Source organism: Schistocerca gregaria, chromosome 10, assembly GCF_023897955.1.
Source record: "Schistocerca gregaria isolate iqSchGreg1 chromosome 10, iqSchGreg1.2, whole genome shotgun sequence".
Classification (NCBI taxonomy): domain Eukaryota; kingdom Metazoa; phylum Arthropoda; class Insecta; order Orthoptera; family Acrididae; genus Schistocerca; species Schistocerca gregaria.
The window spans coordinates 91959269-93112701 of record NC_064929.1 but is presented as its reverse complement, the minus strand read 5'-3'; the positions used below and the strand labels follow the sequence as shown (position 1 = coordinate 93112701).

General features: G+C 44.0%; 2 protein-coding genes across 9 annotated transcripts; one reads left to right on the top strand and one right to left on the bottom strand.

The window, feature by feature from the left end:
• Nucleotides 1-258893: 258893 nt before the first annotated feature.
• Nucleotides 258894-967590, top strand: LOC126293732 (calexcitin-2-like). 2 transcript variants are annotated; one of them, XM_049987062.1, is made up of 7 exons: nucleotides 258894-259169; nucleotides 889899-889979; nucleotides 920770-920822; nucleotides 923684-923803; nucleotides 928550-928664; nucleotides 950927-951024; nucleotides 966875-967590. In XM_049987062.1, the coding sequence occupies exons 2-7, from the start codon at nucleotides 889928-889930 to the stop codon at nucleotides 966989-966991; spliced, it is 555 nt and encodes a 184-aa protein (XP_049843019.1). In that variant the 5' UTR covers nucleotides 258894-259169; nucleotides 889899-889927; the 3' UTR covers nucleotides 966992-967590. The 2 variants fall into 2 exon arrangements, with proteins under 2 accessions (XP_049843019.1, XP_049843020.1); XM_049987063.1 differs by lacking the exon at nucleotides 258894-259169 and adding an exon at nucleotides 570493-570618.
• A 70680-nt stretch (nucleotides 967591-1038270) lies between these two features.
• Nucleotides 1038271-1142042, bottom strand: LOC126293728 (uncharacterized). 7 transcript variants are annotated; one of them, XM_049987053.1, is made up of 6 exons: nucleotides 1141888-1142042; nucleotides 1102417-1102511; nucleotides 1090456-1090652; nucleotides 1059609-1059976; nucleotides 1038766-1039014; nucleotides 1038271-1038468 (listed from the first exon to the last, which is right to left on the bottom strand). In XM_049987053.1, exons 2-6 carry the CDS (start codon nucleotides 1102505-1102507, stop codon nucleotides 1038378-1038380), a joined length of 996 nt encoding a protein of 331 aa, XP_049843010.1. In that variant the 5' UTR covers nucleotides 1102508-1102511; nucleotides 1141888-1142042; the 3' UTR covers nucleotides 1038271-1038377. The 7 variants fall into 7 exon arrangements, 6 of the variants coding, with proteins under 6 accessions (XP_049843010.1, XP_049843013.1, XP_049843011.1 ...); XM_049987056.1 differs by having other exon boundaries at nucleotides 1038773-1039014; XM_049987054.1 differs by lacking the exon at nucleotides 1141888-1142042 and adding an exon at nucleotides 1138571-1138758.
• Between the last annotated feature and the right edge of the window lie 11391 nt (nucleotides 1142043-1153433).

Here is a 1153433-nt window from a genome sequence, read left to right as displayed (position 1 = left end):
TAACAGATAAGTAGCATAATCAAATTCCTCATATAGTATCAGCTTATTGATCATAAACATACCGCAACAACATAATACATATCGTCATCATAACATCATAAAACCTCAGCCAAATCTCAAAATCATCATAGCATTCTGCAATAACTTCAAAACCTAAAAAATATTCTCTGCTCATTTCAGTAGTGTCATCTACCTCAAACGTACTTTAAAAATCATCATCCCATACCAAATACATCATTCAAAGCTCTCATAGTATAACAATGGTTCCGAAAAAATATGAACATTTCACAAAGTACATAGAATTTCATAAGTGTGAAATTATCCAGCTGTGTGATTGCGTAAACATGTGTCACTGACGTAATAAAAAAAATGTTTGTCTCTCAGTTAAATGATCGGATAGCTGTGTAATTTATGTATTAGAGAAATATGGTACCGATGTGTAAAGTTGTATAAGTAAATACCATATTAGCTAGGGCTCCTTGTGCTATCCAAACACATGGTACACAAAGTAAGCGTGTACCCCGCTGAGGATTAATGTAATTATATCCTCAGGTGTTACATATTACAGTAATGGAATGAAATGTATCTGGGAAAACCTTTATATCATTGTAAATCAAAAGTCTTTAAAAGTAAATGTTTTAAGTACAAAATTAATAACTCAAATACGTGTACTATAGCGCTTAACTGTGCGTCATGTTGTAAGATAATCTCTGTGGAAGTGTCGTAGTTATCGTTCTTCGAAAGCTAAGTTCTGCAGAAGTCAATGTACTTACCTCATGATAAACAAAAGTGAAATGCTTTGCGTATAGATATCGTAGTTACTACGCTTATTGCCGTGATGAAGTAAGTACTGTACTGTAACGTATTGTTGTGCTACAGAAAAGGCTGTCTCATTGTAGCTATACCACAAAGTTACTACTAAAACATATTTTACTTTCCAGAATAATACAGAAAAACTGTGCAGATATAAAACAGATACAGTGCAAAAGCAACTTTGTAAATTGTCACTCATTAGTAGCGTCGTCATAAAATCGTGTAGCTGTCACATAAACTAACCACTGAGTCATCTGGTATCTCACAGAAAGTACTTTAAATCCAGAATTTATTTTCAAGTAAACCAAAATGTTGCATTAAAATCTCATTAGCAGTACTGGTAACTGTTCTAAGTATGTCAGCCTTATAGTCGTTACGTCATCGTGCAACTAACAAGCAAGAATGTACACGCACAATAACATTGTGACGTCTGTTCACTATAACAATGCATTCGTAATTTCTGTTTAAATAAGTTCTCTTGGTTCTTGTCTGGATATTTAACTTCAAACATGGTTGCATGTTAACAGATTCTAAGTCTGACAAATTGTACTAGTAGCGTGAAGTGAAAAATTTTATGGCAAAGACAAAGTTAAAAAGCAGATTATCTTTCAATAAACGGTTTTACATGTGAAATGTGGTGTAAACCTTTACTCTTCCTAGTACGCAGACTGTCAACTGAAAAGCAATTATCATGTGGTTACGTCGGTAAGGAACACTGGAATTTTGCTCAAGGTTAGCTTATGTTATTTTTCTCTGAGCCCGCCGGCGCACGCGGCTGCCTGTGGTGCGGGTCATTGTCTGTCTCTTTGTTGGCGCGCGACGTTATTGGGATTAGGAGACCTAACTTCTACAAATTCACCTTGCCGAGGGGCCCTGATCTGTTTGAATCCCGCCAGTTCTGCTGCAATTCAGGTCTGTCGTTACGATCATATCGTCTGTCGTCATGTCGGTAGATTCCATAGTTTCTTTCTTGTCGGTCACGTGGTGGAGAATTTCTCCCTGAATCGTAACTGCGCGCTGGACCGTTGCGTCTGAAGTTATTCTGTCTCCCTTGATAATAATTATTTTGGTTTCCATATTGCCTGTTTCTCTGATTGTCTCTGTGATAGTCATTACTACGGAAATGCGATCTTTCTCTGTAACTATTATTACTCCGCCAGTGGTTGTCATATCGGTGGTGTCTGTTTTGTTCACGATTTGCGTTGTAAGAATAGCCTTGTCGTGTCCAGTTATTGTTTCTGTCGTCACGGAATTGTGACGGATGTGAACTGTAGTGATTGTTTTCCTGATTTCGCATCCCGCGACTGCCTATGTCAATTTCTAATTCTTGTAAGAGTCCCTGAAAAGCTTCAATGTCGTCTTTGCAACGCCCTGCCAAAATAATATTCCTAAAATGTTCAGGCAATTTCATTATGCAAATGCGGATGAGTTCTGAAGGGCTATATGGGTTTGAAAGATATTGGTTCTTATGCAACATGTCTTCAAAATATTTGACAAGACTGGAAAATTCAGATTGTTCAAAGTGTTTCATCATCATTATGCTATGTTTTACTCGGTCTTGTGTAGCTTGAGACCAACATGCTGAGAGGAAAGCATGATAAAATTCTCCTTCACTGTGACAATCGCGAATGACCGATCGCATTCTTACAGCTGGTTCATTCTCCAAGTAGCCACACATAAATTCTAATCTGTGTTCTAATGACCAGTTGGGAGGAAAACAATGAGAGAATTGATGAAGCCACGCTTGTGGATGAATGTCGTTGCCAGAATTCTTAAATGATTTGAATTTACGTGTAGTAATGAACAGCTTATAGTCAAAATCATCATGTCGGCGAGTCGCATGTCGGTCATTGTTACGTCGTTTCGGCGGTTCCATCTCAAAATTCGGTGTACCTTGCCAATTTCTTTCATAATTTCCGAAGTGCCCTGTGTTATTATTTTGTGGCTATTCCGTATTTCTATGTCCCTCTTCCCGTATTGGAGCGCGAGTGTCCTCTGAAATACGTAATTGTTGTATTACCTGTGTCAGCTGATCTTGTATTTCCCGGATTTCTCTTTGGTGTTGCGTACTAATTTGATTCAGACTTTGTTTGAATTTCCTAATTTGTTCGCACTCTTCTGTGTCATTAAAGACTACCGGTTTTGTGTAATTCAGATTATCATCTACCTTCGTAGATAAATTAGTGAACTGATCCAAAAGTTCGGCTACTTTCTCCGATAGTGAACACATTTCCTCAGTGTGTTTTTCTGAACCAAGTTTCAGAGTGTCCATTTGTGTTGAAATCGAATCTACTTTGTCCTTTAAGTTTTCCTGAGTTCTTGCAAGTTGTGTAACCGAATCGGTGGATGCAACTGAGTCCATTTTAGCATGCAAGGTGTCGTGATTTTCACGAACAACAGTTTGCAATTCTTTTATGGCTGCTTCGTGATTCTGTAATGCGTTTTCATGCCTCGAAAAAATAGGTTGAAAATGCTCACAAATTTGTGTTTTTACGTCACTTCAGATTTTTTGACATTTCGATTCAATGTTATGTAACTCAGTAGTTAAATCTTCACGTGTTTGCTCAAGTGTGGTGTCTAACTTCCGAAGATTTTGTTCCATTGTGTCTAACTTTTGAAGATTTTGTCCCATTTGTTTTTGTATTTGTTCAAGCGTTGTGTCTAACTTTTGAAAATTTTGTTCCATTGTGTCTAACTTTTAAAGCTTTTGTCCCATTTGTTGCATTAATTGTAATAACAGTGCACTGGTGTCTGAAACATGTTCCTTAGTGCTATTCGGCAATGCATTTGAACCGGCAATATTCACAGTTTGAAAAACAGAAAATGTGTCTTGACTTATTTGAGAAAACGGTGCGGACGCAAAACCTGAATCTACAGTATTTGCAAGAATGTGACCTGTCATTTCGGAATCCTGAGGCGAGCTGTTGCCAACCGATCGATCGATAATGCTTCCCTGTTCACTAATTGTTTCACTGTCTACACCATTGTTTGCAGCCCGCTCCATTTCCCTATGTACAATTACCAAATTACTACTTTGAACATTAGTTAATTCATTACATGGTGGCGCTAACACGCTGCTTTCGTCTTCACTGTCATTTCTCAGTTTACTTTGGAGCCTAGTATTACGTTTTTCGCACGCCATTATAGTCACAATATTTCACACGACAACACAGAAAAGCACAATTTGAAGAGCAAAATAAGAAAACACATTAACGTAGCACTGAAAATAATAACTAGTTAATTGCAAGCGCAGCTGCGAAATACTTGGTGCAAAACTACATGCATGCCAAAACTGTTTTACTGTACAAAAATAAAAGACTGCAACTACAAAGGAAATTCTCTCTATGATTACGCCCTAGCAATAAACAAAAGCTACACTAATTACACAATCTAAAAGAAAAAAAATCAGAAGATTCCAGTGAGGTATCCTCGGCTAAAAGTCAACATATGAAACGTCCCCTAAGAAAAATTATACACGACTGTGCTTAAACTGACACACAATAGTTTTTAGCGCAACTCAATCTGACTTCCAAAAATCCCTACGAATGAATGGCCCTGACTAACATTAACCTATACCTTTCACAAATCACTTACCTCACCAAAAATCTTCGTTACTCGAACTACTTCAATACAGCGAGCACCACTACTGCCAGCTAAATAAAAGATTCAAACTACTGATAGGCACAGTTATCAAATGAAAGATTTTAACAGAGAACAAACAATGAATTTACCTTTATAGTCATAATATATACACTCCTGGAAATGGAAAAAAGAACACATTGACACCGGTCTGTCAGACCCACCATACTTGCTCCGGACACTGCGAGAGGGCTGTACAAGCAATGATCACACGCACGGCACAGCGGACACACCAGGAACCGCAGTGTTGGCCGTCGAATGGCGCTAGCTGCGCAACATTTGTGCACCGCCGCCTTCAGTGTCAGCCAGTTTGCCGTGGCATACGGAGCTCCATCGCAGTTTTTAACATTGGTAGCATGCCGCGACAGCGTGGACGTGAACCGTATGTGCAGTTGACGGACTTTGAGCGAGGGCGTATAGTGGGCATACGGGAGGCCGGGTGGACGTACCGCCGAATTGCTCAACACGTGGGGCGTGAGGTCTCCACAGTACATCGATGTTGTCGCCAGTGGTCGGCGGAAGGTGCACGTGCCCGTCGACCTGGGACCGGACCGCAGCGACGCACGGATATACGCCAAGACCGTAGGATCCTACGCAGTGCCGTAGGAGACTGCACGGCCACTTCCCAGCAAATTAGGGACACTGTTGCTCCTGGGGTATCGGCGAGGACCATTCGCAACCGTCTCCATGAAGCTGGGCTACGGTCCCGCACACCGTTAGGCCGTCTTCCGCTCACGCCCCAACATCGTGCAGCCCGCCTCCAGTGGTGTCGCGACAGGCGTGAATGGAGGGACGAATGGAGACGTGTCGTCTTCAGCGATGAGAGTCGCTTCTACCTTGGTGCTAATGATGGTCGTATGCGTGTTTGGCGCCGTGCAGGTGAGCGCCACAATCAAGACTGCATACGACCGAGGCACATAGGGCCAACACCCGGCAAAATGGTGTGGGGAGCGATCTCCTACACTGGCCGTACACCTCTGGTGATCGTCGAGGGGACACTGAATAGTGCACGGTACATCCAAACCGTCATCGAACCCATCGTTCTACCATTCCTAGACCGGCAAGGGAACTTGCTGTTCCAACAGGACAATGCACGTCCGCATGTATCCCGTGCCACCTAACGTGCTCTAGAAGGTGTAAGTCAACTACCCTGGCCAGCAAGATCTCCGGATCTGTCCCCCATTGAGCATGTTTGGGACTGGATGAAGCGTCGTCTCACGCGGCCTGCACGTTCAGCACGAACGCTGGTCCAACTGAGGCGCCAGGTGGAAATGGCATGGCAAGCCGTTCCACACGACTACATCCAGCATCTCTACGATCGTCTCCATGGGAGAATAGCAGCCTGCATTGCTGCGAAAGGTGGATATACACTGTACTAGTGCCGACATTGTGCATGCCCTGTTGCCTGTGTCTATGTGCCTGTGGTTCTGTCAGTGTGATAGTGTGATGTATCTGACTCCAGGAATGTGTCAATAAAGTTTCCCCTTCCTGGGACAATGAATTCCGGTGTTCTTAATTCAATTTCCAGGAGTGTATATATCAGTTCATGACACCAATTCTTACAAATTTCTAAACTCCGCCATCTCTCTCCCTACGTCCACCACCGCTGGTGGCTCACCTCCAACTGCGCAACGCTACACGCTTTTCACATCCATCTGCCCAACGCTACAATGGCGAGTATTACAACAATGCCAACCAGCCACTGACTGCACATAGCACAGCCAGTGTTTTTTTATACAGAGCGCTACGTGGCGTTACCAATAAGAAAACCTAAACAGCCTACGTACAATACCTCTCCGTGAAGATAGGGCTGTCATTCCCCAAGAAACCTTCCAACACCTGATTGAACGTATGCCTGGGAAAGTGGAAGCTGTGATCGAGGCTATGGGTGTGGCAACACCATACTGAATGCCAGCATTAGCGATGGAGGGCACCACGAAGTTGCAAGTCATTTTGAGCCAGGCGTTCGGATACTTCTGATCACATACAGTACCAATTTGTGGGCTTGCTATAGTCTTTGAGGACTTACACTGGTCCTAACGTACTAAGGTGATGAAATTTGAGCACCGTGCAGTAATTATCTCACAGAGATTGGCACACTGGCGGCTGAACGAGCCGCGAGCCTGCCAGCTAATTCTGATCACAAAAACTTACTGCCTCATCTGTGAGATAAGCTCCCGAAACGTAATGCTGACATTAATCGGACAAGCAGAACACAATGAATTTCATTTATCGCTATTTATTATTCGAGAAGACCTACATGGACCGTATGTCTGTACAGATACAAGTAGGAAAGACACCACAAGAACATCTACCAAGAGAGGAATGAAGCAACCGACAAAAAAGACAAGAGATTCTCGCTTTTACCCATGGAGTCAAAAATTAAATCAATGCTTTTACTGTTCGATTCCAGACACGATGACTGTTATTTTCTCGTCGCAAAAGTATTGTTTTCCGTGCATTAAAATGGTTCAAATGGCTCTGAACGCTATGGGACTTAACAGCTGTGGTCATCAGTCCCCTAGAACTTACAACTACTTAAGCCTTACTAACCTAAGGACATCACACACATCCATGCCCTAGGCAGGATTCAAAGCTGCGATAGTAGCAGTCGCGCAGTTCCGGACTGCGCGCCTAGAACCGCGAGACCACCGCGGCCTTTGGAAGGTAAGAGACGAGGTACTGGTGGAATTAAAGCTGTGAGGACAGGTCCTGACTCGTGCTTGTGTATCGCAGACAGCAAGGCATTTGCCTCGAAGAGGCAAAGGTTCTGCGTTCGAGTCTCGGTCCGGCACTCAGTTTTAATCCGCCAGGAAGTTTCATACTCAATTTTTCTTGAGCCTTCTGTGGAGGTCGCTGCCTGTCAGCAGTCTTGAGAAAACCGATCAGCGCCCTCATTTGCGATCGCGCCACGCCTTCGATAAAGCCAGAGTGAATTATCCACAACATTCCTCGTATTTTATAAATGGTCTGAGACATCGAAACGAGGTTTTGGCAAATAACAGCACAGAAAGAGGATAGTGTTTTTGCACATGGTTACTATGTAAAGCTTCATCATACCCCGTGTTATTCCATTAACAAGAGACTTTTACCATGAAAGAATGTAATTTTTAAGGGCCATCAGTAGCTGGTGAAGTGTGAAATGCTGCGGGTTTTGGAACAACATATGTGAAGACATTAGATGTTTGTTTTGCACCGAGGATGTGCTTTTTCATCAGATACTGACCTTACTTTTCCTCAGTTCCTCACTTAATGAACTTAAAAATCCGCTGTTTCATAGCTCTCTCGCTGTTGCGTCTGAGACTGTGTAAACTCAGCTGTGTTTTCGCAAAGGAAGTACGTTTTAACGTGGCACCAGGAGAACTGTGTGAGTTTTGCTGAAAGTTCGCTCGCTACTCGTGGCGGTTATCTGAAAGTTACAAGTGTTTAGCAAGTCAGGTGAAAATAAACCGCCGCATTTCTCTTCAGAGAGTACACGATATGCGGGAACGTGGGCACGTACTGTCCACAGACCAGCCCGGCTGTGCTGTCAGCTGCATCGGACACACCGATACGCGACGTCACCTCTTCTGAGCAATTATTCTCTACGTTTTGCAGGTGTATTTTCAAAAAGGACGATCTTAAATACTGATGTTGTAAATACCAATTTCAAGCTCATTTTCGTACTGGGATATATTGTACTTTGTTTCTGTTGTCAAAACAACGAGAAAAACCCGCGCATATTACAATACTGGCCATTAAAATTTCTGAAGATGACGTGCAACAGACGCGAAATTTAACCGAGAGAAGGAAGATACTGTGATATCCAGATGATTAGCTTTTGAGAGCATTCACACAAGATTGGCGCCTGTGGCGACACCTACAACGTGCTGACTTGAGGAAATTTTCCAACCTATTTCTCATACACAAACAGCAGTTGATCGGCGTTGCCTGGTGGAACGTTGTTGAGATGTCTCGAGTAAGGAGGAGGGATGCGTACCATCACGTTTCCCGAATTGATAAAGGTCGGATTGTAGCCTATCGCGATTGCGGTTATCGTATCGTGACATTGCTGCTCGCGTTGGTCGACAGCCAATGACTGTTAGCAGAATATGGAACCGGTTGGTTCAGGAGGGTAACACGCAACGCCGTGCTGGATCCCAACTGCCTCGTATCGCTAGCAGTCGAGATGACAGGCATCTTATTGGCATGGCTGTAACGGACCGTGCAGCCACGTCTCGATCCCTGCGTGAACAGATGAGGACGTTTGCAAGACAACAACCATCAGCACGAACAGAACGACGACGTTTGCAGCAGCACGGACTGTCAGCTCGGAGACCGTGGTTGCCGTTACCCTGACGCTGCATCACGGACAGGAGCGCCTGCGATGGTGTACTCAACGACGAACCTGGGTGCACGCATGGCAAAACGTCATTTTTTCGGATGAATCCAGGTTCTTTTTACAGCATCATGATGGTCGCATCCGTGTTTGGCGATATCGCGGTGAACGCACATTGGAAGCGTGTATCCGTCATCGCCTTACGCGTATCACCCGGCGTGATGGTATGGGGTGCCATTGGTTACACGTCTCGGTCACCTCTTGGTCGCATTGACGGCTCTTTGAACAGTGGACGTTACATTTCAGATGTGTTACGACCCGTTGCTCTACCCTTCATTCGATCCCTGAGAAACCCTACATTTCAGCAGGATAATTCACGGCCGCATTTTGCAGGTCCTGTACGGGCCTTTCTGGATACAAAAAATGTTCGACTGCTGCCCTGGACAGCACATTCTCCAGATCTCTGACCAATTGGAAACGTCCGGTCAATGGTGCCCTAGCAACTGGCTCGTCACAATACGCTAGTCACTACCATTGATGAACTGTGCTATAGCGTTGAAGCTGCATGGGCAGCTGTACCTGTACACGCCATCCAAGCTCTGTTTGATTCAATGCCCAGGCGTATCAAGGCCGTTATTGCGGCCAGAGGTGGTTGTTTTGGATTTCTCAGGATCTATGCACCGAAACTGCGTGAAAATGTACTCACATGTCAGTTGTAGTATAATATATTTGTCCAATGAATACCCGTTTATCATCTGCATGTCTTCTTGTGTAGCAGTTTTAATGGCCAGTAGTGTACTAAACAGTCAAGCGCATAGTAACGTTAAAGATATGTCTGATTCGAGTAACGTAAACATCAAAGTATTTCACTTTACACTATTAATTTGCCACAAGCTTTATAAAACTGTCAAGAACCTCTCAGATTAACTTTACCTATTCCCAATGTTATCCAAAAACTTACTATCATGAAAACAAATTAATAATGTCTTTAAGCAAAGAAAACTTACTATCATGAAAACAAATTAATAATGTCTTTAAGCAAAGAAAACCTAAGTACTCATGTGATTGTCGAATGTTTCTTGGTTGCATATTATTTAACACTTCATCTCTACTTTTTAGCCGAGTAGGATCCTGATTCAGTTTTGAAAACCAACTTCAAGTTCTCACTCTCACAAAATAAAAAATCTATAGCAGCAGACTTGTTCTTTTCACAATAATTACCTTCTCTGTTGCTTTATCGGCAATTCTTCAGAGAGGAGATAGTATGATATACATTTCCGTCCAACGGCTGAGTTAAGCAGAATGCAGACATGAACTGAACAAAGTTACAATAGTAGCAGGTTCTGTTTCGTGTTAGCGGAGTCACAGTTTACCCTGATTCTAGTTTGCTGGCCAGACTACGTCGTCCTCTGACGTGGCACGCCTGTCGGCTCAGCACGGGTGGCGACCAACGAAGCTGCCGCTACCCTGTTGCCGCCCAGTCCTCCAACACATGGAGCAGAAGAATGCAAGAAATCTCTACACACCGTACAATTTTTACGTAATTTTAACCTACTACATTTATGAATATTAACCATGAACCTCCGTAGCTACATGCTACTTCACACATACACACACACACACACACACATCAAAACAAGTTTTGCATTACCACGGATCCCAGAACTCCAGAAGACGTCAGACTGTGGATGTTGTATATTTGACTGTTCAGAGATGTCACTAAACCCACCCAAAGGTGTACACAACCATGTATGAGGAGAGCCTACTAGACGGAGGAGATCCGACAATCGATCAGTTCCAGCCATTCCCCCAGGAAGGAGGTACACGGCTCGTGTTGTCTGTAGTTCAACTGTGCCTAGATGGTCATACAGAGGTTCGATCGCGTCCGCTTTAGTACTTTGTGCCAGGAAGTGCTCTCAACATGGAAAGTGTCCAGGCGTCTCGGAGTCAACCAAAGCGGTGTTGTTCGGAAATGGGGGAGACACAGAGAGACAGAAACTGTCGATGACATGCCTGGCTCAGGCCGCCCAATGGCTACTACTACCTACGGATTATGGCTCGGAGGAACCCTGATAGCAACGCAACCATGTTGAATAATGCTTGAGCCGTGTGTGACTCGTGTTCGTGCCAACTCTTATTTTAACATCCTCTTTTTGCCATACTGCCACCTCGCTATGTTAGTTTCAGTTACTTATGTCACTGCGTTGCTGCTTTGGCTGCCCATGAGTGGCAGCAGCAGCGCTTATATGCCCTGCCGTATTATATTTTCTTAAAGACTCTCCCAATAAAAACTTATTTGAGTTAGTAACGCTATCATTCAACTTTATTCCCACTGTAAAGTTCCCCACTAGGGTAGCCACTTGCTCACAAACAGCCATTGATAATATCTTTATAGAAAAGTCCAATGAACAAAATTACATTACAAAACCGATAGTCAATGGCCTCTCAGACCATGACATGCAGTTCCTTCTGTTAAATGTTAATATTGAACAGGATATAAAATCTGTTAAATCTCAAGAGGGTAATCAATAAGACAAAAATTGATTATTTTAGGACACTCCTCAGAGACATTCACTGGAGTGATGTTTAGAGTGCTCACGACGGCATGAATGAAAAATATAACACTTTTGCTAATAAAGTGCTTGCCTTATTCGAACACTGTTTTCCCACAAAACTTACCAAGGTTAGAGGAAAGTCTACAAAAAAGCCAAGGACTACTCAAGGAATAGGGGTATCTTGTAAAAGAAAAAGAAAATTGTATAAAACTGTACCTGTCAATCCGAAACAGTTCCGATGTTGATGTTATAGCACATTACAAGAAATACTGCAAAATATTGAAGACTGTAATACGGATGTCATAGCAAATATATTACAAGGAAAAGATAGTCATATGAGATAACAAAATAAAGACAATATGGGATATAGTGAAGGAGGAGACCGGTAGAACCAGACATGAAGAAGAACAAATAGCATTAAGAGTAAATGATACATTGGTGACAGATGTATATAGTGTTGCAGAACTTTTTAATAAACATTTTATAACTGTTACCGAAAAGATGGGGTTGTCAGGTTCGGTAGATGCTGCTATGGAATACCTCAGACCACAAATTTCAAGCAATTTCCATAATATGAATTTGACCCTCACTACCCGAACAGAAATAATGTCCATCATAAAATCTTTAAAATCAAAAACATCTAGTGGGTATGATGAAATATCAACAAAGTTAATTAAAGAATGTATTTATGAGCTAAGTAACATATTAAGCTATCTGTGTAACCAATCATTTATCAGTGGAATATTTCCTGAATGACTGAAACATGCTGAAGTTAAGCCACTGTTTAAGAAGGGAGATAAACAAATAGCATCAAATTTCTGTCCAGTTTCACTATTGCCAAGCTTCTCAAAAATTTAAGAAAAAGTAATGTACAGTCGGCTTTATAACCATCTTATCTCAAATAACTTACTGTCAAAGTCACAGTTTGGATTTCTAAAATGTTCCGATATTGAGAAGGCTATCTACACTTACAGTGAAAATGTGCTTAATTCATTTGACAAAAATTGCAGGCAACTGGTATATTTTGTGATCTGTCAAAGGCCCTTGACTGTGTAAATCACAATATCCTTTTAAGTAAAAGAGTATTACAGTGTAACAGCAAATGCTGCAAAATGGTTCAAATCTTATATCTCTGGCAGGAAACAAAGGGTGTTATTCGGAAAGAGACATCTATCAAGCTTTCAGGCATCATCCAACTGGGAACTAATTACATGTGGGGTCCCACAAGGTTCCATTTTAGGGCCCTTACTTTTTTTCTTGTGTATATCAATGACCTTTCATCAGTAACATTACCAGATGCCAAGTTCGTTTTGTTTGCCGATGATACAAACATTGCAATAAATAGCAAATCAAGCATAGTCTTAGAAAGATCAGCTAATAAAATATTTGTTGACATTAATCACTGGTTCCTAGCCAATTCTTTGTTACTTAACTTTGAAAAAACACACTACACGCTGTTCAGAACTTGTAAGGGGTGTCCCACGAGTATATGTCTAACATACGATGACAAGAAGATAGAAGAAGTGGACAGTGTTAAATTCTTGGGATTACAGCTTAATAATAAATTCAACTACGAGGAGCACACCACAGAACTGCTGAAGTGTCTTAACAAATCTCTGTTCGCAATGCAAATTTTGTGAGACATAGGGGATATGAAGATGAAAAAGCTGGCATACTATGCTTACTTTCATTCCATAATGTCATATGGGATTTTTTTTTTTTGGGTAATTCATCAAGCCAAGCTAAAGTTTTACGGGCACAAAAACGTGCAGTAAGAGTTATATGTGGTGTGAACTCAAGAATATCCTGCAGAAGCCTGTTTAGGGAACTAGGGATACTAACTACTGCTTCTCAATATATTTATTCCTTAATGAAATTTGTTATTAAAAATATATCACTTTTTCAAACCAACAGCTCAATTCATGGAATCAATACTAGAAATAAGAACAATCTCCACAAGGATTTAAAGTCAGTTAGTCTTGTACAAAAAGGTGTGCATTTTTCAGGAACACATTAACTTGCCAGCAGCCATAAAAAGCTTAACAACCAATGAAATTCAGTTTAAGGGAAGCCTAAAGAATTTATTGGTGGCCAACTCCTTCTACTCCATTGATGAATTTCTCAGTAAAACCAACTGGTTTATATAAATCTAACTTCTGCACCATTTCAGTGCGGTAATGTGTTCATTGTAAATAAGTATTATAGTAGTTGTATTACATGTTATTACCTTATAAATAAATAAAAACTATTTTATTTTAAATTCAGTGCATTAGTATTTGTAAAATGACTTTCATGTAGTGTTCATTAAAAAATGACGATAATTTCACTTGGGACCTGTGGAATGGTACATTAGCTCCTTTGTTTTAGTTGTAAATATTTGTCATATAATGTTTTTTTCTGACATGTTCCACATCCTGGAGGACCTCCTCACTATGGATCAATTGGAATGAAAGTAAATCTAATCTAATCTTTGCTGGACTGCTATTACTTACAGGCCATCGTGTGTCGACCAGTTGTAACCTCCCCACAGATATTTTATATAATAACCTCCCAACAGTAAAAAAAATATAATATATAATTCACTGAGACTAACCTCCTGATTTAAAAAATGTGACTCATAGATAACCTTTCAATAATTGACTGTGAATTTAAACTGGTAAATTTTGGATGTCAGCAGTGCTGAAGAAACTGAAAAATCTTACCTCAATAAGGTCACCAGATAACCACACACACACACACACACACACACACACACACACACAATATATATACGTCTATAAGAAATTTTTCTGGCACAGCCTAGTGCAATGCTGGCCGATAGATTTGTCATGTATAAAAAGAAACAACTGATTTTTCTTTTCAATCGTTGGGATGACCATGGATTGGAGAAATTAGTAATTTTTTTTTAAATTGAAATGAATGATTGTCAAAACTTACTTTTTATGAGAAAGTTTATTACTAAGAGATTTTTTTAAAAACATTTACATGGGACTTGATATAACAATACTATATATGCACGAGGCTGCTTTTACATTATACTACAACACTCGATCCCCACAACCGGCTCAGCCAACTTCATACACACGACAGCTAGCTACTATCGCTACTACATATGCTACACAGTTCGTACTGCAGTCAACAATGCTCTCTGGTCTGAGATCATCTTATAGCTTACATATTGCAGGCAGCACATGAGCAATCCATCGAAATTACGTCTGCTCGAGTGCGCTAGCAACAAATTCCTTTATTCATTTGGCAGCGATGGTGAGTCAATTGGACTTGCCATGAGCAACAAATTTTTCTGTAATCTGTTTACTTTGCTAAGTCTACAGTCACAAAATATATACATATATACAACATTATTGATAAATAATGTAAGTACAGAACATATTAAGAAATGAAATAGAGTTCAGACGCACTGAGTACAGAACATATTAAGAAATGGCAAAGTGTATACGCAATGAGTACAAAATATATTAACAACTGACATAAAGTCCACACGCACTGTATAAGTCATAGACTTTTTTTTTATAGGAACTGAATACATTAAGAAATTAAATAAAGTGCACATGCACTGCAAAAGTCTTTAGCATATTTAGAAGAACTGATCATATTAACAAATGAAATGAAGTGCACACGCACTGCATAAGTCTTTAGCATTTTTTAAAACAAGAACTGAATATATTAAGAAATGAAATAAAGTGTACATGCACTGTAAAAGTCCTTAGCATTTTACAAGAGCTGGATACATTAAGAAATGAAATGAAGTGCACACACACTGTATACATATTTAACATATTTAGGAGAACTGGGAAAGGAATGGGAAGTATAGCATCATGGTTGTAGCACAGTAGGTTGCAAGTAGCTGCACTGAAAGTCCATATCTTTCTACAGAAGCACAACACCAAGTGAGACAATCTGAAGTTCTCTTCCTGAAGTATTTATCAGTGTAGCCAAGACACTGAAATGTTGCATTAATATTGTATGTTATCATTTTGATAGTACATTAGGTACACCAAACAGTAGGACCATGATAACATCTCCATCATTCAAGGTGGTGGACAGCTTGATATGTCAACATGACATTCTTGCAAAATCCATACTCTCACATCAACCTAGATTTAGTGCAAAAACCAAATATAGTGCTCCATGATCATGAGGATGGACAGGACATATGGATATTGCAGTAATTGCTGGTAATTAGGTCAGAAGGTGAAGGATACATTAAATCTTATGCTAGTCGTCATTCAGAATTACACTGGTGTATCAACCGATCTGAATAATTATTGGTGTTCATTGGAAAGTTGGAAAACATGTAGTAGGCATTGGGTATTACAAAACACTATTCATAAGTCATCTTATTACAGTAATTACTGGCATAGTATTTATGCATAAGTCATCTGATTACAGTAATCATTTCTGCAAAAGTCATCTCATTACATTAATGATTGAGATAGTATTTATGTATAAGTCATCTCATTATAATAATCATTGGCATACCATTTACAGAGTATAACAAAATATTATTTATAGAAATTATTGACATAGCATTTATGTATAAGTCATCTCATTTCAGTAATTATTACAGAACATTATTCATAAGTCATCTAATAACAGTAATTGTTGGCATCATAAGTCTTCTCATTACAGTAATTATTGGTATAGCATTTATACCTAAGTCATCTTGTTACAGTAATCATTAGCATCATTAGACATCTCATTACACTAATTATTGACATTCATTGGCCAGTGACAAGGCATTTATTATGCATTATTCAGAAGTCATCATTCAAAACAGGAGTTATTGCATTTAGTATCAAGCTGCTAGTGTTTATATACGATATCATGTAAGTGACATACGACATAATTAAAATGTAAGACATTGTAACTATTACTCAAGGTGTTTAGTCCAATAATATATAGACATAAGGGAATCAATACATCAGAAAAATTTGCATTATATTTAGGACTAGAAATATATCTTAAACTGGTAGCATTATTTAGGTATATACTGCTAATAGTTGGGACTTGTAATAAATTTTTTCTAGCAATGCATTTCGTTGGGATCGATAATTAAGTGCTGGAGTATGAAAATATTTGCTTTTGACTTATTGCTCGAAATAAGGATTAATAATGTCATTCGTTATGAGCCAGCTTTAGCAAGGTTATGAAACAAGGACAGTATATGAGATCATATTCATAAATGATAGACACAACTGGGTAAAAAAATGCAAGTACTAGAACAGATTTAATAATTAAGCGCTTATAGCATATTAGTATCATGAAAAGCTTCTCCTGGAAGAATTACAAAATGCTTTATTGAGCTGAAAGAAAAAAAATGTATATTATACTGAAAAGTGGTAAACTTCGAATTAACAGGTAATGAAACGTGTACTTAATATGTATGTACACTAGCTGTCTTTCCCAAAACATTCAATCATTATAGTATGCAACATAAGACAAACTGTCAAAATGAACTGCAACAAATACTTAAATAACTACATAGCATCTCTTAACTAATAGTAAATATATAAACTTTCATCATTATTCACATCTGCAAAGAAAAACTTCATTATTCACATTATCATAACTTCATCATTATCAACATCTGCAAAGAAAACTTCATTATTCATATTACCAAATACTTCATATAACTATTCATCATCATTTATTATCATCTACAAAAATAGGCACTTCATTATTCATATTCATATTACCTTTTACTTTATACGACTATTCATTATCATTCAGTAGTTCATACAGTTTAGAGTTTCTTACTTCTAGTAAATTTTATCAATGAAATTAACATGTGTAGTTTTATCTAACAGCCTGCATTACTCGCCTCGTATTCTGAAAGAAAAATAAGTAGTCAAGAGTGCTATCATACGATGTGTATAGTATATTCTTGTTAACGCTTGTTAATTCTGATCCATTTATTCTTCATGACACGGTATTGCATTTTCTTTCGTTCATTCCTATGGTGAAATTTCCATTTTAAAGTGAGCAACTGTGGTTCGTTTAATTTATTTCTCTTACAATTTATTGCTTTCTGAAAATTATGAATAAGGATTAATATCTAGCGTTTGAATCACGTACCCATTAAATGAAAACTTGTTTCTAGTGGTATAACTAAGCATACAGCATAGCATGACAGAAAAACGTATTAGGTCAAAAACCTAGATAATTTTCAAGTGCAAAAATGTTCACACAGTAGCATAATGTAGTAGCAAAAATGTAGAATAGTCAAGACATTGAGTTATCATAAGGAAAAATGTCAAAGTCAACTGGTGTTTGTTATATCTTAAAGACTGCATAGTGCATACAGACAAAAATTCTACAGGAAGGATGTTCCATTCACGTTTAACCCAGTGGGCCTTGCTACTGCAAGAATATGATATTACGCTCAAATGCATCAGAGGGAAAGACAACATCAAAGTCGATGCTCTTTCAAGACTACCGAAAAGAAAGAATGAGAACGAGTGTGAAGAACGGACTATTGACTTTAAAGTCATGAATTTATCAAGGCAATATTGTGAGAGGCAGATTTCACAGATTTAACAGCTATGTCGAAGTTTCCCACAACTGCAAGAAGATGATAAGTTGTGGAAAGCCATTAGACCTGCTATTGAAAACAAAACGCTAAGTCACTCTCAAGAACAGTATCAAATAAAATCCAGAATATTGTATTGGAGGAAGGATGAAGAAGATGTTTGGAAAGTTTGTGTTCCAAATAAATATTTAGAATCACTAGTATGCTACACTCACTTGAATTGGGGTCATTTTGGTGCCGCTTAATGTACAGCCAAAATAGCACAACACTGCTATCATCCCAATTTGGGACGTCTAGCTACAAATATTCTGAAGAAGTGCGAAATATGTCAAAAGGCAAAACCCATAAACTATTGTCAGAAGGTAGAATTACATCCGATAATGGGCCATGTCCCATGACACGTGGAAGGTTCAAATATGTTTTGACTTTCTATGATTTCTTTTCAAAATATGTGAAATTATATCCTTTGAAAAATCTCCATGTTCGACCCATGTTACGCAAATTTATCAACAACTATATAACTGAGCTTGGCAAACCAATAATGATTTCGACAGACAATACTGCTTATTATACAAGCAAAGTATGGAGATACACTATGAAAGAACAAGGAATCCAGCACATTTACTTCTCAAGATTCTACCCTTGTGGAAATCCGGTTGAGAGAATCTTCCGAGAGTTGAACCGATTTTTACGGACGTACATACCCAAACAACATTATAAATGGATCGATTGGATATATGAATTTGAGAACGTCTGTAATGACTTACCGCACTTATCAACAGGTTATTCACCTAACCAAATAGTATTTGTATTGTGCCAGAATGATTGAAGGAATTACCTGCAATAGAACAAAAGATTATCAAGAAAAAAGACATGGTGAAGAACGTCTATGGGAAATGTGCACGGTCTGATGTGTAGCCTTACCTTGCCGGGCACTAGCCAAGAAAAAAATATATTTATCATCAGTAAGTGGTCATATAAATATTTGGAAATGACATTACAGTGTGATAAATCATAAAGTATGTTCACTCAATATGGGGTTTAATATTGGAAATACGGTGATTGCCCTTGTTTTTTCTGGTTCTCAAAATTTCGACGTGTACTACATTGGGGTGAGGAATGCTGCGAATTCTATATGGACCTGCGTATAGAAGCTCAAATTTACTGCACCTAGTTTTTCCTCTGTTGGATAAATAGTGTGTGTGTACTAATATCTTCTGACCAATGTGAAAGTCACGGCGTGTACAAACCAGGTTTTGCTGTCTTCTCCGGCGCTCTGCGGCGCGTTTGATGTTGTTGAGCCCAAAGTCATTTATTGCATGGTGGCGTGGTCGGCGAGATGTAGGAAAAGATACTACTTCCTTAATTTTGTTAGGTGATTCAACATTTTTCAATATAAGAGTCGGAGATAGGATCGTAGATTCATTTGGTATGGAGTTAATTACATCCTGGAATAAGCGTAAGTGTGTATCGCTATCAATATGTTTTTATGGCATTATATTCTACATAGTTTACCAATTTCTTTCATCAGTCGTTCACAAGGGTTCGAAGAAGCGTGATACCTGGACATGTAGATCGGAGAAATGTTGCTAGCTCGTAAAATACGTGTCCATATCACAGATCGAAATTGTGGTCCATCGTCGGAAATTACTTTCAATACATGCCCTACATGAAATAAAAAATGTTTTACAAATGCAGTCGAAATAGATTTAGCAGTAGCTTTGCGCAACGGAGTGAAGGTAACAAATTTCGAAGTGAGTTCAACAGCGACAAAGATGTAGCAAAAACCTCTTAGTTCTGGGAATCGGTCCAAAAATGTCTACAGCGGCCATGTGTCTCAATTTAACAGGTACAATGGGATGTAACGGAGGAATATGTGAAGTCGTGTCTGATTTAACTTTCTGGCAGATTTTACATGACGCTAAAACTCGTCTAATACGTTTCTCCATGTTGGCAAAATAACAGTTCTGTCACATTTTCTAGCTCCGTAATGTGCGTAACTTAAATGAGTATAAGAAATTAATTTGTTAACAAGTTCGTCAGGAATACATAATAACCAGTTGTCGCTGTCAGGGTGAGAAGCAGAATGTGTTTGCGTACAGTGTAATAGTTTCTAATTGTAACATTATTCCTATCTTAATTTCTTTCCATACGTTGTCTTTGCTCTGCTCTTGTGCTATGTTTCGTAATGACGACGAAATGAAATTTCTGAACGCAAGTTGGTTGCGATGTCTTGCTGATTGTTGCTGAGAGAACGGGATAGTGCGTCTGCTACAATATTTTGTGTACCGGGAATGTGAACAATCGTAAAATTAAATTCCGGTAAATAAAGCTTCCATCTGCTTAACCTGTCATGTGTAAATTTAGCGGAAAGTAAAAACTGTATAGCTCTATGATCTGTGTAAACGGTTGTATGTCTATCTTCTTCAATTTCCTGAAAAATGTGTACGCCTAAAGCGCTGCTAGAACTGTCGGTGGCAATGGAAAAATTTCTGGTAGGATCTGGGTGTGATAACAGTGGTGCATTTAGCAAGGCGTGTTTCAGGTTAACAAATTCAGACTGTACTTGGCTAACCCACGACCAAATAGCGTTTCTACCCGCCAACTGTCATAATCTAGGGCTGTCTACAGCAGATTAATGAATAAATTTACGGAGAAGTTAATTAAACCCAGAGAGCTGCGTAGTTGTTTCTTCGTCGTTGGAGCAGTAATGTCAGGTAAAGCTTGACGTTTTTCCGGGTCAGGCGCAATGCCTTCTGCTGAAATTACATGTCCAAGAAGTTTGGCCAAAGTGTGATTTGCTAAGATTAACTGTAAGTCCTTGTGCACGAAAAGTTTGCAACAGTTGTTCAAGAATAGCTTCGGCGATAAGGATGTCGTCTACATATGTTGTGATTCTGTCTTTCAGTTCTGTCGGAAGGGTAGTATTCAAACCGGGAATAAATGCTGCTGAAGAAATTGTTAAACCGAACGATAATTTGCAAAATTGATAACAATCAACAAAACAGAGAAATGCTGTGGACTTCCTGCAGTAGAGATGGAGCTGAATTTGCCAAAATCGCGATTTCAAATCTAATGTGGAATAAATAGCAGTACCATGAAATTTCTGTAAAAGTTCTTCTGATGTCTGTGGCTGATCTGTTTCATTAATAATAATGTCGTTGACAGGACGCGAATCAAGTACGAGTCTAAATGAATCATCCTTTTTCTTAACAATATGGAGCGGGTTTATTTACGGACTAACTACCGGTTCAATAATTCCTTGGTCAAGCATAGCTTGCCATTCTTTCTTTACTTGTTCTCTGTGGATATAAGGAATGGGATAATATTTAGCTTTAAATGTGTCGTGCTGTTTAACTTGAGTTTCATACATACAACCGGACATAGTACCAGGGATGTTGTCAAAAACTGGAGGTTGCTGTAAAAGAATTTTGCGTAGCACTGAACGCTCGTCGTCTGTATTTCCACTGCTCTGTTTAACCTTATGAGAAATCATTTGCATAGCGTCATAGGCGGCTTCGTCTGGTGTATTGCAGTTGTGAACATACGTATCTGCGAACAATGTGGAATGACAGTCTATGTTACGCGATGTAACAATGACCTCTGTTCGATTAATTGCCTGTTCTTTTGCAGATAAAGAGTGCTGAAATTATAATTCATCCTTTAACATTAAATAGGAATTTTGAAAGTCAATAACTGCGTCGTGTTGTACCAAAAAATTCGTACCCAAAATAACGTCTGTTGTCAATAAGGGAACAATCCAAAAATTTGAGTGGAACGTGTGACCTGCAATACAAAATTATAAGTATGTCTGTAATTCTACATCTACTCCTTTACTAGATACTGCTACTTTGACTTTAGTTTTGCCTAATGGAAATGTAGGATAGGTATTCTCTTTGTTACATTCGTTGAATGTTTCTTCATTTATAACTGACATAGGTGATCCAGAATCGATTACTGCTGAAAATGTGGATGATTCAATCTTTACTTCAATGACAGTGTGGGAAATGGCTTTTTGACTAACTGGTTTTTCATGCAAAAATTGTGTCCCGGATGTCGTCAAAAGAAATAACATTTTCGTGAACAAGATTCTGTGTATATGAAGTATCGCTTACGTTGCTGGAGGATGCAACCTGTACTGTATCTAGTCAAATTCTATCTGACGTGGTGTTATTTGCGGGAGGATGCTGTGGCATTTCCACTATTTGTACTGTTACTTCGTCCTGACGTATTAGGTTCGGGATGATACCTACTGTCCGGTTCATTCATGATTATCTGTTGTTGTGGTTGATTCTGCTGCTGGTAAGACCGACTGTTACGCTGAAAACTGAGCTCATTACTTTTTCGTCTGTCATTATAGTCATCCCTATACGGCGCGCTGCGAAAGGAGTTAAAATGATGTGTTTTCTGTACATACTGATATCCTTGTTGCTGTGAGTTACTATTTGGTGGAGCCGACGCTATACGTCTAGGCGGCGAAACATTAAAGCTTGTTCGACCTTGCAGACTACATTATTGGTTAGGTATGCTAACGGCCTGGTTTTGTTGTTGTTGTGGGGAAAAACCTCTATTGTTACCAAAATATGTTTCCTGTTGCTGATAATTTTGACGATACTGATAATTAAAATTTTCCAGAACGAGACAGTTTTAATCTGCCAGGAAAGTTTCAATTAAAATTTTGTCTGTCATTGAAGTTCTGGTGGTTGTCATTCCTGAAGTGTCTATCATATTTGCTGTTTAAATAGCGTGGCTGATCGTAATTACTATATGTTTGTTGACCTTGGTTATGATGTGAAAAATTTTTGTTTATGAAAGAATAGTCTGATTGCTGAACTTCCAAAAGCTGTAACAGATCTCTAAATGCCGAAATATTTTCTTTCTGCTGCCGTGCTAAAAGTGATACTCTTAACGATCGTGGTAATTTAGAAATACACAATTGGATACGTGCATATTCACTGTATGGCTCACTTCAGTACTGGTTTTGTTCGACCATGTGTTCAAAAAATTGTGTGGCAGTGGGAGAATTTGAGTTCTCATAATTCGGTAAGCTAATTAATTGATCCTTGGTTCCGCGCTGTGTCGTCTTCGACCAATACGCTGGCAGTAAAGCATTTTGAAGTTCTTCTAGCGAGTAGCATTATCTTGCGATCACTCGCCTTCCAAAAAACAGCAAATAAAGCCAAGTTTGTGTGTTAGGGGCAAGGTTGGTGGAAAAGCAAAGCTAAATTGTTGTATAAAATCCAAGGGGTGAATCTGTGTTATGCCATTCTTAAGTACCTTAAATTTTCTCAAGGACAGAAAGTGCTTCTAATCAAAATTATCGTCTCTGAATGTCTGAACAGGTTCACGATTGTATGAGAATCTATTTGTCTGTGTCTGTTCGGATTGTAAGTCACGTACTCTGTAAATTACGTAAGTTACACTGTGAGTGTGACAAATCTTCCGAATGTGGCGTATGCTGTGTCGTGGTAGAGGCTGAAACATTTTTCATCTCCGTCACTTCTTGCTGTAAAGATGACAATTTCTTATGTAATGTATTATTGCACGAACCTATCTCACGGATTGTCTGCTGTAAGTTTTGGAATTCGGGTGTTTCATTGAACGAAATTGTTGACGTATCGTCTGATTTGGTGTCATTGTTATTTTCGATAACATCAATACGCCTGGCCAATTCATCATTTTTTCAGTCAGTGTGTTTACCTGATCGTCATTTTTAGCATCACAACATTAATTTGTTTTTGGATTTTACGGGTGGTTTTGTTCAATCTCTTAACGTCTGCTTTAATGGCATCGGGATCTTCTATTAATTCCAAATGTTCAAGTCTGCTGGTCATTGTCTGGAAGTCTACTGTGTGTGTGTCTGTTTTTGCTTTAAGATCGGAGATTTCATCATGCAGTTCGGTGTTCAACTGTTTGATTTCATCTGATACTGTAGCAATATTGTTGTCTACGTATGTTTTTGCTTTCGTAAACAACTTACGCTTATCTTCCTGTCTCTGTGCAGTAATAGTGTCCATGACTTGTTTCTTTACTTTGTTCTGCTCCTGCATGAATTTACGGTAGGGTGACCAAAGGTGCCAGAAAACCGGGATTGTCCCGGTTTTCATCCCTGGGTTCCGGTGTCCCGAAAATTTGTTTGTTTTGGAACGCTCAAAAGTCCCGGAATCCAGTTTTTAAACACATTTCGTGAAACTTTCTCAAATTTTTGGCATTTCACTATATTAAAGGAAACACAACACAAGAAATTAATATATTTTAGCCTATTTGTCTAAAATCTTTATTGTCCCATACTAGTAATCGCAGTATTAGTATTGATACACTCAGGCAATAATTTACTTTGAGCGGTACTTTGGCCAACAAGTTGCATTATTGTAAAAGAGCTATGAAACCGTCCGATTGTCGCACCACTTACTCACACACTCTTTGTCAGAAGAGTGTAGTAGTTGATGTTTTGACAGACAAACTGCAATAGTATTTTCTCATATTAGTGGTATTATTGCTGCAGTACTATGAAACGCAATGCCGAAGCGTGCCTGCAAATTCAGTGAATGTTATTCCAAGGAATGGAATTTCATTAAGAAAGGTCGTTTTGATTACGAAGCAGTGTGTTCCGTATGTAGCTGTTTTATTAGTATAAGTCATGATGGACGTTCCGCCATAGTTGATCACATCAGCTCAAAGAAACACATTAACAGATACAGTGCACCAAGCTGCAGTAACACTCTACAAAATTATTTTGTGAAACATCAGTCAAGTGAAGAGACGTAAGTTCGAGCAGCCGAGCTTACACTAGCCTACCACACGGTAAAACATGACCAAACTTATAGAACTAGTGATTGTACTAATAAGCTGAACAGCATTATGTTTGATGATTCTTCCATTGCAAAAAAGTTTAGTTCAACAAGAACTAAAGTTTCAGCCTTTTTCAGCAAGAACTGAAGTGTCAGCATTAGTGAAAGGAGTTATTGTTCCCCAGAGTGTAAAGGAAAGCCTTGAATGCATCAAAAAGTCTTCTTTCTACGGGATATCCACTGATGCCAGCAATCATAAGGCCACTAACATATTTCCGTTTGTTGTTCAGTTTTGCGATATTAATCAGGGAATTCAGACCAAACTTTTGAAAGTGAGTTCCCTACCTACTGAAACATTTGATTGAATTTCAATATTTTGTATGAATACTATCGAAATGTCTGATCTTGAGAAAAATAAATGTGTGGCATTTTGTGGAGACAACACCAACACAAACTTTGGTGGTTTAAAATGACAAGACAAATGCAACAGATTTACCAAATTAATGGCAACATTGCATGAAAATTGAAAGCATAGGGTGCCCTGCACATGTTTTACACAATAGCGTGCAGACATCTCCTAACAGTTTAAGCTGTGATGTTGAAACTATCGTCATGAAGGTATACTCACACTTCTACATATATACTGTTAGAACAGAGAAGCTTAAGGAGTTCTATGATTATGTGGGAACTGAATATATGAATGTAATGTGTCACTCGAAAACTCGCTGGTTATCACTGTTTCCAGCAGTTGAAAGAGTAATCCGCCTGTTTGAACCGTTAAAAGATTTTTTCCTAAATGAAGACAAAGCCCCCAAAATATTGGTTCAGTTTGTCAGTAACCCTTTAAGTGAAGCCTACTTACGGTTGGTTCACAGTCAGCTTAGCACTTTGCAGCATTGGGATAAAGGAAATTGAGAGAAGCACGAAAAGTGTAATGAGGTAAATGATGTTTTGAAAAATACTCTGAAAACTCTTACTAAGAGGAGAGAACAGCAGTTCATTTCTTTTAATGTTAAATCTGTCCTTAAAAGAGCAGAAGTATTAGAAGCAGTGGAAAGGAGTTTTAGAGAAGAAGTTAACAAGTTTTATGACACTTGTGTAGAATATCTCAGCAAGTGGAGCGCCTCATATTTACCCTCATCGCCGGTGTTTCATTGGATGTTACTGAAGAGAGTGCCGAAATGGGAAAGTGTTGAAGAGACAGTTTTGTTATTTGAAAAGTAAAGAGATTGAAATCGGTGATTCCATTCTCTTTGATCATCTCGGCATACTGACGAATTTTGTTGAAGAAAGTCTTCACAAGTGGAATGATGAAAAAAAAAAAAAGCCATTGGAATGTCATGAGAAGTGGGTGAGTTTTTTTTAAAAGCTGTGAATGTCTTCAGAATTACTCTGAGTTGGTAATAATTGCAAGTTATTTATTTGCAATCCCAGCCCATAATGCCAATGTGGAAAGAATATTTTCGTTCATGAATATCCAGCGGACTGATGAATGAAACAGAATGGAGGTGGACTCTCTTGAAGCAATCCTGCAGATCCTGTACAGCTACAAAACGGATTGTGCCAAGTTTTATCACTGTGTCTCAAAGAACAAAGACATGATCAAAAAGGCTAGAGGCAGGGAAAAATACCCTTTTCTCCAAGGACAGTCAATTCCATCTACAAGTGCTCAGTAATATTAAAGCTCATGTTAATATTAATTGATTAAAAGTTGAATAGCTGTAAAATTTTGTAAAATCGTAATACATTTCTTTATTGCTGTATACGTTTATTAAATGTCATTTATTATACAGATAATCGAGATTATATCAATCTTTTGTATCCTCTTATTAGGTATAATAATCGGGTTTAAAAAATGTATGTATCAACAAAACATTACTATTTAAAATTGTGAAACCTGGGTACAGGTGGAATGAGGTGTCCATTGGCACCCGGGTGAATGTATCACAGAAAATAATTTGGTCACCCTTATTTACAGTAACGCGATTCACTGTTCTGTGGGTGGTGATTAAAACGTTCGTCAATTTCGCTGTTCTGTTCGTCAAATTTCTCTTATTTAGCAACTGCACTAACTTCATCTCTAAGTAATTTTTTTTGTGGCTGCATGCGTATTACTTAATTCTTCTGCAGCAGATTTAATTTCTACACCGTTGTTCCTAGCACAAGCCTTAATTTCCTCACATAATTGTTCTTTAGTTTCATTACATTGCTCCTAAACGGCTGTAATCTGTTCAGTAAGCTGTTCGATTTGTCATGTTTTTCATTAATTTGTTTGAACGACCTGTCGTGGTATTCATTCGACTGTTTGAAACTTTCATTAAGTTGTTTCAAATTGTTGTCTTGTTTTTCATTCGACTGTTTGAGATTTTCATTGAGTTGTTGTTTGAGATTTTCATTATTTTCATTAATTTGTTGTTTGGGATTTTCATTAAGTTGTAGCAATAATGCCACAACTCGATCCATGCCAAAATTGGCTGCTGTATTCTCTGTGCTGTGTGATGGTGTTTCTGCATGTGTCACGCTTTGTGTACCGCTAACAATTTGGTCATTGTCGGATTCACAAAAAGATTTGCCAATCGGATGTTGGTCACTACATCGGAATCAAATAAATTTGACGTGTTTTGTGTATATTGCTCACTGTATAAATTTTGCAAATCAGGTGTGTTAAACTGGGCAGCGTTCATTGTAAGGGAAAGTGCCGCGTCATCAATTGTCGTTGAATTTGTTTGCTCATCATTTAGATTAGAATCGTTACTGGTGGTCGGTACGCACCGATTGTGACTGGAGGACACTGATTGTCGCTAGTATTATCAGTCAAATTATTCAAGTCGGCTTTTTCACACATTACGGATCGCGATGGACTGTTAGCAGTTTTTCGCAGCATTTTCACAAGTCAACGATAAGCAAAAAATCAAACAAAGACAAAGCAAAAATGGAACAAATACAGTGACAACAAAGAGTCATAAACTGTGATCTGTGAAAGAAATGTAAGTAGGCTGTTCAGGTTTTTTTTATTGGTAACGCCGCCGCCAAGTAGCGCTCTGTATGAAAATCACTGGCTGTGCCATGTGCAGTCAGTGGCTGGTTTGCATTGTTGTCTGCTATTGTAGTGTTGGGCAGCGGCAGCTGGTTGCTAACAGCGCGTAGTTTTGAGCAGTTGGAGGTGTGCCGCCAGCAGTGGTGGACGTGGGGAGAGAGATGGCGGAGTTTTGAAATTTGTAAGACTGGGTGTCACGAACTGCTATATATATTTTTACTATTAAGGTAAATACATTGTTTGTTCTGTATTAAAATCTTTCATTTGCTAACTATGCCTATCAGTAGTTAGTGCCTTCAGTAGTTTGAATCTTTTAGTTAGCTGGCAGTAGTGGCATTCGCTGTATTGCAGTAGTTCGAGTAACGAATATTTTTGGTGAGGTAAGTGATTTGTGAAAGGTATAGGTTAATGTTAGTCAGGGCCATTATTTTGTAGGGATTATTGAAAGTCAGATTGCGTTGCGCTAAAAATATTGTGTGTCAGTTTAAGCACAGTCGTGTATAATTGTTCTAAGGGGACGTTTCATATGTCGACTCTTAGCCGAGGATACCTCACTGGAATCTTCTGATTTTTTTTCTTGTAGTTTGTGTAGTTAGTGTTGCCTTTGTTTATTGCTAGCGCGTAATTGTAGAGAAAATTTCCTCTGTAGTTGTAGTTTTTCATTGCTGTACTGTAAAACAGTTGTCACATGCTTGTAGATTTGCACCAAGTATTTTGCAGCTGCGTTTGCAATTAACTAGATGTTATTTTCAGTGCTGCATTAATTTGTTCTCTTATTTTTTCTCTTCAAATTGTGTTTTTCTGTGTTATCGTGTGAAATATTGTGACAATAATGGCGTGTGAAAAACGTAATACTAGGCTCCAAAGTAAACTGGGAAATGACAGTGAAGACGAAAGCAGTGTGTTAGCGCCACCGAGTAATGGATTACCTAATGTTCAAAGTAGTAATTTGGTAATAGTGCATAGGAAAATGGAGTGGGCTGCAAATAATGGTGTAGGCAGTGAAACAATTAGTGAACAGGGAAGCATTATCGATCGATCGGTCGGCAACAGCTCGCCTCAGGATTCCGAAATGACAGGACACAATCTTGCAAATACTGTAGATTCAGGTTTTGCGTCCTCACCATTTTCTCAAATAAGTCAAGACACATTTTCTGTTTTTCAAACTGCGAATATTGCCGGTTCAAATGAAATTGCCGAATAGCACTGAGGAACATGTTTCAGACACCAGTGCATTGTTATTACAATTAATGCAACAAATGGGACAAAAGCTTCAAAAGTTAGACACAATGGAACAAAATCTTCAAAAGTTAGACACAATGGAACAAAATTTTCAAAAGTTAGACACAACGTTTGAACAAATACAAAAACAAATGGGACAAAATCTTCAAAGGTTAGACACAATCGAACAAAATCAGAGACAAACACAGCAAAAGCTTCAAAAGTTAGACACCACACTTGAACAAACACGTGAAGATTTAACTACTGAGTTACATAACATTGAATCGAGATGTCAAAATGTCTGTAATGACGTAAAAACACAAATTTGTGAGCATTTTCAACCTATTTTTTCGCGGCATGAAAATGCATTACAGAATCATGAAGCAGCCATAAAAGAACTGCAAACTATTGTTCATGAAAATCATGAGACCTTGTAGGCTAAAATTGACTCAGTTGCATCTACCGATTCGGTTATGCAACTTGCAAAAACTCAGGAAAACTTAAAGGACACAGTAGATACGATTTCAACACAAATGGACACTCTGAAATATGGTTCAGAAAAACACACAGAGAAAATAATTTCACTATCGGATAAAGTAGCTGAAGTTTCAGATCAGTTCACTAACTTATCTACAAAGGTAGATGATGATCTGAATGACACAAAATCTGTAGCCTTCACTGACACTGAAGAGTATGAATAAATTAGAAAATTCAAACAGAATCAAAATCAAATCAACACGCAGTACAAAAGAGAAATGCGGGAAGTACAAGATCAGTTGGCTCAAGTAATACAAGAATTACATATTTCAGAGGACACTCGCGCTCCAATATGGGAAGAGGGAAATAGAAATACAGAACAACCACAAAATAATAACACAGGACACTTCGGAAATTATGAAAGAAATTGGCAAGGCACACTGAATTTTGAGATGGAACCGCCGAAACGATGTAACAATGACCGATATGCTACTCGCCGACATGATGATTTTGACTATAAGCTGTTCATTACTACACGTAAATTCAAAACATTTAAGAATTCTGGCAACGACATTCATCCACAAGCGTGGCTCCATCAATTCTCTCATTGTTTTCCTCCCAACTGGTCATTAGAGCACAGATTAGAATTTATGTGTGGCTACTTGGAGAGCGAACCAGCTGTAAGAATGCGATCGGTCATTCACGATTGTCACAGTGAAGGAGAACTTTATCATGCCTTCCTCTCAGCATATTGGTCTCAAGCTACACAAGACCGAGTAAAACATAGCATCATGATAATGAAACACTTTGAACAATCTGAATTTTCCAGTCTTGTCAAATATTTTGAAGACATGATGCAATTACTAAATGTCTTCTTCCAAAGCTGTTTCACAGAGGAAGACTGCACTGTGCTTCCTTCTCTAGATTGTCGCACAGTTGACAAAATGGTAGATATCGAAGTAGACGACAGAGGGATAGAGAAACAATTAAAATCGCTCAAAAGAGGAAAGGCCGCTGGTCCTGATGGGATACCAGTTCGATTTTACACAGAGTACGCGAAGGAACTTGCCCCCCTTCTTGCAGCGGTGTACCGTAGGTCTCTAGAAGAGCGAAGCGTTCCAAAGGATTGGAAAAGGGCACAGGTCATCCCCCTTCTCAAGAAGGGACGTCGAACAGATGTGCAGAACTATAGACCTATATCTCTAACGTCGATCAGTTGTAGAATTTTGGAACACGTATTATGTTCGAGTATAATGTCTTTTCTGGAGACTAGAAATCTACTCTGTAGGAATCAGCATGGGTTTCGAAAAAGACGATCGTGTGAAACCCAGCTCGCGCTATTCGTCCACGAGACTCAGAGGGCCTTAGACACGGGTTCACAGGTAGATGCCGTGTTTCTTGACTTCCGCAAGGCGTTTGACACAGTTCCCCATAGTCGTTTAATGAACAAAGTAAGAGCATACGGACTATCAGATCAATTGTGTGATTGGATTGAGGAGTTCCTAGATAACAGAACGCAGCACGTCATTCTCAATGGAGAGAAGTCTTCCGAAGTAAGAGTGATTTCAGGTGTGCCGCAGGGGAGTGTCATAGGACCGTTGCTATTCACAATATACATAAATGACCTGGTGGATGACATCGGAAGTTCACTGAGGCTTTTTGCAGATGATGCTGTGGTGTATCGAGAGGTTGCAACAATGAAAAATTGTACTGAAATGCAGGAGGATCTGCAGCGAATTGACGCATGGTGCACGGAATGGCAATTGAATCTCAATGTAGCGAAGTGTAATGTGATGCGAATACATAGAAAGATAGGTCCCTTATCATTTAGCTACAAAATAGCAGGTCAGCAACTGGAAGCAGTTAATTCCATAAATTATCTGGGAGTACGCATTAGGAGTGATTTAAAATGGAATGATCATATAAAGTTGATCGTCGGTAAAGCAGATGCCAGACTGAGATTCATTGGAAGAATCCTAAGGAAATGCAATCCGACAACAAAGGAAGTAGGTTACAGTACGCTTGTTCGCCCAATGCTTGAATACTGCTCAGCAGTGTGGGATCCGCACCAGGTAGGGTTGATAGAAGAGATAGAGAAGATCCAACGGAGAGCAGCGCGCTTCGTTACAGGATCATTTAGTAATTGCGAAAGCGTTACGGAGATGATAGATAAACTCCAGTAGAAGACTCTGCAGGAGAGACGCTCAGTAGCTCGGTACGGGCTTTTGTTGAAGTTTCGAGAACATACCTTCACCGAAGAGTCAAGCAGTATATTGCTCCCTCCTACGTATATCTCGTGAAGAGACCATGAGGATAAAATCAGAGAGATTAGAGCCCACACAGAAGCATACCGACAATCCTTCTTTCCACGAACAATACGAGACTGGAATAGAAGGGAGAACCGATAGAGGTACTCAGGGTACCCTCCGCCACACACCGTCAGGTGGCTTGCGGAGTACGGATGTAGATGTAGATGTAGATGTAGATGTAGATGTAGATCTTTCAAACCCATTCAGCCTCTCAGAACTCATCCACAGTTGCTTAACTAAATTACCTGAACATTTACGATATATTATTTTGGCAGGACGTTGCAAATAGGACATTGAAGCTTTTCAAGGACTGTTACAAGAATTGGAAATTAACACTGACAATCGCGGAACGCGAAAACAGGAGACAACAATTACAGGTCACACCCGTCACAATTCCGCGTTGACAGAAATAATACACGACAAGGCTATTCTCACTACCCAAATCGTAACCAAAACAGACACCACCCATATGATAACCACTGGCAGAGTAATAGTTACACAGAAGATCGCATTTCTGTAGTAATGAATATTACACAGACAATCATAGAAACAGACAATATGGCAACCAGAACTATTATTATCACGGGAGACAGAATAATTTAAGACGCAACGGTCCAGCGCGCGGTTACGATTCCGGGAGAAATTGTCCATTACATGAGCGACAAACAAGAAACTATGTAAACTACCGACAAAACGACAGACCTGAATTCCATCAGAACTGGTGAACTTCAAACAGGTCAGGGCCTTCTCGTCAAGATGAATTTGTAGAAGTTAGGTATCCTAATCCCAATAACGACGCGCGCCAAGAAAGGGACATACGATGACTCGCACCGCAGGCAGCCACGTGCGCCCGCTGGCTCCGAGAAAAATAACGTAAGACGCTAGCCTTGAGAAAAATTGTAGCATTCCTTACCGGCGTATACAACATGATAATTCCGTTGAAGCTCGAGCTTTGCATAGTAGGAAGAGTAACAGCTTGCACCAAATTTTACATGTAAAACCGTTTATTGAGAGATAATCTGCTTCTTAACTTTGTCTTTGCCATAAAATTTTTCACTTCACACTACTAGTATGCTTTGTCACCCTGCAACAATGTTTTGAAGCTAACTATCCAGTCTAGAACGTAGGGAACATTTTTAAACAGAAAATACGAATGCATTGTTATAGTGAACAGACGACACAGTGTTGTTATTTGTACATTCTTGCTTGTTAGTTGCACGATTACGTAACGATTATAAGGCTTAAATACTTAGAACATATACTGTTAATGAGATTTTATTGCAACATTTTGGTTTACTTGAAAATACATTCTGGATTTAAAGTACTTTCTGTGAGATACCAGATGACTCAGTGGTTAGTTTATGTGACAACTACACGATTTTATCACGACGCTACTAATGAGTGACAATTTAAATGTTGCTTTTGCGGTGTATCTGTTTTATATCTGCACAGTTTTTCTGAATTATTCTGGAAAGTAAAACATGTTTTAGTAGTAACTTTTGTTGTATAGCTACAAAGAGACAGCCTTTTCCGTGGCACAACAATACGTTACAGTATAGTACTTTCTTGATCACGATAAGGTACGTAATAACTACGATATCTATAATGAAAGCATTTCACTTTTGTTTATCATAAGGTAAGTACACTGACTTCTGCAGAACTTAGCTTTCGGAGGACGATACCTACGACACCTCTAGCTTTCGGAGGACGATAACTACGACACTTCCACAGAATTATCTTACAGCAAGACGCACATTTAGCGCTACAGTACACGTATTTGTGTGATTCATTTTGTACTTAAAACATTAATTTGAAAGATATTTGAAGTACAATGATACAAAGGTTTTCCGTGATACATTTCATTCCATTGCTGTAATCTGTAACACCTGAGGATATAATTACATTAATCCTCAGGGGGGTACACGCCTACTTTGTGTACCATGTGTCTGGCAAGCGCAAGGAGCCCTAGCTAATATGGTATTTGCTTATACAACTTTACACATCGGTACCATATTTCTGTAACACATAAATTACACAGCTATCTGATCATTTAACTGAGAGATAAACATTTTTTTTTTACTACGTCAGTCACAAATGATTAAGCAATTACACAGTTGGATAACTTCATAATTATGGAATTGTATTTTGTCTGTACTTAGTGAACTGTTCATATTTTTTCGGAACCATTGTGATACTATGAGAGCTTTGAATGATGTATTTGATATGGGATCATGATTTTTAAAGTACGTTTGAGGTAGATTACACTTTTGACATGAGCAGAGAATTTTTTTTAGGTTTTGAAATTATTGGAGAGAGCTACGACAATTTTGCGATTTGACTGAGGTGTTATGATGTTATTATTACGACGACGATGTGTATTATGCTGTTGAGGAATGTTTATTATGATATGTATTTATAATGATGAAATATTGAAGAAGTGTCGACGAATATGTGTATGTGTAATAAGGTAAGGAATAATGAGTAGTGGTTAGTGACTCTGGTTTGTGAAAAAGGATGTTGGAAACCAAGAATCGTACTTTAAGAATTATGAAATGTGTGTATATGCGTGATGTATCACAATGCCGGCAAAAAATTTTTTTGGACACTGTCATATTTACAGGATTTTGTTTCTACACATTTGTAATGCAAATTCTCAACCTGTGAAATTTTTTTATATGAGACTGCCACTGTAGCGGAAACTGGTTTCGTCAATATTTCGGTAAGACAGTTAAGTGACCACCTGCAGGCAATGCGTCGTGGGCACCCAGCTGCGCGACAGCCACCTGGAAACAAGCCATTAGTGTGTGCCTTTCAGAGGCACAAGAAAAAAAAGGGCCATTATCCTCGCTATTGACATTTCTTTGTAGAAAGCATCGCAATACGACACGCTCAAACTTGAAAACATATTATTACACTTTGGAGTTCTTAATTTATGATATTTACTGAAATGAAATGATGAGAAACATTTCATGTCTATTGTCTTGCTAGTTGGAAGATTGTTCACAGCATTATGAAATGACTTATGGCTAGCGAATGACGTTTCACGCCTTGCTTTGCCTATTTTGTTTAATATCTAGTTTCTAGCTGCACTGCAGCATTGGTTACAATAAAATTTAATTGATGTACTAATATAGATATTTTATGCCTACAGATCCAGTAAATAATAAGTTCATGATGTACTTAAAAAAACGAAGGAGCACAAAAAGACTTCCCTTCACAGGAACTGCATACATACTTTTCTTTTCAAGTACTTGGTAATTTTTATGGCAGAATAACTTCTTGTGGTGCACCACTTTAATGACATAGATATTAATAAGTGAATAGACATTTCCATTTTCTGCATTGTTGTCTTTACTGTAATATTTTTTCTGCTTGAGCTTTGTCATGTTTAGTTATAAGCTATTGCATTTGCTGCTGCTGTGTGCCAGGCATAATGTTACTGAATTTGACTTTGTATTACTCTGTTAAGCCAGTTTTACTACCGATTTATTTTTCTTGTTTGCTGTGCATTGCCTTATATTAGTTTTAATATTGCTGCTTGCTTTGACAACTTCCATTTTTTTCATTGTTGTTTGCATTAATTGTTTTGTGCTGCTGCATTGCCTCGTCCCTTAGTATAGCATCTGAGCTCAGTAGCTTTAAGTTAGCTTAAGATGGGGTAGGCTATAAAAGAGAACGAGTTGTGATGAATTGGAAGAAATGCATTGAGAAGCTATAAGAAATGATTTGGCCAAAAAAAGTAGTGTACAGTGGAGAAAAACTATTTTTGAAAGAGGATGTGAACAAAAAACAGAAAGCATGCTTGGATAGGATTTTTTTGGTGGAAACAAATGTTGAGATAAGACGGAAGATCTATGGAATGACGTTTTGGGTTGGACTGCAGTATCAAATGTTACACTGAAAACAAACCCTGTCCTTTCCTTTCGTGTTATCCCACTATGTGTTTGTCTACCCTTGTGTATTTGTTTTCTTCCTGTCTCTGTGTACTGTTTCATAGAATTTTTTCTCTTCTAATACTAAGCTACATTCACTGTGATGAGGAATACTGTTATCTTCCCATATAATTTGCATAAATAATATGTTAGTTACTTCGTAAAGATGTTTACACATTATTTATTCTGTTTTGTTCTAATGCTCATGTGTGAAGTTGATGTTTCAAAAGTTATTCTGATCTTTTATGTATGTACTTATGTCATAATTCTTGTGACACTGATGTATACGTATATTTCTATTCTTTTGTAAAGCCTGTACTACTACAAATTTTTCTGTATTGTTACATTCTTTAATAATGTATTTTTTACCTTTGTTATTGTATTCTTATATTATAAAATTGTAATTGACACCAGTTCATCAAATTAAGTAACTTGTGAATTGCATTTCACTGCACACTTTTCTGTTGGTCATAGTATATTGACAATATGTGAGAAGAAGAACTGATAGTGTTTGCACTTGTGTTAATAAGTCAGCAAGGGACTGGACAACAGCATTGCTGGTTCTAAGGACAATTCCAAAAAGTTTGTGCGTGCACAAGTGGTAGTTGATGGACTTGCTATATTCTCCGCAAGACTCTTCGATGGTGATTGTGCACCTGCACAGTCGCAACATTTGGCTGCTAGCCATCTCTACAAGGACTACAATGGGTCTGCACCTTTGATGACTCACCAATACCATTATTTCTACAAGGACTGCAGTGGGTCTGCACCTCTGGTGGCCCACCAATACCATAATCTCTACCAGGACTACAATGAGTCTGCTCTGTGATGACCTACCTACCAATATTCTTCAAAACATCGACTGACTCTGTTATGGGTATGCTCTGTTGTGGCCGATTACCTGTCTGCAAGTCAAGAGTTCCGTTGGAAGGACAACACTACTTCTTCAAGACTGCATATAAATACACTACTTCCGTGTGCATTCTCTTTTACTGCTCAGACTTTGAGAAAAACACTGCAATTTTACTGTGATGAATGATCAGAACTGTCTTTATGGACTGTGAGAAAATTTCAGCTTTTGACCAACATTGTATCAATAAGTGTGTGCATTTCATTTCTTTGTTATTGTAATTATAATTATGAAAAAATTTTTCAAATCTGTATTGGCCACTGCCCAAAACAATTCGTAAATTTTTTTGTGGGGAATATGGGGGCTATGTAAGTAGGCTGTTTACGTTTTTTGATTGGTAACGCCGCCGCCACCTAGCGCTCTGTATGAAAATCACTGGCTGTGCCGTGTGCAGTCAGTGGCTGGTTTGCATTGTTGTCTGCCATTGTAGTGTTGGGCAGCGGCAGCTGGATGCTAACAGATCGTAGTTTTGCGCAGTTGGAGGTGAGCCGCCAGCAGTGGTGGACGTGGGGAGAGAGATGGCGGAGTTTTGAAATTTGTAAGACTGGATGTCATGAACTGCTATACATATTTTTACTATTAAGGTAAATACATTGTTTGTTCTGTATTAAAATCTTTCATTTGCTAACTATGCCTATCAGTAGTTAGTGCCTTCAGTAGTTTGAATCTTTTAGTTAGCTGGCAGTAGTGGCGCTCGCTGTATTGCAGTAGTTCGAGTAACGAATATTTTTGGTGAGGTAAGTGATTTGTGAAAGGTATAGGTTAATATTAGTCAGAGCCATTCTTTTGTAGGGATTATTGAAAGTCAGATTGCGTTGCGCTAAAAATATTGTGTGTCAGTTTAAGCACAGTCGTGTATAATTGTTCTAAGGGGACATTTCAGAAAGAGTGACAATTTAGTAAATGCGTTGCGCCAGATGCAAACTACCTTTAACAATAGTGCAAATAAGAGCAGATATATGACTACTACTCAGAAATTCACAAAGAAAATACGATCCTGGCCAGTTGTCGACAAGTGTAACCTCCCCACAGATATTTTACATAATAACCTCCCAACAGTAAAAAACATAATGTATAATTCACTGAGAGTAACTTCCTAATTAAAAAATGTGGCTCGCTATTAACCTTTCAATAGCTGACTGTGAATTTAAACTGGTAAATTTTGGACGTCAGCAATGCTGTGTCATGGCCCTGAAAGATCATTCTGAATAAATTGAAAATTATTGCCTGAATAAGGTCGCCGGATAACGTATATATATCTGCTCGAATAAGAAATTTTTCTGGCACATCCGAGTGCAATGCTGGCCAATAGATTTGTCATGTATAAAAAGAAACAACTGATTTTTCATTTCAATAATCGGGATGACCATGGATTGAAGAAATTAGTAATTTTTTTTTTTAAATTGAAATGAATGATCGTCCAAAGTTACTTTTTATGAGAAAGATTATTATTAAGAGATTTTTTTAGAAACATTTACATGGGACTTGATATAACAATAGTACATACGCACGAGGCTGCTTTTACCTTACACCACATCGCTCAAGCACCGCCATCGCTCCACACGACCGGCCCAGCCAACTCCATACACCAGACTGCCAGCTACTACTTACTCCTACTAATACACAGTTCCTACTGCAGCCAACACTGCTCTCTGGTCTGAGATTCTCTTATAGCTTATATAACGCAGGCAGCACGTGAGCAAGCCATCGAAATTACATCTGCTCGAGTGCGCTAGCAACAAATTCCTTAGTCATGGACCTCTTACACAGTCAGTTGGAACGTGCCAGTAGTTAGTTCGGACCTGGCAGTGTTTGAGTTGGCACACGGCACCAGTTCAGTCGGGGCGCGGGAGCAGTGAGGTCCGGACCGTCACGACTCGCCCTACGCTTGCTGACACACACGATTGGAGTGGTGACGACTTTGGTCGGTCAGTCGTCTTGCCGGACGACGTGTGTTTGGTCGGCGATCGCTTATGGGTTGGCTGTGTGTGCCGGCTCGTGATTCGTCCCTGTTACGTCGGTCGGTTGGCGTGGAGCAGCGAGGAAATCTCTGCGGGGCGTAGTTTGGCCAGACCTGCTGGCGGTCTCTACGCAGTGACGGAGTGTGTGCGGCTGTTCCCATTGCCACGAGGTCCGTGGCTCACCGACCCTGAACACGAAAGTTGAGTTTGGATTTAATTTACCAAAAAGTCAGCACTGTTCACAGTGTGCCATTTGGTTCTTGTTGTTAGCTGTTGGGACATTTCCGTGAGCAACAACGTGTGTGTTCGAGTTGGCAAAGGTTTATCCACCGTCCGGTGGAGTCTAACTGTATTTGCCTTGTGGCCGTTGACGTTCCGGTTACCTGCCCTGGCCGTTGACGTAAATTCAGGCAGTGTCCTTTCCCCACTGTGTTGTCACTGTCCAGTATGGTGTGCAGTTCGACAGCGTAATGTATGCTCGGTTGTGGGCGTCCACGCCTTTTACGTTTGCGTTGAACTGCCGGTTGTGTGCTGGTCGACTGGAGTGCAAGCACCTTGTCGGTGGGTCCGTTGACTGTTGGTTGGGTTGTCGTCGGATCGAGAATGGTTCGGCCGACTGCTTGTCTCACCTAAGTGAACGTTAGTATTTCAAGTGCAGGCCGACCACCTAAACTACTGAACGCCGTTAGCTGCACTGCCTTTTCTTATTTTCTGTTTTGTGTATTTTTATGGCTCATAGCCAATGGTTTTAATTGTCGTTGAATTGTTTTTAGTGGTGTTTTAAGATATGGGCTTTCAGCAGCTTTAAAATTAAAGTTTCTTGCTTTTCATGTGTTAGACTGGTTGGACCTTCAGCCTGATTAAACTATTGTTTAAATATAAAGTCCTGGGACTTCTGCCTAATAAAATTATTTTAGTTATGTTTTAAGTTATCCGCCTTCAGCCATTTTATAATTAAAAGTTTCTTGGTTGTCAGGTGTTAGATTGTTTGGGCCTTCAGACTGGTTAATATATTGTTTAAAGATAAAGCCTTGGGCTACCCTCCTGATAAAAATTATTTTAGATATGTTTTAAGTCATGGGTCTTCAGCTGTTTATAAATTAAGGATCTTTGTCTTTCGAGCATCAGACTGTTTGGGGCCTTCAGCCTAATTGAAGATAAGGCCTTCTGCCTTGTGTTTTTTTAATTTAATTTTACCTTGAGTCATTAAATCGTCGGCCTTCAGCCGTCCTTAAATTAAGGTTGTTGCTTTTCAAGTGTTAGATTTTTGGGCCTTCAGCCAATTTATAGAACTGCCTTCTAAATATTCTTTTTGGCGTTTTGAGTTAATGGCTTTCAGCCTTTTTTTTAAATTAAAGTGGTTGTGCCCTTAAGGCATAAGATAGTGTGTCGTGTTCAGCTGATAAGCTCAAGAATTTGTACTGTAATATTTCGTTAAAAAAATAAAGTTATATGCGTTCGAATGTAACTGACAGCTGCTCATTATGGACCCTTTCCACAATCCCAACTATCTGTCCTATCCTGCGGGTTTAGCGGGGCATTTCAATACTTTTCGTGCAGCCATAGGACGTCGTTTCACGACTCAAACTGTGGCCAATAGGCTGCACTGCACGACGGGCAACTTCACTCCCTACGTTCGTGGCGAGGTCCATCTTTGCAACCAGCGTGGTACAGATGGGCCCGACAACATTCCGAATGGTCCGCTCAGGATTGGCGTCAGGTTCTCTTCACCGCTGAGTGTCACGTGTACCTTCAGCCAGACAATCGCTGGAGACGTGTCTGGAGGCAACCCGGTCGGGCTGAACGCGTCGGACACACTGTCCACAGAGTGCACAAAGGTGGAGCTTCCCTACTGTTTTGGGGTGGCATTATGTGGAGCCGACGTACGCCGCTGGTGGCCATGGAAGGCGCCGTAACTGCTGTGCGATACGTGAATGTCATCTTCCGACCGACAGTGCAATATCGGCAGCATATTTGTGAGGCATTCGTGTTCAGTTCGCGCCCCCGTCGTGCACATCTTGTGAACGACTTCCTTCGGAATAACGACACCTCTCGAGTAGTGGCCAGCATGTCCACCAGACATGCCTGGGACAGACTGAAAAGGGCTGCTTACGGACGACGCGACCCACCGACCACTCTGAGGGATCTACGCCGAATCGACGTTCAGGAGTGGGTCAGTCTGGACCAACAGTGCCTTCATGAACTTGTGCATAGTATGGCGCGACGAATACAGGCATGCATCAATGTAAGTGGATGTGCTACTGGGCGTTAGAGGCACCATGTGTACAGCAATGTGGACCACAACTTCTGAAGGTCTCGCTGTATGGTGGTACAACATGCAATGTGTGGTTTTCATGAGCAATAAAAATGGCAGAAATGATGTTTATGTTGATCTCTATTCCAATTTTCTGTACAGATTCCGGAACTCTCGGAACCGAGGTGATCAAAACTTTTTCTGATGTGTGTAATTTACCTCAGTTGCGCTTTTAACATAAAGACAAGCTGTATTCAGACCAATTATTCAGACCAATTACAGTTACGTTCGAATTAGGTTCTGTTTAGTCAAAGGTTACCATCAGACTTTAAGATGGATAATTCCGACTTACATTGGAACGATCACATGCCCAAAGCTGCAACGGTTGTAGTGCAGAGTCTGAGACGGCTGTTCAGGATGCATAGGGACTACCTAAAACGAGGCTGGAATTTTAATGTAGCAGAAAGGTTTGAGAAATGTGACTCGTTTCGAGATAGGAGAGTGCCAGAAATGTGTAGGTACGTAAGTTATGATAAACGTAGACTTGTATAGAGTGGGGGGTAAACTTGCTCTAAAGTACAGACGGAGACAAATATAGTGGGGAGTTTGCAACGTTTGTCGGCTAATAAGACTCCTCTGCGCATAGATGTGTGTACACATATTAAATATTTGTACTTAACCTATTCCATTTAATAATAAACATGAATTTTATACCATTCAAACACTATTATTACTTATGTTCTATTTTCGCATTCACTGCAGCACGGGAACTATTAGTCTAAAGAAAAACTGAAGTCGTCTTTTTTGTGGCAAATTTAATGTAAGTGGTAGAACACTTGCCCGAGAAAGGCAAAGGTCTCGAGTTCGAGTCTCGGTCCGGCACACAGTTTTAAACGGCCAGGAAGTTTCATATCAGCGCACACTCCGGTGCAGAGTGAAAATCTCATTCTGGAAAATTAATGTAGTTAGTTCGCTACAAGCCGTGGTGTTCGAAATATTCAAGAAAAACGTAAAGAAGCTGCTCGAACCCCAAGGTCAGTGTTTTTATTATGTTTTTTATGGCGCTGCCGTCTATCACTGTCCAAAAATATTCGACTTCACCAATTTCTTCCTCCTATTCGAAGTTTTTTGCTCTTGTTGGCTGGAACAATATGTATATGAGGTGATACGTGAGTTTTCTGAAGATATGGTGGACTTACAAGTCGTCTCTAGTGTCAACTATCTTAAACCTAGGCGTTATTTTACTGCTTACTTTTTTCATTTCGAGCAATTTAATTACTGACGAATTTCTCGTGTGTGTCGCGTGTCAAACAAAAACTTTTATTTGAGCTTACAATTTCTGCATAACACTAATACACTGGATGGCAGCAAGCTAACATGTGAAACAAATGGAAAATTGGTATACTAGGAAACTTGGGTATACAGAAATACAAGTCGCCAAGGAATGAAATAAATAGGAAGCTAACAAGAAATGGGTGCTTGAAAAAAGTGAAGAGACTGAAAAAGATACGATTGTCGAACGGACTGACTCAGCATACAGGTAAGTCAAAATAACCTTCGGTGAAGTTAAAACAAGAGTGCAACGGTAATTCCACTGTTAAATGCAGAGGAGAGAGCAGATAGGTGGAAACAGTACACTGAAGGCCTCTACGAGGGGGAAGATTTGTCTGATGTGGTAGGACAAGAAACAGGAATCGATTTAGAAGAGACATGGATCCAGTGTCGCAATTAGAATTTAAGAGAGCTTTAGAGGACTTAAGATTGAATAAGGCGAAAGGGTTAGGTAACATTCCATCAGAGTTCCTAAAATCATTGGGAGAAGTGGCAAAACGACCATTCACGTTGGTGTGTAGAATGTCTGAGTGTGGCGAGATACCGTCTGACTCGGAAAAATACGATCCACACAATTCGGAAGACTGCAAGAGATGTTAAGTGCGAGAATTATCGCACAGTCAGCTTAACAGCTCATGCATCGAAGTTGCTGACAAAATCATATACAGAAGAATGGCAACTAAAATGCGGATGTTTTAGATGACGATCAATTTGGGTTTAGAAAAGGTAAAGGCACCAGAGAGGCAAATCTGACGTTGCGATTGACAATGAAAGGAAGAATAAAGAAAAATCGACACACATTCATAGGATTTGTCGACCTTGAAAAAGCGTTCGACAATGTAAAATGGTGCAAGATGGTCAAGTTCTGTGAAAAACAAGGATAAGCTACAGGGAGAGACGGATCATATACAATATGTACCGGGGCCAAGAGTGGGCGACCAAGAACGAAGCTCTCGGATTAAAAAGGGTATAGCCTTTCTCCCATCCTGTTCAATCTGTACATCGAAGAAGCAATGGTGGAAATAAAAGAAAGGTTCAGGAGTAGAATTAAAATTCAAGGTCAAAGGATAACAACGACATGATTCGTTGATAGCGTTGCTATCCTGAGTGAAAGTGAAGAAGAATTACATGATCTGCTGAAAGGAATGAACAGTCTAATAAGTAAAGAGTATGGATGGACAGTAAATCTAAGACTTACGAAAGTAATGAGAACTAGCAGAAATGAGAACAACGAGAGACTTAAGACCGGGGTTGTTTGCAGCAGCATGGACTGTCAGCTCGGAGAGTATAGCTGCGGTTACCATTGACGCTGCATCACGGACAGGAGCGCCTGCGATAGTGTACTCAACAACGAACCTGGGTGCACGCATGGCAAAACGTCATTTTTTCGGATGAATCCAGGTTCTGTTTACAGCATCATGATGGTCGCATCCGTGTTTGGCGACATCGCGATGAACGCACATTGGAAGCGTGTATTCGTCATCGGCATACTGGCGTATCACCCGACGTGATGGTATGGGATGTCACTGGTTACACGTTTCTGTCACCTCTTGTTCGCATTGACGGCACTTTGAACAGTGGACGTTACATTTTAGACGTGGCTCTACCCTTCATTCGATACCTGCGAAACCAAATATTTCAGTAGGATAATGCACGAGCGCATGTTGCAGGTCCTGTACGGGCCTTTATGGATACAGAAAATGTTCGACTGCAGCCCTGGACAGCACATTCTCCAGATCTCTCACCAATTGGAAGCGTTGGTCAATGGTGCCTGAGCAACTGGCTCGTCACAATACGCCAGTCACTACTCTTGATGAAATGTGGTATCGTGTTGAAGCTGCATGGGCAGCTGTACCTGTACACGCCATCCAAGCTCTGTTTGATTCAATGCCCAGGCGTATCAAGGCCATTATTACGGTTGGAGGTGGTTGTTTTGGATTTCTCAGGATCGATGCACCGAAATTGCGTGAAAATGTAATCACATGTCAGTTCTAGTATAACATATTTGTCCAATGAATACCCGTTTATCATCTGCATTTCTTCTTGGTGTAGCAATTTTAATGGCCAGTAGTGTACTAAACAGTCAAGCTCATAGTAACGTTAAAGATATGTCTGATTCGAGTAATGTAAGCATCAAAGTATTTCACTTTACACTATTAATTTGCCAGAAGCTTTAAAAATCTGTCAAGAACGTCTCAGATTAACTTTACCTATTCCCAATGTTATCCAAAAACTCACAATCATGAAAGGGAAAGACAAAAACTGGACTACTGCCAGCCAACAGTTGAGGGCTTAGGTTGCAACTGCTGCTATGAGATGAAGAGGTTGGCACAGAAGAGGAATTCGTAGCGTGCCGTATCAAACTAGCCAAAAGCCTGGTGACCCCATCCCCCCCCCCCTCCACCCCCCTCCCCCCAAAAAATAAGGTATAGAACGTTTGAGGCGACAAATGTAGACAGTTGGTGCCGAGCGTGTGAAGTTAACGAAGCCACAGGGCTGTTCCAAGGTCCCGTGTGATGCGTGTTAGATAACAGGTACACACAGGTCTCAGGGCGCCGATAAGAACACACCTGTGACGCAAATCCTGCGCTATCAGTTCCATCACACAGCCTGCGCTGTTCGCATCTCTCGGAGCTCCAGCTCTTCACTGTGGCGTCTCAAGTACTTAAACACCCACGCTGCACTCGACAGCAATTCGTCCATCGTCACGAACATATTGTAATGCAACGAAATTACGAAACCGCCGAAGCAGGACAGAAGTTTGCTTGTATTTAAGAGGCACCAGTTTCGGACCTTATACCCCACTTAAACACACTCACGGAAAAAAATCGCAACACTAAAAAATAATTAATGTAGCATAACGAAATTTCGAGAGTACATTTATCTAGGTATTAAGAGATTAACATTGAAAGATCACAAGTTTATGTCAGCGCGAAGTAAGCCATTGCAAATGTGTAATGCTGGTACATTAATAACCGGTGTAACAGCCGGTATGTTGGATGCAAGCGTGTAGACGTGCATGCGTTGTGTTGTACAGGTGCCGGATGTCAGTAGTTCGTGTGACGGAGTTCCAGTCCTATTGCGGTCGATCGCTGAATAGAGGGGCGTTTAATGCTGGTTGTGGATGAGGCTGGAGTAGTCTCCCGGTGATGTCCCGTACGTGCTGGAGCACGACAATGCAGCACGTCGACATTTTGTAGGGCATGCTGAGTCACAACAGCAATATGTCGACGAGCGTTATCCTGTTGGAAAACTCGCCCTGGAAAGTTTTTCACGAATGGCAGCACAACGAGTCGAATCACCACACTGGCGTACAGATTTGCGGTCAGGATCCGTGAGACAGCCGCCACAGTGCCCTCGCTGTCGTGCGAAATCGCAACGCACACTGTAACACTGGGCGTGCGTCCGGGGTGGTTTGGGGAGAGTGGAATGCACGCTACTGGACAGCTGGCCCGGAACCGCCGTCGAAGTAACCGAGTTCTGACAGTTGCTTGTGTCACTGTTCTGCCAACTGCAGCCCAAGTTGCTGCTGCAGATGCACTACGGTGCGCCAGAGCCACACACCAACACGACGGTCTCCCAGCTCAGAGGTGCCACGTGGTCGTCTGGAGCCCAGTCGTCTGGCGACCGTGCATTCTCTTGACGACCACTGCCCGTGATCACATACAGTGACTACATTCCTGCCGAGACTTTCTGCAGTATCACAGAAGGAACAGCCATATTATATGACCTCGTAAAAACTCAGTCAAGTGTTGATAATGTCGTCTTTGTCACCTTAGAGCCGACTAACCTGAATTCACCACGTCCAATCTCACAGGCAACTTACGCTCGTGATCGTTACAGCACGTATTTAAAGCAAACCTAGCGCCTCTTTTATGCGACTGGCATGTAAGGTGAATAGACATCATCTTTCAGATAAGAAAACCCATGTACATTGCTTCGTTTATGCTGCACAATTCATTCTTTATGACACGATTTCCTTTTGTCAGCGTAAAAACAAGCTTCTGTACAACATTTACATTTTTGTTCTTTCAGTGGATCACAGTAAGCTGCCGCCTACTGCCATCCAGCATGCTGGAAATTCCTCTGGGATCAAACTGTTGAGGTCATTGGTCCCTAGGCTTACACACTACTTAATGTAACTGAAACTAACTTATGGTAAGGGCAACACGCACGCACACAGACACACACACACACACACACACACACACACACACACACACACACACACACTCACACTCACACACACGTTTGCCCAAGGAAGGAGTCGAACCTCCGATGTGGGGAGCCACGCGAACCGAGGCAAGACACCTCACACGACGCAACTACAGCGTGCAGCAGCATGCTCGAAGTGAGTAAATGTTGTCTAGTAGCGATTGAGAGTGAGACGTTACAAGTTACGGTGACTGCAGGGAGCCGACACCGGGATGCTGACTGACTGCCACCTCATCCTGGGTGTGGGTGAATAATGGCTCGGGTACAGCTGCCTCTCTGACACTCCACAGGTGCTAGTGAAACAATATGAAAGAGCTGAACATTTATTGTGGAACAGCACACAGACGGAGCAACGATTTTCCACATTATCACAAGGGACGAGGGGACGGCTGCTCAGAAATGCAGGAATGCGCTGATGCCAGCAGTGTCGCAGCGGAGGCCGCCGAGGCTGCCGAGGTGGCAAGATGGCGGCTCGTGAGCGCGCGCCAGCCACTCTGCCGGGTATAGCGGAACGAGACTGGAATTTGATTGCAATCATTACACCTCTGTTGGTTGAAACAGACAAACAATATTTTATTCAAAATAAGCTCCATTGTTATTTATGCATTTCTTACACTTCCCTGGCAGGCTATGAATGCCACCCCCAAAAAACAGTTTTTCTTTTGAAGCGAACTAGTCATCGAGCCATTTTCGTACATTTTCATACGAATTGAAGCATTGTTCAGCGGCAGCACATCCCAGTGATGCAAACAGATGATAACCGGATGGAGGCAAGTCCAGAGAAAAAGCCGCATTCCCTAGCATTTCCAAGCTGAACGCCTCGATCGTTTCCCTGACCCGTTCTGCTCTGTGTGATGTGGCGTTATCATGAAGCAATATGACTTTGTGTTGCCTTTTTCCGCATCCCGGTCGTTTTTCACGGAATGCCCGACTTAAAACGATCATTTGCTGTCGGTAGCTAACAGTGTTAACGGTTTCACCAGGTTTTAGCAGCTCATAATAGATAACGATCTTCTGATCCCACCGAACATGGAGCATTGTCTTCTTTCGGAAGCGATTTGGTCTTTCAATGGATGTCGATGGCTTGCCTGAATTCACCCACTATTTATGACAATTACGATGCTCAAAATACGCCCATTTTCATCACCTTTCACTACTCGATAGAGAGACGACTTTCTTTTGTATCTGGCGAGCAGCACATCACTAGTGGTTCTTCGATTTGCTTGCTGTCTTTCGTTCAGTTCCTGCGGAACCCATCTGCCCACTTTTTGCACCTTTCCCAAGCTTTCAGCCGAAGAGGATCGGCTTTCGGCGTCACATTCAATTTTTCCGCGAGTTCCTGTTGCGTTTGAGTACCATTTTCATCCATTGTTGTTGTTGTGGTCTTCAGTCCCGAGACTGGTTTGATACAGCTCTCCATGCTACTCTATCCTGTGCAAGCTTCTTCATCTCCCAGTACCTATTGCAACCTACATCCTTCTGAATCTGCTTAGTGTATTCATCTCTTGGTCTCCCTCTACGATTTTTACCCTCCACGCTGTTCTTCAGTACTAAATTGGTGATCCCTTGATGCCTCAGAACATGTCCTACCAACCGATCCCTTCTTCTAGTCAGGTTGTGCGACAGGCTTCTCTTCTCCCCTATTCTATTCAATACCTTCTAATTAGTTATATGATCTACCTATCTAATATTCAGCATTCTTCTGTTGCACCACATTTCGAAAGCTTCTGTTCTCTTCTTGTCTAAGCTATTTAACATCCACGTTTCACTTCCATGCATGGCTACACTCCTTACAAATACTTTCAGAAACGACTTCCTGACATTAAAATCTATACTCGACGTTAACAAATTTCTCTTCTTCAGAAGCGCTTTCCTTCCCATTGCCAGTCTACATTTTATGTCCTCTCTACTTCGACCATCATCAGATATTTTGCTTCCGAAATAGCAAAACTCCTTTACTACTTTAAGTGTGTCGTTTCCTAATCTAATTCCCTCGGCATCACCCGACTTAATTCGACTACATTCCATTATCCTCGTTTTGCTTTTGTTGATGTTCATCTTATACCCTCCTTTCAAGGCACTGTCCATGACATTCAACTGCTCTTCCAAGTCCTTTGCTGTCTCTGACAGAATTACAATGACATCGGCGTACCTCAAAGTTTTTATTTCTTCTCCATGAATTTTTCTTTTGTTTCCTTTACTGCTTGCTCAATATACAGGTTGAATAACATCGGGGTTAGTCTACAACCCTGTCTCACTCTCTTACCAACCACTGCTTCCCTTTCATGTCCCTCGACTCTTATAACTGCCATCTGCTTTCTGTACAAATCGTAAATAGCCTTTCGTTCTCTGTATTTTACCGCTGCCACCTTCAGAATTTGGAAGATCGTATTCCAGTCAACATTGTCAAAAGCTTTCTCCAAGTCTACAAATGCTAGAAACGTAGGTTTGCCTTTCCTTAATCTTTCTTCTAAAATAAGTCGTAGGGTCAGTATTGCCTCACGTGTTCCAACATTTCTACGGAATCCAAACTGATCTTCCCCGAGGTAGGCTTCTATCAGTTTTTCCATTCGTCTATAAAGAATTCGCGTTAGTATTTTGCAGTTGTGACTTATTAAACTGATGGTTTGGTAGTTTTCACATCTGTCAACACCTGCTTTCTTTGGGATTCGGATTATTGTATTCTTCTTGAGGTCTGAGGGTATTTCCCCTGTCTCATACATCTTGCTCACCAGATGGTAGAGTTTTGTCAGGACTGGCTGTCCCAAGGCTGTCAGTAGTTCTAATGGAATGTTGTCTACTCAGGGGGCCTTGTTTCGACTCAGGTCTTTCAGTGCTCTGTCAAACTCTTCACGCACTATCGTATCTCCCATTTCATCTTCATCTACATCCTCTTCCATTTCCATAATATTGTCCTCAAGTACATCGCCCTTGTATAGACCCTCTATATTCTCCTTCCACCTTTCTGCCTTTTTTGCTTAGAACTGGGTTTTCATCAAAGCTCTTGATATTCATGTACATCCATTAAGGCCTGCAATTCGTTGTCTTGGAACTTTTTCGGTGGTTTCCCGCGCTCCTCATTCCTCACGTCAGAATCACCACTTATGAATTTTTCGAACCTATTGAAACACTGTTTTCCCAAGAGCACGTTCGCCGAAAGCTTCGACAAGCATTCGATGCGATTCTGCAGCACATTTTCTTCAAACCATAACAGAAAACCAATGCTGTCCACAAATCGTAGTTGGTAGGCACAACACTGGACGTTTTTACGGTTTTCAAACAGATACCATTGTACGGAACCTCGGTTACCGTGTGCTGACATTTGTCGCCAGCCTTTACAGGAGTCAGATGGCGCTGGAGACACGCTCTCACGGTCCCCACACTGGCGGCTAGCACCGTCCACAGGCAGACTCCGGTCTCGCGCCTCTGTGCCTGGTACAGTATGAGGGACGCGCCGGCCTCGAGACGGCAGGGCCAGCCAGCAACAGGGGTGTCTGCCCACAGGAGGAGATGGGAAGCTGGCAGACTACTCGCCCTCGCAGTGGCAGACGAGGGGGTGTGCTAGGGTCGTCGAGTGGCCCCACTTCTCCACACTGCAGCTGACAGTGTGCGAGTCCCCAGGGAGGGTCACATAGAGGCCTGTAGACTGCTGGACTAGCAGACCGTGGGCCGGGATACCTACCTCGTCACTGTAGGTCGCCGGCAGAACATCTACATACGTACACCGTAAGCCACCATATGGTGTCTGCCGGATATTACTTTGCAGCAGCACTAGTGATTTTTTTCTTGTTCCACCTGCAAACAGATTGAGGTGAAACGAAGTGTCTGCATGCCTCTGTACAAGGCCTTATGTTCTTCGTCCTTCTTACACCAAATGTACAGAGTCATTGTAATTAAAGTTTCGAATCGCTGTAGAAATAACACCACTAGTCAGAATGACGTCAAATAGCAACGGAATATAATCGGAGAATCGGGAAAACGCATGGCAGAGGAAAACTAAATAATTACAAGATGTAGCAACAGATGCCGCTGTAAGGATCATAATTTAATAGTGTTCGACTGCAAATGACAAATGAATCATACCCAATGACTAATGTGTACGTTTGACGCCAAAAAACTCTACCACTCAGTGTGCATGGGTGTACGGGTGTGATACTGTTAGTTACATAAGGCCATCCATCACTGCAAGGTCATATCACATCGGATGGGAAATATCGGTTTTTAATTATCCTGGAACCAAAAACCGCATAAAAACCATCAATCAAAATCAGATAGAGAAACAGCATGTTCCACACACAATTGATCGAAGTCTTTACGGGATCACGTTCAGAAAGTGTTCCGCAATGCGTGCCTTCAGTCCATCTAAGTTTCTAATCGGAACACTGAACACGACATCTTTCAGATAGCACAACAGCCAGAAGTCACACGGATTAACGTCAGGTGATCGTGACAGCCAGGCTGTAGGGAAATGGCGGCTGGTAATTCTAGCATTTCCGAAATGGCGCTTCAGCAGCCGCTTAACAGGATTTGCAATGTGCCGAGGTTGGCCATCTTGTATAAAAATGATTCCATCCACACGTCCACGCTGTTGGAGAGCTGGAATGACGTGGTTGCGCGGAAGACACTCTTAGCGCTTACCAGTGGCGGTACAGGCAACAGGACTGAAAGCACCTGTCTCTTCGACAAATACGGCCCCATGCTAAATGATGCTGTAAACCCGTACCACACAGTGACATTTTCAGGATTAAGTGCTACTGGTTAATTTGCGTGTGGATTTTTCGTTGGCCGTTGACACACACAGTGGTTACGGTTACTACAAGCCACACCAAAAGTTCGGAAACAGGGCCAAATTTGTAGTAGGATACTGTCTAGTTGAGATTTTCACAAATGTTTTATTCGTAACTCACAGAAACTAGCAGTACGACAATAAACCGCCTTTTAAACACGCTGCTAACGGCAATCAAGTAATTTATAGCAATACAACAATTTAAAAAAAATTAAAAAAAGACACAGAACCTAACAGTATGGCAATAAACAACCTTTTAAGACACGCCGCTAATGGCAATGAAGTAATTTATAGCAATACAACAGTTTAAATTTTTTTTTTAAAAATCACAGAAGCTAGCAGTACGGCAATAAACAACCTTTTAAAACACGCCGCTAACGCCAACCAAAGTAATTTATAACAATTTAAAAAATTTAAAGAACATTAGTAAACAGGCTGCTAAAGTAAATACAGAACTTTGTTAATAAAGTACGGTGAGGTAGTGAAGCTACCAACACCGCCATTAAAAAAATTAAACAGATCTCAGCAAACACACGATTAAAGGCAATAAAACGAATTTACAAACTAGGAGGAATTTAAAAATATTTTAAACAAAAGAGTCCTGGAATATCATTAGAACATAACAGATATGACGGACCCGTGTAAGGCGGCCACAAATCACCCACTCAGGAATGTTCAGGCTACACAGAATACTGACCAATTTAAATACGCCTGTAAACCCAATTGCCACTCTCAGGCTGGTCACTGCACCGACTTTTAGCCAGCGAAAACTTGTAATAAGATGGCTTAACTTGCTGACAGAATTAGAGCTAACCTCGTGCTAGGAAACATTACACCACACAGTCCTGAATGAGCGACCACATGATCAACCAACAATAAGTATGGATCTACTAATAACCCACGACAGAATAGCGAAATAATTAACCTGTCAAAACTACACCTCCCATCGGGCAGTAACGAGAGGAAGAGGAAAGATCACCAATTACATCGGTGCCGGGGATAGGAAACCCGATCGCCGGAGGCCACAAAGCAGAAGAGACGCTGGTTACACAAAATTATTACTTAATGATTAAACCTTCCGCGAACTTAACTTGCAATTATGCTGTAACAGGCAGTACACGACCTCCGATGGCCAGGGTCCACACATCCGACCGCGCACGCGTCGCCAGCGTACCCGACACGCCACGGTGACGCGACAACTCGGTCTGTCACCGGAGTTCACGTCTTCTCTGCAACGTTGACGGGTAGTGACCGCTCCTTCATGTTTGGTGTCCCCTTTTAAACTTCCGTGTTGAAACGGAGGACTTAAAGAAGCTCGTTAACGTCCCACTACTCGTCGATCGATTCTGCATACAACCAACCCGCGGGGAGCTCTTCCGTCAACTCGACCCTCTCGTTACACACAACCGACACACATCACGTGGAGACTCGGTACAACCGACCACGCCTGCTTCGCCCTGGAGAGCCACACTGCCCTCCCGTGTCCACCACACTCTCTGCGCGAACGCCTCTACTTCTGCGCCACCACACGGAGTTACAACCGGTCAAAGATCTCACTTCCACCATAGCAGTTTCCCGGAAGCAAAAACGCAGATATCGATAGCAGTGGGAAACGACAACCAAGCAGCCACTTAATGACAGACAGCATATCGAACAAACACGTCAGGGGAAGAAAAGGAAAACCAATGCAATCTGAACACAAGGTGTAGCACCAGTGGATACACGGCTCACCCGTATTCGACATTTCTGGGTTTGACGTATCCTGTCAGATGGACGTGGGCTTCATCAGTCCACAAGATCTTCCACGCCATCATTGTCCACTTCCATGCGACGAAGAAAATCTCAAGTAAAGGTCTCTCTTGCTAGCAGGTCAACAGGAACTAACTCGTGCACATGAGTAACTTTGAATGGATAGCAAAGGAGGATGTTTCGTAGGATTTTACGCACCGTGCTCACGGCTGTGTCCAATGCTCGGGCAATTCTCCGTGCGCTACACGTTTGCACACCACCACCCGTCTCCTCGTGCATTGCTGTCGCCACTGCTTCCACTGAGGGCGAATCAATTCGTTTCCTACCAAGCTGAACACACAAAAAAAACGGTCTTTTCGAGTTCCCGCCTCATTTTCTCGAGACCCACGGCAGTCATCGGACCAACGCCTGTTTTCAAACCCTTCAGTGTCCGGAACTTCTGCAGAGCGACGTGTGCACAACCAGTTTTACAAGCAGAGCGCGATCCTGCATTGAGGCAGCCGTGGCGAACGTGATAGCGAGAGAAGAGGAGGCGCCGTGTACCGAGCGTATTTATACCAACTTCAGCAGGTCGTGCTCATGACAGGTGTTTTTATTTACGTATTCTGACACATACAGCGCCATCTGTTTATCAATTTTCACTCTACTTTTTTCTTCCGGCATATGTTTTCCACCTTCTGCGGCAGTATTCCGTTGCAACCTGACATTCTGACAAGTGCTGTTATTTCTACAGCGTTTTGAAAATTTAACTGTAATTATTATCTCCCTGTTCATCGCTGCCAATACCATCGTTCTGCAGTTTAGCTTCAAATGCCAGTTCTCTAAATTTTATTAGTACTGATCCACCCCTGAACTGCATTGATGTCTTCCTTTAGTCAGGTCTGGTGGGATCTCTATCCCATCAATAAATTGTTAAATGAAACTGTTAGAATGTATCGCAAAGAACCACCGATTTAAGTGTATTGTTCCATTTTTTGCGGCACTCACGTAGTGCGATTAGTATCGGTTCTAAATTAAACTTTCCTCCACCTTCGTCTCTTTTACAACTACGATGCCAGCAGAAGCAGTTATGATGGCTCCACTCGAAAAATAAAAGTTGACACCGATATCTGTGTAATCAATATAGTCACCAGCGCAAAAAAGAGCCTATGTTCCTGTTTATTGAAACACTCTGACTGAAAAATTGGATATCAGATGCCCCATTCTACCTTCACTAGTATCTTTAAAGACTTTCAAAAAACTCTGGCATGCGAACATATTCGTCCTCTTTTTAACACGCAACTCGCCGCCTACTCCCACAAGCTCTCCTAACTGTAACTCACTCACACCACTAGTCCATCGTTGTAAGTTGCTCAACCCACCCATTCCCAGTTGCCCTAACTCACTCACACATTCACCAATTATTACTTGGCCCTCTCTTTGCCATTATGAATGTCTCCTTCTCTCTCAACATATAAAGATCTTGTATGTTCGTATACCTTATTTTTAGCGCAACTTTTAAAAGATGGCGAGGAAGATATTATGAGGCAGCCAGAATTCCACTTTTCAACTAACCTTTTATTCACTGAAGCGCCAAAGAAATTGGTATAGGCATGCGTAATCAAATACAGAGATATGTAAACAGGCAGCATACGGCGCTGCGGAAGACAACCCCTATAGAGCACAACAGGCGTTTGGCCACTTGTCAGATCGGTCGCTAGTGCTACAATGGCAGGTTATCAAGATTTAAGTCATTCTGAACGTGGTGTTACAGTCGGCGCAGGAGCGATGGGCAATAGCATCTCAGAGGTAGCGATGAAGTGGGGATTTTCCCGAAGGACAATTTCAGAAGTGTACCGTGAATATCAAGGGTCCGGTAAATCATCAAATCTCCGACATTGCTACGGCCGGAAAAAGATCCTCCAAGAACGACTGAAGAGAATCTTTCAGCGTCACAGAAGTGCAAACCTTCCGCAGATTGCTACAGATTTCAATGCTGGGCTATCAACAAGTGTCAGCGTGTGAACCATTCGACGAAACATCATCGAGACGGGTTTTCGGAGCCTAAGACCCACTCGTGAACCCTCGATGACTCCACGACACAAAGCTTTACGGCTCACCTGGGCCCGTCTACATCTACATCTACATCATACTCCGCGATCCACCTAATGGTGTGCGGCGGAGGGTACTTTCGGTATCACTATCTGACGCCTCCAACCCTGTTCCACTCGAGAATAGTGCGTGGGAACAATGATTGTCGGTAAGCCTCTGTATTGGCTCTAATTTCCCGAATTTTCTGCTGGTGCTCAATACGCGAGATGTATGTGGGAGGAAATAATATGGTGTCCGATTCCTCCTGAAAAGTGCTGTCCCGCAATTTCAGTAGTAAATCCCTCCGTGATGCACAACGCCTCTCTTGTAACGTCTGCCAGTGGAGTTTGTTTAGCATCTCCGCAACACTCTCTCGCCGGTTAAACGCTCCCGCGACGAAACGCGCCGCTCTTCGTTGAATCTTCTCTCTCCTATATCAGTCCTACCTAATAGGGATACCAGATAGATTCTTCCAATGAATCTGTTTAATGTTGTCATCCCATTTAAGGTCGTTCTGGATAGATGCGTCTACTTCTTTTTTATTTTTATTTTTATTTTATTTTATTTATTTTATTTATTTTTTTTTTTTTACTTTTACGATGAGGATCAGCTACCAGAGCCTGCAACATTGATCAGTTCTCTGCTGGTCGTTTAGCTAATTCTTACTATCTGCTGGCGTTGCTGCTTTGGTTCAAATGGCTCTGAGCACTATCGGACTTAACATCTGTGGTCATCAGTCCCCTAGAACTTAGAACTACTTAAACCTAACGACATCACACACATCCATGCCCCCATGCCCGAAGCAGGATTCGAACCTGCGACCGTAGCAGTCGCCCGGCTCCGGACTGAGCGCCTAGAACCGCTCGACCACCGCGGCCGGCGCTGCTTTGGTATAGACAGCTGCATCAACTGCGAATAGCCTTAAAGAGCATCCGACGCTTTCTACTAGGTCATTTGTATATATTGTAAACAACAACGGTCCTATCACATTCCCTATGGTACTCCGGATATTACATTTACACCTGTCGATTTTGTTCCGTTAAGAGCGACGTGTTGAGTTCTATCTGCAAGAAAGTCTTGAATCCAATTGCAAGTCTACTCCGATTCTCATTAAGCTCGTGTATTTTTCATTAAACTGCAATTTGGGGCGGTGTCAAATGCCTTACTGAAGTCAATGAACACGGCGTCAGCCTTAGCGCCGTTGCCCACTGCACTGTGGATCTCGTGGAGAAACAGAGCGAGCTGACTTTCGAAGGATGTCCGTTTGCGGAATCCGTGTTGATTTTTATAGAAGAGCTGTTCGTTTTCCAAAAACGTCGTAATTCTTGAGCATAAAACATGTTACATAATTCTGCAACAGATTGTCGTGAACGGTATAGGTCTATAATTTTGTGGATCTGTGTTACGTCCTTTCTTAAAAACTGGAATGACCTGCGCTTTTTTCCTGTCGTTAGGTACCTTTCGTTGCTCAAGCGATCTCCGATAAATTACTGGTAGAAGGGTCGCAAGTTCTTTCTCATAATCTTTATAGAATCTTATAGATATCTCTTCTGGTCCTGAAGCCTTTGCACTACAAAGCTTTTCATATGCGCGATCGGTTGTCTCAATATCTGCCATTTCGACGTTCTCACGACGATTGAAAGGAGCGACATTGTTGCGATCTTCCGTGGTGAAACAACTTCGGCAGATCGAATTCAGTATTTCGGCCTTGTCTCTGTTATCTTCCGTTTCGTTGCCGGTGTGGTCACTGAGACAATGAGTAGATGATTTTGACTCACTTACTGATTTTACTTACAACCAAAATCTCTTAGGGGTTTACTCACGTCGGTTGATAGCGTCTGTCTTCCAGAATCATTGAATGCTTCTCTCATTGCCCACAACACCGACACTGGACTGTTGATGACTGGAGACAAGTTACCTGGTCGGAAGAGTCTCGTTCCAAATTGTATCGAGCGGATGGACGGGTACGGGTGTAGACACAACCTCAGTCATCCATGGACCCTGCATGTCAGCAGGGTACTGTTGACGCTGGTGGAGGCTCTGTAATGGTGTGGGGCGTGTGCATTTGGAGTGATGTGGGACTCCTGATACGTCTAGATGCGACTCTGATAAGTGATACCTACGTAAGTATCCTGTCTGATCACCTGCACCCATTCAAGTCCATTGTGCATTCCTGCAGTTCCAGCAGGAGAATGCGACACCACACGCGTACAAAATTGCTACAAAGTGGCTCCAGAAAGGCTCTTGTGAGTTTAAACACTTCCGCTGGCCAGCAAACTCTCCAGATATGAACACTATTGAGCGTATCTGGGATGTCTTGCAACGAGCCATTCAGAAGAGATTTCCACCCCGTCGTACTCTTATACGGATTTATGGACAGCTCTGCAGTTTCCCTCCAGAACTATTTCGTACATTAGTCCAGTCGATGCCACGTCGTGTTTGCGGCGCTTTTGCGTGCTCGCGGGGGCCCTAGACGACATTAGGAGGCGTACCAGCTTCTTTGGCTCTTCAGTGTATCTGAGGCGAGCAATTTAGCTGACTGCCCCGTATTCGTTGAACTGGCGAGTTGAGAGGATGTGCGATCTCGTGACCATGGGGAAACTCCATCCGAGAACGACGCGGGCGCCTGGGAGACGGCACGATAGAGGCGTCAGTGGCCGTGTGACCGGACTGACGGCGGCCGATGTGCGTCACACGTGTGTTGTCGCCGCCGTCACTGTTGTGAGTCGCTGGCGCGTATCTTATCTGAAATGAGCGGCGCAGAAACCTGGGACGGCCCCCTCTGTCTGCGGCCAGTGGCTTCGTTTATTTCTCTCGTTTGCTAGCTAGTCGCCTGTGTTTGAATCGCTTATTTGTAAAAGAACGCACGTAAATTTTTGGTGAAAATGACTCATCGGTGGAAACCGTTTCTGTGACTGTAGACGCATCGTATGGTAATGAAAGAACTTCAGTCTAATGCTTAGAATCGTACGAACAAGCCTGGTCTTTTTCTCTTTTATTTATTTAACTTCTTAAGTCAGCCGACTTCCATCCCTTCATAAATAAACGAAAAAGTTCACCTTTCATGTACCCTATAATGAATAGAAACTGCATGCTGGAATTGTGCAGAAGTGCGTTTCTTCACTTGTATGCCGTAAGTCAAAAGGGAAAACCACAGACTTTGTTGTTGTTGTTGATGTTGTTGTTGTGGTCTTCAGTCCAGAGACTAGTTAGTGCAGCTGCCCATGCTACTCTATCCTGTGCAAGCTACTTCATCTCCCAGTACCTACTGCAACCTACATCGTTCTGCATCTGCTTACTATATTTATCTCTTGGTCCCCTCTACTGTTTTTACGCCACAGGCTTCCTACAAGTACTAAATTGGTGAACACTTGATACCTCAGATGGTGTTCTACCAACTGATTTCTTCTACTAAGGCTGTACCCCCGCCCCCCAAAAAAAGTGGTTCAAATGGCTCTGGGCACTATGGGGCTTAACATCTGAGGTCATCAGTCCCTTAGAAACTAACTAAGGACATCACACACATCCATGCCCGAGGCAGGATTCGCACCTGCGACCGTAGCAGTCGCGGGGTACCAGACTGAAGCGCCTAGAACCGTTCGGCCACACCGGCCGGCACAAAATTCAGTTCTCCCCAAATTATATTCAGTACCTTGTCTATAGTCACGTCATCTACGCATTTAAACTTCAGCCTTCTTCTGTAGCAACACATTTCAAAAACTTCTGTTGCCTTGCTGTCCATGTTCCACTTCGATACATCGCTGTACTCAATACATTCAGAAAGGACTTTCTGGCACTTAAATCTATACCCGATATTAACAAATTTCTCTTCTCCAGGAACTCTTTTCTTGCCATTGCCAGTCTCCATTTTATACCCTCTCCACTTCGATCATCAGTTATTTTGCTCCCTAAATAGCAAAACTCCTTTACTACTTTAAGTGTCTCATTTCCCAATCAAATTTCCTCAGCATCACCTGCTTTAATTCAACTAGATTCCATTATCCTCGTTTTGCTTTTGTTGATGTTCATCTTATATTCTCCTTCAAGCTACTGTCCATTCCGTTCAACTGCCCTTCCAAGTCCTTTGCTGTCTCTGACAAAATTCCAATGTCATCGCCAAATCTCAAAGTTTTTGTTTCTTCTCCATGGATTTTAATTCATACTCCAAACTTCTTTTGTTTCCTTTATTGTTTGCTCAATATACAGATTGGATAACATCGGGGATAGACTGCAACCCTGTCTCACTCCCTTCTCAACCACTGCTTCCCTTTCGTGTCCCTCGACTCTTATAACAGCCGTCTGTTTGCTGTGCAAATAGCATTTCGCTCCCTGTATTTTAACCCTCCCACCTTTAGAATTTGAAAGAGAATATTCCAGTCAACACCGTCAAAACCTTTCTCTAAGTCTACAAATGCTATAAACGTAGGTTTGCCTTTTCTAAATCTATCTTCTATGGTAAGTCGTAAGGTCAGTGTTCTCTCGTGTGTTCCTACATTTCTCCGGAATCCAAACTCATCTCCCCCGAAGTCTGCTTCTACTAGTTGTTCTGTTATTCTGTAAATGGTTCATTTTAGCAATTTGCAGCCTTGACTTGCTGACATCTTCAACTTTTATAGTCCTGTCTTCCTCAGCTGCGAGTAATATTACGGTATATTAATAATTTTTACTTATGGATCGTCTGCCAGCAACTGAATGAAACACAATTTTAGTGCCATACGCGTTTCGCGTTTATTTTCTGCAAGGCGTCTTCATTGGCTTGGAATATGTACTTACGTTTGCTATGTAATTTACATTTTGGTCACTGTACCTATAGGTTATAAACAGTTCTGACGCTTGGTATTTCCTATTAAGTAGTAATGTTTTGAACTGTACTTACAGGTTGCGTGGACGATTTCCTACATATTACGCTCCTGTTGCGTTTTTGGTGTTGTTGTTCTTCTTCTTATAAATGCGGATTTGCGGTTTTTTTTTCCACATTTCACAGCACTATGAACTGAACACTTGTTTCGATCCTATGTTTTGATTTCGTTGAAAAGATAACCACTAACTAAAGTTTCAAAATCATATATTGGTACAGGTATGTGGATGACATTATTTGTCTGGTAGATGAGGCAAGTGAAAAAATAAATAAACTCTGTTCGGAAATCAACAAAGCTCATCAGAACATAAAATCCACACTTGAAAAAGAAAAAGAAAAGAAAGTAAATTTTCTTGACATTACAATAAAAAAAAGAAAGAAAATGGCAAACATACATTTAACATCCTCTGAAAACCAATAGCCACAGACACAGTAACACATTCCACGTCTAACAATCCGCACAACCAGAAACTTGCAGCACTAAGCCATATGTTACATAGATTAAACAGAATCCCACTCAACAAGAGAAAGTATGAAAAAGAAATTGTTACAATGATAGAAATAGGTAGAAACAATGGGTATGACACACATGTAGTACACAGGCTCAGTCATAAAATAAAAACACAAATACAAAACAAACACAGCATTTCCAGAATACAAGAGAACCCACAAGCGTAAAACTTACACACTCGACAAACACACACAACGACAACACTACACAGAAAAGAACCAGATGGCACACCATGATCTACACACATAAACTACCACACAGAGTTACAAACATACTAAAGAAACAGGGCTTCCAAATAACGTAATAGTCTGGGCAAACCCTGCAATCACACCTAAGCCAACAAGCTATCAAGAGGGACAAATCCCAACAATCAGGAATATATAAAGTTGAATGTCAAAGTTGTGATGCAGTATACATAGGCATGACATGCAGGAATTTTAAAACACGATACAACGAACATATCAGATGTTGGAAGTACGAAACAAACCATTCCACATTTGCAGAACATTCAAAACACCAGAACCACCTTCCTACAAACATTGAAGAAGAAATGAAAATAATGAGAACAAACAACCATGACAAACATCTTGTGCAAATACAAGCAAACTTCCACATTCACAAACCTATCGCTGAAAACAAATATGTGATAAATGAACAAACACACATGAGCACAGGCGCTTCCGTCTGGAACCGCGTGACCGCTACGGTCGCAGGTTCGAACTCTGCCTCGGGCACGTATGTGTGTGATGTCCTTAGGTTAGTTAGGTATAAGTAGTTCTAAGTTGTAGGGGACTGATGACCTCAGCAGTTAAGTCCCATAGTGCTCAGAGCCATTTGAACAAAAAATCATCCCTTTCACACCTTCTGGACCCGCACACACACACACACACACACACACACACACACATATATATATAAGACGTGATACACAGTATATTGTAGGCTGTTTGTATGCGTGTCGATTTTTGTCTTATTATTTCTTTTATTAAGTGTAGTTTTGGTGTCGACACACACACACGCATACACAATCCACCACAGATACTTCAATAATTACACACCAAAATTTGGCAATAACATTCGATCTTTGGCAATAACATCTGACAATCAGCAACACAAACCAAAATATTGCATCAAAACAAGTGTTCAGTTCATAGTGCGGTGAAATGTTGGAAAAAACCGCAAATTCACATTGATAAGAAGAAGAACAACACCAAAAATGCAACAGGAGCGTAATATATAGGAAATCGTTCACGAAACCTATAAGTACAGTTCAAAACATTACTGCTTAATAGGAAATACCAACCACCAGAACTGTTTATAACCTATAGGTACAGTGACCAAAATGTAAATTAAATAGCAAAAGTATGTACATATTCCAGGCCAATGATACGCCTTGCAGAAAATAAACGCGAAACGCGTATAGCACTAAAATTGTGTTTCATTTAGTGCTGTCAGACGGTCCTTCAAGTCGCAGTTATCAGTATACCGTAAAGGTGACTTACTAAACTGACAGTCTTATTTTTCACACCTGTCGGCACGTACTTTCTCGTATTATTCTTCTTGAAGTCTGAGGGTATTTCGCCTGTCTCATTCATCTTGCTCACCAGATGGAAGAGTTTTCTCATGGCTGCCTCTCCCAAGGCTGTCACTAGCTCTAATGGAATGTTGTCTATTCCTGGGGCTTTGTTTCGACTTAGGTCTTTCAATGCTTCGTCAGATTCTGCAGACAGTATCATATCTCCCTTCTCTTCTTCCTGGACGTCCTCTTCCACTTCCATAATATTGCCCTCAAGTTCATCGCGCTTGTATAGACCCACTACATATTCCTTCCACTTTTCTGCTTTCCCTTAGCTTAGGACTGATTTCCCGTCTGACCTCTTGATATTTACACAGGTGGTTTTCTCCATAAGTCTCTTTAATTTTCCTGTAGACTGTATCTATCTTGCCCCTAGTGATATATGATTCTACACCCTTAAAAATGTTCAAATGTGTGTGTAATCTTATGGGACTTAACTGCTAAGCTCATGAGTCCCTAAGCTTACACACTACTTAACCTAATGTATCCTAAGGACAAACACACACACCCATGCCCGAGGGAGGACTCGAACCTCCGGCGGGATCAGCCGCACGGTCGATGATTGCAGCGCCTGAGACCGCTCGGGTAATCCCGCGCGGCTCTACACCCTTACATTTGTCCTCTAGCCATTCCTGCTTAGCCGTTTGGCACTTCCTCTCAATCTTATTTTTGAAACGTCTGTATTCCTTTTCGACCGCTTTATTTATTGCATTTTTATATTTTCTCTTTTCATCAATTAAATTCAATATCTATTCTGTTACCCAAGGATTTCTACTAGCCATCGTCTTTTTACCTCCTTCATCCTCTGCTGCCTTCACTATTTCATCTCTCAGATCTACCCATTCTTCTTCTACTGTATTCCTTTCCCCTGTTCTTGGCAATCGTTCGCAAATACTCCCCGGAAAGTCTCAACAACCTCTGGTTTTTTCAGTATCTCCAGGTCCCATCTCCTTAAATCCCCACCTTTTTACAGTTTCTTCAGTTTTAATCTGCAGTTCATGACCAATAAAGTTTTGCTCAAACTCCACATCTGCCCCTGTAAATGTCTTACAATTTAAAACCTGGTTCCTAAATCTCTGTCTTACCATTATATAATCTATCTTAAACCTTCTAGTATCTCAAGGGTTCTTCCATGTATACAACAGCTGGATAGCTGAAGAAAATGTTTAAATATTTTAAATTGTGACCCTGTATTGTAGGACAGCTCCAATATGCCCCTTCTTCCGATATGTATAGCTAGGCGAAGGGCTATCCAAAACACTTGATCCCTTATCTCTGTGATCCGTACATCTAGGGATATGACCCCCTGAAAAACCGCATTTCACACGCACCAACATATTAGTTCCGCACATTCTGGGGCACAGATCGATACCAGAGAAAATGACATTCATTACTCCACAGTAAGGTTGTATTTAGCACAAAAAAGGGTGCACAACACCCTAATAAAAATTTTTGATGAAGTAGCCACTAATATAAAGTGTGAAATGAAACTCAAAAAGTTTCTTTCTGACAACTCGTTCCGTTCCGTCGAAGAATTTCTATTGTTGTATTGTGTAATCCGTGCAGGGAAGGCATTAGTCTCAGGTGTATACTTAAAAAGAAACATTTGTAAATGGTCAGCAACACGCCATATTTACAAAATAAATTTGTGTTGTAAAGAGAAAGGGACTCGTCCCATAACATTACGGTGTATCGTGCAGATGCTCCTTGGAGCGTGAGACAAACTACCTAACTGCTTGTACATCTTTTACTCCTTTCGCCATCGCACAGATCACACTGTATGGGGTGCCCGGAGTACGGCTGACGTAGGCCTAATCTAATGAAAGATTTGGAGAGTCTGTGGGAAGCTCTGCGGCATCGAGACGGTGACTCGCAAGTCTTTGCGAGTTTATCGCCGCCGCTCACGTCATTGCGACCAGCAGCACGCCTCGATACGAGAGGGAGATCGAGATCTCTGAGACGGCCGTCGCCGAGTGCAGATGGCTGCGGCGATAGCAGCGCCTCTCTCTCGCGATGACTCGTCGCAGCCTCAAGAGCGGTGCTTGTGACAGCTGGTAATGCGCTCTCCAACACCGGTAATTAATTACCTCACGCTGCTCCACGACATCGATTAGTGACTGCGTTATCATGTGCTCAAGGTGACCCTAACTGCCGTGTTGACAAACATTCCAGAAGGCTTACGCACTGGTGAGCACCAGTGGCTAGACGGTCAACGAGAAAACTTACATTACTCAAGACTCAACCCATACACCTTCGTCTGTAGTTGTTTCTTTCTTTCTCTTTTTTTCAGTCACCAGTCTTCTACTGACTAGTTTGATACGGTCCGCCACGAATTCCTCTCCTGTGCTAACCTCTTCATCTCAGAGTAGCACTTGCGACCTACGTCCTCAATTATTTTCTGGATGTATTCCAGTATCTGTCATCCTCTACGGTTTCTGCGCTCTGCAGCTCCCTCTAGTTCCATGGACGTCATTCCCTGATGTTTTAAAAAATGTCCTAACATCCTGTCTCTTCTCCTTGTCAGAGTTTTCTGCATATTCCTTTCCTCTCCGACTCTGCGCAGACCCTCCTCATTGCTTGCCCTGTCAGTCCACCTTATTTTCAACATTAGTCTGTAGCACCACATCTCAAATGCTTCGATTCTCTTATGCTCCGGTTTTCACAAGTACATTGACGTGCTCCAAACGTACGTTATCAGAAATTTCTTCGTCAAGTTAAAGACTATGATACTAAAAGACTTCTCTTGGCCTGTAATGACTTTTTTGCCAGTGTTAGTCTGCTTTTGATGTCCTTCTTGCTCCGTCCGTCATTCGTTAGTTCGCTGCCTAGGTGGCGAATTCCTTAACGCCATCTACTTCATGACCATCAATCCTAACGCCACGTTTCTCACTGTTATCATTTCTGCAACTTCTCATTACTTTTGTCTTTCTTCGATTTACTCTCAATCTGTATTCTGTAGCCATTAGACTGTTCATTCCATTCATCATATCATGTAATTCTTCTTCACTTTCACTCAGTATAGCAATGATAGAAATAAACGAAAAATTCAAGAGTGGAATTAAAATTCAGTGTGAAAGGATTTCAGTAATACAGATTGAACAGTAGGGGCGAAACACTATATCCCTGTCTTACATTCTTTTTAATCCGAGCACCTCGTCCACTCTTATTATTCCCTCTTGGCTCCTGTACATATTGTACACACATCAAAAAAAAAGTTTTGCATCTTCCCGGTTCTCGGAACTCCTAAAGATAGACGTTGGCTGTGGATACTGTATCACAGAGTCCCTTTGACTGTTCAGAGATGTCACTAAACCCGCCCAAAGATGTAAACAACCGTGCATGAGCAGCGCCTATTAGTCGCAGTGGGTCCGACAACCGACCAGTTCCACAGATTCCACCAGGAAGGCGGCACACAGTTCGTGTTCGTGACTGTAAGCTTTCCCGACGTGAACTATTGAAGGTTTCTCGGGTCTCCAGCCAGGTGGTAGCGTTGATATCTCGCGACGTCTAGGGGAAGTGTCATACTACTCACAACCCGCCTTCTGGCAAAGTCAGCCTTGGCGTTGATATCAACGCTACCACCCGGCTAGAGACCCGAGAAACCTTCATCCACAGTTCGTGCTGTCTGTAGTTCAACCGTGCCTAGACGGTCAATACCGTGTTTCGATCGCGTCCGCATTGATACTTTGTGCCAGGAAGGGCTCTCGACAAGGGACGTGTTCAGGAGTCTCGGAGTGAACTAAATGGATGTTGACATCTTGGATATTCGGGAATCCAGCCGGATGTTCGCGTCGTTCTCGCACGATATTTCAACAGCGTACCTCGCTGTCTTCTTCAGGTGCTACCTGAGACTGGTCCTTGGGTCGATCGAGTCCAGTATTTATGCCTGGGAGGAGCTGGGCGTTCCCTAATCGGTCCGCGCCCAGTCGAGTGTTCCATCTGTGGTCCGCGCCCGCCAGACTCGGCTTCAACGGACCCCTCCAGTCGCGGATGTTCCGACTGCCGTCGGCGCCGGTTTTGGCCGTCCTCAACGGTTGTGGTTGTCATTTGAGGTGTGTCAGGCCCGATCTGAGATGTTAGGTACTCTATCTCATGACTGTTACTACGGTTTCCACTTCTGTTGCGTGCTGGGCGCTTCCTAATCGGTCCGCGCCGCGTCGTGTGTTCCATCTGAGGTCCGCGCCCGCCAGACGCGGCTACATTGTCCCTCTCTGGTGGCCGGTGTTCCCTCCGCCGTCCGCGCCCGGCCTGGCCGTCTTCTGAAGTCGAGTTCATGACCTGGGGTGTGTCAGATCTGGTCTCTAATGTCCAACACCTTGTCTCACAGCTGTTCCCTCGGTCTCCACTTATATTTCCTTCTGAATCCTGGAGCGTCCTGCGTTGAGTTTTCACAAGCTCAAGCGCAGGATTCCAGGCAGTGCTGATTTGGTATCCCGAGTCACGGTTGATTAGATTGTCTGTGACCTTAATCTCAATTGCTTCTTTAATGACACTGTCCCAATATCTTAAGGTCTGTGTCACAATCTTGGTGTCATTGTAATCCATTGAATGACCAAGTTCCAGACAATGCTCTGCTATGGCTGATTTAGTTGCCTGTCTGAGTCTGGTATGTCTCTGGTGTTCTTTACACCTGATGTCCACAGTTCTGGTGGTCTGGCCAATGTATGACATCCCACACTGGCATGGTATGTTGTAAATACCTGGCTTGCGTAGCCCCAGGTCATCTTTTACAGTCCCCAGCATAGCCCCAATTTTTGTGGGTGGGCAAAATATGCTCCTGATGTCATATTTCTGGAGAATCCTGCTGATCTTGGTAGAGATAGGTCCGGCATATGGCAAGTATGCCATCTTCTTTGCCTCTTCTGGTTCTTCTTCTGGATCCTTTGGCCGGTTGGCAGGTTGAAGTGCCTTCTGGATATCTCTAGAGGAGTACCCATTCCTGCTGAACACTGATTGTAAGTGTTCTATTTCTGTGGCCAGACTATCAGGATCTGACAGAGTTTGTGCTCTGTGGACCAGTGTTTTGAGCACTCCATTCTTCTGTGCCGGATGGTGGCAACTGCTGGCTTGAAGGTATAAGTCAGTGTGCGTAGGTTTGCGGTACACACTGTGTCCAAATGTGCCATCTCCCTTTCTCTTCACCAGAACATCCAAGAATGGAAGTATTCCATCCTTCTCCATTTCCATTGTGAACTTAATGTTCGGATGGCAAGAGTTCAGATGTAGCAGGAACTCATCTAACTTCCTTCTACCATGGGGCCAGATGACAAAGGTATCATCCACATACCTAAAAAAGCACTTGGGTTGATATCTGGCTGAAGAGAGTGCTTCCTCTTCAAACCTTTCCATAAATAGGTTGGCCACCACTGGTGATAGAGGGCTACCCATCGCCACCCCTTCTGTTTGTTCATAAAATTGACCCCCATATAGGAAGTACGTCGATGTCAGTACATGCCTGAACAGGTCAAGGAGAGCCCCATCGAACTTCTCTCCAATAAGCTCAAGTGACTCCTTCAGTGGTACACGTGTAAAGAGAGACACCACATCGAAACTAACCATGATGTCTGTGTCTGTGATGTGTTGCTGGCCCAGTCGATGTAGGAAATCCTCTGAGTTCCGGATGTGATGTGCACATTTACCCACATGTGGTGTCAACATCTTCTTCAGGTATTTCGCAGTAGGGTAAGTTGCTGCACCAATATTGCTGACAATAGGTCGTAGTGGAACCCCATCCTTGTGAATCTTGGGGAGTCCATAAAGTCTAGGGGGTGTTGGCGCTTTGAGACGCAGCTTCTTGATGACTTGTTCAGGCAGGCCTGTCTCCTTCAACAGAGCCCTGGTCTTTTTGTCCACTTTCTCTGTAGGGTCGCCGGCTATTGACCTGTATGCAGGATCCTCCAGAAGTTGTTGCACCTTTCTGTCATATTCTGTTTTTTGTAGGATGACTGTGGAGTTCCCCTTGTCTGCAGGCAACACCACAATGCTGTCATCCTCCCGGAGTCGCCTCAGTGCCACCCTTTCATCACCTGAGATGTTGGATTTGGGTGGCTTGGTCTTGGTGAGCGCCCTGCAGGTTTCTCTTCGGATCTCTTCGGCCACACTAGAAGGAAGCGTGATGGCCACTTGCTCAACTGCACTGACAAAGGCTGTGACAGGAACGTTTCTAGGGGTCACTGCGAAATTGAGGCCCTTGCTAAGTACTTTTAAGGTGGTCTCATCGAGCTTCTTGTCAGTTAGATTGACCACTGTGCGTGTGTCCACAGTCTGTTGCACCTTGTTGTTGAGGCGCTCAAACTTGGCTAGCTGGCGTGCCATTGACTTCTTGCTGGTGCATTCTGCTAGAGACCAGGAGGCACCATCAACCTGGTCCCAGTCTTGAGTGGTTAAGGAAGCTGCTATAGTTAGGTGAAGATACAGCAGTTCCCTGGATGTCAAATCCAATCGGTGGCGCAGGTCGCGCACTCTCTCTCTAACCAGAGCGAGACTAGCTCGGTGTTTGATCCTGTTTGCCGCTCTCGAGTTAATGTGATGCTTGATCCTGGCGAAAACTGGAACTACTTCACCCTCTCGGCATCTCAGCAGGAAACTGAGAGAACACAGCATCCTCCCTTTCCTTTGTCGAAGCTTGTCCAGCTTCTTGATGTTACGGTACATCTCCTCCCCGTAGAGTCTTCTGATGTAATTCTTCATGCTTTCCCGGCGATCTGTTGACATCTTGGATATTCGGGAATCCAGCCGGATGTTCGCGTCGTTCTCGCACGATATTTCAACAGCGTACCTCGCTGTCTTCTTCAGGTGCTACCTGAGACTGGTCCTTGGGTCGATCGAGTCCAGTATTTATGCCTGGGAGGAGCTGGGCGTTCCCTAATCGGTCCGCGCCCAGTCGAGTGTTCCATCTGTGGTCCGCGCCCGCCAGACTCGGCTTCAACGGACCCCTCCAGTCGCGGATGTTCCGACTGCCGTCGGCGCCGGTTTTGGCCGTCCTCAACGGTTGTGGTTGTCATTTGAGGTGTGTCAGGCCCGATCTGAGATGTTAGGTACTCTATCTCATGACTGTTACCACGGTTTCCACTTCTGTTGCGTGCTGGGCGCTTCCTAATCGGTCCGCGCCGCGTCGTGTGTTCCATCTGAGGTCCGCGCCCGCCAGACGCGGCTACATTGTCCCTCTCTGGTGGCCGGTGTTCCCTCCGCCGTCCGCGCCCGGCCTGGCCGTCTTCTGAAGTCGAGTTCATGACCTGGGGTGTGTCAGATCTGGTCTCTAATGTCCAACACCTTGTCTCACAGCTGTTCCCTCGGTCTCCACTTATATTTCCTTCTGAATCCTGGAGCGTCCTGCGTTGAGTTTTCACAAGCTCAAGCGCAGGATTCCAGGCAGTGCTGATTTGGTATCCCGAGTCACGGTTGATTAGATTGTCAGTGACCTTAATCTCAATTGCTTCTTTAATGACACTGTCCCAATATCTTGAGGTCTGTGTCACAATCTTGGTGTCATTGTAATCCATTGAATGACCAAGTTCCAGACAATGCTCTGCTATGGCTGATTTAGTTGCCTGTCTGAGTCTGGTATGTCTCTGGTGTTCTTTACACCTGATGTCCACAGTTCTGGTGGTCTGGCCAATGTATGACATTCCACACTGGCATGGTATGTTGTAAATACCTGGCTTGCGTAGCCCCAGGTCATCTTTTACAGTCCCCAGCATAGCCCCAATTTTTGTGGGTGGGCAAAATATGCTCCTGATGTCATATTTCTGGAGAATCCTGCTGATCTTGGTAGAGATAGGTCCGGCATATGGCAAGTATGCCATCTTCTTTGCCTCTTCTGGTTCTTCTTCTGGATCCTTTGGCCGGTTGGCAGGTTGAAGTGCCTTCTGGATATCTCTAGAGGAGTACCCATTCCTGCTGAACACTGATTGTAAGTGTTCTATTTCTGTGGCCAGACTATCAGGATCTGACAGAGTTTGTGCTCTGTGGACCAGTGTTTTGAGCACTCCATTCTTCTGTGCCGGATGGTGGCAACTGCTGGCTTGAAGGTATAAGTCAGTGTGCGTAGGTTTGCGGTACACACTGTGTCCAAATGTGCCATCTCCCTTTCTCTTCACCAGAACATCCAAGAATGGAAGTATTCCATCCTTCTCCATTTCCATTGTGAACTTAATGTTCGGATGGCAAGAGTTCAGATGTAGCAGGAACTCATCTAACTTCCTTCTACCATGGGGCCAGATGACAAAGGTATCATCCACATACCTAAAAAAGCACTTGGGTTGATATCTGGCTGAAGAGAGTGCTTCCTCTTCAAACCTTTCCATAAATAGGTTGGCCACCACTGGTGATAGAGGGCTACCCATCGCCACCCCTTCTGTTTGTTCATAAAATTGACCCCCATATAGGAAGTACGTCGATGTCAGTACATGCCTGAACAGGTCAAGGAGAGCCCCATCGAACTTCTCTCCAATAAGCTCAAGTGACTCCTTCAGTGGTACACGTGTAAAGAGAGACACCACATCGAAACTAACCATGATGTCTGTGTCTGTGATGTGTTGCTGGCCCAGTCGATGTAGGAAATCCTCTGAGTTCCGGATGTGATGTGCACATTTACCCACATGTGGTGTCAACATCTTCTTCAGGTATTTCGCAGTAGGGTAAGTTGCTGCACCAATATTGCTGACAATAGGTCGCAGTGGAACCCCATCCTTGTGAATCTTGGGGAGTCCATAAAGTCTAGGGGGTGTTGGCGCTTTGAGACGCAGCTTCTTGATGACTTGTTCAGGCAGGCCTGTCTCCTTCAACAGAGCCCTGGTCTTTTTGTACACTTTCTCTGTAGGGTCGCCGGCTATTGACCTGTATGCAGGATCCTCCAGAAGTTGTTGCACCTTTCTGTCATATTCTGTTTTTTGTAGGATGACTGTGGAGTTCCCCTTGTCTGCAGGCAACACCACAATGCTGTCATCCTCCCGGAGTCGCCTCAGTGCCACCCTTTCATCACCTGAGATGTTGGATTTGGGTGGCTTGGTCTTGGTGAGCGCCCTGCAGGTTTCTCTTCGGATCTCTTCGGCCACACTAGAAGGAAGCGTGATGGCCACTTGCTCAACTGCACTGACAAAGGCTGTGACAGGAACGTTTCTAGGGGTCACTGCGAAATTGAGGCCCTTGCTAAGTACTTTTAAGGTGGTCTCATCGAGCTTCTTGTCAGTTAGATTGACCACTGTGCGTGTGTCCACAGTCTGTTGCACCTTGTTGTTGAGGCGCTCAAACTTGGCTAGCTGGCGTGCCATTGACTTCTTGCTGGTGCATTCTGCTAGAGACCAGGAGGCACCATCAACCTGGTCCCAGTCTTGAGTGGTTAAGGAAGCTGCTATAGTTAGGTGAAGATACAGCAGTTCCCTGGATGTCAAATCCAATCGGTGGCGCAGGTCGCGCACTCTCTCTCTAACCAGAGCGAGACTAGCTCGGTGTTTGATCCTGTTTGCCGCTCTCGAGTTAATGTGATGCTTGATCCTGGCGAAAACTGGAACTACTTCACCCTCTCGGCATCTCAGCAGGAAACTGAGAGAACACAGCATCCTCCCTTTCCTTTGTCGAAGCTTGTCCAGCTTCTTGATGTTACGGTACATCTCCTCCCCGTAGAGTCTTCTGATGTAATTCTTCATGCTTTCCCGGCGATCTGTTGACATCTTGGATATTCGGGAATCCAGCCGGATGTTCGCGTCGTTCTCGCACGATATTTCAACAGCGTACCTCGCTGTCTTCTTCAGGTGCTACCTGAGACTGGTCCTTGGGTCGATCGAGTCCAGTATTTATGCCTGGGAGGAGCTGGGCGTTCCCTAATCGGTCCGCGCCCAGTCGAGTGTTCCATCTGTGGTCCGCGCCCGCCAGACTCGGCTTCAACGGACCCCTCCAGTCGCGGATGTTCCGACTGCCGTCGGCGCCGGTTTTGGCCGTCCTCAACGGTTGTGGTTGTCATTTGAGGTGTGTCAGGCCCGATCTGAGATGTTAGGTACTCTATCTCATGACTGTTACTACGGTTTCCACTTCTGTTGCGTGCTGGGCGCTTCCTAATCGGTCCGCGCCGCGTCGTGTGTTCCATCTGAGGTCCGCGCCCGCCAGACGCGGCTACATTGTCCCTCTCTGGTGGCCGGTGTTCCCTCCGCCGTCCGCGCCCGGCCTGGCCGTCTTCTGAAGTCGAGTTCATGACCTGGGGTGTGTCAGATCTGGTCTCTAATGTCCAACACCTTGTCTCACAGCTGTTCCCTCGGTCTCCACTTATATTTCCTTCTGAATCCTGGAGCGTCCTGCGTTGAGTTTTCACAAGCTCAAGCGCAGGATTCCAGGCAGTGCTGATTTGGTATCCCGAGTCACGGTTGATTAGATTGTCTGTGACCTTAATCTCAATTGCTTCTTTAATGACACTGTCCCAATATCTTGAGGTCTGTGTCACAATCTTGGTGTCATTGTAATCCATTGAATGACCAAGTTCCAGACAATGCTCTGCTATGGCTGATTTAGTTGCCTGTCTGAGTCTGGTATGTCTCTGGTGTTCTTTACACCTGATGTCCACAGTTCTGGTGGTCTGGCCAATGTATGACATCCCACACTGGCATGGTATGTTGTAAATACCTGGCTTGCGTAGCCCCAGGTCATCTTTTACAGTCCCCAGCATAGCCCCAATTTTTGTGGGTGGGCAAAATATGCTCCTGATGTCATATTTCTGGAGAATCCTGCTGATCTTGGTAGAGATAGGTCCGGCATATGGCAAGTATGCCATCTTCTTTGCCTCTTCTGGTTCTTCTTCTGGATCCTTTGGCCGGTTGGCAGGTTGAAGTGCCTTCTGGATATCTCTAGAGGAGTACCCATTCCTGCTGAACACTGATTGTAAGTGTTCTATTTCTGTGGCCAGACTATCAGGATCTGACAGAGTTTGTGCTCTGTGGACCAGTGTTTTGAGCACTCCATTCTTCTGTGCCGGATGGTGGCAACTGCTGGCTTGAAGGTATAAGTCAGTGTGCGTAGGTTTGCGGTACACACTGTGTCCAAATGTGCCATCTCCCTTTCTCTTCACCAGAACATCCAAGAATGGAAGTATTCCATCCTTCTCCATTTCCATTGTGAACTTAATGTTCGGATGGCAAGAGTTCAGATGTAGCAGGAACTCATCTAACTTCCTTCTACCATGGGGCCAGATGACAAAGGTATCATCCACATACCTAAAAAAGCACTTGGGTTGATATCTGGCTGAAGAGAGTGCTTCCTCTTCAAACCTTTCCATAAATAGGTTGGCCACCACTGGTGATAGAGGGCTACCCATCGCCACCCCTTCTGTTTGTTCATAAAATTGACCCCCATATAGGAAGTACGTCGATGTCAGTACATGCCTGAACAGGTCAAGGAGAGCCCCATCGAACTTCTCTCCAATAAGCTCAAGTGACTCCTTCAGTGGTACACGTGTAAAGAGAGACACCACATCGAAACTAACCATGATGTCTGTGTCTGTGATGTGTTGCTGGCCCAGTCGATGTAGGAAATCCTCTGAGTTCCGGATGTGATGTGCACATTTACCCACATGTGGTGTCAACATCTTCTTCAGGTATTTCGCAGTAGGGTAAGTTGCTGCACCAATATTGCTGACAATAGGTCGCAGTGGAACCCCATCCTTGTGAATCTTGGGGAGTCCATAAAGTCTAGGGGGTGTTGGCGCTTTGAGACGCAGCTTCTTGATGACTTGTTCAGGCAGGCCTGTCTCCTTCAACAGAGCCCTGGTCTTTTTGTCCACTTTCTCTGTAGGGTCGCCGGCTATTGACCTGTATGCAGGATCCTCCAGAAGTTGTTGCACCTTTCTGTCATATTCTGTTTTTTGTAGGATGACTGTGGAGTTCCCCTTGTCTGCAGGCAACACCACAATGCTGTCATCCTCCCGGAGTCGCCTCAGTGCCACCCTTTCATCACCTGAGATGTTGGATTTGGGTGGCTTGGTCTTGGTGAGCGCCCTGCAGGTTTCTCTTCGGATCTCTTCGGCCACACTAGAAGGAAGCGTGATGGCCACTTGCTCAACTGCACTGACAAAGGCTGTGACAGGAACGTTTCTAGGGGTCACTGCGAAATTGAGGCCCTTGCTAAGTACTTTTAAGGTGGTCTCATCGAGCTTCTTGTCAGTTAGATTGACCACTGTGCGTGTGTCCACAGTCTGTTGCACCTTGTTGTTGAGGCGCTCAAACTTGGCTAGCTGGTGTGCCATTGACTTCTTGCTGGTGCATTCTGCTAGAGACCAGGAGGCACCATCAACCTGGTCCCAGTCTTGAGTGGTTAAGGAAGCTGCTATAGTTAGGTGAAGATACAGCAGTTCCCTGGATGTCAAATCCAATCGGTGGCGCAGGTCGCGCACTCTCTCTCTAACCAGAGCGAGACTAGCTCGGTGTTTGATCCTGTTTGCCGCTCTCGAGTTAATGTGATGCTTGATCCTGGCGAAAACTGGAACTACTTCACCCTCTCGGCATCTCAGCAGGAAACTGAGAGAACACAGCATCCTCCCTTTCCTTTGTCGAAGCTTGTCCAGCTTCTTGATGTTACGGTACATCTCCTCCCCGTAGAGTCTTCTGATGTAATTCTTCATGCTTTCCCGGCGATCTGTTGACATCTTGGATATTCGGGAATCCAGCCGGATGTTCGCGTCGTTCTCGCACGATATTTCAACAGCGTACCTCGCTGTCTTCTTCAGGTGCTACCTGAGACTGGTCCTTGGGTCGATCGAGTCCAGTATTTATGCCTGGGAGGAGCTGGGCGTTCCCTAATCGGTCCGCGCCCAGTCGAGTGTTCCATCTGTGGTCCGCGCCCGCCAGACTCGGCTTCAACGGACCCCTCCAGTCGCGGATGTTCCGACTGCCGTCGGCGCCGGTTTTGGCCGTCCTCAACGGTTGTGGTTGTCATTTGAGGTGTGTCAGGCCCGATCTGAGATGTTAGGTACTCTATCTCATGACTGTTACTACGGTTTCCACTTCTGTGTGGGACAATGTAGCCGCGTCTGGCGGGCGCGGACCTCAGATGGAACACACGACGCGGCGCGGACCGATTAGGAAGCGCCCAGCACGCAACAGAAGTGGAAACCGTGGTAACAGTCATGAGATAGAGTACCTAACATCTCAGATCGGGCCTGACACACCTCAAATGACAACCACAACCGTTGAGGACGGCCAAAACCGGCGCCGACGGCAGTCGGAACATCCGCGACTGGAGGGGTCCGTTGAAGCCGAGTCTGGCGGGCGCGGACCACAGATGGAACACTCGACTGGGCGCGGACCGATTAGGGAACGCCCAGCTCCTCCCAGGCATAAATACTGGACTCGATCGACCCAAGGACCAGTCTCAGGTAGCACCTGAAGAAGACAGCGAGGTACGCTGTTGAAATATCGTGCGAGAACGACGCGAACATCCGGCTGGATTCCCGAATATCCAAGATGTCAACAGATCGCCGGGAAAGCATGAAGAATTACATCAGAAGACTCTACGGGGAGGAGATGTACCGTAACATCAAGAAGCTGGACGAGCTTCGACAAAGGAAAGGGAGGATGCTGTGTTCTCTCAGTTTCCTGCTGAGATGCCGAGAGGGTGAAGTAGTTCCAGTTTTCGCCAGGATCAAGCATCACATTAACTCGAGAGCGGCAAACAGGATCAAACACCGAGCTAGTCTCGCTCTGGTTAGAGAGAGAGTGCGCGACCTGCGCCACCGATTGGATTTGACATCCAGGGAACTGCTGTATCTTCACCTAACTATAGCAGCTTCCTTAACCACTCAAGACTGGGACCAGGTTGATGGTGCCTCCTGGTCTCTAGCAGAATGCACCAGCAAGAAGTCAATGGCACGCCAGCTAGCCAAGTTTGAGCGCCTCAACAACAAGGTGCAACAGACTGTGGACACACGCACAGTGGTCAATCTAACTGACAAGAAGCTCGATGAGACCACCTTAAAAGTACTTAGCAAGGGCCTCAATTTCGCAGTGACCCCTAGAAACGTTCCTGTCACAGCCTTTGTCAGTGCAGTTGAGCAAGTGGCCATCACGCTTCCTTCTAGTGTGGCCGAAGAGATCCGAAGAGAAACCTGCAGGGCGCTCACCAAGACCAAGCCACCCAAATCCAACATCTCAGGTGATGAAAGGGTGGCACTGAGGCGACTCCGGGAGGATGACAGCATTGTGGTGTTGCCTGCAGACAAGGGGAACTCCACAGTCATCCTACAAAAAACAGAATATGACAGAAAGGTGCAACAACTTCTGGAGGATCCTGCATACAGGTCAATAGCCGGCGACCCTACAGAGAAAGTGGACAAAAAGACCAGGGCTCTGTTGAAGGAGACAGGCCTGCCTGAACAAGTCATCAAGAAGCTGCGTCTCAAAGCGCCAACACCCCCTAGACTTTATGGACTCCCCAAGATTCACAAGGATGGGGTTCCACTGCGACCTATTGTCAGCAATATTGGTGCAGCAACTTACCCTACTGCGAAATACCTGAAGAAGATGTTGACACCACATGTGGGTAAATGTGCACATCACATCCGGAACTCAGAGGATTTCCTACATCGACTGGGCCAGCAACACATCACAGACACAGACATCATGGTTAGTTTCGATGTGGTGTCTCTCTTTACACGTGTACCACTGAAGGAGTCACTTGAGCTTATTGGAGAGAAGTTCGATGGGGCTCTCCTTGACCTGTTCAGGCATGTACTGACATCGACGTACTTCCTATATGGGGGTCAATTTTATGAACAAACAGAAGGGGTGGCGATGGGTAGCCCTCTATCACCAGTGGTGGCCAACCTATTTATGGAAAGGTTTGAAGAGGAAGCACTCTCTTCAGCCAGATATCAACCCAAGTGCTTTTTTAGGTATGTGGATGATACCTTTGTCATCTGGCCCCATGGTAGAAGGAAGTTAGATGAGTTCCTGCTACATCTGAACTCTTGCCATCCGAACATTAAGTTCACAATGGAAATGGAGAAGGATGGAATACTTCCATTCTTGGATGTTCTAGTGAAGAGAAAGGGAGATGGCACATTTGGACACAGTGTGTACCGCAAACCTACGCACACTGACTTATACCTTCAAGCCAGCAGTTGCCACCATCCGGCACAGAAGAATGGAGTGCTCAAAACACTGGTCCACAGAGCACAAACTCTGTCAGATCCTGATAGTCTGGCCACAGAAATAGAACACTTACAATCAGTGTTCAGCAGGAATGGGTACTCCTCTAGAGATATCCAGAAGGCACTTCAACCTGCCAACCGGCCAAAGGATCCAGAAGAAGAACCAGAAGAGGCAAAGAAGATGGCATACTTGCCATATGCCGGACCTATCTCTACCAAGATCAGCAGGATTCTCCAGAAATATGACATCAGGAGCATATTTTGCCCACCCACAAAAATTGGGGCTATGCTGGGGACTGTAAAAGATGACCTGGGGCTACGCAAGCCAGGTATTTACAACATACCATGCCAGTGTGGGATGTCATACATTGGCCAGACCACCAGAACTGTGGACATCAGGTGTAAAGAACACCAGAGACATACCAGACTCAGACAGGCAACTAAATCAGCCATAGCAGAGCATTGTCTGGAACTTGGTCATTCAATGGATTACAATGACACCAAGATTGTGACACAGACCTCAAGATATTGGGACAGTGTCATTAAAGAAGCAATTGAGATTAAGGTCACAGACAATCTAATCAACCGTGACTCGGGATACCAAATCAGCACTGCCTGGAATCCTGCGCTTGAGCTTGTGAAAACTCAACGCAGGACGCTCCAGGATTCAGAAGGAAATATAAGTGGAGACCGAGGGAACAGCTGTGAGACAAGGTGTTGGACATTAGAGACCAGATCTGACACACCCCAGGTCATGAACTCGACTTCAGAAGACGGCCAGGCCGGGCGCGGACGGCGGAGGGAACACCGGCCACCAGAGAGGGACAATGTAGCCGCGTCTGGCGGGCGCGGACCTCAGATGGAACACACGACGCGGCGCGGACCGATTAGGAAGCGCCCAGCACGCAACAGAAGTGGAAACCGTAGTAACAGTCATGAGATAGAGTACCTAACATCTCAGATCGGGCCTGACACACCTCAAATGACAACCACAACCGTTGAGGACGGCCAAAACCGGCGCCGACGGCAGTCGGAACATCCGCGACTGGAGGGGTCCGTTGAAGCCGAGTCTGGCGGGCGCGGACCACAGATGGAACACTCGACTGGGCGCGGACCGATTAGGGAACGCCCAGCTCCTCCCAGGCATAAATACTGGACTCGATCGACCCAAGGACCAGTCTCAGGTAGCACCTGAAGAAGACAGCGAGGTACGCTGTTGAAATATCGTGCGAGAACGACGCGAACATCCGGCTGGATTCCCGAATATCCAAGATGTCAACAGATCGCCGGGAAAGCATGAAGAATTACATCAGAAGACTCTACGGGGAGGAGATGTACCGTAACATCAAGAAGCTGGACGAGCTTCGACAAAGGAAAGGGAGGATGCTGTGTTCTCTCAGTTTCCTGCTGAGATGCCGAGAGGGTGAAGTAGTTCCAGTTTTCGCCAGGATCAAGCATCACATTAACTCGAGAGCGGCAAACAGGATCAAACACCGAGCTAGTCTCGCTCTGGTTAGAGAGAGAGTGCGCGACCTGCGCCACCGATTGGATTTGACATCCAGGGAACTGCTGTATCTTCACCTAACTATAGCAGCTTCCTTAACCACTCAAGACTGGGACCAGGTTGATGGTGCCTCCTGGTCTCTAGCAGAATGCACCAGCAAGAAGTCAATGGCACGCCAGCTAGCCAAGTTTGAGCGCCTCAACAACAAGGTGCAACAGACTGTGGACACACGCACAGTGGTCAATCTAACTGACAAGAAGCTCGATGAGACCACCTTAAAAGTACTTAGCAAGGGCCTCAATTTCGCAGTGACCCCTAGAAACGTTCCTGTCACAGCCTTTGTCAGTGCAGTTGAGCAAGTGGCCATCACGCTTCCTTCTAGTGTGGCCGAAGAGATCCGAAGAGAAACCTGCAGGGCGCTCACCAAGACCAAGCCACCCAAATCCAACATCTCAGGTGATGAAAGGGTGGCACTGAGGCGACTCCGGGAGGATGACAGCATTGTGGTGTTGCCTGCAGACAAGGGGAACTCCACAGTCATCCTACAAAAAACAGAATATGACAGAAAGGTGCAACAACTTCTGGAGGATCCTGCATACAGGTCAATAGCCGGCGACCCTACAGAGAAAGTGGACAAAAAGACCAGGGCTCTGTTGAAGGAGACAGGCCTGCCTGAACAAGTCATCAAGAAGCTGCGTCTCAAAGCGCCAACACCCCCTAGACTTTATGGACTCCCCAAGATTCACAAGGATGGGGTTCCACTGCGACCTATTGTCAGCAATATTGGTGCAGCAACTTACCCTACTGCGAAATACCTGAAGAAGATGTTGACACCACATGTGGGTAAATGTGCACATCACATCCGGAACTCAGAGGATTTCCTACATCGACTGGGCCAGCAACACATCACAGACACAGACATCATGGTTAGTTTCGATGTGGTGTCTCTCTTTACACGTGTACCACTGAAGGAGTCACTTGAGCTTATTGGAGAGAAGTTCGATGGGGCTCTCCTTGACCTGTTCAGGCATGTACTGACATCGACGTACTTCCTATATGGGGGTCAATTTTATGAACAAACAGAAGGGGTGGCGATGGGTAGCCCTCTATCACCAGTGGTGGCCAACCTATTTATGGAAAGGTTTGAAGAGGAAGCACTCTCTTCAGCCAGATATCAACCCAAGTGCTTTTTTAGGTATGTGGATGATACCTTTGTCATCTGGCCCCATGGTAGAAGGAAGTTAGATGAGTTCCTGCTACATCTGAACTCTTGCCATCCGAACATTAAGTTCACAATGGAAATGGAGAAGGATGGAATACTTCCATTCTTGGATGTTCTGGTGAAGAGAAAGGGAGATGGCACATTTGGACACAGTGTGTACCGCAAACCTACGCACACTGACTTATACCTTCAAGCCAGCAGTTGCCACCATCCGGCACAGAAGAATGGAGTGCTCAAAACACTGGTCCACAGAGCACAAACTCTGTCAGATCCTGATAGTCTGGCCACAGAAATAGAACACTTACAATCAGTGTTCAGCAGGAATGGGTACTCCTCTAGAGATATCCAGAAGGCACTTCAACCTGCCAACTGGCCAAAGGATCCAGAAGAAGAACCAGAAGAGGCAAAGAAGATGGCATACTTGCCATATGCCGGACCTATCTCTACCAAGATCAGCAGGATTCTCCAGAAATATGACATCAGGAGCATATTTTGCCCACCCACAAAAATTGGGGCTATGCTGGGGACTGTAAAAGATGACCTGGGGCTACGCAAGCCAGGTATTTACAACATACCATGCCAGTGTGGGATGTCATACATTGGCCAGACCACCAGAACTGTGGACATCAGGTGTAAAGAACACCAGAGACATACCAGACTCAGACAGGCAACTAAATCAGCCATAGCAGAGCATTGTCTGGAACTTGGTCATTCAATGGATTACAATGACACCAAGATTGTGACACAGACCTCAAGATATTGGGACAGTGTCATTAAAGAAGCAATTGAGATTAAGGTCACAGACAATCTAATCAACCGTGACTCGGGATACCAAATCAGCACTGCCTGGAATCCTGCGCTTGAGCTTGTGAAAACTCAACGCAGGACGCTCCAGGATTCAGAAGGAAATATAAGTGGAGACCGAGGGAACAGCTGTGAGACAAGGTGTTGGACATTAGAGACCAGATCTGACACACCCCAGGTCATGAACTCGACTTCAGAAGACGGCCAGGCCGGGCGCGGACGGCGGAGGGAACACCGGCCACCAGAGAGGGACAATGTAGCCGCGTCTGGCGGGCGCGGACCTCAGATGGAACACACGACGCGGCGCGGACCGATTAGGAAGCGCCCAGCACGCAACAGAAGTGGAAACCGTAGTAACAGTCATGAGATAGAGTACCTAACATCTCAGATCGGGCCTGACACACCTCAAATGACAACCACAACCGTTGAGGACGGCCAAAACCGGCGCCGACGGCAGTCGGAACATCCGCGACTGGAGGGGTCCGTTGAAGCCGAGTCTGGCGGGCGCGGACCACAGATGGAACACTCGACTGGGCGCGGACCGATTAGGGAACGCCCAGCTCCTCCCAGGCATAAATACTGGACTCGATCGACCCAAGGACCAGTCTCAGGTAGCACCTGAAGAAGACAGCGAGGTACGCTGTTGAAATATCGTGCGAGAACGACGCGAACATCCGGCTGGATTCCCGAATATCCAAGATGTCAACAGATCGCCGGGAAAGCATGAAGAATTAAATGGATGTTGTTCGAGGGAGATTCAGAGAGATAGTAACTGTCGATGACATGCCCCGCTCAGCCCGCCCTAGGGCTACTACTGCAGTGGATGACCGCTACCTACAGATTATGACTCGGAGGAACACTGACAGCAACGCCACCATGTTGAATAATGCTTTTCTTGTAGCCACAGGTCGTCGTGTTACGACTCAAACTGTCCCCAATAGGCCGCACGATGCGCAACTCCACTCCCGCCGTCCATGGCGAGGTCCATCGTTGCAACCACGACACCGTGCAGCGCGCCCAACAACATGCCGAGTGGACAGCTCAGGATTGGCATCACGTTCTCTTCCCGAACGAGTTTCGCATATGCCTTCAACCAGACAATAGTCGGAGACGTGTTTGGAGGCAACCCGGTCAGACTGAACGCCTTAGACACACTGTCCAGCGAATGCAGCAAGGTGGAGCTTCCCTGCTGTTTTGGGGTGGCATTATGTGGGGCCGACGTACGCCGCTGGTGGTCACGGAAAGCGTCGTAAAGGCTGTGCGATACGTGAATGCCATCCTCCGATCGATAGTGCAACCGTATCGGCAGCATATTTGTGAGGCATTCGTGTTCATGGACGAAAGTTCGCGCCCCCACCGTGCACATCTTGTGAATAACTTCCTTCAGAATAACGACATCGTTCGACTAGAATGGCCAGCATGTTCTCCAGTCAATAAACCCCATCGAAAATGCCTGGGATAGATTAAAAATGGCTGTTTGTGGACAACCAGGGATCTACGCCGAGTCGTCGTTGAGGAGTGGGACAATCTGGACCAAAAGTGCCTTGATGAACTCGTGGATAGTATGCCATGACGAATAAAGGCAAGAATCAATGCTAGAGGACCGGCTACTGGATATTTGAGGTACCAGTGTGTACAGAAATCTGGACCATCACCTCTGAATGTCACGCTGTATGGTGGTGCAACATGCAATGTGTGCTTTTTCCGAAGGAAAAAGCTTTCATTGTCACAATAATTTTACAAGAATCTTACAAAAGCGATAAAAAATATGCTGACAGTAATCGAGTGAAACTAGGCTATTGGGTGTGACAAAACCTCTTACATCAGAATGTTTCTTATTACCGTTACTGTATTACCTGTACATTCTAGCAGTAGTACGAACTTTGATTTTTATGTCTCTATATGAATACAGAGTAACAATAAATTTCTAGCAATGTGAAAGCAGGGTACTAAGTCCCATTACAAACGCACCCACGTGTTCCGATCTCGAACGGCCTTTGCCAACCTACTTTTTAATACAAACATTAAGTGTCCAAATTACTTTTTATGTGCGCCGTGCCACTTACTGTCAGCTGAATATCTCTTCTTGTCTTATTCGTTTTTAGGCCTTTTTTCCGTCAGTTGCAGGCATATAAATTTTACATGTTTTTTAAACAAAGTGGTAAGAGAAGAGAAACCGTATTGTTATAGTGATCACTGGAAATACTTTAGAATAAAGCTAAACGTGTGTGGTCGTAATAAAACTTTCAAAAGGCGGTATTTAACCTACAGACTTGAATCTGACTGTCTATAAATGAAATTTAATACAAAGAATGCCTATCACTAATGTGCAGAATGGCTTCCTCGTCTGTCAGTCACAACACACTGGAGTATTGTCACTTACAGGAACTGTGCCTTGTTCGAGAAATTCGTCTACTGAACTATATGAACAGAATATTGCAGAAGAATATTGTCTCCTAGTTCTATCTCACATAGCTGTTGAGGCTCTACAACTGAGATAACTCAGCTCATCTCTCCCCTGTCTCGCAAGAAAATGGCGTGTTGCCCTGCATGATCTGAAATAATCCACCGCGCAGCTGACTGACTTACCGTGCAAAATGATGGGCTGCGCAGAGAGTTGCCGCTCCTTTCGCAAAGCTGGTCGCAGGTGATGGTGACTTTAATTTGATTCCGAAGACGAAGGAACCACTTCGTGGTATTCGCTTCAGAACTGTGCCAGAGATTCCAGGGGCAGTAGACCGCTCCATTCGCACCATCAACGGAATAGGCTCTGCTAACGGCATACTACAGTGTAGTGCAGTGTACAATTGTTGGTAGTTGTCTTTATGCGAATACCTGCGTCATTGTACAAGAAGAAAAAAATTCATCATGTTACCCTCCATTCAGAGGCACGCAGCGAGTGTTATATTGCCTCGTAAATAATAGATTTCAGCTATCAGTCGTCCTTTTGAAATTTTATTGTCAGATCTAAATTTCAGCTAGAAACTAGCCATTCTCAATGCACTATCATTTTTGATTGATGCATGTAATGCCTGTTGGTCGGGCTTCATCCACAGTTAATTGAATACTCATTGAAAAAATTTATAAGCTTAATTTGCTCATAGTTTACTTATTTAAATGTTTCTCCACTTTCGCTAATGTCTATTGACCTATTTACAGACAACTACACAGGTTGGGGTAATATCGGACAGTGCCGCGCACTTACAAAAGGAGGCTTGGTGGTCTTCCGAGGCGTAATTATGATCCTGAAAATCTTGAAAAGGCGGTTGCTGCTGTAAGATCAGGAAAACTATCGTACAACAAATTTAATGTACCACGTTCAACGTTAGACAATAAACTTAATAATGCAAAACCTCTAGTGATTAGAAGGCCTGTGTTAAGTACCTTTGAAGAGAATGCACTTGTTCATGGTATTTTAAAGGCTGCCCATGGGGGTTTTCCTTTTACCTCTGATGATATTAGGTACACAGTGGAAGGATATCTTGATAAATGTGGACGAAGGGAAAAAGGCTTTTCTTGTAACATGCCAGTCACTGTGTGCTCGCGTTCATTCTTACAGCGTCACTCAGCCATATTAAGCGTCCGCATATCTGAGAACATTAAAAGGCAACGTGCTGAAGTGAGTGATGAGGCAGTGAAATCATATTTCCAGAATGTTGGTGAAAAAATGGAAAATATCGATGCCATGTAATCAATTATGACGACATCCATCTGTGTGACGACACTGGGTCGAAGCATGTGGTAGCTAGAAGGGGAGCAAAACATCCGGAAAGGATCGTAGATCCTACCAAGAGTAGGCTATTCCAGTAATGATGGCTGCCACTGGGAATGGAAAGCTATTACCTCATTACGTGGTCTGCAAATCGGAGCATTTATGGGACACCTGGCAAGGAGGGGGTTCCAAAGGCACCCGCTATAACCGCAATAAAAGTGGATGGTTTGATGTGTCTACGTATTACTGCTGCGCTGCCTTACCTGAAGTCAATGGATGGGGAGAAAGTAATGATAGGAGGCAACCTTTCAAGTCACATTTTGCTGCGAGTAATTGAAGAATATGAAAAGAATAAAATTTGGGGCAATATCGAAAGATGCTTTCCCCTCACTTTTGTAGGAAACGCGTAAAAAAAGTGTCAGCAACTGAGAAACACAAATAAAAGTGCATACGTTGGAGTGGGATTAGTTCCATTTGACCCTGAAAGACCTCTAAAAATTTCCTGATGGAGATAATTCTCAAAACAATTCTTTAGAAGCCTTGGAGATATGCTATGGAATGAAAAATAACGCAAGCGTCCAAGGAGAGCGAAAATTAGATGTTTCCCCAGGAAAACCCATTTTAGGCATCGATATAAAAAAGAGAGATAATGCTGACTCAGTGTCAGAATTGCTTGTGAATATTGATTCAGTACCTTCGGGTGACGAAAGCTGCAGAGCAGGGGAAGCTGAGACTACTGCTCTTGTGGATTATCCACACATGATTGGGAGGGAGGGGGAACAGCGAAATGGGCGGTTTGTCGGAAGTGGGCGCAAAAGGAGCGGCAGCCAGTTTTCTGCGTCCATGTCGAGGCAGCAAACCTGTGTTTATTTTTCCTGCCATTCCAGACGGTGATACTGTAAACAAAGGCCAAACTGTAAGAGTGTTGCCGACTTCAAGAGAATAAAAGGATAAGTTTTCTTACGCTGACAACATATTGTATATTATTATTAATTTGTTGTATGAGTAGATTGTCTTTATTAATGAAATATTTTGTAAATATGTGTGATAACGTTTTCTAAATATGTGTTAAATTTTACCGAAGATGTGTAGAATATTTTGTAACCATTTGTAAAAAAATGTTTTCTGTACATGTTTCTAAGTTTGTGTATTTCTTAAAAAGATAGTCACTGTCCGAAATTACCCCATTAGAGGGTAATCTGGACCTTTGTGTGAAAATTTAATGAATGCCCGAAATTACCCCATCAAAGGGGTAACATCGGATAGTTATATTTGTTAGATTCTAACTAATAAAAATAAAAATTTTTGACTTAAGTTGTGTGATCATATTATTCTCCAATGTCATCCAAAATATCTCGCACTTTTTGTAGTGAGATGTTCTTTACGAAGTTACCTTAAACAATATGAAAATTCCGTTCGACATTAAGCCACCTTACGGTAACAGAAACGTGAGCAGCCGTCTGAAGATGTCAGTTCGAAACCGGTAACGGTGCTATTTTTGTAAATGGATAGAATTATTAACAGTGGTTGGTTGCAGTTTTCTTCTCCGCAAGAGTCAACCTCTATTTTGTTCACTGCCACGGTCTCATAGATGACAGAACAGCAGAAAGTAAGTTTCTGTCCCATTTGCTATTAACACCGAGATGATACGTTTTATTTTTGATAATATCACTACAGAAATACAGTATCAGATTATTAACTGGGAGAACTGTAGTCAACCACATCTTTTAAATTTAAAATTTCGAGCCAGAAGCATAGCTTGCTCACACACGTTTAAAATACTTTCTCTATGGATAAAGTCCAGGGACATGCAGCAGAACATCGAGAACAAAATAGCGCAGAAAGCTCCTTTTGTGAAAAAATGGCTGCTAGAATGAATTCCATTTCCACTCTGGTACTGCCACTAAAGACTCCACTCCCTTCAATATGATTTATTTTTGAACCACAGAAGCGGCATAGTGTGGTACACGAATGGCCACTTGTGAGAGGCGAGGGGGACCAGATGGAAGGTACTTTTCCGCCGGTGACGTCATTGCCAGCTACCGCGAAGTCTAGTCCAACAATGCAGAAGCGACGCGCCAACACGGGGCATTGTTGCCGAGGCAGCTTTACGTTGCGTTTTTCAATTTCCTGCCGATACGGCGATACGCCAGATGAAGGAAGAAAAAAACAAGTATAAAACACGTCGCGCGAACACAGAACTACGGTCTGGGACCCGTTCGTCTGCTGTTTAGTACAGCGTATACTCACTCCGCCGGAATCCAGCCTCCACGCCGATATGCCGCCAGAGCAACTTTTCATTGCCGATAGAGCTCACTTAATTACGTCATTTTCGAGGTGGTAATTAAAGCTGTGTGATTATCCATCGAAGTAAATGAAATGCGTCCCATCTTGGGAGCTACTGAGGGTGGATCCCGTATCTACAGGAATAAAAGCTTCTGCGAGAGCCACATTTTTTATGCAGGCTGTTGTGAACAGCGAATATACGGAGTAATTTAGCTGGCTCTACCCATGGGTTCTATGCAACCTGCAACGCCTTCAGATGCAACGCGCGAGGTTTTCGTACTCCCTCGCCAGCTATGAAGAACAAAGACGGTATTGCTCCCGATACTGAAGCCCCAGGAGTCAGGGCAAACTAACCTAAGAAACACCGACTCACTAGCCCACGCCCTTCCTGTACTTCGGCCTTTTCGACGTCATGTTTTCAAACAGGCCGAAGATCCATGTTGTTCCACCGAGCAGCCGCGTGCGGAAGCCCAGTTGTAGGAGCTGGCGGGCAGATGTAGGTGCCCAAGTCCCCCTCCAATTCAAGGTCACTGTCTCGAACTGTAAGCTGCTGGCTGCGGGCCGGAGAGCGCCGTCGCCACGCCGCACTGACGGGACGTCACACTTCGCCGCCTTCTGCCGGTGACACCTGTCGGTGTCTAGGTGGTCGCCGACAATTTGCGCATCGATGACATGCGCCACGCCGTCCTTCGACCCTACGGTGTCAGGCTTGAGGACGCCCTCTGGCGTTCGGAGGTGTGGCCCGACAGACACGTCAAACCCTCGTTGAGCCAGCCCGCGCGCGACGTATTTCACTACCGCGCCGTGACGCCGCACCCGGGCTCGGCTGGTGAGCCCGCAACCCTGGACGACGTGGTTCGCGGTCTCGACGGCATTGCACCTTGCGCGACACATCTTCTCCTTGTCTCGGCCGCGACTCCTGCGCGCTTTGGATGGTAATGCGTTGATACGCGTGCGGATGCACGACACATAGTCGCTGCCCGACAGGAAGCGACTGGTGTCCTCGACCCAGCTGTGTTGGCCGGATGTCCTGACTGACGACGAAAGGGCTGCCCCGTCGAAGGCAATATGCAGGCGTGCCGCCCACATCTCACCAACTTTTGCAGCCGATTGCAGCAGATGGCCCTGCCACGTAAGGTGTTTTTCTAGCGCCGCCACTTCGTGTCGTGCCTCACCCAGGCCTGCGTCGGTGGTGGACGGCTCGAGCTGTAACAGGGTGAGGAGCCTGCCCCGCCTCAGGATTGGTGCCATCCAGCGGTCAGATGGAATCCCAAGGCCCCCATGGGCTATTGGGGAGTAAAAGTAGCCCAAGGGGGTATCCGCTGGGAGGCGGAACCATCTCCTCACCGCAGCCCGAACGAAGTTGTCCACGGCCTTGAGCGCACTGATGCGGGTGTGGCTCAGGGCTAGGCCATCGTACAGGCCCGGAAGAAGAACCTCACAAAGTGCATACAGCCACTGCTGTGGCTTCAGCGGCGCCCGCGTGATGATTGACAGCTGCTCCTCTATGTGGCGCCTCGGATGGAAGAGGCACCGCCCTGAGGAAGAGAACTGCAGTCCCAGGTAGCGGAAGGTCTCACCCACTCCCAGCGCCGGCACGGTGGTGTCGCCGGCAGTGAAGGTGACGCTGGTATCCACCTTTACTTTCTTCTCGCGGCCGGACGCCACGAGTGCGAGGGTGAAACATTTCCGCGGGTTGACCCACAGCCTCATTTGGTCGAGGGCTGCCACTGCTGCATTGCTGAGGGACTGCAGGCTCCGCCTCGTGGAGGCGAAGAGCAGGATGCCGTCTGCGAAGGTCGCCGCATTCATCTGGCGGCCCGACACCTTGACATCTATGTGCGAGGGCAGCTGGTCTAAAACACAGTCAACAACGAAGTTAAAAAGAAGAGGAGACAAAGGATCTCCTTGCCGTACACCTCTTCCTGGCCGCACGGCCGGAGACTCGTCACCGCTCCCCGCAATTACCGTCGTGCTGTCCGCATAGCAGCCCTCGATGTACTTGACAAATATTTATTTAGTTACGCCTATACAGATGTTTGGTTCTTCACTTTGCTCAGGAAACTCTGATTTTAAGATGTCAGCTTTTTCAGTCACGCAAAACAGGTAGGACTATTACAATTTACTGCATTTTTAAGCTCTTGTTTCTTTAACAGTTCGTGCGTACTGGTAGCATCACATGCTCTTCAGAAGCCAATATCGGACAGTCCGTGCTGGAAACGGAAAGTTCCTGTAATTGTTGCTCGTTCGACTTCATAGCGTCAAACTTTATTTCGTTCCGAATCAGAACATAGGCATTATTTTGGTTTCAGTATTATTGCCTGACTGTTGACGCAGGCAAGTCGTAAGCACGTTTTCCGCGGCTGTCGTGGTTGCTGAAACATTATTCGTAGTAAATAGTCGTAGGTACTCTTGAAGACAGTTTCTAATAGGCCTACTTACTGTGGGATAGAAGGGATACGGTAGTTTTCGTGTTATATTTGGTCGTTATTACAGTAGCCTACATTTAACATTACCTGATTTTTGTAATCTTTTTCGTTTGTTACTATATTTTTTTATTTACGTTACTTTCGTTGCCATATGTCTAGTAAACGAACTTTGAAGGAGATAAATGCAAGTAACGAATAATTTTTACAGCCACTGTATCAAATTTTCCTGTGCTGTAGGTAGTAGGCTACTACGAGTATATTATAGCTGTAAAGAGAGGCATCTAACGAATGATTTCGCCGTATTGTCTCGTGCTTTTGGTTCAGTCAGTGCGTACTCCACTTCTCCACTACTGGACATTCAAAGGTCCCACCCGCAGTTGGGCAGAGAAATGGCCGCCGTACTGCCCGACTGGCCGCCCCGTCCCTCCCTACACTGGCTCTCTGCTCCCTTCCTACGCTGGCTCTCTGCTCCCTCCCTACGCTGGCTCTCTATTCCCTCCCTACACTGGCTCTCTGCTCACTCCCTACGCTGGCTCTCTGCTCACTCCCTTTGCTGGCTCTCTGCTCACTTCCTATGCTGGCTCTCTGCTCACTCCCTACGCTGGATCTCAGCTCCCTTCCTAGGCTTGCTCTCTGCTCACTCCCTACGCTGGCTCTCTGCTCCCACCCTACGCTGGCTCTCTGCTCCCTCCCTACGCTGGCTCTCTGCTCACTCCCTGTGCTGGCTCTCTGCTCACTCCCTACGCTGGATCTCTGCTAGCTCCCTACGCTTGCTCTCTGCTCACTCCCTACGCTGGCTCTCTGCTCACTCCTTACGCTGGCTCTCTCCCCACTCCCTACGCTGTCCCCCTGCTCCCTCCCTACGCTGGCTCTCTGCTCAGTCCCTACACTGGCTCTCTGCTCACTCCCTAAGCTGGATCTCTGCTCGCTCCCTACACTTGCTCTCTGCTCACTCCCTACGCTGGCTCTCTGCTCACTCCCAGCTCACTGCCGCCTGAGTTGTCGACCTGGCCCATTCTGTCCACCTGCAGTGAATGCTTTTCCTAGCACTGTTATGTTCTTGTTTCGTTTTTAATGTTGATAAGTTTAAGTGAACAACATGCAGCAGTGAAATTTTGTTTTCTACTAGGTAAAAATACTGCTTAAACTGTTTTAATGTTGAAAACAGCTTACCAAGCTGACACAGTAAGAAAACCTCTAGTGTACCAGCGGTTTGCTCGATTTTAAAATACCTTTTAAACAGAAAATTCTATATATGCTTTCACTGATCAAATATTGAATCCATTGAATAACCAAACATCGCCCATTGGGATATTTTGTGATCTCTCAAAGACTTTTGATTGTGTTAATCATGAAATTTTTCTGGATAAGCCTAAGTATTGGAATATGAGTGGGACAGTGCACACATTCATATTTATCAGGAAGAATACAAAAAATACAGAGTCCTCTAACTGGGGAAGTATTAAGTATGGTGACCCACAGGTTTCAGTCTTGGATCCCTTAATTTTCTTAATATTTTTCAATGACCTGCCACTCTATATTCATGAAATTGCAAAGGTAGTTCTTTCTGCTGATGATACAACTATAGTAATCAAACCCAAATAGCAAGAACCAGCTGAGGAAATTGTAAATAACGCCTAGCAGGAAATTATTAAGTGGTTCTCTGCAAATCGACTCTCACTAAATTTTAAGAAAACATAGTTTATTCAACTCTGTACAGTAAATGGCTTTTAGGTTCAATGGCTTCAAGGTCCGCCGATGACATATTAATTCTGTCAGAGACAGCAAAGGACCTGGAAGAGCAGTTGAACGGAATGGACAGTGTCTTGAAAGGTGGATATAAGATGAACATCAACTAAAGCAAAACGAGGATAATGGAATGTAGTCGACTTAACTCAGGTATTGCTAAGGGAGTTAGATTGGGAAATGAGACACTTAAAATAGTGAGGAAGTTTTGCTATTTGGGGAGCAAAATAACTAATGATGGTCGAAGTAGAGAGGATATAAAATGTAGACTGGCAATGGCAAGAAAAGCATTTCTGAAGAAGAGAAATTTGTTAACATCGAGTATAGATTTAAGAGTAAGGAAGTCGTTTCTGATAGTATTTGTATGGAGTGTAGCCATGTATGGAAGTGAAACATGGATGATAAATTGTTTGGACAAGAAGAGAATGGAAGCTTCCGGAATGTGGTGCTACAGAAGAATGCTGAAGTTTAGATGGGTAGATCACATAACTAATGAGGAGGTTCTGAATAGGATTGGGGAGAATACGAGTTTGTGGCGCAACTTGACTACAAGAAAGAATCGGTTGGTAGGACATGTTCTGAGGCATCAGGGGATCACCAATTTAATATTGGAGGACAGCGTGGAGGGTAAAAATCGTAGAGGGAGACCAAGAGATGAATACACTAAGCAGATTCGGAAGGATGTAGGTTGCAGTACGTACTGGGAGATGAAGAAGCTTGCACAGGATAGAGTAGCATGGAGAGGTGCATCAAACCAGTCTCAGGACTGTAGACCACAACAACAACAGTAAATGCCATAACACCATTAATAAATATAGACTATGAACATATCTCTGTTGTTGCTAAGGCAGATTATTCAAAATTTCTGGGTGTGTGCACTGATGAGAAATTGAACTGGAAGAAACACATCGATAATCTGCTGAAATGGTTAGGTTCAGATACTAAAGCTATTAGGCTTATTTCAAATTTTTCTGATTAATATATCTGTAAAGTAGCCTACTAGCCTATTTGCAATACTGCTTTCATATGGCATCATATTTTGGGGCAATTCGTCATTAAGAGAGAAAGTGTGTAATCGGAATAACGGAATAACGGCTGGAGACCACGCAAGATCACCTTGTAGACGTTTATTTAAGGAACTCTGGATATTCACAGTACCTTCGCAATACATATATTCACTTATGAAACCCATCCCAATTCGAAAATAACTACGAAGTGTATAGCTAAAACACTGGAAGAAAGGACGATCTTCACTATTCTGGTCTAAATCTCACTTTGGCACAGAAAGGGGTGAATTATGCTGCCACAAAAATCTTTGGTCATTTGCCATATAGCATCAAAAGTCTGACTGATTGCGAACCAACATTTAAAAGCAGATTAAAAGAATTTCTGAATGACAATTGCTTCTACTCAATACATGAATTTTTAGATATGGCGTAGTAACTGAAAAAAAAGTTAATTAATTATTTTGTGTAAAGAAAACTTACGTTAAACTGACATGTTCCAGATCAGTACGAAATGTCGTATTCGTGATCTATGGAACAAGGAATAATGTATGTATGCACGTACGTATGTATGTATACAGCGTGGTCCAATGATAGTGACAGGGCCAAATATCTCACGAAATTAGCATCAAACGAAAAAACTACACAGAACGAAACTGGTCTAGCTTGATGGGGGAAATCGGATGGCGCTATGGTTGGCCCGCTAGATGGCGCTGCCATAGGTCAAATGCTTATTTCGTGAGATATTTGGCCCGCTCACTATCAATGGATATCCGGGTAACACAGAAAAACGCTAACATTTTCACAATCCAATAAATCTACAATTGATGAGAGTAAGAAATTGCATTCATAGTAATTCAAAACTTACAATTTTGCCATTTACGAAACATTGATGTCATTTATCATTTTTATTAAAATTACGTCCTTTAGATGGCGTCCTCCTGTAGGAATACATTCGTGGAATTTGCTGTTGAGATTCCTCATTGACCGCTGCAACATCTCAGCTGGGATACTGTGAACTGCATCCCAAATTCTCTGTTTTAACTCATCCAGGGTTCTTGGTCGAGTCGAAAAGACTTTGCTCTTGAGGAAGCCCCATAATAAAAAAGTCACAAACTCGAAAATCTGGCGATCTAGGGGGCCAGGGAAAGTTACCGAATGGTGAAATCACACGGTTGCCAAACGAGTCTCGTATATACGCTATTGATCGCCGTGCAGTGTGTGATGCCGCCCCGTCCTGCCCAAACCAGGCTTCTCGAACGTTTGGAAAGCTGTTCAGTGCAGGCGTAACTAAAGTTCGTAACATCCTCACGTAACGATCGGCATTTATTGTTTTTCCCAGTTCATTTGCGAAAAAAATTTGATCGGATAACCCATGTGATGAAACACCACACCATACTGTCACTGTACTAGCGTGTAAAGGGTGCACATGAGCATCATTAGGATTTGTGTTCACTCAGTGAGATGAAAGTGTGCCTCATCTGACATCCACAACTTGCTTAGAAATTCATCCTAATCATAACCTTCAATTGTTGCACCATCCGTAGTTTGTACGGATGACGTTTTAAATCGAGATGAAGAATTCTGCGAACCCTCTCCCCGGACATTCCATCCAGTGCTGTTCGCTTACGAATTGAACGCCGTGGGCTCTGTAAGACAGACCCGGGTACAACATCAGTGTTCGCTGGAGGAAGCACACATCTTGGTCATCTTGTTGGATCCTTCTCCATTGCAGATCCAGTCTCTTTAGAGTTATTGATCCAACATTTTATCGCGGTTTCGACGGAACAGCATCATGACATCATAAATTATGAAAACGTCGCAACTCCCTCCGCGGCGGTACCAGACTATCATTGTTTTTATAAAACGTTTTTATGGCTAAGGCCCGCTGTTGTCCATTCCACTGATCCACGACTACTGAAATGGCGGACTGTTTACTCGCCGACTGCCACGAACCCGCACCGCTGCAACCTGTCCACGGTTGCCACTACTCATGTCAAACATTCCCGTTACTCTGTGTCACCCTGCATGTATAAAAGGCTGTGTCCTGACTCACTGACTCCTCATCGCCCAGTCCAGACCGCTAACGACAGAATCTTGAAATTTTGAGAAGGTGTGAATCTTATACTGCAGGCATCGTTTAAGAAGGGATTTTTTGAAATTGCAACACAGAGCTGAAATAGGGGATCAAAACTTCCTTTGAAAATATATTATTATTAAAGAAGTAGTAAATTATTTTTGGAGCTACGTCTATGAACACTGGTATTTGAGTTCTCGGTTGCAAATACAAAAATACGTCTTCCAACATTTTTGGAAATTAAGCTCCTAAGGGGGTGAGATTTTTTATGAAATATTTTATTGTGAAAGGATTATCGAAGGTAAATGTATGAAAAATTAAATTTGGCTTCTAAGCTAGAAATAAAACTACGTGCTGCAGTGCTTTTGGCAATCGTACCCCTAAGAGGGTAATATGGGGATTGGCACATTTTATGAAACTATTTCATATTGAAAACATTTTTAAAGCCAATTCTTTGAAAATTAGTATGTCACTTCCCAATAGTAATTTTAAAAAATGCTTGTTTCAGTGTTTCTGGAAATTCAACCCCTAAGGTAGTGCAATAGGGGATGAACATTTTTAAGAAAGTATTTGCTGACATTAAACAACGTCTAAAGCTAAATTTATGAAATGTGGCATTCACTTTTCGGTTGCATATGAAGAAATATTTGTTAGAGGATGAAAGCTGCTATGGAAATATCTCCACAAGAAATCAGAAGGCATGATGAAGTAAAACTTTGGACTCCAGCCACTAGAATCGCCTTTTGGTCAGAAGTGCGTTCGGAAAAGACCTTGCTTATATGGCCTCAATTACCGTGAAAAGCTTAGAAGGTGTTTTGCAGTTTGTGAACAACGCAAAAATTTCATCGAAGGAAAGAAAAGTCTCTGCACGCTACACACTCTACGCGAGCTAAGTAAGAGCGTAAGTGCGTTTCAGTGGTTTCAGGAGCTCCAGAGTAACAGACGTCGGTGTCGTGGAGACTAAGCGCCCTTCATATGAACCCGATGCAACTCACCTACCATGCCATCGGCTGCCGTGCCAACAACTGACCTGTTCCCACGTACCTCCGTAAATCTGTCAAGACTCTGAGGAATCCGATTCACGCTGAATCCATATCGCAAAATTGCTGAGAGGGTAACGTAGTCACAGTTTCATGTTGCAGAGGCAACAAAAATTTAACTTCCAGTGTTACTGTTATCGTCTTCAGTCCAGAGGCAGGTCTGATGCAGCTGTGCAAAGCCTCTTCATCTCCCAGTATCTACTGCAACCTACATCCTTCTGAATCTGCTTGGTGCATTCATCTTTTGCCCCCCCCCCCCCTCCCCCGACAATCTTTTTTTTTTTTTTTGTCATCAGTCTACTGACTGGTTTGATGCGGCCCGCCACGAATTCCTCCCCTGTGCTAACCTCTTCATCTCACAGTAGCACTTGCAACCTACGTCCTCAATTATTTGCTTGACGTATTCCAATCTCTGTCTTCCTCTACAGTTTTTGCCTTCTACAGCTCCCTCTAGTACCATGGAAGTCATTCCCTCATGTCTTAGCAGATGTCCTATCATCCTGTCCCTTCTCCTTATCAGTGTTTTCCACATATTCCTTTCCTCTCCGATTCTGCGTAGAACCTCCTCATTCCTTACCTTATCAGTCCACCTAATTTTCAACATTCGTCTATAGCACCACATCTCAAATGCTTCGATTTTCTTCTGTTCCGGTTTTCCCACAGTCCATGTTTCACTACCATACAATGCTGTACTCCAGACGTACATCCTCCAAAATTTCTTCCTCAAATTAAGGCCAATATTTGATATTAGTAGACTTCTCTTGGCCAGAAATGCCTTTTTTGCCATAGCGAGTCTGCTTTTGATGTCCTCCTTGCTCCGTCCGTCATTGGTTATTTTACTGCCTAGGTAGCAGAATTCCTTAACTTCATTGACTTCGTGACCATCAATCCTGATGTTAAGTTTCTCGCTGTTCTCATTTCTACTACTTCTCATTACCTTCGTCTTTCTCCGATTTACTCTCAAACCATACTGTGTACTCATTAGACTGTTCATTCCATTCAGCAGATCATTTAATTCTTCTTCACTTTCACTCAGGATAGCAATGTCATCAGTGAATCGTATCATCGATATCCTTTCACCTTGTATTTTGATTCCACTCCTGAACCTTTCTTTGATTTCCATCATTGCTTCCTCGATGCACAGATTGAAGAGTAGGGGCGAAAGGCTACAGCCTTGTCTTACACCCTTCTTAATACAAGCACTTCGTTCTTTATCATCCACTCTTATTATTCCCACTTGGTTGTAGTACATATTGTACATGACCCGTCTCTCCCTATAGCTTACCCCTACTTTTTTCAGAATCTCGAACAGCTTGCACCATTTTATATTGTCGAACGCTTTTTCCAGGTCGACAAATCCTATGAACGTGTCTTGATTTTTCTTTAGCCTTGCTTCCATTATTAGCCGTAACGTCAGAATTGCCTCTCTCGTGCCTTTACTTTTCCTAAAGCCAAACTGATCGTCACCTAGCGCATTCTCAATTTTCTATTCCATTCTTCTGTATATTATTCTTGTAAGCAGCTTCGATGCATGAGCGGTTAAGCTGATTGTGCGATAATTCTCGCACTTGTCAGCTCTTGCCGTCTTCGGAATTGTGTGGATGATGCTTTTCCGAAAGTCAAATGATATGTCGCCAGACTCATATATTCTACACACCAACGTGAATAGTCGTTTTTTTGCCACTTCCCCTAATGATTTCAGAAATTCTGATGGAATGTTATCTATCCCTTCTGCCTTATTTGACCGTAAGTCCTCCAAAGCTCTTTTAAATTCCGATTCTAATACTGGATCACCTATCTCTTCTAAATCGACTCCTGTTTCTTCTTCTATCACATCAGACAAATCTTCTCCCTCATAGAGGCTTTCAATGCATTCTTTCCACCTATCTGCTCTCTCCTCTGCATTTAACAGTGGAATTCCCGTTGCACTCTTAATGTTACCACCGTTGCTTTTAATGTCACCAAAGGTTGTTTTGACTTTTCTGTATGCTGAGTCTGTCCTTCCGACAATCATATCTTTTTCGATGTCTTCACATTTTCCCTGCAGCCATTTCGTCTTAGCTTCCCTGCACTTCCTATTTATTTCATTCCTCAGCGACTTGTATTTATGTATTCCTGATTTTCCTGGAAGATGTTTGGACTTCCTCCTTTCATCAATCAACTGAAGTATTTCTTCTGTCACCCATGGTTTCTTCGCAGCTACCTTCTTTGTACCTATGTTTTTCTTCCCAACTTCTGTGATGGCCCTTTTTAGAGATGTCCATTCCTCTTCAACAGTACTGCCTACTGCGCTTTTCCTTATTGCTGTATCTATAAGAGTTAGAAAACTTCAAACGTATCTCGTCATTCCTTAGAACTTCCGTATCCCAATTCTTTGCGTATTGATTCTTCCTGACTAATGTCTTGAACTTCAGCCTACTTTTCATCACTACTATATTGTGATCTGAGTCTCTATCTGCTCCTGGGTAAGCCTTACAATCCAATATCTGATTTCGGAATCTCTGTCTGACCATGATGTAATCTAATTGAAATCTTCCCGTATCTCCCGGCCTTTTCCAAGTATACCTCCTCCTCTTGTGATTCTTGAACAGGGTATTCGCTGTTACTAGCTGAGACTTACTACAGAACTCAATTAGTCTTTCTCCTCTTTCATTCCTTGTCCCAAGCCCATATTCTCCTGTAACCTTTTCTTCTACTCCTTCCCCTACAACTGCATTCCAGTCGCCCATGACTATTAGATTTTCGTTCCCCTTTACATACTGCATTACCCTTTCAATATCCTCATACACTTTCTCTATCTGTTTATCTTCAGCTTGCGACGTCGGCATGTATACCTGAACTATCGTTGTCTGGGTTGGTCTGCTGTCGATTCTGATTAGATCAACCCGATCACTGAACTGTTCACACTAACTAACCCTCTGCCCTACCTTCCTATTCATAACGAATCCTACACCTGTTATACCATTTTCTGCTGCTGTTGATATTACCCGATACTCATCTGACCAGAAATCGTTGTCTTCCTTCCACTTCACTTCACTGACCCCTACTATATCTAGATTGAGCCTTTGCATTTCTCTTTTCAGATTTTCTAGTTTCCCTACCACGTTCAAGCTTCTGACATGCCACGCCCCGACTTGTAGAACGTTATCCTTTCGTTGATTATTCAATCTTTTTCTCATGGTAACATCCCCCTTGGCAGTACCCTCCCGGAGATCCGAATGGGGGACTATTCCGGAATCTTTTGTCAATGGAGAGATCATCATGACACTTTTTCAACTACAGGCCACATGTCCTGTGGATACACGTTACGTGTCTTTCATGCAGTGGTTTCCATTGCCTTCTGCATCCTCATGTCGTTGACCATTGCTGATTTTCCGACTTTAGGGGCACTTTCCCACCCCTAGGACAAGAGAGTGCCCCTGAACCTCTATCCGCTCCTCCGTCCTCTCCTGACAATCTGCCATACGTTAATAGCTGATTCTATCACGTTTGTCGCACTCGTTGTTAACAAAGCTATAGAATTAAGGTAAAGGCCGAATTCTTGAAGTATGTTTTTATCTTGTCTATCATCTTGCGAGGCGGTATATGTGTATATGTATAATGTAGAGCATGTTGTGCACCTCATGTAAGTGTGAATTTCATGGGTTTTATTTAAACAGTCATTTTGTAAAGTTGCCAACCTTACACAGTATGAGGCCTCTTAAAAACAAATTGCACTTGTGGTGGCAAATCATTTCTTAGTGTGAGTGTTTGTACCATTTGCATCCTTCATATGGAGTGCATAGTTAATGTGTTTGTGTGAGTTGTTAAAAGTTTTAGTTTAAAGTAATCTGGTGTGTTGCACATTTGCACCAGTGTAGTTCTTCAGAGGTCATTGCGAGCGGTCGTGACTATGGCCGTGATGAAAGGGGGCGGAAGCTTCTCAGCCCGAAGGCACCTACTGTAAAAACAAACTTTCTTATTCTGCCTCTGAATAATTGTAACTTTATATTTAGAGGGTGCATTCTGATCGTGATTTTAAATCGGTTTTGAAAAGGTTTTTAGGAATAAAATTCACATTTGTTAAAGGTAATTTTATTTGGCATCAGTTACTCCCTGGCAACTACTTCCACGCTCACCTTGCGTGATTAAATGTGTTAGTGTTCTTGGTGAATCGCTAGTAAATAAAGTAAATTCTTTAAGAAAAGATTCTGAAATTTTAAAATTACGGTTCAGTGATCTTTCAAAAAAGGTTTGTCACCTCTGCATAGCTTAGTATCTAAAGAGAATACCAGCCGAAAATGCAGTGATTTATTTTGGCATGGCATTTTAACCATTTAGACTTCCAGAGACTCGACGCAAGTGGCGAAATTTGAATAAAACCTACGCATTTCTCATGTCGCCACGTGAAAATTTGCTTCTTTTTCCAAAACTCAGCGGAGTTTACACGGCCTCACCTGACTAACATGTTGTGCAGACGCAACTGCGAGAGAATTCTGAGACTGTGGTTTATTAAGTGAGGAGCTGAGATGAAGTAGCGTCAGTAGGTTATGGAAAGCACGTGGTCGGTACAAAATAAACGTGTAATTTCTTCACTTACGTTGTTCCAAAACCCACAGCATTTCTCGTTTCAACAGCTATTGATGGCACTTAAAAATTAAGTTCTTTCATCAAAAAAGTCAGTAGTTAGCGGATTAACACGACAGATATTGAAGTTTTGGCTAATAGCCATACGGAAAAACACTCCCCTCTTTGTGTGCTGTAATTTGCCAAACTCCCATTTCGATACCTCAAACCGCTTATGAGATATAAGCAATGTTGTGGATGTCTCACTCTGGCTTCATCGCTGAAGAGGCGCCATCGCAAATCAGTGTACGTCACATCAATTTTCTCAAGATCGGTGACAGATAGAGACGTCCATCCAAGTCTAAAGAAAAATTAGAGTATGTTAGCTAAATTTCATATTGTGTAATATGCACCAGACGTAAAATCATGGCGACCCCTATTTTTCACTGCAAACATTTTCGAATGACAATTAACGAAATGATGTTGTTGTTGTCGTTGTGGTCTTCAGTCCTGAGACAGGTTTGATGCAGCTCTCCATTCTACCCTATCCTGTGCAAGCTTCTTCATCTCCAAGTACATACTGCAACCTACATCCTTCTGAATCTGCTTAGCGTTCTAAACATTCATGGTGGTGTCTGTCTGTTCTATATCGTGTCTCCCTACCACTTTCGCGCAACGATGCTCTGAGCGTGTTTTTTAGGGAATTAACTAGTTTGAACCTGGGACCTGTTGCTGGTAAGGAGACGCCAGACCACACATGACATGTAGAATTCAGAAGAGTTCAGTGAGACTAACGATGATATAACCAAATACTAAATGATCTCAGCGTCAGCTCCACTGCACTCCCTGTAAAAGAATCTTAATACTAACTAAATTTAGTGGAAAGGGTTCAAGGCTTTCCTATGTTTACCATTGAAAATTTTATTCTATTCACAAAACATCGTTTATAAATTGCACTATTGATAAAAGAAAATGTTTTAATACAGGATGGTAAAAACCAACTGCGTTCAACAAAAATGTGAACGAATATACCCTGAGTGGGTTTCCAAGTTCGACAATCGATCGAAGGATGACCTATGCCATATCACATCTATAGGTTTAAGTTTCACAAAAGAGAAAAACTATGAAAATGGTCTACAGTGACCCTCAATTATCTTTAATAACTTATGTAAATTGTCGTAAATTACAGTGGCTGATGTGGCTTCTCAATAACTATATAAAAGAAAAATCATCGAGTTTCAGATCTGTTCTTCAAGTGGCAAATGTGAACACCATGAGTTTTAATTAACGATCGACACTAGTATTACACAAAAAAGGAGTGTAACAGATTAGTCTTCTGCAGTTCTGAGTGAAGCCTTATGCGCTCAAAAATGCGGCACTGCGTGCGTTCCTTACCTTGTCGGTGTTTAAGCAGCGTCAGGGCGACAGCGGCCGGCGCAGCAGCCATCCACCTCGCCGTCTCGGAACTAACTCTCCTCTAACTTCTCCTTACTACAATTTATGGAAGTTAGTTTAAAAAACTGTCTGGCTATGTTTTCATCTGACCAATCAGGGTCTCAATGTTAACCTTAAGCTCCGCCTACAAAAATTTTGTCTATCCAATGAGAAACGTTATACTTTTCGTGGTGGGGCAATTTTTTTAAAGTTTTCAACGTAACAGAGACGCGAAAAAGTCTCACACTAAAACATGCGGGTGGTAGTCTTAGAGGTAGGCTGGCGACGTGGGTGTCCGGTCCGTCCCTTATCATAGAGCCTTCTACCTTAACACGGTTCTGCTTCTGGCTTTTGTTATCGTTTCTCCCCTCGGAACTGCGTCGGTCTCACGGTGGGAAGGTACGACATGCATTTAGGCATTCTTGTGTTAGTCTGTGGTATTCCATTTGCTCACTCGTTACTCGTATTACTTTGGTTAATTTAATGTCACGATTTATTCGGAGCTATGTGACATACTACTGGATTTGCTGCCGGCCGCGGTGGTCTCGCGGTTCTAGGCGCGCATTCCGGAACTGTGCAACTGCTACGGTCGCAGGTTCGAATCCTGCCTCGGGCATGGATGTGTCTGATGTCCTTGGGTTAGTTAGGTTCAAGTAGTTCTAAGTTCTAGGGGACTAAAGACCACAGCAGTTGAGTCCCATAGTGCTCAGAGCCATTTGAACCATTTTGAACTGGATTTGCTAATCATGTCAGGTTTTTCATGGAAGGTGTTGGATTTGCCTAACACCTTACATATCACCACTCTTCGAACTTAATTTTTGCACTGAATTTAGGTAATGATTGAATCGTTGTCTAAGTGAGTCAAAATTTTTCTAATTTATCTAAATTTTGTTGCACACTGTTCAGCCACATTGTTCTGTTCTATGGTAGTTTGTATTGCTAATTTATATTTTTATATTCTTCCACATTATAATTAAAAATGACAAGAGAAGAATATTTTTATACTATTATTAATGTATAATTATTTTCTTTCTTTATGTAAGTGTGAAGTTTGTTTTTTAAGAAGTTTGTTATCGAAAGTGAGGAGTCTTTCACATCGATTTTCTTCGAAATATTGTTTTTATAAATATAGTAATTAAGTAAAATCTATTCCTAACACATTTTCTAAATGTCATGCACAAGTAAAATGTTTTGGTTTCTAGACACTCATTTCAACATTGTTACACTAACAAATAAGAATTATTTCCAAAAATTGCTTTGACAAAGAAATATACATCCACAAGTATTGAGATATTATCCTAATACATGGTACAAATGTTAAAAAAGGGAAAACATCCAACAAGAAAATTTTTTATTCTTTGTTTTTATAAGGAGAAAATGAGTAGCATATTGTTTCTTTATATAATGTTTCTTTCAGAACTAATGACTTATTTAATTGATAGTCTATTTTTTACTTAAGTCCATAGTCAATGACCGTTATTTTGTAATTTATTAGCTGTCTGGTGTGCTTAACTTATTTAGTTTTTCACCAGTTTCTCTTGCACAATTCCTACATCACATAATTTGATTTCACACATTCACACAATCCTATGAATGTTCAAGCATGAGGTTGGCGAAAGTTTTTGCACGAACGTGATGGACTTGAGCGAGATGGGTGTGGGCAAGTATTTGATGTACAGCTTCGTTCATCGTTCCTTGTTGGCTTTGCAAGTGTGTGTTGCTATTGTGGAGGTCCCATAATGGAATTGAGCTGTGAGTGCAGAATCTTGTGGTTTACTGGCTTTGTATGCGTGAAAGTCATCGTTATGTGTCGCTGAAAGCGATCGTTTTTCGTTGTAATACTTCGCAGACGACTAGTTTACAATAGGATAGGGATTTGGGAAGGTATGCCGTTTATTCTTCACCCATTTTCTTTCTTGGTCTCAATCTTGCGAATCTTCAACTTCTGTTCTTCCTGTTTTCTTCTCTGCTTCTTACTTGCTTCTTCTCTGGGCAGGATATGGAAATATTTATAAATAACTAGTCGCTTTGAAGTTCTCCTCCTAGTAACAGTTTGATAAATTCTTTGGGCGTGTCATTTTTACTTTGTGGAAGTTCTTCTTCAGTTTCGTGCATCAGCGTGTTGTTTAATAGTAGTAGTGTGACTTTTACACATATTTTTTGTCAGTGGTGGCTTGCCGAAGCGGTCTTCTAGTCCGGCCGTTTTTTGCTCGCTCTGCTGTGTCGGGGGCGCCCCGGGGTTTACGAGTGGTGAAAATCCGATGTCCCTGCACCGGTCTCTTCTGGCACCCCATGGCGTCTCTGCAAGGCTGTCACTGTGCAGCTCCCTGTGCCATCCGAGCAAGGTTCCACCTAGCGGGCAAATTTATTGCCCACTTTCCATACAAGGGCCTTCTGTTGGTCTCGCTGTCCTTGTGTCTTGCTAATTACATCCTTTTCTTTCTTGATCCTTCTCGCATTGCAACTTGTGGGTCGTTCGCATATGGTCTTTGTTGGAGATTTTACAATGGTTCTTACAAAAAATTTTACTTATAATCATCTAACATATGTCTAGTACCTACGTGTTTTACGCCTTCTTAAAAAGCTTTACAAATTTCGGCGGCCTTTCCATGTTACAATTCTAAGATATTTGGAGTCTTAACGTCTACTCAAGAATCCTCAAATTCGTTTTTTATTTTTGTGTAGTGTCGTGGTGTATAGCATTTTGGTATTTCATGCTGTTAGACTATCTACACTTTATCCCTTCACCTTAATCTATGGTACTATTGGTGTTATTACTGAAACTACTTTATTTTTCCCACCTTCCTCTCTCTTCATTATTCTTTCTCCTGACGATCCTATCTCCAACATAATCTTGAAATATTGTGCTGATTATTTACCAGTAATAAAATTAATCTTCAAACTGGTAATGAAAGTGTTTAATACTGCCAGTCTTAGGTAAAAATACCTCTGCTTTATCTCGTAAAATACCCTATAATTCTCTTTTACTGTGATCCGAAATACCTTGAACTTCTTGCAATTTTTTGTCGATTTCTTTGTGGACTTCTAACATGAGTTGAGGCGATTCCTTCTTTTGTTCATACCATTCAAATTCTTCATCCTCTTTATCTCGCATCATTCTTAATTGTTTGTTTATAACTGGTATTTCTTCCAATTTCAGCTTTTGCTCAAAGAGAAGTGTGACATTCCCGAATGTTACGCTACCTTTCCCCATATCTATTTTCGCTCGTCTCTCATTTAAAAAATCTGCACCTATAATCAAATCTACAGTTAGTTTAGGTATAATCACGAAATTGGCTTCGATCTTTTGACCTTGGCACGAAAGAGTTAACCTTGTTTGTCTCATAACTTCCGCAGCATTGTTTCTAATAGGATCTCTTACTTTAATCTTATGTGTTTTCAGAACTGGCAATTCCTCATTGGCATTACACTGCATGAATAAATTTTCTGAGATCGGAGTCAGTTCGCTTCCGCTATCAATTACAATATTGACCGGGATATGGTTTACCATGGCCTTCACAATTGGTTGAATTTGAAAGGGTTGGTTCCATTCTTCTTCTTCTTACATCAACGAATCCTCCACTGAATCATACATGCGTCTTTTTAGGAATTTCCCTTGTGAATTCGAACTTTCTGTAGGATAATCTTGGACTGCTACTTCTCTCTCTTTTATTTCCTCTTCTCTATTTCTTCTTTCATTTACGCTTTCTTCTACATCCTCTACTTTTTCCTCATCCTCGTCTATCTTCTCCTTCTTCGTCGCTACTTCCACATAATCGCATCTAAATGCTCTAATTATCGCTTCATAACTTCCTTCATTGTATACGTTAGGTTGTGTGCCCACTCGTAACTTATTTTCAACTTCTGTTGACTGCGCATTATCCTCATTGAATTCGCTTTCCCTGGTTTCCATCTCAAATAGCTCTGCAATACTCTTTACTTCGTCCTTTCCTCCTACATTCGTTGTGCATGCCTGTGGTAATTCATCTTCCTCGTCAGTATTCTCCCAATTAATTTCGCCCCAACACGATATTGTTATTTTCCTGTCTTCGTTTTCATCTGGTCCCTGCGGATTTGTTTCTTCCTTCTTCTCTTCTCGTGATAAGATTTTTACTTCTCTGTTCAAGGTGCTGCAATTGTCCTGGGTCGGTGCGTCATTCTCTTTGGCATGGGTGCTTAGCTGTCAACTCGAACGTTTATTAGGGTTTGGTGGTCTTACCTCCACGTCTTCTATCTGTTCAGCTTGTTGATAGTGGTTTCTTTGTTGATAATTTGTCGGTCTATTGGTTCTCCAGTACCCGTTCCGGTTGTCGTTATTCCCTCTGTAATAGTTGTTGCCGTTACTGGGTGAGTTATAGTTATTGCCATATTCTCTTCTAAATCCATAACCGGTTCTTTGTTGAAATCTATTGTCGTTTCTTGGTGCGAAGTTATCACGTGGTTCGTAATTATTGTTTCTTCGTACTGTGTCTTGTTGATTCCACTGCTTTTTGCATTCGTTTTCACGTGCGCTTCGTCTTTTTCTTGCGTCATCTTCCAAAATTATGAACTCTAGTTTCCTTAGAATACCTTTAAATGCTGCGACGTCATTGCCTCCGCGACCTACTAATGATTGCTGGTATTTCAATGGTAGCTTCATCGCGCATAATTTAATCAACTCTCCGTCACTGTATGGTACACCTAAGCATTGATTTTTGTATGACATTTCTTCGGAAAATTTCACGGGACTCTTCTCTCCTGAATTTTCAAAATATGGGTTCTGTAATAATTCGTACTTCACTCTGTTCTGTGCTTCGCTGGACCAATATCGTGAGAGAAACTTCTCTCTGAAATCTTCGTACGATCGGCATGTCGCTGCAACATTCTGCATGGTTTCTGCGTCTGTTCCTGACATGTGTGCACATATAAAGTCTAATTTTTGTGCTAGCGACCCATGTTCTGGTAATCCTACTCGGAATTGATCAATTAAGTTCGTGGATGTAATGAGTTTCCTTCTCGAAAGTGTTGAAATTTTCGGATTGTGAGGAAATGATCATTGTCGCACTTCATCATAGTTCCATATGAAATTCGCGATTCATTGGCACTTTTTTCTGATCATTTCTCCCGTCGTTCTTTCCGGTTGTGGTAGATCCATTGGATATTGTCCACTGTAACTTTCTCTTACCCTTGGGTAGTATCGTTGGAGCTGTACGCAATAATTTTCTTCCATCGGTTGTGAACGTGTGGCTGAATGCATTGCACTGTACTCTTCGCGACCTGGCTTTCCATTGTCACTTATGTTACTTTCCGCCTGTGATTGGAATCGTAAATGTGTAATATCTTCGTTAATTGCTTGTTTTTCCGGTGCTGTTACAAATACTGATGTGGTTGCAGACTCTGTGCTTGTTCGATCCTGTTCACTACGCTCTTCAATGATTTGCAACAACTCTGTTCGCAATTTCTGAAATTGTCGCTTCGTTTGCGCTTCTATTTTGACTATGCGGTTTTCATATATTTTCAGCGCTGCTTTTGTGATACGTTTGTGTAACACATTGTTTTCAACAATTTCACTCGCTGTACCTGCTGCCTGTCTAGTAATTACATTTATCTGTTTCTTTAGTTTCTTGACTTCTCCCTGGGTGTTGTTACGTAATGTTTTGATCTCGTCCTGAGTGTCATTACGCAATGTCTGTACGTCCTCTTGTACCTTGTCAATGTCTGTTCTCAATCGATTGTGACCTGTTATTAAGTTTCATATTACTTCTCGAGATTCTTTTGCCTAGTCTTCAATATGACTTAGGTGTAACTGAATTTTTTTGTTTTGTTCTTTAATCTCACGCATTTGTCTCGTGGTTTCTGCATTGTGCATTTGAATTTGGTTCGCTATGTCTTTATTTTGCCTTGTCATGATTTCCGTCATTAATTGTAATAATTCTGCCAGATTAGTGGGTCCTATTGCGTTTTCTTCCGACGTCCTACGCTCTGTATTTTCGCCCAAGTGTTGGTTCGCAACCGATTGCATTGAACTGTGCTGTGACACGTTTCTGCTCGCATTCCCTGTACTCTGTGGTGAGGGAGCTCTGATTACTTGTACTATAGGTTCTACGTATTCAAGACACAAGTTAGAATCCTCATCGACTGTCTCACTACTTTCCTGCTCCTCTGTCGTATGCTGACCTAGGTTTTCTGTGCCTTGTCGTACATTATCCTCGTTATGTTGCGTTTCAATTCTATTTCAGGCGATACTGCATCGTCTGTTGTACTGTTCTCTATTCTCTGTCCATTTTCATGCTAGGTCTCTACCTCAATTCGGTCAAGATCTCGATCTGCCATTGCTAATCTTTCCGAATCCCTTATTTTCTGTTATAAAAGCAATTCACGCGCACTACTTCGTGTCAACATGCGCTCATACGATCTAACGCATTTCATAAACTTTTTGCACGCATGACTTGACAATCAATTCACTTACTTCTTGCGTCAGAACCAACTTGTCAACGAAGTATCCGCCACCTGCGCGCTTGCATTGGAGAGAAAACTTAATTCTAACAATATTGAAATTCATAACTTAATTATGCTATTGTCTCTGATAGACTCATTTCTATATAATACTTTTACTATCTATCGCTGCAGCTACTGTTTTCGACTATGTATAACTTTAGAAAAAAATTGTTTACTACGAAAATTTTTTAGGGTGATATATTTCTGACCTTGTTAGGCATGTGGTCGACCTTCAATCATGGTATTTTACCATCCTGGCAGGGTCGCCATTTTCTAAACATTCATGGTGGTGTCTGTTTGTTATATATCGTGTCTCCCTACACTTTTCGCGCAAAGACGCTCTGAGCGTGTTTTTTAGGGAATTAACTAGTTTGAACCTGGGACCTGTTGCTGGTAAGGAGACGCCAGACCACACATGACATGTAGAATTCAGAAGAGTTCAATGAGACTAACGATGATATAACCAAATACTAAATGATCTCAGCGTCAGCTCCAATGCACTCCCTGTAAAAGAATCTTAATACTAACTAAATTTAGTGGAAACGGTTCAAGGCTTTCCTATATATAGTTAGCTGGTAAAATAACGAAGAAAAAGCACTTAAGTTTACCATTGCAAATTTTATTCTATTCACAAAACAACTTTTATAAATTGCACTATTGATAAAAGGAAATGTTTTAATACATGATGGTAAAAACCAACTGCGTTCAACAAAAATGTGAACGAATATTCCCTGAGTGGGTTTCCAAGTTCTACAATCGATCGGAGGATGACCTATGCCATATCACATCTATAGGTTTAAGTTTCACAAAAGAGAAAAACTATGAAAATGGTCTACAGTGACCCTCAATTATCTTTAATAACTTATGTAAATTGTCGTAAATTACAGTGGCTGATGTGGCTTCTCAATAACTATATAAAAGAAAAATCATTGTGTTTCAGATTTTTACTTCAAGTGGCAAATGTGAACACCATGAGTTTTAATTAACGATCGACACTAGAATTACACAAAAAGGGGGTGTAACAGATGAGACTTCTGCAGTTCTGAGTGAAGCCTTATGCGCTCAAAAATGCGGCACCGCGTGCGTTCATTACCTTGTCGGTGTTTAGGCAGCGTCAGGGCGACAGCGGCCGGCGCAGCAGCCATCCACCTCGCCGTCTCGGGACTAACTCTCCTCTAACTTCTCCTTACTACAATTTGTGGAAGTTAGTTTAAAAAACTGTCTGGCTATGTTTTCATCTGACCAATCAGGGTCTCAATGTTAACCTTAAGCTCCGCCTACAAAAATTCTGTCTATCCAATGAGAAACATTATACTTTTCGTTGTGGGGCAATGTTTTTAAAGTTTGCAACGAAACAGAGACGCGAAAAAGTCTCACACTAAAACATGCGGGTGGTAGTCTTAGAGGTAGGCTGGCGACGTGGGTGTCCAGTCCGTCCCTTATCGTAGGGCCTTCTACCTTAACATGGTTCTGCTCCTGGCTTTTGTTATCGTTTCTCCCCTCGGAACTGCGTCGGTCTCACGGTGGGAAGGTACGACATGCATTTAGGCATTCTTGTGTTAGTCTGTGGTATTCCATTTGCTCACTCGTTACTCGTATTACTTTGGTTAATTTAATGTCACGATTTATTCAGAGCTATGTGACATACTACTGGATTAGCTTATCATGTCAGGGTTTACTTGGAAGGTGTTGGATTTGCCTGACACCTTACAATGTATTCCTCTCTTGGTCACCCTCTACGATTTTTACGCTCCACACTGCCCTCCAATGCTAAATTTCTGATCCCTTGATGCCTCAGAACATGTCCTACCAACCGGTCCCTTCTTCTTGTCAAGTTGTGTCACAAACTCCTCATCTCCCCAATTCTATTCAATACCTCCTGATTAGTTGCGTGATCTACCCATCTCAACTTCAGCATTCTTCTGTACCACCTCATTTGGAAAGCTTATATTCTCTTCTTGTCCAAACTATTTATCGTCCATGTTTCACTTCCATACATGGCTACACTCCATACAAATACTTTCAGAAACGACTTCCGGACACTTAAATCTATATTCGATGTTAACAAATCTCCCTTCTTCAGAAAAGCGTTCCATGCCATTGCCAGTCTACATTTTATATCGTCTCTACTTCAACCATCATCAGTTATTTTGCTCCCCAAACAGCAAAACGCCTTTACTACTTTAGGTGTCTCATTTCATAATCTAATTCCCTCAGCATCACCCGACTTAATTCGACTACATTCCATTACCCTCGTTTTCTTTCTGTTGATGTTCATCTTAGATCCTCCTTTCAAGACACTGTGCAGTCCGGTCAACTGCTCTTCCAAGTCCTTTGCTGTCTCTGACAGAATTACAATGTCATCGAAGAACCACAAAATTTTTATTTCTTCTCCATCTACTCCGAATTTGTCTTTTGTTTCCTTTACTGCTTACTCAATATACAGATTGAATAACATCGGGTAGAGACTGCAACCCTGTCTCACTCCCTTCCCAACAACTGCTTCCCGTTCATGTCCCTCGACTCTTATAACTGCCATCTGGTTTCTGTACAAATTGTAAATAGCCTTTCGCTCCCTGTATTTTACCTCTGCACCTTTAGAATTTGAAAGAGAGCATTCCAGTCAACATTGTCAAAAGCTTTCTCTAAGTCTACAAATGCTAGAAACGTAGGTTTGCCTTTCCTTAATCTTTGTTCTAAGGTAAGTCGTAAGGTCAGTATTGCCTCATGTGTTCCAATATTTCAACGGAATGCAAACTGAGCTTAGCCGAGGTCGGCTTTTACCAGTTTTTCCATTCGTCTGTAAAGAATTCGCGTTAGTATTTTGCAGCTCTCACTTATTAAACTGATAGTTCGGTAATTTGCACATCTATTAACACCTGTTTTCTTTGGCATTGGAATTATTATATTCTTCTTGAAATCTGAGTGAATTTCGCTTGTCTCATACATCTTGGTCACCTGATGGTAATATTTTGTCAGGGCTGGCTCTCCCTAGGCCGTCAGTAGTTCTAATGGAATGTTGTATACTCCCGGGGCCTTGTTTCGACTCAGGTCTTTCAGTGCTCCATCAGACTCTTCACGCAGTATCGTATCTCCTGTTTAATCTTCATCTACATACTCTTCCATTTCCAAAATATTGTCCTCAAGTACATCACCCTTGTATAGACCCTTTATATACTCCTTCCACCTTTCTGCTTTCCCTTCTTTGCTTAGAGCTGGGTTTCCATCTGAGCTCATGATATTCACACAACTGGTTCTCTTTGTCTCCAAAGGTCTCTTTAATTTTCGAGTGGGCTGTATCTATCTTACCGCTAGTGAGATAAGCCTCTACATCCTTACATTTGTCCTCTAGCTATCCCTGCTTAGCCATTTTGCACTTCCTGTCAATCGCATTTTTGCTACGTTTGTATTCCTGTTTGCCTGCTTCATTTACTGCATTATTATATTTTCTCCTTTGATCAATTAAATGTGTGCTTTAGTTTTCTTAGGTCCGTCCACGTTCGTTCCTTTTAATGTGTGTCAGGGCGCTGATGACCTCGATGTTGAGCGCCCATAAGCCCCAACACACCATCAATTAAATTCCATATTTCTTCTGTTACCTAAGGATTTCTACTAGCCCTCGTCTTTTCACCTACTTTATCCTCTGCTGCCTTCACTACTTCATCGCTTAGAGCCACCCATTCTTCTTTTATGTATTTCCTTCCCCCATTCTTGTCAATTGTTCCCTTATGCTCTACCTGAAACTCTGTATAACCTCTGGTTTAGTCAGTTTATCCAGATCCCATCTCCTAAAAAATTTCCACCTTTTTGCAGTTTCTTCAGTTGTAATCTATTCTTCATAACGAATACATTGTGGTCAGAGTGCACATCTGCCTCTGGAAATTTCGTACAATTTAAAACCTGCTTCCTAAATCTCTGCCTTACCATTATATAATCTATCTGAAACCTGTCAGTATCTCCAGGGTTCTTCCATGTATACAACCTTCTTTTATGATTCTTGAACCAAGTATTAGCTATGATTAAGTTATGCTCTGTGCAAAATTCTACCAGACGACTTCCTCTTTCATTTCTTACCCTCAATCCATATTCACCTACTATGTTTTCGTCTCTCCTTTTTCCTACTCTCGAATTCCAGTCGCCCATGACTATTAAATTGTTGTCTCCCTTCACTACGTGAATAATTCCTTTTATCTCATCATACATTTCATCAATTTCTTCATCATCTGCAGAAGTAGTTGGCATATAAACGGGTACTACTGTGGCACTTGGGCACATGATAATAAACCAGACATATAAAGCTACAAGTAAACCAGAAATGAAATTTTTTTAGCAAATAATTTCTGTAAAATCATTTGGGAATGATTGCAGGGTGTGCTCCTCGATTCTGTCATCACCGATCGCCGAAAGATGACAGAAATGGCGGCCTCCCATCCCGAAAAAACGAATGGACTCGCCCAGTGCCTAAGACAAAAACCGCGCACCCGCTGCCCACCGTGTTCAGCGCGGACTCTGAAAGTCTGCCACAGATGGCCGAAGACAAACCACTGCCACAGTGTTCATCAAATTGCGGCCCTCGGTTCTCAACCATATTGTATAGGAACATATATCTACCAACTAACAGTCAAACCCGAAAACATTAAAAGATTCTTAATGCTGTACGTTTGCTGCTTAGTAAGAAACAAACATACTTACAGAGATAGTAATATTTAAAGATGCGTTTAAATTTTAATTGACATTACTGATTTCATCCAGAATACAGTATGAAAATCTGAGTGTTGCCAAATCGGCGCGCGCCAACATTCGACTCCCGTCAATACATCCCCCAAAATCTAGTTGTTATCAAAATGGCACTTGTCAGTTTGAAATTTTTATTTCTTGTCTTGGAGGATTTTAACATCATAAACATGACTGATGAATGTAAGCAGTTGTAAATGAAGTGCTACTGTGTTAATGTGGGCTCGGTTTACAGAGGAAAAAAATTAGTTCCAATATCGGCCACCAGGAGCAAATCAGGAGCCGCGAATGCAACATTAGATTAGATTAGATTAGATTTACTTTCATTCCAATTGATCTGTAGTGAGAAGGTCCTCCACGATGTAGAGCATGTCAGAAAAACAATACATGACAAATATTTACAAGTCAAACAAATGAGCTAATGTACCATTCCACAGGTGCCAAGTGGCATGGTCGTCATTTTTTTAATGAACGCTATATGAACGAATCATTTTACAAATACTAAAGCACTGAATTTTTATTTATTTATAAGGTTATAAACGTGTGATACTACTACTAAATACTTATTTACAATGAACATATTACTGCACTGAACTGGTGCAGAAGTTACTGGTGCAGAAGTTAAATTGTACTTATATATATATATATATATATATATATATATATATATATATTAGTTAGTTCTACTGAGAAATTCATCAGTGGAGTAAGTTGGCTGCCAATAAATCCTTTAGGCTTCTCTTAAACTGAATTTAATTGGTTGTTAAGCTTTTTATGGCTGCTGGCACGCTATTGAAAATGTGTGTTTCTGAATAATGCACACCTTTTTGTACAGGACTAAGTGACTTTAAATCCTTGTGAAGATTATTCTTATTACTGGTATTGATTCCATGTATTCAGCTGTTGGTTTGAAAAGTGATATATTTTTAATGACAAATTTCATTAAGAAATAAATATATTGCGAAGCAGTAGTTAGTATCCCTAGTTCTATAAACAGGCTTCTGCAGGATGTTCTTGAGTTCACACCACATATAACTCTTACTGCACGGTTTTGTGCCCGGAAAACTTTAGCTTGGGTATACCAGCTTTTTCATTTTTATATCCCCTATGTCTGACACAATTAGCACTGCAAAGAGAGATTTGTTAAGACACTTCAGCAGTTCTGTGGTGTGCTCCTCCCAGTTGAATTTACTATCAAGCTGTAATCCCAAGAATTTAACATTGTCCACTTCTTCTATCTGCTTGTCATCGTATGTTAGGCATATACTTGTGGGACACCCCTTAAAAGTTCTCAACTGCATGTAGTGTGTTTTTTCAAAGTTTAGTGACAAGCAATTGGCTAGGAACCAGCGATTAATGTCCACTAATATTTTGTTAACTGACCTGTCTGGGACTACACTTGATTTGCTATTTATTGCAATGTTTGTATCATCGGCAAACGAAACGAACTTGGCTTCTGCTAATGTTACTGATGAAAGGTCATTGATATACACAAGGAAAAGCAAGAGCCCTAAAATGGAACCTTGTGGGACCCCACATTTAAGACATATAGAAATGTTTCCCTATGTAACAGATAAGGGAGGCGACGTGGGAAGAAAAGGTGAAACAAATGAGACAGACATAACGTTGATTTTGTTATTAACTGCCAGTAACACAATTTGTTCAGTATGGGCACAGTAGATGTGGTCGAGATGCTGCTTCCACTAAGGACTTGATTGCCAGCTTCTCGCAGCAGTTCCGGTGGAATCTAAGCAGGGTATTCCTGTACAGTACAGACCAAATGGTAAACACGTTCTTTCAAATATCCCCAGAGCAGAAAGTTACAGGAATTCAGATCACATGATCTTCCAGGTCATGCATCTGAAAATGTTCGGGAGACAAATGGTTGGCGACAGCCTGCACTAAGCAGATCTTTCACTGGACGAGCGACATGAGCCGCTGCCCCGTCTTGCACGAAAGTAACAGTTTCCACACAGTTGACCTCTCCCAAAGCAGGCATCACACGACGTACAAGGACGCCACGGGCCTCTGCTGTGAGAGCTGTTAATGTTTAGTGCACTGAAACTGGTACAGGCAAGCGTATTCAAATACAGAGATATGTAAACAGGCCGAATATGGCACTGAGGTCGGTAACAAAAGTATGGCGCAGTTGTTACATCGGTTATTGCTGCTACAATGGCAGATTATCAAGATTTAACACAAGAGTTGTGCAATGTGGTAGAAGCCGAGCAACAGCTTATTGATGAAGTGTAGCTATGGATATGTATGAAATACCTAAATAAAGACTGGCTGTTTGAGCATACAATTTTAACAGCAAGGAATGATGTAGTGCAACAAATAAATCAGCAAATACAGAAGACGACTCCAGGAGTAGAAATAATATATAGATCGACACATACAATAAAGGATATAGAAGAAAGTGTCAACTTTCCAACCGAAAATTTGAACTAATTAAACACGTCCAGTATGACTCTCCATCCATTCAAACTGAAAATTCTAAAGCCAAGAATACTGATACGCAATATTAACTCACCCAAATTACCTAAGATTATATGTCGAACAATTACTTCATAATATTAATGAAGCAATAATTTTAACTGGTAAAGAAAAGGGAAAATCGGTGTTGATACCAAGAATCCCATTGATCTCAACCAATATGACATTTTATTTTAAAAGCTTACAGTTCCTGTGAAATTAGCTTACACAATGACAAAAGATGAGGCTCAGGGCAGACATTTCGCTACTGTGCCGCTAATATCAAGAAACCCTGTGTCGCAGACGGTCACCTCTATGATGCATTTTGATGTGTCAGACAAGAAGAAAATATGTAGCCGTATCCCCCAGTCAACCAAACATCAAATGTAGTATGTAAAAAAAAATCACTCCGTCTTCAGGCGACGAGTGGCCTACCGGGACCATCCGACCGCCGTGTCATCCTCAATGGAGGATGCGGATAGGAGGGGCGTGGTGTCAGCACACCACTCTCCCGGTCGTTATGATGGTATTCTTGACCGAAGCCGCTACTATTCGGTCGAGTGGCTCCTCAATTGGCATCACGAGGTGAGTGCATCCCTAAAAATGGCAACAGCTCATGGTGGGCTGGATGGTCACCTATCCAAATGCCGACCAAGCCCGACAGCGCTTAACTACGGTGATCTCACGGGAACCGGTGTATCCACTGCGGCAACGCCGTTGCTCTAAATGTAGTGTCTGAACAACAAGAAACGAATTACATTTGTAAAACTATCGACAGAAAACTAAAACCTCAGCGAAGCGGATTATTATTAGCTAGATGATAAATAAGGGTGTTTCTACTTATGCTTAAATGCATTATGCAGTATAGAACAGAATTATAAATGGTTCGTCAACTCATTGTGTTAAATTACGACGACATAATCCCTGCTACAAATTTGTACCGCATTTGAAGATGACGCTCTGTCCAATGGCCGGTCGGGAATCCACGTTACTTCCGTCTGAAATTTGTGACGTAGCATTTGAACAGTATGAGGCACAAACACCCAGTACTGAAAGACAAACGTTCAAATATTTGCCCTATCACGTCCCCTCGCGCTGCAAACCAACTTCGCCCCTCATGTAACCGTTCAACTTATCGCTTGCGTACTGTGATTCCGCTAGTATATGAGAGGAGTTCGAAAAGTTTCTAGCCTAACAAATAAATACCGGCAGAAATTCCGTAATACCAATTTATTCTTCAATATAAGGCTCGTGCACACCAATACACTTGCGGGCACGCTCTGGTAACTTCTACAAACCATTCATTAAAAAAGGTCTTCGATTTCGAGTCCAAGCTAGCGCTCACAGCATCAGCCACTGCAACGTCATCGTCAAATCGTCGTTCTTTGAGGTCTTTTTCTAGGTTTGGGAAAAGATAGTCTGACAGAGTCAAACCTGGAGATTATAATGCGGATGACGTAACAATTCGAACCCGCAGTCACGCAAAGTTTCCAGTGATGCGAGGGCTTTGTGCGCCGGTGCGTTGTCTTGATGGAAAAGAACTCCGCGCGCCAAATTCCCCCCGCCTTTTTTACTTTATCTCTTCTCTCAAACGGCGCAGGAAGGTGCAGCAGAATGATGCATTGATAGTTACGTCCATCCACCATGATTACCCCTTCTGCATCCCAGAAGTCCGATGCCATCACCCTACTGGCTGGTTTTTGCACACGGAATTTTTTTGGGGTATGGGATGAAAGACGTTTCTTTTGTTGTGACTGTTGTTTTGTCTCAGGATCGAAGTGCTGAACACACGTTTCGTCCTATGCCACATACCTTGGAAGAAAGGCATCTTCATCCGTTTCAAATTGGCGGACGATTTCTTCACAAGACTGCATCTGATCTGCATTCGAGTCTTTCGGGACCCAGCGAGACGAAACTTTCCGCATTCCCAAAATATCCACAATGTCATCAGAACGCCCACGGGAGATTCCAAATGTGGTTTCAATGTGCTGCAACGCTGGTCGCCGATCCTACAAAATCGTATCGTGAATTGCTGTCATCAGCGGCAAATGTGGCAGGCCTTTTGCTCCTTGGCGCTTCTTCACACTTTTTTTCCCATGTTCGAAGCCGGACGCCCAGTTTTCCTCTGTTACACAAGCCGGATCACTGTGTGTCCCTCATGTCCTCCGCTACTTCCTTGGGCGTCATTCCCTTCAAAAGAAGATATTCAATCGTAGTACGGTTCTCGATTCTCTCTCGATATTCGCCATTTTGCTTTCAAATGTGTGTGAAATCTTACGGGCCCTAACTGCTAAGGTCATCAGTCCCTAAGCTTACACACTACTTAGTCTAAATTATCCTAAGGACAAACACACACACACCCATTCCCGAGGGAGGACTCGAACCTCCGCTGGGACCAGCCGCACAATCCATGACTGCAGCGCCTTAGACCGCTCGATGTTTCTTACACTGCGGTATTCAACGCACTCTAGCAGCAAAACTAACGAAACGGGAGCCGCGAAATTTGACTTGCCTACCCACACGGGGTCACCATAAATGTAGGTGGTGCTGTTTGTGGGAGACATTACGGAAACCATCTGAGGCTACAAAACTTTCCGACCGCCCTTCATATTTCTGAATAGACGAAGGAATCAGGTACAGCTTACATTTGCAAATATTTCACCGCGTCGGAAAGCCAAACGGTACCGACCGACCGCGGTATTATCCTACTCAAAGGCTGACAGGGAGCTGCAGATAATTTCGTGGGCATTTCTCTAGTGTTTGTGATTGATGAACGTTTAAGGGCCTTTGTACTGTTTGAAATTAGAACAGAGCAGTGTCATCAGAGATGCCGCCACGGCGGGAGGCCTGTTTGGGCGATCTCTGTTTTGCAATATGCGTGGAAGGCGATGCGCGCTGTTAACCGCCATGGTCGGCAGTGTTGTGTCGTGGGTAGTGTAGACTGGGTGCTAGAGTTGCAGTTGTATTTAGAAAAATATTGAAACTGATCTTCTTGTCTTCTATTGTAAGACATATTTTAACGACCTCCATGAAAAAATTTCTTTCACTATTGAACTCGTAAACGAAAACCGCGAATTACATTATTTAGATTGACGCTTACAACAGGAGACAATAACATCACTTTCAATATTTTTCGAAAAAAAAAGTATACTGACCAAATCGTGCCTGCTTCCTCTTTTTATCTACAGTCTCAAAAAATGGCCTTTTTTCACTCTGCCGTTCACCGAGCCACCTCTATACCACTTTCAACAGAAAAGTTTAATGAGATTAATTTACTTAAAATTATAGCAGTCAATAATGAATATACGCCTAACATAGTGGACGATATCCTAAAAAAGAAAACTGCGAGAACTACCACGCTCAACACCTCACGCACTGAAGTTAACCCACAAAAACGTTTTTCTATTGCTTTCCTATCAGATTCAGCGCATGCTTCGCAACAAATACAACTGCATTGTAGCCTTCTCTACTAATAACACTCTGAAGAGAAACTACATTCATAATTTGAAATCCATTTGCTCCCCTACAGAAAGTTCTGGTGTTTATAAGATCATCTGTGATACCTGCTCCTCCTATTATAGAGGGCAAAGTGGACGTGCTTTCACCGTCAGATATAAAGAACATCTTTTGAGAAAAACGGCACCAGTCCCCTAAGTTCATCCTTTGACGATCATCTCTTAATTACTAGACACGAGCCTAAAGCCATTGGCGATAACAATATCCTGCATACCGAAAAGAAGGGATGTAGGTTAGATGTTTTAGAGGAAATGGAGGCTTTCAAATACCTATCTCGTCATGATGGCCTCATTCTCAACGAACAGCTGCGAAATAAAAACGTTTTCGACTGTATAAAGCCGTTGCTTGATTTTTATTCACAATTCCTCATGCAGTTTGCCGAAATGTTATTTTCCTGTTACGTCTTTGCTCTTTTCTTGTATGTCACAACTGACATTTTCTTACGTTACAAAATGTATCTCTGTTTAAAGCAGATAAATATGTAACTTCATCTTATTATTATTAGTGCTTACGTTATGCCTGAATCAGCTTCATTAAAATTTCATGTGTCTAATTTGAATGTACAGTAGCCTAGTTGTTTCTGCGGCTACTAGATGTCGCTCGTAGCGACACCATGCTTACTTACCCACACTTTCTAACGTGGGAACCTCAGTTTTGTTGCAACACGCGTTCATTCAGGTATGAGCAGCCCTTACCGGCTCGCCATCTTATCTTATTTACAACTTTTCAGGACGTCGACTTTCGGGCTTAGATTTTTTTAGTATGTGACTTGTAAGTACTGCATCTCTTTCCAGTCAGTATACACTTCACTTTATTAATGTTTTATATACCTATTATGTTTTAGAACTTAGATTAATTCTGAAGACGACGCTCAAAGTAGCGTCGAAGCCGGGTCCGTTTTGACTTAATATTTGTGACCGGTCCGCAGCCCGTGGTCTCGCGGTAGCGTTCTCGCTTCCCTAGCACGGGTTCCCGGGTTCCATTCCCGGCGGGGTGAGGGATTTTTCCTGCCTCGAGATGACTGGATGTCGCTGTGTCGTCCTCATTCATCCCCCTTACGGTCTGAGGAGGGCAACGCAAACCACCTCCACCAGGACTTCGCCTAGTAAGGCGGCGCGCGTCTCCCGCGTCGCTTCTCTACGCTCTGTGAAGAAGTATGGGACTCATCATCATCATTTGTGACCGAGGGCCTATTTGTTCTAATATAATTCTGACACGGGCACTGAACCTTAGCAACTATGTTCAAATTTTTATAACTGATTTCAGATTTCGTGCTTCATTGCGACAGCGTGTAGTTACGTATTCTTGGTTCAGATATCCAAAGTATAGGGAAAGATAAAGAGCCATGCATAATTTTCAATTTGAATATTCAACTTTTACGAGTCGCATTTTTGAAAAGATCTGACTCGATGTCAAAGACTACTTACGTATGTCCACTCGTTTGTGATGCAAAGAAAGAGACCATTTTTCAATACAGAACATTTCTAATCATAAAACTAATTTCAACTGATTTTACAATTTGTCCCAAGTCATTCTCCACATCCAGAGTCCATGCCAAAATACGAGTTATTCTTTTTTATGTACTCTGATTTGTTACGAACCAAGTGTGCTTCGCCTTTTTTTAAAAGGCATCACAGCAGTTAGTTGCAGCTCAGGAAACGCACCTCGCTTTCAAGACAAGAGCAATCTTACAGTGTCTCCACTGTGCAACAGTTCAGCCAAAATGTAATAATAAGGAAATGGAACTTGGAGTTTTTCCAGAACCAATTAGTCAGTTTAACAGTTTGATGATTCAAAATTGTTGAACTCAGACAGTATTCTTGTCATTACGAAGGTATTTCGGAAAGTGAAGATACACCGTACGCCAGAGGAACAGGAGAGTTTTGGCGAGCAAGTTGGCAACACTGGTGTTAACCTTGAACCGTTAGCTTTCTCCTCGCGGTCGTTCAGCAGTGGAACGTTGCTTCTGGTTGGAGTAGGTCGTGCTTAAAATGGCTGCGCCGATTCAGAATCCTGCCAAATGCGAAGTGCGCTCCGTCATACGTTTCTTTCGTCCAAAAGGTCAGCGACCAGCAGATATTCACAAAGAAATTGTTTCTGTTTATGGGATCATTATGAATCAGCAAAATGTAACGAAGTGGTGTCGTCATTTCTCTGAAGGTAGGACCGATGTTCGTGACGAACAAAGAACAGGTCGGCCATCTGTGATCTCTGATGCCCTTCTTCGGAGAACTGAGGAACCAGTTTGTGCGAATAGACGTCTCACATTGAACTAATTGCATCGGATCGTACCGGACATGTCAATGACAACTCTTTATGACGTTGTGAATGTCAAGTTAGGGTACACGAAATTGTGTGCGCACTGGGTTCCAAAGCTGTTAACGGAAGAACGCAAAAAGAAAAGGATGGGCTTTGCACTCGACTTCCTCGCACACTATGCTGAAGCAGGTGATGAGTCCCTCGATCACGTTGTGACAGGTGACGAGACGTGGGTTTATTACCGTACACCTCAATCCGAGCAACAGTCAATGCAATGGCGCCATTCGAATTCACCAAAATCCAAGAAATGCAAAACGTCGATTTCAGCGAAGTAAATCATGGCTCCTGTTGTTCAGGACAGACAACGCATTCTTCTGTTGGAATTTATGATTCCTGGAACGACAATTAATGCTGCTGCATACTGAGAGACTTTGAAACGCCTTCGAAGGGCGATTCAAAACAAACGCAGGGGATTGCTGACAGGTGGAGTCCGCTTGCTTCGTGACGACGCTCGGCCTCACACAGCGCTCGTAACCAGAGCACTGCTCAAACGATTCAAATGGGACGTATTGCACCATCCGCCGTACGCAAGGACCTTGCGCCCACCGACTTCCGTGTCTTCCGTCACCTGAAGTCACATCTCGGTGGAAAATCATTCCACGACGATGAAGAGATCAAGGATGAAGTTGAAATGTGGTTCCGACAGCAGGCGACAACCTTCTATGAGTGTGGGATACAAAAGCTTGTGCAGCGACTTAACAAATGTTTGGATAATGGGGGTGATTATGTCGAAAAACAACGAATAATCCAGTTAATGAGATGTGACTGACGTTTTCTAAATAAACGTTCTATTTAAGGACTGCGAGCCATTGTATCTTTACTTATCGAAATGTCCTCGTATAAATGGACAGGGGACCAGATAGGAATTTACAAGTTATTTTCTCGCCGTCAGATTTTGCACCACGTTCTCGCAACTTAGATTGTCAGCAGGTAAAACTGTTAATCAACACCGACAAACGTATTATTTGTATTAAAATATGCCTCACAAAGCCTGAGTGCGCCCCGGTCGCCAGCAAGGCTCTGCAGACCGAAACGGCTACCGCTACAAGTGCCAGCTGTGCGGAGTACCCCCCCCCCCCCCCCCCCCCCGAGCCTCGGCGATCTGGTGGGAGCCAGTGCTAACGACTGCGACAAGGCTACTGTATCCTTCTTCGGAAGCTACACTGAAGTGTCAGAGAAACTGGTACACCTGCGAAGTATCGTCTAGCCCTCCAGCGAGCGCGCGTTAAGTGCCGCCCCCGACACGGCGTGGATCGCGTTGTTGCGGCGTAGCGGAGCACCGGCACGCCAGAGCAGAGGGGGGCCGTGGGGCGGCGCCAGCTGACCGCCCCTCCCGCTCCGGGACAACTCGACGGCAGCGCCCTCGGCACGAACAGGCCGCGAGCGTCACGCCAGTTCTAGGAGTACTGGAATCGTCGTACTGAAGGACATCGGTCTTATTGCATATCGCCCTTTGCTCGTGACACACCATTGTCATTCTCAAATTAAGTATTGTTACTGATTCACTTGTAATAAAATCCATTAATACGCTTTCCCTGAATTGTTGTCTAGCGATCCGAGAAACCCTACGTTATTTGATACTCATTCAGTTTTCTCTTTTCAATATTTTAAAAATGGCTGCAACAGGAACTGTTGAAACTCTTCACGATAAACGATGACAGCCAAAACAGATGCAGGATAAAGATTTATTAAAATTCTTAACCAAGGTTTCGGTATATATAAATATAACTTCATCAGAAGTAAAAAATCCTTAACAGGAAGACCTTTTCATTAGTAAAACCTTACCATCGGAAATGGGAAACACAAAAGCTTAAGTAACAGTGAAATTACCAGAGTAATACACAAAATCTTTTAGTTACTTACTAAAATTACAGCATGCAATGGAGATTAATAAAACAATTGTGCCAAAGGCGTCGTCAATAATTAAGACATACCACAAGTGCTCTCTCTCGGCGAAACCGTCTGCCATAGTGCTTTCACACTCTCGTCTCGATACTTCATAGGCGAAGTACTGGTGCTAAACTGTTCGCATTGACCCTGTGCCCATAATCGTGTTGTGCAAATTGAGAAGATGTCTTAATTATTGACGACGCCTTTTGCACAATTGTTTTATTAATCTCCATTGCATGATGTAATTTTAGTAAGTAACTAAAAGATTTTGTGCCTGTACTTTTTTTACCATCATTCGAACGCTCTTGAAAAGACGCGTATAGTGATGTAACGAATGTTGCTATTGTGATTCAAACTTCGCTTAAAAGGCGCTGGGAAATATTGTACGATTGAAGGTCGAGGCGGTCGCAAACGGCTGCAGACTGTAAACACGCCTCGCGCGACCCGCGGTCCGAGTTGCTGTGCTCTATGCAGCGTGCACGGCCTACGCTCCGCACGTAAATCCTCATCCACCCTCTTTTAAGCAAAACTCTTGGCAGACAATACACCACGCGAAGAGCGTTAGTTACGATAGCATTACAACTTTTGCCGCGCACATTCTCCTCCCACTTCCACGCATTGCGGACAAAACACCACAGCGCACAGTGTGGCACTTAAGGCTTCTCCCGTGCATAAACGCCGTTGGTCTGCAGCGAATAGTTTTTTCCTACAAACTGGAATATACGGCCACAATATCCAGAAAAAAACGGAACACCTTGAACGATTAGGACGTTTACATCAGTGTTGTTGTTGTAGTCTTCAGTCCTGAGACTGGTTTGATGCAGCTCTCCGCGCTACTCTATCTTGTGCAAGCCTCTTCATCTCCCAGTACCTACTGCAACCTACATACTTCTGAATCTGCTTAGCGTAGTCATCTCTTGGTCTCCCTCTACGATTTTTACCCTCCACGCGGCCATATAATACTAAATTGGTGATCCCTTGATGCCTCAGAACATGTCCTACCAACCGATCCCTTCTTCTGGTCAAGTTGTGCCACAAACTTCTTTTCTCTCCAATCCTATTCAATACTTCCACATTAGTTATGTGATCTACCCATCTAATCTTCAGCATTCCTCTGTAACACCACATTTCGAAAGCTTCTATTCTCTTCTTGTCCAAACTAGTTATCGTCCACGTTTCACTTCCATACATGGCTAACCTCATACAAATACTTTCAGAAATGACTTCCTGACACTTAAATCTATACTCGATGTTAACAAATTTCTCTTCTTCAGAAACGCTTTCCTTGCCATTGCCAGGCTACATTTTATATCCTCTCTACTTCGACCATCATCAGTTATTTTGCTCCCCAAATAGCAAAACTCCTTTACTACTTTAATTGTCTCATTTCCTAATCTAATTCCCTCGGCATCACCCGAATTTATTTGACTACATTCCATTATCCTCGTTTTGCTTTTGTTGTTGTTCATCTTATATCCTCCTTTCAAGACACCATCCATTTCGTTCAACTGCTCTTACAAGTCCTTTGCTGTCTCTGACAGAATTAGGATGTCATCGGCGAACCTCAACATTTTTATTTCTTCTCCATGGATTTTAATACCTACTCCGAATTTTTCTTTTGTTTCCTTCACTGCTTGCTCAATATACAGATTAAATAACATCGGGTAGAGACTGCAACCCTGTCTCACTTCCTTCCCAACCACTGCTTCCCTTTCATGTCCCTCGACTCTTATAACTGCCATCTGGTTTCTGTACAAATTGTAAACAGCATTTCGCTCCCTGTATTTTACCCCTGCTACCTTTAGAATTTGAAAGAGAGTGTTCCAATCAACATTGTCAAAAGCTTTCTCTAAGTCTACAAATGCTAGAAACGTAGGTTTGCCTTTCCTTAATCTAGCTTCTAAGATAAGTTGTAGGGTCAGTATTGCCTCTTGTGTTCCAATATTCCTACGGAATCTAAACTGATCTTCCCCGAGGTTGGCTTCTACTAGTTTTTCCATTCGTCTGTAAAGAATTCGCGTTAGTATTTTGCAGCTGCGACTTATTAAACTGATAGTTCGGTAATTTTCACATCTGTCATCACCTGCTTTCTTTGGTATTGGAATTATTATATTCTTCTTGAAGTCTGAGGGTATTTCGCCTGTCTCATACATCTTGCTCACCAGATGGTAGAGTTTTGTCAGGACTGGCTCTCCCAAGGCCGTCAGTAGTTCCAATGGAATGTTGTCTACTCCTGGGGCCTTGTTTCCTCTCAGATCTTTCAGTGCTCCATCAAACTCTTCACGCAGTATCGTATCTCCTATTTAATCTTCATCTACATACTCTTCCATTTCCATAATATTGTCCTCAAGTACATCACCCTTGCATAGACTCTTTATATACTCCTTCCACCTTTCTGCTTTCCCTTCTTTGCTTAGAACTGGGTTTCCATCTGAGCTCGTGATATTCACACAACTGGTTGTCTTTGTCTCCAAAGGTCTCTTTAATTTTCCTGTAGGCAGTATCTATCTTACCCCTAGTGAGATAAGCCTCTATGTCCTTACATTTGTCCTCTAGCCATCCCTGCTTAGCCATTTTGCACTTCCTGTCGATTCATTTTTGAGACGTCTGTATTCCTTTTTGCCTGCTTCATTTATGCATTTTTATATTTTCTCCTTTCATCAATTAAATTCAGTATTTCTTCTGTTACCCAAGGATTTCTACTAGCCTTCATCTTTTTACTACTTGATCCTCTGCTGCCTTCACTACTTCATCCCTCAAAGCTACCCAATCTTCTTCTACCGTATTTCTTTCCCCCATTCCTGTCAATTGCTCTCTTATGCTCTCCCTGAAACTCTGTACAACCTCTGGTTTTTTTAGTTTATCCAGGTCCCATCTCCTTAAATTCCCACCTTTTTGGAGTTTCTTTAGTTTTAATCAACAGGTCATAACCAATAGTTTGTGGTCAGAGTCCACATCTGCTCTTGGAAATGTCTTACAATTTAAAACCTGGTTCCTAAATCTCTGTCTTACCATTATATAATCTATCTGAAACCTGTCAGTATCTCCAGGCTTCTTCCATGTATACAGCCTTCTTTTATGGTTCTTGAACCAAGTGTTAGATATGATTAAGTTGTGCTCTGTGCAAAATTCTACCAGGTGGCTTCCTCTTTCATTTCTTTGCCCCAGTCCATATTCACCTATTACGTTTCCTTCTCTCCCTTTTCCTACTACCGAATTCCAGTCACCCATGACTACTAAATTTTCGTCACCCTTCACTATCTGAATAATTTCTTTTATTTGGTCATACATTTCTTCAATTTCTTCGTCATCTGCAGAGCTAGTTGGCATATAAACTTGTACTACTGTAGTAGGTGTGGCCTTCGTATCTATCTTGGCCACAATAATGCGTTCACTATGCTGTTTGTAGTAACTTACCCGCATTCCTATTTCCCTATTCATTACTAAACCTACTCCTGCATTACCCCTATTTGATTTTGTGTTTATAACCCTGTAGTCACTTGACCAAAAGTCTTGTTCCTCCTGCCACCGCACTTCACTAATTCCCACTATATCTTACTTTAACCTATCCATTTCCCTTTTTAATTTTTCTAACCTACCTGCCCGATTAAGGGATCTGACATTCCACGCTCCAATCCGTAGAACGCCAGTTTTCTTTCTCCTTATAACGACATCCTCTTGAGTAGTCCCCGCCCGGAGATCGGAATGGGGGACTATTTTACCTCCGGAATATTTTACCCAAGAGGACGCCATCATCATTTAATCATACAGTAAAGCTGCATGCCCTCGGGAAAGATTACGGCCGTAGTTCCCCTTGCTTTCAGCCGTTCGCAGTACCAGCACAGCAAGGCCGTTTCGGTTAGTGTTACAAGGCCAGATCAGTCAATCATCCAGACTGTTGCCCCTGCAACTACTGAAAAGGCTGCTGCCCCTCTTCGGGAACCACACGTTTGTCTGGCCTCGCAACAGATACCCCTCCGTTGTGGTTGCACCTACGGTACGGCTATCTGTATCGCTGAGGCACGCAAGCCTCCCCACCAACGGCAAGGTCCATGGTTCATGGGGGGAGGTGTACATCAGTATGTTCTGCAAAAATGATTACCGATTCATTCACCTCGGTTCAGCAAGTATGCTGTTGCCTGGTGGGCAGAGGGTCCGCCATGGGCCCTGGTAACTCGTTCCGTGCGTGCCAACATCGATGAGCACGAGGCGCGAACGGCGTCCTGTGGTACAGCCATCAGTGCTGCGTTCCCCTGGTTCCGAAGTTCGTCTGTGGCGGTTGGCACTGTGCCACAGTGCTTCGCCTGTCGTTTCACCATATCCCACACATTTTCCATTGGCGACAGTGTGAGTAGGATCTGACTGCCTTTCCAAATATAAGTTGATGAGTTTATTTCTCGTGCCTTCTTTGTAGTCTCGTCGTATCATGATTCTCCTCACACTTGTCCACGGAGTAGCAGTATCGTGGCGTATGACACGTCCTCGCTGCGTGTGGTGCTGGTTGCAGCCTGCGCTTCCAGTGTGGCGTTGTTCTTCATGTGGTTGTCGTTGCCCTAAGTGCTGCCTCAACATGCCTGTTCCCTCTCCGTCGCTATCGCGAAGCATCTGGTGTTCACGGAACTGGCGATTGATGTTGGTGGCAATGTCCCTCTGACATGTAGAAATATTTACAATTTTTGTTTTACGTATATTTGTTATTGTTATTTACAAAAAAACTCTGATTTTAAATAATGCAAAAATTTTCTGATAGTGGCGAAAATTATTAGCTTGATATATTTCTTTATTCTAATTATATCCTACCACTTCTTCATCCTTTTATGGGTTGTCTATCATTTCTTGTTTGTGTGCATGTTGCAGGATACTCAATGCTACAAGAAATTGTTAGTCTGTTTTGTGTCCCTTTCTTGTGTTGTTCTATTAATTTTTTATTTAGATAGTACAAGATAAAGTGTTTCCTTTGCCCCTCTGTCTCTTTTCCTTTCTTCTCCTCTATCGTTCCTTTCATTCACATGCTTTTAAATGACTCACGTGGTAGATGCCAATACATTTACCTGTTTTTGGATTCGTTAGCTCTACGGCATTTTCGTGGCGATTCTGGAAATTTTATAGACTGCAAAAAATATACTGCATTTATTTTGGCTTTTATGTGAAAGTTAATGAGTTTTTACGAATAGGTTTTGGCCCAGCGTGAAGCGCTTTTTTGTGGCAGACTTGTCTTGAGTGATCTTACGTCTCATTGCTGCTGAGCGAATGTTTCGTAAGGCAGAAGCGACGATTTGTCTGTGTTGCTTACGGGGAATAACTAGGAACTTAGTGATTTTTTTTGTGGGTCTATATCTTTAATATTGTAATTGGTGGATTAGTCGTGGTACTATGTGGTGTCTCATTAATTACCTCTTGGAAGTCTCGTAGATATAGGTTCTAAGTGCAATGGTTCTTTCTACAACATAGTCTACAAAGTGTTCCCAAATCTTTCATGGCACATTCGTCCGGATTTCGACTTGGTTTGTATTTAGAAATAAAGGTGAGTGTGATTTTTTAATTACTCTAACGTGTTTTTCCAATGCACTGATCTGTATTGATGCCCATTTTCTGAGATGATTCTTTTCACTCACCCAACTTGTTGTATGAAGTCGTTTTGAAATGCTTTACTAATTGTAAATCCAGTCGCTTTCTTTAAGGGTGTAAGTGTAGTGTATTTTGATGTTAGCTCAATTGCAACAAATATGTAGGTGAAGCCTTTCCTTGTTCGTGGAATTGGACCATAAATATCAGCTGCAGCAATCTGTCTTAATTTATCAGGAATAATTGGATACATTGGTGGCCTGGTCTGATATATCACATGTTTTGACTGTATGCATTTTTTTACAATTTTTAAGAACACATCGAATACGTCGCTTCATATTTGGCAAGTGTACTGTTTGTTTCATTTTTGATAGCATTTCTTTGGTCCAAAATGTCCATTGCTGAAGTGGGTGTACCAAATGTATTTATTAATAAGTTCGTTAGGGATGCATGCTAACCATTGTGCAGTATCATCATTACCTTTAAATAATAAAATATTGTCTTTTAGTATGTAATTTTTCTAATTTCTGTGTTTGTTTTGTCAGTAAGTTTGTTTTTAATCTTGAGGAGGGTCTGATCTCGGTTTTGTTCGTCAGATAAATTTTTGAAAGCATTTGTGATAAAATTTTCGAATGGTACGTTTTTAAGATAATGAACAGTTCGTTCTTCATCTTCAATGTTGATTTTCTGGTCCTCTGCCATTCTTTGCGGTGAACGGAACAATTCATTGGCCAGAATATTTTCAGGTCCTGGTATGTGTGTGACTGAAAAGTCATACTCCCGCAACACTTGCACCCGTCTTGCCAAACGTCTGTGGGTAAATCTGGAAGAGATTAAAGACTCTAATGCTTCATGGTCTGTGTATACTTATGTTTTTCTGTCAAACAGAAAAATGTCGAAATTTTTGAAATGCCTACACTATGGTTAGAGCTTCTCTGTTATAGAATAATTCTTTTCTTTCGATAGTACTCTACTTGCAAAGGCTATTGTTTTATGTATTTTCTTCAATTTGTTGAAAGAGTACCGCCCCCAGCGCGGTCTTTGCACTGTCAGTAACTACACAGAACTCATGACGTAAATCTGGGTCTGATAAAACCGAAGCATTGTTCAGTGCCTACTTCAACTTACGAAATTCTTCGTCTGCCTGTTTATCCCATATCCAGGGTGTGTTTTTTCCTGTCAGTGCACAAAGTCTAGGTGCTGCCAGAGTGTCTATCCATAAAACCGTTTTGTAAAAATGTAACCCCAAGAATCCCCTTAAACGTTTCTTGTTGTAGGAATATTACGAATTTCGTCCATCTTCTTCTCGTGTGGCGTTATACCTTCTGCAGATATGTGATCTCCTAAAAATTTAATTTTTGTCTTTCCAGAATGCGATTTGGTAATGTTAACGGTGATCCCATGTTTTTTCATAATTTGTAGGAAATTATCCAGTACATAATTATGTTCTACCCAAGGTGCCTCCGCCACAAGAACGTCGTCCATATAGCAAGTAATTTTCTGAAGTATGTCGAGATTCGGTACAGAGTTCAGACCGCGAATAAAGGCAGCTGACGAAATTTTCAGTAACGTACTGAATGAAAATAATCGGGAATTAGATAATAAAATAGATAAGCGGTTACAAGAAGTCACTGTAGGAATATCTCAAATCAACAATAAGTCCAATGCTTTGGAACAAAAGGTTACAAAACTCGAAGCTAAAACTGAGGGATGTTGCAGGAAAATAGATTATGAAACAAATGAATAGGGTAAAAGTTAGAAGTCTGCAAGTCGGTAATAAATGAAAAGGCTGACCATGGAATCAAAAAGATAAATAAGAATTTGCAGGATCAAAACAACACTAAATGAAATTAGTACAGTAAGACAAGAGCAAAGCAAAGCTATCGAAACATGTCAAGCACGCAATACTATGGAATAATTTACAAAGTATCAAAAATGACCAGGAAATACTTAGTCGTAATATAAATCCTCTTGTACAGGCAACACAGGTACAAGTCAGGGTAAACAAAGAAAAAGCGCAAAAGGTACTTCCTCGGTAAAGTAGAAATGAAATTAAACAAAAGGCACAAATTTAGTGTGAACAAGAAATAAAGAAAGGTGAAGCTCATGTAAGTGGTGTAGCAAATTACGCTAATGCGTAGAAATTCCGTAATTTCTCCATTAAGGGAGCTATACGTACTGAATTTAATTGACGAAAGGAGAAAATATAAAAATGCAGTAAATGAAGCAGGCAGAAAGGAATACAAATGTCTCAAAAATGAGATCGACAGGAAGTGCAAAATGGCTAAGTAGGCATGGCTAGAGGACAAATGTAAGGATGTAGAGGCTTATTTCACTAGGGGTAAGATAAATACAGCCTACAGGAAAATTAAAGAGACCTTCAGAGAAAATAGAACCAGTTGTATGAATATCACGAGCTCAGATGGAAACCCAGTTCTAAGCAAAGGAGGGAAAGCAGAAAGGTGGAAGGAGTATATAGAGGGTGTATACAAGGGCGATGTACTTGAGGACAATATTATGGAAATGGAAGAGGATGTAGATGGAGATGAAATGGGAGATATAATACTGCGTGAAGAGTTTGACAGAGCACTGAAAGACCTGAGTCGAAACAAAATCCCGGGAGTAGCCAACATTCCATTAGAACTACTGACAGCCTTGGGAGTGCCAGTCCTGACGAAACTCTACCATCTGGTCAGCAAGATGTGTGAGAAAGGCGAAATACACTCAGACTTCAAGAACAATATAATAATTCCAATCCCAAAGAAAGCAGGTATTGACAAATGTGAAAATTACCGAACTATCAGTTTAACAAGTCACGGGTGCAAAATACTAACGCGTATACTTTACAGACGAATGGAAACACTAGTAGAAGCCGACCTCGGGAAAGATCAGTTTGGATTCCGTAGATATGTTGGGACACATGAGGCAATACTGACCCTACGACTTATCTTAGAAGCTAGATTGAGGAAAGGTAAACCTACGTTTCTAGCATTTGTAGACTTGGAGAAAGCTTTTGACAATGTTGCCTGGAATACGCTCTTTCAAATTCTGAAGGTGGCAGGGGTAAAATACAGGGAGCGAAAGGCTATTTACGATTTGTACAGAAACCAGATGGCAGTTATGAGAGTCGAGGGACATGAAAGGCAAGCAGCGGTTGGGAAAAGTGTGAGACAGGGTTTTTGTCTCTCCACGATGTTATTCAATCTGTATATTGAGCAAGCAGTGAAGGGAACCAAAGAAAAATTCGGAGAAGGTATTAAAATCCATGGAGAAGAAATAAAAACTTTGAGGTTCGCCGATGACATTGTGATTCTGTCAGAGACAGCAAAGGGCTTGGAAGAGCAGTTGAACGGAATGAATAGTGTCTTGAAAGGAGGATATAAGATGAACATCAACAAAAGCAAAACGAGCATAATGGAATGGAGTCGAATTAAGTCGGGTAATGCTGAGGGAATTAGATTATGAAATGAGACACTTAAAGTAATAAAGGAATTTTGCTATTTGGGGAGCAAAATAACTAATGGTGGTCGAAGTAGAGAGAATATAAAATGTAGACTGGCAATGGCAAAAAATGGTTCAAATAGTTCTGAGCACTATGGGACTTAATATCTGTGGTCATCAGTCGCCTAGAACTTAGAACTACTTAAAACTAACTAACCTAAGGACATCACACACATCCATGCCCGAGGCAGGATTCGAACCTGCGACCATAACGGTCATGCCGTTCCAGACTGAAGCGCCTAGAACCGCATCGCCACACCGGCCGGCTCTTGCAAACGGGCAATGGCAAGGAAAGCGTTTCTGGAGAAGAGAAATTTGTTAACATCGAGTATAGATTTAAGGGTCAGGAAGTCATTTATGAAAGTATTTGTATGGAGCGTAGTCATGTATGTAAGTGAAACATGGACGATGACCAGTTTGGGCAAGAAGAGAATAGAAGCTTTTGAGATATGGTGCTACAGAAGAATGCTGAAGAATAGATGGGTAGCTCACATAAGTAATGAGGAAGTATTGAATAAGATTGGGGAGAAAAGAAGTTTGTGACACAACTTGACTAGAAGAAGGGCTCGGTTGGTAGGACATGTGTTGAGGCATCAAGGGATCACCAATTTAATATTGGAGGACAGCGTGGAGGGTAAAAACCGTAGAGGGAGACCAAGAGATGAATACACTAAGCAGATTCAGAACGATGTAGGTTGAAGTAGGTACTGGGAAATGAAGAAGCTTGCACAGGATAGAGTAGCATGGAGAGCTGCATCAAACCAGTCTCAGGACTGAAGACCACAACAACAACAACAACAACAACAACAACGGCCAGTAGACCTCGGTGGGCAGTCTTGAAAACATGTCTGAACAGCAAGAAATCGAAACCGTGGCCACTACGTTAGAAGCAGACGCTAAATCATGGCCAACAAAAGGGTGAGTAACACATATAGACTCAAAACAGAGCGAGAGGTAAAGTATCTATGGACAGAAAGCTTGAAGGTGAAAAAGTCATTACAACACAAATGGATAGGAGGAAGGCACTAAAAGGTCCAGCACCGGAGTTCCATGGCGTCAAGATATCAGTAAACATGGAACTCACAGCCAGCTTCTGTCAGAGGCAGCTAGCAAAAAATGGTCATGCATACACTGCATTCGTCTACGCGAGACAAAGCTATCAATTCAATTCTGTTGTTGTTGTGGTCTTCAGTCCTGAGACTGGTTTCATGCAGCTGTCCATGCTACTCTATCCTGTGCAAGCTTCTTCACCTCCCAGTACGTACTGTAGCCTACATCCCTTTGTATCTGCTTAGTGTATTCATCTGTTGGTCTCCGATTTTTAGCCTCCACGCTGCCCTCCAATACTAAATTGGTGATCCCTTGGTGCCTCAGAACATGTCCTACCAACCGATCCCTTCTTCTAGTCAAGTTGTTCCACAAACTCCTCTGCTCCCCAATCCTATTCAGTACCTCCTCATTAGTTAGGTGATCTATCCATCAAATCTTCAGCATTCTTCTGTAGCATCACATTTCGAAAGCTTCTATTCTCTTCTTGTCCATACTAGTTATCGTCCATGTTTCACTTCCATACATAGCTACACTCCTTACATATACTTTCAGAAACGACTTCCTGACGCTTAAATCTATACTCGATGTAATTGAGTTCTAAGATAGAGTGTGTCGTTGAATCTGAGCAATTTGTAAATGAAGTGATTCATTTTATTACGGAAATACCGCCACAACAATTATTACTTGAAATGTCGATCAATGAACTAACGTTATGAATACTAACCTCTGGGGGCAATAACATTCTTTGTATTGGTAGATAAGTGAAGATTACCAGCTGCCCGAGTTAACTGACAGTATACTTCTTTTCCTTTTCTTGCTCTTAGTTCTTTCCCTTCATTCATTCAGAACTATATTTGTCTTCTTTAACACTCTTCACTATCAAGGTTAAGATCACCGAATTTTCTTACACTGCATATGACAACAAAGAAACACGCTATGACAAAAACATAAAGTCATCCAGCAGAATAAATATCTGCATAACACGGATGAAAGACATGCATCTCCTGGTATTAAGTGGATAGTCCCGAGTAGACGGAGAATATGATTACGCATACATCATCAGGGGAACATAGTTTATAATTACAAGTAGGCACCAGGACCATCTTAATACACATACATACAGTACGTAGGGGACCGATTTTTAAATATTTGCAACAACAATACACAAATACTTATGCTTGAAAATATTTTAAGAATAAGAAAGCAAGATGAGGGCTGTTATATATAATACACACAAAATAATGGATAAAACTAATCTGAAGGCTGCAGAAGAAGAGGATGACGCTAAATCACGCAAGTGAATATGATAATGTACGATAACCGAAATTCTGGTCGCAAAAATAATGTTGTCGTGAGATGATGTACATATTGTGTCAATATAGACACATCGTTACTCTGTAGTATGGATTGAAGCGGGAAATTGGTTTCCGCTGTAATGAACTACGATACAGTGAAAGGCCGGGAATAGTACTGCGAAAGAGGTTTATACGAGGGTAAGTCAATTATTATGCGCAAAGTAGTTGTAAAATTTTATTGTAATCAAATAGGAAAGTTACGAGAACGTCATTTTTCGACATAGTCTCCTTGCGAATCAACATACCTGGTCCATCGTTGTACAAGCATCCTGATGCCCTCATGAAAGAAGGCTCTCGGTTGAGCTGCGAGCCAGGAATGCGCCACTTCTATCGCTGCTTCATCCGAGGCAAATCGACGGCCCCTTAACGCCTGTTTGAGTGCACTAAACATGTGATAGAAGGGGCAAGATGGGGACTATATGGAGGATGATACAGTGCCTCAGATTTGAGTTTCTGAAGCGTTTCAACAGTGTGGGCAGTAGTATGTGACAGCAATCCTCTGCGTTTGTTTCGAATTGCAGGCTTTACCCTGGCAGTAAGCATCTCACTGTAACGTACACTGTTTATTGTTTTGTCCCTTTCCCCTTAATGTTCCAGTGCGTCCCGAAAAACAGTAAGCATCAGTTTTCCTGCGGAAGGTTGGGTCTTGAACTTTTTCTTGCACGGCGAATTTAAATGTTTCCATTCCATACTCTGCTGTTTACTCTTCGGCTCGTAATGATGGATCCATGTTTCGCCACCAATAATGATCCTTTCTGAGAAGTTGTCCCCTTCATTACCATAGCGATCCAGATGCTTTTTGCAGATGTCCAAGGGCGTTTGTTTGTCCTATTGTGTAAGTTGTTTTGGGACCCATCTTGCACAAACTTTGTGAAACCCAAGTCTGTTGTGGATAATTTCGTAGGCAGAACCGTGACTAATTTACAGACGATGTGCCACTTCGTCAATAGTTAACCATCTGTCTTAGAGAATCATTTCAAGTGAACGCTCATTTGTGGCGGTAAACGGTCGTCCGGCTCCTTCATCGTGCGTAACACTTGTGCGAACATTTCGGAAACAATTCATTCGTAGACACTCCGTTGTGGCAAAACACTGTTCCCGTACTGTACCGGAAGTCTTCGATGAATTTCGGCCCCTGATACGCCGGATCACTGAACGTTGCTCTTCTTTGGTGCAAATACACTCCTGGAAATGGAAAAAAGAACACATTGACACCAGTGTGTCAGACCCACCATACTTTCTCCGGACACTGCGAGAGGGCTGTACAAGCAATGATCACACGCACGGCACAGCGGACACACCAGGAACCGCGGTGTTGGCCGTCGAATGGCTCTAGCTGCGCAGCATTTGGGCACCGCCGCCGTCAGTGTCAGCCAGTTTGCCGTGGCATATGGAGCTCCATCGCAGTCTTTAACGCTGGTAGCATGCCGCGACAGTTGACGGAATTTGAGCGACGGCGTATAGTGGGCATGCGGGAGGCCGGGTGGACGTACCGCCGAATTGCTCAACACGTGGGGCGTGAGGTCTCCACAGTACATCGATGTTGTCGCCAGTGGTTGGCGGAAGGTGCACGTGCCCGTCGACCTGGGACCGGACCGCAACGACGCACGGATGCACGCCAAGACCGTAGGATCCTACGCTGTGCCGTAGGGGACCGCACCGCCACTTCCCAGCAAATTAGGGACACTGTTGCTCCTGGGGTATCGGCGAGGACCATTCGCAACCGTCTCCATGAAGATGGGCTACGGTCCCGCACACCGTTAGGCCGTGTTCCGCTCACGCCCCAACATCGTGCAGCCCGCCTCCAGTGGTGTCGCGACAGGCGTGAATGGAGGGACGAATGGAGACGTGTCGTCTTCAGCGATGAGAGTCGCTTCTGCCTTGGTGCCAATGATGGTCGTATGCGTGTTTGGCGCCGTGCAGGTGAGCGCCACATTCAGGACTGTATACGACCGAGGCACACAGGGCCAACACCCGGCATCATGGTGTGGGGAGCGATCTCCTACGCTGGCCGTACACCTCTGGTGATCGTCGAGGGGACACTGAATAGTGCACGGTACATCCAAACCGTCATCGAACCCATCGTTCTACCATTCCTAGACCGGCAAGGGAACTTGCTGTTCCAACAGGACAATGGACGTCCGCATGTATCCCGTGCCACCCAACGTGCTCTAGAAGGTGTAAGTCAACTACCCTGGCCAGCAAGATCTCCGGATCTGTCCCCCATTGAGCATGTTTGGGACTGGATGATGGTTCAAATGGCTCTGAGCACTATGGGACTCAACTGCTGTGGTCATCAGTCCCCTAGAACTTAGAACTACTTAAACCTAACTAACCTAAGGACATCACACACATCCACGCCCGAGGCAGGATTCGAACCTGCGACCGTAGCAGTCGCAGGGACTGGATGAAGCGTCGTCTCACGCGGTCTGCACGTCCAGCACGAACGCTGGTCCAACTGAGGCGCCAGGTGGAAATGGCATGGCAAGCCGTTCCACAGGACTACATCCAGCATCTCTACGATCGTCTCCATGGGAGAATAGCAGTCTGCATTGCTGCGAAAGGTGGATATACACTGTACTAGTGCCGACATTGTGCATGCTCTGTTGCCTGTGTCTATGTGCCTGTGGTTCTGTCAGTGTGATCATGTGATGTATCTGACCCCAGGAATGTGTCAATAAAGTTTCCCCTTCCTGGGACAATGAATTCACGGTGTTCTTATTTCAATTTCCAGAAGTGTAGACAGCGGAGCAACCATGATTAACGAAAACGAAACTAACCTAGCAGCTTGAAAACTGCAAAGATATAACAACAAACAAAGCATGCGTCATCAACGTGAAACGACAGTACTACCAAAATAAACAAAAGTATAACTAAATTGCGGGTAATAATTGACTTACCCTCGTAGTAAATGGAGAGTTATGGTTATTAGGCGGCAGGAAAGTCTATGAATTATTTGCAAAGAGAGAAAAGAGGTACCTAGAGAGTTGTAGATTTGATGACAGGAAAGTTAGCCTATTATTTACATAGAGAGAGAAAGAGAAATTTGGTTATTAGACGACAGGAAAGTCGGCCAATCATTTATGAAGAGTGACGGAGGAAAGGCGAAAGGCGACGTGTGAGTCGGCCGTTAAGGAGTGCTTATGTACCAAGTGTTTGCCGCCTACTATTTTACGAAGCACGATGGAGTAAACATACTGTCGAATCAGGATACTACACTGGCATGGAAATTCTTTTAAAAGACATAAACGTAGCAAATAGTGTTTAAATAGAAGGCCACATATTAAGAAGGATAGGCAATAATGCCACACACTGACTTCAAATATGAAAGGAATAAAGGTTTCCCTAAGAATAAGGTAACTAGCCCCTACATATTACAAAGTCAATGCTCGTATATGAAAGTCAGTGGAAAGAATACAGTCATTACATGAATAGAGTTCCACTAGTGCGTTTTGTAGCAACAGTGAGACTGATATACAGATGGAATGTTACTATTTGATAAATGAGTGTCTGTGCATTATGCTTGAAGCAAGATTCTAAGAGGTTCTCTCGATGTAACTGTGAATCGGAATTGTGAGCCTCCCGAGGTAAGATTTAAAGAGCGTAGCAGGCGACGCAGGCTATCAACCTGAGTCATTAGCGAAGCAAGTCTGCAGCAACAGATGGTGCGAGCAAGCGTGGACCTCTCAAGGAGTGCGAAACGCAATGCAACAGCTGTGGCCAAAACAAAAACGTTGAAGAACCACTGTCGTAATACGATGTAAGCAGTGGCATCGTTTATAAACACCCAAAATCAAAACAAAACATTACGTATTACGCATTTACATTGTAATAGTCCATGAAAACAAGTTCATTTAAAATATGTTTAGAACTATTAGCGTACTAATTTAAGTCGTTTTGAATTGTTTCATGTAATTGTACTGAAGCTCGATCATGAGGTTGGAGATGGAAGAATGGACCGACAGTTCTTGCATTCAATAACATTTTGGAAACTATGGAGCTATGCAACGCAAGACTATATCATCGACAACAAAAACATCATTGTGGGTTGCTGTTGTGGGCTGCGTGCATATGTCCTGCTGAAAGGTGTGAGTGTAATCTTTATTCGTCTCAACGTAATTGTGAAATGTATAGATTATTTATTTGAGACCATTTGAAATGGACATCTTTATGACGCATTCAAATATAAAGTGACTTTAGAACGGAATGGTGCCGACGCAATAGTAAGAAAAAATGTGAAGTATGTTTCATCGTCAATAAAATTCTTCTGGGTTTGAAGCCGCCTGTTCTTGTTGTGGTCTTCAGTCCTGAGACTGGTTTGATGCAGCTCTTCATGCTACTCTATCCTGTGCAAGCTTCTTCACCTTCCAGTGCCTACATCATCCTTCTGAATCTGCTTAGTGTATTCATCTCTTGGTCTTCCTCTACGATTTTTACCCTCCACGCTGCCCCCCAATACCAAAATGATGATCCCTTGAGGCCTCAGAATATGTCCTACCAGCCGATCCCTTCTTGTAGTCAAGTTGTGCCACAAATTTTTCCCCAATTCTATTCAGTACTTCCTCATTAGTTATGTGATCTACCCATCTAATCTTCAGCATCCTTCTGTAGTAACACATTTCGAAAGCTTGTGTTCTCTTTTTGTGTAAACTATTTATCGTCCACTTTTCACTTCAATACATGGCTACACTCCATACAAATACTTTCAGAAAAGACTTCCTGGCACTTAAATCTATATTCGGTGTTGACAGATTTCTCTTCTTCAGAAACGCTTCCCTTTCCATTGCCAGTCTACACTTTATATCCTCTCTACTTCGACCATCCTCAGTTATTTTGCTCCCCAAATAGCAAAACTCATTTGCTACTTTAAGCGTCTCATTTCCTAATCTAATACCCACAGCATCACCCGATTTAATTCGACTACATTCCATTATCCTCGTTTTGCTTTTGTTGATGTTCATTTTACAGCCTGCTTTGTCAGCTTCAAAATTCCGACGTTTCGGCGACTGCTGCCAGGCGTCTTTCTCAGGGTGTATTTCTAACGACTGCCTGTGACAACGGCCGCGGAAGCATACGTTTATGTTTCATGGAATTGAAAGGACGGCAGTGCGCCGATAATACTGTAACTGTGTAGCAGTGTAAGTTCTTGAAAAAATATTTTGTTGAAGTTAATGGACGCAGTGTGTCGATAGTAGTGTTGTGACAGCAGCAACAATGTAATTCTTCGCGAGAAATATTTTGTTAAATTTAATGCACAGCAATGCGCCAATACTAGCTTAACAGCAGTATAACATTTCTGATTCATTGAAAATTGGTTAGGAGTTAATGGACTACTATAGAGTATTCTAGTAGAAATGATAGACAGTTGGAGAGTTGGAAAGAGACTACTAACAGCATAAACGTGCAGAACAATGATCCTTTACTATTTAAAGAATAATGTGATTAGTATAGAAAGTGTAACTAAAGATTAATGATTTTGGGATATAAGCTTATATACGAATATATTGAGGGCAACAGTTAGTGTTTTCTAATAGCAAAGTAATTAAATCTATGATTATATAAGTTAATAATCTGAGAACGAAAAATTATGAAGTAAATTTAGGTATTAAGTGATGTATTTCGTTCGAGAGACGAAAGAAAAAAGCTCTTAAGTAGGTGGTGATAATGTTTTAGCTCATAAGTGTATATCTACAGGCCCCGCAGCCTGTAACTTCGTCGCTCTGTAGAGTCGTTGGATAACGTTTACCGGTCATGGGTTCAAATTTAAAATGTCACACTCTCACTCCCCTGTACAAGTTCCAGAAGCTGTAACAGGAATTCGCGATCACTCTGTATACTTTCCTCACCGCGTCACGTGCGGTGCTGCCATAGTATCTTAGGTCATCTTACGCGTGTGTGGATACGGGCGTAGATTTCAGTAAAACGATACTGATGAGAAACTTAGAAATGTAGGCCTACTAGCAGAACCGCGCTGAACTGGTAACCAGCTGACCGCACTGCCCACGTGGACACCACGGGCCCTGTGACACGCCTTATCCCACGCCGCGCCACGCCACTCTCCGTCCTCTCGCCAGCAGCGCAGGCCGCGTCACGCGGTAACTATCGTAACTCGTTTCCATCCGAGTTGTGATCCGCAGCTATCGTTGCTGTTGTTCTCTGTACAGCAAGATAGCCATCTGAAATACCATTGACGTCAATGCTTTTATCAGACTTTGCACCATCAAAGATCATGTGGGCGATCAGTAACAGCAGATCAGTATCCTGTATGACTAAGGCGCTGCTCGGCCAGGGGGGAGGGGGGCTTCAGATCCGTCCCGGCTCACATCTTCTGTGAACATTGCGCCTACAGGTGTTCGGTGCGGCGCAGCCAACTTTTCGATACTACGGATGGAGTTTAAAGGTTTCGAGAACCCTTCATGTTTTCTGATTCCTCGTGGCCGCGTGTCGGTGGAAACACGTTAGTGCGATCTCGGCGAATTATCGCTCCTCCGCTTCGAAGCGTTCCGTGTGCAGCTTCACCGCGACAGGCATTAACTGTCTACCCTTAGCAACGCCATCTGTTCCTTCGTAATTTTTTTCCGTCAAACTGAAACTGCTCAGTAACTGTTCGTTGCACATTTTTGACATGGCTTTCGCATCTTCGAAAACACTGTTTCTGAGTACGTTATGACGATTTCAAAATGGGTCTCGGCCCGAAACTAGTCATCGAGTGATTCAAAAAGTAAAATTTGCAACTTTGGGCTGGATTCTCGTTGTACCGGAACGGATATAAGTTGACGTGAGCCTGTGTCTAAGAAGATCACTGAAGCCAACTTCCAATTTTCTCGAAAATTACTTCTAGGGGCTGAGAAAGGGGACTCTCCATAAAGAGAGAAACTTTCTTACAATTCTGCTTCTTAAATAATTTTTTTTTTCTTTTTTCCACTATACGCTTAGTCAACATACATACCATGTTTACGTAAAAGAGTCAAATTCTTATGTACGCAGTATTTTCCTATACGCTATTACTCAGAATACAATTTACAGTCTGCTCTACTGCTGGCAACAGTAGGCTCTTACTGGGACATTTTCCTTAACATATACGCTGCCTGTAAACAACGTGCACATGAGAAATGAATCCCACTAAAAATCGCTTGTTGTAAGATTGACGTAGTTTTTTTGGTAGCCTTCATTGTCCCCTGTTAAGCAATCGTATTACTTTTCCAGTTGTTCGTTTTTAAAATGTAGATTTTCAGATTCCTCCATCTAAATTGTATTTCTTTCCAAGATCCAGTGTTACGTTTAATAGACTTCAGTTTTCAAATGGTTCAAGTGGCTCTGAGCACTATGGGACTTAACTTCTGAGGTCATCACTCCCCTAGAACTTTGGAGTACTTAAACCTAACTAACCTAAGGACATCACACACATCCATCCCCGAGGCAGGATTCGAACCTGTGACTGTAGCGGTCACGCGGTTCCAGACTGAAGCGCCTAGAACCGCTCGGTCAATCCGGCCGGCACTTCATTTTTCCAAAAATTAGTGTGCTTTCGTTATAACAATATGTTCAACAAAAACTAACAATGTAGTATTTATTCGAATTAGAAAATCTCACTTTTTAGAAAATTCTTAGCGAATTTTGACAATACCCACGAACGTGAAAACTCCCCTATCATAAAATGATACCTGTTATTTTGCCATTTTCCAGTTATGCAGTTTTTGCGTAAACAAATATACTTCGCTGGCTTTTTCCAACTTTTTATCTCCCACTTGTTCATCGTTCTGAGTTATAATTCAACATTTTGTATATAATTATACATACTTTATCATTTTGTAGTTTCTACAATACGTGTGTCTGTAAACAGACATTTGATTTTTTAAATTATAAATTTCTTTTTTTTTGAAAGCTAGTGACGGTGAAAACACTGGCTCTGTGTATAAACAATTTATCTGCTACCAGTCATGATTTTCTTTCATTCATATTTTACGCCAAGGTTTTCAGTAAGCGATTCCCATTTTCACGTGTGCATTTCGTTGTAATATCCCATCTTTATGCAATGTTTTCGGAGTGTGAGGTTCTGCTTTGTTCTGTTGATTTTACTGAAGTATATAAGAAACGTGCAATTTTTAGTTGGTTATCGATTTTTGCATGTAGTCAGTGCCGAAATTTTGAAGAATTTCTACTTACAGGTTTCTTGATGTCCATTTGTCCAGAGTCTCACACACGAAAGTTGTTTGTGGTGTTTGATATGTGAGAGACTCTGCACAAATGGACCATAAGAAACCTGTAAATACAAGTTCTTCCAAATTGAGACACTGACTAGTTATGAAAATCGATAAGTAACTAAAAATTGCGCATTTCTTATAGATTGCAGTAAGATCAGCAGAACAAACCAGAATCCCACACATCGAAAATATGACATAAAAATGACACAGAACAAAGAAATACATACCTGAAAATGTCAATCTCTTTTTTTTATATAAAATGCATTTTAACCCTGAGCTGTTTGTTTGTCCCATTATTCGTTATTAACCATCACCCAGGACGCAGGGTACAACACTTTAGTTAAAAGCATCCCGTATTCCTTTGAAGCTGACCATTATCGAAATTATACAGTGAAATTGTACAAACGTCTGACATAATTTCTCTTAGAATACTTTTTTTTTTGACATGTGATTTGACTGCCAGTATTCTAAGATAAATTGTCAGGTATTTGTACAGTTTCACTGGATAACTTCGATATTGATAAGCTTCAAAGGAATATGGGACGCTTTTAACTAATCAGTTGTACCTTGCATCCTGGAACACAGTTAATAACGAATAACGGGTCAAATTAACAGCTGATACTTAAAATACATTTTAAAAAGTAGTACTTTACGGCTGTTGAACCTCATCTTATGGAAACGCTATACTGTGAATCATTTCCCGAAACTACTCGTGTAAGATGATATTAGAAAATCGTGACTAGTAGCAGAAATGTAATTTAGAAATAAACAGATGTCATGTACCAAGCAACAAGAAATTCTAACGTACACTATGTGATCAAAAGTATCCGGACACCTGGCTGAAATGGCGTCCTCCATCGGTAACGCTGGAATTCAGTACGATGTTGGCTCACCCTTAGCCTTGATGACAGCTTCCACTCTCGCAGCAATACGTTCAATCAGGTGCTGGAAGGTCTCTCGGGGAATGGCAGCTTATTCTCCACAGAGTACTGCACTGAGGAGAAGTACCCATGTTAGTCGGTGACGCCTGACACAAAGTCGGCGATCCAAAACATCACAAACGTGTTCTGTAGGATTCAGGTTAGGACTCTGTGCACGCCAGTCCGTTACAGGGATGTTGTCGTCGTGTAATCACTCCGCCACAGGCCATACATTATGAACAGGTGCTCAATCGTATTGAAAGATGCAATCGACATCCCCGAATTGCTGTTCAACAGTGGAGAAGGAAGAAAGTGCTTAAGACATGAACGTAGGCCTGTGCCACGCAAAACAAAAAGAGGCGCAAGCCCCCTACATGAAAAACACCGCACACCGTAACACCACCGCCTCCGAATTTTACTGTTGGCATTGCACACGCCGACAGATGATGTTTACCGGGTATTCGCCATACCCACACCCTGCCATAGGATCGCCACATTGTGTACCGTGATTCGTCACTCCACACAACGTTTTTACACTGTTCAATCATCCAATATGTACGCTCCGTATACCAAGGGAAGCGTCGTTTGGCGTTTACCGGCGAGATGAGCAGCCGCTCGACGATGAAATCCAAGTTTTTTCATCTTCCGCCTAACTGTCATCGTACGTGCAGTGCATCCTGATCTAGTTTGGAATTACTGTGAGATTGTCTGGATAGGTGTCTGCCCATTATACATTACGACCCTCTTCAACTGTCGGCGGTCTCTGTCAGTCAGCAGACGAGGTCGGCCAGTACGTTTTTGTTCTGTGCGTGACCCTTCACGTTTCCACTTGATTATCACATCGGAAGCAGTGGACCTAGGGATGTTTAGGAGTGTGAAAATCTCGCTTACCGACGTATGACACACGTGGCACCCAATCACCTGGCCACGTTCAAAGTCCGTGAGTTCCACGGAACGGCCCATTCTGCTCTCTCACGATGTCTAATGACTGCTGAAGTCCCTGATATGGAGTACCTGGCTATAGGTTGTAGCACATTACACCTAATATGAAAAACGCATGCTTTTGTGGGTGGCCGGATACTTTTGGTCACATAGTGTAAGTCAGCCATGGACCAGCAGTGGAGCCGCAAACCTCTGCTGTTCCGTATCATGTATCACCGAACATTTCGCCAGCGCCAGGAGCCGGAATGTATGTATCACCGTGACACTGCACGGTACTCTCAGACTTGTATTCAGCAGCTACAACGTGATGTTGTAAGTCGATTATTGCCACCCGTGGGCTTTGTACACCTCCTTCCAGCAGGGGATCTCTGGTAACAATACTGACGACGGTGCGCGCTAGCGAAGCCCGCAGTAGGAACTGAGTGTAGTACTCACCATTAAACCTCCGACTGCTGAAGAATCGAACCTCGCGTGTGTAAAACAACTCCGAAGTTCTGTTTGCTTCACAAATGAGTTAATATCTGAAATATCTAATGTTAAGCACGTAAGCCAGAAAATCTTCAGAAAACGTTTGAAGTTAGGCTTAAAGTTTCTTGAATACCGTTAAGTGTTCTCATTATGAATCCTGGATCAGCATCGTCTGACTGATTTGAACTCCATTTTAAGCAAAAGCAATTTTTAAGCATGTCTCCTGAAGTAGTGAGTGACGTACAGTGATGTAATTTTCCAATGCATTCAGTGGTATGTGTGGAAGAGGACTGTCGATAATTTTAAAAATCTCGGGAATGAATGCATACATCGAAAAAAAGTGTCGGTGTATTGATACTCTGTTTACCATAAGAATAAACCAGAAACACAAACGCGATCATTGGTCAGAAGCCGTAGAACACGTACACTGGTGTTGTTACGCTCTTGGAAGTAGGTCCTATTGATCTATGAGATTTCTTATTACTAGGTCACGTTAAATGAAACTTTAAGATATTCAAATGTATTAATGGCCATCAAAATTTTCTTAATCACGCTTTAGCTACGTAGCTTTTATTTAAAAAATCGTGTCAGTCTGTGTGCCGTTGTGCTCTGATTGTCGCACTGTTATTACGCAGTACGAAAATGACTGAGGCTACATCCAAAAGTGCTGAGAAATCGGTTCCTCTTAGTTTTGCATGAACTTACAGAAAAAAATCAGCTTGTAAATTTTCCGAGCAATTGTATTTCATACAGTTGAGTTACAACAGCGGTTGACTGTGTAGCAGAATCGCTAGCGGAATAGCATCATAACATAGTACCGAGCATGGATCGCTGGTTCAAGCCTCGCCTCAGTGTTTTTTTTTTTTTTTTTTCGTCCAGTTTGAAATACCTAATCTCATAATTATAAAATTCATCATCTTTTTTATGAATAATGCACGTCTTCTTTTTTCTAATTACAAATGGCATGGGAAATTCCTGTTTTCATTTCAAATATAAATTGTTAATTATTGATATTTTATGAAAGATTGTTGACAATGGTTGCTTAAATTAAGGAAATATAATTTAATTTTTACGGCAAAAATGGATAACCATAAACTCCTCATTCGGACTGCGTCCATTGTTTTATGCCATGGATGCAGTCTCGCAAGAACCAGCGTGATAGGAGTCGCAGAAACATGCAAAACAGTCATTTTCACAGCATCGAGCACACCATAAATATGTTGCATTTTTTACATTTGGCACTGCGCAATTACATTGGAACCCAGCAGAACTGATCTCGAGCTATGTTGAGGGGTTTGTCCCGACGCATGAGAGTGGTAAGCTGCCACACGTACTGCAACGAAGCATTGTTACGCTTTCCGTCTGGTCACCTAAGAAACATGTGGTAGCGCTCCAGTTTTGACGAATATTATTTCATTCTCTGTAAAAATTAAATGACGTTCGAAGCTATATTATTTCTTCGCCCGTCTCTTTTTACGTCTGAACTGCAACTGGTCACATCATTGCATATTATTTGGACCGCTGGTTGGCCAGTGCGACCAAATTAAATGCGCCGGTAAACCTGTTGTCCCGCATTATCCGTCAGCGCGTCAGAATGTCAAGCGCCCAGGATCGATTCCCGGCTGGGTCGGAGATTTTCTCAGCTCACGGACTGGGTGTTGTCCTCATCATAATAAAAATATTAGAGATGACTGTGCAAAACTTTTTGAACGACATTCGAAATTCTGAGAAAAATAGGGGTAAACTATAGGGAGAGACGGGGAATATACAACATGTACAAGGGCCAAGAGGGAATAATAAGGATGGGCAAGCAAGAAGGAAGTGCTTGCCTTAAAAAGGATGTAAGATAGTGATGTAGTCTTTCGGCACTACTGTTCAATCTGGACATCGAAGAAGCAGTGATGGAAATAACAAGGAAGGTTCAGGAGTGGAGTCATAAATACATAAATGACCTTGCTGATAACATCAGCAGTTCACTGAGGCTTTTTGCGGATGATGCTGTGGTATATCGAGAGAGTGTAACAATGGAAAATTGTACTGAAATGCAGGAGGATCTGCAGCGAATTGACACACGGTGCAGGGAATGGCAATTGAATCTCAATGTAGACAAGTGTAATGTACTGCGAATACATAGAAAGAAAGATCCTTTATCATTTAGCTACTATATAGTAGGTCAGCAACTGGAAGCAGTTAATTCCATAAATTATCTGGGAATAGGCATTATACCCCAATCCCGTGGGGTATAACACGGAACCCTTCCCAGGGTTACGGGTGATGGCCTTAATGGCAGCGACGGCGGAGAAGGAAGACTTCAGAACGGCGTAGCTGGCAGATGAGGCAACACTCCTTTCTGGGGATTAAATGAGAAGGGAACCACTGCCTTATGGTGGAGGAGAAACTCCAAAGGCTAAGGGAGACAACCACAACACAAAATCCTTTCTTGCGTTAGGCCTAGCTTGCCAGTAGGAAAGTCTTCAAAACACAGATGAGCCACGGAACGAACCACTCAGGATTTGACCCCACTGCTTCTTCAAGTACTGGTGCAAATGATGGGAGACCTGATGATATCCATCAGTACAAGAAGATGAAATCAACTGGACTAAAAAATAACCTCAATGGAAAAATGGAAGAAATGACAGATGTCCTAACAGAGAGGAAGTTAGATATATTGGGATTAAGCGAAACAAAGTGGAAGGGAAAAGGTGAGAAGAATTTGAGAGGAGGAGGAAAACTGTTCTGGAGTGGGAATAACAGGTCTGGAAGAAATGGTGTGGCAGTGATGGTGAATACGAATGTACAAAGCTGTACTGAAAATGTGAGATATATATCAGACAGGATCATAATCTTAAACCTGAGATTCCAAAAAGAAACACTAAAAGTAATCCAGCTTTATGCACCTCAAGAGGGAAGTAGCGAAGAAGAGAAGATAGAAAACCATATAGAGAATGCTAATATTGTGATGGGAGATTTTAATGCACAAGTAGGCAAAGACAGAAAGGGATTTGAGCAAGTATTGGGGTGTTTTGGATATGGAGGCACAAATGAAGAAGGGGAAAGACTCCTGGATTTGTACTAGAGGAATGGAATGAAAATAGCGAACAGCTGGTTTATGAAGAGAGAAAGTCATGTTATCACCAGATACAGTTTGGATGGAAGAACCAAGAGTGTAATTGATTATATTCTAGTAGATAGGGAATATGGAGAGAAAGTAACAAATGTGAAGGTAATTCCAAGTGTGAGTGCAGATGGAGACCATAGATTACTGGCGGGACAATGGAAAATGAATCAGTGTGTGAAAAATAGAAAACAGAAGTAAGTGATGAGGATACAGGATTGAAAACTGAAGGAGAGTGAATGTGCTGAGAGGTACAGAGAATTAATCACACAAAAATTTCCAAAAGAAGTTTTCTGCGATGTAGAAAAAGAATGGAGTTTATTCAAAGACACTTTAGTCGAAGCAGCACAAAAAGTATGTGGTAGAACATGTGGAAATGAAAAAATAAGGCAAACAAGTTGCTGGGATGCTACCATAATCCAAGCAGTTAGAAGAAAAAATAGTGCATGGTGAAAGTGGTGGAAAACTAAAAATGACGAAGACCATAAAAGATATATAGACGAAAAGAAGAAGTGCAAAGAAATAGTGGAAACAGCAAAGAAAAAGACATGGGAAGAGTTCATAAAAAAAACTTGAAGAAGATATGAAGAGCAATAAGAAAATGTTCTATAAAATGATGAAAAATAAAAGGAAAGCTTCTGAAGTATCAGTAAAGATGGCAATAGAGGACGGTACCATAATTGAAGATCCAGGGAATATAAAAGATCTCTGGAAAGAACATTTTAAGAAGTTGTTAAACGCTGAGGAGCAGGTACATGAGGAAACAACAAATAATGCAGAAATTGAGAGAAGTTGCGAAGCAGAATTAGGACAAATTACACGGGAAGAAATGGAAAAAGCTGTGAAGAAGATGAATGGGGGGAAAGCCCCAGGATCTGATGAAGTATCAGTGGACATGATAAGAGCAGCAGGTCCAGTGGGAATGCAGTGGCTGTATAGAGTACTGTCAAGGGTGTGGAGAAATAGTACAATACCTGACGACTGGAGAACAGGAGACATTGTTCCCATCTTCAAGAAAGGCAATAAAAGACTTTGTAAAAACTACAGAGGAATAAACCTTATGTCATACAGCCAAGATTTTTGAAAGAATTTTACTAAATAGAATAAGTGGAAAGATAGAAAAGGAGCTGAGTGAAGAACAGCATGGGTTTAGGAAAGGAAGAAGCACAATCGACCTGATATTTTGTATCTGTCAACATGGAAAAAAGTTGGGAGTATAAGAAAAGGGTGATAATGGTTTTTATAGACATAGAAAAGGCATATGACTCAGTTGACAGGGAAAGACTGTGGGAAGAAATGAGGAAGATAGACATAGAAGATGGATACATTAATGTTTTAAAGACAATGGACAGAGGACACAATTGTAGAATTAGAACACCATTGGGGAACTCTGAATACTTTGAAATAAGACAAGGTCTTAAGCAAGGAATTATTCTATCTCCTGCACTTTTTAATGTTGTGATGGAGGGAATGAATAGGGCAGTTAAAGATATAGTAAAAGAAAAATACAAAAAGATTATTTTTGCAGATGATATGGTAATATGGGGTGATAAGGAGGTTGATGTACAGTTACAGCTTGATGTGTGGAAGGAAATAATGAAAAGGTATGGATTAAAAATAAATAAAGATAAGAGTGAAGTAATGGTATTTGGATGAGAGAAAGGAATCAACGGAAATATTACCTTGAATGGAGAACCCCTCAAAGTGGTAGAAAGTTTCACTTATTTAGGGAGTGAAATATTTAGGGATGGAAGAATAACTAATGAAATTAATAGAAGGTTACAGAAGGGAGGCAATTTATACCAAACAATAAAACACCTGATTTGGAATAATGAAGTTTCAGAAAGAGCAAAACTTCTTATGTATAAGAATTATTACATCCCTATTGTCACCTGTGGTGGAGAAACATGGACAATGACAGAAAGGGACTGGAGCAGCCTGCAAGCAGGGGAAATGAAATTTCTCAGAGCAGTTAAGGGAAAAACAAGAATGGACAGAGTAAGGAATGTAGAGATTAGAAAGGACCTTGAACAAGAAAGTATGAGAGAAGAAATTGAAAGAAAGAGATTAAGATGGTATGGGCATGTTAAGAGGATGCATGGGCAGAGTCTCCCCAAAATTATGGAAGAACTAAAGATCTATGGGAAAAGACCTGGAGGGCGCCCAAGAACACGCTGAAAAATGGGAGTGAGATTATCTGTAGAAAGGAGAGGTGTGACCTGGCAGCAAGTGGTGGTGGTGGTGGTGGTGGTTAGTGTTTAACGTCCGTCGACAACGAGGTCATTAGAGACGGAGCGCAAGCTCGGGTTAAGGAAGGAATGGGAAGGAAATCGGCCGTGCCCTTTCAAAGGACCATCCCGGCATTTGCCTGAAACGATTTAGGGAAATCACGGAAAACCTAAATCAGGATGGCCGGAGACGGGATTGAACCGTCGTCCTCCCGAATGCGAGTCCAGTGTGCTAACCACTGCGCCACCTCGCTCGGTGGCAGCAAGTGGAGGAAGAAAAGAGATGGGAGCACCGAGCCAAATGGAGAGGACTCATCAGCACCCAGACCCGGCAGTAGCTGGAGCGGGATTCGGATATAGATAGATAGATAGATAGATAGATAGATAGATAGATAGATAGATAGATAGGCATTAGGAGTGATTTAAAATGGAATGATCATATAAAGTTGATCGTCGGTAAAGCAGATGTCAGACTGAGATTCTTTGGAAGAATCCTAAGGAAATGCAATTCGAAAACAAATGAAGTAGGTTATAGTACACTTGTTCGCCACTGCTTGAATATTGCTCACCATTGTGGTATCCGTACCAGATAGGGTTAATAGAAGAGATAGAGAAGACCCAACGGAGAGCAGCGCGCTTCATTACAGGATCATTTAGTAATCGCGAAAGCGTTACGGAGATGATAGATAAACGCCAGTGGAAGACTCCGCAGGAGAGACGCTCAGTAGCTCGGTACGGGCTTTTGTTGAAGTCCGAGAACATACCTTCACCGAGGAGTCAAGCAGTATATTGATCCCTCCTACGTATATCTAGCGAACAGACCATGAGGATAAAATCAGAGTCCACAAAGAGGCATACCGACAATCTTTATTTCCGAGATAATACGAGACTGGAAACAATAGAGGTACTCAAAGTACCCTCCGCCACACACCGTCAGGTGGCTTGCGGAGTATGGATGTAGATGTAGAAGGTGAACGGATGTCAATGATACGATTCGTTGATGATATTGCTATTCTGAGTGAAAGTGAAGAAGAATTAAACGATCTGGAATGAACAATCGAAAGAGTACAGAATATGGATTGAGAGTAAATCGAAGAAAACAGCAGAAATTAAAACAGCGAGAAACCTAGCATCAGGGTTGATGGTCCCAAAGTAGATGAAGTTAAGGAGTTCTGCTGCCTACCCAGCAAAATAATCAACGACGGATGGAGCAAGGAGGACGCGAAAAGCAGAGTAGCTCTAGCAAAAGAGCCATTCCTTGCCAAGAGAACTCTACTAGTAGGGAATGTAAGTCTTAATTTGGCGAAGAATTTTCTGACAATGTACGTATGGAGCACAGCATAGTATGGAAGTGTAACATGGTCTGTGGGAAAAACTGGAACAGAAGAGAATCAAAGCATTTGAGATGTGATGCTACAGACGAATGTTGAAAATTCGATGGACTGATTAGGTAAGGAATGAGGAAGTCTGGGCAGAATCGGAGAGCAATGGAATACGTGGAAAATACTGAATACTGACAAGGAGAAGGTACATGACGATAAGACATATGTTAGAACATGGGGGAATGGCTTCCATGGTACTAGACGGAGCTACGAGAGCAAAAACTGGAGAAGAAAACAGAGATTGGAAAAAATCCAGAAAATAATAGAGGACATACGTTGCAAGTGCTGCTCTGAGATGGAGATGTTTGCACAGGAGGGGAATTCTTGGGGGGCATCAAGACTGACGACTCGAAAAATAAAAAATAAATGTACAATCGTATTTGGGCAGATCGCACGTTTCCCAGACGCTTTTATATCAACTGATTGTCATACCCATACCTAAGCCCATAAGGACAACCGCCTTCCTTCTAGCTACCGCCCCATTTCTCTCAGCAGCTGTGTTTCCAAGGTGATGGAATATATGATCCATGCCGAGCTAGTATCGTGGCTTGATTCTTTCAATCGACTAACCACTGAACAATGTGGATTTTGAGCGCGCCGTTCTTCTGTTGACCATCTCATCACTTTGTCAACCCAAGTCATGAACTGTTTTCTACAGAAATACCAGACTGTGGCCGTGTTTTTGGTTTGGAGAAAGCCTGTGACACCTGCTGGAGAGTGGTATTCTCCATACTCTATACATGTCGGCTTCCAAGACCGCCTGCCACATTTCCTTCAGGAATTTTTAAAAGACAAAGTTTTCAAGGTACTTTTGGGTTTGGCATTGTCAACACCTTAATCCAGGAGAACGGAATGCCCCAACGGTCGGTACTGAGCGTCGTCCTCTTTGGTGTAGTCATTAGTCCGATTACGGTCTGCATATCGTCGGGCATCTCTGGCTCCCTTTTCAATGACGATTTTGGGGTCTATTGGAGTTCTCCACGGACTTGTCTCCTTGAGCAAAGTCTTCAGGGGTGTCTCGATCGGTATTATTTGTGGAGTGTCGACAATGGTTTCTTTCACTATCTTCATATCTTGGGTCTGTTGCGCTTCCTTTCGTTGAAACTACGAAATTTCTGGCGGTCATGCTTGATAGAAAACTTTCTTGGTCCTTCCGCATGTATTACCTGGGCGCTCACTGTACCAGGACTCTCCTACGTGTCCAAAGAGGTACGTCCTGGGGAGAGGATTGTACCCCACTCCTCTGTTTGTACCGATCCCTTGTGTATTCTAAACTAAACTATGGGTGTTTCGTTTAATCACCTGCACGTCCGTCCATCAATACACTCCGCCATCATGGAAACCATTTGGCTATGGGTGCCTTTTACACCAGCCCAGTTGAGAGTCTGTATGCTGAACTACCGCTGTCCTACCGTCGTGACTTTCTCCTCAGCAGGTATGTGTATTGTTTGTCTGTCGTGCGTGGCCACGAATTCTATGCCTCCTTCTTCGATGCCTCCCTCGATTGCCAGTAGGGGGCGAGTCCTCCTTTTGTGTCACTTCCCAGAATTCGCTTTCAGCTACTGTTCTGGCAGCTTAACTTCAGGCCACCTTCCACGTCCCCGACACGTGGAAACGCTTCACCACCTTGGCTTCGTGTGACAGCCAGTGCTCTTTATTCGCTTTCCAAGGACACTGCTCCAGATTCGATCTGTCACTGTAAGTTTCTCGACATTTGTACACACTTAGTGTTGGTACCTTCGTGTACGCTGATGGTTCTTGGAATGACCTTGGTGTTGGGTGCACCTTCGTCATTGCCACCGACAATTTTCGGTATCTGTTTCCAGAACACTGCTCTTCCTCTATCAGGCCTAGCAGCACATTCTGTTATACAAGCTTTTCAATTTTGTCATCTTCTCCGAGTCTCTCATTGCACTTCAGAGCCTCTATGTGCTGTACACACTCCTTCCCTTACTGCAATGGGTTAAGAAAGCTTCCACTTGCTCACTTTTGATGTGTCGCCCCATGCCATACCCTGTGGTCCCTGTCACACCCCTGTCCCCTGTCCCCAACATCATCCTGTCCCTCGTGTCCCTCCCATCGCCCTGTCTCCCTTGGTGCCCCTCCTCGCCTCCATCGCCCCGTATCGCTCCTATCACACAGGTCGTCCTGCCTCCATCCTCCCATCCCTTCCATCAACCCCACTGCTCACATCGCCACCCCTTGCCTGTGTCACACCCGTCGCCCCTGTCACCCCTCTCGGCCTCTGTCACCCTGCCGCACCATGTCGTCTCTGCCACATGCCCCCACCCCCATCGCTCTCTGTCATCACTGTTGGCCCCCGACCCGTAGTTCCTCCCAGTATTTCCTGTCCCCCCATCCCCCTCTCTTCCCTGTCCCTCCTGTCGCCCCCATCGCTCATGTCGCCCCTGTCGCCCACGTCTCCCCCATCACCGATTCGCCTCCCCCCTCCAATCCCACAAGTCCCCCTGGCCGTGATCGCACCTGTCCCCCCGTCATCACCATCCCCCTATCATACCCCATCTCTCTTTTCATCCCCTTACATGCCCCATTGTCCCCCCCCCCCCCCCCCCCCGCCAACCCTTCCGTCACCCATGTCACTCCCGTCGCTCATACTGCCGTCTTGCCGCCCTCATTGTCTCCCTTCTCACTTTTCCTTCTAACCCCCCATCCCACCTTTCCCCACTGCATGCCGTCCCCATGTTGTCTCTTCTCTTTCTCTTGTCTCCCTCTCTTTTTTTCTCTCTTCTCTTTTTTTCTCTTTCTTTTTGTGTCTGCTCTCTCTTTTTGTTTCTATTTTTCTTTCCTCTTTTTCTCTCTCAGGTATCTAGGAAAAGTCTTTGACCAGGACATTTCGGAGAAAAAGCTATTAAAGCAGGAATCTTCAAAGCAGCGTACTAAGACATTAAGGATGAATATGATATCAATATCCCTCGTTGGTAGTCTTAGACACTAACCTACAATAACTCAGAAGCACAGCTTTATATGGCTGCCTCCAAAAAATGAATTACAAAAAACTGTAAAAAGCACTGATCACTTATTTTGGTAAATCAAACTTAGATAAAGCATGGTATAAAGAAAATGGATAGGTAGTAGACAAACTGCAAATTACTTCACAATATACTGAAGAACGACTGCCACTCAAAAAGAAATTGTAAGATGCGAAAGAGCGCCACGAAATACCGAAGACTGGGGCCATTTGGACAGAAGATAGAACAGAGAAATTTCGAGAAACAGCGAAAGAAATGCGGAAGAAAAGAAATCAGAGAGGGCTGAAATAAACGTAGTGTAAGGTGTCTCGTACTTAAAAGTGGAGTAAATAAAGTGTTGAGCGAAACTGGTATAAGGACTTGGTAAATGCGAGTCATTATTGTACAGTTCTGCCGTGATACAGCTGGCTACAGATTCACAGAAACGTGCTGGCGGACTCGTCGCAGAATTTTCGTCAGCGCGTGCGTACATCTGAGGAGTCTGGAGAAATGAGCAGGATGGACAGCGGCCGCCAATTATTGGTTTCGTGTCGGCGGCTTCTGAGGTCTGCAGGCTGAGCCGGTGCCTCTTCGTGTCTGCTCCACAAAGGCGGCGCGGTGCGTTCACATCCAAATGTTACTGCTTTAATGTTATCGTATTGGTAGCACAAATATCCTGGCAGGGTAAACGACATATACTCAGGTGGTAGAGCACTTGCCCGCAAAAGGTATCACTGGTGAAGTTTGTTGTCAACAACTGAGGTGTCTTCCAGATGCAGTCGATGAACGGCTACCAGGCAGACTGCTACTCCACGGTAAATCCCGTCCACCTTCTGCTAGATTGACAAAAATCACTGCACAGTAGTCGGATTGGGGAGTCATTCCGCACCCGCGCTGTTCACCTGACCTTGCACTGTCCTACCAACCGATCCCTTCTTCTGGTCAAGTTGTGCCACAAACTCCTCTTCTCCCCAATTCTATTCAATACCTCCTCATTAGTTATGTGATCTTCCCATCTAATCTTCAGCATTCTTCTGTAGCACCACATTTCGACACATTCTATTCTCTTCTTGTCCAAACTATTTATCGTCCATGTTTCACTTCCATACATGGTAAATACTTTCAGAAACGACTTCCTAACACTTAAATCAATTGTCGATGTTAACAAATTTCTCTTCTTCAGTAACACTTTCCTTGCCATTGCCAGTCTACATTTTATATACTCTCTACTTCGACCATCATCAGTTATTTTGCTCCCCAAATAGCAAAACTCCTTTACTACTTTAAGTGTCTCATTTCCTAATCTAATTCCCTCAGCATCACTCGACTTAACTCGACTACATTCCATTATCCTCGTTTTGCTTTTGTTGATGTTCATCTTATATCCTCCTTTCAAGACACTATCCATTCCGTTCAACTGCTCTTCCAAGTCCTTTGCTGTCTCTGACAGAATTACGAGGTCATCGGCGAACCTCGAAGTTTTTATTTCTTCTCCATGGATTTTAATATCTACTCCAAATTTTTCTTTTGTTTCCTTCACTGCTTGAATAACATCGGAGAGAGGCTACAACCCTGCCTCACTCCCCTCCCAACCACCGCCTCCCTTTCATGTCCCTCGACTCTTAACTTTCCGATTCGGCGACCGTAGAAATCATGAGGTCTCGAGCCGAAGTACTCGTCGAGCCATGTTCGGAGCGCGTTTCCACTCCGGAAGGGCGCTCTTTGAAGGCTGCTGGCTAGAGAAGGGATTAAAAAGTCAGCAATCACCCTTAGAAACCTAAGCAAACATGCTAGAATAAATACAACAATTAAACCATACTATAGGAAATATAGAAGGGTCTATAGGAAAGTTTTACAGGCAGCAAAAAGGCTAAGCAATGATTCATACATTAACAAGGGAAGCAATAAATCAAAATCTATTTGGAAGGTTATAAACAATAGCATAGGAAAACGTAAAACCAAGACCCATAACTTCAAAATTAAAAGTGAGGGGAAAGTGATAGCAGATGCTCAACAGATAGCCAATATATTCAATGAACATTATGTGAACATAGCACCGAACCTAATTAAAGGTCTATGCAATTCAAACAACAAAAACATAAAAGTACCAACTTGTGAAAAGACGATGTTTCTGTACCCAGTAACAGAATGTGAAGTTAGAAATGCTATTAATAAACTAAAAAATAAAATGTCTTGTGGTATTGACGGAATTCCAGACAAGGTAATCAAACACAGTTCTACCAGTATAGATACTAACCTAGCTGACATTATTAATACTTCTTTCAGGACAGGGGTGTTCCCATCAAAACTAAAACTCTCCATAGTAAAGCCACTACACAAAAAGGATAGTACAGCTGACATAAATAATTATAGGCCAGTGTCATTATTGTCAGGTTTCTCTAAAGTAATAGAAAGAGTAATGTATGAAAGGCTAGCTGACTTTCTGAATAAAAATAAAATACTGACTAATGCTCAAAATGGGTTTAGAAAGAACAGGTCCGCAGAAACGGCAGTCTTCCAATTCATGAAAATGATCCTAAATGCCTTGGACAAGAATGAGTTAAGCTGCGGGATATTCTTAGATTTATCTAAAGCATTTGATCTAATCAGCCATGATTTATTGCTTATGAAACTAGAATTTTATGGGGTCCGGGGACTTGCCTTCAAATGGTTCAAGTCTTATCTCTCGGATAGACAACAGAAAGTACAAATATACCATGAAGGCAAAGAGTATCTTTCTGACTTCAAAAAAACTAGCTATGGAGTGCCCCAAGGTTCCGTGTTAGGCCCTCTGTTGTTCTTGGTGTTTATAAATGATTTGCCAAAGCATCTGACAGTGGCAGAAACGGTGATGTTCGCTGATGACACTAGCATTTTCATAAAAGGATCCACCGAGGATAATCTACAACAGAGTGTCTCAAGGACAATAAATGAGACAGGAAAATGGTTTAGTGATAATGCGTTGATCATAAATAAGGATAAAACAGCATTGATGAATTTCAGTAATATTAAAAGTAAAACTAGAAGAACAGTAAAAGCTGAGCTAGGGAGCTATGTTATTGCACAAGCTCCACATACAAAATTCCTAGGTATATGGGTGGATGAGCACTTGAGATGGGAAAAGCATCTAGAAGCTTTGTGTAAAAAACTAAGTAAATGCTGCTATGTGCTTAGAATGCTTCGGGACTGTTGCAACACTGAATCATTGCTGTGTGCCTATTATGCTTATATGAACAGTTTGCTTAGATATGGTGTGATCTTCTGGGGAAATACAGGTATGGCAAAACAAGCTTTCAAACTTCAAAAAAGGGCTATTAGAATAATGAAAGGGGTTCCCCGTAGAATGTCATGCAGGGAAATATTTAAAGAATTTAAAATAATGACTCTTCCTAGCTTATACATATATGAATGTGTCTGCTTTCTGAAAACTCACCAGGAATTTTCAACAGTAAATAATCAGATTCATAAACACGAAACAAGAAATAGAGATGATTTTCACAGAGAGGCCCACAAAGGAGCACTATACCAAAAAAGTGTCAACTACCAGCCCAAAATACTTTTTAATGCATTGCCTGCTGCAATAAAGAAAATTAAAGAATGTCATAAATTCAAAGTAGATCTTAAACAATTTTTAATAAGAAACAGTTTTTACAACATTGAAGAATATCTAAATATGGGAAAGTAACATTATTTATATAAAGTGAAGTAAAATACTTGTATTTATTATGCAAATTTTTGTAACACATTAAATAACAGAAATTATATTGTAATTGTCTAATAGGGGAAAGTAAGATTATTTATATAAAGTGATGTAAAATATTTGGATTTATTATGCAAGTTTTTGCAACACATAAAATATCAGAAACTATATTGTAATTGACTACATCCATACAATGTATATTGTTAACGGATGAATAAAGAGATTGATTGATTGATTGATTAGAGAAGGCGGCCCAGTGGCGTATTTCACAAATGCGCCGCTAGAGAGCAGCTGCTGCTGCTTCCGAGGAACAAACGTGGTGCACAAGTCGTGCTGTCGTTGTCGTGTCAGTTCTGGAGAAAAGTCACGTTCTCTGTTCTGGGTAGCTGATAAGCTTGACCGTGTCGTTACACGATTTTAGTATTAAGGCTTAATTCGCAAAATACTGATGCAGTTTTTTTTTTAATGCGACCATGACGAATGTGTAGGCACGGAACTGTCTCTCCGAGACAGGCAGGAGAGATCGACCAATGGTATCTGGGAGAGATGGAACACTTGTTTTAATCTGAGAGAGATGGATCACAATTAAATGTAGCCACAATGCATATGGAATAACCTCACTGAAGATGGCTGCATTCCTAGACTTTGCTTACTTGTCGAGAAATAGGTCTGTGCCAACAAATGGGATAGCAGAATTTCACACCATGTCAAATCGCATCAAAAGACCTGCAAAATCCAAGCACGTCAAAAGAGCAGAGTTGTCGGCACAAGTCAGCTTCCTTCGCTGACACAACTTCGGACTCCACTCCTAATAAACTGAAGACTTCCAACATTACCACCTCAAACCTGACTGCTACTAATCAAACACAGACAAAGCTTTTCGAAGAAATATCAACTGTTCCTTCTATTGTTAATAGAATGGAAGGCAGCAAGTGGATGCAAACTGCTAAACTTTGCTGAAAATACTGAAACTGTAAACGGAAGCAGAGATAAAAGAAGAAACGAAACAGAAACATGACACAGAAAAATCATCAAAAGGAAGCACCAGTGAAGAGAGAAACAGATTGAAGCAGCTGAAAAAGAAAAAAAAGATTCTGCAAATACCTCACTGTGCTCGTCATATGCACACATTGTAGATCACCAAAAAAACTTTGATGAATGGGATGAAGATGGATGTGTCAGGTGTCGTGATTTCTGTTACGGAGTTGTGAGAGGTCCATGATTAAGAAATTCGTTGCTAGCGCATTTGAGCAGATGTAATTTCGATGGGTCTCAGACCAGAGAGCAGTGTTGTATGCAGTACGAACTGTGTAGCAGTAGAAGTAAGTAGTTGCTAGCAGTCGTGTATGTCTAGTTGGCTGGGCCGGTCATGGGGAGCGATGGCGGAGACTGAGCGATGAAGTGTAAGGTAAAAGCAGCCTCGCGCGTATGTAGTATTGTTATATCAAGTCCCATGTAAGTAACTTTGGACAGCCATTCATTTCAATTTAAATAATTTACTAATTTCTCCAATCCTTAGTCGTCCCGATTATTGAAAAGAAAAATCAGTTGTTTCCTTTTATACATGACAAATCTATCGGCCAGCATTGCACAGGGCTGTGCCAGAAAATTTCTTATAGTAGCATATATGCGTTATCCGGCGACCTTATTGCGGTAAGAATTTTCAATTTATTCAGAATGAACTTTCAGCACTGCTGACGTCCAAAATTTACCAGTTTAAATTCACAGTCAACTATTGAAAGGTTATCTGTGAGTCACAATTTTATTGAGAAATTAGTCATATTATTATTCCAAGCTTACGGAAGTGAACTGTTGGTAGGTTACGTTGAATGTGAAATATAAATAATTATATGTTTTACTGTTGGGAGGTTGCGGAATAATTCTGTTGGGAGGTTACGCTTGACAACCGGCCAGGATCGCATATTTTGTGAATTTCTGAGAAGTAGTCATATACCTGCTCTTATTTACACTATTATTAAATGTAGTTTGCATCTGGCGCAACGCATTTACTAATTTATCACTATTTCTTTCACAGATCATCGGGAATTTATTGCTCTTTGTTGTCACTGTATTTGTTCCATTCTTGGCTTTGTCTTTGTTTGATTTTGTGCTTATCGTTGACTTGTGAAAATTCCGCGAAAAACTGCTAACAGTATATCGCGATCCGTAATGAGTGAAAAAGCCGACTTGAATAATTTGACTGATAATACTAGCGACACTCAGTGTCTTAGTGATAATCCTCCAGTTACAGACAATCAGTGCGTACCGACCACCAGTTATGATTCTAATCTAAATGAGGAGCAAACAAATTCAGTTGTGTCCACTGTAAATTTAACGACAATTGACGACGCATCACTTTCCGTTACAATGAACGCTGCCCAGTTTGACACGCCTGATTTGCAAAATTTACACAGTGAACAGATAAATATTTCTGACGAAGGTGAACAATATACACAAAACACGTCAAATTTATTTTATTCCGATGTAGTGACCAACAGTGCACATCCGATTAGCAAACCTATTCATGAATCAGACAATGATGAAATGGTTACACAAAATGTGACACATGCAGATACACCATCACACAGCACAGAAAATAGAGTCGCTAATTTTGGGTTGGATCAAGTTATGCCATTATTACTACAACTCAATGAAAAATACGACAACCAGAACAAATAATTTAATGAAAAACAAGGCAACCTTAACGAAAACTTCAAACAGTTGAATGATAAACAAGACAACAATTACAAACAACTTAATGAAAACCTCAAATAGTCGAATGGAAAACAAGACAACAATTACAAACAACTTAATGAAAATCTCAAACAGATTAATGAAAAACTTGACACCTCTACTGAACAGCTTACTGAACAGATTACAGCCGTTGCCGAGCAATGTAACGAAACTAAAAAACAGTTACGTGAGGAAATTAAGGCTAGTGCTATGAATAGTAGTGAAGAAAGTAGATCCGTTCCACAAGAAATATGTAATAGACATGCAGCCATAACAAAATTACTTAGAGATGAAATTAGTGCAGTTGCTAAACAATGTTCAGAAAACGCAACACAGTTACGCGACGAGTTTAAACTAATGTCAGTGGAACTTTCACGCACACTGGATGCGAAAGTAGACAAGAAATTCGAACAACAGAACAGCCAAATTGACGAACGTTTTAATCACCACCCACAGAACAGTGAAACGCGTTACCGTAAATTTATACAGGAACAGAATAAAGTAAAGAAACAAGTTGTGGAAACAATTTCTGTACAGTGACAGAAAGATAAGCGTAATTTATTTACGAAAGCAAAAACGTACGTAGGCAACAACATTGCTACAGCATCAGACGAAATCAATACTATCAAACAGTTGAACAGTGAATTGCATGGTGAAATATCCGATCTAAAAACAAAAACAGATACTAATATTCAGACTTTGGAAAATAAATGTACAGTAAACTTTCAGACAATGACCAACAGACTTGAACAATTAGAATTAATACAGGTTCCCGATGCCATTAAAGCAGACATTCAGAAATTAAACAAAACCACACGCAAAATGCAGAAACAAATTAATGCTTGTGACACTAAAAACGACGATCAGGTAAAAGCACTGACTGAAAAATTTGATGAATTGGCCAGTCGTATTGACGTTATCGAAAATAACAATGACACCAAATTAGACGATACGTCACCAGTTTCGTTTAATCAAACACCCGAATTCCAAAACATACAGCAGACAATCAGTGAGATAGGTTCGTCCAGTAATATATTACGTAGAAAACTGTCATCTTTACAACAAGAAGTGACAGATATGAAAAATGTCTCGCCCTCTAACACGACACAGCATACGCCACTCTCCGAACATCTCCCACACTCATACAGCCTGTATTATTTAGTTAATTTACAGATAGTACGTGACTGAGATTCCGAACAATCACAGACAAACAGATTATCATACAATCCTGAACCTGCTCAGACATGCAGAGACGATAATTTTGATTATAAGCACTTTCTATCCGTGAGAAAATTTAAGGTATTTAATAATGACAGAAAACAGATTCACCCTTTGTACTGGATACAACGATTTGCTTTTGCATTTCCACCAGCTTGGCCTGTAACGGAGAAACTAAAATTGGACTGGATACAATAATTTACTTTTGAATTTTCACCAGCATCGCCTCTAATGCAGAAACTAAAATTTATTTGCAGCGCGTAATTGACCTCAGGGGATTCATTACACTTCGATGAATATGTGCCGTAGCGTGCACAGGGCCACGAGCCGTAGTAGTGCTATTTCATCTTTAGTTTTCGGCACTATCCTTTATATCTATCAAAACAGCTCTTCAACTAATGATCTATCTAGAATTAGGAATGAGTATAGGAAACCTGATATGACAAGTTTTATCTGAAAGTGACAGTTTTCATTAGAGACTCCCGAAATGACAAGAACTACGAGCATAATTTTAATAACAAACAAAATTTTAATCATCAGTATGTACAAAATTTTCAGCAATCGCAGACATATTTTGGCAACAATAGAGGCTTTTCCCCACTATAGCAACAAAATAAGCCAGATGGCATACCTAACCAACAATAGAATGTACAAGGCCAACCAAGCTTGTCTCGCCGCCTACACTTATAGCGTCGGCCACACCAAATACTAACGCACAGCAACAAGGAAATCATTTCGTATAGAGGACACATCATTTCAACTTGTATCGCAACGCGCCGTATAGCAATGATTATAATGAGAGACGTAAAAATAATGAACACAGTTTTCAGCGTACATTTAATAACAGTCGGTCTTATTAGCAGCAGAATCATCCTCAACAACAGAACCAGACAGTCGGTATCACCCCGAACCTAATACGTCAGGAAGAAATGACAGAAAAGTACAAATAACAGCACGTCAGAAAGAATTTGACTAGATACAGTACAGGTTGCATCTTCCAGCAACGTAAGCAATACTTTTGGCACATAGAATCTTGTTCACGAAAATGTTATTACTTTTGACGACATCCGAGACACACTTTTGCATGAAAAACCAGTTATACAAAAAACCATGTCCCACCCTGTCATTGAAGTAAAGATTGGATCATCGACATTTTCTACAGTAATCGATTCTGGATCACCCATGTCAGTTACAAATGAAGAAACATTCAACGAATGTCACAAAGAGAACACCTATCCTACGTTACCATTAGGCAAACTAAAGTAAAAGGAGCAGTGTCTGGTAAAGGAGTAGATGTAAAATTACAGACACACTTATCATTTTGTATTACAGGTCATACGTTCCACTCAAATTTTTGGACTTTTCCGTTATTGACAACAGACGATATTTTAGATACGAATTTTTTGGTACAACACGACGCAATTATTGACTTTCAAAATTGTTATTTAATGTTGAAGGATGAAAATGTACAACTGGCGTTAGAATTTCAGCACTCTTTATCTGCAGAAGAACAGGCAATTAATCGAACAGAGGTCATTGTTACATCGCGTAACATAGACTGTCATTCCACATTGTTCGCAGATACGTATGTTCACAACTGCAATACACCAGACGAAGCCGACTATGACGCTATGCAAATGACTTCGGATAAGGTTAAACAGAGCAGTGGAAATACAGACGACGAGCGTTCAGTGCTACGCAAATTTCTTTTACAGCAACCTCCAGTTTTTGACAACATCCCTGGTACTATGTCCGGTTGTATGTATGAATTTCAAGTTAAACAGCACGACACATTAAAAGCTAAACATTATCCCATTCCTTATATCCACAGAGAACAAGTTACGAAAGAATTGCAAGCTATGCTTGACCAAGGAATTATTGAACCGGCAGTTAGTCCTTACATATACCAGATGCATATTGTTAAGAAAAAGGATGATTCACTTCGACGCGTGCTTGATTCGCATGCCATCGACATTATTATTAATGAAACAGATCGCCCACAGATACTAGAAGAATTTTTACAGAAATTTCACGATACTGCTGTTTATTCCACGTTAGGTTTGAAATCGGGATTTTGGCAAATTCTGCTCCATCGGAACTGCAGAAAGTACACAGCATTTCTCTGTTTTGGTGACTGTTATCAATTTTGCAAATTACCGTTCGGTTTAACAATTTCTTCAGCAGCATTTATTCGCGGTTTAAATACTATACTTCCGACAGAACTGAAAGACAGAATCACAACGTATGTAGACGACATTTTTATTGCAGAAGCTAACTGATCTGAACACAATCTGATTCTGGAACAACTGTTGCAAACTCTTCGTGCACAAGGACTCACAGTTAATCTTAGCAAATCGCACTTCGGCAGAACTATAAAATTTCTTGGACATGTAATTTCAGCGGAAGGCATTGCGCCTGACGCGGAAAAACATGAAGCTTTACGTGACATTACTGTTCCAACGACGAAGAAACAACTACGCAGCTTTCTGGGATTAATAAACTTTTTCCGTAAATTTATTCATTACTCTGCTTTTAACACCCCTCGATTGTGCCACTTGACGGGTAAAAACGCTGTTGGGTCCTGAATTTGTCAATCTAAAAAAGCTTTGTTGAACACACCACTTTGATCACACCCTAATCATATCAGAAATTTTTCCATTGCCATTCTAACACAGCTTTAGGCGTACACATTTTTCAGGAATTTGAAAAAGACGGTAATACAGTAATATGCTTACTGTATTCATCCCTTGGTCTCCCTACCATCCCCCAACTTTCTCCTGAATCTGCGTACTGTATTCATCCAATGGACTACCACCCGCTGCTACATCCTTCTGAATCTGCTTACTGTATTCATTCCTTGGTCTCCCTCTACACCTACATCATTCTGAATCTGTTTACTGCATTCATGACTTGGTATCCCACTCCCCCCCACATCCTACTGAATCAAGCTACTGTACTCATCCCTTGGTCTCCCTACACCCAACATCCTTCTGAATTTGCTTACAGTATTCATCCCTTGGGCTCCCTCCCCCCCTACATCATTGTGAATCAGCCTACTTTATTCATCCCTAGGTCTCTGTCTCCCCCATGTGTCCTTTTGAATCTGCTTACCATATTCATCCCTTGGTCTCCCTGCCCCTACATCATTTAGATTCTGCTTACTAAATTCATCCCTTTTCTCCCTCTTTCTCCTCCATCCTACTGAATCTGCTTACTGTATTCATCCTTTGGTCACCCGCTCCCCTCCAACAACCCACTGAATCTACTTACTGTACTCATCCCATGGTCTCCCTCCCCTATCCCTACGTCCTCCTAAATCTGCCTACTGTATTCATCACTTGCTCTCCCTCCCCCCTACATCCTTCTGAATCTACTTACTGTATCCATCCCATAGTCTCGTCTCCCCTACATCCTTCTAAATCTGCTTACTGTATTCATCCCTTGGTCTCCCTCCCCCCTACATCCTTGTGAACCTGCTTACTGTATTCATCCCTTGGTCTCTCTGAGCCCTACATCATTTTGATTCTACTTACAAAATTCATCCCTTTTCTCCCTCTTCCTCCTCCATCCTACTGAATCTGCTTTCTGTATTCATCCCTTGGTCTCCCTCTCCCCCCAACATCCCTCTAAATCAGCTTACTGTATTCATCCCTTGGTCTCCCTCTCCCCCCTAGATACTCCTCAAACTGCTTACTATATTCATCCCTTCGTCTCCCTCTCCCCCCTCTACATCATTCTCAATCTGTTTACTGTATTCATTCCTTGGTCTCCCTCTCCCCCCTACAACCTGCTGAATCTAATTACTATAATCACCCCTTGGTCCCCCTCTCCCCCTACATCCATGTGAATCTGCTTACTATATTCATTCCTTAGCCTCATCTCACCCCCTACATCCTTCTCCATCTGCTTACTTTATTCATCCCTTGGTCTCCCTCCGACCCTGCATTTTACCGAATCTGCTTACTGTACTCATTCCTTGGTCTCCCTCTCCCCCCTACATCCTGATGATTCTGCTTACTGTATTCGTTCCTTGGTCTCCCTCTCCCACCTACATCTCAATATATCTACTTACTGTATTCATCTCTTGGTCTCCCACTCCCTGATACATCCTTCTGAATCTGCTTACTGTCTTCATTCTGTTATCTCCCTCTCCCCCCTACATCCTTCTGAACCTGTTTACTGTATTGATCAATTTGTCTCACTCTCCACCCTACATCCTTCTGAATCTGCTTCTAGTATTCATCCCTTGGTCTTCCTCCTTCCGACATCCTTCTGAGTCTGCTTACTGTATTCATCCCTTGGTCTCCCTCTTCCCCCTACATCCTTTTGAATCTGCTTACCGTATTAATCCCTTGGTCTCTGTCTCCCAACTACATGCTTCTGAAAATGCTTATTGTACACATCGATAGGTCTCCCTCTCCCCCATACATCCTTTTGAATCTGCTTATATATTCATTTGTTCATCTCAATCTCCTTCCTACATCCTTCTGAATCTTCTTACTGTATTCATCCCTTGGTCTCCCTCTCCCCAATACATCCTTCTGAATCTAGTTACTATATTCATACCTTGGTTTCCCTCCCCCCTACTTCTATCTAAATCTGCTTACTGTATTCATCCCTTGATCTTCCTTTCCCACGCCTACACTTTTCTGAATCTGCTAACGGTATTCATCCCTTGCTCTCCCTCTCCCCTTACATCCTTCTGAATTGCTTAGTGTATTCCTCTTCAGTCTCCCTCTACCTCCCTACATCCTTCTGAATCTAATTACTGTATTCATCCCTTGGACTTCCTCTCCTCCCCTAGATCCCATTGAATCTGCTTATTGTACTCATCTCTTGGTCTCCCTCTCCCCGTACATCCTTGGTCTCCTTACACTCTACATCATTTTGAATCTGCTTACTGTATCCATCCCTTTTTCTCCCTCTCCCCCTAGATCCTTCTGAATTGCTAACTGTATGCATCCTTTGGTTTCCCTCTCCCCAACATCCTTCTAAATCTGCTTACTGTATTCATACCTTGGGCTCCTTCTCCCCCCTCCATACTACTGAATCGGTCTACTGTATTCATACCTTGGTCTCCCTCTTCCCCCTACATCCTTATGAATCCCCCTACTGTATTCATCACTTGGTCTCCCTGCCCCCTACATCCTTCTCAAGCTGCTTACTTTATTAATCCCTTTTTCTCCCTTCCTCGCTCTACATCCTTCTAAACCTGCTTACTGTATTCATCCCTAAGTTTTCCTCTCCCACCCAAAACATCCTTCAGAATCTACAAACTGTACTAATCGCTTGGTCTCCCACAATGCCCCTACATAATTCTGAATCTGCTTACTGTATTCATCTAACAGTCGCCCTCTCCCCCTACATTCTTCTGAATCTGCATACTGTATTCGTCGCTTGGTCTCATTCTTCCCTCCTACATCCTTCTGATTCTGTTTACTATATACACTCTTTTGTCCCATCTTGGCACTTCATTGTTGTGAATCTGCTTATTGTATTCATTCATTTTCCTCACTCTCCAACCCTACATCCTTCTGGATCTGCTTACTGTATTCATCCCTTGGGCTCTCTCTCTCCCCTGCATCCTTGTGAATCTGATTACTGTAATCGTCAAAAGGTCTAACTCTCCACCCCTACATCTTTCTGAATCTGCATACTACAATCATCTCTTGGTCTCCCTTTCTCCCTCTACATCCTTCTGGACTTTTTATTGTATTTATCCCATGATCTCCCGCTCCCCCTACAACCTTATGAATCTGCTTACTGTATTCATCCGTTGGTCTCCCTCTCTCCCCCTACTTCATTCTGAATCTGCTTACTGTATTCACCCCTTCATCTCCCTGGCCCCCTTCACCCCTCTGAATATGCTTACTGTTATCACCCTTTGGTATCCCTCTTGCCCCACATCCTTCTAAATCTAATTACTGTATTCATGCCTTATTTCCCCTCTTCGCTTATATCCTTCTGAATCTTCTTACTGTATTCATCCGTTGGTCCCCCACTCCCCCCTACATCCTTCTGAATCTGCTTTCTGTATTCAGCCCTTGGTCTTCCACTTCCACCTACATGTTTCTGAATCTGCTTACTGTATTCATCTCTAGGTCTCAATCTCCCATGTATATCTTTCTGAATCCTCTCACTGTAATCATGTCTTGGTCTCCTTCTTCCCCTACAACCTTCTGAATCTGCTCATTGTATTGATCCCATCATCTCTATCTACCCCCTACAACCATTAACATCTGCTTTCACTATTCATTTCTTATTCTCCCTCTCTCCCCCTACATCCTTCTGAATTTGCTTATTGTATTCATCTTATCGTCTACCTCCCCCCTACATCTTTCTGAATCTGCTTACTGTTTTCACCCTATCGTATCCCTCTCCCCCTTGCATCCCATGAATCTGCTTAATGTATTCAAGCCTTTGCCTCCCCCTCCCACGGCGTGCATCTGAATCTGCTTACTGTATTCATCCCTTAGTCTCCCACTCCCCCCTAGATCCTTCTGGATTCTCTTGCTGAATTCATCCCTTTGTCTCTCTCTCCCCACCTACATCCTTCTGAGTCCCTTGGTCTCCCTCCTCTCTCCCCACATCTTTGTGAATCTTTTACTGTATTCTTCCTTTGGTCTCCCAATCCCACCTACATGCTTCCGAATCTGCTTACTGTATTCATCACTAGGTCTCCCTCTCCCACCTACATCATTCTCAATCTGCTTACTGTATTCATCCCTTTTTCTAACTCTCCCTCCTACATCCTTCTAAATCTCCTTACACTATTCACCTCTTTGTCTAACTCCCTCCTACATCCATCTCAATTTACTTACTATATTCATCCTTTGGTCTCCCTCACCTCTCCCTTCATCCTCTTGAATCTGCTTACTATATTCATCCCTTTGTCTCCTTACACCCTACATCATTTTGAATCTGCTTACTGTAGCCATCCCTTTTTCTACCTCTCCCTCTACATCCTTCTGAATTGCTAACTGTATGCATCCTTTGGTCTCCCTCTCCCCCTACATCCTTCTGCATCTGCTTACTGTATTCATCTCTTGGTCTCCCTCTCCCCCCTACATCCTACTGAATCTGCTTACTGTATTCATCCCTTTGTCTCACTCTGCCCTGCATTTTTTGGAATCTGCTTATAGTATTCATCCTTTGGTGTCCCTGTCCCCCCTTATATGATTGTGAACCTGCTTAATGTATTCATTCCTTGGTCACCCTCTCCCACCTACATCTTAATGAATGTGCCAGTTGTCTCCCTCTCTCCCTACATCTTTCTGTATCTGCTTACTGTTATCATCCCTTTGTCTCCTTGTCCTCCCTACATCCTTATGAGTCTGCTTACTGTATTCATCCCCCTACCTCCTTCTGAATCTGCATACTGTATTCATCTCTCGGTCTACCTCTCCGCACAAGATCATTCTGAATCTCTTTGCTGTATTCTTCTCTTGGTCTCTTTCTCCCCCTATGAAGTTTTCCAAATCTGCTTACTATATTCATCCCTTGGTCTCCCTCTCCCCCTACATCCTTCTGAATCTGCCTACTGAATTCATTCCTTGGTCCCCCTGTAAAGCCCTATATCATTCTGAATTTTCTACTGTATACACCCCTTGGTCTTGCTCTACCCTCCTACATCCTTCTGAGTCTCCTTACTGTATTCATCCCTTGGTGTCCCCCTTCTCCTACGTCCTTCTGAATCTGCTTAACATATTCATTTCTTCGTCTCAATTTCCTCCCTTTATCCTTCTGAATCTTCTTACTGTATTCATCACTTGGTCTCCCTCTCCCCAACACAACCTTCTGAATCTGCTTACTGTATTCATACCTTGGTCTCCCTCTCCCCCTACCAATTTTCTGAATCTGCCTACTGTATTCATCCCCAGATCTCCCTCTCACGCCTTACATCCTTATGAATCTGATAACTGTATACATCTCTTTGTCTACCTAACACCCTACATCCTTCTGAATCTACTTACTGTATTCATCCCATTGTCTCCCTTTCATACATATATCCTAATGATTCTGCTTACTGTATTCATCCTTTGGGCTCCCTCTCCCACATACATCACCCTGAAACTGTTTACTGTATTCATCCATTGGTCTGACCTTTCCCCCACCCTACAACATGCTGCATCTAATTAGTGTAATCATCCCTTGGTCTCCCTCATCCCTCCTACATTTCTCTAAATCTGCTTACTTTATTCATACCTTGGTTCTCCTCTCCCTCCTTTATTCTTATGAATCTGCTTACTGTACTCATACTTTGGTCTCCCTCCTCCCCCCTTAGTTAGTTCTGAATTTGCTTGCTGTATTCATCCCTTGTTCTCTCTCTCCCCCGTACATGTTTCTGAAGCTGCTTACTGTTCTCATTCCTAGGTTTCCCAAATCCGACTACATCCTTCTGAATCTGCTTACTGTATTCATCACTTGGTCTTTCTACCCTCCCCATAAATCCCCCTGTATCTGCATACTGTATTCATCCCCTTTTCTCGCTCCCCCCTACATTGTTCTGTATCTGCTTAATGTATCCATACCTTGGTCTACCTCCAACCTACATACATCTGAATCTGCTTACTGTATCCATACCTTGGTCTCCCTCCCCTGTTACATCCTTCTGAATCTGCTTACTGTATTCACACTTTGGAGTCCCTCTCCCACCCCCCTACATCCTACTGAAATGTTCTAACCTATTCATCCCTTTGTCTCCCTCTCCCTCCCAACATCCTTTTGAATATGCTTACTGCATTCATCCCTTGGTCTCCCTCTCCGTACATACTTCTAAATCAGCTTACTGTATTCATCCCTTGGTCTCCCTCTCCCTCTTACATCCTTCTGAATGTGCTTACTGTATTCATCCCTTGGTCTCCCTCACCCCCTACATCCTTCTGAGTCTGTTTACTGTATTCATACCTTAAACTGTCAACTCCCCTACATCCTTCTGAATGTGCTCACTGTATTCATCTTTGGGTCTCATTCTCCTCTCCTACACTCTTCTGAATGTGCATACTGTATTCATTTTTTAGTCCTTCTGTTCCGCCTCACGTCTTGCTGTACCTGCCACTTGTATTCATCCCTTCATCTCCGTCTACCCCCTACATCGTTCCGAATCTACTTATTGTATTCATCCATTTGTCACCTTCTCCCACCCTGCACCTTTTTTATCTGCTTACTGTATTCACCCTTCGTCTCCCACTCCCTCCTTCATCCTTGGGAATCCTTCTGTATCATTCTTCTGTCTCCTTTCCAACATTACATCACTCTGAATCTGCCTACTGTATCATCCTTACGTCTCCCTCTCCAAAAGTAGATCCTTCTCAATCTGATTACACTATTCATCCCTTGGTCTCCCTCTCCCCCTACATCCATGTAAATCTGCTTACTGTTTATGTCCCTTGGTCTCCCCCATATATCCTTCTGAAACTGTTTACTGTATTAGTCGCTTTGTCTCCCTCCCCCTACATCCTTCTGAATATGCTTACTGTATTCATCCCTTGGGCTTTTTCGCCCCCACAACATCCTTCTTAATCAGCCTACTGTTTTCATCTCTTGGTTTCCCTCTCCCACCTATATCCTTATGAAACTAGTTACTGTATCATCCCTTGGTCTCATTGCCCCATACAACCTTCTCAATCTGCTAACTGGATTCATCCCCTTTTCTCCCGTTTCTCTACATTCTTCTGAACCCACTTACTGTATTCATCCCTTGGTTTCCTTCTCCCCCCTACATCCTTTCGAATCTACTTACTTGGCCCCCTCACCTAACTTACATCCTTCTGAATCTGTATACTGTATTCATTCCTAGGTCTTCCTCACCCCTCTACATCTTTCTCAATCTGCTTACCGCATTCATCCCTAGGTTCCATTCTCCCCTACTACATCCTTCTGAATCTGCATACAGTATTCATCACTTGGTCTCAATCTTCCCCCCTACATAATTCTAAATCTGCTTACTGTATACATCCCTTCGTCTCCCTCTCCCCCACTCGATACATCCTTCTGAGTCTGCTTACTGCATTCTTCCGTTCGTCTCTATCTCCCTGCTTACATCCTTCTGAGTCTGCTTACTGTAGTCAACCATTCGTCTCGCTCTTCCCCTACATCCTTCTGAGTCTGCTTACTGTATTTATCCCTTGGTCTCCCTCCCTTCCCTCTACATCCTCCTAAATCTGCTTACTGTATTCATCCCTTGGCTCCCTCTGCCCCCTACATCCTACTGAATTGGCCTAATGTATTCATACCTTATTCTCCCTCTCCCCCCCCCCCCCCACACACATCCTTCTGAATCTGCTTACTGTTTTAATCCCTTGGTCTCCCTCCCTATCGACATCCTTCTCAATCTGCTTACAGTTCTCATCCTTTGGTTTCCATCTCCCTCTTCATCCTTCTGAATCTGCTTACTGTATTCATCTCTTGGTATCCCTCTCCCCCACCTACATCTTCTGAATCTACTTACTGTACTTATCCCTTGGCCTCCCTCACCCACACTACATCATTCTTAATCTGCTTACTGTACTCATCTCTTGGCCTCCGTCTCCATCCTAGATCTGTCTGAATCTGCTTAATGTACCATCCATTTGTCTCCCACTCCAACCCTACATCATCCTGAATCTGCTTACTGTATTCATTCCTTAGTCTCCCTGTCCCCTACATCCTTCACAATCTGTTTGCTGTATTCATCCCTTTTTCCCCCTCTCCCCCTCTGCATCCTTGTAAACCTGCTAACTGTATTCATCCCTTGGTCTCCCTATCCCCCCTCAACATCTTTCTGAATATACATACTGTTCTCCTCTTTTGGTCTCCCTCAACCACCCTCTATCCTTCTGAATCTGCCTACTGTATTCATCTATTCGTCTCTCCCCCCCTCTACATCCTTGTGAATCTGCCTAATGTATTCATCCCTATGTCTTTCTCTCCCCCTACATCCTTCTGAATCTGCTTACTGTATCCATACCTTGGTCTCTTTCCCCTCTTACATCCTTCTTAATCTGCTTACTGTATCCATCACTAGGCCGCCCTCTCCCCCACTACATCCTTCTTAATCAAGTTACCGTTTTCATCCCATGGTCTCCCTCTTCCCCTACATCTTTCTGAATCGACTTACTCTATTCGTCCCTAGGTCTAACTCTCCACCCCTTCATCCTTCCAAATCTGCATATTGTATTCATCCCTTGGTCTCACTCTTCCCCCTTACATCCTACTGAATCAGCATAATGTATTCATCCCTTGGTCACCCTATCCCCCCAACGTCCTTCTGAATAAACTTACTGTATTCTACACCTTGTCTTCCTCTCCAACCCTGCATCCGTTAGATTCTGCTTACTGTATTCATCCCTTGGTCTGCCTCCCCTCTCTGTACATCCTCCTGAATCTGCTTACTGTATACATCCCTTTGTCTCCCGCCCCCAATACATCCTCCTGAAACTGTATCCTTACCTTGGTCTCTTTCCCCTCTTACATCCTTCTTAATCTGCTTACTGTATCCATCACTAGGCCGCCCTCTCCCCCACTACATCCTTCTTAATCAGCTTACTGTTTTCATCCCATGGTCTCCCTCTTACCCTACATCCTTCTGAAGCTGCTTATTGTATTTGTCCCTTGGTCTCCCTCTCCCCCCTACATCTTTCAGTATCTGCTTACTGCATTCATCCCTTGATCTTCGTCTGCCCCCTAAATCCTTCTGAATCTGCTAACTGTATTAATTACTTGGTCTCCCTCTCCCCCTACATCTTTCTGAATTGCTTGCTGTATTCATCCTTTGGTCTCCGTCTCCACCGTACATCCTTCTGAATCTGCTTACTGTATTCATCCCTAGGCTTCCCTCACACCCACTATATCCTTCTGTATCAGCTTACTGTATTCATCCTTTGGTCACCCTCCCCCTCTACATCTTTCTTAATTTGGTTACTGTATTCATAACTTGGGCTCATTGTCTCATCCCTACATCCTCCTGAATTGGCCTACTGTATTCGTCCCTTAGTCTCCCTCAACATCCCTACATCCTCCTGAATCTGCTTACTGTACATATTCATTTGTCTCCCTCTCGTTTCTACATCGTTCTGAATCTGCTTATTGTATTCATCACATCATCTCCCTCTAAGCACCTACATTCTTCTAAATCTACTTACTGTATTCATCCATTCGTCTCCCTCTCCCCACCAACATCATTCTGAATCTTGTTACTGAACTCATCACTTGGCCTCTCTCCCTCTCCCTACATCCTTCTCAATGTGCTTACTGTATTCGTCCCTTGCTCTCCCTCTCCCGCCTTACATACTTCTGAATCTACTTACTGTATTCATCCCTTGATGTCCTCAACTGCCTACATCTTTCTGAATCTGCTTACTGTACTCATCCCTTGGTCTCCATCCCCCTCTGTATAGTGTAGTTTGCTTACTGTATTCATCGATTGGAATCCCTTTCGACACCTATATCATTCTGAAGAGGCCTATTGTATTCATCCCTTGGTCTTTCTCTCTCTTTCTACATGCTTCTGAATCTGCTTACTGTATTCATCTCTTGGTCTTTCTGCCCCCTACATCCTTCTCAATCTGCTACTGTATTCATCCCAAATTCTTCCTCTCCCCCACTACATCCTTCAGTACCTGCTTACTGTATTCATCCCTTGGTCTCCCTCTCCCCCCCCCCCCTTCATCCTTCTGTATCTACTTACTGTACCCATCCCTTGGTGTCCCTCACCCCCCTACATCATTCTGAATCTTCTTACTATATTCATCTATTGGTCTCCCACTCCCTCCTACATCTTTCTGAATCTGCTTACCTTATTGATCCCTACGTCTACCTCTCCCCCCTACATCCCACTTAATCTGCATACTGTAGTCATACCTTGCCCCTATTCTTCCTCCTACATCCTTCTGAATCTGCTTACTGTATACATTCCTTCGTGTCCCTCTCGCCACCACCATAATTCTGAATCTACTTACTGTATTCATCCCTTCAACTGATCTTCAACCCTACATCCTTCTGAATCTGCTTACTGTATTCTTCTCTTTGTCTCCTTTTCCCGCCCTTCATTTTTTTCTGCTTACTTTATTTATCCCATGATCTCCGTCTGACCCCCTACAACCTCCTGAATCTGCTTACTGTATTCATCCCTTGATCTCCCTCTCCCCACCCACCATCCTTCTGAATCGGCTTACTGTTTTCATCTGTTGGTCTCCCTCCCCCTTACATCTGACTGAAACTCCTTACTGTATTCATACCTTGGTCTCATTATCCCTCCCTACATCCTTCTGAATCTGCTTACTGTATTCATCCCTTTGTCTCCCTCTACCCACTATAGCCTTCTGATTCTGCTTACTGTATTCATCTCTTCGTCTCACTCCCCCCCCCCTACATCTTTCTGAATCTGGTTACTGTATTGATCAATTGGTCTCCCTCTCCTCCGCCTATATCCGCATGAATCTGCTCACTGTATTCATCTGTTGGTCTCCCTCCCCATACATCTGACTGAAAATCATTTCTGTATTCATACATTGGTCACCCTGTTCCTCCCGACATCCGTCTGAATTTGCTTTTTTTTTTATTCAACCTTGCCCTTCCTCCCACCTATATCGTTCTGAATCTGCTTACTGTATTCATCACTTACTCTCCCTCACCCTCTATATCCTTCTGAATCTGTTCAGTTGATTCACCCTCTATTTTCCCTGTCCCCCTACATCCCTCTTTATTTGCTTATCATGTTCATCCCTTGGTCTCCCACTCCCTTTTACATCATTCTGATTCTGCTTACTGTATTCATCCCTTTGTAACCCGCTCTGCGATACATCCTTCTGAATCTGCTTACAGTATTCATCCACGTGTCTCCCTCTCCCACCTTATGTCCTTCTGAATTTGCTTACTCTATTCTTCCCTTGGTCTCACTCTTTCTGTACATCCTTTTCAATCTGTTTACTATATTTATCTCTTGGTCCCATTCTACCTTCTACATCCTTCTGAATGTGCTTACTGTATTCATCCCATGGTTTCCCTTCCACCCCCCACATTCTCCTAAATCTGCTTACAGTATACATCAATTGGTCTCCCTCCCCCTTTACATCCTTCTGAATATGCTTACTGTATTCATCCCTTGTCTTTCTGCCCACCTACATCCTTCTCAATCTTCTTACTGTATTCATCCCTTTTTCTCTGTCTCCCCTGTACATCCTTCTGAACCTGCTTATTGTGTTCAACGCTTGGACTCCCTCTCAACCCCTACATCCTTCTCAATCTATTTGATGTACTCATACCTTGGTCTCCCTCACCTTCCCAACATCCTTCTGAATCTGCTTACTGTATTCATCTATTGGTCTCCCACTCCAACCCCCTACATCTATCTGAATCTGCTTACCATATTGACTCCTATGTCTCCCTCTCCTCCACTACATCCTACTAAATCGGCCAACTGTATCATCCTTTCATCTCCTTCTCCAACCCTACATCCCTCTTCATCTGCTTACTGTATTCATTCATTGGTCTCCCTGCCCAGCTACGTACTTCTAAATCTGCTTACAGTATTCATCCCATTTTCTCCCTCTCTTCCCCTACATCCTTCTGAACATGCTTAATGTAATCATTGCTTGGTCTCCCTCTCCATCTTACATACTTCTCAGTCAACATACTGTACTCATCCTTTGGTCTCCCCCACATACCCCTACATCCTTCAGAAACTCGTTACTGAATTTATTTATTGGCCTCCTACTCCCCTTAGATCTTTCTGAATCTGGATACAGTTTTCAACCCTAGGTCTCCCTCTCCCCCCTACATCCATCTGAATCTGCATACTGTGTTCATCCCTTGGTGTCATTCTTCCATCCTACATCCTTCTGAATCTGCCTACTATATACATTCCTTCGTCTCCCTCGTGCCATCAACATCCTTCTGAATCTGCTTACTTTATTCATCCCTTCAGCTCCCTCTCCAACCCTACATCCTCCGGAATCTGCTTACTGTATTCAACCCTTGGTATCCCTCTCCCTCTCTACATCCTTCTTAATCTGCTTACTGTATTTGTCCCTAGCTCTAACCTTCCACCCCTATTTTTTTCTGAATCTGCATACTGTATTCATCCCTTGGTCTCAATCTTCCTCCTTTCATCCTTCTGAATCAGCTAATGTAGTCATCCCTTGGTCTCCCTCGTCCCCCTACATCCTTCTGAATCTGCTTCCTTTATTCACCACTTGGTCTCCCTCCCCCTACATCTTTCTAAATATGTTTACTGTATTCATCCCTTGGTCTCCCTCTCCCCCCTACATCCTTCTGAATCTGCTTACTGTATTTGTCACTTTGTCTCCCTCTCCACCCTACATCCTTATGAATCCTCTTACTGTATTCATCCCTTAGTGTCTTTCACCTCCCATCTCCCTATCCCATCCTACATCTTTTTGATTCTGTTTACTGTATTTATACCTTTGACTCATTATCTCTCCTACATCCTTGTGAATCTGCTTACTGTATTCATTACTTTGTATCCCTCTCCCCCACCTACATTCTTCTGAATCTGTTTTCTGTATTCATCCCTTGCTCTCCATCCCCACTACATGGTTCTGAATCTGCTTATTGTATTTATCTCTTGGTCTCCCTCCCCCCAACGTCGTTCTGTATATGCTTATTCTATTGATCACTTTTCTCCCTATCGGCTTACTGTTTTCATCTGTTGGTCTCCCTCCCCCTTGGATCCTTCTAAATTGGTTTACTGTATTCATCTCTTGGTCTCCATCACACCACCTACGTCCTTCTGAATCTGCTTACTGTAATCATCCGTTCATCACCCTCTCTGCGATACATCCTTCTGAATCTGCTTACTGAACTCATCCCTTAGTGTACCTCTCCCCCCCTGCATCCTTCTGAAACTGCTTACATTATTCATCACTTGTACACCCTCTCCCCCTACGTCCTTCTAATTCTGTGCACTGTATTCATACATTGCTCTTCCTCTCTCCCTCTACATCATTCTAAGTCTGCTTACTGTATATATTCCTCAGTCTCCCTCCACCCACATCCTTCTGAATCTGCTTACTGAATTCACCCCAGTTGTCCTACTCCACCGCCTACATCCTCCAGAACCTGCTTATTGTATCCATCCCTTGGTCACACTTCCCCCCTACATCCTTCTGAAAATTCTTACTGTGTTCATCCCTTGGTCTCCCTCTCCCCCCTACATCCTTCTAATTCTGTTTACTGTATTCGTCCATTGATTTGCTTTCTCCCCCTACATCTTTCTAAATCTGCTTGCTGTATTCATCCCTTGGTCTCCATCTCCCCTTCCTACATATTTCTGTATCTGCTTATTGTATCCATCCCTTGGTCTCCCTCTGCCCCTTTACATCTTTCTAAATGTTTTGATTGTATTGATCTTAATCTCCCCTCTACATCTCTATGTATCTGCTTACTGTATTCATGCTTTAATCTCCCTCCCCTCTCCTTACATCATACTGAATCTGCTTACCGTTTTCATCCTTTTGTCTCCCTCCCCCCTACATCCTTCTAAATCTGCTTGCTGTATTTATTCCCTTGTCTCCCTCTTCCCACTTACATCTTTCTAAATCTGCTTACTGTATTCAACCCCTGGTCTTCCTCTCCCTCCTTACATCCTTCTGAATCTGATTACTGCTTTCATCCCGTGGTCTCCCACTCCCCCCCCCCCAACATGCTAGTTAATCTATTTACTATAATCATCCCTAGGACTCCCTCTCAACCCTACATCATCCAGAATCTGCTTACTGTATTCATCCCTTGGCCTCACTCTCAACCCTCATTCTTCAGAATGTGCTTACTGTATTAATCCCTTGGTATCCCACACCCACCTGCAACCTTCTGAATCTGCTTACTGTATTTAATAGTTGGTCTCCCTGTCGCCCCTACATCCTTCTGAAACTGCTTACTGCATTCACCCATTACTATGCGTCTCCCCCCTACATACCTCTGTATCTGCTTACTGTATTCATCCCTTGGTCTCCTTCGAGCCCCTACAACTTTCTGTATCTGCTTACTGTATTCATCCCTTGGTCTACCTCTCCCCACTACATCCTTACAGATCTGCTTGCTGTATTCATTAATTGATCTCCCTCTCACCCCTACATCCTTCTGAATCTGCTTACTGTATTCATGCCTTGGGCAGAATCATTACTCTACATCTTTCTAAATCTGCTTACTCTATTCATCCCTTAATCTCCCACTCCCCCTATATATTTCTGAATCTGCTTACTGCATTCATTGGTCTCCCTCTCCCCTCTACAACCTACCGAAACTGGTCATCCTTCTGAATCTAATGCTGTGTTCCTTTATTGATCTCCCTCCCCCCTATATCCTTATGAACCTGCATACTGTATTCGTCACTTCGTCTGCACCTACCCCCCTACATCCTTCTGAAAATGCTCACTTCATCCGCACTTGGGCTCTCTGTGCCACCCTACACAATTCTGAATCTGCTTGCTGTATTCATCCCTTTGTCTTCCCTTGCCAACTACATCCTTCTGAATATGCTTACAGTATTTATTATTTGGTCTCCCTCTCTCCCCTACAATTGTCTGAATCTGCTTATTGTATTCTTGACTGGGTCACCCTCTCCCCTCTACATCCTTCCGAATCTGGTTACTGTATTCATCCTTGGTCTCCCTATACCCCCTACATCCTTTCGTCTACCTCTCCCCTGTACATCCTTCTGAATCTCCTTACTGTATTCATTAGTTGATCTCCCTCTCCTTTCCTACATCCTTCTGAATTTGCTTCATTCCTGATTCTCCATCTCCCTACCTACATCTGTCTATATCTACTTACTGTATTTATCCCTTGGTCTCCCTTCCTACATCCGTCTGAATCTGCTTACTGTATTCATTCCTTGGTGTCCCTCTCCCATTCACATCCTTCTGAATCTGTGTACAGTAGTCATCCCTTTGTCTCCCTCTCATTCCCACATCCTTCCGAATCTGCTTACTGTATCCAATCCTTGGTCCCCCTCTCCCCCAAGTACATCCTTTTGAAGCAGTGGACTGTATTCATTTTTTGGAGTTCCTCTCCGCCCACACATCCACCTGCATCTGCTTACTGTATTCATTCATTTGTCTCCCTCTCCCCCCTACGGCCTTCTCCATCCTTTAGTAAATTCATTCCTTGGTCTCCTTCTCACCCCTACAACGTTCTGAACCTGCTTAGTGTACTCCTACCTTGGTCACCGTTTCCACACATCTACATTATTCTGAATCTAATGCTGTATTCATCCATTGATCTCCCTCTCCCCCTACATCCTTCTGAATCTGCTTACTTTATTCATCCAATGGTCCCCCTCTCCCCCCTACATTTTTTTGAATCTGCTTACTGTATTCATCCGTTGGTGCCCCCCTCTACCACCCTACATTTTTCTGCATCTGCTTACTTTATTTATTCCTTGGTCTCCCACTCCAGCCTACATCCATCTGAAACTGTTTACTGTATTCGTCCCTCGGTCTACCTCTTCCCACCTACATCCATCTAAATATGCCTACTGTATTCATTGCTTGGTCTCCCTCTCCCGCCTACATCCATCTCAATCTGCGTACTGTATTCAACCCTTGGTCTCCCTCTATCCTCCTATGTCCTTCTGAATCTTCTTGCTGTATTCACACTTTATTTTCCGTCTCCCCCTTACATTCCTCTGTATCTGTTTACTGTATTCATCCCTTGGCCTCCTTCGAGCCCCTACCACTTTCTGTATCTGCTTACGGTATTCACTCCCCCGTCTACCTCACCCCACTACATCCTTATGGATCTGGTTGCTGTATTCGTTAATAGATCTCCCTCTCACCCCAACATCCTTCCGTAACTGCTTTTTGTATTCATCCAAAGAACTCCCTCTCACCCCTGCATCCTTTGGTATCTGCATACCATATGGTTTCCCTCTCAACCCTCATCCTTCACAACTGTACATATTGCTGAATCTGCTTACTGTATTCATCTGTTGGTCTCCCTCTCTTCCTTACATCCTTCTGAATCTCCTTGCTGTACTCATCCCTTGGCCTCCCTGTGCCCCTACATCCTTCTGAATCAGCTTACTGTATTTATCCCTTGGTCTCTCTCTCACCCCCTACATTTTTCTGAATATGCTTACTGTATTCATATCTTGGTCTCCCTCCCACCTACATCGTTCTTAATCTGCTAACTTCATTCATACCTCCTTCTCCCTCTCCATCCCTACCATCTTTCGAATCTGCTTACTGTATTCATCACTTGGTCTGCATCTGCCCCCCTCCCCCCCCCAACATCCATCTGAAAATGCTAACAGTATCCACACATGGGATCGCTCTGCCTCCATACATAATTCTGAACCTGCTTGCTGTATTCATCCCTTGGTCTCCCTTCGCCAACTACATTCTTCTGAATCTGCTTACAATATTATTTATCCCTAGGATTCACTCTCTCCCTTACAATCGTCTGAATCTGCTTACTGTATTCATCCCTTGGTCTCCCTCACCCCCCTACATCCTTCTGAATGTGCTTACTGTATTCATCCCTTAGTCATCCTCTCCCACTGCCTACATCCTTCTGAATCTGCTTACTGCATTCAACCATTGGTGTCCCACTCCACCCCCCTACATCATTCTGAATCTGCTTACTGTATTCATGCCTTTGTCTCACACTCCCCCTACATCCTTCTGAATCTGTTTACTGTATTCATCACTCTGTCACCCTCTCCCACCTAAATCCATCTGAAACTGCTTACTGTATTCATCGCTTGGTCTTCCTCTCTCACCTACATCCTTCTGAATCTGCTTACAGTATTCATGAGTTGGTCTCCCTCTCGCCATTACATCCTTCTGTATTCGCTTGCTGTATTCATCCCTCGGTCTCTCCCCTTACATCCTTCAAAATTTGCATACTGTATTTATCCCTTGGTCTCCTTCGCCACCCCTATATCCTTGTGAAATTGCATACTGTATTGAACCCTTCTTATCCTACTCCCCCCTACATCGCTCTAAATCTGTCTACTGTATTCATTCCTTGGACTCCCTCACTCCCTCTCAATCTGCTCTTTCCCTTGTACATCATTCTGAATCTGCTTATTGTATTCATCCCTTGGTCTCCCTCTTTCCCTTACATCCTTCTGAATCTAAGTACTGTAGTCATCTCTTGGTCTCCCTTTTATTCCCACATCCTTCCAAATCTGCTTACTGCATCCATCACTTGGTTCCCCTATCCGCCACTACATCCTTCTTAAACAGTGTACTGTATTCGTCCTTTGGTATTCCTCTCTGCCCTACATCCATCTGAATCTGCTTACTGTATTTATCCATTGGTGTCCCTCTCCCCCTCCCTACACCCTTCTGAATCTGCTTACTGTATTCATCCCTTGGTCTCTCTCTCCCCCTTACATCATTCTGCGTCTAAGTACTGTAGTCATCCCTTGGTCTCCCTTTTATTCCCACATCCTTCCAAATCTGCTTACTGCATCCATCCCTTGGTTCCCCTATCCCCCACTACATCCTTCTTAAACAGTGTACTGTATTCATCTTTTGGTGTTCCTCTCTGCCCCTACACCCCTCTGAATCTGATTACTTTACTTATCCTTTGTCTCCCTCTCCTCCCTACAGCCTTCTGAATCCGCTTAGTAAATTCATTCCTTGGTCTTCATCTAAATCCTACTACCTTATGAAACTGCTTACTGTATTCACCACTTGTTCCCCGTTTTCACCCCCTACATCCTTCTGAATATAATGCTGTATTCATCCATTGAACTCCCTCTCCCCCTTCATCCATCTGAATATTCGTACTGTACTCATCCCGTGGTCCCCCTCTCCGTCCTACATCCTTCTGCAACTGCTTACTTGATTCATTCCTTGGTCTCCCGCTTTCCCCCTACATCCAACTGAATCTGTTTACTGTATTCATCCCTCGGTCTACCTCTCCCCACCTACATCCATCTAAGTGTGCTTACTGTATTCATTGCTTGGTTCCCCCCCCCCCCACCTTCCCCCTACATCCATCTGAATCTGCGTACTGGATTCAACCCTTGGTATCCCTCTCCCTTCCTACATCCTTCTGAATCTGCTTACTGTATTCAAGGCCTGGTCACCCTCTCCCTCCTTACATCCTGCTCAATCAGATTACTGTATTCATCCCTTGGTCTCCCTTTACCACTACATTTTTCTGAATGTGCTTAGTGTATTCATTCTTTGGTCTTATTCAAGCCCCTACAACCTTTTGCATCTACTTACTGTATTCATCCCTTGGCCTCCCTTTCAACGCCCCCCCTTCAGCGTTTTGGATCTACTTACTGTCTTCATTCCTCGGTCTCCCTCTCCCCCCGTAATTCCTTCTGAATTTGCTTACTGCATTCATCACTTGGTCCCTTTCTCCTCCCCCTTAATCCTTCTGAAATTTATTGCTGCGTTCATCCATTGATCTCTCTCTCCTTCCTACATCCTTCTGAATCTGCTTGCTGTATTCATCGCTTGGTCTCTCTCTCACTCCTACATCCTTCTGAATCTGCTTACTGTATTCATCTCTTGGTCTATCTCTACCCCCATACATCCATCTGAATCTGTTTACTGTATTCATCACCTGATCTACCTCCCCCCCCCCCCCTGCATCCTTCTGAATCTGCTTACTGTATTCATGCCTTGGTAGCCCACTCCCACCTACATCCTTCTGAATCTGCTTACTGTAAACATCCCTTGGTAACCCACTTCACCGCTACATCCTTCTGAGTCCACTTACTGTATTCATTCCATGGTCTCCCCTTGCCCCCATAAATCCTTCTACATCTTCTTAATGTATTCATTCCATGGTCTCCCTCTCCCTCCCTACATCCATATGAATCTGCTTACTGTATTCATCCCTTAGTCTCTCTCTCCCCCACTAAATCCATGTGAATCTGCTTATTGTATTTATCCCTTGGTGTCGCACTACCCCGTACATCATTCTGAACCTGCTTACTGCATTCATCCCTGGGTGTTCCTCTCCCTTCTTACATCCTTCTGAAATTGGTTACTGTATTCGTCATTTGCCCTCCCTCTCCACCATTTCGTACTTTTGAATCTGCTAACAGTTTTCATCCCTTGGTCTTCCTCTCCACTCCTACATCCTTCCTAGTTTGCTTACTGTATTCATCCCTTGGTCTCCCTGTCACCCCCTACACACTTCTTAATCTGCATACTATAATAATTCCTTGGAATCCCTCACCCCCCCCTAACATCCTTTGATTCTGTTTACTCTAATTTTGCCTTGGGCTCCCTCTCTCCCCCTACATCCTTCTTAATCTACATACTGTATTCATCCCTTGGTCTCTCTCTCCCCAACTATATCCTTGTGAATCTGCTTATTGTATTCATCCATCGGTCTCAGTCTCCCACCTACATCCTTCTGAACCTGTTAAATGTATTCATTACTTGGTTCTTCTCCCCCCCCCCTCCTACTTCCTTCTGCTGGTTGGTTTGTGGGAGTAAAGGGACCAGACTACTATGGTCATCGGTCCCTTTTTCCATAAAAATACTAAAACCACCCAAAGAGTTTAAAAAAACCAACAACAGGAAAGACAGCAGACGAAACAGGACAAGACCAGACAAAACAAAGTAAAACACACAGTGTGACGGTGGTTGGTCGACCATAAAGAAAAAAAGAGGAAAAGCCAACCACCAATGACACTTTAAAAACTCAGTTTAAAATCAGAGGCTAAAATCCAGAATCAATACTAAAAAAAAAAAAAATGCCCTCAAATCAGTCGCCGGGAGGCCAATCTCCAGAGATGGTGCACTGGTGGCCTCTTTCACCAGGCAGTCAACAGTTTCATTTCCGGGTATCCCAAAATGGTCCAGCGTCCAAACAACGACCACAGATCTGCCGCAATGGGCAAGAGTATGCAGGGACTCCTGGATAGCCATCACCAGACGAGAACGAGGGAACACTGTTCGAGAGCTCGTAAACCACTCAGGGAACCACTACAGATAACGAAGGACTCACCTGAGCAGGAGCGGATGTACTCTAGGGCACGAAAGATGGCTACCAGTTCAGCAGTGTAAACACTGCAGCCAGCCAGCAACGAACGTTGTTCAGATTGGTCCCCTAGAGTTAGTGCATAACCGACATGGCCAGCAGCCATCGAACCGTCGGTGTAGACAACGCCAGAGCCCTGATACGTGGCCAGGACGGAATAAAAGCAGCTTCGGAAGGCCTCCAGAGGGACTGAGTCCTTTGGGCCCTGTGCCAAGTCGAGCTGAAGGCAAGAGCGAGGCACACACCGCGGGGGTGTGCGCAGAGGTGCCCGGAAATGAGGTGGAAGAGGGAAACACCCGAGCCCGTAGAGAAGCTGTTTGACGCTTACGGCTATTGGACAACCCGACGGGGCCGACGTTCTGGCAGGTGGACGACTGACTGTGGAAACAGGACACGAAAATTTGGATGCCCAGGGAAGCTAAAAACATGGGCAGCATAAGCAGCCAGTAATTGTTGGCGTCGAAACTGCAGTGGAGGGACACTGGCCTCCACAAGTATAGTGTCCACAGGGCTGGTCCGGAAGGCACCAGTGGCAAGGCGTATCCCTCTGTGGAGGATTGGGTCCAGCAGCCGTAACGCAGATTGGGGTGCTGAGCCATAAGCCAGACTCCCATAGTCCAGACGGGACTGGATTAACGCCTGGTAAAGCTGTAGGAGAGCAGATCGGTTGGCGCCCCACCTGGTGTGGCTCAGGCATCGCAGAGCATTTAGAAGCCGCCAAAATGCCTGTTTAAGCTGGCGAATATGAGGCAGCCAAGTCAACCGGGCACCAAAAACCACCCCCAAAATCCTATGTGACTCCACCACTGTAAGAAGCTCGCCGTCGAGATAAAGCCGCGGCTCCGGTCGAACAGTGCGTCGCCGGCAGAAATGCATAACGCAGGTCTTGGCTGCCGAAAACTGAAAACCATGCGCTACAGCCCAAGACTGCGCCTTGCCGATTGCGCCCTGTAGCTGACTTTCAGCAGCTGCAATGCCAATAGAGCTGCAGTAAAGGCAGACGTCGTCAGCACACAGGGAAGAGGAGACAGAATTTCCCGTCGCTGCAGCGACCCCGTTAATGGCTATTAAAAACAGACAGACACTTAGAACAGAACCCTGTGGCACACCGTTCTCCTGGACTTGTGAGGAACTATATGAGGCCGCGACGTGCTCGCGAAAGATACGATACGACAGAAAATTGCAGATATAGATCGGCAGAGGGCCCCGAAGACCCCATCCATGAAGCGTAGAAAGGATGTGATGACGCCATGTCGTAACGTATGCCTTCCGCATGTCGAAAAAGGCAGCGACCAGATGCTGACGGCGGGCAACGGCAGTACGGATGGCCGACTCCAGGCTCACCAGATTGTCGGCGGCGGAGCGGCCTTTATAGAACCCACCCTGAGACAGAGCCAGAAGGCCTCGAGACTCCAGTACCCAATTCAAGCGCTGGCTCACTATCCGTTCAAGCAACTTGCAAAGAACGTTGGTGAGGCTAATAGGACGGTAGCTGTCCACCTCCAATGGGTTCTTCCCTGGTTTCAGAATAGGGACAACAAGACTTTCCCGCCATTGCGACGGAAACTCACCCTCGACCCAAATGCGGTTGTAAAGATCGAGGAGGCGTCGTTGGCAGTCCACTGAAAGGTGTTTCAGCATCTGAGAGTGGATGCTATCTGGCCCAGGAGCGGTATCAGGGCACTGCGAAATTCCCACTCACTGAATGGAACATTGTACAATTCTGGATGGTGGGTGCGAAAAGAAAGACTCCTACGTTCTATCCGCTCTTTAATGGAGCGGAAGCCCAAGGGGTAGTTGGCAGAAGCGGAATTCAGGGCAAAGTGCTCTGCCAAGCGGTTTGCAATGACGTCGGAGTCAGTACAAACTGCTCCATTCAGTGAGAGCGCAGGGACGCTGACAGGGGTCCGATAGCCGTAGAGGCGGCGAATCTTGGCCCAGACCTGCGATGGAGTGACATGGAGGCCAATGGCCAATGGTGGACACATACCGCTCCCAGCACTCCTGCTTGCATTGGCGGATAATGCGACGGGCTCGCGCACGCAGCCGTTTGAAGGCGATAAGGTGTTCGATTGAGGGATGTCGCTTGTGACGCTGGAGCGCCCGCCGGCGAGCTTTAATCGCTTCAGCGATCTCAGGCGACCACCAAGGCACAGTCCGCCGCTGAGGGGACCCAGACGAACGGGGAATGGCAGATTCGGCGGCAGTAACGATGCCGGTGGTGACCAACTGAACCACTGCATCAATCTCATTGTTAAAAAGAGGCTCAATAGCGGCAGTGGAGGAGAACAAGTCCCAGTCAGCCATATTCAGAGCCCATCTGCTGGGGCGCCCAGAAGACTGATGCTGTGGTACTGACAGAAAGATCGGAAAGTGGTCACTACCACAAAGGTCATCATGCACTCTCCATTGGACAGATGGTAAGAGCCTAGGGCTACAGATGGAAAGGTCAAAGGCGGAGTATGTGCCATGCGCCACACTGAAGTGTGTGAAGGCACCATCATTTAATATCGAGAGCTCGAGCTGCGCCAATAAATGCTCAACGATGGCGCCTCGACCTGTTGCCACTGACCCACCCCACAGGTGGTTATGGGCGTTAAAGTCGCCCAGTAACAAGAAAGGTGGCGGCAATTGGGCTATCAGAGCAGCCAGGACTTGACGCATGACATCACCATCTGGTGGAAGGTAAAGACTGCAGACGGTAACAGCCTGTGGCGTCCACACCCGAACAGCGACAGCCTCTAAAGGTGTTTGGAGAGGTACAGACTCGCTGTGAAGAGAGTTCAGGACATAGATGCAGATGGCACCAGACACCCTTTAATAAGCTGCCCAGTTCTTATAATAACCCCGGTAGCCACAGAGGGTGGGGGTTCGCATTGCCGGATACCAAGTTTCCTGCAGAGCAATGCAGAGGAAAGGGTGAAGGCTGATAAGTTGGCGGAGCTCAGCTAGATGTTGGAAGAAAACGCTGCATTTCCACTGGAGGATGGTGTTGTCCATGGCTGAGAAAGGCGTTACGGGACTGGGAAGGGAGATTACGCAGCTGGGTCACCTGCTTCCTCTGATTGAGCACCTGTGATAGTGCTTTCCATGGCGTCTGACGGACCATTGAGATCGAGGTCCTCAGCGGACGCCAGAATCTCCACCTCGTCCTCAGACGCCGAGCTTGCAGGAAGCAGTGGGACAGGTGCCACCACAATGTCGTTAGCCTTGGGGAATTTCTTCTTCTTCTGTTTCTCTCGCTGTGCCTTTGGTGGTTCAGGCTTCACGGGCTTCACTGGGTCAGTCTCAGGGACGGGCTACGACCGTGAAGCCCGACGACCAGGGACTGGTGGTTGCTTTAGCCACTTGCGGGTGTCCGCTTTTCCACTAGTCGGAACTTGCGAAGGGAGGTCCCCAAGGGACCACTTCCTGGCGAGAGCAGCCGAAGAAATTTTACACTTCTCCGGCTGGGAAGGGGGAGCTGATGTCCCCAACAGTTGGGAGGGTGTTGCTCCTGAAGAAGATGGAGCAGGAGCAACAGAGTGTGAAGTGCCCCCCACAACCAAGGGTGCTGTTGGATTCTGAACAATCAGAGAACCAACCGTATGGGACGACACAGGAGGTGGAAGAACCGTCGTTACAGCAGCGGCGCACATTGACGTCATTGGCACAGAATGGAGCCTCTCATATTTCCGCCTAGCTTCTGAGTAGGTCAGGCGGTCCAGGGTTTTATATTCCATTATCTTCCGTTCTTTCTGGAAGATCCTAAAGTCCGGCGAGCAGGGGGAATGGTGTTCTCCGCAGTTAACACAGATCGGAGGCGGAGCACATGGAGTATTGGGATGTGAAGGACGTCCACAATCTCGACATGTGATGCTGGAAGTACAGCGGGATGACATGTGCCCAAACTTCCAGCATTTAAAACACCGCATCGGAGGGGGGATATATGGCTTCACATCACAAGGGTAAACCATCACCTTGACCTTTTTGGGTAAAACATCACCTTCGAAGGCCAAGATGAAGGTACCGGTGGCTACCTGATTATCCCTTGGACCCCGATGGACGCACCGGACAAAGTGAACACTCCGTCGTTCTAGATTGGCGTGTAGTACATCGTTGGACTGCAGTAGAAGATCCCTGTGGAATATAATACCCTGGACCATGTTTAGACTTTTATGGGGAGTGATGGTGATAGAAACATCCCCCAACAAGTCACAAGTGAGCAACTTCCGTGACTGGGCAGAGGATGCTGTTTTGATGAGAACCGACCCAGAGCGCATTTTGGACAAGCCCTCCACATCCGCGAACTTGTCCTCTAAATGCTCGACAAAAAACTGGGGCTTGGTCGACATAAATGATTCCCCATCAACTCATGTACACACGAGATACCGGGGTGAATAATCTCCGATGTCTTCTTTAGCCATATGTTCCTCCCATGGAGTGGCCAGGGAGGGAAACGATCTCTGATCAAATTTCTTCCCGTTGAGGTAGGACCTCGATTGCTTAGAGACTGCTGGTGGAGGCCCACCAGCGAGAGATGATGTACCACGCTTCAGCCGCAGTAAAGACAACCTGGTAGGATGGCCTTCGCTGGGAGTCCTGATGCCCCAGCAGGATAGGCATCTACTCCTCGGCATACGTGGGGAGGTAGTAGCTCAGGCATCAGCAGTGCGATCCCTGTGTAGTCATGGGGCTACCACCAATAGGGTTCATGACAACCCCACCACAATGGACTGGCTACCGTGCTGGATGTTGGGTGTCAAAATATCCATGTACATCACGAAGATGGAAGTGCACTATGGAGGGAATGTATGCTACCCGGAACACACTGCAGCAGATGTGGCTGGAAGCTCAATGGAAGCCCAACTCCATGACAATATTGGGTGGGCTAATCTTAGGGCAAGATGGATATATAATACATCACATAAGGCGTCCTTCCCCAAATGGTAAGCACTAACAGAAAATTTTTAAAGGTAGTGGTCAAACCCCTTAGGAGACCATCATATTGGGGCCAAAACGTTTGAGACTCCTTTTAATCGCCCCTTACGACAGGCAGGAATACCGCGGGCCTATTCTTACACCCGAACCCGCATGGGGTACTTCCTTACGAATCTGCTTGCTATATTCATCCATTGATCTAACTCTCCCCCTACATCCTTCCGAATCTGCTTACTGTTTTCATCCCATGGTCTCCCTCTCCCCCCTACATCCTTCTGAATCTGATTACTGTATTTATTCCTTGTTCCCTGTCTCCCTCCTACATTCTTTGAATCTTGTCATTGTATTCATCCGTTGGTCTCCCTCTCATCCCCCCACCCTCCTGAATCTGCTTACTATATTTATCCCTTGTGCTCCGTCTCCCCCTATGTCCTTCTTAATCTGCTTAGTGTATTCATTCCTTGGTTTCCGTCTAACCCCTACAACCCTATGAATCTACTACAGATTCAGAAGTATGTAAGGGGGGAATCAGTCCAAGGGATTAATACGTTAAGTAGATTCAGAAGGATGTATGGGGGAGAGGGAGGTGAAGGGATGAATAAAGTAAGCAGATTCAGAAGGTGGTAATGGGGAGTGGGAGACCAAGGGATGAAAACAGTAAGCAGATTCAGAACCATGTAGAGGGGGAGGGGGACCAAGGGAAGAATACAGTAAGCAGATTCAGAAGGATGTAGGGGGAGATGGATATGAATGAATGAATACTGCAATCAGATTCAGATGAATGTAGGGGGCAGTGGGAGACCAGGTGATGAATACAGTAAGCAGACTCAGAATGGTGTAGGGGGGAAAGGGAGGCAAAAAAATGAATACAGTTAACATATTCAGAAGGAAGTAGTGAGTACTGGGAGACCAAGGAATGAGTACAGTAAGCAGAATCAGAACGATGTAATAGGGGTAGAAGGAGTCCAAGGGATGAATACTGTAAACAGATTCAGAAGGATGTATGGCTGAGAGGGAAAACAAAGAATGAACACATTAAGCAGACTCAGAAGCATGTAGGCAGGGAGAGGGAGGCCAAGGAATCAATACAGTAACCAGATTCAGATAGATGTAGAGGGGACAGGGAGTCCAAGGGATATATACAGTTAGCAGATTCTGAAGAATGTAGGGGGTTATGGAGACTAAGGAATGAATTCAGTAAGCAGATTCAGAAGGATCTAGGGGAGAGAGGGAGACCAACGGATGAATACAATAAGCAGATTCACAAGGATATAGGGGGGAGAGGGAGACCAAGAGATGAATAAAAAAAGAAAACTCACAAGATTATAGGGGGAGAGGGAAACCAAGTTGTGAATACAGTAAGCAGGTTTAGAAGGATGTAAGGCAGGGGAGGAAAGGGAGACCAAGGGATGAATGCACTAAGCAGATTCAGAAGGATGTAGGTGGGAGAGTGAGACCAAGGGATGAATACAATAAGCAGATTGACAAGGATATAGTGAGGGAGAGGGAGACCAAGGGATGAATACAGTAACTAAATTCTTAAGGATTTAGTGGTGGAGGTCTCCATGTCCACACACCCTTCATACTTCTGACTCTGCTTACTGTATTTATTCCTTGGTCCCCCTCTCCCACATATATCCTATGAATATTGTTATTGTATTCATCCGTTGGTCTCCCTCTCCCCCTACATCATCCTGAATCTGCTTACTGTATTCATCCCTTGTGCTCCTTCCCCCCCTACATCCTTCTTAATCTGCTTAGTGTATTCATTCCTTGGTCTCCGTCTAGCCCCTCCAATTCTATGAATCTACGGACTGTGATCATCCCTTGGTCTCCGTCCCCCCCCCCCTACATCCTTCTGAATCTGCTTAATGTATTCGTCCCTTGGTCTCCCACCCCCTCTATATGCTTCTGAATCTCCTTACAGTTTTCATCCCTTTGTCTCCATCACCCCATTACGACCTTCTGAATCTGCTTACTGTATTCACCCATTAGCCTCCCTCTCCCCCACACATCCTTCTGAATCAGCTTACTGTATACATTCCTTGGCCTCTCTCTCCCCCACATTCATCCTTCTGAATCTGATTACAGTATTCAAACCTTGGTATCAAACTTCCCCCTACATCCTTCTGAATCTGATTAGTGTATCATCCCTCGGTCTCCCTTTCCCCCCTACACCCTTCTAAATCTGCTTACTGTATTCATCCTTTGGTCTCGCTCTATCCCCCACATTTTTCTGAATCTGCTTCTGTATTCATCACTTGATCTCAATCTCCCCCTTACATCCTTTTGAATCTGCTTACCGTAGTCATCCCTTGGCCTCCTTCTCACCCCTACATCCTTCTGTATCTGCTCATTGTAATCATCCCTTTTTCTCTCTCTGCCCCCTACATCCTTCTTAATCTGTTTATTGGATTCATGCTTTTGTCTCCCTCTCCCCTCCAACATCCTTCTGAATTTGTGAACTGCATACTTCCCTTGGTCCTCTCTCCCTCCTACATCTTCCTGAAACTGGTTACCATCTTCGTCCCTTGGTCTCAATCTCCCTCGTACATCATTCTGAATCTGTTTACTGTATTCATCCCTTGGTTTTGCTCTATTCCCCTACATTCTTCTGAAACTGCTTACTGTATTCATCACTTGATCTCATTTTCCCCCCTTCATCATTCTGAATCTGCTTACTGTTGTCATCCATTCGCCTCCCTCTCCCCTGTACATCCTTCTGAATCTGCCTACTGTATTCATCCCTTGGTCTCCATCTCCACCACTATATCCTTGAGAATCTAGTTGCTGTATTCATCCCTTGGTCTCCCTCTCCCCTCCTACATCCTTCTGAATCTGCTTACAGTAATCATCTTTTGATCTCCCTTTCCCCATCCTATATCTTTCTCAATCTTCTTTTTGTATTCATCCCTTTGTCTCCATTTTCCCCTGATGCATCCTTTTGAATATGCTCATTGTATTCATCCCTTTGCCTCTATCTCCCCCTACATCCTTCTGAATCCCCTTACACTATTCATCCCTTGGTCTCCATCTCATCACCTACACCCTTCTGATTTGGTTTACTGCATTCATCCCTTAATCACACTCTCCCCCCCCCCCCTTCATCCTTCTGAATCTGCTTGCTGTATTCATCCGTTGAACTCTCTTCCCCCCACCACATTCTTCTGAATCTGCTCACTGTATTCATTACTTTGTCTCCTTTGCACCCCTACATCCTTCTGAATCTGCTTACTGTATTCATCCCTTGGTCTCCCTATCCCACTACATACTTCTTAACCTGCTTACTGTATTCATGCCGTTGTCTCCCTATCGCTGACTTACAAACTTCTGAATTTGCTGACTGTATTGATCCCTTATTCTCCCTCTCCCTGCTACACCCTTCTAAGTCTGCATACTGTATTCATACCTTGGTCTCACTCTCCCCCTACACGCTTTTGAATGTAATTAGTATATTCATCCTCTGGGCTCCCTCTCCCACTTCATCTTTCTGAATCTGCTTACTGTATTCATCCCTTGGTCTCCCTTTCCCACCCACATCCTTCTGAATCTTCTTACAGTATTCATAATTCGGTCCCCCTCCCTTTCCTTACATCCTTCTGAATCTGCTTACTGCTTTCATCCCTTGGACGACCTTCCCCCCTACATCCTCCTGAATTTGCTTACTGTATTCATCCCTTGGTCTCCCTCTCCCCACCTACATTCTACTAAACCTGCTTACTGTATTCATCCCTTGGTTTTCCCCTTTTACCTACATCCTTGTGAATCTGATAATTTTATTCATCCCTTGGTATCCCTCGCCCCCCATTATCTGTGTGAGTCTGCTTATTGTATTCATCCCTTGGTCTCCCTCTCCCCCCTACATCCTTCTTAATCAGTTTACTGTACTTATACCTTGGGCTCCCTCTCCCTCCTACATGCTTCTTAATCTGTTTACTGTATTTATCTATTAGTCTCTCTCTCCCCATCTACACCCTTGTGAATCTGCTTTCTGTAATCATCACTTGGTCTCCATCTCCCTCTCCCCCCTACAACCTTCTGAATCGGCTTACTGTATTCGTCCTTTGGTCTCCCACACCTCCCTACATCCATTTGAATCAGCTTAGCGTATTCTTACACTTGGTCTCCCTGTCACACACCTATATCCTTCTACATCTGCTTACTGTATTCATCCCTTGGTTTCCTTCTCCCCCCTATATCCTTGTGAATCTGCTTACTTTATTCATCCCTTGGTCTCCATCACCTGCCTACATCCTTCCGAATCTGCTTACTGTATTCTTCTTTTGGTCTCCCTCTCCCGCTACATCCTTCTGAATCTGTTTACGGTACTTATACCTTGGGCTCCTTCTCCCTGCTACATCCTTCTGAATATGCTTACTTTATTCATACGTTGGTGTCCCTCTTTCCTTCTACATCCTTCTGAATCTGATAAACAGTATTCATCCCTTTGTTCCCCTACCCCCTACATCCTTCTGCATTTTATTACTGTATTCATCAATTGGCCTCTCTCATCCCCTACATCATTCTGAATCTGGTTATTGTATTCATCACTTGGTGTCCCTTTCTCCCTCTACATGCTTCCGTATTGACTTACTGTATTCATTCATTGGTCTCCCTTTCTCACCCTACTTCCTTCTGAATCTGTTTACTACATTCATGCCTTGGGCTCCCTCTGCCTCCTACATCCTTGTGAATCTGCTTTCTTTATTCATCCCCTGGTCTCCATCTCTTCCCCCTACATCGATCTGAATCTGCTTACTGTATTCATCCCTTGGTCTCCCTCTCCCCCTTACATCATTGTGAATCTGCTTTCTGTATTCATCCCTTGGTCCCTCTCCCTTGGTCTCCCTTTCTCACCCTACATCTTTCTGAATCTGTTTACTACATTCATGCCTTGGGCTCCCTCTGCCTCCTACATCCTTGTGAATCTGCTTTCTTTATTCATCCCCTGGTTTCCATCTCTTCCCCCTACATCGATCTGAATCTGCTTACTGTATTCATCCCTTGGTCTCCCTCTCCCCCTTACATCATTGTGAATCTGCTTTCTGTATTCATCCCTTGGTCCCTCTTCCTCCCCCTTACATTTTTTTGAGTCTGTTCACTGTATTCATCACTTGGTCTCTTGTTCCTACCTACATCCTCCTGAATCTGCTTACTCTATTCGTCCCTTGGTCTCCCACCCCAATCCTTTATCATTCTGAATCTACTTACTGTAAACAGCCTTTGTTTTCCCTCTCCCTCGTACATCATTCTGAATCTGCTTAGTTTATTCATCCTTTGGTTTATCTCTCCCCAATACATCCTTCTGAATTTAGTTATTGTATTCATCCCTTTACTCCCCCTCTCATCTACATTCTTCTGAATCAGTTTACTGTAGTCATCTGTTGGTCTCCCTTTCTCACCCTACATCCTTTTGAATCTGCTTACTGTATTCATCTCTTGGTCTCCCTCTCCCCATCTACACCCTACTAAACCTGCTTATTGTATTCATCTCTTGGTTTCCCCCTTCTACCTATATCCTTGCGAATCTGATAATTTTATTCATCCCTTGGTTTCCCTTGCCCCCCTATATCCATGTGAATCTGCTTTTTGTATTCACCCCTTGGTCTCCCTCTCCCCCATACATCCAGCTGAATTTGCTAAATGTAATTATTCCTTGGTGCTTCTGAATCTGCTTACTGTATTTATCCCTTGGTCTCTCTCTCCCCATCTACATCCCTGTGAATCTGCTTTCTGTATTCATCCCTTGGTCTCCCTCTCCCACCTATAACCTTGTGAACCTGCTTATTGTATTCTTCCGTTGGTCTTCGTCTCCCCCCTACATCCTGCTGAATCTGCTAAATATGTTCATCCCTTGGTCTCCCTCTTCCCCCCTACATCCTTCTGAATCTGTTTACTGTATTCATGCCTTGGGCTCCCTTTGCCTGCTACATCCTTCTGAATCTGCTTACTGTATTCATCCCTTGGTCTCTCTCTCCCCATCTACATACTTGTGAAACTGCTTTCTGTATTCATCCCCTGGTCTCCTTCCTCCTCTCCCTACATCCTTCTGAATCAGCTTTCTGTATTCATTCCATGGTTTCCTTCTCACTTCTCTATCCTTTGGAATCTGCGTATTTTATTCATCCCTTGGTCTCCCTATCCCACTAGATCCTTCTGAATCTTCTGACTGTATTCTTCTTTTGGTCTCCCTCTCCCCCCTACATCCTTCTGATCTGTTTACTGTACTCATACCTTGGGTTCCGTCTCCCTCCTACATCCTTCTGAATATGCTTACTCTTTTCATCTGTTGGTGTCCCTCTCTCCTTCTACATCATTCGGAATCTGCTCACTGTATTCATCCCTTGGTCTCCATCTCCCCCCTACATTCTTCTGAATCCACTAACGCTATTCATCCCTTGGTTTCCATCTCCCCCCATGATCCTTCTCAATCTGTTTACTCTTTTTATCCTTTGGCCTCCATCTCATTTGATACATCCTTCTGAATTGGCTTACTCTATTCATCCCTTGATCTCCATCTCCCTTCCTACATCCTTCTGAATTTGCTTACTGTGTTCATCCCTTTGTCTCCCTCTCCCCCTACATCCTCCTGATTCTGCTTACTGTATTTGTCCCTTGGTTTACCACCCCAATTCTTTATCCTTCCGAATCTACTTACTGTATACAGACTTTGTTATCCTTTTTTTTCGTACATCCTTCTGAATCTGCTTAGTTTATTCATCCTTTGGTCTCTCTCTCCCCCTTACTTCCATCTGAATCTTCTTATTGTACTCATCCCTTGGTCTCCCTGTCCCCCATACATCCTGCTGAATCTGCTAAATGTAATTGTCCCTTGGTATCCCTCTCCCCCCTACATCCTTCTTATTCTGCTTACCATATTCATCCCTTGGACCCCCCTGACCCCATTACATCCTTCTGAAATGGCTTACTCTACTCATCCCTTGGTCTCCCTCTCCCTCCATTTTTTGGTCATCAGTCTACTGACTGGTTTGATGCGGCCCGCCACGAATTCCTTTCCTGTGCTAACCTCTTCATCTCAGAGTAGCACTTGCAACCTACGTCCTCAATTACTTGCTTGACGTATTCCAATCTCTGTCTTCCTCTACAGTTTTTGCCCTCTAGTACCATGGAAGTCATTCCCTCATGTCTTAGCAGATGTCCTATCATCCTGCCCCTTCTCCTTGTCACTGTTTTCCACGTATTCCTTTCCTCTCCGATTCTGCATAGAATCTCCTCATTCCTTACTTTACCTAATTTTCAACATTTGTCTTTAGCACCACTTCTCAAATGCTTCTATTCTCTTCTGTTCCGGTTTTCCCACAGTCCATGTTTCACTACCATACAATTCTGTACTCCAGACGTACATCCTCAGAAATTTCTTTCTCAAATTAAGACCGGTATTTGACATTAGTAGACTTCTCTTGGCCAGAAATGCCTTTTTTGCCATAGTGAGTCTGCTTTTGATGTCCTCCTTGCTCTGTCCGTCATTGGTGATTTTACTGCCTAGGTAGCAGAATTCTTTAACTTCATTGACTTCGTGACAATCAATCCTGATGTTAAGTTTCTCACGGTCCTCATTTCTACTACTTCTCATTACCTTCGTCTTTCTCCGATTTACTCTCAAACCATACTATGAACTCATTAGACTGTTCATTCCGTTCAGCAGATCACTTAATTCTTCTTCGCTTCCACTCAGGATAGCAATGTCATCAGCGAATCGTATCATTGATATCCTTTCACCTTGAATTTTAATCCCACTACTGAACCCGGTAGCTGAGTGGTCAGCGTGACGGAATGTCAATCCTAAGATCCCGGGTTCTATTCCCGGCTCGGTTGGAGATTTTATTCGCTCAGGGACTGGGTGTTGTGTCGTCCTAATCATCATCAATTCATCCCCATCGACGCGCAGGTCGCCGAAGTGGCGTCAAATCGAAAGACCTGCACCAGGCGAACGGCCTACCCGACGGGAGGCCTTAGCCACACGACATTTCCTTTCATTTCACCTTTCTTTTATTTCCATCATTGCTTCCTGGATGTACAGATTGAAGAGTACGGGCGAAAGGCTACAGCCTTGTCTTACACCCTTCTTAATACGAGCTCTCTCCTCTGCATTTAACAGTGCAATTCCCGTTGCACTCTTAATGTTACCACCGTTGCTTTTAATGTCACCAAAGGTTGTTTTGACTTTCCTGTATGCTGAGTCTGTCCTTCCGACAATCATATCTTTTTCGATGTCTGCACATTTTTCCTGCAGCCATTTCGTCTTAGCTTCCCTGTACTTCCTATTTATTTGATTCCTCAGCGACGTGTATTTCTGTATTCTTGATTTTCCCAGAACATGTTTCTACTTCCTCCTTTCATCGATCAACTGAAGTATTTCTTCTGTTACCCATGGTTTCTTCGCAGCTACCTTCTTTGTACCTATGTTTTCCTTCCCAACTTCTGTGATGGCCCTTTTTAGAGACGTTCATTCCTCTTCAACTGTGTTGCCTACTGCGCTATTTCTTATTGCTGTATCTATAGCGTTAGAGAACTTCAAACGTATCTAGTCACTCCTTAGAGCTTCCCTATCCCACTTCTTAGTGTATTGATTCTTCCTGACTAATGTCTTGAACTTCTTCCTACTCTTCATCACTACTACATTGTGATCTGGGTGTATTGTGATCTGCTCCTGGGTACGCCTTACAATCCAGTATCTAATTTCGGAATCTCTGTCTGATCATGATGTAATCTAATTGGAATCTTCGCGTATCTCCCGGCCTTTTCCAATTATACCTACTCCTCTTGTGATTCTTGAACAGGGTATTCGCTATTACTAGCTGAAACTTGTTACAGAACTCAATTAGTCTTTCTCCTCTTTCATTCCTTGTCCCAAGCCCATATTCTCCTGTAACGTTTTCTTCTACTCCTTCCCCTACAACTGCATTCCAGTCGCCCATGACTAACAGATATTCGTCCCCCTTTACATACTGCATTACCCTTTCAATATCCTCATACACTTTCTCTATCTGTTCATCTTCAGCTTGCGACGTCGGCATGTATACCTGAGCTATCGTTGTCGCTGTTGGTCTGCTGTCGATTCTGATTAGAATAACCCGGTCACTGAACTGTTCACAGTAACACACCCTCTGCCCTACCTTCCTATTCATAACGAATCCTACACCTGTTATACCATTTTCTGCTCCTGTTGATATTACCCGTGACTCATCTGCCCAGAAATCTTGTCTTCCTTCCACTTCACTTCACTGACCCCTACTATATCTAGATTAAGCCTTTACATTTCCCTTTTCAGATTTTCTAGTTTCCCTACCACGTTCAAGCTTCTGACATTCCACGACCCGACTCGTAGAACATTATCCTTTCGTTGACTATTCAATCTTTTTCTCATGGTAACCTCCCCCTTCGCAGTCCCCTCCCGGAGATCCGAATGGGGGCCTATTCCAGAATCTTTTGCCAATGGAGAGATCATCATGACACTTCTTCAACTACAGGCACATGTCCTGTGGATACACGTTACGTGACTTTAATGAAGTGGTTTCCGTTGCCTTCTGCATCCTCATGTCGTTGATAGTTCTGATTCTTCCTCCTTTAGGGGCAATTTCCCACCCCTAACCTCTATTTGCTCTTTCGCCCTCTTTGACAAGGCCGTTGGCAGAATGAGGCTGACTTCTTATGCAAGAAGTCTTCGGCCGCCAATGCTGATTATTTATCAAAATTTAGGCAGTGGCGGGGATCGAACCCGGGACCGAAGACGTTTTGACTATAAATCAAAGACGCTACCTCTTTTTTTTATCACAGACGCTACCCCTAGACCACTTTTTTTTTAATGAACGCAACCGCACGACCATTTTTTTTTTTTTTTTTTTTTTTTTTTTTTTTTTTTTTTTTTAGGGAAGCGAAAATAAACATGTGCTCCGATTTGTAATGAGAATAGAATGAACATGGTATATATGAGTTCTAGGCTGCCGGCGCGCAATATAAGAAAAGAAAGGAAATGTCTTCTTGAGGTGCACAAAAGACTATCACATCATTGTCGAAAGGAAAGTTGCTCCTCTGCTCTGCGAGAGAAGGAAAATGTTGAGAGGAAAATGGGAAAGAAAAAAAATGCCTTCTGTATTGGTGAGCATCTGAATAGTATCTTAAAATTCCGGCAAGAACTAAAGTCCCAGGAAGCAAATAGGATTCATACATACAGGTAACTGGCAACCTCTACTAACCAAATATTGTATTTGAAGCATTTAAGCGTTAATTTAGATTTTCAGCATATTTCCAAATATCCTCCTGTAGTCACAATGTTGGCTTATTTTAAAGTGTTCAATTTCTATGTAAGAATAATTGTCTAGGAAAGTAGCATGCCTATTCTGCATAATAAACGATGCTGTGTGGCCCATGATCCACGTTGTAGCGTTGTTTTTTGCTCGTGGATACCTCAGTTTTTGTGGCTGAGTGATCTCTAAAAGTTTTACACCACTGGGCGTCGTACGGTCTATCACTGACAATCGTTGACGAAGAAATGTTGTAATTTCTTCTGCATGTCCGCAAGTGAACCTATGAAGGAGCGTATCGACTCTTCCGCATGCGTCACAGTTGGGCGTTGGATGAAGGCCTATTTTATGTAGCTTTTCATTCGTTGCTACTTTATCGTTGACTGTGAGATACCAGTAGGCTATGTCGCATGATGGTAACATGTCGTTGTGCACATTCCGCCATATTATACTCCAATGTGTATGTGGATATTTTTCTTCGAGACGATTCCTGTGGTTTGTTGTCATGAGAAGGTCATAAAGCTTCCTGTTCGTCAGGCTTCCGGTATCGACGATGTTGTGTCGAATGTAGCTCATTTCCATGTAGTACAGTCGCACATGTCGGTAAGAAAGTGGAATGCCGGCGATATTAACGGGTGGGTCCAAGCTATGAGGTTTCCACCGCTGAATGAGGTTTCTGATGAGACTGGTCCTCCGGGTACGAAACTCCTTCCTGGTGCGATTTAGGAGCAGGGTGACATATTTTTTGTGTATTTTAATGAGGTTAAGGCCAGCCTAGAACTCATATATACTATGTTCATTCTATTCTCATTACAAATCGGAGCACATGTTTATGTTCGAGTATAATGTCTTTTCTGGAGACTAGAAATCTACTCTGTAGGAATCAGCATGGGTTTCGAAAAAGACCGTCGTGTGAAACCCAGGTCGCGCTATTCGTCCACGAGACTCAGAGGGCCTTAGACACGGGTTCACAGGTAGATGCCGTGTTTCTTGACTTCCGCAAGGCGTTTGACACAGTTCCCCACAGTCGTTTAATGAACAAAGTAAGAGCATACGGACTATCAGATCAATTGTGTGATTGGATTGAGGAGTTCCTAGATAACAGAACGCAGCACGTCATTCTCAATGGAGAGAAGTCTTCCGAAGTAAGAGTGATTTCAGGTGTGCCGCAGGGGAGTGTCATAGGACCGTTGCTATTCACAATATACATAAATGACCTGGTGGATGACATCGGAAGTTCACTGAGGCTTTTTGCAGATGATGCTGTGGTGTATCGAGAGGTTGCAACAATGGAAAATTGTACTGAAATGCAGGAGGATCTGCAGCGAATTGACGCATGGTGCACGGAATGGCAATTGAATCTCAATGTAGCGAAGTGCAATGTGATGCGAATACATAGAAAGATAGGTCCCTTATCATTTAGCTACAAAATGGCAGGTCAGCAACTGGAAGCAGTTAATTCCATAAATTATGTGGGAGTACGCATTAGGAGTGATTTAAAATGGAATGATCATATAAAGTTGATCGTCGGTAAAGCAGATGCCAGACTGAGATTCATTGGAAGAATCCTAAGGAAATGCAATCCGACAACAAAGGAAGTAGGTTACAGTACGCTTGTTCGCACAATGCTTGAATACTGCTCAGCAGTGTGGGATCCGCACCAGGTAGGGTTGATAGAAGAGATAGAGAAGATCCAACGGAGAGCAGCGCGCTTCGTTACAGGATCATTTAGTAATTGCGAAAGCATTACGGAGATGATAGATAAACTCCAGTGGAAGACTCTGCAGGAGAGACGCTCAGTAGCTCGGTACGGGCTTTTGTTAAAGTTTCGAGAACATACCTTCACCGAAGAGTCAAGCAGTATATTGCTCCCTCCTACGTATATCTCGCGAAGAGACCATGAGGATAAAATCAGAGAGATTAGAGCCCACACAGAAGCATACCGACAATCCTTCTTTCCACGTACAATACGAGACTGGAATAGAAGGGAGAACCGATAGAGGTACTCAGGGTACTCTCCGCCACACACCGTCAGGTGGCTTGCGGAGTACGGATGTAGATGTAGATGTAGATGTAGATGTAGAAGGTATCGAATTGAACTTTGAAAATATGCCCCCTAAAAATAAACCAACATAACGCTTGTTGTACACTCTTGGCTAGGTGGTCGGAGATTGGAAGAATTTGCGCCAAATAATTCATCTTGCTCGTAATGGCGATCTCGATGGTCTTAACTTTCTGTAGTATGTTCAAGTCACGGTTGGAGTGAAGCATCAAAGCAGCACGTAATTTATTAAGCATGTGTGACCAGTTCTTCGTCAGGAATTTGTCTGGTTTGGCTTCAAAAGTAGCACCGACGGTTGTGTGAGCATCCTTTACCTTGCACCAGGTAACATGGGATATGTCTCCGATACCGCCACAGAGTTGCAAAACTGTGGTTTTAGTTCTATTGAGTATTGCTCCTGAAAGAAACGTGAATGTTTGTAGAAGAGTTGCTGCTGACAGAAGTTGTTGCGATGATGATACAGTTACGCATATATCGTCAGCATACGCAATGCATGGGATAGTGACAGACTCGACGCTAAGCCCGATCCCGCTATGCACTAAGTTGTTCAGGAGCGGCTCTACTGCAATGGCGTAAAAAATCATTGACAGAGGACATCCTTGGCGGATGGATTGCTCTATGGAAACTTCTTTTGTAAAATGGCCATTAATGAGAATCCGTGAAGAGGCGTTTGCAGTAAGTTTGCGAATTAATTCTATGAGATGAGGTCCAAATCCTAGTTTCTTCATGCTTTGAAAGAGGAAATCATGACGTACACGGTCATAAGCCTTCTCAAAATCTAGAAAGATCAGAGCGCCCTGTCCTTTAGTTTCAGCATATGAACAGATGATGTCCTTCAAATCGCAGGCAGCTGAGATTGCACTTCGACCTTGCACTGCACTGTACTGGTAACTGCCTAAAACCTTGTACATAACGGTTTGCATCCTTAACTTAATCGATCTCGTGATGATTTTGAAGTCGGCATTCAGGAGTGTGATGGGTCGCATGTTTTAGACCTTCCTGCTGTTCCCTTTTTTCGGTAAGGGCAGGATGATACCTTCCGTAAATGCCTTTGGTATGACTTCCAGGTGCCAGAGTTCATTCGCTATCTCGAGGAGTGTCGGACCGAGGACGTTCCAGTATCGCTGGTAAAACTCAGCGCTGAGACCATCAGGTCCTGGTGATTTCCCTTTCTGTGCACTGTGGACCGCCAGTCGGATTTCGTCCTCTGTGAAAACAGATTCCAGCTTTGCATTATCCTGTTGTGACAAGCGACAGCTCAAGGTCCTAAGAAAATCCTCGCACGAGTGTTCATCAACGAGTTGCTTCTTGTAAAGTTGACTATAATAGTCGTAGACGTGCGAGATGATGTCACGTTGCTTCGTGATGGCATTCTCAGCGTCATCAACGACGGCTTCAATCAACATGGCTTTACGCCGTTTCGTTGTCCTCAGGATGTGGTACAGAGAGGCCCGTTCTTCGGCGGCAACGTCCTTGGGGTGGGCTCGCACGATGATGCCATGCATTCGTTGGCGTTGTATCGCCGTGATTTTCGCTCTATATCGTTTGATCTTTACGTCGATGTCTCGAGAAGGATTGTTAGTGCGACTGTACAGTTCTCTCAAACAGCGATAATAAAATTCAATAGTCTGTTTCTGCCAAAAGCTTTTTTGTCGGGCGTAGCTCTTGAGGGTCAGGCGTAATTTAGGCTTAGCACACTGAATCCACCACTGTAGAACGCTAGCGTAACGACGTCGGTGCCGCTGGAGCTGTTGCCACGTTAAGTTCACCTCCTCTTCAAGTTGGGCACCCTGCAGAAGGCTGACATTCAATTTCCAGTAGCCCTTCCCGCGGTAAATTGGCTGGCGGTGTAGGTTGAGGTAACACTGATACGCACAATGGTCGGAGATGTTGACAGGAGCTATGTCACAGTTCACAGTGTGTCGCTGGCGGACATCGGACACATAGATCCTATCCAGCCGACTGGCAGAATGACTGGTTACGAAGGTGTACGCTACCCGTTCACCGTGCAGTTGTTCCCATGTATCGTGAAGACGCATGCCATGAATTAAATGTTCAAGTTCGATACATCTGTTCGTGTTCGGAGTTTGGTCTCTGTCGTTGAGCACATAATTGAAGTCACCACCAAGGATGAGATATTCACGATAACCGCTAAGAAGAATGGGAACCTCCTCGGTTTTATAAAATTTTGAACGATCTCTCTTATGAGTGCTACCTGAGGGGGCGTACACGTTAACAATCTGCACACCATTCACTCGAAGAGAAATGCCACGACCACCGTGGTTCAACAACAATGTTAGGAAACTACTGCGAAAGCAAAGAGAGCTTCAGTGCAAATTTAACCGCAGCCAAAACCTGTCAGACAAACAGAAGCTGAACGATGTCAAAGTTAGCGTAAGGAGGGCTCTGCTTGAAGCTTTCAGTGAATTAAAAAGTAAAATTCTATGTACCGACTTGACAGAAAATCCTAGGAAGTTCTGGTCTTACGTTAAATCAGTAAGTGGATCGAAACAGCATATCCAGACACTCGGGGATGATGATGGCATTGAAACAGAGGATGACACACGTAAAGCTGAAATACTAAACACTTTTTTCCAAAGCTGTTTCACAGAGGAAGACCGCACTGCAGTTCCTTCTCTAAATCCTCGCACAAATGAAAAAATGGCTGACATCGAAATAAGTGTCCAAGGAATAGAAAAGCAATTGGAATCACTCAACAGAGGAAAGTCCACTGGACCTGACGGGATACCAATTCGATTCTACACAGAGTACCCGAAAGAACTCGCCCCCCTTCTAACAGCCGTGTACCGCAAGTCTCTAGAGCAACGGAAGGTTCGAAATGATTGGAAAAGAGCACAGGTAGTCCCAGTCATCAAGAAGGGTCGTCGAGCAGATGCGCAAAACTATAGACCTATATCTCTGAGGTCGATCTGTTGTAGAATTTTAGAACATGTTTTTTGCTCGAGTATCATGTCGTTTTTGGAAACCCAGAATCTACTCTGTAGGAATCAACATGGTTTCCGGAAACAGCGAACGTGTGAGACCCAACTCGCTTTATTTGTTCATGAGACCCAGAAAATATTAGATACAGGCTCCCAGGTAGATGCTGTTTTCCAAGACTTCCGGAAGGCGTTCTCCTGATAAACAAAGTAAGAGCCTACGGAATATCAGACCAACTGTGTGGCTGGACTGAAGAGTTTTTACAAACAGAACACAGCATGTTGTTATCAATGGAGAGACGTCTGCAGACGTTAAAGTAACCTCTGGCGTGCCATAGGGGAGTGTTATGGGACCATTGCTTTTCACAATATATATAAATGACCTAGTAGATAAATGGCTCTGAGCACTATGGGACTTAACTGCTGAGGTCATCAGTCCCCTAGAACTTAGAACTACTTATACCTAACTAACCTAAGGACATCACACACAGCCATGCCCGAGGCAGGATTCGAACCTGCGACTGTAGCGGTCGATCGGTTGCAGACTGTAGCGCCTAGAACCGCTCGGCCACCCCGGCTTTTCGCGGATGATGCTGTAGTATACAGAGAAGTTGCAGCATTAGAAAATTGTGGCGAAATGCAGGAATATCTGCAGCGGATAGGCACTTGGTGCAGGGAATGGCAACTGACCCTTAACATAGACAAATGTAAAATATTGCGAATACATAGAAAGAAGGATCCTTTATCGTATGATTATATGATAGCGGAACAAACACTGGTAGCAGTTACTTCAGTAAAATATCTGGGAGTATGCGTACGGAACGATTTGAAGTTGAATGATCATATAAAATTAATTGTTGGTAAGGCGGGTACCAGGTTAAGATTCATTGGGAGAGTCATTAGAAAATGTAGTCCATCAACAAAGGAGGTGGCTTATAAAACACTCGTTTGACCTATACTTGAGTATTGCTCATCAGTGTGGGATCCGTACCAGATCGGGTTGACGGAGGAGATAGAGAAGATCCAAAGAAGAGCGGCACGTATCGCCATAGGGTTATTTGGTAACCGTGATAGCGTTACGGAGATGTTTAGCAAACTCAAGTGGCAGACTCTTCAAGAGAGGCGCTCTGCATCGCAGTGTAGCTTGCTGTCCATGTTTCGAGAGGGAGCGTTTCTGGATGAGGTATCTTATATATTGCTTCCCGCTAATTATACCTCCCGAGGAGATCACGAATGTAAAAGTAGAGAGATTCGCTGGGAGGCCTTCCGGCAGTCGTTCTTCCCGCGAACCATACGCAACTGGAACAGAAAAGGGAGGTAATGACAGTGGCACGTAAAGTGCCCTCCGCCACATACCGTTGGGTGGCTTGCGGAGTATGAATGTAGATGTAGAATAAATTTCTCTTCTTTGTCATTTCCAGTCTACATTTTATATCCTCTCCACTTTGACTATCATCGCTTATTTTTCTGGACAAATAACAAAACTCATCTACTATTTTAAATGTCTCATTTCCTAATTTAGTTCCCTCAGCAACAGCTGATTTAATCGACTATTCCATTATCTTGTTTTGCATTTGTTGATGTTCAACTTCTATCCTCCTTTCAAGACACTGTCCATTCTGTTCAACTGTCCTTCCAACAGCTTTGCAGTGCCTAATAGAATTACAATGTCATCGGCAAACCTCAAAGTATTTTTCCTTTCTACCTGGACTTTAATTCAAAAAAATTTTTTTTACTCTTACTACTTGCTGAATTACAGATTGAGTAACATCGACGATAGGCTTCAACCCTGTCTCGCTCCCTTCACAATCACTGCTTCCCTTTGATGCCTCTCGACTCTTGTAACTACGATCCGGTTTCTGTACAAATTGTAAATAGACTTCATCTCTCTGTACATTATTCCTGTGCCTATGGAATTTGAAAGAGAGTATACCAGTCAAAAAGGTAAAAGGTTTCTCTAAGTCTAGAAACGCTATAAACGTAGGTTTGCCTTTCGGTAACCCATCTTGTATGAGAAGTCGTTGGGTCAGTATTGCTTCGGGTGTACCTACATTTCTGCAAACTGATCTTCCCCGAGGGGGGTTTCTACCAGTTTTTTTCCATTCTTCTGTGATTAATTAGACATAGTTTGGCACTTTTCACACCAGTCAGCACCTTATTTTTTTGTGAATGGAATTATTACATTTTTCTTGAAGTCTGACGCTATTTTGCCTGTATAAAATACATCTTTCCCACCAGATGGAAGAGTTTTGTCGAGGCTGGCTCTCCGAAGGCTATCAGTAGATCGAACGGAATGTCGCCTACAGCCAGGGCCTTATTCCCACTCAGGTCTTTCAGTGCTCTGTCAAATTCTTCATACAGTATCCCAACTCAGCTTCATCTACATCCTCTTCCATTTCCTCAATATTGCCCTCAAGTACATCTCCGTTGCGTAGACTCTCTATATACTCCTTCTACCTTACAGCTTTCCTTTGCTTGCTTAGGGTTAGTTTTCCATCTGACCTCTTGATATTGATACAAGTGGTTCTCTTTTCTTCAGAGGTCTCTTTCATTTTCCTGTAGGCAGTATGTATCTTTCCCCTAGTTGGGTTGTTGGGTTGTTTGGGGAAGGAGACCAAACAGCGAGGTCATCGGTCTCATCGGATTAGGGAAGGATGGGGAAGGAAGACAGCCGCGCCCTTTCAAAGGCATTTGCCTAGAGCAATTTAGGGAAATCACGGGAAACCTAAATCAGGATGGCTGGACGCGGGATTGAACCGTCGTCCTCCCGAATGCGAGTTTTCCCCTAGTGATGTGTGTTTCTACATCCTGGAGCCATCTCTGTCTAGCCATTTTCCACTTCCTGTCGATCTCAGTATTGAGACGTTTGTATTCTTTTTCGCCTGCTCCATGTACTGCATTTTTATATTTTCGCCTTTCATCAATTAAATTCGAACTGTCTTCTGTTATCCATGGATTTCTACTAGCCCACCTCTCTTTACCTACTTGATCCTCTGCTGCCTTCACCATTTCATCATTCAAAGCTACCCATTCTTCTTTATTTCTTTCCCCTCTTCTTGTCAGTCCCCTAATGCTCTCTCTGGAACTGCCTATAACCTCTGGTTCTACATCTGCATCTACGTCTGCATACATATGGCGCAATCCACCATACGCAGCGAGGCGGAGGGTACCTCGTGCCACAACTAGCATCTTCTCTCCCTATTCCACTCCCAAACAGAACGAGGGAAAAATGACTGCCTATATGCCTCTGTACGAACCCTAATCTTACCTTTGTGGTCTTTCCACGAAATGTAAGTTGGTGGCAGTAAAATTGTACTGCAGTCAGCCTCAAATGCTGGTTCTCTAAATTTCCTCAGTAGCGACTCACGAATAGAAAGCCTCCTTTCCTCCAGAGACTCCCATCCGAGTTCCAAAAGCATTTCCGTAACACTCGCGTGATGATCAAACCTACCAGTAACAAATCTAGCAGCCCGCCTTTGAATTGCTTCCATGTCCTCCCTCAATCCGACCTGATAGGCATCCTAAACACTCGAGCAGTACTCAAGAACGGGTCGTATTAGTGTTTTATAAGCGGTCTCCTTTACAGATGAACCACATCTTCCCAAAATTCTACCAACGAACGGAAGACGACTATCCGCCTTCCCCACAACTGCCATTACATGCTTGTCCCACTTTATATCGCTCTGCAATGTTACGCCCAAATATTTAATCGACGTGACTGTGTCAAGCGCTACACTACTAATGGAGTATTTACACATTACGGGATTCTTTTTCCTATTGATGTGCAGTAATTTACATTTATCTATATTTAGAGTTAGCTACCATCCTGTCCAAGTCATCTTGTATCCTCCTGCAGTCACTCAACGACGACACCTTCCCGTACACCACAGCATCATCAGCAAACAGCCGCACATTGTTATCCACACTATCCAAAAGATCATTTATGTAGATAGAGAACAACAGCGGACCTACCACACTTCCCTGGGGCACTCCAGAGGATACCCTCACATCCGATGAACACTCACCATCGAGGACTTTATCCAACTCCAACGGTGTTCATTCCTACCTTTTTTGCATTTTTTTCAGTTTTAATCTACAGTTCGTTACAAGTGGATTGTGGTCAGAGAAATCTGTCTTACCATTATATAATGAATTCAAAACCCTCCGGTATTGTGCCATATTGTGTTCAACTGGTGCGGCACACGGTCAGAAATGCAGAGGTAGTTGCAGCGTCCCGCACATAATGCTCCTACCATTCTCAAGTGGGGAGGCACACGGTGACCTTGGTAGCCCAGACAATGTTCGGCAAGCAGCAGAAGCTCTCGCCGCGTGTGGGCGAGCATTTTCTTGCTGAAATGTAAGCCATGTATGGCTTGCCACGAAGAGCAACAAATCTGGCCGTTGAATATCGTCGACGTACTGCTGCGCCGCGGCTGTCATCTGTCCGGAGCGTCGGTCCTGGTGGTCGTGCGACGGAGGGGTCGGCGCCGCACCGCTGCCTGGTCTGTGGTGAGCGTGCGGGTGCTGTGCTGTGCTGTCGTTCTGCGCAACGGACTCATCTGACACGTAGCCTTTACCCTTTACTGCAGAAGTCAGGCAGACGCTCCTGACGTTCTACAGAGAAATGCCTGAAAAACTTTCAGCAATAAATATCTTCTGGTGTCGTCCGCTGTAAGGAAACGACACAAAAAATTACAAAATTTCTTACCTAACTAGTGGGATAAATGGCTACTGGAGTAGTGCTAGTTAGTGTAAGAAAAACATGAAACTAACGAAAATTATGTATTTTGCAAACATTCTGAGAAATCACAATGACACTTTTAGTTATGAATTGAACAAGTTATATTCTGGTTCTTTACGGAATGTGAAGTTACCTTTCAAGGATAGGATTCGCTAATGAAATTTCTACACAAAGTTTAAGATTGTTACTGACTTGGCAGAATGGCTGAGAGCCGTGCCTACACAACTCGAATAATTATCCTTCAGAATGTTGCTAGGTACGGTCGAGGCTGTCGCGTGTGAAATGCAGTGAAGTGTATTGTTGTGGAGGAAATATGGGACCCGCAAGAGCTGTAGCGCACAATACCGTAAGCTGCGATAACTGCTGTCTGCGCCGCTCGCTGCTGACAAATAAGATGACTCTCTTTGTATCTGGATTGACCTTTGCCAAACGAACTCTCCCTACACCTCAATGAAGTCAAAAACTCCTATCCGCCCCTAATCGAACAATTGGCGTGATACACTGGTCAGATAACCAGTCCACCGCGATGCCACTCAAAATTTCGCTCATTGGCGTTTGACTATAACTCTTTGCATTCACACCGCACAATTAGTGTGGCGCCCAACACAGTGAATGACGCTTAATCGCAAGGACTCGATAATAAAGTCTCACTCCGATTCGCTCTTGACAGAGGTGCTCTCCCAGTGAAGTACTGAGGAGAGACTCGCTCCTCGCTCTTTGAATACACGTACAAGCGCACATGCTCTCGTTACGCCATTACTCCCTCAGCTCGAGGCGTCAGGAATATCGTCTGCCAATCAGCTTTGCTCTTCTAAAAAGGGAGTATGACGTTTCGTTTAAGGCAACCAATCTGGAAATCTGTAGCATCGGCGTTTGGCGTTTGCTGTATCCCTGTGAAAACCTCTGAAACTGTGTGCTATGTTTATAAAGAATGCGTAGGCCACACAATGTAGCGGAATTTGCTTTTAAGCCAAACACAGAGTCGGTCTCCATTTCACTCGGGCAAATGCTGTCTGCTCCACGGGCGGCCGCCGGCCGACGTAAGTAGGGTGACTCGTCCTCTGAAGGGACCACCCTCCTGGCATGCGGTTTGCCTCTCCCGAACTAAAAGCTTCTGTGACCGTCATCTCTTCAATCTGTGTGTGTACGCTAGCCTCGAGTATTTCAACCCTTGTGCGCACTTGCAATTTACTTGTATGTAAGCAATGTAGGTCAGGAGACCACGACGTCTTACACTGGGGCGTCTGCAGATGCATCTTCTCTGCTCGTAGGCGCTCAGCTAGGTGCAGGACCCGCGACTTACGACACTTCTATACCTGTTAATGAGCTTCCAGACCAAAGATGCCCTAGACAACGGTGGGATACCAACCTGGCTGTTTCCCTCCATATGGCGCGACAACCAGGAGTGATGAGGTGGTCCGGTCTGCCACTTCATTTCGTAGCAGGACTCTGTTGGTTGTCATCCGTTGCACCTTTACGGCACAGCCGTACATTGACGATATTCTACGCCCCATTTTGTTGCTCTTCACTGCAAGCCATCTCGGGCTTACATTTCAGCAAGATAATGCCCGCCCACACACGGCGGGATTTTCTGCCACTTGCCTTTGTGCTTGCCAGCCTGTGCTTCCGCCAGGAGGTCGCAGGATCTCTCTCCAACTCAGAACGTTTGGAGGACTACAGGCAGTACCCTCCAACCAACTCTGGACTTTCAGGATGTAACGCGCCAATTGGATAAAATCTGGCACGACGTCCCTAGAGTGGATCTAACGACTCTGCCAATCAATTCCAAGCTGAATAACAGCCAGCACAGTCGCCAGAGGTGGACCAATGCGTTACTGAGTTGCTCAGTTTGTGAAACTCTTTCTCATATATTGTTGGTTTGGTCTTCAGTCCTGAGACTGGTTTGATGCAGCTCTCCATGCTACCCTATCCTGTGCAAGCTTCTTCATCTCCGAATACTTACTGCAACCTACATCCTTCAGAATCTGCTTAATGTGTTCATCTCTTGGTCTCCCTCTGAGATTTTTACCCTCCAGGCTGCCCTCCAATGCTAAGTTTGTGATCCCTTGATGCCTCATAACTTGTCCTACCAACCGGTCCCTTCATCTTGTCAAGTTGTGCCACAAACTCCTCTATTTAATACCTCATTAGTTATGTGATCTAATCTTCAGCATTCTTCCTGACACTTAACTCTATGCTCGATGTTAACAAATTTATCTTCTTCAAAAACGCTTTTCTTGCCATTGCCAGTCTATATTTTATATCCCTTTGTTTGTTTGTGTGTCTACATAACATACCAGTTGATCAAAACGTCAGTATAAATTTGAAAACTTAATAAACCATGGAATGCTGTAGATAAGGAAGTAAATTGACACACATGCTTGGAATGACATTGGGTTTTATTAGAACAAAAAAGAAAACCACCCCATATTGCTAGAAGCGTGAAAGATCTCTTGCGCGCGTCGTTTCGTTATGATCGTGTGTTCAGCCGCCTCTTTCGTCATGCTTGGCCTCCCAGGTCCCCAGACCTCAGTCCGTGCTATTATTGGCTTTGGGGTTACCTGTAGTCGCAAGTGTATCGTGATCGACCGACATCTCTAGGGATGCTGAAAGACAACATCCGACGCCAGTGCCTCACCATAACTCCGGACATGCTTTACAGTGCTGTTCACAGCATTATTCCTCGACTACTGCTATTGCTGAGGAATGATGGTGGACATATTGAGCATTTCCTGTAAAGAAGATCATTTTTGCTTTGTCTTACTTTGTTATGCAAATTATTGCTATTCTGATCAGATGAAGCGCCATTTTTTGAACTTTTGTATATTTTTGGTTCTAATAAAACCCCATGTTATTCCAAGCACTTGTGTCAATTTGTACCTCTCTATCTGCATTATTCCGTGATTTATTAAGTTTGCAAATTTATACTGACTTTTTGATCACCTGGTGTATCGGTTTCCATTCCTTCATGGCGCGTCATTTTTCCGCCCTTGGAGTGCATTTCACAGAATTGGAAGGTTACACATCGGTGTCAAATTATGTCTGGGCAAATGAAAAGGAAACTCATTGTGTTTTGCAAAAGGTGGAGATTTTTTTTAAATTAATAAGCTAATACGGGAAAAGGGTCCAAAGTAGCTTCCAGGCCCAGCAGACTGCTGTTGACATTGGCCTCACGTATTCAGAAGGTCGCGTACAGCACTCCATTGTGCGGTACGCAGATGAGTTCTTTTAATTACGGACCACAATAGCCCGCTACGTGGGACCACAGGGGAACTTCTGGTGCGTAACGCTGCACACCTTTCAGCGCTACTTCCTCCTCGTACTGCACACGACACGCACGACTCAGCACGGCTGCATCTACAGGCATCCTCCACAGTGCATAGCGACGATAATCACGTCCTTTCCTGGCGCTCCCCGATTTTCTTTCTTCACGGTCCTTTCACGAAATATAGTGCGTGGCTACAACTAAGCTGTCGGTGTGACGAATCGTGCTGTGCGGACTGCATACGTCGCAGGACACTGAGACATCGTAGACATTCAGTGCGCTCCAGGACTATGGGGGGAAAAAATATCAAATGTGATACATGCTCAAAATTCTACATTGGACAGACAGGCAGAAGTTTTGAAATTAGATACAAAGAACATATTGATGCTTTAACACTTGGTAACTTGATTAAATCAGCATCTGCAGCCTACATTTCTGAAGAAAACCATTCAGTGTGTAAGTAGGCTGTTTAGGATTTTTTATTGGTAACGCCGCCGCCACGTAGCGCTCTGTATGAAAATCACTGGCTGTGCTGTGCGCAGTCTGTGTTTAGTTTGCATTGTTGTCTGCCATTGTAGTGTTGAGCAGCGGCAGCTGGATGCTAAGAGCGCGTAGCGTTGCGCAGTTGGAGGTGAGCCGCCAGCAGTGGTGGACGTGGGGAGAGAGATGGCGGAGATTTGAAATTTGGAAGAATTGGTGTCATGAACTGATATATATATTATGACTATTAAGGTAAATACATTGTTTGTTCTCTATTAAAATCTTTCATTTGCTAACTGTGCCTCAGTAGTTAGTGACTTCCGTAGTTTGAATCTTTTAGTTAGCTGGCGGTAGTAGCGCTCGCTGTATTGCAGTAGCTTGAGTAACGAAGATTTTTGTGAGGTAAGTGATTTGTGAAACGTATAGGTTAATGTTAGTCAGGGCCATTCTTTCGTAGCGATTTTTGGAAGTCAGATTGCGTTGCGCTAAAAATATTGTGTGTCAGCTTAAGCACATTCGTGTATAATTGTTCAAAGAGGACGTTTCACATAGACCAGTCTTGTATAATTGTTCTAAGGGGACGTTTCATATGTCGACCCTTAGCCGAGGATACCTCACTGGAATCTTCTGATTTTTCTTGTAGTTTGTGTAATTAATGTAAATTTTTTTGTTGCTAGCGCGTAATCATAGAGGGAATTTCCTTTGTAGTTGTAGTCTTTCATTGTTGTACAGTACAACAGTTGTAGCATGCATGTAGAGTTGCACCAAGTATTCCGCAGCTGCGCTTGCAATTAACTAGATATTATTTTCAGTGCTATGTTAATGTGTTCTATCATTTTTGCTCTTCAAATTGTGCTTTTCTGTGTTATCGTGTGAAATATTGTGACAATAATGGCGTGTAAAAAACGTAATACTAGGCTACAAAGTAAACTGAGAAATGACAGTGAAGACGAAAGCAATGTGTTAGCGCCACCATGTAATGAATTCACAAATGTTCAAAGTAGTAATTTGGTAATAGTGCATAGGGAAATGGAGCGGGCTGCAAATAATGGTGTAGGAAGTGTATCAGTTAGTGAACAGGGAAGCATTATCGATCGATTGGTCGGCAACAGGTCGCGTCAGGAATCCGATATGACAGGACACAATCTTGCAAATACTGTACATTCAGGTTTTGCGTCCTCACCGTTTTCTCAAATAAGTCGAGACACATTTTCTGCTTGTCAAACTGTGAATGTTGCCGGTGCAAATGCACTGCCGAAAAGCATAGATGATCAGATTCCAGACACAAATACATTATTATTGCAATTAATGCAACAAATGAAACAAAACCAGACACAATGGAACAAAATCTTCGAAAGTTAGACACAATGGAACAAAATCAGAGACAAACACAACAAAAGCTTCAAAAGTTAGACACAATGGAACAAAATCAGAGACAAACACAGCAACAGTTGGACACAATGGAACATAATCTTCAAAAGTTAGACACAATGGAACAAAATCAGAGACAAACACAGCAACAGTTGGACACAATGGAACATAATATTCGGAAGTTAGACACCACACTTGAACAAACACGTGAAGATTTAACTACTGAGTTACATAACATTGAATCGAAATGTCAAAAAATCTGTAATGACGTAAAAACACAAATTTGTGAGCATTTTCAACCTATTTTTTCGCAGCATGAAAACTCATTACAGAATCACGAAGCAGCCATAAAAGAATTGCAAACTGTTGTTCGTGAAAATCACGACACCTTGCAAGCTAAAATGGACTCAGTTGCATCCACCGATTCGGTTACGCAACTTGCAAGAACTCAGGAAAACTTAAAGGACAAAGTAGATTCGATTTCAACACAAATGGACACTCTGAAACTTGGTTCAGAAAAACACACTGAGGAAATGTGTTCACTATCGGAGAAAGTAGCCGAACTTTCGGATCAGTTCACTAATTTATCTACGAAGGTAGATGATAATTTGAATGACACAAAACCGGTAGTCTTTAATGACACAGAAGAGTGCGAACAAATTAGGAAATTCAAACAAAGTCTGAATCAAATTAGTACGCAACACCAAAGAGAAATCCGGGAAGTACAAGATCAGCTGACTCAGGTAATACAAGAATTACGTATTTCAGAGGACACTCGCGCTCCAATATGGGAAGAGGGACATAGAAATACGGAACAGCCACAAAATAATAACACAGGGCACTTCGGAAATTATGAAAGAAATTGGCAAGGTACACCGAATTCTGAGATGGAACCGCCGACACGACGTAACAATGACCGATATGCTACCCGCCGAGACGATGATTTTGACTATAAGCTGTTCATTACTACACGTAAATTCAAAACATTTAAGAATTCTGGCAACGACATTCATCCACAAGCGTGGCTCCATCAATTCTCTCATTGTTTTCCTCCCAACTGGTCACTAGAGCACAGATTAGAATTTATGTGTGGCTACTTAGAGAATGAACCAGCTGTAAGAATGCGATCGGTCATTCACGATTGTCACAGTGAAGGAGAATTTTACCATGCTTTCCTCTCAGCATATTGGTCTCAAGCCACACAAGACCGAGTAAGACATGGCATCATAATGATGAAAAATTTCGAACAATCTGAATTTTCAAGTCTTGTGAAATATTTTGAAGGCTTGTTACATAAGAAGCAGTACCTGTCAAACCCTTACAGCCCCTCAGAACTCATCCGCATTTGCTTAATGAAATTGCCGGAACATTTAAGGAATATTATTTTGGCAGGCCGTTGCAAAGACGACATTGAAGCTTTTCAGGGACTCTTACAAGAATTAGAAATTGACACTGACAATCGCGGAACGCGAAAACAGGAACACAACAATTACAGGTCACATCCGTCGCAATTCCGCGATGAAAGAAATAATAACTGGACACGACAAGGCTACTCTCACAATACAAATCGTGACCAAAACAGACACCACCCGTATGACAACCGTTGGCAGAGTAGTAATAATTACAGGGAAAGGTCACCTCTCTGCGGTAGTGACTATCACAGAGACAATCAGAGAAACAAACAATATGGAAACCAAAATAATTATTACCAAGGGAGACGGAATAACTTTAGACGCAACGGTCCAGCGCGCAGTTACGATTCAGGGAGAAATTCACCACCACATGACCGACAAGAAAGAAACTATGGAATCTACCGACATGACGACACACGATATGATCGTAACGACAGACCTGAATTGCAGCAGAACTGGCGGGATTCAAACAGAGCTGGGCCCTCTCGGCAAGGTGAATTTGCAGAAGTTAGGTCTCCTAATCCCAATAACGACGCACGCCAACAAAGCGGTAGCAGACAATGACTCGCGCCGCAGGCAGCCACGTGCGCCGGCTGGCTCACAGAAAAATAAGTTAGACGCTAACCTTGAGAAAAAATTCCAGTATTCTTTGCCGACGTATACCACATAACAATCGCGTTGAAGTTGAAACTCTGCGTACTAGGAAGAGTAAAGGTTTACACCACATTTCACATGTAAAACCGTTTATTGAAAGATAATCTGCTTTTTAACTTTGTCTTTGCCATAAAATTTTTCACTTCACGCTTCTAGTACAATTTGTCAGACTTAGAATCTGTTAACATGCAACCATGTTTGAAGTTAAATATCCAGTCAAGAACCAAGAGAATTTATTTAAACAGAAATTACGAGTGCATTGTTATAGTGAACAGACATCACTGTGTTATTTCGTGTGTACATTCTTGCTTGTTAGTTGCACGATTACGTAACGACTATAAGGCTAACATACTTAGAACATTTACCAGTATTGCTAATGAGAGTTTAATGCAACATTTTGGTTTACTTGAAAATACATTCTGGATTTAAAGTACTTTCTGTGAGATACCAGACGATACAGTGGTTAGTTTATGTGACAGCTTCACGATTTTATCACGACGCTACTAATGAGTGGCAATTTACAATGTTGCTTTTGCAGTTTATCTGTTTTATATCTGCAAAGTTTTTCTGAATTTTTCTGGAAAGTAAAACATGTTTTAGTAGTAACGTTTGTGGTATAGCTACAATGAGACAGCCTTTTCTGTAGCACAACAATACGTACAGTACAGTACTTACTTCATCACGGCAACAAGCGTAATAACTAAGATATCTATACGCAAAGCATTTCACTTTCGTTTATCATGAGGTAAGAACATTGACTTCTGCAGAACTTAGCTTTCGGAGGACAATAACTACGACACTTCCACAGAGATTGTCTTACAGCAAGACGCACATTTAGCGCTACAGGACACGCATTAAACTATTTATTTTTCAACATATTTGAATTACAAAGAAAGTTTTCCGTGATACATTTCATTCCATTGCTGTAATCTGTAACACCTGAGGAGATAATTACATTATTCCTCAGGGGGGTACACGCTTATTTTGTGTACCATGTGTTTGGCAAGCACAAGGAGCCCTAGCAACAACTTTACACATCGGTACCATATTTCTCTAACACATAAATTACACGGCTATCTGATCATTTAACTGAGAGAGACAAACATTTACTTTACTACATCAGTGACAGATGTTTACGTAATTACACCATTGGATAACTTCACACTTACGAAGTTGTATTTTGTCTGTACTTTGTGAACTGTTCATATTTTTTCGGAACCATTGTCATACTATGAGAGCTTTGAATGACATATTTGGTATTGGATCACGATTTTTAAAGTACGTTTGAGGCAGATGACACTTTTGAAATGAGCAAAGAATTTTTTTTTAGGTTTTGAAATTATTGGAGGAAGCTACGGAGATTTTGAGAATTTGACTGTGGTGTTATGATGTTATTATTACGACGACGATGTGTATTATGCTGTTGCGGTATGTTTATGATCAATAAGCTGATGCTATATGAGTTATTTGATTATGCTACGTATCTGTTATGATGAAATATTGAAGAAGTGTCGACGAATAAGGTAAGGAATAATGAGTAGTGGTTAGGGACTCTGGTTTGTGAAAAAGGATGTTGGAAACCAAGAATCGTACTTTAAGAGTTATGAAATGTGTGTATACGCGTGAATGTATGACAAGGTCGCCAAAAATTTTTGGACACTGTTATATTAATAGAATTTTGTTTCTACAGATGTGTAACGCAAATTCTTGACCTGTGAAATTTTTTACATGAGACTGCCACTGTAGCGGGAACTGGTGTCGTAAATATTTCGTTAAGACAGTTAAGTGACCACCTGCACGTAATGCGTCGTGGGCACCCAGCTGCGCGACAACCACCTGACAAAAGAAAGCCATTAGTGTGTGCCTTTCAGAGGCACAGGTAAAAAAAAGGCCATTATCCTCTCTATTGACATTCCTTTGTAGAAAGCACCGCAAATACGACACGCTCATTACTGAGAAAGATACTTACATCTGAAACCTGATTATAACAAACGTCTTTCTACGAAAGTTGAGAGAATTCTACTAACTTATAAAATGTCACATGACTATTGAATGATATTTTTATGCTTTGTCCATAGTTGCTCATTTCATTTGATATCTGTTTTCCAGCTGTGTTGCAGCTTTGGTTTTATAAAATTAAATGCATTTGCTAATGTGAACACTTTCTGTCGACAGATCTATTAAATAATTATTTTATGATCCACATTCTGCGAAAAAGGAGCTCTTGGAATGGAAAGAGCAATAAGAAGCGACTAATAACAGTAACTGTATATATAATTTTCTTTTCAAGTACTTGGTAATTTATTTCATTGAATAAGTAGTGGTGCACCATTTTAATTATATAGACATTAAGATGTGAATATACATTTCCCTTATCTGCATTGTTGTCTTTAGCGTAATATTTTTTCTGCTTGAGCTTTGTCATGTTTAGGTATAATTTATAGCATTTGCTGCTGCTGCTATGTGCCAGGCATAGTGCTACTGAATGTCACTTTGTATTACTAGGTTAAGCCAATTTTATTACTGATTTATTTTTCTTGTTTGCTGCGCATTGCCTTATATTAGTTGTAATATTGCTGCCTTTTTTTGCCAATTTCCATTTTTTAACATTGCTGTTTGTGTAAATTGTTTTGTGCTGCTGCATTGCCTCATCCCTTAGTTAAGCATCTGAGCTCAGTAGATTTAAGTTAGCTTAAGAGGGGGTAGCCTATATAAGAGAATGATTTGCGATGGATTGGAAGAAATGCATTGAGAAGTTACACGAAAAAGGTACAGAAATCAGGTATAGATAGGACTTTTTGGAAATAATGAAGAACGAAGGGAGAACTCCGAGAAGTAAAGAAAGTTTTGTTTGCAAAATACTGCAGTAAAACAAACCCTGTCCTTTCCTTGTGTTATCCCACTATGTGTTTGTGTACCCTTGTGTATTTATGTTCTTCCTGTCTTTATATGTTTATCTGATAAGACTTATGTTGCAGAATTTTTCTAATACTAAGCTACATTCACTATGATGAGGAATACTGTTATCCTCAAATATAATTTGCATTAATAACATGTTATTTACTTTGTAAAGATGTTGACACATTATTTATTCTGTTTTGTTCTAATGCTCATGTGTGAAGTTGATGTTTCAAAAGTTATTCTGATCTTTTATGTATGTACTTATGTCGTAATTTTCGTAACACTGATGTATTTGCTATTTCGATTCTTTTGTAAAGCCTGTACTACTGCAAATGTTATCTGTATTGTTATGTTCTTTAAAGATGTATTTTGTACCTTTGTTATTGCATTCTTATGTTATAAAATTGTAATTGACACCAGTTCATCAAATTAAGTAACTTGTAAATTACATTTCGCTGCACATGTTTCTGTTGGTCATTGTATATGGACAATATGTGAAAAGTAGGGACTGATAGTGTTTGCACGTGTGTTAATAATTCAGTAAGGGACTGGATAACAGCATTGCTGGTTCTAAGGACATTTCAAAAACAATTTTTGTGAGTGCAAAAGTGGTGGTTATGGACTTGCTATATTATCCGCAAGACTCTTCAATGGTGATTGTGTGCCTGCACAGTCAAACAGATGGCAGCTGGCCATCTCTACAAGGACTACAGTGGGTCTACACCTTTGATGACCCACCAATACCATTATTTCTACAAGCACTGCAGTGGGTCTACACCACTGGTGGCCCACCAATACCGTAATCTGTACCAGGACTACAATGGGTCTACTCTGTGACGACCTACGTACCAATATTCTTTAAAACTTCGACTGACTCTGCTGTGGGTTTGCTCTGTTGTGGCCCATTACCTGTCTGCATATGAAGAGTCAGCACTGTCTTTCCGTTGGAAGGACAATACTACTTCTTCAAGACTGCATGGAAATACACTACTTCCATGTGCATTTTCTTTTACTACTCAGCGTGAGAAAAACACTGCAATTTTACTTTGATGAATGATCATGACTGTCTTTATGGACTGTGAGAAAATTTTAGCTTTTGACCAACATTGTATCGATAAGTGTGTGCATTTCATTTCTTTGTTATTGTAATTATGAAAAAAATTTTCAAATCTGTATTGGCCACTGCCCAAAACAATTTGTAAATTTTTTTGTGGGGAGGATGGGGGCTATGTAAGTAGGCTGTTTAGGATTTTTTATTGGTAACGCCGCCGCCACGTAGCGCTCTGTATGAAAATCACTGGCTGTGCTGTGCGCAGTCTGTGTTTAGTTTGCATTGTTGTCTGCCATTGTAGTGTTGAGCAGCGGTAGCTGGATGCTAACAGCGCGTAGCGTTGCGCAGTTGGAGGTGAGCTGCCAGCAGTGGTGGACGTGGGGAGAGAGATGGCGGAGATTTGAAATTTGGAAGAATTGGTGTCATGAACTGATATATATATTATGACTATTAAGGTAAATACATTGTTTGTTCTCTATTAAAATCTTTCATTTGCTAACTGTGCCTCAGTAGTTAGTGACTTCCGTAGTTTGAATCTTTTAGTTAGCTGGCGGTAGTGGCGCTCGCTGTATTGCAGTAGCTTGAGTAACGAAGATTTTTGTGAGGTAAGTGATTTGTGAAACGTATAGGTTAATGTTAGTCAGGGCCATTCTTTCGTAGGGATTTTTGGAAGTCAGATTGCGTTGCGCTAAAAATATTGTGTGTCAGCTTAAGCACATTCGTGTATAATTGTTCAAAGAGGACGTTTCACATAGACCAGTCTTGTATAATTTTTCTAAGGGGATGTTTCAAGTGGAAAACATTGAGAACAACTTAAAAATTTTGCATCTATCAGAAAAAGGAGCTACTATGAATATATTAGAAGAATTAGAAATACACACACACAAACAGCACCCCAGACTATATCCTCAACGAAGACAGTTAGCTAACACCCCTTTCCTGAAAAATTTCGAAAAATTACTTTCCAGCCTCCAAAGCAAATAATATTAGTACTCCTATCTGCAGATCAAGTAGCAAATTTCTATGTTACTATAATTCTCATGATACTAAATGTAATTAAATTATATACTATTTTACCAATATATATATATATATATATATATATATATATATATATATATATATATATAGCTTTGCAATTAATTTAACAATATCAACACAAAAATTCAATATCTCTGTAGTAGAGGAACACGCATTACAGTTGTGTGGTCCAGGGGTAGCGTCTTTGATTCATAAACAAAACGTTTTCGGTCCTGGGTTCGATCCCCGCCACTGCCTAAATTTTGATAAATAATCAGCACTGGCGGCCGAAGACTTCTTGCATAAGAAGTCAGCCTCATTCTGCCAACGGCCTTGTCAAAGAGGGCGGAGGAGTGGATAGAGGTTCAGGGCACTCCCTTGTCCTAGGGGTGGGAAATTGCCCCTAAAGGCGGAAGAATCAGCAATGATCAACGACATGAGGATGCAGAAGGCAATGGAAACCACTGCATTAAAGACACGTAATGCGTATCCACAGGACATGTGGCCTGTAGTTGAAGAAGTGTCATGATGATCCCTCCATTGGCAAAATATTCCGGAATAGTCCCCCATTCGGATCTCCGGGAGGGGACTGCGAAAGGGAAGGTTACCATGAGAAAAAGACTGAATAATCAACGAAAGGATAACGTTCTACGAGTCAGGGCATTGGAATGTCAGAAGCTTGAACGTGGTAGGGAAACTAGAAAATCTGAAAAGGGAAATGCAAAGGCTCAATCTAGATATAGTAGGGGTCAGTGAAGTGAAGTGGAAGGAAGACAAGGATTTCTGGTCAGATGAGTATTGGGTAATATCAATAGCAGCATAAAATGGTATAACAGGTGTAGGATTCGTTATGAATAGGAAGGTAGGGCAGAGGGTGTGTTACTGTGAACAGTTCAGTGACCGGATTGTTCTAATCAGAATCGATAGCAGACCAACACCGACAATAATAGTTCAGGTATACATGCCGACGTCGCAAGCTGAATATGAACAGATAGAGAAAGTGTATGAGGATATTGAAGGGTAATGCAATATGTAAAGGGGGACGAAAATCTAATACTCATGGGGGACTGGAATGCAGTTGTAGGGGAAGGAGTAGAAGAAAACGTTACAGGAGAATATGGGCTTAGAGGGCCATCACAAAAGTTGGGAATGAAAACATAGGTACAAAGAAGGTAGCTGCGAAGAAACCATGGGTAACAGAAGAAATACTTCAGTTGATTGATGAAAGGAGGAAATACAAACATGTTCCGGGAAAATCAGGAATACAGAAATACAAGTCGCTGAGGAATGAAATAAATAGGAAGTGCAGGGAAGCTAAGACGAAATGGCTGCAGGAAAAATGTGAAGACATCGAAAAAGATATGATTGTCGGAAGGACAGACTCAGCATACAGGAAAGTCAAAACAACCTTTCGTGACATTAAAAGCAACGGTGGTAACATTAAGAGTGCAACGGGAATTGCGCTGTTAAATGCAGAGGAGGGAGCATATAGGTGGAAAGAATACATTAAAAGCCTCTATGAGGGTGAAGACTTGTCTGATGTGATAGAAGAAGAAACAGGAGTCGATTTAGAAGAGATAGGGGATACAGTATTAGAATCCAGTATTTAAAAGAGCTTTGCAGGACTTACGGTCAAATAAGGCAGAAGGGATAGATAACATCCCATCAGAATTTCTAAAATCATTAGGGGAAGTGGCAACAAAACGACTATTCACGTTGGTGTGTAGAATCTATGAGTCTGGCGACATACCATCTGATTTTCGGAAAAGCATCATCCACACAATTCCGAAGACAGCAAGAGCTGACATGCGCGAGAATTATCGCACAATCATCTTAACAGCTCATGCATAGAAGCTGCTTACAAGAATAATATAAAGAAGAATGGAAAAGAAAATTGAGAATGCACTAGGTGACGATCAGTTTGGCTTTAGAAAAAGTAAAGGCACGAGAGAGGCAATTCTGAGGCTAATAAAGGAAGCAAGGTTAAAGAAAAATCAAGACACTTTCATAGGATTTGTCGACCTGAAAAAAGCGTTCGACAATGTAAAATGGTGCAAGCTGTTCGAGATACTGAAAAAAGTAGGGGTAAGGTATAGGGAGAGACGGGTCATATACAATATGTACTACAACCAAGAGGGAATAATAAGAGTGGATGATAAAGAACGAAGTGCTCGTATTAAGAAGGGTGTAAGACAAGGCTTTAGCCTTTCGCCTGTACTCTTCAATCTGTACATTGAGGAAGCAATGATGGAAATAAAAGAAAGGTTCAGGAGTGGAATTAAAATACAAGGTGAAAGGATATCAATGATACGATTCGCTGATGACATTGCTATCCTGAGTGAAAGTGAAGAAGAATTAAATGATCTGCTGAACGGAATGAACAGTCTAATGAGTACACAGTGTGGTTTGAGAGTAAATCGGAGAAAGACGAAGGTAATGAGAAGTACTAGAAATGAGAACAGTGAGAAACTTAACATCAGGATTGATGGTCACGAAGTCAATGAAGTTAAGGAATTCTGCTACCTAGGCAGAAACATAACCAATGTTGGACGGAGCAAGGAAGACATCAAAAGCAGACTCGCTATGGCAAAAAAGGTTTTTCTGGCCAAGAGAAGTCTACTAATATCAAATACCGGCCTTAATTTGAGGAAGAAATTTTTGAGAATGTACGTCTGGAGTTCAGCATTGTATGGTAGTGAAACATGGACTGTTGGAAAACCGGAACAGAAGAGAATCGAAGCATTTTAGATGTGGTGCTATAGACGAATGTTGAAAATTAGGTGGACTGATAAGGTAAGGAATGAGGAGGTTCTACGCAGAATGGGAGAGGAAAGGAATATGTGGAAAACACTAATAAGGAGAAGGGACAGGATGATAGGACATCTGCTAAGACATGAGGGAATGACTTCCATGGTACTAGAGGGAGCTGTAGAAGGCAAAAACTGTAGAGGAAGACAGAGACTGGAATACATTCAGCAAATAATTGAGGATGTAGGTTGCAAGTGATGAAGAGGTTAGCACAGGAAAGGAACTCGTGGGGGGCCACATCAAACCAGTCAGTAGACTGATGACCAAAAGAAAAAAATGAATGTATGATACTTTCCAAACATAGGACATCATCATTAAATGTTACAATATATCATAGCATCTGTGATATTCATATGTTTGTAAGCTCTTTGTATGTATCAAAACATGTGGTGCGTGGTGGAAATCTCAGTGACAAATCTAAAGTGTTCATTGAGAACAATTTACGTTTGCAACAATAAGAATGCAGTGGGAATGCATTTACATCTGCTGGAATCCCAAACCGACATTTCACGTAAGTCACATGCAACGAAAATCTGTAACGCAACCATCTGTGTGTGGCGTGTTTATAACTATGCATTATTTATATTTTAGGACAATTAATCTTTAAAGAACGTACCACATGTCATAAAGAAAGCGTGTAAACCGCCTGAGGGTGAATCACAACGATTCGAAATCGGTAACGTTACCCTTTGAATAAAGGAACTGAAAGTAAATTTGTGGCAGGTTGCTGTCCTAACACCATCAACAATAATTCCACTTCCCGCCACCAGGTGAAAATGTTTTGCTGTAAATAGTGAGCAGGTGAAATGTTTCATTTTTCGATGACAGTATACTGTTTCTTCTGGGTGATTGGGCCATGTCGCATTTACTCTAAAATAATCGACGTTTCGACCCCTCTGCTGAGATCTTCCTCAGGATCTTCCGGTGTCCACTACTGCTAGAACACTGTCAGAGAGCAGTTTTTTTTCCTTTATTGTCATTTCAACACCTGTACATAAGCATCCTACGCTGCTCTTCAGTCTCAGGTTTGACAATGAGAAAATGTAAAGAAGACACATAAAAGACTGAACAAATTGGCAGGCAAAAAACAGGAGATACAGAATACAAAAGACACGAAGCCATTGACACTCGACGTAAAACACACTAAAAACTGTCGGCATGGCGCACAAACACTGACGACTTCGACGGTACAGGTGAACATAGGAGCGTGACGGCGAACACTAAACACAAACACGATGGCACACACACGCGAAACTAGGAGCAATGATCTCCGCCGCGCGAATGTCCACGTAGCGTGTGCGAGTCCGGGGACCTGCCAAGAGGGGAAGGAGGGGGAGGGAGAGGGAAGAGCAAAGAGGCCAATGGCAGAGGAGATGGTAGGAGGGGTGGAGGTATGGGGGTAGGGGAAGCCTGGAGGAGGAGTGGGGAGAGAGGGAGGGAAGGGGGAGAGAAGGGAGACAGGGTGCCCATAGGAACAAACACAGGAAGAGGAGGATCAAAGTTGGTAGGAGGGGTAGATGGAGTGAAGGAGGGCATCATCAGGGAGGGGGTGCTGGTGGAAGCCACCTTGGGAGACAGTTTGGAGAGTGGAGAGATGGAGAGCAGGTGGGACGTGGAAATACTGGTGCAGCAATGGACAGGGGTGGGAGAGGATGGGAGAGACCAGCAGGTGAGGAGGATCGAGTTTGCAGGAGGTGTAGAGGATCCATATCCATTCAAGGAAAAGGAGGAGGTGGGGAATGGAATAAGGTCGTACAGGATCCGCATGGGGGAGGGGGGCAGAGATCCAGGCAGGGTGGGTGTAGCAAAGGATAGGGCGAATGAGGGATTTATACGTATGGAGGATGGTGGAGGGGTTCAGACCCCAGGTACAGCTGGAAAGGAGCTCGAGGAGACAGAGTCGGGATCGTGCCTTGGCTTGGATCGACCAGAGGTGGGAGGTCCAGGAGAGGCGACGGTCGAGGGTGACACCAGGGAACTTAAGGGTGAGGGTGGGGGCGATAGGACGGCCATAGATGCTAATGTAGAAATCGAGGAGGCGCAAGGAAGGCGTGGTTTTGCCTAAAACGATCGCCTGGGTTTTGGAAGGATTGACCTTAAACAACCACTGGTTGCACTAAGTGGTGAACTGGTCAAGAGAAGGTGTTGGGAGCGCTGCTCGGTGGGGGCAAGGGCAAGGAAGACGGTGTCATCGGCGTACTGGAGAAGGTGGATGGGGGGTGAAGGCGGCGGCATGTCCGCCCTATACAAAAGGTACAGAAGGAGGGAGAGGACAGAACCTTGGGGCACATCGGCGGAGGGGAAAAAGATGTAGGAATTCGTGTTGTGGATGGTGACATAGGATGGACATTGGAAAAGAAATGAGCCAATCAGATGGATGTAGTTAATAGGAAGGGCGAATGTTTGGAGAGTCATAAGCTCATTCAAGGTCAAGGGAGAGGAAGATACCAGAGCGACGGGGATTAAGCTGTTCGGGGAGGAGACGAGTGAGGTGAAGGAGAAGGTCATTGGAAGAGAAGGACAGCTGAAAGCCTCACTGGGTAATAGGAAGGAGGCAGTGCCGGCGGAGATGCTGGTGGATGCGTCGGGTTAGGATGGATTCCAGGACCTTGCTGAAGACCGAGGTAAGGCTGATGGGATGGTAGGAGGAGACAGTGGATGGCGGTTTACTGGGTTTAAGGAACATCAGGATACAGGAGGTTTTCCACAGTTTGGGGTAGTAGCCAGTGGGCAGGACTACAGTGTAGAGCCTGGCCAGGGTGGAGAGGAAAGAGGCAGGAGCTTCACGAAGGTGGCGATAGGTAACGAGATCGTGACAAGGAGCGGTGTAGCGTTTCATGCGGAGTGTAGTGATAAGATCCTGTGTAATGATAGGGGCACTGAGTTCGGTGTGTGCAATGTTGTCCAAGTACTGGAAACCAGATGCAAGGGGAGGGACAGAGGTGTCAGTTCGATTGCGGACATCCGGGAAGAGGGAGTAATCGAACTGGGGATCGTTGGGGATGGTAAAGACAACGGATGGGTAGGAGGCAAAGTGATTGGCCTCACTAAGGTTGTCAGGGAAGGGTTAGTTATAATGAAGGACAGAATAGTAAGGGGGGAGGGGTTAGATCCGGTAAGGCGGCGGAAGGCTGACCAAAACTTGGACGAGTTTATAGGAAGTGTAGCGTTTGAACAGGTGCAAGTCTGCCGCCAGTCCCAGCGTTTCTTAGCCGCGAGCAAGTTACGGATGTGTCTCTGGAGTTTCCGGTGGCGTCGTAGTATGTCCGGGACACGCGTGCGGAGGAAGGCACGGTAGAGATTATGGAATTCACGGAGGACAGCCTGTGGGGGTAAGGTAGGACGGTGGGGGTGGATGGCGACAGAAGGGATGCGGGCCTCCACAGCCTCAGACGAGGTCTGCTGGAGAAAGGAGACGGCATGGGTAATTTCATCAGGGTGGCGGTAGGTGAAGGGGTGGCTAACGACCTGGGTACATAGGGTATCGCAGTAGACATTCTGTTCAGCAAAGGAATAATCATGGACATACTTCGGGGGAGGTTCATGATGGGGTTCGGGGTGGGGGCGACGACCGTCTGAAACAGTCCACCATTATGCGGCCAAAAAGGTTAGGGGAGGAAAGGATGACACCAGGAGTGGAGTTGGATTCAGGGCGGGTGTGCCGGGGAATGGGGACCAGGTCGCCTTGGAGGGAGGAGAGGAACCGATGCCACATTCATAACTGGGTGGCGGAACGACTATGGATGTTGAGATCGGCAGTGGTCACGTAGGAGGAGAAGGTACGGTCAGTGTGGGAGAGGAAGTCAAAAGGAATAGGGGCGTTAGCGCGGACATAGATGGTGGCGCAGGTGATGGTAAGGTCTGGGAAGAAGAGACTAAGGATCAGGTGTTCGGTGGGGTCCCCAAGGAGAGGTTGGAGCCGAACTGAGATCTGGCGGTGGTGACCAATGGCAACTCCGCCACGCGCTATCGGGAAGGCATTATTGGAGCAGTGAAGGAGGTAGGGCGAGGTGTGTATAGTGTGGTGGGGCTGAAGAAAGGTTTCATTGAGGAGGAAGGCATCCACGTGGTGGGTGGCGAGGATGGGAATGAAGTGGTTCTTGTTGGCAGGAAGGGAACAGATGTTGCTGAACAGGATACGGTGCTGTCACACCATGACAGAGATTAAGACGAGGGTGTCGAGATGGGAGAAGGTAAAATGGGCCTGGTGGTGGGAGTAGGTGGCATACATTTTAAGGTGGAAGACAGAACAGGCAGCGAGAGATATCTGCCGGAAGGTGTGAGGGCGCTGGAAAGGGTGGAAATTTTGGAGAACGATGGTGAGGAACCTGATGATGTCCTCAGCGGTGGGAGTGGGGGGGGGGGGGGAGGCAGGGAATTGCCAGGAGGGGGTGCGGTGTCCAGGGGGCGGACAGGGACAGTGAGTTCAGGAGTGGTGGGAGTGGGGCGGGCTTTACATTTTTGGGAGTACGTGGGATGGGGGAGATTAGAGGTGTTACAGGAGGGAGGGGACTGAAGGTTGGGCCACTGCCGGAGGAAATGCAGTTGCTTACAGTGCGGGCAGGTGGGGGCCTCGCAGCACTCAGATGTTGTATGTGCGGTGTAATGCAGACACCTCTGGCAGCAGAGGGACTGAGGAGGAGAACGGTAGGAGTCGATTTTGTATCGGTTGAAGAGGAGGGCACCCTCCTTCAGGAGGCAGTCAATGGAGGGGGCGTCTTCCGAAAAAACCACCATAAGGTGGGTGGGGCGGCGGAGTAAAATACGGCGGACTGCCAGTAGCTGTGCAGCGAGCTACCTTAATTTAAGTATTAACTGTATTTTTCATAATTATCACTTTTTCTTCTGTGTGTTTTGCTTTTAGGAATCTTTAATTGTCGAGTGCTAGTAATCGTGTTCCACAGATTTCGTGTTTGTTTTGAATACCGTCAGAGAGAGTCCCTTTAGTCAGCCATAGTGCCAGTAGTGCTGGTGTTTGTTTTCAATACAGTCCAGAGACAGGTAGTGCTATTTTCATTGTTTTCTACAAGAAGTGGCTAGCAATCACAGTTCAGTCAACAATCAGCCACCTTTAGTGAATTAGCAGTCTAATTAAAAGTTTATTAACTCTGTACAGTAAATTGATTTCTTGTGTGCGGACGCAGGAGGAGCTGACCACTGTTCGCGAACAGCTGAACGTGTTGATGGTCGCAGTCAGCCGTCTTCAGGCTGCTTCCTCGGCGTGTAGCGGCAGTGGGGAGTCTGGTGCGTCGCATGGCACACCCCAGGTGTTACATGCTTCACCGACTGTCCCTGCTGTCGAGACATCTTCGCGGGGACTGGGTGCGGTTGGGTCACACTCTCCCTAAGGGGAGTGGCGAGTTCAGCGGCGTTCGCTGCGCAGGAGGCGGAGGGTAAAAGTGGACGCTGTCCGTGTGGCATCGCCCGCTCTTCCTCTGAGTGGACACGTGGCCGCTCCTTCAGCAAGGTCCGAGCAGGCACACGGGGGGAGGGGTTTATTACTTATTGGGAGCTCCACGTTAGGCAGGTGATGGAGCCCCTTAGAGAAATAGCGGAAAGTTCGGGGAAGAAGGCCAGTGTTCACTGTGTCTGCTTGCCCGGGGGGTCTCATCCGAGATGTGGAGGAGGCCCTGCCGGCGGCGATAGAGAGCACTGGGTGCACCCGACTGCAAATTGTTGCTCATGTCGGCACAAATGACTCATGTCGTCTGGGTTCAGAGGTCATCCTCAGTTCGTACAGGTGGTTGGCGGAATTGGTGAAGGCGGAAAGCCTCGCTCGTCGGGTGGAATCAGAGCTATTTGTAGTATCGTTCCCAGAACCGATCGCGGTCCTCTCGTTTGGAGCCGAGTGGAAGGCTTAAACCAGAGGCTCAGACGATTCTGCGGAGATCTCGAGTGCAAATTTCTCGACCTCCGCTATCGGGTGGAGAAATGTAGGGTCCCCCTGAATAGGTGAGGCGTGTACTACACGCCGGAAGCAGTTATAGGGGTAGCGGAGTACGTGTGGAGTCCAAATGTGGGTTTTTTAGGTTAGAGAATTCCCTCCCTAAGCCCGACAAGACGCCTCCTGAGACGCAGCAAGGTAGGAGTAGGCAAAATGCAACAGGGAATAACAATATTAATGTGCTAATAGTAAACTACAGGAGTGTCTATAGAAAGGTCCCAGAACTGCTCTCATAAAAGGTCACAACGCCCATATAGTACTATGTACAGAAAGTTGGCTGAAACCAAACGTAAATGGTAATGAAATCCTGTACTCAGACTGGAATGTATACCGCAGAGATAGGCTGGACAGTGAAGTGGGAGGCGTGTTTAAAGCGATAAGTACAATAGTATTTAAGGAAATTGACGGAGATCCGAAATATGAAATAATTTGGGTGAAGGTCACGGTTAAAGCAGACTCAGACATGGTAATTGGATGTCTCTATAGGCCCACTGGCTCAGCAGCTATTGTGGCTGAGCACCTGAAGGATAATTTGGAAAATATTTCGAGTTGATTTCCCCACCATGTTATAGTTGTGGGTGGAGATTTTAATTTGCGAGATATAGATTGGGAGACTCAAACGTTCATAACGGGTTGCAGGGACAAAGAATCCAGTGAAAATTTTTTAAGTGCTTTATCTGGAAACTACCTTGAGCAGTTAAACAGAGAACCAACTCGTGGCGATAACATATTAGACCTTCTGGTGACAAACAGACCTGAAGTATTTGAAACAGTTAATGCAGAACAGGGAATCATCGATCATAAAGCGGTTACTGCATCGATGATTTCAGCCGTAAATAGAAATATTAAAAAAGTAGGAAGATTTTTCTGTTTAGCAAAAGTGACAAAAAGCAGATTACAGGGTATCTGACGGCTCAACACGAAAGTTTTGTCTCAAGTACAGATAGTGTTGAGGATCAGTGGACAAAGTTCAAAACTATCGTACAATATGCGTTAGATGAGTATGTGCCAAGCAAGATCGTAAGAGATGGAAAAGAGCCACTGTGGTACAACAATCGAGGTAGGAAACTTCTCCAGAAACAAACTGAACTTCACAGTAAACATAAACATAGCCAAAGCCTGGCAGACAAACAAAAATTACGCGAAGCGAAATGTAGTGTGAGGAGGGCTATGCGAGAGGCGTTCAATGAATTCGAAAGTAAAGTTCTCTGTACTGACTTGGCTGAAAATCCTAAGAAATTTTGGTCTAATGTCAAAGCGGTAGGTGGATCAAAAGAAAATGTCCAGACACTTTGTAACCAAAATGGTACTGAAACAGAGGATGACAGACTAAAGGCTGAAATACTGAATGTATTTTCCAAAGCTGTTTCATAGAGGAAGACTGCATTGTAGTTCCTTCTCTACATTGTCGCACAGATGACAAAATGGTAGATATCAAAACAGACAACACAGGGACAGAGAAACAATCAAAATCGCTCAAAAGAGGAAAGGCCGCTGGACCTGATGGGATACCAGTTCGATTTTACACAGAGTACGCGAAGGAACTTGGCCCCCCTTCTTGCAGCTGTGTACCGTAGGTCTCTAGAGCAACGGAAGGTTCCAAATGATTGGAAAAGAGCACAGGTAGTCCCAGTCTTCAAGAAGGGTCGTCAAACAGATGTGCAGAACTATAGACATATATCTCTAACGTCGATCAGTTGTAGAATTTTGGAACACGTATTATGTTCGAGTATAATGACTTTTCTGGAAACTAGAAATCTACTCTGCAGGAATCAGCACGTGTTTCGAAAAAGACTATCGTGTGAAACCTAGCTCGCACTATTCGTCCACGAGACTCAGAGGGGCATAGACACGGGTTCACAGGTAGATGCCGTGTTTCTTGACTTCCGCAAGGCGATCGATACAGTTCCCCACAATCGTTTAATGAACAAAGTAAGAGCATATGGACTATCAGACCAAATGTGTGATTGGATTGAAGAGTTCCTAGATAACAGAACGCAGCATGTCATTCTCAATGGAGAGAAGTCTTCCGAAGTAAGAGTGATTTCAGGTGTGCAGCACGGGGGTGTCATAGGACCGTTGCTATTCACAATATACATAAATGACCTTGTGGATGACATCGGAAGTTCACTGAGGGTTTTTGAGGATAATGCTGTGGTGTATGGAGAGGTTGTAACAATGGAAAATTGTACTGAAATGCAGGAGGATCTGCAGCGAATTGACGCACGCTGCAGGGAACGGCAATTGAATCTTAATGTAGACAAGTGTAATGTGCTGCGAATACACAGAAAAATAGTTCCCTTATAATTTAGCTACAAAAAAGCAGGTCAGCAGCTAGAAACAGTTAATTCCATAAATTATGTGGGAGTACGCATTAGGAGTGATTTAAAATGGAATGATCATAGAAAGTTCATCGTCGGTAAAGCAGATTCATTGGAAGAATCCTAAGGAAATCCAATCCGAAAACAAAGGAAGTAGGTTACAGTACACCTGTTCGCCCACTGCTTGAGCACTGCTCAGCAGTGTGGGATCCTTACCAGATAGGGTTGATAGAAGAGAGAGAGAAGATCCAGTGGAGAGCAGCGCACTTCGTTACAGGATCATTTAGTAATCACGAAAGTGTTACGGAGATGATAGATAAACTCCAGTGGACGACTCTGCAGGAGAGACGCTCAGTAGCTCGGAGCCGGCTTTTGTTAAAGTTTCGAAAACATACCTTCACCGAAGAGTCAAGCAGTATATTGCTCCCTCCTATGTATATCTCGCGAAGAGACCATGAGGATAAAATCAGAGAGATTGGAGCCCACACAGAAGCATACCGACAATCCTTCTTTCCACGAACAATACGAGACTGGAATAGAAAGGAGAAGCGATAGAGGTACTCAGGGTACCCTCCGCCACAAACTGTCAGGTGGCTTTCGGAGTATGGATGTAGATGTAGACCTCCAACGAGGGATGCGCCTTGAGCTCCGCCAACACCTCCTCCTCCGTGCCTCCGTGATCTTCGGACTGAGCCGAGTGATCATGGCGTTGAGGGTCGGCGGGCGATGTGGGTTTGGGGTTGGTGGGTAGGAGATGGAGAAGGAGCAGGGATGAGGGAGGCGTAGGGCACAAACCGGGTGATGGGGAGGCGAGGGGAGGATGTCAGTATGTAGGGTGGGGCTGGGGGAGGAGATGAGAACGGAATCCCGTCTGGGAGTGAGGAGGGAGATGGGGGCACCAGGGAAGAGTTGGCGGAGGAGCAGGGATAGATTCCGGGCCTCGAGGAGGGAAGGATCGGGACGAGAGAGGTGCTATTTGTAGGAAGAGGGGGGGGGGGAGAGAAGGAGGGTAACAGCAGCTGAATAAAGGTCTGGACACACATTTCCGGACCGTGTCCGTGCTGAGACACGTCCGAGTATCGGCGGTCATCCGGACAACGAAATACAACATTAAAACAAATGTAGCGTGGCAGGCCCCACTTGACCGGGCCGTGCACGGGGAACGTCAACGGACCGGGCGGGATTCGCCGTGTTTAATTTTCCACGTGACGGACACGGCCTGACGGTAGTGTTGTCTTGTGAGCTGTGCAACTGCGCAAGACTGTTCTGTGTACAAAACATGGACGTAGAACGATTGATAGAAGAGATTCTTTACGATCAGGGAAGTGTGTAAGTAGGCTGTTTAAGTATTTTTATTGGTAACGCCAACACCACGTAGCGCTCTGTATGAAAAATCACTGGCTGTGCCGTGTGCATATTGTGGCTGGTTTACATTGTTGTCTGCCATTGTAGTGTTGGGCATCGGCAGCTGGATGCTAACAGCGGGTAGCGTTGCGCAGTTGGAGGCGAGCCGCCAGCAGTGGTGGACGTGGGGAGACAGATGGCGGAGTTTTGAAATTTGTAAGAATTGGTGTCATATATATATATATATATATATATATATATATATATATATATATATATATATATATATATATATAATGACTATAAAAGTAAATACATTGTTTGTTCTCTATTAAAATCTTTCATTTGCTAACTGTACCTATCAGTAGTTAGTGACTTCTGTAGTTTGAATCTTTTAGTTAGCTGGCAGTAGTGGCGCTTGCTGTATTGCAGTAGTTCGAGTAACGAAGATTTTTGTGAGGTAAGTGATTTGTGAAACATATAGGTTAATGTTAGTCAAGGCCATTCTCTTGTAGGGATTATTGAAAGTCAGATTGCGTTGCGCTAAAAACTATTGTGTGTCAGTTTAAGCACAGTCGTGTATAACTGTTCAAAGAGGACGTTTCACATAGACCAGTCTTGTATAAATTGTTCTAAGGGGACGTTTCAAGTGAAAACTACAGCAAATCGAATACAGAGTTTGGAAGACAATTGCAATAGATTTACAAGCCAAAGGTAAGATAAAAAGACATTGCAGATGAAGCACTCGGCATTCCCAGACGTCCTCAGCTCATTCGTCAGTCACTTCAAATAAGAACACGTTTATGAAACCACCACTGAAACGAACATTTCAGCGTGAGGTTAAACCACAAGAATCTGCGTCAAGCCAGCTCATGGCTTATATTTCGGCAAAAAAAAGCTGATAAACAGAGAGAAATACAAAACCCAGTTGATGTTTTTTGGCTGGTTTAGCAGCAGCCCTAAAATCGTTGCATCCACTACTTTTTCATCAAGCTAAAAATAGGATTTTTTCCAATTGTACAAGACTTTGAACTGAAGCAACTCACGAATGACGTATCAGTCCATCAATTCACTCCATCATCCTCCAATTCATCAGCAAAATCTGTTTCAACACCATATCCTTCACCTGTGGAAAACGAGTCAACAGAACCTTCACAGCAGCGTTTGGATCTGCAAAGAGATTCCCACAATTCGTATGTAAATAACCAAAGCCATCATCCTCCAAGTTCCCCTGCATCCTCATCAGCTTCAGAAACTAATTCACTGAATAGTCCTCATTTGTTTTTCTTAGGGTAATAGAAATTTAACTGTATTATTTACTAACTTATGTATTTATCTGTCAATTACTAAAGTAATAAAATAAAAATGCTGTCCTTAAAACTTCTTATTCATTTGTGTTCTGTGTACTTTTCTTTAATCTACCTTAGAAAAACAGCCAGTCGTTCTTTAGGTGAAACTGATACTCTCCAGAAAGTGTCGTATTTTCTCAGTCTTGGTTCCAGTTTCTCTAAAAGTTCACAGAAGGCGTACTGCGTCATCCTAAAATATTCATAAAACTTAGTCTCATCATCTATGAGATGAGAAAATAATATTCTAAACTCTCCCTGTACTGGTCTCGTTTTCCAGGCACTGTGGATCGATAATTTTCTTCTTCTTGTTGGCCTTCGTTCTTTTCTCTCTTCGTCTAAAGGAAGTGCTATAAGTCCTAATTCAGTATTACGAAAATTAGTGGACATGTTTTAGAGCTTTCACAAACAGAAACACAGATCACTACAGGAACAACGGAGACACAGACGTGCCCCGGTCGTGTGTGGCCCCCGCAGAAACGGCTGTCACTCGTCCCACGCTCGGCCCGGACCTGTGTATCCCGACCTTAACCCTGTAAACGGTCGGTGATTATTTCTTTCCGGTGTACGACTTCATAGAAGGCATAAGTCCGATATTGCAGTAGTGTTTACTGTCAGTGGCGACCCTGACGCCTTTTAAAACAAATTTACCATAGTAGACGGGAAATTACTAAATCACAACAAACATCCAAAGTACCTTGGGGTTACCCTAGATAGGACACTAACATTCAAAGAACACCTGACGAGAACTGGAGCGAAACTTAAAACTAGCAACAACATATTGCAGAAGCTGTGTGGCACCACTTGGGGCTCCTCAGCGCCTACCTTAAGAACATCCGCACTCGGCTTGGAGTACCCAGTGCCTGACCAACCCTCAATTACAAAACCGTGAAGATACTCACGACATCCGCGGAAACCGATTCCGGTCTAGGCATCCTCCACTAAAGACAGCACAGGCGCTGCACCACACCAACTTTAAATAAACGACCGATGGAAAGAGGAATGGGAGAGCAGAACAGCAGTAAACTGCCATAGTATGTCGTGCATCTTTAGTAAACCAAAAGGATTTGACTGCCCTCGCAAAGTTTGGTCAGCTCTTAATCGCATCAGAACCAACTGTGGGAGATGCGCAAACTCCTTACACAGATGGGGTAAACTTCCTTCGGCCGCTTGCGACTGTAGCGCTGAGAGACAGGCGGTCAAACACATCGCACAGGAATGCCCACTAAGGGCATACGAGGGAGACCCACAGGATTTCCTAATGGCAATCGATTATATATTATCTAAGCTGGACGTTTGTTTGTGATTGCTCTTCAGTGAGTATAAATTTACAGTCGGTGGTGTCCTTATATACAAACTGTTATTTATTGTTCTGTTTATACATATGTGACTGTTTTTTAATCGTGTTGTTTCTGTAATTTTTACTGTGATGTTATTGTGTGTCGGTAAACTGAAGAGCGAGCGAGTCCCCATTCTGCCAACCCAGCTACGTCACAGGGCGCTTCTACAACGTAGTACCGGCCCCGCCGCGCCGCGCGCATCAAATCTGTCGCGACGCCGTGTACAGATACGTCTCGGCCGCGTTTATTTTTAGACAAATGCATTAAGACAATAAGGAATACAAAAAACGATACCTTCTTCGGAAACACAACATTACAGGGTGAATAATATTAACATAAGAATGGAAGTCAGAATTCTACTACAAACATAGAACCGAATGCCTGTTCATGTGAATGTATATTCCTCTATTGCTGTTCGTAAAACGAACCCCATACAATGCAATCACTCTGTAGAATTTAAGGCTTGATCTTAATTTCTGTTTCTACTGGAAGGTAGAAGATTTCTTTGAAGAACTGTATTGAAACTTAACAATTCCTGCAACATGAAGAGTGTTTAAAAAGTAAGCAGAAATGGGTAATTTTATGTGTTAGTCCGATTTGCACTACTTTTTTGTCACCGTCTTCTTAAACATGACTCAAAAGTATGTGTAAAATTTTATGCCGATTGGCTATTTACTCTGTTGTCACCTGTCAAAAAGGTTACATGGGTTTTGGTAGCATCAACGATTGTTTGTTTTCTATAAAAATAGATTAGAGAATCCGTATTAAATTTTATTGTAGGAATAGAATAAAATGTATGAAATTTTTAGAAATGTTGAATATCGCTTTTGGTGTGCCTGTTATGAGTAAACCAAGGGCAGAAAAGTGGTATAAACATTTCAAAGCGGGTCTTAAAGGGCAGCATTTTTACAAGTATGGATGAGATTAAAAATGCACATTTAGAAGACCTATAAACTATGACGAAGAAACAGTTCCTAAAGTGTTTCGTGAATTGGAAAAAGCCCTGGCGTAAGTGCGTGGTGTGTAATAGAGAATATTTTCAATAGTATAACATTGCTATAGACTAACAAATAAAGTCCTTTCCAAAAAATAAAAGCTAATATGTAAGCGCACCTCGTATGTCAAGCTTTCGGCTTAGAAGTCCAGAATAGGGGTGCGTACTGTAACATTACAGGACATATTGGGACATATTGAAGTATTCGATACTGTAGACTTTTAGGGGATGTCGATACAGATATGCAAAATGTAAAGGGAAACTTTGGTGATGTTTAAATATTGTACTGTGTCAATATTAGGACATTTTGCACAGAAAGAACAAAAATAGAATAAATGTAAATATATATTAGTGTTAGTAACCTATTTTCATTCAATTTTGTAATTATATTTCATTTTGTAAAAGAAAGACTCACTGTTTGCTGTAGCTCTGATTAATTGTATAAATTATCAGTTTTGAGCTAAATTGTTTCGTATAATATGGACAAGATACTTTTAAGGACTCGCCAGCTAAGGGGAGGGTCTGTAGATGGACGTTTAGTGCACACTTCTGGAACTTTCTATGGAGAAATTCTATATTATGATCGCAAAAATACGAAACCTTGTGAAAACTGTTTCATAATCTAATTTCGAAAGACGATTTGTATCAAGAAATATTGCTAAAAAGATTTGTTTGCGTTTTGAAACACGATTTAAATCATTTTACATATAGGTAGTTGTTATAAATCACTCAAGAAATATCCAGAATCAAATGTCAAGATATTTCTGGAAACATCGGTACAAATCTGGTGTAGGTTATCCAGGAGCTGGTAGAAAAATGTTATAAAATCTATTTGGAAATTATGCTTGTAAGAATTTATATGTACTGATCCTTTTACTTACTTTAATCTGTACTAAAATTCTGTAATGTCTAATTTAGTTTTAAGTCGTGAATTGCTATCGTATTGTAAACAAAACATTGTCAAAGACTCTCATTGTTTGGAAAGATATTAATACATCTTGGAGTTGTCAGTTGCCAGTTCAGTTCGGATATGCAGTGCGGTTAGCTCTGAGAGTCAGTTGTTGAGTCTGTGAAGTCTGTCAGTTCTGTTTGTAAATAAACGTCTGTAATGAAGAATTACTTGTTGTCGTCAATATGAACTCAAGACCTTTTGCACGAAGCAGACACCTCCTAATGCAACGTTTTAATTTGGTGTTGAGGAGCTGAAATGTTATAATTTGGTGCAGAAAGTCCTGGGACGTTATAATTTGGTTGAGGAAGCTGAAATGTTATAATGTGGTTGAGGAAGCTGGGATGTTATAATTTGGTGGAGGAATCAGAGGATATTACGACCACCCAGTGATTCTTCAAAATAAAATACGTCTCTTCTGGGATCACAAGAAGAAAATACGTCTGTTTTGGGACCACAAGAAGAGGATATACGACGGACCAGTCATTCTTCAGAAATAAATACGTCGATTCTGGGGTCACAAGAAGAGGAGTGAATCAACCGAGCGAAACCATCTAGGAATTGAAGAAATTTCGCAAAACACGGACACCAACGACCGCCGACGGACACTAAGATAAGTACATGCTTCCTAAAATAATGGAAAAAGACGCAGATTTCAGTATTTACAGCGGTGTAGCGAGTACACCTATTAGGGAAAGTGCTTCTAACAGTGTAGGAATGTTGGAAATGTTAAAACAAATGTTTTCAGATTTAAACTCGAAGATGGACGATTCTCGTGCCGAATTACGTCAACAAATTGAACAGACACAACAACAGATGGACAGGTCGATTTCGAAGGCTGTGTGTGATTTAAAATCAGAAATAAATTCAAATACAGAACAGATTGCTCACACTAATCAGGTTCTCGAAGAATGGCGAATTACTTTTGAGTCAAACCAAAAAGAACTTAGTTGTCGTGTGGACACGGTTGAGAGCAAAATTTCTGTCCTTGAAACTGATTTAAGTAATGAAATTTCAAATAACCAGTCAAAACTTAAAAAAGTTGTTGATTTTGTAAATGAGGAAAATTCTCAATTGAGAAATGAATTTGACCAGACAAAACGATTTTTTGAAAGCGAAATTGAATCTTTCAAATCTGATTCTGACAAAAAGGTCACAGAAATTTGTAGTAGAGTAGGTAATGTCGAAAAAACTGTAGACAGAAAATTTGTAGAAATACAAGAAACTATGTTGCAAAAAGGTTTTAATAATAGTTGTAATGGGGTATGGGGAAATTTTCCCATTAAAACTTATCCCGGTGACAAGAATATACACCCAAAAGACTTCATGCAATTCTGCAAGGAGCAGTTCACGTCCATAATGACAGATAGTGTTAAGATAAAATTTGTAAAGAAATTACTTGATGGTGAGGCGCTTTCGTGGGCCAATCAGAATTGTTCCGCGGAAATGTCCTTTGAAGATTTTGAAAAATGTTTTCTAACCAAATTTTGGTCTGAAACTGAGCAAGCTCGAATCAAAAGTGAATTCTTGAATGGTCCTAGTTACAGAGAATCTGATGGGTCAATGAAAGCCTACTGTGAGAAACAGTTGCAAAAATTAGTGCATCTGGATAAGCCATTTGATGAGCTAACTCAAATTGATGCACTAAAACGGAGACTTCCGAAAAGAGTACAATGGGGTTTAGTATATGGTCCAGATGAGTCCATAGAACAATTCTTGAAATATGTGGACAAACTTGATAGAGCCTTTGAACAAAACAACAGATTTAACGACTTTGTAGGTTCATCACACAGAGGGTGGGAACCGAACCGTGGAAATAATAACAATAATAGTGAACGAAGAAACTTTAACAACAGGGATAATTATAATAGCAATGACAGAAGAAATTCTGGTAGGAATTGTAACGTTCCCTCTTTCTGTTTATTTAGTTTTGATTTGTTTGATTGTTATTCTTTATTTCTATTATTCGGAATCTTTTTTTTATTAAATTGAGCCTGAAACTTACGTAATAAATACTTCGCGTGAAGTACGATTTGCAGCATAAACAAAAATTAATTTCGGAAATGTAATCCACTGAATATTAAAAGTAAAGCTTTTGAACAACGCGCGTGACTGACTAGATACATTCAGAGGGTACGTACATTCGCGTGCGAGTGGTTGCGGTCTGATGAGAAATTTTCATTGTGAAATAATTTCGTCGTAACACACTCGGAGATTGCGAACGTACATTCAGAGTAGAGGCACGTACGTTCTATCATTCCCCGTGGCCTGGGTAATAGAATGGCAATTATTTAAATCTAAGAGTATTTCTTTTGCATCGGACTAGTATTTTTATAAGAAAAAGAAGATTGCAGGTTCTGAATGTCTCGGCAAAACGAATCGGAAGTAATTTTAGCGGCCACGAAAGGAAAGTAGAGAGCACAATCACGTACCTCTATTGTTGAGCAGCGCCGTTTTGAAGATCTTCGGTTCCATCTAAAACTCGCCTTCTCTGCTTAACATAAATACTCCATAGGCATGGGAATAAGGCTTGTTGTGCGATGAAAATAATATAAAACACATCTTGCGTCTTTTAACTCATTCATTTACCACACACACACACACTAGTAATTAGACAGTACGACATCCCACCAGCCCATCAGAACAAAAAGTAGTCGTTCATACCAGAAATAAAAAAACGAAGGGCGAAATTGTTCCTATGTCTCTCAAAGATAAAAAGTTTACCAGATATTTCTCTGGTGTGTCACTGGAACAATTTTTCAGCACCTCTGCGATTAAATCACAATATTTTCAGTTCCTTTACATCGCCCCCTTGGGCGAATTGTCTGAAGAAATGTCAATTTTGCGGGCAATGAGCCCAAACACTTTGCACACTGGTAGTCCTTGACTGTTATTCACACGTAATGGGATTGCACTGTCAGTGTCTCTCTCCCGATCACTTCATTCTACAAACATGGTTTTGATGCCAGTTTTGACACATGACAATGAGGACAAAACATTTATATAAGGATACACAGAACACATGTAAAACACACATAAACTTACATACTATACACACAAAATTATTACATCGTCCTTGACACAAAATCATCACATTTGGATAATTGTTACATCCTCCTATTACCTTCTTTCTTCTCTCTTTTTTTTTGTATTGTATACACAAAATTATTTTATTATTTCTTGGTACATCGCATTATACAAAGGTATTACATTGTTTTATACATAGTCTATCGCTATATAAACAGTCTTCTTTTACACTTGCTGCTCATAAAATTCATAATTCCTAAGTCTTTTTTTTTTATTAAAAAAATTTTTCAGGTAAGTCACATATTTATTAGAGTGTTCGGATCTAGATTGTGGGTTAATAGTCGTGTCTGGGGCAGCAAGAGGCGTTAGCTCTTGCTTAGAGTTGGTTCTGCTTTCCACTGCTTCTCTCTTCTACGCCAAGATCTGCTTAGTGACATCCTTTCCGTATTTTACTATTGTCTCGTCATGGGTAATATAAACATGTAACAAACAAAAATTCACATGGCTTAATACTTAGTCTAACTTAATACTAATACATATATATACATATAAACATAGGCGTTGTTCAAAGGTAACGTGGGGCGTGAATCATGAGCTGGGGTAGTCAGACTTTATTTCGGGTTTCAAGAATCTGTGTTTCTACATGTCTTGGCACTTCGTTGGGTGTCCATTTAAACGTAGATTTTGCTTTGCATTTAAATTGTTCTTTTATGTTATGCCGTTAGCCAATAATGTGTCATATGCACATAACTGCACTCGCAACAATCAGTTTGGTGGCGCGCTGCGCGCCGTGTGGAACTCGGCAGTTGCGCGGGCCCACCGCCGTAAAGCGATGCCGCGCGTCTCGGTCCAAACTTTTCAGTGTCTCGTGCAGTGTTCGCAGAGTTTGCAAAAAAACCAACCGCACTTGTTTCCACTTGCTGTACACCTTGGCTGTGGGAAGGGACCACTCGGTGCCTCCGAAGTCCACTGCACAAAAGTAAGTACTGCACTTCACTATTTGGCTAGCAACGGCACACTGTCCTATGTAGTGCACAAACACTTGTAACGCCGCAGTCTTCGTCGATTCACTATGTCTCTTTTACCTCGAAGGAAAAGGTTCGTGATATGAAACGTATTTTCACTTGTCTATTTGCATATAGCTCACAGGTCACTGACACTGAATAACATTGTCACACTGTCCTGTCCATTCAGAAACAAAACTGTAGCTCATGATATCACTAGCTTGTCTTTTATGATAAATGCCCACGTTCGTTATTTGTTCCAGCGATTTTTTACTGAACCTTGTCGGCGTACCTTTTTGCTCATAACATTTTTATTACATAAATTGGTAGGTGATTGTGTTCTCAGAAAGTACGTCCCTCTAATACTATATTTCGCGATCATGACACTGTCTGACATCTCATAGAGCATAGGAGAACACGTTTGAGAACAACAGCACTTTTTTACTCTATGTCGTGCTACTGATGCACTTATGTATTGAAATAACAATACTAGGACATGAACGCACTATAAGTGCTTTTAGAAGTTGTCTCCAAATGAGGCAAAGTTTGTTCATTCTCTACCCGCGAGTTACTATGCGGGAGGGGGGATTCTTTCATCCTTTCGTCACCCAAGTTTGTAACAACGCATGGTACACACACATCATAAACATAAAGGAATAAAATAATAATACGAAATGAGTAAACAGACATAAATAAATCACTATACATAAATTGCTAGGTAGTACAAACAACAGATTAATAATGAAGCTTGGCTGCTGTGCGCTACTGCCTCTAAAGTCTGTGCTCGCGTATATGGTGTTTTTTTTTGTGTGTGTTCATATTTGTGTTACTTCTTCTCCTTCCATCAAATATCTTCCGCTCAGATTGGTCAAAATATTATAAACACATAAAAAAATATAATTAATGTACTGCATCCCTCTAAAGTCAGCGTACATCCTTCGTATTTTCATACTAAAAAAATAGATTATTAAAATTCTTTGGCGTTACTGGGTATCACGTAGTGTGTTTCTCAGTGATCTTGGTAATGTTTTATTACGTCAATCGTCAGTCATAGTGACATTAATGTAACTTCATGACTTTTCCCCGCCGATTGAAGTCTCGCAGTATCTCGCCGAGCGCCACCTGTAAATAATTGTGTTTGTTTCGGCGTTACCTCATTTTTTTCGGCTAGTTGGCTACCTGTAACTTACCTTATACATACTCCTTTATTTTTTTTATAAGGGACGGTGTTATGTTTGCTTCAGTTAACATTCACAGATTGTATCTCAACATCGTACTTGCATTCAAACATGTATATAAAGTTAAAAAAAAATTATCTGTATGACAGTAAGATCACACAAGTTGTTATTCATGTATCCTGTCTTTAGGTGCACTTTTCTTAGATCAAGTTACTGTGCGTATGGTATATATATATATATATATATATATATATATATATATATATATATATATATATATATATATATAGTACCCTACACTTTCATTAGCAGTTAGGAATCCTTTTTTATAATTGCAGCATACAAAAAAATTTAAGGTCGTGTTTTGTGCGATATATTTATAGATAAAAACTCGTGGTGTGGATACGTCAAAGACACAAAATACTTTCTCAGCAACCTATCGTGTACTTACGTCACAAATTTAACCTTTGTACCTTAGGGAGTCCAATATTTTTCTTTGTAACTTACCCTGTACCTTACTGCCTTGATACACAAGTGGCAAAAAAAAAAAAAAGAATAAGTAACTTACATCTATTTTGCTGTGAGGTCTGTGCCAATTGTTCGCTCCAGATACCTCCGTACATAAACTTAAAACTAAAATACCACTGTGAGCAAACAAAAAACATTCCGTCAAAACTTACAAGTACACTTCGTGTTAAACATCGCTAGTCACCAACTGACGTGTATGTCGTAGCTTACCTGTGTCTTGCGTCCACGTTCACTGACAAATGTAAACAGAAATAGTGAAATGCTCTGATTCACTTAGCTGCATAAGATGTATTTTCTTTATCCTAATCGTGCTCGTTCCTTTTTTTACAGTAACTTATTTTATACTTGTGCATTATTAGATATGACGTATGATACTTAATTATAGTAGAATTTTCTTAAGTCTCTGTGTGCATACAGCCCTTTGATCTTACCACTGTGAGGGTATGCAAGTAAATAACAACCGTCGTGCGGAATATGTGCGATTACGTACGGACCAGTATATTTCATTTGCCACTTAGCGTTTTTCTTAGCTAGCAAGGAAGATTTCACGTGAGTTTTGAGTAACACCTTTTCTCTGATTGTAAATCTGGTAACACCATGTAGCCGTTTATCATAATGCTTCTTTCTGCATTGGGCCTGTTGTGTGATAGAGATTAATACTTGCCTTATTTTTCATTTAGGTCGACGGGTTGTCTAGGAAAAGACTGGATAGGGTTTACCCATTCATTATTTTCTTTCTTATTGCATATTAGTTCTGACGGCGTAACTGCAGTGTCGTATATTGGGAGATTGTTTACCACCTGTTCAAAAACGTTTAAGTATTCAATCCATTTAGACTGCTTGTTGGCTACGTATGTCCTCATAAACCTATTCAATTCACGGAATATTCTTTCAATAGGGTTTGATTGCGGGCTATACCGGGATATCAGTATATTTGTTTAACCTGTTGTTCTTTCAGAAATTTTTTCCAAGCATGGCACGTAAAATTGGTTGCGTCATCTGTTAAGATAGCCTGTGGTTTCCCAACAGACGGGAAGTAGTCGTTTAGCATACGTCTGATAATAGGCTTAGCTGCAGTTGTTTTCGTGGCATATAATTTCACATACTTTGAAAATACATCATATACTCCAATAATATATTTTACACCTCCCCTGGCAGAGGGTAAAGGACCCATAGCATCTATGCATACTAGCTCTAGTGGGTTTTTTGGTAAAATAGGATGCAACTCTGTCTCGCAGTTCAGATTGACAGGCTTAACCTTCTGACAAATAATACAAGTTTTCAAAATTTGTTGTGTGCGTCGAAGCATATTGGGAAAGTAACAGTACATATTTAATTTCTTATAGCACTTGCGGGCACCGTAGTGTCCCCAAGCGTAGTGAGTACGCCAAATTAAACTTTTCTCATATGCTTCGGGCACACAAACGCACCATGTATCGCTGTACATGTTACTCCTGTAAAATAATACATCCTTGTGTAATTTGTAATGTTGTCTTATGGGTAAAGGGGGGTTATTGTTTAACTGGAATCTAACTTTTCTCCACCGGTCATCTTCTTCCTGTAATTTGGCCATATTATTGCACATATCCAAAAAATATTTCCTGAATTTTGTGTCCTTGATGAGCATAACTTTAAATTCTGTGTTCTCTCCTACCAATTCTTCGAACTCATGTAGTCCTTGTGGTAATCTTGACAGTGCGTCGGCGATTACGTTATCCTTGCCATTCACATATATAATTTCAAAATCATAAGACTGCAAAAATAACGTCCACAGCGCAAGGCGATTGTGTAGCAACCTACAAGTGAGTAAAAAGCTTAATGCCTGATGGTCGCTGTAGATTCGTATATGTTTGCCAAATAGATAATAGTGGAACTTTTTAATAGCCCACAAAATAGAAAGGGCTTCCAATTCTGTTGTGGAATACCTGCGCTCGCATTCTGACAGAGTACGGCTAGCAAAACTAATTATCTTAACATGTCGGAGCTAGCGCCTATGTCCAGCTGAAATAGACAGGCTCCTAGTCCCGAAAATGAAGCATCCGCCGCTATACAGAAATCTTTGCTCATGTCAGGATGTTCTAGTATTTTAGAATTAACCAAAGCATGTTTTATTTTTTCAAACTCGGTCTGGCATTGAGGCGTCCAGATCCACTGTTTGTCCTTCTTTAAGAGGCCCAATAATGCAGGGCTATTGAGCAATTGGTTCGGCACGAACCTGCGAAAGAAAGAACACAATCCCACAAATGCCTTTAGCTGTCGTTTTGTGCACGGCGCGGGAGAGTTTTTTATGGCTAACAGTTTTTCTGGGTCGGGTCTTATCCCTGCCGGCGAAATTATGTGACCGAGAAATTTTATGTCTTTTCTCACAAATTTTGATTTGCTAAGGTTTGCTGTGACACCTGCCGCTGAAAACCTCTGTAACATTCTTTCCAAAAGCTCTATATGTTCATCCCATGTAGGTGTTGCTATTAATATGTCATCTATATAAACTGTGAGTTTGTGAAGAAGGTCAGGTCCTAAAACAGTGTCGAGCGCAGTTATGAAAACGCCGGCACTAACGTTCAATCCGAACGGTAGAACACAATACTGGTAGGACCTACCTGCAAATATGAATGCTGTATACTTCCTACTATCGGGTGATAGTGGGATTTGCCAATATGAACTACGGAGGTCTACACTAGTTAAATATTGCACCCCATGAAAACGCTGCAGCTGTTCTTCCAGGTTTTCAGCTCGGGTGGTTACTGGAACTATAATCTTATTAATTTCCCTTGCGTCGAGAACGAGTCTCACCGAATTGTCGGCTTTCTTGACCGCTAATAGTGGACTGCAATAAGGCGATAATGAAGTCTCTATGATATTCCACGAGAGCATTTTCTTTATTTCTTGAGCCACTGCCTCTCTTTGTGACCAAGGTATAGAATAGGTATTCTTACAGAAAGTGTCGTGGGGCCGGACATCCATGCTATACTGATACGTCCTAATGACCCCGGGTCTTTTATCAAACACACGAGCATAGCGTAACAATACACTTCTAAGATCACCCTTATCACCCTTCTGTTGTTGTGAGATTTCCGAGCATTCAGATATTTTCTATTCAATTTCATGCTGCTCTACCTGCTGATACCACAGTTCACTCGAGTCGCTATTTCGTGAAGTATTGACCTTTAGGATTTGGATGTGTATATTTCGACAAGCTTTGTCGTTCCTACCCTTGACTTTTATTAAATCCACACACAGTTCTTTCCGTTAATATATAAATGACACTTTCCAGATTCCAAGTCAATTTTAGCACACTTTTCCCTTAAGAAGTCCATGCCGAAAATGCACCGTTCTGTCAACCCTTCTACAACTAGAAAAATTGACTGAAAAACAATGTCTTCAATCTGCACTTCGACCATGGTTTGCATTTTAATTAACTTGGATTTACCGCCTATGGCTCCTAATATCCTACAATTTTGTACTGGATAGGTCGGTAAAGTCGTGTGGATATTAATCTCTTTAAATAGTGCCTTGGACATCACACTAATTTTCGCACCAGTATCTACAAGGATATGCGTAGGTACTTTTCCTACTACGGCCTGTAAATTAGCTTGTACTATACCATCACCTTCACATGACTGTGGTTCTTCCTCCTTGGTCAATAAATCACGCATATCCGTTTCATCTTGGTACCTGAGCAATTTACTTTCATGACAGCATGGATCGCCCCCACGACAATCTACGGCCAACATTGGGGAGCATAATGAGGCCATGTTTAGTTTAACGCTCCACGGTTCATATCTGTTTGTGTTTCGTTTGCGACTTCAATTATGTTTACCCCTGACGTGTTGCTCCTTAGTTGAGTATTTCTGTCGTGGTTTTGCCCTGAGTTTAGCGGAATAGTGTCACCTAGCGTTTCTGATTGATAGGCTTGGCTGTTAGCAGGATACTGCCACTGCCTACTTTGATGATCTCCCGTGTGGTTGCGGCTAAATTCAGGCTGGAAATTATTATAACTATTTCCCCACTGGTTCCTATTGCCATTTCTGTACCAGTTACGTTTTCGGTCACCGGAATAACCAGAAAAATTCCTATCCCCGTTTTTTCTTTTTCTATTGTATTGCGGATGGCAGGTCTGATTGTAGCAGTTGTAATTTCCTCCCGAACTCGGGCCTGGCATCTGTGCTGTAGGGGCGCGATCGACAAAAGCCGGTCGCGATTCAGCCGCGCACGCTACATTGTTGACGCCGTAATGCGGCTGGCGCTGTATAAGCTGGTTGCTACCGCTGCCACGAAAATTGTTTTGGTAGGCTTGATTTTGCCTAGCATCCTCATTAATTAAATCGATAGAATCTAATACAGATAGGAAATATTCGAGATTGCTCTCTGGTACTTGTACTAATTTTTCTCTGATACTGATCGGTAATTTTGCCTTCAGGATGCGCAGTACGTCTGTGTGTGTGACGGGCTCGTCCCAGAATCGCGTTTTGTTTAAGTATTTTTCAAAATACTTCCGGAGTGATCCAAATTTTGGATTGTATGGCTCCGGGTTAAACAGAGCTTTTCTCAATCTCTCTTGTACACCATGGGACCAATACTTAGATAAAAATGCAGCTTCAAATTGTTCTAATGTCTGACAATTTTCCGACATTTCCATTGCCCATAGGGCACCATCCCCTTGAATATATCCAGTTACATATTGTATTTTTTGCTTTTCAGACCAGCTCTTAGGCAACACATTCTTAAATGACTTTATAAAAATTACCGGGTGGACGGATTTTTTTCTGGGATAAACACTTGAAACTGCCTGTGTTTTATAAGGCTTTCCTCTAACAGAACAGCCGACAAAGTTGGTTCGGTTGTCTGGTGTCTCTCTCGTTCGTCGCGGTAATGTTGATTACCGTAACGACCTTGGTTTGGTGAAAACATGGGTACATCGGGATAAAGATAATTGTTTGCTGCGTCGTCACTCTTACCTGTGCGTCTGTCATCAAATTCCTCTTCTGAATGTTGTTCTCTTTCGTTCTGTGTATGGTGTTTACTCTTTAGTTGCTCGTCTACATGTTTTTTCCAGTCAGGTAAGTCCTGTGTCAGAGTCTTTTGTAACTGAGCTAGGTCAGTTTGAAGTTTAGTTACAGACGTGTTTTGGGTAGTGTACACCTGTTCTACAGTGTTAGTTATTGCTTTTTTCAGTTCTGTTTCTAATGTATGGTTGATATGTTTGTCTTTTTCCTCTAAAAATTCGTCAAACTGCTGTTTTTGTTGTTTCGTCATGTCATCAACTTGGTCTACAGCCTCCTTCATTTTGACACTAAGCTCGGTCTGTTGAAAACTCATAACTTCAAAATTTTCGGTTAAGGTACGGATCTGTTCTGGCATATCCTTAACTGTGGACTTTAAATTATCAATGTCTTGGCTCATGTAGTTTAAATCTTCGCGTACTACCTCTATCACTTGATCTGCTACCTCTCTTTTTAACTGGGTCAGTTGAGTCGTCAGATTATTTTGCATGTCGGTCAGGTTCTTCACGTCATTGTCTGTTTTGTCCATTTGTGTCGTTACACTGGCTATCTGGGTAGTGACAGCGTTTATCTGCGCTGTGACATTGTCTGTGTGAGCTTGCATTTGTGCTGCAACATTTTCTACTCGTGTGTTAACAGTACCTATCTGAGCTGCAACATTTTCTGTGTGAGCTTGCATTTGTGACGCAACATTTTCTACAACTTGAGCTGCAAACTGCGACATTAAATTTGTCTGCATCTCTCTAAACATGCGTATAAGGTCTGTTTCTACTGGGTCTTGTGTATTGTCAGTATTCGTATTTGTTTCTGTAGTCGACATATTGTCGCCCGTCGCCTGCGACTGAGCACTGCCGGTCGCTGCGACTGTGTTTTCGGTATTCGCAGTACTTTCGGCCTCAAAATTTTGTAAAGGTTGGACTATTGATTCCTCATCTGACGAACTATCCATGGTTTTTGTCTGAGATCTGAGTTTCACCATGCCGATTCACAACACAAAACAGCGTGCAGCCGAACTTCACTATCACTACAGCTCGTACTACACGTAAATAAATCACAGATGGCTTTGCACTCGTCCGTGAAAATTCACGTAGTAAAATATGTCTCTGGCAAAACAGAAGACTGATAAATGACTCTTACTTTTTTCGCGCTCAATCAATAAAAATTGTCCGCCATCTTGTGATGCATTTACATATAATAGAAAATGAACTAATGCAATTTTTACGTAAACTAAAAAGAAATGGAAAAGAATTTGGAAAAAGGAATTGATGCGTTCTACGCAGTGGGTGTCGAAAAAATGAAAAAAAAACTGTCCCACATTTACTTTCAACTAAAGCGGATTAGTGCTGTTGTTCTTACCTTACGTGTGTTTTCTGACGGTTTTGTAGTGAGAAGAATTAACATTAAATGGTCCAAAACTTTTTTTCGAAAATTAGTAATTTCCATGTGGTTTTTCGTTTCTGGTACGTAGCTCGCATGACATGCAACAGAAACAATATGTTGTAGTGGCAATAATGGATGGCAAGAAAAAAAGCTTAAATATTTCAACTAACAATTCTACTGATTTTTACTGAAATTATGGTCATGGCACTCGGTCGCCATTGTAACGTTCCCTCTTTCTGTTTATTTAGGTTTGATTTGTTTGATTGTTATTCTTTATTTCTATTATTCGGAATCTTTTTTTTTTATTAAATTGAGCCTGAAACTTACGTAATAAATACTTCGCGTGAAGTACGATTTGCAGCATAAACAAAAATTAATTTCGGAAATGTAATCCACTGAATATTAAAAGTAAAGCTTTTGAACAACGCGCGTGACTGACTGGATACATTCAGAGGGTACGTACATTCGCGTGCGAGTGGTTGCGGTCTGATGAGAAATTTTCATTGTGAAATAATTTCGTCGTAACACACTCGGAGATTGCGAACGTACATTCAGAGTAGAGGCACGTACGTTCTATCATTCCCCGTGGCCTGGGTAATAGAATGGCAATTATTTAAATCTAAGAGTATTTCTTTTGCATCGGACTAGTATTTTTATAAGAAAAAGAAGATTGCAGGTTCTGAATGTCTCGGCAAAACGAATCGGAAGTAATTTTAGCGGCCACGAAAGGAAAGTAGAGAGCACAATCACGTACCTCTATTGTTGAGCAGCGCCGTTTTGAAGATCTTCGGTTCCATCTAAAACTCGCCTTCTCTGCTTAACATAAATACTCCATAGGCATGGGAACAAGGCTTGTTGTGCGATGAAAATAATATAAAACACATCTTGCGTCTTTTAACTCATTCATTTACCACACACACACACACTAGTAATTAGACAGTACGACATCCCACCAGCCCATCAGAACAAAAAGTAGTCGTTCATACCAGAAATAAAAAAACGAAGGGCGAAATTGTTCCTATGTCTCTCAAAGATAAAAAGTTTACCAGATATTTCTCTGGTGTGTCACTGGAACAATTTTTCAGCACCTCTGCGATTAAATCACAATATTTTCAGTTCCTTTACAGAATGATCAGCACTTTAATTCAAACACAGAATGGGAAAATCGAAACAGGTCCTGGGGTAATGACATGAGAGAAGGTAACCCGAGGGAGGGAAACGACAGACATAGGCCTTTAAACGACTAAATGCTCCACTGGGAGTCTGTCAGTTTGGGGCAAGGAATTTTCAAAATCAGGCTAATTTCACCCAGAACAGACAGCACTATAATCAGAGACCTAACCAGTATAGACAGTATGCTTATGATCGATCTGTAGATAGAGGTAATGAAAAAATTAAATTTGACAGGAAATTTTGGAATGTCATCAGAGAAAATACTAGAAACAACTGTAATAGGAACCAGGCTACCTTTGATGAAGTAGGCTTAGAAGATGATATAATTGCAAATTTATATAATCAAGAAGAAGCATCTAATGCTGAAATGAAAGGTAAGGATAACTTTGATAATTCTGGATTGTACAAACTTATGTGTGGTGATGTTTTAGATGTAAGTTGTCATAATGATGTTCGTACTGAAGTTTCTGGAAAGTCTGCGATTCATGTGGATGTGGTTGGTGAAGATGGTGTTGTGAGTAATGTTGGTGATACTAGTAGTGTTTGTAGTGTAAGCTCAGGCAATGATGATGATAATGTTGATGCTAAGGCTAATGGTGATTATGTACTAGAAGATTTTGATGGTGAATTGGATGGAATAGTTTATGTTGCAGTTAAGGAGGATGTTATAAGCAATAGTGTTGAGAATAGTTGTGTCAGGAACTCTAACTACATTCCACATGAGAATCAGATGGTGCCAGTTCAGCTTAGTAATACATCAGGAGACAGGGGGGTTGATTGTGCTGATGCATCTGAGATTATTTTGAAATCTGTTTGGGACAAATTTAAAGATTACAGTGATGACAATGATGTTAAGATCAAATTAAGGGAAATTTGTGAACCAGTTTCTGCTTTTAAGCCTAATGAAATCATCAAACGGGGTACTAGTCAGTATGTGTGTGAGGTAAATAGTAATCCAGACATTCCAGTAAATTCCAGTAGACCTAGAAGTTTGAAGAAAGTATTGCCTAATAAAGAAAACCTAAATATGGAACAGAGGTATGATGAGATAGCAGAAGATCTTTTGTATGAAGAACAGGAAGAAAGGGAAAACACCACTATTGGTAGTCCATACATAAAAATTAAAGCTGCAGGTTGGGAAGGGTATTGTTTGATTGGCACAGGGAGTCCAATTAGTGCCATTTCAAGCAAATTAAGAGATATAATTAAGCATGATCCTGACTTTGTTGAATTACCAGTTGTTGGAATAAAAATTAGAGGCATTACTGGCAAACTGAGCAAAATTGTTAATAGACAGGTGTTGTTGTCCTTCAGTATAAATGATGTACAGTTTACTCAAGGATGTCTTGTAATAAGTGACCTAAATGAGAATGTACTGTTGGGTATGGACTGGATATTAAAAGCTAATGCAGCATTTGATTGGGAAAAGAGTTTGTTTACCTTTATTGATCCTAAGATGAGAGTATGTTCCAGTACTGACATGTCGGTTCAAAACTGTGCTGATAAGGGAATTGAAATTAGGGACGTTACATTGTCTAAAGACAGTGGTTATTGTGTAGAGGAAATTACTGAGGATTATGATGATGGAGAATATGGGGATATAGTTCAAGAAAAATTACGGGAATCAGATAATTTGAACCAAGAACAGAAGGTAGAGTTAGAAAGATTATTGTGGAATTACTGTGATGTTTTTGATGTTAGACCTGGCAGAGTAAAGAATTATCAATGCAAACTCAGATTAAAACCACATGAGCCATTCTTTATAAAACCTTATAGTGTACCCATTGCAAAGAGAAAAGATGTAGAAAAGGAACTTCAAAAGATGGAAGAGTGGGGCATCATTGAGAGAAGTAAGAGCCAATACAATAATCCTTTGGTAGTGGTTGCAAAACGTGATGGCAGTGTCAGGCTTGTACTAGATTCAAGACACCTAAATAAGTATCTGGAAAGAGAGACCGATCATCCCGAGAATATAGACGAATTACTTCATAAATTTGAAAGAATGAAATACATGACCAGTTTAGATCTCACATCAGGATTTCACCAAGTAGAATTAGAAAATGATTCCAGAAAGTATACTCCCTTTTTGTATGGGGGAAGATGTTACCAGTATTGTGTGGTACCATTTGGGCTGAATGTCTCAGTAGCCGAATTCATTAGAGCACTTGACTTTGTTTTGGGAAAAGATCTTTTATCAAAATTAACTGTGTATGTAGATGACATTTTGATCACTGGAGAAACTTGGGAAGAACATGTTAATACTTTGAGGGAGGTTTGCAATAGATTAAAGAAAGAGGGAATGTCACTTAAATTATCTAAATGTAAGTTTGGTATGAAAAAATTGAAGTTTCTGGGGCACAGTATTTCTGAGGAAGGTATTTTGCCAGATCCTGAAAAACTCGAGGCAACTGCAAAATTCCCAATTCCAAAAACCAAGAAACAACTAAAGTCATTTTTCGGGATGTGCGGTTACTACAGAAAGTTCATTAGTACCCAAGCTCTAAATGCTCCAAGTCTTAACAGATTGCTGAAGAAAAACGCAATGTGGGTTTGGGATCAGGACTGTGAAGCTGCATTTGAAGAAATAAAAACACAGTTATGTAACAGTCAAATTTTGTACCGTCCTGATTTAAGTTTACCTTTTTGCATTATGGCAGATAGTAGTGATTATGGCCTAGGTGCTCACCTTTTCCAAGAAGTAAATATAAATGGGAAAATAGAACACAGGTCTATTGCTTTTGCTAGTCGAACCTTGAAAAAACATGAGAGGCAATACATTGTTACCGAGAAAGAGCTTTTGGCCATTTACTGGGCATTTTCTAAATTCAGAAATTATTTATTGGGAAACCAGGTAGTTGTCTACACAGATCATAAGGCATTAATTTATATTCAAGAATGTAGGTTGCACAATGGAAGGATTACCAGGTGGGCACTCTTGTTACAACAATTTAATTACTCAATAAAATATCTTAGAGGACCCGATAATGTAGTTGCTGATGCTTTATCTAGACTACCTGTGGGGGGTGACTTTGAAGATGACCGTGGGGAATGTGAAAAAGAATTCAAAATTATGTATTTAAGAGGGGTGGACAATGAACAAGAAATCAGAGACATTTGTAATGACATCCGACAGAATCAGAACCACGATGAGAACTGTAAACTGGTCAAAAGTTATTTAGGGAAAAAGGGACATGAAAAAGTGGGAGATTATTACAAAATCTACAAGGGGATTCTATTCGAGAGAAACGGTGTAGATAGTGATGTATGGAAATTATGTTGGCCTGAACAGTACATCAATGTACTCATCAAGTACATTCATGAAAGTTTTGGTCATTGTGGGATTCAAAAGTGTATCCAGAAAATCCAAGAAAATGTGTACTTTAACAACATAGCCAGGAGGGTTAGAAAACTTTTGACGGGTTGTGACAGGTGCCAAAGAGTAAAAGTATGCAACCAAACTTGTCGAGGATTGATGCAAAACATCTTACCAAAACAACAACACGAGTTAGTCGCTGTCGACTTATATGGACCATTACCGAAGACCAGAGGAGGCTATTGCTACATTTTTGTTATGGTTGATGTTTTTTCAAAATTCATTAAGTTATACCCTCTTCGCAAGGCAAACAGTAAGAGCATTATTTCAAAAATCAGAGGAGACTATTTTGGCAGGGTTGGAAAACCTCAGAAAATCTTATCAGACAATGGGACTCAATTTACTTCTGGAGTATGGAAAGCTTTTGTTGAAGATGAAAATATAAGTCACATTCTTATTTCAGCTTATCATCCGTCAGGAAACCCTTCGGAGAGATACATGAGGGAAATTGGGCGATTCTTTAGAACCTACTGCAATACTGATCATGCTAGTTGGATTGACTATGTTGAGAAATTCGAAGATGTTGTGAACAGCCTACAACATTCCTCAACAGGGTTTTCGCCTTATGAAATACAGTATAATAGCAAACCACCACATCCAATTAGTGATTTCATTGATTTTCCAGTCTGCAAACCATTAAGTACTCAAGAGAGAGAGGAAATAGTGAGAAAGACCATGAAATCTCAAGGTGATAAGAGGAAATGTAGACATGACAAAAGATTGAAGGCTACTCAATTTAAAATTGAAGACTTGGTCCTTGTTAAAACACAAGAGAAGTCTAAAGCCATTAGTGGTGAATTAAAAAAGTTTTTTGACATATACATTGGACCTTTCAAGATTCAGGACAATCCTCATCCGAATGCTTACCATCTAGTCTACCCAAATTCTGGCTGACTGTTTGGCCTACGAAACGTGACCGAACTGAAATTGTATAAAAAAATGTAAAAAAGTATTTTAGATAATAGATGTTTATAGACTTTTATATGTAATCTTACCAGGATAATTTTGTATACTTTGTTATGTTGTATTTATCTGATTCCTCAGGGGAGCATACATTCTTTGTGTGCTAAGTGTTTGGCGAGCACTAGGTCCCCTAGCTATGCAATTGTCATATTTCATTTTCGTATTCTGGCATTGCATCTTACACTTATTCTGTGATCCTGTATAATCAATTTTCTCCACCTGTCAGTCTATCCTCTCTTAGCTTTAAGAAATTATTTAGAGTAAATTTTCTTGAGTAATTAGACTTTAGAGAATTCAAATTTCTGTGTCCTTAAAAACCGGTCCACCGACTATTAAATGCTTTTGCTAATGTTTAACTGGGTTTGACCACTGTATGCTGTATATTCATAGCGGACTGTGCTATTGCAGCCTGTGATAGCCTGCGGTGTATATGGAAACCATACAGACTGTGAAGATGAGACTGAAATACAGTGTGTGGCATTGAGGTATACCGACCTTTAAGGAAGAAGATCACCGACCTTCAAGAAAGAAGATCACCGGTCTTCAAGAAAGAAGACACCAAAGATATGTGTAAAACCTTTCTGTTTTGTAATGTAAGGACATCAACCCTTCCGTGTTTCACGTGGAAATGCTGATGGGGGGGTTGAGTAACATTACAGGACATATTGAAGTATTCGATACTGTAGACTTTTAGGGGATGTCGATACAGATATGCAAAATGTAAAGGGAAACTTTGGTGATGTTTAAATATTGTACTGTGTCAATATTAGGACATTTTGCACAGAAAGAACAAAAATAGAATAAATGTAAATATATATTAGTGTTAGTAACCTATTTTCATTCAATTTTGTAATTATATTTCATTTTGTAAAAGAAAGACTCACTGTTTGCTGTAGCTCTGATTAATTGTATAAATTATCAGTTTTAAGCTAAATTGTTTCGTATAATATGGACAAGATACTTTTAAGGACTCGCCAGCTAAGGGGAGGGTCTGTAGATGGACGTTTAGTGCACACTTCTGGAACTTTCTATGGAGAAATTCTATATTATGATCGCAAAAATACGAAAACTTGTGAAAACTGTTTCATAATCTAATTTCGAAAGACGATTTGTATCAAGAAATATTGCTAAAGAGATTTGTTTGCGTTTTGAAACACGATTTAAATCATTTTACATATAGATAGTTGTCTAAATCACTCAAGAAATATCCAGAATCAAATGTCAAGATATTTCTGGAAACATCGGTACAAATCTGGTGTAGGTTATCCAGGAGCTGGTAGAAAAATGTTATAAAATCTATTTGGAAATTATGCTTGTAAGAATTTATATGTACTAATCCTTTTACTTACTTTAATCTGTACTAAAATTCTGTAATGTCTAATTTAGTTTTAAGTCGTGAATTGCTATCGTATTGTAAACAAAACATTGTCAAAGACTCTCATTGTTTGGAAAGATATTAATACATCTAGGAGTTGTCAGTTGCCAGTTCAGTTCGGATATGCAGTGCAGTTAGCTCTGAGAGTCAGTTGTTGAGTCTGTGAAGTCTGTCAGTTCTGTTTGTAAATAAACGTCTGTAATGAAGAATTACTTGTTGTCGTCAATATGAACTCAAGACCTTGCACGAAGCAGACACCTCCTGATGCAACGTTTTAATTTGGTGTTGAGGAGCTGAAATGTTATAATTTGGTGCAGAAAGTCCTGGGACGTTATAATTTGGTTGAGGAAGCTGAAATGTTATAATTTGGTTGAGGAAGCTGGGATGTTATAGTGTTTCGAAGGAAACTTCAGCAGTATTTAGAATAGCTATTGCCACATGTTTTAAACAATATGTCTTTAGTGATCGAGATAGTGATTTAATGTTCCATCAGCATCAGAGGGTGCACGTGATTTTGAAACTGTCGGTGACGATGGGTTTCCGCACAATATTATTAGTTTTCCTTCGTGGCGATTCCAGTAAACTGTGCGGCATATTTCCGCGTTCCTTCTTCATGCGTCCTATTCTACGAGGCAAACGTTTTCATAAATTGCAGCCGTCTGGTTGGGACTGGTAATATTAGCCAACAGTTCTTTTCGGGCCGCCTCTTTAACACACGCTGTAATAACATTAGAGATGAACGAACGCTCGTTACTCGTCATATACTTCTACTATTTCGTATTCTGCACATTTTCTTGCAATGCTAGACGATTATCCGTCACTTCCGGGTATCGAAGTGTATCAGTAAGTATACAAAGTTAACTGACACTGGCAACTAAGATCCCACGAACAGAAACTACGTATATCACTGCAGGCCGATCTGCACCGCTAGACAGGTAACGGGCAACAGATTTTGGGTGCCCCCGTAGTTCGGTGGCAGCGTTCTTCCGGGAAAGGCCACTTCCCCCATCCACCAAAAGCGCTGCTCGCTCTTGAGTTTCCAGACAGACTATACGACCCATACGCTAAATAAATAACCAGAATGTGAGCCCCCAACCACGATAAACTGGGCCTGCAGTCTTGCACATAAGTGAAACAACATTCTGTAAGCCTTCCCTGAGCCGCTCCCGCGGCATTTCCCCCCTCCGCCACACACCCCGTCGCACCACACCGTGCTATAAAAGCCGGCCGCCGCGGCGCGCCCCCCTAGCAGTTGCCGGTGTCGCCGCCAGATCGCAGCGCCAGCGCAGCCCCGCCTCTGCCTGGGACTCCCCGCCAGCGTCGCACGCACCGCCGGCCGCCACCGCGCTCAGCAACCAGCCTCAGCTCAGCTCAGCTCAGCCCGCAACGCGCGCAGCTCAGCCCGGCCACAGACCGCCAGCAGGCGCCCGCCGAAGCACTCGCGACCACCCAGCCGGCCACGCGCTCCTCTCCGCCGCCGCCGCCGCCGACGGCTCTCACTAAAAACACCACCAGCAACAGGTAGGTGGCCCGCTCCCCCCGCCTCAGTGGCCAGTGCACGCCCCTCGCCAAACCCATTTGAGTGCCCAATTTTTATAGCCACTACTTAATGGACAAAATCAAGTCCTCTTTGATAGACTCATCTCTTCACCTATTCCTAGATAACAAAAAAGGAAATGCCCACAAAAATCTACTCCACTCGCTTCATTTCACGACTCACCCTTTTTTTTTTTTTTTTTTACTTTCCCCGTTTGACTAGAATTTTTTTTCGGTAGGTACTCGAAAATCAGACATCTATCTGGTCGTGTAAGTGGATACTAGGTTTGCTCATTTTGCAGCGCCCTCATTTATATATTGTAAAAAAAAGTTACATGTAATTACTTTCTTCATTCCATTTGACCACAAAATCCCCTTTATTTCAAACGTGTAGAGACTGTGCACCTGTATGCTGCAGATTTCCATTTTACTGTCTATCCCTTTGTACACTCCTGGGGAAAAACTAATTAATTGCTAAGAATCTATTCTACTTGTCCCATCTCATTACAATTTATTTTTCTCAGTACTCATTCGAAATTGCAGACACATCATTCTTGCCCGCAACCATATACTGGATTTCTCCATTTTACAAACCTGTCTCTTCGCGTATTTCTACACAATAAAAAACAAGTTGCTAGGCAATCTAATGAAGTTCCCCCATTGTCTAAAATTTATCTTTCTCAGTACCCTTTCGAAAATTCTTCCACTGTAGCTATATACTGCATTTCTCCATTTAAAAAACCCATCTCTTCACGCATTTCTACACAGTAAAGAAGAGTTTGCTAGGAAATCTGATGAAGTAGACCCCATTTGACTACAATTTATTTTTCTTTATACTCAATCGAAAATGCAGACACATCATTCTTGTCCTGTAACTATATATTACATTCCCCCATTTTACAAACCCGTCTCTTCACATATTTCTACACAATAAAAAAGATGTTGCTAGGAAATATAATCAGGTTGCTCATTCGACTACTGAACCTTTTCTTCCAGTCGGCAATCGAAAATCCGCACACATCATTCTCGCTCTGTAACTATACACTGACTTTATGATTTTGCTGTCTCATCGTCTGCATATTTCAAGGTAATAAAAAAGGAGTTCTAAGAAATACGTTTCCCATATGATTATTAAATATATTTTCAGCAGGCAGTTGACAATGCATACAAACCTATGTCCCCACGTAACAGTCTGTTGCATTGTCCCTTGTTCCTTTGTTACTGTGTACGAAACAAAACGAAAAAAAAGGAACTGCTAACAAATCTACTCTACGTATGCCACTTGACTAGTAGATTTTTTCATTACACATTCGAAAATGGAGACACGTAGTTGTTGTTCTGTAACTATATATTGTATTGTCCCACTTTGCTGCTTCATCCCCCTGAATCTTTACAGACAAAAAAAGCTGAATTGCACAGAAATCGTTCTGAATAGCTTCAGTTGACATCCAAATCATTTTTCTTCTCTTTGGATGGTCGAACTTTAATTTGGATCTGTAACTGTATACTCAATTGCCCTATTTCACTGCCTATCCCTTGCTATATTTCTAGGTAACAAAAATGAATTGCTAACAAATTTATCCTATTTGCCCATTTGACTACTAAATATTTTTTCTGGCCCTAAAACTATATACTGGATGCACCTTCGTACTGTGTTATCAATTTATATACTTGTAGGTAGCAACAACGAAATTGGTAAGAAATCTAGCAATCAAATAAGTGGAACAGTTTCATTTGGACCTGTAACTCCATACTGGATTGCCCTATTTCGTTCCCTATCCTTTAGTATGTTCCTAGATAATGAAAAATCAGTTGTTAAGAAATGTGCTCTACCTGCCCCACTTGACCACAATTTTTTTTTCTCAGTACCCATTCATAAATGCAGACACATCATTCTGGTCCTGCAACTATGTACTGGAATTCCTTAATTGTTTTCAAATCAACCCTAATTCGTCCCATTTGACCATTAATTTTATTAGAATTGTATATTTGTACATAATAAAAATTAATTGCCAAGAAATCTACTCAAGTTTCCACATTTGACTACTTAATATTTTTTTAGTTGGAAATCAAAAATGTAGAGATGTCATTGTGACCAGTTAACTTTGTGCTGAATTGCCTCACCGATAGCCTCATCCAATTTTTTAATGTAACAGCTTAATCCTGTTTTTCTCAGAATTTCGAACATCTTCCATCGTCTGACATTGTCGACTTTTTCTAGGGCGACAAATATTTTTGTCTTCAGTCTTGTTTCCATTATGAACCGCAACGTCATAACAGCCTCTCTGTTGCCTTTACATTTCCTAACGCGAAACTGATCGTCACCTAAAATCTGTGCATTATTCTTGACGGCAGTTTGGGTACATGAGCTGTTAAACTGATTGTGCGATAGTTTTCGCACCTTCCTCCTCTTGCTGTCTTTGGAATTGCATAGTTGATATTTTCCCGAGCACTTTCCAAGCACCAACCTGATTAGTCGACTTGTCGTCTCATATCGCGATCGAATTTAGTCTTTCCCTTCTGACCTGGTCGATCTGACGTCAACCACAGCTCTGTTTAACTCTCGCTGTAATACTGCATTCCCTATGGCTTCCACACAGACTCTCATTTCTGCTTCTATCTTAGGGTACGCCAGAAGTTACTTTGTGCCCCTGAAGATTTTGCCCGTTAGGAATGACGTGCTGTGTTCCCTCTGGTAGGTTTGCGGGAGCCAATCACACAGCTGGTCTGATATTCCGTACGCTCGTATTTTGTTAATTAGGCGGCAAAGCGAAACCTGTGGAGAGCGGCCTCCAGAAAGGAAAGAACACGACATTTACATGGGCGCCGCTATCTGCTGGTTTCATACAGAGGAGCTGTGCGGTCTGCAGGAATTCCACAATACACGAGAGTGAAATGTATTCCAAAACTCTACAACAGACCGACGTCAGTTTTGTGCGTCTGTTCAACGATTCTTCTTGGAAATGGAAATAACCTGCGCTTTCTCCGAACAATATGTCGCACTAATTCCGATCCCCATTCTCCGAAGAGACGGAACCCTACGTATAAAATAGCTACACCTGTGTCATTGTTTTACAAATGAATTAATGTTTCAAACCTTTGAAGTTAAGCCTCTCAGTGCGAGAAAGTTTAGAAAAAAGTTTTAAAATACGTTTGAAGATTTTTAGAAGTCTTGAAGTGCCGCCGTTCTGAAAAAGTGGAGGAATGTGGCCGAGGTGGTTTCAGTTCCGTTGCCCCAAAGACGTACGCACCATTTCTTCCACTACTCGTTTTACTGTGTTAGACGCCTAACGTAAGTCCACATCTCTGAGTAGGTAGATCATAGCGGCATTTTAGGTTTCTACATTCCAAGTCTGGCGCAAAATCGAAAGACATTGGCGTCATACGTAAAGCGCACCAGCCGCAAGACACAGTCAATACTTGTGCTGTGTCACAGAGACAGCAAAGACAGTGCCGCTGAAGCGGAGCCACTAAACACGGTTTCCCGAAATTCTTTTATGAAAGAAGACGAAGTAAATATTCCAGAATTCAAATCGACAACAGCTGTCACCATGAGGAAGTTAGAAGTTGACATCATCTGTGTAGCGGAAGCAGAAGATGGGCAAAGAGACAAAGTGGCTTCACGAGAAACTTCCTGGCAGATTAAAATTGTGTGCCGCACCGAGACTCGAACTCGGGACCTTTGCCTTCGAGTCTCGGTCCGGCACACAGTTTTAATCTGCCAGGAAGTTTTATATCAGCGCACACTCCGCTGCAGAGTGAAAATCTCATTCTGGCTTGATAAATTTTTGATGGTGGTACTCTGTACCAATTCTGGACGTGTGGGGTGTCGCATTGTGCTGCTGGAATTGCCCCAGTCCGTCGCAATCCATAATGGACGTGAATGGATACAGGTGATCTGACAGAATGCTTACGTACGTGTCATCTGTCATCAGACTCGTATCTAGACGTATCAGCTTCAACAGTCCCCTGCTGACATGCAAAGTCCATGGATTCGTTAGGTTGTCTCCATAGCTGTACACGTCGATGCGCTCGATACAATTTGAAAAGCGACTCGTCGACCAGACAACATGTTTCCAGTCATCAGCTGTCCAATGCCAGTATTGACGGGTCCATACAAGGCGTGAAGCTTTGTGTCGTGCAGTCATCCAGGCAACACGAGTGGGCTTTCGGCTCCGAAACTCCACATCGATGATGTTTCGTTGAATGGTTCTCGCGCTGACAGTTGTCGATGGCCCAACATTGAAATCTGCAGCAGTCTGCGGGAGGGCTGCACTTCTGTCACGTTTCACGATTCTCTTCAGTCGTCGTTGCTCCCGTTCTTGCAGGATGTCTTTCCGGCCGTAGCGATGTCGGAGATATGATGTTTTACCAGATTTCTGATATTCGCGGCACACCCGTGAAATGATCGTACCGGAAAATCCCCACTTCATCGCTGCTTTGGAGATGCTGTGTCCCATTATTCGTGCTCCGACTATAACATCACGTTCAGACTCAGTTAGATCTTGTTAACCTGCTATTGTAGCAGCAGTAACCGATCTAACAACTGCGCCAGACGCTTGCTGTCTTATATTGGCGTTGCCGACTGCAGCGCCGTATTCTATCTGTTTATATATCTCTGAGTACTATGGAACTTAATATCTAGGGTCATCAGCCCCCAGAACTTAGAACTACTGAAACCTAACTAACCTAAGGACATCACACACATCCATGCCCGAGGCAGCATTCGAACCTGCGACCGTAGCGGTCGCGCACTTCCAGACTGAAGCACCTAGAAGCGCTCGGCCACACCGGCCGGCCAGCGTATCTCAAATTGACTTCATATTCTTAGATTTTCAGAAGGCTTTTGACACCGTTCGTCAGAAGTGTGTGATAATTAATTTGGCCTGTGTAGCATCGTGTCAGTTGTGTGACTGGATCCGTAATTTCCTCTCAGAAAGGTTACAGTTCGTAGTAATTGATGGGAAGTCTTAGAGTGAAAGAGAAGTAATATCCGGCGATCCCCGACGGAGTGTCGAACGCTCGCTGCTGTTCCCGAGGTATATAAAAGATTTAGGAGACAATCTCAGCAGTCCCCTTAGATTATTTGCAGATCATGCTGCGATTTACCGTCATCGAAGGCCATCAGGTGATGATAAGCAACTGCAAAATGATTTTCCCAACGTATCTGATTGGTGGGAAAAGCGGAATTTGAGTTTAAATAATGAAAAGTATGAGGACGTCCGCACGAGTAGCTAAAGGCATCCGCTAAATTTCGGTTACCCGTCAGATAGCACAAATCAAAAGGTTGTGAACTACTTGTACACTAAATAGTTAGAGAATACAGCTAGGAACAACTTGAATTGGAAGCAGCATGTAGATAATATTGTGGGGAAAAAACAAAGGACTCCATTTTATTGGTAGAACGCAAAGAAAATGCAACGGGTCTACTAAAGAGACTGCCTACACCACGCTTGCCCGCGATTTTCTGTAGCACTGGCTGTGTTCCCTGTCGGATCCACATCAGATAGGACTGCCGAAGTAGTCTGAAAAAATTCAAAGATAAGTTCATCTGATCCTGACTTTTTTTTTTGCTCTGGAAGCCTTTAGATACGCAGCCTGCAATCGGAATTTCTTCCGATGAGCCGCGTTAGCCGTTTGGAGTATAAGGTGATTCGCCTCCCCCTCTCTGAGCTATGGCAGACTACTGCCAAAAGGGGAACAAGGGCCGCCGCACACTCTCTCATACGTACCATGGTACTGGTACCCCATCAGGTCCTGTGGCCAAGCCTCAGTTTAGCGATTCTGGCTGCTTTTGTTCTTTGTCGTCGCGTATTTTGATGTCGTCATTCTCACGTTCGTGCGGCGGTGAACAGGAAGAATTTCCGTGAGATCTTGCTCTGAAAAACAATCCTGGAGGAAGACGTATACACTTAGATGACGCAGGTCACGTCATACCTCCTAATATGGTGCCGCATCTCCGTAGTGCAGTGACTCAACAGGTCGCTGCAAGTTCCCTGTAGAAATGCTGAGCCGTGCTGCCTCTACGGCCGTCTACTGACCTCTCGATTGTGTCCCTGAAATTTTCGATGGGATTCGTGTCTGGCCATCTGGGTGGCCAAATCGTTCTCTCGAGTTGTCCAGAATGTTCTCCAACACAGTCACAAACAATTGTGGTCCAGCAACATAACAATGTCGTTTGGGAATGATGTTCGTGAATGCCTGTAAATGGTCCCCACGTAGCCGAACAAAACGAGTCCCACCTGGTGATCGGTTCAGTTGCGCCAGAGGACGCAGCGCGTTCCACGTGAACACAGCCCACAGCACTGTGGAGCCACCGTCAGCGCGCACAGTGACTCGTTCACGACTCGGGTCCGTGGCTTCGTCCCGTTCCACGTCAACACAGCCCACAGCACTGTGGAGCCACCGTCAGCGTACACAGTGACTCGTTCACGACTCGGGTCCGTGGCTTCGTCCCGTTCCACGTGAACACAGCCCACAGCACTGTGGAGCCACCGTCAGCGCGCACAGTGACTCGTTCACGACTCGGGTCCGTGGCTTCGTCCCGTTCCACGTGAACACAGCCCACAGCACTGTGGAGCCACCGTCAGCGTGCACAGTGACTCGTTCACGACTCGGGTCCGTGGCTTCGTCCCGTTCCACGTGAACACAGCCCACAGCACTGTGGAGCCACCGTCAGCGTGCACAGTGACTCGTTCACGACTCGGGTCCGTGGCTTCGTCCCGTTCCACGTGAACACAGCCCACAGCACTGTGGAGCCACCGTCAGCGTGCACAGTGACTCGTTCACGACTCGGGTCCGTGGCTTCGTCCCGTTCCACGTGAACACAGCCCACAGCACTGTGGAGCCACCGTCAGCGTGCACAGTGACTCGTTCACGACTCGGGTCCGTGGCTTCGTCCCGTTCCACGTGAACACAGCCCACAGCACTGTGGAGCCACCGTCAGCGTGCACAGTGACTCGTTCACGACTCGGGTCCGTGGCTTCGTCCCGTTCCACGTGAACACAGCCCACAGCACTGTGGAGCCACCGTCAGCGTGCACAGTGACTCGTTCACGACTCGGGTCCGTGGCTTCGTCCCGTTCCACGTGAACACAGCCCACAGAACTGTGGACCGTCAGCGTGCACAGTGACTCGTTCACGACTCGGGTCCGTGGCTTCGTCCCGTTCCACGTGAACACGGCCCACAGCACTGTGGAGCCACCGTCAGCGTGCACAGTGACTCGTTCACGACTCGGGTCCGTGGCTTCGCGCGGTCTGCGCCACACTGGAACCCCGCCATCTGCTCGTACCAGCTAAAATCCAGACCCGCCTGACCAGCTAAGTTTCCCAGCCGTCTAGCGACCAACCGGTATACTCACGAGCACGGAAGAGGCGCTGCAAGCGATGTCGTATACTAGAGAGCCTGTATACGGAGAGAGTGGCCATAGCTGAAGTTGCCCGTCATTGGTTCACTAGGTTTGGCGCCATTTTTCTGCCAAACGTCTCTCGCGCTTCCCATGTTCGCCGTGCTTTTGAGTTGAATTGAAATTCAGAGGACTTTCGGAAACGATTAAAACGTATTTGAATTATTGAGAGACTTGTTATGCGTTGTGAATGTTCGATTAAGTTGCATTTCGTTTTTAGTACGTAATTGGTGTTTGCCTTCTTAAATACGAGTTCAAATAATGTAACTTCTTGTTGCGGTCTGAAATGCCCAGCCAGGAAGAAATGAGTAACTCTTATAATAAAGTCCAGGTACAGCTTTCTTAATGGTATATATTATCCGAAATATTTATTTAGTTACGCCTATATAAATGTTTGGTTCTTAACTTTACTCAGAAATGTCTGATTTTAAGGTGTCAGTTTTTTGAAAATGTTTTTCGTCACGCAAAACAGGTAGGACTATTACAATTTACTGTATTTTTAAGCTCTTATTTCTTTAACAGTCCGTGCATACTGGTAGTATCACAACTTTCTCTGCAGCCAATATCTGACAGTCCGTGCTGGAAACGGAAAGTTCCTGTAATTGTTGCGCCGTGTTCATTCGACTTCATAGCGTCAAACTTTATTTCGTTCCGAATCAGAACACAAGGCATTATTTTGGTTTCAGTATTATTCCCTGACTGTTGACGCAGGCAGGTTGTAAGCACGTTTTCCGTAGCTGTCGTGGTTGTTGAAACATTATTCGTAGTGAATAATTTCAGGTACTCTTGAAGACAGTTTTTAATAGGCTTACTTACTGTGGGGTAGAAGGGATACGGTAGTTTTCTTGTTATATTTGGTCGTTATTACAATGGCCTACATTTAACATTACCTGATTTCGTTTGTTATCTACGAGAGGTAATGAAAGAAATTCGTAAGCAGTTGTTTTTCTTGTGACATGCAAAAAGTTTGAAGACGTGACAAGAAGTACAAATACGTCTCACACTGTTTGCATGTCACAAGTAAACAAGTGCTTACAACTTTCATTCATCTGACGTAATACAGGTACGTTAAAACTTTAGTGTTATGCACTTCCGATACAAAACAAATGCTATACACTATATTATTTTTATTTATGTTACTTTCATTTCAATATGTCTAATAAACGAACTTTGACGGAGATAAATGCAAGTAACGAATAATTCTTACAGCCACTGTATCAGATTTTCCTGTGCTGTACGTAGTAGGCTACTGCAGTATATTATAGCTGTAAAGAAAGACCTCTAACGAATGATTTCGCCATATTGTCTTGTGGTTTTCATTCGGTGGATGTGTACTCCACTAATCCACTACTGGCCATTCAAAAGCCCCGCCCGCAGTTTCGCAGAAAAATGTCCGCCGTGTCGCCCGGTTGGCTGCTCCCTTCCTCCCCATCCTGGCTCTCCATGTCGCGCTGTCAGCAGAGGCACTCACGTCGGCCTTCTGCTGCCACAGCCCAGTAACGCCTCATTTCGCCGCCCTGTCGTAACGGATACGTACAACGTACGAGCTACATTCATTTCTGCGGTTATTTCACGCACCGTTGCTTGTCTGTTAGCACTGACAAGTCTACGCAGAGTGGCTGCTTTCGGTCGTCAAACGGAGACCGTCAGCTACTGCGTTGTCCGTAGTGAGAGGCAATGCCGTAACTTGGTCTTCTAGCTACACTCCACAATTCCCTAAAGATTTTCGAAGTGGAAGGACCCATTCGTCTAGCTCCAACTCCCATTCCACGTTGAAAGTCTGATAATTCCTGTCGTGGGGCCACAGTCACGTCGGAACACTTTTCCCATGAATCAGCTGAGTAAACGACAGGTCCTTCAGTGCACTGTCCTTTTATGCCTTGTGTGCATAAAACCAGTACGTTGTCCTCGATGGTGAGTGTTCATCGGAGGTGAGGGTATCCTCTGGAGTGCCCCAGGGAAGTGTGGTAGGTCCGCTGTTGTTTCCTATCTACATAAACGATCTTTTGGATAGAGTGGATAGCAATGTGCGGCTGTTTGCTGATGATGCTGTGGTGTATGGGAAGGTGTCGTCGTTGAGTGACTGCAGGAGGATATAAGATGACTTGGACAGGATTTGTGATTGGTGTACTGAATGGCAGCTAACTCTAAATATAGATAAATGTAAATTACTGCAGATGAATAGGAAAAAGTATCCCGTAATGTTTGAATACTCTATTACTAGTGTAGCGCTTGACACAGTCACGTCGATTACACATTTGGGCGTGACACTGCAGAGCGGTATGAGGTGGGACAAGCATGTAATGGCAGTTGTGGGGAAGGCGGATGGTCGTCTTCGGTTCGTTGGTAGAATTTTGGGAGGATGTGGCTCATCTGTTAAGGAGACCGCTTATAAAACACTAATACGATTGAGGGAGTACATAGAAGCAATTCAGAGGCGGGCTGCTAGATTTGTTACGGGAGTCTCTGGAGGAAAGCAGGCGTTCTTTTCGTGAATCGCTACTGAGGAAACTTAGAGAACCAGCATTTGAGGCTGACTGCAGTACCATTTTACTGCCACCAACTTATATCTCGCGGAAAGACCACAAAGAAGATAAGAGAGATTAGGGCTCGTACAGAGGCATACAGACAGTCATTTTTCCCACGTTATGTTTGGGAGTGGAACAGGGAGAGAAGATGCTAATTGTGGTACGAGGTACCCTCCGCCACGCACCGTATGTTGGGTTGCGGAGTATGTATGTACATGTAGATGTACTACCGCCGCCTGTATATGTCTATATCGCTACACCATGACTTACGTCTGCGTATGACGGACTGATATTTTATTCCCTGTGTAAGCCGTTAGAGTTGGAACAGGTCGTGCGATCGTTTCAGGTACTGAGTAGTGTTGGTGGAGCGACGTCTGCCGCCTCAGCGCCTCTCCCCCCACCATCTGACACTGGCTGCTCCGCAGGTACAGAGTTCAGCGAGACCAGAGGTACCGGATATTAGCCCCGTGCTACAGGCGAACAAAGGCAGAGACTTCCGCCCTGACCGTAGGCCGGTCACCGCATTGGCAGACGCCAGACTGCAGCCCGGGATGACGATAATTACCCCTGGGGAGGGACCAGGGACGAAAAGAAGACCCTGACAGAGGTGGGCTGTTCCATTCTGTTCTGCACGGCTTCCCTCCCACCCTGCCGCTGTCTCTTCGGTTAGAGTCCTCTTCAGGAGAAGAGGCGACTGAAATTACTTTGCTGGCGGCGAGGGAGGGGGAAGGGCGGGGGGCGGGGTTACCCGCCGATCGCTGTCCTGGAAGGAGTGGCCGGAGCAGTCCTCGCTCCCCACACGGAGACACGGGCTGCAGCGCCCACCATCTGTGTGCTGCCGGAAATAAAGTACACCCTTCTAAGAGGCTTCCAGCTCACTCGGGATTGATATGCAGGGTGAAAAGTATTTAAACCGACAAACTGTGGGAGGTTGTAGGGGACATCCGAACGAATATTTTTCCCTAATGTCATTTTTTCCTATGAAGATTATTTAAACCGTTGGAGTCTGTATTACGCTCTTCAGCTGTAGGCAACTGCTGTCCACGAGTGTAGTAGTGCGTTGTCTCTGTTTACTAATGGAGCGATACACCTGGAGTGAGTACACTGATATGGTTGGTGCGTACTACGTAGCGCACCACAACGGACGAGCTGCACAGCGGGTTTATCAACAGCAATATCCGAATAACCGTAGCCCGCATCATACGACCTTTGCTGCTGTGTACCAACGTCTGTGTGTGAGACCGGGTCATTTAGCAGATTACCTGGACAGGGACGCCGTCGCACGGTAAGAACGCTGCAATTTGAGGAAGCTGTCTTGCAGCATGTGGAGCGGGATCCTTCAATCAGCACTCGTGGAATTGGACGTAACATGGGGACGAATCAGACGAATGTAAGAACAGTCCTTCGAGAGCAATTCTTACGACCATTTCACTTAACAGCGTGTCCACAACCTGGAACCAGTTGAGTATCCATACAGAGCGCAGTTTTCGCAGTGGTACCTGGAACAGTGTGAAATGCATCCTACATTTCCATCCTCTGTGTTGTTTACCGATGAAGCAACTTTCGGGCGAGATGTTGTCTTCAATATGCACAATTTGCATGTTTGGAGTGAGAAAACCCACATGCCACAGTTAATAGCGCTCATCAAGTGCCGTTCTGCGTTAATGTGTGGGTCGGTGTTGTTGGGGACTGTTTAATTGGGCCGTATCTGCTACATAGGCCATTAAATGGCAGGCACTATTACAGTTTTCTCGCCAGAGCATTGCCAGAATTGCTGGAAGACGTCCCGCTCCCTACCAGACACGCACGTGGTTCCTACATGACGGGGCGCCGGCACATGTCAGTCGTCGTGTGCGTCGATTCCTGGACCGACGGTTCCCAGAAACGTGGATTGGCAGAGGTGGTCCTGTACCGTGGCCTGCTCGATCCCCAGATATGTCCCCTCCGGACTTTTTGAGTGGGGAAAGATGCGCAACCCTGTTTACGCAACTCCTGTCGCATCAGAAGAGGATCTGGTTGCCCGGATAGTAGCAGCAGCAGGAACAATTCAGGATACTCCTGGGGTTTTTGCCCGTGTCAGACGGTGTAACCTTTGTTTACGTGTCAATGGAGGCGTTTTCGAAAATCTACTGTAATTGCAATTGGGTTCTGTTAATGTGTTGTCTCTTGGTCATTAAAAAAATGGAAAATTGTTTGTTCGTTTGATTAATTTCCCTCCAGAGAAATCTTCCTCTACCGGTTTAAATACTCCTCACAGGAAAAAATGACATTAGGGAAAAATATTTGTTTTGATGTCCCCTACTACCTCCCAGATTTTGTAGGTTTAAATACTTTTCACCCTGTTTATGGAGTATATCAAGTAACATTTACGGATCAATAGCACAAGCGGCTCTGAGGTACCTGGCAGCGAGCCACGCTGAAACACTCATATTAGTGTAGTCTCCGTGGGCGGCAATCCAAGAGCTGAATCGATCGTCCAGAGAATACTGTCAACATCTACATCTAGATGGATACTCTGCAAATCACATTTAAGTGGCTGGCACAAGGTTCACTGAACCATCTTCACAATAATTCTCCATTATTCCAATCTCGGACAGCGCGCGGAGGAAACGAACACGAACGTGGCAGCTCTGATTTCCCTTATTTTATTATCATGTTGATTTGTCCCTATGTAGGTCGACGTCTACAAACCATTTTCGCATTCGAAGTAGGGAGTTGGTGACAAAAATTTCGTGAATAGACTTCGCTGCAACGAGAAACGCCTTTGTTTTGATGATATCCACCCCAAATCCTATACCATTTTAGTGACACGATCTCCCCCCTATGGCGATAATACAAAACATACTGCCTTATTTGAACTTTCTCGATGTACTTCGTTAGTCCTACCTGGTAAGGATCCCACACCGCGGAGCAGTATTCTCAAAGAGGACGTGAAAGAGTAGTGTAGGCAGTCTCTTTATTAGATCTGTTACATTTTGTAAGTGCCATCCCAATAAAACGCAGTCATCAGTTTGCCTTCCCCATAACATTTTGCATGTGTTCTATCCTATTCCTTGTTCGTAATTCTAATACCTATGTGTTCATTTGAATTTACGGCCTTTGAATTTGATTCGTTTATCGTCTAATCGAAGTTAAACGGATTCCTTTGAGCACTCACGTGGGCGACCACACACTTCTCGTTATTTAGGGTCAATCTTCTCTAGATCGTATTGCAAATTGATTTGATCTTCTGAAGACTTTACTAGTCGATAAACGACAGCATCATACACAAACAACCTAAGACGGCTGCTCAGATTGTCTCCTCAATCGTTTATATAGATAATGATCACCAAAGTTCTGTTTAACTCGATAACTTTCCGTCAGTTACTACGAAGTATGACCTCCCTGGCAGGAAATCACGAATCCAGTCACATCATTCAGACGATAATCGATAAGCACGCAATTTCACTGTGGTACAGTGTCAAAAGACTTCTGGAAATACAGAAATACAGAATCCGCGATGAGTTGTCCAGCAGTAACACTTGCTGGTCTTTCTGATCGCAGTCGTTGCTGTGGCGGAAGACAGAATTCCTGGTGCAGTGGTAGAGAGGGTGGTGCAGAGATTTTCTTGGCCTCCCTCAGTGGAGCTTCTTTCCGGCTTAAGTGAGGGATGTGACAGGTAACCAGTGGCACGGGGTTGATTTGATGGAACCAGTAATGCAGCGCATTGTGTGTGGAGACCCTGGATGCTTTCTTTCGGCACTGTTCAGATGCAGCCTGACCGATGTGGACGTGTGAACGTGGTACGGCCCGTACACGCATGCGTTGAGTCAGACGGATTCCACTTTGAACACACAGTATAACTGGGGCTGATTGGTACAGCGCGTGTTAGACTGCAGTCTCTATAGCACCAAATGGTCCCTGCCATGGAAACGTTACATTTCCGGACATATCTTCATTATATGTTTTTTGTTCCGTAACGTGTGGTCGATGATCTGTAGAGCTAGTACATGGTGGAAAGATGTCTCAACGAATGGATGTTAGGGACACGGGAAGTTACTTTTGAGGGTCACTTGCGCCGCCTTTCTTGCTTACGGATATCACCCGTGCCTTCTTCCAGTACTGGTCACGGGTCTTTGTTCGTAGGATCTCCTGTATGTTATACTGAGGTGACAAAAGCCCCGGTACTCCTCCGAGCATCGGGCCGGACCTTCCGTTGGCCAGCGACTAGCTGTGCCGTGGAGTCAAGACGGCGCTGGAGTACTGAGCCCTGCTGCCTCTCTAGCCCTCCACAATTGCGAAACTGTTTTCGGCCCAGCATTTTGTCCACGAACTGGCCCCTCTGTTATCTCCTGTAAACGTTCGGGGCTTTGATGTCGGACGAACTGCATGGCCAAACCATTCGCTCGAACTGTCCAGGATGTTCCTCAAACAAATCGCCAACAGTTGTCCCACGGACATGGTACATCGCCACCCATAAAAATTCCATTGTTGTTTGGAAACATGATGTTAAAAGCGGTGGTTCGTTTTTATTTTTTATGTTACTATTCCTTGCTGTAGGGGCTGTGATTTTGATATTTTTGTCTAAACCAGCAAGGCACCACATCAAATGGATTCGGTGCTCACGTATCCACACTGAGCCGTGAACACTTCCCAGTTTATCAATGGGGGAACAATAGAAATTGATCATTACTATTATCGTGCCAGGCGCGCGATATTGAATCTTTATCCTATCGTTAATGGCGCGAGACCTGCACGACCTTATAGCAACCGTTATACTTCTGCTTTATTCTGTGACACTAGGGGTGATTTCACGTAATGAAAGGGAGATTGTAAGGTTAAAGGACTCATTTACTAAACAGTTGAGAATCGAACAATAATAATACGAAACGGGGGTGGGGGAAGAAAGATTCGAGTTCAGCAGCCTGCCCCAACGAACGTGCATAACAAACCACGACAGCAGGAGAAAAGTAATTTTAGTAACGATCGCCGTATTATCAAATGGGGGCCAATTTACTAAAGGAAGGGGTTGCAGGCATGCAACGACCACCACCATGAAAATGCAAAAGCCCAAGAAAGATGCTACTGTGCCTGAATCACTCGGTAGCCTCCCGTACTAAAGCAGGAAAACCTGCAAGACGCGAAACTGTTCACAAGGACCTATCAGGTCCCCTCTGGGCCGCAGGCCGCGAATCTACAGAGCACGTCGGCGCCCATGCGTACCGAACTTCATCTCCTGGAAGCGGCACCTGCGGTCACACTGGAACTGCCCCACTGCCCCTCTGTCCACCACGCACCCGCGGGGGGCGGTTGGCGCCCACCCCGAACTGGCCAATCAGAGGGCCGGAATTTCACAGGGAGGCGACCTCGGGACGTTGCAATCGAGCAGAATTATCAGTTGCAAGGTTGGTAAGGCAGATTGGGGAACTGAGGACAGAAGAAACTTTTGGCACTACTGAACGACACCGCGTGATACACTGGCGATCGGAAAAAGGATGGGAAAAGGGAAGACTGCTGCCCTCGCCCATAAATAAAGAAAATTTCTGGCGCCGAGCTCCTCTCACACATCAGTGTAAAACTGTAAAAATCGTCAAATAAATCAGGCAGCCCATAGAAATTATTAATATCGCCTCAATTATTACACTCCTGGAAATGGAAAAAAGAACACATTGACACCGGTGTATCAGACCCACCATACTCCGGACTCTGCGAGAGGGCTGTACAAGCAATGATCACACGCACGGCATAGCGGACACACCAGGAACCGCGATGTCGGCCGTCGAATGGCGCTAGCTGCGCAGAATTTGTGCACCGCCGCCGTCCGTGTCAGCCAGTTTGCCGTGGCATACGGAGCTCCATCGCAGTCTTTAACACTGGTAGCATGCCGCGACAGCGTGGACGTGAACCGTATGTGCAGCTGACGGACTTTGAGCGAGGGCGTATAGTGGGCATGCGGGAGGCCGGGTGGACGTACCGCCGAATTGCTCAACACGTGGGGCGTGAGGTCTCCACAGTACATCGATGTTGTCGCCAGTGGTCGGCGGAAGGTGCACGTGCCCGTCGACCTGGGACCGGACCGCAGCGACGCACGGATGCACGCCAAGAGCGTAGGATCCTACGCAGTGCCGTAGGGGACCGCACCGCCAATTCCCAGCAAGTTAGGGACACTGTTGCTCCTGGGGTATCGGCGAGGACCATTCGTAACCGTCTCCATGAAGCTGGGCTACGGTCCCGCACACCGTTAGGCCGTCTTCCGCTCACGCCCCAACATCGTGCAGCCCGCCTCCAGTGGTGTGACGACAGGCGTGAATGGAGGGACGAATGGAGACGTGTCGTCTTCAGCGATGAGAGTCGCTATTGCCTTGGTGCCAATGATGGTCGTATGCGTGTTTGGCGCCGTGCAGGTGAGCGCCACAATCAGGACTGCATACGACCGAGGCACACAGGGCCAACACCCGGCATCATGGTGTGGGGAGCGATCTCCTACACTGGCCGTACACCTCTGGTGATCGTCGAGGGGACACTGAATAGTGCACGGTACACCCAAACCGTCATCGAACCAATCGTTCTACCATTCCTAGACCGGCAAGGGAACTTGCTGTTCCAACAGGACAATGCTCGTCCGCATGTATCCCGTGCCACCCAACGTGCTCTAGAAGGTGTAAGTCAACTACCCTGGCCAGCAAGATCTCCGGATCTGTCCCCCATTGAGAATGTTTGGGCCTGGATGAAGCGTCGTCTCACGCGGTTTGCACGTCCAGCACGAACGCTGGTCCAACTGAGGCGCCAGATGGAAATGGCATGGCAAGCCGTTCCACAGGACTACGTCCAGCATCTCTACGATCGTCTCCATGGGAGAATAGCAGCCTGCATTGCTGCGAAAGGTGGATATACACTGTACTAGTGCCGACATTGTGCATGCTCTGTTGCCTGTGTCTATGTGCCTGTGGTTCTGTCTGTGTGATCATGTGATGTATCTGACCCCAGGAATGTGTCAACAAAGTTTCCCCTTCCTGGGACAATGAATTCACGGTGTTCTTATCCCAATTTCCAGGAGTGTATTTTACCGAATACCAGAATGCTGGGATTAAAAATATGAAATACGAGCACTGAATGGTGAATGAAGTGCTCGTATTTCAATGTCCATGAATGTCTACAGATGGCCTCCAAGCAGACAAACGCAACCAGCGTGCACAGTGCCTTATCGACAGCTCGGGCCCGCGGCGTGGCGGGGTCGGCGCTACACTCGGACCCGCCGCCAGCTTCCACCGGCTCGCGTGACCAGGCCACGGCTGTCCAGTCGCCCGGGGACCAGTCGACACGGCCGCTACCGGAGGCCCTCGCGTCGCTCTTCTGCAGCCACAGACCCATTAGCGCTAAATTTAGCCGCTCTGTCCTAACACATACGTTCGTCGTACGTCCCACAACGATTTGCGCAGTCATACCACGCAGTCTGTTAGCACTGACAACTCTACGGAAACGCCGCTGCTCTCGGTCGTTAAGTGAACGCCGCCTGCCACTGCCCTGTCCCCAGTCAGAGGCAATGCCTGAAATTTGGTGTTGTCGGCATCTCGGAATGCTGAATTCCCTAACAGCTTCGTCAGTGTCTAGATCCAAGCATCATTCTATGTCCAAAGTTTGTTAATTCCTGTGTGGAGCAGTTCTTAAATCGGCTACTGCTGCTCAAATGACAGGTTATCAAGATTTGAATGGGTTTGAACATGCTGTTATAGCCGGCGCACGTGCGATCGGACACAGTTTCTCCGAGGTAGCAATGAAGTGGAGATTTTCCTGTACGACCAGTTCATGAGTGTTCAGTGAATATCAGGAACCCGGTAAAATATCAAATCGCCGACACCGCTGTGGCGGGAAAAGGATCCTGCAAGAACAACACCAACGATGTCTGAAGAGAATCGTTCAACGTGACAGAAGCGCAAACCTTCTGCAAACTGCTGTAGATTTCAATGCTCGACCATCTGCGTGCGAAACATCATTATCGTAGATAAAGAAGAGACTTACAGGTCTCAGAGAAAAATGTACACTACTGGCCATTAAAATTGCTACACCACGAAGATGACGTGCTACAGACGCGAAATGTACCGACAGGAAGAAGATGCTGTGGTATGCAAATGATTAGCTTTTCAGAGCATTCACACAAGGTTGGCGCCGGTGGCGACACCTACAAAGTGCTGACATGAGGAATGTTTCCAACCAATTTCTCATATACAAACAGCAGTTGACCGGCGTTGCCTGGAGAAACGTTGTTGTGATGCCTCGTGTAAGGAGGAGAAATGCGTAGCATCACGTTTCCGACTTTGATAAAGGTCGGATTGTAGCCTATCGCGATTGCGGTACATCGTACCGCGACATTGCTGCTCGCGTTGGTCGAGATCCCATCATTGTTAGCAGAATATGGAATCGGTGGGTTCAGGAGAGTAATACGGAACGCCGTGTTGGATCCCAACATCCTCGTATCACTAGCAGTCGAGATGACACGCATTTTATCTGCATGGTTGTAAAGGATCTTGCAGCCACGTCTCGATACCTGAGTCAACAGATGGGGACGTTCGCAAGACAACAACCATCTGCACGAACAGTTCGACGACGTTTGCAACAGCATGCATTATCAGCTTGGAGACCGTAGCTGCGGCTACCCTTTACGCTACATCACAGACAGGAGCGCCTGCGATGGTGTACTCAACGACGAACCTGCGTGCACGAATGGCAAAACGTCATTTTTTTGGATGAATCTGTTTACAGCATCATGATGATGGTCGCATCCGTGTTTGGCGACATCGCGGTGAGCGCACATTGCAAGCGTGTATTCGTCATCGCCATACTGGCGTATCACCCGACGTGACGGAATACGGTGCCATCGGTTACACGTCTCGGTCACCTCTTGCTCGCATTGAAGTCACTTTGAAGAGTGGACGTTATATTTCAGGTGTATTACGACCCGTGGCCCTAGCCTTCATTCGATCCCTGCGAAACCCTACATTTCAGCAGGATAATGCACGACCGCATATTACAGGTCCTGTACTGGCCTTTCTGGATACAGAAAATGTTCGACTGCTGCCCTGGCCAGCACATTCTCCAGATCTCTCACGAATTGGAAACATGTGGTCAATAGTGGGCGAGCAACTGCCTCTTCACAATACGGCAGTCACTACTCTTGATGAACTACAGTATCGTGTTGAAGCTGTTTGGAAAGCTGTACCTGTACGCGCCATCCAAGCTCTGTTTGACTCAATACCCAGGCGTATCAAAGCCAGAGGTGGTTGTTCTGGGTACCATTTTCTCAGGATCTATGCACTAAAACTGCGTGAAAATGGTCAGTTCTAGCACAATGTATTTGTCCAATGAATACCCGTTTATCATCTGCATTTGTTCTTCGTGTAGGAATTTTAATGACCAGTAGTGTAATTGTAAGATCTATAAGATCACATATGGTACAGGACTTTCCCATTACGTCCAACGTTGGGGTGCTATTCCAGTGTTGGGGAGCCCTGGCAGTAGTGATAATGTAAGGGAGAATAACCTGAATATATTAATTAAAATTGTAGTTCGTCCCGCAGCGTTAACCACAGTGCAACGGTTGGCATTTCTGCCTAGCGCTCAGCTGGACATCATCGACTTGGCCATAACCACCCTGGCGACCTCGTCAGAGGAATCACCCGAGTACAGTGACAGCCCAAAGCCGATGCTCCGCACTTTTCGTACGCCATACTGTCGGCATCCCTATACGTGCCTGTTTCAAGGATTGGTTCAGTGTGAGACGGATTCTACTGGCAGCTGCAGTTTTGTTCAGTACATCCAGTTGACTTGTTCCTCAAAGCCACTGATCGTAATATACACATGAGACATCTGTGCAGTGATGCGACCGTTAAATCCAGGCAATACTCATGGATTTTTCTCAGTAATGGCACGTATAAAAAAGGAAGTTCTGGTGCTCCCCATGTCGTTGGCCGGCCGGGGTGGCCGAGCGCTTCTAGGCGCTTCAGTCTGGATCCGCGCGACCGCTAAGGTCGCAGGCTCGAATCCTGCCTCGGGCATGACCGCTCGGCCACTACGGCCGGCATGGGAGTCTCTAGAGGAAAGGAGGCGTTCTCTTCGTGAATCGCTATTGAGGAAATTTGGAGAACCAGCATTTGAGGCTGACTGCAGTACAGTTTTACTGCCGCCAACTTACATTTCGCGGAAAGACCACAAAGGTAAGATAAAAGAGATTAGGGCTCGTACAGAAGCATATAGGCAGTCATTTTTCCGTAGTTCTGTTTGGGAGTGGAACAGGGAGAGAGGATGCTAGTTGTGGTACGAGGTACCTTCTGCCAAGCAAAGTATAGTGGATTGCGCAGTGTGTATCTAGATGTAGATGTAGATTAACTTACGTTTCTTCCATATTTAGAGCTAGCTCCCATTCATCACACCAACCAGAAGTTTTGCCCACGTCATCTGCAGTCACGCAACTTCCACATCCTGCCGTACACCGCGGCATCATCAGCAAACAACTGCAGATCGCTGCCCACCCTGTCCGCCAAACCTTTTATGTATTTAGAAAACAACGGCGGTCCTGGGGCGCTCCTGACAATACCCTTGCCTCTGAAAAACACTCGCCGCCGAGAACAACGTACGGGGTTCTATTATATAAGAAGTCTTCGAGCCAGTCGCATACCTGTTAACCTATAGCACACGTTCGTACGTTCGTTAACAGCCTGCAATAGGATATAATGGTAAATGCTTTCCAGACACCTAGAGAAATGGAGTCAGCCTGCCGCCCTTCCTCTGTACTTCGTCGTATAGCGTGTGAGAAAATGGGAAGCTGAGTTTCGCACGAGCGATGCTTTCCAAAACCACGCTGATTCGTGGACGTAAGCTGTAACCTCCCAACCGAAAAAAATAGCATCCATTCACATTTACCATAACACAGTTAAAAATACTTCCCAACGGTAAAACATAATTATATCATTCACTTTCACTGTAACCTCCGAACAGATAAATTCAGTAATCTACCACTAATACAATGTTACTAACCTCTCAATAAAATTGCGGCTCACTTATAACCTTTCAATAGCTGACTCTGAATTTCAGCTGGTAATTTAGGACGTCAGCAGTGCTGCGTCATGGCTCTGAAAGATCATTCTGAATAAATCGAAAATTCTTACCTCAGTAAGGTCACCGGATAACACGTATATATGTCTGCTCCTATAAGAAATTTTTCTGGCACAGCCCAGTGCAATGCTGGCTGATAGATTTGTCATATATACAAAGAGACAACTGATTTTTCTTTTCAGTAAACGGGATAACCAAAGATTGGAGAAATTAGTAAATTATTTAAATTGAAATGAATGACTGTCAAAAGTTAATTTTTTTATAATAAAGATTATTATTAAGAATTTTTTTTAACATTTACATGCGACTTGATATTACAATACTAGATATGCGCGAGGCTGCTTTTACCATATACCACATCGCTCAGGCACCGCCATCGCTCCCCACGACCGGCCCAGCCAACTCGATACACCAGACTGCTAGCTACTTCTTACTCCTACTGCCACACAGTTCCTACTGCTGACAACACTGCTCTCTGGTCTGAGATTCTCTTACAGCTTACATATAGCAGGCAGCGCGTGAGCAATCCATCGAAATTACATCTGCTCGAGTGCGCTAGCAATAAATTCCTTAGGCATGGACCTCTTACAAAGCTACTCACTCTCAAGAAAGTTTATGTATTCCAACAGAGAACATGTTCCCTACCGAAGGTAGGGATATTGTTGGTCTGTAATTTTATGGGTCCGTTACTTTTCCCTTCTTACACGGGATGATTTTTTCTACCGTGTAACACCTCAAGGGACTGACTGATGAGAGGATACGGAACAAAAACGGTTCTAATGAACTTATGTCCAGAAATGCATTGTTTACGTGCAGCCACAGTTACAGAATGTGTTGAAACTGGTTTCCATGTTCCCCGATGCATGCGTGTACACGTATAGCGTGTTCTGTCTAATACATTCTCATTGGCCAGTCTGCATACGAACAGTGTCAAAGGCCGGCCGGAGCGGCCGAGCGGTTCTAGGCGCTACAGTCTGGAACCGCGCAACCGCTACGGTCGGAGGTTCGAATCCTGCCTCTGGCATGGATGTGTGTGATGTCCTTAGGTTAGTTAGGTTTAAGTAGTCTCAAGTTGTAGGGGCTGATGACCTCAGATGTTCAGTCCCATAGTGCTCAGAGCCAATTGAACCAGTGTCAAAGGCAGCGTGAATACGCTGCTGCAGTGTCTCGACAACTGGAATGGGCTCTGTATACGCTAAGCTTTGAGATGGCTCCATAACCAGAAATCGCTCCCTCGTCCGATCCATCGACCAGGGAAGACACGGCTGAGATGCGTCCGGACGTTAACGGCGAAGTGGCCTGGAGCAACATCATGTAACAGCCACACAAGCCGTCCAATCATCAATGGCACTTTTTCCAGCAGGGGAGGCAAAGTCACCCGCAAGAAACGCCGATAGTTGCGGCCTGTTAGGCGACGTGGGAGAAGATTGGTCCCAAAGTACGGTCGCCAATTATCCCGGCCCACGCATTCTGGCTGCACCGATGCCGAAATTCCGCTGCCACCATACCGAGGGGGTTCTGCGTACTATCCCTCAGATGAATGTCATGAAAGTTGAAGGTACCACTCCGCTTAAAGGTGGCGTCATTTGTGAACAGGACAGATCACACAAAGCACGGAATCGTGGTTGCCTGGCGAAGAAACCAGTGACGAAACTGTTTCCCATGTGGAGAGTCTGTTTCGAACAAGCCACGCACACGCTGTAAGTGATACGGGTAGTAACAACTGTCATGGAGATTGCTGAACGTTCCACACGGTCGTCTGGCTCACCCCGGACTGGCGGGCCAGCTGCCTGCTGCTGACACGGCGGTCGCCTTCCACGGTGTTCACGATGTTCCCCTGTAAGTCTGCTGTCCGAACATTTCGGGTACGTTCTTGATGATTTCTTTCTCCCTGAAAGACCCTGTCTCAAACGGCGAAACACTGCTGCAAACACGGAATGCTGTGGTTCTCCTCGGCGGGGACAGGTCTCCTGATACAACAGCCTTTCTGTCTGCCGCCCGTTGCCATTTTGCGTTCCTGTAACTAAACACCCTGTTAAGACATCAATGCGAATACGGAACCATTGCGTACTACGCTGTACCACATCCGCTACAAGGTGAGTCAGCAAGGGGAGTGAATCGGACACACCGTCACCAGTGACTACGGCAGGAGAGGCAGCTGGGGCGTGCGGTAGGAGGAACAGTACCAGCCTCTAGCAGGGAAAAGGGCGCACTGTGGCTGTGCCTGTGGCTCCATGGCACAAAAATATGACTGAATAAATGGTCTCTAGCATTTCCGGACAAGTTGATAAGACCTTTATTGTTCCGTATCTTCTCATCGATCAATCCACAGAGCTTGTGCGCGATGGAAAAAATCACCCTGTATACAGGACCCACCCGATGGACACTGCAAAACGCGGTACATCGTTCTCCTCCAAGGTTAATCAGGGGTTCTGGTGGGAGGGCGTTCCATTAGTTAACTTACACTCCTGGAAATGGAAAAAAGAACACATTGACACCGGTGTGTCAGACCCACCATACTTGCTCCGGACACTGCGAGAGGGCTGTACAAGCAATGATCACACGCACGGCACAGCGGACACATCAGGAACCGCGATGTTGGCCGTCGAATGGCGCTAGCTACGCAGCATTTGTGCACCGCCGCCGTCCGTGTCAGCCAGTTTGCCGTGGCAAACGGAGCTCCATCGCAGTCTTTAACACTGGTAGCATGCCGCGACAGCGTGGACGTGAACCGTATGTGCAGTTGACGGACTTTGAGCGAGGGCGTATAGTGGGCATGCGGGAGGCCGGGTGGACGTACTGCCGAATTGCTCAACACGTGGGGCGTGAGGTCTCCACAGTACATCGATGTTGTCGCCAGTGGTCGGCGGAAGGTGCACGTGCCCGTCGACCTGGGACCGGACCGCAGCGACGCACGGATGCACGCCAAGAGCGTAGGATCCTACGCAGTGCCGTAGGGGACCGCACCGCCACTTCCCAGCACATTAGGGACACTGTTGCTCCTGGGGTATCGGCGAGGACCATTCGCAACCGTCTCCATGAAGCTGGGCTACGGTCCCGCACACCGTTAGGCCGTCTTCCGCTCACGCCCCAACATCGTGCAGCCCGCCTCCAGTGGTGTCGCGACAGGCGTGAATGGATGGACGAATGGAGACGTGTCGTCTTCAGCGATGAGAGTCGCTACTGCCTTGGTGCCAATGATGGTCGTATGCGTGTTTGGCGCCGTGCAGGTGAGCGCCACAATCAGGACTGCATACGACCGAGGCACACAGGGCCAACACCCGGCATCATGGTGTGGGGAGCGATCTCCTACACTGGCCGTACACCTCTGGTGATCGTCGAGGGGACACTGAATAGTGCACGGTACACCCAAACCGTCATCGAACCCATCGTTCTACCATTCCTAGACCGGCAAGGGAACTTGCTGTTCCAACAGGACAATGCACGTCCGCATGTATCCCGTGCCACCCAACGTGCTCTAGAAGGTGTAAGTCAACTACCCTGGCCAGCAAGATCTCCGGATCTGTCCCCCATTGAGCATGTTTGGGACTGGATGAAGCGTCGTCTCACGCAGTCTGCACGTCCAGCACGAACGCTTGTCCAACTGAGGCGCCAGATGGAAATGGCATGGCAAGCCGTTCCACAGGACTACATCCAGCATCTCTACGATCGTCTCCATGGGAGAATAACAGCCTGCATTGCTGCGAAAGGTGGATATACACTGTACTAGTGCCGACATTGTGCATGCTCTGTTCCCTGTGTCTATGTGCCTGTGGTTCTGTCAGTGTGATCATGTGATGTATCTGACCCCAGGAATGTATCAATAAAGTTTCCCCTTCCTGGGACAATGAATTCACGGTGTTCTTATTTCAATTTCCAGGAGTGTATTTAAAGGGCTTAAACCCACCTGTTGAAGTGTCTAACATTGATGAGGCTGGTTTAAAGTAAAAAATGCTCCCTATAAGAACTGTTACTGTACAAAATCAGTCTGTAACAGGTACAAAATTTGCTAAAGATAGAATAACTATTGCTCTCTGTAGTAATAGTAATGGCCGTCACAAGGTGCCAATTTTTGTGACCGCAAATACAGAAAAATTAAGCGTATTCAAAAACATCAAAGTTGGATCACTGCCTGTATATTAGCGTAACCAACAGTCAACATATATCGAATACAACGTTTTTAAACAATCTTCGTACATTCATAGTTGAAATGGAGGACAGTGGCAGGTCAGCTGGTATAAATTTATATTAAAAATGAAGAAATTCCTCCAGCTGTATTCAAGGTGTCGATTTTATTTTGGCAACTAGCGTCAACGTTGAAGCAACGTCATCTTCTGGCCCATACACTTGTTGACGTCAACTGCGTGCGGCTGATGTTAGAAGTCAGTGGTGAGATACGGACGTGCTCCGTGTGGGAGGTGGGTAGTAACTGATATATACTAGTTACTTGTACAAGTATATATATATGAACGCGCTGTGTCAGGAATGCATTTCTTTGGTTTCGAAAGTTCAGTCTCATTCAAAAACGAGACGTGCAGTTATAAAAAGGTTTTGCAAATACCGCTACCAATCACATTATTACTTGACTACTTAAATGTACCAATCAACTACAATGATGTTTGAAGGTTAGACTTCAACAGTGGAAGCACAAAAACATTTAAGACAAGTGAAAGAGGAAACCGAAAATATCTATTTCTACCGGTGTCACATGTGTTTAACTTCCGCTATTCCCTGGTGGAGAAGTCCAAGCTCGAAACATGTTGCTAATTAAATCATTTAAGCATTAAAGGCAGTCTGTGACTGGTGGCGGTATCTGAATAACATTTTTCATATTTTTGAAACTGTTACGGTCGATGAACAGTCGGTGTGGCTTTGCAGTCGACCCTGCCGCGAGTGGAGCTTGCAGCAGGCGTGTTTGTAGTCTGGGCCGCCACAAATACTTGTCTGTTTGCCTTCGAGTATTTCGCGACTTCCATACGGTGTCAAGTCAACAGGCGGCGCTGTTGCTGTGTTTCAGCTCACTTTGTGACGTCACGAACATTGGCCAATCAGCAACGAATTCTCTGTTAACCGCGACAGGCAGCTCGGAGAGGCTACCGTAGCAAAACATTATCGCAGGGTCACTCTCACAAAAACTCCCAAATATTTTGCTCACAACGCAATTCTTTAACGGTCCGACCCTCCGGAGCTGGAGTGGCGCCCTGGAAAGTCCAGCAGCCGTACAGCGCTCTCGATACGGGTGGGCGGTTGCGTGGGGAGAGAGAGAAAAACGACGCGATGCTCAGCTCCGGGGATCTGTCCGGGAATGTTTATTGGCGAAATACAGATTAACACCACTACACGAGCAAAGTCATTACGCTTAAAGGTCGCCAGCATCGCTTTGACACGCGACAAAGTTCATCACGAGAGCCGGCCGCGGTGGTCTCACGGTTCTAGGCGCGCAGTCCGGAACCGTGCGACTGCTACGGTCGCAGGTTCGAATCCTGCCTCGGGCATGGATGTGTGTGATGTCCTTAGGTTAGTTAGGTTTAAGTAGTTCTAAGTTCCAGGGGACTGATGACCATAGATGTTAAGTCGCATAGTGCTCAGAGCCATTTGAATCTTAATCACGCTTTAGCCACGTAGTTTTTAGTTTAAAAATCGTGTACAGTCACAGGCTCTGCCCTGTTGTGGTCTGACTGTCGCGCTGTTAATTCGCAGCATGAAAATGGCTAAGGCTGCTTCCGGTTCCGCAGTGAAACACGCGTTTGGAACACGGTTAAAAAGTACCGAGGAATACGTTGTCCTTAATGTTTTTCTAAAATTCAAAGAGATTATCGGCTATGTAGTTTTTCGATGGGTATTACGTACAGTTGAGACACTAACTTCGATTGTATTTGTAACACGGCGTCGGCAGCGGCAGGCTACAGTTCGCTGCTTCAAGTTCGCCTCGTACTTGTAAACTTCGTCATCATTTTTATGACTAATGCGTGTCTCCTTGTTTCTAATTACATATTGCATGCGAAATTTCCGTTTTCATTTCAAATATAAATCCAGTCAAATTCTAGCAAACGTGGAAGAACACATGGCGCAATGTTTACGTCAGACTTTTTCTTATGATGAATTCTTAGTGCAAAGTTTATATATAGGAGGACTTTGCGTATCCTTCCACCATGTCCAGTTTTTCTCATGACTGTGTGAAGCAGGGAAACGTGGCACGAATGTAATAGTGCGATTGCACGGGGTGGGGTAGGGGTTTGCGGTGTGAATAACAAGAGTTCCGAAGTGAAGAAGCAGCGCATCAGCAGCGTTAAAGAAACAGTTTCTAACGCGACTAGTGTCCTGTTTCTTCACATCAGCATTCTTCCGAAACAGTTGCTGAAACTGATGGGAAAAAACCTAAATGACGACGTCGGTCTTTGCGGTGGACGCAGATGTGTGACCTGAAATTCTGACGTAATCGGCGCCCGGCGCTGCCAACAGATACTGAAACGTTTAACTTCACAACTCAGCTTTGACGCTACAACTGCTAGGTCGCTGGCGTTGGCAGAAATGAAAAGGGACAGGGGAGTCGACATGAAGTGTTCGGGACAAATCCGATATGTGAGGAAACCGAACGACGGACCAGTCGGACACCTTTTATTGTGCCACTTACATGCAGTTAACCATTGTCAGCAAAGTAGTTATCGCCAAGCGTGAACGTGCATCGTTTTCCTTTCCTTTCTTGCTCTCAGGTGGGAAAACAGGCCGCGAACTTGTTGATGTACACAATGTCTACTAATAGTTAAATGTACAGCTGTAAAACCGACAGTACATTTAAAGTGTCCAGGGCATATTTTACAGGCATGGACAGCGATGTTTCTTCCTCGACATATCGATAGCATCTTTCGTTTATGACATTTTTTAAATGCCGATATATCGGATTCCTATTTCTTTTAAAAATATCAACAGTGCTATAGTGCGTTTAAAATAAGTTGCGACTTTTGACAGTTCTGCACAGGGCGAGTAGGGGGAAGCGCAGTTGCCAGCGCGACAGCCGGAGACAATGCAGCTACGCCTGCCTTACGACGCGAACGTTAGCGGCCGCCAAAGATTGTACGGCGGTAAAGAAACGACAAGAATGAACACAGCAGTGAAATCGACGATGTTTTTTTATACATACAGTCATGGTGTAACTGTAGTGACCCCGAGGGAAGAAGTGACCTATTCCTCGGAACTGCTACTGGCGCCGATCTCTCCAGTCTGTTCTCTCCAGCAGTCCTTCACAAACCCATCTCCTCAGTGACCTTCTTCGTATGGCTGACAAAACGAAATCAGTCCTGAGAGGTAACACTTGCTGTGGCTTCTTTTGTCAGCGTCTCAACTTCACTGAGTGTAAACCTCTTGGTGATTCTTCCCACACTACCTTTCACCTGAGCCCATATGTTGTCGACAGGATTTAAATGTGCGTTATATAGAGGGAGCCTGCGTACATTACGCCCTATATCGGTAGCCAGTTCGTCGACCTGATAGCGTGCAGTTTTTGACGCGTAAAATGTTCCAGGTCCCATTAACTCTGCCTTATTCGTGCCAGGTTCAACTTTACCAGATGGAACATTTCTTTGCCCCCGAAGCCAAATATCTGCTTACCTCCACTCCATTGTCCGAGCTCTATGACAGCGAACTGGTATGGCCCATTGTCCATTACTGCTGTAGTGTTTGGACGAATATTCTACAGCAGAATACCAGAAAACCACTCCACGAAAACTGTGCCATTCACTTCCTCGTGACAGTCGCCTTGCTTCCTGGAACGGAACGCCAATAAAGAGTTCGGAATGAAACCACGATCAGAGAGTATCCCGGCACACTGGCTGTCGCGCTTTCGTCGTTCCTCGTGCTGTGAGATGCGTCCACACCTGTGCCAAACGTGTGCTACGAATAAACTCACCTCTCGTCCAGTCACACAATCTCTTCGGACGAAGTATTCCTCACTGCACGCAGATACACACATCACAAAAAGTTTTGCATCAGAACTCTTGCAGATAGTCGTTGCTTGTGGATACCGTATCACAGACACAGTCCCTTTGTCTGTTCAGAGATGTCACTAAAGCCGCCCATAGATGTAAACAACCATGCACGAGCAGCGCCTCGTAGACGGAGGGGGTCCGGCAGCCGATCAGTTCCAGCCATTCCACCAGGAAGGAGGTTGTGTTGCCTGCAGTTCAACCGTGCCTAGATGGTCAATACCTCGGTTCGATCGCGTTCGCATTGTTACTTTATGCCAGGAAGAGCGCTCCACAAGGGAAGTATCCAGGCGTCGCGGAGTGAACTAAAGAGATGTTGTTCGGACTTGGAGGAGACAAAGAGAGACAGGGACAGTCGATGACATGCCTCGCTCAGGCTGCCCGAGGGCTACTACTGCAGTGGATGACCGCTACCTACGGAACCCTGACAGCAACGCCACCCCGTTGAATAACGCTTTTCGTGCAGCCACAGGACGTCGTGTCACGACTCAAACTGTGCGCAACAGGCTGCACGATGCGCATCACGACACCGTGCAGCGCGGTACAGGTGGGCCCAACAACGTGCCGAGTGGACCGCTCAGGACTGTCATCACGTTCTCTTCACCGCTGAGTGCCGCATACGCCTTCAACCAGACAATCGTCGGAGACGTGTTTCGGGGGAACCCGGTCAGAGTGAACGCCTTACACACGTTGTCCAGCGAGTGCAGCAAGGTGGAGGTTCCCTGCGGTTTTGGGGTGGCCGACGTACACCGCTGGTGGTCACGGAGGGCGCCGTAACGGCTGTACGGTACGTGAATGCCATCCTCCGACCGACAGTGTAGACGTACTGGCAGCATGGTGGCGAGGCGTTCGTCTTCGTGGACGACACTTCGCACCCCCATCTGAGTGACTTCCTTTAGGATAACGACATCGCTCGGCTAGAGTGACAAGCACGTTCTCCAGACGTGAACGGTATCGATCATGCCTGGGATACATTGAAAAAGACTGTTTGTGATCGGCGTGACCCACCAACCACTTTGAGGGATCTACGCCGAATGGCCATTGAGGAGTGGGATAATCTGCACCAACAGTGCCTTGATGAACTTGTGGATATATGCCACGACGAATGCAGGTATGCATCAATGCAAACGCCTTAGTGGGTATTAGAGCTACCAGTGTGTACAGCAATCTGGACCACTACCTCTGAAGGTCTCGCTTTGTGTTGGTACAACATGCGATGTGTGGTTTTGACGAGCAATAAAAAGAGTTAATGTTGACCTCTATTCGAATTTTCTGTACAGGTTCCGTAACTCTCGGAATCAAGGTGATGGAAAACTGTTTTTGATGTGTGTATCCGCCTGCTTCACTACCCCACTAAGTCGCTTCTCTCGACCATGAATGTCCGAGATGTAAACTTTTCGTGCCGGGAACCGAGCTCGTGCAAACAGTTTCCAAGTGACGACCTACTCCTACTGATCAGCTCCGCTTCTTTGAGGCTGGAAAGATGTTTATTTAAGGTAGAATATTCGTTGCACTCATAATAAGCATACACCTGTGTCCGAATTTCATCCTGCTGGAATGCATCCACTTTTGCTACCCGTCTCTCATAACATCTTTTCTTGCCTGGAATTTGTAATAAAGGATGACCTGATGTTGCTTTTACACTCGCATCTTCCTTTCTTTCCTTCTCCTTGCCAATTCTCAGCCGCGTAGATCGACTGATGTTAAGTGGAGCAGCTGTTCTATCCACCACTGTTGTAATATCGAAAATCGGACTGCCGTTACTGCACTCGAGTTCAAAATAACAGCGCACGTAGCACATAAATTCGCTACCTTGGCCACAGATGGGAATGCTCTTTCCACAGCTCGCTATCTTCGCAGTCGGTGAACGTGTTCTTTTACCAGAACAGAGAACAGAAGTGTATGCTTCTATTGAATGAAATATGTTTTTATATTCTATTTATTTGAATGCAGAAAGTTACAATTAGCCGCATATTCGAAATTATTTCTTCCCGAATAAGCTATATCGTAGCTTATTTCACTTAGTCATTGAGATTCGGCTATTTTTTACATTTATTCCGCGATCATTCGTGCCTTTTGATCATTTACTAATTCTTGGGAACGCGTAAACGTAATAAATATTTCGATAATGAAGTAGAAAAACAATTGAAAACAACAGTTAACTTTACGACTGCCTTTCTGACCGCTAGGAGCGCTAGTGTTGTTCCATCTGTCAGACGAGAACAATTTTGACAGCAGTTAGTGTTACGAATGTTTATGTTAGACTATGCTTGTCCTACATCAATAAGAAAGTCGCACAATCTATTGGAAAGTCGAAGATGCAAGATAACTTATCATATTGCGATACACGAACCCACGTTCATGCACTCCACAACTGTACGTTACGCTATAGTGATGGCCTGCGATCTCCAATGTCATTTTTTATCTCACAGTGTCCTGAAGACAAACAGGCCAGCTTAGCGCCCATTGCTTCGCCATATACTCTGTAGGGCATGTATGTTTTTATTCAACCGAATATTTACGTTGTTCACATACTGCAACGCCTTTGAACCTTTTCACGCTAGTTTAGACTATGGAAGCATGGTCTTTTCCGAACGTACTCCTGACCAAAAAGCGATTCTCATAACTAGAGTCCAAACTTATGCGTTGCAGTGATATTTCAACAGCAACTTTCATCGCCTAACGATTATTTCTTTATATCTAGCCGAGAAATCAAATACCAACTCTCATAAATTTAGCTTTAAAATTTTTTTAATGTAACGAAGTATTTTCGTAAAAATTTTCATCCCCTATTCCAGTCACTTAATGGTTGAGTTTCGAGAAACAGTGAAAAACGATTTTTTTTATTTCTTACCGAGAATTCAAATACGAATTGTCATAGATGGAGCCTTAAAAATCCCTTGTAGTCCCTTAGTAATTATTTTCAAAAAAGCTTTCACGCATTTTTACTCCCCTAGTGGATGAATTTCCAAAAATGCTGAAATACTTATCTTTCATTTTCTGACTGAGAAACCACATACCACTTTTCGTAGGTCTAGCTTCTCCAATGTATCAAAAAGCGTTTCATCCCGTAGTTCAGACCCTTATGAGACGAATTTCGAACAAGAATCCCTACAGAATGGGGTCACACCCTCACCAACCTTCAACTTTTTGTCCTTAGCGATCTGGGGTGGGCGATCATCAGTCAGTCAGTCAGGGCATTGCATCTTATATACACTACTGGCCATTAAAATTGCTACACCAAGAAGAAATGCAGATGATAAACGGGTATTCGTTGGACAAACATATTATACTAGAACTGACGTGTGATTACATTTTCACGCAATTTTGGTGAATAGATCCTGAGAAATCAGTACCCAGAACAACCACCTCTGGCCGTAATAACGGCCTTGATACGCCTGGGCGTTGAGTCAAATAGAGCTTGGATGGCGTGTACAGGTACAGCTGCCCATGCAGCTTCAACACGATGCCACAGTCCATCAAGAGTAGTGACTGGCGTATTGTGACGAGCCAGTTGCTCGGCCACCATTGACCAGACGCTTTCAACTGGTGAGAGATCTGGAGAATGTGCTGGCCAGGGCACAGTCGAACATTTTCTGTATCCGGAAAGGCCCGTATAGGACCTGCAACATGCGGTTGTGCATTATCCTGCTGAAATGTAGGGTTTCGCAGGGATCAACTGAAGGGTAGAGCCATGGGTCGTAACACATGTTAAATGTAATGTGCACTGTTCAAAGAATCATCAATGCGAACAAGAGGTGACCGAGATGTGAAATCAATGGCACCGTATTCCATCACGTCGGGTGATACGCCAGTATGGCGATGACGAATACACGCTTCCAATGTGCGCTCACCGCGATGTCGCCAAACAGGGATGGAACCATCATGATGCTGTAAGCAGAACGTGGATTCATCCAAAAAATGACGTTTTGCCATTCGTGCACGCAGGTTCGTCGTTGGTTTTTGTCTTGCAAACGTCCCCATCTGTTGACTCAGGGATCGAGACGTGGCTGCACGCTCCGTTACAGCCATGCGGATAAGATGCCTGTCATCTGGACTGCTAGTGATACGAGGCCGTTGGTATCCAGCACGGCGTTCCATATTACCGTCCTGAACCCACCGATTCCATATTCTGCTAACAGTGATGGGATCTCGACCAACGCGAGCAGCAATGTCGCGGTACGATGTACCGCAATCGCGATAGGCTACAATCCGACCTTTATCAAAGTCGGAAACGTGATCGTACGCATTTCTCCTCGTCACACGAGGCATCACAACAACGTTTCACCAGGCAACGCCGGTCAACTGCTGTTTGTGTATGAGAAATCGGTTGGAAACTTTCCTCATGTCAGCACGTTGTAGGTGTCGCCACCGGCGCCAACCTTGTGTAAATGCTCTGAAAAGCTAATCATTTGCATATCACAGCATCTTCTTCCTGTCGGTTAAATTTCGCGTCTGTAGCACGTCATTTTCGTGGTGTAGAAATTTTAATGGCCAGTAGTGTATTTGCCATTAATTAACATTTGATGATAAATCTGCAATGAGCCTTTACCTCGAAACAACCTACGGTACGTCAGTAGCATCCAACTTACAATACGAACGCAATGAAATAGTACGAAATGCAATATGGCCTCAGACTACTTTTGCCTTACTGGTCGCATCCAATTGCATTAATGACGTCAGTAAGTTAGCCAAGCAGCAATCTCAACTACTCGGCTTCCTCGAGTCGCAGTCGTCCATTCGCTCTCCACTAGCAGCGACGGTTAGGCCGGTATAACACTATCAAATTTCTTTGTCAAACATTTGATCAAAGATGAGATCAAATATTCCGTCACATACATTTGGCAAAGATCTTTGACGTAGCGCTAGAAGGGGTATTACACTGTCATCATATTTTTCGTCAAAGTTCAAGATGGTGACAACAACAACTTGTTATTAACCGCAGCAGTTGCATGTAGCACAATTGCACTGTCAGCACACGCGGAAGAGAAGTGGGGGGAAAAAAGGAGACGTATCTGGGTGAAGCCGTGGGTTTTACCATGGACACGATAAAAGCATTCATCAAAACTTGTTACTTGAGCTTGTAGTGGAGGACGTCAGGTCGTACATAAATTACTTGAGAATGGATGAGCAAACATTTCTGTATGTGCTCAGTGAAGTGTATCGTCATATCACGCAGCACAATACTCACTTAGGAACTGCTACATCTGCAGAAGACTGCCTCACTGTAACACTCCGATTCCTTGCTACAGGAGAGAGTAAGGTTAGGTTAAGTCTCGGATCTTCTTAATCTGTTTTTGTATTGAGGGTGCCTCACGTTGTAAAGCGCCTCATCAGCTTCATACATCTTTATTAATTTTGTAGTTGTCGGCACACACCAATTGTATTTACCGGCAAAGTTTATAAAAACACTACAGACGACAGATCGCTGCAGCGATGCTAGCGCTCCATGTGGTAACATGTCACACTGCAGCGACTTCTTTGATCAAATCTACAGCGAGGCCCTAGATTTGATCAAATATTGGACGACATTTGACAAAGTTCCCTATTACACCACCAAATATCTTTGACAAAGATATTTGACAAAGAAATTTGATAGTGTAATAGCGGCGTTAAGGAAGTGGAGCCCACCTTAGGCGGGGAAGCCCCCAGCACGAGCGTCGATCAGAAGTCTGCAGCGGCGGCAGCTGGCCAGCCACGTGGGCTTCCAGGAACCGCCGCCGCATGACGCAAGTGCTGCGCCTTGCTTCTGGGATCCCCCGCCCCCTTCACCTCAAGCGCCAGTGGTCCTTCTGCAAGCCGCCCTATTATACTTCTGCCCCACCTCGGTGTGTCGGCGAGAGTACAAGGTTCCACGAGCGGCGCGGTTTTCCCGTATTCTCTAACCGAGTGCAGCGACAACGTGTGTGTGTGTGTGTCCACCTTCTGACGTAAGCGCGTCTGACTGTGCACAGCAAACACCATTCGACACGGTACAGCTGCACAGTGAAAGAAACAAGGGAGCAGCGCAGTGCACGTGTCCGACTTGAGTGTAATCCGAGCACGAGGGTCAGGATCAGAACCACACGCCACTGTTAAGCACTAATGAAGGGCTGGGTCTCTTACTTCGATTACACATAATTCATTAAGATCAAGGAGTATACAGAGGGTCTATACAGGGACGATGTTCTTGAGGACAAAAATCGTTAAAATGGCTCTGAGCACTATGGGACTTAAACATTTGTGGTTATCAGTCGCCTAGAACTTAGAACTACTTAAACCTAACTAACCTAAGGACATCACACACATCCACGCCCGAGGCAGGATTCGAACCTGCGACCGTAGCGGTCGCGCAGTTCCAGAGTGTAGCGCCTAGAACCGCGTGGCCACCCCAGCAGACCTCAAGTAAGACTGACCTTGGGGTTTTACTAAAATGTGGCAATGATGAAATTATGTTTATCTTATGCGGAGAAGAATTCTAAATTTGTACAGCACTGTTTGCGATGGAACTTTTACAAGCCTGTGTCCTTATTGACTGGACACGGTACTTTCCTTTTCGTGGACGATGGAGGAAATGTGGGTTTTAATAGAGCTAACGTGGGAATTTTACGCGCGCTCGTTGAGTTAACAATGTGATTTACGAACTAGAAACATCCCTCAACTGCCGCTGGAGTGCGTTGCGATCACCTATACCACGTCGGGGCCACGTACCGTGTGCACGAGTCGCATCGTTCCTGAGCGTTCAGCAGCACGTTCAACTTGGCACGCTCAACGTAAACGTTCGACAGCACGGCCCGTGTGCCGACCGCTTTAGTCTCCGCTTCGTCATGTGCCACACGTGCTCAGCTGGCCAGAGATCAGGTCAGCTTGCTGACCACGGCAGTTGCTCTCCAGTTACGCCTTAGCGCCTGTATGTGGACGTGCATTGTCCTGCTGAAAAAGCGCATGACACTACTGTCGAAGGAATGGCGGTAGCGCGCGTAGCAGCCCGTGCGCCCTACCGGCCCTGGCTGCTTTGCCTGCAGAAACACCGAATGTCCGCACGAGGGGCTCTCCACACACCGCGAAGCCTTGGGAGCGGCATGCAGTCCCTTTCGTAAGCTTTAGCCGGCCGGAGTAGCCGTGCGCTTCTAGGCGCTACAGTCTGGAGCCGAGTGACCGCTACGGTCGCAGGTTCGAATCCTGCCTCGGGCATGGATGTGTGTGATGTCCTTAGGTTAGTTAGGTTTAAGTAGTTCTAAGTTCTAGGCGACTGATGACTACAGATGTTAAGTTCCATAGTGCTCAGACCCATTTGAACCATTTTTTCGTAAGTTTTGCGACAAACAGATTACTTTTGTATTTACTTTGAGAAATAACAGGTAAACAATTACACGTATTATGTTTGTTATTCCAACAGAAGAAATGATATTTATACAGCAATAAACCGTACATTTTACTTCATTTATATATATTGGCCACGACATCTTGGCAGATGATTGTTGCAGTGTCTGTATGTTTATGGGTTGCATTTTTTCACATGACTTGCCATATAACTTGTTGTGATATACCTTTTGCATTTCTTACTTTTATGTTTTCATCCTCTTTAAAAGCAAAGAGAAAAGATGAGGTGGTAGTAGCCCAGCGTAGAGCCTGTGCCTACCGTCAGGTTTTTTTGACTTTCAGATGTTAAAAGACAGAGCAGTTTTTGTTCTTGTACGAGTTGTTGGAAGGAGGGTTTCGCTCAGTGAGTGAACGAGTGAGAACCGCCATTTTTTAGCGAGTAATTGCAGACCGCCATTGTGTGTATTTTCTATGTGCATCGAACAGAAATATAGTAGTGTTTTATTAACAGAATATTTGTGAGAGTTATTATTATTTCAAGTAGTAATGCAATAGGAAGAACGGAAGCCCACCTGTGTACTTCGGAAAATTTACGAAGATCCGAATATAACAACACGGCCACAGTCAAGGAGACGGCGATCGGACATAATATTAATAATTGGTACGCATAAAATATTATGAAGACGATTTATTATCATTCATTCCCTATCCTATTATATTATCATTTTATTATATTGTCAAGCCAATGGCAGCACGGCATCTCTTGCCGCAATTGTCACAAGTGTATCTGGCTGCTGAGGCAGGAGCAGTGGTAGCACTGGAAACCTTTTTCTGCCTTTCTCTGTCTAACGAGCCTTCATCGTGCTTCGACATTCCAGATGATATATCGTCACGCCGCTCTGGTCTCATGCTAGCCCGTGCCTCCCATCTGTTTGTGTCGATTTCAGAGTTCTCCATATTTTCTTTACAGGAGTCCTTGAACGTCAATACAGGACGTCCTACAGGCCTTTTGGCTGTAGAGATCTCTGCGAGCATCACCTCACGTGGTAATCTGTCAGGATCCATAGGTGGACGTGTCCCAGCCAGCGGAGTCGTCTCTGCTTCGAGATAGCTGGAATACTGTTGCAGTTAGTTTTAGATAGCACTGCTTCGTTGGTCACTCGGTCCTTCCAAGTTACTCCAGGATGGATCTCAGGCACCGCATATGGAAAGCCTTAAGGCGACGTTCTTGTTTGGCACACGTAGTCCATGTTTCCGATGCATACAAAAGGATGCTGAGGACGCAAGTTTGATATACAAGAATTATGGTGGTCAAAGAGGGTTTGTTGTTTTTCCAAACAAGTGTAGAGAGTTTGCCAAAAGTTGTCGCAGCTCTTCCAATGCGAGCATCAATTTCCTTGTCAACAGACGTGTTTGACTGTATAGTAGATCCAAGATAGCAGAAGTTATCTACGACTTGCAGAGTAGTGCCATCTAGTGTGATATTCGGCTTTGTGTTAGCACCCTGAATCATAATTACGGTCTTACTGCTGTATACACTCACCGAGAATAGGTGGCGTGCGTGACTAAACCTTGATACTAGCTCCTACAGCTCTTCTTCGGAGTTCGCGACAATTGCAGCATCATCAGCATACAGGAGTTCACGAGCGACTATCTCGTAGCGCTTTGTCGTACTCTTCAGACGACTGACACTGAAAAGCCTTCCATCTTTCCTAGTATGCAGATGTACTCCAACATTGCAATTCTCGAAAGCCACTTGTAGCAGACACGAGAGGAAAATTCCAAAAAGTGTACGCGCAACACACAACCTTGTCTTACGCTACAGTTCATACTGAATGGTTTAGATGTTCTGCCATGGAAGATTACAGAGCCACTCATATTGTCGTGAAAAGATCTTATTATGAAGCAAGCGAGTGTCAGCAATATGTCTCGTGGTCTTATCGTGGCGTGTTTATCTTCTGCCGTTAGGTCAGACGATAGAAATGCCACTTGCACGCTTAGAGTAGCAGATTGACGGTGACCAACTTTAAAAAGAACTTGATTAATTTTCACACACATTTATTAAAATAATAACAAGTATAAAAATTACTTAACTTGATTCTGGATGCTGTTTACAATTGACAATCTGAAGTTCCTTTGGTATTGGTACGTTAATCTTATTCTCACATATATCTCTGATACTTGACAAAAGTGTCTACACATTTATCTTCATGGCTATGTACAGGAATGTGGTAATCTTATTAGGCGCAGACTGAAACTTGACTATATACTGATACAGACAAATGTAGAACTCGTACAGACTGGTACAGACTAATGCAGACTGGTACAGACTGATGCAGACAAATGCAGACTGATTAATCGGAGGTCTGTACACTCATTACAATACCTCGCACTTTCATGTATCACTGCGCAAGTGTGATCCACAAGGAGAAAAGGTTCTATGTTAGCAGCAATCTCATTGGCTGCGTTACATATTAATACGCGGATCGGCGGAAGCAGAATTTGGTCCGTCTCTAAGGCAGCGCCATCTCGTAGTCCAGAGACGGACGAGCGCTGCACCTGCGCTGTTGTGCTTAGCGGGGTGCGCTCTAGTGAGAAAGTTGTGTTCGCGCTGACTACGCGGAACTATGTATGCAACACAAGCGTACGTGACTGCACTTTTCATCGCCCATATTTACAACTTTCACAAGTACATCTTTATTTCTGTGTTAAGGGGGGTAGGACGTCAAACGGGCCGACTTGGAGCAGGAGCGACACCGCAGGACATTTTAATTTCCACTGTCTTTACTTTTACAAATAAATTCATAAAACTTTGAAAACATGACCAGGAAGGATCCAGGATTCATGCTCATAGCAGTGGAAGCTCTAAAACGTAACAAAATACATTTTTTTACATGTGAAATTTCATCATTTTTACTTACTGCTGGCTGCATTTGTTGTTATAGGTACACTTTTCTTCCTAAGTAAGAGAGATTCTTCGATGAATTTTGCACAGCATACAAACTATAGTTACGTGTGTATGAAACTCTAGAGTTTATTTAATTTATGAAAAAATGAATGAACTGTTACATTTTAAACTGCGTTTTTAGAAAAAACTCAAATTTTATTGTTAATTATCTCAATTTTTAACAAAGTTTTTAACAGATTTGGAAAATTCTGGAGTACATACCCTTGTAGGCACTGCTTGTATGCTGCACAAAATTCATCGAAGAATCTCTTTTACTTAGGAAGAAAAGTGTACCTATAGCAACAAATGCAGCCAGTAGTAAGTGAAAAAGTGATGAAATTTCAGATGTAAAAAAAAGGTAGTTTGCTACGTTTTTGAACTTCCACTGCTATGAGTGTGAGCCCTCAATCCTTCCTGGTGACGCTGACAAAGTTTTACGAATTTATTTGTAAAAGTATAGACAGTAGAAATTAAAATGTCCTGTGGTGCCTCTCCTGCTCCAGGTCGGCCCGTTTGACGTCCTATCCCCTTAACCACTATACACTCTTTCATACCTACACATACATACTGTGCACAATATTTGTTCCAAAAGTGACGAGACGCGCTGTGCATGTCGTGGGCCAGTGGAAGCCGGAGTAGATAGTTCTCCGTGTCGAAGCCATGTAAGGGGCTTTCAAATTGAAACAAGCCGGAGCCGTGATTAGGTGTGTGTCAGAAGCATTGACCCTGGCTGTTGAGACACTTACCCCATTGTGGCACAAGGCAGTGAATGGCTGTCTCATAAAATTCACGGGGCTGCGATGTTAACCACTTCCGTGCGAGGTGAATCGTTTGCCCCTCAGAGACTTTCTAAGAGCACCAAAGATGACGTAACGACAGGGGAGGGAGGTCCGGACTGTATGGAGGGTGGCCTGGAGGGTGGCCGAGAGCCTCCCGTTTGAATTTCCGCAAGAGTGCCGCGACTGTGTGGGCCGTACGAGGCTTTGCATTGCTGTGGAGGAGATTGAACCCACGGGTGAGATTGCGCGGTCGTCTTGATTTGATCTCTCGGCGAGTAACGCTGGGCATTCACTGTTGCCCCGTGCTGCCGGAAGTGAATCAGAAGGGGGCCACCTCGGTCAAAGGAGGACGTCAGCGCGACGATTCACCTCGGACGGCGACGTGCAGCTGTACGTGTGGAAGTGGTTAACATCGCAGCTGCGGCAATTTTGTGAGACAGCCACTCACCGCCCTGTGCCACACTGGGACGAGTGTGTCAACAGCCAAGGTGGATACTTCTACTGCTGTCTGTACTTACGCCCCCGGCTCGTTTCTTTTGGACACCCTTATACACGTGGACGTCCATCACCCGCGCACGGACTGTACCCGCTCTCATCACAGAGCTCCACTGCAGTCCCCAGTCGACTCCTTCACACCAGAGGACCCCCCTTTGTGGCGCCGTGGTGTCGGCAGTGGTGTGTGGACATCTGAAACGCCGGACATTCGCCACTATTTTACCTTCTCAGAAGGGTTGGGTCCCTTGTCTCCCCCCCCCCTCCCCCCCTCCTCCTCACCTGCCACCCGACCCTCAGTAAAGGTGCTTACCGAGCCTTTCCGCTGGTTTACTTAACATAGGACCAGAATCGCTATGGATTTTCCGCCACATTTCTAGAGAGAGTTTTCTTGTGGAAACTACACTCCTGGAAATGGAAAAAAGAACACATTGACACCGGTGTGTCAGACCCACCATACTTGCTCCGGACACTGCGAGAGGGCTGTACTAGCAATGATCACACGCACGGCACAGCGGACACACCAGGAACCGCGGTGTTGGCCGTCGAATGGCGCTACCTGCGCAGCATTTGTGCACCGCCGCCGTCAGTGTCAGCCAGTTTGCCGTGGCATACGGAGCTCCATCGCAGTCTTTAACACTGGTAGCATGCCGCGACAGCGTGGACGTGAACCGTATGTGCAGTTGACGGACTTTGAGCGAGGGCGTATAGTGGGCATGCGGGAGGCCGGGTGGACGTACCGCCGAATTGCTCAACACGTGGGGCGTGAGGTCTCCACAGTAAATCGATGTTGTCGCCAGTGGTCGGCGGAAGGTGCACGTGCCCGTCGACCTGGGGCCGGACCGCAGCGACGCACGGATGCACGCCAAGACCGTAGGATCCTACGCAGTGCCGTAGGGGACCGCACCGCCACTTCCCAGCAAATTAGGGACACTGTTGCTCCTGGGGTATCGGCGAGGACCATTCGCAACCGTCTCCATGAAGCTGGGCTACGGTCTCGCACACCGTTAGGCCGTCTTCCGCTCACGCCCCAACATCGTGCAGCCCGCCTCCAGTGATGTCGCGACAGGCGTGAATGGAGCGACGAATGGAGACGTGTCGTCTTCAGCGATGAGAGTCGCTTATGCCTTGGTGCCAATGATGGTCGTATGCGTGTTTGGCGCCGTGCAGGTGAGCGCCACAATCAGGACTGCATACGACCGAGGCACACAGGGCCAACACCCGGCATCATGGTGTGGGGAGCGATCTCCTACACTGGCCGTACACCTCTGGTGATCGTCGAGGGGACACTGAATAGTGCACGGTACATCCAAACCGTCAAGGAACCCATCGTTCTACCATTCCTAGACCGGCAAGGGAACTTGCTGTTCCAACAGGACAATGCACGTCCGCATGTATCCCGTGCCACCCAACGTGCTCTAGAAGGTGTAAGTCAACTACCCTGGCCAGCAACATCTCCGGATCTGTCCCCCATTGAGCATGTTTGGGACTGGATGAAGCGTCGTCTCACGCGGTCTGCACGTCCAGCACGAACGCTGGTCAAACTGAGGCGCCAGGTGGAAATGGCATGGCAAGCCGTTCCACAGGACTACATCCAGCATCTCTACGATCCTCTCCATGGGAGAATAGCAGCCTGCATTGCTGCGAAAGGTCGATATACACTGTACTAGTGCCGACATTGTGCATGCTCTGTTGCCTGTGTCTATGTGCCTGTGGTTCTGTCAGTGTGATCATGTGATGTATCTGACCCCAGGAATGTGTCAATAAAGTTTCCCCTTCCTGGGACAATGAATTCACGGTGTTCTTATTTCAGTTTCCAGGAGTGTATTAAATGCACGTCGTATTGAAATCCGCACCAAATTTCGAGCCATAGTAAAACTTCTCCAAACTTGGAGATTTTGCGCCCGTCTAAGTTATACGTGCCTTTTTCGGTGCAGCTTTCTGCTGTTTTTTGTGTACCGTGGGGGATCAGTTCCGTCTGTTATTAATTTATTTGATATGAATCTCTCGAGTGCTGTTGATACTATTTCTTTGAACTGAAGTCACATATGGTTTTCTCTTATACGTAGTTAGGAAGGGTTGGAGAACGTCTCTTAGAAATACGTCAACCGAAATTTTAGTTGCTTTTATAAATACATATATTTCGCTTTTAGTTTTGGTGAATTTCTTTGTTACGGAATTGAGCCTCGCTACGAGGTCAAGTGTGTTTTCGTGACCACTTACAATTTGAATAGCCTCGTGAAGTAATCGTTCGAAATAATTAAAAAAAAAACGTTTAGAACAATTACGGAAGTTGTTTTCTATCTACAATAGGGTCTGAAAATGTATTTTTGTCAACATACGGAAGGTAGATTGAAGCCAGTGCCAACTATAATTGTATGAGTAGCGTACCTATTGGTGATGAGACTCAAGTTTTATTTGAACTGTTCAGCTACTGTTTCATCTGAGACTGGGTGTCGGTAAAAGAAGCCAGTTATTAATTTATTCCGGTTGTCGAATATAACCTCTGCCCATACTACGTCACAGGAACTATCTGCTCTAATTTTGGTTGTGAGCTGGAACACACATTACACTATTTTTCCTTAAGTTATGCTTCTTGTTTGTTGTAGTGCACATCATTACCATTACGGCTTTTACCTCCAAAACCTAGGATGCTTTCTCTGTGATCCTTTAAATACCAGAGTTAAACAATGTAGAACAACAACGTACGTTACGAGCATAGCATTCTGTATTACTTCATTTCCTTATTTCTAACATTTTAAAATAGTACGTCAACTTTAGATGACATGTCAGTCATAGATGTTCTTATCTCTGTTTATGAGCCTACTTTCAGTCCTGTTTTGAACATTGTCCCGCTACACTTTATTAACTAAAGTTTCGCCGCAAGGGATATCGGATTTCAGAGAGTAAATTAACATGGAGTATGTCGTTCTTTTTTTCGAACATTCACATACCCATTTCTTCTTTCCTTATTGTCTTTTTGGCATGCAGTTGTAGTAAGTAAAGAAGGCACAATGGAGTGATCAGAAAGAAATGATTAGCGTACATTCGCTTTCTCTTCATCGTTCCTTTCTTGTTGCTCTCATGGCGATGGAGTGTTTCTATCGAATCAGTAAAGGTAAAAGGGAGCACAGACAGATCTATACTTGGCAGAACTAATTCCATACTGACATAATCGTCGGAATTGGTTTCGTTTCCTAAAAGTTATAAATATTTCGATTACGGAAAAGAAGCTCTGTATTTGGCCAAGGTGTCGAAGAAAAAGGGCCCTTACGTATTGGTTGTATCATGCAAGATGTGGAGACGGCCGTTCGAAAACGGACAGAAGAAGTACGAGGAAGGGCGTCCCTTACCTGATGGAACGCTACTCAAGGAGCCTGGCGAAGGGGCAAGTGTGGTAAACGTCCGGCGTGGCAAATGTCCGGCATTCGTCGGCAGTAGCCCGGCCAGAGCCGCTCGCCATCCCAGTCCTGCACCCGAGAGCAGCTGACAGAACCTCACTGGACAGTTCTTCCTCATCCACTCCACAGCCTGGGTCGCGCACCTCCCGACTTCCATACGTTCGCTCCAATGAAGGATACACTTTGCAGAAGGGCAGGACAGTAGTGTGACCCATTCTTGAATACTGTAGTAGTATGTGGGAAGCCCACTGGATCGGATTAAAGGAAGACGTCGAAACAATTCACTTGTTGTCGGTAAGTTCGATGAACGGGCGAATATTACGGGAATGGTCCGTGAACTCAAACGGGAAGGAAGAAAGAGTTCGTTTCGGTCTTTGAATAGAAAATGTCCCAGCACGAATGATCAGTATATTCAACGATATGAGACTAACGTTCATTTAAAGCCAAAAAATTCTCATGGGCAAATGCCATACTCTGAATGTTGTCCAAGACTGAACGTATTTAATGTGACTTCTTAAGTAATAGAACACAGTACGTTGTCCTCGATGGTGAGTGTTCATCGGAGGTGAGGGTATCATCTGGAGTGCCACAGGGAAGTGTGGTAGGTCCGCTGTTGTTTTCTATCTACATAAATGATATTTTGGATAGGGTGGATAGCTATGTGCGGCTGTTTGCTGATGATGCTGTGGTGTACGGGAAGGTGTCGTCGTTGAGTGACTGTAGGAGGATGCAAGATGACTTGGACAAGATTTGTGATTGGTGTAAAGAATGGCAGCTAACTCTAGATATAGATAAATGTAAATTATTGCAGCTGAATGGGAAAAAGAATCCTGTAATGTTTGAATACTCCATCAGTAGTGTAACGCTTGACACAGTCACGTCGATTAAATATTTGGGCGTAATATTGCAGAGCGATGTGAAGTGGGACAAGCATGTAATGGCAGTTGGGGGAAGGCAGATAGTCGTCTTTGGTTCATTGGTAGAATTTTGGGAAGATGTGGTTCCTCTGTAAAGGAGACCGCTTATAAAACACTAATACGACCTATTCTTGAGTACTGCTCGAGCGTTTGGTATCCCTATCAGGCCGGATTGAGGGAGGACACGGAAGCAATTCAGAGGCGGGCTGATAGATTTGTTACTGGTAGGTTTGATCATCACACGAGTGTTACGGAAATGCTTCAGGAACTCGGGTGGGAGTCTCTAGAGGAAAGGAGGATTACTTTTCGTGAATCGCTACTGAGGAAATTTAGAGAACCAGCATTTGAGGCTGACTGCAGTACATTTTTACTGTCGCCAACCTAAATTTCGCGGACACATGACAAAATTAAGATAAGAGAGATTAGGGCTCGTACAGAGGCATATAGGCATTCATTTTTCCCTCGTTCTGTTTTGGAGTGGAACAGGGAGAGAAGATGCTAGTTGTAGTACGAGGTACCCTCCGCCACGCACCGTCTGATGGATTGTGGAGTAATGATGTAGATGTAGATCTGCGATCTGACAACACTTTGTACCCGAAGTTTTAGTCGAATTTGCTAAATTTATAATTTTTCATGTGCCGAATTGTATCCGCCATTTTGAATTCCGTGCCCCGACATCGGAATCGTGTCCAGCGGCCAAAACAGTTTTTAAGGAACACAGTTTGTGACCAAGATGGAGCAAAGAGGGTGGCATATCTGCCCTATGCTGGCTCTATTTCTGCCAAAATCAGTAGGATCCTCCGTAAACACAATATCAAGTGTGTTTTCTGTCCATCCAACAAGATCGGGGGACTGCTGGGGAGTGTCAAAGACGACCTGGGGTTACGAAAACCAGTGATTTACAATATACCTTGTCAATGTGGCATGTCCTAAATTGGCCAGACGACAAGAACTGTGGAGATCAGGTGCAAAGAACATCAGAGGCACACTAGATTAAGACAGGTGACTAAGTCAGCCATTGCTGAACACTGTCTAGAACTAGATCATGCCATGAAGTATGAGGATACCAAGATTCCAGATTTTGTGACAGTGTTATAAGAGAATCGATAGAAATAAAAATGGCTGACGATCTTATGAACCGTGACACTGGGTACCAGCTAAGCAGAGCCTGGTATCCAGCTATGGAATTGTTAAAGGAGCAATGGGGCCAGCTGCAACATTACACAAACAGAACAACCAGAGACATGGAGATGGAACACTAGCCCCTGACGGACCGCCAGGCGTACCTGACCGAAGATGGAACACCCAGAAGTGGGACTGGTGGGCGCGGACCGCAGAGGGAACATTCAGAGCCGCAGCGGACGAAAAACGGAGCGGGTGACGCTGACGCTGGAATGACGAGCCTGTCCTTGGCTCGAGGTGATGCAGTATAGACATACATATGTCGTTCCTGCATTTCCTGTAGGGGGGAGAAATATTAATAAACAGTCTAGTCGAATGGTCCTGTCTGGTTTTCCCAGAAAAAGAGAAAGACACACTCTGTTGAGGGATTAGTAAAACTTAATCCCTCAGCAGGTCAGGCCAACGCGTGGTTGGCCTGTGATGTGGTTGTTGGCCCAGTCCACGGATGAGCCGGTTGCGGGAGTGTTCCGTCCTCTCGTAGAACTTCCTGGCGATGGCGCGGAACCTTTCTCGAAGAGGCAGGATTCCGGTGTCCTCGTGGAGTTGGCGCGTCGAAAAGCGCCTCGGAAGATGCATAGCAGTCTTCAGGGCGCGGTTCTGTATCCGTTGCAGAGTCACAATGTGAGCATCTGCGGCTTTCCCCCAGACCACGGCCGCATACTCTAACAGTGGGCGAACCAATGTTAGGTAAAGCGTGATGCCGTGATGCCGTGGCAATGACGACTGCGGGTTTAGCAGTGGATACAGGGCGCGGAGGCGTCCAATTGCTCTCCCTTTCACATCACGGATGTGATGCTTCCAGGTGAGCCTTGCGGTCTAGGGTAACCCCTAGGTATTTCGCTGTCCCACTCCATGGGATGGGTTCTCCCAGGATTTCGAGCGGCGTAAGCCCTGGCGGCAGAAGTCTTCGCGTGAAGACGACTGCCTGGCTCTTTGTGGCGTTGAATTTCAACCGCCACTTTGTTGCCCATGAGCCCAAGGCGTCGCACCCGCGTTGGAGCCGGTTTCTCAGCACCTGGGCATTCATGCTGCGCGTGAACAGGGCTGTATCATCAGCATACAGCGCCAGTTCGACTCCTGCCACTTTCGGCGCGTCTGCAGTGTACAGGGAGTACAGCGAGGGGCCGAGAACCGACCCCTGCGGCACCCCTGCACGTATCTGCCGGTCTGTGGACGTACCGTCGTCAGCCCTCACGTGGAAGGTTCGTTCGGACAGGTACGACTGCAGCAACGTCATGTGAGACGTCGGTATCCCTTGCTCAAAGAGTTTGAACTCGAGACCGTCGTGCCACACCGAGTCAAACGCTCGGGAGACGTCGAGGAACACTGCGCCAAGGAATTCCCTTGTCTTCAGTGCCCTCATGGCCGGTTCTACCACCCACAACAGCTGGTGGGAAGTGGCATGCTCTTCTCGGAATCCGAACTGCTCGTCCGGGATGATGCCCTCCTGGGTGACGTGTCGCATCAGTCTTCTCGCGGACAGCCTCTCGAAAACTTTCGAGAGGGACGGGAGTAGGCTGATGGGTCGGTAGCTCGATGCCTGGCGTGGGTCCTTGCCAGATTTCAGGATGGCCACGACCTCCGCGTGTTTCCACGCAGAGGGGTAGTTACCCGATCGGAGAATCCCGTTGAAAACATCGGCAAGTTGCCGGTGTAGGCCCGGTGGAAGGTTCTTCAGCAGGAGGTTTGTGACGCCATCGCTGCCTCCGGCCTTCTTGGGGTTCAGCGAGCGAAGTTGTACCGCAACTTCTTCCTCCGTTATCGGCTCGATAACGTCGCCTTCCTCCCTTGCGCCGCGGAAGGTTGGCAGTCGCTCGTGGACTCGCCGTATGTGGTCGTCGTCGATGACGTCGGCCACCGGTGTGAAGTTGGCTGCAAAGGCGTCAGCCAGGACGCTGGCTTTCGCGTCGGGGTCGCTGGCGAAGTCGTTCCCGACCTGTAAAGGCGGTATTCGCTGTCGCCGGCGTAGGAAGGACTTTACCACCCTCCATGCACTGCCATCCTCAGGATTGAGGGTAGACACAAGGTCTTCCCATTCCTGGTTCCGGTGATGCTCGACTGCTGCCTTGATTTCCCGTCTCATGCGGTTTAATCGGCGCTTCGTGTCTGGTAGGCGAGTGAGCTGCCATTCACGGAACAGTCGGTTCTTCTCGGTGATCGCGTCCAATATAGGGCGCGGTAGCTGTCGCGAGAAGTCTCGTGTTCCTTGGCGACGTCTCGGCGTGGCTTCCTCAGCTGCTAGGAGTATTCTTCGGGTGAAGAATGCTAGGGCGGCGTCTGCCCCTACCACGGTGGGGTTTGGCGCGTCCTCGAGCAGTTCGAGCGCTTTCATCCGAAAGCGCTCGGCGTCGAGCCTGCGATAGCTCGGACGGCTGTCTGGAAGAGAAGTTCCGGCCACGTCGAGGCCACAAATGACCGGTTCGTGGTCGGAGGAGAGAACGTTCCGCGTCTCGGCGGTCGCGAAGTGCCCGATGCCCTTCAGAAGGGCAATATCGAGCACGTCGGGCTGTCCCCGTGCAGGGAAGATCGTGGGGTCAAACGGCCCCATGGTGATCGCGCCGTTGCGGTGAACAACGGAGCGGCAACTCTCCAACAGGTCGTGTTGAGCGGGCGCGGACCGCAGGGGGAACACTTTGTACCCCAGACCGTAGATGAAACCCCTACTAATTCCACTTTCTGAAGGCTGATGACAGCTATTGTTTGAAGGGTTTACCTTGAGGCATTGCCTTCATCATAAGGTGTGGGGTAAATTTGTTATCTTTATTTGTTTGTGTTTAACAGGTCAGTGTGTGGACGGGGTAGGTTCTTAATTTGTTTAGTTTTCTGCTTTCTTCATTGCGTTTCTTCTTTAATGTTGCAATGCTTTAACGGTCAAGCAGTGCAACGGGTCGTCGATGTCGTTCTCGGGGGAGGGGTGGTGCTCCCAGGTCTCTGATGAGGTGATTGATGGACGTCTGCGTCTTCTCGTAGAACCGTCGTGCAATCGTCTTGTGTCGTTGTAGGAGGTCCAGTTCGTCAGCAGCGTCGTGTAGGTACTGATGCGGAAACTGGCTGTGTACGTGGTATACTCGTCTTAGGATTTTATTTTGAAGTGACTGCAGGCGTTGAATGTGGGTTTTCGCGGCGATTCCCCAGACTTCGCATGCGTAGTCGAATAGAGGGCGAAGATACATTCTGTATATTAGGAGGCCATTTGAAATGGAAAGTTCCGATCTTTCATTGAGTATAGGATACAAAGCTCCTAGTCGCTGGTGGATTTTCTTGCGTAGATCGACGATGTGTTGGTGCCCGGTGAGCTTCTTATCCATGATAACGCCGAGGTATTTCACAGATGACATCCAAGGAAGTTGCATTCCATAGAGGCGCAGCTGTCTTTGTGGCATGGTCCTCTTCCACGTGAATATGATGGTCTGCGTCTTAGTTGGGTTGAAGCCTATTCTCCAGCGAGCAGCCCAGTCTTCTAATCGGGTTAGTGCACTCTGTAGTCGTGGGACGAGCACTTCCCGCCATCGGCTGCTGGTATACAGCATCGTGTCATCAGCGTAAATTGCCTTCTCTACTCTGGGCACCGTAGGCATGTCCGATGTGTATAAAATGTAGAGAACCGGTCCAAGGACCGATCCCTGAGGAACTCCTGCATTGATGTTCCGAGCTCGAGAGATGGTGTTGTCTAGTCGCACCACAAACTTTCGATCCTTGAGGTAGGAGGCGGCTAGTCTCACAAACGCTCTGGGGAGTCCAAAGGTGTGCAGTTTCCAGAGAAGGCCACTGTGCCAAACACTGTCGAAAGCCTTAGTAACATCGAGCAGGATTGCGCCACAGAGTTCACGTCTATTGAAGGAGTCTTTAATGTATTCTACTGCTCGAAGAATCTGCTGAGTCGTGGAATGCCCACTTCGAAATCCAAATTGCTCCGGAGGCAGGATGTCAAGCTGCGTAACCAGACGGTGAAGGCGCTGAAGAAGAAGGCGTTCAAACAGCTTGCTTACATGAGAAAGCAGGCTGATCGGTCGATAACTCGTAGGGTGTTTTCTGTTCTTCCCTGGTTTTGGTACTGCAATGATGATTGAGTGCTTCCAAGCAGCAGGAAAGGTGGCTGACGTGAGAATACAGTTGCATAAGGTTGCGAGGTGGACGATCGCGGACCATGGAAGCTGTTTCAAGACCCTGGCAGTGATGTCGTCTGACCCAGGTGCTTTGTTATTTGGTAGCGCCCGGATGCCAGCTTGAAGTTCTTCATGGGTGACTGGAGTTATGGGCTCTTCTTCTTCAACATCTTCCTGTAGAATGGTGACAACATCTCTTTCGATGGCGGCAGTGCGTTGCAGGTCGACTCGGTCTTGTAGTGGTTGGAAGTTGGTCTCAAAGATGTCCGCCAACATGTCGGCTTTCGCTTCTGGGCGATAGGCAGTCCGATTGTCAGTCGTCAGTGGTGGTGTTCTCGTCTTCCGGTTTGTGAAATGACTGAAAGTTTGCCATCCAAGAGGATCAGGTGTGAAGCTGCGAAGTCTGTCTGCCCACCGCTAGTTGCGATGTGCTGCAATACCAGCTCGAATTTCCCGCCGAAGCTGATTAATGCGGCGTTTGAGGGCTGCATTGCGCGTAAGACGCCACTCGCGGCAGAGTCGGTTTCTTGTCCTGATGGAGTCGAGGATGTCCTGAGGTAAGCTGACCGTCACATGATGAGGTGTCTGTGGTGGTGGTGTAGCTTCATGAAGTGCGTCGGTGATGATGTCGGTGAATCGGTCGAATGATGTTTCGTTGATGACTTCGTCCTCGTCGATGGCTGTGACTGCGAAGTCCACATGGCCGCGAAAACGTTCCCAGTCGGTGCGGCGCAGATTAAGACGTCCAGGCAGATGGTCCGCCGCCACTCTGAGACAGAAGAGGACGGGAAGATTGTCGGAATTGAGTCCATGAATCACCTCAGCGTCCATGAACTGAGGTATCCCCTTTGTGATGGCAATGTCGATGACATCAGGCGTGCCTCTCGATGGGTAGCAAGTGGGTTCTTCAGGGCCACACGCATGGGCATTGGCTTCTTCTAGCGCCTGAAGAAGAATCCGGCCGCTCCAGTTGGTGACAGTCGAGTTCCATGCAGCGTGCTTACAGTTCAGGTCGCCAGCGATGAACATCTTCCCCGGAACATGTAGAAGCGAGCGCGCATCTTCAAGGCTGAGTATCCGCCGCGGGCTGCGATAAACAGCAATGAAGGTGACAGGTCCCGTCTGTGTCTCGATGAGAACTGCTGTCGTCTCGATGTGATGGGTGAAAATGGAGGTGCCCCCTCCACGAGTCTGTCGGTCCGTCCTATAGCAGCGATAGTTGGCGATGTTGCTGCGAATGCCTGTCTTCAGAAATGTCTCGTTGACGAGGCAGATGTCGATGTTTTGGTCGAAAAGAAACTGCTGTAGCTCAGCGACGTCTTGCGTAAGGTTGTTGGCATTGTAGGCAACAATGCGTAGCTCGTCCAATAGAGGTGCTCTAGCCATGGTGTGGTGTGGCAGTAGCTTCGATGGCTGCCCTGACGGCTCTTGAGACCGCCGAGTCGACTGCGGCGGCGATGGTTGTGAGCAGCTGCATCAGCTGCTTTGTGACGTCAGCTAAGGTGGTGACGATGGTGGTGAGTAATTTGATGAGGTCGGCGTCGTTCTGCGGAGCCGTGTGGGGCTGCTGTCGAGGTCTCTGGGATGCAGGTTGTCTTGGTTGGCCGGCAGGGTGAGCTGCCGGTGCAGCAGGGGCAGCTTCCGACTGTCGCGAGGAGGTTGCTGCAGCGTAGGCCATTGTGAGTCGCGCCTGGGCCGTGTTACGGGCGCCTAACGAAGGCCAGGTGCGTCCGTCTGCTGGAGGTGGCGGCGATGGCTGTGGTGGTGGTGGACGTCGGTTCGGCACCGCGGATGCGGCCCGAAGCGGCGGAAGTCCTCGTCGTTTCCGGCTGTCCACCTTGTACTTGGGACAGGACCGGAAGTTGGCCGTGGGAGGGCCCCCACAGAGCCCACAAGTAGGTGATTTTCCTTCTTCGAGCGTGCACGTGCGGCTGTCATGTGCGCCCCCACATTTCACGCACACTGGTGGCATTGTGCATAAACGAGCGACGTGACCGAAGCCCTGACAACGGAAGCACTGGATGGTACCCCGTGTTTTACGTAATTTCTCAATTGTGACTGTGAGGTGATAAAATCTTGTAACATTGAAGATCTCACGATGTTGTGGAGTGTCCTGTAAGATGACGACCCGGTGGCCTGTAAGTTGGTTTGTTCCAGGCATATGGTGGTAGTCAACCTTATAATGTTACTTAAAAACCGTCTTGATTGCAAATACTTTTATTCATATGACCGGTTTCGGTTCATTCAGAACCATCTTCAGATCTGATATTTCAGTTACAGGAGTAACCCGTCCAAATCCAGCAGTTTTCACATGTGACGTAGCATGTGAAAACTGCTGGATTTGGACAGGTTACTCCTGTAACTGAAATATCAGATCTGAAGATGGTTCAGAATGAACCGAAACCGGTCATATGAATAAAAATATTTGCAATCAAGACGGTTTTTAAGTAACATTATAATTTCACTGATTGCTGTTGTCCCATAAGACATTATGTCTGTTTTTGCGTAGTCAACCTTGGTTGCAACATACTCCATTTCCTCAAGTTCTTCTTTTACATCGTCGTAGGATAGCCTTTTAGGTATACCCTTTATAAGAGCCTTGATGGTTGGTGGCATATCCGCCTGGAAGGTATAATTCGGAATGCCTTGCTTCCCTAGTGTATCCATAACCATAATGTAGTCCTCCGTGGATGACAAGTTGAGCTTTAGGAGGTCTTCCCCGATCTGCTTTACTGTAAAGGACTGCTTGCAGTTTTCTATGAGCAAGTTTCTCAGTTTCTTGTAGTCCTGCTTAAATTGTAGGACGATCGGCGGCACTTTTTTGGATGCTGCAGTAGGCTGCGGTTGGGCTGCTGTGATTTGTTCATCAGCGATGTCTTCATGGCGTTGTTCCAACTCTTGGAGACGCTGCTGTTCAGCGCGGTCTTGCTGGCAACCCGCCAGGGAAGCGATAGCCTCATTTAGTGTTGCGCCCTTTCCTTGCAACGGTTGATAGCGGTTGGAGACTTCGAGCTCACGGGCAACAATGAGCGGCTTAGGCCTCGCTTGTTTCTTAGCAGGAGGCTGCATAAATCCGTCGGTGGGTGGTTCGTCCCTGGCAAACAGCATCTCAGAAGGGCGTCCACGAGTTCTTCTGTCTCGCTCCTCTTCGCGATGACGCGCAATACGCTCGCCCACGGCGTTGTCTGCGTCGATGTCATATCCGAGATCCATAGCGGCATCCTGAGTCTGCTCCGCAGTAAGGGTACTATTACTTCCCCCCACTGCGGATCTGGTCGTCGTAAGTGCGTCGGCTGATGGCGGGGCAAGCCCCGTCGGACCGCGGCCGGCCGACGCATGCGCAGTCGCTTCGCACGAGCGCGTAGCCCCTCCGTCCATCACGGGCGACATCTCAGTCGCGACTGAGATGAAACCCCTAGGAGCGGGTTTAGTGGACGCGGACCGCAGAGGGAACGCCTAGAACCGCAGCGGACGGGAAACGGAGCAGCAACGCTCCAGCAGGTCGCAGTGAATGGGCGCGGACCACAGAGGAAGCACCTGCAGCCGTTGGTGGAGGGGGAAAGCCAGAGGCATAAATCTGGACCAGGTCCACTCGAGGAGCAGTGTCAGGTCGCACCTGATGAAGGTAACGAGCTACGTGACCGAAATATCGTGCAAGTACGACGCTGATATCTGGCAGAACACCCGGCAACCCAAGATGTCATTAGATCGCCGGGAAAGCCTGAAGAGTTACATCAGAAGAAGTGTCTGCAGTTCATCACAAGACGCTTCAGAGTCCTCCCAAATCAACCCGATGCCTGTCGCAAGAGACCGGCACACCACGCCAATAGAGCGGACGGCTATTCCACCTAGAGATGCACGTGCATCCCTGCCGAGTGTGCGCTGTTCGTGCATTAAACCTAGCAGATCCTTCTCAGCGCCCCCAGTTTTGTGAGTGGCTGCCTACTGAGATAACGACTAATGCCTCGGACGTGGATCTGTTCTTTTATGTCCTATGAAGCCTGATTCAACTCGAGTAGTTCTGTCAGCTCACAGAATCACAGGTTCTGGGCTGCTCCACGAAACACCGTTGCACGATCAGAAGGTTGGGGTTTGGTGTGCAGCCTCTGCACGCCGCATTGTTGGTCGTACCTTCTTTCATCAGATGCTAGCTTGGTAGCGTTACATTTCCGACAGTTGGTCGTACCTTCTTTCATCAGATGCTAGCTTGGTAGCGTTACATTTCCGACAGTTGGTCGTACCTTCTTTCATCAGATGCTAGCTTGGTAGCGTTACATTTCCGACAGTTGGTCATACCTTCTTTCATCAGATGCTAGCTTGGTAGCGTTACATTTCCGACAGTTGGTCGTACCTTCTTTCATCAGATGCTAGCTTGGTAGCGTTACATTTCCGACAGTTGGTCGTACCTTCTTTCATCAGATGCTAGCTTGGTAGCGTTACATTTCCGACAGTTGGTCGTACCTTCTTTCATCAGATGCTAGCTTGGTAGCGTTACATTTCCGACAGTTGGTCGTACCTTCTTTCATCAGATGCTAGCTTGGTAGCGTTACATTTCCGACAGTTGGTCGTACCTTCTTTCATCAGATGCTAGCTTGGTAGCGTTACATTCCCGACATTTCTAACCGTTTCTTACAGCATTAATGGGGGAGAAAGAAGCCTACAGTTGTTTCCAACAGGACGGAGCAACAACCGCCCATACAGCCTGCCGAACCTTGGAGCACATTTACACATTCTTCACGCCTGGGCCGGCCGGGGTGGCCGAGCAGTTCTAGGCGCTACAGTCTGGAACCGCGTGACCGCTACGGTCGCAGGTTCTGCCTCGGGCATGGATGTGTGTGATGTCCTTAGGTTAGTTAGGTTTAAGTAGTTCTAAGTTCTAGGCGACTCAGAAGTTAAGTCCCATAGTGCTCAGAACAATTAGAACCATTTCACGCCTGATATACATACATACATACATTAATACTTGTTCCATAGATCATGAATACGACATTTCCTAATGATGAGGAACCTCTACGATAAGTTTTCTTTACACAAAATAATTAACTTTTTTCTTATAGTTACTACTTCAAATTCATCTACTGAGTAGAAGGAGTTGTCATTCAGAAATTATTTTAATTTGCTCTTAAATGTTGGTTGGCAAATGACCAAAGAATGCCGCGCAGGGTAGCCGCATTGTCTTAGGCGCCTTGCCGCGGTTCGCCGGCTCCCCCTGTTGGAGGTTCGAGTCTTCTGTCGGGTGTGGATATGCGGCTTAGTGTAAGTTAGTTTCAGTTAGTTTAATTAGCGTGTCACCCTAGGGACCGATGACCTCAGCTGTTTGGTAAAAAATTTGGAGATTTGCGGTAAGGCTCTATGGAACCAATGATTTTTGTGGTAGCGTTATTCACTCCTTTCTGTTGACATAGTAAGTTTTAATCCAGAATAGTGGAAATCATCGTTTCTTCTAGTGTAGTACCTATGCACCTCGCTGTTATTTTTGACCGGGGATGGGTTGTTAACAACAAATTTCATAGGTGAATGTATGTATTGCGAAAGTACTGTGCATATCCCGAGTTCTTTAAATAAATGTCTACAAGGTGATCTTGGGTGGGCTCCAGCTATTATTCTGATTACATGCTTTTGCGCAATGAATACTTTTTCTCTTAATGATGAATTATCCCAAAATATGATGCCATGTGAAAGCAGTGAATGAAAATAGGCATGGTAGGCTAATTTACTGATATGATTATCGAGAAAATTTGCAATAACCCTGATAGCATAAGTACCTGAACCTAACCCTTTCAGCAGATCATCGATGTGTTCCTTCCAGTTCAATTCCTCATCAATGCACACACCCAGAAATTTTGAATATTCTGCCTTAGCAACAAACTTCTGTCTGTCTTACTGTACAGAATTATATAAACCGCGTTTTCTCAAAATTTAGTTATAGTCTATTTGCAGAGAATCACCTAACAGTTTTCTGAAAGACATTTACAATTTCCTTAGCTGATTCTTCTTTGTTGGCTGTGATTGGTATACATGTATCACCAGCAAAAAGACTAGCTTTGCATCTTCATCAGCATAGTGTGGGAAGTCATTAATATATACTAAGAACAATAAGGGACCCAAGACTGAAACCTGTGGGACACCAATCTTGATACCTCCCCAGTTTAGAGGACTCTGCTGATTTTTGCAGACTATCTGGGCTGTTAATTTCAAGCTTCTGCATTATTCGTACTAAATATGAGCTAAAAAACCATTATGGACTATACCACTCATCCCATAATACTTAATCTTATCTAGAACTGTTTAATGTTCGCTTATTCACTGCATTTAATATCTGATCAGTTGAAAAGCCTTTCTGAAAACCAAATTGTTCGTTCTTCATTTTTACAAATATGTGATGCTACTCTTGAATACATTACTTCTTCAAGAATTTTGGATCAAGTTGTCAGAATTGGGATTGGGGAGTAGTTGTTAGCATCAGAGCTATCCCGTTTTTCACGCACTGGTTTAACAATAGCGTATTTCAGTGTGTCTGTTTCAGTGAGCTTGTACATATGTGGCTGAGAACGATACTTATTCGTTGGGAACAAGCTTTTAGTACTCTGTTGGAAATTCCATGACTTCCACGTGAGCTTTTGAGTGAATTTATTGTCTTCCTAATTTAAGTACTATTGAAAACAATAGACTGGCTAGGTGAGATTAAAATATGTGAACACAAAATAAGCAGTCTCGCTTTTGCGGATGACTTAGTTGTGATGGCAGATTCGATTGAAAGTTTGCAAAGTAATATTTGAGAGCTAGATCAGAAACGTAAGGACTATGGTATGAAATTTAGTATCTCCAAAACGAAAGTAATGTCAGTGGGACAGAGATATAAACGTATCGAGTGCCGAATAGGAGGAACAAAGTTAGACCAGGTGGACGGTTTCAAGTACTTAGGATGCATAATCTCACAGGATGGCAACATAGTGAAAGAACTGGAAGCGAGGTCTAGCAAAGCTAATGCAGTGAGCGCTCAGCTACGATTTACTCTCTTCTGCAAGAAGGAAGTCAGTACCAAGACTAAGTTACATGTGCACCGTTCAATCTTTCGACCAACTTTGTCGTATGGAAGCGAAAGCTGGGTGGATTCAGGTTACTTTATCAACAAGGTGGAAGTTACGGATATGAAAGTAGCTAGGATGATTGCAGGTACTAGTAGATGGGAACAATGGCAGGAGGGCGTCCACAATGAGGAAATGAAAGAAAAACTGGGAATGAACTATATAGATGTAGCAGTCCGGGCGAACAGGCTTAGATGGTGGGGTCATGTTACACGCATGGGAGAAGCAAGATTACCCAAGAGACTCGTGGGTTCTGCAGTAGAGGGTAGGAGTCGGGGTAGACCAAGGAGAAGGTACCTGGATTCGGTTAAGAATGATTTTGAAGTAATAGGCTTAACATCAGAAGAGGCACCAATGAATAGGGGATCATGGAGGAAGTTTATAAGGGGGACTATGCTCCAGACTGAGCGCTGAAAGGCATAATCAGTCTTGATGATGATGATTCAGTAGGAGAGGTGGGTTGTCATCCAAGTCTGGCCGCTGCCCTTGTTGCTCACTCAGGTCACGTAGTCTCTCACCGCGCGACGTCTGAAGCGTGTCGCGACAGGCCCCACGGTCTTCAAGAGCTGCAGCAGCACACTTCGGGTGAGACTGCAGCAGTTCCCGCACTTGAGCTCCGATCCGCATGCGGCAGCTGGTCTGACCAGGCCGCAGGCGTGCCACGACGTGAACGGCGGCCACCCTCGCCACCCTCAGCACGGCCTACAGCCGGGTCGCTGCTGCTGCTGCTGCCTGCCCCTGCCGTGTTCCCCTGCACTCTGGAACTCCGCCCGCCCCGTGTTGCTGGTCTACTGCAGCGACATCACAGCAAGGCCGACGTCGGCGCCGTTGCGGCCACACACGGACGTAACATATGCGCTGCGTAAACTCACCTCCAGATAACAGATGAGTTATTTACGCGCTACGTCGCGTCGCGCGTCTTTTTATAACACAGGTGAGTGCAAGTATTCCGCCGAACAGTAAGCAAGATCCAGCGCTTTCCTGAGCTCAGAAGACACGGACAGGGTAGAACACTACATCGATACCTCAACATCTTTGCAGACGTTTGCTTGTATAGCAAGACGGTGGCAGACAAAAGACAAAACAGTGTCAAAAGAATCTATGTATGTTGGAGAGCACGAATAATGTTTGGTTCGATTACTTCATAGGCTACGTCATAAATTGATATAATAAACATTATTCACATGTAAATAGACTGGAGTCTTCTATGACTTTTGGATCATGTTTTTTGCATAAATTACACTACTGGCCATTAAAATTTCTACACCACGAAGATGACGTGCTACAGACGCGAATTTAACCGACAGGAAGAAGATGCTGTGTTATGCAAATGATCTGCTTTTCAGAGCATTCACAAGAGGTGGCGCCGGTGGCGAAACCTACAAAGGCCTGACATGAGGATAGTTTCCAACCGATTTCTCATATACAAAAAGCAGTTGACCGGCGTTGCCTGGTGAAACGATGTTGTGATGCCTTGTGTGAGGAGGAGAAATGCGTACCATCACGTTTCCGACTTTGATAAAGGTCGGATTGTAGCCTATCGCGATTGCGGTACATCGTAGCGCGACATTGCTGCTCGCGTTGGTCGAGATCCAGTTACTGTTAGCAAACATGGAATCGCTGGGTACGATACGCCGTGCTGGATCCCAACGGCCTCGTATCACTATCAGTCGAGATGACAGGCATCTTATCTGCATGGCTGTAACGGAGCGTGCAGCCACGTCTCGATCCCTGAGTCAACAGATGGGGACTTGCAACAAAACAACCATCTGCACGAACAGTTCGAAGACGTTTGCAGCAGCATGGACGATCAGCTCGGAGACCGTGGCTGCGGTTACCCTGACGCTGCATCACAGACAGGAGCGCCTGCGATGGTGTACTCAACGACGAACCTGGGTGCACGAATGGCAAAACGTCATTGTTTCGGAAGAATCCAGGTTCTGTTTACAGCATCACGATTGTTCCATCCCTGTTTGGCGACATCGCGGTTAACGCTCATTGGAAGCGTGTATTCGTCATTGCCATACTGGCGTATTACCTTGCGTGATGGTATGGGATGAAATTGGTTACATGACTCGGTCATCTCTTGTTCGCATTGACGCACTTTGAACAGTGGACGTTACATTTCAGATGTGTTACGACCCGTGGCTCTACCCTTCATTCGATCCCTGCGAAACCCTACCATTCAGCAGGATAATGCACGACCGCATGTTGCAGATCCTGTACGGACCTTTCTGAATACAGAAAATATCCGACCGCTGCCCTGGCCAGCTCATTCTCCAGATCTCTCACCAATTGAAAACGTCTGGTCAATGGTGGCCGAGCAACTGCCTCGTCACAATACGCCAGTCAGTACTCTTGATGAACTGTGGTATCGTGTTGAAGCTGCATGGGCAGCTGTACCTGTACACGCCATGCGAGCTCTGTTTGACTCAATGCCCAGGCGTATCGAGGCCGTTATTACGGCCACAGGTGGTTTTTCTGGGTACTGATTTCTAAGGATCTATGCACCCAAATTGCGTGAAAATGCAATCGCATGTCAGTTCTAGTGTAATATATTTGTCCAATGAATACCCGTTTATCATCTGCATTTCTTCTTGGTGTAGTAATTTTAATGGCCAGTAGTGTACTATCTTTCGGTAATTTTACAATGCCAGCAAATGTTGATATTAATAAATAAATAACTAACTTTGGCACAGCGGAAGTTGTACGAAATATACCGACTGTACAATCAAGTTACAAACTGTCTCCTGTAGCGTTAATAGTTAGCGAATAAACAGTGTGAACAAGTTCATTTTACGGCGCTTCTCAAATAAACCCACCATAATGGTGGACAAAATAGCTGCTTCCCCCTTTACTATGGAAAACATGGACACTGGGAGCGCACTTTCAAACTCCAACAGCACTGCTACGGCTCTGTGATGAGACATAAAGCTACGAGAGCGTCTCCACAAATCGATAGGAAGAATTCCTACGCGACGGCTCACTAACTCAGTTCAAGGACAGACTGGCGTAATTACCGCAAAACTCGGGTAGAGAAGCGTGGCCAGCTATACTGCACCACTGCACACCCCTTACACCACCATCTACGGGTTCACCGGTTAATCTGAGACATTTCTGGAGGTTTAGTACCATCGGGCATTTCTGGCAGAGTCTATCATTACCTCGTGCCTTTCCCCACATTTCAAGAAGTGTTCAGTATGAAGTACTAACAGAACACTTACGGCATTGGAACTAGTGCGCATGCAAGTCTAACATTCTGCGGGGTGTCTGTTTGTTCTAACTCGTGTCTCCCTACCACTCTCGCGCAACGACGCTCTGAGCGTGATTTTTTAGGGACTTGACTAGTTTGAAACTGGGACCTGTTGCTGGTAAGGTGACGCCAGGCCACACATGACATGTAGAGTTCAGATGAGTTCCGTGAGACTAGCGATGATCAAATACTTAATGATTTCAGCGTCAGCTCCACTGCACTCCCTGTAAATGAATCTTAGTACTAACTAAATTTTGTGGGAGGGGCTCAAGGCTTTCAGTTAGCTGGTAAAACAACGTCGAAAAAGGAGTTAAGTTTACCACTGGAATTTTTATTCGACTCACAAAACATTGTTTATAAATTGCACTATTCATAAAAGGAAATATTTTAATACAGGATGATAAAAACCAACTGCATTCAACAAAAATGTGAACGAACATTCCCTGAATGGGCTTTCAAGTTCTACAATGGATCGAATGCCACATCACATCTATAATCTAGGCTTAAATTAAGTTTGATAAAAGAGAAAACTATCAAAAATGGTCTACATTGACCCTCAATTATCTTTAATTACTTATTTAAATTGTCATAAATTACAGTGGCTGATGTGGCTTCTCAATAACTATATAACAGAAAAATTATCGCGTTTCTGATTTTTAGCCTCAGGTAGCAAATGTGAATACCTCGAAGTTTAATTGACGATCGACACTAGTATTACGTAAAAAGGGGGTAACAGATGAGACCTGTGCGGTTCTGAGGCCTTATGGGCTCAAAAATGCAGCATCGCGTGCATTCATTACCTCGTCAATGGTTAGGCAGCGTCAGGGCGGCGGGCGGCGCAGCTCCATGCACCTCGCCGTCTCGGAAGCAACCCTCTCCTAACTTCTCCTTACTACAATTTACCGAAGTTGGTTTAAAAAAAGCTATCTGGCTGTGTTTTCAACTGACCAGTCAACATCTCAATGTTAACCTTAAGCTCCACCTACAAAAATTCTGTCTATCCAATGAGAAATGTTACACTTTTCGTGGTGCGGCAATGTTTTTACTGTTTGCTACGTAACAGAGACGCGTATTGTCTCACGCTAAAACTTGCAGCTGGTGTGGTCCTTTTAGTGTTATCGTAAGATCTGTACTGTTCTTCTGGAGGGCTCTAGCTTTTAACATGGGCTGGGGGATGAACCTCCCAGCTGTCTGCCGGTGATGTGGATGTCTGTCCCTTATCGTAGGGCCTTCTAGCCTACACGGTTCTGCTCTCGGCTTCTGTTCTCGTTTCTCCCCTCGGAACTGCGTCTGTTTCAGGGTGGGAAGGTATGACATGCATTTAGGCATTCTTGTGTTAGTCTGTGGTATTCCGTTTCCTCACTCTTTGATCGTATTACTTTGGTTAATTCAATGTCAGGATTTATTCGGAGCTATGTGACGTATTGCCGGATTTGCTATCACGTCACGGTTTTCGTGGAAGGTGTTGGATTTGCCTGACACCAGACACAGGATTCCAGGGATGGTGACAATGCAGAATTCTCAGATAGTTCCAACTGATTCGGTACGTCTTTGGCACAATTGCTCTGTGTACACTAACAATTAATACGTTCGCTTGTAAAAGTCCTGTGTAGTATATTGATATTCGTGACGAGCTCTAAACAATATTTAGAAATTGAGAAACGCCGTCCGAACAAGTCTTGGTAGGCCCAACGGAACCGACCAGCCACCGTGTCGTCCTCACCAACACGCGTCACTGGATGCAGGTACAGAGGGGCACGTGGTCAGCACTCCGCTCTCCCTGCCGTATGTCAGTTTACGAGACCGGAGCCACTAATTCTCAATCAAGTAGCTCCTCAGTTTGCCTCACAAGGACTGAGTGCACCCCACTTGCCAACAGCCAACTGGGATGGTCACCCATCCAAGTGTTAGCCCAGCCCAACAGCGCTTAACTTCAGTGATCTGACGGGAAGCGGTGTTAACACTGTGGCACAGCCGTTGGCCTACACAATATTTAAGTAATGACAAAGGTAATCTTGTGTCTTAAACCATTTTAACTCTTATTCATGAAGATGGTCCACAAGTGAAACCGGTTGACATTTGTGTTTATAATGAAACCAGCTGATGGTCAAACATCCATGTTATGCATTACTTGACTGCCGTTGATAGTCATGTTCCAAAAAAGGTTCGAATCAGAACTAACGGGATCGATAGATAGTTGAAAATTGACCACTTTGCATCTTAATACATTAGATCCGCAAACGCATATTTTCCTAGAAAGCGAGGAGATAAACTTTTTCGACTCCCGCTTGTATAGCCGTCAAGCAAACGCTGTGCTATGAAAGACACAGGAAGTGGAGAACCAGCGTTCGATTCCGAGGCTGGATCACATTTTATTCTGCAATTGGCAGGAGTAGGTGGGTTAATAGAGCCAGTAAATCGGTAAGGGACCCAAGCAAATTTCTGTAACTACCTGGACTAGCAGAAAATTAAAAATTTAATCGTGTTGACTCAATCATTCTGTTAGGTGTCTTCAGCTAGCTGCGAACAAATATACGGATGGTCCTTCTCATATAAACATCCACGCAGTGTCAACAACACATAATGAATGTAGTCGTGGCTTAATTACGTCGTTCCTTCAGAAGATTCGGCGGAATAGGGATTTGGATTACATTTAAAAATATTTCGATTCTGGAATGTGTTTGTATACCACGCATAAAATAACATCGGGTGAAAAATCAATGATCATGATTTATGTTGTGAATCGTTGTTGCAACCGTGCGGTATTGCTGACCCCGTTGGGCTTTCAGAAGCACGTTGGAATTGTGAAGCGTCGAAAAAAGTTTTTAACTTGGCGATAAAAGAAATCACTTGGCAGGCACACAGGTGTGCCACCTGTACTGCGCAACTCTGGCGGCCCTTGTCCTGCTGTCAAACGCACTGAAGAGCCAGAGGAACCGGTGCACCTGCCAGACATCGTGTAGGCCCCCGCGGAAACGCAGAGGTGCCGCAGCATGACGTGGCGTGCAGACTGATGTCTGCGGTAGTGCTGGAGGGAACCGACTCCACCAGTCCTGCAGGCCTTCTCAATCGTACAACAGCAAGTTGTAAGGCGTCCAAAATATGCTCGATAATGGTCATCTCAGGGGAGTTTGTTGGCCATCGGAAATGTTTTAACCGAGAAAAGTGTTCCTGTAGTAATTCTGGACGTCTGGTGTGTCCAATTGTGCTGCTGGAATTGCCAAACTCCGTCCGAATGCACAAACGACGCAAATGGATACAGGTGGTCAGACAGGACGCCCACGTACGTGTCTCCTGTCAAGAGTCATATCTGAACGTATCAGGGGCCCCACATCACTCCAACTGCACACGCCCCACACCATTGTGGAGGCTTCTCCAGCTTGTACATTCCGCTGCTGATATGCAGGGTCCACGGATTCCTGAGATTGTCACCCATACCCGTACACATCAATCCGCTCGATACAATTTGAAGCGAGGCTAGTCCGAGCAGGCAACATATTGAAATGTCTCTGTCGAGTCTTTTCATACATGTTTGCCTCATATGATTCAATTATGTCTCATTTGGTCCACTGCGTAACTGCGATTTTGCTTATTGACTATCCCAGATAGACTGAGCAGTGGAACTGAAAGTAATTCACTATATATCCAACGTAAAATGCGAGCAAATTGTGCCTTGTACTAGTGTTTCAATGTATTGTATTCTAATTTTAATTCTACGTGAAATCATGAGCCATATTTATCATGCCCCTCCGTTATGTTACCTTATGTGTGGTTGAATGTGAGTGAATGGGCGTTTTACGTATCTTTTCGGGCTTATTTTCTGGTGGAAGCTAGTTGGTTATCTGCTGAGAGCAGAAGATGAGCAGAGTCGTTTGGCAGGGTTCACAGGCTTACCAACTTATAATTACCTACTTGAGCAAAGAGGTTCATCCGAGGTTCATCCCTTTTGTCCCGAGATTTGTGTGTTTGTCAGGTTGGTGGCGGAAACGATCCCTCTGATCGCTTCCGTCTCAGCCAGAGGTTGCTAGGAGCTTTGTGCAGAGCAGGCACTCTTCTCCAGGCTGTTGGTGAGTACGGTTCACAGCTCCTAAGTAAGACTTCTAGTACTAATGACAAAGTAGGAGGTAGTGTTAATCGCGGTTTCCCTATGTTAAATTCGTTGCAATATTTAAGTCGTTCAGTCTAACTGAAACCTTACGAATTTCTGCTCGGACTGTGGTACAACTGGATAATAATAGGTCATTATCGTGTTTAAAAATAGTTGTGGAGGAAATTGGCTTTGTTCCTTTGGGACATCGTCGTGTGGAGCATCCACTATCGAACATGATTAGGAACAGCTAGTGAACTTATACCTCGTGCCAATGTGAGACTAACTGCGTGTTTTGCGTGAGTGGTTTTATTTTTTTCCTATTTTTTGTGGTTTCTTGGTGATAGTATATGCTTGTGTTGGTATTGTACTACGGGTTTGTACGTTTCCGTTTCCTACAGCACATCGATAGGTTTTTCCAGTGCTAATTTAATCTGTTTTGTGCGTTGAAACATCGGATTTTCGTGAATTAAGGCGAACTTTTGTGATGGTTTAATTCTTAACGGACTCCGTGGACCTTGAATCATCGGAAGGTTTCCGGCATGGTGATTTAGCTTTCCGTTGTAGTGACAAATTCATTTTATAGTCGTCCCCTAAGAAACGCTTCCACTTTAATTCTGCTTTGAAACCATAAATGTGTGATCTATGTCACCACGTGGTGAACTGCGTGCATTGCACGTGGGTGCGCGGCTTCTCATCTCACGTACTTACGCCGACCAAATCTTGCAACCGAAATAAACCTCTTTGCAAATTAGTGCACGTTTGTAAAGGTGGTCGGTTATTCCTGTGACTTTTCTCTGTCGTGTGGATCTAGATTAAATGATTGATAGGATGTTTCCAGTGTCCCCTTCCTCACCTTTTCCATTAATCACAACAGTTAAATTGTACAGTACAATTTCACTTACCGAAAATAGATTAATGTAGTTCATGTTCAGGTACCAGCTAAGTGTACCCATAGGATATTTCAAAAATCTTTACTAGCGAATAAATATGCCGTAAAGGATAATACTGTGTGTCCTGCTACTTCATTCGTTTCCATTCAATTCCAAATTTGAATTACTTCCAGTTCAGTCATTCTTGTGTGTTAGGAAGGGCTTGGGCTGGTGGCGACCCTGTAAATTTTATTGTAAGAAAATTGTCTTTTGATGGTAGCTTAACCGCAGATATTTTCCAAGTGTGGATGCAATTCGGTACTTAATACGGTTCTATTCAGTCCATTATCATCGATAAGGTTACGACGTGTAGATTACACTTACAAATAGAAATAGCTCCCACTGTAGACCAGCGAACTAGTGGTTTACGTAAGTAGCTTACAATATTTCCAGTCATCAGCAGTCCAGTGTCGGTGTTGACGGTCCCAGGCGAGGCGTAAAGCTTTGTGGCGTCCAGTAATCAAGCGTACACAAGTGGGCCTTCGGCTCCCAATGGTGTTTCGTTGAATGGTTCGCACGCTGACACTCGTTGGTGGACCAGTATTGAAATCTGCAGCAGTCTGCGGAAGGGTCGCACTTCTGTCACGTCGAACGATTCTCTTCAGTCATCGTCGGTCCCGTTCTTGCAGGATCTTTTTCCAGCCACAGCGACGTCGGAGATTTGATGTTTTACCTGATTCCTGATATTCACGGTACACTCGCGAAATAGTAGTAGGGGAAAATGCCGACTTCGGCGATATCTCGGGGATGCTGTGTCCCGTCGCTCCTGCACCGAGTATAACACCACGTTCAAACTCACATAAGTCTTCATAACCTGCCACTGTAGCAGCAGTAAGCGATCTAACAACTGCGCCAGACACCTGTTTTACATGGCGGTTCAGTGTATTTGGGTAGTCAGTGTAAATAGTACATTTGTCGACGCTGTTTTGGTTAAAGTTTTAGAGAGAGCATAAGGGAACAATTGATAGGAATGAGAGAATGAAATACAGTAGAAGAAGACTGGGTAGCTCTGAGGGATGAAGTAGTGAAGATAGCAGAGAATCAAAGTAGGTAAAAAGACGAGGGCTAGTAGAAATCCTTGGGTAACAGAAGAAATATTGAATTTAATTGATGAAAGGAGAGAATATAAAAATGCAGTAAATGAAGCAGGCAAAACGGAATACAAACGTCTCAAAAATGAGATCGACAGGAAGTGCAAAATGGCTAAGCAGGGATAGCTAGAGGACAAATGTAAGGATGTAGAGGGTTATCTCACTAGTCGTTGTTGTTGTGATCTTCAGTCCTGAGACTGGTTTGATGCAGCTCTCCATGCTACTCTGTCCTGTGCAAGCTTCTTCATCTCCCAGTACCTACTGCAGCCTACATCCTTCTGAATCTGCTTAGTGTATTCATCTCTTGGTCCCTCTCTACGATTTTTACCCTCCACGCTGCCCTCCAATACTAAATTAGTGATCCCTTGATGCCTCAGAACATGTCCTACCAACCGATCCCTTCTTCTGGTCAAGGTGTGCCACAAACATCTCCCCAATCCTCTTCAATACTTCCTCATTAGTTATGTGATCTACACATCTAATCTTCAGCATTCTTCTGTCCTTTTCTGTCTCTGACAGAATTACAATGTCATCGACGAACCTCAAAGTTTTCATTTCTTTCCCGTGGATTTCAATACCTACTTCGAATTTTTCTTTTGTTTCCTTCACTGCTTGCTCAACATAGGCGAGAGGCTACAAACCTGTCTCACTCCCTTCCCAACCACAGCTTCCCGTTCATGTCCCTCGACTCTTGTAACTGCCATCTGCTTTCTGTACAAATTGTAAATGGCCTTTCGCTCTCTATATTTTACCGCCGCTTCTTTAGAATTTGAAAGAGAGTATTCCGGTCCCTTTCATGACCGATGACTCATAAATGCCATGTGGTTTCTGTACAGCCTCCTGGCAACTTCAGAATTTGAAAATGAATATTCCAGTCAACATTGCCAAAAGCTCTAAGTCTACAAAAGCTAGAAACACAGGTTTCCCTTTCCTTAATCTTTCTTGTAAGATAAGTCGTAGACTCAGTATACCCTCACGTGTACCATCATTTCTACAGAATCCAACCTGATCTTCCCCGAGGTCGGCTTCTATCAGTTTTTCCATTCGTCTGTAAAGAATTCGCGTAACTATTTTGCAGCTGTGACTTATTAAATTGATAGTTCGGTAATTATCATAACTACCAACACCTGCTTTGTTTGGGACTGGTATTATTATATTCATCTTGAAGTCTGACGGCATTTCGCCTGTCTCATACATCTTGCTCACCAGATGGTAGAGTTTTGTCAGGACTGGCTCTCCCAACGCCGTCAGTAGTTCTAATGGAATGTTGTCTACTCCGGGGGCCTTGTTTCGACTCAGGTCTTTCAGTGCTCTGTCAAACTCTTCACGCAGTATCGTATCACCCATTTCGTCTTCAACTACTTCCTCTTCCATTTCCACAAGTGCATCGCCTATTCCTCCCACTTTTCTGCATTCCCTTCTTTGCTTAGAACTGGGTTTCCATCTGAGCTCTTGATATTCATACAAGCAGCTCTCTTTTCTCCACAGGTCTCTTTAATTTTTCTGTAGGCAGTATTTATCTTACCCCCCATGAACGATGGACCTTACCGTTGGTGTGGAGGCTTGCGTGCCTCAGCGATACAGATAGCCGTACCGTAGGTGCAACCACAACGGAGGGGTATCTGTAGAGAGGCCAGACAAACATGTGGTTCCTGAAGGGGGGCAGCAGCCTTTTCAGTAGTTGCAGGGGCAACAGTCTGGATGATTGACTGATCTGGCCTTGTAACAATAACCAAAACGGCCTTGCTGTGCTGGTACTGCGAACGGCTGAAAGCAAGGGGAAACTACAGTCGTAATTTTTCTCTAGGGCATGCAGCTTTACTGTATGATTAAATGATGATGGCGTCATCTTGGGTAAAATATTCCGGAGGTAAAATAGTCCCCCATTCGGATCTCCGGGCGGGGACTACTCAAGAGGATGTCGTCATCAGGAGAAAGAAAACTGGCATTCTACGAATTGGAGCGTGGAATGTCAGGTCCCTTAATCGGGCAGGTAGGTTAGAAAATTTAAAAAGGCAAATGGATAGGTTAAAGTTAGATATAGTGGGAATTAGTGAAGTTCGGTGGCAGGAGGAACAAGACTTTTGGTCAGGTGACTACAGGGTTAAAAACACAAAATCAAATAGGGGTAATGCAGGAGTAGGTTTAATAATGAATAGGAAAATAGGAATGCGGGTAAGCTACTACAAACAGCATGTTGTTGTTGTGGTCTTCAGTCCTGAGACTGGTTTGATGCTGCTCTCCATGCTACTTTACCCTGTGCAAGCTACTTCATCTCCCAGAACCCACTGCAACACACATCCTTCTGAATCTGCTTAGTGTAGTCATCTCTTGGTCTCCCTCTATGATTTTAACCCTCCACGCTGCCCTCCAATACTAAATTGGTGATCCCTCGATGCCTCAGAACATGTCCTACCAACCGATCCCTTTTTCTGGTCAAGTTGTGACACAAACTTCTTTTCTCCCCAATCCTATTCAGTACTTCCTCATTAGTTATGTGATCTACAAACAGCATAGTGAACGCATTATTGTGGCCAAGATAGATACGAAGCTCACACCTACTACAGTAGTACAAGTTTATATGCCAACTAGCTCTGCAGATGACGAAGAAATTGAAGAAATGTATGATCAAATAAAATAAATGATTCAGATAGTGAATGGTGACGAAAATTTAATAGTCATGGGTGACTGGAATTCGGTAATAGGTGAATATGGACTGGCGCAAAGAAATGAAAGAGGAAGCCGCCTTGTAGAATTTTGCGCAGAGCACAACTTAAACATAGCTAACACTTGGTTCAAGAATCATAACAGATGGCTGTATACATGGAAGAACCTTGGAGATACCAGATGGTTTCAGATAGATTAAAATGTGGACTCTGACCACAATCTATTGGTTATGACCTGTAGATTAAAACTAAAGAAACTACAAAAAGGTGGGAATTTAAGGAGATGGAACCTGGATACACTAAAAGAACCAGAGGTTGTACAGAGTTTCAGGGAGAGCATAAGGGAGCAATTGACAGAAATGGGGGAAAGAAATACGGTGGAAGAAGAATGGGTAGCTTTGAGGGATGAAGTAGTGAAGGCAGCAGAGGATCAAGTAGGTAAAAAGACGAGGGCTAGTAGAAATCCTTGGGTAACAGAAGAAATATTGAATTTAATTGATGAAAGGAGAAAATATAAAACTGCAGTAAACGAAGCAGGCAAAAAGGAATACAAACGTCCAAAAATGAGATCGACAGGAAGTGCAAAATGGCTAATCAGGGATGGCTAGAGGACAAATGTAAGGATGTAGAGGGTTATCTCACTAGTCGTTGTTGTTGTGATCTTCAGTCCTGAGACTGGTTTGATGCAGCTCTCCATGCTACTCTGTCCTGTGCAAGCTTCTTCATCTCCCAGTACCTACTGCAGCCTACATCCTTCTGAATCTGCTTAGTGTATTCATCTCTTGGTCCCTCTCTACGATTTTTACCCTCCACGCTGCCCTCCAATACTAAATTAGTGATCCCTTGATGCCTCAGAACATGTCCTACCAACCGATCCCTTCTTCTGGTCAAGGTGTGCCACAAACATCTCCCCAATCCTCTTCAATACTTCCTCATTAGTTATGTGATCTACACATCTAATCTTCAGCATTCTTCTGTCCTTTTCTGTCTCTGACAGAATTACAATGTCATCGACGAACCTCAAAGTTTTCATTTCTTTCCCGTGGATTTCAATACCTACTTCGAATTTTTCTTTTGTTTCCTTCACTGCTTGCTCAACATAGGCGAGAGGCTACAAACCTGTCTCACTCCCTTCCCAACCACAGCTTCCCGTTCATGTCCCTCGACTCTTGTAACTGCCATCTGCTTTCTGTACAAATTGTAAATGGCCTTTCGCTCTCTATATTTTACCGCCGCTTCTTTAGAATTTGAAAGAGAGTATTCCGGTCCCTTTCATGACCGATGACTCATAAATGCCATGTGGTTTCTGTACAGCCTCCTGGCAACTTCAGAATTTGAAAATGAATATTCCAGTCAACATTGCCAAAAGCTCTAAGTCTACAAAAGCTAGAAACACAGGTTTCCCTTTCCTTAATCTTTCTTGTAAGATAAGTCGTAGACTCAGTATACCCTCACGTGTACCATCATTTCTACAGAATCCAACCTGATCTTCCCCGAGGTCGGCTTCTATCAGTTTTTCCATTCGTCTGTAAAGAATTCGCGTAACTATTTTGCAGCTGTGACTTATTAAATTGATAGTTCGGTAATTATCATAACTACCAACACCTGCTTTGTTTGGGACTGGTATTATTATATTCATCTTGAAGTCTGACGGCATTTCGCCTGTCTCATACATCTTGCTCACCAGATGGTAGAGTTTTGTCAGGACTGGCTCTCCCAACGCCGTCAGTAGTTCTAATGGAATGTTGTCTACTCCGGGGGCCTTGTTTCGACTCAGGTCTTTCAGTGCTCTGTCAAACTCTTCACGCAGTATCGTATCACCCATTTCGTCTTCAACTACTTCCTCTTCCATTTCCACAAGTGCATCGCCTATTCCTCCCACTTTTCTGCATTCTCTTCTTTGCTTAGAACTGGGTTTCCATCTGAGCTCTTGATATTCATACAAGCAGCTCTCTTTTCTCCACAGGTCTCTTTAATTTTTCTGTAGGCAGTATTTATCTTACCCCCCATGAACGATGGACCTTACCGTTGGTGTGGAGGCTTGCGTGCCTCAGCGATACAGATAGCCGTACCGTAGGTGCAACCACAACGGAGGGGTATCTGTAGAGAGGCCAGACAAACATGTGGTTCCTGAAGGGGGGCAGCAGCCTTTTCAGTAGTTGCAGGGGCAACAGTCTGGATGATTGACTGATCTGGCCTTGTAACAATAACCAAAACGGCCTTGCTGTGCTGGTACTGCGAACGGCTGAAAGCAAGGGGAAACTACAGTCGTAATTTTTCTCTAGGGCATGCAGCTTTACTGTATGATTAAATGATGATGGCGTCCTCTTGGGTAAAATATTCCGGAGGTAAAATAGTCCCCCATTCGGATCTCCGGGCGGGGACTACTCAAGAGGATGTCGTCATCAGGAGAAAGAAAACTGGCATTCTACGAATTGGAGCGTGGAATGTCAGGTCCCTTAATCGGGCAGGTAGGTTAGAAAATTTAAAAAGGCAAATGGATAGGTTAAAGTTAGATATAGTGGGAATTAGTGAAGTTCGGTGGCAGGAGGAACAAGACTTTTGGTCAGGTGACTACAGGGTTAAAAACACAAAATCAAATAGGGGTAATGCAGGAGTAGGTTTAATAATGAATAGGAAAATAGGAATGCGGGTAAGCTACTACAAACAGCATGTTGTTGTTGTGGTCTTCAGTCCTGAGACTGGTTTGATGCTGCTCTCCATGCTACTTTACCCTGTGCAAGCTACTTCATCTCCCAGAACCCACTGCAACACACATCCTTCTGAATCTGCTTAGTGTAGTCATCTCTTGGTCTCCCTCTATGATTTTAACCCTCCACGCTGCCCTCCAATACTAAATTGGTGATCCCTCGATGCCTCAGAACATGTCCTACCAACCGATCCCTTTTTCTGGTCAAGTTGTGACACAAACTTCTTTTCTCCCCAATCCTATTCAGTACTTCCTCATTAGTTATGTGATCTACAAACAGCATAGTGAACGCATTATTGTGGCCAAGATAGATACGAAGCTCACACCTACTACAGTAGTACAAGTTTATATGCCAACTAGCTCTGCAGATGACGAAGAAATTGAAGAAATGTATGATCAAATAAAATAAATGATTCAGATAGTGAATGGTGACGAAAATTTAATAGTCATGGGTGACTGGAATTCGGTAATAGGTGAATATGGACTGGCGCAAAGAAATGAAAGAGGAAGCCGCCTTGTAGAATTTTGCGCAGAGCACAACTTAAACATAGCTAACACTTGGTTCAAGAATCATAACAGATGGCTGTATACATGGAAGAACCTTGGAGATACCAGATGGTTTCAGATAGATTAAAATGTGGACTCTGACCACAATCTATTGGTTATGACCTGTAGATTAAAACTAAAGAAACTACAAAAAGGTGGGAATTTAAGGAGATGGAACCTGGATACACTAAAAGAACCAGAGGTTGTACAGAGTTTCAGGGAGAGCATAAGGGAGCAATTGACAGAAATGGGGGAAAGAAATACGGTGGAAGAAGAATGGGTAGCTTTGAGGGATGAAGTAGTGAAGGCAGCAGAGGATCAAGTAGGTAAAAAGACGAGGGCTAGTAGAAATCCTTGGGTAACAGAAGAAATATTGAATTTAATTGATGAAAGGAGAAAATATAAAACTGCAGTAAACGAAGCAGGCAAAAAGGAATACAAACGTCCAAAAATGAGATCGACAGGAGGTGCAAAATGGCTAAGCAGGGATGACTAGAGGATGTAGAGGCTTATCTCACTAGGGGTAAGGTAGATACTGCCTACAGGAAAATTAAAGAGACCTTTGGAGATAAGAGAACCACTTGTATGAACATCAAGGGCTCAGATGGAAACCCAGTTCTAAGCAAAGAAGGGAAAGTCAGAAAGGTGGAAGGAGTATATCGAGGGTCTATACAAGACCGATGTACTTGAGGACAATATTATGGAAATGGAAGCGGATGTAGATGAAGCTGAAATGGGAGATACGCTACTGCGTGAAGAGTTTGACAGAGCAATGAAAGACCTGAGTCGAAACAAGGCCCCCGGAGTAGACAACATTCCATTGGAACTACTGACGGCGTTGGGAGAGCCAGTCCTGACAAAACTCTACCATCTGGTGAGCAAGATGTATGAGACAGGCGAAATACCCTCAGACTTCAAGAAGAATATAATAATTCTAATCCCAAAGAAAGCAGGTGCTGACAGATGTGAAAATTACCGAACTATCAGTTTAATAAGTCACAGCTGTAAAATACTAACGCGAATTCTTTACAGACGAATGGAAAAACTAGTAGAAGCCGACCTCAGGGAAGATCAGTTTGGATTTTGTAGAAATGTTGGAACACGTGAGGCAATACTGACCCTACGACTTATCTTAGAAGCTAGATTAAGGAAAGGCAAACCTACGTTTCTAGCATTTGTAGACTTAGAGAAAGCTTTTGACAATGTTGATTGGAATACTCTCTTTCAAATTCTGAAGGTAGTAGGGGTAAAATACAGGGAGCGAAAGGCTATTTACAATTTGTACAGAAACCAGATGGCAGTTATAAGAGTCGAGGGACATGAAAGAGAAACAGTGGTTGGGAAGGGAGTAAGACAGGGTTGTAGCCTCTCCCCGATATTATTCAATCTGTATATTAAGCAAGCAGTAAAGGAAACAAAAGAAAAATTCGGAGCAGGTATTAAAATCCATGGAGAAGAAATCAAAATGTTGAGGTTCGCCGATGACATCGTAGTTCTGTCAGAGACAGCAAAGGAAGAGCAGTTGAACGGAATGGAAAGTTTCTTGAAAGGAAGATATAAGATAAACATCAATAAAAGCAAAACGAGGATAATGGAATGTAGTCGAATTAAGTCGGGTGGTGCTGAGGGAATTCGATTAGGAAATGAGACACTCAAAGTAGTAAAGGAGTTTTGCTATTTGGGGAGCAAAATAACTGATGATGGTCGAAGTAGAGAGGATGTAAAATGTAGAATGGCAATGGCAAGGAAAGCGTTTCTGAAGAAGGCAAATTTATTAACAAAGAGTATGGATTTAAGCATCAGAAAGTCGTTTCTGAAAGTATTTGTACGAAGTATAGCCATGTATGGAAGTGAAACATGGACGATATACAGTTTGGACAAGAAGACAACAGAATCTTTGGAAATGTGGTGCTACAGAAGAATGCTGAAGATCAAATGGGTAGATCACATAACTAATGAGGAGGTATTGAATAGGATTGGGGAGAAGAGGAGTTTGTGGTACAACTTGAGTAGAAGAAGGGACCGGTTGGTAGGATACATTCCGAGGCATCAAGGGATAACCAATTCAGTACTGGAGGGAACCGTGTAGGGTAAAAATCGTAGAGGGAGACCAAGAGATGAATACACTAAGCAGATTCAGAAGGATGTAGGCTGCAGTAGGTACTGGGAGATGAAGAAGCTTGTACAGTATAGAATAGCATGGAGAGATGCATCAAACTAGTCTCAGGACTGATGACCGCATGAACAACAGTTTTCGGTAGCAAACCGGAGATCGGTCTCAAATCTCGGTGCCTGCGCGGCTAGGATTTCGAGAGCCACGGAGAAGCGAGCTGTGCGGAGTGCAGACTGTGCAGCCAAACAGAGGGCGACAGGAGAGCGATGGCGGCGGTAAACGGAGCTGCACTGGCCAGCGCGGCCTCCGGGCTCTCCAAACAAAAACACGCCGCCTCTGGAGCTGGAGCGCCGTCCTCGCCGCGGTGCAGGTGCCGGCGGTCCGCGAAGCCCCCGCTTCTGTGCTGGGCCTTGGCCGCTTTCATCTACTTCTACACCGCAGTCCACCATACGATGCGTGGCCGAGGGTACCATCTTCTCTCCCTAACACAACGACGGAAAAACCACTGGCTATATGCCTCTGTACGAGCCCTAATCTCTCTTATCTTTGTGGTCTTTCCGCGAAATGTAAGTTGGCGGCAGTAAAATTGTACTGTAGTCAGCCTCAAATGCTATTTCTCGAAATGTACTCAGTAGCGATTCACGAAAAGAACGCCTCCTCTCCTCCAGAGACTCCCACCCGAGTTCCTGAAGCATTTCCGTAACACTCGCGCGATGGTCAAACCTACCAGTAACAAATCTAGCAGCCCGCCTCTGAGTTGCTTCTATGCCCACCCTCATTCTGACCTGATAGGGATCCCAAACGCTCGAGCAGTACTCAAGAATAGGTCGTATTAGTGTTCTATAAGCGGTCTCCTTTACAGATGAACCACATCTTCCCAAAATTCTACCAATGAACCGAAGACGACCATCCGCCTTCCCCACAACTGCCATTACATGCTTGTCCCACTTCATATCGCTCTGCAGTGTTACGCCCAAATATTTATTCGACGTGACTGTGTCAAGCGCTACACTGCTAAAGGAGTATTCAAACATTACAGGATTCTTTTTCCTATTCATCTGCATTAATTTACATTTATCTATATGTAGAGTTAGCTGCCATTCTTTACACCAATCACAAATCCTGTCCAAGTCATCTGGTATCCTCCTACAGTCACTCAACGACGACACCTTCCCGTACACCACAGCATCATCAGCAAACAGCCGCACATTGCTATCCACCCTATCTAAATGATCATTTATGTAGATAGAAAACAACAGCGGACCTACCATACTTCTTTGATGCACTCCAGATGATATCCCCACCTCCGATGAACACTCAGCATCGAAGACAACGTACTGGGTTCTATTGCTTAAGAAGTCTTCGAGCCACTCACATACTTGGGAACCAATCCCATATGCTCGTACCTTAGTTAGGAGTCTGCAGTGTGGCACCGAGTCAAACGCTTTCCGGAAGTCAAGGAATATGGCATCCGTCTGATCCCCTTCATCCATGGTACGCAAAATACAACTTCTCTGTCTCTAGGAAATTCATTATATTCGAACTGAGAATATGTTCGAGAATGCTGCAACAAACCGATGTTAAGGATACTGGTCTGTAATTTTGAGGATTTTCGCTAGAATGTCTGACAAACGCGACAAAATCTACATCAGCGTCTACACTCCGCAATAGGGATGAGCGAAACTGACCTTTTAAAAACGATTCCGCTATCTTAGATCCGAATAACCGGTATTTCTGAGGATTTGTATGGCGTCGGTTACATCAAGTGTTTTACATTGTTACTGAGTAAAAGGCTACACAAGAGCAAAATTATGGAAATGGAAGAGGACGCAAATCATAACGTGGGAGATGTGATACATCGTGAAGAATTCGACAGTGTTATGACACACGTAAGTAGAAACTAGGCCCGGAGAGTAGACAACATTCCGCTATAACTAGTAATAGTACTGGCAGAACCACCCATGACAAAACTCTTCCATCTCGTGAGTTCAAGAAGAAAATACTTACTCCAGTTCCAAAGAAAGAACGTGCTGACCGGTGTGAAAATCATCGGACTATCAGTGTAGTAACTCACGGCTGGAAAATACTAACACGAATTCTTTGTAGACGAACGGAAAAACTGGTAGAAACCGACTCGGGGAAGATCAGTTTGGATTGCGTAGAAATGTACGAACGTGTGAGGCAATACTCACCAAACGACTTCATACAAAAGACACGTTAAGGGAAGGCAAACCTACGTTTATAGCATTTGTACACATAGAGAAAGCATTTGACAATATTGACTGGAACTTAATTTTCAAATTCTGACATTGGCAGGGGATTGTATAGAGCCGGCCGTTGTGACCGAGCGGATCTAGGCGCTTCAGTCAGGTACCGCGCGATCGCTACGGTCGCAGGTTCGAATCCTGCCTCGGGCATCGATGTTTGTGATGTCCTTAGGTTAGTTAGGTTTAAGTAGTTCTACGTTCTAGGGGATTGATGACCGCAGATGTTAAGTCGCATAGTGCTCAGAGCCATTTGAACCATCTTGGTTGTACAGAAACCAGATAGCAGTTATGAGTCAAGAGGCATGAAAGGGAATCAGTGGTTGGGAAGGGAGTGCGACAGGGTTGTAGGCTATCGCCGATGTTATTCAATCTGTATATTGAGCAAGCAGTAAAGGAAACAAAAGAAAAATTTATAGTAGGAATTAATTTCCAAGGAGGAGAAATAAAAACTTCGAGGCTTGCCGATGACATTGTGATTGTGAGAGACAGGAAAGGACCTAGAAGAGCATTTGAACGGAATGGACAGTGTCTTGAAAGGAGGATATAAGATGAACATCAACAAAAGCAAAATGAGGATAATGGAATGTAGTCGAATTAAATGCTGTGGGAAGTAGATTAGGAAATGAGACACTTAAAGTAGTAAAGGAGTTTTGTTATTTCGGGAGCAAAATAACTGATGATGGTGGAAGTAGAGAGGGTCTAAAATGAAGACAGGCAATAGTAAGGAAAGCGTTTCTGAAAAAGAGAAATTTGTTAAGATCAAGTATAGATTTACGTGTCGGGAAATCTTTTTAAGTATTTGAATGAAGTATAGCAACGTGTGGTAGTGAAACGTGGACGATAAAAAGAAAGCGGCATGTGACTAGGGCCTCCCGTCCGGTAGACTGTTCGCCGGGTGTAAGTCTTAGAATCGACATTCTTTGTTCGATATTGTTCGTTGCGTTTGGTCTGGGAGGACGTCACAAGACATCCGTTCAACTTGGTCGTTGATTTCTTTTCTCAGGTTTTTTTTTTTTTTTTATTACAGAGGGCGAGCAGCCCACTGACCGAACACGTTGAGCTACCGTGCCGGCACCACTCAGCTACCGGGGGCGGACATGGACGGTAAAGAGTGTAGACAATAAGAGAACAGAAACTTTCGAAATGTGGTGCTACAGAAGATTGCTGAAGATTAGATGGGTAGATCACATCACTAATGAGGAGGTATTGAACAGAATTAGGGAGAAGAGAAATTTGTGGCACAATCTGACTACAAGAAGGGATCTGTCGGTAGGACACGCTCCGAGGCATTAAGAAATCACCAATTTAGTATTTTTAGGGCAGCGTGGAGGGTAAAACCTGTAGAGGGAGGACAAGAGATGAATACACTAAGCAGATTCAGAAGTATGTAGGTTGCAGAAGGTACTGGGAGATGTAGAGGCTTTCACAGGATAGAGTAGCGTGGAGAGCTGCATCAAACCAGTCTTTCGACTGAAGATCACAACAACAACAACAAGAAGCTTTAATTAAATATAAATAAGACATATTTTGTGAGAATACTGACGTAAATGCTATTTAAATGTTATAACTAATCAGAGTAACAGCAGCCCCAAACATACACTCCTGGAAATTGAAATAAGAACACCGTGAATTCATTGTCCCAGGAAGGGGAAACTTTATTGACACATTCCTGGGGTCAGATACATCACATGATCACACTGACAGAACCACAGGCACATAGACACAGGCAACAGAGCATGCACTATGTCGGCACTAGTACAGTGTATATCCACCTTTCGCAGCAATGCAGGCTGCTATTCTCCCATGGAGACGATCGTAGAGATGCTGGATGTAGTCCTGTGGAACGGCTTGCCATGCCATTTCCACCTGGCGCCTCAGTTGGACCAGCGTTCGTGCTGGACGTGCAGACCGCGTGAGACGACGCTTCATCCAGTCCCAAACATGCTCAATGGGGGACAGATCCGGAGATCTTGCTGGCCATGGTAGTTGACTTACACCTTCTAGAGCACGTTGGGTGGCACAGGATACATGCGGACGTGCATTGTCCTGTTGGAACAGCAAGTTCCCTTCCCGGTCTAGGAATGGTAGAACGATGGGTTCGATGACGGTTTGGATGTACCGTGCACTATTCAGTGTCCCCTCGACGATCACCAGAGGTGTACGGCCAGTGTAGGAGATCGCTCCCCACACAATGATGCCGGGTGTTGGCCCTGTGTGCCTCGGTCGTATGCAGTCCTGATTGTGGCGCTCACCTGCACGGCGCCAAACACGCATATGACCATCATTGGCACCAAGGCAGAAGCGACTCTCATCGCTGAAGACGACACGTCTCCATTCGCCCCTCCATTCACGCCTGTCGCGACACTACTGGAGGCGGGCTGGACGATGTTGGGGCGTGAGCGGAAGACGGCCTAACGGTGTGCGGGACCGTAGCCCAGCTTCATGGAGACGGTTGCGAATGGTCCTCGCCGATACCCCAGGAGCAACAGTGTCCCTAATTTGCTGGGAAGTGGCGGTGCGGTCCCCTACGGCACTGCGTAGGATCCTACGGTCTTGGCGTGCATCCGTGCGTCGCTGCGGTCCGGTCCCAGGTCGACGGGCACGTGCACCTTCCGCCGACGACTGGCGACAACATCGATGTACTGTGGAGACCTCACGCCCCGCGTGTTGAGCAATTCGGCGGTACGTCCACCCGGCCTCCCGCATGCCCACTATACGCCCTCGCTCAAAGTCCGTCAACTGCACATACGGTTCACGTCCACGCTGTCGCGGCATGCTACCAGTGTTAAAGTCTGCGATGGAGCTCCGTATGCCACGGCAAACTGGCTGACACTGACGGCGGCGGTGCACAAATGCTGCGCAGCTAGCGCCATTCGACGGCCAACACCGCGGTTCCTGGTGTGTCCGCTGTGCCGTGCGTGTGATCATTGCTAGTACAGCCCTCTCGCAGTATCCGGAGCAAGTATGGTGGGTCTGACACACCGGTGTCAATGTGTTCTTTTTTCTATTTCCAGGAGTGTATTTTTGACGTAGGAAAATTGCCTATTATGTGTGTAATCAGATAGCAATGGCATACAGAAACTGGAACTGAAAATTAAGTATCAGAAGACAGAATACCCGCTAATAATCCAGATGAATTATACACAGCCGGCCGGAGTGGCCGAGCGGTTCTAGGCGCTACAGTCTGGAACCGTGCGACCGCTATGGTCGCAGGTTCGAATCCGGCCTCGGGCATGGATGTGTGTGATGTCCTTAGGTTAGTTAGATTTAAGTAGTTCCAAGTTCTACGGGACTGATGACCAAAGAACTTATACACAGAGGGAAAGAGAATAGAGAAGATCAATACTTTCTGTTATTTCGGCTCCATTTTAGAGATAGATGGAAAATGAGAGGTAGAAATTAATGAAAGAAACGATGGTTATTGGGAAGCTTAACTCATATATGTATGGCTTGCCCCGAAGAGCAACAAATCTGGCCGTTGAATATCGTCGACGTACTGCTGCGCCGCGGCTGACATCTGTCCGGAGCGTCGGTCCTGGTGGTCTTGCGACGGAGGGGTCGGCGCCGCACCGCTGCCTGGTCTGTGGCGAGCGTGCGGGTGCTGTGCTGTGCTGTCGTTCTGCGCAACGGACTCATCTGACACGTAGCCTTTACCCTTTACTGCAGAAGTCAGGCAGACGCTCCTGACGTTCTACAGAGAAATGCCTGAAAAACTTTCAGCAATAAATATCTTCTGGTGTCGTCCGCTGTAAGGAAACGACTCAAAAAATTGCAAAATTTCTTACGTAACTAGTGGGATAAATGGCTACTGGAGTAGTGCTAGTTAGTGTAAGAAAAACATGAAACTAAAGAAAATTATGTATTTTGCAAACATTCTGAGAAATCACAATGACACTTTTAGTTATGAATTGAACAAGTTATATCCTGGTTCTTTACGGACTGTGAAGTTACCTTTCAAGGATAGGATTCGCTAATGAAATTTCTACACAAAGTTTAAGATTGTTACTGACTTGGCAGAATGGCTGAGAGGCGCGCCTCCTCAACTTGAATAATTGTCCGTTAGAATGTTGCTAGGTACGGTCGAGGCTGTCGCGTGTGAAATGCAGTGAAGTGTACTGATGTGGAGGAAATATGGGGCCCACAAGAGCTGTAGCACGCAATACCGTAAGCTGCGATGACTGCTGTCTGCGCCGCTCGCTGCTGACAAATAAGATAACCCTCGTTCTATTTGGATTGACCTTCGTCAATCAAACTCTCCTTTGCCTTGATGAAGACACGGATTCCTATTCGCCCCTAGTCTAACTATTGGCGTGGTACACCAGTCAGATAACCAGTCCACCGCGATGCCAGTCAAAATTCGCTCGCAGGCATTTAACTATAACTCTGTCCGTTCACACCACACAATAAGTGTGTCGGCCAACACAGTGAACAAGGACTCAATATAGAGTGAACAAAGACTCAATATAGAGTCGCACTCCGATTCGCTCTCGACAGAGGTGCTCTCCCAGTGAAGTACTGAGGAGAGACTTGTTCCTCGCTCTTTGAGTGCACATATGAGCGCGCACGCTCTCGTTACGTGTTCTCGCTCCGAGAGCGATAACGGAACGGCCCCTCTCCACGCCAGACGTGAAGGGGTGTATCTTTCAATCTCTTCCATTACTCCTTCAGCTCAAGGCGTCATAAATATCGTCTGCCAATGAGCATTGCTCTTCTAAAAAGGGAGAATGACGTTTCGTTTAAGGAGACCAATCTGGAAATCTGTAGCATCGGCGTTTGGTGTTTGCTGTATCCCTGTGAAAACATCTGAAACTGTGTGCTATGTTTATAAAGAATGCGTAGGTTGGGCGCTCCCACACAATGTAGCGGAATTTGTTTTTAAGCCAAACACAGAGTCGGTCTCCATTTCACTCGGGCAAATGCTGTCTGCTCCACGGGAGACCACGACCTCTGACAAGTGGTGTATAATATATCAACACTATGTTTGTAACTCTTCAGTTACATGTGTTAGAGCGAGAAAATTTCCCTATGTTTTTGTAACTATTTATCACAACATGTGGCCGGTTAATGCGTACTTCTCTGGTCCTGCACCATCTTGTACCTTGAAACAGAAGGACGTCTTTTACCAGAGAATATGTGATACTTACAAATAAACTGAGTTGTTTTAATGTCTTAAAATTTTTCTGTGTCTCGAAAATAGAAATTTGTGTTGGTTACCAACAGCATCTGTCTCAAAATGTATTTACCTCGATACTGGTTTCAGATAAGACGTCTTCTTAAGTTTATTTCTCTTACTGGTCGTTGGTATACAGTGGAGTAAGAACACAAAACACAAACTACTAAAAACAGTACTGACAATATTTTTCTCGACTACAACACTTTGTTTTATTTCAGTAGCTTATTTGTGCCTAGATATATGCGCATGTTGTACGTTTGGAATAACCTTAGTTTTCCAGAGTAATTTTTGCAACTTCAAAATGGCAAAAGACAATACATTAAACTGAAATGTGTTGCAACAGGTAAGTCTCTCCTATACATGTGAAGTAATCTAATTTTTGTGAGGGACAGTCCAACAAAACCCGAACGTCCTCCACATCGGAACCGTGGAATGATTACATTCAAAAGTGATGACCACAAACGTTGAGACATTTATCCCACTGGGAGACGTGACGACCGATTCCTCTTTCGTTGAACGCGATCGGCCTCTGAAAGGTCCACAACTGCACGCTCTCTTTCACTTTCTTCTCCCACTGGACAGACTCACACGCATGTCTTTCTTCACATCGCCAAAGACGTGAAAATCACACAATGAAAGATCCCAAATCCCTGAAGGCTAGCCTTCATGTAGATAGTACGAGGGTCAGTCAAAAAGTAATGCCTCCTATTTTTTTTCTACGTTTAATTGTCAGGAAATTTAAATGCAATTACATAGGTTGAAAACCACAACATTGAGGATCATTTTGTCATTTTTCAATGTAATCTCCGCCCATCTCTACAGTTTTGGTCCATCTTTGAACAAGGGCATGTATCCCAGCACGGTAAAAATCACAGCTCTGCTTCCTAAGCCATTGACGCACGGATGTTTTGACGGCCTCCTCATCTTCAAAATGAATCCCACGATGAGCTTCTTTTAGTGGCCCGAACAGATGGAAGTCTGATGGTGCCACGTCAGGGCTGTATGGGGGATGAGGCAAAACTTCCCATCCAATTTTGACAATCTCGTCAGAGATGTGACGACTGGTGTGTGGTCTTGCATTGTCATGCAAAAGAAGAACATCTGCCATTGATTTTGTTGGGCGAACTCGCTGAAGACGTGCTTTAAGTTTTTTGAGGGTTGTGACGTATTGAACAGAATTTATTGTGCATCCCTGCTCCAAAAAATCAACCAGAATCACACCCTCTGTATCCCAGAAAACTATTGCCATAACTTTCCCTGCCGATCGCACAGTTTTGAATTTTTTCTTCCTCGGCGAGCTTGTGTGACGCCACTCCATTGACTGCCTCTTTGATTCGGGTTCAAAAAAATGCACCCATGTTTCGTCCCCGGTCACAATTTTTTTCAGAAACTCATCTCCCTCCAAACGGAAACGCTGCAAGTGTTGGGAGGCTATTGTTTTCCTTGCCTCTTTATTCTGATCGGTTAACATTCTTGGAACCCACCGTGCACAAACTTTTGAGTACCCCAATTGTTTAATAATCGTGATCACACTGCCTTTACTAAGAGAAATAATGCGACACACTTCATCTGCAGTCACCCGACGGTCACCACGAATGATGTCATCAACTTGCTGAATGTTGTGTGGAGTCACTGCACTCACCGGCCTGCCGCTCCGCTTTTCGTCAGTCAACGGTGTTTGCCCTTCAGCTTCCTTACAACGACGAACCCATCGTCTAACAGTGCTGACATCCACTGTCACAACACCATACACCTTCTTCAGTCTTTCATGAATGCGTATGGGCGTTTCACCTTCTGCATTCAAGAATTCAATCACACAACGCTGTCTCAAACGAACATCGATGTCGGCCATCTTACAAACTTCTGCTATGCTGCCACCTGTTGACACAGAAAGTTACTACTGCAGTGGATTGCAGAAGAAGGTTGGAGGAATGGCGCCAAATTCAAATTTTTTACTTAACTTAATTTTTTTAAGTAGAAAAAAAATGGGAGGCATTACTTTTTGACCGACCCTCGTAGCATGGGAGCGGGCTGTAATCTCCCCACTCCTTCCTAATTCCATCTACGGTCTACGTTACTCTTTTATGAAGATTTGAGAGGAGCGAAAATTCAAATAAACTTTCTACACTACTGGCCATTAAAATTGCTACACCAAGGAGATGATAAACGGGTATTCATTGCACAAATATATTATACTAGAACTGACATGTGATTACATTTTCACGCAATTTGGGTGCATAAATCCTGAGAAATCAGTACCCAGAACAACCACCTCTGGCCGTAATAAGGGCCTTGATACCCCTGAGCGTTGAGTCAAATAGGGCTTGGATGGCGTGTACAGGTACAGCTGTCCATGCAGCTTCAACACGATACCACAGTTCATCAAGAGTAGTGACTGGCGTATCGTGACGAGACATTTGCTCGGCCACCATTGACCAGACGTTTTCAACTGGTCAGAGATCTGGAGAATGTGTTAGCCATGGCAGCAGTCGGCCATTTTAAGCATCCAGAAAGGCCCGTACAGAAACTGCAACATGCTGTCGTGCATTATCCTGCTGAAATGCAGGGTTTTGCAGGGATCGAATGAAGGGTAGAGCCACGTGGCGTAACACATCTGAAATGTAACGTCCACTATTCAAAGTGCCGTCAATGCGAACAAGAGGTCACGGAGGCGTGTAACCGATGGCATCCCATACCATCACGCCCGATGATATGCCAGTATGGCGATAACGAATACACGCTTCCAATGTGCGTTGACCGCCATGTCGCCAAACACGGATGTGACCATCATGATGCTGTAAACATATTCATGCGAAAAAATGGCGTTTTGTTATTCGTGAGCTCAGGTTCGTCACTGATTACACCATCGTAGGCGCTCCTGTCTGTGGTGCAATGTCAAGGGTAACCGCAGCCACGGTCTCCGAGCTGATAGTCCGTGCTGCTGCAAACGTCGTCGAACTGTTCGTGCAGATGGTTGTTGTCTTGCAAACGTCCCCATCTGTTGACCCAGGGATCGAGACGTGTCTGCACGAGCCGTTACATCCATGCGGATAAGATGCCTGTCATCTGGACTGCTAGTGATACGAGGCCGTTGGGATCCAACACGGCGTCCTTTATTACCTTCCTGAACCCATCAATTCCATATTCTGCTTACAGTCATTGGATGTCGACCAATCCGAGCAGCAATGTCGCGATACGATAAACCGCAATCGCGATGGGCTACAATCCAAGCTTTATCAAAGTCGGAAACGTAATGGTACGCATCTCCTCTCCTTACACAAGGCATCACAACAACGTTTCACCAGGCAACGCCGGTCAGCTGCTGTTTGTGTATGAGAAATCGGTTGGAAACTTTCCTCATGTTAGTACGTTGTAGGTGTCGCCAACGGCACCAACCTTGAGTGAATGCTCTGAAAAGCTAATCATTTGCATATGATAGCATCTTCTTCCGGTCGGTTAAATTTCGCGTCTGTAGAACGTCATCTTCGTGGTGTAGCAATTTTAATGGCCAGTAGTGTAGTTTAGTTAGGTTTTCGTCTAGAGTTGCCTACAGTTTTTCTTTTCAAGGGGTCTGAATCCTGATGTTGAAAATGTTACGTTTTAGGTCCTCACAGTTGGATTGATCTAAATAAATTGGAACATTGTCGTTGCACATTGTTCACACAAAATACAAAAATATGTCCGATCACATGAGCGGACTCCCACACTCTGCGAAAATAGCCGTATCCCTAAGGGTTTACAGTTTTTCTTGACGAATGAATTTCTGTTTGTTTCTGTTACATTATTACTTTCGATTATTGTTTCATAAATGAATCGAGAAATAAACATAGTAACCAGTTCAGTATTGCGTAATTAATAATAGAAATTTTAAGTGTGCCAATAGTTCGTAATTTCAAATGTTTCCAAAAAATAATTTTAACTTTAAATTCAGAACTAGTACTTATGGATTATAGCATCGAAAATGAAGTAATTCCTTTTCATAAATTTCAGCTTGAAGTATAGCATACTGTATATAAAAGTATCCGAAAGTTTTCAGAGAAGCAGCTGGGGTAATACTGACTGTCCAAAACTGGAAAAATAATAGTGGTGTCGGCAACTACTGCTGAGGAAAAGTAATGCTAGAGGAGGATATCCCGTTACAGGGCGTTAGCGTGCGACAGACATGATTGCGTCTGAGAGTCCCGTCGCAAAGGGCAAAGGCAACAGTGGAAACGTCGCACGTGTCTCCCGCCCAACAAATCCGAAGCTGTTCACACAGGACCTTCGGCTGTACGGCCTCTCTGCTCGTCGAGTCCCTGTAGCGTGAAACGAAAATCGATGGACAGCGCTACGAAGACGCTTTGCAAAAGCTGCGGCGCGCCACAGTCAAAGCGCCCAGAGGAGCTGCGGACGGAATCGTCCTCTTGCCCAATGAGCCCCCCCCCCCCCCCCCACAAAAAAAAACATTGGACGACAGCTACGCTTCAGTAGAAGTGTCCTATTAATATTGCCCCACGTGATGTATTAAGTTTTTCGTACTGCCCTGAGCTCCAAATATCGTTGGTAGATCCGTTTGACTATCTCTCTGTATCCAGTACAGGAGATACAGGAATTGATTGTAAATCGTCGTCTGGAGAACTGCGTGCCTTGTGAGAGGATGGAGGACGGAAATGTCCTGCAGTGACCCGCAGTGAGCGCAACCAGTGGTCCAGTCCCAGTCTGGGCATCGACTGCGCTCACCAGCCCCGTCTTCCTGCTACTCCCCCACTCGGTGTGGCGTGGGAGGAGCGGGGGAGAGGTGGGGGGGGGGGGGGGGTCAGGTTCTTGGTGACGCACCCAAGTCATCAACTTACAGCACAGGCCAATAGATGGCACTGCCAGCACACGTAGTCAGACTGCGACCTTACAACATTGGCTGTATTGTAGTAAGTGAATGTGCCAGCCTACGTGGAAATACGAAACATGAACCCGACAACAGGGAGGCCAAGGTTTGTGCCTAGGTCGTATCAAAAGTATTTTCATCCTACTGTGTGCCCAGTTTGAAGGCGTCGAGCATGATTAGAGCGCAGAGATTTCATGTGAGTCCGTGGTGGTGCAACCTCACTGGACCGACCTGAATATAATGTTAAACCATCTGGAAAATGCTGAGCACGCAAAGGCTCTTGCACTCTCGGTTCAAAACACGCTAAGGTTAGTAGAGATTCGTGCACCTGTAAAACGACCTATGCACGGACCGTACAACTGCTACCACCGTCATACCTTAACAAAATATCTGTCCAAGAACCAGAGGAAATTGTGGTCCTACATAAAACAGCCAAGTCGCTTCCATGCAGTCACTCATTGACTAGTCTGGTGCGGCAGATGAAGTGAAAGCCGATGTTTTATCCGCGCGTTCAAGAAATCATTCACACAGGAGAATCGTACAAACATACCATCACTCGATCATCGCACAGACTGGCGTATGGAGGACATATTGATAAGCGTTCCTGGAGAAGAGAAACAACTGAAAGAGTTGCAGACAAATAAATCGACAGGTGTGGATGGAATCCTAGTATAATATTAATGATGTTTAAAAAAAATAGAATGGTATCGTAAAACTTGTGTAATCACCTCTGCTGGTGGTAAAGCTCCTGAAATGGTAAAATAGTGCATAGAAAATTTGCTCTTGTTAATAACGGAATTTCATTCCGCCATCCGGCATCCGATTCCCATCTGACCGACGGCACTGTTCAGAGGCCAGTCACCTTTCTCAAAATTATGCAGTTCGCGTAATTGCACAGCCCGGATACTTATAGAAAAGATCGGTATAAGAGGTCTCAGGGACGCTGATATAAAAGTTTGAGAAAGTAAATGTCGATTGAACGCTAGTAGCGTTCGGCTTTGGTCACAAAGAATTCGTCGGCAACTCTCCTTGGCTGCAGCCTGAAAAAGTTCTAAAACGCAACCTTATAAAGTGAGATGTGGCATTAATGGAAGAGGAAAATAGGTTGCTTGATTCAAATACCGCTCATATCATTGAATTAACGTAACTATTTAACCAAAAGTTACAGATACGTGAGAGACACTTAACATTTTATAATACAGCAATGAAAAACAAGCGAGAGAGCGAGATAGCTCACAGCGCCTGCTCTTTTATAGTCCAAAACAAGTTACAGTGAATGCCTTCAGCTTTGACAGAACAATATGTAAACATTTCTCTGGAACATTCTTTACCGGAACAGCAAAAAGTACATCCCCTATAGTAAATCATTACCCTTTCTCTTTACTTAGCAGATTTACTTACACACAGTGTAAATTTATTCTTAATGCGTTTTAGCCCTAATTAAACGTTTGGAGAATATTCTACTAATTATTCAGAAGGCAACATTTTGTTGCCTTCTTGAACACTTGTTTCTTATTTTGCCTCTATAAATACAACAAGGTTTCAACTGTGGTAAGATTGGTATACATTGTCTAACAGAGGAGTAAGTAAACGATATATTACAGTAGAATTATTGACAAAATACTCGGCAGTTCTCTTAGAGAAAACGTCCGGTACATACACTGAACACTTTGCTGTCTTTGTGTACCTGCTTCTTAAAGTTTGTTCAAATACATTCGTCGTTATAGAAAATGTTCAGAAACTTTTAGTAAATATACAGAAGTACAATATTACAGACAAAAGTTCTTTCTGAGTTTACTCCTCCGTTAATCATTTGCATTTTTTATTCTTTTGTTATAAGAATCTTGACGCACTTGTCTGTAACTACGAAACACTGGTTGATACGTCACAAGACTTTTTGAATTTGGAGGAGGCGGGTCCGTTGCTTCGAGCAGCGACCTCCGGCGGCGACTCCACGAAACCCGCTGCCCGTGTGGGCGCCCATCGTGGCTGATACACGAAAATCAAGTCAAAGCAGTATCATCTCTACAAAAATTAGTTCAATATCGCAGAGCTGCGCTAGAAAAAAGTTTGCTTAGTACAACAGATTTCACGTTCATTATTGTCTTTCGTGTGTATCTTTACGGAACTTTATTTGTCACACTGTGTACACATCATGGCGTATTTTCAAATTACGCGAGTCGTTTTCTTGTCCGCTGAGTACGTCAACAAACTGCAGTCGTTTATGGCTTTTAGTGTTCACCACCGGCATTTTTAAAAAGTCTCTGCAGAGGCACTGCGTAGAATTGTTACATAAAAAAAATTCACTCGGTGTATAATTGCAAAGTGTGTGTGCAGCGATAATTAATCATGCTTTCCGACGGTGCTTGCTTATTGACGAGGTGTTTGTTTACTTGTCCATTACCTCCCCAGTGGAATAATGCTTCTCGTAAGTTCACTAAATCACTTTTGTGTGCCGATACGTGCGTCAACGTGTGTGTGTGTGTGTGTGTGTGTGTGTGTGTGTGTGTGTGTGTGTGGAAGACAAGTCGTGTGCACAGGACTTCCCTCTGCGTTGGCGGGCATGCAGTTTAAACCGTGAGTTTTGACACTTCACGTAACACTTGTTTACTTTATACATTTTAGATTCACAACGTCACTCTCTCGAGTATCCTATTGCTACCATTGCCCACCAGTTCACGCCGCAATCTTCACTTATGAAAACACTCACAAATAAATGAGTCCCTTCTTCTTATGCATACAAGTCTGTACGCTCCCTGGATCGCGTTTACGTCTTTCACAAATTAACTGACACAGTTTTTAAATTTGTCTTTCTTACAAGTGGCGTACTTTACATGAATAATGTGTCGGTCACGTGTCTTTGGCATGTTATCCCTGTTTGTTACAATCCATTGCCCGTCGTCTGATATAAAATTCTTTACCCTCTTTTTATGTTCGACAGATTGAGCACCATTACGTACGTTATCGTGATGTTACCCTGTAACCATGAAATAATGTTGTTCTAGATACGCATCACCAAAGAGCAAAGCACAAGCAAAATCCAAACAACACAGACCGCGATCACCGAATTAACATATGCCTCCGATATAGCATGTGGCAAAAATTTAAACTCCTGCTCCACATAAATTCATTACTCAAGGTGTCACATCTCTCATCATATAAGGGATCAAGCTGATTAAATTGTGCCAGTATACGTTTGCACAGCAGTTCTCTAATTCAAAATGGAATTCCTATCAAATTCCGTGAAATAGACAAGTAAGAGATTGGCATATACATAAATATTCACATACAAAATAAAGTATCAGTTCAGTAGCACCTTGTAAGGGCTTCTGTTTGACTTGTGAACTAGAAATACTATCTTTCATGCTGCTTACATACTAATATTTATAGCCTAAGTATAGTTATTCCATGGCCTGTACATTTTCCTTTCAATAAACGATCAGCATAATTTAGTGTGACTCTATATAGCACAGATGTGATAAGAGAATGCATTCTGTTTGCATACAGTTCACTACCAGGTTTAACTAACTGTTCTTCAGTAGTATTTATAGGGGTATCGCATATTTATGCCATAGAGACTAAACCTGAAAAAAAAAGTTTACTACACGGTGACTGTTTGCACTGACTATGACAGTGTCTTGTTCTATATACACCTAGTTGCAGGTAGCAGTTCATCTGATTATACTAGTTAACAAATTATAAAAACATAATTTTGGTTCTCATTTGTCTTTTATTCATCACTTTCCTTATCTATACTTTAAATGATCTAAGCAGACCACCTTCGAGAGTAAACTTGCCAAACTTCTTGAGTTCATGTAGCTAACGCTGAAAATATTTCCACTGACAAAATACTCAGTCCTTGAAACTTCCTGGCAGATTAAAATAGTGTATCGTACCTAGACGCGAACTCCGGACCTTTGGAGGTGAAGGTCCCGATTTCGAGTCTCGGTCCGGCACACAGTTTAAATCTGGCAGGAAGTTTCATTTCAGCGAACACTCCGCTGCAGAGTGAGAATCTCAGTCCAGATACTCAGTCCGTATTTTCATATTTCATAGTTTTAGTGCTGTAGTGATACTTTCTCATAACAGTCACTTTTGACAACATAACCATACTTTCATGAAAACGAACAGAAAAAAACTTCCTAACTACTACTTATATTCAGCAAATACTTAAAACTATAAAATCACTACTGCTTCTAATATCAAGCAAGTGCATCGAGTGGTGCTACCTATATATGTGTAAATCATTGGTAATATATATGTCCGCCGGCCGCTGAGGCCGAGCGGTTCTAAGTGCTTCAGTCCGGAACCGCTCTGTTGCTATGGTCGCAGGTTCGAATCCTGCCTCAGGCAGGTTAGTTAGGTTTAAGTTGTTGTTTTTGGGGGAGGAGATCAGACAGCGAGGTCATCGGTCTCATCGGATTAGGGAAGGAAGAGGAAGGAAGTCGGCCGTGCCCTTTCAAAGGAACCATCCCGGCATTTGCCTGAAGAGATTTAGGGAAATCACGGAAAAACAGGATGGCCGGACGTGGGATTGAACCGTCGTCCTCCCGAATGCGAGTCCAGTGTTTAGGTTTAAGTAGTTCTAAGTTGTAGGGGGCTGATGTCCTCTCTAAGTACCGAATTCTTGAGTTGATTCGCCGATGTTAACATAAGCTGAAGAACTCTCGTAGATTTTCCTGAGCACTTCAATGTATGATGCTCCCACTCCTTGCTCACTCAAAGCTTGGAGGACAGCCACGTGGCTAACGGAGTCAAATGCCTTTTCAAAGTCAACAAAGGCAATGCAGACAGGCAGTTGGTATTCATGCGCTCTGCTTATCACTTCACTAACGGTCAGTATGTGGTCAATAGTGCTAAAATTGCTTCGGAATCCTGCTTGTTCTATAGGTTGGGCTGAGTCTAGGGTGGAACTAATTCGGTTTAACAAGATCTTTGTGAAAATTTTGTACAAAATTGAGAGCAAGCTGATAGACGGTAGTTTTTAATATTGTGAATACTTCCTTTCTTATGTATCAAAATAATCTTCCACGACAGAGGGATTGAAGCACAGTGCAGGCAGGATGTAATTGCTTTTGCCCCCTCCTGCCGGTGCCGGTGTATCCTTGTCTGGACACCCTCAGTGTCTTGGTTCATAACACCGACACGGTCATAGTGTTGTGGGGTCACCTTTTCCCGTGTAATCTGAATTTATCGCCTTAAATAACTTCTCAGCGTCTTGTGCGTCAGGGTCAATGAAGCTCCAAAATCTCTCCACGACAGATCCATGACGTAGGCACCTACAGAAAATCACCAATTGTTGCGCCGTAGACACATTTGTTGTTTCGTCCGCCATCATAACCAAATAATGCGCAGTTAACATTTCTTGCGTTATTATTTCTCTGCATACACTTAGCATACAACCCAGAAGCTTACAAAATGAAATTTTTCACTCCGTAACTGTGTGTGTGCTGGTTTGAAAGTTCCTGGCAGATAAAAATTGTGTGCCGGACCTTTGCCTTTCGCGGGCAAGTGCTCTTTGTTGAATGTAGGAGACGCGGTAGTGGCAAAGTGAAGCTGCGAGGACGGGGTCGTGCGCGACTCGTGCCTGGGTAGCTCAGCTGGCAGTCGGCAGTGAGCCGTGAGGCGGCGCGCTGCGCACGTGTTTGTTTACTCGCTGCGAGAGGTGATGGGGAGCTCGTGAATGAGTCGTTCAAATGAACGCTTCGCTCCAGTGAAGTTTGAACTAACCACTCAATTTCAATGATCTGGTACTTCAGACTCTTCACAGATAGCACACTCCGCACTTTTTTCTAGTTCACTCACCCTCTTCCCCTCTCCCACGCCGGCCGCGGTGGTCTCGCGGTTCTAGGCGCGCAGTCCGGAGACGTGCGACTGCTACGGTCGCAGGTTCGAATCCTGCCTCGGGCATGGATGTGTGAGATGTCCTTAGGTTAGTTAGGTTTAAGTAGTTCTAAGTTCTAGGGGACTAATGACCACAGCAGTTGAGTCCCATAGTGCTCAGAGCCATATGAACCCTCTCCCACTACATCGGCGCTACGTCACTCATTCGCCCTTCACTTCAGTCCTCCCTCTACTGCCTGTCGACGAATCGCGCGGTGTTTGTGGGGAACGATAGGTTTAGGAGGGGTGGGTGGTGAGGGGCGAGGGGAAGGCGGCGTCAGCTGCTTCCTGCAGTGCATTACCCGTGACTAGAGGTGGGCTGTTTCGAAACAAATGAAACAGTGCAATGTAATGTTTCGATACGATGTGAAACAGTTTGTGTTTTGTAAGCTAATAAACATACACCTTTTATCATCTTGAATATCTACTGTATAATTATGTCAATATAAACACAAATGAGGTGCGGGAACGCTAATCATATCGCAGAAAGTATGAAACTATCACTTAGGCGTTTGGCAGTTTCGTATTTCCTGCAGCAAATGCGCTGCTTTCGCGTCGTGTGACTTTCATACTTTTCAATTGGCTGAGGACAGCCGTAGCTGAAGATAGAAGAACCACCACGAACGGAACTGGAGGTGTCAGCAAACTGCAGAAACAATGGATATGGTGCTGGGGTTCCCACATTCCGTTAGTACGGGTAATATACCCATCCTGCTAATTCCCATTCACACAAAGGAAATCATCGTGGGTAATAAACACTGTGACTATAGACTCACAAATAACGCCAAATAATTTGAATATATAACAAAATATAACAGAAAAAATTTTTGTCTTTCAAGATGTTTCGAACCGTTACTATAAATTCACCATGCTTCCTAGTCCTTCCCGTTCACCATTACACTATAAGTGATATGTCAAACAGATTGCTTGCAACTATACATACATCGAATTTATGTATATGTCTAATAACTGTCACTCTACGCCTTTTTTTAAATTAGAAATGTTGTAGGCTTACTTGCGGTTCTTAATATGATTACTGTACATGAACAGAGAAGCGTATGTTACAAAAAAGTGTTATTTAACTGAATGATTTTCACATATTTATTATTTTGAATGTGAATAGTATGCGTTGTTTTATTGTTTGGTTAGTGTTTATAAAGCAGATGTTATTCCATTTCGGAATAGGACAGTCAGCTAGAAGCTTTATTTTCGGATATCTTAAGCTTCATGCTGTTGCCTGTCAAAAAGACTTCGACACCCTTGAAAGTGTTTCATGAAGTGGTATGTTGTGTTTCAGTACCTGTGCCGAGCCCGAATCTCGTCCGACACAGAGCCGAATGAAACATCACTGTTTCGATACAATTAGTCCGTTCCAAGCACAGGTGGACTGAAACAGCCTTATTTTGAGACAACGATACAGTTTCTGTGTCTGGGTCGAGATCGAACCTGGTCCGTTTATCCGAGACAGGGGCGGAATGAAACACCACTGTTTCGAAACACTGAACCACAGCCGTTCCGAAACACTGAAACAGTTCCACGTATCGATAGACTGTATCGAAACATAGAAACAGTGGCCAAGTCTACCCGTGACTGTTTGTGCAGTTAAAATCCGCGTCTACGGGTAGCCTACCGTTGGCAGCGCTTGCAGACAAATGAATATTAAAGACACAAACGAAGAGGCTGGCTGTGTGAGCACGCACAGCCATCGTGAAAATAAAATACCTTGTGAGTCTGGAACTGAAGCATGCGTGGAATACACGCTTGAAAGATAATCGTTCATTTAGGAATGTTTATTTCGTACACATTATTGAAATAATTACACTAAATGTCAATTTGAGGATTGTCCTAATTAAATTTAAAAAAACATACATAATTATGAATAAACATCAACGGATTTGGCGAATGTTCAGAGATTTCCGTTTACAAACATGATTTGTTCCACTTCTTTGCTGTCAAGCGATTTCTTTTGTCAGTTATAAGGTGTCCTGTCTTCGAGAACACTTTTTCACAAGGCATGGAGGTTGCAACAATACACAGCCGTAATTTTGCAAGTTCAAAGAGCGGGGGATATCTGACAGCCGTTCAGACCACCACTGAAGTGAATGGCCTTGACTCTGTAGCAGGGGCTCTTGAGAATATTTGTACACTTCCACTATTGCAACAGCTCTCGGGTGTGGATTACTCTGCAGTCTGGAAAACACTTCATGAAATTCGACCCAGAGACTAGAAATAGATTAAGAGGTTGGAACTGAGATTTTTGCAGTAGCAGTGGATGTGTTCGTCACAAATTTCTCAGAGTGCCTGATCAAGTTTAATTTCACCTTGTCGGCAGAATTTTTATCAGGAACACCACCTAACTTGAACCGGGGATCCAATGATATTTCGAAATCGTCGTTTTAGGACTTCAGCTAACTTTTCGGCCAATTGTTGCACGTCTACATGAATTTAGTGTTATTAACAAACCTGCAACACCACTTTTTCAACGAGCGACTAGGGAGTATGACTTTAGAAGCAGTGACAACATTTTCACTTGACATTTTCTCAGTGCAGTCCTTGAAAACTTTCAACAGGTCACAGGCTTGTGTTACTTTTGCAATGTACTCTGCAATCAGATCCGGATAATTCAGAGTGATAACCGTCATTAGGGAATTCTTAACCTCGATTATTCTTCGCAGCATATCACAGGTTGAATTCTATCTTGTAACAATGTCCTTTCTTAGAACTGGCCCTTTTAAATGTTCCTATGTTTTTTACAGTTTCGTGCAGGTCTGCGAACTTCTTTTAAAAAATTCAACAATTTTTTTTACTTTATTCAGAATGGGTTGAACGTGCGGAAGCCCATTCTGAACAATTAAATTGAGTGTGTGTGCAAAGCAGGGGATGTGTTTCCAGGCTGTGAGTCTTATAGCTCCCACAATATTAGGAGCATTGTCGCTAACAACACACACGACTTTTTCTTGAATGCCCCATTCCCTTGTGACACGTCGCAGTTCTTCGGAGAGTTTTTCTGACGTGTGCCTTTCGTCGTATTTAAAGCACTCTAGGAGGGAAGACGCCAGCTCTAGGTCTTTAACGTAGTGTGCTGTCACCGACAAATAACTCTCATTTGTGGTTGAGGTCCACTCATCCATTGTCAGCACAACCACTTCCAAAGAATTAATTTTGACTGTCACAATTTCTTTCATCGTGGCGTAGTGTTGTTGTGTTGGAAATGGTCTTCCGAGCTGGCATTCTGTAAGCACCATTCAGTTTGCCTACAAAACTTCGGAAATGTTTGCTTTCGACTATGTTGAAGGGCAAATAATCCTTTACAAAAGTCTCTAAAAGTGCGAGATCTATCTCCTTATTTCTTTTGTTCGAAAGAGGTTTCGGAAAATACATAGGTAACGTTCCGTGATATTGATGTCTGATGTCTGATAATGAAGTGACACTGTTATTTTCTGGCGCCGACTGCTGTTCGCTTCTGGCATTTGCTGATGTTGGTTCCGGATTGTCCGGCTTATTTGTCCAAGAAACATCGGAAGATGCAGGAGCAGGGGGCGCTCAGCCCCTGACTGACAGTGACACTGTTGGACGCAGCACAAGATCATGACGCGCTACATTAAATAAACAATAACAATCATTCAAATAAATTTCACTTTTTTATAACATACGCTTCTCTGTTCATGTACAGTAATCATATAAAGAAACGCGAGTAAGCCTACAACATTCGAATAAAAAAAAGGCGTAGAGTGACAGTTATTAAACATGTACATAAATTTGATGTAGGTATAGTTGCAAGCAATCTGTTTGACATATCACTTATAGTGTAATGGTGAACGGGAAAGGCTGGGAATCATGGTGAACAGTTCGAAACATCTTGAAAGACAAAAATTTTTTCTGTTATATTTTGTTATATATTCGAATTATTTGGCGTTACTTATGAGTCTATAGTCACTGTGCTTATTATCCACGATGATTTCCTTTGTGTGCATGTAAATTAGCAGGATGGGTATATCACCCACACTAACGGAATCTGGGAATCCCAGTAGCAAATCCGTTGTTTCTGCAGTTCATCCTAATAAGGGAACCTCCCCATCGCACTCCCTCTCAGATTTAGTTATAAGTTGGCACAGTGCATAGGCCTTTGAAAACTGAATACAGATCAATCGAGATAACAGGAAGAAGTTGTGTGGAACTATGAAAAAGATAAGCAAAATACACAAACTGAGTAGTCAGTGTTCAACATAGGCAACATCGAGGACAGTATGAGCTCAGGAGCGCCGTGGTCCCGTGGTTAGCGTGAGCAGCTGCGGAACGAGAGGTCCTCGGTTCAAGTCTTCCCTCGAGTGTAGTCCGCTGTAAGCAGCGGTGGGCAAGGCCGCCGTGCCTGCGTCCCCCTGTTTACCTTCCGCTGCGCCGACTGTGGCGCGGCCGTGTCTCGGTAGCGCCGTGGCGCACTCGTATCGCGGGTCCACAATTCAAGCGGACTACACAAGGCCTCGAGCACTTGGCATGGAACGTTGCATCCGGGAAGAACTTCATATTGCACCTCAAGACATCATTGGGATCCACTTTTCTATAACACAAAGTGTCGTCTACATAGAACTGATCAATGAAAAGGCGTGCACTGATGTTGTGTGCCGACACGCTCGTGGACTTAAATTTAAGCATTCTGATGGTCGCATAGGAACTGTCACGATCGAGCACGCTGGATTACGCCTTCGCCCTCTGAGGGTATTCGAGCTGCCATTCCAAGTCCCGCGAGATGTTGTGATGACAGCTTTCAAACCGTACGGCAACGTGCTAAGCCACTTGGCTGAAAAATGGCAACCGTTTGAGACGTACCCCGTCTTAAATGGAGTGCGACAATTCAACGCCGGCTGACTCAGACACCGGTTGGTGAAGTGCCATCCCCGGCGACGCCTACTTCACTCCTCATCACGTATGCAGAGGCTGCAACCGCAGCAGCTGCTCCTGCCGAGGATCGTAACACCATATTGCAGTCAGTGGTCGATGACAGTTTGGCGGACAGCATATCCCCCTCTACGACGTCATCGGCAGACTTGCGTCAAGATGGTGATCAATTGTACCACCGAGACGAGCCTAAAGAGAAGATGGAAGTAGAAACTAAAATTGTCCCGACCTCTGCCTTCCTACCGATGGAGACCGCATCAGATGACTGTCGCCCGCACTCTGACACAGAACATGTGCGGAAACAACGGACCCTCGGAAACGCAAGAAACGGCGCCATACGCCATCCGATGACTGCCTGCTTCGGCTGTGTGACCCAGACGAACATCCGGCGTCGCACGACACTCAGGGCTCTACCACCACAGCTCAACCTTCCCATCACGATGCTACGGCGGATACAATTTCTGAGCCTCGGTCTGACAACATCACTTCTCCTACTGAACATGCCCGCAAGAGCTCTACTGACAGCACTAATCAAGAGTTAACAACTGCTGCATCTGATTCTTGGGCGGATGATGTCGAGGATGAGCCACAGCACCAGGAGGATGCCGAAGGCAGAGGTGCTCCCTCGGCTGTACCCAGCACCAGCCAACAACAGTAACTACGGCTGTATCGTCAGCCTCTGTGGGGCCGCCCCTGCCGCCCACACCTGGCCTCCTACACAACCCAGTTGCCGAACTTGCTGACCAAACAAACCGTCTAGCGACGATTAACATCAACAACATACGTGCCCGACATAAACTACCGATGCTACAAGATCTACTCAACGCAGCAGACACTGCGCTCCTTCGAGAGGTGTATGTCGCAAACTTCAAGGGACCCTGTGGCTACAAGGTTTGCGTCTCACATGCGTCTGCGAATGGCAGTGGTGTGGCGATCCTCCTCCGTGAAGGTATATCCGCAGAAAACGTCGAGAATCTCCCTGACGCCAGAGGCATGGCTCTTACTGTCCAAGGAGTCAAACGTATTAACATCTATGCACCGTCAGGATCTGGTCGGCGTCGCGAACGATCCACCTTTTTCACTCATACAATCACGCCCCTCTTTATGGGCCGTCAGGACGCCTTGATAATCGGAGGCGACTTCGACTGTAGCCAAGAACCTAAGCATCAGTTACCACATCATTCTCCCTGCGCAGAACTTAGGACAATTATAAATAATCTTCAATTGGTGGACTCGTGGGAACATGTTTTTGGCGATCGGCCCGGATTTACTCACTACACTAGCCATTCCTCCAGCTGCATTGACCGAATTTACATCTCGCGCTCCATAGCTGTGGGGACAAGAGCTGCCCAAGTTTGGCCCACAGCTTTTTCTGACCTCGAGACCTACATCTCCGCCATTACCCTCGGCCACCAGAAGGTATGGCACAGCCGTGGTCCTTGGAAGCTGAACGTCGCCCACCTAGCTTCTCAGGAATGCCGCCGCCTTATAGAGAACACGTGGGAATCTTGTAGCCGCCGGCGTGGCACCTACCGGTCTACACTGCCGTGCTGGTTACTCTGCGGCAAACCAGCCCTCCGGAAGACCTTGATAGGCTACGGCCGAGATGTTGCAGCATGGAAGAGACATACCATGGACTTTTACTACACCATCTTAAGGGAATGTGCAACACTGCCGTACTCACCTGCACGGCAGGTGACGGTGAACCGTGCCAAGGCACAGATCATCAGATTAACACGTTGCCACCTTGAGGGTGCGATCGTCAGAGCGCGCACTCAAGACAGAGTGGCACAGGAGGAACCGTCTATGTACCACGTCATTGCAGAACGACGGCGCCGACGCAGGACACTGATCCAAGCTATCACGACGGAAGACGGACGACGCCTTGATACCCAGCGCGACATAGGAAACGCCCTTCATGCTCACTACACTATGCTGTACTCGGAACATCGACATCCCCCAGAGGTGATCGCCGAAGTCTCTCAACTCACTTATGGCTCGATCTCTCCTACAGCGGCGGCGGATTTGACTGTTGATGTAACGGAAGAGGAAGTCATTGAAGCAATACAGGCTGGGGCTGCTCATAAGTCCCCGGGACCTGATGGCCTTCCTCTGGAATTTTACCGGACGTATCAACAATTGCTGGCACCAGCGTGGACTGATATTTGCCGCGATCGTATGTCTCCCACGACGCAGATACCTGGGGCCTTCCTAGAAGGACTGATAGTGCCCATACACAAACCACGAGGCGGATCCAGGATCAGTGACTATCGGCCCTTGACCTTACTCTACAGTGACTTGAAGATTTTCACCCGGCTTCTGGCGGCACCCTTAAGCGATCAGTACGATGTGTTGTGTCGCAGGACCAGGCATCGTTAGGTGGTGACCATAATATTCGCACTGCATTGTGCCGATATAGAGATATGATCGCGCTAGCCAAAGCTCGCCAACTGCCAGGAGTTTTGGCCTCACTCGACTTTAGCCAGGCCTTTGACAGAGTCGACCACACATTTTTGATGGAGGTACTGCGACACATGGGTTATCCGGACGTCATAGTTAATGTACTGATGCGTCTCCTACGCGGCGCGACGTCCAAGGTGTTATATAATGGCCGTCTCACGCCGCCGATACAGATCCAGCTATCGGTGCGACAGGGCTGCCCTCTTTCGGCGATATTGTACGCCCTCGTCCTGGAACCACTGCTCTGCGGCCTCCGACAACGCCTGACTGGGATGTCCCTCGGTGGACACGCTTTTTGCTGCACTGCCTATGCGGATGATCTGGTACTCCTTTTTAGCAATAATGACGATGTTCGTGCAGCACTGGCGTGGGTGGCGACCTACGGCGCGGCATCGGGGAGCCATCTCAATCTCCACAAATCACACGTTCTGTCTATAGGCAGAGGCCTACCCGGCGAGAACGTCGCACCGCTACGAGTTAGGGACACAATCCGCTGTCTTGGCATTGATTTCACATCTGACATGAAGCGTTCAACAGCCCTTAACTAAGGGCGTTTATTGAATCAGATGAGAGCAGGAATAAGTGACCACCGTCTGAGACATCTAGACCTCCTGCAACGGACACGATATGCTAACGTCTATTTGGCGTCACGTATCCCCCATTTTGCACAGGTACTCCCGATACCACCTATCCTGGCTCACCACATGTTGGCGGTTTTGGGATCCTTTGCTAGTACGGGCATGTTATTTAAGTTTCGTTACGAGTCCCTAACCCTCCCGAGGAGCAGAGGGGGTTTAGGCCTTTGTCATGTTCAGAGCAGAGCGAAGGCCCTGTTCGTCAGCTGTCACCTGCCACTGTGGCGACGAAGCCCGACGTGCCTCACAAGTCTCTTACTGGAAGCCTTACGACCAATCTCACTCGCACCCCCTGTAATGATGTCGGACATCCCTGCACCCTTCTTCTACATTAGCCAATTCTTCCTTGAATTAAGCTACATCCGCACTGCACTCCTACCCACACGCTTGATGATGACGAGGGCGATATATGCTGAAATGCAAATGAACAGGACGCCGAATGTGATTGAAAGCAAACACCCCACTACAAAGTGGCGTGCTGTGTGGCAGGCAGTGAATGCCACCACCCTTGATACTGACGTGCAATCTGCATGGTACGTAACTGTTAATGGGAAACAGTTGTGCCAGACCCGCCTACATCACACCGACCTCGCTGATTCACCCTTGTGTGCCACATGCCAAGTGATTGACACAGATGAACATCGTTTCGAATGCGAGTCGGCAAAGGACGTTTGACATTTGGAGCGTCAGATATTGGCTTTTCTCACACGCACGACTCCCGATGGGATAACTACCCGATCACTTCTTTTCCCCGATAAGATTTATTTCCCAAGAGCAAAAACGAACTCTGTGACGTGGATCAGCGGCCACGCTGTTCACTACCTCTTCGGTAATGGCGAAAAGACAGTACCCGATATTTGGTATTACCTCAATGAACGACATTGTGCGATCGTCTAGAACCCTAAATATAGGCAATATTTTTCTAATTTTCTTCGGAGCGCATTCCGTAATCCGCCTCGCAGCTGGATTATCGATGACAGGAGAAGATAACCATAGTACCTCATCCCAGTCCCTTTTCTTATGATACTGAACAAACAACGGAAACAACACAGCAACGAGACGATAGTCATCGAAAAATTCGCAGCGGGCTACAGTATGGAGCGTCCTCTGTCGTAACGGGACGACTTCCTATTATTCTGTTTATGTAGCCGAAGAGGAACGGCCTTCCCTTAATCCATTTGTATAAAAATAAAATAAACAAAAATAAAATAAAATAAAAACAGAAAAACAAACCTTCCAAAATCCTTTTTCCTTTTTGTTAAAAAAGTGGCTATAAAAGTGGCTATAAAAAATGCCCATTTGTGTTACGTACGCATTTTGTTATTGTAATAAAAAAAATAAAAAAGGGGTATGATTCTCGCTTCGGGTGCGAGAAGTCCCGGGTTCAAATTCCTGACGAAAAAAAAGAGTGAAAACTTTACTTTCTTTATTTTCGCAATGTTATGATCTGTCCGTTCGTTCATTGACGTCTCTATTCACTGTAACAAGTTTCGTGTCTGTGTTTTGCGACTGCACCGCAAAAAAATGTGATTAATAGACGAAAGGACGTGCCTCTCCAATGGGAACCGAAAACATCTGATCGCAAGGTCATAGGTCAACCGATTCCTCCACAGGAAAACACGTCCGATATATTCTATACGACACTGGTGACGGCATTTGCGTCACATGACAAGAGGTTGTTGTCGACCCACCTAACTTGTACACTTGGCGAATGAGTAAAAAGATTCTTCTACCTTACCCGATTTAGGTTTTCTTTTGGATGTGATAATCACTCCCAAAAAAGTGATGAAGACATACGAGTTTGTCATATAAACTAAAAGTAAAGAATTAAATATTTCACTCTAGGGAAGACTTGAATCGAGGACCTATCGTTCGGCAGCTGCACACGCTAATCACGGGACCACTCCGTTCCTGAGCTCATATTACCCCTGATGTTGCCTATCTTGTGCACGGACTACTCAGTTTGTATATTTTGCTTATTTTTTTCATGGTTCCACACAACGTGTTCCTGTTTTCTCGATTGATCTGTGTTCAGCTTTCAAGACCTGTCCACTGTGCCAACTTATAACTAAATCAGAAGGAGGGGGGGGGGGGGCGATGGGGAGGTTCCCTTGTAAGCTACAAGGAAGAGAAGTGGAACACCATTGACAACCATCTCGTGCTCAGTGGCGTCCGGCAGGTACGCAACGAACTCCGCAAACACGCGCCGTCGTACGTTTTCCTCGGAGGTTGCCGAGCCACCATTATTTATGTCGGACGACGGCGGACGTGTGCCGGCTGTGGACAGGAAGGCCACGTCCGATCCAGCTGCCTCCAGCGCCGCCTCGTCCAGGTGCCAAGTGCGGAACCGGTGCAGACATCTGTGCCGACCGCATTAGCGATTACGTACCTGGAAGCGGTGCGGCCGATGTGCACGGATGCATCGTTAGAGAGCGTAATCTACCAGCACCGCCGTTCCCGAGCCTGAAGCCCCTCAGGACGGAGCACAACGGCGGCGACGGCGGGCCATCGGCGACCCCATTGCCGCGCGGTGGCCGGGCTGCTGGAACGGAGGCTGAGGCCGCGTCAGGCACCGCCACACGGAACCGGCGCCCCCACACGGGGAGAGCCTAACAGCCGCAGAAGGTGCGCGGCAAAGGTTCCTGCCGCAAAGGACGGTAGCCGAGCAGCCTTATTGTCACCGAGGGGGTGACATCCCCATCTGTTCACTCTGCATTTAGACGTCCCATCCCTACTGTATGTGTTACGTTTCTCATCGAGCCATATACGTACGTTATCTCGCATTTCTAGCTGCTTCTCTCACACAGATAATGATAAAAATTCAGAAATCCAGGGTCGCCACCAGCCCAAGACCTTCCTAACCATTTAGAAAAAAAAAAAACGGAGCTGGAAAATTATTAGTTTCATTACCTTAATAATTACGCAAATTTACATAAGCAGGCAGACAAATAGCACTCCATGTCGTGCAGGAAAGAACTCGATTAATTCAGGAATGGAAATCAGAGTAAGGGGGTAAGATCGACACCAAAGGAAGTAAATTATTTATTGTAACTAAATATTTGGTTGCACATCCTAACTACACGTAACTGGTGCCTGACTCGAAAATATTTAAGTAAGAATTGCGTGAGAATGAAAGAGAGCACAGTTTAACTACAGCAAGAAGAAACACAGAAGACTGGGGTGGTAGACAGTTATACTATGATCTCCTTTGCATTAATACCATAAAAATATCTAAGTGAGATTTGCATTACGATTCTACGCATGCATTATTCTGGACAGAGGTTTAACCAATGCACAAGCCTGTGCGACAATTATTTAACATACTAACTGCGTCTCCTGCTTGCAAACAGCTAAACTAGAGCACGTGGTGGATTCTGACTCAAACTGTTGTGTGCTGCTTTGTAGAAAGTGCACGAAAGAATAGATATGATTGCAGAAATTGTAGCTCATTAAACAACCAAGTAGTAAAGGGGATATTATACCGTGCAACAGTGCAACATCCAGAAATATTAACAATTACACCAGAAAATATTGAACTTGTGATTTGTACCACATATAAATCAAACCTTAAAAAATCCAATTTGGCAAGAGTGCAACAAATTCCCTACCGCCTGCTTAAAAAAATGTGGCAATGATAATCAGTTTTTTTTTTACCTCCTGATTTCACTTATGCTTCCGTAAACCCTACACAAATGTCACTTATTTTTCTCTCTTGTGACATCAGTTCACCTTTCGAAACAAATACACAAAATTTCTAAATTATTTTATATCAGTTAAAAAAGCTACAAGACAGAAATAACATTAACCACTGGTGACCTGAGTTAACACTGCCAAGTTTCCAATTTCATGACGGTTGCGTTACCTAGCAACTTGTCATTTAAATGCTCGCCTCACGTGTTCCAAAATCAGTTCAGTCAGATAATAAACGAATATGCAAATATCAAGAAATAGATGCGTTTATCGCAAGCAATAATAGTAGAATTAAGAAATTTGCAATTTAAACGCACCAATTTTAACAAAGTCTAATGTAATAATAATTTGGACAGAACTTTCAAAAAATGATAGATGATAGTGGATACTGTGCCATACACTATGAACGAAATTAAGAATTACTCGCAGTTGAAACCTGGCACATTATCATATTCTCTAAAGTGCTTCATATCACAAAATGTTGGCTACAAGTACCAACCACATAATGAAGTAACGATCTCGAAATATAATAAAAGTGTATGAAAATTTCGGCCTTAGCCAGGTGAGGAGAACCACACCAGTGCAGTTTCCTGTTACACTCGAGTGTTAGGCCCGACAAACAGCAGCCGGTCACGGAGAACCCCGCTAAGCGAGCGAGCATTCCGTCCCCCCCACGCCACACTCCTCACAGTGGATACTCGGCAGGCACCAGTTGGCTCCCCGCCGCTTCCGTCCTGTCGCCATCCACCCGCCCAGCCGTCATCCAGAACTGTCGCTTCGCGCAGCAGCGCCGAAAGCTCTCAGCGGTCACGCCCCCTATCGCTGCGGCGAAAACAAGTGAAGTAATGTCGCGGGTAAATCAAAACTGCTGAGCCGTGACACGGCTCACTGTTATTGAATTTCCCCTTATGTGCGCAGGCAAATTTGCCTTCAAGGTGTGAAATACATCACTGTGCGGGACCGACTCGTCCCAGTATCTCGTTTAATGCACACACATCAAAAAAAGTTTTGCATCACCCTAGTTCCCAGAATTCCTGAAGATAGACGTTGACTGTGGATATTGTATCACAGACACAGCCCCTTTGTCTGTTCAGAGATGTCACTAAACCTGCCCAAAGATGTAAACTACCACGGATGAGCAGCGCCTATTAGACGCAAGGGGGTCCGACAGCCGATCAGCCCCAGTCATTCCACCAGGAAGGAGGTACACGGCTCGTGGTGTCTGTAGTTCAACCGTGCCTAGACGGTCAATACTGTGGTTCCATCGCGTCCGATGTGTTACTTTGTACCAGGAAGGACTCTCGACAGGCGTCTCGGAGAGAACCAAAGCGACGTCGTTCGGACATGGAGGAGATACAGAGAGACAGGGACTGTCGACGACATGCCTCGGTCAGGCCGCCCGAGGGCTACCACTGCAATAGGTGACCGCTACCTACGGATTATGTCTCGGAGGAACCCTGACAGCAACGCCACCGTCTTGAATGATGTTCGTGCAGCCACATGACGTCGTGTTACGACTCAAACTGTTTCCAATAGACTGCGTGATGGGCAACTCCACTCCCGACGTCCACGGCGAGGTCCATCTTTGCAACCACGACACCGTGCAGTGCGGTACAGATGGGCCCAACAACATGCCGAACGGACCGCTCCTGATTCTTCACCGATGATTGTCGCATATGCCTTCAAGCAGACAATCGTCGGAGACGTGTTTCGAGGCAACCCGGTCAGGCTGAACGTCTCACTCACACTATCCAGCGAGTGCAGCAAGGTGGAGGTTCCCTGCTGTTTGGGGTGGCATCATGTGTCGCTGATGTACGCCGCTGGTGGTTATGGAAGGCGCCTTTAACGGCTGTATGATACGTGAATGCCATCCTGCGACCGACAGTCCAACCGTTCAAATGGTTCAAATGGCTCTGAGCACTATGGGACTTATCACCTATGGTCATCAGTCCCCTAGAACTTAGAACTACTCAAACCTAACTAACGTAAGGAGTCACACAACACCCAGTCATCACGAGGCAGAGAAAATCCCTGACCCCGCCGGGAATCGAGCCCGGGAACCTGGGCGCGGGAAGCGAGAACGCTGCCGCACGACCAGTGCAATCGTATCGGCAGCATATTAGCGCGGCGTTCGTCTTGATGGTCGACAATTTGCGCCCCCATCGTGCGCATCTCGTGAATGACGTCCTTAAGCATAACGAGATCGTTCGACTAGAATGACCAGCATGTTCTCCAGACGTGAAGCCTATCGAACATGCCTGGTATAGGTAAGGGCTGTTTATGGACGATGTGACCCACCAACCATTCTGACTTGTAGAATTTTTTGTTCCAGCAACACGTTAGCTGCGCCAGTATATTATTGATATTTAAAAAAATTAAATGATGTTACAAAATGTTTTAATCACCTTTTCAGATGGTATTGTTCCTGAAATGTTTTAATCACCTCTTCAGATGGTATTGTTCCAGAAATGGTGCATAGGTGCACAGGAAAAAATTTTTTGTTCTTAATGAAATTGCGTTGCCCCATCCAGCGTCAATTTCCCATCTGACCGACGAGAACTTTGACCGACGGCATTGTTTAGAGGCCAACGACCGTTCTCAAACTTAACGCAGTTTGCGTAATTACCTTGCCCGTATACTGACAGGAAAGATCGGAAAAGAGAGACGCTAAAATAAAAGTTTGCTAAAGTAAGTGCCGATTGAACACAATATTGTTCGGCTGTGGCTACCAAAGAATTCGTCGGCGACTCTCCTTTGGTGCACCCTGAAAATTTTCTAAAATGCACGTAATAGATCGCGATGTTGCGTTAATAGAAGAGGAAAAGAGGTTGGCAGATTCAAAGACAGCTGATGTCATTGAATTGACGTAATTATTTAATCAAAAGTTACAGATACGTGACCGATACTTACACTATGAGACAGCCGTCGAAAACAAGCGAGAGGGCGTGGAAGCTGACAGCTCCTGCTTTTATATAATCCAAAATAAATTACCGCGACTGCCTTCAACGTGCTTTACAGAGAAGTATATAAATATTTTTCTGGAATATTTTTTATCGGAACAGCACAAAATACATCCCCTATATTAAATCATGAACTTTTCTCCTCACTTTAGCGATTTATTGACACAGGGAAAATTTATTCTTCATGTATTTTGCCCTTAATTAAACGTCTGGGGCATATTATGTTAATTATTCGGTAAGTAACACTTCAGCATTTCGATTTTTGAAAGAGTGTTCTACTGCAATGGCGCTTGACCTGGCGTGCATTTATGCAGCGTCGAGGGTAACCGCAGCCACGGTCTCCGAGCTGATAGTCCGTGCTGCCGCAAACGTTGTCGAACTATACGTGCAGATGGTTGTTGTCTTGCAAATGTCCCCATCTGTTGACTCGGGGATCGAGACGTGGCTGTACGATCCATTACAGCCGTGCGTATAAGATGCCTGTCATCTCGACTGCTAGTGGCAGGTACGAGGCCGTTGGGATGCAGCACGGCGTATCGTATTACCCTCCAGAACCCACCGATTCCATTTTCTGCTAACAGTCATTGGATCTAGACCAACGTGAGCAGCAATGTCGCGATACGTTAAACCGCAATCGCGATAGGCTATAATCCGACCTTTATCAAAGGCGGAAACGTGATGGTACGCATTTCTCCTCCTTACACGAGGCATCACAACCACGTTTCACCAGGCAACGCCGGTAAACTGCTGTTTCTGTATGAGAAATCGGTTGGAAACTTTCCTCATGTAAGCACGTTGTAGGTGTCGCCAGCGGCGCCAACCTTGTGTGAATGATCTGAAAAGCTAATCGTTTAGCATATCACAGCATCTTTTTCCTGTCGGTTAAATTTCGCGTCTATAGAACGTCATCTTCGCAGTTTAGCAATTTTAATGGCCAGTAGTGTATAAAATCTTGTACATCTTTGAACATGATTTGAGTAAAAAAGGAAACATAAATGTTCAGTTAGTGAGGACATCAGCTTATAAAAGTTCACAGAGTCGAACAAACTTAGTCCTGCTATGAAATCTTCTCGGGTTATCAGCTGTTGTCTTGTCTCGTCGCAATGGTTCAGTAGCTTCGCCTGAAGATGATGGGTATGGAATCCATTCGGCTGATAACCCGAGAAGATTAAGCTGGAATACGCGGAGAAAGCCTGCAGTCATGTACAAAACTTACTGCTATTCAAGATAATTCTCTTTTATTGTTCTGCCTCAGTTGCACTTTTTTTATTTAGATTACATTCTTCGGTCAGTCTGCGTCGTCTTCAGCTCCAAGCAGTTGCGTCAACAACCCGTTTTGTCTCCTCTGGCGCCCTGTTCTGAGTAAAAAAGACGCATACTTGACAGAACTGCTTAGATCTGAAGACAACCCAGAATGATCGAAACATGTACTCTGATTAAAAATATGCAACTGAGACGGAACAACAAACAGAATTATCTGTATTAGCTGTACAGTTGCACAACACGAATATGTCAACTATAGTGAAAACGTATTCATGACATGACTTTATTGTTGTACCGCCCAAACCAAACTTGGCAACCCATATCGATACCACAGACGTTAGTGAGGCGTCGCTGCAGTCTTTAACCACATATTGTAAAGTTGATGCATTAAGTTGTTCTGAAAGCGGTGCTGATATCCAAGACAATAAAAGCGGGTTAAAAGCTGTGAGCTATCTGGGGAAGTTAACCTTGCATTACTGACTAACTGTTTGACCAAGTATCCAGTCTAGCTTACCAAATTCCCGACCTGACTAACATTAATTATAATCTTTTACTAGTCATCTTACGGCAACCGGTAAATCAGTTTATATTTGGACATTTATTTTAACACTGATCATTGTTCCGTTAAAATTTCAGCATATTAAACTTGATTGATAACTAAACTGTTGCCTTATTTAGGATTGTGAAAATGTGAGTTTGTAACCTTACGGAACACATCAAATATGGAGCCAATATTGGGAGACTGCATACAACACTGCATTCATAAAATAACACACGAAGAACGTTGAAACATATGCAAGAGGAAATTAACCACAACCAACCGATTCAGTTTTCACCCAAAGAAGTTACGTTCGTAGCGCTTTCCTGTCCGTCATGAAATTACCACACAATGGTATGCTAAATTCATACTAACTCTCTCTGAAATCTTCCCGAAAAGAAGTGGTCATCTTGGTTTACACAAAGAGTGTAACTCCACAATAATTTTGATAGTTAAAATAAATTACATCGAAACGCAATTTACAAAAGAAAAACCTCGAACTACTTACTATCGTCTTACTATTAACTTGATGGGTCAAACAATTGTATAAGCATGTGGTATTGGTCTCACAAAGTACACCCCACGTGGGTAGAACATAAAGAAAAGTTGCTATATTGAAAAATATTGTCACGACGAGATGTTAAAATCTCACACACAATCGCATTTAAGATTGATGATCTTAGTTAGAGTTACTGATCAACACGTGGTTCCACTTTACTCACAAAGTAGTGACAAAGCAACTACTGGAAGATATTCTGAACTTCACACTCGAATTACACTGTGTTGCAATTTAAGATAGCATTAGACATTTTAGATCTAAACTTGAAACAAAGGTGATTAAATTTTCAGTTAGGCTGGACTTGAGAAATCCATTATCCTACGGACTTCGCAAAGACGCGCTTAGCTAGAGATCTTACCACTTCAGATGCTCGCCATGGACAGACTGCCGTGTGCCCCTTCCGAGGGTGCTTCACAGATACAAACGGAAGTGACCAGAGAGGCAGCTTCCTATACCAACATGACAAGGGACGGACAGGACCATACTAAGAATAGAAACCTCTCTGCTAGTAGAAAGCGTAGCTACCTGTTCCGACGTTGGTCCTACTGTTCTCTAGCAGACAGGCTTGTCTGCTACCATCCTGCATGCAACTATAAATACATTTGCTCATTCGTCCTTTCACACAGAAGGGAAGGGGGATGACAGCATCTTATCATATACATTATATAAAAGAAAGCGGATGTAGGTTCCGTATGAGACTGTGTGACATGAATTACATATAAACTGTGTTTTAAAGTGTAGTGGTGTGACAGATTGTTCTTGTTTATGCGTAAAAGTAACGCGTTCCACTGCTCAGTCTCCTCCCAGATAGAGACAGAAACATCACAGTAAATTTAGACAACAGATTTAAAAAATTAACATGAGAGGAATCCAACAGAGACCTTTCAATATACGAGGCGCTCCTGAAGATTATGCCGCCCAGTCACTAATAGAAGTGCTCTCTCCCACATCATGACCTCATCTGAGGAAGCCTGCACCATAGTGTAGGACCATCGAATTGTTGAAGTTTTCGTTAAATGTAGCATTTTGCGTCACAAGAAAACTGTGCTGATCTGTGCCTCAGGTGGTGCTTGGCTAGTTAACGACAGTTGTAAATTATCTGTTACTCCTCAGGCAAAGAAATGTGTTAAAGTTAAGCTCTATTTATTAATGTAATCAAGTGACGTAATATTTCATCAGTTACATTTTCCATGTGCCACGTCACCGAACGAAAGAACCTACAAGTATGGCCGGATAAAAGTTGTTTCTACTGGTCGGAACACTGATGTTTACATAACATCAAATATTACAGAAATTATTTCCAACAACGTTAAATCTTACAGAAATTATTTCTGTTAGTTTGATATGGAAGTTTCAAATCCTGTTCTAAAACACGAAGGTGGAAGAAAAGATCTGGGTACAGCGGGACACGAACCCCTACCCGCTTCTTCGAAACGCAGCGCCTCTGCCAATTACGCCACACGGAAGTTATACAATGAGCGGACGTGTAGCAGAGCCATTCAGTAATTAAACAGACAAATTAGTCTGGGAGAAAAACTGTTTGTAGGACAAGTTTGGTATTTTTATGGCTTTAAGTTGGCATCACTGGCATGAGTCCTAATATTGTTTTGTTTGCAACTTCAAAAATGCATTTCATGATGGCGAGTCCAGTTCAAACGTCCACATTAGTTGACCCGCGTTCTGTTATTCGTTTTTTATTTCCTGAAGGCGAGAAACTGTTGAATGTCTCTAGATTATGGTGAATGTTGCATGCTTCGAACAACGTTTTACAAGTGGTTAGAGCATTTCAAAAATGGTCGCGATTCAGTGACTGACGGACACCGTTCTGGCCGACCAGTTGCAGTTTCATCTCCCTCACTTGGAAGTCGAACTGATGACATCATTCGTGCCGACCGCCGTGTGACTGTGGAAATGATAGTTGATAAGGGTCAACTTACTACTTGTACAGTTCACGACATTGTCTGTAACAAGCTGAAGTACGGGATAACATGTGCAAGATGGATCCCAAAGGATTTGACGCGGCTACAGAAGGAAACGAGGTTGAGAATGTGCGCAGAGCTAAAGGAACGTTACGAAAGAGAAGGTGAGCACTTCCTCCACAAAAGTTTAACTTGTGATGAAATTAGCGTTCACTATTAATGAGCCAGAATCAGAAAGACAAAGCGTGGAGTCGAAGCACACCAACTCACCCGTCAAGAAAAAAATTGAAAACCCGGTGCTTTGGAATGCTGAAGGTCCATTTTGTACCTCGAAGAGCAGCGTACAGTGAACAGGCAATATTACTCGGATTTGCTTTTCAATAAGGTGAAGCCAGCCATGAGAGAGAGAGAGAGAGAGAGAGAGAGAGAGAGAGAGAGAGACGTCGTAGATCTTAGAGGAAATGTGTGATTCTCCGGCAAGACAACGCACTTCCTCATATTGCTCAACTAACCCGTGAAACCATGGACAAAATGGACTGGTAAGTACTGCCCTTTCCCCCTTACAGTCCTGATTTAGCACCCAGTGATTTCCATTTGTCTGGTGCACTGAAGGAGGCATACGTGGGAAGAGGTTCCAGGACAACGAGGGCGTGAAAAAGTTTGTGGGAAATTGGTTGAGAAATCAAGGTAAAGAGTTCTTTGCAGCTGGAATGGAAAGCTAGTAGCCCTTTGGAATAAGTGCATAAATGTTCGAGGGGATTATGTTGAAAAGTAGAAAAAGTGTTGTTTTGTGAAAATAAACGCATTTTTTTCTCCAGAACTATTTATCTCCTTAATTATTGAATGAACGTAGTATTTTACGTTACGGTGTCATGAAGCCTTTAGTCGCCGATGTGTTATTATCTCGCATTTAACTGTGAGAAGCCCTAACAAGAGCGACACGTTTCTGACAAATCTCCAGTGTGCTGTTGCCTTAAAGCGGCATAGCTCCATAAGACACGCACTACAACACGAGAAAACTAATTACGAAAACTCTTTAACCAACGGCATAATGTTTCCCTGACTGACTGATTCAGCGCAAACCGCTAAGGGTAGAAATTTGAAATTTGGAGACCGTGTGGATCTTGTACTGTAGATGTCGTATGAGAATGGATTGTCCGAAGTTCCACTTCTAACGGCGTCCGATACGGGATAAAGGCGATTTGAAAAGTATGCAGTGAATTCTGAAGCGAGAACTACGGAAATTGGAAAAGAAAAAAATCGAATTTCTGCATTTTTGGAAATTCAACGACTAAGGGGATAAAATAGTGGGTTAAAGTGCTTTTGAAAATAAATGATTACTAAAGAACTAATAAAGGAATTTTAGGGCTACAACTATGACAGTTGATGTTGGACTTCTTGGCAACAATTTTAAAAAAATACGTGTTTCAGTGTTTTTGGGAAATCAAACCATAAGGGAGTGCAGCAGGGGATGAAACTTATTAAGAAAAAATTTATTGCATTAAAAGCTTTAAAGTTAAATGTATGGAAATTGTTACTTTAGTTCTCGGTTAGATATAAAGAAATATTTGTTAGGGGATGAAAGTTGCTATGGAAATATCTGCAGATGAAATGAAAATGCATGATTAACAAAAACTTTGGACTCCAGGTTTTTGGTCGGAAGTACATTCGGAAAATAAAATGCTTAACAGCCATGGAAAGTTTAGAAGCTGTTGCAATTTATGAACAACGTAAAAATTCGATTAAATAAAAACAAAAATATCTTTATGCAGGCCATACTGTGTTCGCGAGCGCAGCAGCGCGCGCTGAGCTAGTAAGTCGTACATCACGTGGCACGCTGCCGGAGCGTCGCGGAGTTTGCCTTGTGTTTCGAGTCGCGAGGTAGCACTCGACGTGAAACAGTAGGAAGTGACGTCGCAAAAACAGCAGAGCGTGGAGATTAGCTAACGAGTGCAGCGTCACGACGGCTACCCTCGTTGTCACAAAAGGAGGACGTCAGAAATGCTGTGACTGCAGCTGAATTCCTGGGTTCTTACGCAGAACATTGTCTTATTTTTCGACCTGTTCCCATAATTACGTCGAACTGATTGTCCTCACATTTTCGTCCTCAACTGACAACATCCGTTAACAGCGATTAAGGAAAGCCGATGTCACGTACCCTTCTATGGCCTTATTCTCACAATTTTCCATAATTTAAACGTGTTAAACATGGTTTGGCTGAAAAGTCTTGATGACATGGATATAAACAAAACTTAAACGTGATGGCGAAGCAGTTACGTTGGGCAGTAACACACCATAGGTAACATAAGAGTAATGCTAAGTGCATAGTCAAATACAGGGTGTTTGTGAATTAGTTATAAACTGAAGAGACTGGTACACCTGCCGACGCAAAAGTGGCATGGACTCTGCTAATGTCTGAAGTAGTGCTGGAGGGTACTGACGCCACGAATCTTGCAGGGATGTCCATAAATCCGTAATGGTACGAGGGATTCGAGATCTCTTCGGAACAGCACTTTGCAAGGCATCCCAGATAGCATCAATAATGTTCACGTCTCGGGAGTTCGGTGGACAGCGGAAGTGTTTAAACTAAAACGAGTGTTGCTGGAGTAACTCTGTAGCAATTCTGGACATGTAAGGTGCCGCATTGTTCTGCTGGAATTCCCCAAGTGCGTCGGAAAGCACAATCGACACCAATAGGCGCAAGTGATCAGGCAGGATGCCCACGTGCGTGTCACCTGTCAGAGTTGTGTCCAGACGTGTCGGGCGGAGGCCACTCACCACTATAGAGCCTCCACCAGCTTGAACAGTACCCTGCCGACATGTAGGGTCCATGGATTCCTGAGGTTGTCTCCATACCCGTACACGTGCATCCGCTCGATACAATTTGAAACGGGTCGTCGGAGCAGGCAACGTGTTTCCAGTCACCAACCGTCCAATGTCGGTGATGACGGACGTAGGCGAGGCGTAAAACTCTGTGTCGTGCAGTCACCGATGGTACACGAGTGGGCCTTCGTCTTCGAAAGCCCATACCGTCGATGTTTGTTTGAATTGTTCGGACGCTGACACTTGTTGATGGCCCAGCATTGAAATCTACTCAAATTTGCGGAAGGGTTGCACTTCTGTCGCGTTGAACGATTCTATTCAGTTGTCGTTGCCCCGTTCTTGCAGGATCTCTTTTCGGTCTCAGCCATGTCGGGGATTCGATGTTTTACCGAATATCTGATATTCACAGTGTGCTCGTGAAATTGGCTACGGGAAAATCCTCACTTCATCGCTACCTCGGAGATGCTATGTCCCATCGTTCGTGTGCCGACTATAACACCACGTTTAAACCCACTTAAATCTTCAAAACCTGACATTTGTAGCAGAAGTAACCGATCTAACAACTGCGCCAGACACTTGCTGCCTTATAGAGGCGCTGCCGACCGCAGCGCGGTAATCTGTGTGTTTACAGATCTGTGTATTTGAATACTCATCCCTCTTCCAGATTCTTTGGCGCTTCGTTGTATAACAGTAACATTTTCAATAGTGAAAAGGGTAAATAACTTTTAGAAATGTTTGATACAGCATCGACCGCACTATATGTTGAAGATTTATTCCCGCGTAACTCTGTTAGTTCCCGCTGTTCTCTCTTGGGAGAATCCGCCAATGAGTTATTCCATGTGCAGTGTTGTTTACGGTTTCACGAATACAAGTCAGTTATGTTGTTCAGGACTAAATATCCCAAGCCACCACCTCAGTACCTGGCATACTCCCAAAGTGCAGACTGAAGATGATTTCCTTAATGAACTTGTGTTCAGTTATGAAGCCACCTTTCGTAGTTGCGGTAATGTGAGTTGACATCATGAACAGATATGGCGTGAACTGATACCACGTCACGTAATCGAACATGTACGGGGGTCGCCTAAGGTGAAACTTTTTTGTGCTGTGAGCTGCAGCTTGATTTACGGTTCTTACTTTTTTTCCCAATGTACCTGGACACGCCTGAACAATATCTAATCTCGGGACCCTTTGGTGTGCGGTATTCGAGATGCTGTTTTTGCTCTCGCCGAGTGTGGTCGTTAAGCGACGTCTGTGTGGACCCCGGGCCACATCGGCATTCCAGGTAACAAACGTGTCGATCGGTTGGCAGGTCACCACTTCGCCACCCCTGGAGCTCGGCCTCGTGGAAAGAGACCTCCGGTCAGCCCTACATCGCAAGGTCCGCGATGTCTGTCTTGAACACGCCAAATAAGCTCCGCACGGTCAAGTCGTCCACGGCCGTACGGAACTCGTCCTTGAGGAGCACACGTAGGACTCAGCTGTTCTCTGGCGTCTCCGAATTGGACGCACACGGTTGACCCACGGCTACCTCCTTCGCCGTGAGAACCCGCCCGAGTGTCGCTGTGATGCAGGGCTGACAGTGGTCCACCTTCTGCCCCATTTTATCCCGCTTGTGGCAGTCCTAAAATTTACCAGCTGCACTTCCTTTAATTCTAAGTGACGATGTCTCTATAGCTGACTCAGTTTTACGTTTTATCCGTGCAGCTGGGTTTTATCACTTACTCTAGTGTGGGCGCTCTCGCGTGGTGTCTCAGGCTACACCCACTTCAGCGACCTTTAATTGTACCAAAATAGTGTCTTTTATGATAAGTTGTGTTGGTGCCTCTCTCAACGCTTTCCAGCTGGAGGTTCTTCGTTTGTAGTTGAGTGGTTGACCTTTTACCTGAGCCATCAACCACTGCAGTCTTTTTCCCCTAGTCAACTATTTGCTCTGCTCCTTTTAAGTGTCCTCTGTTTTGTGTTACTGCAGTGTTCATTTTAGGTCTGTGCCCCTCGGTGTTCCCTCCCTCTGGGTGCAGAGGTTACAATTTTACTGTATAGGCCTTTCACAAGTATATCTGTTTCGAACAGGGGACTAATGACCTCGATGTTTAGCTCCCATCAAACCCCAAAACCAACCAACCAACAATATCTAATGCCTGAATTAAAACAAGATATTGAAACGTGGGACTTCCAGGAAAAAGGTGTGGACGGGGCGTAATGAGTTACCGTTGGTTCCACTGTAAACACATAGACACTATTTAAGGAAATTATTTTTTTTAAAGAATCATTTTTATAAAAAATCGACTGTAAGAGAAGCTACACTGAAGGCTGAAGGCCTTATTCAGAAGAATTCAGATTATTTGTCGGCTGAAGGCCACAAGCAGTAGGAATAATTTAAACAAATATTATTTTTAAACAATTGACGCATCAGACCAAATAAAAAAGGACAGTGATCGACAGACTGTGCTCCAAGGATCGACGTGAGAAAAGTCCCTATAGCTGCGTAAGCGGAGAGACAGGTAGCCAAGAGTTACGCTCGCCTAACCGGAATGGTAACTCAAACCAGGGACAGTTTAAAAGCCGATCAATCCTGTTACTGATAATAATTCAAGCGAGGGCGAAGTGACAGACAGCACTGCATCTTCAGAATCCGGTGTTTAAAACATTGAAAGGCAGAAGGAACCACTACAACAAGATAGACAAAAGAAACCACAGTCCACACCGCAATCGAGGAGGCTTTCGAACTACACGTCATGCCGGACAGCGAGGAAAAGTACACTGACGCAAAAATACTGGAACCTCCAGGGCGGGTAACTGGGGCTTTAGCGGCCACTGGGCAGTAAGATGGCGCTGGTTGCACTTCACCAAATAATAACACAAAATTCAAAAAGTAACAACAGGCAGTAGACTCGACACGCTCCACTGGCTGCTGTTCGCTTCACTGCGATCACGGCGTGCTCAGCAGGCAGTGCAGGTTCCGCTGCTGGACCAACGTCCACTCAGCTCGACGTGATGGGTCCGGCGGACAGCGAGGCGGTGCCGCCGCGCCTGCAGGCCCTCGGTGCGGCAGTGCTGCGAGCCGCCAGCTGGCCGGGCGCCCCCCCACCCCTCCCCCCTGCCGGGCCGCTCTGCTGCTGCGTCCTAACCCAACTACCGACACATCAGACCCGCAAAACACTTCACGTTCTTCCAAAGATAGTACGGGTACTAGATATTGATAAACGCTGCTGCTGCCACTCGCAGACAGACAACGCTAGCAAACGTAGTGGCGCTGATAAACAGAAGACGAAAACGAGACGCTACTGTGCCTGTTACACGACGCCAACCTACCAACGGCATCAACGTGAGCCGCAACACGGCTCAGATACGGACAAGTAATTTATGTTTCAGCAAAGTGACGCGCCGCCACGTTATTTACTGGGTGATCAAAAAGTCAGTATAAATTTCAAAACTGAGTAAGTCACAGAATAATGTAGATAGAGAAGTAAAAATTGACACATATGCTTGGAATGACATGCGATTTTATTAGAACCAAAAAAATTCAAAAGTTCAAAAAATGTCCGACAGATGGCGTTTCATCTGATCAGAATAGCAATAATTTGCATAACAAAGTAAGACAAAGCAAAGATGATGTTCTTTACAGGAAATGCTCAATATGTCCACCATTATTCCTCAACAATAGCTGTTGTCGAGAAATAATGTTGTGAACAGCACTGTAAAGCATGTCCGGAGTTATGGTGAGGCATTGGCGTCGGATATTGTCTTTCAGCATCCCTAGAGATGTCGGTCGATCACGATACACTTGCGACTTCAGGTAACACCAAAGCCAATAATGGCACGGACTGAGGTCTGGTGACCTGGGAGGCCAAGCATGACGAAAGTGGCGGCTGAGCACACGATCATCATCAAACTACGCGCGCAAGAGATATTTCACGCGTCTAGCAATATAGGGTGTTTCTAATAAAACCCCATGTCATTCCAAGCATGTGTGACAATTTTTACCTCTCTACCTACATTATTCCGTGGTTTATTATGTTTTCAAATTTATACTGACTTTTTGATCACCCGGTGGTATTGTGAAGGTGCCACGTATCTGCGACGTACACATGATCGAACAATATGCAGCCGCCACGATCATCTGATTTAACCCTAATGGGCCTCTGTGTGTGCAGGTTACATTCAAGTAAGAGTGTCTGATCCGTCGCTTCTGGGAAATGGATAACACAACTGGATGCCACCATACATCAGGACTTGCTTCTTAGGGTTGGGCAGGATTAATTACAGGTGGGACGTTTGTCGTGTTGCGAAAGGTAGCCACGTACGAAATTTGTAAATAAAGCTTTAAGATGGCCGGACGGTGATGGCCGAGCGGTTCTAGGCGCTTCAGTCTGGAACCGCGAGACCGCTACGGTCGCAGGTTCGAATCCTGCGTCGGGCATGGATGTGTGTGATGTCCTTAGGTTAGTTAGGTTTAAGTAGCTCTAAGTTCTAGGGGACTGATCACGCCAGATGTTAAGTCCCGTACTGCTCAGAGCCATTTGAACCAAGTTGTAAGATGTCCTGCATCAGTGTTGGGCCAAACATTTCTCTAAGTTATTGCGCTCTTTCTCAATATAGGATACTTTTGTATAACTAATTTATAAATATCCTGTGATGTCCTTAGGTTAGTTAGGTTTAAGTAGCTCTAAGTTCTAGGGGACTGATCACGCCAGATGTTAAGTCCCGTACTGCTCAGAGCCATTTGAACCTAGTTGTAAGATGTCCTGCATCAGTGTTGGGCCAAACATTTCTCTAAGTTATTGCGCTCTTTCTCAATATAGGATACTTTTGTATAACTAATTTATAAATATCCTGTATGTGAGTACTGTAGAGGGAGAGACTGTATAAAATGCAGAGGGACAATAAGGAGAAACGCGTTTCTGAAAAAGAGAGGTTTATATGTACGTAAATCGTTTTCTGAAGTGCTGGTGTGGAAACGTGGACGGTAAAGACTGCAGACGAGAAGTCAATGGAAGTTTATGGAACGTTGCGTTTGAGAAGAATGTTGTTAATAGATATGAGTTAATGAATAATAATGACGTTGTGTGGCTAGGGCCTCGCGTCGGGTACAAGTCTTTCGATTGGACGCCACTTCGCCGACTTGCGCGTCCATGGGGATGAACTGATGATGATCAGGACAACACAACACCCAGTCCCTGAGCGGAGATAATCTCCGATCCAGCCGGGAATCGAACCCGGGCCCCTAGGATTGACATTCTGTCGCGCTGACCACTCAGCTACCGGCGGTGGACAGTTAATGAATGAAGCAGTGAATCGAACTGAGGAGAAAAGAGATTCATAGCACAGCTTGAGTAACAATAAGTTTCGTTGATAGGCAGTTCCTCTGACATTGAGGAATCGTCCGTTTCGCATTGGCGGGAAGTGGTGAGGAGAGGGCAGGGAGATGGGGGGGGGGGGGGGGGGTAAACAGTGTGGAGGGGGACTGAGGCTCGGCTTGGCTACACTGGGCTTACCAAGTGTCCAGATCCATGAAATGGATTCTCTGGCATTTAAGTACCCCACTTTGTTAACCCAGGTGAGTCCCCATATTTCTACCGTTAGAATCACGAAGTCAGTCACATGGGGCTGGCCAAACAACACTTACTTCTTGCTCCACGGCGACTCTTACTTCGCCCGTCGCGCACATCACTGCCTGCCCACATCTGTGTTACGAGGGCGTGCTCAAAAGTGAAGCCTCCGAATGTTCTGCATGACAGCCCTTAAAGCTTGTCCAATAAAACGAACTTTTCACCGACTGCGACACGGTCGCGTATACAAACAGTGATCCAATACTGTCAAATGGTTTTTATTCCACTCTTTGATCACAACATGAATTCTTTAGACGATGACCGGCTTCAGTCTGTAATGACCATCCTCAGATCTTTTACACCATGTCTTAAAAAAAAAAAAAGAAAAAAAAAGATAGATCTGAGGATGGTCATTACGGACTGAAACCGGTCATCGTCTAAAGAATTCATATTGTGATCAAATACTGGAACAAAAAACATAAAACGAACTTTATTAACATTCTGCATCTTTATAATCCACGTCCACAGATTTCCAACATGGTCCCCATGGCGACAGCCACACATTTCTCCCAACAAGAGACCAGTTTGCTGATACCGTCAAAGTAGAATGTCTGACTTTGTTAGCGGAGCCTTAGCCTCACCTCTGCTTGCATCACTCTCAAAGCGAAGTCGCGGAAGGTGTTCTGTAAGTTATGGAAACAGACGAAACTCGGATGGAGCCATTTCGTGACTGTGTAGAGAGTGCTGGATGACAGTGAAGAAGAGGCGTCGGACTGCCGCTGATGCCGCACAGCTCGTTTTGGTGTTGCACTGTCGTCCACCTGTGGACGAACATGGGGGCTCCAGACTCGATCACAGCACGCACTTCCTCACGCACCGGCGTAGCTGACCGACACGCACCGTGGTCACGGCTATTGCAAGCCACGCCACAAGGTGGGGAACGGGGCCAAACCTGTAGTAGTTTACTGCCGAGTTGAGATTTTCACAGATGTTTTGTTCGTATCTTACAGCAATAAACAGCCTTTTAAACACGCCGATAACGGCAATCAAGTAAGTTATAGCAATACAACAATTTTAAAAAATTTAAAGAACATTAGTAAACAGGCTACTAAAGTAAATACAGAACTTCGTTAATAAAGTACGGTGAGGTAGTGCAGCTACCAACACCGCCATTAAAAAAATTAAACAGGTCTCAGTGAACACACGATTAATGGCAAAAAAAGGAATTTACAAACTTGGAGCAATTTAAAAATAAATTAAACAAAAGTGTCCTGGAAGAACATAACAGATATGACGGACCCGTGTAAGGCGGCCACAAATCACCCACTCCGGGATGCTCAGGCTAGACAGAATACTGACCAATTTAAATACGCCCGTAAACCCAATTGCCACTCTCAGGCTGGTCATTGCACCGACTTTTAGCCAGCGAAAACTTTTAATAAGATGGCTTAACTTGCTGACATAATTAGAGCTAACCTCGTGCAAGGAAACATTACACCACACAGTGCTGAATGAGCGACCACATCATCGACGAACAAGAAGCATGAATTTACTCGTAACACACGACAGACTAGCGAAACAATTAAACTGCCAAAAGTACACCTCTCATCGGACAGTAACGAGAGGAGGAGGAAAGATCACTGTCTTCAATTTCACCGGTGCCAGGGACAGGAAACCCGGTCGCCGGTGGCCACAAGGCAGAAGAGACGCTGGTTACACAAAATTATTACTTAATGATTAAACCTTTCATGTTATTACTGAATGATTAAACCTTACACGAACTTAACTTGCAATTATGCTCTAACAGGCAGTACACGACCTGCGATGGCCAGGATGCACACATCCGACCGCGTGACAACTCGCTCTGTCACATCTTCTCCGCAACGTTGACGGGTAGTGACCGCTCCTTCATGTTAGGTGTCTCCTTTTAAACTCAAGTGTTGAAACGGAGGATTTATAGAAGCTTCTTAACGTCGCACCAAGGCGAAATGAACAGCAACTACTCGTGGGGCGATTCTGTATACAACCAACCCGCTGGGAGCTCTTCCGTCGACTCGACCCGCTCGTTACACACAACCGACACACATCAGGTGGCGACTCGGTACAACTGACCACGCCTGCTTCGCGCTGGAGAGCCACACTGCCCTCCCGTGTCCACCACACTCTCTTCCGCGCAACACTCCTACTTCCGCGCCACCACACGAGGTTAAAACAGGTCAAAGATGTCACTTCCTCCATAGCAGTTTCCCGGAAGCAAAAACGCAGATATCGATAGCAGAGGGAAAAGACAACCAAGCAGCCACTTAACGACAGACAAGATATCAAACAAACATGTCAGGGGAAGAAAAGGAAAACCAATGCAATCTAAACACAAAGTGTAGCACGGATCGCTAAGGCTGCACGGCGCCATGTGACGGAGCCCCGAGCGGCGGAGGGCTGCAGCTTGCGTCAGCGAAGAGAGAGCGTCGCGGAGTGGGTTTCGGGTTCCGCTGAATAGGTCAGGTGTCCACTATACGCAGGAGGCGGCTACACGGGTAGCAGGGGTTCTGTGGCGTGGCTGTTTTTTAGGTTAGAGGGTCTCGGCAAAACACAAGAAGGGCTTCGGTGACAAAGTGTGCAGGCTGAACACAGGAAGAACACAGATGGAGGAACCGTTGGTATAACAGTTGTAAACTGTCGTAGCTCTGTTGGGAAAGTACCAGAGCTCCAAGCGCTAATAGAAGGCACTGATGCTCAAATCGTTATAGGCACTGAAAGCTGGCTAAAACAGGACATAAGTTCAGCCGATACTTTTGCGAAGAACCTAACGGTGTTCCGAATGTATAGGCTAAACACGGCTGGCGGTTGCGTGTTTGTTGCTGTCAGTAGTAGTTTAACTTGTCGCGAAATTGAAGTAGATACTTCCTGTGAGTTAGTGTGGGCAGAGGTGATTTTTTGCAACCGGAATAAAATAACAATTGGATCTTTTTACCGACCTCCCAATTCAGGTGATACAATTGCTGGGAGGTTCGAAGAAAACCTGAGTCTGATTTCAAACACGTACCCGAGTAATACGATAATAGTTGGTGGTGACTTTAATTTACCCTCGATATGTTGCCGAAAATACATGTTTAAGTCCGGAGGTACGCATAAAATATCATCCGAAATTGTGCTAAACGCATTCTCTGAAAATTACTTCGAGCAATTAGTTCATGAGCCCACGCGAATAGTAAACGGTTGTGAAAACACACTGGACGTCTTAGCAACAAATAATCCTGAGTTAATAACGAGCATCAAAACCGACTCAGGGATTAGTGAACACAGGGTTGTCGTAGCGAGATTGGATATTGTAATCCCCAAATCGTCCAAAAATAATCTAAACGTATACGTATTCAAAAGAGCAGATGCAAATTCACTTCACGCGTTCCTGAGAGACAGTCTCCACGCATTCGAAATTACTAACATGAGTGTAGACCAGATGTGGCTTAAATTCAAAGAAACAGTATCGGTAGCAATTGAGAGATTTATACCAAGTAAATTAACAAACGACGGAGTCGAACCTCCTTGATACACAAAAATGCTTAGAACACTGTTGCAGAAACAACGAAACAAACATGCCAAATTTAAACGGGCGCAAAATCCCCACGATTGTCGATCTTTTACAGAAGCTCGAAATTTAGCGTAGACTTCAATGCGAGATGCTTATAAGTTTGCACAACGAAACTTTATATCGTGACGTGACAGAAAATCCAAAGAGATTCTGGTCGTATGTGAAGTATGTTAGCGGCAAGAAACAATCAGTGCCTTCTCTGCGTGATAGCAATGGAGATACTAATGAAGACAGTGCTGCCAAAGCAGATTGACTAAACACAGCCTTCCGAAGTGACTTCACAAAAGATGACGAAGTAAATATTTCAGAATTCGAATCGAGAACAGCTCCCAACATGAGTAACGTAGAAGTAGATATCCTCGGAGTAGTAGAGCAACTCAAATCACTTAATAAAAGCAAGTCTTCTGGTCCAGACTGTATACCAATTTGGTTCCTTTCGGAGAATGATGATGCATTAGCTCCATACTCAACAATCATATACAACCGTTCGCTCGACGAAAGATCCGTACCCAAAGACCGGTTGCACAGGTCACACCAATATTCGAGAAAGTAATCCACTAAATTACAGGCCCACATCGTTAACGTCGATATGCAGCAGGATTTTGCAACATATATTGTTCTCGAACATTATCAACTACCTCGAAGAAAACGGTCTATTGACACACAGTCAAGCGGCTTGTAGTGAAACTGCGTGCTTATGGAATATCGTCTCAGTTATGTGACTGGATTTGTGATTTCTTGTCAGAGGTGTCACATTTCGTATTAATTGACGGAAAGTCGTCGAGTAAAACAGAATTGATTTCTAACGGTCTCCAACGTAGTGTTATAAGCCCTGTGCTGTTCCTTATCTGTATAAACGAGTTAGGAGACAATCTGAGCAGCCGTCTTCGGTTGTTTGCAATTGATGCTGTCGTTTATCGAGTAATAAAGTCATTAGAAGATCAAAACAAATTGCAAAACGGCTTAGAAAAGATATCTGAATGGTGCGAGAAGTGGCAGTTGACCCTAAATAACGAAAAGTGTGAGGTCACCCACATGAGTGCTAAAAGGAACTCGTGAAACTTCGGTTAGACGATAAATCAGTCAAATCTAAAAGCCGTACATTCAACTAAATACTTAGGTATTACGATTACGAACAATTTAAATTGGAAGGAACTCACAGAAAATGTTGTGGGGAAGGATAACCAGAGACTGGGTTTTAAGGGCAGGATACTTAAAAAATGTAACGCGCCTACTGAGGAGACTGTCTACACTACGCTTGTCCGTCCTCTTTTAGAATACTGCTGCGCAGTGTGGGATACTTACCAGATAGAACTGACGGAATACGTCAAAAAAGTTGAAAGAAGGGCACCACGTTTCGTACTGTCGCGAAATATGGGAGAGTGTGTCACAGAAATGATACAGGATTTTGGGTGGACATCATTAAAAGAAAGGCGTTTTCGTTGCGGCGGAAACTTGTCACGAAATTCCAATCACCAACTTTCTCCTCCGACCGCGAAAATATTTTTTTGGCACCGACCTACAAAGGAAGAAACGGTCGCCACGATAAAATAAGGGAAATCAGAGCTCGTACGGAAAGATATAGGTGTTCTTTCCGCGTGCTATACGAGATTGGAATAATATAGAATTTTGAAGGTGGTTCGATGAACGCTCTGCCAGGCACTTTAATTTGATTTGCAGAGTATCAGTATAGACGTAGATGTAGAGTAATACACACTGAATCCCCAAAGAGACTGGTGTAAGCACTCGTATTCAGATACAGAGATATGTAAACAGGCAGAATACGGCGCTACCGTCGGCAACGCCTATGTATAAGACAACAAGTGTCTGGCGCAGTTGTTAGATCGTTTGTCAAGTTTCAAGTGAGTTTGAATGTGGTGTTGTAGTCGGTGCACTCGCGATGGGACACAGCCAAGGAGTTGGGATTTTCTCATACGACCGTTTCACGAGAGTACCGTGAATATCAGGAATCCGGTAAAACATCAAACCTCCGACATCGCTGCGGCCGGAAAACGACCCTACGAGAGCGGGACCAACGACGATTGAAGAGAATCGTTCACACTGACAGAAGTGCAACCCTTTCGCAAATTGGTGCGGATATCAGTACTGGGCCATCAACAAGTGTCAGTGTGCGAACCATTCAACGAAACATCATCGATATGGGCTTTCGAAGGACCACTCGTGTACCGTTCGCGACTTCGCAGCACAAGGCTTTACTCCTCGCCTGACCCCGCCAACACCGACATTGGACTGTTGATCACTGGAAACGTGTCGCCTGGTCGGACGAGTCTCGTTTGAAATTGTATCGAGCGGATCGATGTGTAAGGGTATGGTACCAACTTCATGAATACATGGACCGTGCATGTCAGCAGGGGCTGCTCAAGCTGGTGCAGGCTCTCTAATGGTGTGGGGCGTGTGCAGTTGGAGTGTTATGGAGCTCCTGATACGTCTCGATACAACTGTGCCGGGTGACACGTACGTAAGCATCTTGTCTGATCAGCTGCATCTACTTATTTCCATTGTGGATTCCGACGGAGTTGAGCAATTCCAGCATGACAATGCGACACGCCACACGTCCAGAATTGCTACAGAGTATCTCCAGGAACTCTCTTCTAAGGTTAAACGCTTCAGCTGGCCACAAAACTCCCCCGAGATGAACATTATGGAGCATATCTGGGAAGCCTTGCAACGTGCTGTTTCGAAAGGGATCTCCACCGTCTCGTACTCTTTACGGATTTACGGAAACTGCTGCAGGATTCATGGTGTCAGTTCCGTCCAGCACTACTGCAAATGTTAGTGGACTCCTCACCACGTCGTGTTGCTGGATTTCTGCTTGCTCGCGGGGGCTCTACACGGTATTAGGCAAGTGCACCAGTTTATTCGGCTCTTCAGTGTACATCACGTGTACACCTCACCCGGAATTTTGATGTTCAGTATTTCGCATAATTACTGGCCGAATTTAAAAATTAGAAATGCTCTCATAATGTACTCATTAAGAGAGATCTTGCTGTGTCTGAATTTTAACGCATAAGACAACTATTACAGATGGAGGCAGTGTGTTTGTCTTGACTTAGTCAAAGTGATCCATCGCAAATAGACGAACTCTGTCCACTCAGCAACTGCGAATCAGAGCACCCAGTGACTTCCGACGACCTTTACAAACAATTTCAGACTTTTGCGAAACTTTCTCTCCCCGACTTTCTGCAGAGAGTGATGAAAGGAACAAGAGTTTATCGCTTATTACATTTTCGTTGTTCTTACAGTAAAACTTTAACATGAGGTGTGACCTTTTCAATTTATTACTTCTTTAGTATTTCAACGAGACTTTGCTTGCAGTGTGGCTTCGCTGTCCTTTTATGCAACCCCCAATGTTATATCTGACCTTCGTACACCACGCACAAGATATTGATATTCTCTAACTCGTTACAGTCAAACTATTTAGTCCCACAGAATAAAATGAACAGGACTCGTTGTACAAAAATTTAATGTATTTGAACTTTGTACTTGTGGTGTGCGTACTGTAAGACCTTCGGTACACACAGCATCAGATTATTTGACTTGTCGCTCTAACTAAGTAGGCGAATGTCAGCAATATGTTTCGTGGTCTTATAGTGGAGTGTGTATGTTCAGCCGTTAGGTCAGACGATAGAAATGCCATTTGCACGCTTAGAATAGCAGACACACAGTCACATCATTGTTCAAATGGCTCTGAGCACTATGAAACCCTAACATCTGAGGTCATCAGCCCCCTAGAACTTAGAACTACTTAAACCTAACCAACCTAAGGACATCACACACATCCATGCCCGAGGCAGGATTCGAACCTGCGACCGTAGCGTTCGTAAGGTTCCGGACTACAGCGCCTAGAACCGCATGGCCACCGTGGCCGACTACATCATTGTATTCGCAGGCCTGCTGACTGGCAAACTGAGGATTAACTTTGGATCCAATTATCAACGATATTAGTTTCAGCGTAAGGTTTGCAAAAGTCGGTTTTCTTTTCATTACCCTCACAGACACGTTTAAATTAATACTGTTAACGAAATATCCGGCTATGCTGGTCGCGTAACAGCCCTGTGAACAGAGACCAAAAAAGCTCGAATATCGGGAATAGTTCGTTTAGTTTGAAATTTTTGTGCAGCGGTAGGAAGGAGTGACAGGAAGAACGTGCTAGAAATCCCGGCTTTTGCCGGAAGAGGTGCGTTTGATTGTAACATTTGGACGTTTTTCTTAACTGGAAAGCCTTGGCCTGCAGCGAAGAACTGTTCCAGTACAAAATTTAACTACAGTAAATTTCCTACAGAACGGTGCTGTTCACTTTTGCGGTAGTACTAGTAGTTTGCGCGCTGCGAGCAGGAGAACATCAAAATGTCGCGCGTGGCTACATTGCGAGTTGCATAAAACGCCATCGGCAAGGTTAACGGAATCACGCTCTCTTGTACTTGCTGCAGTTGTAGAATTGTGTCAGTCTGCGACACGTGACTGAGGAGATATGTCGTCGCAAAAATTGAGAGGCGTGCAAAACTTGCACGTTACGCGGTTTATATTCATCCTTTGTTTCGCAGTGAGAGCAGTCGGCGACTTTCACAAACCTTGAGCGAAGTTTGAAATGTTCCACAACCATTTTGTCGCTTTCATATTTAAACTGTTACACATCGGTTCATGTAAAGTGATCAGACGTTTGGAGCTATTGTATACATGGGAGTTGCATACATGGGAGGTTTACTGGTTGTCGCCGGGACGCAGTTCTCTCGGGAACATGTCCCGAACGTCTCCAGTGGCCGGACCGAACCGCGGGAGAGAATTTAGAATTATTCTCGTATCGGAAATCGGTGTGGCGCTAATTAGAAGCGAAACTGACACGTCCGACCGAGGAGAACAATGCGTCGCGCGACGCTCGACCACGCACTAATCGACTAATCGATATTTCGCCCCGCTGCGCTACTCCGCGGTCGCAGGAGCGGTAACCTGGATTCGCCGGGGGCGGGTCGCCAAAGACTGCAGCCGCCACGGGTGGCGAGGTGGCGCGTGGCGCACCGGCCAGGCTGGCAGCGGCGGGCGGCCACGTCTCGGCGCCTCAGCAACTCTGGACAGCGCTCGTCTCAAACCGTACCGGCTGCAGCTCGAACAACAATTAAAAGCGGAAGGCTAGGACCAGCGCCTTCAGTGTTGTATCGAAATACAGGAATGTGGATGCAAGTTGCTCCTGCAAGCTGGTCTTCAGCAACGAACCAACCTTCCGTTGATCTGGAACGGTTAATCACCGGAAGGTGGGGGCACTGAAAATATTCCCAATATTGCGGATCAGGAACGAGATTCGCCGAACAGTGTTTTCTTTCAGTGTTACAGACGAAGTTGTATGGGCCGTTTCTTTTCCTTGAGAACACTGTCTCGCGTACGTCTTACTTTGATATACCGAGTGATCAAAAAGTCAGTATAAATTTGAAAACTGAATAAATCACGGAATAATGTAGATAGAGAGGTACAAATTGACACACGTGCTTGGAATAACATGGGGTTTTATTAGAACCAAAAATATACAAAAGTTCAAAAAATGGCGCTTCATCTGATCAGAATAGCAATAATTTGCATAACAAAGTAAGACAAAGCAAAAATGATCTTACACACTACTTAACCCAAATCATCCTAAGGACAAACACACACACGTCGATGACCGAGGGAGGACTCGAACCTCCGCCTGGACCAGCCGCACAGTTCATGACTGTAGCGCCTGACACAGCTCGGCTAATCCAGCGCGGCGTGTGTAGTGGCAACAGCAAAATTCGGAGGCGGTGGTGTTTTGTTGTGGTCGTGTTTTTCATGGATGGGGCTTGCTTGTTTTGCGTGGCATTATCACAGCACACGCCTACATTGATGTTTTTAGCAACTTCTTTGTTCCCACTGTTGAAGAGCAATTCGAGGATGGAGATTGCATCTTTCAACGCGATCGAGCACCTGTTCATAATGCACGGCCTGTGGCGGAGTGGTTACACGACAATAACATCCCTTCAATGGACTGGCTAATGGACTGGCCTGTACAGAGTCCTGACCTGAATCCTACAGAACACCTTTGGGACCTTTTGGAACGCCGACTTCGTGCCAGGTTTCACCGACATACATCGATACCTCTCCTCGGTACAGCACTCAGTGAAGACAGGGCTGACAATCCCGAAGAAACCTTCCAGCACCTGACTGAACGAATGCCTGCGATACTGGAAGCTGTCACCGAGGCCAAAGGTGAACCAGCACCCTATTCAATTCCGGCATTAGCGATGGAGGGCGCGACGAACTTTGTAAGTCATTTTCAAGCAGGTGACCAAATAGTTTTCTTCACATGGTGTATAAAATGATATAACAACTGAGTGGCGTATGTGAACTTACCTGGTCAGTAGTTGTATTCTTACGTGGAGGTGCAGTTCATTAGGCGCACTCGTTACTTCTCTAGCTGGTGCCTAGAATGCGCCCCTCTCTGCGACTGTTAAGAGAACTACATTTATTGTCGACGTCGCCCGAGTCTGCTTTGTCTTCCAGAATGGAGCAGTACTTCCCAAGTGCCCACGAGCTCTCGCAGCGAAGAGGGCGGAAGATTTTTCAATAAAACTGCAGGGCGACATCCGGCACTGTCAGATTAGAGCCTCATTAGGCCAGAGAGAATACTGCTTCTACAAAAGTGCTCGTCGTGGCTTTCGGACTGCCGGCGTCGAGACTTCCCCCGCTTCTTGGCTGCCGCTTTCGCGGAAATCTGTCAAGAGGCGCTCACCGGGGCGGGGATTAAGGCTGCGAGCGGCCGACGTTTCATTCCTGCTGCACAGAGTGGCCGGGTGGCCTTCAGGTAAATGAGTACCAGTCGCAGTTTCCTTAACCTCCACGCCGAATTGAAGAGCACAGAAATTAGATAATAAAGAAAAACGATGCACCGCGAAGCACTTCTCCGAATGCAATGAGAATCCTTAGATGTGATGTACATGTGCAGACAAACTACACTCCTGGAAATTGAAATAAGAACACCGTGAATTCATTGTCCCAGGAAGGGGAAACTTTATTGACACATTCCTGGGGTCAGATACATCACATGATCACACTGACAGAACCACAGGCACATAGACACAGGCAACAGAGCATGCACAATGTCGGCACTAGTACAGTGTATATCCACCTTTCGCAGCAATGCAGGCTGCTATTCTCCCATGGAGACGATCGTAGAGATGCTGGATGTAGTCCTGTGGAACGGCTTGCCATGCCATTTCCACCTGGCGCCTCAGTTGGACCAGCGTTCGTGCTGGACGTGCAGACCGCGTGAGACGACGCTTCATCCAGTCCCAAACATGCTCAATGGGGAACAGATCCGGAGATCTTGCTGGCCAGGGTAGTTGACTTACACCTTCTAGAGCACGTGGGATGGCACGGGATACATACGGACGTGCATTGTCCTGTTGGAACAGCAAGTTCCCTTGCCGGTCTAGGAATGGTAGAACGATGGGTTCGATGACGGTTTGGATGTACCGTGCACTATTCAGTGTCCCCTCGACGATCACCAGAGGTGTACGGCAAGTGTAGGAGATCGCTCCCCACACCATGATGCCGGGTGTTGGCCCTGTGTGCCTCGGTCGTATGCAGTCCTGATTGTGGCGCTCACCTGCACGGCGCCAAACACGCATACGACCATCACTGCCACCAAGGCAGAAGCGACTCTCATCGCTGAAGACGACACGTCTCCATTCGTCCCTCCATTCACGCCTGTCGCGACACCACTGGAGGCGAGCTGCACGATGTTGGGGCGTGAGCGGAAGACGGCCTAACGGTGTGCGGGACCGTAGCCCAGCTTCATGGAGACGGTTGCGAATGGTCCTCGCCGATACCCCAGGAGCAACAGTGTCCCTAATTTGCTGGGAAGTGGCGCTGCGGTCCCCTACGGCACTGCGTAGGATCCTACGGTCTTGGCGTGCATCCGTGCGTCGCTGCGGTCCGGTCCCAGGTCGACGGGCACGTGCACCTTCCGCCGACCACTGGCGACAACATCGATGTACTGTGGAGACCTCACGCCCCACGTGTTGAGCAATTCGGCGGTACGTCCACCCGGCCTCCCGCATGCCCACTATACGCCCTCCGTCAACTGCACATACGGTTCACGTCCACGCTGTCGCGGCATGCTACCAGTGTTAAAGACTGCGATGGAGCTCCGTATGCCACGGCAAACTGGTTGACACTGACGGCGGCGGTGCACAAATGCTGCGCAGCTAGCGCCATTCGACGGCCAACACCGCGGTTCCTGGTGTGTCCGCTGTGCCGTTCGTGTGATCATTGCTTGTACAGCACTCTCGCAGTGTCCGGAGCAAGTATGGTGGGTCTGACACACCGGTGTCAATGTGTTCTTTTTTCAATTTCCAGGAGTGTATTACAGTCACAGAAAAATTGGATGATTTATTCGAAAGAACGAGGTCCCCAAGCTGAGCAAGTCTGCCCCTTGAGCAAGTTGATTTTCGGCTTGGCATTGATTGCTAGAGCGCTTGGATGTGCTTCTGAGAGATACCGTGCCAAGTTCTGCCAGACCGGGGCGTTAGTTAAAATCCCCAATAGGCTGGGGACCCCTGCCCACGTTCTCAGTTGGGGAGAGGTCCGCCGGCCTCGCTGGCCAACGTGGGGTGTGGCGAGCACGAGGGCGACGCCGTGTGCGGACCCGAGCAGGGGCAAGCGCGAGCTCCTCCACGTCGGGGTGGTCTCAGGCAGCTCTCCGTGCTACTCCACCCTGTGCACGCCTCCCAGTACCTGCTGCAACCTACACCCTTCTCAATCTGATCGGTGTATTCATCTCTTGGTCTCCCTCTACGATTTTTACCCCACACGCTTCAGTACTAAATTGGTGATCCCTTGATGCCTCAGGACGTGTCCTACCAACCGATCCCTTCTTCTAGTCAGGTTTTGCCACAGATTCCTCTCTTCCCCAATTCTATTCAATACCTCCTCATTAGTTATGTGATCTACCCATCTAATCTTCAGCATTCCTCTGTAGCACCACATCTCGAAAGCTTCTATTCTCTTCTTGTCCAAACAATTTATCGTCCATATTTTGACTTCCGTACATGGCTATATCCCATACAAATACTTTCACAAAAGACTTCCTCACACTTAAATCTATACTCGATCCACATGAGTCCTAGAAGGAATCCGTTAAACTTCGGTGATAGGATAAATCAGTCGAATCTAAAGGACGTAAGTTCAACTAAATACCTAGGAATTACAGTTACGAACAACAGAAATTAGAAAGAATACATAGAGAATGTTGGTGAAGGCTAACCGCAGAGTGCGTTTTATTGGCCGGACACTTAGAAAATGTAACAGATGTACGCTACACTACACTGGTCCGTCCTATCGTAAAATACTGCTACGCGGTGTGGGACCGTTACCAGATAGGGCTGACGAAGTACATCGAGAAACTCGAAGAAGGGCAGCACGTTTTGTATTATCGTGAAACAGGAGAGAGACTGGCACTGAAATGATTCAGGATTTGGGGTGGATATCATTAAAACAAAGGCGTTTTTCGTTGCGGAGCAATCTTCTCGCGCAATTTGAAACCATCCCTTCCAAATGCGAAAATATTTTGTTGACACCGGCCTACATAGGGAGAAACGATCACCATAATAAAATGAGGGAAATCAGAGTTCACACAGAAAAATATAGGTGTTCGTTTCTTCCGCCCGCTGTACGAGATTGGAGTAATAGAGAACTATTGTGAAGGTGGTTCGATGAACCCTCTGCCAGGCCCTTAAACATGATTTGCAGAGTATTCATGTATGTAAGTCACATACGTAGGGGCAGTTGTGAACTGTGAAGCTGGCTGTTTACGGAATATTGTGATCGCAGTTTGTGATATTCGATCCTGGAGAAAGGCTAATTTGGATTTACTTGTTTTACGAGAACTTATTGTTCATGTCTACAGTAACCTCGGACTGGGCTTGGCTCACGATGGAAAACTCGGGATTGTACGGATCTGGATCGGAAAGAGATTGCGTACGTCGCTTTCAGTCCATCAGAAGCAAGCTGAAATGTTATTATTTGGAATAACCGTGAGATTTAAAAGATTGTATGGATCGTAAAGTGTACAGAAGAACGTAAATGACGATTACGGAAATTGCAGACTTTTACTGTGCAGGCAGTGACTCAAGTAACTGAGAACTTTTTTCGTCAAAAGTGGACATTCGCAGCGTTCTAAACGTTGACATACGCATTTACTGTACATGTCAGCTCGTAGTGGAAATCTTAAAGCGGTTACTAAGGAGTGATTGCACTGTGTGCGTGAACTGTAGCTAGTGCGGACGCGATGCCTAAATGTCTGCTTTAAAAGTGCCAGCGGCTGCTGTGTTTTGATTTTAATGTAAGATCTGGTCGGAATTGTTTGGGAAAAGGCAAACGATATTTCATACATTGTTGGCACCGCGTATGTTCTTGCACGCTCGTAATGCGGCTTACATATACGCCAACGACAATCAAAGTTTCTAGACATACGAAAATATTAGTAAAATGGGTGCAGCTTTGCTTGGAGTGGTTTAATTACGTTATCCAAACTCGCGGCTAGCTCAGACATAATAGGAAGTGGCACGAAACTATTACTGTTATTGAACGACAAAATTAATTGTTGCGAAGAGAGAGGCGATATAACCGCCAACGTAGCGTAAGAGCTCGTACTCAAGATAAATAATTTCATTGATATCACACTGTCTTCAGTTCGGTTAAGCATTTACTTCACAGAAATAAATGTAAAGGCAAACTTGAAGATATCGTGCAGCAAACGTAAGCCTTGTTGCCTACCGCAGCTGAACTTATCTATGTGATCCCGTAAAAATTCTGACAAAATAAATTTTGCAAATATTAATGCTTGAAAATTATTATCAGAATTGAAAGTACATGTTGTTACCTTTAGGGTGAAGCCCAATATGTAATATTTTAATCAAATTCCACGTAGTGCCCGCCTGTGCTCCATTATGACAAAAGAAACCCAGATGGGCAGTATTCTACAAAATTCACTTTAAATAATTATTTTCGCTTAAATATTTCCACAGGGAGGTAGAGGAGAAATTCACTTCTTAGCTTATATTGTAACAGAAAACACGTACAAATACTTAGCAACCTTGGTGCTGGTAGGCCCTTTTAGGAGGTGGTCCGTGCTGCTGGAAGTAACGCTCCCAGCCCCGAAACGTCTCTCCGGTGCGTGGCGTAGCGTATTCCTCTAGTAGCTACACATAACTCTCACCAGCCACTGAAAAACAAAAGCACAGTAGGTGCAAGTGTTGCGGTCAGTTGAACTATTTAACTTAAAATGGGCCTCATTGCTCCAAAGAACGTTGTGTGCGAATTGTTTGTCCTGTGCGCTTCTTGCATGATACCACTCTCAAAATTCCATTCTCCGGTCGGAGCGTCGAGTAATCTGGGAGTAAAACGTTTCGACTGGAAATACTTGGAAATGCTATGTGCGGTCCATTTTGGAAGCCCTCGTTGAAGAGCCGCCTGCCGGGCAGACAGCTGAAACATTTCGATGACTCCTCTCTCTCTCGTGGGGCGGTGCACGATCGCGGTCTTTTGGAACTAATGTTGTGGGCGTTCTCGGACACTTCCTTCTCTCTCAAACTTGTCTCGCAGACGAATAAATTGAGAGCCGCATTGGTGCTACGTGTCACCCGTCAAAGTCGTATCTAGACGTATCGTGGGTCGCATATCACTGCACTTGCTCACTGCCCCGCACCGTTAAGTCTGGTGTAGCGAGTATTGTTCGCGAAAACAGAGTTGACACTCGGCGCAGTGGCTGATGGGAGCGATTGTAAATGGGAAATGCCTTTACGGTCTCCCCCATCAGCCACCGCGCCGAGCGCCGCGCGCGATTAGCCGAGCGCTCTAAGGACTCTGCGGCTGGCCCCGGAGGAGGTTCGAGTCCTCCCTCGGGCATGGATAATTTAGGACAAGTAGTGTGTAAGTTTAGGGGCTGATGACCTTAGCAGTTACGTCCCATAACATTTCACACACATTTGAACTTCGTTTGCGAGTGTTGTACATTGCTTCGTGTGAACAGTTACCTTGCGTGCCGTCTGGTGGCGTGCCACCGCATTGCTAGTAAATGGCATGCAACCGAACGAAGCTATATTCCGCGCCATATGGCTGCCATTTGAGTGGATACGTCTTTGTTTTGCTATCGGTAGTGGTCTCAGGAAGCTATAGAAATTCCTATTGAGCCATACAAACCATGTCTTTATGACACAAAATCAACCACACACCATACCGAACACACTAGGAACTACTCATTCGACAAAATAGTTGATTCATTGAAGTGGGCTAGGTGTTCATCTCATTCTGACATTATAGCAAAGATGAAAAGTTTACACACGCGTTTGTGTCAGAATTTAATAAAATAAAAGCTTCTACAAAGAGTTGTATGGGATTTGCTGACGTGTCCGAAGCAACGATGTGATATTTTAAGAACTTTTTTTTAAAGAAAGGAACTTGCGGCGCAGAATTCGCACAAGAAAGCGCGGACTACAATAAAAACAATAACGTCACAGTAAGTAATTTCTTACCTTTCAGTTTCCTCTCCAGTTGGTACACTAAGTGAAAACAATTAACTGATAACTGGGTTGTCTCGGTGAACTGCACATTATACTAACAGATGTGCAATCAATGAATATGAGTATCTCACTTGTCTGATGCGTTCACTTTATAGTTAGATTGTGGGTTTGAACCCCACTAATATCCATATTTTTTCTCATTTGTTACTTAAAATAAACTGAGTTGGTGGCCCATGATCTTTCACAGTATCTCGTATTGGCCATAAGTATCCGATCATAAAAAATATGAAGTACACACTACAAGCTGTGTAAAATCGTTATCATTATTTTTCAGGACGATTGTCTAGTCACTGAGAGCCCAGAGTCTCACATTGATGTTTGTGAAGATTTGTTAATTATACGAGTAGACAGCAAAAAACAGGGACTTTGAGAAAGGTCCATAAAATACGCCGTAGGGTCAACGGCAAAGAGGAAGAGTACTCACAATGAAGAAGAAAAGCTATTTTGAAAAGAGCTGACAATATACTGACTAGGATAAATAAACCAAAAACTGCTCCAACTGATGTTGAAGTATGTAACTGCTTCTCTACGGCAAATAAAAAGTAAAGCTCTGGTGATGAGAGAGATACTTAACACAGTGTGTGCTGTAAAAGAGGAAAACTTGGGCAATAATGAGTAATAAGACTTTTTATTTGTTTATTTTGAGTAACAGAACTGTTTATTTCTTTATTTGAGTAGCAAGACAGTTTCTTCGTTTGAGTTTATTTTTTTTATTTTCATTAAAATGTAACTGCTCAATATCTATAAGTTGAATGCAGTTCTTCATCTTCATTGTGGATTGTAATTATAGCAAACCGAAATTACAAAATATATTACTAATACCAACCAAGTTAATTTATAGGTATCATACAGTCTCCTGCATACAACATCAACTTTTTAATCATAATTTACATTACTTATTTTCCAGATTTGTTACTGTATCAGCCATGAAATATTTTACAGATTCCCACTACCATTGTACATACCCAGCCAAAAAAAAAAAAAAAAAAAAAAAAAAAAAATGGCTCTGAGCACTATGGGTCTTAACATCTGTGGTCATCAATCCCCTAGAACTTAGAACTACTTAAACCTAACTAACCTAAGGACATCACACACATCCATGCACGAGGCAGGATTCGAACCTGCGACCGTAGCTGTCGCGCAGTTTCGGACTGAGCGCCTAGAATCGCTAGACCACCGCGGGCGGCCATACCCAGCAGTGCTGAAATATTCCTGTTGTTGATGGCCCACATATGAAATCTACAGCAATTTGCGGAAGGGTTGCACTTATGTCACGTTGAACGGTTCTCTTCAGTTTTTGTTTGTCCCGTTCTTGCAGAATCTTTTTCCGGCCGCAGCGATGTCGGAGATTTGATGTTTTATCGGATCGCTGATGTTGAAGATACACTCGCTACATCGCTATCTCGGAGACGCTGTGTCCCGTCGCTCGTCCGCACTACGTTCAAACGCACTTAAATCTTGACAACGTGTCACTGCAGCAGCAGTAACCCATCTAACAGCTGCGCCACACACTTCTTGTCTTATACAGACGTTCTCGGTCGCAGCACCGTATGCTACCTTGAGACGCCCGCTAAACCCGCTGGGAAGAACAGGTGATTAGGATTGTGGAAAGGGCCAAGTAAGGCGTCGGTCAGTTTCACCTCAAAATTCTAATTTATTGTAATTGTATAATACATTTACAACCAAAACGGCACACAGCCGAACTTTTGCAACTACGTGTTACAAACTCAAAATCTTTCACGGCTGCAGGCCCCCAGTCAAGAAATCTTAAAAATCAACAAGGTAAATTTCCAATGAACGAAGACACGCAGTTAAAATTACAAATAATATATCACAGCTGGGCTAAAAGCCTCAAGGCAAAAGTGGATAGACTAGATGCAATACAAACGGCTGAAATTTTCAAGATTTTAAAATAGATTGCCATAGCCTTTCAAAGGCAGAAAGCCGCAATGTTTTTGCTTGAAGAGTAATTTTAAGAATAAAGTTTTAAGCGGCTGAATGACCACAATTGATTTTCCGAAAAAAATAGCATAAACCTTTAAGGCCGCAATATTTAAGCTTGAAACGTAATTTTAAGAATAAGGTTCCAAGCGGATGAAGGCCCACAATTAATTTTCCAAAGTTGAAAAAGAAAACTGTAACCATAAGCCTTAAGTTTTAAGTGGCTGAAACCGCACAAATGAAAATACAACAAAACGACAACAAACTTTCAGCAAATATACACTTCCCAGTACTCAAAACTTACTTATATGCGGATGAAGACCTTTGATTTACGCAAAACACAGTAAAACCAAGAATTTTTTATCATTGGCTGTGATAGATTATAAACAGACAATTAAACACCGGTGAGAAAGACAGTAGAGAGAACGGCAATCAGAAGCCTCCAGGGAGTCGGTCTGTCCTCGTTCACTTCGGTGAGACAGGTGGTGAGTCCAACTAGACTTGATCTGTCGGAACCCAACCAGGGGACAGCCACGGACCGACTGACAATACGAGTTGCTTGCCACCAATCAGTACATGAGGCCTCAAACACAAAAGGTTACCAACGTGATGATCCACAATGATGTATGTATTAAGGTGTCAAACCTACACACCATGTTGGACAGCGACAACAGGTGAGGAAAGGACGCTACCTGAAATATTAATTTGCGACCATGGCTAGGAACATAGAATTTGAGGAGGCAGCAATGTAAGCTAATTCGAATAAAACGCTCCATATGACATACATCCAATTTCTGCAGGTTACGGAGTTACAGAAGTTAGAGTGTAACCGAAACAGGTACTAACAGAGACGCTTTTACATTTATTGGGCAGCACCATGAAAAAAATCTTCGTTTTTCGAGAAAGTGACCATTTAGTCGCTTAAAAATGCATAAGGATTCAAGAAATCAAAAGAAATCTCAAAAATATACATTAATCACAAAACCTTTTCTGCTGCTTGACGAACTGGGGTTACTATCTACGAAGACAAACATTAGAAACAAAAGTACTGTCACCGACAAAGTAATTGTTTGTCGTATTTGAAGAGAAATATGATATCGAACGAATGTCACTCCTATTTTGTATCAAACTCGTTAAATTGAAATTTCTAACATCCGCAGTTTCACATATAGTAAATAAAGAAAACATGCGATATTAAACTGAGTAATTTGTGTCACTGTAATCCAAAACTTAACGGCGAAAGTAACTTCGGCTTGACGAGTCACTAGCAAGCAACATCGATCGATGAAAGTTGAACCTCATATCGAAAAACCTGGTACAATATAACCTGAAGCGACAGAGGAACTCTTATAGGCACGCGAATTCAAATATAGAGATATGGAAAGAGGCAGAGTATGGCGCCGCGGTCGGCAACCCAATATAAGACAACAAGTGTCTGGCGTAGTTGTTAGATGGTTACTGCTGCTACAATGGCAGGTTATGAAGATTTAAGTCGGTTTGAACGTGGTGTTGCAGTCGGCGCACGAGCGATGGGACACAGCATGTCCGAGGTAGCGACGAAGTGGCGATTTTCCCGTACGAAAATTACACGAGTGTGCCGTGAATGTCAGGAATCTACGAGATTGCTGCGGCTGGAAAAAGATCCTGCGAGAACGGGACCAACAGGATCGTTCAACGTGACAGAAGTGCAAACTTTCCGCAAACTGTTGCAGATTTCTATGCTGGACCGTCAACAAGTGTCAGTGTGAGAATAGTTGAACGACACATGAGCCGAAGGCCCACTCGTGTAAACGACATCGATGACGTTGGAAACATGTTGCGTGGTCTCGTTTCAAATTGTATCGAGCGGCATGGACACAACTTCAGGAATCTGTGGGCCCTGTACGCCAGCGGGGGACTGTCCAAGCAGGTGGAGGCTCCGTAATGCTGTGGTGTGTGGCAGATACGGCTGCGACAGGTGACACGACGTAAGCACCGTGCCTGATCACGTGCACCCATTCATATCAGCTGTGGATTCCGATGCAGTTCGGCAATTCCAGCAGGACAGTACGACACCCAACACGTCCAGGATTGGCACAGAGTGGCTCTATCCGCGATGCCTTGCAATATGCTGTTCAGAAGAGATCCCCACCCTCTCGTACTCTTAAGGATTCATGGACAGGCCTGCAGGATTCATGGTGTCAGTTCCCTCCAGCACTACTTAGTGCATTAGTCGAGTTCACGCCTCGTGCTGGTGGGGCATTTCTGCGTGCTCGCGGGGGCCCTTCACGATATTAGGCATCTACACCTACATCTACATTTATACTCCGCAATCCACCCAACGTCCAAGCCCCAACGTGCCACTGTCATTACCTCCCTTTCCTGTTCCAGTCCCGTATGGCTCGCGACAGGAACGACAGCCGGAAAGCCTCCGTGCTCGCTCGAATCTCTCTACTTTTACATTCGTGATCTCCTCGGGAGGTATAAGTAGGGGGAAGCAATATATTCGATACCTCATCCAGAAACGCACCCTCACGAAACCTAGACAGCAAGCTACACCGCGATGCAGAGCGCCTCTCTTGCAGAGTCTGCCACTTGAGACGGCCAAACATCTCCGTAACGCTATCACGCTTACCAAATAACCATGTGATGAACCGCATCGCTCTTCTTTGGATCTGTTCTATCTCCTCCGTCAACCCGACCTGGTACGGATCCCATACTGATGAGCAATATTCGAGTATAAGTCGAACGAGTGTTCTGTAAGCCACCTCCTTTGTTGAAGGACTACATTTTCTGAGGACTTTCCCAATGAATGTCAACCTGGTACCCGCCTTACCAACAATTAATTTTATATGACATTCCACTTCAAATCGTTCCGTACGCATACTCGCAGATATTTTACAGAAGTAACTGCTACCAGTGTTTGTTCCGCCATCATATAATCATACAATAAAGGATCCTTGTTTGTATGTATTCGCAATACATTACATTTGTCTATGTTTAGGGACAGTTGCCACTCCCTGCACCAAGTGCGTATCCGCTGCAGATTTTCCTGCATTTCACTGCAATTTTCTAATGCTGCAACCTCTCTGTATACTACAGCATCATCCGCGAAAAGCCGTATGGAACTTCCAACACTATCTACAAGGTCATTTATATACACTCCTGGAAATCGAAAAAAGAACACATTGACACCGGTGTGTCAGACCCACCATACTTGCTCCGGACACTGCGAGAGGGCTGTACAAGCAATGATCACACGCACGGCACAGCGGACACACCAGGAACCGCGCTGTTGGCCGTCGAATGGTGCTAGGTGTGCAGCACTTGTGCACCGCCGCCGTCAGTGTCAACCAGTTTGCCGTGGCATACGGAGCTCCATCGCAGTCTTTAACACTGGTAGCATGCCGCGACAGCGTCGACGAGAAACGTATGTGCAGTTGACGGACTTTGAGCGAGGGCGTATAGTGGGCATGCGGGAGGCCGGGTGGACGTACCGCCGAATTGCTCAACACGTGGGGCGTGAGGTCTCCACAGTACACCGATGTTGTCGCCAGTGGTCGGCGGAAGGTGCACGTGCCCGTCGACCTGGGACCGGACCGCAGCGACGCACGGATGCACGCCAAGACCGTAGGATCCTACGCAGTGCCGTAGGGGACCGCACCGCCACTTCCCAGCAAATTAGGGACACTGTTGCTCCTGGGGTATCGGCGAGGACCATTCGCAACCGTCTCCATGAAGCTGGGCTACGGTCCCGCACACCGTTAGGCCGTCTTCCGCTCACGCCCCAACATCGTGCAGCCCGCCTCCAGTGGTGTCGCGACAGGCGTGAATGGAGGGAAGAATGGAGACGTGTCGTCTTCAGCGATGAGAGTCGCTATTGCCTTGGTGCCAATGATGGTCGTATGCGTGTTTGGCGCCGTGCAGGTGAGCGCCACAATCAGGACTGCATACGACCGAGGCACACAGGGCCAACACCCGGCATCATGGTGTGGGGAGCGATCTCCTACACTGGCCGTACACCTCTGGTAATCGTCGAGGGGACACTGAATAGTGCACGGTACATCCAAACCGTCATCGAACCCATCGTTCTACCATTCCTAGACCGGCAAGGGAACTTGCTGATCCAACAGGACAGTGCACATCCGCATGTATCCCGTGCCACCCAACGTGCTCTAGAAGGTGTAAGTCAACTGCCCTGGCCAGCAAGATCTCCGGATCTGTCCCCCATTGAGCATGTTTGGGACTGGATGAAGCGTCGTCTCACGCGGTCTGCACGTCCAGCACGAACGCTGGTCCAACTGAGGCGCCAGGTGGAAATGGCATGGCAAGCCGTTCCACAGGACTACATCCAGCATCTCTACGATCGTCTCCATGGGAGAATAGCAGCCTGCATTGCTGCGAAAGGTGAATATACACTGTGCTAGTGCCGACATTCTGCATGCTCTGTTGTCTGTGTCTATGTGCCTGTGGTTCTGTCAGTGTGATCATGTGATGTATCTGACCCCGGGAATGTGTCAATAAAGATTCCCCTTCTTGGGACAATGAATTCACGGTGTTCTTATTTCAATTTCCAGGAGTGTACATTGTGAAAGGCAATGGTCCCATAACACTCCCCTGTGGCACGCCAAAGGTTACTTTAACGTCTGTAGACGTCTCTCCATTGAGAACAACATGTTGTGTTCTGTTTGCTAAAAAGTCTTCAATCCAGCTACACAGCTGGTCTGATATTTCGTAGGCTCTTACTTTATCATGCGACTGTGCGGAACTGTATCGAACGCCTTCCGGAAGTCAAGGAAAATGGCATCTACCGGGGAGCGTGTATCTTATTTTCTGGGTCTCATGAACATATAAAGCGAGTTGGATTTCACGCGATCGCTGTTTCCGGAATCCATGTTGACTTCTACAGATTTGATACTGGATTTCCAGAAATGACATGATACGGGAGCAAAAAACGTGTTCTAAAATTCTACAACAGTTCGATGTAGAGATATAGGGCTATAGATTTGCGCATCTGCTCGACGACCCTTCTTGAAGACTGGGACTACCTGTGCTCTTTTCCAATCTTTGGAGCCTTCCGTTCCTCTAGAGACTTGCGGTACACGGCTGTTAGAAGGGGGGCAAGTTGTTTCGGGTACTCTGTGTAGAATCCAACTGGTATCCCGTCACGTCCAGTGGAGTTCCTCTGTTGACTGATTTCAGTTGCTTTTCTATTCCTTGGAGACTTATTTCGTTCGTGCGACGATTTAGAGAAGAAACTGCAGTGCGGTCTTCCTCTGTGAAACAGCTTTGGAAAAAGGTGTTTAGTATTTCAGCTTTACGAGTGTCATCCTATGTTTCAATGCCATTATCATCCCAGAGTGTCTGGATATGCTGTTTCGAGCCACTTACTGATTTAACGTAAGACCAGAACTTCCTAGGATTTTCTGTGAAGTCGGTACATAGAATTTTACTTTCGAATTAAGTGAACGCTTCACGCATAGCCCTCCTTACGCTAACTTTGACATCGTTTAGCTTCTGTTTGTCTGAGAGGCTTCGGCTGCGTTTAAATTTGCAGTGAAGCTCCCTTTGCTTTCGATTTAGTTTGCTAACTTTGTTGTTGAACCACGGTGGGTTTTTCCCGTCCCTCACGGTTTTACTCGGCACGTATCTGTCGAACACGCATTTTGAGACTGCCTTGAACTTTTTCCATGTGTACCAGTTTCTTTGGTTCTTGAGTGTAGTATAGAAGGTAACTGAAAGATATACGCAATGAGACAAGCATAAACGGCACTTTAATTCAAAGAGATTAGCTATAGTGTAGTCGTCGCGATTGAAGGTGGTCCCTTGTACGTTATAAAAGGCAGAACACGGTTCGTAAGTAGTGCGTGTGACCAGCAGAGGCGGCGAGACGTGCTCTGCGGTGTGGTCCCTTGCCGAAAGAGTGCGGAATTGGAATCTTGAAAAAAATTATTTCCGCTTAGCCAGCCGCAGATCCGTAAAAGTATGTAAGTCTGCAGGCTTTCGTGGCCGTTGTCCCTGAAGTTAAAGTCTTCTGGGTTATTAGGCCGCATTATGTTTCTTCTAAAATGTTCGACATTTCGACCGCTCAGCTGGGATATCCCTCAGGATCTTTTGGAGTCCACTACTGCTAGAACACTGTCAGAGAAAAATGTCGCGTCCACTTACAAAGGGGGATTTTTCTGGCGTTGGTGCTGGAGAAGCGATAGTTGGTTAAAATTCATATGGGTACCACTGGTGGGGCATAACTCGAACATTTTAGAAGAAACATGACGGGGCCTATTAATCCCGTAGTTCATCCGTAAAAGTGTTACATTGTTGCAATTCCCCTTCAAACTTTCCAACCATCTGTGTCTTCTTGCCTACTTTCTCATAACAATCAGTGAAAAAATTGATATCCCGACGCACTTTTAATCAGAACCGCACCACCGAGTTTCAATATTCGCACACCTCATCACGTGTTTTGTCAGATAAAAAATTAATATAACCGCTGGAGTCCGCAGAAAATTTAAACTTACCGCACGTCTCGCCAGAAACGCCACGGTAAATGATTCCCGACTACAATTGCCTACTGCATACGACAGGCATTGTTTACGATGCAAATGCACCATTATCTGTAGGAGAGTTAGATTATCAGTTAGCTCACTGCCGTATACTAGAATCCGTCGTCCGTCATAAATTACGTTGTCAAGGAAGCTCAGTTACTGCTCTCTCATTCGTTCGTGTCTGTATTTATTTATTACAGGCTTATTTCTTTATAGGCTTGTCTTTATTGATGTGCCCATACTTGAGCGCCGAAAACAAATAACTCTCTTTCTGATTTCGTTTCATTGTAGTCCTCCTTATACAACAATACAGAATGTATTCTACATGACAATAATTTTGGGGAGTAGCCTTTGTTAATTCATTCGAGATCCACTGAAGACTATATTTAACAAGTTAACTGCTTTGCCCATAAACACACCAACATGTGCTTACGTACTTTCAAAGCCACTGTGAAGTGCATGTTGGTTTCTTCCCGTTCCATTTACTTGAGGAGCGTGGGAAGTATGACTGTCTGAAAGCCTCCGTGTGTGCACTAACTACACTCACGATCCGTGTGGGAGCAGCGATGCGCTGCATGTTGTAGTGTACTCCGAGAGCCGTCATTTAAAGCCGCTTCTTGAAACTCTGTTGATACACTTCCTCGGACAGACTACGCCTGTCTTTAAAAGTGTGCCAGTTCAGATTCTTCAGCAGCTCTCTGACACTCTCCCGTGAATCAAAGGAATCTGTGAGTAGGACCGATGACCAAATATCGATACCGCGATATTTTTTTTAAAAAAAGCTTCGATACATTGTGGCGGTATTTCGCCCTGCTATCTATCTATATTTCGAAATCGATATGACAATATCGAGAGTCTATTTTCGGCAAATATGTGAAATTGTTCTTTTGAAATTCTAATAGAATAGGGTGACCAGACGTCCGGATTAATCCGGACATATCCTCCTTTTTAGATCTTTGTCCGGCGTCCGGGCCGATTTTTACAGTGTCCGGCTTTTTCGGAAAGTTGAGCGTAATACAGTTAAATTTACAATTCGTCCCGTTCTATTGCTGTTTTCTTAAATGTTTTAACTATTGGCACAGCCTCCTTGACAAACACGCACGAAGGCGGTGTTAGTAGGTGGCACAAGGATCGTCGATGTTATCGTTGATCGACCTACAAACGAATGCGAATATCGGTTATTTAAAATTTTCGTTTCGTATCTTTGCTTGGCTTCCAGTAGTGCACGTGTGATTTGTGAGTGTAATTTTTAACCGAATGAGTTACGTAAAATATTTGGCTATGCCTAAACGAAAGTGTACATTTCCTGATGTACTTTCCTGCAAATATTGGGCTTTCAAGAAAGGGAGAAATGAATTTGAGCGGAATGTAAGATATGTGAAGCTGGAACGTACGTCTCAGTGGCTAATAAAGGTAAGAAATAACTTGACAGATTAACTGTCACGGTTTTATTTCATTGTTTCATAGTCATTCAGTTTATTCGTATTCGGAAGGTTAAAGTGCAGTTACCATGTCGTCAGCTGCTGCTTGAATTGTAGATGTTGGTAGCGGTTCGTCGAATGAAGGGGGGTGAATGGTCTTACGTTTTTAGGTTTGTAAACAATTCCGTGTTGTTGACATAACAAAACAATTGGCACCACACTGTCACTACAGTCAATGTTATTAATTCTTTTTATATTGCTCAGTTAACCACCATCTGACCATCAGTAACAATTATCTACTAGTTTGTCCAAAGGTGACGGGTGGTATCCTTATCTGCAGTTGACCCGTCTGATGTGTCCTCTTTTTTCTTCCTTTGTCCTCCTTTTTGAAGCTGTTTGTCTTCCTTTTTAAACAATTGCATCTGGCCTGCTATTAGGGTCATTGCAAATTTTGGCGATATACATCTGAGTAAATTAGCTTACCACGCCTATTTTCATTCTCTGGTTTCGTATGGCATCATATTCTGGGGTAACTCATCACCGAGTAAAAGAGTGTTCACTGCACAAAAGCGTGTAATCAGAATAACTGCTGGAGCTCATCCAAGATCATCCTGCAGACACTTATTTAAAGAGCTAGAGATCTTCACTGTAGCCTCACAGTACATATGTTCACTTATGAAATTTGTTATTAACAATCCGAACGAATTCAAAAGTAACACAACACTAGGAGAAACGATGATCTCCACTACTCAAAGTTAAATCTAACTTTGGCTCAGAAGGGGGTAAATAATGCTGCCACAAAAGTCTTTGGTCATTTACCTAGTAGCATCAAAAGTCTGACAGATAGCCATATAGCATTTAAAAGGAAATTAAAGGAATATCTTAATGGCAACTCCTACTCATTAGATGAATTTTTGGATATAGTAAGTAGGCAATTTCCCAGCCCCACAAAAAATATTGTCATGTAATATTTTGTCTAATGTAATATCTCGTATAGACACCTTTTATTAACCTGACACGTTCCACGTCATTACGAAGTCTCGTATTCATGATCTATGGAACAAGTACTAATCTAATCTGTACCCTATAACAGAAACTGATTGTATCCCCGCTGTATGAAGGAGTCACCCTAATGTTTCACCTTTCACCACGTCCCGCATTTCTCTTCGACACAGTTGGCACAAGCGAAGTAGTTTCATTGCAGTGAGAGCTGGTGGTGTGAATGGAGTAACAAGATTACCGATGTCAAGAAATAGCATTCCAGTTGTTAAAAGTCAGCTTTTAAAGTAAACAGTGTGCTGTTTCTTCACATCGGCACTCTTCAAACACAGTTGCTGAAAATGATGAACAAAGCTTTAAATGACAAGACTGGTCATTGCGATGACGGGAGACGTGTGGGGCGAAACGCTGACGTAATCGGCAATCGGCGCTACCGATACAAACTGCAACGTTTAGCTTCACCACGCAGTTTTGAGACTGCAGCTGCTAGGTCTCTGGCGTTCGGAGAAACGAGAAAACAGGGAATCGGTATGAAGTGTTCCGGACAAATCCGATACAGTTCCCCACAGTCGTTTAGTGAACAAAGTAAGAGCATATGGACTATCAGACCAATTGTGTGATTGGATTGAAGAGTTCCTAGACAACAGAAGGCAGCATGTCATTTTCAATGGAGAGAAGTCTTCCGAAGTAAGAGTGATTTCAGGTGTACTGCAGGGCAGTGTCGTAGGACTGTTACTATTCACAATATACGTAAATGAGGTGGTCGATGACATCGGAAGTTCACTGAGACTTTTTGCAGATGATGCTGTGGTATATCGAGAGGTTGTAACAATGGAAAATTGTACTGAAATGCAGGAGGATCTGCAGCGAATTGACGCATGGAGCAGGGAATGTCAATTGAATCTGTGTAGACAAGTGTAATGTGCTGCGAATACATAGAAAGACAGATCCCTTATCATTTAGCTACAAAATAGGTCAGCAACTGGAAGCAGTTAATTCCATAAATTGTCTGGGCGTACATATTAGGAGTGATTTAAAATGGAATGATCATATAAAGTTGATCATTGGTAAAGCAGATGCCAGACTGAGATTCATTGCAAGAATCCTAAGGAAATCCAATCCGAAAACAAAGGAAGTAGGTTACAGTACGCTTGTTCACCCACAACTTGAATACTGCTCAGCAGCGTGGGATCCGTACCAATAGGGTTGATGGAAGAGATAGAGAAGATCCAGCGGAGAGCAGCGCGCTTCGTTACAGGATCATTTAGTAATCGCGAAAGCGTTACGGAGATGATGGATACACTGCAGTGGAAGACTCTGCAGGAGAGACGCTCAGTAGCTCGGTACGGGCTTTTGTTAACGTTTCGAGAACGTACCTTCACCGAAGAGTCAAGCAGTATATTGCTCCTTCCTACGTATATGTCGCGAAGAGACCGTGAGGATAAAATCAGAGAGATCAGAGCCCACACAGAAGCATAACGACAATCCATCTTTCCACGAACAATACGAGACTGGAATAGAAGGGAGAACCGATAGAGGTACTCAAGGTACCCTCCGGCACACACCGTCAGGTGGCTTGCGGAGTATGGATGTAGATGTAGATATGTGACGAAATCGAGCGACGGACACCTTCTATTGTCCCACTTACATGTAGTTACCACTGTTAGCAAAGTGGTTATCGCCAAGCGTGAACGTGCCTCCTTTTTCTTTCACTTCTTGCTCTAAAGGGGATAGGCAGGCTGCTAGCTTGTTGATGTTCAGAATATCTGATAACAAAACAATACTTAAATAAGCAGCTCTAAAACCGACAATATATTTACAATGTGCAGCCGATATTTTTATAGGCAGGTACGTCGATAAATTTTCCGTCGATATATCGAGATTTCCTCAATATATCGAGAGCCAATTATGATATTTTTTAAATATTTATATATCGGAGTTCCGATATGTTTAAAAACATCAACAGTCCTTCCAGTGGCCATTCTTGCTACCCGTCTATGTGAATGTTCAACGTCCTGTGTTCGTCCTGTCTGGTACGGTCCCACACACTTGAGAAAGATTCTAGGATGTGTAGCAGAACTGTTTTGTGAGCAGTTTCCTTTGCAGACTGATTACATTTTCCTAGTGTCCCACAAATGAACCGATATACGTACGACTTACTTCATGCGATCCTTCCAATTCACATTCCTACCAACTGGCACAGCCAGATACTTGCTGTACTTTATGCCCACCTCTTCAAAATATTGTTGTGGTCTACTCAACCACCGGAAAAAATTGTTTCTAATCACTTCTTCTAGCAGATTCCATAGGTGTTTTACATTTAACCCAAAAATGTAGACACCACTTTCCCGAATGAATGTCGTGTTCAATATTTCTAGGCTTAGAGGCTTATTTACACATGAATACCTCTTGTAGAATTATGATGTGATTAAAAGTCGACAATAATGCACAAAATTTGCGTTTCTAATCTTTTTGTGGTAGTCATCAAGCGCACGTTATTGAAAGTGCGTTGATATTGCTAAATGTGTTCCAGAAGTTATTTCCAGGTTCTAGACTCTACTTAACACATCAGTACTTCTTGAAAAAGTATCTTGTTCATGTAAGTGTGAAAAAACCAAAGATATCTTAATTTTTTAAAATTATTGTTTTAATTATTTTTTGGGGGGTTGGGCTTACCATCCATTGGCAGTGTGCGTCATGGAAAATGCGTTCGTATTGATAGGGTTAATTCTGTGGTCGTTAGGTACTATATATATGTTTTACCGAGCGCAAAATTTTACATTTCTGATCATTTAAAGCAAGTTGCCAGTTTTTGCAAAACGAGGATAATGGAATGTAGTCGAATTAAGTCGGGTGATGCGGAGGGAATTAAATTAGGAAATGAGACGCTTAAAGTAGTAAATGAGTTTTGCTATTTGGGGAGCAAAATAACTGATGATGGTCGAAGTAGAGAGGATATAAAATGTAGACTGGCATTGGCAAGGAAAGCGATTCTGAAGAAGAGAAATTTGTCAACATCGAGTATAGATTTAAGTGTCAGAATGTCGTTTCTGAAAGTATTTGTATGGAGTGTAGTCATGTATGGAAGTGAAACATGGACGATAAATAGTTTGGAGAAGAAAAGAATAGGAGCTTTTGAAACGTGGTACTACAGAAGAATGCTGAAGATTAGATGGGTAGATCACATAACTAATGAGGAGGTACTGAATAGGACTGAGGAAAAGAGAAATTTGTGGCAGAACTTGACTAGAAGAAGAGGTCGGTTGGTAGGACATCTTCTGAGGCATCAAGGGATAACCAATTTAGTATTGGAGGGCAGCGTGGAGGGTAAAAATCGTAGAAGGAGACCAAGAGATGAATACACTAAGCAGATTCAAAAGGATGTGGTGTGCAGTAATTACTGGGAGATGAAGAAGCTTGCAGAGGATAGAGTAGCATGGAGAGCTGCATCAGACCAGTCTCTGGACTGTAGACCACAACAACAACGGCAGTGTGGTTTCTTTTCAACTTTTCGTTCTTTCTATTTTTCTTTTACTATCTTCACAATTCCTCCAGAACGCAACTGATTTTCCTTGAGTTTGGCTTCTTCTTCTGTAAACAATTTGCGCTATTTTTCACCATCACGACTTATTAAAGTGATAGTTCAACAATACTCACATGTGTTAGCACCCAGTTTTTTTTCTAGGTAACTTTTTCATGACGTCTGTGTGTGTTTAGCCTGTGTCAAATATCTTTCGTACAAGGTACAAAAGTTTTATCACGGCTGGCTCTCCACCACCAATCTAAATAAATCTTAGACAATTTCGTCTACTCCTGGTTACTTCTTTCCACTTAGCTCATTCAGTGCTCTGCCAAATTCTTCTCGCAGTCTCATGTCGCACACTTTATGTTCGTTTACTTGCTCTTCTCTTTCTACAACACTGTCGTTGAGTTCAGCCCTGTCGTAAAGAAGTAGGTGCACTTAGATTGCTATGGAATAGGCGAGTATTATAGAATACCGTAGTTTGTCATCCATCAACTGGTGTTCCTAAGCCAGAGACGCATTACCTACTTGAAAATGTTTCCGTGATCCTCTGCAGGAGTCCAGTTCGTCTCGGGTCTGCACACTATCTTAGCGCAGAGAAATTGTTTTCGTAGTTTGGCAAAAGTTTTGGAAATGTGCAATAGTTACTGAAATTACACCCTAAGGGATGAAACTATGCGAATTATGGAATAAAAGGGTTGTGGAGATTTATGTATTGCCTGATTTTTTTTGGCAACGGTTACAATTGGTTATACAGTTAACTTGTGAAGTTCCAAGATGGCAGGTCCGGCTACAGTCGGCGACTTCTGCCGCCGCTTACAACTATGATTGTAATATTCTGTGGTAAGTGTCTGCCTTTTTTAATATGACCTGTATTCTTCACTCGTGGAACAGAAAATATATCATTTGATGAGAGCACTGTTGTTGAAATTTTAGAAGTTGTCACGTGAGTTCATGTAACGTTTGGCATTGTGATGAAGATAGTCTTAGACCGATCGAAACGTGGTTAATGTCTTTTTAAATAAGTTGTGGGCGACCGGTTGGCTGACTGTTACATTTTATACGATATGGAATGCTTGGTATTCAACGAAATTCATATAATATTCCATAAAATCTGTCGTTATTGTGCAGGAGCTGAGAACGAAGATTAGATTTGTGATTTATGGCGATAGAGGAATGTAGACCGAATCACGTCTACAAAATAAACAAATAATTGTTTCAGGACTTTGTTTTGATGTTAATAAACGTAACGGATTTATCGAACCAATTTATTATTTTTTCTGTTACGATACTGGTAAGTAACTTAAATTGAGAGCTGTCTTAGAACTGTATTTTGTGGACATAAATATGCATGACTATCTGCACTTTTACAAGCGTATTGCATATTTCCGGAACATTGCATAATGCCTTCCAAGTGCAACTGTCTTTTTACTCTTTTTTTCAGTGATAAATATTTAAATATATGAAGGGAAATACATACAGTTATTGACAAATAGTTGAATTTTATGATGAAGTGTGTTTCAGAGGTAAAGATGAGTGCAGTTTGGAGATACAACTAAAAAAAGGAAATGGTATTCGGTAATACTCGAACTTCAACAATGAACAAGGTGTTTCTGGTGCCCCTACCGATGTTGTTTATGCGACCTGAAATGTTACTTGTGGCTTTCAAAAAGCACGCGCGAAATTTTCATGTTCTGTCACGCGCTGCACGTAAAGTGTTAGTCCTACAGAAAAAGTGAACGGGGCGTTTTTGTAGCAAATTTAATGTAGATAAATTTTGTACTGAACACGTTTCGCTGGAGGCCGCAGTTTTCGAATTATTGAAGGAAAACGTACAAAAGTGATTTTCAAACGCACCGTCACTCGCACACCCGGTCCCCACCGGTCAGGATTTCTGGTTTGTTCTTCACGGTGCTCCCGCCTGCCGCTGTGCAACAATCTGCGACTGCAACAATTGTTTTCCACATTCCACCTGTTTTTGCCTTCATTGAGTGGCCTTATTAAGCGACCGACTTAGTCGAACACTTAGAAATTGTAAAATTAACGTTTGTGTAAATTGTATCAAACAACATAAAATAAACAATTACATCGTTGTATTCGTCAGACCTGAGTAGAAAACTACTGTCCCTTTATGGGTTAAGTTTGGATCGAATTGTGAACGAAATTGCCGGCCGGTGTGGCCGTGCAATTCTAGGCGCTTCAGTCTGGAACCACTTGACCGCTACGGCCGCAGGTTCGAATCCTGCCTCGGGCATGGATGTGTTTGATGTCCTTAGGTTAGTTAAGTTTAAGTAGTTCTAAGTTCTAGGGGACTGATGACCTCAGAAGTTAAGTCCCATAGTGCTCAGAGCCATTTGAACCATTTTTTTGTGAACGTAATTAGTTTCGGCGTAAAGTTCAGAAAAGTCATTTTTGTTCATTACGCTCGCGGGCACCCTTAATTTGATGACGTCAACGAAATATCCGACTATGCTGGTGGCATAGTAGCGAAGTCAATAGAGACCAAAAAAGGTCGAATATCGGGAGTAGTTCGTTTCGTCGTAAATTTTTGTACACTAGTAGAAGGGTGTGGTGCACACTATGTACTACAAGTTCTGGTTACTGTGGGATGAGGGAGGGGGGGGGGAGATGCGTTTGAAGGTCACTTTCGTATTTCTTTTTAATTTGGTTTTGAATAACTCGAAAACCATGCTTGTATCGCAGTATACAATTTTACTACATTAAATTTCGTACTAAAATTCACGTATCTATAGGGATAATAATTTGCGCATAACGAGCGAGAGAACATGAAAATCTCGCCTGTCTTTTTTGAAGGTTAACACTGCGGGTTGCAATAAACGACATCGGTAGGGGCAGCAGGACCGCTCCTTATATCCAGTAACGTTCGCGCAGACTGGGAGAGGTGTCTGGCGGTAGATCCGCCAGTACGGTGCTTGGACGCCATTATCGGAGTTTCCGTCGCCCCTCTTCGTGCGTTGTGGAGGAGAGGCCTTACATCACAGTAGCCGTAAGGAGGAGGGGGGGGAGGGGGTAGGAATGGCGCCTACGACAGGCGCGCCTCCCGAGATGCGATAGCGGGCCCGCCGACGCGCGGAACAATGGCGGTCGTCTCCAGCCCTGCTGGCGGCTGCACCGTCTGCTCACCCCGGCTGCCGACTGCTGCAGGATTTAATCGTCACCCCGAAAACGTCGAACTGTGCCTGCGAAAGGCGGTGATACTTCCCTGTGACACGTTTCTCCCAATGGCGGAGACTATATTTTGTCTGTTCAGGAAAAAACCCAACTACTATTGGCGTTCTGCAAATACCTGCCATGCTGTCGTTTCTCCATATAAAGGAACGCAAAGGAGTCACTGATGCATACTAATCCACTAAAACAGTCACCCAGTACCATTTGCAATTTACTTACCTGGCGGCTTCAAACCCCTGGCGCATAGGCTGTTCTGCACGACAGACCTGTTATGTGGGAACAGTGTCAGGCTAGGTGCAAATTGAGTCGCGTATAGCGCGTGTGGCGCGACGCAGCCCAGCGCGTTTTTGTAACATCAAAGGTTCAAATGGGACCGCGGCGCAAATTGAGACGCGGCGCGACTGAGACGCGACGCGCCTGCGCCATGTCGCGCGGCGTTGTGGTTGAGGCACAGTTTCTCGCGCCGCGCGTGCCTCGCTACCTGCGTGGGAAATTTGAGGCGGGGGAGCGGAAAAGTGGCCCGGCCATATGTTCACATCGGAACGGCACATACAGGGTGTTTCAAAAATGACCGGTATATTTGAAACGGCAATACAAACTAAACGAGCAGCGATAGAAATACACCGTTTGTTGCAATATGCTTGGGACAACAGTACATTTTCAGGCAGACAAACTTTCGAAATTACAGTAGTTACAATTGTCAACAACAGATGGCGCTCCGGTCTGGGAAACTCTATAGTACGATATTTTCCACATATCTACCATGTGTAGCAATAATATGGCGTAGTCTCTGAATGAAATTATCCGAAACCTTTGACAACGTGTCTGGCGGAATGGCTTCACATGCAGATGAGATATACTGCTTCAGCTGTTCAATTGTTTCTGGATTCTGGCGGTACACCTGGTCTTTCAAGTGTCACCACAGAAAGAAGTCACGGGGGTTCATGTCTGGCGAATAGGGAGGCCAATCCACGCCGCCTCCTGTATGTTTCGGATAGTCCAAAGCAACCACACGATCATCGAAATATTCATTCAGGAAATTAAAGGCGTCGGCCGTGCGATGTGGCCGGGCATCATCTTGCATAAACCACGAGGTGTTCGCAGTGTCGTCTAAGACAGTTTGTACCGCCACAAATTCACTAAGAATGTCCAGATAGCGTGATGCAGTAATCGTTTCGGATCTGAAAAATGGGCCAATGATTCCTTTGGAAGAAATGGCGGCCCAGACCAGTACTTTTTGAGGATGCAGGGACGATGGGACTGCAACATGGGGCTTTTCGGTTCCCCATATGCGCCAGTTCTGTTTATTGACGAAACCGTCCAGGTAAAAATAAGCTTCGTCATTAAACCAAATGCTGCCCACATGCATATCGCCGTCATCAATTCTGTGCACTATATCGTTAGCGAATGTCTCTCGTGCAGCAATGCTAGCGGCGCTGAGGGGTTGCCGCGTTTGAATTTTGTATGGATAGAGGTGTAAACTCTGGCGCATGAGACGATACGTGGACGTTGGCGTCATTTGGACCACAGCTGCAACACCGCGAACGGAGACCCGAGGCTGCTGTTGGATCACCTGCTGCACTAGCTGCGCGTTGCCCTCTGTGGTTGCTGTACGCGGTCGCCCTACCTTTCCAGCACGTTCATGCGTCACGTTCCCAGTCCGTTGAAATTTTTCAAACAAATCCTTTATTGTATCGCTTTTCGGTGCTTTGGTTACATTAAACCTCCGTTGCAAACTTCGTCTTGTTGCAACAACACTGTGTTCTAGGCGGTGGAATTCCAACACCAGAAAAATCCTCTGTTCTAAGGAATAAACCATGTTGTCCACAGCACACTTGCACGTTATGAACAGCACACGCTTACAGCAGAAAGACGACGTACAGAATGGAGCACCCACAGACTGCGTTGTCTTCTATATCTTTCACATCATTTGCAGCGCCATCTGTTGTTGAAAATTGTAACTACTGTAATTTCGAAAGTTCGTCCGCCTGAAAATGTACTGTTGTCCCAAGAATATTGCAACAAACGGTGTATTTCTATCGCTGCTCGTTTAGTTTTTATTGCCGTTTCAAATATACCGGTCATTTTTGAAACACCCTGTAGGAGCAGTGGCAGTATTACCCATACGATAAATTTTGCCTTACTGTTAACTCTATTTTGTTGCCTTTGGGTAATGTTTCGTTTTTCACCATTTAAGCGCTCCAGCTTTCTCTGTTAGTAAATTATACTTTTCTGTTAAATATGTTTTGTTTTGTTTTTTTACAGTGAAAAAAATGCATAGTTCTTTAACCGATGAGCCATTGGCCGCTGGAGTTGTATCATATGCCTCTGCGATGTGTTTAGATCGCAATAAGGGGCAGAGGGTAGTGAATAAGGAAGCAAGGAATATTTGCAAAATCATGTGATTAAGAAGCAAGGCGGGAAAGTAAAACAAGGTTAGCTTCTCGCTGCTTAGTATGCTGGCGCATCTGTACGATCTGTTACAGAAATTTAGAAAAGGATAATCTCCACTGGTGTGATCACTTTGTGCACCTAGTAAAAAGCGTAGAAGATCTGAAGTATAGGAATCTTACTGTGATTACTTCAATATGGATGTAATAATGTAATACGACACACTGTTCTACATGCTTGTGAACATCACATTTCCCCTGCAAGCTAGAAACAGTCGAAAAGCAATCACAAATAACCAAATTTTAATTCAAATAACTTACGGGTTTGCTGCCGTAAGTTATTTCAACATTCATTTCGCCAGGTAAAGTTAAGGTCTCACAATATTTTAATTGGTTAGAAGTGATGACAAAAAAACATTTCAATTGTTGCATGCACATTATCAGCATTAATAAACTAATTATACAACAGGCTACACTAATGTAGAAAATGGTCGGTATTATTACGAAAGTAGGAATATCTTAAGGAGTGTTATGTTTTGATATACCGGTATTTGATTTGTTGAAATGTACTGCTGACAAAGGCAGATCTACTTTCGTGACAATGTTCTTCGAACTCCGTCTCACAAGGCGCACACGGCTAGCTTGTGCATTCCTGTCGCGCGCATTATCCTTCGCTGCTGACGATACACTGACCATTGTGTTGTGCAACAGCTCAGTTGTTTATGTTTCTCAATAACAACTATTTTATTCGCGATCACGCATTGACAGTTTGGCAAGACGTAGGCGAGTAACCAGTGTCTGGCATGTGCCTATCATTCAGCGTGAAGGAAGGCTCGTCATTATTTTAATACTGCTCAGATCAAGAGAAGGAATAAAATCCTTTGGTAAGTTTCCAGTCCAGTCGCTCAGTGTTAAAAATACGATGGGTTACGGGGAGTCCACTAAAATTCCAACGGACTTGGCAATCTATTTTTGTGTGAGTTGTTAAACTTTTCTCATTCGAAGAAGCATCACCGTTTGTGAGTAACGGCCACATTTCTCTTCGTGACTGGTTTAATTATACTTCCTTTGTCACAGTGTAATTTGCCAACTCATCTCACAGCAACTATTGAGACAGAATTCCGAAACGGAGTGTCTCATTAAGCAAGTAATTGGCAATCACAGAGCTCAATAGCTTACGAAAAACCTCATAGTGTCGGTTTACAGTAACATTAAAGAAGAAACTTCATGTTTATTTTCATACTAGGATGCTCTTGTTTCTCTAGCTGTCGATAACAAAAAATTAGTCACTAGAGTGAAATAAGAAAAAGGGAAGTTTAAGTACTGATATATCGCCATAGATAAGAAAGCTCTGTGTGTTTAAGAATTGGCAAAACACTCTCCTCCTTGTGTGCCATCACTTGCCAAACTTTCGCTTCGATGTGTCTAGCGGTTTAGGAGATAAGAGAGATGTTGCTTGTATTTCATTCTCGCGGGCGTGAGATCGGAAGTGAGCGCGCTACATAGGATCCATTCTCTCGAGATCGGAGGCAGAGAGAGACCTGCTCCGAAGTCTAAACGAAAATTCAGCGTGTTAGCTAAATTTCATGCGCAGCAACATATGGTGTAGCGACCCCTAATTTTAGTTGCAAACTTTTTGAATTTTGCGTAGTGTCTCACTAAAATGCGTAATCACAAAAGAATGGCCATTAGTGAGGTGATGAGCACTTCGCCACGAAGCTGACATATAACGGTACAAGTAAGGCAAAAATCATATATTTTCAGAGCATAGCTTCCGTAAAATCGTTTGAGAAAGATAAGAGGTTGCACGCGCTTCGGTTCAGTCGGCGCGTGCGAAGTACGGTGTACGCGTCGCAATATGCGCGGCACCCGCGCGATTCGTGCGTGTCGCGCTGTAGTGCCGTGTCACGTCACACGTGCTGTACGCCTCTCAATTTGCGCCTAGCATCAGTGTGCCAGATCAACCAGCTTCCCAGAGCAGCATAACTATGTGAGGCAAAAATGGTTGTCCAGGTCCTGACATGTAGCTCTCTTTTGAGAAAACCACCTCTAAAATTTGTGATGCGCAATCTATTCAGAATTGGCAGGATGGCTAGATAGTTGAAAACTGAACATATTTGGTCATCGTATGTGGTGTCTGCAGACGCATATTTTCACACAAATCGAGGAAACAAACTTAATAGGTGGTTTTCTCAAAAGCGAGAGAGGGTTGAGCTAAAATTTCATACAGTCTTCCATTTTAGATTGTACGCAGTCAACGTGCAAATTGCGAGCCACATCATTTGGCCGTGTAAGTGCTCTCGTGTTCAAATACGGGGCGAATACAGTCTGGGTACTTTGCATGCTGAGATATGGTTCCTTCAGACACAGACACAATTTCCAGCTTTGGTACACGTCTTACTGCGTTAACTTTTGTCTTAAACATTGCCACGTGGAGTACCCACAAGGTAGACGCCATTCGGCAAGGGCACAACCACCGGTGTAGCGATCGAGCAATGTGACCCTGGAGCAGCGAATCTGTGCTCTGTTCTCAGACGCATTCCTTAGGCTTCTAAATGAGTACGTTTTTGTATATTGGAACTGGTAGGAATAGGAGGCTCAATACAGTACAGTGACTTAGCGTAGGGAGTTAAAGACTGGGGCACAGTAGCCAAGGAGCCTCTGGTGAGCGACGTACTGTCGTAACGAGTGTTGAGGGACGCTTGAGGTACTGCGAGAGGCGGCGCCGCTGGAGACGAGTGGCTCGGGGGGGGGGGGGGGGGGGGGCTGATCGCGCTGTGCTCAGTGGCGATGTGAGTGCAGTGCCAACAGTACAGTAGGAGTGAGCTCAAGGAAGCGGTAAACGCGGAAGGAGGTGAACACTGCAAAATTCTGTACTGTGTAGAGTATACCAGTAGTCTGCGAATACGACTGTGTCAGCACGCCATCGAGCATCATCTGTGAGGCAGTGGTTTGTGGACAGCGACACTGCACTAACAGTTTGGCCAGCCCAGAGCGCCGACCTCAACCCGACAGGACACCTCTGGGAGAAGTCAGAATGTAGACCTCACTCCACACCGCAGCGTCCGACATCAGTATCTTCTCTGCTGTCCCGTCATGAGAGTGGGGTGCCATCACCTCTGAGAGAATCAGAACCTCGACGAGGATTCAAAGTGTGCTGAGGATGAAGCGTGGACTTTGCCATATTTGCTGTGGCCGCCCACTTGATACATTGTAGCGCCTACTGCATCGGCAGCCCATTTCGCGTCCAACAGACGCGGGACGCCTGCATCGCAGGGCGTATATTCACCAGGAAAACGTACGTCGTGTGTGTTGCCAACACAAATATTTACTGGCGGCCACATCACAACACAACCACTGACGCCGCCAGGGACCACGACCCGTCTAGCCCAGGAACAACTTTCCTACGCCACGCACGTGATCGCAAATAGTTACGTCAGATACATCCGCGAAACGGGCTTTATAGGGCGGCGCACTACCGGCAAAGGGCCCCTCCCTGATGATGTCCTCCATCCCTCCATATACCCCTCCTACCAACTTTGACCCTCCTTCCCTCTTCCTGTCTCTGTTCCTTTGGGCATCCTTCCTCCCTCATCCCTTTCTCCCAACACCACCCCTGGGCTTCCCCTCCCCTGTCCCTCTACTCCTCCTCCCATGTCCTCAGCCATTGGCGTCTTTGTTCTCCCCTCTCCACCACCCCACCCCTCTTCCCCTCTAGGCAGGTCCCCGGACTCGCACACGCTACTTGGACTTTCGCGCGCCGGAGATCATCGCCATCAGTGTCTCGTGTGTGCCGTCGTGTTTAGTGTTCAGTGTTCACCGTCGCACTCCATCATTCACCTGTGCCATCGCCGTCTTCCGTGTTTGTGCGTCGTGTCACCAGTTTTAAGGGTGGACTATCGTCAAGTGTGAACGGCTCCGTGTTTGCCTTTCTGTGTCACCTGTTTTCTTGCCCACCGTTCTGTAACCTATGTGTAATCTTTCTGTTTTTTCTCATATTGTATCCTCTGGCTGAAGAGCAGCATAGAACGCTGCTGACAGCCTGCCTGTTGTACAGGTTTTAAAATTACAATAAAGAAAAAAAAACGGCAAAGGGCTGTTCGACCCACCGCTCGGACATACGCAGCCACGGCCAGAAGTCTCTCGTAATCTGGCCGATCTCTTGCAGACGGACACGGTGTAGTCTACAAACACCTCGACATTGTAGAAGACACGGGTTTTTCTCTTGGTATTTGGGGTCGGGTCTGTTGTTCTTTTGGAGACTGTACTATTGTCTTGTTTTGCTGAGTCCAGTAAGTGTTTCCCGCTTTTCTGTTCTACTAGCGCAGATACTTAAATGTTAAGCCCCACAAATAGCTGTCTGGACAGTTTAGATACTGTATAGGGCGACCATAATTAAAGATCCAGTGTAGAAACGCAGTAGAAGGAGAACCTCTGCCCAGAATGACGTCAAATTTGAGAAGCACACGATTGACGCAGGCGGAAACATTGTGAAGAACAAAAATTTAATGAAAATTTTACCAACACATGGCGCTTTAAACGTTTTGACATAAATGGGGTTGGCTACAAATGACAGATGAAATCGAGAAACAGCATTTCCCTTCCACAACAGATCGAACCGCATCGGGGCTGAAATTCGGACCGCCTCGGGGCTAAAGTTCTGCGAATGCGTTGCCCAGTGCATGCCTTCAGTTGAGCTGCGAACAGGGCACCTTTCAAATAAGCAGCCGTAAGTCACGCGGATGGAGGTGTTTCGGACGACCAGGCCGTAGGGAAATGAGGGCTGGTAGTTCTAGCACTCCCGAAATGCCTCTGCAGGAGCCCACCCGCACATCCGAGCTGTCGAGTGGTTGGAATGACGTTGACGCACAACAACATGCCAACATGCCATTGGCAGGACCGGCCGCATCAGAAAGAAACGCGACGGTGCGGTAAACGTGCACCACGGAGCCACCTTTCCAGAAGGGCCTGCTACCGGTTGGTCTGTGTGCACATTTTCCGTTGCCCATATTATGCAGTTCTGCGTATTGATACGTCCTTGGAGATGGATATAACCTTCGGTTGGCCACAGAATGTTCCGCGGCTATTCACCGCCCACTCCCATGCGAGCAAGAAATTGGTGTGTCAGCTGGACGCGGCTGACTTTGTACGGATAGCAGTGCAGGCCGTACTCGCCGTGCTCCCAGGACTGTCCACGACTCTGGCGACTCCCCGTGCACTGGGCGCTCACACACCGACGCTCGGCCCCTCCTGCAATGCTGAGGCCACCATTCGGATCAACTGCTTTCCGCCCTTTGTCACACTGCACCTCCAAAAAAAAAAAAAAAAAAACTCGCGTCTTCGAATTTTCTAATCATTTTCTTCATATCCTTAGGAGACGTCGGACCAATGTCCTTTCTTGTTTGCTCACCTTCGAGTGCCTGGCGCGTGCACAGAACCACTGGTACACAGCCACTGTTCTCAGCCAGCAGCACGCGCTCCTGCATCGAGAGGACCGTGCTGAGGTTGATTATTTGTTTGTACAAAGTCCCAGTTTTCACACAGTCCAGTCTAGTCGGTGTCACGGATCATGATCATGATCATGATGATGATCATCATCATCAACATCATCATCATCGTCATCATACGATGAGAACAACATAAATGCCCACTCCCCAGTATAACGGATCTTTTACGTTGAGATAAATTTATTTTATTTTTTGTTAGATGTTTTCGTTAAAAAGCTGAATAAATTGTAATTAGGAGTAATTTAATTGAGCAGAGTGGAAAAGATGAAGTCAAAGAGATGCTAATTGGGCGGACATTGAGTAATGTAACGTCATTGCGTTGTTGAAACAAGTCGTTTATGTTCCGTTCTGCTGTTCGGTCCTGCGCGTACCTGAAAGGAATTAATTCGGGGACTAGAATAAACTTTCATGTGAGAGTTACGATTCGATGTTCCGACAAAAGGGGTTAACGTCAGTGTTAATTCGAATTTTGGGTGAGAGGATTAGTTTTGACAGATACGTGAAAACGGACGTAACGAAAGTTGTTCGCATATCATCTTTGAACGTGACTTTTTATTTAATTAACGATTCCGCGCTCATTAAAAGCTATTACCTCAAGATTAGGATCACTCCCTCTTTCCTCCTAGATAGTGACAGTTACGTCATAAGAAAAAGGATTATTAATAAAAGTGATGTTAAATGACAATTACGTGTTATTCTGTTACTGTGCAACTGACGTAATATCTCTGAAATGACATTGATATATAATTTGTGTTAAATAGGAACTGAGATAGGAAGTTAATTGAAATTAGTGAACATTTGATACTGAGACTACAGAAGCAGAAGCGGTTAGGGTTTTTCTTCTCTAAAGTGGCAAAATAGGTACGAACTTTAACTCAATAGTCGACGTTATGTATTGCAAAGACATTAGCATTTCATACTTACTTTGACGACGCGCTGTTAAATAGAGGAACGTTGTGTCTCTGTACGAGTAATAAAATTAAATCTAAAAACATAATTAATAACGGTGAACTCCGCTTTAACAAACTGTATTGCGTGTCGTCATCCGGCAATAACTGCTCAGCCCTGGAGACTTGGGTGGTGAAAATAGAAGCTGGGCATATAAAACAAACTTAAAAATCCACTCATGCTACAGTGGAGTCAGCACAACACGACGTGGGCAGTTATACCGGGCAGAGAACCGAGCGAGGTGGCGCAGTGGTTAGACACCGGACTCGCATTCGGGAGGACGACGGTTCAATCCCGCGTCCGGCCATCCCGATTTAGGTTTTCCGTGATTTCCCTAAATCGCTCCAGGCAAATGCTGGGATGGTTCCTTTCAAAAGGCACAGCCGACTTCCTTCCCGTCCTTCCCTAATCCGATGAGACCGATGACCTCGCTGTCTGGTCTCCTTCCCCAAAAACAACCAACTGGGCAGAGAAAATCTCAAACCCGGCCGGGAATCGAACCCAGGACCCCGCCCTGATCAAGAGGCAAGAACACTAGCCATTAGACCACGAGGTGCGGACGGGAACTGAGGAACAGCATATCCGGACGCATGCAGCACCATCTATTGGTCACAGAGTTTCCTTACTTTATTCTCACGATGTTTCCCCGAGCGCGAATAGTATGCTGCTCAAATCATACGTCATTGTGAGGAGTGGTTCTCTTTGTACAGTATTTAATTAGGGACACTATATGTGTTGTATACGCCACCTTGCTTTGTGTCAGTGTCGCATGGTAATAGAAGCAGTAGCGAAGGTTGTCACTTGTAAGCGAAGTGTACGTTTCCTTTGTTTCAGGTGAGTCTCCGCAACGTCAGAGGTGACCTCCCAGCGCGTGTGTCCTGCACGGGTGAGTAGGGAGCGCACACAGGTGTGGGTGGCTTTAGTTTGGAGCGGCGGCGGAACGGACTCAGCGGCAATAGTGGTCCGGTAGTCCACACACACACACACACACACACACACACACACACACACACACTTCAGTGACGGAGCTGAAACAATATTCTTTGTGCGTAATTCTCGGCCAACTGCGTTACCGGGCTGGCATGCTTTCAGTAAGGAAAACAGTACCAAATAATGAGAACGTAGCACTCCGCTTGGTGTAGCAGACAGTCCTACGAAATCCAAACAAAATTAAAACAGCAATTACCGTCAACGCCTTCTCAGACGAAAGTGTGAGGGCGTGTTGAAAACTAATGCCTCCGATTTTTTTACGTGAAAGCTCTTAGCTGGCGGCGTTCATGAAAAACACACACTACATATGTTTTTGGATGGAGTCCTCCTTTAGCAAAACACATTTTTATTTTTTATCCCAAACATGTTTCACTGCAGTTGCAGCATCTACAATGAGTTTTTTATTTTATGGCTGTTAAACATAAAGAATGTTCTTTACTGTTTATATACATGTCAATATTAGCTTTTAGATCGTATTTACAGATTCGAAGAGTACACAAAACTATGTATTCGTACCTTTAGAAACGTCCCCTTAGAAAAATTATACTAAACTGTGCTTAAACTGACACACAATATTTTTAGCGCAACTTAAACCTACTGAGCTCAGATGCTTAAACTAAGGGACGAGGCAATGCAACAGTACAAAACAAAACAATTAACACAAACAGCAATGATAAAAAATGTAAATTTCCAAAGCAAGCAGCAGTAAATCTAAATTAACAGAGAAAAAGCAACATTACAACCAATACGAAGCAATGTACAGCAACAAGAAAAATAAATCAGTAGTACAACTGGCTTAATAGAGTAATACAAAGTGAAATTCAGTAACACTATGCCCGTCAAACAGCAGCCGCAAATGCAATAACTTATATCTAAACATGACAAAGCTTAAGCAGAAAAAATATTACAGTAAAGACAACAATGCAGAAAAGGGAAATGTCTATTCACATATTAATATCTATGTCATTCAAGTGGTGCACCACAAAACTAATTCTACCAAAGATATTACCAAGTAGTTGAAAAGAAAATTAAATATGCAGTAACTATTATTAATACCTTCTTATTGTTCTTTCCTTTCCAAGTGCTCCTTTTTAGAAGAACGTGGATCATAAAATGATTATTTAATAGATCTGTTAACAGAAAGTATTCACATTAGCAAATGCATTTAATTTTATTTTATAAAACCAATGCTGCAACACAGCTCTAAACCAGATATCAAATGAAATAAGCAACTATGAAAGGCAAAGCATAAAAATATCATTCAATAGTCATGTGGCATTTCATAAGTTAGTACAAATTCTCTCAACTCTCGTAGAAAGACGCTTGTCATTATCAGGTGTGCAGATGTAAGAAAGTATCTTTCCAAGTAATGAGCGTGTCGTTTTTGCGATGCTTTCTACAAAGGAATGTCAATAGTGAGGATAATGCCCCCCCTTTTTTTGTACCTAGTGGCTTTCTTTTGTCAGGTGGCTGTCGCGCAGCTGGGTGCCCACGACGCATTACGTGCAGGTGGTCACTTAACTGTCTTACCGAAATATTTACACCAGTTTCCGCTACAGTGGCAGTGTCATATAAAAAAATTCACAGGTCAAGAATTTGCGTTACACATCTGTAGAAACAAAATCCTATTGATATAACAGTGTCCAAAAATATTCGTCGGCATTGTAATACATTCACGCATTTACATACATTTCATAACTCTTAAAGTACGATTCTTGGTTTCCAACAACCTTTTTCACAAACCAGAGTCCCTAACCACTACTCATTATTCCTTACCTTATTACACATATACATATTCGTCGACACTTCTTCAATATTTCATCATAATAGATACGTAGCATAATCAAATAACTCATATAGCATCAGCTTATTGATCATAAACTTACCTCAACAGCATAATACATATTGTCATCATAACATCATAAAACCTCAGCCAAATCTCAAAATCATCGTAGCTTCCTCCAATAATGTCAAAACCTAAAAAAAAATTCTCTGCTCATGTCAAAAGTGTCATCTACCTCAAACGTACTTTAAAAATCATGATCTCATACCAAATACATCATTCAAAGGTCTCATAGTATCACAATGGTTCCGAAAAAATATGAACTGTGCACAAAGTACAGACGAAATACAATTTCATAAGTGTGAAGTTATTCAACTGTGTAATTACGTAAACATCTGTCACTGATGTAGTATAATAAATGTTTGTTTCTCTCAGTTAAATGATCAGATAGCTGTGTAATTTATGTGTTAGAGAAATATGGTACCGATGTGTAAAGTTGTATAAACAAATACCATATTAGCTAGGGCTCCTTCTGCTTGCCAAACGCATGGTGCACAAAGTAAGCGTGTACCCCCCTGAGGATTAATGTAATTATATCCTCAGGTGTTGTTACAGATTACAGCAATGGAATGAACTGCATCACGGAAAACCTTTGTATCATTGTACTTCAAATATCTTTAAAAATATATGTTTTAAGTACAAAATTAATCACTCAAATACGTGTACTGTAGCGCTAAAATGTGCGTCGTGTTGTAAGATAATCTCTGTGGAAGTGTCGTAGTTATCGTCCTCCGAAAGCTAAGTTCTGCAGAAGTCAGTATACATACCTCATGATAAACAAAAGTGAAATGCTTTGCTTATAGATATCGTAGTTACTACGCTTATTGCCGTGATGAAGTAAGTACTGTACTGTAACGTATTGTTGTGCTACAGAAAAGGCTGTCTCATTGTAGCTATACCACAAACGTTACTACTAAAACATGTTTTCTTTTCCAGAAGAATTCAGAAAAACTGTCCAGATATAAAACAGATACACCGCAAAAGCACAATGTAAATTGTGTCACACATTAGTAGCGTCGTGATATAATCGTGTAGCTATCAAAGAAACCAAATGCTAAGTCATCTTTAACCTCACAGAAAGTACTTCAAATAAAGAATGTCTTTTCAACTAAACCAAAATGTTCAATTAAAATCTCATTAACAGTATATGTTCTAAGTATGTAAGCCTTATAGTCGTTACGTAATCGTGCAACTAACAAGAAAGAATGTACAAATAACAACACTGTGTCGTCTGTTGACTATAACAATGCATTCGTAATTTCTGTTTAAAAATGTTCCCTACGTTCTAGACTGGATAGTTAACTTCAAAACATTGTTGCATGTTAACAGTTTGTCAGTGTGACAAAGCATACCAGTAGCGTGAAGTGAAAAATGTTATGCAAAAGACAAAGTTAAAAAGCAGATTATCTCTCAATAAACGATTGTACATGTAAAACGTGGTGCAAGACTTTACTCTTCCTACCATGCAAAGCTCGAGCTTCAACGGAATTATCATGTTGTATACGCCGGTAAGGAATGCTGAAATTTTTCTCAAGGCTAGCGTCTTACGTTATTTTTCTCGGAGCCAGCAGGCGCAGGTGGCTGCCTGCGGTGCGAGTCATTGTCTGTCCCTTTCTTGGCGCGCGTCGTTATTGGGATTAGGAGACCTAACTTCTACAAATTCACCTTGACGAGAGGGCCCTGACCTGTTTGAAGTCTGTCGTTTTGTCGGTAGTTTACATAGTTTCTTGTTTGTCGCTCATGTGGTGGAGAATTTCTCCCTGAATCGTAACTGCGCGCTGGACCGTTGCGTCTAAAGTTATTCTGTCTCCCCTGATAATATTTATTTTGGTTCCCATATTGTCTGTTTCTATGGTAGTCTCTGTGATAGCCGTTACTCCGGTGAGGTGATCTTTCCCCATAATTATTACTACTCTGCCAACGGTTGTCATACGGGTGGTGTCTGTTTTGGTCACGATTTACGTTGTAAGAATAGCCTTGCCGTGTCCAGTTATTATTTATTTCATAGCGGAATTGCGACGTGAGTGACCTGTAATTGTTGTGTTCCTGTTTTCGCGTTCCGCGATTGTCAGTGTCAATTTCCAATTCTTGTAAGAGTCCCTGAAAAGCTTCAATGTCCTCTTTGCAACGTCCTGCCAAAATAATATGTCGTAAATGTTCAGGCAATTTGATTAAGCAAATGCGGATGAGTTCTGAGGGGTTGTATGGGTTTGAAAGATACTGATTCTTATGTAACATGTCTTCAAAATATTTCACAAGAGTGGAAAATTCAGATGTTCGAAATGTTTCATCATAATGATGCTATGTTTTACTTGGTCTTGTGTAGCTTGAGACCAATATGCTGAGAGGAAAGCATGATAAAATTCTCCTTCACTGTGACAATCGTGAATGACCGATCGCATTCTTACAGCTGGTTCATTCTCTAAATAGCCACACATAAATTCTAATCTGTGCTCTAATGACCAGTTAGGAGTAAAACAATGAGAGAATTGATGGAGCCACGCTTGTGGATGCATGTCATTGCCAGAATTCTTAAATGTTTTGAGTTTACGTGCAGTAATGAACAGCTTATAGTCAAAATCATCATGTCGGCGAGTCGCATGTCGGTCATTGTTACGTCGTTTCGGCGGTTCCATCTCAAAATTCGGTGTACCTTGCCAATTTCTTTCATAATTTCCGAAGTGCCCTGTGTTATTATTTTGTGGCTGTTCCGTATTTCTATGTCCCTCTTTCCCGTATTGGAGCGCGAGTGTCCTCTGAAATACGTAATTCTTGTATTACCTGTGTCAGCTGATCTTGTACTTCCCGGATTTATCTTTGGTGTTGCGTATTAATTTGATTCTGATTTTATTCGAATTTCCTAATTTGTTCGCACTCTTCTGTGTCATTCAGATCATCATCTACCTTTGCAGATAAGTTAGTGAACTGATCCGAAAGTTCGGCTACTTTCTCCGATAGCGTACTTATTTCCTCAGTGTGTTTTTCTGAACCAAATTTCAGAGTGTACATTTGTGTTGGAATCGTATCTACAGTGTTCTTTAAGTTTTGCTGAGATTTTGCAAGTTGTGTAACCGAATCGGTAGATACAACTGAGTCAATTTTAGCTTGCAAGGTCTCATGATTTTCATGAACAATAGCTTGTAGTTCTTTTATGGCTGATTCGTGATTCTGTAATGTATTTTCATGCCGCGAAAAAATAGGTTCGAAATGCTCACAAATATGTGTTTTTACGTCATTACAGACTTTTTGACATTTCGATTCGATTTTATGCAACTCAGTAGTTAAATCTTCACGTGTTTGTTCAAGCGTATGTTCCACTGAGTCTAACTTTTGAAGCTTTCGTTACATTGTGTCTAACTTTTGAAGCTTTTGCTGTGTTTGTCTCTGATTTTGTTCCATTTGTTGCATTAATTGCAATAATAATGTATTAGTGTCTGGAATCTGTTCCTCTATACTTTTCGGCAGTGCATTTGCTCTGGCAACATTCACGTTTTGACAAGCAGAAAATGTGTCTTGACTTATTTGAGAAAACGGTGAGGACGCAAAATCTGAATGTACAGTATTTGCAAGATAGTGTCCTGTCATTTCGGATTCCTGACGTGAGCTGTTGCCGACCGATCGATCGATAATGCTTCCCAGTTCACTAATTGTTTCACTGCCTACACCATTATTTGCAGCTCACTCCATTTTCCTATGCACTATTACCAAATTACTACTTTGAACATTAGTTAATTCATTACTCGGTGGCGCTAACACACAGCTTTCGTCTTCACTGTCATTTCACAGTTTACTTTGGAGCCTAGTATTACGTTTTTCACACGCCATTATTGTCACAATATATCACACGATAACACAGAAAAGCACAATTTGAAGAGCAAAAATAAGAGAACACATTAACGTATCACTGAAAATAATATCTAGTTAATTGCAAGCGCAGCTGCAAAATACTTTGTGCAAAACTACATGCATGCCACAACTGTTTTACTGTACAACAATGAAAGACTGCAACTACAAAGGAAATTCTTTCTATGATTATGTGCTAGCAATAAACAAAAGCTACACTAATTACACAAACTACAAGAAAAAAATCAGAAGATTCCAGTGAGGTATCCTGGCAGGGTCACCATATGAAACGTCCCCTTAGAAAAATTATACAAAACTGTGCTTAAACTGACACACAATATTTTTAGCGCAATGCAATCTGACTTTAAAAAATCCCTACAAAAGAATGCCCCAGACTAACATTAACCTATATCTTTCACAAATCACTTACCTCACCAAAAATCTTCGTTACTCGAACTACTGCAGTACAGCGAGCGCCACTACTGCCAACTAAATAAAAGATTCAAACTACTGAAGGCACTAACTACTGATAGGCATAGTCAGCAAATGAAAGATTTCGATAGAGAATAAACAATGTATTTACCTTAACAGTCATAATATATATAGCAGTTCATGACATCCAGTCTTACAAATCTCTCTCCCCACATCCACCACTGCTGGCGGCTCAGCTCCAACTGCGCAACGCTACAAGCTGTTAACATCCAGCTGCCCAACACTACAATGGCAGACAACAATGCAAACTAGCCACAGAATGCCCACAGCACAGCCAGTGATTTTCAGAGCGCTACGTGGCGTTGCCAATATAAAAAACGTAAACAGCCTACTTACACTTTTCACCACATTTTTGTTGGTAGGTGGAACTTGCGGTTAGTGAGCTATGTTTTAAAATTTGGCTGCATCTAAAAAGAAAAAAATGTAGACGTGCCGTAGCGAGTGGTGCCTCTCCATGCACGTGGTCTCTCTCAGTCGCCTGCTTTCACTTCGCCCTGACGTCGCTGTGCTACATAGTGCTACCACTAATGGTGTTGGCAGAGAGAATTTTTTATGGCCAGTCCGGCTACTTTAAAGACTTTTAGCATCCTCTCACTATAAAATATTTTTCTTTTTATGTGCTGGAAAATTGTAAAAGATTGCACTGTTAGCAGTTTCACCTACCAGCAATTTTCCAAAATGAGTGGCTATCGTCTTGATTACCTGTCGCTCGCCACAGTATTAACGATATTCTCTGAATACTAAATTTTGACTAGGAGCGATGGCTATGGCATAATCTTTTAACGTTGTGACTATATAGGGTGATTAGAATTAAACTTTCAAACTGCTGTAGATATAACACCACTGGTCAGAATGATGTCAAATTGCAACGGAATATTATCGGAGAATGGGGAAAACGAAGGCCATAAGAAAAATAAATAGTTACAAAATGCAGCAATAGATGGCACTGTAAGCATCATAGTTTAATAGTGGTCGACTGCAAATGATAAATGAATCATACAACAATGCCTAAGGTGTACGTTTGACGTTAAACAAACCGTACTACCCAGTTTGCATGGGTGTACAGGTGAAATACTGTTAGTTACGTAAGCCCGTCCACCACGGGAAGGTCAAATCACATCAAATGGGAAAAATGCAATCCTAAAACAAAGGAAGTAGTTTACAGTACACTTGTTCGCACACTGCTTGAATACTGCTCACCGGTGTGAGATCCGTACCAAATAGCGTTGATCGAAGACATAGAGAAGATCCAACGGAGAGCAGCGCGCTTCGTTACAGGATCATTTAGTAATCGCGAAAGCGTTATGGAGATGACAGACAGTTGTGATTGGCAGGTGAGGCAACGCCGTGTTACTAGAGGAGGCAGGCTGGCGTGAGGTCTGGAACAGGACAAGGAAATTAGAAGTTAGGAAAACGGACGTAGCTGGTGGAATACTTATCCTTAATCCATTAATGGCGAACGTCGGTCTTGGCGGTACATGATTCAAAATAGCAATAGAAACTGATAATGGCGCCTTGCTAGGTCGTAGCAAATGACGTAGCTGAAGGCTATGCTACACTATCGTCTCGGCAAATGAGAACGTAAATAGGCAGTGAACCATCGCTAGCGAAGTAGGCTGTACAACTGGGGCGAGTGCTAGGGAGTCTGTCTAGACCTGCCGTGTGGCGGCGCTCGGTCTGCAATCACTGATAGAGGCGACGTATACTAACGGACCGCGGCCGATTTAAAGGCTACCACCTAGCAAGTGTGGTGTCTGGCGGTGACACCACATAAACTCCAGTGGAAGACTCTGCAAGATAAACGCTCAGTAGCTGGGTACGAGCTTGTGTTGAAGTTTCGAGAACATTCCTTCACCTAGGAGTCAAGCAGTATATTGCTCCCTGCTACGTACACCTGGCGAAGAGACCAGATAGATTAGAGCCCACACAGAGGCATGCCGACAATCTTTCTTTCCACGAACAGTACGAGACTGGAATAGAACCGATAGAAGGACTCAAGGTACCCTCCGCCACACACCATCAGGTGGCTGGGGGAGTATGGATGTCGATCTAGATGTAGAAGGTGCTTAAAACATCAATGTAGCCCTGTACTGTGACATTGCCACGCAAAACAACAAGGGATGCAAGCCCCCTCCATGAAAAACACGACCACACCTTAAGACCCCCACCTCCGGATTTTACTGTTGGCACTGCACACGCCGGCAGATGGCGTTCACCGGGCATTCGCCGTACCCACACCGAAGGTCGCAGTGACCGCGCGGTTCTAGGCGTTACAGTCTGGAACCGAGCGACCGCTACTGTCGCAGGTTCGAATCCTGCCTCGGGCATGGATGTGTGTGATGTCCTTAGGTTAGTTAGGTTTAATTATTTCTAAGTTGTAGGCGACTGATGACCTCAAAAGTTAAGTCGCATAGTGCTCAGAGCCATTAAAACCATACCCACACACTGCCATCGGATCGCCACCGTGATTCGCCACTCCAGACACCGTTTGTCCAATGTTGAATGCTGTAATGTTGACGCTCCTTACACCGAGCGAGGCGCCGTTTGGCATTTACCGGCCTTGATGTGTGGCTTATGAGCAGCCGGTCGGCCACTACATTCACGCTTTCTCACCTCCCAGCTGACTGTGACACTACGTGCAGTGAATCCTGATGCTGTTTGGAATTCCTGTGTGGTGGTCTGGATAGATGTCTGACTGTTGCACTTGAGACGCACTTCAACTGTCGGCCTGTACGCTTTTATGCTGTCCGTGTCCCTTCGCGTTTCCACTTCACTGTCACATCGGAAACAGTGGACCTTGGCATGTTTAGGAGTGTGAAAATCTCGCTTACAGACTGATGACAGAAGTGACACCCAGTCACCTGACCACGCTCGAAGTCCGTGAGATCGCCGGAGCGCCCCATTCTGCTCTCTCACGACAATGACTACTGAGGTCGCTGATACGGAGTACTTGGCTGTAGGTGGCAGCACAGTGCACCTAATGTGATAAACGTATGTTCTTCGGGGTGTCCGGATATTTTTGATCTCATAGTGAATTTTGTAGTCTGAGTCGTGCAGTCGCACCCTGTCAGTATAAATCAAATCACTGAGGAGAAGTTCTTTACGAGATCGTTTGAGACTGCAGCAGGAAAAGGGAGCGGGAGTGAGGGAGATGAGAGTGGTATAGTCCGGTGCACGCCGTGAGGTGGATTGTGGAGTACACGCGGTGTGGGTGAGACACGGCGTGTGACGGGCTGAGCGGCCGAGTCGGAAGGCGCAGCAGCCGCCTATTTGAGGAGCGCTCCCGGCGAGTGTCCGGCGGTCCGCTTTGGGCTAAATGGGGGAGCCGGCCAGAGTGGAACGACTATTCCGGCTATTCTTCCCGATCGCCGCCGGCCGGGCTTATCGGCGGGGGATATTTGCGTTCTCGGAGTTGGCAGCGTGCAGCGTGGCACCGGTCGGGCCAGATTAGACGCCACTGGCAGGCGACGCGGAAAACCGGACCACGCTTCAGGGGGCGAGCACAAAGCGGTGAGGGAGAGAGAGAGAGAGAGAGGCAGTGGTACTGGCCGCCGTTCGGCCCAAGACACGCGCACGTCGGCACGTGTCTCCACACGTGCGGGTGCCTTGTGTGGCGACCCCGCACTCCGACCGCGTGCTCCTACTGTCGAAGCCGTAGAGCTGCTGCTTCCGTGAAAGGGTGTTGTAGGCGCATTGAATTTCTTCGTTGCGCTTACAACTCTCTTCCACATAAAAGTTATCTCTGACTAACATCATCTTGGACTTACCTTTCAAGATATTAATTGCAATCACCACTTGGATATTTGTCGATACATTATATCTGATGTTTCTTCCTCCTCTTTCCGTGACAAAAATTCTCAGCGACGTATAATGTTGTTGTTATCAAAACTTCTTGGTATTACCTTATCGGCAAAGATGTCGTATTTGCCAAGATAACTCTTCCCTACATCGTATTATGATATTTTGCCTTAATTGACTTTAAGGGGGTCGTTGGGGTGTTACACTTGCTGGCTTGGCTCAGGCGGTGCTCGCACCCGCCACTGTGCAGCTCACTGCCTCACTCGGCATCACGCGGCCAGCTCCACAGGTCTCAGCAGACGAGCCGGCCTTTGCTTCAGCTACATAGACAGTCCTATTACTTCCGCCACACACTGGATACTTAACTTTTGACTGGTCCGGTGTAATACAGAGAGACCCACAAGGCTCTGTACTGTGTTCGTTATAAGAATAAACCTGATTCAAATATTAATCCACGTATTCTCCCGCGTTTGCGTCAATTCCATTGGATTTCGTTTCACGCGAAGGGGGAAAAAGGCTTTACCGGCGCATTAAACCTCGACAGCACCGGCCACGCAGCAGTGCAACTAGCCTGCAATGATGTGCGCAGTCGCAGTTCGGACGTAAAAAAGAGACGGGCAGACAAGTAATATAGCTTCGAATGTCATTTAATTTCTAAAGAGAATGCAAAAATATTCGGCAAAACTGGAGCGCTGCCGCACGCTTTTAAGGTGGCCAGATGGAAAGCGTGAAAGCGACCTCGTTCCATTTCGCCTGGCAGCTTACCGCTCTTGTTATTTCCCCGGCCAAATCCCTCAACCTGGCTCCAGATCAGTTGTGTCGGGTTCAGTTGTAATTGTACAAGGGTAAATGTAAAAATGCAGCATGTTTATGGTGTGCTCCATAGTTCTTGTGAGACTACATCTGTGGAATTAAACAATGCAAATAGTCCGGTTGAAGACTACATGGTTTTTCATTTTTGTCCTAAAAATGAAACTGCTATGCTTTCTTACTTTAAACAACCTCTGTTTACAATCTCTCATAAAACATCGATAACTAAGAATTCATATTTAAAATAAAAACAGGAATTTCGCGTGCGATATGTCACTATTCATAAAAGAAATGAATATGAATTTCACAATTACGAGACGTAGCTATTATAAACTGAACAAATAAAAAAAAAAACCAAAGGGAGATATGAACCATGAATCTATGGACTAGGATTCTGCTGTATATATCCACTGTGTATTTGTATCTGAACTCTGTTGTTGTGGTCTTCAGTCCTGAGACTGGTTTGAGGCAGCTCTCCATGCTACTCTATCCTGTACAAGCTTCTTCATCTCCCAGTACCCACTACAACCTACATCCTTCTGAATCTGCTTAGTGTCTCTTGGTCTCCCTCTACGATTTTTACCCTCCACGCTGCCCTCCAATGCAAAATTGCTGATCCCTTGATACCTCACAACATGTCCTACCAACCGATCCCTTCTTCTGGTCAAGCTGTGCCACAAACTTCTCTTCTCCCCAATCCTATTCAGTACTTCCTCATTAGTTATGTGATCTACCCATCTAATCTTCAGCATTCTTCTGTAGCACCACATTTCGAAAGTTCTATTCTCTTCTTCTCTAAACTGTTTATCGTCCATGTTTCATTTCTATACATGGCTACACTCCATACAAATACTTTCAGAAACAACTTCCTGACACTTAAATCTATACTCGATGTTAACAAATTTCTCTTCTTTAGAAACGCTTTCCTTCCCATTGCCAGTCTACATTTTATATCCTCTCTACTTCGACCATCATCTGTGATTTTGCTCCCCAAATAGCACAACTCCTCTACTACTTTAAGTGTCTCATTTCCTAGCCTAATTCCCTCAGCATCACCCGGCTTAATTATCCTCGTTTTGCTTTGTTGATGTTCATCTTATACCCTCCTTTCAAGACACTATCCATTCCGTTCAACTGCTCTTCCAAGTCCTTTGCTGTCTGAGAGAATTACAATGTCATCGGCAAACCTCAAAGTTTTTATTTCTTCTCCTTGGAGTTTAATACCTACTCCGAATTTTTCTTTTGTTTCCTTCACTGCTTGCTCAATATACAAATTAAGTAACATCGGGAGAGGCTGCAACCCTCTCTCACTCCCTTCCCAAACACTGCTTCCCTTTCATGCCCCTCAACTCTTATAACTGCCATTTGGTGCAGTGGCTTATTAAACTGATAGTTCGGTAATTTTCACATCTGTCAACACCTGCTTTCTTTGGGATTGGAATTATTATATTCTTCTTGAAGTCTGAGCGTATTTCGCCTGTCTCATACATCTTGCTCACCAGACGGTAGAGTTTTCTCAGGACTGGCTCTCCCAAGTCCGTCAGTAGTTCTAATGGAATGTTGTCTACTCCCGGGGCCTTGTTTCGACTTAGGTCTTTCAGTGCTCTGTCAAACTCTTCACGCAGTATCATATCTCCCATTTCATCTTCATCTACATCCTCTTCCATTTCCATAATATTGTCCTCAAGTACATCGCCCTTGTATAGACCCTCTATATACTCCTTCCACCTTTCTGCTTTCCCTTCTTTTCTTAGAACTGGGTTTCCATCTGAGCTCTTGATATTCATACAAGTGGTTCTCTTTTCTCCAAATGTCTCTTTAATTTTCCTGTAGGCAGTATCTATCTTACCCCTAGTGAGATAAGCCTCTACATCCTTACATTTATCCTCTAGCCATCCCTGCTGAGTCATTTTGAACTTCCTGTAAATCCCATTTTTGAGACGTTTGTATTCCTTTTTGCCTGCTTCATTTACTGCATTTTTATATTTTCTCCTTTCATCAATTAAATTCAATATTTCTTCTGTTACCAAGGATTTCTAGCAGCCCTCGTCTTTTTACCTACTTGATCCTCTGCTGCCTTCACTACTTCATCCCTGAAAGCTACCCATTCTTCTTCTACTGTATTTCTTTTCCCCAATCCTGCGATTTGTTCCTTTACACTCTCCCTGAAACTCTCTACAACCTCTGGTTCTTTCAGTTTATCCAGGTCCCATCTCCTTAAATTCCCACCTTTTTGCAGTTTCTTCAGTTTCAATCTACAGTTCATAACCAATAGATTGTGGTCAGAGTCCACAATTGCCCCTGGAAATGTCTTACAATTTAAAACCTAATTCCTAAATCTCTGTCTTACCATTATATAGTCTATCTGCAACCTTCTGGTATCTCCAGGGTTCTTCCATGTATACAGCCTTCTTTTATGATTCTTGAACCAAGTGTTAGCTATGATTAAGTTGTGCTCTGTACAAAATTCTACAAGGCGGCTTCCTCTTTCATTTTTTTGCGCCAGTCCATATTTACCTACTACGTTTCCTTCTCTCCCTTTTCGTACTACCGAATTCCAGTCAGCCACGACTATCAAATTTTCGTCTCCCTTCACTATCTGAATAATTTCTTTTATTTGATCATACATTCCTTCAATTTCTTCGTCATCTGCGTAGCTAGTTGGCATATAAACTTGTACTACTGTAGTAGGCGTGGGCTTCGTGTCTATCTTGGCCACAATAATGCGTTCACTATGCTGTTTGTAGCACCTTACCCGCATTCCTATTTTTTTTATTCATTATTAAACCTACTCCTGCATTACCCCTATTTTATTTTGTATTTATAACCCTGTATTCGCCTGACCAAAAGTCTTGTTCCTCCTGCCACCGAACTTCACTAATTCCCACTATATCTAACTTTAACCTATCCATTTCCCTTTTTAAATTTTCTAACCTACCTGCCCGATTAAGGGATCTGACATTCCACGCTCCGATCCGTAGAACGCCAGTTTTCTTTCTCCTGATAACGATGTCCTCTATTAAATACAAGTCCCTCGAAAAACTCTAAAGACGATTTTTTACGTAAATTTACGAAAAACGTTAAGAACAGCCCACTTTTCGGGCACTTTTTGACCGTGTTCCGCACGCGTGTTTCACTACGTAGCAGAAGCGGCCTCGACCATTCTCGTACTGAGTGCTGACAGCGCGACGACTGGGAGGTTACACGATTTTTTGTAATAAAATGATTAATCTTTGATGGCTGTTAACACATAAGAATTCGTAACTAGGTAATAAGATATCTCATACATAAGTAGATCCTACTTCCAAAAGTGTAAAAACACCAACGTACGTGTCCTGCGGTTTCTCATTAGTCATCCAGTTTTTGTTTATTCTTACGACGAACAAGGCTTTTCCTCGCATACAACGTGTCGGGAAATTCCCTCTACAAAGTTCTAGGGCTTGTAGCGTGGAGTGGAGTGGGGGGGGGGGGGGGGGGGGGGAAGTCAGTAAATAACATTTTGAATACGAACCCATGTCCGGTAACGTACCGCTTGTGTTCTATGGCAATTTTATTTCAGATGTTTAACTTCTGCTTCGGGGATTGAATTAGACGTGACGCATTACAAATACTACACAACAATTCGAAAGGAAACGACGAAACATCCGTTTGTGATTTAAACACATTAGTTTGTAGTGACACTTAAACATTACATGTTTGCATTATGGCAAAACAAACAGAATCGAGCTTAACGTATGTACAGAACAGTAACGATGCAGTGCTACATGCGCAACGTATACACGAAATGTACCCAAAGAAACGTAAATATGCCGGACACCTCTGGATAATACATCGCCAATGTGTGATTAGTGTAAACAGTCGTGAAACGGGGGCACCGCCGTCTTTTCGTTTCTTCGCTGCTCTTTTGCTCATTTGTCTTTGCCATTCCCCTTGTCTCTCTCGGTTAACTGGATTCTTGTTACGCCGTCAATTGTGCGGATCGATGAAAACGTCATAGGAGGTCTTCCTTCGCCTGTTGGATCTGTCATCAGAATAACAAGCGCGTGCATTCAAATATCGCGCCTTCCACTTGGAGGATCCTTTTTGTTCCAAGTATTAGGCTGTGTGGAGCAGTGTAAGTTGACTTTTATTGCTTCGGAATATACTGTTAAAGTTTGACCATATTTCATTTATAAACCTGTCCTGCCTTTGCAGTTTCATGATTTTGTGTGATTTTTTAAATACAGAAGTATTTCTTTTTATTATTGTAGTTTACATGCCGCATTTCCTGCGCCGTAGTCTTTTGTTTGTGAAGTACGAGAGAACCTGCAATCATTTCGATATTACCAAGTCCGATAATAAGTTCAACACTAATTACCACAAGGAAACATATTTAAATTCACGGTCAGTAACAAATTTTGCGAAAAGATTTGATCTCCAAACAAAATCAGTGGGCCGTTGCTACTTTCAGAAGAAACCGCATCAACTTTCGTAAAAGTTCTGCATTGAGTCAGTCACTTAACGGAATAGGCTCCAGTTTCTTTTAAAGTTCCATTGCTTTTCATTTTAATATAAAAACGGTTCGCAATTCGAAATTGCCTTTCATATTAATTGCAAGCAAAATAATTAAATTTCGATGGCGACGTGGTTGTAATATAGTCATCTTTGTATAGGTACATCCATGTGTGAAATTTCTTAGTGTGCGAGTGGTGCTTCAGATTATGTGCTTATATATAGGCGTACATAATAAATTGCATCATACAGTTTTTGATGATGCGAGATAACAAGGAGTCTGCACTGGAACGTAATGGTACAAAATGGTTCAAATGACTCTGAGCGCTACGGGACTTGACAGCTGTGGTCATCAGTCCCCTAGACTTAGAACTACTTAAACCTAACTCACCTAAGGACATCAGAGATCCATGCCCGAGGCAGGATTCGAACCTACGACCGTAGCAGCAGCACGGTTCCGGATTGAAGCGCCTAGAACCGCTCGGTCACAGTGGCCGGCTGGAACGTAATGGCGCGAATGTTTCATCGGTGCTACCACCCCAACGAAATTTCATCTGTAGGGAAAACAAAAAGCAAAAGCTAATGTAAAATGTATGTTAACGTGAAATAGCCGTCTGAAGGTGACCCTGTCGGTTCGAAACAGGTAACGGCGCTGTTTGAACGAATAAATAGCATTGTGAAAAGTGGCCGGTTGCTGTTATCTTCTATGTAAGAGTCAACCTATAGGTTTTCGTAGCTCCGTAGCTCTGACGTCATCCGAGGGCGCAGCGCATGACTGCGTTTGACTGACGTGGACACGTGGATATCTCTGTGCTAGCTGTCTTTTTCTCTTACTGTCGTACTGCTTTCAAGCGCCTTAGGGAAGGTCGCCGTACCTGAACGGCCCCCATCTCGGACACGTATTAACTGATAGCTCTGTCGTTTAACAATTCACAATCGTCTTAATTTTTATGTAAATAGAGTTAAGTTTGCTTTATTTATTGGATAAGTTTTATCTCGGCTGCATTTAAACCTTGCCGGCTAGAAATTTTAGAACGGAACCAAAAGTAGAACATGACCTGTGAACTGCCTCTTTAAGATTGCTTGTAAGTGTAGTTATTTACAATAAAGTGTTAAAACTCGGTACAGATGTATTATTTCCTGAACGAAATCGAGTGCTGTAATTAGAACCTTCTATTACAAAGGCAAATGACACTTAGTCTCCCGCGAATAAGGACGTTTTCGTTCCAAATTTGGTTATTAGTAAATAACTCTAACACCAATACAGGTAGCTTATTGGTGGCCATTAAAATTGCTACACCACGAAGATGACGTGCTACTGACGCGAAATTTAACCGACAGGAAGAAGAGGCTGTGATATGCAAATAATTAGCTTTTCAGAGCATTAACACAAGGTAGGCGCAGGTGGCGACACCTACAATGTGCTGACATGAGGAAAGTTTCGAACCGATTTCTCATACACAAACAGCAGTTGGCTAGCGTTGCCTGGAGAAACGTGGTTGTGATGCTTCGTGTAAGGAGGAGAAATGCCTACCATAACGTTTCCAACTTTGATAAAGGTCGGATTGTAGCCTATCGCGATTGCGGTTTAACGTATCGCGACATTGCTCCTCGCGTTGGTCGAGATCCAATGACTGTTAGCAGAATATGGAATCGGTGGGTCCAGGAGGGTAATACGGAACGCCGTGCTGGATCCCAACGGCCTCGTAACACTAGCAGTCGAAATGACAGGCGTCTTATCCGCATGGCTGTAACGGATCGTGCAGCCACGTCTCGATCCCTGAGTCAACAGATGGTGACGTTTGCAAGACAAAAACCATCTGCACGAACAGTTCGACGACGTCTGTAGCAGCACGGACTATCAGCTCGGAGACCGTGGCTGCGGTTACCCTCGACGCTGCATCACAGACAGGAGCGCCTGCGGTGGTGTACTCGACGACGAACCTGAGTGCACGAATGGCAAAACGCCATTTTTCGGATGAATCCAGGTTATGTTTATAGCATCATAATGGTCGCATCCGTGTTTGACGACATCGCGGTGGACGCACATTGGAAGCGTGTATTCGTCATTGCCATACTGGCGTATCACCGGGCGTGATGGTTACACGTCTTGTTTGCATTGACGGCACTTTGAACAGTGGACGTTACATTTCAGAGGCGAATACCCAACATTTCAGCAGGATAATGCACGACCGCATGTCGCAGGTCCTGTACGGGCCTTTCTGGGTACAGAGAATGTTCGACTGCTGCCCTGGCCATCACATTCTCCAGACCTCTCACCAATTGAAAACGTTTGGTCAATGGTGGCCGAGCAACTGGCTAGTCACAATACGGCAGTCACTACTCTTGATGAACTGTGGTATCGTGTTGAAGCTGCATGGGCACCTGTACCTGTACACGCCATTCGACCTCTGTTTGACTCAATGCCCAGGCGTATCGAGGCCGTTATTACGGCCAGAGGTGGTTATTCTGGGTACTGATTTCTCAGGATCTATGCTCCCAATTTGCGTGAAAATGTAAACACCTTTCCGAGTCTAATATTTAGTGCTTTCAGTTTTCCGTAGAAACGTCCATTTTGCGGAAAGTATTGTTCTAATCATTGTGAGACTTAACAGTGTTGACGTTAATATACTCCAAGGATATGCTGGCAGTGTTTGGTGAAGCTACTTGACTTTGTGATCTCACTCCTGGATTATGGTGGGCAATCCACTGTGTGCTGAGCACAGGCCGGGCCCTCTGTGGTGACGTAGCGCCGGCAGCGGTGGAGTGGGGGGAGTGCCGCCCCTGTCTCTCTCTCTCTCCTTCTCTCTCTCTCTCTCTCTCTCTCTCACACACACACACACACACGCACACACACACGACGAGACGGCGCCTATTTCGCTTTGCTGGCTGGATTCTCGACTTGAACAGCCTGCTGGCGCCGAAAGCTACAGAGTCAGCGGAAATCTTTCCTAGCAGCCACTGTCACTGTTGAAATGTGTATCCTTACAGGACAACCATCCCAGGAGTTCCACCCAATAATATCCAAACAGCCGACTCTGTACACAATTTATTAAATTGCCAATACTAAACTCTTTTAAATAGCAACAAATTCATATAACTTCCAAAACTTAACAAATGGTTAAAAGAGTGAGCTTTAAAAACAATAACGACGGCTTGCCACCATATAATCAAAGAACCTTTTACAAAAGTGCTTTTAGAGTTCATCCATAAGACAAAATCGAATAATAAGTTAACTTGGCATTATAATTCAAAATGATTTATATATTAAAAAAAACTTTGAGAAAGGTAATGGCGCTTGGCACGATAAAATTATTTGACACAACCAAAGAGCGAGGGCAACTCCCAACGCAATCACAGACGAGCGAGCTCTGAGTACTTCGTAGCCTTCCCACTAGAAACAGTCCCCGGAAGAAACCGCTGACAGCTCCCCGACACGCCACCCACAACTGCCCATCACTTACGCGCCTTGGTTATGTTCTGTAACACACGACAGATAATATCAACAGAAGACAAAATTTAAAAATACAGCATAACATCCCGACAGCACATGATAACCACGGCGCAGTTAACTCGGGCGCTCTTAATAAGTGCCGGAAGCCAACACACGCAAATCTTAATAAACAATTCTCGCTTCTTAAAACGAAACAATAGCCAAGCGGACATGAATAGTCAAACCACAGTCTTAGAAGTGCCTTAACGACACCAAACGTGACTATTCCACCAAGTTAATAATAACACAGTGAGAACAATACAGAACATACCACTAAATGCTGTTACACAACCAAATTGACGAGATCGTGTTGTTCAGGTCCCAGAAGACCACATATACCAAGCAGCAGTGATTAACTATGTATATACTGTACAAAACCGGCCTTCTTAGGCCGTCTTTACGTAACACATCGAATGCCAAATATACCATAAATGGACGCAACTGCGGGCAGGATTCCAGTTGAGCAAATAAATTAGTACCAACAAATATCGTTACGAGCCACACACACAGCAAAAAGTTCCAACAACAGCGTCCCACGTCAGGAAAGTTCAGAAACCGCTGCTGGACCTGAAGAGCCAACCGAGTCCATACCCTAACCTGGCAGACGACTTCAAAATTCTGCAACTAGTTGTCTCTGGGCCAGAGTATCAGAGGACCCCACCGGACCTCCACACCAGACGGGCTGACAGAACAAGTACGCCGACTCCAATTAATGGCCAGCACAGCGGCGCCTCCACCCCAGACCACTGTGCTCGTATTGCGAGCCACAACAACCTGAGAGCTAGTCACCAGCAGGTCAGGCAGAGCGAACTCCACGTCCCGTGCAGTACCCGGAAAACCGACTAGCCTCTCGCCATCCGCCGGCCAGCGCAAACACACACCAGCGACGTCAGAGGAAATCGCCACCGGAGCGCCACCCGCACCAGGACAGCGCTCTGAACGACATCACAGGGTAGCGGCGCGCGCCACATCAACTGTCATTTCAGTCTCCTCTTCCCTTACCGACTTCTTTATGGGTTCGTACCGCAAAATCTCTTTGCACATGTCATGATTTTCCTACTGTCCGTGAGTTCATGCGCTTGCCAGAATGCGTTCTTCTGTAGGTGCGTATGTCCGCCATCTGGAAATAAAGAAAAAACATATGGAGCATAAATATACACTGCTCAACAAAAGTTTGGAGCACTACCGTAAAATGCGGTCTGCGATACTGGAGGTCTCACTGACCCAGACACTTGAGGCCTTGTCCAGTTACAGCCCAGCCACTGGACGGCGTCCATTGCTGGCATGCTTCGTACCCGCTTCCAAGCAGTGTAAACACACCGCTGCGCAGCGGCTGCGGCACACCGCGAGCACTCCAGTAGAAACGACAGCCTCGTCCAGTTTGTGTTCAGCACTGCAGTGACGTGCCAACATGCTACGAACAGGCGCACAACACTTTCATAGACTCAGGACATTAGGCTTCCTACATCTACATTTATGCTCAACAAGCCACCCAACGGTGTGTGAGGGAGGGCACTTTACGTGCCACTGTCATTACCTCCCTTTCCTGTTCCAGTCGTGTACGGTTCGCGAGAAGAACGACTGCCGGAGAGCCTCCGTGCGCACTCGAATCTCTCTAATTTTACATTCGTAATATTCTCGGGAGGTATAAGTAGGGGGAAGCAATATATTCGGTACCTCATCCAGAAACGCACCCTCTCGAAACCTGGACAGCAAACTACACCGCGATGCAGAGCGCCTCTCTTGCAGTCTGCCACTCGAGTTTGCCAAACATCTCCGTAACGCTATCACGCTTACCAAATAGCCGTGTGACGAACCGCATCGCTCTTCTTTGGATCTTCTCTATCTCCTCCGTCAACCTGACCTGGTACGGATCCCACACTGATGAGCAATATTCGAGTATAAGTCGAACGAGTGTTCTGTAAGCCACCTCCTTTGTTGATGGACTACATTTTCTGAGGACTCTCCCAAAGAATCTCAACCTGGTACCCGCCTCACCAACAATTAATTTTATATGATCATTCCACTTCAAATCGTTCGGCACGCATACTTCTAGATATTTTACAGAAGTAACTGCTACCAGTGTTTGTTCCGCTATCATATAATCATACAATAAAGGATCCTTCTTTGTATGTATTCGCAATACATTACATTTGTCTATGTTAAGGGTCAGTTGCCACTCACTGCACCATGTGCCTATCCGCTGCAGATCTTCCTGCATTTCGCTGCAATTTTCTAATGCTGCAACTTCTCTGTGTACTACAGCATCATCCGCGAAAAGCCGTATGGAACTTCCGACACTATCTACTAGATCATTTATATACACTCCTGGAAATTGAAATAAGAACACCGTGAATTCATTGTCCCAGGAAGGGGAAACTTTATTGACACATTCCTGGGGTCAGATACATCACATGATCACACTGGCAGAACCACAGGCACATAGACACAGGCAACAGGGCATGCACAATGTCGCCACTAGTACAGTGTATATCCACCTTTCACAGCAATGCAGGCTGCTATTCTCCCATGGAGACGATCGTAGAGATGCTGGATGTAGTCCTGTGGAACGGCTTGCCATGCCATTTCCACCTGGCGCCTCAGTTGGACCAGCGTTCGTGCTGGACGTGCAGACCGCGTGAGACGACGCTTCATCCAGTCCCAAACATGCTCAATGGGGGACAGATCCGGAGATCTTGTTGGCCAGGGTAGTTGACTTACACCTTCTAGAGCACGTTGGGTGGCACGGGATACATGCGGACGTGCATTGTCCTGTTGGAACAGGAAGACGGCCTAACGGTGTGCGGAACCGTAGCCCAGCTTCATGGAGACGGTTGCGAATGGTCCTCGCCGATACCCCAGGAGCAACAGTGTCCCTAATTTGCTGGGAAGTGGCGGTGCGGTCCCCTACGGCACTGCGTAGGATCCTACGGTCTTGGCGTGCATCCGTGCGTCGCTGCGGTCCGGTCCCAGGTCGACGGGCACGTGAACCTTCCGCCGACCACTGGCGACAACATCGGTGTAATGTGGAGACATCACGCCCCACGTGTTGAGCAATTCGGCGGTACGTCCACCCGGCCTCCCGCATGCCCACTATACGCCCTCGCTCAAAGTCAGTCAACTGCACATACGGTTCACGTCCACGCTGTCGCGTCATGCTACCAGTGTTAAAGACTGCGATGAAGCTCCGTATGCTACGGCAAACTGGCTGACACTGGCGGCGGCGGTGCACAAATGCTGCGCAGCTAGCGCCATTCGACGGCCAACATCGCAGTTCCTGGTGTGTCCGCCGTGCCGTGCGTGTGATCATTGCTTGTACAGCCCTCTCGCAGTGTCCGGAGCAAGTGTGGTGGGTCTGACACACCGGTGTCAATGTGTTCTTTTTTCCATTTCCAGGAGTGTATATTGTGAAAAGCAATGCTCCCCTAACACTCCCCTGTGGCACGCCAGAGGTTACTTTAACGTCTGTAGACCTCTCTCCGTTGAGAACAACATGCTTTGTCCTGTTTACTAAAAACTCTTCAATCGAGCCACACAGCTGGTCTGATATTCCGTAGGCTTTTACTTTGTTTATCAGGCGACAGTGCGGAACTGTATCGAACGCCTTCCGGAAGTCAAGCTAAATGGCATGGACCGGGGAGCCTGTACCTAATATTTTCTGGGTCTCATGAAAAAATAAAGCGAGTTGGGTCTCACACGATCACTCCGGAATCCATTTTGATTCCTGTAGAGTAGATTCTTGGTTTCCAGAAATGACATGATACGCTATCAAAAAACGTGTTCTAAAATTCTACAACAGATCGACGTCAGAGATATAGGTCTATAGTTTTGCGCAACTGCTGGACGACCCTTCTTGAAGACTGGGACTACCTGTGCTCTTTTCCAATCATTTGGAACCTTCCGTTCCTCTAGAGACTTGCGGTACACGGCTGTTAGAAGGGGGGCAACTTCTTTCACGTACTCTGTGTAGAATCGAACTAATATCCCGTCACGTCCAGTGGATTTTCCTCTGTTGACTGATTCAGTTGCTTTTCTATTCCTTGGAGACTTATTTCGTATGTGCGAGGATTTAGAGAAGGAACTGCAGTGCGGTCGTCCTCTGTGAGACAGCTTTGGAAAAAGGTGTTTAGCATTTCAGCTTTACGCGTGTCATCCTCTGTTTCAATGCCATCATCATCCCGGAGTGTCTGGATATGCTGTTTCGAGCCACTTACTGAGTTAACGTAAGACCAGAACTTCCTAGGATTTTCTGTGAAGTCGGTACATAGAATTTTACTTTCGAATTAACTGAACACTTCACACATAGCCCTCCTTACGCTAACTTTGACATCGTTCAGCTTCTGTTTGCCTGAGACGTTTTGGCTGCGTTTAAATTTGCAGTGAAGCTCTCTTTGCTCTCGCAGTAGTTTCCTAACTTTGTTGTTGAACCACGGTGGGTTTTTCCCGTCCCTCGCAGTTTTACTCGGCACGTACCTGTCTAAAACGCATTGTACGATTGTATGGAACTTTTTCCATTTTTTCACTTTTCCAATAGTTAGCCACCGCTACGGCTTTGTCGTAGGCTTGTAGCAGGTCGCTAAAACTGCAGGGCTCCGGCAGCAGTGGGCACACGAGCAGGTGTGCCTCGTGTTGTACCTCTCCGCATCCGCAGGGAACGTCGTCATCGTCAGTCGGCAGTCCCCACTTCACAGATTACTTTTGCATCTGGGTGCACCAGCCCTCGGCCTATTTAGAGTCCTCCACACTATATAAGGAAGTTTGTTTCCAGCTGACATTTGCTCTTTTGGTGTTATCTGCAGTGCGGTTTGTTCATTCTCCCATTTACGGACCCTATTATCTTCCTGTGGACCCTCAAGGATCTCCGTTCTGAGTGACGTGCCCATTCAGTGGGTGTCGAGAATCTGTTTCTTTCTTTGTTCTCTCAGCGTCTGCTGCCACCTGCCTTCTGATCTTGGATGGGGCAATTCCAGCAAGTAGGTACGAATTGCCCGTTGGTGTGGGTCTGAGGCAGCCTGTAACACTTCGCATCGTCTCATTTACACTCACATCGACCTGTTTAGCACGTGCAGGTGCTGCCCATACCGGCGCTGCGTAGTCTGCTGCAGAAACACACAGAGCAGGTGCTGACGTTCTCAGTACTGATGGTTCAGCTCCCCATTCGTAGTTCGTCAGCCTGCGGATGTTTTTATTCCTGGAGCAGACTTTAGCGTCGGTGTTTTGGCAATGCTGCTTGAAGGAAAGCATTCTGTCAAGTACAACCCCAAGCTATTTATGTGTTGGACAGTGCTTTAGCTTCTTACCTTGCCATGTAACGTGTTGAGTGTAAATGGAAAAAGTATTGGACAAGTTAAAGTTAAAAACTTTTTCCATAAACACTCAACATTGTCAGAGTCGGAACAGAAATTTTCATTTTGATCTGCTAGGTAGTCTGAAATCTGCCTCGTATTACTCTTACTTTCAGCAGATCTTTACCGAGCGAGGCGGCGCAGTGGTTAGACACTCGCATTCGGGAGGACGACGGTTCAATCCAGCGTCCGGCCATCCTGATTTAGGTTTTCCGTGATTTCCCTAAATCGCTCCAGGCAAATGCCGGGATGGTTGCTCTGAAAGGACACGGCCGACTTCCTTCCCCATCCTTCCTAATCCGATGAGACCGATGACCACGCTGTCTGGCCTTCTTCCCCAACCAACCAACCAGCAGATCTTACACAGCAAGATGTTGCCGATCTGTTACATGTCACTCAAAGTGGTGTGTCTAAGGGCGGCGAAAGTACGGAGAGACGAGAAACTCGAAACCTGTGGTCGTCCTCGTGCGACGACACCAGTGCGAGATCGTTTCCTGCAGCTCTCGGCTCGCAGGCTGCCAGAAGTATTGGGAGGAGCTTCCCCCGGGCAACAGGCATTCGCATCCCATGGGAGATTGCGTCAGGGTCTTTTCATTCCAGAAACCAGTGACAAGTTTTGCACATCAGCAGTGGACCACTGCAGAATGCAGTAGCTCCATGTCTGCTGACGAAACCGGGATCGATTCGCGACCAGACGCTAGATGTGACACGCGGAACACCGATACGTTCAGGAAGTCCATACGTATGCAAGTGGCGGTGTAATGTCCTGGGCGGCAATAATCGTGGGACGGCGGACCCCCCCACTTCCCATCTGCGGCGATTTGACTGGTGCCCGATATCTCCGAGAACTCGTACGAGCGACTGTAAGGCCCCACAGACGTGAAGTCGGCGGCAACTTCATCGTAGTCAATGACAGTGCTATACAGCACAGTACTATAGCAGTGCCTCGGTATCTTCAAAGATGCAACATCAACCGAGTGCGTTGGCCAGCACAGTCGACCAGACACGAACGCCAGTGAGCACGTGTGGGATCTGTTGAAGGCGGCCGCTGTACGGCGTCCGAACCCACCTCATCATGTCCAGGACCTCATCGGAGCTGTAGTTGTGGAGTGGCGCCTCACACCCCGAGATAAACTCGAAGGTCTCAGCCAAGCCTGCCTCGCAAATCGAAGAACTCACCCGTGTGTGGAGAGGACAAAAAAAAGGCTCTGAGCACTATGGGACTCAACTGCTGAGGTCATAAGTCCCCTAGAACTTAGAACTACTTAAACCTAACTAACCTAAGGACAACACACACATCCATGCCTGAGGCAGGATTCGAACCTGTGACCGTAGCGATCGCGCGGTTCCAGACTGCAGCGCCAGAACCGCACGGCCACCAGCGGCCGGCATGTGGAGAGGACATCCACACTGTTAAAAATTGGTAATCATCATCGTGAGATAAAGATTTTCACTGTCTCTGTCTGCAAGATGTACACTTAGGAGAGAGCCTCCTTTGTTTTGTAATGATTTTGTGTAGTTAACGAAAATCGCGTACTAGTTTTCAGAAAGAAATTCGTTTATTTTGTTAATAAGATACTGTACAAACCGCAGTGCTTATACCATGAAAAGTCACTGCTGTAAACTCTTTGATAGTCCAAAATTTTGTTGAGGGGTGTACATTATGACAAAAAAAAAGGAGCAGGGTGAAAACCCTTTCAGTCCTAGCTGTATACCATTGTAAATGTCTTTTACTACTGTTATTAATTTCATTATTAGTGTCAGTTATTATGATGCTTATTATTATTATTGTTGTCATTGGGAAGTTTCTAATGTCTGTGGTACGTGTTGCTGATGTTCAGAGGCAGGAGACGGCCTGAAGGCCGTAATCTGGCCAGGGTACACAAGCAACAAATACGTAAATAAAGGTTGGAAATTATGTGCAAAGTTTGTTGGAACTCGCTAAATGTTGTCGTTCTCAGATACTGGATGAACAAACACCAGATCGTGTGCGCATCGTCAGTTGCACTGCCTAAGGACAGAACACACAGCCTCTGACATTAGTACTTGTCTTAGTGAGTTACAATTATACCGCTAGCTCGTACCTGCTAAGACATATCCTCGGGAAGATGTGGACTCTGACCAAAATTTATTGATTATGAACTGTGGATTAAAACTGCAGAAATTGTAAAAAAGGTAGGAATTTAAGGAGATGGGACCTGGACAGACAGAAAGAACCAGCGGTCGTAGAGAGTTTCAGGGAAAGCATAAAGGAACGATTGACAGCAATGGGGGAAAGAAATACGATAGAAAAAGAATGGGAAGCTTTGAGGGATGAAGTAGTGAAGGCAGCAGGGGATCAAGTAGGTAAAAAGACGAGGGCTAGTAGAAATCCTTGGGTAACAGAAGATACTGAATTTAATTGATGAAAGGAGAAAATACAAAAATGCAGTAAATGAAGCAGGCAAAAAGGAATACAAACGTCTCAAAAATTAGATCGACAGGAAGTGCAAAATGGCTAAGCAGGGATGACTAGAAGACAAATGTAAGGATGTAAAGGCTTATCTCACTAGAGGTAAGATAGATACTGAGTATAAGATAATTAAAGAGACCGTTGGAGAAAAGAGTACCACTTGTATGAATATCAAGAGCTCAGATGGAAACCCAGTTCTAAGCAAAGAAGGGAAAGCAGAAAGGTGGAAGGAGTATATAGAGGATCGATACAAGGCCGATGTACTTGAGGACAATATTATGGAAATGGAAGAGGATGTAGATGAAGCTTAAATTGGAGATACGATACTACGTGAAGAGTTTGACAGAGCAATGAAAGACCTGAGTCGAAACAAGGCCCCCGGAGTAGACAACATTCCATTGGAACTACTGACGGCTTTGGGAGAGCCAGTCCTGACAAAACTCTGCCATCTGGCGAGCAAAACGTATGAGACAGGCGAAATACCCTCAGACTTCAAGAAGAATATAATAATTCCAATCCCAAAGAAAGCAGGTGTTGACAGGCGTGAAAATTACCGAACTATCAGTTTAATAAGTCAGAGCTGCAGAAGACTAACGCGAATTCTTTACGGACGAATGGAAAATCTGGTAGAAGCTGAGCTCGGGGAAGATCAGTTCGGGTTTGATAGAAATGTTGGAACACGTGAGGCAATACTGACCCTACGACTTATCTTAGATGATAGGTTAAGGAAAGGCAAACCTACGTTTCTAGCATTTGTAGACTTAGAGAAAGCGTTTGACAGTGTTGTCTGGAACACTTTGTTTCACATTTTGAAGGTGACAGGCAGCAAACGGGTATTTAGGATTTGTACAGAAACCAGATGGCAGAGACTCGAAGGAGAAGTAATGCTTTAGATGGGAGTGAGGCAGGGTTGTAGCCTGTCGCCGATGTTATTGAATCTGTAGACTGAGTAAGGAGTAAAGGAAACTAAAGACACATTTGGAGTAGGAGTTAAAATGCACGAAGGAATAAAAACCTTGATGTTTGCGGACGACTTTGTAATTCTGTCAGAGGCAGCAAGGGACATGGATGAGCAGTTGAACGGAATGGATAGTGTCTTAAAAGGAGGATATAAGATGAACATCAACAAAAGCAAAACGAGGATAATGGAATGTAGTCGAATTAAGTCGGGAGATGCTGAGGGAATTAGATTAGGAAATGAGAAACGTGGAGTAATAGATGAGTTTGCTGTTTGGGGAGCAAAATAACAGGTGATGGTCGAAGTAGAGAGGATATAAAATGTAGACTGGCAATGGCAAGGAAAGCGTTTGTGAATAAGAAAAATTCGTTAACATAGAGTATAGATTTAAGTGTCAGGAAGTCATTTCTGAAAGTATTTGTATGGAGTGTAGCCATGTATGAAAGTGAAACGTGAACGATAAATGGTTTAGATAAGAAGAGAATAGAAGCTTTCGAAATGTGTTGCTACAGAAAAATGCTGAAGATTAGATGGGTAGATCAAGTAACTAATGAGAAGGTATTGAATAGGATTGGAGAGAAGAGGAGTTTGTGTCACAACTTGACCAGGAGAAAGGATCGGTTGGTAGGACGTGTTCTGAGGCATCAAGGGATCACTAATTTTGCATTGGAGGGCAGCGTGGAGGGCAAAAATCGTAGAAGGAGACCAAGAGATGAATACACCAAGCAGATTCAGAAGGATGTAGGCTGAAGTAGGTACTGGGAGATGAAGCAGCTTGCACAGGATAGAGTAGCATGGAGAGCTGCATCAAACCAGTCTCAGGGCTGAAGACCACAACAACAACAACAACAACATACCTGCTAAGAAGTAGATCATGACAGCATTTTAAATTTTGGTCAATGATTATGTGAAACGCTGAAAATCGAAGTTTTGTTGAGGGTGGAAGGCATCTGCCACGGGACTGGGCTTCCGGGATAGCCGTAACGTCCGGCTGAGGACGTGGCAGTCGCAGGCCTTGACGAGGGGCGGTCTGGCCGCCGGGCGGTCGCTGCCAGAGTGGAGATTGATACGGGGAAGGAAATAAGATTTGCTGGCCGCAGCGGCGTCGTAAAGCGGAGGGGGCGGCGCCTCCTAATGAGGGAGGCAGCGTCTGGCGGCGGGGCAGGAGACAGGCGGAGGTAAAAGGCGGCCGTAAACGCCTGCGGCGAGGGGCGGCCGGCCGGCTGCCGCTGTACAGGGCTGCGTGTGGGCCTCGTGCCCTGGTCACGAGCATCCGGTGGTCAGCGATACGTACTAAACACCCACCTTGTCACTTTAAACATGGACGTTTCGCAATCGATGGTCAAGTCGTCATTTTTACTATCCCGTATCTAAATCGGTACAAACGGAACCGTCATTGGATCATTTTGTTTCCTGTTCGTCTGCGGTCCGAGCACGGTGCTCACAACCCGAGCCACACGCCGCTGTTAAGCACTAATGAGGGACTGGGTCCCTTACTTAGATTGCACATAATTCATTAAGGTCAGTCTGACACATTTCAAATAACATAAATGAAGCTACATTTGAATCTGTGTGACATCAAACAGGAATTAAAAAAAATTACAATATCAGCTTTTATTGCGTGAAGGGTGAGTTAAGCCGATAACCAGGCAAACTAAACAGTTCTCCGTAATTCAAAAGAAACGGAAAAACAAAACTGGATCAATATACCCCACTAACAAATACCCAAAAAAACTTTACAATAGTACTGAAAAGAATACACTGAAGTGCCGGCCGGAGTGGCCTTGTGGTTCTAGGCGCTGCAGTCTGGATTCGCACGACCGCTACGGACGCAAGTTCTAATCCTGCCTCGGGCATGGATGTGTGTGATGTCCTTAGGTTAATGGTTCAAATGGTTCTGACCACTATGGGACTTAACATCTATGGTCATCACTCTCCTAGAACTTAGAACTACTGAAACCTAACTAACCTAAGGACATCACACAACACCCAGTCATCACGAGGCAGAGAAAATCCCTGACCCCGCCGGGAATCGATCCCAGGCGTGGGAAGCGAGAACGCTACCGCACGACCACGAGCTGCGGATGTCCTTAGGTTAGTTAGGTTTAATTAGTTCTAAGTTCTAGGCGACTGATGACCTCAGAAGTTGCATAGTGCTCAGAGCCAATTGAACTATTTTACACTGAAGTGGGGAGCAGTCACTCACCCGACAGAACACTTCAAAATGAGTTCAATAACACAGCTTCGTGCCCCAGAAAACAGCAAGACATTAAATACACTTCATTTGACGAATAACAATTACTCATTAACATTACGCCACTCCTGTTTGAACTGCAGTGTCCCAAAGAAACAGGCGCTTATTCTAAGAGAACTATTTAAATTACAGCATCGAGGAATTCCAAATCTTTCCCCTTTCTAGGCGGAGGCTTAGCCAAAAACACAGAATGCCACCAAAACACAGTTTTGCTGTGAAATCTTACAGGACACTCGGAAGCAGTAACAGACAAGGGGTCGGCACCCACAAATGACACAGGCTAAGAGTCAGACTGGGAGCACGTCCTACGAGAACTTGTCCACACTGCGCTCACCACAGACTGCAGACATTCCGGGCCAACATCCGCTCGCGGTGGCTGGCAGAAGGACGAAGCGGCCGACAGGCCCACGCCGTGCTTCTCACACGGGCACCTCAGTTTGTGCAAACATCCAGGCCGACACCGACTCCGGACTCCCCCCTCACTGCGAGGCTCGGCACAGTTTATACGGAATGCCTTCCAGGCGACCAGTAACCGCCGCAGGAGTTCCACGATTAGCAAAGAGCCCCAGCGTCACAGACGTCACACACGTGCTTACGCCAGAGCCACGACTCCTCCAGTCTCACTGCCTCTCGCCGTTCCCCGCGCCCCAGCCGGAAACGCAAAGATGCTCATGCCCGGGGACGCGCCAAACATAACAAGCCGGTCGACAAGCGCGAAAGAAACTGCTACAGCCATCCGTATTCAAATACAGGCAAAAACCGGCGCTGCGGTCGGCAACGCCTGTATAAAACAACAAGTGTCTGGCGCAGTTGTTAGATCGGTTATTACCGCTTCGATGGCAGGTTATGACGATTTAAGCTAGTGTGAACGTGGTCGCACGAGCGATGGGACACAGCATCTTCGACGTAGCTATGAAGTCGGGAATTCTCCCTGTACGACTAGTTCACGAGTGTACCGGGCACATCAGGAATGCAGTAAAACATGTAATGTCCGACATAGCTGCGGCCGTGAAAAGATCCTGCAAGAACGGTACCAACGACAAATGAAGAGAATCGGTCAACATCACAGAAGTTCAACCCGTCCGCAAATTTCCGCAGATTTGACTTCTGCAGCATCAAGTGTGAGCGTGCGAACCATTCAACGAAACATCATCGATATGGGCTTTTCGAGCCGAAGGCCGACTCCTGTACCCTCGATGACTGCACGACGCAAAGGTTTCTCCCTCACCTGGGCCCGTCAATACTGACATTGGACTGTTCATGACTCGAAACGTGTTGCCTGGTCGGACGAGTCTCGTTTCAAACTGTATCGAGCGGATCGTAGTGTACCAGTATGGACACAACCTCAGGAATCCGTGGACCCTGGATGTCAGCAGGGGACTGTTCAAGCCGGTGGAGGCTCTGTAATGGTGTGGGATGATACGTCGAGATACGAGTCTGACAGGAGACACTCACATAAGTGTCCTATCTGACCATCTGCGCCCATTCGTGTCCGTTGTGCATTGCGACGGACTTGGGCAATGCCAGGAGGACAGTGCGACACCCCACACGTCTAGACTTGCTACGTGGTGGCTCGACGAAAACTTCTGAGTTTAAATACTTCCGCTGGTGACGAAACTCGCCAAAAATGAACATTGTTGAGGATATGTCTGGAGTGCCTTGCAACATGCCGTTCAGAAGAGATCTCCACACCCTCGTACTCTTGCGAATTTATGGACAGACCTGCAGGATTCGTTGTGTCAGTTGCCTCCAGCAGTACTTCAGACATTAAACGAGTCCGTGCCACGACGTCTTGCGCCGCTTCTCTGTGTTTGTTTCAACACGATATTAGGCGGATGTACCAGTTTCTTTGGCTCTTAAGTGTAGTACAAATGTTTCTAGGTGCCAAGTAAAAATTTGTATTTGGTACCAAGGTCTACGGGCCCTTGGCGGTGTGCAAAATGTAAGCTTCTAAGTAAATGCGACCAAAAGGGACCGCCATTTTATTCACTTACTCGCAAGCGGATTGATCGAAACCTGTAGGGTACTTCCTGTTGACCTACAATTACAAAATTCGACTAGAAACAACGTTTCGCATTATAGGTAAAGGTAGGAATCCGAAAATTCTTAATTTGGTATCATACGACACAAAAAATCGTTTTTGCCGTTTATCGTTCGCGTGTATGTCTGTCCTCCAGTTAGGAAGTCTTTTGCCCATCAGTCGGTAGACGTATCAACTTGATCTTCGTGTCACGCATTTAAGTCTAAGCAGTCCCTCCCCGGCGTAAAACATTCAAGCTTGTAAGTCAATGTAATCAAAAGATGTGCCTATCTGGAATATCTCACATATTTCCTTACTCGCGAACTTCCTCATCAAAATCTGTAGGGTACTTCCCCTTTACCCAGAATCATGAAAGTTGACAAGACGCAAAATCCGAAAGTTGTTAGCTGCTAATGTATCACATAAAAAAATACTTTTTTCCCATGCGTTGTCCTCTATTTGTCTGCTAAGAAGCTTTTTTTATTCATGCAACGTGTAGCGGTAGCAAGGGGAAATTTATGTCAGATACTAAGGCCTACAGTTCTTTCCGATGAGGAGGAAAAAAAAAAAACTTCTAATTCGATTCTATCAAAGGATACGGCTAGGTATGTCACATATTTTGGTACTCGCAGACGGCAGAACCTAGAGTTGAAGTATTTGCATACATGACGGGCCTGCTGGTCTAGAAGCAAGACGGCAAGGTAGCCCCCTGTAAAAAAACCTGAGTCAATAGATCTACGGTGACCAAAAACCGGTGTCGTGAGACGTCCCCTCCGAACAAATGCAACGAGCACTAACGAACAAAATGAGATTTAAAAAAACTGTAAAGCACATGCCAGTATAGCGAGAAGTCTTGGGAGACCCCTTTCTCCCCTTCGGATAGCTAGGGTGCGCTGTTTACACACAAGACGCCAGAGCGTCGGCCAGTAGAAACACCTGCAACACACCACTGGGCGACGCCCAAGTGTTACCAGCCGTCGTCCATGTGTGGCATTTAAGTTTGTACGGAACCGTGACGGCGCGCCTGCCACTCGATCTTGCCCTTTTCTTCGCACTCTTTCTACTGTATTCTCGGAAATGCGGCCCGCCTATTCAAATAAACGAAAGGTTGTTTCATCTACGTCTACATCCATACTCTGCAAATCACATCTAACCTCATGGCAGCGGGTTCATCGAAAGGCCTTCACAATTCTCGATTATTCCAATCTCGTATAGCGCGCGGAAAAAACGAACACCTACAATTTTCCGTGCGAACTCCGAATACCCGTTTTTTATTTTATTTTAACGATCGTTTCTCGCTATGTAGTTGGGCGACAGCAAAATATTTTCGCATTGGAAGAGACAGTTGCTGATTGGAATTCCGTGACAAGTTTCCGCCTCAACGAAAAACGCCTTTGTTTTAATGATGTCCACCCCAAATCCTGTGTCATGTCAATGACACCCTCTCCCCTATTTCGCGATAATACAAAACGTGCTGCCCTTCTTTGAACTTTTTCGGTGCACTCCGTCAATCTTGTCTGGTAAAGATCCCACACTGCTCAGCAGTATAAAAGAGGACGGTCAAGCTTAGTGTAGGCAGTCTTCTTAGTAGGTCTGTTACATTGCCTAAGTATCCTGCCAATAAAATGCAGTCTTTGATTAGTGTTCCACACAACATTTTCTTGTGTTCCTTGGAATTTAAGTTGTTCGTAATTGTAATACCTAGGTATTTAGTTGAATTTAAAGCCTTTAGATTTATCGTGTAACCGAAGTTTAACGTATTTATTTCAGCACTTATGTGGATGACCGGACACTTCTCGTTATGTAGGGTCAATTGTCAATTTTCGCACCGTGCACATATCTTTTCTAAATCGTTTTCCGATTTGTTTTGATCTCCTGACGAGTTTATTACCCGATAAACGACAGCGTTATCTGCAAACAACCTAAGACGGCTGCTACGATTGTCTCCAAAATCGTTTATATACATGAGGAACAGCAAAGGGCCTATAACACTGCCTCGGGGAACGCCAGAAATCACTTCTATTTTAGTCGATGCCTTTCCGTTAGTTAGTACGAACTGTGACCTCTCTGACAGGCAATCACGAATCCAATTACGTATTCCACAGACACGCAGTTACACTACAAACCGCTTATGTGGTACAGTGTCGAAAGCGTTCAGGAAATCCACAAAAACGGAATGAATTTGAAACCCCTTGTCGATAGCACTCAAAAGATCGTGCGAGTAAAGAGCTAGTTCTGTTTCACAAGAATGTTGTCTTCCAAATCCATGTTGACTTCGTGTCAATACACCCTTCTCTTCGAGGTAACTCACAATTTTCGATCACAATATATGTTCCAAAATAGGTGTTGCATATCGACGTTAATGATATGGGCGTCTAATGTAGTGGATTAGTCCTAATTCAGTGGATTACTCCTTTCATGAATATTGGTGTGAGCTGTGAAAATGTGGGTACGGACCTTCCGTCGAGCGAATAGTTGTATATGATCGTTAAGTATGGAGCTGTTGCGTCAGCATGCTCTGAAAGGAACCTAATTGCTATACAGTTTGGACCAGAAGACTTGCTTTTATTAAGTGATTTAAGTTGCTTCACTACTCTCAGAATGTGTACGTCTGCGTTACGAATGTTGGCAGGTGTTCTAGATTCGAATTTTGATGTATCCTTTTTTGTAATACGCGCTCGATTCTTTTCATTGGTGAAGCATCTTCGGTGGCGCGTTATACGTTTATGTGTGTATAACTTGCATTGTAATAATTGTTATTTTGTTATTATCTTGTTCTTACAACGTAACAATTTTTTGTACCAGAGATTGCGTAAGGTTTAGTTGGTATCTGGTTCTACTTACGATTCGTCATGTCATTAACCCGTGAGTGTCGTCCTCGAGTTGTACGTATCTCAGAGGAACATTTCACCTTCACTGTTCACTGTGTTTTCATCCTGTGCTGTTAGTCTTACAGTGTTTCCAACCGTCGCTTTGTCTATATACAAGACGTCGTCAGAAATGCGCAACACATTATGATGTCTAATACGGTGTGGAACAACCGTTGGCGTTGTAAACAGCTTCCAGGCCTCTCTGAATGAATAAATACTGGTTCTGTGTGATTTTGAAGGCAGTTTAATACGATTCTTCCTGCTAAACAGCGACATCAGACTACGATAACGGATGTGGGTAGAAATCGCCTCCTCTCCAAAGTAGACCGGACAGCCTCAGTAATTTTGAGATCTGGCGACTGCGACAGCAAGGGGGGGTGCGACAGTTCGCTCACGTGCTGAGAGCGCCCCAGCACTGGAGGTCGGGAGGTGCGTGAGGGGGCGATGCAGCCGTGGAAGGCACCGCCACCGCTGGGAGACAGCCGCCGTGCCGTAAGACACTCAGTTCCTGACTGTAGCGCGGTTCTGCACAGTAGCCGTGGGGTCCGCGGAATTCCACGCCCAAACCATCACCCAACTCCCGCCATCCTTCTGTCCGGGGGTGTAAAGAGTAACAACGTGAATGGATACCCAGCCGAGCAAATGACTTTCTTCCATTTCTTCTTTGCAAGTTTTATGGCTTCCGCACCACGTTTCCCTCTTACGGTCATTTACATCACTTGCGAGTTGTTCTGGACTTCCAGGTCTACTCGAATTCGCCGTTCCTGGAGGTCCCTTCGTGTTGTCTCGGTGCTGACAGGATTCGCGAGTGTGGGCATTGAGTTCCGCAGTGGTTTATTGCAGCTGTCAACCAGTTATTTTCCGTCAGAATCCTCTTCGGAAACCGACGATCGTGATGACTCAACAAACACTTTTTCCCCGTTGCGAGTGGGCGCACGGTATTTGCCCGCTCTCTCTGCGCTCACCACTACACAGAACCGCGTTCTGAGCAGCACTGACAGCTGCAAAGTGAACCGTGAAAATTTAGTTTCAAAATCTTTTCTTAAAGAATTTACTCTATTTACTAGCGATTCATCAACAGCATTAACACACTATGTGAGCGTGGAAGTAGTTGCCAAAGAGCGACTGATGGAAACAAATAAAATTTCATAAAAGCCTTTTCAAAACAGATTTAAAATTTGTAAGCAGAAAATCATCTTCGAAATATCAAGATACAATTTAACAAATGTGAATTTTACTCCTAAAAGCCTTTTCGAAACAATTTTAAAATTATAAGCAGAAAAACACCCTGGAAATATCAAGTTAGAATTATTCAGAGCCACAATGTTTTTTTTTTATTTTTTAGAGTAGGAGCCTTCGGGCTGAGAACCTTGCCGCTCCCTTTCGACACGGCCGTAATCACGATCGCTCACAACGACCTCTGAAAGACTACACTGGTGCAAATCTGCTACACACCAGATTATTTTAAACTCATACAAACACATTAACTATGCACCCCGTAAGAGGGATGGAAATGGCGCAAACACTCACACTAAAAAAACAAATTGCCCCCGAAAGTGCATTTTGTTTTTAAAAGGACGCTTACGGTGGAAGGGTGGCAACTTTATAAAAAGGACTATTTAAATAAAACCCATGAAATTCAGACTTACATAAAGTGTACAACATACTCTACATTACACATATACCGCCTCGCAAGATGATAGGCAAAAACATATTTAAGGAATTCGGCCTTTACCTCACTTTTATAAATTCGTTAACACTGAATCCGACAAACATGACAGAGGCAGCTATTAACGTACGGCAGACAGACAGACACACTAACTGCCTAACAAAACGAGCAAGCTGTGGACGAGAGACTGACCAAGAAAATAAGTAGGATTTAACAAGTAAATGAAACAACATATCACCAATCACTTAACTTCTAATAACTGCGATTTCTGGCGAAGACCTGGCGCAGCACCCCCAAATCGCTCTCCCGAACCGTCCGCTGCCAGCCACTTCAACGGACGCCGATCTCCCGTCTCCCGGCGTCACAGCTCGCGCCGGCCAGACCGATGTCGTGGGTTGACTCCTGTTGCCCTCGTGTCGGCCACGAAGCCACTACCCCTCGCTATACGGCGCGGCCCACTGGATTCACGTGGCGACCTCACATGCGCCGACGCTCCAGGCGTGTCTCAGTGCGCGGTCGACCCAACGATCGATCCAAGCGCCAATGACCATCGCCTGAGCAAACTCGAGCAGACTGCCGGCCTAACACATACTCGCACTCCGGACAACAGACAGACACTGGCTGCCCCACACTGACCCGGCCTACCAACTGACCAGACTCGCCGAGACTGACAGACTGACACTTCTCAGACTGAGTGACTCAGACCGACCGACAGACAGACAGACAGTGACTGCCCGACACTGAGCCGGCTCACCAGCGGACTAGACAAAGCCCTCGCCGAGCTCATAGCGCGCCTTAAATGCACGTGAACGGGCAACTTTTCCCTTTCACACCAGAAGCAGACACCAAAGTTGAGATTGCCACAGCGGCGCCACCGCCAGAATCGGAGGGCTTACACTACGTGCTGCGGCGCGCTCTTCAAAACAGAAAATTTTACTACGGCTCACAAAGTACCGAGGACTTTCTGCAGTTGACGACAGTGGGCAAATACAACACTGCCAACTGCAGGCTCGACCAGCAACTGTACACGCAGATAAGGCAGAAAATTACGAACACATGCGTAGTGGCCGGTACGTGGCGTGGGAGCAGCGAGGGCTCAGTAGATGGCTGGGGGGAGCTGGCGCCACATCTGCGCACAGGGGTCACCTGATTCCCCTAAATTCTGGGGACAGCAAATCAGCTGGAACTCGTCACTGTGTTCGTCGAACCTTCCGCTCACCATCCCGGCCTTGTCACATGGCGTATTATCTTGCTCAAAAAGACCACTGCCGTCGGAAGACACGATCGTCATGAAAGGGTGTGCGTGGTCTGCAAACAGTGTACGGTACTCCTCGGCCGTCACTGTGCCCTGCAGCATCTCCACTGGACCCGTGGATGCCCACACGTGAGCGTAACGGGGCCGCCGCCAGTCTGCCTCCGTGCTGAAGTGCAGGTGTGAGGGATCTGTTGCCCTGGCAGACGACGGATTCGAGCCGTCCCATCTGTATGATGAACAGGGTACCGGGATCCAAACGCTCCGTCACTGAGCCCACGTCCAGTGCAGATAGTCAAGTGCCCATTTCAGTCGCAGTTTTATGATGTTACTTATAATCCGTCTCGACTGCAAAATGTTTATTCATATCACCGGTTTCGGTCCATGTACAACCATCTTCAGATCTGATATTTCAGTTACAGGAGTAAGCTGTCCGAATACAGCAACTTTCACGTGCTGCGTCGCAGTTGCCCATGTCGCGGACTTAATACTGGCAGACGCACGGGTCGTCAACAACGGAGGCCCGTCGCCAGGAGAGTCCGGTGCACTGTGTGTTAGGACACACTCGTACTCCGCCCAGCATTAATAGTCCGATGCCACTTCGGTCGCAGTTCGCCGGCTGTTCTGTTTCACCAGTCTGCCCGGCGCACGACGCCCGACATCTGTAATAAGGTCTGGAAGCGATGTCACCTCGGTTTCGCCAGGCGTTGAAGACGCTCGCCGCAGCACTCCTCGAACAGCCGCCAGGCCGAGCAGTGCCGAGCCTCCGGGCCGTCACAGTCCGCCCTCCGCCACACTGGGACAGTCCCATCGCACACGCGGACAGCGCCGCCACTGGTACCACTTGGACCGTGCGTGTGTGTGGCCGGCAGTCGTTGCTCGTAAGGTGACGCTGCTGTCGCCTCGGCGGGTTTTCGTCGGTAGTCGGTCGGTGGTCGTAGTGGTACGGGATGCGGCCCGCTCGTCGTCGCACCGGCAGCGTCAAGATATCAAGCTTTGACACAGGCGCATGACCATTTTCTTTCAGGACATGAAGGGAGAAGAGCTGCGGATAAGCAGGACGACACGACGTCGAGATGTGCACGAATACGTCTGGAATTGTGTGTGATACGCACAGCGTGCGGACTCGAGCAGTCGAGAGATTCAGCTTCAAAGATTACCAGAGGCAGACAGACCTTTCCGACAAATCGGAATCGATGTATTAGGCCCACTTAATAGGAGTGTAGCCATGGAATAAGTATGTGTTAACAATGATTGACCACTTCTGTAGGTATTTAGTCACGATCGCATTACCAGATCAGAAAGCAAGTATGGTGGCACAAGCTTTAGTTAAAATTGGTTACTCAGGTATGGGATACCTCAGTCTCGGATCGAGGTACTATTTTCACGGCTGACCTGATGAAGCAACTGTGTAGGTTACCGAAGATAAAGGAGCTACAGACTAGTCCGGTGACACTGATACGTCAAAAGCACGAGTAACCCACCTTCTGCAATGCATACTGCTACGAGACGCGCACAAAGAGAGTCACTGAGATTCCGGAAGGGACCAACAGGGGTGTGTGTGTGTGTGTGTGTGTGTGTGTGTGTGTGTGTGTGTGTGTGTGTGTTGGTGAGACAGGGGAAGGGTGTAGTGTCGGTGCAGGGACATAAAGTTATTGTTTAGTGTGCTTATGTTCTACGTCTGTTCTGTAAGTCTTTCTCTATATCTCTCTCTCTCTCTGTCTCTCTCTCTCTCTCTCTCTCTCTCTCTCTCTCTCACACACACACACACACAAACGAACAAATACGAACGCGGAGCTACATATGAGCATAACAACACAAACAAAATACGAATAAAAAGACACAGCGGGGCTTGCTGACACTATATAGCCCCCTGTAAACACATGCAATTAACACACAGTGGGAATAAAGTGTTGAATTGAGGACATTTTGATGTATGCCCCGCAAACAGTTCTACATTTAATTGATCATTATGTGTTTTGATATAATTTCATAATCGACTATCTACTACTGACGCCTCTACTTCGATAAATGAAGCGGCGCAATGTGAACAATATGATGGTGTAGATTGTCTGCATGTATATAATAATAATAAGATTTCAGCAATCGCTGAAAACAGCGTCGCTGTTACCGTAAACATCCGTACCATCAGAAGGCAACCCATTAGGGAGTTTCTTGCGTGGGGAAGTGACACGCAGGTTCTTTCCAATACTATCGACTGCTTTCTTTTTAAACATTTTATCCCTGAATTCTTTTGTCGAATTTCTTGAGGTGTAGCGTTTATAGTATTTATTGCATTTTGATAAGTATCTTGACCAAGGAAACAAGCTTTCAGTCGGACGGAAACGATAAGCTTCATCTTTTACTGACGGTGGAAACCAACAGTGTTACCAACATGTACAGTATGTCTCAAAAAAGAATCGTTGGAAGCAAAAATTTTCCAGCTGTTTTGTGAAATACTAGTGGTTTTGTCTAACTGAATTAAAAAATGTGTGGCAGGGGATACAATAGAAACGCTGAACCTGTGTAAACTATACAGGGTGAAAAGTATTTACCGACAAACTGTGGGCGGTTGTAGGGGACATCAAAACAAGTATTTTTCCCTAATGTCATTTTCTCCTATGAAGTGTATTTCAATCAGTAGAGGAAGATTTCTCTGGTGGCAAATTAATTAAACCAACAAACACTTTTCCATTTGTTTGTGACCAAGAGACACATTAACACAACCCAATTGCAATTACAGTAGATTTTCAAAAATGCCTCCATTGACACGTAAAAAGAGGTTAGACCGTCGGATCATGTTCCGTCTTACACGGGCAAAAACCCCAGGAGTATCCTGAATTGTTGCTGCTGCTGCTACTATCCGGGCAACCAAATGCTCTTCTGATGCAACAGGAGTTGCGTAAACAGGGTTGCGCATCTCTCCCCACACAAAAAAGTCCACAGGGGACATACCTGGGAATCGAGCAGGCCATGGTTACAGGTGCACCATTGCTAATCCACCTCTCTGGGAGCCGTTGTTCCAGGAATCGACCCCATACGACGACTGAAATGTGCCGGCGCCCCGTCATGTAGGAACCACGTGCGTTGTCTTGTACGGAGCGGGACGTCTTCCAGCAATTCTGGCATTGCTCTGGCGAGAAAATTGTAATAGTGCCTGCCATTTAATGGCCTAAGTAGCAGATACGGACCAACTAAACAGTCCCCAACAACAGCGACCCACACATTAACGAAGAACCACACTTGATGAGCGCTAGTAACTGTGGCATGTGGGTTATCCTCACTCCAAAGATGAGAATTGTGCATGTTGAAGACTCCATCACGCCCGAACGTTGCTTCATCGGTAAACGACACAGAGGATGAAAATGTAGGATGTATCTCACAGTGTTCCAGGTACCACTGTGAAAACTGTGTGTGCTCTGGGTGGATAATCAACTGGTTCCAGGTTGTGGACGCGCTGTAAGTGAAATGGATGTAACAATTGCTCTCGATCTACTGTTCTTACATTCGTCTGATTCGTCCCCATGTTACGTGCAATTGCACGAGTGCTGATTGAAGGATCGTGCTGCAAGACAGCTTCCTCAAATCGCAGCGTTCTTACCGTGCGACAGCGTCCCTGTCCAGGTAATCTGCTAAATGACCCGGTCTGACGCAGACGTTGGTACACAGCAGCAAAGGTCGTATGATGCGGGATACGGCTATTAGGATATTGTTGTTGATAAACCCGCTGTGCAGCTCGTCCGTTGTGGTGCGCTACGCAGTACGCACCAACCATATCAGTGTACTCACTCCAGGCGTATCGCTCCATTTGTGAACAGAGACAATGCACTTCTTCACTGGTGGACAGCAGTTGCCTACAACTGAAGAGCGTAATACGGGCTCTAACGACTGAAGAGCGTAATACAGCCCCCAACGGTTTAAATAATCCTGATAGGAAAATATGACATTAGGGGAAATATTTGTCCCCTACAACCTCCCACAGTTTCTCGGTAAATACTTTTCACCCTGTGTATCAGTGTGAACAGGAAAGACTATATAAATTAATAAATTTGAAAAAAAAATGCAGTTTTCCTTCAGTAAATGGTATCCTGTGTCCTTAGGCGCATTATTATTATTATTATTATTATTATTAGAAGAAGAGAGTGTGTTACAGCTTTAGCAATCTGAATTCCGAGCAGTGGCCTTCAGAGGAGGAGTGAGGCCAGTTTTGAGGGTCGCCCCACACCAGAGGTGGAGCGGCCGCACCTCTCGTGCCTTTGCCGGGCCCTCCTTTGCCGCACGCCGCCACCGCTGACGTCACGGCGCCTTTCCGCGCGAGCTGTCAGCTATGTTGCCTACACGGTAGGGGTCCGCTAACTCGCGAATTAAAAAGCTGTCCACCGTAGCCAGGGGAGCCGGCCACGTCGGCGGTCGAGCTCGTTAGACGCACGTCACTGTACCGCCGGCAACGACGTGCAGCGGACAAACGGCCCGCGATACAGGCGCCTGCTTCCTCAACGGGTGCTCACACGCTCAATATTTATTGCGCCGTCCTATTGGACAGTAATATTGACTGCCGGCGGTTTGCTCAATATAGTGAACGAGACTGCAAGCTTTGAAACTACTAGCGCACGCACGCTGTGAAACGCGCCCATTACTCCTTGTACTCACCAGCACAGATACTCGTCTACGACTAGATTCTTCCGCAGCCCGCTTACTTCTGCCAAAAGTCAAATCTGCCTCGCCTCCGAGAACGTAGACCGGAAAACGTGGAAGGGGGCGGCGGCAGCTGTAAATCGAATTCTTTCGTGGTTCCAGGCACACTGTCCAATCAGAAGACACGAGAGACCGGACCTCTCTGAAGTTTCCGTGTTTTCGAGTTGTCAGACTTGTCCACACGCACCCCTCGTGCACTCACGCGGGTGCCCGCTACGATACCGCCTCGCACGCCGCTCAGCTGCTGTTTCCAGGCCTCTTCCGCGAAGCTAAATCGAGAGAGCCCGCGTGAATTCACCCAGTTGCACGCATCTGCATTCAAACCGTCAGTCACACGTGCTCGGACAGGTTCATCGTGAGCTGAATATCAAATGTAAATAAAACACACTAAATTAGAGTCCCACCGTGAGCTTCCCGAAAACTATTTTCGCGGTCAGCCATTAAAGCGATGCACACAGTGCGATGGTCACAGTGTCCGGTCTGCAACTCGACGTCCTTCTTTTTCTCCCTGAAAGAAATCTCTCTACTCTCTATGTACTCAAAAGGATCAGGAACTATGAATGTAAATGAAAGGTTTTAGTTCTGACTATGCATTTACTAAACGTTCACATGCACAAACATAGCTATATTCCTGATAATACGAGGGTTGCCCAGAAAGTAAGTTCTGATCGGTCGCGAAATGGAAACCACTTTGAAAACCCAGTGAAACTTTGCACAGATGTGTTGGGCAGTGGCTAGTATGCCCGTCGATCGTGTCGCGTCGCTCTTTTCAGTTTTGAGTGAACAGTGAGCACGTAAATTTGCGTAGGAAATAGCGTCTCCCGCCAAGTATGAGGGCCCGGTTAGAGATTTCGCCTGCGTCACGCAGCCCACACAGCTGTCGAGCAATTTCTTCTCCGTGCCAATTCTCGGCCGCACACTGCAGGGGAAATAAAAACGCTCCTGCAGCGTTTCCGATGAGAAGTGTTCGATCACCCAAAATACAGTCCGTAGTCGGTTCCCCCTGAGTCTCATCTCTGCTCACAAATACCGCTGGCTATGAAGCAGACAACGAGCTGCAGACCAGTGCAGATAACTGACCGAAAGCACAGGAGGCTGCTTTCTATGACGAGAATATTGCAAAGTTGATAAAACAGTACGACAACACTCGAAGTTGGAGCGGCGACTATGTGGAGAAATACACTCCTGGAAATGGAAAAAAGAACACATTGACACCGGTGTGTCAGACCCACCATACTTGCTCCGGACACGGCGAGAGGGCTGTACAAGCAATGATCGCACGCACGGCACAGCGGACACACCAGGAACCGTGGTGTTGGCCGTCGAATGGCGCTAGCTGCGCAGCATTTGTCCACCGCCACCGTCAGTGTCAGCCAGTTTGCCGTGGCATACGGAGCTCCATCGCAGTCTTTAACACTGGTAGCATGCCGCGACAGCGTGGACGTGAACCGTATGTGCAGTTGACGGACTTTGAGCGAGGGCGTATAGTGGGCATGCGGGAGGCCGGGTGGACGTACCGCCGAATTGCTCAACACGTGGGGCGTGAGGTCTCCACAGTACATCGATGTTGTCGCCAGTGGTCGGCGGAAGGTGCACGTGTCCGTCGACCTGGGACCGGACCGCAGCGACGCACGGATGCACGCCAAGACCGTAGGATCCTACGCAGTGCCGTAGGGGACCGCACCGCCACTTCCCAGCAAATTAGGGACACTGTTGCTCCTGGGGTATTGGCGAGGACCATTCGCAACCATCTCCATGAAGCTGGGCTACGGTCCCGCACACCGTTAGGCCGTCTTCCGCTCACGCCCCAACATTGTGCAGCCCGCCTCCAGTGGTGTCGCGACAGGCGTGAATGGAGGTACGAATGGAGACGTGTCGTCTTCAGCGATGAGAGTCGCTTCTGCCTTGGTGCCAATGATGGTCGTATGAGTGTTTGGCGCCGTGCAGGTGAGCGCCACAATCAGGACTGCATACGACCGAGGCACACAGGGCCAACACCCGGTATCATGCTGTGGGGAGCGATCTCCTACACTGGCCGTACACCTCTGGTGATCGTCGAGGGGACACTGAATAGTGCACTGTACATCCAAACCGTCATCGAACCCATCGTTCTACCATTCCTAGACCGGCAAGGGAACTTGCTGTTCCAACAGGTCAATGCACGTCCGCATGTATCCAGTGCCACCCAACGTGCTCTAGAAGGTGTAAGTCAACTACCTTGGCCAGCAAGATCTCCGGATCTGTCCCCAATTGAGCATGTTTGGGACTGGATGAAGCGTCGTCTCACGCGGTCTGCACGTCCAGCACGAACGCTGGTCCAACTGAGCCGCCAGGTGGAAATGGCATGGCAAGCCGTTCCACAGGACTACATCCAGCATCTCTACGATCGTCTCCATGGGAGAATAGCAGCCTGCATTGCTGCGAAAGGTGGTTACACACTGTACTAGTGCCGACATTGTGCATGCTCTGTTGCCTGTGTCTAAGTGCCTGTGGTTCTGTCAGTGTGATCATGTGATGTATCTGACCCCAGGAATGTGTCAATAAAGTTTCCCCTTCCTGGGACAATGAATTCACAGTGTTCTTATTTCAATTTCCAGGAGTGTTGGTGGAAGGTGTACCTATCTGTTGCAAATAAAACGTTTCTGGTTTTCACTGTGGTTTCCTTTTCGCGACTGATCGGAACTTACTTTCTGGACAACCCTCGTAATAATAATAATAATAATAATAATAATAATAATTATTATTATTATTATTATTATTATTATTATTATTATTATTATTATTATTATCATTATTATTATTATTGTTATTATGTGTCTGTTTTAAACAGCACCCACGAGCAGTTCAGAGGCGACTTCTACGGTGAGCGCCCATTTGAATGGTCTTTCTCCCTGACTTCTAATAATCAAAGTTAATTAGCCAGAAAGAGATTTTTACTCTGCAGCGGAGTGTGCGCTGACATGAAACTTGACACACGGTTCTGTTAACATGGGCGGCACCCAGTCAGTGACTTCCGCGAATTCTAAGCGATGCAGGACCGTGTGCAGTCCTCGTGAGTTCACTCTCTACTCTTACCGAACACACGTTCAGTGCCAGCCTGGCTGTGACGTCACGAGCGGTGGCCGGGTGCGAAGTGAAGTCCTGTCACCGCCTCTGGCCGTACTCATATACTGGCGCAGCGGACGGCCCAGTCGACACCTGCAGTCACCCGTTCTGTGCCCTGCTAACAGCCTCCAAATGGCCGCTTTCTCGTCACATTTTATAACACTATCGTGAATCAATTTAGAACCTTCGTAATTTTTGTGTGAAGGGAGTTAAGTTGGCTTTGATCACAGAAAAAAACTTTAGCTCTCCTGCATTTAAACTTAGTCGAAAATGGCTCAAATGGCTCTGACCACTATGGGACTTGACATCTGAGGTCATCAGTCCCCTAACTTACCCTTAGGACATCACACACATCCACGCTCGATGCAGCATTCTAACTTGCGACCGTAGCGGTCGCGTGGTTCCAGACTGAAGCTCCTAGAACCGCTCGGCCACACCGGCCGCCTAAACTTTGTCGTCTAGAAATTTTAGAATGGAGCTGACACTAGAACATGACGTCTGAATTACATCTTTAGGAGACCTTGTATTTATTGATATTTACATTAAGGCCTTGAAACTTGTTATAGATCTATTATTTAACGGTTTTGATCAGATGCTGTAATCAGAAGTTTCTATCATTAATATAAATGATGCTTAATCTGCTGGAAAAGGACGTTTTTATTCCAAATTTAGTTTCCAGTAAATTACTTGAAAACTATATGATGTAGATTAATGGGATCACATAGTTAAAGTTTTTATATCGAACTGAAGCTTCATACGAATTTTTTATCTTTCTAAGTCTAATATTTAGCGCCTTCAATTTTTCGTAAAGTTGATTTTCATATACATTTGCACATTCTGAACAACATTTTTCACTTTCTACCTTCATTATTAAGCGCCACTTACTTTTTTAAAATTAAAATTATGTATTTAGGGAAACATATTGATCTGGTCATCTTGAGGTTTAACAATTTAAATGTTAATATAGTGAAGCATATGATGATAAAGTTTCGAAAACCTATTTTAATTTTTTATTTCATTCGTCACGCTACCAGAGGTTAAACTGGGGTGAGTCCCGTAAGCCGGCCGTAATGGACGAGCGGTTCTAGGCGCATCAGTCTGTTACCGCACGACCGCTAAGGTTGCAGGTTCGAATCCTGCCTCGGGCATGGATGTGTGTGATGTCCTTAGGTTAGTTAGGTTTCAGTAGTTCTAAGCTCTAGGCGACTGATGACCACAGCAGTTGAGTCCCATAGTGCTCAGAGCCATTTGAACCATTTTATTCTTGCCCTCTAGCATCGAAAAATTTTCAGCATTATTTTCCAAATGGTGAGAGGACGAAAATGAAAGATGTATATTGACAGAACGGATGATTATTAATAAGCTTCTTAATTTCAGATAGTGAGATAAAATAGAGCGCTACTCGTAGAGGTTTAGGTTACGTTCATAACAAAGGTAGAGATGCGAAGCAATAGTCTTATGTCAAGAAAGGCAGGATTCGGTTACGTTTGTGGACGGGGCAGTAATCAATTGCTATTGGTTGGCTTTTCTTGTAATCACACACAATTTATTTAAAATCAACCACAAAGTAAAATAATGGCAATAATTTAACAACTGTTACACGGCTGAAGGCCTTAAACAACAAGAATAGCAATTATTAAAAAAATTTAAGAAACATGCATCAAATACAGACACAGCAAATAATGCTTGAAAAACAAGGCAATGTGGTCCCAATTTGAATTTTAAGGCCAGTTATCACAGTCATGGCTGAAGACTTTTAACGCCATGAATGGCAATTATTAAAAAAATTGACAATATATAATAAAACAGCAAATACAATAACAAAAGTTAATTAAAAAGGATAAAACAACAGAAGGGCAGTCACAGATGGTGCTCCAGGAATCGGCCTCTGAGCAGGTCAGGCCGAAAACACTTTCGCAAGCGATGAGAAAGGCTGCCAAGGGTTGCATTCACATCACAAGATGGTACCTCGGAGTAGAGGCAGTCTGCCAGCCGGAGTGGCCGAGCGGTTCTAGTCTGGAACCGCGCGACCGCTACGGTCGCAGGTACGAATCCTGCCTCGGGCATGAATGTGTGTGATGTCCTTAGGTTAGTTAAGTTTAAGTAGTTCTAAGTTCTAGGGGACTGATGACCTCAGATGTTAAGTCGCATAGTGCTCAGAGCCGTTTGAACGATTTGAACTAGTGGCTGTCTAACGAGTGACTAATGACAATCTTGGTGACGCTACCTGACGTCCGATAAACCAACTGCAAAGATGTAAAAATAGGCCAAAGCGGGAACCGGCGATCTGGACTCCGCACGCAGAATACTGTGCTTAGAGCGCCCGGAACGAGAAAGGAATCACTACCATCGAGGTAGAAGAATCGTCAACCAACCTACAAACAAGAAACCTGTCAAACTTACACGCCTCACCAGCCAGTTGCGGCAAAGCGAGGAAATGGTCACTGCCGTTACATACACCGACCCCCAGTGCAGGTAACTGGGGCGTGAGCGGCCACCAGGCAGGAAAATACCGCTGGCTGATCTTAACAAACTGATACAAGCTGATCAGCCTTCCCCAAGCACTCCAGTCGCTGCTCTTCGCCTCGGCAACACTACGAGCAGCAACACGAACGCAAGTTAGTGGAGCATCGCGAGATTTCACAGCGGCGGATGTTTGTCTACTCGAATTGCTACGCGCTCCCCCTAAAGCTCCAGGATCCGGTTTCGTCGCCCTCGTGACCGCAGCCCTCCGATCCGGCAGTCCGCGTGTGGCGCCGGCGCTCCCGGCGTGTTCTCGCTCTGCTCGTCGTGAGTCCCGAACTGCACAGTGACACCGCGCGGGAGAGCGACGACGTCAACCCTCAGATAGGGCCATAGTTGCTAAATATCGATAACGCCGCTGCTGCCAGGCAACGCTTCCGAAACCGAGTGGCGCCAGTCGACACGAGAAGAAGACGACAGTCGGTGGTGCCGTATCGACGTGTTGCAGTGCGTCTGTGCAAGGCATCTGGGACCTAAGTCGGGGGAAGGGGGAGCCCAGTCCATTTGCCTAGCATTTCCTCGTTCCGAGAGCTCCTTGACCTGCATTCTCCTTGACCTGCATTCTCACAGCCAGACCCAGTGGGCAAGGAGTACAGTGTGACAGGAACGTTCACCAGAGAGTGCGCCTCTTTGAGAGATATGCGTGGCAGCAGTGTCGTGCAACATTCTGCACGCCCTATCACCGGGACCACCGAAACGATCACGTCCCGTTCTGCTCGAAGTGCCCTCATAACACGGTGGGAGGTGCGAACACGTGGTGCTAGTGGTGTGCTGACGTTTGCCACGGTCTCACCTGCTCCGAAGGGCTGGGTCCCTCGTCTCCCCCTCCCCCTCCTCATCGCTGTCGCGCAGTAAAGGTACTTACTGAGCCTTTCCGCTGGATTACTTAACATAGGACTAGAATCTATTAAGATATTCCGCCGCATTTGTAGAGAGACTTTCGTTGTGGAAAGTATTAAATGCATCTCGCATTGAAATCGCACCACTTTTCGAGCCTCAGTAAAACTTCGCCAATGTGGGAGATTTTGCGCTCGTGCCGTTTTCGGTGCTCCTGCAGCAGCCTTCTGTCGTGTTTTGTCTACCATGGGGGGCCAGTTCCGTCTCTTATTAATTTATTTGGTTTGAATCTCTCGAGTGCTGTTGATACTATCTCTTTGAACTTAACCCACATATGGTCTTCACTTATACGTAATTTGGAAGCATTGGAGAAAGACGTCAACCGAATTTTTAGTTGCTTTTATAAATAAATATATTTCCGTTTAGTTTTGGTGAATTTCTCTGTTACGGAACTGAGCCTCGCTACGACTGCGTGTTCGCTAATCCCTGTATCCGTCGTGATGCTCAGGATTATTTGTGGCTAAGAGGTCAAGTGTGTTCTCGTAAACATTTACAATTTGAATGGCCTCGTGAAGTAGGTGTTCAAAATACTTTAAAAAAGCATTTAGAACAATAACGGAAGTTGTTTTCTATCTACAATAGGGTCTGAAAATGTATTTTTGTCAACATACGGAAGGTAGATTGAAGTCACTGCCAACTATAATTATATGAGTAGCGTACCTATTTGTGGTGAGACTCGAGTTTTCTTTGAACTGTTCAGCAACTGTTTCATCTGAGACCGGGAGTCGGTAAAAGGAGCCACTTATTAATTTATTCCCGTTGTCGAATATAACCTCTGCCATAGTAAGTCACAGGAACTATCTGCTTCAGTGTCGCTTGTGAGCTGAAACACACACAATTCAATTATTTTTCCTTAAGTTGTGCGTCTTGTTTCTGTTGTAGTACAGATTATTACAATTACGGCTTTTCCCTCCAAAACCTAGGATGGTTTCTCTGTGACACTGTAAATACGAGAGTATTTACAGTGTCATAGACACAGAAACAATGTAGAACAACAACGTACGTTACAAGCATAGCATTCTGTATTGCTTCATTTCCTTACTCCATACGTTTTCAAAATTGTACGCCATCTTTAGATGTTCTTGCCTCTATTTAGTGAACATTGTCCCGCGACACTTGGTTAACTAATGTTTCAATTTGGAGTATGTCGTTCTTCTTTTCAAACATTCACATTCCCATTTCTTCTTTCCTTATTGTCTTTCGGGCATGCAGTTGTGGTAATTAAAGTAGGCACAAATGCAGTGATCAAAAAGAAATGATTAGCGTAGATTCGCATTCTCTTTACATCGTTCCTTTCTTGTTGTTCCCCTGCCGATGGACTGGTTCAAATGGCTCTGAGCACTATGGGACTTAACTGCTGTGGTCATCAGTCCCCTAGAACTTAGGACTACTTAAACCTAACTAACCTAAGGACATCACACACATCCATGCCCGAGGCAGGATTCGAACCTGCGACCGTAGCGGTCACGCGGTACCAGACTGAAGCGCCTAGAACCGCACGGCCACACCGGCCGACCCCGATGGACTGTTTCTATCGGAATCAGTAAGCGTGAAAGGAAGCTACCGTACAGACAGAGGGGTCTATATTTATATTTGACAGAACTAATTACATACTGGCATAATCGTCGGTATTGCTTACGTTTACTATAAGTTATAAATATTTCGATTTCGGGAAAGAAGTTGTGTATTTCGCTGAGATGTCGAAGAAGAAGGTCCCTTACGTACTGGTTGTGTCGAGTAAGATGAGGAGACGGCGGTTTGAAAGCGGACTGAAGAAGAACGAAGAAGGGCGACTCTTACCTTAGGGATCGCTACTCAAGCTACCTGGCGAAGGGGCAAGTGTGGCAAATGTCCGACATTCGATGCGAGTGCGAGCACGACCGTTTCGAAGGTGGCCGACTCGGTGGCAGAGTTGTCGTCGTGTGAGGGGACACGATGTTACGTGGGCGTGCCGACCTGGGCCACCCGTCAGCCGATGCTATTCTGACACTGGCCCCCTTCCCGAGATGCGTCCATCCAGCTCTGAACTAATTGTTACGGATGAGACTGTGTGACCGTCCGGATAGGGTAGGTTGAGGAGGCATGGAACGGTAGGATATTCGTAGCTTGGACTGTCCGTGGAGGAATGTGGGGTTGTCTTAAGGGGGCGGACTGCAGCAGTTGTGAGGGTAGTGGTGTGTAGTATCTGTGAGTGGCTGTTCTTTGGAGGGCGACACTGCCCAGTGGCGCAGAGGCTCGCAAGCAGAGAAGCAGTTGTTGAGAGGCTGTGGGAGGTGTAGGCTGCGTGAGCCAGACGCGGTTGCGTAGCGAAGGATTTATCTCTTATGTTTAATAGTGGTGGCACACAGTTTGAATAATAGTGTGTTTATGTTTGTGCAGTGTAGTATCTGTGAGTGGCTGTTCTTTGGAGGGCGACACTGCCCAGTGGCGCAGAGGCTCGCAAGCAGAGAAGCAGTTGTTGAGGGGCTGTGGAAGGTGTAGGCTGCGTGAGCCAGACGCGGTTGCGTGGCGAAGGATTTATCTCTTATGTTTAATAGTAGTGGCACACAGTTTGAATAATAGTGTGTTTATGTTTGTGCAGTGTAGTATCTGTGAGTGGCTGTTCTTTGGAGGGCGACACTGCCCAGTGGCGCAGAGGCTCGCAAGCAGACAAGCAGTTGTTGAGGGGCTGTGGAAGGTGTAGGCTGCGTGAGCCAGACGCGGTTGCGTGGCGAAGGATTTATCTCTTATGTTTAATAGTAGTGGCACACAGTTTGAATAATAGTGTGTTTATGTTTGTGCAGTGTAGTATCTGTGAGTGGCTGTTCTTTGGAGGGCGACACTGCCCAGTGGCGCAGAGGCTCGCAAGCAGAGAAGCAGTTGTTGAGGGGCTGTGGAAGGTGTAGGCTGCGTGAGCCAGACGCGGTTGCGTGGCGAAGGATTTATCTCTTATGTTTAATAGTAGTGGCACACAGTTTGAATAATAGTGTGTTTATGTTTGTGCAGTGTAGTATCTGTGAGTGGCTGTTCTTTGGAGGGCGACACTGCCCAGTGGCGCAGAGGCTCGCAAGCAGAGAAGCAGTTGTTGAGAGGGTGTGGGAGGTATAGGCTGCGTGAGCCAGACGCGGTTGTGTAGCGAAGGATTTATCTCTTATGTTTAATAGTGGTGGCACACAGTTTGAATAATAGTGTGTTTATGTTTGTGCAGTGTAGTATCTGTGAGTGGCTGTTCTTTGGAGGGCGACACTGCCCAGTGGCGCAGAGGCTCGCAAGCAGAGAAGCAGTTGTTGAGGGGCTGTGGAAGGTGTAGGCTGCGTGAGCCAGACGCGGTTGCGTGGCGAAGGATTTATCTCTTATGTTTAATAGTAGTGGCACACAGTTTGAATAACAGTGTGTTTATTTTTGTGCAGTGTGATAAAAGAAATAAATTAAATCATACCAATTCTTAATGCGTCTCCATCAGTTAGTACCACACCATTGCATTTAACAATGAGCCAAGTATCGACATACACGGCCAACTACAATAAGACAACTGTAACATAATAATCATTAATTAACCCATATAATCTCCTAGGAGACGGGAGCTTATACAGCAGCTGTCAGCCGCGCTGGTGGAGCAGTGGAACGCCTCCTCACAGGGATACCTCACCAGCCTCGTGCAGAGGTGGTCGCTACACAACCTATTGCGAACTACATCCCCCCTTTTCTAATATCCAATTGACCATGATAGAACTGTCATTTTTGTCCCGTCTCAACGTTTATTTGTTTGAGTTACCTGCTGTACTGTGCATCGTCCACATCATGCCGAGCTGCGTCACTTGGCACTCAGAAACCACGGTGAGAGTCAGCTTCGCTCTGCCGCCTTGCACGCCGGTGCTCTGCCGCATGTGTGCTTCCCATGCACGCAGTCACCACCGCAGGCCACTCGCCATCACACTGGGCCAGTCTACCCCTCGCTACGACTGGGAGCTCCCAACGCCCCGCGTCGAGTGCAGCCGCTGCTCCACTAACGAGATCTAGAGCAGCACGTGAGCTGACCGCCTCTTGAGTCCGGCGCTGTTGTGCAGTAGGCTACCGACGAGGAAAAAGCGTTTACAGCAGTCCAGGGCTGTAATGTATGCAAGTCAGAGACACGAACAGCACAGTGTCAGTGCGTATCGATATCTTTTCTACACTTCTGGCCATTAAAACTGCTACACCAAGAAGAAATGCAGATGATAAACGAATATTCATTCGACAAACATACTATACTACAACTGACGTGTGATTACATTTTCACGCAATTTGGGTGCGTAGATCCAGAGAAATCAGTACCCAGAATAACCACCTCTGGCCGTAATAACGGCCTTCATACGCCTGGGCATTGAGTCAAACAGAGCTTGGATGGGGTGTACAGGTACAGCTGCCCATGCAGCTTCAACACGATACCACAGTTCATCAAGAGTAGTGACTGGCGTATTGTGACGAGCCAGTTGCTCGGCCACCATTGGCCGGACGTTTTCAATTGGTGAGAGATCTGGAGAATGTGCTGGCCAGCGCAGCAGTCAAACATTTTCTGTATCCAGAAAGGCCCGTAAAGGACCTGCGACATGCGATCGTGCATTATACTGCTGAAATGTAGGTTTTCGCAGGGATAGAATAAAGGGTAGAGCCGCGGATAGTAACACATCTGAAATGTAACGTCCATTGCTCAATGTGCCGCCAATGCGAACTAGAGGTGACCGAGACGTGTAACCGATGCCACCCCATACCATCAAGCCGGGTGATACGACAGTATGACGATGACGAATACACGCTTCCAATGTGCATCCACCGCGATGTCGCCAATCACCGATGCGACCATGATGATGCTGTAAACATAACCTGGATTCATCCGAAAAAATGGCGTTTTGCCATTCGTGCACCCAGGTTCGTCGTCGAGTACACCATCGCAGGCTCTCCTGTCTGTGATGCAGTGTCAATGGTAACCGCAGCCACAGTCTCCGAGCTGATAGTCCGTGCTGCTGCAAACGTCGTCGAACTCTACGTGCAGATTGTTTTTGTCTTGCAAACGTCCCCATCTGTTGAGTCAGGGATCGAGACGTGGCTGCACTATCCGTTACAGCCATGCGGATAAGATACCTGTCATTTCGACTGCTAGTGATACGAGGCCGCTGGGATCCAGCACAGCGTATTGTATTAGCCTCCCGAACCCACCGATTCCATTTTCTGCTAACAGTCATTGGATCTCGACCAACGCGAGCAGCAATGTCGCGATACGATAAACCGCAATCGCGATAGGCTACAATCCGACCTTTATCAAAGTCGGAAACGTGATGGTACGCATTTCTCCTCCTTACACGAGGCATCACAACAACGTTTCACCAGGCAACGACGGTCAACTGCTGTTTCTGTATGAGAAATCGGTTGGAAACTTTCCTCATGTGATCACGTTGTAGGCTTTGCCAACCTTGTGTGAATGCTCTGAAAAGGTTATTATTTGCATATCACAGCATCTTCTTCCTGTTGGTGGTGCACGGGTGTGGGCGTGTGTGGGCGTATGCGCGGTCACTTCGTCTTCGTGGTGTAGCAATTTTAATGGCCAGTAGTGTACAAAAAAAATTATTTCGTGCTGAAATATAGGTGTTTCTTGGGTTCAGAGCAATGTTGAAATTATTAACATAAATTTTTGTAAATTTATTTGTACACACTGAAGTCTCATTACTGTGACCACCGCACTTGTTCGACGTCAGCCCGCAGTAAACACACACACGGTAGGTGGCAGCAGTGGCAGTGGAGGGGTATGTAAGCATGTAACGGGGACGCGGAAAACAGTGCAGTCCTCGTCCTAATGCGGAAACGGAGCGAGTTATCTGACGTCCAAAAGGGCGCGATCATTGGCTCTCGGGCCGAGAGTGGAAGCATTTCGGAGACGGCTCACTTTGTGAGCTGTTGCAGTGCTGAGGTGGTCGAAGGACAACGTGCGTGACAGAACGACGCTGGGACCGAGGGAGCTGTGGTTCACCACAGGTGACGAGGGTGGTGGGCGTGTGTGGGCGTGTGTGGGCGCGTGACTGCCGACCACGTGACCGCCCACGGCAGACAGTGTGTTACCAACAGTGGCCGTTCGACGGACGCTGCCCGGCTTGCCTCGAATCCCACTGAACGGAACGCTCTTCAGTGTTGAGTCCCACCTGGAGCTGAGCTCTAATGATGAGCGCAGATGCTTCTGGAGGCGCGGCGGACAGCGGCGGGATACGAACCTGACTGCCGCCCGCCATGACGGCTCGACAGCCGGGGGTCGTCGCCTGGGGCGGCGCTTCACTTCTTGGCAGCACCGCTGTGGTCAGCACGGCCGTACGTCGGCCGTACTCCGTCCCCCGTTCTGTTCTCCTCCGTGGCCACTCTCTCTTGGGCTTACATTCCAGCAAGATAATGGCCGCCCACACCTGGCGCGAGTTCCTACTGCCCGTCCTCGTGCTAGCTTAACACTATCTTGGCCAGCAACGTCGCCAGATCTCTGCCCAGTACAGAACGTTTGTAGCGTTTTGGGCAGCGTCCTCCAACCAACTCCCTATTTTGACGACCTGAAGCGGCATTTGTGCAGAATTTGGCACGACGTCCCTCAGGAGAACATCCGACAAGTCTGTCAAACAATGCCGAGCGAAATAACTGGTTGCATTAAGGGCGAGGTATAACGAGTGTACAGATCTCTGATTAGTCAGTCTGCATTTCTCTGTACCAGTCCGCATTATTCTGTAACAGTCTATAGTCAAGTTTCAGTCTGCACCTAATAAGATTATCATATTCCTGTACTTCGTTAGAGCGACAAGTCAAGTAACAGAGATATGTGAGTATAAGATTGATGTACCAAGACCAAAGGAACTTCAGATTGTCAATTGTATATAGCATCCATAATCAAGTTAACTAAGGTTTATGATATTTATTATTCTAATAAATGTGTGTGAAAATTAATCAATTTCTCTTTAAAGTTGGTCTGCTACTCTAAGCGTGCAAGTGGCATTTCTATCGTCTGACCTAACGGCAGAAGATAAACACGCCACGATAAGACCACGAGACATATTGCTGACACTCGCCTACTTCGTTAGAGCGACAAGTCAAAAAATCTGATGATGTGTGTACCGAAGGTCTTACAGTACGCACACCACACATTAGTTCGCCTATACGATCACATGTACGGATGTCCGCCCATTTGGGTAAATCGTTCACGGTGCCTCGTTTTTCTTTTCTCGTAGAGTGTACGTCATCACATATCCCTACCAATACTGGCCAACATAATGCATTACGCGTAGTCTGCTGTCAAAAATGTGCCACGAGAGAGAACCTTTTGAGAAGCGAAACGAAGTTTGTGTTTCTATGTAAACAATTACGTAAGTGTAAAAATGCACTCGACACCACCACCCTCATTCTACGGTTTTGTACTCTTTCCGTTGCGCCAACCCCTGCTGGGGAACTACGCTGACACCAACGGCTCTTACATCGCCCGACCAGCGCCAAAAATGCTGGATTTTCAAGCGGTTGGCCATCTGGAGCTGCCGTTTCTGCCACTTTCATTTTTGCAACATACTTGGACGCAGAGGGTGGTGGCGCGTAGGCGCTGGCCACTTGTGGGTCTTCGAGAGAACTTTAGAGAGGATGCATAGGCAGGGAGGGAGTGGCCAGCCGGACGACACGGCGGCCATTTTTCTGACCAACTGCGGGCGGTACTTTGCCAGTAGTGGAGTACACACTCACCGAATGAAAAGCACAAGACAATATAGCGAAACCATTCGTTAGATTCCTTTCTTTACAGCTGTAATATACTCATAGTAGCCTACTACGTACAGCACAGGAACATCTGATACAGTGGCTGTAAAAATTATTCGTTACTTGCATTTATCTTCTTTAAAGTTCGTTTACTAGACACATTGCAATGAAAGTAACGTAAATAAAAAAGATATAGTGTATAGCATTTGTTTTTGTATCGGAAGTGCATAACGCTAAAGATTTAACGCAGGTGTATTATCTCAGATGAATGAAATTCGTAAGCAGTTGTTTACTTGTGACATGCTAACAGTGTGAGACGTATTTGTACTTCTTGTCACGTCTTCAAACTTTTTGTATGTTAAATGTAGGCTACTGTAATAATGACTTAATATAACAAGAAAACTACCGTATCCCGTTTACCCCACAGTAAATAGACCTATTAAAAACTGTCTTCAAGAGTACCTACAGTTATTCACTACGAATAATGTTTCAGCAACGGCGACAACTCCGGGAAACGTGCTTACAACCTGCCTGCGTCAACAGTCAGGCAATAATACTGAAATCAAAATAATGCCTTGTGTTCTGATTCGGAACGAAATAAAGTTTGACACAGCCAATTTACAGGTCTGTTTTAAAATTTAACTATGTATGTTGCAAGTTGTTTTACGTGTAGTAAAAAGCAAAAACGACTTCCTTCGCCTAGATAAGAGTACTTTGTTGGTCTCCACAAGGCTCCCGTTTGATTTATGTCAGCCCTGTTGACTGCGACTGCCCACTGCTTTCGTCTTTCTCCATTGCGTGGAAATGCTGACATGCGAAATCCGCCTTCGCGTCTATTGGAAAAACGAAATGCGTCACAACCTAGCATCGTTTACGAACGTCTGCAGAACGAGTTACAGATGTCAAGAACAATACTGTAGATTTACTAACGTGTTTACTTCAAACATGTAGGCCTACCGACTTCATCACAAAACGCTTCATTATTTCAACTCGTACTTAAGATCGCAAACGCAAATTACGTACTAAAAACGATATACAACTAAATCGAACATGCACGCACAACGCATAACAAGTCTCTCAATAATTCAAATACCTTTTAATCGTTTCCAAAAGTCCTTTGAACTTCAATTCAACTCAAAAGCACGGCGAACATAGGAAGCGCGAGAGACGTTTGGCAGAAAAATGGCGCCAAAGCTAATCCACCAATCACGGCCAACTTCACCTATGGCCACTCTCTCCCTTCACAGGCCCTCTATCGAACTTCAGCTCGCCCTGCCATCTGTTGACGTCTGCTGGAACTATCTCCACAATGGGAGTTGCCAGTGTTCTTTGTTGTGTCCAGGAGTTCTGCATACTCGGTTCGCTAGGCAAACAATCGAAGAACTCGTATTAATGAGTTTTATTACGACGAGACAAGTACAAAAACCTAACTTTGGTCTGGGAATTGTTGTAGTCCTTTATGCGTGATCATCCACAAGTGCAGTTAAACAGATGTGTCGCAAGCAAAGGCCGACATACGCGACATTCAGCCGTCTTCTGAGTAGACAAACGCAAGTTAACACTTGTGGTCCTAGCGAGCGCTGCTGACTGCAGAGACTGGTGGCCTCAAAGTGAACTACGCAGAGACTGCTATCGGAGAGGCCACGGCGGATCGGCTGACCGAGCGGCTGACGTCGACGCCGCCACCGACGTGGGCCGCCGGCAGCCGGGCGCGGGGCTCGTGTCCCGTTCACACGGGGGCCGCTGCTGGCGCGTTGTCGTCCTGGAGAGGCGCCGGTCAGCTCTCTCCTCTCCTCTCCTCTCTCTCGCTACCGACCGGCGTGCCGGCCACGACTTTCCGGCGTAACCTCATTCATTCTCACGACCGTGGTTACAGTCAGTTTAATGTCACTAGACACTCACTTCTCAGTTACTTTTCTTCCTTCTTTCATCTGAATGTTAACCATCTTGTTTTAAAGCTAAAACTAAAACTGATACTCTCTTCATACATTATTCTACTATGCGAACTTCGATCGAAATGCTTGTTTGCAAATTGCTCACTTGGTAAATGACTGCCGGCCGGGGTGGCCGAGCGGTTCTAGGCGCTACACACTGGAACCGCGCGACCGCTACGGTCGCAGGTTCGAATCCTGCCTTGGGCACGGGTGTGTGGGATGTCCTCAGGTTAGTTAGGTTTAAGTAGTTCTAAGTTATAGGGGACTGATGACCTCAGATGTTAAGTCCTATAGTGCTCAGAGCCATTTGAATCATTTGGTAAATTATTATACGCTCTAATAACCAAATAGTACCATACATTTCATTCAGAATCGAGTAATATTTTGAAGCACAGTGCTTTCGACTTTGCCTATTGGCTCTACTTAAGAAAACGTCGTAAATTTTTATTCACGTTGTCAATAAATACTGTACGAGAACTCTTATTCTAAATCAGTTCAAATGCATAAGGAACTTGTACAGTGGTAGGATACGTTATCATTTCCACCTGTCTTTTACCAAGTTAAGTGGAACTGTAATTCTTTCTTGGGTCCGCTTCTTAGCTCCTCGCGATCTCTTACTCTCCCGCCGCCTGACTTTAAAGCCACTTCAACTTTGTGTAATTCTGTACACGGCTAGAGCAGCAACTGTACAATGAAATGTACTTGCAGCAGTCGTGAACATCCGATCAGTTGCAAATTGAAAGTTTATTTAAAAACGTTTCACCATTGTTCCAACGTTTATAAAAACGTATTCTTCTGAGGGAACTACGAATAACTGGATTACACGTTCTGACAAAGGTATGTTAAAATATAGACGGAAGGCGTCAGTCAAATATAAAATTTCACGAGCGTAATAAATTAACCCCATGAACTATGGACATTGGCTACCATGCCTGAGCGATACAGATAGCCATACCAGAGGTGCAACCGCAACGGAGGGTATCAGTTGAGAGGCCAGACAAACGTGTGGTTCCTGAAGAGGGGCAGCAGTCTATAGAGTAGTTGCAGGGGCAACAGTCTGGCTGATTGACTGATCTCGCCTTTTAACACTAATCAAAACACCATTGCTGTCCTGGTACTGCGAACGGCTGAAAGCAAGCGGCACATACAGCCGTAAATTTTCCGAACGCGTGCGGCTTCACTGTATGGTCAAATGATCATGGCGTCCTCTTCGATAAAATATTCCAGAGGTAAAATAGTCCCCCATTCGGATCTCCGGGCGGGGACTACTCAGGAGGACGTCGTTATCAGGAGGAAGAAAACTGGCGTTCTACGGATCGGAGCGTGGAATGTCAGATCCCTTAATCGGACAAGTAGGTTAGAAAATTTAAGGACGGAAATGGATATGTTAAAGTTAGATATAGTGGGAATTAATGAAGTTCGGTGGCAGGAGGAACAAGACTTCTGGTCAGGTGAATATAGGGTTATGTATACAAAATCAAATAGGGGTAATGCAGGAGTAGGTTTAATAATGAATAGGATAATAGGAATGCGGGTAAGCTACTACAAACAGCATAGTGAACGCATTATTGTGGCCAAGATAGGCACAGTGCCGACACCTGACACAGTCTAGCTCCACAGATGATGAAGAGATTGAAGAAATGTTTGATAAAAGAAATGATTTATATAATTAAGGGAGACCAAAATTTAATGTTCATGGAGTCCTGGAATTCGATAGTAGGGAAAGGAGGAGAAGAAGCCGGGCGGTGTGGCCGAACGGTTTACGCGCAACAGTCTGGAAACGCGCAGATGCTACGGTCGCAGGTTCGAATCCTGCCTCGGGCATGGATGTGTGTGGTGTCCTGAGGTTAGTTAGATTTACGTCGTTCTAAGTTCTAGGGGACTGATGACCTCAGATGTTAACTCCCATAGTGCTCAGAGCCATTTGAACCATTTTGAACCATTTGAGGAGGAAAAGGAAAAACAGTAGATGAATATGGACTGGGGGAAAGAAATAAAAGGGGAATCCGCCTGGTAGAATTTTGCACACACTGTTTAATCATATATAACGCTTGGTTTAAGAACCATGAAAGAAGCTTGTGTACGTGGAAGAGACCTGGAGACATTCAGCTTTCAGATCGATTATATAATAGTAAGACAGAGAGTTCGGAACAAGATTTTAAATAGTACCACATTTGCAGGGGCAGATATGGCCTCTGTGCACAATTTATCAGATATGAACTGTAGAAGAAGTGAAGAAGTGAAGAAACTGAAAAATCTGCAAAAAGATAGGAATTTAAGAAGGAGGGACCTGGGTAAACTGAAGGAACCAAGGTTGCAGAGAGTTTCAGAAGGAGCATTATGGATCTATTGACAAGAACAGGGGAAAGTAATACATTAAAACAAGGATGGGTAGCTAAGAGATCAAATAGTGAAGGTAGCAGACGATCAAGTAGGTCAAAAAAGGAGGATTCGTAGAAATCTTCGGGTATCACAAGAGATACTGAATTTAATGATGCAGGCGAAACGGCATAGAAATGCCTAAAACTGAGATTGATAGGAAGTGCAAAATGGTGAAGCAGGATTGGGTAGAGGAACACAGTAAGGATTTAGAAAGATATACCACTAGGCAACAGATGGATAACGCCGACAGGAAAAGTAAAGAGACGTTTGGAGAAGAGAGAACCACTTATATGAATATGAAGAGCTCAGATGGAAAACCAGTCCTAAGGAAAGAAGGGTGGAAGCAGTAAGCATAGTAGATGTAGTGGAGGGCAGTATTATGGAACTGGTAGTGGAGATAGGTCAAGATCAGAGCACTCAAAGATATAAGTCGAAACAAGTCCTCGGGAGTAGACAACATTCCCATAGAACTGTTGACAGCCTTCGGAGAGTCAGCCATGACAAAACGTTACCACCTCGTGAGCAGGCGGAGTGCCCTCACACTACAAGAAGATTATAAGAATTCCAGTCCCAAAGAACGCATGTGTTGACAGATGCGAAAATAATGAACTATGAGTTTAATAAATCTCGGCTGCAAAATACTAACACGAATTCTTTACAGATGAATGGAAAAAGTGGTACAAGCCGACCTCGGGGAAGATAAGTTTGGATTCCGTAGAAACGTTCGAACACGTGAGGCAATACTGACCCTAAAACTTATCTTAGAAGACAGGTTAAGGAAAGGCAAACCTGCGTTTATTGGTTCAAATGGCTTTGAGTACTATGGGACTTAACATCTGAGGTCATCAGTCCCCTAGAACTTAGAACTACTTAAACCTAACTAACCTAAGGACATCACACACATTCATGCCCGAGGCAGGATTCGAACCTGCGACCGTAGCGGTCGCGCGGTTCCAGACTGTAGCGCCTAGAACCGCACGGCCACATCGCCGGCTACGTTTATTGCATTTGTAAACTTAGGAAAAGCTTTTGACAATGCCGCGAAGGGCTATTTACTACTTGTACAAGAACCAAACGGCAGTTATAAGAGCCTAAGGGCATGAAAGGTAAGCAGTGGTTGAGAATGGTTTTAGACAGGTATTCCCAATGTTATTCAATGTGTATGTTGAGCAAGCAGTCAAAGAAACAAATGAAGAATTTGGAGTAGGAATTACAGACCAGGGATACGAAATAAAAACCTTGATGTTTGCAGGCCGGCCGCAGAGGCGGCTCTAGGCGCTTCAGTCACGAACCTCACGACCGCTGCGGTTGCAGGTTCGAATCCTGCCTCGGACACGGATGTGTGTGATGTCCTTAGGTTAGTTAGGTTTAAGTATTTCTAAGTTCTAGGGGACTGATGACCTCAGATGTTAAGTCCCGTAGTGCTCAGAGCCATTTGAACCTTGATGTTTGCCGATAATATTGTAATTTTGTCAGAGACAGCAAGATGTATGAGAGAGGCGAAATACCCTCAGACTTTAAGAAGAATATAATAATTCCAATCCCAAAGAAAGCATGTGTTGACAGATGTAAAAATTACCGAACTATCAGTTTAATAAGTCACGGCTGCAAAATACTAACACGAATTCTTTACAGACGAATGGAAAAACTAGTTAAAGCTGACCTTGGAGAAGATCAGTTTGGATTCCGTAGAAATACTGGATCACGTGAGGCAATATTGAGCTTACGGGTTATCTTAGAAGCTAGATTAAAGAAAGGCAAACCTACGTTTCTAGCATTTGTAGACTTAGAGAAAGCTTTTGACAATGTTGACTGGAATACTCTCCTTCAAATTCTGAAGGGGGCAGGGATAAAATACAGGGAGCGAAAGGCTATTTACAATTTTTATAGAAACCAAATGGCAATTATAAGAGTTGAGGGGCATGAAAGGGAAACAGTGGTTGGGAAGGGAGTGAGACAGGATTGTAGCCTCTCCCGATGTTACTTAATTTGTATATTGAGCAAGCAGTGAAGGAAACAAAAGAAAAATTCGGAGTAGGTATTAAAATCCATGGAGAAGAAATAAAAACTTTGAGGTTCGCCGATGACATTGTAATTCTGTCAGACAGCAAAGGACTTGGAAGAGCAGTTGAACGGAATGGACAGTGTCTTGAAAATAGGCTATAAGATGAACATCAACAAAAGCAAAACGAGGATAATGGAATGTAGCCGCAATAAATCACGGGATGCTAAGGGAATTAGATTATGGAACAAGACACATAAACAAGTAAATGAGTTTTGCTATTTTGGCAGCAAAATAAAAGTGATGGTAGGAGTGTAGTGAACATAAAATGCAGTCTGGCAATGACAAGACAAGCGTTTCTAAAGAAGACAAATTTGTTATCATCGAGTATAGATTTAAATCTTTTCTGAAAGTATTTGTGTGCACTGTAGCCACGTATGGAAGTGAAACATAGGCGATAGAAAGTTTGGACAAGAAGAGAATAGAAGCTGTTGAAATATGATGCTGCACAAGATAGCTGAATAGTACGTAAGTGGATCACGTAAGGAATGAGGTGGTCCTCAATAGAATCAGGGAGAAAAAAAACAATTGTGGCACAGCCTGAGTACAAGGAGATATCGGTTGGTAGGATAAATTGTAAGACTTGAAGGAATCATCAAATTTGTAGTGGAGAGGAGTGTGGAAGGGGGGGGCGGTAAAAATCGTAGAGGGAGACCAAGAGATGAACACAATAACCAAATTGAGGAGGATTTAAGCTGCAGCAGTTTCTAGGAGACGAAGAGGCTTGCAGAGGATAGAGTACCATGGAGAGCTGCATCAAACCAGTCTTCGGACCGCAGACAACAACAATAAATTAAATAGTGTGTAACGGTACCAGAGCGTTCTCGTCAATACGGTACCAGAGCGTTTAAGGTCTACCACTGTAAAGACGGAAGATCCGCGATTCGGAATGTCAGAACTGTGCAGCAAGTAGCGGCAGGAACACCACCACAAAATCACGCAGCACTAACACTCCAAACCATCGACTCTCGGAGAGAGATTTTAACCGTGCTCAACCCAATGGTAAAGTATCGAACTATTTTGCTCCGAATCATACAGTTTAGGGGGAAAGCAGTGAGAATAATTACTTTTGGAAACCTTTTATAAGACAAAGCCTGTGATAACAATAAACTGTTTTGCTTAATAAAACGGCCTCCAGCCCAAATCGGGATCAGTGTCTACACAAAGAGATGAAGTCAATTTTCGACACTGAATAAATAACTACTTCCACTTACTACGGTCACTTGGCAGTAAGTACTATTAATCCCACTTTCTGTTACTTATGGAATTTATCACTATACTTCAGTAATTACTTAACGAAGACACACACATGTTTCAACAAGGATACAAAAAAATATTAAACAAATAGCTATCATTCATATGACCAAAACTATTATTTAACGCGACTAAATTTAATTTCTTTAGGACTGTTATTTGTTAACGTTTTACTAACACTAATATTTGTCTGGCTTTCATTGACACGAAGAAGCAACACGAACAATTACTGTTAAGATTGTTGCAGTTAAACAATTATGTTACTTTACTTTCAGAAATACTATTGAAAACTTATCCTCATGGTCACGCAAAGCGGTGGCCCTTAAACTGATACGTGCAACATTTAGTATTTAATAATGATTTTCAGAATTTACTACTAAAACAGTACTCTTGCCAGTAATTTACTATTATTCGAGCTTCAATAAACATCAGGATACTCGTTTAGGTAAGGACCCTAGTGAGGTACATGACATAGGAAAATCACGGTTAAACACAAAAGTACATTTAACGCTTATATTCCACTGATTGAAGATGGATGGTTCATACTGTGATACACTTCTAAATAAAGTACTTTGCCTGTTACTGATGTCGAAGGTGGCGTGAGGCGGTGCTGCGTAGTAACATTGCTTAGGTACAGCTCTTGTACATAGCTCTGTCTTCCTCTTGGTGGCGACGATAAAATAGCAAATTTCTGAGCTATTAATTTATTGCCGTACTGCGCCAATCGTGTAGAACACGCCCGAGGCCAAAACCCAGTCTTGTAGGTAAATTAGGGGCATCCAGTGCTTGACCAACGTAATGCGTGTTCACCCCTTGCAGGGCAGCTACCGACTGTCTGGGCCACTTGCGCGCCAAATCTCACTCGCGCGCCAAACCACATTTTCCATTCCACCACAGAACGCAGTTCCGTTCTACCTATGATCCCTACATCTTTTCAATTTACACTCCTGCGTACAAAAACCCTAAGTATGAACCATCTACAATTGCATGACAGCATATACATACAAAATTGACATAATTCATTACAGTTGTACTTGAAATATTACATAATTATTTACAGAATATGTTTTAATACCTACGTCAAAGAGGTTATTTTAAACAGATAACCTACACTTAACAAAATCTTACTCTCGTTATAGTACTTGCTTAATTTTTCAAAATTATTATGGAAGAAAAAATTTTAAAATCTGCAGATTAATGGCAGTATTACATTTACAATAACATTACATGTGGACTAGCTGCACGGTGGTGTGGAAGTTACATATTTCAACAACCATGTTGTGCATGTTTTAATCTAATATGGATATGAAATTTTATATTTCACTGACGCCTTTCGGCTGTATTTTAACGAATGTCTGCCACAACATGTCATCCAGTTCCTCCAGAAGAAGATGCTTTTACGGTATTAAAGCTGAAGCCGTGGTAAAGGGCCTTAACACATCTTCCAAATTGCAGCTGATCAGCTGTACTACTTTTACAAGCAGATGGAACGTGCCTAGAGCTGTGCCGGTGTGTGGGGTAGCAAGAGCGTCGTTGCCCAGAGTCCTTCTACAGTGCGGCTGCACTGGGCCGCACCCACGAGGCGGCGCCTGCCGGTTATGCAGCCCAGCCGGCCGCCGGACTCGGCGGAGCTGCCTACGTCACAGGCGCCCGTCTGCCGGTGTCGTTACGGCGGGCGCCTTTTGCCTTTTGTCCTGTTGACCCTGCGGCCATTCAGCCGGCAGCCGGCGGGTACTCACGTGCGGCCGCGGGCATTTAAAGCCAATTCAGGGGGCGCCGCTTCGCAAACTGGCCGCCGTGCCGCTCGGTCCGTCCCCAGGGAACCTCCCGCTGACCTGACCTGCTGACTGCCGCCGACGATCCCGCTATTCATGCCATTGCGACATTGTCCCCTGATTACGCGACGGCTTCCGGAGGCAGGGGTTAAGCGGCACTCGCACGTGACTCTGTCACTGGACACGCAGGGGCAGCACTCTGAACGAGAGCACGCGGCAGTCGGAGTTCTGTAACTCATTACACAAGGTTAATCAAAGAGGACTTTACAGCTTTGGAATGATACAGACATTTAGTGTGATAATTTACTGATGCGACTGATCGATCATTTCGTACCAAACAACCTCAAGTTCCACACGACAGTGTCAATTATCACAGTTTGGTTCGATGAGACGCGGCAAACATTCCGTCGGCAATCAGTTTCTTCCCACACTCGTTGTAGCAAAAAAATGGCTCTGATAAGCACATAGCGCCTTGAAGCCGAAGCTTTCAGAAAATCTGTCAAAAATAACTCTGCAAGATCACGCAAATGAAAAGTAAACATGCAAATAAAGTGCACGTGTCATCACAATGAGACAGCCGATGCCTGCACTCCGAGACAACGCGTGGACCACGTCACGCCGGCCGGCTAAGCTGCACACCTGGTGGTGGCGAACCGATTACCGATGAAACGAGTTCGTCGTGCAACTTGTATTACTACTGCTAAATAAATGAATAGCGGAGTAAAAAGACCTGTGGTAAAAAAATGTCGTTCTTCGGCCTCATACAAGGTGGGGGCCCAGTGAAAAGAAAACAATCGTCCATCACAGTTTTTTATTTAAATTCAACCCGTAAAGGGGGTGAAACAGGAGATAAAGATTTTTATGAACATATTTCTTTATATTAAAAATGGTGTGTGAAAACTGGTGTTTCATTTCTCGTTAGATGTAAAAAAATGTGTTAGAGGATTAAAGTTTTTATGGAAATATCTCCGCATGAGCGTAAAAGACGTCATGAACAGAAACATTGGACTCCAGCTACTAGAGTCAATTTTTGGTCAGAAGTATATCCGGAGTAGACCATGCTTATATGCACCTGATTAGCGTGAAAAGTTTAGAACGGCGTCTGGCTATTTGAAATGAAAACTGTTCAAATGGTTCTAATGGCTCTGAGCACTGTGCGACTTAACTTCTGAGGTCATCAGTCGCCTAGGACTTAGAACTAATTAAACCTAACTTACCTAAGCACAGCATACACATCCTTGCCCGAGGCAGGATTCGAACCTGCGACCGTAGTGGTCGCTCGGCTCCAGACTGTAGCGCCTAGAACCGCACGGCCACTCCGGCCGGCTATGAAAACTGTATTAAGAAAACAAAAGAAATCCGTGTACGCCACACAGTCTACGCGAACGAAGAGGCGGGTGTTAAGTTGGACTTTTATAAAATATCAGCAATTAATAATTTATATTTGCAACTAAAATTGGATGTTTCTGTACTATATGTAACTAGAAATAAGAAACGTGCATTTTTTCCTAAAAATGACAATTAAGTATGCGTTTAGTAGCAAATATTTTATGAATTTCAAATTTAAACGTCGTATGTATTGGAACTGAACCAAAAAAAAAAAATAAACGAGACTCGAACCAGCGATTACCAGTCTCGACCACCTTTACATACTTTGTGCTTCACGGAAATGGTTCTAGAACATTGCTCGAAATTTCGCATCGGCCAGTTATCGAACCCATGCCCTCCCAGGGAGCAGGTGAACATTCCACTGCAGAGCTGTGGTGCCTGTCGAAAACTCGACCTCACATTAAGCCACTGAGGACGCTCAGAAAACTCTAAAGTCTATTTTCTCGAGAATTTTTGAGAGTTACATCAAAATTCTTCGGTTGATTGATGTTTGAATTCTGAACTTCACCAGATACTGTAGACACAAAAAAAGAATAAATAAGTAAAATGTAAAAAATGAAAAAATCTGATTGGAGTGTGGTCTCGTTGTCTGGTTACGGGAGTCCATCGACACATGACGTCCTCTTTGCGCAACACACTGTGTCGAAGATGGAAAGAGCTCTCATTCGACACGTGAGCTGAACATGATGATCAAAACAGCAACATTCACCTCAAGTACAGACAACTCGATGTTACACTATTTCTTTACTGCAGAATACGTTAACCTCAAAGTTACGTTGTTTTTCAGTGCGCAAAATTCTGCATTCCTGTGAGCTGGACTGTGGATAAGAGAGAGATTAAAACGTTGGCGAAAATTAACTCCGAAACATAATGGAAAATTTGTACTAACTATTTCTCCCGATACGCCTTCTTCAACCCCCGATGTGAGAGCACTTGCTGATTTACAAGGATAAACCGAACTCAAGACAGCCATCATCGAATACAATAACTTAATACACCCAAAAGCCAAAGAAACTGGTACACCTGCCTAATATCGTGTACGGCCCCCGTGAGCGCGCAGAAGTGCCACAGCACGACGTGGCATGTATAACGCCTCTTATTCTTGATGGTTTGGTTTGATTTGTACTTGGCCTCGGCTACAACTCGGCGACAGTCGGTAGAGTGTTGAGACCGTTATCAAGTTACGAAGACGACGTTACACAAAATAACAGTGCTGAACCGAAATGTTGACGTGCGTGAGATATTTCCTTCACCAAGAATCGTAATTACGTTCGTAATCGATGTTTAACTGATTAATGATGAAATATTAATGATAAAACCTATACAGTCAGATCCACAACAAATTCCCTACAAGCTGGTCGTAATTTCAAGTATCTAAGAAATCGTAACAGTGAGCTTGTTATTTGAGTAAAAGATACGACACAAGCGCAGAGCGCTACAGTCAAATATTATCGCTGCGCGTAATTATTACTCAGGAGCTTCAGGTCAATAATTTAATAGAATTTTAAATGGCAAATGCACTATTTGGCACGAGAGGGTGTTTTCTTGCACAATGTCAGTCACTTCCTAACCGAGCCTTCAGAAGAAAACTTTCCCAGGTGTTGGGGGGATTTAAATTATATGCTTCGGACCTATCACTGAAGTTCCATAAACCACTGGCTATTATAAATGAAAATTGTCTATCAGTTTTCGTTGCCTAAGTCACTGTCTAAGTAATGTTTAGTTCAATTATCTAGTTAAAATTTTACTTTATTGTAGTAGGTAAAAGTCCTCCGTTCAAATTCTAATGCCGTGATATTTGAAGTCAGAAGATGGAATTATTGCGTCATAATAGATCGAAATAATTCAATCTCAAATAGTACGAGGCGTTAGAGAATAACATGTTTCAAGGTATCCCAGATGTGCTCAATGTTCATGTCTGGGTAGTTTGGTGGCCAGCGGAAGTTTTTAAACTCAGAAGGGTGTTTCTGGACTTAGAGTTTAGCAATCCTGGACGTGTGGGGCGTCAACTGCACACCTCCCACACCGTTACTGCGCCTCCACCAGGCTGAACAGTCCCCTACTGACGTGCAGGGTGCACGGATTCCATAGATTGTCTCCACGTGCATCCGCTGGGTACAATTTGAAACGAGACTCGTCCGACCAGACAACATGTTTCCAGTTATCGACAGTCCAATGCCGGTGTTGACGGGCCCAGGCGAGGCGTAAAACTTGCAGTCATCGAGGACACACGAGAGGGCCTTCGGCTCCGAAAGACCATATCGATTATGTTTCGTCGAATGATTCGCACGCTGACACTTTTTGACGGCCCAGCATTGAAAGTTGCAGCAAACTGCGGAAGGGTTGCGCTTCTGTCACGTTGAACGACTCTCTTCAGCCGCCTTGGTCCCGTTATTGCAGGATCTTTTTTCCGGCCGCAGCGATGTCGGAGATTTGATTCCGTATTCCTGATACTCCTGTACGCTCGTGAAAAGCTCGTATGGGAAAATCCGCACTTCATCGCCACCTCGGAGATGCTGTGTCCCATCGCTCGTGCGCCGACTGTGACACCGCTCATCTCGATAAGCCGACCGCAGCGCCGTATTCTGCACGTTTACCTATTCCTGTATTTTAATACGCATGCCTATACCAGTTTCTTTGACACTTTAATGTATTAGACATATGTCCATTGTTTTCTATATATGGTTATAAAACGGGTGATCAAAAAGTAAGTATAAATTTGAAAACTGAATAAATCACGGAATAATGTAGATACAGAGGTACAAATTGACGCACAGGTTGGAATGACATGGGGTTTTATTAGAATAAAAAAAATACAAAAGTTCAAAAAATGTCCGACAGATGGCGCTTCATCTGTTCAGAATAGCAATAATAAAGATAACAAAGTAAGACAAAACAAAGATGATGTTCTTTACAGGAAATGCTCAATATGTCCACCATCATTCCTCAACAATAGCAGTAGTAGAGAAATAATGTTGTGAACAGCACTGTAAAGCATGTCCGGAATTATGGTGAGGCATCGGATGTTGTCTTTCAGCATCCCTCGAGATGTCGGTCGATCACGATACATTTGCGACTTCAGGTAACCCCAAAGTATGACGAAAGTGGCGGCTGAGCACACTATCATCGCCAAACGGAGCGCGCAAGAGATCTTTGACGAGTCTAGCAATGAGGGGTGATTCTGAAAAGCCCATGTCATTCCAAGCATGTGTGTCAATTTTTAACTCTCTCTCTACATTATTCCGTGGTTTATTAAATTTTCAAATTTGTAATGACTTTTTGATCACGCTGTGTATTTTCATTGGTGCTAGCACAACAGATGCGTAGATGTGGTTCAGTCACTTCAACTGCCAGTGTTAAAAAAAAAAAATCACATTCAGTGTATACTTTGTTGGATATAATGTAGCATTACGCTTCTATGAAGAAGACATTGACACCTGCTAAGTTTCCGTAATGCAATTTCTATTTTTCCCGTAAATGTACCGCGAGAGCCTAAATATTTGTAATATCTATAATTTTTTAGGCTTCTGAAGGTGAGAAATTATTTTGTCGAAACCGGCAATGCATAATAAAATATATTTGGAACTGATGACTGAATTATATCCTGAGAAATGAGGATGAGTTAGTAGTAGCAGACGTACCCCTCGCCCTGCACCGTCAAGTGTGGTGAGGAGTGAGGCGTGGATGTAGGTGTTTGTAGCGTGGAGCGCAGACCGCGGGAGCCGGATCGCCGGCCGAGGAGGCACCGGCGAGGAACGAGGCAGGCGACGGGGGCCACCGAGAGCCCGCCAGGCCACGGCCGCTGCTACTGGCGGTAGGGCGGCGGCCGCGCGCAACAGGCTGCGTTTCCCGAACAGACAGCACCACCCATTCGGCACTCTTGTGCAAAATGTGACGAGGGAGGCTCATGAAACTGACCGAAAGTGTCAGTTTTTAATTTATTTTTCTATTTATTACTAGAACTCTTGGTCAATAAGTTCCCTTCATGATGACATCGCATCCGAAGTGCCTGACAAATAATAGCACTACTGGCCGTTAAAATTGCTACACCTCGAAGATGACGTGCTACAGGCGCGAAATTTAACCGACGGGAAGAAGATCCTGTGATATGCAAATGATTAGGATTTCAGAGCATTCACACAAGGTTGGCGCCGGTGGCGACACCTACAACGTGCTGACATGAGGAAAGTTTCCAACCGATTTCTCATACACAAACAGCAGTTGACCGGCGTTGCCTGGTGAAACGTTGTTGTGATGCCTCGTCTAAGGAGCAGAAATGCGTAACATCACGTTTCAGACTTTCCGACTTATCCCGGCATTTCTGCTCGCGTTGGTCTAGATCCAATGAATGTTAGCGGAGTATGGAATCGGTGGGTTCAGGAGGGCAATACGGGACGCCGTGCTGAATCCCAACGGCCTCGTATCACTAGCAGTCGAGATGACAGGCATCTTATCCGCATGGCTGTAACGGATCGTGCAGCCACGTCTCGATCCCTGACTCAACAGATGGGGACGTTTGCAAGACAACCATCTGCACGAACAGTTCGACAACGTTTGCAGAAGCGTGGACTATCAGCTCGGAGACCGCGGCTGCGGTTACCCTTGACGCTGTATCAGAGACAGGAGCGCCTGCGATGGTACACTAAACGTCTAACCTGGGTGCACGAATGGCAAAACGTTATTTTTTCGGATGAATCCAGGTTCTTTTTACAGCGTCATGATGGTCGCATCCGTGTTTGGTGACATCGCGGTGAACGCACATTGCAAGCGTGTATTCGTCGTTGCCACACTGGCGCAACACCTGGCGTGATGATAGGGGACGCCATTGGTTACACGTCTCGGTCACGTCTGAACCTGTACAAGCCATCCAAGCTCTCTTTGACTCAATGCCCAGGCGTATCAAGGCCGTTATTACAGACAGAGGTGGTTGTTCTGGGTACTGATTTCTCTGGATCTATGCACCCAAATTGCGTGAAAATGTAATCACATGTCAGTTCGAGTATAATATATTTGTTCAATGAATACCCGTTTATCATCTGCATTCATTGTTGGTCTAGGAATTTTAATGGCCAGTAGAGTAACTACGAGACGCTACCTTCCCCTCACGGCCACTTTTTGAAGCGACAGTTCAGTGCTACCTTGCACGGTACACATCTAGAAGGCAGGCTGAAGCGCCAGGCAAAGTGATATAGGTATGCCTGTTCAAAGACAGAGATGTGTAAGCACGCAGAATACATATGACAACAAGTGTCTGGCGGAGTTGTTAGGTCGCGTACTCCTTCTAAATTGGATTTATGTGAGTTTCGAACGTGGTGTTACAGTCGTCGTACAAGCGATGGGACACAGCATCGCAGAGGTAGAGATAAAGTCGGGATTTTTCCGAGAGTACTGTGAATATCAGCAATCCGGCGATACATCAAATCTCCGACATCGCTGTGGCCGGCAAAGGATCCTGCAAGAACGGGGCCAATGGCGATTTAAGAAAATTATTCAGCGTGGCAGAAGTGGAGTCCTTCCGCAAATTGCTGCAGATTTCAATGCTGGGCCGCCAGCAACGTGAAAGGTATTCAACGAAACATCATCAATACTGGCTTTCGGAGCCGACGCCCCACTCAGGCATCGTTGATGACTGCACTACGCGAAGCTTGACGCCTCGCCTTGACCCGTCAACACCGACATCGGACTGTCGACGACTAGAAACACGTTAGCTGGTCAGACGAGTCTCGTGTGACATTGTGTCGTGCGGCTGGACGTGCACGGGCATTGGCGGGGAACTGCTCAAGTTGGTGGTGGGTGTGTAGTGATGTGTGGCGTGTGCAGTTGGAGTGATGTAGGTCCCCTGATACGTCTGGATACGACTCTGACAGGTGTCTCGTACGTAGGCATCCTGTCTGGTGACCTGCATCCATTCGTGTCCACTGTGCATTCCGACGGACTTGGGCAAATCCATCATGACAGTGCGATATCCCACACGTCCAGAATTGCTAAAGGGTGGCTCCAGGAACACTCTTGTGAGTTTAAACACTTCCGGTGCCCACTAAACTCCTCAGACATGATATTGTTGAGCATATCTGGGACGCCTTGCAACGTGCTGTTCAGAAGAGACCTGCACTTCCTGCAGGATTCGTGGTGTCAGTTCCCGCCGGCACTGCTTCGGACACCAGTCGCGTGCATGCCGTGTGGTGTTGCGGCACTTCTGCGCTATCGCTGGAACCCTACGCGACACTAGGCAGGTGTACCAGTTCTTTCGCTCTTCAGTGTTCTTGCTTCTGAGAACTGCAACGTCAGTCGGTCTACACAGGACAGAGTGCTACTCCAGCCGTACCCACCCACAGAAGGGCGGACGGCTGCGCCAAGCGACGTAAAGAACTGTTGTTCTCGCTGGTCATAATTCGACTGGCAGTGACACCTAGCTTTCGTCTGAACGCTGTTGCTGCAGAACTTGGAGTTTGCTCACGTAAAATCCACTGGCGTCCCTATGAAAAACCCCAGATTAAATCCCTTTATTGGGTTTTGTGTAATTTACCGAAGCCGCGAAACAGTTAATTATTATGATTATATGACCGTGTGCTTAGTGGATGAAAGGCTATCGGTTTTTCTGCTGTGGTTTCGGAGGTATTTCAACCGAGTTCGGCTGTTCGGTTCTGAGACTGAATAGCGGAATGATTGAAAGTTTGTATATTATTAAGGACCATAAAGGTTGCTATGTACAAACTGATATGTATTTTCTATGAACACAAAAATGGTAAGGTAGTTGCTACCTTCGCCTTACACGTTTAATTACGGTTAAATCTTTTATTGATTGTGCTTTTAAGTACTTCGTGACACGCAATGATGATGGTTAACATTCACAACAATCCTCACTGCAATCCATGTGTGGTGTGTACGACCTTCGGTACACACACCATCAGATTCTTTGACTTGTCGCTCTAACGAAGTAGGCGAGTGTCAGCAATATGTCTCGTGGTCTTATCGTGGCGTGTTTATCTTCTGTCGTTAGGTCAGACGATAGAAATGCCACTTGCACGCTTAGAGTAGCAGATTGAGGGTGACCAACTTTAAACAGAACTTGATTAATTTTTACAAGCATTTATTAAAATAATAAAAAGTATAGACATTAGCTGACTTGATTCTGGATGCTGTTTACAACTGACAACCTGAAGTTTCATTGGTCTTGATACGTTAATCTCATTCTCACATATCTCTGATATTTGACAAAGTGTCTATTCATTTATCTTCTGGCTATGTACAGGAATATGATAATCTTATTAGGCGCAGACTGGAACTTGACTACAGACTAATGCAGACTGACTAATCGGAGGTCTGTACACTCGTTATAATACCTCGAGCGTTCATGTATCACTGCGCGAGTGTGATCTGCGAGGAGAAAAGGTTCTACGTTAGCAGCAATCTCATTGGCTGCGTTACATATTAACACGCGGATCGGCGGAAGCAGAATTTGGTCCGTCTCTAAGGCAGCGCCATCTCGTAGTGCGGAGACAGACGAGCGCTGCACCTGCGCTGTTGTGCTTAGCGGGGCGCGCTCTAGTGGGAAAGTTGTGTACGCGCTGACTACGCGGAACTATGTACACAACACCACGGTTGTTGCTGGCCGACGCGATTGACGCGAAACACGTAACTCGGCACTTGTGACTTTCGGTTTCATATCACTCGCGAATCGGTATCGATGAGGGTCCACCCCGCGACGGTCAGGGGGACGCGCTCATTTGCGATACTGCGGTGAATTTACCGTTACTACTCACTCGACCACCATTGTTGCCCGTCTCTCCGGTACTCCTGCCCACTCGACACTCGTCTCACTGCCCCCTGCACCGCTCGACAATCGACTCCTGCCTACTATCGACCTGGGCGTCGGACACTAGTATCTCTGCTCCTGGGATCACGGATCCCTTACACCTAGCTGCAGAGTGGTAGATGGGGTGGAATGTAAATGTGTCCGGGCAGAGGCGCCCTGGAGGTGCAGAATGACTCGCCAGATTGGCGGAGGCTCGTTAAGCAACGTCGCATTGGTCGGTTGTCTATAGGGAGGGAGGAATAGTGCTCCGCCACGAGTCTGTGTTTTCGTATTCAGAGGGGGAGCTGGCACACCGGCCGGGCGCCGGCCCCCCGGCTGCGTGCCGCGGCCTAGGAGTGCTGCTCTCAAGTTCACGCGTCACGTGCTGCCGGTGACCGCCACTTGTGTTGGGCCCGTCCGCCGTCGCTTCAGACTCGTGTTGCGGTAGCAGCTGCGTCCGGCGCTCAGGGTCAGCCTCCAGTGTAGCAGTTGGTCTGATCGCCAGCACACGGTGGTGACCAGACCCCTGTATTCCGCGACTCCCAGAAGCCGCGCGCCTCGTAGCTCCGCCGCGGCGGCCTCTGGCGCTGCTCCCAGCCCCCAGCTTGCCTGCACTGGGCCGTCGTCTCTCGGACATGTGCTTAAAACCTGCGAAGATACCTACAAATAGTCCCCGCCCACCCCACTTAAGCTCCACCCCTGATCAGCAAGATGCTCCACCCAACCGGAGCAAAACGATACACATCGTCGCAGATATGTTACTCCTAGAACGAGAACTAGAAAATGAGTAATTTCCAACGTATAATGCAAAGACTTTAAGTTTCAGGTATTAATGTAAACGTTTACAGACACGACTCCTATTATAACTGTGTGTTATTGATGAAGTGTCTATGACTTAAAATGGATTTCCGGTACCTAATGGTATTTAAAACAAGCGGAACAAAAAGTCACGAATGATTTAAAATAATAAATGAAAGCGAAGTACAAACGTGCTGTCTGTTAATTATAATGTGAGCCAATTATCATCAAATTAATTGCTTAATAACTCGTGATCTTTCGGGAAAACTACACTTCGCAAATAATGTTGTTGGAAATGTTACGTATGTCGGTAATAAAAGCTTATGATGCGGCAGATGGCAACAGAGTTTATTTCTTTTATTCATCCAAAAAAATCTTTCCAGATTATAAGACACAGAACAAACACAAACCAAAACAGCAGAATAAAAATACTGTATTATATCAGTAGAGATATAAATGTAAGCTTTATCCACCAAACAGCTTGGCACTATTTGCATTAGCTCACTTTCTCGCTTCTAGTCTCTGTATCTCAAACATCCAAAACTTTCTGCAACGGAACAGAAGCAATAATCTGATAAGAATAGACACGCCTACTTGTTTACAATATCCTCACTTGACTCAATATTTTTATGTTGATAAAATGTAGCTTGACTCATTAGACCTAAAGAAATGAAGAATATAAAAATCAAAATGATAACAAAAACGTTATGAAGACAGTCGTATTTTCCGTACATGACACACGAGGTACTTCATTAATATAGTATTTGCGTCTGTATGTAAAGTTACAAGTAGGAATATTGCAACCTATGAATTATTGTTATAATTACCAAATACTTAAATGGAACGACTAATTCGCTTCAAAATTACGTACTATTTATTGGTCTACTTTCAGTTTATCTGCAGTGACTTAAATGTTGTGTGGATGCAGGAGTGCCTTAAGAAGTAGGAGCTCTTGTTTTGTATACTTGCTGTAGTGTCCGTTCTTGTTACAAAACAGGAATATTTAGCGTTTTCAATAATACTTTTTCTAAAAAGCAATTCGTTTAATAGAAATCCCAATACTCGCGACGTAGGCCGAAATTTTGTGTTACATAAACATTAAAATATCTGCTTAAGTTTTCTTAATAATTTAAATTTCGTTAAAACAATACAGTATTTAATTCCAGTAGTGTCTATTCTGTCTGTTCTTCCCAGAAAACAGTAATTAAACGCTTTAATTCATTTTTATCAACACAGTTCGTATTTGTTACTGCTTAGACAGACGTGATGTAGGCATACAATTTCTGAGTTGCTAACGTTTAAAAACATATCTAAACATTCTTTATAACGTGATTCTCCAAAACCAAAGCAATTAGTAATTAATTCTTCTGCCACTGTACCTCTAAATCAGAACGTAAGCAGCGGCAACAACACAAAACAATTTATCATCGTGTGTGTGTGTGTGTGTGTGTGTGTGTGTGTGTGTACTTACAGGCAATCTCACGTCCTTGACAAATTTGAACTTACTTCTTCTATGGAATTCAATCATGAGTGAGAAAAACAGGAGCTGTTATAGAATAGTGAGTAGGGTGATTTGTTGCCAGTCTTGTAGAAATATATTCTCACTGAGGTTGGAGGGGGTGGGGGGATGAGATGCAGTGGGGAGAACACTGGGAAAACAAAGAGGCTTACTCCTGGAAATGCAGAGTATGCAGTAGGAACATTTTGTCCAAAGAACAGAAAAGGAACCAAGTAGGAACTGATCAGGATCAAGAGAGATGAAGGGAAGGACAGTGGTTAAGAACTGGCAGTGGGCAGGAAGAAAGAAAATGTGATCTGATAGTTTTATTATCAACGCCAAAAACAGGCATTTACTACTGCCAGAGTTCAGTGTAGAAGAGCCTCGGGTAGGACTAGCAACAGGAAATGTACAATACATTTTAACCAATGTCAGGAAAGCTAGGAGTATACAACGAGTTGGGAAGGAAAAATGTGGTGCTGCTAGGTAGCAGTGATGGACAATATGTAGGCCTCAGTTACAAAAAAAATTAGGGTAGCATACAAGGTCACGAGTATATTCAAAGTAAATTCAGGGCTTTGTCAAATGATGGAGGACTTAAGGTCTTTAGTTGCGGATTTCACAAAAGATGTCCATGTGGTGATGGTGGGTAGGGGTCGGAAACAGTTTGGATAGAAATGGGGCATAAGACATAGGTGGTGACCTGGAGAAGACAGTTTCCCTGACACATGGCACAAACGCACACTTTGATGAGTTGTCCCAGTGTCATGATCAGCCACACCTATATGGAACTTTGAGGCAGATTAATGTGGGGTTACATCCCTAATCCGATGAGACCGATGACCTTGCTGTCTGGTTCAAAAATGGTTCAAATGGCTCTGAGCACTATGGGACTCAACTGCTGAGGTCATAAGTCCCCTAGAACTTAGAACTACTTAAACCTAACTGACCTAAGGACATCACACACATCCATGCCCGAGGCAGGATTCGAACCTGCTGTCTGGTCTTCTCCCCGAAACAACCCAACGTGGGGTTACAGAAAGCACTGAATCCAGCCAGGTTCACACATGTTGCTGTCACGCCAGTCAATACCATCATGGTGTGTCAATAGACATAGCCTAGTCCTAAGCAGGAAGAGGAAGAGAAGATTGGTACAGTAGATTCACCATAGTATATGGGGTGTACCTCGGGCAAAGCATGATGAAATATTTGCTGTCATACACAGGAGAAGCAGATTCTTTTATAATAAATCCAGATAACAGATTTCCCCAACTAAAGAGTATCTGTAGCAGATAAAAAAATCTGATACAATAGTTTACAATATGGATATTTTTACATGTCATAAGAAAACAAGAACCCATCAGAAGAAGTATCATGGGACATTCCAGAGACTTAACAACTCTTCATCAAATCATACAATCAATAAAACATAAAATACAACAGTCTGAAGGTGAGATCCAGTCCTTGTGCTGCACAGTAGTTTCTGTCACTGAGCACTGGTGTAAAGACACAGAAATCAAACTTGTATTATTAGCGTTGTATGTAAGGACAGACCCTTACCGCAGGGCTACTTCGAAAGGGTTGAGAATTGTGAATTTATACAAGAAAAGAAACGTGGCTCAAATCAAGGTGTGTCCTTACTACAATAAGTGAAGACAAACACAGCTCCTGAATTAACAGGGCTTGATACAACCAGAAAATTAATCATATTGTGTGCGTCTCAAACTCCTAGTAGTAGTGTGGGAACTTTCTTCAATAAATTAACAGAAGTTCTAAGAGCCTCAGACACTAAAGTAAACAAACCTCTCTGTGGAGGCACAAACACAAGTATCAAAACAAAACAAGTAGAACCCTCATCAATATTCTTCAGAGTTTTTGCATGTCCCTGTTGGTCAATGGTGTAATAAATATTACTGCAGTGACTCCATTGGTGATTGGCACTGTGGCCACAAACATGGACAGGGAAAAGTGTGATGTAGCTGAAAAATATCTTTGGCTGTCAGACCGTTTCTGGCAAATAACAACATCGGGCATCGGAAAATCCCAGAAACTGCAAGTTTCTGAAACACGTCTATAAGAAATAAAAATAGAAGATATTTCAAAATAACAAGCAAACCAAAGTTGAGATGAATTATGTGGAGAAACTTATGTAAATGTGAAAATCTCTAAATTCTCAACATTTTTAAACTGAATTTTGAAAAGACATTTCCAGAGGTACCTACAGCATATCAATGTCTCACAAAACAAGTGGATAACGGCAGATATTAAAAAGTCCTCGTGAGCCATTAAATACCTCAGTTCCATGAAAAACAGTTATAATGATTCAGAGCTCTTAAACAATTATTTGGAAGTTATGATAAAACTATCAGGACTCCAGTATCTAGGGATATGGTTTTGATGATGGGAGAAGGGAGGGATCTTCTGAGAAGGTTTCCCCAACTCCCCCATTTTGGCTGGGCTGCTGTAGATGGCGGTTATGTGTGCGTGAGATGTGCTTGCTTGTGTGAATGAATGATGTGTTTCTCTTTATCTGATGAAGGTTGTGGCCGAAAGCTTGTGTTTAAGTGTGTTTTAATTGTGTATGTCTGCAATTTAACATATAAACTTTATGGTAAGCAGCAATGTGTCTTTTCCTACACTGTTGATATCCTTCCCTGGAGTTTCCGTTGTTTGAATTTTGACAATGTACTTTAATAACGGGCCTGCTTAATGGCATACTATTTATAGAAAAGGAAACAGTGAGGCTTGCTTCTATGCTCCAAATAGTAGAAAGGGTAATATGTAGAGACCTCATGGACGTGATTTTAAAATACGAAGCAGCTTATCAATGGATCACGGATGCAGTACAAGTCACTAGTAGGAACAATAAACACCTGGAAAAACTGTTACGTTTATTATGATTTAGCATTCCTACTTACCACAGTATGTAAACACAGGTAGTAATGTGTGCAGTGGTTAGGGCATTCATCATCAGCTCCATGTGGTATTTTAAATTTCACTAGTTGGGTCTTATGGTAATGACCTGCAAGGGTAAGACATCTTACAGCAAATATGTTGAGGCATACATGAAACAGGCAGCATGTACCTCATTGGTGCACATTGACTACTTCAGATAACTCTCAGATTTGAGAAGTGATTACCCTATTTTCCAAGCAGAGAAAGATTGTAATAAGTAAAAATAATGAAAGGAATCACATTCTGTGGACTATGAGATTAATTGTAGGTCACTGAATCACAGCATTTCTGGCCTATGCTGTTACAGTGGTGAAGACAGTGTGGGGATGTCAAACCGCTGGCTCTAACCCCCAATAATATTGCTGCCCTAACGGCAGCAAGAAGAACTGTCTCTTTGCCAGATCAATTCTCTTTAGTTCGCGCTCTTTGCTACATCCATTGTGTATCGGCTGCAAGAATAAAAGTATTTCTAGCAAGTGCTGAGTGATTATTTTATCATCATAATTACCAGCTCCTCACTGCGTGCAACATCAACAGAAACATATGCACGAGCCGATTCTAAAAAAAAAAACAACAAAATCCTCCACCTTCAGGTGATCTTGTCATAAGGAAATAAGAGTAGTGGTCATGGCAACTGGAAGATTATGGAAGAAAATGTTTCAATGTCAAACTCTAGTGGTAGGCTTGCTACCCAAAATCCAAATGCTGCCCAACCCACACAACACCGATGCTTCCACATTTGCGTCTGTAAGTCCTGATTTTCCTACCCCACAGATCAGTTGCCCACTGAAAAAAAAAACTTCTAATGTGTGTGAAATCTTATGGGACTTAACTGCTAAGGTCATCAGTCCCTAAGCTTACACACCACTTAACCTAAATTATCCTAAGGACAAACACACATACTCATGCTCGAGGGAGGACTCGAACCTCCACTGGGATCAGCCACACAGTCCATGACTACAGTGCCTTAGACCACTTGGCTAATCCTGTGTGGCCCCACTGTCACAATAGAAGGGTAGAAGAAACAAAGTAGATAAAATTGCACCCATATAATGGGTTACAGAATTCACATACAGGAAATGAAGCTCATAGTGCTGGAAAGACCATTGTGTCTCTGTTTGCAAGGAACATTTTTGAACCTATTGACACTCCGGTGATGGTAGACAATAGCCTCCACTGAAGACAGTACCAGTCACAGAGCAAAATGCGGGCTGGCTGCTTTTGTCAGTGACATATATCAGACTTTACAGCACCCTTAATCACATCAGCATAGGCAGTTGCTGTGATGGTACATGCCTATTTAATGTCAAAGTGTCTTCCACCACATGATCCTTGACAGTGAGACCCTCTAAGAGGTTATTGCTCAATTTTCACTGATAATTCTCTTGCATACAGTGTAGTATGAGGGGAGTGGCATCTGTTTGAGGGTTTGAGAAACTGAGGGTCTTACACAGACTGAAGATATCATTCTATGCTATGCAATGCATGCTATCTGCTTCAGCACTGCTACAGGGTCACCTACTACCATAGATCTCTTCTCACCCTGCTTACTCATCTTGACAGAAACTGCACATGGGGACATGGCTGTCAACCTTTGTATATGTGACTTCTTCCCCATGTGAACCCACGCACCAGATAATGTAGACCTGACAGAGGGTCTGCCCAAAATGGCTAACTGGGCAGTAGCCAGCCAGTTGGCTGTCTTTAAGCATTATGAAAGCATTTCATTACTTTCATGTTCCACCAAGCTACTCACACATTCATCCTCACTAACTTTCATTAGCAAAGAAATGTCTACTGACTTGAAGGAAAATAATTAGAGATTAAGTTGAATTTTTGAGTTCCTTCAACAGGTCAACTTTTGCAAATATTTGTTACTAAATTTGGATTGTTATTTTAAAATGATTAACGGAATTGTTTTTCTAAAGATGATGGATAATTCACATCAGTCTGGTGATTACTCAGTGACACTACTCTTGTTTGTGTCTGATCATCTCATTACGTTTGTCTTAAAGACCCTCTGTCGTTGTTTTTTTTTTTCCATGGGAGATTTTAGTGTGTTCAGAGGGTGGCTGGGGTTGCCTAAATTATGTTCCATATTTACTAAGCAGCAAAATTATTCCGTTATATTTTTAATTATTTTCCCCTTCTTGACAAGAGCTTATCTAATGACTTAACGTTGTTGTATAAATTTTGTTTCTCTGAACTTTTTTTTAAAAAATCCAAATCCCCCAACCACATATTGGGGTGCATGAAAACTAGCCATACATAAGTATTACATATTACTGTTTTATTTTGTATAATATTATTATTGTACCATCTCTATTATACATACATACATAAAAACCTATTCCATAGATTATGAATACGATATTTCGTAATGATGTGGAACATGTCACTTTAACGTAAGTTTGCTTTATACATAATTATTTTTTATTGAGTATTATTTTGAAAACCCTCACTCTAAAGTTAAAATGTCTGATTTCATTTCTGATTTATATTACTACTCATAATATAGTTGTACATCAGATACAACTCACATTGAAAACATAACAATGCATAACACTGTAAATCAGAATGTTATTTATATCAGTTCAAAATATATTTAGCTGCAGTATACTTGTGTAAGTGTTATGCATCCTAAATTTCATCAAACATCGTTTCACAACAAAATCCTACAAAGACAACTACCAACATACCTCAGATCATAATAAGAATTTCTGGAGGTAGTTAAAGTGATTATATAATTGAATTTGCTGTGAAATTGACATTTATAGCAGTAATGCAAATTTCCTCCCATGAAAAGAAATCCTCACTCCTCAGTTCTTGATGTTCACTAGTCGAGTCTTGTGGTTTATAGAATAACACAGACGGATTCTCACTTTCGTTCATTTCTTTTACCCAAGCTTCGACACTGATTGCATCATTTTTATGTCTGACCGACTTGGAGGAGAGGTTATAGCTTGCTGCAATGTTATATAAGTCTTGCTTGGTAGTCAAATGGATTCTCTGCAAGTCCGAATCCTGCAAACTTGTCCGTACGTTATCTAGAACTTTGTCATACGGAAGTCCCATTGCAGTATCTGTTGCTATGGTTTTCCGGTCTTTTTGACTCAGGGGCAGGTGCGTTCAATCTTGTTTGTGACCAATGTGGGTCGACACAAAATGTACTTGGTATGTTCCACCTTCGTGTACAGTTACTTTCATCTCTCCAGGGCACTTTCCATTCATTTTGTTGCTACCTGTCAATTTAAGATGTCTTGCGCGTTTACCTTTGGAGATAAAGTTACCTGACTGATGGCAGCCATAATAACGTGTAGAGCTAGTAGACCCATGCGATTTAACAAACTTTGAATGTGTCGTGCGTTCAGTGTCTTCTTTCCACTGTAAAAACTCATCTTCATTTGAGAACTGCACATCTTCGGAATTAAGTTGAATTTGATAAGCAGTTTGTAAATGATCTATCCAGCCCCTTTTTGAACTACTTTGAAATGGGCGCAATGTACACTTGAAGAACAACCCCCCTTCCTGCAAACCATGAATATTTCTTTGGTGGCGATACAAATAGTTTTTTAGGAGAAAAAATTTTGTCACACGCATAGCACTGGTAAGAAGCTACAGTAGTTGTAGTGGCAACACGTAGCTCTTGTTGATGGTTTTTGCAAGCATGCTCACTGAGATTCTTTCTGTAATTACACACTTGCCCACACACTTCGCATTTAAAAGCACTCATTTTAGTAACACAAACTTTACACCGCACTCACAAAGCGACGCACAAAGCCGAAATAGCACGTGCACTCCGCACTAACAGAAACAGCTACTGCAGCAACACCACCTGGGCTCCAAACCGCAAATGCAGGTACTGTTTCCGGTCTTCCGTTGTGAGGGAACTATAGGGGTGGGGTGAAGTCCCGTTCGTGAGCGAGGTATGGGGGTGGGGTGAGGACCCGTCGTGGGCGAGCTGAGTGCGGGGTGAGTGTCGCAGGGAGGTAGAGTGGGGGGATCCTCGCTGGGATCTTCGCAGGTTTTAACGTTTGCTGTCTCTCTGCGTCGTGGGGCTTCCTGCCAGCAGTGGCGCGGTAAACCTGTCAGAGGCCTGGGAAGGCAAAACAAGTCGAGGCTCCCGTTGCTGCCCCCTCCCACCCTCCTCACCACGCAGGAGTTCTCCGACAGTTTCAAACGCAAACGGAAGGAACTCCCATACTCTTCATTTTGTGTCGTGATAATTTACAAGTTATAACGTTATTTTACGTAACACTGAAAGTGACTGCTCTCGTAATCTCGTTGCTATTATTTAATAGCTATGTTGCCTCTTATACGACAGAAATCATTACATCTACATCTACATCTACCTGACGGTGTGTGGCGGAGGGTACCCTGAGTACCTCTATCGGTTCTCCCTTCTATTCCAGTCTCGTATTGTACGTGGAAAGAAGGATTGTCGGTATGCTTCTGTGTGGGCTCTAATCTCTCTGATTTTATCCTCACGGTCTCTTCGCGAGATAGACGTAGGAGGGAGCAATATACTGCTTGACTCTTCGGTGAAGGTATGTTCTCGAAACTTTAACAAAAGCCCGTACCGAGCTACTGAGCGTCTCTCCTGCAGAGTCTTCCACTGGAGTTTATCTATCATCTCCGTAACGCTTTCGCCATTACTAAATGATCCTGGAACGAAGCGCGCTGCTCTCTGTTGGATCTTCTCTATCTCTTCTATCAACCCTATCTGGTGCGGATCCCACACTGCTGAGCAGTATTCAAACAGTGGGCGAACAAGCGTACTGTAACCTACTTCCTCTGTTGTCGGATTGCATTTCCTTAGGATTCTTCCAATGAATCTCAGTCTGGCATCTGCTTTACCGACGATCAACTTTATATGATCATTCCATTTTAAATCACTCCTGATGCGTACTCCCAGATAATTTATGGAATTAACTGCTTCCAGTTGCTGACCTGCTATTTTGTAGCTAAATGATAAGGGACCTATCTTTCTATGTATTCGCATCACATTACACTTGTCTACATTGAGATTCAATTGCCATTCCGTGCACCATGCGTCAATTCGCTGCAGATCCTCCTGCATTTCAGTACAATTTTCCACTGTTGCAACCTCTCGATACACCACAGCATCATCTGCAAAAAGCCTCAGTGAACTTCCGATGTCATCCACCAGGTCATTTATGTATATTGTGAATAGCAACGGTCCTATGACACTCCCCTGCGGCACACCTAAAATCACTCTTACTTCGGAAGACTTCTCTCCATTGAGAATGATATGCTGCGTTCTGTTATCTAGGAACTCTTCAATCCAATCACACAATTGATCTGATAGTCCATATGCTCTTACTTTGTTCATTAAACGACTGTGGGGAACTGTGTCAAACGCCTTGCGGAAGTCAAGAAACACGGCACATACCTGTGAACCCGTGTCTAAGGCCCTCTGAGTCTCCTGGACGAATAGCGCGAGCTGGGTTTCACACGACCGTCTTTTTTAAACCCATGATGATTACATGATTTCTGTTGTTCGAATCTATAATTTATGTTTCGCAACTAAGTCGCCATAGAGCGAGCGGGGTGCATAAAAATGAATCCCTATTTCCCAAACCAAGAGGAAGGTCACTGTCTACATAAACGTTTAGTGCATGGTGGAGAGTACTTTACTTACCGATTTCCACGAAAGCCACAGTGTTCCTGCGCTCTTGATGAAATTTTGTACATTTGATCTTCAACCCAAGGGGAACCTCTACGTGAAATTTCATATGGCGTATGGCGGAGGGTACCTTACAACAGAATTACACACCATTTGACTGATCATCTTGGGAGTTGGCTCATGTAGGTATGTTTACGTGGTGAAGCCAACGTATGCTGGATGGCGGAGGGTTGGCCTACCTTTACATGAATTCTACATCGTTTCGTCAATCAGCACCAAAGTTGGCAGGTATATGTATTTTCTCATAGACGGGGAAAGAGGAGATGGTATGACGGAGGCGGAGGAGAACGTGATGGGGGCGGGGAGGAGGTGCATCTGGAGAAGTGAGAGAAGCAGATTAAAAGAGAGAGGGAGCAGCAGGTAAACAGAGAAAGGCGGAAGGCGGTGAATGACTAATGCAACACTCTAATAAATACATAAATTAGGGGTGTTATTGTGAATTTGATGTACTACTGGAAAAAGCGCAGAAGGAGGTGCACAGAGATGGGAATATGGATGGAGAAGGAGAGGAGTATGGAGAGGAGGAGGAAGTGTTGTGAGAGAGGGGGGCAGATGGAGAGTACACTGCACAGAACAGAAGTCGTATAGGAAAACGCACGGAACGAAAACTATCGACGACACTGTCTGAGAAACGGTGACCACACCTGCACTGAGGGTGAGCGACTGGGGTAGGCAAGCAGTGCGGGAGGCTCAGTTCACAAACACCTCGTTAGGGAGCCGGTTGCTCGGGACAGCTTCGCTACCTGCTGCGCCCTTGTAGGAAACCCCACGATAGGAAACCCCACGTAGCCTGTCTCTCCGCCTTGGCTCCTCACCGCGCGGCAATCGCAGACTGATCTCCGCCCCCCCCCCCCCCCCACCCCGTCTTCCCACCATCCTGCGTTAGGACAAGGGAGACATCGAATCTATTCTCTGTGGGTTCGATCAACACGCAAGCGTTACGGAGGTGCTTCGGGAACTCGGATACGAATCCCTGGACGGAAGGCGACGTTCTTTTCGAAGAACGCTAGTGACAAAATTTGGAGAACCGGCGTTTGAAGGTGACTCCAGAACCACTCTACTGCTACAACGTACATTTGGCGTTAAGGGCTACGAAGATAAGACGAGAGAAATTAGGGCTCGTACCGCGGCACATAGATAGTAGTTTCTCCCTCTACCTGTTTGCGACTGGAACAGGAAAGGAAGTTGCAGTATTGGACACAGTACTCTTTAAAGCCTGTGCTACGGTAACTGAGCGGGATTCAACTCATGAGAAAGGATTTCCGCATCGATATCGACCGCGTGTACCAGAATGGTGGCAAATCAGACTTACATCCACTCCGTAATAACAATGATACGTCAAGTAAGTTCGAAATGCAATCACACGTCAGCATGGATCAAAAGCAACCCAGAAGATACTATCAATTTGATGATAATAATACGCTCGCCAGCCTAATTAGGCATTAACTGAGTTTCTTCCCTGTAGAAGCTGGTATATATTCGTGCAAAACAACAAGTTGTAACACTGCATAATATAGTAGATTTTCAGAACCAGAAAATCTATTGAGCTGATAGTTTCACGTTCTGTACTGATATGGAAAATCATGAATACTTAACACTACACTATAATGTTTACTACAAAACTTTATAATGTCTATTAATCTGATTAAAATCGGGCATAGGTTACCCTAGAAATTGTACTTTCATGTCACACAAAAATGTCAGTTTTGATAAAGATAACATACTGATAAATTTTGGCTTTTATATTAGCTTTAACTTTTGCTGGTCAAACCAATTTTGAACACTTCAGAATTCAAGTGAATTGGGGGGGGGGGGGGGGGGGGACACCGAAACTGTTATGATCGCTGTATTTAAAAAAAATGATTACTGAATTTATTATTCATTCAAGATTTCCAGTATATAAGTTACTACTCTTTTCATCTTATTTGCTGCTCATTTAAATGCCTTTAAATCTGTATCGAAATAATAAACTTCATTACTATGTCAATACTAAAGTTATCTTTCGACTTCGTTAGACCTTCGCTATTCATTTACTAGTTCATTAACAAAACATTTCTTTAAACACCATTCTAATATAGCTATTTCTGCAAATAATTATTATTAACACAATTTTTAATTTTCATTTCGGGACACTCGGATTGCACAACGTTTGGAAGGGACCCTCTCAAGATTAGTTGTGAGGATAATTAAATGATGGGAAAGTTCTGGTAAAATTTAGATTATTATTGTACCAAACAAACACAGTTCACTCTCTGGTCCACACGAATACAGTACTAGAAGTTTCAACCTGCTAGTATCGATGTGGCGGTTGCCGGGCGGCGAGATGGCGAGGCACAGAGCACACATACAACCACAGCTACGGCTCTTGACCTACCGGCACTTTAATTCTCCTTAGCGTCGCAATACTTTTCCATTTAGTGCCTGTAGAATTTTGCCATGCAGTGTGGGCGTTGGAACGGCATACCCGAGGCTCAGTGAAGCTACGTCTTCCAGGAGAGCCTCCTCGCTCCAGAAGGTGTCGCTCAGACCTGTGCCAGACTCCAACTGCTGCTGAGCCCGTTGTACCATGCAGTGCCCGTGCACATCTTCCCGCGCTCGCCTGCCATCGACCTTTTACCGCTCCCTGACAGACCGGATATTCACCCGATGTTTTGCATTCTACATTTCCTAACACATTGCCTACGTATGGACCAGACGCACAGTTACAATTTTAAACATCTTACAACAGTTTCAACATTTGTTACATTTCAATTCTATTACAATATTACTTGACATTTGACATAAACATTAATGGTTTAAATGGCTCTGAGCACTATGGGACAACATCTGAGGTCATCAGTCCCCTAGAACTTAGAACTACTTAAACCTAATTAACCTGAGGACATCACACACATCCATGCCCGAAGCAGGTTTCGAACCTGCGACCGTAGCGCATAAACATTAATGTTCACATTGAAGCTTATTTACAGTTTTCGTAACATAATGGCATTGAACAAAAAGAAATGAAATCAGAAAATCAATTACACAAGTTTATGGTAAAATCAGATGAAAAGAATTACTTATATGTACAATAGTACGTAGTCGTTGTTACAAAGTGACTAGCAGTGGTACTAGGTGCGCTCCGCCACACACCTCACCGTGGCTTGCGGAGTACGCGCGTCCTTCTAGCCAGGTTTTAGATCTTCCCGTAAATCCGAGATGCATTGCGAGCGCTCCGTTTCTAATCCAAATGCACTTCAGGTGAAAACTGTTTTCTTAAACTCTGTAACAAACCAGATTTTACGGCAAGTTCATCGGTTAAACGAGGATTGCGATGCCACCTGCTTTTCAGTAGTGTTTCTTCCACTTTTCGGCTATAAGGTATGAGATTCGTGTTTTTCACACATTTACGGAAATTGCTGGTGCATTAACGAAATTTTTTAAGTTTCCAGTTTGTCCACAACATAATGAAACCTTCCCGTCTCCTCTCACATAGAATGTGTCATCGTCGTGTGGCCCTCAGTATTTGTCTGCAATAAACGAAAACTGTTCCTTACCTTTTTTACTGTTACTGGATCGTCATCTGACTGCTTCATCGAACTGCGACATGAATATACTTATTCTGTTTTACTATACTCTATTAACCGCTGGTGGGTTGTCATGATAAGTGGTTGTATTTACTAGCAAATCTGACGTTATTCTTTCATTTATTTGACTGAAGTTACGCAATTCATAGTAACACTTTTTCTTGGCAACAATGAAATTTTTTGCAAAGTTTTACGTTGATGGTTTTTGGGGTGGATGCAACATTGCTGGCAAAAATTAATTATATTCTAAAAATGTATCTTCAAATATTTACTGGTGGTAATGAAATGATTTTACATACGTTCAAAAGGGAATTATTTTTTACAATAATCTTACAACTAGCATTGCGCAAACATACCTTCAGTAGTCTTGAGTTTCGCAAAGAAAATAATACAATAATGTTAGATCCTCTTATGATAATAGTTAGCTGAATGCTCTGTACATCCGTTTATAATCTCTTGTAAGTCATAGCTGGTGGCTGGCAGGCACACCGCTCCTCTCAACCTCTCGCTTCAGACCTGCTTCCGACTCGCTTCACTTCTCGCTTACAACTGACTTCCTACGAACGCTAAAGTGCGGTCTCTCCTGCCAACAATGCTTTCTGGTGCAGACAATCCCTGCTACCACAATTGTTTCCAACATGACAAATATTAATTATCCCTACTTAATCCTATTAACAAAATATAAACATATTTCATAAATTGTGGTTTGACAATAGACAACAGAAATATGCACGTCATACACATAACAGGATTTTTTCTTCTTTCTGCGTGATTATATTATTCTACCAAAATTAGCCTTCCGACAAATATCGCTTCACAATCACCTAGATTCCGAATCGAGTGTGGACATATGTAAACGTAATGTGTTTTTTCCCCATATCATTGATAACTAATGGCACGTGGACCACCTTATTTTCAAAATTTGTTTTACGTAATGTTAAAAGGAAATTTATTGTTCGTTAAACGAAGAATCATTTTCATTTTACAAAAACTCTCTGAGCTTCCTCGTATAAAAGCCAAACACATACAGTAAACAAATACAGTGATTGTTGCATCTGTTTCTGAATCTGCTCGCGCTGCTCGTGTTGCTGTTTTAATGGCCAGCACCGTGTATTACAAGGTGACCTCCCGACGAAAGTCTACGGCCGTAGTTCAATAAGTTCTCGGAGTGGAACAGAAATAAACGACTGACCTTATTAACTCACTTGTTCCAGCGATCTTTCTATGTCTCGATCCGGTCTGGAAAATTAAATGCGTCGAGGCCTGCAAAATACCCATAAACTTGGGCTGTAAGTTGTTCTTCAAACAGCACCTCTGTCGACCGATGAATTTTCTCGCGTTTGCGGAACAGATGGAAGTCCGACGGAGTCAGATGAGGCGAATAAGACGGACGTAGCAACAGTTCGTATCTTAGTCAATACACTTTTTGCCGTGACTGTTTGTGGGCGTGTGTTGGTGAAAGATGACTTCCTACCGCGCCACACCTGCCCCTTTTAGCGTATCTTTTGTCGTAGTTGGAAGAAAGTCCCGTAATTCTTTGGCAAGCTGCAAGATAATCTTCCAGTAGAATGCCTTTGTATCCCTGTAAACTGACGCCACGACGACCCTGGCTGGCTGTACTGTCTCTGCGTTCCGTGGCGGTGTTTCCACTGCCCTGACTCTTGTTTGTCTCTGGGTCGCAGCAGCCGACGCAAGTTTCGTCTCTGATCATAGCCGGGCGCAAAATATTTCGTTGCTTGCTCTGAAAATGGGCCAACCATCATTCGGACACTGTGACGTGTTTCTCACCCAGCGTTAAGACGCACAGCAGTCACCTAGCAGATAGTTTTCTGAGACGCAATTCCATTATTAAAATGTGAAGTGGCCGTGCATGTGACACCCGTACAGCTCGAGCAGTGTGAAACTTCCTGGCAGATTAAATCTGTGTGCCGGACCGGGACTCCAACAGCAGACCTTTGCCGTTCGCGGGCAAGTGCTCTACTGGCGGGAGTAAAATTGTGAGGGCGGGTCGTGAGTCGTTCTTAAGTACCTCAGCTGGTAGAGGACTTGCCCGCGAAAGGCAAAGGTCTCGATTTCGAGTCTCGGTCCGGCACACAGTTTTAATCTACCAGGAAGTTTCAAAATCAGCGCACACTCCGCTGCAGAGTGAGTAGTTACTCGTACTTTCAGTTGACGAGCCTCCACGAAGATTTTCTGCACTTTTGCAATGGTTTCTGGGACGGCGGCTCACTTCTGAGCTGCCCTGACCAAATTTCAACCGTTTATTTAAAATTGCAGAGAAGCCAGGACTTGCATGTAACATTTTTTGTTTATTTTGACGTTTTTCACTAAGTCAAGGCGAGCATCTCCAGAAATCACGCAGTCGAGGGGCACGTATTACAAATATCTGGCGGTGCAGAGTGCGGCCGTCATAGATAATGGCACTGGAGCGCATGAACCATGCAGTTGCTCAGCAGCTGTAATTTCCAGCTGTCGCTGTTCACCTGCAGACGATACCTGCTCTCGTTAAACTCGTTTGTCCACTTGGCAACAGTTCAATTTGAAGAAGCAGGGTCTTCCACTGTGTTCCGAAAATCGCCCTCAGTTTCCTTCACTTTCATGCCTTTCTTTAGGAAGAAGGAATGGGGTTCGCTAAGTAGTGCAATACATTTTTTTCGGCTAATTTCGGTCGAAAATATCGGGATTTGTCGTGGGACATCGTAGAATATTCCATTTCAGCACCTACAGTTTTATGAAGTTCCGACACATTGTGACGCTATACGTAGCCTCCAAAATGGCGCCTGTAACGGACGTGCGTTCCAGCCAGAGAACTGTCACCGAGTCTCAGCACCGCAGACATTCGTAGGTGCCTGCAGGATGTCTACGGAGACCCGACAGTGAACAAAAGCATGGCGAGTCGTTGGGCGAGGCGCCCGTCATCACGGCAACGCTCTCCCGCGTGTCCCGGCCGGCCGCGCACAGCCGTCACTCCTGCACTACTGCAACGTGCGGACAGTCTCGTTCGAGGTGATGGACGTTTCTGTCAGACACCTGGGTGAACAACTGGACAGCTCTGTTTTTGTGCTGACGCACGTGTCCAGCAGTTGAGGAACTCAAAGCGCTGGATTCCTTACGGTCTAACAGAAGAGCATGAAAAGCGAGGAAAGAACCATTTGGCGGAATTGCTTCAAATGGTTCTGAGCACTATGGGATTCAACTTCTGAGATCATTAGTCCCCTAGAGCTTAGAACTAGTTAAACCTAACTAACCTAAGGACATCACACACGTTCATGCCCGAGGCAGGATTGGAACCTGCGTCCGTAGCGGTCTCGTGGTTTCAGACTGAAGCGCCTAGAACTGCACTGCCATTTCGGCCGGCCTGTGCGGAGTTGCTTTCTCATCGTGACAACTTTTTGTCTAACATGAAACGTGGGTTCATCACTTCGAACCGGAAACAAAATGGCAATCCGTGGAATCACACCACACCTCCCCGTTCACGAAGAAAAAATTCGAAGCCGCGCCGTGAGGCTGTAAAGTCGCACCGACCGCCTTCTGAAATTCTGAAGGGCTGTTCTGTTTGACGACCTCCCTCAAGCTGCAACGAGGAACAGTGAAGAGTGTTGTGACACCCTCAGGACATCGAAGAAACGAGTTCAGCGTGTTCGTCGCCACAAAAATACAATGCAGCTTCTCCTTCTTCTCCTTCTCCACGAAGCCTCGCAGAAGTCTACGCACCCGAGAGGAGCTCACAAAACTTCCCCGCACCGTTCATCCTTGTTGTGTCCTGACCACCCGTCTAATACTGGGTGTCTGAAAAAACCTGCTTTTTCGGATCGCTAGACAACAATTCAAGCAAATCGTATTAATAGATTTTTATTACAGTGAGATAAATGGAAACACTTAACTTTGAGCATTTACAATGATGGGAAGTAATCAAATGAGTGAAAGAATACAGTTCCTAAGTGGTTACTGTAGATCTGGTAGAACGGCGCTGCTGTCTCGGTGTCGTCCTAGAGAGCGGTCGGTCTGTCAGCGTGCTGCTGGATGCCGTCTACATCTACATTTATACTCCGCAAACAACCCAACGGTGTGTGGCGGAGGGCACTTTACGTGACACTGTCATTACCTCCCTTTCCTGTTCCAGTCGCGTATGGTTCGCGGGAAGAACGACTGCCGGAAAGCCTCCGTGTGCGCTCGAATATCTCTAATTTTACATTCGTAATCTTCTCGGGAGGTATAAGCAGGGGGGAGCAATATATTCGATACCTCATCCAGAAACGTAGCGTCTCGAAACCTGGAGAGCAAGCTACACCGCGATGCAGAGCGCCTCTCTTGCAGTCTGCCACTCGAGTTTGCCAAACATCTCCGTAACGCTGTCACGGTTACCAAATAACCCTGTGACGGAGAGTGCCGCTCTTCTTTGGATCTTCTCTATCTCCTCCGTCAACCCGACGTGCTACGGATCCCACACTGATGAGCAATACTCAAGTATACGTCGAAAGAGTGTTTTGTAAGCCACCTCCTTTGTTGATGGACTACATTTTCTAAGTCCTCTCACAGCCGTCTGCTCTCATGCCGGAACATTTCTCGTCCACCTTACGGCCCGGATCCCGCACCTTCCGACTTCGGTCTGTCTTGCCCAATGAAGGATGCTCTCCCCAGCAGCAGCACGTGAGCGATGGGGAGGTCACTGATGCAGCAGGGCCCTGGCTCCCACGTACACCTTTGGAGTAGTACCGTGCGGGCCCTCCCAGGGGGCGGCGTAAGGCCGACCAACTGAACGGAGGTCACGTTGAAAAATAGAGTTTCGTAGCCCAAAGAGCGTGGAATAATATGGTGTATAGCAATCGTGAATAAAAGCAACCTGCTTTCAGGAAACAAAACTGTTGCATTGCTTATCTAACGCTCCTCGTATTTAATCACTGCTCGAGTCTCGACATTTTCCGTCTTCACAAATCACTACACGGGAACAACAATAGAGACACATCAGACGTCCCTACCCATAACACTGGCGCGTCACACACTTACTCCCAAGGAATGGGCTGCCACTATTAACGAACCCCATTGCGCAAGTGGGGTGACACTTTAGTGGTTCTTCCTCGATCAGGTTTCCGCTGCAGATTCTGGTGTAGGCGACCCGCAGCGCACACAATTAGTGCTGGCGGCCTGCTTTCCGGCACGGAGCGGGGGAGAGTGAAGCGTCGCCCCCGGGCAGGGCGCCTCGGTTGCCGCCCCCGCAGCTCCCTTGGCGCGCCGCGCCGCGCCGCTGCCCAAACAGGTCACGCGTGCGGGGGCGGCGGCGCGTGCGTGAGCGCCTCCCATTCGGCACCTGCGGGGTCGCCGAGCCGTGGTCAAGGCCACCGACGAGAGAAACCGAAGCGGCGCCAAATGTCGCACTACATCTACATCTACATCCGTACTCCTCAAGCCACCTGACGGTGTGTGCCGGAGGGTACCTTGAGCACCTCTATCGGTTCTCCCTTCTATTCCAGTCTCGTATTGTTCGTGGAAAGAAGGATTGTCGGTATGCTTCTGTGTGGGCTCTAATCTCTCTGATTTTATCCTCATGGTCTCTTCGCGAGATATATGTAGGAGGGAGCAATATACTGCTTGACTCTTCGGTGAAGGTATGTTCTCGCAACTTTAACAAAAGCCCGTACCGAGCTACTGAGTGTCTCTCCTGCAGAGTCTTCCACTGGAGTTTATCTATCAACTCCGTAACGCTTTCGCGGTTACTAAATCATCCTGTAACGAAGTGCGCTGCTCTCCGTCGGATCTTCTCTATCTCTTCTATCAACCCTATCTGGAACGGATCCCACACTGTTGAGCAGTATTCAAGCAGAGGGCGAACAAGCGTACTGTAACCTTCTTCCTTTGTTTTCGGATTGCATTTCCTTATGATTCTTTCAGTGAATCTCAGTCTGGCATCTGCTTTACCGACGATCAACTTTATATGGTCTTTCCATCCTAATGCCTACTCCCAGATAATGTATGGAATTACCTGCTTCCAGTTACTGACCTGCTATTTTGCAGCTAAATGTTAAAGGATGTTTCTTTCTATGTATTTGCAGCACATTACACTTGTCTACAGTGAGATTCAATTGCCATTCCCTGCACCATGCGTCAATTCGCTGCAGATCCTCCTGCATTTCAGTACAATTTTCCATTGTTGCAACCTCTCGATACACCACAGCATCATCTGCAAAAAGCCTCAGTGAACTTCCGATGTCATCCACCAGGTCATTTATGTATATTGTGAATAGCAACGGTCCTATGACACTCCCCTGCGGCACACCTGAAATCACTCTTACTTCGGAAGACTTCTCTCCATTGAGAATGACGTGCTGCGTTCTGTTATCTAGGAACTCCTCAATCCAATCACACAATTGATCTGATAGTCCGTATGCTCTTACTTTGTTCATTAAGCGACTGTGGGGAACTGTATCGAACGCCTTACGGAAGTCAAGAATCACGGCATCTAACTGGGAACCCGTGTCTATGGCCCCCTGAATCTCGTGACGAATAGCGCGAGCTGGGTTTCACACGATCGTCTTTTTCGAAACCCATGCTGATTCCTACAGAGTAGATTTCTAGTTTCCAGAAAATTCATTATACTCGAACATAATACGTGTTTTAAAATTCTACAACTGATCGACGTTAGAGGTATAGGTCTATAGTTCTGCACATCTCTTCGACGTCCCTTCTTGAAAACAGGGATGATCTGTGCCCGTTTCCAATCCTATGGAACGCTACGCTCTTCTAGACACCTACGGTACACCGCTGCAAGAAGGGGGGCAAGTTTCTTCGCGTACTCTGTATAAAATCGAACTGGTATCCCATCAGGTCCAGCGGCCTTTCCTCTTTTGAGCGATCTTGTTTCTCTCCCCCTCTGTCGTCTATTTCGATATCTACCATTTTGTCATCTGTGCGACAATCTAGAGAAGGAACTACAGTGCAGTCTTCCTCTGTGAAACAGCTTTGGAAAAAGACATTTAGTATTTCGGCCTTTGTCATCCTCTGTTTCAGTACCATTTTGGTCACAGAGTGTCTGGACATTTCGTTTTGACCCACCTACCGCTTCGACATAAGACCTAAATTTCTTAGGATTTTCTGCGAAGTCAGCACGTAGAACTTTACTTTCGCATTCATTGAATGCCTCTCGCATAGCCCTCCTCACACTACATTTCGCTTCGGTTAATTTCTGTTTGTCTGCAAGGCTCATTATTATTGCTATGTTGTGGTCTTCATTGGACCACTCTAATCATAAATACAAAGGTTTATACAGGTTTCAGTACTCAGTAATACTAGAATACAGTTCAATAAAAATTCAATAAGAAATTCAATAGTGCAGTAGTCATACAGACATTGTTATAATTTATTATTACACGAAGGGTGTAATAATAAAGGGTGTCTCTCTAGTACTTTTCTATTCTGTCAGGTATTTTCTTTCATTCTTCGTCTGACATCACTCTCACTATAGTCCTCTTATCGTTCTTCGTTTGTAGTCTTGTTTGTGTATGTTGCAGTATTCTGGTTTTCTATGTTCTGTAATTTAACTCTTCTGCTGTAATTGGGAGTTCTCTTCTTCCTGAACGTATGTGATTTAATGTTGTTCTTACTATTCGAGAATTTTTCTATTCTCTAACTAATTCTGTTTCTGGCGTTCCCATCACATGTCCAAAGAATGAGATACACTTCTTCTTGATCGTGCTCATTACTGGTTCTATTTTTCTTGTATAGTGTTTGATTTGAAGCTATCCTACAGTGTTCTTTTACTTATTATTGTTTACTTATGCATATTCTAATTATTCTTTCTTCTATCTCTCGTATTTTGTCCATTTTTGCTGTATTAGTTGTTTTGAAGATGGTTTCACATGCGGAAGTTATTTCTCGTCGTTTAACTGTTTCATAATGTTTTAATTTAGCATGTATGGATAGGTTTTTCCGTTGTATGTGTTTTTGGTAATGTAATTTTGTTTGTTCAGTTTTATTTATCCTATCTTGTCATGCTGATTTCTCATTTAGATTGTAACTTACGATTTCACCCAAATATTTAAATTTATCAATAATTTTCACTTCTTATTCTCTTGTAAGTTTGCATTAGGTGTGTCAGTTAGCACGGTCTCCGTTTTTTCAAATGATGTTATGAGGCCAGTTCTGTGTGCTATTTCTTGTAGTGATGGAACTTGTAGCATGGTTTCTTGAACATTGTTGGCCACGAGAGCAGCATCATCAGCAGTTGCCAAGCGGTTCAATTTTATGTAATTTTTAGCACTTCCAGTTGTTATGTTCTTTGGGTTATTCTTCTCCCATTCTCACATTATGTATTAGAGTGCGCAACGTGCTTTTATGAGGAATGGTTCATAAAATCCTCCTCTAAACTTAGGCTTCGATTTGGTGTTGATTAGAGTAAGTCGTATTCATTTAATTAGTTTTGGATAGTCATAGAATCCTTAAAATTTTTAGCACAGTCACGTGCCTTCTTAAAAACTGCAAATGTTATTACAAGAGATTTTATTCCATTTCCTGTAGTGTGCCGCAATCAATTTTAAACTGACGATCCGCTCTGCACAGCTCCTCCATGGTCTCTAACCTCCCTGCTTGTTCGCCCACTGCTTGAATACTGCTCAGCAGTGTGGGATCCGCACCAGATAGGGTTGATAGAAGAGATAGAGAAGATCCAACGGAGAGCAGCACGCTTCGTTACAGGATCATTTAGTAATCGCGAAAGCGTTACGGAGATGATAGATAAACTCCAGTGGAAGACTCTGCAGGAGAGACGCTCATGCATCTGGCGAATCAAAGTGTTTCACGTTATGGTGGCATAACCTAAAAATATCAGTGTTGTTAAGAACTCGCTCACAGATAAATACTTGTGACAAGCATTCGAAGTAATTTAAGTTGTACTCTCAACATTTCTGTCTAACCAGACGCTCCGAAATGGCCACGTATTCAGAAGAAAATGCTGAATTAAATGTGACAAGAAAAAAAATTAAATATCACTGTCAGTTGTTTCACACACAGCAACTTCATCTCTAACAATTTCACCTTTCCTGTTTTTAAACATACAGAAGATACTCATTACTGAGAAAGCGCGCTGTTACATGTAAATAACATGCGGGCGCGAGCAGTAAACCCGACAACTTCCTTGCCGTTGTTACTTAAAAGCTGTAAGATCGCCGTCGGTTTGTACGGCGTGAAACGACTGAAAGCGAACACACTGCAGTAAATGTTTCGATACTCAATAACTATATCATTTGCGGAAAAAAGCACGCGAAGTCACTAGTAATTTCAGCTAACTCCCGTGTAATATACGTCGTCTTGAAATTTAGTGATTTTCAAACTCTTGATTACATAAAAATAACAGTTATTTTGTGAGAATATTTATCGAAAATGTTTTTTTATTCTGTTACAATCATTCACAGTAACAACAATACAAACTATATTTGTAACAAAGGAAAACTCACTTTCCACTTGGAAGCCTTCTGGTGATCCTTCAGCAAAACATCACAAAATCCGAAGGTAAAACGAATGAGTAATTAAAAAATAACAAATTCTAGCTGTAAATTACGGCGCCATACCGAGACCTAACCACATCGCAGTACAGCTGTCGGAAAATCGGCGGGAATCCCGATCGGTTATACGTCTCACAAGCTTACAGAATAGCGACGCAAGATGAACAACTGAAAATGACGTCGCCGCCAAGGCTAACCTAGCGCACCGATCTCTATGGACGATACTGACGGAATAGGGCCGTACTGCCGCGGAGCTGAGCTGGGTTTTTCACTAGGGGGTTGTTCGCAGCTAGTGACATAGTGGCTAGCCTTGTTGCCTCTGGATCACAGGGTCCGAGGTTCGATTCCCGGCCCGGTTGGGGATATTCTCTGCCCGGGGCGTTTCTGTTGACCATTTCATCATCATCATCATCATTTGTGACAGTGGCTAGATTGGACTGTGAAAAAATATTAGGCAGTGTAAAAATTGGGACTTGGTACGTGTGGTGTTGACCGCGCCACAAACCAAACACCATCGTCAGCAGAGGATCCGTGGCGTGTACAGCTCGATCGCGCTGGTATCACAAATTATCGAGTGTGATGGGCAGCAGGGTGCAGTAAAGTGCTTCTGGCGCTCTCTGAACCGCTGTGTGACGGGGAGCACTGTCGTATAGACGCTGTAGCGGCCAGGAAAAGCAAACTGTATGCAGGGGTGAACGCCCCTCCAAAGGATGGCTACATATTTGCTGTCATCCACTGCGCCTTCCACAATAACGAAATCAGCCAGGGAGCTTCAGGAACACATTTCACCGGACCACAGCGCCCCCTTCTCCGGCCTGGACCCTTCTGACAACTGTTGCTGGGTGTTCGTTCTCGGTCGTTTCACGCCGTATAAGCCGACGGCCATCTGCCCGGTGAAGTACAAAGCGTGACTCTCCTGCCGCCGCCACTCAGTCGCGGTACTGTCCAGCAGGTTGCCGGTGAACAGCGAAAAGTATTTTCCCATTAGGAAGAGTAATTTACTCTGATGTTTCCAGAGAGTTATGAACTTTAAGGTGTCTCTCTACTATCTACTATACTACACTAGTGTCCAAAATTAAAACAACAAATTGAATTTTTGCAAGGCTGCCTTTGTTTTGCCACAAGACAGTATAAACAGGTAAAATGGAAACAATATAAAGAACACAGAACGGGATCAACTGCAATATACAGAACGGAAGACAAATACGTTCTTCGTTTTTTCTTCTATTAAATGAACGGATTTGCACACACATTCTGACATCTGGTTAATGTGCTCAGTATGGGGTGCGACCACCTCTGGCACCAATGCAGGCCTGTGTAACAGCGGGACGTACTCTGAATGATGCCGTCAGTCTCATGTTGAGGCAGTAGCGCCCGTTCTTTCTGCAACGCTGCAGGCAAGTCTTGGATGCTGGCGTCACGGAACCCGCCTCCCTAGTGCAGCTGTGGGATTGAAATCGGGAGAGCGAGCAGACGACGCCGTGCACGCGCTGCCTCCTGTTCCCTGAGAAACGTCGACCAGCCGCGCTCTGCGAGGTCGAGCGTTGCCGTCCGTCAGTATGGAGTCCGGGTCCGCAGCACCTCCAGCAACCCGCCGAGCTGACACCAGTTAAACCTTACCGATGCACCACACCATTAGGGATCCTCCTCGATATCGATCTCTTTCCATAATGTTTGGGTCCAAAAATCGTATCTTAATCCGTCGAGAATCACTCTCCGGATCAAATCGGGACTCATCTGTGGAAAGAATATTGGCCTACCGTTCGACGGACCGGGTGACGTGTTGATGGCTCCACTCTGACGTTCCCTTCTGTGAAAACACGCCAGGAGTAAACAGACAGCAGGTCTCAGACAATAAAGGCCACTCTGTTGGAGCCTTCTGTACACCGTTTGCCTCGATACTACACGACCAGTGGGTGCTGCGAGGTCAGATGCCGGATGCCTTGCCGTACTAAGGGGTACCACCGCATCGGTGGTGCATCGGTCAAACAACAGTCCACTCTTTCCGATGTACCCGGTCTCCCGGATACAGCTCCGGTCTCTGTAAACTGTCGCCACATCCGAGAATCGACAGAACGGTTCGAGATGAGCCGTCGGGCCACGTCAGTTCGCTACTGTCCTGCTTCCATTCTTCCAGTGGGTAGGCGTCTCCTGTGTGCCCCACTTCACCGTCTGTGGCTGAGGCTGTGGCAGTACACCGCACTGGCTCGTCTCATAAACGCCCTGACGCGCTCGTTGGCGTGCTTGTCCGTTGACCGGAATGCTATCTTCCGTGCAGAACACGATCGTAACCACATCTGTTGACAGTTTGTAAGAGACAGGACGGGGAAATAGCACTTTGTTCCTTTAATTTTGAACACGAGCGTATGTATAAAACCAACTGCGTGTGTGTGTGTCTGTGTGTGAAAGAGAGAGAGACGGGGGGGGGGGGGGGGGGGATAGAATGCTCATTGACTGAATTAAAAGTTATTTCTTCGACTATGTAATTGAGAATTATCTATTCACGAGAACAGTGCATTGATTACATTTCAAACACTGGCACTGCCTCAGCTGTACATTCTGTATAACAATGTGTATACCACTTAGTGAAACCGCTTGCTCACGCAGATACCTTGAGCTTGATCGCTTCAAACCCATACCACGCTGTGACGCAACTGGAGCTTCGTAGGGCCGTCGCCTATTGCGTCTTGGCGTGCAGCAGTCTTCGCAACAGTCGGAAGACGCACGGCCACTGCAAACTGTTTTCCATCGCAACCGCTGGTGTTACGTTAGGCTCTCATTTTTGACGTACACTCTCCTTCGCTGTAGGTTTCCCATAACGGTTTCACTAATGAGAAAAAAATTAATTAAGGACTTGCGCTACATAAACCGCTCTAATGACGACAAATCCATTAAGGGAAGCAGCCGTAGAATTTAGATTGACTATAAAGACGATGCTGCCATGCTTCATTAATTATTAATTACAAATTCTATCAGACATTTTCGCATTAATATATCGGCAATGTGTTCCGCATCACGTTTAGTTGTCTGCAAGTTATGCGGGGGTGAGGAATTTGGGGGGGGGGGGGGGGCAAGGCAGAGAGAGAGAGAGAGAGAGAGAGAGAGAGATGATGTGCAGTGTTCAAAACCTATCTGAATATCGAATGCTTCGAATCGGTGGAGAAACTTTGTGGGACGTAGCTTCTATCATCTACAAACGGCCTTCGCTACCGTAAGAGGACCGAAACCATCTGTCCAATGGCAGAGTAAGGATACGGGCACATATAACACTCTTTGAAACTTTGAAGGTAGCAGGGAAGAAATACAGGGGGCGACAGAATATTTGAAACTCGTACAAAAACCAGATGGTAGTTACGAAAGTTGAAGGCCACGAAAGAGAACTAGTTGTAAAGCACAGAGCGAGTGAGGTTTGTAGGGTATCCCGGATGTTTTCAAACTCCACACTGAGCTAGTAATAATACACACCAAGGAGAAATTTAGAGAGACAGAATTAAAGTTCAGGGAAGAGAAATAAGAACTTTCACCATTGTCGGTAACATTGTAATTGTGTCAGAGGCGGGAAAGGAGTCGAGAGGGTCTTGAAATAAGGATAGAAAATCACATGACCAAACGCAAAACGAGCGTAATGAAATGTAGTCGTGTTAAATCGGGCAGTGCTGATGGAGATTAGGAAACAATACACTGAAAGTAGTAGATCAGTTTTCCTATCTGGGCCGCAGATAACTGACCATGTCTGAAATAGAGAGGACCAAAAAAAGCGGACTGGCTATAAAAGGAAAAGCTGTTCTGAATCATTATTAATTAATTACAATAATGGCCATTAAAATTTCTACACCACGAAGATGACTTGCTACAGACGCGAAATTTAACCGACAGGAAGAAGATGCTGTGATATACAAATGATTAGCTTTTCAGAGCATTCACACAAGATTGGCGCCGGTGGCGACACATACAACGTGCTCACATGAGGAAAGTTTCCAACCGATTTCTCATACACAAACAGCAGTTGACCGGCGTTGCCTGGTGAAACGTTGTTGTGATGCCTCGTGTAAGGATAAAGGTCGCATTCTAGCCTACCGCGATTGCTGTTTATCGTATCGCGACATTTCTGCTCGCGCTGGTCGAGATCCAATGACTGTTAGCAGAATATGGAATCGGTGGGTTCAGGAGGGTAATACGGAACGCCGTGCTGGATCCTAACGGCCTCGTATCACCAGCAGTCGAGATGACAGGCATCTTATCTGCATGGCTGTAACGGATCGTGCAGCCACTTCTCCATCCCTGAGTCAACAGGTGGGGACGTTTGCAAGACAACAACCATCTGCACGAACAGTTCGACGATGTTCGCAGCAGCACGGGCAATCAGCTCGGAGACCATGGCTGCGGTTACCCTTGACGCAGCATCCCAGACAGGAGCGCCTGCAATGGTGTACTCAACGACGAACCTGGGTACAAGAATTGCAAAACGTCGTTTTTTCAGATGAATCCAGGTTCTGTTTACAGCATCACGATGGTCGCATCCGTGTTTATCGACATCGCGTTGAACGCACATTGGAAGTGTGTAATCGTCATCGCCATACAGCCGTATCACCCGGCGTGATGATATGTAGTGCCATCGCTTACACGTCTCGGTCACCTCTTGTTCGCATTGACGGCAGTTTGAGCACTGGACGTTTCATTTCATCTGTGTTACGACCCGTTGATCTACCCTTCATTCGATCGCTGCGAAACCCTATATTTTAGCAGGATAATGCATGACCGCATGTTGCAGGTCCTGTACGGGCCTTTCTGGATGCAGAAAATGTTCGACTGCTTCCGTGGCCAGCACATTCTCCATATTTGGAACCAATTGAAAACGTCTGGTCAATGTTGGCCGAGCAACTGGCTCGTCAGAATAGGCCAGTCACTACTCTTGATGAACTGTGGTATCGTGTTGAAGCTGCATGGGCAGCTTTGCCTTACACGCCATCCAAGCTCTGTTTGACTCGATTCCCAGGCGTATCAAGGCCGTTATTACGGCCAGAGGTGGTTGATCTGGGTGCTGATTTCTCAGGATCTATCCATCGAAATTGCGTGAAAATGTGATCCCTTGTCACTTGTCCAATGAATACCCGTTTATCATCTGCATTTCTTCTTGATGTAGCATTTTTAATGGCCAGTAGTGTATTTATTAATAACCGAATACACGCTGTCCATTTCCATTAACGTGAGCATATGTTAGATGCAGTGTGGAGCCCTTCGAGAGGAGCAGGAAGAGGGTCAGTGAGGTTGTGGAAGGCAGGGACAGGGTTGTGGATCAACGCCGACTGCAGTGGTTGGGGCTCCACAGGCCCGACACCCGGACCGCACACACTGCCGACTGGTTCCCATCTGGGGGTCTGGTGGCCAGGACAGGACGGTAGGCTCATCCTGGTGCTCTCCCAGCGGAAGGCAGGGACAGGGTTGTGGATCAACGCCGACTGCAGTGGTTGGGGATCCACAGGCCCGACACCCGGACCGAGGGGGACGCACACACTGCCGACTGGTGCCAATCCGGGAGTCTGGTGGCCAGGACAGGACGGTAGGCTCGCCCTGGTGCTCTCCCAGCGGAAGGCAGGGACAGGGTTGTGGATCAACGCCGACTGCAGTGGTTGGGGATCCACAGGCCCGACACCCGGACCGAGGGGGACACACACACTGCCGACTGGTTCCCATCCGGGGGTCTGGTGGCCAGGACAGGACGGTAGGCTCGCCCTGGTGCTCTCCCAGCGGAAGGCAGGGACAGGGTTGTGGATCAACGCCGACTGCAGTGGTTGGGGATCCACAGGCCTGACACCCGGACCGAGGGGGACACACACACTGCCGACTGGTTCCCATCCGGGGGTCTGGTGGCCAGGACAGGACGGTAGGCTCGTCCTGGTGCTCTCCCAGCGGAAGGCAGGGACAGGGTTGTGGATCAACGCCGACTGCAGTGGTTGGGGATCCACAGGCCCGACACCCGGACCGAGGGGGACGCACACACTGCCGACTGGTTCCCATCCGGGGGTCTGGTGGCCAGGACAGGACGGTAGGCTCGCCCTGGTGCTCTCCCAGCGGAAGGCAGGGACAGGGTTGTGGATCAACGCCGACTGCAGTGGTTGGGGATCCACAGGCCCGACACCCGGACCGAGGGGGACGCACACACTGCCGACTGGTTCCCATCCGGGGACTGGTGGCCAGGACAGGACGGTAGGCTCGCCCTGGTGCTCTCCCAGCGGAAGGCAGGGACAGGGTTGTGGATCAACGCCGACTGCAGTGGTTGGGGATCAACAGGCCCGACACCCGTACCGAGGGGGACGCACACACTGCCGACTGGTTCCCATCCGGGGGTCTGGTGGCCAGGACAGGACGGTAGGCTCGCCCGGTGCTCTTCCAGCCACGCGCGTCCACTGCCAGCTGTGCGCCGCATTGCGTTGTCCTGCTGGTAGATGCCGTCGTGCCGACGGAAAGCAAAAGCTTCGTGTAGAGGTAGACGTGATCCCAAAGGAAAGGTTCATATTCGTGTTTATCCACTGTGCCTTCCAGAATAACGAGAGCAGTCAGGGAATGTGGCGAAATCACTCCTTACACCACAACGCTCCCTCTTCGTTGCTCGGTGTTTGCTTTTAGCCGTTTGACGCCATACATGGCAATGGAGCATAAAACGTTATTCATCTGGAAAAAAGACTTTTAAACAATAAAACATGACCTATAGAATGAATCTGATTACCGCTGTTAGTCATGAACGAAAAAAAATTAGGTAATTGAGTTGAATTATTATATGGATGCGATAAATCACTTTAACGGGGGGCCAAATGAACGATTAAAGTCAATATAATACCAGTAGACCTGCAAAAGGCAAAAACAAATTATTGTATGGGCCTACATAGACATCGCTCATCTGCTAGATGCCCACGAAATACGTAATTCTGTTTTGAAGCTGACAGCCAATGAGAAAATAGGTGTAGTTTTCGAGCAGTAATGGCGGACAGCATCAGCTGGTTATATACGTAATTTTATGGTAGCTAATTTTACTACACAAAAAATAAAATATGTGCTCCCTCCAAAAGAAGTTACAAACTAACATTAAAATAAAAATATAATGAGTAGCAAAAATTATTAATTGGACTTTAATTTGGCGGGTTTTCAACACTGTCAGCAAGACGAAATAATGAAAAAAATATGTATTGGGACTAAAGAAAATTGAGAGTTTGTGACAGTTTTTTTAAAATAGTTAATTAACTGCAATTGTCTTTAATTTTGAAATGAGAGAGAGCGTAATAATTTTCTTTTGACGTCTTAACTGTAGCTGCAGGCAGTGCGATGACGTCAGCGGACGAAGTGTGAAGTGACTCCTAAGTCGTGGCATGAAGATAATGACGGATCCTCCTGTTTCCTTAATATTCCAGTTGCGGTGGTGGTCCACGTGTCCGTTGCAGGCGAATCAGCTGACAGCACTGGCGCCATAATAATACACTCCTGGAAACTGAAATAAGAACACCGTGAATTCATTGTCCCAAGAAAGGGGAAACTTTATTGCCACATTCCTGGGGTCAGATACATCACATGATCACACTGACAGAACCACAGGCACATAGACACAGGCAACAGAGCATGCACAATGTCGGCACTAGTACAGTGTATATCCACCTTTCGCAGCAATGCAGTCTGCTATTCTCCCATTGAGACGATCGTAGAGATGCTGGATGTAGTCCTGTGGAACGGCTTGCCATGCCATTTCCACCTGGTGCCTCAGTTGGACCAGCGTTCGTGCTGCACGTGCAGACCGCGTGAGACGACGCTTCATCCAGTCCCAAACATGCTCAATGGGGGACAGATCCGGAGATCTTGCTGGCCAGGGCAGTTGACTTACACCTTCTAGAGCACGTTGGGTGGCACGGGAGACATGCGGACGTGCATTGTCCTGTTGGAGCAGCAAGTTCCCTTGCCGGTCTAGGAATGGTAGAACGATGGGTTTGATGACGGTTTGGATGTACCGTGCACTATTCAGTGTCCCCTCGACGATCACCAGAGGTGTACGGCCAGTGTAGGAGATCGCTCCCCACACCATGATGCCGGGTGTTGGCCCTGTGTGCCTCGGTCGTATGCAGTCCTGATTGTGGCGCTCACCTGCGCGGCGCCAAGGCAGTAGCGACTCTCATCGCTGAAGACGACACGTCTCCATTCGTCCCTCCATTCACGCCTGTTGTGACACCACTGGAGGCAGGCTGCACGATGTTGGGGCGTGAGCGAAAGACGGCCTAACGGTGTGCGGGACCGTAGCCCAGCTTCATGGAGACGGTTGCGAATGGTACTCGCCGATACCCCAGGAGCAACAGTGTCCCTAATTTGCTGGGAAGTGGCGGTGCGGTCCCCTACGGCACTGCGTAGGATCCTACGGTCTTGGCGTGCATCCGTGCGTCGCTGCGGTCCGGTCCTAGGTCGACGGGCACGTGCACCTTCCGCCGACCACTGGCGACAACATCGATGTACTGTGGAGACCTCACGCCCCACGTGTTGAGCAATTCGGCGGTACGTCCACCCGGCCTCCCGCATGCCCACTATACGCCCTCGCTCAAAGTCCGTCAACTGCACATACGGTTCACGTCCACGCTGTCGCGACATGCTACCAGTCTTAAAGACTTCGATGGAGCTCCGTATGCCACGGCAAACTGGCTGACACTGACGGCGGCAGTGCACAAATGCTGCGCAGCTTACGCCATTCGACGGCCAACACCGCGGTTCCTGGTGTGTCCGCCGTGCCGTGCGTGTGATCATTGCTTGTACAGCCCTCTCGCAGTGTCCGGAGCAAGTATGGTGGGTCTGACACACCGGTGTCAATGTGTTCTTTTTTCCATTTCCAGGAGTGTAGTTCCGGTGTGTGCGTTACCGTTAGGCGCGCCACGTTCTATCATTACAATTTTATTAATCACGCGATGCGGGTAGGTCGGAATTATGCAACGTCTTTAGTATTTACGATATCTATCCGATTAATGCCAATAATTTGCACAGTTCTTTCACCGTGTTGCCACAGGAAAACAGTCACATGTGTTTATCACTACAGTCCGTTAAACATCCGTTCAATTTACGTCGTCGTCTTTAAGACAGTTTGGATGATATAATAAATGTTTCTTGATCAAATCAGAGTACTGCTCTTGTACTTAACATTTTGGTTTGTTCCACTTCCGCGCAGTTCTGACAGCTATTGTCTCCACACGACAGTGGTGTCTGATTCGTGGCTAATTGTCACAAGTTGACGCAGTCAGCCCGCAGACATCTCCACAGCCGTCGTTCATCCCTGCTCGTGTGGCCTGTGATGGACCACAGTTGTCCCGGCATCCATTTCGGATAGTGCCATTCGGCCCCGTACGGTAGACTTCGTCCACGGTAGCGCTCGAACATTTTAGAAACTTAGCCGTTCTGGAAATGCTTCCACCTGTGGCCGAGAAGCCAATAACCGTGGCCTTTTGGCCGCCGGATAATCCAGCCCGCTCCTGTACCGCGGCGGCGCCTGCGCAGACCCTCCTCTGCCAATGCTGCCACCTCCCGCCTCTCAGTGGTTGTTGCGCACTTACGTCGCAAATAGGCTGTGCTCACATTAAAGTGACTCGACCGTGTATTAAATGCTTACCTATTACGACATTTTTAGCAAAAGAAAAATCTTCTTTACGGAAAAGACGCGGATTCCGCAAACGAAGATCTTACAAAGCTCTGCCCGGCCAGATCTTCCACGAAATGCAGTGACTGTAGGAGGATACAAGATGACTTGGACGGGATTTGTGATTGGTGTAAAGAATGGCAGCTAACTCTAAATATAGATAAATGTAAATTAATGCACATGAATACGAAAAAGAATCCCGTAATGTTTGAATACTCTATTACTAGTGTAGCGCTTGACACAGTCACGTCGATTAAATATTTGGGCGTAACACTGCAGAGCGATATGAAGTGGGACAAGCATGTAATGGCAGTTGTGGGGAAGGCGGATGGTCGTCTTCGGTTCGTTGGTAGAATTTTGGGAAGATGTGGCTCATCTGTAAAGGAGACCGCTTATAAAACACTAATACGACCTATTCTTGAGTACTGCTCGAGCGTTTGGGATCCCTATGAGGTCGGATTGAGGGAGGACATAGCAGTAATTCAGAGGCGGGCTGCTAGATTTGTTACTGGTGAGTTTGATCATCACGCGAGAGTTACGGAAATGCTTCAGGAACTCGGGTGGGAGTCTCTGGAGGAAAGGAGGCGTTCTTTTCGTGAATCGCTACTGAGGAAATTTGGAGAACCAGCATTTGAGGCTGACTGCAGTACAATTTTACTGCCGCCAACTTACATTTCGCAGAAAGACCACAAAGATAAGGTAGGAGAGATTAGTGCTCGTACAGAGGCATATAGGCAGTAATTTTTCCCTAATTCTGTTTGGGAGTGGAACCGGGAGAGAAGATGCTAGTTGTGGTACGAGGTACCCTGCGCCACGCACCGTATGGTGGATTGCGGAGTATGTATGTAGATGTAGAGGTGGGATTAGGAGAGGAGTTAGGCCTCCGAACAAGTTTGGCACCTTTGGCACGGGATCATTTAGTTGGCGCGAGAGCATTACGGAGATGCTCGACCCACTACAGTAGCTGGTTCTACACCAGGGGCATTGTGGAGCAAAGAGAAAATTTCTTCTCAAATTCTGACAGGGTATTTCCTGGAAAGAGTCGGGCAACATATTACTAAGTCTACAACTTTGTTTCCGTCATTTATCTATAGACAGCAGTAGCGGCAATTGGTGCTGTATGCATGTCACACAATAAGCTGAGGCATTTTTCACCATAACGCCATCAAAGTATTAGTCGATTTGTAATTCTACCATAAACTTATCTCGATTGAATATGTCAACTTACGAGCTCGAGTCTCGTAAATTGCGGAAAGTTTAAATTTGTGCTTTAACACGAAGAAATCTGTGGCTGAGGCTCGCCTGTGGTGAGGCACCCGTTAATGAAACAAAGCGTAGCAGACGGTTTAGACACTTCCAGAAGAGCAATTTCGACATCGAAGATCGGCGCAACGATGAAACAGAGGGTGCTGAAACCGACTAAAATAATCGTAGGAGATCGTTATGGAAAGCTATTCGTGCATTTGAGCTGAACACTGAAAGGCAAATAGGCACAAGAAAGGGTAGACATGAAAAGGTGGTTTTTACGCCGTGGCAGTGGTCGACCTTTTGACGCAAGAAGGCCCAGCACGTGCCTGGAGACGGTGAAGCGGCGAGCCCTCCGCCACCTGCCGTATTCCCCACGCACTGCTCCCTGTGACTGCCGCCTTCTGCGACCGACGGCACACGTCCTGGCTGACCAGAACTCCTGGCCGTCACAACAAGTGCAAAATAGCACCGATTCGTGGATCTCCGCAAAATACGTCTGAACCGTGAAAATTTACTTTCAAAATCTTTTCTTTATTTACTAGCGATTCATCAAGAACATTAACACACTATGTGAGCGTGGAAGTAGTTGCCAAGGAATAACTGATGGAAAGAAATTAAATTTCAACCAATTCAAATTTTATTCATAAAAGCCTTTCCAGAAACAGATTTAAAATTTATACGCAGAAAAGCACCCTCGAAATATCAAATTACAATTTAAAAAACGTGAAATTTATTCCTAAAAGCTTTTTCAAAACAGTTTTAAAATTATAAGCGGAAAATCACCGTCGAAATATCAAGTTACAATTATTCAGAGGCAGAATAATAAAATTTTTTGTCACAGTAGGAGCCTTCGGGCTGAGAAGCTTCCGCTCCCCTTTAACACGGCCGCAGTCACGACCGCTCACGACGACCTCTGAAAAACTACACTGGTGCAAATCTGCAACACACCAGATTAATTTAAACTAAAAATCTTTTAACAAATCACACAAACACATTAACTATGCACCCCGTAAGAGGGATAGAAATCGTACGAACACTAATAACTTATATACCTGTCGACAGCTGAGGTTTCAGTTAGTCATCATTTATTGCTAAGAAATTTTCCGCCGAAGTGCAATTTGTTTTCAAAAGGGCTCTTATGGTGGAAGGGTGGCAACTTTATAAAAATGACTATTTAACTAACTCATGAAATTCGGACTTACATAAAGTGTACAACATGCTCTACATTACACATATACTGCCTCGCAAGATGACAGGCAAGATAAAAGCATATTTCAGGAATTCGGCCCTTACACCTTAAGCAATAAATTTATTAACACCGAATCCGACAAACATGACAGAGGCAGCTATTAACGTATGGCAGATTGACAGGGGAGGGGGGGGGGGGGGGTTACTAAACAACCCGAACCGCAGATTGCTCTAAATCGTCCCTGCTCCACGAGGGAAAAACGGACCACCCAATTCACAATAACCACTTCCCCGCGGGTGGGAAAACGGAGAAGAATGGTGGCGCGATACCCCAAAACAAAGCGGCCGGTGACCTCACCAAGAAAACAAGTAGAATTTAACAAGTAAATGAAACAGCATATGTCCAGTCACTTCTAATAACTGCGATTTGTAGCGAAGACCTGGCGCAGCACCCCCAAATCGCTCTCCCGAACCGTCCGCTGCCAGCCGCTTCAACGGACGCCGATCTTCCGTCTCACGGCGTTGACTCCTGTTGCTCTCGTGTCGGCCGCGAAGCCACTACCCCTCGCTATACGGCGCGGCCCACTGGACTCACGTAGCGACCTCACATGCGCCGACGCTCCAGGCGGACAAGTCACCTCGTGTCTCAGAGCGCGACCGACCGACCGACCGATCCAGCCGCCAGTGACCGTTGCCCGAGCAACTCGAGCAGACGGACGGCCTAACGAGCAGACTCAGATGCAGGACCTCAGCCACGACCGGGCGACCACTAGCTGAGTTCTGTTACTGGCGGAGTGGCAAGACTCTCATTTGATCCGAACGACAGACATACTCGCACTCCGACGACAGACAGACCGTGACTCCCCCACACTGAGCAGGCTGACCAGCTGACTAGACTCGCCTCAGCTGACCGACTCTCCTAGCTGACCAACTGCCTCCGACTCACTAACCTCACTACCGAGCTTTTTTTTCTGTTATTGTATTACGATTGCCCCCGAAGGGGCCGGGCCGGCAGCAGGTTAGTACGCTGCTCTGCAGCTTACAGACTTTTTAAAACGTAAGAAGAAGTTAAGAAACAATAAAAGCAGGCGATAAAACGGGGACTTAAATTGTAAAACGATGGTAAATTGGGGAGCGTTAAAACATAAAGCAAAGGGTTGGCGAAGCGAATAAAATAGACAGGGAGTAGATAGGTAAAATAGTAGACAGACAATTAAAAAACATGGCGACAGTCTGGTTTCTGTTCACAAGAGATATAAAACCATACTCAGCGACAGTATGATGGCCGTTCGCAACACTTCAGAAAAGACACACAACACTGAACACTCACTGTAAACACTGCACTAAAACGTCGGCACAAACAGGACGCACCATAGGCTAGGGGAGACGGGGGGGGGGGGGGAGGGGGTCCTGGAGAGATGACGGGAAAACAATGAGGGAGGAGAGGAAAAACGAAAGGGAGGGGAGAACCAACAAAGGAGGGAGAGGACTCATAAGGGGGGAGAGGGGGGAGAGTCACTACCGAGCTCTTAGCGCCCCTCAAATGCACGTGAACGGACAAGCCTTGCCCCTCTCCCACCAGAGGGACACACCAAAGCTGCGATTGCCACAGCGGCGCCACCGCCGCCACAAACGGAGGGCGGCTGCTTCACACTACGCGCTGCGGCGCGCTCTTCAAAACAACAATTTTTACCACGACTCAACGTCCAGTTCTTCCGCCGTGGAATTCGTATGTTGCCCGAAAGGTGGCAGAAAATAGCCAGTGAGGGCCAATTCCGCAATAAATCGTCAAACTTCGAGGAAAAACCGGTTGAGGCAATGTTTTAGACCTAATACTTCCTTCCATATATATCTTGTGAAATGAGCGTAAGGAGAAAGTCGTACAGAAATCGATTTCGTCGCCAGTGGTTCTATGCCTGAATCATTACTGACTGCAGCAGAAAACGTGGAAAAGACGAAAGAAAGTGACCCTCGCAGTACATAGATGTAGGCGTAGACTGGCAACCTTGGAGAGGACCGGGACACCAGACGAAAAGGTCAGTGGTTTAAAAGGAAAGAGCAGCCGCACGGAGAGCACTGGGGACGAGTTACGCGGGCACACACAACGCGGCAGGCAGCTCGTCAGAGTGCGCTCGGGGGTCCACACTGAGTGACTTCCCTGGGCCAGGCGCCGACTGCGGAAGCATTCAGCCGCCCGGGATCTCGCCGTAGAGCGGCCGCTGCGGGCACGCCGACCTCCAGCGCCAGCAGCCGCCAGATACGGACCTACACCATTCGTGGCCTCCACGGTGAATATGTGTAGCCTCTGACGCTTCTGCTCCTCCCCTCACTACAATCTCTTCCATGTCCCTTCCAGAAATTAATTCTGACACACTTAGCATGTGAACACTGGACTTTGGAGCCTGCACTTTACTCTGAAATTTTCAGGCATTCACCTTTCTCTATCCTCTGCAAGCTTCTTCATCTCCCAGTACCTACTGAAACCTACATACTTCTGAATCTGCTTACTCTATTCATCTCTTAGTCTCCCTCTACGATTTTTACCCTTCACGCTGCCTTCCAATACTAAATTGGTGATCCCTTGATGCCTCAGAACATATCCTACCGACTGATCCCTTCTTCTAGTCACATTGTGCCACAAACTCCTCCCCAATTCTATTCAATACCTCCTCATTAGTTACGTGACCTACCCATCTAATCTTCAGCATTCTTCTGTAGCGCCACATTTCGAAAGCTTCTATTCTCTTCTTGTCTAAACTATTTATCGTCAATGTTTCACTGCCATACAAATACTTTCAGAAACGACTTCCTGACACTTAAATCAATGCTCGATGTTAATAAATTTCTCTTCTTCAGTCGTTGTTTCAATATTCAACAAGCGATTTGTTTTCAGTTATCGAGTTCGAAACTAACTTCCGCCTGACAAGATCGTTTATGTGGGTCACAATAAACTTCATTTTTATACCTGGACTGCCTTCGCCAGACATGTCAGCGGGTGTAGTGTGGGAAGCTTACACACACACACACACACACACACACACACACACAAACACACACCTGAGCGCCAGCCAGGAATAGCCCCCGGGCAGCTCTACCGCGCCACCTGTTATTCTCCTCCTGCGTCTCTTTCTCTACCCGGATGGCTTCCACCGCTGTGAGACAAAGGCACCCACCGCCACTCACTCATTCGCCCAAGAACGCGCCTCTGGCGGTGCCAAGAGCCAGAGCTACGTAGCTCCCGAAACTACTGAAAACAAAGATGCCAAGCCCGGCCGGAATCCCTGTTCGATTTTACTTTCAGTACTGTTCGCCATCGGCCCCTTACTGAAGCTTGCATTTATCGCGAGCCTACGCAATAGGATTCGATAACTCCACAGTGTGACAAGAAACGTCAGAGAAATCGTGCTGGTTGTATCTAATAGTGTGGTGCGGGAGATAACGACATTTCACAGTCAGTTTGACGAGAATAGAGTAACTCGCGTAAGACTCATCCCAACCAATACGGCTGGTTTTTAAGATGCCGTGGCTCACCACTACACCGTTTTTGAAGACTGCCCTTTAAGACCAGACGCTACAGTCTGGAACCGCGCGACCGCTACAGTCGCCGGTTCGAAACCTGCTGTGGCAGATTCTTTTATGTGTATGTCTATTTTTTTGTCTGTTGTCGATGTATTATGCTCGCAGTAAAAGGTCGTAACGACGTGATAAATTTGTCTGTGATAGTTGCGCGTATGAAGAGTCTTGGGGGAGACGGCTGGATATTTTTAGCGACTATTCATACATGAGGTTGCATGTTCGAGTGTTGTTGTCGACGTCTCTCCCCGTACACGTCGCATTCAATCTGAAACAATTCTGCTATTTCAATACTTCCAAAAATAGTAATAAAGGTCGTGACGCTCACCTTTGTTCTCATGAAATAATAACGGTTTATTGTGTTGTAAGGTGTCAAGCAAATCCAACACCTTCCATGAAAACCCTGACAAGATAAACAAATCCAGTAGTATGTCACATAGCTCCGAGTATATCGTGACATTAAATTAACCAAAGTAATACGTGTAACGAGTGAGCAAATGGAATACCACAGACTAACACAAGAATGCCTAAATGCATGTCATACCTTCCCCCGTGAGACAGACGCAGTTCCGAGGGGAGAAACGAGAACAGAAGTCGAGAGCAGAACTGTGTTAAGCTAGAAGGCCCTACGATAAAGGACGGACTGGACACCCACGTCGCCAGCTAACCACTAGGACAATGCCAGCTGCAAGTTTTAGCGTGAGACTTTTCGCGTCTCTGTTACGTTAAGGACCACCCCCCAGCCCATGTTAAAAGCTTGAGCCCTCCAGAAAAACAGTATAGATCTTACGATAACACAAAAAGGGCCACTACCACCCGCACGTTTTAGCGTGAGACTTTTTCGCGTCTCTGTTACGTTAGGACCACCCCCAGCCCATGTTAAAAGATGGAGCCCTGCAGAAGAACAGTATAGATCTTACGATAACAGGACCACACCAGCTGCAAGTTTTAGCGTGAGACTTTTTCGCGTCTCTGTTACGTTGCAAAACATTGTCGCCCACGAAAAGTATAACGTTTCTCATTGGATAGACAGAATTTTTGTAGGCGGAGCTTAAGGTTAACATTGAGACCCTGACTGGTCAGATGAAAACACAGCCAGATAGATTTTTTTTAACCAACTTAGGTAAATTGTAGTAAGGAGAAGTTAGGACAGTGTTAGTTCCGAGACGGCGAGCTGGATGGCTGCTGCGCCGGCCGCTGCCGCCCTGACGCTGCTTAAACACCGACAAGGTAATGAACGCATGCGATGCCGCATTTTTGAGCGCATAAGGCTCCACTCAGAACTGCAGAAGTCTCACCTGTTACACCCCCTTTTTTGCGTAATACTAGTGTTGATCGTCAATTAAAGCTCATGGTGTTCACATTTGCCGTTTGAAGTAAAAATCTGAAACGCGATGATTTTTCTCTTATATAGTTACTGAGAAGCCACATCAGCCATTGAGGGTCACTGTAGACCATTTTGATTGTTTGCTCTTTTGTGAAACTTAATTTAAACCTAGATTACAGATGTGATATGGCATAGGTCATCCTTCGATCCATTGTAGAACTTAGAAAACCATTCAGGGAATATTCGTTCACATTTTCGTTGAACGCAGTTGGTTTTTACCATCCTGTATTAAAACATTTCCTTTTATCAATAGTGCAATTTATAAACGATGTTTTGTGGGTAGAATAAAATTTCCAATGGTAAACTTAAGTGCTTTTTCGACGTTATTTTACCAGCTAACTAAAAATAGGAAAGCCTTGAACCCCTTCCAATAAATTTAGTTAGTATTAAGATTGTTTTACAGGAAGTGCAGTGGAGCTGACGCTGAAGTCATTAAGTTCAAATGATTCAAATGGCTCTGAGCACTATGGGATTTAACTGCTGTGGTCATCAGTCCCCTAGAACTTAGAACTACTTAAACCTAACTAACCTAAGGACATCACACACATCCATGCCCGAGGCAAGATTCGAATCTGCGACCGTAGCGGTTTGCTCGGTTCCAGACTGAAGCGCCTAGAACCGCACGGCCACTTCGGCCGGCAGTCATTAACTATTTGGTTATATCATCGCTAGTCTCACTGAACTCTTCTGAACTGTACATCTCACGTGTGGTCTGGCGTCTCCTTACCAGCAACAGGTCCCAGGTTCAAACTAGTCAATTCCCTAAAAAACTAACTCAGAGCGTCGTTGCGCGAAAGTGGTAGGGAGACACGATATAGAACAAACAGACACCACCATGAATGTTAGTGTGTCTCTTGTACAATTCTCCACATAACATCAAAAGAAGCGAACGGAAAACTATAGTTACCCCTAGCTACGAGTAAACCACAGAGAAAGTAATATACCAAGTCAACGATATACAGGGTGTTACAAAAAGGTACGGCCAAACTTTCAGGAAACATTTTTCACACGCAAAGAAAAAAAATATGTGGACACGTGTCCGGAAACACTTACTTTCCATGTTAGAGCTCATTTTATTACTTCTCTTCAAATGACATTAATCATGGAATGGAAACACACAACAGAACGTACCAGCGTGACTTCAAACACCTTGTTGCAGGAAATCTTCAAAATGTCCTCCGTTAGCGAGGATACACGCATCCACCTGGCTGTGTGTTGTGTGATGTCCTTAGGTTAGTTAGGTTTAAGTAGTTCTAAGTTCTAGGGGACTGATGACCATAGCTGTTAAGTCCCATAGTGCTCAGAGCCATTTGAACTCATCCACCCTCCGTCGCACGGAATCCCAGATGCGCTGATGCAGCCCTGGAGAATGGCGTATTGTATCACAGCCGTCCACAATACGAGCACGAAGAGTCTCTACATTTGGTACCGGGGTTGCGTAGAGAAGAGCTTTCAAATGCCCCCATAAATGAGAGTCAAGAGGGTTGAGGTCAGGAGAGCGTGGAGGCCACGGAAATGGTCCGCCTCTACCAATCCATCGGTCACCGCATATGTTGTTGAGAAGCGTACGAACACTTGGACTGAAATGTGCAGGAGCTCCATCGTGCATGAACTACATGTTGTGTCGTATTTGTAAAGGTATTTTTTAGCAGCACAGGTAGAGTATCCCGTATGAAATCATGATAACATGCTCCATGGAGCGTAGGTGGACGAAACTAAAATGAGCTCTAACTTGGAAATTAAGCGATTCCGGACACATGTGCACATAACATCTTTTCTTTATTTGTGTGTGAGGAATGTTTCCTGAAAGTTTGGCCGTACCTTTTTGTTGTTGTTGTTGTGGTCTTCAGTCCTGAGACTGGTTTGATGCAGCTCTCCATGCTACTCTATCCTGTGCAAGCTTCTTCATCTCCCAGTACCTACTGCAACCTACATCCTTCTGAATCTGCTTAGTGTACTCATCTCTCGGTCTCCCTCTACGATTTTTACCCTCCACACTGCCCTCCAATGCTAAATTTGTGATCCTTTGATGCCTCAAAACATGTCCTACCAACCGATCCCTTCTTCTAGTCAAGTTGTGCCACAAGCTCATCTTCTCCCCAATTCTATTCAATACCTCCTCATTAGTTACGTGATCTATCCACCTTATCTTCAGTATTCTTCTGTAGCACCACATTTCGAAAGCTTCTATTCTCTTCTTGTCCAAACTAGTTATCGTCCATGTTTCACTTCCATACATGGCTACACTCCAAACAAATATTTTCAGAAATGATTTCCTGACACTTAAATCTATATTCGATGTTAACAAATTTCTCTTCTTCAGAAACGCTTTCCTTGCCATTGCCAGTCTACATTTTATATCCTCTCTACTTCGACCATCATCAGTTATTTTACTTCCTAAATAGCAAAACTCCTTTACTACTTTAAGTGTCTCATTTACTAATCTAATTCCCTCAGCATCACCCGATTTAATTGGACTACATTCCATTATTCTCGTTTTGCTTTTGTTGATGTTCATCTTATATCCTCCTTTCAAGACACTGTCCATTCCGTTCAACTGCTCTTCCAAGTCCTTTGCCGTCTCTGACAGAATTACAATGTCATCGGCGAACCTCAAAGTTTTTACTTCGTCTCCATGAATTTTAATACCTACTCCAAATTTTTCTTTTGTTTCCTTTACTGCTTGCTCAATATACAGATTGAATAACATCGGGGAGAGGCTACAACCCTGTCTCACTCCTTTCCCAACCACTGCTTCCCTTTCATGCCCCTCGACTCTTATGACTGCCATCTGGTTTCTGTACAAATTGTAAATAGCCTTTCGCTCCCTGTATTTTACCCCTGCCACCTTTAGAATTTGAAAAAGAGTATTCCAGTCAACATTGTCAAAAGCTTTCTCTAGATCTACAAATGCTAGAAAAGTAGGTTTGCCTTTTCTTAATCTTTCTTCTAAGATAAGTCGTAAGGTCAGTATTGCCTCACGTGTTCCAACATTTCTACGGAATCCAAACTGATCTTCGCCGAGGTCCGCATCTACCAGTTTTTCCATTCGTCTGTAAAGAATTCGCGTTAGTATTTTGCAGCTGTGACTTATTAAACTGATAGTTCGGTAATTTTCACATCTGTCAGCACCTGCTTTCTTTGGGATTGGAATTATTATATTCTTCTTGAAGTCTGAGGGTATTTCGCCTGTCTCATACATCTTGCTCACCAGCTGGTAGAGTTTTGTCATGACTGGCTCTCCCAAGGCCGTCAGTAGTTCTAATGGAATGTTGTCTACTCCGGGGGCCTTGTTTCGACTCAGGTCTTTCAGTGCTCTGTCATACTCTTCACGCAGTATCGTATCACCCATTTCGTCTTCATCTACATCCTCTTCCATTTCCATAATATTGTCCTCAAGTACATCACCCTTGTATAAACCTTCTATATACTCCTTCCACCTTTCTGCCTTCCCTTCTTTGCTTAGAACTGGGTTGCCATCTGAGCTCTTGATATTCATACACGTGGTTCTCTTCTCTCCAAAGGTCTCTTTAATTTTCCTGTAGGCAGTATCTATCTTACCCCTAGTGAGATAAGCTTTTACATCCTTACATTTGTCCTCTAGCCATCCCTGTTTAGCCATTTTGCACTTCCTGTCGATCTCATTTTTGAGACGTTTGTATTCCTTTTTGCCTGCTTCATTTACTGCATTTTTATATTTTCTCCTTTCATCAATTAAATTCAATATTTCTTCTGTTACCCAAGGATTTCTAGCAGCCCTCGTCTTTTTACCTACTTTATCCTCTGCTGCCTTCACTACTTCATCCCTCAGAGCTACCCATTCTTCTTCTACTGTATTTCTTTCCCCTATTCCTGTCAATTGTTCCCTTATGCTCTCCCTGAAACTCTGTACAACCTCTGGTTCTTTCAGTTTATCCAGGTCCCATCTGCTTAATTTCCCACATTTTTGCAGTTTCTTCAGTTTTAATCTACAGGTCATAACCAATAGATTGTGGTCAGAGTCCACATCTGCCCCTGGAAATGTCTTACAACTTAAAACCTGGTTCCTAAATCTCTGTCTTACCATTATATAATCTATCTGATACCTTTTAGTATCTCCAGGGTTCTTCCACGTATACAACCTTCTTTCATGATTCTTAAACCAAGTGTTACCTATGACTAAGTTGTGCTCTGTACAAAATTCTACTAGGCGGCTTCCTCTTTCATTTCTTAGCCCCAATCCATATTCACCTACTATGTTTCCTTCTCTCCCTTTTCCTACACTCGAATTCCAGTCACCCATTACTATTAAATTTTCGTCTCCCTTCACTATCTGAATAATTTCTTTTATTTCATCGTACATTTCTTCAATTTCTTCGTCATCTGCAGAGCTAGTTGGCATATAAACTTGTACTATTGTAGTAGGTGTGGGCTTCGTATCTATCTTGGCCACAATAATGCGTTCACTATGCTGTTTGTAGTAGCTTAACCGCATTCCTATTTTCCTATTCATTATTAAACCTACTCCTGCATTACCCCTATTTGATTTTGTGTTTATAACCCTGTAATCACCTGACCAGAAGTCTTGTTCCTCCTGCCACCGAACTTCACTAATTCCCACTATATCTAACTTTAACCTATCCATTTCCCTTTTTAAATTTTCTAACCTACCTGCCCGATTAAGGGATCTGACATTCCACGCTCCGATCCGTAGAACGCCAGTTTTCTTTCTTCTGATAACGACATCCTCCTGAGTAGTCCCCGCCCGGAGATCCGAATGGGGGACTATTTTACCTCCGGAATATTTTACCCAAGAGGATGCCATCATCATTTAATCATACAGTAAAGCTGCATGTCCTCGGGAAAAATTACGGCTGTAGTTTCCCCTTGCTTTCAGCCGTTCGCAGTACCAGCACGGCAACGCCGTTTTGGTTAATGTTGCAAGACCAGATCAGTCAATCATCCAGACTGTTGCCCCTGCAACTACTGAAAAGGCTGCTGCCCCTCTTCAGGAACCACACGTTTGTCTGGCCTCTCAACAGATACCCCTCCGTTGTGGTTGCACCTACGGTACGGCCATCTGTATCGCTGAGGCACGCAAGCCTCCCCACCAACGGCAAGGTCCATGGTTCATGGGGGGGGGGACCTTTTTGTAACACCCTGTAATTTATCATAGAGTCTCTCAGATAACGTCTTTGCCACTTAGTTTTCTCACAGTCGATTTAGTACATAACATATTTATTACAGTACACTGTCTCGGGCATGGTTGTGTGTGTTATGTCCTTACATTAGCTAGTTTTAAGTAGTTCTGACTTCTCAGAAGTTAGGTCCCATAGTGCTCAGAACCATTTGAAACCTTCTTTGTTTCTATTTTTCCCCTTTAAGTACACAACGCGTAATCGACTCAAAAATTGGCAGAGTCGATAGATAATCGAAAACTAAGCATTCTTCATCGTCGCAGTCCACCTGCTTAGCTGGGCGGTAACGCGCTCGTCTCCCACGCAAGCGGGCCCGGGTTCGATTCCCGGCTGGGCCGGAGGTTTTCTCTGTTCGGGGCAGGCTGTTGTGTTGTCCTCGTCAGCATTTCATCCTCGTCACAGGCGCGCAAGCCGTCCAGTGTGGCGTCGGCTGGGGTGAGACGCGCACCCGGCGGCCGAGCTTGCCCGACTGGGGGCTGCCAGCCAACCGTGCCGTACGCTCACTTCCATTTCGTGATCATATATGGCGTCCACACATGCACGTTTTTCTGGAAACTAGAAAGGAAACTCCTACGACAATCGCTTGTGTAGCTTAACCTTCTCGTGCTGTTTCCTTCGGTTGTCTAACAATCAACGAACATTTGCAAACACAGGCATTTACTAAAAAAAGCGCAAGTGGCGGTTAAAAACCATATAAGTTACTTAACTTTTCTTTTCGTCGACGTAGAATTCTTTGGCAAGTACTCTGCGTCTGCGGCAGGAGTGGCCTGATACGTGTGTACCGAAATAGTAGTAAGAGGCAGAATTTTTGTTTTCACTTGTCATTTTTAATGTACGTCAATTTTTTCAGTTCGTAACATTTAAAATGACATCTCAGAATTTGTTAAAACCGTTTACAAATATAATATACCCGTACATTCCGGCATGTCGTGCCTACATAATTACTGTATAACTCAAGGCACCACTACTTGTTGTAAACACAAAGCAAGAAGTGCAGCGATATTTGAAGACGCAGTTAGAGATCTTTCATGCCACAAAGATTTGTATACAGTATATATATAATCAAAATTGCTTCTAAACAGATACAGATTCAGTTAACATTTCATTGTCAGTTATACTTTTCAGCGAATGTAGGAAACAATAATTGTCACGTAAATGATGTATCAAGAACGTAAATATTTTAGCAAGTGACGTGTCTTAATCTACAGTGCATTAAAGTACCGAAAAAGTTTACGCTGCTCAGCGAAAGCGGCCTGGCGTAGCGACCAAGGCTTCTGGCAGGGGAGCAGAAAATCTGAGTTCGATTCCCGGATGTATTCAGCAGCTATTTTTCTGTACTTGTATTTTGTGCGCATCAAAATTAGTAGTAATAGGAGGATTAATAAAGTTAGTCAACCAATTAGTAATAATAACAAAGTTGACAAATTTCTCGACAGACTTGAGCTACTTAAGAATTAAAAGTTTAAGCCTTGTTGTATGAAAACAATTCCGACTGAGGCTGCAGCGAAGACCACTAGCCGGTCGGAGTGGCCGAGCGGTTCTAGGCGCTGCAGTCTGGAACCGCGAGACCGCTACGGTCGCAGGTTCGAACCCTGCATCGGGCTAGTTTTAAGTAGTTCTAAGTTCTAGGGGACGGATGACCTCAGAAGTTGAGTCCCATAGTGCTCAGAGCCATCTGAACCACTCTGAAGACCACGATTCGGCGCACGCTCTCGTATAATGGAGAGAGACGAACCCTTCTCTCACTTCCTTGTCGACATAAAATAACACATTCGCACTCAGCACAATATTCCATCGCAGCGTCTGAAAACTGATGCCTAAAGCTTTCCGGTGCTGTTACCTAATTAATAGTTAATGTGGTCCTCGGCGTGTAGAAGAGGTCAAACATATAACAGAATCGTTAAAAATGTTTACGTCACTTGCTCCAAATCCGGGAAATGCCAAATTCAATTTACAAAACGTATTTTGAGACTGTAAACCCATACGTTGCCCATACCAAGTTACGTGTGATACTGGATTCCTGGAGCGGCCAGAATAATATTGTCATGTAGTGTCAAATAAGATAACACGTTTGTAGACTGCGAGACGCGATCAATACCTTCACCGCACCATAACAGCGGTGAACTCACTGATGACAGTGCCACCAAAGCAGAGTTATTAAACACGGTTTCCAGAAACTCCTTCACCAAAGGAGATGAAGTAAATATTCCGGAATTCCAATCAAGAACAACTGCCAAGATGAGAAACATAGAAGTAGATATCCTTGGTATAGCAAAGGAGCTTAAATCACGTAATCAAACAAGACATCTGGTCCAGATAGTATTCCACTCAGGTTCCTCTCAGAGTACGCTGATACAATAGCTCCATATTTAGCAATTATATACAACCGCTCGCTCACAGAAAGATCCGCACCTAAAGACTAGAAAATTACTCGTCACACCAATACCCAACAAGGGAAGAAGGAGTAATTCGTTGAATTACAGTAACGTCGACTTGCAATAGGGTTTTGGAACATATACTGTGTCCGAAAATCATGAAGTACCTCGATGAAAACGATTTATTGACACATAGTCAGCACGGATTCAGAAAATATCGTTCTTGCGGAACACAACTAGGTCTTTATAATGAGTGCTATCCACAGGGGATGTCAAATTCATTTCATATTTTTAGATTTCCAGAAGGCTTTCGACACCGTTCCTCAGAAGCGCCTTCTAACCAAACTGCGTGCCTATGCAATATCGCCTCAGTTGTGCGACTGGATTCGTGATTTCCTGTCACAAAGGTCAAAGTTCATAGTAATAGACGAAAAGTCATGGAGTAAAATAGAAGTAATATAGACGTTCGCCAAGGAAGTGTTGTAGGCCCTCTATTGTTCGCGATCTACACTCCTGGAAATGGAAAAAAGAACACATTGACACCGGTGTGTCAGACCCACCATACTTGCTCCGGACACTGCGAGAGGGCTGTACAAGCAATGATCACACGCACGGCACAGCGGACACACCAGGAACCGCAGTGTTGGCCGTCGAATGGCGCTAGCTGCGCAGCATTTGTGCACCGCCGCCGTCAGTGTCAGCCAGTTTGCCGTGGCATACGGTGCTCCATCGCAGTCTTTAACACTGGTAGCATGCCGCGACAGCGTGGACGTGAACCGTATGTGCAGTTGACGGACTTTGAGCGAGGGCGCATAGTGGGCATGCTGGAGGCCGGGTGGACGTACCGCCGAATTGCTCAACACGTGGGGCGTGAAGTCTGCACAGTACATCGATGTTGTCGCCAGTGGTCGGCGGAAGGTGCACGTGCCCGTCGACCTGGGACCGGACCGCAGCGACGCACGGATGCACGCCAAGACCGTAGGATCCTACGCAGTGCCGTAGAGGACCGCACCGCCACTTCCCAGCAAATTAGGGACACTGTTGCTCCTGGGGTATCGGCGAGGACCATTCGCAACCGTCTCCATGAAGCTGCGCTACGGTCCCGCACACCGTTAGGCCGTCTTCCGCTCACGCCCCAACATCGTGCAGCCCGCCTCCAGTGTTGTCGCGACAGGTGTGAATGGAGGGACGAATGGAGACGTGTCGTCTTCAGCGATGAGAGTCGCTTCTGCCTTGGTGCCAATGATGGTCGTATGCGTGTTTGGCACCGTGCAGGTGAGCGCCACAATCAGGACTGCATACGACCGAGGCACACAGGGCCAACACCCGGCATCATGGTGTGGAGAGCGATCTTCTACACTGGCCGTACACCTCTGGTGATCGTCGAGAGGACACTGAATAGTGCACGGTACATCCAAACCGTCATCGAACTCATCGTTCTACCATTCCTAGACCGGCAAGGGAACTTGCTGTTCCAACAGGCCAATGCACGTCCGCATGTATCCCGTGCCACCCAACGTGCTCTAGAAGGTGTAAGTCAACTACCCTGGCCAGCAAGATCTCCGGATCTGTCCCCCATTGAGCATGTTTGGGACTGGATGAAGCGTCGTCTCACGCGGTCTGCACGTCCAGCACGAACGCTGGTCCAACTGAGGCATCAGGTGGAAATGGCATGGCAAGCCGTTCCACAGGACTACATCCAGCATCTCTACGATCGTCTCCATGGGAGAATAGCAGCCTGCATTGCTGCGAAGGGTGGATATACACTGTACTAGTGCCGACATTGTGCATGCTCTGTTGTTTGTATCTATGTGCCTGTGGTTCTGTCAGTGTGATCATGTGATGTATCTGACCCCAGGAATGTGTCAATAAAGTTTCCCCTTACTGGTACAATGAATTCACGGTGTTCTTATTTCATTTTCCAGGAGTGTATATTAACGACATGGGAGACAACATGAGTAGCTGTCTTAGATTGTTTGCGGATGATGCTGTCATGTACCGTCTTTTAAAGTCAGATGACCAAAACGAATTGCAAAATGATTTGGATCAGATATCTTTATGGTCCCCCCATGAACCATAGACCTTGCCGTTGGTGGGGAGGCTTGCGTGCCTCAGCGATACAGATAGCCGTACCGTAGGTGCAACCACAACGGAGGGGTATCTGTTGAGAGGCCAGACAAACGTGTGGTTCCTGAAGAGGGGCAGCAGCTTTCTCAGTAGTTGCAAGGGCAACATTGTGGATGATTGACTGATCTGGCCTTGTAACAATAACCAAAACGGCCTTGCTGTGCTGGTACTGCGAACGGCTGAAAGCAAGGGGAAACTACGGCCGTAATTTTTCCCGAGGGCATGCAGCTTTACTGTATGATTAAATGATGATGGCGTCCTCTTTGGTAAAATATTCCGGAGGTAAAATAGTCCCCCATTCGGATCTCCGGGCGGGGACTACTCAAGAGGATGTCGTTATCAGGAGAAAGAAAACTGGCGTTCTACGAATCGGAGCGTGGAATGTCAGATCCCTTAATCGGGCAGGTAGGTTAGAAAATTTAAAAAGGGAAATGGGTAGTTTAAAGTTAGATATAGTGGAAATTAGTGAGCGTTCGGTGGCAGGACGAACAAGACTTCTGGTCAGGTGACTGCGCGGTTATAAACACAAAATCAAATAGGGGTAATGCAGGAGTAGCTTTAATAATGAATAGGAAAATAGGAATGCGGGTAAGCTACTACAAACAGCATAGTGAACGCATTATGTTGGCCAAGATAGATACGAAGCCCACACCTACGACAGTAGTACAATTTTATATGCCAACTAGCTCTGCAGATGACGAAGAAATTGAAGAAATGTATGATGAAATAAAAGAAATTATTCATATAGTGAAGGGTGACGACAATTTAATAGTCATGGGTGACTGGAATTCGGTAGTAGGAAAAGGGAGAGACGAATACGTAGTAGGTGAATATGGACTGGGGCAAAGAAATGAAAGAGGAAGCCGCCTGGTAGAATTTTGCACAGAGCACAACTTAATCATAGCTAACACTTGGTTCAAGAATCATAAAAGAAGGCTGTACACATGAAAGAAGCCTGGAGATACTGACAGGTTTCAGATAGATTATATAATTGTAAGCCAGAGATTTAGGAACCAGGTTTTAAATTGTAAGACATTTCCAGGGGCAGATGTGGACTCTGACCACAATCTATTGGTTATGACCTGTAGATTAAAACTAAAGAAAATGCAAAAAGTTGGCTATTTAAGGAGATGGGACCTGGATAAACTAAAAGAACCAGAGGTTGTACAGAGTTTCAGGAAGAACATAAGGGAGCAATTGACAGGAATGGGGGAAAGAAATACGGTGGAAGAAGAATGGGTAGCTTTGACGGATGAAGTAGTGAAGACAGCAGAGGATCAAGTAGGTAAAAAGACGAGGGCTAGTAGAAATCAAAGAAAGCAAAGAAGTGCAAGCAGAGAGGTGGAAGGAGTATATAGAGGGTCTATACAAGGCCGATGTACTTGAGGAAAATATTATGGAAATGGAAGAGGAGTTAGATGAAGATGAGATGGGAGATACGATACTGCGTGAAGAGTTTGACAGAGCACTGAAAGACCTGAGTCGAAACAAGGCCCCCGGAGTAGACAACATTCCATTGGAACTACTGACGGCCTTGGGAGAGCCAGTCCTGACAAAACTCTACCATCTGGTGAGCAAGATGTATGAGACAGGCGAAATACCCTCAGACTTCAAGAAGAATATAATAATTCCCATCCTATAGAAAGCAGGTGTTGACAGATATGAAAATTACCGAACTGTCAGTATAATAAGTCACAGCTGCAAAATACTAACGCGAATTCTTTACAGACGAATGGAAAAACTAGTAGAAGCCTACCTCGGGGAAGATCAGTTTGGATTCCGTAGAAATGTTGGAACACGTTAGGCAATACTGACGCTACGACTTATCTTAGAAGCTAGATTAAGGAAGGGCAAACCTACAACTCTAGCATTTGTAGACTTAGAGAAAGCTTTTGACAATGTTGATTGGAATACTCTCTTTCCAATTCTGAAGGTGGCAGGGGTAAAATACAGGGAGCGAAAGGCTATTTACAATTTGTACAGAAACCAGATGGCAGTTGTAAGAGTCGAGGGACATGAAAGGGAAGCAGTGGTTGGGAAGGGAGTGAGACAGGGTTGTAGCTTCTCCCCGATGTTATTCAATCTGTATATTGAGCAAGCAGTGAAGGAAACTAAAGAAAAATTCAGAGTAGGTATTAAAATCCATGGAGAAGAAATCAAGATGTTGAGGTTCGCCGATGGCATCGTAATTCTGTCAGAGACGGCAAAGGACTTGGAAGAGCAGTTGAACGGAATGGATATTGTCTTGAAAGGAGGATATAAGATGAACATCAACAAAAGCAAAACAAGGATAATGGAATGTAGTCGATTTAAGTCGGGTGATGCTGAGGGAATTAGATTAGGAAATGAGACACTTAAAGTAGTAAAGAAGTTTTGCTATTTGGGGAGCAAAATAACTGATGATGGTCGAAGTAGAGAGGATATAAAATGTATACTGGCAATGGCAAGGAAAGCGTTTCTGAAGAAGAGAAATTTGTTAACATCGAGTATAGATTTAAATGTCAGGAAGTCATTTCTGAAAGTATTTCTATGGAGTCTACACTCCATAGCCATGTATGGAAGTGAAACATGGACGATAAATAGTTTGGACAAGAAGAGAATAAAAGCTTTCGAAATGTGGTGCTACAGAAGAATGCTGAAGATTAGATGGGTAGATCACATAACTAATGAGGAGGTATTGAACAGGACTGGGGAGAAGAGAAGTTTGTGGCACAACTTGACCAGAAGAAGTGATCGGTTGGTAGGACATGTTCTGAGGCATCAAGGGATCATCAATTTAGTATTGGAGGGCTGCGTGGAGGGTAAAAATCGTAGAGGGAGACCAAGAGATGACTACACTAAGTAGATTCAGAAGGATGTAGGTTGCAGTAGGTACTGGGAGATGAAGAAGGTTGCACAATATAGAGTAGCATGGAGAGCTGCATCAAACCAGTCTCAGGACTGAAGACCACAACAACAACAACATCTTGAAACGTCCCCTTAGAACAATTTATACATGACTGTGCTTAAACTGACATACAATATTTTTAGCGCAACGCAATCTGACTTTCAATAATCCCTACAAAAGAATGGCCCTGACTAACATTAACCTATACCTTTCACAAATCACTTACCTCACAAAAAATCTTCGTTACTCGAACTACTGCAATACAGCGAGCACCACTACTGCCAGATAAATAAAAGATTCAAACTACGGAAGGCACTAACTACTGATAGGTATAGTTAGCAAATGAAAGATTTTAATACAGAACAGACAATGTATTTACCTTAATAGTCATAACATATATGATAGTTCATGACATCCAGTCTTACAAATTACAAAACTCCGCCATCTCTCTCCCCACGTCCACCACTGCTGGCGGCTCACCTCCAACTGCGTAACGCTACGCGCTGTTAGCATCCAGCTGCCGCAGCTCAACACTACAATGGCAGACAACAATGCAAACTAAACACAAACTGCGCACAACACAGCCAGTGATTTTCATACAGAGCGCTACGTGGCGGCGGCGTTACCAATAAAAAATCCTAAACAGCCTACTTACAATCTTTATGGTGCTAAAATTGGCAATTGACCCTGAATAAAGAAAAGTGTGAAGTTACTCACACGAGTACCAAAAGAAGTCCGCTAAATTTCGATTACGCAATAAGTCACACAAAATTTGAGGGCTGTAAATTGAACTAAATACTTAGGGATTACAATTACAAATAACCTAAATTGGAACGATCATATAGATAATGTTGTGGGTAGAGCAAACCAAAGATTGCGACTCATTGGCAGAACACTTAGAAAGTGCAACAGGTCCACTAAAGTGACTGCTTACACCACGCGTGTCCGCCCCATTCTGGAATACTGCTGTGTGGTGTGGGATCCGCATCAGGTGGGACTGACGGATGACATCGAAGAAGTACAAAGAAGGGCAGCTCGTTTTGTAATATCACGAAACAGGTGAGATAGTGCCACAGTCATGATACGTGAATTCTAGTGGCAATCATTAAAACAAAGACTTTTTTTGTTGCGACGGGATTTTCTCATGAAATTTCAATCACCACTTTTCTCCTCCGATTGCGAAAACATTTTGGCACCAACCTACATAGGGAGAAATGATCATCGCGATAAAATAAGAGAAATGAGGGCTGACACAGAAAAAATTAAGTGCTCGTTTTTCCCGCGCGCCGTTCGAGAGTGGAACGGTAGAGAGACAGCTTGAAGGTGGTTCAGTGAACCCTCTGCCAGGCACTGTATTGTGAATAGCAGATTAATCACGTAGATATAGATGTAGATGAACGAGGGTCAACCGACTTGCACAGCAGAAGTAATACCGCCAATCCTCAACAACTGCGTGCCCGCCCTGTGATGTGTATTTTTCTTAACGGTGAGTTAAAATCTCTGTTTGGACACTTCAAAACTGCAGTCTGCTTCTGGAAAGCCAGCGGCAGTGTCACACCGCGTGGAAGCGGTAACGTTTCAGCTGGACTGAGGTCGGGATACGTGGGCAACCAGCTGACTGTCTTTGCTTAGTCACGGCAGATCTGTGACACAGCGCATTATCGTGCTGAAAAATATGTGTGTGTTTGATATCATCAAGTTAGCGGCCGCTGTAGATTAATAGAGAAAGAGAAGTACAACTTGATACAACCAAGATTGCTTCGCACAGCATTTACTGTGACGGTCGGTTTGAGCAAACTAAGCTGACGTCGTCAGATCTGCACATATTCGAGCGCAGTCGCACCAGCCATCATGGCTGTCTTCAGTCATCCCCCTGTCTCTACATTTGCTGAAAAATGAGGCGTCAACCTAGCAGGTGATTAGCAGGTGGCACAGGAACTCCGCCCACAATATCTGACACTGCGCCATTGGCGCATGCGCCACAGTGAGATGTGCCGGTCTTTCAGGAGTTGTACACGATGTATCAAGAAGAATAACCTCACTTTTAAAAATAATTATTCTGTTATTTGAGATATGTACACGAACAATGCGTTGTTGGAAAGAGCAGTCTCGAGTCTTACATTATTCCCGCTAGGTAGCAGCCGTGTGCACCTTCTGTTCTAGAAAAATGGTGTCGGGACAACAGAAAATGTTTCGTGTTCTGCATTTTGCGGAGTGCGGGTCACTAATAACTTGTAAGGTGTCAGGCAAATCCAGCACCTTTCATGAAAACCCTGTCATGATAGGCAAATCGGGCAGTGTGTCACATATCTCCGATTAAGTCCTGACATTTAATTAACCAAAGTAATACGATCAACGAGTGAGCAAATGGAAGACCACAGACTAACACAAGAACGCCTAAATGCATGTCATACCATCCCACCGTGAAACAGACGCAGTTCCGAGGGAAGAAACGAGAACAGAAGCCGAGAGCAGAACCGTGTTAAGCTACAAGGCCCTACGATGAGGGGCTGACACCCACGTCGACAGCCAACCACCAGGACCACCCCCCAGCCATGTTAAAAGATACAGCCCTCCAGAAGAACAGTTATCTTACGATAACAGTAAAAGGGCCACACTAGCTGCAAGTTTTAGCGTGAGACTTTTTCGCGTCTCTGTTACGTTGCAAACGTTAAAAACATTGCCCCACCACGAAAAGTATAACGTTTCTCATTAGGTAGACAGAATTTTTCTAGGCGAAGCTTAAGGTTAACATTGAGACCCTGATTGGTCAGATGAAAACACAGCCAGATAGTTTTTTTAAAATCAACTTTGGTAAATTGTAGTAAGTAGAAGTTAGAAGAGAGTTGCTTGCGAGACGGCGAGGTGAGCGGAGCTGTGCCGCCCGCCGCCCCCTGACGAACACTGACAAGGTAATGAACGCAGGCGATGCTGCATTTTTGAGCGCATGAGGCTTCACTCAGAACTGCAGAAGTCTCATGGTATTCACATTTGTTACGTAAGTTAAAATCTGAACGCGATGATTTTTCTGTTATATAGTTATTGAGAAGCCACATCAGCCACTGTAATTTACGACAAGTTAGATAAGTAATTAAAGACAATTGAGGGTCACTGTAGACCATTTTGATAGTTTTCTCTTTTGTGAAACTTAATTTAAACCTAGATTACAGATGTGATATGGCATAGGTCATCCTTCGCTCCATTTTAGAACTTGGAAAACCATTCAGGGAATATTTGTTCACATTTTTGTTGAACGAAGTTGGTTTTTATCATCCTGTATTAAAACATTTCCTTTTATAAATAGTGCAATTTATAAACGATGTTTTGTGGGTAGAATAAAATTTTCAATGGTAAACTTAAGTGCTTTTTAGACGTTATTTTACCAGCTAACTAAAAATAGGAAAGCCTTGAACCCCTTCCTCTAAATTTAGTTAGTATTAAGATTGTTTTACAGGGAGTGCAGTGGAAGCTGATGCTGAAGTCATTAAGTTCAAATGATTCAAATGGCTTTGAGCACTATGGGATTTAACTGCTGTGGTCATCAGTCCCCTAGAACTTAGAACTACTTAAACCTAACTAACCTAAGGACATCACAGACATCCACGCCCGAAGCAAGATTCGAATCTGCGACCGTAGCGGTTTGCTCGGTTCCAGACTGAAGCGCCTAGAACCGCACGGCCACTTCGGCCGGCAGTCATTAACTATTTGGTTATATCATCGCTAGTCTCACTGAACTCTTCTGAACTGTACATGTCATATGTGGTCTGGCGTCTCCTTACCAGCAACAGGTCCCAGGTTCAAACTAGTCAATTCCCTAAAAAACACACTCAGAGCGTCGTTGCGCGAAAGTGGTACGGAGACACGACTTAGAACAAACAGACACCCCGCAGAATGTTAGAAACTGTTCAGCGTTTGTTTCGTAGTAATGGCCCTAAGCACTATGCGACTTAACATCTGAGGTCATTAGTGCCCTATAACCCAGAAGTACTTAAACCTAACTAACCTAAGGACACCACACACATTCATGCCAGAGGCAGGATTCGAACCTGCGACCGTAGCAGCAGAGTGGTTGTGGACAAGCGCCTACATCTGCTCGGTCACAGGGCCCGGCCCTTTCGCAGTCCTGGAGCACAGAGCAAGATGATTGCCGGCCGTGGTGGACGAGCGGTTTTAGGCGCTTCAGTCCGGAACTGAGCAGCTGTTTCGGTCGCAGGTTCGAATCTTGCCTCGGGCATGGGTGTGTGTGATGCCTTTCGGTTAGTTAGGTTTACGTAGTTCTAAGTTCTAGGTGACTGATGACCTCAGTAGTTAAGCGCCATAGTGCTCAGAGCCATTTGAATCATTTGCACCTCGAACAATTCTGTTGTTTGTGTAAAGGCAAATCACGGGGCCGTCCCCGAATGTGTGACACAGACGACGAACGGATCCGCCATATTTTCACGAGGAGTCCGCAGAAATCCGTCCGCCGTGCAACTGGGCAGCTCAGCATGCCCACGGTCTCCGTGTGGCGTGTGTTGCTTCGACGAAACAGTACGAAGTTCAGCTGCTGCAAGCTCTTCGTCAGGGTGACGAACAGCAACGTGTGCAGTGCTGTAGTTTCGTCCTTGACAGTTTTCTTCCACAGTGTTTAGTGACGAGGCAACATTCCACTTAAGTGGAAAGGTAAACCGTCATAATGTGAGAACATGGGGTATGGAACAACTACATTATGTTGTACAACATGAGAGTGACTCACCAAAGTTTTGTACAATTTCACGGGGAAAGGTGTACGGTCCATTTTTCTTTGCCCAGAGCACTGTTACAGGAAGCACGTATCTCGATATGCTTGCGAACTTTCTTTCCCAACAGTTGCAGACCGATTCGAACGACTTCAGTGACGAACTGAATGGGGCAGCGCCATACTCTCATCCGGGAGTGGTGAAATTTTTAAATGAAAGGATTAGTGAACGATGGATCGGTCGCACTGAACCAGATGATTCAGCCTTACATTACTGGCTTCCAGGTCACCGGACCTCAAGGTATGTGACTACTTCTTGTGTTGGTTTATAAAACACTCTGTTGGTGTGCCTCCGTTAGCATCAACAATGAATGAACTGCGGCATTGCATAACAGAGGCTGTGGAAGCTGTAACTCGAGACACGCTTGCTGCAGTGTGGGAACAATTTGAAACCACATTGACATATGCCGTGCATCTCAATGGTGGCATACTGAACACCTATGAAAAGGTTTAAAAGAACTTGTTGAGTTTCCCGTTCATAACTAAATTCATTGTATATGTTTATTAGTTTCAGACTTGTAGACTTGCCACATCGGGTTATTCTTTTTGATACATCTTGTATATCCCAGATCATGACAGTTCCACCACCCTGGTATATAGAAGGAGTAACACAAGATGGAAGAAATTGTCCTTCTAAGTCGAACCTTGCGTCAAGTGGAAAGACCGAAGCAGCTTTCACGAGAGTACACGTCTCTTTCTTACGTTTCTGCAGTCCATGATACATATCTCAGCTTACAAAATCTGAACCGTGTTTTCTTGTGAACATGATGCGGTAACGGCTTGCGTACTGCATAGAAGGATTCGGACCAGCGTTATTAACCTGTTACTAGCAGTGTCACTACAAGATGGTTTCAGTTGAGGCAGTGTGTCGGCGCCACTACAGCCCCTCTGTCACGTTTACAGATCTGAAGTAACTTACGATCCTGTTGTAAGTAGACTGTTTAGGTTTTTCTGTTGGTAACACAACGTAGCGCTCTGTGTGAAAATCGCTGGCTGTGCTGTGTGCAGTCTGTGGCTGGTTGACATTGTTGAAATATTCTCTATTGTAGTGTTGAGCAGTTGGATGTGAATAGCGCGTAGCGTGGCTAAGTTGGAGCTGAGCCGCCAGCAGTGGTGAATGTGGGGAGAGACACGGGAGAATTTTAAGAGCGGGCGATCTGGACGTGTGTCCATCAGAGAGAGAAAATTTGTAAGACTGGATATCATGGACTTTTGAACACTATTAAGGTAAATACATATTTTGTTCTATATCGAAATCTCTCATTTGCTAACTATGCCTATCAGTAGTAGAATCTTTTATTTAGCTGGCCGTATTGGCGCTCGCTGTATTGCAGTAGTTCGAGTAACGAAGATTTTTGTGAGGTAAGTGATTAATGACAGGTATAGGTTATTGTTAGTCAGCGCCATTCTTTTGTAGGGATAACTGAAAGTCAGATGGCGTTGCGCAAAAAATATTGTGTGTCAGTTTAGTGATGATCAGAATAAGTAAAGAGACAAATGTCTGAGTACGTTCAATTTTGCTCAGCAGTTTCAAAATCAAATCAGCTGTTTGAAAATCAAACAACGTAAGGGGTTTACCGGCACAGTAATTCATTATCTTTTCTAAGGGGACGTTTCGCTGTCTGCGTGTTGTCTTTCTGGGGCGGCCTGCTCGAATGTTCTGAGATATGGTTTCGGACTCCTCATAGTGTGATGAACACACGTTTTCGACGCTCCCACTGTTATCGCGATCTCTCTCTGTGTATTCTTTGATTTCATTAACCCGATGATGTGACATTTTACCTCTTCTGAAACTGGTTTACTCCCTATTTTCATTCAACCGTATAGAAGGTTTGCAGTACAAAAGAGATAGCCATGGAAATTAGAAAGGAAGTGTACTGCAGAGGTTTCCCAAAGTGTAAAACATATCACCGAGTCTCTGTTGTCAGCCTAAAGTCAAGGCAGTATGTTCAAAAGACGTCAGAAGAAAAGCCCTAACCTTTTTCAAGAACCACCTGGGTGAAACAAATTTTATTTATTTATTTATTTTTTGTAACGCGTTCTATTTTTGTACGATAACACAGTCGTAAGATGTGCCGCTTTTGAGCTACACCGTTTCAACTTCACAAATTAAGTCATTGATCTTCACTTGTGAAAACGCAAAAAAATAATAACTTATGAACCATTTGAGTTTGACATTTTTTTTTTGAAAAATATTTGGTTTACAAGGCAGAATAAAACAAATTTGATACGAATGTAAATTAGACGTACGTTTGAAGTAAGCATTGATGATACATGGGGTTCTCAAAATTGTTTCTCTGGTACTGTAAGTGCTGGCGTCCTATAATTATACATCAAATATGATTGAAAATCTGACATTGTGAGTAAACTGAAAGTAGTAGTTCCACGTGGATATACCTTCGATACGGCTTCTCGAGCACCGAAAAGAGTTGAGAGCAAAAGTGGAGAAACCAGTGTCGAGTTTACATAGAATGAACAGGCATATTATAGTTTAAAGAATTCCTCCTCTTTTTAATTTCACACTTGTAGCGCCATTTTTGTCAGGCACAGTACACATTAAAATGGTGGCACAGGAATACTTAACAAATTTAGCTGTTTCGGAAATGCTTTCACTCGTAGGCCGAGAGCAAGCGATCATAACATTTTCTTCTTCTTCTTCTTCTTCATCGTCGCCTTGTCCCACGTAGGGTCGGCGTTGCCCTTCTGGATCCTTCTCCTCCATAGTTCTCTATCCATTGCCTCACCCTTCTTCCATCCTTTCTCCCTTACATCCCCAGAAATCTTATCCTTCCACCTCATCTTCGGTCTTCCTCTCCTTCTCGCTCCTTCAATCTTTATATCTTCAACTCTTTTTCCGATATACTCTTCCCCTTTCCTCAGTAAGTGTCCGTACCACCTTAGTCTGCTCTCTTGTATCTTTTTCCGCACACGTCCCACTTTCACAGCCCCTCTAACAAATTCATTTATAATCCTGTCCTTCCTTGTTACCCCACACATCCACCTCAGCATCCTCATATCCGCCACTTCCATCTTCCTTTCCTGGGCTACCGTGACTGGCCACGTCTCTGCCCCGTATATCATAGCGGGCCTTACCACTGACTTGTACACTTTCCCTTTCAACCCAGTGCTCACCTTCTGGTCACACAACAGTCCACTCATTTTCCTCCATTGCTCCAACCGCAATTTATTCGGTGTTGTATCTCGCTCTCCAGTCCTCCGTCCCTCTGTATGTACGACCCCAGGTATTTAAATTTGCAGACCGATTTCCGCTCATCATCATGGATCTTGCAAGACCTCATCTGCACATCCTTTAGTGTCAAATATTCTGATTTTTTCCTGCTAATTTTCATCCCTCTTCCTTCTACTACCTTCCTCCAATCCTCCAGCTTTTCCTCAAGATGTCGATGCTCTGCTCACAAAGAACCGCACCATCCGCAAACATCATATTCCACGGCGCTTCCTTCTTCACATCTTTCACCAGCACATCCACAATCAGGTCACAGAGGTAGCGACTAAGCACAGACCCTCGATGTAAACCTACTTCTACTGGAAACTCCTCTGTCATGCCCACGCTACTTCTCACCTGTGTCACTGCTCCTGTGCACATTTCCTTCACTACCCTCACCTGCTTCTCTGGCACGCACTGCTCTCTCAAGCTCCTCCACATTTCGTCCTTCGGGACTGTCATACGCTTTCTCCAAATCGATGAAACCCGTATGCAGATCGGCTTCTCGCTCCCCGTGTTTCTCCACTATCCGCCTTAAAGCATGTATTGCATCAGTCGTTCCTCTTCCAGGCATGAACCCAAACTGTTTTTCACACACCATAGTCTCGTTGCGTAATCTTGCTTCTGTAACTTTTCCCCAAATTTTCATTGTGTGTGCCATCAGTTTAATACCTCTATAGTTACTGCAGTCCTGCACATCGCCTTTCCCCCTAAACGTTTTCGACATCACATAAATCGTTCGCTGCCTGCATTAACTCAGCGGATGCACTGCTCTCCGCGTCCCCCCTATACGCTCCGTATGCCCTCCACTGCTGCTGCTGCCACTCGCTGTCTGTTATCAGTTTCTGCTCGTCGACGTTGAACACAGGCAGGTGACTGGACTGTGTGTGTGTGTGTGTGTGTGTGTGTGTGTGTGATGTGTGTGCACACACGTTCACGTACGCAGTGCAATCGACAGCGTGGATAGGGTCCGCGCAGGACATACGGCGTCCGATGCGAGGCGACCACTTTCCGTCCAGAGCGCCGGGCGAGTCCATCCGTTTGTTGGGGAGGGGAGAGGGGAGGCCGGCGGTTGGTGGTCGTCTTTCGGCCTGTCAGCCATGACGGAATCGCCGCGATCGCCCTTCAGATCACACTGCGCGAAATTCAGCGAAGTTTGCAATGAAAAATAAGGGCCACTTTGCGTTTGGTGACTGTTACATAATACACTACTGGCCATTAAAATTGCTACACCAAAAAGAAATGCAGGTGATAGATATTCACTGGACAAATATATTATACTAGAACTGACGTGTGATTACATTTTCACGCTATTTGGGTGCATAGATCCTGAGAAATCAGTACCCAGAACCACCACCTCTGGCCGTAATAACGGCCTTGCCTGAGAAATCAGTACCCAGAACAACCACCTCTGGCCGTAATAACGGCCTTGATACGCCTGGGCGTTGAGTCAAACAGAATTTCGATGGCGTGTACAGGTGCAGCTGCCCATGCAGCTTCAACATGATGCCACAGTTCATCAAGAGTAGTGATTGGCGAATTGTGATGAACCAGTTGCTCGGCCACCATTGACCAGACTTTTCAGTTGGTGAGACATCTGGAGAATGTGCTGGCCAGGTCAGCAGTGGAACATTTTTTGCAACATGCGCTCGTGCATTACCCTGCTGAAATGTAGGGTTTCACAGGGATCGAATGAAAGGTAGAGCCACTGGTTGTAACACATCTAAAATGTAACGTCCACTGTTCAAAGTGCCATCAATGCGAACAAGAGGTGACCGATACGTGTAACTGATGGCAGCCCATACCATCACGCTGGGTGATACGCCAGTATGACGATGACGAATACACGCTTCCAATGTGCGTTCATCGCGATGTCACCAAACACGGATGCGACTATCATGATGCTGTAAACAGAACCTGGATTCATCCGAAAAAATGACGTTTTGCCATTCGTGCACTCAGGTTCGTCGTCGAGTACACCATCGCAGGGGCAACTCTCTGTGATCCAGCGTCAAGGGTTACCACAGCCATGGTCTCCGAGCTGATAGTCCATCCTGCTGCAAACGTCGTCGAACTGTTCGTACAGATGGTTGATGTCTTGCAAATGTCCCCATCTGTTTGCTCAGGGATCGAGATGCACGATCCGTTACAGCCGTGCGGATGAGATGCTTGTCATCTCGACTGCTAGTGATACTAGGTCATTGGGATCCAGCTCGGCGTTCCGTATTACACTCCTGAACCCACCAATTCCATTTTCTGCTAACAGTCACTGGATCTCGACCAATGCGAGCAGCAATGTTGCGATACGATGAACCGCAATCATGATAGGCTACAATCCGACCTTTACCAAAGTCTGAAACGTGATGGCACGCATCTATCCTCCTTACACGAGGCATTACTACAACGTTTCACCAGGCAACGCCGGTCAACTGCTGTTTGAGAATGAGAAATCGGTTGGAAACATTCCTCATGTCAGCACGTTTTAGGTGTCGCCACCGGCGCCAACCTTGTGTGAATGCTCTGAAAAGCTAATCATGTTCATATCACAGCATCTTCTCAGTGTCGCTTAAATTTCGCGTCTGTAGCAAGTCATCTTCGTAGTGTAGCAATTTTAATGGCCTGTAGTGTATGTTGCTGTGTATGAAATGTAGGCAACGAATTGAATCCTGAGAAAACTGATCTGATGCTGTATGCTAATTTGTGATCGGTTCACGTCAGCGGTAAAGCCAGAGTGAAAAAATATTCAAAACATTGCTGATATTTGATAAATGGTTTGAGATATCGAAATGAGATTTTGGTAAATGATCAGACGCAACGAGCAGAGTATTTTGTTTTATGGGTATTATGGAAAACTTCGTTATCAGCCGTGCTATTTTACCAACTACAGACTTTTTCGATGGAAGAATGTAATTTGTAAGGACCATCAATAGGTGACGAAACTAGAGATGTCATGGGTTTTGGAACAGCGTAGATGAAGACATTATATGTTTGTTGTGTGCTGAGGATGTGCTTTTTTTGTAAGATATTGATCTTACTTTTCCCCCAGTTCCTCTCTTAATAAATGTAATGAACCACTGTTTCAGAATTCTGTAACAACTGTGACTCGCAACTGCTACGGTCGCAGGTCCGAATCCAACCTCGAGCATGGATGTGTGTGATGTCCTTCGGTTAGTTAGGATTAAGTAGTCCTAAGTTATAGGGGACTGATGACCTCAGATTTTAAGTCCCATGGTGCTCAGAGCCATTTTGAACAACTGCGACTGCTAAACATTTTAGTGAGGTGAGACTGTTTACATTCCGCCATGTTTTGGCAAAAGAAGTAAATTTCGAAATGGCAACCAGAGAAATGTGTAGGTTTTACTCAAATTCGCCATTCACGACACTTTTCTCAAAGTTACAAATGGTTAACAAGTAAGGCGAAAATAGATCGCCGCTTTTGTTGCGTTTTCAGGGGAATTATTTTCAGATACTAACTGAAGCAGAGGTGAGAGCATATCTTTTTAAATGGTCACAACACGAGTTTGGGAGCCGAGGGGCTCCGCTTAGTATCTACAGAAGAAACGAGTGTCGGCTTCAGTTTAGAAAGGCACTTCCCCTCCAGCGCTCGGCATTTCCCCTACGCCGCCTGCCTCTAACCCCCACCACTACTGTCCTCCCCACAGGCGCGCTGACGTCTGCAGATCTACTGGCCACGGTATTGTGCACAGACTCTGTCAGTCGCATTGTCACCAAAAGTACCATCCGCACAGTCTGACGATAGTGTCGGCTGGTCGGAAATGGCGACTGCATTCTGAAGTGTTTGTGTGATTCTGGAATGAATTTTCACTGTGTAATGTAGTCTTCTCAGGTTTCAAACTTCCTGGTAGCTTTTAACCTGTATGCCAGACAGGGACCCAATACTCGGACTTGCCTCATATGGAAAAGTATCCCGCCAACCGAGCTACCCGAACACGACCCGCGACCCGTTGTCACAGCCTTACTTCCGCCAATAACTCGTCTCCTACACTGCAAACTCCACAGAAGCTCTCCTGCGGAACTTGTAGCACTAGCACTCCCGTGCGAAAGGATGATGCGGAGATGTTTATCTGAGTGCCGTCGCATCAAAATAAAAGAAGAAAGTAAGTTAGTCGTTTTGTCCATTGAAAATACGTCATTTTATGAAACAATGTGTGATACAAACGAACGAACAGTGAAGAAAAAGATGGGGATATAGCATAAAACGTAAAGTAAAACTTCTGATACAGTGTATCTTGTCAGTGTGTTTACGAGGCCCTCTATTTGCCATGCCTAAAGTTCATTATCTGGTCAAATGTACCCGGACACCTATTAGTGGACGTTAGTACGGGGTGTGTCCACCCTTCACCTTTATCGGTGCTTGACCTCTACTGGGGATGCTTCCAGTAAGGTGCCCGATTGCCTGTGGAGGAATGGCTCGAGTGTCGAAGCGAGGTACGGTAGTGATGTCGGACTCGGCGCTCTGAAGAGAAGTCGACGTCCTGGCACACGTCACACGTGTTCCACTGGGTTCACCTCGGTGCTCCGGGCGTGCCAGTTTGTCCCAGGAATGCTGTTGCACACAAACTGCTGCCTCGCAGAGGGTGCCTTTTGACAAGGTGCACTGTCATACTGACACAGTCACCGTCTTCGGAGTGCACCACCGCTGTACATAGCACTCAATATTGCAAAACGTGTTCGTATCCTCCCGCCTTTAGCGTAACAATAGGGCCACGCACTAACGACCAATAACACTCCCATATCGTAACACCACCTCTCTGTACTTTACACGTGATAGCAGGTAACCTTCTCCAGACACTTGTCGAACCCAAACCCTTTCATCGGATTGCCACAGGCTGTATAGCCTGACGGTTCGTTTGCAGCCGTACACCGGCCCATTGGCTCACTCCACCTTAGGCGTCTCTCAGCACTGACCACAGAAATGTGTGGTCTATGGGGAGCTGCTAGACCGTCATATCCGTCTCTCTCTTTAACTCCCTATGCACAGTCACTGTTCTATTTGGATTGCTGGTACCACTTTGCAACTGACGAGCCATTCCTTTTGCTGATTTCTTGCGATTATTTACACCACCTCCAGCCGGCGCTCCCCATCGACCCCACTCTCCAGCAACGCTCTGCCAGCTCTTAGTTCACCTGTGATCGCTCCTTCACGTTCCCACTTGAGTCACGTCACCAACAGTCGTTCAGCAGTCAGCTTCAAATGCCAGTTCTCTAATAGTGTTCCTCCAGGGATTTCCATTTGAGTTCCCAAAATGGCTCTGTGCACTATGGGACTTAATATCTGAGGTCATCAGTCCCCTAGAACTTAGAACTACTTAAACCTAACTAATCTAAGGACATCGTACACATCCATGCCCGAGGCACGATTCGAACCTGGGACCATAGCGGTCGTGCGGTTCCAAAGTGAAGCGCGTAGAGCCGCTCGGCCACAACGGGCGGCACTAAGTTCCCAAAGCATCCCTGAACACCTACGTGTTGTTCGAACCTACCAGTAACAAATCTAGCTGCCGTCCATTAGACCAACTAGAAATTTTGTCCAAGTCCTCTTGTATCTTCCTGCAATCACTCACAGCGCCGTCAGCGAACAATCGCACATTGCTGTGCACCCTTTGCCGCAAATCATTTATGCATGCAGTGAACAGCAGCAGTCCCATGACACACCTGACGACGGCCTCGTCTCTGATGAACACACGACGCCGACGACGACGTGCTGCGTTTCGTTACTTAAGAAGCCTTCCAGTCACTCACACAGGTCTGGACTTACTCCATATGCTCGTATCTTTCTTAACAGCCGGCAGTTTCCAGGAATCTGGAAATATGGTCCAACCAACCCATTTTGCTCTTACTTCATCTCTGCTGACAACACAGTAATCCACATCTCCTCCTCTAGTGACATCTAGTGGCCAATACTGTTGTACATAGAGATGTCAGCACACGTCTGATCTGGTATGTACATATTATTGTCAAGAGGATCTCACACCATAACTTCTTTGCCTTGCAACAGTGTGTGGCGTCCCATACCTCTATTATGTGTGAAATTGTGGACGTTGCTAGTATGGCACATGTTATTTGACATGTAAATCACAAGTACCATAGTCAAATTCCATGCTCTAATACAAGTCATTGCGAACTTTGACAGCATGTTGGTTTAATACCTGTGACCCAAACGTAGTTCTGTGATGAAGTACATTTTAGCAGATGTTTGACGTTGTAGTGGCCTGTTTTGCGCCATCCTTTTTGTGTCTCTCTCCTGTTTGCAGTTTATCTCCCAGCGTAGCAGTAAATCTGATGATGGCCTATGTACAAGAAGAGTAGAGTTATATGTTCAATATGAAAATTAAAATAGATGTGATGTAGGCTTAACTCATTAATGAAGTATTAGTTTGCATGATATGGTCAACATTATGAGGCTGCAAATAAAACATCTGCATAAAACGTTTTGCAGGGCCTGAGATGGATACCTGTGGTAACGCTTGGAAATAACTAGTGGAGCATTCCTTGACGACTGAACACTACAACAGTAGTTTAATTTAGTTTAACGTTGTTAAATTACAAGTTTTAATCTGTTTAGGAGAAACAGAAATGGCTGTTATCAGCAAGTGTGTAGCTCTATACACTAACGAACCTTAGTGTCTGTAGCACGTAGGGCAGCTACAGAGAAGGAAGCACTTTCAGTATGCAAAGTACATTATCAATTACGATCTTATTATTAAGGCTACGATCGTGTAACTAGGGGCCATATCATTTGATTATGAAGGTGTGTACAGTCTTCATGTAGTAATCTGCTTGTTGCCATATAATAATTTACTTATTTGCTACAGGCATTTCGAGAACAGTGTTACCACTGACGAACAGGCAGCTGGATGCTTGCCACAAATCAGTAGTAGAGAGTGCCCTGTTATGAGATACCGCTTTTAAATTAAAGATTACCAGTAAACTATGGATAATTTGCTGTACTATTGCTAGGAAATATATAAATACTACCCTTGTAGAAATCTTTCGAATATTTTCGCATTTTGTAATAGCAGGAGAAATATAATTTTTACCCCTGGAAAGTAGGAAGTAGGGTTCCTAATTTTGGATATTCGGGTTTCATAATTATGGGCTATTAAGAAACATTAATATTTAATGAATTAATAATTCAGCCTCTATTTGCACCAAATGTTTATTTATGAAAATGAAGACTGCCGCACAGCTGTCAGTTACTCTGCAGACGTTTCAGCCATAAGGAGGAAAATGTTCAGTCTTTGTCCTTTTTGATACGGAAGCTACTTTTAAAATCTTTCTAAGTATTATCGTCAACGCCTGCGCAAAACTCATGACAGCATTGCCTAAAATATGGGCTCTTTATCCTACACACAGCGATTCACAAAAATGTTTGTTCCTATCACATTAAAAAAATGTGTGGGCAGCACTTTCAACTCTCAATTACAAAATATCCACACATTCTAAAGTATAGCTGATAGGAGATACATCAAGTGAGTGAGAACGATGTCCACATTACAGTGTACCAAATAATCATAAAACCATATAAACACTATAACAGCAACTTTTCTTATATTCGCATGGACCCATTTGATAGCTGGATAACATCCTAGTAGTGAGCGGTTCAGACTACCGCACATAAATTCTGATCACTGTAGTCAGATAGAACTATTTAAACAAAATTAATTTATGGGTTAAAAGCTGTAAAGAATTAAAAAATCGTTATCATATGCTAGAAATTTAAGCGATAAAAGAACTCTTATGGTAACTTTGAGATGCAAGTTGAACAAAATATGAAACCCATGTAAAATACGCTAGGAACTAACAGGGAAATTGTAGCACAATAGCACAAGGTGTGCCAACAGTTCTCGAAAGGCAAGCTCTAAACGACGTTAAAAAGTTGAGTTGTTTCCATTGTGAGCCTCTATCGCATTTGTTGCGCTGTTGTCAAGCAGGGCCGTATGAACGTAGCAAATGTTGCTCTCGTGGACTGGTATTGCGACAATTCATGTGCTCTGTAATGTGTGCACAGTTCATATTCGCTTGATATTTAGATTTAGGCTTGAGTGGTTATTTTGTACTTCAGACTGGACCATACCACTAGCATAGTCTTCATATGTTGTATAGAACAAACGTTTACTATAATGAGCCACTGATTTGTGGTATGCTTCTAGCTGCTTGAGGATCAGCAGTAATACTTAAAATTCCAATCACCATAAATAAAAAATTATTTATTTGATAAATGTAAGCAGAAACGACTACTCTTAATGTAGGAACTAAGTTTCATCGTATTCAGCAAGGATCTATGAGGCACTGTTTTGTTGTATGGTTCCAGCTGCCTGTGGATGAGCAGAAACATGCAAAATTGTAAGAAATAAGAATTAAATTGTTTAACAGTCGCAGTGGAAACAACTATGCTTAATATGAGAACAAAGTTTCCTCAGACCCAGGAAGGAGGCATGAGGTACCGACCAACAGTACTCTAAGCTGCCTATGAACAGTGATACAGCAAATTGCGATCACAATAAATAAAAAGTAAATAACTTAACAGCCATAAGCAGAAACAAACTCACACAGATGGGCTAGTCAAAGGTGACATAAGAATTTCATGTTTACCTTTTCTTACTACTTAGCCTTGCTGGCGGCTGATGAGGTGACAGCAATCAAACAGGTTGAAACCCTCAAAGAATATCCAGAGAAAGTTGCTCTGCAAATATCCTTCCTAGAGGCTGTGTTCATCGCCACAAAAACTGACACTCAAAACTTGATTACAAGGCATAGTTGCATCAACAGTCCCGTATTTTAAAACTTACGTGAAGTACTTGAACCTACGAGACTAGAGGAAAAAGCACAAAACATTCGCCTCCGAAAACTAAACATAGCCTGTGGAAGAACCTACAACGGATACAATAAAAAATGCTGGTCCAAACATACTAAAATTAGGGACTGTAATACGGTATTAAAACCTGAAGCCCTGTACACCAGTGAAACCCTGACAGTCTACGGAAAAGGTGACCTAAAAAACTTATTAAAGGAAGAAAATAAAATCTTCACAAAGATACTACGGGCAAAGAAAGCAGGAGAGGGCTATAATCTCGTCAAACAACTAAGAAATTCTCCAACCTTGCAGCAGGCATTAGAAAAAGGCGATTAAAATTTTATGGGCACGTCTCTAGGCTTCCGGAAACAAGACTTACGCACAAAACCCTTATATACGGGGTGATCAAAAAGTCAGTATAAAATTAAAAACTGAATAAATCACGGGATAATGTAGATATAGAGGTACACATTGACATACATGATGGAATGACATGGGATTTTATTAGAACCAAAAAAATACAAAAGGTAAAAAAATGTGCGACACTTGGCGCTTCATCTGATCAGAATAGCAATAATTAGCATAACAGAGTAAGAAAAAGCAAAGATGATGTTCTTTACAGGAAATGCTCAATATGCCCACCATCATTCCTCAGCAATAGCTGTAGTCGAGGAATAATGTTGTGAACAGCACTGTAGAGCATGTCCGGAGTTATGGTGAGGCATTGGCGTCGGATGTTGTCTTTCAGCATCGCTAGAGATGTCGGTCGATCACGACACACTTTCGACTTCAAGTAACCCCAAGCCAATAACGGAGTGTGAAATGAGCTTAGTCGGTCCACAACACGTTACTCAACCAATCGTCATCTTCCGCCATCTTTTGAAACGCCCACACCGCAAATGCCCTCCGCTTCACTAAATCGCCAGGTAACAGTTGATGATGCCGATGTTTTTTGTACGGATAGCATCGGAGGGTACGCCTCAGTACCAACCAAACAGTAGTGTGTGGAATGCCGGTGCGACGTGCGACTGCACGAGCGCTGACTTCCCCGTGCACAGCCGAACCCGCTACAGTCTCCATTTCTTCCTGAACTGTCTCAGCAGCATTACGCCCTGTGCCTCTTGGCCACTACGGGGTCTATCGTCTAATCATTCTAGCCACAGCTGCATTTGTCAACGTACCTTTACCCGTTCGAGCCCCCTTCCTACGGCGATAGGATCGTAACGCTGAAGTAGCACATTCCCCATTCTGATAATACAGCTTCACTAAAAGCGCCTTTTCAGGTAACGTCAACATACTGCGACTGCTGGCGCATCTGATACTCTCTCTCATTACAGCTCCTTTTATACACGATTGTCATGCGCAGTCACTGACGTTTTGCTGTCCAGCGCCCCATCTGTCGGACAATTTGTGAACTTTTTTTTTTCTAATAAAACCCCATGTCATTCCAAGAATATGTGTCAGTTTTTACCTCTCTATCTACATTATTCCGTGGTTTATTAGGTTTTCACACTGACTTTTTCATCACCCGGTACAGAGGAGTTAAAACTATACCCTGGATAGAAGACGTCAAAAGGGACCTACAAACAGCTCAGACAAATTATACAGATAATTTGGACAGAAAGGTATTTAAGAAGAAAGTTGGCATATGGGATGTCAAGTCAGATAATAATAATAAATAATAATAATAAATAAATGCGTTATTTGACGTAGGTTGGCAGAAACAGTTTGGCGTGACCCAGGATGGATCCCTGAGGTGCGGCCAGCAGAAGTGGGCCACGGAGCCCCTCACGAATAGGACCGACCCACGGGCCCGTGCCAGCGGCCGCGTATAAATCGCGGGCCACCGAGGCGCCAATCGAAGCCCGAGGAAACACTGTGTGGCCGGCGCGCTCCTTTTATTTCTGCGCACACAATGGCCGCGATGCCGCCGCCAGATAATGGGAAGAGCGGCCGCTAATAGCTGACAGCTCGGCGGGTTCCTCTGGTGGCCGCGCCTCGCAGAACACAGTAGTCGGACAACCCGGGGGCCGCGCCTGCCGCGTCTGCTGCTGTGGCCCGGTGTGCGGCGGGGGGTGCTTCTAGCGCAGCTGCCGGCTCTGTCCTCTCTCGTTCTTAACCGGGAACAGGTAGGTGAGCTCGTGCACCGTATCTCGGCTCGGAGCAAGCCTTCGATACAGTTCAGTCGATTTGACTTTGAGCTCTCGTGAAGAAGACTGAATAAATTGTAGTCTCCGAATCCACTCGTCAGCGCTGAGAAATGACGTCCTACTTAAGGCAGAGACGCTACGTATAGGCAATCTATGAAAGCAACGGATCGTACTTGTAGACAAACGAATGTAGCATAAGATAAAATTACAATCACATTCATGCAGTTATTTACTTAGTCACGAATTACATCGAAACGAAGATAACGAAAATAGTTAAGAACAAGAATTAAAAACAAATTTTCATGTCCGGTAAAAACTAGTGCGTGTGTGTGTGTGTGTGTGTGTGTGTGTGTGTCTGTGTGAGAGAGAGAGAGAGAGAGAGAGAGAGAGAGAGAGAAATCTTATGGGACTTAACTGCTGAAGTCATCAGTCCCTAAGCTTACACACTACTTAACCTAAATTATCCTAAGGACAAACACACACACACACCCATGCCCGAGGGAGGACTCGAACCTCCGCCGGGACCAGCCGCACAGTCCATGACTGCAGTGCCTAAGACCGCTAGGCTAATCCCGCGCGGCGGTAAAAAATATTCTCGTAATTTATGAGTCTAGAAAAGCACACAGAACCTTTAAATTGCATTACAGTAAAGCACATGGTCAGGTCATACTGTTATAAAATAGCGTTAATTTTATATTAATTATTGAATCTAACATGACAAGCGCAGGGAAGTGGGTGGGGGGGGGGGGCGGGGGTTGGACTGGGAGAAACTAAAATGTATCAGAAAAACGAAAAAAGTAAATGAATGACAACAAATATGAAACAGTAGCATAAAATGTGGAGAAACCGAAGCACTAAATTCTAAAAGAAAACCAGTTAATCACGAATGAATATCTACAAAAAAATAAAAGAGTATTGGAATCGATAACTAGAGTTAACCTATGTAGGTAAACTCCAGTTGCAGATTCCAATCGCTCCATGATTCATACATTGATCATTTTTGCAATTGTATGCACTGCAACGTAATACTATTACTACATTTATAAATGCATTCTAATACTACTGCTGGGAATAACAAAAACTGGAATCGGCTAGAGGTCAATTCTAGTTACCGATTCCAATATTAGTAACTTTTTTGCAGTAGTTCAGAGAGCAATTACAAATGCAGAAGTCATATTACCCTACATTTTAGTGCACAGACGTGCTAAAACAACGATCTACTGAATGAATCACCGAATGCCTGCAATAGATAACTAGAATTGACCTAGGAGGTCAGTCCTAGTTGTCGATCCGAACTTTTCGATGATTTACAATTGTGGACAGTTTTGCAGCAAATCTGTGAACCACGTTTTTGTAGGATTTCTAGATTTCTTATTTATCTCAGAACTTCTACAGAAAAGTAAGAAATATTGTAGTTACAGCTTCCAAATTTTTCCTTTTTTCGTACTAATGAACATTGTAATACCACATATAGAAATCCTGTAACACTTTAGAGCACACAGTTGTTGTTAAAACAATCTGAATAACGAACCATGGAATGGTTGGATTCGGTTACTAGAATTAACCTATATACGTCAGTTCCAATTACCCATTCCAGTATTTGTCAGACCCTAGTTTTTTGTCAATTTTCGTTACTTGTGTACTCGCCCCGTTAGATTTAACAATCGGTATTAAAAGTTAACTCTGATTCATTATATTATGACTTCGCCATGCGATATACGCCTCTGAATTTAAAGGTTCTCTGTGCTTCTCTTACTCGCATAAATTACTATGCGGTGATAATTTATTTCAGACATGTAGACTTCTCTTTTTCTGTTCTTATTTGTTTTCGTTACCTTAAATTTTTGTCGGTGTAATTTGTGGCTGAGTAATTAATCACGTGAACTCGGTTCGTAATTTTATCGAATGCTACATTCGTTTGTTTACGAAGATGAGGAGTCGCTTTCAGAGACTGTCTCTATGTAGCGTCCCTGCCATAGGTACGACGTCATTGCTCAAAGCCGACGAGTGGAATCAGACACCATAATTGACCCGAAAACTGTTATTAACTCGAACGAAAGGAGGCTATAAGCTATTCAGCTGAGACGACAGGAGGGATTAAAATAGGAGAGGGTTTAGACAATGCTGCTCTGTTTCACCTCCTGTATCTAATGTCTATGTAGACGATTTAGTTAGGAAATGTTTCTAACAAAAATTTGGTGTGACAGAAGGAGGAAGGGTGGTAAAATGTGTAAGATTTGCTGCCAAGTCACATTACTGACTGAAAGCGAACATAATGTCAAATAAAGTCGGAAAGACTGTAATTATGTAATAGGCGTATTTAAACTGTTTTAGCATGTAATTATCTGAACTGTTTCTTATTTAAATTGTTTTGTTAATTAAATTGCATTGTGTATTATTGAGAAAGAGCGGGAAACCGCGCATGGATACATTTTGAGAAAGAGCGGGAAACAGCGCGCAGTAATACATCTGTAATGGTAGCAGGGATTGTCTGCACCAAAAACCATTGTTGGCGGCGAGACCGCACTTTTGTAGCATTGAGCGTTGGAAGCGAGCAGTTGCGAGTAAGATGTGAGACGAGGCAGTCGTAGCTAGCGAGACATGAGAGGAGGTCGCTGTAAGCGAGGTATGAATTAACACTTTGAAAGAAGCGGTGTGCTCGCCAGCCACTCGCTATATGTAGCGCAATGCTAGTTTTTAAGAATTTTTGTAAAGAACTATGCCCCTTGTAATTGTTTGTCAAGATCGTTCTCAGAATATAGTTAACTTCTACCAGATTAAATGCATTAAGAATTTTCTATCCCAAAATCATTCACGTAAATGCTTTACGGAATTTATTGTTATCTTAAAAGAAAAGTCTAAACTGAGCTTCAGCTTTTATCAAATCTAAATTAACTTCAACTTAAAGAATTCCAGTCACAAAGTATTATGAAACTCCACCAGCAGCTTATAATTATGTTAAAGAGAAGTAAGTATATTCATTCCACAGTTTGCTGTAGCAGTCAGATGGCGATCCAGTATAAATAATTAAAGGTAAGAATCAGTCTTAATAATTTCAGGTAACGACTGAGGGCCACGGCGACAACACATTTTATGTTTCGTCGTAATAATCAGCAGGTAGTCTTGACAGAGCAGCAGTTAAAAGATTTTAAGAGACGCAGCGTTCAGTCAGCAAGCAAACGTTCATCCAATATTAGACGGGAAGGTTTCAAGACTGACGAAATATATACTAGGGAGTGCTGAAGTATAATACATCCAAAATGTTTGTGTCAAAATTGTTTAAACTCGTTAAATAGAACAAATTTCATTAATATTCTACACCATTATTGTTCGCATCTACGTATTTATTTCTCAAAGTCCGCTTCGTTAGCTGAGTGCTCCAAACAGCTGACTGCCATGCAGTGGGCCTAGGTTCAATTCCCAGCGTGGTCAGAAATTTTCTCCTTTCGATCACAGCAAGTCGTGTTGTGCCATTTCGTCTAGATTGACATGCAAGTCGCCGGATGTGGCGTCGACTGAACGGGGCGCAGTTCGGCGGCCGAACTTCTCCGGGTGGGGACTGCAGGCCATCAGTGCGAAACAATGGGATCGAACCGTCGGTCGATCGTCCGCTCAGAGCTGGATCATGGGAGCTTCGTACTCTCCTCTGCACGGCCGTCCATCTTACGCCGCCTCAACTCTGTACAACGTCGGGGGTTACGTCTTGCGGTCGGAGCGTTCTCTACTAGTCCCGTCGAGCGTCTCCATGCCGAAGCCGGTGACTTGCCACTGACCCACGGCCCGATATACTGCTCTGTCAGGATGCCTGTCGGCTATTATCGGTGCCCGGCCAGCCGCCTTATCGTTCCTTTTTTGGCGACTCTCTCGACCGCCAATACGGGTTGTATGTCTCTGCCCTGTTACCCCCTGGAGTTCTCTTTCGTCGCCTCCTTTAGCACCTTGATTTTCCACTCCCTGCAACCTTTAGAGTGGGCGAGAGCCAAACGCCACCTTCGCTCCAGGCTCAGGTTCGCCTTTACCTTGACCTCAGCTCGCTCCCAAAGGAGGTTACCCCAGCGTCGGTATACCGCTCGCGTTTTGTCAAGCTTCTTTCGAAGTTCATTAATACGATCTTCATTTATACAGATGGCTGTAAGACCGATGACGGTGTCGAGGGTTCTTTTATTGTCGGAACACACAGTTTCATGTACCGGCTCCGTGGCTATTGTTCGGTCTTCACAGCTGAGCTACTTGCCCTCTACCAGGCTGTTCTTTAGATCCGCCGCCTCCGAAATTCTGCTTATGCCATCTGCTCTGATTCCCTGATCGCCATCCAGAGCCTCAGTGATCCGTATCCGGTTCACCACTTCGTGCACCGGATCCAACGCTCTCTTCAGCAGCTGGTGGATTACGGTTCTCGGTTTACCTTTATGTGGGTTCCTGGCCATGTCGGTATCCCTGGGAACGAAGCTGCAGATGCCGCGGCTGAGTCTGCGGTCCTCCAGCCTCGGACAGCTTCTTGTCGTGTCCCTTCATCTGATTGTAGCAGGGTCATTTGTCAGCGCATTTTATCACTGTGGCGTGCCGAATGGTCTACACTTACTGAAAACGAGCTTCGGGCCTCGAAACCTCTCCCCACGGCTCGGACGACCTCTTCACGCCCTTCTCGGCGGGAGGAGGTCGTTTCGGCCCGGCTACGGATTGCACACTGCCGGTTCAGCCACCGCCATCTGCTGACGGCTGCGTCGGCGCCGTTCTGCCCGTGTGGGCAATTGCTGACGCTACGCCACATTTTAACGTCCTGTCCGAAGTTTAATACACTGCCCATTGATCTCGGCCTGCCACGTACTCTGGATGACATTTTAGCGGATGACCCAGGAGCAGCTGCTCGCGTTCTTCGTTGTATCCACTTGATAAACCCGTCTAAGGACATTTGATTATGCTGTTTTCTTTTAATCCCGTGCCTTTTATAGTGTTGTCCCTTTTAGTTGCTGTTTTAACCTCGTGCCTCGCAGTGCATTCGTAACTTAGTCTGGGCGCTAATGACCACTGTAATTGTGTGGCCTAAAAACATTAGTCAGGAAGAATCAATACTCTAAGAAGTCGGATACGGAAGTTCTAAGGACTGACGAGATACGTTTGAAGTTCTCTAACGCTATAGATACAGCAATAAGGAATAGCGCAGAAGAAACACAGTTGAAGAGGAATGGACGTCTCTAAAAAGGGCCATCACAGAAGTTGGGAAGAAAAACATAGGTAAAAAGAAGGTAGCTCCGAAGAAACCATGGGTAACAGAAGAAATACTTGAGTTGAATGATGAAAGGAGGAAGTACAAACATGTTCCGGGAAAATCAGGAATACTGAAATACAAGTCGCTGAGGAATGATATAAATAGGAAGTGCAGGGAAGCTAAGACGAAATGGCTGCGGGGCAAAATGTGAAGACATCGAAAAAGATGTGATTGTCGGAAGGACAGACTCAGCATACAGGAAAGTCAAAACAACCTTTGGTGACATTAAAAGCAACGGTGGTAACATTAAGAGTGCAACGGGAATTCCACTGTTAAATGCAGAGGAGAGAGCAGATAGGTGGAAAGAATACATTGAAAGCCTCTATGAGAATGAAGATTTGTCTGATGTGATAGACGGATAAACAGGAGTCAATTTAGAAGAGATAGGGGATCCAGTATTACAATCGGAATTTAAAAGAGCTTTGAAGGACTTACGGTCAAATAAGGCAGAAGGGATAGATAACATTCCATCTGAATTTCTAAAATCATTAGGGGAAGTGGGAACAAAACGAGTATTCACGTTGGTGTGTAGAATATATGAGTCTGGCGACATACCATCTGACTTTCGGAAAAGCATCATCCACACAATTCCGAAGACGGCAAGAGCTGACAAGTGCGAGAATTATAACACAATCAGCTTAACAGCTCATGCATCGAAGCTGCTTACAAGAATAATATATAGAAGACTGGAAAAGGAAATTGAGAATGCGCTAGGTGACGATCAGTTTGGCTTTAGGAAAAGCAAAGGCACGAGAGAGGCAATTCTGACGCTACGGCTAATAATGGAAGCAAGGCTAAAGAAAAATCAAGACACGTTCATAGGATTTCTCGACCTGGAAAAAGCGTTCGACAATATAAAATGGTGTAAGCTGTTCAAGATTCTGAAAGAAGTAGGGGTAAGCTATAGGGAGAGACGAGTCATATACAATATGTACAGCAACCAAGAGGGAATAATAAGAGTGGACGATCAAGAACGAAGTGCTCGTATTAAGAAGGGAGTAAGACAAGGCTGTAGCCTTTCGCCCCTACTCTTTAATCTGTACATCGAGGAAGCAATGATGGAAATAAAAGAAAGGTTCAGGAGTGGAATTAAAATACAAGGTGAAAGGATATCAATGATACGATTCGCTGATGACATTGCTATCCTGAGTGAAAGTGAAGAAGAATTAAATGATCTGCTGAACGGAATGGACAGTCTAGTGAGTACACAGTATGGTTTGAGAGTAAATCGGAGAAAGACGAAGGTAATGAGAAGTAATAGAAATGAGAACAGCGAGAAACTTAACATCAGGATTGATGTTCACGAAGTCAGTGAAGTTAAGGAATTCTGCTACCTAGCCAGTAAAATAACCAATGACGGACGGAGCAAGGAGGACATCATAAGCAGACTCGCTATGGCAAAAAAGGCATTTCTGACCAAGAGAAGTCTACTAATATCAAATACCGGTCTTAATTTGAGGAAGAAATTTCTGAGGATGTACGTTTGGAGTAGTGCAACATGGACTGTGGGAAAACCGTAACAGAAGAAAATCGGAGCATTTGAGATGTGGTGCTATAGACGTATCGTGAAAATTTGGTGGACTGATAAGGTAAGAAATGAGGAGGTTCTACGCAGAATCGGAGAGGAAATGAATATGTGGAAAACACTGATAAGGAGAAGGGACAGGATGATAGGACATCTGCTAAGACATGAGGGAATGACTTCCATGGTACTAGAGGGAGCTGTAGAGGGCAAAAACTGTAGAGGAAGACAGAGATTGGAATACGTCAAGCAAATAATTGAGGACGTAGGTTGAAAGTGCTACTCTGATGAAGAAGTTAGCACAGGAAAGGAATTCGTGGCGGGCCGCATCAAACCAGTCAGTAGAATGATGACAAAAAAAAAATGAACCACAAAAAAGTGCCAATCATTTCTTTTTTTATATATATATCGCAATATGGCCATCCGGACGACGAAGAAATTTGTAGCAATGAGAGGCTGCCTTGTTGATACCGTCACTGTGAAATGCCTGCCTTGTTCACAGAGCCATGACGTCACCTCTGGTCGCACCGCTTCATCACTGCCAAAGCGAAGTCCTCGGAAGTGACCTGCATCGATGCTCCCTGGTTTTTTGGGTCAAAACCATGCTCCCAGCTTTCACCACCTGTGACGATGCCGTCCCGCTCAAAACGCAAATGAAACGGTTGAGAGACGTCTGGTGGCCTCTGATTGACGTCAGGGGTGAGCATCCAGGGCAGCCACTGAGCTCGCAGTTTTCTGTGCCGCAGTTCTACAGTGGTGGCCCGTACACACTCCCGTGATACGTGGCACCTTGCCTGAGACCTGTGTCCGTGTTATCCGGCGTTTTTCTCCAATGTGTTAACCAACTCAGTTGCGATGGGTCTTGCTGGTTGATGTCCAGTCAGACCTGTGTCCCACACGATGAGGTTAGCACCACCCTCCCCTTCAATATGAGCACTTTACTGATGATCATCACTGAACACAGCTTTAACTCTCCTATGGATGTCGACCGGCCGCACCTTTTCTGCAGTCAGAAACTCGATTGCAGCACGCTGTTTGCTGAGCACCGTCACGGCTGCGTTACGCACCGCCGAGTCACGCACCAGAGTTCGGGGCCATCTGGTCGCAGAGGTCTGCGAGTTGCGTCAGCCGGCGGAAAAGCCGACCGCGTGATACGCGTCCTTGCAATACCTCAGATGGCATAAAGAATTCGTAGATGATCTGAGGATAGCAATTTAACTTGCCGAGACTAGATGTCTGTGTGTGTGTGAGAGAGAGAGACATGAGAGAGAGACAGAGAGAATATGTGTGTGGCTGCGTGTATGTGTTTGGTTGGTGTATAAGTTCGTACTGTTTTTGTTTTGCATATTGGACTCAGGCTCTTATGGGTTTATTTGTCGATTATCATTTTTTATTGAACTCTGTGTTGCTCTTTGAGTTACCATAGTAGTGTCTTTCTGTCATTTGTGAATAGTGAGTGAGGCTATTGCCACTTGAAAACAGTGCGCCCAGTGGAGAAATCTGTACGTTTGCGACGTATTCTGCTGTTTGAGAAACGTTTGCGCCGTGTTTGGGGATAACGCAACTGGGCAGAGCACGGCAGGGGAGTGGTTTTCTCGTTTCAAGGAGGATCGTTTCGACCCGTGCAGAGAGACTTTGGAGGTTTGATGGAGATCGTCGAAACGCATTAATCCACAAGGATCCATGTTAGTGCACGGTAGAACTGGCAAACCTGACGAACTGTCAACCAACATGCGACTTTTGCGTGCAACGGGGAAGGTTCAAAAGTCGGTTCCACGGGTACCGCATGCTCTAAACCAAAATTACAAAATGGCTCTGAGCACTATGGGAGTTAACTTCTGAGGTCATCAGTCTCCTAGATCTTAGAATTAGTTAAAACCTAACTAACCTAAGGACATCACACACATCCATGCCCGAGGCGGGATTCCAACCTGCGACCGTAGTGGTCGCGCGGTTCCACACTGTAGCGCCTAGAACCGCTCGGCCACCCCGGCCGGCGCCAGAATTACAGAAATCAGCCGGTGACCACAAATGCATCTGTGCTGTCATCAGTTGGCTCGTGAGCAACACCGAACAGTCCTATCCCGTATCATTACTGGTGACGAGAAATGGTGTCTTTATGCTGGCATATGGAAATAAATGGAATGGTTTGAGCCCAAACAAAGCACAACTCCACGTACAAAGACGTGCGCGCATCCACAGAAGATGAACGTTACGCATCTGGTGGAACGGGAGCGTGTGGTGTAGGCCCATTACGAATGGCATGCACCACTGCTGGCGTTCACTGTCAACCGCTGAGGCGACTCGCAGACGCAGCCCGGCAACGGCGATCAGGGAGACTGCGTGGCGTGGCGCAGGCGCAGCTGCAGGTTAGCGGCCGCCCCCGTTCTGCTAGGCCGACGATCAACACTGGGTTCGCAAGTCGTTCCGCACCCACCCTATTCACCTGACCGTGCGCCCTCATATCGTCGCCTTTTCCGCTCTCTATCGAACAACCTTCCACGAACTTCCTTTCTGGCTGAAAATGCGCAACGAACGTGACTCGACGAGTTCTTCGCATCAAAACGACGCGATTTCTACAGTCACGCAATCGAAAAGTTACTCCGGCGTTGGCAGATAGGTCTAAACAGTAAAAAAAATATATATTAATGACTAAATTCTGTGTTATATGTATCTGTTGTGCTAATTAAACTTAGAGAAAAAACGCAGCAACCGAAATGTTTATATGTTTTAGTCAGGAAAAGCTTCCAGCAAAAGTGTGGTGGAATAATATGATCAAGGACAGTAAATTGTGTAAGATATAGTGATGAGCGAAAATGAAGATGACGTTGGTTTGAATGGATTCAGAAAGATTGAGTAAAAACGTATGAGCGGTGTGCCGAAAAGTGACGCCTCCGAATATTTTATGTGAAAACTGTTTTAGGTTGATAGGCGTGCACTTCATTCCCATTCAATATCCACGCCATTCGTATTCTATTCTTTTTGTAGCGAAACTTATAATTGCAATTGAATGCCTATGTTTTTATGTTAATTGTTGTTGTTGTGGTCTTCAGTCCTGAGACTGGTTTGATGCAGCTCTCCATGCTACTCTATCCTGTGCAAGCTTCTTCATCTCCCAGTACCTCTTGTCTAAACTATTTATCGTCCATGTTTCACTTCCATGCATGGCTGCACTCCATACAAATATTTTCAGATACGACTTCCTGACACTTAAATCTATACACGACGTTAACAAATTTCTCTTCATCAGAAACGCTTTCCTTGCCATTGCCAGTCTACATTTTATATCCTCTCTACTTCGACAATCATCAGTTATTTTGCTGCCCAAATAGCAAAACTCCTTTAATACTTTAAGTGTATCATTTCCTTATCTAATTCCCTCAGCATCAGCCAACTTAATACGACTACATTCCATTATCCTCGCTTTGCTTCTGTTGATGTTCATCTTATATCCTCCTTTCAAGACAGTGTCCATTCCGTTCAACTGCTCTTCCAAGTCCTTTGCTGTCACACAGAATTACAGTGTCATCGGCGAACCTCATAGTTTTTATTTCTTCTCTTATGTCAATACCACGCTGAATAATGAGAGAGGATGGGTGTAGGATATTTTTCGTTATTTGTGCAGTTAACTCAGCAGCTTCGTTGCAGCCACGGTGGTTCCAGGTTTGCCGCCTCGGTCGTTGTTCCAGGGGGACCTCTCTGAACGGTACGTGGTGCCCAAGGTTGCCGCTGTTTCTGAGATTTCACTTCTCACTCTCTTCTTTGAGGCCGCATAGCCCGCCTGGGGACTCTGAACCCCGTGGTGGGCCGCCAGTGTTGGCCCCCTCACGACGCCCCCAGCTCTCCTCGGAATCGTCGGTCAGTGCCGCGCTGCCGCTGCTCGTGGCTCGAGCCGCCATGTCCAGCTCTCGTACCCTTAGCACGAGTGTCCTTTGTGAGCGCCAGCTCCGTCGGTTACAACATCATGACTTAGGAAATCGTTCGCTTAGAGGCCGCCCGCAGTCTTCGTTTCTGTTTTTGAGGTGTTTATCCCGTCAATCTAAGAATTTTGTTTGTGACGCTGTGTATGCGCCTTCTGTCCATTGGGCGCGAGAAGTCGGCTGTAGTTCACATTAGGGTGAAGACACCCATCTCAGCGTTACAGTTTCGCCTCCTACATTCATTCCCTGTAGTTTCTTTGGTGTCACACTGAAGCGCCAAAGAAGCCGCCACACGCGGTATACAGCGGCAACGCCAACGTAAGGCAACAAGTGTCTGCCGCGCGGGATTAGCCGAGCGGTCGTAGGCGCTGCAGTAATGGACTGTGCGGATGGTCCTGCGGGCATGGGTGTGTGTGTTTGTCCTTAGGATAATTTAGGTTAAGTAGGGACTGATGACCTTAGCATTTAAGTCCCATAATATTTCAACATTTTTTGAACAAGTGTCTGGCGCAGTTGTTAGATCGGTCGCAGCTGCCACAATCGCGGGTTTGTACGTGCTGTTATACAGGCTGAGTCACTAACTGCAGCTACTAGAATAAGTACGAGAGTACGGGAGGAGCTGAAACGTTTGTGGCACATTTGTTGCATGGGACGACGGGGGTCGTAATGGGACAGTGGGTTTTTGTTGCTAGGTGGGGTCGCGTCAGACATATGAAGGTCAACCTTTTTTTTGAAACTTATTTTCTCATAGTGGCTATCGAGACGAATCCAACAGTAGGGTCTTTGAAGGGCAACGAAGGTCAAAACGTTGGCATGATCGTCCATTTACAGAAGGTGTTCAAAGTGATGACCAGTTGTATCAATGCAGTGCTCCAATCTTCTTATCACGGATTCAGAGGTACTCGTTATGACATCGGCACTTATCGAAGCACATGCGCTCTCGCATATCTTCAGGTGTAGTTCGAACGTCTTTATAAACAGTGCCCTTTACGAATCCCCACAAGAAAAAATGCAGTGGCGTCAAGTCTGGCGAACGAGCCGGACACATCTTCTCCGCATCCAATCCAACGATTTGGGAATTGGCCGGCTGGAGTGGCCGTGCGGTTCTAGGCGCTACAGTCTGGAACCGAGCGACCGCTACGGTCGCAGGTTCTAATCCTGCCTCGGGCATGGATGTGTGTGACATCCTTAGGTTAGTTAGGTTTAATTAGTTCTAAGTTCTAGGCGACTGATGACCTCAGAAGTTAAGTCGGATAGTTCTCAGAGTCATCATTTTTTGGGAATTGTCTCTGCAACTCATTCCCAGCCGTCAGCAAAAAATGTGCCAGACACCCATTGTGTTGATGTCACATTCTGTTTCTTCTTTCTAATGGTATTTCTACCAATAACACATTTAATGTTTATTGCAGGAATGCGGTGTACTTCCTACCTTTAAGATTTCCTTCGGTGAAATAGGGGCCTATAATTCTCTCCTCCACAATCCCACACCATGCACTCACCGACCACGGTTTTTGGTGTGCAACGTGCCGCAGCTAACATGGGTTTTCAGATGCCCAGTAATGTATGTTAGGCAAATTAAAATTTCCATGGTACGTGAATGTAGCCCAGTTAGTAAATAAAATTAAATTAATAAATGTGTCATCCCTCTGAATCTGACGTTTAGACCATCGGCAGAATTCATTGCGACGTACCACTTAATTCTTGGTGGAGACTGATACGGTAAGGATGATATTTATGGCGATGCAGAGCACGAACAACAGACCGCTGCCTCATGCCAGATTCCATAGCGATTTGACGCGAATTAACACAAGGATCTCGAAGTGCACTGGCAAGAGCACCAGTTTCCCTTTCCTCGTTAGTAACTTTCCTTTGCGGGACATGTTTGCGCTGCGTTAAAGATCCTGCTGTTGTCAATCTGTGATACACATATTTAAATGTACGACGTGTAGCGTGAGTACGCTCAGGATTTCAGCGTGTAAGTCTCCCGCTCTCACTGAATTTAGTAGGCATTCTCCGTGAATGAGAAGCACGTCGACTCGTTCTTCGAAGGAGCACGTCATTCACATTGGCTCGACTCGACCATACTAGCCCTACCGCTCCTAACAGTGTCGTACTGCGAAAGCGTCGAATGGTGCTTACGTGTGAATGGCTCGTTGGGATATTTACTATTTGCACGAAAGATGAGAGAGAATTGTCAGCGCATGTTCTTCGATAACTGCCGAAGTGATAAGGAATACCACCCAATCCACGATAAGAACCATGAGCAATGGTCACCCCTTCTGTAAAAGGACGTTCATGCGACCTTTTTGAATTTCGTTGACCTTCGAAGACCTTACGGTTACACAACACTGGATTCGTTTCGATAACCGCTATGAGAACATAAGTACCAAACTACAGCATTCGCCGGCCTGGGTGACCGAGCGGTTCTAGGCGCTTCAGTCCCATGTTCGAATCCTGCCTCAGGCATGGATGTGTGTAATGTCCTTAGGTTAGTTAGGTTTAAGTAGTTCTAAGTTCTAGGCGACTGATGACCTTAGGGGTTAAGTCCCATAGTGCTCAGAGCCTATAGCATTCCATTCTAAAAAACTAAGTTTACCTTGGTATCACTGAAGTGGCCCCACTTAGCAACAAAAACCAACGTCGTATTACGGCCCCCGTTGTCCCATGTGACTTTTGTCCCACAAACTTTTCATCACGATCCATGGAACACAGCATCTCCGAGCCAGCCATGAAGTGGGCATTTTCCTGTGCTACCATTTCACGAGTGCGAGCTGGGTTTCACACGATCGGTGTTTTGGCGTTTCGTTCCCCTGTGCTGAGGAGAAAACACCGGAATAAAACTCTCTATGCCACTGATATTATTGTTATTACTGTCCAATTGCTGACACGCTCTGTCTGTGCAACTAAATAGAACATTGTTTGTTTTTATGTCGTACACCCCCACCTTTAGCGCTGGTCCCACCCTCTCTCCCAACACAACTTCCACCGTCTACCCCTCCCGGATGCTGAGCTTCGCCCTGACGTCTACCCCTCCTACCAGCTCTGACCCCACCTTCCTGCCTCCTCCTCAGGGCTCCCTCTCCTCGCCCTCCCTCCTCCTGAGCGGCTTCCCCCTCCTACTCTCCCTTCCTCTCTTGTGCCCCCTTTCACTGTGTCTGCACTCCCTCCTGCCCTGTCTTCCCTCTTCCTCTCCCGCCCTACGTGTCTCCTGCCTCCTCTCTTTATCCCGCCGCTTCCCCTGCTGCCCCTTGCTCTCTCCCCTCCTTTTGCATCCTCTCTGACCTCTCTCTCGACAGGTCCCACCTGGAAGTTTTATTCTTGGTGGTGTGTGCTCCAAGTGGGTTTTAAGTGTGTTGTTCTGGAGTGTTTTTAATACTGTGGCTGACTTTTAACCTGTGCATGTGCATTCAGTGTCTTCTCTGTGTTTTCAGAATCGCCAACTGTTTTTTTAACTTTCTGGTCACTTTTTTAACTGTCCTCTGTGAACGTCTCCACGTCAGTCTATTTTTACGACCATTTTCTCCCATTATTCTGTTTTAAGTTCCCCTTTTTTATCGCCTTATGTTTGTAACATTTTATTCTTATTTTAAGTTGTCATGTCACTCGGCTGAAGAGCGGCGGATATATATATCACACACGTTTCGCTTCCTTCCTTTCTACGAAGCATGTCGTATGGCGTCATAAGGTACCACGCCCAGAACTCGTCTCCACAGCACTGCTGCCAAAGTTATCTCTGTGCTGGTAACCACTGAGGTATTATACAGGGTGATTCAAAAAGAATACCACAACTTTAAAAATGTGTATTTAATGAAAGAAACATAATATAACCTTCTGTTATACATCATTACAAAGAGTATTTAAAAAGGTTTTTCTTTCACTCAAAAACAAGTTCAGAGATGTTCAATATGGCCCCCTCCAGACACTCGAGCAATATCAACCCAATACTCCAACTCGTTCCACACTCTCTGTAGCATATCAGGCGTAACAGTTTGGATAGCTGCTGTTATTTCTCGTTTCAAATCATCAATGGTTGCTGGGAGAGGTGGCCGAAACACCATATCCTTAACATACCCCCATAAGAAAAAATCGCAGGGGTAAGATCAGGGCTTCTTGGAGGCCAGTGATGAAGTGCTCTGTCACGGGCTGTCTGGCGGACGATCCATCGCCCCGGGTAGTTGACGTTCAGGTAGTTACGGACAGATAAGTGCCAATGTGGTGGCGCTCCATCCTGCTGAAATATGAATTGTTGTGCTTCTTGTTCGAGCTGAGGGAACAGCCAATTCTCTAACATCTCCAGATACTGTAGTCCAGTTACAGTAGCACCTTCGAAGAAAAAGGGACCAAAAACTTTATTGGCTGAAATGGCACAGAAAACGTTCACCTTAGGCGAGTCCCGTTCATACTGAGTTGTTTCCCGCGGATTCTCAGTGCCCCATATACAGACATTGTGACGGTTGACTTTCCCGTTAGTGTGGAAAGTTGCTTCATCACTAAACACAATCTTTGAAACGAAAGATTCATCTGTTTCCATTTGAGCAAGGATAAAATCACAGAAATCGATTCTTTTAATCTTATCAACTGCAGACAATGCTTGAACCAATTTCAGACGATAAGGTTTCATAACTAACCTTTTTCGTAGGACTCTCCATACAGTTGATTGTGGAATTTGCAGCTCTCTGCTAGCTCTGCGAGTCGATTTTCCTGGGCTGAGAATAAATGCTTGCTGGATGCGTGCTACATTTTCATCACTTGTTCTCGGCCGTCCAGAAGTTTTCCCTTTGCACAAACACCCATTCTCTGTAAACTGTTTATAGCAACGTTTAATACACCACCTATCAGGAGGTTGAACACCATACTTCGTTCGAAATGCACTCTTAACAACTGTCGTCCATTCACTTCTGCCGTACTCAATAACACAAAAAGTTTTCTGTTGAGCGGTCGCCATCTTAGCATCAACTGACGCTGACGCCTACTCAACAGCGCCTCAAGCGAACAAATGTACAACTAAATGAAACTTTATAGCTCCCTTAATTCGCCGACAGATAGTGCTTAGCTCTGCCTTTTGTCATTGCAGACTTTTAAATTCCTAAAGTTGTGGTATTATTTTTGAATCACCCTGTACACACATAGATACCGGGTGTATCTACTGCCAAATCTGCCGCGACACAGTGAAAGGAAATCGCAGGACATTTTTGCAGTTGGCTGCCCTGCTTTCTGTGTGTTTTCACAGCCGCATGGGGGTTCCGGCAGTTGGCTGCTCTGGCCTGCCGGTGCCGTGAGGTGATTGGCCGCGCCGCCAAAGCGTGGCCCGGCTGCCGCGCAGTGCGACGCGCCCACAGTGCAACCGGCCAGACCGCACGTCCCCCCCCCCCCCCCCCTTGTCGGTTCCCACAATGGCGGGTGTCCGGGTAATTACCGGACGTCAAAAGCTGGGCAGCTTTGTCAGCGATAAAACCGGCACAATTTTAGCGCCCATTGAATGTCAGTAGCAGAAATAAAAAATATTTTTAAAAACCAGAGCCAGAGTGAGCGTAAATACGCCGGCGATCCTTATTTTTCCCCAGGGCCTGGTGACCAGCGGTGACGTCACACACACACACACACACACACAGTGGTTCGTGTCCAGTCTGGTTGGTGCAGCTCTGTAGCAGAGCTGACCGGCCGGGCGCCCGTTTGCCTCAGCACTGCGCAGTCGGGAAGACGTGACGTAATGGCGAGCACGTCACCAGCAGCGATACCTCACGTGACCTGACGTCACAGTGTGGCGGAAGAGCGGGCGCTCGCTGCAACAGTGTCGATAAAGTGTCGTTTCTCCAAGAAATATCCACATATATAGCCATTATTCATTCATTTCACAGATACACTACTGGCTATTAAAATTGCACAACCACGAAGGACGTGCTACAGAAATTTAACCAAAAGGAAGAACATGCTGTGATATGCAAATTATTAGCTTTTGAGAGCATTCACACAAGGTTGGTGCAGGTGACGAACCCTACAACGTGCTGACCGATTTCTCATACACAAACGGCAGTTGACCGGCGTTGCCTGGTGAAACGTTGTTGTGATGCCTCGTGTAAGGAGGAGAGAAGCGTACCGTCATTTTCCGACTTTGATAAAGGTCGGATTGCAGCCTGCCGCGATTGCGGTTTATCGTATCGCGACATTGCTGCTCACGTTGGTCGAGGTCCAATGACTGTTAGCAGAATATGGAATCGGTGGGTTCAGGAGGGTAATACGGAACGCCATGCTGGATCCCAACGGCCTCGTATCACCAGCAGTCGAGATGACAGGTATCTTATCTGCACAGATGTAACGGATTGTGCAGCCATGTCTCGATCCCTGAGTCAACAGATGGGGACGTTTGCAAGACAACAACCATCTGCACGGACAGATCGATGACGTTTGGAGCAGCATGGACTATCAGCTCGGAGACCATGGCTGCGGTTACCCTAGACGCTGTATCACAGACAGGAGCGCCTGCGATGGTGTACTCAAAGACGAACCGGGGTGCACGAATGGCAAAACGTCATTTTTTCGGATGAATCCAGGTTCTGTTTACAGCATCATGATGGTCGCATCCGTGTTTGGCGACATCGCCGTAAACTCACATTGGAAGCGTGTATTCGTCTTCGCCATATTGGCGTATCATCCGGTGTTATGGTATGGGGTGCCATTGGTTACACGTCTCGGTCACCTCTTGTTCGCACTGACGGCACTTTGAAGAGTGGACGTTACATTTCAGATGTGTTACGACCAGTAGCTCTACCCTTCATTCGATCCCTGCGAAATCCTACATTTCAGCAGGATAACGCACGACTGCATGTTGCAGGTCCTGTACGGGCCTTTCTGGATACAGAAAATGTTCGACTGCTGCCCAGCCCAGCACATTCTCCAGATCTCTCACCAATTGAAAAACGTGTGGTCAATGGTGGCCGAGCAACTGGCTTGTCACAATACGACAGTCTCTACTCTTGATGAACTGTGGTATCGTATCGAAGCTCCAATGGAAGCTGTACCTGTACACGCCATGCAAGCTCTGTTTGACTCAATGCCCAAGCGTATGAGGTCCGTTCTTACGGCCAGAGGTGGTTGTTCTAGGTACCGATTTCTCAGGATCTATGCACCAAAATTCCGTGAAAATGAAGTCGCATGTTCTAGTATAATATATTTGTCCAATGAGTACCCTTTTATAATCTGCATTTTTTCTTGGCGTAGCAATTTTAATGGCCAGTAGTATATATCGAAACGGCAATACCGAGTGCAGATATTTGTATCCCCTGCTATATTCTTTTTGCAATTTTCGACAAATATTTGGATTTTGTTTTTTGAAACTGTAGTAGAGTATAACATATCTTTCATTGTTGCAAAGGAGTCTTATTACTTTGTCAGCTCCCATCGCGTGCAGTCTTTCCCTTCCATTGTATGAAGGAAGTGTAGGTGGCACATAGAAGAGTCAAATTGCAATGGGGGATGGCAGTGTGAATGGACTAACAAGATCTCCGACGTGAAAAAACAGCACACCAATTGTTTTAAAAAACAATTTTTAACGCGACTAGTGTGCTATTGTTCACCTCAGTATTCTTCAAAAACAGTTGTTGAAGATGATGAGCAAAACTCTAAATGTCGAGATGGACGCAGACGTTTGAGCAGAAACACTGACGGAATCGGCGCTCGGCGCTACCACCAGGAATTGGAACGTACAGTTTCACCAGGCAAATTTTGAGATTGCGAACAACTGCTAGGTCGCTGGCGTTGACAGAAACGGAAGAAGCCGGGGAACGGTCACGAGGTGTTCCGGACAAATCGGATGTGGGACGAACCGAACGACAGCCGGCCGCCTTCTACTGCGCCGCTCACACCCAGCTCCTGTCGTCGGGACTGTGGTTGCCGCCAGGAGTGACCGTCCGTCAGGGGTCAGCCGGCTGCTAGCGTGTTCATGTACGGATTGCTAATAATAAATGCATACTTAAATCTGCGGCTGCAAAACTGGCAGTCTACGTACAATGTGAAACCGATAAATTTTGGTCAGGTACCTCCATTTGTTTCGTTCGACATCGATTTACAGATAATGTTTTTTGGTGCACTCCTGGAAATTGAAATAAGAACACCGTGAATTCATTGTCCCAGAAAGGGGAAACTTTATCGACACATTCCTGGGGTCAGATACATCACATGATCACACTGACAGAACCACAGGCACATAGACACAGGCAACAGAGCATGCACAATGTCGGCACTAGTACAGTGTATATCCACCTTTCGCAGCAATGCAGGCTGCTATTCTCCCATGTAGACGATCGTAGAGATGCTGGATGTACTCCTGTGGAACGGACTACCATGCCATTTCCACCTGGCGCCTCAGTTGGACCAGCGTTCGTGCTGGACGTGCAGACCACGTGAGACGATGCTTCATCTAGTCCCAAACATGCTCAATGGGGGACAAATCCGGAGATCTTGCTGGCCAGGGTAGTTGACTTACACCTTCTAGAGCACGTTGGGTGGCACAGGATACATGCGGACGTGCATTGTCCTGTTGGAACAGCAAGTTCCCTTGCTGGTCTAGGAATGCTAGAACGATGGGTTCGATGACGGTTTGGATGTACCGTGCACTATTCAGTGTCCCCTCGACGATCACCACAGGTGTACGGCCAGTGTAGGAGATCGCTCCCCACACCATGATGCCGGGTGTTGGCCCTGTGTGCCTTGGTCGTATGCAGTCCTGATTGTGGCGCTCACCTGCACGGTGCCAAACACGCATACGACCATCATTGGCACCAAGGCAGAAGCGACTCTCATCGCTGAAGACGACACGTCTCCATTCGTCCCTCCATTCACGCCTGTCGTGACACCAATGGAGGCGGGCTGCACGATGCTGGGGCGTGAGCGGAAGACGGCCTAACGGTGTGCGGGACCGTAGCCCAGCTTCATGGAGACGGTTGCGAATGGTCCTCGCCGATACCCCAGGAGCAACAGTGTCCCTAATTTGCTGGGAAGTGGCGGTGCGGTCCCATACGGCACTGAGTAGGATCCTACGGTCTTGGCGTGCATCCGTGCGTCGCTGCGGTCCGGTCCCAGGTCGACGGGCACGTGCACCTTCCGCCGACCACTGGCCACAACATCGATGTACTGTGGAGACCTCACGCCCCACGTGTTGAGCAATTCGGCGGTACGTCCACCCGGCCTCCCGCATGCCCACTATACGCCCTCGCTCAAAGTCCGTCAACTGCACATACGGTTCACGTCCACGCTGTCGCGGCATGCTACCAGTGTTAAAGACTGCGATGGAGCTCCGTATGCCACGGCAAACTGGCTGACACTGACGGCGGCGGTGCACAAATGCTGCGCAGCTAGCGCCATTCGACGGCCAACACCGCGGTTCCTGGTGTGTCCGCTGTACCGTGCGTGTGATCATTGCTTGTACAGCCCTCTCGCAGTGTCCGGAGCAAGTATGGTGGGTCTGACACACTGGTGTCAATGTGTTCTTTTTTCCATTTCCAGGAGTGTATATTGAGAGTCAGTAACGATATTTTTCGAAATTTCGATGCATCGTATCCCAGATATTTCTATAAATATCAACAGTCGTAGTTCGAATGCGGCACGTTAGCAGGTGGAAGGCTGGAGTACAGCGTCTGGAGATTTGAGGCGTGTTACATTAAGTTAGGTACATAAAATACAACCCTGCTGTGGTAACAATTCATTGGCAGCAACTTGAATGTACCGTAATACTACTTCATTACCTACAATACAAAACCACATAAAAAAATAGTTCTGAGCACTATGGGACTCAACTGCTTAGGTCATCAGTCCCCTAGAACTTAGAACTACTTAAACCTAACTAACCTAAGGACATCACACACATCCATGCCCGAGGCAGGATTCGAACCTGCGATCGTAGCAGTCACACGGTTCCGGACTGCGCGCCTAGAACCGCGAAACCACCGCTGACGGCAAAACCACATCACATACAAGAATGACTACATTGTTGTATTACATTTGTATATATTACGATCGATATTTCCCGTGTTTCAGTTTAATAAGTCACGGCTGCAAAATACTAACCCGAATTCTTTACAGACGAATGGAGGCGGGCTGCACGATGCTGGGGCGTGAGCGGAAGACGGCCTAACGGTGTGCGGGACCGTAGCCCAGCTTCATGGAGACGGTTGCGAATGGTCCTTGCCGATACCCCAGGAGCAACAGTGTCCCTAATTTGCTGGGAAGTGGCGGTGCGGTCCCATACGGCACTGAGTAGGATCCTACGGTCTTGGCGTGCATCCGTGCGTCGCTGCGGTCCGGTCCCAGGTCGACGGGCACGTGCACCTTCCGCCGACCACTGGCCACAACATCGATGTACTGTGGAGACCTCACGCCCCACGTGTTGAGCAATTCGGCGGTACGTCCACCCGGCCTCCCGCATGCCCACTATACGCCCTCGCTCAAAGTCCGTCAACTGCACATACGGTTCACGTCCACGCTGTCGCGGCATGCTACCAGTGTTAAAGACTGCGATGGAGCTCCGTATGCCACGGCAAACTGGCTGACACTGACGGCGGCGGTGCACAAATGCTGCGCAGCTAGCGCCATTCGACGGCCAACACCGCGGTTCCTGGTGTGTCCGCTGTACCGTGCGTGTGATCATTGCTTGTACAGCCCTCTCGCAGTGTCCGGAGCAAGTATGGTGGGTCTGACACACTGGTGTCAATGTGTTCTTTTTTCCATTTCCAGGAGTGTATATTGAGAGTCAGTAACGATATTTTTCGAAATTTCGATGCATCGTATCCCAGATATTTCTATAAATATCAACAGTCGTAGTTCGAATGCGGCACGTTAGCAGGTGGAAGGCTGGAGTACAGCGTCTGGAGATTTGAGGCGTGTTACATTAAGTTAGGTACATAAAATACAACCCTGCTGTGGTAACAATTCATTGGCAGCAACTTGAATGTACCGTAATACTACTTCATTACCTACAATACAAAACCACATAAAAAAATAGTTCTGAGCACTATGGGACTCAACTGCTTAGGTCATCAGTCCCCTAGAACTTAGAACTACTTAAACCTAACTAACCTAAGGACATCACACACATCCATGCCCGAGGCAGGATTCGAACCTGCGATCGTAGCAGTCACACGGTTCCGGACTGCGCGCCTAGAACCGCGAAACCACCGCTGACGGCAAAACCACATCACATACAAGAATGACTACATTGTTGTATTACATTTGTATATATTACGATCGATATTTCCCGTGTTTCAGTTTAATAAGTCACGGCTGCAAAATACTAACCCGAATTCTTTACAGACGAATGGAAAAACTAGTAGAAGCCGACCTTGCGGAAGATCAGTTTGGTTTTTGTAGAAATATTGGAACACATGAGGCAATACTGACCATAGGTTTCTAGCATTTGTAGACTTACAGAAAGCTTTTGACAATGTTGACTGGAATACTCTCTTTCACATTCTGAAGGTGGCAGGGGTAAAATACAGGGAGCGAAAGGCTATTTACAATTTGTATAGAAACCAGATGGCAGTTATAAGAGTCGAGGGACATGAAAGGGAAGCAATGGTTGGGATGGGAGTGAGACAGGGTTGTAGCCTCTCCCCGATGTTGTTGAATCTGTATATTGAGCTAGCAGTGAAGGAAACAAAAGAAAAATTCGGAGTAGGTATTAAAATCCATGGAGAAGAAATAAAAACTTTGAGGTTCGCCGATGACATTGTAATTCTGTCATAGACAGCAAATGACTTGGAAGAGCAGTTGAATGGAATGGATAGTGTCTTGAAACGAGGATATAAGATGAACATCAACAAAAGCAAAACGAGGATAATGGAATGTAGTCGAATTATGTCGAGTGATGCCGAGGGAATTACATTAGGGAATGAGACACTTAAAGTACTAAAGAAGTTTTGCTACTTGGGGAGCAAAATAACAGACGATGGCCGAAGTAGAGAGGATATAAAATGTAGAGTGGAACTGGCAAGGAAAGCGTTTCTGAAGAAGAGAAATTTGGTAACATCGAGTATAGATCTAAGTGTGAGGAAGCCGTTTCTGAAAGTATTTGTATGGAGTGTAGCCATGTATGGAAGTGAAACATGGACGATAAATAGTTTGGACAAGAAGATAACAGGAGCTTTCGAAATGTGGTGCTACAGAAGAATACTGAAGATTAGATGGATAGATCACATAACTAATGAGGAGGTATTGAATAGAATTGGGGAGAACAGGAGTTTGTGGCACAACTTGAGTAGAAGAAGGGATCGGTTGGTAGGACATGTTCTGAAGCATCAAGGGATCACCAATTTAGTACGCCAGGGCAACGTGAAAGGTAAAAATCGTAGAGGGAGACCAAGAGATTCAGAAGGATGTAGGTGTCAGTAGAAGCTTGCACAGGATAGAGTAGCATGGAGAGCTGCATCAAACCAGTCTTTGGACTGAAGCCAACAACAACAACAACAACAACAACATTTCCCGTGTTTTCCTGGAAGTGAGGTGATTTCCAGATAAACAGTATGAGTGACGGTCTGCGTCTGTGATCTATGCTTCGATTTGAAAAGCTTTAACGCTGACACAGTTTGTTCACATAAATAACTGAAACCGAACATCCACATTATAGCTGCTAGCTTCGCTTGTAGTTGAGGCACGGAAGACAAGAATAGAGCCGAATCATGTCGTTCCCCGTCCCAAACTCCTCCCTCATTAAGCGCAGAGCGCGTTTGCAGAGCATGGTGACACGAAGCTGTCAGAATGTGGCTCAGGTGGCCTCAGCTTCTCGGATCGTTTTCCGAATGCTGCATCCAGATTATGCAGCAAGATCGTTATTATTGTTAGCAGCTAATAGCCGTCACATTCAAAAAAGGCGTGAAATTACACTCCTAGAACTGTCCTCTCTGTTACGGCGTAAAGTCAACCTCCGACACGCAGGTCGGGAACGAAAGGGAAGACATGGCAGTGAGCAGAGGGCAGCCAGTCGCACCCTGACCGACCTGCCTTTCAGGCCGACACCGCGACAGCAATGGCGTCAGGCTAGTGTCGGTCCACTTCGGTAGCACCGTCAACGGAGCCACTTCGCCAGGAATCTCTAATTCTCTACGTAGCACAGACTCGTATTTGTGTATTCTGATGTATTGTATGTCGCCCCTTTCTGGCGATACATCCATGAAAGTACAGTGCACTACTGGCTATTAAAATTGCTACACCAAGAAGAAATGCAGGTGATAAACAGGTATTCATTGGACAAATATATTATACTAGAACTGACACGCAATTTGGGTGCATAGATCCTGAGAAATCAGCACCCAGAACAGTCACCTCTGGCCGTAATAACTGCCTTGATACGCCTGGGCATTGAGTCAAACAGAGCAGCTTCAACACGATACCACAGTTCATCAAGAGCAGTGACTAGCGTATTGTGACGAGCCAGTTGCTCGGCCACCATTGACCAGACGCTTTCAATTGGTGGGAGATCTGGAGAATGTTCTCTATCCAGAAAGGCCCGTACAGGGCCTGCAACATGCGGTTGTGCATTATCCTGCTGAAAAGTAGGGTTTCGCAGGGATCGAATGAAGGGTAGAGCCACGGATCGTAACACATCTGAAATGTAACGTCCACTGTTCAATGTGCTGTCAATGCGAACAAGAGGTGACCGAAACGTGTAACCGATGGCACCCCATACCATAACGCCAGATGATACATGCTTCCAATGTGCATCCCCTGCGATGTCGGCAAACACGGGTGTTACCAGCATGATGCTGTAAACAGAACCTGGATTCATCGGAAAAAATGACGTTTTGCCATGCGTGCACCTAGGTTCGTCGTTGAGTACACCATCGCAGGCGCTCCTGTCTGTGATGCAGCGTCAAGGGTAACCGCAGCCACGGTCTCTGAGCTGATAGTCCGTGCTGCTGTAAACGTCGTCGAACTGTTTGTGCATATGGTTGTTGTCTTGCAAACGTCCCCATCTGTTGACTCAGGGATCGAGACGTGGCTGCACGATCCGTTACAGCCATGCGGATAAGATGCCTGTCATCTCGACACCTCATGATACGAGGCCGTAGGGATCCAGCACGGCGTTCCGTATTACCCTCCCGAACCCACCGATTCCATATTATGCTAACAGTCATTGCATCTCGACCAACGCGAGCAGCAATGTCGCGATACGAAAAACCGCAATCTCGATAGGCTACAATCCGACCGTTATCAAAGTCGGAAACGTGATGCTACGCATTTATGCTCCTTACGCGAGGCATCATAACAACGTTTTACCAGACAACGCTGGCCAACTGCTATTTGTGTATGAGAAATCGGTTGGAAACTTTCCTCATTTCAGCACTTTGTAGGTGTCGCCACCGGCGCCAGCCTTGTGTGAATGCTCTGAAAAACTAATCATTTGCATATCACAGCATCTTCTTCCTGTCGGTTAAATTTCGCGTCTGTAGCACGTCATCTTCGTGGTGTAGGAATTTTAATGGCCAGTAGCGTATTATTTTGTTCTAATAAAACTGATTAATTCGAGTTGTTTGATTGTTCGTCTAGCGTAGCGAGTAGGCAAGATTCCTAGGCGTATCCTAAATTTCATTTGCAGTGAGCGAATTTTAGAAAATAGAGACAGAATTAACTGACCATTTTCTCTACAACGCAGCACTGAGACTATTCAGATAACACGTTATGTGGGTGACTATGATAGGTTAACAACCCAATGAGGGTCACGAATCAGCCACATCATTTCCCGTCCAGAACGAGATGCTGTTCACTCAAAAAGGAGGAAATCTAGCAGGTATTCGCCCCTACTCAGCCATCTTATCCAGTGAATCCTGTAACTCTCCAAACTGTCTGTAAATGAGACCTGCAGATTGTACGAAATTGACAGTCCTAACAACGACATTGATAGCCCCGTCAAATTTCACAGTGTGACCGTGTGGCTGCTATTCTGTCATTCTCCGCAACGGACTAATCTGAGATGTACCCTTTACCCTGTGGCTCCTGCAAAATGCAGTTTCCACCCCCACACTAATACAGCAGTCAGACAGACGCTCCTAACGTTATAAAGAGAAATGCCTGAAAAACGTTCACCAATATACATCTTCTGGAGTGTCCGCTGTAAGGAAATGACACAAAAATTCGCAAAATTTCTTACGTAACTAGTGGGATACTTGGGTACTGGAGTAGTGCTAGTTAGTGTAAGAAAAATATGAAACTAACGAAAATTATGATTTTTCTTTGCAAAACTTTTGAGAAATCACAATGGCACTTTTAGTTATGGACTGAACAAGTTATTTGCGGGTTCTTTTCAGAATGTGAAGTTACCTCTTAAGGATAGGATTCGCTAATGAAATTTCTACACAAAGTTTAAGATTGTTATTGACTTGGCAGAATGGCTGAGAGCCGCGCCTACACAACTCGAATAATTATCCTTCAGAATGTTGCTAGGTACGGTCGAGGCTGTCGCGTGTGAAATGCAGTGAAGTGTACTGTTGTGGAGGAAATATGGGGCCCGCAAGAGCTGTAGCGCACAATACCGTAAGCTGCGATGACTGCTGTCTGCGCCGCTCGCTGCTGACAAATAAGATAACTCTCGTTCCATTTGGATTGACCTTCGTCAATCAAACTCTCCCTACGTCTTGATGAAGACACGGATTCCTATTCACCCCTAGTCTAACTATTGGCGTGGTACACCAGTCAGATAACCAGTCCACCGCGATGCCAGTCAAAATTCGCTCGCAGGCGTTTAACTATAACTCTGTCCGTTCACATTGCACAATAACTGTGGCGCCCAACACAGTGAACAATGCTTAATCGCGAGGACTCAATATAGTGCCGCACTCCGATTCGCTCTGGACAGAGGTGCTCTCCCAGTGAAGTACTGAGGAGAGACTTGTTCCTCTGAGTACACATACGAGTGCACACGCTCTCATTACGTGTTCTCGCTCCAACAGCGACAACGGAATGGCCCCTCTCCATGCCAGATGTGAAGGGGTATATGTTTCGCTCTCTTCCATTACTCCTTCAGCTCAAGGCATCAGGAATATCGCCTGCCAATCAGCATTGCTCTTCTAAAACGGGAGGATGACGTTTCATTTAAGGCGACCGATGCGGAAATCTGTAGCATCGGCATTTGGCGTTTGCTGTCTCCCTGTGAAAACCTCTGAAACTGTGCGCTATGTTTATAAAGAATGCGTAGGCTGGGCGCTCCCACACAATGTAGCGGAATTTGTTTTAAGTCGAACACGGGATCGTTCTCCCCTTTCACTCAGGCACACGCTGTCTGCTCTAAGGGCGATCGCCGGCCGACGTAGATGGGTTGACTCGTCCTCTGAAGGGACCGGCCTCTCGGCTTGCGGTCCGCCTCTCCTGAACTAAAAGGTCGTGACATGGACTCGACTAATGTCTGAAGTAATGCTGGAACTAACTGACGCCATGAATCATACAAGGCTGTCCATAAATCCGTAACAGTACGAGAAGGTGGATATCTCTTCTGACCAGAACGTTTTAAGGCATTCCACATTTTGTTGTTGTTGTTGTTGTTGTTGTTGTTGTTGTGGTCTTCAGCCCTGAGACTGGTTTGATGCAGCTCTGCATGCTACTCTATCCTCTGCAAGCTGCTTCATCTCCCAGTACCTACTGCAACCAACATCCTTCTGAATCTACTTAGTGTATTCATCTCTTGGTCTCCCTTTACGATTTTTACCCTGCACGCTGCCCTCCAATACTAAATTGGTGATCCCTTGATGCCTCAGAACACGTCCTACCAACCGATCTCTTCTTCTAGTCAAGTTAAGCCACAAACTCCTCTTCTCCCCAACCCTGTTCAGTACCTCCTCATTAGTTATGTGATGTACCCATCTAATCTTCAGCATTCTTCTGTAGCACCACATTTCGAAAGCTTCTATTCTCTTCTTGTCCAAACTATTTATCGTCCATGTTTCACTTCCACACAAGACTACACTCCATACAAATACTTTCAGAAAGGGCTTCCTGACACTTAAATCTATACTCGATCTTAACAAATTTCTCTTCTTCAGAAACGCTTTCCTTGCCAGTTCCAGTCTATATTTTATATCCTCTCTACTCCGATCATCATCAGTTATTTTGCTCCCCAAATAGCAAAACTCCTTTACTACTTTAAGTGTCTCATTTCCTAATCTTATTCCCTTAGCATCACCCGACTTAATTCGAGTACATTCCATTATCCTCGTTTTGCTTTTGTTGATGTTCATGTTATATCCTCCTTTCAAGACACTGTCCATTCCGTTCAAGTGCTCTTCCAAATCCTTTGCTGTCTCTGACAGAATCACAATGTCATCGGCGAACCTTAAAGATTTTATTTCAGCTCCATGGATTTTAACACCTACTCCGAATTTTTCTTTTGTTTCCTTTACTGCTTGCTCAATATACAGATTGAATAACATCGGGGAGAGGCTACAACCCTGTGTCACTCCTTTCCCAACCACTGCTTCGCTTTCATGTCCCTTGACTCTTACAACTGCCATCTGGTTTCTGTACCAATTGTAAATAGCCTTTCGCTCTCTGTATTTTACCCCTGCCACCTTCAGAATCTGAAAGAGAGTATTCCAATCAACATTGTCAAAAGCTTTCTCCCAGTCTACAAACGCTAGAAATGTAGGTTTGCCTTTTCTAAATCTAGCTTCTAAGATAAGTGGTAGGGTCAGTATTGCCTCACGTGTTCCCATATTTTTACAGAATTCAAACTGATCTTCCGCAAGGTCGGCTTCTACTAGTTTTTCCATTCGTCTGTAAAGAATTCCCGTTAGTATTTTGCAGCCGTAACTTATTAAACTGATAGTTCGGTAATTTTCACATCTGTCAACGCCTGCTTTCTTTGGGATTGGAGTTATTATATTCTTCTTGAAGTATGAGGGTAATATAATTTTTTTTTAAACTACGTGAATTTGCACAAAGTTTTAGTGAAATTCGTGTCATTTAACTGCTTACCATTTTCATTAAATTTAATTCTTCGAAGTAGCGCATTTATCACAATCGACAAGTAAACGAAGAAACGCATAGAGTTTTCCTGAAAATCTATGCGTGTTGAGATTCGGGAAATCACCGTACGGCGCCATATGGCGAGGTGCCCGCAACTGCTTTGCACCTGGGCACTTCAGCCGCAGACGCAGAGGCGGGCCCTGCTGGCAGTGAACCTGCGTAGCGGTGAGACGTTGCTGGTGACCTCTCAAACGTAATATAAATTAAACAAAGTGACTAGTAATGAAAAAATATAGATTCGAGCCTCCGCCTCGTCCACGCTCCTCAAGCACTTGACCACAGTGAGTTCTTGAAGCTGGCATCCCAGCACAAATGCCTCACTTACACAACACACGCGTAAAACTTCTGTCAGGGTTTCCTGGGAGTTGCCAGAGTAGTGCAGCGTGCTGCTTGCTCGTCACGATGCTTTAGTGGCCCGCCACAGGCGCACAGAGTCTGAAGTCAGTCGGTGAGCCCCTTGTGGGGCGGTGAGTAAGTTACTTCACTGGTTTAAAGTTTCCAGCCTGCACGGCCACATTCCGGTCCAGCCCACTTAGAGAAAAGCGCCTGTTTGCCGTTTCTTTGCTGGATCAGGACTGTGACTCCAGTAAAAGTTTAAAGTTCCAATCAAGATTTAATTTAATTAAAGTTTCTCACAAACAGCACGTAAAACTGCGTTATGTTCATTGGAAAAGAAGTCTTTCTAATCTATCAGCACCTTTAGCAGTTCAGAGGCGACCTCTACGGTAACTTCCTACCAAATTGTTTTTCGCCCTGACTCACTCAACTGAAAGTTCGCAATATATGTTCAAGAATTAATGCTCGCCATAAAAGTAGAAATAAATTCACCACTTGCCACACGGAACTGAATTTCACACGGACGGCACACTAACAGATACTTTACCGAATTCTAAACGATCCAGGACGGTGTACAGTCCTCGCGAGTTCAGTGCCAAATACGTCATCCGAGGCAGAGCGCGACCAGGCGTTTAACTGGCGTGGACCTCACAGTGTCTGAGAGCGACGTGACCCTTCCTAGTGCTTCAGGGGCTGTGTTTATAAGGTGCCGGCGCGGACTGCCGAGAAAACATCTATTGTCTCTGTCTATTTGCATACGGCGGCAGTCTACAAACGGCAGCTATCTCGGGCACATAATCTTTAATAATATAGTTACCAATTACCTCAGAAACTTCTTAATATTTGCTGGTATGCAGATAAGCATTTTGAAAGCACGTAGAAAGTTTCAGCTCGCTAGAATTAAAACTTTGCATAATAGAATTTATGTAGTGGAACTCACGGTAGACTGTTACCTCTGAACCACAACTTTGGTAAGACTTATTTTAGTTGCTATTTATGTTACAAGTTTTAAACTCGGTGTACCTCTATTATTTGATATATTTCATCATCTAGTTTAACCAAAATCCTCTATGATTAACATTTCAAGTACTTAATCTACAACACTTAGGTACATTTTAGTTAGAAAATTAGTTGTTATTTAATTACTCAAAAACTATAAGAGGTAGATTAACGTGGACTCTCTGTTACTGTTTTTGGAGTGTACTGAAGCATAAAACAAATTTTCAAGTTTCTAAGTCCATTATTTAGCGCCACTGATTTTTCCGAAAAAGTGGATTCTGGAGTTATTTTTTGTTTTATGGTTTTGGAAACCAGCATCACTTATTTATAACTTCTAACTGCACCTTCTGACCAAATTCTGGCTTCCTAGCGTCATTATTTAGCGCCTCTGATTTTTCTCTTAAAACGCCATTTTTCCGTAAACTATTAAGTTTACAACATCAAGACTTGGTATTTGGAACGTTATTAAACTAAACTGTAATTTAACAAAGTTTTAAACATAAATTTTGATTTTTAATTTCATACTAAATTGTGGTGCAAGACTTGTGCGCTACATGCAGACGCGTTTTTAGGGTGCCGTGGCGCTACCGGCAGTGAGCTGGGACAAGTGCCGGCGCACTCGCTCGCCTCTGTACCTCACACACGATACGGCGCTCGGTTTGCTTCACCTTTGTGAGTGAAACTGCTGTCCTGGTTTCGGCTTAGTTTCCAGGCGCCCGACTGTCCCAAATTACAGCCAGCCATGTTTAGGGCGCCATCAGTGGCGACAGAAACGAGTTTATTCCACGGCAGATTCAATTTCGTAACAGCATGTTCAACAGGACTAATTGTATCATCGCCAGTACATCTTCTCCCATGGGGCCTAAATCGAGTAGCTCTTCTGTGGTATTTAAATCTCTATGTCCGTAACGTCGGTACTTCCAGCAAGGCACAAGGTATAGACAAAGAATTGTCCCCCTGTCACCGTTACCTGCCGCTCAGTACCTGCACTAACGTTTTCAGACAGACAGATTGCATGAAACTGTGCTGTAGTTAGAGGCCGTACGGATCCACTAGCAGTGTCGAGGCGTTCTGTTAAAGAACGGCCCAGTAGAGAATGGTCGGCGTACGCGAGCAGAGCAGTTAAATGGGAAGTTCTAAAGCTCGCTCTCACTGCCCGTTCACGTGTATTGAAACGTCCCCTTAGAAAAACTTATGAATTACTGTGCTTGCACACCCCTTACGTTATTTGATTTTCAAACACCTGAGCAGAACTGAACGTACTCAGACATTTCTCTCTTTGCTTATTCTGATCATCACTAAACTGACACACAATACTTTTTGCGCAACGCCATCTGACTTTCAATTATCCCTACAAAAGAATGGCCCTGACTAACAATAACCTATACGTTTCACAAATCACTTACCTCACAAAAATCTTCGTTACTCGAACTACTGCAATACAGCGAGCGCCATTACTGCCAGCTAAATAAAAGATTCAAACTACTGAAGGCGCTAATTACTGATAGGCATACTTAGCAAATGAAAGATTTTAATAGAGAACAAACAATGTACTTACCTTAATAGTGTTCAAAAGTCATCATATCAGTTCATGACATCCAGTCTTAAAAATTTACTGTCTCTGATGAACACACGTCCAGATCATCCGCTCTCAAAACTCCGCCATCTCTCTCCCCACATACACCACTGCTGGCGGCTCACCTCCAACTGCGCAACGCTACGCGCTGTTCACATCCAACTGCCTAACATTATAATAGCGAAAATTACAACAATGCCAACCAGCCAAAGACGGCACACAGCACAGCCAGTGATTTTCATACAGAGCGCTACGAGGCATTACCAGCATAAAAACCTAAACAGCCTACTTACAGTAGCTCCAAATTTGTTGACATAAAAGTGTCGGGAAAATCCAATAGTAACACAGTGAAGCGCCAAAGAAAGTCGTCTAGTCAAGGGGACTGTTTCAAGCCGGTGGAGCCTCTGTAATGATGAGGGGAGCGTGCAGTTAAAGTGATATAGGGGTCTCGGTACATACAGATATGACTCTGGCAGGTCATCCTGATCATCACCTGCACCATTCGTGTCCATTGTGCATTACAACGGACTTGGGCAGTTCCAGCAGGACAATGCCACACCCCACAGGTCCGGAATTCCTACAGAGTCGCTTCAGGAAGAGTCTTCAGAGTTGAAATACTTCTGCTGGCCACCAAACTCCCCAGACATGAATGTTACTGAGCATAAAATTAGATTAGGAAATGAGACACTTAAAGTAGTAAAGGAGTTTTGCTATTTGGGGAGCAAAATAACTGACGATGGCTGAAGTAGAGACGATATAAAATGTAGACTGGGAACGGCAAGGAAAGCGTTTCTGAAGAAGACAAATTTGTTAACATCGAGTATAGATTTAAGTGTCAGGAAGTCGTTTCTGAAAGTATTTGTATGGAGTGTAGCCATGTATGGAAGTGAAACATGGACGAAAAATTGTTTGGACAAGAAGAGAATAGAAGCTTTCGAAATGTGGTGCTACAGAAGAATGCTGAAGGTTAGGTGGATAGATGACATAACTAATGAGGAGGTATTGAATAGAATTGGGGAGAAGAGGAGTTTGTGGCAGAACTTGACAAGAAGAAGGGTTCTTTTGGTAGGACATGTTCTGAGGCATCAACGGATCACCCATTTAGTATTGGAGGGCAGCGTGTAGGTTAAAAATCGTAGAGGGAGACCAAGAGATGAATACACTAAACGGATTCAGAAGGATGTAGGTTGCAGTATGTACTGGGAGATGAAGCAGCTTGCACAGGATAGAGTAGCATGGACAGCTGCATCAAACCAGTCTCAGGACTGAAGACAACAACAACAACAACAACAACAACAACAACATGTGGAATGCCTTAAAACGTTCTGGTCAGAAGAGATATCTACTCCTCATACTGTTACGGATTTATGGACAGCCTTGTATGGTTCACGACGTCAGTTGGTTCCAGCACTACCTCTAACATGCCATGCTGTGTTGCGGCACTTTTGCGTCCTTGCCCTACACGGTACTAGGCAGATGTACCAGTTTCCATGGCTCTTTAATATATATAAAGAGAGACAGAGACGTTTTTAGCAAACAAGGAAGATGTGTTTATGGCTTATTGGCATATGATTGGACTAGTATTACGGAATCTGAATGTACAAAGCAATAAAAGGGGCACATGGAGAGAGTGAAGCGTGGGAGAAGGCAGAGATAGAATGTGGAAAGGAGGAGACTGACATAGAGGAGGAGTGAGCACAAATGTCCTGTTTCCATGTACGTTAGGCCGGTATTACACTATCAAATTTCTTTGTCAAAAATGTTTGTCAAAAATCCTTGTCAAAGATATTTGATGGTGTAATAGGGAACTTTGTCATATTTGATCAGATCTAGGGCCTCGCTGTAGATTTGATCAAAGAAGTCTCTTGTCTTCTGTTCATGTTACCACATGGACCACTAGCATCGTCTCAGCGTTCTGTCGTCTCTAGTGTTTTCATAAACATTGCCAGTAAATACAATTGGTGTGTGCCGACAACTACAAAATTAATAGAGATGTATGAAGCTGATAAGGTGCTTTACAACGTGAGGCACCCTGAATACAAAAATAGATTAAGTGGACTTCCTCTCTCGTTTGTCTTCCACGTAATGTGACTGAGGCATAGCGATGCCTACCTGAGAACAGCTAGTGTGGAATACTGAAAAGCAGGTGTTCGTTGCCCTCGGAAGTCGTTACAAGGGAAACCTGCTCCCAGGACCAGGCGACGGGGTGGCTGTTTTAGCCAGAAGATGTGAGACAGTAATATAGTGAGCGTCATTTACGACGTAAGGTCGTGTTTAGGTTCGTTCTGCGCATCTGACGTCACAAAACACAGTCAGCCAGTGAACAGAGAACGACGCTGCCAGAGCTCGACTGCAGTGCAGAGCACGGACGAGTGTCTTCAGTTTTAGGAACGTTCAGTCATAAATAAAGTAACTGAACAAAAGCAATGCCCTGATAGCAGACTTTCTTTTATAGAAAGTTTGGAAAAAGCATTCTTTATACCAATTGCTTCATATTATATGAATTAATTAAACCAAACAAGCAGTAAGCCTCCTAATTCAGGCGATAGCAAGGAAAGGTGTTTGTATCGTTCTCACTAACCGCTTTTTCGCAATAAAGAACAGCGGTAGTTGTTTATTTCCTATTGTACTTCGACGAAACGTGAGTAACTCATAGTCATACGTACAGTGTTTGTCGGTATTTTGCGTGATATTTTAGTCCTCTAGGAATACTGGTGATGGCGACCTGTGTTAGCGTAACGGTTAAGGTGTTTGGCTGCTAAGCGAAAGGTTCTGAGTTCAAACCTCAGTGTGCTTTCGGCCGGTGAGCGGCGAGGACGCCTTGTTTACGTCCCGTCCGCAGAGTCGCGAGCGCGCGTAGTTTGTTTACTTCGTCGCCGCAGCTGATACTCGAGTCCGTTGACACTGAGTCGCCATGGCTCATTCGTACGGAAAAGCTACCATCAAGATCACCTTCCAGCCCGACTACGCACGACCGCGAGCCTTTGAAGTCGAAAGATTCATCCGTGACGTAGTTCAAATACCAACACAGCACATCATCGGTATCCACCTATCCATCACAAGTAGCGTCGTTTACGTCAAGATGGTCGATGACGAGTTATATCACGCAGTTGTGAACACATGGGCGAACACTCTCAAGATCAAACACTCCGATGGTCACATAGGAGAGGTTACTGTTGACCATGCTGGACTAGGATTACGCACACTAAGAGTCTTCTAACTCCCTTTCGAAGTAGCACCGGACGTCGTTACCTCAGCTTTCCGTCCTTATGGGACGGTAATTAGCCACGTGACCAAAAAATGGAACTCCTTCGAGACATACTAGGTCCTCAACGGCGTCCGACAAGTGAAACTTGAATTAAAGAAACATGTGCCGTCCTACTTAGTCATAGGTGGCTGTCGAGCAGTAGTAATGTACGACGGACAACCTCGTACTTGTTCTGGTTGCGGCCAGGAGGGTCACGTGCGCTCGGCGTGTATTGAACGTCGGGTTACTTCCATTTAATGACACGGGACCACCTCCTACGCTCACGTCCCTCCCCCTCAATTACGCAGAGGTGACACGATCGACCGCCGTGACAGACGACAACCCCCCCGGACGACAGGAAGCGTTAGAATGCGCTCCTGTCGCCGGTCCTGGATTGACCAACAGCATGACGGTGTCTGCAGAGGTTGCAGAACGCCGCCCATCGACTCCACATGAAGATTCGGACGAGAGAATGGAGCTTGACGCTACGGTTGTACCGACCTCTGCCTTTCTACTTGAGGGGGATGCTGTAGGGGAGCCACAAGCTCTTTCGGACACAGAAAGCCACGTCCGCAAACAAAGGTCACCGAGAAAACATAAAAAGCGACGTCGCACACCCTCAGACGATTGCCTCCAGCGGACGTCTTCTTCAGTTGACGACGAGGAAAATGGATGCCACGAGATCGCCCTCGCTCTCTCGGACAAACGGATGGCCAGCACAGCGGCCGCCGTTAGTACACAACCGGAAACAACTGGGGATTCACGCTTAGTCACCCAGCCCACAAGTGTTCTACCGCAGCCACTGTTAACTTACGGACCTTGGGCGGATGACGTTGTAGACGATTCTACGGCCGCTGTGATGGATGAGGAGAGGGGTCTCTCCTCCCACACCTCGGCCCCTCCCGAGTAGCAACAGATGACAGCGCGGACGCGGCCAGCAGATCACAGACCCCACCTTTTACGGCGACACTGACGGCGGCCCCCACCACAGGAGACGACCTACAGACCTATCGCTTAACGACCATCAACATTAACACCATGCAGACACGTACCAAGTTGTCGCTGCTCCAATACATGTTCAATGTAGCAGACGTTGACATTGTGTTTCTCCAAGAAGTCTTCGTCGCCGATTTCCCGGGTATGTATGGTTATACGGCTCGTGTGTCCCACGCCTCGCCAACTAACAGTGGAGTCGCAATTCTCCTCAGAGAGGGCCTCGAGGCTATCTCCCCGACGCTAGAGGAATGGCCGTAACGGTGCAAGGCGTCCGGTTTATCAATGTGTACGCCCCTTCCGGAACGAATCGCCGTCGTGACCGATCGCTCTTCTTCGCAGAAGCAATAGGACCGCTTTTTCAGGGCAGGCACGATGACTTGATATTAGGGGGCGATTTCAATTACACCCCAGCACCTAAACATCTGCTCCCACGCCATTCGCCGTGCTCCGAACTTAGAACACTCATCGGCGATCTCCAGCTGGTAGATACATGGGAACATGTCCGAGGAAATAGACCGGGATACACCCATTTCACGAGTCACTCGTCTAGTCGCATCGATAGGATTTACGTCTCCAGTTCTCTCGCGGCAACGGTGAGTGACGCGGAGGTGTGGCCAGTAGCCTTCTCTGACCACGAGGCATATATATGTGCCGTCGCCCTTCGTCGCCAACGGGTGTGGCGCAGCCGACAACCCTGGAAATTAAATCTTGCTCATCTCGCTTCTCCGAATTGTCGACGCGCCATCGAAGACACGTGGAGTTTGCGCGGCCGCCGCCTCCCGACGTATCCTACGTCGATTAGTTGGTGGTTAACCTGCGCCAAGTCGGCCCTACGGCGAACCTTTATTACGTATGGTCGTGAGACTGCTGCTTGGAGACGGCAGACCCTCGATTTTTATTTCACCGTCCTTCGTGAGTGCGCCTCCTTGCCACCCACACCGGAACGACAGTTGACAGTTCAGCGTGCGAAAGCACAGATCGTAGCCCATATGCGCCGACACCTCGAAGGGACGATCGCCCGAGCGCGAACACAAGACAGAGTCGCAACGAAACGACCCTCCATGTACCACGTCAGCCGAGAACGTACGCTGCGAAGACGGGCGCTGATACATGCCGTCACCACTGAGGACGGCCGCCACCACACAGCACAACGCGATATTGCTGCAACCTTCTTCGACCATCACGCACGACTTCATTCTGCTCGATGTTCCGACCCGACGACGGTGACAGCAATCTCACAACTGGTTTACGGCATTGTCCCACAGGATTTACAAACTGAATTATTGAACGAGATTACGGAAGACGAAGTTATCGACGCCATCGGTAAAGGAGCGGCGAATAAGTCTCGTGGCCCGGACGGGCTCCCTGTGGAGTTTTATAGACCTTTCCAGTATTTACTGGCTCCCAAGTTAACAGACATCTGTCGGGAGCTTATGTCCCCCGCGGTGCCGCTCGCTTGCGACCTTCGTAGAAGGAATAATTATACCGGTTCACAAACCTAAAGGTGGGGTCCGAATACAAGATTACCGCCCGCTGACGCTCGTCAACTGCGACACGAAGATATTCACCAGACTATTAGCAAACGGTCTGCGACCGACCCTACTTTACGTCATCTCATCAGATCAGATTTCCCTAGGGGGTATCAACAACACCCACACAGCACTGTGTCGATACCGTGACACACTAGCCCTAGCCAGGGCACGCCGCATCCCGGGAGCGCTGGGATCACTAGAGAGGCTTTTGATCGAGTGGATCACTCGTACCTAACGTCCGTTCTCCAGCACATGCAGTACCCGCAGCAATTCACAGATGTCGTGATGCGCCTCCTCCGAGGGGCGACTTCCAAAGTGCTCGTTAACGCGCGTCTCTCGCAGTCCCTCCCGACTTTCCGCTCCGTGCGTCAAGGCTGCCCCTTGGCGACGTCACTCTATGCTCTGGCGCTGGAGCCGCTCCTCTGTGGCCTCACCGGTCTTACCCTGCGTGACGTCACATTTCGCTGTACAGCATATGCAGACGACCTGGTTCTCGTGTTCCACAATCGCGACGATGTCAACAGAGCACCAGAATGGATTACCACGTACGGTGTGGCTTCCGGCAGCTGTCTCAACGTCGCCAAATCGGTCGTCATGGCCATAGGAGACTGGTGGACCCCAGCGTGTGTCGAACCCCTACAGCTTCGTGGCACTATCAAATGTCTCGGAATAGAATTTCACGACGCTTATTACACCAAATTCGGGTCAAGATCTTCAACCTTCGTCTGCGGACCCTCGACATTCTCCAAAGGACACACTTCGCCAATGTTTACCTCGCATCGCGCCTTCCACACATAGCGCGTGTTCTCCCAATACCGTTACTGATGGCTCGGCGTCTATTAGCGGCATTCGGAGCCTACGTCAGTACAAGCATGCTCTTCAAAGTCAGTTATGAGTCACTGACCCTTCCCCCAGAAAGGGGAGGTCTCGGTCTCTTCCACGTCCACGACAGAGCTGTGGCCCTGTATGTCAGCTCACACATCAAGCTGTGGCGCCACCACCCGGAAAGTTTGACAGGTCTGCTGTTGGAGTCCTTAGCTCCGCCCTGCCTTATGCCCCCACTGACGACGCAAGACGTACCCCCACCCTTCTATTACTTCGGGAACTTTTACATTGAACACAGCTATGTCCGTATCGCAGTAGCACCGACGAAACAGGCGTCGGCGCGGGATATGTATCATGTCCTACAGCAGAGGCGCCCACCGAACATTGTCGAGACCAAAAACCCTCAGGTTAATTGGAAGGTGGTGTGGAAGGCGATTCACGTGGTTACACTGGACACAGCCGTACGATCCACATGGTATATCACAGTCAATGGTAAACAGATCACCCGATCACGCCTCCACAATATAAACATATAAACATGGCGGAATCGCCTCTCTGCGTAGACTGCGGGGTACCAGACACGGACGAACACCGTCTCACATGTGGCGCGGCAGAAGACGTATGGCGCTTGGTGAGACAAATTTTGTCGTATTTTCTACGAGTGACTCCGGAACACATTACACCTCGGTTTCTACTATTTCCGGATCAACAGTATTTCCCGCGCGCCGAGACCAACGCTGTCACGTGGATCCGTGCGCATGCGGTACACTACTTATTTCACGATCGACCTAAAGATGTATTCGACTTTTGGAACTACCTACAAGAACGTCGTTGCAAGATCGTACTGAACCCAAAATATAGACAGTATTTTTCTAATTACTTAGGGAGTGCCCTACGCGACCCTCCACACAGCTGGGTCATCAACAGGTACGAAAGACACCCACTGAGTGAGCTGACAAGACTAAGTTCGATTCTCGGTGGAATAACATGATATACGTGAAGATGTACCTGGATGATAAAGCGTAAGGAGAGTAACGACACACCCTTCTGCACCCTGTTTGAAGCACTTTTTTTCCGTTTTCCCCATATACTTTACCTCGGTGTAGGAACGTGCCGAGGTATTGTTTTCTTTTTCTCAGAGCACGATGCGGTGCTAGATACAATTATTTTTGTTGTTTATAAAGTAAAACCACATTAAGAATGTATTAAAAACAGTAAATAAAAATAAATAAATTATTGCCACAAAAGATTTCCCCTTCCCATCCCTAATTCCTTGATTTCTTGACAGGCGAGGGGGACACAGTGACCAGGACTCGGGTTACGACCCCTGATCGCTCTGCCTTCCCCGGTAATCGTCGTGCATTCTAAGCTAATAGTGGCCTGATAGCGTCCAACTGTATTATTTTTTTTAACCACATTATATGAAACAAGAAAAAAACCTTGTTCGCTGCTTAAGATTTTCTTTATTTAAAAACAATACCGAAGTGTCTTACTTCATGAATTTCTGCGTCAGAATGTAATTTTTTGAAATTTCTAGTGCTTTGTCTCTTCATTATAATCCTCAGTGGGCAGTATTTTGTCTCGTCCATTGCCATGTCACCTTTCGTAGTTTTGTGCTGCGGTAACACAATATTGAACGTTTGTGTCGGTTGATCAGTGTTTTAGCAAATAAACGCTGTTTGTGTGTGTCACACACAAAAATTATATTTGACATAGCTCAGAGCACTTCACTGATACGCAGTATATTCAACTCCTCATGTTTTTGTATGTCCACATTTTTGTTTAATGTATTTTGTCTACTTTCTTTTGATTGATTGAAGTGCTTTAAAATAAAGCCAAACGCGTGAAAGACGGAATATTTGTCAATATTACATACGACACCTTTCTGGTAGTTAAATTAAATGAGATATTGTTATACAGTAAATTTCATTTGAAATTTAGGTATCTTGTCCAAATTTCATTCTCAACATTGTGGCTACTAAAATCGACCATACGGAAAGTAAACGCTATGGACTTTTACCTCTGCAAACTCTTCAAAATTTCGTGCAATGGTTTACTACATTTAATGCTGCACAATAACTGCGTTGAACATCGAAAGAAAATTAAGTCATTTATGGGGGGAAGGTATCAGTCAAGGGGATGTGTAAAAATCAAATCTGTGGGCCAAATTGTTTTTGTGAAATCGAACAATAAGTGTGTCAAAGCAGTCGGAGCACCGTGTGTCTGCACAGGCGAGCTGTGCAGTGATGACAAAATCGCGCACAGCGCGGAATGCGGGGAACACGTCTCTGTAGCAGCGAAAGGGTTAACGCGGCCGTGGTGGCTCCCCCCTAAAGGTAAGTTTGCGAACTATACTATACTATGGTGCTGCTTCTCTTGGCGTTTGCAACTGGGAACGCAGCAGTCTCCCGCGTCAGAGCGGGCATGCGCGAACCGCCAAGATCAAAGAACTGAACTATAGGCAGCAGTGAGCAGTAGGGATGGGCAAACTGAAACACGAAACTGTTTCGAAACAAATGAAACAGTACAGTGCTATGTTTCGATACGCTGTTTCGAAACACTAAAACGGTTGGTGTTTTGTAATCTAATAAACCTACACATTTTATCATCTTGAATGTCTGCTGTATAAGTATATCCATATAAACACAAATGAGGTGCGAGAGCGCTAATCATGTCGCGGAAAGTATGAAACTATCACTTAGACGTCTTGGCAGTTTCGTACTTCCTGCAGCAAATGCGTTGCTTTCGTGTCGTGTGACTTTCATACGTTTCAATTGGCTGAGAACAACCATAGCTGAAGACAAAAGAACCACCACGAACGGAACTGGAGGTGTCAGCAAACTGCAGAAACAACGGATGTGCTACTGGGGTTCCCACATTTCGTTAGTGTGGGTAATATACCCATCCTGCTAATTTCCATGCACACAAAGGAAATCATCGTGGGTAATAAGCACAATGACTATAGACTCACAAGTAACGCCAAATAATTCGAATAAATAACAAAATATAACAGAAAAAATTTCAAGATGTTTCGAACCGTTACTATAAATTCACCATGCTTCCTAGTCCTTCCCGTTCACCATTACACTATAAGTGATATGTCAAACAGATTGCTTGCAACTATACATACATAAAATTTATGTACATGTCTAATAACTGTCACTCTACGCCTTTTTTTATTCAAAATGTTGTAGGCTTACTTGCCTTTCTCAATATGATTACTGTACATGAACAGAGAAGCGTATGTTATACAAAAAGTGTAACTTAAGTCAATGATTTTTACATATTTATTATTTTGAATGTGAATAGTATGCGTTGTTTTATTGTTTGGTTAGTGTTTATAAAGCAGATGTTATTCCATTTCGGAATAGGACAGTCAGCTAGAAGCTTTATTTTCGGATATCTTAAGCTTCATGTTATTGCTTGTCAAAAAGATTTCGACACTCTTGAAAGTGTTTCACGGAGTGGTATGTTGTGCTTCAGTACCTGTGCCGAACCCGGATCTCGTCCGACACAGAGCGGAATGAAACATTCCTGTTTCGATACAATTAGTCCGTTCCAAGCACAGGTGGACTGAAACAGCCATATTTTGAGACAACGATACAGTTTCTGTGTCTGGCTGGAGATCGAATCCAGACCAGTTATCCGAGACAGAGGCGGAATGAAACACCGCTGTTTCGAAACAGTGAACCACAGCCGTTCCGAAACACTGGAACAGTTCCACGTATCGATAGACTGTATCGAAACACAGAAGCAGTGGCGAGGTGTAGTGAGCAGTGTGTGGGTTACCGAGAGTCGGTCACACCGTGCGTTCCGGCTGGTGGAGTGCGCAGCGGTGGGGCCTGCAGTCCCAGCGGACAGCCACGCATCGCCTTCAGAGCTGGTCTGTGTAGCTAAGAGCACACTGTACCTGTTGCTAAAGGGGACTCTCAGAAGGAAGCTTACAATACAGCTCAACACTATCTCAGTTAAGAACAGGCAAGTGACTAGATTCCCTGATATGTTGGAATACATCTGGACAGTAAACTAAAGTTCAGTGAACACGCACGGCTAATTACAAAGCTACTTAAAAACCGTCTTGATTGCAATTTTTTTTTATTCATATGACCGGTTTCAGTTCATTCAGAACCATCTTCAGATCTGTAAAAATAATGATACTAATTTACTATTTCACGGAAGCAAATCTTTTTCATTCTATCTAATCAACATCAAATCTACCAGAGCGTACCTGATATTTCAGTTACAGGAGTAACCCGTCCAAATCCAGCAGTTTTCACACGCTACGTCACATAAAATTGGTTGGCAGAGTGCACGTCATTTATATTAATTATAACACTATTACCGACAGGTAGCGTCTGGTACATTTGTTACATTCCATTTGCACATACTATATTCAGTAGATCTTTTTTTATTAATTAAAAATACTTAATTAAAATATGTAGATGTCAAGGTTAAAATCTGTACTTCTCAGCATTAATAAAAAAAAACAGTAAAATTATCATTTTTATACGATCTAAAAAACTTAGGGCGATTTGTATATCTATGGTGATGGTGTGAACTTTTTTCCTCTACGGTCTGCTTCCGTATTTCGGTGTTGTGCCGCGGTCCGCTCAGTCGTCTGACGTCCATCGCCGCGGGCAAGAGGGCCGCACAGGAGGGCCCCGTCAACGACGCCAGGCACTGCACGCGTCTTCTGGCCTCTCCACCGCGCACCATCTCTCTTCCCTCGCCCTGGTTCTCCACACGCAACAGTTGTCATCTTAGTAGGTCGTCATAAATGCTAAAATAGGCTTTATGATTGAATTCGCTTTGCTCGTTGAGGATTAAATCCGGATCTTTATTTTTGTGGGTGTATATTTCAGTTTCTTCCGAAATGTTAAGAAACCGTCCGTTATGGGGTAAATTAGTATCATTATTTTTACAGATCTGAATATGGTTCTGAATAAACCGAAACCGGTCATATGAATAAAAAAAAATTTGCAATCAAGACGGTTATTAAGTAACATTATAAAATCACTGATTGCTGTTGTCCCATAAGACATTATGTCTGTTTTTGCATAATTACAAAGCGATGACAATAATGTATAAATGGGCTACACTTAGAACTACCCAATTTAGACTTCCACTACAGACAGTGCAGAACTGTCAGACGGCACTCTTTCACTCGGCAGTTTGCTGCGAGCACCTACCCGCACCAACTCACACTGAGCTCGTAAAAATATCTGGAGCTTTCAGGAGAACCTCCGCAGATTCAGTGTGTTGGGTGACAGGCGTGTGCCACATTACCGTCACCATTCGTCAGCAACGTACAGGTCAAGGGAAGGGAGGCCAGAAAAACTGGACTCAGCGTAACAGGTCGAACACAGCTCAACGTTAGGCGGACTGAGACGCGGCAGGAGGAATGGACCACGCAGACAGGGAGTGACGTCTTCATTCTTTCTTCCCTAATAAACGAGAACGCCGAAGGCTAAAATACCGGGTGACCAAAAAGTCAGTATAAATTTGAAAACTAATTAAATCACGCAATAATGTAGATGTAGAGGTACAAATTGATACACATGCTTGGAATGACATGGGGTTTTATTAGAACCCAAAACATAAAACGTTCAAAAAATGTCCGACACTTGGCGCTTCATGTGATCAGAATAGCAATAATTAGCATAACAAAGTAAGACAAAGCAAAGATCAATTTCTTTACAGGAAATGCTCAATATGTCCACCATTATTCCTCAACAATAGCTGTAGTCGAGGAATAATGTTGTGACCAGCACTGTAAAGCATGTCCGGAGTTATGGTGGGGCATTGGCGTCGGATGTTGTCTTTCAGCATCCCTAGAGATGTCCGTCGATCACGACACACTTGCGACTTCAGGTAACCCCAAAGCCAATAATCGCACGGACGGAGGTCTGGGGACCTGGGAGGCCAAGCGTGACGAAAGTGGCGGCTGAGCACACGATCATCACCAAACGACGCGCGCAAGAGATCTTTCACGCGTCTAGCATTTTTTTCTTTTTTATTTTTTTTATGCTTCCAATAAAACCTCAAGTCATTCCAAGCATGTGTGTCAATTTCTACCTCTATATCTACCTTATTCCGTGATTTATTAAGTTTTCAAGTTTGTACTGACTTTTAGATGACGCGGTACTTTGACCCCACAAGGGGAACGGCGCAGTCCCTGGCAGGACATGGCGCATGCGCTAACCCGCCTCCATGGTGTAGGCCTAAAAGAAAGCGACGGCAGTGAATGTGGCGCCGCCGAACACGGAGCTCCCCACTGCAACGCATTAACACACCTGAGACCGAATGTAGAATCGCAAACCTAGGGAGCACAGTAAGAGAGCAAAACAAACGGCTCATTTTGAACACAGTATCAGACTCCAACATGAACATTGCAGACAGAAGAGACCATACTTAAGAACGCCACAAAATGTGAGCACGATAACAAAACGCGGCAGCGCCTGCTAGCCGCGCTGTCTCGGGCGCCTTGCCACGGTTCTGCCGCGGCTCACGCCCTTCGACGTTCGAGCCCTCCCTCGGGCATGGGTGTGTGTGTGTGTGTGTGTGTGTGTGTGTGTGTGTGTGTGTGTGTGTGTGTGTGTTGCTCTTGGTGTAAGTTAGTTTCAGTTACACTAGTAGTGTGTAAGCCTAGGAACCGATGACCTCAGCAGTTTGGTGCCGTAGCCACCTACCACAACAACAACAAGAACAACGAAACACGTGGCATGAAATAGACACAGACACTGATGCTGAAACGGACGAAGCAACAGACCCAGATGATGAACGTGACTTCCAAATATGAACGTCATTGTCCATACGAGGTAAAAAGACCAATGCGATATAACAGAACCTAACAACAGGACAAATAACATACTATAAAAACTGAGTAATTAACATTAGATTACTATTAATTCATAATTAATGAAGCAAAACTATTATGTAAAGCAAAATCAATCAGTTGTAAAATTAAATACTTTTAAGGCTGTTTCGCTGACGACTGGCTCTAATTTCTCCCACGCCCTCATCTCTTAAACAGCTACAATTTCAGGGACAAATTTTGCCTTTCTCCAACTTCCCTCATGCCCGTCTTTATTCCTTGTATTTCTTTGAATCATTATTTATTCATGTTTTTCCAGTCCTTGTATTTTATTTTATAATCTCTATTTACGTTATCAAAAAACTAAAATGAAATTCTAATTCTTAACAGACTCCCACAGTAGCAATTCTATTACTAGAATTGATTTAGTAATAACACCGCACACCAGCTGTTTTATGCATAGTGGGCTAGTTGCCCTAAATACATAAATAAATATGATTCCAACTAGTGGCCATCCACTTAACACGGGCGGAAAGCGGACATTCCAGTCTCGTGTTGCTACCGGTCTTCTTTGCGCAAACAGACCTATTGGCTCGGCAGGTGCTGTGAATGTAGATACAACTGAGAAGAGACCACGTAGCTTTATTGCGCACACTGGAGAACTTGCTTCTTCTTTAGCACGTTGCCAATCTCTCATAGGCAGTGTTCAGAGAGACGAGCATCTGCAGTTAATTCCAAAGTTAAAAGAATGGTTAGGCAGTGAGGTACGCTCGGTTATCTTAATCAATCTTACATAGCCATTAATATTATTCGAATTATACACTGAAGAGCCAAACAAACTGGTACATCGTGCAGGGCCGGCGCGAGCACTCAGAAGTGCCGCAACACGGCGTGGCGTGGACTCCCCTAATGTCTCAAGTACTGCTGGTGGGAATGAATCCTGCAGGGCTGCCCATAAATCCGTAAGAGCACGAGGGGGTGGAGATCTCCTCTGAAGAGTACGTTGCAAGGCATCCCAGATATGCTCAGGAATGTTCATGTCTGGGGAGTCTGGTCCACAGCGGAAGTGTTTCAACTAGGAAGAGTGTTCCTGGACCCACTCTGTAGCAATTCTGGACGTGTCGCATTGTCCTCCTGGAATTGCCCAACTCCGTCAGAATGCACAATGGACGCGAATGGATGCAGGTGATCAGATAGGATCCTTACGTGCGAGTCACGTGTGAGATTCGCATCTAGACTTATCAGGGGTCCCATATCACTTCGAGTGCACATTGTTGTTGTTGTTCTTGTGGTCTTCAGTCCTGAGACTGGTTTGATGCAGCTCTCCATTCACCCTATCCTGTGCAAGTTTCTTCATCTCCCAGTACTTACTGCAATCTACATCCTTCTGAATCTGCTTAGCGTATTCATTTCTTGGTCTTCCTCTACAATTTTTACTTTCCACGCTGCCCTGCAGACCTAAATTGGTGATCCCTTGATGTCTCAGAACATGTTCCTACAAAGCGATCCCATCTTCTTGTGAAGCTAATCTTCAGCATTCTTCTGTAGCTCCACATTTCGAAATCTTCTATTCTCTTCTTGTCCAAACTATTTCAGACGTAGTTGGCCCCGTTTTTGCTGGATATGTTTCCGGCCGCAGCGATGTCGGAGATGTGATGTTTTACCGGACTGCTGATATTCACGGTATACTCGTGAAATAGTCGTAAGAGAAAATCGCGACTTCATCGCTACCTATGACATGCTGTGATCCATCTATAAGACCACGTCCAAACTCACTTAAATCCGATTTAGAAGCGGCAACCTATCTAACAACTGCGCTAGAGACTTGTTGTCTTGCCGACCGCAGCGCCGCATTCTGCCTGTTTACACGTCTCTGTATTTGAATAATCGTCCCTATACTAGTTTGTTTATCGCTTCAGCGTATATGGCGGCGAGCTGCTTCTTGCTGAAAAGACTCCAAGTTTGTCACACGTGGTTCTATGCTACTCTTCTATCCGGGTGTCTGGAGTTAGGTCAACCAGCCCCTACCCTTGTACGCAGTATTTGTCCTTACAAATTTTGGCGGCAGTATCTCTGTGTATCTTCGACTACTTTCGTTAGGTGCAACAGAGTTGCACCATTGTCTCTCTCTATCTCGAAATATTCTCGCAATGAGCACACAAACACCCGTGTCTGACTACGCAAAAGGTAACTTTACATTCAGCAGCCACTCTTTATTGGACACCTCCACCGCAAGCTTCAGACATTCCGTAGCCCAGAATAAAATCGCCGCACAGAGAAAGAAAGCACTCAAAGAAATGTACCACAACCGTTCGCGTTACCGGCCGCGAGGCAGGTCTGCACCTGGCCACACAGTAGCCGCTGCCGATCTCTGCTGCTGTGTTAGCACCGCTGTCAACACCTATCCGTCAGCCACTGCGTTATGCTTCTAAGCCAACTGTAACTCCCGACCGACCATTTTTAAACCATGTCAACCACTCGTAACACTGAGTACCGCCTACAAAACTCATCACCGTAGGCTTCCTGCACCGTTTGCTGTGTCTATGCAAAGGTTTTATTCACGGAAAATTTAGTGCAATCGCGTTCCTCCTCTGGTTCTGCCATCTCGAATTCCGCAAACTAAGCGACACAAGGTTCTACTCAGTACAACACTGCCACACGTACATCCATGAAACTTCCGGCTGTTACACATTAAATGCAGGCCGGCCGGAGTGGCCGAGCGGTTCAGGTTCGAATGCTGCCTCGAGCATGGATGTGTGTGATGTCCTTAGGTTAGTTAGGTTTAAGTAGTTCTAAGTTCTCTGGGACTGATGACCACAGATGTTGTCCCATAGTGCTCAGAGTCATCTGAACCATTCTACCGGACGAGTTGATCCTTTTGGCATCTAGGAGAGACAGATTGTATATGCAACGAAAGTTTATGTGTGTGTGTGTGTGTGTGTGTGTGTGTGTGTGTGTGTGTGTGTGTGTAACTGACTACGTAATATAATGTCTTGTAAATTTCGTGCTATGAATTAAAGACCTATTTTTCCTTCTCCATTTTTTTTTCCAGGTGAGTTGGCCAAGCGACGGCGTTTTGCACCCAGCCTAGCCCCTCCTGGTAAGTGAAAGCAGCGGCAATAGAACATTATTCCGTCGGCAACCAGTTGCAGTCGCACGGCTTGCCCTACCTCAGTTTCCTCACCTTAAACGTGACCGTAGGTGTCTACGCACGCTGCATTTAGTCGCGCAGCCTGCGGCGTGAGTGTATGCGTCAACAAGCGGTTTCTGCACGGCTGGTATCGATCGATCAGTGATCGGTAGGTAGCCCAGCGAACTGTCGTGCGCTCAGACAGAATAGAGGAACTATATCGTTTGAGGATACGGTCGGCATGCAGTCAGTGCCCGCCATCGCGAAATACTCGCATACACCAGTGTCTGCTCTAAGAAATTCGAGGTGCACTGATGTCAAACATCTAACTTCTGGTACCCGCATAAAATCGTAATGAACAACAATTCTCGCACGGCAGAGGTCGCTAAAAAGAGAAAAACATCATTCTACGGGTGGCTCAGTACTGCTAGATCACGTTTCAAGGGTTGATAGCGAGGATATCTTCAAAGTACGTAGAACATTAAAAAATACGTATACACATATTACAGAAGTAAGACATACCGTCTGTCTCGGAACCCGGCAGAAAACGCAAACAGATCATGGTTATACATCAAGCACGACAGTGGCAAAACGTAGTCAGTACCTTCACTACGCGATAAAAACGGTGAACTCACTGATGACAGTGCCACTAAAGCAGAGTTATTAAACACGGTTTTCCGAAACTCGTTCACCAAAGAAGACGAAGTAAATATCCCGGAATTCCAGTCAAGAACAACTGCCAAGATGAGAAACATAGAAGTAGACATCCTCGGTATAGCAAAAGAGCTTAAATCACTTAATAAAGGCGGGCCCTCCTGTCCCGACTGTGTACCAGTCAGGTTCCTCTCAGAGTATGCTGATACAACAGCTCCATATTTAGCAATTATACAGGGTGGCCCATTGATCGTGACCGGGACAAATATCTCAGAAATAAGCTTCAAACGAAAAAACTACAAACTCTTCTAGCTTGAAGGGGGAAACCAGATGGAGCTATGGTTGGCCCCCTACATGGCGCTGCCATAGGTCAAACGGATATCAACTGCGTTTTTTTAAAATAGGCACTCCCATTTTTATTACATATTCGAGTAGTGCGAAAAGAAATATCAATGTTTTAACTAGACCACTTTTTTCGCTTTGCGATAGATGGCGCTGTAATAGTCATTTACCGTCTTGTAAAGTCATCACATGAGCAAAACGAATGTATAATGCTAAAACTGGCAATTGACCGTGAATAAAGACAAGTGTGAAGTTATTCACATTAGTAGTAAAAGAAATCCGCTAAATTTCGATTACGCTATAAGTCCACAAATCTGAAGGCTGTAAATTGAACTAAATATTTAGGGATTACAATTACAAATAACCTAAATTGGAACGATCACATAGGTAATGTTGTGGGTAGAGCGTCAAAGACTGCGATTCATTGGCAGAACATTTAGAAGGTGCAAATGGTCTACAAAAGAGACACCTTACACCACGCTTGTCCGCCCTGTTCTGGAGTACTGCTGCGCGGTGTGGGATCCGCATCAGGTGGGACTGACGAATGACATCGAAAAACTACAAAGAAGGGCAGCTCGTTTTGTATTATCGCGGAGTAGGGGACATAGTGCCACAGATACGATACGTCAATGGGAGTAGCAATCATTAAGACAAAGGCGTTTTTCGTTTCGACGGGATCTCATGAAATTTCAATCACCAGTTTTCTCCTCCGCTTGCGAAACCTTTTTGGCACCCACGTACATAGGGAGAAATGGTCATCACGAAAAAAGTAAGAGAAGTCAGGGCTCACTCAGAAAAATTGAAATGCTCGTTTTTCCCGCGCGGTGTTCGAGAATGAAACGGTAGGGAGACAGCTTCAAGGTGGTTCATTGAACCCTCGGCTAGGCACTTTATTGTGGACAACAGAATAATCACGTAAATGTAGATGTACCACATGTTCTAAATGAGAGTGTCATAAAAGATGCGAAATACGCTTAAAAATGTGGGACGCAAATAGCTACATCTAATGCACATGTTGTTGTTGTGGTCTTCAGTCACCTCCCAGTACGTACTGCAGCCTACATCCTTCTGAATCTGTTCAGTGTGTTCATCTCTTGGTCTCCCTCTACGATTTTTACCCTCCACGCTGCCCTCTAATACTATATTTGTGATCCACTGATGCCTCAGAACATGTCCTACCAACCGATCCCTTACACATTTCTCTTCTCCCCAATTCTATTCAATACCTGCTTATTAGTTATGTGATCTACCCATCTAATCTTCAGTATACTTCTGTAGCACCACATTTCATAAGCTTTTATTCTCCTTTTGTCTAAACTATTTATTGTCCACGTTTCAGTTTCGTACATTGCTACACTCTATACAAATACCTTCAGAAAGGACTTCCTGACACCTAAATCTATACTCGATGTCAACAATTTTGTCTTCTTCAGGAACGGCTTCCTTGCCATTGCCAGTCTACAATTTATATTCTCTCTACTTCGACCATCATCAGTTATTTTGCTCCCGAAATAGCAAAACTCATTTACTGCTTTAAGCATCTCATTTCCTAATCTATGGCGCTGCAGTCATGGACTGTGCGGTTGGTCCCGGCGGAGGTTCGAGTCCTCCCTCGGGAATGCGTGTGTGTGTTTGTCCTTAGGATAATGTAGGTTAAGTAGTGCGTAAGCTTAGGGACTTATGACCTTGACAGTTAAGTCCCATAAGATTTTAGACTCATCTGAACATCAACCTAATGTAGTACACTCAGCATCACCCAATTTAATTCGACTACATTCCAGTATCGTCGTTTTGCTTTTGTTCATGTTCATCGTAAATCCTCCTTTCAAGACACTCTCCATTCCGTTCAGCTGATCTTCCAGGTACTTTGCTGTCTCTGACAAAAGTACAGTGTCATCGGCGAACCTCAAAGTTTTAATTTCTTCTCCGTGGATTTTAATTCATACTCCGCATTTTTCTTTTGTTTCCTTTACTGCTTGCTCAATATACAGATTGAATAACATCGGGGAGAGACTACAAACCTGTCTCACTCCCTTCCCAACCACTGCTTCCGTTTCATGCCCCTCAACTCTTATACCTGCCATCTGGTTTCTGTACAAATTGTAAACAACCTTTCGCTCCTTGTATTTTACTCCTGCCACCTTCAGAACTCGAAAGAGAGTATTCCAGTCAACATTGTCAAAAGCTTTCTCTAAGTCTACAAACGCCAGAAACGTAGGTTTGCGTTTCCTTAATCTAGCTTCTAAGATAAGTCGTAGGGTCAGTATAGCTTCACGTGTTCCAACATTTCTACGGAATCGAAACTGATCTTCCCCGAGGTTGGCTTCTACTAGTTTTTCCATTCATCTGTAAAGTATACGCGTCAGTATTTTGCAGCCTTGGCTTGTTTAACTACTGTACATGTAATGACAAACAAATGATAACAATTTTTTAAAAGCAGAATGTTTCCATTAGCAGAGAGAGCTTCACAAATGAAGCAAGTCAGTAAGGCGTTGGTCAACCTTTGGGACTTATGCAAGCAGTTATTTAGCTTGGCACTCATTGACAGAGTTATTGGATGTCCTCCGAAGGGATATCGTGCCAGATTCTGTCCAATTGGTGCGTCAGTTCGTCAAAATACCTAGCTGGTTGTAGGGCCGTGTCCGTAACGCTGCAGACGTTCTTAATTCGTTCCTGCTGCCTGTGTACGGGTTTGCCGAACCCCACCTCGGCCCGCCAGGCCACCGTATCTCTCCCCTATTAAGAACGTTTGCAGCTAGGGATTTTGAAGAACTGACGCACCAATTTGCAGAATATCCCTTCGGAGGACAACCAACAACTGTGTCAGCGAATGCCGAGTCGCATAATTGCATGCACAAGAGCTGTTACTGACTTGCTCAAATTATGAAGTTCATTTTGTTAAATCACCCAATTTTCCGGAAATGGTAATCATTTGTTTGTTTGTGCGTGTATATCAGATCTACTGGTTTACGTCCCATTTGCATAAATTCTTCATGGTGTCTTTTTTGTCTTAGACTCTAAATAAAAATTCTAGCATATATTTACCACATGGTAGAGCTCGAAATGGCGTTCTTTCCAAAATTACTAGAAATTTAAGCAGTTTTTTTATAGATATTACTTCTAGCTAGCTATTCGTGAGATGGCTGGAACGTATTTCATTTTATTTTTGATTTGAGCATGGTTGCTCTCAATCTGGACCATTCCGCCGGCAGGTGTGGCCGAGCGGTTCTAGGTGCTTCAGTCTGGAACCGCGCAACCGCTACGGTCGCAGATTCTAATCCTGCCTCGGGCAGCTAGGTTTAAGTAGTTCTAAGTTCTAGGGGACTGATGACCTCAGATGTTGAGTCCCATAGTGCTCAGACCCATTTGAACCATTTGAACCGACCGTTCCTTTTCCGGAATGTAATTTTACGGTTCTTCAAAATTCCATCGTGAGTCGACGCGTTTAGGCGTCGGAACTCAGGTCAAATTTACCAAACACTGATTTGCAAGCGGTTGGCTCTAAATTTCTTATGTTTGGAAATTATGATCTTTTTTGGCTACGATGGTGTCCAATTCACTGCATTTAGAAGCAACGGATAGCATGGACAGTCAGTACTAAAATCTCATAAATACAGGTTTTTTTCCCTTGTCAGTCTGGAGAGCTCGTCGTTCTACTAGGAGATGGTACAGTTCACGTGTTTTTGTTCTGCAATGAAAACACTTATTCACACGATTTTTTAACTCATTTTATTACACGTTTTTAGCTAATCACAAAAATAAAGCACTTCATCCTTGCTTTCCCACGAGTGATTTGCGTAACGGTTTTTCGAACACAAAAAGGCATTCTGTTCGTGCAGTACAGGTTGCTACAACCTGTAAGGTGTCAGGCAAATCCAACACCTTCCATGAAAACCCTGACATGATAAGCAAATCCAGTAGTATGTCACATAGCTCCGAATAAATCGTGACATTAAATTAACCAAAGTAATACGAGTAACGAGTGAGCAAATGCAATATCACAGGCTAACACAAGAATGCCTAAATGCATGTCGTACCTTCCCACCGTGAGGCAGACGCAGTTCCGATGGGAGAAACGAGGACAGAAGCCGAGAGCAGAAACGTGTTAAGCTAGAAGGCCCTACGATAAGGGACGGACTGGACACCCATGTCGCCAGCTAACCACTAGGACAATGCCAGCTGCAAGTTTTAGCGTGAGACTTTTCGCGACTCTGTTACGTCAAGGACCACCCCCCAGCCCATGTTAAAAGCTTGAGCCCTCCAGAAAAACAGTATAGATCTTACGATAACACAAAAAGGGGCCACTACCACCCGCACGTTTTAGCGTGAGACTTTTTCGCGTCTCTGTTACGTTAGGACCACCCCCCGGCCCATGTTAAAAGAGAGAGCCCTCCAGAAGAACAGTATAGATCTTACGATAACAGGACCACACCAGCTGCAACTTTTAGCGTGAGACTTTTTCGCGTCTCTGTTACGTTGCAAAACATTGTCGCCCACGAAAAGTATAACGTTTCTCATTGGATAGACAGAATTTTTGTAGGCGGAGCTTAAGGTTAACATTGAGACCCTGACTGGTCAGATGAAAACACAGCCTGATAGATTTTTTTTAACCAACTTAAGTAAATTGTAGTAAGGAGAAGTTAGGACAGTGTTAGTTCCGAGACGGCGAGCTGGATGGCTGCTGCGCTACTCGCCGCCGCCCTGACGCTGCCTGAACACCGACAAGGTAATGAACGCACGCGATGCCGCATTTTTGAGCGCATAAGGCTTCACTCAGAACTGCAGAAGTCTCATCTGTTACACCCCCTTTTTGCGTAATACTAGTGTCGATCGTTAATTAAAACTCATGGTGTTCACATTTGCCACTTGAAGAAAAGATCTGAAACTCGATGATTTTTCTTTTATATAGTTATTGAGAAGCCACATCAGCCACTGTAATTTACGACAAGTTAGATAAGTAATTACAGATAATTGAGGGTCACTGTAGACCATTTTGATAGTTTTCTCTTTTGTGAAACTTAATTTAAACCTAGATTATAGATGTGATACGGCACAGGTGTTCCTTCGATCCATTGTAGAACTTGGAAACCCATTCAGAGAATATTCGTTCACATTTTTGTTGAACGCAGGTGGTTTTTATCATCCTGTATTAAAACATTTCCTTTTATCAATAGTGCAATTTATAAACGATGTTTTGTGAGTAGAATAAAATTTCCAATGTTAAACTTAACTGATTTTTCGACGTTATTTTACCAGCTACCTAAAAATAGGAAAGCCTTGAACCCCTTCCACTAAATTTAGTTAGTATTAAGATTCTTTTACAGGGAGTGCAGTGGAGCTGATGCTGAGATCATTAAGTATTTGGTTATATCATCGCTAGTCTCACTGAACTCTTCTGAATTCTACATGTCATGTGTGGTCTGGCGTCTCCTTACCAGCAACAGGTCCCAGGTTCAAACTAATTAATTCCCTAAAAAAAGACGCTCAGAGCGTCATTGCGCGAAAGTGGTAGGGAGACACGATATAGAACAAACAGACACCACCATGAATGTTTAGGAGCCCATACAACGTTCCTAACTGACTGCTCATCGCCGACTAAGGACAAACTAATGGGGCAGGGATGCGTTCTGTCTACCGTAATAAATCACGTTTCTCGGCAATGTGCTTCAAGCAGTTTCTTTAAACTGTGTGGGGATCGCCATAGTAGTCGGTTTTACAAACAGTAAGAATGTAAATAATTTTTGGTCTTTCTTGTACGTTCAAAAAGTCTGAGAATAGACGTGGTAATAATACTTCTTTAATATAGGCATAAAGTGGAAATGAAAAGTTTGAACGTGTTCCATGTCACAAGATTTGTTCACATCGGGATTGTATACCGTAATAAACTTTTGTTTATGAAATATAGTAGTACTTGTTAATATTATGGATAATAAGTTTTGTTTCTGCATTACGGAAATTAAATTTGGCAAACGATAAAGTCCATGTGGCGTTAGATATAAATAACATGAAATCATCATCATTTCAGACTACTTATGCATTTCAGCGTTCAGTCTGGAGCATAGCCCCCTTATAAAATTCCTCCATGTTCCCCTATTCAGTGCTAACATTGGTGTCTCTTCTGATGTTAAACCTATTACTTCAAAATCATTCTTAACCGAATCCAGGTACCTTCTCCTTGGTCTGCCCCGACTCCTCCTATCCTCTACTGCTGAACCCACGAGTCTCTTGGGTAACCTTGCTTCTCCCATGAGTGTAACATGACCCCACTGTCTAAGCCTGTTCGCCCTGACTGCTAAATCTATAGAGTTCATTCCCAGTTTTTCTTTGATTTCGTCATTGTGGACACCCTCCTGCCATTGTTCCCATCTACCAGTACCTGTAATCATCTTAGCTACTTTCATATCCGTAAGCTCAGCCTTGTTGATAAGGTAACCTGAATCCACCCAGCTTTCGCTCCCATACAACCAAGTTAATCGAAAGATTGGACGGTGCGCAGATAACTTAGTCTTGGTACTGACTTCCTTCTTGCAGAAGAGAGTAGATCGTAGCTGAGCGCTCACTGCATTAGCTTTGCTACACCTCGCTTCCAGTTCTTTCACTATGTTTCCATCCTGCGAGAATATGCATCCTAAGTACTTGAAACTGTCCACCTGTTCTAACTTTGTTCCTCCTATTTGGCACTCAGTCCGTTTATATCTCTTTCCCACTGACATTACTTTCGTTTTGGAGATGCTAATCTTCATACCATAGTCCTTACATTTCTGATCTAGCTCTGAAATATTACTTTGCAAACTTTCAATCGAATCTGCCATCACAACTAAGTCATCCGCATATGCAAGACTGCTTATTTTGTGTTCACATATCTTAATTTCACCCAGCCAGTCTATTGTTTTCAACATATGATCCATAAATAATATGAACAACAGTGGAGACAGGTTGCAGCCTTGTCTTACCCCTGAAACTACTCTGAACCATTAACTCAATTTACCGTCAACTCTAACTGCAGCCTAACCATCTATGTAAAGACCTTTAATTGCTTGCAAAAGTATGATTCCTATTCCATAATCTCGTAGAACAGACAATAACTTCCTCCTAGGAATCCGGCCATATGCCTTTTCTAGATCTGTAAAGCATAGATACAGTTCACTGTTCCACTCGTGACACTTCTCCATTATTTGCCGTAAGCTAAAGATCTGGCCCTGACAACCTCTAAGAGGCCTAAACCACCACTGATTATCATCCAATTTGTCCTCAACTAAACTCGCACTTAGCTTTCAACAATACCTGAGAAGATTTTACCCGCAACATTAAATAAATAAAATAATTACAGGAAAAATAAAGAGATCTTTGGAGAAAAGAGAACCACTTGTAAGAATATGAAGAGCTCAGATGTAAACCCATTTCTAAGCAAAGAAGGGAAAGAAGAAAGGTGGAAGGAGTATATAGAGCGTCTATAAAAGGGCGGTGTACTTGAGGAAAATATTATGGAAATAGAAGAGGAGTTAGATGAGTTTGACAGAGCACTGAAAGACCTGAGTCGAAACAAGGCCCCCAGAGTAGACAACATTCCATTAGAACTACTGACAGCCTTGGGAGAGCCAGTCATGACAACACTCTACCATCTGGTGAGCAAGATGTATGAGACAGGGGAAATACCCTCAGACTTCAAGAAGAATATAATAATTACAATCCCAAACAAAGCAGGTGTTGACAAATGTGAAAATTACCGAACTATAAGTTTAATAAGTCACAGCTGCAAAATTCTTTACAGATGAATGGAAAAACTGGTAGAAGTAGACGTCGGGGAAGATCAGCTTGGATTCCGTATAAATGTTGGAACACGTGAGGCAATACTGACCCTACGACCCATCTTAGAAGAAAGATTAAGGAAAGGCAAACCTACGTTTCTAGCATTTGTAGATGTAGAGAAAGCTTTTGACAATGTTGAGTGGAATACTCTCTTTCAAATTGTAAAGGTAGCGGAAGTCAAATACAGGGAGCGAAAGGCTATTTACAATTTGTACAGAAACCAGATGGCAGTTATAAGAGTCGAGGGACTTGAAAAGGAAGCAGTGGTTGGGAAGGGAGTGAGACAGGGTTGTAGCCTCTCCCCGATGTTATTCAATCTTTATATTGAGGTAGCAGTAAAGGAAGCAACAGAATAATTCGGAGTAGGTATTAAAATACACTCCTGGAAATGGAAAAAAGAACACATTCACACCGGTGTGTCAGACCCACCATACTTGCTCCGGACACTGCGAGAGGGCTGTACAAGCAATGATCACACGCACGGCACAGCGGACACACCAGGAACCGCGGTGTTGGCCGTCGAATGGCGCTAGCTGCGCAGCATTTGTGCACCGCCGCCGTCAGTGTCAGCCACATAGAAACAAGGACTCTTTATTGTATGATTATATGATAGCGGAACACACCCTGGTAGCAGTTACTTCTGTAAAATATCTGGGAGTGTGCGTGCGGAACGATTTGAAGTGGACTGGTCATATAAAATTAATTGTTGGTAAGGCGGGTGCCAGGTTGAGATTCATTGGGAGAGTCCTTAGAAAATGTAGCCCATCAACAAAGAGGTGGCTTACAAAACACTCGTTCGGCCTATGCTTGAGTATTGCTTTTCAGTGTGGGATCCTTACCAGATCGGGTTGACGGAGGAGATAGAGAAGATCCAAAGAAGAGCGGAGCGTTTAGACACTGAGTTATTTGGTAACCGTGACAGCGTTACGGAGATGTTTAGCAAACTCGAGTGGCAGACTGCAAGAGAGGCGCTCTGCATCGCGGTGTAGTTTGCTGTCCAGGTTTCGAGAGGGTGCGTTTCTGGATGAGGTATCGAATATATTGCTTCCCCCTACTTATACCCCCCGAGGTGATCACGAATGTGAAATTAGAGAGAGTCGAGCGCGCACGGAGGCTTTCAGGCAGTCGTTCTTCCCGCGAACCATACGGGACTGGAACAGGAAAGGGAGGTAATGACAGTGGCGCGTAAAGTGCCCTCCACCACACACCGTTGGGTGGTTTGCGGAGTATAAATGTGGATGCAGATGTAGATTAGTCCGTTCAGGACGTGGAGGAAGGGAGAGAGGTTGTGGGAGGCAGCGACACGGGTGTGGAGTCGTGGCCAGCTGCCCGAGGCTTCTCGGTTGGCGATCCGTGGCACGAACGAACAGCCCGATAGAGGTGGCCCCACAGACTCTCGATTGGGTTCTAACCCGGCGGGTTTGGTGGCCGGGTAAGTGCGGTAAACTCATTCTGGTGCTCTTCGAAAGACGCACCCACACTGCGAAACTGCGCGATACGTCGCATCGCCCTGCTGGGAGACGCCTTCGTGCGAGGAGAAAGCAGACTGCGTGTGGACGCAGTGGCGGGCACAGAGAACCTGCCAGGACGGGCCGCCAGAGGTAACAAAGTCGCGCTGGAAGCTCAGGGAAGCTTTATACAGGGGGAAAAGTACTTAAACCGACATACTCTGGGAAGTTGTAGGGGACAGCAAAGCAAATATTCTTCCCTAATGTCATTTTTTCCTATGAGGATTTTTCAAACCGGTGGTGACCGTATTAACGCTCTTCAGTTGTTAGAGGCCGTATTATGATCTTCAGTTGTTAGAGGGCGTATTATGCTCTTCAGTTGTAGGCAACTGCTGTCCACCAGTGTAGTACTGCACTGTCTCTGTTTACAAATGCAGCGATACACCTGGAGTGAGTACACTGATGTGGTTGGTGCGTACTACGTAGCGCACCACAACGGACGAGCTGCACAGCGGGTTTATCAACAATATCCTAATCGTGGTATCCTGCATCATACGACATTTTCTGCTGTGTACCAACGTCTGAGTGATACCGGGTCATTTAGCAGATTACCTGGACAGGGACGCCGTCGCACGGTAAGAACGCTGCGATTTGAGGAAGCTGTCCTGCAGCATGTGGAGTGGGATCCTTCAATCAGCACTCGTGCAATTGCTCGTAACATGGGGACGAATCAGACGAATATAAGAACAGTCCTTCGAGAGCAATTGTTACGTCCATTTCACCTACAGCGTGTCCACAACCCGGAACCAGTTGATTATCCTCCCAGAGCACAGTTTTCACAGTGGTACCTGGAACAGTGTGAAATGCATCCTACGTTTCCATCCTCTGTGTTGCTTACCGATGAAGCAACGTTCGGGCGTGATGGAGTCTTCAACATGCAAAGTTATCATGTTTGGAGTGAGGATAACCCACATGCCACAGTTACTAGCGCTCATCAAGTGCGGTTATTCGTTAATGTATGGGTCGGTGTTGTTGGGCACTGTTTAATTGGGACGTATCTGCTACATAGGCCATTAACTCGCAGGCACTATTACAATTTTCTCTCCAGAACATTGCCAGAATTGCTGGAAGACGTCCCGCTCCCTACAAGACACGCACGTGGTTCCAACATGTCGGGGCGCCGGCACATTGCAGTCGTCGTGTGCGTCGGTTCCTGGACTGACACCGGCCGCTGGTGGCCGAGCGGTTCTGGCGCTTCAGTCTGGAACCGCGCAACCGCTACGGTCGCAGGTTCCAATCCTGCCTCGGGAATGGATGAGTGTGTTGTCCTTAGGTTAGTTAGGTTTAAGTAGTTCTAAGTTCTAGGAGACTTATGACCTCAGCAGTTGAGTCCCATAGTGCTCAGAGCCATTTTGAACCTGGAGCGACGGTTGCCAGAAACGTGGATTGTCAGAGATGGTCCTGTACGGTGGCCTGCTCGATCCCCAGATATGTCCCCTCTGGACTTTTTTGTGTGGGGAGAGAAGCGCAACCTTGTTTACGCAACTGCTGTTGCATCAGAAGAGGATCTGGTTGCCCGGATAGTAGCAGCAGCAGGAACAATTCAGGATACTCCTGGGGTTTTTGCCCGTGTCAGACAGAACATGATCCGACGGTGTTTACGTGTCAATGGAGGCATTCTTGAAAATCTACTTTAACTGAAATTGGGTTGTGTTAATGTGTTGCCTTTTGGTCATAAAAAAATGGAAAAATGTTTTTTGGTTTAGTTAATTTGCCACCAGAGAAATCTTCCTCTACCGGTTTAAATATTCCTCATAGGAAAAAATGACATTAGGGAAAAATATTTGTTTTGATGTCCCGTACAACCTCCCAGAGTTCGTCGGTTTAAATACTTTTCACCCTGCATAAACATATTACATGTGATGTCACCGCCAGACACCACACTTGCTAGGTTGTAGCCATTAAATCGGCCGCGGTCCGTTAGTATACGTGGGACCCGCGTGTCGCCACTATCAGTGATTGCAGACCGAGCGCCGCCTCACGGCAGGTCTAGTCTAGAGAGACTCCCTAGCACTCGCCCCAGTTGTACAGCCGACTTCGCTAGCGATGGTTCACTGTCTACATACCCCTCATTTGCAGACACGACAGTCTAGCATAGCCTTCAGCTACGTCATTTGCTACGACCTAGCAAGGCGCCATATTCAGTTACTATGTATCCTGAACAGATAATATTGTGAATCATGTACCGTCAAGAGCGACGTTCATCATTAATGGATTAAAGTTAAGTATCAAACTAATTCCGTCCGCTTTCTGAATTTTAATTCCTTGTCATGTTCCAGACCTCACGTCAGTATAGTCTTTCCCTCCTCACGCCAGCCTGCGTGAGCTAAACGCGTGCATTTCGGCCTCCACTAGTAACAAGGTGTTGGCTCTTCTCCAAACACAACAATACACACATATACAATGCCATATTATGATATAAATAAGTTACAATTGTGGTTGTTTTCTTCTGATGATGAGTTCTATGCGGCTATTTCTCGTGGGAAACTGGCCACTCACAGCGTCAGTAGGACAACCAGTGTGAGGGTGAGCCTCGAACACAGTCGATCTGCCGGCCTCTGCCACGTCTCTGTAAGCAGCAATGTTGAAAAACTTCTTTCGACTGTAGTAACAGATGGGGGTAGACAAGCAAATATTTTGTACAGCGTGTGTAAAGTAGCATAGTCAGATCTAGGACAGACAGAGGACGCTTGCGTAACAGAATCGGGATCATTAAGGGCGTTTATGCTTGTTGGCTTGTATTCAATAATCTCTCCCATCAATGTCTTTTTAATCACAAAGAATGATTCATCTTCAAAGATCGGCAGTTCAGTTAAGCACTGATTCAATTTATGTGCTACATCATTACCGTCATGTTTATTAGTACTTGACAATAAAGTAATCACTCTCGCCCTTGACTAATCTTCACACTTCCACTTGCTACAACTAGGACTTTGTACTTATTCATTCTGCAGTCTCAAGGGGGGTAGGACGTCAAACGGACCATCTTGGAGCAGGACATGCGCCACAGGACATCGTAATTTCCACTGTCTATATTTTTACAAATAAATTCATAAAACTTTAACAGAATGACCAGGAAGGATTCAGGATTCATACTCATAGCAGTGGAAGCTCAGCAACGTAACAAAACACATTTTTTTACATGTGAAATTTCATCATTTTTTCCACTTACTACTGGCTCCATTTGTTGCTGTAGGTACACTTTTCTTCCTAAGTAATAGACATTCTTCGATGCGTTTTGTACAGGATACAAACCATAGTTACAGGTGTATGAAACTCTAGAAGTTATTTAATTTACGAAAAAATGAAGAAACTGTTACATTTTAAAGTTCATGTTTATAAGAAATTCAAGTTTAATAGTCAATTATCTCAATTTTTGCCACAGTTTTTTAAAAGCTTTGGAAAATTCTAGAGTTTCATACACCTGTAACTACTTTTTGTATGCTATGAAAAATTCATCGAAGAATCTCTCTTACTCAGGAAGAAAGGTGTACCTATAGCAACAAATGCAGTCAGTAATAAGTGATAAAATGATGAAATTTCACACGTAAAAGAAGGTATTTTGTCACGTTTCTGAACTTCCACTGCGGTGAGTGTGAGCCCTCAATCCTTCCTGGTGACGCTGACAAAGTTTTACGAATTTATTTGTAAAAGTATAGACAGTAGAAATTACAATGTCCAGTGGTGACTCTCCTGCTTCAAGTCGGCCCGTTTGACGTCCTATTCCCCTTAATAGTTCTGCTTCTGAATATCAACTAGCATCCTATTCGGCGAATAGTCATATAACGCTACGTATCGAGGTTCTCTGCACAAGTAAACAGCACAATATTCGCGAGTTATCGGGAACAAATGCCAGACAGAATAAAGTATCTGGATGAGTACAATGGCCGCGACTTCCCTCGTACGGATGTGTTAGAAACGTACAAAATACGATGACGCGGACACTCGAGCTATACGGGAAAGTACAACTGCTCGACAACTCGATTCAGTCGAGTCGGCTGACGAAAGAAGTGAACGAGCGGCGTGCTGGCTGGCTGGCGGGATGCGATGCACAGCTGTGTGGGTCCCGTGCGGTTTCCAGAACGACATCACGCAGAGAATGCCACAGACCACTGCAGACTCCAGCCTTCGTCAGCGTGGGCGAGTGAAGCGGGCGCCAGCTCAGCGGCCGCTGACGGCAGCCCACTCGCCCACCGGCTCGCACGCCTGTTCGCCCGCACCACACACTTCCGCATGCGTCCTCCACGCCCGTCACCCACGGCCTGCGCTGCAGCACACCTCCCTCGGCGCCGGTTTTCGACAGCGCTTTTGCAGACTTGGCCGCTTCGGAAACGCTCCCATTCCTCGTAGCGAAAGCCGAGGATCGTGCCTTATCGACGTCACACGAACTGCACGCTGACCCTGTGACCCACGTGAACGAGGCTGCACCGTGTACAGACACGCTATACCTTCAAGTAATTATAGAACTGTATTCGTTTCCAAATACTTCTATTCTCGTATTACACATATTTCCGAATTATTACGTGAATGATTACCAATACGAAATTTTATCATCGTACATATTTCACCTAACGAACCGATTCTGTGTCTCTGAACAATATGTTGTTGTTGTGGTCTTCAGTCCTGAGACTGGTTTGATGCAGCTCTCCATGCTACTCTATCCCGTGCAAGCTGCTTCATCTCACAGTACCTACCGCAAATTACATCCTTCTGAATCTGTTTATTGTATTCATCTCTTGTTCTCCCTCTACGATTCTTACCCTCCACGCTGCCCTCCAATACTAAATTTGTGATCCCTCGATGCCTCAGAACATGTCCTGCCAACCGATCCCTTCTTCTAGTCAAATTGTGCCACCAACTCCACTTCTCCCATATCCTATACAATACCTCCTCATTAGTTATGTGATCAACCCATCTAATCTTCAGCATTCTTCTGTAGCATCACATTTCTAAAGCTTCGATTCTCTTCTTCTCTAAACTAGTAATCGTCCATGTTTCATTTCCATACATGGCTACACTCCATACAAATATTTTCAGAAACGACTTCCTGACACTTCAATCTATACTCGATGTTAACAAATTTCTCTTCTTCAGAAACGCTTTCCTTATATCCTCTCTACTTCCACCATCATCAGTTATATTTCTCCCCAAATAGGAAAACTACTTTAAGTGTCTCATTTCCTAATCTAATTCCCTCAGCATCACCCGAGTTAACTCGACTACATTCCATTATCCTTGTTTTGCTTTTCTTGATGTTCGTCTTATATCATCCTTTCAGGCACTGTCCATTCCGTTCAACTGCTCTTCCAAGTCCTCTGCTGTTTCTCACAGAATTACAATGTCATCGGCGAACTTCAAAGATTTTCTTTCTTCTCCATTTACACTCCTGGAAATTGAAATAAGAACACCGTGAATTCATTGTCACAGGAAGGGGAAACTTTATTGACACATTCCTGGGGTCAGATACATCACATGATCACACTGACAGAACCACAGGCACATAGACACAGGCAACAGAGCATGCACAATGTCGGCACTACTACAGTGTATATCCACCTTTCGCAGCAATGCAGGCTGCTATTCTCCCATGGAGACGATCGTAGAGATGCTGGATGTAGTCCTGTGGAACGGCTTGCCATGCCATTTCCACCTGGCGCGGTCAGATGTAACAGTGTTCGTGCTGGACGTGCAGACCGCGTGAGACGACGCTTCATCCAGTCCCAAACATGCTCAATGGGCGACACATCCGGAGATCTTGCTGGCCAGGGTAGTTGACTTACACCTTCTAGAGCACGTTGGGTGGCACGGGATACATGCGGACGTGCATCGTCCTGTTGGAACAGCAAGTTCCCTTGCCGGTCTAGGAATGGTAGAACGATGGGTTCGATGACGGTTTGGATGTACCGTGCACTATTCAGTGTCCCCTCGACGATCACCAGAGGTGTACGGCCAGTGTAGGAGATCGCTCCCCACACCATGATGCCGGGTGTTGGCCCTGTGTGCCTCGGTCGTATGCAGTCCTGATTGTGGCGCTCACCTGCACGGCGCCAAACACGCATACGACCATCATTGGCACCAAGACAGAAGCGACTCTCATCGCTGAAGACGACACGTCTCCATTCGTCCCTCCATTCACGCCTGTCGCGACACCACTGGAGGCGGGCTGCACGATGTTGGGGCGTGAGCGGAAGACGGCCTAACGGTGTGCGGGACCGTAGCCCAGCTTCATGGAGACGGTTGCGAATGGTCCTCGCCGATACCCCAGGAGCAACAGTGTCCCTAATTTGCTGGGAAGTGGCGGTGCGGTCCCCTACGGCACTGCGTAGGATCTTACGGTCTTGGCGTGCATCCGTGCGTCGCTGCGGTCCGGTCCCAGGTCGACGGGCACGTGCACCTTCCGCCGACCACTCGCGACAACATCGATGTACTGTGGCGGTACGTCCACCCGGCCTCCCGCATGCCGACTATACGCCCTGGCTCAAAGTCCGTCAACTGCACATACGGTTCACGTCCACGCTGTCGCGACATGCTACCAGTGTTAAAGACTGCGATGGAGTAGAAGGAGGGAGGAGGGAGGGGTATTAAACTACGTGCAGTATTCGCAATAGATTACATTTGTCTATGTTAAGGGTCAGTTGCCACTCCCTGCAAGAAGTACCTACCCGCTGCACATCTTCCTGCATTTCGTTGCAATTTCCTAATGCTACTACTTCTCTGCATACTACAGCATCATCCGCGAAAAGCCGCATGGAACTTCCGACACAATCTACTAGGTTCAGGCTGTTCACACGTGGCCACAGTGTATAAAGACCATTAATTCCGTACTGTACGACTGAAATGAGAAGGAACATTGACAAAAGCCTGATTGACTCGTCACATTCCCTTAACTCAGGGTGGAAACGGAAATTTCTACTGATTTGGAAAGCCCATAATCTTGGTTTGTTGTAACATACACCGTGGTTCTGTCAGTCTTCATGCTGAGTATGTACACGCACTGACATTAGAAGGAGGGAGGAGGGAGGGGTATTAAACTACGTGCAGTATCGTCAGTGCTGTCTAAGCCTTACTTTCGTTGGGCACGAATCCAAACTGAAACCTCTCTCCTCTTAAAAGCTCCTGTGCCACTGACGTCCAAATAAAAATAACAGAGCTTTTCGGATTTTTATGTGATAACTCACGCTCAGATATTCTGTAAACGTCACTTTTTACAGTTAATTACACTAACAAGAAAAAAGGTCGCAACAGCAAAAAATAATTTTGCTTCTTCTACCAATTCTACCAATCGAGTATACATTTAAGTGTCAGGAAGTCGTTTCTGAAAGTATTTGTATGGAGTGTAGCCATGTACGGAAGTGAAACATGGACCATAAATAGTTTGAACAAGAAGAGAATAGAAGCTTTCGAAATGTGTTGCTACAGAAGAATGCTTAAGATTAGATGGGTCGATCACATAACTAATGAAGAGGTATTGACTAGAATTGGGGATAAGAGGAGTTTGTGGCACAACTTGACAAGAAGAAGGGGCCGGTTTGTACGACATGTTCTGACGCATCAAGGGATCACAAATTTAGCATTGGAGGGCAGCATGGAGGGTAAAAATCGTAGCGGAAGACCAAGAGATGAATACACCAAGCAGATTAAGAAGGATGTAGGCAGCAGAAGGTACTGGGAGATGAAGAAGCTTGCACAGGATAGAGTAGCATGGAGAGCTGCATCAAACCAGGCTCAGGACTGAAGATCACAACAGCAACACATAGAAGCTTCCTAAGGCCAAGACCGCATAAATATTTCTTTATTTAAAAATAACCGGTTTCAACAGACTTTGCTGTCGTCTTCAGGTCTGCAGCATAGTGCATATACATGGAATACGAGGTGCATTCAAGTTCTAAGGCCTCCGATTTTTTTTCTAATTAACTACTCATCCGAAATCGATGAAACTGGCGTTACTTCTCGACGTAATCGCCCTGCAGACGTACACATTTTTCACAATGCTGACGCTTCTTTAGGAGTCTGTTTTGACCACTGGAAAATCGCTGAGGCAATAGCGCACAGCTGGTGAATGTGCGGCCACGGAGAGTGTCTTTCATTGTTAGAAAAAGCCAAAAGTCACTAGGAGCTAGGTCAGGTGAGTAGGGAGCATGAGGAATCACTTCAAAGTTGTTATTACGAAGAAACTGTTGCTCGATGTTTGCGTGCGTTGTCTTGGTGAAACAGCACACGCGCAGCCCTTCCCGGACATTTTTGTTGCAGTGCAGGAATTAATTTGTTCTTGAAAACATTTTCGTAGGATGCACCTGCTACCGTAGTGCCCTTAGGAACGCAATGGGTAAGGATTACCCCCTCGCTGCCCAGAAAATGGACACCATCATTATTTGAACACTGGCGGTTAGCCGAAATTTTTTTGGTGGTGGCGAATCTCTGTGCTTCCATTGAGCTGACTGGCGCTTTGTTTCTGGATTGAAAAATTGCATCCACGTCTCATCCATTGTCACAACCGACGAAAAGAAAGTCCCATTGGTGCTGTCGTTGCGCGTCAACATTGCTCGGCAACATGCCACACGGGCAGCCGTGTGGTCGTCCGTCAGCATTCGTGGCACCCACCTGGATGACACTTTTCGCATTTTCAGGTCGTCATGCAGGATTGTGTGCACAGAAACCACAGAAATTCCAACTCTGGAGACGATCTGTTCAACAGTCATTCGGCGATCCCCCACAACAATTCTCTCCACATTCTCGATCATGTCGTCAGAACGGCTTGTGCGAGCCCGAGGTTATTTCGGTTTGTTGTCACACGCTGTTCTGCCTTCATTAAACTGTCACACCCACGAAAGCACTTTCGACACATCCTTAACTCCATCACCACATGTCTCCTTCAACTGTCGATGAATTTCAATTGGTTTCACACCACGCAAATTCAGAAAACGAATGATTGCATGCTGTTCAAGTAAGGAAAACGTCGCCATTTTAAGTATTTAAAACAGTTGTCATTCTCGCCGCTGGCGGTAAAATGCCATCTGCCGTACGGTGCTGCCATCTCTGGGACGTATTGACAATGAACGTGGCCTCATTTTAAAACAATGCGCATGTTTCCATCGCTTTCCAGTCCGGAGAAAAAAAATCGGAGGCCTTAGAACTTGAATGCACCTCGTATATCTCACATTACGTGTTATCACGTAATACAGAAGTTTTGATTTGGCAGTAGAAGAACAGTTCTGTTTCTGTTTCTCGTATAGCCAAACTAAAACTTTGAACTCGAACATTACGTTATAACGCACGAGATATACTCTATGGTCATGCACCATATTACAGGGCCGAAAATGACAGCCAAGTCTGTCCAAACCGATTGTTTCGTAAGTAAAGAAATATTTATGAGATCTTCGCCTTAGGAAGTTTTTACCAGGAAGAACAGATTGTTATATTTCAACTTAAGTTCAGTCTTGGTCACAACACTTATGTCTCAATAACATAGGTAACTGGTTTCGGTTATATTTAAATAACCATCTTCAGACCCATGGCTTCCTTGGAGGATGGTAGGCGGAGCTCTCCAAGCTGCAAGTCAGTTGACGTCGTAGCAACTGAGGAGAGCTCCGCCTGCCATCCTCCAAGGAAGCCATGGGTCTGAAGATGGTTATATAAATATAACCGAAACCGGTCACCTATGTTATTGAGACATAAGTGTTGTGATCAAGACTGAACATTAGTTAAAATATAACAATCTATTGATCACTGTATTCCAAAAATGTTTACCAAAATTATAGAACAGATGGCTTGATCTAATTTCTCAGCTTGAGAAAATTCGACCAAATTAATATAATGTAATAACATTTCGAGAAATATGTTTGCCACTGCAAATTTGAAATGCTGATACAGTAATCACCGGTCATGCTAGCACACACCTCGTCTCTGATGATGAAACGTCGCCGTCGAGGACTACATACTGCGTTCTGTTACTTAAGAAGTCTTCGAGCCACTCACATCCCATATGCTCGTGCCCTTGATACTGCATGAAGAGTTTGACAGAGCACTGAAACACCTGAGTCGAAACAAGGCCCCCGGAGTAGAAGCTAGATTAAGGAAATGCAATATACAATGCACAACTATATCAATAAATTATATTAGATGATGATGGCTAGTAGAGCGCTAGTAGTAGAGAGCTAGTAGAAATCCTTGGGTAACAGAAGAGATATTGAATTTAATTGATAAAAGCAGAAAATATAAAAATGCAGTAAATGAAGCACACAAAAAGGAATACTAACGTCTCAAAAATGAGATCGACAGAAAGGGCAAAGTGGGTATGCAGGAATGGCTAGAGGACAAATGTAAGGATATAGAGGCTTATCTCACTAGGGGTAAGAAAGATACGGCCTACAGGAAAACTGAACAGACCTTTGGAGAAAAGAGAACCACTTGTATGAATAAAAAGAGCCCAGATGGAAACCCAGTTCTAAGAAAAGAAGGAAAAGCAGACAGGTGGAAGGAGTATATAGACGGTCTATAAATATTATGGAACTGGAAGATAATGTAGATGAAGATGAAATCGGCATGAAGAGTTTGACAAAGCATTGAAAGACCTGAGTCGAAACAAGGCCCCAGGAGTAGACAACATTCCATTAGAACTACTGACGGCCTTGGGAGAGCCAGTCCTGACAAAATACCATCTCGTGAGCAAGATGTATGAGACAGGGAAATACCCTCAGACTTCAAGAAGAATATAATAATTCCAAACCCACAGAAAGCAGACGTTGACAGATGTGAAAATTACTGAGCAATCAGTTTAATAAGTCACGCCTCCAAAATACGAACGCGAATTCTTTACAGACGAATAGAAAAACTGGTGGAAGCCGACCTCAGGGAAGATCAGTTCTGATTCCGTAGAAATATTGCAACACGTTAGGCAATACTGACCCTACCACTTATCTTAGAAGCTAGATTTAGGAAAAGCGAATCTACGTTTCTAGCATTTGTAGACTTAGAGAAAGCTTTTGGCACTTCTGAAGGTGGCATGGGTAAAATACAGGGAGCAAAGGGCTATTTACAATTCGTATAGAAACCAGATGGCAGTTATAAGAGTCGAGGGGCATGAAAGGGAAGCAGTGGCTGGGAAGGGAGTGAGGCAGGCTTGTAGCCTCTCCCCGAAGTTATTCAATTTGTACCTTGAGCAAGCGGTAAAGGAAACAAAAGAAACAATCGGAGTAGGAATTGAAATCCATGGAGAAGAAACAATACCTCTGAGGTTTGCCGATGACATTGTAATTCTTTCAGAGACAACAAAGGGCATGGAAGCGCAGTTGAATGGAATGTACAGTGTCTTGCAAGGAGGATATAAGACGAACATCAACAAAATCAAAACAAGGATAATAGAATGTAGTCGAATACAGTCAGATGATGCTGAAGGAATTAGATTAGGGAATGAGACACTTAAAGTAGTAAAGGAGTTTTGCTATTTGGGGAGCAAAATAACTGATGATGGTCGAAGTAGAGACGATATAAAATGTAGGCTGGTATCGGCAAGGAAAACGTTTCTGATGAAGAAAAATTTGTTAACATCGTGTATTGATTTAAGTGTCAGGAAGTCGTTTCTGAAAGTATATGTGTCGACTGTAGCCATGTATGGAAGTGAAACATGGACGATGTATAGTTTGGACAAGAAGAGAATAGAAGGTTTTGAAATGTGGTGCTACAGAGGAATGTTGAAGATTAAATGGGTAGATCATATAACTAATGAGGAGGTATTGAATAGAATTGGGGAGAAGAGGAGTTTGGGGCACAACTTGATTAGAAGAAAGGATCGGTTGGTAGGACATGTTCTGAGGCATCAAGGGATCAGAAATTTAGCATTGGAGGGCAGCATGGAAGGTAAAAATCGTAGAGGGAGACCAAGAGATGACTACACTAAGTAGACTCAGAAGGATGTGGGTTGCAGTAGGTACTGGGAGATGAAGAAGCTTGGACAGGATAGAGTAGCATGGAGAGCTGCATCGAACCAGTCTCAGGACTGAAGACCACTACAATTACAACACTGTTAACAGCCTGCAAAGGGGAGACACGCCTACCAACTTCCGTTTGAGTCGCACAAGTCCTTCTCGGTGCTGCTTTTTTTTTCGTCTGTGTGTAATATCTGTAGCAACAGCAAACTCAAATCACGGACTGATGCCCTTTTTAAAAAGCTGCGATTCACTTTTGGCTGCCTCATCCGCCAAATGTGCGACCGCTCGTCGCTTCTCGCACGGCCCGTGGCTCCGTCATGTTGTCACACGCACGCACAAGCGGCTCAGGCCGACTGCCCACTGCGCTCGCTTTGTTTTCGCGGCGGATAAAAATATACAAAGGCGCGGACGGGCGCGACCAGCGGGTCGAGTAATCAGCGGACCTCTGTCTGTCCCTCTCTCTCTCTCTCTCTCTCTCTCTCACACACACACACACACACACACACACACACACACACACACACACCAGAGAGAGGGAGATAGAACAGAGTGAGGGGGGGGGGCAACATGGGGGGGGGGGGGGGGGGGGCGTCACGCTGCCATGGCCCAGTCGCCCGGAAAGTACGTCACTTGGCGGCCACGTACGAGACCCAGCAACACAGGGGGGTCGTTATATGCCGATATGCGCGGCGTCAGTCGCCCGTGCACGAGGTAGAAAAGCGCGGAGCTGTCGTTTCTACTCAGGTCACTCGTGCGGAAACACGTCTGACGAGACTGTGGCCTCGTGACGAGAATTAACAGACTTTGAACGCGGAATGGTAGCTGGCGATGTGGCCGGTATTAACTATCGTATTTCTCTCAAAATGGCTCTGAGCACTGGGGAACTTAATATCTGAAGTCACGAGTCCCCTATAACTCAGAAATACTTCAACTTAACTACATCTGTATATACATCTACATTTATACTCCGCAAGCCACCCAACGGTCTGTGGCGGAGGGCACTTTACGTGGCACTGTCATTACCTCCCTTTCCTGTTCAGGTCGCTTATGGTTCGCGGGAAGAACGACTGCCTGAAAGCCTCCGCGTGCGCTCGAATCTCTCTGATTTTACATTCGTGATCTCCTCGGGAAGTATAAGCAGGGGGAAGCAACATATTCGATACCTCATCCAGAAACGCACCCTCTCGCAAGCTACACCGCGATGCAGACCGCCTCTCTTGCAGAGTCTGCCACTTGAGTTTGATAAACGTCTCCGTAACGCTATCACGCTTGCCAAATAATCCCGTGACGCTCTTCGTTGGATCTTCTCTATCTCCTCCGTCAACCCGACCTGGTACGGATCCCACACTGACGAGTGTTTTGTAAGCCACCTCCTTTGTTGATGGACTACTTTTTCTAAGGGCTCTCCCAATGAATCTCAACCTGGTACCCGCCTAAACAACAATTAATTTTATATGATCATTGCACTTCAGATATTTCCGTACGCATACTCCTAGATATTTTACTGAAGTAACTGCTACCAGTGTTTGTTCCGCTATCTTATAATCATAGAATAAAGGATCCTTCTTTCTATGTATTCGCAATACATTACATTTGTCTACGTTAAGTGTCAGTCGCCACTCCTGCATTTCGCTACAATTTTCTAATGCTGCAACGTCTCTGTATACTGCAGCATCATCCGCGAAAAGCCGCCTAGAACTTCCGACACTATCTACTGGGTCATTTATATATGCTGTAAAAACCAATGGTCCCATAACACTCCCCTGTGTCACGCCAGAGGCTACTTTAACGTCTCTAGACGTCTCTCCATTGATAACAACATGCTGTGTTCTGTTTGCTAAAAACTCTTCATTCCAGCCACACAGCTGGTCTGATATTCCGTAGGCTCTCTGTTTATCAGGCGACAGTGCGGAACTGTATCGAACGCCTTCCGGAAGTCAAGGAAAATGGCATCTACCTCGGAGCCTGTACCTAATATTTTCTGGGTCTCATGAACAAATAAAGCGAGTTGGGTCTCAGAACATCGCTGTTTCCGGAATCCATGTTGATTCCTACGGAGTAGATTCTGGGTTTCCAGAAACGACATGATCCGCGAGCAAAAAACATGTTCTAAAATTCTACAACAGATCACCGTCAGAGATATAGGTCTATAGTTTTGCACGTCTGCTGGACGACCCTTCTTGAAGACTGGGACTACCTGCGCTCTTTTCCAATCATTTGGAACCTTCCGTTCCTCTAGAGACTTGCAGTACACGGCTGTTAGTAGGGGGGCAAGTTCTTTCTCGTACTCTGTGTAGAATCGAATTGGTATCCCGTCAGGTCCAGTGGACTTTGCTCTGTTGACTGATTCCAGTTGCTTTTCTACTGCTTGGACACTTATTTCGATTTCAGCCATTTTTTCGTATGTGCGAGGATTTAGAGAAGGAACTGCAGTGCGGTCGTCCTCTGTGAAACAGCTTTGGGAAAAGCTGTTGAGTATTTCAGCTTTACGCGTGTCATCCTCTGTTTCAATGCCATCATCATCCCGGAGTGTCTGCATATGCTGTTTCGAGCCACTTACTGATTTAACGTAAGACCAGAACCTCCTAGGTTTTTCTGTCAAGTCGGTACATAGAATTTTACTTTCTAATTCACTGAACGCTTCACGCATAGCTCTCCTTACGCTAACTTTGACATCGTTTAGCTGCTGTTTGTCTCAGAGGTTTTGGCTGCGTTTAAACTTGCAGTGAAGCTCTCTTTGCTTTCACAGTGGTTTCCTAACTTTGTTGTTGAACCACGATGGGGTTTTCCCGTGCCTCACAGTTTTACTCGGCACGTACCTGTCTAAAACGCATTTTACGATTGCCTTGAACTTTTTTTATAAACACTCAACACTGTCAGTGTCGGAACAGAAATTTTCGTTTTGATCTGTTAGGTAGTCTGAAATCTGCCTTCTATTGCTCTTACTAAACAGATAAACCTTCCTAACTTTTTTCTATATTTCTATTTACTTCCATATTCAGTGATGCTGCAACAGCATAATGATCAATGATTCTCAGTTCTGCGCTTACAGAGTCGAAAATTTCGGGTCTGTTTGTTATCAGTAGGCCCAAGATGTAATCTCCACGAGTCGGTTCTCTGTTTAATTTCTCGAGGTGACCTAAGGACATGACACACATCCATGCCCGATGCAGGATTCGAACCCGCGACCGCAGCGGTCGCGCGGTTTCCAGACTGAAGCCAATAGAACCGCTCGGTCACACCGTATTTCCTTCTCAAAGCTGATGTGTCAAATATTTGTCAAAGAAATTTGATGATGTAATAGGGACTTTGTCTAGTCTCGCCTGTCGTCAAATAAATATGATCAAATCTAGGCCCTCGCCGTGGTTCGAACGTAAAAGTTGTTCGTCTTCTGTTCACTGCAGTGTGGGATGCAACCGCTTGGAGCGCTGCCGCCGCTACAGCCAGTTGACGTGTCTGTAACGTGTTTGTAAACACAGCTTCAAAGTTAATTGAGTGTTGGTGGGCAGGTGGGATATGCTGCGTGTTCACAGTCGCAGCTACGGCCGTCCACCTCTGCGTCTGGAAACATACAGGCAGCTTTTCAGCAAGCCGGAATAGGGGATGTGGTCAGATTCTAATATAGAAAATGGTTTCGTAGCTTTCCGTTCTACTTTGTCCGTTTTTGAAGTATGGGTACCGCAAGATAAAAAGCGGTTCATCTGTTTCGTATTTTTTATTAACCGTATATAAGTTTCAATATAAGAGTAAACAGCCAACCGCTCGCACATAAACGTTAGGTACACTGATCTAGGTTTCGACAGCTACTAGGGGTGCCTTCATCGGAATGAACAGTTGCTAAATCGTAAACTTACATTGCTGAGAAGCAGAAGTCAGAATTTTGAGCTGTTATGCTCAAATAAAAAGTACAAGAAAACGTTGTAACTTTTTCCCACATGTACCCAGCTGGGAACAACATCAGATAATTCAGACTTGAGCATGTTGTCGTGGTTGTTGTTGTTGTTGTTGTTGTTGTTGTGGTCTTCAGTCCTGAGACTGGTTTGATGCAGCTCTCCATGCTACTCTATCCTGTGCAAGCTTCTTCATCTCACAGTGCCTACTGCAACCTACATCCTTCTGAATCTGCTTAGTGTAGTCATCTCTTGGTCTCCCTCTACGATTTTTACCCTCCACGCTGCCCTCCAACACTAAATTGGTGATCCCTTGATGCCTCAGAACGTGTCATACCAACCGATCCCTTCTTGTAGTCAGGTTGTGCCACAAACTCCTCTTCTTCCCAATCCTGTTCAATACCTCCTCATTAGTTATGTGATCTAATCTTCAGCATTCTTCTGTAGCACCACTTTCCGAAAGCTTCTATTCTCTTCTTGTCCAAACTATTTATCGTCCATGTTTAACTTCCATACATGGCTACACTCCATACAAATATTTTCAGAAACGACTTCCTGACACTTAAATGTATACTCGATGTTAACAAATTTCTCTTCTTCAGAAACGCTTTACTTGTCATTGCCAGTCTACATTTTATATCCTTTCTACTTCGACCATCGTCAGTTAATTTGCTCCCAAATAGCAACACTCCTTTACTACTTTAAGTGTCTTATTTCCTAATCTAATTCCATCAGCATCATCCAACTTAATTCGACTACATTCCATTATGCTCGTTTTGGTTATTATAGCTCCTCAAAATTGTGTTGTTATTTACCACTGTGATTTTCCGATTTATCAACTGTTCATTCTGATGAAGAAACCCCTACTAGGTTTCGAAATCTTGGTCAATGTACCTAACGTTTATATACAACCGATATTGAATGTTGTTAGTAAGATACGCCTCGGGCATGGATGTTCAAAATGGTTCAAATGGCTCTGAGTAATATGGGACTTAACATCTGAGGTCATCAGTCCCCTAGAACTCAGAACTACTTAAACTTAACTAACCCAAGGACATCACACACACCCATGCCTGGCCGGCCGGGTGGCGGAGCGGTTCTAGCCGGATGTGTGTGATAAAAACTTAGTTAGGTTTAAGTAGTTCTAAGTTCTAGACGACTGAGGGGCTCAGAAGTTAAGTCCCATAGTGCTCAGAGCCATTTGAACCATTTTGAACATCCGTGTCCGAGGCAGGATCCGAACCTGCGACCGTAGCGGTCGTGCGGTTCCAGACTGAAGCGCTTGTAACCGCTCGGCCACACGGCCGGCGTCTGATTGAAGAAAAACAGCTGACTAAATCAGAAACTGCATCAGCTGTTTTCCAAGACGATATATTTAACTTGGCTGGCAAATCCCCTTGAGATCTTAACATGTAAACACGGCAGGAAAAAACGGCTTCTCAAATCCGGTTTCCGTCTTTAGGAAGATGTGTCGCATGTAAACGTAGTGTATGTCGTGTTTCGCGGCCACAGCTGTTTGCGACTCGTTTGAAGAACATTATGGACATTTCCAGCCGAATGATCTGGCCAAATAGATCGCCCGAGACGAATCCTGACGAACACTTACGGGGCGTCCTGCACCGTCAACACGGTCGAAGCCCTGGACGGCTGCAGAGGCAGCGAGGCTCTGCGGGGGACCCCTCGCTGCCTCGTCCAGTACCCTCGTGGGGGGTACTGGAAATGTACGTCTGAATGTCGTTACTCCACTCTTTCTCTTTTGTTTATTACAGCTTTCAGGCAAAGCGCATTCCGCCGGACGCTATTATGTGGCAACAGCGGTACATATACCACATGCGTTTGAATGCATTAGAAAATGTAAAACACGACGTATTGCGCAATAGCAAATTATATAATCATAATCGATCCAGGTCATTAAATCAGTACACTGTGCGAGTGCTAAAGGAACCAGTGAGAAATTTACAAAGCGAACTAGAAGTCAGAAGAAGAAACAAGAGCTTAGCAGTTAGCCGGTGGTGTTACGATTTGGTCGGAGACGGAAAACGAGTTGAAAGCGAAGCTGAACGGAATGGAGGATATTGCATTCAGAATAGGTTTAAGGTGACTGTAACTTAACTTACTCCGTCTTCAGGTGGGTGACGAGTGGCCTACCGGGACCATCCGACCGCCGTGTCATCCTCGGTGGAGGATGGGGATAGGAGGGGCGACGGGTCAGCACACCGCTCTCCCTGTCGTTATGATGGTATTCTTGACCGAGGCGGCTACCATTCGGTCGAGTAGCTCCTCAATTGGCATCACGAGCCTGAGTGCACCCCGAAAAATGGCAACAGCGCATGGTCATCCATCCAAGTGCCCACCACGCCCGACAGCGCTTAAACTTCGGTGATCTCGCGGGAACCGGTGTATCCAGTGCGGCAAGGCCGTTGCCAAGATGACTGTAAGCAAATTTAAAACTATCGTAATGCAACGTAGTTGAATTAAAGCAGTGAGTGCCGAGGTAATGAGATAAGGAAACGAGACACCGGCAGTAGTAGAGAAGTTTTTCTATTTAATTAGCAAAATGAACTGATGATAGTCCAAGTGGACAGAAAATGCTGACTGCCAACACCATGAAAAGCGCTTTTCAAGCGGAGAAATTTTGTTAAAATCTGTCAGGCTTCTCTTTTGTTGCTCACTTAATTGGCCATTTGTTCTCGCTTTGTCGATGGTGGACAATTACGTCGTTAATGTTATTCGATGATCGGTTGTGTAGCGTTCATTAAGCACAACAGATTGAAATGTCATTGTTAATTTATTATATCCTCAATCAAAACACATTTCCGAAGTACACTGGTGCAGGCATGCTATTCAAAGACAGAGATATGTAAACGGGCAGAATACGGCGCTGCGGTCGGCAACGCCGGTGTATAGACAAGTGTCTGGCGCAGTTGTTAGATCGGTCACTGCTGCTACGATGGCAAGTTATCAAATTCAAGTGAGTAAACGTGGTGTTGTAGGCGGCGCACGAGCGATGCGACACAGCATCTCCGAGATGGGGATGCAGTGGGGATTTTCCCCTACGACCATTTCACGAGTGTACCGAGAATATCAGGAATCCGGTTAAACATTAAAACTCCATCGCTGGGGCCGGAAAAAGAGCATGCAAGAGCGAGATCAACGACGAATGAAGAGAATCGTTAGACGTGACGGAAGTGCAACCTTTCCACAAATTGCTGCAGATTTCGATGCTGGGCCATCAACAAGTGTCAGCGTGTTAACCATTCAACGAAACATCATCGATATGAGCTTTCGTGTACGCTCGGTGCCTGCACGACACAAAGCTTTACGCCTCGCCTGTGGCCGTCAACACCGACATTGGACTGTAGAGGAGTGGAAACATATTGCCTGGTCGGACGAGTCTTGTTTTCAACTGTATCGAGCGTAGGCACTTGTAGAGATATGGACACAACCCAATCAATGTGTGGACCCTGCATGTCAACAGCGGATTGTTCAACCTGGTGGAGATTCTGTAGTGGTGTGGGGCGTGTGAATCTGGAGTGATATGGGACCCCTGGTACGTCTAGATACGAGTCTGACTGGCGATACGTACGTAAGCGTCCTGCCTTATCACCTACATTCGTTCGTGTTCATTGTGCATTCCGACGGACTTGACAATTCCAGCAGGACAATGCGACACCCCACACGTCCAGAATTCTTATAGCGTGGCTCCAGTGCTGACGTCGGGATGGCGCATTCCCTACAGACACTGTAGTCCTCTGAGTACTCCTTTAAAACAAGGTAACGTACAAGTACTCCACTAGTCTGACGCTTGCGGCCAAATCGGAAGACACGTTTTGCGCGTCTATTGTGTGGCTTATGTGACTGTGGCTAGGCGCCGGGCGTTAGAGCTCATAGTGGTGACGTGGCTAACGTTCGCTCTACGTGAGATGTATATGTATGAAGCGACTGTTCCACTCCGGCTCGAACGTAATTTTTAAGCTACATTTTTTTATCACTCTTATAGTAATTAATTAATATGATATTTGAGACGTAATAGAATTTAAAAGAACCGCGTGTACATTATGCAGTTTTACTGAATTTTATGGCTGTTTGGCTACTTACTATTTCTAATTAAATTTAATTATTAAACATATTTATAGCTACTGAGAAGCAAAAGAAGAAACGCATACTGCGTTCCTGAAAATGTATGTCTATCGCGATTTGCGAAATCCCTTATAACACGCAAACTGGTAAGGTTCCCGGAACTAGTTTGCAACTCGTCGCTTCGAGCTGTAGACAGGGAGGCAGGCCTGTTTCGCACTTAAGCAAAGAAGCAGTGAGACGGAGCAAATGTAGCACAAAACGAGCAGTGTAGGTGCAAATTAAATGTTTTTAATATCACCGCATTCACATTTATACTACAAAAATTAAACTTGAGCGGCGACCGAAGCGTGGCTTCATACACGTTCGTCCTACGAAGTTGAAACGCCAACTACTTTTTTAAATCTCATGTTATTCGATATTGTTCGTTGTCTTCTTTTGCGACGAGCCACTCACTCAGTTCTTTTACAATGGACGACAGCTGACCGTCCGGCCGAACACGGCGAGCAACGGCGCCGCCACCACGCTAGCCACTGCCGTTTCCGAGCTGCGCACAGCCACGTGAGCCGCACAACAGACGCGTAAAGCTTATCTCGCAGTTTGCCAGAGTAGTGCACCGTAGTGCCTACTAAAAGTATACAATCCTCGGTCCCAACGTCGCTGCCTCCCCTTGTTAAAGAAATGGGACGTAAAAAATCAATGGAAACGCAGGTACGAATGGCAAGCGCCCACGGGTCCACTAACATCAGTGTAGTCGAGGCCGTTTTACACGAGCGCCACTTACAAGCGAAACTCGTTTCGTTGTACTGAATTCGTGTACTACCGCATACACAGCGGAAGGAGTGTAAACCTCGCCGACACACACAGTGGTCACGGCTACTGCAGGCCACACCACAAGTTGGGGAAAGCGGCCAAACCTCTAGTAGTCTGCTGTCCGGTTGAGATTTACACACACAAATGTTTTATTCGTATCTTACAGAAGCTAGCAGTACGGCAATAAACAGCCTTTTAAACACGCCCCTAACGGCAATCAAGTAATTGATAGCAATACATCAGTTTAAAAAAATTTAAAGAACATTAGTAAACAGGCTACTAAAGTAAACACAGAACTTTGTTAATAAAGTACGGTGAGGTAGTGAAGCTACCAACACCGCCATAAAAAAGAAATTCAATGGTCTCAGGAAAGACACGATTAATGGAAATAAGGGAATGGGGGAATTTAAAAATAAATTAAACAAAAGTGTCCTGGAATATCATTAGAACATAACAGATATGACGGACCCGTGTAAGGCGGCCACAAATCACCCGCTCAGGGATGCTCAGGCTAGGCAGAACACTGACCAATTTAAATACGCCCGTAAACACAATTGCCACTCTCAGGCTGGTCACTGCACCGACTTTTAGCCAGCGAAAACTTGTAATAAGATGGCTTAACTTGCTGACAGAATTACAGCTGACCTCGTGCGAGGAAACATTGCACCACACAGAGCTGAATGAGCGACCACATGATCGACCAACAAGATGCATGAATTTACTTATAACCCACGACAAAATAGCGAAACAATTAAACTGCCAAAACTACACCTCCCATCGGGCAGTAACCAGAGGAGGAGGAAAGATCACTGTCTTCAGTTACACCGGTGCCGGGGACAGGAAACCCGGTCGCCGGAGGCCACAAGGCAGAAGAGACGCTGGTTACACAAAATTATTACTTAATGATTAAACCTTCCACGAACTTAACTTGTAATTGTGCTCTAACAGGCAGTACACGACCTCCGATGGCAAGGATCCACACATCCGACCGCGCACGCGTCGCCAGCGTACCCGACACGCCACGGTCGCGCGACAACTCGCTCTGTCACCGGAGTTCACGTCTTCTCTGCAACGTTGACGGGTAGTGACCGCTCCTTCATGTTAGGTGTCTCCTTTTAAACTCCAGTGTTGAAACGGAGGATTTAAAGAAGCTCGTTAACGTCCCACCGAGGCGAAACCAAATCGTGGGGCGATTCTGTATACAACCAACCCGCTCGTTACACACAACCGACATACATCACGTGGCGACTCGGTACGACCGACCACGCCTGCTTCGCGCTGGAGAGCCACACTGCCCTCCCGTGTCCACCACACCCTCTTTGCGTAAAACCCTCTACTTCCGCGCCACCACACCGAGTTACAACAGGTCAAAGATCTCACTTCCTCCATAGCAGTTACCCGGAAGCAAAACGCAGATATCGATAGCAGACGGAAAAAGACAACCAAGGAGGCTCTTAATGACAGACAGCATATCAAGCAAACATGTCAGGTGAAGAAAAGGAAAACCCATGCAATTTAAACACAAGGTATAGCAAGAGTCGATACACGGCTCACTTGCTTTCTTCATTCTGTGAAAGTCAAAGTTGTGTCTGAAATGAACGTTCTGCACACGATTCTGCCTCTATGTTTTTTATTTGCCCGTCGCATTCAGTCAACTGCTTTTTGCAGTGATATGAAACTTCCTGTCAGATTAAAACTGTGAGCCCGATCGATACTCGAACTCGGGACCTTAGCCTTTCGCGGGCAAGTGCTCCACCAACTGAGCTACCCAAGCACGACTCACGCCCGGTCCTCACAGCTTTACTTCTGCCAGTACCTCGTCTCCTACCTTCCAAACTTTACAGAAGCTCTCCTGCGAACCTCGCAGAACTAACACTCCGGAAAGAAAGGATACTGCGGAGACATGGCTTAGCCACAGCCTGGGGGATGTTTCCAGACTAAGATTTTCACTCTGCAGCGGAGTGTACGCTGATATGAAACTTCCTGGCAGAGTCACGGTCGGGCACACAGTTTTAATCTCCCAGGAAGTTTCATGTCAGCGCACACTCCACTGCGGAGTGAAAATCTCATTCTGCTTTTTGCAGGTCGGTTATTATCGGCCACAATTGTTTAGATGTCGACGATGAAACCGAAATGGGAGCGGTGTGTTTGCCAATATGTCTGGCAGCTGCGGGCTTCCGGCCCCGCCACCGGCAAACAGCGCCAGCTGTCGCCGCGCCGCCGCCGCCGCCGCTGCTGCCCGCTAATGTCGGCCGCCGTCCTCTTATCTTATCTTATCTCGGCCCGCGCAGCTGCCGGGCCACGCGTTCCCGCCTGCAGTAGCCGCGTCCTCTATCGCTGCACGTCGCAGGTAGCTGCACGCCACATCCCTGTCCGCTGTCGCGCCCCACAGATCTCATGTACACCGGAGGGCCAACGAAACTGGTACACCCGCCTGACACCGTGTAGGACCCCGCCAGTGCCTCAACACGACACGGCGTGCCCTCGACTAATGTCTGAAGCACTGCTGGACGAAATGCACACCGTCAAACCTGCCGGGCTGTCCATAAATTCCTAAGAATACCAATGGGTGGATATCTCTTCTGAACAGCACCTTGCTAACCATTCGAAGTATCCTCAGTAATGTTTATGTCTGCGGAGTTTCCTGGCCATCGGAAGTGTTTAAACTCAGAGTGTTCCTGGACCCAGTCTGTAGCAATTCTGAACCTGTGGGATGTCGCATTGTCCTGCTGGAATTGCCGAAGTCCGTCGGAATGCACAATGGACACGAATGGATCCAGTTGATGAGACAGGATGCTTACGTACGAGTCACCTGCCAGAGTCGTATCTGGACGTATCAGGGGTCCCACATCACTCCAACTGCACACGCCCCACTCTACCAGGTGTACCGTTTAGCTCTACCGGTATCAAATGAGCGTTTTTTTGTGAAAATGAAACACTAATTTTGAATTGAAAAGTAAAAACATTTTATTCAAAGCACTTACCATTGCTTTCTATACATATTGACCACCTTTCTGGCAATTTGTGGTCACCGCGCCAATAGAAATGTTCGTCTTTTGAAGCAAACCAATCAGACACTCAATTTTCGACTTCTTCGTAGGAATCTAAGTGGTCCTCAGTCAATGCGTGTCCCATTGATGAAAACAAATGGTAGTCGGAGGGGCCAAGTCTGGTGAATACGGGGCGTGGGGTAGCAGCTCCCAGCCGAGTGTTTTGATTGTATCCTGAACCAGTTTTGCTTTGTGTGCAGGTGCATTGTCGTGTAAAAAAATTACTTTCCCATGTCTACTGGCCCATTCTGGTGTTTTTTCGATCACTGCATAGGTCAAATTGATCATTTGTTGTCTGTAGCGATTAGTATTCACAGTTTCACCGGGTTTTAGAAGCTCACGATACACCACACCTTTCTGATCCCACCAAACACAGAGCATTGTCTTCTTGCCGAATCGATCTGGTTTTGCAGTCGATGTTGATGGTTGTCCCGGATCAACCCACGATTTTTCCCATTTAGGTTTCTTAAAATAAATCCAGTTTTTCATCGCCAGTAACAATTCGATGCAAAACTGATTTTCTTTCATGTCTTTGAAGCAAAAGTTGACAAATGGTTTTTCGGTTTTCCATCTTTCTTTCATGGAATTTTCCCATAGCTTTCAAACGGTCAGAAATTGTTTGTTGTCCAACATTTAGCATAGCTGTCACTTGCTTCTGATTCAAAGTATCATCTTCATCCAATATTGCTTGCAATTCGGCAACTTCGAACTTTTTTGGTGGTCTTCCACGTTCTTCATTTCTTACATCAAAATCATTATTTCTGCAACTTTGAAACAATCTTTTGCATGTCGCTTCTGACAGAGCATCATGATCGTATGCCTCGACAAGCATTCGATGCGACTCTGCAATACTTTTTTCCAAATGAAAACAAAAAATAATGCTTTCCGCAATCATCACTTTCTGGTGCAAAATTCGACATCGTTAACACGATGAAAACATATGATGTTGTTTGTTCCATGACTTGATGTATACTAAATATCTTTGACAGATGTCATACCAACCAAGCAAAAAAAATTAAGGCTCGTTTACAACAAATGTTCCCTGTCGACACATTTGTATTTTAATGCTCATTTCATACCGGTACACCCGGTATTACGGAGCCTCCACCAGCTTGAACAATCCCCTGCTGACATGCGGTATCCATGGATTCGCGAGGTTGTCTCCATACTTTTACACGCCCATCCGCTCGATTCAATTTGAAACAAGGCTCTTCCGACCAGGCAACATGTTTCCTGTCATCAACATTCCAATGTCGGTGTTGACGTGTCCAGGGGAGGAGTAAAGCTTTGTGTCGTGCAGACATCGGGGGTACACGAGTGCGCCTTAGGCTGCAAAAGCCCATATCGATTAAGTTTCTTTGAATTCTTCACACGCTGACACGCGATATCTCAGCACTGAAACGTGCGCCGATTTCCGGAAGGTTTGCACTTCTGTCACGCTCAACGATTCTCTTCATTTGTCGTCGGTCCCGTTCTCGGAGCATTTTTTTCGGCCACAACAATGCCGAATATTTGATTCCGGATTCCTTATACTCCGGTACGCTCGTGAAATGGTCGTACGGTAAAATTCCCACTTCATCGCCACCTCGGAGATGCTGTGTCCCATCGCCCGTGCGCCGACTGTGACACCACGTTGAAACTCATCTTGATAACCTGCCATTGTAGCAGCAGTAACCGATCTAACAACTTGGCTAGACACCTGTTGTCGTATATAGGAATCTTCGATCGCAGCACCATGATCTGCCTGTCTGCATTTCTCTGTATTTCAATAGGTATGCCTGTAATAGTTTCTTTGCTACTCCAGTGTATTTTTTGGTTATACTTCCACACGTTAGAATCGCATTGATGTGACAAGCTGTGAGAAGCCTGTGTAAGCAGCACATTGTGCCGTGCAAACCGGCCAGAGCGATGCAGAGAGACGATCAGCGCGGGCCGCGCGGCTGCGGTGCAGCGCCCGGCAAACCCAGCTGCCCGGCCCTCCGCCCTCAGCGTCCACTGCGCGAACAGCCCGGTACAAGTGGTCCTACGACTCTCTACTCGGCTCAAATTCCAGCAGCTTGGTGGACTGTTGTAAGACTCTGTAGGAATCATCATGGATTCCGGAATCAGCCAACGTGTGAAACCCAACTCGCTTTATTTGTGCATGAGACCCAGAAAATACACTCCTGGAAATTGAAATAAGAACACCGTGAATTCATTGTCCCACGAAGGGGAAACTTTATTGACACATTCATGGGGTCAGATACATCACATGATCACACTGACTGAACCACAGGCACATAGACACAGGCAACAGAGCATGCACAATGTCGGCACTAGTACAGTATATATCCACCTTTCGCAGAAATGCAGGCTGCTATTCTCCCATGGAGACGATCGTAGAGATGCTGGATGTAGTCCTGTGGAACGGCTTGCCATGCCATTTCCACCTGGCGCCTCAGTTGGACCAGCGTTCGTGCTGGACGTGCAGACCGCGTGAGACGACGCTTCATCCAGTCCCAAACATGCTCAATGGGGGACAGATCCGGAGATCTTGCTGGTCAGGGTAGTTGACTTACACCTTCTAGAGCACGTTGGGTGCCACGGGATACATGCGGACCTGCATTGTCCTGTTGGAACAGCAAGTTCCCTTGCCGGTCTAGGAATGGTAGAACGATGGGTTCGATGACGGTTTGGATGTACCGTGCACTATTCAGCGTCCCCTCGACGATCACCAGAGGTGTACGGCCAGTGTAGGAGATCCTCCCCACACCATGATGCCGGGTGTTGGCCCTGTGTGCCTCGGTCGTATGCAGTCCTGATTGTGGCGCTCACCTGCACGGCGCCAAACACGCATACGACCATCATTGGCACCAAGGCAGAAGCGACTATCATCGCTGAAGACGACACGTCTCCATTCGTCCCTCCATTCACGCCTGTCGCGACACCACTGGAGGCGGGCTCCACGATGTTGGGGCGTGAGCGGAAGACGGCCTAACGGTGTGCGGGACCGTAGCCCAGCTTCATGGAGACGGTTGCGAATGGTCCTCGCCGATACCCCAGGAGCAACAGTGTCCCTAATTTGGTGGGAAGTGGCGGTGCGGTCCCCTACGGCACTGCGTAGGATCCTACGGTCTTGGCGTGCATCCGTGCGTCGCTGCGGTCCGGTCCCAGGTCGTCGGGCACGTGCACATTCCGCCGACCACTGGCGACAACATCGATGTACTGTGGAGACCTGACGCCCCACGCGTTGAGCAATTCGGCGGTACATCCACCCGGCCTCCCGCATGCTCACTATACGCCCTCGCTCAAAGTCCGTCAACTGCACATACGGTTCACGTCCACGCTGTCGCGGCATGCTACCAGTGTTAAAGACTGCGTTGGAGCTCCGTATGCCACGGCAAACTGGCTGACACTGACGGCGGCGGTGCACAAATGCTGCGCAGCTAGCGCCATTCGACGGCCAACACCGCGGATCCTGGTGTGTCCGCTGTGCCGTGCGTGTGATCATTGCTTATACAGCCCTCTCGCAGTGTCCGGAGCAAGTATGGTGGGTCTGACACACCGGTGTCAATGTGTTCTTTTTTCCATTTCCAGGAGTGTATTAGATACAGACTATCAGGTAGATGTCATTTTCCTTGACTTCCGGAAGGGTCTATACAGTTCCGCGCTGTCGCCTGATAAACACGTAAGAGACTACGGAACATCAGACCAGCTGTGTGGCTGTATCGAAGACTTTTTAGCAAACAGAACACAGCATGTTGTTCTCAATGGACAGACGTCTACAGACGGGGGAGTGTTATAGGACCATTGCTTTTCACAATATACATGAATGACCTAGTAGATAGTGTCGGAAGTTCCATGCGGCTTTTCGCGGATGATGCTGTAGTGTACAGAGAAGTTGCAGCATTAGAAAATTGTAGCGAAATGCGGGAAGATCTGCAGCGGATAGGCACTTGGTGCAGGGAGTGGCAACTGACCCTTAACATAGACAAATGTAATGTATTGTGAATACATAGAAAGAAGGATCCTTTATTGTATATGGTAGCGGAACAAACAGTGGTAGCAGTTACTTCTGTAAAATTTCTGGGAGTATGCGAGCGGAACGATTTGAAGTGGAATGATTATACAAAATTAATTGTTGGTGAGACGTGTGCCAGGTTGAGATACATTGGGAGAGTCCTTAGAAAATGTAGTCCATCAACAAAGGAGGTGACTTACAAAACACTCCCTCGACCTATACTCGAGTATTGCTCATCAGTGTGGGATCCGTACCGGGTCGGGTTGACGGAGGAGAAAGAGAAGATCCAAAGAAGAGCGACGCGTTTCGTCACAGGATTATTTAGTAACCGTGATAGCGTTACGGAGATGGTTAGCAAACTCAAGTGGCAGAGTCTGCAAGAGAGGAGCTCTCATCGCGGTGTAGTTTGCTGTCCAGGTGCGTTTCTGCATGAGGTATCGAGTACATTGGTTCCCTTATAACTCCCGAGGAGATCACGAATGAAAAATTAGAGAGATTCGAGCGCGCACGGAGGCTTTCCAGCAGTCGTTCTTGCCGCGAACCATACGGAACTGGAACAGGAAAGGGAGGTAATGACAGTGGCACGTAAACTTCCCTCCGCCACACACCCCTCTGTTGCTTGTGTAGTACAAATGTAGATGTAGATGTGCTCTTGGAACCACGCACGTGCACTGCGAGACGTGTGACGGAGGGCACTGTCCTGCTGCCGTACGGCATCCTGCCGAGGAGGAAGAAACTGACTTTGTCCCCGAGGACAGACGCGTACTTGTGAGGATCCACTGTACCTCGCGGAATGACGAGGTAGCCCCCGAAAACATTCCACATAGCCCTCCCTCCTCTTTGCTGGCTGTTTGCTTCCAGACACAGGATTCCGGTTTCAATTCCCGGTGGGGTGAGGGTTTTCTCCACCCTGGGTTTGGGTGTTTGTGTTTTCCTCATCATCTCCTCATCATTCGGGAACTGGTGAGACTCGAAATGGGACGATTCTGAGCTTGTACAGACGCTGAGACCACTATGTTGAGCGATCCACTAAACAGCGTCATCATCATCACCGTTCTTGTTGTTGTGGTCTTCAGTCCTGAGACTGGTTTGATCCAGCTCTCCACGCTACTCTATCCTTCTTCATCTCCCAGTACTTACCGCAACCTACATCCTTCTGAATCTGTGTAGTGTATTCATCTCTTGGTCTCCCCCTACGATTTTTAACCTCCACGCTGCACTCCAATACCAAACTGGTGATCCCTCGATGCCTCAGATTATGTCCTACCAACCGATCCCTTCTTCTGGTCAAGTTGTGCCACAAACCTCTCCTTTCCCCAATCCTGTTCAATACCTCCTCATCCACCCGTCAAATCTTCAACATTCTTCTGTAGCACCACATTTCAAAACCTTCTATTCTCTTCTTGTCCAAACTATACATCGTCCACGTTTCACTTCCATACATGGCTATAGTCCACACAAATACTTTCAGAAACGAATTCGTGACACTTAAATCAATACTCGATGTTAACAAATTTTTCTTCTTCAGAAACGCTTTCCTTGCCAATACCAGCCTACATTTTATATCGTCTCTACTTCGACCATCATCAGTTATCTTGCTCCCCAAATAGCAAAACTCCTTTACTGCTTTAAGTGTCTCATTCCCTAATCTAATTCCCTCAGCATCGTCCGACTATATTCGACTACATTCCATTATCCTTGTTTCCTCCTTTCAAGACACTGTCCATTCCATTCAACTGCACTTCCATGCCCTTTGCTGTCTGTGAAAGAATTACAATGTCATCGGCGAACCTCAGAGTTATTGTTTCTTCTCCATGGATTTCAATTCCTACTCCGATTGTTTCTTTTGCTTCCTTTGCCGCTTGCTCAAGGTACAGATTGAATAACTTCGGGGAGAGGCTACAAGCCTGCCTCACTCCCTTCCCAGACACTGCTTCCCTTTCGTGCCCCTCGACTCTTATAACTGCCATTTGGTTTATATACGAATTGTAAATAGCCCTTTGCTCCATGATGCCACCTTCAGAAGTGCCAAAAGCTTTCTCTAAGTCTACAAATGCTAGAAACGTAGATTCGCTTTTCCTAAATCTAGCTTCTAAGATAAGTCGTAGGGTCAGTATTGCCTAACGTGTTGCAATATTTCTACGGAATCAAAACTGATCTTCCCTGAGGTCGGCTTCCACCAGTTTTTCTATTCGTCTGTAAAGAATTCGCGTTCGTATTTTGGAGGCGTGACTTATTAAACTGATAGCTCAGTAATTTTCACATCTGTCAACGTCTGCTTTCTGTGGGATTGGAATTATTATATTCTTCGTGAAGTCTGAGGGTATTTCCCTGTCTCATACATCTTGCTCACGAGATGGTAGAGTTTTGTCAGGACTGGCTCTCCCAAGGCCGTCAGTAGTTCTAATGGAACGTTGTCTACTCCTGGGGCCTTGTTCCGACTCAGGTCTTTCAATGCTCTGTCAAACTCTTCATGCCGATTTCATCTTCATCTACATTATCTTCCATTTCCATAATATTTATAGACCGTCTATATACTCCTTCCACCTTTCTGCTTTTCCTTCTTTTCTTAGAACTGGGTTTCCATCTAGGCTCTTGATATTCATACAAGTGGTTCTCTTTTCTCCAAAGGTCTGTTCAGTTTTCCTGTAGGCCGTATCTTTCTTACCCCTATGCAGATAAGCCTCTACATCCTTACATTTGTCCTCTAGCCATTCCTGCTTAGCCACTTTGCCCTTGCTGTCGATCTCATTTTTGAGACGTTTGTATTCCTTTTTGTGTGCTTCATTTACTGCATTTTTATATTTTCTGCTTTTATCAATGAAATTTAATATCTCTTCTGTTACCCAAGGATTTCTACTAGCTCTCTACTACTAGCGCTCTACTGGCTATCATCATCAAATGTAATTTATTGATGTAGTTGTGGATTGCATATTGCAGTTCCTAACGTCTGTTATATTATTGCATGATGAGAGAAAGATACCCAAGAGAGAGGAGGAGAGAGAGAGAGGGAGGGAGGGAGGGAGGGAGGGAGACGCCCCACTCCGCTGTGGCAGCCCGACACGCAGCTCAGCCAGAGAGTGGCGGCCCCAGCACAGAGCCGCGAGGAACGCAGGCAGCGGTCCGGGACGCTATGCTAGAAGGTGGTGCGCACAGCCGTCCCCGCCCCGGCAGGTGCAGCCAATTAAGCGATCCGCCCGGTGCTGACTCAGCGGCAGCAGCATAATTCCATTCCTACCGTCTACCGCGAGCTGCCTGCAAATTCAGGAACACTAAAGGCAGTACGTACAAAGGGGCAAGGTAAATACAGGGTGATCAAAAAGTCAGTAGAAATTTAAAACTTAATGAACCACGGAATAATGTAGATAGAGAGGTAAAAATTGACACACATACTTGGAGTGACATGGGGTTTTATTAGAACCAAAACAAAGTACACAAAATATCCGACCGATGGCGCGTGAAAGATCTCTTGTGCGCGTCGTTTGGTGATGATCGTGTGCTCAGCCGCCACTTTCGTCATGCTTGGCCTCCCAGGTCCCCAGACCTCCGTCCGTGCGGTTATTGGCTTTGGGGTTACCTGTAGTCGCGAGTGTATCGTGATTGACCGACATCTCTAGGGACAACATCTGACGCCAATGCCTCACCGTAACTCCGGACATGCTTTACAGTGCTGTTCACGACATTATTCCTCGACTACAGCTATTGTTGAGGAATGATGGTGGACATATTGAGCACTTCCTATAAAGAACATCATCTTTGCTTTGTCTCACTTTCTTAGGCTAATTATTGCTATTCTGATCAGATGAAGCGCCATCTGTCGGACATTTTTTGAACTTTTGAATTTTTTTGGTTCTAATAAAACTCCGTGTCATTCGAAGCATGTGTGTCAGTTTGTACCTCTCCATCGACATTATTCCGTTATTTATTCAGCTTTCAAATTTTACTGTCTTTTTGATCACCCGGCGCTCTGCTCCTCATTAAAATTACGAGACATGGGGGAACAGCAAACACAGGAAATCTACTTACGGTACGTGTGCTGTATAGTAGCGAGAATATGTCTCTGGGAGCATTTTCAGTGGGTGGGAGATCTGGATACGGAGCTCGACTGGGGCAACTATACAACACACACTGTATGAACGTATGGCAGGACAGCACGCGATACATGTGGTCTGGCGTTATCTTGTTGAAAGGTAACATCACGGAGACCTCCAGAATACGGTACGACCACTGCCTCTACAGGTCTGAATTGTACTTAACAAACAGAATGCATAATGTCGTACTGAATAATTCGGCCAATGTTGGAAATGCAAAAAAAAATCAGTGTTCAATTATGGTTCCACTCCTAATCCATATACGCTACTGGCCATTAAAATCGCTACACCACGAAGATGGCGTGCTACAGACGCGAAATTTAACTGACACGAAAAAGATGCTGCGATATGCACATGATTAGCTTTTCAGAGCATTCACACAAGGTTGGCACCGGTGGCGACACCTACAACGTGCTGATTGGTTGGTTTGGGGAAGGAGACCAGACAGCGAGGTCATCGGTCTCATCGGATTAGGGAAGGACGGGGAAGGAAGTCGGCCGTGCCCTTTGAAAATGAACAAACACGGCATTTGCCTGGAGCGATTTAGGGAAATCACGGAAAACCTAAATCAGGATGGCCGGACGCGGGATTGAACCGTCGTCCTCCCGAATGCGAGTCCAGTGTCTAACCACTGCGCCACCTCGCTCGCTCCAACTTGCTGGCATGAGGAAAGTTTCCAACCGCTTTCTCATACACAAACAGCAGTTGACCGGCGTTGCCTGGTGAAACGTTGTTGTGCCTCGTGTAAGGAGGAGAAATGCGTACCATCACGTTTCCGACTTTGATAAAGGTCGGATTGCAGCCTATCGCGATTGCGGTTTATCGTATCGCGACATTGCTGCTCGCGTTGGTCGAGATCCGATGACTGTTAGCAGAATATGGAATCGGTGGGTTCAGGAGGGTAATACGGAACGCCGTGCTGGATCCCAACGGCCTCGTATCACCAGCAGTCGAGATGACAGGCATCTTATCCGCACGGCTGTAACGGATCGTGCAGCCACGTCTCGATCCCAGAGTCAACATATTGGGACGTTTGCAAGACGACAATCATCTGCACGAACCGTTCGACGACGTTTGCATCAGCATGGACTATCAGCTCGGAGACCGTGGCTGCGGTTACCCTTGACGCTAGATCACAGACAGGAGCGCCTGCGACGGTGTACACAACGACGAACCTGGTTGCACGAATTGCAAAACGTCATTTTTTCGAATGATTCCAGGTTCTGTTTACAGCGTCGTGTATTCGTCGTCGCCATACTGGCCTATCACCCGGCGTGATAGTATGTGGTGACATTGGTTACACGGCTCCGTCACCTCTTGTTCGCATTGACGACTCTCAGAACAGTGGACGTTACATTTCAGATGTGTTACGACCCGTCGCTGTACTCTTCATTGAATGCCTGGATATCCGTTTAGCATCTGCATTTCTTGTTGGTGGAGCAATCTTAGTGGCCAGTAGTGTAGACGTGAATGACCATCAGCTTTAAATTCAACCAGCAGGCAGTACCAATGTCGCAATAAATCCCATTAGAGGGAAAGCAGCAGTACAGGACGTTAATGGTGTTTTACAAAAATTGTTTAATGATTCTCTGAAAATGTAGTATCGCTAAATTTTGAGAAAAGACACTATGTTCAGTCCTGTACGACGAATAACTGTATCTGCAGTTGATGTGTCACATGAATGGGATCTAGTAAATACAGTAGAACACTCCAAATTTTTGGGTTTACGTACTGATGAAAACCTGAAATGGGACATGCATATTACAGAGCTTATCAAAGAATGTGTGCAGCTAATTTTGCTCTTTCTTTAATTGCTAGTCTTGGAAACAAACAAATCAACGTCCTCATATGTTTCACGATTTTCACTCAATCTTATGGAACAATTTGTAAGGTAACTCACCACTTAGAAAGAAATACTGACAGCACAAACTATAAGCAGTTCGACATTTCAACTACGACTTCACAATACAAATATTCACTTGTGATATTCACTATTCTTCTCTAATTGTGATGGATTATTCCTCCAACACCAGAGGAAGGAAAGACATTTTCAGTGAGGTGACAAAGGTCGCGGGATGCCTCCTAACAGCGTGTGGTGCTGCAGCTCGACGTGATATGGACTCAACAGATCGTTGGGAGTTCTCTGCACAAACATTTGCCATGCTGCCTCTATAGCCGTCCATAATTGCGAATGTGTGACCTCTCAATTGTGTCCCGTAAACGTTCAATGGGATTCATGGAGGCAAACATGGGTGGCCACATCATTCGCTCGAACAGTCCAGAACGTTCTTAAAACCAATTTCGAACTATTGTGGCTCGGTGACTTGGTGCTCTCGCAATAGCCGAACCCATCTACAGGGTGCGTCATAGAAAATTTATTTCGCATTCTACAATGTTAAATTTCTGGAAATGGAAAGCTTAAAGTCCAATTGGAAAAAATAAATGTATTTTATAAATGTGATTAATGTTCAAACTGGTGGCCTTCAGCATCAATACATTTCTGAGTACGAGTCACCACTGATTCCGTACATCGTACCAAAGTGTCCAATGACATTTCTGCGCACACCGCCTGAATTTCATTCCAAAGTGTGTCCAGGTTACGTGGTTTACGTTCGTACACCTCTTCTTTTACCGTGTCTCGTGAGAAGGAATGGAGCGGCGTGAGGTCGGGAGAGCATGCAGGAAATTCGATTGGTCCCTTGCGTCCTATTGTAACATTACGAGTCGAGATAGCTGTAACAGAAATTTAATAGCGTAAAATTATCATTAAAAACGCACGCCGCGCGATTTGTTACGATTTGGTCGGTCATAATAATAGTAACATGCTTTTGTATACGATTAAAATATAACGGCGATGCCTGTTTAGTGTTATTGGAAATAATATGTAGTAAATTAATAAGTAAGATAGCCGATCCTATAAGAAGAGGTAAAATTGGGCATATTAAGGTGTTTTGCTTTATATCGACTAAGCCGATCCGTTTTTTCCGTTTACTCTTAGAAGAAAAAAAAGTAAAGAAGTGTTAATTGTGCGTTGTGAAAAATATAGGGGCGAATTTTACATAGCTACAGTGTATAATCAGACTAACAAATGGACATTCAGTTACGAGAAATAGCGGGTAACGAAGTGTGGTCATTAAACTGAGTACACCTACAGGGCGGTAAATTCCGGAATAAGTCTATTCGCACCTCATGAGGGACGCGGTATTGAGACCGTTTTTTTTATTATTATATCGCGGAGAGCGGGCTTCAGTTTAAAAAAAGGAGAAAAGCTGTATCATTATCATTGACTGTTGATGTCAATCAACAAAAACTGTTAACCAAAGGGTTTCGGTGAATGAGTGGTGAATGTGAATGAAACTGTGAACGGAGTTATGTAAATAAAGCAAAAGAGACAACGCAGTTTGGTCGTGTGTGTTATTATTCCATAAACTGTAGCATTTCTTCTCGTTGTACGAAGCCTTTATAGACGATCGTTATGACAATTTGCTTCAAAGGGATCTCGTTCCGAGTTAGGTTTTGGGGACCTGGTCAAGAGCGGGTAGTTCGTAGATCCTAACTACTGCAGCTACTCTGGAATCAGGTGCTACCGTGACCGTTGTGTGTTGTCAGTGGCTTAAGGTCATCATATCTCAAGCTTTACGATCGACGCGCCTTTCCTCTTGGTGTAACGGTGTCTCACGGTACCAACGACAACCCGACGACGAATGAAGAAACGGTAGACTATCCACTGGCCTGGCACACTGTGATCCAAGTATGCTCGTACGTCCCTATGATAGTGCGGCGGGGCGGTATCTTGTTGGAAATAAAACACATTACCGTACAGTGCACGAATGGCAGGGAATATGGGGTCAGCAAGCATTGTTAGGTACGTTTCTCCAGTAACAATACCTTCAAAACGGAAAGGCCCAACGAGTACCCTTGCAGACAAACCACACCACACATTTACACCAGGCAAATTCACAGTCTTTTCAACTGCAATGTGACGATTATATTCAGCCCAGTACACACAATTGTGCCTATTGACAGTTCCATTGAGTCTGAATTGGACTTCATCCGACCACATTATGCTACCCATAAATCCCGGTTCACGTCTCACCATCTCCTGAACCCATTCACAAAATTCTAACCTTCTATCTGGATCGTCGTCAGTTAGCTGTTGCACCAGCCTCGGAATGTACACGCGGCACTAGCCTTTCTTCATAACGCGTTGCACTCTACTAGCACTTACAGTACTCTCACGTGCCGCTTGCCTCGAAGATTTTTGAGGCGAACGCTGAAACAGTTCCGAGACCGCAGTTGTGGAATCATCGCTTGGAGCTGTACGAGGTCGCCCAGATCCACCTTCATGCACGTCACACACTGTTCAATGACTTTCGAATTTGTCTCGTAGACGTGTAATCGTTAACCGTGAAGTTGGCTCTGTGCCACACTCACTTCTCCACTGTCTTCTCACACTTCCAGTACCGCTTAATTATCTGCTTCCGCGCTTAAAAGCTCAAACGCACGTCCGTCATGTTGCAGTTACTTCCTTGCCACTGCTGCCACCTGTTGAAGAAACATAACATTACTTTCTGACAGATATTTAACCTTGTAGAACGGGAAATAAATTGTCTATGACAGTTCAAAGTGTGTGTACATTTTTTGACGCAGCCTATATTCAATGTGAACACAGCCCACACAAGCTTGCACAGTGCCTTCGTGACAGCCTGCGTCCGTGGCCTGGTGGGCTCTGTGCCACACTCGAACCTTACTATCAGCTTCCACCAACTGAAATCTGAACTCGTCAGACGTTGGCACGGTTTTACAGTCGTCTACGGTCCAACCGGTACCATTAAGAGCTGAGGAAAGGCGCTGCAGCCGATGTCGCGCTGTTACCAGAGGCTCTTACGTCGGCCGTCCGCTGCCAGAGCCCATTGCGCAGATTCCGCTGCACTGTCCTAACGGATGTGTTCGCCCTACACTGCACGTTGATTTCTGCGGTTATGTCAAAGAGTGTATCTTGTCTGTTAGCACTTACAACTATCTCTACGCAGACGACGCTGCTATCGATCGTTAAGTGGAGGCTGTTGGCCGCTGCGTTGTCCCCGGTCAGACGTAATATCTGTAATTTAGTATTCTGGGCACATTCTTGACACTGTGGATCTCGGAATATCGAATTTGCCAATCATTTCCGAAATAAAATTTTCCAAGCACCTAGCTCCAACTAATATACCGTGTTCGAAATCTGTTAATTCCCGTCGTGCGGCCATAATGACGTCGGAAACCTCACATTAATCACCTGGGTACAAATGACAGATCCGCCATGCAGCTTCCTTTTTAAACACTGTGTCTGCGATATTGTGGCCAGCTGCACAATATCGCTATCCCGTGACGATAGAGCAAGGCTGTTTACGTGGAATTGTCAGTACTGAAAATGTTCAAATGTGTGTGAAATCTTATTGGAGTTAACTGCCAAGCTCATCAGTCCCTAAGCTTACACACTAGTTAACCTAAATTATCCTAAGGACAAACACACACACCCGTGCCCTAGGGAGGACTCGAATCTCCGCCGGGATCAACCCAACAGTCCTTGACTGCAGCCCCCAAGACCACTCGGCTAATCAGTACTGACAGACAAGCAACACCTCGTGAAATAACCGCAGAAATGCGGACCGTACGACGGCCGAATCCTCTAGCACAGTGCAGCGAAATCTGGCGCCAGTGGTCCATGGCAGCAGGTGGCCCGCGCGACACCCTTGGCTAACAGCGCGACATCGCCTGCAGGGGTCTTCCTGGGCTCCCGACCGTATCGGTTGGACCCTGGACCGCTGGAAAACCGTGGCGTGGTCAGATGATTCCTTATTTCAGTCGGTAAGAGCTGACTGTAGGATCCGAGTGTGGCGCAGACCGCACGGAACCACGAACCCAAGTTGGCAACAGCTCACTGTGAGACCTGTTGGCGGCTCCGTGATGGTGTTGGCCGAGTTCGCATGGTGTGGACCGGGTCCCCCGGTCCAGCTTAACTGGTCACTGACAGGAAATGGTTATGCCTGCTTGCAGGCAAAATGCAGCTTTCATGGATTTCATGTTCCCAAAAACACGATGAAATTTTTATACATCAATGCGCCATGTCATCGGACCACAGTGGTTCGTGATTAGTTTGAAGAACATTACGGACAGTCCGAGCGAATTATTTGCACATCCAGGTCGCCTGCACGAATCCCATCGAAAATTTCTGTTCGTGCACAAAATCGCGCACCGACAACCCTTCCACGGCTATGGACGGCTGTAGAGGCAGTCTGGCCCAGGCCCGGCGCCACGACGAGTCGCTGCAGGCGGCCCGCGGCCAGCGCCACCTCAGCTCACACCTGTCCCTCTAGTGCGTCTGTCCCTTAAAGCTGGAGATGTTGTCCAGTTGTGTAACATAATGCGTGCGGTTATTCCGGAGTTGGGTTTCTGCTACTGAGACGGACTTCGAGAAAGAGGCTGAGCGATGCAGTGGGTCAGGAAAGATTTTGCTCCAGTGAGAATGGACGTTTTTCCTTGTTGTTCAGACATAGCGTTAAGGTTAAGGAGAGATGTGGGGGACAATTCAAAATGGCTCTGAGCGCTGTGGGACTTAACATCTGAGGTCATAAGTCCCCTAGAACTTAGAATTACTTAAACATAACCAACCTGAGGACATCACACACACATCCATGCCCGAGGCAGGATTCGAACATGCGACCGTAGCAGTCACGCGGTTCCGGACTGAAGTGCCTAGAACCGCACGGCCACCGCGGCCGGCTGTGGGGGACAATGATCTTTTGGATAGGGTGGATAGCAATGTGCGGCTGTTTGCTGATGATGGTGTGGTCTACGGGAAGGTGTCATCGTTGAGTGACTGTAAGAGGATATGAGATGACTTGGACAGGGTTTGTGATTGGTGTAAAGAATGGCAGCTAACTATAAATGTAGATAAATGTAAATTAATGCAGATGAATAGGAAAAAGAATCCCGTAATGTTTGAATACTCCATTAGTAGTGTAGCGTTAGACACCCTCACGTCGATGAAATATTTGGGTGTAACATTGCAGAGCGATATGAAGTGGGACAAGCATGTAATGGCAGTTGTGGGGAAGGCGGATAGTCGTCTTCGGTTCATTGGTAGAATTTTGGGAAGATGTGGTTTATCTGTAGAGGAGACCGCTTACAAAAGACTAATACCACCTATTCTTGAGTACTGCTCGAGCTTTTGGCATCCGTATCAGGCCGGATTGAGGGAGGACATGGAAGCAATTGAGAGACGGGCTGCTAGATTTGTTACTCGTAGGTTTGATCATTACGTGAGTGTTGCGGAAATGCTTCAGGAACTCGGGTAGGAGACTCTAGAGGAAAGGAGGCGTTCTTTACTGAGGAAATTTAGAGAACCAGCATTTGAGGCTGAATGTAGTACAATTTTACTGCCGCCAACTTACATTTTGCGGAAACACCACAAAGATAAGATAAGAGAGATTAGGGCTCGTACAGAGGCAGATAGGCATCATTTTTCCCTCGTTCTGTTTGGGCGTGAAACAGGGAGAGAAGATGCTAGTTGTCGTACGAGGTACCCTCTGCCACGCACCGTATGGCGGATTGCGGAGCATGTATGTAGATGTAGATGTAGTGTTCGTTGATAAGACAGTAGAGGAGACACAGGGTATGGAAATCTGTGCGCTTCAATGTAAATTTATTGCCACTGGAGATCTTCTTTTATTCTATGGACGAAATTCTGTTTGCAAAGCGATAGCGCGAAAACAGACTTCTTTTTGTGTGCAGTGGTATGATAAGGATTATAAAATAATGTGTTCACCTATGTTAAGACTAATAATACACTGAAGAGCCAAAGAAAGTGGATAATACCGTGCGGGGCCCCCGCGAGCACGCAGAAGGCCGCAACGCTGCGCGGCGTGGACTCGACTGACGTGTGAAGCAGTGCTGCAGGGAACTCGCACCGTGACTCCTGCGGGGCTGTCCGTAAATCCGTAAGAGGACGACGGCTGCAGGTCTCTTCACAACAGCGCGTTGCAACGCATCCCGGATACGCTCAAGAATGTTCGTATCTGCAGAGTTTGGAGGCTAGCGCAAGTGCAGGAGTGTTCCTCTCTAACAATTCTCGACGTGTCGGGTGTCGCATTGTCCTGCTGGAATTTCCCAAGTCTGTCGGAATGCACAATGCTAAGAATGGATGAGGGTGATCAGACAGCATCTTTACATACGTCTCACCTGTCAGAGTCATATCAAGATGTCCCAGGGGTCCCGCACCATTACAGAGCCTCCACCACATTCAACAGTCGCCTGCTGACATGCAGGGTCGACGGATTCATGAGGTCGCCTCCATACCTGTACACATCCATCCGCTCGATGCAATTCGAAACGGTACTCGTCCGACAAGGCGACACGTTTCCTGTCATCAACAGTCCAGTGTCGGCGTTGACGGGCTCAGGTGAGGCGTTCAGGCTTCGTGTCGTGCAGACATCGAGGGCGCGCTAGTGAGGTTTCATCAGAAAGCCCACATCGATGACGTTTCGTTGAATCGTCCGAATGCTGACACTTGTTGATGGCCCAGCATTCAAATCTGCAGCAGTTTGCGGAAGGGTTGCACTTCTGTCACGTTGAACGATTCTCTTCGGTCGCCTTCGTCCCGTTCGTGCAGGATCTTTTTGCAGCGGCAGCGATGCCGGAGATTCCGTGTTGTGCCGGCCTCCTGATATGCACGGTACACAGGTGAAATGGTCGCTCGGGAAAATCCGTATTTCATCGCTACCTCGGAGCTGCTGTGTCCCACCACTCGTGCGTCGACTATAACACCACGTTCAGACTCACTTAAAGCTTGATAACGTGCCACTGTAGCAGCAGCGACCGACCCAAATGCGGCAGACACTTGTCGTCTTATATGGCCGTTGCCGACCGTAGCGCCGTATTTTGCCTGTTTACATATATCTGTATCTGAATATGCATGGCTATACCAGTTTCTTTGGCGTTTCACCGTATCCTGCAAATTGACTGTTCGCATGTTGTTTTGATGAAAGAATCGTTCAGATCGTCCACTGGTCATGTAAATTACTAAGAAATGTAATGGTTGTTATCCAAATTGGCCATTATTCGAACCGGAGATTGTGTAGTAATGCTTTTCTTTGTTTGTGTGTATAGGGCGCTCAACTACTAAGGTCATTAGCGCCCAGTCACAAACGTTAGTGCACTAATAGCGTAGAAAAGCGCAAGGAGGCAACATCAGAAAGTACTTACAAAGACGCAGATAAACAAAATAAAAGAGTCAGATCTTTTTGGACACGAGCAGCTGCTCCAGCGTCGTCAGCTAAAAAATCCTGTAAGGTAGACGGCAGACACAGGACAACACGAGAGTGAATAAAACGGGGACAGGACAATAAAACAAGGCGCACCGCCAATGGATGACCACAGAGGCACCGCACAACAGGTACCGGTGGCTAAATCGGCAGTGCCCAATCCGCAACCTGGCCAAAATAACTTCTCGCCGCGAAGGGCGTGAGGAGGTCGTCCAATCCGTCGGGATCGGTTTGATGGCCCTAAGCTTATTTTCACGGAGACAGGACTGAGCCTCGTGCCACAATGATGGAACGCGCCGACAAGGAACCCCACTAAGATCAGTTGATGGGACACAAAAGGAAGCTGTCTGAGACAGGAGATCAGCAGCCTTGGCCGCAGAGTCAGCAGCTTCGTTACCAGGCACAGGCCAGCAATCCACAAAAGAAGGACACGAGCGCCGGCATCAGCTAGCGGCTGAAGGGACCGGTGAATCCGTTGCACGAGAGGGTGGTCCGAATAGGGGTCACGGAGAGTCTGAATGGCACTCGAGGAATCAGAGCAGATGGCATAGGGAGAATGACGATGGCCGCGGAAATAGAGAGCAAAAAGCTCAGCTGTAAAGCTTGAGCACTGGTCAAGGAGCCGGTATTGACAGGTATCATCTCCAACGACAAAGGCACATCCGACGCCAGCAGTAATCTCGGAGCCATCTGTGTAGATAAAGACGTAATGAGCGAGCCTCGAACGAAGTCTGACGAACCCCGAGCGGTATATCGAATCCGCGGTCCTCTCCTTTGGGAGTGAGCTGAGTTCGAGGTGAACGCGAACCTGAGGCTGGAGCCGAGGTGGCGTCGGGCTCTCACCCACTAGAAAAGTCGTAGGGAGGGTAAAATCGAGTTGCTGAAGCAGGCGACGAAAGCGAACTCCAGGAGGTAACGGGGCAGAGATATACAGCCTCTATTGGCGGTCGAGAGAGTCGTCAGAGAAAGAGAAATATGACGGGTGGTCGGGCATTGACATCAGTCGGCAGGCATACCGACAAAGCAACACATCGCGCATGTGGGCCGATAACATGACGCCAGGCTATGGTATTGCGACGATGTTTTCAATTTGTCCTCTGCGGCTGTACACACATGGTGACGCAGACGCTGTCTCTGCCGACCACCGCGGCGCGTCTCGAGGCCTCTGTGACGCGTCCCTGCCAGGCTTGTCAGATTGGGGTCGGCCTCACAGTTTGCTCTCGCTCGCACTTAGCGTCGCCGTGACGTGAGAGCTGCAGCCTACACTCGGACGTCGACCCCCCGCTACGCAGCTGGCTCGCCCCTCGCTGCACTCTGTCCTCGCTTCCCGCACAGCACTGTAGTCTGCCGGGCTGCCGCGCATCCAGGGGCAACCCCTCAGATACTGCAACCCACGAGTTGTGCGACCTCGTTCAGGGGTATCTCCCGAAGGCGACCCCAGGCTGCGAAATCTTATTCTGAAACTGCGCTGTGGGTCACTACATGAACGACTCAACTCGCTGACGAAACTATTAGGGAGACTGGAAAGTAACGTCGTTTCTGCGCGTGTCGATATTTGTTTGTTATTCATCAGCTCATTCAAAGTCGTGTCTTAGACATTTTAACGTTAGTGTGACTTGTTTACTCGTAAATAGTTAATAATAAATTCGGAGTAGGTATTAAAATCAATGGAGAAGAAAAACTTTGAGGTTCGCCGATGAAGACAGCAAAGGACTTGGAAGAGCAGTTGAACGAAATGGACAGTGAAAGGAGCATATAAGATGAACATCAACAAAAGCAAAACGAGGATAACGGAATGTAGTCGAATTAAGTCCGGTCATGCTTAGAGAATAAATATTAGGAAATGAGACACTTAAAGTAGTAAAGGAGTTTTGCTATTTGGGGAGCAAAATAACTGATGATGGTCGAAGTAGAGAGGATATAAAATGTAGAGTGGCAATGGCAAGGAAAGCGTTTCTGAAGATGACAAATGTGTTAACATCAAGTATAGATTTAAGTGTCAGGAAGTCGTTTCTGAAAGTATTTGTATGGAGTGTCGCCATGTATGGAAGTGAAACATGGACGATAAATAGTTTGGACAAGAAGAGAATAGAAGATTTCGAAATGTGCTACAGAAGAATGCCGAAGATTAGATGGGCAGATCACATATCTAATGAGGAGTTATTGAATAGAATTGGGGAGAAGAGACATTTGTGGCACAATTTGACTAGAAGAAGGGATAGCTTGGTAGGACATGTTCTGAGGCATCAAGGGATCACCAATTTAGTACTGGATGGCAGCATGGAGGGTAAAAGTCCTTGAGGGATACCAAAAGATGAATACAGTAAGCAGATTCAGAAGGATGTGGGTTGCAGTGGGTACTGGGAGATGAAGAAGCTTGCACAGGATAGAGTAGCATGGAGAGCTGCATCAAACCAGTCTCAGGACTGAAGACAACAACAACAACAACAGTTAAATGTTAGTAGTTGTCAGTCGACGGTGAGGAGGCCAACCATACACGGGTAAAGGTAGAAAACCTTTATGGTATTCTTTTTTAGTTTTACGAGGGTAGTAGAGCGACATTTGCTCCTAAAAGCATTTGCGATATTGATCCAAATCTATTAGACTTTCCCAATTGCCAAAGGTGGTTTTCTAAGTTCAAATCCGATAGTTTTGATCTTTCGGCCCCGTATCGATGAGGACGAACAGCAACGTTAGACAATGATATGTTGAGAGCGGATGTGGAAGCGAATCCGTATCTGACAATAGGAAAACTATCAGACGTTGTTAACCAACCCCGAACGACCATCGAAGAACATTTGCAGCAGATTAGTAAAGCCAAACAAAACTGAGTGATCCACCAAAATCTTACTTCTTCAGTGGCACAATACAGAAGCATTTTTTGATCCCTCCATCGCTGGACATGAAAAATGAGTGCTCTTTGATAATCCAAGATGCAAAATGCTGGAATGAATCCCTACAAAGTACAGCTAAGCCAGGTTTGCACCCGTAAAAATGTGCTTTGCCGTGTATCGTGCAGTATTTGCTGGGTCGTTCATTATGAAGTGCTGAAATCTGGACAAACTGTGAAAGCAAACTTTTACTCTGAACAATGGGAACGAGTAAATCAGTCCTTCATTGAAAGGTGCTCAGCAATTGTGAGGAAAGAGGCTTTATTCTATAAACGGATAATGCAAGAGCGCACAGCGCACGACGATCCGTGAAAGAAGTTAATGAACTATTGAGGGAGGTATTCCGTCACTTAGCATACTCACCCTATATTGCACCATTGGATCTGCATGTACAACGACCGGAATAACATATGCAAAGCGGCAAAAATTTTGGAAAGTATTACTGTTGTCCAAAATGCCTTCTCCAGATTCACTGGTCAAAAATCAAATGATTTTTGTTGATCCGGTATTGAAATTTTGCACTGAATACAATTTATGTGTTTGAATTTAATGTGCACTACTGGCCACTAAAATTGCTACATCACAAATATGACGCGCTACAGATGCGAAATTTAACCGACAGGAAGAAGATGCTGTGATATGCAAAAGATTAGCTTTTCAGAGCATTCACACAAGGTTGGCGCCGGTGGTGACTTCTACAACGTGCTGACATGAGGAAAGTTTCGAACCGATTTCTCATACACAAACAGCAGTTGACCGGCGTTGCCTGGTCAAACGTTGTTGTGATGCCTCGTGTAAGGAGGAGAAATGCCTACCATCGCGTTTCCGACCTTGGTAAAGGTCGGATTGTAGGTTGTCGCGATAGCAGTTCATCGTATCGCGACGTTACTGCTCGCGTTGGTCGAGATCCAATGGCTGTTAGCAGAATATGGAATCGGTGGGTTCAGGAGGATAATACGTAACGCCGTCCTGGATCCCAACGGCCTCGTATCACTAGCAGTCGAGATGACAGGCATCTTATCTGCACGTCTGTAACGGATCGTGCAGCCACGTCTCGATCCCTGAGTCAACAGATGGGGACGTTTGCAAAACAACAACCATCTGCACGAACAGTTGGACGACGTTTGCAGCAGCACGGGCTATCAGCTCGGAGACCGCGGCTGCGGTAACCCTTGACGCTGAATCACAGAGAGGAGCGCCTGCGATGGTGTACTCCACCACGAACCTGGGTGCACGAATGGCAGAACGTCCTTTTCTCGTATGAATCCAGGCTCTGTTTACAGCATCATGATGATCGCATCCGTGTTTGCCGACATCGCGGTGAACGCACATTGGAAGCGTGTATTCCTCTTCGCCATACTGGCGTTTCACCCTGCGTGATGGTATGGGGTGCCACTGGTTACACGTCTCGGTCACCTCTTGTTCGCACTGAATGCACTTTGAACAGTGGACGTTACATTTCAGATGTGTTACGCCACGTGGCTCTACCCTTCATTCGATCCCTGCGAAACCTTACATTTCAGCAAGATAATTCATAAATGCATGTTGCAGGTCCTGTACGGGCCTTTCTGGACACAGAAAATGTTCGACTGCTGCCCTGGCCAGCACATTCTCCAGATCTCTCACCAGTTGAAAACGTCTGGTCAATATTGGCCGTGCAACTGGCTCGTCACAGTACGCCAGTCTCTACTCTTGATGAACTGTTGTATCGTGTTGAAGCTGCATGGGCAGTTGAACCTGTACACGCCATCCGAGCTCTGTTTGACTCACTGCCCAGGCGTATCAAGGCCGTTATTACGGCCAGATTTGGTTATTCTGGGTACTGATTTCTCAGGATCTATCCATCCAAATTGCGTGAAAATCTAATGACATGTCAGTTCTAGTGAAATATATATTTCCACGAACAACCGTTTATCATCTGCATTTCTTCTTGATGTAGCAATTTTTATGGCCAGTAGTGTATAAAAACGACATTGTTCTGTAATGCCCGTAATATGAAGATTTCTTCCACTCTGTGGCCACGGAACTAGGAGTTGCGCATGGTCTGAGGTCAGGTGTTGTGTCGGTAACGCGTAAACCAAGTTAAATATGCAGTAGGGAAAGCAGCAAATCGTTCGCGTCTTTGACATCTATGCTGTACATAGGTGCTTGTCTGATTTCAATTTCAAGTAAGCAGCGACGTCTTGCTGCACTTGAGGCAGTCCTACATGATCGGAACGTGGATGGTTTGACGAGATATGACGTGAACAGCAAATTTCATTCCATTAGAAACACATACACACACGAAGTAGGAAACGTTCAAGAAAGATCGAGATCTGTCTGTGGAACGGACAACGTGCACTGCAGAGAGGAATACGAAGCCACACTTGCTGAGGACCGCAGTCTGGTCTGTAGTTGCAGTTGTCTCTCACTCATTCCAGTACCTTTCTCGCTTGTCTCGTCATTGACTCCATTAACAAGAAACCCGAACTGTTCTGGTGTCATTCTCGGGACTTCCGCGGTAATTTCTTGCAGTAAGGCCGCCTAAAATCTCATGTGACGTCCTTGATTTATCCAGTCATGAATCCAAACGCGTCTCTTATCTCCTTTCTTATGCGTTGATTTCTTGCACCAAATAGTAACTCCTACACAGCCAGCAAAACTTTCATTTCGGACATGACTTCGGCGTTAACAAAATGAAGAAACTGTTGGTTATACGGATCAAGTAATGGCTTCTTTCGCCAGCATCTTTGATGAAAAGGGGGTGCGACATCTATCGCTACGGAAACAGACGGATGACGCACCCTTACTGTAGGACAGATGCCGCCATGCTTCCGACGCTAACAAGAGTCCACACGATTTCGCTTTTCAGAAAAATTATGAAACGTCCCCTTAGAAAAATTATACAAGACTGTGCTTAAACTGACACACAATATCTTTAGCGCAACGCAATCTGACTTCCAAAAATCCCTACGAAAGAATGGCCCTGACTAGGATTAACCTATACGTTTCACAAATCACTTACCTCACAAAAATCTTCGTTACTCAAGCTACTGCAATGCAGCGAGCGCCACTACTGCCTGCTAAATAAAAGATTCAAATTACTGAAGGCACTAACTACTGATAGGCATAGTTAGCAAATGAAAGATTTTAATAGAGAACAAACAATGTATTTACCTCACTAGTCATAATATACATAGCAGTTCATGACACCAATTCTTACAAATTTCAAAACTCCGCCATCTCTCTCCCCACGTCCACCACTGCTGGCGGCTCACCTCCAACTGCGCAACGCTACGCGCTGTTAGCATCCAGCTGCCGCTGCCCGACACTACAATGGCAGACAACAATGCAAACTAGCCACAGACTGTGCACAGCACAGCCAATGATTTTTCATACAGAGCGCTATGTAGCGTTACCAATAAGAAAACCTAAACAGCCTACTTACAAAATGCCGAGGAAAGGCGTTAGCATAACAGACAGGGGAAAATGAGTGCAGAAGATCTAACAGAGGCCCTGAGATTAGTCGAAGAGGAATGTAATGCTAAATGGAAAGCAGCTCGAATGAAAAATGTACGAGAACGAACATTAAGGTACGGACCACCATCATACTTGGGCGAAGGTGCGGAGAGGAAATTAGTTGCCCATGTAAGGAAATTGCAAACATGTGGCTTTGCTCCCATACCGTCAAACCTCGGGCAAGTGGATTTCAATTTAGCTGATGAGATAGGATTGAAAAATAAATTCAATCAAGAAATGAAACGTGGAGAGAAAAATTGTCTTCTCTCATTTTAAGAACGCAATGCAGACTTAAAGGATCAGGAAAGCGCAAGGGTTTTCTATTGCCAGAGACGAAGCCACCTCTTACTTTGATCTGTTGACAAAAACGTCCACAGAAAACGGGCTTTTCGACAACCCACGTAGTATCTTTAACGTTGAGCAACTTGTCTGCAGCTAAACAATCAGTATGGGAAGGTTGCGGCGGCCAGTTATTACTTCTGCTGGAAAAGGACAGACAGTAACAGTTACTGCCTGCTGTAAAGGTGGGCGGAAATTTCTTACCACCTTACTGCATTTACAAAGGGTTCAATAAAATACAGGCGCCGAAGACAACACTACTCCGGGATCAGTTGTTGTTACGAGAAGAAAATACTCTTACGCCAACACTGATATTTTCATTATTTTCATCACGGCAGTGACAACAGCAACCGTTACGAAGTTGTCGCGGATGGAAAACAGCCCACAGTTGCACTTAATTCCGTTCATTTCAAACCTAGACCGTGGTTTCTGCTACAATAATGTAGAATTGGTCCTATAAGCTATTAGAGCGCATAATTTGCCTGATAAACGGTGCGACGTAGCTCTCTACGGTGCACCTGCGGACCGAGCGTCCAGCACAGCAGAGGCGTGGCGGGGGACGTGCGCCTCCACTTGTGGTTTCACTCACATTCCAAACAGTTGTTGAAACTGAAGTCGTTTTACTGGTCGTGACGCAGCCGCTGCGCTAACACATTTTTCATTTATTAGTGTGTGTGACTTCTGAAGAAGGCTATATTATTATAGCATAAACCATGGTCAAGGTTTAAAGTAAACAGAATTTAGTGCAACTGTGGGCTGTCTTTCATTCGAGACTGACATTTTCATGCATTGGTTCGAAAACCACTTCCTTCCTAGAAACATACTTGGCCCTGGTCTGCTGCTGCTAGGCGGTGATGCCTCTTATATGAATTTTGTCGTCCTTTTGGATTTAGCTGTTGGAAACGATGTGTCGGTAGTTTGTTTGTCTAGTCATACGACTCACTTTTTACAGCCATTAGATCATTTTTTTCAAGTCGCTAAAATCGTACTTAAAGAGGCTAATGCAAGCGAAAACAGAAGAATTACGAGGCAGCAGTTTGGAAAGTTGCTGTTGAAAGCATGGGCTCGCGCTGCAGCTGTCCAGATTGGTGTATCCGGATTTAGAGCGACTGGACTTATCCCACTTGATAGAGCAGTAATTCCTAACCAAACCATTGTTTCCGATATCAGTAATACTGAGACTGAACTCCCAACTACTGAAGAAGTCTCTAATGATTTGACTCCGGATCAGCCATCAACGTCTGAAAAAGTTTGTTAACGGCACGCTCTTCTATCTGCAAACACTGCACAAATCTGGCCACTGCTCGACCAACAGCACGCCGTAGTTGCAGTGTAAACGACAACTCAGTGAGTCCTCGTGCAGAAACTCCATCGAAATTACTGGAACAGAAATCACCTGTTCCTGCACTACCTCGGAGAAGTAAATCCAAAAGAAAACAGACAGCAGTGAATCTAACATGTGACGACTTCATAGCAACGAAAAGACAGAAACTCAGTGAAGGAAAGAGCAAAGGAAAAGCCTGTGCAGAAAAAAAGTAGCAGCTAAAAGAAATGAAATCCTCAGAACCAGAGGGAAGAAACCGCCAAAGAAGCGTCTGGTTGAAGACACAGTTTCATAAGAAGAAGAAGAAGAAGAAGAAGAAGATGATGATGATGATGATGATGACGCTGACAATATTTCTCTACACTACAGTTCCTCTGATGAATTAAATTTTGAAGAAAGCGAATGTGTAGAGTGCCCCGAACTTTATCGAGAAACATCGTCTATCTCTGATTGTTTTCAATGTGTAGAATATCCTAGAAGGCTTCATGCATCACGCGCTGTCTATGAGAACATGTGTTGTTTGTGTGTACGACTTAAAAATAAACTTGAAAAACAAAAATTAAAGTGGATGACATTCTGAGTGTCTTTTGCAATAGGCCATCTGTTGCTCTCTTCTGCGGCATCTTGCTCGCTATTTAATATTTTCTTGAAATTTACTCACCATTTCATATCCCAAGGATGTTCCTTTATTTCATAGTTTTTGTAATACGATAACTTTTTAACCATGTAAAATGTTCAAACCACCAATCTCGCCTAAATTTATTGCTGTTTAAGTGTTTATAATGATGAAAATGAATTTTAAAAACTGTGAAGCGTCTGTCGCACCCTCGCCTTAAACTTTCGTTTTTATTTCGCTCTGGCTAACAGTAATTTGGAAGCGGCGTGTAGTATTTCCCTGAAAGTAACGAATTTCGGAACATGGTAGATGAGAAACAATTAATCGAGATATTGACATAGAAAAGTAAACGACTGACTTTAACGTAGGAATAGATAGTGGGTCGCAAACAGCGAATATTTGAAAACGCTTAATTTTGCTTCGATCTGTTTGAATGTTAAAAAGTGGTGGTCGCACATAGGATTATTCTTTTTATTTTTTAATATCGGCAGAGTGACTTGGGATTAGAGTTTTGTGGTCACTTATTCACCATAGTTCCGTATATGAAAACAAAATGAAGCTGCGGTGCCTTGAAGTGAAATAAAACTACGACTTTTAATTTGGTCTCCAAAAGGAAAGAAAGAATTATTTGAATCAAAATTAGAAAAAGTAAAATCGAGGTAAATATTAGAGAATGATAAGTCAGAGACGGTCTGACGTTTATAGCTTTGCGAAGTCACAAAACGTCAGATTGAAATAATATTAACAAACAGTTCTTTTCTTAGGAAAATAAAAGACAGTAGAGAAGTAGAAAGATAACTATACTGAACGGTTACTTGAAAGAGAAATAAAGGAATTAAGCAAGCAGTAAAGATAGCTACTGATTTCAGTATGGGAAGGAAAGAAAGAAAACAGGGAAGAAAGAAAAAAGGGCTTTGTAGGATATTTTTATCGCTGACTGAGCGGTCTGATACATCTATTGAATTTCAAATTCTTGACTATGTCATTCATAAACATTCACGTTTGCATTGTAAATACTTAGTTATTCGCTGGATATATCACGTAATAACGTAGCACTGCAGGCAGGAGGCAATTGCTAATTGTCTAATTAACTGTAATATATAGTTCGATTTCACCTCGCGTTAACGTGAAGAGCAAAGATGTAGATGTAGATCTTGTAGATGTAGAGATAGATCTTGTAGATGCAGATGAGAGGGATCAAGTGCACGTGTAGGATCTTCTGATTACCATTTCTGTGAGAATGGTTTATTTATTATTCACAAATGAGATGCAAAGGACTTATTTGGTTAGGCTTGGCTGGACCTAATTACAATATTAGGGTTTATCATAAACTCACAATTTCACGTGTACTGACGAAGTGTGCTAGAACACTGGAATTACCAATCACCATCAGTTCAAATGCGTTGATGTTACGAATTGTTTGTATGACATTATAATCCTGTTAATTAAATAATCTGGGGCTGTCAAGAAATAACCTTCGACGAATGATCAGAGCTTCAGTGCACATTTATAATTTCGTTGTGTGTAGTAATTGTTAGCACGTAGTATTGCACTGTAAGAAGTAACGTATACTGATATCCGTCTTGTGAGACTGAGTAAAGTTATAAGCATATTGCTACCTGGTTTCCTTTATGTAAGACAGTTAAGAACCATCAACAGTGGTTAGAACGCACCTCTTTACAAATGAGCACAAGGAAGTGTCGATGGTTACTACACGAATATGGAAGGGTTGTTCCACCACAGTGCAGTGCATGATGAGTCATGGCGGATAACTGAGTCGGCAGAGCAGTTCCCTGCAAAAGGTGAAGGCCTCGAGTTTGAGCCCTGGTCCAGCACACAGGTAGACTGCCTGGAAGTTTTGAGTAATTCGTGGTTCAACTTGGATGGAGGATTAGGTTTGTAGAACGCATCCCGGGACTAGGGGTTGTCAGTATAATAATGGAGGGAGATGTGATGGATAAGAACTGTAGAGATTGAACATGGTGTCAGTGTGGTAATCAGGTTTGGATGGTTGTAAATTGCAGTAGTCAATAGTTATTCGGAGATAAGAGGGGGGAAAGGGGGGGGGGGGACTGCACCAAAACTGTATTTAGAGTGAAGAGTACAACAACAACAACTTGTAGAGATACTGCTACGAAAAGTGTTCTGTCCTGTATGGACTTTAATAATCATTCAGGATTCTTGCATCCGTAGTGTTTGGTGCTGACTCTGTCGCCCAAAAGCCGAGCAGCGAAGTTGCCGACCGTGACAGGATCGGTCCACTTTCCGCTGAGCTGCCCGAGTTCCGTCTGTTCGCGCACAGCCGAGTTTGGCGTCCAGCGGCACCGGCTTTCGGTGGTTGAATTAGTCGCCGCCACCACAGAACAGAGTCGGATAAGCGGATTGAGTTCCCCCCCCCCCCCCCCCCCCCCCCCCCACAGTAGGCGGCGGGCGAGCAACAATCAAATTGTCACGTGACTCCATTGTCCTGCCGGCTTGCTCCAGTCCCGCATTTCCATGCGTGTGTCAGCTCGCCTGCGGAGCAGATAGGGCAGGATTAGCTTACCGCTGCGGAGCGCGTTTAGACGGGAACAATAGCCTACCGTGGCACCAACAGCATGGCGAGATCGTTCAAATTGTACCAGCACAACACACGATAAATAGCCAAGTATCGTATGTGTGGACCTCTTTGGCTTTCAGAACAGTACGATTGCACCTGGAAATCGAAGGATATAATGCTCGAATGGTGATAAACGGGATTTTATTGCATTTCAGTTTCTTCAGTTTTGTGACGAGCCAGTTGCTCGGCCACCATTGGCCAGACGTTTTCAATTGGTGAGAGATCTGGAGAATGTGCTGGCCAGGGCAGCGGCCGAACATTTTCTGTATCCAGAAAGCCCCGTACAGGACCTGCAACATGCGGTCGTGCATTATCCTGCTGAAATGTAGGGTTTCGCATGGATCGAATGAAGGGTACAGCGACGGGTCGTAACTCATCTGAAATGTAACGTCCACTGTTCAAAGTCCCGTCAGTGCGAATAAGGGATGACCGAGACGTGTAAGCAATGGCACCCCACACCATCACGCCGGGTGATACGCCAGTATGCGATGACGAATACACACTTCCAATGTGCGTTCACCGCGATGTCGGCAACGGATGCGACCATCATGATGCTGTAAACAGAACCTGGATTCATCGGAAAAAATGACTTTTTGGCATTCGTGCACCCAGGTCCGTCGTTGAGTACACCGTCGCAGGCGCTCCTGTCTGTGATGCAGCGTCAAGGGTAACCGCAGCCGTGGTTTCCGAGCTGATAGTCTATGTTGCTGCAAACGTCGTCGAACTGTACGTGCAGATAGATGTTGTCTTGAAAACGTCCCCATCTGTTGCTTCAGGGATCGAGACGTGGCTGCACGATCCGTTACAGCCGTGCGGATAAGATGCCTGTCATCTCGACTGCTAGTGATACGAGGCCGTTGGGATGCAGTACGGCGTTCCGTATTGCTCCCTGAACCCACCGATTCCATATTCTGCTAACAGTCATTGGATCTCGACCAACGCGATAAACCGCAATCGCGATAGGCTGCAATCCGACCTTTATCAAAGTCGGAAACGTGATGGTACGCATTTCTCCTCCTTACACGAGGCATCACAACAACTTTTCACCAGGCAACACCGGTCAACTGCTGTTTGTGTATGACAAATCGGTTGCAAACTTTCCTCATGTCAGCACGTTGTAGGTTTCGCAACCGGCGCCAACCTTGTGTGAATGCTCTGAAAAGCTAATCACTTGCATATCACAGGATCTTCTTCCCGTTAAATTTCGCGTCTGTAGCACGTCACCTTCGTGGTGTAGTAATTTTAATGGCAAGTAGTGTAGTTGTAGACAGATTAGCCAAAGATGCTGATCGCTGCCCACTGTTGGGTCGAATGCCTCCTGGGGCTGTTGCGACACGAGGAACACTGAGGAGAGAATGTAAGTGGAAGAGACAGGAATGGGCAGTCATAGCGAAGGTACGGACCGAAAATGCGGAAATACACTGATATAAGGGATTCTGGCATAGGCCACATTACGGCCCTGCGGCTGAATGGCTGAAACGGCGAAGTTGGTCGTCTGTTGCCGTTGTACTGCCTTGAGCACCTGTGGAAAGCGGTTCAAGGTTGCTGGAATGGCGTGTAGGCTGCAGAGTGCTGGAGGAGCGCGCCTCACCACAAAACGCAGAGGGCGGAAGATCCGCCTCCGTGCAGTCGTTAGTAGGCAGCGGTCTGTGGCAGGTGTGACGTCAGAGTGCAGTGCCAGCACAGGCACCAGTGTTTCCGAGTACAGCGTTCAGAGGCAACTGTCGAACACGGAGTTCCGTGTCCCACAGCCCTTACGTGTCCCTGCATCGGCCCGGCAACATGTCAGTTCTGACTGTAGCGGGCACAGTACAACTCAATAGAGGCGTGTCGCCTGCCGAATGAACCGCGCTTCTTGTTGTAGCAGGTCGACGGCTGGATACTCACACGCCATTGTCAAACATATGGCTACACGAAACGAGATGCACGCCGCAGATGCCGACCGGTGAGGGCAGAAGTATGCTACGGGGTAGACTGAGCTGGGTTTCCGTGCCATCTGTGGTGGTAGTAGGAGCAGGGGACTACGGGAAGAGAGCAGGGAACTACGGGAGCATTGTTACGGACACTGCATCGCTTCACGCTCCAATCTTCCCCCGCGGCAGCGGCATGTTCCAGCAGGATAACTGCCCGTGTTGCAACGTCAGGGCCGTGCTACGGTGGTTTCAGGGGCACTCCAGTGGACTCACACTGGTGCCTTGGCCAACAGACGCGTCTGATCTGGAACACATGTCGGGCGGCACCTCTGCGGCCCGTAGTTTGCGGGAAGTGCTTCAACCTGTTCGTAGACGTCTGGTGCCACGTGCTTCTGGAATTATCTCGAGGACTTGCGGAATGCATGCCGAGCAAAATCTCTGTTGCACTGCGTTTGTGAAAGAACACACAACATGTGGTCATAATGTTTTGGCTCATTGGTGTATATACGGCGGTTGAACAAGAAAATGTGTACCTACCTCTCAAGTCCACGAGCCATCTTCCGGTGTGTGGTACGTTGAGTTCCAGTTTCACTTTCTACTTTCACTGTTTCAGTGACGAATGGTTCGCGGGAAGAACAGTTGTTGGCGAGCCTCTGTGTGGCCGCCAATCTCGCGGATTTTTAACGGAACTCTCATTTCCCGAGACATACACTGAAGAGCCAAACAGACTGATACACCTGCCTAATATCGTGTAGGGCCCCCGCTACCACGCAGAAGTGCCGAAACGCGACGTAGCATGGACTCGACTAACGTCTGAGTGCTCTAGAGAATCCTGCAGGGCTGCCCGTAAATCCGTAATCTTGTGAACCGCACGTCGCAAGGCATCCCAGATGTGCTCAGTAATGTGCATGTCTGGGAAGTTTCGTGGCCTGCGGAAGAGAGTTCCTGGAGCCACTCTGTAGCTACTCTCGACGTGTGGGGTGTCTCATTGTCCTGTCGGAATTGCCCGAGTCCGTCGCAATGCACAATGGGCACGAATGGATGCAGGTGATCAGACAGGAAACGCTTACGTACGTGTCACCTGCCAGAGTCGTATCTATGCCTACCAGGCGTCCCATATGACTCCGACTGCACACGGCCCACACCATTACAGAGCCTCCACCAGCCTGAACAGTCCCTTGGTGACATGCGTTGAAATATTGAGCAATTTGCGGAAGGGTTGCACTTTGTCACGTTCAACGATTCTCTTCAAGCGTCGTTCGTCCCTTCTTGCAGGATCTTTCTCCGGCCGTAGCGATGTCAGAGATCTGATGTTTTACCGCATTTCTGGTGTTCACGGTACACTTGTGAAATGATCGTACGGAAAAATCGCCACTTCATCGATAGCTCTGACGTGCTGTGTCCCTTCGCCAAGTATAACACCACGTTCAAAGCGTTTTAAATCTTGATAAGCTGCGATTGTAGCAGCAGTAACCCATCTAACAACTGCGCCAGACACTTGTTGTCTTGCATAGGGGTTGCCGATCGTAGCGCCCTTTTCTGCCTATTTACGTATCTGTGTATATCAATACTCGTGCCTATACCCATTTCTGTGGCGCTTCAGTGTACGTAGGAGGAAATTATATAATGGTTGAGTCTCGTAGGAATGTACGCTCTCGGAACTTTACCAGTGGACCACACTGTGACGTAGAACGCCTCTGCTGCAGCGTCTGTGCATCTGCGTGCCGCTTTCGCGCTCACTAAATGAATGTGTGGCGAAACGCGTCGCTCTTATTTGCACCTTCTCTGTTCCCCCTGTCAATCAAATCTGTTACGGACCCCAGACTGGCGAGCAATATTCTAGTGTTGGTCAAACGAGAATTTTGTAAGCTGTCTCGTATGTTGGTGGAGCACGTTTCGTGACGACGCGTCCAACGAACTTAGTCTGCCGTCTGCTTTACTTGCGATTAATTTAATGCGGTCGTCCCTCTTCAGATTTGTCCGCACACATAGTCCTTGATGTTTGATGGCCTGCAATTTTTTAACCACACAAAAAGTGGTCCTTTTGCCTCAGTATTCGCAGTTCGGTACATTTGTCTGCACTGAGGGTCAGTTTCCACGGCGATCTCCTGCACGCCTTCGTACATTTCGTCCCAGTTTCCCAGCATTGTGACCTCTCCACATACGACAGCAACATCCACGAAAAGCCTCATGCAACTTCCGGTGTTGTTCGCTAGGTCATTTACGTATATCGTGTTTTACAAAATGCATTACACTGTGCTGTCTGTGGTAATGATATTTATTCTGCTACCGGTTTCAGTCTTAAACCATCTTCAATGGCGGAACGCGCTGACTGAGGCGGTGTGTGTGTGTTGTCCGTAGCGTAAGTTAGTCTAAGTTAGACTGAGTAGTGTGCAAGCCTAGGGACCATGACCTCAGCAGTTTGGTCCCTTACCTTACCACAAGTTTCCAAATTTCCATCTTGAACGGCAGCTGTACAACAAACAAAGTGTACATTGTGACAAAGCAAAACGAAATTAGATCAAAACACAAAAAACCGTTGAATCAATAGAAATACTCACAAAGCATGAATACATGTCATACATATGTTACTTCTAAAAACCATAATTGCCAATATAAATGTAAAATGGTAGCAAGAATACAATACAATCACATACTCGCAAAACGACAACATGCGATGTATAGTAGTACAATACAAAGAACTTCAACGTCAAAGATGACTGTTTGCTATGTATAGCAATATAAGTCAAAGAAAAATTCAAAGATAACAGCCATGATCAAATTCAATAGAAGTTGCCATTGAACACTTCTGTGGTAATCACATTACAAAACTGAAATACTAACAACTGTACATTGATGATATTATATAAAAACATAAGTAAAATACTTATAAAGTAAAAGAGTAATAAGATTGATGACTGCAATGATATACAATAGTTTACAATTTAGTCAAAAACATAAGGATGTATATACAAGCTACCAAGTGGTCTATGAAATTACAATTAATCAAGTCATATCTGACGAAAAAACACATCACAGTAAGTTAATAATAATAGATACAATTTTTAGGAGTGAAGAAAAACAAATGGAATGTACAACATACAGATGTAAATTTTTTTCGGTGGGGGGGGGGGGGAACGTGGTTTACATCTAGACTGTTACACATTTATTATAAGAATATGTCATCCAATGTCTATACTATCACGAAATGTAATTGAAAATTCCATTTATCATACAGATCAAAATTAATAAGAGATATGGTATGATGAATAGTCAAAAGGGAACATTAACGTAAAAGAGACCCGGTAGGTTAAAAAAAGAAGGTAGTGTTGTGTAATGACAAGGGAGGCGGGGCGTCTGAAGACTTCTCGCCTTGCAAAAAGAATGCTGTGTTGCGTTTACTAGAAAGCCTTCAGTCCAGTCAGAGACTTGGTCTGATGTTCCGTGCGCCGGTATTTCGTTCGTCGGGCGGAACTGCGGAGCTGCACTTAGCGCCAACGTGAGCGCCGACACCCCCGCTCCCTGGACCTCTAGGGCGGAGAGGACGAGCCGAGCTCCACGCGGCCGTGGTTCTCGGAACCCGTGTCGGTTGGTACAGGTTTTTTTTCTGTATCGAGAATCGTCAAAATACGACTCCTCTTAAGAATGGAACGAACTCTGCTTTTATCAAAAATTAGGGAATCTTCACTCCTCACGAGAGCTACGGTAATAGATCACTGATAACATAGACCGCGTATGACGTCATTTTACTAAAGCCAACATGTAAGTCTCGTGAATTGGGGATGTCATTACGCATTTATTTATAGTGCACAAGTTATGACATTTTTGGCAGAGGCCAAAAGTAGAGCTTTTTACTAGATGCGGAAGTAAAGATAATCACATATGCTCAGATTAGGTAGTTGTTTTGTAGCCTACAGATTACATAAACTGACGAAAATCTCAGTTGTGTAAGTGAATTACTTTACAATACTTGCGTAGGTACTTTCATAAGTTGAAGGTCAGGATGGATGTTGGTCCTTGGATGCAAAACTAGGTGAATGAGTAAGATATTCAGACAACATACCGTTAATACCTAACTCTCTACACCAGTATCATCATCGTAATATGTTACGCTTCCTATCTCGATATAGTTTCGTCATCTATAATAGATTCAGCAAAAGTCGGGAAATATTCTTGCTTATTTTGTATAAATACCTGACATTATCCACATAAGGAATTTCATTTCATAAAAAACCTTACTAAAGCCATTTCACACACATTCTTGTGGAATCGTTAGAAAACTAATACTGCGTTCGAAATTGTTATTTCGTCTTCCACTTCTGTGGATGCGGCGAACTACAAGAATTCATAGAGCAAATAAATAAATAAAATCTTGAAATCTCTCATTTTGGATTCAAGTCATTTTTTTAAATGGGAAGGGGGGTATATGAGACATCAAATAACACACCGAGCGAGGTGGCGCAGTGGTTAGCACACTGGACTCGCATTCGGGAGAACGATGGTTCAATCCCGTCTCCAGCCATCCTGATTTAGGTTTTCCGTGATTTCCCTAAATCGTTTCAGACAAATGCCGGGATGGTTCCTTTGAAAGGGCACGGCCGATTTCCTTCCCAATCCTTCCCTAACCCGAGCTTGCGCTCCGTCTCTAATGACCTCGTTGTCGACGGGACGTTAAACACTAACCACCACCACCACCATCAAATAACACTCGCTTGAGCTCTGGAATTGAGTGTTGTAATTTGTTTTTGTCTTATCTTGTACAGTTTAGAGGTTATTAATGCTCAAACTTGGAAATTACCTTCATACCGACTGATACAACAGATCTTCTACGTGTTGTCCGTCCCAGTATCAAGGTAACTTTGAACATTAATAACTTCTAAACTGTACAAGATAGACAAAAACAAATTCAAATTACATCACTCAAGCGATGTTATCTGATGTGTCATACACCCCTCTTCCCATTAAAAAAAATGACTTGAATCCACAATGGCCGTCCGGGGTGGCCGATCGGTTCTAGGCGCTACAATCTGGAACCGCGCGACCGCTACGGTCGCAGGTTCGAATCCTGCCTCGGGCATGTATGTGTGTGATGTCCTTAGGTTAGTTAGGTTTAAGTAGTTCTACGTTCTAGGCGACTGATGACCTCAGAAGTTAAGTCGCATAGTGCTCAGAGCCATTTGAACCATATTTGATCCTGTTTTTGCGCCTTTTTGCAGACAGTACATCGGAACAGATAACTGCACCATCTGCGAGAAGTCGGAGGTTACCAGCAGTATTGTCTTCAAGATCATTTGTGTACAACATGAAGTGCAAGGGTCCCGAACACACTTTTCTGAGCCATACCCGAAGTAGCTTCTGCATCAGACGACGACTCTCCATCCCAGATGACTTTCTGCATCCTCCCTGCCATTAAATCCTCAATGTAGTCACAAATTTCGGTCGACACCCCATACTGTCGTACGGGAGGTATCACACATCTAAGACGGCAGCCTACAAACAAGAGGGTCTGCTGTTTCAAGTTTAAGCAAAACCTTTAAAGTAGTCTTAACAGAAGCTCACAATACTCGCACTTCTTTTAACGTAATCTTCCGGCGTTTCGTAGGAACTTCCGAGACCTTATAGCAGTACATTGTGTAGTATAGTATATTACAGTACACACTGTTCATTATCTTGAAACGAAAATCTAGATTTCCTAAGTGTTGGCGGCATCACCTCCACGCTGCTTCTGCTATACACTTCAGTTTGCCTTTTCCTTAAATGTTGTACTTTCAGTGTAATTGTTTGTTATAAAGGTAAAATCCTGTGCGGCGCTTAGCTGAACCGAAAAAAGTGGTGAAGCAAGTAATGTTCCATTCTACAGGTAAATTTCTCGTAATAATACATATTTTTTAGAAGGTTGTTTGTATCTTGACCTTCAAATGTAAAGTTCGGTGAATGGCGAAAATTTTTACTTAATATCTAATTCAGTACAGTAGTTCACTCTCTCATCAACGTTTTCTAATATCGTGATACTATTCCGGTAACTGTACTGGATTAAGCAACGGCCACAAAACGCAAACGCTTGTTTTGAATAGAAGCCGGGCGTTGTGCGTAGCAGCTGACGGCTTTTCCTGACAAATGGCATCACACACGTATTGTTCAGGAATCGCCACAAAGCCGTATGCTTCCTGCCAGACTGTTATTTTCGTTTTGTAACTTGACATGACTGTCTTAAGGACCGCTACTGAATGTACGTTTTTTCAAATTTATTTGATTTCAGTACAGTAGTCAAGCCATAGTCGCAGTAAATTACAGAAAGTTTACAAGCCTAGTTCCTGTTTCTGGAGCCACTATGTAGCAATTCCTGACTTGCGGGGTGTCGCATCGTCGTGTTAGAATTGCCCGAGTCCATCAGAATGCACAACGGACGTGAATGGATGCAGGTGATCAGACAGGATGCCTACGTACGAGTCACCTGCCAGAGGCGTATCTAGACGTATCGGGGGTCCCACAACACTCCAACAGCACCCGCCCCACACCATTACAGAGCCTCCACCTGCTTTAACATTCCCCTGCTGACATGCAGGACCCACGGATTCATGAGGTTGTTACCATACCCGTACACGTCCATCTACTGGGTACAATTTGAAACGAGACTCGTCCGACCAGGGAACATGTTTCCAGTCATCAACCGTCCAATGTCGGTGTTGACGGACCGAGACGAGGCGTAAAGGTTTGTGTCGTGCAGTCATTAAGGGTAGACGAATGGGGCTTCGGCTCCGATAGCCCATATCGATAATGTTTCGTTGAATGTTTCGCACGGTGACACTTGTTGATGCGTCAGCATTGGAATCTGCAGCAATCTGATAAAATTGCACTTCTGCCACGTCGAACAATCCTCTTGAGCCGTCGTTGGCCCCGTGCTTGCAGGATTTTTTTCCGGCTGCAGCGATGTTGGGGATTTTATAACGGTACTGTCTTGAAATGCACGTACGGGAAAAGCCCCACTTCATCGCTACCTCTGAGATGCTGCGTCCCATCGGTCGTGCGCCGACTATAACGCCACAATCAAACTTATATCTCGATAACATGCTATTGTAGCGGCAGTAAACAAAACTGTTCAAATGTGTTTGAATTCCTGGGGGACCAAACGGCTGTGGTCATCATCAGTCGCTAGACTGACACACTACTTAAACGGACTTACAGTAAGTTATGCTAAGAAACACACACACACACACACACACACACACACACACACAGGTGCTGGAGGGAGGACTCGAACCTCCGGCGGGAGGAGGGCAGTAACGAATCCAACAAATACGCCAGGCACTTGTCGTATATAGGCTTGCTGACCGCAGCGCCGTGTTCGGCCTGTTTACGTAACTGTATGTGTATACGCATGCCTATACCAGTTTCGTTGGCGCTTCATGTGTGTAATTAATGCATTGCTGTAATGCCCTTGTTTTTGAATAAATTATAAATAGTGGAATGAGCATTAATTAAAACTTCCGGGCTGAATTGCCGTGGTCCATATATAAAACTGCTTCTCCTTCCCGACGTTTCGTTGCCTACTTCGGGCAACATCATCTGAGGTGAGTCGGCTTTCAAGAGAAATGGGTACACTGACAATGAAATAGATCGAGCACTGCACCTTAGAAGAAAAGTGTCCGAAAATACACGACAACAACAACAACAACCGTCGGCTGGAAAAGTTTTTCTTCGATTTCTTCATAACATCACGGACCGTATTGGGAAAGTTTTGGCCAAGTTTCAAGGGGAGACAATGTTTCGACCTACCAAGAAAATTAGTGAAAGTTTAAGATCGGTGAAAGACACACGACACCCCTTAGCTACCCGAGGTGTGTATAAAATTCCGTGTAGCTGTGGCACCGTTTATATTGGAACTACTAACAGGAGTGTTAATACCCGCCTAACGGAACACGAAAGGAACTGTAGATTGGAACAAATTGACAAATCAGCTATAGCGGAACATGATTCCAAAGACCGTGATCACGAAATAAAATTTAGTCAGACAAAGGTGATAGCTAGGACCTCACATTATTATACCCGCATGTATACAGAAGCTATAGAGATCTACAAGCACGAAAATAATTTTAATAAAAAAGGAGGAGTATTGAAACTTGACAAGATATGGCGTTCGACTCTGTACCAACGGAGTGACTATCGATTACCTGTAATCGAGAGAGATGGCAGTAGCCAGAGATAGTTTTAAAGTCGAAAGTACGTAACGAGTGGTGGCGCCATCTAAGCGCTCTATATAAGCGTCAGCCTAGCAGCCAGTCGCCGACTCACCTCAGAAGATGTTGCCCGCAGTAGGCAGCGAAACGTCACGAAGGAGAAGAAGTGTTATATATGGACCACGGCAATTCAGCCCGGAAGTTTTAATTAATGAAGACGCCGGCCGTGAAAGCTTAGATGTTATGAGTAGAATGAGCGTTTTTCTTAAATTCTGCAAGGGTCACGCTTTTGAGAAATAAAAAGACATAAACGGTGACGTTAGTGACGGTCGGAGTCCCTGTGCGTGAGTCAGCAACGCTGGCCCGTGCTCGCCCGAGCGGTCGCAGCTCGCCGTCTACAGGTTGTCCTGAACACGACGTGTCGCTGGCGCCGCAGGCTACTCGCACTGCGAGCTCACTGGCCGGAGCAGACGTCAGCGTTTCGAGAGGCCAACTGACGGCCGCGAATTCCGGCGAAACAACGACATATTGTCGAGGCTAAAGCGAGGGGACTGATAATCGAAGCAAAGTTTAGGAAAAATCGACATACGCTCATAGGGTTCGTCGATCTGGAAGTAGCGTTCGACAGTTTGGCCAGAGAGTAACACACCGCATCTTTCCTCCAACAATTCTTCACCGAACACAGTGAGAACGACACACACCAAAGAATGGTGTTTTATCTACACATCCAATTTTTCCACGTAGTCCCCATCCAATTCTGTGGCCTTCCTCCAGCGCGGAACGACGCCGTGTCGGCACCAACCCTTGCCCCGGTGGCGGAGCCAGTGCTTTACTTTGCCAGTCACCTCCTCGTCCTGCTCAAGCTGTCTTCCTTCAATGCCCCAAACAAGTGGAAGTGCGAGGGGGCTAGATCAGGGCTGTAGGGTCGATGGGTTAACACTGTCCAATCCTGCCTTGCACTGTGTCGAGCAGTCCTCAGGCTTGTGCTGGCTCGAGCATTATCCTGTCACAGCAAAACATGTCCTGGGTTGCTGTGGCGCCGAAGCTGCCAGAAGCGCATCTCGAGTTTTGTAAATGCGTTGACATATGCGTATGAAATAATTGTACTGCCCCTTCGCGTGACATCAATGAGAATCACACCTTCACAGCCCCAGAACACGGTGACAGTGAACTTACAGCCCCCCAGGTGGCTCGCCACTCTGTGGTGGGTTCGTGCTCGGCTACCAGGGGCCCCACCCTGGGCAGCAGTTTTCGCCTTCCCTGCCACACGTCTATCCTCTTGCTACTCTTTTCCCCCTCCCTTGGGGAACACGTCTGGATTGTTATTGGAAGTGTTCTGCATTGTCTGTGAATGACGTAACAACAGTCTCACCGTTGTTTCCCGCTCCCTATCCCTTCCTTCTCCTCTCGTTCCTCCGCTTCGGCGTTTGAGGTCCCTCTATCTTCCTCCCTGTCCACCGCTGGAGGCCGGTCCACGCGTCTGACGCATAACAGGTGAGTCGGTAAGGCGTAATTCGCAACCCCGGGTCGACAGGAAGGGATCGTGCGTATCCTCTGGTACGGGCCAGGCTCAGGGAGGAGTGATTGCCTGAGCTGTAATCTTCCCAAGTTGCCGTTTGGTGCCTGTGTCAGGTGTTCGGCATGTGTGACCTGAGCTGTGAGCAGTCACCTAAGGTGGGTGTGCACCCCCTTTTTGAAGGGAGACACAGGCATTCGTGGGGAATTTCGCACGATGGGGCAATCATCTTCACAGTAAACATCTACAAAGTGTAAACGAAATGAACGATTCGAAGACCCTTCTCAGTGCACCACGGATCCTTGTGTTCTCACTTGCTGCCGACAGTCAGTCCTTTGCCACGGTAAATCCGTTTATTATTCAGAAACGTGTTGATCCAGTTGCCCGCCCTGTGAAATCCTGCTCTCGTTTACGGAATGGCGCTTTGCTTTTGGACACTACTTCTCATTCTCAAGCACAGCAGCAGCTTGCAGCCTCGCTTGTCCACTGCTCTCTGTGTTGAGGCCCATAGAACTCTCAACTCTTCCCGTGGTGTTGTTTACACTAGGCTGCTCGACAGTCTGACTGAGGCTGAAATCCAATCGTGTGATCACTGTGTCACTGCCGTCCACTGGGTAATGAAAAAGGCAGACACCTCCTCCGTGCCCACGCACACTCGTTATCTCGCCTTTGACAGAGTGGTGCTTCCGTACAAGATCAAAGCGGGCTGTGAGATTATCACAGTCGTGCCACACAATTCGGACCCGACGCGCTGCTTCCGGTGTCATCGTTTCAGCCACACTAGAACATCTTGTCGACACCCAGCCAAGTGCGTCACTTGTGGTAGAGACACGCACGAGGGCGGCTGTCTGCCTCCTTCTCCCTGCTGTATCAAGTGCAATGGCAGGGGTGGTCCCATCTATCTTGAAAAGTGGGCTGTCCAAAACATATGGGTAAAGGAAAAAGTGCCTTACTCAGTTGCTCGAAAGTTATTGGCTAGTCGCAAACCCTGCGTGGACACGAAGACAAGCTACCTCCAGTTCAGCTCTGAGGTTGTGAAATCATCTAGTGCCGAGGCAACATCGCCATCCCTCCGTCCTGCTGTGGAACAAAACATCAAACTCTCGTCTCAAGGGGCGAAGCCGCCAGCTACACAACTGGTAGGCCAGAAAGGACAGCAGGAGTCTTCCTCTAACCAGAAAGGATCGAACAAGTCTACCAAACACTCTTCTCCTCTGTCGACTCGAAGATCCTCTTCGACAGTGTCGCCACGTGATACCTTGGCCCGGTCACCGGTGTTGACCACCAACCGGTTTTCAGTGTGCGCCTGTGGACCCCTCCTGCTTCTGCGCCTCTCCACACGCTGTCACTCGGCAGCCCGGAGCTGACACCTCTACAGTTCTTTCTCGTCATGACTCTCCTCCAGTGGAACGTTCACGGCCTTCGGACCCACAAAGAGGATTTACGGCTGCTTTTAGCACCGCAGCGTGCCCTTTTACTCTGCCTTCAAGAAACGGAACTGCGCCCTCACTAACTTCCACATTCCAACCCTGTTGGTTCTGAACCCCTCCCTGAGGTCGGCATCCTACCCCGTGGTGGCGCCATGCTACTCATATGGGTTGACATTCATAGTCAGCCCACCTCCCTGACCGACCATCCTCAAGCTCTTGCAGTTCTCCTGTTCCTTCCCCACCTGACTTTTTCTCTCTGTATCATTTATGTCCCCCTGTCATTTCATGTCACCCGTTTCTGCTACTCGGTGACTTTAATGCGCATCATCCCCTTTGGGGTTCTCCCACAATCTGTCAGAGATCTCCTGCCTTGGCTGATCTCGTTAATCAGTTCAGTCTCTTCTGCCTTAACACTGGAGCACCCACTTTCCTTTCCGACTTCCCGCACACCTATTCCCATTCGGACCTCTCCTTCTGCACTGCCCAGCTTGCCCGTTCAGTTGAGTGATCTGTTCTTTCTGACGCCTACTCGAGTGAGCATTTCCCATGTGCTCTACGTTTGCTGACTCCTACTCCACCTGCGTGCACACCCCAATGGCAGCTTACTACAGTTGACTGGCGGCTTCACTCCCCAGTTGTTATGCCCAGGTGAAATATTTCACAAACGTTATCCTTACTGCTCGGAACGTTCCATTCCTCGCACTTCCTCTTTATCACGTCGTGTGGCAGTCCCTTGGCGGACTGAGGCGTGCCGCGACGCAATTCGCGCACGGAGACGTGCTCTCTGCGTTTTTAACCGTCAACCTACGATGGCAAGCTGCATTCATTAGAAGCAGATGCGTGCAAAGTGTCGTCCCGTTCTTTCGCATACCAAGAAAGCTAGCTGGATTTCACTCACCAGTTCTTTAAACGGTTCCATCCCTTCCTCTGTCGTGTTGGGCAACTTCGGACGGCTCTCTGGGACCAACATCGATTCGCCAATTTCTCGCCTGACTGTAGCAGACGATGTTATCGTGGACCCTGTTGCTATCTCCATCACCTCGGCTCACTATTTTGCGGAAGTTCCGAGCTCTTCCCACTATCACCCTGCCTTCCTCCATCGGAAACGAGTGGAGGGTCGGGCAATACTCTTCTCTGAATGGTGGTGCTGCAATGCCGTATCTACTATGAACCGTGCTCTCAGTTCATTCCGATCCTCGAACCCAGGGCCAGACGCTGTCCGCTTTCAGGTGTTGCACGCACTTCCTGCTTAACGCGTCCAACCGCAACTGGGCAGAGGGCACATTTCTCCGACCTTTGCGTGAAGCCATCGTCGTACCTAAGCACCGTAAGGACACAAACCTTCCTTCTAGCTGCTGCCCACCAGTCTCACCAGCTGGGTTTGCAAGGTGGTGGAACGTAGGATTCGTGCACAGCCGGTGTGGTGGCTCTAGTCGCGCAATTTCCTGACGAATGCGCAGTGTGGATTTCGAGTGCGGCGTTCTGCAGTTGACCATCTCGTTACTTTGTCTACCCATGTCACGAATAGTCTTCTGCGGAACTCCCAGACTCTGGCCGAGTTTTTCGATTTGGACGTCTACTGGAGAACTGGTGTCTTCCGTATTTACAAGTGGGGCTTGCATGGGCGCCTGCCCTGTTTCCTTCAGGCGTTTTTAAATACCGGGTTTTCGAGGTGCGTGTGGGTTCTGCCTTGTCGGACACCTCTATCCAGGGAACCGTAATGGCCTGCCTCCCGCCGGGCACATCAGGCTCCCCTTTTTTTTGACGATTTTACCATCTATTGCAGTTCTCCACGGACCTGTCCCACTGAGCGGCGTCTTGTACGTCTTTACTCCTGGAGCATCGACAGTGGCTTTCGTTTTCCCTCTAACAAAACCGTCTGTATGAATGTCTGGTGGCGCAAATGGTTTCTCCCACCATCTTTACATCTTGGGCCTGTTGCCCTTCCATTCGTTGAAACTACCAAATTTCTGTGGCTCGTGCTCGGTAGGAAACTCTCTTCGTCCTCCATATGTCTTAACTGGCAGCCCGCTCTATGTGGTTCCTCAATGTCCTGTGTGCCCTCAATGCTACTTCCTAGGTTGCCGATCGAACCACCCTGCTCCATTTGTACCGGTCCCTTGTCCATTCGAAACTGAACTAAAGGTGCTTTGTTTATGTATCTGCACGTCCATTCCTCTTCCTCCGCCCCAACACTATCCACCATCGTGGCATCCGTTTGGCCACGTGCGCCTTTTGCACTAGCCCGGTTGAGAGTCCGTATGCCGAAGCTGCTGAACTACCACTGTCCCACCGCCGTGACTTTCTCGTCAGCTGGTAGGGATGATCTCTGTGTCGGAGTGGTCTCCCTTCCCTCACGGGAACGAGCTCCGGCTCATTAAGCCTCTCTCGTCGGCTTGGACGACCTCCTCCCGGCCCTACGGCCGGGAGGAGGTCATTTCAACTCGGTTGCGTATTGGACACTGCCTTTTCAGCCATTGTCATTTTCTAAGTGGCGCTACCCCACCGCTTTCTACACATTGCACTCAAGTTTCGACTGTCCGCCACTTCCCGATGGAATGTGGTCGTCCCAGGCTGTGGTGGGATACTAAGCTGCTTGCTGACCGCCATCTGGCCCGACAACCACGAGTGATGGGGAGGTCTGGGGTACCATTTCTTTGATAGCGGGACGCGTTTGGTTGTCATGTGAGGCACCCGTACAGCACAGCAATACAGCAACGACATTGAACGGCAAGTTTTCTTAACCTCGGTGGTAAGCCACACTGGGGTTACATTCCAGCAAGACAACGCCCGTCCGCAGACGCGCGAGCCTTTCTCCCGCGTGCCTCCGCGTATGGCAGGCCGTGCCTCGGTCAGCGAGGTCACCGGGTCTCTCCCCAGTTGAAAACGTTCGGACAATTACGGGCAGGTCCCCCCAAACAACTCGGGACTTTGAGGATCTACCACGAATGTTGGACAGAAAAACCCTCAAGACAACATCCATCAACTGTCAATCAAATCCAAGCTAAATAACTGCTTGCTTAAAGGTGCCAATGCTTTGCTGACTTGTCAATTTGTGAAACCCTTTCTCTAGCACAAATCATCGAATTTTTCGGAAATTGTATTCATTTGTTTTTCAGTACATGTACATCACATCTACTAAATCCAGCTGATTCGGATAATTCCTCCGTGGTGCGTCGTTTTCCTTTACGAGCGCTTTTTTCTTTTGGAATTAACTGTCAAGTCGAAAACAAAACAGCACATTACTGAATATAGAATTTTTGTTTAGAATAGAAACAACAGATATGGGAGAAGGAATTTGTGCAGTAGTTTGAACTCCCTGTTATGGGAATTAATAGCGACGACGAGGGAGAAAACGGAACCACAAGTTGCTACAACACACCACAGAATGGTTCGCTGTCAGTGAATAGAAAACTTGGTTAAAAAGGCATGTAGCCTACGTCAGTCTTAAGTGGAACATCGTGTGAAATTTTGAAGTAAATCGCCCAACAATTTCACGACACTTTTGGAAACAACGCTTCCCCTTTGGATATTATAGACATGTCCGAAAGCTTACCAGAATAGTTCGTAAAAATGAAGTAAATTGGACAGAACTTTACTAGATTTTTAGAAACAACGTTAAACGACGCCTTGTCTTAGCGGTATAGACGTACAGGAAATAAGAGAGTACAATAAGAATGGAAGACCGAGGACGAAATGATCCGATCCAAAACGCATAACGCTGGGATGCAGTCTGTCACAGTTACTGTTCACTCTATACATCGAAGAAACAATCACACAAACAAAAGAGATGTTCATGGAGTGGGATTAGAATTCAGCGTGAATGGATGGCGATGGTAAGATTCGCTGGTGACATTGCTGTCTTCGGTCAAAATAAAAATCTGTTACAGGATCTGTTTCGTGGAATGAACAAACTAATAAGTACAGTGTATGAACTGAGAGTAAACCGAGAAAAGAAGGAAGTGTGAGGGGCGTTGGATAAGTAACGCAGCGCGTCCTCTTCTGAAAGGAGGTTGGTTTTACTCAGGATCCCACTGCCGTATATTACCGCCCACTCTTTCGGCTACAAAACCCTACTGCTCGCCGCGGCCCGCGTCCACTGCGACGCCTCACGGCGCCGCTCTGCTGGTCGTCGTGGGAGCAAGCGTCTCGCTGCATCGGTGACCTCCCCATCCTCCACCTACTGCTCCCTGCGGAGTGCGTTCTTCATTGCGCCAAACAATGAATGTCGGGAGGTGCGAGGCCCGGGCTGCAGGGTGGACGAGCAAGAGCAGCCGGCGAGGTCCTGTTGTCACGGACAAGTTCTTTAGCATTTCTGTGGCGAAGAACACGCTCAAGTCGTTTCCTCGATGTCCTGCGGGTGTCACGATGTACTTGACAGCTGGTCGTGGCACCACGAGGGAGGAGATCCAGCAGAATAAGCCTTTCAGAGCTGCAGGAGACCGCCGCCGCTACTTTACCGGCCGAAGGCGCAGGGCTCTCAACTTTCTCTTCGGAGAAGGCGAGGTGTGGCGCCGCTCCACCGATTGCCGTCTTTTTAAGGTTCCAAGTGACGAGCCCATGTTTCATCGCCTGTGACGATGTTCTACCGCCGGCTGGAGTGGCCGAGCGGTTCTAGGCGATACAGCCTGGACCCGCGCGACCCCTAGGGTCGTAGGTTCGACTCCTGCCTCGGGCACGGATGTGTGTGATGTCCTTAGGTTGGTTAGGTTTAAGCAGTTCTAAGTTCTAGGACTGATGACCTCGGAATTTAAGTCCCATAGCGCTCAGAGCCATTTGAACCATTTCTTTGATGTTCTACCAAACGATGTCACAGTGAACCTCGTAAGGCACAAGCAGTTCCGCACACATGGTGCTTATGGCCTTCTGAGAGGCAGCGACGAGGCGAGCGGGCACACAGCGTCGAGTGCCCCAGCTGGTGGACGAAGCGGCGGCCTCGCCGCAGCAGCGACGCCGGTTCCCGTCGCGCGCTGTCGGACTGGGCTGCCACTCGGCTGGGTGATCATCCTCTTTGCCGAGTGCTGTTGGTAAACGGCGTGCTTTCGGCCCTTGTGAGCCACAGTGATGAGCTATTTGACTGAGAGGTACCAGCTCCGGTCTCGGAATCTCAAATACAGCTGGGACAGCGGTGTGCTGGCCGCGTGTCCCCCGGTAACCGCGTCCTGTGAGTGCCTGTGACGCGGCGGCCGGTCGGTACCGCTGAGCCTTCGTGCCCTGTCCGGGGGGAGTGGACGAGTTCCTCTACCGACAGGGACGTCCAGTTGTGTATCGAGCTGTCTGACGACGATCCGTCGATCACCTCGAAAGAGTGTGTCCGCACGTTCCAACGTTGCAAAAAGAAAGGAAGTGGCAGCGGGTTTAACGACCCGTCGACGTCGAGGTCACTATAAACGGAGCAGAAGCTCGGATTAGGGAAGGATGGGGAAAAAGGTCGGCCGTGCTGTTTCAAAGGAACCATCGTGGCATTTGCCTCGAGCTATTTCAGGGAATCACGGAAAATCTTTGTGCAAAAGCCGTAAACACACCGCACGTCTGCATATTCTTAGTTAGTGCAGATGCGCGGCACTTTACTCGCGACGCACCTTCAGCGGGCTGCTTTAACGGTGGACAGGCGTCCCGAGCGCCAACACTGGAAGCAACGAGGCCGTCTGGGCGTGAGGAGAGCGTGAAAACGACAGAGGAGGCAGGGTGGCTGCGACACAATCGTTCGGACTCACAGCACATGAATATCAAATGTGTTCCATTTGGGAAAGCGTTCGCAACATGGCATGTGTCCGTACCAAGTTTTTTTGCGCCAGCTGCGCGTTCCTGTCACACCTGAACACTGAACACGTTTCGTGCACCTGTACTTGACTTACGATCGGTGGGATTAAATTACACTACTGGCCATTAAAATTTCTACACCACGAAGATGACGTGCTACAGACGCGAAATTAAGCCGACAGGATGAAGATGCTGTGATATGCAAATAATTAGCTTTTCAGAGCATTCACACAAGGTTGGCGCCGGTGGCGACACCTACAACGTGCTGACATGAGGAAAGTTTCCAACCGATTTCTCATACACAAACAGCAGATCACCGGCGGTGCCTGGTGAAACGTTGTTGTGATGCCTCGTGTAAGGAGGAGAAATGCGTACTATCACGTTTCCTACTTTGATAAAGCTAGTATTGTAGCCTAGCGTGGTTTCGGTTTATCGTATCGCGACACTGCTGCTCGCGTTGGTCGACATCCAATGACTGTTAGCAGAATATGGAATCGCTGGGTTCAGGAGGGTAATACGGAACGCCGTGCTGGATCCCAACGGCCTCGTATGACTAGCAGTCGAGATGACAGGCATCTTATCAGCACGGCTGTAACGGATCGTGCAGCCACGTCTCGATCCCTGAGTCAACAGATGGGGACGTTTGCAAGATAATAACCATCTGCACGAACAGTTCGACGACGTTTGGAGCAGCACGGACTATCAGCTCGGAGACCGTGGCTGCGGTTACCATTGACGTTGCATAACAGACGGGAGCGCCTGCGATGGTCTACTCAATGACGAACCTCTCTGCACGAATGGCAAAACGTCATTTTTCGGATGAATTCAGGTTCTCTTTACAGCATCATGATGCTCGCATCTGTGTTTGGCGATATCGCAGTGAACGCACATTGGAAGCGTGTATTCGTCATCGCCATACTGGCGTATCACCCGACGTGATGGTATGGGGTGCCATTGGTTACACGTATCGGTCACCTCTTGTTCGCATTGACGGCACTTTGAACATTGAACTCTACATTTCAGATGTGTTACGATCCGTGGCTCTATCCTTCATTCGATCCCTGCGAAATCCTACATTTCAGCAGTATAATGCACGACCGCATGTTGCAGGTCCTATACGGGCCTTTCTGGATGTTTGACTGCTGCCCTGGCCAGCACATTCTCCAGATCTCTCACCAATTGAAAACGTCTGCTCAATGGCGACCGAGCAACTGGCTCGTCACAATACGCCAGTCACTACTCTTGATGAACTGTGGTATCATGTTGAAGCTGCATGGGCAGCTGAACCTGTACGCGCCATCCGAGCTCTGTTTGACTCAATGCCGTATCAAGGCGTATCAAGGCCGTTATTACAGCCAGAGATGGTTGTTCTGGGTACTTATTTCTCAGGATCTATGCACCCAAATTGCGTGAAAATGTAATCACATGTCAGTTCTAGTATAATATATTCGTCCAATGAATACCCCTTTATTGTCTGCATTTCTTCTTGGTGTAGCAATTTCAATGGCCCGTAGTGTACAAGTTTTGGGAGGAATTAAACAGGTAGGAGGCACGTAAAGAGAGATGGAGAGACTCGAGGAATGAAATCGACAATTTCTTTCCCGGTTCGTGTCTGCTCTTCCGTTCGGCACAGAGGCAGGTGTGGCATCAGCGCTATTTCCTAGTGTCCTGGTAAATATGAACTCTCTCTTTTCTCTTTGGACGCCGCCGTGCCGGACAATGTTTAAAGGCTTTCCGCCAGTTGGGCCGCGCGGGAGAACAAAGGGCGACGAGTTTTACGGCCGACACAGACGCAGGTGCGTGGTGCGGACTGCGTGCGACGTCCAAACATCTCTCGCTGTCTGCGGAAAACTCCACCGAGCGCAGACACTGTAGTGGCAGTAACACGTCACTGAATCTGTAGGTCATCTCGGCGATTGTAGTATAGCAATACTTAAATTTGTAGGTAACCTGAAATTACCGTCTTTAGTACGCGAGAAGGGATGCTACGAGGGTCACTCCAAAAGAAATGCACACTCTTTTTGTAAAAATACAGTTTTCATTCTTCTTGTATGAAAGTGTTACAGTGTGTAGATACATCCTTCCCGCTTGTTTTCAAACTTAATTCAACCTGTTCCCGAGAGTGGCAGCCGGCCGGTGTGGCCGTTCGGTTCTAACCGCTTCAGTTTGGAACCACGTGACCGCTACGGTCGCAGGTTCGAACCCTGCCTCGGGCATGGATGTGTGTGATGTCCTTAGGTTAGTTAGGTTTAAGTAGTTCTAAGTTCTAGGGGACTGATGACCTCTGAAGTTAAGTCCCATAGTGCTCAGAGCCATTTGAACCATTTGAACCGTGAGTGGCGCCGTCACAGCATGTCTTGAAGATAGCTGCTACACGTGACGTTCGTCAGAAGCAACGTGCTGTCATAGAATACCTGTGCTGCGAAAACGAGACAGTGGGAAACATCCACAGGAGGTTGAAAAGGTGTTTGGAGGTGCTGCTGTCGATCGCAGTACAGTTAGTCGGCGGGCAAGCTGGTTACGTGATGAAAGCGGGTACTGCAATATTGAGGATTGTCCTCGCAGCAGCAGGCCTCGTACTGCACACGCTCCAGACAATGTGCAGGGAGTTAACGAACTGGTGACTGCTGGCAGACGCATCACAGTGAACGAATTGTCACGCTACGTTGGGATAGGGGAAGGAAGTGTTTGCAGAATACTGAAATTGTTGATGTTAGGAAAGGTTTGTGCCACGTGGGTTCCCAGATTGTTGACAGTGGCTCACAAACAAACAAGAAAAATTGTATGCAGCGAACGTTTGGAACAGTACGAGAATGGTGGAGATGATTTGCTTGGAAGAAGTGTGACAGGTGATGAAACATGGCTCCATCATGTTTCCCCAGAGACGCAGAGGCAATCAATGGAGTGGCTCCATGCAAATTCACCCAAGAAAAAACAATTCAAAACCACACCTTCTGCTGGAAAAGTTATGGCTACGGTATTTTTCATGCCAAGTGGAACCACCATGCCGCGCGGGATTAGCCGAGCAGTCTAGGGCGCTGCAGTCATGGACTGTGCGGCTGGTCCCGGCGGAGGTTCGAGTCCTCCCTCGGGCATGGGTGTGTGTGTTGGTCCTTAGGATACTTTAGGTTAAGTAGTGTGTAAGCTCACGGACTGATGACGTCAAGTCCCAGAAGACTTCACACACATTTGAACATTTTTTTGGAACCACCATAAATTCTGATGCTTATGTGACGACACTGAAGAAACTTCAAGCTAGACTCAGTCGTGTTCGACAACATCGGCAAAAGCAGGAAGTTTTGCTACTGCACGACAACACACAGGCACATGTCAGTGAGAAAACCACGGAAGCGATCAAAAAACTCGGATGGACAACACCCGCCTTACAGTCCTGACCTGGCTCCATGTGACTATCATCTCTTTGGGAAACTGAAAGACTCTCTTCGTGGAACAAGGTTTGAAGATGATGGCTTCCTTGTGCACACTAACACAAACGCGATGATGGTTCAGCAGCCGTAACTCTCGTACACTAGTGTTGTTCCGCTCTCGGAAGTAGGTCCAACCTATGTATCGGATATCTTATTCTCATGTCAAACTTTAAGACATTCGTGATGTATTAACAGCCATCAGCGTTTTTCTTAGTCAATACTTTAGCTTCGTAATTTTTACTTCAAAAATCGTGTACGGCCACAGTCTCTGTAAGCGCTGCTTGTGTTCTGATTGTCCCGCTGTTCACTCGTTCCGTGGAAGTGAATGAGTCTACTTCGTACTTCGAAGTGAAACACGCACGCGGAACCCCGTTAACGGCGAGAACAAAGTTGTTCTTAATGTTTTTCACAACGTTACAGAGAAAAATCAGCTTAGACATTTGTCAAGAAATACGGTGTAGTAAATATCTGATGTAATAAAAATTGTGAGCAGGGCGTAATCCGTAGCGTCGTCGTTTGATGATCGAGCGAGTGGAGGGCGGTGGGCCGAAAGCCGTTGCAGTTACGTGGTCTCACACGAGCCAGTCATAAGCGTGAACAGAAACACGGGAAACAGCTTCACGTGCCGCATTTTGTACAGTTGTGACCGTAGCACTGCTATCTGAAGCCAACAGAACTGATTTGGAGCCAAGCTGAGGGATCTGTCGCGAGGAATAACGAGACATCTAAGCTGCCAAACGCCCTGAAACTGATGCACGAAGCCTCGTGACACGCCACTGCCGAACGATGGCGAAATGCAGAACAGCACGTCGTAAAAGAAGGGGAGGAGGAAATGTGGACCTTTTGGTGGCTTGGGATTCTGTTGTTGATCGCCTCGATATCAGCCTGGCAGCACTGAAATGTACAGCTTTCCTCCGAGTCCGATACGGAAGCAGTTGAGACACAGCCAGACGAGTGACTGTAATACCATCAGTGGCCTCAGTATTCAACTAAACGGTGACATGCCAGCAGTGCGCTTTTGCGCCGCACACACAGGTCGTGCAAAAAATTACCCTTGTTAAGGGGGGGGGGGGGGGGTAGGACGTCAAACGGGCCGAATTGGAGCAGGACAGCACCACAGGACATATTAACTTCCAGTGTCTATACTTTTACAAGAAAATTCTTAAAACTTTGTCAGCATGACCAGGAAGGATTCAGGATTCACACTCGTAGCAGCGGAAGATCAAAAAAATAACAAAATAATTTTTTTACATATGAATTTTCATCATTTTTTAACTTACCATTGGCTGCATTTGTTGCTATAAGTACACTTTCGTTCATAAGTAAGAGCGACTGTTCGATGAATATTGCACAGCACACAAACCATACTTACAAGTGTCTGAGACTCTAGAATCTATTTAATTGATGAAAAAATGAATGAGCTGTTACGTTTTAAAATTTTTGTTTAGAAAAAATCAAATTTTGTAGTTAATTATCTCAATTTTCACACAGTTTTTAATGTTGTTGTTGTTGTTGTGGTGGTGGTGGTGGTGGTCTTCAGTCCTGAGACTGATTTGATGCAGCTTTCCAGGCTACTCCACCCTGTGCAAGCTTCTTCATCTCCCAGTACCTACTGCAGACTACATCCTTCTGAATCTGCTTAGTGTATTCATATCTTGGTCTCCCTCTACGATTTTTACCCTCCTCGCTGCCCTCCAATACTAAATTGGTGATCCCTCGATGTCTCAGAACATGTCCTACCCACCTATCCCTTCTTCCAGTCAAGTTGTGCCATAATTTCCTCTTCTCCCCAATTCTATTCAATACCTCCTCATAAGTTATGTGATCTACCTATCTAATCTTCAGCATTCTTCTGTAGCACCACATTTCGTTAGCTTCTATTCTCTTCTTGTCTAAACTATTTATCGTCCACGTTTCACTTCCATAGATGGCTACACAGTTTTTAATAGATTTGGAAAATTCTAGAGTGTCATAGAACTGTAAGTATGGTTTGCATGCTGTGCAAAATTCATCAAAGAATCTCTCTTACTTGTGAAGAAAAATGTAGCTATAGCAACAAATGCAACCAACAGTAAGAGAAAAAATGATGAAATTTCATATCTAAAAAAATTATTTTGTTATGTTTTTGCACTTCATAACAGCGTTATGCACTTCCGATACAAAACAAATGCTATACACTATATATGTTTTTGTTTGTGTTACTTTCATTGCAATATGTCTAGTAAACGAACTTTAAAGGATATAAATGCAAGTAACGAATAATTCTTACAGCCACACTATCAAAATTTCCTGTGCTGTACGTAGTAGGCTACTACGAGTATATTACAGCTCTAAAGAAAGGCATTTAACGAATGATTTCGCCATATTGTCTCGTGCTTCTGATTCGGTGTGTGTGCACTCCACTACTCCACTACTGGCCATTCAAAAGCGCCGCCCGGAGTGTAGCAGAAAAATGGTCGCCGTATCGTCCGTTTGGCCCATGGAGGTAGAATAAGGGGTGATGGCGTTACAGACTTACGCTGTACGTTGTTTTGAAGCCAGTGGGCGGGGCCTGCCGCCATCTTGGATGCCCCAAAACATTAGCAGACGAATGTTTACAATTGCTTCTTGTTCGTTATATCTGTCGAATCCACGCGATATTTGTTCTATATAATTAATGTTGCACTGTTTTAGTGAACAACACAGCATACGAACGCAACTTCAAACGTTTTTCTGGGCTTAAATTCTATTCGATACAGTAATACGACACGAAAATATGACGCTTCTGGCCTGAGTATTGCAATTCCTTTTTGTTTATACTCTTTGAATAGCTGAGAAGTATGTGCCGTGAAAAGCTTGCTTTTGTAATCTGTTTTTATTCACTTTGATTGTGCTTATGTCGTTAATTGATACAGCCAGAACTCCAAAAGCAATGACTGATAGTTTAGAGGCAGCAATTTGTATTCGTTGCATTTTCAAGTCTAATGCAAATTTTAAATGTTCAAGTTTGCAAGAAACTTACCTTATTGCCTTTGGTGTCCAATAGATGTATGCAGGGAAGATATAAACAAGCCAGCTATCATGTCAACAAAGTGAAAGATTCGTTAAATTACGAAGGAAAAGAACTGACTTTAAGATTGTCAGGTCCATTGTAGTTTACACATCTGCTTTGTTTTTAAATTGTACCTACAAGCGACATTCAGTGTGGAAAATAACAGCAATTTACAAGGTAACACGACAACACAGTGTTTAACATAATGATCTAAATAATGTGGACTTAGATACGGAACTTTGCTTTAACAGATATGTAACCCTTTAAATACTTATAATTTTACCACTGTAAAAGGTGTTCCACACATTTTACTGAAGGTTTAATTAACTTCATGTAGTTACATTACTTTTATATTAAATTATTGCATTTTAAAACAATAGTCCTCATTTCCAGGATATTTCTTGCCAGGACTTTTCAGTTACTTGGGAATAACCAAACAATGAAAAATCGAGTGTATTGCTCACCTTCAGACAGCTTTTCGTGTTGGATTGATATGAAATCTAACGTCAAATCACAGAAATAATACCGTACTGTAAAACTTTAGAGTGCATCAGAATTTCAAGTGTATATAAGCAAATAGCGCTTAAATAAGTTCACTTACGAATGAAACGTGGTTTGTTTAAACTTTAGACTACAATCGGAACGATTAGTACACCCGTAAGCGACGCAAGCCGGCATTTTTTTTATCAAAACCCTTCACGACTAGACGGAATCCAACCACCAGAAGCGAATGTTTTGGGGTAGCTAACACGGCGTATCTTCAGTTGGGTCGGCTTCAGGTTTGTGACGTGATGACAACTCGTCTTATTTTTACCTCCGTGGGCTGGCCCTCCCTCCCTGTACAGGCTTCGGCTGTGCCGCTTCCCCCACGGCTCGCGTGACCTTTGGCTGGAGGCGCGGCGTGACCCGGGCAGGACCAGTCCCCTGCCGGGCAAGGTCAGTGGCTACTCGTCACCCTGACACAGTACTCGTTAAAGCCTGTGCTACGGTAACTGAGCGGGCTTCACCTCATGAGAAAGGATTTCCGCATAGCTATCGACCGCGTGTACCTGAATGGTGGCAAATCAGACTTACATCCACTCTGTAATAACAATGGTACGTCAAGTAAGTTCGAAGTGCAATCACACGTCAGCATGGATCAAAAGCAAACCAGAAGCTGCCACCAATGTGACAATAATACGCTCGCCAGCCTAATTAGGCATTAACTGAGTTTCTTCCCTGTAGAAGCTGGTATATATTCGTGCAAAACGACAAGTTGTAACACTGCATAGTATAGTAGAATTTTAGAACCAGAAAATCTATTGAACTGATATTTTCACGTTCTGTACTGATATGGAAAGTCATGAATACTTAACAATACACTACAATGTTTACTAGAAAACTTTATACTGTCTGTTAGTCTGATAAAAACCGGGCATAGGTTACCCTAAAAATTGTACTTTCGTGTCACACACAAAATGTCAATTTTGATAAAGATAAAACACTGATAAATTTTGACTTTAACTTTTGCTGGTCAAACCAATTTAGAGCACTTCAGAATTCAAGTAAGTCGTAAGTCGGGGGGGGGGGGGGGGGGGGGGCTGAAACTGTCATGATCGCTGTATTTAACAAAATTGATTACTGAATTTATTATTCATTCAAGATTTAGAGTATAGAAGTTACTACTGTTTTCATCTTATTTACTGCTCATTTAAATGCCTTTAAATTTGTCTCGAAATAATAAACTTCATTACTGTATCAATACTAAACTTATCTTTCGACTTCGTTAGACCTTCGCTATTCATTTCCTGGTTCATTAACAAAACATTTCTTTAAACACCATTCTAATATACCTGTTTCTGCAAATAATTATGATTAACACAAAATTTAATTTTTCATTTCGGGACACTCGGATTGCACAACGTTTGGAAAGGACCCTGTCTAGGTTAGTTGTGAGGATAATTAAATGATGGGAAAGTTCTGGTAAAATTTAGATTATTATTGGACCAAACAAACACAGTTCACTCTCTGGTCCACACGAATACAGTACTAGAAGTTTCAACCTGCTAGTATCGATGCGGCGGTTGGCGAGCGGTAAGATGGCGAGGCACAGAGCACACATACAACCACAGCTACGGCTCTTGACCTACCGGCACTTTAATTCTCCTTAGCGTCGCAATACTTTTCCATTTAGTGCCTATGGACTTTTGCCATGCTGTGTGGGCGTTGGAACTGCATACCCGAGGCTCAGTGAAGCTACGTCTTCCAGGGAGGAGAGCCTCCTCGCTCCAGAAGGTGTCGCTCAGACCAGTGCCAGACTCCAACTACTACTGCTGAGCCCGTTGTGCCGTGCAGTGCCCGCGTGCATTTTCCCGCGCTCACCTGCCATCCACCTTTTACCACTCCCCGACAGACCGGGTATTCACCCGAGGTTTTGCATTCTACATATCCTAACACATTGCCTACGTATGGACCAGACGCACAGTTACAATTTTAAACATCTTACAACAGTTTCAACATTTGTTACATTTCAATTCTATTACAATTTTACTTGACATTTGACATAAACATTAATATTCACATTGAAATTTATTTACAGTTTTCGTAGCATAATGGCATGAAACAATAAGAAATGAAATCAGAACATCAATTACACAAGTTTATCGTAAAGTCAGATGAAAAGAATTACTTATATGTACAATAGTACAGAGTCGCTGTTACACACTGACGCCCGCGGTGTATGGGGCGACACGTTTCCGGGCCGGACTGTATGCGCGCGGCCGCATCGTTCTCACAAAACGGACGAATGGCAGCTGCTGGCAGTGAGTGTTACATCGTGCCAAGAATTAAGTCGCTGAGAACGGAACAATTCGAACTTTGTAGATCCACAAAATTGTTAAGGCTTTCGTGGCCACTTGTTGACGAACTGCCTATTGTCTTCTGTCTCGGCTTCTTCGATCAACATTCATCTGACGATTTTACAGACGCTTCGCCAGCACGAGTGGCTGGCATTGTCAAAGCTTCACCCTCTATTGTCGGTGGTGAACTGCAGCCGAGTTACTCGAATTTGCTGGGTTATCCCCATGTGTTTAGAAGAACCAATGCCACTTGCGCTCTGTCTTCTCCTGTTTCTACCTTAAGATATCGGAATTTGGGATTTAATTGGCAGTCGATTTAGGGTCTCCATCTCTAGGGAGCGATGTTGGTAGGATTTGATACTGTAGATTGTAAGGAGGTGACCCTTTTACCTAAATTCTAAATGATCTGTCGATGGTTGTTTTAGGAGTTTTTACTTGGGGGCGGATTTCCCTGCCAAGGGTGTTGATGAGATGATGGCGTGACGTGCGTGAACTCTCGTAGAAGTTGATGGATTTCTGATGGATGATGTGATAGATGGTTGGATAATTTAACATGTACCGGATTTCTTCGTTGCTGATATACCTATTTACATCAGCTATGATTCGGAGTGCATTATTTTGCAATGTTTCTATTTTTGATAAATTTGTGTCTGCAGCCATGTTCCATACCTCTGAACCATATAGTATGTTGTTGTTGTTGTTGTACTCTTCAGTCCTGCGACTGGTTTGATGCAGCTCTCCATGCTACTCTATCCTGTGCAAGCTTCTTCATCTCCCAGTACCTACTGCAACCTACATCCTTCTGAATTTGCTTAGTGTATTCATCTCTTGGTCTCCCTCTACGATTTTTACCCTCAATGCAGCCCTCCAATACTAAATTGGTGATCCCTTGATGCCTCAGAACATGTCCTACCAACCGATCCCTTCTTCTGCTCAAGTTGTGCCACCCTTCTCTTCTCCCCAATCCTATTCAATACTTCCTCATTAGTTATGTGATCTACCCATCTAATCTTCAGCAATCTTCTGTAGCGCCACATTTCAAAAGCTTCTATTCTCTTCTTGTCCAAACTATTTATCGTCCATGTTTCACTTCCATACATGGCTACACTCCATATAAATACTTTCAGAAACGACTTCCTGACAATTCAATCTATACTCGATGTTAACAAATTTGTCTTCTTCTGAAACGCTTTCCTTGCCATTGCCAGTCTACATTTTATATCCTCTCTACTTCAACCATCATCAGTTATTTTGCTCCCCAAATAGCAAAACTCCGTTACTACTTTAAGTGTCTCATTTCCTAATCTAATTCTCTCAGCATGACCGTACTTAATTCGACTACATTCCGTTATCCTCGTTTTGCTTTTGTTGATGTTCATCTTATATACTCCTTTCAAGACACTGTCTATTCCGTTCAACTGCGCTTCCATGCCCTTTGCTGTCTCTGACAGAATTACAATGTCATCGGCGAACCTCAGATTTATTGTTTCTTCGCCGTGGATTTCAATTCCTACACGGATTTTTTTTTTTTTTTTTTTTTTTTTTTCCTTTACTGCTTGCTCAAGATACAGATTGAATAACATCGGGGAGAAGCTATAACCCTGTCTTACTCCCTTCCCAACCACTGCTTGCCTTTCATGCCCCTCGACTTTTATGACTGCCATCTGGTTTCTGTACAAATTGTAAATAGCCTTTCTCTCCCTGTATTTTACCCCTGCCACCTTCAGAATTCGAAAGAGAGAATTCCAGTCAACACTGTCAACAGCTTACTCTAAGTCTACAAATGCTAGAAACGTAAGTTTGCCTTTCCTTAATCTTTCTTCTAAGATAAGTCGTAACGTCAGTATTGCCTGATCTTCCCCGAGGTCGGATTCTACTAGTTTTTCCATTCGTCTGTAAAGAATTCGTGTTAGTATTTTGCAGCTGTGGCTTATTAAACTGATTGTTTGGTATTTTTCACATCTGTCAACACGTCCTTTCTTGGGATTGGAATTATTATAATGTTCTTGAAGTCTGAGAGTATTTCGCCTGTCTCATACATCTTGCTCACCAGATGGTACAGTTTTGTCAGGACTGGCTCTCCCAAGGCTGTCAGTAGTTCCAATGGAATGTTGTCTACTGCAGGGGCGTTGTTTCGACTCAGGTCCTTCAGTGTTCTGTCAAACTCTTTACGCACTATCATATCTCTCATTTCATCTTTATCTACATCCTCTTCCATTTCCATAATATTGTCCTCAAGTACATCGCCCTTGTATAAACCCTCTATATACTCCTTCCACCTTTCTGCTTTCCATTCTTTGCTTAGAACGGGGTTTCCATCTGAGCTCTCGATATTTATACAAGTGGTTCTCTTTTCTCCAACGGTCTCTTTAATTTTCTTGTACGCAGTATCTGTCTTACACCTCTAGCCATCCTGCTTAGCCATTTTGCACTTCCTGTCGATCACATTTTTGCAACGTTTGCATTCCTTTTTGCCTGCTTCATTTACTGCATTTTTATATTTTCTCCTGCCATCAATGAAATTCAATATTTCTTCTGTTACCCAAGGATTTCTACTGGCCCTCGTCTTTTTACCTACTTGACACTCTGCTGCCTTCACTGCTTCATCCCTCAAAGCTACCTATTCTCCTTCTACTGTATTTCTTTCCCCCATTCCTGTCAATTGTTCCCTTATGCTCTCCCTGAAACTCTGTACAACATCTGGTTCTTTCAGTTTATCCAGGTCCCATCTTCTTAAATACCCACGTTTTTGCAGTTTCATTCTACAGGTCATAACCAATAGATTGTGGTCAGAGTCCACATCTGCCCCTGGAAATCTCTTACAGTTTAAAAGCTGGTTCCTAAATCTCTGTCTTACCATTATATAATCTATCTGATACCTTTTAGTATCTCCAGGGTTCTTCCATGTATAAAACCTTCTTTTATGATTCTTAAACCAAGTGTTATTGTTTTTGATTTTGTGTTTATAACCCTGTAGTCACCTGACCAGAAGTCTTGTTCCTCCTGCCACCGAACTTCACTAATTCCCACTATATCTAACTTTAACCTATCCATTTCCCTTTTTAAATTTTCTAACCTACCTGCCCGACTAAGGGATCTGACATTCCACGCTCCGATCCGTAGAACGCCAGTATTCTTTCTCCTGATAACGACATCCTCTTGAGTAGTCCCCGCCCGGAGATCCGAATGGGGGACTATTTTACCACCGGATTATTTTACCCAAGAGGATGCCATCATCATTTAATCATACAGTAAAGCTGCATGCCCTCGGGAAAAATTACGGCCGTAGTTTCCCCTTGCTTTCAGCCGTTCGCAGTACCCGCACGGCAAGGCCGTTTTGGTTATTGTTACAAGGCCAGATCAGTCAATCATCCAGACTTTTGTCCCTGCAACTACTGAAAAGGCTGCTGCACCTCTTCAGGCACCACACGTTTGTCTGGCCTCTCAACAGATACCCCTCCGTTGTGGTGGCACCTACGGTGCGGCTATCTGTATAGCTGAGGCACGCAAGCCTCCCCACCGACGGTAAGGGCCATAGTTCATGGAGGGGAGGGGGGGGGGGACCATATAGTATGAGTGGGAGAATGCTGGTTTTCCACGTCTTGATTTTTGTCAGGTGCTTATCTAGTTTTAAGCCCAGGTATTGTATTGCAGATGTTGATTGTTTACCAATAGGTTTCTGAGAGGTGGCTTGCGTTTTGATGTAAATAGTATCGCCTGACATTTGTCTGGGCTTATCTTCGTCTTCCAGACGTTACACCATTTGATCACGTCTCCCAAGTGACGTTGCAGGCTGGCCACAACGTAGTTTAGATTTCTGCCACTATGGTATAGCTCTGTATGATCTGCATACAGCGTTATATTTCCCCTTGGTGCTTTTGGCATCTCAGTTGTGTATAAGAGACACAGAAGGTGACCAAGCACAGAGCCTTGTGGTACCCCGGCTTTTATCTTTATGAGTGTACTTTCGGCACCGTCTATTGCGGAATAGAACTTCCTTTTTGTCCGGGCTCGCGGCCGTAGACTTCATATACCTGGCGCGCCGACGTCCGAGGGCTTCTCAGCGGTCGTTTCCGGTGCGGTTCTCCTCCTGCTACCTGCGACGGTCCTTCGCTGCAGTACGGGAAGCCAGGATCCGTTTACCTCAAGGCTTTCTGCTCTCTTGCAGAAGCTGTTCGCGTGTTTTTGTATTTCTACAGCTCCTCTGAACGAGCGGGTGTGACAGTGCTTCTCTACAGCCAGATCTTTCGTGTCGTCGAATTTTATTACGTGGTAGTTCTCAATGCTTGCTCTATATTCATCGATCTGACGGTCAAATGTGGTTCTGAAAAGGACCAAGATGACGTTTCTGGTGTGAAAGTATCAGCCGCCAGAGAAACCTGACGCCCAGGGTACGCCCGATCCCAAGTCTTATCTTGGTCGAAAATCATTGCAATCTTCGTGGAGGCTCCTTTCATGTACCCCAGTGGCTGCCAACAAGGAGAGACTGAAAGTGAAACAGGACAGTGCCCATCCACTGCACGGACATAATCCATCACAGCAACGGCTGAGATCGCGAAAGAGCTTCCTGAGAACATCCGAGAAGCTCACCATTTTACCAGAGAAGGCAAGGCTCGAGTTATGGAAGAAGTCGACGCCTGACCTGCAGACGCCAGAAGCTGAAGAACTGCCACCAGGACACAACGAGAGCTGGCTGGTGTGGAAATCTTTAAACAGATTATTATCAGGAGTTGGGCGATCCAGAGACAACCTGAAGAGAAGGCGCTTCATAACGGAAGATATGTCCTGTGATTGTGGACAAGAACAAACCACAAGCCACATGCTCCAGTGCCTTCTGTGCCCTACATCCTGCACGAAGATTGATCTCCTGCAAGCCACTCCAAGCGCCTTGGAGGCTGCAAAGCGCTTGGCACACGTATCATAATTACAATTTGTGTATCGACTTCTCCACCAGCCACAATCTGCAATGTCGCTTACGTTCTGTGATCCTGGTGTCGATTGATCGTCCAGTCATTCCGACGTATACTTTTCCGCATGTGCACGGTAAGCGGTATATTCCCGACATTGTAAGTGGGTCCCTTTTCTCCTTTGCCGATCTAAGACACTCTTTGACCTTCGTTGTCGGTTTTACGATCGTCTTTACGCCGCGTTTGCACCATATACGGCCGATTCTGTCCGTCGCTCTGGGAATGCTAGGCAGAAAGGCCGTACCCGACTTTTTCTGATTTCTTAATTCGCCGAGTGTATTTGTGAAGTACTCATTGCTCCTCACAGTCCTTTCCACGTGTTTCATAATCGTCTGTGGGTTGCAGCCCACATATTCGTCCTGCTCGCACCTCAGATGCGCAATGTTCTTTCTTAAGCGGACTGAGTGCTCCAGCAAATTTAGCTCGCGAACTGATGCCGCATAGTTGCGTGCTCCACGTCTTCACCGGTGTATCGAAACACGACTCAGAATATCCAATTTAAGCAATTTGTCCGAGAACTGCCAAAACGGATAGAAATATGAGTGTTTACCACTTACAGTCCGATGGGCGAGCGCTATTCTGTGTTTAGGTACTGGTAATTCGTACCAAGTTTCATGTATCTCTTTAAAGTTTACTATGTATATAAATAAAAACATAAATGTTCGTTTCTGTAAAATGTTAAATTTCCGAAAGTTCTTCAGTGACAGCTTTCAGATTTTGCACACAGTTACATTCCAATATTCGCCTGTTTTTTTATAAACCTAGTGTAGCGCCGTCTTTGTATTGTTGTTGTTATTATGTGCGTCGAGATCCTGTAGGATCACGCAAAGCATCCTGCCTGATTTGAGCCTTCTTCCTGATCTTCCGCGGTCCTCTCATCTTTTTCCCCGTGGAGTCTCTTCCTGTCTGCAGTCCGCTCTGTCCCTAGTTTCTTTGGGACTGCATTCTCTGACCTCACATTCCTCTTGTCTATCTTGTCCCTGTACAATTTCTATCTTCAATTTCTACTGGATCGGTTTTTGATGCTTTTAGGCCCAGTCTCATTTGTGTGATCCATGGTATTGTTGACTTGAGTCCTTGTAAGTACGTTAGAATTCTCTTGGCGATTCGGTTTGGTGATAGACTGATGATATGCCCATAGAACTTGAATCTTTCTTCTGACATTTGCTGCTATGTTTGACATCTTCTCTGCATATTTTCTACTGTGTAATCCGTATCCCTCTTCTCTCAGCTTTGGGCCGAGAATTTTCCTCATGATTTTCCTTTTTCCTTCAGAATGCGCCTCACTTACATACTGTATTTCAGGGTTGATTACTGTCTTCTACTGACTGACTCTTAGTTTTTATAATTAACAGCCCCAATTGCACCGTCTATCTAGAAATTTACCTAGGTTCCAGTCGGGATAACCCAACCTAGTGCCTATAGTGTTCTATTGTGTCCACAACGGACAAACGGTAGTTGCTGTTATTCTGAAGAAGGTTGGGTTATCCCGACTGAAACCTAGGTAAATTTCTAGGCAAACGGTGCAACTGAGGCTCTTAATTATTAAAACTAATATTTGTACAGTTGCTGACAGGGTCGCGAAATGTTGAAGATGTCTGACTTCTGTCTGAATGGATACGCGTTTCTTTTTTTTTATCATATACGTGTTGTGTCTTGCCGAACGCCCTCTTCACACACATATTACAGGTTGAAACTGTGTCTTTATCTTAAAGCACTGTTCACTCACTGCGCGCAAATTACACAGACTCCATTCATCCAGTATTTGGGAGTGACAGCGAGTATCCACTTCCGACAAACCTTAGGCGTCGTTTCCAACCTTTTTTAAACTTTTTGCCACTGGCACGCCCGAAAAACAGTGACGAAAGGAAAAAAATATTTCTCTCTTACCACGTTTTCGCTCTTCGTGCGTCACGCACGACATTCTAATTTATTACCTCTTCACCACAAGCTCTAATCGCAACACAGTTTGTGGACAGTACCCGCACTTACGTGCAAAGTAACTCATTGTGCGACACACTCTGCAGCTGATTTGACATAATATGCATGGAAATGCGGAAAGAACTCGCTTTTGCCTGAAACTGAACACAAATTACGGCGGCTGCACTCATCCATTGTTTCATTATGAGAGCACTTGGCGACTTGTGAAAAACTTCAGGCTAATTTCAAACCTTTACCAAACTTTTCCTTCTCTTGTATGCTTACCATAAAATATTTCACACATCCCCTCATTTGTAAAATAGTCAGACGTTTGAAGCTGTTTCATATACACTCCTGGAAATGGGAAAAAGAATACATTGACACCGGTGTGTCAGACCCACCATACTTGCTCCGGACACTGCGAGAGGGCTGTACAAGCAATGATCATACGCACGGCACAGCGGACACACCAGGAACCGCGGTGTTGGCCGTCGAATGGCGCTAGCTGCGCAGCATTTGTGCACCGCCGCCGTCAGTGTCAGCCAGTTTGCCGTGGCATACGGAGCTCCATCGCAGTCTTTAACACTGGTAGCATGCCGCGACAGCGTGGACGTGAACCGTATGTGCAGTTGACGGACTTTGAGCGAGGGCGTATAGTGGGCATGCGGGAGGCCGGGTGGACGTACCGCCGAATTGCTCAACACGTGGGGCGTGAGGTCTCCACAGTACATCGATGTTGTCGCCAGTGGTCGGCGGAAGGTGCACGTGCCCGTCGACCTGGGACGGGACCGCAGCGACGCACGGATGCACGCCAAGACCGTAGGATCCTACGCAGTGCCGTAGGGGACCGCACCGCCACTTCCCAGCAAATTAGGGACACTGTTGCTCCTGGGGTATCGGCGAGGACCATTCGCAACCGTCTGCACGAAGCAGGGCTACGGTCCCGCACACCGTTAGGCCGTCTTCCGCTCACGCCCCAACATCGTGCAGCCCGCCTCCAGTGGTGTCGCGACAGGCGTGAATGGAGGGACGAATGGAGACGTGTCGTCTTCAGCGATGAGAGTCGCTTCTGCCTTGGTGCCAATGATGGTCGTATGCGTGTTTGGCGCCGTGCAGGTGAGCGCCACAATCAGGACTGCATACGACCGAGGCACACAGGGCCAACACCCGGCATCATGGTGTGGGGAGCGATCTCCTACACTGGCCGTACACCTCTGGTGATCGTCGAGGGGACACTGAATAGTGCACGGTACATCCAAACCGTCATCGAACCCATCGTTCTACCATTCCTAGACCGGCAAGGGAACTTGCTGTTCCAACAGGACAATGCACGTCCGCATGTATCCTGTGCCACCCAACGTGCTCTAGAAGGTGTAAGTCAACTACCCTGGCCAGCAAGATCTCCGGATCTGTGCCCCATTGAGCATGTTTGGGACTGGATGAAGCGTCGTCTCACGCTGTCTGCACGTCCAGCACGAACGCTGGTCCAACTGAGGCGCCAGGTGGAAATGGCATGGCAAGCCGTTGCACAGGACTACATCCAGCATCTCTACGATCGTCTCCATGGGAGAATAGCAGCCTGCATTGCTGCGAAAGGTGGATATACACTGTACTAGTGCCGACATTGTGCATGCTCTGTTGCCTGTGTCTATGTGCCTGTGGTTCTGTCAGTGTGATCATGTGATGTATCTGACCCCGGGAATGTGTCAATAAAGTTTCCCCTTCCTGGAACAATGAATTCACGGTGTTCTTATTTCAATTTCCAGGAGTGTATATCCGATTTCAGTTCTTTACAGAATTGGACGCTTATTGGTAACGTCTTCTCCAACGCGAGTTAAACGGCTTGTGAGCATACTTAGAAATGTGAGGAAGCTAACATTCATGGCTTGCAGCTATCAGTTGAAGTTCTTTCAAGGCTACTTGCGTCGAGTCGTAAAAGAGAATTTTCTATTGGCCACAGAGCTAGCAAAAGAAAGATAAAAGTATGATTTTTTCAGACGTTAGCGTCATAATGGAATGCTACATGTTAATTTTCCATGTTTCCTAACTATTTAACCAAACATGTGGTATTTACATTCGAAGTTATTAATGTAGTATTTTAGACTTCGCTGGTTTACATAGGTTCTACCTACCCTCAATACGGGTTTCTCTACACAGATTTTTTTCTGTTTTTTCATTTCATAATGTGTGATTAGTTGTATAATTGATAGAAAGATGACATGCGTTAAACAAGAGAACTTTGTGTAAACTTACTCGGCCCAAGAAGCGCTTACCAAGATATTCGATACTATTACCTCGTAATGGGTAACTTTACACCCGTATGGAAACTCTGAATGGAAACGAAACAGAAATCTGAAGTGGCGAGCCGCTTTTAACAGCTGTATTGACTTGTCGGAAGAGATCACAAGGATGAATGGAACATGATGAGTCATTTCAATTTTAAGCTTTTACGACGTAAATTCAAAACGATCTTTTTGCTGCGTAGGCAGCAGGGTTTTTCGAATGAAGTTCCTTCAATGTTGTTTGCAATTTTGCACCTGGCTACAGCTGCCTGCAAATACAGTTCCTTCTTCACAGGTTCTGCTACACGTTCAGTATCTTGCTGCCTGTAGTCTGTATACCAGGTTTACTAATGTGTGTTCTTGGCGTTACCGGGATTTGAATCTAAACCTGAAACAACAAACACGCTAGAGTAAGTGTCCGCGTATATGGAAATGAGATATGAAAATATGGTTAGAGAGTTCTTTGTGTTCACTCGACGTCCAGCGAGTAACAGCCAACTTGTTTCATTTTGATTTTTTTTTTATTTCTTTTTCGTCTAACAGCCTGTAGAAAGCTACTGCAACTCAGGCGCCAGTCTGCACCGCTTCGGTTGTTTGAGGCTTGCTAGTAACAGGCGTCAAAGAAAAAAAAACTTTCACCCGGAGTTCGTATCTCTTGAGGCCTTACTGAAGCGCATTTCATGCAAACAAAACTAACAACTAGTAGATAGCTATGACACAGCTATGTTTCTAGCCAACGTAAAACAGATAAATATGTTCACGTAAAGTTAACTGCAGTCACCATCCAGACGAGCAACACAACCGCAATTTTACTACCAGTAAAATTCACTGCATCTCATCTAAGCAGCCATTTTACTCAGAACCTCCGAACCCGGCCACGTGCGGGGATCGATACAAGTGAGCAGCAAGGGTGTAGACTGACCCCGGTTACGTAGTAGTAGTAACCCCGGTTGACGGTACAACATCGTGAATGTCATTAGCGTAGCAAAAAACAGGTAATAATAATAAAATGTCGAATAATGTCGTGTGGCTGGGGCCTCCCGTCGGGCAGACCGTTCGCCCGGCGCAGGTCTTCCATTTGACGCCACTTCGGCGACTTGCGCGTCGATGGGGATGAAATGATGATGTTTAGGACAACACAACACCCAGTCCCTGAGCGGAGAAAAGCTGATTAGGGCAAATAATTTGGAGTTATCCTCGGTGTCTCCTGTTGAGGTACCGTAAAAGTTGGCAGCTGTGCACGGACCTGAAGACGAAAAGAGAGAACCGTGAAACGTGACGCTAAAGCTGGCGGCGCGCCTGAGCGACCGAGGCGCCTGCGAGTGAGAGCGAAGGGCTGCGTAATGGCGGCAGTCAGCCCTGACGGCCCTTCGTGCAGGTCAGAGGGCCAGGAGGGCGCGCGCTGCTCTCACTGCAGCGAGGCCGAACCGGCGGACCCAGGCAGCAGCAGGACGCGAGGAAACGAAATCAGATTTCATGGACTGAGGGGGTACATATTCTCAGTTCGAATACAATGAATTTCCTTGAGAAAAGTTGCTGTCCATCCACCAGCACGGCTTTAGAAAGCATCGCTCCTGCGAAACGCAACTCGCCCTTTTTTCACACGACATCTTGCGAACCATGGATGAAGGGTATCAGACGGATGCCATATTCCTTGACTTTCGGAAAGCGTTTGACTCGGTGCCCCACTGCAGACAACTAACTAAGGCACGAGCATATGGGATTGGTTCCCAAGTATGTGAGTGGCTCGAAGACTTCTTAAGTAACAGAACCCAGTACGTTGTCCTCGATGGTGAGTGTTCATCGAAGGTGAGGGTATGATCTGGAGTGCCCCAGGGAAGTGTGGTAGGTCCGCTGTTGTTTTCTATCTACATAAATGATCTTTTGGATAGGATGGATAGCAATGCGCGGCTGTTTGCTGATGATGCTGTGGTGTACCGGAAGGTGTCGTCGTTGAGTGACTGCAGGAGGATATAAGATGACTTGGACAGGATTTGTGATTGGTGTAAAGAATGGCAGCTAACTCTACATATAGATAAGTGTAAATTAATGCAGATGAATAGGAAAAAGAATCCTGTAATGTTTGAATACTCCATTAGTAGTGTAGCGCTTGACACAGTCACGTCGATTAAATATTTGGGCGTAACACTGCAGAGCGATACGAAGTGGGACCAGCATGTAATGGCAGTTGTGGGGAAGGCGGATAGTCGTCTTGGGTTCATTGGTAGAATTTTGGGAAGATGTGGTTCATCTGTAAAGGAGACCGCTTATAAAACACTAATACTACCTATGCTTGAGTACTGCTCGAACGGGATCCCTACCAGGTCGGATTGAGAGAGGACATAGAAGCAACTCAGAGGCGGGCTGCTAGATTTGTTACTGGTAGGTTTGATCGTCACGCGAGTGTTACGGCAATGCTTCAAGAACTCGGGTTGGAGTCTCTGGAGGAAAGGAGGCGTTCTTTTCGTGAGTCGCTACTGAGGAAATTTAGAGAACAAGCATTTCAGGCTGACTGCAGTACAATTTTACTGCCGCCACCTTACATTTCGCGGAAACACCACAAAGATAAGATAAGACAGATTAGGGCTCGTACAGAGGCATATAGGCAGTCATTTTTCCCTCGTTCTGTCTGGGAGTGGAACAGGGAGAGAAGATGCTAGGTGTCGTACGAGCTACCCTCCGCCACGCACCGTATGGTGGATTGCGGAGTATGTATGTAGATGGAGATGTAGATGTGCGTCATATCGTTTCAGTGATACAACATCGATTCAAATTTGTGAAGGACCTGGAAGAGCAGTTGAATGGAATGGACAGTGTGTTGAAAGGAGGATATAAGATGAACATCAACAGAAGCAAAATGAGGATAATGGAATGTAGTCGAATTAAATGTGGTGATGCTGAGGGGATTAGATTAGGAAATGAGACGCTTAAAGTAGTGAAGGAGTTTTGCTATTTCGGGAGCAAAATAACTGATAATGGTCGAAGTAGAGAGGATATAAAATGTAGACCGACAACGGCAACGAAAGCGTTTCTGAAGAAGAGAAATTTGTTAACATCGAGTATAGATTTAAGTGTCAGGAAGTCGTTTCTGAAAGTATTTGTAAGGAGTGTAGCCATGTATGGAAGTGAAATATGGACGATAAATAGTTTGGACAAGAAGAGAATAGAAGCTTTCGAAATGTGGTGCTACAGAAGAATGCTGAAGATTAGATGGGTAGATCACATAACTAATGAAGAATTATTGAATCGGATTGGGGAGAAGACAAGTTTGTGGCACAACTTGACCAGAAGAAGGGATCGGTTGGTAGGACATGTTCGGAGGTATCAAAGGATCACCAATTTCGTATTGGAGGGCTGCGTTGATGGTAAAAGTCGTAGAGGGAGAGGAAGAGATGAATACAATAAACAGATTCAGAAGTATGTAGGTTGCAGTAGGTACTGGGAGATGAAGAAGCTTGCACAGGATAGAGTAGCATGGAGAGCTGCATCAAACCAGTCTCAGGACTGAAACCACACCACAAGAACATGAAAAAACGCGAATTACTTACAAAGTACGGCGTGGACACAGTTTTATCAACGTGTAAACGTCACTACAGATATTACTGGACGATGGACCAAATGATTGAATCTTACATTACTGGCGTCCGAGGTCACCGAACCTGACTGTGTGTGACTATTTCTTGTGGGGTTTATGAAAGACTCCTTTACCAGCAACAATTAATGAACTGAGATATCACATAATAGTTCGTGTGAAAGGTGTTAACTCGAGATGTGCTTGCAATTTGGATACCGCATTGACGTATGCCGTGCATCTCAAGGGTCGCATATTGAACACGTATGAAAAGGTGTGAAAAAAAAGACTTTTCGAGTTTGCGTTCATAAAAAACCAAATTCGTTGTACATGTTTATTGGCTTCACAGATATAGACGTACAGAATAAGATGAGTCACTTTGACACCCCCTGCAGCGTAGTTTCCACTGAGGGCAGGTGGGCCGTATGCAGAGCAAGCGTGTGGCGCTCCCCGCGGGCGCGGCTGCGGTGCACGCACGTGCGTGTTGGTGCGTGTGTGCGTGCGTGCGGCGCGCCTGCTGCCGTCTGCGGGCTGCGGGCGTATCGCCTTCCGACGTGCCCGCCCCCGCCGTGTCGGAAGCGCCGGAGCGCCCGACACCTGTGTGTCTCGCGCCGCAGCCAAGCGAGTGACGTGGCGGCTGATGCGGTGTGGCGCCACACGCACACACACACACGAAATGCTTGCCACATGGCTGACACCTCTGCCACGGAAAGAGCGCTGTAAGCCACTGGTGCAGTCTTTCGGCCTTGCCGTTCAGCCTATGCATCGAGAAAGCAACGACATATCCACTCCTTGACTGAGACGGGTTCAGCATTGAAAACAATATACGTTTCCTTATCCCTTTGGTGAGCCGTGGGAAACATGCTTCCCACTACAACGAACTCGCTGCTAGTCCCGTGGGATTCACAGCTCCCCCCTCTGTACGGTGCTACCACCGAGTGAACAGTATAGGGTACTACATCCAGTCGGAAGTCCCCGCCGTTTTTGCTGTACCGTCGCGCAGAGGCATTGTATGGCTGAGTGTTGCTCTGTAGCGGAGCTTTTTAGTGGGGTTTGCGTGACATTTCGTGATTTTTTCCTCAAAGCTATAGTATAAGGTAAATACTTTTGATGAACCCAAATTTATGAAGGAAAACGTAAAATTGGAGCGAGGAGAATTCCAGTTTGAAACAAAAGGAGCCATTTCTGCAGAAAAATGGTTGGATAACCGTCCAGTCACTTTCTTGTCCTCAGTTCATGACCCATGAGAAACAGCCGCAGTGAAAAGGAAAAACAAGGATGGTAATAGTACAGAGATTTCTTTTCCTGAAGGTGTGGCAGAATACAACAAAATAATGGGTGGTGTCGATAAGTTTGATCAGTTACGAGAAAAGTATGCTATTGGCAGACGTTCTGTAAAATGGTGGCACAGAATATTTTATTTCCTGGTGGACATTGCTGCAGTGAACAGTTCTATCCCGTGGAAAATAAGTAGAAGACAAAGTGGACAACATTATCAGCTCCATCTAGCCAGACAATTGATGGCTGGCTTCTCATACCAAAAAAGGCGTGGACAAAAACCTGTCTTTCTGGCAAAAAGGGGTAAAGTACCTGAAGATTTTCGTCATGTGGCTGTAGGGGAGCATCAACCCATTTTAGGAGAAACCTACTGGACGTGCCGTCATTGTAATACGAAAGCTGCGGCAAAGAGCACTCCCTGTGTTTGTGCATATTGTCAAATACCACTCAGCATAGACCCACGTTTCAGAAAATTTCATGGCAAGTAATTGTGAACAATCATTGTAACAAGAGAAGTAAATTTATCAAATAAATATGACATATATTGAAAAAGTTGTCTTTGTCATTTAAGTCCAAGGAAGGGCAGTGGGAAGAATCCTTCCCACCTTGTTGCGTGACCTCACTTTCACAGTTGGAGCAAATTTGATGTTCTGTATGATAAATATAACTATCTGTTAACTACTATCTACACTCCATTCATTAAAAAAAGCTGCTCAATAATTTTGCTCACGAAAGGGTTAAACGGACTGTAAACTTACGTATTTTATACCCTGTGTTCTTTCACTGACCTGCAGCAAGGGACAAATTACACGGAAATGACAAAGAAACTGGTATAAGCATACGTATTCAAATACAGAGGTATGTAAACAGGGAGAATACGGCGCTGCGGTCGGCAACGCGTATATAACACAAGAAGTGTCCGGCGCAGTTGTTAGATCGGTTACTTCTGCTACACTGGCAGGTTATCAACATTTAAGTGAGTTTGCACGTCGTGTTATACTCGGCGCACGAGCGATGGGACACAGCATCTCGGAAGTAGTGATGTAGTGGGGATTTTTTCGTACGACTATTTCAGTAGCGTACCGTGAATGTCAGGAATCCGGTAAAACATCGAATCTCCGAGATCGGTGCGGCCGGGAAAGATCCTGCAAGAACGGGAGCAACGACTACTGAAGACAACCGTCCAATGTGACGGAAGTGCAACCCTTGCGCAGATTGCTGCAGGTTTCAGTGCTGTGTGCGCACCATTCGACGAAACATCATGGATATGGGCTTTTGGAGCCGAAGACATACTCGTGTACCCTTGATGAGTGCGCGACACAAAGCTTTACTCCTCGCCTGGGCCCGTCAACACCGGCATTGGACAGTTGATGACTGGAAACATGTTGCCTGGTCGGACGAGTCTCGTTTCAAATTGTACCCAGCGGATGGAGACAACCTCATGAATCCACGGAGACTGTTCAAACTGGTGGAGGCGCTGTAAAGGTGTGGGGCGTGTGCAGTCGGGGTGATATGGGACGCCTGATACACCTCTGCGAGGTGACACGTACGTAGACACTGAGACGATGAAACTTGTACGTATAATTTTAGCTAAACTTTGATATTATCGTTTCAACGCTGACCTACTGAATTTGCCCTGACAAACAGAACTCAGACTTTTACTATTCATTAATTACTCATAATATTCAATATTAACGCGATCTGACTGCTTTCAAATTAACTCAAAAGAATGGCCCTGAATAAGAAGAAATGCTAACAATAACCTATATATTACATAAGTCACTTACCTCCCAAAAATCTTTATTACCCGAACTAGTGCAATACAGCAAGCTAAATAAAAGATTCTAACTACTGTAGGCTCTAACTACTAATAGCCATATGGTTAGCAAAGGAAAGATTTTGTTGAAAAGCGCACAATATATTTTTTACCTTAATGATGTGACAACCAGCTCAAAGATTATATAATCGTGCATGACACCCAGTTCCAAAAATTATGTAATCGCGAGTGATACTCAGTGTGCAAGTCGGACACGTGCAGATCGCCCGCTCGGGCTAAGACTGCCAGCCTCCAACACTGGTCATTGTCAGCCTCCCACCTCCATCACTGCCGCCTGCTCGCTCCCAACTCCCGCCACTGCTCGCTGTTCACCTCCGACAGCAAGCCCGACCAGACAAACAGTCTCCTACAGACTGCCAGAGCTCAGTCAGACATATTAGACAGAGCGCTGTATACAAACACATAAACAGCCTACTTACAACACGTACGTAAGCGTCCTGTCTCATCACCTGCAGCCATTCGAGTCCATTGCGCATTCCGACGGGCAATTCCAGCAGGACAATGCGACACCCCACACCTCCAGAATTTCTACAGGGTGGCTCCAGGAACACTGCTCTGCGTTTAAACACTTCCGCTGGCCACCAAACTCCCCAGACATGAACATGATTGAGCATTTATGGAGAGCCCTGCACGATTCATGGTGTCAGTTCCCTCCGACACTACTTCAGACATTACTCGAGTCCATACCACGTCGTGTTGCGGCACTTCTTCATGTTCGTGGGCGCCCCACATGATTTTAGGCAGCTGTACCAGTTTCTTTGCCTCTTCAATGTGTTACTGCAAGATCCTAATAAACATAAGGCAAATAGTTTACTGAAATAAGACACACTACTGCTCAACAACACAAACGAAGCTGGAGGATAGCGACTTCATTCATTTGCTTTTATTTCTTACAAAATGTACTGCTACCGTGTACTTCTTAAGATTCACATAGAGAACCAACAATTATAGTACGTACACGATGGTGTGAACATTAAAAGCAATGTAGCTGGAAATCGTTTCAAGTTGCGCCACTGTCTCAACTATCCCCATTTTACAGTACTGTTTTTATTTACGTCACATTCAAAAGAAGGAAAAATCTATCACACGATTTCATCCTACTACAGAGCTCTACTCAAGCTCATAAATTAAGGATAATTGCAGAATGTGGGGCCATACAACGTGCCACTACACAAAAATGGCGCTAATAGCATAGGCACATAGGGAACACACACATCTGTAAGTCCACGGTATTGGTGATAAGTTGAGAAAATCGTCCCGAAACACGTGCTACAGAACGCCACTGTTTTCTGCGCATGTACCCCGACATCGATATGGGATATGATCACAATGCACACGTACACAGGCCCCACAACGTGTTGGCATACTCTGGTTGAACAGCTGCTGGGGTGTAGCCTCCCATTCTTGTACCAGTACCTGTCGGAGCTCCTTAAGCGTTTGAAGACGTGCAGCGATACGTCGACCGAGAGCATGCTAGCCGTGCTGTGTGGGGTTTAGGTCTGTGAACAGGCAGGCCACTCCATTCGCCTAATACCATTTGTTTCAAGGTATTCCTCCACGATGGCAGCTCGGTGGGGCCGTGCGTTATCATCCATCAGGAGGAAGGTGGCACCCACTGCACCCCTGAAAAGGCGGACATCCTGGTGCAAAATGACGTCCCGATACACCTGACCTATTACAGTTCCTCTGTCAGAGACGTGCAGGAGCGTACGTGCACCAATCATAATCCCACCCCACACCACCAAACCACGACCTCCATACGGGTCCCTTTCAAGGACATTAAGGAGGTTGGTATCTGGTTCCTGGTTCACGCCAGATGAGAACCGGCGGGTATCAGACTATGCTGGACTCGTCCGTGAACATAACCTGGGACCACTGTTCCAATGACCATGTATTGCCTCCTTGACACCAGGCTTAACGGGCTCTCCCGTGACCAGGGGTCAGTCGTATGCACCTTGCAGGTCTCCAGGCGAATAAACCATGTTTGTTCAGACGTCTGTAGACTGTGTGTCTGGAGACAACTGATCCAGTGGCTTCGGTAAGGACCCGAGCAAGGCTACCTGCAGTACTCCGTGGCCGTCTGCGGGCACTGATGGCGAAATATCGGTCTTCTTGTGGTCTTGTACACTGTGGACACGTTTCCTCTCAGCTAGAATCGTTGCCATAATCTTGAGATCACACTTTGTCGCACACGGAGGGCCTGTAGTACGACCTGCTGTGATTGGCCAGCATCCAGTCGCCCTAGTATTCTACCCCTCATAAAGTCATCAATATGTGTTATTTGAGGCATTTTCAACACAGAGTCACCATTATCACGTATGAAAACGTCTGCACATTTACTCGCTGCACCTTACACTGAGATGTAGCAACACACCTCTGCGTATGTGGACTGCTGCCAGCGCCACCGTGCGACGACCGCAGGTCAAATGCACCGACCACGTCATACCCCGAAGTGATGTAAACCCGCAAACCGCCCACCAGACCGTTGTTTCACCATGTATCAGCATTATCCTTAATTTATGAACATGAGTGAAAAACGAGGTGCGAATTTTCTGCACACTTACACACGTAACATCATTCGCGATGTATCTACACACATGCAACTTTTACCGGCAAAATGCAAAGGTAGGAGACGAGATAATGGTGGAAGTAAAGCAGTGTCACGAATGGTTTTTGGGTAGCCCAGGTGGTAGTGCACTTTCCTGCGAAAGGCATCGGCCCGAATTCGTGTCTCGGTGCGGCACACAATTTTTAATCTGCGAATGAGTTTCATATCTGTTGTTGTGGTCTTCAGTCCTGAGACTGGTTTGATGCAGCTCTCCATGCTACTCTATCCTGTGCAAGCTTCTTCATCTCCCAGTACCTACTGCAACCTACATCCTTCTGAATCTGCTTAGTGTAGCGATCTCTAGGTCTCCCTCTACTATTTTTACCCTCCACGCTGCCCTTCAATACGAAATTGGTGATCCCTTAATACCTCAGAACATGTCCTACCAACCGATCCCTTCTTCTTGTCAAGTTGTGCCACAAACTTCTCTTCTCCCCAATCCGATTCAATAATTCTTCATTAGTTATGTGATCTACCCATCTAATCTTCAGCATTCTTCTGTAGCACCACATTTCGAAAGCTTCTATTCTCTTCTTGTCCAAACTATTTATCGTCCATGATTCACTTCCATACATGGCTACACGCCATACAAATACTTTCAGAAATGACTTCCTGACACTTAAATCTATACTCGATGTTAACAAATTTCTCTTCTTCAGAAACGCTTTCCTTCCCAATTGCCAGTCTACATTTTATATCCTCTCTACTTCAACCATCATCAGTTATTTTGCTCCCCAAATAGCAAAACTCCCTTACTACTTTAAGTGTCTCACTTCCTAATCTAATTCCCTCAGCATCACCCGACTTAATTCGACTACATTCCATTATCCTCGTTTTGCTTTTGTTGATGATCATCTTATATCTTCCTTTCAAAACACTATCCATTCCGTTCAACTGCTCTTCCAAGCCCTTTGCTGTCTCTGACAGAATTACGATGTCATCGGCGAACCTCAAAGTTTTTATTTCTTCTCCATGGACTTTAATACCTACTCCGAATTTTTGTTTTCTTTCCTTCACTGCTTGCTCAATATATAGATTGAATAACATCGCGGAGAGGCTACAGCCCTGTCTCACTCCCTTCCCAACCACTGTTTCCCTTGCATGTCCCTCGACTCTTATAACTGCCATCTGGTTTCTGTACAAATTGTAAATAGCCTTTTGCTCCCTGTATTTTACCCCTGCCACCTTCAGAATTTGAAAGATAGTATTCCAGTCAACATTGTCAAAAGCTTTCTCTAAGTCTACAAATGCTAGAAACGTAGGTTTGCCCTTCCTTAATCTAGCTTCTAAGATATGTCGTAGGGTCAGTATTGCCTCATGAGTTCCAACATTTCTACGGAATCCAAATTGATCTTCCCCGAGGTCGGCTTCTACTAGTTTTTCCATTCGTCTGTAAAGAATTCGCGTTAGTATTTTGCAGCTGTGACTCATTAAACTGATAGTTCGGTAATTTTCACACCTGTGAGCACTTGATTTCTTTGGGATTGGAATTACTATATTCTTCTTGAAGTCTGAGGGTATTTGCCTGTCTCATACATCTTGCTCACCAGATGGTAGAGTTTTGTCAGGACTGGCTCTCCCAAGGCCGTGAGTAGTTCTAATGGAATGTTGTCTACTCCCGGGGCCTTGTTTCGACTCAGGTCTTTCAGTGCTCTGTCAAACTCTTCACGCATTATCGTATCTCCCATGTCATCTTCATCTACATCCTCTTCCATTTCCATAATATTGTCCTCAAGTACATTGCCCTTGTATAGACCCTCTATATATTTCTTCCACCTTTCTGCTTTCCCTTCTTTGCTTAGGACTAGGTTTCCATCTGAGCACTTGATATTCATACAAGTGGTCCACTTTTCTCCAAAGGTCTCTTTAATATTCCTGTAGGCAGTATCTATCTTACCTCTAGGGAGATAAGCATCTACATCCTTACATTTGTCCTCTAGCCATCCCTGCTTAGCCAATTTGCACTTCCTGTCGATCTCATTTTTGAGACGTTTGTATTCCTTATTGCCTGCTTCATTTACTGCATTTTTATATTTTCTCATTTTATCAATTAAATTCAATATTTCTTCTGTTACACAAGGATTTCTACAAGCCCTCGTCTTTTTACCTACTTGATCCTCTGCTGCCTTCACTACTTCATCCCTCAAAGCCACCCATTCTTCTTCTATTGTATTTCTTTCCCCCAATCCTGTCAATTGCTCCCTTATGCTCTCCTTGAAACTCTGTACAACCTCTGGTTGTTTTAGTCTAGCCAGGTCCCATCTCCTTGAATTCCCACCTTTTTGTAGTTTCTTCAGTTTTAATCTACAGGTCATAACCAATAGATTGTGGCCAGAGTCCACATCTGCCCCTGGAAATGTCTTACAATTTAAAACCTGGTTCCTAAATCTCTGTCATACCATTATGTAATCAATCTGAAACCTGTCAGTTTCTCCAGGCTTCTTCCATGTATACAGCCTTCTTTTATGATTCTTGAACCAAGTGTTACCTATGGTTAAGTTGTGCTCTGTGCAAAATTCTACCAGGCGGCTTCCTCTTTCATTTCTTTGCCCCAGTCCATATTCACCTACTACGTTTCCGTCTCTCCCTTTTCCTACTACCGAATTCCAGTCACCCATGACTATTAAATTTTCGTCATCCTTCACTATCTGAATAATTTCTTTTATTTGATCATACATTTCTTCAATTTCTTCGTCATCTGCAGAGCTAGTTGGCATATAAACTTGTACTACTCTAGTAGGTGTGGGCTTCGTATCTATCTTGGCCACAATAATGCGTTCACTATGTTGGTTGTAGCAGCTTACCCGCATTCCTATTTTCCTATTCATTATTAAACCTACTCCTGCATTACCCCTATTTGATTTTTTGTTTATAACCCTGTAGTCACCTGACCAGAAGTCTTGTTCCTCCTGCCACCGAACTTCACTAATTCCCACTATATCTAACTTTAACCTATCAATTTCCCTTTTTAAATTTTCTAACCTACCTGCCCGATTCAGGGATCTGATATTCCACACTCCGATCCGTAGAACGCCAGTATTCTTTCTCCTTATAATGACATCCTCTTGAGTAGTCTCCGCCCAGAGATCCGAATGGGGGACTATTTTATCTCCGGAATATTTTATCCAAAAGGATGTCATCATCATTTAATCATACAGTAAAGCTGCATGCCCTCGGAAAAAATTACAGCTGTAGTTTTCCCTTGCTTTCAGCCGTTCGTAGTAATAGCACAGCAAGGCTGTTTTGGTTATTGTTACAAGGCCAGATCAGTCAATGATCCACAATGTTGCCCTTGCAACTACTGAAAAGGCTGCTGTCCCTCTTCAGGAACCACACGTTTGTCTGCCCTCTCAACAGATACCCCTCCATTGTGGTAACACCTACGGTATGGCTATCTGTATCGCTGAGGCACGCAAGCCTCCCCACCAACGGCAAGGTCCATGGTACATGGGGGGGGGGGGGGGGGGGGTAATATCTGATAGAGATTGAAAATTTCATTCTAGAGATTTGAAGCGTTTGACATGTGGTGGTATAAAAAAAGCCCGAAAATTATGTGGACTGATAAAGTTGCCCAGAGAATAGGCGAAGACAGCGATACAGTAGGTCACTTGGAAGAGGGAGGGAGAGGATGAAAGGAGATCTGTTAAGACTCCCATGGTGCGAGAGGAAGATGTAGAGGGAAGAGAGAAATAACTGAAGACGACGGTTGCTGGTGCTACTCTGACGTGAGATGAAGAGGTTGTCACAGGGGAAGAAATAATCACTGGCTGCGACAGATCAGTCATGGACTGATAACAGGAAAGACAAAGGCACAGCAGGCCACTGCCAAACAGGGCTGTAAAACTGCCGTAGGCTACCGTAAACTAACCGTACACTACGGTACTTCTCCCAGTAGACTTGTTCAGTTAAGACCCTACCCGCACTTTAAGTGTGTTGCGTACCTGTCGGGCGTTACGCCATTTCGACTGCGTTTTTTAAGAATCTTCCTAGACGTAAAAAAACCGGAAGCGTTGTGAGGGTATATAAGGGGCTGCATCCCCTAGGGAATATCTGTAAGCAACCGATGTTCTTCAGCAAGCGTCATCATTTGGAAATGTGGGATTTGTACGACACGAGGACCATCGCAAACAAGACAGAAGACAGTGTGAGTACTGTGGATTTATATGCAGTCTTCAAGGCTATCCGTCTACAAGACAACCCCCTGAAGTATAGACTCCGTCCACATGTTAGCAAAATGTTTGGTTCAGGAACCTTTACAGATATCGGGAAGAATTTTGGGGACCTCTTCTTGGAACAACTTATGAGACGTCCATATCTGCTACGTCTGCCACATCACGTGATGATGAGTGTAGTCTCTCGATCGCCACGTCATCAATTTCGTCGGGAAGTGCTGCAAGAGTTTCTGACAGGAGCAGGCGGAGTCGTTTCCACAGCTCATTGTGTTGCACGTTCCTGTAGTTGAAAAATATAAAGGATCGAAAACTAGTCTCACACTTTCACCAACAAAAACTGTTTTAACTTATTTTGAAATCTGAGACATGTTTGTCACTAGGAAAGAAGAATCTTCAAACATATTTTTTTCTTTGTTCACAGAGTGTAATAGGTGTCGAAAGTCAGGGTCTTCACGTCCTCTCACACAGCATCTGTCACTGAAAGCATTTGAGATGTGTTGCTAAGGAAGAATGTTGAAAATGAGGTTACTGATACATTAAGGAATGAGGAGGTTCTGTGCAGAATTTGTGAGGAAAAAGACTAGACGCAAAACACTGACAAGGCGAAGGGGCAGGATGATAGCACATGTGTTAAGACTTCAGGAAATAAGTGCCATCGTACTTCAGGAAAGTGTAGTGGGAGACAGAGACTGGAATGCATCCAGCTTATAATTGAGGGTATAGATTGTAAGTGCTAATCTGAGATGAAAAGTTTGGCACTGGAGAGCAATTGATGACAGGCGGCATGAAAGCTACCAGAAGACTGATGATGATGCAAAAAACGATCAGTACTTAAACACAACTGTTCTCATGTAAGGAGAAAGCAGAAATATTGCACACAGATTCGTAAGGAAAACTTTGAAGGGCCTTAACTGTAAGACATACCAAGACTTTTTTTTACCTTTTGACATGTACATCCCACTAAGTTCAAATGATGCACAAACATGCTGAATCACTACGTAGAATAGTAATATTTCAAAACAGTGGTCCTCGTGTACAAAAAACACAATCACTTCAAATATTTTTCTATTCCACACAGAGAATGAGACAATGGTGGGTCAGCACATGATGGTGTAGTGTGTCACAGAAACCGGTTGCAGCTGGAGAAAAGATTCAAACACTCTGCTGAAACTGTTACTGTTAATTCTCATTTTTGGAACAGAGGAGATGGGGATTTGATTTGATTTTTGTGAAGAGTGGCACTGTCACAGTTCTTAACACACACCACTCCATGCAGTTTCTCACAGCTTTCTATATGTGCACCCAATGGTCCACAGTTTTTTATTCCAAGTTACATAAGTTCTTCACTAGACGGTAAAACAAATATGGGACATGGACGCTGGGCTGTCAAAACTGCGAATTTCTTTAGTGGGATATATATGTCCCATCAAGCAAAAAAGGGTTAAGCCTCTGCCACCAGCTGGAGAGGTCTTAAAGCGCAGAGTGCCGGCAGGGATTAACGGGCGACACATTCGCAGGCTGTCTCTCTGGCACGACGCCACGCCACACCGCGTCGCTAACGACCGCCATAAAGACGGCAGAACGGCGGCGCTCGGCGTCAGGCGCGCTTCTTGCGGCTCGGGACTCCCCCGGCGGGGTAGCCAACAGCCGGCGGTGATGGCTGCCGCCGGGGAGCTCCGCTGGCAGGGTGGCCAACAGCCAGCAGTGATGGCTGCCGCCGGGGAACTGCCCTGGCAGGGTCGCCAACAGCCAGCAGTGATGGCTGCCGCCGGGGAACTCCCCTGGCAGGGTCGCCAACAGCCAGCAGTGATGGCTGCCGCCGGAGGACTCCCCTGATACGGTCGCCAATAGCCGGCGCAGATGGCTGCCGTTCCATTACTGCCCGAGCCCCGGGTGTGCACATCCTGGCATACGAATGGGCTCTACAGGTCTACTCCAGACAAAGAGCATTGAGGTAAACCTCAGTCTCGATACTTGAAGAGAAGCGTTTATAGCACCATTAATACCTCTTAAACGACTCTGTGCTCGTTCGAAAGAAAGTGAATTTTCAGCCTTACCCAACACATCTGTTGTAAAACACTTCTCAGGTTTGCCACTGGATGGTATTTTGAAATTCCTACACTGTCGTATCGAAAGGTTTCTGGTGGCACTCTCTGTAGTGTGCGCATTGAAGGCCTCTCTTCGTTTCACATCTGGGGCAGTATGAGCACTACTTTCGTATAAATGTTGAGTGGTCAACCACACATGTGTATGGCACGCTCCCAACCTCATTAACAACCACTGTTAGAGTCTCATCAGTCACCTATTGTAGCAGACAACACAGCAACAACTGCAGCCTGAAGGTGCTAAACTGTTGTTTCACCGAAATGTGAGCCTTGCAGAATCTTATCTGGCAGTAAGCACTAGGAGTATATTTGCACTCTGAATGACATTTGGAACGATTACAACCTTCTTTTACATAATCTCGATAGGCATCGTCACATGAAAACCAAGTTATGAGCTGGGATTTAGCTCTGAAGTTATTGGCTTTTGAATACACATCCAGGCATACTGATGCGAGCTCCCCACACAAAATATCTGTCACAGCTCACTGGTCAGTGTAGAGCGCTGTAGATGTACCGTGTGTTGATGTGGATCTCCACCACTGACATAACAGCGTTGCACAGAAACGTGGAAACACTGGAAGACACGCGTGGTTGAACATAAATGGCAAACTCCTTCGTGGCATTTACTTTTATTTCTTTTTCCACAACTTTTCTACGAACTGTCCAACCAGTGATTGGAATGTTTGTTCTTTTTCTCGGTCTTGGCAGTTGTCATAGCATACACTGGTGCAAAATATGAGACGTGTGGTAAGAAAACGTTACCAATCCAATCAAATGTGCTCAATAGTGAGAACACGCGAGATACCACATAGATGAACACGACGAGGAGATGGGTGTGAACTATCTTACAACAAGGGAATTCAACAGTCCAGACTTCCAAAACTGGACGCAACTTCAAAAACATTAAAAACATATGTTTCGACAGAGCACAGAGAAACTGTGTGATTGTGAAACTGTTGCTTTCATTTGTTGCAGCTTATGTGACAAACTATTATGTTTTTATCATTTCCTTGGAAGTTATCACATTTACGTTCATACGAAAACCTATATCGGGCAAGGAGGCATGTCTCACTCACTTACCAGGCGTACAAATGAGGTGCGTCGGTAAGAGATTCCAGTCACGTGACACACACGTACTGCCTCTGCTGCCGTGTGTGACACACCAGACTTGTTTTCCGCCGTGGAGGATTCGGGTCACTTCTCGTCTTGTCATCAAATGTTTGAGGTTCCCATTTGAAAAGCCACTTGCGTCCGGCTGCTAATGGATTAGTTATGCATAATTGACTGTCATTAAAGGTCCCTTCCTTACAACTCGCCGCCGCCAACGGATGTTACACCACCACTCAGACTCAAATTTGTGTAAAGCGAACATCGAAATAGGAAAACTGGGTCAGGGGATGTTGGAACACGGCTCGCCCGATTTGCAGTCCAGCACCGCAATATTTTTTTAATTTTTTCGTATTTGGTCGTATCGGACGTCACATGACATCAGTTGAAGTTCGTCGTTGGTCCCTTCACTCAGTTTTTTACTTCAGAGACCAGCCAGCCCCCTGACCGAAGACGCTGATCTGCCGTGGGGAGTGAAGAGAACTAGGGAGAAAGAAATTTATGGCATAGAAGATGGAAGCGGTTGGCAGGACACATTCTGAGCCGTCAAGGGCTCACCAGTCTAGTACTGGAGGGCAGCGTGGAGGGTAAGAATCGTAGAGGGAGACCAAGAAATGAATACACAAGCAGATTCAGAAGTATGTAGGTTGCAGTAGGTACTGGGATATGAAGAAGCTTGCACAGGAAAGAGTAGCATGGAGAGCTGCATCAAACCAGTCTCAGAACTGAAGGCCACTCAAACAACTCTACAGTTATGACAAAGAAGAGTACGAAAACTGAAAAAGTGGGAAGTGGAAAACTAACGAAAGGTGATAACAATAACTGAAATCACCTCAGGCTGCAGCTATGGTGTTATAAGTTTTATTGCATGACCCATTTCAGGAGCTCCCGTCTTATCTTTAGGTGCACCTGTGCGAATAGCAAAAACTTTATCTAAAATTACGTCCGTTAGTGCATATTCAACATAATGCATATTTCCTGCAATGTTTACGTTGTAAGCTGACAGGTGTACAGGTCTTAAAGTTAGGTCAGGGAATTGTCCTAAATCCTGATGTACAGGAATTAGTCGTAGCAAATACCAATACTACAAGAACATTTTCTGTCTTTCACTGTTTTATGACCTTATGTATTGTTATTACTGACTTTTCAGGTCAAGTCGGTCTAGGCGTATTGAGAGTGTAGAAGCAGTCTTTAGTACAAATGTGTTTACGGTGTTAGAGCAGCCTTGACACTGACTACGAGTAAATATTAAAGGAAGGCGCATAATGAGAGCTGTTTATGCACCATAAGCCGTACGTTTGAAAAGTGAATTTACGTTAATATTCTCCTGTGGAAAGGTCACGAGAATGCAGTAGTTCCTAAATTCACATCCACTATCTTGTTTGACACACAGTGCCTTTCTTCACAGTTGCAGTAAAATATTAGTGCAACAGCATTCTTCACCTTATGTCTAACACATCATTACATAACAGTAGTTTCCACTTTTTTGTTCAAAATTTAAAAAAACATTTATCTGTAAGCAGAGTGACATTAACTGAACTGTATGAAATAAAATCGTTGCAACTCTGAACGGTTTGCGTTAGGACGTTCAAACTGCACAGTGGGCTTTCGGACGTAATGGGAATTAGTATGCGGTGTATGGTTTGGTTTAGCGACGAAGCCCACTTTGATTTGGATGCGTTCGTCAACAAGCAGAATCGGAGTATCTGGGGGACTGATAATCCGCATTTCGCAATCGACAAGTCTCTTCGCCCTTATCGGGTGACTATGTGGTGTGCAATCTCCAGTCACGGAACAATCTATGCTATATTCCTCGATGGCACGGTGAGATGACTTGATCGCCATCATCCAAAGTGATCCTGATGTCTACAAGATGCGGTGCGTGCGACACGAAGCAGGAGAGTGTTTCATGTCCTGGAGAGCACTCTGGAGACCGCATCCTGGCTCTGGGGTACCCAGAGGCCACTGGCACGGGCCTCCACTGGACTCCATATTGTCCGGATCTGAACACACGGGACTCCTTTTTGTGGGGCTATGTGGAAGGCAAAGACTGCAGCAGTGGCCCTACAACCACTTCTGAGCTTAACAGCTACTCAGTTACTGACATCATCGATTTTCCCACACGTCTGCGGATCGTGCAGAATTTCGCTATTTGTCTGCGCCACATCATCACATATCGAACGTGTGCTAACCTAAAGCGGAATGTCTGTAGTAACGTTTACACGTTGAATAAAGTGTGTGCACGCCGCAGTTTCTAACTTACACTCCTGGAAATGGAAAAAAGAACACATTGACACCGGTGTGTCAGATCCACCATACTTGCTCCGGACACTGCGAGAGGGCTGTACAAGCAATGATCACACGCACGGCACAGCGGACACACCAGGAACCGCGCTGTTGGCCGTCGAATGGCGCTAGCTGCGCAGCATTTGTGCACCGCCGCCGTCAGTGTCAGCCAGTTTGCCGTGGCATACGGAGCTCCATCGCAGTCTTTAACACTGGTAGCATGCCGCGACAGCGTGGACGTGAAACGTATGTGCAGTTGACGGACTTTGAGTGAGGGCGTATAGTGGGCATGCGGGAGGCCGGGTGGACGTACCGCCGAATTGCTCAACACGAGGGGCGTGAGGTCTCCACAGTACATCGATGTTGTCGCCAGTGGTCGGCGGAAGGTGCACGTGCCCGTCGACCTGGGACCGGACCGCAGCGACGCACGAATGCACGCCAAGACCGTAGGATCCTACGCAGTGCCGTAGGGGACCGCACCGCCACTTCCCAGCAAATTAGGGACACTGTTGCTCCTGGGGTATCGGCGAGGACCATTCGCAACCGTCTCCATGAAACTGGGCTACGGTCCCGCACACCGTTAGGCCGTCTTCCGCTCACGCCTCAACATCCTGCAGCCCGCCTCCAGTGGTGTCGTGACAGGCGTGAATGGAGGGACGAATGGAGACGTGTCGTCTTCAGCGATGAGAGTCACTTCTGCCTTGGTGCCAATGATGGTCGTATGCGTGTTTGGCGCCGTGCAGGTGAGCGTCACAATCAGGACTGCATACGACCGAGGCACACAGGGCCAACACCCGGCATCGTGGTGTGGGGAGCGATCTCCTACACTGGCCGTACACCTCTGGTGATCGTCGAGGGGACACTGAATAGTGCACGGTACATCCAAACCGTCATCGAACCCATCGTTCTACCATTCCTAGACCGGCAAGGGAACTTGCTGTTCCAACAGGACAATGCACGTCCGCATGTATCCCGTGCCACCCAACGTGCTCTAGAAGGTGTAAGTCAACTACCCTGGCCAGCAAGATCTCCGGATCTGTCCCCCATTGAGCATGTTTGGGACTGGATGAAGCGTCGTCTCACGCGGTCTGCACGTCCAGCACGAACGCTGGTCCAACTGAGGCGCCAGGTGGAAATGGCATGGCAAGCCGTTCCACAGGACTACATCCAGCATCTCTACGATCGTCTCCATGGGAGAATAGCAGCCTGTATTGCTGCGAAAGGTGGATATACACTGTACTAGTGCCGACATTGTGCATGCTCTGTTGCCTGTGTCTATGTGCCTGTGGTTCTGTCAGTGTGATCATGTGATGTATCTGACCCCAGGAATGTGTCAATAAAGTTTCCCCTTCCTGGGATAATGAATTCACGGTGTTCTTATTTCAATTTCCAGGAGTGTATTTATTTATTTATTTCCATATAGCTTAGAAGTCGTCACCCTGTACTTGAAACATTCACGCAATTGCGACCAGTACGTTGAAACAGGAGAGGTAAAATGTCACAATAGTACACTGTTCTGTGACTCGTAGGTTGCTTAATTTTAAAACAGAGGTGTTTACTACATGCACAGGAACATCTGAAGATCTGACACGAAGATTCGAAATTGATAACGCGATAAATTCGTAACGCCGCAACTGCGGCCTGAGGGTATTTTATACATCGCTATTATCGTACACGGCTTCGTTACCACCATCCAGTGTGAAGGTTAGTATCTTATCCACGTTCAGCAATTGTTGTTATACATCATCGAAATACTTCCTATCCATATATGGCAAACATCAAACCAGTGCTTAACAGTATTGGTTGAAAACGGTTGCAATTTTAGTTTTCCTGAGCCCCCATCCAAGTCTGTTACTCGCTCCTGTGAACGGGAACGCGTTATGCAGATGTTGGTGCCTCTCGTGTCCATCTAGAAAAGATAACCTGAAGATGCCTAAATAAGGCGAAACGCGTCGTTGAAAAATAAAAAACTAAAATTGCAACCAAGACTGCTTTTAACCAACACTGTCATCGAGATAATGAGCAATTGGTTGCGAAAAACAAATTTCATTTCCTTAACTAGTTCCAGCCATCAGTGCCCTTCAGAAGGGTGTACGGAAAAGTATACCAAGGATAGGCAAAAATTAGATAAGAAAAAATTAAGAAAGAAAATTGCGGAAAAATGCAACATAGGTCCATAGTAATATGGTGCATGCATCTTATTTTTGACACTCACAAATGATGCGGTAGTTATATCATACTTTATCATTAAATTTTTAATTTTTTTTAAATTTTTCGTCTTTCACTTTTACTCTTTTTGTGGTATATTTTACTATACACAGAACCAGAAACTGGTCAAGGAAACAGACTTGCTCTTACGCAACCGGTTGCTTATTATTTCCATAATGTAGGTATTATGAGAGGTAGTTCCCGTCGTGAGAACTGGGCAGTGGCAGCAGCACTGAAGCGTGGCCCACCTGGCTGAGTCAGCGCCGGCCTGGCAGTGCACGGTCTCCAGCGAGTGTGTGCGCAGTCCACGCGGTGCGTGTTTGGTGAAACCAAAGCCGCGGAAACGCGACCGGCGTCCGTCCCTGATGGATGGGGCGCCGCCCACCAGCCCTGTGACGTCACCGTCCTCCCGTAATCCGACAGCTGCTGTCCGCTGTCCCACACTGACACCGCGCCCGGTTTCAAAGTCCGCCGTTTGCACAGACAGAGACTCTCTAAAACAAATAAAAAAAGACGCAGCACGGAGGAATTATCCGAATGGGACAGAAACCCGTAGATGTGGTATCGACATACAGACAGACAAATAGTTACAGGTTCAGGAAACCTGGGATGATTTATTCGAGAGAAAGACATACCAAATTCAGCAAGTCAGTAACGCGTCAGTCCACCTCTGGCCGTTATGCGAGCAGTTATTCGGCTCGACATTGATCGATAGTTGCCGGATGTTCTCCTCAGGGGTTATCGTGCCAAATTCTGTCCAGTCGACGCATCAGTTTGCCAAAATCAAAACGTTCACGGTTGAGGAGAGATTCGGCGAACTTTCTGGCAAAGTTAGGGTTTGGCAAGCACGAAGCGAGCCGCACAAACTCTAGACAGGTGGGGGTGGGTGTTGTCTTGCTGAAGTGAGAGTCGAGGACGGCGCGTCACGAAGGGCAACACCAGGGGACCGTGACGCCCGGCGTCGGGCTGTACGGCGAGCGCCAGTCGCGCCGGTACTCCAGCGGTGTCGGGGGCGCTTCCAGGCGCGCCTTGGACGGTCGTCGGCGCTCAGTCCGGAGCGGGCCCCTAATAACTGGAGACAGGTCCAGGTCTGAGCGTTGCCCGCCGTGAGGTCCGCCAGCCCAGCCGGGCAGGGGCGCGTCGTTTCAGTGTCATCTGCGGCACCCTCACAGCACTGCGGTACGTCGACGATATTCTAGGCAGCGTTTTGTTGCCCCTCGTGGCAAGCCGTCCTACACTTACATTTCAGCAAGATAATCCCCGCCCGCACACAGTGAGAATTTGTACTGCTCGCGTTCATCTGTGCCCAACCCCTACCTCGGTCGGCAAGGTCGCCGGATCCCTCTCCAGCTGAGAAGATTCGGGCCATTACGGGCAGGCCACCCCGACCACCTCGGGAAGTTGACGATATAACGCGCCAACTGGACAGGATTTGGCACGGTATTCGTCAGAAGGCCATTCGACAACTCCGTTAATCAGTGCAAACCGAATAACTTGTAACACCCCACCCGTCACTTATCTGGTTTTGGCGTGTGTTCACCCCAGCTAATTGACTAATAGATCAACAAAGAGTGTAAAACAGCCGCAATATCAGATAACGCAAAGAAAGTAATAGGGCCCTGTGACTACTGATTGAACTGCAGTGGCAGTGTTGACATTAATTGATTCAGAAGTGAACATTGATTTTATATTCAGCTATTGAACAGCAGATGCAAATATTGGACATAAAATTAAATAAGAAAGTGATTTGGGATTTCAACTACTTGGTTGAAAACAGATGCAGTCGATTAGCATAAATTTATTTTAACTCACGACCTTCAATCATCACGTTACATGACTCTCCTAACAGGCAGTGGGGATAAATTGCGTTTACGTGGAGTAAATCGCAATAAATCAAAATTAATTCCTATCGACTGATCCAGGCGTAATGCGAAATGCGAGGAGAATTCTACAATACACGATCCACGAAACCCTCGTGGAAACTTTGCCGACGTGATCCAAAAAATTAATCAGTTGCCGGAGCGGGCGCAATATCACCGAATACAGCGTGGCGGAGCGGCGTCGCTGTGTGGACGTCGGCCGACCTCGTGGTGCTGCAAGGCTGCGCTCGTCTATTCACTCCTAGCTATCTTGCTCAGTACGTAGCTGAACCAAAACTTTGTATCTCCAAGCTCAATCGTTCCATTTGCTAACTCCTAAACTGCAGAGATGCTCACTCTCTCCCAGGCAAGCTGAGTGAAGAACGCCACGTCCGCAATCTAGGCAAACTGGGAACAGAAGAGCTCTATGGAGCCTTCTGCCAGTTCGCTCTTCGCCTCGGTTTCCCCTCCAGCAAAATCACTTACGCCAATTGCAGCGCCAGTCGAGTTACTTACGCATCGCTTCCCAGTGTCGAAAAATGCCTGCTCTGGGAAGTGAACAAATTGCCACAAAATTTCCCTTCCTCTCAACTTCTGCTATTTAGCTCCTCCCAGGCGACCGATTAAGGTTAGCGTCTGCACAAAACACGAATTTTTCCTAAATTCTCACTCCCAGGAGAGTGCTTCAAATTCCTCCATCCTATCCTCCCATCGGAGGCTGGCGTATTTCATTCTGTCGCGCTTCACCTGATTTACTTCAGACTCTGCGGACCGTGAATTTAGCGTGAAGTTGCTATAGTCACTAACACGCATATTTCGGCCTCTGTTGACCACTCCACCGTACCTTTGTGCAGCTTTCACGCATGTTTCAGTGAAAACGGGACGGCAGACATTTATCAACAGGCATACAAGTTCTTCGTTTGCTACCCAGTACACCAGCATGGGGTTAACCACCCCCTCACTGTCACTCGTCTTAAGGCAGCTGGAGGCCACGCCCCGTTACCGCTTTATCAGAGCTCGAGCCACCCTAAGCTGCCTACTGTCGCTCCCCTTCCCAAGCCGCCACCGGGCTGCGGTCAACTCTGAATACTTGCTTGGCATAAACTAGCCTACAGTAAATCGATGCGTTTCCACAAAGTTTTCATGTCGCGTGAATTACTTTCAAACCATCACCCGTTTGTCTGTACATGCACATCAAGTGTACTGATTTCTACCCCATTAGTTTGATTGCTCCGTGGTGCGTCATCGCTTTTATTTTCTTCTTCTTCTTTTTCCAGTCTTACAAAGTACGAGAGAGGGAGGAAGCGGTCGATTAACCACGCACTGTGAGGAGGGTGGTCTAACGAGCGCTCGAAGTCGTTCATAGCTGCAGCATTCTATCCTGTTCAGAATCTCTAGGATTTCCCAGTCGGACGGAAGCGCAGCAGCCACCTACCCACAGGGAACCTTAAGGCGTCCTCACACGCTCAGTATTTGTACGGAAGCGACAAAGAAACTCGTACGGGCATGCGTGTTCAAATACAGAGATATGTAAACAGCTAGAACACGGCGCTGCCGTCGGCAACGCCTATATAAAGCAACGAGTATCGGGAGCACTTGTTAGATCGGCTACTGCTGCTGCAACGGCAGACTATCAAGATTTAAGTGAGTCTGTACGTGGTGTTGTAGTCGGCGCACGAGCGATCGGACACAGCACCTCCGAGCTAGCGAGGAAGTGGGGATTTTCCCGTAGGATATCGGGAATCGGATAAAACATCAAATCTTCGACGTCGCTGCGACCAGAAAAACCACCTACAAGAACGGAACCGACGACGACTGAAGTGAATCATTCGACGTGGCGGAAGTGCGACCCTTCCGCAGACTGCTGCACATTTCAGCACTGGGACATCAACAAATGTTAGCGTGCGAAACATCTCAACGAAACAACATCGATATGGGCTTTCGCAGCCGAAGGCGCGCTTGTGTACCCTCGATGACTGCACGACACGTAACTACGTCTCGTCTAGGCCTTAGACTATTCATGATTGGAAACATGTTGCCTTGTCGGACGAGACTGCTGTCTAATTCTATCGACTGGATGGGCGTGTACGGGTAAGGAGACACTGCACATCAGCGGGGAAGGGACTATTCGAGCTGGTGGAGGCTCTGCAATGGTGCGTGGCGTGTGCAATTGAAGGGATATGCGACCCCTGATACGTCTAGATCATGTCTCGATCACCTGCATCAATTCGTGCCCATTCTGCATTCCGACGGACATTGGCAATCCCAGCAGGATAATGCGAAACCTGACACGTCCGGAATTGCTGCAGAGCGGCTCCGGGAACGCTCTTCTGAATTTAAACACCTCCGCGGGCCACCAAACTCCCCAGATATGAACATTATTGCTGCCTTGCAACATGCTGTTCAGAAGAGATGTCCATGCCGTCGCAGCCTTAGGGATATACGGAGAGTCTTGCAGGATTGTCGGTTTCAGTTCCCTCCAGCTCTACTTAAGACATTAGTGGATTAGTGGAGCCCATGCGCACCTTCTACGTCCTTGCAGGGCTCTACACCACATTAGTCAGTCGTACCAGTTTCTTCGGCTCCGTGTTCTGCGCTCATAGGGAGCAAACCGCGCCTGCTACACGCGGCGCTCGGCGGCCACAGCACAGCGGCGACACCTGAGGAAGGGGTTATAACAGTCCGAAACCGTCGTGTGCAAATAAAGACATTTACAAATGAAACGATATTTTCAACCTTTGCTACAATGCTCAGTTGCGGATGTTCTTCCAACAGGGTTGTTTGTATTTAGCGCAGTAATATTGTGTCAATACGTTGCATGAAAGTGCGACACGTACAACAGTACCATATTGCTACGCAGTACTTACGTCCAAGACGGGTGGGTTAGGACTCTGGGTTCGTAGCGAAGTTGTCGGCGCTCTGTGATCCAGTGCCCGCACGTGTTGCGATCGGAATGGCTGCGTGCTGCAAAAACTGCAGGAGGAAGCGGCGATGGGCGGAAAAGCGGCATCGAAGGCGCTCTGCATACGGCCGCACTAAGGCGCTAGGAGAACTTGCGGCACAGCCAGGTAAGTGTAAAGGGTGAACGAGGAGTCACTCAGCGAACTTCTCAACGCCGTCGCACTGGATGTCTAACACCCCACCCGTTGCTTGTCCGATTTTTGCGTGTGTTCGCCCCTGACAAACAACTTACAGAGAAATTGGGAGTGGAACTGTACTCAAAAATGGATAACGCTGGATTTAAATGTGGCCCTGTCAACCCTAATTAATCTGCGGTGATAGTGTTGACGATAAATCACACTTATTTTTACTTCCAGACACGAACAATTACCAACACTTAGGGTGTTTAATGACATCAAACACATACACAAAAATAAAATAAAGCAGATGGGTGAATTCAGTATCAACTAGTGAAAGTAAAGGCTCTACTGAATCACAATAATTTTATTATAATCTTCAGATCAATGCTGAATGAAACACAATGAGCAATTTACAAATTATACTCCTAACTTTCATTGGCAGTAAATGTGTTGAAATCGGTCCAAAACGCGATCTCTTATAACATGTATACAAAGAACCGCTACACTCCAAAGTACCGTGAAACCTCTGTGGAAACAGCAATTGCACGTGATCCAACTATCTAACACTCCTAACAGAAGCCGAAGCGGGAGCGAACTCACCCTGATGTTCCTGCTGCAGCGGCGGTCTTCGACGGCGACGGCGCGGCTGTGCGGTAGGGGTGTGGCGCCTCGGAAAGTACACTCCTACGCTACTCGGACAACAGACTGCTGTCCGTAAACTTCTCTAATTGCGAAAATGTTTCCGTCAGCAAAGAGCTGGCGCGGCTAACGTCCTCTCAGAACGAGACACCCAGAGGGGAGACGACTTGGCTAACGTCCTCTCAGTAGGAGAGGCCAGAACGGAAGACCTCTACCGAGAGTCCAGCAAGATCGCTCTCCACCTTTGTTTCCTCACCTCAACTTTTACCGAGCCAATCGCATCACTAGAAGCTCTCAAAGTACCCAGTTTGCCAGTGCTGCCCGATGTACGGCCTGGGAACAGAACTGTTTTCCACAATTCTTTTATTTCTACAAAATTTCACAAGCAAACTCCGGCCTTGTGGGCTGGGAAGAACCACAACTGTCGCCGGTAACACGTCCACTGGGAGTTTTCTCCCAAGAGACCACTCGAGATTCCCAGTCGTAGCGAACTCAGATTCTTGCATTGAAAGTTTGTTATTCGGAACTCGTGGCCTGCCCCACTCGGCGTAAAATTAGTGGGACACAGGCGAAAGCACGCACAGGAAAGCCCGTCCAGCTATCGACTGCTCTGTTTTGGTAAACACTCGAACACCTGCAGCCGCGCGTCGCTCAGAGGTTGGCGGCCGCTGTGGCCTCTCTAAACGGATTACAGATATCCCCCAGTTCACCATTCATACCGTCAGGCTATGGCCTTCGGCGGCTAGGCGGGGACATAGCCGAGCTCTGCTCGCGTTCTGCCTTTCCGCAAAATCTTATAATTACAAAATCGCGCCAGCCGCGGTGGTCTCGCGTTCTAGGCGCTCAGTCCGGAACCGCGCTGCTGCTACAGTCGCAGGTTCGAATCCTGCCTCGGGCATGGTGTGTGTGATGTTCTTAGGTTAGTTAGGTTTAAGTAGGTCTAAGTTCTAGGGGACTGATGACCGCAGATGTTAAGTCCCATAGTGCTCAGAGCCATTTGAACCATTACAAAATCGCGGAATTCTCTCGTGCCGATACGTTTCCACACAGATTTCGTACACCATAATTTAGAGTATTACTCCAACGAAACCTACAGTGTCACGTTAAGTGGACTCATGTAAGGTGCAAGGCCGTTGCCACCTAACAAATGTACACAGAAAATATACTCGTCTAATTTCGTAATGCTGGGAACGATCTGTAAATCTGAAAATAGTTGTGATAGATTATTGTAGAGCAGTTCTGTTTTGTATTTGTGCAATAAATACACAGAAGGGCCAAAGAAGCTCGTACATCCGCCTAATACGGTCTAGGCCCCCGCGAGCACCCAGCAGTGCTGCAGCACGATGTGGCGTGGGTTCCGCCGATATCTGAGGTCGCGGTGGAGGCAACTGACACCACGAACCCTGCACGACTGTCCATAAATGAGTCAGAGATGGAGGTCTCTTCTGAACAGCAAAGCATCGCAGATATGTTCATATCTGGGGGGTTTGGTGGCCAGCAGAAGTGTTTCAACTCAGAAGAGCGTTCCTGGAGCCACTCTGTAGCAATTCTGGACGTGTGGGGTGTCGCATTGTGCTGCTGGAATTGCGCAAGTCCCTCGGAATGCACAGTGGACACGGATGGATGCAGCTGACCAGACGGGATGCTCACGTGCGGGTGACCTGTCAGAGCCGTGTCACCTCTCAGGGTTACACACGCCCCGCACCATGACAAAGCCTCCACCAGCTTCAACAGTCACCTGGGTCCACGGGTCCGTGAGGTTGTCTGCAGACCCGTACACGTCGATCCGTTCGATACAATCTGAAACGACACTCGTCCGACCACGCAACACTTCCCAGTCTTCGACAGTCCAATGTCGCTGTTGACGGTCCCAGGGGAGGGGTGAAGCTTTGTGTCGTGCAGTCATTGAGGGTCCACGAGAGGGCCTCCGTTTCGTCGAATGGTTCGCACGCTGACACTTGCTGATGGCCCCCAGTATTGAAATCTGCAGTAATCTGTGGAATGATGACACTTCTGTGGTCGTCGGTCAATGTTTCTCTGGCCGCAGTGATGTCACAGGTTTGATGTTTTACCGGATTCCTGACATTAACGGTACTCTAGTGAAATGGTCGTACGAGAAAATGGCCACTTGATCGCTAGCTCGGAGATGATGTGTCCCGTCGCTCGTGCGGCTACTGTGGCACCACGCTCAGACTCATTTACACGTTGATGACCTGCCACGGCAGCAGCAGTGACCGACCTAACACCTGCGCCACACAGCTGTTGTCTCACACAGGCGCTGTGGGGCGCAGTGTTCCCCGTTTACATATCTCTATGTTTGAATACGCGTGCCCAAACCAGTTTCTTTGGTGCCTCCGTGTGTCTTGTACACCAAACGGGAAAGTGGGACAGTTTGGAGTGGCTACCGGAAGTCGGGCGACGTGGCAGCCGTCCGGTCTCGCCTCTGTCTACGGCCCGTATTGCCGAGGCGGGCCGTTCCGAAATAAGAGCTCCGTCACCGGAGAGCGCGGCGCGGCAGCCGAGGGCGCGAATCGCGCCCCGTAAACATTTACCGCGGCTAAGCGCGCGCTAATTTTACTTTTATGGCCCGACGCGTCTGCGGGGCCCGTGCGGGACTTCTCAAGGTGCTCAAGGAGACAGACAGACACACCTTCACCGCCGCCTCGTCCAGGTAACGACCGCTGAATGCCCCCCACTGCCAGACACCTCGGCCTCAGCTACACGGGCGCCCTGCAGCCTACACGCCGTCCACACCAGTGCTGTGCAGTTCCCGCTCAGGTACGTGGACGGTCCACAGAACCGCACTATTCCTCCACCGTTCCCCTGTCGAACAGCATATGCGAAAATTTCCTGTAATTTTTTGACAGTTCACGCCATAGGTTTTTATATGCTTGAACTGTCAACAAATTACAGGAAATATATGGAATATTATAGCAAAATATTACGCCTCACTGTATAAAACAGCAGAAAATCGACGTGAACTCTATATTTTAGAATTTCACGTGAAATACCGGGTATCAAAAACGCAGTATAAATTTGAAAACTTAATAAACCACGGAATAATGTAGATAGGGAGGTAAAAATTGAAACACATGCTTGGAATGACACGGGGTTTTTTTAGAACCACCCCACATTGCTAGGCGCGTGAAAGATCTCTTGCGCGCGTCGTTTGGTGATGATCGTGTGCTCAGCCGCCACTTTCGTCATGCTCGGCCACCCAGGTCCCCAGACCTCACGCCGTGCCATTATTGGCTTTGGGGTTACCTGAAGCTGCAAGTGTATCGTGATCGACCGACATCTCTAGGGATGCTGAAAGACAACATCCGACGCCAGTGCCTCACCATAACTCCGAACATGCTTTACGGTGCTGTTCACAACAGCGCGCAGTCCGGAGCCGTGCGACTGCTACGGTCGCAGGTTCGAATCCTGCCTCGGCCATGGATGTGTGTGATGTCCTTAGGTTAGTTAGGTTTAAGTAGTTCTAAGTTCTAGGGGACTGATGACCACAGCAGTTGAGTCCCATAGTGCTCAGAGCCATTTTTTTTTTTTTTGTTCACAACATTATTCCTCGACTACAGCTATTGTTGAGGAATGATGGTGGACATATTGAGCATTTCCTGTAAATAACATCATCTTTGCTTTGTCTTATTTCGTCATCCTAATTATTGCTATTCTGATCAGATGAAGCGCTATCTGTCGGTCATTTTTTGAACTTTTTTTTTTTGTTCTAATAAAACCCCATGTTATTCCAAGCACGTGTGTCAATTTGTGCCTCTCTATCTACATTATTCCGTGATTTATTCAGTTTCCAAATTTAAGCTAACTTTTTGATCACCCAGTATAACAGGAAAATTCATCACATACACTCACACCGGATGTTAGATATACGTCAGGGCAACGTAGACATTTTTCAAAATGCAAATCTTCCGAAACAGCCGACGTAATAATCAGTAAACGTATTCAGCATTGATACTGGAATCTTATTAAAGACAGTCCCGTACTATTACTCTTTCATACAGGCATCACAAGGATTTGCTTAGATTATTTTTAAATGAAATTATTTCGCTTTTCGCTGTTGAAACATTGTTTGCTGCGATTGCAATTTAGGTATGTTGTCATTTTCAAGCATTCTGAAAACAATCAGTCGTGAAATATAATACATGGAACAATTGATAAACTTACAATGCCATACACAACTGGCCTTCCGCAGCATGTCACAACTTTATGTTACTCAGTGGGTTCCAGCTCTCACGTAAGTAGCATTCAAGTTTTCGCTTGGTGAAGGGTAAGCACGGAAAAAGTTCGTGGGCAAAGTCCGAAATTTTATGAACAGACCTCGCAGTTATACCATCGACAGCAGGCTGGATGCTGCAGCGGTCTACATCTACATCTACACCCATACTCGGCAAGCCACCTGACGGTGTGTGGCGGAGGGTACCTTGAGTACCTCTATCGGTTCTCCCTTCTATTCCAGTCTCGTATTGTTCGTGGAAAGAACGATTGTCCGTATGCCTCTGTGTGGGCTCTAATCTCTCTGATTTGATCCTCACGGTCTCTTCGCGAGATATACGTAGGAGGGAGCAATATACTGTTTGACTCTTCGGTGAAAGTATGTTCTCGAAACTTCAACAAAAGCCGGTACCGAGCTACTGAGAGTCTCTCCTTCAGAGTCTTCCACTGGAGTTTATCTATCATCTCTTTAACACTTTCGCGATTACTGATTGATCCTTTAACGAAACGCGCTGCTCTCCGTTGGATCTTCTCTATCTCTTCTATCAACCCTATCTGCTACGGATCCCACAAGCACTGGGCGAACAAGTATACTGAAACCTACTTCCTTTGTTTTCGGATTGCATTTCCCTAGGATTCTTCCAATGAATCTGAGTCTAGCATTCCATTTTAAATCACTGTCCTGTGCGAAATAACAATTCTGTTTAGCTCCTACATTTCGCCAGTTGCATATTTACAATGTATTGCTGTTTAGGTGTACTTACTTTCTACTGTCCTTGTTATTATTCTATCACCCTTTTGGATGTGCCATAAACACATTGGTATATCTGTTTTGCACATCTGCTGTGGTCAGAGTTATATTTTCCTTAAAGTTTATGTGTCACTAAACTCAACTGAAACTGTTCAACACGAATCTGCTGAGTACTCTATATGGTTGTTAAATAAGTGCGTTACTGACTGTTTAAAGGTTATGGGGCATATTACAAAGATTAAAAACAATGCTACATTTTACATACTACAATACTACATTATTTACAAACGAATGGAAAAACTGGTAGAAGCCGACCTCGGGGAAGATCAGTTTGTATTCCGTAGAAATCTTGGAACACGTGAGGCAATACTGACCCTACGACTTATCTTAGAAGCTAGATTAAGAAAAGGCAAACCTACATTTCTAGCATTTGTAGACTTAGAGAAAGCTTCTGACAATGTTGACTGGAATAGTCTCTATCAAATTCTGAAGGTGCCAGGGGTAAAATAAAGGGAGCGAAAGGTTATTTACAATTTGTACAGAAACCGGATGGCAGTTATTAGAGTCGAGGGACATGAACGGGAAGCAGTGGTTGGGAAGGGAGTGAGACAGGGTTGTAGCCTCTCCGCGATGTTATTCAATCTGTATATTGAGCAAGCAGTAAAGGAAACAAAAGAAAAATTCGTAGTAGGTATTAAAATCCAGCGAGAAGAAATAAATACTTTGAGGTTCGCCGATGACATTGTAATTCTGTCAGAGAGAGCAAAGGACCTGGAAGAGCAGTTGAAAGGAATGGACAGTGTCTTAAAAAGAGTATATAAGATGAACATCAACTAAAGCAAAACGAGGATAATGGAATGTAGTCGTACTATGTCTGGTGACGCTGAGGGAATTAGATTAGGAAATGAGAGACTTAAAGTAGTAAAGGAGTTCTGCTATTTGGGGAGCAAAATAACTGATGATGGTCGAAGTAGAGAGGATATAAAATGTAGACTGGAAATGGCAAGGAAAGCGTTTCTGAAGAAGAGAAATTTGTTAATATCGAGTATAGATTTAAGTGTCAGGAAGTCGTTTCTGAAAGTATTTGTATGGAGCGTAGCCATGTATGGAAGTCAAACATGGACGATAATCACTTTGGGCAAGAAGAGAATAGAAGCCTTCGAAATGTGGTGCTACAGAAGAACGTTGAAGATTTGGTGGGTAGATCACGTAACTAATGAGGAGGTATTGAATAGGATTGGGGAGAAGAGAAGTTTGTGGCACAACTTGACCAGAAGAAGGGATCGGTTGGTAGGGCATGTCGTGAAGCATCAACGGATCACAAATTTAGCATTGGAGGGCACCGTGGAGAGTACAGGGTGACTACACTAAGCAGATTCAGAAGGATGTAGGTTGCAGTAGGTACTGAGAGATGAAGAAGCTTGCACAGGATAGAGTAGCATGGAGAGCTGCATCAAACCAGTCTCAGGACTGAAGACAACAACAACATCTATATTTTATGTAGAAGAATCAATATGACCTATTTTTAACTTTTTTCTCACAGTTGATATGAAATTAATAATCGACAAAGGTAGAACAACACATATATAGTTCCGCGCTGTCGCCTAAGAGCCTACGGAATACCAGACCAGCTGTGTGGCTCGATTGAAGAGCTTTTAGCAAACAGGACACAGCATGTTGTTCTCAATGGAGAGACGTCTGCAGACGTTAAAGTAAGCTCTGGCGTGCCTCAGGGGAGTGTTATGGGAACACTGGTTTTCAAAATATATATAAATGACCTAGTAGACAGTGTCAGAAGTTTAGTGCGGCTTTTCGCGGATGATGCTGTAGTATACAGAGACGTTGCAGCATTAGAAAGTTGCAGCGAAATGCTGGAAGATCTGCAGCAGACAGGCACTTGGTGATGGGAGTGACAACTAACCCTTAACATAGACAAATGTAATGTATTGCGATTACATAGAAAGAAGCATCCTTTGTTGTATGATTATATGATAGCGGAACAAACAGTGGTAGCAGTTACTTCTGTAAAATATCTGGGAGTATGCGTGCGGAACGATTTGAAGTGGAATGTCATATAAAATTAATTGTCGGTAAGGCGGGTGTCAGGTTGAGATTCATTGGGAGAGTCCTTAGAAAATGTAGTCAATCAACAAAGGAGGTGACTTACAAAACACTCGTTCGACATAGACTTGAGTATTGCTCATCAGTGTGGGATCCGTGCCAGGTCGGGTTGACGGAGAAGAAAGAGAAGGTCCAAAGAAGAGCGGTGCGTTTCGTCACAGGGTTATTTGGTAAGCGTGATAGCGCTACGGAGATGTTTAGCAAACTCGAGTGGCAAACTCTACGAGAGAGGCGCTCTGCATCGCGGTGTAACTTGCTCGCCAGGTTTCGAGAGAGTGCTTTTCTGGATGAGGTATCAAATATATTGCTTCCCCCTACTTTTACCTCACGAGAAGATCACGAATGTAAAATTAGAGAGAGTCGAGCGCGCACGGAGGCTTTCCGGCAGTCGTTCCTGTCGCGAACCATACGGACTGGAACAGGAAAGGGAGGTAATGACAGTGGCACGTTGGGGCTTGGACGTTGGGTGGATTGCGGAGTATAAATGTAGATGTAGATGTATATATTACTGGATGGGCTCGTAATTGATTACGTTTTTCCGTGGCTGTGTTTAGTGTGTGCGGCTGTACGAGCAAATCATGGCAATTGCTCAGAACAGTTTTGTTTCGTAGCCCTGTCTGGTCAGTTAAGATATTTCTGAAAATATGGTTTCCACAAATAAGCTGATTCCCTTTCCTTTGTCGGCCTCTTGGAGTATTTCTAAGTTACGTGGGTGCCATAATAATGCCCAACTTACCTTCTGAATCACCTAATTTATACCGAGAGCCGTCAGTTATTCTTGCGGCGTCAGTGCCCAGCCGAAAAGCCTTAGTGGTTCTGCTGCACGCTCTTTACGGCTGCGCCGATATGGACACCTGAGATGACGTCACTGAACCACTCGCGACGCGGTTCGCTGATGACGTACACGCAGTCACGTGTCGATTGAGAGCGGCAAGTCGCCCGCGTCACGCTGGCTCAACTCCGCCCCCCCCCCCCCCCCCCCCCCCACTGCTCGGAACCAAAGCAACAGGTGACGGCGCGCAGAAGACACGCGGAATAACGGAGCGGGCCAGTTTGCGCAGCGATCCGTGAAACCTGTGTTCCGCAGGGGACGCGCCGAGCAAACACGGCGTGAAAGGAGGCCCGGCCGTCGTTCTAAAGTCGACGGTTGACCGTGCCGATTTTCTGACGTCATAGCGTACAAAAGAAGCTAGTCGGGGAGTCGTTCCGAACGTGCGGACCAGATAACGCTGCATGTGCGTTTGAACGCACACAGTGTAGCGAAACGAGCGCTGCGTCGTTGTGAGAGGTACTGTGGTGTGCGTACTGCAAGACCATCGGTACACACACCATCAGATTATTTGACTTGTAGCTATAACGAAGTAGGCGAGTCCCAGCAATATGTCTCGTGGTCTTGTTGTGGCGTGTTTATCTTCTGCCGTTCAGTCAGACGATAGAAATTCCACTTGCACGCTTACAGTAGCAGATTGACGGTGACCAACTTTAAACAGAACTTGATTAATTTTCACACACGTTTATTAAAATAATAACAATCATAAACCTTACTTAACTTGATTCTGGATGCTATTTACAACTGACAATCTGAAGTTCCTTTGCTCTTGATACGTTAATCTTATTCTCACATATCTCTGATATTATTAGGCAGAGGCTGAAACTTGACTACAGACTGATGCAGACTGACTAATCGGAGGTCTGTACACTTGTGATAATACCTCGTGCGTTCCTGTATCACTGCCCGAGTGTGCTCTGCGAGGAGAAAAGGTTGTATTGGCTACGTTACATGTTAATACGCGGATCGGCGGAAGCAGAATTTGGTCCGTCTCTAAGGCAGCGCCATCTCGTAGAGCGGAGACGGAGGAGCGCTGCGCCTGCGCTGTTGTGCTTAGCGGGGCGAGCTCTATTGGGAAAGTTGTGTACGCGCCGACTACGCGGAACTATGTACACAACAGGTACAGGCGCGGGCGAGAGTGCAGGAAGTTACCCCAGTCCACCGCTGCTATGAATTCTTTTATCTTGGCGGCTCGCGCATGCCCGCCCTGACGCGGGAGACTGCTGCGTTGCCAGTTGCACGCGCCAAGGGAAGCAGCGCCATCGTACAGTATAGTTCGCAAACTTACGTTTATGAAGTAAAGCCACCACAGCTGCGTTAACCCTTTCGCTGCTACAGACACGTGCTCCCCGCATTAGGCGCTGTGCACGGTTTTGTCATCACTGCACTGCTCGCCTGTGCAGACACACAGTGCTCCGACTGCTTTGACACACTTATCATTCGATTTCACAAAAACTATTTGGCCCACAAATTTGATTTTTACACATCTCCTTGACTGATACCTTCCCCCCATAAATGACCTAATTTTCTTTCGGAGTTCTGCCCAGTTATTGTGCAGCATTAAATGTAGTAAACCATGCACCAAATTTTGAAGAGTTTGCAGAGGTAAAAGTCCATAGTGTTTACTTTCCGTATGGTCGATTATAGTTGCCACAATGCTGAGAATGAAATTTGGGTGAGATACCTAAATTTCATTTGAAATTTACTGTATAACAATATGTCATTTATTTTTAAGTACCAGATAGGTATCATAGGTAATATTCAGAAATATTCTGTCTTTCGCGACTCTAATAAAAGTTTTATTTATACCAGAGTCATTTCGGTTTTTTCTAAAAACTACTGATTACAACAAAGTTGGCAAAGTTCACAAATCTGAATTGTGGACATAATGGTTCAAATGGCTCTGAGCACTATGCGACTTAACTTCTGAGGTCATCAGTCGCCTAGAACTTTGAACTAATTAAACCTAACTAACCTAAGAACATCACACACACCCATGCCTGAGGCAGGATTCGAACCTGCGACCGTGGCGGTCACGCGGTTCCAGACTGAAGCGCCTAGAACAGCACGGCCACACCAGCCGGCTGAAAACATTGAATATGATGATGTCGCCAAAGCAGCGTAGCAAAGAATTCCGTCAGAAAATCAAGTAGCTCGGCAACGTACGAACCGAAATTCTGCTCTAAATAATGCTTTTAATACTGTCGCAAAAGAGTATATATCTCAATATGAATAGTAAAACAGCGACTGCAGGAGAGAAGATATACAAACAGATTACATGTGTATTGTATGGGTGACTTTTCATTGTTTTTAATTGCTATAAAAAGAAATAGAAAAACCGAAAACTTATTATGATTATAATGAAGGGACAAAACACTAGAAATTTCAAAAAAGTTACATTCAAACGAATAAAATTCATGAAGTAAGACACTTCGATATTGTTTTAAAATGAAGAAAATATTGAAGGTTTGAACTCAGAACCTTTCGTTTAGCAGTCAGTCACCTTAACCATTACAGTAACGTAGCTCGTCATTCAAAAGAATTCCTGGAGAACTCTAAAATACGACGCAATATACCGACAAATACTGTATACACACTGGTATGACTATGAATTACGTTTCATCGAAGTACAATAGGAAATAAACAATTATCGCTGTTCTTTATTGCGAAAAAGCGGTTAGTGAGAATGATAGAATGATAGTGAGAATGATACCTTTCCTTGCTATCACCTGAATTAGGAAGCTTATTGCTTGTTTGGTTTAATTACTTAATAGAAGATGAAGCAATTGGTATAAATAATGCTTTTTCCAAACTTTCTATAAAAGAAAGTCTGCTATCAAGTCATTGCTTTTGTTCAGTGTGGCAACGTCGTTCTCTGTTCATTGGCTGACTGTGTTTTGTGACGTCAGATGCGCAGGACGAACCTAAACTCAGCCGGCGTCGTAAATGACGCGCACTATAGCCACCATAACGCCACCATAACGGTGCGTGGCGGAGGGTAGCTCGTACCACAACTAGCATCTTCTCTCCCTGTTCCACACCCTAACAGAACGAGGGAAAAATGACTGCGTATATGCCTCTGTACGAGCCCTAATCTCTCTTATGTTATCTTTGTGATCTTTACGCGAAATGTAAGTTGGCGGTAGTAAGATTGTACTGCAGTCAGCCTCAAATGCTGGTTCTCTAAATTTCCTCAGTAGCGATTCACGAAAAGAATGCCTCCTTTCCTCTAGAGACTCCCACCCGAGTTCCTGAAGAATTTCCGTAACACTCGCGCGATGATCAACCCTACCAGTAACAAATCTAGCAGCCCGCCTCTGAATTGCTTCCATGTCCTCACTCAATCCGACCTGATAGGGATCCCAAACACTCGAGCAGTACTCAAGCATAGGTCGTATTAGTGTTTTATAAGCGGTCTCCTTTACAGATGAACCACATCTTCCCAAAATTCTACCAATGAACCGAAGACGACTATCCACCTTCCCCACAGCTGCCATTACATGCTTGTCCCACTTCATATCGCTCTGCAATGTTACGCCCAAATATTTAATCGACGTGACTGTGTCAAGCGCTACACTACTAATGGAGTATTCAAACATTACGGGATTCTTTTTCCTATTTATCTGCATTAATTTACATTTATCCATATTTAGAGTTAGCTGCCATTCCTTACACCAATCACGAATCCTGTCCAAATCATCTCATATCCTCCTACAGTCACTCAACGACGACACCTTCCCGTACACCACAGCATCATCAGCAAACAGCCGCACATTGTTAAACACCCTACCCAAAAGATCATTTATGTAGATAGAGAAACAGCGGACCTACCACACTTCCCTGGGGCACTCCAGATGATACCCTCACCTCCGATGAACACTCACCATCGGGGACAACGTACTGGGTTCTGTTACTTAAGAAGTCTTGGAGCCACTCACATACTTGGGAACCAATCCCATATGATCGTACCTTAGTTAGGAGTCTGCAGTGGGGCACCGAGTCAAACGCTTTTTGAAAGTCAAGGAATATGGCATCCGTCTGATACCCTTCATCCACGGTTCGCAAGATATCATGTGAAAAAAGGGCGAGTTGCGTTTCGCAGGAGCGATACTTTCTAAAGCCGTGCTGATGCGTGGACAGCAACTTCTCTGTCCCAACGAAATTCATTATGTTCGAACTGAGAATATGTTCGAGAATCCTGCAACAAACCGATGTTAAGGATATTGATCTGTAATTTTTAGGATCTGTTCTTCTACCCTTCTTATATATAGGCGTCACCTGCGCTTTTTTTTCCAGTCGCTCGGGACTTTACGTTGGGCAAGAGATTCGCGATAAATGCAAGCTCAGTAAGGAGCCAATGCAGTAGAGTACTCTCTGTAAAACCGAATAGGAATCTCATCAGGACCTGGCGATTTATTTATTTTCAACCCATTCAGCTGCTTCACAACCCCAGGGATGTGTATCACTATGTCCTCTACGAGAGTCGAACGGCGGTATGTTTGTACGATCCTCCTGCGTGAAAGATTTCTCAAATGGTAAATTTAAAATTTCAGCTTTCATTTTGCTGTCTTCCGTTGCCAGGCCAGACTGATCAGTGAGTGATTGGGTGGAATCCTTCGACCCGCTCACCGATTTTACGTAAGACCAGATTTTCCTTGGGTTTCCAGCAAGAACTTTTGCTAAGGTATGACGGTGGCAGTGGTTGAATGCTTCGCGCATCGCTCTTTTTACAGTAGCACGATTCTCAACTAACTTTTGCCTGTCCTCATTCTCCCGATCTTTCTTGTGCCGCGAGTGCAACTGCCTTTGCTTCCTGAGCATTCTCCGAATTGGGTTGATTAGGAGTCAAGGTGGTTGACTATTTTTAATAGGAACTCACCGTAGAGGTGTTTACGATAGAGACTTCATTATTATTTATTTATTCACATTGTTTGAACCCGTAGATAATCACATTAAGCAAATTATGACCATCGGCTGTTATTTTTCATGTTCTTCCAGGATTCTTTCATCATTTCGCCATGATTAGTTCGACGTTCATCTGACCACTTTCTTCTAGGTACCCCGCGTTTGTCTTCCTATTAAATTTCCCAGCTGTAGACCTTCCGTCTGAAGACGTTTCGATCTACGATGTCTATCGGTGAGAATTTGGGATTTTTTTAGATTATTTGAACCTGTTTTATGCATACCGTTGTCGTTTTCAGTTTCTATAAGCACGTCAGAATTTTCATTGTTAGACGGCAGCAAGGCAGGTACCAGTGGTCTAGGGGTAGCGTCTTTGATTCGTAATCAAAACATCTTCGGTCCCGGGTTCGATCCCCGCCACTGCATAAATTTTGATAAATAATCGGCATTGGCGGCTGAAGACTTCAGGCATATGAAGTCAGCCTCAATCTGCCAACGGCCTTGTCAAAGAGGGCGGAGGAGCGGATGGAGGTTCAGGGCACTCTCTTGTCCTAGGGGTGGGAAGTTGCCTCTAAAGGTGGAAGAATCAGCAATGATCAACGACATGAGTATGCAGAAGGTAATTGAAACCACATAATTAAAGACACGTAATGTGTATCCACAGGACATGTGGCCTGTAGTTGAAGAAGTGTCATGATGACCTCTCCATTGGCAAAAGATTCCGGAATAGTCCCCCATTCGGAACTCCGGGAGGGGACTGCCAAGGGGGAGGTTACCGTGAGAAAAAGATTGAATAATCAACGAAAGGATAATGTTCTACGAGTCGGGGCGTGGAATGTCAGAAGCTTGAACGTGGTAGGGAAACTAGAAAATCTGAAAAGGGAAATGCAAAGGCTCAATCTAGTTATAGTAGGGGTCAGTGAAGTGAAGTGGAAGGAAGACAAGGATTTCTGGGCACATGAGTATCGGATAATATCAACAGCAGCAGAAGTAAGATTTGTTATGAATAGGAAGGTAGGGCAGAGGGTGTGTTACTGTGAACAGTTCAGTGACCGGGTTGTTCTAATCAGAATCGACAGCAGACCAACACCAACAACGATAGTTCAGGTATACATGCCGACGTCGCAAGCTGAAGATAAACAGATACAGAAAGTGTATGAGGATTTTGAAAGGGTAATGCTGTATGTAAAGAGGGACGAAAATCTAATAGTCATGGGCGACTGGAATGCAGTTGTAGGGGAAGGAGTAGAAGAAAACGTTACAGGAGAATATGGGCTAGGGACAAGGAATGAAAGAGGAGAAAGACTAATTGAGTTCTGTAGCCAGTTTCAGCTAGTAATAGCGAATACCTTGTTCAACAATCACAAGAGGAGGAGGTATACTTGGAAAAGGCCGGGAGATACGTAAACATTTCAATTAGATTACATCATGGTCAGACAGAGATTCCGAAATCAGATACTGGATTGTAAGGCGTAACCAGGAGCACATATAGACTCAGATCACAATATAGTAGTGATGAAGAGTAGGCTGAAGTTCAAGACATTAGTCAGGAAGAATCAATACGCTAAGAAGTGGGATACAAAAGTTCTAAGGTATGACGAGATACGTTTGAAGTTCTCTAACGCTATAGGTACAGCAATAAGGAATAGTGCAGCAGGCAACACAGTTGAAGAGGAATGGACGTCTCTAAAAAGGGCCATCACAAAAGTTGGGAAGGAAAACGTAGGTACAAAGAAGGTAGCTGCGAAGAAACCATGGGTAACAGAGAAAATACTTCAGTTGATTGATGAAAGGAGGAAGTCCAAACATGTTCCGGGAAATTCAGGAATACAGAAATATAAGTCGCTGAGGAATAAAATAAATAGGAAGTGCAGGGAAACTAAGACGAAATGGCTGCAGGGAAAATGTGAAGACATCGAAAAAGATATGATTGTCGGAAAGACAGACTCAGCATACAGGAAAGTCAAAACAACATTTGGTGATATTAAAAGCAACGGTGGTAACATTAAGAGTGCAACGGGAATTCCACTGTTAAATGCAGAGGAGGGAGAGCAGATAGGAGGAAAGAATACATTGAAAGCCTCTATGAGGGTGAAGATTTGTCTGATGTGATAGAAGAAGAAACAGGAGTCGATTTAGAAGAGATAGGGGATCCAGTATTAGAATCGGAGTTTAAAAGAGCTGGTCAAAGAAGGCAGAAGGGATAGACAACATTCCATCAGAATTTCTAAAATCATTAGGGAATATGGCAACAAAACGACTATTCACGTTGGTGTGTAGAATATATGAGTCTGGCGACGTACCATCTGACTTTCGGAAAAGCATCTTCCACACAATTCCGAAGATGGCAAGAGCTGACAAGTGCGAGAATTATCGCACAATCAGCTTAACAGCTCATGCATCGAAGCTGCTTACAAGAATATTATACAGAAGAATGGAAAAGAAAATTGAGAATGCGCTAGGTGACGATCAGTTTGGCTTTAGGAAAAGTAAAGGCACGAGACAGGCAAATCTGACATTACGGCTAATAATGGAAGCAAGGCTGAAGAAAAATCAAGACACGTTCATAGGATTTGTCGACCTGGAAAAAGCTTTCGACAACATAAAATGGTGCAAGCTCTTCAAGATTCTGAAAAAAGTAGGGGTAAGCTATAGGGAGAGACGGGTCATATACAATATGTACAACAACCAAGAGGGAATAATAAGAGTGGACGATCAAGAACGAAATGCTCGTATTAAGAAGGGAGTAAGACACGGCTGTAGCCTTTCGCCCCTACTCTTCAATCTGTACATCGAGGAAGCAATGATGGAAATAAAAGAAAGGTTCAGGAGTGGAATTAAAATACAAGGTGAAAGGATATCAATGATACGATTCGCTGATGACATTGCTATCCTGAGTGAAAGTGAAGAAGAATTAAATTATCTGCTGAACGGAATGAACAGTCTAATGAGTACACAGTATGGTTTGAGAGCAAATCGGAGAAAGACGAAGGTAATGAAAAGTAGTAGAAATGAGAACAGCGAGAAACTTAACATCAGGATTGATGGTCACGAAGTCAATGAAGTTAAGGAATTCTGCTACCTAGGCAGTAAAATAACCAATGACGGACGGAGCAAGGAGGACATCAAAAGCAGACTCGCTATGGCAAAAAAGGCATTTCTTGCCAAGGGAAGACTACTAATATCAAATACCGGTCTTAATTTGAGTAAGAAATTTCTGAGGATGTACGTCTGGAGTAGTGAAACATGGACTGTGGGAAAACCGGAACAGAAGAGAATCGCAGCATTTGAGATGTGGTGCTATAGACGTATCTTGAAAATTAGGTGGACTGATAAGGTAAGGAATGAGGAGGTTCTATGCAGAATCGGAGCGGAAAGGAATATGTGGAAAACACTGATAAGGAGAAGGGACCGAATGATAGGACATCTGCTAAGACATGAGGGAAGGACTTCCATGGTATTAGAGGGAGCTGTAGAGGGCAGAAACTGTAGAGGAAGACAGAGATTGGAATACGTCAAGCAAATAATTGAGGACATAGGTTGCAAGTGCTACTGTGAGATGAAGAGGTTAGCACAGGAAAGGAACTCGTGGCGGGCCGCATCAAAGCAGTCAGTAGACTGATGACCAAAAAGAAAAGAAAAAAAAGTGTGTTGTGTCATGTAGGGACTTGGTGGATATCCCCAAGGACGAGTTGAAATCTGAGTTTGCCCGTACGGCCATATTTCCCCAACCCAATGCGCTGTTTTAAATGCCAGCGCTTTGGGCATACCACCTTAGGATGTAAAGGCGAAGCGACTTGGGGAAACTGTGGTAAGGCTGCCCATGAAGGAGTTGGTTGCTCGTCTCCGGCTAAATGTATTAATTGCTCTGCGAACCACCCTGTTTGGAGTAGGGACTGCAGCATATTTTTAGAGGAACGCAAAGTCCAGGAATAAAAACAACCAAGCGTATCCCCTATGGTGACGCCAAGAAGATCTATAAGTCGATGCAACCTCCCACATTTGCTACATCTTTTGCGTCGCTGGTTCAGAAGCCTACTCCAAAAGTCGATGCCTCAACGCAGACCGAGGTGGTGAGTGTTGGCACTAACACCTGCAGCTGTAAGTGCAGCTGCAACGCAGCCAGTGTTTCAGAGCCGGTAGCCCCTACTCGAACGGCAGACAAAGGGACAGTGGCGAACTTGGGCCAGCCCCTGGCGCCTCCAACAGCTGAGGCTGTTCCCAAGGCCAGTGCGCCAATTACCACTCCATCAGCTCCCCCAAAGCCCACCAAACCACAGAAATCTCCTGTACAGCAGCAAGAGCGGGTCAAATCCCGTGGTAAACCATTTGACCATGCGGATGTTGTTTTACGTGAGGCTTCATCTGGCTCTTCCCCAGAGTTGATGGAATACGACGTATGTGTGGGGCAATCATCTCGCCCCAAGCCTGCCCCTCCACCTGCTGCGGTCTCCCCGCCCCGTCGGAGAGACAGGATGAAGGTGCTACCCCCAACATAGATGGCTCCCATACTTAAGTGGAACTTGCAAGGGTTCAAGAGGCATGTGGAGGAACTTCGTCTACTCTCTCAGGGTAGACCACTGTGTCTGTCTCCAGGAGAATTATTTCCATCCCTCATACTCCCCTGAGATACGAGGCTATACACTCCACAAAAAGGACGACCTGCATGGAGAGAGAGCTAGAGGTAGTGTAGGTATTTTCGTCAGGACGGACTACCACTCCTCGCCTCTCTCGCTTACGACGACTTTACAGGCCGTCGCTGTGTCCGTGCACGTGCGTCATCCATTGACTGTATGTTCACTTTACTTGCCCCCACATGATGCACTTGATGAAGCGGCCCTCACCGACCTTCTGACACAGCTCCCCCAGCCATTCATTATTTGTGCTGATTTTAATGCCCACAATGCGCTTTGGGGCTCTGCAATTACCTGCCCCAAGGGTAGAGCAATTGAGAGGCTTCTCCTGTCATCCTGTGCCTACTTGCTCAATGGAGGACAGAGTACTCATTTCTGCACAGCGACTGGGTCATTCTCTGCCATTGATCTCTCATTTTTCTCTCCTGCTCTTGCTGCCAGTGCTCACTGGGAAGTGGTCGCTGACTTGCACAGCAGTGATCATTTCCCAATCTGGATTCACCTGCCAAATGGCGTGGGCCTCGAAAGGAGACCACCACGATGGGTGCTCTGTGGAGCTAACTGAGCACTTTATAGCCAGTTGGCCCAATTCGACCACTGCGACTGTTGAGGTGTGGGTGGATCATATTACCGGAAGGGTCAACCACACCGCTGCAGCATCCATTCCACAGTCCACGAGCCCCCGGAAGAGGCCACCTGTGCCTTGGTGGAGTGCCGACTGCCGCTCTGCAATCAGGACCAGGCGTGCGGCTCTGCGTCGATTCAAATGTCGGCCAACTACTGAGAATCTTGCAGCCTTTCGGGTGGCGAGGGCAAGATGTCGCCGCATTATTCGTGAGAGCAAGAAGAGGTCGTGGCAAAAGTTCCTGAACACCATTAACCGTTCCACCAAACGTTCCATCGTGCAGGAGGCCATCAGGAGACTTTCTGGCAGAGGAGGGAGGTGCCCAATAGCTGCTGTAATGAATAACGGCACTCTCCACACGGATCCGAGAGACATTTCCCAGACTATGGCAGCGTATTTTGCCACAGTTACCGCAACAACCAGTCAGGATCCAGGTTTCCAGCGCCATAGAGCCGTTGCTCAGAGATGTAGTCTGGACTTCCAGTCCACCTGTCATGGAGTTTACAACTGCCCATTTTCTAAGTGGTAGCTGGATTCTGCATTGTCTGGAGCTCGTGACACATCCCCTGGTCACGACAGGATCCATTACAGTATGCTATGGCACCTCACAATGCGCAACAGAGAAATCCTCCTTGCACTTTTTAATGCCATTTGGGCGTTGGGTCACTTTCCTGACGCATGGCGTGAGGCAGTTTTAATCCCTTTTTTAAAACCTGGGAAAGACCGCACGAGCCTGAGTAGCTACCGTAGTGTTGCCCTCACTAGTTGCATAGGGAAGACCTTGGAGCGGATGGTCCACCGCCGCCTTGTCTGGATGTTAGAATCTCGGCAACTCCTTAGTCGCTTTCAGTGTGGGTTCAGGAGGTTTCGTTCCACCTTCGATAAGCTTGCCCTCCTGGAGGCGGCTATACAAGAAGCTTTCCTACGCTGTCATCACCTTCTAGGTGTATTTTTCGACGTCGAGAAGGCCTACGATACCACTTGGAGGCGTCTCATCCTGGAGCAGGTCCACGAATGGGGTTTTCGTGGTTGTCTTCCTCTTTTTATTCAGTCTTTCCTCTCGCCACGATATTTTCGATACCGAATTGGTGACGACCAATCTGATCGCTTTGAGCAGGGTAGCGTTTTAAGTGTGACTCTCTTTGCCATCGCTATTAATAGCATTATGTCCATAGTGAAAAGTCTTGTCCAGTGTTCTTTGTTTGTGGATGATTTCTCTTTGTTTTGCTCTTCTTCAAGCCTTGCAACGATAACTCGTCAGTTGCAACTTACGATTAGGCGTTTGGATGCCTGGGCGCGGAATAGTGGTTCTAAGTTTACCACCGAGAAGTCTGTATGTGTTCTTTTTCACCGTTCTCGTTCGATTTTAACCTTTCCTGAGTTGCGGATGAGGGACGCTATTCTCACTTTTAAAGACACGGTGAGGTTTCTGGGGCTCATTTTTGACTCGAAGCATACGTGGTTACCTCATCTTAAAGACCTGAAACGGCGACCACTTAAGGCTTTAAATATTTTAAAGTGTCTTAGCCACAGTACACGGGGAGCTGACAGGACTTGTCCGCTCCAGTTTTACAGGGCGTTTGTGCGATCTCGGTTCGATTATGGGTGCACGGTGTATGGGTCTGCGAGGCCTTCTTACTTAAAGATGTTGGACGTTGTGCACCGTGGAGGGCTTCGGTTTGCCGCTGGGGCATTCCGACCCAGGCCCATACCAAGCCTGTGTGCAGAGGCTGGTGAACCGCCACTTCATATGCGGCGACGGCTACTTACAGTGCGCCAGGCATATAAAACTTTGTCCACACCATACACCCCTGCATACCATGCCGTTGCTCGGCCTCTGGCACAGTTATTTCATAACCGGCAACGTGCGACGTGGCCCTATGGGATTCGTGCACAGGATTGCCTCGCTGCGGTGTCTATGGCTGGTCTCCGTGTTGGAGCAGATCTCCACCTTGGTTCCTCCGGAGACCCAAACTTATTTCAGATTTGACTAATTTTAAGAAAGATCGCACACCAGATTTTACATTCCAATCTCTGTTTTTTAACATTTTAGATGTGCATCACGGTTTCACTGTCGTTTACACTGATGGCTCCAAACTGGAGAACTTCCTTGGCTGTTCTTTAGTGTTCCCTGATCAAGCTGATCAAGTTAACTGGATTCGCCTCCCTGCTGAATATACCGTTTTCGCAGCGGAGCTCCACGCGATCCCGAAGGCACCGGAGCAGATGAATCGTGTTCGGGGCAATCGATTTCTTCTCTGCTCCGATTCTCTTAGTGCCTTACAATCACTGCAGAACGTGTACCCGACTGAGGAGATGGTCCAGCTGATACATGACCGACTGTACTTGCTCCAATGGCGGGGTGCAGAAGTATCCTTCTGCTGGGTGCCTGGTCATGTCGGCATATGAGGCGATGAACAGGCTGAGGAGGCCTGCAGAGAGCAGGATGTGGTCCAGTGTCCCATCCCCTTCCAGTCTGTCACCTCTGCACTACACAGGGAGTGCACGGAGTTGTGGGAGGACGAATGGCTGGCGGTGACGGCCAATAAACTGCGGTCGGTAAAGTGAACCACTCGGCAGTGGCGTTCCTCCTGCTGGTAGCTCAGGCGGGAGGAGGTGGCCCTCACACGTCTTCGGATCGGGCACTGTCCTCTCACACACAGCTTTTTATTACGGCGGTAGGATCCTCGTTTTGTGATGCTTCTGGTGTGCACATCTCTGTCCGCCACATTTTAACAGACTGCATTTTCTACCATGATGCGAGGGCGGAAGCACAAGTTGCTGGGAATCTGGCTTGTGTTTTAGCTAACGATGAGACGTGTGTGTCTAGGATTTTTAAGTTTTGTGATGTATCTGGACTCTGGCCTAAACTTTTAGGCTGGAGGTTTTAGTGTATTGCAGAGTGGCTGACTCCTCCCCTTTTTTCCTTGCGGTCAGCCAGCCACTTCAATATGCTCCATTGTTTTAGCTGCCTCTACCACTTTCTTTCTGTCTTGTCGATGTTTTACTGCTGACGCTCTGCTTCATCCCACGCTTTGGTGTGGGTGAGCACATGTTTTTCAACGATTGTTACCCATGTTTTCTGTTTCGTTTTATATTCCTGTTCTGGGATTTTCTTGACACCCGTCTCACTCTGTTAGTGAAAGAGCGCTGAAGACTTCGCTGCCGTGCGCCCAGAACCCCTCTACTCCTACTACTACGTAGTCTTGAGGATTTATGGAGAGTTCCCTCCATCACTACGTCAGACATTAGTCGAGTCCATGCCACGTCGTGCTCGCTGGGGCCCTACAGGACATTAGGCAGGTCCGTCAGTCCCTTTGGCTTTTCGTTGTGTGTAATATACATACGCCGAAACTAAATTCCTTACACAATCTTTTAGGACAGGTTGCTTATAGAAAAACAAAAATTTGTACTAAATATGTACTCTAAACTGCGTTCCTTAATAGCTGTGAATACTTTTTTTAATAGAAGAGGTTTGATTCTCAATATCGAAGATGAGCAAGTGCTCACACACCTTAAGGTGCGCGTTTTAGAGCAAATGTTGACTAGATATTTTCTTCATATTTTCGTCCATTTTCCCTTGTCCGAAAATATGGAAAGCGGAACAGTTAGCGATAGAAGCGAAGTGCTTCGCACTGTCGAAGATGAGAAAATGCCCATGGGTCCTCAGGTATGCAAGTTAGAGCCCATATTTGCTAGATTTTTTTTTCTTGTTTTGTTGTAAGAAACGTGTACTCAGAGTCTTCAAAGAGAACTTGGTTTCACCTTATAGATGTACGTAATGAAATACATGAAAAGTTGCTCAGATTTTGTAGTGGCCTTAAACAAAGGCAGCTGGCATAGCAGATACAGTTTCGACGTACCTGTTATGGAATAGGAATAACACCTGCTCTAAGGGAAAAATAGTCCTCAATTTTTAAAATATTGTACAGTTTAAATGTTCTCGGTTGGCTGCATTTACTACATTCTGTCAGTATATGTACAGTGTCGTCGTCAACGAGCAAGCAGGAATCACACCTTGAAAAGAGAAATACTCTTATGCAATGTTTCGGTTTATCGGTCCCCCTGTCAGCTGCTCTTAATCTGTTTTCTTTTCTGGTGAGCTCCGAGTTGAGAAACGAAGGCTGCCGTGAGCTCTGGTGCTGAAAGGCAATAAAAAAAATTGTGTCAACACACAAGGCGACTGCCTCCTGTCATTTCTGACGACCTTTATTCGTGGCAGGGGCACTGTTCTACGTTCGCACTGAATAAAAGGTTCATCGATACTTTTTTCGGGACTTTTTATCAGTACGACCCTTTTCTTACGATCAGAGTTGCGCGCTACCGAAACTAGCCTTTGTGCGTTACTTCAGTGACGTAGTAAATGGTAGGACCACCGGTAGTGTTGATAGGGGAGATAAATGAAGAGAAACTCGCAGAAGAAATATTCTGTTTGTTTTGCACATAATTAGAAGTGCGCGTCATTCAGTGTTAATACGTTCTGTATTTTATATCTTTACACAATATAAATTACATTTTATAAGTAATAAAAATTAGCCGATCGTGAAATCTCTGCTTTTTTCGGCAACCAAACCAATTAATTTATATGCGAGTACATTTTACATGCACAAACATAAAAAAATTAATTATTTTTGTTATTTTTTACTCAACAGAACGTCATCATTGTCAAAGGCAATTGTTTCCTGTCATTACTGATAAATGCGAAAGTTGTTCATGAGTAACAGAAACATGTTTTATGCAAGTTTGCCGAGATATTGGAATAATGTTTAATATATTTTTGTTTTGCGTTTCTTTTTTTTCTTAATTTTACCTCTTTGGTAAGGAAATTGCGTTTTCTAGACCTAAATAATGAATATTATTTTCTTCATTTTTACTGCAGTATCCCTCTGTTTGACGTTACAATTTACAAATTTTCGACTGAAATCTGAAACATTGACAGTTTAACAGGCGGGATCATAGCTTTGTAGAAAAAAAGTCTCTTTCGTTATGCGGTCATTTATATATCCTCACTCAGTTTTTAGAAGGTTCACTGCTTCCGGTTTTTAGGGAAATCTAGTAAGTCAATGATCGTATCTGCGAAGAAAGCGATCGTTATGAGGTAACGTCCGATAGGTATGCAACACATCTAACATACGAGTAACGTGGGTACGGCAGTAACTGACTAAAGCTTACGCTAGCTAGGATATCTACGGCTCCCACGTAGATGCCATTTTCCTTGACTTCCGGAAGGTGTTCGATACAGTTCCGCACTGTCGCCTGATAAACAAAGTACGAACCTACGGAATATCAGACCAGCTGTGTGTCTGGATTGAAGAGCTTTTAGCAAACAGAACACAGCATGTTGTTCTCAATGGAGAGACGTCTCCAGACGTTAAAGTAAACTCTGGCGTGCCACAGGGGAGTGTTATGGGAACATTACTTTTCACAATATATATAAATGACCTAGTAGATAGTGTCGGAAGTTCCATGCGGCTTTTCGCGGAGGATGCTGTAGTATACAGAGAAGTTGCATTGTATTGCGAATACATAGAAAGAAGGATCAATTATTGTATGACTATATGATAGGAGTATGTGTACGTAACGATTTAAAGTGGAATGATCATATACAAATAATTGTTGGTGAGGCGCGTGCCAGGTTGAGATTCATTGGGAGAGTCCTCAGAAAATGTAGTCCATCAACAAAGGAGGTGGCTTACAAAATACTCGTTCGACCTATACTTGAGTATTGCTCATCAGTGTGGGATCCTTACCAGATCGGGTTGACGGAGGAGGTAGAGAAGATCCAAAGAAGAGCCGCGCGTTTCATCACAGGGTTATTTGGTAAGCGTGATAGCGTTACGGAGATGTTTAGCAAACTCAAGTAGCAGACTCTGCAAGAGAGGCGCTCTGCATCGCGGTGTAGCTTGCTGCGCAGGTTTCGAGAGGGTGCGTTTCTGGATGAGAAATCGAATATATTGCTCCCCTCTACTTATACACCCCGAGGAGATTACGAATGTAAAATTAGAGAGATTCTAGCGCACAGGGAGGCTTTCCGGCAGTCGTTCTTCCCGCGAACCACACGCGACTGGAACAGGAAATGGAGGTAATGACAGTGGCACGTAAAGTGCCCTCCGCCACACACCGTAACGGAGTATAAATGTAAATGTAGATGTAGCATGAGGTAGTGTTACAACTGTAGTTAACGATTGTGCCTGTCAGTAACGCATCGACGGGTTGGGTTCGATATCGTGTGGATAAGTCCGGACACGGAACGTGTACAGTATGCTGTACACTGGGTCACAGTGCGTGGTCGGCAGAGGGCGTGGCAGGAGCGTGCCGGGTGGCGGGGTGCGTGGTGCGTGCGTGATGCGTGCCTCGCCCCCGCCTGCCTGGCTCTCGGATGATCAATAACGCGGCGAGCGAGTCCAAAGGGCCGGCTGAGGGCCCGGGGCGGAAGGGCTCATTAGCTGGCGGCCGGGTGTGTACGGTGTGGGCAGCTGTGCCGTGGGGCGGTGTCAGCGGCGCGGTATCGGCGGTACGGCTGTGCGTTAGTGGGCGGCAGGGGGGAGCAGGGCTTCACTCCACTCCCCACAGCGCCAGCCGGTGTGGCTGCGCGTCGTCGACACACCTGCCCCCTCTTCCCACTTAACCCGGCAGTGGCGTGACCTGCATTTCTGACGTTACTGCCGTCTGGGCTGCACTAAACGCAGTCTAGTCTTTTTACACACACTACTGGCCATTAAGATCGCAACACCACGAAGATGGCGTGCTACAGTCGCGAAATTTAACCGAGAGGTAGAGGATGCAGTGATCTGCAAATGATTAGCTTTTCAGACCATTCGCATAAGGTTGGCGCCGGTGACGACACCTACAACGCGCTGACATCAGCAAAGTTTCCAGCCGATTTCTCATACACAAACAGCAGTTGACCGGCGTTGCCTGGTGAAACGTTGTTGTGATGCCTCGTGTAAGGAGGAGAAATGCGTGCCATTACGTTTCCGACTTTGAAAAAGGTCGGTTTGTAGCCTGTCGCAATTGCGGTTTATCGTATCGCGACATTGCTGCTCGCGTTGGTCGAGATCCAATAACTGTTAGCAGAATATGGAATCGGTGGGTTCGGGAGGGTAATACGGAACGCCGTGCTGGATCCCAACGGCCTCGTAGCACTAGCAGTCGGGATGACAGGCATCTTCTCCGCACGGCTGTAACGGATCGTGCAGCCACGTCTCGATCCCCGAGCCAATAGATTGGGACGTTTGCAAGACAACCAGCATCTGCACGAACAGTTCGACGACGTTTGCAGCAGCATGGACTATCAGCTCGGAGACCATGGCTGCGATTACCCTTGACGCTGCATCACAGACAGGAGCGCCTGTGACGGTGTACTCGACGACGAACCTGGGTGCACGAACGGCAAAACGTCATTTTTTTCCGCTGAATCCAGGTTCTGTTTACAGCATCGTGATGGTCGCATCCGTGTTTGGCGACATCGCGGTGAACGAACATTGGGAGCGTGTATTCGTCATCGCCATACTGGCGTTTCACCCGGCGTGATGGTATGGGGTGCCATTGGTTACACGTCTCGGTCACCTCTTGTTCGCATTGACGGCACTTTGAACAGTGGACGTTACATTCCAGACGTTTTACGATCCGTGGCTCTACCATTCATTCGATCCCTGCGAAACCCTACATTTCAACAGGACAGTGCACGACCGCATGTTGCAGGTCCTGTGCGGGCCGTTCCGGAAACAGAAAATGTTCGACTGCTGCTCTGGCCAGCACATTCTTCAGATCTCTCACCAATTGAAAACGTCTGGTTAATGGTGGCCGAGCAACTGGCTCGTCACAATACGCCAGTCCCTACTCATGATGATCTGTGGTATCGTGTTGAAGCTGCATGGGCAGCTGTACCTGTACACGCCATCTAAGGTTTGTTTGACTCAATGCCCAGGCGTATCAAGGCCGTTATTAGGGCCAGAGGTGGTTGTTCTGGGTACTGATTTCTCAGGATCTATGCACCAAAATTTCGTGAATATGTAAACACGCGTCAGTTCTAGTATAATATATTTGTCCAATGAATACCCGTTTATCATATGCATTTCTTCTTGGTGTAGCAATTTTAATGACCAGTAGTCTACTTTGAATATTTAACACTGAAATTAGTAGTTTAATCAATGTGCATTGTTAGTGTGGCTTAATATTATTGTCTTTTATTAATATACAGTGACAGTAATAAAAGTGGTTGAAACGGCTCTGAGCACTATGGGACTTAACATCTGAGGTCATCAGTCCCCTGCAAGTTAGAACTACCAAAACCTAAGTAACCTAAGGACGTCACACACATCCATGCCCGAGGCGGGATTAGAACCTGCGACCGTAGCAGTAGCGCGGTTCCAGACTGAAGCGGCCCGACCAGGTTAGTGCCCGCTGCTTTGTTCTCGTAGACTGTATGGCCTGAAGAGATCTTTTGTTTTGTTTTTATTTACTAGAAGTATTGTGTTGTTCATAAACTGCAACATCTTCTAAGCTTTTCGCACTAATTGAGGATGACCCTTTCCGAATCTGACAAAAAAGCGATTCGGTAGCTAAATGCTGCTGAGCAACAGTGATACAACAATTTTTTAATGAACACACCGCCATTTGGCTGTATTGTTTTTTGTTTAATTAGGATCCAGGTTTCGGCGTTTTATGCATTTTCAAGTGAGTGAATTTCTGTCATTAACATATACTGCAGAGCATGAAGCTCAAAATTGGCCGTTAACTTAGAAAATTGTTGGCTCCCCTCGAAACGCCAGATGGTGATTTTTACACCTGGCTACCAAAGTTTTCTTAATTTGTGGCTATTTTTGGGCTTCATGTCCTGCGGTATATGTTACTGACATAAACTAAATCACCTGAAAATGTCATAAAAGTGCGAAACATGGATCGTAATTAAATAAATAACAATACATTCAAATGGCGTTATGTCCATTAAAAAAAGAAAGAGAGGGAGAGAGATATTTGCTTTCTGGAATCCCAAATTTTTGTTAATGACATCTTTTGCGTTCTTCTAGAGACATTTCCATTGCAACTTTCACCGCCTAAGAAATATTTCTTTACATCTAACCGAGAACTGAAATACCAATTTTTATAAATTTATTTAGCTTTAAATTTTTTTAATTTTCTTCGAAATTTCCCATCCGCTATTGCGCTACCATAGTGGTTAAATTTCCAGGAACCCAGAAATAAGTATTTTTTATTTGTAACAGAGAGGTGAAATACCTGTTGTCAGAATGTAGCCTTGAAAGTCCGGCAGTAATCGTTTGGTAATTATTCCTTTACAAGAAAGCGTTCATCCACTATTTCACCCCCTTAGTGGTTGTATTTCCAAAAATGCTGACACATGTATTTTTCATTTTCTGACGGGCACCAGCTATCAATTTTCGCAGATCTAGGTACAAAATTGCCCTTATAGCGAAATTAAGATAAAAAACCCATCTCCGAAGGGTCGGATTTGGAAAAATCCCTTCATAAACGACAGTATAAGATCGACACCTTCTCCAACTTTCAAATATCCATACATATCGGTTTGGGCTGGGCGATGATGAGTTTATCAGTCAGTCAGCTAGTCCTTGTAACAGAGGTGGAGCATCCCCCCCCCCCCCCGCCTCTCCCCCACACCGGCAGGATGGCCAACACAAAAGGTCTCCTGCTGTCTCTGCATAACGGTTAGTTTCCACTCACGTGAGGTGTCACAGGGTGTGGGTACTGCGATGTTTGCGTGCATCTGGTTATGATTAACCATTAAAACGCGCTCATCTGGAGATGGATTAGGTGCAAAGTTGAAGGAAGGGTAGCGGTTTGAAGGCCAGAGGGGGGAAAAGTGGCGGGGCAAGAGCCAAGGGAAGTAAACCTGTGCGATCGGTAGTTGGGTGAGGTAGTGATACCAGTTGCCGCCTGCGACAGGTCGGGCGAGGTGGGCTTGTGACGCTGTTGTAAATATAACACTGCCATTAATCTGTATATTTTACAATTTTTTGTTCCATGATAATTTTGAAAAATTGAGCAAATACTGTAATGAGAATAAAGTTTTGTTAAGTATAGTTTATCTGTTTAAAATAACCTCTTTGACGTAGGTGGAATAAATGTAAATAATTACGTAATATTTCAAGTACAACAGTAATTAATTATGTCAATTTTGTACGTACATGCTGCCATACAATTGTAGATGGTTCATAGTTACGGTTATTGTAAGCAGAAGTGTAAACTGAAAAGGTGTAGGGATCCTAGGTAGAACGGAACTCCGTTCTGTGGTGGAATGGAAAAGGTGAGATTTTGGCGCGCAAGTGGCTCAGACAGTCGGCAGCTGCCCTGCAAGGGGTGAACACGCATTACGTTGGTCACGCACTGGAGGCCCCGAATTTACCTGCAAGACTGGGTTTTGGCCTCGGACGTGTTCTACACGATTGGCGCAGTACGGCAATAAATTAATAGCTCAGAAATTTGCAATTTTATAGTCGCCACCAAGAGGAAGAGAGAGCTTTGTACATCGAGAACCGTACCTGCGCAATGTTACTCGGCTGCAGCGCCTCACGCCACCTTCAATCAGTGGAATATAAGTGTTAAATATACCTTTGTGTTTAACCGTGATTTTCCTATGTCATTTACCTTGGCTAGACGAATTTATTCCGAGTATCGTGTTGTTTATTGAAGCTCGAATAATAGTAAATTACTGGCAAGAGTACTTTTTTGGTAGTAAATTCTGAAAATCATTATTAAATACGAAAGTTTGCACGTATCAGTTTAAGGGCCACCGCTTTGCGTGACCATGAGGACAAGTTTTCAATAGTATTTCTGAAAGTAAAGGAACATAATTGTTTAACTGCAACAATCTTGACAGTAATTGTTCGTGTTGCTTCTCCATGTCAAAGAAAGCGAGACAAATATTGGTATTAGTAAAAAGTTAACAAATAACAGTCCTAAAGAAATGAAATTTAGTCATATTAGATAATAGTTTTGGTCATATGAATGATAGCCATAACTTTAATATTTCTTTTTGTAAATAATTACTGAAGTATAGTGATAAATTGCATAAGTAACAGAAAGTGGGATTAATAGTACTTGCTGCCAAGTGACCGTAGTAAGTGGAAGTAGTTATTTATTCAGTGTCAAAAATTGACTTCATTTCTTTGTGTAGACACTGCGCCCGATTTGGGCTGCCACCCGTTTAATTAAGCGAAACATTTTATTGTTATAACAGGCTTTGTCTTATAAAATGTTTCCAAAAGTAATTATTCTCACTGCTTTTCCCCTAAACTGTATGATTCGGAGAAAAATAGTTCGATACTTTACCATTGGGTTGTGCACGGTTAAAATCTCTCTCCGAGAGTCGACGGTTTGGAGTCTTGGTGCTGCGTGATTTTGTGGTGGTGTTCCTGCCGCTACTTGCTGCACAGTTCTGACATTCCGAATCGCGGATCTTCCGTCTTTACAGAGCTAGGACTTAAACGCTCGGGCACCGTGGCGACGAGGGCGGGAAAGAGCCGTTGCAGGCTGTGTGGGCAGCGGGCTCTGTGAGCGGGCGGGCCCACACTTCTGCCGTCGCGCGACGGCCGGTGTTGGTTTCCTCGGTCAGCGTCAGGGACAGCTTCATCGTCGTTTAGTGTTTGATGGGCCACACGCCAGATTCACAGTGTGGGGCAGTGTCGGAGGGTTGCCTGTGCGTCAGTGTGGGAGCTCGTCGGTTTCCCCGCTGTTGCCTGTTGGTCGGCTTTAATGGCAGCTGGCACATCCAGTCAACGTTGCTGTTATGCAGGGGCTTGCCGATGCTATCGCTTATGGACGAATGTTAGCTTGCCACAGGTGTTTATGCCCTAGCCAATAGAGACAGTCAGTGAGTGAGTCAGGACGTGGCATTTTATACAGGGTGGTCCATTGATAGTGACTGGGCCAAATACCTCACGAAATAAGCATCAAACGAAGAAACTAGAAAGAACGAAACTTGTCTAGCTCGAAGCGGGAAACCAGATGGCGCTTTGGTTGGCCCGCTAGATGGCGCTGCCATATGTCAAACGGAAATCAACTGCGTTTTTTAAAAATAGAAACCCTCATTTTTTATTACATATTCATGTAGTACGTAACGAAATATGAATGTTTTAGTTGGACCAGTATTTTCGCTTTGTCATAGATGGCGCTGTAATAATCACAAACGTATAAGTACGTGGCATCACGTAACATTCCGCCAGTGCGTACGGTACATGCTTTGTGATAGATTACCCGTGTTAGAATGAACCGTTTACCAATTGCAGAAAACGTCGATATCGTCTTGATGTATGGCTATTGTGATCAAAATGCCCAACGCTCGTGTGCTATGTATGCTGCTTGGTATCCTGCACGACATCATCCAAGTGTCCGGACCGTTCACCGGATAGTTATGTTATTTCAGCCACATGTGAAACGTCAACCACGACCTGCAACAAATGATGATGCCCAAGTAGGTGTTTTAGCTGCTGTCGCGGCTAATCCGCACATCAGTAGCAGACAAATGGCGCGAGAATCGGGAATCTCAAAAACGTCGGTGTTGCGAATGCTACATCAACATCGATTGCACCCGTACCATATTTCTATGCACCATGAATTGCCTGGCGACGACTTTGAACGTTGTGTACAGTTCTGCCACTGGGCACAAGAGAAATTACGGGACGATGACAGACTTTTTGCACGCGTTCTATATCGCGGCGAAACGTCATTCACCAACAGTGGTAACATAAACCGGCATAATATGCACTACTGGGCAACGGAAAATCCACGATGGCTGCGACAATAGGAACATCAGCGACCTCGGCGAGTCGTCGAAGCACCATACCATGGCCTGCAAGTTCACCGGACTTCTTTCCGTGGGGAAATTTGAACGACACTCGCGATCCACCGACGACGCCTGACAACATGCGTCACCGCATTGTCAATCCATGTACGAACATTTCTGAAGGCGAACTATTACCTGTTGAGAGGAATGTCGTTACGTGTATTGCCAAATCCATTGAGGTTTACGGACATCAGTTTGAGCATGTAATGCATTAATGTGGTATTTACAGGTAATCACGCAGTAACAGCATGCGTTCTCAGAAACGATAAGTTCACAAAGGTTGTTGTTGTTGTTGTTGTTGTTGTTGTTGTTGTGGTCTTCAGTCCTGAGACTGGTTTGATGCAGCTCTTCATGCTACTCTATCCTGTGCAAAGTTTCTTCATCTCCCAGTACCTACTGCAACCTACATCCTTCTGAATCTGCTTAGTGTAGTCTACGATTTTTACCCTCCACGCTGCCCTCCAATACCAAATTGGTAATCCCTTGATGCCTCAGAACATGTCCTACCAACCGATCCCTTCTTCTGGTCAAGTTGTACCACAAACTCCTCTTCTCCCCAATCCTATTCAATACTTCCTCAATAGTTACGCGATCTACCCATCTAATCTTCAGCATTCTTCTGTAGCACCACATTTCGAAAGCTCCTATTCTCGTCTTGTCCAAATTATTTATCGTCCATGCTCCACTTCCATGCATGCCAACACTCCATACAAATACTTTCAGAAACGACTGCCTGACACTTAAATCTGTACTCGATGTTTACAAATTTCTCTTCTTCAGAAATGCTTTCCTTGCCATTGCCAGTCTACATTTTATATCTTCTCTACTTCGACAATCATCAGTTATTTTGCTCCCCAAATAGCAAAACTCCTTTACTACTTTAAGTGTCTCATTCCCTACTCTAATTCCTTCAGCATCACCCGACTTCATTCGACTACATTCCATTATCCTCGTTTTGCTTTTGTTAATGTTCATCTTATACCCTCCTTTCAAGACACTGTCCATTCCGTTCAACTGCTCTTCCAAGTCCTATGCTGTCTCTGACAGAATTACAATGTCATCGGCGAACCTCAAAGTTTTTATTTGTTCTCCATGGATTTTAATACCTACTCCGAATTTTTCTTTTGATTCCTTCACTGCTTGCTCAATATACAGATTGAATAACATCGGGGACAGGCTACAACCCTGCGTCACTCCCATCCAAACCATTGCTCCCCTTTGATGTCCCTCCACTGCCATCTGGTTTTTTGTACAAATTGTAAATAGCCTTTCGCTCCCTGTATTTTACCCCTGCCACCTTCAGAATTTGAAAGAGAGTATTCCAGTCAACATTGTCAAAAACTTTCTCTAAGTCTACAAATGCTAGAAACGTAGGTTTGCCTTTCCTTAGTCTATCTTCTAAGATAAGTCGTAGGGTCAGTATAGCTTCACGCGTTCCAATATTTCTACGGAATCCAAACTGATCTTCCCCGAGGGCGGCTTCTACTAGTTTTTCCATTCGTCTGTAAAGAATTCGTGTTACTATTTTGCAGTTGTGACTTATTAAACTGATAGGTCGCTAATTTTCACATCTGTCAACACCTGCTTTCTTTGGGATTCGAATTATTATATTGTTCTCGAAGTCTGAGGGTATTTCGCCTGTTTCATACATCTTGCTCACCAGATGGTAGAGTTTTGTCAGGACTGGCTCTCCCAAGGCTGTCAGTACTTCTGAAGGAATGTTGTCTACGCCCGGGGCCTTGTTTCGACTCAGGTCTGTCAAACTCTTCAAGCAATATCATATCTCCCATTTCATCTTCATCTACATCCTCTTCCATTTCCATAATATTGTCAAGTACATCGCCCTTGTATAGACCCTCTATATACGCCTTCCAGCTTTCTGCTTCCTCTTCTTTGCTTAGAACTGGGTTTCCATCTGAGCTATTGATATTCATACAAGTGGTTCTCTTTTCTCCAAAGGTAGGCAGTATCTATCTTACCCCTAGTGAGATAAGCCTCAATATCCTTACATTTGTCCTCTATCCATCCATGCTTAGCCATTTTGCACTTCCTGTCGATCTTCGATCTCATTTTTGAGACGTCTGTATTCCTTTTTGCCTGCTTCATTTACTGCATTTTTATATTTTCTCCTTTCATCAATTAAATTCAATATTTCTTCTGTTACCCAAGGATTTCTACTAGCCCTCTTCTTTTTACCTACTTGATCCTCTGATGCCTTCACTACTTCATCCCTCAAAGCTACCCATTCTTCTTCTATTGTATTTATTTCCCCCATTCCTGTCAGTTGCTCCCTTATGCTCTACTTGAAACTCCGTGCAATATCTGGTTCTTTTAGTTTATCCAGGTCCCATCTCCTTAAATTCCCACCTTTTTGCAGTTTCTTCAGTTTTAATCTACAGGTCATAACCAACAGATTGGTGTCAGAGTCCACATCTGCCCCTGGAAATGTCTTAAAATTTAAAACCTGGTTCCTAAATCTCTGTCTTTCCATTATATAATCTATTTGATACCTTTTAGTATCTCTGGAATTCTTCCATGTATACAGCCTTCTTTTATGATTCTTGAACCAAGTGTTACCTATGATTAAGTTGTGCTCTGTGCAAAATTCTACCAGGCGGCTTCCTCTTTCATTTCTTTGCCCCATACCATATTCACCTACTACGTTTCCTTCTCTCCCTTTTCCTACTACCGAATTCCAGTTACCCATGACTATTAAATTTTCGTCACCCTTCACTATCTGAATAATTGCTTTTATTTGATCATACATTTCTTCAATTTCTTCGTCATCTGCAGAGCTAGTCGGGATATAAACTTGTACTACTGTAGTAGGTGTGGGCTTCGTATCTATCTTGGCCACAATAATGCGTTCACTATGCTGTTTGTAGTAGCTTACCCGCATTCCTATTTTCCTATTCATTATTAAACCTACTCCTGCATTACCCCTATTTGATTTTGTGTTTATAACCCTGTAGTCACCTGACCAGAAGTCTTGTTCCTCCTGCCACCGAACTTCACTAATTCGCACTATATCTAACTTTAACCTATCCATTTCTCTTTTTAAATTTTCTAACCTACCTTCCCGATTAAGGGATCTGACATTCCACGCTCCGATCCGTAGAACGCCAGTTTTCTTTCTCCTGGTAATGACATCCTCTTGAGTAGTCCCCGCCCGGAGATCCGAATGGGGGACTATTTTATCTCCGGAATATTTTATCCAAGAGGACGCCATCATCATTTAATGATACAGTAAAGCTGCATGCCCTCGGAAAAAATTACGACCGTAGTGTCCCCTTGCTTTCAGCCGTTCGCAGTACCAGCACAGCAAGGCCGTTTTGGTTATTGTTACAAGGCCAGCACAGTCAGTCAACCAGACTGTTGCCCCTGCAACTACTGAAAAGGCTGCTGCCCCTCTTCAGGAACCACACGTTTGTCTGGCCTCTCAACAGATACCCCTCCGTTGTGGTTGCACTTACGGTACGGCTATCTGTATCGCTGAACACGCAAGCGTCCCCACCAACGGCAAGGTCCATGGTTTATTCGGGGGGAGGGGGGGGGGGGGGGGGAAGTACATGTATCAAATTCGAACAACCGAAATAAAATTTTCAAACGTAGCTACGTTCTGTATTTTAATTTAAAAAACCTACGTGTTACCAACTATTCGTCTAAAATTGTGCGCCATATGTTTGTATTACAGCGCCATCTATCACAAAGCGAAAAAAAGTGATTCAATTGAAACAATCATATTTTCTTTCCGTACTACACGAATTTCTAATAAAAATGGTGGCTCCTATTTAAAAAGACGCTGTTGATATCTGTTTGACCTATGGCAGCCCCATCTAGCGGGCCAACCCTAGCGCCATCTGGTTTCCCCCTTCAAGCTAGACAAGTTTCGTTATTTGTAGTTTTTTAGTTTGACGCCTATTTCGTGAGATATTTGGCCCGGTCACGTTTAGTGGACAACGCTGTGTATAGGAATTCGTGGCCTCGGCTTCACTATTGGGGTAGTAATTTGTTTATGTTCTGTGTGTTGCAGGTAAGGAGTGTGGATTAACGCAGCTGCAGAGCGACGGCAGGAAGGTTGACCGGTGCCGCTGTGGAGGTGAGCGGTGGCTGGGCTGGCGACATCCGTCCGAGATGTCCATTCGGGTCTATAATCGCAAGTTGTGATGCGGTGTTTGAATAGTAGCTTCGGCGAAGTTCTTAAACTGGAATTAATCATATCGATCTTTTATCGTTTGAGATGTTCGCTGGATGTTAGCGCTATCTCACTTCTGTCAGTTTTCGTGCTTTTGACAATAAATTAAACGAACAAAGATTTACGATTAATTAGTCTGGCTTCAAATGAAGCTGACTATATCACGCCGCATGAACTTAAGAGATGCGAATATGTAGGACTCGGACGCTAAAATCTCGGAGACTAAAATTTCTGACACAAAGTTTCGCAGACGCTAAAGACTCCCAGACAATAAAGACGCTAACAATACGTGCGTTGTTCTGTGTAGCAGTTGTGAAACAAAACGAACGTTTGTTAGAAGCTCTTTGAATAAAGCCCCTTGCCACATTCCATGTAATATTTTATTCCATTAACTCTCATTATTCTTTTATTCAATCTTCTCTACTTTAAAAAGGGAATTGATTTTATATATAATATGGGAATTATTCATGGCCACTTCGAATAAATTTTAGTTTCAAAAAAGACCATATACCAGGTGATTACAATGAAACTTTCCCTGTTTGAAACGTTATACACGGAAACTAATTACCGTACGAGTACCAAACTTGGTAGCACTAATGTGCAGAGTAAGGGGTGCCCGATTCCCGTGCGTCACAGCGCGGCGGCAGCTGCCGCCGTCAGTCATCTTGGTTCACAGTCTGTCACACCTGACCGGTCGCTGTGCCCCTGCTGACGTGTCAGCATGAGCCTGGACAAGAGGAGCAGAGCGTTGTTGCTGAAGCTCTTGTTATCAGAACTACAGCAATGCTGCAGCTGCACCTGGAGGATATCGCCGGCTGAAAGGGTGACGCGAGGGTCCTGTTTGTCCACGTGCTGCCCGGAGCACGACGATCAAATTAGAATCGGCAAGAGGGCGGCGACCGGCTGCTCCACGGGTGGTTGACGAGACCGCTGCTGCTGTGGCAGACGGTTCCCCGACGTCAGACAGAGCGCGCGCTGTGTCACCGCAGTCGGACATCGCGCGGTCCACTGGACGGGAGGTGCTTCGAACCGTTCTGAGGTCGTATCCGTACGAGACCCGTATCGGACAGCAGCCTGCACCACAGAATGTAGAACGACGTGTTGACTTCGCTCCCCACTTTCCCGGAAGGACTGAAATTGACGAGGGCTGGTCCTAGAACATACTACGGACGGACGAAGCTCATTTTTCTGTGACGGATGAGGTGAACACACAGCCGATCTCATTTCTGGTTGTGGGGCTACATGAAGGACGGGGTTTACCAGGGTAACATTCGCACATGTGCTGGTCTGAAGCGCAGCGTATCAAGAGAGGTAGCCACCATACCTGTGGGCACGCTTCTTCTGTCTACAGTGCAGAATGCAATCCTGCGTTCCAGGCTCTTTCGGACACTGATGGTCGCCTTGTTGAGCCCCTCTGTAGCAGTGATGGTATCGTTATGTAATGGTATGAGGCACCGCAGCAGCACAATAAAAGCGTTTCAGTTGAATCGATCCTGCTTAATTTCTCTTCCCCATATCCTTGACGTTAATACTCCCAAGTTTGGTCCTTGTACCGTAATTAGTTCTTTTTGTCTTTTTTTAAAAATCTTATGGGACTTCACTGCTTAAGGTCATGAGTCCCTAAGCTCACACAGTACTTGACCTAAATTCTCCTAAGGAGAAACACACACACTCGAACATCCGCCGGGACAAGCCGCACAGTCCATGACTGCAGCGCCTGAGACCGCTCGGCTAACACCGCGCGACGTAATTAGTTTCTGTCTTACACTGTGTTGAATAGGGAAAGTTTAATTATGACCTTCCGATACGTAACGAGGGGTCACAACTGGCACACGGGCGAGTGAGGGTGGTGCAGAAAGTACCCTCCGCCGCGGTGTATCGGCGCACAGAAGTGAGCAGGCAGCACGGCGGTGGCGCTCCAGTCCGTGGCTGTTGTCCACGCGGCACCCACCCACCTGCAGGGTGAGGAAGCGCGTTCGTGAATTCATAATTCGCTCATAAACCGAGGCCCGTTAAACGGTAATGGTGCCCGTCATATCGCCGGCGAACAATCTTTACAGCCAGTCCGCTGTTTACGGCGACGCAAACCGCGTGCACCCAGCTCTGAATCGATAACGAATACTGAGGCGTAAATGCGGCGTGAAAAGCTGGCGAAAGAAAAAGCAAACTGCCCGGCCTCGAGCGTCAGCCACGCGCCGGTGCAGGCCGTACTGGCGGCTGTGAGCCAGCGGCTGATTTGTGGCCAACGTGCGGGGTCTCCACAAAAGAATGCCCCATTTCCAGTGGTATATTACGCCGACGGAAGGAAAACCGCAGCGCCGAGAAGGAGTTGTGCGACGTAAACGGAAGTTGGCAGGCGTCTTTCTCTACCTGAAAGATGGCGCCTGTTCAGATTTGGCGCCAGTGTCCTAAGTGTGGCGGTAGCAGCGCCAGTGAGAGGGTGCAGATCAGCTTTGCTTACAATACACTTTCGTCGGCGTAAGTTGCTATTGAGACTGGACGATGTCACCCAAGAATGGCTCTAAGGCGAGTCAGAAGCCGTTATCAGTGCGCCACTGAGTTTGAACGGGGCTGTGTAATAGGTCAACGAGAAGCTGGACGTTCCTTGTGCAGAAACACTTGCCAGGAATGTGGCCACTGTACACGATTGCTGGCGGTGGGTGTCGCGAGAGGGAGGCCGCGCTGCGGACGGATTCCTCCTGCAGTAGCAATGTGAGCGGCAGTCGGAACCTCAGTCACACAGCCAACTGTTGAAAATCTGTTACTTCGAGCCACACGCCCTCCGGCGTGCGTTCCACGGTCCCCAGACCACCGCCATTTGCGAGTCGAGCTGAATGGAGGCCGGGGTGGAGGTCTGTGGCCTCTTAGTACGGAAGCTGCTTCTGCCTCGGTGCCAGCGAAGGCCGTGCTCCAGCTGTGGCCGACCTGTCTGCGTGCTACAAGCACCGCAGCTACACCTGCAGTTACGGTCTGGCGAGCGACTTCGTTTGACACCAGGAGAACTCCCGTGCTTCTCCCTCGCAACCTCACTGCAAATTCTTCCGCCAGTGGTGATTCGACAGGCTGTACTGCCAATTATGGAACAGCATTCCAGGGCGTGTTTTCCAATAGGATAACACTCGCCCACATGCCGCTGCTGTAACCCGACGTGCTCCACAGAGAGTGGACATGTTGGCTCGGACTGCCCGATCACCAGATCTGTCTTCAATCGAACACACGTGGAACCACAGCTCCAGCGTCACCCGCAACCAGCACTGACCGTCCCTGCGCTGACCGACCTATTCCCGGCAGGGTCAGGGATTTTCTCTGCCTCACGATGACTGGGTGTTGTGTGATGTCCTTAGGTTAGCCATGTTTAAGTAGTTCTCAGGTCTAGGGAACTGACTACCACAGCTGTTAAGTCCCGTAGTGCTCAGAGCCATTTGAACCATTTGAACTGACCGACCGAGTGCAACAGGCGTTCGACTCCATCCCACAAAGCGACGTCTGCATCTATATCTACATCTACATTTATACTCCGCAAGCCACCCAACGGTGTGTGGCGGAGGGCACTTGACGTGTCACGCTCATTACCTCACTTAGCTGTTCCAGTCGCGTATGGTTCGCGGGAAGAACGAGTGCCGGAAAGCCTCCGTGTGCGCTCGAATCTCTCTAATTTTACATTCGTAATCTTCTCGTGAGGTAAAACTAGGGGGAAGCAATATATTCGATACCTCATCCAGAAAAGCACCCTCTCGGAACCTGCGCAGCAAGCTACACCGCGATGCAGAGCGCCTCTCTCGTAGAGTTTGCCACTCGAGTTTGCTAAACATCTCCGTAACGCTATCACGCTTACCAAATAACCCTGTGATGGAACGCGCCGCTCTTCTTTGGATCTTCTCTATCTCCTCCGTCAACCCGATCTGGTACGGATCCCACACTGATGAGCAATACTCGAGTATAGGTCGAACGAGTGTTTTGTAAGCCACCTCCTTTGTTGATGGACTATATTTTCTGAGGACTCTCCCAATGAATCTCAACCTGGCACCCGCCTTACCAGCAATTAATTTTATATGACATTCCACTTCAAATCGTTCCGCACGCATACTCCCAGATATTTTACAGAAGTAACTGCTGCCAGTGTTTGTTCCGCTATCATATAATCGTACAATAAAGGATCCTTCTTTCTATGTATTCGCAATACATTGCATTTGTCTATGTTAAAGGTCAGTTGCCACTCCCTGCACCAAGTGACTATCCGCTGCAGATATTCCTGCATTTCGCTGCAATTATCTAATGCTGCAACTTCTCTGTATACTACAGCATCATCCGCGAAAAGCCGCATGGAACTTTTGACACTATCTACTAGGTCATTTATATATATTGTGAAAAGAAATGCTCCCATAACACTCCCCTGTGGCACACCAGACGCTACTTTAACGTCTGTAGGCGTCTCTCCATTGTGAACAACACTCTGTCTTCTGTTTGCTAAAAACCTGTGCGGCACAACGCACGCACTGCTGCATGCTTGCAGTCAACAGTGTGGCGTTTGCAGCCGTTGTTGACGTACCAGCATTTCATATTTCCAGTGGCTTACCTCGCGCTCACATTAACCTGTGATCTTGCAGTGTTAATCACTTAAATGCTCGTATGTTACCTACCAAATCTATTTCCGAAATTTCAGTACTCTACATTATTTATGTCGTGGTGGTGCAATTTTTTTTTTTTTTTTTTTTTTTTTTTTTTTTTTTTTTTTTTTTTTTTTTTTTTTTTGCCGGGTGCAGTGGCCGTGCGATACTAGGCGCTACAGTCTGGAGCCGAGCGATCGCTACGGTCGCAGGTTCGAATCCTGCCTCGGGCATGGATGTGTGTGATGTCCTTAGGTTAGTTAGGTTTAATTAGTTCTAAGTTCTAGGCGACTGATGACCTCAGAAGTTAAGTCGCATAGTGCTCAGAGCCATTTTTGCATTTTTTTCCTTCAGTGTATAAATTAGGGCATTTGCAAAAAAACATACGCTATATTAAAGGCGAACTAAGCCAGTTGTTAAGTATGTACACCTTCAGTGATACGTCACACATATAGCCTAAAATTCACTTATTCCCACAATTTGATTAACAAGTCCGGAGTAATAGAAGGAACAGTCTTTTCGATTCTGTGTCTCAACTTCGGGAAATCATTAGGTACTAGTGGAAGCTAATCAGGTTCTTTCGTAAAGTGAAGAAATCATATGGCGTGAGATGAACGTGGAGGACTGCGGGTATTCGCAATTATGACTGGTACAACGGTCTGACTGTTCAAACTTGAGCCGTTCTCACACAAAGAGGTGTCAATGGGGAGACTCTCCATCTACCTGACAAGTTAAGTATTCAGGTTCACCTTCGATTTGGGTAAAGGGACAACCGTGCAACGTGTGCAAATAAGCCAATCGTGTCACGGTGGATTGTCCGCACGCTTGAGGTCGGAACACAGCGCAGAAAACTTTTAATTTTGGGACATGTCATTGATATTGTACAGGTTCGTGAAGCTGTTTGATTTGCGGTTATTTACTTTTCGGTTTGGATAGAAAGTTGCCTCATCACTAAACAGCTCACTATCAAGAACGTCGTCTTCTCGATGCAGCAGGTGGGATACAAAGTTATGACGTACTCAATAGTGATCTGGTTTTAAAGTACGTACTAACTATAACCGGTGTCTAGACATACGAAAATATTTTCATGGGTCGTTCCATACTCTTGTCTTTGCCAATTGAACGCCTGTACTTGCTTTCAGAGCAGATTTCCTAGAACTACGAAGGTAAGATCCTATGACGTGGTAAGACCTCCTTCGGCTACTTTTGGTTGTCACATGCTTTCCTCTTTACACACACACACACACACACACGTATTCATTATGAAATGACTATACCGTCGGTGGATGTTTTTTGCGGCCTGGATCACAGCTGAACTTTAAACGAAACTGAAAGTGCAGATCGACTCTTGGCAAACTGCACATGCCATTTTGTGTGCTGCAAGTGGGAGAAGGAGAAAGCAGTATTGACGCACGTGCTTATCCAGATGAGTCTGAGTTACTCGTTAATAGCGACAAAGCTGATGACCTCGATGCTGAGCGCCCATAAGCCCCCCCTCCAACAGCGACAAACACTGTGTAACGGTTACAGTCGATAATATTAAAATTTACGACTGCGCCATTTTGTTATAGGCATCCTTTACCAGACAGAGTAAACAAGCATCGTTCCTGGTACAGTAAAATCGGGCCACAGTATAAACCTACAAGTTTGTACTCACGTTTTCTCTTCTCAGAGCTCTGACACAGAGATACACGGATATGCCAGAACACCTAACAGACGGTGTGCCCACCTGTGGCACGGATAACAGCGGCGGCGCGTCGCGGCGTGGGAGCAGTGAGGTCTCGGCAGATTGCTGGACAGCGGTGGCACCACCCGCGCACACACACACACACACGTCATGTAATTGCCGTCAGTTTCGGGTAGGACGGCGATGAACTCAATGCCACGTTCAGTCACACCCTACGTGTCTTCGATCGGGTTCAGATGTGGCGAGTTGGGGGCCACGACGCCCCACTCCTGGCGTCCTGACACGGCGCATTATCTTGTCGAAAAACGCCGCTGCCGTCGGGATACGTGGTCGTCATGAAGGGATGTACATGGTCTGCAGACAGCGCACCGCACTCCTGGGCCGCCGCCAGCCTGTGTCCGGCCCGCAGCAAGGCGACGGGCTCGCGCCGTCCCGGCGGCACGGTGGAGCAGGTGTCGCGCTGGACAGCGTGCAGTGGCGTCTCCAGCCGCAGTCGGACGTGTCGGGAGTTGTGCGACGCACGCCACGGGGCAGAGCTCCGAGCACTCGTGCGCTGCCCGCCACAGTTCGCCGCCTCTCCAGTCTCTCCAGCCTACGACGTTCGACGCCTCTAATGAGGGTGAAGCATCCCCTACTCTCTCGTGGTTCCCTTTGTAGGTACTCCACGTCGACGTCTGCTCGTAGGTACGTATCGTCGGTAGGTTTTCCGGCTTTACCTCCCGACGTGACAGCGACGACTCTCCGATCAGGTGCGGGCCTCATGTTTTGCTATTACTGCGAGTCTTGTAAATATCGCTTTTGTTTATGTGGTGTGCGTACTGTAAGACCTTCGGTACACACACCATCAGATTATTTGACTTGTCGCTCTAACGAAGTAGGCGAGTGTCAGCAATACGTCTCGTGGTCTCATCGTGGCGTGTTTCTCTTCTGCCTTTAGGTCAGACGATAGAAATGCCACTTGCACGCTTAGAGTAGGAGATTAACGGTGACCAACTTTATACAGAACTTGATTAATTTTCACACACATTTATTAAAATAATAAAAAGGATAGACATTACATAACTTGATTCTGGATGCTGCTTACAATTGGCAATCTCAAGTTCCTTTGGTCCTCGTACGTTAATCTTATTCTGACGTATCTCTGATCGTGGCTGTGTACAGGAATACGATAACCTTCTTAGGCGCTGACTGAAACTTGACTACAGACTAGTGCAGACTAAGGCAGACTGACTAATCGGAGGTCTGTACACTCGTTATAGTACCTCGAGCGTTCAGTTATCACTGCGCGAGTGTTATCCGCGAGGAGAAAAGGTTCTACGTTAGCAGCAATCTCATTCGCTGCGGTACATATTAATGCGTGGATCGGCGGAAGCAGAATTTGGTCCGTCTCTAAGGCAGCGCCATCTCGTAGTGCGGAGACGGACGAGCGCTGCGCTTGCGCTGTTGTGCTTAGCGGGGCGTGCTCTAGTGGGAGAGTTGTGTACGCGCTGACTACGCAGAACTAGGTACACAACAACTTAGTAATTCGTCCGGCTAAAACTCTCCCCTTTTATGATTAAGACAGCCTGCGCCACCTTTCAGAGGGAGTGGGGACGTCACAGAATCACAAAAGTTCAAATTAAGCAGTCCGTAAAACACGTAAACGTTCACTTCAGTTAGCGTGTTAGCTGATGCCTACGCTTTCCGCCAGACGGTGCTGATTTACTTACTGCTGAATAGCTTTCGTTCCCAAAAATCTTCACTGATTAGTACTAGGAAATGACATAAGTACAACACTCTTGTATTTCACTTTCGCTCTATATTCAAGGATTAAGATGGTGATCAATGATGGTCTATTAAAAAGTTCCTAACCTGGAGGAATCTAATTAGTCCGCAAATGCCGATATGCAGGCGCTCTGCGTCCAGATTCGTAACTAACGGCACACGACACTTTCAAAAGTCCACATCTTAATTTCTGAATACCGATACCTCCGAATTCACTCGTATCAGCAGATAATTGTAGTTTCTGTCGACTAGATGTCCGTGAAGTTCCAATCTAGCACTAAAGTCCTTAATACTCCGCTGCTATCAACAGTCTGAGATCGTACACTACATCACTTTTAATCTCCGTAATATTCTAACAGTTTATCGTGAATCTTCACACGATAAAGTCCAATCTAATTATTGTCTCGCTGACTGAGACGAGTCCCCCGCCCTTTAACGAAAAAATGGTTCAGATGGCTCTGAGCACTATGGGACTCAGCTGCTGTGGTCATTTGTCCCCTAGAATTTAGAACTACTTAAACCTAACTAACCTAAGGACATCACACACATCCATGCCCGAGGCAGGATTCGAACCTGCGACCGTAGCAGTCGCACGGTTCCGGACTGCGCGACTAGAACCGCGAGACCACCGCGGCCGGCTTTAACGAAACAATCGAGAAAAAAAAGGCGGCAATAATGACGATCGGGAGTTTTTATAGGTTTTTCATCACAAGTGTTTAGCGTCACTGCCTTCTCCGTCACGGAGCTTCCGTGGCTTTGCTGTTCTTACACGTTAAACTACTTGCTGATATACTATAATTTTGATCTGCAATTACCGAGCTCTGATACTACACTATTTTCCCCTCTAAAAATTCTATTCTCAATTTTAAATTATTCTTTCTATAGCTTTTATCACTGTAAACTGAGCCGAGGTGTTACAAGGGATCGCTGCCCAACCGCACGACGTCTGGGCGTGGTTTGACCTCTTTTCCGCCAAGTGCTCAACACACTCAGCACAGCACTCGTCCGACACCCGAAAACTCGTACACTCTCCGAAATACTTCTGCTCTCGGTCAAACTCAATTACGTGGTGCGCCTTCCCCATTCTACACACGGACAGCTCGCTCACTCATACGACATGCGCTGTGCGTGTCATTCCACGCCAGGTGGCGCTGCCGTCGCCTGCACACGTTCTTATCGACAGAGGCTCGTTGGTCATAACTCACAACGTTCTGGCTGGTCCGTGCCAGTCCACCCCTTCGGCCACAGGTACGGAGGTGGACCGCGCCTACTACCGGGCGTCGCTGCAGCCACCCCCACCCTCCCCCTCCCACTGCGCGGCGCCCCGCCGGGGTGAGACCCGGGACCCCGCGGACTTAAATACCACGAACACGGCGCAGACAGATCATTCTATCGGCAGAACGGCTATTCGCCGAAATATCGTGGAACTTGGACTGGCCTTGCTGTGCAGAAGCTAAAGGGCTGGTGTGGGCTCCAACATAAACCACGGGACTGTCGGCAAAACGTGGTGGGATTTCAAATCAGCGGCGTGTCATCCTATGTTTCTATCGTATTTCCTCCACATTTTTACAAAAGTTTAAACTATCAGTTTAAAATAAAACGTAACGTGCTATAGTTCTATTCTAATACAATATTTTACTAACTCGCAGTTATCACACACATTCTTAACAACATTCAGACTTACAGGCATTGGAAGCACAGACTTCAGAAGACGAAGCATCGTCTAAGGAACGCCTTCTAGTGCGTTATTTACGGAGCTTAGGCGTCTTCGATTTCATACGCTCCGGAAAATCAAAAAGCGTCGGGATAGCATCGCTACTTGGCCAACTCCCTCCGGTCTTAGTCCTACAAAAACACCAGGATTAAAACTGACAGACACTCTAAATATAAAACTTCCTGGCAGATTAAAACTGTGTGCCCGACCGAGACTCGAACTCGGGACCTTTGCCTTTCGCGGGCAAGTGCTCCACCAACTGAGCTACCGAAGCACGACTGAGGCCCCGTTCTCACAGCTTTACTTCTGCCAATATCTCGTCTCCTACCTTCCAAACTTTACAGAAGCTCTCCTGCGAACCTTGCAGAACTATCAGTCCTGAAAGAAAGGATACTGCGGAGACATGGCTTATCCACAGCCTGTGGGATGGTTCCAGAATAAGATTTTCACTCTGCAGCAGAGTGTGCGCTGATATGAAACTTCCTGGCAGATTAAAACTGTTCGCAGGAGAGCTTCTGTAAAGTTTGGAAGGTAGGAGACGAGGTACCGGCAGAAGTAAAGCTGTGAGAACGGGGCCTGAGTCGTGCTTCGGTAGCTCAGTTGGTAGAGCACTTGCCCGCGAAAGGCAAAGGTCCCGAGTTCGAGTCTCGGTCGGGCACACGGTTTTAATCTGCCAGGAAGTTTCATATCAGCGCACACTCTGCTGCAGAGTGAAAATCTCATTCTGGAACCATCCCCCAGGCTGTGGCTAAGCCATGTCTCTGCAATATCCTTTCTTTCAGGAGTGCTAGTTCTGCAAGGTTCGCAGGAGAGCTTCTGTAAAGTTTGGAAGGTAGGAGACGAGGTACTGGCAGAAGTAAAGCTGTGAGGACGGGATGTGAGTTGTGCTTCGGTAGCTCAGTTGGTAGAGCACTTGCCCGCGAAAGGCTAAGGTCCCGAGTTCGAGTCTTGGTCGGGCACACAGTTTTAATCTGCCAGGAAGTTTCATATCAGCGCACACTCCGCTGCGGAGTGAAAATCTCATTCTGGACTTTAAATATAAATTATAAATATACATTGGAAATAACTAGCCTATCAAACACTTCTCCTCACAGTGCTTCGAGCAAAGGCGCGTATGTGCAAATGGCTTAGTTGTTTCGTTTCAGGGCCTGTATCCAAAGCTGCCTTAGGAAAACTATGAGTAGGAACGAGAAACAGTTGCACTTACTTCTGTAACCGAATTATCACAAATACTTTCCAAAATGTAATACGAGTCTGACTTAACAGGCATCACGCTTTAATTTGCGTGATACTCTACTTCGAGTGTAAAAAACATATAAAAGTCACTTCAGCAGATTTCAACAAACGCATGTGCACTACCGTAGAAACACTTACATGTGAAATTTCCGCCGACAAAACGCTGAGTACAGCCATAAGCGCAACACGAAACAACCACGTTTTGCCAGCATTCGCGTGACTTCAGCCCAGAGATGATGGATCCACGAAAATGACGGCAGGGCCAGTCTGTTATATTTGTGGTCGAAGGTATGGCACGGTCTATCTGCAACTCATTGCACGTGCCTGATCTCCGCGCCTCCGCCTTCTTTGGGCGCGTCTTCCAGGAGCAGGCGTCGACGTAGTAACGCCGTCAGTCGCGCTCTGCCACCAGCCACGTTGTCTCGGACAGTGGCTGCGAGGAAATGTTGCCGAATTTGCACAAAGTGATCCGGCGGCAAGCCCGTGCCCAAGACTATTTACAAATGAATTGTATTTGTAATGAGATAATATGAAAAGGGAGTCTCTTATTCGTGATAAATAAATTAGCTTGGTAAAATATAGGAATGAATCTGGCCATTCATGATAGCCATTTCCCAGTGATAGTTAAAAGTCTGTCTTATGTCAAAATTTTCCAGAAATGTTAAGCTGTAGCTCAAAATCGGCATGCAGTATCGGAAGTCTGTTAAAGGGATGAATGAGGTATCGTCATAAAGACTTTTTAACAGTTGTACGTGTTGAGAAAAAGGGATGTCGATTTTGGAAATAACGTATACGATTTAGACCTTGGCAGTTGTCTGCTTTGAGCACAAAAACCGATTGCTGTGTCATGCGGAAGTTCGCGGTTTCATTTGCGAGTGAGGAAATGCTTCACGTCGGATAAAGAGGAAAGGGTACAGGAATCTCGACTCGCCGGTTTTTCTTTTCTCGCTGAGAACTTTTTAGCCTGTAGCTAAAGACGAACACTGTCTGTGGAAGTTAAAACGATATTATATGATCTGAGGCGTTCCCGGCAATTGTGCTGTATCCGAGGTTCTCGGGTGTCCAGCCGGATCCGATCGTCCAAGTTCCACGATATTTCGGCGAATAACCGTTCGGCCATCGTCAGGTGGTGCCGATAGAATGATCTGTCTGCGCCGTGTCCGTGGTATTTATGTCCGCGGGGTCCCGGGTCGTATCCCGGCGGGGGGCCGTGTAGTGGGAGGGGGAGGGTGGGGGCAGCTGCAGCCACGCCCGGTAGTAGGCGCGGTCCACCTCCGTCCGCCGTGGCGGGAGGACCTCGCGTCCGCTCGCGCCGTTGCTCCTTGATGGTGTTTAATAACGGTTTCCAGGCCTTGCTAAGTTGAAACCCGGTCGATGAGGTTATCTGTTACTCGAATTTCTGTGGCCTCCTCGTAGATACTGTCCCAGTAGGCACTTGTGGCCGTCAGGATTTTTGTCTCCGAATTTCGCTGTGTGTCCGGTTTCGATGCAGTGATCTGCTAGGGCCGAATGGCTGGGTCGACGTGAGCAGGTGTGACGTTCGTGTTCCTCGCATCGGACCTCGGCCGTGCGAACTGTTTGGCCGATGTAGGGTTCGCCACAGCCGCACGCGATTTTGTAAACGCCCGCTTTCTTAAGGCGTACGTCGTCTTTTGCCGTTCCTAGTAGGTCACGAATCTTTGCCGGTGGTCTGAAGACTGTGTCAATCTCGTGTCGCCTTAACAGTCTCCCTATGAATTTAGGGGACTGGTGCCGTTCTTTCTCAAAAGATGTTCTTTATATCTGATGGTGAAAGCGCGTCCAGTTTGCCCTCTATAATACGAGGAGCAAGTATCACAGATGATGTTATAAACGCCAGAACTTTCTGTAGGGGAGCGAATGGATTTCAAATTATGAATGAAGTTTCCCTTCAGATTATTATTAATAGAGAAGGCAACATTGCAGTTGTACTTCTTGCGAAGGATGCGCTGAATCTGATAAGAAATCGGTCCTGTGAAAGCAATAGAAAAACGTTTTTGTGGGTTAACTTCAGTGCGTGAGGTGTTGAGCGTGGTAGTTCTCGCAGTTTTCTTTTTTAAGGTATCGTCCACTAAGTTAGGCGTATGTTCATTATTGACTGCTATGGTTTTAAGTCAATTAATCTCCTCATTAATCTTGAATTTTATTAATGTATTATATACCGAATATTTTTAGAACGCTTAGTTTCATTCTGGAGACGACGCTCATAGCAGCGTCGAAACCTGGTCAATTTGGACTTAATATTTGTGGGCGAGTGCTTATTTGTTGTAATATAATTGTGACACGGTCACTGAACCTTAGCAACTATGTTCAGAGTTTTTAACCTGCAGCTGTCGCTGTGCACGTGGCCAGGTGGCGACCGCGGATGAAGCGCACAGGCTGCAGCTGGCCGGCCGGCCCCCTGTGCTTCGCCTTGGAGGAACAGGTCGGCCGGCTCCCCACGGCGGCTCCGCCGCTCTGCTCGTAGTGCTGGCCACTGAGGACAAAGTGCGTAGGCGTTAGCACGTGCCTCAACAGTTACGTCACTTCAGGCCCCAATCGCTCACTGATTAAGTGCAGGGAATCTTCCAGCGGGACACGTGTGAATAATGAGACGACGTCGAAGCTGACCATGACGTCGGACTCTCCTACTGTCATCTCCTTCAGGCTTCATTAGTCTGTCGAGTTTCGGATATGATGCGCACATTTCGCCACGTAAGGTCTTAGCATGCCCGCCAAGAGCTGCGCCAAAACATACGTCGGTGCCCCTATGTTGCTCACTATGGGTAGCATCCCTTCTTTGTGCCATTTTGGCAGACCATATATCCTCGATATTATCTACATCTCCATCTACATCTACATACATATTCCGCAATCCACCATACGGTGCGTGGCGGAAGGTACCTCGTACCACAACTAGCATCTTCTCTCCGTGTTCCACTCCCAAACAGAACGAAGGAAAAATGACTGCCTATATGCCTCTGTACGAGCCCTAATCTCTCTTATCTAATCCTTGTGGTCTTTCGGCGAAATGTAAGTTGGCGGCAGTAAAATTGTACTGTACTCAGCCTCAAATGGTGGTTCTCCAAATTTCCTCAGTAGCGACTCACGAAAAGAACGCCTCCTTTCCTCCAGAGACTCCCACTCGAGTTCCTGAAGCATTACCCTAACACTCGCGTGATGGTCAAACCTACCAGTAACAAATCTAGCAGCCCGCTTCTGAATTGCTTCCATGTCCTCCCTTAATCCGATCTGATATGGATCCCAAACGCTCGAGCAGTACTCAAGAATAGGTCATATTAGTGTTTCATAAGGGGCCTTCTTTACAGATGAACCACATCTTCAAAAAATTCTACAAATGAACCAAACACGACTATCCGCCTTCCCCACAACTGCCATTACATGCTTGTCCCACTTCATATCTCTCTGCAATGTTACGCCCAGATATTTAATCTACGTGACTGTGTCGAGCGCTACACTACTAATGGAGTATTCAAACATTACGGGATTCTTTTTCCTATTCATCTGCATTACTTTACATTTATCTATATTTAGAGTTAGCTGCCATTCTTTACACCAATCACAAATCCCGTCCAAGTCATCTCGTATCCTACTAAAGTCACTCAACAACGACACCTTCCCGTACACCACAGCATCATCAGCAAACAGCCGCTCATTGCTATCCACCCTATCCAAAAGATCATTTATGTAGATAGAAAACAACAGCGGACCTACCACACTTCCCTGGGGCACTCCAGATGATACCCTCACCTCCGATGAACACTCACAATCGAGGACAACGTACTGGGTTCTGTTACTTAAGAAGTCTTCGAGCCACTCACATACTTGGGAACCAATCTCATATGCTCGTACCTTAGTTAGGAGTCTGCAGTGGGGCACCGAGTCAAACGCTTTCCGGTAGTCAAGGCCTCTGTCTGATACCCTTCATCCACGGTTCGCAAGATACCATGTGAAAAAAATGCGAGTTCCGTCTGACAGGAGCGATGCTTTCTAAAGCCGTGCTGATGCATGGACAGCAACTTTAATGTCTCAAGGAAATTCATTATATTCGAACTGAGAATATGTTCGAGAATCCTGCAACAAACTGATGTTAAGGATATTGGTGTGTAAAATTATCTGGAAACGCGCTTCGGTCAATGAGAGGCCCTGCTGATTTTGGCAATATTATTGGGACAACGCCGAGGCCGTCTGTGTGTGAAGGCGCGGCACCTGTTGCGTTCCCCAGTGACGTCACGGGAAGAGGGTGTCCGAAGCAGAGGCAGCGTGACGTCAGCAGGTGTGACGTAGCACGGGGAAGTGGGAACCCCCGCACGGGCTACTGCCTCGCCTCGCCTCGGCTCGCCTCGCCTCGCCTCGCCTCGCACCACCTTGCGCCACAGGCCGTGCATGTGTGCGACAGCGCAGCGCGTTGTTCTGCTGCCTGCGGAGGACATTCGTGGCAGAGCCCCGTTTCCTGCCGAGGTTCAGGGCGCCGCGGATTTGCCCCTCAGCACGCATTTTCGGATAAATAATTAAGAAACACAGGGTGGCGCACGAAATGTGTCACCAGTTGTTCCTTTCACAGTTTACGACGCACATCAGATATCCCGCTGGGGTCTCTACAGCAGTACCAGCAGAGCCTGGAAAAACGAATGAGTTACGAAATGACGTGTAATTCACGATACTGCCGCTGGGAGACTAGTAAGCAGCAATGGCTGACAATGGAAGACTGACGACACAGCAACGATCGGCAATTGTGTTACTTTTTCATGAAACGAAAAGCCTTTTTGTGACTCAGAGGCGTTTTCAACAACAGTTTAACACACGATGGGTCCCTTGCAAGAAGACCATCCACAGTTTGTACGATAAACTTGTACAGGTAGGAACAGTATTGGAAGCGAAGCGACCTCGACCTAAGGCTGTTTGTTCGCCGGAGAATATTGAAGCGGTACGAGTTGGTGTGCAGAGAAGTCCTGGGAAATCGTGTAGAAAGGCAGCAGTGCAACAGGGAATATCCAGAAGTGACCTCCATATGTATCCATACAAGATTTTTTCAAAAGCTGTTTCACAGAGGAAGACTGCACTGTAATTCCTTCTCTAGATTGTCGCACAGATGACAAAATGGTAGATATCGAAATAGACGACAGAGGGCAGAGAAACCCTTAAAATCGCTCAAAAGAGGAAAGACCGCTGGACCTGATGGGATACCAGTTCGATTTTACACAGAGTGCGCGAAGGAACTTGCCCCCTTCTAGCAGCGGTGTACCGTAGGTCTCTAGAAGAGCGTAGCGTTCCAAAGGATTGGAAAAGGGCACAGGCCATCCCCGTTTTCAAGAAGGGACGTCGAACAGATGTGCAGAACTATAGACCTATATCTCTAACGTTGATCAGTTTTAGAATTTTGGAACACGTATTATGTTCGAGTATAATGACTTTTCTGGGGACTAGAAATCTGCTCTGTAGGACTCAGCATGGGTTTCGAAAAAGACGATCGTGTGAAACCCAGCTCGCGCTATTCGTCCACGAGATTCAGAGGGCCATAGACACGGGTTCACAGGTAGATGCCGTGTTTCTTGACCTCCGCAAGGCGTACGACACAGTTCCCCACAGTCGTCTAATGAACAAAGTAAGAGCATATGGACTATCAGACCAACTGTGTGATTGGATTGAAGAGTTCCTAGATAACAGAACGCAGCATGTCATTCTCAATGGAGAGAAGTCTTCCGAAGTAACAGTGATTTCAGGTGTGCCGCAGGGGAGTGTCGTAGGACCGTTGCTATTCGCAATATACATAAATGGCCTTGTGGATGACATCGGAAGTTCACTGAGGCTTTTTGCGGATGATGCTGTGCTATATCGAGAGATTGTAACAATGGAAAATTGTACTGAAATGCAGGAGGATCTGCAACGAATTAACGAACGGTGCAGGGAATGGCAATTGAATCTCAATGTAGACAAGTGTAATGTGCTGCGAATACATACAAAGACATATCCCATATCATTTATCTACAACATAGAAGGTCAGAAACTGGAAGCAGTTAAATCCATAAATTATCCGGGAGTACGCATTAGGAGTGATTTAAAATGGAATGATCATATAAAGCTGATCGTCGGTAAAGGAGATGCCAGACAGATTCATGGGAAGAGTCCTAAGGAAATGGAATCCGAAAACAAAGGAAGTAGGTTACAGTACGCTTGTTCGCCCGCTGCTTGAATACTGCTGAGCAGTGTGGGATCCGTACCAGATAGGGTTGATAGAAGAGATAGAGAAGATCCAACGGAGAGCAGCGCGCTTCGTTACAGGGTCATTTAGTAATCGCGAAAGCGTTACGGAGATGATAGATAAATTCCAGTGGAAGACTCTGCAGGAGAGACGCTCAGCAGGTCGGTATGGGCTTTTGTCGAAGTTTCGAGAACATGCCTACACCGAGGAGTCAATCAATATATTGCTCCCTCCTACGTATATCTCGCGAAGAGACCAGATAGATTAGAGCCCACACAGAGGCATGCCGACAGACTTTCTTTGCACGAACAGTACGAGACTGGAATAGAAGGGAGAACCGATAGAGATACTAAACGTACCCTCCTCCACACACCGTGAGGTGGCTTGCGGAGTGTGGATGTAGATGTAGATGTAGATGACCTGTGCACAGAAGCTCACTGAAGAACACAAGCAGCACAGACTACTGTTTGTGTCGGCCCGAGTGGCCGTGCGGTTCTAGGCGGTACAGTCTAGAGCCGAGCGACCGCTACGGTCGCAGGTTCGAATCCTGCATCGGGCATGGATGTGTGTGATGTCCTTAGGTTAGTTTGGTTTAAGTAGTTCTAAGTTCTAGGGGACTGATGACCTCAGATGTTGAGTCCCATAGTGCCCCTAGCGATTTGAACCATTTTTGAACTACTTTTGGCTCAGTGGGCGGAGGATAGGGAAGAAGCTGTGGACAACGTTTGATTTTCTGACGAGGCGCATTTTTACTTAGACGGTGTGGTTAACAACCAAAATGTACGCTTTTGGGCCACTGAAAACCCACAGGTGCTTCACGAACGACAACATTATGCTCCGAGGATAACAGCGTGGGCAGCAATTCCCAGTCGCGCTTTTATTGCACCCTTTTTCTCTGAAGAAACTGTGAACAACGAGCGTTATTTGAGCATGCTTCGCAATAGCTCCATTCCACAGCTTCTTGCTACTGCCTTGCCCTTCAACCCGCAACGGTCCGTGCAAGATGGAGCAACGCCACATACTGCAAACACTGTGTTGGAGTTTTTACGCGAGCATTTCGACAAGCGGATCATTTCACTCAGGTTTCCAGGTCGCTTCAACGACGGACCAAATTGGCCCCCCCATAGTAGAATCCATGTGACTCTTTTTTTTGGAGGTACCCAAAGGAAAAAGATTTCCCGAAACGTTCACGTGATTTAATGGAGCTCAGAAGACTTATTCATCAAGCTTGCAGTGAAATTACGGAAGACATACGCCGTAGGGTAATCACTAACTTCAGTGTTCCTGTGAAGGAAGCTAGGAAACGAAATGGTGGACATATTGAGCATGTGCTGAGTTAGAAGAAATCTCCACGGACGGCTCTTCATTGTAGTATATGCTCCTTTCAGATTGTATTGACAATAAAGTTTATATTCAAAAACAAAATGGTAACACATTTCGTGCGCCACCCTGTACTTGCTAACAGTCGTTCGTAGATATTACCACAGTAAATTTCAAACACTCGAATGACCTGCCTCAGACCAAAACCCGCAAAATTACTCCTGACTGCTTGCCGACGGAGGCTGTCTTTTTCATCGACGGATACCGTTTTCCTGTTCTTACTCGTATTAAATATTGGTAAATAATTCCTGTCCGTTTTGGACGTATTGGAACACTGCAAATGTTGAAACTGAAGATAATTTACGATTAATTAGGTGCAGCTACAGTGACGGAAGAAGGAAATCGCAACATGAGAAAGGAGTTGTGCGACGTAAACGAAAGTGAGAGGCTTGTTTCTGCATACGAGAGATGATGTCCGTTGAGATTTCGCGCCAGTCGCGTAGCAGCCGGCACTGCGAGGACGCAGATGAGATCAGATGAGGTTTGCTTCAAATACGCGCTGTCAGCGGCAGCGGGCGTCGGCTGGGGCGCGCAGAGTTGACGTCAGTGGAGCACATCTTTGAGGCGAAAAGACAGCGTCATGAACGCGTCACGGACAAGGGGAGGCCACCACGATTCGAACGCGGATTTACTGCAGACTTCGTACTCTCGTAGCACTCCATGAGGACAACAAAATGTGTAAGCAGTAGCGGGTACTTCTCAAGCGTTACTGAGAAAATAGCGAGATACTTTCGGCCATTTTTACCACACAGCGGCTGCAGCCGCGTGGTGCCGGCACGGTAGGTCAGCGTGTTAGGTCAGAGGGCTGTTTGCTCTCTGTAATAAAAAAAAAACCGAGTAAATGAATCAACGATAAACTAGCACTGATGTTTTGTGACGTCCGCACAGACCAAACGCAACGAACAATACCAACCAAAACGCAAAAAAAAAAAAAAAAGTGGTCAGCGTTCAAGCTCCGTAATAGCTGGATCGAGTACCGTTCGTCAGATTTTCATTTTATTTCTTTTCATCTCAGACAGTTTCTTTACAATTTATATTACAATTGATATAATTGGAAAAACTGTACCCGTGGTCTAGGGGTAGCGTCTTTGTTTCATAATCAAAACGTCTTCGGTCCCGGGTTCGATCCCCGCCACTGCCTAAATTTTGATAAATAATCAGCATTGGCGGCCGAAGACTTCCGGCATAAGAAGTCAGCCTCATTCTGCCAACGGCCTTGTCAAAGAGGGCGGAGGAGCGGATAGAGGTTCAGGGCACTCTCTTCTCCTAGGGGTGGGAAATTGCCCCTAAAGGCGGAAGAATCAGCAATGATCAACGACACGAGGATGCAAAAGGCAATGGAAACCACTGCATTAAAGACACGTAACGTGTATCCACAGGACACGTGGCCTGTAGTTGAAGAAGTGTCATGATGATCTCTCCATTGGCAAAGGATTCCGGAATAGTCGCCCATTCGGATCTCCGGGAGGGGACTGCCAAGGGGGAGGTTACCATGAGAAAAAGATTGAATAATCAACGAAAGGATAATGTTCTACGAGTTGGGGCGTGGAATGTCAGAAGCTTGAACGTGGTAGGGAAACTAGAAAATCTGAAAATGGAAATGCAAAGGCTCAATCTAGGTATAGTACGGGTCAGTGAATTGAAGTGGAAAGAAGACAAGGATTTCTGGTGAGATGAGTATCGGGTAATATCAACAGCAGCAGAAAATGGTATAACAGTTGTAGGATTCGTTATGAATAGGAAGGTAGGGCAGAGGATGTGTTACTGTGAACAGTTCAGTGACCGGGTTGTTCTAATCAGAATCGACAGCAGACCAACACCGACAACGATAGTTCAGGTATACATGCCGACGTCGCAAGCTGAAGATGAACAGATAGAGAAAGTGTATGAGGATACTGAAAGGGTAATGCAGTATGTAAAGGGGGACGAAAATCTAATAGTCATGGGCGACTGGAATGGAGTTGTAGGGGAAGGAGTAGAAGAAAACGTTACAGGAGAATATGGGCTTGGGACAAGGAATGAAAGAGGAGAAAGACTAATTTTGAGTTCTGTAACAAGTTTCAGCTAGTAATAGCGAATACCCTGTTCAAGAATCACAAGAGCAGGAGGTATACTTGAAAAAGGCCGGGAGATACGGGAAGATTTCAATTAGATTACATCATGGTCAGACAGAGATTCCGAAATCAGATACTGGATTGTAAGGCGTACCCAGGAGCAGATATAGACTGAGATCACAATATAGTAGTGATGAAGAATAGGCTGAAGAATCAATACGCTAAGAAGTGGGATACGGAAGTTTTAAGGAATGACGAGATGCGTTTGAAGTTCTCTAACGCTGTAGATACAGCAGTAAGGAATAGCGCAGTAGGCAACACAGTAGAAGAGGAATGGACGTCTCTAAAAAGGGCCATCACAGAAGTTGGGAAGGAAAACATAGGTACAAAGAAGGTAGCTGCGAAGAAACCATGGGTAACAGAAGAAAAACTTCGTTAACATTTTCAAAAACCTCTCTTTCAGCCGATAATTTGGAAGCAAACCATGCATATCGCAGTATTTCCTTAAATATCGGCGCTGATAATCGGTCATGCAGTATCGAGTGTATGTTAATAGCGCCTTCACGAGAAGCAATTTCTCTTTCTCTTTCGATTAAATACGAACAATTTTGAAGACACGGACTAGCATACATTTTCAGTATGACTTTATGCGTCTGGTCGTTAAGTAGTCGATAATAAAAATTTGTAGACTGTCAAATAACATTGTAAGTTTAAGAAAAGTCTATCCGATTAGACGTACTTTTCCTATTATACCAATTGTAATATAAATAGTAAAGAAAATGACTGCGTTGAAAATAAAAAAACTGACGAACGGGAGTCGATCCAGCGATTACGGGGCCTCAACACTAACCACTTTCTTTTTTTAAAAAAAATCTCGTTTTTGTTCGCTTTCGTTCGTTGCATCTGCTCGGAGCGGACTCGTAAGACCGCCGTTTAAGTTCCTTATTGATCGATTAGCTCAGTTTTTTTATTAGAAAGGGAAGCTAACGCTCTGACCGAACACGCTGACCTAATGTGCCGGCTATCTGCGCTACCGTGCTGTCAGCACTCGGCTGCAGCCGCTTCATGGTAAAAACGGCCATGCATAGGTATGTACTTCACGACCGAAATTATCTCGCGATTTTCTCAGTAACGCTTGAGAAGTACGCGCTATTGCTTACACATTTTGTTGTCCTCGTGGAGTACGAATTTTGAAGTAAATCCGCGTTCCAAACGTGGTGGCCTCCCCTTGTGAGTGTGAGTAATTGGGCTTCGGCAAGCTGGGCGCTCCTGCTGCAGTACTGACGTGGCAGGGGCCGGCCGGCCACGTGGCAGCGCAGAGAGCGCCGAACGTCGTGCTGCGTCTGCAGCAGCAGTCGCCACCTCAGTGACGCAGCGGGCTGTTCCGGCTCGGTCACAGCTCCGAGCCAGGCGCGCCCTATAGCGTGCGTTCCACGGCCAGCTGCGACTTCGGTGTTGTCAAGCGAGAGCTCGCTAGAGGGCGGCGTGGACGTCTCTTCCGTCTTCTGGTGAACGCTGGTTCTGCCTCGGTGCCAGTGATGGCCGCATGTTAGTCAGGAAGAGGCCGGTTGGGAGCACACAAGCAACCTGTCTGCGCGCTACACACACTGCCGCTACGGGCTAGAGTGCGATGGATGGCAGCAGCACCACTCGTGTGATTGTCCCACGCACCTACATTGTGAACCTGTACGTCGATCTGGTGACTTGACCTTCTAACAAGATCAGAAATTAATTATCATTGTAGTGTTGCTCACGCTGCTAAATATTGCATTTTCGGGCAACAACAAAGTTATATTATGTGGCAGGTGTCATTAGAGCACAGTTAATAATGTCATTTCATGAAACAATGGATAACCTATCATCTTTTCGTGTTTCCCACGCTGGCTCAGTCGTCGAAAATCTAGGTAGTGATGATTCCAAATTCGGATGCAAAGAGGCCTAGGTGTTATTCTGCGATATTCAAAAGTTTTATAGATGCGCTTCACAAACCATTCTTGAAGATTAACCTTGAAAATATCTTCCACACTGTTAAAGTTCACATTTCATAAACTGATTGCGTCTTTTCAACATGACGACCAAGACTTGACACTCTAATAACCGCTTACTCGCCCGAAAATCAGAGTTACAAGTACGTCAAAGATCATAGTGGCACAAGAAAGAATACACATAACAATATTATCATTGCAATATAAACATATCGCTATATCAAAGCACCTCTAGGTTAATTAAATCAAATCTGAATGTTGTCACAGAAATATGTTAACTATTTTACAGAAACACAGTGAAATATTGCTGGTGTCGAGAGGTTGAGGTGAGGCGCCGCAGTGGCTACGCAATTCAAGTACCATCACAAGCTGGAGTGCGGCCATTCCTGAACAAGATTCCACGGGGAGTTTTCCTACACGATAACACTCGCCCGCTATTGTAAGCCAACATGCTCCAGAGTGTCCACATGTTGGCTTCGACTGCCCGATCACCAGATCTGTCTTCGATCGAACACACAGGGGACACCGTCGGACGACGACTCCAGCACTGACCGTCCCTGTGCTGACAGACCGAGTCCAACAGGCGAGAGGCTCCATCCGACAAACTGACATCCGTCGCCAGTACGACACTACGCACTCACGTCTGTATGCTTGCATTCAACGTTCTGGCGATTGCACCGGTTGTCAACGGACCACCATTTTCATCAGGTTACCTTCCATTCGGAAACTGGATGCACTCAGCGACTTACGTCCATTGAGAATGGAAAATAGTGCATTGAGAATGGCTAGCTACGCGTCGAAATCTGGATTTGCCTAATAAAATCTAAAAAGGACGAGTCATTGCTGCACTCTATAGTTTATAAGGACCAGCATTACGCAATTGCAGTGGCTTATCTCGAGGTTACATTAACCTGTGATCTTCCAATTTTAATCGCCTAAATACACTATGTCATCACAAGGACCCGGACGCCTGGCTGAAGATGACTTACAAGTTCGTAACGCCCTCCATCGGTATTGCTCGAATTCAATGTGATGTTGGCCCACACTTAAACTTGATGACAGCTTCCACTGTCGCAGGCATACGCTCAGTCAGGTGCTGCAAAGTTTCTTGCGGAATGGCAGCCCATTCTTCACGGAGTGCTGCACTGAGGAGACGTATCGATGTCTGTCGGTGAGGCCTGGCACGAAGTCGGCGTTCCAAAACATCCCATACGGACTCTATAGACTTTAGGACTCTGTGCAGACCAATCCATTAAAGGGATGCTATTGTTGTGTAACCACTCCGCCACAGGCCGTCCATTACGAACAAGTGCTCTATCGTGTTGAAAAATGCAGTCGCCATCCCCGAATTGATCTTCAACAGTGGGAGGCAAAAAGGTGCTTAAAACATCAATGTAGCCGTGTGCTGTGACAGTGCCACGCAAAACAACAAGGGGTGCAAGCCGCCTCCATGAAAAACACAACCAGACCATCACACAACCGCATCCGAATTTTACTGTTGGCACGACACACGCTGGCAGATGACGTTCACCCAGCATTCGCCATACCCACAGCCAGCCATCGGATCGCCACATTGCGTACCGTGGTTCGTCACTCCACAGAACGTTTGTCCACTGTTCAATCGTCCAATGTTTACACTCCTTACACCAAGCGAGGCGTTGTTTGGCATTTACCGGCGTGATGTGTGGATTATGAACAGCCGCTCGACCACGAAATCCAAGTTTTCTCACCTCCCAACTAACTGTCATAGTACTTGCAGTGATCCTGATGCAGTTTGAAATTCCCATGTTATTGTCTGGATAGATGTCTACCTATTGCACATTACGACCCTCTTCAACTGTCAGAGGTCTCCGTCACCCAACAGACGGGGTCGGCCTGTACGCTTTTGTGCTATACGTGTCCCTTCACGTTTGCACTTCACAGTCACATCGGAAACAGTGGACCTAGGGGTGTTTAGGAGTCTGGAAATCTTCCATACAGACGTGTGATTCAGGTAACACCCAAACACGTGACCTCATTCCAAATCCGTGAGTTCCGCGGTGCGTCCCATTCTGCTCTCTCACGATGTCTATCGACTACTGAGGTCGCTGATATGGAGTACGTGGAAGTTCGTGGCAGCACAAGGTACGTAATATGAAAAAGTGTGTTCCTGGGGGTCTCCAGATACTTCTGATCACATAGTGTACGTTACCTACAAAATTGTTACTTGGTGTCGCTATTTTTTCCGTCAGTCTCATCTACATCTATATCTACGTGATTACTCTGCTATTCACCATAAATTGTTTTAATTACTGGCACTCCAATTCACGTACCATGTCTGTGACACTATCTCACCTATTTCGTGATAATACAAAACGAGTTGCCCTTCTTTGTACTTTTTCGGTGTCATCCGTCAGTCCCACCTGATGTGGATCCCACACCGCACAGCAGTACTCCAGAATAGGGCAGACAAGAGTGGTGTAAGCAGTCTCTTTAGTGGACCTGTTGCACCTTCTGAGTGTCCTGGCAATGAATCGCAGTCTTTGGTTTGCTCTACCCACGACACTATCTAGTTAGGTTATTTGTAATTGTAATCCCTAAGTATATAGCTGAATTTACAGCCTTCAGATTTGTGACTCATCGCGCAATCGAAATCTAGCGGATTTCTTTTACTACTCATGTGAATAACTTCACACTTGTCTTTATTCAGGGTCAGTTGCCACTTTTCGCACCATACAGATATCTTTGCGCTTTTACAGCCATTTCTTTTTCCGTTATGACATTTCAAGATGCGTGGCATCCGATATTCAGATGTCCACGTTTCCCACCCCGGAAGAATAGTGACACAACTTAAAAATTCAAAACACGAATTATTTCGACTTAAAGAATTCTACAAAACGCATACTGAAGTAGTATTAGCGTCGTTTGAATTACAAATAAGTATTTTTTTTCCAGTAATTCCATTACAATCGATAAAACAGTAATGCGGACATGTAGTTCTGCTCTCGTCGAACGTGAGATGTTATCAGGCAATTCTTAATTCTTTGAGTTGCGTTCCATCTATTCGTTTTCTAAAAATTATTTGGTTTAGTTTGACTCCTTATGTAAGACTTTTTCCACTTTTCCACCACGAGAAAAAAAAATTATATGTACATATTAATTACTGCAGTGTAATACGACATTCGAACCACCATCACGCAAAATTAGTACGTTTTAAAGTAAAAAATGAAAAACAAGTTTAAACTATTGTATTAGAAAAATACAAAATGTAAAATCGTAATTTATGAGAATTAATACAATATGGATAAGGAACATCGGTTAGGTACAATTTAAGGAACACAATGTACAAAAAGAGAATAATAAATGGGATTATATGATGTAGGAATATTTTTCGCCGAGGAAAGTGATTCTGTATGAACTTACTTTATAGCGGAAATATCCATTTTTTTCTTTTACTTTGCAGCTCACGAAAATCCGTAATATCTGCAGCAGTTGTAATCATCAAAACCGTGTCTGGTCCTTCAGATGCCGTTTTCTAACAGGGCTCACAAACCACGGCAGGCATTTCCCATCTCGTGTCTGCACGCATGTCTGACGGACTTTCTAATACAAGATACAGAGACGGACAGACGCATTCTCTGAAAATTATTTCGAGCAGTTATTTCATGAGCCCACGCGAATAGTAAACGGTTGTGAAAACACACTTAACCTCTTGGCAACAAATAATCACAAGTTAGTAACGAGCATCAAAACCGGTTCAGGGATTAGTGAACAACGGGTTGTCGTAGCGAGATTGAATATTGTAATCCCAAAATCCTCCAAAAATAAACGAAAAATGTATCTATTCAAAAAAGCACATAAAAATTCACTTGACGCCTTCCTGAGAGACAATCTCCACTCATTCCAAATTAAGAATGTAAGTGTAGACCAGATGCGGCGTAAATTCAAAGAAATAGTATCGGCAGCAATTGAGAGACTTATACCAAATAAACTAGCAAACGACGGAGCTGATCCTTCGTGGAACACAAAACGGGTTACAACACTGTTGCAGAAACAACGAAACAAACATGCCAAATTTAAACGGACGCAAAATCCTCAAGATTGGATATCCTTTACAGAAGCTTAAAACTTAGAGTTCAATGCGACACGCCTATAATAGTTTCCACAACGAAACTTTGTCTCGAAACCTGGCAGAAAATGCAAAGAGATTCTGGTCGGCCTTCACAAAAGAAGACGAAGTAAATATTCCAGAATTCGAATCGAGTACAGCTGCCAACATGAGTAACGTAGAAGTAAATAACCTCGGAGTAGTGAAGCAACTTAAATCACTTAATAAAAGCAAGTCTTCTTGTCCAGATTGTATACCAATTAGGTTCCTTTCGGAGTATGCTGGTGCATTAGCTCCATACTTAACAATCATATACGACCGTTCGCTCGACGAAAGATCCGTACCCAAAGACTGGAATGTTGCACAGGTCACACCAATATTCAATAAAGGTAGTAGGAATAATGCACTAAATTACAGGCCCATATCGTTAACATCGCAGGATTTTAGAACGTATATTGTGTTCGAACATGATGAATGACCTCGAAGAAAAGGGTCTACTGACACACAGTCAACATGGGTCTAGAAAACATCGTTCCTGTGAAACACAACTAGCTCTTTATTCACATGATGTGCTGAGTGTTATTGACACGGGATTTCAGATCGACTCCGTATTTCTGGATTTCCGAAAGGCTTTTGAAACTGTACCACACGAGCGGCTCGTAGTGAAATTGCGTGCCTATGAGAGAAAATATGGAGAAAGGAGGAGCTGCCATATATGTCAAAACTTATCATTGTGCAAAAAGTATAGAAACAAAAAAGTTTTTTGTGGAGAAACGTATAGAAGCACGTGCCTGTGAGCTGAACATAAACAAAAGTCGCTATATTGAAAAATATTGTCAAGACGAGACTTATAATCTCACGCACATTCGCATTTAAGATTGATGATCTTAGATGTACTGATCAACACGTGGTTCCACTTTACTCACAAAGTAGTGACAAAGTAACTACCGGAATATATTCTGAACTTCACACTCGAATTACACTGCGTTGCAATGTAAGATAACATTAGATATTTTAGAGATAAACCTGAAATAAAAATTTTCAGTTAGGCTGAACTTAAGAAATCCATTGTCCTACGGACTTGGCAGAGACGCGCTTAGCCGGAGATCTTAACACTTCAGACACTCGCCACGGACAGACTGACCTGCGCTCCTACCGAGCGTGCTTCCGTATACAAAACGGAAGTGACCAGAGGGGCAGCTTCCTATACCATCATGACAAGGGATGGACAGAACCATACTAAGGATAGAAACCTCTCTGCTTTTAGAAAGCGTAGCTACCTGTTCCGACGTTGGTCCTACTGTTCTCTAGCAGAGAGGCTTGTCTGCTACCATCGAGCATGCAACTAGAAATACATTTGCTCATTCATCCTCTCACACAGAAGGGTAGGGGGATGACAGTATCTTATCATATACAGTATATAAAAGAAAGTGGATGTAGGTTCCGTATGAGACTGTGTCACACGAATTACATATAAACTGTGTTTTAAAGTGTAGTAGTGTGACAGATCGTTCTTGTTTATGTGTAAAAGTAACACGTTCCACTGCTTAGTCTCCTCCCAGATAGAAACACCACAGTAAATTTAGAAGAGGAATTTATGCCGTAAATGGCAACAGATTTAAGAAATTAACATGAAAGGAATCCGACAGAGACCTTTCATGTCACGTATTTGAAAATTTGGATCGTTCCATATCATTACGAAATATCGTATTCATGATCCATGGAACTAGTATTAATCTAGTCTAATCTAATCTAATCTATGGAATATCGTCTCAGTTATGTGACTGGATTTGCGATTTCGTGTCAGAGAGGTCACAGTTCGTAGTAATTCACGGAAAGTCATCGAGTAAAACAGAAATGATTTCAGGCGTTCCCAAAAATATTTCAGCTTTACGCGTGTCATCCTCTGTTTCAATGCCATTATCATTCCCGAGTATCTGGATATGCTGTTTCGATCCACTTACTGATTTAACGTAAGACCAGAACTTCCTAGGAGTTTCTGTCAAGTCGATACACAGGATTTTATTTTCGAATTCACTGAACGCTTCACGCATAGCCCTCCTTGCGCTAACTTTGACATCGTTTAGCTTTTGTTTGTCTGAGAGGTTTTGGCTGCGTTTAAACTTGCAGTGAAGCTCTCTTTGCTTTCGCAGTAGTTTCCTAACTTCGTTGTTGAACCACGGTGAGTTTTTCCCGTCCCTCACAGTTTTACTCGGCACATACCTGTGTAAAACGCATTTTACGATTGCCTTGAACTTTTTCTATAAACACTCAACATTGTCAGTGCCGGAACAGAAATTTTCGCTTTGATCTGTTAGGTAGTCTGAAATCTGCCTCCTATTACTCTTGCTGAACAGACAAACCTTCCTCCCTTTTTTTATATTCCTATTTACTTCCATATTCAGGGATGCTGCAACGGCTTTATGATCACTGATTCCCTGTTCTGCGCTTGCAGGGTCGAAAAGTTCGGGTCTGTTTTTTATCAGTAGGTTCAAGATGATGTCTCCACGAGTCGGTTCTCTGTTTAATTGCTCGAGGTAATTTTAGGATAGTGCACTCAGTATAATGTCATTCGAAGCTCTGTCCCTACCATCCGTCCTAAACATCTGAGTGCCGCAGTCTATTTCTGGTAAATTGAAATCTCCACCTAAGAATATAACATGCTGAGGAAATTTATGTGAAATATATTCCAGATTTTCTCCCAGTTGTTCTAACACTAATGCTGCTGAGTTGGGAGGTCAGTAAAAGGAGCCAATTATTAACCTAGCTCGGTTGTTGAGTGTAACCTCCAGCCATAATAATTCACAGGAACTATCCACTTCTGCTTCACTACCGGATAAACTACTACTAACAGCGACGAACACGCCACCACCGGTTGCATGCAATCTATCCCTTCTAAACACCATCTGTGCCTTTGTAAAAATTTCGGCTGAATTTATCTCTGGCTTCAGCCAGCTTTCTGTACCTACAACGATTTCAGCTTTGGTTCTTTCTATCAGCGCTTGAAGTTCCGGTACTTTACCAAAGCAGCTTCGACAGTTTACAATTACAATACCGATTGCTGCTTGGCCCCCGCATGTCCTGACTTTGCCCCGCACCCTTTGAGGCTGTTGTCCTTTCTGTACTTGCCCGAGGCCATCTAACCTAAAAAAACCGCCCAGTCCACGCCACACAACCCCTGCTACCCGTGTAGCCGCTTGATGCGCTGACCTATCCAGCGGAACCCGAAACCCCACCACCCTACGGCGCAAGTCGAGGAATCTGCAGCCCACACGGTCGCAGAACCGTCTCAGCCTCTGATTCAGACCCTCCACTCGGCTCTACACCAAAGGTCCGCAGTCAGTCCTGTCGACGATGCTGCAAATGGTGAGCTCTGCTTTCATCCCGCTAGCGAGACTGGCAGTCTTCACCAAATCAGATAGCCGCCAGAAGGGATTTCCTCCGATACATAGCGACACACATCATTGGTGCCGACATGAGCGACCACCTGCAGATGGGTGCACCCTGTACCCTTCGTGGCATCCGGAAGGACCCTTTCCACATCTGGAATGACTCCCCCCGGTATGCACACGGAGTGCACATTGGTTTTCTTCCCCTCTCTTGCTGCCATAGCCCTAAGGGGACCCCATTACGCGCCTGACGTTGGAGCTCCCAACTACCAGTAACTCAGATTTATTTTGTGACCATCGATCCTGATGTTACGTTTGTCGCAGTTCTCATTTCTGCTACTTCTCATTACTTTCGTCTTTCTTCGATTTACTCTCAGTTAATACTCTGTCCTCATTAGACCGTTCAATCCACTTCATCAGATCGTGCAATTCTTCTTCACTTTCGGTCAGGATAGCAGTGTCATGAGCGAATCGTATTATTGATATTCTTTCACCTTGATTTTTAACCCTACGCCTGAACTTTTCTTTCATTTCTATTCTTTGCTTCGTCGACCTACAGATTGAACAGTAGGGACGAAAGATTACTTTCCGGTCTTACACGTTTTTTTTTAATTCGAGCACTTCGTTATTGGTCGTCCACTCTTATTATTCATTCACTCTTGGCTCTTATACATGTTGTAGCTCTACAGCTGACACTTATTTTTCCCAGAATGTTGAACATCTTGGTCGATTTCTCATTGTCCAACGCGTTTTCAGGTCGACCAATCCTATTAACGTATCCTGATTTTTCTTTGTGTTGCTTCTGTTATCAACCGCAATGTCAGAATTGCCTCTCTCGTGCCTTTACCTTTCCTAAAGCCAAACTGATCGTCATCTACCGCATTCTCAATTTTCTTGCCCACTCTTCTGTATATTAATCTTGCAATAAATTTGGATACATGAGCTATTAAGCTGATTGTGGGGTAATTTTCGCATTTGTCAGCGCTTGCAATCTTGGGAATTGCGTGGATGCCGGCCGGAGTGGCCGTGCGGTTCTAGGCGCTACAGTCTGGAACCGTGCGACCGCTACGGTCGCAGGTTCGAATCCTGCCTCGGGCATGAATGTGTGTGATGTCCTGTGGTTAGTTAGGTTTAAGTAGTTCTAAGTTCTAGGCGACTGATGACCTCATAGTCAAGTCCCATAGTGCTCAGAGCCATTTGAACCAGCCAATTGTGCGGATGATATTTTCCGACAGTCAAATTCTACGACGGCAGACGCATACATTCTGCACACCAACGTGAACAGTCGTTTTGTTGCCACTTCTCCCAATGATTTGAGAAAGTCTGATGGAATGTTGTCCAACCTTTCCGCGGCCGACCGTGTGGCCGAGAGGTTCTAGGCGCTTCAGTCTGGTACCGCGCGACCGCTACGGTCGCAGGTTCGAATCTTGCCACGGGCATGGATGTGTGTGATGTCCTTAGTTAGGTTTAAGTAGTTCTAAGTTCTCGGGTACTGATGACCTCATATGTTCAGTCCCATAGTGGTCAGAGCCATTTTTATCTCTTCTGCTTTATTTGACATTAGGTCCTCCAAAGTTCTCTTAAATTCTGGTGCTTATACAGTATTTCGTATCTCTTCTAAATCGACTCTTGTTTCTTGTTCTATAACATCATTAGCCAAATCTCCCCCCCCCCCCCCCCTCATACGCGTCTTCAGCGTACTCTTTTCCACCTATCCGCTCCCTCCACTACATTGTGCAGTGGAGTTCCTGTTGCACTCTTAATGTTACTACCATTGCCTTTAACTTCACTGAAAGCTCTTTTGACTTTCCTATACGCTGAGTCAGTCCTTCCGACAATCGTTTCTTTTTAGATTTCTTCACATTTTTCATACAACAAATGTTTTTTAGCTTACCTACACTCCCTATCTATTTCAGTGACTTGTCTGCATTGCTGAATTTCCCTGATTATGTTTGTACTTCCTTCTTTCGTTGATCAACTGAAGTATTTCTTCTGTTAGCCAGGGTTTCTTCGCAGCTACCTTCTTTGCACCTACGTTTTGCTTCCCTGTGATGACCATTCAACTGTACTGCCTACTGATTCCTTATTGCTTTATCTATAGCCTTAGAGAACTTCAGCCGTATCTCGTCATTCCTTAGTACTTCTGTATCCCACTTCTTTGCGCATTGCTTCTTCCTGACTAATGTCTTAAACTTCAGCCTACTCTTCATCACTACTATATTGTGATCTGAGTCTATATCTGCTCCTGGGTACACCTTACAATCCAGTATCTGATTTCAGAATCTCTGTCTGACCGTGACGTAATCTAACTGAAAGCTTTCAGTATCACCCGGCCTTTCCAAGTATACAGCCTCATCTTGCGATTCTTGAACAGGGTATTCGCTGTTACTAGCTAGAATGTATTACAGAACTCAATTTGTGTTTTTCCTCTCTCATTGCTTGTCCCAAGCCCATATTCTCCTGTAACCTTATCTTCTACTCCTTCCCCTTCAAGTGCATTTCAGTCTCCCATGACTATTACATTTTCATCTCCCTTTACCTACTGCATTACCCTTTTAATGTCCACATATACTTTCTCTATCTCTTCATCTTTAGTTTGCAACGTCGTTATATGAACCTGAACTGTCGTTGTCGGTGTTGGTTTGTTATTGATTCTGATGAACTGCTCACGGTAACACACTCTCTGCCCTACCTTCCTATTCATAACGAGTCGTACACCGCTTATATCGTTTTCTGCTGCTGTTGATATTACCCTACACTCATCTGAATAGAAATCCTTGTCTTCTTTCCACTTCACTTCACTGACCTCTGTTATATCTAGATTGAGCCTTTGAATTTCCCTTTTCAGATTCTCTAGCGGCGCTGTAACGTTCAAGCTTCTGACATTCCTCGTCCCCCCCCCTCGGAGAACGTTATCCTTTCGTAGGTTATTGAATCTTGGCAATCCCCTCCCGGAGATCCGAATGGGGGACTATTCCGGAATCTTTTGCCAAAAGAGAGATCATCATGACATTTTTGGAATTACAGGCCACACGTCCTGTGGATACACGTTACGTGCCTTTAATGCAGTGATTTCCATTAAGTCCTGCATCCTCATGCCGTTGGTCATTGTTGATTCTTCCTCCTTTAGGCCAATAAGGTGCCGTGAACCTCTGTCCGCTCCTCCGAACTCTTTGACCACACCGTTGGCAGAGTGAGGGTGGCTTCTTATGTCGAAAGTCTTCGGGCGCCAATGCTGCACTTAATCCATATTTAAGCGCTGACACGTTTCGAACCGAGGACCGAAAATGTTTTCATTTCTAATGAAAGACGCTATCCACGGGTTATTCCCCATAGAGGAGCAATTGAAAGGCCACGCTTAGCGATAACTACTTTGCTAACAATGCATGCCATGCTGCAGGCACGTGGCACAATAAAAGGTGTCCGATGGGTCCGTCGTTCGGTTTCGCCATATACAACATATGTCCAGAGCACTTCGTGTCGACTTCCCCGCTTTTTAATTTCTGAAAACGACATCGACGTAGCAGCTATAGCGTAAAATTGCGTGGCGGAGTTAAGCGTTGGGCGACCAAGAACGAAGTGCTTGGATTGAAAAAGATATAAGACGGAAATATAGTCTTTCTTTCCTACTCTTCAGTGTGTACATCGAAGAAGCAATGATGGAAGTAAAAGAAAGGTTCAAGTGTGGAATCAAAATTCCAGGTGAAAAGACATCAATAATACGGTTCGCTGATGACATTGTTATCCTTAGTGAAAGTGAAGAAGAATTACATGATATGCTGAATGGAATGAACAGTCTAATGAGTACAGAGTATTGATTGAGAGTAAATCCAAGAAAGACGAAAGTAGTGGGAAGTAGCAGGGATGAGAACAGCGAGAAGTGGGTGAAGTTAACGAATTCTGCCACCTAGGGAGCGAAATTACCAATGACGGATGGAATAACGAGGACATCAAAAGCAGACTAGTTCTGGGAAAAAGGGCAGTCCTGGCGAAGGGAAGTCTACTAGTACGAAACACGGGCCTTAATTTGAGCAAGAAATTTCTGAGTAGATACGTGTGGAGTACAGCGTTGTATGGTTGTGAAACAAGGACTGTGGAAAAACCGGAACAGGAGAGAATCGAAGCGTCTGAGATGCGGTGCTGCAGACGAATGTTGAAAATTAGGTAAGGTGAGGGATGAGCCGGCAAGGGTGTCCGAGCGGTTCTACGCTCTTCAGTCTGGATCCGTGCGACCGCTGCGGTCGCAGGTTCGAATCCTGCCTCGGGCATAGGTGTGTGTGATGTCCATAGGTTAGTTAGGTTTAAGTAGTTCTAAGTTCTAGGGGACTGATGACCGCAGACGTCAAGTCCCATAGTGCTCAGAGCCATTTGAACCATTTTTAAGGTGTTGTTGTTGTTGTCTTCAGTCCTGAGACTGGTTTGATGCAGCTCTCCATGCTACTCTATCCTGTGCAAGCTTCTTCATCTCCCAGCACCTACTGCAACCTACATCCTTCTGAATCTGCTTAGTGTACTCTCTCTCGGTCTCCCTCTACGATTTTTACCCTCCACGCTGCCCTCCAATGCTAAATTTGTGATCCCTTGATGCCTCAAAACATGTCCTACCAACCGATCCCTTCTTCTAGTCAAGTTGTGCGACAAACTTCTATTCTCCCCAATCCTATTCAATGCCTCCCCATTAGTTACGTGATCTATCCACCTTATCTTCAGTATTCTTCTGTAACACCACATTTGGAAAGCTTCTATTCTCTTCTTGTCCAAACTAGTTATCATCCATGTTTCACTTCCATACATGGCTACACTCCAAACAAATACTTTCAGAAACGATTTCCTGATACATAAATCTATATTCGATGTTAACAAATTTCTCTTCTTCAGAAACGCTTTCCTTCCCATTGCCAGTCTACATTTTATATCCTCTCTACTTCGACCATCATCAGTTATTTTACTTCCTAAATAGCAAAACTCCGTTACTACTTTAAGTGTCTCATTTCATAATCTAATTCTCTCAGCATCACTCGATTTAATTTGACTACATTCCATTATCCTCGTTTTGCTTTTGTTGATGTTCAATTTTTAAGGTACGGAATGAGTAGGTTCTGTGCAGAATCGGAGAGTGAAGGAAAATGGGGAAAATACTGACAATGAGTAGGGACAGAATGGTAGGACATCTGTTAAGGCATCAGGTAATGACTTCCAATGTGGTAGAGGGAGCTGTAGAGGGCAGAAACTGTAGAGGAAGACAGAGACTGTGAAACCTTTCCCTCTCCTCTATATCTCGTTTTTTTTTACGCAATCTTCCCTTCTACCATAACCTATGAAACTTCGCTTAGGATTTCTATCTCTTGCTTAATAATAACAGATGAATTCTTCCCTATCTCTATCTTCCCATACAAATTTAATTGCTGTTTATTAAAAGTGATTTGCTGATTATTTCGACGAAACATAGAATGTGTCGTCGTCGTGGCCTGCAATAACCCAAAACTGTTCCTTACCTTTTTTACTGTTACTGTATCGCCATCTGACTGCTACATCGAACTGCGACATGAATATACTTACTCTGTTTTACTATACTCTATTAGCTCTGGTGGGCTGTCATAATAAGTGGCTGTATTTATTACCAAAGCTGGCGTTATTCTTTAATAGCAAAGCTGACGTTATTCTTTAATTAATTTGAATGAAATTACGTAATTCATAGTTGACCTTTTTCTTGACAACAATAAAATTTTTACAAAGTTTTACGTTCATGGTTTTTGGGGTGGATTATAATCAGTAAATCAATATTGCTGGCAAAAATTAATTATATTCTGAAAACGTTTCTTCAAATATTTACTGCTGATAATGAAATGATTTTACAAACATTCAAATGGGACTTACTTTTTACAATAATCTTACAACTAGCATTGCGCAAACACACCTTCAGTAGTCTTGAGTTTCGCAAAGAAAATAATACAATAATGTTAGTTCCTCTTATGATAATAGTTAGCTGATGTCTCTGTACATCCGTTCATAATGTCTTGTAAACCATAGCTGGTGGCTGGCAGGCACATCGCTCCCCTCAACCTTCACTTCTCGCTTACTACGAACGCTAAAGTGCGGTCTCTCCTGCCAACAATGCTTCCTGGTGCAGACAATCCCTGCTACCATTACAAAATGTATCAATGCGCCGTCTTTCCCGCTCTTTTCTTAAAATGGAAACATACACGGTCTCTCCCACCCTTTTTAAAATTATATCAATGTGCGGTCTCTCTTGCCAACAATTCTTTGGTGCAGACATTCTCTGCTACCACAATTATTTCCCACATGACAAATATTAATTATTCCTACGTAATCCTATTAATATAATATAAACATCTTTCATAAATTGTGGTTTGACAATAGTCAACAGACACGTCTTACAACTGGAATACGTCCAGCAGATAATTGAGGACTTAGGTTGCAATCGCTGCTCTCAGATGAAGAGACTGACACAGGAGAGGAATTGGTGGTGGGCCGCAGCAGACCAAAAAGCAGGGAGTGTCGCGTGTTGTTTTTGTGGTGTTCCGACGTTTTTGTGTACTCCGTGTGGCTTCCTTCCGCCCATTTGGCGGCAATTTGCTGTCTCGTGTGGACAATTGTGTCTCGGAAATTTACTGCCGCGAACATTGGAGGGGAATAGCAGCCGCCAGTGTTGCCGCACCTGTGAATATGCGTGTGCTGCAGAGTTGCCGGACAACATTGCCGGGCTATATTATCGGCAATACGCCAGTCAACAGCACGTGTGGACGATGTACCTTTTAGAGCGCCAGCGGGCAGCACGGGGAACCCCCGCCGACAGCGCGGAACCTATCCCAGGCAGGAGAGTCAGAGAGAGAGAGAGAGACGATGGAGGAATATTAATGTGAGTGGAGCGGGCGTCTCTCTTGTTTACGCCGCCCGCCAGCCCGGTCTTTTGTTCGGGGGCGCCGCTATCGCGTATAAATACTCGCTACAGTTTTTTGTCGCGAGGACTCTCAGTGGGTCGGGGATTGTGCAGCGCGAGCGGTCTCGCTGTGCCAGATGTCCGGGGACAGCCGCTCAGAACTGTCTAAATAATCGCGCTTCCGCCATCTCACACTTTACTTTACTTCCTTTTTGCGGGACTATTGCGATTTACTACTTTAAGTGTCTCATTTCCTATTCTATTTGCCTCAGCATCACCCGACTTAATTCGTCTACATTCCATTATCCTCGTTTTCCTTTTGTTGATGTTCATCTTATATCCTCCTTTCAAGACACTGTCCATTCCGTTAAACTGCTCTTCCAGATCCTTTGCTCTCTCTGACAGAATTACAGTGTCATCGGCGAACCTCAAAGTTTTTATTTCTTCTCCATGGATTTTAATACCTACTCCGAATTTTTCTTTTGTTTCCTTTATTGCTTGCTCAACGTACAGATTGAATAACATCGGGGAGAGGCTACAACCCTGTCTCACTCTCTTCCCAACCACTGCTTCCCTTTCATGTCCCTCGACTCTTATAACTGCCATTTGGTTTCCGTACAAATTGTAAATAAACTTTCGCTCCCTCGATATATCGTGGGAAAATGTATCCCCGACATTTGTCGATATTTTATCAAACAATCTTAACTGCTGCCCACATTGCAATTTTCTGACCATAAAATGGCGTGTGAAGCACAATACGGGGATTCTCCACTGACCATGACCAGAACAGTGTATCGAGGCCTCATCTGCATACACGGTGGCTCACAGTATATCAATGGTATTCGTTTCAGTAAAAGATATATCTCATTTGCTGTAACGCATCCGCTTTTCATAATCCACATCCTGCGCTGCTTTATACGGGAACAATTTATATTTTGTAGCCGCGCGGGTTAACCGCGCGGTCTGAAGCGCCTTGTCACGTTTCGCACGACTCCTCCCGTCAGAGTTTCGAGTCCTCCCTCGGGCGTGGGTGTGTGTGTTGTCCTTAGCGTAAGTTAGTTAGATTAAGTAGTGTGTAAGCTTAGGGATCGATGACCTCAGAAGTTTGTTCCCATAAGACCTTCCCACAGGTTTCCAACTATATTTCATTCCCGATACAACTTGCGCAGTGATATTGTTAGGCCCTTCTGAATAAAGTGAGAAACCCCCAGCGACTTCTGTTCGTTTAGACGAGGAGGCTTCCTAGTTCGTCCGGCATCGTTTGCTGAGCCTCTGTCTCGAAATTTTGCAGTCGATGAGCCGCATTACGATGAGGTCCAACTGTTTCCGAGAACTTTACGGCATATGCCTCCTATATTACATCTGTGAGTTTCTCGCCTCACATGATCAACAAGAAAAATACGCTCCTCAATTGAAAGCATGCCAAATTAAAAACAGTTGAACATCGAAACGTTACACAAAGTGTTTCACAACTTTGACAAACTGAACCAACCGGTTAAATATTACGCAACAGTAGAACGAATAGAAAACAATCGCGAATCTATGAAAAAACAGTTCTGCCAACTTCGTTTAGAACTTGCAACAGAGTCTACGCCTTTAGTCCGCAGTCCAGCGAATAGCGGCTTTTCCGACGTGTTGGCTCTCACCCCCTTCTCAACGGTTGCCTACCTCTCGTGCCATTCGGCCCTCATAACGGCTGTCTCCTTCCATTTTATCCCTGCCGCCTTCAGAATTTCGAATATAGTTTTGCTACCACCAATGCCAAACGCTTCTCTTACGTCTTTGAATAGTAGAAGCGTAGGTTTCCCTTTCTTGAATCTCTCTTCTAAGACAAGTCGGAGGGTCAGTACCGACCTCCATGCCCCTCTCACTTCTCCGCAACTCAAGCCGATCTTCCCCAGGATCAGACTCTATCTGTTTATCCATTCTTTTGTAAATAACTTGCGTCTGCAGCCGTGACATGTTAAACCGATAGTTAGGTAGTGTTCAAACAGAACAGCGTTCAGTCTGGAGCATAGCCCCCTTATAAAATTCCTAAATGATCCCCTATTCAGTGCTAACATTGGTGCCTCTTCTGATGTTAAACCTATTACTTCATAATCATTCTTAACCGAATCCAGGTACCTTCTCCTTGGTCTGCCCCGACTCCTACCCTCTGCTGCTGAACCCACGAGTCTCTTGGGTAACCTTGCTTCTCCCATGCGTGTAACATAACCCCATCATGTAAGCCTGTTCGCCCTGACTGCTACATCTGTAGAGTTCATTCCCAGTTTTTCTTTGATTTCCTCATTGTGGACACCCTCCTGCCATTGTTCCCATCTACTAGTACCTGCAATCATCCTAGCTACTTTCATGTCCGTAACCTCAACCTTGTTGATAAGGTAACCTGAATCCACCCTGCTTTCGTTCCCATACAACAAAGTTGGTCGAAAGATTGAACGGTGCACAGATAACTTAGTCTTGGTACTGACTACCTTCTTGGAGAAGAGAGTAGATCGTAGCTGAGCGCTCACTGCATTAGCTTTGCTACACCTCGCTTCCAGTTCTTTCACTATGTTGCCATCCTGTGAGAATATGCATCCTAAGTACTTGAAACCGTCCACATGTTCTAACTTTGTTCCTCCTATTTGGCACTCAATCCTTTTATATTTGTTTACTGACATTACTTTCGTTTTGAAGATGCTAATCTTCATACCATAGTCCTTACATTTCTGATCTAGCTCTGAAATATTACTTTGCAAACTTTCAATAGAATCTGCCATCACAACTGTCACCCGCATATGCAAGACTGCTTATTTTGTGTTCACATATCTTAATCTCACCCAGCCAGTCTATTGTTTTCAACACATGATCCATAAATAATATGAACAACAGTGGAGACAGGTTGCAGCGTTGTCTTACCCCTGAAACTACTCTGAACCATGAACTCAATTTACCGTCAACTCTAACTGCTGCCTGATTATCCACGTAAAGAGCTTTAATTGCTTGCAGAAGTTTGCTCCTATTCCATAATCTCGTAGAACAGACAATAACGTCCTCCTAGGAACCCGGTCATATGCCTTTTCTAGATCTATAAAGCATAGATACTATTCCCTGTTCCACTCATAACACTTCTCCATTATTTGCCGTAAGCTAAAGATCTGTTCCTGACAACCTCTAAGAGACCTAAACCCACACTGATTTTCATCCAATTGGTCCTCAACTAATACTCGCACTTTCCTTTCAACAATACCTGAGAAGATTTTTCCCACAACGCTGATTAAAGAGATACCTCTGTAGTTGTTACAATCTTTTCTGTTTCCATGTTTAAAGATTGGTGTGATTACTGCTTTTGTCTAGTCTGATGGAACCTGTCCCGACTCCCAGGCCATTTCAATTATCCTGTGTAGCCATTTAAGACCTGACATTCCACTGTATTTGATTAGTTCCGACTTAATTTCATCCACCCCAGCTGCTTTATTGCACTGCAATCTATTGACCATTTTCTCCACTTCCTCAAATGTGATCCTATTTCCATCATCATTCCTATCCCATTCTACCTCGAAATCTGAAACATTGCTGATCGTATTTTCACCTACATTCAGCAACTCTTCAAAATATTCCCTCCATCTGCCCAAGGCATCCACAGGATTCACCAGCAGTTTTCCTGACCTGTCCAAAATACTTGTCATTTCCTTCTTACCTCCCTTTCGAAGACTGCTAATTACACTCCAGAATGGTTTTCCAGCAGCTTGACCCAAAGTCTCCAACCTGTTTCCAAGGTCTTCCCCAGATTTCTTCTTGGATGCTGTAATTATCTGTTTGGCTTTGTTTCTTTCTTCAACATAACTTTCTCTGTCTACCTGAGTTCTAGTATGTAGCCATTTTTGATACGCCTTCTTTTTCCTTTTACAGGCTGCCTTGACTGTGTCATTCCACCAAGCTGTTTGCTTCATCCTACCTTTACACACTACTGTTCCAAGACATTCTTTAGCAACTTCTAGTACTGTGTCCCTGTACCTTGACCATTCCTTTTCCAGTGACTGTAATTGACTACATTCAACTAACTGGTACCTTTCTGAGATCGCTGCCATGTACTTGTGCCTGATTTCCTTATCCTGAAGTTTCTCCACTCTTATCCTCCTACATGTGGACCTGACCACCTGCAGTTTCGGCCTCACAATCCCAATTTCACTGCAGATTAAATAATGATCAGTGTCATCAAAGAATCCCCTGAATACACGTGTGTCCCTCACAGCCTTTCTGAATTCCTGATCTGTTATTATATAGTCAATGACAGATCTGGTTCCCCTGCCTTCCCAAGTATACCGGTGAATGTTCTTATCTTTAAAAAATGAATTTGTGATTACTAAGCCCATACTGACACAGAAATCCAAGAGTTGTTTCCTGTTCCTGTTGGCCTCCATATCCTCTCCAAATTTACCCATAACCTTTTCATACCCTTCTGTTCGATTTCCAATCCTGGCATTAAAATCCCCCATGAGCAGAACACTGTCCTTGTCCTTTACTCTAACAACTACATCACTGAGTGCCTCATAAAAACTATCCATCTTATCTTTACCTGCCACTTCACAATGCGAATATACTGACACAGTCCTAATTTTCTGCTAGACACTGTCAAATCTATCCACTTCAGTCGTTCGTTTAGATACCTTACTGCAACTACGCTGGGTTCCATTTCTTTCCTGATGTAAAGCCCTACACCCCATTGTGCTATTCCTGCTTTGACTCCTGACAGGTAGACCTTGTATTCTCCCACTTCCTCTTCTTTCTCACTCCTTACCCAAATGTCACTAACAGCTAGAACGTCCAGCCCCGTCTTACTTGCAGCCTCTGCCAGCTCTACCTTCTTCCCAGAGTAGCCCCCATTGATATTAATAGCTCCCCATATCATTACCATTTGTTTGCCAAGTCGTATCTTAGAAGTCCCTGGTTTGTCAGTTAGAGGTGGGACTCCGTCACCTGCAAAGGTCCGAGGCATTTTGCTCTGATTGTTGCCAGCATCATATTTAAAGCACCAGGGAATCAGGTTGCTAGCCTTACTTGCCCCGAGTCCCATTGGGTTTTACCCCTAACGGTTGAGGGACTAACCGGTGGATTTGGTAGTCTTTGCCGTATGAGCACAAAGGTGGCCACGACTCGGAATATGTCCGAGATGCCCAGCCTTATTCCAAAGTAACTGGTATCCCGACTGTCGGGACCACTTACTTGGCCACTCATACGTTGCCCGTGGTTCATGAACTAGGACATGACTACAGGAACCCACACCATGAACCACAGACAGTGCTTGTACAGATAAATCGTTGCGTTTGAATGAATTGCCGACTAGAAGATTTGTCCGAGTTACTGTCCGCTTTTGGCCCGGGCGAAGTCTTGCTGCGCTTGAACAGACGCAGACCGTATGCAAAGCTGTAGCACTTCATGTTAGGTCTGTTGATATTTTTAAAAATACACGGAATCCGATATATCGATATTTAAAATCAATCATTACACGCTCGTTCGTATCGAGGAAAGGTTACGAAATATCGACGAAGAAAATATAGGCTTCACATTGTAAATATACTGCCGCTTTTAGAGCTCTGTATTTAAGTATCGATTTCTTATCAGACATTCTGCACTTGAAAAAGCTAGCAGCCTGCTTATCCCCCTTAGAGCAAGAACTGAAAGGAGAACGATGCACGTTCACCGCTTTGCTAACAATGGTACCTGCTTGTAAGTGGCGCAATAAAAGGTGTACGACGGGTCGTTCGGTTTCGGCACATAGCGGATTTGTCCAGAACACTTCGTGTCTACTTCCGTCCTTCTTTAATTGTGCCAACGCCAGCGACCTAGCAGTTGTAGCTTGGAAATTTCGTTGCACTTCCTGTTGGTATCGCCGAGCGTATATTATTACGTCAGCATTTCCCTACACGTCCCAGCCCACCTAAAAGACCTGTCTAGTCATATAGATTTTTGTTTTTTAATGCAACTGGCGTGCTGTTTTCTCCTATAGGACACCTCGTTATTCCATTCACAGCGCTACCCCCCCCCCCCCCGTTCTACACTCACTATATGCCCCCCCCCCCCCCCCCCCACTCGTGTGTAATCGTACATATAGTCTGTCGAACTTGAAGGTGATTTACAGACAGCATAGTTCGGGAAACCTATTCTGACTTGGACCAGCGAATCTAGTTGACGCCTGTCATGTAAACATGGCAATGAAAAACGTTTTTCGAAATTTGGTTTTCCTCCTGTTGAGCTCTCGTGGTGCCACAGCAGATCATTCACTACGTTTACGTGCGACACATCTTCCGAAAGCCGAAAACCGAATTTCGAAAACCGCTTTTCGCTGCCGTGTGTACATGTTAAGGTCGGAAGCAGCTTTGCTAGCCCAGCTAAATTTGGCGCCTGGCGAATGGAAAACAGTTGTTACAGTTTCGGATTTAATCAGTACAGCCACTATTTCTCTTTGATTATACGAGGTGTAAACAGCTGCAGTCTAATATTTCTACTTATCCTCCAATGTACAAATAGCCACTCCGTCCATAATAGCCGAAGATTTTTAAAAATGGGATGAAAACCGAGAGCCCAACACGTTTCAAAACCGATTGTGTTTACCTATGAGAGAATATCGATTGCGGAATTGGAAAACCGGCACCTAGAAGCGGATTTCCGGAATCGATTGTGAAGTATTTACATGACTACCCATAAGCGGTATCGGGAAATCGATTCACGATATGCGGTTTTGGGAGCCCCGTGATTGTTTGATGTTGAGCTCATCCAGAGATGCTAGGGAATGCAGCGCCACAGATATACGCAGCCAGAGGCCAGAGGGCTTTTGTAATTTCGCGTTGTGCGGCTCGCCTCTCTCGACACACTTTTTGTGCGCTGCCCGCTCTTTCTTTACGAGGGGACAAACCCGTAGTCATTTCCATCAGCGTGACGTTACAAAGCCGCCACGGCTCCTGCTTCGGGTCCACGTTTGCGCCTGGACTGCGTTAACGACTGCGTAATACGAGAACGAAAACTCCTCCCATCCGCGACAGAGTCACAGCGTGGGGAAAATAATTTAGTACGTTCCCAGCTGCGTGCTAATTTCCCTTAGCCACTAAATTAAAAATTCCCAGCACAGGTGTGCCGGTCGTAATAAAATGTCTGAGACTAAAGTTTCTTAGAAACAAAACACCTATTTTTATATCTTGCTACAAGTGGCAGCGCATCCACGAATGGCTGAATTCATTTATGACGTTTCAGAATTATTGCTCGTTCCTTGTGTGTAGACGCAGAATTTTCTTTCATAATCATTGCATGTGAGGTCACTGACCTCCTTAACGCGTATAACGTACACCAGCGGCAGGTCATGCCATATTAGAGGGTCGTTAATTTAACAGAATTTTTAAAGTAATCTAGTTAATTTTGTAATATCGATTGTATGAGTTTTGTCTGACTATTTACTATTTTTCTGTATTTAATTTAGGTAAGGGAATTCAATTTTAACCATAAAGCCAGACCTATCTACATCGAATAGCTCATTCCTGATTCTTTCAGTCTTGAAGAACAATAAAGAAATTTGAGGAATCGAAGATGTCTGCCATCGGTATTGGTCAGTGTGAAGGTTAAGAAGAAAAATATCTATAATAAATTACTAGAAAACTTGTATCTTTAGCTTTCACTATGTATTAAAAATTTAGACCTAAAACATCTCCCCGTACCTTAATTTCCCTCTTCCTTCACTTCTACGAACAGAACTATCGTATTTTCACATTAATTTAATCAAAGACTGCTATAAGTGCAATAACTCAAGAATATAGAAAATAAACTACAGGAATGAGTCACGAACTACATAAGAATAGAATGCGCATACTACTGAGTTACGATGGCCGAGCGGTTCTAGGCGCTTCAGTCTGGAACCGCGCGACTGCTACGGTCGCAAGATCGAACCCTGCCTCGGGTGTGGATATATGTGATGTCCTTAGGTTAGTTAGGTTTAAGTAGTTCTAAGTTCTAGGGGACTGATGACCTCAGATGTTGAGTCCCATAGCGCTCAGAGCCATTGGAACTTGAGTTATCCCCATTCCACATCACATAACAATAATAATAAATACTAGTTGTAACTGTTTGGTGGTACAAATTCGAGGAATCGGTTATGCACCCAGCCTTTCTCAGTCTGTAAGTACAAGCGAATTATGTATGTTACCATTCTCATTGATATAACAGATGAAAATAATCCTCTCAGGCACTGAAAATAATTATCACTGAAATCTGAACCATTGTGTATATTATATTGCTGTGAACAAAATACTGTGATAATTAATCATTTCACCACAAAGATGTTGTTTTAAGCAATCAGTTGATGCTTTGACGCAAACATTTTATCGTGTCAGGATGTCGCTTTTAATGGAAAGTTATAAAATTTAGGTTTTAGATCATTTTGAATATGTCCGAAATCATTTCAAGTAGGAAACTGAAATTCGCACATCAGATAACTATTGTTCGTCTTGAAGGCTATATACAGTGGTAAGAGCAGGTAAACACCCTAACTTTCGACACCTTGCGGATTTGTTGGTTATTTTTCTTTGAATGCTGTTAAACGTAACACCGCTGCTGCAATCTGACGCATACGGCACGTAATCAACCTCGCTAGTGCTCCTCCAGAACCTGTGAAACTTGGCATCAGGTTCGCGAGCACACCTTCAAGGAGCTTTTGCGCATGGAGAGAGAGGGAAAGTATGAAATGATGTATAGACTGGCTAATAAAAGAAAGAGGAATAACATGGAAATAGAAAGAGCGGATGATACTCTAGCAGAAGCACCACAAGAATATATTGAATGTCTGTACAAGGGGGATGAAATGCAAAGCGAAATTAAGGTTAAGAGATTTACCATCTTGGAAGCAGAAGTAGAAAAGTCGCTGAAGGAGATGAAGAATAGGAAGGGATGTGGAATAGATGATTTGCCAGCAGAACTGTTGAAAGTGTGGGAAACAAGGCAAGAAAAGAAATAGTCTACCTCTGTAACGAGATATAAGAGAAAGGGGAATGGTCTGAGGACTTCGCTGCAACGGTTTTGATACCAACAGAGAAAAAGAGGAACACTAAAAAGTGTGAAGAGCACCGGACCATTTCTCATGCAGCTAAAGTCGTGCTGAGAATGTTGAATAGAAGGTTATATATGAAGCTGGATTGAGGGATTGCAGAGGAGCAGTTCGGGTTTAGCAGAGGAAAAGGAACAAGAGTTGCTATTGGCCTGCTAAGAACTTGTAAGTAGGCTGTTTAGGTTTTCTTATTGGTAACGCCACGTAGCGCTCTGTATGAAAATCGCTGGCTGTGCTGTGTGCAGCCTGTGGCTGGTTTGCATTGTTGTCTGCCATTGTAGCGTTGGGCAGTTGGCTGTTAGCAGCGCGTAGCGTTGCGCAGTTGGAGGTGAGCCACCAGCGGTGGTGGACGTGGGGAGAGAGATGGCGGAGTTTTGAAATTTGTAAGAATTGGTGTCATGAACTGATATATATATTATGACTATAAAGGTAAATACACTGTTTGTTCTCTATTAAAATCTTTCATTTGCTAACTGTGCCTATCAGTAGTTAGTGACTTCCGCAGTTTGAATCTTTTAGTTAGCTGGCAGTAGTGGCGCTCACTGTAATGCAGTAGCTTGAGTAACTAAGATTTTTGTGAGATAAGTGATTTGTGAAACATATAGGTTAATGTCAGCCAGGGCCATTCTCTTGTAGGGATTATTGAAAGTCAGATTGCGTTGCGCTAAAAACTATTGTGTGTCAGTTTAAGCACAGTCGTGTATAATTTTTCTAAGGGGACGTTTCAAACTATAGGGGAAATATATATGGAAAAGGGTAGAGATAGATTTAGAAAAGGCTTCTGACAGAGTTCAGTGGAACAAGCTGATGGATATCTTGAAGAGGAAAGGAGTAGATTGGAAAGAGAGACGACTGATACAGAATCTATCGTGTTGGCAGGAGAGCCAACACCGTGTTACGAGAGGAGGCCGAAATGCACGCGTTTTAGCTCACGCAGGCTGGCGTGAGGAGGGAAGAACTATACTGACGTGAGGTCTGGAACATGACAAGGAATTAGAATTCAGAAAGCGGACGGAATTAGTTTGATACTTAACTTTAATCCATTAAAAATGATTCACAATATTATTTGTTCAGAATACAGTCTTGAAATAATTAGTTGCAGTAACTGAATATGGCGCCTTGCTAGGTCGTAGCAAATGGCGTAGCTGAAAGCTATGCTAAACTGTTATCTCTGCAAATGAGGGCGTATGTAGACAGTGAACCACCGCTAGCAAAGTCGGCTGTACAACTGGGGCGAGTGCTAGGGAGTCTCTCTAGAATATAACTGCCATGTGGCGGCGCTCGGTCTGCAATCTCTGATAGTGGCGACACGCGGGTCCCACATATACTAACAGATCGCGGCCGATTTAAAGACTACCACCTAGCAAGTGTGGTGTCTGGCGGTGACACCACAGAATCTATATTTACACCAGAAAGTAAGGATAAGGATTGGAAATGAAGTGTCAGAAGGAAGCAGCATCGGACGAGGTGTTAGACAAGGTTGTTGCCTTTCCCCACTATTGTTTAATGTATACCTTGAAGAGATTATTGCGAAAAGCTTAGATGGGAAAAGAGGAATATGTATTGGTGGAAAGAGAATAGAATGTATAAGATTTGCTGATGACATGGTATTAGTGGCAGAAAGTGAGCGGACAATGAATAACATGCTCAAAAATCTGAATGAAGCTTGTGTGGAATATGGGATGCAAATAAACACAGCAAAAACAAAGAGTACGGTCATCAGTACAAGACGCAGACTGTCCAACATTAAAACAGGACAACCTACCACTAGCCAAGTAAGTGCCTTCAAATATCTTGGAAGCACAATAACTGAAGACTTGGGATGTCAGCGGGAGGTGAAAACTCGAATTGCCATAGCGAAGGAGGCATTCATCAGAAAGAGGAGACTCTTATGTGGCAAATTAGATAAAGGACTAAGGAAAAGGCTTGGCATATGTTTTGTTTGGAGTATGGCATTATATGGGGCAGAAACGTGGACGCTGAGACGAGAGGATGGAAAAAGTTTAGAAGCATTCGAGATGTGGATGTGGAGGAGAATGGAGAGAATAAGCTGGATGGAAAGAGTGAGTAATGAAAGAGTATTGGAAAGGGTTGGTGAGAGAAGATGTCTGCTGAAGGTTGTAAGAGAAAGGAAAAAGAACTGGTTGGGACATTCATTGAGAAATGAGTGCTTGCTAGTAGATGCTTTGGAAGGATTGGTTTGTGGGAGAAGACTGAGAGGAAGGAGGAGATACAAGACGATAGATGACATAAAGGGAAGAGGAAATTATGCAGACCTGAAGAGGATGGCAGAAGACCGGGCAGCCTGGAGAACTACCATGTGAAAACCTGCCTTCACGCAGATGATGATGCGCCTGCGACACTCGTGTGACGTAGTTGCTCTGTGGGCCAAGCACAGGTGGATTTGGTAAACAGCGTGCAGCGCTCACGATGCACAGCCTCGGCCACTCAGCTACAAGTTTACACCATGGCCACCAGATGGTAGCACACTGCGGCACATTCTTATCCCCGTTCGCAGGCCGGTGTGGCCGAGCGGTTCTAGGCGCTACAGTCTGAAACCGCGAGACCGCTACGGTGGCAGGTTCGAATCCTGCCTCGGGCATGGATGTGTGTGATGTCCTTAGGTTAGCTAGGTTTAAGCAGTTCTAAGTTCTAGGGGACTGATGACCTCAGATGTTGAGTCCAATACTGCTCAGTGGCATTATCCCCGTTCGCTCGGCATAAAGCCTGCTAGATAACAGCACACGCCTCATATATGCTAAATCAGTTACTATAAAGTAAAATTAGATCGGACGTCAGTATATGTTAAAGTTATACTGACAGTAAATCTACTTGGTGGGTTTCTGAATGAGTCAGTATATAAGTTACGAATTTTATCTTACAGTTATCCATTTGAGGCGCTGACAATCATAAGGGCCTCAAGCTCATTACCGTCTATTGTGAGATTGTTGCATTTATTCATACGTTTGAAATCTATTGATCTTACGGCGAGTCAGGTTTATCTGTGCTGTAGGCCCATATTCTATAATTGAAAATTCACGAAAAATTGTATCACTGGTTTCTTTGGTGTTCGCTTAAATGTGGGATCGCCGGCAGTGTACTTTATGGCCTTTCATCGCCTCATTTGTATTCTAGTCAAGTGATCATGTTAGTAGGCATTGCTGCTTGAATTTAATCATTTGCACAAACGGCTGTTCGTGTTGTTTACTATGTGGGAGTAGGCTTTTGTGTGCAGTGTAAACGAGAACTGAGTCGAATCTATTTTAAATGTTGACAGAGAAGTAAAGCTGTGAGGACGGATCGTGAGTCGTCGTTGGGCAACTCAGCCGGTAGAAAACTTGCCCGCGAAAGGCAAAGGTCCCGAGTTCGAGTCTCGGTCCAACACGCAGCTTTAATCTGTCAGAAAGTCTCATATGAGCGCACACTCCGCTGCAGAGTGAAAAATCCCATTCCGGGGACAGAAAAGTAAATTACCGGGAAAAGTTCGTCGCAAAGGAACTTGGGCCTCCGAGGACGGATCCTTCGATTGAGAGAGTGACGAAATCAAGTAAGTGTGACTACGAGCGAACATTTAACAGGTCACATAAGTAGTTGCGTGGATGCAGCGTAACATAAGAGTATCTGAGTTTCAGCCCGGAAGTAAATTCGTCAACTAATACATCTCTTAGGGATCGTGTACATCTGTCCGAAAGACTGAAAAAGCACGAAAACTACCACATACACAAAAATGCGAAAGGAGAGTTGCGAAAGTCTACACATTATTTCGTTATTGCCCTAAGCTGTACTTAATGACGTACAAAACAACAAACATCCAGAAAAACAATTCTTTCACTGTGCGGCTGGTCCCAGAGGAGGTTCGAGTCCTCCCTCGGACATGGCTGTGTGTCTTTGTCCTTAGGATAATTTAGGTTAAGTAGTGGGTAAGCTTAGGGACTGATGACCTCAGCAGTTAAGTCCCATAAGATTTCAGACTCATTTGAACAATTCTTTCATTTGTCAGGTAAGTTATGCATCTTATTATTTTTATAATTATTATTATTCTTATTATAATCATTACGACAATTGTTCTTATTATTGGCAGTGGCTGTAGTTGTAGAAACTTGTCGACAGTGAGCGAATGCGCTCTCAGATTTATTGGAATCTAAACGTTTGAGAACAACAGAATGCACACTCACGAGCCGCCAGTGGCTGCATAATATTTCGTGACTATCGGCACGTGGGAGATGACTCGGTTAGTTAACGAGCCTGTGTCGGGTCTGCACCCGTTCAACGCATTCGGCGACTTCCCAGCGTGGGGCACCGCAAGCCGCACAAAAACTGCAAATAGCCAACAAAATATGCCGATAATGTTGTCGGGCAGCATTGCGGCCACACGAATGCCGGCACACATCCAACAACACACCAGCCACTGTTGCCCGGCAGTGTTTGCGGCAACACACTTCAGGGCCAGGAGCACACTCTTGCCACAAAATGCGCTGACGCGAGCTAGCGGAAGTTATTTACAACAACAAAAATCGGGCTTTGTGGATGCGCTGTGTGCGCGTTTATTTTTTTTTTTTAGGTAGGCAGAATGCTTCAGAAAATTTAAATCGTGAACTGATGCTGCATACATACCTGTTTTAGAATTTCGCCACAATTACCTGACACGATTTCGAATATCTCGTGCAAGCAGTTTGTCTGAGAACTACTAAATCGATGCTAATCTGACGTAGCGATAGCTGCTAAATCCCGACTGCCGAGCAGCCCTGTATCTTTAGCAACTGGTGATGTCTCTCTCTTAAGTTCATCCTCGTGGTACCAGAAGTATGCAGTGCTTTGGTAGAGTAAGTTTGAAATGAGAATGTAGTTTCTCTTTTATTTTTGTTCACTGGCGCACAGCACTGATTACATTTTACGTCCCTGCTGGGACGTCTCGAGATAGTACCACACACACGGTAGCGAATGCAAACCATTGCACGAACAGACACCGATATTCCATTCCGCCTATGCAACTGTTTTGGTTCGCTTTTGGCACAGGCTCGAAGGCTTGGGAATTTTTTGTACGTTCCACCAAACGTGATTCCCAACTGATCGGCAACAGCTTGCTTCTTCAGACTGCGATCATTTGATATATAACTTATGACGTCGCATAGGTTTGGTCGTAGGTGAATGGCATTTATAAAATTCATAGTTCTCTCGTTTATCCACTATTGCGTTACTCTACGCAGCAAGGAACTACAATACGTGGTGTGACTGAATGTACGCGTGCGAATATTCGAAAGAAAGAGAAACGATATTTACGTAACCCCAACAATACCCGCCGATACGACGGGAAAGGGCGAACTGATAGAATTTCTCGAACTATCGGAAAGTAGCCCGAGTGATTTTAATTTTGTGAGAAAGTGTACCAGCAGGAGAATGATTTGGCGATCGGCAATTGCCTTTCTCGTTTATTAGCTGACATATTTATCAATAATATAGAGAAGACGGCGTTTCAGAATAACCGACAGTTCACGAAGAAGATAGTTATGTACAAACGCTATACATGTGTTTCAAAGAGGACTTCACAACTTTGAAAACTCAAATAAATTTATTCATGGGAATGACTGTAGTGTCAATTTGTAGGGAAACACACCACGTTCCGCGTCGCGTAGTCCGCTACCCCTAAGCTGAACTTTTTCTTGTGCATTGTGAAGAACAAAGTGTACAACCCCTTTTTTTCCCGTGACAGAACGATCAGCGGGATAGCGTACCTGGACGTGTCACAACAGTTTTTGGCTCCACAGATCGATGAGGATGACCGAGACCGAAACATGAGCTCCATGCGAGACGGAGCGCCGCCCCACTACCTGGCTGGCGCCGCTTCCCGGGGCAGTGGCCTGGCCCCCGCCTTCCTCACACCTCACTCCACTCGCTTTCCTTTAAATGGGGATTCGTCGACGTCGTCTTCTTTGCACCCCCTGTGCTGCCTTCTCCACCTGAACTCAGAACAAGAACTTACACCGCCACTGAGCATGTTACACCTGCAATGCAACAGAGAGTTTCGGAAGAAATTGACTTCCGATGGGATGTGTGCAGGACAACCAATGGAAGCCTCGTACAACATCTGTAATTTAAGGTAAAAAAAACCTCGATGTGTTTCCCTACAATGTAACACTAAACGCAGCTTCATATCCTCTTTTAATAGATTCATATCAATTTTTAAAGTTGTTAAGTCCTTCTGTACAGACAATACAGTTATAGTAATACGATCTGCATGCCCTAGACGTCACTTTTAACCAAAAGTGGACTGGGGCAAAGAAATGAAAGAGTAAGCCGCCTGGTAGAATTTTGCACAGAGCATAACTTAATCATAGCTAACATTTGGTTCAAGAATCATAAAAGAAGACTGTATACATCGAAGAAGCCTGGAGATACTGACAGGTTTCAGATTATATAATGGTAAGACAGAGATTTAGGAACCAGGTTTTAAATTGTAAGACATTTCCAGGGGCAGATGTGGACTCTGACCACAATCTATTGGTTATGACCTGTAGATTAAAGCTGAAGAAACTGCAAAAAAGTGGGAACTTAAGGAGATGGGACCTGGATAAACTGAAAGAACCAGAGGTTGTACAGAGTTTCAAGGAGAGCATAAGGGAGCAATTGACAGGAATGGGGGAAAGAAATACGGTGGAAGAAGAATGGGTAGCTTTGAGGGATGAAGTAGTGAAGGCAGCAGAGGATCAAGTAGGTAAAAAGACGAGGGCTAGTAGAAATCCTCGGGTAACAGAAGAAATATTGAATTTAATTGATGAAAGGAGAAAATATAAAAATGCAGTAAATGAAGCAGGCAAAAAGGAATAGAAACGTCTCAAAAATGAGATCGACAGGAAGTGCAAAATGACTAAGCAGGGATGGCTAGAGGACAAATGTAAGGATGTAGAGGCTTATCTCAGTAGGGGTAAGATAGATACTGCCTACAGGAAAATTAGAGAGACCTTTGCAGATAAGAGAACCACTTGTATGAACATCAAGAGCTCAGATGGAAACCCAGTTCTAAGCAATGAAGGGAAAGCAGAAAGGTGGAAGGAGTATCCAGATGGTATATACAAAGGCGATGTACTTGAGGACAATATTATGGAAATGGAAGAGGGTGTAGATGAAGATGAAATAGGAGATACATTACTGCGTGAAGAGTTTGACAGAGCACTAAAAGACCTGAGTCGAAAAAAGGCCCCCGGAGTAGACAACATTCCATTGGAACTACTCACGGCCTGGGGAGAGCCAGTCCTGACAAAACTCTACCAGCTGGTGAGCAAGATGTATGAGACAGGCGAAATACCCTCAGACTTCAAGAAGAATATAATCATTCCAATCCCAAAGAAAGCAGGCGCTGACAGATGTGAAAATTACCGAGCAATCAGTTTAATAAGTCACAGCTGCAAAATACTAACGCGAATTCTTTACAGACGAATGGAAAAACTAGTAGAAGCCGACCTCGGGGAAGATCAATTTGGATTCCGTAGAAATGTTGGAACACGTGAGGCAATACTGACCCTACCACTTATCTTAGAAGCTAGATTAAGAAAAGGCAGACTTACGTTTCTAGCATTTGTAGACTTAGAGAAAGCTTTTGACAATGTTGACTGGAATACTCTCTTTCAAATTCTGTAGGTGGCAGGGGTAAAACACAGGGAGCGAAAGGCTATTTACAATTTGTACAGAAACCAGATGGCAGTTATAAGAGTCGAGGGACATGAAAGGGAAGCAGTGGTTGGGAAGGGAGTGAGACAGGGTTGCAGCCTCTCCCCGATGTTATTCAATCTGTATATTGAGCAAGCAGTGAAAGAAACAAAAGAACAATTCGGAGTAGGTATTAAAATCCATGGAGAAGAAATAAAAACTTTGAGGTTCGCCGATGACATCGTAATTCTGTCAGAGACAGCAAAGGACTTGGAAGAGCACTTGAATGGAATGGATAGTGTCTTGAAAGGAGGATATAAGATGAACATCAACAAAAGCACAACGAGGATAATGGAATGTGGTCAAATTAAGTCGGGTGATGCTGAGGGAATTAGATTAGGAAATGAGACACTTAAAGTAGTAAAGGAGTTTTCCTATTTGGGGAGCAAAATTACTGACGATGGTCGAAGTAGAGAGGATATAAAATGTAGACTGGCAATGGCAAGGAAAGCGTTTCTGAAGAAGAGAAATTTGTTAACATCGAGTATATATTTAAGTTTCAGGAAGTCATTTCTGAAAGTATATGTATGGAGTGTAGCCATGTATGGTAGTGAAACGTGTACGATAAATAGTTTGGACAAGAAGAGAATAGAAGCTTTTGAAATGTGATGCTACAGAAGAATGCTGAAGATTAAATGGGTAGATCACATAACTAATGAGGAAGTATTGAATAGGATTGGGGAGAAGAGGAGTTTGTGGTACAACTTGACCAGAAGAAGGAATCGGTTGGTAGGACATGTTCTGAGGCATCAAGGGATCACCAATTTAGTATTGGAGGGCAGTGTGGAGGGTAAAAATAGTAGAGGGAGACCAAGAGATGACTACACTAAGCAGATTCAGAAGGATGTAGGTTGCAGTAGGTACTGGGAGATGAAGAAGCTTGCACAGGATAGAGTAGCGTGGAGAGCTGCATAAAACCAGTCTCAGGACTGAAGACCACAACAACAACAACATCACAATATTAAATCTTTGCTTCAAATCGCTCTCAGCACTATGGGACTTAAAACATACACCGGGTAGTATAGAGAATACTATGACAATTTTGCCCGTGCCAACTAAAGCAATGAAAGGCACATTTCAGGAATGAGAACTACGGAAGCGGAAGATAAAGCAGCCGGACAAATTGATGAACGAATTGTCCGAATTTAAATACAATATTTTTTTCCTTTTCGCAGTAATTCTAAGCAACCAATCAGTAGCAAAATTAATCTCCATTAAAACCCCTTTACCACAGTTTCAACGTATAAAAGGACGTCCTTCTCAAAAGGAAATATTGACAAGTTGTTCTGAGCATTTTTAAACTGTCCATGTACGAGGCTTGAAACTTAAATAATGGCAACTATTTATTCACAACCGATACATAAGAGATACATGTTTGCAGCTGTTACTGTCCTTCAGAGTAGTTACCATCGTTGTGTAGAACCCGTTGCCAGCGATGTGGGAGGCGTAGTCTACCGTTAGCAGAGCCTGTTCTGTTGATGGTGCAAATGGAGCGGTCTAAAGTTATGGTGATTCTCGTGTACGACTGTGATGGTATTATCCTAACGCATTACGTTCCTGCACGGCAGACCGTCAATGCACAGTATAAATGTTCGTTTTTGGAGCACCACCTGCGGCCAGCTCTGCGAAAGAAGCGGCGACACTTTCCGCACAACCCACCCATTATTTAGCACGACAATGCGCGGGGGCATACAACGCGAGATGTGGCTGCTCTGTTCGGCCGATGGGATTGGGAAGTACTGTACCATCCACCATACTCCCCAGACTCAAGTCCTTGTGACTTTGATTTGATTCCGAAGACGAAGGAACCACTTCGTGGCATTTGCTTCAGAACTGTTCCAGAGATTCGACAGGCAGTAGACCGCTCCATACACACCGTCAACAGAACAGGCTCTGCTAACGGTACACTACACGTCCCACATCGCTGGCAATGGGTTCTACACAACGCTGGCGACTGCTTTGAAGGACAGTAACGGGTGCAAACTTTTAACTCTTTTGTGTCGGTTGTGAATAAACAGTTGCCACTATTTAAGTTCCAACCCTCGTATGTAGAAATAGCATTTGAGACCTGGACAGGTCCTACGGTTGCTATTCCATGCATGCGCAAAATTTAAATTTTTTTTGCTCTTTTTAAAAGAGCAGCAACCAGTTACCTTATGATTCATGAAATAGTGCGATAATGTGTGAGATCCTTATCAGCACCAACACGGCATCCACAGTCTAACAAAACAATCGGGGCACTCAGTCTTGTTTTTGTGACCCACAGCGATAGCAACGCGCCAAGTGGCTAGCAAGGAACAGTTCTAAACCGGATGAGTGCCAATACTTACATTTATATTGATTTGCAACATTGTTTTACAATAGGAAGTGTATGTGGTACTATAAAAATAGGCAACAACTAAAAAATGACACCACATTTGTCTTCTTTTACTCTCCTAAGCACGATGGGAGGTGTGGAACGGTACATTACGTGGCAGTTTATTTCCGATTCTGTTATAATGTACAGATATTTACTCAATAATGTCGTTTTCGTTTATTAACAAGAAAGTGCTAGTAAACTCCAGAAAATCTGGCATTCTGCAGAAATACACTGAAGAGCCAAAGAAACTGGTACACTCGCCTGATATCGTGTAGCCCCCCCTCCCCCCCCCCCCCCCCCTGTCACGAGATCACAGAAGTGCCGCAACACGACGAGGTGGGACTCGACTAACGTCTGAAGTAGTGCTGGAGGGAACTGACACCGAGAATCCTGCAGGACTGTCCATAAATCCGTAAGATTATGACGGGGTGGAGATCCCTTCTGAACAGCACGTTGCCACACATCCCGGATATACTCAATAATGTTCATGTCTGGGGAATTTGGTGGCCAGCAGAAGTGTTTAAACCCAGAAGAGTGTTCCTGGAGCCACTCTGTAGCAATTCTGGTCGTGTGGGGTCTCGCACTGTCCTGCTGGAATTTCCCAAGCCCATCAGAATGCACAATGGACACAAATGGATGCAAGTAGTCAGACAGGGTGCTTACGTACGTGTCACCTGTCAGAGTCGTATCTAGACGTATCAGGTGTTCTGTACCAATCCATCTGCCCACGCCCCACACCATTGCAGAGCCTCCACCAGCTAGAACAGTGCCCTGCTGACGTGCAGGCTGTATGGACTCACGAGGGTGTAACCACACTCGTACACGTCCATCCTGTCGATAGAATTTGAAACGAGACTTGTCCGACCAGGCGTCACGTTTCCAGTCACCGACAGTCCATCGTCGCTATTGATGGGCCTACGGCTGCAGGGGAGGGCTGACAGCAGCACAATCCGACGCTCTTCAGCCGAGAGGCATTACAGAAAATAAACAGTGCAAACTTATATGTAAGAAGGGCGGAGAAAAGGGGGATATAGAAAGACAGTAAATGGAGATAAGGGATCTTACGATGTGCATTCCAGTTCTAAGGGCTCCGATTTTTTTTCTCCGGACTGGAAAGAGATAGAAACATGCGCACATGCCACATTCATTGTCAATACGTTCCAGAGATGGCAGCACTGTACGGCAGATGGAATTTTACCGCCAGCGGCGAGAATGAGAACTGTTTTGAGTACTTAAAATGGCGACGTTTTCCTTAGTTGAATAGTATGCAATCATTCGTTTTCTGAATTTGCGTGGTGTGAAACCAATTGAAATTCATCGACAGTTGAAGGAGACATGTGGCGATGGAGTTACAGATGTGTCGAAAGTGCGTTCGTGGGTGCGACAGTTTAATGAAGGCAGAACATCGTGTGACAACAAGCCGAAACAACCTCGGGCTCGCACAAGCCGGTCTGACGACATGATCGAGAAAGTGGAGAGAATTGTTGTGGGGGATCGCCGAATGACTGTTGAACAGATCGTCTCCAGAGTTGGCATTTCTGTGGGTTCTGTGCACACAATCCTGCATGACGACCTGAAAATGCGAAAAGTGTCATCCAGGTGGGTGCCACGAATGCTGACGGACGATCACATGGCTGCCCGTGTGGCATGTTGCCGAGCAATGTTGACGCGCAACGACAGCACGAATGGGACTTTCTTTTCGTCGGTTATGACAATGGATGAGACGTGGATGCCATTTTTCAATCCAGAAACAAAGCGCCAGTCAGCTCAATGGGAGCACACAGATTCACCGCCACCATAACAATTTCGCGTAACCGCCAGTGCTGAAAAAATGATGGTGTCCATGTTCTGGAACAGCGAGGCCGTAATCCTTACCCATTGCGTTCCAAAGGGCACTACGGTAACAGGTGCATCCTACGAAAATGTTTTGAAGAACAAATTCCTTCCTGCGCTGCAACAAAAACGACCGGGAAGGGCTGTGCGTGTGCTGTTTCACCAAGACAACGCACCCGCACATCGAGCTAACGTTACGCAACAGTTTCTTCGTGATAACAACTTTGAAGTGATTCCTCATGCTCCCTACTCACCTGACCTGGCTCCTAGTGACTTTTGGCTTTTTCTAACAATGAAAGACACTCCCCGTGGCCGCACATTCACCAGCCGTGCTGCTATTGCCTCAGCGATTTTCCAGTGGTCAAAACAGATTCCTAAAGAAGCCTTCGCCGCTGCCATGGAATCATGGCATCAGCGTTGTGAAAAATGTGTACGTTTGGTGGGCGATTACATCGAGAAGTAACGCCAGTTTCATCGATTTTTGGTGAGTAGTTAATTAGAAAAAAAATCGGAGGCCTTAGAACTTGAATGCATCTCGTAAAATACACACTTAACATAAAAATAGGCTATCACGAAGTAGACGAAGTTAAGGAATTGGTATACCATAGAAGCAAAATAATCCAAGACGGACGAAGCAGGAAGGATATAAAAAGCAGATTAGCACGTGCAGAGAGGGTATTCCTGGCCAAGGGAAGATTCCTGGTAACAAACGCAGGTCTCAGTCACAGGAATTTATTTCTGAGAGTGTGCATTTGGAACACAGCACTGTATGGCACTGGACCAGGGACTGTGGTATAACCCGAACAAAAGAGAATCGAAGCGTTAAGATGTGGTGGCCCAGAAGGATTTGAAAATTAGGCAGGCTGATAAGGTAAGGAATGAGGAGGGTCTGCACAGAATCGGCGAAAGCAGGAAGGTGTGGAAAACAGAGGCAATAAGAAGGGACAGGGTGATGAGACATGCGTTAAGACATTTAGGGAATAACTTGCATGTTTAATATGGCTCTGAGCACTATGGGACTTAGCATCTGAGGTCATCAGCCCCCTAGACTTAGAACTACTTAAACCTAACTAAGGACATCACACACATTCGAACCTGCGTACGTAGCAGCAGCGCGGTTCCGGACTGAAGCGCCTAGAACCACTCGGCCACAGCGGCCGGCAACTTGCATAGTACTCGAGGGAGGTGTAGGGGGTAAAAACTGCAGAGGAAGCCATAGATTGGTATACATCCAGCAAGTAACCGACGATATGTGCAAGTACTTCTCTGAAATAAAGAGCTCGGTATAGGGAACAAATTGGTTGGCGGTCGCATCGAACAAGCCAGAAGTCTGATGACAGCATTAAAAAGACACGCCACCGTCAGTGTCAGCTGAGATAAGCTTGGCCCGCAGCGTCATTGCATCCCGTTCGCTACAGGCTGGGGCGTAAAATTTCGCAAGATGGGGCGTGGCGCATGACCGCCGCTGTTGTTTTAATGGGAAGTGGAGATTGCCTTTTTATGCTCGCCGATCGCACCCTCGCGTCGGTCGACACCGCAACAGGCGGCTGCTGCGCACAGGGGCGAAAAATGCGGTTAACGACTGCTGCAGATACCCGGACGATGGCCGCGTGGTTATCTCCTGGCCAACAGTCGACGGAGCGAAGCTGAGCCCGCGGAAAGCCGCGGCCGGTACCTGCGACGGCCTACACACAACGTGAGGCAGCCGACCGCGCTGCCACCTATCGGTGTCCACAAGCGACAGGATATTAGTTACGGTTCTCGCCGCTAGACAGCAGCAGCAGTAAAAAGTTGTTTATTGTTTCGCATTACATAGTTCCGCGAAGAAGCAAGAGAATAGCGACATTGCCAAAGCGAGATGAGCCGCTTAATTCTAGTTTAGGGTGTCCATTTCATTTTCATTGAAAAAGGGGACATATAAAATAAATTAGAGAAAAACCTGGGACAATGAAGAAAAAAACGGCACATAAATATTGTATAGACTAATTTAATACACATACAAGTTTACCTTTGAAACGTGCACTCAGATGACCCCAAACACTTTTTACAATTATTCTGCCACACTATCACCGTACTTTTCACTTTTATGTACATTATCAAGAAGTGCATTTTCGTTTGAAATTGTATCATAAAAGTCAGTACACGATACAACCATTAAAGTGTGTTTTGACAAAGAGCAAGGCCCTCACTGTTTCAACCTTCATTCTGGTTTTTTAATCTGACCACAAAGAGTTCACCAACGAAAACACACGTTCCACAGCAGCATTTGACCCAGGAAATGCCAGACAAAACTCCACCAAATGAATCATGTTTTTCATGTTAATGTTTTTACTTTTGAAATAAGCAAATATTTGACACCACGTTACATTAACACTTTCTTTGTCTCCTTCTTCACTTTTTATGAAGTCCTGTGCACATGAAAATTCATCAAACAGTTCGTCTTGATCAACAGGAAAATTTGGTACAATACTTTTAACAAAAACACAACAGTCCTGAATATCCTTCCACTGTAGCTGCTCCTTTTCAGCATTAACCCAGTCAAATGCTTTAAAAGGCGTGAGAAATGGTAAACACCATTCTTTAATATACTCAGTGCAAGAGTCATAGAAGATGTCAGCATAAATATGAAATTGTTCTACAGTGATTTCACCCTCTTCTTCCAGTTTTCTTACAGTCTCATGTACAAAGGATGTGAGAAATCTTTCAGATTGTTTACATTGTATTTGCCCAATTATTTCTTTATTTCTTGATAAACTTCCACTATTGTGATTTCTTGTTTCTCAATACATTTAATTGTTGTGGAGAAAGGTTTTAGCTGGCTAACAAGAAAATGTAGAAGAACAATGGACACAAGGTTATCAAAGAATTGTTTATGGATAACAGGACACTTATCAAGGGAAATGAAATATGATTTCAAAGCAGGAAATATCTCTACAATTGTTTCCAATGCTGGTGGCAGAGATAGCCACCTTGTCTTGCTGTGCCCAAGTACAGTTTTGTATTCAGTTTCAGTAAACTTACAGAATTACTTCAGAGATTCAATCCTTACTGTATATATGTGGAAATGCTAGTAGATTTTGTTTACAATTGATTGGCAGTCGATGAGAAGGCAATCTGAGTCAGTTTGTAAGGAATTGTGCACCACATGTGCTGGACAGCCAACACCTACTGTATTATTCACTGTGTTCTGTTGCAGTTTATAGAACAAAATGGTTTTTTTTTTCCTCTGTTTATCACCAAAATTGGTGTTAGTGTTGTCTGCAGAAACTACAATCACCTCTCCCTCAAGATCATATTTCTTTAAAACCTCCAGCACATAATTCTGAAGTGAATCTGAAGTTTCTCCAGCTAAATTACCCAATTCGAGCACTTTCACCGTGATGCCATTTTCAGGGTGAAAATACCTGATAAGGAGAGGAACCAGCTTCAAATCCAGATGATTCGAGCACTTTTCAGCTCATTTAAAACCTGCTGAGCTGCACACGGTCCAATAACATTCGAAATGATTGCATTACGTTTTGTGTGTCCACATGAAGGTTGTGTTGAATGAGACGCTTTCTGTGCGCAGAGAAGACAATTCGTGGATGTAGACTACCGCAAATGCCCGCACGATGATCGATGTACTGTGTGGTTATGCCCTGACCATTAGCTGTTTGAGCGAAGCCACAGTGAAAAAGGCAGTCTTGCGAGGATATGCGCTAATTTAGGCAATTGTCTCTCCGCGACCACTTAGTCTGCGTTCACGGTGCCACCGACAACGGGCGTCAGACGCCGTCGCAGAGGTAGCCTGATAACGGCCGACAGCTTGGTCAGTTTTTGGAGAGGAGGTTAGGTTAGGTTATAATCCACCGTATGTACGAAGTAGGTTAGATTTTTAGTCTCCAAGGGTGGGATGGATACCACGAAGTGTCTGTGCTTGGAGACGAGTACAGTAATGCAGCGTTTGCTATTAACAAGACGGCGAATGCGTGTGAATGAGTTGTATCTCTCTCGAAAACATCAAGAGGTGTACTGTACACTCCGCCGTCAGTTATTGGAATAACCAGACAAGTAATGTGAGGTAACAGGAGAAACGTTCTCTTACACCCACAATATGAGTCATGGTGACCCTGAAAGGTAAGATTACAAACAAACTTCTTTTGCTATATTAATTTCAAATTCTTCAGGCATACGTCAATTAATCTTCAATGATCAGCATACGTGCGAAATACAGTGTAAAGTTTAGGATATGATGCTGTGAACGCCTAAAACGCTGAAAAGTGGGAACACGTATACCTCTTTTACAAACCACCCCACTGGCAAAAAACTCCAGTAAGCAGTAATAATAATTTTTAGGCCGCTTCACACCTGCCTATCGCAACGCAAAAAAGATCCAGTACAGTAACTATAAGCGTAATACCACCCTTCTAACTTGAACAAATTATTTTTTAAGATTGTAATTGACGCCTAAAATTTCCAATAAAATTTTTGCCTCCTTATTTTTTGTTTTCTAATAAACCAGCGATTTAACCACATAGATTTCGAGCTATATTCAGTTTATGATACTTTTCATCCTCATGATGGCACAAGTTTAGTCTGCCTTGGTGATGTTACCAGTTTCTCACTGTCCATACACTGATGATTCACAACATTATGACCACCCACCTGATAGCCAGGATGTCCAACTTTGGCACGCCTTATGGTTGCGACGCGTCTTGGCATGGAAGCAACGAAGCCTTAGTAGGTCACTAGAGGGGGTTGGCGCCTCGCCATGACGTCACCTTCAGTCACGTCCCAGATGTGTTCGATTGGGGTCAGATCTGGCGAGCTAGGTGGCCAGTACAATCAGTTGGATCTCACCTCTTCCTTGAACCACTGCACCAAATTTCTGGCCTTTGACACGGTGCAATATCTTGTTGAAAAAATCCCACTACCGTCGGGAAACAGGATCGTCATGTCACCAGCGCACGATACTCCTCGGCCGTCACCGTGCCTAGCGCTAGCTCCACGGGACCCTCGGCTGACGACGTGAATGTTCTCCAGAGCATAATGCAGCCGCCGCCATTTTGTCTTCGTTCCACAGTACAGACGTCAAGGAGCTGTTCCATTTTAAGACCACGGATCTGCGCCCTCCTATTGGCACCTTTAATAAGGTGTCGGGATTGACCAGCCCGTGCAACGTCCGGTATCTCATTTCAGCCGTTGTTGCCGATGTCGTGTTGTTAACACTGACACGTGCACGGCTCGTCGGTTGTGGAGACCTATGATTATTAGTGTTCGGTGCACTGTGTGTCCTGGCACACTTCTCCTCTGCCCAGCATTAGAGTCTAGTGTCAGTTCGCCGGCTGTACTGTTTCACCTGTCTGCCTAGATTATGTCCTACACCTGTAATGGTGGGTCGCCACGCAGCCTCACCACCTGTGGACGTGGTTTCACCTCGGTTTCGCTACGTGTTGAATACACTCACTCACAACAGCACTCCTCGAACACTCGAAAGTTGTGCAGTTCCCGAAATGAATGGCCATATCAGTTGGGCACTAGATATGGTGGCCAGCGGTATTGTTTAAACTCAGAAGAGAGTTCCTGAAGCCACTTTGTAGCAATTCTTGTTGCGTGGCGTGTCGCATTGTCCTGCTGAAATTGTCCTAGTCCGTCGCAATGCACAATCGACATGAGTGGATGCGGGTGATCAGACATCATGTTTACGGACGTTTCACCTGACAGAGTCGTATCCAGACGTATGAGGGGTCTCATATCACTCCAACTGCACACGCCTCACACCATTACAGAGCTTCCACTAGCTCACGGATTCATAAGGTTGTCCCCATACCTGCTGTCGAGGGTACAAAAATTGTAGAAGAAGACGGAGGCTGGAATTCATCCAGAAAATAACAGAGGACATAGGTTGCGAGTACTACATCTACATCTACATACATACTCCGCAATCCACCATACGGTGCGGGAGGGTACCTCGTACCACAACTAGCGTTTCCTCTCCCTATTCCACTCCCAAACAGAACGAGGGAAAAATGACTGCCTGTATGACTCTGTACGAGCCCTAATCTCTCTTATCTTGTCTTTGTGGTCTTTCCGCGAAATACAAGTTGGTGGCAGTAGAATTGTATTGCAGTCAGCCTCAATTGCTGGTTCTCCAAATTTCCTCAGTATCGATTCACGAAAAGAACGCCTCCTTTCCTCCAGAGACTCCCACCCTAGTTCCTGAAGCATTTCCCTAACACTCGCGTGATGGTCAACCCTACCAGTAACAAATCTAGCAGCCCGCCTCTGAATTGCTTCTATATCCTCGCTCAATCCGACCTGATAGGGATACCAAACGCTCGAGCAGTACTCAAGAATAGGTCATATTAGTGTTTCATAAGCGGTCTCCCTTACGGATGAACCACATCTTCCCAAACTTCTTCCAATGCACCGAAGACGACTATCCGCCTACCACACAACTGCCATTACACGCTTGTCCCACTTCATATCGCTCTGCAATGTTACGCCGAAATATTTAATCGACGTGACTGTGTCAAGCATTACACTGCTAATGGAGTATTCAAACATTACGGGATTCTTTTTCCTATTCATCTGCATTAATTTATATTTATCTATATTTAGAGTTAGCTGCCAATCACAAATTCTGTGCAAGTCATCTTGTATCCTCCTACAGTCACTCAACGACGACACCTTCTCGTACATCACAGCATCATCAGCAAACAGCCGCACATTGCTATCCACCCTATCCAAAAGGTCATTTATGTAGATAGATAACAACAGCGGACCTACCACACTTCCCTGGGGCACTCCAGATGATACCCTCACCTCCGATGAAGACTCACCATCGAGGGCAACGTACTGGGTTCTGTTACTTAAGAAGTCTTCGAGGCACTCACATACTTGGGAACCAATCCGATATGCTCGTACCTTAGTTACGAGTGGGCAGTGGGGAATGTACATCCACTCGATGGAACTTCAAACGAGGCTTATCAACAGCCCAGTGTCGCTGTTCATGGGTCCAGGTGAGGCGTAAAGCTTCGAGTGACGAAGTCGTAGAGGGTAGGCGAGTGGCCGTTCGGCCCCGAAACCCCATATCTATGGTGTTTCGTCGAATGGTTCGCACGCTGGCACTTGTTGATGGCCGAGCACTGAAATCTGCAGCAATTTGCGGAAGGGTTGCACTTCTGTCGCGCTGAACGATTCTCTCTAGTCGTCGTCGAAGCAGTTCTTGCAGGATGTTTTTCTGGCCGCAGCGATTGCGGAGATTTGATGTTTTACCAGATTCCTGATATGCACGGTACACACGTGTAATGTTCTTACTGGGAAAATGCCCACTTCATCACTACCTCGGAGATGTTGTCTGCCGCGCGGGATTAGCCGAGCAGTCCAAGGCGCTACAGTCACGGACTGTGCGGCTGGTCCTGGCGGAGGTTCGAGTCCTCCCTCAGGCATGTGTGTGTGTGTTTGTTCTTATGAAAGTTTATGTTAAGTACTGTGCAAGCTTAGGGACTGATGACCTTAGCGGTCAAGTCCAATAAGATTTCACACAGATTTGAACATTTGAGATGCTGTGTCATCGGTTGTGCGCCGACTATAACACCACGTTCAAACTCACTCATTGCACCATTGTAGCAGCAGCAGCAGCAACCTATCTAACAACTGCGCGAGACACTTGTTGTCTTATATAGGCGTTGCCGTATTCTGTCTATTTAAATATATGTGTATTTGAATACGCATGCCTATACCAGTTTCTTTGGCGCATCAGTCCCTGGTCTTAAAATCGAACAGATGGATGGACGACGCAGTGATTTTGTAAAGGATCCGTGTTTATCGACTGAGGTGCGAAACGCCGAAAATAAGGTATAGCAACTACAAAAGAGAAATAGAAATCGAGTGGCCCGGTTTGACGCGTCCCGGTTTCAGATTAATTCGCCGAGGTTGACGGCTAACCGTGAGCGGGCCACGGGACGTGTGGCGCCTTCGCCGGGTACGTCGGCGCCAAACAAACAGATTTTAATGAGAATGCGGATCGCGCCTTCCTGCAAACATTCGCGAGCCGACGAGCGGCCCGGCGTAAACTGTATGGGCTTCTCTGACACGTCGCTCCAGCCGAGAATAGAGCGGCCGCACACCGGGGGACAAAGGAAGTCGCGCGCCGGCGGCGTCGCCGGCTCTGCAGCCTCGTGTTGCACAGCCAGGCGGCCACCGCCGCCCGCCAGTACACAACTGTTCGGCGGAAGCCGCAGTGTTCGAGAGACTGCCAAGTGGAAAGCGGCCGCCGCCACCCTGGGACCCTGGGTTGGCTCCGTCCGAACGTGGTCGACACTCGCTTCCAGATGGAAACCGACACGATCGTACGATACTGCTGTGACTGTGTTGTTCCGAATGACGATGCATGTTTCCTTCGGAAACGGCGACGGTAGCCGTTATGAAAGACATCGTCCGCCCCCGGTAGCCGAGAGGTCGGCGCGCCACATTGTCAATCCAAAGGGCCCGGGTTCGATTTCCGGCTGGCTCGGACATTTTCCCTACTCAGGGACTGGGAGTTGAGTTGTCCTGGCCATCGTCATTTCCTCCCCATCGACGAGCAAGTCGCCGAAGTATCCACCTCGCCCAAACACCTCTATGTTCCACGTGTGGAGTGCCAGTCAATGACGAACATCGGTTTGTTTGCGGACCGGCGGCGGAGGTTTGGCACTTGATTCGTCGTATTGTGGCTTTTCTAACGCGGGACATTGCGGATCGGATTACTCCCCTTTCATTATTATTTCCGGAACGTGACTATTTTCCTCTGTCAAAGAGCAATGCTGTGAATTGGATTCGCGGACATGCCATTCACAACCTATTTGGACAAACTGTAGACTCTGTACTCGATATTTGCACATGCCTCAATGACCGTCATTATGTCGTTGTCCGTCACCCAAAATACAGACAATTTTTCTCGAACTTCCTTGGGAGTGCTTTCCACGACCCGCCTCGCAGCTGGAATGTGTTAAGCCAAGAAAGAAGAAGGTTTCCTGTTTGAACCAATGAACATTTCTGAACAATGCAATGGAACACATCATTTCGAGAAGACGTGACTCAACATATTACCAGCGGGGCGCAGAAGGCCTCTGATCAATTACATAACAAAATAAACAAAGAAAATAAATAAATAAATAAAATTCAGAAAAAGGAAGATTTTGTTTTGTTTGTAAGGATAGTATACAGGCAGCTGTCTGGGGTAGGTTTAGTCAGGAGCCAACGCCTCAAGTGGACCAGATTTTTTTTGTTATAGGATGAAAATAAAAGAAAAGAAGTGGCATCAAATCGAAAGACTTGCACCCGGCGAACGGTCTACCCGACGGGAGGCCCTAGTCACACGACATTCATTCATCATTCATGAAAGACATTAACTTTATTCGCATTTGCGAATGTGGACAGCAATCAGCTGTAGAAAGAAATGACGACAATGAAATTTGTGCCGGACCTTGACTCAAGCCTGCATTTCCCGCTTATCCCGGGCGGCCGCCTCACCTTTTTATTTTTAGGTATTGTTCGTTGCGTTTGTTCGGGGCGAATGTCCCACCACACCAGTTGAAGTTGACCGTTGATCCGTTAACTCAGTGTTTTTTATTACAGAGGGGAGCAGCTAACCCTCTCACTGAACACGCAGACCTATCGCGCCCTCTACACCATTAGGCGAGCCCCAGACTTCCCCATGTCGTCGTCATACAGGAGGGTCGCCCATTAAGTAATGCCCCACATTTGTTAAAAACCCATTAATATACGTAGACAAACGTCCTTGTTGGTGCTTCACATCTGATGTTTGTTCTGTGCGCCGGTGAAGTTTTGAACCGCTCTGGCAGTTGGCAGAGCCGTAGTACAGCGTCAAAATGGCGTCTACATACGACTCACGTTACAACCAGCGTGCTGTTATTGAATCCTTGTGTGCAGAAAAAGAAACCGTGGCGAACATCCGTAAACGTTTGTGTGCAGTGTACAGCGATGCTGCAGTTGATAGGGGTACAGAGGGCGATGCGATGGGCAAAGAAAGTTACGGCCTCAGGACATGCAGAACCGCAGCTCCGCGATCAGCCACGTTCGGGACGTCCTGCCACACCACTGCCTCATGCCCCCTGCAGTCGGGACCTGGCAGCCTCGGACTTCCATCTCCCTGGGCCGCTAGAAGATTCTCTGAGGGGAACGCTCTTCGAAGGTGACGGACAGTGTTTGTCAGTCGTGCAGTGAAAACATGGCCGCGTCTACAGGACAAGAACTTTTACCAGCAGGGAATACATGCTTAGATTAGATTAGATGTACTTTCATTCCAATTGATCCGTAGTGAGGAGGTCCTCCAGGATGTGGAACATGTCAGAAAAACAACAATACATGACAAATATTTACAACTCAAACAAATAAGCTAATGTACAATTCCAAATAAAACAGTTTATTTATTTACAGTTACGAGAAACAGGTTGTTTGTGGAGAGGCAAATCGCCGAGCCGTCCCCGAGTGTCTGACATAGACGTCGAACGCGTCCGACACAGTTTCACAAGAAGACCGCTGAAATCCGTTCGTCGTGCAGCTCGATATGCCCACGATGTCCATCTGCCGTGTGTTGCGTCGACGTTTACACGTGCAACCGTACAAAATTCAGCTACTGCAGGCTCTTCGTGAAGGTGGCAAACAACAACGTGTGAACTTGTCTAATTTCGTTCTTGGCGAGATGCAGGATTACACTTTTCTTGCCGGCCGCTGTGGCCGAGCGGTTCTAGGCGCTTCAGTCTGGAACCGAGCTGCTGCTACGGTCACAGGTTCGAATCCTGCCTCGGGCACGGATGCGTGTGATGTCCTTAGGTTAGTTTGGTTTAAGTAGTTCCAAGTCTAGGGGACTGATGACCTCAGGTGGTGAGTCCCATAGTGCTCAGAGCCATTTGGACCATTTGAACACTTTTCTTCAACGCTTAGTGTTAAGTGATGAGGCAACACTCCACGTAAGTGGAAAGGTAAACCGCCGTAATGTGAGCATATGGTGTATGGAACAACCACATTATGTTGTACAGCATGAGAGTGTCTCACTAAAATTTTGTACAATTTCACGGGAAAAGGTGTAAGGTCCATTTCTATCCGGCGAGAACACTGTTACAGGAAGCACATATCTCGACATGCTTGAGAACTTTCTTTTCCCAGGGTTGGAGACTGATTGGAGCGTCTTCGTTTACCAACAGCATGGGGCACCGCCACACTGCCACCTGGAAGTACGGGAATTTTTAAATCGAAGGATCGCTGAAAGATAGATCGGTCGCACTGGACCAAATGATTCAGCCTCACATTGCTGGCCTCCAAGGTCACCGGAGCTGACTCTATGTATTTCTTGTCGGGGTTCATAAAAAGACTCAGTTTATGTGGCTCCGTTACCAACATCGCATAACAGCGGCTGTGGAAGCTGTAACTCGAGACACGCTTGCTGCAGTGTGGGAACACTTTAAAACCACATTGACATAAGCCGTGCATCTCAAGGGGGCATATTGAACACCTATGAAAAAGTATGACAAAAACTTTTTGAGTTTCACCTTCATTAAAAAACAAAATTCATTGTATATGTTTATTAGTTTCAGAAATATAGATGTGCCAAGTCGGATGATTCTTCTCGACACCTCCTGTATTTATCACAAAAAATATTTCCAACAAGTTGCGGTACATTCTTAAGAAGCAAATGTTCAAGTCACCAAGCAAATATAAAAATTTCTTATGTGGTTTCTGTTCACTTCACCTCAGCATTACAAAAATGGTTCAAATGGTTCTGAGCGCTATGGGACTTAATTTCTCAGGTGATCAGTCCCCTATAAATTAGAACTACTTAAACATAACTAACCTAAGGACATCACACACACCCGTGCCCGAGGCAGGATTCGAACCTGCGACCGCATCGGTCTCATGGTTCCAGACTGAAGCGCCTAGAACCGCTCGGCCACCCCGGCCGGCGAAACAGATTTACTGCGATTGGTGTAACCAAGTCGGAAGAGAGAGACAGGGGATCAATTAATTTAAGTAAAAAGTAATTATCGATTTATTTGAACATAAATTTACAATGTAACGCCAGTTTTTAACCATTTAAAACCTACCCAAAATCGGTATTTAATGCTAGAAGTATGATAAATTAGTACTTAAATAAATAAATTTTGAAAATACTTATTTCTAGAAATATACTTTTTATTCGCGACTCCTTGAAATAACATTCGTTATTTGTCTCTAAAAAGTTGGCAACCCTAGTCTTGTTTCGTGTTTCAACTGATATGACTGAACAACTGTGTAAATGAAATCACTCTAACCTGAAGACTGAGTGCAAACTTTGACATGACTGCCTTAATTGAGAATTGTGTCAATCTGTTGTCCGACATTAAGTGAAACCACTCACACCCACAGAGTAAGCGAAAACATTCAGACATCTGACGTGGCGGCGTTCACTAGTTCCATCAGTTGTTTCGCTGGACTGTGAAATGAGACTGAACGAAAAATAAAATCGACTGGCCAATCGGTCGTCAAAACCAGTCGCTTGTACCGTCAGAGTCAGCACCCAGGTTCTTTGGAACTGAAATTGTTACTTTCTTCTCGAAGTGTCCCATATACAGGCTGGTTGGAGAAAAAGTGCACACTTTTTTTATATCTGGTGCCTTAACAGGTACTCTCTTCAGTGTGTTCGCTGCGTCAAACAGTCTTGCCACAAGTACCTCACAAACGTTCCGACCAGATGTTTTGTGCACGGTCCTAACTGAGCCTGTCAGTACAGACTAACCGTTCTGCGCCCACATTAGTGGCTTGGAGGTCCTAGCCAACCTAAAAACGAACTACCCCTAATAGCAGTAATTATTAGTCTGCATATGAAGTAAACACTGCAGTAATGTTCTTCAATACACTGTGTTCAGTTGCCAATAAAATCGTCTGCACTTGTGTACCCCCAAGACGCACTATGCTGTACACCAACCATCGCAGTAACTGCGACAGAATGTCTTCTACTCCAGGAGTATTGCTTCGCCTCAGACATTTCAGGGGGCTGTCATATTCTTCTTTTAGTATCGGACCTCCCACCTCATTTTCATTTGCTTCCTGCCCCCTTCTATCGTATTGCTTCTAACAACCCTACCAAAACAAGGTCAAAAATTAATTATGATTGTAGTTTTGCTCACGCTGCTAAATATTGCATTTTCAGGCAACAACAAAGTTATATTATGTGGCAGGTGTCATTAGAGCACAGTTAATAAAGTCATTTCTTGAAATAATGGATAAACTAAGCACTCATCTTTTCGTGCTTCCCACGCTGGTCTCGTCGTGAACTCGTGGTTCAATCGTCGAAAATCTAGGTGGTGATGATTCCAAGCTCGAATGCAAAGAGGCCTAGCTGTTGTTTTACGATATTCAAAAGTAATCAGCACTCCGAATTTAAGTTACACTTTTTTTTGTTACTTTTGCTGCAATATCACGTAACTCGTTTCAAAACATCACCTCACAATATAAAACATACTTGAAAATATCTTCCTTCACATTTCATAAACTGTCTACAGTTTGCGTCTTTTTAGCATGACGACCAAAGCTTGACTCGCTAATGACCGCTTACGCGCCCAAAAAAATCAGAGTTAAAAGTACGTCAAAGATCATAGTTACAAAAGAAAGAAACACGTAAGAATAATATCATTGCAATATAAACATATCGATGTGTCAAAGTACCTGTACGTTAATTAAATCAAATCTGAATGTTGTCACAGAAATATGTTAACTACTTTACAGAAACACTGTAGAGTATTGCTGGTGTCGAGAGGTTGAGGTGAGGCACCGCAGTGGCTACGCAATTCAAGTACCATCACAAGCTGTTGTAAATACTCCTCGCACTCTTCAGATTTCCCTTATGCGCTTAGTACTGCCTTTCGATATGAGCTCTTGATCGTCTTACAGCTGCTTGTCTTTTCTGAAAAGGTGTCTTTAATTTTATGATGGGCTGCATCTCTCTTTCTCCTCGTTATCCGTGCCCCTGTAGCGTGCCATTTGTCCTCCAGCCACTACTGCTGACATTTGTGGGTCCATATTACCCAAATCACTGGCAAGGCTGTAAGAGGGTAGAAATTTTTTACTGGTGTAAAATGTTCATTAGAGAGTCTACTTTCAAGAGTCATTCGTATAAAGACTGCCATAAATGTTAAAATGTGTTAAGACCGCGCTTTACTGCGTGGGGGTCTGGCGCATCCGAGCACTTGACTATAAAAAACGGAACAATCTGGTTCACCTGCCTAATATCATGCAGGGCCCTCGCGAGCACGCAGAAGTGCCGCAACACGATGTGACGTGGACTCGACTAATGTCTGAAGTAGTGCTGGAGGGAACTGACACCGTGAATCCTGCAGAGATGCCCATTAATCCGTAAGAGTACGAGGGGGTCGAGATCACCTCTGAACCGCACGTTGCCAGACATCCCGGATATGCCCAATAATGTTCATGTCCGGAGGTTTTGGTGGCCAGCGGAAGTGTTTAAACTCAAAAGTGCGTTCCTGGAGCCACTCTGTAGCAATTCTGGACGTGTGGGGTGTCGCACTGCGCTGCTGCAGCTGCCCGTCGGAACGCAGGTGATCAGAGACGATGCTTACGCACGAGTCACCTGTCACAGTCGTGTCGAGAAGTGTTTGGGGTTCCATATCACTCCAACTTCACACGACCCAGGGTCCATTCATTCATTAGGTGGTCTCCACACCCGTACACGTCCATCCGCTCGATACAATTTGAAACGAGACTCGTCCGAACAGGCGACATGTTTCCAGTCACCAACAGACCGATGTCGATGTTGACGGGCCCAGGCGAGGCGTGAAGCCTTGTGTCGTGCAGTCATCGAGGGTACTCGAAAGCCTATATCGATGATGTGTCGGTGGATGGTTGGCACGCTGACACTTGTTGATGGCCCAGTATTGAAATGTGCACCAATCTGCGGCAGGGCTGCACTTCTGTCACGTCGAACGATTCCCTTCAGTCATCGTTGGGCCCGTTTTTGCAGGATATTTTTCCAGCCGCAGCGATATCGGGAGATTTGACGTTTTACCGTATTCTCGGAACACTCGTGATTTGGTCGTACGGGAAAATCCCCACTTCATCGCTGCCTCGGAGATGCTGTGTCCCATCACTCGTGCTCCGACTATAACGTCACGTTCAAACTCACTTCAATCTTGATAAGATGCCATTGTAGGAGCAGTAACCGGTCTAACAACTGCGCCACACACTTCTTGTCTTATATAGGTGTTGCCGCCCGCAGAGCCATATTCTGCCTGTTTCCATATCTCTGTATTTGAATACGCATGCCTGCTCCAGTTTCTTTGGCGTTTCTGTGTAGTTACTGACGGAATATGGGACACTTCAGTTTCGGGTATTAACATCAGCTAAACTGCTATTCTCAACAAGATCTCTCTTCATAACATGAATAGTTTATGGTAAACAGTATGAAAGCACCTCGTTGATCCGCTACTCCTAAAGTTGTCATTCCGCTGTTAAAATGGTTCAAATGGCTCTGAGCACTATCCGACTTAACTTCTGAGGTCATCAGTCACCTAGAACGTAGAACTACTTAAACCTAACTAATCTAAGGACATGACACACATCGATGCCCGAGGCAGGATTCGAACCTGCGACCGTAGCGGTCGCTCGGTTCCAGGCTGTAGCGTCTAGAACCGCACGGCCACTCCGGCCGCACATTTCGCTGTTTTTTTGTGCGAAGCAAACAGTGAGAGTTTGAAAATGACAAGTGGGTGTATTTATTACACGCATAGAAAGTGTTCGAAAAGGAACCCAGTGGTGCAAAAAAACGCTTCGAGTGGTAAGCGGAAACCAATTAATCGACATAATTCCGTGAAAATGAGAGTGCTTCGACATCGGCGGAAAAAAAAGGCCAAGAAAGGCCGACTAAATTTTTGTTCAATTTCAGTACTAAAAAACGGAAGATGAAACTTTAAACGCTTGTTTCTTTTATATATATATATTTTTTTTTTCGAAAGAGCCTTCCTTAAGTTAGGGGGAGCTATCATGAAATAAACATACAATTACAATGTAGCTCTTTGTAAGTTGAGTGTCAGCTTTTCTTCTACAGTAGTAAGTAGGATTTTTTCTACATATATATTAATTTCGATTTTTGTACACGTCTTTATAATGACTCTTTGACGAAACATTCACTTTTATTTCAGAGTGCACCACGATAGACAATATCGTCAGTTTCAAGCAGCTTTCGAAATGTTGGCAGCTGTGCTGTTGAGAGGCGCCGCCCACGCCCGCCGCATTCTGCAGAGCCTCTTCGTCGATGTCTTGCAGTGCCCTCCGGGTGCAAGTGTTTTACTTACAAAGTCGGAAACACAGCAAGCACGGGCTCGTCTCACGTCTGCTTCACTTGCCGTATCGCTTGTTTTTTATACGAAGCAAAACGTGGGTGCGGGTGTACAATTTAAGTGATTTGTTTCTTATTTTATTGAAAGAAATCACAAATACCGGTTCCAAAACCGGGGCTCACCTTGGCTACACCCTTTTTAAGTCACGAGTTTTCTGACTGGTATGATGCGGCCCGCCACGAATTCCTCTCACATGCCAACCTCTTCATCTGTGAGTAGTGTTCATCGGAGGTAAGGGCATCATCTGGAGTGCCCCAGGGAAATAAATGATCTTTTGCATAGGACAGGTAGCAATGAGCGGCTGTTTGTTGATGATGCTGTGGTGTACGGGAAGGTGTCGTCGTTGAGTGACTGTAGGAGGATACAAGATGACTTGGACAGGATTTGTGATTGGTGTAAAGAGTGGCAGATGACTCTAAATATAGATAAATGTAAATTAATGTGGATCATCATCATCATCATCATTTAAGACTGATAATGCCTTTCAGCGTTCAGTCTGGAGCATAGCCCCCTTATAAAATTCCTCCATGTTCCCCTATTCAGTGCTAACATTGGTGCCTCTTCTGATGTTAAACCTATTACTTCAAAATCATTCTTAACCGAATCCAGGTACCTTCTCCTTGGTCTGCCCCGACTCCTCCTACCCTCTACTGCTGAACCCATGAGTCTCTTGGGTAACCTCACTCCTCCCATGCGTGTAACATAACCCCACCATCTAAGCCTGTTCGCCCTGACTGCTACATCTGTAGAGCTCATTCCCAGTTTTTCAGTGATTTCCTCATTGTGGACGCCCTCCTGCCATTGTTCCCATCTACTGGTACCTGCAGTCATCTTAGCTACTTTCATATCCGTAACCTCAACCTTGTTGATGAGGTACCCTGAATCCACCCAGCTTTCGCTCCCATACAACAAACTTGGTCGAAAGATTGAACGGTGCATAGGTAACTTAGTCTTGGTACTGACTCCCTTCTTGCAGAAGAGAGTAGATCGTAGCTGAGCGCTCACTGCATTAGCTTTGCTACACCTCGCTTCCAGTTCTTTCACTATGTTGCCATCCTGTGAGAATATGCATCCTAAGTACTTGAAACTGTCCACCTGTTCTAATTTTGTTCCTCCTATTTGGCACTCAATCCGTTTATATTTCTTTTCCACTGACATTACTTTCGTTTTGGAGATGCTAATCTTCATACCATAGTCCTTACATTTCTGATCTAGCTCTGAAATATTACTTTGCAAACTTTCAATCGAATCTGCCATCACAATTAAGTCATCCGCATATGCAAGACTGCTTATTTTGGAGACGGGTTGCGCCTTGTCTTACCCCAGAAACTACTCTGAACCATGAACTCAATTTACCGTCAACTCTAACTGCTGCCTGCCTATCCATGTAAAGAGCTTTAATTGCTTGCAAAAGTTTGGTCCTATTCCATAATCTCGTAGAACAGACAATAACGTCCTCCTAGGAACCCGGTCATATGCCTTTTCTAGATCTATAAAGCATAGATACAGTTCCCTGTTCCACTCATAACACTTCTCCATTATTTGCCGTAAACTAAAGATCTGGCCCTGACAACCTCTAAGAGGCCTAAACTCACACTGATTTTCATCCAATTGGTCCTCAACGAATACTCGCACTTTCCTTTCAACAATACCGGAGAAGATTTTACCCACAACGCTGATTAAAGAGATACCTCTGTAGCTGTTACAATGTTTTCTGTTTCCATGTTTAAAGATTGGTGTGATTACTGCTTTTGTCCAGTCTGATGGTACCTGTCCCGACTTCCAGGTCATTTCAATTATCCTGTGTAGCCATTTAAGACCAGACATTCCACTGTATTTGATGAGTTCCAACTTAATTTCATCCACCCCAGCTGCTTTATTGCGCTGCAATCTATTGGCCATTTTCTCCACTTCCTCAAATGTGATCTTATTTCCATCATCATTCCTTTCCCATTCTACCTCGAAATCTGAAACATTACTGATCGCATTTTCACCTACATTGAGCAACCCTTCAAAATATTCCCTCCATCTGCCCAAGGCATCCACAGGATTCACCAGCAGTTTTCCTGGCCTGTCCAAAATATCCTTCTTACCTCCCTTCCGAAGACTGCTAATTACGGCAGCGTGACCCATAGTCTCCGACCTGTTTCCAAAGTCTTCCCAATATATCTTCTTGGATGCTGCAATTATCTGTTTGGCTTTGTTTCTTTCATCAACATAGCTTTCTCTGTCTACCTGAGTTCTAGTATGTAGCCATTTTTGATGCGCCTTATTTTTCCTTTTAGAGGCTGCCTTGACTGTGTCATTCCACCAAGCTGTTTACTTCATCCTACTTTTACACACTACTGTTCCAAGACATTCTTTAGCCACTTCTAGTACTGTGTCCCTGTACCTTGTCCATTCCCTTTCCAATGACAGTAATTGACTACATTCAAGTAACTGGTACCTTTCTGAGATCGCTGTCATGTACTTGTGCCGGATTTCCTTATCCTGAAGTTTCTCCACTCTTATCCTCCTACATATGGACGTGACCTCCTGCACTTTCGGCCTCACAATCCCAATTTCACTGCAGATTAAATAATGATCAGTGTCATCAAAGAATCCCCTGAATACACGTGTGTTCCTCACAGCCTTCCTGAATTCCTGATCTGTTATTATATAGTCAATGACAGATCTGGTTCCTCTGCCTTCCCAAGTATACCGGTGAATGTTCTTATGTTTAAAAAAGGAGTTTGTGATTACTAAGCCCATACTGGCACAGAAATCCAGGAGTTGTTTCCCGTTCCTGTTGGCCTCCATATCCTCTCCAAATTTACCCATAACCTTTTCATACCCTTCTGTTCGATTTCCAATCCTGGCATTAAAATCCCCCATGAGCAGAACATTGTCCTTGTCCTTTACTCTGACAACTACATCACTGTCCATCTTATCTTGATCTGTCCCTTCACAATGCGAATATACTGACACAATCCTAATTCAATCAGAGCAAAATTAATGCTGATGAATAGGAAAAAGAATCCCGTAATGTTTGAATACTCCGTTACTAGTGTAGCGCTTGACACAGTCATATTTGGGCGTAACATTGCAGAGCGATATGAAGTGGGCCAAGCATGTAATGGCAGTTGTGGGGAAGACGGATAGTCGTCTTCGGTTCGTTGTTAGAATTTTGGGAAGATGTGGTTCATCTGTAAAGGAGACCGATTACAAAACACTAATACGACCTATTCTTGAGTACTGCTCGAGCGTTTGGGATCCCTATCAGGTTTGATTGAGGGAGAACATAGAAGCAATTCAGAGGCGGGCTGCTAGCTTTGTTACTGGTAGGTTTGACAATCACGGAAATGCTTCAGGAACTCGGGTGGGAGTCTCTGGCGGAAAAGTGGTGTTCTTTACTTGAATCGCTACTGAGGAAATGTAGAGAACCAGCATTTGAGGCAAAGGTAAGATAAGAGAGATTAGGGCTAGTACAGAGTCATATAGGCAGTCATTTTTCCCTCGTTTTGTATGGGAGTGGAACAGGGAGAGAAGATGCTAGTTGTGGTACGAGGTACCCTCCGCCACGCACCGTATGGTGGATTGCAGACTATGTATGTAGATGTAGTACTCGCAACCTACGTCCTCAGTTATTTTCTGGATGAATTCCAGTCTCCGTCTTCTTCTACAATTTTTGTGCCCTCGACAGCTCCCTCTAGTGCCATGGCAGTTTTTTCGTAACAGGTGTCCTGTCATCCTGTCCCTTCTCCTTGCCAGTGTTTTCTACGTATTCCTCTCTTCTCCGATTCTGTGCGGAACCTCCTCATTCCTTACCTGATCAGTCCACCTTATTTTCAAGATTCGTCTGTAGCACCACATGCCAAATGCTTCGATTCTCTTCTGTTCCGGTTTTCCCACAGTCCACGTCGTACTACCATACAATGCTGTGCTCCAAACGTACATTCTCAGAATATTCTTCCTCGAACTAATGCCCATGTTTGATACTAGTAGACTTCTCTTGACCGGGTATGCTGTTTTTCCAGTGCCAGTCTTCTTTTTATATCGTCCATTTTCCGACCGTCATTGGTTATCTTGCCGCCCAGGTAGCAGAATTCCTTATCTTCTAACTACTTCGTGGTCACTAATCTTGATGTTATGTTTCTTGCTGTCCTCATTTCTGCTCTTTCTCACTACTTTCGTCTTTCTTCGATTTACTCTCAGTGCATATTCCGTGTGCTCATTAGACTGTTCATTCCATTCAGCAGGTCCTGTAATTCTTCTTCACTTTCACTCAGGATAGTAATGTCATCAGCGAATCTTATCATTGGTATCCGTTCACCTTGAATATTAGTTCCACTCTTGAACCTTTTTCTTATTTCCGTCAGTGTTTCTTCGATGTACAGATTGAACAGTAGGAGCGAAAGATTATATATCTATCTTGCATCCTTTTTAATCCGAGCAATTCGTTCAACATCTCCCACTGTTATTGTTTACACATGGTTCTTGCAGATATTGTATATTATATTTACTAAGATGCTTTCTATTCTTTCGGACATGCTCGAAAGAACAGATACCATCGGTGACCAAGCAGCTCGTTAGATCCCGGGTTCGAGTCCCGGTCGGGGCACACATTTTCATCTGTCCCCGTTGACGTATGTCAATGCCTGTAAGCAGCTAAGGGAGTTCATTTCATTGTAATTTTATTGTATATTACTCACCTTTCCTGGTAGCTTATCCGTAGTTCTCTCAGCATTTGAACATCTTGCATCATTTTACACTGTCGAACGCTTTTTCCAGTTCGACGAACATAGCTAAAAAGCTGCAGTGGATTCATCTTCTGGCTCTTAACTGCAGCAAATGCGAAATAACAGCTTCTCAGCAGCAATCGTGCTTCGTCGTTCCTCAATGTGAGAGAAAGTGTCTCTGCTCTTTGCAATGTTCGAGCGATTACTATAGTTCGGCAGTACTCCTGCCTCTAGCGTCTAGGTCTCTCTCAGTTGGCAGACAATAAAATATACTGCGGCCATACCATCCTCCCTCCCCTCCCCCCACCTCCCCCTCTCCTTATCTTTTTCCCTCTTCCTCTCCGTCGGCGCCCTACCTTTTGTCGTCTTCAAAGATTCTTAGTATTACATCAAGGATTGGGCTTTTCACCCACACTCAGACCGTTAGGCCGGCATTACACTATCAAACATCTTTGTCAAATATCTTTGTCAAAGACATTTGATGGTGTAATAGGGAAGTTTGTCAAATGTCGTCCGATATTTGATCATATCTAGGGCCTCGCTGTAGATTTGATCAAAGAAGTCGCTTGTCTTCTGTTCACTGCAGTGTGACTTGTTACCACATGGTGCGCTAGCATCGCTGCAGCATTCTGTCATCTGTAGTGTTTTTATAAACATTGCCGGTAAATACAATTGGTGTGTGCTGACAACTGCAAAGTTAATAGAGATGTATGAAGCTGATGAGGCGCTTTACAACGTGAGGCACCATGAATACAAAAATAGATTACGAAGATTGGAGACCTGACCTAACCTAACCTACCCTAACCTAACCCTCTCCTGTAGCAAGGAATCGGAGTGTTACAGTGATCCTGTCTTCTGCAGATGTAGCAGTTCTTAAGTGAATATTGTGCTGTGTGATATGAGGATACACTTCACTGAGCACATACAGAAATGTATGCTCATCCTTTCTCAAGTAACTGATGTACGACCTGACGTCCTCCACTGTAAGCTCACGTAACAAGTTTTGATGAATGCTTTTATCGTGTCGTCGTAAAACCCACGGCTACATCCAGGTACGTCTCTTTCCCCCCCCGCCCCCCCCCCCCCCCCACTTCTCTTCCGCATATGCTCACAGTGCAATTGTGGTACGTGCAACTGCTGCGGTTAATAACGAGTCGTTGTCACCATCTTGAACTATGACGAAAAATATGTTGACAGTGTAATACCCCTTCTAGCGCTACGTCAAACATCTTTGTCAAATGTATTTGACGGAATATTTGATAACATCTTTGATCAAATCTTTGACGAAGAAATTTGATAGTGTAATACCGGCCTTATGCCAAGTCCCTGACACTCGCACAGAAGAAAGGTGTTGTTATGTTTCACGAAATTTTGCAGTAAAACAAACAGGGATGGATAATAATTCGGAAACACCAGTGTAACATTCTACCAATACTACAGTTCAGTAGTTTTCCCACAGTGCATAAATGACTTAGTAAATGGTAGAATTAGCCCTAGTAATGGTAAGGAAAGGAACGTAAATGAACGCGAGAGAAAGTGAGAGTCGATGACTTCTCTTTGTTTTCTTTTTGTTTCTTTGTTCATTTTGTACATAATTAGACTCCCACATCCTTCAGTGAGAGTGCACTGTGTATGTTATGCCCTTGCAGAATATAAATTGCGTTTTATAAGTAATAAATATTAGTTGATTCCTTAACTTTCGCAATTTTACCTAACCAAAGAAATTACTTTTGATGCAAGATCAGTTTACATGCACAAACATAAAATTAAGTATTTATATTATGACAAGGGAGGTTGCTAGTCACCATATAGCGCAGATGCTGCGTCACCATGGAAATGGGCGTACGGCACTGTGGGCCGGGAGTCCCGCATTCGGTGAAGTTCGGCCGCCGGAGGCAGCTACGTACTGCATTCGACGCCACACTGGGGATGACAGGACCATGAGGACAATACAACACCCAGTCCCTGAGCGGGGACAAAGCTCGTACCCCAGCTGGGAATCGAACCCGGGCCCCTTGGCGTGGAATTCCACCGCACTGACCACTCAGAAGTCACAAAAAGACTGTCTGTAACAAAGAAGGCTTTCGGGCATCAAGGCCTTCGTCAACAATTGACGACACACACAAACACACGCAAACTCAATTCACATGCACGACTGCAGTCTGAGCAGTTTCAGTTGTGTTGATGAAGGCCTTACTGGCCGAAAGCTTTGTGTCAGTCTTTTTCTTGTGCCCTCTGCGACTCAGCATCTGCGGTATATGGTAAGTAGCAACTTCCCCTCTCTTATATTCCATCCTGGATTTTCCATTGTTTCGAATAAAATACTTATTGTTTCTATTGTGTACTCAACAGACCGTTCTTCGTCATTACCAAAGGCAAGAGTTTCTGTTACTATTGATTAGTGCGGAAGAAGTTTGTGAACAGACTAACAGGAAGATGATTTAGATAAGTTCAATGAAGTATTGAAGCAATGTTTGTAATATTTATCTTTTGGTTTTTTTTTATTTTACCTCTATTTGAGGTAGGCTATATGATAAATTTGGATTATTTCCTTTACCTTTACTACAACGTCCCTCTCTTTCATGTTACAAATGAACAGTTTCCCAATTAAACTGGAATTATACATTGACAATTTAAATTTTGCAATTAATAGTGTTTGTGTTTAAATAACAGACAGAAGGGTAACATTGAATAACAAAAATGTTCTGTAGGTTTCACGGGCCTTTGTGTATCCCAATTCAATTTCTAGATAGTTCGCTGTTACCGATTTCTGGGAAAATCTAGGAAGACTCTGACTGCACACGTGGCTAAAACTATCGTTACGAAATAACGCCTGCTACATATGCAACACACCTAATGGATAGGTTACATGGCTACGACAGTAATATCACAAGTTGGGTCCGCTTTGATGCAAAACACCGTGTTCTTTGTTTATTCCGTTATTCAAATGGTTCAAATGGCTCTGAGTACTATGGCACTTAACTTCTGAGGTCATCAGTACCCTAGAACTTAGACCTACTTAAACCTATCTAATCTAAGGACATCACACACATCCATACCCGAGGCAGGATTCGAACCTGCGACCGTAGCGGTCGCGCGGTTCCAGACTGCAGCGCCTAGAACCGCTCGGCCACTTCGGCCACCTATTTCTTTATTATCCCAAAATAGTTTCGGCGGCAAATATCACCATCATCAGTGGTTTTTTTAAATCTAAAACACGCAGAAAATGCTATGGTTGTACAAACACAATAAAACATTATTACATTTTTACAAATCGTCTTTTGAAATACGGTATAGTTTTATATTGATACTTTTATGCTACCTTATTTATTGTATGCTACAGCATGTTTTAAGCTGTTATTGCGCTGTTTGTGACATATTTTGTGTGCTCTTTTTTCTGTTGCCGTCTTTTTACTTGGCGAACATCATGTCATCTGCAACCATGTGAGCGACTGTTACTAAACAAATACTCAAAGGTGAACTTCGTATGTCAGCAGTACATACTTGGGGTTGTGATAGTGTTGTGGAAACCAGTTATTTTGATGTGTATTTAGCTGTTGCTTAGCTATTTGTGTACTCACGTTCGTTATATGGTGTGCTTTTTACACAGAAAAACAAAACGTTTGCACTTCGTTTCTGATCCAAATTATTACGTCATCTTGCTGTTCGCATGTGTCGCGAGAGGCGTATCGCAAGTGGCGAGAAAGGCTATGAAAAACTGTAGCGCGACTTAACGACGACTTCTGTTCAGTGTTTATGTCTCTGTGTGTGATGGGGAAAAGGTTCTTTTGCGTTCTGTGTCTTTGGTCATTTCTCTCAGAGAGATAAAGAGTGTGTTGTTGCAGAGTGTTGTGCTTTCATTTATTACATTTTCCCTCCGACTATAGCCTTTTCTATGTGGTAATTTTCTCTTTACCGCTCTGACAGAACTGACGAAGGACACCGAACAGAAAGCAAAAAGACACTTTCTAAGTATTATTTCAATCGGTTTATTGTCTAACAATACGAAACCCCAACTACCAATTCATTCTGTAAAAACAGCACATCAATATAGCACTTTCCAGTTTTGTAATATTTGCGGCGCAAATTTGCACACCGTACATTGCCCTGACTCAAGAGGTATACACAGTTTGTGACTGCAATAACTTTCCAGGGAGAGTCGGACACTTAATTTCTTACTCCCACATACATCTCGTGTAATGAACACGACGAGAAAATTCGATAAATTAGAACCAGTACAGAGCCTTACCACCAGTCAGTCTTGCCACAGTGGGGGGGGGGGGGGGGGGGGGGGGGGAGGGGGCAGACCAGTTACCCTCCCCACACTCCATTAGGTGGTTTGCGGAGCAAACTGTGCATCACAGATGTATATTATGTTAGGTCGTTGGCATGTAATTGTTCTTATCAATGAGTAGATTGTTGTTGCAAATTAAATTTTTAAATTTAGTCAAAAATTATAAGAAATACTTAGAGTCAAACTTGGTAATGTAGACGTTGAGAACGGTAAAAAATGACAAAAGACATTTCCGTAATGCACCCATAGAAAGCTGCGACCGCTGCCGCAGAAGGAGGCAGACTATCATGCTGCCACCTATCGGCGTCCCCAAGCAACAAGATCTTAGTTGCGCGGCTCGCCGTTAGACAGCAGCAGGAGTAAAGAGTTGATTATTTTCTTCGTATTATATGATTGTCCTTCTCAGACATGTTACATGACAATAGCGGACATTACCAAAGCAACTGAGCTACGCGATTGCAGTTTGGTATCAGAGTTGCCGCAAGCAAACGTTAGTCGTAATCTACCAAGACGAGAATTTTTCTCACTCACCAGGTTGTTCCTAGCTTTGCTGTTGTTACAAACTCCTTACAACATTCACAAGATTAAAATTGTGCAGTCGAATGGAACCTCAAAATTCTTGTTTGCTGATGTCTTCATAAAACTAAGTGTGAGGGATTGCAGGAAGGAAGCTTAAGATACAAAGTTGCATTGTGTTGGTTCCTATTCTATTTGGTTTGCTACGTAAGATTCATCAGACGGTTCAGAATCGTAAATAATTATATCGCCATGCTGCAAAACATATTCTGATGAGCCACGGCATATTAGAGGATGTATCGCTTCTGGTAATGACATTAAAATTGCTACACCAAGAAGAAATGCAGATGATAAACAGGTATTCATTAGACAAATATATTATACTAGAACTGACATGTGACTACATTTTCACGCAATTAAGGTGCATACATCCTGAGAAATCGGTACCCTGAAAAACCACCTCTGGCCGTAATAACGGCCCTGATACGTCTGGGCATTGAGTCAAACAGAGCTCGGATGGCGTGTACAGGTACAGCTGCCCATGTAGCTTCAACACGATACCACAGTTCATCAAGAGTAGTGACTGGCGTATTGTGACGAGCCAGTTGCTCGCCCACCATTGACCAGACGTTTGCAAATTTGGAGAATGTGCTGGCGAGGGCAGCAGTCGAACATTTTCTGTATCCAGAAAGGCTCGTACAGGACCTGCAGCATGCGGTCATACATTATCCTGCTGAAATGTAGGGTTTCGCAGGGATCGAATGGAGGGTAGATCCACGGGTCGTTACACATCTGAAATGTAACGTCCACTGATCAAAGTGCAGTCAGTGCGAACAAGAGGTGACCAAGACGTGTAACCAGTGGCACCCCATACCATCACGCCGGGTGATACGCCAGTATGGCGATGACGAATACACGCTTACAATGTTCGTTCATCGCGATGTCGCCAAACACGGATGCGACCATCATGATGCTGTAAACAGAACCTGGATTCATCCCAAAAAATGACGTTTTGCCATTCGTGCACCCAGGTTCATCGTTGAGTACACCATCGCAGGCGCTCCTTTCTGTGGTGCAGCGTCAATGGAAACAGCAGCCACGGTCCCCGAGCTGATAGTCCGTGCTGCTGCAAACGTCGTCGAACTGTTCGTGCAGATGGTTGTTGTCTTGCAAACGTCCCCATCTGTTGACTCAGGGATCGAGACGTGGCTGCACGATCCGTTACAGCCGTGCGGATAAGTTGCCTGTCTTCTCCACTGCTGGTAATACGAGGCCGTTGGGATCCAGCACGGCGTTCCGTATTACCCTCTTAAACCCACCGATTCCATATTCTGCTTACTGTCATTGGATCTCGACCGACGCGAACAGCAGTGTCGCGATACGATAAACCGCAATCGCGATATGCTACAATCTGACCTTTATCAAAGTGGGAAACTTGATGGTACGCATTTCTCTTCCTTACACGAGGCATCACAACAACGTTTCACGCCGGTTAGCTGCTGTTTGTGTATGAGAAATCGGTTGGAAACTTTCCTCGTGTCAGGGCGTTGTAGGTGTCGCCGCCGGCGCCAACCTAGTGTGAATGGCCTGAAAAGCTAATCATTTGCATATCACAGCATCTTCTTCCCGTCGGTTAAATTTCGCGTCTGTAGCACATCTTCGTGGTGTAGCAATTTTAATGGCCAGTAGTTTAGTACAGGGGCTCCTGTTACTTTGCATAGTCCCACAAGCCGCTTCTGCGCAAACCCACTACTGCAGCTTCATATTGTGTGCTCACGTCTAATTAGCTGGTGTTGTGCAAAATATTTACTCTTTAGTACGAGCTTTTGATACCAGTGTGTCTCCAATATACTACAGATAGTGATCTCAGAGTAAAAAAGACCCACGGGCGACGATAGAGAGTGGCGTTTCGCAAGGTGAAACTTCAGTTCTTTCTCCTGGACAGTTCTTCTTTGGATTTTGCCTTGAGAGAACACAAACTATTTGCGAGGTAGATACTTATATCCGATTAAAATGCACTACTTTTTAGAACTGCATGCAAAGAACTTTTCTTGTAAGATGACGGACCATCTAATTATTCCTTCCCCTCCCACCACCGTTTCGAGTCCTTCCGAGGGCATGTGTGTATGTGTGTGTGTGTGTGTGTGTGTGTGACCTCAGCAGTTTGGTCCCATAGGAATTTACACAGATTTGCACATTCTAATTATCAAACAGGATCGGTGTGTGACATGGGTAAAGACCGACAGTTACATTGTTCGGAGACGAATGGCCGAATCATTAGCATATCTTCCGCGTGAGATGAATGCAAGATACATTGCAATGATCTGACTTTAATCCCAGATCGCTGATAGCAACGAACAAAGACAAATTAATGACTGTACGCAATACCACGTTCGGTCATTGCAACTCTTCACAATGATCTGTGGATCGTGTCTGTAACAAATTGCACAAAGCGTTTCTGAAGAAGAGAAATTTGTTAACATCGAGTATTGATTTAAGTGTCAGGAAGTCTTTTCTGAAGGTATTTGTATGGAGTGTAGCCATGTATGGAAGTGAAACATGGACGACAAATAGTTTAGACAAGAAGACAATAGAAGCTTTCGAAATGTGGTGCTACAGAAGGATGCTGAAGATTAAATGGATGGATCACATAACTGATGCGTAAGTATTGAATAGGATTGGGGAGAAGAGAAGTTTGTGGTACAATTTGACCAGAAGAAGGGATCGGTTGGTAGGACATGTTCTGAGGCATCAAGGGATCACCAATTTAGTATTGGAGGGCAGCGTGGAGGGTAAAAATCGTAGAGGGAGATCAAGAGATGAATAAAGTAAACAGATTCAGAAGGATGTTGGCTGCAGTGGGTTGTGGGAGATGAAGAAGCTTGCACAGGATAGAGTAGCGTGGAGAGCTGCACCAAACCAGTCTGTGGAGTGAAGACCACAACAACAACAAAGTAAGCAATTCCGTCTTTGTATTCGTCAGGCCTTCTGGCTACGAAACTATTGTGCTTGTAAGGGTTAAGTTTGGATCGAACTGTTAACATAATTACTTTTGGCGCAACGTTTACAAAAGTCGTTTTTCGTTTATTACCCTGACGGGCACACTTAAATTAATAATTCTAGCGAAATAGCCTTATTTGCTGATGACGTAACAGCCCAATTCCTGACTGGTGTGGGATGAGTATGGGGGAGGAAGTGCGTTTGGAGATCACTTTTGAATAATACGAAAACCGTGACCTCCAGCGATAACTTAACCCAGTACAAAATTTAGTTGCGTTAAATTTGCTACGAAAAGGTCCTTTTCACTTTTTTGCTTGAGGACTAATAGTTAGCACGTAGCGTGCGAGAGAATATGAAAATCTCGTGCGTGGTTCATGAAGGCCAACTTTATTGACAACTGTTACTTATTACTCATTCACTACGTTAGAAACTGACTCTTTTTTTCTTCATTTTCTTGGTCCTATTTATCTGTTTCTTTCTAACTGAAGTTGTGCTTGATGATTTTTACAGGATATTTAAACTGTGGGACTGTGTTAATTTTTGATTGCTTATGAAGACTATTTTTCATGGGCGTAACGTCATTTTTCTCGATAGATACTTGGAGAAGGAAAAATAGTAGGTGAACATGGATTGTTGGAAAGGAATGAAAGAGCAAACCCCCTGAAAGATTTTGCAAAGAGCATAATATACTAATCGCTAACACTTGGTTTAAGAGTCTCGAAAGAAGGTTGTATACGTTGAAGAGACCTAGAGACACAGAACGATTTCAGACTGATAATGTAATGACAAGACAGATATTTGATTGTGTGGTAAATTAGATAAAAGGATAAACTTTAAAGTATTAGAGGTAAAAAAATTATTGAAAACATATTCTTACTAGGAGGGTTGGAAATTAAATAGTGGCAACTGTTTATTCACAACGGATACAAAAGAGTCACATGTTTGCAGCTGTTACTGTCCTTCAAAGTAGTCACCAGCGTTGTGTAGAACCCATTGCCAGCGATGTGGAAGGCGTAGTATACCGTTAGCAGAGCCTGTTCTGTTGATGGTGTGTATGGAGCGGTCTACTGCCTGTCGAATCTCTGGAACAGTTCTGAAGCGAATGCCACGAAGTGGTTCCTTCGTCTTCGGAATCAAATCAAAGTCACAAGGACTTGAGTCTGGGTAGTATGGTGGATGGTAAAGTACTTCCCAGTTCGATCGACCGAACAGAGCAGACACATCTCGCGTTGTATGCGCCCGCGCATTGTCCTGCTAAATGATGGGTGGGTCGCGCAGAAAGTGTCGCCGCTTCTTTCGCAGATCTGGTCGCAGGTGGTGCTCCAAAAACTAACAGTAATACTGTGCACTGACGGTCTGCCGTGGAGGAACGTAATGCGTTAGGATAACACTATCACAGTCGTACACGAGAATCACCGTAGCTTTAGACCGCTCCATACACACCGTCAAGAGAGCAGGCCCTGCTAACGGTATACTACGACTTCCACATCGCTGGCAACGGGTTCTACACAACGCTGGTGACTACTTTGAAGGACAGTAACAGGTGCAAACATGTAACTCTTTTGTATCGGCTGGCTGGCCGTGGTGGCCTAGTGGTTCTAGGGGCTACAGTCCGGAACCGCTACGGTCGCAGTTTCGAATCCTGCCTCGGGCATGGATGTGTGTGATGTCCTTAGGTTAGTTAGGTTTAAGTGGTTCTAAGTTCTAGGGGACCGATGACCTTAGAAGTTAAGTCCCATAGTTCTCAGAGCCATTTGAACTTTCTATCGGTTGTGGGTAAATAGTTGCCACTATCTAAGTACCAAACCTCGTATTTACGATACTTGTTTATAAACAACATGTTTCATTTTGTATCTGGGGTATATATTTGCAAATGTTTCGAATTTCCTTATGTGTATAGTTGACCGTGAGAGTAGCAGTATTCTAAAGTTTGTCCTTGCGGTTTATTAGCTGTAAAACTGTAGGCTAATTTGATTGGAAACCGCAGTCTTTTAAATTGGGATGGCAGTTCAGTAAAAATCAGTGGTATTCTGGGGATAAATGGTATGTGTCCTTTCTACCTCCCAGTCATAAGTTGGTCTTCGATGATTTTATTCGGTAGCTGTCATTACATAGTTTTGGTGAGTTGAGATTTCTGTGTAGTATGATCGGAGATCCAATTTTAAGTCGAAGGCAGTGAATTGGTACTCCTGGTACATGAAAAGGGTTGAGAAATGCTGTAGGGAATTTCACACCTTCTTCGACGTTTACCATTGTGTCGATCGATTTCTATATTCTTCACTGGGAATTTTCTTTTGAATATTAAAGTTGATATCGTCGACAGTACTATTTTGTTGCCAAAATTGCCCTTTCAAATAGCCATCGTTGCGAACAATGTTTGGATAAATTTGGTCGATGAGTTCTTTTTCAGCAGTGGCTATGTTGCAGAAATCATTGTTGAGTTTAATGAGGCCGGTTGTCTGGTCAGTGGGATATAAGCCTTCGGCTATTTGTAAAAGCTGTTGAGCAAAATGTGCTGTTGTTTCGTCTATCGATAGTTGAGCTCTCATATTTTTTGTTAGTTGCGGAATTTGAAGGTGTGGCCAGATATGTGATTTTTTTAGGCTGCTGTTGTTGACTTGAGTATAACTGGCAGTGTTTGTCAAAAATCTCCTGAGAATATGAGTAGGGCTTATCCCATCACTTGAGAGTTTTCTCTCAAGTCTTGCGATCCCCTGCCCACAGCTGCGACTGATGTTTTATGTGCCACTGTGCATTCTTCCCAGAAAATTTTAACTTGCCGTTTAAGCTCACCCAGCCTAGATGCTCTTGAGATTTTAGCTATTGGGAATTAATCTTCGGCTATAGCCAACGCTGGTTGTAGCACGCAGTGGGCAGTTGGTCCTCCCACGGCTGCAGTGTCGGAGTGTGATGCTACAGGGTGTTTCAAAATGAAAAGAGTTACATCAAAGAACCACTTCACCAGTCATAGCTCACAAGAAACCACTCCTCAGACAATGAAAAGGAAATTTACAACGTTATCGTCGACCGGATCGACAACACTGACAGGATTCTTCACTCGGACGTGCCAGGCGGTGCCCGGAAAACGTTTCTAATAAATTTATTGCCGGCGGAAACACTTGCTAGGCAGTACAGGGTGTTTCAAAATGAATATACTGGGTTTAAGGCTTGGTAGCATTTAGTACATTCAACTTACAATTATAAATAACACATCAAATGCAAGAGCAACTCAAAAGGATTTGTTTGTATACCCGTACGCAAAGGGAGGAGTCTGGAACGACCAAGAATGAATGAAAAACATCTTGAACGGGTCAGACTCCGACACGCGTAGTCGCAAGAAATCAGTTCGTCCTCGTCGCTCGCAGCTGTTACAAGCTCTAAAGCCTACATAGTACGGTTCACGTGCTAGGACATGGCGCGGTTGCAACGGCACTTTTTCCGTGGAGTAACTGCAACTGGTGCGCCATCGTCCTGGCATAACTCAGCACGTAACTCCGTTCTACCCGGGCGCTGGATTGGCCGCAAGGGGCTCGGTATATGACCTTCAACCTCACACACACACAATCTGACCCGACGCGACCTTTGCGTTTGGGCGTTCGTACACGGTGATGTCTCCGCTATCAGGTGATCTATCCGACTTCAGAAAGAGGACTGCTGCAACAATTACTATACAGGGTGAGAAGTATTTAAACCGACAAACTTTGGGCGGTTGTAGGGGACATCAAAACAAATATTTTTCCCTAACGTCATTTTTTCCTGTGAGGAGTATTTAAACCGGTAGAGTAACATTTCTCTGGCGACAAATTAATTAAACGAACAAGAAAGCCCAGAGGGGACATATCTGTGGATCGAGCAGGCCACGGTACAGGACCGCCTCTGCCAATCCACGTTTCTGGGAACCGTCGGTCCAGGAATTGACGCACACGACGACTGACATGTGCCGGCACCCCGTCATGTTGGAACCATGTGCCTTGTCTTGTAGGGAGCGGGACGTCTTCCAGCAATTCTGGCAATGCTCTGGCGAGAAAATTGTAGTTGTGCCTGCCATTTAATGGCCTAGGTAGCAGATACGGCCCAATTAAACAGCCCCCAACAACACCGACCCACACATCAACGAAGAACCGCACTTCATGAGCGCTAGTAAGTGTGGCATGTGTGTTATGCTCACTCCAAACATGAGAATTGTTCATGTTGAAGACTCCATCACGCCCGAACGTTGCCTTATCGGTAAACAACACTGAGTATGGAAATGTAGGATGTATCTCACACTGTTCCAGGTACCACTGCGAAAACTGTGCTGTGGGAGGATAATCAACTGGTTCCAGGTTGTGGACACGCTGTAAGTGAAATGGACGTAACAATTGCTCTCGAAGGACTGTTCGGACATTCGTCTGATTCGTCCCCATGTTACTCGCAATTCCACGAGAGCTGTTTGAAGGATCCCTCTCCATATGCAGCAAGACAGCTTCCTCGAATTGCAGCGTTCTTACCGTGCGACGGCGTCCCTGTCCAAGTAATCTGCTAAATGACCCGGTCTCACGCAGACGTTGGTACACACTAGGAAAGGTCGTATGATACGGGATACGGCGATTAGGATGTTGTTGTTGATAAACCCGCTGTGCAGCTGGTCCGTAGTGGTGCGCTACGTAGTACGCACCAACCATATCAGTGTTCTCACTCCAGGTGTATTGCTCCATTTGTAAACAGAGACAATGCACTACTACACTTGTGAACAGCAGTTGCCTACAACTGAAGAGTGTAATACGCCCTCCAACAACTGAAGATGGTAATACGGCCTCTAACAACTGAACGTCCTCCACCGGTTTAAATACTCCTCATAGAGAAAAATGACATTAGGGAAAAATATGTGTTTTTATGTCCCCTACAACCTCCCAGAGTTTGTCGGTTTAAATACTTCTTACCCTGTAGACACAGTGATCACAGTGGCCACTAATGTTTCAGAATTCGTTTCAGTCAACCCAACAATATCTGTTCTAACAATGGAAGTAAAGCATATTAAGGTGACTTTTGTGAACTGTCATGCTCCCACGGATTAGAGCGAATGTGAAGTGAAAGACGAGTTCTATGAACAGCTAGAGGCAGTGATGGACGCTACACCAAATGGACACCTCAGGATCCTCCTTGGTGATATGAATGTCAAGGTTGGAAAAGAACAGATATTCCAAGACACAACAGGTATGCACAGTCTACACAACCTAAGCAATGACAATGGAGTTAGGTTTATCAGCTTCGCTACATCATTAGGGTTGTTCATCCCCAGCACAAACTTCCAGCGGAAAAACATACATAAAGGAACGTGGGTATCACCAGATGGGAGAACTGTAAATCAAACAGACCATGTTGCCGTTGATCTCAGAGCCAAGAGATGGGTGTTAGACGTGAAGAGAGCGCGGGGTGCCGAAGGTGGGAGTGATCATTTCCTGGTCACAGGCCGTTTAAACATACAGGAAGAACGAGGCCTAAGTTAAAAAGAGTGGGAAGGTACCATGTGGAGAAACTGAAAGATGAGGCAACGAATACCAGATACCAGTTGCAACTTAGTAACCGCTTTGGAGCACTCAGTGAAGTGGAAGCGAATCAGGACCTCGAACTAATGTGGGGAAACACCCAGAGCTCAGTTAGGGATACAGCAAAGGAAACGCTCATGGGAAACCCAGTGGGCAAGAAGATCTGGTTTGGAAAGGAATGTGCAGATGCCCTGGAAAGGAGAAAGGAAGCGAGGAACAAATGGCTGAAGGGGACAAATGTGGCACAGGCCAAAGCACAATTTGAGGAGGTCCGAAAGACTACCCAAGCGATTCTGAGAAGAGCAAATACATAAGGAATATCATCACTGAAGCAGAAACAGACTTCAGAGGACAAAAGACGAGGGAAATGTTTCTGAGGGTGAAGTACCTCTGCAAAGGTCACCAGGCCAAGCAGAAATTTGTCAAAGATTCCCGTGATAAGAGGGATATAGCTGAGATATGGAAAGAGTACTTTCGACAGCTGCTAAATTGTGATGAACCCGAACTGCAGTTTGATTTCCAGTACCCAATTACAGCCGATGCAGACTATCCCCCACCTACCCTGTATGAGATAAAAACCAGAATCGGACACCTTAAACAGAACAAGAGTCCAGGTGAAGATGGAATACAGGCTGAAATGATCCTGGCAGGAGGAGAGAAATTTGCAAAAAAATACACCGACTGATACAGGCGATATGGACCAAAGATGAACTACCAGGAGAATGGAAAACAGCTCTGATTTGTCCAATACATAAGAAGGGCGACAAACTGAAATGTGACAGCTATCGAGGAATCGCCCTGCTTAACGTCTGCTATAAGATCCTGTCCAATTGCCTCATACATAGAATTCAGCCAGTGGCTGAATCGGTGATTTGGGAGTACCAGGGAGGTTTCCGGCCAGGACGGTCAACAGTAGATCACATCTTCAGTCTCCGGCAGCTCACTGAGAAACTAGGTGAATATGGTAAAGATTTGCATATTTTATTCGTTGATTTTAAGAAGGCCTATGATTGCATACATCGCAAGAGCCAGCTCAACTGTTTAAGGGAGTTTGGCATAGCAGAGAAACTCATCAATCTGATAAAGATCTGTCTGAACGAAACACATGCAAGGGTGAAGATGGGAAATCGCGTAACTGACGAATTTGAAATTGTGACAGGACTCAGGCAAGGAGATGGGTTGTCCCCTATGCTGTTCAACTTTGCCCTCGAGAAGATCGTACGCGAGACCTTCCAAGAGAACGAAGGGACTGAAATCGAAGGGGAGAGACTGGCATACTTAGCCTATGCAGACGACATCTGTTTACTCTCTAGGTCGGAAGAGGAGTTGGAGCAAATGACCAAAGCACTAAGGGAGGCTGCCAGCAAATTTGGGCTAAACATAAACGAAGCCGAGACAGAGTACCTCGTTATGACACGTGGTCATTGTCACACTGCTGATCATCTACAATCACTGCAGGTTTCGGACCATTCCTACAAGAGAGTGCAAGAATTCAAATACCTAGGGGCACTTTTCACTGAGAACTCGTCAAGTGAAGCAGAGATCAATGCCAGAATACAAGCAGGAAACCGATCTTACCACAGCCTAGCACAACTGCTTCGGTTCAAATATCCCTCCAGACAGTTCAAGATTAGACTGTACAAAACCCTGTTCAGCCTGTTGTTCTATATGGCTGTGAGACATGGAGTATCCGGAAACAGAACTTCCATAAGCTCCTCGTTTTTGATAGGAAAGTGCTTCGGAAGATCTTCGGTCCGGTTCTGGATGCAGGTACAGGGGAATGGAGGATCACATGCAACCGAGAGCTCGAGGAACTATACCAGCAGCCCAACATAGCAGGAGCTGTGAAAGCCAAACGAATGCAGTGGGCCGGCCGTGTGGCCCGGATGGAGGATCACAGATGGCCTCAGAAGCACCTGGATTTCACACATACAGGAAAGAGACCGCCAGGGAGACCCGAGAAGCGTTGGAGGGATGGACTCCATGAAGATTTAAACCGAGTGTCAATAGATGTGAACGGATTGCGGATAGCAGCAATGTACAGAATACAGTGGGGGAGGAAACTTGTAGATGCGTGCGGTCCACTGGGCCTGATCACGTACTAGTAGTGGTAGTAGTAGACACAGTGATCAAGGTTTCGGACAATCTCGCCTATCGACTCGATGTGTGACGATGGTGCTCACATTAAACACTTTTAAGAAAAACTGTTGTAGTTGCTCTCTCATTTCGTGTAGTATTTATAATTGTAAGTTAAATGTAATAAATGCTACAAAGCCTTATAACCAGTATATTCATTTTGAAACAGCCTGTACTGCCTAGCAATAGATTTATTAGAAACGTTTTCCGGGCGCCGCCCGGTACGTCCGAGTAAACAGTTCCGTCAGTGCTGTCGATCTGGTCCGCGATGACGTTATAAATTTCCTTTTGATTGTCTGAGGAGTGGTATAATGACGTACAGTACAACTGGTCAGCATTTCCACCCGGACGTTGCGAGTGCAAATCGGACCTTCCTTGATCCGCCTTGGTGGGCCGTGTCGTCGGATTTCCTCCTACCTGTGCGCGGTGCAGCTCTCGTAAATGTCGTTCCGTGCAGATTCTTCATTGGCGCATTGGATGTCTCTGTCGTTCAACTTCGGGGTATCTATTTACTCGAAATTAACATTCTGAATGCCGTAATATCACTTTTATTCCTATTAGATCAATAACGAAAAACTCGTGTCACAAACTACTCGTAACCGAGAGCACGGCTTCCATCGAACAAGACAGGAAGACATCTTAACGCCGACTGCCGACTTTGGAGCGCAGTCCGTATGTATTACTAGTTTCGTCACTGTTCGTGGATTACCGATCAAGTTCGTACTTACTAAGATATGCATTTGTTAATGAACGGGTGTGAATTTTGACGAGGCAAAATTATGGTAAATAGTTTTAAACATCCAGAGCCTCCTCCTAGTGTTCATGACTTTAATTATTAAATATAAACAAACAAAATCGTCACGTATATTTGCCAGGCTGGCGCTTGTGGCTGCGGTCCGGCGCCGAACCCCACCCCACTACGCGCGACATACGGTCGCTTCGTCACCTAGCCAGCCAGCGTGGGAAACGCTCTCCGACTCGATGGGTTACATGTTGTTAGACCTACGGTGAACGAGTCTTTCATTTGTTCATCTGCGGCTGCGTGTGAGGCTTCTCGTAGTGTTAACTCGCAGTGGCTGTCGTTTTCCAAGAGTCATAAGCGTTGGCATCCTTCTCTGTACGTCGGGCGTGTACAACAGTTAACATTCTTGAGATCTGTGGAACCTGTTGGACCGCGTATTTTGCCCAGTAAAATCCGGAGATAAAAACATTCGGCGTTGTTCGGATGTACGGCGTATACCGGTCTTGTGAGCCAGTTTCATGATCCCTGGATGATCTTCTATTGGAATACCTTGTTTTTGTCCTTCAAAGATATTTCTTGTGTTTCACGTAGAGACGTCGACATAAATTAATATTTTCGTGAATGGATCCGTTTGGCACAGTTGGTAAAAAGCGGTTAATGTTGTGTTCTAAGGTGGTTCGTTTGCAATTTTTCTGGCGGTGTCTTTTGTGAAGTAAACTCTCTCTCCACTCTCGAAATGTAGTGCCAGATGTTGCACAGCTGGTTCGCGTTCGTGTACGGGAAATGCGAAAAATCGGCTTCGCTGATAAGTTACCGTCATGGAAAAAAAAAATTGGAAATGTTTGCTAAGGTGTCATGGGACCAAACTGCTAAGGTCATCGGTTGTTGTTGTTGTGGTCTTCAGTCCTGAAACTGGTTTGATGCAGCTCTCCATGCTACCCTATACTGTGCAAGCTTCTTCATCTCCCAGTACTTACTGCAGCCTACATCCTTCTGAATCTGCTTAGTGAATTCCTCTCTTGGTCTCCCTCTACGATTTTTACCCTCCACGCTACCCTCCAATGCTAAATTGGTGATCCCTTGATGCCTCAGAACATGTCATACCAACCGATCCCTTCTTCTGGTCAAGTTGTGCCACAAACTCCTCCCCAGTTCTATTCAATACTTCCTCATTAGTTATGTGATCTACCCATCTAATCTTCAGCATTCTTCTGTAGCACAACATTTCGAAAGCTTCTATTCTCTTCTTGTCCAAACTATTTATCGTCCACGTTTCACTTCCGTACATGGCTACACTCCATACAAGTACTTTCAGATACGACTTCCTGACACTTAAATCTATACTCGATGTTAAAAAATTTCTCTTCTTCAGAAACGCTTTCCTCGCCATTGCCAATCTACATTTTATATCCTCTCTACTTCGACCACCATCAGTTATTTTGCTCCCAAATAGCAAAACTCCTTTTCTACTTTACGTGTCTCATTCCAATTTCCTCAGCATCACTCGACTTAATTCGATTACATTCCATTATCCTCGTTTTGAATTTGTTGATGTTCATCTTATATTCTCCTTTCAAGACACTGTCCATTCCGTTCAACTGGTCTTTCAAGTCCTTTGCTGTGCCTGACAGCTGTGTCGAAGCTTACGCACTACTGAATCTAACTCAATCTAACTCACGCTAAGGACGACACACACACTCATGCCCGAGAGAGGACTCGAACCTCCGACGGGGGAACCGTGATGTATTTTCCCATTTGGTACATAGGGATATCACCGTTTCTGTTTTGTCGTTCGCTGCCTTTGGCCATTTGAAACACTGTCTTGTCGCTGCCTTTGTTTACATACTTACATATTTGATGGATTTCACTGAATTGCAGTATTCTACGTTTTGTGTGTCCGTCGAACATTTTGGGAAGTAGTGTATTATACACTACACGTTGATTATCTGTTTCCAGATCTTCGCTGCCTCATATTTGTAATTTTGTTGTAAAGTCACCGTTTTTGAGTTATCGCATTCTACACTCCTAGAAATTGAAATAAGAACACCGTGAATTCATTGTCCCAGGAAGGGGAAACTTTATTGACACATTCCTGGGGTCAGATACATCACATGATCACAATGACAGAACCACAGGCACATAGACACAGGCAACAGAGCATGCACAATGTCGGCACTAGTACAGTGTATATCCACCTTTCGCAGCAATGCAGGCTGCTATTCTCCCATGGAGACGATCGTAGAGATGCTGGATGTAGTCCTGTGGAACGGCTTGCCATGCCATTTCCACCTGGCGCCTCAGTTGGATCAGCGTTCGTGCTGGACGTGCATACCGCGTGAGACGACGCTTCATCCAGTCCCAAACATGCTCAATGGGGGACAGATCCGGAGATCTTGCTGGCCAGGTTAGTTGACTTACACCTTCTAGAGCACGTTGGGTGGCACGGGATACATGCGGACGTGCATTGTCCTGTTGGAACAGCAAGTTCCCTTGCCGGTCTAGGAATGGTAGAACGATGGGTTCGATGACGGTTTGGATGTACCGTGCACTATTCAGTGTCCCCTCGACCAGTGTAGGCCAGTGTAGGAGTCGCTCCCCACACCATGATGCCGGGTGTTGGCCCTGTGTGCCTCGATCGTATGCAGTCCTGATTGTGGCGCTCACCTGCACGGCGCCAAACACGCATACGACCATCATTGGCACCAAGGCAGAAGCGACTCTCATCGCTGAAGACGACACGTCTCCATTCGTCCCTCCATTCACGCCTGTCGCGACACCACTGGAGGCGGGTTGAACGATGTTGGGGCGTGAGCGGAAGACGGCCTAAAGGTGTGCGGGACCGTAGCCCAGCTTCATGGAGACGGTTGCGAATGGTCCTCGCCGATACCCCAGGAGCAACAGTGTCCCTAATTTGGTGGGAAGTGGCGGTGCGGTCCCCTACGGCACTGCGTAGGATCCTACGGTCTTGGCGTGCATCCGTGCGTCGCTGCGGTCCGGTCCCTGGTCGACGGGCACGTGCACCTTCCGCCGACCACTGGCGACAACATCGATGTACTGTGGAGACCTCACGCCCCACGTGTTGAGCAATTCGGCGGTACGTCCACCCGGCCTCCCGCATGTCCACTATACGCCCTCGCTCAAAGTCCGTCAACTGCACATACGGTTCACGTCCACGCTGTCGCGGCATGCTACCAGTGTTAAAGACTGCTATGGAGCTCCGTATGCCACGGCAAACTGGCTGACACTGACGGCGGCGGTGCACAAATGCTGCGCAGCTAGCGCCATTCGACGGCCAACACCGCGGTTCCTGGTGTGTCCGCTGTGCCGTGCGTGTGATCATTGCTTGTACAGCCCTCTCGCAGTGTCCGGAGTAAGTATGGTGGGTCTGACACACCGGTGTCAATGTGTTCTTTTTTCCATTCCCAGGAGTGTATATGTCGGACAGCCATCAACTCCGGTTCGTGCGACCAAGTATGGATGTGGGTGTTTTTGTACATTTCCCAACACTCATACAGGGCGAACTGGAGTCTAGTGGCTACGTCGTACACTTCTGGATCATCTTGTGGACTGGCAAATTCAGCTTGGATGGTTTTGTCGACCCGGATAGGGAAACAGTCTAGTGTTTTATTTTAAGAAATTCCGAAAATTAAAAAAAATTCTTTATGTACGACATTTGCTGTTTTGCCCGTAGGAGCCACTATAAACAAAGAACATCAGCTAGCAACCCGCTGGCAGGCTACGTAGACTTGTTAGTGTGAGCAACAGTTCGTTCTGAGGTCGACGCCGAAGTTTGAGTCGTCTGCCCTTGTGACTTGTTGAAGATCGTGGCTACGTATATGATCCGGGGAAACTGCATGCGTTTGTCCTGGAAAGCGAAATTGTTAGGAATGACGAATACGCGTGATGTGAAAATTATTTCACCTGCTCCACAGCCCGTGACAATTTCAATCTCTACAGATCGGCAAATATCGTCGCCACTACGGCCAGAGGATAATCGAATCTCACGTTCGTCCAGGGTTTCCCCACTTCGGACCAGGGCTGTTGGTAAAATATCAATATAGTTTTCAAAAAGTATCGATATATGTCGGCGGTACTGCTTTCAGCGACATATCAATATAAAAACTGCAATATCGGATGCCGATATTCTTAAATTTTCGTAAAATCTTTGAAAACTACCTTTTGTAATTGTACTGAATATAATTTTACTTTCGTTGTGTGAAGGAGTCATACTACATTTTGAGCTTTCATAACGACCAGTCTTTCTCTTTGTGTGAAACAAGTGTATGTGACACAAAAGGAGAAGTCCGGGGTTGGCGCTATGAATGGAATAACAACAGTTCCGATTTGAAGAAACAATTTTAACGCAATTAGTGTGCTATTTCATGACATCGGCATTCATCAAAAACTGTTGTTGACAACGATGAGCGCAAATCTGAATAACGATATTGGTCTTTGTGGTGGACGCAGACGTGTGAGAGGAAATGCTGACGTAAACGACGCTACCATCAGAAACTGCAACGTTTTTAGCTTCACCGCGCAATTTTGACAGTAAAACTGCTAGTACGCTGGCGTCTGCAGAAACGAAGAAACAGGGGCTCCGACATGAAGTATTCCGAACAAATCCGATACGTGACGAAACCGAACGACGGATCCATCGGACACCTTTTATTGCGTCACTTACATGCAGCTCCCATTGTCAGCGAAGTGGTTGTCGGCAAGCGTGAACGTGCATCGTTTTCCTTTCAGTGCTTGCTCTGAAGGGTGTATGTGGGCTGCTAGCTTGTTGATGTACAGGATATCTGATAATAAATCAGTATTTAAATTCATAGCTCTAAAACCGGCAGTATATTTACAATGTGCAGCTCATATTTTTATACGTCGGAATGTAGATCCTTCTTCCGTCGATACATCGATATTTTTCTCGGTGTGTCGACGACCGATGACTACGTCTTTGCAGTATCGATATATCGCATTATCGATACCACGGTAGGCAGCGCGGCGTGGTCGGCCTCCACTCTAGCGACGTTGCCCCCCCCCACGTTCCTCTGTGTGGACAGCGGCGCAGCGTTACGGCGTCTGTTAACATGCAAACGCGATTCGCGTTCACAAGGAATCTCTTGAGATGGAGACGACTAAATTCTACAACGCTGCTGTGCTGAATGCACCTCACGGTCCGGTTCTCGTTCTCTTCATTTTCTCAGTCGTGCACGTGTGGCTTGATCAGAAACATAAGAGAGGTCAGACCGTTTTCGGGAAAGCATTATTTCTACTCGACAAACGTACCAACAATGATATTTACACTAATAGTAGAAAGGATACAAGAATGAAAGAAGTTAAACGAACGAGCAAACTAATACGAAATCAAACCAGTTGCGTCACTTCGCTTGCATCAATATGACACGATGAAAACTTCTGACTGAACGTACGAAAGGCATTTTCAGTGTCAACATATCAACGTAGCAGCGTCAAGTCGACAAACTTATCAAATGGCGTGTGAAATCTTATGGGACTTAACTGCTGAGGTCATCAGTCCCTACGCTTACACACTACTTAACCTAAATTATCCTAAGGACAAACACACACACACACACCCATGAGCGAGGGAGGACTCGAACCTCCGCCGGGACCAGCCGCACAGTCCATAACTGCAGCGCCGCAGACCGCTTGGCTAATCCCGCGCGGCAGGACAAACTTATCAAAGATAATAGCTAAACCCATTCAAGAAAGAATTCAAGAATGTCTGTGGATAACGAGAAAAAATTGCAAAATTATTCATCATCATCATCAGGATTTCCTTCGAGCGAACCGGGTAGGAACTTTGTGAACGATATGCCTCCATTGGTTTCTGTCCTGGTATAGCTTTTCCCTGTCCACTACATCCATCTCTTCCTAGGCCGCCCAATTGCTCTTCTTCCTGGTACCCCCATCTCCAAATACTGGCGTGGAGTTGGAGTCGGGTGCATTCTCCTCACTCGACCGAACCACTTCAGCCTCAAAGCACTCATCCTATCCTCTGTAGTCAATGTCACCTGCAGCTCTCTCCGTACATAATCATTCCTGACTCTGTCTCTCCTAGTATTTTGTAGAGCTGACCTAAGGAACTTCGTTTCGGATGCTTGTATTTGATTCTCTTCTCTCTTATTTATGACACAGGCCTCCAGACTATACATCATGATTGGCAGGAGATAATTTTTATACATGGTCTGTTTGGCTCTTTGAGGCACTTCCCTGTTCCAGATTAGATTTCGTACTTGGTGGAAGAAGCTAGATTCTTTTGTTATACTGTTTAAGACTTCTAGTTTGGAACTTCCATCGCGTCATATGATGCCACCCAGATAATTTAAGCTTTGCACACATTCTACCTTCTCCCCCTCCAGTAAGGTGTGACAAGGTGTGCGTGCCTTGCTCATCTTCATTGCCACTGTCTTAGTTCTACTCAGAATTAATTTGAATTTTTTAAATTTTGTGTTCCAGTAATCTAGTCTCCTCCGAACTTCCATTTCCGTCTCTCCCCAAATGGCGATGTCATCAGCAAAAACAATAGCATGCATATCTTCAATTTCTTCTTTCTTGATTTCTTTCGTGGTTGTGTCCATAAGTGTAATGAGGAGTAAAGGGGAGAGTGAACTGCCTTGCTGAAAACCTCTCTTTACCTTAAACCGTTTTGATCTCTCACCTCCTACTTGTAAACTGCTCTCACAACGATCGTGCAGCATCTGAACTTTTTAAATTAATGAATCAGGAACATTATGTTTTCTGAAGCATTCCCATATTTTATCGATTGGTACACTATCATATGCTTTTTCCAAATCCACAAATACTACTATCAAGTCCTTTCCTTTTCCCCAATATTTCTCGAGTAATTGACGGAGGGAGAAAATTAGATCTATTGTTCCCCTATTACTTCTGAACCCATACTGTTGTTCCTCGAATTGGTGTTCTAGAATTTTCCGCAATCTCCTTTCTATGACGTTTTCCATTGTCTTAAGGCAGTGTGATAACAGTGTGATTCCCCGGTAGTTGGTGCACTTCTTTCTACTACCTTTCTTGAACAATGGTATTATAATACCTTTTTTCCATCCATTGGGCACTTTTTCTTTCCATATCACCCTCAGCACCCGGTGTTACCATTGTATTCCACGGATTCCTGTCGTTTCAATCATATCCGCTGTCAGCTCATCTAGTCCAGCCGCCTTCCTACTTTTCATCTGTTTCAAAGTATTCTCAGTTTCTAACCAAGAGATTGGATCCTGCTCTTCCTCTAATTCAATGACTTCAGTGTCACTTTCTTGTGCACCTTCCGCATTCAGTAACATTTCAAAATAATTCTTCATCTCTTCTCTGACACCTTCCATGTCCCTGATAATATCCCCATCCTCTGTTTCAAATCATTATTATTATTATTACGATAAAACCTAACGTAGTACAGGGAGTATCAAGAAGAATCATCCGCTTTTAGAAAAAAATGATAACTATTATGTTATTTGAGATATGTGCGACCACAACGAACTGCTGGAAAGAGCAAACTTCCCGCTAGGTAGCAGCAGTGTGCGCCCACTTCAGTTCTAGTAAAAATGCTGCCGGGACAACAGAAAGCGTTTTGTGTTCTACGTTTTGCGCGGTGCGAGTCAGTGACAACTGTTCAGCGTGACTTTCGTACTAGGTACGGTGTGGATCCTCCTGCAGCACAGAACATTAGACGATGGCGTGAACAGTTCCGAGAAACTGGTTGTTTCTGTAAAGGGCTGCCCCCGAGCGTCTGATACGGACGCCGAACGCGTCCGTCACATTTCCGCGAGGAGTCCGCAGAAATCCGTTCGCCGTGCAGCTCGACAGCTCAACATGCCCCCCGATGTCCGTCTGGTGTGTGTTGCGTCTACGTTTACACAGGAAACCGTACAAAATTGACCTGGTCCAAGCTCTTCGTGAAGGTGACAAACAACTACGTGTGGAGTTCTGTAATTTTGTTCTTGACAAGAAGGAGTATGACAGTTTTCTTCCACATGTAGTGTTTCGTGACGAGGCAACATTTTACTTAAATGGAAATGTGAACCGTCATACTGTGAGAATATTGGGTACAGAACAACGACTCGGAGTTGTACAACATGGGAGGGACTATCGAAAATTTGATGTGTTTTGTGCAGTTTCGTGGGAGAAGGTGTACGATCCATATTTCTTTGCCAAGAACAGTGTTACAGGAAGCACATGTCGCGATATGTTTGAGAACTTGCATTTGCCACAGTTGGAGACTGATTGGAACGACTTCATTTACCAACAGGTCGGGGTACCGCCACACTGGCATCTGGAAGTGTGGGGATCGGAGGATTACCGGACGACGGCTCGGTCGCACTGGACCGAACGATTCAGCCTTACATTCCTGGCCTCCAAGGTCGACGGCCCTGACTCTATGTGCTTACTTCTCCTGGGTGTTTATAAAAGACTTTGTTACGTGCCTCCGTTACTACCAACCACAACGAATGAACTGCGGCATTGCATAAGAGCAGCTGTGGAAGCTGTAACTGAAGACATGCTCGCTGCAGTGTGGGAACAATTTGAATACCGCACTGACACATGCCGTGCATCTCAAGGGCGGCGTACTGAAACCTATGAAAAGGTTTAAAAAAAGTATTTGAGTTTCCCGTTCAAAAAAAAAATCATGGTATATCTTTATTAGTTTCAGAAAATGTAGACGTGCCAAATCGGATGATTCTTTTTGATACACCCTGTACTACCTTTGATGGATTATATCAGTTCCATCCTGGTTTATTTAGTTTTGTTTCATAAAAGTTCTGCTGTCACGATTTTTTTCGTGCAGTGTAATGAAATTATCCGTACATGAAGCTGAGTTTATCCACATAAAATTTTTTTTTCACAGTTTTACTAATTTTCATGGACAGCTCACGCCTGACCAAAAATTTGATTATGGAAAATCTGTGGCTCAAATGGCTCTGAGCACTATGGGACTTAACATCTGAGATCATCAGTCCCCTAGAACTTAGAACTACTTATACCTAACTAACCTAAGGACGTCACACACAGCCGTGCCCGAGGCAGGATTCGAACCTGCGACCGTGGCGGTCTCGCGGTTCCAGACTGTAGCGCCTAGAACCGCTCGGCCACACCGGCCGGCGAAAAATCTGTGTTCACAAAAAGAGGACATAAAGTCAAGTCAGTTTTCCTGTATCTCCTATGGATTCCGATTTCCCCATACTGAACCAGTTAAAGAAGACACACTCTGTGTACATGTTACCGGCCAAACCTGATTTTAGGATGAACTAGTTTCGCCTAGGTCAGACTCGTCCATGCTGTTACCGATAGGATAAAACAGTTTAGCCCAAGTGGAATCGGTTTATCCTAGTTAGAATTTACATGCTTTAGGATAAACTAGTACACCTCGTTTGTATTTTCTGTAAGCTTTTCAAAGTAAACTGAATAAAGGAATAGAAATAAAATAGTCGATATGATTCATTAAAGTTGTTTATTAACCAATCAGTAATTTCACATCTATCACTAGGGCAACTTACATATATGCATCCACTGAAACCACCTCATCTGCAGTTTCGCAAGGTTTACTTCGGTGGCAGTTACAATTGCATAGTACTGTGCTCTTTTACAGTTGCATTTGTTTATTGTACAGTTTTTCATGTAACTGCATTTCACGAAGCCTTTCCCTGATCCAACAGAACGTTTTGTGCCTGCAGTCCTTAGAGATACTTCAATATCCTGGTTAATGTCTCTCATATCTAAAAACTTCTGAATGCAGTTCTAAAACAATAAAAAAAATAAGCTGAAACAAATATTTTTTTAATATTTTATTGCACAAAATTATGGAAAATTTTAATAAAACTATACCTGCAATAATGTGTTTGAAGTATGCCATTTTTGGTGCGAACTTTGTAGAGGACCTAATCAGTCTTTTGAAGTATTACTTTCGAAGGTCACCTCTGCCTTTATCTACATCTGGAATAGGTACGGTTACGTTGTCTCCAATGTAAGCTGGTGGGTGGGATTTGTCAGAGGGAGCTTTCATTCTTTTAGCTTGTGTTTTAAAATTTTCTGTCGCAATTTTTCTAGTATCTTGAATGTCGTTTGTGTCAATTTTCACAATGTTATCACCGTCAGTGTCCTCGTACTGTTCACTATCGCTCTCATCTTGGGTTACCTTCTTTCGGTCATCTCCATCCTGAATACCATTTATGATTTCCTGAGGCAACGAGGAAGTGGGAAGTCCTTCTCGAGGTTCGATTCCGAATAATGCTTTGTAAGGTAGTTGTTTTATGCCAGAGTGGTAAGCTCGATTTTTCATCAGTAGCACATACCTTAATCCTTCCCACCACTTCGTCGAATTGTCGTCCTTTAACCAAGAACTTATATTTTCAATGTCTTGGTTGGCACGGTAAACAGAACCCTGACTTTGGCTGTGCCTCGGGTTTCCGTGCACAGCTTTCAGTTCTCACCAAAGCTTTGCGAGTTCACTTATAACATTAGTGACAAATTGTCTTTCACTTTCATACTGGAGAAACTGATGTGACGTAGCGCTCTCACTTGCGGTCGCGCCGCGCCCGTCATAAGGCCGTAGTGAAATATCAGCGACAATTCTGACACGGTTTGAGATACTGAAAGGAGATTTTGGCAAACGATAGCACACGAAGAGGAGAATATTTTGACGTATGGTTGTTTGGCACGTAATTCCACTAAATACAGACATTTTCGGTGAAAGAATGGAATTTTTAAGGGCCGTTAATAATTGGTGAAACGAGAAATGCTAGGGGTTTTGTAACGACGTAAGTGAAGCCATTACTAGCACATTTCGTACAGAGGATGTAAGGATACTTACCTTACTTTTCCTCAGTTCGTCACTTAATGAAGTTATTAAACCACTGTTTCAGAAATCTCTGATAGCAGTGCATGCACAACATGTTAGTGATGTTACACTGTGTTAAAATACTCTGTGTTTTGACAAAAGAAGCAAATTTTAATACGGCTTTGTTTTGCTCGAAATTCGCCAGTCATGAAACTTTTCCGAAAGTTACAAATGTCTAACAAGCCAGGCGAAAATATGTAGTTGCGTTTTGGCCGGAATTCTTTTTAGATACTAACCAAAGCAAAGGTGACAGATGCTTTTGAATGGTCACCATCGAAGTGTGGGCGTGAAGGGCCTCCGAGTAATATATACATAAAATGTGACCGTAGGCTTCAGCGTAGAACGGGACTTTTTCCTCCATTTACCCTAAGCGCTTGCCCGTAACAACCACGACATCTACTGCTTTGCGCAGTGGTATTGTGCGTCACTGACCGCGAGCGGCTGTGAACGCACGTCACGTGGCGGGATGTGCAGACATCTGGTCAGCTGGTCGGTTGCCCTGGGCGAAGGGACGAAACGGCGAGGCCGGCCGTCCCATCGAACTGTGCTGGCCCAGTTGCGCTCCCGCGCTCAGTCGCTATCGGTTCTTACTTTGAAAATGACCCTCGGCTCAGTCTGAGGTAAGACGGCAGGAAGCCACTGATAAGAAAGTTCATAAGCGGAAATCGTTCTGATACCTCTGACAGTAGACTTCTTCTAGTGCAAGCTCTTTGCTTTCCACGCTTAGCGAGGTGTTAGTACGGAACAAAACAAGAAAAAAACTGTCCAGTGAATGTTGGCAGTAAAGTGCACGAGCACTTATTCAGCTTCGCTTGTGTGAAACCCAACTCTCGTGCTGAAGAAGCACCCATAGATCTGATGGTGGGGCTTACACGGCCACCACCAGTTCGTGGATTCCAAGTGGGTTGTGCACAGTAAGTGACTGAAAGTTTTACGGTATATTTTACGATATATTCTTAAGCTCTCACTCTCGGAGAGCGCAGCTGGTCCCGGCGGAGGTTCGGGTCCTCCCTCGGGCATGGGTGTGTGTGTTTGTCCTTAGGATAATTTAGGCTAAGTAGTGTGTAAGCTTAGGGACTGATGACCTAGAAAATGTTCTCGATGTATTTATTCTTTCCGTGATACAGAGGTTCCACGTTATTAACTCAAGGACGATTCCTTAAAGATCCCCAAAAAGCTCTTTTTCGGCATTTTTTTCGCAACAAAACCTATATGCGGGCTCCAAGACGTCTGTGCACGGGAAATGACTGAATTTTTTGTGATATACTCGTAAGATTCCGATCACGAACAACACTGATAATTTTCTTGTTATGTTTATCCGGGAGATACAGAGGCACAAATTTGCACCAGTTGTACACGTCAAGTACGAACGTGAAATCCTGTATGAGGCGAAAACGTGGCTCATAAAGTGACGCAACAAGCAGCAGTGTGCTATGGAGGGTCTCCGTTTCTGTTTGCTGGCTCCTGGTAACCACCAGGAGGGCTCTGGAAACTCCGTGTTGTAGTACTGGAGCACATGCACTCTCAAGTGTAAAATTAGTTTCGTGCTATTTCAGTTTAGAATTACTAAATATCAAAATTTTAATAAGCCATAAATATTCTTTGTATATGTGGCATGCCCTGCTGCGACAGGGAAAAAAAAAGGCAACCAACTGAAAAGTGCTCCTATTGGAACACAAAAAAGGCGAACAGGCACCAACTGAAGACACTGTGGCTAAAAACCAGGGTACCAGAGGCCTCATTCTATCGTCCTCGGCACCTTTCTAAATTTTCCAAAATTTTTTGGCATACAAACATATTCGCTGTTTTCTGTGCGGAAATACGAGGACTAATGGCAGTGGAAAGAGACGGTAAAGTAATGAAACCTCGAAGACAGTAGGCAGTGCTTGTGCTGTAGAAAAGGCAGAGGAGACTGCGGCACCCTGCCCACTTGTGTAAAATAGGGTGCCCAGGGGAAACTGTTTTCTCGGATAGCTAGACAACATACGAGAAATCATGTTAATGGAGTTCATTACAGTAATTGAATTGATAATACTTAACTTTGCCTTCTTCATAATGAAGTGTCGCGAGCAATTGGCGATATGCAAATGATCAATGTCCTTCGATACATTCAATTTCCGTGCAAGCAAATTATGTAGACCACAAGTTGAGCTGAACAGTTAGGACGACTGGTTGTCTCCTTGTGCTGGCTGGAGCCGCGCTTACACTCTCTTCCGCTAGAGACCGCTCCCGTCGCGGTGCGATCCGAGACAGAGTACTATCGGCTGACGTCGTCTCACAGCCCGTGCCTGCGTCCCGGCGCTTGACGTTGTGACAACGGCAGTGAGAGAGAGCGCGCGACACAGTGGCAGTGAGACAGCAGGGCTAGGAAGTGGAGGAGACAGTGCTAGTGGGAGAGGAATAAAGAGAAGGAAAAGTGGAAGTACGTGAGGGCCAATGATAGAGTCTATGGCAGTGACAACGAGGAAGAGAGAGGAGAGAGTAGCAGTAGGAGAGAATGAAGGACACAGGAACACAAAGAGATAATGACAGTGAGTTGGGCTAAATGAGTGAGTGATGAAGTGAAGGAGACGGGTACGAGCGATGGAGTAGTGTGTGCGAGCGAGGTACCGTTAAGGGAGTAGGAGGTGAGTTACGTGTTAAAAAGACCACGAACGTGTGCGCGTGGCAATATTTTTGGGATAATTTGGAAAGGTTCTGAGGCACGTTAGAATGAGACAGCTGGTACCCCACTTTTCAGTCAACGTCTTTAAAACAAGAGAGTATTCGCCTTATTTGTGCTCCGAAAGGAGTATTTTTCCGCTGGTAGTATGCTGTGGTTAAAAAGAGGCTAGCTCGACAGAAATTCTGCATAGACTCTGATAGGGATGCCATTGGACCGTAGTGCTTTGTTCAGTTGTAGCTATTTCCATCAATCATTTTAAATGTTACTGCTATTTTTAGTTCAAAAGCTATTCTGATGAAAACAGATTGGCCATCCACCAAGTAAACTGTCTCGTCTATAATCTTTTCTTACCGAAATTAGTAAACGATCTCAAAGTTTTTAGCTGTACTTTTTTCTTGTTGCAGGAAGTTAACACATCAGCGAAAGAACCAAGATGGCAGACTTCAGGAAGAAGAAGCTGATGTACGTCTTCAGCGTATTCTTTGGTGAGTCAGCTGGCCTAAACTGGATTTTATACATAAAAATGAAACTGCAGTTTGCGTAGTTACGCCGCTGCAGATATAAGTGAAAGTTACAAAACGACTAATTTTCCTATTTCTACACCTAGTTTTTCTCCTTCGTCATTTCACATATTCCATTTGTAGACGGGTCATGCCTACACACTCTGAGCACACACGATCAATAGTTGTGCGTAATATAATTACCGACTCTGCCTCAATGGACCATCTGTTGCGCTCGTATTTGTGGAAACACTGAATGTATATCTCTGTTGTTAATTAAATCTGATTCCACACATACAGCGAGGTTTACTGATTCTGATTTTGGAATTTTCATTGCGTTAATGACTTTGTCTTCACCCACTGTTGAATGCGACCTATATTTCTCTTTCTTGTTGTACTTCTTCTTGTGGGTTTTGTAGAGAAATACAGTATTTAATTCCTATTCCAGCCATATCAACAATTCGCCTGCTCCAGGTTTCCTAAAAATTGAAATTTTTCTTAGATTAAATCACTGAACCGTAAATTTACTTTCACAACCTTTTCTTACGAATTTACTTTATTTACTAGCGATTCATCACGAACATTAACACATTTAATCACACTATGTGACTGAGGAAAACAAATTAAATTTCTTTCAAAAAATGGAAATTTTGTTCCTAAAAGACCTTTTCTTTTAAAAACAGACTTAAAATTATAATCCGAAAGCACCCTCTAAATATCAAGTTACAATTCATTCAGAGGCAGAAAGAACCAATTTTGACAGTATGAGTTTTCGAGCTGAGAACCTTGCCGCTCCCTTTTAACACGGCCGCAGTTACGACCGCTCACAACAACCTCTGAAAGACTACACTGGTGGAAATCTGCAATACACCAGATTACTTTAAACTAAAAATTTTAACAACTCACACAAGCACGTAAACTACGCACCCCGTAGGAGGGATGGAAATGGTACAAAGCACTAACATTAAATAAATTAACTTGCCACCGAATGTGCAACTTGATTAAAAAAAAAACTCTTACGGCGGAAGGATGGCAACTTTATATATTGAAATGACCATTTAAATAAAAACCCATGAAATACAGTCTTACATAAAGTATAAAAACATGCTCTACATTACACGTATACCGCCTCTCAGGATGATAGGCAAGATAAAAACATATTTCAGGAATTCGGCCGTTGTACTTCAAGGAATAAATTCGTTAACACCGAATCCGACAAACATTACAGAGGCAGCTATTAACGTACGGCAGACAGACAGACAGACAAACACTAACTGCCTAACAAATGCCGACGGGAGACAGACGAGCAAGCTGGGGACGAGACTGACCAAGAAAACAAGTAGAATTTAACAAGTAAATGAAACATCATATCACCAGTCACTTAAGTTCTAGTACACTGTGATTTCTCGAGAAGACCTGGCGCAGCACCCCCAAACGCTGTCCCGAACCGTCCGCTGCCAGCCGCTTCAACGGACGCCGATCTTCCATCTCACGACGTTGACTCCTGTTGCCCTCATGTCGGCCACGAAGCCACTACCCCTCGCTACACGGCGCGGTCCACTGGACTCATGTGGCGACCTCACATGCGCCGACGCTCCAGGCGGAAAAGTCATCTCGTGTCTCAGTGCGCGACCGACCGACCGATCCAAACGCCAATGACCATCGAATGAGCAAACTCGAGCAGACTGCCGGCCTAACACATACTGGCACTCCGGACGACAGACAGACAGTGCCGCACAAATGCGAACGAGAGACCGGCCAGCAACCGGTGACGAGTGACTGACCCAGACTCACTCCGACTGACCAATTGCCGAGCTCTTTTTTTTTCTTCAAAACAGCAATTTTTACCACGGCACAATCACATCTTCAACTTTTTATGTAATATTCTCAGAAATATAGGGCAACCTTGTGCCTGCTTCACTCTTTACTGGTATCTACAGAAGTGCGTAATATTTATCTTGCACGATGTAATCTCAGGATACGTTTTGAACAGCATTACTGCGTGACGAATGAACGGTGCACAACACAATCAAACAACTTTTATGAAACCTCGTAACTGTGTACCATACGCAGGACGTTGAAATTTAGTTCAGAGGTGCCTACAGCATTCCTCTGCTATGAAATTACCACGAAATCGAGACCTTTAGATGCTTACATGCGTTGATAAATATGGAGGGGGACAGTTGTAAACGTGTGCCCCAACCGGGACTCCAACCCGGTATCTTCTGATTACATAGCAGACGCTCTAACTGACTGACCCATCGAGGAAACGCTCCCCATGAGGCCCATATTTTCAACTTACTGTCCACACACTACATTTGTAGAGCCCCTGCCCACTATATTCAAAACTCGCGGCAGTCAATCAAACCGCGCCGTTTCGACGCTCGGCGTCGCGGTTCTGACCTCCATCCCAGAGGCGTCAAAAGAAGGCGTGAAATGTGGGTAAGAGGGGCTTCGACGGCCTTTCCGTCCACCGTGGCGTTAGGCGGAACTGAGGTGAAATCGGGTGCCACTGTGACGTCATTAACCCACCTTACACGTCACACGAACTTCTGAGCTCCGACCTTTTCCTCGCACGTGTAGACAGACAGACTTGGCTGTTTGAAACGTCACCGAGCCCGAGGATGAGGTCACAGGGCTCCGCGCTGTTGCACCATCGCAGAGGAGTGTGAAGATGGAGTCGGTTGTTTTGGACACGTCCGAAACAACACGTACCATCTTGATATAGATAAGGCTTACTGCCCAATGATCTTCTTCAGTGCTGATGCACTCACATTGCTCAAACTCCTCTGTGATGGTGGAACAGCGCGGCGCCCTGTGACGTCATCCTCGGGCTCGGTGACGTTTCAAACAGCCAGTGCTGTCTGTCTACACGTGCGAGGAAAAGGTCAGAGCTCAGAAGTTCGTGTGACGTGTAAGGTGGGTTAATGACGTCACAGTGGCACCCGATTTCACCTCAGTTCCGCCTAACGCCACGATGGACGGGGCACCCGACGGAAAGGTCCTCAGATCCCCTCTTACCCACATTTCACGCCTTCTTTTGACGCATCTGGGATGGAGTCGAAACAGCGCGGTTTTCTCAGGGCTGGACGAGGACACACTGCCGGTCAGAACCGCCCCGAAAAGAAGTCAGAGGGGGCATTAACTGAGTCAATGAAAGCATCCCTTCCCTTGGGACGTTGATTCTCAGCCATTACGCGATCAAAAACAATTCTGGCAGTGTGATGAGAACCTTTGACTGTGCTGGCACCTCCCTCCCACTCTCCCCCCTCCCCAGAAGATTCGATCCTTCTCTAAGGATATTCTGGGGCTGGATTCCCATTTAGGTGACCTCAACACTTTGTAGTGCAGCGTAACCGCAATTTTGCTCTCGTGTATAGATGTACAGCGTGCAACCACCAGGGACTGTTGAAGACAATTAGACAAAATTTGTACGTGATCCAAAGCAGAAAAGAATTCTATTGCTTTTTCTGCTCTCGTGTTTTGCGCCCTCCTGTAGCGCGATCACAGAAAAGGGGGGGTGGGGGGGGGGGGGGGAATGACGCGCGACACATGCGTGTGTTGAGAACTCCCAGCTAAGCAACACCCTCGGTGCAACCCGCCCACCGTTGTTGCAAATTTTAGAAATGTATCTGTACAGGGACAAACTGTGAAGCAGCCAAAGAAACTGGTACACCTGCCTAATATCGTTTAGTGGCCCCGCGCGCACGCAGAAGTGCCGCAACACGATGTGTCATGGACTCGACTAATGTCTGAAGTAGTGCTGGAGGGAACTGACACCATGAATCCTGCAGGGCTGTCCGTAAATCCTTACGATACATCTCTTCTGAACAGCACGTTGCGAGGCATCCCAGATCTGCTCAATAATGTTCATGTCTGGGGAGCTTGGTGGGCAGCGGTAGTGTTTAAACTCAGAAGAGTGTTGCTGGAGCCTCTCTGTAGCAATTCTAGACGTGTGGGGTATCTTATTGTACTGCTGGAATTGCCCAAGTCTGTGCGAATGCACAGTGGACATAGGTGGATACAGCTGATCACGCAGGATATACGTGCCACCTGTGAGAGTCGTTCCTAGACGGACCAGGGGTCCCATATCACTGCAAGCGCACATGCCCCCCGTCAGTGGCCTGCTGACACGCACGGTCCACGGATTCACGAGGCCGTCTCCTTACTGGTACACGGCCATCCGCTCGATAAAAAACTGAAACGAGACACGTCTGACCAGGCAACATCTTTCCAGTCTTCAACAGTCCAATGTCGGTGTTGACGGGCCCAGACGCGGCGTAAAACTTCGTGTCGTGCAATCGTCGAGGGTACACGAATGGGCCTTCGGCTCCGAAAGGCCATATCCGTGACGTTTCGTCGAATGGTTCGGACGCAGACACTTAATGATGACCCAGCACTGAAATGTGCAGCAGTTTGCAAAAGGGCTGCACTTCTGTGCACGTTGAACGATTCTCTTGAGTCGTCGTCGGTCCCATTCTTCCCGACCGCAGAGACGTCGGAGATTTGATATTTTATGGGATTCCTGATATTCACGGTACGCTACCTCCGAGATGCTGTGTCCCATCGCTCTTGTACAGACTATAACACCACGTTCAAACTCACTGAAATCTTGATGAAGTGCCGTTGCAGCAGCAGTAACCGACCTAAGAACTGGACCAGACACTTGCTGTGCTATGTAGGCGTTGCCGACCGCAGCGCCGTATTCTGCCTCCTCATTGCAATACGCATACCTGCGCCAGTTTCTGTGGTGTACACGCAGTAAGCCCTTGGAGGCAGGCAGGCAACCTCTCGACACCACTCTTGATTGCAGATGCCTACCTGCAGACGCCTAGCACTACAGATAGTTTGTCCCTGTGCAGGTACATTTTAAAATTTCCAACGGCGGTGGAATGGGAGGACTGCCACTGGGGTGTTGCATAACTGGAGCTGTTAGAGGGTCCCCTTGTCGTCTGACACGCCCATGTGTACACGTCAAGCGCAATCGACGGAAGAGAAGACAGCTAAAAACAGGGATGTGGAAGTGTTGCTGTTGTTGTTGTGGCGGTGGTCTTCAGCCCTGAGACTGGTTCGACGCAGCTCTCCATGCTACTCTATCCTGTACAAGCTTCTTGATCTACCAGTACCTACTGCAACCAACATCCTTCTGAATCTGCTTTGTGTATTCATCTCTTGGTCTCCCTCTACGATTTTTTCCCTCTACGTTTCCCTCCTATGATAATTTTTGATCCATTGATGCCTCAGAACATGTCCTACCAACCGGTCCCTTCTTCTTGTCAAGATGTGCCACAAACTCGTCCACTCCCCAATTCTGTACGATACTTCACCATTAGTTATCTGATCTACCCATCTAATCTTCAGCATTCTTCTGTAACACCACATTTAGAAAGCTTCTATTCTCTTCTTGTCCAACCTATTTATCGACCATGTTTCACTTACACACATGGCTACACTCCATACAAATACTTTCAGAAACGACTTCCTGACACTTAAATCTATATTCGATGTTAACAAATTTCTCATCTTCAGAAACGCTTTCCTTGGCATTGCCAGTCTAGGCCTAGATTTTATATCCCCTCTACTTTGCTCATCCTCAGTTATTTTGCTCCCCAAATAGCAAAACTCCTTTACTACTTTAAGTGTCTCATTTCCTAATCTAATTCCCTCAGCATCACCCGACTTAATTCGACTACATTTCTTTATCTTCGTTTTGCTTTTGTTGATGTTCATCTTATATCCTCCTTTCAAGACACTGTCCACTCCATTCAACTGCTCTTCCAAGTCCTTTGCTGTCTGTGACAGAATTACAATGTCATCGGTGAACCTCAAAGTTTTTATTTCTTCTTCATGGATTTCAATACCTACTCCAAATTTTTCTTTTGTTTCCTTTACTGCTTCCTCAATATACACATTGAATAGCATCGGGGAGAGGCTGCAATCCTGTCTTACTCCCTTCCCAACCACTGCTTCCCTTTCATGTCCCTTGACTCTTATAACTGCCATCTGATTTCTGTACAAATTGTAAATAGCCTTTCGCTCCCTGTATTTTACTCCTGCCACCTTCAGAATTTGAAACAGAGTATTCCAGTCAACACTGTCAAAGGCTTATTGTAAATCTAGAACTGGTAGAAACGTAGGTTTGCCTTTCCTTAATCTAGCTTCTAAGATAAGTCGTAAAGTCAGTATATATAATAATAAATCAGTACTTAAACAAAAAAGCTGAAACCGCAGTATATTTACATTGTGGAAAAAATGACTCTGAGCACTATGGGACTCAACTGCTGTGGTCATTAGTCCCCGAGAACTTAGAACTACTTAAACCTAACTAACCTAAGGACATCACACACATCCATGCCCGAAGCAGGATTCGAACCTGCGACCGTAGCAGTCGCACGGTTCCGGACTGCGCGCCTAGAACCGCGAGACCACCGCGGCCGGCTATATTGTGGAGCCGATATATTTATATGCCAGTACGTCGACATTTTCTACGCCTATTTGTTGATATATCGATACATTCTGTACTTATCGAGTGGCGAGAGTGGATTTCTTAAACATGGATATATGGGATTACCGATAGTTTTAAGAACACGAACAGTGGTAGTGCCTGGAAAATGTGAGATGTGATCGACAGCCTGCGGTTAGGGTTGGTTGGTTGTTACGGGAAGGAGACCAGAGAGCGTGGTCATCGGTCTCATTGGATTGGGGAAGGAAGTCGGCCGTGCCCTTTCAGAGGATCCATTCCGGCATTTGCCTGGAGTGATTCAGGGAAATCACGGAAAACCTAAATCAGGATGGCCGGACGCGGGATTGAACCGTCGTCCTCCCGAATGCGAGTCCAGTGTCTAACCACTGCGCCACCTCGCTCGGTGCGGTTAGGGGTCCGTGTCACTGCTGCGCGGTCCTCGTTGGAGTACGTAGGAATTCACACACGTTTGAACACGTGATCGACGTCGGCGACCCGGCACGTTGGGCCGTGTGTGCGCGGCTCTCGCAGCAGGTGCCATGTTTACCGCGCGGTAAACGCCGGCATGTGGCGACCCTCCTCTTGAAAGCCGGGCCCATGATTTACGCTGGCCCGCGCCGACGCGCCCGCTGGGCTCGTAACGCAAACAGCGCCGGAGGCGGCTGGGGGTGGCAGCCTCCAGAGCTCCGGGGTCTATTTCGATGGCGAGCCGTTCGGTGGGCGGCAGCAGTAAAAGGACGCCCGCTGCCGTTCTGCCGAGCTGTTGCCTGGTGGTGCACACATATCTTCCAGCAGAACTCGTAAAGCTGTACCGTAACACCATTGTTGCTTCCATCGTGGGTTACGGATGCGGAGTCTGGGCACACAGGCTGAAGAGTGTCGCACCTGCTATGGCGTGAGGAGGGTGCAGCGCAACACGCTTCTACGTTCCGTCGGAGCATACAGAACATCTCCGGGAGGGGCACAACTCACACTCACGGGGGTGTGTCCCCTGGACATCAAAATCCGGGAACAGGCAGCCTGGTATTGGGTGAAAAGGGGAGATGTAGAAAAGACTGAGAGCTCTTTGGGGGTGCAGGTGGGGGATAAGTTTGCAATTAAAAGGAGAGCAGAAGAGCTATGTCAAGAACTGTGGTACAGAGAGGAAACAGGCAGAGGGACTTAGCAACTGCTCCCAAACACCAAAGAACAACTCTCGCATTTCCAGCCGAGTAAGGGACTGCTGCACTTTCTCACAGGTCACGGACCGTACCCGGCATTTCTCTGCCGGTTCGGCAAAAGGGCTGCCCCCTCGTGTGACTGCGGAACCGAACAGGGTACTCCAGATCACGTGATCTACGTGTGCCCTATCTTCGATGACGTAGCTGGCGACCTAACAAACCGGCTACCAAACAATGACACCTATCACTTAATCAGAAACCCGACCACATTCGAACCGCCTTGCCAGCGAGGTATCGGCAAAGGCCCTGCGAGAATATCGTAGCGAATACACCTCAACTACTAATCACGACATGACTAGACGCGACCTATCCATTTCCGCCAGGGCGTGGACTGGTCAATGGCCGTGACGGTAGGAATCCGGCACGTTCTGGAACAGGGGAAGGTGCGCTAACAACCGAATTTGACAACTGCACACAGATAGCGATCAAGTAGATAGATAATTCTCAGTAGGAAGTAGGAAGTACATCCCCAAACAGCAGCCGGTGCCAGGGGCAGGCCCACTGGGATCAGGTCGGTTATACAGCACCTGGCACGCCTGTAACGCTGCAGGAAGTAGCTTTTAGAATAGCTAGATTAGAGCAGAGACTAGATCTTACCCATTGAGTCACTAACTCATCATTTCCTGTAGCAAGTAAATAGACTAAAACTAGAATTAAAAAATGCTCCCAACTTCATTGAATTGTATTGTAGATATTAAGACCAACTAATGTATAAGATGGCGGGTTATGATGTATCATATTACTGGATTGAACAAAGATTTTTTTAAAAAAGAGAAAGAAAATGGAAACACCGCAGACGCATCACACTGACACGTGCAATACGGTCTACCGAAACAGTTTCACAACAGCTCCCAGTCGTCTGGGAATGGATGAATACAGGTTCTGTGCCGTATTCAATGGAGTCTGTACCAATCATCCGGCAGAACAGTTGTAGTTGACGTGACGATGATGTACACAGGTGTCAAGAATTACAGCGACAAACCGCTGTTTCTCTGTCCTGTGGCATAGCACAGAAACTCATCAACCTGATAAAGATCTGTCTGAACGAAACACGTGCAAAGGTGAATATGGGAAATCGCGTAACTGAGGAGTCTGAAATTGTGACAGCACTCGGGCAAGGAGATGGGTTGTCCCCTATCCTTTGCCGTCGAGAAGATCGTACGCGAGACCGTCCGAGAGATTGAAGGGACTGAAATCGAAGGAAAGAGACTGGCATACTTATCCTGTGCAGACGACATCTGTTTACTCTCCACGTCGGAAGAGCAGCTGGAGCAAACGACCGAAGCACTAAAGGAGGCTGCCAGCAAATTTGGGCTAAACATAAACGAAGCCGAGACAGAGTACCTCGTTATGACACGTGGTCATTGTCACACTGCTGATCATCTACAATCACTGCAGGTTTCGGACCATTCCTACAAGAGAGTGCAAGAATTCAAATACCTAGGGGCACTTTTCACTGAGAACTCGTCATGTGAAGCAGAGATCAATGCCAGAATACAAGCAGGAAACCGATCTTACCACAGCCTAGCACAACTGTTTCGGTTCAGATACCCCTCCAGACAGTTCAAGATTAGACTGTACAAAACCCTGTTCGGCCTGTTGTTCTATATGGCTGTGAGACATGGAGTATCCGGAAGCAGGGCTTCCATAAGCTCCTCGTTTTTGATAGGAAAGTGCTTCGGAAGATCTTCGGTCCGGTTCTGGATGCAGGTACAGGGGAATGGAGGATCACATGCAACCGAGAGGCCGAGGAACTATACCAGCAGCCCAACATAGCAGGAGCTGTCAAAGCCAAACGAATGCAGTGGGCCGGCCGTGTGGCACAGATGGAGGATCTCAGATGGCCTCAGAAACTCCTGGATTTCACACCTACAGGAAAGAGACCGCCAGGGAGACCCGAGAAGCGTTGGAGGGATGGACTCCATGAAGATTTAAACCAAGTGTCAGTAGATGTGGACGGATGGCGGATAGCAGCAATGGACAGAATACAGTGGAGGAGGAAACTTGTGAAACTGGGTCTGATCACGTAGCATTAGTAGTAGTAGTAGTAGAGTAGTAGTGTCCAGTTCGCGACGTAATCGTACAAACTGTCAACCAGGTGTCCGTAAGATCGTGTTCTGCACGGAACATGGCATTTCGGTCAACGGACACCCACGCCAACGACAGCGTCAGGGCATTTATTAGACGAGCCAGTGTTTGTGTTTGCCAGGTAGCCCCACATCCTCAGTCGCGGCCACAGAGAAGACGCCTACGACACACTCTGCATTGGGGGCCACAGGAAGAATGGAAGCAGGACAGTAGCGAACTGACGTGGCCCGACGGCTTATCTCGAACCGTTCTGTCGATTCTCGGATGTGGCGACAGTTTACAAAGATCGGAACTGTATCCCGGAGACCGGGGTACGTCAGAAAGAGTGGACTGTTGTTTGGCTTTAAGGCCGCGGCGGTACCGCCTTAGTACGGCACGGCATCTGACCTCGCAGCATCCACTGGTCGTGTCGAATCGAGGCAAACGGCGTACAGAAGGCTCCGGCAGAGAGGCCCTGCTCTGTGTGTACCTTCAAAGAAGGGAACGTCTAGAGTGGGTTACCAACAGGTTACCTGGGCGGCCGAATAGTGAGCCGATGTTGCACAGATCAGTCCCTGTTGAGTCTGCAGTGTGATTCGCGACGGATTCGCATCTGGAGGGAATGTGGAACACGATTTCAGGACCCAAACATTGTGACCGATGTCGAGGAGGATCCCTAATTCTCTGAGCAGGAATTATGTTGACCATTTCAACACCTGTTCATGAGCTTGTTCAGTTGAATCGGCAAGGTTTATTTTGTTGAAACGTATGTGAATTCCTCAGGGACCAAAGTCCTGAGGTCATCCGTCCCTAGGCTTACACACTACCTAATCTAACTTAAGCTAACTTACGCAAAGGACAATACACGCACCCAGGTTTAACTGCTGACAGGCATCGTGACGAGATCTCGTGACCTCACGTCCGGTCGTAGCGAGTTGGTGTTGCGGCGGCGCCGTTCTTTCCGTCCCTTGACGACGAACCTGCAGCTGCCTGTGAACACTGTCTCAGCGTATCATCAGTAGGGAAGCCAACTGTACTTCGACGTGAACCAGGCTGCAATTAAAGTCACTCATCTACGTTTCAGGAGAGAGATTTCACACGAAAGGTTGGAAATTTTGACCTCCATTAATATATTCTGAAACTTAGGTAAACAGGTATCACTGCCAAGTCCGTGTTAGTCTTAACAGTCACTCACAATCCATTTCACTCACGTTAGCAAGTTTATGGTATGGCATTTCCCGAAAACGTAATAGCTACAAAAATACTGATTGTTTTAGATCGACAATGCTCGCCAAATATTGTCTGCCGGTACCAAATGCAGTCACAGTTTTTTTACCACGGACCTGCTCAATACGTCACGCGGAATATATGTCATTTCTCGTCACAAAATTCACTTAAAAATTCCGAAATTCCTACACGCCCATCGGAATAATTATGCCGTCCCGTTACCACACTTTTGATGTACAAAACACTGCTAGATACGGCAACTTATCGTTTCCATTGGAACTACTACTACACACGTCCGAACTGTTTCATGGCTGTCCGCATCTCGTGGTCGTGCGGTAGCGCTCTCGCTTCCCTACGCCCGGGTTGCCGGGTTCGATTCCCGGCGGGGGGGGGGGGGGGGGGGGGGGTCAGGGATTTTCTCCGCCTCGTGATGACTGGGTGTTGTGTGCTGTCCTTAGGTTAGTTAGGTTTAAGTAGTTCTAAGTTCTAGGGCACTGGTGACCTCAGATGTTAAGTCCCGTAGTGCTCAGAGCCATCGGAACCATTTGTTTCATGGCTAGGCTTCGACTCCTCTCTAGAATACTCTAAGTCTTCTCTACCAGCACAGAAAGGCGCGCGAAGAATGTTGCTTTACCATTGGTCAGTTTACTCAACAGCCAATAGCAAAACAACATTGTCCCGCGTCAATCCGCGCTTTTCATCAATAGCCAATCGCAAAATGGTAAAACTAACGACTGCACTTTTTACCGACGTAATTATCTAATACGCTGAAGTTTTGTTATGCAAAAAGTTATTTAGTTTTGTTGTTTGTACCTGAATTAAGTTTCCCTTTACCATAAACTTACTTAACAAATCTATTCTACAAAAATCCCCTTTGTTCATATCCATAGTTCTTCGAAATGTTCCCACACTAAATCCTACTACCTAACTCGTTAAACAATTATCTTCATATTAACCTTAAACCACACTCACGCATCACTCGTACTGCTAAAACACATTATGTCTTTTGTATATGTAAAATGTTATAAATAAAACATTATGAAAATACTAGAACAGTTTATGGAAAACATTCTATTACTTTAGTGTACTCCAGTGGGTACAATCAGAGTCCGTCTATCCAATACTGCCCTCTATCGGCTGACACATAAACTACTGGCGCCGCCACCTGTCACTATGCAGCTGTGAGACACGTCTCCCACTTAACCGCCTCCAGGGCAGGATCGTTGCACGGCGCTACGCCTTATTGTGGACCCAGATTTCGCACCTCACAGCACTGGTGGCTGGTGTTTCCTCGGAAACGCGTGGCGTGCTCCGATCGCTCTCCCGACTGGGATCCCACAGAGTGCGTGAGGGATAGACTGCGGAGACGGGCTGCATCGCGCCATCATCTACCAGCCGCCCTCCGAGACTCGCGAGCTGACATCATTCACAGCACCTTCCGTCGATGTCGGGCCTTTACTGCTGCCGGGCGTGGTCACAACACATGCTGAGGACGTTAACCAGTTGTCGGAATGTATGTGCAAACCCGATAAGTTCGAAAAAAAAAAAAATGAAGAACATTCTTTTCTACCATCCCACAAAAACTCAGCATGTTTACGTTCCATTGTAACTGTAATACTTCCTCCGACTCAGAATGCCTCCGACTGCGAACGCTGTTAATTCGTGTTCTTCGACTGAAATTCATCGTCAGATCAGTGAAGTGTATGCAGAAAACACCGCGAGTGACGGGGTGTAAGGAAGTGGGCGAGAGCTTCTTAACGACAGCCGTACCAGTGTGCGCGATGAGGAACGGAGTGGCTGACCTTGAGTCGTTACTGACCATTTGGAGCAGCAAGCTCGCGAGAAAGTGAGAGAGAGCGGACGATGTACAACTTCGACGTTATGTGACGAGTTTCCTCAAGTACCAAGAAGCGTGCAGTTGTTGCCAAATCAGATGGCACAGTGCTGCGAGGTTGGTATTCAAAAGCTGGTACGGAACACGCCTTACTGCTGGTGGCAAAGAAAAGTTGATTAAAGTGCAGACAATCTTGTAAAAATAAAATTATTTCGAAACGGTACATACTTTTTTTAAAAAAAATCACGCCTCCTACATCAGATTAATTAGCATCGGATATTACTGATAAATAAACTGATACACCTAAGCCCAAAAAGAAGAAAAGAAAAACGCTCCACGAAACGGACGTAAACCGGTAGATGTGATGTACATATTGAAAGCTTTTATCAGTAAAACTTACTATTACAGCAGGTGTCTTGATATGTGCAAAGCTTTGTCTCTGACAATATTATCGACACCTATATTTTTTCTCAAAAAACTGCTGCGCCACCTAGCACAACTTTAATGTTGTTACCATAAGATCTCAGATGTGGACGTACAGCTGGTACTGTGATCGTCACTGGGTGGCCTGCCTTGCGGCAGGCTTTGCCTGCAGAGCCCTCCGTGCTTCTCTGTCTTCTGCGTTCCTCTTCATCTTTCGTACCCTCCTTGTGGCCTCCTGACGTCACCCAGAATCTGGAACCTTCTTCTGCCCTTCTCTAACCACTTTAGTTTCCTCTTTTTCACTGTCAGCATCCTCCGTTCTTCCCCACCTCTCCTCAGTACTTCTTCATTTCTGACTATCAGTCCAGCTGTTCTGCTCAATTCTGTGCCATATTCATATTTCATAAGCTTCAATTCTCTTCTCATCCTGCTTTCTCAAATTCCACGTTTCTGCTCCATACAAGGCCACCCTCCATATGAAGCACTTAAGCAGTCTCTTCCTTAATTCCTTGTTTAAACAACTAGTTCGGAGTCTTCTCTGCTTTCTAAATGCCTCTTACTCCAAATCCATTCTCAGTTTGATACCTTGTTGGCAATCCGTGTCTTCTTTAATCCAACTTCCCCAATTCTTGAATGCCCTTACCTCTTCTATGATTTCTGACCCCAACTTAATTTTCACTTTTCTTTTCTTTAGACATACAATCATGCTTCTGATTTTCTTTTTATTAATTTTCATGCCATATGCTGCACAGATTCATTCAGGTCATCTAGCATTTGAGTCAGCGTCTCTTGATTTTGCGCGAGGATCGCCGTGTCATCTGCATATCTTATTCATTCAATTTTCCGCTCACATATCCTGACGCTTCTTGTCCCATGCAAGCAGCTCTCCAATACTCCTCTCCAGATGGATGTTAAATGGAATCGACGGGGGGCAACGGCCCTGTCTAACACCTCTCCCAATCTTGCTGTCTTCAGAGATCCCATTACCTATTCGTGTTCGAGCTTTCTGATGCCAAGCAACATCGTAAGAGATGGAAAACAGCCACCGTGGTACAACAACCGAGTTAGAAAACTGCTGCGGAAGCAAAGGGAACTTCACAGCAAACATAAACATAGCCAAAGCCTTGCAGCCAAACAGAAATTACGCGAAGCGAAATGTAGTGTGGGGAGGGCTATGCGAGAGGCGTTCAATGATTTCGAAAGTAAAGTTCTATGTACTGACTTGGCAGAAAATCCTAAAAAATTTTGGTCTTATGTCAAAGCGGTAGGTGGATCAAAAGAAAATGTCCAGACACTCTGTGACCAAAATGGTACTGAAACAGAGGACGACAGACTAAAGGCCGAAATACTAAATGTCTTCTTCCAAAGTTGTTTCACAGAGGAAGACTGCACTGTAGATTGTCGCACAGGTGACAAAATGGTAGATATCGAAATAGACGACAGAGGGATAGAGAAACAATTAAAATCGCTCAAAAGAGGAAAGGCCGCTTAACCTGATGGGACTCCAGTTCGATTTTACACAGAGTACGCGAAGGAACTCGCCCCCTTTTTTCAGTGGTGTAGCATAGGTCTCTAGAAGAGCGTAGTGTTCCAGAGGATTGGAAAAGGGCACAGGTCATCCCCGTTTTCAAGAAGGAATGTCGAACAGATGTGCAGAACTATAGACCTATATCTCTAACGTCGATCAGTTGTAGACTTTTGGAACACGTATTATGTTCGAGTATAATGACTTTTCTGGAGACTGGAAATCTACTCTCTAGGAATCAGCATGGGTTTCTAAAAAGACGATCGTGTGAAACCCAGCTCGCGCTATTCGTCCACGAGACTCAGAGGGCCATAGACACGGGTTCATTGGTAGATGCCTTGTTTCTTCTTGACTTCCGCAAGGCGTTCGATGCAGTTCCCCACAGTCGTTTAATGAGCAAAGTAAAAGCATATGGACTATCAGACCAATTGTGTGATTGGATTGAAGAGTTCCTAGATAACAGAACGCAGCATGTCATTCTCAATGGAGAGAAGTCTTCCGAAGTAAGAGTGATTTCAGGTGTGCCGCAGGGGAGTGTCGTAGGACCGTTGCTATTCACAATATACATAAATGGCCTTGTGGATAACATCGGAAGTTCACTGAGGATCTTTGCGGATGTTGTTGTGGTATATCTAGAGTTTGTAACAATGGAAAATTGTACTGAAATGCAGGAGGATCTGCTTCGAATTGACGCACGGTGCAGGGAATGGCAATTGAATCTCACTGTAGACAAGTACTGCGAATACATAGGAAGAAATATCCTTTATCATTTAGCTACAATATAGGAGGTCAGCAGCTGGAAGCAGTTAATCCGAAAACAAAGGAAGAAGGTTACAGTAAACTTGTTGGCCCACTGTTTGGATACTACTCACCAGTGTGGGATCCGTACCACATGGGGTTGATAGAAGATATAGAGAAGATCCAACGGAGAGCAGCGCGCTTCGTTACAGAGTCATTTAGTAATCGTGAAAGTGTTACGGAGATGATAAACTCCAGTGGAAGACTGCAGGAGAGACGCTCAGTAGCTCGGTACGGGCTATTGTTGAAGTTTCGAGAGAATACCTTCACCGAAGAGTCAAGCAGTATATTGCTCCCTCCTACGTATATCTCGCGAAGAGACCATGAGGATAAAATCAGAGAGGTTACAGCCCACAGAGAGGCATACCAACGATCTTTCTTTCCACGAACAATACGAGACTGGAATAGAAGGGAGAACCGATAGAGGTACTGAAGGTACCCTCCGCCACACACCGTCAGCTGGCTTGCAGAGTATGGATGTAGCTGTAGATGTAGGTACAGACTGCGATCAATCTTCTCTTCTTCCACTTTACTTCCTTCTTGTTGAAGGTATCTAACAGCTTACCCCACTGCACTCTACCAAAGGCCTTTTCGAGATCTATGAAGACAGCATACACTTCTTTGTCCTTTTCTACGTATCTTTCGCCGATGGTTCAAAACCCTAATGCCGACCTGGCAGCATTCAAACATTTTCTGGAACTTCCTACTATCGGACGAGCCAGTGAGACAAGAAACCAGAAATTAATTACTCTTCCTAACAGTTAAGACTGTAATGCTCCTGCACGCAACTGGTAACTTACCGCGTCTTGCCGACTGCGTGACCGTTCTGCATCCAGCAACATGTTAAATAATTCAGAAGAAATACTGCGATCCACGGGGGGTGCAATGCGTGGTCACAACTACTGATGCAACTGCCCGCCCTTAATTATTTTTTTTATTTTACAGATATTAAGTGGTCAGGAGAGTTAGCCAACAAACCTTAAGCGGCGTAAAAAAATTAAAGGAATCTTAAAAAACTTTTAATTTACTGTATTGTGAAAACTGACATTTCAGATAGTGACAAAATTGACTCAGACCTTTCTTTTCCTCGGAGAATTTGCTTATCGGAAACTTTAATTATTCCATGATTTCTATAATCAATAATCGCGTATGTGGTCACAACAAAGATACGAATATTACTTTCAATGTATGCACACACAAATCTGACAAATCCTTCCATGCGCAAGGAAGCAACAACTACGCACAGGAAAGAGGCAAATTACAAAATAATTATACTAGCACTCTCAGGGCAGGCTGCGACCTCTCTTGTCCCATGCGATTCCTCTCAACAACTGCTTGCTCGTCACCACTCGCGATAATAATATCTCAGGCTCAAGAGTTTGTGTATGCACACTGCAGAAGAATCAGAAGCCAAATTTCGAAAAAAGAAAAAAAATTAAAAAGAAAAAAATAGAAATGAACTTCCAACTTTCAATGTACAGGCAAACGCATGATTACACTTTCATAAAAACTGGATGATTTATTCAGGAGAAGGCACTTCACAAATTCAGCAAGTCAATAACGCGTTGGTCCACTTCTGGCTCTTAGGCTAGGCGCAAATTGAGAGGCGTACAGCACGTGTGACGTGACACGACACTACAGCGCGGGTGCAGCGCATATTGCGACGCGTACACCGTACAAAGCACGAGCCGACTGGCGACGCTCTGCGCTGACAGAACCGAAGCGCGTGCAACCTCTTATCTTTCTCAAACGACTTTACAGAAACTATCCTCTGAAAATATATGATTTTTGCCTTACTTGTAGCGTTATATATCAGCTTCGTGCCCATCACCTCGCTAATGACCATTCTTATTGTGATGTACACATTTTAGTAAGACACTACGCAAAACGCAAAAAGTTTGCAACGAAAATTAGGGGTCGCTATGATTTTGGGTTTGGTGCGTATTACACCATATCGTGCTGCGTATGAAATTTAGCTAACATGCTGAATTTGGGATTAGACTTGGGAGGAGATCTCTATCTGCCTTCGATCTCGAGAAAATGGATCCCCATGTAGCGCGCTCACTTCCGATCTCACGCCCGCGAGAATGAATACTCGCAACATCTCTCATGTCTCCTAAACCACTCGAGACATCGAAACGAAAGTTTGGCGAATGATTGCACACAAGGAGGAGAGTGTTTTGCCAATTCTTAAACACACAGAGCTTTCTTATCTATGGCGATATATCGGTACTTACACTTCCCTTTTTATTTATTTCACTCCAGTGACTTAAATTTTTAAAGAGTTATCGACAGCTAGCGAAACAAGAGCTTCCTAGTATGAAAATAAACATGAAATTTCTCCTTTTACGTTACTGCAAACCGGCACTATGCGGTTTTTCGAAAGCTATTGAGCTCTGTGATTGCCAATTACTTTTTTAATGACGCACTCCGTTTCGGAATTCTGTCTCAATAGCTGCTGTGAGATGAGTTTGAAAATTACACTGTGACAAAGCAAGTACAATTAAACCAGTCACCAAGAGACATGTGGCCGTTACTCAAAAACGGTGATGCTTCTTCGAATGGGAAAAGGTTAACAACTCACACAAAAATAGATTGCCAATTCTGTTGGAATTTTCATGGAATCCCCGTAGCCCATCGTATTCTTAACACTGAGCGACTGGAATGGCAATTTACCAAATGATTTTATTCCTTCTCTTGATCTGAGCAGTGTTAAAATAATGACGAACGATCCTTCAGGCGGAATGATAGGCACATGCCAGATACTGGTTACTCGCCTACGGCTTGCCAAACTGACAATGTGTGATCGCGAATAAAATAGTTGTTATTGAGAAAAATAAACAATTGCTCTGTCGCAGAACACAATGGTCAGTGTGTTGTCAGCAGCGGAGGATAATGCGCGCGGCAGGAATGCACAAGATAGCCATGTGTGCCTTGTGAGATGGAGTTCGAAAAACATTGTCATGAAAGTAGATCTGCCTTTGTCAGCAGTACATTTCAGTAAATTAAATATATCTAATCATAACACTGTTTTAGGATATTCCTACTTTCGTAATAATACCTACAATTTTCTTCATTTGTGTAGCCTATTGTATAATTAGTTTATTAATGCTGATAATGTACATGCACCAATTGAAATGCTTTGTCTCACCACGGCGAACCAATTCAAACATTGTTATTTGTGACTGCTTTTCGCCTGTTTCTAGCTTGCAGTGGAAATGTGATGTTCACATGCATGTAGTACAGTGTGTCGTATTACATTATAACATCCATATCATAGTAATCACAGTGAGACTTATATACTTCAGATCGTGGACTCTTTTGACCAGGAGCACAATGAGATCACACCTCTGATTATTCCTTTCTAAATTTTTGTGACAAATCGTACAGATACGCCAGCGTACTAGGCAGCGAGATGATAACCTTGTTTTACTTTCCTGCCGTGATTCTTCATCACATGATATAGTATTCCTTGCTTCCTTTTTCACTACTCTCTGTCACTTCTTGCGATCGGAAAACATCGCGGAGGCATATGATACAATTCCAGCGGCCTATGGGTCATCAGTTACTGAAGTATGCATTTTTCTTGACAGAAGAAAAACAAAACAAAACTATACAGATATAAATAACAGAAAAATATAATATACTAACAATGAAAGCTGGAGCGTTTAAATGGCAAAAACGAAACACTACCCAAAGACAAATAAATTTAGTACATAGTAAGGCAAAATTTATCGTATGGGCAATACTACCACTGCTGATATGTGCCGTTCCGATGTGAGCACATGGCCGGGCCACTTTTCCGCTCCCCGCCTCAAATTTCCCACGGTGGTAGCGAGGCACGCGAGACGCGAGAAACTGTGCCTCAACCACAACGCCGCGCGACCTGGCGCAGGCGCGTGTCGCGTCCCGGTCGCGTCGCGTCTCAGTTTGCGCGGTCCCATTTGAACCTGTGATGTCACAAAAACGCGCGCTGCACTGCGTCGCGTCGCACGCTATATACGCGTCTCAATTTGCGCCTAGCCTTAAGCAAGCAGTTGTGCGGCTCCTGAGGGATATCGCGCCAGAGTTGAAAGCTCCGAACATTCTGAATTTGGGAGGGGTTCGGCGACCTTGCTGGACAACGCAGGGTTTGGCAAGCACGAAGACAAGCCGTACGAACTCTCGTCGTGTGCGGGCGGGCATTATCTTGCTGAAATGTAAGTGCAGGATCACGTACCATGTGGGGCAAGAAAACGGGGCGTCGAATATCAGCGACGTCTCGCCGTGCTGTTTTTCTTCTGTCAAGAAAAATGCATACTTCAGCAACTGATGAGCCATTGCCCGCTGAAATTCTATCATATGCCTTCGCTATGTTTTCAGATCGCTAGAAGGGACAGAGGGTAGTGAATAAGGAAGCAAGGAATATTATAAAATCATGTGATTAAGAAGCAAGGCAGGAAAGTGAAACAAGGTTATCTTCTCGCTGCTTAGCATGCTGGCGTATCTGTACGGTCTGTTACAAAAATTTGGAAAGGGATAATCTCCACAGATGATGCCTTTGTGCTCCTGGCAAAAAGCGTCCGAAATTTGAAGTATAGCAGTCTCACTGTGATTACTCTGATATGGATTTAATAATGTAATACGACACACTGTACTATATGCATGTGAACATCACATTTCCACTGCAAGCTAGAAACACCCGAAAAGCAGTCACAAATAACAATGGTTCGCCGTGATGAGAAAAAGAATTTCAGTAGTTGCATGCACATTATCAGCGTTAAAAAACTAATTAGTGCGGCCGTGCCGTTCTAGGCGCTTCAATCTGGAACCGCGTGACCGCTACGGTCGCAGGTTCGAATCCTGCCTCGGGCATGGATGTGTGTGATGTCCTTAGGTTAATTAGGTTTAAGCAGTTCTAAGTTCTAGGGGACTGATGACCTCAGATGTTAAGTCCCATAGTGCTCAGAGCCATTTGAACCAATAAACAAATCATACAACAGGCTACACAGATGAAGAGAATGGTCGGTATTACTACGAAAGTAGGAGTATCGTAAAAGAGTTTCATGATTAGATATATGTAATTTGTTGAATGTACTGGTGACAAAGGGAAACCTACTTTCATGACAATGTTTTTCTAAGTGCAACTCACGAGGAACACACGGCTAGCTTCTGCATTCCTGCCGCGATCATTATCCTTCGCTGCTGACAATACACTGACCATTGTGTTGTGCAACAGATCAGTTGGTTATATTTCTCGATAACAACTATTTTATTCAGGATCACACATTGTCAGTTTGGCAAGCCGTAGGCGAGTAACCAGTATCCGGCTTTTGCCTATCATTCCGCCTGAAGGAACGCTCGTCATTATTTTAATACTGCTCAGATCAAGAGAAGGAATAAAATCCTTTGGTAAGTTTCCATTCCAGTCGCTCAGTGTTAAAAATACGATGGGTGACGGGGATTCCACCAGAATTCCAACAGAATTGGCAATCTATTTTTGTGTGAGTTGTTAACCTTTTCTCATTCTAAGAAACATCACCGTTGGTGAGTAACGGCCACATTTCTCTTGGTGACTGGTTTAATTGTACTTACTTTGTCACAGTGTAATTTGCCAAACTCATCTCACAGCAGCTATTGCGACAGAATGCCGAAACCGAGTGCCTCATTAAACAAGTAATTGGCGGTCACGGAGCTCAATAGCTTACGAATTACCTCATAATGTCGGTTTGCAGTAACATAAAAGAAGAAATTTCATGCTTATTTTCATACTAGAAAGCTCTTGTTTCGCTAGCTATCGATAACTTTTCAAAAATAACAGTCACTGGAGTGAAATAAATAAAAAGGGAAGTACTGATATATAGATAAGTACTGATATATAGATAAGAAAGTTCCGTGTGTTTAATAATTGGCAAAATAATCTCCTCGTTGTGTACTATCATTCCCCAAACTTTCGTTTCGATGTCTCGAGAGGTTTAGGAGGCCGCGAGTTTTCATTCCCGCGGCGTGAGATCGGAGGCAGATAGAGACCTACTCCCAAGTCTAAAGAAAAATTCATCATGTTAGCTAAATTTCATACGTAGCAACATATGGTGTAATACGCACCACACGCAAAATCATAGCGATCCCTAATTTTCGTTGCAAACTTTTTGAGTTTTGCGTAGTGTCTTACTAAAATGTGTACATCACAATAAGAATGGTCATTAGCGAGGTGATGGGCACGAAGCTGACATATAACGCTACAAGTAAGCAAAAATCATATATTTTCAGAGGATAGTTTCTGTAAAATCGTTTGAGAAAGATAAGAGGTTGCGCGCGCTGCGGCTCTGTCAGCGCAGAGCGTCGCCAGTCGGCTCGTGCTTTGTACGGTGTACGCGTCGCAATATGCGCTGCACCCGCGCTGTAGTCTCGTGTCACGTCACACGTGCTGTACGCGTCTAAAAACAAATGTTGAATTGTTTTGTACCATATTTGAGTGCTCTGCTGTGTTCTTCATGCACTGAAGCGCCAAAGAAACTGTCATAGGCATCCGTATTCAAATATGGAGATATATAAACACACAAAATACGGCGCTGCGATCGCCAGCGCCTATATAAGACAAGTGTCTGGCACAATGTTAGATCGGTTACTGCTGCTACAATGGCAGGTTATGAAGATTTTAGTGAGTTTGAACGTGGTGTTACAGTCGGCGCACGAGTGTTGGGACACATCATCTCCGAGGTAGCGATGAAAGTGGGGATTTTCCCGTACGAACATTTCTCGAGTGTACCGTGAATATCAGGAATCCGGTAAAACATGAAATGTCCGACATCGCTGCGGCCGGAAAAAGATTCTGTAACAACGAAACTAACAACGACTGAAGAGAATCGCTGAACGTGACAGAAGTGCAACCCTTCCACAGATTGCCATCAACAAGTGTCAGCGTGCGAACCAGTCAACGAAACATCATCGATATAGGCATTCGGAGCCAGAGGCCCACTCGTGTACCCTTGATGACTGCATGACACAAAGCTTCACGACTCGCCTGGACCCGTCAACACCGAAACTGGACTATTGATGACTGGAAACATGTCGCCTGGTCGGACGAGTATCGATTGAAACTGCATCGAGCGGATGGACGCGTACGGGTGTGGAGACAGCCTCATGAATGCATGGATCCTGCATGTCAGCAGGGGACTGTTCAAACCGGTGGAAACTCTGTAATGGTGTGGGGCGTGTGCAGTTGGAGTGATATGGGACCCCTAAACGTGTCTGACAGGTGGCACGTACGTAAGCATCCTGTCCGATTAGCTGCATCCATTCATGACCATTGTGCATTGCGACGGACTTGGGCAATTTCAGCAGGACAATGCGATTCCCCAGACGTCCAGAATTGCTACAGAGTGACGCCACGAACACTTTTCCGAGTTGAAACACTTCCGCTAGTGACCAGACGCGCCAGACATGAACATTATTGAGCACATGTGGGACGCCTTGCAACGTGCTGTTCAGAAGAGATCTCCACCGCCTCTTACTCGTACGGATATATGAAGAGCCCTGCAGGATGCATGGTGCGAGTTCCGTGCAGCACTGCTTCCGACATTACTCGAGAACATGCCACGTCGTGCTGCGGCACCTCTGCATGCTCGCAGGGGCCCTACACGATATTAGGCAGGTGTAACAGTTTCTTAGGTTCTAACGTGTATGTTGCGTCAAATGCCGTGCCAGTCATCCGAGTGTATTCTTTTTCACACAACACTACAAAACACGTACAAATATACAGATAAGCCGTGCCGAGTGGCCGCGTGGTTTGAGGTGCCGTGTCACGGAGTGCGCGGCCCCTCCCGCCGGAGGTTCGAGTCCTCCCTCGGGCATGGGTGTGTGTACTGTTCGTAGCATAAGTTAGTTTACGTAGCGCGTAAGTCTACGGACCGATAACCTCGGCATAGGAATTCAAACACATTTGATTTTTTTATACCTTAAGAGCGAACAGTGGTAACGAAAAAGTGTGCGGTGTAAAACGTAAAAAAAAAATGCATAGTTCTTCAAAGGAGCGTAAAATAGGAACACAGACGTGAGTGTCTAAAGGAGAAAGAAACCAAAGAGGTGCTAGGGGACGGCATTTTGTAATGTAGGCGAGAAAACAAGCAGCAATTACTTGAAGTAAGGACCGACAATTTGTTAACGAACTGTTTTTCGATCTAAAAAACATAAAACTTTTTGGTTGTAGTAGGCCTAACAGACATTTGATATTCGTACTTCGTGAATTATATTACGTCGTGTTATTTATCTAAATGAGGTAGATAAAAAGGACCATTTGTGCCGAAATAGCCTTTCGTATGTGGCATGTTATTAACTGCTGGAATATTAGAAAGGCGTATTTCGTTTTATCTTGCAGTGATAGAATAGACGTAATCAAATCGACAAACCACACCTGTCTTGGGTATCGCTTATATTAACAGCTTTTTCAGTATTAGACAATGACATTTTGATTCTTCATGTAGCGAAACGTTTGACAAACGTTGAAGATTTAATAGATTCTTTCCCAGAGGAGAAAGCACACCTTGTAAAGGTGTAGCAAAATTAGAGAAAAAGAAATGCTGCGACCTAAGGATTGAAGAAATGTTAACTGTCTTGCTTGTCTCTTGCCATTAGTGGTTTTATGTTCCTATATTCAATTTTATATCACACAAAAGAGAAAGTTATGAACTAATAGGCAATAAAGATTGCAAATTTTCTGACGCGTTCTTATTCTCCCGGTCACAAATAATACCACCTCGTATTAACTGCGAGTTTTTTTAAGGCGGGTAGGATGTCACCCCGGCCGACTGGGAATAGAAGAGGCACCACAGTTTTTGCCACGGTTCGGAAATATCGTAGATCCGGGGCGCCCTCTAGTATCGTGGAAGTCATTCCTTGATGTGTTAACACATGCCAGTCATCTTGTCCCTTCCTCTTGCCATTGTTTTCTGTATGTTCCTTTCCTCTCCGATTCTGCGCAGAACCTCCTCATTCCTTACCTTATCAGTCCATGTAATTTTCAACATTCTTCTGTAGCATCATCTCAAATGCTTCGGTTCACTTCTTTTCCAGTTTTCCCGACAGCCCGCGTCTCACTACGTACATTCTCATTTCTTCCTAAAATTCAGGCCTGTGTTTGATACTAGTAGACTTCTCTTGGCCAGGAATGCGCTTTTAATGGCCTCCTTGCCCCGTCCGACGTTGGTTATGTTACTGCCTATAAGCCAGAATTCCGTAAGATCTTCTACTTCGTGATCATCAGTCCTGATGTTTCATTTTCTCGCTGTGCTCATTTCTGCTACTTCTCAATACTTTTGTCTTTCTTCGATTTACTCTCAATCCACATTTGGTAGTCATTAGACTCCTCATTCCATTCAACAGGTCTACATTTACCTCTACATCTATATTTTGCAAACCACCATGATGTGCACAGCAGAGGATGCGTTCCATTGTACCAGTTATTAGCGTTTCTTCCTTGGCCGTTCAGGGATCTAGCGCGGGAATGCTTCTCCGTGTGCAGTAATTATTCTAATATTGTCCTCTCGATCCCCGTGTGGGCGATACGTAGGGGATTGTAGTACATTCCTAATCATTTAAATCCGGTTCTAAAAACTTCGTTAATAGACTTTCTCGAGGTGGTTTACATCAGTCGTTTAGGGTTCAAAAATGGCTCTGAGCACTATGGGACTTAACAGGTATGATCATCAGTCCCCTAGAACTTAGAACTACTTAAACCTAACTAACCTAAGGACATCACACAACACCCAGTCATCACGAGTCGTTTAGGGTCTTCAGTATGTGTGTGTGAAATCTAATGGGACTTACCTGCTAAGGTGATCAGTCCCTAAGCTTACACACTACTTAACGTAAATTATCCTAAGGACAAACACACACACACACCCATGCCCGAGCGAGGACTCGAACCTCCATGACTGCAGCGCCTGAGACCGCTCTGGTAATCCCGCGCGGCTTTCCTTCAGTTTCTCTTGTTACACTCTCCCACGCATTAGACAGACCTGTGGCCGTTGGCGCTGCCATCCTTTGTATATGTTCAGGATCCCCTGTTAGTCCCATCTGGTACGGGACCCAAGCACTTGGGCAGTAGCCTATTGTAAAACCATTCGCTGAAGTGATATGTAAACAACGTCTTTTGTAGATGGATTGTAGTTCCCCAGTACTCTATCAATAAACCGAAGTCTGCCACATGCTTTACCCACGACTGAACCTGTGTGATCATTCCATTTCAGATCCACACTTTGTAATTCCGACAGTGACTCATTGTTACAACATTATAGTCATAGAATACTTCGTTTTTTCGTTTCGTGAAGTGCACAGTTTTACATTGCTGAAGATTTAAAACAAGTTGTCAAGCTTTGCAACATGTTGAAGACTTATGACGATCTGACTGTATACAGTATTTATGGAGCTTCTCTTAGACGGTAATTCATTACAGATAACTGCATCATCTGCAAAAAGCCTGATTTTACTATTAATATCGTATGCAAGGTCATTAATACAGAACATGAACAACTTCTCCATCTGACGGTGATTCTCCATCCTAGAACACATGCTGTGCCCCCCCCCCCCCCCCCCCCTAGCAAGAAGTCCTCAGTCCAGCCACAAATTTCACTTGATACCCCTTATGACCGTACTTTTGACAACAAGCGTGAGTGCGGTACTGAGCCAAATGCTTTCCGGAAATGAAGAAATACTGCATCTACCTGGGTGCCTTGATTCAAAGCTTGTGTGAAAAAAGTGCGAGTTGGGTTTCACACGATCGCTCTTTTCGGGATCAATGCCGGTTGGCATTGAGAAGGCCTTTCTGTTTGAGATACCTCATGATATTTGAGCTCAGAATGTGTTCTAAGATGCTATAGCACATCGATGTCGAGGATACTGGACAGTAGTTTTGTGCATCACTTCTGCTACCCTTCTTGTAGAGAGGTGTGACTTGTGCCTTCTTCTAAGAACGGGGCGCGGTTTTTTGTTCGAGGTTATAGTTAGAAGAGGGGCTAACTCAGCCGCAGATTCAGCATAGAATCTGACAAGGATTCCATCGGGGTCTGGAACCTTGATCAGTTATAACGATTTCACCTGCTGCTCAACATCATTGGCACTAATACTTATTTCATTCATCTTTTCGGTGGTACGAGAATTAAATTGTTGCAATTCTCCTGGGTTTTCCTTTGTAAAAGAACATTTGGAAACATTTTGCTTTGCTACCCTCAGTTTCAGTTCCTCTCTTATTGGCTAGGGTCTGGACACCAACTTTGGTGCCACTAGCGGCCTTTACATGCGTCCAGAATTTCTTAGGGTTCTGTGAAATGTCATTTAACAAAATTCTGCGATAGTAGTCATTGAAGGCATCACGCATTGCTCTCTTGACAATCAAATGCGTTTCATTCAGCATCTCTCTATCTATATGCCTTGCAGTTTCCTTTACACCTATTATGCAGTCATCTATGTTCCTTTAGAAGCTTCTTCATAGTAACTGTGACCGCAGCTCGTGGTCTTGCGGTAGCTTTCTCGCTTCCGGCGCTCGGGCTCCCGTGTTCGATTCCCGATGGGGTCAGGGATTTTCTCTGCCTCGTGATGACTGGCTGTTGTGTGTTCTTCAACATCATTTCATCATCATTAACTCGCAAGTCGCCGAAGTGGCGTCACTTGCAATACGGCTGCCAAACTTCCCTGCATGGGGCCTCCCGGTCAACAATACCATACGATCATTTCCTTTTTTATGGTAACTGTATAGCATTGAGGTTCCCTCCCATTATGAACTGTTCTACTGGGTACATATCCATCTAGTGCGTGGCCAACTATTCTTTTAAACGTGAGCCAGAGTTCCTCTACATGCACCTGACCTGTGTTGACCGTTTCAAGTTGAGATGTGACATTACTGATTTTTTATCTTATTTATTGAACATGTATACCTTACTGCTTGTTTTGGTTGTCCTTTGTAATCAATGTTGCCAAAACCGCATTCTGGTAACTAATTCCCGTTTCAGTGTGGACGTATTCAAACACGTGAGGTATGTATTCCATCACCAGTGGGGTTCCTAGCTATCTGTTCCAGGTAGTTTTCAGAGACATTTAGTAATGTCTCTCACATGTCTTACCACGCTCACCACTAACAAAACTGTAATTTTCCCAATTAATTGTTGGATGATTAAAGTCTCCACCAATCATTGCAATATTATTGAGAAACTTACATACAAGTGAAGTGAGGTTTGCTGTCAAGTTTTCGGTTAAGGAGGAGACGAGTCTGGTCGGCGACAGAAGGATCCACAGGGGATAGTCAGTGTAATCGGCGAATCTTATCACTGATATCCTTTCACTTAAGTTTTAATTCCACTCTCGACCAGTTCTGTTATTTTCGCCGTCGTTTCTTCGAACAACCGTCAGCGCTCAGTGGGAGGCGGGACTCGCCACTGACCCTCCGCGGCGAATGTGGCCGACGCCGCTCTGGACGGGCGCGGTGAGCCCTGCCGGCCCCTGTGCTCACTGGAGCAGCAGCTGCACGCCACTGGGGCTGTCCTGTCATCTCCCCGGGTTCACCCATTACTGCCCACATCTGCGAATACTGGCATCGCCACTGTTCAAATGCCGAGCACTTCGCCGACTATCTCGGCCCAACTACGCCCCCTCTCTCAACTGCTGACGTCTGCTGGTACTGTTCGCACGCCTGCCTGTGGCTGCGTACACGGAAGGAAGTCCGCAAAGGTGGTGGTGGTTGTTGGGATGTTTAAGGGGCACTAAACAGCTAAGGTCATCAGTCCCCCACCGCAAACACTGTACGGCCTGGTACACACATGTGCCCTGTTCACTATCCCTGCCAATTGTACAGTGAAATTGCGCTGCAGCCTCACAAATTGATCCATCTACCGCCAAAGTTTGCAATTTTGCATTTTCTGTCGACGCCTTAGAACAGGGGTCTCCAAACAGGCCCGCGGGCCGAAACCGACCCCGGCAAACCGGCCCGCGTTAGCTGGCCGGACATCCCGGTATCCGGCCCGCCAAATATTAGAGGTGGTATCTATACTGCCAACAACTGAGTTTCGAGGCCTATCGTGACCAATACACCGCGACATTGTCGGAGCTCTATCTTTACAAAGCGAAAGGTCACGGTTAAACTTGTGGCTATCCACAATAGAGACAGACCATTCTCCAATTTTCAGATTTTCCTTGGCTCTTCGAATTCAAACTTTGAATTGTCCCACACTTCGTCGTCTCACCTACTAGTACAGAGCATAAAACACTAAAAAAACTTGTGGGACACTCGCAACATAGACACGATCACGCAACAGAGCTATCAAATATATGCTCTGGCTCTGCTACTCGCTACAAGACTACATAAGTAAACTTATTGTTTCGCCGCTTGAAATAACAATGTGTCGACATACTCTACCTCTGTTACATCTTGCAATAATAGTGTTGCTAACAACGATTTTGAGATTTCGTTAACTTGCAGGACGCTTTCGTGAAGAATGTGCAGTGACATACTTTTTTGTCGGTGAAATTCGCCAGAATAAAATACGCCAGAATTTCGGTCAGGTACGTCCATCAATCAAAAATATGTAATTAAATAAAAATCGTAGTTCGTTTCAGTGCTAGCTATTCCCACAACCTTAGATTTTTGCGATTTCATCTTTCCTTTAGCCTTACATTACGGTGATCATGGAGTGCTAGGGTGCTTTAATCCCACTAGGTGGATCTTGGCCCTTATGGCTTCGTGGAGGAGTCAGTGTGGCCGGCGGACTAAGAAGTTTGGAGACGCCTGCTTAGAATATTAATTTGTGACCAATTTACGTAGCTCCTCCGTGGTGCGTAATTTCTTTTCGTTCTAGAGTATAATGTCACCGACATTCATTCAGTCCAGCAGTTACACCAATGTCAGTGACACGTGATTATGCCTAATGTGCTGAACATCGATTATTGTAGAAACGACAATAGTACTTCCTCAGTTTAGGTTTCCCCCTGGCATGGAAATATATGAGGAACACAGGTATATAAAAGAGGCTCTGCAGAACTGATCGAACCACGAAATTATACAATCACAAAATTATATGAGAGGGTCACTGACTACCTCGTTTTCTTGACTAAATATACTACGTATTTTGGGCACGCTGATTTTAATTTGGGTAACGATTAGCCTACAAAAACAGGTCTGTAGCGTGACACTCCTCAACATAGAATAATTTCTTCTTGTTCAATATAACAATTGGGTAACTAAAATTAAAGTCGGCTACTGACAGAGGTCCCGTGTGGGCTGTAATTATGATATGGCAGAGAAACTTCATAGAAAATACGTTAATGTGGAATCGATTTGCGCGTTCGAAAAAAATTAGTTACGATTTTGGGCGCCATGTGCAAGTCTGGCGCTGCACAGCATCTCGTGTACATCTCCGGTGCTCACATCGAACAAATTGTTTAAGCAGCAGTTAATAATAAAGTGAACAAATGCCTTTCTGACTTGTTTGAACTTTCCTGCCCACATCCCGTTCTTAACCCATTACGAATGGAAACATTTATCTTTTGCATTCATAGCTCCAGAATTTGACCTAGTGGCCAAAATTGGAATTAATTTTTTTTCTATATTATCTTTTGCAAGTTCGGGTATATGCTCTTCCTGAGATCGTGAATGACTTTCTCCAATTCGTATACGAAGGTCTTTGGTCCATGTTCCACTTTGCCACATTTCAATATTGATATTTCAATTTCAGTGTCGTATGATATCCTCATGCTTCAAATAGTTGTTCGACGTACTACTGACACAGTTGCTTGTTCTCGTCTGTGCGTGCTGCCAAATTTCATTTTAAAGAGTATGCCCCATTTGCCATCGTTTCTACCATCTTTGTTCCGTACGTATTTAACTGTTCTGTACATTGCTTCTAATTTACTTTGTTTTTCAGTCTCCTACCATGATTTTTATTCATTCCTCTCCAGCCTGGTTAGTTAATCTTCTTAGTTGATTATTCAGTTTTCTGTATTGTTTTTTCCTAATTTAAAATAATGTACAACGCTTAAAAGACTTTGTTTCACTATTCAATCGCAATATGGACATTTGCACAATAAAAAGAACTTCTCTAAAATATACATTTCCATACTGTGTCACCAAAGGGGAAAATAAAGAAAGAGAAACCATGGCTAAGTGAACGTTTGCTTTTGTGCTGAATAAATTTTGATGCACCTATCAAGAAATACAGAGTGTAATATCTCATTCTGCTTGTTTTTTTTTTCAGATGTCAATAGGAGTGGTACTATTGAAAAGAAGGATTTTGAAATCGCTATTGAGGTAATTATATTTTATTTATATGAGCTTAAGACTGAATTACAAACTTTTTACTCCATTCAGGGGTATATTCGCAGAATATTGAAAAATTAGTCGCTAATTTCGCTTGAACCAGCTAATTATAAATAACAGAGAGAGGACAGGTTAACACAAATCTGAGTAAAATCTGTTATGCTCTAATGACCCAGAAAAGCTGCACAAATGAGCACGTAGGAGTGAGCATTTACTAGGGCCATTCGTAAAGTATCTGACTTTATTCAGATACAACAGTTTCCCCTGCCACGGCTGGAGTGTATCGCTAGGAAGCCTGCTTCCCGTAGCTACTCCACGGAATTCTGTGTGGAACCTTTCCTGTTTTGAAATCTGGTCGCTTTCAGAGTCTTTTACAGTTTAGGGGAAAGCCAGGATTCAGTGAGTGCTAGGTCAGGGGAATAGGAAGGCTGACAAAACACGGCCGTGTTGTGTTTGACCAGAAAACTGTGAATTAATTCAGGACGATGAGTGGGTGCCAGCTGCCCGCAATGGGGCATTGTGGTGACGGACCACGCCGTTGTAGTAAAAGAAGACGGTCAGCACGACTTTCACATTGCTGCACAAATGGCTCGCTTTTTTGAGTCTCGGGCATCACGTATGCTTCTATTCCGACGAGTGGAACTGTGTTTCTGGATTGTACCCGTGAGAGTAGGACCCATCACCAGTAATCACCGTGCTAAGGAAGCTGGGATTATTGTTCGCAGTATGCAGCACGTACTGTGCGATCTCCGAACGAAGTTACTTCTGCTCAGTTGTTAGCAACTCTATCACAAATTTTGCTGAGGTCCTACTGAGGTCCAAATGTTCTGTTAATATGGAACAAATGGATCCAGTAAGCCTGCAGCGATTTTTTTGGTTTTATTTAATCGAATTTTGATGTTGCTCACAAACTGCGACACCTTATAAACTTTTCACGCTAATTAACGTCTTGTAAGTACGGTGTTTTCCGAATGTACTTCTGACCAAAACGCTACTCCGATAGCTGAACTCTTGTGGAGATATTTACGTAGCAACTTTCATCCCCTAACAAATATTGCTTTATATCAAACCGAGAAGTGCAATACAACTTCCATAAATTTAAAGTTTTTTAATGTAACGAAATATTTTCTTTAAAATCTTCATCCCCGTTGCACCTCCTAAGCAGCCGAGCGCCCCACAAACCAAACCGTCGTCATCGTCGTGCTTTCCCAGTTGCAGCTCTCCGAGCGCGCTACCACTCCAGCTGGCAGCACGCGGGCCCACTCGCTGTCTCCCCCAGCCACTGCTCACGCGAAGGCTTCTCGGCTCGCAGAGGCACGCTGGCTTCTCTGCTGAAGTCGTTCTACACGACCGGCAATCCCACCAGAAAGTCAGCGGGAGGGTTTCGGTACACGGCAAGGGGGCCGCGCGGTAGCCGTGAGAAATACACCCGTTCCACAACTCCACCGCCTCTGTACTCCACCGTCGGCACCCGACGCGGTGGCAGGTACTGTTCTCGAAACGTCTGCCAAACCTACAACCTCCCATCTAACTGCCACTCGTTTCCAGTCGCCTACTGTCCAGAGGCAACAACTGTCACACCATATCGAGCACTGCTTAAGATGGTATTACACTATCAAACTTCTTTGTCAAACATCTTTGTCGAAGATATTTGATGGTGTAATAGCGAACTTTGTCATGTGTCGTCCAATATTTGATCAAATCTAGGTCCTCTGTAGATTTGATCAAAGAAGTCGCTGGTCTTCTGTTCACTGATGTGTGATGTATGAGCCTGATGAGGCGCTTTACAACGTGAGGCACCTTATATTCAAAAATATATTAACAAGATTGGAGACCTAACCTAACCCAACCCACCCTAACTGAACTCTTTCCTGTAGCAAGGAATCGGAGTGTTACAGTGAGCCTGTCTTCTTCAGATGTAGTTGTTCTTAAGTGAATATTGTGCTGTGTGATATGAGGATACACTTCACTGAGCACATACAGAAATGTATGCTCATCCATTCTCAAGTAATTGATGTACGACTTAACTTGACGTCCTCCACTACTAGCTCACGTAACAAGTTTTGTCGAGTGCTTTTATCGTCTCGTAGTAAAACCCACGGCTTCACCTAGGTATGTTTCCTTTTTTTCCCCCGTGTTGTTTTTGTCAGCCATCTTGAACTTTGAGGAAAAATATGATGACAGTGTAATACCCCTTCTAGCACTACGTCAAAGATCTTTGTCAAATATATTTGACCAGAATATTTGATCACATCTTTGATAAAATCTCTGACAAAGAAATTTGACAATGTAATACTGGCCTTAGCTACGTGTAGTTTGCTCCTACCGGTTTTAAGCCGCTGTGCACAGTCACTGTCCTGCTGCTAAAACTTTGGAACTCGGTACTGTTTCCTTCCACTGATTTTATGCAACTTTTTACGGCCACGCTCCGCAGCAGCTGGTGCTCCCCGTGGTATGTGGGGTCTGCCTGGTGTCGGTTTAGCTACGGCTGTATCTTCACATTTCCACAACACAGTCATGTGACACCGACAGTCGACTTGTGCAACTCCAGAAGGGGTCTGTTACTCGGTGACGCCCGACGACGAGTCCACCGAGCCCTCCTGACCGACCCGTTCCGCTGTACTGACTACACAGTACTACGTACCTCCTTTTATAGTAGCACGACATTTGAGGGGCACTTCGATATTATGTAGGTGCTTACAGATATCAGGCAGTGTACTTACTTATGTCTGGAATACAAAACGGAAAAAAACTTATTATTATTTAAAGAGTAGATTTATTTGGCAGGTGGGTCTGACTGACATAACTTTTTTTTTATTTTCATTCATTTACGTCGCTCCTCCGTGTTTTAGAAAATCTGCCGCACCCGCGGCTGGGCCGAGGGCAGTGCTGACCAGCAGAAGACCCGCAACACGCTGCTGCAGGTGTGGGAGGGGCTCCAGCAGAGGGCCGACGCCAACAAAGATGGACAGGTAAGGTGGTGTGCTGGAGGCTGAAGGCTGGGGGCTGAAAACTGGAGGGTGGAGGCTGAAGCCTGCCAGTAGAAGACCCGCATCACACTGCTGCAGGTGTGGCAGGGGCTCCAGCAGAGGTCCGACGCCAACAAAGATGGACAGGTAAGGTGGTGTGCTGGAGGCTGAAGGCTGGGGGCTGAAAACTGGAGGGTGGAGGCTGAAGCCTGCCAGTAGAAGACCCGCATCACACTGCTGCAGGTGTGGCAGGGGCTCCAGCAGAGGGCCGACGCCAACAAAGATGGACAGGTAAGGTGGTGTGCTGGAGGCTGAAGGCTGGGGGCTGAAAACTGGAGGGTGGAGGCTGAAGCCTGGCAGCAGAAGACATGCAACCCCCTGCTGCAGGTGTGGGAGGGTCTCCAGCAGAGGGCCGACGCCAACAAAGATGGACAGGTAAGGTGGTGTGCTGGAGGCTGAAGGCTGGGGGCTGAAAACTGGAGGGTGGAGGCTGAAGCCTGGCAGCAGAAGACATGCAACCCCCTGCTGCAGGTGTGGGAGGGGCTCCAGCAGAGGGCCGACGCCAACAAAGATGGACAGGTAAGGTGGTGTGCTGGAGGCTGAAGGCTGGGGGCTGAAAACTGGAGGGTGGAGGCTGAAGCCTGCCAGTAGAAGACCCGCATAACACTGCTGCAGGTGTGGCAGGGGCTCCAGCAGAGGGCCGACGCCAACAAAGATGGACAGGTAAGGTGGGCCAACAAAGATGGACAGGTAAGGTGGTGTGCTGGAGGCTGAAGGCTGGGGGCTGAAAACTGGAGGGTGGAGGCTGAAGCCTGGCAGCAGAAGACCCGCAACACCCTGCTGCAGGTGTGGGAGGGGCTCCAGCAGAGGGCCGACGCCAACAGAGATGGGCAGGTAAGGCGGTGTGCTGGAGGCTGAAGGCTGAAAACTGGAGGGTGGAAGCTGAAGCCTGGCAGCAGAAGACCCGCAACACCCTGCTGCAGGTGTGGGAGGGGCTCCAGCAGAGGGCCGACTCCAACAAAGATGGACAGGTAAGGTGGTGTGCTGGAGGCTGAAGGCTGGGGGCTGAAAACTGGACGGTGGAGGCTGAAGCCTGGCAGCAGAAGACCCGCAACACCCTGCTGTAGGTGTGGGAGGGGCTCCAGCAGAGGGCGGACACCAATAAAGATAGACAGGTAAAGTGGTGTGTTGGAGGCTGAAGGTGGGGGGCTGGAGGCTGGAAGCTAGAGGGTGGAGGCTGAAGGATGAAGGCTGAAACCTGGAGGCAAAGGGTGCAGCCTGAGAGCTGAAGGATGAAGGCTGAAAGCTAGAGCCAGAAGCTGAAGGCTGAAAACTGGAGGCTGAAAACTGGACGATGTAAACTGGAAGATGAATGCTGAAGACTGAAAGTTGGAGGCTGGAAGCTGGAGGATGTAGGTTGTAGCTGCTACCATAGGCTAGCTACAGCAAAAACGCCACGCCATGTACGTGTCTCGTGCCAAATCCTGTGTTTCTGGACTTCTCAGAAACGTCACTGAGGCATATCATATAGTCGATCTCTCCGTGCTCTTGTACAGACTGGATGCTTCTGGTACAACAGGAAATTGCATCGGGTACTTTCACTCAAACGTGTCTAGACAGAGCACGTCTGGTAGAAACGACGGCTCAGCTCGAGCATCCGATACCGTCCGTCAGCTCGAGTCGTGACGTACTCCCGTTACGGTGAGTGGTGTCACTTTTCGGGGAACTCGAGGTTCCCGCACACCGGTGATAGATTGCAAACGTCTACCACGAGCCATGTATCACCTGCAATTGCTCGCACGCCTCGACCCCACCACTTACGAGTGATTTCTGAAGCAATTCCGAACGGTATTACTGCACAAAAAGTTCTGCTACGAAAGATTAATTGTTCTCTTTAACAGTAGTGGCAGTTTATCTCCATATCTGTATAAATACTTGCAAAAAGCAAATAACAAACTAAATATAATTTATTGGACTTGTTTTGAAACGCTTTTCCTCGGAACTTAAGCTATTTTATGGAATGTACGGGGTGTATCAAAAGAATCATCTGATTAAAAAAAAATTGTAACTATTATGTTGTTTAAAATATGTGCATGAACAACATACTGTTGGAAAGAAAAAACTCTCGAGGTTTGCACAGTTCCCGCCAGGTAGCAGCAGCGCTCCAACTACAGTTCTGTAATTTCGTTCTTGACAAGATGGAGGATGCCAGTTTTCTTCCACACTTAGTGTTTAATGACGAGACAACATTCCATTTAATTGGAAAGGTGAACATTTATAATGTTACACTATGCGTACAGAACAACCCCATCAAGTTGTACAACAACTACTCTCCAAAATTTAATGTGTTTTGTGCATGTGAATAGGTGTACAGTCCATTCTTCTTTGCCAAGAACACTGTTACAGGAAGCACATATCTCAAAATGCTCGAGAACTTTCTTTTCCCACAGTTGGAGACTGATTCGAACGACTTTATTTACCAACAAGATGGGGCACCGTCAGACTGACATCTGGAAGTGCGGGAATTTTTAAATCAGAGTACTGCAAAATGATGGATTGGTTCTACTGGATCAAATGATTCGGCCTTACATTACTAGCCTTCAAAGTCACCAGACCTGACTGTATGTGATTATTGCTTGTGGGAGTTTAAAAGAGACTCTGCCTGTTACCATCAACAATGAATGGACTAAGACATCGCATAACAGCAACTGTGGAAGCTGTAACTCGAGACATACTTGCTGCAGTGTGGGAAAAACTTGAATACCACATCGACATCAGCTGTGCATGTCAAGAGGGGTACACTGAACACCTGTGAGAACATATCCGACTGACAGAGCGCAAAACGCGATTCACTCAGAAAGGTCACCCGTCGCCACATCGAGTTTCGGTACCGGAGTGCAAATTCCAGCCTCGTTCACCGACGGACGGCAGTCGGCACGAACCGTGGCACTTGCTGTGCGAGCCCGTACGGGGTGACGTCCAAGGTACACTGTCGGTAGCCCCTCCGTTCGTCGGGTCAGTTGCACACCTATCCGCTCGTACACTTCTCCGTCATCTGCGGTCCGTCGTGCATCCAGTTCCCTGGGCGCCGGCTTTGGATAGCGCAATTTTGCCGTCCGTCGCGCGGTATTCTTAACTGAGGCTACAGTGCTTTGTAAACAGTTTACAAACCTAGCCATTCCAGAAACGCTTCCACCCTTGGCCTGAAAGCCAATGATCACGTCCTTTTGGACACGAGATAAATCACTCTGTTTCCAGTGTCCCTCCGGTATACTTTACATACCGTACACTGCTAGTACTGTCACCTGCGATTGATCAGTACACACTGACATCGAACACAGGTGGTCGCCACATTAGTGTGACTGGACCTCGTATAAAGCTCTTTGTCGACAGAGCGAAGTGAAACAAAACTTAATACTTCGACAGTCACAGCTAGGAAGTCGTACTGCCGTATGTTGCACGCGATTCGTAGACTGCGTGGTATGTAAATGTGCAGTAAAAAAACGAAACCAAAATGCAGTGAACAGTGGAACTGAGGTATTAAGTTGTTCATAAAATGCCAAAAATCGGACATCTCGGTTGCACAAAGTACCTAAGTACAACTGCAGTGCAGCATATGTGAATTAGTAAGTTCACAACTTGCCACTGAAGATGCTCCGCAAGCAAAAAGTAGTGAAATCCGTATGGTGCAGTGAAAATGGCCTTACATTTATTTGAATCATATGGAGTGTTTGTAACAAATTTCAAATCTGTTGTGAAGCTGTTGTTAGTATTTCCGGTTACTTAAAGACATGCCTGCAATATGTATGTATACACGTAATCCTAATTACTTTCTTTTTTATAATGAACAATATCTTTCTAAGTCAGAAGTTACCCCAGAACATTATGGCATGAGACTTCAGAAAATTAAAATATGCAGAATATGTTAACTATATTCCATGTCCCCAAACTTAACAAATATTCTTTTGGCAAAAATAGCAAAACCTAAACGTTTTAGCAGGTCTACTACATGATTTTGGAATAGGAAGGGGATATTTTTGCCTGTACAACACTGGATGAGCCCTCCCTCCCTCCCCCCTTCCCTCCCTCTCTCTCTTTCTGTCAAAAGTCTGAAGCTAGGCCTCTCGATCAAAACCAACTCGTAACTTCCCCGAAGACATTATTTACTAATTTTCCCGTCGATGTATCTTTGCTCACCTTCACAACAATTCTTGTCGCCTTCGTCTTTCCATCTTCCATTCTCTTTACGTGCCCAAACCATGGTAACCTACTCTTCTTAATTCTATCATTCAGTGTAACTGTTTTATTTTGGTTCAGATCCCTCTTGCTCGCTTGCCCTCAAACTTGGACTTTTTTCCTTCATCTTCCATTCTCTTTATATGTACAGCCTATTGTAACCATTGTACTCTCCTCAGTCTTATCATTCAACGCTCTATTAAAATTACCTTTGTAACATCTACATTTTTCACTCTGTCTCTCCTCGTTTTCCCTAATACACTTCTTACGAATTTCCTTTCAGTAGCTTTAATTCTACCCTCATATCTTCTCGCCATTTTACAGGTCTCCGATGCATGTGTGAACACGTCTTGTACAGCACTTCCTTACAATGCTTGTATCATCTGGAAATGTGACTAGTTCTACTCCCTGGAAATGGAAATGTGTGGCACCCAACTGTTCTAATGAACTGGAAAAAACCTAATCTTTTCCTTTTTGTTTACAAGTAACCCATTGACTTTCCGGTGTACACAGGTGAGCGAGACGGAGTGGGTGCAGATGTGGGAAGACTTCGCCAAGAGCGGCGACTCGGTGCTGGAGTGGCAGAGCCGCTACCGGGACTTCATGTTCCAGCACGTCGATTCCTCAGGTACAGCACAGTACGTAGGCACAGCATTCACAAAGCACCAGTACCTGTAAACAGAAGCTTCCTCCAGAATAGCCTTTTTGTTTACATTTGTAATCGTGCTACCAGTATTTACTAATACAGGATGAGCATAAAGTCTTTCCCTGATAAAAGTATCTAAGGAAGTATGGAGTTTGTTGCAAATTTTAGCTCAACTCGCAAAGCTTTTTTACGGAAACACTTGTGCATTTGCTCTGTTAGTTGCCTGCAGTACTTTGAAACGTCCCCTTAGAAAAATTATACAAGACTGTGCTTAAACTAACACACAATATTTTTAGCGCAACGCAATCTGACTTTCAAAAATCCCTACGAAAGAATGGCCCTGACTAACATTAACCTATACGTTTCACAAATCACTTACCTCACAAAAATCTTCGTTACTCAAGCTACTGCAATACAGCGAGCGCCACTACTGCCAGCTAAATGAAAGATTCAAACTACTGAAGGCACTAACTACTGATAGGCATAGTTAGCAAATGAAAGATTTTAATAGAGAACAAACAATGTATTTACCTCACTAGTCATAATATATATAGCAGTTCATGACACCAATTCTTACAAATTTCAAAACTCCGCCATCTCTCTTCCCACGTCCACCACTGCTGGCGGCTCACCTCCAACTGCGCAACGCTACGCGCTGTTAGCATCCAGCTGCCGCTGCCCGACACTACAATGGCAGACAACAATGCAAACTAGCCACAGACTGCGCACAGCACAGCCAGTGATTTTTCATACAGAGCGCTATGTGGCGTTACCATTATAAAACCTAAACAGCCTACTTACATAGCCCCCATGCTCCCCACAAAAAAATTTACAAATTGTTTTGGGCAGTGGCCAATACAGATTTGAAAATTTTTTTCATAATCACAATGACAAAGAAATGAAATGCACACACTTATCGATACAATGTTGGTCAAAAGCTAAAATTTTCTCACAGTCCATAAGGACAGTCCTGATCATTCATCAAAGTAAAATTGCAGTGTTTTTCTCAAAGTCTGAGTAGTAAAAGAAAATGCACTTGGAAGTAGTGGATTTCTAAGCAGTCTTGAAGAAGTAGTGTTGTCCTTCCAACGGACAGACAGTGCTGACTCTTGACATGCAGACAGTTAATGGGCCACAGCAGTCAGTCAACGTTGAAGACTATCGGTAGGTAGGTCATCACAGAGCAGACCCACTGTAGTCCTGGTAGAGATTACTATTGGTGGGCCACCAGAGGTGCAGACCCGCTGCAGTCCTAGTAGAAATAATGGTATTGGTGGGTCATCAAAGGTGCAGACCCACTGTAGTCCTTGTAGAGACGGCCAGCAGCCATCTGTTGCAACTGTGCAGGTGCACAATCACCATTGAAGAGGCTTGCAGAGAATACAGCAAGTCCATAAACCACCACTTGTCCACTCACAAAAATTGTTTTTGAAATGTCCTTAGAACCAGCAATGCTGTTATCCAGTCCCTTACTGAATTATTAACACACGTGCAAACACTATCAGTCCCTACTTCTCACATATTGTCCATATGCTATGACCAACAGAAATGTGTGCAGTGAAATGTAATTTACGAGTTACTTAATTTGATGAACTGGTGTCAATTACAATTTTATAACATAAGAATACAATAACAAAGGTATAAAATACATTATTAAAGAACATAATAGTACAGATAACATTTGCAGTAATACAGGCTTTACAAAAGAATCGAAACAACAAATACATCAGTGTTACAAAAATTATGACATAAGTACATACATAAAAGATCAAAATAACTCTTGAAACATCAACTTCACACATGAGCATTAAAACAGAACAGATAAATAATGTCTTAACATCTTTACAAAGTAAATAACATATTATCAGAAAAATTCTACAATGTAACTCTCATCAGATAAACACATAAAGACAGGAAGAACACAAATGCCCAAGGGTACACAAACACATAATGGGATAACACAAGGAAAGGGTAGGGTTTGTTTTACTGCAGTATTTTGCAAACAAAACTTTCTGTACTTCTCGGAGATCTCCCTTCGTTCCTCATTATTCCCAAAAAGTCCTATCTAGACCTGCTTTTTTACTTTTCTCATATAACATCTGAGTGCATTACTTCAAATCCATTGCAACTCATTCTCTTATATAGGCTACCCCCTATTAAGCTAACTTAAATCTACTGAGCTCAGATGCTTAACTAAGGGACGAGGCAATGCAGCAGCACAAAACAATTAATACAAATAGCAATGATAACAAAATGGAAATTGGCAAAAAAAGGCAGCAATATTACAACTAATATAAGGCAATGCGCAGCAAACAAGAAAAATAAATCAGTAATAAAATTGGCTTAACCTAGTAATACAAAGTGACATTCAGTAGCACTATGAATGGCAAACAGCCGCAGCAAATGCTATAACTTATACCTAAACATGACAAAGCTCAAGCAGAAAAAAATGTTACACTAAAGACAACAATGCAGATAAGGACAATGTCTATTCACATCTTAATGTCTATGCAATTAAAGTGGTGCGCCACAAAAACTAATGCCACAACAAATTACCAAGTACTTGAAAAGAAAATTATATATACAGTTACTGTTATTAGTCACTTCTTATTGCTCTTTCCATTCCAAGAGCTCCTTTTTCGAATGCAGGAGTATAGCGCATCCCACATGCTATTGTGTCTGAAGGAAACCTAGGAGAAATTTAGAAAACAATTAAAGGGCAGGCAGACAACATTGTACTTGATCCAGAGACGGAAAAACACCTTAGAAGAGCAGCTGAATGGAATGAAACATGTCTTGTAGATAGATGATAAGATGAACATCAACAAAGGTAAAATGAGTGTTGTGGAATGTAGTCAAAATAAATCAGGTGATTTGGAGGGAATTACATTATAAAATGTGCTTTGCCATTTGCTGTTGTAATTTGAATAATAAAATAGGCTTATTTCATCCTAATATGATCAATAGTAGCTCACTGGATTCCACTTTTACATAAATACTAGGCTGGCTCACACCTGACACCAGTGAACTCCTTCAACAGCTTGCGGCTCGGTCGTGTTCTATTCGGGTACCGGAATAACGAAATTCGTCCTCAATCTGTGACTAGGTCACAGTCCCCTGACACCAGCAAACACTTCATACTCTCAAGAACAGGTCTAAGTACAGGGTGCTACACAAAAATCTGACAGTAAAACAATAATTCAGGGAAAACTGTAAATATTCACTTTGTGATAAAGGCACATTATCCTTTTATGGAGCATTAGTGTGTTTCACTATTTCTTGCATCAGTAAGTTTGCACTTTGCCGAATAATACAAGTAATCTATACGGAAGACATAGCATAGCATGCCAGAACATGTCAATTGAAATCTGCTGAATGTACTCACAAATTGAATCTTTTAGCTCGTGGATAATGGTTGGCTATTGGTCATAAACTGTCTTTTTAAGTAAGCCCTACAAAAAGTAAACTGATGCTGTCAGATGCAGTGAAGAAAACGAGAAATGACTCTGCCTGGAAACATTCCATTTGGGACTCTAACGGAGAGTACAGGTTGTCGTTCCATCGTGCTGGCAACGTACGTGGCAATAGGGGTCGAGTCCACGATGTAGAAATGTTTGCAATACGGGTGTCAAGTGTTCAGAATTTACTTTACAGTCTCAAAAAATACAGAACAATATTGCACTCGGAGGAAACGGCACAGCAAACTTTCACTTTTGCACTAGTCGCAGGACAGTCGAGAGATTTGCGTAAGTGCTGACAGTTCTGTCTGTGTACGTATCCAGGAATTTCACAGTGTGCTCTCCAACTTGCAGAAGCCTCAGGAATTCTTTGTAAAACTGAAGTGTCATCGTGCTGTCACTTTCAGTAAGTTTATGGACAGCACAGATCTCGTATACGTGGTGGTGAAAACCTTGGTGCAGAATATGGAGAATGCTGATATCTGCCAACCCGAGTGCTAAAGTTTGCCACTGAGCCAAAGGTTGAGAACTGCGCGAGATTGCAGCTGCTACGTGGTTAAAATATCCAGTGTACATACCAAATGAGGAAGTCCTGCAGCTTTACTGTCCTTCAGAGTTCCATCTTAACATCATTTAGATACCTGTGTAAGTAGGCTGTTTAGGTTTTTTTATTGGTAACGCCGCCGCCACGTAGCGCGCTGTATAAAAATCACTGGCTGTGCCGTGTGCAGTCTGTGGCTGGTTTGCGTTGTTGTCTGCCATTGTAGTGTTGGGCAGCGGCAGCTGGATGCTAACAGCGCGTAGCGTTGCGCAGTCGGAGGTGAGCCGCCAGCAGTGGTGGACGTGGGTAGAGAGATGGCGGAGTTTTGAAATTTGTAAGAATTGGTGTCACGAACTGATATATATATATATATAATGACTATTAAGGTAAATACATTGTTTGTTCTGTATTAAAATCTTTCATTTCCTAACTATGCCTATCAGTAGTTAGTGCCTTCAGTAGTTTGAATCTTTTATTTAGCTGGCAGTAGTGGCGCTCGCTGTATTGTAGTAGTTCGAGTAACGAAGATTTTTGTGAGGTAACTGATTTGTGAAACAAATAGGTTAATGTTAGTCAGGGCCATTCTTTTGTAGTGATAAGGGGCGTTTCACCTGTAGCAGTGGAATATTGTGACTAAGATCAAACCTGCCTCAAAAGTTTAGTCGTGCAACTGTGACAGACTGTGTCTTTATAAACTCCTGTAGTGCTGCAATAAGATGTTCCTCGGGCCAGTGCATCATCCGAGTTTAGCTCCAGAGAACAGTGGCCAACAGGGTGCGCAGTATTATACTACTGCATCGTATTACAGCCGCACGTGGTGGTTGTTCTGCAAATAATAGCACTGCCCAGTTTCAACCTCCATTTAGTGGAAGACTAACAAACCTCAGATATTCTTGTTAATCCCCAAATCTGTGCAAAGACTATGACATCACATGAACCTCTCCTTAGAGGGAATTCATAACTACACAAAAAAAACTTCGAGTGACCTCATATTTACAATATTCAGCTAAACCAAAAAAAAAAAAGAGTCACATCATTTACCTCAGATACTATTCTTTCACCACCACAGTCTCGAGACATTTCCAGTTGTCACACATAATCAGCCTGTAAGGGACAGACCCTAATTCGTGATCTACTGCCCGACCCAATTTCTAAAAGTTCACCACTTGACCCGTACCCTCGAATCATTCTCTGTTACTGCCTCTCGTATCTGACATTAATCTGATTTCTCCTATTTGGTACCAATCGAAACAAAACTCATTGTTTTCCACTTAGAGAAAATAACTGATACCATAAACAACTGTCTTACCTGATCTTACCTGCAGTGCAGCTACTTGTATGTTGAACTTCACTGAACAAATTTTTATAGTGAATTGTTCTAGGGTAACAACAGTCTGTAAGAGGTTGGTACACCTGTAAACGAACAACAGATAAATCTGGTAAAATCTTAATGTAGTGTCGCGGCTTAGTGTCCTGCGTGTGTACAGTCGGTACAGACATTGCACAAAGTCACAAGTGCCTTTATTGGGATTCACGGAGCTCACGTGGCCACAAATTCTTTCTCTCGCGTACGAATTTACCGTTCAGAGTCGTCACAGATCTGTTACGGTGTGCAGTGTCCAATTTGTGCTCCCTGGCCTTGTGGGATTTCAAACCACAGTGCCGGGGTCGTTAGCACATGCTGACAGTTAATAACCTTATATTCTGAATGTCACAAAAATAATCTAAACCACTGTTACAACCGAATGGTCGTCAGTGACAATAAAATTACAGCACCGAGACAGTGAACGTACTGAAATCAGTTTCAGTGATGGTGACTCACCTGGCATAAGCTTTCTCTTTACCCACCATGGTATTAATCTGTTGTCCACCCCGGTAGCTGAGTGGTCGGCACGTCAGACTGTCAATCCTAAGGGCCCGGGTTCGATTCCCGGCTGGGTCGGAGATTTTCTCCGCTCGGAGACTGCGTGTCGTGTTGTCATAATCGTCATCAATTCATCTCCGTCGACGCGCAAGTCGCCGAAGTGGCGTCAGATCGAAAGACTTGCACGAGGCGAGGGGTCTACCCAATGGGAGGCCCTCGTCACACGACATTTCATTAATCTGTTTAGACTGTCACAAATACAAATTATACTTTGTCAAAACCAATCAAATTGACTTCCTGCACGACTGTACAGTTGGTTAGGACTATAAACTCAATACGAGCAAAAATAAAACTTATTATGCCATACAAGCAGAGCTCATATCGGACGTAGTCTGTGCTCTCCCAACTCCAGCCACATTCTCTCCTGGATTTCAGTAACATCACATAATCTACTTTAGGATTATAAATGCTTTCACTATTATAATATCTGGATGAGTGGCTCCAGCAGAGATACTCCCAGAATGGTTCAGGATTCCACGATAGAATATTTCCTACCTCCTGACTTCGACAATCAGTAACTTTTGCCTCTTCTCTGCTGTGCTCGCCTTGACCCTCCCACCAGGCTGCAGCTGAGGGATGTGTGCCGCTGCCAAGTACTCAGTATTTCTACTTCTACCGCTGTCAGTATTCGGACGCCACCCTTCAAACTTGAGAACGTGAGTCCTGGATTGCCGTCACACCAACTCCCCTTTTTGTGATCACCTGCACACTTCGCTGCCACAATGACTGTCCACAGTTGCTGGCTTTTGTGAACCCAGGCCGTTAAGCTAAATTAAAGTTAAAATATCTCGTTCCTCTTCGCTCAGATCGCAATGTGGGTTTCACCGAACTCCCTCTAATAATATTTTACGTTCATCTACATATGATTCCAAGTGAATCCAGTTCTCCTTTATTATTCAAATAATCTCGACCCCTTTATGGCCAAATCACTCTCATTAATCATTGACCTACATGCAACTTCATTTCAGACTCCCTTCACATCATATTCACAATCATCTTCTCACTAGTCCGTTACTGACAAGTCGGGCAAAATATGCTTCGCATCACATTCACGTGGCACACTCAACTATAAACCCCCCCCCCCCCCCCCCGCCCCATGAACCATGGACCTTGCCATTGGTGGGGAGGCTTGCGTGCCTCAGCGATACAGATAGCCGTACCGTAGGTGCAACCACAACGGAGGGGTATGTGTTGAGAGGCCAGACAAACGTGTGGTTCCTGAAGAGGGACAACAGCCTTTTCCGTAGTTGCAAGGGCAACAGTCTGGATGATTGACTGGTCTGGCCTTGTAACAATAACCAAAACGGCCTTGCTGTGCTGGTACTGCGAACGGCTGAAAGCAAGAGGAAACTACGCCCATAATTTTTCCCAAGGGCAGGCAGCTTTACTGTATCGTTAAATGATAGCGTGCTCTTGGGTAAAATATTCCAGTGGTAAAATATTCCAGTGGTAAAATAGTCCCCAATTCAGATCTCTGGGAGGCGGCTACTCAGGAGGACATTGTTATCAGAAGAATGAATACTAGCATCCTACAGGTCTGAGCGTGAAATGTCAAATCCCTTAATTGGGCAGGTAGGTTAGAAAATTTAAAAAGGGAACTGGATAGGTTACAGTTAGATATAGTGGGAATGAGTGAAGTTCGGTGGCAGGAGGAGCAAGACTTCTGGTCAGGTGAATACAGGGTTATAAATACAAAATCAAATAGGGATAACGCAGAAGTAGGTTTAACAATGAATAAAAAATTAGGAATACAGGTAAGCAACCCTTAGTGAACAAGATAGATATGAAGCCAATGCCTACCACAGTAGTACAAGATTAAAACTGAAGAAACTGCAAAAAGGTGGGAATTTGAGAAGATGGGATCTGCGTAAACTGACAGAACCAAAGGTTGTAGAGAGTTTGAGGGAGAGCACGAGGGAAAAATTGACAACAATGGAGGAAAGAAATACAGTAGCTTTGAGGGATGAAATAGTGAAGGCAGCAGAGGATCAAGTAGGTAAAAAGATGAGGACTAGTAGAAATCCTTAGGTAGCAGAAGATATACTGAATTTAACTGATGAAAAGAGAAATATAAAAATGCAGTAAATGAAGCAGTCAAAAAGAAATACAAAAGTCTCAGAAATGAGATTGACTAGAAGTGCAAAATGGCTAAGCAGGGATGCCTAGAGAACAAATGTAAGGATACTATGGATAAGATAGATACTGCCTATAGGAAAATTAAAGAGACCTTTGGAGATAAGAGAACCACTTCTATGAATATCAAGAACTCAGATGGAAACCCAGTTCTAAGCGAAGAAGGAAAGCAGAAAGGTGTAAGGAGTATCTAGAGGGTCTATACAAGGGCAATGTTTTTGAAGACAATATTATGGAAATGGAAGAGGGTGTGGATGAAGAGATATGATACAGCATGAAGAGTTTGACAGAGCACTGAAACATCTAAGTCGAAACATGGCCCCCGGAGTAGACAACATTCCATTGGAACTACTGACGGCCTTGGGAGAGCCAGTCCTGACAAAACTCTACCATCTGGTGAGCAAGATGTATGAGACAGGGGAAATTCCCTCAAACTTAAAGATGAATATAACAATACTAATGCCAAAGCAAGCAGGTGTTGCCAGATGTGAAAATTACCGAACAATCAGTTTAACAAGTCACAGCTGCAAAATACTAACGAGAATTGTTTACAGACAAATGGAAAAACTGGTAGAAGCCGACCTCCGGGAAGATCAGTTTGGATTCCGTAGAAATGTTCGAACATGTGAGGCAATACTGACCCTATGACTTATCTTAGAAGATAGATTAAGGAAAGGCGGACCTATGTTTGTAGCATTTGTAGACTTAGAGAAAGTTTTTGACAATGTTGAGTGGAATACTCACTTTCAAATTGTAATGGTGGCAGGGGTCAAATACAGGGAGCGAAAGGCTATTTACAATTTGTACAGAAGTCAGATGGCAGTTATAAGAGTCGAGGTGCATGAAAGGGAAGCAGTGGTTGGGAAGGCAGTGAGAAAGGGTTGTAGCCTATCCCCAATGTTATTCAATCTGTATATTGAGCAAGCAGTAAAGGAAACAAGAGAAAAATTCGGAGTAGATATTAAAACCCATGGAGAAGAAATAATAACTTTGCGGTTCGCCGATGACATCATAATACTGTCAGAGACAGCAAAGGACTTGGAAGAGCAGTTGAACGGAATGGACTGTGTCTTGAAAGGAGGATGTAAAATGAACATCAACAAAAGGAAAACGAGGATAACGGAATGTAGTCGAATTAAGTTGGGTGGTGTTGAGGGAATTAGATTAGGAAATAAGACACTTAAAGTAGTAAATGAGTTTTGCTATTTGGGGAGCAAAATAACTGATGATGGTCGAAGTAGAGAAGATATAAAATGTAGTCTGGCAATGGCAAGGAAAGCATTTCTGAAGAAAAGAAATTTGTTAACATTGAGTATAGATTTAACTGTCAGGAAGTCGTTTCTGAAAGTATTTGTATGGACTGTAGCCACGTATGGATGTGAAACATGGACGATAAATAGTTTAGACAAGAAGAGAATAGAAGCTTTCGAAATATGGTGCTACAGAAGAATGCTGAAGATTAGATAGGTAGATCACGTAACTAATGAGGAGGTATTGAATAGAATTGGGGAGAAGAAGAGTTTGTGGCACAACTTGACTAGAAGAAGGGATCGGTTGGTAGAACATGTTCTGAGACATTAAGGGATTACCAATTTAGTATTGAAGGGCAGCGTGGAGGGTAAAAATCGTAGAGGGAGACCACGAGAGGAATACACTAAGCAGATTCAGAAGAACGTAGGCTGCAGTAGGTACTGGGAGATGAAGAAACTATGCACAGGATAGAGTAGCATGGAGAGCTGCATCAAACCAGTCTCAGGACTGAAGACCACAACAACAACAGTCCTTGTAATAATACAGTATGATTTGAAATCTGTATTTGAATCTTATTATTTCTGGCTTATCCTTATCACATTCTTCCCTTAAATTTTCGGAAATATTTTGTAACTGGTTAATTTGGCCATTTACCACTAACTGAAAATCACCTTTAACTTCAACAGCAGTGCATAGAAATTCTACTGTCAAATGCCTCGTGTAACTTTTCTCTCGTCTGTGTAGCTAGTAAAAAAATTTCCTGGACTGTATTGCACTAATGTCGGTGTGCTGTTTGTTTGAAATGCTTTCAATCCATCCCCTCAACCTCTTTGTACTCTCTTTCTGCTCTTTAGCACTATTTATATATTCCTGGCATAATCAGTCGGTGGGGTTTCAATGTACGGTAACTGAAGAAAACGTCGTAAGCCAGGACCACGAAAAAAGCAGTTTATTGGATGATCAGTTTTGACAGAGCTATGCTGTCAAATGTGTATGCAATGTGAAGCTACTTTCAACACTGGTGGATAATGTGAAAAATTTTAACGCATAAGATTCAGTAACGACACCATAACTGTGTCGAAACAGGTCATCCGATAAAGTGCTTTTTTAGCAACTTTGGCTTGTGAAGTTTTCTTCAGTTATCATGTTCTGCACTATTCTTTATGTTCTCTGACAAATCTTTATTCAGTTTTTTGCTGCTGTCCTTGTTTTTCCCTTAATTGGTTTCAAACTTCACTTGAAGTCCTTTCTTTTGAGTAATTTCAGTGCTAAGACATTTGCAGCCTGATCACTATTGTTTGCTGACGGTACAAGACAGTTCTGCGGTTCACTCCGAGCATGACGGGCGCTAGGAGCTGGTGGGGCATCTGGTGGTAGGCAGTGATTACTACTGGACCCGTGAGGCTGGGCGACATCATAGACAACTTCACTCTCGCTCATGACAATACTGCTGGTCCCGAGACTTTCAAACAACTTCACTCTCGCTCATGACAATACTGCTGGTCCCGAGACTTTCAAACAACTTCACTCTCGCTCATAACAATACAGCTGGTCCCGAGACTTTCAAACAACTTCTCTCTCGCTCATGACAATACTGCTGGTCCCGAGACTTTCAAACAACTTCACTCTCGCTCATGACAATACTGCTGGTCCCGAGACTTTCAAACAACTTCACTCTCGCTCATGACAATACTGCTGGTCCCGAGACTTTCAAACAACTTCACTCTCGCTCATGACAATACTGCTGGTCCCGAGACTTTCAAACAACTTCACTCTCGCTCATGACAATACTGCTGGTCCCGAGACTTTCAAACAACTTCACTCTCGCTCATGACAATACTGCTGGTCCCGAGACTTTCAAACAACTTCACTCTCGCTCATGACAATACTGCTGGTCCCGAGACTTTCAAACAACTTCACTCTCGCTCATGACAATACTGCTGGTCCCGAGACTTTCAAACAACTTCACTCTCGCTCATGACAATACTGCTGGTCCCGAGACTTTCAAACAACTTCACTCTCGCTCATGACAATACTGCTGGTCCCGAGACTTTCAAACAACTTCACTCTCGCTCATGACAATACTGCTGGTCCCGAGACTTTCAAACAACTTCACTCTCGCTCATGACAATACTGCTGGTCCCGAGACTTTCAAACAACTTCACTCTCGCTCATGACAATACTGCTGGTCCCGAGACTTTCAAACAACTTCACTCTCGCTCATGACAATACTGCTGGTCCCGAGACTTTCAAACAACTTCACTCTCGCTCATGACAATACTGCTGGTCCCGAGACTTTCAAACAACTTCACTCTCGCTCATGACAATACTGCTGGTCCCGAGACTTTCAAACAACTTCACTCTCGCTCATGACAATACTGCTGGTCCCGAGACTTTCAAACAACTTCACTCTCGCTCATGACAATACTGCTGGTCCCGAGACTTTCAAACAACTTCACTCTCGCTCATGACAATACTGCTGGTCCCGAGACTTTCAAACAACTTCACTCTCGCTCATGACAATACTGCTGGTCCCGAGACTTTCAAACAACTTCACTCTCGCTCATGACAATACTGCTGGTCCCGAGACTTTCAAACAACTTCACTCTCGCTCATGACAATACTGCTGGTCCCGAGACTTTCAAACAACTTCACTCTCGCTCATGACAATACTGCTGGTCCCGAGACTTTCAGTATTAACCTCACTGGCTAGAGCGTACTCTTCCTAACTTCTGAACATGCTGACTGAATCACTGCTAAAGAAATTTGAATCAGAATACTCTCAAAATTCCTTTCTTTCTCTATTTTTTTCAAAGTAACTCCTCCTGGTTCTTTTCTGACTGACTGTAGGTTTCTTAATCAAATAATCACGTAAATACTAACAATAACCAAGCCACAATCTCAAAATGAACTAAAAAGTCACCAAGTTACAAAATAAAATAATAAATCTAGAACTGCTTGAAAATAAAAAGAACTATTGAGCCCAGAGGAATTTTTAAATATAAATTAAGAAAAAAAGAAAAACAAAACCAAACAAAAAATTATTCAAAAAGTTTAAAAAGAACAAAAAAGTACAAAAGTTGTTATATTAACGTAATTATGTTGTTAAATTAACTTAATTATGTCATGTGTTGGAAAATTTGGCTCATTCCACATCATTAGGAAATATCGTATTCATGATCTGTGGAACTATTATTAATCTAATCTAATCTAATCCAGAACCCTCCAACAGTCATCCAGAAATCATTTAATTATGAAAGCAATGAAGAATACAACTCAAAACCTCCTCTCATTAACATCAAGAACCAGCAAAACGAAAATCACGTCAGAAAGTTTTATCACGTGGAAAAAATCTTAAGACTGGCCAAAATATCATTATAGAATTAAGATGGCTAAAAATTCCCCATAAAATTCTTCACTAAAAACACTGAACACTCAAATTTAAGAATTTCAGCTGTTTCACTAAGCCATCAGTACAAAGTATGTTCAACATCACCTCGTGTACTATGCAGGAAGTCAGAATCGTAGCCACATGAAAATAAATTTCTTCAAATCAACAAATAAATGATTAAATAAGATTAAATATATTATAACCACAGTATTCGCAGTTCTAAAATCATTTGACAATGGCTCCTCATTCAAGCTTCTGGCACAACTGTAGCCGAGTCCACCTGACTTGTTCTTCAACAAGAGAATTTCCAATCCGAACAAAATATTTCCAAGGACATCCTACACTACAGACTCATGTGCAGCGAACCAACATCTAAGCACCGAAGATCAAACCTCATGCAGTAATATATATCAACTGAAAAAAATTAGCACTGCAAAAAGTGTCTCTCAAAACATAAAACAAATATTTAAACCCCCTGAAAGAAGTGCGCATAAGTTTAAACCAAAAATATGCACTTTGTGATCAAAAGTATCCAGACACACCCAAAATCATACATTTTTCACATATGGTGCATTGTACTGCCACCTACTGCCAGGTACTCCATATCAGTGACCTCAGTAGTCATTAGACACCGTGAGGGAGCGGAATGGGGTGCTCTGCGGAACTCGTGGACTTCGAACGTGGTCAGGTGATTGGGTGTCACTTGTGTCCAAAATATCCCTAGGTCCACTGTTTCTGATGTGATAGTGAAATGGAAATGTGAAGCTACGTGTGCGGCATAAAAGCAAACAGGCCTACATGTCTGTTGACTGACAGAGACTGCCAACAGTTGAAGAGGGTTGTAATGTATAATAGGCAGATGTCTTTCCAGACCATCACACAGGAATTCCAAACTGCATCAGGATCTACTGCAAGTACTGTGACAGTTCGGCGGGAGGTGAGGAAATTTGGATTTCATGGTCGAGCAGCTTCTCATAAGCCACACATCATGCTGCCAGTAAATGCCAAACATCGCCTCACTTGTTGTAAGGAGTATAAACATTGGACGATTGGACAGTGGAAAAACATTGTGTAGAGTCACGAAACATGGTCCACAATGTGGCGATCCAATGGCAGCGTGTGGGTATGGCAAATGCCTGGTGAAAGTCATCTGGCAGCATGTGTAGTGCCAACAGTAAAATTTGGAGGCGGCGGTGTTACGGTGCGGTCGTGTTTTTCATCGTCGTTTTGCATGTCACTATCACAGTGCAGGCCTACATTGATGTTTTAAGCACCTTCTTGCTTCCCACTGTTGACAATCAATTCGGGGATGGCAATTACACCTTTCAACACGATTGAGCATCTGTTGATAATGCACGGCCTGTGGCAGAGGGGTTACACGACAACAACATCCCTGTAATAGACTGGCCTGCACAGAGTCCTGCTCTGAATCTTATAGAACACATTTCGGGTGTTTTGGAATGCCGACTTCGTGCGAGGCCTCCTCACCGACCGACATCGACACCTCTCCTCACTGCAGCACTCCGTGAAGAATAGGCTGCTATTCCCCAAAAAACCTTCCAGAACCCGATTGAAGCCTGCGAGAGTGGAAGCTGGAATCAAGGCTAAGAGTGGGCCAATACCATACTGAATTCCAGCATTACTGATGGAGGGAACCAAGAACCTGTAAGTCATTTGCAGCCAGGTGTCTGGATACTTTTGATCACATAGTGTGTAAGCAAAAGTATGTTATTTCACACCATAAAAATCTCACACCAGTTACTTTCTATCCTTGCATCCCCTAAATATGTATTTGCAAATAAAGTAACTGTCAGTAGGCACCTGAACTTAAATGAGAAAATGCTGACTCTCCGACAGATTCAAAAACCTCTTCTGAAAGTTCTACCTTTTCCCATTTCACTTCTAACATTTCCAGTAAATGGCCTATGCATAAGATGTGAGTTACAAATGAAAACTGTTCCACAGCATTAACCAAAACTAGTAGACGCACCTCCGCGGTCGAGATCACCGAGGCGTGCTTGTGCGGTAGCGCTCAACTTGGGAGTAAGACAGTTTGAATCCTGGTGGTGGAAAAAATTTTCACTGCCGTTATTTGGCTGGCAAGGGGAGGATAGGTGGTAGTGTGGAGCTCCAGGTCACCAGACTTTGCACCAATGTCCTGGTTTAAATATAAAACCTTTTTGCAGTGTCTCACGAAGCGGTGCTGTTGACGGTGATCTGTCTGTCGGATGGGAACATTAAGCCTAGCGGCCCCCTCAGTGCTGTTCGCGAGGGGTAGGCTGTGTGCTGGCAGCGGGTTCCACCCTCTCCCTTCTCTCATCATCATCATCATCATTTACTTGAACACTATGCTACACACACACACACACACACACACACACACACACATCATCATCATCATCATACAACTTGAACATTATGCTACACACACACACACACACACACACACACAAAATTACATACATGTAGTATTACAAATATTGTAATGGAGCATGTTGTAGATAAATAAACAAAAAATAATAATAATAAAACTAGTAAACCCACTAACATATGGAACCAAATTCTTTTACGCTCGCAGATTCACTTATATTCCACAGTTCAAATGGCTCTGAGCACTATGGGACTCAACTGCTGTGGTCATCAGTCCCCTAGAACTTAGCACTACTTAAACCTAACTAACCTAAGGACATCACACACATCCATGCCCGAGGCAGGACTCAAACCTGCGACCGTAGCAGTCGCACGGTTCCGGACATTCCACAGTTATTCATTATTAAAGCTGACAATGCATTCTTCTTTCATGTCCCACACAGTTTATTCTTCTAGTTTACTATTATTCGTTGAAGCATCCCCAAAATGTTCTACTTTAGAGTAATGTACAGAAACGCCATTCATTCCCACATAGCAGATACAATCATTGATTATTGCTATTGCAACACTCTAGGACTCACTTATATTACACAGTTATTCACAATAAGGCTGACAGTGCATTTTCGTCTAATGTCCCGCACAGTTTACTCTTCTAGTTTACCATTACTCATTGAATCACACCTAAATAATTCAAATTACATCCCCAAAATGTCCTACTTTAGAGTAATGTACAGAAACTCCATTCATTCCCACAGTCCACACACAATCATTCATTACTGCAATTGCAATAAAATAAATGTCTTTTAATGCACAGCATTCTGTGGTATTAGTACAATTAGCAATACTCGGTAATAAACTGTAACTTAGCGGATGACTTTATTTTCACTAAGACAGTTTATACCAGACAAATCAAAGGCTCAGTGGATATTGATAATGTTATTCCTTAAATAAAGAAATTCTATTTGTTCAGCAACCCAGAGAAACAAAATCCCTGTTCTTTTGTCGTCAGCGTCGACCGTATGTATGGTGTTCGCAAACATGTGTTGTTTGTAACTGTGGTCACAAGTTCCACATACAATAGCCCTCATTAAAATACAGGGTGGTGCACGAAATGTGTTACCATTTTGTTTTTGAATATAAACTTTATTGTCAATACAATCTGAAAGGAACATGTACTACGCTGAAGAGCCGTCCATGGAGATTTGTTCTAACTCAGCACATGCTCAATATGTCCACCATTTCGTTTCCTAACTTCCTTCTAATGATCACTGAAGTTAGTGATTACCCTACGGCACATGTCTTCTGCAATTTCACTGCAAGCTTGAAGAATAACTCTTCCGAGCTCCATTAAATCACGTGGACATTTCGGGAAAAAATTTTCCTATAGGTACCCCCGTCATTGAAGCAACCTGGAAATCTAAGTGAAATGATCCGCATGTCGAAATGCTCGTGTAAAAACTCCAACACAGTGTTTGCAGTATGTGGCCTTGCCTCATCTTGCACGAACCACTGCGTGTTGAAGGGCAAGGCAGTAGCAAGAAACTGTGGAATGAAGCTATTGCGAAGCGTGCTCAAATAACGCTTGCTGTTCACAGTTTCTTCAAAGAAACTGGGTCCAACAAGTCCGTGACTGGAAATTGCTCCCCACACTGTAATCCTCGGAGCATAAGGTCATTCGTGAAGCGCTTGTGGGTTTTCAGTGACCCAAAAACGTACATTTTGCTTTTTAACCACACCATCTAAATGAAAATGCGCCTCGTCTGAAAACCAAACGTTTTTGAGAGTTTCTTCCCTATCCTCCGCCCACTGAGCGAACTGTAGTCTCTGCTGCTGGTGTTCTTCAGTGAGATTCTGTGCACAGGTCATCTTGTATGGGTACATATGGAGGTCACTTTTAAGAATGCGTTGAACTGAGCGTCTGGATATTCCCAGTTGCACTGCTGCCTTTCTACACGATTTCCCGGGACTTCTCTGCACAGCAACTCGTACCGCTTCAATATTCTCCGGCGAACAAACAGGCTTAGGCCGAGGTCGCTTCGTTTCCAATACTGTTCCTTTCTGTACAAATTTATCGTACAACCTGTGGATGGTCTTCTTGCAAGGGACCCATCGTGTGTTGAACTGTTGTTGAAAACGCCTCTGAGTCACAAAAAGGCTTTTCGTTTCATGAAAAAGTAACACAATTGCTGATCGTTGCTGTGTCGTCAGTCTTCCATTTTCAGCCATTGCTGCTTACTAGTCTCCTAGCGGCAGTATCGTGAATTACACGTCATTTCGTAACTCATTTTTTTTTCCAAGCTCTGCTGGTAGTGCTGTAGAGATGCCAGCGGGATATATAATGTGCGTCGTAAATCGTGAAAGAAACAATTGGTAACACATTTCGTGCGCCACCCTGTAGTATGTTTTGCTAAGTGAATCAAGCAGCCCAAAGCATAATGTTATCATGCGATCTGACTGTCCTTCGGGTAATATTCGATGCAGACTTTCGTACTTAGCGCAACAGACATTCTTCCACATCTGGAATGATTTACTGTTACCAGCTTAGCAACTTTCTCAGCACTAAACATAACCTCGGATCCTATAAGCATCATCTAGATGAGTGGTTCCCAACCTTTCTTAGAATATCACCCCTGAGTGTAGTCAGGTATTATCCCTCTACCCGCCATCATCAATATCAGTGCGTAACTAAGGTCGAGAATGAAACAGTGTTTTCTTTGAACAGTTTTATTTTTAAAATGACAAGAGACAAATGGTATTTGTTTTTGTGTTTTATTAAACTGTGAAATAATGAGACAGTGGGAGTATTGGTACTGCATATTTCTGGCAATCTTTTTTCTGTAGAACGATGAAGTAATTCTCAGTGCATCATTGCCTCACCTGCAACTCCTTCTGTGAAAAGAAAACTACCGATCCATATTGATGGTTGTCATTACAAAATTATTGTCAGGTTGGACTGTCTATTAATTAATTTATTGTTGTGAAGTGATTATTGGAGCAATATCTGGACTATTGCAGGAACTAAATTTAAGGTTAAACTGAACGAAGTAGCACTGTTTTAAACAGACCGGCTTTGTGTTTGGGACAGTGGAAGCTCCAATCCGTAATCGTCAATGCCGATTAGGTTTTTCGAGGTTTCTCTAAATTACTTCAGGTGAATGCTGGGATGGTTCCTAGTATAAAGCCTGTCCTACACTTGTCATACTAGGCATATTTGTAACTATGGAGACATCTGTACATATGAATTATTTCTGTTGTTTTTAAACTGTATGTTCAAGCATGTCCTATATCCTTGTAAAAGAAATATACAGATAAACAAAACTACTACTACTACTACTGCTGCTACTACTACTACAACATGCAGATGTCATTTTCAAGGGATGTTCAGGCATATGTGACGTATGGTACAAACTGTAAGTTTAGTGGGTGAACTATGTGAAGAAGATATTGTTATTCACTCATTTCACAAGCTGTGACCTCCAGAACATTGTGTCGTGTGTTTATGCTAGTATTTGGAAAAAAAGGCAGGTATTGGCAACTTATGAAATCAGCATTACAGTGTTATGAAATAGTGATGATAGTACTGATCTTTTAAAACAGTGTATCTCTGTGGTTGAAACACAGTTGAACGCTTTTCTTTTTACCCTAAGAAAATTTCATTTTATTCCTCAGTGGGTAATCACCCCCAGATTGGGAACCACTGATCTACATTATGTCTACTAAGCAATACATGTAGCAAGTAGTAGGTTCAGGTACGTTACTTAATACTCGACTGTTTGTAAGTGGTAATACAGTGCATCCACTAAACATTGCATACATATGCCAAACAACTGCCGGTCTTGAATTCTTGAGGCAAACTTATCTTCTGGAATCTGAAAACAAATTATTAAGGTAATGGAAAGCATTACAGGGGCTGCCCAGTTTGTATGTCACGAAGAAAAGGTATCAAACCAACGAATGAGCTGAAGGTATAAAAAATATCTCTCACGTTATAACTATGCGAGGTACTAGTGCAAAGTCTCGTGGCTGCTCAGTGCTGCCATCTTGAAAACCTATGCTTCATCTGATTAAACTGATGAAAGGAATTAAATAGAAATAAAGATTTTATGTTAATCTGTGATAATTATTTCCCAATGAATACGAGTCTTCTTATGTGGCACACTAAGATTAACATTATATGAATCACATGGAACACACAACACAATCATATATAGACTTATTCTTCAGTTGTGAATTAAAAATTTAGAAAACCTTTTTAGTAAATGGAATATCACCTTACTAAACTCGATTATGAACCGATACAGCACATAAACAGAATGGAAGCTGCCCCACATTAATCGTAATTGTGAATGCCTCCCTGCTATTAATCCTGCTTGAGTAACTATAAGGTATTACGTTTTCAGTACGGCTCTCTGTGTCATAAAATACAGAAACAAAAAAATGGGGTAGAATTTCAAGAATGAAAATCAATAGCTGCTTTTAGATATGCCTCTCCATCTTTCCCAGTCTAATTCAATGCAGTTTTTCTTGAAAGCATGCCACACCACACAGAAGCAAAACCACACCTCCACTCCAGAACAGCCCAAATGGAACAGAGAAGAAAAAACTTGAAAACCACGTAGCATCTCAGCACCCTCAGTTCTCACTGGACGATGCTGCACTCGCCTCAAAGATCTCGGCCAGAATAAATTACTCGTGGTATGGCAGACCCAGTAGTGAGTACGTAGAAAATTGCTCGGTGGACGAATGTGACGGCAAAGATTGCTCGTAACAATTAGACACATAAAATATACTGAAGTTAGCTAATCACTACAGACAACTTCAATTTTTTCACTTCATCCAGCAAATTTTCTTCTCCTTATTACTTTTGTCCGCACGTCCTCAGCGCCTTCAATAGCTGTTGTCAGAATTGCTTTTCCTTACTATGTATGTCCCACCCAGTTTGTTTCCCTTTTCTTAACCAGGTTTAAGAGAGTTTTTTTGTACTTTTACCCTTTGCAGTAATTCACTGTTCTTTTTATCCGCCGATTTTATTTTCTCCATTCTTCTCCAGACCCACATCTTGACTGCTTTAGTGCAAAATTATAGGAGAAGGATTTGAAAATGATAAGGGAAATGTTATTTAAAGGGTTAAATGATTTACTAACACTATTCTGGACTATATTATCGGATAAAATGGGGGTTTCGGCTATCCGGTCACTGTAGCTAATGAAGAAAAAAATTGAACAATAATATTTCATTATGAATATATAGACATAAAAATTGAAAATTTTCTTATGTTCCTTCTTCAAGTGATTTCTTATATCTCTTCAACACTGTGGTGTCACAGTGGTGTTTCCCTCCATAATTACTGGTGTCCTGAAAGGTCCTCACGATCATCCCAATATATGTTACAATGTACTTTTGTGAACTAATAAATAAATATTCAAACAACTTTTTTAAAACTGTCCTGAAAATATTTTTACACACAGGTCAGACATAATACATTCATATAATTAATAATACTTGGTGTGTGTACATTTCTTACACAAATTGTTATATGCATCTGGTCTCTTTCAGATATCAACACTGACAAACAGCTACTGACTAATCAGTGCATGCTCGACTCTTCATCTCTGGCCTCACTGTCTTTTATTGTCATAACAGATATTATCAATATCTAGTGACCAGAGAGCGCATCTTTTAATCGACTTAAAACAATTACTGTCACTTCAGTTTTCTCTTCCTTCTTTGCTCTCCAGCTTTCACTGCACCCAAAGCATTCAACTGAGCTTTTTCTTAACCTCAATGCTAAATTGCTGCATAAGCAGCACTTCTTCCTTCTGGAAAGCTTGCTTTGCTATTGCAATTCTCCATCTTATTTCTTTTCCCTGCCCAGTTATCAACTAACATGCTCCTCAAACATCTGTATTGTGTAATTTGTTTGATTTGAGTTTCAGTAGATCTCACATTAATACCTTCTTTACCGTTTACTTTTGTCACCATAGTTTTCTTTGTGTCATTTCTCCTACTGTACTCTTTCATTCTTTCATTTACTCTGGATAGTGTTTTTATAGAAAGCAGTATCATGTCATCAGCAAATTTCATGCAGTAGACATTCCGGTTACCTACACTTACTCTTTCCTTCTCTACATCTGTCATCTCCGCCGTCAAGTCTTTCATATGTATGGTAGACAGACCTAGTGAAAGGCAATAGGCCACATGTTATTCCTTTTCCGGTTTTGAGTCTGTCGTATCATTTTTTATATTCATGAATAAAGAGTGTGACGAGTAAGAAAACCCACCCAGACAGTCGGCCGCGGTGGCCTAGCGGTTATGGGCACTTCAGTTCGGAACCGCGCGGCTGCTACAGTCGCAGCTTCGAATCCTGGCTTGGGCACAGATGTGTGCGATGTTCTTAGGTTAGTTAGATTTAAGTAGTTCTAAGTTCTAGGGGACTGATGACCTCAGATGCTAAGTCCCATAGTGCTCAGAGCCATTTTGAACCACCCGGACATTTAAGTGCCACTTCTGGGTCACAGGAAAGTAGCCAGCCCCACATCGAATCTGCCTGTGGATTAACAATAGGAGATGGTGTGCTGACTATCCTGGATGAGGTTTTTAGGCAGTTTTCTACATCCACCGATGTAAATACTCGGCAGGCTCCTGTGTCTTGCCTCAGATACACAATGCACAGATACACTGAAAAATGATGTCACATTTGACCGTGTGATTACACCAGATGCAAACAGATGAGGTACATCGATTCTTCCCCGGAGCATAGTTGGCAGTAGCTTTAAAAACTGTTTTTGGGAGTGGTGACCTCATCGTAGTAATAGTCTATAAACTAGTTTGGTCGGTTCTCTGTGTAATTAATGTCCTGTATCACTATTCGCTGGAGACAGGACATTGGAAAGGAGGGGGGGGGGGGGGGGGGGGGGAAGGAACCACACACAAATGTGGAGTCCCCTTGATAATTTCTTAATATAAGTACAGGTATCAAAATTTATGGAAATAAGATACCTTCTAGCTCTTACAAATTTGCAATACAGTGAAAATTATTGCTTTTACCTCTCTGCCTAAAGAATAAGTTATCTCTCACCATTGTTTCTTTGTGCATATAGCTCGTCACTGTATCTGCTTTGCTCTGTGAAAAGTACTCCTTCGCAGCTTGCCGTATTCGCTTTTTCCTTTCGACAGGTGACGGAACCATCGACCTGGACGAGTTCATCAGTGTCTACACCAGCTACGGCATCTCAGAAGAGGAGTGCAGGAAGGCCTACAGCAAGTTCACCAACGTGAGTTTTGTTGCTTCGACAGTAAATGAGAGAGTACCCGAGTCTAATGGCTGAGCTCTGGAGCTAAGCAGTGAGGAGCAGAGAAAGTAGTCTCACTTTTCGTCTTTTGTAGAACATTTCATGAAGATACCTCATATGGCAATGGCAATGTTATATTAGATAACATGCTTGTTGTAACATAAGGTAATGCACATAAATCAGTTTCATCAGACAGTGTAAGGATTAACACATTTGAGATGTGACTTCGTGTTTGCATTCTCAGTGGTGTACAGTGTATGTCATCTTTGGAAATGGAAATCAGTAGCTTTAACTGAATCGTAGTGTGTCATAGTTTCATAGAATAAACTTCCAGATACGGGTTGCTATAAGGATAATCATAAAACTAAAGTCTTCTATATTTTTTTAGAAATACGAAACTGTATATTCTTTGACTGTGGAGGTTGTAACGGTGTTACATTCTTCTTGATCGTTACTGAAAATTACTTAACTTTTTCCAGGAGTTCATTTTGATGAAAGAACATAAATTTGGAACTTCTCATTATTTATTAACAACAGAACTGCATTCTCGACGCATTTAAACAAAGTACTTCACAGCCATCACTGATCTCTTTGACAAACAGACTCGACATCAACAACTCAGCAACTGACTGACTGACCCACAGCCTCGCTGCTTTCCCTTGTATAGAATTTTAACAATTGCTCACAAAACATTCCATTATTAATTTTGTATAATTTCAGTGTTACAATTAAAATTTACAAAACGTAAAGAAACTGATTTTACACCCAAATAAAGTATAAAATACAGCATTTGAATAACAATCTTTTCCAGTAATATCTTGAGTTTTCCATAAAAAAGTCATTCTTAACTTTAATTACAATAATGTCTCTCATATTATTTTAGTTACGTAATTAATTACAGTTTGGATTTGGTTACTATCATGTAATGGTATTACAAATCTTGTGTTTTATGCGACTGCATATGAGAAACTTGTAAATAAAGTCTCAAATTCTGAATCTGCAAAACTGTGAGATGTAAACAATTGGAGAGTTAACTAGAAATGTAATTACAAGGACTATTAATTGCAAAGGAAGACATAAAAATAAATAACAAATGAAAATACATTGTTTGCTAATAACTTTCAAGCCATTTCTCAAGGTAATGAGGTTCATTGTGTTAACTCATTACTGGATTGTAATTATGGTAAGTAGAGGTGCCGGACACGTATGCCAACACTTCCACAGCATTTTAATATTTTCTGCCAAATATTTATCCCTTCAATTTCTTTATTACATTCAATCCAGCATTTGTACATAAGTTTGATAATGTCAACAATCACTTGATAATGATGACAACACAAATTTCTAGAACATTCCATACACTTTCACAATGAATATCAAGTTTATCAAATAGGACAAAATGATATATATAAAGACACACATAAAATGCCATAGGAAGCACTGAATTGTCTGATAACTATCCGGATGCATATAAAAAGAAGGTGGTATCGGACATTTAATATGAATTTTGAGGGAGGCTGTATCATTACACCCCGCCCCCAGCCACTCTTACAAGTATTACTTGTATGAATGGCTGCTAAATACATATACACACAAAAATATAAAAATGTTTTCTTTTCTTAGCTGTCACTCCAGCCACTGGTTCACATTGCACATCTTGAGGAATTGGCAGCTCACAATCATCAGTCCTTTTGTGCTGTCCATGTTTTGTCTGCAACCCCTCTTTTCTGGCAGTCTCTACGCTGCAATAGCACAGTCCACTATTAGTTTTACAGTTTTCTTAATTTTCATTTCTATGTCAGGTAAGCCACTGGTTCACATTGCACGTCTTGAGGAATTGGCAGCTCACAATCATCAGTCCTTTTGTGCTGTCCATGTTTTGTCTGCAACCCCTCTTTTTCTGGCAGTCTCTACGCTGCAATAGCACAGTCCACTATTAGTTTTACAGTTTTCTTAATTTTCATTTATAGGTCAGGTAAGGATCTGGGATGCAGTTCTCTAGGTAGGAACAGGGATGAACTCAGTACTCATGGTACTTGTGTAGGTTGCAATTAAGGTCACATCATGTATGACTATATCAAAAGCATTAACATATAACCCTATACTATTAGCATATTTACAAACAAAATCACACAAAATTATGCATCTCTAAACTGCAAAGATTTAGCTATATACAGATTAAAGTCAATGAACCTAAAATGAATTATATGTATCCTTTCTTTTTGATTAATAATTCAGTATATTCCACTATACAGCATATTTGACCCCCCCCCCCCCCCCCCCCTCCCCAGATCAACCTTTTATCATATCAAACAAACTCACAGACTGCTCATCATCACACCATCTTGTAATAACAAATTTTTCGCAAAATGTCTTTTGTCACATTGCAACTTGTCCATATAGTAACACATGTACATCTTTACCACTGTCCATTTGTTCATCTCATTAGCAAAGTCAAAAATCGTGACCATGGCTGCAATTCTCAAAGAACCACCCACAAATCAAATACATGCTCTACAGACCATAACTACAATAATCTGCATTATCTTATATCCTTCTAGCTTCTATTCTGTCATGAAAATGCTAACAGTAATTTACTTATAACTATTACACACAGTGAAATACACACACATATGAATCTAGATTATTGTCTTTTACACAACTCATTACTCATGAATTAGTTTTGGAAATGTCCTTTTTACTTATATTTGTATTATAGTGGTTAACTACTGTCTGAAATGCTTAAAGAAGCATTATTTACACATCTTAAGAATTACAAAATCATTTTTAAGTTCTTAGCCAGTCACTGCTGTGAGAAATTCAAATTTAGTACACAGTTTAAATTTTCAAATTATTCCTCAAATAATGTCCCTCAATAGTCATATTACATACAGAAAACTTATACTACAGAGAAGGAATAGTATTTTCAGTAAATTTATCATTACAGGTTTATGGGGTGAGTAAAAGATGTAGCATCTGAAAGTGAAAAGAAGAAAATAGAACGGAGACCTAGTGTTCACCACGCACTTGACACAAAGATGTGTCCTCCTGAGAGCATTTTCATTATCTCATTTTTTCTTGGTGTTTAACACTTACTTCATATGGTTTGACAAAAAATGGTTTGTGAGGTTTTAGTTTAAGTCTACATTCATAGTTTTTCACTTTCTCAGGTTTCTCACTAAACACATATTTGTATTCCCACAACAAACTGCCTAATTGGTCTGTCTGTTCTTCATCTAGACTTCCAGCCACTAATTCAGCATACTTGTTTTCACTGCATTTGTCTTCACTGTCTTCCTCGTTAACGTCAATCTTTTCATTTGCACAAATCACTCTTCTAATTTGAAAATTGTGGACAGTGTTGTATGATTAGTTCAGTCACATGTGTTACATCTATATTTGGGTTGGTAAGCCTTAACTTTTTGTTATTCTAGTCAAAATCTGCATTTACTCTTTGTATCCAATTCATTCCGAACAAAATATTTTCATTGAGACCAAGTACTACAAAACATCCTTGGTTATATTGTACATCATTAATGGTGAATTGCCTGTTTACAACTCTGATGTGCCTACCAGTTGCTCCCTTAATTTTGATTCCAATTACAGGATATCCTTCAAAGTCAGCACTATGTCTTATCTGGTCTCTAAATTTTTCAGAAATGGCACAAACAGGACTACCTGTGTCTAAGAAGCAAACTCCCTCATAATTTGCAACTTTTATATGTACATACGAGCAACCTAAAACTTTTTGCTTTCTGCTTTCCTCTTCTTCATACAACAAATCATCCTCAATCTCTCTAAAGTCCAAGTCATTTATACCATTTTTGCCTGCACAATTTCTCTTACTTGTCTGAATTTTACTTACAGCTACATCAGAAGATTGCTTGATATCATGTCCCTCTTTTACACACTGTCTATTTTTCCCAGAACTGATCCCACTGTAAGCCTGCTGATTGGTTCTACCTTCCCAGTTGGAATGCAGTTCTTCACAAATAATCTTGATGACCTTTTTTACTCTGTCGCTGTTACTATAACCCTTGTAAGTATGCCATAAAGTTTCTAGCATCACATCTAAATCATTATGTCTGTCCACACGTCCTTATCTGATGATACAATCTGGTTCTCATATTCTTCACAAATACTACTGACATCATTTTCTTCATCATTAATGAAATCTTCTTTAACCTCCGTGTACACCATGCTTTCTAATTCTTCCTCCCATTCATCATTACTACTGACTCTTTCACTATCAGTATTACCACACATGCTATCATCTCTAATTCTAGACACTTCCACAACATTTTTACAATGATCGTCAGAATTGTTGACAAGTACACTAGTACAGGTACAATCACTTAAGTGCTTAACACGGTTTGATTCTCCCTCCATTAATTTACTTAATCCAAACTCATCAAAATTATTATCAGAATCAATATTTTCTTCACCACACTAATTATACAGATTTGATATAGTTTTTTCCTCTAACAGAACCTCTTCAACATTCTTACAGATGTTAATACTTCTATCTTCCACACTTTCATTCATACTTTTGCAGAAGTTACTGTCAAACTGTAATTTGCTAATCTGCTGTGCTCTTCTTACATTAATTCTGTCATTTCCACTCCAATATCTTCGATTACTCTGTCTTTTATTTTTGATGTCCCTAAGCCAGTGGTGTTTAGTCTGATTTTGGTACAAATTCCTCGCTCCTAACTGACAGGCTCCCAATGGGGCATCTGTCAGTTTAAATTGCTTCATTCTGATTGGAGATTATCTAATTGCCTGAGTACTATTCTCCCAAGGTGTCCCCTGTTGTCATTTCCTCTGTTTCCACTCCCATTAATATGATTGATCCATCTATTATCGCTTCTATTGTAACCACTAATATTATTCTGATTTTCATTATTACTCCTGCCTTGATTCTTGCTTTAATTCCACCCCCCATATGGTTGATTGCCAAATCTGCCATTACTTAACCTTCAATTTCTCTCAAAGGCTCTATCCAACTTATCTACATATCTCAAGAACTGGTGTACAGAGTCGTCTAGTCCATAGATCAATTCCCACTGTACTATTTTCGGTTATCTCTTTTTTAAGGCATCTCTTTTATTTATTTATCAATATAAATCTCTTTTACATTACATATATTGTACACAGGATATCGAACAGAATACCTTTTTTAACTATTGGTTTTTCAAACATTAAACATTCATGATTTAAATTTTTATGACAAATTGGATCTATACAGTCAATAATTACAAATTTCTGAAATACTGTATATTTATAACTTATTTCTACAATTAAAGATATAAATTACATTTTTTCTTGCATAAGATACTGTGAGATTGAATAGTAGCAGTTTTTCAGAAGGTAGGCTGTCACAGACTTTTTAAAGCTTTGTTGTTTAGGAAGAGATTTTTATATGTCTTGGTAATCTGTTGCAAAGTTTTGTTCCAGCATGATATACACCTTTTTGGCATAATGTTGTGTTACAATGATTAACATGTATGTCACTGTCTGACCTCGTAATGTAATCATGGGCACTTTTCTTTTGAGGAAAAAGGTTTTCTTTTCTCAGTATGCTTTTTTTGACATGCATGACTACTTCCAGTATATAAATGCAAGGAAGGGGTAGGACCTTTAGATCTTTAAAGAAAGGTTTGCATGGTTTTCTGCTGCACACTCGTTTCATTATTCTTATAATAGCCTTTTGTTTCCTGAAAATTCTTATGACCTGGTGTACATTTCCCCAGAAAATGAAACCTACTTCAGTATTGAATGTACACGAGCAAAGTATACAGCCCTAACTGTTTCTACACTAGTATTGTTGCAGAGAATTCTTACTACATAGCTCATTTTTGCTAGTTTTGCATTTAGGGATGTGATATGAGTGCTCCATTTAAGATTTAGCTTACTTCCTCAGGAGTATAGAATGATCAATCACATCAAAAGCTCTTGTTAGGTCCAAGAATAAACCAGAGATATTTCTGTGGTTGTCCACTGCATTTAACACATGGTTTACAGGTATCAGACTGAAAGTGGCTATTTCAATTGATCACTGTGGTCTGAAGTCATGTTGACATCCAGAAATAATATTATTCTTGTCAAAGAATGTAATTAGCTTTGAAAGGAACACTTTTTCAATAATTTTTGAAAACCCTGACAATAGAGACACAGGCCTAGAGATACCCATACATTGATGATCACCTTTTTTAAAGAGGGGTATTACTATTGCCATTTTCAGTTTCAGAGGGAAGGATGAATTGCATATGTCCAATAAAGGTGAAAGTATTTGTCTTGCTGTTATTTTTATAATATAATCTGGAATATCATCAATACCAGTTGAATACTTACTCTTCAGTGAATTAATGGTATTTATGAGCTCTGTTTGGCGTACTGGACTGCGGAACATGGATATATTATTTATTTCTATAGATGAAAGTTCTTTACATGTTGTACTAGGTGGATTTCCAAGTTTTTTCTTAACTAATTTTCCAGCAACAGTTGCATGATAAGAATTGAAACTGTCTGCAACTGACCTAGGGTCAGTGACATTCTTGCCATCATGTGATATCACAATATTTTTGTAAGTTGTCTTCTTCCCCGTAAGATCCTGCACAGCTTTCCACATTGATTTAGTTTTATTGGATGACTTCATAATATATTTGTCATTTTCCTTAATTTTTGCCTCTTTTATGACCCGTTTCAAAATTAACTTGTATTTTTTGAAATAATTCATAAATTCTGGATTGCTGTGAATTTTTTACTGCAGAAAAAGTTCCCCCTTCCTTTTACAAGATGCTCTAATGCCTGATGTAATCCAGTTTTTGAATCTATCTGTGCTTTTGGAAATCACTTTCCTTTGTGGAAATGCTGTGTCAAAGTTATGCTTGAAAATGTTCAAAAAATTTTCCAACTTTTCGTGGGTACTAGAGGTATCATATACTTCTCTCCAAGATTGTTCGCTCATTAGGTACTGGAAGTATTCAATATTTTTCCTACTATAAATTCTTTTATGGATGACGTTTTCAATAATGGTCGAAATGTGATATACAGGTATGGTCAGTAATTGCGAAAGGTGGTCACTATAGCCAGTATCAAAGTTTTCTGATGTATAGTTGTCCATTTTTACAGATATCTGATCAAGGAGAGCGACAGTTTCCTGATGTACAGTTGTCCGTGTTTACAGATATCTGATCAAGGAGAGTGACACTAGCTTTTGTTACATGTGTTGGGGAGCTAACAGTTAGACAAAGATTGTACGCTTTCATAATATTTAAAAACATTTCCCTGTGAGGGCTATGGCTCAGAAAGTCAATATTAAAATCACCACATAGTACCATTGTTTTCCCATTAACTCAACAGCTGAGATTTCAAAGTCTCTTTCACAACCAAGTTTGCAAACAGATGCTATACTCTTATAATCTAGATTTTCTCTTGCATATATACAAGTTCCCCCATGTTTTGATTCCATTCTATAAAAGCATTATTTTTAAGTACTGAAAAAATCATTTTGTAGCCAATGCTCACAAAAACATAACACTGAAACATCTTCCCATTCACTATTGAGGAATATATTTATTTCATCAACTTTGTTTGTTAATGACTGTACATTCTGGTGTACAATCTTCAGTGTGTATTTGAAATTTAATTGTGCATCACATTTTTTGTGATTCAGTCTACTTCCCTAAAAAATCTATTTGTGTTAGTTCATCAAAAGGTTTGTATAAGTGTGCTAATTTCCTCAATTGGCATTCACAAAAACACTTCAAGCTACAATCACCTTCCCTATACATTTGACCATTCAAAAACTAACTTTTAATCCTAGCTTGCTCAGATTCTGACCAAAACTTATTTAAGAACTTTCTCTCAGATTCATCATATGACACAGTAGAGTTTACTTTCTCATTGGGCCATGACATTGCTTCTCCATCCAAAAATCACTTAACAAATTTAATTTTAACATTGTCTGTCATGTCATTACTAAAATTATCGTGACAATGCTGTATAAATCAACAGGATGCAATTTCCCATCTCCTGGAAAGCATTTTAAAGGTATGCCACCCCATACACAGTTAAAATTGCTAAGAAAATTTCTTTGGGTTGCACCCTCTTGTAATTCTACAACTTTCTTACTTAAATCTACAACATTATTTTTCCATAAATCTATTTTTTCATCACACTTTACACCTACATTACTTATGTGGTTGGAAATGTCTGTAAGTTTTTAGCTCGGAGTTCTCCTTTGTAAGCTTCTACTTTTTCTTCTAAGATTCTCCTAGTCTGAACAATCTCTACTAAGTTTAGAATTTTCTACTTCTACATGTTTATCTAGTTTCTGAATCTTTCCTCGTTTTTGGACAAATTGTGTGAAATTAGTTTCTAATAAATCAACCCGTTCCTCCACTGCTGCTACACAAACATTGAGTTCACCCTCCTGTCTCTAAAGTAATTTTTAGTGCTGCTAAACCCTCCTGGATTTCCCTTATCTGATTAGCATTTTCAGTAACAGTAGTCTTTAATTCTGCCATTTGTTCACTGAATTCCTGACTCAACTGTAGACCTTGCTGACCAATATCTTGCCTAATCTGTCCCATTTGTTCCATCACTTCTTTCAGATGCTGCATTAATAACATTAACAAATGATCTCTGCTTCTTTTCGCTGTGTAATTGGAGAATTCGTGGTGACATTTTCACTGGAACCCTCTCCACCAAAACCTCGATCTACACTTAGTTCACTGAAACTTGATCCTAGGTCTGAAGTGTTTTCTATAGGAAGCACTCAATTGTCCGATAAAAAAAGGTGGTATCACACATTTCATAAGAATTTTGGGGGAGGCTGTATCGTTACAAGGTCTTGTGGTTAGAGTGCTAGGCTCTAGCTATGGAGGTCTGGGTTCAGTCTTGGGTAGGAGCAGGAATTATTCTTCATCTTTCACCTTCTTGTTGCAGCTGAATCCTGTCAAATGGGTTTTCAACTTAGGAAACAGGTAGCAGTCACTGTGTGTCAAGTTTGGACTACAGATGAGATTTCGTTCAGCCTTTTCGAGGAGAGAAACAGTTTGACAGATGGTGGGTAGACGAGTGTTTCACTGAGAATACTTACACCACCTCTCAGTATTCATTCTTTTCCAGTTCTGAATTGCCCATATGAGGTTTTTCAGTGTTTCACAGTACCTGTCAGTGTCTATTATTGTCCCAGTGGCATAAAGTCTGCTGACAATATCCCATTTTTATCCCGAAACACAGTTGCTGCAAATTTATTGTCCGACTGTTTCGTCTTCGTGGCTCAGGTGAAGTGCAGTTATGTTCTTCACCCTTGAGAATTCGGCCCAAAAATACAAGGTGGACTCCCTGCTGGGAGCAATCTGATATTTGGTAAACAAGAGTATTTGACAGTCATGATTGCTTGTTGTCATATTTTTATTTTTATTTTATTTCCATAGTGACCAGTTTTGACAGAGTCTAATTGTCATCTCCGGATCTATAATGAAGCAGGAGAAAACATTATTATGACAATCCGCACAACTGTGCAACCAGTATATTGCAGGAAAACAACATAATAATCATGTATGGTGGTACTCTTTACACACCTTTTGGAATAAGTCACACAAATGTGATGAAAGCACACTTTACTTACAAAGCTCAGGTACCACATTAGTGTGCAGAATACATAAAACAGAGTAAATAAAAAGTACATAGCACCAACAGTGTGTCTTGGAGTGGACACAAGTTCATAAATTGACCTGTTATAGTTACTGCTTAGCAGCAAAGACTGAGTGAGCAAGCAGCAAAAGTGTCAGTGGACGGGTACACACTCAGTCCACTGGTGGTGTAAGTGAGCCGTTACACTGATTATTAAATTTTTTTGAAATACAAAATTGTACTCGCTATATGGATTGATGAAGGAATATTTATTATATAATGGAAACTTATGTAATGGCTCAAGTGAAAACAATGGCAGCATTCAAATAATATCACAACACTTGGCAAAAACTGTCGGTTCAAACCTGAATCGGCAAAACATTTAGACTGTACACTACTATGTTTACAGCTTGTATGTAAAGGCAGATAAAGTAACTTTTCAAAGGTGACTCTACACACAGGTACAGTGCCTGCACTTACAAAATCATCCACACGAATTTACTGACACTTTGTCACACAGACATTCAAATTGTATGTCAGCAACAGACAGAATGCCACAGGAGTACACCTCTGACATGCCAATATATACTTTGGATAAAGGGATGCATTTTTTTAATATTGTGGAAAAATAAATTTAATAATGAAAATAAAAAACATTACACTATGTTCAAAATGCCAGCTGTTAGTGTGAAGCACCTATGGACAGGATATCACAGATGTCTTATTGTTATAAATGGCCTATCAAATATAAAAAGAACATACTTAGAAAGAAGTATAAAATGTAGGCTGGACATTTTCGTACATCAGTTTTTTATGTATTGTATGCACACAATTATTTAAGACTGTCTGCAACTTTGGCTTACCAGAGGACGCAAAATACAGATGTACTTATTTAAGAAAACCAGGTATAGGGATGTGCCTCCCTGGATAAACACAGGAGACAAGTAATGGTAGGCTGGTACCATACCAGGCTGAAAAAACCATGTAGGTGCACTGCATATTTAAATAGCACAATAAGCAGCAGTAATGAAAAATGTGATAGTGTTCTCGTGTTGCTATAACAATATTAGCCACTAGTAGATAAATGATTATAAGTGCATTTCCCTATTGTGACTGATTTGCTAGAGGTTACCCATAGGATACTTAGTGATGTACTCCAATGTGTTACCATGTTACAATGTATTTCTTTTTTTTTTATTCCACTGCTTACTGCTGTATTTTAATATGAAGTGCACCTACATGGTTTTTCCAGCCTAGTTCAAGGCTAACATTACCTGGATCCTGTGTTTATCCAGGAGGGGGAGGTGAGAGGGGGGAAGGGGGGGCGAGCACACTCCTATATCTGATGTTCTTAAATAAGCACATCCGTATTTTGATTCATTTTGTAAGTGAAAGTTGCAGCCCTGCACCTGATAGACTCAAACAATTGTACATATGTTGTTTGTTGTTGTGGTCTTCAGTCCTGAGACTGGTTTGATGCAGCTCCCCATGCTACTCTACACTGTACAAGCTTCTTCATCTCCCAGTACCTAATGCAGCCCTTCTGAATCTGCTTAGTGTATTCATCTCTTGGTCTCCCTCTACTATTTTTACCCTCCACGCTGCCATCCAATACTAAATTTGTAATCCCTCGATGTCCCAGAACATGTCCTGCCAACCAATCCCTTCTTCTAGTCAAGTTGTGCCACAAACTCCTCTTCTCCCCAATTCTATTCAATACCTCCTCATTAGTTATGTGATCTACCCATCTAATCTTCAGCATTATTCTGTAGCACCACATTTTGAAAGCATCTATTCTCTTCTTGTCTAAACTATTTATAGTCCACGTTTCACTTCCATACGTGGCTACACTCCATACAAATACTTTCAGAAACGACTACCTGACATTTAAATCTATACTCGATGTTAACAAATTTTTCTTCTTCAGAAACGCTTTCCTTGCCATTGCCAGTCTACATTTTATATCCTCTCTACTTCGCCCATTGTCAGGTATATTGCTCCCCAAATAGCAAAACTCCTTTACTACTTTAAGTGTCTCATTTCCTAATCTAATTCCCTCAGCATCACCCGACTTAATTCGACTTCATTCCATTATCCTCGTTTTGCTTTTGTTGATGTTCCTCTTATACCCTCCTTTCAAGACACTGTTCATTCTGTTCAGGTGCTCTTCCAAGTTCTTTGCTGTCTCTGACAGAATTACAATGTCATCGGCGAACCTCAAAGTTTTTATTTCTTCTTCATGGATTTTAATACCTACTCCGAATTTTTCATTTGTTTCCTTCACTGCTTGCTCAATATAGAGAGTGAATAACATCGGGGAGAGGCTACAACCCTGTCTCATTCCCTTCCATCCGCTGCTTCCCTTTCATGTCTCTCGACTCTTTGCAATAATTATAAAACTAATGTCTGAAAATGTCCAGCCTAACTTTTATACTACTTTCTAAGTAAGTTCCTATCCATAGGTGCCTCACACTAGCAGCTGACAGGTGGAGCCCGTTATAATGTCTTCCTCCCCCCTTCCCCCTTTCCCCACCCTCCACCCCACCCCTCCTCCCCAAGAATATTTGAAAATTAAAAGATTATACATCCCTTTATGCAAAGTATATATTGGCATGTTGGAGGTGCATTTCTAAGGTATTCTAGTTGGCAAGTATCCTCTTAACTAACACAGAATGTCTGCATTAGAAAGTGTTGGTATTCGTGTGAATGATTTTGTAAGTGTAGGGACTACGTCTGTATGTATTGTCACCTTTGACAACTAGTTTATCTGCATTTATAAAAAAGTTGTAAATCTAGCAGCGTACAATCTTAAGTGTTTCAGTGATTCAGGTTTGAAATGACAGTTTATGATAGGTAGTTTTTCCACTATGTAATAACCATTTCTATGTCAATGTATCTGGTAATTAGAACTGTTTGTTTTAAAGCGTAATTAATAATTGATATAATGGCTCACTTACACCACCTGTTGACCAAGCGTGTAACTACTCTCGGCACTTGTGCTGCACGCCCACTCGGTCTTTTCCGGTTCACAGTGGATGTAATGGATCCGTCTACAAGCGAGCCCTACCTCCGGAGCAACTGTTGGAGCTACGGACGTTTTATTTACTCTCTTTTACATATTTGGCAGGCCAATATGACACCTTTGTTTTATAAGTGGGGTATGATCTCATTACGGTTGTATGACCCATTCACAGTAATATCATTTCCAGAGAGTATATAAAAAAAATATTGCGAGATCTGGTTATTACGTTGTTCTCCCTCGGTATTCCAGTTGTACAGTTGCGTGGGTCGGTCACAGTAAAGTTTTCTCTCGGTGCATTGTAGATCTGAAGATGACACCTAGACTCTATCAAAACTGGTCATTGCAGAAATAAAATAAAAATGTCAGACGATATTGGCTGCCAAATTTTCTTATGAATCCAAAAATTTTGTCCTTTTTGTCTGCATAGTGGCAAAGAAATTTGAGGGAATAATAAACTTGTCATTTGTTGTCTTCTGTAAATGTTTCCATTAAAACCTTGACAAATTTGGCTTTCAAAATCCACAGAAGAACACAGAGATCATTCAGGGCAATCTGCTGACTGGTACACAGGGTTTACTCAAACTCTGCCACTGACTTTTAGGAGACTGGCAGTCTCCCAGTTCTTTGTTCATTGCAAATTTCAGTATGACCTCCTGTAAACTCTCTACACCACTTGTGAACATTTTGACACCTGTGCACAATCCCCCATACAATTCTGTCAAGTGGCAGTGAAGTGCAGTCAGTTCAACACCTTTTGAGTTCAAGAACAAAGTAACTGTACAAACTTCACACTTGGTGTTTGCATCCAGCCGAATGCTCCGTTCTCTGCAAATGCCAATCCGAGACTGAGCATCTCGGCAAGGAGCTCACACACTCGTCTGAGAGAAGGGAAACACCAGTCAATACAGTGTCGCGCGCAGCCACACTGATAGTTTCTTCGTGTCCCCGACACTCTGCAGGCGTTTCTTTTAGGATTACCCTCAAACAAATGCCTTCTCAGGAATTTTCTTTCACCTGTGCACGTATGTGAGCTGGCTCGGATGGGGTCTTCATTAACTGCTATGAAAGCTTTGGCAATTGTGTCACAAAAGTGTTGACGAATTTTTTTCGATCAGTTCTGTATCGCGTATACTTTATTTTACTTTTAATGAGGAAGTTATGATTTACAAAAAATGGCTCTGAGCACTATGGGACTCAACTGCTGTGGTCATTAGTCCCCTAGAACTTAGAACTACTGAAACCTAACTAACCTAAGGACATCACACACATCCATGCCCGAGGCAGGATTCGAACCTGCGACCGTAGCACTCCTCGCACGGTTCTGGATTGCGCGCCTATAACCGCGAGACCACCGCTATGATTTACATTAACACACAAGAAAGAGTAATAAAAATTCGAGGTATAAGTGAGACTCAAAACCACATCAAAAATCCTGAGTAAAATAAGAAAAATTGGAGTAGTAAAAATAACCGCTAGGGAGGTTCACACTTTTCAAGTTTGAATTTTTCTTTATGTTACCACTCACGTTGGTTCGACTGTAAGAAATGAAACAAAAATAGCTGAGTGCACTTTGGACTCGACAGTAAATTGAAAATCGGTGCACCTTGGTTCCTGTTTTGGTACTAAATAACTGAAATGTTTTAAGTAGCAGTTTGGCTTTTCAGTTTTCCCTTCTTCTTTTTATCTCAAAACAGTTTCAGTCTCTCTGACCTGGCTGCTCTTTCTTCATCAATTAAAATGTTTTGCTTTGATTTAAATATTATTAGATTGAGTCTCATGTTTCTGTTCCTAGTAATTATCTTTCCTTTTCTGTTTTCAGTTTGTTGTGTTGTTATACTTAACACTTCTAAATCATCCTGGACCTCTTTGAAACTGTTATTCCTGGTTTTATTGTTCCAAAAGTAGTTGGGGATTTATCGTCATCCCAATGTATGTCAGAAAAAGACAAGACTCGTTTTTCACACTGTACCTGTTACTGGCTGACTTTCATGATGCACACTTCACTGGTCAGCAGTTCCATTGTCCATCTATCTGGTATGTTTTGCTAATGATTTTTGTGGCATATCTTCTGTCTACCTTCTATAGTATATCTGTTGCTGATGTGGTGTCCTACTTAAATAATTTTCGTTTGCATTTTTTGCTTCACAATACTACAGAGAAGTGTTTGAATTTGGCATTCGTTGAAATAGGTTTATCTTTGGAGGATGGTCCGGTGTCTCTTTGTGCTTGTTTCACATTCGTTTCTGTGCTCTCTATCGAGGTTTTCTCATTTGAGTTCCAGGTTGTCATTCCACTGTATTATGAGAACTTATTTACACCCTTGATTTGTTTGTTATTGTTCAGCCAAATAGCTGGTGTTTCAACTTTGTAAGTTAGCATCTTATTTTTAATTCAATTTGCAATCCAGTGTTTGCCACCACTTTCTCAAGTTCAGCCTCCTCCACAGTACTTGCAAGTAGTGCAAGATCCTCTGTGAATGCTATCTAATTAAGTTTAGTTTTTTTTCCAGTCTCCATGATTGGTTTGCAATTTTTGTTCCATTCTTGTACGACTCTTTCCAAAGTGCTTTTAAATGGTGCTCCTGAGAGTTCAACCCCTGTCAGAGGCCAGCATGGATTTTGAATGGTTCAAACGATTCACCCTTAAATGTAACATCTGGTATTCTACAGATGATTCCAATAAGGTTTAGGAGGTTTTGGTGTAGGCCAGATTCCTTAAGGATCATCAGCAATGAGTCAGATATTTTCTATACATGTTTGGTAATTCTGCTTTTTACTTATAAGCTTCCAACACTCTGTTGTTTTCGTGTGACATCCGTGAATTTTCTAACAGCCTGTCTTTCACATACCTCCATTCTGTCCAGCTTATAGTTTATTCTTAAGCACTCACATGCGTATAAATAAACCATTCTTGCCATTGTGATACAGTGTTTTATTTTTGTATTCTGTAAATGCATTTCGTGTTGTATATATTTTCATTAAATTGTGTTCTCTCTCTATTTTACTACGTCTTGTGTCTATTGTAAATCATTATTTAGTAGGTCATTTTACATTTATTTATATATTCTTTTTATTCTTATTTTTTATTCTGTTTTATCTTGAATGTTATTTTGAACATACAGAAATAGGAGTTACACTGAAAGCTAAATCTGTCTGTCTCTTACAGAATCAAAGTGTGCAGGTAACACCACAAGTCTTCGAGAAGCTGTGGAGGGAATTCTTCTCCTCAACAGACCCGGAAGCTCCGGGAAACTTCATATTTGGCAAAACTTCATTCGATTAGGCTTTTCCGAGAAGACGGAGAGAGGAAGAGGGGGGAAATCGTGATGGTGGAGGGATGAGAAAACGAGACATACAGAAATGGCATTCACTTATGGATATGCACAGGTGAAGGTCCACTAATTCAGTGTTGTGCATTACTGCTTTGCTATCTGTGTTGTCAGGGAGAGTAACGGTACGTACACGTACGTATTGTTGCGAGACAGGAAACCTGGTCGACTATCTCCTCCACTCATCTGTGGCCCCAAATTTTGTGTTAAATTTCTCTCCGGGCAACAAAAAGGAAAATCCCTGTATAAGCAGATTGCTGGTATATAAATATACTTATGAATATATATAAAGTATTGCTATTGTTTTCATGCTATTATCAAAATAATGTTCTGCATGCATGATAAGCACACACTATGTTAACTTTGTCTGGACCTGTCACGTAACTCTTCTTTAAGCTTCTCTATTAAAATGATGTGTATGCTTACAAACATTACAGATAACTATTTTATATAATGTAAGAAACTGGTGCAGATTATATACCACTCCATATATTGAACAATAATTTGTATTTATCTGAGATATTGAAAAGAAATAAATGGCTTTGCCAAATAAGTATTTTTTCAATTACTGACAAAATAACACATGAATCAAGTGTCAGGTGCAGTAACAAAAGGTACCACACTGAACAGTTCACAAAGCAATACGGATGCCTTCGAAACCGTCTTGTGACTAACCTGTACCACAGTGGCATACCCCTCAATTTCCTATTGTCCAGTGATATTTTAAGGTTGCCTGGTAGATGGCCACCTCTATTTTTAAATTAAATTTTACTTTACTTCATAAATTAGACACAGCTTAAGTAATACAAAGACGTTATTCTGTATGAAGAATTATTTAAAAACAATATTGCTAACTGGCACAGCCTGTGAAACTAAATGGATACATGTGATATTAGAGAATGTATTTGAAACCAACGGAGTTGAATTATGCTCTGCTTTTTCTGTTCGGTGAGGTGTTGGAAGTTATTGAGGCAGCCCATACATATAAGAGAGTTTGTTAAGCATCTGTAAGGTATTTGCACCTAGTGTGTACACAGTCACCGATTTACAGAACAGAGTTGTTACGCTCACCACGGGCGGAAGCTTTCTCAGCATGTCAGGGCGAGGCATTGTCTTACGAGGTCAGTAGTCGTGTCTCTCAATACAGACTCAAGTTTACAATGTGTCCGGTGCGACAGCACAGACACATCTTTCAGCTGTGCCGCTGTGAAATTAAATGTAGCAGAAGATTTATATACAGGTGACTGTGCCTGTGGCCCGAACAGTGAAGCAAAAGTTGATACGATTAGTACTTCTGTTATCTCGAATATTTATGAAGAAAATTAATAAATGAGCAAGGAATAGTATTGTCTGAAGTAAGAGATGATATGTTAGGTAACTGTAGATCCATTACAAATAAACAAGTCTGACACTGGACATAAGAGAAGTAAAAACATTGATTATATTTGAGCATCAGTGTAATGAAATAAAGTACATACTGATTTACGGTTGACGAAGTAGAGGTATGGGTGCAAAATTAAAACAGCCTATGACTTTAAATACGGATAAAGCGATCTGACTAAATCTACTGTAGTTGACGGTGACTGTAACTGCAAAACTGCAGAGTGCCGTGATATGAGCACACCACAGCTGTTTGAATGAGCACACCACAGATGGTGAGACTGACCTTAAAGTCTTCTTATTCACCAGAGCTACTAAATATAAGAATCTGCAGCGCTGCCTCCACCACGCCTCAGTGTCGACTCAAATAGTGGACCTCTGTTGACCCGGGATCCATGACCGCACTGCCACATCCGAGCCTGTAATCACAATCTGACGTAACTCACGGCTGATTCCCAAATCCTTACCCTCTCACTCTCCTTGCTGGCGAAAACCGATTCTAGATCTCATCCACCTCGTGACTAAAGTCCAGTTAAAAATGTCTCCGACACTTCACTGTCGTTTCCAGAAACACTACACGAGGAGTACTCTCATAAAAATGAAACCTCCTGATCACAATTCGGCAGCACTCTCTCACTACAGCTTCCCTCCAGAACACAGGTAAGTTCCTTTTTGCCAGCCCTATTACGTTCCACAACAGAGAACAAATTCCGTCTAGAACATCTTCTGATGTTACTGTTGGATTTACAGTCGAGGCACCGTTTCTGTGCTCGTGCAGGAAACCACTCGTGAGCGGGTTCCTTCACAGTTCTTACAAAATGCGATGGCTATCTGGGCAACAGAGTGTCGGCCATCCTGTGGTGCTGGCATATTTCACCCACCGAGGTGAAATGTTTTCACGATCCTTACAGATCCGTATCTCACAGGAAGGTCCATCAAAAACATCAGACGGGTACCTGCAGGATCTGAGGAATACACTCTCTGAGACAAGAATCAATTACAAGGCTGCCGATTCATTCCATCGTAATTTGGCTAAAGAAGTTGTACAGGAATCTGTTGCTAGCCTCTGAGACATTAAAGTGATGGAAAAATGTTACCGAGGCTGCTGGAACACCATGACGGGGGACTGCTGTTGATCACTTCACCGAGACGTTCAGCAAGTGACTCATTGTAGGAAAAGCTACACGAGAAGCTTCAAAGAAAAAATAGAACGAAAATACAAACCAGTTCCAGCTGACAAGTGAAACCTCTATTAACACATATCATTGTTTTAAGCAGCTTACTGTAAGTACAAACCGTGCTTATGTTGTAACAAAGCATTTCATTAATTTCCCCATTTACTGTATAGCATAGGATTTTTATACTATGTAATAACGAGTGTATTGCTTGAAAACTGTGGGTGATACAAAAAACTAAGGCTACATTTGGATTCAGCTCATAAAAACCTATGAAGATCAACTATCAAAGTAAAAAAAGCTTTTCAAAGAAAATCCGTTGGCCTGTGTAATATTTCATTCAGCAGTCATAAAGGAATTAGTTGAAATCACGATAGGAACATGACATCAATTGTACCTTCTTATTTAAAACCAAGATACATTGCAACATAGTAATTATTACCTGGGCTACACTATAGATAACAGATATGACAAACATACTTGTTAAATTCAAAAGAAAGAAAAAAACATTATAGTGCCACTATAAATGGTATGATGTCAGCACTGTTTACCTTATTCAACCCTCTTATCAGACTGTGGACTTAAACCATTCCGAAAGTGTGTTGATCAATAGCGGAGAGGGTGTTCTCATTTTGAGGTTTCAGCATATGACTGGTAGATTGTTTTATTCGTCTGCTTCACCATTTTTCGAACTGATATTGGACAAGTCAATTTTTGTGAGATGAAGAGATGAGACACCATGAATTAATGTGATGATTATGAATTGTATATCAACTGCAATATAAATACGTTTATGTTCTTAAAACTCTAAGCAAATGCATGTGTATAGATTACTGTCTTCATGCTCTTCACAAGAACTTATAACAGTTTTCTAGTAAAATGATAAGAAGATTAACACTTTCTTATGAATTCATCATCATCATCATCATTTCCTTGGGCCTTTGTCCTCCTTGGCCTTCTTAGTATGGATTTGGCTATGTTAGTGTGAGACAGTGGCCAGTTGTCCTTTCTGTCACCACCCGTATCCCCAGGACGGAATTAGTGTACCCCATCTGTCTGCGTCTAGTGTAAAGCCATGAAATAGTGTGAACGTTTTCAAATGTCTGCGAGTCTTGTAACTGAGGCAGGACATGGGAACCAGCCCAGTATTCACCTAGTGGGATGTGGAAAACTGCCTAAAAACCACATCCAGGCCGGCTGGCACACCAGCCCTCATCGTCGACCTGCTGGGTGGATTCAATACGGGGCTGGCGCACCTACCCGAGTCCGGCTAAACTGGCGGGTACTTTTATTATGAATTAACTTCAATTAATTAAAAAGCACAGTAATATTTACAGTTTCTGTGGCATCTTCATAACTATAGTTTAAAGCTTTTGTGTTTGTACAAAAGAAACAAACTGAAAGGTTAGAAAATATTTACAGTTTATGGGATGTACACTAACATTGATTATGTTACTGACTGAAGTATTCTATTAGAACCTAGAAGAAGTTATCTTCTATATAGTTTAAGATTGTATATTCACAACACTATAATACAGTTTATTTAAAATACGTATTTTTAGAGCCATTTTGAAATTTCTTAGGGTTTTTTTGTGTCTTAATGTGTTGTAGTAAAGATTTTTCCCTGCTGTAGAGGCTCATCGTGTGTAAGTTGTGTTTTTTCATATTCACTACGCAGTTCCATTTTCTGTCGAGTATTGTATTTATGAATTGTTTTCATTCTTATGCACTAGTTGGTCTTAAGTGTCCATTGTTTTCGCAATGAAAGATATAACTTCCCAAATGTACAAGCAAGGTTTAATATTTTGCACTAGTTGGTCTTCAGCGTCCATTATTTTCGTAATTAAACATGTAACTTCCCAAATGTACAAACAAGGTAGTGGAATAATTTGTAGGTTCTTAAATAGCGGCCTGCATGAGCTTCTTCTTTGTTCTTCTAGTTCTTTTTAGAACAATACAGCAACTTCTGCTGGCCAGGGGAGTTGCCCCGAAAAATTATCCCATAACTCAACAATGATTCCAGCTGCACCTAATACATATATTTTATCAATTGTTTTGTCATGCAGCCAGTAAAAATTATCATGCAATAGCAGGTGGTACTTAATTTCTTATTGATGAAGCTTACATGCTTGTCCATATTCTAAGAATTTTAGACCTGTTTATGATTTCTGATTGTTTTCCAAAGAACATTATGATATGGCTTGAGGGGTGTATCCTTTTGTGCTATATTTAAAAGCATAAATACTGTCTTTTCTGCATTAGTGATAAAGATTGTTTCTGGAGAACTAGTTATGTGTAATATGCATACTTTGATTTTATTCTCCAATTCATCTACAATCTTAGCTTTTATCAGAATGTTGGTGTTATCTACAGATTTTATACATGTCTGGGAAGGGGTTACTGACTAAGTCATTTATGAACAGCAGGAACAAGATTGGGCCTAGAATGGAACCTTGGGGCACACCACATTTAACATCATGTTTCCCTGACATGTATATGTATATTGTTTCCTTATTGATATTTAAGTTCCACTGTTTGTTATCCAGATCTGATTGTATCCACATATGTTGCAGTTCTCTGACGCCTATATGTTCCAGTTTTGAGAGTAGTAGTTTGTGGTTTGTATCATCGAAAGTTCACGAGGTCCCCAAATATGACAGATAAGTGCTGTTTATGGACTACTGAGGTCAGAGCTTCATTTACAAAATCAAAGATTGCTGTTTCTGTGGGCCATCATTTACAGAAACGATGCTGTGATTTTTTAGAACAAGTTATTTTCTTCTACAGCCTCCTATAAAATATTTATTCTAATATTTTAGAAAAGCCAGACACTAGAGAGATTGGTCTGTAATTTTGTACCTCCGTTCTCACTTTTGCTATTTTCAGCTTTTCAGGCAAAGCCCTATAGTCTGTGAGGAATTACAAACAAAGGTTTTTACTATTACATGAGCATTTCTTCAAAACATCAAGGATGATATCAATGTCAGATGAGAATTCTGCTTTTAGTCCTCTGCTGATTCTGTGAAGTGGCCTTAATTTTGTTTGGAGCACTTTTTACAAAATTCTCATCTGTCAGTTTCGTAGAAATTTCAGTGACATTGTTTACGGTAAGCTTACACCTCCTAAAATAAGCACAAAATCTGGTGATTTTTCTGTTTGTTTCGATACTTCATGTAGAAATCTCTTTTTCTTAAGTGGGGTAAGTATGCCTGGTGTGAGCCAGTTAATTTCCCTTTTGGGGACAGGTAGTGGGGGGTGGGGAGCGGGGTGGGGTGGGGGGACACAGTTCAAAGTAAACTTTTCATTTATGCCTGCAATGCTGTAAACTTGTTCAAACGCTCAATTTTTTATTCTTTCTTGAAGTTAATATTAAAATCTCCCATGTGTAATGCTATTTTTGCACATTTTGTTAAGATGTGGAAGTACGATTGCAAACTCGTTAACAGGGTACATATATTCCCTGTTGGAGTTCTATATAAGCAAATAATGGCTCCATTTTCAGCTAATAATTCAACTCCAGATCTCTTTAAAACTCATTCTTTAGGTATATTTTTTTTGAAATTAATAGGTGCAAATACAGCTTCCTCCACGGGTCTGCATAGTTCTATCTAACACAAAATTTGGATACTCAACATTTTCAGTTTTTCTCCTTTAAGCCAAGTATAGTAATAAATTTTGGTTCAGCCGCTACAACAATTTAACGTTTTGAGGAAACACTGAGAAATTTGCAAATAACTTCGGAATTTGAAACTTACTTGTTACATAGTGTGATGGTTTTGCTTCTATGTTTCAAGTTACAGGAGGTGACGTAACCTCTTGTTGTATCTGATAACTGCTTGTTGTCTCGCTCAAGCAGAGGTGTTGTAATGGTTTTCCTGGTGCCATTCTTAAGGAAATGTTGCTCTGGAACTGATGATGTGCTGCTTTCTCCCAGATAGCTGTTACTTTATCTGTAAATTTTCCAGCTAGTTTGTCACAGTCTTTTCCTTTATTTGGTTTGAAGTCATGAATAATTCTCATTAAATGACTTTGACATGCCCTGCATTTGGCTCCTCCTTAAGCAATGTTGTGCTGTGGCGACAGCTGCTGACACATCCTCTGCCACTGGTGGTGGTTGTTGGCGTGCAGCTGACAATGGCAGTGCCTCCGGTTGATGTTGTTGTTGTTGTTGTTGTTGTTGTTGTTGTTGTTAGTAGTAGTAATGACTGTGATCCCATAGATGATGCTTCTACTGTTTCAGATGACTCTTTTTGTGGTGGAATTGGGATTGGAGTCCTAACACTGGTCAACCTAGGGGCTTTCCCAGACTTGTTCGGGCAAATGCTGTGACGGTCCTGAATTTTGCCTCGGACAACACGAGTCACAGACATAACGTAATGGGCAAAGTTGACACAGTTCTCAGACATGCGGCCTTTACATCTGGCTTCAGATGGGACATCGGACTACAAAGTTTGATATTAAGATAAAATATGCCAAACCCTAAAACGGTGGCATAAATGCTCGTGAAAAAAGAACACAACTAAGCAAAGACTAGTATGAAATCATTTCCGCCTACTGTATCATTACGAGTCGAGATAGCTGTAACGGAACTTGAATAGCGTAAAGTAATCGTTAAAAACGCACGCTGCACGATTTGTTACGATTTGGTCGGTCATAATAATAGTAACGTGCTTTTGAATACAATTAAAATATAACGGCAATACCTGTTTAGTGTTATTGGAAATAATATGTAGTAAATTAATGAGTAAGGTAGCAGATCCTATAAGAAGAGGTAAAATTGGACATATTAAGGCGCTTTGCTTTATATCGACTCGATGACACGGCGTATTTTTTTTCCGTTTACTCTTAGAAATACAAACGAGTAAAGAAGTGCTAATTGTCCGTTGTGAAAAATACAGGGGCGAATTTTAAATAGCTACGGTGTATAATCAGACTAACAAATGGACATTTAGTTACGCGAAATCGCTGATGGCTAAGTGTGGTCATTAAACTGAGTACACCTACAGGGCGGTCAATTCCGGCATAAGTCTATTCGCACCTCGCGAGGGACGCGGTATTGAGACCGTTTTTTTTTATTATTATTATATCGCAGAGAGCGGGCTTCAGTTTATAGAAAGGAGAAAAGCTGTATCATTATCATTGACTGTTGGTGTCAAGCAACCAAAACTGTTCATTAAAGGGTTTCGGTGAGTGAGTGGTGAATGCGAATGAAACTGTGCACGGAGTTATGTTAAATAAAGCAGAAGAGACAAGACAGTTTGGTCGTGTCTGTTATTATTCCATAAACTGTAGCATTTCTTCTCGTTGTACGAAGCCTTTACATACGATCGTTATGAGAATTTGCTTCGAAGGGATCTCGTTACGAGTTAGGTTGTGGGGACCTGGTCAAGAGGGGGTAGTTCGTAGATCCTAACTACTGCACCTATTCTGGAATCAGATGCTGCCGTGACCGTTGTGTGTTGTCAATGGCTGAAGGTCATCATATCTCACGCTCTAAGATCGACGCGCCTTTCCTCTTGGTATAACGGTGCCTCCCGGTAACAACAATAACGCCGACAAAGACGGAAGACACGGTAGACTACCTTTCAACGTAACTGAATCTAGCAGTCTTTTTGTGTGGTGGAGTAAGGGTGTAAATATACAGAAGCAAGCGGCACTAACACTGAACAAAACTTATGTAGGAATGGAAAGCAAATCTGTGAGCGGCAACAGACGCCTAAGCGAAACTGTAAGTACTGACCCAGTTCCGTCATTAATAGGCCTACTATATTTTCTTATGTCAAACCCAGAACATTTTACCATAGTTTTTGGATCCACACCCAGAACATATTTTTAAAATTACTTAAAAATTTCATCAGTTTACTGAAACATTAAACTCTATTTATTCAATTGTAGTTTTCACTAGACATTCGTTTTTTCAGAGATGGTTTTGTTTGTTTAATTATGTCATAAAATTCACAAAAGAAAGTTCTGAATTAATTTTAACATTTAGCTGATATTTAATAGTGATATTGAGAAGCCTTCCCCTTTCTGCAAGGTTTTCTTAAAAACACATAACACTATCAGATACAAATGGTGAAATAATTTCAACAGTAACTGATCACTTTTTGGTTCCAGCAGATTAAAATTTTAGCTCGTATCGATAGTAGGCACTTATGTTAAATTTTACAGGAGAAGCAAAAAATTTTTTAAAAAAATATATAAAATGGTACAGATAATGTTGCTACATATGTAACTGTATTGTAGACATAGTTATTGACAGATTAGAGGAATCCGTGAACTTTAAAATCTCTCTTTGATAATAGAGTTACTGGTTTCTGGAATCACGAGGCTTTCAAAGACAGATGGAGTTGTGAGGTACTCATTGCCAACCATCGATATAACTGCAGTCTGATATTTTGAAACTGAAGTCAGGTTCACATACGCAACTAATATGGCGCCACAGCTTGTGGCTTTCTGTAGCGACATTGTGAGGTATTGTTCACACACAGTGCCATAAATTATACGTAGCTGCACAGCTTCCAACATGGCATCAATTGAAATCAGATCAGCACGGACCTTGCCATCGGTGGTGTGGCTTGCTATACAGGTAGTCGTACCGTAGGTGTTGAGCGGCCAGAGAAACGTGTGCTTCCTGAAGAGGGGCAGCAGCCTTTTCAGTAGTTGCAGGGGCAATGGTCTGTATGACTGACTAAGCAGGTCTTGTAACATCAACCAAAATAGCATTGCTGTGCTGATATTGTGAATGGCTGAAAGCGAGGGAAAACTGCATCCGCAATTTTTCCCGAGGGCATGCAGCTTTACTGTATCGTTAAATGGTGGTGGCATCCTATTTGTTTAAATATTCTGGATGTAAAATAGTCCCACATTTGGATCTCTGGATGTTCTACAGATTGGAGCACGGAATGTCACATCCCTTAATCGGGCAAATAGGTTAGAAAATTTAAAAAGGGAAATTCATAGGTTAAAGTTAGATATAGTGGGAATTAGTGAAGTTTTGTGGCAGGAAGAACAACGTTTCTGGTCAGGAAAACACAGGGTTATAAATACAAAATGAAATAGGGACAATGCAGGAGAAGGTTTATTAATGAATAAAAGTTGGAACATGGATAAGCTGCTCTAAATAGGATAGTGAACACATTATTGTAGCTAAGATAGACATGGGGAGTACAAGGTTATACGCCTACTAGCTCTGCAGGTGATGAAGAGATTCAAGCTATGTATGATGAGATAAAAAACATAGTTAAGGGATATGGAAATTTAATGGTCACAGGGGATTGGAATTCAATAGTAGGAAAAGGAAGTGAAGGAAAAGTAGTAGGTAAATATGGACTGGGAGGTGGCGAAGGAATGAAAGAGAAAGCCACCTGCTACAATTTTACACAGAGCATAACTTAATCATAGCTAGTACTTGGTTTCATAATCCTGAAAGAAGGCTGTATATGTGTAAGACATCTGGAGACACCGAAAATTTTCAGATTGATTATATGATGATAACACAGAGATTTAGGAACCAGGTTTTAAACTAAGACTTTTCCAGGTGCAGATGTGGACTCCAACCACAATTTATTGGTTATGAACTGTAGATTAAAACTGAAGAAACTGCAGAAAGGTAGGAATTTAAGAAGGTAGGAGCTGGATAGACTGAAAGAACCAGAGGTTGTCGAAATCTTCAGAGAGAGAATTAGGGAACGATTGACAAGAATGGTAGAAAGGAATACAGAACTGTACAGCTACACTACGGATGACAGACAGCTGGAGACAGTGTCTCCCATAAAATATCTAGGCGCAAATATCCAGAATGCACTTAAGTAGAATGACCATATAAAAGAAATAGTGGGAAAGGCAGACACCAGATTCAGATTCATCAGAAGTATCTTGAGAAAATTTAACTCATCCATGAAAGAAGTGGCTAATAAGGTGCTCGTTCACCCGATTCTTGTGTATCGCTCATCTATCTGGGATCCCTATCAGGTAGGACTGATAGCAGAGATAAAGAATATCCGACAAAGAGCGGCGAATTTCATCACGGGATCGTTTAGCTGGCGAGAGAGCATTACGGAGATGCTAAACAAAGTCCACTGGCAGACGTTACAAGAGAGGCATTGTGCATCACGGAAAGATATACTATTGAAATTTTGGGACAGCACTTTGCAGGACGAGAGATTCCCATTTGAGTTCCTGAAATATCTCTGTAACACTTAAGTTTTGTTTCGCACCTACCGATAACAAATATAGCAGCCCTCCTCTGAATTGCTTTGATGTCTTCCTTCAATTCCACCTGGTACAGATCCCAAACACTCGAGCGATTGTCTCCCTGCCACAGTTTTCATAGTCTCGTTCCACTTCATATTTCTTTGCAACGTTATGCTCAGGTATTCAGATGATTCGACTGTCTCAAGCTGGGCACCAGTTATACTGCACCCGAACATTACAGTTTTGTTCTCGCTAGTCATCCGCATTATCTTACATTTTCCCACATTTGGGGCTAGCTGCCATTCATCACACCGACTGGAAATTTTGTCTATGTCATCTTGTATCTCTCTACAGTCACTCAACTCACACACCTTACTGTACACCATGGACTCATCGGCAAACAACCGCAGAGTGCTGCCCACCATATCTGCCAAATCATTTATGTACATAGAGAACAACAGCGGCCCTACCACACTTCCCTGGGACATTCCTGACGGTACCCTCATCTCTGAAGAACACTCGCCATCAAGGTTAACGTACTGGGTTCTATTACTTAAGAAGTCTTCGAGCGACTCACATATCTGCGAACTTATTCCGTATGCTCGTACCTTCATAAACCGCATGCAAAGGGACGTCATATCAAATGCTTTCTGAAAATCTAGAAATGAGGAGGAATCTGTCTGTTGCCCTTCATATATAGCTCTCAGTATATCATGTGAGAAAAGGGCATGCTGAGCTTTGCATGAATAATGCTTTCTAAAACCATGCTGATTCGTGGACATAAGCTGCTTAAACTCGAGAAAGGCTATTATATTTGAACTGATAATGTGTTCAAGAATTCTGCAGTAAACAGCAGTTACAGATATTTGTGGATCCATTCTTTTACCTCTTCTATATACTGCAATCACCTGCGCTTTTTTCCAGTCACTTGGGACTTTGTGATGGGCGAGAGATTCAACTAAATACCTAGGTATTACAGTTACGAATGACTTAAATTGGAAGGAAAACATAGAAAATATTGTTGGGGACGCTAACCAAAGACTGCGTTTTATTAGTAGGATACTTAGAAAAAGTAACAGATCTACTAAGGAGAATGCCTACACTACGCTTATCTGTCCTCTTTTAGAATATTGTTGTGTGGTGTGGGATCCTTACCATATAGTACTGACAGAGTACATCGAAAAACTTCAAGGAAGGGCAGCACGTTTCGTATTGTCATGAAATATGGGAGAGAGTGTCACAGAAATGATACAGGATTTGGGCTGGACATAATTAAAAGAAAGACGTTTTTCGTTGCGATGGAATCTTCTCACAAAATTCCAATCACCGACTCTCTCCTCCAAATGTGAATATATTTTGTTTATACCGACCTACGTAGGGAGAAACGATCACCATGATAAAATAAGGGACATCAGAGGTCGTACGGAAAGATATAGGCGTTTGTTCTTTCCATGCACTATACGAGATTGGAATAATAGAGAATTGTGAAGGGGGTTCCATGAACCCTCTGCCAGGCTCTTAAATGTGATTTGCAGATTCATGATAAATGAAGCTAGGTAATGGACCAATGCCGTCAAGTACTCTTTGTAAAATTGGATGGGATTCTGTTCAGACCTGGTGATTTATATATTTTCGAATCTGTAAGTTGCTTCTCTACACCAGATAAGCTTATTCCTATATCGCCCATGTGGGAGTCTGTCTGATGGTCAAATGACAGTATGTCCATACAGTTCTCCTGTGTAAACAATTTCTTGAACTTCAAATTTAAAACTTTGGCTTTCGTTTTGCTGTCTTCAACTGACACACCAGGTTGTTCAACAAGGGACTGAATGGAGGCCTTAGGCGCCCTAGCAATTTTACATATCACCAGAATTTTCTCAGGTTCTCTGCTTTTGCTAAGGTGTGACGGTGGTAGTTGTTGTACGCTTCATGCACAGATCTTTCCACAGATATATTAAGCAACGGCAATTTTATGTTTATAGCATTTGTAGACTTGCGGAAAGCTTTTAACAATGTCAGTTGGAATACTCTCTTTCAAATTCTAAGGTGGAAGGGGTAAAATATAGAGGGCGAAAGGCTCTGCACAATTTTTACAGAAATCAGATGACGGTTAAGACTCGAGAGGCACGAAAGGGAAGCAGTGATTCACAAGTCAGTGAGATAGGGTTGTAGCCTATGCCCGATGTTATTTAATTTGTATATTGAGCAAGCAATAAAGAAAACAAAAGAAAAATTTGGAGTAGGAATGAAACCTTGAGGTTTGCCAGTGACATTGTAATTCCGTCCGAAAAACAAAGGACTTAGAACAGTTGAACAGAATTGGCAGTGTCTTGAAGGGAGGACATAAGAGGAACATCAACAAAAGCAAAACAAGGATAATGGTATGCACTCAAATTAAATCAGGTGATGCTGAGGGAATTAGATTAGGAAATGACAGATTTAAATTAAGAGATGAGTTTTACTATTTGAGCAGCAAAATAACTGGTGATGGTCGAAGTAGAGAGGATATAAAATGTGGACTTTAAACGGCAAGGAAAATGCTTCTGAAGAAGAGAAATTTGTTAACATCGAGTATAGATTTAATTGTCAGTAAGTCATTTCTGAAAGTACTTGTATGGAGTGTAGCCCTATATGGAAGTGAAACATGAACAGTAAAAAATTTAGACAGAAAGAAAAAAGAAGCTTTCGAAATGTGGTGCTACAGAAGAACGCTGAAGATTAGATGGGTAGATCACATAACTAATGAGGAGGTATTGAATAGAATTGGGGAGAAAAGGAGTTTGTGGCACAACTTGAAGAAGGGATCGGTTAGTAGGACACATTCCAAGGCATCAGGGCATCACTAAGATACTATTGGAGGAAAGCGTGGAGTGTAAAAATTGTAGGGGGAGCCCAGGAGATGAATGCACTAAACAGATTCAGAAGGATGTAGGTTGCAGTAGTTATCGGAGATGAAGAGGCTTGCATAGGATAGAGTAGCATGGAGAGCTGCATCAAACCAGTCGGTGGCCTGAAGACCACAACAACATGGGCAGGTAAGAATGCCGTGGTGCAGGTTACGACATTATAGCTGTGACAAGATTTAGGTATCAGGTAGTCGAAACCCAAATGTTGGAGCCAAAAATAGATGTTGTGCAGGGATAAGTCAGGGACCACATTAATAAAAGAAATAACACTCACAGATGAAAAGGCTGCCTGCAATGGAAAACTAACCAACAGCTGTCATGTAAATATCATCTGTAGACACACCTTTCTTCCTAGGTTTTAAAATCTTATTGTATTAGTTTATACAGGCATTTCGTATAACTAATTTTTAGTTTATTACCACAGCTACATGATTTGCTAGTCAGTAATGGATAGACTGCATCAGTATTGCGATGTTATGATTACACAAGCATTAAAATACAAAAACCAATATACACAAGTATGCATAATAATACAGCACAAATTTGCATAAGTATAGCATAACATTTAATGATGTACAGAGAGACAAATTTTTAACAAGTATATATGCACTTCATTTCACATGACAGTGCATTATTTAGGGAGTCCAATTTGCTGTGCTACTGCTTGAAAACTGTCCCATGTCATAGAGAGTAACACTTGCGATGTCTATCTCTTCCTTACTGCACATGTTATAATTGTGGATGCACTCATGTTGGTGCAGTTTCATGATTTTCTTTCACATACGTGAGACAGGAGAAGACTTGCTATACGTGTGGAGATGGGTTTCCAGGGGTCCAGTTTCCCGCTTGATGTTACGATCCTTATTTCTTTTTTTGTAGTAGTAGTATAATTTTCTTGCAGCCTGTAGGGTGACCCCAAAGTAAGAGGCCGTAACTTATACACTGTGGAACAATGAATAATATGCTATAACATACTTCAGTTTCCTCAGGAGGTATAAGACGCGTGACAGTTTGTCACATACATGTACAGTGTGTTCGTGTCAAGTGAGTTTAGTGTTGACCATTAATCCCAGACGTTTCACAGTTCCTATGTTTTTGGTATCCCTTGTCACTAAGACTACAAACCAATGTTTGTGTTTTTTTAAATTTATTTTTATTTTTTACAATAAACCTTAAACAGAGCATCTACTACTTCTTGAGCCCTTCTGGCATCAGAGCCTTTGAGTACAGAGATGCATCATCTGCAAATTACTGTCCGTGAGAGCTTAAATCATTTGCAACTACTAGGAACAGGACAGGACCCATTACTGACACCTGTGGTACACCGTACTCCACCTTTTGTTTGCATGATAGTGCGTGCTCCTTGGACTGATACAATCTGGCTTCTGTTCTTCATATAAGATTTGAGGTTTGTCAGAACATTGCCTCCAACTCCGTATTTACCGAGCTTAGGAGTACCTTATAAGAAATCCAGTCAAACGCCTTTCTGAGGTCACAGAGAGCCAGTATTACATATTCTTTTTTTCTCAAAACTATGCTTTATCCTAGTAACTAAATCTAGTGCTGCTGTTGTAGATTTGCCTTTCCAGAAACCATGCTGTGTGTCTATGAAGACTCCATTAATTTCAAAGGAAATTGACATTTGGTCTTTCATTGCACCATCAAAGACTTTAACAAAGACTGGAATCACTGAAAGTAGTCTGAAGCTTCTTACCTTGACTGGATCACCATTTTCATAAATTGGTACTGTCTGTGCAAGTTTCTGAAAGTCTGGAAATGCAACAGCAGTAAAACTTTTATTAATTGCCATAGATAATAATTTGGGGACATTAGTAGACATCTGATATACAGGATGAAGTGAAATTTGTGCACCCGATCTTTGCAGCACTACTCCTCAAATACCAGAGATAAAAAAAGGTCTCACACAATATTTCGGCCAGCGATTGCATCTGGCAGAAAAAGCAAATTGAAGAGTGGCAGTCTGGCAACACTGTAACCACATGTATTGTAACTACCTCTGTCAGCATGTATTAGTCCTTATGTACAGCGATAGAGTTTTGGGTTAGCATGCAAGAGATCGAGGGTTTGATCCTGGGCTAGAGCACTTTTTTTAATTTCCTAATTTCATTCTGACATTTCACACTGTAATATACACAGTTTCTAAGGTCACATGTATCCTAAATTTACAACATTTTGTCATGTGGAACATAACAAATGACCTGCCATAGGCCAGAATAACTACAACAACAATATCAGTTGTCTCAACGCTGTCAGACTGTGCCCAAATACTGAAGCTGCATGCTTGAGGAATGTGCATAAAATACAGCAGTAGAAATCATTAAGTGCTTTAAGAATGGCTACAGATTTTTGGCTTATTTAAGATACACGGGTAGGAAGAGTATGTTACGGCAGTGCTCAGAAAAGGACTGTATTCCAATCATGGGATGGTAAGTAAAATATATAAGATTTGTAAAATGAATAGCTTACGATGTGTGCATTTAAGGTAGTTTTATTTTTCCTATCAACAAGTGAAGAACAGTTCTCGGTACGTTTCTTGAGTTTCATCCTTTGTGGCCATTGTTCAATTGCAGTTTTCAAGTCATATTTTGACGTGTGTATAAAGATTTTTCTTTGTATTAAAGCCTCATTTTCTGAAGAATTTGCTTCTACTCTACATTAAAGTCATAATAATGCTAATCAGCAATGGTTAATGTAGTGTCTATTTTTGTTAGCAAATAACAGCACTGTAATTTGTACAGTATATCCACACACTGTAATGTGATCGTTACAATTACATTTTTACAGATTTGTTATACAGTTGTGGCAAAGGAAATGCACCGAGAGTAAAGATGAGCAAAATGTGGAATTATAATTGTATTAAACATTACAGTATTGATTGAGATTTTATTACACTGCCATTCATTGTCTAATATTCCAGGTTCAACTTGGTTTGCAGGGACCAAGGGCATAAGGTATGTTGCATTAGTAACACTACTGGCAAAGTACTGCCAAAGGATGTGAATTTTGCCTGGAGGGCTTCCTGTGTTGAAATACATATCTAACACTCTTTATTCGTGGGAAAGCAATTTCTAAATAGCCAATTTTTTAATGGGTGATTTTGTAACACTGAAGTAAAAAATGTCACAAACATAAATATTTGGAGCCCATAATGGTCAAAAATTATTTTGTATTTAATGTTTTTGTGTAAACATGCTGAAGTCTGTGAGTTATGTGATACCCCAAGGAACATTTGGAAGGCAATTGCGCCCCAGTTTCCTTTGGTCAGAACACAATAAAAAACGGAAGCACTATTTTTCTCGGCCAGTGGCCTTGCCACAGTGGTAACACCGATTCCCGTCAGATCGGCAATGTTAAGAGCAGTCGGGCTCGGCTAGCACTCGGATGGGTCACCATCCGGGTCTGCGGAGTGCTGTCGGCAAACGAGCTGCACTCGGCCCTTGTGAGGCCTACTGAGAAGTAGCGACACTGGTCACGAAAGCTGACAACGGCTGGGAGAGTTGTGTGCTAACCACGTGCCCCTCTGTATCCACAGCCGGTGATGCCTCAGGGCTGAGGCATACTTTCTCGAGCATGCTGGAACCGTGTTATAAATGGGCCTACATCGGCTGACTATTATATCAGATGTTTGTTGACAGTAAACACTGGAACTGAGAATAGTTAATTGGAAATAATAGTGGTACAGATGTATATCTGACACCCTTAGAAGCAGTCCTGACAATTTGTACTGTTGCACAAATCCGTGAGGATATCACACTTAAAAGCATTGGCTGCAACTGTAATTAATTTATTCGGGAAACTTGGATACATTTTGTTATAAGGCATAGCTTCCATTACATTTTGTTACAAGGCACAACTTCCATCCATTTGAACCTGCTTACAGTAGTCAAACCTAGACGCACCTCTGTAATTTCTATCCCACCCACTTCCCTCCAGTACCGAATTGACATGACGATTCCTAGATGCCTCGAAATGTGTCCCATTTTTTAGTTGTGCAATTTTTTCAGTACCACCTATTTACGTATCTGGTATACCCATATAATCTTCACCATTCTTCTGTAACACTACATTTCAAAAGCTTTATTCTTATGCAAATTGATTTTCACGTTGTGAAAACACCTACTCTATCACCCTAAATGAACACTGACATAACAATATTGAACAGGCATTTTGCTGTGATGCCAGAGGATTAGGTTAGGGTGGCTAGGTGACAGTTTGGTTACTTGTGGCCAAGCTGAATGTGAAAGCAGAGTGTTAAGAGTAAAGTACTGTTCCATACCTGCGCAGATAGTACTGTATGGGTAAATACAGTGGAAGTGGTGGGGGTTTCGTTGTGTGTGAGCACTAGCTGGTAGGGGGGATTCGGGGATTCGATTCAATGAATGACGCCTATTCAAAAGCAGAACTCCTAAGCTAGAGTTAGCGAGTCTGCAAAAGATCGTACGGACAGCTCATCCCAGTATGACTAATAATATAACTGACTGACGTGGCTAAGAAGAAAATCACCCTGTTAACAATTAATGCAACTGTTGATACTGTACTAATCACACTGCTCAGCAGATTACTGCATATTAAGATGGTCACTCCTTCGTAACAAAAAGGTAGAGACACCTGGGGCTGAGTGGCTGCCAAGCTATTTGGAGTTAGATGTAACATATTGATCTGTAGAGCAGCATGATGTCTATGTTCATGCCACATTTAGCTCATTTTTTGTTATAAAAATGAACTACAAGGTAAATTCAGAAAGCACATACAGGATAACAAACAAGTATCTCACGAGTACACAACATACATTGTACGTTAAAAAAAAAAGAAGGCAGTGGTGGAATGTCATATTGTCTTTTAACCACATACAATAAATATTTCTAGTTTATTTCATGATAAATCGTTGAGAAGACCTAACTGGTATTATTACATGACTTTAGTATATCATTGTTTGTTTATATTTCATGCAATGACTAAAAATTTAAATATTACAGTCTTTGGTCATGTTTTCATATTTACTTTTACTGCTACAAATGCATAGACAAATCCATGTAAAAGGAAACAAATACATTTCTTTCATAGGACAGTATTACAAATGTCTGATTAAAAATTTTACTATAGTAAATAACAGTGAAAATATTTTGAGCTAATAAATAGATTTGGTAAGGATGATACCACTCATTGTAAAGACTAGCATTCCTACTTTTCATTAACATAGTTAAAAATTTGTGGAAAAAATTAACTTACAAGATAATTATCGTTAAAGTTCGGAAGTACACATTTTACATTGCAAATTTCGCCTCTGTGCTTATTAGATTTAATCTCTGAGTGCTCTACTTCCGTTACTCCAATTTTTGTGCACATGGTGGCTTACTTCATTAACTGATTAAGCCATTAGTTATGAAAATTGTGTAATCTGCCACGGTGTTCAGTATTGCGCTTGTACCTATAAACGGATTAGTGCCAATGCAGATGCATAAAATGATTCCATATATTATTGTTAAGTCCTAGATCACTACACTTTTTACTAACTAAACTACTGTTAATAATTATAGTCTATCCTGAGTAGTATTTTTTTTCGTATGACGTTAAGAAATTGGTCATCATCCAACAATGGGACCTTGAAGACAATATATGAAAAAGTGAAACCAAAATTGTGGTGGTGTGTACATTTTTGAGCAAGCACCATCCTGAACTCATTAAGATTTTCCACTTTATGACTTCAGAATGATGTGCTATCGATGAGGTATCACAGAAGAGAGTACATAAATCAGGTTGGGGGGCCTACAGTACAGTGTCCTTAGTGTGGATGGTGCAAGCCTAAAAAATGCAATGGAAGCAGCTGCACTGTTATAGCCCATGTTAAAAATCATGCCAGACACTAATATTGAAGCATTTGGGCAATCCTTAAGAAAATTAACTTATTTTTTGCAAAATGGTCTAAGGAAGGGATATATATTCTTGAAGACATAAATACCGATTTAAGACTAAGGCAACCACCCAATTTAGTGTTCTTAAAATACTAAAACTGGATGACTTGCACTGCATTAATGATAGTTCATAACAATTGTTCTGTCATCATCAGACTTCATTAATGATACTTCAGAGAACAGCAGGGTTTTGACTACCTCCTACCGTGTCCTGAAATGAAAACTATCCCCCCCCCCTCCACAACCATGCACACACACACAGAGAGGTATTCCGCTGTCTACCCAACTTACGTGATATCCTTGTCTGGCCCTATTCCACCCTCGCTCCGAACCAATTGTCCCGTGGGGCTTATCCTGTAATAGATGCAAAAGCTGACCCATACTGCACCGCACTCCAGTCCTATCCCTGGCATCTCCCATCCCACGAAAGGCAGGGGCAAATGTGAAAGCAGTCATGTGCTCTACCAAGCTATCTGCAACCACTTCCTGCCAAGTTGTGTGTCCACACGAATGGTCAGCACCAAGAACAGCTGGATCACTCATTTGCTGGGCATGCCACCCAACACGATATGCTTCAATTCAATGACTGCTTCACTGACTGGATTCTTTCCACCCACACCACCCTTCTCCCACTCCAGCCCTACACAACCTTCTACCCCACCGGTGCACTGGCAGAATCCTTTTCCCTTCTCTACTTTACTGCACATCCCCAGCACAGCGTGCAGATGCTGCAGCTGGCAGCTCATTATCGTGTCTCTACTATGTCCCAGCATGCTCCTTCTCTCTCTCTCTCTCTCTCTCTCTCTCTCTCTCTCTCTCTTGCTTGCTGTTTCCTTTTCCCATTTTCTAGATTCCCCAATGTTGTTTCCATTTCACAAATGGGATTTCTAAATGTTTACACAAACAATTTTTGTCAGTTCTACATGAGTACATAAAATGCACATAATTTGATTTTCATTGTAAGTGTCAATCACTCATAGTGATATCTGGAACTGAGAACATGATTTAATGTATAGTTTACTGTAATAGATGTGCAACATGTCACACTTGCAGAATTGTAAGATTCAGTTTTTGGATTCTGCTATCTCTCAATTGTACAATCACAGTTCTTTTAATTTGGGACTACGCCATGCAGTACTGAGAAGTTCACAGTCCAAGTTATTTATTCACTCCCTGTAAAAATGTCAGTTACTGCTCTTAAACTATCATGACAGGCTGTTCTACCACTTGCGTTTATTCATAAATTTTTGTTTGTCCAAAGTAATGTTATTGTGATCAGGTATATTATTACACAAATTTGATTAATCTTAATGGTACATGGAAAATAAAAGTAACTATGAAAGTAAATACCCTTTTTATGTTTTCTTGTATCTTGTCCTGACATGAGGTCCTTCCTACACAAGATTATACCTACTTAACCCAGAGTCCTTTTTTATAGCTCTTTGTCTTAAGTACATATCACAAAATATTTATGCCGGATAGCACGTTCGTGGATGTAGATCTGGTGCAAGCGTTACTGCTCTTATTTACAACAGTAGTGTTCTGTTACTGTGTGTACTAACCCAAAGAAATACTATTATTAGAACATGCTACCATCTTGTCAAAAAGGAAGGAATTATGCTCTATCTGTGCACTATAATGCTTATCCCTGAATTAATTAAAATTTTCGTGACTAACACAAACTGAATTCGACATCATTCATCCGTGAAAGATCATTTTAATCCAGAAAGTTATGCAAATGCAGTGAAAGGTTTCTTGTACTTTTTTATTTATTCTATTTAGCCTTCAGTGTATAACACTATTTAGCCAAGGTTTCCTGTACTTGGTATGTGTTTATTGTTTACGGATTCATCACCTCAACAAACTCATTGCATTAGTATGTAGCACTCCATCTTCAGGCGATGAGTGGCCTACCGGGACCATCCGACCGCCGTGTCATCCTCAGAGGAGGATGCGGAAGGAGGAGCGTGTGGTCAGCACACCGCTCTCCCGGTCGTTACGATGGCATTCTTGGCAGAAGCCACTAGTACTCGGTCGAGTAGTCCCTCGATTGGCATCACGAGGGTGAGTGCACCCTGAAAAATGGCAACGGCGCATGGCGGCTGGACGGTCACCCGTCCGAGTGCCGGCCATGCCCGGCAGTGCTTAACTTCAGCGATCTCACCGGAACCGGTGTATCCACTGCGGCAAGGCCGTTGCCGTTAGTATGTAGACTACTCCGTAATTTCATTGTAAGATATGCATATTAACACTTCATGAACTTATAATTGACTCGACAGTAACTCTTACAGGCATATCTTGTATATGAAGAATATAAATATTTACAAAATGGACTCATTTCTCGTACGATTTGTTTACTTCACGAAATGGAAACAAACACTTCGAGTGTCAAAGAGTGCACTGTACATTATAGTATTTAGTATTGTAGTTTTGGGCAACCTGTTTTTCCAGTTGGAAAGTAAGTTGCTTACAACACGCTTTTTTTTAATGTGCACTCCTCTCGTACTTGGTTGTATGGGTAGCCAGAATTTTATGTTTAGTGAATCACTAGGAAGCTTTTCATCATCATTAGGGATTTTACAGTTGCCCAGTGAAAAGCTAACCACACTATGTTACATTACTGACCTGGTTACACTGCTGATATTCTTTCGTAATGCTAAATTTTTGAAGTCTCGTTCTCTGAAATTGGTTGAAGATGTAGTCTAGTTCAGTGATGGACGTGACATCATTGATTTAAACTTGAGATTACTTCATATTTCTTAGTACCAAAACACAAAGTGATGAACTTCTGCTATAACTATTTTTATAGTTCAAATAGACCAAGTCAGCTACTACACTTGAACTCTCAACAGTGGCAGGTTCTTTCCACTGTGAAGTCGTCATCCAAGTCTACAAAAAAAGTAAATCTTCACGAAATAGTATTTGAAAGAACTTGGTCACTGAAACTTTCGTAAGACTTTAACACAGAGAAATTATGTGGATGACTACAGACAGATTTTCTAAACAAGTTCATTAAATAATTACACTGAGTGAATGTAACAGTAAGATCTGCTCATATTAGTGACTTTGAAGTTGAAATGTGGAATGGATGAGTACACTCTATGGATTTTTACATTGAGATATTAAGATTAAAAAAGCTAATCGTGACTCTGCCGTGGAGAAGTTACTGTAACGTTTACTAGGACCTAAATTCCTATTGCTATATAAAGAGAACAATTTTGAATTAGTGGCAATGACATTATGGGAAAGCAACTAATAATTTGGTTTATCTATGTGATAGATGATTGGGAAATAAAAAAAAGTTGGGTGGATTATTTTATTCATATAATGCGCACTATCATGTCAATTTACCGAGCCCTTTGTAAATTTAACAGGATAGTAGTTGTCTCCATTTCTTAATTGTCAAATTACTCTGATAGTCAAAGCTATTTTCTAGTTCAGAAAAATTACAGCTAGGAAATTATAACTTCACCTATGATTTTATAAACAGACTCAAAGACCCAAGTAATAATATTATATTATAGGTGTGGAAACTTTAATTATGAATAACATTTTAGTTAATGACTTTTCACAAATAATAAAAGGTTTACTGAACGAAATAAGTGCTTTCAATTAATTCTTGAAATAAACAATTGTTGTTGTTGTTGTTGTTGTGGTCTTCAGTCCTGAGACTGGTTTGATGCAGCTCTCCATGCTACTCTATCCTGTGTAAGCCTCGTCATCTCCCAGTACCCACTGCAACCTACATCCTTCTGAATCTGCGTAGTGTAGTCATCTCTTGGTCTCCCTCTATGATTTTTACCCTTCATGCTGCCCTCCAATACTAAATTGGTGATCCCTTGATGCCTCAGAACATGTCATACCAACCGATCCCTTCTTCTGGTCAAGTTGTGCCACAAACTTCTCTTCTCCCCAATCCTATTCAATACTTCCTCATTAGTTATATAATATACCCATCTAATCTTCAGCATTATTCTGTAGCACCACATTTCGAAAGCTTGTATTCTCTTCTTGTCCAAACTATTTATCATCCATGTTTCACTTCCATACATGGCTACACTCCATACAAATGCTTTCAGAAATGACTTCCTGACACTTAAATCCTTATCCTCGTTTTGCTTTTGTTGATGTTCATCTTATACCCTCCTGTCAAGACACTGTCCATTCCATTCAGCTTCTCTTCCAAGTCCTTTGCTGTCTCTGACAGAATCACTATGTCATCGGCGAACCTCAAAGTTTTTATTTCTTCTCCATGGGTTTTAAAACTTACTCCGAATTTTTCTCTTGTTTCCTTTACTGCTTGCTCAATATACAGATTGAATAACATTGGGAATAGGCTACAACCCTTTCTCACTCCCTTGCCAACCACTGCTTCCCTTTCCTGTCCCTCGACTCTTATAACTGCCATCTGGTTTCTGTACAAATTTTAAATAGCCTTTCGCTCCCTGTGTTTTACCCCTGACACCTTCGGAATTTGAAAAGGAGTATTCCAGTCAACATTGTCAAAAACTTTCTGTAAGTCTACAAATGCTAGAAACGTAGGTTTGCCCTTCCTTAATCTAGCTTCTAAGACAAGTCGTAGGGTCAGTATTGCGTCACGTGTTCCAACATTTCTACAGAATCCAAACTGATCTTCCCTGAGGTCAGATTCTACTAGTTTTTCCATTCGTCTGTAAAGAATTCGCGTTAGTATTTTGCAGCTGTGACTTACTAAACTGATAGTTCGGTAATTTTCACATCTGTCCATACCTGCTTTCTTTGGGATTGGAATTATTATATTCTACTTGAAGTCTGAGGGTATTTCGCCTGTCTCATACATCTTGCTCACCAGATGGTAGAGTTTTGTCAGGACTGGCTCTCCCAAGGCCGTCAGTAGTTTCAAAGGAATGTTGTCTACTCCGGGGGCCTTGTTTCGACTCAGGTCTTTCAGTGCTCTGTCAAACTCTTCACGCAGTATCGTATCTCCCATTTCATCCTCATCTACATCCTCTTCCATTTCCATAATATTGTCCTCAAGTATCACGCCCTCGTATAGACCCTCTATATACTCCTTCCACCTTTCTGCTTTCCTTTCTTTGCTTAGAACTGGGTTTCCATCTGAGCTCTTGATGTTCATACAAGTGGTTTTCTTATCTCCTAAGGTCTCTTTAATTTTCCTGTAGGCAGTATCTATGTTACCGCTAGTGAGATAAGCCTCTACATCCTTACATTTGTCCTCTAGCCATCCCTGCTTATCCATTTTGCACTTCCTGTCGATCTCATTTTTGAGACGTCTGTATTCCATTTTGCCTGCTTCATATACTGCATTTTTATATTTTCTCCTTTCATCAATTAAATTCAATATTTCTTCTGTTACCCAAAGATTTCTACTCACCCTCGTCTTTTTACCTACTTGATCCTCTACTGCCTTCACTACTTCATCTCTCAAAGCTGCCCATTCTTCTTCTACTGTATTTCTTTCCCCCATTCCTGTCAACTGCTCCCTTATGCTCTCTCTGAAACTCTGTACAACCTCTGGTTTAGTCAGTTTATCCAGGTCCCCTCTCCTTAAATTCCCACCTTTTTGCAGTTTCTTCAGTTTTAATCTACAGGTCATGACCAATAGATTGTAGTCAGAGTCCACATCTGCCCCTGGAAATGTCTTACAATTTAAAACCAAGTTTCTAAATCTCTGTCTTACCATTATATAATCTATCTGAAACCTGTCAGTATCTCCAGGCTTCTTCCATGTATAAAGCCTTCTTTTATGATTCTTGAACCAAGTGCTACCTATGATTAAGTTGTGCTCTGTGCAAAATTCTACCAGGCGGCTTCCTCTTTCATTTCTTTGCCCTAGTCCATATTCACCTACAATGTTTCCTTCTCTCCCTTTTCCTACTACCGAATTCCAGTCGCCCATGACTATTAAATTTTCGTCTCCCTTGACTATCTGAATAATTTCTTTGATTCGATCATACATTTCATCAATTTCTTCGTCATCTGCAGAGCTAGTTGGCATATAAACTTGTACTACTGTAGTAGGTGTGGGCTTTGTATCTATCTTGGCCACAATAATGCGTTCACTATGCTGTTTGTAGTAGCTTACCCACATTCTTATTTTCCTATTCATTATTAAACCTACTCCTGCATTACCCCTATTTGATTTTGTGCCTATAACCCTGTAGTCACCTTACCAGAAGTCTTGCTCCTCCTGCCACCGAACTTCACTAACTCCCACTATATCTGACTTTAACCTATCCATTTCCCTTTTTAAATTTACTAACCTACCTGCCCGATTAAGGGATCCGACATTCCACGCTCCGATCCGTAGAACGCCAGTTTTCTTTCTCCTGATAACGACATTCTCTTGAGTAGTCCCTGCCCGGAGATCCAAATGGGGGACTATTTTACCTCCGGAATATTTTACCCAAGAGGACGCCATCATCATTTAATCATACAGTAAAGCTGCATGCCCTCGGGAAAAATTACGGCCATAGTTTCCCCTTGCTTTCAGCCGTTCGCGGTACCAGCACAGCAAGGCCGTTTTGGTTATTGTTACAAGGCCAGATCAGTCAATCATCCAGACTGTTGCCCCTGCAACTACTGAAAAGGCTGCTGCCCCTCTTCAGGAACCACACGTTTGTCTGGCCTCTCTCAACAGATACCCCTCCATTGTGGTTGAACCTAGGGTACGGCTATCTGTATCGCTGAGGTATGCAAGCCTCCCCACCAACGGCAAGGTCCATGGTTCATGGGAGAAGGTTGTTAGCTCACAATATGGTCCTGAGCTTATGGCTTCTGAATAAAGCAAATTACAGATTTCTCTTAAAAGAATACATACTGTGTTGGCATTAGCAGAACTAAGTTAAACTGATAGATAATGAATTTTTCTGAAACATCACCTAAATAGGAATTTTGGTGCTTTATGTAAATGTGGTACATCTACCAGTAGCAAAATATAAAAAAGAAATAAGAAAGTTATGTAAGGAGTAGATTTATAGCAAATGGAGTTACTCCAACTTGCTAAGTTTCAAGTTTCTCATCTGTACAAAAGAGGAATGTATACCACTGTCCCCACCCTAAAAAAAGTGAGTGTACTGTTCTCAAATCCAAAATGGTGCATGTCAATCAGTGTTTATGAAGCTACTGTTGATTGCTTTAGCACTGCAGATAATCTAGCTGGATTGTGAAAACCTATCAAATTTGGGATATCCATAACACAGCCCACAGCTGCAAGTTTCTGAGGGGAACATAGTATTTAAAAAAATAAAATGCTGTAAAATAATAATAGAGCACTTGTGTACAAAGTACACAGATCTACAAAAGCAAACTTAAGAGAGTGGCATACGAGGGCAGTCAAATTAATACAAAAAAGGTGGGAAAAAACTAAGTAAACGATTCATTAATATTGAAGTACTTGCCATAGTTGTTAACACATTTATTTCACTGTAATTGCCTTACAATGGTTAACGCCTTTGTGGAAAAATGTTGCCATGCACACAACTCTTTATCTGAAGCAAGGGGACAGCCATGAATGTCTTTCTTCAGCACTTTAAAAATATGGAAATCACATGGGGAGAGATTGGGACTTTATGGAGAACACGTGTTTCCCAGCGAAACTTCTACAACATACTCTGTACAGCCTTGGCAGGTGTTTTATTGGCAGGTAGCTTAAACTATGCAGCAGAGTTTTGTCTGGGAAGCCTTCACACAGCCTCCATGTAGTCCCATCTCTCCTCATATGATTTCCATATTTTTGGAGCCCTAAAGAAACATTCTTGGCCATTCGTTTGGTTCACACCAAGAGGTGCACATATGGGTACAACGATGGTTTCGTAGACCACCGCAAACATTTTACCATGAAGCGACTGACCATCTTGTTCCACAGGGGCATAAATGTATTCACAGCTTTGGTGATTACTTTAGAAATACTAAACAGTTAACTTTCTTTTTTCCATTGGTCTTGTTTTTATGGAGCTTTCATCTTGTGTACTCTTTCTGAAGCTTTGCATCAGTGTAACCAAATGTATTACAACAAGAAAAGACAAATGTGACAGGGTTCAGATCCCATGCAGAACCAATCTCAAAATATTTTGATTTCATTCATCACTTTCAAATTATGTTTTTAATTCTGCTATGTTGACTCAAAGATAAATCTGTAATGCAAGATACACAATTAGGTTGGGATTTCTTAATTAACACATACTAAGATAGATTTTTCCAAGTGAGCAGTGGAAACCTTCCCCTCTGCCTCCAAACCCCCCCCCCTTCCCCCGCCCACAACACAAAAATTTTTAAGACCAATTTTGTTTTATCATTTCCTTTCTTTGGGTTGCATTCTAGTTAACACAAGACACACACACACACACATACCTGACCACTGTCTGCGCATGTTGCGTTTGTGTGTTTTGTTGTGTGCTGTCTAAATCTAATGAAGACCTGTTTTGCCGAAAGCTGTGTTTGCTGTGTTTGACAGTTTTATGTTGTGCCTATCTGCTGTCTAAATCTAATGAAGACCTGTATTGCCGAAAGCTGTGTTTGCTGTGTTTGACAGTCTTTATTTGTGCCTATCTGCGAAACAGCGGCTCCAGTATATGGTGGGTAGTAACTATCCTTTTCATAATACTGTCAAACATAAATCTTCCCTCCCCATTGCTGTGAGAAGACAAAGCAATCCATGTACAGTTACTGGCATCACTATTTTAAACCAAACAACTGCTTTTGTTGTTATAACCAGTGCTCGATTTGTGATGGTATGCCATACCGATAGCTCTGGTAAGCCACAGCACTGGTACCTCTTCTTTTTTATAAATCAAGCACCGGTCAAAACTCAATACACAGGAAGGCGAGAGCCAACTGTTGTCCTATCCACTATCCCCACTAATGTACTTCCCACATCTGCTGAGAATGACAGCAATGTAATCTGAATATGTGTTTTGCTCTATTTGAATTGCATGTGCTGCTCTTGCTCGTTCTAAGTATGTGTAATGATGAATATAACGAACGACCCTGCGCCACCATAGCTGTTTGTCAATCAGGAGGTTATTTTAATCAAAATTTAGAAGAAAATACAATAATTGTGTATCATTAAGTCTGTCAAAGGTTCACAAAAGCGTTGAACAATAGCCACAAAAGTTTTTTATTATTGTTCCACTAATATAATCTAAGAGGTTCCTTAAAAAAATCTTTCCATAAATTACTGTTGGCCACCTTTTGAATTATTTTTCAATCTTTATTTACCAAGACCAGATTTGAAACACTATCATCAGATGGTACATATTTACTACATGTTTGCAGCTTTGTTGGAGTTGTGCAGCTGTGGCCAGGTGTGAACTGTACATACCTAAACCACATTCGGTGCGTATATGTTTCGTTCTCTTTCCATAACTGCATGAGACACAAGAATGCTGCAAATATGCCATAAATATGTAAAATCTGATGATAAGTCACTTGTTAATTTAAAACCAGTCATGGTAAATAGAAACTGAAGAATAAAATCAAAGACAACTGGCTGCTGTAAACCTTTGCAAAAGCCATAAACAAAGACACAGAGTGTAAATCCAAAGTAATCTACACCATTTTGATAGAAACAGACCAATGGTCCTTGGAATGCAGCATCATTTTTACTGAATCGAAACACACACAAACTACATCCGAGGAACAAAATTAGTTTATATAAAGTGATCTACTTTTCAATTATAAAAGGTAGATTGGCATTATGTCATGACTCCACCTGCCTGTTTTGACAAGTAATGCCATCAACATGGTGTACATTATTTCACATACAATATGGTGACCACGAAATCACTCGTTACACCTGCGAACAAACATAAACAGCACGTGAAATATTTAACTCCAGCAATACAATGAAACTAACAGGACAACATCTCCAACAAAGCCCCTGACACCACGAACCAACCACTCTAAAACATGGTGTTGTCAATTTCGCTTCACCCACATAGCTCAAACAAAGTCCTAGCTACAGCACTAAACCAAAGTTCTCAGTACAACATACCAAACTGTGTTCACATGTCTAATATCAGAAATGTATCCTAAACAATGATATCCTGGCAACAACAATCCAACAATTACTGAACACAAACAAGGAAATCCGGAAAATTCATGAAAACTTTCACCACCACCAATTTCAAGACATGTAAACAACTTCACCAATTGTAACAGGCAATGAGCTATTAATAAATATCTGTATCTTCTTCACCACAGAAGGAAAAAAAATATTAAATCTCCAACCACAAGAAACACATGGCACTAATATTTCCGAACATAAAAATGAATCCATCAGCTAAAATATGCAAATTCAAAGTAACTCACCAGAAAGCCAGCACAAATTCTTTCAATACCAACATGAAACATTCATTTCATGTCAAACTACTCACTAACAAACATACAGCACAACAGAGAGCCATCAAATACTACAACACACAATCTACAAAGATAAAAACTCAAAAACATCAAGGCTCCCCATAACATTATGGGTCAAAGAAGATCAGTTTTGTGACACTGAAGTAATTTTGGAGACGTAGATAGATTGAATTTTGTTCAATCCTTTGTCACCAAATTTCAGAGAAACTAAGTCATAGTAACAATATCAATACTGCATTTTAATGATATAGATCTTCAAATATTAACAATGTTCATACATAACCTCACATGAGCTTTGTTTGAAATATGTACTGTTGGGGCACATTGAACCAAGCTCTGCCAGGGCACAATGAGCCATGGTTCATTGTGCCCCAAGGTAGTCCATTTTGCCCTAGGAATCTTTTAATTGTCCAATACATGCACTCTGTACTTTGTTTCCTTAGCATGGGTAAAAACATATGTGTAGGTATTTAAGGCTTTTCAATTACAGACGTTCAGCAGTCCTGTTTTATATTATCAGGTTTGAAGATGGTTCATTCATAGAGCAGGAAGACGGACAGAGGTAAAACTGACCATGATGTTATGCAAGAAGGTATACAGGATGTTCTTAATAAGGGCGTGGCAGTTTGCCAAGCAGCTAAATCTCATTCAATATCTTACCCTACTCTTCGACGATGTGTTCCAAACATTAAATGTGGTTCCAGTGAAAGATTAACACCAAACTATGACAATCGTAAGGTATTTTCTGTGGAGCAGGAGAAAGAATTAGAGGAGTATTTGTTGCATTCTTCTAAGATGTGCTTTGGTGTTGATACTAAAACATGCAGGCACTTAGCAAGTGAGCTGGCTTTAAAAAAATAGTCTGAAATGTCCTGAGAACTGGACAGAGGGAATGGCTGGTGTAGACTGGTTCTATGGGTTCATGAAACGAAATCCCAGTTTAAGTATCCAAACCCCAGAGGGCTGCAGCTTATCCACAGCAACGTCCTTAAATCGGTATACTGTTTCGAATTTCTTCAAAGACCTTCACCGGAGATACCCTAATTTTGCTGATGGTACAAGGGTTTTCAATCTGGATGAAACCAATACCTCAACTGTACCAAATAGGCTTCCAAAGCTAGTGGCACAAAAGGGAAGTAAACAGATTTCTCATGCTACTAATGTAGAATGTGGTGTCTTAGTGACTACCTGTTGAGTAATCAGTGCAGGTAGTACTTTCCTGCCCCCAGCAATGACATTTCCTCGAGTACATTTTAAACAACATATGATAAGTAATGCACCAACAGGCACCCTGGGTTAGCAATAAAGACTGGCTGGATGAATAGCGAACTTTTTGTGGATGTCATGAAACATTTCATCCACAAATCCAGTAGTAGCAAAGGCAATCCTGCGCTTCTAATTTAGACAATCATGAAAGCCATCTGTTGATTGAGGTAATTGATATAGCAAAAGCCAATGGCATGGTTATAACTATACCTCCATATACCTCAAATAAACTGCATCCTCTAGATGTAGGAGTGTTCTCTTCATTCAAGGGAACTTATTACTCAGCATTAAATTCAGAACTCCTACACAGGAAAGGCACTCCTCTCACTATTTATGATGTAGCTGCATGTGTCAAAATTGCTCATGACAGATCAATGACACCCACTAAAATACGTTCGGCTTTCAAGAAATGTGGAATATTTCCATTTGACGAAGACATCTTCACTGATGAAGGCTTTATGGTAAGCGAAGTAACAGACAGGGTCGTGGAGATAAACAGAACAACTTTATATATTAATTCTCTCCATCATATCAAGGATGCACAATCTGGAGGACAAGCCTCAGTCGATGTCAGCCAGTCATAAGATCTGCAGCAACCAGGACCATCTGCAGTGCTTAACACCCAAACAGTTTTTCCTAATGCAATTTCTCCTAAAATGATTCGACGAGTATATCCAAAAGCAGAGAACAGAAAAAAGAGCAATAAATGTAAGAGAGGACGAAATGTAATTGCAACTGATACACTGGATAAAGATTTGTTGCAACCCACAAAACATCCCAATAAAAAGGTCAACCGGAAGCTTTTTTGAGCAGGAATCAGATGACGACATTAGTGAAGCTCATTATGAAGAGAGCAGTGCTAATGTAGATATGTTTGGTGAATCTGAGTACAACTTTGAAGAATTGGACAAATTACCAGAAACAGATGATTTCATTTTGACCAAATTTGAACTGAAAAACAGAACACCGGTTTACTATGTGGGGAAGATTTTGAAAGCAAATGATGATGCAGGAGACTATCAGGTATCATTTTTGAGAAAAAGTGAAAAAATGGGACGGAAGTTTTATGTTCCAGCTAGCAACATACCTTACGTGCTCCCACAACCTGCTACTGATGGTGTGAGAAAGAGACAAAATTCATATTTCAAATTTGGAATCAGCTTGGATCACATTTATGTTTGGTAATTCCAAAATAAGTTACATGAATTTGTACCTTCAGATTTAATTATGTGATTCACACGTGGTTCATTGTACCCCACATGAGGGGCACAATGAACCTATTTGCCAAATTTTCTTCAAAGGCGTGCAGCTAAAAAAGAATGACAGTGCAATCATATAAGGCCATTTGATATTTGAGTGATTAATCTGTAACGTCTGTAAACCACAACTCTGTAATAAAATTATTGGAGGAGTAACATGGTGAAATATTTTTTATGGTTCACTGTGCCCCACTCTCCCCTACATATCGAACATGAGATCGTAAATCGATCATGCGACTCTGGTGGCGGGCGTTGTGATAATTTATTGGTGATCGTCATTTTTATCTGTTTTCCGTCGTTGCCTTACTTGCTCTAAATTACATACCTCCGCGAATTATTTGAGAGTTACTAGGGAATCCCAGATAATTTATGTCGTTAGTGAGTGGGAAGTCTGCTGTTCTTGAGGATTCTTCGACGGATTCCCTCACATGGAAAAATCTAATTCCATGTTTATCCAGCGTAGAAAATTGTTCTACTTTTTGTCGCAAATATGGATAACTTCCGGGTGAGGAAAGAAGGGACCATGTAGACGGTGGTGGTGCGAAGTGTGCAAAACTCCGTACGAACAGTTTCGATGCTGAAATACTGTTTAAAAGTTCATTGCGAACAATGTGGGAAACAAACGATTATCAAGAAGAATACATGTAAACTAACTCATAACGCCTGCCACCAGAGTCGCATGATCGATTTACGATCGCACGTTCGATACGTATCGTTTGGACCCCGAAACTTCGATAGGCAATCATTCTTGGAAATTACCGCTATTTCAGCATCTTATTTTGCAAATGTGAATTTCCCACAGTATCTCCAGTTTTGCTGCATTTTTCTTCCTGTTTTTAGCGAGTTTCATCACTACATACTTCAGTGACTAAAAATAAAGTCTAACAACTCTATTAATTAACATCTCAACATGTTTAAACGATAGTTACATTTGAAGCCTTCCAACAGTCACTACAACAGTACTAAGTTGTATACAACACAGCTATGCAGCTAAATCTGCCGTTTATAACGTTCATGAGTACAACACTACACGTGCAGCTTGAGTACATATGTCATAGTATTAAATAAATCCTATACATTTATATTCTATGGGAAAATACGATATTCTGACCACAATCATTTTAACCGATTAACTTGTTTGCCTCCCAGAACGCGAATGTATATTACGTCTCCGGTTTTCTCTCCAACAATTTTGTGTTCCGTTTTTCGTCTCTTAGAAATCACAATACCACGAAGCCTATTACTGAGTTTGTGAGTTACTACAAAAGTTCCACGCGGCATCTATCACCTCGACGAAAACAATAATAAACACACATCTTTCTGCCCGCCAAAAATTTCGCCTTCGAACATAACACTCGCAACGCCTTCAACTGGATGTGGTAACGTCTGTAAACTACGTCACTTCCCGTGTTTCGCTGCCGCTAGAGTCTAGTATTTGTAGCAGAAATAAACAAACCAACATACAAGGAAGTAGATTGTATAACAAACTACCGGTAAAGATAAAAGAAATAAAAAAATGTCTTCATTTAAACAATCAGTATTCAAATTCTAATGCCCAACTGCTATTATAGCGAAAACGAATACCTGGAATAGCTTCATACAAAACAATTAGATTTATGTACTCTGTACCAATAGTAATTTTTATCTTATTGTTGCTATGATCTAAATAAATAATATGTACAAAAGTGCTAGAGTTATTATGTGTTATATCCAAATATCAACTGTGTATTCCATGTAAAAAGTCTTCCTCATACATTAATACAATTAATCAAAGTTGTACACGCTATTTGAATGCGGTCGAATGTTGTGTGCACGTTTGTATTGTTAGGGTATTATATATACAATGTATTTCTGAGGAATGTGCATTGTCTCTGCATGAATATACTACTACTAGTACTACTTAGCTCCTCGAATTTTTCACTCTCTGATCTTGCTACACCTTTACGTGGCTTGCTCTCCTTCGTACGAAAGGATCTCTTTCCTCATCAAACGTTTTGCTTCATGAAAAATCTGTGTCGTTGTCTAATACTGAAAAAAACGGTTAATACAAATAGTACCCAAGACGTGTTGTTTCTCGAGCTATTTACGTCTATTTTGTCACTGTCTGTCAGTGAAAGACAATAGGCCTTTCTAACATTGCAGAAATTGTAACACACACCAAATAGACTAGTCGGTTTTGGCACAAATGGTCGTTTTTATAACACGACAGAATATAATTGACGAAGTACCAACCAATATCAAATGCCTAGTAGACCTACTACAAGCAAAATGCTTTGTTACGAAATTTCGTTCAAACGCTCCAGTTCCTCAAGCATGAGATCAAAAGAAGTCGTACGAAACTTTTATATAATTTTGGAATCGTCATAATCTTCCATAATTTGTGTGCTTTCCCTGTTTCTTCTCCTTGCTCGTTCTAACAAACAATCTTGTCAATTCTGTAGCTATACCTGCCAGTGTCAAAATAGGAAACTGGCTAAAATTTTCCTGTCTAAATTTCATTTTCTTATATACACCGAGAAGACAATATGTAATCTTTCTTACCTGTTAGTCGTTAATTTCCACTCCACTCAGTAGTCTGAATTTATGGATTTTGCTAATACTTATAACAACGGTGATCATTCGCAAACCCAGTCAACCACATAATCAGACAGCGGTTGGTAATTCATCCATTCGGCTTTACACCGCTCAGGTCGTTTAGCCCATTTTGTCTGCAGGAAAGTTTATTTGTAGATGCGACGAGGATTCCCCTGACAGAGACATCGAGTACACTATGCACGCATTCACAAATCAAGTTACGATTCATTCAGAAATCAACTTAGAAAATGTGTTCAAAAATGTTCAATAACCAACATGGATGCGTTTCAAAATCACGTGAATAATCGACAGACCAACGTGCGCTGGATTCTAGGCGCTTTGTGAAGGAAGTTTTTTTTTTTTCTCAAGAATATAATTTCGGCGCCCCGCCCCCCCACCCCCCCTCTCCTAGATGCGGGCCTACTGTGCATGCGTGAATCTGGCAGATTGAGTGCACCAGTAAAATTGTTCTCGTAGCATCTAGCTGCTTCCTATGACTGCTAACACGATTCAAGTGTGATTGCGCAAGGTCATCGGAGGCATTTTGTTGTTAACGAAGCAATGCATAGTCTTCCTAAAGCCTTTGACACATTTTGCTGTTGACAGACGCTTGTATGAGCACAGTGTTTTTGTTGTTGTCTATGGCGCATTTCCTTCGCAATTTAAGTTTTATTTTCTTTTTTTTCTCCCTCCTTCATGTTTTGTTGCTGCAGTATTATTCTGCAGTAGCGGGATACAGTAATATCCTTTGTTAGATAGAATCGGTTCTTACCAGTGAAAACTACAAAAATTTAACCGAAGACAAAAACTATGAAAAATTCCAGGAATTCCCGGGTTTTTCCCGGTTTTCTCCCGGATGAAAATATTCCAGGATTTTTCCTGGATCGTATACACCCTATAGGACGGACTCTGGGATATCAAGGGATTGCCAATTTAGTACCGGAGGGAAGTGTTGGGGATGCAGGGTGGTAACAATCGTAGAGGAAGACCAAAAGACGAATACAGTAAGCAGCTTCAAAAGGATGTGAGTAGCACAGACAGCTGAATCAAACCAGTCTTCGGACTAAAGATCAACAACTTGTTATTCATTGGATCAACAAAAGTTTGGCAAAACGGTCAGCAGTAACTGACTGTGTAGCTTTCTATTTATTTGGTACGTATGATAGCAGGAGTGTAGACTCCAAAATGACAGGTGCATAGGGACAATGCACTCATTGGTGCAGGTGTTGGTCTGTTAAGAAAATGGTTCTCAGAATCCAATCAAAAGGACTGTGTTGCTGCAGTAGGATCTTTACTGATATAAGTAGGTCCTCTGCAACTGGCTACAGAGTACATGTCCAATACACCACATGTAAAAGATACATCTTAGAAACCAAGTCCAAATTTCAGTGATTAACAAAATCATTGGGCTAATCAGTACCTTTAAGTTATTATTACAAAGCATAAATTATAATGATACTAATGTCTTTGTAAGTCAGCAGTAATCAGTGTTGCACAGAAAGGTTGTTTCTGACTGCGACCTCACATTGAAACTGGTAAGATCAATCATGACAGTACTAATAGTAGATTTAGATGTTGAACACATCATCATGCAACCCTCACATCAGAAACAAAATTAAAATTTAGCCTCAAAACACTGTGTAGCACGAATAAAAGTAAGTGTTACTGGCAACTCGAAAGTTTAGGGTTCTTCATGTCAACAGTAGTCTAACATTGGGTCTCAGATGGGAAACTTTTTTACTGAGTCGCCAGTCTTCTGACTGGTTTGATGCAGACTTCCACGAATTCCTCTCCTGTCTTAACCTCTTCATCTCAGAGTAGCACTTGCAACCTATGTCCTCAGGTATTTGCTGGATGTATTCCAATCTCAGTCTTCCTCTACAGTTTTTACCATTTACAGCTCCCTGTAGTGCTGTGGACGTTATTCCCTGGTGTCTTAACAGGTGTCCTGCCATCTTGTCCCTTCTTGTTGTCAGTGTCATCCACATATTCCTTTCCTTGGTGTCTGCAAACCTCCTCATTCCATATTTTCTCAGTTCACCTAATTTTCAACATTATTGTTTCGATTGACTCTCAATCCGTATTCTGTACTGGTTAGACTGTTCATCCATTCAATATATCCTGTAATTCCTCACTTTCACTGAGGATAGAAATGTGCTCAGTAAATCTTATCTCTGATATCCTTTCACCCTAAATTCTAATCCCACTCTTAAGCCTTTATTAAATTTCCATCATTTCTTCTTCGAGGTATATATTGAACAGTGGGGACAAAATGACTATATCTTCGTCTCTCTTTTCAATCTGAGCACTTCATTCGTGGTCTTTCAGTGTTACAGCTCCCGCTCGGTTCTTTTACATTATGTATACACTCCTGGAAATGGAAAAAAGAACACATTGACACCGGTGTGTCAGACCCACCATACTTGCTCCGGACACTGCGAGAGGGCTGTACAAGCAATTATCACACGCACGGCACAGCGGACACACCAGCAACCGCGGTGTTGGCCGTCGAATGGCGCTAGCTGCGCAGCATTTGTGCACCGCCGCCGTCAGTGTCAGCCAGTTTGCCGTGGCATACGGAGCTCCATCGCAGTCTTTAACACTGGTAGCATGCCGCGACAGCGTGGACGTGAACCGTATGTGCAATTGACGGACTTTGAGCGAGGGCGTATAGTGGGCATGCGGGAGGCCGGGTGGACGTACCACCAAATTGCTCAACACGTGGGGCGTGAGGTCCCCACAGTACATCGATGTTGTCGCCAGTGGTCGGCGGAAGGTGCACGTGCCCGTCGACCTGGGACCGGACCGCAGCGACGCACGGATGCACGCCAAGACCGTAGGATCCTACGCAGTGCCGTAGGGGACCGCACCGGCACTTCCCACCAAATTAGGGACACTGTTGCTCCTGGGGTATCGGCGAGGACCATTCGCAACCGTCTCCATGAAGCTGGGCTACGGTCCCGCACACCGTTAGGCCGTCTTCCGCTCACGCCCCAACATCGTGCAGCCCGCCTCCAGTGGTGTCGCGACAGGCGTGAATGGAGGGACGAATGGAGACATGTCGTCTTCAGCGATGAGAGTCGCTTCTGCCTTGGTGCCAATGATGGTCGTATGCGTGTTTGACGCCGTGCAGGTGAGCGTCACAATCAGGACTGCATACGACCGAGGCACACAGGGCCAACACCCGGCATCATGGTGTGGGGAGCGATCTCCTACACTGGCCGTACACCTCTGGTGATCGTCGAGGGGACACTGAATAGTGCACGGTACATCCAAACCGTCATCGAACCAATCGTTCTACCATTCCTAGACCGGCAAGGGAACTTGCTGTTCCAACAGGACAATGCACGTCTGCATGTATCCCGTGCCACCCAACGTGCTCTAGAAGGTGTAAGTCAACTATCCTGGCCAGCAAGATCTCCGGATCTGTCCCCCATTGAGCATGTTTGGGACTGGATGAAGCGTCGTCTCACGCGGTCTGCACGTCGAGCACGAACGCTGGTCCAACTGAGGCGCCAGGTGGAAATGGCATGGCAAGCCGTTCCACAGGACTACGTCCAGCATCTCTACGATCGTCTCCATGGGAGAACAGCAGCCTGCATTGCTGCGAAAGGTGGATATACACTGTACTAGTGCCGACATTGTGCATGCTCTGTTGCCTGTGGCTATGTGCCTGTGGTTCTGTCAGTGTGATCATGTGATGTATCTGACCCCAGGAATGTGTCAATAAAGTTTCCCCTTCCTGGGACAATGAATTCACGGTGTTCTTATTTCAATTTCCAGGAGTGTATTACAAGTCCTTCTCTATATCTTATTCCTGTTGTTCTCAGAATTTCGAACATCTTGCAGTAGGTTACGTTGTCAAACTCTTTTTCCAGGTCAACAAATCCTTTGAACGTGTCTTGATTTTTCTTCAGTCTTCCTTCTATTATCAAACGCAACACCAGAAGTGCCTCTCTGGTGCCTTTGCCTTTCCTAAGGCCAAACTGATCATCATGTAACAGAACTTAAGTTTTGTTTTCCACTTTTGTGTATATATTCTTGCCAGCAACTTGGATGCATGAGTTGTTAAGCTGATTGGGCAATAATTCTCACTTTGCTGTGTCTTGCTATCTACAGAATTATGTGTATGATGTTTTTTCTGAAAGTCTGACATTATATTGCCAGTCTTCTACATTCTGCACACCAAGTGAATAGTTGGTTTGTTGCCACTTCTCTCAACGATTTTAGTACTTATGACATATTTTCTGTCTTTTTGATCTTCAGTTATCTACAGCTCTTTTAAATTCTGATTCTAATCCTGTGCCCCCTATCTCTTCCCTGGTGACTCCTGTTTCTTCTTCTATCACACAGTCAGACAAGTCCTCCCCGTCAAAGAGGCCTTCAGTGTACTCTTTCCACCTATCTGCTCTCTCCTCTACCTTTAACAGTGGAATTCCCGTTACAATCTTAATGTTACCACCCTTGCTTTTGATTTTACTGAAGGTTGTTTTGACTTTTACATGTGTTGAGTCTGTCCTTCCAGTATTCCTTTCTTTTTTGATTTCTTCACATTTTTTCCCGTGGTCATTCCACCTTAGCTTCCCTACACTTTCTATTTATTTTATTCCTAAGTGACTAGTATTTCCGTCCTCCTCAATTTCTCTTCACATTTTTGTACTACTTCTTTCGTCGATCAATGGAAATATTTGTCCTGTTACCAGTAGTCTCCTTGCAGTTATCCTCCTTGTACATATGTATGTCTTTTCAACTTCTGTGATTGTCCTTTTTACAGATATCCATTCCTCTCCAACTGAACTGTCTAAAGAGCTATTCATTATTGCAGTACCTATAACCTCAGATAACTTCAAGCATGTCCCTTCATTCCTCTGTACTTCTGTATGCCACTTTTTTGTGTACTGATTCTTCCTGACTTGTCTCTTGAATTCCAGCTTACACTACATAATTACGAAATTGTGAGCTTTGTCTACATCTGCTCCTAGGTATGCCTTACAGTAAAATATCTGATTTCGCAATCTCTGTCTGTCCGTGATGTAATCTAACTGGAATCTTCCCGTACTCCCCAAACTTTCCCAAATGTACCACCTCCTCTTGTCATTCTTGAACAGAGTATTTACTATCACTAGCTAAAATTTTTCAGACTTCAGGCGAATATATTACTTCCAATCCCAAAGAAAGCAAGTGTTGACAGATGTGAAAATTACCGAACTATCCGTTTAATAAGTCCCAGCTGCAAAATACTAACGCGAATTCTTTACAGACGAATGGAAAAACTGATAGAAGCTTACCTCTGGGAAGATCAGTTTGGATTCTGTAGAAATGTTGGAACACGGGAGCCAATACTGACCTTACGACTTATCTTAGAACAAAGATTAAGGAAAGACAAAACTACGTTTCTAGTATTTGCAGACTTAGAGAAAGCTTTTGACAATGTTGATTGAAATACTCTCTTTCAAATTCTGAAGGTGGCATGGGTCAAATACAGGGAGCAAAAGGCTATTTACAGTGTGTACAGAAAGCAGATGGCAGTTTTAAGAGTCGAGGGGCATGAAAGGGTTGGGAAGGGAGTGAGACAGGGTTGTAGCCTATCCCCGATGTTATTCAATCTGTATATTGAGCAAGCAATAAAGGAAACAAAAGAACAATTTGGAGTAGGTATTAAAATCCATGGAGAAGAAATAAAAACTTTGAGGTTCGCCGATGCCATTGTAATTGTCAGAGACAGCAAAGAACTTGGAAGAGCAGCTGAACGGAATGGACAGTGTCTTGAAAGGAGGGTATATGATGAACATCAACAAAAGCAAAAGGAGGATAATGGAATGTAGTCGACTCTGACGTTCCATGCCCCAACTTGTATAATGTAGAGAGGATATAAAATGTAGACTGGCAAACGCAAGGAAAGCGTTTCTGAAGAAGAAAAATTTGTTAACATCGAGTATAGATTTAAATGTCAGGTAGTCGTTTCTGAAAGTATTTGTAGGGAGTGTAGCCATCTAAAGATTCATGGTGGTGTCTGATTGTTCTACACTCCTGGAAATTGAAATAAGAACACCGTGAATTCATTGTCCCAGGAAGGGGAAACTTTATTGACACATTCCTGGGGTCAGATACATCACATGATCACACTGACAGAACCACAGGCACATAGACACAGGCAACAGAGCATGCACAATGTCGGCACTAGTACAGTGTATATCCACCTTTCGCAGCAATGCAGGCTGCTATTCTCCCATGGAGACGATCGTAGAGATGCTGGACGTAGTCCTGTGGAACGGCTTGCCATGCCATTTCCACCTGGCGCCTCAGTTGGACCAGCGTTCGTGCTCGACGTGCAGACCGCGTGAGACGACGCTTCATCCAGTCCCAAACATGCTCAATGGGGGACAGATCCGGAGATCTTGCTGGCCGGGGTAGTTGACTTACACCTTCTAGAGCACGTTGGATGGCACGGGATACATGCGGACGTGCATTGTCCTGTTGGAACAGCAAGTTCCCTTGCCGGTCTAGGAATGGTAGAACGATTGGTTCGATGACGGTTTGGATGTACCGTGCACTATTCAGTGTCCCCTCGACGATCACCAGAGGTGTACGGCCAGTGTAGGAGATCGCTCCCCACACCATGATGCCGGGTGTTGGCCCTGTGTGCCTTGGTCGTATGCAGTCCTGATTGTGGCGCTCACCTGCACGGCGTCAAACACGCATACGACCATCATTGGCACCAAGGCAGAAGCGACTCTCATCGCTGAAGACGACACGTCTCCATTCGTCCCTCCATTCACGCCTGTCGCGACACCACTGGAGGCGGGCTGCACGATGTTGGGGCGTGAGCGGAAGACGGCCTAACGGTGTGCGGGACCGTAGCCCAGCTTCATGGAGACGGTTGCGAATGGTCCTCGCCGATACCCCAGGAGCAACAGTGTCCCTAATTTGGTGGGAAGTGGCGGTGCGGTCCCCTACGGCACTGCGTAGGATCCTACGGTCTTGGCGTGCATCCGTGAGTCGCTGCGGTCCGGTCCCAGGTCGACGGGCACGTGCACCTTCCGCCGACCACTGGCGACAACATCGATGTACTGTGAGGACCTCACGCCCCACGTGTTGAGCAATTTGGCGGTACTTCCACCCGCCCTCCCGCATGCCCACTATTCGCCCTCGCTCAAAGTCCGTCAACTGCACATACGGTTCACGTCCACGCTGTCGCGGCATGCTACCAGTGTTAAAGACTGCGATGGATCTCCGTATGCCACGGCAAACTGGCTGACACTAACGGCGGCGGTGCACAAATGCTGCGCAGCTAGCGCCATTCGACGGCCAACACCGCGGTTCCTAGTGTGTCCGCTGTGCCGTGCGTGTGATAATTGCTTGTACAGCCCTCTCGCAGTGTCTGGAGCAAGTATGGTGGGTCTGACACACCGGTGTCAATGTGTTCTTTTTTCCATTTCCAGGAGTGTATATCGTGTCTCCCTACCACTTTCGCCCAACGACGCTCTGAGCGTGTTTTTAGGGAATTAACTAGTTTGAACCTGGGTCTTGTTGCTGGTAAGGAGACGCCAGACCACACATGAGATGTAGAATTCAGAAGAGTTCAGTGAGACTAGCGGTGATATAACCAAATACTTAATGATCTCAGCGTCAGCTAGACTGCACGCACTGTAAAAGAATCTTAATACTAACTAAATTTAGTGGAAAGAGTTCAAGGCTTTCCTATTTTTAGTTAGCTGGTAAAATAACGTCGAAAAATCAGTTAAGTTTAACATTGGAAATTTTATTCTACTCACAAAACATCGTTTATAAGTTGCACTATTGATAAAAGGAAATGTTTTAATACAGGATGGTAAAAACCAACTGCGTTCAACAAAAATGTGAACGAATATTCCCTGAATGGGTTTCCAAGTTCTACAATCGATCGAAGGATGACCTATGCCATATCACATCTATAATCTAGGTTTAATTTAAGTTTCACAAAAGAGAAAACTATCAAAATGGTCTACAGTGACCCTCAATTATCTTTAATTACTTATTTAACTTGTCGTAAATTACAGTGGCTGATGTGGCTTCTCAATAACTATATAAAAGAAAAATCATCGCGTTTCAGATCTTTTCTTCAAGTGGCAAATGTGAACACCATGAGTTTTAATTAACGATCGACACTAGTATTACGCAAAAAGGGGGTTAAGAGATGAGACTTCTGCAGTTCTGAGTGAAGCCTTATGCGCTCAAAAATGCGGCATCGCGTGCGTTCCTTACCTTGTCGGTGTTTAAGCAGCGTCAGGGCGGCAGCGGCCGGCGCAGCAGCCATCCAGCTCGCCGTCTCGGAACCAACTCTCCTAACTTCTCCTTACTACAATTTACCGAAGTTACTTTAAAAAAACTATCTGGCTATGTTTTCATCTGACCAATCAGGGTCTCAATGTTAACCTTAAACTCCGCCTACAAAAATTCTGTCTATCCAATGAGAAACGTTATACTTTTCGTGGTGGGGCAATGTTTTTGAAAGTTTGCAACGTAACAGAGACGCTAAAAAGTCTCACGCTAAAACCTGCAGCTGTTGTGGTCCTTCTAGCGTTATTGTGAGATCTATACTGTTCTTCTGGAGGGCTCTATCTTTTAACATGGGCTGGAGGATTGTCTTAATGTAACAGACACGCGAAAAAGTCTCACGCTAAAACTTGCAGGTGGTAGTGGCCCTTTTTGTGTTATCGTAAGATCTATACTGCTTTTCTGGAGGGCTCTAGCTTTTAACATGGGCTGGGCTTTGTCCTTGACGTACCTGAGACGCGAAACAGCCTCACGCTAAAACGTGCGGGTTGTGTAGTCGTACAGGTAGGCTCGCGGCGTGGGTGCCCAGCCCCTCCCTTATCGTAGGGCCTTCTAGCTTAACACGGTTCTGCTCTCGGCTTCTGTCCTCGTTTCTCCCCTTGGAACTGCGTCTGCCTCACGGTGGGAAGGTACGATATGCATTTAGGCATTCTAGTGTTAGTCTGTGGTATTCCATTTGCTCACTCGTTACTCGTATTACTTTGGTTAATTTAATGTCACGATATATTCGGAGCTATGTGACATACTAGTAGATTTGCTTATTATGTCAGGGTTTTCATGGAAGGTGTTGGATTTGCCTGACACCTTACATATCACCACCCTTCGAACTTAATTTTTGCACTGAATTTAGGCAATGATTGAATCGTTGTCTAAGTCAGTCAAAAATTTTCTAATTTATCGAAATTTTGTTTCATATTGTTCAGCCACGTTATTCTGATCTATGCTAGTTTGTATTACTAATTTATATTTTTATATTCTTCCACATTATAATTAAAAATGACAAGAGAAAAATATTTTATACTATTAGTAATTTTTAATTATTTTCTTTCTTTATTTAAGTGTGAAGTTTGTTTTTTAAGAAGTTTGTTATCGAAAGTGAGGAGTCTTTCACATCGATTTTCTTAGAAATATTGTTTTTATAAATTTAGTAATTAAGTAAAATCTTTTCCTAACACATTTTCTAAATATCATGTACAAGAAAAATGCTTTTGTTTCTAGACATGCATTTCAACATTGTTACACTAACAAATAAGAATTATTTCCAAGAATTGCTTTTACAAAGAAATATACATACAGAAGTATCGCGATATTATCGTAACAAATTTTACAAATGCTAAAAAAAAATTGCTTTGACAAAGAAATATACATACACAAGTATTGAGATATTATCCTACTAAATGGTACAAATGGTAAAAAAAAAGGAAAACATCCAACAAGATAATTTTTTATTCTTTGTTTTTATAAGGAGATACTAAGTAAAATATAGTTATTCTTTCATTTTTATGAGGAGAAAATAAGTGGCATATTGTTTCTTTATATACTGTCCATTTCAGAACTAATGACTTATTTTTATCGATAGTCTATTTTTTACGTAAGTCCATAGTCAATGACCGTTATTTTTTTTTTAGTATATTAGCTGTCTGATACGCTTAACTTATTTAGTTTTTCACACGTTTCTTTTGCACAATTCCTACATCACATAATTTGATTTCACACATTCACACAATCCTATGAATGTTTAAGCATGAGGTTGGCGAATGTTTTTGCACGAAGGTGATGGACTTGAGCGAGATGGATTTGGGCAAGTATTTGATGTACAGCTTCGTTCGTCGTTCCTTGTTGGCTTTGCAAGTGTGTGTTGCTGTTGTGGAGGTCCCATAATGGAAAGGAGCTGTGAGTGCAGAATCTCGTGGTTTACTGGCTTTGTATGCGTGAAAGTCATCGTTATGTGTCGCTGAATGCGGTCGTTTTTCGTTGTAATACTTCGCAGACGACTAGTTTACAATAGGATAGGGATTTGGGAAGGTATGTCGTCTATTCTTCACCCATCTTCTTTCTTGGTCTCAATCTTGCGAATCTTCAACTTCTGTTCTTCCTGCTTTTTCTCTGCTTCTTACTTGCTTCTTGGTTCTTCTCTGGGCAGGATATGGAAATATTTATTAATAACTAGTCGCTTTGAAGTTCTCCTCCTAGTAACAGTTTGATAAATTGTTTGGGCGTGTCATTTTTAATTTGTGGAAATTCTTCTTCAGTTTTGTGCATCAGCGTGCTGTTTAATAGCAGTAGTGTGACTTTTACACATATTTTTTGCCAGCGGTGGCTTGCCCAAGCGGTCTTCTCGTCCGGCCGTTTTTTGCTCGCTCCGCTGGGTCGGGGGCGCCCCGGGGTTTACGAGCGGCAAAAGTGGGGTGTCTGCTTGACTGTCCGTGCAGCCATCCCCTACTGACGCTAGGCGCGTCTCTGTAGGGCTCTGTCACTGTCCATCCCAGCAGGGTTCCACCTAGCGGGCACATTTATTGCCCACTTTCGCTACAAGGGCCGTCTGTTAGTTTCGCCTTTCCCTTCTCTCGACGCTCCTGCTATGTAGGAATCGAGTCTTGCTGATTACGTCCTTTTCTTTCTTGATACTTCTCGCGTTGCAACTTGTGGGTCGTTGCATCTCTTCCTTGCTGGAGTTTTTACAATGGTTGTTACAAAAGTTTTACTTATAATCATCTAACATATATCTAGAATCTACTTGTTTTAGGCCTTCTTAAAAAGCTTTCCAAATTTCGGCGCCCTTTCCATGTTATAATTCTAAGATATTTGGAGTCTTAACATCTACTCAAAAATCCTCAAATTCGTTTTTTATTTTTGTGTAGTGTCGTGGTGTATGGCATTTTAGTATTTCATGCTGTTAGACTATCTACGCTTTATCCCATCACCTTAATCTATGGTACTATTGATGTTATTATTGAAACTACTTTCTTTTTCCCACCTTCCTCTCTCTTCATTCTTCTTTCACCTGACGATCTTATCTGCAACATAATCTTGAAATATTGTGCTGATTATTTACCAATAATAAAATTAATCTTCAAACTTTTTTATATGGCTCACATGGTGAAGTCCTAAGGTTTTGCCTGTTTTTGAGTTCATTAGTTCCACAGCATTATCATGAGAAATTCGGCTAATTATGACAGGTCCTTTGTATGCAGCGTAAAACTTATGTATTTTGTGTTTCTGTTTGCTGGAGAGATGGTGTGTTTTTACAAATACTTCCTGGCCTACTGAAAATGTTCTTTTAATTGCTGTTCAATCTCCTCTTTCTTTTCTTTTAATGGCTGCCTTTCTGATGTTGGAGAGAGCTGTTGCTATGATTTGTTTGTGCTGTCTACGTCGTACAATAGGAAATCTAACATTTTCTCTGGCTATGTTTGGGGGTTCAATATTTTTAAGTACAGTAACTGGAGGTAGTAGTGTAGTGCTATGTGGCATTTCATTTATTACTTCTTGAAAATCTTTAAGGTATATATCCCAAGTGTTGTGTCTTTTGCCTGCATATAATCGGCATAAAGTGCTTATGTCCTTCATAGATCGTTCTGCTGGATTTACGCTAGGTTTGTACTTCGATATGTAGACGGGTTTTATTTTGTGTTGTTTTAACGTGTTCTGCCATTGCACTGATTTGTATTGTGGGCCATTATCAGAAATTATTCGTTCCACTCGACCTACTTGTCTGAGAAAATCTTGTCTAAATGCTTTACTTATAGCAAGTCCTGTTGCCCGTTTTAATGGTGTCAAGGTAACATATTTGGAAGTAAGTTCCAAAACGACAAATATGAAAATATATCCATTTTTTGTGCGTGGGAGGGGCCCCATCAAATCTGTTGCAGCTATTTGTTTTAATCTTTTAGGGATTATTGGAAACATAGGTGGTTTGGTTTGGAAAGTGATGTCTTTAGCCCTCGTACATTTTTTGCATTTGACTAACACTGTTCTAATTCGTCTTTCCATATTAGGAAAATGGCTTGTTTGTTTTATTTTTAAAAAGCATTTCTTTGGTCCAAAGCGGCCACTACTTAAATGTGTATACCATATGTACTTAATAATAAGTTCATCTGGGATATAAATTAGCCATTCATTCGTTGCAACATTTCGTCTAAAAAATAAAACATTGTTTTTTTACGAGATAGTGCTCTAGAATGTCTGGAAAATCCTTACTTCTCCACTTGTGTTTGATTCCTAGTATTTCGGGATCCTTGTCCTGTTCTTTGCCTATGTTTTTCAATGCTGTCGTAATGTAGTTTTCGAAAGGTACTTGTTTCATATAGTACATGGTAAACTGGTCTTCCGCTGCTTCCAAACCTATGTTATTGGATGCACCCTGTGGACATCGTGATAAAGCATCTGCTAATACATTCGCTGGTCCTGGTATGTGTGTAACAGTGAAGTCAAATTCTTGTAGTATTAACATCCATCTGGCTAACCTCCCATGAGTTAGTTTGGCGGATAACAGAAATTCTAATGCTTTGTGGTCAGTATATACTTTTGTTTTTCTTCCGAATAGGAAGTATCGAAAACGTTGGAAGCCCCATACAATGGCCAATGCTTCCAGCTCTGTGACTGAATAGTTTTTCTCGCTTTTTGTGAGTACCCGACTGGCAAAGGCAATTGTTCTATATGATCTTAGCCCTGCCTGTTCGTATTCTTGGAATAACACAACTCCTAACCCTGTTTTCGCGCTATCAGTGGCCATACAAAAATTTTGTGTTAGATCAGGATGTGCTAAAATCGGTGCTGTTGTTAGTGCGTTTTTCACTTTTAAAAATTCTTCATTGGCCTGTTGATCCCATACCCATGGCGTGTTTTTTCCAGTCAGTGCACATAGGCGTGGTGTTGCGAGAGAGTCGATCCAAATAAATTTTTTATAGAATCCGGTTAAACCTAGAAATCCTCTGAGAGTTTTCTTATTATATGGAGTACAGAATTCTTTGATTGCCGTTAGTTTTTCTGGGTCAGGCATTACCCCTTTCTCGGAAATTATGTGTCCTAGAAATTTGACCTCTCACCTTCCAAATTTGGATTTTGTTATATTTACTGTGACCCCATGCTCTTTCATGATCTGTAAAAACTGATTTAATGTGTCGTTGTGATGTTCCCAAGAGGGTTCTGCTATAATCACATCATCAACATAACAAGTACTTTTTTGTAAAATTTCAGGACTGAGTATAGTATTAAATCCCCTAATAAACGCTGCTGACGATATGTTTAAACCAAATGGCAATCGTTTAAACTGGTAACATCTACCGAATACGATAAATGCTGTAAATTTTCTACATTCTGGGGCCAATTCTATTTGCCACAAACTACTCCGTAAATCAATTGATGAAAATATCTTAGCACCGTGGAAGTTTTGTAACAATTCCTCTAATTTTTCTGTCTCAGTGATTATGATTGTGTTGATCTGTCTGGAATCAATGATGCTCCCATCTCGTTTTTGTACAATATGGAGCGGGTTGTTATATGTGGAGATAGCTGGTTCAATAATATCGTCATCTAACATTTTGGATATCTCCTGGAATACTTTATTCCTGTAGCTTAATGGGATTGTATAGGGTGCCACTCTAAATGGTTTGTGCTGTTTTACTTCAAACTTGTACTGAAAGTGCTTAATACTGCCAGTCTTAGGTAAAAATACCTCTGCTTTATCTCGTAAAATATCCTCTAATTCTCTTTTACTGTGTTCCGAAATAAGTTGAACTTCTTGTAATTTTTCGTCGATTTCTTTATGGACTTCTAACATAAGTTGAGGCGATTCCCCCTTTTGTGCATACCATTCTAATTCTTCATCCTCTTTATCTCGCATCATTCTTAATTGTTTGTTTATAACTGGTATTTCTTCTAATTTTAGCTTTTGCTCAAAGAGAAGTGTGACATTCCCGAATGTTACGCTACCTTTCCCCATATCTATTATCGCTCGTCTCTCATTTAAAAAATCTGCACCTATAATCAAATCTACAATTAGTTTAGGTATAATCACGAAGTTGGCTTCGATCTTTTGACCTTGGCACGAAAGAGTTAACCTTGTTTGTCTCGTAACTTCCGCAGCATTGTTTCTAATAGGACCTCTTACTTTAATCTTACGTGTTTTCTGAACTGGCAATTCCTCATTGGCATTACACTGCATGAATAAATTTTCTGAGTTCGCAGTCAGTTCACTTCCGCTATCAATTACAATATTGACTGGGATATGCTTTACCATGGCCTTCACAATTGGTTGAATCTGAAAGGGTTGGTTCTGTTCTTCTTCTTCTTGCATCAACGAATCCTCCACTGAATCATATATGAGTCTTTTTAGGAATTTCCCTTGTGAATTCGAACTTTCTGTAGCATAAGCTTCGACTGCTGCTTCTCTCTCTTTTATTTCCTCTTCTCTATTTCTTCCTTCATTTTAGCTTTCTTCTACATCCTCTACTTTTTCCTCATCCTCGTCTATCTTCTCCTTCTTCGTCGCTACTTCCACATAATCGCATCTAAATGCTCTAATTATCGCTTCATAACTTCCTTCATTATATACGTTGGGTTGTGTGCCCACTCGTAACTTATTTTCAACTTCTGTCGACTGCGCATTATCCTCATTGAATTCGCTTTCCCTGGTTTCCATCTCAAATAGCTCTGCTGCAATACTCTTTACTTCGTCCTTTCCTCCTACATTCGTTGTGCATGCCCCTGGTAATTCATCTTCCTCGTCTGTATTCTCCAAATTAATTTTGTCCCTACACGATGTTGTTAATTTCTTGTCTTCGTTTTCATCTGGTCCCTGCGGATTTGTTTCTTCCTTCTTCTCTTCTCGTGATAAGATTTTTTACTTCTCTGTTCAAGGTGCTGCAATTGTCCTGGGTCGGTGCGTCATTCTCTTTGGCATGGGCGCTTAGCTGTCAATTCGAACGTTTTTCGGGGTTTGGTGATTTTACCTCCACGTCTTCTATCTGTATTCGCTTTTCTTGTTCAGCTTGTTGATAGTGGTTTCGTTGTTGATAATTTGTCGGTCTATTGGTTCTCCAGTACCCGTTCCAGTGGTCGTTATTCCCTCTGTAATAGTTGTTGCCGTTCCTGGGTGAATTATAGCTATTGCCATATTCTCTTCTAAATCCATAACCGGTTCTTTATTGAAATCTATTGTCGTTTCTTGGTGCGAAGTTATCACGTGGTTCGTAATTATTGTTTCTTCGTACTGTGTCTTGTGGATTCCACTGCTTTTTGCTTTCGTTTTCACGTGCGCTTCGTCTTTTTCTTGCGTCATCTTCCGAAAATATGAACTCTAGTTCCCTTAGAGTACCTTTAAATGCTTCGGCGTCATTGCCTCCGCGACCTACTAATGATTGCTGGTATTTCAATGGTAGCTTCATCGCGCATAATTTAATCAACTCTCCGTCACTGTATGGTACATCTAAGCATTGATTTTTGTTTGCCATTACTTCGAAAAATTTCACGGGACTCTTCTCTCCTGAATTTTCAAAGTATGGGTTCTGTAATAATTCGTACTTCACTCTGTTCTGTGCTTCGCTGGACCAATATCGTGAGAGAAACTTCTCTCTGAAATCTTCGTACGATCGGCATGTCGCTGCAACATTCTGCATGATTTCTGCGACTGTTCCTGACATCTACATCTACATCTACATGACTACTCTGCAATTCACATTTAAGTGCTTGGCAGAGGGTTCATCGAACCACAATCATACTATCGCTCTACTATTCCACTCCCGAACAGCGAGCGGGAAAAACGAACACCTAAACCTTTCTGTTCGAGCTCTGATTTCTCTTATTTTATTTTGATGATCATTCCTACCTATGTAGGTTGGGCTCAACAAAATATTTTCGCATTCGGAAGAGAAAGTTGGTGACTGAAATTTCGTAAAAAGGTCTCGCCGCGACGAAAAACGTCTATACTTTAATGACTTCCATCCCAACTCGTGTATGATATCTGCCACACTCTCTCCCCTATAACGTGATAATACAAAACGAGCTGCCCTTTTTTGCACCCTTTCGATGTCCTTCGTCAATCCCACCTGGTAAGGATCCCACACTGCGCAGCAATATTCTAACAGAGGACGAACGACTGTAGTGTAAGCTGTCTCTTTAGTGGACTTGTTGCATCTTCTAAGTGTCCTGCCAATGAAACGCAACCTTTGGCTCGCCTTCCCGACAATATTATCTATGTGGTCCTTCCAACTGAAGTTGTTCGTAATTTTAACACCCAGGTACTTAGTTGAATTGACAGCCTTGAGAATTGTACTATTTATCGAGTAATCGAATTCCAACGGATTTCTTTTGGAACTCATGTGGATCATCTCACACTTTTCGTTATTTAGCGTCAACTGCCACCTGACACACCATACAGCAATCTTTTCTAAATCGCTTTGCAACTGATACTGGTCTTCGGATGACCTTACTAGACGGTAAATTACAGCATCATCTGCGAACAGTCTAAGAGAACTGCTCAGATTGTCACCCAGGTCATTTATATAGATCAGGAACAGTAGAGGTCCCAGGACGCTTCCCTGGGGAACACCTGATATCACTTCAGTTTTACTCGATGATTTACCGTCTATTACTACGAACTGCGACCTTCCTGACAAGAAATCACGAATCCAGTCGCACAACTGAGACGATACCCCATAGGTCCGCAGCTTGATTAGAAGTCGCTTATGAGGAACGGTGTCAAAAGCTTTCCGGAAATCTAGAAATACGGAATCAACTTGAGATCCCCTGTCGATAGCGGCCATTACTTCGTGCGAATAAAGAACTAGCTGCGTTGCACAAGAGCGATGTTTTCTGAAGCCATGCTGATTACGTGTCAATAGATCGTTCCCTTCGAGGTGATTCATAATGTTTGAATACAGTATATGCTCCAAAACCCTACTGCAAACCGACGTCAATGATATAGGTCTGTAGTTAAATGGATTACTCCTACTACCCTTCTTGAACACTCTTTCCAATCTGTAGGTACAGATCTATCGGTGAGCGAGCGGTTGTATATGAGTGCTAAGTAGGGAGCTATAGTATCAGCGTAATCTGAAAGGAACCTAATCGGTATACAATCGAGAGCTGAAGACTTGCCCGTATCAAGCGATTTGAGTTGCTTCGCAACCCCTAAGGTATCTACTTCTAAGAAACTCATGCTAGCAGATGTTCGTGTTTCAAATTCTGGAATATTCCATTCGTCTTCCCTGGTGAAGGAATTTCGGAAAACTGCGTTCAATAACTCCGCTTTAGCGGCACAGTCGTCGATAACAGTACCATCGGCACTGCGCAGCGAAGGTATTGACTGCGTCTTGCCGCTTGTGTACATTACATACGACCAGAATTTCTTCGGATTTTCTACCAAATTTCGAGACAATGTTTCGTTGTGGAACCTATTAAGTAGTACGTGCCAAATTTCGCGCGTCTGTAAATTTTAGCCCATCTTCGGGATTTCGCGTTCTTCTGAACTTCGCATGCTTTTTCCGTTGCCTCTGCAACAGCGTTCGGACCTTTTTTGTGTACCACGGGGGATCCGTTCCATCTCTTACCAATTTATGAGGTATGAATATCTCAATTGCTGTTGCTACTATATCTTTGAATTTGAGCCACATCTCGTCTACATCCGCATAGTCAGTTCGGAAGGAATGGAAATTGTCTTTTAGGAAGGCTTCTAGTGGCACTTTATCCGCTTTTTTAAATAAAATTATTTTGCGTTTGTTTCTGATGGATTTGGAAGAAATGGTATTGAGCCTAGCTACAATGACCTTGTGATCACTAATCCCTGTATCAGTCACGATGCTCTCTTTCAGCTCTGGATTGTTTGTGGCTAAGAGGTCAAGTGTGTTTTCGCAACCATTTACAATTCGCGTGGGTTCGTGGACTAACTGCTCGAAATAATTTTCGGAGAAAGCATTTAGGACAATCTCGGAAGACGTTTTCTGCCTACCACCGGTTTTGAATAAGTATTTTTGCCAACATAGGTTGACGTCCCCACCAACTATAACCGTATGAGTGGGGTATTTATTTGTTACGAGACTCAAACTTTCTCTGAACTGTTCCACAACTCTATCATCGGAGTCTGGGGGTCGGTAGAAGGAGCCAATTATTAACTTAATTCGGCTGTTACGTATAACCTCCACCCATACCAATTCGCACGGAGTATCAACTTCGACATCACTACAAGATAAACCACTACTGACAGACACAAACACTCCACCACCAATTCTGCCTAATCTATCTTTCCTGAACACCGTCTGAGACTTCGTAAAAATTTCTGCAGAACTTATTTCAGGCTTTAGCCAGCTTTCTGTACCTATAACGATATCAGTTTCTGTGCTTTCTATTAGCGCTTGAAGCTCAGGGACTTTTCCAGCGCAACTACAACAATTTACAACTATAATTCCGACTGTTCCTTGATCGAAGCACGTCCTGTAATTGCCAAGCACCCTTTGACATTGGAGCCCATCCCGCACTTTCCCGAGGCCTTCTAACCTAAAAAAAAAACCGCCCAGTCCACGCCACACAGCCTCCGCTACCCGTGTAGCCGCCAGCTGAGTGTAGTGAACTGACCTATTCAGCGGAACCCGAAACCCCACCACCCTATGGCGCAAGGAATCTGCAGCCAATACCGTCGCAAAACCGTCTGAGCCTCTGATTCAGACCCTCCACCCGGCTCTGCACCAAAGGTCCGCAGTCGGTTCTGTCAACGATGCTGCAGATGGTGAGCTCTGCCTTCATCTCGTAAGCAAGACCGGCAGCCTTCGCCAAATCAGATAGCCGCTGGAATCCAGAGAGAATTTCCTCAGATCCAAAGCGACACACGTCATTAGTGCCGACATGTGCCACCACCTGCAGCTGGCTGCACCCTGTGCTCTTCATGGCATCCGGAAGGACCCTTTCTACATCAGGAATGACTCCTCCCGGTATGCACACGGAGTGCACACTGGATTGCTTCCCCTCGTGCACATATAAAGTCTAATTTGTGTGCTAGCGTCCAATGTTCTGGTAATCCTATTCGGAATTGATCAATAAAAGTTCGTGGATGTAATGAGTTTCCTTCTCGAAAGTGTTGAAATTTTCTGACTGTGAGGAAATGATCGTTGTCGTACTTCGTCATAGTTCCATATGAAATTCGCGATTCTTCGCCACTTTTGTTTCTGATCATTTCTCCCGTCGTTCTTTCCGGTTGTGGTAGATCCATTGGATATTGTCCACTGTAACTTTCGCGTACCCGCGGTGCAGGCTGTCTGATTTCACATATGCTACTTTCCGCCTGTGATTGGAATCGCAAATACATAATATCTTCGTTAATTGCTTGTTTTTCCGGTGCTGTTACAGATACGGATGTGGTTGCAGACTCAGTGCTTGTTCGATCTTGTTCACTACGCTCTCCAATGGTTTGCAACAACTCTGTTCGCAATTTCTGAAATTGTCGCTTCGTTTGCGCTTCAATTTTGACTATGCGGTTATCATATCTTTTCAGCGCTGCTTTTGTGATACGTTTGTGTAACACACTGTTTTCAACAATTTCACGCGCTGTACCTGCTGCTTGTCTAGTAATTACGTTTATCTGTTTCTTTAGTCTCTTGACTTCTCCCTGGGTGTTGTTACGTAATGTTTTGATCTCGTCCTCAGTTTCATTACGCAATGTTTGTACGTCCGCTTGTACCTTGTCAATGTCTGTTCTCAATTGATTGTAACCTATTATTAAGTTTCCTATCACTTCTCGAGATTCTTTTGCCTCGTCTTCAATATGACTTAGGTGTAACTGAATTTTTTTGTTTTGTTTTTTAATCTCACGCATTTGTCTCGTGGTTTCTGCATTCTGAATTTGAATTTGGTTCGCAATTTCTTTACTTTGCCTTGTCATGGTTTCCGTAATTTGTTGTAATAATTCTGACAGATTGGTGGGCCCTATTGCGTTTTGTTCCGACGTTCTACGCTCAAGAGTTTTCGCCCAATTGTTGGTTTGCAACCGATTGCATTGAACTGTGCTGTGACACGTTTCTGCTCGCATTCCTTGTACTCTGTGGTGAGGGAGCTCTGATTACATGTACCATGGGTTCTACGTATTCAAGACGCAAGTTAGAATCCTCATCGACTGTCTCTCTATTTTCCCGCTCCTCTGTCGTATGTTGACCTAGGTTTTCTAAGCCTCGACGTACCTTATCCTCGTTATGGTGCGTTATTTGTCCTATTTCTCGCGATACTGCATCGTCTGTTGCATTGTCCTCTATTCTCTGTCCATTTTCATGCTGGGGCCCTTCCTCAATTCGGTCAAGGTGTCCATTTGCCATTTCTAATCTTTCCGAATCCCTTATTTTCTGTTTTAAAAGCAATTCACGCGCTCTACTTCGGGTCAACATGCGCTCATACGATCTCACGAGTTTCATAAATTTTTTGTTCACACGACTTGACACTACCAAGACTGACAATCCATTCACTTACATGTTGGGTCAGAACCAACTTGTCAACGATGTATCCGCCACTTGCGCGCTTGCATTGGAGAGAACACTTAATTCTAACAATTTTCAAAACTCATAACTTAATTATGCTATTGTCACTGATAGAATTCTCACTTTTTCTTGAATACTTTTACTATCTTTAGCTGCAGCTACTGTATTTGACTATATATAACTATAGAAATTTTTTTTAAATTTCTAAACAAGATATTTTTCTGACCTATTTAGGCATGTGGTCGACCTACAATCATGGTATTTTACCATCCTGGCAGGGTCGCCATTTTCTAAACATTCATGGTGGTGTCTGATTGTCCTATATCGTGTCTCCCTACCACTTTCGCGCAACGACGCTCTGAGCGTGTTTTTTAGGGAATTAACTAGTTTGAACCTGGGTCCTGTTGCTGGTAAGGAGACGCCAGACCACACATGACACGCAGAATTCAGAAGAGTTCAGTGAGACTAGCGATGATATAACCAAATACTTAATGATCTCAGCGTCAGCTAGACTGCACTCCCTGTAAAAGAGTCTTAATACCAACTAAATTTAGTGGAAAGGGTTCAAGGCTTTCCTATTTTTAGTTAGCTGGTAAAATAACGTCGAAAAATCAGTTAAGTTTAACATTGGAAATTTTATTCTACTCACAAAACATCGTTTATAAATTGCACTATTGATAAAAGGAAATGTTTTAATACAGGATGGTAAAAACCAACTGCGTTCAACAAAAATGTGAACTAATATTCCCTGAATGGGTTTCCAAGTTCTACAATCGATCGAAGGATGACCTATGCCATATCACATCTATAATCTAGGTTTAATTTAAGTTTCACAAAAGAGAAAACTATCAAAATGGTCTACAGTGACCCTCAATTATCTTTAATTACTTATTTAACTTGTCGTAAATTACAGTGGCTGATGTGGCTTCTCAATAACTATATAAAAGAAAAATCATCGCGTTTCAGATCTTTTCTTCAAGTGGCAAATGTGAACACCATGAGTTTTAATTAACGATCGACACTAGTATTACGCAAAAAGGGGGTTAAGAGATGAGACTTCTGCAGTTCTGAGTGAAGCCTTATGCGCTCAAAAATGCGGCATCGCGTGCGTTCCTTACCTTGTCGGTGTTTAAGCAGCGTCAGGGCGGCAGCGGCCGGCGCAGCAGCCATCCAGCTCGCCGTCTCGGAAGCAACTCTCCTAACTTCTCCTTACTACAATTTACCGAAGTTACTTTAAAAAAACTATCTGGCTATGTTTTCATCTGACCAATCAGGGTCTCAATGTTAACCTTAAGCTCCGCCTACAAAAATTCTGTCTATCCAATGAGAAACGTTATACTTTTCGTGGTGGGGCAATGTTTTTTAAAGTTTGCAACGTAACAGAGACGCTAAAAAGTCTCACGCTAAAACCTGCAGCTGTTGTGGTCCTTTTAGCGTTATCGTGAGATCTATACTGTTCTTCTGGAGGGCTCTATCTTTTAACATGGGCTGGAGGATTGTCCTAATGTAACAGACACGCGAAAAAGTCTCACGCTAAAACTTGCAGGTGGTAGTGGCCCTTTTTGTGTTATCGTAAGATCTATACTGCTTTTCTGGAGGGCTCTAGCTTTTAATATGGGCTGGGGGTTGTCCTTGACGTACCTGAGACGCGAAACAGCCTCACGCTAAAACGTGCGGGTTGTGTAGTCGTACAGGTAGGCTCACTGCGTGGGTGCCCAGCCCCTCCCTTATCGTAGGGCCTTCTAGCTTAACACGGTTCTGCTCTCGGCTTCTGTCCTCGTTTCTCCCCTCGGAACTGCGTCTGCCTCACGGTGGGAAGGTACGACATGCATTTAGGCATTCTAGTGTTAGTCTGTGGTATTCCATTTGCTCACTCGTTACTAGTGTTACTTTGGTTAATTTAATGTCACGATTTATTCGGAGCTATGTGACATACTAGTAGATTTGCTTATTATGTCAGGGTTTTCATGGAAGGTGTTGGATTTGCCTGACACCTTACAGCCATGTATGGAAGTGAAATGTGGACGATAAATAGTTTAGACAAGAAGAGAATAGAAGCTTTCGGTATGTGGTGCTACAGAATAATATTGAAGATTAGATGGGTAGATCACATAACTAATGAGGAGGTATTGAATAGAATTGGGGAGAAGAGGAGCTTGTGGCACAACTTGACTAGAACAAGGGATCGGTTGGCAGGGCATGTTCTGAGACATCGAGGGATCACAAATTTAGTATTGGAGGGCAGCGTGGAGGGTAAAAATCGTAGAGGGAGTCCAAGAGATGAATACATTAAGCAGATTCAGAAGGATGTGGGCTGCATTAGGTACTGGGAGATGAAGAAGCTTGCACAGGGTAGAGTAGCATGGAGAGCTGCATCAAAACAGTCTCAGGACTGAAGTCAACAACAACAACAACAACAACAACAACAACAACAACAACAATAGCAAAAATGTATTGCAGAACTTAGTCTTTCTCCTCCCTCATTCCTTCTAGCAAGCCCATATTCTCCTGTAACCCTTCCTTCTACTTATTAAGTTACAATCACATTCAACTCCCCCATGACTATAAGATCTTCACCTCCCTTTACATACTAGATTACCTGTTATATATCCCCATATACTTTCTCTCTCTCTTCAGGTTTGCTGTTGATTCTGATGAGAACAACCCCATCACTGAACTGTGCACAGTAACACACTCTCTGCCCTACGTACCTATCCATAACGAATCCTATGCCCTTATACCATTTTCTCGTTTGACCAGAAATCCTTGTCTCCTTTCCAATTCACTTCACTGGCTACCACTACATCTAGAGTCTTTGGATTCCTTTTTTCAGATTTTGTAGCTTCCCTTCCAAATTTCAACTTCTGACGATCCATGCCCCAACTTGTATAATGTTATCCTTTTATTGGTTTTCAATCTTTTTATCACCGGCACCTCCCTGTTGGCAGATCCCTCCTGGAGAGCTGAATAAGGGATTAGTTCAGATTCTTTTGCCAATGGGGAGATCACCATGACAATTTTGCAATTAAAGGCCACGTGTCATGTGTCTTTAATGCAATGGTTTCCATTCCCTTCTGTATTACCATGCTGTTTATCATTCCTGATTCACTCACCTTTTACGGCAGTTCACATCCCAAGGGCAAGACAGTGCCCTAAACCTGTCACCCCTCCTCTGCCTTCTTCGACAAGGATGTCGGCAGAACGAAGATGGCTTCTTATGTTGGAAGTCTTTGGCTGCTGTGCTGATGATCTTTATTCAAAATTTTAATCAGTGGGAAGGATCAAACCCAGGACAAGGATGTTTCAATAACTAGTCAACGATGCTACCCTTGGACAATGGGAGCAAATTATAGGCCACTTACGATGAAGTAATTATTGCTGTGGCCTATGTAAAGAATTTATAATCTATACACAACAGTACAATGTGGTAAAATTACCAGCAGCAAATCATTTAGTAAATGAATGTTGCTTGATTAAGGATAATGCGTATCCTAAATTAAAAAAACCTTATTTGTATAACATGGTATTGCATATAAAATAACATCCTGTACTCTCTTTGGTAGGGAAGGTTGGAAAGACCATCAGGATGTATAAGCAGTCAAGAAGAAAAATTCCTGGATATCCTGGTTACAAATACACTATATTCCAGGTGAAAGATCATTTTTTCCCATGTTAGTTGGCAATACAGGTTTTATACAGAGCAGTAGAACTTCCCAGCATTTTTGGAAATGCAATTCAGAAAATGATCATGTATTATGAGAAGATCTTTGATGTGCAGCAGCATGTACACTGCATATTTTGGTATTTGAAAGTATAAGTACGAATTCCACAAACACATCACGGTAGCTTCTGGAGTACTGACACCAGCCAATGACAGCAGATATTCAGAGCATAGGAGACGTGATGTAGTGCGCCGATAGCAACATCACTGTTATTTACATACAGCTAAGTTCTCGCATATAATATTAGTCGTCAAAAATTTTTTGATACTTTTTCCAAGGGTGTGAGGTTCGGCAGAGCCCTAGGAGCACAGCTTCAATTGCTGCAGCTGAATATTTCTGACAAGCACGATTATAAATTTCACTGCTATGCACAGAAAATTTCGTGATTTACCTGGCTGAATAAATGTTCTCCAGCACTTCGACTTTTGCATAGAAACGCTTATCGTGTGTCAAACTGCTCAAGAACTCACCTCACACTTTATTTGAAGGATGAATTATGTTTTGCTGTCATCATTCCATAATTTGTAATCTATGAAAGAACTAAAATATATATTAAAAACTAAACTTAAAACTTGGTATTTTTTAGCATGTGTTGCCATTTAAGGTATATCAAACACAAAAGTGCCAATAAAATTTTAAATAATAGCATAACTGGCTGGTCTTCTGGGCCCTAAATTTTGGTAATTGGCTGTTCCGGAAAGTTAAGTTTTGCACGAGAGTCGAACACTCCGTGATTTAAGAAATTCATCGCAAATTCTCATGTGTGACATAATTAATTTTCTGTAAAAGGAAATCTACTTAGAAAGCAACGCTTCTCAAATCACCACTCTCAATATTTCCCCGCAGCCAATTAGAAATGTAAACAGTTTGATGTCATACTATACAAAAGCAGTTTGTTGTTATAGTCTCCGTCCTAAAGCCTACGACACATTTTGCTGTTAGCAGACGACTGTGTGTGCACTATGTTTCGTTTTTGTAAGTGGTGCATTTTTTTTATCACTAACGTTTTAGTTTGGTGTTCGATGTTGTTCTGTCATTTATGTTTTATTACTGCAGTAGCACAGTAAAACAGTCAAAACCACAGAAATTTAACTGAAAACTACACAACGAAAAATTCTCAGAATTCTAAAACATTCCTGACTGTTTCCTGAATGCAAAAATTCACTTTTTTTTCCCATTGGTTCCAGGGCATGTACACCCTGACCACAAAAAGCAAAGCACTTTCTTTCTAAATTGAATACATTTCTATTTTAAAGTAGGTGTACTGAGTACAACAATTATACAGGAAGTATGTATAGGGATTATTCGGCATCAGATGTACTTTACTTCATGAAAATACATCAAGCACAATATAAATACGTACTCAGCATTTCCCCCCACGAACCATGGACCTTGCCGTTGGTGGGGAGGCTTGAGTGCGTCAGCGATACAGGTAGCTGTACCGTAGGTGCAACCATAACGGAGGGGTATCTGTTGAAAGGCCAGACAAACGTGTGGTGCCTGAAGAGGGGCAGCAGTCTTTTCAGTAGTTGCAGGGGCAACAGTCTGGATGATCCACTGATATAGCCATGTAACGCTAACCAAAACGGCCTTGCTGTGCTGGTACTGTGAACGGCTGAAAGCAAGGGGAAACTACAGCCGTAATTTTTCTCGAGGACCTGCAGCTTTACTGTATGGTTAAATGATGATGGCGTACTGTTAGGTAAAATATTCCGGAGGTAAAATAGTTCCCCATTCGGATCTCCAGGCGGGGACTACTCAGGAGGATGTCGTTATCAGGAGAAAGAAAAATGGCGTTCTACAGATCGTAGTATGGAATGTCATATCCCTTAATTGGGCATGTAGGTTAGAAAATTTAAAAAGGAAAATGGATGGGTTAAAATTAGATATAGTGGGAATTAGGGACGTTCGGTGGAAGGAGGAACAAGACCTCTGGTTAGGTGAATACAGGGTTATAAATACAAAATCAAATATGGGTGACACAGGAGGTTTAATAGTGAATAAAAAATAGGAATACGGGTAAGCTACTACAAACAGCATAGTGAATGCATTATTGTGGCCAAGATAGACATGAAGCCCACGCCTACCACAGTAGTACAAGTTTATATGCCAACTAGCTCTGCAGATGACAAAGAGATTGATGAAATGTACGATGAGATAAAAGAAATTATTCAGACAGTGAAGGGAGACGAAAATTTAATAGTCATTGGTGACTGGAATTCGATAGTAGGAAAAGGGAGAGGAGGAAACATAGTAGGTGAATATGGACTGGGGAAGACAACTGGTAGAATTTTGCACAGAGTATAACTTAATCATAGCTAATACTAGGTTTAAGAATCGTGAAAGAAGGTTTCATATAGATTATATAATGGTAAGACAGAGATTTAGGAATCAGGTTTTAAATTTTACAACGTTTCCAGGGGCAGATGTGGACTCTGGGCACAAGCTATTGGTCATGAACTACAGATTGAAACTGAAGAAATTGCAAAAAGGTAGATATTTAAGGAGATGGCACTTGGGTAAACTGAACGAACCAGAGGTTGTAGAGAGTTTGAGGGAGAGCATTAGGGAATGATTGACAAGAATGGGGGAAAGAAATATTGTAGAAGTAGAACGGGTAGCTCTGAGAGATGAAATAGTGAAGGCTGCAGAAAATCAAGTAGGTAAAAAAAGGGGGCCAGTAGAAAATCTTGGATAACAGAAGAGAGACTGAATTTAACTGATTAAAGGAAAAAAAGATAAAAATGCAGTAAATGAAGCAGGCAAAAAGGAATACAAACGTCTCAAAAATGAGATCGACAGGAAGTGCATAATGGATAAGCAGGGATGGCTAGAGGACAGATGTAAGGAGATAGAAGCATGTATGAGTAGGGGTAAGATAGATACTGCCTACAGGTAAATTAAAGAGACCTTTGGAGAAAAGCGAACCACCTGTATGAATATCAAGAACTCAGATTAAAATCCCATCCTAAGCAAACAAGGGAAATCAGGAAGACAGAAAGAGTACATAGGAGGGTCTATACAAGGGCAATGGACTTGAGGACAATATTATGGAAATGGAGCAGGACGTAGAGGAAGATGAATTGGGAGATACAATACTGTGTAAAGAATTTGACAGAGCACTGAAAGATCTAGGTCAAAACAGGGGCCCCGGAGTAGACATAATTCCATTGGAACTACTGATGTCCTTAGCAGAGCCAGTCATGACAAAACTCTTCAATCTGGTGAGCAAGATGTATGACACAGGCGAAATATCCTGCGACTTCAAGAAGAATATAATGTGAACGCTCATTCCAGAGATATTTACTCTATGGTAATACCCCGCCACTCCCTCGAGCGTTTGAGATAGGACGTCAAAAATTCGAAAAATCTTATTTTCAAAAATATATTCATTTTGTAGCCCATATCTTTCTACCGAGTCTAATGCATAAAACACATGTATACGAGGAAATGTAAGACATGTCATTTGATCGTTAAGTGTGCCAAAGGGCAGTGCCACACCTCTTCACACAGCATTCTCCTATCGCATGTCACTGTATTTCGCTCTGTAGAATTGAAATGCGTATATTTTTTTATGGATGCCATCAAACCATATTAAGGACAGTGGAAATTAAAATTGACATCCTGTCCCTTTTCTTTTTCAATAAAAATAAAAAAACCTTCAGAAAATTTGCACTCTTTATTCCCTATCAGCTAACAACTTCCTGCTTTGTGTGACATAAAATTAAATATAGGATACATAAAACAGTAATGACATGAGACAAGCAAGACAACACACATTTCTTCAATCCTTAGTTACTAGATTTTTTTCTCTCTAATCTTGCTACAGCTTTAAATGGCGTGCTTTCCTTTCTGCGTTAGCCACCTTACCTCATCGAAGTTCGTCTAATGTTTTGCTACATGAAAAATCGGAAAGGCGTTGTCTAATACTGAAAAAGGACACAAGACTTGTGTGGTTATTCGATCTGATTACGTCTATTTTATGGCACTCTGCTAGATAAAACAAAATAGGCCTTTCTAATACTGCAACAGTTGTAACACGCACCAAATAAACGACACTGTTTTGGCACAAACGGCCATTTTTAACGACAGAATATGATTCACAAAGTACCAATATCAAATACCTATTAGTCCTACTACAAGCAAAAAGCTTTACTTTAGGAAATAGTTTCACACTTCATTCATACGCTCCAGTTTCTCAAGCAGGAAATCGAAAAGTAGTAGCAGTATAAAATTTTTATACAAACTTGGAATCGTCATATTGTTCCATAATTTGTGTGATGTCCCTGTTTCTTCTCCTTCCTCGTTCTAACAAAGAGTCTTGTTCTCACTAATTCTGTAACTATTCCTGTCAATGTCAAACCGTATTCACAGGTTAACTTCACTAACTCTGCCAGAATCACCGGCTTAGTTATCCCGCGATTATACTCCGGTTAGGCGTTGTTACATGTTCGTACAACGCGTTTTCCGTGCTACTTCCAGAAAAGAACTTAAAAGCGGCTGGTAGCAGGCGACTGTACAACTAGCCCTTACTAGTACAGCGATCTGGCCAAAAATGTTCTGTCGAAATTTCATTTTTTGGATACACCGAGAAGGTAATACGTAATCGCCGGCAGCAGTGCCCGAGGGGGGCTAGGCGCTACAGTCAGGAACCGCGCGACCACTACGCTCGCAGGTTCGAATCCTGCCTCGGGCCCGGATGTGTGTGATGTTCTTAGGTTTCAATAGTTTTAAGTTCTAGGGGACTGATGACCTCAGATGTTAAGTCCCATAGTGCTCAGGGCCATTCTAATATGTAATCTTTCTTACCTGTTATTCGTTTATTTCCACTCCGGTAGTCTGGATCTAGGGATTTCGCTAGTAATTATAACAACGCTCATGATTCGGAAACCCAAACAACCACGCAATCACACAGCGGTTGGCATTCATCCGTTCGGCCTTACTCCGCTCAGCTCGTATAGCCCCTTTTGTCTGTAGGAAATAGACTTGGCCACTGTTTCTATGTTTCGATACAGTGTATCGATACGTGGAACTGTTTCAGTGTTTCGGAACGGCTGTGGTTCACTGTTTTGAAACAGTGGTGTTTCGCTCCGCCCCTGTCTCGGATAAACGGACCAGACTCGATCTCGACCCAGACACAGAAACTGTATCGTTGTTTCAAAATAAGGCTGTTTCAGTCCACCTGTACTTGGAACGGACTAGATGTATCGAAACAGGGATGTTTCATTCCGCTCTGTGTCGGATGAGATCCGGGCTCGGCACAGGTACTGAAACACAACATACGACTTCATGAAACACTTTTCAAGAGTGTCGAAATCTTTTTGACAAGCAATAGCAGGAAGCTTAAGATATCCGAAAATAAAGCTTCGTTTATAGCTGACTGTCCTATTCCGAAATGGCGTAACATCTGCTTTATAAACACTAACCAAACAATAAAACAACGCATACTATTCACATTCAAAATAATAAATATGTAAAAATCATTCAGTTAAATTACACTTTTTGTATAACATACGCTTCTCTGTTCATGTACAGTAATCATATTGAGAAAGGCAAGTAAGCCTACAACATTTTGAATCAAAAAAGGCGTAGAGTGACAGTTATTACACATGTACATAAATTTGAAGTAGGTATAATTGCAAGCAATCTGTTCGACATATCACTGATAGTGTAATGGTGAACGGGAAGTGCTGGGAAGCATGTTGAATTTATAGTAACTGTTCGAAACACCCTGAAAGACAATTTTTTTTCTCTTTGTATTTTGTTATTTATTCGAATTATTTGGCGTTATTCGTGAGTCTATAGTCACAGTGTTTATTACCCACGATGATTTCTTTTGTGTGCATGGAAAGTAGCAAGATGGGTATATTACCCACACTAACGGAATGTGGGAACCCCAGCAGCATATCCGTTGTTTCTGCAGTTTGCTTCCACCTCCAGTTCCGTTCGTGGTGGTTCTTCTATCTTCAGCTACGGCTGGCCTCAGCCAATTGAAAAGTATGAAAGTCACACGACACGAAAGCAGCGCATTTGCTGCAGGAAATACGAAACTGCCAAGACACCTAAGTGATAGTTTCATACTTTCTGCGATATGATTAGCGCTCTCGCACCTCATTTCTGTTTATATGGACGTACTTATACAGTAGGCTTTCAAGATGATAAAATGTGTAGGGATATTAGATTACAAAACACAAACTGTTTCACTGTTTCGAAACAGCGTATCAAAACATTACATTGTACTGTTTTATTTGTTTCGAAACAGCTACGTGTTTCATTTTGCTCATCTTTAGCAGGAAAGTTTGTTTCTACATGCGACGAGGATTCCCCTGACAGAGACATCATGCACACTATGTACGCATTCAAAAATCAACTTACGATTCATTCAGAATGTGTTCAAAAACCGATAGGGATGCGTTTCAAAGTCATATGCATAATCAATAGGCTAACGTGTGCTGGACACTAGGCGCTTTGTGAAACGAGGCTTTTTCCCCTCAAGAATATGAGTCGCCTCCCGCCCTGCATCTAGCCCTGCTGCGCATGCGTGTATGTGGCATCTGGCTGCTTACACAGGCAACAGCCGCATTTCTGTAGCCAGAAGTGGGAGACGCTACTACTAAACTGCGCATCCGCATGATCCCGCTCGTAACTGCTAAAACGAATCTAATGTAAACAGTTGTGACGTCACGCTCATCGGAGGCAATTTGTTGTTACGGAGCATTACATAGTCTTCCTAAAGCCTTTGACACATTTTGCTGTTGGCAGACGCTTGTATGAGCACTGTGTATATGTCGCATTTCCTTTGCAGTGTAAGTTTTATTTTCGTTATGTTTTATTACTCCAGTATTACTCTGCAGTAGCGGGATACAGTAATATCCTTTGTTAGAGTATCGGTTCTTACCGGTCAAAATTACCAAATTTTTAACTGAACACAAAAAAAAAAAAATTAAAAGAATTCCCGGATTTTTCCAGGATCTTCCGGTTCGCATACACCCTTTTATAACATTTTATTTCTTGTTAATATTTGCTCATAAATATAACTTTTTTTAAACTGCTTTCATAATAACCTTTCGGAATAATAAAATTATCATTCTATTTTATTTATAGAGAAACATACAGATTGATGAGGTTCCTGCAAAAATGTTAGTTATAATAAATTTTATAATGAATTCAGATATAAAATTGACAATTTAAAAAACGTTCTGTAAATTATCAACAATTATGTATTTCATTATAGTGAGTTTAAAATTAGTTGCGACTTTTGGCATCTGGCTCAGCGGCAGGGACATGACGCCGTTGCCCAGGCAACACCAATGGCGGGCCGGCTTTCCCTACCACACCGCCAACAGTTCGGTTGGTAAAGGTCCTCTGTTGCCACGCCGCGATGTGGTGTCGCGCATCAGAGGTACCAATGTTCATTAGTTTTCATTGTGAAATGATATTTTCTGGCGTTGGAGTGTTGCACAGTCGTCAGGTACTGTGAACGAGTGTTTCGTGTTGGCGCCGCATTAACAGTAACAGCACAGTACGTCTGGAAACGCAAGATTCACAATAAAAGTGGACATACAGGAACACATTTACTGACTGTGAAAATAATGTTCTACAATACTGGATATTCCGCCATACCACTCTTGTGATGGATAAAGCTACAACGATGAAGTGGATGAAAGCAGACAGCTGGTTCTAGGTTCAAACAAATGTCCCACTGGATGAAGTTGAACGAAGCAGGTAAAAGGCGAAGTTAATGGAACTTGAAATGCTGTACAAGCCAAAAAACCCACGATACCAGGTCGACAAACCAGCAGACACTAAAGGACATAGTTTAATCAGCCTTTGTCCGTTGTTGTTGTGGTCTTCAATCCTGAGACTAGTTTGATGTCCGTATCACGCTAACTTAAATCCGACTGAGAATACGCTCAGTGAAATTACAATGCTGAAAGAAGAAGCCATTGGAAATGTTACACGACAGGACAGCTCTCGAGTTGTCAGCGACATCAAGAAGATAGTTGAGGAGAGATGAATTCACAAAGGACTATGACGAGTTCTGAGTAGTATGTAACTCCTCTCGTTGCCACGTTCAAATCTATTTCTTTTACCAAAACACAGCATAGTTCACAAATATGCATCTCAGTAACATTCTAATGCTGTTATTAAACTAGTAACTGAGGGCAAGTCAAGTCAACAGTTCATGAAACAGCCCATTCTCACAATAACAAATACACGTAACTTCATTTATTTTGTCACAAATCCCACGACAATTCTCGTTTCACCAGTTATCGCTGGTCCTTAAAAATTACATTCTTGCACTGAAAGAAATCAGTAGCTGCTCCATTATCACGGCGAATATGAAGGTTTCGCGTATTAATCATATGGCAAAATACTCTGCTCTTTGTGTGTTATTTGACAAAACCTTATTTCGATACCTCAAACGGTTTATGAGATATGTGGGAGTTATGACTATTTCTTTCTGACTGTTTCACTGGTGCTTGCTTTCACGACGGAGTGGTTCACACACATTCCATTTTCTTGAGACTGCAGGCAGATCCCTTCAAATTTAAAGTATAATTCAGTATGTTTTCTACATTTCATACGAAGTAACATGCATGAAACGCAAATTCAAAGCGGAACTTATTTTTCACTGCAAACTTTAAGAATTTCTTGCAGAAGTTTACCTAATATCACAATAACTATGAGCATTAATGAAATGCTGCGCAGTTCATCATGAAGCTGACAAATTAACGTATAAGATGTGCGAGAGTCAGATGTTTTTAGCTGATAGTTTCCTCAAAATCGTTTAAGAAAGATAGCAGATGAGCCACCTTGCTGTTCATGTAGTCACCTCCTGATGTAAACAAACATAAATACCATAAGAAATTGATAACTCTTTGAAAATGAACAGCTGTAAATGTGACTAAGACTAATAACATGGAATTATACATCCGCAGCTGACAGTCAATATGGGCCAGTTGTCAGATGAGAAGCAAGCATTCTGTAAAGACGTGGTACTGCTGCTTCTAATAGTGAGAAGGTAACTGTAATGACGTTTTACCAACACAAAAATATATAACGAAGTTTCTAAAAAAGCTAACTGGGCATCCCGTGGGGTGCTGGGGTCCTGAGAAGAAAGGCATTCGGCAATCCATCAAATCAATACTGCCAAATCCCTTAATAACCGTGCCGACCCTGTGCAGATGCGGGGCAAAGGCAAAAGAAAAAGTAGGTTACTCAAAAAATGCGATCAACCCTCGGTCCAGTAAGTACTACACCGAGGTAGAATAGAGAACATTTAGTTATTCCCGAAATGCAATTTCACTCTGTAACAGAGTGCAGGCTGACTTGAAACTTCCTTGCAGATTAGAAGTGTGTACCATATCAGGACTCGAACCTGGAACCACCTCCTTTTGTATGCGAGTGCTCTACAGACCGAGCTATCTGAGCAAGCCTCGAGACGCACCCTCACAGCATTACTTCTGCCAGTCACTCGTCCCACAGCATTACTTCTGCCAGTCACTCGTCCATTTCCTGCCTTACAAAGTTATATATTTTCTTCGACGAGTGCCACTCCGACGTGGTTTGCAGGAAAACTTCTGGTAAGTATGGAACATAATGAGACAAGGTACTCGTGGAAGTAAAGCTGTGCACAGTAGAGCACTCCTTTCTAGCGCCCGTGTGTCAGGAGAATGACTCGTGCGTGCACAGTGACAGAATGTCTGATTACGTAGTTTTAATTTTTATCTGTTAGAGTACAGTAGTGCACAGACACATTCAAGAAACAGGTCAGGAGAATGTTTTTGTGAATTGTTCTGTTTATTTCTTGAAGCCTTTTTTGTTTATTTATGTTTGTACAGTTTTGTATATGCTTTTAGTAGTGTGAATGATACGTGAATGTGGTCTAAAGTAACTATGTGGATCACTGTTCTACTGATAAATACTGTACGAATTAGTGTGAGAAATTTTTCAAGACAGTGCGAACGCAGACGACACGACGGGTAACTTTGTATCTTAATATGTTAAGTAAGTTTATGCTAAAAGTAAAGCTAATTCGAGTGCAAATGAAAATAGTTGATAATGAGAAGTATAAACAAAATTTCAGAATGTTAATTATTTATTTCGGGGAAAAAAGTAGGTTTGGAAAGGGTGTTGTTTGTCGATTGCTAGTCGTTGTCGTGAAAAGCGCGGACTACAGCCGGGTTCACACACACAAGTCAAGTCATTCTAGAGTGGCGCTGTGAGCTACCGTCCACACAGGACGCCACAAATTCTTCGTAATTGCGCAGTTTGCAAAATGGCGTCACCTGTCTCAGCTGATTAAACGGCTGTACACATTACTAAATAAGATGTTTTGGAAACATAATAAATGTAAAATATTACTTACCACAGTGTTTCTCGTCTCGACTACATGTTTTAAGAACCGGTCTGCAGCTTCAAACCAAGCAAGGCTGGGTTTATAAATATCGTCTGTAGACGCACCACTCTTAAGTGATTTCAGTACTTTTTATCTTCATTCATATAAGCATTTCGAAAGCTTCGAATTTTTAATTTTGTTGTAGCTACATTATTTCCAGGTACAAATTCACGCATATTGTTTACTATTTCAATTCATGCAGCATCTCTCAAATTTCAGTCTTTGTATGATTCGCTTTTGTCGTTCCAAAGGCATTCTCGTTCTAGATACACCTCCAAGAATCTCATAATTGTCGCTGTTGACCACTTTTTCGGCATATTAATAGCAAACGCACAAACAAAAGCACTACCTGCGAAAGTGCGAACGAATACTCACTAGAAAGGTTTGAATCCAGCCGCGAGGTAGCAATCGAATGACATTATTCGATTGTGAAGGTAAAATGGCGCAACAAAGTAGAACCGAGTTCAACTTTTGTGGCGTGACAAAAGTTGCGCTTCTTAAATGGCGACACCGAAAACTAGGAGTTCACACATGCAACTACAAAGCAACTGCAGTTCGCCATTAGTAGTGGCGATACTTTTGTTGCCTGTATGAACCCGGCTTAACGCGGGAGAATAATGTTTTTATATTGGTCTTAAAGAAAACTGCCCAATCGGAACATTGCTTCTCTCGGAGATAAAGAAGGCTTACAGCAGTCTGACTAGTCGGACCCCATCCTTTCGATGGTACGATAGTGTGTATAGTATGAGCTCTGAAGGAAGTTACAATTTGCCTGTTTCAGTTGTGCTACGTGCTTCAAAAGTGTTTCGAAGTGAAGGCATATTTATTTATTCTGGTTTGTTTTTCAGATAGAAAGTACGGATTTTTTAAATAATTTTGTGTACGAGAAAAGACAGTAATTCCGCGTGGCATATTGAGCGGATCGGTCACTAACAACTTGAGTGCGTTAAACACAGATAAACTTGAAATACATTACCATAAACTTGCCAACGTGCATGAAACGGTTCGTGTATGACTGTGTTAAGATTAGCACGGGCTTGACAATGAAAGTGTACATTATCAAGGTTCAGAACATACCGAAGTTTTGCCAATGTTTTCAGTTTTAATTCAAAATTAAGGGCTTTTCCCTATTCTTGGAATAGTTACGTTGTATGCAGCCTGGTGCGAGTTGCAGTACTGTAGGTTTGTGATCGTCTTTCCTACTGGCAATCTGCTGCAAAGAGTTCACAGGTACGTGCAGGTAATGGACGAAAGGAACCATGCCACGGAGGTCAAATTCACAAATTTAATGAAAAGTCCATTTTGTTTATTAGACTGTTATGTTACTATGAAATACAGCGTAGAGAAAATGACCCATAGAAAAAGAAAAGGAACTTTTTGAATGCCGACGCTCACTGCAGCAGAATGCTGAAGTTCTTCCTCCAATGCCTGCCGTCGGTTACCACTCTTCTCCTCTGTGTCTTTTGCTTTGATTTAGCTTCCCTGTGTCAAATAAACAAGTAGGTATTTATTTATCTGAAAAAGTGCATGCAAGCTAAACAGTAAGGTAATTATCCATAATGGGGCAAATAACTATATACAAACGAATAAACGTTCGTTCATATTTTGCTGTTATTTAACATAACTTATAATCTAGTGTACAAGACAAGTCACACAGCAAGAAACTTCAGATTACATAACTTAATATTCAGTGGATACTTTCCAGTAATACCTGTTTCCTATCTTGTAAACTACACTAATATGTATCAAAGAGAAATAGAAATTTGCATTATTTTCTACCTCTGACCTGTAATGCCACTCTCTTGCATGTATCCTATATCGTGTACAAATGTCAGCAACAACTTGGCAAACTCTCTCGAAAACTTTACGTGGCCTTCGACCGACACTGACAAGTCTTTGCACTTTATCTGAGTTAAATGCAACATTCTTAAATTTACACTATATATTTCTTCAAGCATTGCGTAGCACTTTTCTCTTAAACTGTTTATTTGGTCATATGTTATGTACATCGTTTCAGTCCCGTGGATACTGCAAAAGAACACATTATGCTTACATCAATAGAGAGATAAGTTAACCCCTCATTGCATGATTTTTTTTATTTTTCTGAAAAAATGGTACATGTTATGTTCGATGTTCTGATTTCATAAAAAATGCTTAAAAGTTATAAATCTTATGTAGGGGCGGTTATTTTAGAATTAAGGGTTTCTGCCATATATGGGGCAGCATGCAGTAACGACTACTACCATGTGATACCAGTTTTGGGATTGATGATGCACAATGTGGAAAATATACAATAAGATACATACATGAACTAGCAGAGCTGTATTTATATAAAACAATTACACTTTCTATGCATTACAATACACATATTTTGAGAAAATAACACAAATTCTGTTTCCTTTTTTCTCTATTCATTATGAAACTTGATGCAGCAATTTCTCTCCTTATTCAAGCACAATGTCGCACTGCACTTCATACATGATATGTGGGATTTTCCCTTGCATTCTGGATACTTGCAACCACCATGCTTTTCCAGCCAGATAGGCATGTGATCTATCCCATCCAGTCGCACCTGACGCTGTGGAAGATCTGCTGTAGGGCCTCTCTTCTTCTTGCAGTCAAGCTGTTTTTGTATTTCATTGCTTGGCCTACCACATTTCTTGGATAAGGATTTCTCAGTTTTACAGAGGGCCTATGCAGCTGCGACCTTGAAATCAACAAGAGGAATGTAGTCCATATTTCTTCTTCTACATAACAACCAGCTGTTCACACAAGCAAAGTCAACTAGATGAAATAATATCTTCAACTACCATTTCTTTGATCTGATTTGAATTCTGTAATATCCTAGCATAGAATCTAATAGATCGACACCGCCCATGTAGTCATTGTAGATCATAAAAGAGCGTGGACAAAGTACCATTTTGTATTCCTTTTCCTTCCTGAAAAGCCTCTTGAGTGCTGACTACTTTATTATCAAATCAGTTGCTATCTTTTCCTCCATGCTGCCTCGACCATTCTTCCTCATTGCTGCTGCCTCCTTAGGTAAAACGCAACCACGTACTCGATTGGACCAGACTGTCTCTAGTGATTGTATACCTTCCTTGTGCAAATACACTTCCAAGGATACACTCGTGAACCAGTTATCAAAAAATAACTTGCGATTATGATAATACTCTGAGCTTCAGCAAAAATTTCATAATCATAGCTAAAGCCTGACACCCCACTGAGGACAAAAACCTTGAAGCCCATTTATGTGGTTTACTGGGGTTGTATTGCTTTAGTGAAGATCTGCATTTTGTTGGAATAATCTGTTCATCCCCAGCTAAGAATTCCTCTTTTGGTACTCGCAACAGTCTTTCATGCAGTTGGTCTAGCAGTGGACAAATTTTGAAAAGTTTGTCATGGTTGGGTTCAGCAGTGGGAACTAGATTACTATTATCACAGAAGTGTATGAAACGCATTATTTCTTCCCATCGATTACAACTAATTATGTCACCTCCAGCAGTGTGGCTAAGATATTTGCACCAATAATGTCTTGTTGCTGGGAGTTGAATGACTGACATAAACAAGGCAGTACCAATAAATTGTTCAATTTCTCCAGCACTAACATTTACACATTTATTGGGTCAACACTGTATCGAACACAGATTGGATTGTTCGACTATGTACTGCACTATGTCTTTAGTGAAGAAATACTGGAAATATTCCACTGGAGTGTCAAGTTCCAATACTTCCTGAGGAAGAGCAGTATTTCCGGCGAATTTCGTCTCATCATACCCTCTAATCAAATGTCCTGGTTTCCAATGTATGGTAGGTTTCCTCAACTTAGTTGAAGGTTTTGAAATCTTGTTGCATTGCTGTCATCCTGTCTGGAAGAGGAATGCTTTCAAGGTCACAATCATCAGGAGACCAAATCTCACTGCTATCTTCTGTTTCTGATATCACTGCACTTTTATTTTTTTGTATTATAACTCTTCGGTCTAATATCATCATCACTGTCCGATTCCGAACAGAAAACAAGACGTCCATTTTGCAAGTTTTTTTTTTCCGTGGACAATGTTTTGTCATCTGACATGTCAGGATCCTCACTAGCATTTCCGTCCTCTATAACTCTTATTGCGGCCAAAGAGCCATAAAACTCTCTTACGTTCATTGCAGTAACAGAGTTGAAAAGAAAGAAAACAAACTGCTATATGTTAGTATGAAAGGTTAGGTGATGTTCAATTTTTACTCTACACTTTCAAGGCTGCATGTTGTGTCATATCCATCACAGACCTATTTTTCAATATAATATATATGTTCTAATGAACAAATATATAAACTTACTTCTTTGTAACTGTCCGCAGATGTCCTTTTCCCTCTGCAAACAATGTTGTTGTGGTCTACAGTCCTGAGACTGGTTTGATGCAGCTCTCCACGCGATCCTATACTATGCAAGCTTCTTCATCTCCCAGTACTTACTGCAAGCCACATCCTTCTGAATCTGAACATGTCCTACTAACCAGTCCCTTCTTTTTGTCAAGTTGTGCCACATACTCCTCCCCAATTCTATTCAATACTTCATCATTAGTTATGTGGCCTACCTATCTAATTTTCAGCATTCTTCTGTAGCACCACATTTCAAAAGCTTCTATCCTCTTCTTGTCCAAACTATTTATCGTCCATGTTTCACTTCCATACATGGCTACACTCCATACAAATAATTTCAGAAACGACTTCCTGACACTTAAATCGATACTCGATGTTAAATTTCTCTCCTTCAGAAACGCTTTCCTTCCCATTGCCAGTCTACATTTTATATCTTCTCTACTTTGACCATCATCAGTTATTTTGCTCCCCAAATAGCAAACTCCTTTACTACTTTAAGTGTCTCATTTCCTAATCCAATTCCTTCAGCATCAACCGACTGAATTTGACTACATTCCATTATCCTCCTTTCAAGACACTGTCCATTCCATTCAACTGCTCTTCCAAGTCCTTTGCTGTCTCCGATACAATTACAATACCACTGGCGAACCTCAAAGTTTTTATTTCTTCTCCATGGATTTTAATACCCACTCTGTTTTTTGTTGCTTGCTCAATATACAGATTGAATAACATCGGGGAGAGGCTACAACCCTGTCTCACTCACTCCCCAACCACTGCTGCCCTTTCGTGCCCCTTGACTCTCATAACTGCCATCTGAAACACTGAAATCAATCATTTACTGTACCTGATGCAACTGTTTGTGTGACTAATCTTGGATTTAAACAGCTAGCAACACAAAGCAAAGATTCATAACACGTAATTCCTTACTATCCCAAGAGATAGCATATACTACTTGCTCAGCTGCTCTTGACTGTGTGCCATATCTGTCCCAACATGCGGTTTGGAAATATATTCTCAGATACGAGATTGACAAAGAGAAAAGTGGTATGTGCCACATCTGGCACAGCATGCGGTAAGGGGTTAAAAAAAATGGAACAATGTAATTTAGGTCTGGGACAATAGTCTTTTGACTGAGATGGTGCCCCACTCAAGCCATATTATTCTTTTAATCACAACAAATACTGCTGCACTTAGGTTTCTCCATCATCCACTTTCCACCTTCTGACCTTTCTCCTTCCTCTGGCCCTAAAATCTCTCTCCCCAGCTGCTGATACTCCTCCCAGTGCCTAGTAGACTCTCACCGCACAAACTAGCCCACACCTCACAAATGTGACCAGTCTTCAGATGACATTTCATTAGCCTCATTTACTCACTTATTCTTTCTAGTACTTTTTCACTGTACACATTAATTGTCAAATTTCTAAGGGTGCCCCACAAGGCTCCACATTAGTACCAGGCCTACCTCTGATCCATATAAATGTTATATAAACAACAGAAACTCTAGATAGGAATATCAACAATGTAGAAGAAGATAGGTGGCTACTTACTGTAATGAAGACACATCAAGTTGCAGACAGGCACAATCAAAAGACAGTTCCATACATCATTCACACACACACGACAGCACACCTCACAAACAAATGACCGCCAACTCCAGCATCTCGGGCTGGATGCAGGAGTCGGCCGTCGTGTGTGTGTGTGCCACGTGCTTCCTTGTACGTACGAATGGTGTCTGTTTAACTTTCGCCGATGAAGGCTGCGACGAAACGAGTGTCTGCAACTTTCCGTGTCTTCTTTAAAGTAAGTTGTCTGTCTTTTCCTACACTGTTGAACATTACGCAAGATGGTTGAGAACAGCAGACTGACAACACCACAAGCAATCTGGCAAAGCTTTGTGGTTGCAGTTGTGCAGACCGATGTGTTCATCCCTTCCACAAACTCTGTCCGAGTTTCAGCTCCGTACAGCTATCACGTGATTTTTGAGAGTACCGTCAGCAATGTTGTGTTTTTGTGGGTTACAAAACTGGAACAGCGGAATTTAGAGCAACGTTATACCTTCAAGTTTTGTGTTAAACTCGCAGAACCCATGAGTGTTGCACGCGAAAAGTTGAAACAGATCTATGGGGGATGTTCCTCAACAAGACCACAAGTTTTTCGCTGGCACAAAACATTTTTGGAAGATGCAATGACGGTGAACCTTGCTCATGGCGACCTTCAACTGGATAAACTTATCAAAATGTCGAAAGTGAGCACACTCTTGTGAGATCAGAATGACGTTTACCGATAAGGATAACGGATGACCCAACACTTTCGCCATACGTCAAATTTTGACCAATGTTTTGGACACGCGAATAGTTTGTGTCAAACTGGTGGCAAAAAACCTCACAATTGAGTCAGAAAATCGAAGAAATGTGTATGTTGATCTCCTCGAGAGGATTGCTAATGACCGTGAATGGTTTAGTTGAGTGGTTCTTTATTACAATCCTGAGACACAGTAGCAAACTGGGGAATGGCACACTGAGACATCCACATGATCGAAAAAATCTCAAATGAGCAAATCAGAAGTCAAAACATTGTCATTTTACGAAAATGCCATTGAAAGCTTCAGGAAAAGGGTTAAACGAGTGAGAACACACATTGCAGATGTGTGGATGCTGCATCACAATGCCCCATGCCACGTGGCCACTTCCATCACAGAATTTTTGACCTCAAGAGGGATTCCTGTTGTTCAGACAGCCCTTCATATACACCTGTTTTTGTGACTGTTTTCTTTTCTCAAAATTGAAAAATGTCATGAAAGGATGTCATTTTGGAATTCTGTAACACATTCAACAGAACATGACTAACATGTTAAAGGCCGTAACAGTTGAAGCCTTTCAGTACTCTACCACGACTGGGAACAACTACTCTGCCGGTGTACGGCTGCCGAAGGGAACTTCTTTGAAGGGGACTATAATAATGTTTGGAAAAAAAATACTTTGGGTAAAAAACCAGTCTCAGTACTTTTCTCACACACCTCATACCCATAACTATCAGATTCCCATCAGTTTTTGTTAAAAAGCCATACTTCTGTGTTAGCTAAAAATGAAAACCCTAAAAAATTTCTGAGTGAGTGATAAGTATTCACAGTGTTTATTTCATACAAATGGGTGGAATTGAGACATATTTAAAACTCAATTGGTGTAGTTCAATCGATCAGCAATAAAAATGTAGGCAAGGTGAAAATATTTACACCAACCGAGACATAGAAGAAATTGATGCTGTCAAGTTTTCAGGATTGAATTTAAACAAAAATTTGAGCATGTGCATACGCAATGAGTACCTGGCAAATAAATTAAGCAGTTTGCTAGCTGTAATTCAAATACAGGCAACTAAAATTGACACGTAAACATTGAAAGCCTGGTGTGTTGGGCAAAATGCAAAGAGAAATACAGCAGAGGTAACAAATTTGTCCTAAAAGACAGCGGAGCTTGTACAAAACTACATGTAGAAAGCAGACTAAGAAACAAAATTGCCAGGAGTGATGTTTTGAGGGTAAATATAATTGTATATCAAAAAGATGGGCAAATGGGAAACACAGCAGCATATATATTGCAATAGACAAACTCAAATCCATGGAAGTAATAACTGAAACTGCATGCACGAATCTTTGGGCAAGGTATCGGTTTCTGGACATAATGTTATAGCAATATTTCTTCTACTTATTTATTCAGTTTGTATTCAGAGCATATTATATGCTCTGCCACATTGGATGAAGAAGAAACTGGAATTAATAAGGCTAGGGTAAATAATAATAACTTCAGATATTGGGGGACAAAGAAAGAGCCTCCAAGAAGAGCAACAAATATGGACTTGGGCGTCCCCTGGGCAATGGCATTTTGCCGGCTAATCTTTCTACCTAGCGACTACAAACCTCACGAGAGAGTGGAAAATGAGAGATCACAAAGGGCTCCTTTCAGAGCCGACACAGACAATTATCTCATTCAACACAGAAGGACTGTCACATGCAAAACAAGACCTTATTTCAAATGTGTGCAAGGATTATAGGTGCGATGTTCTGTGCCTCCATGAAACGCACAGAGCGCCAGACTCCACAAGGCCAAGAATACCTGGCCTGCAGCTAATCAAAGACATTCCTCATAACCAATACAGAAGCGCAATTTTCGTCAAGAACGATCTCAAAATCACAGAAGGCCGAACTAATGACCAGAATAGCGTAGAAATAGTCTCTGTAAGTCTGGGTAACATAAACATCCACTCTGTATATAAGCTGCCCAGCATACTTTATCAATTCAGTACACCCCTGGGGAAGAACGACGATGTACCAGACATAATAATGGGAGACTTCAACAGTCACAATGTGGCTTGCGGATATACGAGAACTAAGAAAGATGGCGAACTAGTGGAACAGAGAGCTGAAAACAACAAGCTCCATTTGATGCATGATCCAAAACAGCCTCCATCATTCAAATGCAGCAGATGGAAAAGAAGCTGTAATCCAGATCTATGTTTCACTAGCAATACTCTTGTGAACATAAGCCAAAAGCTCGTATCGAATCCCACCTCAAAGTCCCAGCATCGGCCAGTACTCTGCAAAATGAACCCAGTGATACGGTGACAGAGTTTCCCGTTCGAAACAGATTTAATTTCCAAAAAGCTAACTGGGAAGCTTTCTCGAAAGGAGTGGACAAAAAACTTTCCATTTCTTCAACCTCTACAAGAAAACTACAGAGTTTATGAAAGCTTTAAAATACTGAGAGAATGTAGAAAATCTTACATTCCAGGCTACAGCGAAGAGACAAAAGATAAATACGAAACGGACCGTGATCTCTGTGACGCCAACCCATTCTCCCCAGAACAATGGAGGTGGGGGAAGAAGTCATAAAAATCAAATGTGTGTGAAATCTTATGGGACTTAACTGCTAAGGTCATCAATCCCAAGCTTACACACTACTTAACCTAAATTATCCTCAGGACAAGCACACACACCCACGCACGAGGGAGGACTCGAACCTCTGCCGGGACCAGGCGCACAGTCCAGGACTGCAGTGCCGTAGACCGCTTGGCTAATCCCGTGCGGTGAAGAAGTCGTAACAAGAGTGATTGAAACTAGAAGACAGAAGTGGCACCACACTGTAGAAAGCATTAACATCACCCACAGTAGTCAGAAAGCCTGGAGACTGCTCAAAGAGCTATGTGGTGTACCTGCAGGTACACCACACTCTGTTGGCGTTACAGCTGACCAATCAGCCTCCCAGTTGCTGAAAAACGGCAAAGCACAACACAGACTGAAGAGAGGGCATACGAGTAAACTAAATGCTTCCCAAGAAGAAAAAAATGAAACACTTGATCACACATTTACATTATCAGAACTGAACGAAGCAATCAAAAGTTTAAAGATTGAGAAGGTCGTAGGCTTAAATGATATTAAAAATGAACAGCTGATACGTGTCGGTGTTCGCTCTAAATTGTGGCTATTGTAGTTTATGAACTGCTGTTGGACAACTGGATGAATCCCTAAAATCTGGAGGCAGGCAAAAATAATTGCAATTCGTAAGCCTGGTAAGGACCCAGAAGATCCTAAGAGTTATTGTCCGATCTCTCTGTTGTGTACAACTTACAAACTGTTTGAAAGACTGATACTAAACAGATTCAAAGAGCTGATCGAGGGCATCTTAAGGGGAGTATGTATGGCGGAATTGGTCAAAAAGTGACATTTTCGGATTATTATCTCTTATTAATATTTGATCTCTCCTGAATAATTTGATGCATTATTTGTCGAAAAATTCCAATTGGAAGTGTAGTTTTTATAATTTCAAAGTTAATAGTGCGTGTCGTTCTGCACTGAATTGCCTAAGTATCTCTATCTCTTGAGCTATTCAATCTAGAAGGCTGTGGTTTTAAGCTATTTATTCCTTGAAATCATGTTAATGTTTGGGTTAAGAGGTTGGATACAATGTGTAAATAGAAATGGCAGTATAGCACATGCATTTTGTTTATTTACTTTGTAGTTGTCGTCTTTCATAAGTTTTGAACTGAAAACATAGTGGTTTGATGTGTTATTATATGCTTATTTTCAACAAGATGAAAAGATAGGGTTGTTTTAAGAAGCAAAGTTTCCATGGAAATCAGCATATCACAAAATCTGAATCCAGTGTTCATCCTGAAATCACACACCCGTGACAAGGACACGCCTACTAGTGGTTAAGAGGAAACTTGGAGACCACGAGGATTTATTTATTGGTAAAGATCAAAATAGTTACGTTATGTTCTTTTAGATTTGAGAGTGTTAGGACAACTTTTGCAAGATGCTGTATCATGTAAGGTTTGTGGTGGCCAAAATAGCATCTTTGAGGACTCATCTGCAAGGACTGGACTTGATATTCAGTGTGAAGTTTGCAGGCTCTCGACATCATTTTGGACTTCTGAAAAGCGTAAAAATGACTTGTTGGAGAGCAATGTTAGATTCCTGTATGGAATGAGGTGCGTTGGGAAAGGATTGACTGCAGCTGAAGTATTATGTGCAATGCTGAACTTGCCAAACCCACGAAACAGATCAAGTAAGTACACAGAAGTAATTGGTGAATTTATCAAATCTGACGCTGTTGCTTCTACGAAAGCTGCTGCTAAAGAAGCAGTAGAATTAAATAACACAACCGACTTATCAGTGACAACTGATCGCACATTGCAGAAGAGAAGTCGCGTCAAAAAATGCAGTTTGCAACTGTCACTAGTGTTGACACAGGTAAAGTCTCAGACATTGAAGTGCTAACTAAATACTGTCATCAGTGTAAGTCAGTTGATGAAACGAGTGAAAGTCATAAAACAAATTGTGCTAAGAACTAGTGGGGGCATGGAGGCTACTGCAATTGTTTCTATGTTCAGACGTTCACAACAGGAGAGAGTTGTGTGTTACACTGAGTACTTGGGGGATGGTGATTCAAAAGCTTACAAATCAATAGTGGAAAGCCAACCTTATGGTAATAAGCAGATTGTTAAGATTGAATGTGTGGGCCACATTCAAAAACAGATGGGAACACATCTCTGAAAATTGAAGCAGACAGATGGAAAGACTCTAAATGGTAAAGGAAGACTTACAGACAAAAACATTGATGAACTCCAGCATTATTATGGAATGGCAATAAGAAACAATACACATGACCTACAAGGGATGAAACGAGCATGGCGGGCTACATTCTTCCACAAATCTTCCACTGATGATACACCTATACACGGTCTTTGTCCACCTGGTGCAAGTACCACAAAGCTCAAGCAGCGGGTAGCGAGGAACAATTTAAGCACAAAAATAGCACACCATCTGTAGTGATGGAAGCTATTAAACCAATATATAGAGAATTAGCTCATCCTGACCTTCGTTCCAAATGTCTCCGTGGTCGAATACAAAACCCGAACGAGTCTTTCAATAATGTAATTTGGACCTACATGCCAAAACGTGTCTTTGTAGGAAAGAAAACTCTATGCTTGGGTGTTTGTGATGCTGTGATAACGTTTAACAATGGTATAAAAGGAAGAACTGAGGCACTAGAGGAACTTGGTATCACTCCAGGCGCCGACACACTGCAAGCCTTTCAGCGAATGGATCAACTTAGGATCGTGAAAGCCCTGTGTGCAGCAGAGGAAATGACTAAATAAGCAAGAGGCAGGAAAAGAAGGAAGATTCTAGGTCTGCAGGATAGTCAAGAACAGGATCCATATAATGCTGATTATGGGCCTGGCTGTTTCTAGAAGCTGGCATGCCTCCATGTGTACGTTAATATTAAATAAAATGTTTGAACTTGATTTGCCGGAAATGACATTTTTAAAATTATTTGACCCATTATCTCAGGAACTAATACAAACACATATTTCTAATTTTACACTATGTTACCACTTGGTATACTGCAGCTACTGAACCACCCAAAACATCTTTACCTCTGACGGGTTTTTACTTACGGAAGAAAAAGTGGACAATATATTATATTATATTGAACAACATTAAAAAAAAAATCATAACTAGCTAATTATTTCTCTGTACATCTTGATTCTGGTTCAGTAATCAGAAAAGGAGTGATACTATACATCCCAAAAATTTCAGATCTATATCTGTCACAGGTTCTGACATAACGGGTCATCAATATTGCGAATTTAACACTGTGGGTATAGGATGTACGTACTCCCCTTAATAAAAGAGCAAGCAGGATTTCAGCCTGGCAAATCTTGTACCAATCAAGCTCTCAGCCTACCCCAGTATGCTGAAGATCGGTTTGAGAAAACACTAGCTACAGGGGTGTACAAGAAAATGGACTTCCTCAGGGCAGTGTCCTTGCCCGCATGTTATTCAATATTTATACAAATGACCAGCCTATTAGTCCCCGGTCAAGATTTTTCATTTATGCTGATGATAGGGCATTAGCAGTTCAGTCATAAAACTATGAGGATATTGAGGAAATACTAGCTGAGAACCTGGAAAGTCTCACCAACTATTACAATAAAAATCAGCTGAAACCCAATCCAAGTAAGGCTGCGTTCAGACTGACGGCCGGGCCGAGCCAAGCCTGGCCAGGCCGAGCCGAACCGAGCCGAGCCTGGCCGGGCCGCCGCCCGCTTTGATATCAGACACATTGTTTTGAATTGCGGTGTTCACACTGGCGGCCGGGTGCGCCGACAAGGCGTGAGCCTCCCGGAGCCGAGCCGGCGACATCCCGAGTGTTTAAAATTGCCGGCGCGAGCCTGTGGAGCAGCACCACAGCTTCTGCAGTACACGCATCACACGTCCCCTTCTGCTTTCGTCACAAGTGTGACTGCACACATCTTTTATTTTAGGATGTTACCTCACATTTCACAGTCAGTGAGGAAAAATTACGTCTATTATAATGATACATGAGAAATTACTTTTATTTTATTTAGTTAATCTACCGTATTTACATGCATTTACTACAATAGCTTGCCAGCGATCGCAGCACTGCCGCCACTGAATAGTTCGCATTTACTTGGAGACAGATATGAGTGTCACTGAGGGACGGAAATGTGTCCCTACCAGATGACAATGAATTGTAAAGTCATGCTGTGGCAGTTCCTTATCAGTGGAAATAGAACCACTGAGTCAAAGGGCATTATCTCAAAACCCTTCGCCTATCAATCTATCTTACAAAGCAATGAGAAGAATTCTGTGATGTCATCAGTGGCTCCACATGATGAACCATCACCACAGCCAAGCACTGCATCATGAAGAAAAAAGTTGGAAAATTCTGAAGGAGTATTTCTGCGATTCTTCGTTGAAGGCACAGCAAGACATTACCCAAAATGACGAAGCTAATTACTTCCTAATGATTCTCAGGAGTCCCATAAACTCTCTTCCTCTCAGAGGTCAGCGTTTGTGAAATTTAAAATACAAAAGCATGACTACAATTAATTGGAGGTAGTAAATGCTGCACAAAGTTCTACTGCAAAGCAAAAAGTGTGTACTAACTAATCTTACCTTATCATTATACACAATTTTTCTTCTGCTGTTATACTTCTGCGAAAATTTGTGTTCTGTTTCGAAATTTTGTCTTGAATGTTCTGCAGCACATACTGAAATGTATTATGATTCATTCTGTAATATGAATAAAATTTTTCAGGATAGTTTTTAAGTTCTTCATGTAAAGAAAAAAACTCTCCTAAATGTCTGTCGCTATTTATGGGAGGAATCCATAATCTCCTAGTTCTTCTGTACTTCAAAACTCGACGAGTTACTGAAGAGTCAAAACAATACCAATAAAATAGTGAAGACATTGTTCTACACGACAGCACAGACTAGCTAACGGCGAGCAGCTGTTGACTGCAGCTGCGTTTTCTACTGACTTGCTTGTCAGCTGTCGAAGGATGGGGATTTTTCTAAATTTATTTATTTGGCCTCCGGCAGCTGACAGCCATTTAGCCAGAGTGGGGATTACCTTGACAGTGCAGCGCAGCCCGACAATGAATAAAAAAAAACAATGAAACGCACATCGGTGTCCATCTACAGTAGTTTCATTAACTGTCCATTATTTTTTCTGTCAAAGCAGACAACGAGATTACAGAATTGCGCTTCAGTTTCTGCAGTAAAAGTATCACAAATCTCCAGTTTGTTTTTGTGATTAGTTTTACACTACTGATCACTAGTAATTAGTTTTTTTTCTGTCCTGCATTATACAACTACACTAAGCCAAGCCGTAACCGCGCGAACTCCGTGACTTGTGGACGCGGCACTGACGCGAGTGAATAGCTCGCATTACTTGTGACCAGAGACAGATATCAGTGTCATTATCATTTCATAAACTTTTTGGTACTTTTAGCTACATTTCATTCGCAACAATGTATGGTCTAAAACGGATCTAACAGTAAGCTACCCGCTACATAACTTTTTCACTACAAGATTTGTAAATCAAGTGCAGAACATTGGCAAATGGCATCATTTCACAATGACTGTTAAGAAATATGGAAAGATAAATGATTTAATACGGAGCTAAGATGTTACACTACCACGTGTACAAAAATCAGATTTTTTAGTCGCATGCTTTCTTCAAAATCGGTTGGGAAGCGTTACGAAACTAAGAAATCACACAAAACGAAAAATAGACTTTCTCTTTTTTTCACGACATAAGTAACGCTTTTAAGGAAAAAATAAGGAAAAAATAAGTTCATAAAACGATGTGGCGAAGTCTTATATACTGCTAAGAAGTTTTAAAACTTGAAAATTGGATAAGTGGATTTTCCCCCATTTCGCCGTCCCGGCTCGGCTCGGCTCGGCGCTGCGCGCAATGTGAATGCACTACACGTCGGCCTGGGCTGGCTGGGCACGGAGCCGATCCAGTACGTGCCGGCCCGGCCCGGCCCGGCCGGCAGTGTGAACGCAGCCCAAGACCCAGATTTGCCTATGCCATCTTAACAACAGAGAGGCGAAGCGAGAACTGAATGTTTGGTGGAACGACACAAGATTAACCCACTGTCCTTTCCCAGTGTACTTGGGAGTTACTCTTGATAGGACACTGCCATTCAAGCAGCACATTTAGGAGAGCAGGGCAAAAATCCGATCACGGAATAACTTATTTGGCAATCTAATGACATCAAAATGGGGAGCTAATCCAAAAGTTTTACGCACCACCGCAATCGCACTCTGTTACTCTGCTGCTGTGTTTGCAAGTCCTGTTTGGGAGCAGTCATGCCACACGAAGAAACTGGACACTGTCCTGAACCAGATGTGTAGACATATTACTGGGTGTCTTAAGCCAACAAGAGTAGAACACCTGTGCTCCTTATCAGGGATTGCTACACCAAATGTCTGACATGCAATGCAGAGCAGAACTGAACGAACAAAACAGGTCCGAGATCAACGTCATCCGCTACGTGAGTACCAAATGATACCAAAACGCCTTAAGTCAAGTAGTTTTCTCCACTCAACCAAACCACTCACAGATCCACCAAAAACTTCCAGGAAAAGACTGTGGCACGAACAACAAGAATCTGCCCACGATTCTTAAGAAGTGCTGCCACCAGGTACAGAACTCTAGTGGAAGAGATGGAAAATCCCGAACAGGCTACGTTCAGGAATGGGCAGATGTAACAAAAATCTGCACAAGTGGGGAATTAGTGAAAGTGCTTTGTGTCCGTGTGGGAATATCCAGACCAAGAACCACCTGCTTCAATGTCCGCTAGTAAACTAGCCGAGAGCGTGCAAGGCCCAAGACCTGTCGGCGTGCAGCAAAATAGCGAGGGCATAATGGGACTTCTGGAAGAATGAGATATGAAGCGAAGACTCCATAGTACTTTATTATTTCCAAGTATATTATTTTATAAATTAGCATTGTGATATTGTAAATTCTCTGGAGGACAAATCACTCTATAATGTGTGAATTTATTGTAAATTGTTTGTAGTACGCATACGAAATATATATACTTAAGGTATTCAGATGATACCATAATGATGGCAGAATCCGAGGAAAAGCTCCTCTTTCTGAAGGTGGAAGAAAAAGTGCAAAAATCGGTCTCATGCTGAATGTCAAGAAAACGAAAATTATGGAAACTACACTTATCAATACATGACACGGAAAAGGAGAAAAGTGGAGGTAGTTTCTACATTCATCTACCTCAACTCCCAGATTTATGCTGATGGCCACTGCAGTCACAAAATTGAGAGGTGCTTGTTATTTGACAGAAAGATTATATCCAACACTAGCAATGTTTTGAGGAGTACAAACTAACTTCATGGAAAAGTCATCTCTTTATGTCCAATTTTTATGTTATTTTCAGCAGAGTTTTTTTTATGCCAGTTATATCTTATTTCATTACTACAATACCCATCACTTTTATTTGAATTACTGGACAGAGAAAGAAACATTTACATTAAACCAATTAAACTGCTAAAAAAATACAATAAAATAAAAAGGAAGGAGAGAGAGAGAGAGAGAGAGAGAGAGAGAGAGAAAGAGAGAGAGAGAGAGAGAGAGAGAGAGAGGAAACAAAGAAAGAAAAAGAAAAACTGGCTGGCACATAGAACTCCTGCACTCAGGATTATATGCAAACTTAATTATCATCTCTAGAATCTCAACAATTTTCAATATAGATACTGGCAAGATATCAGTCCCGGGAATTCCCAGACTGTATCAAAATCTCTACAGTAGATCCTCAGACTAGTCTGGAGATACAAAAAGAAGTGAAGAGTTTATGTATATAGATATAAAAGAGTTAATAAAATATCTTTTATTTACATGCTAAAACATGATTACAACTAACATTTTATATTTGCGTGAAGTAATGTTCATCTATTATGCGTCTGATGGATGATGAATGCAGTTTGTGTTACAATGGCAAAAAGATATTTATTACATGTTATAGTTACAATCTAACTTTTTTTTTTTACTTTACTTGTACTGTGAAACCTCCCTTCAAGCCAAATTTCACGATTCTACATCAAAGGGAAGTGCCAATAGGTCTTGACATGCGAGTACCCGAGTATCAAAATATGTGGCAAAATGGCCAAATTTTTTGATTGCATCGATTTAAGTTATTACATCGCCAAGGAACCGTAGACCTCAGTGACAAAAATTTGAAGCTAACGCAAAACTGCTTCAGAGAAAAAGGGGTCTTAACAGAGGACAGACAGATACAACATTTTTTAGTGAAGTAACTCTAAATTAACAATTTTTTTGCATTTTTCCCCTTACATGCAATGTGAAACTGTGTATCTTTGCAAATTTCACGATCCGAAGTCAATGGGAAGTACCCTATTGATTTTGACGAATGAGTTTCCGAGTATTAAACTGTATGACATATCTTCTGACTGAATTGACTTAGAAGCTTAAAATTTTTACATTGCCAAGAGACCGTAGACGTTGATGTGTGACATATATTTCAACTTGACACATTTACCCATTCCTGAGAAAAAGTGTTCTTGACAGTCGGACAGACAGACAGATGGACAAAAAAGTTATCCTAAAAAAGTTTCGTTTTTACAACCCTTCAGCCGTATTACGTGTAAAGTTTCACATACGACACTATTGCACCAGTTATAAGGTCTCTTTCGAGAGACTACACCAGCGATCTGTCCAAAACTCACAATACGGCGAAAATGGCCGCCCCAAATCTATAACACTACACGGAAGCCGTCTTCAGCACAACGGTGATAGATAGTGGGCTCTCTAGTTTCGCTTTCTGCAGAAATTTGACAGTGTCCACATTTCCTGCTGCAATTAGCTCTTCCACTAAATTCTGAAGGGATTTGTATCCCTTCAGAATATCTACATCACTAAGGTCTGCCTTTCCAGATACACGTGACAGACTCTTTGCCACGTTCCCAGGATTACTGTGTTAGGGTTCATACGAAGCCCTAATGCAGAGAACACACGAGTGGCACAGACCTGAAGCCACGAAGCATCTTTCCATTTGTTATCCTATGCCCCATAACAAATCATAATGTCAAAACTACTATTATGACACTTTTATTTTCTCTGTTGTAGGTTGACAATGAATGTTTTTTTTTTTTTTTAGTTATATCTTCAGCAACTTACGAGTGCAGGCTCCTGTATTACTAGCGCAATAGTGCTAGCAATGATCTGACTGAGCCTTCTTTGATTGTGTGCTAATGATTACCTGGAAATTTGATGGAATGCCTCATGTTTCATTAAATGAAACAACAAGTTTACTGTTACCAGTCACCGTTTTATTTATTTCCACGACATGTTTCGAAGGTTTAAACCTCCATCATCAGGTTGATTTACATTAGTTAGTATGACATTTGTGTATGTGATGTGTTACAATTTTTGGAGGAACTTGTGGCATTGTCTAGTGTAGAAACAAGACACTATTTCAGAATATGGTTTAGGATTACTTTTGACAAAAAATTAAACTGATATCTAATGGTAAACATTAAATAAATTAACTAGAGTACCTCCAGTGGTCACAGGTTCCTTTTGCTGTCGTGACACATCACATGTATACTGCCACATTTGTAAACCAATATGGCGTCTGGAATCAGCTGCGTGCAAGGTTCGTATAGCAGAAGAGAAGACATAACCACAAAGTGCAAAGAATATACATCATAACAACATTATTACAGAATAATTGTTTAAAGTATTTGGAGGTGTTTATTTTGAGGTGGTGAATGTATGTGTGTGTACTGCAGGTAGTATATAAATCCAATTTTGACAAGTTAAAACAGCTAAATATTTGTATTCGTTTATACAATCAGGTGAAATGTTAAAATGGCTTAAACTTCATACTTGTTAATAACAGTTAGGTGAAATGTTACAGATCATATTGACTATAGCAGTAAAATCATACATAGATGACACTCTTTGATTGGAATTAATAAACAGATGTGAGGGGCTGCAGTGTGTGTGTGTGTGTGTGTGTGTGTGAGAGAGAGAGAGAGAGAGAGAGAGAGAGAGAGAGAGAGAGAGAGAGAGAGCAGGGGGGGAGTGTGATTATATGAGAGCAAACATTTACATGGTAAGGAGTCTTAAGATCACATGTTACATATATTAGCTGTCTAAAGGTTGGGGTAGTACATTGGTTAATGCTATAAAATTTGTAGTTGATGTACATACAGTTTTAAGCTGACAAGGGGTACAATCTGTTGGTGTGATGAACTATCTGTGCATGGGGTCAATCTCTTGAACTCTTGGCGGCTGTCAATATTTATGGTAAATATTAGGATGTGCGCACGCATATATATATATATATATATATATATATATATATATATATATATATATATATATATATATATGTGTGTGAGTGTGTGTGTGTGTGTGTGAACGCGTGCACACGCATTTTTAAGAGTGTATGCAGCTGAAAACAGAGATGATACTATTGTAAATATTGTCATTTAAGATGGATTCTGGTTGTTTCATTTGGTGTTTGTATATTTGAAGTGTTTCAAAGATGTCTAGTTTTCTGCCTTTTGGTTGGATGTGTAGGATGCCAATACTTGTGTTGTTAACATGGTGTTTTGTTTCATGCAGGTGGGTAGCTATTGCTGATGTGTGGTATTTTTTGTTTTTTAGTGCTGCCATGTGTTCCTTGAACCTAATCTCAAATGATCTGCCTGTCTGGCCTATGTAGAAGCTGTCACAGTCCAAACATTCACTTTTGTACACACCTGTGTGATGAAGTGGGTTTCGTGTGTCGATGTTGTGGGGTAACTTCTGTCCAATCTTGTTGTCTGTTGCAAAGGATATGCTTATGCCTTTTTGTTTGAAGACATTGGCAATCTAGTATGAAATGTTGCTTAGAAAGGGGATTGTATGGAAAATGTTATTTTCTTTTTGTTTTTTGTGTTGTAATTGGTTTGCCATTATTGAGTGTTTTAGGGTGTCTACTATGGAGCTGTTATAACCATTTTCAATAGCTATTTGTTTTATTATTTCAATTTCTTGATCACATTTATCTTCAGAGAGTGGTAGTTGGATAGCTCTATTAATCATGTACCGGAATGCTGCCATTTTGTGTGCAGCGGGGTGCAAGAGGAGTTGTGAACTGTGGTATGTGTTGTGGTAGGCTTCCGCTAAATTTCAAACTTATGTCTGTTATTCTTTATTCTAATGGTAAGGTCTAGGAAATTTATACTGTCATCTTTTTGGTGTTCAACTGTGAATTTTATGTTTTCATGGGAGTTGTTGAAAAACTGTGCCTTTGATTAAAATGATGGTATCATCTACATATCTGTACTAGTAGATGATATTTTTGAGGAGGTGGTGTTTGGAATTCAGGATTTTGTCTTCTAGGTTACTTATAAATATTTCTGCTAGCAATCCGGAAAGATTTGAGGCCATTGCCAGACCATCTGTTTGTTTGTAAATTTTATTGTTAAATTTAAAATAGTTGTGTGAAAGTGTGAATTCAAGCAAGTCCATTAGTTCACTAAAGTGAGTTGAAGAAATTTTTTTGTGTTTATGTAGGTTGGCACTGATTATCTGTAGTGAGAGATCTATTGGCACAGAGGAATAAAGGTTTTGTATGTCAAATGAGGCAAGTGTGGGTCCATCAGGTATGTTTTTGACATATTGTGTGAATTCTGTTGTGCTTTTAAATGTTCTTTCATTATTGCTTGTTTGAGAATTCTGAAGAGTATTTTATTGAGCTTGAATGCTGGGCTGTTCCTACAGTTCACTATAGACCTTATGGGGGTCCCTTTTTTGTGGATCTTTGATTGTGATCTAAGGCAAGGTGCTTGTGGGCTCATTGTTACAATGTTTCTTGCTTCTTGGATGGTGAGTAGAAAGTTAATGTTGTTTGAATTGTGTTTAATCTCCTTTTGTATTCTGGCTGTTGGATCTTTATGTATTTCAGTTATGTTGCTGGTTTGGAAGAAGTCCCAAGTTTTTTCTATGTATGTTGTTCTGTCCATTACAACAGTTGTGTTGCCCTTGTCAGCTTTTACAATTATTGCATTATTCATGTTTAATTTAGTCTTAATGGTACATGTAAGTGCTGCTTCTCTTTTCCTGTATGCTGGGAATGGTTTTGCAATTTCCTTTTCAATGATTTCGTTAATTTTGTGGCAGGCTGATATTCTGTCAGTTTGCTTCTTAAAGGCGGTGGTCGAGATCTGTGTGACACGATTGATGAGCTTTTCTTGGTTCTTTTGGTCCAGCGGAGCTTGAAAATTGTGTTTTAAGCCTTTGCAGAGTAGTGCCTCTTCTTCTGCAGTGAATATTATGTTCGTGTTGTTGAGGAGAGGTGTGTTGAATGTGTGTTTCTTTTGGCTGTTTTGGTTCAGTTTGGGAGGTAATTGTTGCTTTATAAGATTGGCTAGTTTTTTCTTCTGTGTAGCTTTCGTTTTGTGTACGATGAACTCGGTGTACTCTTTGACGTTTTTGGTTATGGAATCACATTCTAACCTATGAAGCAACTTTCCCAACTGTAATTCTGCATTATAAAGCTGTATGTTGAACATTTGTTTTTTAATATAAAGTTCTTTTGGTTCATTTTTCACCAAGAGCTTTCGTGCGATTTCCGGTGTTTTCTTCCCAGTTGTCACGTTTGTTTTGATGCCAATCTTGACATAATTTGGAATGACATTATTCTTGAGACAATTCCTATTGAAGTGTATGTATTGTGTCGTCATTGCGACCCTTTCTGCACTGTTTTTGTACTCGAAAATAGCCTTGATTGCCTGACTGGGCAGATTAACTTTAAATGCGGATATTTCTAGGTTACTGACATTAAATGGAACAACAAGTTTACTGTTACCAGTCACCATTTTATTTATTTCCACGACGCGTTTCGAAGGTTTAAACCTCCATCATCGTGTGGATTTTCATTAGTTAGTATGACTTTTGTGTGTGTGTTGTGTTACGATTTAATTTTTTGTCAAAAGTAATCCTAAACCATATTCTGAAATAGTGACTTGTTTCTCCACTAGGCAGTGCCACAAGTTCCTCCAAAAATCATTTCCTGTTAACTCCCGAGGCATCTCACTGCCTCCAGCTGTCTCCTCAGTTGAGCTCAAACTCATTCACTGGTCTGTCAAATTTATCAGCTATTTCAGTACACCGAGCAGCGAGAAATTTCTACTGTGAACAGATTAACAGTCTGGGAGCTAAGGGAATCTTCTGATCTAAAAGCTTGGAAGTGAAAGTTTTGAACTATTTACTGTGTATCAGGTTTTCATTACGGACTATTACTAGCTAGGAACAGTGTGCATGCACAAAAATTCCATCCACCTTCTCCAGTATGCACTGTGGAATTGTAAATTTAACAATCTAATTTTAACAGTTTACAAGGGAACTCACCTTCTCCAAAGTTCTTTGAGTACTGCCATCAATATAGTGAAGTCTAGAACAATGTTATCCCCCAGGCCTGGAGAGAGAAATCTTAGATGCAGTTGATTAAACCTTTCATCATGAAAGTGAGCAGCAAGGCCAAGTATCCACAACATATGTTCGTTTGCAAACGTCAGCTCTCTTATGTTGCAGTTTAATAAAATGTGCAATGTGAGGTGTACATATTCAATAGTTTTCATTTGACCTCTGCATAACAACAGCGGTAGATGTACCAAGTTCTTTTGCTCAGAAGGCCTGCGAGGTTTTGTCCAAGACAACATTATTCCAGTGTACAAGCATTGCCTTTTGTTTTCACTGCTGATAGCTTCGACTGAGATCTGTCAAAAAGAAAAAGAGGCAGGTGAATGATTTGACAATTCTTTGAAAGGCAATGCCTATGTGTATTGTATTAGCTCTGCAACACAATAGTGGAGAAAACAAAGTCACCCTACACAATTAAGTTACGGGTAGCACAAGAACATCTTCATACCTTCCCACAATTTAGTGTCCTTCACAATGAAAAGTTCTTGACATTGGACACCATACTATGTACTTACAAACATAAGAAATCTAATTACCTATTTGCAAGTTCTATGAATCATAACTGTTATCTATGATCATACTACAGAACAAGGCTGTTAATTTACAATAATAATACACTCTCAGTGAGAAATATGGCAACATATTGACCATTTATACTAATTTACAGCTACCTCCAATGTTGTTTAATCTTTATATGGGGCAAACAGGATAAATATTTGTTGATACTCTTTTTAATATCTGATAGTAGCTGAACGGATACCTGTCCTGTGGGCTACATTCAGTGCCGAAGAGAGGGATCAGGCAATATGAGCACAACAAGAAATAAGTGCATCATCAAACATTTTAATGGAAATGAATGGACAAAAAATTTACTCACCAAGCAGTGTTAGGGGAAAACACACACACACACACACACACACACACACACACACACACACACACACAAAGGGGTTTAACCCCATTGGCTCCTTCTTCTGGCAGAAGAGTTGAAGGGAAAGAAAGAGGGGGTGAAGGAAAAGGCCTGGAAGGTAGAGTTCAGAAAAGTCACACAAAAGTGTGGATCAAGGGAGACTCACCGGACAAGTGCAGGCTTGTGTGGGTGCACTCATGTGCTTTATACAGCACCAGAGCTTTCGTCTTCTCTGAGAACTGAGTCACAATGTACTGAAGACTTAACCAAGTGACACGTGACATCACGTCCAATATAAAAGAATGAATGTGCTACGACTTGCAAGTTTTGGACTGATAATTTTCACAAGATAAATTACCTTACTGTCACATCCAGTACACTCTGAGGACAAATGGGAACTAAAGATAAGTTTACACGACGTCGTGTGCAATTGCACTACCTAACAACTGCGTACGCACAGCACGCATTTGCGCAACTCGGTGATGAAACTTAACAATTTCGGCTCGTTCCAACTTTGACGAAACAACTTGCATGAGTTTTGAGGTTAGGTGTGTCAGTGTAGAGCAAACAAACTGAAATACCAAGTGGGGAATGGAAGAAATTCTTTGCTTTTTGGGCACCTATACAGGATGGAGAAAAATTGTGTCACGAAATTTTAACCCTGGATAGCTGATGCCAGTAGGAACCAAAATTACTAATGTTGTGTATGTCAAAAACACACCGTTTTTGAACTACAGAAACTTGGCACCACACGCTCCGATCGGCCGTGAGAGTACCCTGTTGCTATTCGTCGGTTGACAGGCAGTGCTACGTTTGTCAGTTCACACGTACAAAAGTACCACATTGTGGCAGTGACAGGGAGAGAGACATTTGTTTGTGCAAACTGTCAACCACAGGGCTGCCCCTCGACCGAGGAACGGCAACAGGCAATCCCACGGCCAAGTTTCCGTAGTTTAAAAATGGTGCACTGTCAACCTACACGACATTAGTAATTTTGTTTCCTACTGGCATCAGCTATCCGGGGTTAAAATTTCATGATACACTTTTTCTCCACCCTGTATTATGTGTAGATGTTTATAGGATTCCCACGATTCCCGTGATGATGACTACAAAAATGAGCGTTACTGTACTTGAGGTCATCCTACGTGATCTAAACTTGAAGGACTGATGATGTCCGAGCTACGTAGCACAATACATTCAATTAGGATATATATACAAACAAAGAAAAATGCAGGAAAGCAAAACATCTATCTGTGGAACAGTCCACCTCTACAAGATGAAAATCCCACGGATCGAGTTGGCTCATTTTTAAGGAAAATTGTGTACAAAGGATACACAAATTTGCTAAGCTGAATTCTTTACACAATATTCATTTATTTTAAAAATCACATCAGTGATTGACATTCACAATCTGTAGTATTAGTACATATTTTTAAACTCTTAAATTTTGCCAAGTAACAGCTCTCCATCTGTAAGAAAGTGGTTTTCAAAACATTCTGTTCTCAATGCGGCTCGCTTCGAATAACGATTGCTGCCGGCCGGTAGCTCTGCATTTATCAGTCGACCAGCATTTCTGATTCTCCACGTTTCTGGCTCGTAAACTCTTTTATCCACATTTTCTCAGTGTATCAATTGTGGTTGTTTGTACTGTTGATATGCTGTTTTTCTCTGCCACTTATACATAACACATGTAGCCCAGACATGTAGCCCTGACTATTTGTGGGCGAAGTGGTATACACAAAATATTGACACCAGAATTCCAAACGCATTTTCCACAACATGGCGAGCTCTCAAAAGTATGTAGTTGAATCTTTGTTTCTTTTAAACTCAGTGGGTCACATTTTGAAAAAGGCTTTATTAAATACAGTGTTCACGGGAAAAAATTGTCGATAACTGAAGCCGCATTTTCTGACGAGCCAAGAGTTCCGTACGCTGTTGCCAATTTTAGTGTACAGCTTGCAAAGTTGCCACTGCCGGCTGCCCTTCTTGCTTCACCTATACCGACATAAGTGAAACAGTAATTACTGTCAACAACAGCAAATAGAACAATGCTGAAGGTGCCCTTAGAACTGATGAACTCAGAAACACATTTTGGTGGACACATTTCGCACTACCACAGCAAAGCACGGGAAACTGCATCGAATTTCAAAGTCCTTCATCGTATCCCTCCATTCATCTTTAGTCTGTGGTACCTGTAACAAAGTAATCAGGAGTACTGATCCAAACACTGTATTTTATTAGAACGATACCAAATTATGATTGGGTACGCTACAAGTCAAGTTACAAAAATCTCATTCTCTCGCTTCTGGAATGGTGCAAAACAAATGAAGGTGAAAATCAGCACGCATCAAACATACTAATAAGTGATAAACAGTATCGACCCACATCAAGCATAAACAAAATCAATGGCACTGTAAGTGTTCAGTCTAGCAGACTGCAGGCAGCATCTGAACACAGTACACAAAAAAGGCATGCCAAACACCCTTTCCACCTTCCTGAAAATGCTGCTTTTGCGCTAAGGTCAATTATGTATCAGCCTCAGGAGGAGCATGAAATTGCCAGTTTTTGCAAGAGCATTGTGGAGTAAATGCAAAAGTTGCCAGAAGGTTAACGGAGGAAATCCAGTCCCTAATTACATAAAAGTAGAAGCAGTTCTCGGCTGAAATGAAAAAGAAAGAACTCGCCCACTCAGGACAGTTGGTTGCTGCCAAAGTAATACTGGGCTGGGAAGAAGGGCTGTCATAGTTAGAAGCCATCACATTGTACTATGACACCAAAATAAATTAAGTTAAATTTTAATAGTGTGTTCTTACTGCAAATGTATTTTTTGATTTTGAATAATAATAATAATAATACATAAACAATTAAACAGTGCCATGTTTTATCTCAATGTATTCTGCAAGCTCCATGTAGATGGTATCAAACAACAGAAACAATTGTGGATTTAGGAACACAATACAGGTACTGTAGTGAAGAATATGAATCCCCGCAAGCCAAGAAATGCAATGTGATTTGTAATTTTAGCTCTGGCAATGCATTACATTAATGCATTACAGCATCTTTTTCCCTTATTGCTTTGTTAACTGCATTAAAAAAATGTCAACTAGACTGATAACATTCTAAGATGATTAAAATAACTTCTGGGGTATTCCACTACAATTTCTTTGAGCAAGGTTGCTGAGGAACTGAGCTGACATCTTTTCTTTTGTCCTATGCAACAATTTCACAAAAGATGCATAACCTCCGCCACAACTTGTGAAGCTGCGAAAACTTTCATTTCCCACAAGAATATTCTGCACTCACAATTGAGGAAACTGGAGAGCACATTGGTGGTGGTGCCACGTCTACAGACAAACACGAAACCAACTGCGTGCAACTCGTTTCACGCGACGAGTGCCGCGATCCAGTGTCGTCGTGTAAACTGGGCCTGTGAAGCGATGAACTCCTCACGACAAAGTTTCCAGATGTTGGAAAAACGAGAGAATATATTCTTACGGAGTTACAGAGACTGCTCTGGAATAAAGCAAATTCACATTTGCCACGGATTAAGGACCAAACAGAAATAAGATCTTCAAAATCACAAATCTCTGCCATGAACAGTGCATTGCATAAATGCAGCACTTATAGTGGACCCTAGATGAAAAGTTGCCCGACATTTGTAACTCCATTTACACAGTGTGGAACAGTAGCATAAATGAAAAGATCCGTGTCATATTCATTTCACTTGCAAGAAAATAGCATTGAGGATTTACTATGGATAAAAAAAGAAAAGCAGGAAATATTTTTGTTTCAACCTGATACAATGAACAGAATAATTAAATTCTTTTAAAGAATTCATAAATGACCTGGAGGGAAAAACAAAACAGATCTTACCTTTGTAGTCCTGTGGGCATTATGTTTACTATATTTATACACCAGATGACAACGCAGCACTGAAATTCTGCGAGGACCTGCAGAAACCTTCCTAAAAGAGAAAGTCATGAAGCTACACAATTCTAATTATACAGCTACATTTTTCCATCTGTGTTTCAAGGAACCCCTGGTATGAAAATAATGAGCATATTTATCAAATTATTCAACCCAAGTTCAATACCACAGATTTGGAAGGAGGGTAAGAACATCGCAGTTCCTCTCCCCTAAGGACATGTCAGAGCTGACACTCGACAACTTCTAAATGTAAATACGAACTTGTGAGGCACTCAAACACAGACAGCCTACATGATGACTTCAAGAATGTGTCATCTCTGTGGGAGGGCGACGCTTCGGCCTTCTCCTACACATTCTCACCAGTACAGCAGCAAACTGGAGAAATTTTAGCAGGATAGTCTTAACCGTTTCAGAAAAACACTGTTGTATCGACCCGGAAGAATCTGTATGTTCGGCAAACTAGATAAAATGGTAGTGGTGTCATATCTCAACCAGGAACTTTTAACATTCAGCTCTTTAGAGGAGCACTTAGAGGAACTAAGGCTCACATTCAAAAGAATATTTGACAGTGCATTCCCTAGATGTGCACGTAGTAGAACGGTTCATTAATGCAGGGGCCCTCCACGTATACAGTCTCTCACAGACACTTCTAAAGAAACAGAGACTACTGCATAACAGGTGTCAAACAAGGCACAGGGGCACAGCTAGAGAGACGGTGAATGAAAGGTGCAATGTGTGAAGCTGTCAAGAACTATAATAACTGGTGTCCAGGCACATGCACAGCACGACAGAAGTTATTAATCACATGGCGAACAGCGGTTAATCGTCACTTCATTTGCATTTTTAATCAGTTCTGAGGTTGCAAATGGATGCAGGGCACTGCATCAGCAGGAAGTGTGCACCAGAGTGAGATACGTGCATTTGCTGTTTAAGAACTGATTAAAACTGCCAAAGAAGCGACCATTAACAGTTGTCCATTGCAGAGGACATGAACACCACAGAATTAATGTAGATAATAACATTAAAAGAAAACACTGATTTGAGGGGATGGGGTGGGGGGTGAGGGGGTGGGGGGTGGGGGGTGGGGGGGGGGGAAGAAATCACAAAACAAAAAAAATAATTAAGGTAGAGTAATGAAATTCTGGGAATATGTTTGTCTAGGCAACATATTTGCGTGATTAACACTGCAAGATTACAGGTTAACGTAACCGCGAGATAAGAAATTGCAAATTTAAAATGCCGGTACATTAATAACCAGTGCAACCACCAGAACCTCGAATGTAATCCTGCAAACGTGCACGCACCGTGTTACACAGGTGCCAGATGTCAGTTTGTGGGACGGTGCCCGTGCATGTCGCACTCAGTCGATCGATACGGAGACAGTTAGTGCCGTTTACGGGTGACACCGAAGTCGAAGTCCAGTGACGTCCCGTACGCGCACAGTCGGAGAGAGATCTGGCGACCGAGCTGGCCAAAGCAAAATGTCGACACTCTTCAGAGCGTGTCGGGTTACGACAGCAGTACGTGGGCGAGCGGTATGCTGTCGGATAACACCCCTCGGGATCCTGTTCCAGAATGGCAGCATGACAGGGCAAATCACCAGACTGACACACAAATTTGCTGTCAGGGTGCACAAGAAAACCACGAGAGTGCTCCTGTTGTCAAACGAAATCGCACTACAGAAAATAACTCCGGGTGTAGGTCCAGTGTGTCTAGCACGGAGACAGGTCGGCTGCAGGCCCTCGACTGGACACACGGCCGTCACCGGTACCGATGGCGGAGCCAGCTTTCGTCGGAAAATGCGACAGACCTCTGCCGTCCCGTCCGATGAGCTCTCGCCCAACACCACTCGAGTTGGTTTGGGACAGTGGGATGCTCACTACAGAGCATCTGGCTCAGAGCTATACTCTAAGTAACCAATCTGAACAGTTCTTTGTTTCGTTATGGTGCCAACTGCCACTCAGATTGTTGCTGTGGATGCAGTATGAGGTGCCAGAGCTGTATGCCGAACACAGTGGTCTCCCCTCTCTGTTCTGCCACGAGGCTGTCTGAGCCCAGTCTTCTCGTGACCACTGCTGTCAGTAACCGTTTACAGCGTCTACATTTCTGCAAAGAGGCTTTCTGTAATATTGCAGAAGGAACATCAGCTTTTCGTAGCCCCATTACGTAACCTCGTTCCAATTCATTGAAGTGTTAATAATGGCAAATTTGTCCCATTAAAGGCATTCTCGAATAATGCCAAATCACGACGTGCAATCTCGGAGGTAACTAATGCACGCATCTGTTACGGTGCGTATTTGAAGCAAACCTGATTCGCATCCTCGTAGTGGCATTACCGGCATCGGTCCTATGAAACTGGCTCAAAATTTGAAGCTACGTCATATTTCAGATGTAGAAACATGCTTGCCAGGTTTCATTTATGTCACACAACTCGTCCGAGTATTGAAATTTTTTTTTTTTTTAGTGTATATGAGATATTGCGAAATGGAGAACAGGACAACCCGTCAATGACAATTTTGTCACTGCTAATTCACAAGCTGTGAGTACATTTAACATGACTTCCTAAATGTAGCACCAAAATTAAGATTGAATGATTCAGATGAAGAAGCAGGAGCAAATATTAAAAATTTCTTTCCACAAACCTTTAAGCAATTAGAATCATATCCAATGTTCATCACAGAAACTAAGAGAATTATAAAATTTTTAAAATCAAAAGCTTGCTTGGTGTTGATGGAATTTCAAACAGAATTCTAAAGAGCTGATCTAACTCAATAAGCAATATCTTACTGACATATGTAATGAATCCCTGGCACAGGGAATTGTTCCACACATATTGAAATACCACACTATTAAACTTCTTTATAAGAAATGTGGCAAGAGGAACTAATTGTTCAATATCCGTACTGACGTTTGTCCCCAAAATATACAAAACGGTAATGTACTCAAGAATAGTCTCAGATTGAAGTTCAGACAGTTTACTTAGCAGCACATCATAGTTTTGATTACAGAAGGGTTGCTCAATGCTATTTATACATTCATTCACTAAATATTACAAGCTTGAAATAATGAAAATTTGTCAGCTGGTACTTTTTGTGATCTTTCCCGGGCATTTGACTGCACACAACATGTTATTCTCTTAGAAATATTTAAGTGTTTATGGAATAGATTTAGTATAGATTTAAGTGTCAGGAAGTCATTTCTGAAAGTATTTGCATGGAGTGTAGCCATGTATGGAAGCGAAACGTGGACGATAAATAGTTTAGCCAAGAAGAGAATAGAAGCTTTTGAAATGTGGTGCTACAGAAGAATGCTGAAGATTAGATGGGTAGATCACATAACTAATGAGGAGGTATTGAATAGAATTGGGTTGAAGAGGAGTTTGTGGCACAACTTGACAAGAAGAAGCGACCGGTTTGTAGGACATGTTCTGAGGCATCAAGGGATCACAAATTTAGCATTGGAGGGCAGCGTGGAGGGTAAAAATCGTGGAGGGAGACCAAGAGATGAATACATTAAGCAGATTCAGAAGGATGTAGGGTGCAGTAAGTTCTGGGAGATGAAGAAGCTTGCACAAGATAGAGTAGCATGGAGAGCTGCATCAAACCAGTCTCAGGACTGAAGACAACAACAACAACAGCAATATGAAACTGAGAACTACAAAAACTACTTTGAATCTCACTTGATAAACGGAATGCAAAAATCAGTGCAAACAGAGTCAGTGCAAGAGCAGCAAAACAAAATGTGATGATGAGTGCAAAAACTTGTGCTGAATAATTCAACCAATATTAGAAGACAAAATCTTAGTGACTGGAGAGAGAGAGAGAGAGAGAGAGAGAGAGAGAGAGAGACAGAGTGTGTGTGTGTGTGTGTGTGTGTGTGTGTGTGTGTGTGTGGAGGGGCGGGGGAAGGGGGTTTGAATCACAATCAAAGTCCCACAGTGTTCGATTTTGAAACTACTACTATTCCTCATATATGTGAATCACCTTCCATTTAAAATTCATCACAGGGAAAGTAACAGCGGAAACTGTTATTGTACAAACAATGGAAACAGCAGGTTGGAATACCAACAATGTACAAAAAGATGGATTGCTATGTACCGTAAAGATGACGCATTAAGTTGCAGACAGGCACAAATGAAAGAGGAACACACACCATGACTGCCAACTTTCCACACCAGACCATTAACGACCATTTGTGTTGATTGTCAACGAGTCAGTGCCAGTGTGGATTGACAGGGGACCAATAATGACAATCATGACGATTTAATTTGCCACTGTTTTAGAATGTGGCTTCATCGGTGAACATAACATATCTAAAAAAATTGTCCTCTCTTATCATTTCCAAGGCCCATTGGCAGAAATGCACACATTTTTGCATATATTTCGGCATTGATGCATGCGTCAGTGTGATATTATACGCATGATATTTATGTGCCTTCAAAATCCTCAAAACAGTTGATTTCGCTATTCCAGTTTGTCTCTTGAGTCGCACGACTACTAATTTTGGGACCCAATTGAACACAGGTGAGAACAGTAAGGATGTTGTTGTTGTCTTCAGTCCTGAGACTGGTTTGATGCAGCTCTCCATGCTACTCTATCCTGTGCAAGCTGCTTCATCCCCCAGTACCTACTGCAACCTACATCCTTCTGAATCTGCTTAGTGTACTCATCTCTCGGTCTCCCTCTACGATTTTTACCCTCCACGCTGCCCTCCAATGCTAAATTTGTGATCCCTTGATGCCTCAAAACATGTCCTACCAACCGATCCCTTCTTCTAGTCAAGCTGTGCCACAAACTTCTCTTCTCCCCAATCCTATTCAATACCTCCTCATTAGTTACGTGATCTATCCACCTTATCTTCAGTATTCTTCTGTAGCACCACATTTCGAAAGCTTCTATTCTCTTCTTGTCCAAACTAGTTATCGTCCATGTTTCACTTCCATACATGGCTACACTCCAAACAAATACTTTCAGAAACGACTTCCTGATACATAAATCTATATTCGATGTTAACAAATTTCTCTTCTTCAGAAACGCTTTCCTTGCCATTGCCAGTCTACATTTTATATCCTCTCTACTTCGACCATCAGCAGTTATTTTACTTCCTAAATAGCAAAACTCCTTTACTACTTTAAGTGTCTCATTTCCTAATCTAATTCCCTCAGCATCACCCGATTTAATTTGACTACATTCCATTATCCGCGTTTTGCTTTTGTTAATGTTCATCTTATATCCTCCTTTCAAGACACTGTCCATTCCGTTCAACTGCTCTTCCAAGTCCTTTGCCGTCTCTGACAGAATTACAATGTCATCGGCGAACCTCAAGGTTTTTACTTCGTCTCCATGAATTTTAATACCTACTCCAAATTTTTCTTTTGTTTCCTTCACTGCTTGCTCAATATACAGATTGAATAACATCGGGGAGAGGCTACAACCCTGTCTCACTCCTTTCCCAACCACTGCTTCCCTTTCATGCCCCTCGACTCTTATTACTGCCATCTGGTTTCTGTACAAATTATAAATAGCCTTTCGCTCCCTGTATTTTACCCCTGCCACCTTTAGAATTTGAAAAAGAGTACTCCAGTCAACATTGTCAAAAGCTTTCTCTAAGTCTACAAATGCTAGAAACGTAGGTTTGCCTTTTCTTAATCTTTCTTCTAAGATAAGTCGTAAGGTCAGTATTGCCTCACGTGTTCCAACATTTCGACGGAATCCAAACTGATCCTCCCCGAGGTCTGCATCTACCAGTTTTTCCATTCGTCTGTAAAGAATTCGTGTTAGTATTTTGCAGCCGTGGCTTATTAAACTGATAGTTCGGTAATTTTCACATCTGTCAGCACCTGCTTTCTTTGGGATTGGAATTATTATATTCTTCTTGAAGTCTGAGGGTATTTCGCCTGTCTCATACATCTTGCTCACCAGCTGGTAGAGTTTTGTCATGACTGGCTCTCCCAAGGCCGTCAGTAGTTCTAATGGAATGTTGTCTACTCCGGGGGCCTTGTTTCGACTCAGGTCTTTCAGTGCTCTGTCAAACTCTTCACGCAGTATCGTATCTCCCATTTCGTCTTCATCTACATCCTCTTCTATTTCCATAATATTGTCCTCAAGTACATCGCCCTTGTATAAACCTTCTATATACTCCTTCCACCTTTCTGCCTTCCCTTCTTTGCTTAGAACTGGGCTGCCATCTGAGCTCTTGATATTCATACACGTGGTTCTCTTCTCTCCAAAGGTCTCTTTAATTTTCCTGTAGGCAGTATCTATCTTACCCCTAGTGAGATAAGCTTCTACATCCTTACATTTGTCCTCTAGACATCCCTGTTTAGCCATTTTGCACTTCCTGTCAATCTCATTTTTGAGACGTTTGTATTCCTTTTTGCCTGCTTCATTTACTGCATTTTTATATTTTCTCCTTTCATCAATTAAATTCAATATTTCTTCTGTTACCCAAGGATTTCTAGCAGCCCTCGTCGTTGTACCTACTTTATCCTCTGCTGCCTTCACTACTACATCCCTCAGAGCTACCCATTCTTCTTCTACTGTATTTCTTTCCCCTATTCCTGTCAATTGTTCCCTTATGCTCTCTCTGAAACTCTGTACAACCTCTAGTTCTTTCAGTTTATCCAGGTCCCATCTCCTTAAATTCCCACATTTTTGTTTCTTCAGTTTTAATCTACAGTTCATAACCAATAGATTGTGGTCAGAGTACACATCTGCCCCTGGAAATGTCTTACAATTTAAAATCTGGTTCCTAAGTCTCTGTCTTACCATTATATAATCTATTTGATACCTTTTAGTATCTCCAGGGTTCTTCCACGTATACAACCTTCTTTCATGGTTCTTAAACCAAGTGTTAGCTATGATTAAGTTGTGCTCTGTGCAAAATTCTACTAGGCGGCTTCCTCTTTCATTTCTTAGCCCCAATCCATATTCACCTACTATGTTTCCTTCTCTCCCTTTTCCTACACTCGAATTCCAGTCACCCATTACTATTAAATTTTCGTCTCCCTTCACAATCTGAATAGTTTCTTTTATTTCATCGTACATTTCTTCAATTTCTTCATCATCTGCAGAGCTAGTTGGCATATAAACTTGTACTACTGTAGTAGGTGTGGGCTTCGTGTCTATCTTGGCCACAATAATGCGTTCACTATGCTGTCTGTAGTAGCTTACCCGCATTCCTATTTTCCTATTCATTATTAAACCTACTCCTGCATTACCCCTATTTGATTTTGTGTTTATAACCCTGTATTCACCTGACCAGAAGTCTTGTTCCTCCTGCCACCGAACTTCACTAATTCCCACTATATCTAACTTTAACCTATCCATTTCCCTTTTTAAATTTTCTAACCTACCTGCCCGATTAAGGGATCTGACATTCCACGCTCCGATCCGTAGAACGCCAGTTTTCTTTCTCCTGATAACGACATCCTCCTGAGTAGTCCCCGCCCGGAGATCCGAATGGGGGACTATTTTACCTCCGGAATATTTTACCCAAGAGGACACCATCATCATTTAATCATACAGTAAAGCTGCATGTCCTCGGGAAAAATTACGGCTGTAGTTTCCCCTTGCTTTCAGCCGTTCGCAGTACCAGCACAGCAAGGCCGTTTTGGTTAATGTTGCAAGGCCAGATCAGTCAATCATCCAGACTGTTGCCCCTGCAACTACTGAAAAGGCTGCTGCCCCTCTTCAGGAACCACACGTTTGTCTGGCCTCTCAACAGATACCCCTCCGTTGTGGTTGTACCTACGGTACGGCCATCTGTATCGCTGAGGCACGCAAGCCTCCCCACCAACGGCAAGGTCCATGGTTCATGGGGGGCGGACAGTAAGGATATGAGGGTCATTTTCATTGGATTCGCGATGACGAGGTGGACGGTGCGTGTATCCATTTTGAGCTCATTGGGTGCAATTTCGAATAATGTTTTCACTTGGATGTCGTCTGTTTGGGAAACGTTCTGCATACAATTGCGCAGCAACAGCGTAATTGTTATGGCATTCACCTAAAATTATCATCATATCAACAATCTCTGTAGGAGGATTGTGAGCCATGTTTCGCTAAAGAGTAATTTACTTTCGTCAGTTGATGTTTACGGTTCACAATCTGAAGGTGAAGTGATGTCTGATTGCATTGCACCGACCTTTATACTGAGCCATAGTTTGCAGTTTGGCCACGGAAGCGCCACAGTCAGGTGAGTAATGCAATTGTAATGAGTTCCCTAATTTTAATACCATTCTGCCTCCCTCCATCAAAAACTGTAGTGGGTGGGATACCTTTCGGGGGGGGGGGGGGGGGGGGGGGGGGAAGCTTAATTTACTTAAATTTTCTCAATTTCAGCGCTATCAATGGTTTAAAAAAATGTTTCAGACAAAATTTGATTGCTTTTTATGTAGAATCCGAATGTGCAAAAAAAATTAGGCTTTCCATTTAAGATTTAAAAAGTTGCACCCCACCCCACCCAAGGGGGCAGGGGCTGGAGTTCACGTGTGGTATCATTTGATGTCCCTCTTTGAGCTTATGAACTTGTCTTACCCACTATTTTTACCTAATGTATAGTTTTCGCGATAATCTAATCAGAAACTTCAGATGGACCATCCTGTATATTCAGTCAGACCTTGATAATATTTCAAAGTGGTGCAAAGATTGGCAGCTTGCTTTAACTTTCAGAAATGTAAAGCTGAGCACTTCACAAAACAAAAAAAGTAGTACCCTACAATTATAATATCAGTTACAGTTTGAATCGCTTGATGCACGCAAACACCTCGATGTAAAACTTGGTAGAGACATGAAGTGGAACAATCACATAGGCTCAAGTCATCGATAAAGTACGTGGTAGGTATCGGTTTATTGGCAGACTACTGGGAAACTGCAATCAGTGTACAAAGAAGACTGCTTACAAATCACTTGTGTGACTGGCTCTAGGATATTGTTCAAGTGTCTGGGAACCATACAAAACAGGGCTAACACGGGATATTGAATTTATACCGAGAAGAGCAGTACAAATGGTCACAGGTTTGTTCCACCTATGGGAGTGTGTCACTGAGATGCTGAAATAGATGCAAAGTATGCTGAGAAAGCATACTTACAAAGTTTCAAGAACTAGCTTTAAATGATGACTCTAGGAATATACTGCAACACCCCACATATTGTTCACATGGGGGTCGAGAGGACAAGATGAAGTTAATTACTGTATGCGCAGAGACACTTAAACAATCATCCTTCCCACACTCCATATGTGAATGAAACTGGAGAAAGCCCAAACAATGGGTACGGGGGGGTGGGGGGGGGGGGGGAGATATATGTACACTCTGTCATGTACTTCACGGTGGTTTTGTGGCGTTCACATGCACTCATCTTGCAGGTATCTCTTCAAGAAATCAGGCATTAAAGAATCCATCACCACTTGAGAAGAATGGAGACGACCACACCTACAACAACAAAGGTACAATGACCTTACCCATTATTAACGCTGCCACTGGCTCAGAAAGATGTTCAGTGTCCATCAACAAAAAATTTTATTATTTGCCCTGCAACATAAAACATCTAACAAGTCCTAAGGTGAGTATAAAATCTAACCTTATAATTATTTATCCTGGACAACTCTTTCAATCTCAGTAATGAATGTTATTTAAAAACTCGTACCCTAGAAAAAATATTAACGTCCACCTAGGGTTGCAGCCATTAGCCGGCAAATATCCTTTGGTGGTAAAGAAATCACAATACTTAACAGAGCAGTTAAATCAATGAATCTTTTATCATCCTCACAGTGGAGTAACCTCAAGGGAAGATCCGTCACTGCCCTCTCCCTTGGACCAGAAACGAGAACTGGAGTTCACTCAAACGACTGTGTCTTCAGTCTGTTCACAAATCCAGGTCTGCTCAACTTAACCGGCTTCTCGCTTTGGCTCACATCATCAGACCAGTCATGAGGGGTAACATTTGCAGCATTTCAACCTCACTTTTAGTTGTTTTTGTCACATTCCCATTCACCCGGGCCCATACATTCTCAATCGGATTTAAATGGGTGCAATACCGAGGAAGGTCGCTTACACTCTGCCCTTTAGCGATTACCATTTTGTCGACCTGACAGTGTGCAGTTTTCAACTCGTACGACACTACAAGTTCCGTTAACCCTGTCTTATTTGTGCCAGTTTCAGTTTCAGCCAATGGGGCATTTCTTTGTACGCAGAGCAAAATATCTGCTTTCCTCCACTGCACTGTCGGAGCTTTATCTGTCACTAAAGAATGCTTCGTTGCATTGTCCATTACCATTGTCAAATTCGGGGAAATATTTTGCAGCAAAACGTTAGACGACTGCTCCTCGAAAGCTTTGACATTCATTCCGTCACAGTAGTCGCATTGCTTCCCGGAATGGAACGGCAGTAAAATGTCTGGAATGAAGCTAAGAGCAGAGTCAGCATGTGGGACAATTATACTGCCACCCTCGTCTACGGAGCTTTCTTCTTTCCTTGTGCCATGTGGTGCATCTACCCCTTTGTAACATGTGACACACACATTAATCGACATCTTGTCCAGCCACTGTGATGGTACTTGCTAGATGTTTTCAAAGAGATACGTGTAAGTGAAGCAACGTGTTGCAGCAGAGAGGTGACTGTCACCTTTTATAAGTGAGGAAAAAGAGAGGATTCTGCTGTGTATATTGACGAAGAGGGGATGCGAACATTTTATGACTCTCCCTACTGTAAGAGTTTTGTTAAAAATATTAGATTTTGGTTTAACATAAATAACAGGAAGTTAATTTATTTGACAAATAGTTCACCTCACTGCATCAAAGTATGTGTCGAGCCATGAGTGGCACGAGTTTTCCGCCACCACATATTTACACCCTGTTTTTGACATATTTCCACCTCACTACGTTAATTTAAATTACTACTGCCACAGAGTTGCCACTGTACCTGACCGTGAAAGGTGTTAGTAGTGTATCAATATATCGACTCTCTTAGTATCTTTGACGGACTGCTATTACCTCCCCGTCATCGTCTGTCGTGAGTGAGTTTGGATTGCGAGTTCAAGTCTGCCAGCGAGTCGGAGCATGTCGGGAGCGCAGTCCGGACCTGCCAGTCAGGGAGTTGCGATGCGGCACCGGTGCAGTCGGGTTGGCAGCAGTGAGGTCTTCCTAGATCGTCGGTCGGTCATCCCGGTTCAAGTCTTTGTGCAAGTGTTTGTCAAACTCTGTGTGTAGTTGGTGTGATTTCCACTGACAAACTGTTTTAAATGCTGTCGGCGCACTAGCTCTGGGAGGTTGGTCATCTCATCTGGCGACGTATAACTGGTTCTCTGAGCACTTCTGGGACCCTTCAATTACCACTTGTGGATCTCGGATCGGTCCTTCCCCGGTGCAGGAACGTCGGTTAGCCAGTGGGCGCGTTTCCTCTGCACGGTCGGGTCAGAGCCAGTATTTCCGCTATCGTGAGTCCGGAAGTGAGTGGGAGACGCACCGGCAGTGCAGTTGCGACAGAGCGGCAGTTGCGGACGAGGGAAGTTATCTCCGCGCAGTGCAGTCGGCTGGGTCCGTTGGCAGCCCCTGTGCAGTCTCGGAGCATGTACGGAGCTGTGTGGGCTCTACGGTTTACCGACCCAGGATGTCAAAGTTGAGTTGTGGTTTCAACTAGCCGAGCCACGTCCTTTCACGCTGTGGTGGCTCGTTTCAGTAGTTTGCTGCTGGGGAGGTTTTGCTGTGAGCAACACTGAGTGCTGAAATTTAACCGCCATGTGGTGCGATTAACTATTTTGGTTGACTACAATTCGAGTGTACCAGTGGAATTTTCTGCCTTGTGGCCATTAGTGTTTTGGTTACCTGCCCTGGGCACCCCTGACATAAATTCAGGCAGTGTTCTTTTGGGTGAAGTTAACAATATTACCATGTTTCAAATTAAAGTGTACCAGCAGAATTTTTGGATACCTGCCCTGGCCACTAGCGTAATTTCAGGCAGTGTCTTTTCCTCACGTGTTGTTGCTTTTCAAAATGGTGTGAATTTTGTCAGCTAATTTATACTTCATTGTGGGTTATCACGTTTGTAACCTTTGGTGTTTGAGTTCTCGTGTACTGATTGACGGGAAGTAAGTTGTGTCGGTCGGTCTGTGGCTGTCCCCTGGTCGGGTTCAGATAGATTGAGTGCAGTTGGGCTCACTACCTGTCTCGCCTAAGTGAGCGAGGGCAGACCGACCTCCCCGGAGGCTTCTGAGTGCCACTGGTGTTTAATTATCTGTTTTTACCTGCTTAAAATTTATGGCTTATGGTTATTTTTTCTTTTTTCTTAAGAAGTTTGCAAAATTAATTCTTTAATTTATATTTCAAGCTTAAACATTGCAGCCTTCTGCCTTTAAAATATTATGGTAATATATTTTAAAATTTTTTGGCCTTCAGCCATTGGTATTACACCTTGCATATGTTTGTTGTATCTGCTTTGCCTTAAGGCTTTCCACTTAGCGTGACATGCTTTTTTATTTATTTTATTTGCTTTTTAATTGCATTTTTATCTTGTTGGCTTTTAAGATTCCTTGTTTTTAAACATTCTGGCTTTCTGCCTTTGAAAGTCTATGGTAATATATTCTAAAATTCTGAAACTTAATTGTGGCCTTCAGCCTTTGGTATTGCACCTAGCATATGTTTCTTATCTCTACTTTGCTGTGATGTTTTTCAAAATTATTTTATTGCTGTCTTAATTGGATTTTTATCTTGTCGATTTGTTAAGATTTCTTGTTTGGAGGCTTTCAGCCGTGAAAGAGTTACATTCGGTAAAGTTCCCACTTTGGTTGTAAAAGTGTTATTAAAAAAATACAACTAAATCAGAACAAATTAATTCAAAATAACTAAAACAATACACAACCTAATTTTTTTAAAAAAACTTTTAATTTATACATTAAATAAATGAAGTGCCTAACTGACCCCAACCTTATTTGGCCCTTTCCACAATCTTAATTACTTGTTCTGCCAAGCGGGTTTAGCAGGCGTTTCACTGGCAGCAGACCGTGTTTACGCTCGTGCTTACCAACTTCTAGTTGCGGTCAGTTTCACTCTTGTTTCTATTGTGTCTGTGGCACACTATCATTTGCCTTCTTATTATTTCAGGTATTACGATAATGGCAGTTAGACAGTGCCGGGAGATCGGCCTGCTAAGAAGCCCATCTAGTTTACGGGTTGGCAATAAGGCGCCAACCGACTGAGGGCAGTGCTCCAGAATCGGTAGCACGTTCGCGGGCTGCCACGCTGCAGCCGGTCGACGTTTACGTCGGTAGTGGTCGCACAGGCAGGAGCGGCAACTCAGTTTCCTTTAAGGCTATTGAAGACACTAGTCTTCTAGAGGGAACCCAACCTGGTGACAGTCGAGCTGGATTGAGTGCAGGCATTGATAATCCATCAAGTTCAGACATTCCCTGCCAATCTTTTCTGGTAGCTCTTCAGTTATCAGCTCCGAATAGTCCCTTCGACTTTGGTCATCTCGTGAGGCTTAGCTCGGTGCCTTCTACTGTGTAGGGATTACAGGTTGTCTGGGTCACGTTTCCTCTCTACAATGTCGAAGTCCGAGCGGGTATCTCACTATTTTCATCGGCGGCTTAGCAATGGCAGTGAATTAGTCATCTTGTCGGACTCAGGTCGGTCTCTTCCCAGGGTAGAGATGTCGGGTAACCAGTGGGCGTGTTTCCTCTGCAGGGGCGAGTCCAACCGAGGTTTTCACTTACGGCCTTTCTCTGGCACTGTCTGTGCCTTTTTAAAAGCTGCTAGTTCGATTATTTCAGCATACCATGTATTTTACACCCTGTTTTTGACGTACTACCAGCTCACTACGTTAATTTAAATTACTACTGCCACAGAGTTGCCACTTTGAATGACCGTGAGCGGTGTTAGCAGCACGTATCGATATATCGACACTCTTAGTATCTTCGATGGACTGCTATTACTTCCCCGTCGTCGTCTGTCGTGAGTGAGTTTGGGTTGCGAGTTCGGGTCTGCCAGTGAGTTGGAACATGTCGGGAGCGCAGTCCGGACCTGCCAGTCGGGGAGTTGCAATGCGGTACCGGTGCAGTCGGCTTGGAGCAGCAGTGAGGTCTGTGTCGACACGGCTCGCCCGACCGTTGCCGCCACGCATCACTCGAGCCGGGCCACGGTCTTCTGGATCGTTAGTCAGTCGTCCTACCGGACGACGCATTTTAGCTCACCGATCGCTCATTAGTCAGCTGCGTGTGTGCGCGCATCGACTCCCGATTTGTGTTCGTGCGTGCTTAGTTACTCTTGCGTATTGTTCAAGTCTACGTGCAAGTGTTTGTCAAACTGTGAGTGTAGTTGGTGTCATTTCCACTGACAACCTGTTTTAAATGTTGTCAGTGTACTAGCTCTGAGAGGTCAGTCGTCTCATCCAGTGATGTGTAACTGGTTCTCTGAGTGCTTCTGGGCTCCTTCAAACACTATCTTGTGGAACTCGGGTCGGTCCTTTCCCGATGCAGGGATGTCGCTAGGCTAGTGGGCGTGTTTCCTCTGCACAGTCTGATCCGAGCCAGTATTTCCGCTATCGTGTGTCTGGAAGTGAGAGGGAGACGCAGCAACAGTGCAGTCACGATGGAGCGGCAGTCGCGGTCGGAGCGGCGGGCAGTCAGTCGGTTGTTGTGGACGAGGGAAGTTATCACCGCGGTCGGCTGGGTCCGTCGGTGGCCCCTGCACAGTGACGAATAGTGTGTGGAGCTGTCCGATTGCTATGAGCTTTGTGGTTCACTGACCCAGGATGTCAAAGCTGAGTAGTGGTTTCAACTATCCAAACCACATCCTTTCATGTTGTGATGGTTCATTTAGTTGGTTTGCTGTTGGACAGGTTTTCCTGTGAGCAACACTGAGTATTTCTACTGCTGAAATTTAGACACCGTGCGGTGCGATTAACTATTTCGCGTGACCACAGTTCGAGTGCACCAGTGGAATTTTCTGCCTTGTGGCCGTTAGTGTTTTTTTATCTGTCCTGGGCACTGACATAAATTCAGGCAATGTTCTATTGGGTGAAGTTAACTATATTACCGAGTTTCAAATTAATGTGTACCAATGGAGTTTTTCTGCCTAGTGGCCGTTAGTGTTCCGGTTACCTATTCTCTCCTGTGGATCCTGTTTCCTCTGTAGGAGGTACAGATGTCATTACCAATCCACTCGACTGTGAGTGGCGCGTCAATATTAAATCTCGGCAGGGTGGTGGGGACCAGGGAGAACTCAGGGTATTGTACTGATCCCCCAGTGGGACTCAAACTTCACCTGTTCTGGGGAAACCTGATTTCACCGGTGTCACGAGGAGACAACTACACGGGGTTGGTGGTCTGTTAATGTATGGCAGTTCGGGGAATGGTGGAACCCTTAGGCAAATGGCAGCGAGGGACAGGAAAGGACATCAGGTGCACTCGCAGTGGGTACGCCTGGGAGCCTCACTGAGCACGTTTCACAGGCTATTCCGGCAGCCACTGAGGGAACAGGGTGCAACTGGGTGCAGGCCGTAGCGCATATCAGAGCAAATGACATCGATGTCATACTCGGGTCGTTGCAGGGACAGGCAGAGAAGGTTGAGATGACCTCACAGTTTACACAGTTGTCCCCAGAACTGGCCACGGCCCTTCGATTCTGAGTCGAGCAGAAGGCCCGAACGGGAGACTTCGAAGTTTCTGTGACCGGCTAGCTTTCAACTTGCTATACTTGTACCATAGGATTGAAAACTGTAGGGTCCCCCTAAATGGGTCAATTGTGAACTACCCATCAGAGGCTCTTACTCAGGTAGCAGATTGTGTGTGGGGTGCACGGAAGGGTTTTTTGGATTTCGCGACACTCCATCCAATCCACTTAATGATAGCTGTGTAACACTTTGTAGGAACACGAGAAAGACCGATCTCATAGGGTCAGTCGCACGTAAAGCAGGTCAGAATATTCCTCAATGTTGGCCATCCAACCCTTTGACAACATGTGACACGCATTGATCAACAATGTCTTGTCTGACCACCCTCTCTGTGTACGTTCAGCATCCCCTGTCGGTCCTATCCGGTTCGGGTCCCACTTACTCGAGCAACAATATTATTCAAAAATTGGGGAACATATCCAGATGTCCTACGCACATCTGCCCTCCTTTGTGCTTCTCCGCTGCAGAATATGAAGCCCGCTGCAGAATATGAAGCCCTCGTGTCGCAGTACTCCATCCGTGCCGAACAGATAAATATTGCCTTGTGATGAATTGTGACAACCTACCTACAGGCAATCCCGTCTGACAAAATCTGCTATATCTCGGGTGTAGCACCTCCAGATATCTGAAGGAGAACTGCAGATGAAATGGAAACAAAGAAGCAGGAGACAGACCCGAGACATTCCCTTCCCCATTTGGACACGAACGTCTGTCACCGAGATTGAAATCGAGAAAAAGTTTCCTGCAGACAGTTCCGAAGCTACTCGCATTGCATAGAATACAATTCAGGCACAGTTCGTCGTCCAGAGGAGTAGTGGGATGTCCTCGAAGAACAACTCGCTGTAGGTCTCCACTTCCTGTCAGTAGACTGAGAACTGGAGTATTTCATTGTCGGGTAAATACGAGGAAATGAGGACACATCTCAGAGGATGACTTGTGTGAGTGTGGTGAAGCTCGAGACCACCAGCACCTACCCGACTGCAGGGAACTGCCAGAGCCTGTCTGACGGACAATCTGGTTGTCGCCAGTGGCAAGGCAGTTCTACAGTGGGATTCTGAGCACCACGTGGAATATAATCGTGTGTATATATTTCGTAATACTTGTATTTATATTTGTATGATGTCTTTGAGGCTGTTTTGAAGTACAGTAGTCACCGAGATGACGATAAATGCACACGTCTCCGCATGTGGCACGCTGCTGTAATGTGTCTGTCTTCATTACCCATCCATCCTAACTTCTTTACTTGCCTGGAGTTTCCAGAAAAGAACACACAGATGATGTTTCATCATTTGCATCTTCCTTTCTTTGCTTCTCCTTCTCAATTCTCAGCAGCATAAATTCGTGATTGTTAAGTGCAGCAGCTACTCTGTACACAACTCTTGCAACATCTAAAATCGGACTGTCACTATTCCACCCGAGATTAAAATAACTGTGCACAGTGGCACAAAATCACACCTGGTCCACAGATTGCAATTCCCATTCCAAAGTTCAATATCTTCACAGCCAGTTAATGTATTCTTGGACGACCTCTTTTACTGTAAATATTGTGTTGAGATATGCTGTACTTTTGTTATTGCTGCAATGTCAGAGGCTGAATGCCTCAGACACACTGTCCAGCGAGTGCAGCAAGGTGGAGATTCCCTGCTGTTTTCTGGGTGGCATTATGTGGGGCCGACATACGATGCTGGTAGTCGTGGAAGGTGCCGTAACGGCTGTACGGTACGTGAATGCCGTCCTCTGACCGATAGTGCAACTGTATCGGCAGCATATTGGCGAGGCATTCACCTTTGTGGACAACAATTCACGCTCCCATCGTGCACGTTTTGTGAATGACTTCCTTCACGATAACAACATCGCTCAACTAGAGTGGCCAGCATGTTCTCCAGACATGAAACCCATCGAACATGCCCGGGACAGATTGAAAAACGGTTGTTTATGGATGATGTGACCCACCAACCACTTTCAGGTACCTGCGACGAATCACCATTGAGGAGGGGGACAGTCTGGACCAACAGTGGCTTGATGAACTTGTCAATAGTATGCCATGAGGAATAAAGGCATACATCAGCACAAGAGGATGTACTACTGGGTATTAGAGGTACCGGTGTGTACAACAATCTGGACCACCACTTCTGAAGGTCTCAGTGTATGGTGGTACAAAATGCAATGTATAGTTTTCATGAGCAATAAAAAGGGCAGAAATGATGTTTATGTTGATCTCCATGGGAATTTTCTATACAGGTTCCAGAACTCTCAGAACCGAGATGACACAAAACATTTTTTTTTATGTGTCTAGTAACCTCAGATGGAGGATGTAGTTATCTATAGTAGAGTAATGTCTCAAAAGTGCTGCACAAATATTCAGTCAGATCTTAATAAGACTTCAAAGTAATGTTACAATTGCCAAGCTGCTTTAAATATTAAGAAATGTGTAATTGAGCACTTCACAAAATGGAAAAAAATGTAGTACCCTTTCAGTAGAACATGAATGAGTCAAAGTTAAATTTGTCAATTCATACAAATACCTGGCATGCAACAATCGTATGGATACGGAATGGAACATCACATAGGCTCCGCAGTAGGAAAAGCTGGTGGCAGACTTCGGTTCATTAACTGAACACTATGTAAGAACTACCAGTCTACAGAATACTCATGTGACTCATCCTTGAACATTGCTCAAATGTGGGTGATTCATACTACAGGACTAATAAGTGATACCGAATGTACTAGAAAGTTGCACAGGTTACAACAATATTCAAGAAAAGTAGTAGGAGTAATCCACTAAATTACAGGCCCATATCATTAATGCCGATATGCAGCAGGATTTTGGAACATATATTGTGCCATTGACATAAAGTCAACATAGATTTAGAAAACATCGTTCATGTGAAACACAACTAGTTCTTTATTCGCATGAAGTGTTGAGTGCTATTGACAAGGAATTTCAGACTGATTCTGTATTTCTGGATTTCCGGAAGGCTTTTGACACTGCACCACATAAGCGGCTTGTAGTGAAATAGCGTGCTTATGGAATATTGTCTCAGTTACGTGACTGGATTTGTTATTTCCTGTCAGAGGGGCCACAGTTCGTAGTAAGTGACGGAAAATGATTGAGTAAAAGAGTAGTGATTTCTGGCATTTCCCATGGCCCTTTGCTGTTCCTTATCTATATAAATGATTTGGGACACAATATGAGCAGCAGTCTTAGGTTGTTTACGCATAACACTGTCGTTTATAGAGAAATAAAGTCATCAGAAGATCAAAACAAATTGCAAAATGATTTACAAAAGGTATCTGAATGGTGTGAAAATTTGCAGTTGACCCTAAATAAAGAAAAGTGAGAGATCATCCAAATGAGTGCTAAATGAAATCCATTAAACTTCGGTTACATAGTATATCAGTCATATCTACAGGCTGTAAATTCAACTAAATACCTAGGAATTACAATTAGAACAACTTAAATTGGAAGGAACACATAGAGAATGATGTCAAGAAGGCTAATCAAAGTCTGTGTTTTATTGGCAGGACTCTTAGAAAATGTAACAGATCTACTAAGGAGACTGCTTACACGACACTTGTCCGTCCTCTTTTAGAATACTGCTGTGCGGCGTGGGATCTTTATCAGATAGGGCTGACGGAGTACATCGAAAAACATCTTGGATATTCTGGAATCCAGCCGGATGTTCGCGTCGTTCTCGCACGATATTTCAACAGCGCGCCTCGCTGTCTGCTTCAGGTGCTACCTGAGACTGGTCCTTGGGTCGATCGAGTCCAGTATTTATGCCTGGGAGGAGCTGGGCATTCCCTAATCGGTCCGCGCCGAGTCGAGTGTTCCATCTGTGGTCCGCACCCGCCAGACTCGGCTTCAACGGACCCCTCCAGTCGCGGATGTTCTGACTGCCGTCGGCGCCGGTTTTGGCCGTCCTCAATGGTTGTGGTTGTCATTTGAGGTGTGTCAGACCCGATCTGAGATGTTGGGTACTCTATGAAGAATTACATCGAAAAAGTTCAAAGGAGGGCAGCACGTTTTGTATTATTGCGAAATATGGGGGAGTGTCACTGAAATGATACAGGATTTGGGCTGGACATCATTAAAACAAAGGCATTTTTCGTTGCGACAGAATCTTCTCACGAAATTCCAATCACCAACTTACTACTCCGAATACGAAACTATTTTGTTGACACCGACCTATATAAGGAGAAATCGTCACCACGATAAAATAAGGGAAATCAGAGCTCGTACGGAAAGATACAGCTGTTTGTTCTTTCTGTGTGCTATACGAGATTGGAATAATAGAGAACTGAAACAGGTAGCAGCCCTAATAACTGGTATATAGGGAAGGCGCTCTGCCAAGCACTCTGCAGTGGTTTTCACTGTACTGGATCTACATGCAGATGTATCGTATTAAAAACTTTCTTAACTCATAACAATGTGAGGCCCAAGATAATTACTTTATGAAGACAATTGTATCTTATATGATGAAACAAAATTACTCCCTGTAAATCGTCTCTATTTACTTATGCAGGATGAGTCAGGAGGAAAGGTACACGCTTTGAGGGGTGACAGTATTTCCGATCGTGAACAAAAAATGGTATACAAACATATGTCCTGTCGTTAACAGTTACCGAGGAAAGTAATGGAAACAATGGGAAACAGAACACATGCAGGTGATGCATCTCGCAGCTCTCGTAGACAGTAGCCGTGTTGCCGATCTGAGCTCACTCACGCGGTCCTTTACTTGAACGGACCCGTAAAATCCGGGCTAGAAGTTCCTCCTCTGTGTCTACTCTGCACTCGAAATCTTTGTCTCGAGCCAACCCCACAGATAGTAATCGAATAGAATAAGATCGAGTAACCTCGGTCGTCGAGAGTTGGCTCCGACAGTGACCGATTCGATGCGGAGGACACATTTCAGTAAGGTACTGTGCTACTGGCCGTACAGACCGTGCAGGAGCTCCGGCGTGCTGACAGTACATACCACATTCTGATGCCAAAGGAATATCGTCCAAGAATTCTGGTAACACATTATGAAAGAAATTGACGGTTATGTAAAACAACTGAACCAATACCACAACACACTGTAGTGTGCAGGTTTTCATCTGCTCACACGTGAGGGTTTCAAACATTATCGGTGCCTTTGCGGACAAATGTTGACTCGTCCATGAACAGAATATGTGGAATATAGAGTTCACTGGCAATGATCAATTGAGAGAATTCCTTTTATTCGGCACCGTCTCCCGCACTCGGACATCACGCACTCAGTCGACAATACGGATGCGGACTCTGCTCCTCGACTGTGTAATACCGAGCTGTGCGCATAGTCTTCTAGTGCCGGTGGCTAGGCTGCATTCTACTATTTCGAGAAAGTTGTCAATTTCACTAGGATCTCGTAAGATTTGACGTTCGGATACTATACGCACCGGGAAGCGTACAATGCTCAAGCGATCTGACGAAATACCCTGCTACCTGGAACTCTGCAATTAGGAATCTTTCATTCCTATTCGCGAACAGTAGTTCTGGAATTCCCTTGCATAACCCATACACAAAGATTGTGTCACCATGCTCTGCACGTGCGAAGATGTGTGTCATTTTCACTAGACTGACCGACACTGTTTCAACCGACCACGTAACAACACCATCGTCCACTGGTGCAAAACAGTAGTACCGAGACGTGAGGTAAACAACGTATACACTTGCAGGACTCGATGCCCCACCGCGAACGAGTGAAGTGCGTATCGAAAAGGTCAATAAAAACACGCCCACAACTTCGCTGCAGTGACAACACCGGTTCCCGTCAGATCGCCGAAGTCGAGCACTGTCGAACTGGGCCAGCACTCGGGCGGGTCACCGTCCGGGTCTGCGGGTCAGCCGAGTGCAGTCGGCGAGCAGGCTGCACTCGGCCCTCGTGAAGCCGATCGAGGAGCTGCTCCGCCGAGAAGTGGCGGCAGTGGTGTACCGACCGCGTGCTCCTCCGCTGCCGCATCCGGTGACACCTCGGGCCCGAGGACGACACGGCGGCCGGGCGCCTCTGTCGGGCCTTCGAGACCTGTTCGGATAGTGTTTGCTTTTTATGTAGCCTAACATAAGTACGGTTCTATTCGTACGTCAACGTTGGCAGAGAAGGTCGTGCGACCGGTGGCCGTGATATTCAAACGACCGTACGTCGAGTACGCTTAAGAAAAGGGTGTATGTATATCTGAAGTTTTTTGCTCAGAATCACCAATATTATCATTACTTAATGATGCACCTTTCCTTCCAACTCACCCCATATAGTTTTTCTGTATTCTGAAGTTTGCATTCCAGATGAATAGCTGTCACATACTGTGTTACATCATCATCAGCTGCTATTGTGTTAAAATAACTGATTCTATTTTATGTCTCATCTATCTAAAACTTTAAACTGTATATCACACTTATAGACATTGAACAACATTTAATAACTAAGGGCATAAAACGATATGTTTTGAAAGAGGCTGTTCCCACAGACGTTAAAACATATAGTATGTATGTGTTTAGATGAAAGCTATAGCAGAATAAAGATCAGCAGAATAAAGATCAGCAGAGTACTATCAGAGCATTTTGGAGTCAGGATTGGTCTTAGCCTAGTAGACACATTATTTCTGATACTTTTTAATTGAAGTTCAGAAAAGATAGACAGCAAACACAAAACATTAAGCTCAACTGAAATACGACTGCAATAACACGATAAATCTGCTTGGATATACAAGTCATTCTAATATGCGACAGCCAAAGAAGTTGCAGCTCAAAACCAAGTTCTCACAGTAATTTCACGAGGGAAGCTGGGTTACAAAGTAACGAGGAGAGAATAGACTACATGGTCACGAGCAAGGCACCCAACGATCAAACTCCAATAACAGTCGATTGATTCAGTTTTAAAAGAATATACGTACTTAAATCTTCGGGAAGCATCTTTAACAAATAGAACAGAGTGGAAAGAGAGATTAAGACGAGGATCATAGTGGCAAATAGAGTATATTTTGACTTCCAGTACATGTTGCACAGTAAACCTGTTTCGGGAAGTTTTAAAATCGGACTGTATCACAGTGTGATTCTCATGGTAGCTCTATATGGGTCAGAAACATTTGAATTAAGGAAAGCAACTGAACAAAAGCTGTTATTCTCTGAGAGAAAGGTATTAACTCATTCCAAGCCAATTTTTATACCAGCTGCTTTCTCTCCAACTCTTATTTATTTTATGCAGATTATTAAGCTACTGTTTTAAAAAAATAAAATGGAATAGAAGTTCACTTGAAAACTTTAGTTTCTTTTATGAGAGCATAAAAAAAAGACACAATGTAATTATTTTTTTAAAGCTACGTATTTTCAAATTATTTACAAAACAATCTTATCCCCTTCAAAATACTCTTCATTACAACTGATACATTTGCCCCAACAGTGCTTCCACCCTTTTGAATCTTTTTTGCACACCCATTTAGAAATGGCTGACAGCTCCTCCATCATTTTTTTCTCGACTTCATCAATGTACTCAAATCGGTGTCCTTTCGTGCCCTTTTTCATGTCTGGGAATACGAAAAAGTTACACAGGGCCAGGTCGGATGTGTGGGGCAGCAGAACCGTGCCATTTGCAGCCGAGAACTGTCTAACAGAGATGGCTGTGGGTGCAGGTGCACTGTTGCGGTGGAAAAACCGGTCTCCTCTCTGAACCGAGCTCCGAGATATCCCACTTATCTCTGATGATTGATCAATTCTCTGTCAATGGCTTGTGAGCAGAAGCTCTCGATTTTTTTCAATATTTTTGTCAATTCGGACAGCTGTTGGAATTCCAAAATGAAGTTTGTAATCAGTGAACATGTTGACATTTTTAAATCCAGCAAACCACCCGTACACTCGCGTTTTTCCCATAGTGTCATCTTGCTAAGCTGTTTTCAACATTAAAATAGTTTCAGCAGCATTTTTACCAAGTAGAAAACAAAATCTCACCCGCTGAACTATTTTCTGAGTCCGACAAGACTGTAAACAATTCATAAGCCTCTTTGGAGTGTAGCACTTGAATTGAATTCTTCCTCTGAATCCTACTGTGTTCTCATCTACAACCACATTTATTTTAGATTCATAAAGTTCTTTGCATTTACTGTAAACATACCAACAATCTTCACGTTGCTCCCTCTCATACATTGACACCAAAATATCTGTCTGAAAATGGGTGTGGGAGGGAGGGAGGGAGGAGGGAGGAGGGAGAGGGAGAGGGAATTTCCCTGAAAAATGGAGTTCGTTCCAGCCAGTCTCCTGTAAAATAGTCCACTAATTCTGCCTTGAAATTCAGGGCCATGTTCAGTGTTAAACAATGGAAAGCCTTCATTTCTTCTCATGGAACATCCCTCCACGAGTGCCACATTGAAAGTTTTGTACGTTATGTTACCTTCTGCATTATTTCTCTAGCATACATATTTGTAGCATTCAAAGTTTCACTAGGAAGATTTTCTGTGAAGTACAGTTGGAAATATTCAAGTGCAGATTTTGGTCACACACCATAAGGAATGGTGGGTGAAACCTCTCTGGATGACACAAAAAGGAAAACTTCCCTAGATCACTATCACCACTGCGATAAATCTTCCACATATTTGCAGCAGGTTCTGTCTCTTCAGTTTCCACTCCATCACTATATTTCAATTCATTAAAATGTCTATCAAGTTTCTACACAATCACTTTCATCACTACATTCTACTTCGTCCTCAATGTCTTCGAGAAGCCACCTGGTATCATCCTCATCACTTACATGTTTCATAGCAGCCACTATTCTACTAGAAACGTGCGAATGCAACACACTTTGAGTTGTCAAATCTTCCTACTAACAACGGAAACTCCCCATGGCACCCCCGTCAGATTTAGTGGTAAGTTGGCCCATTGCATAGTCCATCAAAAACGGAACACAGATCAAGCACCAGAACAGGAAGAATGTGTACTGAACTATGGAGAAAAGAAGAAAAATGGAAACAGTGAATGGTCCAAATTTAATATCTGTACTATTGAGCAACATTAATAGTCGTCGTGTTATGATTGTGTGGTCACAGTGTTGAACTGCGATGTAGGAGACCTGGGCTCAAATCTCACCTGATCAATTTTTTTATTATTTTCTTCTTCTTCTTCTTCTTCTTCTTCTTCTTCTTCACAAAATTACGAACTTTCCCTCCAGTCATTGATGGGTGTGTTTGCTGTATTCAAATTTGTGTCTGTGTTGTGGCATAATACAGTTTGCAACAGCAATGTGTAACAAAGGGACCTCCAATTTGTTCTACACAGGTACCACATGTTATGCCTCTCGAATTCCGTTTTGGAAGTTTTGACTCTTAAATTCTTTCATTGTAACCTAGTTCATACCTGTTGATTTGTTGTTTTCATTTCTCTGAAAGGTGTATGCAGCATCTCGCCTCCTCTCACTGTTCGTCACAGAATACGAGTCATGTGGTAAGAATATACTGCCATCGCACGTAAATCAGGAACGTTATGAAAAATGGCGCACCTGCTTGAAGGTTAAGAAGATTTAAGTTGTGTACCAATTCAGGGAGGAGGCTGTTTTGAATCGATACAGTGATTCTGTGAATGTAATTTGTGACTTAATTTTCATAGCCATAGTACTAACAGAACTGGAATAAACATCGTATGGCACTAGCATTTGAATTCAGCCCACTTGCCAATTACTTAGAGCCAAATGGTTTATACAGTAGCATGACAAACTAGTAAGTGAGAAGTCACCCTCTGGAATTACAAAAGGGAACTTCACCAGCTTTGCCTAGTCACTGAAGATGGAGGCTTCCATCAAAAGCTCGAAATTTTATCTGAATTTGATATGTCAAGTGATCTGAGAATTTATGTTTGTAACTGAAGAAAGGCACTGTGTATTATCAAAATGAGTTATTGTGCCAAGCACATGGCACAAATCCCTAAGAAGATAGCATGAGATAGCTACTTTGGTTATGGGGGAAACTAGGGAATGTTGGTGTTGACGGTGGTGGTGGTGGTGGTGGTGGTGGTGGTGGTGGTGGTGGTGGTGAAGCGGGAGGTGGGGGGGAGGGGGGGGGGGTGCTGCTACCACCACCACCACCACCACCTCAGTACCCAACAGACTGTGAGCTCCTTTGCAGTTGGTTGGTATTTTAACTACAAGAGATATCATACAAATTCCTTCGACCACATAGTGACACTGCTTACACCTCACAAGACTGACGTCATCCACTGTCACCCTGGAAAATTAGGGAGTCTGTCGAGCAGACTTTTACGGGCCATTTCTAACCTGTAAAGGAACGGGAACTTCCTCCTCATCCGGCCTCAGCTCCGGCAGGGTCGTGACGCTCGCCTCCACGCGGCCGACATTCTCATCCCGCAGCGCCCCTCGCAGGTGCATGGCGTACTGCTTCAACCTGGCTTCCGTGTACTGCAGGTCCTGTAGCGGGGTCGCCCAGTACAAGCGCCATTGCCGACCAACAATTACTGAAAATGTGACGAGTATGTTATCGACTGTACTCGAACTTACAAGTCTCTCCTCTCTCTCTCTCTCTCTCTCTCTCTCTCTCTCTTTCACACACTGTTTACACAAAAACAGATCAAACAATTATACACTGCTGCACCCAAAACTAAAGAAAATGTGAAAAGATGACAGTAGAATACAAGGAGACAGGATGGCTGGCCCATACTCACTTACTTACTTACTTACTTTCTCTCTCTCTCTCTCTCTCTCTCTCTCTCTCTCTCTCACTCACACACACACACACACACACACACACACACACACACACACAAACACACAAACAGCACTTTATAAACTGCAGGGTTGGATTCATGACTGGAAATGGGAGAAAAAAAAAAAGTCTCATGAACACATCTCCATAAATGTATCAATGCCACAGCAGATGGTGGTAACGAATGACAGTTCCTCTGACCACACATCATATGTTCCTTATGCCTTGTAGACGATAGGGACAGTAGCAGTTGTTGTGCAGGATACACACAATCGTACTGTGGCTTACACCGTGTTGGCAGGCCATTTGCTGGGAGCATGTACTGGGGTTCATCTCAATACACCACAGAACCCGGTCCTCCAAATCTGGTGTATGCCACCTCCCTGCACTTTCGTCTGTCTAAAAGGACCCCTGAGCACACAAATGCCCACAATGGGCTAGAAATTTTGCGTGATGTGGTCAGTGTACATGAAGATACTCATTTTGGTTTAACCGTGCCGCGTCTCGAACATTTCCATCTGCTCGGCTGTACACTATCGCTGTCTCAGCTCGTTCCCGAGACAAAAACCGGGCCGTTTACAGTGTCCTGCGTCAATCGAACAGCCTGCAACTCACGAGGAACATGTGGCACGTGGTCACACGAACTGGCATTCGTCAGTACTGTCTACTAAGGCAATGATGCATTTCCAGACATATTCATAGGACCTTTTTTTTACTTCATTTCCAATCTGAAATCTGTTCCTGCAATTTGTCAGTTTCATAAATATTCACCTTGTCAGTTTTATTGATTTTTCACACACATAATTAAAAAATCAGTATTCTGCCAGGTTTGACTTAACAACAGGTTTGATGCGGCCAGCCACGAACTCCTCTCTCGTGTTAACCTCTTCATTTTGGCTAACAACTGCATCCGACATCCTCAATTAATTACGAGGTATTTTTCAACCTCTGTCTCACCCTCCAGTTTTTACCCTCTGCAGCTTCCTCTAGAAGTACAGAAGTTACTCCCTAATATCTTAACACGTGTTCAATCATCATTGTTAGTGTTCTCCACACATTCCTTTCCTTAACGATTCTACGAAGAACTACCCTATTCCTTATCTTATCAGTCCATCCAATTTTCAACATCTTTCTAACACTTCTCTTCTTTTCTCAGAGTCCACAATTCACTACAATACTATGCTGTGCTATAAACGAATCTCTCACAATTTCTTCCTTGATTATAGCCAACACTTGACACTAGCAAATTTCTCTTGGCCAGGAATGCCCTTTTTAACCATGATACTATGTTTTTAATATCCTACTTCCTTCAACTAACATGTTTTATTTTGCTTTCATTGCAGCAGAATTTCTTCACTTCATCTACATGGAAGTTCCCAGTTTTGGTGGTAAGTTTCTTTAACTCGTTTGTGTTATTCCTCACTGCTTTCATCTTTCTTCAATTTACTTTCAATCAATAGAGAGTGCTCATTACACTGTTTTGCAATTCTCCATCACTTTCTTCAGCAAATCTTATTGACATTCTTTAATTCTGAAATGTAGTCCTTTTCTCCAATCTTTCTTTTATTTTTGTCATCGCTTCTTCTATGTACAGATCGAACAGTAGGGGCGAAAGATTGCATCCCAGTTTTATACCATTTTTAATCAGAGCACTTTGTTCTATATCTTGCATTCTTATTGTCCCTCTCACTTCTTCAAACATCTCGCACCATTTTAGAGTGTCATAAAATTTTTGATACTGATAAAACGACATCTCAATATTTCATAAGTCTCGACAGATTATCGAGAGCAACATGGTAACTGCCTTTTTGGCGCTTTTACCTTTCCAAATACTGTGTAACAGATCCTCAATTTTCTCTCCTGTCGGTCTGTATGTTATTCTCATCTATAACAGAAATGTGGAAAGACACCTATTAAACAGTCCTAGATTTCTGGCTAATCAGTTTCTTCATCGCAGACGGCAGATGGATAGATTCGAGATAGAGAAGGCAGCTCACTCAGATCTGCCTGGTGTGATTACAAGAGGGAAAAAAAAAAAATTATTTTCCCCCTAAAATTCCAGACCGATCACTTCTTATCTTACACACACTAACTCTGCCAGCAGCTGGCGGGATCTGCTAATGCACGCAGTGTGGTTCTCTTCAAAGCCCACCCTCACTTACGGCCTGGGTTCTGAACAACCTGGCTCTGCTTCCCTGCCTTATCCACCTCATCCCTCTGAGGAAGGAGCTCACAGTTCCACCAACTCGGATAGTTTTTCTTCAATTTTTCTAATGTATTTCTAATACTCAGTTCCACCACCTGGAGGTAAATACGGTATTAGACAGCCATTCTCTCCTTGTAATTTTGTATTTGTATATTTGAAATAAATTATTCTCAACACAGCAAAATTATTAGTTTTGTGATGCTACACATGTTGTAACGGAACAGTATTACATTTTATATTACACAAGAAACTCGTTTATCGATGGAAGATGGAAAAAACTAGCAGTTTACCTAGAATGTGCTTTTCTCTTATTGCAAAAATAAAATATTTGTATATTGTAGTACATATCACACTTTTTGCGTTTAGTACAATATTTGTACAGTACCAGATGGCAGTTATAAGAGTCTAGGGACATGAAAGGAAAGCAGTGGTTGGGAAGGGAGTGAGACAGGGTTGTAACCTCTCCCCAATGTTATTCAATCTGTATATTGAGCAAGCAGTAAAGGAAACAAAAGAAAAATTCGGAGTAGGTATTAAAATCCATGGAGAAGAAATAAAAACTCTGAGCTTCGCCAATGACATTGTAATTCTGTCAGAGACAGCAAAGGACTTGGAAGACTAGTTGAACAGAATTGACAGTGTCTTGAAAAAAGGATGTAAGATGAACAACAGAAGCAAAACAAGGATAATGGAATGTAGTCGAATTAAGTCGAGTGATGCTGAGGGAATTAGATTAGGAAATGAGACACTTAAAGCAGTAAAGGAGTTTTGCTATTTGGGGAGCAGAATAACTGATAATGGTCGAAGTAGAGAGGATATAAAATGTAGACCAGCAATGGCAAGGAAAGCGTTTCTGAAGAAGAGAAATTTGTTAACATCGAGTATAGATTTAAGTGTCAGGAAGTCGTTTCTGAAAGTATTTGTAAGGAGTGTAGCCATGTATGGAAGTGAAATATGGACAATAAATAGTTTGGACAAGAAGAGATTAGAATTTTTTTAAAACGTGGTTCTACAGAAGAATGCTGAAGATTATATGGGTAGATACCATAACTAATGAGGAGGTATTGAATAGAACTGGGCAGAAGAGAAATTTGTGGCACAACTTGACTAGAAGGAGGGATCAGTTGGTAGGACATTTTGTGAGACATCAAGGAATCTCCAATTTAGTATTAGAGGGCAGCGTGGAGGTTAAAAGTTGTAGAGGGAGACCAAGAGATGAATACACCAAGCAGATTCAGAAGGATGTAGGTTGCAGTAGGTACTGAGAGATGAAGAGGCTTGCACAGGATAGAGTAGCATGGAGAGCTGCATCAAACCAGTCTCTGGACTAAAGACATACAAACAATGGAAAATCCAGGCAGGAATATCAACAATATTGCACTGAGGTGACTCAAGTCAGGGGACAGCGATACAAACTTATACAGATGACTGTAGGATTTCACGAACTAGGTAGAAAATGGCACTGCACTGGCATTCGTGCTGAGGTTATCTTGTGAAGAGGTTTTCGAAGTGGTTACGGCCGCACAGTGGGCATTAACAGACTTTAAACACGGAGTGGAATTGGAGCTAGACGAATAGCCCATTCCATTCGGGAAACCGTTAAGGAATTCTATATTGTGAGATACACAAAGTCAAGAGTGTGCCGAGAATACCAAATTTTATGCATTACCTCTCACCGTGGACAAACGCAGAGGCCGAAGGCCTTCACTCGATGACGGAGAGCAGCCACATTTGCTTACAGTTGTCAGTACTAACAGACAAGCGACACTGTGCGAAATGACTGCACAAATTAATGTGGGACACGTGACGAACATATCTGTCAGGACAGTGTGGCAAAATTCGGCACTAACGAGAGACGACAGGAGACGACTGAGGCGAGTGACATCGCCGACGGCACGACATCGCCTATGGCACCCCTCCCGGGCTCGCGACCGTACTGGTCGGACTCCCGGCAAAAGGAAAAGTGAGGCCCGGTCAGACGAGTTCCGATTTCAGTCAGTAAAAGACTGCCGTACGGTCCGATCGCGGTGCAGATCCCTCGAAGCTGCAGACTCGCGTCGTCGTCGACAAGGCACCGTACTACCTGTTGGACGCTCCATAATGGTGCGGGCTGTGTTTACGAGGAACGGATTGGATCCTCTGGTCCAATTGTGCCAGTCACTGGGACTGGAGGCAAACTTCAGCCATTTGTGGCCTTTACATTCCGAAAGCACCGTGAAATTTGTACGGATAACAATCTGCTGTGTCACGGGGCCACAAATGTTTGCAATCTTAAACAGCATGCACAATTCAAGCCAATGATTCGGGGCACCCACATCACCTGACATCAATCCCATGGAACATTTATGAGATATAACTGAGAGGCCAGGTCGTGCGCAAAATCTTGCACCAGCAATTCTGGACCTCCGCAGCATGTCAAGTTGCCACGTTACACTGTGCAGGAGGAGGTCTGGTGCAACGGTCGTGCCTGTGTGCAACCTAGTGTCATCTTTCGACTGAGTAAGACTCTATCCTTTTCGTAGTATTGAAAAAATAATGTATTTAATATAACAAAAACATTTTGTTAAATATTTAACGTAAAACTATAATTTCTACTGGAGTCAACTCCCGGATTACTCTATAGCCTACTATATTATCTTAATATTGACAGGGTAAGGAATTCAGATAATAGCGCCCGGTCTGTGATTTAGGAAAAGGTAAAAAACGAAAATGGAAACCAGCAACAATGGGAACGAAACTCCAAAAAATGGAGAGACTAAAAGCAGAAGGAAAGCTTAAAAAACCACTACCGAAAGGGGTTTATTGTCCCCAAAAAGAGCTTCAAATGACTGACGTCATCTCACTGGCACTAATAAACTCGAGAACGCGATCGGCTGAGCCCGTGTCATCTGCTAAAATGGATGATATATCAGGCTACAGCTGTAGACGGGCGCGTAACGGATTAAAATTGGGACACTGAGTAAAAGGTGTCTTACCATCCACAGCTGGGAGCAGTGGGGACAGAGTGGGGAAGGATCGCCGCTTAAAAGATGTCGATGGCTAAAAAGACAGTGCCCTATCCAGAGTCTAGTTAAAATTACCTCCTCCCAATGCATTCAGGAGGAAGAGGTAGAAGCACAGGGAAGAGCTTTCACGGCCCGCAATTTATTATGGGGAAGTGTCGACCAATGTGCATGCCATAAAAGAACAACACGACGACATAAAACACTCTGTAGATCCGCGAACGGAATCGTGTGAATAGTTGGCCGAAGAAGAGAGACTGCAGCCTTGGTCGCTGTATCGGCTGCCTCATTTCCACAGATACCAATGTGTCCTGGGATCCAGAGGAACGCCACCGAGACGCCCCCCAAGTGGAGCAAGTGTAGGCAGTCCTGAATCCGGTGGACCAGAGGGTGGACAGGGTAGAGAGCTTGGAGACTGAGGAGAGAAGTGAGAGTATCTGAACAGCTAACACACTGTATCTGTGTAACGGATTAAAATTGGGACACTGAGTAAAAGCTGTATCTGCTGATGACTACGGATGTAGTGGACAGCCAGGAGAGCAGTGTAAAGCTCCACAGTATAAACGGAACACTGGTCGGGAAGCCGAAATCGATTTGGGGTATTGCCAACAATGGCACTCCCTACACAAAATGATTTTTTTGAGCCATCAGTGTAAATAAATGTGGCATCCTTCATTTGTGCGCATAGAGCAGAAAATGCCTGACAATAAACAATGAAGGGGTACCGTCCTTGGGAAATTGACAAATATCACGGATCAGGCAGGTCCGGGGAGAGAGCCAAGGCGGTGCTGTACCCCAAGTTGTCAAGAAAGTTTTAGGAAAGCGGAAGGAAAGAGAATGGAGCAGTTGGCGGAAGCGAACTCCCTGTGGTAGTAGGGAGGAAGGGCGGCCTGCATACTCTAAGTCCAAGGAGGCGTCAAAAAAAATGTCATGGGCCGGATTAGCAGGCATGGAAGACAAATGGCTAGCATAACAACTCAGAAGGACAGCTCACCGATTGGACAGCGGAGGTTCAGCAGTCTCAGCATAAAGGCTTTGCACAGGGCTGGTGTAAAAAGCTCCAGACACTAAACGTAATCCACGGTGGTGGATAGAGTCGAGATGCCGAAGAATGGACGGCTGAGCAGAGGAGTAAACTATGCTCCCATAGTCCACTTTCGAGCGCACTAAGGCGATAGAGGTGGAGAAGGACCACTTGGTCCACTCCCCAGAAGGTAACATTCAGGACACGGAGGGTGTTGAGGGATCGCAGACAGCGAGCAGAACGATAGGAAACGTGGGAGGACCAGCACAGTTTTCTGTCAAATATAAGACCTAAGAATTTAGCGACGTACGAAAATGGAAGGTTGACAGGTCCTAGGTGTGAGGAAGGTGGAAGAAACTCCGTACGATGCCAAAAATTAAGACAAAAGGTCTTACTTGGAGAAAAGTGGAAGCATGTCTCGATGCTCCAAGAGTGGAGGCGATCGAGACAGCCTCGAAGACGTCGTTCAAGAAGGCTGGTCCGATGAGAGCTGTAGTAGATCACAAAATCGTCCACAAAGAGGAAGCCCAACACATCGGGAAGGAGACAGTCCATAATTGGATTTATGGCAATGGCAAACAGTACAACACTTAGCACGGAGCCCTGGGGTACCCTGTTCTCTTGGGAGAAAGTACGGGAGAGAGTACTGTTCACCCACACTCTAAATGTGCGCTCTGCAATAAATTCGCGAAGAAAAAGGGGCAACCGACCGCGAAAGCCCCAACAGAACAGTGTGCGGAGGATGCCTGTCCTCCAACAGGTATTGTATGCTCTCTCCAGATCAAAAAATTTTGCTACTGTTTGGCGTTTCCGGAGAAAATAGTTCATGATATAAGTGGAGGGAGCAACAAGGAGAAAGCAAGAGGTCACAATTCCGCTGCACGTTTCTTCGGGAGCAACGCTGGTGGGTAATTTGAAGAGCTCGAAATCTCAGCAAAGTGTTGACCCAACGAGTTAGAAATTGCGACGGGGCTACTAGTGTATCATGCGCGACAGTGAGCCCAGAGACCGGGGAGAAATTAGGTGCGTCTGATAACCGTCGAATCCGACTCCAACTTCCGAGGAGGGAGTGAAGGTTTTAAATGAGCTAGTAAAGAAGTCCCACCTTGCCTTCTTGCTATCGCGGATGACGCTGCGCACGGAACTGCTTATAGCGGATACAGTTGGCCAAAGTAAGATGGTGTCTGAAAACGCGAAGAGCATGTCGCCGCTGACGTATTGGGTCACGGGATGCCTCGTTCCTCCAAGGAACTGGGGGGCGCCGGGGCAATTCGGAGGTGCGAGGTATTGAGCGTTCGCAGCAGTAAGAATAACATCTGTAATATGAGTGACCTCACCGTCAACAGTAGGAAAGTGACGGTCATCGAATGTTGCTAGAAACGAAAAAAGTGTCCAATCGGCTTCGGCAAACTTCCAGCGTCTCGGGTGTGTATCAGCAAGGGCGAACCATTCGAGGCGCCGAGCTAATACCGACCGAAAGGTCCAAATTTGTCGTGGAGGTACACAAAAATGTAGGGTCCCCAGTGTTGAGGCAAACAAGATCAGCTTGGTGGAAGACGTCTAGCACTAGGGAGCCACGCGGACAACGATGTGGAGATCCCCAAAGCGGGTGCTGGGCATTGAAGTCCCCAACCAGCAAGAAGGGGGGCGGAAGCTGACCAAGAAGATGAAGGAGATCAGCTCGTGCCATTGGTGTGGACGATGGAATGTATACAGTACAAAGAGAGGAGGTGTATCCAGAACGGGAAATACGGACAGTGACTGCTTGGAAGGAAGTGTTTAGTGGGTATTGGGTGATAATGGAGAGTAGCATGGAGAAGAATCATGAGTCCTCCATGTGCTGGAATGCCTTCAACAGAGGAGAGATCACATCGGACAGATTGAAAATGAGGGAAAACAAAGCGGTCGTGGGGACGCATCTTTGTTTCCTGAAGACAGAAGATGACTGGCGAGTAGGATCGTAAGAGGATCGACAATTCATCCCGATTGGCTCGAATGCTGCGGATATTCCAATGGATAATGGACATAGGGCAGACAGAAAATGGAAGAATGGGACCAAGGTTGCCGTCAGACTCAGAGCTTGCGACCGACAGAATGGAACGGCATTCAGCCGAAGGCAGAAGATCCTGATCCATAGGTTGTTCGGCAGCAGCTCCTGCCACCAGCAATCGGCCAGTTGATCGGCCGCAAGCAGTGCACCTCAGCGACAGAGAAGTCGGCCGAAGGCGGTTACCCAGGTGGTGCTGTCGATGGGACATGCAGTGGTGGAGAAGGAGAGGAACTGGGTTTCTTATTAGCCTGCTTGGAACCATGATGTTTAGATGAAGGAGGAACCGATGGTTGTGAAGTTGGGGTACATAAAAAAATCTTCACGAGTATGCTCTTTTTTGGAAGTCCGGGTGCCTGAATTTTGGGATCGAGGTTTAGCAGAACCCGATGAAGAGTGAGCCACAGAGTGAGCAGGTGAAAGTGGGGAGGCTGAACGGGCGATCTTTGCACTGGCCGATCTGACGACCGTGTCGCTAAAGGTGAGATCACAAGTCTGAGTGGCCGCCTCCTTTGTTGGCCGAGGAGACGCAAGGACAGTGCTGTATTTAGCTGTCTGAGGCACAGTGGGCTTTCAGCTGGCGAATAATTTTCGAGCAGCTTTCCCTTCACTCTCATTTCCTGAAGGAGCTTTTCGTCTTTAAAAATGGGGCAATCTTGAGAGGAAGCAGCGTGGTCACCCGTACAGTTGATGCATCGAGGGGATGGAGGTGGACAAGCACCCTCAGGGGCATCCTTGCCACACGTAACACATTTGGCCGGATTGGAGCAGGACTGGCTGGTATGATTGAACCGCTGACACCGACTCTATGAACCGCTGTTACGCCCTGGTCAGACAGGTAGTGTTGAATTTCCTTGTCGGACAATCCGTCGAGGGAGCATGTATAAACCACCCCACCTGGACAGGGAAGGTGTGTAGCAGTGAAGTACGCAGTAATTTTTGTGCCTGGAGGGCACTGACTCTTTCTAACAACAAGGTGCCATTCTGTAATCTGGAACAAGACTTTACAGGACCAGCAATTGCGTCGACACCTTTCTGAATAATGAAAGGGTTGACCGTGGAGAAGTCATGACCTTCGTCAGACCGAGAAACAACAAGGAACTGTGGCAACGATGGAAGAACTGTCTGTGGCTGAGACTCAGTGAACTTACGCTTGTGAGCAGACATAGTAGAAGATGAGGAAACCATTGCGGAAGTATGCCCCATGATTACCGGCGCCTCCGATGGTGCGCTCCTTCCTTGTGGGGGTCCTCTCTGAGGGCACTCCTGCCTTAGGTTATTGTTCACACCTCAGGTCACACCTCCCGAGAAACGGACTGAGAGGCCAATCGGCACATTTTCGGAAGGTATCAGCTCAGATAATTACCCCTCCCTGGGCCTGGCCGTTACCAGGGGGTTCATACGTGTCCTACCTGTCTACCCAAGGAGGGGAATTACGCGTTACCCTGTCACTGGCTACGCATGAAAATGTGTGGGTCGGCCTTCAGACACGCGCAGGGAGGAAAAAAGAGGAAGGGAAAGGAAAGAGATGTCTCAAACACCGCAGCGGAGAAAAGGGTAAAGAGAAGATGTAAGGAAACGAGAAGGACAAAGGAAGGATGAAGACGTGCAAGCAGAGAAAGCGAAGAATGTGTGACATTTTCGAGCGTCCGTCTCCGGACATAGGCACAAAACATATTCCCAGAGGGGGAGAAAGGGAAGGAAAGAGCCAGAGGTGAGGGGAGGTGATGGGGGGGGGGGGGGGGGGAGAGGGGGCAAGATGGGGGATAGGGAAGGATGCGGAAAAGTAAGGTATGCAGCCCAGAAAGGAAGGAGGGCCACTGCTCGCTACGCACGTATCCACAAAAGAGTTGTGGACCCCCGCGAGGGAGAACACTATGACTGGTTTTGTGTATCCCACTGCAGCAATTGTTTATGTCAAAATTAACAAGACTGTGGAGAGTTTATTCTGCAACAAGACTGTGCTCCATCACACTTTCTTTCAGACTTTCATTACCACTTTAGTGCCTCACTGTTTGACTGAATGTGCCAAATATTGTGACTGTCCTCCCCTCCAATGGCTCCCATGAACTCAACTTCATATGATTTTTTCTAATGGTGTTATGTCAATAATCACGTGTTTCAGCCTCAACTGCCACTTAATTTGTAAGAGTAGTACGGATGAATAACTAATGCGGTCACCAATATCGACAGCAAAACGTCGGGATGTAAACGGTAAGAGTATGGCACAGTGCTACGGTGTGCCATCCACAACTCGCACGACAACTACGCTGCACAGGCGAGAAACGGCGTCGCTCACGCACGCGGCCGTGACATCTCCGGAAGCGTAAGTTACTGGCACATCACCAGGAGGAGTACAGGGAGCAAGGAGCCTCACCGACTGTAGCCAGAGGCCGCTGCAGTACCGCACAGCCATGACCCTGCCAGTCACGTGTGCAGAGAGGACAGCACGTCTCTTCCCTCGTCCCCAGTTCTCGTCGGTGTGCCAGCAAAGCAGACGACTGTCCGAAGTGAAGCGTCGTTTGTAGTGCTGTCTGTGTTGGTTGTTTATTTTCTGTCTGACTCTCAGGCGCTACCCAGAGTCCAGATTGTTTGCGTACGTGGAAGGTAGTTCTCTGTGTAAATTTTGTTCTCAGTGTACCCTCCTGAAAGGAATAAAGAATCGTTGTGAACTTCTACCTGGTGTAGACGCTTGCTGTGCCACAGTAAAGGTAGCCACAGGTTAGCACCTGTTAATGTGAATTAAAAACTTGGATAAATCTACCGACAGGTGTCTATTTTCTGTACGTCTCTTAGTCCGTGCGTGGTCTTCTTCCGAAACTCTGAGGTACTTACGAATAACCTCATATATAGGCCACTGTGAGCCACAGCATTCGCCGGGGACATTTTGTCGATCCAAGTTGTTTCTCGTTCTTCATCTGTTTACGAGCAGGGGAGAGAGTGAAGGCTCTCGTGAGCTGCCGGGAATATTACCGAATCCTTCACAGAAGGGCAATGCCTGTGACCGAGCAGGAATCACTACTTTAAATCGAGATGGAGCCACTTCACAATTTGCCAATTCAGGTTACTTCCCAAATTTGTTCTCAATATACTCAACAAAAAACAACAGTTTTGTGGTCACAACTGACTCCTCTGCATCAGTTCGTGTACAAACTAGGTACTGAGGGAACTGTTCCTAACCATTTATTTTGAAACTACTTTTGCGACAGCACTTTTCAGAACACAAGCAGCTCTTACCTTCTAGGTCCTCGTCACTATCTTCAGACTCGGCAACTGCACTTATTCGGTAATCACGAAAGTCCCCTTGTGGTTCTCCCAGTGTTGCCATATCTCTGAAACAGTAATTTCTTTGTTGAGGCAGTGGTTAAACTTACGTATATCAAAAGTTAACTGAGAGTTGCACATTTCATTACTGAGAATCACTTCAAAGGCAAGGCAAGGGAGGAAAAAGTCACACAGTCAAATTTAATTAAAATTATAAGGGACCTCATACTTACAGGATTTTAAGGTCAGTGCACTAAACAAATAACATGCAATCCTCACAAAACTCAGAGAAATCCCTTTTGAATATTAGAGGATTTCCACGTGCTGTTAAATACAGAACATTTCTACCACACTAACAAATTAATTGGTATCTGTGTCCTTAATATAGCTAGTTCAAATATCACTACTAGCACCTTGCAACTTTTTTTATTTACTTTTACTAAAAATCCACATTAATTACGAGATATGGTGGTCCTTTCTGTTCATTACTTGCAATTATTGTTCGGTACATCTTAAAGTTTCGAAAAAAATATTTATCATTTTCTATGAATTCCTGATTCCATTAATGTATTAATTTTTTTTTTTTTTAATATAACCCAAAAATTTAAGACTTGCTAGTACATGCTACTTTCCTCAATGAATGCCATGTTCAATATTTTCAGGTTCAGCACCTTACTGGCACATCAAAAGGTCTCTAAAAAGAATGACACAAGTAAAAGTCAACAAGAGTTAACGAAACTGGCATTTTTTTAAAATTTCTTTTAACACGGCCATTAAATAGACCCCCAGCCCCCACTCAGTAGCACACATCACTGAAAGTGTGTGAAAGATATTTTCATGTTCTGTGCCCAACTAACATATCAGTACCTCTTTAAAAAGTATTATGTAAATATAAGTCAACAACAATTAATGTCTCCTCTCTCTCTCTCTCTCTCTCTCTCTCTCTCTCTCTCTCTCCTCCCCACCATCCCCACCCCAGCAATGTGGATTATGGAAAATGTGTTGCTATTGCTACGGTTCAAACTCTAGAAATAAAAAAAGTATATTTTATATTTGATGTTCCACATTTTTGTGCCAAATATTAATTTATTGTGAATACTCACAATTCACGTGGTTAGTAATTAAAAATAAGTAGATGTATTTTTTGTCACAAAATTATGATTCAATTTTTGTAAAATAACAATTCAATTTGGTAATAAATACAGAATTTTAGTATAATTAAATAAAAATGTTTGCTATTTGTGAGAGCCAAACAAGAGTTTACAGTTATAAGGCCTGATGCTACATTCTGAGCTACCAGTGGCTTTGTCAACAACCTCGATATGCACACCAAGTGGAATAAATCTGTTACGGCTGGCTCTCCCGACGATATCAATAGTTCTGTGGAAATGTCATTTACACCAGGGGCTTTGTTTTGATTTAGGTCTTTCAGTATTTACCAAATTCTTCACACAATATTACATGTCCTATCTCATCTTCATTCACTCCCCTTTCTCCTACCTTCAAGTTCATTTCCTTTATATAGATTGTCTTTATACTTGTTCCATCTTTCAGCTTCCCTTTCTTTGCTTAGTACTGGTTTTTGCGTAATATCAAATGCACACTTAATAAATCACAAGGTGTAATAGGCAGTTAAGTAGCTTCTGCTAATGAATTTGACCTTGGTTCATTACAGCAGCTAGCGCTTCCACATAAGAAACTGTCCCGATTATTCTCAGTGGTTGTCATTCCTGAAAGATGAAGGAAGAGCCTAAATAGGGTAGATCGCTTCAAATATGTCTGACCAACTGTGGCGAGTACTGGAAAGTAGTTTCTGCACTGTTCCTTAATCTTACCCTCATCTCGGAATCTGTATTCTGAGGTAAGGGCAAGATTACGGAGTGGTGGAAAAAATACTTTGAGAATGTCCTGAATGAAAAAAAGAAAGCTGGAGTAGATTTACTGTGGGGCTGGGTGAGACATGTCTATAAAGAAGAGAGTATCACATATGACTGGAGGAGGAGGAGATTAGTGTTTAACGTCCCGTCAGCAACAAGGTCATTAGAGACGGAGCATGAGCTCGGATTAGGGAAGGATGGGGAAGGAAATCGGTGGTGCCCTTTCAAAGGAACCATCCCGGCATTTGCCTAAAGTGATCCAGGGAAACCACGGAAAACCTAAATCGGGATGGCCAGACGGTGACCCCCCCTCCCCCCATATGAATGCAGAGTGTTAACTGTGCCCATATACATATAGAGAGGCAATATGCAAGACAGTGCTAAGGATGAGTTGCTGTGATGTTGAATGTGTCAACTAAAACTGCCCAGTGTTTCTCAAATTAGGTACAAGCATACCTGTCATAAGATCATTTCCCAGACGTAGATAGAATTTTAAAAGAGCCGACACGTCGGCATTTTTTTGAAAATCTGGAAAAAATGTGTGGATCCCACCAATAAGCACAAACAATAAGAGGTTCACTGGGGATACACTATCCATAGCAAATAAATGTATCCCAAGGGGCTTCTGAAAGGAATACATACCTGGAAGACGTAAAAGTGTGATACTCTGTACAAACAGTTTTGCGACAACAGTGACTGTGAATTAGTTGACGAACCTCTGCACAGTATTGACACAGTTCGTCGTATGCAGTGGGCTGAAACAGCTGAGACCTTGTGCTTCTGCACCTCGAGCAGAAAATCCCGGTTCCTGCTAAGAAAGATTGGAGGTACTGACCCGTCAGACTAGACCCGAGCAAGTAGCATATAACACTGTGACCACATCTAGAACTCCTAAGACCCAATAACATACAACTGAGGTCAAAAAGAAATTGAAGGCTCTCAAACTAGCCTGTAAACTTGAGTCAGACTAAAGGCAACTGGATTTGATGGCATCTGTTCAAAATTCCAATTCCACAGTGGGAAACATGTAAAAAATTTGCTAGCAGCATTCTTTATTGATATCCTCCAAACTGGTAACATACCACACGATTTGAAAAGAACGAAAATTATAGCCATCTTAAAACCAAGTAAAACAAACGACAAATTGCAAAGTTACTGACCCACTGCTTTACTTAGCACAGTATATGAACTTTGGAAAGAATATTGCATAACGGAATCAGCTGCAAAATTTTCCAAAACCTGCCTGCCGAAAAAGCGTGATTTTACCCAAACCGCAGCTGCACTGACCAGATTGTCTCACTAACAATTTGTACTGAAGCAGGATTCCAAAACAAAATACTTCAACTATAGAATGAGATTTTCACTCTGCAGCGGAGTGTGTGCTGATATGAAACTTCCTGGCAGATTAAAACTGTGTGCCCGACCGAGACTCAGACTTGGGACCTTTGCCTTTTGCGGGCAAGTGCTCTACAATCTGAGCTACCGAAGCACGACTCACACCTGGTACTCACAGCTTTAATTCTGCCAGTTTCTCGTCTCCTACCTTCCAAACTTCACATAAACTCTGTTTATAGCTATTGCAGAGGCCTACAATACTGTGTGGAGACAAGGGGTTATATTCAAACTTTTAAGGAGTCATGCCATGCCTTATAATTGGAAACTTCATCAATGCTACGTTAAGCAATTTTAGCTTCCGAGTTCTAATGGGTGACAAAATGAGCCCTCTAATGAAGCTCAATAATGGCCTTCCACAAGGATCAGTGCTAGCCGCCTCTTCTGCTTTTTCCTTTATAAAGCAGACATGTCTAAGACTCATCAAGGAAATTTGGATATGCTGACAACTGGGCTCTTGCTGCAACCCCAGGCATTACTGAGTCTGTCCTGACTGAAGACCTACGAATTGCTGGCAAATACTTTCATAACTGGAGGTTACAACCAAATGCTGCCAAAACAGAAGTCACCAGCTTCCACCATAACAAGCTCACAAACAAGGACCTAAAGGTATATTTTGAAGGGAAACAGCTGTGCCATAACAAAAGTCCAGTGATCACTCTTGACAGGACACTCAACTTCAAAGAGCACTTGCTGAAAACTGCCATTAAGATGAAGTCAAGAAACAACATCCTGCAGATACTTTGTGGTGCGACATGGGGATAATTAGCTCCAACATTAAGGACATCTGCTCTTGGACTGATGTACCCTGTGGTAGAACACTGCACTGCAGACCACACTCGTCGATACGCAGCTCGACCAGACTATGTGCATCATCGTAGGAACATAAGAAATCCTTCAAGTTTCTGGTTGCCTATTCTCCGCCACATAGCTCCCCCACTTTTGCACTGTGAAGCTGCTCTCAAGCAGGAGTTTGCAAAAATAGCTGATGATCCTTATCTCCCCATACACAGGGACATTACTGTAATCAGTTAAAGCATATTTCACTCTCATCACCCACCTCTACAAGGCGCAAAATCTCTGATTGACAATGGAGCAACAACAGTGGACTGACGGACAGAAATGTGAGAACAACGCTATACCAGAACAGCTGAAGATGTCCCGAATCTCGACCGGGCCACTAGGGTTTTGGAGATGGTCGAAAGATATCGTCTGCACTCAATAGAATAAGGACAAACAGTGAAAGACGTGCTCACTCCGTGTACAAATGGGGATTGTGGTGCAGAACAACAAACTGCTTAGCACATAATATAAACATGCCCAAATTGACACTTTCCTATCCGGAGGAGCTCCTGTTAGCAACTATGGATCAATTGTGTGTGTTCAGCACCTGGACATAAGCCTGTAGCCTTCTGTTCTTTGTAAATTTAATCACCTTATAATCATGACTCTCTCTCTCTCTCTCTCTCTCTCTCTCTCTCTCTCTCTTTTACATCAAATACCTGTATAAGTATTGTTAAAGAAAAAAATGTTTTCTTGTGCAGCATACGATAAATAAATAAACCACCATAGTATACTTTCTCAGTGAAATAAATATGTCTACACTATGACCATTTACACAATCATCTTAAGCTATGTTATTTTTCTTCTTCATACAGTGATCTATGTCACATCTCTGCCTCAAACAAAATGCCTCCCCATCCCCCCTACCCCCCCCCCCCCCCACACGCACACCCATGCACACGCATGACCCACCACCACCACCACCACCAATTCTTTTACTGAGAACTGGGAGTTAAGCAAACCGAAGTCATTCGTGTTTGAGGTAAATTTGACTACCTATAAAAACCTTTACATGCTGGGTAGGTTATCAAAGTGCTATTAGGTACCAAGGAAAATTGAAAGCTTATTATTTCTATTAGCCACGAATCTGTTACAGTGTCGTAATTGAAGGAAAGGTGTATTCCTATGTGGCGCGTCCCAGGTGGCAGATAGGGGCTCCTCACTAGCGTGCTGGTGGACTCGAGCAAAATAAAATAGCTCTCGCGGACCAAACACACATCCCATCAATCTCATTTTTCGCCATCCACAATTCAACCATCACCTTTCCAGATCACATCTGGAATTGTAAACCCTGACCTTGGTGAGACACTTTATCACTGATCAGATAATCAAACAAATATAAGGAGTCTTCTATTCAAAGAATCCACCAGTTTGGACAGTCACGACGAGATTGTCCGGACGAAGACAACATTCGGATACAGTGGGTTGTCACGGAGAGGACAAAGGTGAGTCGAAGTGCCTAGTGATGCACTGAATGAACACATAAACATGCAACATATTCCACATAAGAAGGTGCTAAAATTTAACAAACCAGTAAGATTTTCATATTTTGCAACAGTAAATATTAATTCTTTAAGGAAAGTCGGTAAATTGAAACATTTAACAGATGTCTTAGATCAACAGAACACAGTTATCACAGCCCTTCAAGAGTTATGCAATACTGACTAGGACATGATTGAATCACAAGGATATTGACTTTATAAGGGACCACCAGGAGAAAGGGTAATAGAAAATCTTCCCGAATTTGGTGTGGATTTCTTGGTACACAATAGAATATTGGATTCCATTGAGGATTTTTCATCCAACTCCTCAAGAATGGCATTGTTAACAATTAAGGTGGAAAACAAAAGATACACACTGATAAATATTCATGCTCCAACTTATGTTAAAAATAGAACTGACAAGGATGGAACAGAAAAATTCTGGGTTGAACTTGATGAACTATTAAGGACCATGCCAGAAACTAACATTAAAATTCTGCTTAGAGACTAATGTGAAGATAGGACGAAAGAAGAAATTCCAAGGTGTGGTGGGCGATGTCCGGTGCATAAACTTACAAACGAAAATGGGCACAGTTAATTGAATTTTGTACTACAAATGGATTGGTTTTAAAGACAACCAGGTTTAAGAGAAGACCACATAAGTTAATGACATGGAAATATCCTAACGTCAAGCTAGGAGAGTTCCAGATAGATCATGCGGCCATGGAACAGAAATTCCATAAAGAAATCTATAATGTTAAAGTGATGTGCGGCATCAATGTTGGTCAGACCACTACATTTCAAAAATTAAAATCAAACTGACATCTAAAAGAAAAAAACAAACATCAAAAGTTAGATACAAAGAGAACATATGACCCTAATTATATTATTAATAATCAGATATATTACGAGAGATGAAGAGTACCTTTAAGTGACAATCTAGAAGCCACTGTCAATCAATTAAAAGCCTTGGCTGACAAAGTAGCTTCTGTACGGAAATGCTAGAAACATGCTTGTTGGAATGAGGAATGTGATGTAGCGATTCAAAGTAGACGTAAGGCCTGGTTAAATGACAAACAAAAGAGAACTGAAAGCTGCAGGCAGGAATTAATAAATGCTAGACAATCAACAGCCAAAGAAATTATAAGGATCATAAGGCAATTTCATAAGGACTCACTAAAATCTATCGAGGATGCCTTCAATTGCCACAAGACATGAGATTACTATCAGACATTCAAGCAGTACCAGTCTAAATACACTCCACCTACTCTTATGATGAAAGATATAAACAGAAAAGTAGCACAATTATGACAATTCATTGATACTAGCTAAATATTTCAAACCGTTACTAAATAGTGCGGAACCTGAACATCATTTAGAATTTGACCCCTATACAAGAAACAAAACACGTTTAGAAAAAGTTATACAACCATAGTCAGATCAAGTACAAGAAGCGATTAACTCACTTCGGAATTATAAAGCAACCAACTAGTGGCAGAACTTTGGAAATATGCAAATGTACAAATTATTCTGAACTTACACAAACATCTTACTGACATTTGGAATACTGAGAAGCTACCAGAGGAATGAAATGTTGCAATAATCCATCAACTACACAAAAAAGGAGATAGATTGGATCCCAATAATTATAGGGGTATATCGCTGCTGGATATTACTTTTTTTCCCCAATGTTCTGTATTTCAGGATTCATGAACAGCTCGATGGTGAACTAAACAAATATCAAGGAGGCTTTCGTCCAGGATGAAGCTGTCCTGATCAAATTATTAGTCTCAAATAGATAATGAAACATCAAAGGGTCAGGGGCAAGAAACTAGTGATCACGTTTGTCGATTTTAAAAAAGCCTACAATAGTATCCATCGTGAATCTCTACTGTCAATTCTTAAACAATTTGGTTTACATCAGAAACTTGTCAACCTCATTGCAGTCACCCTTCGAAATACTAAAGCTAGAGTAAGGTTCAGAAATGAATTCTCTGAACCTTTTGAGATTCATACTGGCCTTTGACAAGGCGATGGAATGTCTCCATTATTGTTCAATTGTGAGCTGTAAAAAACAATGCGTGAATGAAACAAGATATGTCACCATCTGTTGAGATTGGAAGATAGATTTAACTTAACTGCCTTGCATTTGCTGACGATTTGGCGATGTTGGCAAACAACACTGACGAAGCAAAGGTTCAGATAGAACACCTAGAACGATTAGCGGTAAAGGTCGGATTGCAAATTTTGTTTGAGAAAACGGAAATGATGCCCAGCTTCCCAGTTGACACATCCCATATCATACTCCATAACGATCAAAAAATTAAGGTAGTAAAAAAGTTTAAAGATCTTGGTGAGATTATTATCTGGAATGTTAATGAAAGAGCATCAACAGATAGTAGAACATTTAAACTTTAGCGAGTGCAGAGAACCACGTGGCCAACCTACAAAAGAACAAACTCTCTCAATAAATGCTAAATTTCGACATTATTGCTCAGTCGTCAAACCGGAAGCAACATATGCAAGTGAAACATTATTCATACTAGATACTCAAGCAAAAACTAACAAATTGCAGAAAGTTGATAGAAGAATACTCCAAACAATTATCAGTAAGAAACACCTAGTTAGTTGGCAGTGGAGACTTTTGCCCAATTCAGTAGTGTATAAAGAAATTGAATCCGTTATTGATACAATGCGGAAAAGAAGGATTGCATTTTTCGGCCACATATCTCACCTACCAAATACTAGAATCCTCAAGCAGTTTTTTGACTACTTCTGGAACAGTAAAACCAAAAACATCTGGTTTAAAGAAGTACAAAGTGAACTGGATGAACTGAACATCACCACACACCAAATTCAACAAAGAGAAGAGAAACTGCTTCTGAAGAACAAATACACACGGCTGACATTCAAACTGTCAGAACGGAAGCAGTATGTCACACCTGCAGAAGAATGAGCAGCCAGATCACAGCGAATGAAGAAGTTTTGGGAAACGAAGAAATTTCTGACTGCTAAGACTTAAACTTAATTATTGTAGACTCTGCTGTATTATGTTTGATTTTAGTGCTCTAATGAGGGCGTAAACTATGTAAATAAATATTAGCTACCAAGGAAAACTGAAAGCTTATTGTTTCAAAAATATCATACATATTATGATGCTATTAAATACCAATCTGCATGAGAAACTCTACTAGATTTGCTAACTGAAAAGCATCAAGCAGAAGTGCAATCTAGCAATTTTTTCATATTTTGTACAGAAGAGAATGTAAGTATGGACTGGGATACAAGAGTGTAAAAGCCATTTATTTTCACTGTAATTTTATTTCTGTTAATTTCACCTCCATCTGATCAAAAGATTATGATCCCAGAAGACAATGTTTCCATAGAAGAATAGCTTTTAAAACTAATTATGTGAAGAAATCAAGCGATGTAAAATTTCTTCAAGACTAAAAGCTGCTTCGGGAAAAAGAGAATGAAGGAACTGATATAAACTTGTTGACTGCACACAATGTAGACTGTTTTCGTCAAGTTTTGCAGCTTTACACAATAATTAATTCAATTACAATGCTTGAAACATGCCCAAAATTTTGATGCTGTTAATCTGTCAATCCTCAGTTGCTACTAAAATTATATTAATGGTTTTTAGGTTGGATGTACAGCCATTACCTGAAACTTATTACTACAACACAGTACAAATTTTATGAAATTTCACTTTCACATTATGTCACCCTTCACTAAAGTGTCCACCGCACAAAGTATTAAAATTTGCAAGCAAGAAATTTGTTTATCTTGCTTTGCTCATTTAGAATTCCCTATATCACTTAGCATGAAGCACAAACATATCTATGTCCTGCAAACAACTGCGAAGTGCATGACAGAGGGTACTTCCCATTTCAGCCCACATTAGTGCATCTTCCTGTTTCCTTTTCGTACGTAGTCTGGGAATGCCTACATGCATCAATGCACACTGTAATTAATCTTGTTTTCATGATCCCGCCACAAGTGACACCTATGAGCACTTGCAGGATAGCCCTAGATTCCTTACTTAATACCAGCTCCTTCATTTTGTACATAGGTCTTCGCACAACTGATCAAGTCTCTGTTCCGGAAACTGTACAAGTCTCTCCCTGTTCAAGTTTTTCCAGTTTAGTTTAGTTTGTTTCATGTTCCATCCATCATTTGCACAATAACTTGTGGAACAAGCCATTTTATACTCACATCATACATTATTTTGTAAATATTGCTACATGCTGATCATTTACAAGTGGTAAAAAAATACAGATGTGTGTGAGTTATACCTACCCACGCTACATTATAACAACAGAAACTGGAGACCTCAGTGCAACGTGATGAAAAATTTTCGTTGCAGCACGGTGTACCCTTTTCGTGCCAAAGACAATCTTAATGAGGAATAATGTATGTCTTTTTTCTTCTATTATTTTAATTATGTAAATCATTCTTCATTTTTAGCTGCAGTGGATTATTCATCACAATCTTCATGATAGAATAACTATACTGTGAAGCAACAGCTAACTGCTCGATACTGCCTGCCAGGTCATAAATATGCAACACAAACAGCGAGGGTACTATCGTACTTCCCTTTTACCTCTCTAACCAACATAACACGTTACATCTTACCTACCAAACAATCCTCAATCCAAACACGAATTTGGTTTCATAGCTCAAAGGATCAAACTTTCATTAATAAGTGTTATGGTCGTACTGAGGCAGGATATACCGCATCCATTTTATTGCCTTGATCCATGGCTTTCAGGACATCATTAGAGAAAGCAGAACGCAGATTTCACGTGACCAATATTTTCATAATCATTAACAGTTGGAATTACATTCGAGATACCTCATTATGTTTGGATTCAGAAAATGTTACAATCTTCTGCAAAAAAATGGATATCGATTATACTGAACAGTAATTTTGTGGATCACTTCTGCTACCCTTCTCGGAGCAGAATGTGACTTGTGATTTCTTCTTGTCACTGGGCACGGCTTTTAGTTCAATGGGTTCTGCGGTACACTAGCGAACGCAGCAATGTTTCATGACAGCTAAATATGTACAGGAACTGGATATACGTCCTAACCTCCTCCCCCCCCCCTCTCCCTTCAATGGTATAAATGGAATAGCATATGAGTGGTTTGAGTCATGCCTACAGAACAGGAAGCAAAAAGTCTCCTTATATGGGTCAAGTGATTTAAATAAGTTTGCCACTTCATCTAACTGGGGTGAAATTACATTAGGTGTTCCACAGGGTTCAATCACGGGTCCACTTCTGTTCTCGATATATGTGAACGACCTCCCTTCCTATCTGAAACAGGAAGCTGAACTGACACTGTTTGCTGATGATACAAGCATCATTATTAATCCAGTAAAAGAAAGTCCAATTGAAAATGATACACATAAGGTCTTTGGAAAAGTCATTAATTGCTTTTCTGCAAATGGACTTGCTCTAAACTTTGAAAAGACACAGTAGATACAATTTTCTGCTGTAAAAAGTACAGTTCCTTCAATAAATATAACACATCAACAGAAGTCAGTAGACAGGGTAGAGCACACTAAGTTTTTGGGCGTACATATAGATGAGAATCTTAATTGGAAAATTCATATTTTGGATCTCCTAAAGCGACTAGGTTCGCAACTTTTGCGATCAGAATAATTGCCAATTTTGAGGATACAGAAATTAGTAAGCTAAAATACTTTACATACTTTCACTCTCTGATGTCATACGGAATAATATTTTGGGGTAACTGAACATTTAGACAAAAAGTATTCACTGCTCAAAAGAAAGTGGTTAGAATAATGTGCGGGGTTCATAGTCACACATCTTGTAGACATCGTTTTAAAAGATTGGAAATTTTTACAGCAGCCTCACAATGCATCTACTCACTAATGAAATTTGTTCTCAACAACATGGACTAGTTTAAAAACAACAGTGACATTCATGATTATAATACCAGAAAAAAAGAAAGATTTACACCATCCTTTGTTCAACCTATCTTTGGCACAGAAAGGGGTAAAATATGTTACTATAAAAATTTTCGACAAATTACCAGATGAAATAAGGTGTCTGACTGACAGCAGTAATAGCTTCAAAAATAAATTGAAATCATATACTCCTTCTATACCATAGATGAATTCTTGAATAGGAATAAATAAATCTATAAATATAGTAAATGCATTTTGTGCCATTTAAGGGAATGGGATAAATAATATAAATATTAATCTTTAACTCTGTAACAAAGATGATGTGACTTACCAAACGAAAGCACTGGCAGATCGACAGACACACAAACAAACACAAACATACACACAAAATTCAAGCTTTCGCAACCAACTGTTACTTCGTCAGGAAAGAGGGAAGGAGGGGGGAAAGACGAAAGGATGTGGGTTTTAAGGTTGAGGGTAAGGAGTCATTCCAATTCCGGGAGTGGAAAGACTTACCTTAGGGGGAAAAAAGGATGGGTATACACTTGCGCACACACACACATATACATCCGCACGTACACAGACACAAGCAGACATTTGTAAAGGCAAAGAGTTTGGGCAGAGATGTCAGTCGAGGTGGAAGTACAGAGACAAAGATGTTGTTGAATGACAGCTGAGGTATGAGCAGCGGAAACTTGAAATTAGTGGAGGTTGAGGCCTGGTGGGTAACGAGAGGAGAGGATATACTGAAGGGCAAGTTCCCATCTCCGGAGTTCTGACAGGTTGGTGTCAGTGGGAAGTATCCAGATAACCCGGACGGTGTAACACTGTGCCAAGATGTGCTGGCCATGCAGCAAGGCGTATTTAGCCACAGGGTGATCCTCATTACCAACAAACACTGTCTGCATGTGGCCATTCATGAAAATGGACAGTTTGTTGCTGTTAATCCACAGAACCTTAGGCACCCTACAAAACCTTTCACCTGACTCCATCAACCTCCTGACCCCACCGACACCCCGCACCCCTACCTTCTACCTTCTTCCTAAAATTCACAAACCCAATCATCCCGGTCGCCCCATTGTAGCTGGTTACCAAGCCCCCACAGAACGTATCTCTGCCTACAGAGATCAACACATTCAACCCAATACATGCAGTCTCCCATCCTTCATCAAAGACACCAACCACTTTCTCGAACGCCTGGAATCCTTACCCAATCTGTTACCCCCGGAAACCGTCCTTGTAACCATTGATGCCACTTCCATATACACAAATATTTTGCACGTCCAGGGCCTCGCTGCGATGGAGCACTTCCTTTCACGCCGATCACCTGCCACCCTACCTAAAACCTCTTTCCTCATCACCTTAGCCAGCTTCACCCTGACTCACAACTTTTTCACTTTTGAAGGCCAGACATACCAACAATTAAATGGAACAGCCATGGGTACCAGGATGCCCCCCTCGTACACCAACCTATTCATGGGTTGCTTAGAGGAAGCCTTCTTGGTTACCCAGGCCTGCCAACACAAAGTTTGGTACAGATTTCTTGATGACATCTTCATGATCAGGACTCACAGTGAGAAAGAACTCCAGAATTGCATCTCCAACCTCAACTCCTTTGGTTCCATCAGATTCACCTGGTCCTACTCCAAATCCCATGCCACTTTCCTTGACGTTGACCTCCATCTGTCCAATGGCCAGCTTCACTCGTCCATCCACATCAAACCCACCAACAAGCAACAGTACCTCCATTATGACAGCTGGCACCCATTCCACATCAAACGGTCCCTTCCCTACAGCCTAGGCCTTCGTGGCAAACGAATCGCTCCAGTCCTGAATCCCTGAACCATTACACCAACAACCCGAAAACAGCTTTCGCATCCCGCAACTACCCTCCCGACCTGGTACAGAAGCAAATAACCAGAGCCACTTCCTCATCCCCTCAAACCCAGAACCTCCCACAGAAGAACCACAAAAGTGCCCCACTTGTGACAGGATACTTTCCGGTACTGGATCAGACTCTGAATGTGGCTCTCCAGCAGGGATACAACTTCCTGCCCTGAAATGAGATCCATCCTTCACGAAATCCTCCCCACTCCGCCAAGAGTGTCTTTCCGCCGTCCACCTAACCTTCGTAACCTCTCAGTTCATCCCTATGAAATCCCCAAACCACCTTCCCTACCCTCTGGCTCCTACCCTTGTAACCGCCCCCGGTGTAAAACCTGTTCTATGCACCCTTCCACCACCACCTACTCCAGTCCTGTAACCCGGAAGGTGTACACGATCAAAGGCAGAGCCATGTGTGAAAGCACCCACGTGATTTACCAACTGACCTGCCTACACTGTGAAGCTTTGCATGTGGGAATGACCAGCAAAAAACTGTCCATTCGCATGAATGGCTACAGGCGTTACTGGATACTTCCCACTAACACCAACCTGTCAGAACTCCGGAGATGGGAACTTGCCCTTCAGTATACCCTCTCTTCTCGTTACCCACCAGGCCCCAACCTCTGCTAATTTCAAGTTGCCGCCACTCATACCTCACCTGTCATTCAACAACATCTTTGCCTCTGCACTTCCGCCTCGACTGACATCTCTGCCCAAACTCTTTGCCTTTACAAATGTCTGCTTGTGTCTGTGTATGGTCGGATGGATATGTGTGTGTGTGTGCGCGAGTGTATACCTGTCTTTTTTCCCCCTAAGGTGAGTCTTTCCGCTCCCGGGATTGGAATGACTCCTTACCCTCTCCCTTAAAACCCACATCCTTTTGTTTTCCCTCTCCTTCCCTCTTTCCTCACGAAGCAACCGTTGGTTGCGAAAGCTTGAATTTTGTGTGTCTATCGACATGCCAGCACTTTTGTTTGTAAAGTCACATCATCTTTGTTTTTAGATATATTTTTCCCACGTGGAATGTTTCCCTCTGTTTATATATAGGGAAGCATCTCTCTAAATCTGAATATATCTAAAAATAAACTTGATGTGACTTACCAAACAAAAGCGCTGGCAGGTCGATAGATACACAAACATACAATTATATTGTTTCATATGTGCATTTCTTGGGCACTTGACACGTTCCACATCATAGCGGCTACCGTACCGTGGGGTTTGATCAATAGAACACGCAACCAACCAACCAACTAGCTAACTCTCCTCCTCATCCTTCCCCTATCTCTGTCCATCATGTCCCCCCAACTCATTGTGTATCACTTATCCCACACTCTCTTTGTCCATCCTCTCCTCCCTCATCTCTCTGTCCACATCCTCCTTCCTCATATGTATATCATTTTCTCCCTCCCTTCTCTGTCAGTCTCCTCCTCCCCCTCTCACTGACCTTACTGTTATTGCAAATGGAACCTCGATTGGGAACACAAGTCACAATGAATAGGTTAATCAGTCAGGATCTTTACTACACAGGCCACGAGGGAGACCTATCCGACTGCTGGGTCTGCGAAGATAGTAGCTTTACTGACACTATTTCACACAGTTTTAATCTATAAACAGGCAGGATTATAAATTTAGCCATAAACACAACTTTCCTATTTTCTGTTAAAAATGACTGTGAAATGAAAAACAAAACCACATATTTTCACAGCAAAGTTTAGCACGCTCTTTCTCACAGCTGGTTTAACATGAAGTGTTCATACAATTCTTATTCGATATGCTCCCACATGCTGTCCATGCTTTTCGTCAGTCTCACTGACTCGCCAATCGTGTAGTCGGCCCGCACTGAGTGCATGCCGAATCACATACCGATGGCCACTGGTGGCATTCCAAATAAATAAACCACGAACTGAAATTAATTGAATGTTTGCAACACACCAAGTTACCATGAACTGACATCATTTCAAATCTGTAACACACCAAGGATATGATCACTGTAAATGAACACTGATATATTGCCTTAAAATTGGTGTTTTTTTTTTAATATCAATATTCAATGAGGAATTATTTGTTGTTATGAGAACATGCGACAGCAACTGTGAATGTCACTTTTTTTTTTTTAACACGAAAATACGTGACAGCAGAGCTGTCAAACTGATCATCAGATATCTTTCATTGAGATTATTGAGATTTTCATACAAAAAATACCATTGGAACTTCGAACTTTTCTACTGAATTTTCTAAAAACTTGCTTCAATACAAACCTTGGCCCGGTAATTACACAAACAACAAAAATCAGCCAAATCCGTCGATCTGCTACTAAGTGATCATCTTTCGTACATGTGGAAACTGATTTTTATTATGTAGACTATAGTTAAAAATGCGAGCTAACTTGAATTTAAATTCTGTGTAGAATATGATAGAGATTTCATCAGGTCATCAACCTATGTCCGATCTTATAGTAATGACGGCCATTTCTTAACATCATTGATGCTAGCATCTATAAAACTCACTCACTTACTTACTTAGTTCCTGACCCTTGCGGTGATGCTAGACTTTGACAATACAATTGGATTTTCATTTGTGCATAAATATCTGATCAGAATTCAGTGTTGCTGATTTTGCCTTGCTACCCTCAATTAAAGTTCCTGTACAATCAATAAATTTTTACTACTAACTTCCATGACATTGGCAGCAAATTCTGTATTACATCATGAAGCATGGACCTTGCCATTGGTGGGGAGGTTTGCGTGCCTCAGCAATACAAATGGCCACACCGTAGGTGCAACCACAACGGAGGGGTATCTGTTGAGAGGCCAGACAAACGTGTGGTTCCTGAAGAGGGGCAGCAGCCTTTTCAGTAGTTGCAGGGGCAACAGTCTGGATGATTGTCTGAGCTGGCCTTGTAACACTAACCAAAACGGCCTTGCTGTGCTGGTACTGCGAACAGCTGAAAACAAGGGGAAACTACTTCCATAATTTTTCCCGAGGGCATGCAGCTTTACTGTATGGTTAAATGATGATGGCGCCCTCTTGGGTAAAATATTCCGGAGGTAATTAGTCCCCCATTCGAATATCCGGGTGGGGACTACTCAGGAGGACATCGTTATCAGGAGAAAGAAAACTGGCGTTCTACAGATCGGAGAGTGGAATGTCATATCCCTTAATCGGGCAGGTAGGTTAGAAAATTTAAAAAGGGAAATGGATAAGTTAAAGTTAGGTATAGTGGGAATTAGTGACGTTTGGTGGCAGGAGGAACAAGACTTTTGGTCAGGTGAATACAAGGTTATTAGTATAAAATCAAATAGGGGTAATGCAGGAGTAGGTTTAATAATGAATAAAAAAAATAGGAATGCGGGAGTTACCACAAACAGCACAGTGAACACATTATTGTGGCCAAGATATACACAAAGCCGATGCCTACTACAGTAGTGCAAGTTTATATGCCAACTAACTCTGCAGATGATTAAGAAACCGATGAAATGTATGATGTGATAAAAGAAATTATTCAGGTAGTGAAGGAAGATGTAATTTTAATAGTCATGGGCGACTAGAATTCGAGAGTAGGAAAAAGGGAGAGAAGGAAACATAGTAGGTGAACATGGATTGGGGGTAACAAACGAAAGAGGAAGCTGTCTGGTAGAATTTTGCACAGACCATAACTTAATTATAGCTAACACTTGGTTCAAGAATCATAAAAGAAGGTTGTATATGATGTTGTTGGCAGGAGAGCCAACTGTGTTACTGAAGGAGGCCGAAATGCACGCGTTTTAGCTCATGCAGGCTGGTGTGAGGTCTGGAACATGACAAGGGAATTATAATTGAGAAAAACAGACGTAGCTGGTGGAATACTTAACTTTAATTCATTAATGGAGAACTTCGCTCTTTATGGTACATGATTCACAATATCAATAGTATGGATACTGGGGCCTTGCTAGGTCATAGCAAATAACGTAGCTCAAGGCTATGCTAACTATCATCTCGGCAAATGAGAGCGTAGAAGTCAGTGAACCATCGCTAGCAAAGTCGGCTGTACAAATGGGGCGAGTGCTAGGAAGTCTCTCTAGACCTGCTATGTGGTGGCGCTCGGTCTGCAATCACTGATAGTGGCGACACACGGGTCCGAAGTATACTGCCGGACCGCGGCCGATTTAAAGGCTACCACCTAGCAAGTGTGGTGTCTGGGGGTGACACCACAGTATACATGCAAGAATCCTGGAGATACTAGAAGGTATCAGATAGATTAGATAGTGGTAAGACAGAGATTTAGGAACAAGGTTTTAAATTTTAAGACATTTCCAGTGGCAGATGTGGACTCTGACCACAATCTATTGGTTACGAACTGTAGATTAAAACCGAAGAAACTGCAAAAAGGTGGGGATTTAAGGAGATGGGACCCGGATAAGCTGACTAAACCAGAGGTTGTACAGAGTTTCGGGGAGACCATAAGGGAACAATTGACAGGAATGGGAGAAAGAAATTCAGTAGAAGAAGAATGGGTAGCTCTGAGGGATGAAGTAGTGAAGGCAGCAGAGGATCAAGTAGGTAAAAAGATGAGGGTTAGTAGAAATCCTTGGGTAACAGAAGATACTGAATTTAATTGATGAAAGGAGAAAACACAAAAATGCAGTAAATGAAGTAGGCAAAAATGAATACAAACGTCTCAAAAATTGACAGGAAGTGCAAAATAGCTAAGCAGGGGCAGCTAGAGGATAAATGTAAGGATGTGGTGGCTTCTCTCACTAGGGGTAAGATAGATACTGCTTACAGGAAAATTGGAGAGACCTTTGGAGAAAAGAGAGCCATTTGTATGAATATCAAGAGCTGAGATGGAAACGCAGTTCTAAGCAAAGAAAGGAAAGCAGAAAGTTGGGAGGAGTATATAGAGGGTCTATACAAGGGCGATGTACTTGACAATATTATGGAAATGGAAGAGGATGTAGATGAAGATGAAATGGGAGATATAATACTGCGTTAAGAGCTTGTCAGAGCACTGAAAGGCCTAAGTCGAAACAAGGCCCCGGGAGTAGACAGCATGCCATTGGAACTACTGACGGCCTTGGGAGAGCCAGTCATGACAAAACTCTACCATCTGATGAGCAAAATGTATGAGACAGGCAAAATACCCTCAGACTTCAAGAAGAATATAATAATTCCAATCCCAAAGAAAGCAGGTGTTGACAGATGTGAAAATTAGTGAACTATTAGTTTAATAAGCCACATCTGCAAAATACTAACGTGAATTCTTTACACACGAATGGAGAAACTGATAGAAGCCGACCTCAGCGAAGATCAGTTTGGATTCCATAGAAATGTTGGAACACGTGAGGCAATAATGACCTCACGACTTATCTTAGAAGAAATATTAAGGAAAGGCAAACCTACATTTCTAGCATTTGTAGACTTAGAGAAAGCTTTATACAATGTTGAGTGGAATACTCTCTTTCAAATTCAAAAGGTGGCAAAGGTAAAATACAGGAAGCGAAAGGCTATTTACAATTTGTACAGAAACCAGATGGCAGTAATAAGAGTCGAGGGGCATGAAAGGGAAGCAGTGGTTGGGAAGGGAGTGAGACAGGGTTGTAGCCTATCCCCGATGTTATTCAATCTGTATATTGAGCAAGCAGTAAAGGAAACAAAAGAAAAATTCGGAGTAGGTATTAAAATCCGTGGAGAAGTAGTAAAAACTTTGACTTTCGCCGATGACATTGTAATTCTGTCAGAGACAGCAAAGGACTTGGAAGAGTAGTTGAATGGCATGGATAGTGTCTTGAAAGGAGGATATAAGATGAACATCAACAAAAGCCAAATGAGGATAATGGAATGTAGTCGAATTAAGTCCGGTCATGCTGAGAGAATTAGATTAGGAAATGAGACACTTAAAGTAGTAAAGGAGTTTTGATATTTGGGGAGCAAAATAACTGATCATGGTCGAAGTAGAGAGGATATAAAATGTAGACTGGCAATGGCAAGGAAAGTGTTTCTGAAGAAGAGAAATTTGTTAACATCGAGTATAGATTTAAATGTCAGGAAGTCGTTTCTGAAAGTATTTGTACGGAGTGTAGCTATATATGGAAGTGAAACCTGGACGATAAATAGTTTGGACAAGAAGAGAATAGAAGCTTTCGAAATGTGGTGCTACAGAAGAATGCTGAAGATTAGATGGGTAGATCACATAACTAATGAGGAGGTATTGAATAGAATTGGGGAGAAGAGGAGTTTGTGGCACAACTTGACAAGAAGAAGGGATCGGTTGGTAGGACATCTTCTGAGGCATCAAGGGATCACAAATTTAGCACTGGAGGGCAGCGTGGAGGGTAAAAATCGTGAAGGGGGACCAAGAGATGAATACACTAAGCATATTCAGAAGGATGTAGGTTGCAGTAGGTATTGGTAGATGAAGAAGCTTGCACAGGATAGAGTAGTACGGAGAGCTGCATCAAACTGAAGACCACAACAACAACATAGTAATAAAAACATCAATTTATGCTGCATGGATATTGGAAGTAAAATGCAACAGTAATATACGATTGTGATGAAGAACGCAATTATTTATAATCAAACCACTTGTTATGTACTGTGTGCACCAGTCATGTGGAAAACAGACTTCATAGCGTACAAACAGTAGTAAGAGCCAAATGTGGTGTGGCTGTGGAGAGGACTCAAGCCCTAAATGGACATAAGAAATCTGGTCAGAAAGTTAAGATGATGGACTGTCTCATGACTACCCTTAAAAACAGGGAGATGAAACAGATGATTTATTTACAGAGTCGACACAACATAAATTGTGTATCTTTTTTATACTTTTCACTGTCAGCTACTACATAAATGTAATCTTACATCTTCTACAGTGCACAAAACGACCACTTCTCTTTGTGTCCAGAGAACACCTGCACCAATAAACAGGACAGACTTTCTGGAGGTAGGAAAATGCAACACTATCAAGAACTTCAAAGTGGAAAATGGATGTTGCACTGATCAAGTGTGGCCTCTAGATAATGAGAGTTTCATTTTATGATCAGCTGTTTGATTTCACAAGGGTCTTCAGAACATGGAAGTCAGTCCTACATCCATCTTGAACACTACTTTTGTGTTTTTTTTCTCTGAAAATAAGCTATTTACATTAAAAACAATGTGGTTACAGTTTTAAAAAGTTGGTATGGTATTGTGCGCAGAGATACAAAATATTCATTAGATACTATTGACACCATCAGGGAAGGTTTATTATCACAATGCAGAGATAATAACAGATTCCGTACAACATCGATTACCTGTCAGAGTGAAACTTTCTTACAAGAAACTGAAGACGGCATGGCTTTAAAAATTCTTGTTTTCCCTAGCATTTGCTGCGTGACATCTTTATACTGATCTTAGTTCCCTCACTACAAGAAAATAATAGATCTATGTGCATTAGGGAAGCTTCAGATTACATCCAACTGCTTTGACCCACGATGTTATCAATGTCACAGGAACGCCTACTTCAAGTGTATCCAAAATAATAATGATGTGGTCACTACATACACGTGCCAATAAACGTGAACCAAAATAAAAACAACAAAAGAACTTCTCACTCCATCAATAAAATGAAACTAACAGAACAACCAAGGGAAATGGGTGGTTTAGGGCGGGGACAACCAAGAAATATCATAATACTGAACACCACACCATACCAAAAGAAATATTATAGACAAAAATCTCAAGTTGTGAAACAATGCCACAAATACAACAGGAATGAAACACTTCAATTGACCTACAAGCTCAAACAAAGCCCACCAATACAAAAAAAACAACATCCGCAATTCTGAAAAACAGAATCAGACATTTCCTTTGGCCACTGTAGCTCAAACAAAGCCCTGAATACCATAAAACCAACACTACCAACTATGACGACCAGAATTGGACATTTCCCTTGACCAATACAGCTCAAACGATGCCCTTGATACTAAAAAATTAATACCCAAAACTCCAAAAAGTTGAATCTGACTTTTCCCTTGACCTATATAGTGCAAACACAGCTCTTGATACCTACTTGCAAACAAAACACAACCTCAAACTTCACAAGCTACAAAACTCAGAAAACACCACTGAAACCAAAACCCGCAAATTCACTAGATAAATTAAAACACAACCGAAATACCATAAATACAAAACAAACAAAACATCACAATCACTATAGAAAAGAACATAAAAAAAATTATTTACCAACATAAGCTTTTGATAAAATCACTTAGGTTGGACACACACAGCTGCACGCGCTCACTCATTCACACACACACTGAAAAACATGACAAACGTCAAGCTAGTCACACCTAAGAAAAATGCCAAACACACAAATAAAAGAAAAAGACACTGAAAACAAAGCATTCACTACCAAATTCATGTTATAGCCCTAATTACCCAGACTCAAATAAACCCATGTTACCACAGTGATAACCAAGACTCAATTGCACCCAATAGCAAATGTTGAACTCAACCGTCAACATCCACCACCAGAGGGAACCACAACATAACATCAAACACATCGTGGCATAGTGACCTCACACACCACACCATTATGTCACAGGTCAAAGCAGGCAAGTGGAATTGGTCGCTTCCAATTATCTGTCCTAGGGATATTTCGTGTTATTTCTCAATATACATGTAGCAAGGAATATCAATTCATTTTTGATTCCTATTCCAAAAATCAAAGTTATTGGAGCACACAGAACATAACAGCAATAATGCTAAATGTGCCAGCTTACTTGGAAATCAGGGTACATGTGTATTGAAAATGTGTACTGAAAATGAAATATAGGCAACCCCCCCTCCCCCCCCCCCCCCCCCCCACTGTATGGCCATGATGTAGCAATCCTGATAAATTTTCAGTAAAAAAGAAACAGACATCTTAAAATGAAAATGAATTGTTCTCTCTAGTGGATGGATTTTTTTCAGCTGAGGTAGAGGTGTGCAAACTGATCCCAGCAGTAGTGAAATCTATTAAAATATTCTGTCAACTGTCTTGCCACAAATAAGCTGCTTGAATATAAACAGAATACAGTAGCACTGCAATTCTTGCTTATACAGGGTGTTATAAAAACGTACGGCCAAACTTTCAAGAAACATTCCTCACACACAAAGAAAAAAAAAAATGTTATGTGGGCATGTGTCCAGAAACGCTTACTTTCCATGTTAGAGCTCATTTTATTACTTCTCTTCAAATCACATTAATCATGGAATGGAAACACACAGCAACAGAGCGTACCAGCGTGACTTCAAACACTTTGTTACAGGAAATGTTCAAAATGTCCTTGGTTAGCGAGGATACATGCATCCACCCTCAGTCGCATGGAATCCCTGATGCGCTGATGCAGCCCTGGAGAATGGCGTATTGTATCACAGACGTCCACAATACGAGCACAAAGAGTCTCTACATTTGGTACCGGGGTTGCACAGGTAGAGTATCGTGTACGAAATCATGATTAGGTGCTCCATTGAGCGTAGGTGGAAGAACATGGGGCCCAATCACGACATCACCAACAATGCCTGCCCAAATGTTCACAGAAAATCTGTGTTGATGACGTGATTGCACAACTGCATGCGGATTCTCATCAGCCCACACATGCTGATTGTGAAATTTTACAATTTGATCACGTTGGAATGAAACGTCATCCGTAAAGAGAACATTTGCACTGAAATGAGGATTGACACATTGATGGATGAACCGTTCGCATAAGTGTACCCGTGGAGGCCCATCAGCTGCCGATAGTACCTGCACACGCTGTACACAGTACGGAAACAACTGGTTCTCCCGTAGCACTCTCCATACAGTAACGTGGTCAACGTTACCTTGTACAGCAGCAACTTCTCTGACGCTGACATTAGGGTTATTGTCAACTGCACGAAGAATTGCATCGTCCATTGCAGGTGTCCTCGTCGTTCTAGGTCTTCCCCAGTCGCGAGTCATAGGTTGGAATGTTCCGTGCTCCCTAAGACGCCAATCAATTGCTTCGAACGCCTTCTCGATACAAACGTACCGCGCCACGGTTATTGACCCGTGCTAATCCATACACCAAATGGGCATCTGCCAACTCTGCATTTGTAAAAATTGCACTGACTGCAAAACCACGTTCGTGATGAACTCTGACCTGTTGATGCTATGTACTGATGTGCTCGATGCTAGTACTGTAGAGCAATAAGTCGCATGTCAACACAAGCACCGGAGTCAACATTACCTTCCTTCAATTGGGCCAACTGGCGGTGAATCGAGGAAGTACAGTACATACTGACGAAACTAAAATGTGCTCTAACATGGAAATGAAGCGTTTCTGGACACATGTCCACATAACATCTTTTCTTTATTTGTGTGTGAGGAATGTTTCCTGAAACTTTGGCCATACCTTTTTGTAACACCCTGTATATATTGTTGTTGTTGTGGTCTTCAGTCCTGAGACTGGTTTGATGCAACTCTCCATGACACTCTATCATGTGCAAGCTTCTTCATCTCCCAGTACATAGTGCAGCCTACATTCTTCTGAATATGATATAATATAAATTTTTATTTTGCTTACACCTTCACTGGCACTTGGTGTAGACGTGTTCTTCAGTCCTGAGACTACTTTGATGCAGCTCTCCACACTATTCTATCCACAAGTCTCTTAATCTCCAAATAACTATTGCAACCTGCATCTTTCTGAATCTGCTTACTTTATCCATTTCTTGGTCTCCCTTTACAATTTTTACCCCCCTCCCCCCCCCCCCCCCCCATTTCCCTGCCACATCCCTCCAATATTCAATTGGTAATTCCTTGATATCTCAGAATGTGTGGTACTTAGCTATACAAATAAAACCAAATCTTTGGGTATTATTATTATTGTCGTTGTTGTTGTTGTTGTTGTTGTTGAAAAGTACCCATTCTGGAAGGAATATTTTGACCATATTTGTAAGAAAGTGAGAACAAGTACGTATTTACTTCCTGGGCCATGACACCATAAGGCATCTTCAGTATGATATTGTGATCTGTAGTGAGGCACCAACAGTCATCCAAGACAAGCATTTTAAACAAGAAAAAAGATATTATCTGGAGCAAACATGAGAAAGCCGTCACAGAAACTAAATACATATACCATCAATGCTATGTAAAACATCCTGCACGCAATCATGTTTTACTATGTCAAGAACATGATGTAATGATCAGCAACGTACATAACTATAATACATAGGGGAGCGAAAACTTTCACTGAATTAAAAGTACTAAAAAGGCTGCAGACTGCAACCCATGAGCAACAGGAACAATATCTTACAACAACAACTGTTCTTAAAATAACCAATTGAAATACATTAAAGAATTAACTGAAACAAGTATTAGTAGGGAAATGATGTTATACAATACAAGATTTGAAACTTAAATGTTGTTGTTGTTGTTGTCTTCAGTCCTGACACTGGTTTGATGCAGCTCTCCATGCTACTCTATCCTGTGCAAGCTTCTTCATCTCCCAGTACCTACTGCAACCTACATCCTACTGAATCTGCTTAGTGTATTTATCTCTTGGTCTCCCTCTACTATTTTTACCCTCCACGCTGCCCTACAATGCTAAATTTGTGATCCCTTGATGCCTCAGAACATGTCCTACTAACCAATCCCTTCTTCTAGTCAAGTTGTGCCACAAATTTCTCTTCTCCCCAATCCTATTCAGTACCTCCTCATTAGTTACGTGATCTATCCACCTTATCTTCAGCATTCTTCTGTAGCACCACATTTCGAAAGCTTCTATTCTCTTCTTGTCCAAACTAGTTATCGTCCATGTTTCACTTCCATACATGGCTACACTCCAAACAAATACTTTCAGAAACGACTTCCTGATACATAAATCTACGAGGGTCGGTCAAAAAGTAATGCCTCCCATTTTTTTCTACTTAAAAAAATTAAGTTAAGTGTAAATTTGAATTTGGCGCCATTCCTCAAACCTTCTTCTGCAATCCACTGCAGTAGTAACTTTCTGTGTCAACAGGTGGCAGCACAGCAGAAGTTTGTAAGATGGCCGACATCGATGTTCGTTTGAGACAGCGTTGTGTGATTGAATTCTTGAATGCAGAAGGTGAAACGCCCATACGCATTCATGAAAGACTGAAGAAGGTGTATGGTGTTGTGACAGTGGATGTCAGCACTGTTAGACGATGGGTTCGTCGTTGTAAGGAAGCTGAAGGGCAAACAACATTGACTGACGAAAAGCGGAGCGGCAGGCCGGTGAGTGCAGTGACTCCACACAACATTCAGCAAGTTGATGACATCATTCGTGGTGACCGTCGGGTGCCTGCAGATGAAGTGTGTCGCATTATTTCTCTTAGCAAAAGGCAGTGTGATCACGATTATTAAACAATTGGGGTACTCAAAACTTTGTGCACGGTGGGTTCCAAGAATGTTAACCGATCAGAATAAAGAGGCAAGGAAAACAATAGCCTCCCAACACTTGCAGCGCTTCCGTTTGGAGGGAGATAAGTTTCTGAAAAAAATTGTGACCGGGGACGAAACATGGGTGCATTTTTTTGAACCCGAATCAAAGAGGCAGTCAATGGAGTGGCGTCACACAAGCTCGCCGAGGAAGAAAAAATTCAAAACTGTGCGATCGGCAGGGAAAGTTATGGCAACAGTTTTCTGGGATACAGAGGGTGTGATTCTGGTTGATTTTTTGGAGCAGGGATGCACAATAAATTCTGTTCAATACGTCACAACCCTCAAAAAACTTAAAGCACGTCTTCAGCGAGTTCGCCCAACAAAATCAATGGCAGATGTTCTTCTTTTGCATGACAATGCAAGACCACACACCAGTCGTCACACCTCTGACGAGATTGTCAAAATTGGATGGGAAGTTTTGCCTCATCCCCCATACAGCCCTGACCTGGCACCATCAGACTTCCATCTGTTCGGGCCACTAAAAGAAGCTCATCGTGGGATTCATTTTGAAGATGAGGAGGCCATCAAAACATCCGTGCGTCAATGGCTTAGGAAGCAGAGCTGTGATTTTTACCGTGCTGGGATACATGCCCTTGTTCAAAGATAGACCAAAACTGAAGAGATGGGCGGAGATTACATTGAAAAATGACAAAATGATCCTCAATGTTGTGGTTTTCAACCTATGTAATTGCATTTAAATTTCCTGACAATTAAACGTAGAAAAAAAATAGGAGGCATTACTTTTTGACTGACCCTCGTATATTCGATGTTAACAAATTTCTCTTCTTCAGAAACGCTTTCCTGGCCATTGCCAGTCTACATTTTATATCCTCTCTACTTCGACCATCATCAGTTATTTTACTTCCCAAACAGCAAAACTCCTTTACTACTTTAAGTGTCTTATTTCCTAATCTAATTCCCTCAGCATCACCCGATTTAATTTGACTACATTCCATTATCCTCGTTTGGGGTTTGATGATGTTCATCTTATATCCTCCTTTCAAAACACTGTCCATTCCGTTCAACTGCTCTTCCAAGTCCTTTGCCGTCTCTGACAGAATTACAATGTGATCAGCGAACCTCAAAGTTTTTACTACTTCTCCATGAATTTTAATACCTACTCCAAATTTTTCTTTTGTTTCCTTTACTGCTTGCTCAATATATAGATTGAATAACATCGGGGAGAGGCTACAACCCTGTCTCACTCCTTTCCCAACCACTGCTTCCCTTTCATGCTCCTCGACTCTAATAACTGCCATCTGGTTTCTGTACAAATTGTAAATAGCCTTTCGCTCCGTGTATTTTACTCCCGCCACTTTCAGAATTTGAAAGAGAGTATTCCAGTCAACATTGTCAAAAGCTTTCTCTAAGTCTACAAATGCTAGAAACGTAGGTTTCCCTTTTCTTAATCTTTCTTCTAAGATAAGTCGTAAGTTCAGTATTGCCTCACGTGTTCCAACATTTCTACGGAATCCAAACTGATCCTCCCCGAGGTCCGCATCTACCAGTTTTTCCATTTGTCTGTAAAGAATTCGTGTTAGTATTTTGCAGCTGTGACTTATTAAACTGATAGTTCGGTAATTTTCACATCTGTCAACACCTGCTTTCATTGGGATTGGAATTATTATATTCTTCTTGAAGTCTGAGGGTATTTCGCCTCTCTCATACATTTTGCTCACCAGCTGGTAGAGTTTTGTCATGACTGGCTCTCCCAAGGCCGTCAGTAGTTGTAATGGAATGTTGTCTACTCCGGGTCCTTGTTTTGACTCAGGTCTTTCAGTGCTCTGTCAAACTCTTCACGCAGTATCTTATCTCCCATTTCGTATTCATCTACATCCTCTTCCATTTCCATAATATTGTCCTCAAGTACATCGGCCTTGTATAAACCTTTTATATACTCCTTCCACCTTTCTGCCTTCCCTTCTTTGCTTAGAACTGGGTTGCCATCTGACCTCTTGATATTCATACAAGTGGTTCTCTTCTCTCCAAAGGTCTCTTTAATTTTCCTGTAGGCAGTATCTATCTTACCCCTAGTGAGATAAACTTCTACATCCTTACATTTGTCCTCTAGCCATCCCTGCTTAGCCATTTTGCACTTCCTGTCGATCTCATTTTTGAGACGTTTGCATTCCTTTTTGCCTGCTTCATTTACTGCATTTTTATACTTTCTCCTTTCATCAATTAAATTCAATATTTCTTCTGTTACCCAAGGATTTCTAGCAGCCCTCGTCTTTTTACCTACTTTATCCTCTGCTGCCTTCACTACTTCATCCCTCAGAGCTACCCATTCTTCTTCTACTGTGTTTCTTTCCCCCCATGCCTGTCAAATGTTCCCTTAAAATGTATTTCTATTAAAACCGACTATAAGCATTTTATAAGAAAAAGCTGGTCATTTCTGATCCTGATCTCCACTTTGTCATTGTATGCATTTGTCTTCCACTAGTCAGAGAAATGCAATTATTACAACAAATAAGGAAAAAAGATTTCATGAGCAATTTTCGTGTGGCTAATTTGAAGGTAAGCCAGAAAAAAGGGGTGGGGTGGGGGGGGGGGGGACAGTTGAAAATAGGGTGAAGTTTAGCTTTTTATATCTTCAGAAGTAATTGCAGGACAAACCTGAAACAAGTTATTGCTTTTGCAATACAAGCATATAAAGTCAAAAAAAGACAAGGTGGAAGAGCATCAAAAACGGCCGTATACTCCGATGGTACTCAAATTTAAGCAGACTTCTTTTACAGTGTACTACAGATGCTTAATACTCCCTCAGGAAAGCAATAACAGAAGTCATGCTGACTACAGAGTGAGATAAAGTCTGAGGGTCAGTCAACCAGGGGCTCCAGCTCATAGCCTCAGTACACTAAAAACTCATGTACAAAGTACTAGTTTCCCCTGCCGATTAGTTCCAGAATTGTGACTTGTGACAGAAGGTGGCATGACCCAGAAATTGCAACCCGCATCTGGCAATCTATCTTCAGACCCAACTTCAGGTCTTAATAATTTTGGAACTATTCCACACAGTCCAGTGAAATTTTTACAATCCAGTAACATCCATTTAGAGAAAACACTCCATGAATCAAAACACAAACAACATATTTCTGAGGGAAAATAAAAATTTCCAAAATGTGATTAAAAATGTAATACATTAAAAGGTACATATTGTAGGTGCCCTCTATGCCAATTCACCCAAAAAGGGTATAAATTTTTTTTTGTAGTAAGCTTAATGTGGTCTAAACACACACAGAACTCATCATGCCCATATCAGTCACAAAAACTTAATTACATGGACACAAAAATAGAAAAATCTGAAAAATGACCTGAAAAACATGGATTTTCTAAGTGTGGTAGCAGAAAAGGGACAAGTAGTATCCAAGCCAAATTTCACACACTGCATAAGTACACCCTAATGATATATATCTCAAAATTTCAGCATGTTATTGTAAGACATTTGTGTACAATGGAAATTAACAGATGTATTTGGTCATGTGGCCATTGTTCCACAACACAATTTTGTAAAAACATATCGTAAACTTTTCTGCCTCTTCTTATCCTCTCCCACAACTGTTTAATCACTAGGCAACAACATATAGACAGATTAACACAACCTATCATTAAAGTTTACTACACCTTAACTGCTAAAAACCAGTCAATTGTGCTTCGATCAGAAGTTTTCCCACACTTTAGCTACTGTACTCTGTACATTGAGTGGCAAATTGTACTGTCTTCCTGACACTGTGGTAGGAACTGGAACTGCTTCTGTCAGACACACTGTGAAGACACATGTATAGTTATAACCGGACAGTCTGCTCATCTGCACATTGTCAGAGAGAAGGGATGATGGCTCCTTGTGCCTGCAACAGTTTTAACGTGTTCTAGTCTGCTTTTTAGCAACTCTTCGAGTGATTTCACTTCATCTTTCGAAACATAGAATTATTGTATGCCAGAGACATTTTTCTATACCCAGGTAAATAATTGAAGAGGTGTTAGAATGTGACCTTCTGTAGGGTTTTGCAGACTAGCTCGTGATGCCGTGCACTTAATGGTAGCACCAATACCACCACATACATTTTTACCACGACTTGTTGCGAAAAAATTCCATTCTGAGTGAATCTGAAAATCGTGTAATGCATGCATAAATTTTTGAGATTTTTGCAGTTTTTGTACTGACTAGCTGCCCCATCACTGAAGTATTTCGCAAAATGTGTGAGGCAGCTTGTGTTTCACATCTGCCAATATCTGCGAATATGGGCATGAACTGCAATGGCATCATGAACTAAACAGTCACTAAAAATGCACAGGTTCATGACAGACATACCACCTGATTCACCTCTATAGTAAATCGCAAATAGGTGGAGAGTTGCTTGACTGCTGTCCCAATGATATCCTTGGGTGGCATCTTGAACTATAAATGCATAACTTTCAGAAGAGTCTAGTATTACTATAATTTCATCTTGTTTCAAATCATCCTTACAAAACTGGAGATAAGCTGATTGTGCTGTTGCTGAGAAGCTGTGTGTGGTCAGTTTGTCTGTTTTTTGACAACACATTTCAACAAAATCTTCCACTGTACTTTGCTTTGTTTCAAGACTTGTGTGATCCATGTGTGTCCATTGTTTATAAGAAAAAAGTTCATTGTCATGCATAAGGAGATCACCACACAGTTTGTTATTCATGTGTGCTGCAAGGTTTGCCTTACCAGGACACTTTTCACACCTGTGTATCATGCACTGGTTGGAACTGACATCACACACTAGCAGCTTCTTTGCACCAGAAAGCTTTATAGCAGCAAACAGCAGTTTAGCATTTTGATGGGTCTCACATACACAACCATTGTGTGTGCCCCTTGCACTTACAGGCACAACCCATTTTGGCCGAAGATTGAAAAAAGATGATAAACCTACTTTGGTATTGGGATACTTTTCCTTGAATTCTACATATAGTTCTGATATGTTGCATAGCAATAGTCTTTTTTGCATCTGTACACGTACATTTCCCATTTTCACCATTACATTGTCTTTTTTCCAGGCATTATTCGGCTGTAGTTATTATTTTCATAAAACTCCGACACTAGCACCGTTATTTCTGAACTCAATTGCTTACCCTGAGCCTGCTGAAGTTGTGGAAGCACTCCTTGGGTTGCTTTTATTTTCTTAGCTTGCTTTACCATGTATGTAGAAACATTGAATTTCTTTGCAGTGTAGTCAATAGACCAGCTGGAAGGTGCAAGGGGTAAAAATAGTTACTTTTTTCTGGCGTGTGAATATGGCACATTTTTCTTTCAAATCATGCACAATTTTGTTCAAATCAGAGCATTTCTGGCATGATTTCTGTTCCTTTGGAGCAGATAGTTCTTCCTCTTCCACCATTAATGTATCAGCTATTTTATGTTTTAATTCCATTTGAGCTTCTTGTAGTTTTCTTCTGGGCCTGTCTCTTTTCCCAACTTTTTGTGTCTTCATGGGAGACAAACCGAGGGAGCAGTCACTGAAGTATTTAATTTCTCATATGCTGTGGCTTTAGATGGCAGATACTCTCCGACACTGTCATGTAAATTATCAGAATATTCTTCAACTTTTAGCAGTGTAACACACCTGGAACATAGCTTTTGTCCTGGTTTCGTGTCGAGTCCCATGCACTGATTCACTTTCAATACTGATTTTATATAAATTTCTCTGAGGCTACACTTCATTGTCTTCTTACGAATCTGAAATGGATCAAAACAACTTCTTAGTAGGAAAGAATACTTATCCAGAAACACTTTCATATGATGATAACAAAAACTAAAGTTTCAGGGAACTGCTGTTCTTGTGCCCACAGGGTGTATCCCGGATCTCCATAGCAACAAATCTTGGTCCGATTAATCCAGATCATACAGTACAAAGTGAATGCCACATTTTGTTCCGTACGTTGTTTTATGACATTCAGATGCTTTTGCACTACCAATACTGCAACTTGTTTGAACAAAAGCACCACTAGTACACTCTTCTGCCTCCATACTGACTTTCCACAACAGTACTGACCAGTCTGAACTAGAATCTTAAAAACATACATAACCTGTAATTGTTGCTTACTTCCTTTGTTGTTCCTACCTGACAATGACTCATTCTGTCCCTGAAAACTACCATTGTTTAACTTTCTGTTGCCTAGTGGTTCCCAGCAATTGCTTCAGCTTTACCTGAAACAAGCTGTCTACATCATCACTATTAATTGCTAAATCGTTATAAAAGAAACGTAACCAAATACATCTCTGTTAACTTTTATTGTACGCAAATGCCTTGCAATAACAAGTTGAAATTTTGCCACATATTATATTATGGTCTACTTATGCAGTGTTTGAAATTTGGCTTGGATATCACTTGTCCCTTTTGTGCTATCATGCTTAGAAAATCCATGTTTCTCAAGAAATTTTTCAAATTTTTGTATTTTAATGTGCATATAGCTCTGTTTGTGTGACTGATATGGGGAGAATGAGTTCTGTGTGTGTTTAGGCCACATCAAGCTTAATCCAAAAAACTTTATACCCTTTTTGATTGAATTATATTTGGCATAGAGGGCACCTACAATATGTACCTTTTAACATATTACTTTTTTAAATGGGTCATTCCATGACAAATCACCCAGGCCTTGACACCAACCATGTCAGATTTTGATGAAACTTGGTACACAATTACTTCTTTTATCATCCTGAAAGCACTTGTAAAATTATTTTGGTCTATCTCTTATAGTTTTTTTTTTAAATAAATTTTTAAAGTTTTAGATTTGGCGTTGTTTCAGCAGTCGGAAATCTTAACTTAAACGTGTCCTCACAACTAAAAAAATTTGTATATTAAAGAATACTCAAGATATCAGTATGAAATTTTGGAATAAGTTTGTGTATTATATCTAAATGTTAAAAAATTATCATAAAGATATATTAAAAATCTTCCAAATAAAAAAAATTACAAGTTTTTAAGCTAACGGATGTTTAGTTTTACAAAAACTGCAATATCTAGAGTCTCAGACCTGATAGAAAGCTCAAATTTGTTTTAAAATACTCTTAACTGTACAGGCTATTAGATAAAAGAAAAATTATGTTGGCTTTTTAACCTGTTTAATAGTTATCTAATTTTTAAAATAATATTAATTATATTTTAAAAATAAAAAGTACCAAGTGACTTAGTCACCGAAAATAAGTTTTTGTCTTCTTGGAGTAACAATGTACGCTTGGATTTTGTTTTGTTACTCCTGTGTTTTGAAGTAAAAAATTATTACAGTGTTAAATATTGCTTGGATAGTATTTTATTAAGTTTACTCGAACTTTCAGTAAGTACTGCTATTTAGTTTACAGAGATTCTTTTTCCAATATCCTCTAAAAGTAACCAGAACAGTTATCAGACCAAAAGTAAAATCAGTATGTCAGATATTCATACCTGTAGTGTAGGGTTATTTAAAAAATGTGACTGTTTCCAAACAACCTACACACCTTCAAAAAAGTTACAACCGGTATCTGAATTGAGTGAGGAAGAAAAAGATTTGATCCACTCATGATCTGGAATTAAGTCAAATGTTTTTGAAAAGTATCAAACAACACGTGTTGAAGCACTAAAAAAAGAAGGCCCATCAAAAAATCATTGAGAAGTGTAGGCTTGTATCTTTCTAAACAATTACTGACAAAAAATATTAGCATAAAACCTGGACAAAAGCTTTGCTCAAAATGCCGTAACTTTTGTGAGGAGAAATTAAGAGTTGAAGTCAATGAAAGTGAAACAGATGATGAAGTCATGGTTGAATTAGAATCATTGGAATCCAGAAATGAATCCCTCGTACAAACAAATATTGCTCTTGATAATTTAGGTTTAACACCGATAAGGCTTCATGGCTTGTCAGAACAAAGTAAAGGTTCTTATTTTAAAAGGAAGGTTAGCAGTATTGAAAAGACTGCAAAAAATGTGGTTTGAAAAGCATTAAAATATGATGCACCAAGTTCTGATGATGACGAAGAAGATACAAGTGTGGTTGAGAAAGCAAAGGATTTTGATGTAATGATTTCTCTTATGAAAGAGAAGATTTCATCTGTTGGGAGGTCTAGAAAAATCCAGATTCTGACCTTGGCTCCAGATTCTTGGAATCGAAATAAAGTGATGAAAGAATTTAATGTAAGTGAGTACATGATGCGACAAGCTAGAAAGCTAAAATCTGAAAAGGGTATTTTGGAAACTCTTGGTCCAAAGAAAGGTAAAACTCTTTCTGAAAATACTGTAAGACTTGTAACAGATTTTTATGAAAAGGATGAAAGTTCCAGAGTGCTACCTGGAACAAAAGACAAAGTAAGTGTTCAGAAAAATGTGTACATGCGAAAAAGACTCATTTTGTGTAACTTGAGAGAACTCTATTATTCTTTCAAATGGGAGAATCCCGAGGTAGAAGTAGGATTTTCAAAATTTTGTCTCTTGAGACCTAAATGGTGTATCCTTGCTGGTGCTGCAGGCACACACACTGTATGTGTATGCAGTATCCACCAGAATGTTAAACTGTTTATGGATGCTGTGAACAGTGAAGAATCTTATAAAGACCTAATTAAGATGCTTGTGTGCAACACGGAAAATCAAAACTGCATGCTACATCATTGCGACAGCTGTCCTGCAAATACTGCACTAACTGAGTACTTAACTGAAAAACTAAGTGAAGATTATGATTTAGAAGAAGAAATTGTAATCTGTCAGTGGGTTAACACAGACAGGGCAGAAATGATCAAACAGTCTATCAGCGTTGAAGACTACATTTCTTTATTGGTTAAGTCATTGGAAAAGCTCACCCCGCACTCATTTATAGCAAAATCCCAATCAGCAGCCTTTAAAAGATTGAAAGAAGACCCACCACCCAAAACAGCAATTACTGCGATGGATTTCAGTGAAAATTATTCCTTTGTTATACAAAATGAGATCCAGAGTTACCACTGGAATAGAGGTGGTTGTACTCAACACCCAGTTGGAGTTTTTCTAAGAAATGAGGAAAACAATGTTTTTGTTTCCAGCCACTGTTTTATTAGTGATGACCAAGAACAAGACACTGGTTTTGTTAACTTTGTACAAAAAGAAACTACAAAGTGGCTATCATTACATCATACTGACATTGACTCAGTTCACTACGTACTTTACAGATGGTTGTGCTGGGCAGTACAAAAATAGAAAGTTTTAAAAATTTGACTGAACCCTTGAGAGACTTTAATTTGAAGGCTCAACACACTTTTTTTTTTTTGCAACAAGTCATGAGAAGTCAATTTGTGATGGCCTAGGAGGAACTATTAAAAGAATTTTAAGGGAAGCCAGTCTACAGCTTTCAGAGGAAGAACAAATAATGACAGCAATCGATGTGTACAAGTTTTGTGTAAAAAACAATGAAAACATTCATTTTCACTTTATTGACAAAAAAGAAGCTGATTCGCTACAGTTAAAACTAGAAAAATGTTTTTCCGCAACCCAAACCATTCCTGGAACAAGAAGTTTTCATAACTTCAAACCACTTGCAACAAACAACCTTGAAATTAGAAGGACTACAGATAGTGTAAAACCCTCCTTAGTCTTTTCTTTCCATTCTTCTTCTGTTTGGGTTCGTGTTGAACCATCCATAAATAGCTATGTGGCTGCAAATTATGATGGTAACTGGTACTTTGGACTGGTAAAAACAATATTCGATGATGAAGAAGATGCAGAAATTCTATTTCTACATCCTTCAGGACCAGATGCAAAATTTTATTGGCCTGAAAGAGAAGATTCTTGCATAGTACCTTTGGAGCACATAGTCTGTGTAGTAGACACACCTCAATCAAGCGGCACTGGAAGAATGTACTACTTCAAAAAAAGACTGTATCAAAAGAACTGAAAGCTCTTGGATGAAATGGAAAAACAGTTTGAATCAGCATTAATGTTTATTAAGAAGACAAAATTACTCAAAAAGTTCAATGTTTCAAGCAATCAGTTGTGTTATACATAAGTGTCGTAAGTACACTATCTTTGTACATAATTCTAACGTAATCTACTGTAATTAATAAACATGTTAAAAAGCCATCATTATTTTTGTTTTATCAAGTAGCCTATATGTTTAAGAGTAAATTAAAACAAATTTGAGCATTCTATCAGGTCTGAGAATCTAGATATTGCAATTCTTATAAAACGAAACACACACACACACACACATATATATATATATATATATATATATATATATATATATATATATATATATATATATGTGTGTGTGCGCTTTCCCGCTTGGTAAGTCTTGGAATCAAAACAAAGATTCCAAGACTTACCAAGTGGGAAAGCGCCGGCAGACAGGCACATGAACAAAACACACAAACAAACACACAGAATTGCTAGCTTTCGCAACCGATGGTTGCTTCTTCAGGAAGGAGAGGGAAAGACGAAAGGATGTAGGTTTTAAGGGAGAGGGTAAGGAGTCATTCCAATCCCGGGAGCGGAAAGACTTCCCTTAGGGGAAAAATGGACAGGTGTACACTCGCACACACACCCACACACACACAAACATATCCATCCGCACATACACAGACACAAGCAGACATATGTAAAGGCAAAGAGTAAGGGCAGAGATGTCAGTCGAGGCGGAAGTACAGAGGCAAAGAAGTTGTTGAAAGACAGGTGAGGTATGAGCGGCGGCAACTTGAAATTAGCGGAGGTTCACCCTGTGGCTAAACATGCCTTGATGCACGGCCAGCACATCTTGGCACAGTGTTACACCGTCCGAGTTATCTGGATACTTCCCACCAACACCAACCTATCCGAACTCCGGAGATGGGAACTCGCCCTTCAGTATATCCTCTCTTCTCGATATCCGCCAGGCCTCAACATATATATATATAAAACAAAGATTCCAAGACATACCACGCGGGAAAGCGCCGGTAGATAGGCACAATAAATAAAACACATAAACACACACAGAATTTCTAGCTTTCGCAACCGACGGTTGCTTCTTCAGGAAAGAGGGAAGGAAATCCTGAAGAAGCAACCGTCGGTTGCAAAGTAATAGAAAATATTAATATATTTTAATAGTATCATTTTTATCTTCAAATATGTATAATAAATAAACTTGTTGCAAAAATTCATGATGTTATCTAAAAGAGTTTTTAAGATAAGCAATTTTAAACTATAAGAGATACAGCAAAAAAAATTTTGCAGGTGTTTTCAGGATGGTATTAGAACCATTTGAGCCAAATTTCATGAAAATTTAAGAAGGTGGGTGTAAATTTTTTTTTTTTTTTTTTTTTTTGGGGGGGGGGGTAATTTGATATGGACTGACCCTAATCACATTTTGGAATTTTTTATTTTCCCTCAGAAATATGTTGTTGGTGTTTTGATTCACAGAATATGTTCCCTAAATGGACGTTACTGGGTTGTAAAAATTTCACTGGGCTGTGCGGAATAGTTCCAAAGTTATTAAGATGTGAAGTTGGGTCTGGGGATAGATTTCCAGATGCGGGTTGCAATTTCCGCGTCACGCCACCTTCTTCCACAAGCCATAATTCTGGAACTAACTGGCAGGGAACTTTAAAATTTTGTACATGAGTGCTCCTCACTTGGTAACATTGATGTGCTACATTTCAGCCGAATCTGAGACTATCAGCTGGAACATTTTCTCAAATTGGTTGAATTGACATAGAATGACCCCTGAGTAACTCAAAAAACTTTAAAAAAATAAATAAAAATAAAATGTCTTTGTTCACAACTCATCGTGATATATTTCAGTTAATTATTCTGATGTAACTACAGAATCAAACTGTTTATAAACTTCACAATTTGCCTATACATTACCAATGTAGTGGACATCATGGTAGCAAAGCTTCTGCATAACACCAGCAGCTTACATCATATAAATAGGTTTCAGGCTTTACATCACTGTCACAGTGTGACAGTTTTACCGAAGTTCAAGGCACTCTTCCTGACATTTATGGAATGGATTCATTTGATATATTATGTCTTTCTATTCTGTAGTGCTATAGATGCACTAGTTAAATTCCATTTTAGAGTATAATGTAATTAGCACAGTTCATGTTTCATGTGGAAGATTAGTGTACTAACGAAAAATTATATAAATGTGTTGGTATGGTCCATAGCGGCTTAACAATTACCGGTCCGTTCTAAAGTGAGAAAACCAGCACCGCAGCATCCTAGGGGCAACACTTGGTATCTGTGCAACAGCAGGCATGTGTGGGTTTCTTAACCAATAACAGCTTCTTTACACAGGATCCTAAGCCTTATGATACGTTTCTGCATTGTCAAGGAGGCCAAGGTTAGAAATCCATTCTACACTTATGCTTACTTCGAGCTATTTGAATTTTTTTTTAAAACAGGTTTCATTAATTTGCTGTAGATAGAATGTCATGAGAACAACTTTACTGCCAACCAGATCCCACTAACTGGATTGATTGGAAGAAATTTTGATAGGACAGAACCCAAAAAATTACACTTTTCAAATGTGATTGTCTCATATTATTAGAACCACAAGAAGAAGAAAAACTATTGTTTTTATTGGATTCCTTATTCCACTTCACTTTAACAGAGTTGACAGTTGTGCAGATGTCATAAAAAACTAAAAAGACTACTTTCTTTCTTTCCCTCTTTTTCCTCATGCCCATTTCTTGGTCATCAAGACTTCAGGTCTTTTCGTATGATCTTCCACAAAGAGTATTAAAGCAGTGTAGAACATAACAGAAGACGTCAGATGTAATTTGAGTGCCGGCGGAATATCGGCCCATTTTCAATGCCCCTCCACCTTGTCTCCGTTTTTAGTCGACCTTATAGGCTCACATTGCAAAACAAAATCTAGTCTTTAGATGGTTTAAAATATGGTCTTTCTAATGAAAACGGTTTAAAAGATTCGTCAACTTTGGCCTCAATTTGTGAACTATTGGAAAGCAGAAGGAGAATAAAATTATATATTCTAAGATCTTGCACTGGAAAGTTAGGGAGTGCAAAGCTCCATGTTTATCCCGCAAATACTTCCGGAAATATATAAAGCTAAAATTCTAATTTTTCGCGCGTTTATTTTTCAACCTACTTTGCTTCAAATTTTCTTAGAAAATGTTTTTCATTATTTTCTTTACGATAGCGTAAAATTTTGTATATGATGGCCTTGTAAATATTGCGGGGGGTATTGTATCTCAAAGTTGCCGAAAACACAGCTGCACTGTTGACAGCTGCGGTACGGGGTAAAAAAAAAAGACTATATCTCCGGAAGCAGTGAATTAGTGATCGTAAAACATTACCAATATACATGAAGAACATGTGCGAACGTTCGCACAAACTTCAGCAAAATTGATGATGCCTATGCGGAAACTTTTTCCGAAATTACGTGCTTGGCATGGAAACATCGTCATAAATGTTCCATTTCAAGACGCAGACTTTTCCGTTTAAATTGGCAATTTTTTTTTTACTGTATTCCAAATTATTGACTGACTTAGAAAACAGTGTGGATCTGTTTCTACACGAATGTTGTAATTTGGACACATTTATCATAGTGATATAATAAAAATGATAGCACACTATGCTGTACCTCGAGAATGGTATGAAATTCGATATAACAAAATAACTGGAACAACGTGCAGGCACTTACCCATAACAGTGCGCGTAATCTCAACAATTAAACACAAGCGCCGAGGAATCAAAACAATATTATATAGTCTTTACGGCTTCCTGCAATCATAAACAACCGCCCGCGAACTCAAACATAAAAACAATACCGTCACGTGCCTTCAAGCAGCGCCATTTTCGGACAGTGGAGAAAACATCTGGAACAAAACAAGCACGATGGCGGAAATTTGAGTTATTCGAATTTATGCACAAACAACTAATTGTTCGAGGAACGTAATAAGTACTCAGTTTCTGTAACGTTATTAAAGTATTGTGCAATTAGTCATTCAAACCACGCAAACAGTAGTCCATCATAACAGAGGCGAAAAAATCGAGCAGACGAAAAATGCACATTTTAATATATATGCAGACATTTTCAGAAAAACCGCCAGCGGCGTGAAGTTCATCGCAGAGGCGCTGTGAAGTGCATGACATTCAGATTGCGACGTATTTTAGGATGTTCGCACGGTAATAAGACATACTAACAGGCACTATGTGAGCACATGCTGGAGCCAGTTACCCTCACGAATGTATTTCATGATTTCCACAACACTTTCTACTGGATTAAACAGACCTGTAGGTCCCATACATTAAGCAGTATTCTAAGACTGACCATATGAGTGTCTTGTGAGCAATCTCTGGAGTAGGTTAACCGTTATTTTCCCAGTATCTGCTTCGACTGTGAGTCATTCATTTCCTGTCATGAGGTGCTACTTTTATTTCCAAACATCTGAAGAAAATTTACAAACTGTACCACTCTTAAATCTTACCAAGAGCTGCCTGAATATTTGTGCACCTTTTTTCAGATAGCACTTTATTTATAGATAACTGCAAAGTTTCTGAGGGTACTATTAATATCAATTGCTACATCATTGATAAACATCAAGAACAGCAAGGATCCCGATACACTTTCCTTCATCATGCTGGAAGTCAGTTCTATCTCTTTCAATAGCTATCCATCTAGGATAACACGCTGCATCCTCCCTACCGAGAAATCCTGTTCCGAGTCACAAATTACACTCAATACCCATACAACTGTACTTCTCTTAATAAATGCTGATATGACAAATGAATCTGCATCTACATGACAGCCATGATAAATGCCTTTCAGGGTGTCTACATTACTCATGTTTTTTGGGGTCTATAGGCTACTGGTAGCATGGCGGAGGTTATACTGTTTGTGATACCTCTCGAGCTCAGAAACATTCAATGATACTCTAATTGACGGATGTCGATAATGTGGAGGCAGTGGTTGTGTGGATCGCTTTTGCTATTCTTTGTGTATATGGAAGTTACCTGTGCTTTCTTCCACCAGATTTTTTGTTCCAGGTTATATCTGGTTGAAAGAGGGCTATCTCAGCCACAAATTCCCACGTAGAATCTGACAGAAATTCATCTGGGCCATGCAGCCTTGTACAGTTTCAGTGATTTCAAGTATTTCCCAGTGCTGCTGACATTAGTATTTATCTAACACAACTTTGCACTGGTACTGACCATAAAGTGGAGGTGTTGAGTCGCAGATAGGCACAACAAAAAGACTCTCACAATTATAGCTTTCAGCCATTAAGGCCTTTGTCAACAACTCTCTCTCTCTCTCTCTCTCTCTCTCTCTCTCTCTCTCTCTCTCTCTCTCTCTCTCTCTCTCTACTGCAGTCTCAGGCAACAGAAACAAACAGCACTGCAAGCACAGCAGCAGCATCAGTGCATGACGGGAGTGGCGACTGGGTGGGGATAAGGAGGAGGCTTGGGCAGGGAAGGGAATGGGGAGGGATAGTGTGACGGGGGTGGCGGACAATGAAGTGCCGCAGTTTAGGCGGAGGGCAGGGAGAAGGGGCGAGCCGCGAGCAGCGGAAAAGGAGAGAAATAATAATACTGGGTGTGGTGGTCGAATGGCAACTGTGTAGTACTGGAATGGGAACAGGAAGGGGGCTCAATGGGTGAGGACAGTGACAACGAAGGTTGAGGCCAGGAGGATTATTGGAACTTAAGATGTATTGCACACCTGCGCAGTTCATAAAAGCTGGTGGGGGTGATTTTTCATATGTATTTGGGTGTCTTTTTGCATAATTTTTCGGACGTAATCCTACATTATTTACATAATTTTATGCATTTTCTCCACCACCATCTGTGTAATTACAGAAAAATTTTCCTTATCCCTAGCCAGATCCCAGTCCCACATTCTGTTCCTGCATTGTTGCTTGGCTCATCAAATTACCCATCTCTGGCTGCCACTGTTCCTTCCACAGTGACCTCCACCCGTTCAGATTCCGCCAATCCTTAGCCCTCACCAACATAGTCCTGCAAAACCATATCAACCGAGCCCAAACCTCCTTGCAGTATCTTCTCTCCATCCGCAAAATTCTCCCGCTATGCAACCCCAAATTCCTGGGACCCATAAAACACATTGAAACTCTTGCCCTACAGGAACTCGAGCAACACGCACAACGCCACCTCAAAAAGCTTAAAACGTCCTCTTCGAACAATTATACATGACTGTGCTTAAACTGACACACAATATTTTTAGCGCAACGCAATCTGACTTTCAATAATCCCTACAAAAGAATGCCCTGACTAACATTAACCTATACCTTTCACAAATCACTTACCTCACAAAAATCTTCGTTACTCAAACTACTGCAATACAGCGAAGGCCACTACTGCCAGCTAAATAAAAGATTCAAACTACGGAAGGCACTAACTACTGATAGGCATAGTTAGCGAATGAAAGATTTTAATAGAGAACAAACAATGTATTTACCTTAATAGTCATAATATATATATCAGTTCATGACATCCATTCTTACAAATTTCAAAACTCCGCCATCTCTCTCCCCACATCCACCATTGCTGGCGGCTCACCTCCAACTGCGCAACGCTACGCGCTGTTAGCATCCAGCTGCCGCTGCCCAACACTACAATGGAAGACAACAATGCAAACCAGCCACAGACTGCACACAGCACAGCCAGCGATTTTCATACAGAGCGCTACGTGGTGTTACCAATAAGAAAACCTAAACAGCCTACTTACATAGCCCCCATGCTCCCCACAAAAAAATTTACAAATTGTTTTGGGCAGTGGCCAATACAGATTTGAAAAATTTTTTCATAATTACAATAACAAAGAAATGAAATGCACACACTTATTGATACAATGTTGGTCAAAAGCTAAAATTTTCTCACAGTCCATAAAGACAGTCCTGATCATTCATCAAAGTAAAACTGCAGTGTTTCTCTCAAAGTCTGAGTAGTAAAAGAAAATGCACACGGAAGTAGTGGATTTCCATGCAGTCTTGAAAAAGTAGTGTTGTCCTTCCAACGGAAAGACAGTGCTGACTCTTGACATGCAGACAGGTAATGGGCCACAACAGAGCAAACTCACAGCAGAGTCAGTCGCAGTTTTGAAGAATATTGGTAGGTAGGTCAACACAGAGTAGATCCATTGTAGTCCTGGTAGAGATTACGGTATTGGTGGGCCACCAGAGGTGCAGACCCACTGCAGTCCTTGTAGAAATAATGGTATTGGTGAGTTATCAAAGGTGTAGACCCACTTCAGTCCTTGTAGAGATAGCCAGCAGCTATCTGTTGCGACTGTGCAAGTGCACAATCACCATCAAAGAGTCTTGCGGAGAATATAGCAAGTCCATCAACCACCACTTGTGCATGCACAAAGTTTTTGGAATTGTCCTTAGAACCAGCAATGCTGTTAATCAGTCCCTTGCTGAATTATCAACACATGTGCAAACACTAACAGTCCCTACTTCTCACATATTGTCCATATACTATGACCAACAGAAACGTGTGCAGTGAAATGATACTTAATTTGAAGAACTGGTGTCTATATAATTATAAATTTGAAACATAAAAACACAATTACAAAGGCACAAAATACATCATTAAAGAACATAACAATACAGATAACATTTGTAGTAAAACGGGCTTTACAAAAGAATAGAAATAAACATATACATCAGTGTTACAGGAATTATGACATAAGTAAATACATAAAAGATCAGAATAATTATTGAAACATCAACTTCACACATGAGCATTAAAACAGAACAGAATAAATAATGTCTAAACATCTTTACAAAGAAAATAACATACTATTAGAAAAATTCTACAACGGAAATCTTATTTCCTAAACACATAAAGACAGGACAAACACAGATTCACATAGCGTAATAACACAAAATACAGGACAGGGTTTGTTTTCAGTGTGACATTTGGTACTGGAGTCCAACCCAAAACGTCATTCTGTAGATCTTGCGTCTTATCTCAATATTTGTTTCCACCAAAAATATCCTATCCAAGCATGCTTTCTGTATTTTGTTCACATCCTCTTACAAAAATAGTTTTCCTCCACTGTACACTGCTTTTTTGGCCAAATCGTTTTCTTATAGTTTCTCAATGCATTTCTTCCAATTCATCACAACTCGTTCTCTTTTATAGCCTACCCCATCTTAAGCTAACGTAAATCTACTGAGCTCAGATGCTAAACTAAGGGACGAGGCAATGCAGCAGCACAAAACAATTAATACAAACAGCAATGAAAAAGAAATGGAAGTTGTCAAAGCAAGCAGCAATATTAAAACGAATATAAAGCAATAAAAAAATGGAAGTTGTCAAAGCAAGCAGCAATATTACAGCTAATATATGGCAAAGCGCAGCAAACAAGAAAAATAAATCCGTAGTAAAACTGGCTTAACAGAGTAATACAAAGTTAAATTCAGTAACATTATGCCTGGCAAACAGTAGCAGCAAATGCAATAACTTTTACAAAACATGACAAAGCTCAAGCAGAAAAAATATTACAGTAAAAATGACCATGTTTAATACCTACATCACATCTTACACTAGGGTGATGCATCACGAGAACTTACTCTAGCAGACAAGTTACCAAATTGAAAAAAAAAAATTATTCATGCAGTTCCTGTGAAGGGAAATGTCTATTTATGTTCACTCGTTTTCTTGGAAGTAGATCATAATTTTTTTTTTTTACTGGATCTGTAGGTATAAAATAACTATATTAGTACATCTATTAAATTTTATTTTAACCAATGCTGCAGTGCAGCTAGAAACTAGATATTAAACAAAATAGGCAAAGCAAGGCGTGAAACGTCATTCGCTAGCCATAAGGCATTTCATAATGCAGTAAACAATCTTCCAACTAGCAAGACAATAGACGTGAAACGTTGCTCATCATTTCATTTCAGTAAATATCGTAAATTAAGAACTCTACATTGTAATCATGTTTTCACGTTTGAGGGTGTTGTATTTACTATACTTTCTACAAAAGAATGTCAACAGCGAGTTTTTTTTTTTTATTTTTTTTTACCTGTGCCTCTGAAAGGCACACACTAATGGCTTTTTCCCAGGCGACTGTCACACAGCTGGGTGCCCACGACACATTATATGCAGGTGGTCACTTACCTTTCTTACTGAAAAATTTACGTCAGCAGTTTACGCTACAGTGACAGTCTCATATAAAAATATTTTCACAGGTTGAGAATTTGCATTACAAATCTATAGAAACAAAATCCTTTAAATATAATAGTGCCCAAAAAATTTTCACCAGCATAGTGATACATTCACGCATATACACACATTTCATAACTCTTAAAGTACGATTCTCGGTTTCCAACATCCTTTTTCACCAACCAGAGTCCCTAACCACTACTCATTATTCCTTACCTTATTACACATATACATATTTGTCGACACTTCTTCAATATTTCATCATAACAGATACGTAGCATAACCAAATAACTTAAATAGCATCAGCTTAAACATACCTCAGCAGTATAATTCACATCGTTGTCGTAATAATAACATCATAACACCTCAGTCAAATCTCAAAATCATCGTAGCTTCCTCCAATAATTTCAAAACCTTAATATTCATAATATATATATATCAGTTCATGACATCCATTCTTACAAATTTCAAAACTCCGCCATCTCTCTCCCCACATCCACCACTGCTGGCGGCTCACCTCCAACTGTGCAACGCTACGCGCTGCTCACAACCAGTTGCTGCTGCCCAACACTACAATGGCAGACAACAATGCAAACCAGCCACAGACTGCACACAGTACAGCCAGCGATTTTCATACAGAGCGCTCCGTGGCGTTACCAATAAGAAAACCTAAACAGCCTACTTACAAGCTCTCCATCTCACTCACTTCCTACTCCCGCCTTGGAGTACCACTGTCCACCACCTCTGAAACAACTTCCAAACCCGCTCCACGTCCCCTCATAGTTGGCAACTTCTGTCTCACAGACCTGCTACACCTACCCCAGCCTCCAAAACTCCCTCCCAACACCACACAGAATCCAGAACCCAAACAGACCTGCAACACAGTAAAGAACCCTTCCTCCAGAAGCCTTAGTCCCACAGAAATATCAGTCTTTTCCAAAGGCCTCACCTTTTGCCCCACTCCCAAATTAAATCGTGCAGGACTTATTAAAGACCTTCTCTCTGTCTCTCGGTCCCTACGATGGAAACACTTTTTCGCCACCAACCCTACTAATCAAACTCAACCAGAGACCAACATTGAACATTGCCTAACTCAGTTCACTCCTCTATCCAACCGTGGTCCACCCACACTGCCCCCAAACCACCACCACCCCCCCCCCCCCCCAACCCCCCTGTTAGCTTACCAGAATTTCTTAACCTCAAACCTTGCCTCATCATCATTCCTCAAATCCCTCAACATGCAAACTAACCTTTCACTTGCAGAAAGAACTGCAGTCAAAGATGGCTACACCAGTACCTCCATCCATATCAGACTACCAGCAATACCTCCACTTCGATAGCTGCCACTCATTCCATACCGAGAAGTCCCTTCCGTACAGCCTAGCCACCTGCGGTCATCGCATCTGTAGTGACAAGCAGTCCCTCTCAAAATGGACTGAAGGTCTCACTGAAGCCTTCACTGACAGTAATTATCCTCCCAACCTTGAACAAAAACAAATCTTCCTTGCCTTATATTTCCAGTCTCCCACCACCTCCCAAAGTCCCACCATCCAGCACCATCCCCTCATAACTCAGTACCACCCAGGACCGGAGAAACTGCGTTTCATTCTCCACGAGGGCTTCGATTACCTCTTGTCTTGCTCTCAAATGAGAAATGTCCTGCCCACTATCCTTCTTACCCCTCCCACAGTGCTATTCTGCCATCCACCAAACCTACACAATATACTTGTCCATTGTTACACAACCCCTGTTCCCAGTCACTTACCTCATGGCTCGTACCTGTAATAGCCCTAGATGCAAGACTTGTTACATACATCCTCCCACCACCACCTACTCCAGTCTTGTCACTATTGTCACCTATCCCATCAAAGGCAGGGCTACCTGTGAAACCAGTCGTGTGATCTACAAGCAAAGCTGCAACCACTGAGCTACATTCTCTGTAGGCACGACAACCGACAAGCTGGCTGTCCGCACGAAGGGCCACCGACAAACTGTGGCCGAGAAACGAGTGGACCACCCTGTTGCTGAACACGCTGCCAAACATTATATCCTTCATTTCAATGACTGCTTCACAGCCTGTGCCATATGCATCCTTCCCACCAACACCAGCTTTTCTGAATTAAGCAGGTGGGAACTTTCCCTGCAATACATCCTACGTTCCCGGAACCCTCCTGGCCTCAATCTTCATTAGTCACTGTCCTCTCCCATCCAGCCCCCTCCCATTCCAGCACTACACAGCTGTCATTCCACCACCACATCCAGTCTTTTTATTTCTCTCCTTTTCAACTGCATTCCCCCACCCCCCTCCCCACTTCTCCACTGCCCTCTGTCTAAACTGCAGCACTTCACTGTCTGCCACCCCCACCATAGAGAGTCTTTTTGTTCTGCCTATCTGCGACTCAGCATCTCCGCTATATGGTGAGAAACTACTTTCCTTCTCATAATATTGTTACATTACAACCTGGATTTTCCATTGTTTACTTTTGCACTGGTGTGAGAATGAAATTGGGGCACTTCTTCTGGATGGTACTTCACATAGGTACATTAAAAACAGAGTTCACCATTTATACTTTTGCTTTGCCATCCTCAATTTCAATTTCTGCCTCATCTGCGAGTGTCATGACAACAGTAGTGCCTCTGACAGACTTCACAGATGACTCCAGCATCTCTTTGTCTTGTGAGAGGTATTTTGACAAAGCTGTGCTATAGTAATCATTGAAGGCTTTTTGACAGTCAAGTAAGTGTCTTTTAACATTTCTCTTTCTGTAGCTCTAACCTTTGTTTTACATCTTGGAATGTTAGCACTGGTATTTACTGTTGGGGAATACTTAACCAGGATATCAGTTCTTCAAATATAGGTTCATAACTACACTTACCTTCTCTTTCTGCACTTGCATCCCTCCTCGAAGTTGTGGTCCTGTTATGCAGTGCCACTCATAGCTATATCAAACTTCTTCACCGTCTACAGGAAAGCGCCATGATAATGGAAGGTTATGATATGTTTGTTACCTACTAGCTATGAAATCACGTAACCACTTATTTTCAAAATCCTTCACTACTTAACAGTCCCCATAATATTTTCAACACACCAATTAAACACTCACATTTAAACTCTCAGTTCCCAAAATCATCGACAGTCAGATTTTAGTATCCCAAAATTAAGAAATAAGTAATTAATTAATTAATAACTAATTCCATTCAATCTTCTTTTGTTTTTGTTTTTGAAACAACAGCCACTGTCATCCTGACCTCTTCTTCTTTGGCATCCACGGCATCTTTAAGAGCAATGTCCCAAAGTGTAAACAGAAACTTTCCCAGCAGTACAGTACTCACCTTCCATCATGCCTTGTGCCTATACTGTGCTCATAAATAAAAAATGTGTGCAAAGTATGCGGTGTTTCCTCTACTACTACTACTCCAACATCATAAATTAAGATTTCTACATGAGTATACGAATCGTGAGGATAAGATTGGAATAATTACTGCATGCACAGAGGCATTCAAACAATCATTCTTCCTGCATTCCATATGTGAATGGAACATGAAGAAACCCTAATAACTGGTACAATGGGACATACTCTCTGCCACACACCTCACAGTCATTCACAGAGTATAGATGTGGATGTAGATGTAGATGTATGCTTGATTGGCATAGTAAAAAGTAAGTGGGACCTTGAATAGCAACATGTACCATACGACCTACCGTGCAGTAGTCACTGTACACCACGAAGGGTTCCCCACATCACAGACTCCTCTATCAGATAATTCTCTGTTGGTTACTTGATCAACTATTTTTTCAGATTTGAACAACAGCTCCTCCACAAAATCATGCTCACAGTTAAATGTTTCGGGTTATCCTCGAAATATGACATTATTGCATGTTTGCGTACAATACTGAACTTGTAAATTTTTCAGCTTATTTCAGTCAACCTCTGTACTTTGGTAATGATTGTTTCTACAGTCACCTTACAGTCACTGATGCCTGCTTCAGTGTGGACATCCTCAAACAGGGCAGATGTATTTGTTGCTATTGTACCCAATATGTGACATCAGTAGTGTGCTTCCAAATTATCTGTTGGAAGCAATTTTCAGAGAAAGTTTTGCAGGATGTCTCGTCACTCCTATCAGTTCTGTTTGAGTCTTCAAACTGGTCTGATGCAGACTGCCACAAATTCCTCTCCTGTGCTGACCTGTTCATCTCAGAGTAACACTTGCAACCCGCATCCTCAGTTATCTGCCAGATGTATTCCAACCTCTGTCTTCCTCTACAGTGTTTACTCTCTACAGCTTCCTGTAGTACCGTGGAGGTTATTCCCTGTAGTCTTAACAGAAGTCCTATCATCCCGTCTCTTCTTCTTGTCAGTCTTTTCCGTACATTCCTTTCCTTGTTGATTCTGCAGACAATCACCTTAATCCTAATTTTCAACAGTGTTCTGTAGAACCACATCTCAAATGTTTCAATTCTCTTCTATTCTGGTTTCCCTACAGTCCCCATTTCAGGCTAGCATACAAAACTGTGCTTCAAACTTGCATTCTCAGAAATTTCTTCCTCAAATTAAGGACTGCGTTTGGTACTAGTCGACTTCTTTTGGCTCAGAATGGCCTTTTTGATAAATGGTAGTTCCCTTTCTGTGTCCTCCTTGCTCTCTCCATCATGGATTATTTTGTTTTCCCAGATACCAGAATCCCTTAACTTAATCTACTTCATGGTCCGCAATACTGATATTAAATTTCTTGCTGTTCTCATTTCTTCTACTTCTCATTACTTTCATCTTTCTTCATTTCATTCTCAGTTCTCAGTCTGTACTTATTAGACTGTTCAGTCCATTCAACAGATCCTGTAATTCTTCTTCACTTTCACCGAGGACAGCAATGTCGTCAGCAAATCTTATCACCAATATCCTTTTGATTTGCATTTTAGTCCCACTCTCGAACTTTACTTTTATTTCCGTCATTTCTTTTTCGATGTATCTGTTGGACAGTAGGAGTAAAAAACCACATCTCTCTCCTACACTCTTTTTAATCCGAGCACTTCGTTCTCGGTGTTCCAGTCTCATTTTTCTCTCCCGGTTCTTACACGTGTCTTTTATTACCCTTCCTTCCCTGCAGCTTATCCGAGTTCTTCTCAGAATTTAAGATATCTTCCACCATTTTACATTGTCCAATGCTCTTTCCACGTCAGCAAATCCTATAAACGTATCACACGTTTTGCGGATACACATTACGTGTCTTCAATGCGACAGTTTCCGTAACCTTCGGGCATCCTCGTGCCGTCAACCACTGCTAATTCTTTTGTCTTTTAGGGGCAGTTTCCCACCCCGAGGACAAGAGAGGCCCCGATTCTCTGTCCGCTCCCCTGCCCTCTTTGACGAGGTCGTCGGCAGAACGGTGGCGACTTCTCGTGCCAGAAGTCTTCTCCCGTCACTGCTTCTGATTTTCTATTCGAACTTTAAGCAGTGGCAAGGATTGAACGTGGTACCCGGGATGTTTTGCTAGTCCTAGGCCGATAAGAGGTTCAAAACTATAATTCTTACAATTAATTGTTGATGATTAAGTTCTCCTCCAGCGGTGACAAAATTGTTGGAAAACTACACTACCCGACACAAAGGTGATGCACCGAGAAGCAGAGGAGGAAATCAAATGAAACTTCACCGGTTTAAAGGGTACGTGATGTTATTTCAGTGATTGCAATATGGAGACAAATTTGCAAAGTACACGACAGTATGAGCCCACTCGTCAGTGGGATGCTGCAACGCCTCTGGCTGGACTCTGGCACTTTTTCGGTCGGAAGGGCGTCAGAAAGCCATTGTATCCTCTCCCGAGGCAAGCTGGCCCACAACTGTTGTAACCTTTCCCCGACACCCCAGATGCTGGCACCGAGAATTAGCTGACGTGCCGGGGTCCTACCAACGTTCTTTTGCAGTCGTCAGTCTTTCTACCTCAAATTAAGGCTTCTCTTGGCCAGGAATGCTCTTTTTGCCAGCCACAGTCTGCTTTGATGTGCTCCTTACTCCATCAGTCATTGGTTATTTTGTGTCTAGGTAGTAAAATTCC

Excerpts from the sequence above, each read along its gene's own strand:
- LOC126293732 (XM_049987062.1), top strand. The coding sequence starts at position 889,928 with ATGGCAGACTTCAGGAAGAAGAAGCTGATGTACGTCTTCAGCGTATTC. Across the intron at positions 889,980-920,769 it reads CGTCTTCAGCGTATTCTTTG|ATGTCAATAGGAGTGGTACT; the intron begins GTGAGTCAGCTG and ends TTTTTTTTTCAG. Across the intron at positions 951,025-966,874 it reads CCTACAGCAAGTTCACCAAC|AATCAAAGTGTGCAGGTAAC; the intron begins GTGAGTTTTGTT and ends TGTCTCTTACAG.
- LOC126293728 (XM_049987052.1), bottom strand. The coding sequence starts at position 1,133,911 with ATGGGACTCGACACGAAACCAGGACAAAAGCTATGTTCCAG. Across the intron at positions 1,090,653-1,102,416 it reads TAGTGACGAGGACCTAGAAG|TAATTGTTGGTCGGCAATGG; the intron begins GTAAGAGCTGCT and ends TCACATTTTCAG. Across the intron at positions 1,038,469-1,038,765 it reads AGTGGCATTACAGGTCAGAG|GGAAGCTAAATCAAAGCAAA; the intron begins GTAGAAAATAAT and ends TATTTGACACAG.